This window comes from Callospermophilus lateralis, chromosome 2, assembly GCF_048772815.1.
Source record: "Callospermophilus lateralis isolate mCalLat2 chromosome 2, mCalLat2.hap1, whole genome shotgun sequence".
Classification (NCBI taxonomy): domain Eukaryota; kingdom Metazoa; phylum Chordata; class Mammalia; order Rodentia; family Sciuridae; genus Callospermophilus; species Callospermophilus lateralis.
Window position 1 is genome coordinate 94,488,841 of NC_135306.1, and position 1,153,433 is coordinate 95,642,273.

Here is a 1,153,433-nt window from a genome sequence, read left to right on the forward strand (position 1 = left end):
GCGGTATTGTATTTCTTCTAGATGTCATTTATCTCTGGATGTTCCATTGACATATAGCAACCACAAGTCCCTTTCTGCTACTAGCCTCTCTTGTGAGCCTGCCTATTCTTCTTAGGGCTGTAGTCTCTTCCTCTGGCAGAAATGACCATCTGCTATTCTATGTACATATTCCCACACTGCACTTAAGAGATCCTAATTCTTATCAGGAAGCACTTTAAGGGAACATGCCTACAAGAACTGAATAGGAATCCCCAAAAGATTGCTAAAAATAGTCAAACAATTAGTAGATGAAGTGACAGGTGTGATGCGAGGGTGTCTGGGTCAGAGACGTGGGCATAGATCCCAGTCCACCCACTTACCCACTGCATGATTCTGAGGGTGAGACTTTGCTGGGAGCCATCAGCCAAGTAGGTATGACAATTTCCTTGCCAGCAGACTCCCATGCTGTCTAGTGGAAGGACTCTTGAAAGGTGACCTTGCTCAGGGTGGATCAGTGTTTAGGGTGTCCCTGGTTTAGCATAATAGGAGATTAGGGTGTTCCCCCTTTAGAATAGGGCGTATCCTGCTGCTGAGTTCCTCTTGAGTTCTTAGGGTCAGACAGTATATTTTGGGAGACAGAAGCCCAGGAGTAGTGAATTTGGGCAGAGTGTGGATTTGGGCAGAGAACGTGAATTTCCCCAGAACGTGTTTGTAGACGGCCGGTGTGAGTTCGGGAATAAAGAATTGCTGTTTGAATCTACAAGCTGTGTGGAGACTCGTGATTTGTGCCCAGCCAGAGACTGTGGCAAGACTTAGGTTGCAGAGCCTCAGTTCTTTCATCAATGGAATGGATTGAATGTTTGCTTTCCCATCCTGTGGTAAGAACCAGAGGAATACCTGAAAGATGGCATTTGGCTCCAGGCTCTCCATTTTCCCTATCTTTTTTTCTATACCAGAAAACACTTTATACCCTTCATGTGAGGACAGGCAATAACATTGAAAGCATCCTACACACAAAGATATTTCTAAGTGTTTTAAATGCATTATCACATTTGATTCAGTGAATGTTTTTTAAATGTGGGTCATTCTACTAGCTAGATTTCTAAGAAAATTAAGGCATTGTTACATCACAAAAAGTATATAAAAGAATACAAATGTTTAGTAGCTCAATTTAACCATTCTACATTGTGAACATACATCAAATCATTGTGTTGAATACCATACACATATGCAATTACTTGTCTATTAAAATAAATAATTATTTTTTTAAAAAGCAGAAAGAAAATGGAGGCTAAGAATAATTAAGCAACTTTGCTCCCATGTCAAGCAGTGGGACCATCACACATTAAGGAAAATAGGAAGAATGGTACAGGGATGGAATCAAGAACATTCAAGCCAGACACGGTGGTGCATGCCTGTAATCCCAGTGGCTCAGGAGGCTGAAGCAGGAGGATGTCAAGTTCAAAGCCAACCTAAGGAAAAATGAGGTGCTAAGCAACTCAATGAGACCCTGTCTCTAAATAAAATACAAATAGGGCTGGGGATGTGGCTCAGTGATCAAGAGCCCCTGAGTTCAATTCCCAGTACCAAAACCAAACAACCAAACAAAAGAACTTCCACACACTCCATGGCAGGCAGAGGGAAGCAGTCAGATGACTAGGGTATGCCCTGCCCTGCCCTTGCTGCAACCACTGCATTCCACCTATGCCATCCTTGGCCAAAGCATGCTCTGAGCTGGCCCCTGTGAGTGGAAGACTACTGAAACAGAAAAAAAAAAAAAAACTTATTTTTTCTATGCTTTCATTCATTCTTCCTTTCTCCATCATTTATTTCTTCTCACAAGGAACATTGCACATCTACTGTGTGTTTTCCCTTAAATACTGAGCTCATGACAGTGAATGGAAACCTTGAGAGCTCCCCATTCCAGAGGTCAGCATCCAGGAGTCAGGACTAGTGAGTATACAGAGCCTCCCAAAAGGCCAAGGCTGATGTGGACCATGCTATAGCTTCACACTTCTTCCCTCCAAGGATACTCTGAGCAAAGGTGAAAACACCATGGTTTTCTTAATATCCAGCCAGTAAAAATGTTTCAAACTAGACAAGCTTGGAAAGCAAGTTCAGGAGCAGACCTTCCAATCTCTAAGAGAAATGTGAACTTCAGGAAGAGTCAATCACCTACAGGACCAGAGAGAATACTTTAGGAATTGGAAGGGGAGTTTCTTTCTCACTCAGAGAGCCAGGATGTGAATTTTAACGAGGTCCTGACCTTGGTCCTACACCGAAGGCTTCCTCAACATTTATCAATAGCTCTAGTCTGAAGTAATCTCAAAGGATGTTGTGTTAGTCAGCTTTTCCTTGCTGTGGTCACAACACCTAACAAGGGCAACTTAGAGGAGGAAAAGTTCCTCTTGACTCACAGTTTTGAAGGTTCAGTCTATGGTCCACTGGTTGCATTGCTCAGGGCCCAACGGTGAGACTATCCTGGAGAAGGATAGTTCCTTAGCTTTAGCTTATTGCAGCCAGGAAGCAGAGAGGAGTGGGGCTGGGGAAGAGGCTACAGGGCTGCTGCACCCTTGCAAGGCACATCCCCAGTATTTTACCTTCTCCACCCACACCCCACCACAGTTAGCACCTATTAAGACCAGACTAGGGTGGACTGATTAGAATACAGCTCTTGTAATCTAATTTTTTACCTTTGAATATTCCCACATTAACACAGGCGCTAAATTATGATTTCCACTTTACTTTTCTTCTCTCATGTATGCATCAAAGATTGAGTAATTAGCTTTTTTTTCCTAGCAAATTGATTGAGGGTTTCTTTCTTTCTTTCCTAGAGAGAAACACATGGGTTTTCATAACATTAAGAGTTTCTAAATTTCAAATTTTAAGGACCAGTCTTATTCTGAATGGGGAAGATTTACAGAAAAAATATTTCCAGTGGTCTAGCAATGATGAAAAGCTTTGACTTTATAACCTCACTGACAAGGTTCAAATCCCAGCTCAGTCAGTTATGAACTGCGTAAACTGAGCAAATTATAGACCTCTCTGTGCTTTAGTTTCTTTATGCTTGTGGAAACCAGAAATGATAATGATAGGATTAAGGCTATCATCTCATGAATTTAAATTAAGAATGAATTTGCTAATGTGTTGATACTTGAAAAGTTGTGAAAACTAGGCCTAGTGTATAAGCAAACAAAAAATGTGGTTTTTTTGGGGGGGGGGCATTTCCTTTTTCTGGGTCTGGTACCACAAATAAATCATTTCCTCTCACTGGGCCTCAACATCCCTATCTGAAAAATGGAGAGGGAGTAAAAAAGCTTGAATAATTTTTGACTATGATTTTATCCACTGTAACATTCAAAGTCTGAGGTGAGGTTATCTTATAGCCAGGAAGACAGATTTTGTGATTCTGGTTTAATTTAATTTTTAGTTTAGTTCTGCTCAGACCTTGAGGTTTCAAATAGATTATCCAGATTTCAAGTTCAAAGACTGCCAGGGCCTTTTGTTCCCTTAGAGTTTTTTCCTGAAATATGGAGCCGATGCCTCCTAAGTGTTCTGAGAGGCATACAAATAGGGCTGGGGATGTGGCTGCTGGGCTCCTGGCATGGCTCAGAGAAGCAGGGAGGGCCTTAGATCTGCAGCATTATGGATGTGAATTGTGTGGGCCGAAGGCGACAGGGGCATATGTGACTCAGGAGCACTTTGTACAAGTCTTGGCCAAAAGTCCCTAGTGATCCAGTCTAGAAAATGCACAGGATGCTGACTGATGCACCCTAACTTCTGGGTGGTACGATGAAAGTGAAACTGCTGTTGACCGGTGACGAGTTCTTGCTTCCCCAATGTTGAAGAATAACACCAAAGAAGCACGCCAAGGCAAGGTTAGAATAGAAATTAGAAGTTTATTAAAGGACAGCAGAAAAGACTTCTCCCGGAGGAAGAAGGGGACCCAAGAGGTGGAATCCGTGGAAGTGCAGTTGTTTCCCCTTTTTATAGTTCTTTCAGTGATGGAATGTAGGTTGGAGGCCTACAGGTGGGCTTAATTATCACCTTTTGGCATGGGCTATCTCCAAGTCTGTTGGGGCTGTTTCCTGGGCTCCATTAACATTTCTTTGAGGTGGACTTTGGCCTAGGGCCTTTTCAGGACTTCATTAACATTCCATGAGTTGTCCTGCGTTTTCCCTGAGTCATTCCCAGCATGGCCTCCATTTTAGATTTCACTCGATATTAGACCCGATTTACCTGACTACACTGACTACCTAACTTTAAATCTGGCTTCAAAAGAATGGACTGAACCCAAATTTACATGCTGTCTGGGCTTCTGTTACCTCCTCAAGAGAAACTCCTGCAGACACTGAATCATTGTGACATCTGGTGAGCCTCTTGTTGAAAGTGACAATGAATTAATTGCCACTCAATAATGTGATGAAGAAAGATTGTACCTGTAACTCATACGCCTGCAGGCGTACTGTCCTACCCTCACTTACCATGCCCACTAATTCCGTAAGTGTTGAGAAATTGTCTGTCTGTAAAGCTCTTGTGGAGCCACTCTTTCCTACTCATATAATTTGTTCCCTCTATCCTCCATTCACAGAAATAAAAGGATCTTTGTCACTATCAACTAACTGTGATGTGTGTGGCCTTCCAAAGCTGGATGTCATTCAAATGGTAGGAACTGGAGCCAGCCAGCTGTGTCAGGCTATCCTCCTCTTTACCCTTGGTGCCATTGAACAGCCTGCACGAGTTCAGACTGGAGACCCTAGGGAGAAGCTTTGGGACCTGTAGCTGTCTGTGGCTTGCTGTGCCAGCAAGAGAACAGAGGGACTGTGGGCACATGCTAAAACATTCGAATCCTCAGCAGCCGTCTGCTATAGTTTCTTAAATCACTCTCATATGTAATCCTGGTGTAAATCTGAAGGCCCATGAACTTTTCCAGTAATCAATGGAATTAATTTTTGGCCTTGTATTTTCTAAAAGCTCAAGTGTTCACTTAAATTCATCTCTTGGAAGAAAGAAAAAATAAGACAGTAGGAAAGGAAGGTGGGAAAAAGGAAGGCATAGAGTAGGTGCTCAATAAATGTTTATTAGGTATAAGTCAAAAAAGGATTGTTACTGTCACCAGAATGACACCAATTTAAACTTCTTTGGGTAACAAGGACAGGTGAGCCATATGTTGTAACAAAAGGTTACAATAGTTCTGTTGCTGTCTCACAGTGTGACCTCTGACAAAATCACTAATTGCAGAAGAACGCAGGTTTTTCATGTATAATGTCAGAGAATCAAACTGGAAAATTTCTTGACTCTTGCTAAATCTAACAGATGATTGTTTATTCCTCTACACCACAAATGTTTATGAGTGTGCGCATCTTTCAGGCCCTGGGAATAGAAAAGGGAGGACATTAGGAGTTGAGAGATGCTCCCAGTCATGTGGATAAGGAGCGTGGCTTGGTATATATGGATATAGTAGTATAAACAACTCCAGGCCAGGGGAGCAGGGAGAAGCTGGGGAATCTACACTTAGAGCACACACACACAACCCAACACATGACACAGGTGCAGAAACAACAGGTTGGGAGCCCGCATATTTCTACTATGGACAGGCACATTGCACAAAACCATGAATTTGTTTCAAGGCACAGTAAAATGAGAATCATCCCATGGTGCCACCTTTTCTCAGAATGTTGCCCTTTAATTTAAGAATCCTCACTTGTTCCTAAACACTTGGATGCCTATTCAGGACTAACCTTTTCTTGAACATTTTTGAAATTGTAGGTCATTGAGATAGAAATACAACTTACTGAGACAGAATTCTAAATGCCTTTTTCATACTTGGTTTGTCCAATTCATTTACCAAAATCTGGTTTTAGCAACTCATATTGGGTGCAAAGAGCTGATTGTTAAATATTCAGGAATTTGGTAGGCCAATTAAATTGTTGGTAATTTGAAATTGGCCCTGGTGAGAGTACTTACCTCGTAGAAATCAGTAAACACTACAAATAAGAGTTTTTCTTTTTCTGTTTTCCAAGGAGTGGGTTTACCAGACTTTCATTGGATAGAACTCACATTGTTCAGAAACCAGTTAAAGGAATTGATTCAGAGGGTTTTTTCACAAAAAAATGTTTGGAGAAAATGCATGATAATAATACAAAATACTAATCATTCCCAAACGTCACATTTTTTTTTTTTACCATATTTGTATACAACCTACATTATTTTATTTGCTATTTTGAAATAAAAGCTATTCATGTCTTTACTTAAATATATGTATTATTAAAGGAATTTTTATTACTCCTGTAAATGGAAAAAAGAAATACAGTACAAATTCAGTCTCCCTTATCTGAAGGAGAAAAAATGTTTTTAGAATTTGAATTTTTTCATATTTTGAATTATTTGCCTATATATAATGAGATATCTTGGGGATGGGACCCAAGTCTAAACACAAAGTTCATATATACTTTACACATGTAAACTATACAAAGGTAATGTTATACAATATTTTTAGTGCATGAGTGTTTTGACTGAAATGAGATGTAAAATTTTCCATTTGTGGTGCCATGCTGTTGCTCAAAAAAAAAAAAAAAAAAAAAAAAAACACTGGATTTTGGAGCATTTCATATTTTGGATTTTTAGATTATAGATGTTAAGCTGTATCTATAGCCCTGCAATAAATTGCAATAAATAAATAACAAATAACCCCACCATATACCATTAAGTTAACTTACACTCTCAAGATGTTTATGCAATGTACAATAAAGGCTTTAACTAAATTCTTCTGATAATCTTCAGTATCTTCTAAGATATTATAAGAGCAAAGGTCCCTCTAACCCTACTATGAATGAGGTATCGGGACCTTACATATACAATGTGCACATATAATCAGAAGCACCTTAGTACAAATGCAATGGCTACATATATTATTTTACCATTGAAAAAATTTCCATTGATGAGGTGAGATTCTATCTGAATGTTATAGATAAACTGCAGCAGAGAGTTTAAACATGCCTAATTTTAGTAACAAAGCCAGGGTGAATTCTAGGCAATAGGCTCTTGAGTTTCTGTTCTTCATAAGTATACTTTATTGCTACAACTGGCAACTTCTGTTTAAGCTAAAAATACATATAATACTAGAATTGCCCTAGCAATTCTAAATCTTGGAAGTCCTTAGATGCTATGCTATGAAAATAAAATCAATATAAATAAGAATATATATTTGTTATTACAGCTTTCACCAATTTTAGTAGGAAAAAAAATCAATGTTTACTAGTTGGTGAACGGTAGACTATACATTCACCATGTGAAATTACAGTCTTTTCAAAGAATGGATTCAAATTATTCCAGACAACTTGGAAGGATTTCCAACAGCATCTTTAAAGAAGAAAGGGAAATTATAGACAAAAATGTGCAGAAACCCCATTTTTTAATAAAATATACATTAAAATATGTTTTCTTTTGCAGATAGGGGCATAATCAGCCTTAAAAATGACTACCCATCTAATAAAGTGTGAAATAATAGCTTCTTAATTTGTATTTCCAAACTACTTGTGAATAGGAGCATGATTTCATGCTTCCCATTTGCATTTTTCTGTGAATAAGCCTTTGCAAATTTATTTATTTTTATTAATAACCTCTTTTTAATTTAAATAGTGTATTTTTTTGTTTTATATTTAATGTATGGAATCTGCTATGTACTTCCCCTGCCCCAACGTTTCCCTCACCATCTCTTATATTTATCTTTGGGTATTTTTATAAGGTTTTAGTTTGTTATGTAATCGATTAGACATGCTTATCTTCCTTTTTTTTTTTTTTTTTTTAAGCTGCTGCTTTTTTCAATCTCAGGTCAAAGTGCAAAGAGGTGAGGTGCAAAACTCCATTAGATAGGCCCAAATAAAACTGGCCCGAAGATGTGTCTTCTAGCAAGTCTCAGAACCTAATGGGGATCCTCATCCACACCATACCCTGACCCTCTCCATGTTGTACTATTGAAACGCTCCAGATGACAGTGGCTGAAGACATCCCTCTTTAAAGGTTTTAAGCTCCAGTTCTGTGCTTCCACTCTGATCTATTAACTAGCCTGTGCCAGTCATGGGAGGGCTTCAAAATAGGAGCATGAAAAAAACAAAAAAAAAAAGGCAGAGGAGGGAGCTGAACTCCATTAGCATACCGATGGCACAGCAACTCCTTGAATTTTATTATTTTAATTAGATGGGTATGAGGTTATATTTAAAGCTTAAATCTTCATTATGTCCTATTACAATTGTGGATTTTTAAAAAATCCAGCATATCTTTGAATCAAGGTAGGTTCTTAATTTAGTTTTCTTGCCAATTATTTTGTCTGTTGGCCTGATTTTTCTCTTCTTTTGAACTCAGTGCTGTGTTTAATGGGCTTGTCAAACCTATGTTTAATTTAATATTTCTCATGAAGATTCCATGGGCCTCAATGGAATAATTGAGCAGTGAAAAGTGTGCAAGCTCCTGGGTCACCCTCTGCTTATTGTGGTCTCAGTACATTCTCATACAAACTGATCTCCATTCACATTCACCTGTCCCCAGGTGTCGGGGTGCCCAAGTCAGAGGTTGTCAATTCACCTGTGACTCCTCTCCCCCTCACTCATCACAGTTTAGGTATACATTCAAATACAGTCTACAGGACACCTTCTCTGTGCAGGTTTTCTAGGATTCTTGGCCATCTCTTTTGCCCCAGTCTATCATTATAGGATCAACACTTGGCTTATTCTCCATTTCAGTCCCAAATTTTTGTCAAAGCTCTCTTATGAGAGCATTTCTTTTGCCTTTCTCTTTAAAGAATCACTAGTGCTTAGAGATCAAAATCCAATTTTTTTTGGTGTGGTATCTTCATGTTTTGACTTCAATCTACCTTTGCAATCTCTTCCTCCCTGACTGTGCACATTAAATTCACAGTACCTTAGAGTCTTGAGCTGGGTAGAGTGGGGAGCAAAGTCCCTTCCTACCATTCCCCCATCACTTGTTTCTTAATGGGATTGTATATGCTATTCCTTTCCCTCTTTATCTGAAAACCTAAGTCCTACACATTATTCAAAGCCCAATATAAGGATCACTTCTTCTTTGAAATGCTCCCAAGTTCTACAATTTGTACAATTTGTACTCAATGAGTTGATGTTATGCTACATCTTGACTGATTGCATGTCTTTTAATGTAAGGCCAGCATCACAGTCATCTCTGTTGAGTAGATAGATGCTCATTACACATTGTGAGTGTTTCTCAATATACCTTTGCAGAATTGAGGGAGGGAGGAAGGGCAGGAAGGAAGGAAGGACGCAAGGTAGGATGGTTAGTTGTAACCTTGAACAAGTACCTCCCTACATTACAGTGGGCTTCTTCCTGACTTCTTGCTTTGTTTTACTTGTTTATTTGCTTATTGATTTCAAATAATATAATAAGAACTTTTAAACCAGATGTGGAAGCTGTCTTACAAGTTTTGCTTGTCATGAAGATTTAACCTCTGACTTGCCCTGTATCAAACATATGGAGGGAGCCCAAAAGGGTACTTATCATTGTCATCATTAGTCACATGGTCATGTCTATTTTCATTCATTCCAGTTCTGATTCTAATGCATGTTAAAGATAAGAAAAGACTTTTTCTATACCATCTGGAGTTAGCACAGTCTGTGTGTGTGTGTGTGTGTGTGTGTGTGTGTGTGTGTTTGCTGCACTTCTTTAAGAAAGTGAATATAACTCCCCTTAGCCTTTCCCTCACTTAGGAAACAGAATGGGATTAAAGGAAAAATCTGAGATGCTGGCAGGCTCACACTAGTCATGCTGGGGAATGGGAAGACCAGATTGGAGGTTTTATGGAGCACTGGCCAGTAGCTAATGCTAATGAAATTGCTAGAACAAGATATCCAGAATTGAAACATCTGGGGAGTTGCTGAGAACCAGGTGAACTACGAGAGTTAATCAGAAATGGAACCTCCAGAGGTTTTTCGTCTCCAGCTAAGCATTACAGCACCTGATCAGGTGACTTAACTTGCTGATGGGTGACAACTTAATTTACAAGAATGTTGAGCAACAGCAAATTTGAAAATAAACCAAATATATACTTTATAAGGAAAGGGGAATGTGATTCTGTACTCCGCTGCATACTTTACGGGAAGCTTCATCAACCCCATAATTAGATGATACCTAAACTGGATGAAACGTTAATATTAAGTATTATGAGAAATTTACTGAAAATTGTACCATATCCATCTCCTATTTATTCTAGGCCTAACTTGTCTCTCCTACTTTAATGGAGTGTGTGTGTGTATTTTATAAATTTTCATTAGGAATTAATACTGATGTCTTAATAGATTAACCTTGCTGATACCCAATAGATTTTATTTTTTAAAAATAAAATTCCTACTACAGCAAAGATTGTATTGGGTAGGCTTTTTCTCATATCCCTCTAGAAATTTCCCTGCCTGAAGCAGCAGTTTTCCTAAAGGCCCGCTCTCCCATGGACCCTGGCTGGAAGTCTGCCTGAACAGCAGCTGTGAAATCAGACCAGAACTTCTCAACAGCATCTCTCTTAGATGAAGGATAACATTCTCATCTACCTGCACCTTCTGCAGTCTGAAATAGCTTAGTCTTTTAATAGCAACAGCCTTTGCACCCTGCTATGTTTTGCATGTGGTTTGTCCCCGTCAACACTCATTTTGAGGCTTAATTTCCCAATGTAATAGTATTGAGGAGATGGAGCCCTGAAGAGAGGTGATTAGTGCTTTAGGAGACCTTAATGCTTTTCTAGAGGGAGTACATTCTGGCAAGGGCTTTGAATTTGTTCTTGCTCTCCAGGGAAATCCCATAGGTAGGGGTCGTTGTAGACTTGTATGCTGGCACCTCCCTTGAATTTCCCTTCCATAACATGCTGCAAATCCTTCTTGCACATCTTCCCACCATGATGCCATTTGCCATGATGTAATGTAGCCATGCACCAGAGGCCATCAGCTGCGGCCACCCACTCTAGGCCTTTTAGTCCCCAACTATGACCCAAATAAATCTTTTTTTAAAAAGGCATTGTAAAGAGTTATTTTGTATACAGTATTTTCTTACCTATACTATAGAGAGATATCTCTTAATGCCTTAGCAACATACATAACTGTTTTCCTGAGCAAACTTTTTTCTTTATACTTTACCAAGCACCGGATATTCTGTTATAGCATCAGAAATTAAGACTCATCCATTTCCTATCCCTGAACATCATATCCCTGAACAATCAAGAGGCGTTTCATTACTCCAGAAAACAATTATCAGCCTTCATGTAAAGGATGGCTAAATGACAAAAACCTAGCACCTCCTAATGCCAAGTACTTTTAGATTATCTGACATACGATTTCCACAAACTCTTTGGTATTGAGTTTTCTGAGAAATTGTGATTTTGCCAACTACATTATTTCCTGTACCCAAACCTCCTAAGAAAACCCTGTCAGGTCTTCCTAAACTACAAAACTAGATGTGGTTGTTGAAGGTACTTGAATGGTAAGGGTAAAGGAAAAAAAGAAAACTGTAGCTATTTACCTTTATCTGTCACTTGACATCTCAGAGAGAGAGAAAGTGCCTTTTTCTCTCCAGGACCAGAATTCTATGTCATCTATTTCTGTAGCTATAGATACCCTATTGCTTGGGACACCAGCGCTACTGCTTGATCCCTAATTTTGTCTTACTAACAGTTTTTTTTTTCCTTTCTATAAAATGGTTCCTGTTCAAATTCAGAACATCTACAATATACTCTACATAGTCTTCTGTTATAGCTGACTCTTGTGAAGCATATTTTATTAAGTACCCTGAGGATTCCTGCCTTAGCAGTGAAGAATTTCTTTTTTTCAATAATCTTTTAGAGTAAGCACTTGGGTATGGAATGCTCTCCATAGAACTGATAGGGTCATCAGATTGCCCATGGGTCCTTTACTCAGAGGCAAAAGTCTTCTTTTATTTCCATTGAGTGTCTTTTCCTGGAAGCACAGCAGAGTCTTTCAGCCCCAGTAAATATGTTGGAGAAAACCGGCTCTTGCCCTGTGTGGTAAGGTGTTGTGGTGCAGGTGTAGCAGGAATGAGAAGCAGATAGGAGCAACTTCAGGACTGGCAAGAGCTTTGAGTTCTATAGGTCCATTGCTGATGATCTTCATAGTAATTAAATGGAAGAAGAGCTGTCAAATATAGCTCTTCCTTGCTCTTTAAAAAATGTTTTCTCTCCTTTCAGGTGCCCTTTACACGTGTTTGAAAAAGTTCTGATTAAGCGAATCTCCTCTGATTTGGTTCTTGGTAAACACTATTCTTTCAGCCCGAGGGAGTGAGTTAACATTGGGATTTTTTTTTTCTTTTACTCTGTTCATTTGCTGTCACAATTAAAAACTGAATTTTCCAAAAGATTTTTAATCTCCTCCTTTCTTCCTCCTCTCCTTTGTCTATCCCTTACTCTTTCTTTCCTTTCTTCATCCCTCCTCCCCTCCCTCTCTTTCTTCCTTCTGGCTGAAAATTTAGTTTTCTCTCCCAAGCTCTGGAATGATACTTTGACTGATATAGAATGATAGGTTTTATTCAAAACTTTGAAAGCCTCACTTTCTTGTAATTCATATTCATATACACTTGGTCAACTTCTTGAATTATAACAAATATAGAAGAGTAAATAAGTTAGAAATATTAAGAAAAAACAAGTTTTTCAAGCAGTAAACATATCCTTGTCAACAACAGCGGTTTCAGTTTGTCTTGATGTGTTTATTATGTTACTGAAAACCTACTATCTAAAAAAATTATCTGAGTTATATGATGATAATCTTTAAGAGAAACCAGGGATTTGCATGCTTCCTCATTGCCTCTGACCAGAAAAGTCCTGTCTCTGGGGTTGTTAATTAGCATTTCCCAAGCTCAGGGAACCTGAATTGTGTTGCTTCTTTCTTAGCTATATTGTGATATGGGCTCAGCTTTACCCAGAGTCCATTTCTGTATCTATTTCTTCATTACATTTCTGACAAGTCTCACTCTGACTGTTGGACTGCCTTCTGGCATTGTTATGTGAGAAAATTAATAAGCACAGCCATAAAGTGCTTTGACATTCTGAAGTGCTATAGAACTGCTTAATGATGATGGGATTACCATGGAGCTGTCTTGTTCCAATCACATCTTCAGAGGGAGTCTAGATTGAATTGACAGCTCTGGTAGGTGAAGTTTAAAATATATGAACTGTCAGAAAGATCAGAAATGGGTGGTGACATTGCCAGGTTTTCCTCCTCTGCCTTTAAATTGGTTGCCTCACCCCTGTGGTAAATGCCCCTTCTAGAATAGAGAGTGCATCACAGAGGGTGGCCTGTTCAAGGGTCAGGTAGAGAGGGATGAGCCCACAGCTACTTCCTTGGTAGCGTTTGATGCACAGACTCTAGGTGGTTTAGTAAAAAGAACTGGAATAAAAAAAATGATTTTGTATTGCCAAACAGCTCTGTAGTGCAGGAGAATGTGGTCCTGGCATTTCTCCAGACAAGTTAACACCTGACTTAGTGACACAGATAACACTTAAATCTCATAGTTTCTCTTGAATTAAAAACCTTCCCCTTCACTCCTTTTCAGTGATTTCCTCTTTTGTCCCTGGGATTTTTAATTTTTTGAAACTTCTAGAACCTTAAACTCATTGCACTCTCCGATACTAACATTTCCCTTTCTGTGGCATTTCTTCTTTTGCCATAACTAAGCTTCCAGTCTCTGGATTGCTCCATTTCCCCCAATCTGTTGGATTTCTTTTGGCTTCACTTAACTCTTCTTTTCATCTTAGACCACACCCACTCCACTTAAACAACCTCCCATTTCTTTGCCACAAGTGCACTGTTAATCCTCATCACTGAGCATCCACACAATCATGTCTTCTTCTGAACTCAGGATTCTGAGCAGTTTCAAGAAGATAGTTTAAGTATGCAGACTGAGACGATAAAGTTATATACTTAGACTACACTGAGCCCTCTGAATTTTATAGTATTTTTCTAATTGACTGTTCTCTTGACCATTCAAACTTCCTATATATCCTTTTTAATCTTAATATAGTTTGAATGTCTCCCACCAAAATCCCATGTTGAAATCAATTGTAATGTATTAAGAGGTGGGATTGGGGGAACATTTAGGAGATGATTGTGTCAAGAGACCTCTGTCCTCATGAGTGGATTAGTTCGTTCCTCAATTAATGGATTGATGGGTTATCTCTCAAGAGTGGGTCTGCTATAAACCTCTTCTTTTGTATGTACTCCTCTCTTCATGTGACGCCTTGAGCTACCTCTTGGGACTCAGCAGGGTGTTCCCCACCAATGATAAGGACTTCATCACGTGCATCACCAATCTTGAACTTCTCAACCTCAGCCTTCAGAACCATGAGCCAAATAAAACTTTGTTCTCTAGAAATTACCTAGTCTTGAGTATTCTGTTATAGCCACAGAGATTGCACTAAGACAATTCTCTGGAGATATTCAAATTCATAGAATAAAGGGTCAGGTACGACTTCTCTGAAATTTTATACACTTCCACCAACTACAAACTATATGTATTCTTATTCACCCTGCCCCTTCTCTCCTACCTCAATCAACCTGAAGTCCCATGTTCTGCTTGAAGATAAGACCCACCCAATGTGAGTACCATTCCTGTTAATGAGCCCATATGCTCTCTTGTATTTTTAAAATCACTTTTTTGGTTATCATCTTTAAAAAAAGAAAATACATGCTCAGCTCTTGTCTATCTTTACAACTTGCCATTCCTTGTAATTGGACTATCTCTTTCTTTCAAACCCATGGAATGAAAGTAATCTGAAGTCATTATTCCCATTTTCTTTTTTCCTGGAACTCCTCAATATGGGGCAGCTTAACTTCCTTATATGCCTCTTTATTCATATTACCTTCATTAAAATAAGAATGGTCAGTGTCCAGCCCTAGCACTTATCTGACTTCACATCTCTGTATCATTGATGTTAATAACAATTTCATCTCTTTTCTCTTTAACACTTTGGAATTCTCCTCCATGACGTAAATGTGGAGTAAAAGTTGTTTATATAACTAATTGATTATATAATTATCGAACTAATATGCATCTCTTCCTATTATGCATTTCTGCAGACATTCTAATTGCAGTACTTTGTACACATAGTAGGTATGCAATTAATATTTAATTGAATGAATGAGTCAATAAATATATTCATGGAAAATATAGTACTGTTTTCTCTTCCAGTGTTTTTCTTACTCTTTGGAGCTCTCCTATTTAATTCCCCTCACTAGTCCTCCCATTTACATGTTATTGGTTTTCAGGGTATCAGTTTAGCTTCTCTTTTCTCATTCTTCAAGATGTGGTTACCATGAAATCTTTTTTATGACTGTGGTTGCAAACACTTACACTTTTATAAGGTTTAAACCTATCCACCCTACTTTTTACTGGACCTAGATGCTTTAATTCATGTCTTCAAAAGCAAAACTCATCATCTCTATTTTATTTCTAGTCTTTCATCCAAATCATGCCTACTGACACAATTTGAAATACAAAAGCCCAAGAGGTCTGACAGGCATTTGAAGTTACTACCTTTTCCTCCATATTATTGCTACTGTTCTTAAATCCTACCCATTCTACCTACCTAATAGGTTTTTAATTTGACCATCCCCTCTGGTACTATCATTATAATTTCATGCTTGAAAAATTGTTTCCTAATTTGTCTCCCTGCCTCCAAACTTGCCATCTTCAATCTATTTTCTACGACAGAATTATAATTATATAGTTCCTTCCTTAAAAGCACTGAAAAGTTTCTGAGTACTTTTGGTAAGAAATGCAAAAGACTTTATGCACTTAAGTTCAGTATGGGCTTAGTCCTCCTCTTCACTCCATCATCTTCCTGGCTTTCAACTGCACTGAGCTACTAATGGCCCCCAGCATGTTGTATGTTCTCATGCTTCACTACTTTTGCACAAACTGTTTCATCAACCCAGTGTGTGCCTACTATTGCCCCCAACTCGTCTTTCTGCCTAGAGAATGTTTCTTGCTTCCTAATTTAGTTCATTCATTATCAATGCAGGAAAGACTTTCCTAGACCATCATGTGCTATGTGCTCTTCTTTCCTTTTCCCAGTATTCCATTTCTAATTCTGCTTTACTGCTTATCACATCTCTAATGATGCTTCTTTCTCTGTACCTCCACTATAAGCAATTGAAGGGCAGAGACTGCATATTCCCAAAGCCTAATAATACTCAAGGTATTCATCATCTAGTAAGAGTACATTGAGTGAAACTTGAACTTTTTCTTTTTGTGCCCCCAGTGTAAAATAATTGAAACTTTTTATCATCAAGCTTCTTAATTGAAAAAAAAATACTTAATGTGTCTGGGGTAAAAGAATGAATGCATGGTCTACCGTTATTGAACTGTGGAAAGAGTATGCAGAAAATTCTGACTCACAGGCCTCAGGGAGATCATAACACTCTAGGACTCTATTCTTTCCTGAGGCTACACGGGTTGCTTATGGGGTTTCATTCTATACCAATGACAGTGGCAACAGCAACGTCCCAAATAGTATCCCTGGACATTCACAAGGCTTTGACCCCTTTTAATGCCAGTTAATCTATACATAAAAAAATAGTGACTCTTTGTAATATTGTTTTAAGACAATCTGTCATACCAAAAAGTTTCTAAAAGCTAACTGTCAAACATTTTTAAATCATCCAAAAGTCTGTGCCTGCATCTTTTATCTTTTCCCATAAGGCAGAGTATTGAGAATTAGTTGAGAGGAAAGCTGAACACTTCTGTGTACAGTTACATACTTCAAAGAACTAGATGTGTTCAAGATCTGATCAGAACTTTTCAGAAAGTCACCTCTCACACAATAGCAGACTCTCTGTGTGACTGACCAAGCAAAATCATGGAGAAGGTAGGCCTATGGAGGTATTCCCCACCCCTCTGTGGGCTATTCCAAGAGCACAGAGTTCCCAGGCAGTGGGAACCTGATAGCCAATTCTCTGACAGGCGTCATGGTCTTTGGGATATGAAAGATCAAGTGGCTTGGCTTAATGTATTCCATCGTTAGATGGAGATGCTGCAATTCCAAGTCAGGCATTCTGGTGGCAAAGTCAGTATTCTTACCTCCTCTGTTCCAGTGGGCTATATATGAACATTGTGTCCATGTACATCCTTCGACATGTTGCTGTCAGCACCTGTGTGTCTCTGCCTGAAGGTAGATCCCACCTTCTCACAGCTGGAGCTCACTCTATTCCCAGGAAGCTTGCTGGAAGGACTTGGAATAAATGTATGCCCACCAATTCCCACAGCAGCCCCATCATTGACTGGAGGAGGTTGCATGTTCACACTATTCTGCCACACTCACTTGACTGGGACAAGTCTGAGCTGTGTGCTGTATTACGGCATGAAGAATTCTCCAGGTAGGATTGACACCAACTAGCTGGCAGCAGTTGCTTTTCCTACAGGTGTTTTTTTTTTTTCCTTCCCAAATAAACAACTTGTCTTCATATCCTCATCTCAATGTCAGCTTCTGAGTACAACAGACAACTTACTGACTGTTGCCTAGTCCCAGGTTTCCTGCAAGAATTACCAATGCTCTAAAGAAAGCAAAAATGAGAATGGCATGGACTTTGAAGTCTGTGGGGGGTCTCTGGCTTCCTCTAGCCTTCCTCTGCCTCACAGCATTATCTGCTTTCCTACCTTTCTCAAAGCAGATGTCTGGTCTTCTCTGCAGGGCCTTGTCACCTTGCTGTGAACACATTTGCAATAAGTCACTGCACTTCGCTCCATTGCACCTGGAAGGATAAATGGTTCTCACCTCTTGTCCCCTGGATCAAGTTATTTGGCGGCTGGTTATTGCAACAAAAATAACTGCAGGTGAAAGTGGCAAATCAGCTCACTCTGTTCAGTGCAGCTCTCCTGGAAACCCAGCCTACACCTTTCCAAGAAAGGCTCTTCCCACGCCCACAGCAGAAACCCTACTCAAGACACATCCATAGAATATTTACTGAACACCCTCTGGGGTTATAGTTATAAACCAGATACTCTCAGCCTTGTAAGTGTGTCAGAAAACAGTCACTTAAGAATATCTTCTTTGCCTTGAGTTCCAGACTCCTGCAAGTTTCAGTAGACGCTAGAGTTTCATAGGACTTTCTGAGCTCCAAGCAACTGTCTGCAGCAAACACATCATGAGCTCCCCATTCCCATAGTAAAGAGAATACAGGGGAAACAAAGGCAAACAACAAAGAAAACAAAGGCAATGGTGTAAAATTCTTTTAATTGTACAACCTGGTTTTGTTGAACTTTTTTCTTCCCTTATTTTTAAGGCATATTCTTATTTCTTTTGATCTGGACCTTAGGAATCATCCAAATGTTTATTGTTATTTTAAAATAGAGCAAGAAAATGCCAGTAAATAAATAAATGCAAATAACCAAAATGAAATCACAAAAGTATGTACAATATTTCTTCTCCAACAATTACAGGTACCCTCTCAACTATATTTAGCTAGTTTCTATCTCAGAGTACAATAGGAAGGACTACGACTATTGGTGGAACTGTGTCCCCCTTTCTCACTCCTCCCTAAAAGTCCTACGTTGAAGTCAAAATCCCACTACTTCTGAAGATAACTGTGTCTAGAGAAAAGATTTTCTAAAAGAGGCAATTATGATGAAATGGTATCATAAAGGTGGCGCCCAAATTCAATATGGCTAATGCCTTTCAAAGAACAGAAAGAAGCATTTGGAATGTGTGCATCCACAAAAACAGTGGTCACATGAGGACACAGCAAGAAGGCAGTCTTGTGCAGGCCAAGGAGAGAGGCCTCAAAAGAAACCATCCCTGCTGACTCTTTGATCTCAGACACATAGCCTCTAGAAATATGAGAAAAATGTTGCATTGTCTAAGCCATACCATCTGTAGTATTTTGTTGTGATAGTCCAAGCAGACTAATACAAATGCTTTAGTATGAATCAGGGCACCTGGATTAAAATCACAGCTACATTATTCAACTTTCTCTTTGATCTTTTGTATATCATTTTATCTCTCTGAAGCTCAGTCTTCTGTATCTGACTACCCAGTAGTAAAATCCTTCTTTAAATCATGTTTGTTAAGATGGTACGTTTACAGAATGTGCACAAAGGCACCCTGAACACAGGGCCTGGCACAGAGGTTCTTAATGTATATTTGGTATTTTTTTTTTTCTGGGAGTGAGAGGAAGGGCAAGGTTCTAAAATTTTATGACTTAGCTATCACATAAGTCATAAATATTTACCAGAACCAGCAATACACAAACACACACACATAATTACATATACAATTTATTCCAAGCGAAAAAGTATTGATAAATACATCTTAAGAGATTGTAGGAAAGAATGTTGATGGATATTTTCTGGGGTACCAGGAAAAATCTGGTGCAAGTAAGCTTGAATCAAGATCACAGGATAAGTGGGATCTAAGAGGTTGAAATGGAGGGAAGAGTTTGAGCAAATTCATGCTAGCTCAGGGGACAGGGCCCAAATTCAATATGGCTGGTGCTTTTCAAGGAGCAGAAAGAAGCACTGGGGATATGCACATGCACAAAAACTGTGGTCATGGAGCACACCATGGAGGTTGAAGGTGCCCCCCTTAAGTGCAGCTGGCACCTAGAGTTCTTCTCTTTAGTTTCTGGGAACCCTATGAGCTAGAAGAGTTTCTTCCATTGGGAAGGAATTTGGACTTCATTATCTATGACTTCTTTTAGCTACAAGATTCCTGAATATGGCTAAAGAAAGAATGAGAGCTAATTAAGTATGCTGGGAAATTTAGACTGCATTTATTGTACAATTGGGAACAAGTAAATGTTTGCATCTGATTTGTCTCCCTATGTTCATTTGCTGGAGTCTGGGTCCCCAGTGTAACAGTACTGAGAGTGTCTCAAACTAGACACACATATGGGAAATGCTTGGAAGCTCAAGATGCTAAGACGTGAAGTCTGGTGGAAGGTGATTAAGTTGTGAGGGAACCACCCCACGAAGAAATTAATGTCCTCCAGCATTAGGTCAGGTCTCATGTCACTGGATATATTCCTATTAAAATGGGTTATCATACAGAAAATTTGGCTTTCTGGGTTGCTCTTTTACTTCCACTCTCTTACACAAATGTTCCCTCTGCATGCACCTGCTTTTCCACCAGGGGAACTTTCAACCATCAAACAAGAATTGTGAGCATTTTATCTCTCTGAAGCTCTTTTCTTTATAAGATACCCAGAGTTAGATATTCTGTTATAGAAACACACAATGCACTAAGAAAATAATGATTTTTTAAAAATGCCCTAAGATAATCTCATATTACACTAGTAACACCTGTCAAAGAGATTTTCCAAATCACGTTAGGAAAAAAGAGAGAGAGAGAGAGAGAGAGAGAGAGAGAGAGAGTTCAGTTCAGTTCAGTTATTGTCTCTGGGTCTACCTACGTGACTTTAGGAATACAAGCTCATTAATTTGTTCTATTACATGCACATATTCATGGGGGAATGATTTAGTGCATGTTTAGTGCATCTTCTAGTCACTCTCTGGAACAATGTGGAATTGATGGTGAATAATTACTGTTGTCATTGATCTAACAGTCTTGTGTTAATAATGGAGAAAATATTGGGTGTTGAGGAGTTAAATGTGTGGAAAATGTTTGGAATCTCTATATGCTAAATAAATATAAGATTTCATGCTTTAAAGAAAGAATTGATGGAATTTTATGACTGCATATGGAGGAAAGGCAAATAAATAAAAGCAGCATTTTCATGCTGTAAGAATCTGGGCTATCTTTAAGTACTTTAAAATTAATTCTTCTTCTTTTTCTCCTCCTCCTCCTTCTCTTCCTTATCCTTCTTTGTGCTGTGGGAATGGAATGCAGGGCCTCATGCATGCTAGGCAAACCTCCACCACTGAGCCACACCCTCCCAGCCCCTGATATTATTCTGAAGTTTTGGGAGGTGACACTTTTTCATAAAGAGAAGGTGATTAGACAAATGTTGAATATATTAATTTTGAGGTGGCCTCGGAACATATAATTGAGCAATTGCAAATGCAGGACAGAGACGCAGAGCTTAGGGAAAGAAGAATGATCCATATAGAGGTGAAGTCTTGGAGCAAAATCAGTTTTTAGCAAAAGAAATGCAAAAGAGCCTTCCATATGTCATTTCTAAAAAGAATGCTGGAATTCTGAAATTTTATATTGCTGATTTGAGGCCTGGTGGGCAGGCTGCTTGCTGTTTTAATCTATGATGAGGATACTTCTGGGCCATGGAGTGAAGGCCTGTTGGACAATAGAGAGATTACCACACTGTAATGCTGGCTTCTGGTCTAGTGAAACAATAGGTCATCTATTGGTTGAAGGATCATAGGTGGGAAGAAGCAAGCTATCAACCGTGCCTTGGGGAAAACCCACACTTGGTGGGCAGGAGGAAAAAAATAGTTGAGGAATAATGAATAAAACATTATGGATAGACATCCTTAGCATAGAAAGAGATGCACTCAAGCAAATCTGTTTTTTGCCCCTCTCTAAGCCAAAAGTATGGGGATATTCAGTCTATTCTAGACAAGACTTATTTACAGAAAGCCAGAATGTAAGACAGTGGCTTTGGAGGAAAAGACAGAGTTGCTTGGGAGGGCTGTGTAGCACGCACATTCTAGTGCTTTTGTTAGAGCCCTTTCCAATTATTTAATGTTTGAATCTAATCATTTCCTTGATTTAGCAAATCAAAGATTTTTTTCCCCTCAAGGGCAAAATACCTTCATTTTATTTTCTTCTCCATAATTAAGTAATTTCTTAATTAGTAATGTTCAACTTATCCAATCTGAAATGACACATTTTATTCCTTTTTATAAAAGCTCACATACACACGCACCCAACCCCCGCCTGGTGGTGGAGGACTTGTCATTCCCTGCTCTTTTGTATTCCTGAGCCCTCCCTGACTCCCCCTTCTCTCTTGGTGAGAAAGATTAGGCATCTCCAGCAGTTCTTCCTGAGCAGTGGGGGAATCCAGCTGTGTCATCTCACACTCTCTGACTTCCTGGTGGCTGTAATTAGCATAAAGGAATTTCTCCTCCAAGGAGACGTTGCACCAAGGCTTTGCCCTCGTGGGCAAACCTACTTTTTGGTCCTTCTCACTTGGCAGGCAGGGGATGTGGCGTCTGGTGCAGAGGCCATTCTGAGGGGGCCTGGTTCCTCAAGGCCTTGGTGCACTTTGCACCTGAGGCTGGGGCTGAGACCAGGGCGGCAGGAAGCACGGTTCTTCCCATGCCCCTTTCTATTTTTGTAGGCTTTTTCTCTCTGCTTGACTAAGCCCAGTACCAGATGTCACTCTCCTTGTGTCAACCAGCTGTAGACTACAGAAAGTGGTAGGGGTCCAAGTGAGGGATGGTCTGGATTGAACTGAGACTGGCATTTAAGCACTGTGGCCCTCCCTTTCCAAAGTTGTCACATCTACCATCAAGGCTGATGGATGATTAATGACAGATACCTCCTCCACCAAACAGCTCCATCAACCAGTGAGCACTAATTGCGAACACCTGCTCCCCTATTTAAGATGGAGCTATGTCCCAATAAACCCATCGTAGGTTGAAAGTACCATAGGTCAGAAATGTATTTAATATACCAAATCTAATGGACATCCTAGCTTATCCTGGCCAACTAAAACATGCTCAGAACATTCACATTAGCCTATAGTTGGGAAAATCATCTAACAAAAAGCCTATTTTATAACAAAGTGTTGAATATCTAGTGTACACACACAGATGGGCATTTTGTAAACATTATGAAAACACAAAACACAACATTCAAAAAGTGTAAACAACACAGTACACTGAAGGGTGGTTGTGGTTTTCCCTGGAGATGGCAGGGCTGATGAGGACCTACGGGCCTGCTACTAACCAGCACCATGAGAGTATTGCACTGTATGTCGCTAGCCTGGAAGAAAATCAAAATTCAAAATTCAAAGCATAGTTTCTACTGAATGTTTATCATTTCTGTATCATTGTAAAGTTGAAAAATTGTGAAGTCAAACAATTGTTAAGTCAGGGACCAATTGTACTTGGCGTGTGATTAGGAGGTATGAAAATACCAAGGCTACAGCAGAGAGATTCCCAAGAAAGGTATTGCCTAGAGCAAGTTTCCAGCACCCTCCTTAGAAGATGCTCCTTCCCTGCATATGTATGAGTTCAGTCTTCTGAGTTAACTTTATTGGAGTCCTGGACTGGAATGCATGGAAAGTTGTGTGCTTCCTCCCCACCAGCTACCACCCTTCCCTGACCACTGTGTGGTGTCTTCTCAGTCTCCCTAGGGCCAGATGGAGGAAGATAATGATCCAGTGCCCCAGTGAGGTGCAATTAATGTTAAAGTAATAGAACAATAATGCTTGCCTGTTATGGGGACTTTGAAATCTCCAGATGAAAGGCTCCCAGAAGTACAGCAGACTATTATTAGCATTTATGTAACACATTTCATCTTCAAAGCACTTTACAAATATTAACTAATGAACACAGAATACTGCCTTCCTCCCTACCCCCTTAAGGTCTAGGGGGTAGTAGCCTCTCTGAGAGGCTGGATTTAAATGGAAACTTTGCTCCATGACATAGAGGAAGGGAAATTCCATCTTACAGTGGCCATTTTTGGTCTACTTAGGCAGTCTATTTTGACCACTAGAGAAAGAACCTGATTTGTCCCTATGGATGGATATGAAGTTGGAATCCCAAGCTAGAAATACAATAAAAGTCTCACATGCAATTCTAAGTTAATTGCATACATGAATTAAAAAAGTAAAAGGAAACAGGTGGAATTAGTTTAAATATTTATTTAACACCATATAGCTGAGGTATTATAAGCTTAACAAGTCATCAACATAAATTTAGTATCTTGTCTTTTCTTGGTAATATGATTTTGAAATCAGTGCATTTATAGCACATCTCAGTGTGGACCAACAACATTTTTGATGCCCAATAGCCACATGTGTTAGTCAACTTTTCATCACTGTAACCAAAATACCTGACAAGAACATCTCAAAGGAGGAAAAGTATTTGTGACTCCCAATTTCAAAGGTTCAGTCCATAGTCAGCTAGTTCCATTGTTCTGAGCTCCAGTGAGACAGAATATCATCATGGAAGGGCATGACAGAAGAAAGGTACTAGCTCATCATAGTTGAAAAGCAGAGAGCAAGGGCATGCCCCCAGTCATGCCCCCAGTGACCAGGCATGCCCCCAGTGACCTGCTTACTTTAGTCATGCTCACTTTCCTACAGATACTACCCAGTAGTCCATTTAAATTTACTAATCAATCAAATGGGTTGATCTACTGGTAAGGCTATGTGCCTCATAGTCTAATCATTTTACCTCTGAGCATTGCTACATTGGATGCTTTCAATGCATAAACATTTGAGGATACACTTCATATCCAGGCCATAACACCATATGTGGCTAGTGGTACTCTGCAGAAGAGCACAGATCTATAATGGACTTTGATAAAGAAGTCTCAGATACCTAGTTCTGTTATCTGGGTCTGTGGCTCATAGAGCAGGGTAGTTCATGATCGTATGTATAGTCTATAATCTGACAGAGATAAAATCAAATCCTGATTGGAAATATTGACTGTATGACATTTGACATATTACTTAATCCAACTGAGTTTGGTTTCCCTGATGTCATATAGGAATGCCACTATCTCCAAAGTCTCAGTTTTTATGAGAATTACATGAGATCACTTCTGCAAAGCACTTAGTATGGTGCCTATCATGCAATAATAATGCAAAAACGTTTAAATATTTTCATATGGAAAGGTTGAGAATGTATTTCAGGGCCCTGGCTATATCTCATCCTGAGTGGGTATCACACATCTCACTTCTAACTGTGCAATTGGTTGGTTGGATGTGGGCAGTTAGCATAATAGATGGATTTGCATAACCTCAACCCATGTATTATCTGTGTCTTCTGCTTAAATATGTGCTTGAAGCTCTACACAGCCAGGGCAAATGGCCCTTACAGTGTCACATGGTTTGAATACTGGGAGAATGAAGGCAGCCTGGACCTTAAGGTGATTTCTATACCCCCTTCTCCCTTGCGACTACTTTCCACTGTCTATCTCTTATTAAGACTAGTAGACTTTTTATATCTCTTACCCACCTTCAGTCTGACTTGGTCTGCCATTCAAATGATGTAAGCTTCCAAGCATGTCAACATGTTCTGTGTCCCATGTCTTTGTTTACTTCACTTCTTGTCTGTCTAGAATGATGTCCTTCTCTCTCCAACCATGGATATTGCATTAAGGATTCTGGCACTTCTTCATTCTCTCTTTGTTTTAATTGTTCAAAATACAGCAATTGGAACACATTAGTTTCTCAATTAGTGCTTATTGAATCTTTGCTGAGTCCACACAGAAGTAGTTCATGACAGGAGAATACAGAGATCACTGCCAGAGGTGTGCTGGCCCAATCCTCTACTTCTATCTATGCACATGCAGGGTGCTCTGAGCTCTTATCCAGAACTCAATGTTTCCAGATGTTACCCATGCCAGGAATTCCTGCCCTCGAAAGTTCTTTAAAATGAGAAGCAGTCTGAGTTATGCAAGCTGGGCTATTTTAAAAGCATTGCCTCTAGAGAACTCTTTAGACCCTACTAGTTAGCATTTTTAAAGATTCTCAACTCAATAAGGGGACTTCTTTCTTGCAATCCTGTAGCTCTTTATACAGAAGGTACTGCTGTAGTTTGGATCTGGACTGTCCCCCAAAGTACCATGTGCTAAAGCCTTTGTCCTTGGCTTGTGGAACTGGTGGAAGTGGTGAAACCCTTATGAGAACAGACCTTTAAGAGATTGTAGGTCATTGAGGACCTGCTTCCAAAGGGAATCCTAGGGTCTTAGTGCCTTCCTCTCCTTTTCATACCTGGCCATGAGGTGACTAGTTCTCCACTACTTGATCTTGCCATGATGTGCTGTCTTGCCACAGGCCCAAAACAACAGAGCCAATTGGTCATGGACTGAAACCTTTAAAACCATGAGACTAAATAAAACTTTCCTCTTTATAAATCGATTTATCTCAGGTATATGTTACAGTAATGGAAAGATGACTGATGCAGCTGCCTTCGTGTGGATCTTGCCTACCTTGTCCTTTGATAATTGAGGCTGCAAGCATTCAGGTCCTTCCTGTTGAAGTTGGTGACTGAATCCAGATTTGTTCCTGACACCCTTCCCCCATGAATCTTAGGTCTCTGAATTAATCAACTGAAAACAACAAAAGACAGAAAATCCAGGTACCAACGAGGGAGGAGGCTCTTCCTGAGTGCCCAATTTTATGAGAAATCCAGGGAGCAACACCATGGAGGCTGATGAGCCAAGGTTCAGTTTCCCAACAACTTGATCCCTTGCAGCTCTTGTGTCAGCTGTGTGCAATGTGTTCTGACTTTTGCCACATCTTGTAAAGCAGCTTGGGTGTCGGTGCTGACAGGGCAATCCTCATTCTGCCTTGTGTTTGAATTAAATATGTTGAATTCCTTTCTGGTTTACTTTTCCTTTCCCTTCTCCTCCTCTTTTTCTTCCCCACAGTTTATTTCCTGCCCTTGTTCTCATTTCCCTCCCCCATGTAAATGTCTAGTCAGAAGGTTACATCAATAATCACCTGCCTCCTTAGGAAAGGGGGTGGATAACAATAAGAATTCATTTTCCTGAGACCGCTGGAGTGTCTGATCAGCTGGCACACATCAGTCACTTGCCCAGGGTTCCTCCCCTCCAGGAATTGCCTTTGGGAGACTCTTCGGAAGAAAACACAAAAGCACAAAACGCAACTGACCAATTGTGCAGAACTATGTGTAGGAACAGATAGTGTAGTTGTGTGGGGGTAGGGATTCTTTGTGACCCCTGAGGTGGCCAGCTAAAGCTGCAGAGCCCCTGAAGCATGAAATTTGATTACCCTTATCTTGGTGCACAGCTTCGATACTGCTGTCGGTCATTCAATTACCCAGCAACCTCCACAAATGTCTGCAGCAGCAGTTAATACGGCATTAGGGTGGAACGCGCCACCTTCCTTGTGTGGCACCTCTGAAATGGCAACAGACCATCTACACCATGGAAATAGGTTTGGCCAGAGATGCCTCTGTGCTTTGATCATTACTCCTAAGTGTTTCTATCAAATGATTTAATGCTTCTTTGCTACTTTTAAGATTTTGTCAATTCCCTTTTCAGATCAGATACGGTGTTTAAAAATGACTTGGAATAATCCCAAGATAATAATCCCTTAATAGGAGTTTGGAGAATAAAACCATCAAAGAAACAGTGAAGAACTAGTAATATTTAACTTGGAGAAGAAGATTGAGGGGTGATTTAATAACTATCTTCATAGTATAGGAGGAATTAGGAGGTGGGAGATGACAGGCTGCTGAGACCATACTGGGGCTGAAACAAGGGACATTGTGGAAGACACACACTAAGTTCTGGACTGTACAGGCAGAGGGCCTATTCCTAGTCCTGACCCTTCCACTGCAAGTCAACTGTGTAATGCTGGCCACGTCTCTTAGATTTCTGGACTTTATACTGAATGGCCTGCTTTATTTTCTGTATTTCTATTGAGTCAGTAGAATAAATGGTGATTAAATTACAAAGGGCAAATTCTCACTGACCAGTGTAGCCCTACTTTGAAACAGAAGAAGCTGCTAAGCAATCCTAGAAATTTTAGAAAAAAATGAAATCTGAAATTTGTGTGTGTGTGTGTGTGTGTGTGTGTGTGTGTGTGTTTAGAGAATGGAAAGAAACTGGACTCTGCAAGTGGAGTAGGGTTCAGGAGACTGTAAGTTTCCATTAATATGGGCAAAGAGACAACAATTGTAATCCTATTCTTATAACAATATTCCCAATGTCTTCTTATATTCAAGGGACAACATTTTTCAAGCCTCCCCTCTGCCAGTTAATGCAGATGGTAGTTTGCTTCTGCAAACATTCCAATTATCTAGGAGCTGCAGGAACAAATGAGCAGTCAGATATCTGCTGCCTCTTATTGCTCTGAGGCTCTTCAGAAGGTGGGCAGTGTAGTGCTCTAGGAGGGTGACAATCTGTGGGCATCCCATGGGAGGAAAAACATTTTCTCTACCATCTTAGTCTCTGTAGTGGAGGCCTATGAATTATGCCAACAAAATAAAAATTAACACAAGAAAAGCATATAAGTTTTAATTTGAGGTTAATTTTTTATGTGATAGGGGGATTACATAGATGTGAAAACCACAAAAAAGCATCAAGACATGAGGACTCATATGCCATTTTAACAAATAGCAATACAATGTGCTGATGTGACAAGACAAAGAAAAAAGAGGTTTAGGCTAGGGATAATAAACCATAGGTGACTAGGAAACATGGTGAAAACTAATGGAAGATGAGGGTTATTTGAGTAGGTTTGTTGGGGCAGATTCCTTGTGGCTTTGACTATCCATCTCCTGTAATAAAAATATCATCCTCTTCCTAGTACAGAGAGGCATTTTTCAAACAGGAAAATTTTGCCCTGCTTTTAGGCAGAGAACCCTTCCTTCCTATGATGTTTTCCAATTGCCTGCAGTTCAAAATAATCATTAAGCCAAAGTGGCATGTTTTGGGATGGTGTGTTCTGATCCTCATTACATCCTTTCTACATGGGATGGTGCAGCACCTGAGAAATGCAGGTGCATGTACTTCTCCCTAACCTGTAAGTTCAGTGCCTCTTTTGGTACACAATTTTTCTGAATATATATCCACAAAAGTTGTTATTGTTCTTTGAAAAGAAACTTAGCTGCTACATGATCTAAGATTGGCATTAACAGGTTAAGCACAATCTATGGTTACCTTCAAGACTACTCTGGTGGAAGACCCAAAGAACAGTCCAAGCACCCAGGTGCTTGACAACAGAGGCAGGTGTTATTTAGCTGGAGTCAAACGGCACCCCTGACGCAATTCCAACTACAAAGGCAGTATATCCTAATTAGCTGCAAATGCCTTGCTCATAAAGCTGTCAGAACCAGGCTCTAATGTCTGTACTTTTAATGATGCATTTGATTAGAAGGTAATTTTATTCACTTGGTGGCAGTCAGAACTGTTTGGAGAGGGTCTCTTTCCCCACCCTTTTCTTCCTGTTTGAAACATTTATGAAATTATAATACCCAAAACTATCTAATAAGTAAATAAATAAATCTATCAAAGCAATGTCACAAGTCATCTTCTCAACACCAGCCTCTGCAAGTGCATATCTGTGTACATGCACATGTATGCGCATGTGCTGTGTTAAGTAATAGTATTAATTGAAGAGTGAGGTTTTCTCATTTCAATGTGATCCGCACATGGAATCTTCTTTTACAACCTTATAGCCTCTCCACTTTACACAAAGTCCTAACAATTAGCAGGACTTTATACTGTACTACATTTTGTGAATTGGTTCCATGTTCTTTCATGTAAGTTATATCTCAGAATAAACCTATGAGGTTAGTTATACCTCTGATGAAGGGACAGAATCTTGAAGATTTTGTCATCCATCTCTCTTAGGAACCCAGTCAGTATATCAGAAATTCAAAACAAAACCCCAGTCTAAATTCTGCACTTTGTTTACTATACCATTCAGCTTCTTTTCCAAGGGTAGTTGTATCTTCTCTTCTTGGAAAAAAAGCATGGAGCTTTCTGCACTGTAAATTTACTCTTGATAGAAGACATTCAAGGAGATCTCGGGCTGGGGCTCAGTCAAGCCTTGGGACAGTCTGGGTTTTACTTTTTTGCTGTGAAAGCATAAAGTGATGGTCAAGGTGACTAGAAGCTCAGACCTCTGAGTAAATCCAGGAACCACAACCAATTTGCTTTCTTCTCTTTCTTTTCCCCTGTACCTCAACTACATTGCCCATGCTGCTGCTGATTAGTCTCTTCCACAGGAGACTCTTACTCTCTGTGTTCATCTTGATCTACTGACTTCATCCTTCACCACTTGCTTCTCCTCCTTCTTCTCTCCTTTTCTTTTTCTCTTTTTTCCTTTCTCCTGTCCCTTTCTCTTTTAATATTTGTAGTTCATATTCACCGAGAGCTTACTCTTTGCAAGTTCTTTATGTGTGCCATCTCATTTAATCCCCAAAATATGTAAATAAAGTTAGTGCACCTTGAGGTTAATCATGGTTGAAGCAAATCATGTTCTTAGCTGATTCTGCATCTGGACCAAGGTCCAAGAACTGGAGATGAGGAGCTACAAGTCTGACCTCAGGGCCCAGATCTTCATCACTAATGGTGTTCAACAACATCTGGCTAGGAGGTTATCAGCTGTGCTCTACTGAGCTCAGTATTATAAGATGTGCCCAAAGAGAAAAAAAAAAAGATGATGTATTTTTCCACTAGAACTCCCCAAAGGAGTATATTTCTCTAAAATGATGAATGAACATTTGTGCAGCACAAGACAATACATTTTCATCAAGGAATCACAAAATGTCAAAAAGTGAGTAGAGGCTGTCCTGAGCTGCCAACCCCCACACCCTCTTTTTAAATGGAAGGTAAGAAAGGTTAAGCCATTTTGACATATGAAGGATATGGATTCCAGGTTTTGAGGTCCAGGACCTGATCTCACTTCACTTTGCTATACTGCCTGTCTGTATTTTTTAAGGGGCAATGAGAAGAACAGCTTGCTATTCCTATCTCCTTGGAGCTTAATTTTTATTCTCCAATGTTTTATTCCTAGACACTCCTTAGGTGGTTGCTTATACTTCTAAGAAATCTCTGTTTGGAAGAAAGTCATATCGTATGTTAGAACAGACAAAAGGAAAGATCATGACCTTGCATTGCTTTGCATTATATCTCCCTCCCTGGTAGTGTCTTGTGCAGCTAGCAGGGAGTTTGACATGCTGAGGCAGACAGCACCTTATTATTAAGTCTATTTGCAAATGTGTGCAAAGTCTCCTGCACAGCCCCCTGGTTATGACAGTAGCAGATCATGGATCTGAATCATAAGCTTCTAGATATGTTTCTCCCTTTTCTCTCTTTTGTTAACTGATTGTTCACATTTCAGATACAGTAAGGATATGAAGAACAGATCAACCGAGCTATGGAACAGTGTCTTGCAACTTGGGGATACAGTGCATTGCAAAAGTGGACAGCTCAGGGAAATGGGCTTATCCCTGAGGAAACAAGCCTCATTTTTGCCAGTGGGAGTTTAGATGGAGAGGCCAGGCTGGGACAGGTTCACTTTCTGCAGATCATCTGCTTTTATGATGCCCTGGATTATATGTAGTCAATTAACTGAGCTATGACTACCAAACATTCTAAGAATGTGAAGTGCTGGAAAATGGTGTGCTAAAATTAATAATCTAACAAACAAAATGAATTTGGGTTCAGTAGTGACCCGAGGGAAAGGCCCCTTGGGAAAGTCTCTTGTTTTAGTTATGGTTTAAAGCCTTTGATTTTTATTTGTAAAAATCCCTTCCTGGTCTACCAAAAAGTAAGAGGGAGAAAAGGGGAAGGAAGGAGAGCCAGTGGCTTCTGGAGCTCCAGAGCCTTGCTGACCATAGGACAGGAGCATGAGTGCCATGGCATGATCCAGATCTCAGATGGGACTGTCACTTGACATTTGCATGTCTCTCACAGCAGCCCCAGTTGTCCCCCCCCTACTTTACCCACTTCCCCACCAGGCAGCCAGATGAGTGCTCCCCTTTCTACTTCATTTAAAGTGATGTTTTTAGGGACACAAGGGACTTTCTTTCCAGTCTCTGAAGTTTCAATAATTTGAGCCTATAACAAACTGACAATAGACAGTACAACTAGGCAGAGGATTCCTTGGTTCTGGTCTTCTCTATAGAAAGATTTCAGCAAAGGACATAGATAAGCAAAGCATAAATTGTCTATGTCTTCAAATGAAAGTATGCTCCAGGGAGAATGCCACCCTAAGAGAGGAAGTGCCCCTGTAGCTTCCATGTTGTGGATTTTTATGGCCTGCTCCGAGATCCTCCCACTGCATGAATTTTCACTTGGGTGGTTACAGCCATTTCCCACCTACACTTAGTGTGCCTGTGCCAATTTCACAATGTTGGAAATTTTTCCAGCAGAAACTGTTTTCATTTTCTCCTGATTGACAGGGAACTGTCTGATCACAAGAAGGTCATCGTTGGGTGGTACAATGGCCAGTTAGGTGCTGCCAGTGAGAGAAGCCTGAATTTCCTTTCCCCACCTCCCTTGCTCATGTCTACCTCTGTATCTACTCTAACAACTGGAGAAAAGGTATATACATTTATTAACATACAAGCTCCCTGGAGTCACACAAAGTATGAAACTCAGAGAAGGTTCAGATGGTTGGAGATTTAAATGCGGTCTGTATAGGGGAGAGGAAAATGGGGGCTGTAGATAATATTTGAAGAAGAGAAAATTATTTGGGGAGAGTTGAATGGGCCAAAAGAATGGACAATGTCCTGGGACAAAGATCACTTGGGCTCTAGTTGTGATGTCAACTGTAGCCTGTATTTCTTCAAGTTAATCTTCTGACCTTCTGAAGTATTCTGTAGATAGGGGAGCTTCAGGGAATCCAGGAAGAAAAGTTGGGTGAGAGTGTGAGGTGGTTGGAGAAGGACAGAAAGACATCCCTTTTTCTTCAGTTGAAATCACTCTTCATGCCAAAGCTTTATATTTTGGGGTATTGTTTTCTGAGCCCCTACATGTATTCCTACTTCTGTGCAAATTCATGATTTCTTCATTCAACAAATATCATGAAGCAGCTCACTTTGTGCATGGACAAAACTAGGCCTTGGGAACAGAGAGAGTGGAAATACAGAAAGGGATGTGTTGAGAGATCTTTTTTCTTAATCCTATGAAATAGTAATTTCCTCTGTTCTGCCTAAAAGTCTTAGCATGCCATTTTAATGAAATATCTAATAGAGAAAGGATACTGCTTTAGGCATTCAAGGGAGAATACAGGCCTACTGTAGAGTTTTCTGGTGAGAAACAATAAATACACTCATTTGGTCACATGTATACACATAATACAACTGACAGGGAAACACATATTAGCTGCATATAGTAAAGACTTCAGGCTAGTCTGGGAAGGCTTCCTGGAAGACATGACAATCAACTGGACCCTTTGGGGATGCTACAGACTTCTACTGGATATCTAGGTTTAGGGATAAGAATCCTCCTCTAATAATGATATCTATTTTATTGAATGCTGAGCAGTTAGTCCTTACCGCAGGCTGCTTGCTAATAGCAGATTTAACAAAAGAAATGCAATTAAGCAGGCCCCACTGGTTCCCCTGGGGTATCCTTTGCTGTTACTTCCCTGCCCCAGGCCTGCTTTGCTAGGCTTGCTCCAAGATGAAGAGGAAACTTCTTCCAAGCTGGTTGGACTATTTCTGATCAGAAGGCTGGAGAATGAGGTACAAAAGTTTATGGAGAATTATGGGTTTCCATTGGGACCCCTTGGTTTTTAAATTGAGACCTCATTACACAAAGATTCTGCCACAAGTGTGCCAGGGTTTGGCTTCAGAAAGTCAGGAATGTCACTTTAAACTGATTTCCCCTTCCTTGGCCTGCTCTTCCTGGCCCAGCCAAGGCAGAGGAGAAGGGATATTTTAAAGTGACAGGTTTAAACAGCCTCTGTGTGTGAGGTGCAATCATTTTTCATGTGCAGCCTCCTGAGCTCATGCTGAGGGGCCCTGCAGGATCCAATCTCTTTCCATAAATTCGTGGGAGGCCCCGTGCTGCCTGGCAGCGAAAGCTAAAGGAGAGCCTGACCCAGCAGGATCAGGTAGAAAGAAGAAAGGCAGGCCTGGCAGGGTCTGGGTCCTGGGAGCCCCACATACTTCCTGGCACTATTGAGCACCAACAAGCAGCTCAGCTTGGGGCAGGCCCATGGCAGGTACTGTGTGGCTAAAGTATGAATGAACTTGAAAATTGTCAATGTGATTCTATTTCCAAAGCACAGGAAAATAATAGGAAAAAAAAATCCAAAGCAGACAACTTGGGATCTAGTCCTTCTGGGTAAGCCCTTTGGCTGCAATGACCTTCACCACATTATACCTAGCAAACCTCAGCTTCCAGATCTTCACCATGGAGGCGGTTTCAGTGTGCTACATGGGGGCTTCTCCCTGCTGTTCTCACCTCATGGTGTTGTTGAGGGGAACCACTGAACAGCTGCTTTGGAAGGGTTTAGTAGAATGCAGTGCTGTACACATGAATGGTGTGTGGTGACAATATAACTGGAATTCAATGATTGGGGTAGCTTTCACCTAATTTGGTGGTTCTTACCCCATCACAGTGAATGCGTAGGCCTTGTGTCTCTACAGGTTCTGCATTTATGTATTCAACCAAAAGCAGATCAGAAATATTTGAAAAAAAAAAGTGTCTTTATCAAACATGGACAGAATTTATTTTCTCTTGTCATTATTTCCTAAACAATACCATATAACAACTATTTTTTTGTAGCACTTACATAGTATAAGGTATAATAAGTTATCTAGACATGATTTTAAAATAAGTAGGAGAATATGCATGAAGGTTACATGCAATTACTATGCCATTTTGTGTAAGAGACTTGGGAATCCCTGGGTTTTCATATCTGTAGGTGACCTAGAACCAAACTCTTCTGATACCTAGGGCCATTGTACTATAATTAATGAATGGGTCAGTGCCATCTTATTACTGTATGATATCACTACTCCCCTCTTGTCTTAATAAAGTTTTCAGTCAAAAGACTTAGAAAGAATAAGCATAAAGGGTTTATTTAGTGAAATGGAAGTATGCTACAAGATGTGTGGGTTGGGCTGCCTCAGGAGAGAAAACTGCCTGGGATTTTCCCCGTGGTGGGTTTTTATATTTGGTCTGGGGAACTGCTGCCATTTTTATTATGTATTTGGGGCTTTACTGTGGTTGCTTTCCGTGGCTTGGTGCACCTGTGCAAGGTTCTCCACGTTGAAATAATTTCCCATCAAGAGAAAAACCCTTCTGGTTGGCAAAGTTCTAATATAAATATTTTAATGAAGCAGGGTACCCAAAATGACAGTGCCTCAGTGCTCCGCACATGCTCTAAAGTTGTACAGTCTCTTAATTTTTTTTTTTTTTTAACTACTCATTTAAGAAGGCCGTTTTGACTTGACCATATAGGAGGAGACGTTTATGGGCTGGGTTTCCATCACCTGAGATGGAATGATTTTTTCATTACCCAAGATAAAACCAGACTTGTTCTCCTTCTTCCCCATTCCTCTGCTCATGTCTACCTATCTACCCACCTACTCAACCAATGTCAGAGGCAATGTTCTCCCAGTGAAGGAAAAGGCCTCAACCAGCAACTAAGAAACCTGATCCCAGCAACCTAGGTAGAGTCTCCTGATTTGACTGCTATCCTCCACTGGCACCCAGGAAATGGAAATGGGCACGTCAGTAGGTTATACCTGACTCCAAGTCTTCTGAATATATGGCATAGAGCCCAGCTACTGTGCCTCAGGAAGTCTCAGATGGAGAGATTAAGTTCTGCTCTTCATTGCTTCAATCCCAATAAAACTGTACCCACTGTCCCTTGTGAAGAGAAGAAAGACGTCTGGGAGAGGCAGGCGGACATCTGGGAGAGGCAGGCGGACGTCTGGGAGAGGCAGGCGGACCCCTGGGTACTGTCTGGCTTTGCAGATGCCCTTCATGCTAGAGGCCACAGCATTTCTAGACAAAGCCATGGGGAGCCCAGCCTGAGGGGAATAAAGAAACTGCCTTTTCTTCTCCCCTTCCTTTAAAATCCTGTGATTTCCTGAGCAGTTCTAAGGTTGCTGGCTGTGCTTCACAGCCACCGATATATTTAAACTTCCAGTATTAAAGATCACAGTGGGAGGAAATTACCTCCCCAACTCAAGTAAGCCAGGTGCCCTCTCGAGACATGTGGCACTCCTGTCCCCAGGAAAATCCTCTCTCTTTGCAAACTGGGAGATGGTAGGACATAGACCTATTACTAGAAACAGATGCATTTATAAATTTCAACATCCTATTAGTGGTGATGATCTGACAAAACCATGAGAATGAAGATATCTGGGTGTGCAGCTGTCAGATGATCTATATGCTAAGATGACATGCGAATGTAGACTGTGCCTCAAAAAAGGCCCTTGAGGAGCCGGTGCAAGGTGCAGCCTGAATCAAAGATCCCATCAATATGACACAGCCCTCAAAGTTTATGGGGCCCTTCAGAGATGTTGGTAGGGACTCAGCTGGGGCAGCAACTCCTATGCTGTGCAGGTGAGGAACCTGCAAGGACAGCAGCTGTTGCTCACTTCAGTCTCCTTGAAACAGGTTTGAACTGACACAGCCGCATCAGCAAAGGTAAATTTCTTTTCCTCAGATGTAATAATTTAACTGAAATTGATAAAATGAAATATATTTTGAACTCACTATCTGTTCCAGTGAGATAGGATCATGACAAGAATGTTATGAATGTCTAAATGTGGTTGCCAAGGGTCTGTCTCTTCCCAGGGTGCTGGATGGGACGTGGGATTTGCTGTTGATAATAGGGCTGCTTTGGGCTCCTTTGGGCCATGCGGACTGTTTATCTAGCACCCCCACTTTTCATTTCCCCTCAGAACAGAGTTGCCCCAGTCTTCATTGGCATTTGTGCCCTCTCAATCTCCATCCATAAAAAAAAAAAATTGAATCTGTCCTGATAGCTTGTTTTTAGTAGCAATGGAGAAGGTAATGGATTCTGGACTTGCTTGCCATTTAATTTAGATGTTAAAATATCGCATATGATTGACCTAGATTCATCATTGCCATTGCCATAGTGAGCTGGAAATACAGAGAAAGGGATGCTGGCAGCCTTTGAGGCTATCATCTGTGAAATATCTAGTTAATTAAGGGAAGATGGCCACTGAATCAAGATGGGATTCCCTCAGGGATGCAAGAAAGAGTCAGGAGATTTTTGTTACAGTGTGCTTTTCTACATCTCAATCATGACCATTTCACATGTAAAAAGGTATCTCCACCCCAACAAACACATAAGTTGTAGCATTTTAGAGCTGTAGGCTGAAGTTCCACAAGGACAAGAGCCATGATTCAGGTTAATGCAGTATCCTTAGGGTCTATTCCAGTGCCTGAAGGGGAGTATAAGGAAGTGTGAAGATGGGAAAAATTTATTGAATGAATCATAAGATTGGAAGAGCACATGGGAGTATATCCAATGTGTTTCTTCTTCCCTGAATTATCCCATGTGTAGATGGTTTTGCATGCACCAGAGAAAATTTCAAATCCCACATTTCCATCTAACTGCTATGCAACCTGGTGCAGGTAACTTAAAACTTTCTGTAATGTTCCCTCATCTGTAAAATGGCCAGTTTTAATAATGCATGCTTCAAAGAGCTGTTTGAAGATTAAATGCCTTACTGTATGAAAAGCTGAAGAATACTTGGTATCCATCATAATTACCTAAGTGTTAGTTGCTGTTGTTTTTATATGCTGTTTCTATCTTTCTTTTCATTAAACCATCCTATGACTCATTAAGATAAGAAACTCTATCTTTAAAAAGTTGCAGTCGATTTAGCTCTAACATAAGGCTCTTTCTATTATAAGGGCCTCACAGGTCACCCAGATGCTCTATCAAAACTGTAAATGTGAGTATGGATAAATTTCTGCTTATCTGTAGATCTCAGTTTTGTTCTTCTCTGTCCTGTGGAGGCCACATCAACTGATCTCTTGAGGATTCCCATCACGGTGTCCATAGCCACAGAGGCAAGCAGCTACATGAACTGAACATGTATGTTCTATGTACTCTTTTAAGTGTTTCACTTAATTCAGTTAATTCACACAGAAATTCCATCACAGAACTTGACATCAGTACCTCCCTTCTGAAGATGAAGAAACTGAGACATAGAAAGGCTCCCCTGCCCAATATCGCCCACCTCTTAGGTGGAACAAACAATATTCAGATCTAGAGTATTTCACTACTCAGTCTGGGCTTGTGGAGCAGAAGCAGTTGTCCTGTTTATTTATTTATTTAATTTTTCTGTTACTATGGTTTTGTGACTCTTCCTGAATGTGGGGTGAACTTAGAAATCAGCGTGTCTGTCCTCTGTTGGCCTTCTCCAGTGACCTGAACTTGGCATCTGAGAATTGTTAGCATCTATAAATAGCAAAGTGCATGATTGCCAAATAAATAAGAGAACATATTGCTACTTTGAAAATGCCCCCAACAAGCTGAATTATTATTACTGTGTCATGATTATAGAAAGAATAATGTGCATTTGTGGAATATTTTGTGTCCCCCAAGTACTTCATGGTATCCTAATTAGGCAGCCTGTTGACACGTTCTAGAGGGATGAGGGCAAACATTTATTTCAACTCTTCAGTGCCATGAAACTTAGAAGTACCTCTTATCTTGGAATGGAAGGTCAGGGAAGAGATGTGAGAAAACCAGCAAGGCCAAGCCTAGAAGAATGAGTGAGCATGGATTATCACCTAATACATTAGAAAGGCAATACTTGATCCAAATCTCTTTGGACTGTGCAAATCAAAAGTTAATTACTGGGAGGGCCTCATTTATATGTTTATTGCTCTATTTACACTTTATGAAGCCATCTGGTATCATTAATATGTTTAAAGTCAGTTTAGTTTTATTTGTTATTTTACTGCAAAAGGAAAAACTTTTTCATCCTCAAGTGGGAGAAACTACAGGCCTGGGGAAGAAGACATCCAGCCTGGGTGATCTCTTGGTTGGATAGTGAACCAAAGATCAGCTCCTTGGGCTCCCTGCAGGCGATATGTGGGCAGGCTTCCAGGAATCCTGGCTGCTCTCTTGCAAGCTCCATCTCTTAGAGGGAGACTTGGCCCTTTGCACTGAGGGATAATCTGCATCTCTGGGATGCACATAACTTGTTAAGAGTGGTACATGACAGGCTGAAGAACAGGGGAACAAGCCATCAGCTGCCCTTCCTGGGCACTGAGCTACAGTGAACCAGTCCAAGCTAACACTGTCTCCAACCAGGCCTATCTGCAGGGGCATCCCAGGGGCCAGACACATGGATGGAGCCTACAAGCAATCTTGTTCTTTTTTTCTTGTTCTGAGTCCTTATGACACAGCTGAGTGATCCCCTTGGAGGAGGCTTAGGGAGACCAGAAACCATTGCTGGACATTTTTGGCTCAGTTACTAACTAATGGCAAAATGTTCCTTTTCGATCTCAACCCAAAACCAGCAGCTGCTAAAGGATTACAGAGCATTGGACCTTCTCATTTTCATTTTAAATGTTATCTCAGCTGGGCAGTTCTTGCAAATGAGACTTTCACCCTCCCCTTCCTCGCCAGGTCCCACCACCACCATCATGCACTGTACCCAAGCACACTCTGGCCAAAGCCAGAGACTACAAGGGGTGCACATTAACTAAATTGTGGCTTACTGGCCACATTGGTGGTGTTCCCAGATTGAGTTCCTCTGGCTTAACACTTGGATGCTAATGACAGGAGCTGGTGTGTCTGATGTGGCCCATGTGGCTGAGGGAGTGCCTTCAAAAGTGAAATGGCATGAGATAGGCTGCATCACTGAATTTCTGTTCTGGGATAGTTCCCTGGCCCTTAGGTAAGAAGAGGCAGGGATGCATTTTTTTTTTCAAACAATGGAAACATCTTTCTGCTATAGAAAAACTTGTACTTCATAACTGTCTCCAATCGTACCCTGCAGGTTTCAGAAGCACAAAACAAAAGCTTTCACTGATTATTTGGAAATGTGAATGGTCTTCTTTCTCTAAGCTCTCCCTTGGCACACTTTCTTCCTTCTGACCCCTGTCCCCATATTTTCTCTGACTCTATATCCTTCTCCCATACATTGTTTCTTTTTCTTTTTTTTCCTCTGCTACAAGATGTGAATGAAAAAAAGGGATCAGAGACTTCAAATAGATTTTAAAAATAGCAAAAACAAACAAAATTCTATGCATGCTTAATCATTTCTACCAAAAGCTACAATTGATTGGGACCCAAGAAGAATGACTTCTTCTTTTCCTTGCCTTGCCCTGATTTTCTCACATCCTCCTCATCAGTGCCTTAGGATTTGTTACAAAGGGCTTTCCTGCACAAAGCAGGCTCATGCCCAAACCCGTTTCTAAATATGAAATCACTGCACTGGGTGGAAAACAAAAACCATGCATGCCACTGAATTTTTCAAACAGGCACTGGATAGTAGAGACCCTTCCAGGGTCAAGGGCCATGGTCTGGTGGTATACTCCATTGAGGACAGACGCCAAGGCCCAGTGAGGCACAGTTGCTCCTGGCTGAACTGGTGACCTCTGGGCCACCCACATCTTGACTGCTGCTTGAGCAGGGAAATTTGGAGTCACTTTGGGGAAGACATAGAAGATGACCTGAGTCCCAGGTATTGCCTCCTGTACTCTAGTACTGAGGCTGTAAACACCAGTAGATCATGTTAAAGTGGCCAAGACGTGGCTATGGGCATGAACACAGCCCATCCAGCTCTGCCTGGCCTCTAGCATTATAAATAATGTAGTTGTCTTCATCTATTATTCAGCATAATTTATTTTGAACATTTGCATCAGCAGTTTATATACAAAATGAACCAGATGCCAAAAGAAGGAGGAGAGAATTAAAATAGACATGCGTGGAAGTGGACGGGGGTGCACAAGCAAGGAAAGGAAGGCATTGTCCATCATCCATCACACATGGACTGCATAGTGACAGGAGGAGAGGAGAAAGCTGGTAGGAAGGTACTTGGAATTAGCAGAATACCAGATTGACTCTCCCCATGTCTGGGTCTCACATACTTTGGGCATATGGAATTTGCTTGGGGATCATCAAATCTTACCCATCCCTAGAAGCAGCATGCACTGCAGCTAAGGGCAGCATTCTGCTTCCACATCCTATAGCTCATTCTGTTGATTTTACTTTTAAGTCATGCATCAGAGGCCTAGGGCCTCCACTGCTATCTGGCCAGCCCCAGTATGCTCTTCAGTTGCCCCAGCCTGCATCTATGGAGGCTCTTTCACACCTGACCTGTGTGTTGCTTCCATTTCTAGTGCATCTCCGTTTCATGTGGGGATGTGATTATTTACGGGCCTCTGAATTTATATAAGCATCATCTTTCCTGTCCCACCTATTCAGCCCTGCCCATCCGAACCCAGGAGTCATGGATCTGATCCTGATGGACATAGAATGAGAGCAGGACCTATACTCTAAGGTTTTAAAGCTTGCCCCTGTTGTCCTGACCTTGGGAAGCAGGGAAGGAAGTAGGTAGAGCTGGAGTTGATAAATGGGAAGAGAAAACCTCTTTCACATTGCATCCCCAGGAAGCCAGCTCAGCTCACTTGAGACATATTCAGAAAAGGAGAACATTAGTTATTTTTCCCAGTCTTTGGTGTCTGCTCTGATAATCAAGAATTGTTGAAATGGCTGAAATCATAGCATTTGTCTGATTGGCTAACAGGAAATGTGAGTTGGGTAATTATGAGACCAAATTCACACAGGTCAAAACTCATTAGTGAGAGTGTAAAAACAGCCTTCTGTAATAATACAGCATTCTGTGTGTAGTCACGCACATTTGACTTAATTCCCTGGGTGCCTCAGAATGATCCAGAGGGAGTGGCAGCACATTCTCCACAAATGTCTCTCCCTCTTCTTCAGAGACCTGTTCTTGCACCTCCGGGGCAGGTCACAGGCCTGGAGGCTAGTGGCATGGACACCTCAGAAGCATTTCTAGAATGCCTGTTCTGGAGGAGGCACTGGATAAGTGTTACCAAGCTGGGAGGAAGGTACTTGGAATTAGCAGAGTACCGGATTAACTGTCCCCATGTCCAGGTCTCACATACTTTGGGTATTTGGAATTTGCTTGAGGATCATCACATCTTGCACCTCAGACTGTCTCAACATCTCAGTGTACCAGTGTCAGCTCCATGTTAAAGAAGAGGAAAACAAGTCTTACCTGAAATCACACAGCTGGTATGTGAAGGAGAGAGAAGACTAGTATGCTTTAGAAAGGATTAGAAAACATGACGCTGAGATGTCTTCAGGGACCCAGATTTCCTTATAGGTGCCCATCTGCTTCAACTTGGTGGTACTGCAAACACAGCTTGCTATCCTCAGGTGAGTTAATCGACTGTCACCAAGCCATCACGCACTGGACTGTCTCTGTCCTGAGCTGCCAAGGGGGCAGTTGATGGAGTATGACCAGCCAAAGACTCAAAATGGTAACAGTCAATCCCTCGCTGTGTCATATAAAGAGACAGCAGCTGCGTTCAGAAAGGCCTTCTGAGCATTATAAAATAGTTTGGGAGTCTAAAAAAGGAAAGCAGGTTCCGGCCGTGATGAGAGTTGCTGAATGATCTCAGATTCTCACTTCTGACAAAAAAAGATGGAAGGGCCATATAACCATGAGATTAGTTCCATCCAATCTAACATCTGTGACTCACCACTGAGGCCTGGGGATCTTCCGCTGCACATTGGTTTGTAAACAGACTCTAACAGGCACAGGGGCTCTGAACTAGGGGGACTGTTATGCATTTAGAGGTTCTGAAGCTCCTGCGGTGTCCACTTAGAAATGGAGAAGAGGGGAGAAAAATGAAGAAAGTAGGTAGGACTTTGAGATTTTTGGCAGAGAATTTAGTGGAGGCAGAAGGTGGCATATATTGCCTATGTGATTTTAAGATCTGAAAGAAGCACATCCTTAGATAGACCAAAGACATCCAAGTTTTGCTACTATTAAAAAGCTAATGTGCTTTGTATCTCCTGAGGAAACTTAATTCTCCTTTGCATCTAGAAGACATAGAGATGTTAAGGGGGTCTTTCATCATTCCAACCTCAGACTCCTCAGGACTGAGGGTATTGGAGGTTCCTGTCCGACAGCATAGAAGCCCTGGAAAGTCAACGGCAGCTATGGGGGCTCACTCAAACAACATGGAAGAGACTGTCCTTTACAAGTATTGCATGGATCTTTGCTTTCCCATGGACATACCCCTATTTTATGTCCTAATGCACTTCTCGGTTTCATGCCTCCAATACATTTCCTGTTGAGGGATACTGGTGTGATTTGCATGCAAAAATTAGGTACCCATTTATTACTTTTCTGAGACTAGACATATTTCAAGAACTCAATAATCATATACCACCGGGAATTTCACCTTTATGTATAAGTAGAAAGAACCAATAAAAATAAATAAATAAATGAATGAAAGGAAGATCAGTACAATAGAGGAAGGAGAATGGGTGAAAGAGAAGGTGAGGGAAAAGGAAGGAAACTTGAACTGAAATCAAATTCCACGCATGTACAATTTTGTCAGGATGAACCCAACTACTATGTATAACTATAATGCTCTAAAAAAAAAATTGCCACATGGAACTCGAAGCAGCTCCACCGGACAGGACGTTATAGAACATTTCCATAACTGCAAAACTTTTATAGGACCACATTATAATGAAGTTGCTACCAAATATGGATGCTTCCAAGAACCATAAGCCTAGCTGAGTGTTTTAGCCAGTTTTTCTGCTGTTGTGACTAAAACACCCAACCAGAACAACTGTAGAGAAGGGAAGGTTTATTTAGGGACTCACAGTTTTCCATAGACAGCCAGCTCCATTCCTCAGGGCTCAAGGTGAAGTAGAATATTATGGTGGAACAGGGTTGGAAGCATCTATATGACGGTCATCATGTAATGAAGCAGGAAGAGAGAGTGCACTGGGCAGATATGAATATATACCCTAACCCAAAGCCATACCCTAATTTCCACCTCCTTCAGTCACACCCTACTCCTTCAGTTACCACTCAGTTAATCCACCACTTATTTTCCTCTGAACCATTTTGCATTGTCTCACAGGTGAGCTTTTGGGGGACACCTCACATTCAAACCATAACACTGGGCATGATGTTGCACACCTGTAATCCCAGCAGCTTGAGAGCCAGAGGATAGCAAGTTCAAGCCAGCCTTGGCAACTTAACAAGGCCCTAAGCAATTTCGGGAGACCCTGTTTAAAAACAAACAAACAAACAAATAGCTAGGAATGTGGCCTGGGTTTTGAGTGCCCCTGGTTTCAACCTCTAGAACCAAAGAAGAAAAAAAAATGGTGGACGCAATGGCACAAGTCTGTAATCCCAGCAGCTCAGGAGGCCAAGGCAGGAGGATCATGAGTTCAAAGCGAGCTTCAGCAATGGTGAGGCACTAAACAAATCAGTGAGACCCTGTCTCTAACTAAAATATACAATAGGGCTGGTGGGTCACTCAGTGATGTAGTGTCCCTGAGTTCAATCCCTGGTAACAACCCCCCTCAAAAAAAAAAAAAAAAAAAAAAAGAGCCACAAGCCTGTTCCTTTGGTTATGAGACTGTCTTTTCTTTTTTTCTTTCTTTCATATTTCTGTAGCCTGTTTACCATTTTCCTTTTGGTGGTGTATAGCTGGATATAGAAGTGAGCTGAAAGAAGCCACAATTTTTCCTTCTTTATGTTTGCATATAAGGTGTGTTTAACAGCCCCTATCTTCCTAGAGACTACTATGGTAACTATTCAAGGCAATTGGACAGAGAAACATAAAGTTTTGGATAAAACACATAATTCAGTGAATGCCTAAATCTTATATGACTGCAGTATGTTATGAGAGATTTTAAATCACAAATTCAACCACCACCCCAGCCATAACAAAGGGATAGAGGCATATGGTTTCTCGGGCACTTTGCTGAGACACTGGACTTTATGGTGATATGATGGAGGCTAGCTCATTCTGATGTCATTCCTAAGGGTCAGTATGCATTGTGGTGCTCAGATAAGTGCTCATCCCAAAGACTTCTAAGACCTCTTTTGGGGGTTCTTACTGTGAAATCCATGAACAGAACATGGCAGTTTCAGAGTAAAATATAATGATCCTAATAACACCAAACTTCCAAGCAGTCCTTGGAGTAGTTTAAGCAGTTGCAAGAGTGCTTCCTCATGCAACTCTTCTTCCTCTGCCAGTTGCAGACATCACTAAGTAATAATCCTACTCTTCTCCATGAACCTAGACTACAGACAGTACCACTTAATCTGAGTTTCCAGAATGATACCAGTTTGCCGTCTCCCATCTTTGACTAGCTCAGATTCTTATACTTGCCTTAATTTTTTTCTTTTTTGGAAAACAAATTCAAATTTCTGTACAGCTGAATGTTATAGGACATTTCTTCTTTAGCTAACTGGCTTTGTAAATGAAATTACTTAGTGTTTACCATTCTCATTCCTTTTCTATCAACAAAACTTATATTTCAACACAAACTATAATTCTCCTTTCCACATTAAGTTATTGGTGTCAGGAGCTGGACAGACTCAGTCAACATCAAAAGTGCTCCTGGATTGGTTTTTCACTGCTGATTCTTATCTTGATTCCAATTTGGATTATACCAAGCCTGGCAAGTCTTTTCTGATTTCTTCTCAACCAAAAATCAAATAAAATAAAATGTAAACATATACACATTGCCTTCCCATTCAAGTTGTATGAGACCCCAGCATGAAAGTGAAGCAGTTTCATCAAGGACTCTGGAAGAAGCCCAGTCTCCAGAGATGCTTGTTCCATGGTAAAAAGCTCTTAAGCCTCCATCAGGAAGTCTGGTAGGTTCAATGCAATTTGTCCCTGCTGGAGACATGCTAAACAAGGCCTCACCAAATAAGGAAATACAAAGGACCTTAGCCAGTTGACCAAGCATCCATCTCATAGAAGTGGCCAAAAGCAGATCACTGCTCTGATGGTCACCTTCAGTTCCACAACCCTGTAAAAATGTCCTTCTTCTGTCAAACCCCTCAGTGATCCCCTTGTTTAAATATATATATAGAAGTATTTAAAGACATCTGGCAAGAAGGTAAGTTTCAGAAATGTTCATTTTCAGGGGACTCCAGAAGTCTTTGGATGGGAACAAGACAGTGGACCCCTGATTTTTCCCATAGGAGAAAGAAAGTAGAATGAGTGAAATAAAAACGAGAGTTTCTCAATGGGGACCTTGTTTATGAGGGAGATTTCATGGGGGCAGCAAGTTGCTATAGCAATAGACCAGGAGCTAGTAAAGTCTGACTCTTTGCGGGTGACCAGAACAAGAAGGACAGGTGAGCTTCGTGTAAGAGGGCTTCAGGTAAGGGACCATTCCTGCTCTGTGATGGAATGAGAAGTTTCCACCAAAAAACCCAAATGTGTTTAGCTAGTTGACCTGGGTGAAAAACAGATTTCAATATGATCTGTGGATTAAATCAAGGCAGGCTCCACACACTGATTAGCTCTATTTCTAAGACACAAACCTGTATTTATTTATGGTTATTTACAGATTCATGTAATTGTTACTTATACAGCATTTTTTATAGATGCATATATTTATATTGCCCATAGATACCTCTGTACTCATTCATATACACATATGAGCATGTATACTTTTTAGAATTAAATACATGTGCCAAAATAAAAATGATCAAAGATAAATTATTTGTATATGCTTGTTTGTCATATATATGAATATATAAAGACATTATTATTAGATAGTCAAAAAGGCATAGTCTTTTTTGGGGGGGTACCAGGGATTGAACTCAGGAGCACTTGACTACTGAGCCACATCTCCAACCCTATTTTGTATTTTATTTAGAGACAGGGTCTCACTGAATTGCTTAGCACCTTGCTATTGCTGAGGCTGGCTTTGAACTTGCAATCCTCCTATCTCAACCTCCTGAGCCACTGAGATTAACAGGCATGTACCACTCTACCCAGCATTGAAAAAGGCATATTCTTTACATTCAAATAGTTCAAATAGTTCCAATTTGAATCCCAGTTCTATCATTTAGCAAAGGTGTTCCCTTGGGTAGATTATGTAATTGAGCTTTAATTTCCTTCTCCATAAAGTAGGAATAGTGATACACTTAAATGCCATATAGATGTTATAGGAATATGAAAATGATTATATGATATGCATAATAAGTGATAAGTAGCAGGTACAGCTATTTATGTTACTGACATTTCTGTTACTACACCAAGTTAAAGAATGGAACCCCTTCTCTTGGTAAGAAACAGGTTAAGAGCTATTGGTGGCCCTACCCTGAGTTTTAGGGTGTTTGAAACACATTCATCCAATATGTACATCCCACAAACCTCATAAGGAATTTTTTTTAAGCAAGAACAACTCATTTCTGTTTTAAAACTGAGGGATTATTTGAGGGAATTCCCTGTTGTGGTTTATAAAACACGATTTCAGGGAAGTAAATGTCAACTTTGTACAAAGAAACTCTTCCTGGGAAAGTTGTCCCGGAGGCATTGAGTCTCCTGTTACATAAGATGCTTCAAGAAAGGCAAGACAACCAGATGTGGGAATTCAAATATCACATGAGGGCTGGGGATATAGCTCAGTTGGTAGAGTGCTTGCCTCACATGCACAAGGCCATGGGTTCAAACCCTAGCAACACACACACACAAATAAATAAATATATAAATAAAACCTACTTCAAATATCAGATGAGAGTGGCACTACTTATTTTCTGAAATCCTTGTGCAACTTGACCCAAAACATTCTCTGGCTCTTTCAGACAGTGTCTTCTGAGTGTGGTGTTGTGATTACTGTATTGCCTGGACATCTAAATCCCCCTCCCATCCTTGGTGGCCTCTATTTATCAGTTACAAGGCCCTGTAGGAATCCAATAGTGAGGAGGTGAGATTGCATTCTGAGCAAATGGGTGAGCTGAAATGGGGCTGGGATTGAACTCAACTGGGCAGCCAGCCTCATTTAGCGGTTTGTGCAAAGTCTTATTAAGAAAATGCAGCCATCCAGAACTGCTCTGCCTGCACTCCAGGTGGCAAGAGGGGCAGGGCTGGGTACTCTGCAGGTAGCAGAGACTCTCCTTTGCACACTTGCATTGCCTCCTACCAGGTCAGCTCAACCTGGACTCCAGCTCCCTCCTGTGATCAAAGCACATGTCCTGATGCTAGTCAGCCCCTGCTTAGCAGGTCTACTTTCTCTGAGCTTCCTTCCAGAAGACTTTCTTTCCTGACCTCACTGAATGTTCCCCCAGGTCATTCTTGATATGTATTTCATTTTTACCAATCTGAAGATATGAAAACATGTTATAGTAGACCCTGGGAGTAGAACACAGAGTACACCGAGTTTAGGATTAACATTGATAGCAAGGAAGGGGGATTAGGAAGGTGACTTACAAAGTGACATTGAAATGTTCAGGAAGATGATACCTTCTGCTAGTGAGGACAGGGAAAGAACAAGAATAGGAGGAAATAACATGAGCAGTAGCTATGAAGGCTCATCGTGTTAAAAAGGATGACTATTATAAAAACAAAAACATCATGCTGACAAGAATGTGGAGAAAAGGGAACTCTCATACACTATTGGTGGGATGTAAATTGACAAACCATCATGGAGAGCAGTTTGAAAGATCCTCAAAATGCTAACATTAGATCAACCATATGATCTAACTGTTCTACTCCTGGGTATATATCCAAAGGAAATAGAATCAATATGCAAAAAGAGATACCTGTGTATCCATATGTATTGTGACGCTATTCACAATAACTAAGATATGGAATCAACCTAGGTTAGCATCAATGCATGAATGGATAAAGAAAATGCAGTATCTATATGCAGTGGAATATTATCCAGCCATAAAGAAGAATGGAATCCTGTCATTTACAGCAAAATGGATGGAAATGAAGAATATTAAGTTAAGTAAAATAAGCTAGACACAGGAAGACAGATATAATGTCTAAAAGTATCAAGTGTAAGGTTTTTTTTATATAAAGAAGACAACAGTGATTATTAGAGGTTGAGAAAAGGAAGTTGATGAGAGAACAAAGGAAGATTGGATTTGACTAGGGCACACTATAGGTATAAGTTGAAATAACACACTGAACACTGTTAATATATACCATTAATACATATTAATCAAAAATTGAAAACAAATTATATAAATATGACTAGAGTTCATAAAGTTCAAGCTCCAGCTCTGAGAAGCCTCATAGTTCCTAAGAGATGATTCTTAAGTCCTCAGGCTCTCCTCTCCGTTTCTGTCTCTGTCTTTGTCTCTGTCTCTCACACCCATACATACATGCACACACACACATTCCTGAAATATGATCTTTTAAAAAACTCCTCTGTGCTTCAAAAGATCATAACCCTGGATGGCAGGACCTTTGGTTCCCTGCTTTATACCTGCTTTATACCTGCTTAAGCATTTGCCATCTGTGAAAAGGTAGAGATATTTAGGTCTATAACTAGGTATTTTTGTGTCTATGGAAAATTCTAAGACATATACTTATACCATTCTAAAGGCAGCCTTAGCAATTTTCAGATGAAAAATGTCATAGAGGTTTGAGTTTCTGTAATTATCTATTTATATGCTATGGATGCCCAACGAGGAGTCCAGAGATTGCCTCATTTGCTGGCTATATAGCTGTTCATAAGTAAGTGTAATGTGACACACACCCTCTATTGGTTTGCAGGGATAGGAAAATTAGTTATGTCACATCTGAAAGCCACTTTACATTCATAGGTCATAAACCGAGAGGAAAAATAACCAAAAGTTTCAGTATTCAATTTGTTTACTCTGAGCAAAATGCACCCTCTTAAGCGGATGAGAGGAGGGTGGAGGAGATGGAAAAGGCTTTTAGGAGCTCACTTTAAAGGCTCAAAAGGTGCCTGGGATATTAAATGGCTGTTAAAAGCTCTAGTTGGATAATTTAAGTGTAAATGAATATGAACTATATGGATTAAATTTGCCTTAAAGTACCAGTCTGAAAAATTAAGGACAGCCTATTTGAGACAAACACAGTTTGCCTTTTTAAAAATGCTGAACATTTTGAAAAAATAATTTCAGCATCTCAATGAAAACTAAATGCAGTCAGATTTAACTGTCCCTAATGATCTTCCCATTAAAAGCTACAATTCAGTAATAATTATACCCACATTCAAATAAATACATGCATTTATACACACACCACATAAAGTGTATAAATTTAGCCTAAGTTTTTGTAACCATGTTCGATAAATGATTACTTGTGTGTGTACACACACACACACATACACACACACACTAAACATGAGCAAAATTTCTGCTTGTGAATTTGAAAACATGGATTAGGAAAAAAAAGCCTTTATAATTTAATTTAAAATACTGGTTCATTTGTTTCTCTGGGTATTGTTTTTCATTTTTATTATTATTAAAATTGGAAAATTATGTCTTTATGTACATTTTACCCCCAACTTATTACCAAAGTCCCTCAGTTTGCTCAATTAATTTATAAAGGATGTTTGTACTTTGTTGTGAGAATAGTCACATTTGAAATGATGCTGCTCTAAAAAAAATAAATTTCCAACCTATGGACCTCTCTTTCTATCACATGTTCATTACCCAATGAGGCTGCACATGAAAAAGCATCTTTTTAATATTCATTATTATTATTATTATTATTATTATTATTACTCTATTAAGGCTATCCCTTTGCTTGATTTTAATATTTTTTCTTTATAATTTAAGCATTATGATCAATATTTGGCAAAAAAGTCCATTATCTATGAATATTGTGTATTCTCTATTGTGTTGTGTTCTAGAACATTTTCTTTTTTCTTAATTCATCAAGATGTTGCATGTTCAGAAAAAAAAAAGAAAGAAAGAAGCTTGAGAAATGAGAAAATTGAGGCACAGAAAAGCCCCTGATGTTGTTCTGGGTGATGATGGCAGGCAGTGGAGATAGAGGGCTATGCAAGGGCTCTTTCTGTTTTCTCTGTTTCATTGCTATATACTGCCAGCTTTTAAGAGGTCTACCCAATATCAATGTCGTGATTTTAGGAGTTTTTCGGGGTACCACACAAAATGATGGTTTGATGTATGGATGAAAAGAATGATGCTGATGCATATCTGGAAATTCATACTAAGGATGCTGTGTTGTGAAATCACTTTTCTCAATGGGGACAAGTTTAGCCCCACAGGGCCTGAAATTTTCTAGGACACCGCTGACCCCTAGTCCATGCATCTACTCAGATACTATCCTAGGCACACAGATAAATTAGACAAAGAGCCATGTGATCATGGAACTTCTGCACTATTAGGAGGCAGATAATAACAATACTCATAATAAATCAGTAAACCATAGAGATTATGTGAGAAGATGCAAGTTCTTCAGAAAAACAGGAAGATTAAACAGAGTAAAGTGGGGGTGAAGTGTGCAGTGAGGTGAGGAGAGTGGGTTGCAATTGCAATAAGAAGTTGAGGGTCAGCTTTCTAGACAAGGAGATGATTGAACAAAGACTTAGAGAAGGCAAGGGGTTGGCCAAGCATGAAGAAACAGCCTTGCAGGAAGAGGAAATGGTTGCACAACAGTCTTGATGTAGAAGTGTACTTGACATGTTTTATATATAGCATAGTCAGTGTGGCTGGAACTCAGGGACAATGGGGACAAATGGTAGAAGATGAGACCTGAAAGATAACAGGAAAGATAAGAGACAGTTTAGACTAGCCATTTAGACTTTTGAGAGAACTTGATACATCTCACTGGTTTTGGGGTAGAGCTGGGTAGCATTACAAATTTGTTTCATTGTTGTTGTTCATGCTAGTTTGGCTCTGCTTATGGTGATGATGATTGTGAAGGTGACCTTAGGCACAGGCAGTCTTATGTCACCAGTCTGGGTACACTAGGCTTGTCATCTGATGGCCTTGACTTCTTGATGCTGTTTGAGCATGTGGACTGCTCTATAGTATTTGTGATCTCAGTTCTTGGTGTAGACCATCTAGGCTTTAACCCTATTTTACTTCCTTCTTTACTTTGTAAGTTGGGTAAAATTCTCTCTTTCTTTAAACTTTAGCTTTGTTTATTTTGTAGGGTTATTATGAGACTTAAAGATTTCGTGAAAAGTATTGTGTGAAAATGGTTTCAGTAATACTGATGATGATGATTTTTGAATATATATACTTTATATGTAAAATTGGCAATACTTATATCTATTTATGGGTCATGGTGTGATATTTAATACTTGTAGATGATGTCTAATAATCAGATCTGGGTAACTCCCATATTCATCACCTCCAACATTTATTATTTCTTTTGTCAGTAACATTCAAAACCAATTTGCTATTTTAAAAATACAATTAATTGCTATCAACCATGGTTATTCTACTAATGTTAAAAGTTATTCTTTCTAGATCATGATGATTTAATCCACGCACTCTAGATGGGTGGTTGTGTGCCCTCAAAGATGGGCAGTTCAATGCCCTAGAGACACCTTTTGGTACAACATTCATAGAACTTCAGTTTCCTTCTGGGAGACCATATTCCATTCTATTGATGTTTCATCTTCCCGTGGCTATAGAACTCTTGAAAAAGTTCATAGTTTTCACAACCCATCACAGTTTATATTCAGACTGTGTATAAAAAATATTTAACTCTAAAGAATCAAGACTATTTATTGACAATGTCTCATAAAAGTGTAGGAAACTCATCCATCACAGGTATAAAGTTTGAAGTTCCATTGCTCCAGGTGTGTGAAGAAGAGGACTCCAGACTTCCACAGTTCAATCACTAAATAAATCAATGGAACTATATGCCTAGAGAATGGACTTTTGGGTCCTAGATGCTGTAGTCTAACTTAGAATCCCTAAAAATAATAAATAATAGCCATTTCACTCCCAGGGCCCCGGGAAATCAAGCCCTGAAGGAAATCAGCAGGCTGCATATTTAGAATTTGCAGAAACATCTGATTCCATCAGGCATGCTCATCAATCAGCTCCATTGAGTTGCAGTAGGCAAACCTCCATTTTGAATGATACTTCATGCATCTCTATTAGAAGGTAGTTATAGTTTGAGAGAAGTTTCTTTGCTCATATTATTTTATTTCTGTTTTTAGCAAAACCTTTCCTCTTATGTCATCAGGAAAATATTGCAATGATTAAAAGTATGGGCAACAAGAGGTATATAGAGACCAAATCCTTCCTGTGCAGCCCTTCTATACCAGCACTTCATTGAATTCTCAGTAGTCTCATAAAAGTAGTGTATTTGGTACAGCAAGCTCTGAGAACTTAAGTAATCCCCTAGGATCATATATCTGCTAGCACTCAAAAGTGGAATCTGAGTTCTGATCTTTCTGAGTTAGAATGCAGGTAGATTTTTCACTGAAAACAGCTTCATACCACCTTCATTTTATAAGCTCCCCCCAAATAAGGGGGGGAAACCAGTAATGCATGGAGGAGCCACCATATCCTTTGAAACCATTTTTTTTTATCATTTTCTCTTTGGTGGAATTAGGAATGAGAAGTCAAGCAAGAGCTCAGTATCCTTGGCTTTGCTTATCAAAAAAAAAAAAAAAAGAGAGAGAGAGATTTACTGAAAGACACACAATGCACATCAGTATTTGACACAAAAACTTTAAAGATAAACTCATCAGAGAAAGGCAGCCCAGGCCAGAAGGAATCTTGATCCTACAGTGGAGCAAACCTGCACTAAGAAAGAAAACAGGGGCTGATACAGGAAAGAGAAGACAAGGGAGGAGAGGGAGCGAGAGTCACATCATTTTCTTTATTATCCTGTCTATTTGGCTTCATTTTTCTGACGTTCTATCCATCAACTGTTAGCACATAATTCTCTAAAAAATAAATACAACTTGAGCAAATTAAGTGAAAAGGCTTTGGAGAGCCCAATTACTCTGTGTCCCACCGATGCTTGGAAATGGACTTCATTTCCCTGTAATGAATAAAATGGTGAGTGACAGCCTGGCCAAATAAGATGCGTCCCAGCACTGGCTTCATCTGTCAGAGACATGCAGTGAGAAAGAGACTTTATGGATTGTCACTGCAGCATACATGGGGGTGCACGAGCGGGCGTGCGAACATGCATACTTAAGCTAAATTGAAAGGCACCTGCTCCTGGGAGAGATGCTATTTTTTTTCCTTCCCAATTCATCACAGCAGTTGCTACCACTTGAAAATCTAGTAGTTTTCTGAATACAAGTCATGTTTATTATGGAAGTTATTTATTAATAATAAATAGAGGTGAAACTTGGAAGTGGATATGTTTTCCCATACATAATGTGAAGGAATTAATGGATGACTGAGTTCGGCCTTACATTCTAGGCTCATTTCTTTATTCACTGCTTTAGATATCTTCATCCATTAATTGATTCATCCATTCATCCATCCATCTAAATATTCATTCAATAGATACTTCATGGAAGCATACTCTCTGCCACATGCAGAGCAAAGCTGAGTGAGCAGTAATCCTCTACCAGAACTTCTGATCTGGTAGAGAAGACAATACATCAAAATCCAAATATGTAGAACAGAAGGTGTTATATATTCTACCAGAATATCTCTGAAGAATGATATGAGGTCATTCAAATTCTATGTTCTTCACTTACTTGTATTTACACAGGATAATAGAACACAATATGAATCTGCCCCTATAGATTTATCTCAGTGGGTGTGTCATATTCTAAACTCTTTCTCAAAGTAGGCATGCTTGTATTTCCAATTTCAAACCTAAGTTGTGGTGTGATGACAGCTGAGAAATATGCCTTTTCTCATTCTCATTTGAGAATATGAGAATGAGAGACTCATTTTACATGTGAGCCCCCAGCTCCATTCAAACAAATTCCACTGATCATTTCCACTTTAGAGGGACTGGGAATGAGGAAGGCAAGCAAGAGCTCAGTACCCATGCCTTTGCTTATCAAAAGTTGTCTCCTTCCATAAACATTCATTCAACTAATACCTGTTGGTCATCCTGTCCTAGCCAGGTATTGTACTAGATGCTGAAATTCCAGGAGTAAACATGCAGTCCCTGTCCTCGTAAAGTTTTTAATTTATCAAGGAAACTTGACATTAAACAAATCATTATACAAATAATATTTCATTAAATTGTAGTGTAGTGATATGGTGACAAGGGGAGGAATGGGTTAAAAGTAGATAATAAATTCTCAACATAGTTTTGGGTAAGAGGGAGATTTTTGAAAGTCATTTTTGGTCAATGAAGTCTGCAATATGAGTTATTCATGCGAGAAGGATATTAGGACGATATTCAGGTAAGGTTTTTAGTGTTATTATTATTCTCATATAAGCATGTCTTTTCTTAAAGAGTGCTTTGGTTTGGTTATTAGACCAATGAAGGACATTAAAGTAGAGCTGTCTTGAGAGTAGATAGAATAGGTAGCTATGAAGTGGCATGATTTATAAGGTATGAGAAGCCCCATATCTCAAACTATAACCAGCTCTTGCTGTATTCCTTTGGTCCTGAGAAGGCAATTGCTTTTGTTTTTTTTGGGTTTTTTTTTTTTTTTTTTTTTTTTTTTTTTTTTTTTTTTTTTTTAGTTTTATAGTATCTGTATTCACATAGCCTATCTTCTTGGATAGTTAACAAACACAAATTCCTTCAGAAAAGGGATACGAGAGTTTTTATGAGGTTTAGCAGCAGAGAAAGGGTAACTAGAAGATGACATGTGTCAAATGAACGTCAAAGACCAACTTTTCCTATTTCAGGTTCATTAGTATACATGCATGAATAGCCAGCATTGGTGTTATATTTATGATGCCCTGCCGACATACTTCATTTCACTTTATCATTCCAATATATTCCTGCTAAAATTGAGTGATCAAGAGAGGTTTAATGAGCTACTCTGCAGCACATCCTCCTCCCACAGTTAATTCCAGAGAGATCCAAAATTCTGATCGTCTCCTTCCACTATGTCCCACTGACTTAGCAGAACACACATGATTTAGGCTGTCTTATATTCATTTACTTACTTGTATTTATATGTGACAGTAGAATAAAATGCAGCACAACACAAGACAACCACATACATTTTAAGTCTCTTCTTTTTGCCAAGCCATGCTTTAAGTTCCTGAGATACAATGGTGAGCAAGATAGGGTCCCTTCCCCAGTGGAATTTATGACTGAGTTAGGAAGACACACAATTAAATGAGCTATTACAATATAGCATGGCAAACGTTCTAAATACAGAAAATATGAGATCCCATGAGTTCTCAGAGTGGGGGATGCTCACCCTGGCCCCAAGTTGGCTGAATGGAGCCTGAGTTATTTTTTTTAAGAGAGAGAGAGAGGAGAGAGAGAGAGAGAGAGGAGAGAGAGAGAGAGAGAGAGAGAGAGAGAGAGAGAGAGAGAGAGAATTTTTTTAATATTTATTTTTCAGTTTTCGGTGGACACCCAGCGCCCCGCGCATGCCAGGCGAGCGCGTTACCACTTGAGCCACATCCCCAGCCCGAGCCTGAGTTATTAATTATATGGGTTGGAGATGTTAAGTAGAGAGGGAGTAATAAAGAAGGAAAGGATATATATTTTTTTTTTTCAGGAAAAAGAACAGCATGACTGATGACTGGTTAGCACAGAGCATCTTCCATGGTTCAATGTGACTACCATAGAGTGCAGAGGACAATGGCAAGAAATAAGGATGTCATAAAAAATGTCTGTTTTTTTTCTTTCTTCATATTAAAAGATAATAATAGTGACAGCATTGCATTCCAAAGCCTGGATATAATAATAGCATTTGGCAATCTTTTTTCTTCTTTGACTGAGATTGCCTTCTGAGAATGTACATAGTGCCTTTTTTCTCTGATAATGAATGACTAGCTCAGAAATAGTTTTCTTGGAATGAATATGATTAGAATCAGAAATGAAGGGCAACTCACAAGTCACCTTCTACTGACCATATCCCCATCCCTGCCATTTTACAGATGAAAAACTGAGGCTTAGTGACAGCAAATTGCTGAGGGTAACAGAAATACAGGCAGATCTAAAGTTAAAATTAAGATCTTATAGAAGAAGCATCTAAAAGCTCTGATATTTAATTGCTAAAGTTCGACTTAAAACCTGTTAACATAAAACACATACCTACATGAGATTTTTCAATAGCTTTCTTCTGGAAGGTCGGGTGCGTGCACTACAGGGCAACATTTTCAAGATTTCTCATAGTTCTGGAACCAGGCTCCCTTAACCTCCCAGGCAAGACATGGTAATTCCTGGGAGCAGCCAGGGTAAAAATGTGTGCTGTGTTCATTCATAAACTTGTTGACCAGAAGATTCCTGAGTCAGGGCATTTCTTGTTTCCATTTTGGGCCAGGGAGAGCAGCTGGTCCACAAGCATAACCTGTGATGATGGGTAAAAGGCACCCAAAGCCCAGAACACAACCTTTGCCCAGCCCATTGATCTCTCAGGGTAACACTGGGAGCTTGCTTTTTGGATTAGCTTATGAATGGCCTTCCAAACTGACTTCCCTTTGTTTATTTAATGGCTTAGAATTGCAAATGTTTCTAGAAGCACAGGATGTACCAGAGGAGTAATAGAAACAGTGACTTCTCTTTGTTCCTTTGCTCTATTAACACATTTGTAGAACTCTAACTGAAGAATCATAGAATCCAGCAGTTTTAGAGCTGAAATGCCCTTTGATAATCTAAACTTTTATATTTTATAGCTCAGGAAACTGAAGACCCCAGAAGTTGCAATTTCCTTAACCATCTATAGCTACTAGGTAGTAAATGCAGAACTAAGGGAATGGGCATTTTTACAAAAGAGCGGTGTGAACAGATGTAACTATGGCAAGTTTTATTTGCTGTCATTGATTACTCCCATCTTTAATAGTAATAGTTTCCTATCCATTGACCATTGATGTGTTTTGGTACTAAGTGAAACATTTTTTTTTTTGTCATTGTCTCTTTTAAGCCTTAAAATAATCCTAAGAATTGCAACTGTTATCATTCTCAGCCCTGTTTTGTAGAATAGCAGATAACATTTTATTAAATGCTTACTGTATTCATGAGATGCTGTTCCAAATTATTCATGTGCATGTGCATGTGCAAGTTCTATTATTTCTTACAATGGTACCAGAATCCCCATCTCATGGCCCAGGCTACTGATACAAAGGGTGCATATGTAATTTGTGCAAGATTACAGAGCTAGAAAAGACTTAGAGACAAGCTTCCATCAGAAATCTCGCTAAGCCATTGTACCATGGAAACTTTTGAGGTTGGATTTGAACTCAGGTTTGTGAGATGCTCTTGCTCACTATGCTGGACTCTAAGTTTATAAGCACAAAGTACAATTTATTCCAAGTGGCATCCCTGGGACTTTTCATTGTAAAGGATAATACAAACAATGCTTTTCTTTTTTTCTCCTGGTACAGGGAATTGAATCTAGGGGTGCTGTACCACTAAGCTATACCCTTGCCCTTTTTATTTTCAGACAAGGTATGCTGAATTGCTAAGGCTGGCCTCAAACTTGTCCTTCTGCCTCAGCCTCCCAGGGAACTGGAGGGTGTGTGGATCCACACACCAAGCTCAAACAATAATACTTCTTAATCTTACACTCATTTAAAGTCAGCATAACTGATAAACTTTGACTTTCACACTTCTGAGAAAGTTGTAGTTACTCAAGTATTCTCTCTGGTTCCTAACCTGCCATTCTGGGGCCTTTTGGAAAAGGATTTGCCTTCGCTCTTTAGGAAATATCTTGTAGTCAAGGCCAAACAGGAAACTAATTGAATTGGTGTATTTCCAGCCCCTAAGTGTTACCATCTTGCTTCCCTCTTTGCAACAGACATGCACACACTCTTTAGTGTGGTTGTGGAGGTATATGCATCACACAGATGCTTGGTGAAAATCTCAGGCCATGCTACACTCAGGCTACAGGGTCATGATGAACTGTTGGCCCACAAGCAACCTTTACATCCTCACTCAGAAGTCAGGATATCCATCTTTATAAAGATTGATGGGCACATGTGATCTGAAAGGCATCTAAGCCAGTTCCTTTTCATATTCAAACTAACATGCAATGGAGAATTAGCTAAAAGGTCAGGGAGAATCTACCCACACATGCGAATATAAAAATAGAGATTTCAAATTTGGCCCTGCAAAGAATTTTCATGGTAAGTCAAATGATCAGTTTATTATTTTTCTTTTGACATTCAGATAATAATAACCCTGCCTAAATTCTTTTTTATCCTGTTATTTTCAGAATATATATTTTTGCATAGTTTAAATACTTCCTAATTGAAATGCCAATTCTCCATTAAGATGAAAGAAGTTTCTTGTCCACTGCATCTTTTTTAAACTACCCAGCAATGAATAGAAATTATGTTATTTAAAAGGCTTAGCATAATCTGACAGATAGATACAGTAATGCCTCATTAACTTGGCCTCCACAAGTGTAGAATAGTTAAGAATTTTATAATCATTCATAGTCAGGACTAGCCAGAGAGTGTGGGAGATCTACCTTTTCTGATAATTCATCTCCCAGATCCACTTCTTTATAAAGATAATTTGCAATGATCTACAATCTATATTTTGAGATCAAAAAGTCTTGAGAGTTGCTGAGCTGAGCACCTACCCATCTTTCCACCCTTCCACCCAGAGCCCTGTGGCTTTCACCTGAGAGGCAAGAACACCCACTCCTGACCCAGTAAACCCAGCAAGTCAGTGACTGAGAGGGGAGACAGCAGAAAAAGAAATGCTTCCAATGCCTGGATCTGAGTAGAACAAGCTTAAGACAATTGAAAATCTACCCATGCTCTGTGCATTTGTCCCTTGCTGCGTAGCAGATGGCTGTTATATCCCTGGTTTACAGATAAGGAAACAGCTCCAAGGAGATTGAGTAACTTGCTTAGATGGTTCAATTTGGAGCTTTTTAGTTTCAAATTCTAATTTTACCAGTTACCAGGAGGTAATTTATTATCTCTCTCTTTCTCTCTGAGCCTCAACTTGCATTTATATAACAGTGACATAGCAATAGAACATCATCGTGTCCCTGTGCTAAATTATCAATCAATTTGAGTTACATGCTTGGTTCTGGCACACAGGAAGTACTATACTATAACACTAGTTAGTTTTAATTGTAGTTCAAGATCATACTGCTAGGAAGAAGAGGAACTACCATGTAAGTCCTAGAGGGAAACTCAAAAGCCCATACATATCATTTCACTATCACTCACTCTCTTACATGTGTCCCCACCCTGAGGCTAAGATTTTCTAGTGAAATGAAGCAGCATGTTGGGTCTTGGCAGGATTCGTTGAGAGGTGTAACCATACCAGTCAGTGTCAACTAAATCCGGCTCCCACCTGAGCTTCCACACAAATTATTGTACCCCAAAGTGCAGAACAACTTAGTTGGTTGCTACTAGAAGAAGGATTCTATAAGGAGTATTACCTTGAGCTCATTAACAAAAAATAACAAATGAAGTTACTAGAGGACTGCTCTCATTCTTGGCACTTAGGCAAGATCCTTACACGTTCTACTGCTGAATGGGCATCCTGATTCTTTCTGAGTTAGGAAAACATACACGAAGGGATAAGATGTTGAGATTCGTCTCACAGTAATTTTATCTTCTAGAGACATGACATTGTAGATTATTGTTATTGATGGAGGGACCATAGAAGCCACAATCTGATTCCTTATTTGACCAACAATGAAAACAAAACAGAGAGTGGAAATATTGGTCAATCTTATATAGCTAATGTGTGGCAGAGAGGAAACAATGGAGGAGGGGTTCAGTTGGTAGGTGGGGACAGGTAAAATTTCAGCCACCTTTCCACTGTATCTAACAAAAAAAGAAAAGATGGCTTCTGTCAGGCATGGGACTGTCACTGCATGCCAATCTTTGATAAAACTTACCTTCACCGAGACCCTTATTTGAGAATCTAAATTATTCTCAAGACTTCTCTGTTTGGCATTTTATGTTTCACATTTTTTTTTTTCCTAGCGACTACCAGTAGCTGGGAGCAGACTATATATTTTACTGTGTGTTTGTTGTCTGCTTGTTCTACTGTAGTACAATATCTAGCAAGGCAGGGATTTCATTCTGATAACAGCAGAATCTCAGACCTGGATTACAGAAATTAATAAATATTCAACAAATGTTCATTGACTATTTGAATGACATGAGATACTGAACTAAGAAAAGACTGGGAAGGAGGTAAAAGTGGAGGTATTGGAGCCTTCCATCCTTTTGCCCTGGTGCCATGAGCTTTAGAGAGTTGGGGCAGACACAACAGAAGAGCAAAGTCTTCCAAGACACTTTTCTCCTGCTACTCTGTCACTGCAGATGTATGGCATTCCAGAAAATTTCATCTTTTCCTTTTCTCTTTTACTTATTCTTTCTCTTTCCACCTGTCTTGTACTCTTCTCTGGTTTATAACAGTACACCTTCCTGACACACTGGATGGTCAACATTCTGGTCGAATGCAACTTACTTATTTATATGGTGTAGTATAACTGAGCTAGTTGCTACTGTAAGAAGTTTCTCTGTAAGGTGCACTAATTTAAGATTATCAAAAACAAGTGATGAACTGGAATGAGATATGGCAAACTTTGAAGAAAAGCTTTAGAACATTTGGAAAGAAAAAAAAATCATCAAAATGTTTGACCACCTTGAATTGTAGTCTAGACCTGTTTATTTGTTATGTGTCTAATATATTTTATGAAAAATGAAACTGAAAATATACAGAAGTGATGGAAATATATTTTATATAATTTACTCTTCCATAAAATATGGAATGCTATGCAATCCTGTTCAACTATAAAAGAAACACAAATTGTTTTGATCTGTAATGACATGGGAGAAATCCACAACACATAGTGAAGAAGAAAAAATAATTTATAATTTGGTATACATATGTATTAATAACTTTGTTTTAAATCATCACAATGTATCTATGTCCATACCTGCATGTCTAGGTCCAAGCCCATATCTATGTATATATTTATAGATTAGATATATACCATAGATTTTGAGAGAGCCTATGCACCTCTAATAAAGCACTAATCTCTAGGATATATAAAGAACTCAAAAAACTTAACACCAAAAATACAAATAACCCAATCAATAAATGGGCTAAGTAATTGAACAGATACTTCACAGAAGAAGAAATACAATTGATCAACAAATATATGAAAAAGTGTTCAACATCTCTAGCAAATAAAGAAATACAAATCAAAACTACTCTAAGATTTCATTTCAATCCTGTCAGAATGGCAATCATTATAATTTGGTATACATATGTATTAAGAATACAGACAATAATAAATATTAGCTATGATGTGGTGAAAAAAGATACACTCATACATCTCTGATGGGACTGCAAATTAGTGCAACCACTCTGGAAAGCACTATGAAGTTTCCTTAGAAAACTTGGAGTGGAACCACCATTTGACCCAGCTATCCCACTCCTTTGTATACCCAAAGGACTTAAAATCATCACATTATAGTGACACAGTCACATTAATGTTTATAGCAGCTCAGTTCACAATTATCTAGACTATGGAAGGAACCTAAGTGTCCCTCAATAGATTAATGGATAAAGAAAATGTGGTATATATATTCAATGGAATATTACTCAGGCTTAAAGAAGACTAAAATTATGGCATTTACTAGTAAATGGTTGGAGTTGGAGAATATCATGCTAAGCAAAATAATCCAATCCCACAAAACCAAAGACAGAATGTTTTCTCTAATATGTGGATGCTAATTCACAATAAGGCGGGAGCACTAGGGAAGAATAATGTTACCTCAGATTAGGTAGAGGGAAGTGATGGGAGGGTAGGAAGGGGATGTGGGGATAGGAAAGATAATAGAATGAAACAGACATTATTACTGTATGTATATATGTGACTGCATGACCAATATGATTCTGCACCATGTACACTCAGAAAAATGAGAAATTATATCCCATCTATGTTTGATACATCAAACTGTGTCATGTATAACTAATTAAAACAAAAAAAAAACAAAACTAGAGGTATTTAAAAATACCTCTAAAAGTACACAACAATTTGATACAAGTGGTTACCTCTAAAAGAACGGAATCAACGAGGGTGGAACTTTTGCATTATATACTTTGATATTTTTCCAATGCTTTCATGTGATGAGAAAAACATTCGTAATTTAAAAATAAGAGGACACAACAGCAGAAATGATTCACAATGAAGATCTTTGAAATTGTTCTTCTTCCCTCCTCAAACAAGCCCATGTCCTCTTATTCAGAAAGACAGGTGCATACAAATAATTACAAGTTGGTGTGCAACTCATCGTACACAGGACATGAGTTGGATGTTATGGATATTATGGCATTGAAAGAAGAAAGGGCTTTTTTTTTTTTTTTTCCCCCAACAAAATCTTCTCGGAATAATCTGGACTTGGTTCTCGAAGGCTACGCAGGAGTTCAGAAGAGATAGAGGTGTTTCTGGGAAGGTAGGAGGTGAATTTAAGCTGGGAAAACATAGAACTCACGTGAACAACAAAGAGCAATATGTGTGCTTAGTGGAGACATGAGGAAGGCCAGAAAGATAGTCTAAGGACAGACTGAGAAACATTTCTCTCTCCAGAAGCTTCTGTGAAGTCAGCGTAGAGTTTGATTCACATTAATCCTGTATTTCATAAACACATTTTTAACAGCTACTAGTGTTAGATTTTTACTGAATTTGATGATTCAATGACTAAAAAATACATAATAACACTGAAACTAATAGACTTGGAAAAAATTATTTTTTCTTCTCTGAAAAGACAAGAGATAGCAAATTGCAATATGATTTGCCAGTTGTTGGCATTAACTAAGCACCACAGATCTTTAGGAAGAATCAAGGTGTTGCTGAAGGATTAAGCATTCAAATGTATAGTGAGAACCAGGTGGATACTCCCTACTTCTTGGACTTCGTGGGGAAGGGAGATGTATAGGTGGAGCCAAGATCTTCCCATCAACATCAAAACAGCTGTGGTGCTTACTCTGCTCTCAGCCATTTTGAGAGAGAGAGGGTTAATTTGTTTAGCTCCTCTGTCTAGCTAGCTATTTCCTTCTCCTGTGTGTTATCGGATTTCTATCACTAGGTGACTGGAGAATCATGTGTCTGTGTTGAAGCACTGAACTGTGAAGCTTATTAAAGAGAGAGGGGGGCATTATCTTAAAGCTTTTAAAATTTGATTACTTATAAAAAATAACGAAAATAAAGATAATTTCCAAAAGTACCATATTTTCTGCTTTGTCCCCACCCCCACCCCTGCCAGAGCTAATTTTAAGCTATCCTAAGTTCTGCTACAGAACTCCACCTAACATTCACCTTTGCCACCTTTTCCCCACCCACTACATCAATCAGGCTATTCACATTCTTTTCATGAATTTCTTCTCCTGAAGACCTTGGCCTGCCCAAATCTCTGCGTGAAGTAGAGCTCCTGCTCTTCACAGTTATCCAGCTTAAGACTTTTCGTCCCCTTTTTTATATGCATTATTTTTTCTCTGAGAAAGAAATCCTGCTGTTCTTATCCATCATATTGTTTGTACTTCTTTGCGTATGGGAGAATATGTTATTTATTCTAACACCTTCCGTTATGTACCTTCTCATACAAACTATTTTAAGATATAAAGAGATGGCTATCAGGGATTCGTATACTATTCATATTAGAATAAAGCTCCTAGCTCATCATTTTCAATGCGTCCCCATTCAATATGCATGTCCTCAGCAGCCTCTCCATCAAGTACTCAAAGAGCCTTCACTTGAGCATCCCTGAGAACCCTCTACCAACCTACAGGACACAGGCCACTCCGTGTGGCTGTAACCTTTGGAATGACCTTTCTTCAGTGGCACACCCATGGCCGGCCAGTTGAGTTCACGCTGACCCTGTGGCCACACAGAAGTGCAATTATCCTTCTTCACAGCAACTCTTCACATGTGGAAGGCCACTAAGTTGTCTCTCCTGACATTGCCCTTCTTCATATCAACCTGTGTGTGATGATGAAGCCCTGTCAGGTCTGTCTCTTTTCTTCCCCATATTCATGGTTTGTCTAGGCCTCTTTACCTGTTGTCCCCAGATGTGGTCTGACCAGAGTGGAGTAGACTGTAAATATTATTCCTTTTTCTCTGGTACTTCACTTGCTTGATGTACCTCCTATGTACACTAAATGCAATCTATGACCAAATTCACTTATTTTCAACAGCCACTTCATTTCTAAACTGTGATAATGCTATGCCATTCTGAAGGATCTTTCACCCATAGGCCCATGAAAGCCCATGTCCCCACTAGGCTTTTAAGTTATTGCACAGGATCTAGAACATTCAAAATGGAATATCGCTTTAAAATCTTATCATAGCCATTCACACAAAAATTATTGTGTAGGATAGCAAACTCTTGAGTTTGTTTTGGAGGAATATCCAAGTGAGTTTTTGTTTGTTTCAGCAAAGTTGAAAGAGGCCAATTTCATTAATTTCCCAGTAGTATTGAAAAAGTATAGGTGACTTAAATGGGGGATGGAGTGCCATAGAAACAGTTTTGTCTGTTGGGTGATCGTTATGATTTCAAGACAGGCTTGGGAGATGTACAGTGAAGCCTCTTGGAAGAAGTCATTTAGTGTCTGACTCTCCTCTTATTGGTGGGCTGTAAACTTCCTGTTTTCTCCCTTACCTACCTGCTCTTTGACTAAAGGCTGTTTGGGGGAGCTGTCCTGCTCAGATCATGCTTGCCTTATTTAAACAAGAATCAGTAAAGTCGATCACACACTGGTTCTTGTGAAAGAGATGATGACTCAGACTAACTGGATCTCAAACTCTCACAAGATCAATAGCCAGTATAGCAGTGCAGCTATTGACTTGGAATTCATGGCCATAAACACCATTTGTCAGCCTTCCACCGAAAAGAGTCCCATGACCAACCTAAAGTCTGGCTTGATCCCCTGACTGTCCTTCCCATATAATTGACGGCTTATTGTTGGGTTTTTTTCAGACCTTATTCATCTGTGAGAAGCAGTGAGATGTGGAAATGAGTTCAGACTAGCAGCCTTAATATCGTGACAGCTCTCCTATTGTCACATCTATTGGCCGGTACCATGTGTTGAGTATGGTACAGAGCTTTGAAGTGAAATGGTTTCTGCCTTTAATGAGTGAACATATAAAGATTTAATGATATTTTTATCAAAGGATTGATCCAATCCTAGGGAAAGGACAATATTTCACTAGAGAAGTAAAATTACACTTACTAGTTACATCTCTCCAACCCTTTTAGATTTCATACAACAAATTTCCAAGATGGTAGACCAGACTACTAGGAAGAGGGGAGTAGTATAAGGGAGTAAAATATTTTGCTACAATGCTATATTGTTTTCAATAAATATAAAATATTGTATAGGTGTTTCAATAATTCCATCTTCTAGTTATGGGAAAAGCTTAACTTCATTTAACGTAAGATAGCACATTTCTGGTAGTATACTGATTTGGACCCAGACAATACTCTCAAGGCTGGTCTCTCTCTGTTGATGAGCTTGTTTTCTTGCTTTTGCAATTTCTTCACCCTGCCTTTATTAAAAAAGGCAGGGTGCCCTCTCTTTGGGGAATGTCAAATTGTTCATTGTGCCTGCTTCCAGTAAGCCTTTGGGGTCACAGCAGTTACAGGAACAAATCTTTATGCCTCGGACATGTAAATAAGTAGCTCTTTAGTATTTCAGAGGCTCATCAATTACAAGTGTCCAACCCCAGTACAATAGGGTGATGGAACATGCATCTGCTGGCAGACTGGGCTCCCTTTTATGTGCTCTTGCTGTGGTAAGGTCTCAATTGTCCCTCACCCTTCTAACTAATCCTGCTCTTTTCTTCCATTACTCTATTATAGCTTCTGCATAAAAGGCAAGAAATAATGTTTGATTGTCCCTAAATCTTTCAGTGAATGGTGCTATTAAGGGGCAACATATGTTTTATATTTCAGATTTTGTTCTTAGGTCACCAAGCTATCCCCTCCAGTATCAAGAAACATTTGCCTAGAAAGAGAGTTAGAAAATAGCATTCATCAAGGAGCTTACATTTTCCCTTCTTGTTTTTGCAAAGATTAACATGCATGAGCATCTCCCAAGAGTCTCTTAGGGAAGACTGTTGGGTGGAAGGTAGACACCCAGGCACTGATGTACCCTAGAGAAAAGACAGAGAAAAGAGGGAACAGCTGCGTGAATGGATACATTAAGCTGATATTAAAAATCATCAACATGTTTAAGAAATCCACTAATAACACCTTGCAAGGCTCGAGGGCAGAATCGATTAAGGTAGTTCAAGAAATTCCACACCTGTCTTGGTGCAGTATACCCCAAAGTCATTATGAAGAATTAGTTAAGCCCCTTTGTTCTTCCTACATTTATTTTCCTTGATCCTATTTAGTTCTTTCTTCAATTTGTTAAGACACAGGTGTACACTGATCTCAGCAGCTCATGAATATTTGAAAACTAAAGTTTCTTGCAAAGGAACTTAACAAACAAAAGTCCTAAATCACTACCTTAAATTTACATTATCTGTTCCATTATGCTCAAGAAAGTTTTTAGTATTTCTCTGACTTAGGAAGAGAAATTTCTACAAAATGTAGAAATATTCTGATCTATTGTGCTATCCTTCAGGGCCACTGTTGATTTACTTCATTCATGTAACAAATATTTATTGAGCATATATTTTATGTTGAGACTATGCTTAGTGCTGGAGAATATAACCATGAAGAAGACAGATGTGGCCTGTGCCCTTATAGAGTTTATAAATTAGTGGGAAAGTAAAGATTCATAAGAAGGGAATTTTAACATATGCCAGTAAATGTAATCCTTTTGAAGATAAAGACCATTTTTATGATAACTTTTAATCCCACACTTCTTCCTGAACTAATTTAATCCTACATAGATACCATGGAGATGTTTTATGAACTGTGTGATTGATGGCAGAATATAATCTTTGATTTTGTCAATGGCACTTGATTGGGTGCCATAATGAGTGACAGAAATAGAATCCAAAGGAACTTAAATATATTTAAGAAATGTTTGTCAATGTCAGAATGAGGTTTCACAAGGACAAACGGGTTTTACACAAAGGCACAGATTGTACATGTTGAGGATACCAACATCTTTGAATACCTGCTATATGCCATGTACAGTACATGGTGAAACTTTTATGCATCTGAGAAATTATTGTCAATATCAGGATGATGCTACATGAACATACATGATCAGAGTTTTACTGAAGGCTGAAGATGACAAAATTTGAAGATTCTAGATTTTCCTCCCAATGTTTATCTGCCTTGCTCTAACAGTAGAATTTAGTAGGTACATATTAAGTGTTTACTACATGAAAAACTCAAGCACTCTCTAACCTTACAACCTACTAGGGGAGAATTGTGTATATATCCAATTGTATACAAGGGAGAATTAACATTAAATGTTATAAAAATACGATTATGATTTTAACTCATAATGACTCCCCCATATGTAGACTTTTCTACAAATAAATTTTCCATAAGTAAAGTTGTGAGTTTACTGGAGTACAAGGCAAGCAAGCATAAATACTAAATAAAGAAATGATGACAGGTTACATGAAGGAGCTGACATCTGTGCTGTATCCTAAAGGAGTAGCCCTGCACATAAAGTAGTGAACTCCAAGCTGGGAATCATTTGATCAAAGCCAAAGACGGATGAAAGCGCATGGAGTTTGAGAAGCATAAGTGTGTCAGTGGCTAAAGATTCTGAAGGCATAAATATGCTGGGACAAGAAGCCCAAGAAGTCAAGGTGGGACCAGGTCATCAGTACAGATTTCAAATTTTATTCAATAATAGATACAAAATTTAGGGATCTCGAGAAGAGGAACTTTTGTGTATCACAAAGCTTTTGTGGAAGCAATGTGAAAGATGTATTGAAGGTGAAAAGTCTAGGTCTGGGAGGTAATTATGAGGTTGTTATAATTCGTTATAACTTCATCACTCTAAGAAGACATGGCCTGAAGTAAAGCTAGGGTGGCCATTATCAATAATTGCAGCCATGGACATGAACTTAACTCACCGAGGGAGTCAGTTTTCGGTAGAATTAGAGAGTTAGAAAGAGGTATATCATTTTTTTTTCCTTACCTAAGCCATGTGACCTATCTCCTATGAAACCAAATAAAACTGTGTAATTATATCTGGGACAGACCTTGTTTCTGACTCCTGTAACTTAAAAGTATCATGCTCTTGAAAACTTCCTCTTTTTCTAAAGTAATAGTTTGCATTATTCTGAGTGTCATTTTCTTTTCCTTTATTCCTTTCTCCTTTTTTTATTACAGGACATATAAGACATTGATTATTGTTGTTGTTATTGTAATTCTTAAAATTACATTTTCTTTGAATCATAAATCAACAGATTCTCTTTCCTCAAGGCACTGCTTCTATTTAAAGAACTGGATCGATTTTTACAGGATATGCCAACAATAAATCTTTGGGTCTTATTTTTCCTCCTGAAGACTTTGGATCAGGATTATTATTATCATTATTTATTATTTATTGAGTGCTGTCAGTGGGCTCAGCAGTATACAAATATAAATGGATAAACATCATCATTAAATGTGTTTCCAAAAGGAGCAGGTGTTTATCATGAAAGAAAGTATTTGAATTACCAAAATAATGCCCATTAGTGGTTTTTCATTTCCTGGAAAATATTGTCTTTGTGGTCATTCAACTTCTCTTGCATTTCAAGTGGGATAATAGGGGAAATCTCCCCTTTCCAGCTTGTTTCCAAATTTGGCATTATCTCCTGCTTCTTAAGACTTATTCATTATTTAATTGCAGTAGCTTTGGCTTGATACCTTTCAAGACTTTCTCTTAATTAGTGACTTAAACAAAACTATGCCATTTCTTCAGGGGGAGGCTCTTACTTGTCCTTTGGCTTTCTCCTCTTCGCCAACTAAGAGGAACCCAGGCTGAAAAGGAGCTGCCTTCCTTTATGTCTTCTGTAGTGGTTGAGGAGAGGTGGGATGAGAACCTAAAACATACGGAAACAGGACACCTGTATGTCAGGCTCAGCTTAGAGGAATGACACAGTAGCTCCCCTTATCTTGCCTGCATCTCAAGGGTCACCATCTACAAAAGCACTTGCTTTCTTTCATTTGGGTGAGGTTAAGCAATGTCTAAGCATAGAGGGAGCAATTTCCAGAAAACTCTCCTCTGCTCTGTGTTAGTGGAAAAGAAACACAAGGCTGAAAATCTAGCCATTTATCTTCAACCCTTCTTTTAGTAATTTATTTAAGCTGTTTTCAAATGCTGTGTTAACAGGAGTTGAAATGGAAAAAGAAAAAGCAGGAGTAATTCATATGGTTAATTTGAGGCTACCAGATGAATAGACCACCTCTACTAAAATTGGTTTTTAAGTTTACTTTTTTGCAAGGTGCTCTCCTTTAATATCTTAATCGATTGTCACAAAAAATACTGGGGAGAAAGAAAGAATTGTGTTATATTTAACATCTAAAATGTATGGAAGAGAAAACAAAGACTCAAAGGTGTTGAGTGACTTGCCTGCGACTAAACAGCTAATACATTGCAGAAATTGCAGCCCTATATTATTTTAGTATTTATAATTAGACAAGATAATGGGCCAAGGTACAATCACCTAGAAGTGAAACAAAAGAAGTAAAGGGTGTGTAGTTAATCTTTAAAGAGCAAGTGCTAGCTGCAAGGGCAGTAGAATTGTTGAAGGAATGACTTTCAGCATCCTTCTGGCTCTTATGAGTAAGCAGTTGGTCTGATAATCACATACAACTTAGATATGTTTATCTTCCAAACTAGATAAAAACCATCTCATGTATATATTATGACATACACTGGGAAATGGACTCATTTGTAGATAGGGCTATCAATCTGCAAATGAGCTTCTGTCCCTGTCCAAATTTAGAAAAGCATTCAGGGCCATCAAGATGTTAGTATTATTGGTTCTGGCTTCAGAAGATCAAACCTCTTGAACCAAGAAAGAAATCATTCTGCCCCTTCATCTGCTTTTATTAAATGAACAAAAGCGAGCACTTAAAATCAGTGCTTCATGGAGGACTTACATGCATTTTATTCATTCAACCAGTATTTAATGAGCACTTACTATTGTAATGATGTTTCATTGTTCTCTTTCTCTCAACTATGTCTATCACAAAAGAATATGTCTTCAAATTTGCCTCAGAATTAAACAGTGGACAGCTGTAGCAGATCAATTAAGCTCTAAGGTTTTCTATACTTTGGGTTAGAGACAACCTGATTATTCAGCAAAACTTTTGCCCATTTACAAATATGTCCAATAAACATGTTCTGGTTATATTTCAGAATGACTATCACCATGATTTCATTCTTTTCTTTTCTATTCTATTATTTTATTTCCTTCCTTCCTTCCTTCCTCCCTTCCTTCCTTCCTTCCTTTCACAGATTCCAACATACATTACATGTTTAGTGGGGACCTGTGAGCTTTTGGGAGATATGAAGAGGTACAGAGACACTTCCATTCTTTAGTCAAAATGTGGGATTTATTTTGTCTCAAATGATTGCTAATTTGCAGAAATGTACATTGAACATTCTAAATTGCCAGTTCCAATCATTTAGAAGAATGTGACAGGCAAAGAACTCCTACAAGTTAATAATAAAATGACAAACCATTTTCTTTTAAATGAGCAAAGGATACACATAGATATTTTTTCAAAAATGGTACACAGGTAGTCAATAAGTACATGAAAGGATGCTAAGCATCACTAATCAGGGAAATGAAAACCTAAATCACAATGAATGAAATACCACTACATACCCACCAGGATGGCTACAATTTAAAAATCAAGTAATAATAAGTGTTAGAATGTGAAGAAATTGTAAGCCTTATATAAATGAGAATGTAAAATGGTACAGTTCTTTTGAAATATTCTCTTAGAATACCTCAAAAGTTTGAGTATAGTTACCATATTACTCAGTAATCCCATTCTAAGGCATCTCTCAGAAGAAATGAAAAGAAAACATGTCCACACAAAAATTTTACACCAATATTCAAAGTGTCAGTATTCATAGTAGGACCAAAATGGAAACAACCTAAATGTACACCCAATTAATGGATATGTGCATGTATGGATAAATAAAATGTAATATATACATTAGTGGAATATGATTTAGTCATAAAAAAAGAGATGAAATGCTGATATATGTTACAACACAGTTGAACCTTGGAAACATTTTACCAATTAAAAGAAGTTATTCACAAAAAAAGCCACATACTGTATGACACTATTTATATGACTAGAAAAGTCATATCTAGAGAGAAAAGAAGTATATTGGTGGTGACTATTATTGAGGAGTTGGAGAAAATGGGAGAGTTTAGGGTTTCTTTGGGGGAGATGATGAAATGTTCTAAAATTGATTGTGATAATGGTTATACAACATAGTGAAGATTCCAAATCCAATGAAGTGAATACTTCATATGGGTGAATTATGTGGTATATAAATTATACCTCAATAAGGCAGAAAGAAAGAAAGAAGAAAGAACAAAATACAAAAAGAAATAACAAAAGAAAGAAAAAAATGAAAGAAGGAAGGAAGAAAGGAAATAAAAGAATCAAATAGAAAAGAAAAGAATGAATTCATGTTAATAGTCATTCTAAAATATTATCAGAACATTTTTAATGCACACTGAGTCCCTTCTACCTTATTCTTTCCACCCCTTAGCATGGCTCTGGAAAAGGCAGCAGTTATGTTTACAGCATGCTGCCTTGCAAGATGGAACTAAGCTTGTATATAGCTTTTTTCATCTTTTGTTTCCATTGGGAATTTTAGATGTTGGGAATTGATGATAGCTTAAAGCAAATTCCCAGCTGGTCACAGCATGCTTGGACTCTGGCTTTCAGGATTGGAAAACCTCAGGGACATTTGTGTTTGCTGCTGTCTGTAAGATTATATCTTTATTGATACTGCCTGCCTGTGACCAATGGGAACTATATGGAAATGATGAAGCCCCTTGGAATGAAAATTTAGAATCTGGTGAAAACACAATTAGGTTCCACTAGGGATGGATGAAGCATCTGTGTGGAGTCTGTTTGATACAAGGCAGCAACCACTCCTGGTTTTCCCTATTCAGTGAGAAAGGAGTCGAGTTGCCCTTGTTGTAAGCAGACTCCAGAGATAGATGTGATATAACCATGGCTTCTTTTTTCCCCCCAATTACTTAGACAAGTGTTTCCTCTTGGAATCAACCATGAATGGATTGGAAGCTTACCTGGAAAATGTCCTATAATTTATGTTAATAATATGATTGCATATCATATGATAAAGTAGCCAACAGATAACAATGGTTGAGGAGGAGGGATAAAATAGGAAATTTTTGAACTTAGTACATCCTCCAGGTAAACCAGATACCCAATACTAATGCATTGGACTCTTCTGAAGGAAGAGTTTTATTTTGTTTTGTTTTAGCTAGGACTGAGGTCAGGTAACTTTATTTTTATTTTTAGGTACTGGGAATTTAATCCATGGTCAATTTAGCATGGAATTACATCCATAATCCTTTTTACTTTTTATTGTGAAGCAGAGTCTCTCTGAGTTTCTGAGGGCCTTACTAAGCTGCTGACGCTGGTCCTGAACCTGGGATACTGTTGTCTCAGCCATCTAAATCATAGGAATTATATGGCACACGCCCAGATGAGTCAAGATAACTTCTAAGGTCAACTTGCAAGCCTAATATTAAATATGTGTATGTCTGGGAACTCACACTAATTTGTTCTTTTTTTTATGTAGGTTTGATTCATTAATTAGTTTAGCAAACATATATGTGACACTTATAATACGGTGGCTAAGAACTGGGAATACAAAAGTAAAACTGTGTTACTTCATGGAGTTTATATTGCTCTCGTGGAGTAGATACTAGGAAAAAAGCAAGCAACCAAATACACAAGTTATAAAGTCTGAAGACTACACCAAAGGGAACAGACAAGGTGATTGATGGACCGGGACTGGATGCCAATACAGCTTTGCTAAGGGAAGGCTTCCCTGTAGAGGTGATATCTGAGTCAGCACTGGAGAATAAGAGCAAGCCAATCTTTCTGGGTCTTGAGGGCCATAGAGCCAGGAGGAAAGCAAGTTCACACGCCCTGAGGAAGAGTGCAATTTCAAAGCACAGAAAAAGGACATGTTTTGAGAGCCTACCTAGTTGGAGGGGGTGAGAGGACACTGGAGGTGAGAGCAGTTACAGAAGGTGTTGAAAGCTGTGGTGGGCAAGACTGACTTTCATTCCAGCGAAGAATGTACTGATTCACATTTAGTAATGATCACTATAGCTATTTTGTGGAATATAGATTTAAAGGGGAAACTGAAGGAGGAAGAACCAGTCACAAGGCTAGTGTATTATTCAAAGTGAAAGAGGGCGGATGGGGATTTCGGCCATGGTGCTGACACAGCTGGGGAGAAGAAAGCACATTAAATATATGTGTGGAGCTGGGTGCAGTTTCACATGCCTGTAACCCCAGGGACTCAGGAGGCTGAGGGCAGGAGGATCTCAAATTCAAAGCCAGCCTCAGGAATTTAGTGAGGCCCTAAGCAACCTAATGGGATCTTGTCTCCAAATAAAATACAAAAGAGGACTGGAGTGTGGCTCAGTGGTTAAGTGCCCCTGAGTTTAATCAGGGGGCGAGAAAAGAAAAAAGCATTGAAAGAAAAAGAAATATGACCTAGTGATGAGTAGGAAGGAAATCAGGGGTGAGGGAGGTGGAGGAAACAAGGATGTGTCTTTCACATGGGAAACTGATATGGAACAGTGGGGGACCAGGGACAAGAGTTGTTTTGAATGCACTAAGTTAATTCTGGGGTGCTATTTAAAATATCAGTAGATATAATACATAGTAGCTGTACATGTAAGTCCATTGCTGAAATGGCTTCCTACTCGTGTCAAAGAGCAGAAATGAGGCCTGGGAAGGAGTGAGAGGTGGAAAGGGAATGCATTCAAGGTAAGTACACTAATTATGTCAGCTCGAAATGCAGCAGAACCTCATTAATGAGGATAATTTGCAGATCTTCTATAATTTCAGAGGACATAAAATATATTTAGTTAAAAATGGAAGAGAAAGAAAAGATACCCTTTGCTTCCTGATTATTAATTTTTTCCCCAAACTCTAGAAACTTGGTCTTCAGCATTTTGAAAATATTTTCATCTGAATACATTTTGAAACAACATTTTTTTCTATCCCCTGCATCTGTGGTTTTTTTCGTCTTATCTTTCACATAGGACACATCTGAAACATTTTAGTTTAATTGAATTTCCTATTTTGTATGGAATAAGAATTAAGATATTTCCTCTTATTTTTCTTTCTTTTGAATTAACCTGTGGCAATACAAATAGCCATGAAGTAGATAGCAGGAAGGCAAGTTTGAAATGCTTTCCCTATTGCTTCCCAAGAGAATTATTGAGCAAGTGATGAAATGATTTTATATTGAACTCCAGAGAAGGAGCCAATAGTTAGGAGAGAAGTGAACAGAAGCATGCCTAAAGAGATGGCCCAAACTGTTTGCACCTGGAGGTAGAATAAGGTTCCTAGGATCCTTATGATGTGTAATAGAATTCAGAGAGAAACTTGATAAAGTCCTAATGATAATTGCAATAACTATTTCCAGGTAGATAAATTCATTCTTTGCTATCCACTGAACCTGACTAGGAAAAAACAAAACAAATAAACAAACAAACAAAAAACAGTTTGTTGATTGGTGTCATTTCCTCTTGAGAACAAAATAGTAGTAAGACCTATCGGTCAGAAATCAGACAAAAAATTTTCTGACCACCAGCTGGGCCAGAGGGCTACCAAATCTGTTTCCTATTATCACCCAAAGCTGACTTCGTGTTTAGACAGTGTTGTACACCAGGAGCAAAACGACTTGGAAATGTGTCCTGACTCCACTATGTGTCAGCTGTGTGATTAGTCTGGGACAGTTTATTTCATCCTTCTGATCTTCAGTTTCCCACTTTATAAATTGAGAGAAAAAATATATAAAAAAAAACCTGTGACAGTTCCATCTGTACAACCTACTTCACAGGGGCACTACAAAGATCCTATGAAATAAAGAATATGGTGGCACTTTATACGTCATTGTACACAAAATGTATGCATGATTTTATACCTAACACTGAGAAGAGATGATTCTTCAGATTTCCTAAATGCAGTTGACTGTGGGTTGCATTGTACAGTTGATGGTTGCTTACTTTGTGAGAAAGCTTAAAGCCCCAACTTCTTTAAACTCTGGTTGTTGTTTTTGGTATCTTCCCACAGCTCTTCCTCAGTGAAGAAGGATATGAGATGGGGCAGGGAGTGAAATCTGAGTAGAGACCAGGTCAAACAAACAGGTAGACCAAGCAAAAATAATGCACTGAGTAGTTTGAGTCTGAGTTTGGGGCAGACAGTAAGCTGGTTCAGCCTTTAACAGACTGCACTGTGAATGAAAATCTTCAGGACTGAAACATGAAGCAGAACTGATTGTGAAGTTTGGTATGGGTCCCCCATGCATTTCTTATGGAATTCATGCCAGAACTAGAACTGATAGCCAAGGATAAATAACCTTGAGGAGACATGCTGGGGTGGAAAGATGAAGGAAATATATGATAAGTGAGAACACGAGCATCTGTATGTCAATGTGGCTTATACACAAGTGAGAGTCCTGTATCTGGCCACTGTGCCCCACTCCACCACTACCATGCTGACATGGATTATTGCCATCACACCCTGACTGTTCTCCCTGATCCTACTCTTTTCCCCTGCAATATACTCTCAATACAGCATCCTTTAAAATACAAATGAGATCATGCCAATCCTCTGCTCAGAATTCTTCAGTGACTTTCTATTTCCCTCAGAGTAAATGCTCAGCTCTAACAAACCACATCATTAGGAACCTTCCTTGCTCCTCACCTGCCACCATCACCAGTTTCTCTTTGACTTACTCCCTTACACCCTCTGACAATGCTCTAGCCACACTGACTCACTTGCTATCATGTGTATGCCCTGGGCATACTCTTTCTTGCTTCAGAGAATTCACTTCGGTTGTTCTAGAATATCCTTCCCTCAGATATTTTCATGGCTAGTTCCCTCATCTGCTTCACATCTTTGCTTACTTGTCACCTCTCAATGAAGTCTACTCTGAAAATCATATTTAAAATTTCAATTCCCTCCACTTAATTGACTCTGCTTGAAAACTTTTCACCAGCACTTAACACCATCCAACAGGCTGTATAATTGGCTTACTTATTACATTATTGATTATTGCTTGCCTGTGCCTTATAAAATAGAATATAGGAGCACAATGATTTTTGCCTGTTTTGTTCATGGACATCCCAAATATCTAGAACATCAAGGCATAGAAGATGCATCATGGTATATATTACTTGTATGATTGAGAACAGAGGTCATAAATCTGCAGGGAGGCAAGACTAGTGAGAGGACATGTGGAAGACAAGCTCTAGTCCTTTTCCTTTTCCTTTGCACAACCACTATTTCCCCTATTTACTCTTCCTTCCTTATTTCTATTCTCTCTCATCTGTCCTATGTCCTCACTTGCCTACCCAATGTGAGTATCCATTTCAGAGGCTACTTGACGCAGGAAATTGACTTTATTTAAATATATCCTTACTATGGCCAGAAAAGCAATACTTACAAAGAAAGAAGCTTTATAACTGATGCAAGCAAATGACTTATGTGCCCTTAAAATAGACACTCAGAAAGTCCAGGTACTTTATGTTGTGTTTATATTATGCAATTTTCAGAAGCTTTTGTTTTGGAGCTACATGTTCAGTTTGCAGTCTATTCTTTGACATATGGTCAGAAGTAACAAATCTTTTAGAGCAGGCTCACTTTTGAGAGACTAATTAAACACTATGGAATGCCTAGTCCGATAAATGAGTTAAGTAATCAAGCTGGATAGTATCTCCTTGGACCTGAACTAAAGTAACTGCAATAATAAACAATCAATACTCAATGATAAGCTAAAGAGGTACAGAATCATGGCTGTGGCATTGTTGGAATAAGAATAAATGCTCTCAGAATCACTTCTTTGAAAAATGATACTTACATATGACTTCTGAGAATTTGATGTAAAACAACAACAACAACAACAACACCCTGTTTTCTGTAATCAGACCTCATGCCTTTTATAGAATTCTCAAGCCTATGGAAACCAGTATGGAAGTTCCCCAAGAAATTAACAATGGAGCTACCATATGACCCAACAATCTCTGTTCTAGGAATGTACCCAAGGCAGATGAAATCACCACCTCATAAAGATACCTGCATTCCCACAGTCACTGCAACATTTTTCACAATAGCCACGATGAGTAGACAACTTTGCTGGATAAAGAAACTGTGAAGAACATACATACACACAGCTCATATGTATATACACATATATGTGAATATTATTCAGCCTTAAATGAGACCTTCCCGTTTGCTATAATATAGATAGCTATAGAACACATTGAGTGAAATAAGCCAGACACACAATGGAAAATATTGCATGATCTCACTTATATGTAGAATCTTAAAAAAAAAAAAGTCAAGATATGAGACAGAGAATAAAACAGGGACTGGGTGGGAGAGAGGAATTGTGGAAACATAGGTCAAATCACATAAAATGTTCAAAAATGTAGGATGAACATGTCAAAATGTCTAATTCAGACCATTAGGACTACAGTTAATAATTTTGTATTTTATTCATAATTTTTGCTAATTGAGATTACAGCAGCCACAGGGAATGAATATATAATTACAGAGTTGATAGCTATGTTAATTTGTCCCACTATTTTACCATATATGTATCTTGTAACATTGCATTGTACACCTTAAATATATACAATAATTTTTAGAAACTAACAAAAAAAGATCAGAAGCTACCTGTAGTTAAATTTCTACATCAGTGGAATGGAAGCAAGTGCTGTCTGTTGCTAGGAATAAACACTGCTAGGAAAATGGGAGTAGGAGGAAAGGAAGGAATGAATTGATCAGAGATCTACCAGTAAAGGCACCATATCAACTGTGAACCATTTTTTTCCCTCTGCAATAAATAGCCCTGAGGACCAGAGAACCAAAATACACTATTTCCCTTTTTTCTTATTCAGTGCTTCCCACCTATTCTCTACCTTTCCCTTTCTTATCGTGCTTTCTTAGCAGGCTTAGTCTTCTGGATTATTCTGTATGTGCAATTGTACTCCAATTCCTCCACCCACTCATCCCACCCATTTGGTCTTCCTGTGGGATTCGTTAATTGCAGCTGTCTCCTTGCCTGTGATTGGCTGTACACACTGCAGCTCTCAGAGAGGCCCTGCTGACACAGTGAAATGAAGTCAGAAAGCTGTATTAATTTAAGTGGTTTTTCTTCACATCTAGGACTGCTATTACAGTGTTGATGGTTGGTAATAAAAGACCTTTTAGTGTAGGAAATCAAATAATCTTATACAAACATAAATGGGTCCGGACAATGATTATCCTAATGTAATTGGAGATTAACTTTGATTACGGGTGTCAGTTCTGGCCTTTCTTGTGTTTTTTTAGGGTTGATCTACTGATTGATAGATTGATACTTACTCTCTGTAAAGTGTGAAGATTGTCATTAATATGCTGCATTTTTTTTTTTTTACATTTGGCTTCTCTGTGCCCCCCATTTTTTTGAGGTTTAAAGCTGAATCAACTTTGTAGAAGTTTCCAAAAATTTTCTGCAGTGAACCATGATACAGTCAAGATTGGGGAAAAATCAAGATAGTCATCAAATAAAATCTCCCTTTGGCAATGTGTGCTCATCACTCACCCAGATTCCCAAGGGAAATGAAAGAAACCATTTTTAGGAAAGAAACACTTAGGATGAGACTAGGAAATGCCCTGTGGGAAACAATTCTGTGTTTGTCAGGGCAGTAATTTACCAGTCTAGGAAAAGGTTTCTATATTTCCTGGATAAGGTCATTGCCCTATGCTAAAGAACATGTGGTTAAAAATATATTTGTTGAAATTTAATAACTGCCATCAATATGTCCTCTGTGAATAGGTTCCTATTTGGTAGCAGAGATCTACTGTCCTACAGAACTGAAGTAGATAGAACTCCTTGTCTTAATGACTTTAACTAGATAGTTAATTTAATGGACCTGGGTTTTATAGATCTGCCAATGGTGATTTTTATGTGTGCATAATGGAAGGGCAGCAGAATGTACTTCTAAGAGACAAATGTTTCTGTCATGCACAGTCTTTCCCCTCTGGTCTTTAGCTTTTTTTTTTTTTTTTTTTTTTTTTTGCTCACTTTCTTCCCTCCACATGGAAAATCCAGTCACCCAGATTGTATCTCATTCACAACTTTCTCATCCTTAAAGGCAGAGAGCTTACAGCCCATCTTCTCCAGAAAGCCTCATCATATGAAGTTAGCAAGTCAGCTCCTTTTTCTAGGAACTTAAACTGACAATCTCCTTTCTCCCTTCCTTTCTTTTTTTTTCCTCTTGGAAGGTACTGGGGATTGAACTCAAGGGCACTTAACCACTTAACCATTGAGATACATCCCCAAAATATTTTATTTCTTAATTTGAGACAGGGTATAGTCAAGTTGCTGAAGACCTTGTGAATTTTCTGAGATTGGCCTTGTACTTGCAATCCTCCCGCTTCAACCTCCTGAGTCACTGGGGTTACAGCTGTGCACCACCACACCCAGCTCACAGTCTCCTTTCTGTATCAACTACTATATTGACTTCATAGAACTTTCCAAAAATATTTTGATATGAAATTTTATACTCTGTGGCAGCAGTTATCACTTTTCCCATTTCCTCATTATTCATTACTAGCATCTTCCCAAATATCTAGTGGCGTCTTATTACAACTCGGGCCTTCATTGTGAAGGAAGCCATTGGTAGATGAATGAATGAATTGCAGACTGTGGATGCTAGTTGATCTTGATCTGAAACATCTCTTTTTTTTTTAACCTTGGCTTCCTCTACAGGATTAGGGTTATCTCCTGATGTAATATTTTCTTTCCCTACATATCCAATCTCTGATCATCTCTGCTGAGCTAGATAACTGGAATTTTATCAAACAAAATGATAGGATTATGCTGCATAAAAAGTGGACCATAGATAAAAACTGGTTAATTGAATCTCAATATGAGTAAGAATAGACTTGGGCATAACTGGAAGCCAAAGAGTTAGTTCATAGAGTTAATGCAGAAAGCATTTTCAAACTCTTTGGAGCTCTTTAACTGTGCATTTTCTCTTTATGGCTTAAGTTTCACATTCACCAGGTGAATAGCTCGTTTTTGGCAGTAGATCACACTACTTTTTACTTCTATTTATGTGCTTTGAATGTTTGTCTACTCTCTCCAAAAACATTATGAGCACCTTGAAGGCAAATACTAAAGCCTTATAATTTTTTGTATGTCTTAAAATAACAAGGCCATCATCTCATATATAATACACTCTCAAAAATCTAAGTGTAATTTTGTCAGTATAGTACATCCTTAATTAGTGAGAAGAACAGAGTTGTAAATAGTGGTTTTTTTTATGGTCATGGTACTTATCTTATAGTAGTTAGAACAAAATATTTCACAGTCATGTGATAGTAATTCAGCAATACTGCGGTCTTATTCCTCAACTTGGAATTCTACCACCAACCAGAATTTTTTTTTTCCTTTGGGAAATTCCACAGGTTTAGTGACTCTCCTTTGTGCAGTGAAATGTTGCTCTAGTCAGTGAGTTGTAATTTTATAAAATGAGATTAGATTTAAGACACAGTTTGGGATTAAGAGTTTTTCTCTTTCTCTGCCTTAGCCAGCAGAAACTGTGCAGCCTGTGTGTGTTTTCTATTTGTTTTGGGCAGAGTCCAGAAAGACTTAGCTCAAAGCAGATTTCAGTTTTTAGTTTTATGTCTACCTAGAATTCCCATAAGATTGGGATTCATGAGATTTTCTTTTCTATCCATATTTATAAAGGAGATTTGGATCCACAGAAAGTCGTATTAATGGATTTCATTTTGAGCTAAAAATGGTCCCATATAATCTCTACCAGCCTACCTCCTATGGCAGTGCTGACGATATCAGCACATCGTCAATTTCCCTGGCACACTTGAGGCTGCTTGTGGGCTAGAACCACAGATTAGCCATTTCCATTACTACCAGGCTCCCTCATGATACTATTGCTTTCTTCTTTAAAAGAACAGGCATCTATGACCATCCTCAATTTCCACCATTATTCCTCTGCTTTTGCTTCAACACCCCTTAATTTCTTTAAATCCCTGTGATGCGCAGCTTGGTTAACCCTTTTTCTTACACACACATCATCAGGGACTTGATTGGAATATCACTGTTTTCCTTGTAGGTGAACTGCCCTTCAGTAAATTGGCTCTGGCACTTTTGCTTTCTGACAGTGGCATTGCCATGATTGGCAGTCCTGGTGAATTCTCAGCACCTGATATTATTGCTGGAGATTTATGATACCCCCTTTGAGCTAATATTCTCCTAAGTTAAGCATCCAGTTTGGCTGGTTTCTTTAGAAAAGGATCACCACTTCTTTTCATTGCTGCTATGTTTTTCTCAGAGGGCATGAGTGGCAGTCAGCTGGCAACTGTGTTAGCCTTGAGTTGGTATTAATAGGAAAGAATAAGAGATCTGTTCAGCTTAGATAAACACACAAATTGCATTGCTGCATCTCTTCTTTATGTTTTTTAAAAAAAGGTTAAGGTGTTTTTTCTAGCACCAAAATAATAAGAAATCAATGAAATGGCTAATCTTTTGGACCCATTTTAGCATGCATTTCAACTACGGGAGATTAGGCATCTCTCGGAAGGTTAACATCTTGCAAAGAAGGCCTTTTTTTATTCTTGTATACATAGATTTTCCTCTGTGAGGCACTGAAGATATGTAATCATCCAAGAGCAGTAAAATTATTTGGCTTTAGGGATGGTATCACATTTGGTCTTTAAAATCTCAAGGTATTAAACACCTAAAGGGAAGAAATGAAGGAGCCATAACAGTACTTTTCAAAGAAGGCATATTTGGAATGTATCCACTGGGAAAACTTATTTCATTTCAGGGCTATGTTTGGCCCTGTTGAAGACAGACTGGAAGAGAAGCTGGACCATGGAGGGGAAGGTTGTAAGAGACAGTTCTGTACCAACTATGAAGGGTGGATGCAGCATGGGGCACCCATCCAATTACTTTGCTGAGGGATCAGCACTAGGCTGTTGCCTTTTGAAGATGGGGCTTTGAGTAAGGGCCAGTAAAGAGAGTGTGAAATATGTCCAATTTATGTAAATCCTCACCATGCATGTGAGCACATGGATTAGTAATTTGTCTGATGGCAGCTTTTTGCCAATCATGTCTTTTCTCCAAATTGAAGACTTGGGGAACATTGACCAGCTTTGAGAGGGATCCATGTGCAGCTTTAGTAGCTGATATTCAATCCAGACAGAAGTATTTCTGAGGAGTAAAAAAAGAAGAATCACCTTAGAGTTTTGTTTTGAGACTCAAGATTCAGACTAAAAATAAAATTTTTTTTCTGCAGAAAGTGTTGTCATTGATGGAGAAATGTTGCTATCCCCCGACCCATGTCATTTTTCATGATTTTCCTGTTTTGAGTTCATTGTAGATTCAAGTGCAGTTGTAAGTGATCCCATGTTCCATTTTCTGAGTTCCCCCCATTGGTTGAATCTTGTGAAATGATAGTACAATGTCACAACCAGAATATTGCCTTCATAAAATCAATGGATCTTATTCAAATTTCCCTAGTTTTTCTTGTCCAAAGTTGTATGTATATAGGCCGAAGAAGTTTTATTACCTGTAGACTCCTGTATCTCACCCAACAAAGATTCTTGTGTTGGACTTTCATAACTACATCTACCTCTCCTGCCTCCCAACCCCTACTCCTAAACCATAGCAAACATTCACTTAATCTCCATTTATATAGTTCTGCCATGATGAGAATACCTAAATGAAATCATACAGTATGAAACTCTTTGGATTAGATTTTTTCCACAGAATTGTTTAATATTGATCTTGATTGTTCCTCTAATATTTCAGTCACTTCTATCACTAAGTGGTATACTGTGGTAGTCATGTCACAGTTTGTTTAACCAATCACCAGATGAAGGACATCTAGTTTGCTTCCAGTTTCTTGCTTCTTAAGAATAAAGTTGCTATGTAATGTTTTTGCACAAGGTTTTAAAATCCTATCTCCCCTCACACTTTCTGACTTCTCACTAAGAGTCTTCACAACTTTCCTTTAATGAGGGTGAGGAGTGCTCCAAGCTCCACTCTTGTCAGTTCTACCACTCTCACTGCTCAGCCACATGACCGTTTCATGCCCACTTCATTCATGAGAAAACTAAGGCAGGAAGAATATCATGCTCAACAACCTCTTCTCCCGATTTGGTATCCCTTCCTCTGGCTGGAACTAGAGAAGATTCACTGCTTCACTAATGAATAGCTCAGGGACTGATCATGCCTGAAGGTAGCTGTGAGGATGCAGCAGGGTAGGAAGTACAAGCCTTGGCACTGGCTCCCTAGATCCATCTGACTCCTTCTCACTAATGGTGTGGTGACACTGTGGAAGGATTGAGTGTAAAGTGCTGCACTTGATACTGTTCCTTAATGGTATTGTCATATTCATCACTGTCTTCTAGCCCCTTCTTATTTTTGTTGTCTTTATTAAGCAGGGTTGTGATCATTCTTTAGTCCTATGGTTATCTTTGGCAGGCTTCTAGTAGCCTAAAACAAATGTTCTATTGTTAAAGCCCCTCCATCACTTGGACTTCATCTCACTTTTTGACTCCACCCTCACTCCTTGTCAATTCTCCCACTCTGCACTGCCAGCAGGTCCTCAATTCTCCTGCCACTAAACTTCTCATGGTTACCTGAGCATATCTTGCTTTTATCTACTTTATGCAATGCTTTTATGTCTCTGAAATGCATTTTTTCCCTGTGCTTACTAGCAAATTTCTAGTTCACCTTCAAGGTGCATTATCAATGTTGTTTGCTTACTCACCAACTGTATCAATCCATTCATTTTCAGTTACTATAACAAAATACCAGTGGCTGGGTGATATTTAGCTTTATTTAGCTTAAAAGTTTGGAGGCAGAAAGTCTCAGATCAGGTGGTCCCACGTAGTCAGCCTCTCATCCCGGACTTGGGAAGACCCATGGTTTTTGCTCACCATTATCTTTCTCTCTTAATCCACAAGGAGTCATCTTCTCCGTGTCTCTTGTGGCGTCCTTTGACATATGTATAGAGAAGAGGATTCGTTCCATTAACACAGTGCAATTTACCGGCATTTGCCAATTCTCAGAAATGCCACCCATCCCCTGGAATGTCTATCATCATCATCATCATCATCATCATCATCATCATTATTGTAAAACTTTCCCTCCCCAGAAATGCTCTTCTCATAGGTTACTTGACCTTCTCTTTCATTGGCTATTTAATATTTTACTTGTTAATTGCTTGATTCCTTTTAACCTCCTACTTGTATTTTTCAGGTGTCTGTGTATTTCACAAACACTTTACCAACACAATGCCACATGAACAGACATTAGAAATTTCTTCTAGCTAATCTTAATAGGGATACTGAGAGGGATCTCAAATCTGATGACCAGCAAGTTAGCAAACAGTGGGTGTGGCCTAGAGGAAAAGATAGGTTGTCAATCATGTGAAAACAGTATTTTTGCCTACCTAAGAGGAACTGAATGAGTTTTTACACTCTTTAGAGACAGTAAGGGAAAGCAATTTAGAAATTTAATTTTTCTTTGAAACATCTGCATACTGTACATGTGTTTGTATAATCTCTGCATGCTTAAATTAGTCTTCTTGTCTCAGAATTTGAGCAATAATTATCTCAATTATGCTTATTAAACTCCCCTAAGTTATTAATTAAAGTCTCTATGGAAGAATCTTCCTCAGTTGAATATTCTGCATACTAGATCTGTCTCTCTGAAACCCTTGGCCTCTTCCTGTCTGTCCTGCTCACTTAAAGACTCAGACTCAAGCTCAGGTATGAACTGTCCTGTTTGTGACATTAAACTGCATAATTTCTGCCTCTATTTCATAATACTATTTCTTTCAATCCTTTTCCTTGCTTTTAGGTGAATATATCCTATTTCTTCCATCTAGCCTACAGGCTTCTGGCATATTTGAAGAACAACTGTCTTTGTTGCAGAAGGTTCTGGAGGCTGGGACAGGCTGTGGGGAAGGTCATTGTCAACCATGTGACATGGAGGTGTGAGCCTGCACCATGAGCATGGAGTTGTCTTGCTACATGAGCACCAACACACACAAACACACATACAGAGAGAGAGGAGACAAGTTCACCACTTGACCTTTCCTGATCAAAGAGTGGAAATCTGTGCTTCTAAAAGTCAGTTTTTCACAACTGTCTGTGTGGTACAGAGAGTCATTCCCATTTTGTGTCTAAAGCTATTGAGTCCCAAGGATATTTTATGACCTCATGCATTTTCACACTTATAATTCTAAGGGCTCCTGACATTAAAGTGCTAATGAATTTGATTCCCTATTGTCATCTGTCCTAGAAGATGATAACACTCTACAGATCAAAATAGATCCTAGAATGTGTGTATGGTCAGAGCCATTGTAAGCCTGCCTTAAACCTTGGACTCGCCTCCTGCCAGCTCTCATTTGTTCAATGTGGTTCAAAAGAACAGAGACATCTTGAAAATGGCCAGATGGCCCCACGCACCAGCTTCTCTTTTTCTTTCTTCCTCACGAAGTAAATGAAAGTCTGCAGTAACTGATTTTGAATGTTTAATTTGATGCTTTGATATCAAATTGTGCAGCCATTTCAGTGAGCATGTGGCCCCGATTCCATAATGAGATTCCACATTTGCTGGAGCAGCTGGAAAAACTGTGGACATTTGTGTAGCACCCATCATTGTTGAGATTTTGATAGATATTTCTGAGATGTCTTATTCTTTGGGGACATCAAGTGATGAGCAGGTTGGGGGAAAGAATTGGAGTTGTACTCATGTTTTCTTTGCTATCCTACTAGTTAAGATTCTTGAGTTCTCCTTGGGAACGTTGAGCTCTGGCACAGTCTTTTCTGTCCAGGGGGGAGCTGGATTTTGATTTGTTTGTTTATTTTCTCATTCATTTTAGTGGATTTAGCTAAGCTTAATAAAGTTCAAGCAACCTGTCCAAAATCATAAATTAGCATTAGTGATTCAAGATTACTGATTTCCTCAGGGTTCTGCCAGAATTTACAGCCATCTCCACTTCCTTCCTTTGAATTATAGAATCTTAAAAAGGCCTTCAAAGTCACCCAGTCTTATTTCCCACCGTTTATTAGCTCTCCATTAGGCATGCATCCAGCCCCTGCTTGGATCAGTGACTCTCAACAGGTGCACAGACACACATCAGTGTGCCTTGAGCCCTTCACAGGTGTGCTCCTAAATATTAATAAGTGAGTAAACTTTATTTTTACAAAACCTTCACACATGTGGGGTTCTGTTGATGCCTGACACTTGGAACACTGCCTGAATGTGTTGTGTGACAGTGCTGAGAGGGTTACAGTGTGCAGGGTAAGAGCACAGGTGGAGCTGAAGCTGGTGCTCAAGACAAGCCATATACCTAAGACATGCAAAGACTTTACTTTAGGACCATGCAAGACCATGGTTGCAGAGTCAGGGCCCTAGACAGCTCTGCTCAAAGTCTACCAAGAAGGTGTTTTGAGACAACTGTGGAGCTCTTGGAGACAAGGAGATTTTATTTTAGACCCCAATAGAAATTGTGTGTTTATTATTGATGATTTTCTAATGCTGTTTGGAAAACCTTGTGTTGATTTAGTGCCACAAATACAAAAAGTGGAAGACTACTGCATTATTCTCTTTTTCTACTAGAGACTATCTACCAAAGCATTTATTCTAGATTAACATAACTTCAAGTTTATACTGATTATATTAAAAATACTTCTTATTCCATCCTAAAAATTGGCTTTCCATAACTTCCATACAAGAGTTTTGTTTGGTTTTTGAAATAGCAACAAATGCATGAAACTTGGTATTTACCCCATCTGAGTGAACATGGAATTGTATGGAAATCCATTCTACAGCATGGACTCTGAGGCTGCCAGACTCATAGAAATTCGATATAATAGTGGCCCAGGAGATTTATATTCTTATAAACCTTCATAGATATTACTGATGCACAACGAGGTTTGAGAAATACTGCTCTCCCACAATCCTTCAGGTGGGAACTGAACTATTCTAGGTTAATTGAACATTCTTTTTTTATAACCCAAAGGCACTACTTTTTTTTTTTTTTATGGAATGAAGAACTCAGCTCCCAATATACAGGTCTCATTCACTGCACATTTTTATTTGCCTTTTCACAAAGGAAGACAGGATTTAGATTCCCAACTATATCCATTTGCATTGTGGATACCTTTCCTGAGTGGGTTAGTTCTATCTAATGCTGATCATCTAGAGACCCTTTAAATCCATACCCTCTTAAGAAAATAAACAAAACCCAGCGAATTACAGAGTTTTGTTTTAGGGCTCATCGTCCTTTCCTGTCCTTTCCTTTCAATTTCAAGTTCCCTAATTAAATGTGTGAACAGAGAAACTGTGCTCTTGATAGATGTTACCTGTCGTGTACTGCAGTCCATAATGGAAAACCTAGTTGGTCTGATTTTTTTTCCCTTTTATTCCTCTTCAGTTATACTTGTAAACATATACCAAAGCAGGTAAGGTATAAACATCTTTAATAACAAGAATAAATAAGCAGTAGAAGAAATCACTTGTTCAGCTTTGAAAGGACTTCACTACTGTCAGCCCTAAAATAGAAGGTGCTGTTATTACTCATGACTGCAGTGGATTGTAGCAGATGAAAGTCCTTCCTCTCAGCCACATCCTTTCTGATCGTTGCCTTTTCCATTTGAATCGAGCTGTGGTCTTCTTCTGTCTGCCCACACAGCCCATGGTCTTCTCAAATACAACACAGGCTCCTTTTACATTTGCTTAGACCGATACTGTAACATCAAGTAAATCTTTTATAATGTTAGCAAGCTCATGACAAAGACTTACAACTCTACTTCCAGGACTATTATTAAAGTACTTTTTCCCCATTGCACAAGAAATATGTACTAATTACAAACAAATTAGAAGATAAAGAATAACCGACTAAAATAGAAAGATGAAAATACGATAGTCTTACGTAGTTATTGTATCTTCTAGATTACATTTTCAAAAAGAAAATAAATAAATACACTATACATTTAAGCATTTTAACCACCCTGCCACTTGTAACTAAATAGTATTCCAAGAACATTTTTCCATATAAATAAATGCATATGCTTACTGAATAGAATAGCACACTTTTTTTTTTTTAACTATTTGGTGTATCTATGTTGTTTCTTTCCTTCCACTGTTATAAACGGTAATGTTTATAATAATAATTATATCCTGATAACTAAACCATGATGTATTTTTCTAACTCTGGTAAGAAAGCTGTTCTGTCTTCTACAGTAGGGGACTAGGGCTTGGTTACTTTCTTTAACTGTTTAGTGCAGGAAACTGTTCTTTTGAGCAGCTCGATCTGGAACCTGGGTTCACTAGAAGGACCTGTCCTATCTCTTCAAGAAGTTTTGGTGCCATAGTGCTTAGTCTTCTAAAGGTATGTTCTGGAGTTTCGTTTCCTTCATTCTGTCCTCACAGGGGAGGGGACCACCCCTTTGTGCCAAATAAGGTAGAGAATGAGAAGGAAGTGAAGACACAGGGACCGAGCTTGACAACACTGAAAATGCTGACATAAATTAATCAAACGAGGCATCTCACAGGATTGAATTAGTTCCTGATTTATGGCTGTAGCATAGCGCTTGCCAGGCCGTTTCTTCATGCTCATCCGTTGTTGCCCCTGATTTATGTCAGCGTCTCAGTGCATTGGCTGACTAGGGATCCTTGTAGGATGGATGGAAGGGACAGGGCTGCTCCAATGCCGGCCGCCCCTGGTCCAATCTTCATTCCACCCCTCAGAGTGCAAGACTCATCTGTCAACTTCATTATTTGCCTCATAAACTCAATGTCTGCATCTTTAGGCTCTGTCATATTGCTATGGAAGCTGAGATGGTGAAAAAGAAAGAAAGTATACATCTATTTTTTTTTCTATTTTTGCTTATGCATTCTTAGAGATTCTCAAAACTCTACGGGATAGGAGCTAAATCAGTGCTGATGTTACTTGTTATTATCTGCAGGGAGGTATCCACCCCTATGTTAGCCTCTTCAAGTTACTGCTAATTTTTATAATGAGAGGCACCTAGGGGGTGATTTGTAAAATGATGTGGTTTGAATGTTGGTGGCTTCCTCCTTTGGGGAACCAATTTACCACTGCTATGTTCCTTTAGAGAAAAAGGATTGTCAGAAACATTTTACTGCCCATTCTAAAAAAAAAAATCTATCCATGATCGGATGGATGCTCATTTATCCATATGTTTATTCAATTTTTTTCTTTTAAATTAATACTACGCATGATATACTAGGTCTTATATGCTTGTCTATACTATAGTGCTATGAATTCCTTTATTATCTACAGGGAGAAGACATATTAAACATTACATCAAATAAATAACCATGTGATTGCAGCTGTAAGAATGCTAATTCTTATAAGTGATCAAAGTCATGTAGGTTATCTCTAAACTTTTAAAGCAAATAAGGAAGAAGTTAACATCTTGATAATTCATGTGAAGCATTATTTTAAATGTATTAACTATAGATGATTTTATAGGCCTGAATTTAGTTATTATGAATAGCTAATGTTACTTGGAAACCATTCCATGATAAAGTATAAGATCAAATTCACTAATAATAACTTTTTAAAGAATTATCTAAATGATATTTGATTATCAGTGCATGGAACTCTTTAAGGAAACATTGATTCATAATTTTCAAATCAGAATGTCAGGCAAAAAAGTCAACATTGCTTTTTCTAAAATTTCAAATTATTCCCTACTTCATAAAGTTGTTTTAAAATTAAATGAGATGATGTATAATATATTTAGCATAATGCCTTGCATCTTCAGGTATCTGGATAATTTTCTATTATTATTGTATACATCTATTTTTTTCTAGCACAGATCTTTCTCCTCTGTTTTTGAATCACACATTGTTTATTAGACATCAACTAGTAGGCAGTCTATAGAAACTTGAAAATCAGAATAAAAAATCGAGCTGAATGTTTTCTCACTCAGATCTGTTCTTCCCGCTGCCTGATTTCTGTGAGTAACTGCCACCGTGGGCAGAGATGCCTAAGTCAGGCGTCTTGTGTGATCTCCCACTTATTCCATCCTATGCTCTGGCCCCAGCCTGCTGAGCTCTTTGAGTTTCTCCCTCTGAACCTCCATCTCCCCTTATTTCAGCTTTTTATCTAGAATGCATCCTTCAGGTCTCAAGTAGGAATCCCTTTCCAACAAGTTTCCTTAACCCTCCCTGCCTTTCTTACAGGGTTCTTCTAAGCACTTAATGTTGTCTTGTATTGTTCTCATCATAGCCATTTAGCATATAGCATTGTAAATAAAAATCCAGGATTGCTATGTTTCCATAACTCATATTAATCACATATATATCTCCAGTGACTTTTGTAGATGAAGGAGTAAGTGCTCAGTCCTGCACTCACTGAATGAATGAATTTATCTTCAAAGCCAATTCCAAGAGAGGAATTCAAAAATAGTTGAAAGGACACTTGAAATTGAAGGAGGAGGAACTCTTCCAATTGAGTTCAAAGCATCTGAATTTACTTGCTCTTTTCATACATTGAGGTTCTGCTATACATTCAAATAAGCAGCCACCATGATTCAAATTTACAGAAGGAGCAGACCAACATTAAATCAATTTCCATAAATTTTCTGAGAATGAAAGTATAAGCCAGCTATATTTGTAGCAGCTACATTCTAGCCCCTGAACTTCTCCTCGGCAAAACACCTTGTTCATCTCTTCTCTCCCCTGAGGTGGTTTTTACACCTTGGGAAAAGAGAAAAGATTTTTCCAGGCACCTATTTCCTTGACATATTTCAAGAATTTCAGCATTAAGAAGCACTTTAAATGTCTTGGCCTCTTCTACTGGGAGACCACATATTTAGAAGGATTCTTCACTAAACTTTGGGAAGAGACAGGCAGTCTCAGATCTTGACTGTGAAATTCTCCCTAGACGATCTGGCATCAGACACAAGAGCAAACAGTCAGAGCCCTGGCTTCCTGTGGGATATTGATTTTCCCTCTCTGCTACAGCATTTTCCTCATCCCCTTGGCATCCACTGAAAAAATGAAAAGTGAGATTTGAAAAACTAAAAATGCTGTAAGTGACAGCTATTCTGGCATCATCGGTTAAGTGAAAATTCCAGTGGAGAGGAGACTGATGAAGTATACTATTGTCCTTCAGGGGTCCTCAAGTGGACTTCAGAAAGTGGAGTAGATAGAGGTAAATAATAGGCAACAGGAATGGCAAGCTAAGAGCATTTTGGAAAAAGTGGGCCACTAAAGCATCCAGAAACAAATCCAGTGAGATAATGAAAATCAGAGATAATAGCCTTGCAAAGAAAACCAGAAATAACTCTTATGTTGTTCTTGTAACACTCAGATTGTTAAACTGTAAGTAGGTAAAAACTATGAGTTTGGTGACCAATTCTTAAATAAAACAGTGAGCTTCGTTGTCTACCTTGTTCTCTGAGAATCTCATCTTTAATTGGGCGTTTATCTGTGGATGACTCCAGCTCTCCTGATAGTGAGCCTCCAAATGTCAAGGCTGAATGACTAAACCCCATCCCCACAGTTCATATTAAATTCTATTTTACAGGAGAATTTGGAGGAACTCTTGCTTAATGCTCAAGAACACTATTTCAGTCCCATTTGTTTACCAACTGACTTTAATTTAGCATTTGCTGGCAGTCAACAAAGATAATTCTTATTCCAGATGTTTGTTTCTCCCCTTGCCCTCCATGTCTGATTGGGTTCTTAACTTTGGTCAACTGAATCCCTATATTGACAACTTCCCAGTACTTTATGTCTCCTCTGCACTTGATATCCCTCTGGATTGTTGACTCTCCCTCCTTCTTGTTGTTCCAATCCCCCAACCTCATGACCTATAACTGGCCTAAGCTTAGCACTTGTTTGCTCTTTTATTCTTTGATACTCTGTCTTTAGGTCATACCAGGCTTTCAACAAGTATCTGGTCAATTCAGTGTAAGGGTTTCATTATAGATTTTACTGTCCATCTCATTGTGAATAGATAGGTCGAGGCCTATACCTAGACACTTCACACTGAGCTTCTCTATTTTTCAAACAGATCCTTTAGTCCAGTTTTCTGTACAATCATACATTATCTTAAACTGTCCACAGAAGACTTCTGCCCGTATTTACCATAGGCAACTCTAACTGAATGTGTGCCTGAAAGGAACACTTTAATTCAAAATTTGTTTCTTGCCTTCTAATTATTTTTGGTTAATGAAGTTACCCCTGAGCACTTACTCAAGTCAGATATTTAAGAGTCAACTTTAACTCAACAGGGATCTCATCACCTATAACCTCAGTCCTCTGCTCCTGGTTCTGCTGTTTCCTTGGAGGAACTCACTCAGTCTTACAACCTTAAAAAGGACCTCTGCTTTGAAGACATCCAAAACATAATGAAAATAATATGAAATTCATATATATTCCCATAGTAATACATATTTTATTAACATATAATACATATTATGTATGTATATATTATATATCTGTATATTATATATAAATACATATCATGTGTACATGTGTTTGTCTACATGGTACCTAATTTGGATATTTGACAGACATTTCAAATTTAAGATACTTAAGGGATCAGTATGTAGCTTAGTGGTAGAATACTTGCCTAGCATGTGTGAGGTATGGGGTTTAATCCCCAGGACTGCTAAATAAATAGATGCATAAATAACTCAAAACAGAAAACTTAATATTGAAAACAGAACACTTGATCTCTAATCTCAGCACAAACCTGCTTTTTCCATAGTCTTCTAACTCAGCAAATGACATGGCTGTTTGGGAGCTTCAGTTTCTCATTCCCGCCCCCTGCCTCTGGCCTGCCCAGTACCCCTCTCTTTCTCATATACCATCCTCTTAATTCTTTTCCCCCAGTATATATCTTAACACATGCATTTTTCTCCATATCCATTGCCACAATCTAAACCCAACTACCAATATGCCCTGGATCATTGAAATATATTCTTAACAGGTAGTTTTGTTTAATTTTGCTCATTCACTATCTTTTCTGCACTCTGTAGCTACAATAACCTATTTCAGATTAAATCACATCATGCCACTATCCAACTTGAAACTTAAATCTTTAAAGCTTTATGTCATACTTTGAATGACATCTCATATTTTTATGATGCTCTCCAGTGGCCTGTCTTACCTCAGACTCCCCTTTCCTACCCCGCCTTTTTGCAAGGCTTCAGCCACCCTGAACTTTCTTCTCTCAGGCAGACATGCCATATGTATTTGTACCATGGGGCTTATGTACCTGTTCTTCCTGAATTTTCCAGACCTTAGATCTGCACAGCCTGGAACCTTGTTGTTCTTCAAGGCTCAATTGAAAGTAGTTTCTTAAGGAACCCTGCTAACCAAACCCGAATCCAACCTCTGGATACCATCTTTCACATCTACCAATGTTGTTCTTCTTGCACAGTGTATTGCTTTCGAGACCGGTTTTGTTTGACTATTTACTTGAGAATTATGTGCCTTCTGCCCTGACATGTAGGTTTCAAGAAAAGGGCCTCATGGGCCTTGTGGAACACAGTCTCCCCAGTGCTTAGGTATGATAGGTACTTAACACATATTTGTTAAATGAATTAACTGATGAATTCATCAATTTCTAAAGTCTTCACTTGTTCAACTATTGTTATTTCACTTTTACTAGCTACTAGATTATCTATGTTTATAATGATCAATTTAATTGTGTTTAGAATTCTTAGACAATGATTACAAGATGTAAGTGCTTTATATTTGCCACTTATTTCCTAGCACTGGATGCAGATATTTGTTGATACAAATGAAGACAGAGCAAAGAGCTGTTAATCTAGTTGTGTCGACTGCCTAGTAACTGCACAAGGATTCCACTCAGGGAGTCTGAATCCAAATATCTCCTTATCAACCCTTCATTTCACATGAGGAATTGGCTAATTGCTGCTCTATAGAGTGTAAGATGCTCAGCCTTTTCCGCACTTTTCTCCAGGATCTGCCTTTTATATGTGTAAGGGTTCATGGATGCAAGATGACTCTGCCTTTTTTCTTTCTTTCTTTTTTCTTTTCTTTTTTTTTTAGCTTCACAAGATAGTGGCTTCTACGTTTTCTGGGATAGTGAGATAAAATACAGAACAATCAGTTAAAGTTGACTTATAGATAATCAAGTCATGTTTTTTCTTTGGTGTAAATATCCCAGGCATTTTTAACTAAAATTTAATTTTAATTGGTTGTCCTGTATTTTTATTTGCTAAATCTGGAGAAACTAACCCCCACTCACTATAGAATTTGTGTTCCTTTTCTGAATCATGATCCATCTGGTTTGCTGTCAAGAGAGGCTATATCCTTTTATTCTAAACAGGATATACATATATTTCTTGGTTTTCAGAATAGATTGTAAGGGTCATGTGGGGTATTTGTTGCCCCACTTTTTCAAAAAAGTGTTTCTCAACCTTTTGGAATGTTTTCCCTCCTTTATAAACAGAAACAAACAATGTTCTCTGATCTTCTTCATATCTCACCAGCAAAAATTGTACTATTTAGTTTTAGTTTTGGTGCCAATATTATTTTTTAAATATTTGTGTTGCATTCCAAATATAAAATGTTGATATGACATATTTTTCTTCAAATAAGTATCTCAACATTGTAACATGCCCCCCAAAGAAGAGAAGTCTCATATCCTTTCTTTAAACTGAATCTTGTACCTTCTTCAAGAATCCTTCCCAGATTTCTTCAGGAATGGATGATTGCTATCTCCTTTGGGGTATAATCCACTTGCCAATCCCTGGTAATATGCTTTAGCTGTGTATTATTGGACCAACAGAATACCAAGATGATTGTGGCAGATTTTTTTGTTGTTGTTCTTTTTACTTTTATATCCCCAGTCCTTTGCAAACTTGGTGAATATGTGTGTTTGAATACCTTTCAGCAAGAAATTACAGTAACTAAGAAGTGTGACATACATCGGCAAAACTTGTATCCTGAACTAGAAATAAGGAACTCTCTAAAGTGAGATTTTTGACTGATAATTGGCAGAAATCAGTGCCAAATAGTCACTTAGTTTAGCTTCTTCCATCTGTGCTTGTTATTTATTTTTGTTTGATTTTTAAAATTCAGGTTAGGAATATTTACTCTGTTTTATCATGTAATTGTATGAGATAATGTGACAAAATGGTTAAAAAATTATATAGATATAGATGTAGCCTAGTTAGGTGCAAATCTAAACTCTCATCACGTTGTGGCTATACAACATTAGAAATATTCTTGATCTCTCTCAGTGCCCCAGTTTCTTTATCATTGAAATTGAAATAGTAAAATTGACTCTTATGGGACTCTGGTAATAAGCAGATGGGTTGATATGTGTGAAGAAGTTACAACAATTCTTAGAATATAAAAACATGATGTAAATGCATGTCATTGGAGTGTTCCTGCTCCTGGTCTTGACTTTGGGAAGGTCTGTGGGTTTCTGAAGGCCTGTGGCCCATTTACTCTTCGGCAAGATGGAATGAATCAAAGCTTGCTATCAAGTAATTCCCAGAGACTTCCCTAGGTTGTACCACTCAGTGTATTTCTTTACTTGATTATTTAAGGGCCTCTGTCAGCTCCACCTCAGCTTTGTTATTTAGATTTAAGCTTTTCTTGTTTTCAGGACAAACTTTGGTTACTCAGTGTTGATCATTATCTATTCCCAAACACCATTTCCTTGCACATTGGGCTAAATTAAAACTTTGATGACGGTCTCCTCCTGATCTATAATAGTCGGACAAAGCAGAACCATCCTGCCATGATCACCTGGCCCACTCTCCTTTCCTCCCACTGACTCTATTTCCATTCCTATATTTCCATTCCTCTTGTATCTGACCTCTTGGAGGTCTTACTGCTGACAGTTCTTTCTCCAATAGCAAAACATTTCATTCTAGAAGGAAAGAATATCATTGGCCATCCCCCTGATATCATTGGTTCTGTTTTATAATTCGGGGAGGCATTTCACCAGGATGGTGTCAAGGAAGATAAAAGTGACATAGAACTTTCAATGGCCACCTGCAATCAAGTGAAGTCCTTGCCTCTTATTGGGACAGACAGAATGACTTCTCATTTTTTTCCCCTGTGGGAGTTCAGAGCCACACCTCCTACTTTTCTTATATTCTTTTAAAAATACAAGATAAGTGAATCTAATTCCTAAAGGGGAAATTTGTTCTCTGCCATTACCTAGAGAGTAGGAGCAAAAGCAGAATGAATGAGTAAACCAAAACGAAAGGAAAGGAAATTGATGGAACAAAAAAACATGCAAGTTTCTGGTCAAGTTTGTGGGTGGGTGGTGTAGACACCAAACAAGATAGAGAAAACTAGAAAAGACCTCAGAAGAGAGGAGTCAGATAGTTACATCAGTGAGAATTGTTACAAAGAGGTCTCTGCTGAAACTCAAGCTTGAGAGCCTCCAGCACCTGGGTGAAATCGTTCATGATCCCACAGGACAGGCAGTCATCCTGGAGGTTAGTCACAGGGGTCAGAGTTCTTAAGCCATAACAACTTATTGTCCCATTTATGGAACACCTAGAAAGCTTAAATTCAGCAAGAAATATATCATTCATGGTAACTTTGAGATAAATATGTTTTTAGAATGCTGTTCTTTTGCTAAAAGCAATAGGTGAATGATTGATGATAATATTCATTAAAATGTCTAATGACATCATTAGTATTATTTATGACAATAAATTATGTAATAAACTCTAGATTATGATTCCCAACCTATTTTAATGCACCCATGTCAATTTCATTGAAATATTCACAAAATTGAAAACTTGGGGCTTAGAGGGTTAAGTTGAAATCTGGGAAACCAGCAGTGATTGAGCTTGGGTTTTTTTTAAGAATGGAGTAACTTATATGCATAAACATATTTGTACCCTGAGTAAAAGGATAAGAGAGAAAATTGTTGCAAAAAATTCCCAGAGACATTGTTAGCCTGTGGCAACAGCCTTCAACAAGGTCAGACCTTTTGACCCAAATTAGAAGGCAACCAGCTTTTAGATCTGCTTGGAATTCAACTGAGTTATGCAAGAAAATAGGATTGTGTTTACCAATAACTCCTAACATGTGTCTAGTGGTTTTTGCATACATTATTTATTTCACATTTCTCAGCAACTCTGCAATTTAGGTAGTATTATTCCATTATTAGAGAAGAGTGGAACAAACAGAGTCTCGATGGAATGAGCATGCATGAGGCACGATGCACACCCCAATGCCAGAACAAACTTCAGCCCTACCCACGCAGCTCTGGATCCTATCATTTGTACCAAAGACTCTGCATATTGCTCTTCTTTTTCAGAACCCGTTCTTAATCATTCTGTGGCTATTTAGCCTACCTGTTTTTACCTTCTGCTTCTATGTACTGATATTTTGCTATTCTGATGAAAACCCTAGACTGATAATGAGAGGATAGGGACAACAAAACACTGGGGAGAAAAATGCAAACGTATCTGCCATTAATCACACAATTTTCTTCTAGATAACATGCAAGCGATGCAAGGGCAGTGATCCAAAACAATGCCAATACTCATTGAACTGAATTGCTAAGAGATTTTAATGTTCCTCCTTTGGGGGGAACAGGTCTGGTCATTGCAAATGAGTTTAATCTGTTTCACATCTGAATTATCCTGGGCTTAGTATCCAAATTGGCTTGCTTCTCGAGTTTGTCAGGTCAGTCTCCAGATCTACACACTGTCCCTTGTTAAGAGGGATAGTCTGATGTAGTGCAGGGTATGGCTTAGAGCTATTCTGCTCATCGAGCTTGTGTGTATCACACACCCATGTGGTCAAGTTCAATACAACTCTTCTCAACAAGTCTCCGGCTACCTCTGTCTCTACTCTCAGTAGATGTAATTGCTCCTTCCTCTGTGTTCCCATGACATATGCCAATACTATAATATTAAAATTTCATTATGCACAGAGCCATATTAAGAGCACAAATTTTAGACTGAAAATTCCTGGGTTTGAATCCCAGCTTTGCCATTATTAGCTGTGTGACCTTGGGAGGGTCATTTATATCATTCATAAAGTTATTGTGTGGATTAAATGGGATAATACACAGAAGAATATATAACAGCTCCTGGTGCCTAGAGATCACTACACAGATGTTAGTTATGCTCACAAATTTTTTGTAACGCTGCCTCTTTTACTGAACTGTGAGGATCTTGGAGGCATGGGTCATTCCACAGCATTTCTGTGGTTTTCCCCAAAGCACAATCTGGCATAGAAAAAATGTTCAGTTACTGCTGGTTGAAAGAAAAGTGGCTTTCATCCTTAAGTGACTAATGCAGTGTCTGACAATTAATGAATCAAGTGAGTGAGTATGTAAAACTTGCAGAATAGTGGCTGAAAAAAAAAAAGTAGGCATTTACTGAATGACTCCTAATATAAGGCATTGTCTTCATCATCAAGGCATTCCCCTGCATTGTTGATTGATTCCACTGAGTCCATCTAGTGTGGAATTTTAGGGTCTGGAGACCTGTATGGTCTACAAATGTCAAAGAAGCACCCCAGAGAACACACTAGAAGTGAGCTTAAATGATAGGCCAGTACTAGAGAGCCCAAGGTGGATAGAAGGCCTCACCCAAGCATGTAGCTTCTGTCTTCTTCAGATCCATGTCCTGTGATTAAAACAAGCAAGAAACACAAGAAACAAAACCCCACAGGTGCCACCCCCACCCTGGAGGTTAAAAGTCCTCATGAGACTCCCCAACAGGAAGAACTTTCACCAGGCTCCTGCTGCTGCATCAGATACTGGCTTCTGGGGCATGAGCAGCCACCCCCACCTCTGAGCCCTGTATTTTGATGCAGAAGCATAGCACTCCATAGGAGCTTCCTGCACAGGCACAGTGCCACAGCCCTGGCACAGGAAAACCTTTGTTCTAGAGCCACTGCAGACAAGACTGCTTCCTGCTGAGAGTGGGGCATGCATGGCTGCATGTGCAGCTTGCTGGACCGTGGCTCAACTAACTTTGTGAGTGTTCTGGCTGAGCCTAAATCACAAATATGTTTTGCTCTGAGTACGTTCCCCCTTAATTTTTAAATGTATATGTATTTCAGGGGAAATTAAATCCATGGGTTTCTAGTTCATTTACCGTTAAATCATTAAAATGCTGTTTAAGAACATTAGGCATCCAAGGAGCTTTCTAGCCATTTTAATAAGCATTTAAAAGACTCTTTTCTCCCCTTAGCTACAGTTTTGTCAGGAGCAATGGACTCAGAGTTTCAGAGGATGCTAGTTTGGTTTAAAACTCTTATAAGGTATTTTCTGTAAAGCAAAAGATCCCAAACTAGACAAAAGATACACTCCCTTCAGTACAGAGAGGGTGGAAAATTAATTCTGCTTCTGCCCACTTTGAACCTAGCAGAGAGCCTTCAGTTTACCTCAAAATTCTTGAGAAAATAACCTAACACAAGATAATATGTATAGTGCACAGACTATAGACCAGCCATTAGGCTTTGGAACTTATTATGTCACATCCCATAGCTTGCATGGAAGGAATTGTGCCCTGTGCTAGTCAGTTTCCATTAGTATAACAAGATGCCTGAGATAATCAACTTAAAAAGATGAAAGTTATATTTTGGTACACACTTTTGGAATTTCTAGTCTGTGATCAGCTGGCCCTGTTCCTTGGGACCTATGGTGAGGCAGCACATTTTGATGGAGCATGGGGCAGAGGAAACCACTTACATTATGTCCAGGAAGTAAAAAAGAGAGAAGGAGTAGTGTGGCCTCACAGTCTCCTCCCAGGGCACACCTCCAGTGACCTAAAGGCTTCCCACTAGGCTTCCCCTCCTAAAGGTTCCATCACCTCCCAATAGGACACCTTGGGGACTGAGCCCTGAGGTTTGAGGGCAAATTATGATCCAAACTACAGAATTTCCATTATTCAAATAGGGTCTAAAAAAAGGGTTTCTTTTTGTCTGAGGTTTCAAGTGGTGACACTGGGGTCTACCTTTTTGACTCTGAAGCTTTCTCATCCACTTCCCTGAACATTTTACTAGGCTAAGAAGATTTTTCAAAATGCTGATAATGTGTCCAAACTTCAGCAAATAATTCATTCAATACTTATTTGTGCATTTGAGAAATATGTATTAAAGGCCTCAGTTCTGGGTATTAACACTTAGTCTAATTCTATGAGATAACACTTAGTCTGCTTCACATCTGGGAAAATGAGAGGAGGGGGATTGGAAACAAGTCTCAGAGGTTCTCTTACCCAAAACTACCTGTCTGTTTGTACTTCTCTGAGGCAAATGAATTCTACATGAAGGGTCTCTTGGGGGTGCTGCACTGTAGCTGCGATGATTTGGAAAACTTATCTTTAGTAGCACCTTGGTGTGACACCACTTAATAAAGGGGTAAGTTAGCTTGTGCAGTTGTGCCACTTCGGTGCTCTGCCCTTTGTGAAATTGGCAGAACAACAGCTGAGCTTTAAGTAGAGAGGTTGTAGGTAAGACATTGACCCTTATTCATAGTAGGAGAGAGATAACCTTATTCAGTTCATTAACAGGAGAGAATTTCTCCAGATCACACAGAGACACTAAGTCAAGAATCTTACTTTAGATTTTAAATGAAAGTCTAGCTGGGGTTGCTGTGATAGCAAAAATAAAATGAAATTTGGGAAGGAGCAATGGTGCCTACTCATTTGAAGTACAGCTGTTATTTCTCTGCCTAATATAATTATAGCAGAGTAAAATAGACACTTCTCTGCACTGCTAAGGATAAAAAATTGGTGGGCTGGGGGGAGGGTATTCTGAATTTAAATGCGATCTTTCCTTCATCACCCATGCAGAAGTGTTTGGAGAGAAAGGGGCCACTAGAGGGTGCTGTCCCAACAGCCAGAAAGACCAGGAGGAGGCAATCAACACCATATTCAGAAATCATCAGGAAGAAATTCATTCACGAGTTTTTGCAGTGGTCTGTAACCTTCAAACAAACTATTATTCCTGAATCACTCCTGCCTTGTAAACTACCATGGACATGCACCTTCAGCTCTGATATGGATGAGCCTTTTGCTTTCTTCATAGGACTGAAGGGAGAAAAAATTTCACTTCTGAGTCCTACATCATATTCCCTTGGCATGTGCTCCAGGATCAATAACTTTCAGGTTTATTACATTTTCTATCTACCCAGCTTTTATCCTATAGTTATCGCGGTGCACACTTCACCTTGGCCATAACTCAATGGTCTCAGAATATTGTATAAATCATTTCTTTAAGAATGTGCTTTGAATATCCTCTAGCCATTTGTACTGTGTTATAAAATGATGTCCCCAAATTAAAGAAAGCGAGGCATCTGCAGAGGTTGCTTGCCATCTGAAATAATGAGGATGCCAAAACACATAAAGACAACAAAACACACACAGACAAATATGGTGATTCAGTGCACCAATAAATACAATTGGGATTACTGTATCAAGATCATCTTACATTGGATAATAATTTCCAAAAAGTTTTCACATATATGGCTCATGTCATCACTTTATCATCACAATGATCCCCTGGTCTAGGAAAACCTTTGTGATTAAACATCACATTTTATAGAACTGTAAACAGAGGCTCAAGTTGGAAAGTTTAAGATCAAGAGGTTAATTACTAACAGCATCAGGATCCGAACTCCAACTTTCTTTTTCTGAGCCTCAAATGTTTTCATTACCATGAGAGGACTTTGGTTTACAGTATACATTTGGTGAAAAAGATTAATCCAGGATGTTCAGTAAGGAAGCAAAGGTATGTGCATAAAATTCATAGCACAATAGAAACCATGTGCCTGCCTCTAGGTTAACCTTCTAGCTGACCTGACCTCTGATCTTCTTCCTTCTCCCTTCTTCCCTTTGGTTGTCACTAAAGTTTCTTGCATGGGGACACTCTCATGGATGAATGTCACATCTACTTACTTGGATTAAGTCTGGTTTGGTATAGCCAGGAGTGGGTGGATTTCTAAGAAGCCAGCAGCAGCATCCCAGATCTCTAGTCTCTCTGTTAACTACTAGCACTGGCTCAAAAGAGAAAAATCTTGCTGTCCCCCAGCCTAAGCAAGAAAATTTAAGAATGGGACATTTTTAAAAAAGCAAACAAGAACTAGGGTTTCTATAACTCAGAAGTGTTCTGTTTCACCTTTGCACCAATAAAACCTCACAGTAAAATGCTTGAGTAGGTAGAGGGCAGAGTCAACCTGTCATGTTGAGAATACTCCTTCTTCCTTATTGGTCCTGCCCTGTGTGTCTTGGAAAATATAGTCTAGTTTATAGGCTGCAGGATCATTCAGATACTTTAATTGAGAGCTCCCTCTCTGTTTACACAGCTCTTTTGCTGCTATGACTAAAGGACCCAACCAGGGCAATTTTAGGGGACAAAAGTGTATTTGGGGGCTCACAGTTTCAGAGGTCTTAGTCCATAGAAGGCCAGCTCCATTTCTCTGGGCTTGAGGTGAGTCTGAACATCATGGCAGAAGAGTGTGGCAGAGGGAGGTAGCTAACACCATGATCAGAAAGGAAAGAGAGAGAGAGAGAGAGACTTCACTCTCCAGATACAAAATATATACCTTATAGCCACATCCCCAGTGAGCCACTTCCTCCAGCCACACCCCCGTGGCCACTCAGTTAATCCCATCAGGGATTAATTCACTTATTCAATTGAGACTATAACCCAATCATTTCTCCTCTGAACCATCTTGCATTGTCTCATTGTGAGCTTTTGGAGGATACCTCACATCCAAACCATAACACTCTCTCATTTTCTTTTGATTTTTTTCTGCAATTTATATGGTTTGCCTGCACTTCCCCCTTCACCCTACCCTGGCAAGATCTAGGTGTGGTTGACAATGTACTGAATGTTATTCATATTGTAAAAAACAAAAATTTCCCATCTCTTGAATATTTTTAAGACGTGAACAATTAACAGATGTGTATGTAACACCAACTTATGCAAAGAATAAAGAAACCTCTTTACTCTTGTAAAGTTCAAAATAATTCTGTTTGTTGTGGTCTTTGATCTGGCTGGGGAAAGTACCACCAATAGGCCAGGCACTGTGCTATGTTTGAAAAATGTTTTCTGGCTTGATCACACTAATTTTCAGCTTTTTTTCCTTTTGGGTTAAAATATTATTTATATATAGGCTAGTAAACATCAGAAGTTACATGATATGGGTAATATTGCCCATTGAGGCTTTTAAGATGAGATATAAATATAGATACATGTATATAATATATATATGCCTATATAGATACACACCCTTTTCAGTTAATAATAATGAAATTACAAAACAACATTTGTTTCAAATTTTTCAATTTGACATGACTTACAGTGAAAGCTCCACCCCATATTCTCTATGTGGTAAACCTACACTTTTAAAAGCTGAGAGAACTCTTAAGATTCCACCTAAATGCCCCCTAAGTTGTCCTGCCAGCCTGAGGTTTCACTTATCCATGCAAATGGACAGATTCTTTTCCTGCAAACTGCCTCATATTTACTTTGCATCCCATGCTCTTGTCCACACCTAGACTCATTTCTTAGAACGCCTTCCCCACTCTTGCCCACCTACAGGGATTCTCATCTTCTCAGCTTATTTCTACCTTCATTGTGAATCCTTTATATCATCACTTCAATGTTTTTCCTTTTTTTTCTTTCTTTCTTTTTTTTTTTTTTTCCTGTGGTGCTGGGAATTAAACCCAGGGCCTTGTGCATATGAGGCAAGCACTCTACCAATGGAGCTATATCCCTAGTCCTCATCACTTCAATTTGAAAAATTCTCTCCCTCCTCTAGATTCCACTAACATGCATGTCAGTTGTAAGGCAGAATCCATGTTGTTCCCCCTCGGCCCACTGCCTGCTCCTCATTGGGCCTCTTGCCTAATTTCTGTTAGGCTTAAGGTACCTGGGCCAGGGCTATTTCCAGGGGAGGCCCTGTGCTCTGCAGGACATGGCAGTCTGCTTGCTCAGTGAGGCAAGCCATGTGGTGCTCCAGCCTTCCATATGTTCTGTTGGCTTTGTTGCCCTCCAGTACTCCATCAGACCTCTCAGAGCTCTCTCAGGAACAACCATGTCTTCTAATTCTAATGTGCTTGAGCATTCTGCCAGGATGGGACAAGTTCAGTCAAGGCTACCTGAACTGGTAGGGTGGTGGGCCAGATCTTGTTCTTTATTAGGCTCTTGGTCCTTAGAGACTGTGCATCAGAATAGAAAACTGGAAGGTTGGGAAACGGGAAGAAGGCCAGGAAGCAATGTGTAAGATGAAATAGCCCATTAAGTTGGTAGGCCAGTGAAGTAGAAAACCTGAGCTCAACAGAAGGATTAGAAAAGGAGAAACAAATGAGACAAGTCATGCTTTAACTCCAACAGAGGCTCGTGACCAACATGGCAAGCATGTCAGTTTATGGGAAAACCTTTCTGATGGGCCCTTCATTAAAGCTTAAGTATCTGTCACTCCTGGGCAGGAACTGAGGACTGGACAACCACTGGCACATAGTAAGTGATCAACTATTTCTCTGTTCTGATCCTGCCGAGGGGCCACCAGACTATGGGAACAGTTGTTAGCTGTGGACTGATTTATTTTGTTCCTTTTAATGGAAATGTCTGGGTGGGCTCAACTGTTTTGCACATAATTTGTGGCTGTACATTTCACATTAAAGTTTCCTAGAGGTTCCCTGATTAGTATAACTTTGAGTTTCTAAAGGAACTAAAAAAATTAATAGAGCACATAATCCTTTCTGTCAGGTTTGTTTAAAAACCATTATGTCATTGACCCAATTGTCTTCCTCTGCCAAAGTACATTTTTGATTGGTGGTTATTACTCCATAGTTTGGTCTTCCCTGTCTTTGATTCTGTATTCCTAAACACAGCTGAAACCACAGGGACCCTGGAAGAAGTCAAAGTCACAATGTTCTAGAGAAGACTGGAACCCCACTGATAACTCAAAGTGCCCTGAGACATTGTGGGCATGATGCTGGGATGTATTAAGGTGGACACATGGCTGTATGCTTATTTTTCATTGAGATATAGGACAATGTGTTTATGAGAAAATCCACAATGCTGGGGACATCCATATTCCAAAAAAAAAAAAAAAAAAAAAAAAACCACAGAACACTGACTCTCACAATACAAGATTTGCAAATACTTGCTTTCATTCTCTGTTGAAGACCTATTTATCCTTTCCTCTTGAACTCAAGGGTGACCACATGACTGGCTTTAGACAACGTAATGTGAATAGAGATGGCCATCAATTCTGAACAGATATTTTATTTGCCATGCTGTCATCTTGCTTTAACTTGAGAATGGCAGTATGCCAGTTTGTAGTTGTTCTATCAGTCTCCGCGCATAGCATACTCAGTTCCAAACAGAGGAATGAGTACTCATGAGCAAAAAAAAGCCACAGTTTGTTCGTTACATCCTTTAATAATTGGGACCATTTGTTATCAAAGCATAACTTTGCTTATCCTGATTAATCTGTATCTCTTACCCTAAGACCTCTAACTTCCATCTTTCCACAGGAGCCAGAACACATTGCAGAGCACAGGTGGGAATAATGCATCCCAATCATAAGTGTTTGCTGGAATCCAGAGAATGGGCTGGCTTTATTTTCAAATGCCTAGCTTGTGAAGATTTCTTTTTTTTTTTTTTTTAATATCCTGTGGTATCATTCACATGTAGGATCAGGATATCACCTTAGTAGAGAAGGAGAAAATAGAAGGGAGTGTTCCCAAAACATTTCTGGAACTGGGCAATAATGAAACTCTTCTTATTATCAGATCTGTGATGAAGGGGACATGACATCTGAGTATATTATTTGCTGATGTGTTTGTTTCACTTGGTGCAAGTCAATGATGGGAAACGAAGTGTTGACAGTTTGCTGGCTCTTACTGGTAGTATGAATGGCCCCTTGTAGACAGGAGTGAGACAGTCAACCCTGCCTGTGTGGCGTTCTCTAGGACTTCCCTTCCCTTTCTAATTAGGGGCTTTCACACCTCTTGAAGCTTATTTGGAGAAATGAATCTGAGACACTTAGGAATACAGTATTTATATTCTCGACACCTTCCTTGTAATTATCATTTGTTGATGAGGATTTTGTTTTGGGTTTTGGTTTCTCATCTAAGACTCTCATTTATATTTTGTTCAGAAACACAAATCATCTTCAGGTAGCAAGGAGAGCATTCATTTCAGGAATCAAATATGGGAAGAGACTTGCCCCAGCTTTCTGAACTAGGTGTAGGACACAAAAGTCCAACAATCCAGCTCCCTTTGGTAAATCCCCAAATAAAGCCAAAAAAATATGCCACTGCTTGGAAATGCTTGTCTTCACCTTTATCTTTATCTTTATCTTTTTCCAAAGTCAAATTTCAATGACACATTTCAGATAAAGCTGAAATTCCTGTTTTTCCTTTCCCCTGTTATTTTTCAATTCCGATGGCTCTGCACTTCCTGCTGGTCCTCACTGGAGACCTGAATACAGATCCCGAAGAAGCAGCCTCTTGCATCACCAGTGCCCCACAGGGCAGCAGAATGATTTGTTTTTTGAGATGTGCTTTTTCTCTTTTCACATTTTCCCTGATCAATGCAGATAAGGAGGCAGTTTGGGGTCTCAGGTTTTGGGGAAGTAAAATTAAATTAGCAAGTTATGTGGACACACCAAAATTGGGCAATTTAAGTCCCAATTTCCTTGGGTTGTTTAGACAGATTGGTACAATTTGAATTTGCAGTTTGATCCAAACGGGGAGTTGATTACTGACTCTGAAATGAGCTTCCTTCATTCTCTGTGTGAGCTGGTTGAGAAGATGCGCAGAGCAGCAGCCAAGGAAGACTGCAAACTGGGGAAGGGGGTTGGAGTGAGAGGAGAAGAGAGAAGAGGCAGAAAAGAGAGGATCAAGAAAAAGTGAGAACGATGGGATACTGCTTATTACTACTGAGCTAAGCTTGCCTGTGATTAACCTGGTAATAAAAGTCAACTCTGGGAGGCCTGCCTGGAAATGAAAGGACAGCCCAAAGTGGGTATAAAACAATCTCCCTTTCCTTGGAAATTGACAGCTGATGTTGTGCCCCTCTGGGAGCCCATGGGAGATAGCTGGCCCGTCAGCATTCCGGACGAGCTCCTACTGCAGCTGCCTGGCCCTGATGAATGGCGAGATGCTTCCTTAAGAACGCGATAGGGCAAAAGTTTTCTCTGAAGCTTTTAATTTGTAAGGTCTCGTGATGGTTTTTCATAATCATGACAGCCTGCCCGTGGTGCCCGCAGTACACCAAGCGCGTTCCGACTTTTTCTTGTCCTTCAGCGAGAGCTATTTTGCTCATTAGCTTCAGTATGAGGGAGAAATTGCCGGCTCCCTCTGAAGATTTTGCCATTGGGTGACCTGATAAGCAGAATGCAAATGTGCAAATGTAGTTGGAGCCCAGCATCTGATATCTCCAGGGCTGTGAGGATGCATTTTTCTAAGTGGTTTCACAGACTAAGAGATGCAGGGTGAACAAGGAACAGGCTAAGCGTGAGAGCTGCTGAGATGGATTGACAGACACAGGGTTTCCTGGTTTCTTAGGCTGGGCTATTGCTGATTATAAACTCTTTGGCTTCTGAGTCAGGGTTTTTAAGCTCTGTTTTTATAACAGCAACAAAAACAAGCTCACTCTCGTTTTTGTTTTGATTTTGAAGGTGCCTTTTTTTTAATATTAGAAGTAGACTTTTCTGCTTTAGGGACTAAAAATTAATCATTGACCCACAGAATAGTACTTGGAAAACACCCTTTAAATACATGTTAGATTCTCTTCATGATTCTTTATAGGTAGCTCTGTGGCAAAATATTATATTTTTATTTTATAAACAATTAAATAACCTTTGTTAGTATCTATTATACTACAGATACCCTATGAACGGATAACACAGAAAACCACTTTTTGCTCCCAAGAAGTTCTAAGTCGAGTGGGCTGATCAGATAAGTGAATAGAAATGATGGAAATGGGTGTGGGAGGCAGGCTTATAGAAAAGGTTCTTGGAATTCTAGGAACTTAGAAATCACCGGAAGGGGATGTTGTTCCCTGCAGACAGTGGTGGTAAACACTGAGTCATAAAAGCTGAGAAATAGTGGGTCAGAATAGAAAAGGAAGTCCTGTGGAAATGTTTGCCTGTCTGTGACTGCAAGGACATTGATGGGAGATGGGTAGAGAGGAGGGTACAGGTAAGAGGTGGAGCAAAGAGATGAGGAGGGGCAGGTGGAGAACATTCAAAAATGGAAGCTCTGCCCAGCATGCTAAGGAATTAGGATTTTATCCTGAGGGTTAAAGGCATCCTTTGAATACATGTAAGCAGGGGAGTGACAGAATTAGTTTCATGTTTGGTAAAGATGCTTTGAGAATAAAGAGAATGGGCTATCAAAAAAATTAACTCTGTTAGCAGAGTGACTAGTTAGTAGGCTCTCTGGTCAGGTGAGATCCTGACCTCATACAAAGATCATGGGATCAGAGAATAGGGAAATTTGAGAGGCATTCAGTGAACTGAAAGATCAGGATCTGTTAGTGTTCCCATAATTGATTCCTGAAATGAATGCTCTCCTTGCTACCTGAAGATGATTTGTTTCCAAACAAAATATAAATGAGAGTCCTAGATGAGAAACCAAAACCCAAAACACAATCCTCATCAACAAATGATAACCACTAACAGATGATGAGAGGGAGAGGCAGGTGGGGATTGATCCCAGAATTGTGGTTCCAAATCCTGAGTGGATGAGGAGCTGTGTTCAAAATGAGGACTGGAGTAGGAGGGACAAGCTGGGAGCAGGCATTGAGGAATGGGGGCTGTAGGTTTAAAATTGGATCTGTGGACCTGTCTAGTAGGCAGATGAATAAATTTGAGTTTAGAGAAGACGTCCAGCCTGCATATAGATATGCCATATAGATGTATAGATTATATATAGTAGTCTGATCAGCATAGTTGGTGCCGTGGGTATGGATTGGCATGAAGTAGAAGTGGTGGTGGAGAATGACTGCAGAGCACTCATAGGCAACGAATTGTAAATATTCAGGAAAGATGAAAGAGAGGATGTAATGGAAGAACTGGGAGAAGATTTTGTAGGAAAACCAAAGTAGAAGCCATTGAAAGAATCGGGAGGAACCAAAGCAGGAGAGTGTTTCAAAGACTGAGTAGTCAATCAGATAAAATGTTCTCTGGGATAAGAAAACTGAAATTCAAGGCGACACAGTGTATCTTCCCTTCATAGAAACCCTGGGACTGTCCTCTGCCAACTTCAGCATTTTATTACCCTACTCACTACTCTTCCTTGTCGGACACCATGATTACCTCCTCTTTTCTTCTTTCCCTTCATCACCCACCTCTCAATCTCGATTCATTCTCCACTCTCAGTGTCTCTTCAGTTCATCTGCTCTTGACATTTTTTTTTATAGTATTTTCCCTCTGATGTGCTTGAGTTGTTTCCCTGATAAATGGTTTCCTCTTCAATTTTCAGGGAGCCTTTCAAGATATTTTAATGCTGATAATTAAAAATAACAGTGAGTGAAAGAGACCTTTTTCCTAATGAATGAAGTTTCCCAAATATTTGGACAGAAAGAATGAAACTAAATTTTATGTGGAAGAATAGTTACAATTGCATAATCTGTTATGAAAATAAAAGATTCTAATGACATGCAAAAATGGTGGAGTGATATAACCAGTAAATCATGAACTTGTATAAAATTTAGATAAAAATTTAGTGATTTGAAGGCATTTATCAGAGCACTTATTTTGTCACATTTTTATCTTTTCCAGGTCAATCTACACATTTTAATTTAAAAAAATAAATTTTAAAAGATAAAAAAGTATCTAGGACATGAACACATTTGTGAAGAGGGAAGTATGTATTCATCTCCTTCCTGGCTTTGGGGTGCTCAGCACATTCCCTAAGGAACCTCCACAGATGGGGACCATGAAGTGGTTTGGGTTGATCAACAGTTGTCTCATTGGAAGAGCTGCTCCTTTTCATTATATCTGCAGGACAAGCATGGTGACTACTGAGTCCTAGTCAGTCAGTCGCCTGCCTCCTGAGACTTAAATCCTCTTCCAACCAAAGAGTGGGCACTTCCCCATTATCTACAGAGAGAAGCAGTGTTTAGGGGTGAATGTGTCTCCTTGGTATTCCTGTACATATATTTAACATTATGGGTCTTTGGTTTCAATATCTAAATGGAACTTTTGTGTGTGGTTTTTGACAGAGAAGCTTATTTCCTAGGGGGCAGGTCACTTTCCTGAACTTGACTTTGCAAGAACAACCCACACTTTTCCTTTCTTGCTCCTGCTTCTGCACTTGGACAATAAGGAAAGAATGAAGTGGAAGACCAGGTATGCTTCTACCCTCTGCTGTTAGACCATGTCTTTGGAAAGAGGAATTCAGCTAGGTAGAATCTTGAAACATTCAAATGGGTTGGCTAGTGGCAGTCAGACAAGCTCTTAAATAAGCAAGCCTGGGTATAGAGAGCTTTTTAGCAATCTACCAGGGAGCCATGCCACAAGTGACTTAAGGTAATCTCAGCACCAGGGGACATTCACTTATATGGGGAGGCTACATGGCCCTCAGAACCCCTTACTTCCATGTAATTGCAAAGAGCTGAGTAACAACTGAGCCTACCATTTAGGCAGCTGAGTTCTCTTCTTGTCCTCTGGAGGATTAGTTCTCCTGTGGAGAAGTCTTCTTTGTGATTCCACCACTGCCTTCTTATATTCATAAGCTCAGGCAGGAGTTGACAGAAGATGGCCTCCTCCTCCCCCTTCTCCTGAAACAGCTGCAAGTACCTGACTGTGAGGCTGGTTCCCCTGCAGTTCCAGAAGCTCCAGTAATTTCTAGTGCTTTTCTCTGCTGCACCAGTATGTGGGAGTCTTGACTCAGTCCTGATTCAGATGCCAAAGCGGAACACCCCCAGAGCTGCCCATACAACCCTTCCACTGCGGCTGCAAGGCCCACCTGGGAGAAGGTCACCCTGCAAAACACACAGTACTCTGTGGATACTACTCCCTCACCAATGGCTGCCAAGGTTTTCAGGCTGTGAAATGAATATTTTATTACCTTATGAAGGGGAAAAAGATTAAATTAGCAAAATGACGATAAAAAAAAGGATAACCTGACTTCAACCCTTTTATTATGCTTCACACAACTAGACAGCAAATTGCGTGCTGGGGCTTCTGCTTAGATGGTTGTAAAGCATCTAACTTTTGCTTTCAAATTAACCTGTCAAATCATATATTTATAAAGGAATGAAGGGAGGAAAATGAGGGGCCTAGGTAGGCCCACGCATCAATTAGAGAAAAATTAATTACAATTTACCCGCATTAGTACATTAACACTCTCAGATTACTGAAGAAATATCTCTACCAGGCAGAGTCAAAACAGACCACTTTGTGGTGAGGATTGGGAGGAAAGGGGTTACGTGAGTCTACGGCAGAAGTGGAGATGGCTTGCATGGTGAAGATTGGTGGAGATGTTCAAAGATACTGGTAATTAGACATTCTTCATGGTTTATACCGAAACAGAAGTCTGTAATGGCATATTTTGCTGCGGCAACCTGTTTAAGGACCTCCAAATTCTAAAATACATGAAATCACATGAATGATGACACAAAGCTGTAATAATAATAGAGTCCTTCTGTCAATAGGAATCACAAAATAAAAGGCAAATATCCTATTTCTCTTCAGTAAGGGAATCATAGTGGAAGTGAGAAAGCAAGGAAGGAAGAAAGGGAGGAAGATAGAAGGGTGCTATAGTTTGTATGTTGAAGGTCTCCCAAGGGCTCATATATTAAGGTTTGGTCACCAGGGTGGTGCTAGGGAAGGTGGGGCCTAGTAAGAGATACTTGTGTCATGGGGTGTGCCTTCAAGGGAATTACGGGAATATAGGTCCTCTTGCTCTCTTTTGCTTCCTGGCCATGAGATGAGCAGTTTGCTGATTATATGCCACCCATCATGCCATCTAGTAACCCCACCAGAAACCTAATACCCATGGGTCCATCTGATCACGGTCTAGAACCGCTAAAACCATGAGCCAAAATAAACCTGTTCTGTTTATCAGTTAATTATCTCAGGTATTTTGTTACAGTGATGGAAAGTTAACGCATATGGGGTACTTGAACCTCTTTTTAAAGAGTTTCTCTACTTTGTATAATGGAACTAACAGTTAAAAATAAGGTTAGACAGCTTTGAACAATAACAAAAATAAAGTAAGCCTGCAATAGACTATAATTTAAATCTTTGTCTCTTTTCCCATCACTGTGAACAAAGATATCACCTTTTCTTCATATAGGAATCACTAAAATCCTCTGGGAGTTCAAGTGTAAGCAGAATTTTCTTCTTTGGGGGCCTTCCCAAGGCAGAACAAGAAAACCCTCTCCACAGTTTTCTTAAATGGAAAAGAGATGGTTTCTCTGGCCTTAGGGTGTGTTTTCAGCTTTGGGGATCAGAGCTGAGATCTTTGCTGAAATCTAGGGAACTCTAGACCAGGTACCCACCTTGTTCTTTTTGCTTTTCTTTCTAGAAGCATTAGCGTTTCCTGGGCTGGAGTAAAGATAGGGACCAGGAGAGGATTTTGCAGGGTGTGAATACTGGCCTCCTGGACTCAGCTGTGGAAGACCAGGATCTGGGCCTGTGCAAACTCTTCTAATCTAATCTGAAAAAAAATTAGATTAATTATAGCTACTCTTCCCTCATCCTGTTTTTTTTTTTTTTTTTAAGAATCAAAATCTATATACAAAAAGAATTTAATAAATTCGGTACAAGTTTAAGATCATATTGCTATAGGCTGTTTTCACTTTAAAAAGATATGTTTGAGTTTTTTCTTTTTAAAGCAAATATATCCTCTCCATCCTCCTTCCCTTCTTTGCCATCTTTCTGTATCTCCAGCAGCTGAATATAAAAACAGCCTTTGCCAATTGTGTGGGAGTCTCTGAGGCCCATTAGATCTTTGTTTTCCTCTTTTTTAAAAATTTCCTTTCCTCTCTGGGGCTGATGAATTATTAATGTCTTTGAAATAGTTTCGGAAGCACTCTCTCCTGAGAATGGTTCTATGGCAGGGGACTGTGTGACTCCCTGATGGATCCCTCAGTCCTTCTCCAAGGCCAGCACCTCCACCCACTCACCTAGCCTTGCAGCCATTTAGCACAGCCTGGTCCCTTCTGCAGTGCTCAGGATGGAAGTTCATTCTCCTGATCTGGTCCATGGGGTGCATTAGAAGGGCAAGAGCTGGTAAAAGAGGAGAGGGGAGCAAAGCTTTGCAAGATGCCTGAGCAACTTTGCAGAGATTTGCAGCTTGGGTGCTGGGTTAGGGTGGGGTAGGACTCTTATAGACTAAGGCAGCCTTCCACTGCTGCAGATTCTGCTTTTGTGGATTCAAATACTGAAGATCCAAAATATTTAAAGAAAAAAATGCATCTGTTCTGAACATGTGCACACTTTTTCACCTTTTCATTATCCCCTAAATAATAGAGTGTAACAGCTATTTACGTGGCATTTACATTGTATTAGGTATTATAAGTAATCTAGAGATGATTTAAAGTATACAGGAGGATGTGTGTAAGTTACATGTAAATGCAATGCCATTTTCAGTAAGGGAACTGAATATGGGAGGATTTTGGTTTTCTTGGGATTAGTCCTGTGGTTATCAGGGGACAACTATATTGTCCTAAGATAGCCGATATCCTACAGTCAAGAGCTGCTGGAACATAGTTGAGAGTCAAGTGATAAAACATTATATGCTTTCACCTTTTAAACAGAATGCTAAGAAGCAGTGTAAAGTGTTTGAAGTGCATGGACTTTGAAGGTAAGGGTTCAAATTGCCATGATTCTGTTTTTTACTGAAGTGGCAACTAAAATTTAGCACAAGCTTTAGCCTGGGTTTAAACCCCAATTGCACCATACAGTAATGGTGTGAACTCAGGCAAGGAACACTATAACCTTTGTGAGCCTTAGGTTCCTCTCCTCTGAAATGAAGACGGCGATAGAAGCCCTCACAGGGTTGTTGGAGAATAGAGTGAGACCAGCCACACATAGCACTCAGCACAGTCCCCACCATAAAGTAGGGGTGTAACAGATATTAGATGCTGTCATGTTACTAGCTCTGTGTTTCTAGCACATTACTTGTTGTGAGGATGTTTCCTCATTTGAAAAGTGTGAGAATTTTTCCCAAGCTCACTATTTCAGGTTTAAATAAGATAACAAAAGAAGACTGCTCTGCTTTGGGGCTGACCCCATATAGGAAGGAGCAAGCAGAGGGGAGTAGTCCCTCTATAGACAGGTACAGAGTTCACACACATTCTGCATGCTTCTCCTTCTCAGTGCTGGGTGAAAGCACATCATAGCTCCTCACCAGCTATGCTTGTCTCCCCTGACATAAACATCTCACAGCCCCCAAAGATGGCTCCCCTTCTATCTCCCAGACAATCCTCCTCCAAATGGTCAGGCTCCGGATCCAAATCAGAGTGCACCCCATCAGTTCAGTAATCTTTCAGTCTGAACAGCACCACACCTGCAAATGTTGTAATAACAAAGTGGACCAGGTGTCCACAGCTGATTATTCAATGAAAAACTGGTAGCTACTTCCTCCATGACAGCAGCAAATGGGATGGGGATTGAGGGAATTTGGAAGGGGCAAGTAGCTTATCAGAAACAACCTGAATAGTACAGAGGATGAAAGAGAGGAGATTTAAATTTTGCATCTTTCTTGCAAGTAAATTAACTTTGCTTTACTTGAAGTGGGAAGCATTGGAGTTGCCTGGGGCTTCTCCTTGCACTGACTCAAAGAGGTAGGCTGACAGAGTAGGAAATGGAATTTGCAGGGGGAAATATATGGGTTGTATACTGCAATGTCAAACTGGGAGATTTTCTCATATCCACAAACCAGATTCATCTGAGTCTCCCGAAGGACCTGCTCCAAATGTTATCATTACCAATTCTTAATTTATGCTGCCCCATTTGCAAGTATCATGGTGCATAACAAAGTTAGGAGGAACAAATCACAAGGCCTAAATAAAAGACCTTCAGAAGAGAAGAGGAAAGCCATCAATTTAGATTTTTAAACTGCTAAATAGAATTGAGGTAGCTGTCTGTGTCTATTGCTTTTCCCATTTCAGAGAGCAGGTGAATTGTGGTGGTCCAAGGAGGAGGGGAAAACCAGGGCTGGAAATTGGTGAGGGAATTTTCCTTCTCATCTCCACCCTCATCTTTTCCGGGCTGTCCTTCCCAAGATCCCATGCACCAGCCTGCTTAGTTAATAAGGATCCTCAACCCTAAATCACAGTAGCGGCTCATTGCCAAACCCACCACTCTGAGGTCTCTGATCGATGGCACTGGGTAGCAGTCTCAGTCAATGCTTGAGGGAGATTCTGAGCAACCCTTCTTACAGCACCCAGTCCATGAAAGAGAGGCTCAAGTAGTCAAGAACAAGAAGGAACAGAGGCTCCCAGTGAATGTCCTGAATGGAAGAGTGAAGCAAAACTTCTGGGTTCTAAATGTTTTTAGCCTTAGGAGGAATCTCCTAATGTCATTTCTGAAAGGTAGTGACTTTGGGTCAGACAAAGACAAAGCTGGCAGTTTGGTTCCCTGGTCTCCACAGGGAAAATCCTTTGAGGCCACCACTAGCACACCTCATCAGGTCAGTATCGTCCAGTCTCACCTTGAACATTACACCCCATCCCACACAACAGACAGGAAACTACAAAGGGGACAAGAGACAGACAAATGGAAGAAAGTGTTTGCTGAGTGACCACTGAAAGGCAGGCAGTAGACTGGGTGATTTTGAGTTAAATGTGATCATCATTCCATTTTTGCGGATGAAGTAATGGAGGTTATGAACCAGCTGAGTATGCACAATGGATAAATTAACGAAGTGTTGGCTGTCAAATTTCTCAAGGGCAGAAATTTTATCCCATGCTGTTTTGTAAAACCAGGACCTGCCTGATATGGTGCCTGGCACTTGGTTGGTACTGAACTTTTTTTTTCCCCCATAGGCTTATTGACCATTTGTACTTCTTTCCTTGTGAATTTCCTATTTATTTAATATTGGTATATTTATTATCCATTTGTAATTTTATGAAGAATATTATTTTTTTATTTATCAAGAAATGCTGCAAAGAGAGCTTTCCACGTGCTTTGCTTTCAAATTTCGTTCAGGGTGCTTTTGCACATACATAAATTCTTAATTGTGGAAAAAAAAGATGGAGGAGGCAGGATATGGTAAAATAAGGAGCAAGGTGTATTACATTAGCATTTGTTAAGCCCCTAGGAAGTGTCAAGCACTGATTTATATATGTTGCCTTGTGTTTTAGTCAGCTTTTTCACTGTTGTGACTAAAGGACCCAACCAGCACAACTGTAGGGGGGGAAATATTTATTTGAGGGCTCACAGTTTCAGAAGGACAGCTCCATTCCTCAGGGCTCAAAGTGAGGCAGAACATCATGGTGGAAGATACAAATATAAACCCCAAAGTCACACCCCATTTCCCACCTCCTCCAGCCACATCCTACCACTTCAGTTACCACTCAATTAATACGTATCATGGGATTAATTCACTGATTGGGTTAAGACTCTTACAACCCAATCATTTCTCCTCCAAACCTTCTTGTATTGTTTCATTTGTGACTTTTGGGGGATATCACATCTAAACCATAACACTTCACTTAACCCACCAGGTAAATATTAATATTCCCATTTTATAAACCCTCACAAACTTGCCACTGTCAAATTCAATGCTGTTAAAATCACCTGTCTCCTGCTCTGGTGATAAGTCCTTCCTATTTTGAAGCAGGTGAGACTTTTCTATCTATATCTGATCAAATTTACCTGTCTTCCCTGTGCAGATGTAATTGTGCACAGGGTTTCTCAGGCTAGCTTTAGCCTCTCTTAACCTACTTCTTCATCTGATAACTTTTCAAATGTCCCATGACATTCTGTCTCCCCTGGCTCCCAATATTGGTCTCTCCCCTTCTCAGCCGTCAGCAGGCATGCTTTATCCTCTGTGCTTTTTTGAAGTGACTGAAGCCCAATTCATATGAAATATGGTTCAGAAAGTCAGGCCAAAGGGTCAGAACCTAGTAAGCAGCTCTGGGAGCTACTTGAAGTTTAGTGATCAGAGAAGGCGGGAGCCCCTTACTCTCACCGATTGGGTCCTATGACTTATTGCTGACTGAGGGAGCTCTGTGCTTTTAATATTTGATAGGGCTTCTTCAAGGCATTTATTTAAGTGTGCTCCATCACTGGAGTCTTGTACAGAGAAGACCTGTGCTGTGGAGGCAAAGGTACTCAGCAAAGGTCAGGAGGGGAACAGCTGACAAATTGTACAACTCTTTTCTGAAGTTTAATCTTAAATGTGATTTTTTTTCTCCCCTTGTCTACAGAGAACATTGGCTCTATTCCTGTCATGTTACTAGGCCCAGAGAGGGAGTTCCCTAGTTTTGTACGAGATAGACAAGGGTGGGAGATAGAGCTGGGGTGGTAACTATCTCTGCACTCTAATTGATCGTGGCTTCTCTTTTCCAGAGTTCTGAGCATCAGCTCATTCATCATTTCCATGTCCTTATCAAGCAGGCCATTATCAGGCATTAGTAGCCCCATTTCTCTGTCATGCAGTCAGAATCACAGAAATGCTGAGTAATTTATATGGTAGCATGCAGGCAGTGAGTAGTGAGCCAGTAGTAAAATTCCCAACTCTCAGAATTTTAGTTCCCTGCCTCAGCTGTAGATCTCTGCTAGCACGTTAAAATGGGAACAATAAGACATTCTCTCAGAGCTATCACTCTTAGAATTCTATATGAACAAAATAACTGGCTATGTCTTTACCAAGAACACATGGTCTTGCTTATCTTTGAATAACACATATTTGAAATTTAGCACAGAGGTTTCTAACTTCTTAGGATCTAGGAGGATAGTAATCATTATATATGGATTTATCAAAACAGTGTGACTCTCAAGGTGTCCAACACAGTACTTCTTTCATTCTTTTCAACCACCTGTACTTCATAAACTGTAAGGAGTTATATGGGAATGTGTAAAATCCAAAGAGAGTTACATCCAATGAGACTCTATCTTGATCCAGTTGTCAAGCTATTTGAGATAAGCTACGTTGTCGGTGCATGCTAAAAAGAGCTGTGTACATCATTAGGAATCCACATCCTCCAGCGGAGAGCAAGAGCAGTCTTCTCCTAGTGGGTACTTGTCTTCCATGGTAGGAGGTCCATCAACAGGTGTACATCACTGTCAATCAATGCCGCTCAAATTCCATCAGCCTTTTAAAATAGAGGGAGATTCTTTATTACCTTTATTTTCTTCTAATTAATCTCTTATCAAACTCACAATACGTGCTCCAAGCATATGCCATTTATTAAAACTCCAAAAGCTGTCTCAATCTTCCTTTTGCTCAACTCTGAACTCCTATCCTTACTCTATTAAAAAAAATGGAATCCATCCATTGTGAAGTCACTCTCCCTTCTCCCCTGACTTATTTAATATCATTATCTGCCTCCCTTTCCTTGTCATTTTAATTCAAACTTTCAGAGTTTTCATCTATGTCTTCCTCTCTTGCATCCCTACATTCATTCAGCAACCATAGCCAGACAAACTGGTTACCTTTCTTTCAGTGCAGAAGCCCCATGGGAACAATGCCAATGACTCTGCAGCAGTTCAGAGTCCCATGGCCATGTTTACACCTTCAAATTAATCTTACTACTACTAAGCTCTTCGTTATTCAATGTGTCTTTTGTAGTACATTGTAGTTCTTTTATTATTTTTCTGTTATGCTCACAAGTTTTGGATGGTTCTTCATTGCATTTAGAGGAAAACCCTGACAAACTTTTCAGGTTTCTTTCCTGCACATCTTTTTCTCCACTCATACCTGTATCTCTGCACATAATTTGTCTGCAAATCAATTTAATATTTACTTCTCTCTGGTTTATTTTTAAGACATTCCTTTTTGCTATAATCACCTTTCCTTCTATCTTCCATAATTGAAAGCAGGCATCATGTCCAATTTTCAAAGTATATCCCATCTCCTATAAATGTCATCTCATGTCACCATTGACAAAGTGGTTGCCTCTATCATTCTCATATTGGTCTGTACTTCTATTGTAACCCTCATCATTAATTATACTCAGCCTTAGATTAATGCATAGTAAGCAACTCTAGCTCTTCTGTTTCATTGAGAAATTGATAAAATTCTGATCATTTTTTTTCCAGAGATAGGGTATCACTGTTATCTAGGCTTGCCTTGAACTCCTGGGTTCCAGTAACCCTGCTGCCTCAGCTTCCTGGGGGCTGGGACTATACCACCACATCTGGCCATTTTTTGTTGCAAGCATATTTGTTGCAATGAATTCTCACAGGTACTCACTGCCATTTCCAGCCAATTCCCAGAAGGACTTGAAGACTCAGTTTCTGTCTAGTCCTCCACTGTTATTAAGAGCCCAGGATACTTCTTATCTCTACATACAAGAAGTAAGCTGTTTGCTGCCTACCTGAAACTCAAATTAATTCACCACTCTATTGTGCTAACTTTGTCTGTGATCCAGGTGACTGAGTACTGTTTTTGACTTATTGATCAAATTTTGATCCACTGCTCTTATTTTTTTTTTGCACCAGAGGTGAGAGAAGCATCTCTTACCTCATATAACCTGATAGCACATAAAGTTAACTACATTTGTTATACTACAAGTATTTGATAATTCAGCTCAATTTTTTTTGTTCACTTGCTTATTCTTTTTGTTGTTGTTTGTTTTGTTTACAGTGCTGGAGATCACACCTTGGTCCTCATACATACAAGAAAAGCACTCTGCCACTGAATTACACTCTATATCTTTCTCCATTTGAAATAAGATTGACATAAAGAACGTGATGGATATACACTTATAGGAAGTATGAACATAACCAAAATCACAATCACTTATTGACTCAATAAACATTTATAAAGGTTTGACTGTGCCAGCCACTTTGCTAAATGCTAAGTGTGTAGAACAGCATAGCTGGTGCCCTGTGACCTCACAGGTAGGTCCACTTGAATTGTGTTCATTTCTACTTGCCCTCATTTCTGCATTGGGAGGTATTTGAAACGGATACACCAGCTACCTCTCAATTGCTGGAAAATGGCAAAAAGTCACCATCCAAGAGGGAAAAATGCCGAGCTGCTTGATGGCATTGGCCTGTTTCTCCTCTTGGGTCTGAGCCGGGCTCTGCTCAGGATTTGTGGTAGGCAGGTGGCAGGGAGAATGACAGGCAGAATTGGGACTAGATCCTCATTGAATCCCTGGGAAGCAGCCCAGGAGTCGGGCACAGGGAAGTGGAGAGGGACTGCTATTTTTTCCCCCTTTTCTTCAGGCAATTGAAGTATCCATCATGCTAGGAAAGAGTTGCTCCTCCTTCACATTCCCTTCTTGAAGTTCCCCTCAAAGTCCTCTTGTCAGAGAAGAGAAGAGGACAAGATACAATGAGACAGGCAGACCCTGACTAAGTGGTGTCTCTTCACTTTCAGACATAAAACAAGAACCGAACACAACAGCCTGTGCTCAAGTGCAGCTCGCGCTCCTCCATCTCATGGAGCCAAGTCTCAAGAGCCCTCTGCCTTCCTTCTCTCCTCCCTCTTCAAAAGAGTGATGTGGTTGATCAGCCTAGATTGCAGCTTGTGCCACAACAATGTGTGGAAAAAAATAACATATCCATTAAAAATTAGCTTTTATATTTGAGAGAGAGAGAGAGAGAGAGAGAGAGAGAGAGAGAGAGAGAGAGAGAGAATGGGAGAGTAGGCAATTTTTCCAAAGTCACAGCTTCTAGCTGTGGAATTAACACAAACCAATAGGCATTCCTGTCCAGTTACCTCATAAGGAAAATGACAAAATTAGATTCATCTCTCCTTTTTGTGGGTTTGCTCTGGGTTTCAACTGAGATAAGATATTGGGGAAATAATCAGTGTATCAGTGGATTTTAGTGATTACTACAAAAATAATTGTCCTAGCTCTTTCGCACATCACAATATTGTGTGGGTCAGCAAGGAGCTTTTGCTCCATGCAGTCATTCTGGGGCCCAGACTTCTTTTATGCTGCAACATAGCTGTGTGCAAACAGTCTGTTTCAAGTTCATCCTGGACATGCCCTCCTCCATATATACACACAAAGAATGAGATAAAGACAGAGACCACTTGGCCTCAGCTTGGTCTCAGCTTGGAAAGGCCACGTAATTTCCACTAACATTCTATCCAGGGAAACCAATCATAGTGTCCCACCTAAATTCAAGGGAGCTATGAAATACAGTTTATGTATGCACCAGAAAAAGAAATGGAGCTGGCATCTAGCCAATCCCTGGTCTAGTCACTGTAGGTCACTATTCAAATGTCATTCATCATTCAATCTAGCCACTGGGGGCAGTAGGGCTACTTCCATCCATTCAAACGCAGGCTGTCTTCTGGAATCAGATGTACCTGCTAAGCCTCCCATGTGGAAAAGATATTTGTGAAGCACATGTTCTCTGGAGGGATTGGACTACAGTGTCCGTCCACATCTAAGGACAATAACCAGCATTGTGGACTGATCCTGAACTACACAATTATATTCACATGGAAGGATATACAAGTCAGAAATATGAAAAGACACTTAGTGGTCTCTGCCCAGACTGTGTTGTACAGGATCTTTGAAGAAAGAAGTCTTGACCTGGGCCTGAAATCATCAAAATTATCATCACATGTGCCTCATTTACCAACCCCTTAGTGATTCAATGGAAATAGGCATCTCCTATACTTTTAATTAGCAAAAAGCATTGAGAATCTACCATGTGACATGTACTGCCAGGACTGTAGCTATAGGTAAGACCAGATCTATAAAATGTAGAGTCTAGAGCTAAGAATAACAAAGGCAATTCATAGTTCATATGGAGTGACCAATACTCACAAAAAAAATGAAAAACAGGGTCAGAGGAGGTTTAAGAAGGGACTGTAGAGGAGACCAGTGAATGTTATGAGGAGAGCTCATGCTCCAATCTGAAGAGACTGTGTAGACTTTCAAACAGCAAAAGTGGTATGGGCACAAATCTTGAGAACAGTAAATCAATCACTCAAACCAGAATAGAAGGATGATGGTTAGAGGCCTGGGGAAGACAAGGAGTGCTGGGCTACAGAGTCTGATTTTATTTATTGGGCATTGGGAAGCTTTTTGTAACTCTGAATTGGTAAAGTCATATTGTCAGAACTGTATGTTTAAAAAAAATTCTTCTGTTGGTAGAGGACATAGTGGATTATAGGCAATAGTAGAGGGAAGCAAATCATATTAAGCAATTCGTACTGAGAACTTACTTCAACATGTGACCATTTAATTACATCAAACACTCTATGAGGTATGTGCTATTATTATTATTTTATTTAATTGCTCTAATAAAAGTCAGAGCTTGGGCTCTAACCCAGGAAGCCCATGGCCTCAAATACTAGGAACTTGGCATGGTTAAGAAGACAGCTTGGAAGTCAAGGTGGTGGTAATGAGAATCAAAGGAAAGATGGATGAGGTAGATATTTTGAAGAAAGAATGGATCCGATTTGTTGATAGATTCGATTTATCAGATAAAGGAAATAGGAAACATTAGTCCTCATCTTTATCCTGTATAAATAAGAAAAAAAATCATTTAAGAACTTATTAAAACAATATTTGAGGAGGAGGGAGAGATTAATTTTAACTTCCGATTTGTTGAGTTTCAAGTGGGAGTGGATGAAAGTAATAACTATGTTGATAATTTAGTACAAGAATGTATCCTCTCCTGAAAGAGAAAGCAGATTTCCTTTTTTTTTTTTTTTTGGTCTGGTAAAATCCAGGTGAAGGACCCAAGAGGCAGCAAGAAAGAAGGGATTCATTAAAGACATGGAAAGCATCTCTGTAGAAGTAACAGATATGAAGTGCAATATTCTGCAGATAATGAAGGAGAGGAGAAGAGAATTAGGGCTCAAGAAGAGTGGGGGAAAGATAGAGTAGGGCCTTCGTTGAGGGAGGATTTAAGGAATCCCAAAGAGGCAAAGAACATTTTATCCAATAACATTTGAACACTTGTTGAAGGCAGTTCTGTATACCCAGTTAACATAGACCAAAGGGAAAGAGAGAACAAAAGAAAGAGAAAGAAAAAAAAAACACACACACATGTTGATTGTTAGGAATGGATTGAGAAGCAAGAGTGAAGGATGTCCCCTGAGAAATGTGCACTGGGTGGGTGGGATGTGAGAGAGTGGCCCAGGCTGGGACGAAGACAAGGCACAGAGGACGCCCTCCCCTTGGCTTCTTTCTCCTTCGCCTCCTGTAGTGACAGTCCCTTCACTTCAGGAGAAAAGCTCTCTCCAGTTCATATGCTTTCACTTTCAGCTCACTTTTTCCCTTCCTTTCTTGTTTTTGCTAACAATTCCCCAGTCACTTCAGGAAAATCACACTTGCTCTCTTTTATATTTCCCTTTGTGAGGGGAAAATATAAAAGGCTAATCATGGCTGATTCTGCTGAGCAGAGCCTTAGCGATGCTCATGTGGAGGAAAGCTCAGGTTCTGCATTCACAAGTGAAATTAAGAAACAACAGAGGTGATATGCCCAGTTCTCCAGCTCCTAAGCCACCCACAGCTCCCTCTGAAGAATACTGATCTTTCTGTCCGGTCTGGAGGCAGGTATTTGGGAGGTTGAGGCAGGAGGATCACTCAAGCCCAGGAATTCAAAGCCAGCCTGGGCAACAAAGAAAGACCCTGGCTCAAAAAAGGCAGAACAAAAAAATTCTCTATCTCACTTCTTCTAATTATTTATTCTTAATTGAAAGTATCAGAACCCACAAAGAAACAAAGCTATTTCCTCATATCTATGCATTCAATAACTGCCTCTTTAGAGCTTTCTGTGCAAGAGTATACAATCTGAAGGTAGACAGAATGGATTCAAACTCCAGCTTTACCATTTCCTAACTACAGCAATGGGCAATCTCTCTGGGTCTCAGTTTTCTTCCTATAAAGTGGATATCCTAATAATATCATAATAATCAGCCTAATTCATTAGGCTGACATGAGGATTACTTTAATTAATATCCCTTTATAAACCTCGCAGTTGCTCTGCTGTGAAAGAGTAATCAGATGCAGGTTTTTTTTTTTTCAAACAAACTTAAGTAGTAGTAACACCATTATAAGAACATTTCAGAAGCATTATATTATTATTATTATTATTTTGATGGGCCAGTAGAGAACCCTGGCAATTATTTATGGCTTATCTGGAAAAATGCATGCTGAGCTCCATAAAATCAATTAACCAAAACCTTTGAAATACATAATATAACTTGGGAAACACATCTTGTTCTCACTATTCTAAGCATTCTTTGGGCAATTCATGTTGATGTGAGACAATCTGTAAGTTTCTGAATGGTTAAGAGACTTTCCATCATTTAATAATCCCTGGCAATGCTTGGTGGCCCCAGGAAAGACAAGTTCATTGTGTCGAAATCTCCAAGAATGTTGTCCTGGAGCAACTTGAGTGAAACGGAGGGGTCCAGAGAGAATTGGTTCTTAGATGCAGCTTTGAAGTCTGGAGAAACTACAGCATCATCCAGGGGTGGAATGGGAGATGTCCATTACATCTGGCATAGGAACTCTTCTTTTTAGACACAAGTGAGATTTTATAATCAAAGAGGAAGAGGACAGTTATGAAAGCAAGCTGTGTATTAAGAAGTTTCACACACACACACACACACACACACACACACTCACACATACACACAAAATACTGAGAAGGTTGTCTCATTTTTCACACAAAAAAACAATTTGGAGAGGTCAGCAAGCTTGCCCCAAACTAGAAGCCAAGAAGCTGTGCACATGGAGGAGGAGAGGCACCAGGTTTCCAAGAACTCCTTCCCCCATATCACCAACTTGATTGAATGGAAGTGCCTTTACTTTCCTACAAAGTACCCTTAAGAGAACCTGTGTTTTAGCTTGTTGGTGCATGTAATTTGCTGTTTGTAAACCTCTCTAGACTTTTCCCACTTTAGCCGGAGGTCGATTTTTCCTGACATGCTTAAGAGGCCTGATATTGCTAGAAGTGCAATTTGCTGCTAAAGTGTGAAACTTTGCCCTAAATGGAAAGGGGAGGAATATGAAACAATTGTGCCATTTAGGTTCTTTTCTCCAGGCAAGATGTAGAATATTAAGTGAAACAAGCCTCCCTCCAGACCAGAACCCCTGCCTCTTTCAGGATATTCTGAGTGGATTGAGAGGGACAAAATGACTGATGCTACAGTTTGTATCTGGAATGTCCCCAAAAGGCCTGTGTGTTGAAGGTTTTGCCCCTCGAGCAGCAATGTCCAGAGGTGGAACTCATGTTTGTGAAGGCTCTGACCTCACCAGTAGATTAATTCAGGATGGATACATAGTTAGATGGACTATTGGGAGGTGTTGGAAATTGTAGGAGGTGAGACACAGTTGAAGGAACGTGCCCTGAGGGACTCCCTCTTGTTCTGGCTTTGTTCATCCCCATCTCAACTTGGCTGCTATTGTGAGGTGAGAAGTTGTTCTCCACCATGCCTCTCCTCCTTGATGTTCTACCTCACCCCAGGCCCACAGCAAAGCAGCCCGCCCGCCTTTGGCTGAAACATCTGAAACAGTGAACCAAAACAAATCTCTTCTCTTTTAAGTTGTTTTTTTCCTTAGGTATTTTGTCAAACGATGAGAAGTGGGTTACCACAACAGAATAGCAGGATGATATCCCAATATCCCAATCTCAATTTATGGCTTGTACAGATATCAGAAGCAATATGGCCAGCATGATATTGATTCCTATTGAGGTGCTTTATCGGTGAGAGACAACTGGAACACTTTGACTTTTCTTCTGAGCAGTGAATCCATGAGCCTTCTAGGTAAAATAAAGCACACAAGCAGCAAGTGGCATCATATTAAAGAGAAAGGTTGAACCTACCTCATTCTTCTTTGTGCCTAATAAAATCTCAGAATAATGTAAGCCTGTTGTAAGTAGAGCTAAACAAAATAAATGAAGAAACAAATTTAAGAACACAGTTTACACAGTTATTTCCTAAGTAGGTTCCACATTTTCCCAAGAGAGTGAATATTAGGCAGACCCAAACTCATTAGGAAAAGCACAGAACTACAGAAGTTTTTCAAGAGGTGCACAAACAAATGCTCTATAAATTTTAACCTGAAACCTTTCCAAAAGTACCTAGAGCTTCCTGTGGTTGAATGGTGGCTACACCAGAGAGGACAAAATAACCATTCACATTGGTGGAAATTTTGGCCTTTTTGGTTCTGAAGATATACAAATGATTCTGAGCCAATCGGTCACAATTGATTTCCTCTAAAATTTTACTAAGGGAAGAGTTCTGGTGACCATCCCTTTCTGTTAAAAATAATCTCTCCTAAAATGTCCACATTGAAAATTTCAAAATGTCTCTCCTTACCACTCACATAAAGAAACCGTAGTGGCTTTTTTTATAACAGACATAAAAAGACCTCACATTCTAAGTCCTTCAAAATCTAGCCACACAGTTTCCAATTTCTTTTCCTGAATCCTATATTTCTCTCTCCCTCTCTTTAGTCCTACTCTTTCTCCTCTTCTCTGTCTTTCCAGCCTGCAAGCCTGTGCAAGGACTCCCTCTTCCCAGAATACCCTTCCTTTCACCTCTGACTCGTGAAACCTTCCCCATTCAACCGGGAAGCAGCTCAGGTTTTAGTGTTGGAATTTCCCAAGATGTTCTATACTCCTGGTGTGCTGCACAGGCTTCACTCTTGATCTGGAAGCCTGCTTAATGTAGCCACTATCCTACTCTGCCTCTGCGGTGCTCACAAATTCCATTTTCAAAGCAGTGAGAAGAGCTGGAGGCTCTACTCTGCACTGAAAGCCCATTCTGTCTTATGCAAGGGTAGCTCTGGGTTTGGCAGAAGTGGCTTGCACATCACAGACACATGCTTGATTCTCATCCTGCCATCACCTTATTTCTCCACATGTGTCTCATTTCAAACGCTGACTGCTCTGTCTTGACTCACAAGAGCCCTTCTTCACAGGTAAAAAAACTAAATAGGTTTTACTGTATGCATTATTAATGTTTCTTACCCATCTCCTACTCTCAATCTCAGACACTATATCCCTGAGCATCTGCAAATGCCAATAATGAGTTTCTCATAGTAAGTAGGTAGATTCTGAGGTCTTTTGAAAAAATACGAGTGAGGAACAAGCTATCAGAATGGGTTTGTGAGGGGTAATATGCTATTTCTTGGTCAATATTGCTTTTTTGTCCCACGGTGGAATTCTGCAGCTGTTGGCTATGGCAAGTTTCCAACTTGGGTAATTACATTCTGCTTACCTCTTGTTTCTCCTGTGGTTCTAAGATAACTTACTCTTCATGTCCTTTCCTAAATAAAACAAAGAAGCCTATTTTTGATTTTGCTATTTGCAGAGGTGATGGGTTGGAGAGAAATATCAGAGTAAAAAGGGAACTCTACTCTAGGAGTCAGACCCTGCCATCAATTCTATTAGGGACATTAACTTCATAGAACCTCAGTTTTGTATTTGTATTTTGTAAATCTCATTTTCCAAATACTAGCAGGATTGCACAAAATATTGCAAGTTAAAGGGCTTCAGGCAGAACTATGAATACAGAGGAGTAGTCCCCATGACTAACTCTTACACAAAGAACCAAAGCCATTGAAAGAGAAACAAGACCAGAACAGGAACTGACCAACAAACCACCCATGAAGGTGATTCTGACTGTCATGGGATAAGTGACATTTAAGCTGTTATTTATTATTAGGAATATTGTCATGGAGGTCTCAAGAGACAATAAGGTCATGAAAATACCATCAAATATGAGTCTTATGTGTTTTTAATGAGCCAGAGTAGTATACCAGCTGTAGAAAGTTAGGTTAACCAGCAAGAAAAATGCCTTCTAGAACTTTTCTTCCAGAAATTTCCTTTTAGTGATTATGCCATTCTAGGCATCTTACTTAATTCTAAAATGAATATGAAGTTGTTTTCAAGAAAAAAAGGAAGTTAGTAAATTTGGGTAAAACATGTAGTAGAACCATGCGAAGAAATGAAGAGGCAGAGGGTCTGGAAATGTGGAAAATGCTCCAGGGGGTAGTGGTAGAGAGCTGTGATTATATGATGCAGAAAAGCTCTGAACCAAAGGAACTCACTGCGGCCTCATAGCACGGGGACTCTGCTTCCTCCTGGTGCAGGCCAGCGGGTGTAGGGCCATAATAACAGGACGGAATCTCATCTCACTTGGGTCTGGTTCAGACCCCCTTTGCCTTTGGGGAAATCTGCATGATTTCCTAGAATAGCACGAAAGACAGAGGAGCAGGAATAGAGCACAGGAGGAAGTGTCAGGAAATGAATCATGGTGGAGGACACAGAGCCAGAAGGGATGCCAAGAGTGAGTCCCCAAACAGTGGTGGCCCAGCCCTCTTTGCCCTCCTGCCTTCACTGCCCCCAGAAGCAAGGTTGTACCCTGACCCAAAACCTGAAAAAGACTTTTCTGAGGAATTGAAAGGTTGTAGATTGGAACGAAGGGGGGGGGGGTGTCTTCAGTATTTGATATGAAAGACTGAGTACCATCAAAGAATTCTTGTGTTATTTTACACAGATTTCATTTTGCAGACACTTACGGTTCCCGGTGCACCTTTCCCTGGTAACATCTGCCAGCGGGGACATTAAGCAAGCTTTGGTGCTGGCAATGTGAGCTGGAGAGGGGAATGGGAATGAAAGGACTGAAGCAGACTTATTAACAGTTAAGTGGACAAGGACGATAATGGGATATCTTTTTATTGGCCCCACAGATAAGTTATAATACACAAGCTTGCAGGCAGCTCCTGTGATTTGCATTGATACAATTCAGGCTGGGGTTTTCATTATATAGCAGGGATGATACAGGAGCCTGTATTATCAAAGCAGCTGAAAGGAGATAGAGAGCTATCTCATATTCTGTGTATGTGTATTCATTAATGGTTAGTAAGGTGCTTTGTCCCCCATGGTATTGGATGTTTCATGGTGAATCATTAACAACTTGAACAGCTTCATACATATGTCTTATTGATGTGTAAAGTCATTGCAACCTAGGTTTTTCTTTTGCTTTTTGCTTTTTTCCTGAATGAATGAGTTCTGTTTTACTCAGTCTTCTGGGGGAAAAAAAGAAAAAAAAAAAAACTAGTGTCATTTTCAGTGAGGACAAGGATTTTGTGGATGGGGTAGGAGCTGGTCAGGAAAGCCATGAGGAAGCTGACAGTTTGGAGTGAGAGAAAAATATATCTTTAAAGAAATAGCAAGGATATGTGTTTTTTTATTAATCAAGTGTGAGGGGTTGTTGATTGGTTCTGTGGTTACCAATCAAGGGAAGTTACTGCCATTCCCTCAGGGTAGCATAAAGGGGACACTACTTTTAAAAGTGATGAGTGATTCTTTAGAAAAGGAGAATTGTGGAATTGGGTTATGCCCACTAAGAGAGACTTCAAGGTGGGAAAAATGAACAGTGAGGGAAGGGGTATGTGAGCTGGACAAAAAGGGATAGTAGTGGATGAATGAACAAAGGAGACAGAAATGCTTAGCAGCTGACAGTAAGAAAATTTGGAGACTAAAAGCAAAGGAGCTAAGGCAGCTTTTCCTGGCTGAAGATGGGAAGAACAAATGGGATCAGAGTTAGAAGCCAATTATCTCTGATTGCACAATCAGGACACTGCTTCTGAACCAGACTGCAGCCCCACCTCCACTCTGGGGCCTGGGGCCACTAAAAGATGATGTCAGATCTGAGAAGTTATTCTATCCATCCAACTTAAGCCTGTCATTAGGCAACACTCGGGAACCATGCAGTCTGCATCAAAACAAAACAGAGAATTTCCTCCAATGTGGGGCCTATTTTTGCTACTAGGAGTTGAATCAGACAGTCATTAACCATCCAACAACCCAAAGTACACTTTCTGATTTCCCTGACTTGCTTTAAGCTCTCACAGTGGTCACTCCAATGCACAAGTACTTCATTTATGCTTGGATCCTGAGTAACTTTGTGGAATCCTGTGCCTCCCCAACCCACACATGTAACCTAGTGCAAAATCCACTGAGTTGCTTTATGTTTTTTTTTTTTTTTAATAGTTTTATGGAGGTATGACTGACATGTAAAAAGTGTACATTTTTAAAATGTAGGATGGTAAGTCATATCATATTCACTAAACCATAACCATTAATGCAATCAACATAGAACATATCAGCCATTTTTCCTAATTTTGTCATTTTCCTTTGTAAACCTCCTCTCCTACCAGGCAACCACAATTCTCCCTCCTTTTACAGACAACTAGCTCACATTTTTAGCATATACATATATTCTAATATGTAAAAGTACATGGAACATGTACTTTTTTTCTGAATATAATTTTGAGATTCAGCTAAATGTCATTTTTTTTTTCTTGGTGAATAGTGTTCCATTGTGAATAGTGTTCCACATGCCACAAGAGGAATTCTACTTACGCATTGGTGGTTTCTACTCACCCATTGATTCTACTCACCCAAGGTGGATATTTGGTTGTTTTCAGTTTGGAACTGTTAAAAATTAAGTTGATATGAAAACTTGTGTACAGGTCTTTATGGATACATATCTTTATTTATCTTGGGTAAATTCCTAGGTGAGCAATAGCTGGCTCATATAAAAGGTGCATGTTAAACTTTTTAGGAAACTGTCAAACTCTTTTCTAAAGCAGTTTTGTTAATTTACATTAACAAATTTACATTACATTATTTCTTGAGCTTTAGGAATCTTGTTAAGGAAGTCCAGGCCTAATATGACATGATGAAGATACGGGCCTATCAGCCCATGAAATGTTATATCCTTTGCAACCTTACTAATACCAGGTTATTCCATCTTTTAAACTATTTTATCTACTTGCATAAATTTGTAGTGGTTTCTTATTGAGGTTTTAATTTGCATTTTTGTTAATAACTACTGATATGACTAATGATATTGGACATCTGTTCATGGGCTTTTTTCTTTTTCTTCTGCCTCTCTCTCTCTCTCTCTCTCTCTCTCTCTCTCTTCTCTCTCTCTCTCTCTCTCTTGCCATCAGTGTTCCTTCTTTGGTCAAATATTTTGAAACATTTTTCTATTTTTAAATTGAGTTTTTATCTTCTTACTGTTGAATTATGGTAGTTTTCATATATTGTAAGTTCATAAAATATATTATTTTCAAATATTTATGTTAGTATTCACTTGTATCTTCATTCTATAAACAGTGTCTTTCAAACATAAGTTTTAGTTTTTTATTGGTTCTTTTTAGTTATACATAACAATAGAATTCATTTTGACAGAGTTATAAAAGCATGAAATGTAATTTTTTCTAATTTAGTCCCCAGTAGTTCCTCTTTCCCTCCTCTTCCCCTCCTTTTTTTCCTTCCCTCTGCTCTACTGACCTTTCTGCTATTTACTTATGTAATTTTTTAATTAGTGTCTTATGGATGTTCATGATGATTAGATCCACTCTGGCATATTCAAACATATACATTGGTCAGATTCATTCCACTGAATTTCCTTATTCCATTTCCTCCCCCTTCCCTTTATTCCCCTTCTTTGAACAAATCAATCAATAAAGAAAATGTGGCACATATGCACAATGGAGTATTAGCCATAAAGAAGAATGACATTATCTCATTTGCCAGAAAATGGCTGGAATTGGAGACTCTCATGCTAAATGAAATAAGCCAGTCCCCCAAAATCAAAGGTTGAATGTTTTCTCTGATATGGGAAAGTTAATCCAAAATGGATTAAGGGAAGATAAAAAATAGGCTTTAATTTTGATGAAGTCAAATTACCAATTTGTTATTTGTAAATCCTTCTAAATATTTTATATTCTTATGGTTTCCATTTAGGGCAATGATGCAATTTAAGATATTTTTTGTATGTAATGTGATATATGGATTCCAGTCCATTTTTCTGCATATATTTGTAATTTTTCCAGTACAATTTGATGAAAGGACTATTATTCTTTCATTGAGTCACTATAAAATATTTGTCAAAAAAAAAAAACTAGTTGTCAAAAACTTTTTTGTTCATGAAATGACCCATAGGGACACAAAGTTAGATTTTGAAGCTCTTTGAGTTTCAAAGATGTTATGAAAGCACTTAAAATTTGAGGTCTTAAAATAAATGCAAACATGCAGAGAAAGGTCTTTATGTGGACATAGGTATTCAACTAATTCGGAAAAACACACAAAAGTAGGACTGCTATATCATAGCATAAGTCTATATTTAATTTTGCAAGAAACTGATGGGAATGTACCCATAAAGCGATATTGGGACCCTGGATTTTCCTTCTTTCTTTCTCTCCCTGTCCCCCCATCTCCAACATTGCTTCCTGGCTGCCTGGTAAACAGTTTCATTCACTGCATACTTGTCATGATGTACTGTCTCATCACAGGCCCCAAAAGAAAAGAACCAATATGGACTGAAATCTGCAAATTATGAGCCAAAATAAACTGGCCTTCCTTATGCGTTGATTTATTTCAGGTACTTTGTCACATCAGTGGAAAGTCAAACAATACAAGTTCCTATCCATGAATATGGTATATCTATCTCTCCATTTATGTGGGCCTATTTTGATTTTTTTGATCAGCACTATGTAGTTTTCTTCACATTGATTTTTTTTAAATTTATTTATTTATTTTAATTAGGTATATATGACAGCAGAATGTATTTTGATGCATTGTACACAATCCAGAACAACTTTTTATTTCTTTGTACAGGATGTAGTGTCTCACCATATGTGCGGTCATACATGTACCTAAAGTAATAATGTCCATCTCATTCCACCATCTTTCCGGTCCCAATACGCCCCTCCTCTTTGCCCAATCAAAATTCCTCCATTTTTTTTCCCATGCTCTCCCCATTATGGATCAATATCCACTGATCAGAGAGAACATTCGGACTTTGGGTTTTTGGGATGTGCTTACTTCACTTAGCATGATATTTTCCAACTCCATTCATTTACCTGCAAATGCCATAATTTTATTCTCTTTTAATGTTGAGTAATATTCCAATTTATTTTTCCATTCATCTGTTGAAGGGCATCTAGGTTGGTTCCATAGCTTAGCTATTGTGAATTGAGCTGCTATGAACATCAATGTGGCTGCATCACTGTAGCATGTTGATTTTAAGTCCTTTGGGTATATGCCAAGGAGAGGGTCAACTGGATAAAATGGTGGTTCCATTCCAAGTTTTCTTAGGGATTTCCATACTGCTTTCCATAGTGGTTGCACCGATTTGCAGTCCCACCAGAGATGTATGAGTATGCCTTTTCCCCCAGATCCTTGCCAAAACTTACCTTTGTTTGTATTCTTGATAACTGCTATTCTGACAAGAGTGAGATGAAATCTTAGAGTAGTTCTGATTTGCATTTCTCTAATCACTAGAGAAGTTGAACATTTTTTCATGTATTTATTGATTGTATATCTTCTTCTGGGAAGTGTCTGTTTGGCTCCTTAGACCATTTATTGATTGATTTTTTTGTGTGTGTGTGTGTGTGTGTGTGTAAAGTTTTTTGAGTTCTTTATATATCCTGGAGATTATTGCTCTCTCTGATTATCGCTCTATCTTGTGTGTGTGGCAAAAATTTGCTCCCAAAATGTAGGCCCTCTCTTAACCTTATTGATTGTTTCTTTTGCTGAAAAGCTTTTTGGTTTGAATCCATCCCATTTATTAATTCTTGAGTTTATTTCTTGAGCTTTAGGAATCTTGCTAAGGAAGTCCAGGCTTAATATGACATGATGAAGATACAGGCCTAAATTTTAGGTTATATTTATATAAAACTATTTCTGTTTTGAGTGCTAATGCAAAGATTAAAAAATACTTTGTCAACATTTTAAAAAGAATTTTTAATATATTTCTCAACCTTCATTCAAAATTTCATTTACATTTGCACACAAGAAATATCCTGCAGATCACTAATGTCCTATACATTTTTTAAACTATTTTTCCTATGTGCTATGCTTCATAAGAAATGGACTGTTGTTCTATAAGTTTATTATGTTTTTTCTTCTTTGTTGTCTAATCTGCCATTATTCCAACCCAGTGTGTTTGTTTTCCATCTTGCATGTTATATTTGTAATCTCTGGAAGTTTAAATTTTTTTTCATTTGTATCATGTCTCTGAAGATTTGGAATAACTCTCACAATATTCTTGGTTACTAAATCTAATATATATGTCAGTTTTAGATTGTTTTCAATGGATTTATTTTTCTTCTTGATAAGGGTAATATTTTTATGATTTTCTACATGCCTGCTAATTTTTATTGGCTAGCCATTATAAATTTTGTCTTGTACACTAAATATTTTTGTTTTTCTCTAAATATTCTTGACTTTTGTTCTGAATGAATTTGAATTATGTGGAAAAAATTGATGCACTTGGGATTTGATTTAAAAATTTATTAGACAGAAGTTTAGTCATGCTCACTCTAAGTCTAATCAGTCCTTAGTACTGAGGATCTTTTTGCATATGCTACCCAATATCCTGTGGGTCATGCGGTTGCCCTCAGGCACTTTTCCTTGCCAGAGTGCTGTTACTGCTAATCTGTCTGAATGATTTCCTCTGACTCAGGCAGTTTCCTTACCTGCATGAACTGAGTATTATTCAGCTGAGTACCTAAGTGGACTCCTTCAGGGCTCAGAAATTTGCTCTTTGGCTAGCTAACTTTATCCTCTGTAGTGCTCTGTTCTGCAAATTCTAACTGCCTTAGTTTCAGTAGACTCTCAACTTTATCTCAATTCAAAGTGTCCCTCAAGTTTCATCTGTTTCCTTTTCCTCAACTGTTGCCTGTAAACTTTCAAGGCAATAAACTGCAGCAACTGTGGCAGTTAATTTCTTTGTTTACCATCTCTCATGGAATGTTGTTTCTCATTACCTAATACTTAAAAACTTGAAAATCATTATTTCATATATTTCTGGGTTTTTTTTTTTTCTTTGTTTGTTTCAGGAAGGAGGGCAAAACTGGAACCTATTACTCCATTGTGGTCAGAAGCAGAACTCTCTTGATAAAAAGATAATTTCCTAGATGCTTATGAGAAAGATAGGCTTAACTGCTTCATTTAATTGGCATTGCTTTTCCACTTTTTGGTCCAAGTAATAGTTCTTCTATTCCTGGTGTCAATGGAAAGCTGATTTCAAAAATGATTATTCTCCAGGGTAGAGGGGTATGTTAGTGAACTTGGAAGTTTGCATCTTTTTTATCCTAGAGTTTTCACTTGGTGGACAAAAAGCCTATTTTGAAAACAAAGTAGTAACTGAAGCTCTTTCTCTGACTTACTCTTATTCTGAGATACCTCCAGTGGTTCTTTTCATGCTAGTGATTTCACCTTCTGAAAATCAAAGTTATGTCCACCACATGAGTTTATTTTGTGAAGTAGAGAGTTTTGCATAGAGAAATATACAGAAAAAAGGCTCTAAAAAAATAAAAGAATTGTTTGAGGATTATTTCCCCCTTTTTGTTTTCTCTTTCACTTTTTTTTTTTTTTTAATTTGAAAAGGGTGAAGAGGTTCAGTAAAACACCTGCCATATCCTACAGATTGATTAAGCAAGGCTGGTTCAAGAGCAATTGTAAGAGAAGCAATGGATCTGGATTCCACCTTCACAGACATGTTTGGGGTATTCCTTAATCATAAAGGGAAGGGCTGCCCGTGCCACTTGACATTCTTCATTAGTTCCTTCATTCATCGGTTTTTATCATATCTCTGCATTCAGCAGTTACTATAAGATGATGGAGAGAAAGTTATGAGCACACTTAGTGTGAAGGAAAATATAAGGGGTGAGAACCAATGGAGGAGAGCTGGGGTAAGAGCCAATGGAGGAGAGCTGAAGAGTGCTTATAAGTTTTCTGGGGAAAAAAATTCAAGCGAAATGGGTCATTCCATGCTGATGCAGATCGATGATTATTTACATCATAGAATCATGCCCTAAAAATAATATTATCTTTCATGGTGGCCTAAGCACATAGTCATCCTTTCCTTCTCCTTGCCAAGCAGACAATCCCCAAAGAGAAAAATTTGGATGCTTCTCCTATCTCATGTGTCTATATAAGCTAACCCTCCAAGATGCTTGCATAGACCCTTAAATTTCTTCTTTAGGAGTGTTAAGTGTTTTGCTTTTTCTTTTCCTCAGGTAGATTATAAGTTTTATGAAAATAACAATTTGCTTTGTTAACAGTTGTATTCCAATTACTAGGACAAGCTTCTGTGAGTTGTAACTACTTAGTAAATACTTATTAAGTAGATGATTTTTATTTCTTTCATTCTTCAAATGACCTGTGAGATGCCATCATTCAATAGACATACAAAGGAAGTCCAAAACGGTTGGATCTTCAAACCTTAAAACATTTCATTTTACACTAGACAATCATTTATTGATCTTTTCAATAAGAAAAGATCTTCTTGAATGGACATAGTAGAACATCACAAAAAACATACATGAGTTTGTAAGAACAAGATGAAAGATCAAGAGAGAGAAAGGAGGCAGATTGAAAGTTAGCCCTGGGGTTCACAGATGCTATCACGATGTTTGAAAGTTTGGAAATGGGATAAAAGAAGTGCCAATAGAGTTGGACAAACATGTGGAAGCTGCCCCAAATACTGTCCAGTCATTTTTCTGCCAGAAATCTGAATCCAAAAGAACCATGTCTCTTTACCTGCCACATTTCCGGGCTCCCTGATTTTGATGCTGCTTTTTCATCATTTCCATTCCTAATCCTTTGTCAACCTCCTGCAGGTGTCTGTGCATGACCCTGGCTCAGATTCTAGGAGGGAACTGTCATTCCAGTTCCAGGCTGTTCATTTGGCCTTTAATGAGTTTCTTAGTCTCTCACAGCCTCATGCTTTCTTTAAAGATGAGGATGGAAATATGGACTGAAAAGATATCCACCAACTTTATACAAGTGTTTGCCTCTGTAGAATTGAAAGGATTGAAATTCAAAGCAGACCAACTCTGTCTATAAGAATTTCTTTCATTCTTTTAAAAATTCTGAAGTAAACGTGGCAAAAAAATATAACACTTGTTAGCGTGCATCTGTGTTTTTCTGTATGAAATTTGGGATGGTGAATATATGTTCACAGGACTAGGTTAAGGGCCAACCAGAGAATGGGTGAAACATTACTTCTGGTGGGTCTGTGATAGTGTTTTTCTGGAAGAAATTATCATTGGAACTGGAAGGCTGAGTAAGGAGGATCTGCCCTCACCAACGTGAGTAGACCTTCTTCAATCCCTGGAGGGCCTACTTGAGAATGAGAAGGCAGAGGAAGGGCTGATTGCCTTCTGTTTTAAGTTGCAGCGTCCATCTTCTCATAACTTTGCATGTTGACACTCCTCCTGTTCTCACTGGAGTTTTCAGACTCAGATCAAATGACCTCCACCAGATTCTCTGATTCTCCAGCCTGTCAAAATGTGAGCCACCTTGGTCTCTGTAATCCAATTCTTCTCCCCACCCCGCCCCTCTTTCTCTCCAGAACTGTAATACACAGTTCACCTAAAAACATTAAGGGAGAAATGACAGGATTATAATAAATATCTCGCAGAGTTTGAAAAAAGTAAGGATTCTGTATGTAGAACATGAATATATAGCAGACACAGTGGGTGCCAGTATTTATGCTACATTCAAAGAGACTGAATTATAAAAAGTTCAAGTAGATAAAACCCAACATACGTTCTGAAGAATGGCTTCGATCCAAGAACCAAATATAACCCAAGGGAAGGGATTATGGTCATGCTTCACTTAACAATAGGGACACTTTCTGAAAAAATTTACCTTTAGAAGATTTTTTCATTGTGCCAACTTCATAGAACATACTTAGAGTGACCTTGATGATATAGGTCAGTTAATTACTTCATGTGGCCTCTTAATGAAATCAAGAGATGCAAACATGAGATGAATGCATCTATTGCTGATATAACACAATATACTATTTTATAGTAAGTTTTTCAATAAGTAGGAGTATATTGTAAAATAATGAAACAGCATAATATGGTAGATATATAAGCAATGACAATCATTTATCAACATCAAGCATTGTCTCCTCTATGTAATTTTATGGGCTGTATTTTTAATATGCCAGGCAGCCTAGGTGCCAAAACACATGAGTGGTACACTGTGCTATGATTTTTGGATGGCTATGATGTCACTAGCTGATAGGAATTTTTCAGCTCCATTGCAATATTATGGGACCCCCCCCAACACACCTTACATGTGGTCTGAAATGTTATGTAGTGTGTTAGTGCTGTATTTCCTTAGAGAAAATAGATCCTGGATGCTGAAAGTGTACATACAAAAGCCTGATACTGAGATCAATTTGAGGCTGATCTGTATACTCTCTGTACATGTCTAGAAGCCTAATAAAGAAGCTGCTCCCCACACTGTACTTCTGGAAACCAGGACTATAACTCATTGGTGTATACTCATTGGAGACAACTATCATTTCACATGATTTCTTGGACAATAGGGTTCATGCACCACTGGGGCCTTTTTCTTTATCTGCATTAATTCCTGCCCCTTGAGAGGTTTAGCCACACATACCTGCCCAGTACATCCAGATGTGTCCGAGAGTGAAATGGCTTCTCTCTGAGCACCTGTAGAGAGAACCCTGCTTCCTCAAGTCACTCAGGTCTTCTGCACAGGGCCAAGTCAAAAAGCACTGGATTTGAGGATTATTCAGGTTCCTGTGCTGGTGCTGTTCTGAACAAACTGCAGACAACGTCATAGCTGTGTGAGGAGATGTTGGGTAGGGAAAGAAGATGGGGTCAGGAGAATATTTTCAGGCTCCTAATCAGAAGGTACATGAGCCCTTCAGGGCTGCAGGAGGTGATGGAGACTGAGGAATGACAGCTCCACCTCAATGCTACCACACTGCCTGCTGGGCCCTGCAGTGGGGCCCTGTGATTGGAACGGGCACCTTTGCCCTTTGGGGATGCTCAGCAAATGTCAGGCTTTAATGAGATTTCCCACACTGTCTAGGGATTCTTGTGAAGCGTGTGCCACTCACAGTAAGACACCAGCTTGAGGTTACATCGACCTGCCACTCTGGGAAAGGGCCACTGAATCTGTGATGAAGCAGATAAATCATGCAGAGGGGCCCTGGAACTCCTGGGCAGAGAAGATGTCCGGGCCCCAGGCTTCCATATTAGCTTGTCCCCCCGATTTGCTGAGTGCTTTGCAAAGAGACCAAGGATGAGGGGAGCCTGGAGCTGAGAAAGAACTGTAAATGTCATACTGCTTAACCTTTTACCTGCAGGAAAAGCTGCACTTTCAGAGAATCAGAGACTAAATGCACTGTCTTAAAATGCTTTTTTTCTAATTCCTTGAGGGCAAGACAAAACTATTGGAAAAATGGACTAATTCTCCCTCTCATTTGTACACTTCTTTTCCGCTGAGTCCCTTAAGCCTTTGGTTACCCACCTGCAGAGCAGAGATAAGACCCTTTCTATGCCTCAAAGGTGTGATAGCCATTGCTGGTACTCCTGTTGAAGAACAGTGACCAAATTAAAAACCTTCAACCCCTGCTGCCAACTCACCACAGACTACTCTCCTTTTACCTGGCACAGGGTCCACTCAGCATGCCCCACCTCCTCCTTTTAGTTTTATTTTCCAAAACCTCAGATGAGATGAAGTTGAGATCAATGATGCTCGCTAGTACTTAGAGTAATTATAATGATGCATTAATTAAAACCTATAACCCCTGAAAGCACCAGGGTGCCAACTCCACATGATAAACCACAGAGAAAGACCCGGGAAGGATGCCACTCAGGATGAGGTGACCTTTTGGCATATGGTGACTCAAGGGTTGAATGCATGGGTTTTTAAAGAACTCTCCAAGAGCCCATCCATCTGGACCCCTGCGTCGCTCCTCCAAGCATGCAGAGCTGACCAGATGGCCCTTGATGAAGCAGCTTCAGAGGAGGGAGGCAGGGAACCTATCCAGAATAGCTTTTTGCTCTCAGAGGCATGCTGCCCTTGGCTCTGGTGCATCCCTTGTTTAAATCTTAAAAGCAAAATTTTTGCGTGTGTGCATGTGTTGTCATTTCTACCAGGGCAAATAATAAAAAAGACTGCCCAGCAAATACACGTCTGAGTAAAACACAAACAGACCTTGATAAACAAGGATATGATGTCTAGCATAAGAATTTCTCCACCCAGGGTCTCTGTCTGTTTAATATTCATGATCCTTTCACAATCTTTTAAAGCCTGAGATATGCAAGGGTAACCCAAGGGCAAGAATCATCCGTCACCCAAATGAACTGGCTGATCCCAAACCATATAATCAATAGAGTGTCTAGAACTGAGGGAATTTCTTACTGAATGATCTCATAGGAGAAAGTTGTCCTTCAAATTTGTGTCCTTGGGGTCCTCCTGGTGTACACACAGTAGTCTGAGAGGGAATTGATTCTACCGATTGAAATATTTTTCCAGGTCACTTCTTAAGAAGAAGTCATGGAGAAACATAATTTTGGCTTTAAGAAGCCTCTAAGAAAATTATAGAAAATTGTAGAAAATCTTCTTCACGGTATTTGGAAGTACTTGCTAGAGATTTCCAAGTGAAAAAGAGGATTTAAATACCTTCTAGGGAAGAAAGCAGCTGGTGAATAGAAGAATGGATGACTTGCCGACCATAGGATAAAATGTCATAGCTCTGCCAGCAGGTTTTTGCCAAGTGTTTATTGGAAAAGACATAAGATTTCCAATTTACCTTTGGAAGCAGGTGTGTTGAATGTTCTAGTTGAGGTTCTTTAAGGTGGAATCTACAGATGCATGTCAGAATCATCTGTAAACAAATAGGTAACTCTCCACATAATTGAAGCCTAAGCTATGCTGGAGAGGAGAAGAAAAGGTGAAAGAAGGACAAATGCATTTTCAGTAGAAGGTCCCCATGGGACCCTGATTTACTCCTTGTGCTACTCACCTCACCTTTCTATGAAGAACCACTGGCAAATCAGGAAAATGTGCAGGAATGAGAAAACCTAAGTAACAAAGTGGAGGTAAAGAAAAGGCAATCAAGAATCAGAGGACTCCTGCCCAGAAGTACAGGAGGAAATTGAGGCTAACATTTTGGGACTAGAGGATGGATTCAGAATTCAGGATAACTCTTCCCTAACACTGAGTCCATTACTGGCCAGAATAATGACATTGCAAACCCCATTCTCCGTGGAGGTAATTTTACCCTACCACTCTTACTATGGACAAGAAAATGAAAGTACCAAGAAAATTAACCACTGCTCTGCCAGACTCTTCCCTAAGTCAAGCACCCTGTTAGTGGAAAAACTGGGGCTGAAATTGAGTATTCCTGAGCTTCATTCATGTCTATACCATCACCATCATATGAGAACTTTTCAAAAACACACTGCAGTGATCAAGTATAATTGCCTAAATTTGCTAGAAGTATCTCTACATTATCAGAAATAATAAGTTTATGCTATTCCAAAATTGCTTTCAGAATGTTATATGAGTATCATGAATTTATGAACTTCAAAAATATGAATCTTAAATAAGCATTTAACCAATTCTTAAAACAAGAGGTATATCTTTAAAATAAACATAAGGAGATGACATGAGTATTTTTTTTTAATTCTTAAGGGTAAAAAAATAAAACACAGGTTATCACTTTCCTGGGAAAAAATGTTCACACTGGAAGTTGGTCGGTGCATTTTTCTGAGCTAATTATATTCAATATTTATGTACATATAAAGAAGTTTTTTTTCAATTTTTTTTATTTATTTCTTACATACATGAGAGTGGAATGCATTACATTCATAATTATCCATTCACAACACAATTTTTTTGTAACTCTGTATATAAAGTATGTTCATGGCCAATTATGCCATTTTTTTGCATTACAATTCTTAATATACCTTTATACCACAATTTATCACATTTCTGTTTGCATATAAATTATGTTGACACCAAATTCACATCTTTATACATGTATTTTGTATAATGATGACCATCTCCTTCCACCATCCTTGCTATTCTCCTTTCCCTCCACTCCTATTTCTTACATAAAGGAGTTTTAATCTTGAAAACTTTAAGAGGTCTTAAGGATTGTCAAGAAATGAAAGAGTATTTATGTAAAAAATATTCTGGCAGATTTCAAGAACCTTAGATAAGTAGTCAAGAAACAAATAACAGTTTATTACCTATAAACTAATAGATTGTATCTTTAAAAAATAAGTATTGAAGCTAGGCAAGATGGCTGTAATCCCAGCTACAGGAGGCTGAGACTGGAGAATTAGAAGTTTGAGTCCAGTCTTGGCAATTTAGCAAGACCTGTCTTAGAATAAGATGAAAAGGACTGGGGATATACGTCAGATGTAGAGTGCCCTGGGTTCCATCTCTAGTACTGAAAAGAAAGAGAATTGTATAAATGAAAATAAGCAAATATAACATTCTTTAACTTCTTCTCCTTGCTAAACCCTAGTACATGATTTCTATCACTCCCACCCAGGTATATAGAGACATCCCGAAGGCAGCTTTTACATATCCAAATGATACATACCTGCTAGACACTCACTAAAGAGACAGGTGAGTAGAAAATCCAGGTGGTGATGATTTGACAAAGGAGAAAGCCTTCAAAAAGAGTTCTAGTATTCAGAGGAAATGACTACATGCAGTTACAGATAAATTGAAATGCTACAGTTTGGTATACAAATCCAATATCTAGATAAATGTCATGGGTGTTCAATGAGTTACAATAAATTAGTAAAATTATGGGCAGTTACCAGAATAAGTGATGGTGTTTAGTATCTTGTCATTGGAAGCTCTGATCCTGGGAATAAACCATCTATTGTTAACTGAAAAGACATTTAGGAAGCATGTGATTAGAGAAGACTGGCTAAAGTATGAGTTTTTGATGTAGAACCAAATTCCTGAGTAGTATTCACAAAATTACTTAGCCTCTCTGACCTTTGGATTCCTCCTTTCAGGGACAGAACCACTTCATGCTAAGTTTCCTGAGTTTAATTACTAGCTGTTATTTATAAGGTGGGAAACCTTGGGCAACATCCACAGCATGTCTGTACTTCAGTTTGTAAGTGCCCTGGGAGGCAATATGCCTGCCTTGTAGAGTTGTTGGGAGGATCAAATTAGTTGGTTCATAAAAAATGCTTACAACAGTGTCCATCATGTGGAAGTGCTCAGGAAAACTTAAGTTTTTTGAACTACATTAAAAATCTCACGAGGACATGGATTCTGTTCTATTCCCAATAACTAGAGAAGCGCCTGGCCCATAGTAGTTGCTTATTAAATGTAATGTATTAACCAAAGTGGTCTTTACAATGCAAATGACTTTCACAGGCTAGATAAAAGGCACTTTGCTCAGTAAATTCCACCTGTTACATATACATATAGGTACCCAAGACAACTTTTCTCAGTGTTAGGGTTGGATACAAAGTGTCCCATGAGAAGCTCCTGTGTTAGGCAATGCGGTGATGTTCTGAGGTAAAATAGGCAGATCATGAGAGCTGTATCTCATCAATGAATTAATTCATTGATGGATTAATAATCTGAGTGAATTAATAGTTGGTGACCATAAGCAAACAGGGTGTGGCGTGAGCCTGTTAAGTATCTTGGGGGCATGCCCTTGAGGATTACATTTTGACCTGGGTGCGCTCTCTCTCTCTCTCTCCCTCTCCTACCACCCCACAATGTTTCCCAGCTGCCATGTGCTGAGCAGCTTCCTGCCCGTGTTCTTCAGCATGGTGCTCTATCTCACCTCAGTCCCAGAATAATGCTCTTGGCTGGTATGGACTGAGACAACAGAAACCACGAACCCAAAATCAGTTTTTTCTCCTAAATTCTTATTGTCAGTTATTTTGGTCTCAGTGACAAAGAGCTAACAAACACATCCAGTTTCCCTACCCTTCAGTCAACCACAGATGGAAAATATTAATACTAGAATTAACTGACTCTTTAAGATATTTCAGTATATTCTTGTAATTGTTCTATTCTGCTGTTAGCACACACTCTTCTCTCCCTCTAGTCCTTCCTGTCTTGTCTCACATTTTCCCACAGCCCACTCCTTTACAAGAAAGTGGAACTCAGCTTTTCCTATCCTGACTCTTACCCTTTGAACAAGTTTGCCTTTTCCCTTTCTTCTCTGTCAGGCTTCTTGTCCCTCTTATTATAGCTCAGTTATCTCCTTTAGTTCATCTTCTCTCCCCAGTATGAATTTTACTCTTTGAAAGTGTCCCACAAAATCCAGGCATACCTTTAACATGCTCACTGTTTTGAGCTATTGTCTTCCTCCTTGTTCTGTGGGAGATTTGCTCCAAGACCTCTAGTGGATGCACCGGGCTTGAGGATGTAGCTCAGTGGTAGAGTGTTGGCCAGCAAGTGCCAGCCCCTGTTTCAAACCTCAGTACCACCAAAAAAAAAAAAAAAAAGAAAGAAAGAAAGAAAGAAAGAAAGAAAGAAAGAAAGAAAGAAAGAAAAAGAAAAGAAAAGGATAAAATCCAGAATGAATGAAACCATGGATAGTGTGGAAACTTGTATAGACTATTGTTTTTTTTTTCTACATGTACATACCTATGATAAAGTTTAATTTGCAAATTAAACACAGCATGAGTATAATAATAACTAATAAAATAGAACAATTATAATAATATGATGATGTGATGTAATAAAATTGCAAACATCACTACTCTTGAACTTTTGGATTATTGTTATGTAAAATAAGGATTTCTTGAATCCTTTCACTGTAGTACTAAGACAGTTGATATGATTACCAAAAAATATGAAGTGACTAATGCACAGATAGCACATACAGCATGAATACACTAGAGAATGGAATGATTCATGTCCTGTGCAGGACAGAGCAGGATCTGGTATGAGATCTCATCCTGCTACTCAAAATGGAACCCAGATTAAAACTCATGAATTGTTTATTTCTAGACTTTTCCATCTAGTATTTTGGGACTACAGCTGACTATAGCCAACTAAAGTTGCAGAAAGAAAAAACATGGATGGAGAAAGGGGACTACTGTACATCCGTTAACTGGTTTTTCTCTCCAGCAAAAGCACACGTTTTTCATGAATATTCAACTATATTGCTACATTGGGTGTCTCAGTGCCCAGTTCAGGATTTGTTACAATTATTCATCCCCTATCCACCCCTGGTTTCTCAGCACAGAACCCTTACTTACCCTGAAAACCACTCTGCAGCTCTTCCCTGAGGTTGGGGAGGTAGAATCTAGCCAACAGCTAAGTACTCCTGGCCCTGCCTCCTCCTCTCCACAAAGTGATCTCTGGCAGCCAGGAGCTTAGCAAAGTGCCCTCCTGCACAGACTCGGGCATGGATGAGGTCCATGAAGACCCTCCACGGAGCAAATGGCTGGTCTGGTTTTTAATTCAAGAATTAAAATAGCAGTGATTTGGCACTGATTAGCAGTGTTAGTCCCACAGGCCAAAGGAGGACTGGAATTCAATGCGAGGCTCTAAACAATTACTTCCTTTAGATAATCACTTTTTTTAGAGGCCAACTGTGCATATAAATATCACACCATGCCAGGGCTTGGCAAGTTTTTATCAGCATCGACTCAGGCAACTACTATAGCCATCATGCCCCAGGCTCTGGAAATGCCTCACCCCTTCAGCCAAGCCTGAGACAATCCTACTGGCCAAGAGGCCATCAGAGAAGAGGCTGGGATAGCTCAGGCACATCCCCGCCTCAGAGCTCCATGTTCCTTTTCCAGCTACCATTTCACTAAGGATGGCTTCAGACCATAGAGACCAAAGCTGTTTGACAGCTAAATGTCACGATCTCTTCTGCAACGACTCCTGAACCAGTACAGAAAGCTTTAAAGCCTATCGCCACCCCAAAATTCATTAACTTTGCATATAAATTGTGAATTAGTCATTAGTACTATATCCATACCAAAATTTCCTGATTTTGAAAATCATACTATCGTAATATAAAAGATTTCCTCACTTTCAGAAAGTCAACACTGAAATACTTTAGGAGAGAAATGGACATTTTGGCTCAAATTTATCTTAAATTATTAATAAAAATATAAGATACCCAGAGTGCAAGCACAAATGGTAAAGAAAAGTAGCTAAAAGGCTAATTCTTGGTGAATTTTCATGAAGTTACCTGGCAGACTTTGTAGACGTCTCCTTGAATTTTTTAATTATATACTAATGAACTTGAGCCACCTTAGATGATTTGTTTTATAATTTATTTTAAAGTATGAAAAAGAGTGTTTTCCAGAGTGATGCAAAGGAAAAAGTCTCCCATGTCTCCAAGGCATATGTGGACATTACAAGATTGAGGTCTTCTGGGCTTTTCTCAGGATGACTGCCCAGCGGAGAATTCAGACATTTCATGTCTCCTCCAGTGGTGGTCAGTCTCTGAGGTGCTCTCATTGGCACTCCTTATTACATAGACTGGACAGGCACATGTGATAGATTTGTAAAGGCCTTAAAGAGAACACCCTCTAGGTCCTACTAAAAGCATGCAAGTGTTTTGAAAGCATACCGGGTGTCAACGCAGCCATCCCGTAATCTGATAGGCAAAGAGCCTTCATGATCTTGACCAATACCTTTGGGAATGATGTCAGGCCAGATACCGTTGTGGGGTGTCCCTAGGGCTGAAATGCAGATTAAAAAGCTCCAGGGAATAAGTAACAAGTATATAGGCAAATGTCCATGTAGAGTTTTGATATATTCTTTGACTTCCCACTCAAAAATATACAAATGATTAGTAAACAGAATTCAAATGGGGCTATGTATGGTCCTGCCTTTGAAGACTGCCAAGTCAAAACCATACCAACAGAACAAAGACAAACCTGAAAGAGATCTCAAGTTTTATTCAATTTTAAGAAAATATGAAAGAGGACAGAGCACTTTTCTAATGTACAACAAAACATCTTAAATATTCTTTCTCATTTTCCATTTTTTACACATGACCACCTCTCTCTGAGACTCCCAACTAGCGTTGTGCCCAATAACTCCTTCTACTTATTAAAACCATCCAACAGCTAATAGCTTTGCACCTTCAATTTTACTAATTATTATTTTATGCCCTAGGTATACAGTGTTAAATATATAACATTTTCCATCCTTGTGTATCTTACATCTCATAAAAAGAAGCATGATATTTGGGGTGAAGAGGTGCCACAGAAAAGTCGTGTATTTTATTGAGAAAAAAATGAGAAGCCATTGCAAGTTTTGAACAAGATATGGTTTATAACTTTAAAGGTTATTGTGGCAGTGGGTTTGGAATAGAATCTTTGAGGCAATAGAAGAAGACAATTGGAAGACTCTGGTTTGGTCCAAGATGGGAAGCAATGGAGGTAGTAAGAGAGTGTGTAAGATTTTGATTATATCTTGCAAACAGAGCTGATGATATTTCCTGGGTAGAGAATTCACTGTGAATAAGAAAGGGATCAGAGTGATTCCCAATTTTAGCAGGGGTAGGTAGAAAGATGGTACTTACATTTATTAGCATGGAGGAAAATGCTGGAAACAGGGCAGAAGTCCATCTGCCTGCACCCACTGGATGTGTAAGTAGAGCAGGCAGTTTGAGGAGAGGCCTCTGCTGGAGATGTCACTCTAATCTATGGAATAAGGTTTCTATGAATGATAAGATTATAAAATATGTGGAAATTCTTCAACAACTGTAAATATCAAGAATTATAATTCTTGGGGCTGGCATTGGGCTCAGCAGTAGAGCACTTGTCTAGCACATGTGAGGCCCTGGGTTCAATCCTCAGCACCACATAAAAAAATAAATATATAAAATAAAGTATTGTGTCCAACTACTTCTAAAAAATAAATATTAAAAAAAAGAATTATAATTCTTCCTATCTTGTAGTTATGGTGTTTATGAAGAAAGTAGAGTGGAACTTGAGAGAAAAGTAGTACATGTTGTGGTCCCTCGCCAGGCCTGGACCCAAATTCCTACAAAGGGTATAAATTGACTTAAAATGTTCTCATTGTTTTATTTTTTTAATTATTTTATTTATTTTTATTTTTAGGAGTACATGACAGTAGCGTGTATGTTGACATATTATACATATATGGAGTAAAAATATAAGAAACCCAGAGTGCAAGCACAAATGGTAAAGAAAATTAGCTAAAAGGCTAATCCTTGGTGAACTTTGATGAAGTTATCTGGCAGATTTTGTAGACGTCTCCTTGAAATTTATAATTATATATTAATGAACTTTAGCCACCTTAGATGATTTGTTTTATAATTTATTTTAAAGTATGAAAAAGAGTGTTTTCCAGAGTGATGCAAAGGGAAAAAGTCTCCCATGTGTCTAAGGCACATGTAGACATTACATGATTATATTCTTGTAACTACGTGAGGTCTGTTGGGCTTTTCTCAGGATGACTGCCCAGCAGACAATTTAGACATTTCAAGTCTATATTGGTTTTTAAAAGATTCATTCTTCCATGAGGGATAAGACATTCCTGTTTGTGCTAATGAGGTAATCCAGTTTGTATCTGAAGTTCAGAGGTCAGAGTACTCAGCTAGATAAAGAAACATTAACAGCTTTACACAATACACACTTAAGGGGAAATTTCAATTTTCTCTCATTCTTTCTCTCTTTTTTGGGGGGAGTGGGGATGGGAATCAAACAAACATTTTTCACATGCTAAACTATGTTTACCACTGAGCTATACCCCAGCTCCTGCAAATACTTCCTTATTTGTGGTAGAAAATAAAAAAAAAAATCTTATGATTTATTTAGTAATTATTTACTTTTTGGTTCTTAGTCATTATTAAAATTGTTTTATTAATTAACAGAAGAGTAAATAAGTTAACAATTGCTAGTATTTGTCTTTAGCTTTGGTTGAGTTTCTTGCTTTGTTCTGAGCTACAGTCCTATATCAGGGGTCATGTCTTGGCTTTGTTGGATGATTGATCTTAGTGGATTACAAAGAATTCATTTATAATACAAATGTATTAAAGCTCTTTAAAAGCAAATGTATTCCTACATTAATGTAGTTATTTTTTCTCTCCTCCTTGTCCCTCTCTTTTTCGCTCAAGTTTCAAAACTCTCAAGTTTAAAATCACATTTTAGGTGAATAAAAGATGAAGTAATTTATTGACTGAAAAGAGTGTTCAATGAGCTGCAATTTCTGAAAAAAAAAAAAAAAAGAAGAAGAAATCTCACTAGAAATCTCACTAGTCAACTTGAAGGATAATCCCAAAAGGAGAAAAAAAAAAAAAAAACACGGCAAATATTTAAAGAGATCCAAAATAAGGCAGATTAAAAGAGGTGGAAAAATTTTATACCCATTTAGTTTAGCTCTGTGTAAAGACATTTAAAAGGCCTTCTTTTTCGAATGACTAGAAACAAAGTCAGCAGTGTCTCGGGACTTTAGATGAGTTGTTTAAAAATGTATTTGACATATTTTTACCTTAGCAGGGAGATGGGGGAAAATGAAAAGAGCATATGCATTCAGTAATTGCAGATAAATCGCAGGTTGGTATCATAAACTACAGCAAGGGGACTTGTATCCTAGCATCTGTCCTCAGAATCTTTCTTGTAGGGGCAATGAAATCACCCCCAAAGTAGAGGACATCTCTTTCTTGAGCCTCATGTAAATAGAGATCCTTCATGTCCTTAACTTGGTTAAGCTTGGTTTCCTAGACGCATGCTCTTCAAGAGTCACTTTGCAGGAAGGGGTAGAAGAAAGTGTTGCTGCATTGAAAGAATGATAGGTCTCACTAAACCTGGGGATATTAAACCACCCACAAAAATAAGGAGCAAATAAATACCCTTTGTTGCAGATCTTCTGTTGGCTTGCTCAACTCTGATCACTTTTTTATAAACAATTCCAATCTTATTTTTTCATCTGTGGAAATATCGCACAGATAGTTCTTTTTTATGCATATATAGTGAATTGTTTAAAAATTCAAGAATAATCCAGTTGTGTTTTCTATTTTGTACTATATTTTATTTATTCTCTATTCAGTCCTTATCTGTTATGTATTCAGCACCATAACAATTGAGTTTTAATATCAACAGTATTTTTTATGCATTTGTATGACTGGGTTGTTTAAGTGATTATGAGACATTTTATTTCTTTTAGCATTATTTTTCTTTCTTTCGTTCTTTTTTTTTGGCTCAGAGTCAATGAACTTGAATTTCTCAAGGTCTGGACATTATTTAGAACTTTTTTTTAAGTAAATAAATCTGATTAAAAAGAAGCTTGAAGAAAACCATGCTCCCAAGATTAATATAGGGAATAAATAGCTTTGTCATCAAGCTGTCTATCACCATATCAAAACCCAAGTAATAAAATTGTATAAATGAATTATTTGAATATCACATACAATCCTGGCAATATATTTCTTAAGAACCAGAGTGAAGGTAGATGTACAGGGCAATTTCCCTAGTCCAGTGTCTGTGGATCCACAACAACATTTTAAGAAAAAAAATAATATCCTCACTGCTGCCCTTGAGTGACAAAGCTGATGAAAAATAAAGTCATAGATAAATCTGGCTGACAATATTAGCATCCTTCGCCCATCTTGCAGGTTATTAACAGGTGTCAATCAAAGGTGGAAATCTAATCAAATATCAGTGCAATTCTTCAGAAAATGATAGGACCAATATGATCTATAAAGGATCAGCCCTCCCCCCCCACCCACTCAAAAAACAACAGAAGCAAAAAAAAAAAAAAAACCAACAACAACAACAACAAAAAAACACCTTTCCTGGCACTAACTTTATTTTATGGGAGTGCTGCCAGCATGGAAAAGGAAAAGTGACCTAAGTTCATTGTTTTCCTAGGCAGGTGGTGCTACATGAGTTTAAAGGGAGCTCCAGATGGGCAGAGAAGATGAAAGACTCATTCGAGTGAAACACTTTTCTCCCGGGTGTTAAATATTACATTTACTGTGTCCATGGAGCTGTTGAAACCAATAGAACTAATGAGAGTGCTGATATATGAAAAAGACTTGCACTAACTAACATTGGGGAAACATGCCAAAAGAAGAGCCAAGTGACCTCCTGGAGAACAGGGACATGGAGAGTATGATCTTGGAAAGCCTCTCTCCCTAGCCATAAGCAAAAGAAAGGGAGCAATATTTTCCCAGAGACACTCAGGTTTTAATCTAAATCATAGTGAAGTGGCATCTGGAACCAGAATAGACAGAGAAATCAGCTACAGTGCCAGTGGGTAAATGATTTTCTTTTATTTTTGTATTATATACGGCACAAGAGGATTCTGCTAGGAATATATGTACTCATGCATTTTTCTCACTTGCACAGATTAAAATATATTACAGAAAACAATGTTCAGAATTCTATTTTTTTTTCAAAGAAAAACCCAACTTCAGGGAGGAAAATAATATTTCTAACCTTTAACTCAGAAACTAAGTCATGTAGTCTGGTCTCTTTGACTCATCTCTTTACCTTGGGGCTGTTCTATTCTTTATGAGCATATTTTCTTTTTTTTTCCTTCCCAAAACCAGATATTATTATCATTTCCACTTCACAGATGAGAAAACTGGGCATCAGGAAGGGTAAATAACTCTTCAGCAACATGGAGGTAATAAGAGGCTATGATCAGGGTTCTAATCCCAAATGATTTAAGCACTCATGTTCTTAACCATCACACTACATTTCCTGGGTTAGCTTCTGTGTTCCACATACCTCTGCCTTTCTCTCCTTATTCTTATTCTTTAAGTTGCAGATGGACACAATACCTTTATTTTATTTGTTTATTTTTATGTTGTGCTGGGGATTGGGCCCAGTACCTCATGCATGCTAGGCAAGCACCCTACCACTGAGCCACATCCCTGGCCCCTTATTCTTATTCTTAACAAAAATGGAAACGTAACATCGTTATAATAAAAAAATAATAAAAAATGTTACATAACATCGTTATAACCTGATTATAAAACTAGGAGTGAGGTGTGTAGATAGGAAAAACAATTCTGTAGGTTATCGGAACTGAAAGCTATCACCTTTGAGGTCAAATTCACCCTATCATTTGACAAATTGAAGAGCATACTGAGTCCAGAGTGGAGAAATCACAACTTGGTCCCTGTCACATAAAAAAAAAGTCTGCGTCTAAGCTGGAATTGAGAGCCTGATCTATGGACTTTGAGGTCAAGGACCATCTGAAAACACTGATTTTCATTGTTAATATGGCCACCCAGTTTATGGGTTAGAATAAATATGGGACCACCCACAGGAGTCTGTGACCTCCACTACATGCCCAGAGCCCAAGTTACATTAACCTTGCCAAGTTCATGCTACAGGAAACAGTCTGAGCAGCACTCAGGAGGCTGTATTTCTATACTTGGTTAAAGTAAGGTTTCCCATGCATTACTTGTGCTCATTAATATGTGAGAACTATCTCATAATCATCACTATTAAGGGCATATATTATACCTGCTGTGTGGAGAGTGTACACAACCAGTAGCCAAAACTCATAATTTGCCTTTTTATCCCACTATTATCTGTTGGCTTTATGTTGCCTTAATCAACTAGAACAGGACTTTTCAACCTTATTACCACTGATGTATTGGACCCAAAATTCTTCATGGGTAGGTGGCTGACTGATCTATGTATTTTAAGACATATAGCTTCCCTGACTTCTGTGCACTAGATTCCAGGAGAATCCTCTACTCAAGTCATATTAAGCAAAAATGTCAAATTTCCCATGGAGGACAAAATTGCCTTTGGTTGAAAACAACCAGGCTAGAGTCTTCCTCAGCTCAAAGTAACAGCCATTCTATTTGCTTTTGGTTCCAATATCATTTTCTTCATCTGTAAAATACAAGATTAGGTGAGATAAACACTTAATTTCCCATTCCTAAGTGCAAAGACTCATTTTTCTTTTTCTCGGTCTGATCTCTCATAGCTCAATAATGCTTCCAGAGCAAAATTCATGGGTAAATCTGAGAAGGTTAATTTACTTGGGTATACTAATCCAAAAGCACACTTTTGGAGCTAAAAGGGTAGACAATAAGGGGTACAGACTAGGGAACACAGAAGGGGAATTCTGTGAGCTACAGAAACCAATTAACTCAGACAGAAACAAGGAAGAACAGTGAGGATGTCAGAGAAAACCTAAAAGTGCAAGCAGGGAGTAGAAAAGGTAAGAGGCAAATCACAGACTTGTTTTGAAGCATCAGCTTGGGAGGTGAGACTTGATGAAGCCTTGAGGCTTTTAAAGAGCCTTAAGCTATGGAATTCCCAAGGCTTCCTGCACATAGAGATATACTTGCAGTAAACACGCAGTGAAAGCCTTTTCCTGTCTAGTGTGGTTAATAGAACCTGTTTCATTATGCATTTAACACCTATTTTTGATCACTGTAGTTTGCAAAGTGCTATTTTTGGCAAGATGAAAATTAATTAAACAAAACACTTCTCTTGGTGGGATTTCAAATCTAGTGTGTTTTGTACGTTTGTACTTAATCAATAGAAAAGGGTCAATAGGGACCTGAGGAAGCATTAGACAATTCTCAGCAGAGGCTCATTTTGAGATTTCCAATCACGTGTATAAAGTGGCTTCTTCACTAGAACTCCAATGCTCCGATTTTACCTCTATGTTAAGCTAGTACAGAATATTTTCACCCAATTCAAGATGGGAAACTGAAAGGTCTTTTCTATTTGCAATATGATGCATTGTTGGTTGTAATTTTAGTAGGAAGGATTGAATTTGTGTTCTATGATTTTACACCAAAAGTTTCACTAAATGTGTAGTCAATTGTTTATGTAGTTTTAATTCTATGATTTAGTAATAGATGATCACTGGGAAGAATAACAGCCTCCTAAGGACTAAGACTGAACATAGAATTGCATATTAATTCACAGCAAATTCACCTCTTGGCCCTACATAAAAATATACCTTGACACAGATCAGCCCATGCAAGCTGAAATGTTCTGAAATTAAAAAGAGGAAGTTTTTTTTTCAAGGTTTCTTTGTTAATATACTTCTGTCTTGATCTAAAGTGAACTCTCTCCTGCCATAAACAAGAATAATTTGGCTGCTCTGCTTTTTTGCATCCTGAACCCTATTCTTTAACAAACTTGATGCGCACATGGGACTGTGTGCTGCATACCAATAGCTACTCTAAGCCTGAAAAAGAGGAAGTCATCCCAACCCACACCATCTGTAGTCTCAGCTAGATTTGTGGCATATCTCCCCAAGCTGAAGCAAACCTCCCTCTGTCTCCAGTACACCAAGAATCAGAAATAAAAAATAAATTAGGACAAGTAGGAAAACATTAAAATGAGTTGTTACAGAACATTTGTGCACATTCCAATCTTCAATGTCAAGAGAGCATCATTATGCTATAATAGTGTCTTTAACAAAAGTACTTTATAGCGGGAATCATAAATATATAGCCAAGTGAAGGAAATGATAATATGAAAATGGAAACTGAGTCACTGAGGATCTTTGTTATTGCTTAGAGAAAGCATGCATGACTCTGAGGAGGGGAAGGCGAGTAACAAAAATGAAGAGAAGAAATCCCAGCTATTGTCTTATCTTGTCCATGTCAACAGAAAATTTGACTCTGATGATTGACAGGTTGTCTGGATAAATAGGTTGGGGCCAGAAATGTTCATTTTTGATGTAAGTTTCTCCATGAAGCCTGTATCAGGAGCTCCAGAAGCACTGACAAGGACAGCAATGGCTCTATAAATCAGTGAGGGCATTTTGTCTGCTTGAAAAACATTATCTCAGTGCTTGTCCAGGCAATTCCAAAGAGCTCTCTCCCTCCTCTTTATCAGAGAGCAGCAGCTTTAAATGCAGACAGATACCCTCTAATGGAAATTCAAACAGAAGTCTTCAGTCCTTATACATACCAGTTAATAATTTACTTATAGGTACCATGACATTTCTATCCAAATAGGGAGCCCTGTTTCCACCACTGACGTTCCAAAAGGGGCCAGGGTGCCACCACAGGCTAGGTGTCCTTTGCAAGCATTTTCTTGAGTGGAGAAGAGAAGCTGGCCTGAGGCTAAAGAAAATTGTCTGTCTTGATCCTGGCACGATTCACCTAGGGGCCCTTGGCTTTGCTTTTCCTAGTTTCCAAATGAGAATGCCTATATTGGGAATAAATTATGAAGAATTTGATTACTTATTAAGTTTAAGGTAACTGTTTATTGGGTAATTTTCTCCTCAGGGCGATGGATAAAAGAGACCATGTCTGCCTGTGGTGAAATAGGCAGCTTGTGATTTATTCTATGTTGAGTGTGGTTGGGACAGGAGAGGAGGCAGCAAGGCATAGAAAACGAAGGCTGATCTACAAAGAAGCAAGTGATTCTGAAGTAGTATCATGCATTCATATTTATGTTTATATAGTGTATATTTACTTTTTATTTTCGTCTCCTCCTCCCCCAACCTAAGCAGCTGACTTTGACATGTGCTTCATTGTCTGGTCCTGGGTATGTCATTTGTGCTTACATTTGCTTTGCGGATTGCTATTTGAAGTATCATTAGTTGCTTCCTCATCCTGGCTTTACCATCATCCCATTTGCCATCTGGATGTAGCACATTGCGGTTAACACTGCAGCCCCATATACACAATTATGCAGTTCCTTACACTGCTGGGGGGTTCGTTATTTCTTTAGAAAACAAGGATGCGATGTGCATAAAAGCTTTAGTGCTGATTTTACCATCTAAAGCACTTGATAAATTCTTTGGGACTATTTCTAGTTACCATCATCATTTCTTGCAGAAAGTCTGTGTTATGTATTTGCATGGTGCTCTACACAGAGTGGCAGAGTTTGCTAAATGGGTGCAATGCTTGCCTTCTAAAAACCTGTAGAGCTGAGTGGATGGTGTGAGCATACGTTGATAATGATATCTAACTGCACAGTCCACAAAACATCTTTTACTTTAATGAGTTTTTGACAGAAGTAAATTGATAAAATTATTGCTAAATTGACGTGAGAGTATATATGTCCTATTGAGCATTTGGAGCAACTGTTAGCTGGGGAATCAGGATTTGAAAACATTAAAATAGTTCAGTTTGGCTAGACTGATGATGGATCTAGATAAAATATTAAGCTATTTTAAAAATGGTGCCATTGAACATGCTGATTTTCACAAAATGATTCATTTTCTATTTGTGACCCAGTAATTCTAGTTGCCTTGGCTAAAATTCTCCAAATCTTTTTTGAGTCGTTTTTCCTCCTCTTCTGTTAAATCAACTCTGTCATCAAGTCTTAAGGGTTTTATTCTCATTTTCTCAACATTCAATTATTGTCATCTTTGCTTTAAAACTATTTTTGAATTTTGGCAACTATCTCTAAGGTGATCCCCATCCCTTTGATGTGTGCCCATTTTAATCCGTCTATCCACTGGTGCTAAAAAATGGTTCTGACCTGTATGTACCTCAATGACTTTATAAATCCACATTTTCCTTCATTTTCTGGATACTTTTTCTTTATATCATTTAATTATTAAAGTATCTTATTTATACTTTATAACCTCTTCAATGAAACCCTTAACAATTATTCTTAATATAAATAAAAGGCTCATTTTCTTGAACTCTGTATTTATAGCAGCACCACAGTTATATAATTAGATATTCTCTTAATTATTTCATACGTTCATTTATCCCCATAGTCATGGACCCAAACCTCACATTGCAATTTTTGGCTACCACCTATGGTAGAATAGGTTGAACATACATGATAGATAGGCAACAATCTTTTGATCAGTTTTAGGCATATCTTGAAACCATAAAGCTAAAGGATACCTCAAAAACTCTTAATGTGTCTAACAACTCATTATATACCTATAACATGTAATTTGTTCAAAATCATTTTGGCCTCTTAATATTTTGCTTTATGTTATATCTTGGGCTAGCTAGTATCAATGGTTGAATTCTGACTGAGAATGACCTTTATAGGAAAATTATGCTCACAGTTCCTGATTTTGATTTAGGCCTTTAGTATTTTTCTATGTAGCTTGGTTGTGAACCATGATCCATTTAATTAAAATTCACTTTCAGAGACAAAATAAATCAACATTCTAAAAAAAAAAAAGTGAAATGTCACATTCTTCAGCTCTCTCCCTTGAGTGCTCTGAATTTCTTCTTGAAGCATTTGCTGGAAGCATTTATAGACCCTTTTCACCAGAAATAAAACCTAGCACCAGCTGAGTCGGTACCAAGATTGGTTCAAATCTTGGACATGTTATACTTTCAATGGTTTTCCATTTTAGTGGCACTATGAGTTCATGTTTTAATTACCATGTAAATCTAGGATGTATACTTTCAAAGCACTGAGGGAGGCAGAATGCCATTACACCACTAAGTGGAGAAGTGCCCAAGAAATTGGGAAGTTTTGTTAAATAATTTGTCTTATAAAAATGCTCTTCTTTTCTTTGGATCCCTATTAGTTCACGGTGAGTTTACTCTAAGTAGCTAAACATTTGGATGCTTTGGTGAAACAGACTCTGTGATCTCCAAGCTTTGTTGCTGTCACACACCCCCTCTTTCTAATGAAGGGAAAGGGGAGGAATTTGTGAGGCCTTTTCAGTACCCTGGACAGCTCCTGCAGCCAGCCTGCCTGCCTTGGAAAAGCTTTATCAACAGATTGCTAATTTCCCTCCTTTCTCCCTGAATAGCATTATGCCTTCTGGCAGAAAGCAGTGTGTTGCATCCATCCATGAGATCTCACCTGTGGACATGTGAAGCTGTCTAATGGGCTCCTGCTTTTTGCCCCACTGGGCTGTGACTGAGCAGGGAGACAGAGTTGTACAAGTCGCTAATTGTCTCAGCCTGTAACTCTTGAATGATGAAAAAGATTAAAAGGGAAGGAAAACAGCTATTATATCTCTTTCTTGAAAAAACTTGCACTGTGAAAGGCTCATTAACATCATTAGTGTTCCATTAACCTCTAGCCAGACAAATAAGCTAGAGGTAATTTCAGAGCATGGGGAGAAAGAGAGAAAGAGAAAGAAATTTAAAAATTATCCGGGTGTAGGTGACATTTTCCTGCTACCTCGATTGAGCATTTGGACAGACACCAGCAACTTTACTTACTTTAATGCCAGCCTGGCATTGGAGGGTAGCCAGAACTCTGGCTGCTAGGCAGGCCTGTAGGTAATAGCAAGTGGGGAGATTCATTGATTGGGACAAAATGAAATTCATTTTAACACAACAACACATGAAATCTTGCAAAGGAACACTGTGTGATACAATACAAGCTTTAAAAATGTCTACTACAAAATTATGTTCTATTGTATGAACAAAAGACTTTTTACCTTGTAATTTTTTCCCGTCACATTTTGTTTTATTCTAATCTACACCTCCATGCCTGGCCCTCCTCCTTTGATCCCAACTCTCACAAAATCTGCTACGAATCTGCAAGTTGAATGTAAAGCATTGTTAAGGCTCCCAGTCTTTAGGTTTCCTGGAATACAGGGGGCATTTTTTTTAGTTGGAGGCATAGTTTAGATTTTATTCTTGACTAATCCCAAAATGCAATGTGTATTTGGGGGGTGTAGTATTTCTTTCTATTAAAAGAAGAGGCTTTAAGTTTCAAAGTACTACACAGGGAAAATAGTAGATGTGTAAAAGTTGATCAAAGTGAAATAAGTTGTAAAACTACAGTTTCACAATTATTTAATATAGGCCTAAACAAATGCATAAATTAAGATTGGCTGTCTAGGGCTGGGGCTGGGACCCAGCGATAGAGCTTTCGCCTAGCGCGTGTGAGGCCCTGGGTTCAATCTTCAGCACCACATATAAATAAAATAAAGGTATTGTGTCCACCTACAACTAAATGTATGTATGTATGTATGTATGTATGTATGTGTGTGTGTGTGTGTGTGTATGTATATATATATATATATATATATATATATATATATATATATATATATAATTTGTCTAAATGTAAACCCCAAAAAAGCATTAGAATAAAACAATGTTGTGGCTTTATGACAATTGTAGATGTAGAAGTGATTTGCATTAAGTTATTAGTTTTGTAAACAAGTTTGAGAAGTTGAGAAGTTGATGACAATAATCAGAGGAATATTTCCTATCTCTCTCTACTCACCAGAGTGGGTTTACTAGCTAGCTGGTGAGAACTTGTTATGGCACCGGCACTCTCCTGCTCCATAGCTCATGTCCATGAGTTTATCTCACTTAGAGAGATGTCAGTTTCCATCTACACAAACACAAAAACTTGAATAGTCAAAATCAAGCCTGGCTTAGTTTTAAGGCTTTAATTTCCCAGTATAGTACTTAAGAGAATTTCTGACTTCCTCAAGCAATTCTCTTAAACTTAATGAGGGTGTTTTGCTTTTTTTATCCCCCAAGAAATTTTAGGTCCACAGTAAAATTGAGCAGAAATACAGAGATTTCTTCTAAATCCTCTATCTCCTCATATACTGAGCTTTCCCCTTTATCAACTTCCCAAACCACAGTGATACACTTCTTATAATTTGTGAATCTATATTGACACATTCATCATCATCACCCAAAGTGTGTAATTAACATTAGGGTCCACTCTTGGACCCTATGGGGTTCTATAGGTTTTGATGTGTAACATGTATACAAATGTATCAACTATGATAGTACCAGAAGGGAGAATTTCATTGCCCTAGATGTCTGCCTATCTCTCCCTTCCTTTCTCCTACCCATTGACAATCACTTATCTTACTATTTACATAATTTTGCATTTTCCAGAATGTCATATTGTTGGAATCATATAGTGTGTAGTCTATTAGGATTGGCTTATTTCATTTGGCAATATTTATTTAAATTTCCTCCATGCTTTTATGGCTTTGTAGCTTTTTTTTTTTTCAGTACTGAATAACAATGCCAGATGTCTGAAGATACTGTAGTTTACTTATCCATTCACCTACCAAAGAACAACTTAGTTGCTTCCACGTTTGGGCAGTTATGAATAAAGATGTTGTGGACTTCCATGAGCAGTAGTTGGTGTTTACAAAAGTATTACATTTATTTGGGCTGATACCAGAGAGTGTGATGGCTATATAGTATGGTAAAAGTATGTTTAGTTTTGTAAGAAACTGACAAACTGTCTTCCAGAGTAGCTGTGCCATTTTGTATTCCTGCCATCAGTGACTGAAAGCTGCTATTGCTCCACATCCTCATCAACATTGAGTATTTTCATTGTTTTGTATTTAGCATTCAAATTGTGTGTAGCCTGTGTCTCTTCCTTTTAATTTGCAATTCCCTACTGACATTTGATGTTAAATATCTAACCATATGCTTTCATTTCATCTGTATATCTCCTTTTGTGAGGTGTCTGTTCAGGTCTTTTGCTCATTTTCCTTATTATTGAGTTTTAAGAGTTCTTTGTATAATTTAGATTACAACCTTTAACAAATATATTTTTATAAAAATTTTCTGTCAGTTTGTGGCTTATCTTTACATTGCCTTGGCAGTGTCTTTCATAGAGTCGTACTTTTTAATTTAATGAAGTACAGCTTTTCAGTTATTCCTTTCATGTAGTATGCCTTTTGTATTATATCTAAAATACCTATTGTATCCAAGGCCATATAGGTTTTTTTCTTATGTTATCTCCCAGTTTACATTTAGGCTTATGATCTATTTTGAGTTCAACTTTTTCTTTACTGATTTTCTTCCTGCTGAATCGGTCCACTTCTGGAGGAAGGGTTTTTAAAATGTGCAGTTATAGTGATGGATTCCTCTATTTCTCATTGACATTCTGTAAGTTTTTGCCTTATATGTTTTGCTGCTCTGTTGTTAAGTGCATACATATTAAGAATTTCTATGTCTTCTTGAATTGACACCTGTACCTTGTTCTAAAGTCTGCTCACTTTTTTAGTAGTATTAGTATATATTTCTCTATAACTTTAGTTTATATATATATATATGTCTTTACTTATAAAGAAGATATTCATAGACAACTAATAGTTGAGTATTAGTTTTTATCCTCTGATAACCTCTGTCTTTTAACTGGTATGTTTATATTATTAATATTTAAAATGATTATCGGTATAGTTGGATTGATATCTGCCATTTTTTGTTATTGCTTTCTACTTGTTGCTCATATTCTTCTTTACTATTTTTGTGTTCCACAACTATTCTACTTTCTGCATTTTTAATTCATCATTTTACATGCTCATTTTACATGTTCCCATTTTGTTTTAGCATCTTCTTAATGTATCAAATATACAGTACTTGTTTTTTTTTTTTAACTTTTTCCATGGTTTCTCTAGAGTTAACACTATAATAATTCAAATCCCCTTTCAAATAATACTATACCACTCATGAGTAGTGTAAATATCTTGTAACAAAATGTCCCTAATTCCTTCCTCTGTTCGTTGTGTTATTGGTGTCATTCATTTTACTTACATGTAACACAGACACACTCCCATTGTTGCTACAATTACTTTGAACATATCACTGTCAGATCAACTAGGAATAAGAAAACCTTAAAGTTTGTATCTGATTATCATTTATTCGTTCTCTAATGTCTTTACTTTTTAATTAAAAAAACCCTAGTTTTCTGCCCTATATAATTTGTCTTCTCTCTAAAGAACTTTAAAACTTTCTTACAAGGCAAGTCTACTGGTAGAAAATTGTCCCAATTTTTGTCTGTCTGAGGTAGTCTTCAATTATCCTTCACTTTGGATGGATAGTTTTTCAGTATACAGAGATCTTAGTTGCTGGGGGTTTTTCCCCTCTACATTTTACCTAATTCATTATGCTCTCTTTGTGCTTGCATTATTTCAGAGAAGTCAGAAAATTTTTTTTATAGGTATGGTGATTTTTAAAAATTTTATTAGTTATTGATGGACCTTTATTTATTTGTTTGTTTATATGTGGTGCTGATAATAAAACCCAGTGCCTCACATATGGTAGGCAAGGACTCTACCAGGGAGCCATAACCCCAGCCCCGGTATGGTAGTCTTTATCATTTTGACTTTTTCAAGATTGTTTTATTGTATTTGATTTTATAAATTCTGAATATGAACATTGTTTTACTCAGTTTTTTCATCACCAAGACAAAAATACATGCCACGAAGGGTGCATGTCCACCAGGAAGTACAGTGAAAAGGAATAGGCAGAGGACAAGATATAATCCACAAGAGTGGACCCATAGACACCTACTTCCTCCAGCCACACCCTATATGCCTACCATTGCCACCCAGTATAACAGTTCTTTCAAATTATTAATTCTTCAAAATGATTAATCCACTGATTAGGATGCACCTCTCATAATCTGTCATTTTACCTAGGAACATTCCTGTATTAACACAGGAAGTTTGAGGGAACTTTAGGTTCACAGCAATATTGAACAGAAATAGAGATTTCCTGTATATCCAAACTACAGCATTGTGTAATTCTTATGTTTTTCTATAATCATGGTGTTGTTTTTTTCCTTTGTTTTTTTTTCAAGATTATTTGTTATCTTTGATTTTATGAGATTTGAATATGGATGTTTAGGCATGTTATCAGAATTTTGGTTACTGCATCAATAGTTCCAAATAAAATCTTCCATGTTAGTATAGCAGATAAATTTTCTCTTTTCCTTTGAATCTGGGAAGTAAACTGTAAACTTTTCTCTACCTTAGAAGAGTAAGGGCAAGATTCATAACTAAATATTTTTTCTGAATTCTGCTTCAAATCTATTAAATCCATTCTTTCATTTTTTTTTTACTTAATGTCTCTCTGAAAAATACCTACTTATAATTGGGTATCAAATAATATTTAAATCATTGGTGTCTTCCACTATCATAGATTCCCTTTAATTTTTCTTCATAATTCAATTCTGAGAAGATCTCATTTCTTCCTTTTTTGGCTTCCTTTTAACTTACTTGGTCTTTATTCCATACTATTCATGCTGATCAAAACATACCTGCACTTGCAAAAGGCACTTACGCTAAGATCATTCCAGTCTCAGGAAATTGGGTCAAGAGAACTATTTTATTAGAAGATGTAGCTAAATACACCTTTGACTTAGTAAAAGAGGAAATTGCATACAAATCTTTTTACATTTTTCCAGTGAAATATCATCTAACATGAAGAGAACAGCCACATAAACAATATGCCGTGTACACAGTCATGCCATGTACTTCTCCAATATCTAATGACATTGCTGATTTTTTCTTGGGAAATTATCCTATATGACAGGACAATTGAATTCCAGTGCATAATAATTGAACTTTATGTACAAATGCTAGCAATCAGATAAAGCGCTGTATGCCCAAGCACACTGATACTTAAATGACCTGCATCACTAGGGAAAATATTGAATGTTATATCCCAGTACTATCTTTACATTCATGTTGTTATGATGTTTCCTTCCAAAGCTCAAACATCTGTTAGATACTTGACTCAAAACACTGCTGTTGCTAACTCATTGCCAGCATCTCAAGAGAACTTTAAGGCAGGTGTTTGAATGTGTAGACATACAGTTCATTTCAAACATTGATTCCTTATTACGTTATTATTTGATGCTGTCTTGCTGTCTTCTGTTATTTAATAAATAAGAACTTACTTCTGGTGATTTGAACATTCACTTATATCTTTGCATCAAAACAGAAGTAGCAGCATATAGTTTACTAACAAGATCAACAAATCCAAATAAATTTGGAACAATTTTCACTTATAAAAACAATAATACCACACGCCCCCTGCCCTGGGTCACTGAGACGGCAACATGGCCAGGGCTGATAAATAGGAGGGGTCTACAAAGGGAGCGGAAACGTTGAACACAGTTCTTCAATGAAATTACCAGGAATTGTACAATTAAAAAATCATATCTAAGTATTTGCCCCTGGTATTGTGGATTTTGTTACAGAATACTCAGAGTCCTAAACCTTGTATGGTAAATTTGGCCTTTAATTTAAGTAACTCAAATTCAGCCAAATGTACTTCATGTTAGATGTTTTGCTGTCACTGACCTTCTTGACCTCAAATGCTACGTTTTCATTTAAAGAAACTTTGATCTGAAAACCTCAAAGTCAAAGTAATTAGCAGTCTTCCCATATCATCCAGTAGAGGTACGTAATTATAGCTGCTCCTAAATATATATTCTTAAAGAAATAGTTTATAGCATGTCCATAGAAGTAGAATAATGCCATTTAAATAAGGCTGATATTTAGACACACCAGGGATTCTGATTCTTAGCACTCACATTAGAGTTAGCTTAGCAGAAATAAAAACTATCCCACCAATGAGCCAAACATATCCATCCACACATATTTTATGTCTGCCTAATTATTATACTCCTATAAGATGAAAATGAAGATCTATTTATCCTGTTCTTTAAGTGAATTGAATTGACTGAAGCTAATGCAAAGACAGCATTTGCATTAGGAGTCCTATTTTTTGCCACCGTATTCAAGAACTTTGATACTCTTCTTCGAAAAACTAAATGCAAAAATGACCCAAAACAAAACAAAACAAAAAAGATAAAAAAGAAAGGTATAAAAAGTGAAGATTCCTAATTTTCTTATAAAGATTCTATGAAATCTATATTCAAAATCAATCTTTCACACAACCTGAAAAATTTCCCGCTCCTCCAGTTAATTTCTATTTTTAAGCCACATTTCTTTTTTATTTACTTACTTATTTTTAATTTTTTTAAAAATTTGTTGTACCAGGAAAATAACCCAGGGATGTTCAACTCCTGAGGCATATCCCTAACCCTTTTATTTATTTATTTTTATTTTGATATCAGGACTTGCTACGTTGCTGAGGCTGGCTTTGAAATTGGACTTACCCTGCCTCAGCCTCCCAAAACACTTGGATTACAGCCATACTCTAAATTACATTTCATAAATGCCTATTATTGTCTTGTTACTGGCTTTTGACACAAAAAGAACTAGGTCTGAACTTGGGCTCTCTTATTGAAGAGTAATACCAATAACAGATGAGCATGAGATTGAGATTCCAGTCATCAATTTCCTAAGCTTTTACTGGACATGTAACATTTATGGTGCTCCATAAATCAGAGTTTATATAATTACTATGCATTGCGAATTATAGGAAAAGAATAAAGTTTATTGGATGAATACTGGATAATTTTATAACCAGGCTTTGGAATGAAAATGGGCACAGGAGGCCTCAAAGGTGACGACTGGCACTAGGAACTCAAATTATGCTACCAGAACTCATCTCAGTCTCTTCCCTTTCTCCCTTCTTACCTTCCTTTGCTCCATTATATGTGTCTATTTTCTAAAATATATTGTAGACTGCTGACATCCTCACATGTAAAGAAGAGATATTTAATAGCTCTTGAGTTCCATCTGGTGATTGATTGATTCACATTCTCTGTGATTCTCTATCCAGAAGTATCAAGGAAGGTTGTTTTGTTTCCACCTTGTGCCTATCCTCTGACCAATTATCTTAGTTTTGCTGCTCTACCAAAATACCACAGAGTGGAAAACTTACGATCAACAAATTTATTTTTCACAGTGCTGGAGTCTGGAAGTTCAAAGTCAAGGCACTGGCAAGATTGCAGTCTGGTGAGGGCTTCTAGCATGGCATCTGGTTGCTGTGTTTTCCACAAGGGAAAAATGTCATGTCTTCACACCGTAGAAGGATGCAAGGAGCAAACTCATCCTTCAATCCCTTCTATTAGGTCACTAATATATCAAGGCCCTACTCTGGTAACATAATCACCTCTGAAAGGCCCACCTGTACTGTACTGCATTGGCAATTAAGCTTCAACACACAGATTTAGGACATATAGAATATCATATTCTCCTCTGGACTCCAAAATTCATGTCTTTCTCATATGCAATATACTTGCATTTCATCACCACAGCCTTAAAATATTAACTTTTTCCATCATCAACTCAAAATCTGAAGTCTACAGTCTCATCTAAGTCTGAAGTGAGGCAAACTCCAGGTGTGATTCTTCCTGAGGCAAACTTCCCCTCCAGCCATGCCCTGTGAAATCAAACAAGTTATGTTTCCAAAATATAATAATGGGTCAGGCATTAGATAGACATTCACATTCCAAAAAGGATAAATAGGAAAGAAGAAAAAGTTTATGAATCCCAAGTAAATCTAAAACTCACCAGAGCAAACAAAATTAAATCTAGTTTTTGAGAGAATTTACATATATATATATATATATATATATATATATATATATATATATATATAAAATACACAACATCAGTGGAAAGCATTACAATTCTTATTACATATATAGGGCACAATTTTTCATATCTCTGTATATAAAGTATGTTCATGCCAATTTATGCCTTTATACATGTACTTTGTTGTGTTTTTTTTTGCATTACAATTCTTAATACACATATATAACACATTTTTTCGTATCTCTGTTTGTATGTTAACACCCAATTCAAGTCTTCATACATGTACTTTGTATAATGATGTCCATCACTTTCCACCATCCTTGCTAATCCCCTGCCCCCTCTCTTTCCCTCCCACCCTTCTTCCCTATCTAGAGTTCATCTATTGCTCCAATGTTCTCCCTCTCTACCCCACTATGAGTCAACCTCCTTATATTAGAGAAAACATTCAGCATTTGTTTTTTGGGGATTTGTGAGGTGAACAGAGAGCCTAAATCCTGAGAGCAGAATTTTATCCCTCACACATCAGAGTACTAATCTCTAGGGTATATAAAGAACTCAAAAAGCTAAGCACCAAAAAAACAAATAACCCAATCGACAAATGGGCCAAGGACCTGAAGAGACACTTCTCAGAAGAGGATATACAATCAATCAACAAATATATGAAAAAATGTTCATCATCTCTAGCAATTAAAGAATTGAAAATTAAAACTACTCTATGATATCATCTCACTCCAGTCAGAATGGCAGCTATTATGAAGACAAACAACAATAAGTGTTGGCTCTTGTTATTAACTTTTGTGCTATGGGTGTCCTATTAAGGAATTTGGAGCCCGACCCCACAATATGTAGATCAGAGCCAACTTTTTCTTCTATCAGATGCAGAGTCTCTGATTTGATATCTAGCTCCTTGATCCACTTTGAGTTAACTTTTGTGCATGGCGAGAGGAAGGGATTCAGTTACATTTTGTTGCATATGGATCTCCAGTTTTCCCAACACCATTTGTTGAAGATGCTATCCTCCCTCCATTGCATTCTTTTAGCTCCTTTATCAAATATAAGATAGTTGTAGCTTTGTGGATTAGTCTCTGTGTCCTCTATTCTGTACCATTGGTCCACCCGCCTGTTTTGGAACCAGTACCATGCTGTTTTTGTTACTATTGCTCTGTAATATAGTTTTAAATCTGGTATCACTATACCGCCTGATTCACACTTCCTGCTTAGAATTGCTTTTGCTATTCTGGGTCTTTTATTTTTCCACATGAATTTCATGATTGCTTTATCTATTTCTACCAGAACAAGAATCAACAAATGGGACTTACTTAAACTGAAAAGTTTTCTCTCAGCAAGAGAAACAATAAAAGCGGTAAATAGGGAGCCTACATCATGGGAACAAATTTTTACTCCTCACACTTCAGATAGAGCCCTAATATCCAGAGTATACAAAGAACTCAAAAAATTAAACAATAAGAAAACAAATAACCCAATCAACAAATGGGCCAAAGACCTGAACAGACACTTCTCAGAGGAGGACATACAATCAATCAACAAGTACATGAAAAAATGCTCACCATCTCTAGCAGTCAGAGAAATGCAAATCAAAACCACCCTAAGATACCATCTCACTACAGTAAGATTGGCAGCCATTAGGAAGTCAAACAACAACAAGTGCTGGCGAGGATGTGGGGAAAAGGGTACTCTTGTACATTGCTGGTGGGACTGCAAACTGGTGCGGCCAATCTGGAAAGCAGTATGGAGATTCCTGGGAAAGCTGGGAATGGAACCACCATTTGACCCAGCTATTGCCCTTCTCGGACTATTCCCTGAAGACCTTAAAAGAGAGTACTACAGGGATACTGCTACATAGATGTTCATAACAGCACAATTCACAATTGCAAGACTGTGGAACCAACCTAGTTGCCCTTCAATAGATGAATGGATAAAAAAATGTGGCATTTATACACCATGGAGTATTATGCAGCACTAAAAAATGACAAAATCATGGAATTTGCAGGAAAATGGATGGCACTAGAGCAGATTATGCTTAGTGAAGCTAGCCAATCCCTAAAAAACAAATACCAAATGTCTTCTTTGATATAATGAGAGCAACTAAGAACAGAGCAGGGAGGAAGAGCAGGAAGAAAAGATTAACATTAAACAGATACATGAGGTGGGAGGGAAAGGGAGAGAAAAAGGAAATTGCATGGTAATGGAGGGAGACCCTCATTGTTATACAAAATTACATATAAGAGGTTGTGAGGGGAATGGGAAAATTAACAAGGAGAGAAATGAATTACAGTAGATGGGGTAGAGAGAGAAGATGGGAGGGGAGGGGAGGAGGGATAGTAGAGGATAGGAAAGGTAGCAGAATACAACGGTTACTAATAGGGCATTATGTAAAAATGTGGATGTGTAACCGATGTGATTCTGCAATCTGTATTTGGGGTAAAATTGGGAGTTCATAACCATCTTGAATCTAATATATGAAATATGATATGTCAAGAGCTTTGTAATGTTTTGAACAACCAATAAAAAAAAACAATAAGTGTTGGTGAAAAAGGTACACTCATACATTGCTGGTGGGACTGCAAATTGGTGTAGCCAATTTGGAAAGCAGTATGGAGTTTCCTTGGAAATCTGGGAATGGAACCACCATTTGACCCAGCTATTCCTCTCCTCGGACTATACCCAAAGGACTTAAAAACAGCATACTACAGGGACACAGCCATATCAATGTGTATAGCAGTACGATTCACAAATAGCTAAACTGTGGAGCCAACCTAGATGTCCTTCAGTGGATGAGTGGATAAAAAAAATTATGGCATATATACACAATGGAATTTTACTCAGCATTAAAAAGAAACAAAATCATGGCATTTCCATGTAAATGGATGTCGATATCTCACCTTGTGGAAATGCTGGAGCAGGGGTTAAGCCTTGCTGGTTGAGCTATGCTTTAGGTTGCATGCATTGAAGTTGCATACATGTGTCTTCCCTAGACTGTCACTGTATGCTGCAGGCTCTGCCCTTATGGGTGCCAAGCTCCCATGGTTCCACTAGGCATTTCCCTAGTGGGGACACTGTGTGGTAGCCCCTCCTCTGTGGTAATACTCTGGGGCTCTCTGGGGCATCCTTTGGAATTTACATGGAGGCAGCCATGCCCATGCTGCTCATGCATTCTACACAGCTGCAGAGGCAACGCCACATGGTGCTGACTGACAAGGCTTACTTATTGTCCTCTCTGAAGTGGAAGCACAAGTTGCACTCAGGTCAACTTGAGTTGAGCCTGCAGTGGCCAGGGAGTGTCATGCTGTAATGTGGGAAGCAAAGACAGAAGGCAGCCCAGAGCAGTGAGCACTGAGGTCACATATGTGCCCTGGGCCACTTCTTTGAAACTGTTTTGCCCTCAAGGCTGTGACACTGTGGGCCTATGATGGAAGTGGCAGAAATGACAATCTCTGAAATGCCTCCTAGGTAATTCTTCTATTGTCTTGATGAATAGTGTCTGGTTTCCTCCTATCCATACTAATCTTACCAAATAGGAATTTGGCTGCATCCTTGGTGTTCTTCCCCAAATGTGCTATTTTATTCTTGCAATCTTGCCAGGTTGAAAACTTTTCAAATATTTAAGTTCTCCTTTCCTCTTCATGATAAATTCTGTCTTTAATTTATTTCCCTCTTTTTATATTTTACTATAAGCCAGCAAGAGAAGCCATACAGCAACCTGAACAATTTGCTTAGGTATTTCTTCCACAAAATATCCTAGTTCATCACTCTCTGCTATCCACAAAGTATTAGGGCATGGGCACAACTGAGCCAAGTTCATTGCTATTTTGTAAAAACAATGGCTTTTCCTTTAGTTTCCAATAAGTTATTCTCTATTTCCATCTAAGACTTCATCAAAATGGTACTTACTGTCCATATTTCTGTCAACATTCTGTCTATGACCACTTAGATAATCTCTAAGAAAATTCAAGCTCTCCATACAGCTTCCCTCTTCCAATCCTTCACTGAATCTCTCTTAATGTTCTGTTCATGGCAATCTAGATTTTTCTAGTATTTCCTTCAAACTCTCTTGGTCTCTGCCCATTCATTAGTCAGTTTCAGAGCCACTTCCATGTATTTAGATATTCGTTTCAGCAGTATCCTTCTTTACTAATAATTTCTATCTCAGTTTTTGCACTGCTATTAAAAAATCACAGATTTGTTGGGTAATTAAGAAACAAAAGCAGTTCTGGAGACTGGGGGGTCCGCAAAAAAGGTTATGGCAGGTTAATTTCTGGTGAGCACTACTTTCTACAATGGCACCTTGTTTCCATGTCCTTCAGAGGAGGCAAACACTATGTCCTCACATGGTAGAAGAGATGGAAGAGTCAAATTTATACTCATAAGCCCTTTTATGTGGTCACTAATCCCATTATTTAGGGCTTTGCATTCAAAATTTAATCACCTCCTAAAGATTCCCTCCTCTGAATCCTATCACATGGACAGTTAAGTTTTAACACTGAAATTTGGGAGGTATTCAGACCATCACACCAATTAACTGTAGACAGAATAGCAGTCATAGTCTACACATGGACACTAAGATTATACAACTGTAGATTGGAAATCAATTCAAGAAAGAAAAAGATTATTATCAGATTAAACATACCATGGATTATTGGTTTAAATTACTGTAGAATCTGAGTGCATAAACACAGAAAAATTAAATCTCTATCCTTAAATTGAAGTCTAGTGAGGCAGACAATCACAGCATTAACTGTTAGTGTGCTGAAAGTTATATTAAATAGAGGTATAAAAGTTAAAGTACAGACAAATGGCCACCTAACTGTTGGGTGGAACTGCAAATTGGTGTAGCCAATTTGGAAAGCAGTATGGAGATTCCTTGGAAATCTGGGAATGGAACCACCATTTGACCCAGCTATTCCTTTCCTCGGACTATACCCAAAGTATAGTATCCTCCAAAGGGAGGATAGGGTAGTTCATGACTTACACAGGAAGTGAGCTGAGTGCTGAACAACATAGTGTGTGGGTAATGTGGATGTGTGCACACACACCTGTGTACCTAGGAGATGTTGATGATGGGTATAGGAAAGAATGTAAACACAGGCAAAGGCTGATGGCTTTGGAAATTCCTGGTGCTTTACTATTGCTACTTGGAGTGCCCTGTTAGGCTCCATGAAAAAGGAGGAGTGCTGCTCTAAAAGGTCAAAAAAGCTATATACTTTGAAATGCTTTTCCTGAAATGTGAAAGAATGGATGGTTGAATACAGATGGTGAGATCCATTCAAGGATTTTATATAGGAGAATTTGATAATTTTACATAGTGTGGAGGGAAATCTTAATCCAGGCAAAATGTTCTAAACTGTAGGACTGGAGATAATATAATTCCAGGGGAAAGAGATTGAACTCAATATAACAAAGAATATAACTCTGAATATAACAAAGATGACAGAGATTTATATCAAATGGGCAAGGGAAGGGAGTGAATGGAAAATTACTGATGAGAACTTGGTTAAGTATCAAGGATAGAAGAAAAGGAGCTTGACAGTTTGGAGGTGTTCATAATAGAACGGCTTGGCAGGATTCTTTGTTAAAACTGGCCCAAGGATGAAGCTTGGTATAGAAGAGGATTCAGAGAAGCCTGAATGAAGTATGGTAATAGAGGAAGTTCTTGTAAATTTTGACAATTATTGTATCTCCCGTTAGAAAGCCATCTCCTTAAAAATAAAGATCTTACCAAATTTTGAGCACCATTTTATTCTTAACACTTAGAACAGTACCAGATACATGGCATATGTTAAATAAATATGTTTATTAAATCATTGAAAGTAGGTATATTACATAACTTTCTATTGAATAACAAATACCTGAGATAATAAACTTTTAAAGAGGAAAGTTTTATTTTAGTTCAAATTTGAAGCTTCCAGTTCACGACTGATTTTCCCATTGACTTGGTCCAGTGACTAGGAAGCACACCACGGTGGAAGTACGGGGTGGTGGTGGAGTAACATGCTCTCCCTTTGGCCAGGAAGCAAGCAGAAGATGAGAAATGGGCCAGGATCCCCCAACGACCTGGAGATCCCCTCTAGCCACACATCTTAAGGGTTTCTACTACATCCCAGCAGCACTACCCTGGGACCAAGCATTTAATACAAGGATCTTTGGGAGACACTTGAAATCCAGCCTGTAGACATAGATGCCAGATTTGGGGTTTATTTTCTCCTTCACTTCCCTTCCCCATCCCAAAGATAAGCCATTGGAAATGGTAAGAGACTAGTTGAAGTTGCACTTGTTCAGCAAAGACTTCTTATACAGTTTTACAAAGGTATCCAATATTTGAAAACTTCAACAAATAGTTATTGCTTGTTTTTCTTCAAGTCTCTTAATCATATCCTTTCTTATTGCTTAATAAATTCAGCTATGTAACTCCCAAAACAACTAAATAATTGTGTGTTCTTGGAAAACAAGAATCTTGTCAGCAGAATATTTTTTTTTTGTTTTTGCCTTTAGCACAGAGAATGTTGCTATTGCCTGTTAGATGCTCAGGAAATATCTCCAAACAAATGAGTGAATTCATTAATTAATACAATTAATGCTTAGCCCTAAGAGGTTTGTAATTAATAAGGAGCCTAAGAAAAATATTTATAATTTTACTAATAAAATAACATCTATCTAGGTAAGTAAAATTCCTATCAAAGTAATTACCCTGGGAAATGTTAATACTATTATTAACATCTATTCACTGCTTAGAATATACAAAATTCCTCTTTTGGTATAAATGCCTATCTGATATATGATGTCTCAGTACTATCTGTGTATCTACATTTTTTACAAAGCAGAATTGATCTCAACAAGCAATTGGTTCTGTTCACTTACTATTATCAGCAAGAATTGCTCAGGATCAGTATTTTTTTTTTGTTTGTTTGTTGTGTGTTTTTTTTTGACACAGGTCCTTCAAAATGTAATTAGCTTAGGTCCCAAAATTTTATATTATGGATTAGATAAATTCCATTACATTGTGATACATCTGATAATCAGTATCTGGTCCACCCATAAAATACATTATGTCATATTAGCCATTGTATGGGAACTTTGGGATATACTCTACCTGATTGGATGATTGATATCACTTGCTTCAAAAGTTTTCTAGGATGAAATTATGGTAGTCATGCTTAATATATTAGAATATGGAGGCTTAATTATCCTTTATCTCTGTTTTATAAGTTTATAAGCAATACCAATCCTACCTTTGATGCAAATGGTTACCAAAACATCTGACCTGGTCACATAATCTACCTGAATTCCAGGTGTTTGCTAGAAACACATCTTGTATTATTCTATTGTTGCACTGACAATTCAAGTCCAATTGTAGGAAAAGTCATTAATCCAGGTTATATACTCAATTCATTATTTGAATTAAATTAATACAACTGTATATTTTAGTTTGATGTCAAATTATTTCTATTACAATCCCCTTTGTAAGCTAAGTCAATGGCATAAGAAACAGATGATAAAAATCATTTTGTGTTACAGGGTGTCATTGAGGAAAGTGTCCACAGTAGCCCTCTTTCACTGTGAGGTCACTTACTATTTCAAGGTCGTGGACTGAATTATCCCATGGTATAGGCATGGCACTCATGGTCACTTATGTTTGCTTACCCATTGATTAGAAGATGAAATTGTGATTTATAGACCTTCTGTATTTTATTTAAGTAAACAAGAAAGAGGCAAATATGGAACTATGTGACTTCAGAGTCTGTGTTCTTAAAAGTTGTTAGAAAACCCTGGAGTTTTCTGGGAAGTTTCAGTATAGAGAAAAGCTAAGAAATGGGCTCATTGTTACTTTGTGGACCTTTGTAGGTAATCGTGGTTTTATATCTTAGGTGGTTAACATGGTCAAATACACCACCCTCTATTTACATTAATATGCTATTGTATCATATTGACCTTTTTTTACTAACTTTAAATATTGTTGTGATTTATTTTTTGCCATTATAGTCTTGACACACATTTTGTGTGGTATGTATGTGTGTGTGTGTGTGTGTGTGTGTAATATTGTATTTATGGCAGACACTTTGCATGCTGTCACAGACTGAATTTGGTTATTCCGGATTACACATTTTACTCACTTATAGTATATTCTAATATTCTGGCAAGATAAGTAAGTTCCCACTTCACAGATGAGAACTCTAAGGTGCACAGAGTGTAATCTACATATGTGAGATTCCTCAGCTAGTGAATATGGGAAGGAGCTGGTAAGCATCAACCCTTGCCTGCCAAACCCATCCTCCTGCAATATTCTAGAAGGCAACTTTTCCCAAACAATAGGATTTGAGCAGTATTAAGAGATGCTCCTAAACATAAATTTTAAAATGTTCATAGTTAAAATTGGGCTCGATGGTGTATGACATATTCTGTCTTGGAGAATCACAAAAATTGATGTATTAAACTCTCTGGATAAACTGTCATTCGGTAAATTAATTTGGTCCAGCACATTTTTTCTATTAACTTAAAATGTTTATTAATTTAATTCATTAAGTGCTTGGAAGTTGTGACTTTAAAAAGCACAACTTGGAAAACATTAGTAAATGCAATAAAATGTAGAAAAAGAGACATAAGCAGCAACTCAGTCAGTTTCTCTGTTCCCTGCTCTCTGGCAGCATGACCATCATTCAGTCACTTAACCTCTTTGGGTCTTAAGTTTGTCATCTGTTAAACTATAAGATTGAACTAGATGACCTCAAATGCTCCTCTCAGTGCTGACATTTTTGATGTCTGACACCAAGTGCAATCTCATTTGAGGCAGGTTCAAGTGTGTATTTGGGTTCTAAGGGTTAATGTAGCATCCAGAAAAGCTTTGATTTGAGAATAATCTTGAAGAAAAAGAAAAGAAATCCTGCCATTTGTGACCATGTGGATGAACCTGTAGGACATTATTCTGAGTAAAACAAGCCTGTCGCAGACAGACAAATACTGCATATTCTCCCTTTTATGAGGTACCTAAAAAAAGTGGAACTCATAGAAGTGGAGAATAAAATAGTGGTTCCCAGAGCCTGAAGGGGCAGGGCGGGGGGGTGGGGGGAATGGGAGACATGGGTCCAAGAGCAGAAGCTTTCAATCACAGATGAACAAGTTCTGGGGGTCTAATATCCAGTGAGGGTGGTGATGGATGTGTGAATTAATTTCAGTGTAGTAATCATTACACAACATACTTGCACATCAAATCATCATATTATATGTCTTGGATATACTCTACCTTTATTTTCTAATTAAATATTTCATTTATTTAAGCAGAGTGTTCAGCTGCAAGAAGAAGATGGGATAGAGAGGAGAGCATCTATCAAGTAATAAATTGACTTTTTATTGTAAGTTAGAAATTAAACTTATGTGCATTTCCTTTTTTATTTATATTATTCTTCAAGTTTTAGGATGCCCAGAGGGGAAAAAAATGGAACTCATAAAAAAGTTGATGTCCCTTGCAATGCTAGAAAAAAAAATCACATCACATTTTATGTTAGGCTTTCAAAATGGGGAAAAAATAATTACACCTCGAATTGAGAACATTGTTTGACTGTAATATCTCTTTTCAAGTAGATTCTACTAATTCCAGATTTAGAAAATGAAAATGTGTTCATAGGAACCATCAGAGCAAGGCAGATGGAATAAGGTATTTGAAAAATCTTAAAGCTGTACTTGAATTATCACCTCTGGATCTGCATATTTGAAATATATTATTAAAAAGCTTTCTCTGGCACTGTTTCATACCATCTTCTGAAATGTACAGAGGAGGATCATTGACTGGCTTCTGTTTCTCTGAGGACTGAAAAAGAGAAGAGGATTACAAGTGCAGCAACAAAGAACTGAGTTAGATAATAGGTGAACTGACAGGTTAATTAAACATTGCAGCTAACTTTCAAGGATGGCTTTCTTATTGCAAATTTAACATATACACGATTTCCAGATTATGTTCTGCTTTTATAATTCATTTTATTATACTGGGACCCCGGATATCTATTATCTTCTAATTTCTCTAAAACACAGAATATCTACCTGGGTCTATATCCAAATCCCAAGTCATTTTTGAGGTGCACATAGATCTTTACTTCTTACTTATTTATTTGGTATATATGGTTCTTTTTATTATTATAACACTCTATTACATATTGCTCTTTTCTCATAAATAGCACATGCTTTGGTGCTTGATTACATGAGAATATAAATATATATATATAATGTACATAATATATATATTATATATATAATGTACTATATATATATAATGTACTATATATATATAATGTAATATATATATATATATATATATATATATATATATATATATATATATATATATAAATATTTAGGTTCCAGCACTGTCTCATTAGTTAATTGCTAGGTATAGTTTGTTTGGCCAAATGTATGGAATGTTCTTTCAAATCAATTCAACAAATAGTTTTTGTTCTATGTGCTGGCTACCAAAGAGATCATAAAGATAAAGAAAACACCATCCCTGATCTCTAAGAACTTAGAGCCCAGTCTGAAGAATGGCATGCATGCAGCTAATTATAACAGGAAGTAGCATGCAGCCTGGCTGTTGAAAAGAGACAGAGGGTATCCTGTGGGGGAGTCAACTAGGGGGAGCTTCGTGAAGAGGAGCATGTGATCTCAGTGTCTGTACATTGTTTCTGAGACAGATTTGTGACTCCTGTGAAGCACAATACCTTGCACAGAGTAGGTTCTCATGAAATGCATGAAATCAGTTAAGAGATGAATATATTTTGGCAGGCAAAGGCATGAAGGATGTGAAACCTGAAAGGAGGAATGAACAGCTGCATTAAATAAAATGGAATCCCTTTAATTGGATCTTACATTTAGGGACAGTGAAGGAGATGTATTTGTTAAAGTAGGTAGGAAAAGGTATTTCAGTCCTTGAATAATGCAATGTGACTTAATCTTTGTTTTTTAGGTAATTAAAGCAAAGTTGGAATTTGAGCAGAGAAATAATATGATCAGTTCTCCACTTTACTTTTTTTTTAGTACTGAGAATTGAACTCTGAGCCTTGAGCATGTGAGGCAAGCACTCTACCACTGAGCTACTTCTCCATCCATATTATTAGTGTTTGATGTCTATATTTTTAGATTATGGTTATTGTAATAGATCTATTATTGTATAGTGAGTGATCATATTCATTTGAATTAGTGTTTGAGTTCTAAATTTGTTGTATTTTTTAATTTCTTTTGAATTGCTGGGAATGGAACCCTGGGCCTGTTCTATGCTAAGCAAACACTTTACCATTGAGCTACCCTACCCAGTCCAAAGTATATTTTTAAAATGAAGTGCTGGGGGTATAGCTCAGTGGTAGAGCACTTGCATAGAACACAAAAGGCCCTGAGTTTTTTTCTCCAGCATAGCAGATAAAATAGAAGTAAATGAAATAAAAATTAAGATGGTGATGTTTTAAATAGAAAATATAGGAATTATGTTATAAAACCCACAGAGGGACATGCAGATCCATGAGGCTGAACAGAAATGTTGGAGGCAGAATCTAGCCTCCCTCCTCCAGGCAAGGAAATGTCCCCTGACTGCCTCGGGCTCCCTCACATCCCTTCCATGGTAACATGCTACACGCCCCCAGATAGGCTATCAAGTGGAGCCTAATCTCCTTCGATTTCATTTTATAGAATGAAGCACTTCAAATTTTCAAACTTAGACACCCTCAGGAGATGCCTGGGTCAATATTTGCCTCTCTGGTATGAAGTTCTCTGTGTAGGAGCTGAATCTCTCAGCTGAAGCTTAAGACAGTTTTATGGGAAACTAAAACTTGAATTTGAAAATTGACCTTCATCAAATTTTAATTATACATCTTAAAACATTGATGGTTAAGTTTGATGAGAAGCAAACAGTGTTTATTGAGTGCTTGGCATGTGCAGGGCAGTGGGCAGGGATCTGGGATGTGGGCTTGGGAGGACTGCCCAGGTACAAATCCTGGTTCTGCCTTGTACTGGTTGACTCTTTCTTAGACAAGCTATTACCTTCCATTACTCACTTCCCTTGTCTATAAATGAAAATAATAAACCCTACCCTGCAGGATAGATGCAATGTATAACCTGGTCTCTGCTTGCTGGTTAAAAATAGTCAAGACAGGTCTCTGCTCTGAAAGAATTTGCCATCTCGTTAGGGAGACAAGTTGGGAGCATGCAAAAAGTTAATTAGTAACAAAAGATTAAAATAACAATTCCAGACAACAATGGGAAAGATGTCACAAGGCTGTATAAGATTAATTGCCAAATGAATTCTTTACACAATAAGAATTCACAGAAAGGAGAAATTATCTAAGATTTGGATGTCTACCAAATTCATCACCCCCTCATTCAACACTTCCATGAGGGGAATCCTTCCTGCCCCCAAAGTGAACCATACTGGATCCTTACAGCCCAGGCGGGGCCCAGCCTCTGGTGTCTGACATTCCACCTGGGATTCCAGCTAGTTGGATACATTATCTAGTCTCCTAAAAACAAAGCCATGTTCACATTAATATACCCAAGAATATCCAGAACAAAAAATATTTGGTCTATTAATTATGCATTGTCAGTTCTCTTTTGATTGCAAGTGGCAAAAATGCAGCTCAATTCAGTTTTTTTTTTAATGTAAATTTACCAACTCAGTAGGTTAAAAAAAAAAAAAAATTGCAGGGATACAGTCCTTGACTTGGAGACCATGGGGTTGAGTGCAGATCAGAGGACTCAGGGTCCCTTCATCATTTTATCAGCTTTCCTCCCATAGATGGGGTGGTAGTTTCCCTTCAGGCCAGCTCTCTAGAGCTAATGACCAGAGACAACAGCACCATTCTCTCCCCACCCATTGCTCCAGGCCCTCCCAGCAGTTGTGGACTATGATCCCTCCAGATCACGGGGAGGAGCTCTCTCAAGGAATGAACATGTCAAGTTGTGGGGTAAACCCAAGCATGTTAATATTGCCTGTTTATCAGTGGAGATAGATATAAAAGAAAATTGTCTCCATGCTGACTCAGGATTCATGGAGGTTTGTGTGTGTGTATTCATGTGGTGTATACCTATGCAGCAAGTGAGGTTTGTGATGTATTCGTGGTGTGTGTGTGTGTATGTCTGTGGTTTGCAGTATGAGTGTGGTGTGTATATGTGGTATGTGGTGTTTGTGCGATGTGTGTGCTCTGTGTGTTGTGTATAGTGTAAATATGTTGGAGATGGTAGATGTGTATGGTGTAGTGTTTATGTGGTATGTGTGGTAAGTGTGGAGTAAGTATGTGATGTGTATGTGGTGTGTGGCTTGGGTGGCATGTATGTGTGGTATGTGGTGTGAGTGCACTGTGTAGTATGTGTGGTATATGTGTGTGGTGTGTTGTATGTAATAGGTGTGTTATGTGTGTTTTGGGTGTGTAGTGGTGTGTGCTATTTATGGTGTATGCATGTGGTATATATGGTATGAAAGTGATGAGTGATGTGTGCATTGTGTGTGGTGTATGTATGGTGTGTTATGTGTGTTGTGTGTGCTGTGTGCATGTGATGTGTGTTGTGTGTGTGTGTGTGGCGTGTGGTATGTGTATGCAGTGTTTATATTCTGGTAGTGTATCTGTGTGTGACAGACAGGAAGGGACAAGAGAGTACTAGCATTGGTCTACAACTTTCTCCCTGACACAAGGCTCCCTCAGCCTTCAAAGCCCTTTTACAGGGCAAAAGGCCGTCCTATTTCCAGAGTCCTCTTCCACGCAGGCTAGAAGGCAGGCTGGCCTTGGGGAACCTGCTTAGCTGTCCCTTTGTCCCAGACTGATCCGGGGCCGGCTGCGCTGGCGCCCTCCAGCGGCCATGCTGACCCTATGCGGTTGGGTCCTCGGAGAAACCTGCGCTCAGAGAGTCGCTCCACCAGAATTGGCTGTGCTTTTGTCCAGAGCTGATTTCGACGTGGAAGACTGGTCGGTTCATGATAAGGCGCCCTGCTCCAGACATGCTAGGGAATTTTCACTGGGTCAGTGGGCCGAAGAGGGGGAGGCGTGGTTCTCGGGGAGCACCTGTGCCCCGGAGTGGCCTTGCCAGCACCACCCAGCCCCTAAGCTCCACACTCTGCCTCGCCCTGGGGGCTGGGCTGAAGCTGAGCGCAGGTGCACCTTGGGCCGCGCTGACCCAGGGCGAGAACGCAGGGGTCTTCCCGCTACAATTACCACCGACAGGTCTTGGGTGGCTCCCAGAGGCTCACGCTGGAGTGCGCTGGGGATGCGGGGGTGCGAGAGGGCAGACCTCCTGCCTCTCTCCGCGCACTCCAGTTCCTTCAGTGTAAAGATCCCGTGGGTCAGCAATCCACTGGACTCCTGTCAGGGGGTAATTTCTACTTTGCGATGCTCTGGAGTAAGATGGGGGCTCTCTTGGCCGATACAGACGCAGATCTCCCTCTAGAGGCTGGAGTGGGAACTGAAGTGCTAAAGCCAAGGCCAGGAGCCCAGGCTAGCCCTTCGCTGGACCAGTTCTAGGAGGCATCAGTGACCAACGCTGCAAGACGAGTGTTTTTCTAGGCTTAGATATTCCAGAAGAGGCAAACATCATCCTTGGACTTCAAGGAGTTCTCAGCAACGGGTACAGTGTTGTAGAAATGCAGAAGAGTGACTCTGAGGCTTGAAAGAGGAATTTGTTATGTGGTGGGTTTGCAGCAGCAGGACTCAGAGGTGGGAACGTGGGTGGGCAGTGTCCAGGACTTTGCATGCCATGTTAAAGGCTGAAGTAAGATTCTTACTTTGGATCTATTTCTTTTCCTGGGAATAAGCTTGATTGAGTGTAAGTACCATTGAAATACACCATAAGGCTTCCTTCTGGGGCTTAGGGGTCTCTGAGAAAGGTTCAGTCACAGGACCCTATATCAGGAATGTGTTTTGTACAGCACTGGCCTTTTCACAGCATTGGCATGGGAGATTCTGATAGAAGCTTCTTTCGGAAAAGAGTTAAATCTACTCCCAATCCACCATGTTTAAAACAGAAGATGGTCTGCAACCACCAAATATGTTACTGTGCATAAGGCATGTCATTCATTCCCTCAACCACCTGTGAATTCATCAGTGCTTCATTGAGCTTTTAGATCACAGCCTGTGCTCAGTCAGTGCTAAGAATACAAAAGAAGCATGAGACTCAGACCCTAAGTCTCAAACTTGGAATCTAACGGAGGAGGCATTCAGTTAATTGAGTATATAACATCCTAAGTGATGTGTGTACAAAGTGTGATGGCCTCCTATAGGGAAAGGAAAATGAACTCTCCCAAGAATGCCAGAGTGTTTCAGAGGAAAATCATTATGGAAGAAAATTCACCAGGTAGCCTTGGTCCATCCAAAAGGGATCATATAAATATAAGGTAAGATTATTGTCACCTACCCCTTCTGTAAGGTTCCTTCTCCAGGATGCCAGAGGGGCCCATCACCTTGAAACCCTCATTATAGACTGGGATGCTATAGGAGATCCCCACAAGGAGTAGATGTATTGAATATTTCAGCCTGGGATCCTTCTAATTCTAAAACTTCTGATTAATGTTATTAATATGATGTTGCCATATTAATGTTATTAATATAATGTTTTCCACCAAAAGCTAGTGAGGCCAATGTTTTTTTTTATAGTCCTCTCCCCACATTGCACTCTCTTCCAGTCACCTGCACCCCCACTGTTTTAGTCAGCTTTTTCACTGCTGTGACTAAAAGGACCCAACCAGAACAACTGTAGATGAGGAAAAGTTTACTTAAGATCTCATGGTTTGGGAGGTCTTAGTCCACAGAAGGCCAGCACCATTCCTCAGGACTTGAAGTGAGGCTGAACATCAAGGTGGGAAAATGTGGCAGAGGGAAGCAGCTCCCATCATAATAAGGAAACAGAGACAGAGAGTTTCTATCCTCCAGATACAAAATATATACCCCAATGCCACACCCCCAAGTTCTACCTCCTCCAGCCACACCCTATCACTTCAGTTACCACTCAGTTAATCTCTACCAGGGGATTAATTTACTGACTGGATTAAGACTCTTATAACCCAATTATTTCTCCTCTACTTTCTTGCATAGTCTCACATGTGAGCTTTTGGGGGACATCTCACATCCAAGCCATAACACCCACTAACCTGTTTAGTTTAGTCTTATTCTTTGCCAAACCCTCAACTCCCAGAATGGAATTTGCCATGCAGAGGACAGCCCAGGTTAGTAAGCAGTGAATGAATGGAGAAGCAAACAGACACCTGCTGTGTATTCAGTGGACAGACGTGCCATATACCATCCAGTTCCAAAGCAACAGGAAATTTTATTATAATTTTTTTCTCCACCTTCAAGGTGCTTGGTGGCTCCTTAATAGTATAAATTAAAAAATGGACACATTAACTTCAGGTAGGTGCTAGCTTGAGAGCAGGAAGAAAAGTGTTGAATGAAATATAGGACTATGAAATCCCAGGCCTGTGGCCATCCTTTCAATTGAAAACCCTTGGTCTCAATTACTAACATACCTAAAATGTTCCATAGATGAGACAGAAGCCTAATTAAGGAGGAAAAAATTTTCACCAAGAAAGAGAGGAAGATTTTTTTTTTTTATGGTTCCACTCTGTGCATAGAACTATGACATTCTATTTCATCCTCCCTCCTAGAGGATGCACACAGTCTGCACACAGCTGTGGTCGTGGTACATGGAAGCTTTTTAGAAATGAAGAGACTCAGGTCCTGCCCCTGATGGACTGAAGCAGCAGAGCCCATGTTTTAGCAAGCTTCAATAGGTAATTAGCATAGATATTTCAGTTTGCTAGGTACTGCCTGCCATCCTAGTTTTGCTGATTCAAAGTCAGGTCTACATGGCTACTAGGCATCTGCACTGGGCTGAGGTGCTGTAGCCAGCGGCTCTGGCCCTGGAATGGTAGAATGTGTTGAGTGGGAGCCCTGCTCTTAGTCTATGAGGAGTTTTCTTCTTGTGTCATTGCTCTGTTCCCTATTCACTGGTAGTAATGGGTTCTGACACTTCTAGTGAAATGCTCCTTCTTATATCACATTAATTCTGCAAAATTCTTTTGCTGACATGGTTGAAGTTCAAAAAGCATTCCCTGTGAACATTTAGAGAAGAGAATGGTGCCAGTATTCCCATTCTCTTGGACAGGCACTTAGCTTGTCCTGGGCATCATCACAGAGCAGAGGCAGAGCCTGAAGCAGGCTGGAGAAGATTGAGAGGGTGAAGGTGGCAGGAACTTTGGGGATCATACATAGTAGATGATCTCCGCTTCACCTGACAACAAGCCATTGGAGGTGGAAGGGTGATTGTTTCTGAATTTATGAGGTCACACAGTGAGCTGGTATAAGGGACAAACTTACCATTCAGGGCCTCCTGAGGTATCACGTGTGGCCACCCCAGCTATGTACTTTACAGTCTGGTAGTCATTTTTCCTTCACCCAGAATGAGTGTAGAGTTCTCATGAAGATTCTTTCTTTCTTTCTTTCTTTCTTTCTTTCTTTCTTTCTTTCTTTCTTTCTTTCTTTCTTCCTTCCTTCCTTCCTTCCTTCCTTCCTTCCTTCCTTCCTTCCTTTCTTCCTTCCTTTCCTTTCTACACCAGGGATTACACCCAGGGGACTCTACCCCTGAGCCACAACTTCAACCCTTTTTTACATTTTGAAACAGGGTCTCACTAAGTTGCTGAGGACCTCACTAAGTTGCTGAAGCTGGTTTCAAACTTGTAATCCTCCTGTCTCAGCCTCCCCAGCTGCTAGAATTATAGGTGTGCACCCTCACAACCGATCCTTCTTTCTATTCTTAAAAGGAAATTTTTATTTTCTGAAAGGAAATATGATTGCAAATCAGAAGTTGAATGCTCATCTAGAAAAATAAATAATGGTTGGAAATAATCTTAAATACCCTCTTCTCTAGATAGCCGTCAACATCTGGGCCCTCCCCACTCACTTTTGTATTGTGGATGGCTGGCCTCTAATGCTTTCAGAAAAGGGGCAATCACTATCTAATGAGATAACCTTACTGTGAGTTCTAACGGTCTATTCATTAATTCTTCCCTTCTATTGAGTTGAAATATGCCTCCCTTGTCTTACACTAGCACAAAATACATCTCAAAATCTATGCAATTACATATTGAATAAGCTTGGCTAGAGCAAATGTCTTCATTTGGAGGGAGTTAGAGGCCAAGAGATAATACAGGCAGATGTATATGTAGAAAACTGGATGACACAAGATGGGAACTGTGGGTGGATCAGAAGAATATTGGAGTGGGGGTGGTCTAAGAAGAGTGAGAGGAAGAAATGCATGGCATATTTAGGGAACATAAGGACACCCCACTCAGTAAAAAGGATTAATGTGGCTCAGTAATTCTCTAAAATCTGTTACTTATAACTCCGAATAGGTGTATACTTAGTGTTTCAACAGCACAGAATGAAGTGTGTGTGTGTGTGTGTGTGTGTGCGCACGCGTGTGGCGATGGTGGTGGTGGTGGTGGCGGCAGGGCGTCATCCTGAAATGAGACATTTATGTCTTAAATTTGGAGTGACAGCCAGGATTATTAAAATCCATGAGCAGGGAGTGCCCTCTTGTGCCTACTATAGGCAATACAGCTCTGTAAAAGAATGAGCTAAGAAGCTGAGCCTAAGGCTTCCTAGAAGTTAACCTGGAGATGACTTAAAGGGTGGCTTACTTCCTCTTCTCTGGATGGAAGAGGAGCAAGAAGCTACTCAGGATGAGTGAAAGGGCAGTGTAGAACTCCAAGTCTCTATACTTTTAAATCATGTTGCACTTTATTTTATCTTATTTTACTTCATTTAATTTTATTGCATTTTTACCCAGGCACAGGCTAATGACTGAGTCATACTTCTTTCATTATCAGCAGTTCACATATAGGCCTGTTCACTCCTTCATTGATTCATCCACTTGTATTATCCCTGTTCTCCATTCTGATCACCATACACTGGTCATGTGTCTGTTGTATGGCTGAGCCTGTATGTCTGCTGTTAATCATGCATGGATGTGCACCCATTTTAACACAGGTAAGTAATGCTGTGTTGGATATCTCATTGTCCCCCTGTTTTTTTTTACCTGGCAACATGTTTCTGAGATCATCCCTGTTGCTCCGTGTGCATCCAGTTGATTGTTTCTAGCCTCTGTGCTGTGTTTTGTGCATCTACAACTATCCACCCATTTTTGTGCCCTTCCAGTGTCTCCATTTCCCCTTCCCTGCAACAACACTACAGGAGATGTCCCTGCAGATATCCCCTTCAGGACACTTATTGAGGGGAAGTGAAATTGCTAGGTCCTAAGATTATAATTTACTTAATCTAAATGTTATCATATCACTCTCTGGAATAGCAGCCTCTCTAATGTTTCTCATGTTCCCTGTATCCCCCCAAACACTTGACATTGTCCAGCTTTGTGATTTCTGCCAGTCATTTACATGTAAAGTGATTTTATTACATATTCTTATTATTTTAATATGTATTATCTAATTGCCAATGTGCTGATAATTCCTTCTTATAGCCCATAGGCATTTAGGTTTTTTCTCTAAGTCATCTACTCATATTTTTTGCCTATATTCTGTTATGATTTTTTTCTCATTGACTTGAAGATTTTCTTTGTAGAAACATAGTATTAATTTCTTGATATTTTTATACATTGCAAACATCTTCTCCCCAAAAGTTGAATACTAAAACATTTCTGATAGTTCTCTCATTGAACAGAAATCCTTAATTCTGTCATATTCAGTCATCATTTTTCCTGTGCTTTTTGCTTTTGAAGTTATTTATAGAAATTCTTCCCCACTCCTAGTTCACAAAGACATGCTTCAACATTTTCTTCTATGGATTTTATAATTTTACTTTTTCACATTTCCACCTTGAAATCATGAAGAATCCAGCTTTGCAAGTGACATTAAGCAAGAATATTGCTTTATTTTATCTTGATTTCAGATTGCTTCCTACCGTTTATTTACACAAAGTATCATGCTGATCCAGCAGGGAAAATAAGGGCAGAACTATAGCTCTTGAGTCCACAGGAACAGTTCTGTGAGTCACAGGAATAATCCTAGTACCTTTGCTTAGGGGAGGGAATCTCTTCTAGATACTTCTGGCCAACCTCAGCCCCCCAAATTTCCAGGCAGGGTAGAGTCCTTAAGTAGTTCATAGACTTGTATATGAAGTTTGGAAGTTGACCTTGCCCATTTTTCCTATTCTCACTCCAGATAACCTCACTTGGTTAGAGATTGGCTTTGGGTGTATAGAAAACAGTGGTTTGGTGGACTACAGAATTCCCTGAAGGACAAGGCACCAGCCACCTGTTGTAGGTATTTTGGATAGGGGGACTGTAAAACAAGTCACTCATGCTACCTCCTGTCTCACTGCCAACTCTCATTACCTGATCACAAAGTATTTTCCTACTCTAGCCTTTAAATATTGTGCCACTAGAAAATTAATTGGATTGCTTAAGGATTTAAGTCTATTTCATATGAGCCTTCATCTGCTTGAAGGAAGAAAGCAGGGTGAAACAAGTATGTCAGAATACAAAAGATGACTACTAATAGTCAAGAGATTTGTGTTTCAGCCAGCTCTATCACAAACCTATGACCAGCTTTGAGAGTCACTTTTCTGAGCTTTAGCATCTTCATGAGGATGATAGTCATGATGATGATGATGATGATGATGATGATGATGATGATGATGATAGTGGTGGTGGTGGTGATGATGGAGGAAAATTGCATTCACACATGATTTTACGGGGCTATCTCACTGGAGCCTGGTGACTATGCACTGAGGAACTATTGTGGTGTTACAGATGAGGAAGCCAGCCAGGGTAAGGCAGATCAAGATCAGACTGCTGCCTATGTTTACATGACATTAAAACTGCTTCTGGATCTCAGTTCTGCAATTCTTTATAAAGTCCCTCAAGGATCTTATTCTCCCACATCTTAAATGAAACTCCAAAGCCAGAAACTTTTTTTTTCCTTGCAAGTAGAAGTGAGTAATTCAAATGAATCAATGAAGAATGCAGGTCTACACAAAAGAGAGAAGTAGAGAGATGCTGATCTTTGCCTGCTTTTTTTGAAAACCTGAGGAATTCAGATAGAAGCATTTTTGGAATAGAGTGTGAAGAGCAAGTTATTTGGAAAAATAAGTATAGACAGAAATATCCAATTTGTTTGCCAAAGAAATACATGCATTAACTTGAAAGATGTCTACAAAATATTAAGCAAATAAAATAATATATATTCTATAACCCTATCTGTATGAACAAAGTACACAAAAGTGTGCAACGATTTTATAGTTTATGCAAGAAAAAATTAATTATGGAAAAATATGCAGTATATTCCTAAAATACACCCCCAAAATAGTAATATCCAAGTATATGAAAAAAACAGAGACTGTGGAATTTACAGTTTGTACTTCATATTTTTTAAATTATGTCAAACAGCGTGTATTAAATTAGTAATTCAAATAAGTGAAAAAGAAAGAAGATTGGGATTTTGGTGGTATCCATTGCTGTAGTTTCTTTTTGGTTCTTACATAGGTTTACGAATGACCAAGAGCTCAGGCTTTGATGGGACCAAGCTGCTCAAGGCGTTGGTCACCAGCTCTCTGTTAGTAACTCCTCAAGGTAAAATGTGCCTCAGAAACATGAGAAATAGGAGTATACCCACATCCTGGGATTTCCAGAAAGAACTCCCCCGCCACCACCATTAAGCAGTCAAAATCCCCAGAATAGAAGGATCATGTTTTTTCTTTGCTAAGATTTGTTTATAGGCCTCAGGTTTGAGAGGCATCACTTCCAATAAAACAATCTGTGTGTGCACACAGGGGTGTCCAGCTTCAGAGAAGAATGCCCTGCAGCAAAGCATCAGCTGGCCAAGGCCTCCCGGGCAGCCCTGGGACTGCAGCACATGCTTCAGCATGATCCCACGCCTTGCTCTGAACTTCCCCAGTGCCTTCTGGAAATGGCATCCTTTCTTTAGAGAAGTGTCCAAAGAATAAAGGGTTTCACCTGCTCTAGGACCTTGCCCACATGAAAGGTGTATTGAAAAGAAGCCTCTGAGACCCACTGAACCTTGTTTCAGTTCTGTCTTTGGAGAAACGTGGCTCTGCCTGACCTAGTAATGAAAGGCTGTGAGCACATAGCAGATTGCCAAACCGATCCTGACACTGTCGTCGAAATATTGATCCTACAGTCACCTCTGATATCTGTCAGTGTCAATATTTTGCACTCTTGCAGGTACTTCAGGAAAGAAAGTAGAAAAGACAGGGTGGGGGAGAGAGAGTGAGTCAGAGGGGGGTATGCTTTGTTTTCTATGTGGTCTGTGACAAATGTTGATAGAAGAGGTAGGGCCACATGAGATGTTGACATCAAGTCACTCTTGCTTTCTTTCTCTCTTCTCTCTAACCTTCTGTCCTGAAATATTTGGCTCAGGACTCATTTCTAAATGAGCCAGGATACCTGTGAGGACGTATGAGGGCAGATATACAGGGATAGGGCATGATTCTGTGCTTGATTCTTCACCTCTGTGCCTTGGTTTTGATGATTTTTTTGAAGTGCAGCTGAAACTTGTGGCTTCTGATGGCTGTGTTTTCACCTATACCAGCATCAAAGGGCTTAGAAGTTTGTATTGTAAAAGGATTATATAAGAATACATAATTATGAGAAGGGACAGATTTGTTGATACTCATCCTAATTTTGCAAGACTAAATGAAAAAAAAGTAAGAATATCCTACTGCTTACAATCTGGGATCCAAATCTTCCTTAAGGATCCTGGGGGTCAGTAGTCCTGCCTAACTGTTGATTTTTTCCTGGAAGCTGAACTAAAGGATATTCAATATCTGGTCTTACAAGTCTCCAAATGCTGTCTCACACCCAGGGTAAGCATTGGAGCTTTCTTCTTCTCCTAAAGGGTACTTGAACCCACAACAATATATCATAATGAACTTACTACTTTACAGTTACTGAAACTCTGAGCCTTCTTAGCATCCAAAGCAAAGAGAGGGACCACTATTTTACTAGCATAAGAAGGGTGGAATATCTGAATCAAAAAAGATTTTAGAGGTCCTCTAGTGTAGCTCTCATGTGATGCATAAATCCCAGATATGACATCTGAGGCCAGATGTCAGGGTAGTAAAGTAACTCACTTGGTGGTCTTAGAAAAATGAAAGATTATCATTTGAAATGAGCTCTACAAAGATAGAGATGTTTTAAGTAGATTTGCATATTGAGAGAAAGAAATGTGGATTGACTTATTCTGTATGGCCTCAAGGGCTCTCTAAAGATTGAACGAGCGATCTCGGCAAATAATGAATGAGATTCCCATTACTGGAGTCATTCATGTAGAGAATAGATGGCATGGGATGGAGGACGGATTAATATTTAAGAATATACATTTTGGAAAAAGTCAAACTGGTTTTCAATCCTGGGTGCGCTATTTACCACTTACATGACCTTGGGCCAATATTCTAAGCCTTGTTTCCTTATTCACAAAACAAGATGATAATTTACTGCCCTTCTTATAAAGGGTTTTGTGAGTTTTCAGTGAGATAATGTATATAAAGTACATGGCAGTGTGTCTGCATCAATAAATAGTAAATTGCTAGTGCTATTGCTTATAATTGCTTGTCAAAAGCATTGTTGAGGGTGAGAATGTCAAGACCAGCAGATATTTCACATCCCTTGCAATGAGGTGACTTTGTACTCACTAGCTATTTATTGAGAGCTGTTATTTGGCAGACACAGATCTGCATGCTGAGAACACCGCGGCAAATGGAGGTGACATAATCCTCACCCTCAAGAAGCCTACAGTCTAGATTCCATGGTGGTTTATGCAACCAGCAGAACAGAGATGGGCAGACTTCACTTCTAAGGGCAAGTAGTTTGAGTGGTGCTGGGAATTCCCTTCCACTCCAACCTGGGAGGTCTTAGATTTTCATTGTTGGAGTCTTGCAAGAGAGGCTACTTCGCATTGCTCCTCTTTAGTTTCTGTGGTCTACAAAAATTCATCAGACGAGCACCTGCACTCTGTCATATCTGTTCTGTCCTTTTTTTCCCCCCCCAGCCAATGGTACCATAGTGGGCTTCTCATAAATATAAACCAAGAACATCTCACCTGGGTTATACCTAGCTTTTTTGTCCCAAAGTTTAACTTGTGCCTGCAGCAAAGAGGGAACACTCAGATGTTAACCCATGCCTGAAACAAATAAAAATAACAAACCATTACAAATGGTGGAAGTGGTTCTTCCCCTTCATTCCTCAGGCAGATGATTTTAAGGGGAATCTTAAATAATTCCTTTGAAGGATTCTGCAAAATCAAGCCTCACCTGAACCTCAGCTCTCAGCTTTGATGTGGTAACTAACTCAAGATCACTCCTTCCAGGTTTTATCCTTCCTAGTCTCCCACACCTACTACGTGGGGTCACTTCCAAATAGGATGTATTCATATCAACCCTCTTCTTCCAGCTGACACAGTGTATCAGGGAAGGCTACCTCACAACACTGAATCAATGCCTTTACTAAGCTCTCTGCAACTCACCCTTTGGTTATGTAGAACCCCAGTGTTGTTGAGGAGTGATGATCTGGTGATGCATCATGTCCCAGACCCACCATGGAGATTTGTCTCCAATTACTGCAGTGCACACTGCTCTGTCACCTCTCTTGACTGGCACTGTGCTAAAAGTCAACATGGTCCCATGAACATGTAACTCTTCTACCAGACAGAGAATTCTACTTCTCTTATTGGTAATAATAAAGTAGTTTCAAAATACATTTTATCCTTTGAAGACTTATTTCACATTGATCATCATGTGGTCCCCAGAGGTTAGTGTGGTTAACTTCAGAATGAGTTCTCCTTTGACTAATAGCCCATAGGCCTCAAGTAGTGATCAATTGATTTTGGTGTGGTTAACCATGTCTGCTTTTTCTGTCTTCTCTTTTTAACAGTTTCTCCTCCTCCCTAAAATGCACAGGAGGATTATATTGTCATTGCCTTTGAATTATTTTAAATGTTTAGTCTCTCATTTATTTTCTTAAATATGAAGCATTTTAATAGCATTTTGAGTGATTGTCACAGTAGGTATTTTTAAATTGAGTTATAATTTACATACCATAAAATTTCACTATTTTGAAGTCAACAATTCAGTGGTTTTTAATATATTCACATGGTTGTGCACCCATCACCACTATTTAATTCCAGAAGATGAAATATTTCACCACAAAAGAAATCAGCACCCATTAACTGTCACTCCACACCCACCTACCAATAGGTGGTTTTAAACTTCCCATTGGTTAATTTTGTTATGCCTATCTCATCTGAGTATTATGAATAAGTCCACAGATTTCTTTAAGAAGCATATAGTGGGGCTGGGGTTGTGGCTCTGTGGTAGAGAGCTCGTCTGCATGTGTAAGGCACTGGGTTCGATCCTTAGCATCACATAAAAATAAATAAATAAAATAAAGGTATTGTATCCACTTACAACTAAAAAATATATTTTTTTTAAAAAAAAGAAGCACGCAGTGAATGGTGAAACAAGGCTGTTCTGACTTTACTTACTAATCCCGTGACTTTGGGCAAATACTTTGTCTTCTCTGAACACATCTTACATCAATAAAATGGATAGCACTGGAGCATATCAGGAAGATTTTCTCTTAGATTTGCAGGATTTTTAGACAGTTTTAGGAAGCCTATGAATGCTCAGTCCTCAAAATTTTGAATGGATATTTTTAACTGTATTTATTTATTTTTTTTCTGGAGAAGTCTCCAAATATTTACCAAAACTAGAGAAGAGTCTAACATTCATCACTTAGAAAATTAACTACCAATAGGCTAGATAATAAAGTACCTCTTCTACCTCCAACATTTTGTTGTTTGTAGGTTCTAGATTTGGGAGACTTTAGTTTCCAGGGGTGACTAGACCACATCACATGAGAGGTAACACTAACACAGAAGCATGTGATCATGTCTCCGACTCTTGGCTGGGCATTTTTCTTTAAGACTCTGCTATCTTTCTCACAGAATCTGTACTCTGGAATTTAAAAATCTTTTCCAGTATCATTTCACACATCAAAATGGGTTACTAATAATACTTACCTCTTAGGGACAATATGATAATTTTAAAAGGTCTCAGACCTAGTAAACACTCAATAATATATTTTAATCATCACTTCACTTAAATTGTAAAACTTTTCTGATCTAGTAAGAACTTTGTGTATATTTATCATATATGTGTCAATATGTACTTGTATACATATTTGCATATATTTGATAATTATGTATATGCACATGTATAATCTTTGGTGAGATGCTCATCTTCCCCAGCATCTGGCATACACTAACTAACTTGTAATATTTTATATTTCTGGATGAAACATATCTAGAATATATTCTTAAATACCCTGTCTCATTTGACCCTTTGATAATGTAAACTACAGGGACATCACTTCTCTCTTACCATAGCTCCTGTGCAGGTGAACATGCACATTCATCTCACTGGGTGGAAAGGGCCCTGTTGTGCTGGAGAATAATGTGTCTTGTGTCTTAGAAGTCTGATGGCTGTCACTGAGTTCTCAGAAACATCCCCATATTGACAGAGATTTGGGGAGCGGCATCAGTGGACCCTCAGCCCCTGCTTCCTTACATTTTCACTGGTACAGTTTTCCTTCTCATACTCTCAGCAGCCTGCCCTGACCACCCAGCCAGTATGAATCCAGGCTATGAGAGCTAATTATTATTTTAGCTTAAACACCAACACAAGGAAGCTGCTGATAAACAATATGGATTTAGGCATTCCAAACATCAAATAAACATTACTTACAATCACACCATTTTTAGGAACCAACCACACCATATTCTCTCCATAGTGCTTTACTCTCTGAGAGTAGAGAGTGAGTGTTGGAGGCCTCTTGGTTTGCAGGCTGGCAAACTGCCAGCTGGGCTTCTGGTCACCTCCATCCTCAACTGAAGACTGGCATCCGCTTCCTCCCAAGAGAAGCTGGGTAAAGACTGTGAAATTCTGAGCCTAAATGAACCAGTAGGAAAGAAGCTAAGCAACTCACAGAAGCAGGCCAAGGGGGGTTGTAGGAGCTTTCGACAGAACAGGGACAAGCAGTGAAGCACAGAAAATTGACATTGGAAGTTGCCTGTTTGAAAGACACGACAGCCTTTGCTTACTGCAGAGCTAATTATTATGCAAATTTATGCTAATAAACTCTGCCTTGAATGTTGTTGAGAAGCTGCCTTTTCCCGTTAACATAGCTGTAATGAGAGGTAAATTTGTAATGCAGATGCCCGAGGTAATATATCCTAAATCATTTTATGGTATAAGGGGACTCTCTCTTACCCCACCCGGTGCAAATGTCAATTTAAATTAGTTTTTGCTTTGCATTTTTATTGAAGCTTTATTTATTGTTAATAAGTACTAAGGACACCAACTAAACAGCCCCCACTACTTGTTAGAAGTGGAATTTATCAGAGACCAGGGGATTGGCGTTTGTGCATCAGGAGGTGGCAGCATTTTTTTCTCCACCTAGCTAGAGCCACAGTACCAGCTTGGACTATGCCAGAACTGTTCACATGTCTTTCTTTCTCCTCCTTTGAGCTTGCTATCAAATTAGGCTCAGCCATGTAATAGCAATTTTATCATATTTGTTATTATTATATGGTGCTCCTAAGAGTTAATGGTCTTTGTCACCTCTGCCTTTGTGTTTGTGACATCAGCCATACTTGGAGGAATGTGCACCTGCCCACAACAGAGGAGGTGCTGTGGAAGTGTGGGGGTAAGCACATACAAGCCATATGCACAAATGAACATACCCTCTCTCATACTGTTTTGTACGTATCAGGGCTCTCACAGGTTCACACCCCCTTCCTCCCATGAAAAATTGCATCTGCCTTGCTACAGGCTCACCTGTCTTCATACAGTCTTCTACACATTTCCTCTTGGTCTCTACACACAACCTCAACCACATACAAACCACCATTGTGATTCCAATCCACCATGTGACTCTAACTCTTTCATGAATAGGAGGAGATGAACCATGTGCTTGGGAAAATTCCTCCAAATAATTCCGGTACAAAACTTCCATCCCTGGGTGAGGGAACCACACTGACCAGGATTATTATTGTTTCTAGTTAAAGTTCTATCAAATTGTAGAAAAGAAAGTTACCATTCAGCATCAGGCATAATGCTTGGCATTTTACTTAACATAATTTCATTTTCCTATGGATAACTGTTGATCAAGATTTTGTGGAATTCAAAAATCTTGTCCAAGTTTATTTCACTTATTAACATGTAAATAATGAGTAAAATATGTATTCAAACATATTTTCAGGATCCCAAGCTCACATTCTTTTCACTATCCCATTCTGTCTCCTAGCTAATATCTCTGTAAATCTGAGTTTTTATTTCTAGTACATTTCAAGATGTAGGATTTGATGCTCTCAGTTCTTTGATCCATGTAGCTCCAGATGATGTTATTCTAGGATTAATGTAAGTAACTATTCCCTGATTCTGTTTGTCTATATCTTTCATTGTGAACTAAGTTTCAACTAGTTACATGCTGGAATCTTGACTGATGCTGTCTACCTCTTTAGTCTCCTATAGTCTTCTAGGGCACCTTGACCCACGATTGTTTTGTTTGACATCAGCATGGAAAAAAAATGAGTCTATGAAGAATCTAGGCTATCCCAATACAATGAATTGTCAACTAGTTATGCTAATTCATGTATACTTATATTCAGGGAATGCCAAAATGTCCATCTGCTGAAGAATATCTCTTGAATTTATATGTCAGGTACCCAGGTTTTTTTTTTTTTTTTCCCAATAACATAACTTCTTAGACTCAAGTTATCCTGACAGCTTCTTCTGATAGCATGTAAATTCATATTACATGGGGCAACATGTCAATGTTTTGTGCCAGATAATTGACTAGCATGTGTTTAACAGGTATCAGAACCCAAATAGGAGGGAACTGAGAAAACAAGGTGCATGAATTTTGATACAAGAATTGTACTGGGAAAGTGTGGATGGTTTCTGCTCAGAAGCCAGGGTGAGAGCTGGCCTTCTCTTTTACCATTATAACACAGAACAAGATTGCTACTAGTGTAAATTTCCAATATGTAAGTGGAAATCCATCTGACAAGGATTTTCTTTCTTTTGGAACCATTAAGAGGAAAAAAAATCATTACATGGCTATTTAGGGACTAATTGTCCAAGCAGAGCTTAAGGTCTTCTTCGTCTTCTTTTTCTCACTCCTACTGTGCCCAAAGTGCTAAACTATATTCCCAATAAAACAGAATGACTGGAGTCCACTTCAGAAGCTCACAATTTGACTTAAGAAAATACACAAAGTTTCACTGCTGAATCTATAATTAAAATCATTTTTCAGTATCAGCCCTTGATATATGTTATGGTTTGGATATGAGGTATCCTGCAAAAGCTCATGTGTAACAATACAAGAAAGTGTAGAGGTGAAATGACTGGGTTGTGAGACCCTTAACCTAATCACTGCATTTATACACTGAAATAGATTAACTGGGTGGTATCTGCAGGTAGGGTATGTTAGAAGAGGCAGATAACTTGGGACATGCCTTTGGGGTTCATATTTTGTCACTGGTAGTGACATTGTGCTCTCCATTGTGCATGCCCTCTGGCATGCGTTTCCCCTCTCCCCTCTCCCCTCTCCCCTCTCCCCTCCCCTCCCCTCTCCCTCCCTCTCCCCTCCCCATCTCCCCTTTCCCTTTCTACCCCTCTCCTTCCTTGTTGCCATGTTCTGAGCTGCTTTACTCCACCATGCCCTTCTGCGTGACTGTTTAAGCTGACCATCTACAGACTGAGACCTCGGAAACCTTGAGCCAAAATAAACTTTTCCTCCTCTAATTGTTTTTGTCAAGTTTTTTGGTCAAAGCAAAGGAAAAAAGACTGATTAAAACAATATATTATTGTAATTATAAATAAATATATCAGGTCAATTTTGGTTGACAATTTGCTAAGAAAAGGCCCAAAAAGAGACATATCATTTCACATTTAGAATAGAAATGTGTTTCATCATTAAGATTAAAATAGAGGTGAAGATATGGAGAAGAAAATAACAATTATCTATAACTACACTTTCAAAGATAAGCATCCTCGAAGCCTCTTGCTACATATCATGGGACTTTGTATAAATATGTCATGAGTCTTTGCCCAAGTAAAAGCCAATTTGGAAGAGGGGTGGGGAGACAGGATTCACTGTGGGATGGAGTGGATCTGGACCTAGCCACATGAGGTTCCAGATGACCTCACTGTCCTCTAGGGAAAAACTAACATGACAGCATGTTGGGACAGTGAGAGAGCTATGGAAGCTACAAGAAACCAGTTTATGTACCTGGCCACTTTGCCAACATGTATTATAGGTATAGAAAGGCTGCTTATACTACTGATTCAAATCACCTCACCTCCAAGGATATCAGTGGACATGTTCATAAAATAAGAAAACTGGGCTAGTAAGTTTCCCTTTATTCTATGGATTTATTCCACTTGAAAAAAAGAATTGAAATCTGGCTCTTCCAGAGTGCTTTCAACGGTTCAGCCAAGGTTGAACCCGAGACCTCCCGAATTCAAGAGCTCCTTACTCTAATCCCCAGGGAACCCCCCAAATAAAAAGGAACTGGTGGCTATTTTAACATGAGGAGTAATTTGCAGTAGGAAGAACCTGAGTTTATTCAAGTCCAAGCTCTGCTCTTTACTGGCTGTTGATCTCTGACCAAATGGCAATCACTTAACCTTTCTGAGCCTCCATTTCCTAATTTGATAAATGGAAAGAGTTATACATCTTCCAAATATTGTTGTGAGAATGTGTTACTGTATATGGAAATGCTGTGCAATTTCAAAAGCACTTTATACCGTAAGTAAGCAACAAGGAAAGAATGAAAAAGGGGTAATTCCTTAGAACCAAATGTTGCAGATCATTATTAATAATGGTTTCATTTTGTTTAGTGGTTTTCTCTTCCATGGGAGATAGGTAGGGCATGAAGTGGAAGCCTCATTTGACAGATGAATGAAGCCTAAGCTATTGCACAGGACATAGATTGACTTGGTTGTTCCTGAATACCATAGTTAGAATAAGGAATTGGATTCAGCCTGGTATAATGAAAACATTGCAAAACCCAAAGCAGGCACCCTGGCTTAGCTCCTTGAACTAACATTGAATCTCAGCAAGTCTTATAGCCTTGCTGCATCTGAGCAAACTTATATATATAAGAAAAGTGTTGGGCTAATCTGGCAGCATATTTTCAGACTTTATTTAGCACTGTTAGCTCATTGTTTTGAATGTTCAAAGAATAGTTCCACTGTTGAGGAGATGATTGTGGTTGAAAGTTCTAGTTGAGAACTGGATATGGCATTGATCTCCTTTCCAAGAGGAACAGCTTTTATTATGAGTGGATGTGGTGTTTGCCAGGGTCCCAGTCACTTTCTCATGCACACTGGCTATGGTCCTCTCCTTGGCAGGCAATGTGGTAGACAGGATGCTGCTGACATAATGGTTCTGAGTGGGTAGCTCTTTTTTTAGCACTATGAGGAAAGTAGACCACTGTGGTTCTTATGACCAGAGAAAAATAGCTTGTCCCCTCAAGTATCATATACCCTGAGGAGAAGGATGTAGTCAGAAAGAGAAAATAGAAAGCAAGGCAAGATGGGGTACCAAGCTGTAAGTGTGGGATCTGGCCTCTGAGCACTATTATTACAAGGGGTCAGAAAAAAACTTCATCTAGGATGTGAATGGATGGGTGGAGGAGAAACAGGAGGACATTCCCAGCAAAAGATTATCCATAGGAGGCATGCAGGAGGAAGGGTTGTGACCAGCCTGTGGTTCTATGCATCCTCAGGCGTAGTAGACCCAGAGATTGTCTCAACTTTGTCTCTGTAATCATTCAAATTCCACCCCATAAACCCACTTGAAGCGAGATGTCCACATAGTGGGGACACCCAAGAGAGAGCCCAGCAGATGGTCCTGAGTTACCCGCCTGGTGAGACTGCAGCCAAGTGTGAGAATATCATAGACAAAGGACCCCGTGGAGAGGCTTATCACAAGCTGACTCTAAACTTCAGCTACTGTATTGAGAGAGATAAATACAAGTTGAGCATCCCTAATCCAGAAACCATGAAACCTGGAGATTTTTGATCACTGAAGTGATGCCATAAGTAGAAAGTTGTATAATTTGAGACTTTGTTTCATGCACAAAATTATTAAAAAAAAATTATGTAAATTGCTTTAGGTCCTGTGTATAAGGTGTGTACAAAACACAAATAATTTTGTGTTTAGAAATGGGACCCATCCTTAAGATATCTCATTATGTCTATGCCAATGTTTCAAAATCTGAAAAGATAAAATATGTGACTCAAAACATTTCCAGTGTCAAGCATTTTGCATAAGAGGTACTCAAACTATACCATATCTACATAGGAGAAATGACCTTTAAACAACTGCTTGTGTCTAGCCATTGCTAGGTGCTCTGGGCACCTCTGATTATGGCCACAGCCCTGGAGATGATAAATCTTGGAGGGAAGTCTGACAATATGACAGTTACCTCTTCCCAGGGAACATAAGTGGCCCCTAAGGATTGGTGATATTCATAGCACCCCCTTCTCCACAAGGCACTGCTCTTTTTAAGCTTGTTAACATGGCAAGAATCTGTTTACCGGGTTTAGAAGGGCTGCCCCCAGGGTTTCTTCCTATATCTTGAGGCCCTAGGTAAGATTCCTTTCCCTGCAAAGTGCATCGGTTGATTTTCCATGGCTGCAGCATGTACTTCCTGTGGTATGTCACATTGTTCAAAATAAGCTTTAACAAAGACCCTGACTTTCCAAGCACCAGAATGAGACATTTACTCTGCACCTGGAAGTGAGGCCAACAGGAATATCAGGGGTCTGTCATCCAGGGATATACCATTTCTTCAATTCACCTGCTCCATACCTGACCACTCCCTCCCCTTCCTTGTTTTATATTTCTCCTGGTTCGTATAATCAATTGATTCTATACTTCACATGTGTACATTGGTTACTGTCTACTTGATGGACACAATAAAGCTTCATGGAAAATATTTTGGTCTTTTTTGTTCAATATTGTATCTTTAGCACAGTAGGCTTCCAAGTATTTTTTAAATAAATGAATAGAAATTTTATTACATTAATTGACTACCCACTCCACACCAGGCAATATGACTGCAGAGACAGATAAGAATCTGGTTTGCCCTCCCAGGGATCTCTTTCTAAACACTTTCTCTTATGTATCCCACGCCCCCAAATTCCATCTATTTATTCTTCACAAAGAGTTGGATGGGAGTCAGGTCTTCCAAGAAAAATGATTTGGGGAACTGTACCCACAGCACAATACATGTCCCCAGTTGCATGGGCGATCCAGAATGGGAACAAGGTCACTAAAGAAATTGGTCTCTGAAATTGGCTGCAAGAGGACTGCCCTCGAACAGTATTTGGGAGAATTCAGCTCAGAGCCACTTTGTCTCCTTTGACTAATCATCCTGTTCTGCTGCCACAGACTGATGTTGTGCTACTATCTCCAGGTGTGGTGAGCCCTCCCACAACCCACAAGTTGTTTGACTAATGGATTCTGACTTCTGGAATATTCTTTGTAAAAGAGATCTGCACTGGGTCCTTAACTGCAATCCAGGAGAAGTGGACTGCAGTTCTAGAGAACGCCCACCAAGTGGAGACAAATCTCCACGAATGAGCCAAGAAATGGCCCTGTCTGTGCATCACTTTAGTTCTGCAGTCTTCACTCAGGTGACTCTTCTTGCCTTGACAACCACACAGCCCTGCATACTGGGCAGTCAGGAGGCTGTCTCTTCTTCTGCCCCTTTGCCTTTGCCTCTTACTCTGCCTCCTAAGGAACAAGGCTATCTTCTTCTTCTTCCTCTTTTTTTTTTTTTTTTTTTTTGCTTCAGGCCTTGTACCCTCAATAGACCCCAACACAAGGGCTTGAGAAAATATTTTTTTTTCAAGATTTTAAAGCAATATCTTTCAGCCCTGTCTCCAGCTGACACATTCAAGTGATCAAACCCTGTTCACGGTTAGCCTACTTGATGAAAACATCCAGGAAAATTTTTTTTCAATTCAGGAACTGCTTTGAAGATCTATGTCATATTAATGATCACAAACTGCTCTGTAAATGACCTTTTTTCCCCCTTTTGAAAATGAGACTGAAGAGAATCTCACAGCAGATAAATATGACTCAAAGTCATCATTCAAATCCTATTAAAGCAAGTGTTGATGCAGATGTGCCTCCCAGTGCCAGCATCCTGAAAATCCTGTAGGGCTCATGGACTATGGCTCTGTAAGGCATTGTACATAAGTACAATGTACCTTTGCTCCACTTTGACATTGTGGGTTGCTTTCTAGTCTATTATATTATAAATGAGGAGTGAAAAGGGAATTCCTGAAGGGTATCCAGGGCCCAAGATATCAATTATTTGATTACTTCCTTCTCCCTTTGTGTGAGACAAACTATCTGTCCCAACTCAGAACCTTCACCACCTCGATAAACTCTTAAATGCTGAAGCACTCAGAAAGAGGAAAAACTGGACACATCAACTGGACCTACCCACTGGATGACTGATCTTCAAATGGACATACACTACCACAAGTGCTCTGTGAGTGACTAGAATAAAACAAGAGGACTACATGATCCCTAGAGACCCAGGCTGGGTGTGACAGGGGGTATTAGGCAGATACAAGGATGGTGAGATAGTCTCTACAGACAGCAGTGTCCTGCAAGGACATCTAGCACCTGGTACTGGACTCTGGCTCACAGCTGGTTACATGTTGTGGTAATAGAAAAACGGCAGAAATCTATTCAGGAGAGACTGGGGTGGAACCCAGCTGACCACAGCAGAGTCTCAGGTGCAGCAGCAATTCTTGGAAACAGTGACTGAAATTGGGAGCAGTGATGTGACTCCTGATGCAGCTCACATCAGAATGAGAAAGGAGATTATAGCTGAACTAGCAGTCAGAATGAGGTGGTGGTGTCTCCCTGGAGCCTGTTCAGTCAGTTCTGGTCTTAATGGCCTGTTAAATTCATAGGAGGGGCTCAGGAGACTTTATCCATGGAGAAAGTTACAAGGAAGACTATGGAACTGGACTGGGTGTAACATTCTGGGATGAGAACTGTACCCAAATCCCTGACATTAAACTGCAGGGAGGACTCTGAACCCTTGCTTTGTGAGAATCTATCTTTATTTTCTGGGACACTTCACTGGCCTGTTTGTAAATACGACTGGTTCCCATCAGGGTCTGAGAGAGAAGACATAAGAAGACATTGAAACTGACCTGGTCTACATAGCAAGGATCTGTGAGAATTAAGATGCATAAAGCTCAGCAAGCAAGGGACCACAGACTTCCTTCCACTCTGGGTTTGACCATTCTGGAAGAAGCAATAACAGACATCTGGAATGAGAGGTTTGGGCATATTAGGGTCTGGTGTTGGTGATGTAGTTTGAGGGTTCCTGTCCTGACATTGTAGACTGTAGTTACAGAGGTAGGGTTCTGAGCTTTGCTGAGATGAGCAAAACATACACCTTTGAAATGACACTGAAAATAAGCCAGTCTGAAGGGAATGCTCTGAACGTTGTCTTTACATCCATTTCTAGCAAATGTATTCAAAAACCATTTGTGACCCTTCTTACAGTTAAATAAGACCTTCATCGGGTGTCCTCAAAGGTTTCACTGAAATGCTCAGATTTTTCAATCCCCACCTCCACCTAGGTTTTTCTTTCTTGTACCATTTATAAATGTCCCTAAGTGCGCTTGGATGGAAAAAAAAATAAAGAAAAGGAAATGAAATTGGGAGCCCTTTCTAATTTTACTTGTGGAAAAGTTTTTGGAAGAAGGGGTGAGAAGATCCCTTTTGCAGAGCACATTAAAATAATTTATGGAGAACCTCTCCCTTTCAGCTAAGGAGGTGGTCAAGATGAGAGGATAAATCTTTAAAAGAATAATGTTTTCAAAATCAGGTTCCTTGTCCTCAGATCCTTTGATGTATGAGTGTAATAGTAGGTAGGACACATAGTGAAATATACATGAGCTCTCCTGAGAAGAGAATAGCAGAGTGGAGGAAATATTAGTGTTTACATCAAAACTCAATTGGAACACTCATTTCACGATGATAGTTTATTATGTTGAATGCAATTTAGCCCCACAAGGATGTTTCCTGTCTGTCTCCAGAACTCTCTGCATCCCTGCCTGCTTTGTTCCCAATTCTCGCTTCCCATTTTCCTTCCTCCTTCATACTGAGATATAAGGAAGCAAAACAGTCACTGCATGATTAGTTCTGCTTTGTGGCTGCAGTTTTTACAGTGTGTAAATGAAAGAAAGAGAAGGCAGAACCCTTTTGGACACTGCCAACAGTACCTTAGCTCTTAGAAGACTTAATCAGACAGCTTTGAACAAAGAAGAAAATAACACAGAAAGGTCTATTTCTTTATAGAAAATCAACCAAAGAGACCAGCCTCCTTTCTTTCTTCACCCTGTATCCCCTTGCCTATATTCTAAGGGAATTCAACTGCAACATAAGTAGTGGAGGCAAAACAGATCTTGTTGGGGAAGTATAACTTAGCAAAGGTCACTTCTGCAGTTCCTGGAAGCAATGGTCCTGCTGCCTAATGCAAATTTGGATCTGGGTAGAGTCTGGCATGCTCATCATCTCTGCAAGTGGTGATGCACTGCTGTGCAGTATTCCGGAGCCTCCTTGTAGGCCTTGCTTTTAAGTTACTCTAGGGCTTTATCATCATCCTTCATAAGAACTTACTGTCTTGAATGGGGAGCCTTTCCCCTCAGCAGGATATCTGTTTTGCTCACCCACTACGGCCTATCAGGCTGCACCATAGGATGGCTGCAGATGCCTTAACATGGTGGAACTTGCAAAGCTCAAGCATGGATGGCTGCCTCCTCCCCTCCACACTTGGCATGAACCCAGCATCTCCCTCTGCCGTTAGGGGTGACATTCCCCTGAGTATGTGGCAGATGGGTCACAACACAAATCTGCACATAGGTGCTGAGAGGTATTTTAAGAGTGAAGCACTGCTGGTCTACATGTAGCTGTCTGCAACAACATTTGGCAATCTTCATATGTTTGTTTTCTCTTTTTTCCAATAGCAAGCATCCTTTCTTCTTGCAAAGAAGCTAAGGACTATGGTTTGGATAATTGTCCCCCAAAGAACCAAATGTTAAAGTCTTGATCCCCAGCCCATTATGCTTTTTGAAAGTGGTAGAACTTTTTTTTTAAATACTTTTTAGATGTTGATAGATCTTTATTCATTTATTTACATGAGGTGCTGAGAATCGAACTCAGTGCCTCACACATGCTAGGCAATTGTGGCTCTACCACTGAGCCACAACTCCAGCATTTGCTGATAGAACTTGAAGTGAGGCTTATGAACAAAGTTAGGTTACTGAGAGAATAACCATGAAGGGACATTGGGACCCCAGACCCTTCCTTTCTCTATTTCTTTGCTTCCCAGCTATCATGAAGTGAGCAGCTTCCTCTATCATATTCTCCCTACCATTATGTTCTGCCTCAGCATCGGCCCAAAGTAACAGGGCTAAACAACCATATACTGTAACCTCTGAAACTGTGAGCCAAAAAAAGAAAACCTTTCTTCATTTTAAGTTGATTGTCTCAGATATATGGTGATGAAAAGTTGACTAATGTACTTAGAACCTGTGAAACCTAAGGAGGACAGAGAGGAAAGGAAAGGTAAAAAATAAAGGTCCTTGAAAAATTACCATGTGACTAAAGATTACAGCAAAGTTTCCTTGGAATTCTCATTTCCTGATTTATCTAGGACTCCTGTGAAGGTAGCATAGGTCAGTAAGGCTGCAATAACTTGGAATGTACACTGTGGGCGTCTCAAACACTAGGCTTCTTTTGTCTCCAAAAGCACAAGTGTTACATTTGTCTAGTGACTGTTAAGATATCTTGCTATATTATTTTTATTTTTATCTTTAAAATACTTAGGTTATATATAGACACTCAGCAGTTGACATAAACTTGGACAAAAGTAGAAATGAAAACTCTTCTGTTCCTTAGTGGGAGGTACTCAGAAGCCCAAAGGAGAATCAGAAAGGGGTTGGGTGCCATTGCTAACTATAACAACAGTAGCCTCCGGGACAGGTCACTCCTTCCAGATGCCATGGTGACTAGCTTCTTTCTGAAAAGCAAAAGCCCTGGGTATTGTACCATATGATAGAAATTGAGGCAAGAATAGCTTCCCTGAGTCAGAAGTGAACAGCATTCTCAATGTGACTTGTCTTTCATATCCCATTGCCTCTTCTCTTCAAAGGAATCCTCATGTCTCAGTGTGTGTAAAGACATTCACTCCCCCAAATATCAGGATGCTCTACATCTCTGATGCCCCTCCTTAAGGTTGCTTCCTCTAATCAGAACACTTCTATTTTATTCACTTTCTTTATAGAAATTTCTACTCAGTCTTTACATTCTCATGATGTATTTCACCTCCTCTCTATGATCTCTTTTCTCATTCTACCTGAACACATCAGAATCAAGTCCTTCCTTCCCTCTATGTTTTGGCAATTTTATTCATGCTACTTTTAAACCTTTATCTCTCTCTCTCTCTCTCTCTCTCTCTCTCTCTCTCTCTGTGTGTGCATGTGTGCGCGTGCGTGCGCGCACACACACACACACACACACACACATCTTACTGCTCAGCTTAAATTTTAAGAACTTTCACAGATGTAAGTGTGCTCAGATTAAGCTCCTTTTAAGGTGCTAGGAATATATTAAAAACAACAGACATAGTCCCAGCACTCAAGGAATGACTAATCCTATAGGTAGACATACACTAGAAAAAATGAGTATGTTATAATACATTTTAAAGAAAACAGATATATAGTGTTAAAGAAGGTTTTAATAAGTTTTACATATTATAATTATCTAAAATACTGCTTTAGGCATAGTAGGAGCTCACACATTTTTGCTTAGTGAGAATAACCCCCTTTGGGCACTCAAGGGCACTGAAGACTTGAGAGAGCCCTATAGAAACCCCAGTGGACTCAATGGAAGAATGTGTAATGAAAGGACAATTATGGAGTGGTGGGCAAAATTCGGGAAGCAAATGTATGATGGTGGCCAGTAACAGTGGGAATTGTCACCATGTCTGTCATACAAGGGCAGAGAGAAGAGTACTGGACAAGTACAGATGTTGCCAAAGTGTTGGAAGAAGGACTGCCTAATAGAAGCTGGACTATAGGTCCTTACTCCTCTCCCCTCTCTCCCTCTTCCCACTTCCTGCTGGGGGATTCTATTGGCAAATCTCAACTTAAAGCTCTGGGCCAGGCAAACCTGGGTAGTGGAAACTATAGAGGCCAATTGCCAAGAGTATAGAATAAGACAAAAGAGGTGGAGAATAAATCTGGAAAAGTGGTTAGAGAGTAGCCAATACACATAGGTGTGTGTGTTTGCTTCAAATCTAGCTTGCCTTTGACCTTGCCCAAGTCAAGAAGTTGGCATGTGTTTTATGAAGCAAACACTTTCCAAGAATGAAATTTTTTCACTTTCAAATCCATAGGTGACATTTAAAAATTAATATAAAATCATCTGAATATTGCACATGCTTGGGGACTGGCAGAGCTTAGGTGTGATTAGAATCAGATTGAATTAATCAGCTGGTAACATCTTAGTTTTAGGATAAAGTCCAGTTTAACTGAGTTTAGAGAAAAATTACACCAACTGAAAGCAGAAACTTTTCCCCTAGATATTTAATATTTGGGGAATCTTTGAATAACTACTTAATTTCACAATATATTTATTCTTTAGTGTGTCCTAGTTTACTTTTATTTTCGAGGAAAGAGACATTCAACTGTGAGATTTACTCAATCTTGGGAGAGATTTAGCATTGGTCTGGCTTACCCTATTGATTTCCAATTCCCCAGGGACTCTAAACAAGCATTGATTTAGATGTTTATGCAGCTAATCATTCTGTACTCATGTTCACTATGCTTGTCTCAGTCTCCCATTTTTTTCCTATTAAGGCCACAAGGTAATTTGTGAAATTACAATCAATTTTATGTCTGACATTCAGAAGTGACCAGTGGTGACATTTTAGTAAATGCCACATATAGAATAAAAATTATTCATGACTCATTCTCTGTGTCCTGCACGTCTCTGTTTGTTTGTTTCTCCTAATCCATGATAATTGGGCTTATTAAGTTGTTTAAATGCCATTTTAAATTATTGTTGTTTCTTTTACAAAAGAGGCAATATTCTACAACAGAGGTGGAATCATCATTGGGTAAGTTTCACACTTGGAAACATGTTCTTTAATCCCAAGTGTACAGACTAGGCTGGAAGGAGGCAGCGAGACTCTCCAAGGTGTTCTGGGAGAAGCCTAGATGTTCTGCCTATTCTGTTAGTCAGGAACAGTTTTTGCAATTGATTTTAAATCCCTGTAAGTCATTCATCAATACTTATGTAATAGTATATCCAACCAGGGAAGGCAAACAGCAGGCAAAAACAAATAAGAAGAAACGAAGGCAGAATACAAGAGAGACAGAATGAATGGGGGAGAGAAAGAAACTCCTTTGGTAGCCATGGCTGGGCCAGAGGTCTGTAGAGAGGAAACATTTGGAAAAAGAGCTAAATGATGAGAAGCAGCCGGGTAGCCCAAGGTGGTTTGTGTAAGAGCTCCTGGGATACACAGTGTGTCTGCAGTGTGATGAGGAAGGAGCAGGCAGGCAGAAGGTTATGAGTGGTAATCCAAGGACGAAGTGAATCCACATACAACATTGACATCACAGGATTTTATCAGAGATGTACTGGGAAGCTGTGGAGGTTTGTGCGACAGCTTCTTCTATAAGTGTGTAAGGCACTATTGATGTGGTCATGTACTTGGATTCAGATGGAAAGGTGGAACAAATGAGGTGGAATACAGTGGTTACTAATGGACAGTTGGGGTCCCCAGAAAAGAGCCAAGTCAAAGCTGACATCTAGGGTTTGGGGCTGACAGAGTCAGCACTTGATGCTAGTTACCCAGATGGAGACCCCATAAGGAGAAGCAGATTTCAGGAAAGGAGAGTCACCCATGAGTTTTGTTCATGTTATGCTTATTTAGGGGTTTCATTGGCTATTCTAGTGAAGTTGTCATATGCAGGGTTAGATGTATAAAATCTGGAGGAATGCATTTCCAGGCCATTTAATGCTGAGTGATTTTCCTAGGTGTGGACTACAGAGATGACCAGGATTGAGCACAGAGAATTAATTGATCATGAATAGGAGGAGCCAGCAAAGGCCAGGATAGTGGAAATTAATAAGCTAGAGTAAAAGCCAAGTATTCGGTGTCCAAAAGCCAAGTGAGGGCAATGCCTCAAGAGCAGGAATGTGTCCACTGTGATAAATGCCACCAAAGGGCTGAGGAATATCAAAGAAAATTTAATCATTGTTTTTGGTAAGATGAAGTTCATAAGCAATCTTGAGAATAGCAATTTCAATAGCATAATGGGAACAAAGCCTGATTTGAGTAGATGGAAATCGGGGGATAGAAAGTAAAATGAGCAAAACAAAGAGAATCCCTGATCTTTTAAAAAGAGTTTTACTGAAGGGGATCAGGGAGTGGAGGACAGGGGGCCAAGAGAGGGCTTGAAATGTTTATGGTGATGATTATGATAATAACCGTTATCATCAGAAGGACACTCACTGCCATTTATTGAGTGCTTATCATGTTCCAGACATGGTGCTAAGCACTCTCCATCCCTGACCCCATTGCATGTTCCAGAAAACCTGTAAAGAAAGCTCTGATATTATTACCTAAAACTTGAAGGTGAGAAAAACAAGAAACCAGGGCTCTGAACTTGTTAAGCAATGAAATGGAATCCCAGCCTTAAGGTGTCTGACTCTAAATCAGTCTCTCCAACACAACAGATAAATATGTTCCCTTTAAAAGTCTAGCTGAAAATGAATGAAGTTCTTAACTCCCCTTAGTCAGTACCTGTTCTTATTGCAGGGGATAGAATCCAAAGCCAAACTGACTAACTGCAGGTCATGAGCAAGGTGGAAGGCTTAATTCATGTATCACAAAAAAGTCCAAAGTAGATGTTTTTCAGTGTAACTGTATTCAGAGACTCAAGCAGTGTAATTAGGATTTTCTGTACCTCTAGACCACTGGACTGTGCTTTCCACTCTGCTGCTTTTCTTCTCGGGAACGTATCCCCACATGGCCATCTCTAACAACTCATGGCTTACATCCCAGAGACTGGAAAATCTTGAAGTCCCAAGTGGCTGGATAACTCTGATTGCAGGACTTTAGCCACCTGCTCATCTCTGAAGCAATCAACATCCCCAGGGGCACATGATGGTCTCATTGAACCTGGCCCACATTCTTGTCTTCAGAGCCAAAAGGACCAATAATGATATAGAAGTTGCTTTCCAAAGGACATATCTGGGTGCTATTATTAAAAGAAGGAACACAAAACAGGAAAGTCTACCAAATCATGAATTACTGGGATGTGGGCTCTTTCACCTAGTGTCAAGGTGTGCTTCCTTCCAATCTATCAGAATATAAGTATCATGAGGCAGGGTGTAGTACAGTGGTTGGCTGGATCAGGTTGGGAAAAAAATGTATTTACTCAATAAATGAGTGACCTCCAGTGATCCCTCTATAATGCTGTCCTGTTTCACTTGATTTATTCACTTTCAATTTTAATTTTAGCTGGAGAGCTCTTCATGCCTTTGAAACTCATTATTATTTTTCCTACCTGTAGTTTTCCAATTCTACCAAACCCTCGGTTTATTTGGAAACAGTGCATTCGATTAATGTCCTACTCATCAGAACAGTGTTTTTGATGTTATTTTATTCAAAGGGGAGAAAACTGCCTTGGTATAAAAACTCCAACTCTCTCTGTGATGTCCCCTGAGGGTATGAACCTGGTGGTTTAGTCAGAATCGAAATCCCCTCAAATTCTAAGGAAGCTTTGCTTTGTTTAACCCCTGGGGGTTTCTCTCCTCCCCACTGACTCTGTAAGGTGAGGCAGAGCTCTAGGGAAAGACAGGTACATGGCAAAAAGCTGTTTGGGGTGTATTTGCTTTTGTGTCGCAGTGCCTGTGGCAGAACTATCCATCTGGAAAAACGCTGGCTCTTGTGGGTGGAGAGACGAGCTCCCACTCTCCTTGAAGATGATTTGAAATGTTGCCTCTCGTGGGCAATGTCAATGTGGGATGCTGAAGGGCCTTGGAAGGTACAGAAAGAAGTTTGAGTTCTGTTCAATGATTGTAGGAGGAGGCTTATAATGAAAAATCCAGAAGGCTGATCTTGTCCTGCATAAACCTGATGCACAGTCATTAGGAGATGGCTGTGTGCTGCTAGCAGAAACAGGGAGGCAGAGGGGCAGTCAAGAGGAGATGGAGAGATGTTTTTCAACATAGCAAAACCTTACATATGAGGAGATGCATACATGAGAAGTATAGTGTGATAATTGTCCTGTACAGGGAGTAGCACATTATTCTAAATATTAAAAGGATGCTTTCTAGGGTTTAAGGTTCAAACCCTAACCCCGTCACTCCTCCTTTTCCAGTTAGGAGACTTCAGGCAAGATGCTAATTGTCTGTGTCTCAATTCCCTTACTGATAAAATATGGATAATAAAATGGTACTACTTCATAGATACTAGACATTGGCTGATATATTTAAAGCATTTAAAACAGTGCTTGGCACACAGAAATCAATATATGTAGGTTTGTTCCATTGTTATTAGATTGAATGGGAAAATGATAGGAATGTATTTTTTGAGTTTACATGGGAGAAGTTATGAGCTTTGGTCCATATTCAGAGGAGAAGAGCTGTGGCAAGTAAGTGAGTGTGTATGTGTGTGTGTGTGTGTGTGTGTGTGTGTGTGTTTGTGTGTGTGTGTGTGTGTGTGTGTGTTTGTGTGTAGGAGGGGAAAGAGGAATAGGAGGAGGGAAGGCTGATTCTGCAATAGATCTCTCTTGGCTGATATGCAAAATATTTTAACATTCTGGGAACTGAGAACACCTGTTGGGTGTCTTGCAAGTTTGAGCAGAGCAATTGCTCTGAAGTCAGAAATGGAATTAATGTCATGGAAAAAAAAACAGAGGCTGATATGAATAATTAAGCCTCCTAATGAGGGCATTAATATTTCCCCAACAGATTGATTTAGTGTTTCTTTTTCTGAGATTATTGCACAAACTTACCTGAGCTGGCTATCTATCTTGATTGCTCAGGACAAACTGTACTGGGGAAAAAATGCTGGTGGACCACTTAGGCTTTCACCGAAAACCCTAACCAGGGAACACAATATCCAGGACATTGTTAATCCAGGGAATTGTCCCTCATGGTAGGGATTGAAAACAAGGACTCCAAAGCAAGTCATCACTGGGCTCTGTCTTGTTATGCTTTATTAATTCTTACATTAAAAATTGGCTTAGTTCTTCAACTCATTACCCTGGAATGGAATCTGCCAGAGGCTTGTGTCTCCCAAGTGTACTTGGAAACCAAGGCCAACTTTAAATGCAAGCATACCCATGGGTAAGAATAATGTTATATTTACAAGCAAACCACTAGAAACCAGGGTTCAATGAGAGTAACACAGCTAGGAGGAAATATATGCTTATGTAAGTGGATGTAGGGTTTTGCTGCAGATGGTTCACCCCATTGTGGATGGTGACTAATCACATCTATATTTCTTAGGTGGGGAATCAGGAAGAAAAGATCTTGAGCAGACTAGAATCCCAGCTAAAGCTTGCATATATGGGAGGCAAACATGAAAGACAATCTGGGGAAAGGAGAGCCATCACTGGTCCCTGGGCTGCTTAGAATCTCTTCCTCAGGAAGGATCAAGCAAGCCCTCTTTTAGAACCTTCTAGCTGGTTAAAGCAGCTGACCTAGGATAATCTCTGTCTTGATTAACTTAAAGTCAACTGATAAGGATTTCAATTATATCCTTAAATTCCCTTTACAGTAGAACCTTGATTATTGTTTGACTAAATAACTGGGAGAAGATGCATGTACAATAATGTAACTCATCTGTGTGGGATACGTCTCAAGAACCTCCAGAAGATGCCAACATCCAAGGAGAATACTAAGCTATAAATATGATGTATTTCATGTGTGTGTGTGTGTGTGTGTGTGTGTGTGTGTGTGTGTGTGTTTACTCACCTTTGAGATGATTTGATATAATACAATGCCCAAGTGATGAGAGGAAGAGAGGTAAATGTCACAGACACTGAGACATAGTGTTAGACTATGACATAAAGTTTATTTTAGCACAAACAATGCAATGCCACAATAGTAGCTCTAATAACTGATATGGCTGCTAAGTGTCTAAGAGTAGTGGCATATACAGTGTGGATACACTGACTAAACAGATGATTCACAATGCAGGCTGGACAGAGCAGGATGGAGTAGGATGGCAAATGATTCCATCATGCCATTGACAAAGACATTCCATTTAAAAAGTATGATTTTTTTTCCCCCTGGGATTTTCCACTTACTATTTTTTACATCAATTGCCCACAGATAATTAAAACGACAGAAAATAAATCTGTGAATAAGGGGACTGACTATGTGCTACACAATGGGAACTTCCGGTCTGTTTTCCAGTTATCCTAAGTGATTCTTCCTTTTCCTCAGCTACATGAAAACACTGTTAGGAGAAGAATTCTGGTGACTGTCCTTCATCCCCACCAAGCTCATACATCAAAAAGCACTCACTGATGGAGAGCAAAGGATGGGGGAGAAGCTGGCTTCTACAAGGACTATGACCTTATTGACATTGACAAGGCAGCAGATCAGTTTATAAACCTGCCTATGTGGGGGCTAGGATTGTGGCTCAGTAGTAAAGTGCTCACCTAGCATACATGAGGCACTGAGTTTGATCCTAAGCACCCATATAAATGTGAAATAAAGACGTTGTGTCCACCTAATACTTAAAAATAAATATTTAAGAAAAAAAACTGCCTATATGGACTGGGGTGGTGACTCAGCAGTTGAGTACTCACCTAACACGTGCAAGGTGCTGAGTTCGATCCTCAGCACCACAAAAAGATAAATAAATAAAAATATTGTATCAAAATTTTTAAAAATGCCTATATTTGTCATACTTACCCACCCATTACTTTATTGATATTAATGCATCCATATTTCCATGTAGTTTCACAGATCCCAAACATTTTCTCATGTGTAATTTACTTCTATTCTTCTTGGTTTTGTTTTAAGCTTTATACAATATTTCAAATTGAGGTGGTGGGTATTATGCTCTCTTATTTTACAGGCAAAGATATTAAGCCATAGAAGTTAAACCACTTGCTAAAAGCCACATGATTACTATGTGGGAGACTGGACATGTCCAGATCTTCCGACTACTTGTTCTCGGCTCATTCCACCACCCTGGCATAAGACACAACTTGCTAAGTGTTCCCTAGTGACATTTTCAGTCACTACTGAGTGTCTAAAACACTAGGAAATGACCTAAAGAGTCTGTGTTCAAATTCTGGCAATGGGCTGCTCTTTTCCATTGTTATGGTTTGAATCTATAATGTCCCCCAAAAGCTCACATGTTGCAAACTTGGTCCTCAAATGCAGTAGTGTTAGAGATGAGTCCTTTGGGAAGTTATTGGAGTTTTGACCTCATCATGGATTAATTACTGAGGGATTCATAAGGTATATGAAATGGGAGTAAGGAAGTAGATCCCTGGGGATGTGTTTTGGGGGATATATCTTGTCCCCAACTCCTTCCTCTCTGTCTCTGTCTCCATATCCCATCCGCCCCCCCTCATCTTCCCAGATGTCACAAGTCAAGCAGCTTTTCTTAACTACACCCATCTGCCACGATGTTTCTGCCTTAAAGCCAGCCATCCACTGACTAAAATCGCTGAAACCATGAGCCTAAGTAAAGTCTCCCTCCTTTAAGTTGTTTACGTCAGGTATTTTGGGCATAGTGATGACTACATCCATGCATTAGTTCTAGTCTATGCAATTGGTCATCTTGGATATTTGAAAATCACACAGAATACAATGTTATGCTCACAGGAATTTCCTTATTCAAAGGAAAACCACTTTAATGTGAGTCCCACAAAGGCAGGAATTTCTATTTGTGCCCTTTACTATTGTATCCAGAGTACTCAGAATAAAGTCTGTCACATAGCAGGTTTTCCATAAATATCTCTGTATAAGTATTAATGCTTTATGAACATATGAATGCTAAGTAATGGGGATCATCTTTTCTGTCATTGAGTTTTGTAAAGTGAGATCATCTAGCATTTTAACCTATTATGTTCATTAATAGTACTAGCTTCCTTGCACCTTGTTGGTCAAAATGTACATTACATATGCTGGTCAACCTGGGGAACATGTCCTAAACATCTTCAAAGAGCCATGGCCCAGAGTCATCCAGGAGGAACAGAGCTTGAAAAGGAATGTCTCCCTGGGGTACCACAGCAAAACATCTCTTAGTCTTAACTCTGAGGTACTGTGTCGTTCTTTGTTCTGGGATAGCTTGTTGGTAGGAGCCATGAGCCCATAAGAAAAACGTTTTGTTTTATTTCCAAATAAGTAAATGCCACAGACAAAAGTGGACTTTCATTTCCTTTCAAGGCAACACAAAGTCACAAGATTAATTAACCTGCAATAAACCGAGAACTGCTCTTTATCCAGGGGGCACTTTCTGTTTGGAGTGTGCAGTTTCTGACACTAAGTGCTCTGTGTAGGCTATATCCTTTGATGGGATTTTAGAAAGTTCTCAGTGCAGTAGATAGTCCTTGTGATAGGCAGTAGGGTGTAGTAGTTAATAAGACCTACTCCAGAGTCACTCTGCTTGTGTTTGACACTTAATTTCATCATCTATTAGTCAATCGAGTCCATACACTGTCAATTTCCTCCAGATAAAGTGGGCCTAGGTAGAGCATCTGCCTTGTAGGATTGCTGCAAGAATTAAAATGCATTAACTATGAAAAGCATCTGAGGATGACTGACCTAGAGAACATTCTCAGTAAGTATTCATGGAATGTTTGGCCTCCTTTGTGGAGGCAATAGGATGTCATATTTAGGAAAAGGTAATTCTTAAACTCTTTCAGAAGCCTAGGCCCTCAGCCCCTATAAAAGTCTCTGGGGCAGTGGCCACTGTGGCCTTTATTCTCCAAGGACATTCAGGTTTCTGAACAAGGACAAATAGGGTAGACCTCCTCCCATAGTCCTCTGGCTATAGCATGTTCCAACACAGAAATTGAGCACGTCTAATTCTCAGAGGAAGCCGGGCTAATATCTCCCAGGGGATTCTTCACATTCAGAATTCAGACAAATTGCTGCTTTTTAATTAACAGAGCCCCAACAACTCTGTTATCTGTCTTCTCATGAATCTATTTTCTCTCTAATCCCTTCTCGTTTTCCCACCCTGTCTACTTCCAAGCTGTAATCTTTCAAGCTGCTCCCTGAGGAGTGGACTCAGGAAGGAAGGGGCAGAGAGATGAAGACAAGGGTGGTAGAGTCCAGCAGGAGTGATGGATAGCTTGGGATCCACAGCCAGCAGTCCCTCAGCTATCTGTTTACAACTGTGAAAGACACGCCCAGGGACCCCGATTGAAATGCATGTGGGCTGCGGTGACAGCCCTGAGCTGGGTGTTATTAAAGATCTGGCAGAATTCCCTTGACAGTAGCAAGTGAAAGAAGCATCCGGGGATGGATCCCAAATACCCCATTTATTTCAGTTTAATAGGACAGTTATTGAATAATAAATAACCACCAAATCAAGGAAACATATTTATCAAGCACTTGTGCCCAGGTAATGCAATTGTGGCTACGCCGGTGGGGAAGCTGAGTCTCAGCTGTATTCAGAGCTGCATCTCTGTACAGAGATCTGCCAGTGTGAGAATAAACTCAGAGGAACACTCAAGGCTCTATCTTGTCCTGTCAGCTCTCCGGGGTTTCCCCTGGGAGTGCGTGTACTGTTCAGACTGAGGCAGCCCTGTGTGCTGAGAAGGTGACACACATTTTCACACTAGGCCACGTGAATCTGTGATCCGTTTTGTTCTCTTGAGCATCATCCATGAGGCCTGTGCTATGGAAATACATGATATGATCACCTTGTCTCAATCACCGTTTCAGATCTGACCTACAACGCTGTTGGAAGCATTCTCAGTTTCCAGAAAACAGCTTCTTTCCAGCTCTGCTCCCAGCGGGGCACTTTAAAATGGCTTTTGAAAAAAAAAATCTAAAGTTAAAAATATCCCCTTCCACTCTCCTGCTCCTAACTTATTAGAACAACGCCTAAGGCAGCAGGGGTGTCGTTGGCAGTTCTATTCGTGATGGGTCTGGAAGAGTTGATATGTTTATGAATATTTACATCTCTGGGAGGAGACTGCTATTAAGCAGAATTTTTTTTTTAATTTTGTAAATTTCCCCTTGTGGCATTAAAATGCTATGGACCATAAGATAGGCTGAGAAAATAATGCAAAGGAAAAGGAAGAGTAGTCCAATGTGTGGGGACCTCAAAGCCTGTACTGCACAGAACCCCAAATGCCAGTGGATAAGATGAAGAAGAATGTGGTTGGTATGGCAGCTGGTAAATGCCTAGAGTTGTGCTGTTGTACCCCAGCTTCCTTTCATAGGATGCATATAATAATTTCTAGTGTTATGTGAAAATGTCCTGGTGTTGAAATCTATTAGCCGAGGACAAGGGATAAGAGGACAAAGGGAGGGAGACCATGGCTCATTCATTCAAGAGCGGAATATAAGAACCAACTGGGAGACAGCTGCATGCGGCTCTAGTGTCGGGCAGAAAGGACATTTGAATATGATATTCTTTAGTGGACTAGCTCCTTTTGCAAATTTGGTCATCCATCATTTTCAGTCTGTCAAATATGAACTACTGCTTCTTACTTGTATTCACATATACACTGCCTCCTTCCAAGGAACTTAATTAAACATTTACGGTTTGGGAAAATTTTCAAAGATATTGACCAGGGGTATGATGTTCTCCTCTTAGTTTTCCCAGAGAGTCTAAATAAGTCCCTTGAGAACACAGAGCAAGTCAAAAACCAAAAAAAAGGACAGATTCTCATATGCATCTTCTAGCCATCTCTGAAGCAGGTGTCTCCAGGGGAAAACAGATGTAGAAAACTCGGAGTCTGGTCACATCCCACGGGAGCAGAAAACAGTGCTATCTTCCCTTAATATAACACTCTTGCTGATGAGCATCTTGTAGCCTTGTGTTCAAGGAGGAACTCCTACAGACAGGAATTTGGTTCACCTCTCACTTGGCTATAGGCAGCCAGCTGAAGCAGTTGACTATTGAGCCATTACTGTGTCCTAATTTGCAAGTTACTTTAAAAAAGAAGATTTGGCAGCCTGTCTAACCATTATGAAGCTGTCTGTTAGTAAGGAGACTTGTGCATGTCTTTCAGCTAATTTAGAAAAGTTCAGGGTAAATGTCTCTAACATTTGAGAGAATGCAGACATCACTGGTTGTATGTAGTTCTCTAAATGTGGTACCCGATTATAGAGGATGTCCTGATTGGGCAGAGGCAAGAAGGTGTTAGGAATTGATTCACAGAGTATAGCTATCTAGCTGCGAAACCACATCCTACCTTGACCAGGCAGTGGAACCGTGACTCTTTATCTCCTATCATCTATTTTAGAGAGACTGGATTATCCAGTTCTCCATCTCCCAGGACCGTGCTGCATCACTGAGGAGCTGTTGCTCTGTTCCAGGGATCTGGTCCAGAAGCAACTGTATTTTCAGGAGGAAAGCTATTAAACCACCTATGAATGTCCCTCTGAGGTGGGTGGACCCTTTGTTCATCCAGCAAGCACTTATTAAGTGTCTGCTGCAGCAGAACTTTATGTAAAACCACAGAAACACACACACATATAAACGCAAACAAAACACACACAAACTGCAAAAATGTCTCCCTGGCACTTAAAGAGCCAGCCTTTACCTGAAGAAACAATGTATTCATGTGAAATGATCATGTGAAATGATGTGACATGTGTTAGACTCTACCCTTCCAGCAGTGTAAACTAACAGAACCCAGAATTGATGGAGTAATTGCTTGAGGGACCCTAGCCTTGCCGCAGAGTAAAGGGATAAGTTTGAGGTTCACAGATTCCATCTGCTGGCTTATTTGCTGGATTGAGGATTGCAATCAGATTTTGAACAGTGGTCAAATGTTCCTTGAAGACAATTTTTGTGGATTCTGGAAATTTTCATTATTCTTTTGTTTATAACAAGTAAGGAAGCACTTGGGAGAGTTTCATTTTTAATTGATTCAAGGCTGGTCTTCACTTTCTTCATTTTGAAATGAGCGAGTTGTTTTTAGAGCCCATATTTCACTGTTGTTTAGTGACTCTGTGACTGTCCCATTGCTTGGACATTCTATACTACTCTGGTATGGAACTGATTTTAAGAAGACAGACTCCAGATTGGCCCAGAAGGATTCAAAGTCTGGCTATTTATGTTACTAGCTCTGTGTCTTTGTGCAAGTTATTTAACCTCTCTGTGCCTCAGTCTTCTCATCTGTAAAATGAGGATAATAATCATGCCTATCTCCTGAATTGAGTATGAATTAAAGGAGGTAACATGTAAATTGCTTGGCAGACAGTACATATTCAATAAGTAGAACTTTTTAACTTCTGGTTGCTCACTCTTAGGCCCTTATGTGGGCTTCTCTTCTGAAGAGCTTCCAATTAGTGGTGTGACTCAGTCCTCTGAACCAGGCTAGCCTACTCCCCTCCTCCCTCCCATTCTAAACACCACAGTGAGAACCGTCATTGTTATATCTCCCCAACCCAGCACAATGTGTGGCACTTGAAAAGCAACCAGAATTATTTATTTATTAACTGAATGGACAAATGAATGAATGTATCAACAGATGCAGTCACCCTTATATACATTTCTTTTGTCATAAGTATTTCCTGGCTCACAATTGTTTGAGCCCTCTCTGCTGTGAATGATTTGTCTTTCTACCATCGTTTTTTCCTGTCCTTTTCTTCCCCCTGTCCCTTTCATAATACACATACAAAACAACCACACATAATCACTCACAATTGGGAGCATCAGTGGATGGACAAGAATATATGAGAAAAAGACTCGGCATGGGTGAGGACTGATTCTGTTTGTCAGAATGCATATTGTCAAATCCCCCGCACACCAATGCTGCAGACTGTAGCACAGAGCCTCCTAAAGCAATATCACAATGAGACGGGAAATCTATTTTCCTGGGTGTGCACAGCTGTCACCTAACACTTTGGAGAACAGCAGGTGGTTCATGAGGAAGGCAGAAAGAGAAGGCTGGTTAATTTAGGAGCTGAGGAGCAGAGGGGCCCAAGGAGGTGGAGGCCCTGGTCAGTTTGACTTCCACAAAGACGGAGGTAATAAGAAGAATGGATCCTTTAGGTTGGCTTGGTGGGGTTTCATATGTGCTGTCTCACGATCAATTCCAGGGAAAATTTAGGCCAGTTTCAAGTCAAAATAGGATTTTTCTAACAGCCATCTCAGAAAACTGCACCTGGGCCCCCAATCCCAGCTGGGCTTTCTCTGCCTCTTGCATCTTCCCTGGTAATAAAGGTTCTCAGACAGGAAGAGAGTCGATGATGTAGAAGATGGAAGGGAATTCATCTGGGGTTTGCTAGAGCTGTCTTGGTCATGCAGGGATTCAAGTGTGTTTGTGTTGGGCACATAGGCAGAGATGCCTGTGGAAATGTGGAAAGTCTTGCCTCAGAGAAAAGTTAGGGCATGTCTGTAAATGTTTTACAGGAAATCTTTTCTGTGTGGAATTGCACTTAGAAGACACTTTCTTTTCTCTCTGAATCTCATCCCTTAATTTTCTCCCTTGATAATTAAATTACAGTAACGGGTTGATGCCAAAAATAGAGGGGGCGGTTTGAACATCTCCAGAATTAAATTCATCCTGTGACAGAAATATGATTTGGCAATGCTGAGGCTTTCTGCCTCAGCGAAAAACTGAGGGTCCCAGTGTCAACCCCAGCACTTAAAGGTGCCCTCTCATACTTGTGGAAACTAGCCAAGCTCTAACCATTTGGTTCCCCTAAAAATTTTCACAGCAGAGCCTGGGCTAAATACAAAAGGAACAGGGCCACAGTGACATCAGAGAGACAACTCACTAATCTCTCTAATTTGAGCTCATGTGGGGACAGCCTGAGCTCCATGAAACCAGTACGGGGACAGCTGGTGGGAATGTAGCCCTTCCCATGAGACCATCAAAAGAGTGGTGGGAACAGGCAGACGTCTGATGGCATATTTACTAATCACACTATTTTGTCCCCTCTCTGAAGTTCTCTAACCCCTCTGTAGAGTAGTGGTCATGACACCACTACCAAGCAGAATTGTTGAAAAGATTGAGAGCGTGTCTGCCACAGAGTTTCTACATTGTCTGGTGTTTGCAGATGAGGGCTGCATATTTACTTAATTTTCTCTAATTTGTAAACATAGTGCATTTCTATCCATTACGTGTCTAGGACCCTTTCTAATGAACGTTCAGAAAGTTTACTTTGCATGGAAGAGAGCAGTTGAGGGGTGAGACAAGGGCTGAGTGGGTGGGTGAAGCCATTGTCATTCCTTGAGCCTCTAACTAGCCATGCCAGGCCCCAGGAGCCCATCTTTATAAAATCAGAGCCAGTAAGGGCCTCTCTGCATTTCCTTGTCACATGTGACTGTGGGCCTAATGATGGTGATTAGTCAGTGTCCAGCAAGGGAATGAGCAAGCCACCCCTACCCCCACTTCCATCCCACTTACTGAATGATGCATTCGATGAGGGGGATGAAAAGGTCATTAGCCAACAGGACTGAATATTGATCCAAGGATCCGGGTCTTGAGATCTGGAGGCAAGTCACAGCCCCTTCTTGAGGAATGACTGTAGTTATGCCTTCACGGATAGCTCTGAACAGCCAGAGGGCTAAGGATCCTTGCTGTGCCCTGGGGCTGGAGAGGACAAATGAGAACCTCTTTACCAAACCCAAATAATCAGTTTGATTGGTATAGAGTCCTTTTAGTATATTCTTCAATCCTGTGTGTGTGTGTATGTGTGTGTGTGTGTGTGTGTGTGTGTGTGTGTGTGTTGCTGAGGATAGAAGCCAGGGTCTTTTATAATACTAAACAAGTGTTATACCACAGAACTACAACTGTATCCATCTTTAAATTTTTATTACGGGACAGGGTCTTGCTAAGTTGCTGAGACTGGCCTTGAACTTTCTACCTTTCTGCCTCAGCTACACAAGTAACTGGTATTACATGCCCACTGCATCCTTTTCTATTCTGCTGTATTCCCAAGGATGCCTTCTTATGGTGCTGACAGAAAGATAGAGCAAAATGGGTCACACAGTATGTTTCTTTTAAAAAGCATAAGCTGTCTTTGAGCAGAGGGAATACACAATTCCAGTTGCTGGAAGAGGTTATGCTAGGATGCATAACAATACAGGCCATGATGCCTTGTTCCTTCCCTGGAAGTTATTCCTCATCTTCGTCTTGAGAAAGTAGTTTAAAGGCAATTAACAAGTGCAGAGAGAGACAACATAGGGACGGAGAGGTAGCAGGAATACTTGGAGGCAGTGACAAACACAGAGAAATGAGAAGCAGGCACATCAAGAGACAGATCCAAACCATAAGGTGTCGCTTCTGTTTGAAAATAGATTCAATCAATATTAATAACATGATGCCTTCACTGAAGATTTATTGATATATTGAGCACTTACCATGTGCCAGCAATGTATGCCAAATGCTTTATAAGCATTTTCTAATTTTATCATCACAACAACTCTAAGGAGTGGGTACTATTGGTTTTCCCATCACACAGATTAAAAACAAAGCACACACACATGAATAAGTAACCTCAATGGAGGAAGTCTAAATCACTTTTTCAAGGTCACATCTAAAAAATGCCCGAGGGCTAAATAAGAACCTAGTGTTTGAACTCAAGCTGTCCAAATAGTTAATCCTATCATGGAGATTTTTTCCAGCTAACTTGCAGTGTTTCTTAGGCTTTTATAATCCAGACCCCCATAAAGAGTTCTGATTCCTTCCCTGCTGATCTCTGCCAGGTAAGAAGATATTCTGTCTGGTTTTACATTCATTTCTTTGTATTATGAGACCTACAGGTGTGGTTTTTATTAAACTGCACAAACACTTCCAGGAGCATTTGATATGCCTCCCTGTACTGTACCCCTTCTCTTCCTCTGGTTTTGGTGGTATTTATTCTTGTATTAATGTGAGAGCATTTATTGAGTTCCTGCAGAGAAAGACAGTCCAATAAGTGCTGCTCTCCATAACTCACCACCCCCAAGCAGACCAGAGACCCCTTCCACACAGCACTTGCTCACTCCTGGTGGAAAGAGTCTGAATGCCCTCCTGCCACTCCACAGCAGGGTAGATTCCACATGTTCTTCCATATTCCTCCCAAAGCCAAGTCCTCTGAAACCTTTTTCAGACATCTGTTCCTTCCCTCCACACACAAGCAGGAATTAAAATTAAATATTCTTATAGGAAAGTCATCTGCAATCAATTTGGAAGGCAGGAGGGGTCAATTACAGAAAGACTTTGACTGATGAGCAGAAGAGTTTATCTAAAAACAATCACAAAGTAATAGGAAGTTATTGAGGATGTCTGAGGGTAAAAAGACAGTGTTTTAGGGAGATGAATTTAGGATAGGTGTGAGCATGTTGGATAAATATTAGGAATGATTTTGGAAAGGACCAGAATAGACAATGGAGGATGCAGTAACCAGAGGTGATACAAGCCATTCTCAAAAGGGAGAGTATTTTAAGTTAAGGAGATCAGATAGTGTGGTTTAAGAGAGTACTGACATTCATCACCTTCTGTCTAACATTTGGGATCCAGGAGTTGACTTGAGGACATCAGTAATTCTGCACATTCTCCATGTGGCTGATTGAGAAGATAAAGAAGTGGAGAGTTTCCCTTCCCTAACACTCACCTGATTGACAAGCCTTCTTTCTGAGCTGTGCCCTCTGTCCAATGATAGACAATTCAGACATAGACATAGCCACCCATGATAGACCAAAAGGTCAATGTGGTTGGTATCACTGTATTGGTTCTATTTGTTAGAAACTTCCCTTGTAACACCCATCCCAGATGTTCTGGGCTCTTCTATGTACTGAAAACAAACACTATCAATTTCATGTTCCCAGCCTTATCACTTCTCAGGTGATATAGTTAACTCCCTCATCCTTATCCATAAGGACACATTCCAAGATTCCCAGTGGATGCCTGAAGCCTCATATAGTACCAAACCATGGTACCAAATACCATGCTGTTGTTGTTGTTTTTTTTTTTTCCTGTATACACATAATTTAAAAGTTCAACTTTTAAATTAGGCACAATAAGAGATTAACAACAACTAATAATATAACAGAACCATTATAATAATATATTTTAATAAAAAGTCATTTAGCACTTATGAATTGTTTATTTGTAGAATTTTCCCTTTAATATTTTTGGAACTTGATTGTGGGTAACAGAAACTGGAAAGAAGAACCATGGACAAGAGGGGAACTCCTGTACCCCCCACTTTAAAAATGACTTGTGATGAGAGGACAGTGAGCAGAGGTGTCTCCATTTATTGTTTGTAGTTCAATCAGAACCTGAGACTCTGAGATATACTGGGGGATATGGAAAGCAAAGAGAGGGAAGAACTGAAGGAAATTGAATATTCCCTTAATCAAGCATGACTCTCCTAAGCCATGTTGAGGCTATTTGAGAAAAAGGTGCTCCCCAAATAGGAAGGTAGGTAAGTGCAGGAGGCTGCACTGCTGGACTGTGTGGTTTTGCTCTTACCTTTATCTTCATTATCTCAGGGGCAAAGATACTGACCTTAAGCTGTGGTAGGATCAGGTCTCTTCTCTTCTTCCTCCCCCTGGCATTCTCCCTTCAAACCTTCTACCTATGACAGGCACTCTGACGGCACTGATTAGATCTTGGAGTTTTGTAATCTGCAAATGCAGCAATGGTGAAAACAAAACAACAACAAAAAAAACAAAACCAAAAATTGCCCCAGCCAGCTTGGAAAGTAGGGACGGGGGCATTTGCCACTTAACTGCTAACTGCCTTGAAAGGAAAGAGACAGGTGTGGGTCCCGCTGACTCCTGAATCTGTCACAGATGAGAAGCAGCATGAAATGGCAGGATGCTTTGTAGTGCTCAGTCTGGCACCCTTGCCAAGATCACAGAGGCTTGGAGGAGGAGCTGTTTCAACCAAAAACAGCAGCGGGGTTCTTTTGGCAACTTCAAGGCAACCAGTGAGTCAGAAGAACAAGAAGTAGATCAACCTTGATTATTACAACCAGTTGTTTCTTAAAATCTTGGTCTGCATTCACTTAAGAGGTGTGGGTTCCTAAGCTGGTCCTGCCACCTGTCAGCTGTGTGGCCTTCCAAAATATATGTGACCTCTCTATGTGGCAAGTTCTTCATTTATAATGAAAGGTAACAATAAAACCTCCAAACAAGGATTTTTTAAGAAGCTAAGTTAGACATTGTCTGATACTTTGGCCAAATGTCTGGCAACATATAGGAACTTAATTTCAGTTGTTAAAATTTAGAAAAGGTATTTAAAGATCATAAATCCTTTTATGTAGGTCAAGTTTTATGTATTGATTACCATGGTCCACTGACAATAACCCAGGTTGCTTAACTCAGAACCCTGAGTTAGAGAAGCAACTACATTTCCCATATTTTACAGATAAAGACACTGAGGCCCAAAAATGTTCTATAGGTCTGTAAAAGGAGAAGTAAAAAAGGGTGAGGAGAAGAGTCCCACCTGAACTGTAAACAACTCCTGGGTGGATCAATGCTAAGGTACAAGAAATTGATCCAGATCCAGGGTACAACCCCCACTGCAGAGGTGGGCATGTGAAGATAACAATGGAGCCAGTGCTCAGACCTCCTAACTTTGCCCTAAGAGGTTCCTATGAGTGTGGATTCATCAAGAGAGCTGGCCTGATTTTTCAGAATCGGAGGCCAATAGTTAAGTTGTCTCTAAAATTCTTTCACTGAAACATAATACTTACTACAGTGAAAGAAGTCACACCATCCTCCTTGGTGTGCACTCATTTGATGCTTAAGAGTTCAACACGTTGAGTTCAATTGGGGCCTCTTCTCAAGGACTTAGTCCCTCACAGCTAAAAGGGGCAAAACATAAAACTCATGATAAAACTCAAAACATGATAAAACCCATCAATATCACAGGTTATCTTAATTCACACAAATTCCAACCATTTCAAAGTCTTGGCCTTTTTTCTACCCACTGAGCATTTTACCCAGTGTAGCTCAGAGGGTGAGTTTGCTTTTCTTTGAAGGTGAGTGTTAATTGCAAGGTGACAGTAACCTTGAGAACACAACATAGTGATGAGTCAAAGACAGCTGGTTTTCCTTCCTTTCCTTTAGCAGGATCTGAATTTCCTACCCAGCAGCTGTGGACTCCTAAAATTGACATTTGAGCTAAGTATAAATTTTCTGGCTCTCTGAAACAGTGGCAAAATGAACCCTTATATAGGGGCTTGCACTTTCCACTCCATCCCAGAGCCAAATAAATTACAGTCAAGCTAGGTTAGAATGGAATCTTGAACTTAGAAGCAAACTTAGAAGTTGAGACCTCCCCACTATCCAATGTAAGAATTCCCTTTACAAGAGCCTACAGCCTCTTTCTGGCCCCTGCGAATTGAGGTCCTGCAGCCTCAATTTGAATACTTGCAATAATGGAGGACTTACCACCTGGAAAATTTAAAAAAAATTTTTTTTTGCACGTCTTTTTTTTTTTTTCTTACATTGACTCTCAGCTTTGGTTTGCTGTAACTCTTACTTGTGGAGATTGCATCTTAATTCACTGTAGTCCACATCATTGTAGCATGTTCTGAGTTCACTCTGTTGACCCATATAAGTTTTATTTTTCCAATTGCATTCATTTTCTATGTATTTTGCCATTGCCTATAACTTTCAAACTTTCACTATCCCCAGGGTTCTCTTTTAGGCCACTAGGTAGATCTGGCATGAACACTTTCCATCAGCACCTTGTGAAGTGGCCAGGGAAAGCTCTTTGTCAACTAAGATGGGTTGGCTGGGAGAAACCAGACAGAAAGGGGTGGAAGGACCAAATTTGCGTCCAGGAAAATCATGCAGAGCATCGCAGAGGTGCAGAAAAATGAGAGAGAACAAAATATAGTGAATGAATCATGAAAGTGAGAAGGCTGGGGATATAGCTCAGTTGGTAGAGTGCTTGCCTCACATGCACAGGCCCTGGGTTCAACTCCCAGCATCACAAAAAAAGTCAGGGGGAGAAAAAGATGAGAGATGACTAAAGATCCTGTTTATTCTCATACTGATAAATTAGGCCACTCTCCTCCACACCAACAAAGACTTACGTTGCTTGTCCCTTTACCAAATGTAGGAATAATCCTGGATCAATACCACAATTTCTTGAATCATTATTTCCAGAGATTGAGATCTTTCTGCATTGTAGTTCTCTTTTCCTAGGTGTTCACCATTTCCCCCTGCTTTATGTGGCTTATTAAAAACAATAGGAGGGCTGGGGCTGAGGCTCAGTGGTAGCTCACTTGCCTGGTACGTGTGAGGCACTGGGTTCGATGCTCAACACCACATATAACTAAATACAATAAAGATCTATTAGCAACTTAAAAAATGTCATTATTTCAATTACATATGCAATAGGGCAGTGCCAAGTACAGAACCCTGAAACATATTCTTCAGTTTGACAGGTATTCCACATGCTTAAACAGAACTATTATGCCAGGCATAGTGGTGGCTCACACCTATAAGCTCAACTACTTGGGAAGCTAAGGGAGGAGGATTGCAAGTTTAAGGTCAACCTGGGCAACTTAGAGAGATACCCGTCTAAAAATAAAATGAAGAAAGACTAGGGAGGCAGCTCAATAGTGAACTACAGGATTCCATCCCCATTACTACCCCCCCACCACCACACACAAAGACCTATTGCAAAGTTTGGTGAATATGTATTAAGGAGAAGATAACAAAATATCAAATCACCTAATTACAGCACATGGGCATGAAAACAACTGTTAACAATAAAATCAAATGTTTCTCTCACTAGACCACATAGAATATTTTATTGATCTTTGCCACCTTGGCAGCTGAACAGTATCTAGAACATAAGAATTTGCTTTATATTTACTTAAAAAACAAACAAACACACACACACTCTTACATCATCTTGGGAAAAAATAGGCATTAAGGACATTCTGAATTTTATTTCACTGTACCATCATTCATTGATTCCAAACCACTCCTAGGCACCAACCTCTCTTTTATTCTACTCTCATTTTGTCAGTAGATTTTGAATTTTTAACTTACCAGCACCTTCGCTAGCTCCTTGAGAAAACCTGGTCTTCACAGGGGGTTTTAGTCTTCTAGGGCTACTATAGCAAAATAACACAGGCTGAGTGGCTTAAACCATAGGAATTGATTCCTTTAAAATCCTAAAGGCTGGGAGGCCAAGATTACAGTGCTGGCGAGTTTGGTTATTCCCAAGACCTCTCTTCTTGACTTTCAGGGAATTGGTCTCCTTTCAACTGTCCTTAAATGGTCATTATGCCTCTGGTGTCTCTTTTTTGCATCCAAATTCCCTCTTTGTATAAGGATACCAGTCATAGTGGATGAGAGCCCATCCTAAAAGTCTCATTTTAATTTAATTATCTCTTTAAAGTCTTGATCTCCAAATGAGGTTACATTCTGAATTACTGGAGGTTAGGACTGCAGCACATGAATTTGGGGGTGACGTGACTCAGCCCTGAACTCTAGGGCATGAAAGGAAAAGAATGTGCATGGACTGAGAGGTTTGTGGCGGCACTAAGCCTGTGAACAAGCGATCACAAGGGAGTTGTTAAATAATCTGGACATGTTTTGGCTTTGCTTCCTGATTCATGGCCTTTTATGGCCTCTGTCCTTTTCTCTCTGAAGGTACCTGGTATCTGTTTCCTTCTATCAGCCTGAGCTGGAGTGTATTGCCTGGGTCTGTAGGTCCTGTTTCCTCTTTACTCTGCACTCTTTATCCAAGAAAAAGTCCTGAAGATGGGGCTTGCTGAAGAAATCCATGAATATGCACCTGCAGTATTACTTTTGTGGTTGATGAAGTAGAAAGTTTCTCTAGGAAGAGGCAGCTTTGCCACTGCCGCCAGCAATGTGACAGATCGGGTGCCAGGCTGTCCTGCACCCGCCTCCCCTGTCAGCTGCCTGCAGCAGGGATGGAGATAATCTATGAGCATGCGTGCACATCCACCCTGCTCACCCCTCCACATAAATCAGTAAGGGATAATGGGTATCGAAAGCTATTCTCCCAGCACATCTCTTCTGCCTGCCTGGGGCGTTATCCATCTGGTGGTGAAGGTCACATCCACCTGACTGGGGAGAAGGGTCCTTGCAGGAGAAGATGGAAATGATGATGATGATTGCAAAAAAGCTCCCACTGCATCATGTCATGATTGACACATGCCTCTGTGGGCGCATGTGGGAATCTGCACTGTCAGAGCATAGGTGAGGCTCAAGAAGAAGACCCAGGATTCAAAATGGTGGATTTCTCCAAGTTATAATGCAGTGCATACCTCTTACAGTCTTGGTTCTTATGCTTTAATAACAATGAGAGAAAAAATGTGGAGAGGAGAGGGGAGGGGAGGGGAGGGGAGGGGAGGTTAAGGGAAGGGAGGGGAGAGGAAGAAGACAATTAACTTTTTAAAATATGACTTAAGCCCAGCCAAAGTTCTAGATGTTCTTTGTATCTCATTCAGTCCTCACGGCTCTGTTCTAGGAAGACACTGTCTTCCATTTTCCAGATGCAGCAGCCTTCGTCTCTGGAGCCCACTGGGGCATGGGAAAGTAAAGCAATATGACCAAAGTTATGAAGTTAGAAAGAGAATAAACTAAGAGAATAAACTGTCATTGAATCCTACCCAATCTATTTCCCCATCTATGTTTTTAAAATGCTATACTCTAAATGAATAAACCCTTATATTTATTAAGGAATGGACAGGAGACAGTCTGGTCAAAAAACGAGGAACTGACTTTTCAATGCTATATACATGCACTTACATGTATTTCTCTCTCTCTCTCTCTCTCTCTCTCTGCCCCCCCATCTTTCATACACACACACACACACACACACACACACACACACACACAATTCTTTCAGCTCAAGTATTGCCACTGGGCTTTGGGTAGCTCCTTTGTATCTGCTGTTTCAAAAGAACCCCAGAGAGAACAGAGACATGATAAGATCTCAAGATTGACCACAGTAGGCTCACTTCCCAGAGCAACAACCAATCCCTCCCCTTCCTCAAAACAGTCCCACCCTTTACAGAAGGGCCATGCCCACTGTTGCTGTGGGCGTGGTTGTGATCATGCATGGACAAAGTGCTCTTCTAGGCTGTGCTGAAATTCATTGTTATGCTTGTTTCAATACCAACTAAGTCATTTTCTGTATCAAGGAGGTAATAAGGATGATGGTTAACTCTATTCATTTTGGAGACAGAATTGGATCTTCTGCATCTGGCACATATCAGTGAGATGGGCTTTTTAAATGACATAAATTTCTGAACCAAAGTTTTCTTTTCTTTAAAAGTGGGGATATCTTAACCACTTTAATATTGCCGCAAGGTTGCTACTCATGATGGTATTCAGATCCATGTTTGTTTGATTTTTTATTCAATACCACTTGCTGAATATGTGGGTTTTTTAAACTATTTATCCTCAGGGTTTATATTTATAAAATGGGCATAGTGATTTTGTGTCACCAATTTATTTTGATAACAAAATGATAGATGCAAAAACCAGTGTGGCTTTGACAAAGCAGCTATTATGTGAAGGCCAACAAATTAAAGTTATATGAGCTACAAGAAAAGCTACACCCCTGTTAGTTGTAAATGAGAAGATATTTATATACAATTATATTCTTATGTCTACTTTTGGTTTTCATTTCAGAATGTATGGATATGAGTGATACATGTAAATCTGGAGTGTCTAAGATGTCTAAAATAGCCACAGGAGCTAGACAGTTGCAGAGCACATGATGGCTGTCTAGTTCTTAGCAAGTGCACCCTTTGTCTTGAATTTGACCCTACCCTGCACAGAAGGAGAGCTGTGCCCAGTGCTTCCAGCCTTGGAACAACCAGAGTGCATTGTCTTGTCAGCTTTCTGCTAATTCATCAAAGGGAACAAATTGAGGGAAGGTCTTGTGCAAATCTAATCTCCCCAATTTTCCACACTCAATTCTTAAGAAGACAGGAGATGGAACCCAAACTAAAGCAATGGGATGGAAAAGATGAAAGGGCTCTTTCTGGGTAATATTGCTACACTCCTTTTCTATGAATCCATTTTTAGTCCTTGAACAAATGGACATAAATAATTTCAACCATTAGCAGCTAAAAATGGACAACCATTTCTGGATCAGGAGAGAGACAGACTAATTATATTAATGTAGAGTAATTATATATATTTATGTTCAGTATCCTCACTGCAGAGCTGAGATAAAACTCTCTTCAGAAGGGAATTGGTGCAGTCAGAGAAGCCATAGGGTGCTGGGCCGTTGTTTGGGAAGTTTCCTATGAAATGCCAGCTCTGAAAGTGGGCAAAATGTTTGTAATTGAGCTATTGCTTTGGAATAAATGCCTTGTCAGAGTAGTACACTAGCCACTAAGCAAACTGCTCCGGGTGATAACTGGGTCCTGGGGAGTTAGAGTCCAGGGAGAGACTTCTTTTATTAGTATCTTACATTATTGGTTTAAAAACAGATTGAAGTTCTTTGCCTCCTTGACCACATGTGTGGAGTGATTACCAGAAGGACATGCTTATGTAAAGTCCATTGTCATTTGCTGCTGTGAGTCGTGAACTGGTTGCTCCAGTTTCCAACACAAACTTAAGGAATCAGCTTCCAAATGATATCCCCAGGCTTTTATAGCCAAAGTCTATGAGAACATGTAGCAATTTTAATTATTTTCTCAGTCACCTGTGAATTTGCAAAGGAAAAGTGTGCTCAGCTCCATGTTCTGCATGATGATTGAATCCACCAATAAAGACTATGTTCCAGTACAGTACATTTATATGAATCTCATTGTTCTGTGCAGATGGAGCTACTTGACTGGAGACAAGTGACGGAGTTGTTTAATTGGCCAGACTTGAGTCAAATGCCCAACTTTTGACCAATCATTGTGGCCAGAGAGATAAATAATATAATTAACTAGATCAAGGTCACATGATCATTTATGTTCAGAGTAGGGCCAGCCCTAATAAGTATAGAAGAAAGAGAAGAAACTCTGTTTTCAGAGGTTAAATGAAAGGATATTGGACAGATTAAGTGACTGTTTATTCACTCTGTACTATGTGATGTTGGGCAGAGAATGATCTATTTTAGCTCAAGAAAAGTGACAATTGTAATTTTTCCTTCATAAGGTAGAAGATTAAATGAGTTAACATACATAAAATACAACATACTGTGTTTGACAGAAGAAACACTCAATAAATTTTAATTCCTTTAGTTCCAAAGAGATATTGATATTCTAATTCTTCTTCAGAGGGCTCAAAGTGCTAATTTGATAGCTTGTTCTCATGTTTCTAACTGGCTTGTGATTTAAGGAGAAAACAAGTAGAAATAAATAATTTTTAAGCCATATTATCCTAAAGTAGTTGTAATAATTCTAAAAAGTCCCCCAATTCCTCAGCAACCCATCAAGGAAACAAAGACCTAGGGCCACCTCTTCTATTACATTATTACTTGCCTTCTGACAGCTTCCCATCTACCCTTCCATCCACCCACCTAACCCTCTTTCCACCGTACCCACTGACCCACCCTCCCATCCATGAACCAACCTATTTCTCCTTCCATCTATCTATCCACTTTATTCATGCATGCATTCTCCCTCTATCTACCCATTTACCCTTCCATCCACTCATCTATCTATCCATCCACACACCCATACATCCCTTCCTTTCTTGAAGAGGTCATTTTTGAGCACTTCTTAAATACCAGAAGCTTTGCTACGTACTGGCCATACAATCATTCATTAAACAAAATTCCTGCCTAGTGGAGTTAAACGGTGAAATCATCTTTTGAAGTTTATATTCTGCTCAAGTTACTTTACAAAGAGATACAGTAAAAAGTCCTTTCTTCATCCTTCCCTAGTTCAAGTTTTAGTTAAACTTTCAAAAATGTTTTGTTATATTGCTTTCATTGGGGGAAAAATAAACCTTCAAAACTGTGCACAGTGCAATTATATAATAAATTCTTATACTGGAATAATTTGGGATTGATAGAGAGAAATCCATTTAGAAAAAAAATAGGTAGGAGTTTAAACTTCCTTGGATAGCTTTTTTCAGAGAGCCAGACCATCAAAATCATCTTCAACTAACCCTTTAAATCTAAAAAGAACAGTCTTGTTAATTAAATGTTTAATGAATATCATTGCTGGCATATTAATTTTAGGTAAAATTCATGAAGCAGTGGCCTGCATTTTATATGCTGCCTTATTTTATGAGTGTGGTGAATATTAATACCTTGTACTTTACTGTCGTGGTCTCCTATGGACTCTTCTCTCAAAGACTCACCATCTTTCAGTTAAGTACTTAGGTTAGAGTACTCTTCTTATGTTTCAAATTAAGAAACCACAGCTAAGTTACCTTGAGTATAGGGTTCAAATTTAGAGGACAAGGAGGGGCCGGGTCAGAATAAGAACAGAGCCCTTCACAATTATTGAACCTCAGAGGGCTGGTGAGTGGGTAGCATGGGAAGATGGGAGGCACATATTTTTACCCACTTTTTAGACCTTTTGCACATATTTGCTTTAACCTTGTGATTCAGTGATTTTACTTTGCCTTTGTCTATAATTCAGTCCTTAGTATTGAAATGTTGGTAAGGGGTGTGATCTGGTAATGTTTTGTTATATCCAAGAAGTACTTCCACTTTGGGAGGGCCTGCTAAAAAACAGTTTCCAGGAATGCAGTGTGACCTTCTCCCAAATATGCTCTGAGTGTTAAGGAATGGTGAAGAAGACAGCAAGAGCAGGCATTTGGAACTAGCTAGCAAACCAGGACCCAGATCCAAATAGTGACTCTCAAGATGATAGTGAACTTGACCAAGTTATTTCCTCTCTCTGTGTTTTATCTCCCTCTTGTATGATATGAAAGGAAGCACTGCCTACTCAGATTGCTGTAGGTATCAAAAAGGCTTTATGAACTGAATGAGGAGCTAAGTAGTATAGCCATTTATTCATGCATCAATTTCTCTTTCTTTTTCTTCATTTTTTTCACACAAACAAATAAATCAAACTTTATGCATGTGATAAACTTTTGTATAAAGCAGTGTATGTACTTGTCAGAATGAATGGCATGGTAGGATTTGGAAGGATAATTATCTCAGTAAGTTTCATCAGAGCAAATGAGGCTACCACCTTCAATATAGAAATGAATTCTTTCCAAATAATCCTTCTTCAGCCTGTCACAATACCTGGCTTTCCACCATTAGTAACTGACCTTTAAATATACTTGAAGTGTCTTTTAAACACTTCTCCAAAAGTATCACATTGAGTGGTGTCTACATTTGGAGAAAGGTAACAGAAAAAAAAAAAAAAGAAAGAGGGGGGAGGAGGGTGGGAGGGAGGGAGGGAGAGAAAGAGAGAGAGAGAGAATCACTTACTGAGGAAGGGTGTGAGAAACTTCGGATTTTAAACACCATCTTCAAACTTCACTTTTATACCTGAAGGAGGGGCTGAATCCCCATGTAGCTAGAAAGTAGCTTCTTTTTTATATTTTTAAATAAATTTATTCAATACATGCAAGATTTATAAAAGCATATTGACACTTTCTGGAGTTCTGACTTGGACTTTATGAGTGTCCATCAGCATTTCCTTATACAGAAATGGTTTTTATTGCACATACACCACATATACTACACACATACACACCATGTACACACCACACACACATCATGCACATACCACACCCACATACCACACATACATACCACAAACACACAAACTACACTACACAGATCATATACACACCATACTCCACACACCGACACACATCATTACACACATATATCTACCTCCTCAAAATCTGCAGATCATAATTCCTCCTGTGATTTCTTTCTATGTGCCAAGTCACTGAAGTCTATGGGCCTCAGTTTTCTCCTTAAGAAATTAGGCTACTCAGAATCCACATGAGGACTAAGAGGTTTTCTAACCAGACAGAGCTCCATGGAGGTCAGGAGCATTATTCCCTGGCACAACAGAGTGAGAACAGCCAAAGGGATCATGCCCACACCATTGCAGCCTCCTGGTCCTTGCATCACACCCGATGGGTGGTGGATTGACAGCAGAGCTCCAGAAAACATGGACCACACAGATGTGTATGGACGGTCACACCCCAGCCATACTAGGAACTGCTCTGCTGCAGGAAAAGCACATTTGTGTAGTGAAGATAGCAGTACCTAGCCCAGGAATTAAGACAGCTATCCAGGTCTTCATTTTGGCTTTGTCCAGTGAGCCTATGATATATAAAGTTAAGCTTTTCTCAGCACTTTCTTAGCATTTACCATGAATTTCATAGCAACCCTGTGTATTACATATTACTTTCATCCTCCTTGTTAAATACAGAGTGGGAAACTGGCACCAAAACCAAACATCCTGGTTTTCCTGGAACTGAAGGAGTTCCAGGAACATGAGATGTTCAGGGTTAAAACTGAAAATCCCAGAAAAATTGAGACAAGTGAGTAGCCAACAAACTGGGGCACAGACAGGCTGTGTAACTTTCTTAAGATCACACAGCTAATGAGTCGTGGAGCTAGGTTTTAATGTTACCCAAGTGTTTCAAATACAAATCCCACAATCTGGAATTCCCATTTGCACCTGCAACATGGTTGACCCATATTACAATTCCCCACCATGATCAATCTATAAAAATAAATATGTAAAAAGGTTAGTTATATATCTTATAAATTATTAGGTATATCAGCACATCCTCACATATTTATTCATATAACATATCAACTAGAAATGGAAAAAATTAATGCATTAAAAATCCAGTAGTATACTTTTTAAATTACAAAGCAGAAACCCAATGTATATAAGCACTATACACAGTCTTCATACTGATGCACTAGCTGCAAAGATAAAACTGATAGGCAGGTGGCATGGTGTCACACACCTGTAATTTCAGCACTCAGGAGTCTGAGGCAGGAGGATTGCAAGTTCAAGGCCAGCCCAGGCAACTTAGTGAGACCATCAGCAACTGAGCAATACACTGTCTCAAAAAAGACTGGGGCTGTAGCTTAGTGGTAAAGTGCCCTGGGTTCAATCACCAGTTCTCTCTCACACACACACACACACACACACACAAAAAATGATAAAGTGACCTCTAAACATTTGTTATACATTGTGAGAATTTTAAGAAGAACATGTGAAGCATCAAGAGGAAGGGTGAGACAGCACAGGGCAAGTGTGGGGCATTAACTGGAAGGACCATCAGATCTACCAAACCAGATTTAGATGCTGGGGAAGGAGAGATTGCAAGGTGAGAAAACAAGTGAAAATGTAGAAACAACACTCCTGTGTGGAGGATGTGCAGGATAAGGTTGCAAAATAGGAAACAAGGATGAAAAAAAAAGATGCAGACGAGAGGCAGGTGTTGTGCTCCCTTATCTATCAGACACTGATCTGGGAACTATAAGTGAAAAACTCTCAAATATTCTTATAAATTGCTTTACCCTCAACCAAGCCCAAACCCCGAATCCAATTTGGGTCTTTTTTTATACACATATGTATTGGAATGTGGAGGTGCGTTTTACAATAAACTCCCATAGCCTGGCTCAAGAACTATGAATTATGACTTTTTTTAACCTTAAAAAGGCTACTGAAATCAAAATCATTAGATAGGTGGTGCTTTCTGTGAGTTATTATGTATAGAAGAAAACTTTCATATATGTGCCCATACTGCTCATCAATTTATAGTGAGAGAAACAATAATACCTCAGAAATCAAACTAAAATGACACAAAACCAAATGCCCAAAGAAACACCCTTTTCCAAGTCTTGCTTCCAACCAATGAATTCAGTGTTCCTGAAAGATTATTGACTGGGTTATCAAATAGTTAAGGCTTACATAGTTTTAATTTCTTAAATGCATTTATCCAAACTTCACGTGAGTCATAAGTTTTGGAAGTACTTTTACTCAGTACTGGTTTCAAGTCAATAGACAATAAGCTGTATAATCAAGAACGAACTAATAGCTATATTCACTCATGGAAATGCCAACATTAAAAACTGACAGTCCCAATAAGTGGAGGTGCAATTCACAAGTGAGAAGAGACTGCATATATTTGCACAAATAAAACTAATTTACATTTCTGTGAACGATAGAGTGAGTCACTCCACATTTATATATTTATACTTAACAGTGGATTGTATGTTGCAGTCTAATATTCTAATTACTTCCAAATCAACCCCATTTTTCTCTCTATGGAGGAAAATGAGCTAACAGATTATTTATGCAGGTCTGCATAGACATCTCTGCACATCAGCCCAGAAGTATTTCTCAAAGTACAACTTCAGGACACCCTGCCTCAGAATCATCAAGGCTGTATTAAAATGCAGATTCAAAGGCCTACACTGCAGATAAGTTTAGTTATGCAAACAGTATATAAAAACCTGTTGATAGGCAAACTATATCTTATATAATCACAGGCACTAGAAGTTATGTGAAAGTATTTGCAAACGTATAGTATAAGAACTTTCTGGCCCTACCAAATTTTCTGTTGACCAAAGGTCTTCATCATGGTCAGTATTATCCAGGGAAAGTATGAGATTTGCTTGACATGTTCACATAGCAAAACATTCCTGTGTAGTTATTTGTTGTACATGAATTAAATGCAAGGGGGATTTTTATAACAGGCAAAGAACATTTTTGTGTCTATGTTTGTGGTGTTAGGGATTGAACCTGGGGTTTCAAACATGGCAGGCAGGTATTTTATCATTGAGTTATGTACCCCTAGCTTCACAAACCTCACAATGAGCATCTCTTAAACTGTGTATCTTATAAACTGTGAAACCCATCCCTCTCTGCCATGTGAGTGGCTACCCCTCTTTCTGTGTGCTTTTGACCTTTGATTTCTCCATGCTTATACCTCTTCAGATATATCCTTATAAATTGTTTTACCCTCAACAAAGCCCAAACCCCAAATCCAATTTGGGTCTTTTTTATACACATGTGTATTAGAATGTGGGGGTGCATACTACAATAAACTCTTATACCTGGCTCAAGAACTATGAATTAGTTCATATAACATATAAATTCAATGGCTATGTCTGCTGTTTCACCTGTTAATAGCATACTTCTCTCCCAAAGCAGACCTTCAATACACTTGCTTTAGAAACCTTCCTTTCCTTCTTCTTTCTCCAACCTGGCTCCTCTCTGCTGAGTTTTTTCATCTTTCCTTTAAAAAAAGTGTTGAATGTCCCCTGCCAATACAAAATGAGCATCCCAAACCCCCAAACTGAAATGCTCCCAAATTTGTAATTGTGTATGTATGTGTGTGTGTGTGTGTGTGTGTGTGTGTGTGTGTGTGTGTTTTGCTGGGGATGGTGTATGGTAGACATTCTCTACCACTGCTATACTCTCAGACCTTTGAAATTCTGAATTTCAGCGTATTACAAATGGAAAGGTCTATACCTTACCTCATGTGATTGATCACAGTCAAAACCTAGGCTCTAAGGCTGGGGGTGTACTCAGTAGTAGAGAGCATGTCTAGCATGTACAAGGCCCTGGGTTCAGTCCCCAATCCCTTAAAAAATGCTTACTAAAAATACTGAATAAAATTATCTTTTGCCTCATTTTATAAGGTATATATGAAATATAAATGAATTTCCTGTTTAGTCTTGGCTCCCATCTCTAAAATACTTTATTATCTATATATATGCAAACATTCCAAATCCAAAGCCATCCAAAATCTAAAGCACTTTTGGTCCCAAACATGTCACATAAAAGACACTCAACTTCTACATACATGTTTCTATAACACACACATGTAAATTGATATTTAACATAGTTTTCTCATGGGCCATGACAATCTTAAGGGTCAGGGCTGTCTATTCCTTTCTTCGTAAGATCTAACAAAATATAACTCAACACTCTGCACAACAATTAGCTCTGGGCCTCTGTGCCAAGTAGGGGCTTGATAAATTTGCTAAATGACTTGGTGACTGTTATTCTTCCTTCTCCTTATGATGCATGGAGTAGAAATGCTTCCTGCCACCTGCAGAATGAAACGCGATCTCCTCGAGTGTTAATTTTATAAGAGCAGGAGAACTGAACTAATGAGAGGCCATTCTATCTGTTAGCCTCATAGCTCATATCGAGTAAACTCATGAAGGCTTTTCTGTCCTTTTTTTTTCCCTCCCCACAGCCTATTTTTCAAAACCCTCTGCAAATACATTTAATAATCAGTTGGTAGATTAGCATACAAAACTAGTCTTAACTAAATTTGAATTCAATCTTTATTTGAGGCAGTGATAGCTAATATTGACTGTTGCATAGAATTATGAGGAACCCCTGAGTAGTTGGCTCCAGCGGAGCTGAGATCTATTTTTTAAAACCAGTTATTGATTTCTGCAAATAGGCTTTCCTTGAGGCTCCTGCAGATCATGGGCTTTAGGTGAAATGTGGTGAGGTGATGGATAGTGAGGGCCAGTACATTTTCCCTTTGTTCATCTACATTCTTATTAATAATAATATCTTTCATTTATAACTCCTTTCATCCCCAAGCTTGGTGAAGTGCTTTGCAGACATAATGATGTTGTATGGAGAAATTCATCACCCACCCCGCAGGTGAAATGCAGGAGTTATCTAGCCACACTGCTGGGCTGCACCACAGCTTGGGATACCAGAAGAAAATCCTTGACCAGCCAAAGCTATTTTAAGGAGACAATTATAGCTGCCTAGATTGAAGTGGGGGTATGTTTTTTCACCTAATGCCCACCAGTGTGCAAAGGGCTCTTTTCTAGTTAATGATGCTAAATATCACAATCACTGCACCAGCTCAGGGTTGCAATGGAACTGGTCAGCTGGAAGGGCTTACCCTTCTGAGACGGCACTTAAGTGCCCCACGCCATGCATCCATGGCATGTTCAGCAGTAACAACTTCATTTCCTATATTGCCATGATCATCCAATGCTTCTAAGAATTTTCTGTTCAAAACACTCTTTCCTGTCTCTGTTAATTGAAGAAAGAAAAAAAGACAAGTATAGCAGAATGGCTGTCTTCAAGGAAAGCGGTACTTTAAGTTGGACCACATTGTCGTTTATCTATCGTATCTGTTGTATAAATTCAAGCAAATTGCTTATGATTATTATTCCACAAATAAAATGAAAGTCTCATCCAAAAATTGGAGACCCATCCTTGAACCCCCTATGATGAATTTTTACCTAGATTTTTCCACTACCTTGGTTTACAAACACAATGATAGATATTAAAAACACACTGCTTTGTTAACAAGCAAAAAAGAAGACAGGAAGGATATGAGTAGAAAAGAATGATGAGTTCATCTATTAAGTTTTCCTTTACTAAAGTTTGCCATCAAGATTTATAGATTATTTCTTTCAAGTGTTTACTGTATGGGGTCATTTTTCTCATCATTTTGACACCTTCTGAAATTCTACCACCTCCAGGAAAACATGCCATCTCTATCAGCAAACAAACACAGGCTCCTTTCAACCCAAATCAGAAAACCACATGATGAGTCTCTCAGGACCTCCTGCTAATTAGCACTCCAGATTCTTTCCCCCCTACACAACCAACCAACTTAATCCTGTGTAGGGTGTCAGTACCTTTCTCTCATTCATGACTTCCTTTAATGGCCTTATTTCTGCAATTTGACCTTTGCATGTATATTCAGATCATTGCCTGTGCTTAGATAGCAGAATCTGAAAGAGTAAGCATTTGATCTGCTTTGTTCTGTAGCACAAGACCTAGCACACTGCCGTGTCATGGGCAAGTGGATGCTGAAGTGTCCCTTGGTGCCTGTGACTCAGGGTGTTGTATTTTGCTTTGTTCACTGGGTGTATAGTATTTTCAACCAACTTAGTATTGGCTGTGTGAGCAAGACACGGGCTTAATTACCTTTCCTAATGGTAAGGATCAATGGATGGGTGAGCCAGAATGCTGAGTGGCACCAGCTGCCATTTCCCATTTCCTTGCTGTCTTGAGTCTTGTCCATGAGAAGCAATATTAGAAATGACATCCACTTATTGTCATTTTTTTCTCCAGTGACATGTGGCTCATACCTTTAAGTGAACAAGCATCTCCCTTCTGATTGTGGCAAGGGAGGAAGCTGTGCAGTCCCTGCCCACTTGATTACCCTCTCTCAGTTGATGCAGCAAACCTAATTGCTGTTGAGAAAAATCCTACCTACAAATGCTGCTCACACAATACAATTAAGTCCTCATTTTGTGAACTGAGTTGCATTGAAGGAACAAAGTGAGGAGTAAATGCATTCTACAATAAACATAGAAATGAATGTCAATGAATGAGCAAGAATGCAATTGAATCTTAGGTTAAATGTCAAGGATGTCATATGCATCAGTTGGAGCAATGTTTATGAAAGTCTATGTATGCCAAGTAGGGAGCAGAGGAGAGAAATGAATAAAATCTGTGTCTTGCTCAGGTCACTAATGCAATATTTTCTAAAAGATATAGACAAAAAAAGTTTCTTAATGGAATCTGTCATAGTTGTTGTGCATGGACCCAAATCTGAAATGAAAAGCATTGTCTCTGAATGTTTTTTGACCCTGAATTTTTCTTTGGGGTCTCATCTCCAAAGCTTAGAAAAATTACCCAATTATGTATCCAGATACCAGCCAAGGTTTTCCAAAGATGGCATATTTATATCTATATTGAACCCCTCCTTCCCTGCTGCCTTTGCTCACTCCTTCTGCAAACTTGAGTTCCCTGAAATCAAGGAAAAAGAATCCCAGCTGTCTTCTCTGCCATGCAGACAGCTCAGGACAGATGGGGCCACCAACTAAAGCATTCCCAGGGCCATTGGGGCTCCAGCTCTCTGAGCACTCAGGCCACTTTCTCATGAGGCTTCCTTGGGGTAATCCTCTTGAGGTACAGACTAGAGAATAGAAAATGTTAGGTCAGAGGTGCTTAAGTGGGTTGTGTCAGACAGCTACGCAGAGTGTGAAGGAAGGGATGGGAAGCTGAGTCTCAAAATGGAGGTGGGCTCCCAGTCTATTTCAGTCCAGGGAGGTCACACCTCAGGCCTGACTCATTGAGATGTGCAGTCCATTTTTGCAACTGTCTTTCTATGTATATTTATGTAGAACACCCAGCATCCCTGCAAGGAGCTAGGGCTTGTTATTTTGACAGATTACAGGCGAGTGACTGCTTTGTAATGGCAGCAGCCACTCATTAACTCTGGCGGGCCAGACAGAAACCATCAGCTTATTCCGACTGCATCCTCCCCTGGAGGTGAATATTCAACAGGAATTGATCTCCTTAATGAGAACACAGCCCATGCTGCTTCGATTAGCAGCAGTGGAATTTTAAATAGTTAATTATGACAAAGGGTCAGTCTGTGCACACGCATGTGCACAAATGAGCACGCATGTACACATGAGCTGACATATGGATGGTTGATAGAATCCTCAGCTAGTGTGTGAGCCTGGGCTTTGCATTATGTCCAGGGAGGGCAATTCCAGAGAATATTATTGAGCTACCACTGGTTCCACAGGAGTGACCCTTACATCAGAAAATCCCTGAAAGGAAGACCTTAGATGGACCCTTTGTTCTGTGCTCATAGGGCTATCCAGGGATGCTGTCCTGACACAGTGACAGACGGGTTTGTAGAATACCACAGGGCAACAGAGATGAATGCTGTGATCTAGGAGGACAGATCTGTCTGTTCAAAACAGAATTGCTCCTTAGAAAAAAAGAAAAAATAACTTGGCTGAAAGACCTCCTTTCCAAAACCCAATGAACATAATTAAGAATAGGCTGAAATGGGTAAGAAGACATGATAATTGATTGTGGCCTTTCTGTCTGGCAGCTGCACTTAATTAACCTTTAGATTCAAATATCAAGTGGAGTGTGCAAGGGGAGGCATGGAGAAGGAGCTGCCTGACCCCACTTATCTCTGCTCACCGGAGGGACTAGTTCAGAGGTCACCTCAGGGCTGGGCCAAATCTCAACTTTCCCGTCCCATCACATTGCCATTCCCACCAAAACTGCATTTAGATGTCTAGAGGTTCTTCTCAATTTCCCAAGGGCATGAGGCTGGCTAGTATATGGTAGTTCTGCTGCAATCTGGTTTGCGGCTTTGTGTCATAATGCCTGCAAATGGGAGTCCAGTGCTTCAGTTCTTCTCAGCCTAGCTTTCCCAAAGAAAAACAAAGCCCCCATCCACAGGCCAGGTTCCATGTGTTCAGGAAACAAAAGCAAGACAGTAGCATTCTGGACTCCTTTGTCTCACAAGCCTCAGGGATCATAGTCACCTACAGTAACGTCATCTCTAAGTACAAAGCCCAGCGATGGTAAGAACTATAGGTGGACACAGGGGACATAAGGCTCTGCTGAAACTCACTCCACAAACTGAAAACCAGGAGCAGTCAGTTTCCTGGAGTTATCCCAGTGGCTCATGAGAACTGGACAGAGCTTTGGGTTTGTCAGTGCTTAACGAAGGCCTGACCCTAGTGACGCCACATTAGTGCAGCAGTCTTTGAGGTATACTGCCGTGAGAGCACAACAGGGGTGACAGAGGGCCATCCAAATGCAGCGTGGCCCCGCACATTTCTGTCCTCTGCCATCAGAAGAGACTGTTTACCAGCACAAGCCCAGTTGGAGCTCTTTATACTGCCTGGCTTCTCAAGGGCTGGTGTGAAAAGGCATCAGCACAAAGACTGACCTCTCAATACAGCTCAAGCATAGTTCTTTTCTCTTTTCTTCCTGTTGCACTGGTCATCTGGCTTCAAAGAAGGTTGGATATTCCTGAGAGGCCAAAGGGCATGTCTGAATTGAGATGTGCATTTTGAAGGTGGGTGGGAGTGTTTCTGCTTATGCTTTTCCTACTCTGGTATTTCAAAAGAAAAGAAAAGAAAATAGAGAGGCAAAGGAAAGAAGGAAGGAAGAAAGAAAGGGGGAAAAACACAATCTATTCAGTAGATTAGGTTTATTAAATGCATTTAATGATATTTTCAAATGATGATGAATTTATTGGGGTATTAAACTCATTATATGTTGAAACCATATATATTCATATATATAAATCTGCCTAAGAGCATCTGTGTACAGATGTTTTATATCTGTGTACACATATATGCAAAAATACATCTGTATTCATTTATCTATACATACACACGCAGGTAGACTCTTATTGATACCGCTGGTTATCCTGAGGAGTTTTTGCTTCCCCAAATGCTGAAGTATAATATCAGAGAACCACGCCGCCGCTGAGGCAAGTATAGAGTGGGAAGTAAAAGGCTTTATTAAAGGATAGCAGAGGAGACTCCCCCTGCCTCCACCAGGAGGAAAGGGATCTGAAAGGCAGGATCCATGTGATGGAGAGGTCTTATTCCTTTTATATCTAAGGTCTTCTTCCTACATTTCTGTCCTTTATCTTGCTTATTCCCCTCTATCTTGCTTGTGATGGGGGATGCAGGTGGGAAGGCCAAATGGTGGGAAACAGGTGGGCCAACAGGGCAGGGAAGGAGTGATCCCAGCAGGAAGGACCTAGGGTGGATTGATTAGCACCTCCTTACTGGCTGGGAGCTACTTCATTAGTAGTTCTTTAGAATGAGACTGGGCCTTGGGGACATTACATTTCAATCTCCCAGGTGTAGTTCTGATTTCCCAGCTCAGATTGGACTCTATTTTCTTTATGGACACCATTTTCTTTCTTAGACTGGATATCAGAACTGATTCACCTAACTACACTATCTATCTATCTTTAAATCTGGCTTCATTATTTCCAGTGGTTTAATTTAACACTTTCTTGACTGCAACAGTGTGAAAGTGATACACGTTCAATAGAAACTGTTCTTTGCAATTTGAATTTTAATCTTGCTGCTGGGCAGTGACTGTAAGCCACAGCTCCTAATTAGCCATGTCATCATGAAAGGAAACAAGGTGTAACTACCATGTACTGTGTTACCAGTATTTTTTGGATACAAGTATCCAATAAATAACTTGAAATAGTCAAGACTTTATTATAAAATAACTCTATGTTAGACCATTTTGCCCAATTGTGTTAGTTAGCTTTTCATTATTGTGACTAAAACACCTGCCCTTAACAACTTACAGAAGGAAAAGTTTAATTTGGCTTATGGTTTCAGAGGTTCAGTTCATGGTCAGCAAATTCCATTGCTCTGGGCCCAAGCTCTGGGTGGTGGAAAGGTGTGGTTGAGATAGTCTGCTCAGATCATGCAGCCAATAAGGGGAGAAAGAGAGGTTTAGAAAGGCATCAAGGACAAGACATAGTTCCCAAGGTAAACCCTAATGACCTACTTCTTCCAGTCATGCCCAGAAGAAAAGATCCTAAGAAAAAGACACTCAGAAGCAAGAGCTGTACAACCTATAACATAAACACCAGCTCTTTATTTTCATCAATTGTGTAGTTTCTGCCAAAATAGAGATTGATACTCACAGTGACTCCTGCTCACTTATTGCTTGATCATTCCAAGAGCATATATGTTGTGATTCCTCCCATTGCTAGCAAGCAATGAGACTGTGGTAGAGTTGGTTATGCTGGAATTCAGGTGAAAAGAAAAATTGGGCATCAATTGCCCAGTTGAATATTAATAGGTATCATAAGAAAGCACTGTAGATGAATATTGTGTGTACGTACAAATATGTAACAACAAATCACATCATTACGAACAACTAAAATGCACCAATAAAAAAATGAAAAGAAATCACTGAAGAATAAAATACCATAAAAAAGATAAAGGGGCTCAGACAGAGGTTTGCAAATATTAGATTACCCAAGAATCACATAGGGAGTTTGGTATGTACTAAATGTTTATACATGCTCCATATCCACAGGTTGAAATTCCAGTTCCAATTTGCTAGTATTTGGAGATGTGATCTTTGGGACGGGATTGAAGCATGATGGTAGAGCCCTAATTAAATAGATTACTGTCTTATCTAAGAAAATGGAAGTGGCACACTCCTGTCATCCCAGCAACTCCAGAGGCTGAGGCAGGATTGCAAGTTCAAGGCCATCCTCAGCAACTTAACAAGACCCCCAGCAACTTAGCGAGACTCCATCTGGAAATAAAAAATAAAAAGTGGTTGGGGATGTAGCTCAGTGGTAAAGTGCCCCTGGGTTCAATCCCCAATACCCACACCACCCCTCAATACACAGTCAGAGAACTAGCTAGCAACTTTTATTTTTCTCTGCCATGTGGGAACACAGCAAGAAGATAGTTATGTGTGAACAAGGAAAGGGGTCTCAGCAAGAACTCAACCCTTCTGGCACCTTGGACTTCTAAACTCTAGAGCTACAAAAAACAAATGTTTATTATTTAAACCACCTATTTATGGTATTGTGTTATAATTGGCTAAGGTTATTAAGTTAGAGCTTGTTTAAAATGCATATTTTAAGACATTGTAATTCATTCATTTGGAGATAGGGTCCAGACCTCTGCATTTTCACAAAAATATTGGGGGTAATTCTCGTGGAAATGGTTCCAAGTCTCACTTGGACAATGAAGTCCAGGTTAAGTGCATCCTCAGTTCTTGTCCTTTCTAAGGACATATCTACAATATCTCTTTGGACCAAAACCATAGATCTAATTATAAAGAACAGAGTGGACTCTGTTTGCAGTATATTTATATGTGAAAATGCACGTGTGTGCATGTGTGGGAAAAGTATAAAGTGATAAAATCAGCTCCAGAGACTTATTTGTCCTCTCTTTTTATCTTTATTAACTGTGGTAGATACTGAATATGGCAGGGAAACTTTCAAAACTGTCTTATTCAAGATATTTCATTCTGATTCCAGGTGCCTATAAATATAATACATATCACTCTGTGATTATGTTAATGTTCTCTGGCATAGTTAACCTTAGAATAAGAAAAGAATGCTAGACTATCCAACTAGGCCCAGTGTCATCAAATAAACCCTTAAAAGCAGAAAGCTTTCTTCAGCTGGTGACAGGAGGAGACATCAGAAAGAGCTGAGGCACCAGAGGGAATTGATAGGCCTTTGCTGACTTTGAAGATGAAGGGGGCCACATCCCAAGGAATGCTGATGATCTTTGGGAGCTGATGTAGTCCAGTGCTGACAGCCAGCAAAGAGTTGGAGACTTCAGTTCCATGACAATCAGGGATTCGACCAACAGCCTTAACAAGCTTGAAAGCTGATCTTCTCTTGAGCTTCCCCCAAAGAGCCCAACCTGGCAAACACCTTGATTTTAAACTCCTGAGACCCTCACAGAAAGATAGCAAAGTCCAGTGAACTTCTGATCTACAGAATTGTGAAGTAATAACCTGTTCTGTGCCACTACATATTCAGTACTTTGTTAAACAGAAATAACAAACTACTACACTGTGAACATCTAATACTGTACTATGAAACATTTTGAGGAAGCCATTTTTGAAACTGCCTGCCATATTTAGTCTATACACTTCACAGTAGAAAATTACTATGAAGAACAGAGTCCTGTCTCTCCACATCTCACAATACAGAAGAGGCCAATGATAGACAACCAATTAAAATATGATGTACAAAGCCTTTATTAAGGAGGTGAGCACCAAGAATTATGAAAATGGAAAGGGATCATTCTTGTTTGATGTGCTGATGTTAGAGGGAGCTCAGAGAGGGGGATGGGCTGGGTCATGGAGAGTGCACAGGAGTGTGTTAAGAAGTGGGAGAGAGTAGGCAGTGGAAATAGGAGAAAGGGTGGAGTGGTCAGAGGGTACTTGTCATAAATGGGAGAGTGGAGTCACCAGTCAAAACTTACAATACGTAGACATGTGTGAGTTTGGAAAGATAGGTGGCAGTCAGGAGGTTGAAGAACTTTTTCAAATCATGCACAAGATATGGGGCAATACCTTGCATTTAAGTAAGCAGGAGCATGACTGATCAAATTTGTGTTTCCACTTGGAACCCAGGCAAGACACACAGAATGGCTCTCCTGCCATGACTACCGTCTCCAAGCATCTAGTTCTCTTTTCCTACAAAGGAAGAGTTTTCAAAGAAAGATGTTTGGAACAGAGGCAAGGACTATAAAACCAGCTGTTTCAGTGCATTGATAGTGGAGTTTCTTGTCATGCTTTGGTGATTGTTAGGTACAATGGCATTTCTTCCCTTCCTTCCTCCTCCCTTCCTTCTCTCCTCCTTTCTAATATAATACATACCTTTTAATACTACACCCAACACAGAAGTCATAGCTCTAGCAACTTATATCTATCTGCAGCTGTTCTCCCTATCCTCTTGTCTTCTACAGATTAATTGATTGCTCTATCAGTGTATCAAGCCATCTATTTTTCAAACTATCTATATATGTGGTTTGTTATACTATGTTCATTTTAACTGTATACCATTCAGATTTTTTTTTTTTAAAAGAAGAGAACATCACGCTGTTTGTAATCTATTGTGTCTGTAATTGCATTGTTAGTTTCATCAGGAGTGTCGCCTGTAGCTATATTTCATTTGCTATGATTGCTGTGTATTATTCCAGTGAGTATACACACAGTAATATATTTGTGCATTCTTCAGTTCTTCTATCTGTAGAAACACGGGAAGATTAGGCAAGAGTTCTTTTTTAATAGAAAATACTGCACCAGTTCTAGGGCAGTAGTAGAGTGTTGAAGAGGCCAGGCTAGAAACATAGGATAAATAAAATAGCCAGGATCAATATTCAAATGTCTAACTTAGGAACCATTTATGCTCAATTCAGATTAGAATCATATATTTCTTCCTCCCTGTTTTACTGGATCTTATATTGTGTTCACACAAATGATATCTTCATCTAGCTGTAGTCTGGAAGAGGAGAGCAGAGTATACAATTCTAAATATCAATACATTACGTTCATCACAGAAGAAGAGTAGTAGACTTTTTCCTTCATGGAAATTCAGCTCTGGGCCACAGCCTTCTGAATTCTGCTGGTAAATACTTGAGTGAGCTATGAAGCCTCTGAAGCCGCCTACCTTTCCTTCTTGTAAGAAGAAGGTGGCTGTGATGGAATAATCCTCTTAAGATGTAGAAGCAACATGCACAGAATATCTTGTAGCTTTAGGAGAGAATAATGTTTTATCCATCTCAAATGTCTGTTCATTGAAATAGACCTCTGCAACAAAAGAGATTAAGAAGAAGGAAAAGAAGAAGAAATGTATTAGTATGTATATCACATATAAATGGGAGACACGCAGGGAATGAATAGTTCTTCAAGAGGAGCCTTGGAATTCCAGTTTATACAGCACCTTCAACCAAGAACAGTGTACTTTTAGAGATGTGACCAGACAAAGGAAAAGGACTTGAGTCTCTAAAGGCATCAACTTGAAGGAAAGCAAATAAATGGTAGAAAAAGAATAGTTAGTAAAGCTTGGGTATCATCTTGAATCAAAGAAGTGAAGGGTCTGAAATTGTCTTTAGTGGTTAACCTTTGTACCTCTGGAAGAGTGGGGGTTGGGCTAGCTTTTATCTTGGTAAATCTATGTCCTTCTTTCTGACAAAAAAAAAAAAAGAAGAAGAAGAAGAAGAAAAGTGTGGGGGGGGGGTGTTGAAAACTTGACTGCGTCTGCATCTTCTTAATTGTCTTCGGTTCAACAAACCTTGGTATTTTGGGGTGGTCTTTCACATGTGATGATTGGAATTGATTATAGCACTGAGTTTTTCTGACACTTGCCTTAGATCAATTCACAACCTGCTGGAGGTATTAGATAACCACCTTGATGACTCAGTAGGCTACAGGGCTCCACTTCATTAAGTAATCCTGAGAAACCCTGACTCTCTACTCAGGAGTTTGAAGTTATGAGAATGTAGAACAAGGGGCATATTTGACCATGATCCTTTTAAAATATGTTACAAAGCAGTGTGGAAGAAGAGAGATTTTTAATTTTTCATTTTTATTAGAAATTACCCTTACATTTAATTTCTCTGTCAAGTGGGCCATTATGCTTACAATGAGTAATTATCTTTATCATCCTTAAATACTTCATCTTCAAAGAAAATGTTTAAATAAACCTTTGTTAGAATACTTAAATATGATATGCCGTATTGAGTTTCATTTTAATGAAATTTGGCCTTATTTGGGGGTCTAGCATAAATTGGATGTGTACAATGCTTAAACTAATTCATTGTATTACTTGAAACATTTCATTTGTGAGATATTTTAGGTTAACCAAAAAGATTTAGGTCATGAAAAAAAGGAAAGTTTCTTGTATTTTTAATAAATCTAGGAGTGGTTTTATCTAGAAAAAATTAACTATGTTTTCCTCTATAAAGCAGCATCTGCACAGCAAAGAAAAACTAAGTGAGTATTTCCAGGAAAAATGGTTCTGCTATCAGTTTTGCCATTAAATAGTAGCCAAGTGACCAAAAGCCTATTACTTTACCTCCTGTGACTCCTCACTTGTGTGGAGAATAGGCAAGGGCAAGTGGGGGATCTGATGGGATTAAATAACACTGGTGTTAATTCTTTTATAAGATCCTAGTCTCATTCAGATGCAGATAAACATCCAAAGTCTTTTGGAAGCTGAGCCATTCTGGTCCTGGTCTGAATGCTAACACTACCTAGGATGCTATGGGAAAGTCCAAGTGCAAACCTGTCTGTATCAGCACTGGAGGATCTCTCCATTTTCTTTTGTTTTAAACCTAATTAAACTATGAGTTGAATTTCTGCTCAGTGAAAGACACCATTATTAAATCAAAGAAAACTGTTTAAGGAATGTTTATATTGAGTTGGTTTATAGTTGATATGAATTAACAAGGACATTCACATTTCCCCTCTACTTTCCAAGTTCTTCCAATCCAAATCTGTTAGGATTTTTGCAATTGATTATGTTCCAAAAGTGAAACATGAAGTTGAGTTTGATGCTGAGCATCTTGGATAAGCACAAATCATTATTTGTGTTGGCATTTTGATCTGGTAGTTTTTTTACTATAGAGGGTTGTCTTGGATGTTATGACATGTTTAAGGTCATCCCTAATTTCTATCCACTAGATACCAATAAAATGATACCCTCCAACACACACACACACACACACACACACACACACACACACACACACCACAGCTCTGGTAAACAAAATTTCTGTAGACACTAAGTTTCTCTGTGGTACAAAATTGCCCCCAGTAGAGAACATTTACCTAGAGAAGGAATTGACAAACTGTAGCTCATAATCCAAATCTAGACAGTCACCCATTTTGTAAATAATCCTATATCATAATATAGGTACACACTTTTTGGGGGGTGGGGTACACAGTACTGGGGATTGAACCCAAGGGTACTTTGCCACTAATCTATATTCTCAGTGCTTTGTATTTTTTGAGACAGGATATCACTAAATTGCCCAGCCTTGTCTCAAATTTGCAATCCTCCTGCCTCAACCTCTGGAGCTGCTGGAATTACATACAGGCATGGGCCATTGCGCACAGCAAGTGGGCACGTGACCCAATCATTTCACCTCTATACTTTCTTGCATTGTCTTTTGCATGAGCTTTGGGGGAACACCTCGTATCTAAACCATAATATTAGCCTTTTCTTCAATTTTTAAATAAATGTAATTTTTTTTTTCTTAAATTAAGTATCATCATGCTTTCTGGAGTTTTACAGCATATGTCCTTTGGGTAGAATTGCGGAATCTCAGGAATCCAAAGATCATGGACTGCAATTTTCCGTACCATACATGAACCTGCACCAGGGGGTCTCCTATTGTTATTATCCAAAGCTACAGACTCAATACCTGTAGTAATTAATCAAAACGGAACTTACTTCTCCCACTATAGCCTACACTGTTGTTGAATAGCTGGGACTAAAATTTTTTTCTATCAAGTTGAAATCAATTTTTCTACACCTGCTGCCATTAACATCATTGTACCACTTAAAATCTACAGGAAGAGCCTGATCTCACTTGCTAGATGCAAATCATTCAGCTCTTATTAAGTTAACAATAGGATCCCTCTTTAATGTTCCTGTCTCCATATTATTTACCCTGCCAGATTCTTATTTCCTTAAACCACATGACTTCAAAAACTCTTGCCATGCTTGGTGGTTTTGCTCTGAACACAATTTATCTACATCTGTTCTCAGATCAGTGGGTCCTTTAGCTCATGCAGGACAGAAATCAAACACAGCTAACAAAGAGGTTAGAAAGATTCTTTTGTGTGTCGATAAGTTTGACAAGATGGCTATCCCAGAGGCAGAGTGGCAAGGAAAGGTAACTAATCCTTAGTCGGGCTGGTAAGGGAAGATGATTACCTCACAGCCAGAATAGCAAACCAGTGAAGGAATGAACAGTATCTATAAATTCTTGAACTATAAATTAACATATTTATAAGCTATTGGGCAATCTCTCATTGTGCCTGTGTAAATGCATGTTTAAAATTTTGGCACATGATCCAAAATGTGCCTAAAATTGTATTTGTTCTCCCTGTTGGGTAAATCCTTTAACATGACAATATATTTAAATGGGTGTCCTGGTTACTCTTGTCAAGGAGTTATAGTTAAACCTGCTTCCATTGGTTTGGTGCTTTCTTGTTTGTCTCGAGAAATGGATGTAGGACATGTTAAATATAAAGCTTGCAGTGTTTTTCTTTTAACTATCTCCAACTTAAAGCTTAACCCTATACTCTAGTCCCTGTCACTCATCTTAAGCAAAGCATATATACTGCCTTTCTGTTAACTGTTTACCAACTTTTAAAACTATAGTCCTATCTCATATCCTTCTAAAAAATTAGCAGATACTTTGCTATCCTTCATGTTTTCTAAAGTTGCATTCACTTTTTTTTCCAGTGGGTTCATTGTATGAAGTCATTAAAAACTTAGACTCAACTAAGTTCCCGTGGAGGATTGCAAATGCTGCAGCTCAGCTTCTCCTTTTCCATTGTCTATTTTATAGTTGCTTCAGGATATGAAGGCATGGATTTCTATTTCTTTCTCTTAAACGTCAGCTTGGTAAATCCAGTTCATAATTCTAGGCTCATGAAATATTTTTGCATCCTATTTTTTTTGTTTTCCAATTTATTTATTATTCTACCTGGCTTCATGTTATTCGCAATTTTTTGGCAACTATGCTTTTTGTATCTTTTTTAAGACTTTGATAAATATGTTAAGAAGAATAAGAATACACATAGATTCCTCAAGCCATCCCAAAGGCCACCTTTCACACTGCCACTAATTCATTAATCAGAGATTTCTGGTCACAGTTATTAAATTAATTATAGTTTCACTCCATAAAACCATGATTCAGTCTATATTTCTTTATTGTGTTACAAGGATACTTTAATACCTCTTTAAATAGTCGAAAAATCTTCCACTTCTTGTAAGTGTGTTCCCTTCCAAGCTTCCTTTTATTGCATTTAGAGAATGTTTATTCATTTGTTACCTATTAACTCATAAATTTTATTTATTCATCAATTAGTGCACATGCTGTGTGACAGACAATCCACTAGATGCTGGAACTACAAGGCTCTCATACCCTGTAGTCCTTTTGTTTTAATGCCATGAGAGGGACAAAGAGCTATGAAGAATGTTGTGATGTGGGTTTCAACACACTGCTCCCCGGCAACACTGAGAAGGGACCCACCAACTCCCCAGGTGTGGAGGAGCTGAGTTCAGCGTGAAGGCACCTGTCAAGCCAATCCTTGAAGAGAGAAGGGGAGAGGTTAACAGGACAGGGGGCTGAACATGCACAGGCATTGAAAGAGGAATTTTACTGTATTTTAATTCTTAATTGGAATTGCAGAATATGAAAAGGGCCTAGTGGGAGATGAAACTTTAAAACTGTTTCTGAAGTGAATGTATCTCCCCATCTTTTACCATTTGTGGTTTCATGCCTTCTAATGCTGGCATACAAAATTGAAGATAGTACTGAGGGATTGGAAGGAAAGCTTCTCTTGCTTTATGGAGGTGGGCTCTAATCAACTGACAACAAACAAATTAATAGGAGAAAGAAGCACACACATTTGTTAATGAGCATGGAGAACAATCACAGCGGTGTTGTCACCCAATAAAGTTCAGATGTTCATTACCCCTTCTTCAGACAGGAAAGCGAGATGAAGCAGATGACAGTTTTGAGGCAGAAATGATTTTACTCGAATGAGTGGAACCAACACATAGACAATAGTGAGTGAATGATTCTCTTTAGTAAGTTAATGGGCCTAAGAAATGAACAGTGGCTTGTGACACCATCTGTCCAAGTGTGGTTACATCCTTTAACTTCAATTCCTGAAGATATGAGTTTAGTTAATAAAAATTCAGGAATATCCAGGCATAGTGGCACACGCCTGTAATTCCAGCAGCTCAGGATGCTGAAGCATGAGGATCAGGAGTTCAAAGTCAGCCTGAGCAAAAGAGAGGCACTTAGCAACTCAGTGAGAGGCTGTCTCTAAATAAAATACATGATAGGGCTGGGGATGTGGCTCAGTGACTGAGTGCCCCTGAGTTAGATCCCCAGTACCAAAAAAAAAAAAAAAAAAAAAAAAAAAATTCCCGAGAAAGAACCAGAGGTACTTGTTTTATTCTTTAACAGATCTAGTCTTTAGAAATATAAAGATCTTTAAAATAATTAGCACACCAGGGTGCCATATTTGGGAGTATCATTTTCTGAACCCAACAGTACTTTATTCTATGCAACTAGTATAGAAAAGACATCTAGCTTAGCTTGAATACTATGTTGTGCAGTAAATCTCCTGGGTATTTTGAATTTTGACTCTTAATCCAAGTCAAATAATCTTGCATCAGTACAGTTAATTTGGCAGAATAAAGTGCTAGACTTTCTTAATGGGTTCCTGGTCTTATTAACTTGGTGTATTTGAGCAAATGGGACATCATTTTTATTCTAGATTCTACTGCTCTTCACATTAGCCAGGTCTTCCAAGTGTGCACCACTACATTTTGGTTTTGAGGACTTTTTTGGGGTGCTGGGTACTGAATACAGGGCCTCACTTATGCTACCTATGCTCTCTCCCATTAAGCTACACTCTCAGCACCTAAACACTATATTTTGAAGTCTGTTTACTTGCAATGCTTGAATTTTTTGGAGATCAGAAATCCTGTCTAATGTGTAAAATATTCATTGTACATTTTTCTGGAAAGGAAAAAAAGGAAATAAATGATAATCAAAATCATTTTTCTAGGTTAAATAATACAGCATCAAAGAATGTGTCTAACCCCAGTGGAAACTTCTAAACATGCAGATTTCAGTTAGGCAATCAAAGCTTTAGATACAGAGGTCCAAACAGCAGCCAATCTGTGTCAGTATATAATCCATACTAATGTCTTTAGAAAAGTAGAAATCTGCCTAGCCTTGTTGTGTGTTTCCTTAACCAAGGGTGTTTATGCACATGTCATTCATATTAACAAATATATTAGGTTGGGTTCAGTGGTAACGAACTCATATGGAAAAGCTTATTAGAGAAAACTCTCAGGAAGAGCACCTGTGGTAAGGGAAGGGCTCAGAATTGGGACAAGGGAATGATGGATATTGTCGTAACTATATCAGAGGTCTCAGTGAATCCTATGGAGATTCTGGTGTTGATATGACCTTCAAAGTTTTCCCCAAATGAGGGCAAGGTGACAGATCTTGGGGGCTCAGTTTTTCTCACCAATATTCCTGGAATCTGGGGAAATTTATGCCCTTTATTCAGTGTATTCTGGGCAATGTATCGTGGTACACACTATACCACCAGAAAGAAAAAAAAAAAAATCAGGAAGTAAATATCCTGAGCACAGTCTTGAACGTCTGCTTGAAGTTGTGCTCTGATCTGATGATGCAGATTCCTTGCACACTCATTCCACATCCCTATTGTAACTATTTGCCAGGTATAATGGACTGACTTGCTCAGTTTCTTGCTGTAAATTGCAAATGGTTCAACTATAGTCTGCTTCATTCTGCAAGCAATTCATTGGTCCAGATATTCCTTGGCCATCGATGCCATTTGTTAGCCATCTTTCTGCCCCAAATAAGAGTTGTAGCAGGAGGTAAAGACCTTAGAAAATCAAAGCACTTCCAATGTAGGTCACCATACCACATGATCCCACTGAAGAGATGATTCTTTTTTTTTTTTAATATATACCTTTATTTTATTTGTTTATTTTTATGTGGTGCTGAGGATCAAACCCAGGGCCTCCCATGTTCGAGGCTAGCGCTCTACCACTGAGCTACAAACCCAACCCTGAAGAGATGATTCTATTGACACAACACTGCTGGTGTTCTTGTAGCATATGTAGGCATGTGTTTACCCTCATGAAATTTTCTGCATTTCTGGGGAGATAAAACAAACATTTGCAATATCCACCACATATGGGACAATACATGCAAAAATCAAACCATTTCCCCCAGAATCCTTTGTGCTTGAATAGAATTGCCATATCATGTATCAATTGTAAAAAGCCAAGAAAAGATCTGTCCCCAAGAAATCCTGATACATGTGCTAAACTATTCAAAATGTCTCTGCCAGGCATCTTTGTTCCTCTAGTCGGTATGGCCTGAATCTGCTTCCATCAGACAATGAATTTTTTCCCAGCCTAATTTTTCTCTGTCCCTCTGTGTGCCTGCTATTTCAGTAAAAGATTAAGGGAGAATAAAAACACAATAAAAATAAGCATGTATATCTCAGCTTCCACAAGGACTTCCAAACTTTTAAGCTTTACCTCTGAAGCCTGAAACCCCTTTAATTGTTCAATTCCCTACCCTCCCTTCCAAAGGAATAGAGAATCTGTCAGTGGACAGGTTCATTAACAAATTAATAGAATAATCAGCAGGGCTTTGTGTGCATTTTAGAGATAAAAAACTGGTAACAGCATTCTTTGACTCTTTAATGGGCCGATAAGCACCAAGTATCTGCTCTGTTGCTAAGCTAATCACACAGATAAGGGAGGTTAAATCAATCCTGAGTTCTGCTGAGGTCATTTACAGATGGAGCTGTACTCCACAGCAGCAAGAGGATCTCAGGTATGTTGAACACAACAGGGAAGTGCTAAAACAAAGGGAGGGTGGCAGGAAAAAGAGAACTTTCAAATAATTTGTTCTGTGGTAGGTGGGGCAAAGTTCCCAAGGTCACAAATTGTGGGGCTCAATCTGTGGAGATACCTGTCGAATGTGGGGGAAAATGCTTTGGGATGCATCTGCTCTTGAAGTGGTTTGACATCTGATCTGAAAAATCCAGAAAGAAAAGAACAATTCTTCTCTTGCTTCCCCTCCTCTTCTGTTTTAAATTTAGTGAATATGATTGCTTTTGTGAGTGAAGAATTAAGAACTCAGGTATTTTGCAGATAATTATGAGTCAGGTCTCTTGTTCTGACTGCAAGCAACATCCCATCCTGTCTGGTCCCAGGTAGGTCTATGAATGTGGCTACAGACCTACTCACACTGACCTGCAATTTATGCCTGACCACCCCAGGGCATTGCTCACATCAAGATGAAAAGTATGACTTGGAGCATGTATAGAATAGACATCAGGCAAATAAAAGGTGTTCAAACCTCACAGTACAGGAAGACACAATGTAGGGGCAATTCTAGTGGAAATGGGAAATGGCAGATACAATGTAAAACTGAGAAAGGGCCAACTGCATTCCAGGCCTTGTGCATTTCACATAAGTTTAGTTGGTGGACAAAGTGCAGCCAACAACTTTCAGCAGACACCTATAGCAAAGATTTCCGAGTTATTAAATTCAGATTAATTTAATAAAACAAGAAGTATGATAACTATAAAATCTAGAACTTTCTTTCTTGCTCTTTTAAATTGCTCATTCAAGGTTCTGCAGTAACACAGAGTCAGAGAATCAGGTCTCCTGCTCTTCTGTGCCTTACTCTTACTCATTTCTCCATTGCCAGTGCCCCAGTAGGATCCCAAATGTCTAATTTTGCTCCATATTGCAGACAGAATGAAGGGAAAAGGGCAAGGAAAGGGGTTTCCTTATTTGAAGAACTTTTCCTGGAAGCTGACTATAATCTCTGTGCCTGAATTTAGTCACCAGATTGCAGCTAACCCAAGGGATGCCTAGAAATTCCAGGTTCTATAATAAAGAGAAAAGAGAATAGATCCTGGGTAACAATCCTCAGTCTCTGACCCACAATGCTTGGGGAATGCTTATCTCCTAAAATGAAGGAGTTCATGAAATAGTGTGATAAGAAAGATAGAAAAAGTTAAAAAAGAAGAAGAAGAAGAAGAACTTGTTCAGATTTATAGAAGAAGTCCACAGAAAAATCTGGATTCGATGTGTTAAATATATTGATAAGTGTCTATTGGTGCTTAATAGTTTTCTTCTTGAAACACTGAGAAGTCAAGGAGGATTGTAGGAAATATATTTGGAAAATGTCCACAGTCCATATAAAAAGGATCATATAGCAGAGAGGGGACTTTAACTGAGAACAGGTGAAAACTCTGGATGTATGTAATAGAAAAATAATATTCAGACATGTCAGACAGAGACACACAGTTATTTAGGAAAGCAGATACACATTCAAGGGAGAATGTGGGTTATTTCCAGAAGGAGAAACAGAACCTCCTTGGTCTGCCATGTTATATTTGTAGAGGTACAATACGCAGGGGCTAAACTAGAGATGAAGTCAGGGCAGAGTCACACAATTTTGCACCAATCTTTCTTGTGATAATGTTTTGACCTCCTATCCTTGAACAAGTACATGGGGAAGTTTGCTCAAGAGTCACTCATTTGAATTTTAACAGTTCATGTGCATTTCCTGCATTCCAACTGTTCTTAGGTGTGTGTGTGTGTGTGTGTGTGTGTGTGTGTGTGTTTTTTTAATTGGGAATGGAACCACCATTTAACCCAGCTCAGTATATACCCAAAGGACTTAAAAACAGCATACTACAGGGATACAGCCACATCAATGTTTATAGCAGCACAATTCACAATAACTAAACTGTGGAACCAATCTAGATGCCCTTCAGTAGATGAATGGATAAAAAAAAAATGTGACATATATAGACAATGGAATATTACTCAGCAATAAAAGAGAATAAAAAATCATGGCATTTGCAGGTAAATGGATGAAGTTAGAGAAGATAATGCTAAGTGAAGTTAGCTAATCCAAAATAACCAAATGCCAAATGTTTTCTCTGATATAAGGAGGCTGATAGTGAGGTAGGGAGGGGGAGCATGAGAGGAATAGACAAACTCTAGATAGGGCCAAGGGGTGGGAGAAAGGAGGAGACATGGGGTTAGAAATGATGGTGCAATGTGATGGTCATTGTTACCCAAAGTACATGTATGAAGACACAAATTGGTGTGGAATATATTTTGTATACAACCAGAGATATGGAAAATTGTGCTCTATTTGTGTAATAAGAATTGTAATGCATTCCACTGTCATATATAAATAAAAAATTAATAAAGAAAAAAGTAAAAAAAAATTCAGTATATCTTTCATTATGTCCCCAAATTCTCATCTGAAGAACCTCCCAAGACATTCTTTTAAAAGTACATTTCGTTTATGGAAATGCAGAGAAAATAAGCTGCACAGTTCTTACCCAATTTTGACCTGTCATATGTTCCTACAGAGAGACAGATGCCCCAAGTGCTACAGGAATAGTGGGAGGGGAAATGAAGAACATAGGTGTTGATCTGAGGAAGTATTAATTTTGACAGAAATCTTAGAATTTTAGAAACGGCACTTGTCGGGAGTGTCTATCACACTTACAATCATGTTACAGTCACGGGGGGGGGGGGTTATAGCTACTTATTCATTCATTTTTGTACATGTCTTACAACCTTTTAGAATGCACTCCTCCCAGGAATTAGGGTTGGCAGTGGAGATATGGTTTCTTTCTCTTTTTTAAATTAAATTATTTACTTATTCTAACTTATTATATATGACAGCAGAATGAAATTCATTTTATATTACACATATAGTGCACAAGTTTTCAAGTCACTGGTTGTACACAAAGTACTTTCACACCATTCACGTCTTCATACATGTACTTAGGGTAATGATGTCTAACTCATTCCACTGTATTTCCTATCCTCATGCCCTCTCCCTTCTCCACCCTCCCCTTTGCCCTATCTAAAGTTCCTCCATCCCTCCCATGCTCCCCACTCATTGCCATTATGAATCAGCCTCCTCATATCAAAGAAAACGTTCAGCCTTTGGTTTTTGGGATTGGCTTATTTCACTTAGCATTATATTCTTCAACTCCATCCATTTACCTGCAAATGCCATGATTTTATTCTCTTTTAATGCTGAGTAATAGTCCATTGTGTATATATACCAAAGATTCCCTATCCATTCATTTACTGAAGGGCATCTGGGTTGGTTCCACAATTCAGCTATTGTGAATTGTGCTGCTGTATCCCTATAGTATGATGTTTTTAAACCAAGGTGTGGAATAGCTGGGTCAAATGGTGGTTTCATTCCAAGTTTTCCAAGGAATCTCTATATTGCTTTCCAGATTGGCTCACCAATTTGCAGTTCCACCAGCAATGTATGAGTATGCCTCTTTCCCCTCATCCTCACCAAAACTTATTGTTGTCTGTATTCTTGAAAGCTGCCATTCTGACTAGAGTGAGATGAAATCTTAGAGTAATTTTTATTTGCATTTCTTTAATTGCTAGAGATGTTGAGCATTTTTTCATATATTTGTTGATTGATTGTATATCCTCTTCTGAGATGTGTCTGTTCGGTTCCTTGACCCATTTATTGATTGGGTTGTTTGTTTTTTAGTGTTAAGGTTTTTGAGTGTTTTATATATCCTAGAGATTAGTGCTCTGATGTGCTTATGATAAAGGTTTTCTCCCATTCTGTCGGCTCTCTATTCACCTCACTGATTGTTTCTTTTGCTGAGAAGAAGCATTTTAGTTTGAATCCATCCCATTTGTTGATTCTTGGTTTTAATTCTTATTCTATAGGAGTCTTGTTAAGGAAGTTGGGGCCTAATCTGTCATGATGAAGATTTTAGCTTACTTTTTCTTTCATTAGGTGCAAAGTCTCTGGTTTAATTCCTAGGTCCTTGATCCACTTTGAGTTGAGTTTTGTGTGTGGTGAGAGACAGAGATTTAATTTCATTTTGTTACGTGTGAATTTTCAGTTTTCCCAGCACCATTTGTTGAAGAATCCATCTTTTCTCCAGTATATGTTTTTGGTGCCTTTGTCTAATATGAGATAACTGTAATTATATGGGATTGTCTCTGTGCCCTCTATTATGTACCATTTGTCTACAGGTCTATTTTGGTGCCAATACCACGCGGTTTTTGTTACTATTGCTCTGTAGTATAGCTTAAGGTCTGGAATAGTAATGCTACCAGCTTCACTCTTCTTGCTAAGGATTGTTGTCTCTATTCTGTGTCTCTCATTTTCCCAGATAAATTTCATGATTGCTTTTCCTATTTCTATGAGGAATGCCATTGGGATTTTGATTGGGATTTCTTTGAATCTGGTGTATAGTGCTTTTGGTAGTAAGGTCATTTGAAATATTGTTTCTATCTACAAGGTAGACCTTTCCATCTTCTAAGGTCTTCTTTAATTTCTGTACTCCAATAAAATAGAAAATACTGAAGTCATTGACAGACTTCTAGAGACATATGATATGCCCAAACTAAATCAGAATGATATATACATTTTAAACACATCAATTTCAAGCAAGGAAGTAGAGGATGCCATCAGAAACCAAGAAAAGCTCAGGATTGGATAGATACACAGCTGAGTTCTACAAGACCTTTAAAGAAGAATTAACACCAATACTCCTCAAACTATTTCATTAAATAGAAAAAGATGGAGCAATTCCAAACACATTCTATGAGGCCAATATCACGCTGATTCCAAAACCAAAGACATATCAAAGAAAGAAAACTTCAGACCAATATCTCTAATGAATATAGATGCAAAAAATTCTCAATAAAATTTTGACAAATTGAATACAAAAACATATCAAAAAGATAGTGTACCACAATCAAGTGGGGTTCAACCCTGGGATACAAGTTTTTTTTTTCAGCATAAGGAAATCAATAAATGTAATTCATCACATCAGTAGACTCAAAGATAAAAATCATATGATCATCTCAATAGTGCAGAGAAAGCATTTGACAAAATACAGCACCCATTCATGTTTAAAACACAGAAAAACTAGGAATATCAGGAACATATCTCAACATTGTAAAAGCTAACTATGCTAAGCCCCAGGCCAACATCATTCTAAATGGAGAAAAATTGAAAGCATTCCCTCTATAAACTGGAACAAGACAGGGATGCCTTCTTTTACAACTTCTATTTAACATATTTCTTGAAACTCTAGCCAGAGCAATTAGACGAAAGAAATTAAAGGGATAGGGATAGGAAAAGAAGAACTCAAATTATCACTATTTGCCAACTATATGATTTTATACCTACAAGACCCAAAAAATTCCACCAGAAATCTTCTAGAACTAATAAATGAATATAACAAAGTAGCAGGATATAAAATCAACACCCATACATCAAAGGCACTTCTGTACGTCAGTGACAAATCCTCAGAAAGAGAAACTAGAAAATCCACCACATTTACAACAGCCTCAAAAAAAGAAAACAAAACAAAACAAAAACATAAAATACTTGGGAATCAACTTAATAAAAGAGGTGAACACTACAGAATGCTTAAGAAAAAAATTAAAGGAGATAGGGTTTCTAGTGAGGCTGTGGCACATGTGAAAATCTGCAGGCTCTCACTGTGTCAGGAAAGGGGAGAGGTAGAGGGAAGGATGGGAGGAACAAAAATAGAGAATCCAGAGCAGGGACAAAATAGGAATGGTAGTGTTCAACTAGCTCCAAACACAGAGATGACAGGGAGGGAACAAGCATCAGAGGGGACTCTTTAGGGTTTATTGAGGAATAAATGAACAGAAACATCACAACCAATTGGTTTCTGTTTGGGCAATGGCATGGAACCAATTTATCTCAGACCAAGGTAGAATAAGTTAGGGCAAATATTAGATGAAGCACGTACTGTGGTCTAGCTTCTGAGCCTCATCCATTCAAGGGTCTGACGTAGACTTGATCAGTAGATGGCAAATATACACTCACATCAACTCACCTTGATCCTTGCTATGGCTAAAATGTGTGTTAGTCAGCTTTGGGTTACTGTGACCAAATGTCTGACAAGAACAACTTAGAGGAGGGAAAGTTTATCTTGGGCTCATGGTTTCAGAGGCCTCAATCTATGATTGGACAGCTCCATTACTCTGGATCCTAAGAGAGGCAGAACATCATGGCAGAAGGGCATGGTGGAGGAAAGCTGCTCAGCTCAAGGTAACTGAGAAGAAGAAAGAGGGACAGAAATTAGGAACAAAATATAATCCCTAAGGTCATGCTTTTAGTGCCATACTTTCTCCAGGCACACTACACCTGTTGATAGTTAGCACTCACTTTATTGTTTATTATTATTATTATTATTATTATTATTATTATCATCAACATCATGATCATCATCATCATTCCATCAAATGGATTTATCTGTGAAGTTACAGCTCACATAGACTAATTATTTTACAACTGAATATTAATACATTAGTACCTGAGCTTCTTAGGGACACCTCATATCCATACAATAAGAGAATGTGTTCCTCAGAATTCAAGTTGGGATCTTTAAGAAGAGGATTAAAAATTGTGGTATATATGTGTAATAAGATTTGTAATGCAAAATAAAAAAAAAAAACAAAGTACATGTACAAAGACATGAATCGGCGTGAACGTACTTTATATGCAAAGATATGAAAAATTGTTCTCTATATGTGTAATAAGAATTGTAATGCATTCCACTGTCATGTATTTAAAAAAAATAAAATCAATAAAAAAAGAAAGGATTAAGTCCTGAGGGGTCTACCCTTGTAAATGGGCTAACACTGTAATCACAAATGTGGGTTAATTATCTTGGGTGTGGGCTGCCTACAGAAGGATTAAGTTTGGCTCTCTCCCTGTCTGTCTTGAAGCTCCCTTGCCCTGCCATCTTCGACCATGATTATGTATCATGAAGGTCCTCACTAGATGTCTGCTTCTTTATTTTGAACTTCCCGGATTCCAGAACCATGGGCCAAATAAATTTCTGTTGTTCATAAATTACCCAGTTCCAGGTATTCTGTTAGAGCAGCAACAAAAAAACTAAGGTAGTTCTAAGGCAAATCAGAAGCATGGGTCCCTTGTTATCTGATCTCCAGTGCAGCTATTAATTCTGGTGGCTTTGAACATGACCAGAAAGAGGAAAGCCTCCCTGTAGAATGGGTTATGCCTGCCTTGGTGCTTCTAGGCAGTTATAGGAAGAGCTACGAGGTGAAGGTGGCTTGACCAAGGTAAAATCATTGTCATTTGCAGAGGGCAATTTGTGATTTCTCTGCCTTGCCTCTACCAAGCACACCATGGATTCCCCTTCCCTGCCTTGCTGGTGTTCAGCTGCCAACTGCCAGTTGATAGACAGGATTCTACCTAGTTCCAAAGGGAAAACAGAATGATTAATAAAACATCAACACCACAGGCATCCAAAGGAGCAAAAAATAAAATAAAAATTAAATAAGTCATAGTTATAGCAAAATCACATTTTCTTTCCTCCCTGAAGTCTCTAAGGAGACAGGTCCCAAGGGGCACTGATTATGGGAACTGACTTCCAGGCAAGGCAGATGGAGAGGGCCTCAGATCAGATGGCAGAGGAGTGAGATTCACTCTCAGGGATTCTGCTTCTTCTGTTGAGAAGTGTGGGTGTCCAACTTCCTTCCAAACTAGCACACAGCTGATAGCATCCCTGCTCTTTGCCTCATAGCCCCCTCTTTCCCAGCTGGCATTTCCACCCAAATTCAGTGAGGTGAGAGATATGAGTCCACCTCTTGGGAAGAAATGAGACTTCTTGGATGGATCCATTTCTTACAGGCTAATGTCATGGTACAGATAACTGGTGCATCCAATTCCATGTGGGGATAGGAGTGGATTCTGGCTCTTGTTAAAAGTTGGGAGCACAAAAATGTACTGCAAGTAGAGGAGATCTCTGTTCTATTCTTTATCCATCTCTTAGAGAAGTTTTGTTGGAAACAGAACAAAGAGGACTGTATTGATTCACTGCTCAGACTTTAGTTCATTCTGTGGCCTCCAGAACTTAAGATATTTAAGCATTAGAGATCTTAATTCATTACTAGAAGAATAGGATGCAATGTTTTCCTAGCACGCTGATGCAAAACAAAGAATAATGTGGTAAGCTAAAAAAGGACACGCCCCTCAAAACAGATATTTGTGTGATAATTCCTAGAACCTGTGTATGTTCATTTATACAACAAAAACAGGTTTTCACTGAGTCCATTAAGGTTTTAAGATGAGGATATTATCTTGCATTATCTGAGTGGCTACTAAAATGACCACTTACACCCTCATAAGAGTAAGGTAGAGGGTTTAAGTGGTGATGGGAAGAAATACCAGAGAGAGAGACAGAGACAGAGATATTTGAGGATGTTGTTCTTAAAGATTGGGTTGAGGTAGCTACAAGTTCCTGTATAGTAGCAGCCAGCAAATGTGGAAGAGGCAAAAATGAGTCCCAGAAATAAGCATCAAGTCCCTTGATGTTGGTTCAATATTGATTTCGGACTTCTTGTCTTTGGAACCATGAGAAAATTGTCTGTTGTTTCAAGCCACTGACTTTGTGGTAATTTGTTCTACCAGCTAAAAAAGCTGATGCAAGGGCTGGGGATATTGTTCAGTTGGTAGAGTGCTTGCCTCGCATGCACAAGGCCCTGGGCTTAGTCCCCAGCACCCACCCACCACACACACACAACAAACAAACAAAAAAATGCTAATTGTGAGTATCAATTATAACATTTTCCCAACTTAAAGAAGAATTTAGTTAATAGGGTAAATTTTCTTTAACATTTTCTTTTCAAATCTTTGACATATCTTAGCATTCACAGATGAATGAAGAAATTGTACTTAATGTTTTATAGTATTATCAAAAAAGGCACTATGACTTTTAGGTCACTTTATTTCCCTACTGGCATAAAAAAGATGGTGCCCATAATCACGGGTTTTTTTCAAAGGTCAAATGAGATCAAGTGGTTTCAAGTCATCTCCAAACTATCCAGCACTCAATTGCAAAGTTGAGTTTAAGAATTTTCTCAGATTGATTAATTGATAGAATGACTTACAACTGATCACTCTTTCTTCCCTCTCTTTCTCAGTTTCCCTCTGCCCCTCTCTTGTGCTTGCTGTCTCCTGAGCTTCCTTCCACTTACACATTCATATCCATGTTACTTATGGAAAATAATTCTATTTAGAGGTGACCAATAATAATCTTACAAGCATGTCTTAACATTTTAGAGTTTCCTGAGAACCTTTACAGACTTCATCTTATTTAATCCTCACAATACCCCCAGGGACACACAGAACTGGCATTATCCTACTCATTTTATAGTGGAAAAATGGAAGAACCTTCCCCAATAGAAAATGTTCAGACACTTACCTAGGATATGAACAGCAAGCCAGGACTCAAACACCAATCTTTATGAATACCTGCATGAAGAACTTTCATTCAGGAAGTTTTCTTCTCTGTCTGATGCAGTGATAACTGAACAGGCACTTTACCTATTCAGATCAGATTGACCCTTGCCTTTATCCCTTAGCTCTGAGACCTGGGTCATTTACACACCCATGGTTTGGATGTAGAATATCCCGCACATGCTCGTGTGTTGAAGCCTTGGTCCCCAGTGCAGCAAGTGTCATAGGAGGGGTTTAGGAAGTGATTGGATCATGAGGGCTCTGACTTTATCAGTGAATTAATCTATTGATTGATTAATAATCTGATAGCATTATTGGGAGGTGGTAGAAACTGTAGGAGCTGGGGCCTAGTTGGAGAAGGTGGGTGACTAGGGATGTGTCCTGGGAGGATATAACTTGTCCCCTGCCCATTCCTCATTCTCTTTCTCTGTTGCCTGGCTGTCATAAGGTGAGAACTCTCCCCTGCCACACCCTTCTGCCACAATTTTTCTACCTTGAAGCCAGAAAAATATGGACCTCTGAATCCTGAGCCAAAATAAATCTTTTCTCCTCTAAGTTGATTTTCTCAGATATTTGTCACAGTGACGAAAAGCTGTCTAATGCAACCTCTGTGCCACCTTCCTTATCTATCAAACTGGGACAACAGTACATACTTTATGGGGCTGAGTGACATTCAGTAGAAAGGAAAATGTCATTTCTGGTCTCAAGAATTCTTCTTTCAGAAAGCATTGTGTTTTTGTTTTTATTTTAATTTTAGTTTTTGACTCCTGTCTTTCTAGACCTCAAGAGATTCAATCCCACTCTTGGCATCTGACCTACTTTCTTTCTTTCTTGGTCCCTTTAAACTACTTGTATTCAAGTTTTCTCTCTTTCTGTTTGTAAAAATTTAAATTACTGCCTCAGCCACTTGTCACTTAAAGACAAAATGTATTGCTTATAGCTACAAAGGCACTTATTGCAATATCTATACCACATTGTGCAAGGGTACCATGAACACCTTTGTAGATTGTGCAGGTTTTTTCAAGCACACACCTCTCCTGGCAGAAGTTACACAGTTGCCATGGTTCATCTGGAGTTCAGCTGAAAGAGGGGTCAGTGCTTGAGTGCTCTGAGGTTGAGAGGCAAGCTATAAACCTCTATGTTCTGATCCTAGACCCCCAGTGTTTTGTTTTGTTTTTGTATAATGTTTGACAGAGTGCGCCTGGATCTTTGGTTCTCAAGATGGCCTCATTCACTTAATCTTTACTGGTCATACTGAGTGTGTCACCTGATTGTACTTCCACTTTCCAGGCTTTGGCAAATAGGAAAGGTTTGGCATGGGTATCACCACTGTTCCTTTACAACTAGTGACTGTGGTGTTAAGAAAAGACTGAAGATTAAGTCACATAACAGTAGAGTCTAGGTGAAAAGCACAACCTTCTTCAGATTTGCTGAGATGTACTTCTATCAGTTCAGCTTAAAAACTAAAGACCATTTTGTCTTGTTACAAATGTCTATTCTTAAGAATGCAGAGGCCGCCCCTTCAGGAGCATCCAGGTAACTCTGGGTAGGCATATAGGCATGTGTGCACTACATCCGAAAAATAGGGAACCCGCCAGGTTGACAATAGTGATTAGTTGTTAGTTACTGTTATCATTTTCTTTCTTTTTTGCAGCACTGGAGTTGGAGCCCTGAACTTCACACATGCTAAGCCAACATTCTGCCACTGAGCTCCTCCCCTGCCTTTTTTACTATATTTTGAGGTAGGGTCTTGCTATGTTGCTGAGGCTAGCCTGGATCTTGTGATCCTCCTACCTTCAGCCTCCCAAGTAGCTGGGGTTACGGGTGTGCACCAACATGCCAAGCTGTTATTTTCTTTGGAAAGAACCCTGGCCATATTTCCACCATAGTTTCCGAAGAACACCATCCCCAGCATTGTGGGCTCTTGGCCTATTCGTTGAATGAAATGGAATTGTGGCCTCTATGTATTCTTCACAATTTTTACTCTCCCATTCTGGAGTTTTGCATATTTCCTGGAGGACTTTGCTAGAATGAGGAAGAATAAAGTTGGCTCTAACTACAGATTCTGAAACTTCCCTTGTAGAATTCAGAAGTGATGTTGTTAGCATGGTTGCTGTCTATTAAGTACTTGGCTTGGTATATTTTATAGTGAATCTATAGCTTTAGATTTGTACTCTGAAGTTGTAACATACTTTTCTCTTTTGCCAACTTTATTTTTTGTTTTGTCTTGTTTTGAAATTAATTTGGCTCAGCAGAGTGTTTGTGCAGGGAGGATGGGTTTCTGAGTCTGGGAGTTAGTGCAGACAGGCTTTCCTGGAACAGGTTGTATGTGAGTAGGGAACACTTTGTGGCATGAAGTTGGGATGCTTAGGAAAAAGTTGAGAGGCTCAGCTTCCATGGTCAGTCTTGCGATAGATCCCTCATTCTTTTCCACAGTGTTGCCAAGGGAACCACTTGAAATCCATTTTTTTTTTATTTTGCTATCTGGTAGCTCTTTCTTTTGGGGAGACTCAAGCTGTTTAAAGCCAGGTTGGCAGCCTCCTTGGTTCCTGAAATCCTGACATTTCTGACGCCTGCCTCTGGCTGCACCGCATGGGCATGCTCATGGCAGCATGCAGAGCTACAAGAAAAACCTAAATTTAAATGTTAAAAAGCTTTTGTTCATTACCGGTGGCATTTTTCCCCCCCATTTGTCACTTGGAGCAGAGCTGTGACTCTTTTAATATCAAACAAATAATAAGCTCCCTCTAAAGTGATTTTTCTGACAAGGAGCTCAATATATTAAACTTTATCTATATTTTAATAGCCAATTTCACACCAAACTGCCTTCTTAATAATGTATTTACCACCTGGGGATATTATTCCAACCCATCTGGAAAGAATTGGAAATTAACTGTCCCTAAACTGAGTCTGTGTGTGCTTTACACTTGCTGTAGAAAACAGCAGTGTCATTGCTATGGTGGGGGCCTGGAAGGAGGGGGCGCACCACCTGGGGAGGGTGAGCTCTGGAAGAGAAATGATAGTACGTTTAGAGACTCAAATTCCAGAGGCAAAGCTTATCCCCATGATGAGCTGAGATGAGCTCTTGTCAAATAGGGCAAGGCTGCTGGGAGCAAGGAACTACTCTGACAGTATTTATAAAAAGAGAATTTTTTGTACCAAGGAGCAACTAGTTGACCTGGGACAAGTTTCTTATGGTTTGATTTTTGTTTCATCATTTGTAGAAAAAAACAGTTTGGCTGGTTGACTTCAGAGATCTTTTATGTACATAAAGCTTGCATGCATATTGGAGGTTTAAGATTTGTCTTAGTCCATTCCAGCTGCTATAACAAAATACCATAAACTTAGTAGCTTATACACAACAGAGTTTTTTTTTTTTTCCCTTACAGTTTCATAGACTGGGAAGCCTGCCATCAAGGCAAGGTGCTTTATAACTGTGTTCTCATATGATAGAAAGGGTGACAGGTCTTTCTTGGTCCTCTAAACCCCCTTCATGAGGATTCTGCCCTCATGACCCATCACTTACCCAGGGTCCACCTTTTTATACCATCACCTTGGGGGCTAAAGTTTTAAAATTCATTCAGATTACAACAAGATTCTTTCCAAAAATATGCTGAATGCATGCCTATACACAATATGAATTGTTTGGGGGATGGGTATTTCACCCTCTTGCTTATTTGTACTTATGGAAAGTGGCAAATACCGAGATGCCCCAAAGAAGCTAAAGGGATTAAAGAGCCTTTGGAGTAGAAAGAAAAGCTTCTAGAGGAAGGAGTTGGAGGAGGAATAGGCCCACAGTACACATACTGATGAGTAAACACAAGCGTACTGAATAATGGTGCCATAAGAGCAGCAGATATAGAGATGCTTCTTGGGGAATGCACGCAGGATCCCCAGGGAGACTGGTTATTTTAACTAGGTCTTTAAGGATGAACAAGTGGACACAGGATGTTCAGATTAGATGATGAGAGTATGTGAAAATGTGGTATCTGTGTGGTATCTAACAAGGAAGCAGGAGAAAGAGTCTTTGCAATGATCAAGAAAGTGCTTGGAAAAAAAAAATGTGAACAGGACACATCCTCCACTGGGACCTCAAACTGACTAGCATTTAAAGGAATTGTGCAGGGAAAAGGTATTTTCAGTGAAATGGAGGATATAAAACTTGCCTCCAGGATCTCCCTGGGTAAAGGATCACCTTAAAGATGCTATTATTCTGGGTCAAGAATCCAAGAGTGAAACAGTTAATTTCATGAGACAGGGATTAATATCTATGAAAAACACACTGGGTTCTTTGAAGAGATCAAAAATAAGATCAGCCTGACATAGCTTCTGTGGGCCACCCCACCATGAGTATTCTCTTGAGAGAAACCTGTGATGAGGGTCCCCTCCCAACCTCCACTGTCATCCAAGCATCCTGCTTGTCTCCTGCTGACTAGGAGCACACACAAGTCTCTGGCATTGCACTGTGGATCCCATGTGCATAAGCATAGCACTCTCTAGTAGTCCCCAGTTGTGTCTGGGCTGTGAAAATCAGAGGCAGATAAAAGAAAAATAGCACACATGGGCAGAAGGGTCCCAACTCTTCATAGAGAGAAATGCATCCGGTTCATCAATACGGAACAGAAAGATGTTCACAGCAAGGGAAAACCTGATGGAATATTTGGTGGCTTGTGCTGACAGAAAGGCCACAGAAACCCAGTCAGCAGTGAGATCAGTTGGCTATCCTCCCAACCCCACCTACTCTCATGTCTCTGTCCCTTTGCCAGAGCCTTGAGAATGAGCACATATGTGCAGATCTATGTGAGGGTGAGGTGACAAGAGTGATAGCTATCTCCCAGGTCCTGGGGACACATAGTCCCAAATTAATCAGCAAACAAGAAGACCCACTGTGACAGACAGGTCAAGGAAGAGAGGGGTGAAAGCCTCCTTTAATCCTGCAACTGGAGGAAATGCAATACTGACAGTTACCTGGGGACCCCAAGATACCAGACTCCCTAACTTAATCAGACAGATACCAGGAGCTGCTGAAGCTGAGGCTGTACCAGGAAATGTGGAACAATAGGAGACGGCCCCTCAGGGCCCTGTGCTGCTGCAGAGATAATAAACTATATAAAAATCTGTCACTGAGTGATAAGTATTGAATTAGAATCAATTATATGTTTAAAATAATAGACATCCGCATCTTTCCTACTGGAGACACGATGGTGTTGACTGGCCTCAGAGGTAGCAACAGAAGAGTGACTCTCTCTGTCTGTCCGTACCAGACAGACTAAAATATCACCTAGATAGACTTTTCTGGCCTGATTGTCTGTTTTGTAGTTACAGGAAAGAAAAAAATACAGAGAGAGTCATGAGTTAAGTTTTAATTTTCATCCTTCTTCCCACTGACAAGTTTTTCCTCATATCCTGTGTCAGGATTAAACCATTAGATGAGCCACTGGAATAAGAAAGACTTAGGCAAAGTATTTATACCATGCCTGTGTTAGTCAACTCTCCATCAATGTGACCAAATACCTGAGATAATTAGTGTTATGATTTGGACCTGGAATGTCCACCAAAGGTTCCTGTGTTAAAAGCTTGGACTTCAATGTGGCAGTGTTTGGAGCTGGGATTTGGGGGAAGTGAATTTTTTTTTTTTTTTTTTGGCTTATGGGAGCTGGGATCTCATCAATGGATTAATCCATTGATGGGTTCTTAGCTGATGACAGTATTGGCAGATGGTTGTACTATAAAAGGTGGGACCTAGTTGGAGGAAGTGGGTAACTGGGGGCATGTCCTGGAAGAGTTTTTCTTATCACAGGACCCTTCTTTTTTTTCTCCCTCTCTGCTTCCCTGCCATCATGAGCTGAGCACTTCTGCTCCACCATGCCCTCTCCATCATGCCTAACCTGTGACTCTGCCTCACCACAGGCCCATAGGAATGGAACTAGGCAACTACGGACGGAAAATATGAGAGCCCTGTGCTGCTAAATAAGTTTTTCTTAAAGTTTATTTTCTCAAGTATATTCTCACAATGACAAAAAATCTTACTAACATGATGGGCTTATAAAGGAAAGGTTTATTTTAGCTCATGGTTTTAGAGATTTCAGTCCATTCTCACTTGACCACATTGCCTGTGGGCCTGGGTATTACAGTCCATCATGGTGGACTGTATAGCAGAGGAAGCCAGAGTCCTCATGGTGGCTGGGAAGCAAAGAGGGAAAGAGTTGAGGGTCCCCTCAAAAGTCAATATACACTTCAAGGGCACAACCCTAATGACCTAACTTCTTCTCTCTATTCCCATCTCAAAGAGTTCCATCTCCTCCCAATAGTGCCATGGAATAGTAGCCATATCTTTGACATATGGACCTTACGGGAAAACTCCAGATCCAACAATATCAGTGCCTTTATTTTTCAGATGCACAACATGCTTAATAACCCAATCTACAACGAAGATATGCATTTATTAAAATTATGCTGACATCTATGTAGAATTCTCATTCAAAGTGAGTATGTAGTGAGGTAATGAGGGTAGTTTTTAGGATGTATTTTGAAGGAATCTAATTATATTCCTCAAGCTCTCCTCCCCTCTATTTCCTTATTACCATTCCTTAACCATATACGAATACAATTAATATTTAAAGAAAATAAAGAGGTGGAGAGAAATATAGGAAGAAAAAGAGAAAGAAGAGATTTTAGTGTCTTCAACATTTTGAATTCCAATCCAATCTTCTATATTCTTTTGTTATTACTAATATCACTGTTACTACTACTAACAATATTTACTACACTAGTGACTATACCCCTAGCTCTGAACCATGTCTTTATACATGAGTACAGAACATGGAGGTTGTGATAACAGCCCAACAATAACATCTACCCTCTTTCTCCCATCTGTCAACAAACTTGTATCCAGTCTTCAAATGCCCAACTCAACCTTAGTCTCCTTGGCAAAGCTCCCTCTGATCAATACCTCCCTATGTAACCTAAAACATTCTATTCTTTATGTAATCTTGCTTGAAATTTACACATTTGGTTATGTTGAACTTACTAAAGTGCCCCGGGAGACAGTAAAAAGATAGTTAGTTAGGATCTTGGGTTTCGCTGCCACCATATACTAACGGCATTACAAATAACTCTAAGATTGTCCTTTTCTTTCTTTCTTTTTTTATCTTTATTTTGTTTATTTATTTTTATGTGGTGCTTAGGATCCAACCCAGGGTCTCATGCATGTAAGGCCAATGCTCTACCACTGAGCCACACCCCCAGCCCCTAAGATCACCCTTTTAAAGCCATAGTTTTCTCAACATTCTGTGCCTACAGTGAAGCAAGATGTACAGAGTTCCCATGCCTAGTAAGTGTTCAATGGATAGTGGCTGTCAATGTTATCATATTTTTGTCTTATTATGTTCTTGTTAATTTCATTACAAGTTGTTATTTATTAAATAAGATTGTGAGCATTTTGAGGGCAGGGTCTACGTTCCACTCAGCTGGTATTATATCAGCACCAAGTACAATGCCTGGCAATTAGAAGCTGCTCAGCACTTTTAATTTAAACTGAACTGAAGCCATGTACACAACTGAAGTTCAAGTCAGGTCCTCCTGTATCCATGTGAACCCTCCTGGGTTATAAACATGCATTTACACATGAAACATCTCTATCTTGGCCTTTTACCACTTGCCTCTATTGCACTTATTTGTACCCTTTCCTGGGAAGTCTCTGTTAAGGTAGGTTCTGTGAACACACTGGAAGCTGAATTCCCTGAAATTAGCCCTACAAGGGGAGCCCCCCGTTGCTGGCACCAGCCCTCTGGACGCTCCTTTCTTCTCTCCTGGCCCTTTGCTTTTCTTTTGACTCCTCCTCCACCTCCTTGTACACACACTGACATGCTAGATTTAGTCTTTTGGGTGGTCCTGTATCAAAAGTTTAATTAGAAAATCGCGCCTGGGTTTTTTAATAGCCTGAGTTGTGGCGGTTAAGGCTCTGGCTGAGGTCCTGGGCTCACGCGCTGGGTGCCTGAAAATGGTAGGAGCATGCCAGCCACTGCAGAGCGCTGGGACTCCCGCCCTGAATCTTATTTACATTCGGACTAACAATAGCTCTGGAGCCTGGCTATAAATAATTTCTGGGGAAGAGTTGTCTAATTAAACGTGCAGCAGTAAGGAAAGTGCTTTAACCACAAGGCTGGTGTCCTAATGAACGTAATCACTGGATGGGGACAGCTTAGGAATCACATCTAGACATCTCCCTGTGGAGGCAGGGAGACGGAGGGAAAAATACTCAGGGAGAATTTCCAATCAATATTTAATTGTGTAGTGTGTTAAACTCGTTAGAATGCCTCTTTTTTCCTTCCCTTTTCCCCATACCGAAAGGTAAAAAGGATTTCAAAATGTAGGTTTGTGGGGTAGCCTGAGCCTCTGTTTCCAGTGGGAAAAACGTCAGTAGATTGTCAATGCTGAAGAGAAATTATCTGAACACATAAAATGTATCAATCAATAGTGGCATGACATCTTTGATAGTTGCTGAATTTAAAGATGAGATAAAATCTGGATCTTTTTCTATTCTGTCTATGGTAGTTCCAAACTCTAGCACCTAAAAGGGCAGGGGCTCCATGGCTTATGTGATTTGCCCTCTCCTAGTAGGGAGTTTGGACAGTGTGCCCGCTTCCCAGAGTCAAGGAAGAAAATGAACCTCCTAGACTGTTGTCATTCATGAATAAACTGCACGCTTCTGCTGACATCTGAGCTGCTGTGAGCAGATCAAGAGGGAAGTAAGCCCAAGGCAGCCATGCTTGTTTCTGCCTCATTAGAAACTGACACTGTAACATCAGCCAGATGGAAAAGGACATCAGGATGCAGGGTGATTTTCACTTCAAGTTCCTAACACCATGCTCCTGAGGACAGAAAGGGTAACAAGTGAGGAAGAACAATGAGCCTCAGACTCATGATCTGTATGTAATGGAGGAAATTCAACTGCATGCAGATTTACATAGACATTAAATGCAGGCATGTGTAATTGAACACAAGGTAGGTTGACTCATTCATACACACACACACACACACACACACACAGGTCCTGGATATGCACTGGGTTTGGCAAAGTCAAATTGCTATGGTAACACGCACACTCTTGAAACTAAGTCAAGACAGGGGGAGAAGGGTAGTGGGAAGCAAGAGCCAAGGAGGCATCTGTGGAGGAACCCTGTGGCTCAACTGCAGTACAAACTACTAACCAGTACTGGCCCCAGCCATCCTCTTATACATAGAATGTAGACTAAGCTTGTGGGCACCTGTGATTAATCAAATTCACCACTGGATGTCAACATTGCTCTAGCCAATTGGAAAAACAAACAAATCCCAATATTCTTCTGTCTTATATTAAGGATAGTTTTAGGCCGAGATCAGTTCATGGTACAAATGTAATGGGGAAGAGGAAGGTTAGATGCCAACCAAAAAGGAAAATTAACTGATTCTAAATTTGCCATATTTGCCCTTTAATCACAACCTCCACACTTCCTCTGGCATTCCTTTTTCCCATTCTCCACTTATCATTCTCCCTCAATTAGCACTCTCCAATCTACCACATAACATTTTCATTTATTTTGTTTATTGTCTTTCCTCCAGTACCCCACCCCAGGTGAACATATTAAAATATAAACTACAAGAGCTCAGGAATCTTTATTCAATACTGCACACTTAGTACTTTGAAACACTGCTTAGCATAAAGTAGGTGTTTGGTAAAAATTTGTTTTGAACAGACAATCATACAAGTACATGAAATTTGGTCAGTAAATGGACAGAGACATTATCTCAATTAATAGCAGTTCTCCTCTAAAAATTTATAAATGCATTGTTAGAGCAAAGAGGATAGATGCAGATGCCTAAACTCATGAAATACCAGCTTTGGGAGGTTATTCTGAATTGACTCAAAGTGTGGATACTCTCTTAACTTGGGAAGTAAACATAGTTTCTCTGAACCTCAGCTGCCTTGTCATTACAGTAGGATGATCATAATCTACCTGACCTACCCTTAAGGGTTTCATGAGATAACATGTCACAGATTAGTTCACAATGGGCTTTGCAATGACTGAACTATACAGGTCCTGCCCAACCACACACATCCCTGTGAACACAGACACTTTCACAACTGTCTACAATGTGGGTAATTATAATATTTTCCAGGGAGGAACATGGAAATTGTAGACCTTTTCTAGATTATTCACTTGACCCAAAGGTCTTACCACTCAAGGTCAACTACAATGGAAACAGATCAAAAATGAATCTTGAGAAGGACGCATTTTCCACTCATGATGTGAAGAGGTTATAAAAAGTGTCATTCCTTCTCAAGAGTGTCAGCTTCAGATTTGCAGCTGTTTCTGTATCTCCTGTTTTGAGTATATGCTGATGATTTGGGCTGCAATGGCATCTGAGCTAGCATTTTTCCAAATCCATATGCTTAATTTTTAATAAATAAATTAAATTAAGCAAAAAATAATAATAGGTCTACAGTGTAGAGCCCTTTCAAATTATTTACTGTGCTGTCACTTTATGCTCATTGATGCTTGCTAATTTTTCAAATTTAATGATTAGCACCATTTATAAGCTAAATAAGATATTATTAGCACTATACTGGCAGAAATGTACAAGGACACCACTAATCTAAGGTGAAAAATGCATTATTGAATGAAATTTAATTAGTAGATTTTGTTCTATTAGTGGCTTGTATATTGCATTTAGGAAAATGAATACAAATATGATCCAGGCAATCTTTCCAGTGAGAAAATGTCACTGGTAATATAACTTCACTCCTACTCTTTCAAGCAGATGCAGGATGAAAATTTATGTCTTGGTCTCTTGCCAGTCAAAAGGTTTTCTGGTTTGTGGTTCTAATAATAGCTAAATAGAGGGGAGATGCTTTATATGAAGCTCTGGCAGGTAGGAATAAAGGTACCTGAAGAATTAGTTGTAGACATTTTTCTTATGGCAATTCAATGGGCAGTGCATCTCAGAGAACTGGATTGTGGTTGTGGTTTCCTTAGCTGGTAAAATCTAACTTGTTTACATTATCTGTTCTGATTTTCTAATAAAGCAGCACAACTTGATAGAAAGGGCAGGACGTAGAATCGGGTACTCATGGGTGTAATCATACTTCCATTATTTATAAGCTTTGTGCAATTTATCTTTTTAAAGTCAACATATTAACTATCTCATCACATTAATCCACCCAATAATTTTATAAAGATAGTTACTATCATCAGCTCTATTTTACAGATAAGACCAGTGAGTCTTGGAATGCTTAAGCTACTTGCTATAGGTTACACAGCTAATAACTGAAGTTCTCTGCATTTTCCATTTGCTTATCCACACAGCAGAGATAATATAATGCCTACTTCATGGGGTATTGTAAATATCAAATTAGATAGATTACAATGCACTTGACCCATGTATTCAATAAATGTTAGTCTGAGCTCCCAATTTCTAGCAGCCCCTTACTTCTGGTGGCATTTTTGAAGGGACATAAGGTACCAGTGATCAGAATTCTTATTTCTAGGTGTCCAATATGAAGTCTTTTCAGATCTCAGTTCCCTCATATGACAAATAGAAAACAAAATGCCATCCCTTCCTACTGAGATTGTTGTGAGAATCATTTTGACAGCCATAGGAGGGTGTTATACAAATATAAACTATTGTTGCTGCTGTTAGTACAGGCCATCATTTCTCTCAATTCTATGCCAAGTTGCTCTGACAGAAATGTTGGAGGAGAAGATGGTTGAGATGAATGTTGTAAGAGTATTTCTTTGCAGCAAGTTAGAGACTGAAACTAATGCAGGCACTCTCTGAGTTACACACATTTCACATGGATATCCTGAGCACACTGACAACTGAATACATTCCTTTTAACCTCATGCTCTAGGAAGCTTTGCTTGAGATTCTGTCCCTCTGGACAACACCTTTCTGTAATTTCTCAACCTGTGTTAAGTCATTGCTATATAACCTTGTAATTTGTATGGAGACCTGTTTGACCCATTTCCCTCTCCTCCAGTTCTTATGATCACCCCAAGAGTGCTGTGTCCCTTTCCTTGTATCTCAGGATTCAGCCAACCTTGGCCTTTTGGTTCATACACATCATTTCATACTGTGGCTTTTTCTGTCTTTCTTTACTAGCTATGATTTTCGTACAGTAGGAAAAATCCACTGAAGGATCTTAAAATAACTGCATTGGTTAGGGAGCTAAGTCAATGGCAAAGGAGAAAAATTTATTTTTTCTTAAAAAAAACACCATAAAAGGGCAAAAGATATCTGTTAGTTCAATTTTTCCCTTTTCTAAAATGAACTTAATATATACAGAATTGTACTATAGCCAATAGTTCATGATTCTGTGAACTTCTGTTTTCTCAGTATTCTATGCCTGACCTCCTTTTTTTTAAAAAAAATATATATTTGTTTTAATTGTAGGTGGACACAATAACCTTTATTTTTTTTATGTGGTTCTGAGAATCAAACCTAGTGCCTCATGCATGCTAGGCAAGCACTCTACCTCTAAGCCACAACCCTAGCCCAAGACCTCCCTTTTATCAAAAAAAAAAGTAATAGAATAATCCATCACAGATTCACAACACTGTTCCCCCAAACACACACACACACACACACACACACACACATGCATATACACACACACACACATTCACGCATGCATGCAGACGCATGATAAGACCTGAGTATTGACCTACATAGCTCTCACATGATCCCCTTATATTGATATTTTCCACATTCTACCCCAATGAAACCATAATTTAAAATTCTGTGTTCATTTTTTTTTGCTTTCATTCTTAAGTAATTTTTACTGCTTGTGAGTGTCTAAATTTATTTATTTATTTATTGCTCTTTTTCATTTTCATAGCTAGGATATGCATTATGACATGTGCTTTGGGGGAATTCTTTCACTTGTTATACTTGAAACATCCATAGTTTTGTATTGCTGTAGTTCATTTGCTTTGACTGATGTATATTATTCCAATTTGTGAATATGCCTCAGTTGATTTATCCACTCTTATGTTTATGGGTATTTAGGTTGACTCCATCATTTTTTTTCTATTGTGAACAAGTTACTATGAATATATAAACTGAGAAGTTGGATTTCTGGGAGCATTTAAATATAGAAAGTATTGCCAAATAGCTCACCAAAACACCAGCTTCTAATCACATCAGCAATGTATAAAAATCCCAAGTAATCATCACTTCTCCTGTACTTAGTAATGTCTAGCATTTTAATATTTTCCAATTGCTTCTGTGTAAAATGCAATGATATTGTTGTCTTTAGGATCTATAGAACTTATGTGTGTTTCCTCTCCTCTGCTTTATTTGTTCATTTATTTTGCCCATTTTTCTACTACATTGCTGTGCTTTTTTCATTGACTTATTATTAGAAGTTCTTTTAATATTCTTGACATTGATTTTTGTCAGTTTTATAAATAGCTCCATTTTCAATCTAATTGGGATAATTAGTCCAGAGGAAAAAGGAAGCATGAATTTCTTCTATCCTTTGATCAAATAAACCCACTATTCTTGACCTCACCTCATTGCTTTTAATCTTTTCTCCTCTAGTACTAGCAGATGGAATTACTTTGTGTCAGAATTGGAGAGGAGGCTATATCCATTAGTATATTCCAAAAGAAATGATATGGTTCACCAAATCCAAAGCAAAACCTTCTTTGTTTCCTCTGTAAAAAAGATGGTGCAGCCTTCCCATTTCTGCCTAGGTTTAACCAATGTGCCTTCTCAATGTCTTCACCTTCTTCTCAGAGAGTGGACTATACTTTTTCCAAAATAATCAAAGAATAACATATGAGTTCCTCTTTCTTCCTGTATTTCCCTTTGCAGAGATGAGACAGACATTAGAAAAAGCATATAGGGATTCATTATTCATGCAGATGAGTCTCACAATTCAATAGAGCTAATTAGGAAAATGATGGAGTAAATTAGCACTTTATGCAAGTGTATTAATATTAATAAAACTGCTATTTTACCCTGAGGTTAAAACACAAGAGGAGAAGAACACAGCATTGACTAGGGAGCTGAATATCAACCTGGTCACTTGCTGGAACATGGAACACCCTCATTTATACTGGAGAATCTTGTTCCTTTGCTGTTATCAAAATTTCCCTGATAAAAAGAGAGATGGAAATATTTCAAAAGCATAAAAGAACTCTCATTATTTCATTATTCGGGCTGCTTAAGAGAAAATTCCACATTTCTGACCTTGTTGACAATAACTAGCAGCACATTATTTTCACAGGGCAATTTCAAATTCACTCTCTTATTTAAATTTTGCAACTAACATATAAGGTAAAGTGCTAGCATGTTCCATTTGCAATTGAATAATTTTCTACAGGACTTCAAATAATTCATTTCTCCCCATACCCATTCCCATGACAACTGCCTTTGATCTAGAGCCATCCTGGTTTCCACTCCTGCCCCCTAAAATATATTCTCCAAACTGTAGCTAGGGTAATCTTTTATAATCATAAATCTGATTATAGTCACTCTCACCTCAGCTGTGAACCTTCCCATAGCTTAATCTTGCTTTCAGAATTGAAACACTGTCTAGCACACAAGGTTCTTATCTGTACTACTCTGAGTGTCTAACTTTGCATTCTCAGGTCTGGCCAAGGTCACTCTCCCCTTTTCTTGCTGCCATTTTCAGTCACATTGAACCACTTGCCGTTCCAGACTCATGTGAGAACCTGTAGGTTCTCTACCTAAAAGCTTTCTTCCCTGTGCTCCACCATCTGTCTTAGGGCATCAGTGTAGAAGCATTTCTTTTCCAAATGCCTGCTTTCAACCCTCTCTTCAACAAAAAACTGTCTTTTAAAAGACTGTTCTAATATTCTTCTCAGAGCACCCTTAGTGGGCTACTAACTGATCCTGTCCACAAGACAGCCTGTTTCTAGAGAAAAGGAATCAGTTCCTGATCACCAGTGCCTAGCACACTATTGGTATAAATTGTGTCAAAGCAAATATAAACAAGTAAGTGAGAGGATGAATGAGAGTGTGCATGAGTCACATTGTCTCCTGGAGAAGGAAGATTTTGAAACCTGTCTTGAAAGCCTGTAGCTTTTCCAGTATTCACATCATCTCATTGGCTTACAATTGGCTCCTCCCTGGTTACAGTGCTGGTTTGGATAACCTGTAAGATTATTTATTAGGTAGAGCTTAAGAGATTCAAATTTTATAAGGCTCATTATTGGAATTCCTTCTACATCTTTAGTAGATTTGCTTAATTTGCCTCTACAGGGTCCTAAGAATCTATTGAGAATTTCCTATTTTAATTTTCTGGACTTGTCTTTTTCCCTGATCATAATTAACTATTAACCATTTACATTTCAGGATTCCAAATTCTAAAGCAAGTTTCAATTTCTATTTAAATAGAAGAGAAACTTTCTAAAGCTACATAGATCCAGAACTCTCACAAATTCAATGTGCTATACTGTTTCCTTATTCAGATTATTTGTTTTAATATTCAGTGATTTCATTCAAAAACATTTATTGTGTATGTTATTTATTATGATCCAGGCAAAATATTGTTAGGAATTCTAATTTCAAGATTAAATTCTGTAATTGTCATGCCACATTCCTAAATCAGTGACCCAGCAATTGCAATTATAAATAGCTAGACCATCCCAAAATCTGTTAGACGAGTCCTTCTTCCCTCCTACTCATTTGCAAATATGTGATATTCATTGGATTACTTAACCTTACTTATTCTCTGCTTTTTCACTTATAAAATGATCACTCTTTCATTTATATTGTGTTTGAGAGACTTCTGAGATAGTTTATATTTTTTCTTCAACAAGTAATTTTTGTTCAAGTTTTTTTTATTAGTGCATTATAATTATACACAATAATAGGTTTCATTTTGACATATTAAGAAATGCTGTTTTAGTCAGCTTTTGGTTACTGTGACCAAAATATTCAACAAGAACAACTTAGAGGAAGAAAAGTTTAGTTTGGCTCCTGAGTTCAAAGATTCAGTCCATAAATGCTCTGGGCCCAAGGTGAGTCAGCACATCATGCCAACCAGGGAGCAGGGAAGGGGACATAGGGAAAATGCAATCTTTCAGGGAATGCCGCCTGTGAGCCACTTCCTCATACCCCATCTGCCTACAATTGCCACCTAGTCAGTTCATTCAAACTGGGATGGACTGACTAGGTTACAGCTGCCCAGTTCTCATGATCCAATAATTTCACCTCTGAATCTTCCTGCATTAACACAGGAGATTTCGGGAGACACTTCATGACTAAACCATAACACTCAGATACAATTTGCTCCAAATAATTCCCCAGTACTTGCTCTTTCTGTCCCTTCCTCCCTTCCCCGCATCCCCTTCCTCTTCTCTACTGGTCTCCTTCTACTTATTTTTTAATTGGTACATAACAATTATTCATAAGAGTGGAATTCCTTGTGATATATTCATATATATACATAGCATAATCTGGTAGATTTCATTCCCTCATGCCCCCCATTTTCTCTCTCCTACTCCTTCCCCATTGATGGCCTTCCTTTTTTTGCTTTTTAATTGTTCTCCCTTCTGTTTTCATGAGATCCTATCATGATTTGGATGTAAGGTGTTCCCCAAAAGCTCACCTGTGAGACAATGCAAGAAAGTTCAGAGAAGAAATGATTGAGTCGTGAGAGTCTTAACCCAATCAGTGAATCAATTCCCTGATGGGATTAATTTGGTAGTGACTAGAAGATGTGGGGCATTGGGAACATGGCTTTGGGGTACATATTTGTATCTGGTGAGTCAGTCTCTCTCTCTCTCTCTCTCTCTCTCTCTCTCTCTCTCTCTCTTTCTCCCCCTTCTGATCACTATGTGAGCCTCTGCTGTACTCTTCCACTATGATGTTCTGTCTCACCTCAAGCCCCGAGGAATGGAGCTGGCCTTCTATGGACTAAGACCTCTGAAGCCATGAGCCCTCAAGTAAACTTTTCCTCCTGTGACTGTTCTGGTCAGATCTTTTCGTCACAGCAGTGAAAAAGCTGACTACTACAGATCCCTTTTTAATTTTTTTCTCTAACTCACATATATGAGAGAAAACATACAACTTTTGACTTTTAAATTCTCTGATCTCAAAAAATTTATTCACAGTAATAGAGGAGTAAGTCAGTGATTACTACAATGAAATAAATATTAAGTTAGAATTTGCAAGGAATGCTGTGGGGGCCTAGAGGTGGTACAGGTACTTCTGTTAGCAAAGGGAGAGGAGAAGTTAAAAAGAGTTCCTAGATATAGTTCATACTCAAGGTGACTTCAAAAGGTTGAATGAAAATCAGACGAAGAAGAAGTCCTCAGAAAGACATTCTAGGCACAGATAAAAGTATGTTCCAAATCTGAGGCATAAAAAATTCTTTTTAAGTTATTTTTTTTTGTAGTTATAGAAGGACAGAATGCCTTTATTTTATTTGCATGTGGTGCTAAAGATCGAACCCAGTGCCTCACACATGCTAGGCAAGCGCTCTGCCACTGTGCTATATCCTCAGCCCAAAAAATTCTTTTGGGTGAAAACATTCCTCAGAAAAGAGCATAGAAAAGCAAAACCTATGGAAAGGGTAGAAAAGAAAGCCAGAGAGATAATTGGAATACCAAGACAGTCTGTTTAGATTAGGAGAACATAGTAGCTCATGTGAAGAAAAGGAAAGAAGCCCAGTGGGAGAACATAGAAAAGTGGATTGAAAATACGCAACAGCAGAATTCTAAGATGGATCTAGTGTAAGTTCCTCAGATAATCCTTTCCTTTTGGTTATGGGTGGGATTTTTTAGTATGGTAAAATTTCACACTCATGATTAGGTTAGATGGTAAAGAGGGAGGGGCTTTTCATATGAATTAGGATCTGTATTCATCAGGGTTCTCCAGAGGAACAAAAATACCACACACACACACACACACACACACACACACACACACACGTGTGTGTGTATATACTATATATATATATATATATATATATATATATATATACAAGCTCATGAATTCATATATCTATATACATGCACATATATATACATGCACATACACACATTTATGGATTTATAGATTTTGTAGATTGGTCTACATCATCAGAGGCTGAATAGTCTCCCACAATGGCTGTCAGCAGGCTGGAGAGCCAGGGAAATCGATAGCTGTTTGGTCTACAAGGTTGGAAGTGTCAGAAAAAAGAGGAACCAATCAGAGGCTGAAGGTCTGGAAGCTGCATTGAAGAATCACTGTTGCAAGTCATTTTTAAAGCAGAAAGAATCTGAAGTTTGATGTCCATGGGCAATGGCAGCACCAAAATCACACCCTCAGCTTCTGCCTTCTTTTTGTTCCATCTACCCTCCCAGAACCTTGAATGGTGCTATTTAAATTCAAGATGGGTATTTTCACTCAGTTCACTGACCCATATGCCAGTCTTCTCTGGAAACACCCTCACAGACACACCCACAAGTGTGACTTATCAATTTTCTCAGCATCTCTCAATCTAGTCTAGTTGACAGCCAAGATCAACCATCATAGGGCCCTTAATCAATTGATTTTGAGTTAATCTTAAGTTAGTTAATCCTACAGGAGCCTGACTTCTGCAGGTAAGCTCTTTGAAAGACAGATTTGAAGTGAGTGGGGTTTCTTTTGCTGGCTTTAACAAACAGCCATGCTGTGCTGTGAACTACTGATGGAGGGTGGTCATGGTAGAGATGGACCTCAGGGTGGTTTTATTTATTGAGAACAGTGCCTCACTACCAGCCTCCAAGAAAATGGGAACTTCAGTCCTAAAACTGCATGGGACAGAAATCTGCCAGCCACCAGGAATCTCAGAGTCTCCGATGAGAATCATAGCCTGGTCTAATCCAACCTTGATTTTAGCCTCATGATACCCTTAATAGTGGATCTAACTGACTCCTGATTCACAGAATCTGTGACAAAACAAATTTGTATGATTTCAAGTCAATATGTCAGAGGTCTTTGTTCATGGCAGGAAGCCCTAGGTGTCCAGGTCAGGGAGGTTTCAGGGGAGTAGTGGGACTAAAGGCCCAGTGATACATTCTGAGGAGTAAGTGGAAGATGATAAACTTATTATGGACAGAGAAGAGTGGATGAAACAACTCTCTCGATGTGACAGAAAAATCAGGTCTCAGGAAGAGCTAAGGAGAGGTTGGGGCAGAGATGTTGAGAGCCACAGCCGAAGGGGCCCCAGCAAACTTTCAGACTGACAGATTATGATTGGTTCACAGCGGCCCCAGCAACATCTAGCTGATTGGCTCCTCTGCGGTGAAGCTCATTGGGCTGTTTCCCTGCCCAGACTGCAGCACAGAGATACTTGTTAGCTAAGCCTGCAGGAAAATTTATTCATAGCAGATTTACCATGCACAGTGCAAGGAGGCAATGGGGAAACAGGTGGAGGAAGTGAGTGACAGGGTACAGACACTATGGATTAAAAATGTGAGAAAGTACAGATAACTGAAGGGGCTTTCACACTAAACAGTAACACAGTGCCAGATATTTGATTCAATTAGATGGACTTTGAAGATTCCAAGTGTTGCTATCACCTACTGTTTTCAAGCCAAGGAGCATGGAGGCAGTATATGGTCTCTGAAGCTGGGTGATTCTCATTGTTTGGGGTACAATCAGAAATCAGTAGCCTTTGGTTGGATTTCTATGAAGTTTAATGGTGCAAGGTTGAGAGACAATATATATATGAGCAGTGCACTTGACTATCAGAGTTACAACTCTGACTCTACTTGCCCTTTATTCTGGATGAGTTGTTAAACATGTTAAGGCCCTATTTTCCTTATCTACCTATAAAAATGGAAAATGATTTTCCATAATGTCAATTGCTTGGCATTTTAATGATTAAATAAGATCATAAATATTTTCATAACTTATAATTATTAATTAATATGTCTTCTCCAGTGTGCCATGTAGTAAGTAATATATCTTTGTTTCCCCAGGTTCCTTTACTGAGGACCATATTATATATTTATTGAGATTATATCATAAATACTTAATAGATTTTTGTGAAAATAATCTTGAATTGTATAAGGATTCCAAAGTTGTATTTCTAAAACATAATAAGCATTCAATAAAACTAAACTAAAATTGGAAGTTATTTTATCTTTTAGCAGGTAGAAGCCTCAGGTACAAATGGCATCATATCCTACCAAAATCTTGGTAAATGCAATAGATACTCAGCTTTCCGACACTGACGAAGATCATGTGGAGCATGACTCTAAACCCCACTGAAAGAAGAGTGCTTTCCTGAATCAAGAACTTATGCAAAACTTAGGCAATGTGGTAGATTTATTAGGCCTTAGGTGTAACACAAGTACATGACCCTCCAGGAAACTTCTGAGGAATACAGATAATTCTAAATTCAGTAGATTAGGACTTGGGAAAGTGGCTGCCCCACAGTGATACTAATTAATTAGGTGATCATTGAGTGCTCTCCTTAATCCCTGCTACAATTTGCTTCTGAAATTTCACCCCACAGCCCAGGTATTAAAGACTCAGTCACCAACCTTTGGTACTATTGGGTAATAGTGGAACATTTAGGAGATGGAGACTATTTGGAGGAAGTTAGGTCACTGGGGATGTGCCTTTGATGAAGTACTGGCACCCTGTCTTCTCCATTCTCTTTGCTTCATGGGCATGAGATAGACAGACCTCCCTCTGTCACACACTCATGCCATGGTGCTCTGCCTAGTCACAGGCCCAAGGCAAGAGAGAAAATTGACTATGGACAGAAACCTTAGAAATCACAAGCAAAAATAAACCATTTCTATTATTAAGTTTATCATCTTAGGCATTTTGTCACCGTGACAAAAGACTGACTAACACAATCCACTTTATTTTTCTTTCTTTTAAGTTTACCAATCAAACAGTAATGGACAACATAATCAGTTCAGCCTCCTAACAACACACAGTCATATGTTGCAGGATATGCTGACATTTTTATTCGAAATATATAGAGAGTGATCTAGGAAACAGGGAAGAATAAACATCAGACATAATCTTGTTCTCAAAGTCCTTGAGCTATTTAACTATTGTTTGGGGTTTGAGGTGATTAAAAAAACATGTTATGTTCTGTGTTGTCCAGGAGCTTATGCAGAATACATGACAGGAACACAAACATTTATACCACCACATAACAAGAAGAACCTGGATAGCATGCATTAAGGGGCTCATGGGCATTCACTCACCCAACTATGCTGCATGAGTTAGAATTGTGTCTGTTTCATATCTTGTGACCAGTGTCTGCTACAGTTTATTTCCTAAGTAAGCGACTTTTGTTAAAGGAAACTTAATCAAGGGGGTACCAAACCTGAACCAACCCCAGAGGCCCAACATTGTTCTTGAGTGCTGGCTCAGTCTCCAGTTTTCCTCCAATACCTCAGCCCTGTCAGGGTCTTTGCTGTCCTGCTTGGGAAAGGTCCCTTGGCAATGGTTTTAGCAGAGATTTGGATGTGCAGAGATCCTAGGAAGCTTAACTGTTGAAAAGCAACTTCAAAGCTGGGGGAAGGGGGCCGTGGATGCCAGTCTCCCTCTGGTGATTGAACACCCAGCACACCAACAGCAGCTGTTCAGAGACAGGAAAGGCAGCTTCATTCAAAGAGCCATCATAATTTGGCAAGGAGCGCTCCAATCAGTAGCCTCCTTAATGCGTGTAATTGTTATGCAAATAAGCCACAGCACATTACACAGGCTGGGAACAGGAATATCAACTCTGATTTACAAGGGACCCAGGGGTTGGAGAATATTCTGGCATGCATCCCACCCTGGAGGGGTCAGCTGAGCTGTCTTATTAAAGGTGACTGTTGGAATTAAGCTGATTCTTTTAAAAGTGATAATGTTTGAGTTCAACAAAGTAATCAAGGCCTAGAGTTTTACTTTTTGACTGGAAATATCAGCAACAGAATATTAAAGGTGAACACCGTTTAAAGACTGCCAGTTGTCCAACACTTGTAATGTGCAGGGTGGAACTAAGGTTCAGAGTAGTGAAGTTGATTTTGACCAAAAAGCCCAGCTTTCCTTCTTCCAAAATTAGGGACATTTTACATTGAACCTGCTTTTCTCTTAAACTTGCATAGATATAACATATTTTGTTTTTCTTAAAATCTTATCCCTTTTCTCCTCCAACTGTTTTGGCCCATTTTGTTGTTGTTGTTGTTGTTCAACAAATTCCTTTTCAAATGGAATGATGAAGATCATTGGACATATCAAAAGTTTTATTCTTAAAAGTCTGTAGTCTAATACTTTGGATGAAACAAATACACAAGCAATTGCAGAATAAATAAAGTAAGGAGGTGGGAAAAGGCTGAAGTACTTTAAAGAAAAGAGTGATCATAGACATTTGGGAGAAAAGGAAAAGATTCCTAGGATGAATAATATTTCACACAAGACTTTACATCTTCAGACATAAGGAAAGGAGAAGAGAGAGAAATAGAACATTATTGGTTCTAATAACAGTGAAAACATAGGAAAATGCTGATTCCCCGAGGAGCAAGAGTAGCTGAATTGGCCTGGGCTGTGGGGAACTTGTAATAAAGAAGATGTAGAAAGTGTAAATGCATCTATGAGAGCAACAAAATCCAGACCAACTGCTGGAAGAACTTTTTTCATAGAGTGAGTCTTGGGCTTGGAGCCGAAAAGCCTGCATTTGAATTTCAACTACAAAGATGTTGGGACATGTTGGGATATGTGACTCAGTTCTAGTAGTACACAAATAACTTAGAACTCTAAACCTTGATTTTTCTTCTTACTAGTTCATTATGGAGATGTTACCAGAGATGTAGGGTGAAGGCCCCAGCTCCAGGGATCCCCACACACTAGATCTGGCCACCCATTTCTAGATGTCAATTAAAGAGATGAGCTGTAATGAAGGGCAAGAAAGAAGATTCAATGAGTGTAGCCACACAGGAAAGAAAGAATAGGAAAAGGTCTAGTGTTTTTGAGGGACCCTTAGGAACTGTGAAGTTTTATACAAAAGGGAACAAAGATAATTGTTGGGGGATTGCATAGCTACCAAGATGCATGATGTTGGTCAGGACCTGAGCTGATTGATCATTATATCAGGACTGGTTCTATGGAGCTACAGGGAAGTTGCCATCACTTCAGGGACTATTGATGTTCCGATAATTGCCCTGCTTAGGGGGCAGCCTTGGTTCCCATCATGGGGCAGTTGCTCCCCACTAGGGGAACAATCTCATCACTGGGTGATATATCTGTGAGGCTTGCAATTGCTGGGGGGGGATAGTTTCAGTTCATTATCCTAAAGATATGTATTAATCAAAACTGCTGATCTTGATATCAAAGATAACCACAAGAGAAAGTGACTCAGAAGAACATAGAAGGAAAAATAATAGAAGCGAACAAAGTCAGAGAGGGACAAATAGAATAGTCAAGTCAGTGACTGGGCTGTTCTTTAAAATATGAACAAAAATAAGTATCATAAAATATGATAAAAATGTGAAATGTTTAACATAATAGCTAGCATATAAAAATTAGATTTTATCTGTTTCTTCATTACTTTGTGTTGGAGACTTAAAATGACTCAGCTACTGTGGTTTTCTGTCCACTGTTATTTGGAGATGTCACTTATCTTTTACCTGTATCTTTTTTCTAGAATTAGCTAAGTTTAAGATCAGTTCATAAACCAAGATTATAGTCATTTCTATCTTTTAATTTCCCTTATAAAACCTCTCTTATCTACTGACTTATACAAGCAACTATCAAATTAGTGTTTTCTTAAGTAGCCAGTAGTCAATAAGTAACAGTTTATAAATGTAGAGTGCCCCCCCCCTTTGGTACTCATCATAAAAAATCATTTATTCCTTATGCAATCAAGGACCCTACCTATCATACCACTTTATCCCCCACTGCCCTCCCCCAGTTTCCTCCCTGAAGTGATGGCAACTTCCCTGTAGCTTCATAGAACCAGTCCTGATATAATGATCAATCAGCTCAGGTCCTGACCAAGATCATGCATCTTGGTAGTTATGCAATCCCCCAACAATTATATTTGTTTCCCTTTCGTATAAAACCTCACAGTTCCTAATAGTCCCATTCTAGCTTTGTTCTTTGATATAATGAACACACATGTGGATCCTAACTTATGTTCTCCATGAGCTATGATAGCTTTTCCCCTTCATCCTCTAATCTCGACACAACTCTGCCTTCAGAGCCCATTTCTGCCACACAGGGGTGATTACTGACACCTTTGGCTTTTCTATAACCACAGCATGGCTCATCTACATTACAACATTACAGGGCTGGGTCTGAAGACCACTTCCTAATCATTCCACTGCATCTGCTCCATCTTATTGCTGCTGTGGAACTGAATACCTTTTCAGTTCCTTTTGTATCCTCCTTCATGCCTGGCACTGTTCAGGACATAACATAAATGCCTAATCTATGCTTTTGAAATAAATAAAGCCACCATTTACCTCAAAATTCAGAACAGATTCTCTTCTCTTGTCCACAGGGACATAGTAAATTGAAGGAAACACTTGGGTTGTTTGTGACTGTGCCATTTACTAAATTATCTCTTGCTTGCGAACTGAGCAGAGATGGTCTGGAAACCACCAAGGGAGAATGGAGATGAAAAAGTACACACTTGTTTTTAATGTCAATTTTCTGACTATATAATGCACTTAAAAATTAAATTTGCTAAAGGCACTTCAAGTGCATTCCTTGCTAACACTTCATTACAAGGTACTTATCAGTAATAAATCCACAGGGCCTATGTTTTTTAGAGAATAAGAAATACTTAGAACAAATAAAAACACTGTGCTTTCCTCCCACTCTCTATTTGGGTTTAGCTGAATGGATTAAAGATGTAAGACTATTATTAATATGACATTTTTAATAATAACATAGATGTCAAACTTTTAAAGAATCCCTCTTGCAAGAATTGAATTACCTAACTGGTAAATTAAGAAATTGAGGGGCCTCTTTTGGTAACATTGTGTGTCTGTTTTATTATCCAGGAAAGATCTCTGTGGCTTTCTTTTCCTACATATGAATTGTGGTTCCAGACAGAGGTTGGTGGAATCTCCAGCCATCGCCTGTCTACTCAGCATCTAGCGTGCCTTCTTCTGTACCTTCTCAAAGTTGGTGAAAGAGAGGAAGGGCTACCTTTTGTATATATACTTCTTTATCTTGTGTTCATGTTCCAAGTCACTAGAATGTGGTCTCTGCCCTACTCACCTAAAACTAATTTCCTTAAGGGTGTCAACTTCTTCTCAAACTTCACATTCAATTTAGTCAGTGCCTGGCTTTTATCTTTTATGCATTTTTTACTCAATCTCTCTATGACATTTAACAAAATGGTTAATCTTTTGTTTTAAAAATTTTCACCCTTTTAAGTCTGAATAATCAGTTTTCCACTTACCTTTAAAACACCCCTTTCTCTTTCTGCTTTAGATTTTTTTCTTCCCAGTTCTTTTAAATATTATTTTCTATCTCAAACTTTTTCTGAGTGAATATGTGACTTTCCATAGCCTCAAATGTTTTAATGACCATCAAGTCTACTTATCCAGCATCACATATGTATGAAGTGCTGAGGTATTATGCAAGATTTTGTTCCACTGGAAAAGATAATAAAATATATTAATTCATAAATACACAAGTTAAAATACAGTCTTAGTGGTGACAATATTCACTGGAAAGATAAGGAACAGAAGGGATGACAGAATGTGGGGGAATGGCAATTTTAGACAGAATAGTTAGAGGGGATCTCATTGAGAAGGTGATGTTAGAGTAAAACTCACCATGGAGCCAGCCAGGATGCTGGGAGGAAGAGGGCTTTATTTTCTTTCATTCTTATTTGTAAATTATTATGATTATAATTGTGCATATTTATGGGGTATGGTGTGATAATTCAAAACATGTATACTATATTAGCTCTTTGTCCCCATTATCTGAGAAAATCAAGCTAGAGTAGAAAACATTTATTTTGGCTCATGGTTTCAGTCCATGGTTGGCTGGCTCCATTGCTTCAGGCCTGAGGTGAGGCAGAACATCATGGTGGAAATGTAGTGGAAGAGTTTCTCAGCTCATGGCCAGAGACAAGATATAATCCCCAAGGATACACACTCCCAGTAACCTACTTCTTCCAGTCACATCCCATCTGCCTTTGGTTTACCATCTTGCATTAATCAATCCAAATTATAAATCCATTCACTGGATCAATCTACTGATGAGATGAGAGCCCTCATGATTTCAATACTTTCCTAAAAGTTCCACCTTTGGATATCACTGTGCTGCTGACCAAGCCTTCAGCACATGAGCTTTTGGGGGACATCACAGATACAAATCACAAGATTTATAATGTGTACTGAACAAATCAGCACAATTAGTATTTCCTTTGCCTTAAAGTTTTTAAACTTAATTTTTTTAACATGTAGTAACTGAACATATTTATGAATTGCAGTATGGTATTTTATAAGTGTGGATGCAGAAATGTGCATAGTTTGTCTGAGGAATAAGAAGAAATAGCATGACTAGAGAGGAGGAGAGGTCAGATGGAAAAAGAGGAGCAGGTCATGCAAGGTGCTGGGCCCCAGACCTGGGGTCATGGGATAAAGAGTGATGCAATCTGACCCACTTTAAATAGACTATGTTCACTACTGTGGTAAGATTTAGTGGTATTGTAGAACATGCAAAAGAGCACCCATTCCAGAGGCTGTCATCAAGATCTGGGTGGGATGTGAGAAAAGCTTAGAGCAAGTTGATATTGATAAGAGATGGAAAGAAGGGATGGATACTGAGTGTGTTTTGGAGGGTAGATCTGACAGCTTTTGGTCATGGATTGAGTGTGAGATGGAAGAAGATGGAAGAAGTCAATATGATTCCAATGTTTTCATCCGGAACAACTGAAAATATGAAGTTGATATTGAGATGGGAAACATGGCAGATGCAAGCTGGGAATGTGAGAAAGTGAGTAGTTTGAGTTTGGACATGTTAAATTTGAAATACCCACCAGAAATCCAAGAGGAGAGGTGAGTAAGCAGATGAATAATCAGTTCTGGGAGAGAGAGAGAGAGAGAGAGAGAGAGAGAGAGAGAGAGAGAGAGAGAGAGAGAGAGAGAAATATGTATATTTATACAGAGAGTAATTATATACATAGAATATATATATTTGAGTCACAGGCAGCAATTACATTTGAAGCCATAAGACAAGATGAGTTCACCAAGTGGGATCATGTACATAGAGAAAGAACAGAGAGTCAAGGACTGGCCCCTTCTCCCTCACCCTGAATGTCTGGTTTGTTGCAAACCTTTTCCTTCATGATCCTAGAAATATCTTTTATTCTGACCTTCTGCAGAGCCACAGGTTGCACCCACCCTCAGGGGGATCTAGTTACATCATAACCTATTTAAATGGAAACTCTCTGAAAAAAAAATTACAAAATGAACAGTCCTTGTTTTACAGAGTGCTGTCCTTGCTTTACAGCTGATTCTATTTAAGCTTTGAAACCTTCCTAGTGGAGATGGCCTCCTGATTGGTCTCCCTGCTGCCAATATTTTTACTCCATTGTGACATCAGGGTCACTACTTTAACCCAACATCTGATCATGACATTCTTTTCTTAAAAACTCATGTGGCTCTTCATTTATTGGAGATTAAAATCAAATTATTTCAGGCTTTCCAAGGTTGATCCAAACTAGTTTCCAACTTTTATTTCCTACCCAACCTCCCACCTCAATGGTCATCAACCACTTGCATTTCTTTACATCACTTCTGCTCTGAACGTGATGTCCCTATCTGCCACAGTCAGACTGGAATCCTCCTCGTTAGTCCCGCTGTCTTCAGTATTCATTTCTGCTTTTCCGAGTTTAATACAGTTATTTGCCTATTCCTTCTTTTCCTCTGAGTCTCCCCAAACCCACAAACCATTTTCAGCAGCTCTTATATTTTCCACCAAGACGTCCATGTGTGCCCTGGCCCATTTCAGCTCTTAGTGATTCATATGTCAACCCACAAAGTCCTTCAGTGATTTCCTACAAGCACATCTTATCTCTCCATGATATTACATACTCCTTTAGGGCCATGTAACATCCCACATTTCTTTATATTCACCATAGCACTAAGCTGTGGAGAGTCATTTTAATAAATACTTTCCTGAATTGAATTAAATATATTGAAACTTCTTCCTATTTTGGCAAGTTCATAGATCAGGTGGGTCACCAAAGACTCTTACACATGCTCTATATAATTCTGTCTGCCAGCTGTTGGTGGGTACACTAGTTCCCACTGCTCCTAAATATCTCTTGGTTAGATTTACAAGTCAAGGAACAGATGACATAGGTTCTGCTGAAGTGTATTTATGAGATTATGAAAAAAAGCACATGGCCACATGAGTGAATGTGTAGCTGCATGCATGGTGAGTGTGACACATCATTTTGTGTGTGTGTGTGTGTGTGTGATTTGGGAAATGCAATGTGAATAGATAGCTGTCTGTGAGCTAAATCTAGTAGAAAGCTGGCCCAGTTCCAGATCCTGGGTATTTTGGGGTATTATTTAGTTGTTATTGACACAGTTGAAAATTCAGCACAGAGATCCAGCAGAGAAAGAAAGTTAGGTCTTCCTTAGGAGCCCAGAGCAGGAGAACAAAGCAGCTGTAAATAGCTTAGCAATCAGGGCTTCCTATTTTGAATAAGTGTTTCCAACAAGCAAAAAAACAAAGCCCTTCATAAACAGAAATAACTAACATCCATTGAGCCTAACAAGTTACAAAAAATGCTTTCACATTTATTATTTTATTAGGCATACCAACAATCTTGCAAGTAGATATTGAGAAGAGATTATGATTTGACTTCTATAAATAGGAGAATTAAAACTCTTAGATACTGAGAAACTGACCTATTTCACCTAGGCAAATGTGTAATACAAGACTCTTCCCATACATCAGTGCTTTGTATAATTATCACGTTGCCCCCACATTTCAAAAACGTCCCCCTTGGCTTCATCTAAATTTCCTCTCTCTTCACTCCCTGCTCATTTGAAATAAGGAATTCCATACCGATATTATCACTCATTCACAAGTTTGGCAGCAAAGTGAAAGCAATGTTGTTTTTTTTTGTCTCTTGAACTTTAAAAGGTAATTTAATAAATAAATGAAAAATAAACTGAGAAGAGTAGCTGAACCAGGTCTTAGGTTTCTAATAGAATCATAAATGCCAGAAAGTGCTGGGAATGATTTATTATCCTGTTATTATAAGTGACTGGGAAGCTTTCAATGGAGTCTGTGCTAATTTCTAGCAGCTGCATTAAATCAGAAACTCTATTAGCTATTATAAAATCATCATCCCATTTTTCTGCAAATCAACTAGAACACCTGATGATGGGAGTTTTGAGCTATTTGCTACTGTACATGCTAACCTTATCATTGGCCTCCACCAGGGAAATAAACTGCAAGTCAGAGGCAGCATGATATTGGTCACATCACCTGTTAAAGATTAATAGATGGCCATCTGTTTTATAGGAGATATTCCTGATGGGCAAAAATTCCTTCTTTTAGCAAATACTACTTCATTAAAGTAACAGGTACTGAGGTAATCAAATTCTATGTTCTTTGAGTCTTTTCCCCAGCTGCTGTCCTACTCAAATTTTCTACTTAACTCCATTATTCAACAACATTCAAATGTGGTGAACATTGTGGGCAAGTCTACCTTGGTTCTGAGTTTCCAATAAAATGTACATCCAAGGACTGTCTTATTACCCTATTAGCCACCACCTAATATTGGACAAGTAGAAGAGTCCAAAGCATATATCAGCATATATATTGAACATAACTTCAATCTTGTGTTCCAAGACACAGCTACCTAAGTATGTGTTAAATGCAATCTACTGGCAGAAATCGAGAGAGACCACTATCTAGAAGATACACTTTCGATGTTGGGCAAGTCCTGGCACATGGGAAAGAAAGAAAGAGAGACAGTTATTAGCAACAGGAAATGTCCAACTAAGTAGAACAAAATAGAATTTTCAGAGAGATACATTTTATAGGAGTTAGCAATGATTAAATAAGAAAAGTTGGGGTTTTTTTTTTCCCCTTCTTGAAAATGAGGAAGGACACTGAAGCTGAAACAGAATACTTTGGATAAACTAAGGGAATCTTAGAAGTTGTGTTTTTTTATGGTAAGTCCATATGCCTATATACTTTTCTTGTTGCAACTTAATGATTTTCTACTTGCAGTATTCTTTGCTTGGAATTTTATTACTCCAAAACCTTTTGTGGTTTACTCCCTTAATTCTGAGTTTTTGACCAAATGTCACTTCATCAGAGAGGACTTCTATAAACATATTTTTTTTGGAAAACCAAAAGTTATATTGCTTGTTTCACCCTGCTTTGCTTTTCTTCAGAGACCCAGAACTTCCTATCATTATTTTTCATCTCTTGTTTGTTTTTTTTTTTTTACTTATCATCCCATAAAAAAACTCATGGTTCATGGGGCAAAGTTCTGGTCTATTTTATTAACTGCTCTTTCTGGAGCTTACAGCAATACTTGGATTATGGTTGATGCTCAGCAATTGTTAAGAGAATGAATGAATGAGCCCCAGAAAAGATGTTAAAATCACAGTTGGAGGACTCCAGACTTTAGAGAATAATCATTGAGTTATCAGCTTATAGGTAATTAAGAATCTGTAAGCTTTGGAGAAAATATAGAATAAAAAAAAATGAGAGAACCTCAGACAAAGTCTTGAAGAACCATGACATTCCAAAGCCAGGCTGAAGAAGATAAGTTTGCTGTGAAAATAAAGAAACAGGCTTAGAGCTGAGAAAAAAATCAAGAGAAGGTAGGATATGAGAGAGGAGAAAACGCGGAAGGACTGAGAGAATTCAAGATAAAGACTTAAGCATATTCAACAGAATTTACATTACTGAGGTCACCCAATAATTGCCAGAGGAAGAATTTCTTTGGTGGAATGACAAGTTCAAGGCCATATTGTCTTGTGTAGAAGTGTGTTTGGAAGATATATTAGTCAGGGTTCTCTAGAGGAACAGAATAAACAAGAAGTATGATTATAAAAAAGGGAATTTATTGAATTGGCTTACCCAACCAGAAGTTGGATAGTTCACAATGGCCATCTGTCGGCTGGAGAGCTGGAGGAACAAGTAGCTGTGCAGTCCAAGAGGCTGAAGACTCAGAACAAGAGTGGTCATAGGCATTACCCCAGTCTAAGACTGAAGGATTCTGGAAGTTCCCTGGAGAATCACTGACAGAGTCCACTTTGGAAGAGTGAAGGAGTGGGAGTTTGAGGTCCTCAGGCTGTAACAGCAACAACCAAGAACCTATTCCAAGAAGAACTGAGCTTGCATTTTCTGCTGCTTTCTTATTCTTCCAACTTTATTCCATCTAAGCCACCATCCTATTGGATGGTGCTGCCCAAGCTAAGGGAGGGTCTCTCACATGTCAATAATTCCTAGATGCGCCCTCACTGACACACCCAAAAGCCCCTTAATCTTCAGCATCTCTTAAGCTAATCAAGTTGGCAATTCAAATTAACCATTACAGAAGATAAGAAATGGGAATAAGAATATTAGGAAAACTATTTGAGATATTTGGCTGATGAGGAAAAGAGTAATACAGAGATGGCTGAAAGATTAAAGTCTAAGGAAAAAAATGTATTTCATGTATTTTTTTTTCATGTACTTAAAAACCATTTAGGAAGGATAGACTTGGTACAATATACAATTGAGACAAGAAGTCATAATTAGAATAACTCTTTTCAGAAATCAAGATGGGATGAAATTCAAAACACAGCTGGACACATTAGTCAATAAATGAAAAAGACTGGCTTCTCCTGAAAACCAGGAAGGACAAAAGGTCCACATGTAGAGATGTTTGCATGCTTGTCAAGGCATAGTTAAAGAACTCTCAGTGATTTCTCCTCTTCTTTAAACAGGAAGGTGTGCTAGCCAAGATAGAAGAGTCAAAGGTTGGAGATGATTAGAGATTTTCCTAAAAGATTGAGATGATTGAAGAAAAATTTTAAAAGTGAATGTGGAAAAGGAGAAGTCTGAGTTGACCAAAGACTAGTAGAAAAAAATGTGCAATAAAGTTGAGGGGTCAGTGGATTTGGGTGAGCATGAATTTATAAAGGAGTCAGTCAACATTGATGTGCCCTTGACTGAGCTGGACTTCTCAGCTGCACACTCAGAGAAAGCAGAAAGTTGAGTTTATCTGGGTGTAATTTGGTGACGTATTTATGATAAAACTTTAGTGAACAAGGGAGACTAAGGTCGCAGTCAGTTATATTTATAAACCATGAAATCTACATTAGATTCAGAGAGAAGAGAGTAGAGGTCTTAGGAATTGAGGTACAATAGAGGAGTTAGTGGTCAGGACGTCTCAAAGCAATGAAAGATGTATTGTGGTGGGAATAGTTGGACAAGCAAACTGGAAGCCAAGGAATGGTGTCAAAAACGTGGGGTATTTGAATCAGTGACATTGAACGTGGGGGCACTAATTGTATTTTGTGACAATGCCTGCTTCCTCAGAGCCAAGCTAGCACCATGAACTCTATAAAATCCCTTAGAGTGAGAACATGCATCTTAAAATCTAAGCCAGGATGCAGCTTCAAATTGCGAATGAAGAGGCCTCATCAGTGAGTAGAAAACAGTTGCCAAGGCAGGCTCTGGCAGTAGCACACAAGTTGATTAAAAACAAACAAGCAACAAACACAAAACTGTCATACTTGCTGGCACAGCTTAGTGTAGAGTGATAGCTGGAACCTGATGCCAGGCATGGGCTGTGTGAGGCTCTTCTTTGACCTGGATACGTCCGTGCTTCCTACCTGTGGTTCCAGGTGGCAGACAATCGTAAGTGGTGAAGGGGCTCACTTTCCATCAACAAATTCTGAGCCACAGATAACCAACCTCTGGTCCATAATGTAAGGGCATCCAGTTACTGAGTACCTCAAGCAGAGACAGCAAGGAGCTATAGTTTCTCATGAAGATTGCAGAACTTACTGAGAATAAGGAGGGGCCTGTTCACAGTTTTCTTTTTCTTCAGCAGCAAACAGAGTCCCTTGTCAGGCTGATGGTCCTTGCACATTACCACTGCAGTGATAGTTTGAAAGAGGGTAGAGAGAGAGATGGAGAAAAAGACATTAAAAGGAAAATGTCACCATTTCCAAATGCCATATTATTTGACAGTTACTCTTTATGTTGCAACAGCTGCTTAACATGACAAACGATGGCTTTAATAAAAATGCACACAAGGAGATGCAGCTCCAGAAAATGAATAATGGAGCTTTCTATGCTGACATGTTGAGGAGCATTTTCACTCAGCAATGAATAGGACCATGGTAACTGTGTTGCCAGTTGCTTTCAGACAACCCCTGGTAGGTGGTGGGCTCTTGTATCAGTCAAATTACATTTGTAGAAAACAGAATACCTAGCAACTGGTTTTAGCAGAGACATTTGTTGTAGGGCATGAGATGACTTGCCCAGTCATTGGGAGCTTTTACAAAACAGGTCAAACTTTAGGAAAAGCACACCAAAGACTACAATCCCAAAGCTGCCACCTCTCCTAATCAAAGCTCCCCAAATCTAGAAGTCACCAATCTTAGGAAACCATTGCGCTTGAGAGGCTGCCTTGACCAGGAAAGCACACTAGGTCTGCCCATCTGCCCATGTAACCAGCACCAATATGGATACCCCCACTCCTCTCTCTGTGTCCTGGAGACAACAAATATTTAAGATCTTGAATTTCTGATATTTTGACACCAAAAACGTAAATGCCTCAATGATGATATTTGCTAAGAGGTATTACTGCATTAGGGGCAGCAGCATGGTGGCTCTTGTAGAAGTACCTGAAGTATAGTAAGTTACATGCAAGATAAGTTACATGATACATTAGGATGAGTAGGGCTTAGTGGTTTTAGAAGTACATATTTAAAAGTACATAATGAGGCCAATAATGGTGTGGTTTGGAGGAGCAGGGAAAGAAATTGAAGAAGAAAGTAAGGAGGGTGAGTGTGTAATGACAAAGCAGCCTGTCTTCAGCCTCAGGACAACAGTGGACAGGGCATCCCAGGAGTTTTGATAGCTATATGTCATTACACTTCATTTACTGTCATGTCACCTGTGAAGAGTTATATAAAGGGAAGAAAACTGTTAGCCACTGCATGTTCCACTGAGGGGCTATTCCAAGTTCCTGTTTAAAGTTATCAAGTTTAAGGAAAAACTATAGCACAGAGAGCATCAACACTGCAGAAAAACCAGAACTAGGGTGGGGTTAAACACATAAACTTAGACAGAACCACATAAAGAAAGATTCTATTTACTGGGGACTTGAAGACCTACATATGACATTGATAAAACCATAAGATCTAGTATTGTTTGTTTTAACACATTAAAAACACATTTTATTCAGTGGACAAAAAAAAAACCCATGAAAACAAATTACACAATAAAGTATATGCAGACTACTGGGAAGGTTTGTTCAATATTTGCTGACAACCTACTATGTGTTAGCTATTAGAGCAAAATAAAAATAGTATCTCATCTTTGTCCTTTACAAAATTTAGGAAATTGATCTTACAGAGACATCAGCTCAAAGAATGTTTTTTCCCCACCAGAAATAACTTTAAAAATACAGTTTTTGCTTTCTTTCTCACTTTTGAAAATACTTTTTTATTACAGCTGGTCACTACATGTTAAAGGTTAAAGGCTCATTAGCACTGGGCTTTAGATAGGAACAAACATAAAGACTGTGCCACTGTAGGAAAGGAGGTCATAGTCCACTTGAGGACCTGTAAGGTGGCAGGGAAGTTCTAGTACACATTTTTATTGGCAAAGACTTAAAAGAATAAAGGACCCAAGGTGGTGAATTTCTAACTGCCAAGGGGAAGATGTACATGGAGATGAATGGGGGAAATCCTATAGTAGCTAAGAAAAAATGAAAGATCACTTAAGTGGGAGGTGTGGAAGAGGCTTTCACAGAGGAGGTAAGATTTAAGCTGAGTCTTGAAGGAAAGGCAGAATGGGCTCTGATAGAAAGGAAAAATAAGATCATCCTCAGCAGGAGAAAGAACATAAGAACAAATATGAATGGGAGACAGTGAATGATGTTTGATTGCAGTGAGAGCTTTTAGGAAATTCATGGATATGATTTTATTAAAAATAAAATTTTAGGAGCTGGGAAAATGTAAGATTCTTATTTTAAAGATTCATGAATACTAAGATAATTGTGAATATACTCTGTAGGCAGTGAAGCTATTGCCATTCCCTAGTAGATCAACTTGATTCTGCAAATCCAGCCTCCAGCACATAAAATTTTGGGGAACAAATCATAGTAATTCTCTATATTATAACACACCTTTAGTTGATAGCAGAGCCAGGCATTCAGAACCCCAAGTCAAGCCTCTGTCAGCCCCTGCCACTCTGCAGCGCTCACTTCCATGTGCCTGATTCACCCATAGTGAAGCTGAGACACTCCTATGTAGCCAAAAACCTGAAGCTCAAGCCCATCTTCTGCCCCACTCAACCTCATCTGTTGGGGGAGGAGGATGAGCTGCACAGAAGGGCAAGGGGCAAAAGCCCAAAGGAGCATTCACAACACCCCACAAACATCCTGAACATCCTTCAGCAGTAAGAAGAGCTAGTACTCAAATAACTGACCCAGGGAATAGAAGGGAATGGGGGTGGTGAACTCAGCACGCCCTGAATACCATTCTTTTCTCAAACTTGTTGGTACTGTTCTCCAACTTGTCCAGGTACTGTGCCCCAGTGTCCCCCAGGTTTTCCGAGATGGTGATGTAGACCTTAGCATCTGTCCCTGCCCCTGGAATGTTCCCTGTGAAGATCTGCATGAAGTACAGCCCAACTGGGTAAGAAGCTGAATAGACAGACAAAGGAAAGAAAAGGATGACAGCATTTTAGATTTAGGGATCTTATAGGAGGATGAAAGTCTCTCTAGTTCAGGTCTGGAGGAGTCAGGGGCTTTCTCGTTTGCTCAGTTATGCATGTTCAGCTACAACCCCCACTGATCTGGACCCAAGAGACTCTTAGAGAACCAAAGTGTGGAGACTTTTCCAAGTGCACCTCAAACCAGTCACCCATGCGGCCACTCATAGTGTCTGGAGAGAAAGACCCAGGATGCCACCTGAAGTGTGTCCAAATTGTGGTCACCAAATCTTCCTGCTGAGACATGCTGACAATCATACCACATTGCATCTGACCGCTGTCAATGCCAGATCCTTCCAACTGGATTATGGAAAAAGCATACAATATTTTTGAAAAGAAAAATAATAGTGAAAAAAAAAATTCACCTTTCCTAAAAGGTGCTTGTGTTTTAGGCAAACATTTCTAAAGATGCATAAAGTATTTTGTATGTGCTGATGTAAGTTGTGAGGATTTTCAAAGAATAAGATAAACTTTAAAGTGACAAGATATATTTTGAAACCATGAAGAGGACATATGAAATAGGAGATACCTTGATACACCTGGGCCCTCCAAGACAGAAGTTGAGGAGGCATAATGAACTGGAAACCATCTACAGGGAAAGAGGCAAATTACTAAACAACAACAACAACAACAACAAATCTTCTTAAGGTGGAGAATCATTATTTAGAGATATTATAATGTGTTACCTAAAATACCTATATTCTTCAAATAGCAGTTATTTTATGGGTATCTACAAACACATACCTAAGTTGTATGGAGAAACAGAAGATACAAGATATCCAACTAAACAGTGAAAAGAAAAAACAAAGTTGGAGAACTGATCGACAGAACATTGAGTCTTACTATAAAGCTATAGAAATCAATACTGTGTGGTATTAAAATATAAGAATTTAAATATAGGTCTGACATCCTTAACAAAAATTAACTCAAATGAAATTATAGATAATAATATAAAACACAAAACTACAAAACTCCTGCAAGATAAGATAGGAGAAAATCTATATGACCTTGGGTCTGGTGATAATTTTTGGATGTAGCTCCAAAGGCATAATCCATGAGAGACAGAATTGATAAAATGGACCTTCTACAATTTAAAAGTGCTACACTGACAAAAGACACCGTCAAGAGAAGGAAAAGATAAGCCACATACTGTAAGAAAATGTTTTCAAAAGACATATCTGACAAAGGACTAATACTCAATTTTTACAAAGAACTCTTAAAACTCAACAATAAGAACCCAATTTAAAGGCAAAAGACTTTAACAGAAAATTCATCAATGAAGATATTCAGGAGCCAAAAACACATGTGGAAAGGTGCTTTATATCTAACATCAGGGAATACAAATTAAAACAATAATATGATACCACTGTATACCTATTTGCATCACCTAAATCCTAAACATGACAATAACAAATCCTAGCAAGAATGGAGAGCAACAGGAGGTCTGACTCTTTGCTTTTGGGAATCCAAAATGGGACAGTTTTTTGGATAGACAGTTTGGCAGTTTGCTACAAAACCAAACATATTTTACCATACAATCCAGCAATGACACTCCTTAGTATTTACACAAATAAATTGAAAACTTATGTCCACACAAAAACCTGCACATGGATGTTTATAGCAGCTTTATTCATAATTACTCAAACTTGGAAGCAATCAAGGAGCCCTTTGGTAGATAGATGGATAAATAAACTGTGGTGCAACCAGACAATAAAATATTATTCAGTGTTAAAAAGAAATGAGCTATTGAGCCATGAAAAACCCAGAGAAGACATTAATGCATATTGCTAAGTGGAAGAAGCCAAATTGTAAGGGCTACATACTGTATGATTCCAACTATATGACATTTGGAAAAGGCAAAACTACAGAAATAGGAACAAGATCAGTGGTTTTCAGAGTTTGAAAGAGAAGTATGAACAAATTGAGCACAGAGGATTTTTAGGGTAGTACAACTTTTCTGCACAATACCATGGCTATGAATACATGTCAATACACATTTTTCAGACTCACAAAAGGTATAACATCAAGAGTGAATCCTAATGCAAATTATGGGCTTCAAGTGATTTGGTGTATAAATGTAGTTTCTCCAAATGAAACAAATACAACATTGTGGTAGGGCATGTTGATAACAGGAGAGGCTCTGCATGCATATGGGCATAAGTTTATATGGATATCTCTTTTTCTTTAAATTTTGTTGTGATATTAAAATTATTCTAAAAATTTGCTATTTAATTGAAAAATGAAGTAAAGACCTTCCTAGATGAACAAAAACTGTGAGAACCTGTTGCTTGCTTACAACCTAACCAAAACTACTAAAAGATACCATTTAATTTGAAACAAAGTATCCCTAGAGAGTAAATTCAAATTCACACGAAACCCACAAATATTACTGATAAAAATAATTATGAATTATAAAAGATAGCATAAATCCTTATTCCTTTCTTAAATGATTTTAAAACATTATAGAAGACAATATGCATAGAATTGTATTGTTGTGCTTATAATATATAAAAATGCAATATATCTAGTGATAACAGCAGTGGGAGAGGTGGGCAGGAGCAAAGCTCTACTGGAGTAATGAAGTGACACCAGATGGTAACTCAATTTATAGGAACAAATAAAAAAAGCTGAAATGGTACATAAGATGATTGATACAACAAACCATAAATACATAGTTGCACTCATTTTTTTTTAGCTTTTATAAAACTCATATAATTAATTAAAATAATAATTTCAAAGAATTCACTATTGGGCCATAATGTATATTATTGTACTGTATAAGAATAGTAGCACAAATGTAGGGAGAGGAAATAGAACTCTACATGATTAATGTGTCTATATCTCTTTGGAATTCAAGTAGTGCTGTGGTTTGAATATGGTTTATGTTCCCCAAGGGTTCATTTTAGTCTAAGTCTTGATCCCAGGATAGTCAAGTCTGGGGTGTTTCTTGCATCACTAGAGGCATGAGGTAGTTTACATGTGACCCCTTGATAGTTCTTGTGCAATCTCTTTAGTACTCACAAGAGGAATATTATAAAAGGAGCAACTTTAGCAATTCCTATGTTATCTGATTTCCGGGTAAAAATGTGACGGTTATCTCTGACATGTACTCCTGATATTGCCATCCACCATTCTCCCTGAGATCCTCACCAGAACTTGATAATGCAGAACCAAGTTGATATAGATACCATGCCCTTGAACTTCCAAAACTATGAGATAAATAAACCTTTTCTCTATAAAATTAACTATCTCATGTATTACACTATAGTAGTACATTAGTATATATCTAAAGTAGATTCCAATAAGTTAAGATATACATGGTAAGCCCCAGAGCAAGTACTAATAAAATATCTCCAATAGACTGAAAATCACAAAATTCATTATAATGAAAATATTCATTTTTGTGAAAGAAAGTAGTAAAGGAGGAATAGAGAAAAAAGATGTGAGAAATAAAGGAAGAAAAGGAAATCTACTACAATCAATAATATCATTAAATGTGAATTGATTTTTAAAATCCTATCAAAAGGCAGAGGTTGTTAGGCTAGATAAAATGAAAGATCTAAGTATACGCCAACCATGGGAGACGCACTTTATATAGACATGGAGTAAAAATAAAAGATAGAAAAATATAGACCATGTGAACAGCAACCAAAAAGCTAGAATGGCTACAACAAAATATACTTTAAAGCATAAACTATGTTACAAATCAAAGGACATCTTGTAATAATTAAGGAGCCAGTATATTAAGAAGTTATAAAAATTGCAAAAAAATATAGGCACAAAATCACAGAGCCCCAAAATACATAAAGCAAAAACTGGCAGGGAAAAAATATATCTGGAGACTTCAATACCCCATCCTTGATGATGATGATGATGATGATGATGATATATGTCTGTATAAACTAGGAAGAAGATACAAAAAAATAGTAGACATAAATAACACTACAATTTCATTAGAAGCAAAAAACACGTATGAAACACTCCAATAAACCAGAGCAGAATATACATTATTCTGAAGTACACATGAGACATGATAAAGAATAGATCAGATGGGAGGCTATCAAAGAAGCTTTTATTAATTTTAAATGGCTGAAATCATATGCCATATGGTATCCGAGCATAATAAAATTATAATGGGTAACAAAAACAGAAGGAAATTTGGGAAACTGAAAATTAACACACTCAAATAATCAATGAATCAGAGAAGAAATCATAAGACAAATTAGAAAAAAATAACTTATCAATGAAAATGATGACATAATGTACATAAGTAAGTGTGATGGATTTAAAACTTTGTTCAGAGATAAATTCATAGATATATTTAAAAAGAAGAAAAATTCAGCCTAACCTTCCAACTTAAGACATTGAAAAAGAATAAGAAACTAAGGCTAAAGTTAACAGAAAAGGAAAAGATTAGAGAAAATGAATAAGATAGAGAATAAAATATAGTTAGCAAAATAAAAGTTGATCCTTTGACAATATCAAATCAATTGACACAACTTTCACTAGATTAAACAAAAACAAAATAGAAGACTAAAATTACATTCCAGAAATGAAAGAAAGGACATTACTAATGATCTCACATATATAAGAATTATAGCAGAATACTATTAGCAACTGCATACCAACAGATTAGATGACTTTGATAAAATAGTCATATATCCAGACAGATGCACACTACCATCACTGACTCAAGGAGTATTAAATGTGTAAACAGACAAGAAATTAGTCATTTTACAATTTCCCATACACAGGAAAAATAAATCTATAATCAGTGACTTTACAGGTGAATTTTACCTAGCATTTTAAGGAAGAATTAATATAAATTATTCCAAAAGGAAGAAAGCAAAATAAAGAAAGGTAGGTAAGGGAAAGCAAGAGTGGAGGGGAAGAAAGTAAAAGAAAATTTAGGAACAAGAAGAGGAAACTCTGGCTGGGGCTGTAGCTCAGGGGCAGAGCACTTGCTTAGCACGTGTGAGATACTGGGTCAATGCTTAGCACCACATAAAACAAACAAACAAACAAACAAATAAAATAAGCACATGGTGTCCATCTACAACTACAGAAAAAAAAATGTTTAAAAATAAAAAGAGGAAACTCATTCTTTTAGGCCAATATTATTTTGAGGCCAAAACTAGGCAAAGACATCATGAAAAATGAAACTACAGACTGATATCAATAAAAAAGTATACTTGCAAAAACCCTTTAAGAAGAGCAACTAAAGTAATGTATAACTTGAATTATACACTAGGACCACAGGAAATTTATCCCTGGAATGCAATATTGGTTTAAAATTCCAAAATCAATTAATATAACCTACCACATCAATGAAATAAAAGACAAAACCCACAGAACTATTTTAATAGTCTCCTAAAAAGCATTTGACAAAATACAATACTGGGGGTTGTGGCGCAGTGGTAGAGCACTTGTCTGGCATGTGTGAGGCACTGGGTTCAATCCTCAGCACCATATAAATAAAGAAAATAATAAAATAAAGGTATTGTGTCCATCTACAACTAAAAAAACTTTTTAATCTAATATTGGATTATGAGACAAACACATTGAAGAGATTAGAATCGAAGAGAATATCCTCAACGTGTTATAAAGAATATCTGAAAAATAAACCCAGAGCTAACCGAACTCTTCCCTTTAAAATTGGGCAAAGAAAATGATGACTGCTTTCAGGACATTTTCTGTGTTTTTATGATTAATTAATCAATTAATTAATTTGCCATTCTGTGGACTGAAGCCAGGGCATAGCAAATGCTAGGTATATGCACTACTACTGAGCCTTCTTTAAAAAATTTTATTTTGAGACAAGATCTTAACAATGCTGCCTAGGCCTTGAACTTGCAATCCTCCTGCCCCTGTATCCTGAGTAACTAGGATACAGGTGTGTGCTGCTATACCCATGTCTAATGACTTTTATTCAGCATTACATTGGAAGTTCTAGCCAGGAAGAAAAGTCTAAATAAATAAATGAATTAAAGATATTCACATTGGAAAGAAAAAACAAAATCTGTATCTCTTTTCAGACATGAAATTTTAAATTTAGGGAAATCCTAAGGAATACATTTAAAAATGAATAGAACTAAAACACACACACACACACACACACACACACAACAATTTAGCAAGGAGCAGAATATAAGATCAATATACAAAACAATTAGTTGATTATTTGTAAACTACACATAAAAAATTTTAAAAAATGAAATTTAAAACTTAACATTTATAAAAGTAAAAGAATAATAATATATTTAGGAATAAATTTAACAAAGAAAGTAAATAATATTTCAAAGTACACAATGGAATATTATTATACAATAAAAGAGAATAAAATCATGGCATTTGCAGGTAAACAGATGGCGTTGGAGAAGATAATGCTAAGTGAAGTTAGCGAATCCCAAAAAGACAAATGCGGAATGGTTTCTCTGATAAACGGAGGCTGACTCATAGTGGGGTAGGGAGGGGAAGCATGGGAGGAATAGATGAACTCTAAATAGAGCAGAGGGGTGGGAGGGGAAGGGAAGGGGAAGGGGGTTAGCAAGGATGGTGGAATGGGATGGCCATCATTATCCAAAGTACACGTATGAAGACACAAATTGGTATGAACATACTTTTATATATAATCTGAGATATGAAAAATTGTTCTGTATATATGTAATAAGAATTATAATGCATTCTGCTCTCATTTATTTTTAAAAATTGATTAATTTTTTTTAAAAAAAGTAAGAAGACCAATATGGAAGAAAAAGTACCCCATGCTCATGGATTAGAAGACTTAATAATGTTAATTTAGTATTGTTATCCATGTTCATCTGCAGATTCAATGCACTCTATCTCAAAATCTTAGCTGGCTTCTTTGACAAACTAACCTTAAAATTCAGATGGAAATTTAACGAAACTAGAATAGGCAAAACAAAGTGATCAGATCCACAATTTCCAATTTCAAAACTTTTTACGAAACTAAGGTAATAAATACAATGTGAAACTAACATGGGGTAGATTTGTAAATCAATGGAATGATCTAAAGCCTTCAGAAAACACACACACACACACACACACACACACACATTTACAGTGACTTGATTTTCAACAATAGTGCCAAGAATATCCTTCACAAGCAATAGCACTGGGACAATTGAATATCCATATACAAAAGGATGAAATTGGCCCACTTACTCAAACCATGTGCAAAAATGATCTCAAAAAGGATCATAAACTTAAAAGTAAGAGCCGAAAATATAAAAATTGTACATGGAAATGTAGGAGTAAATCTTTATGATTTGGGTTTAGATAAAGCCTTTTTATGCATAATAGCTAAATGATTTGGCCTTTCTTGTTGAAGTTATGAAAATATTCCAAGATCGATTGTGATGTTTCGCTGTAAATTCTTTGACTATATTAATAACTATTGAATTGCACAACTTTAAAGCCAGTGTTGTATGGCATGCAACATTTTTCTCCATAAAACTATGTTGTTGTTTTGTTGTTATGTGTTTGTGTGTGTCTATATATATATATGGAAAGAGAGAAAGAAAAGGGGCTATTTGGGATTTAAAACCAAGAATCACTTTTTTTTTGTTGTTATGGGTAATAGGGATTAAATTTAGGGTCACTCAACCACTGAGTCACATCCCCAGCCCTACTTTGTATTTTGTTTAGAGACAGGGTCTCGCTGATTGCTTTATGTCTCACTGTTGCTGAGGCTGGTTCTGAATTTGTGATCCTCCTGTCTCAGCCTTCTAAGCCTGCTGAGATTATAGGTGTGCACCACCACGACTGGCCAGGAATCACTCTTGAAGAGAAGTAAAAGGACCAGGCATAGGGAAATGAGAAAGTGATAAGATAATACACTCTACATTCTACAAAGAGTGTATCATTCAGCCAGCTACCAGAGTGAGTAACTGGAAATTAAACCCTTCCCAAACCTCTGGGGGATGGCATGGGACATATACTGAATCATTCCCTAGAAAGAGTAGAGAACTGGTAAATTTTTAATACTGATTTGTGCCCATTTTTGATGGAGATGCTATTAGCACTTCTGACCTGCTACATGCATTCTGAGAATGGCTTTCTGGGATTTCACAAAGGCTGTCAGGTATGAGATGCTAATACCTTGCCAGTGTGGTACAGTCCAAGAAATGAGTGGAAAGCTTATAGGTTCTGTTCCATGGAGAAATGAAGCTTGATGACACCAAACAATTAAAACATGGATTTCAGGCGGGTGGATCAATGGTACAGAATAGAGGACACAGGGACTAATCCACAAAGTTACAACTATCTTATATTTGATAAAGGGGCTAAAAGCATGCAATGGAGGAAGGATAGCATCTTCAACAAATGGTGTTGGGAAAACTGGAAATCCATATGCAACAAAATGAAACTGAATCCCCTCCTCTGGCCATGCACAAAAGTTAACTCAAAGTGGATCAAGGAGCTTAATATCAAATCAGAGACTCTGCGTCTGATAGAAGAAAAAGTTGGCTCCGATCTACATATTGTGGGGTCGGGCTCCAAATTCCTTAATAGGACACCCATAGCACAAGAGTTAATAACAAGAATCAACAAATGGGACTTACTTAAACTGAAAAGTTTTTTCTCAGCAAGAGAAACAATAAGAGAGTTAAATAGGGAGCCTACATCATGGGAACAAATTTTTACTCCCCACACTTCAGATAGAGCCCTAATATCCAGAGTATACAAAGAACTCAAAAAATTAGACAATAAGATAACAAATAACCCAATCAACAAATGGGCCAAGGACCTGAACAGACACTTCTCAGAGGAGGACATACAATCAATCAACAATTACAAGAAAAAATGCTCACCATCTCTAGCAGTCAGAGAAATGCAAATCAAAACCACCCTAAGATATCATCTCACTCCAGTAAGATTGGCAGCCATTATGAAGTCAAACAACAACAAGTGCTGGCGAGGATGTGGGGAAAAGGGTACTCTTGTACATTGCTGGTGGGACTGCAAATTGGTGCGGCCAATTTGGAAAGCAGTATGGAGATTCCTGGGAAAGCTGGGAATGGAACCACCATTGGACCCAGCTATTGCCCTTCTCAGACTATTCCCAGAAGACCTTAAAAGAGCGTACTACAGGGATACTGCCACATCGATGTTCATAGCAGCACAATTCACAATAGCTAGACTGTGGAACCAACCCAGATGCCCTTCAATAGATAAATGGATAAAAAAAATGTGGCATTTATACACCATGGAGTATTACGCAGCACTAAAAAATGACAAAATCATGGAATTTGCAGGGAAATGGATGGCACTAGAGCAGATTATGCTAAGTGAAGCTAGCCAATCCCTAAAAAACAAATACCAAATGTCTTCTTTGATATAATGAGAGCAACTAAGAACAGAGCAGGGAGGAAGAGCAGGAAGAAAAGATTAACATTAAACAGAGACATGAGGTGGGAGGGAAAGGGAGAGAAAAGGGAAATTGCATGGAAATGGAGGGAGACCCTCATTGTTATACAAAATTATATATAAGAGGTTGTGAGGGGAATGGGAAAATAAACAAGGAGAGAAATGAAGTACAATAGATGGGGTAGAGAGAGAAGATGGGAGGGGAGGAGAGGGGGGATAGTAGAGGATAGGAAAGGTAGCAGAATACAACAGTTACTAATAGGGCATTATGTAAAAATGTGGATGTGTAACCAATGTGATTCTGCAATCTGTATTTGGGGTAAAAATGGGAGTTCATAATCCACTTGAATCTAATGTATGAAATATGATATGTCAAGAGTTTTGTAATGTTTTGAATAGCCAATTAAAAAAACATGGATTTCCTTTGTCTTGGATTTAAAATATTCATGGAAAATATATGATATAACATTTCATAAAACTGTTAAAGTCCTAGTGGTCACCATGGTTACTATTTGAAGATTTCTTCTCCTATTGATCTTTTAATGTAATGGAAACTCTACTGAAATGAAACACAAACATGAGATCCAAACTCTCATCACTGTTGCATGACTGTCTCCCATTTATACTCCCAGTGGTGGTTTCTCCATACATGCACTTCCCCTCTGCAAACCCCCTATCCTTTCTGCATTCTTCAAATGATCCTGATCCCTTAACATTAAGAAAATTAAAGCTACAGTTGTGTCAGTTACTTTGTATTGTTTCAATTCTTATCAGCCTACATAATATCTCCATTTATATCATAACTTAATGAGTGATGTTCATTTCAAAGTGCCTCCTAGAAGGTAAGAGGAGGAAGGAAGCAAAATTGGGCAAAAGGAGAAACTGAGCTCTTCAACGAAGAAACAGCTTCACTGACTTCACTAGGAGTTCTAGAATTCAGGGCCAAATGGGCCTCTAAACTCATCCCAGTCAGGCATTAATCAAGGGCCTCTCTTGATATGACTTTGCGCAAGGCCGTTTTCTAAAGCTAGATAACACTCTACCCCTTAGCAGGGCTATATGTTTTTCTTTAAAGAAGGATTGAGCTGGGTCTTAGTCCATTTTCTGTTGCTAAAGTAAAATGCTCAAAACTTAGAGGTTTAAAAAGAAAAGATGTTTACTTTGCTCATAATTCTTGAGGTTAGAGGTCCCAAATATGATGTTGGCATTCTGGTAAGGACCCTCTCTGTGCCACTACATGGAATAGAAATGGAAAGGGAATGAGCTGTATTTGTAAGGGGCCAATTGAATGGGGTGGTCTCATTTTATACCTGCTCTTGTGAAAATTAAGCAGGGTCTTACAATGATGTAACATTAGTCTCTCCTGAGGGTGATGCTCCCTGTGACCTAGTTATCTCCTTCTAGGTCTCACTTGTGAAAGCTTTTCCCGCTTCTCCACATTACCATGCAGGAGACAAGGGATTCAGCACATGAACCTTTGGGGGAACACAGTGACACATACCAAAACCATAAGGCAGTACATCTCCTTCAAGATCTGTAACACTTTTGCCATTCAGACCTGGTTCTTCATTTGTGTAGGACCAGTTATCTCCAGGATTATGGTGGGACTTTCTTCCTGGAGGAGACCTAGAGGATAAATATTAATGTGATGAACTAGAGCCCCCAAGATCTGTAACTAGTCTTGGCATTGCGGCTTACACTCATCATCTCTATCCTCCACTGTCCATTTTATATACTGTCATCTTCAACTAATCATTCTTCTGTTCTCCAGGGATTGCCTGATTGTATGACCCAGATACTCATCCCTGAAGGGTCTGAGTTCACTCATTATCAAAACTATACACAAGAGTACCAAGAAGTATCCAGGGGTCACATGGATCTCATATGCATTTCTCTCTGCCCTACAGTGTCATGGCATGATGGGCAGGTGAGATGGGGAATCTGAACTGCCCTCAAATTGGATGGCAGTGTCACCGTCTCACCACTGTCTTCTCCCTCTGTCCAAACTATTCTCTGTAATCTCCACCATCCCTCCTTACCTCATCCCATCTAGATTGCTGCCTCATTTATAATTACCCCTCTTTTATAACTCATTTGCTGCTTGTTTCTCCTCCTTTGCCTACAAACACACTCAGGTTCCAAAGTAAGGTAAAGCCTGAACATGCAAAAGGGATGACAACAGAGTTTTCAATACCCTTTGTGTTTCAGTCATATTTTTCAGTGCTGTGACCAAAAGACCTGGGTGAACAATTTTAGAGGAGAAAAATTTTATTTGGGCATTCACAGTTTCAGAGTTCTCAGTCCATAGACAGCTAATTCCATTCCTTGGTGCTTAAAAAAAGGCAGAAAATCATAGTGGAAGAATGTGGTGGAGGGAAGTGATCACAGAGCATAGAGAAAGCTCTGCTCAGCAAGGACAAAATATATCCTTCATTGGCACACCCCCCAGGGACCCACCTCTTTCCGTCATTCCCTACCAGCCTACAATTACCACTCAGTTAATCCTATCAGGGTATTAATTTACTGATTCAGTTAGGGCCCTTATAACCCTTTCATTTCACTTCTAAACCTTCTTGCATTCTATCACATGAGAATTTGGGGAACACCTAATGTCAAAAGAATAGCATCTTGTTTTTAAACTGCTCATCTATTTCTTTCTTTCTCTTTATGTAAATCTCTAATAACCTCTATCTTCTATACTTCAGCTTAAATTGATTTTTAAATTAATTTTAACCTGATCTTTCACCTAGGACTGCTATCTCATCTTCCCATAGTGGAAACTGTGGCCCCTTAAGTTAGTTCCAAAGTAGTGTGGTTCATGTCTGCCCTTTACCTTTACCTTCTGTTCATCATGGGGCAGAATTGCCTATGCAGTTTTATCATTCTCTTTTGCCCATTTCTTGGCAACCTCCTTGGTTCTCAGCCTGAGGTTGCCTTCTCTCTCCTTCACTGGATCATATTCTTTACCTCACTCCTTGAATGCTGTTGATCTTTAAGATTTTGTCTTCTACCTCTCTCTCCTTGCATTTTCTTCTAAGCCGATTGTGTTCTTTATTAATAATCAACTTTACTTTTAGAAATCTAAAGGCAACCCATTAGTTTAATTTTTCTTCTGTTGAGCATTTTAAGTTTCATATACCCCAAATGAATGCCCCAAACTCTCTTAAAACCAAACCCCATCATTACTATTCTCATTCTCTTGTTTAGCATACTCATCATTGACCTTGAAGATTCACTAAAAGAAAGGATGAGTCATGCTGACTTCTCTCTTTTTCCCATCATAATGACTAGAGTTTATTCTATCTAGAAACTTCTTCCATAGCTCATGCCTTTTCCAATTCCCACATTTTTCTGCCAGGGGCCATTGCAGTTGGACTACACTAATGTGGTTGAAACTGGTTGGGTTTCTGTCTGGACTGCTCAGTCTATTGTAGTGGCTTGGGACCTGTTGTCATGATACAAAGATGAGGTAATTTCAGTCTTTCTTGCTGGGTCTGGGAGAATTGTTTGCTTTTGCCTTCCAAAGTGAAGGTAAATTGACCTTAATGATTCCACATTTCTACCATGGGGAGGAAGCAGGTTAAGGCAAACAGTGAAAAGCCTTCCAGTAAAAGGTAATGACTTTTGTGGTAGGTATGTACATTGGGAAATGGATTTTTTTCAGACGTACAATCGCTTTCTCTTTCAGCACGTAGAATTAGAGGGATCTGGTGGTGCTAAAACAAGGTGGATATGACATTATATCCAAACCCCAAAACTTAATATTGCTAAAATATTTGTTTTTGTTTATTTCTGTGCTGCTTTTTTCCATAAAAGATTATAGGCAAGTATTTGAAACATTGCTCTTGGTGGGAAGATGTAAAAGAAGCAAAAATTGCAACCATAAGAAATATAATATGCACAAAAATGCCAAACCATTTATATGAGCATTTAAGAACTTCTAATAAGTACTTATGAACCATTCAAGTACAGTGAAAATAAAGGATTTTATAGAGTGTGGGTTCATGACAAAGTGATTTGGGAGATAGCAACACTTCCTTTTGGGCATCTAGAAAGCATGGTCAATATGTGGTGCCACATTTACAGAACATAAATTCCATACTCTAACATCATAAGCCAATTGCACTGTGGTCCATTCTACTATGAAATATTAAATATAAAATTCTCTAGCTGTGCCACTCCTGTCTGACTGAACATCTACAAGGTATGGGGTCCTGTACATAGTGTTTTATTTAACTCTCACAATAAATGTGTGAAGGACATTTTGATGTCAGAGAACAGTCTTACAAAGTTCATAATCATGATCATTATAAATTACAAACAAATGATTTATGTTATAGTTTGGATATGAAATTGTTTCTCAAAGAAGCTCATGTTTGAAAGTGTGGTCCCAATGCAGCAAGGTTCAGAGAAAGACTGGATAATGGGAGCTGCAATCTTATCTGTGGATTGATCTATCAGGCCAATGGATCAATCCACTGAGAGCTGAATGGACTACTATACAGTAAATGTAGGCAGTTGGGGCATGACTGGAGGAAGTAGGTCATGGGGAGTGTGACCTCTGGACTATATCTTGTGTCTAGCTCCTTGCTCTCTCTGTGCTTCCTGGCTGCTAAGAGTTGACAGCTTTCCTCTGCCACACCCTTCTGTCTCATCTCAGTAGTATGAAGTAGTACATCAATCAGGGACTAAGACCTCTGAAACTGTGAGCCTAAAATAAATCCTTCCTTTTAAGTTACTCTTGTTAGGTATCTTGGTCACAGCAATGGGAAGCTGACTAAGAATTTATTTAAAAAATAAGAATAACATTCTTGAGAAATAGGATGCAAAATAGAGCGTGTTATAAGGAGAGGAGGGATTTGAAGTAAATGTCTTGAGTTTTGAATTCACTGCCTTATGGCTGTATAGCTTTGAGCAAGTCATAAAACCTTTTCTTATCCTTTGTTTTATCCTTTTCAAAATGGGCATGATAATACTTTCCTCTCTTGCCTACAGAAGGAGACAGGAGACTACACATAGCAGGGCACAATAATACCTACTATTGCATGTGAAATTGAGTCATCCATTTGTACCTGCTGAAGGGATCAGAGGATCTCAGTGACAAGTATAAGGTCATGGAGGAGTAGAATTAGGTTGGGTCTTAAATTGTAGTGATGCTTTGGGAAGGAGGAGGAAGAAGCTAGATAGCTGGAGGGACCTTTCGTTTGCTCTTATGAACTCACAATTGTCTAGACAGGTGCTATTACTATATCATTTTGCAGATGAGAAAACTGAATCTCTGGAGGGTTTTGAGATCTACCTGTTCGTGTAGTTTCTTGATGGTAAAGCCAGGATTTGGATCAATATGTGAGGATTAAAAATCCATACTCTTTACCATAATGCCATGCTCATATCTGTTACATGACCTGTCTGTTAAGAGAGGCAGAACTGTTGCATGCAATGGCAAAACAGGTTTTTAACTGGTGATTCTTTCTTCTAATTAAAATAATTTTTCCAGAAGTGTTGGGGGTCAGTCTGATTCTGACCAGGTCTGTGTAGAAAGAACTCTTCCTATTCACCTATGTTCCTTCCTTCTTCAAATTCAATTGCTACCCCTTCTCCACCCTGGCTACTCCTGGATGGTGCTTTTCCTCTCAGTGGCTTGATATGTATCTTTCCCTTTGATACAATGCAGAAGCATCTATCTGCTAGATAGAGGCTTCCCTCCCCCACACTGATGCCACTTTCAGGAAGGCACAGACTCAACCCTGCAATATGCATTTGCTGACCTGAACTAATATTGAATGAGGAAATAATTAAATCCAATTCTAAGTGTGTAATAACAGAGGCTCAAGATACAGCTGGTGGCCCTAAGGTCTCAGTCTGTAGCCCTCACATGTGGCTGGGAGATAAACAGAATGAGGACAGAGACAGTGGTCAAGTGCAAAATAATAATCAACAATAATGAAACAGCAATAATAACAGAACAATTAGTAATCATACTACCAAAATAATGCTTAGAATAGCTCCTGCCAGCCTGGACTTTGGCAGTCTGAGACCCCTTTCATTTCCCTTCTGCTATGTCAGAATGGTGGAAGAAGTGGAGAGAGGAAGAATACCCGAATAGCAAGAGCCAGTATCATAGGACAATCTGTGGTATCCTGATTCCCAGATTCACGGAAATGCTCAAGCAAAACCCAGAGGATCATGAATCAGGATTTGCCCCTGAGGGATTTCAGCATTAACTTCATATATTAAAGATGATGTCTAAGGCCTCTCCCAAATTCAAAATTCTATGACAGCTATTTTGCAAGTGATCTGGGGGCAGTTCTGACATGCATCTGAGGTTTTCAATGGGAGGTGGATAAGGACATGCCAATTCGATGCCCTAGAGCCCAAGGGCCAGTGTCTAGCTTCATAATTATAGGGGCATAGCTGTGGATTTCCCTGTTCTCTACTAGGCAGGACTCCTGCTCTTCTGACTGGAGAAATGATCTTGGTCCTGTTTTTCCCTCACTGAGGGAAGGTAGGCTGGTAGGGATGAAGTGTTCCTGAGGTTGGAGGTGCTGAAATGAAAAGCTAAGTTGGGGACCTCCAAATTTAAAGTAAATACTATACAAAATAGCACAAGACTGACTGAAAAAAATAAATGCATTTATCCATGTGCCAGTGAATGGATGGATCCTAACAGCGTTTCCCCCAGCTTTGGTCTGAGCCCTCTCTGAGACTAGTCTTCCAACTCTGAACAGTTGAGCATAACAACAGACGTCAGGGTCAGCATGGGAAGTCATTTTATAGGCAGATTTTCACAATGAGAAGGTATTTTTAAAGAAATAAATGACATATTTTTAATTTGGTGCTCCCTCTGTGACAAATATCAGAATAATAGCAGGGCATTCTTTTGGACCACAATTTTTCATTCTCTCACACCATGGTCTAGACTTAAAATCTTTTCCTCAAGCTCTGAGTGGAAATCACTGATTAGGCAAACTGCTGATGTACAGGGCAAAATTAGTCTGTTTACCATGTGGGAGCTTGCTAATTGCACTGGAATGTGAGTTCCCAGGCACACTCTTTGTGGAACACTGTCTTCATCATAGTGGGGGAGGGTGTACAGGAGGGGAGAACCCAGGCCTCACTTGGGTAAGATAATTGGGATAGTTTCATGTGGTTTACTTTTTCCTTGTTCAGTTTCCTTCCTGAGATGATTCATCAAGCAGCTTCCTTGGCCTTCTATTGTACAGTTCTGCAAGCATCCAGTTGGAAACAAATGACACAATGAAGATGGGCCTCCTACAGAAAAGTGTCAGACTCATTCATTTAGCATTTATTGAGCTCTGACTTTTTGCTAAGCATTGTGCTTGGTACTGAGCATACAGTCAATAAATTAGCAAAGAGAAAATGTCCTGTACTCAACCAGTTCAAAGGCATTTTATAAAGATTATGGAAAGGAGAGTACAATTCTCAGGAGGTCCAGAATATGGAGGAATTGTTTTTGCCAAGGACATTGGGAAACTAACTGCCCAGGGAAGGTACCATCTGAAGTGGGCCTTCAGGGTGAGTCTGGAATTTAATCCACAAAGGAGGACATATCAGATGGGAGAAGTAGCAGGGAGAGAAAGATAAAGCAGAGAGAGATAGACAGGTGAACATTTTTCTACAAAGGCTAATGGTCCAGCAGTGGTCATGGGTCTGTAGTCTATTACATCCAAAAGGGGTTTTGCAAATCATGTGGTGCAAAGATTTAGTTTGCAGATGAGGAAAGCAAAAGCAGGAGAACTGAACTGACTTTTCCAACTCTGAAGCCTGAATACATGTAGTTACTCACACTGGTTCGGTGTGCGTATTTGTATTTACCATTCTTCAGACATATTTATGTAATGGGGTTACTTGCATCTCATATCAGTGTGCCTGGCACTGGTTTTTCTTCTTCTTGCCAAGTCTACAAATAGTGTCTCTTGACTTTTACACCTTAAATGCATCCATCAGCTCACCAATCAGTATCAAACACATATAAAGAGACTACTTTGACAGGCAATCTGTGGAACTATTTTTTTATATATTGTACATTTTAGAACTAAGTTTCCTTGTGTTGCTTATCCTTAAAATGTTCTTTCTTTTCTTCCTCCTTTCTTTCCTCCCTCTTTCTTTCCCTCCCTCTTTTCTTTCTCCTCTCTCTCTCTCTTTCTCTCACTCTCATTTCCTTTCTGGTGCTGGGGGACTATCTAGAGCTTAGTGCATGCTAGGCAAGCATTCTACCACTGAGCTGCACTCTTAGTCCTTTTTTAATGTCTTATTTTGGAGTAATTTTAGATTTATAGAAATCACATATATAGACTAGAGATTTCCTGTTCAACCCTCCTGTTGCCATTCTCCATAAGCACAGTACATTTATCACCAAAAAAGTTTTGATTAAATTTTTTGATTTAAGATGTTAAAAAAAAACCTTAGGATCCATTATTCAAACATTTCAGTATGCCTAGCATGACTGTTTCAAAGTTGAACAGACACAGGGGTCCAGCTTGCAATGCTGTTTGTGTTTCTGTCTCAGTTTGTCCAGGAAAACTATTTTTAGGAATCCATTCCTAGCATCATTAGTTTACGTTAATTAAGATGAGGACTATGGGGATTCATTTTTGACAGACCCTTGCCACTTGCAGAAGAAAGTCACACATGCTTTATTTAGAGATCTAGGGAGTAAGCTTCGCTCCAGATGGAGAAACTAGTGGCCAGCAGCCCAGGATGTTTGTGGTACCTCCTGCTTCTCCTTCCCAGCCCCACTGTGTCCTCAGTCCCACAGAGTTACAAGGTTGTCCAGCTGCAGATCTGGTCTCCTGCATTCTCTTCAGGCCCTTGGTGACACAGGTTGACTGCATATACAAAGATGTCAGAACACATCACCACGTCAGGGAATTGTCGGGCAAACAGTCTGTGGAATAAAATGTGCACATTGCCAAAGGTGGGGGATGTTAGGAAGCAGGATATCTTGACAGAGAGAAGTGTTGGAATTAATTTATAAACGTGTTGGATGGAAATTAGCAGCTGAAGGTTTGCAAAGGGAGAAGAAACAGAGGGAGAACGAAAAGGGAAGAGACAGACAGATGGAGAGGGGGAGGGAGATGGTGGAAAATAGAGCTGAGACACAGCTTCATTTCACAGCCTTGCTTTACCCTCTGCTGAAGCAGCCTGTGCTTTTGCAGGGATCCTGTTTAGCCTCTCTTTTTTTGTTCCCCTGTTGACCTCTCCATGAGCAACCCCTGCTCCTGGACTCCCCCCATACTCCCACTTCCACCATAACAGTTGTGCTTTTCACACACACATGGGATTCCCAGTTCCTGAAGAAAGAAACATTCTCTATGCTGAGTGTGGCAATCTTCTTATATAGCCATGGTAAGAAGAAAGGGCTGGGCTGTGCAGGAAGAGCTTGGCTCCTGACACTCAGATCTAGTGCAAGTCAGTGACCCCATTCCACTTCAAATTTTCTAGGGTTATTGACTTCATTGATTTTCTAGGCTGCGTGAGAATATGAATGCAAGTCATTTTGCTTAGAATCTGGTATGTTGTTTAACTCAGTAAGTTGTTTATTTTCATAATTAACAGTTATGGTTTGGTTCTTAAATGTCACCCAAAGGCCCATATGCTAAAGGCTGTATTGCCAACTTGGGGCATTAGCAGGAGGTAGTGGGAACTTCTGGAGGTGAGGCCCAGTGGAATGGAAATTATGTCATTGGGAGCATGTCCCTGGAGGGGATATTGAGACCCCAGTCTGCTCTTCTTTCTCTTCCTTTGCTTCTTGGCTACCATGACATGAGCAGCCTTGTCTGATATGATGCACTGTGCACCACAGGCCCAAAGCAATGGGGCCAACCGACCATGGACTGAAACATATGAAACTCTCAGCCAGAAAGAACATTTCCTCCTTTAAGTTGATTATCTTAGGTATTTTGTAGCAGTGATAGATAACTGACTAACTGCAGTAGCAAAAATAGGAGATTTTAACTTGTCTCTCTGGGATTCTATATCTTGTAGTTCAGTCTTTGTGATCAAAATGGAGAGACTGAAGCAGTGTGTTTAAATCAGTTTTAGAGCCAAGACAGACACATGTTTCCCAAATTCTATTTCTTAATTGATGGTTGGAGTGTTGCCCTGCAGTAGTGAATCTGTTGGATGATCCTCCATTCTGGAACATAATGCAGGCGATCATCCAACTTTACTTTGAAAAAACAATGGAGATTACTATGTGTGCATTGAGACTGGTCTGGCTTCGCTTTTCCCCTCCTTTTGCTGAATAGTGCCAGGGTGGGCCCTGTTAATATCTTCTCCTTCCAATTTCTTTTCTATCCTTGGATTCGAAGTGCCACATTTAAATCTGGGCCATGTATGAGGGTCAGGTGAAGATTCTGATTTTTTTCCAAAGCGGATGAAGGTAAATTGAAGCCCTGTGAATAATTATGATTCTTACAAAGCTATTTTTGTCCTCTCTATAGTTCGTTTCTTCTTTGCTCTTGGTGGCATCTGACCCTTTGCTCTGTACCTCTTCAGAACCTCTTCCCCACTTATGAAAGGGAAAAACAAACTGCACTTTGGATAAAATCTGTTCACACTAATGCACTAACTCTTTCTAAACATTTTGCAACTTGAACTCTTTAAACTTTAATTGGCTTTGTCTTTTTAGGGACAAATGTTAGGAATTAATTTGTCCATGATAAAAAGTATTTGGGGAAGAGGGACAGGGCCCTTTTCTTCTCTTTACTTTTCTATGATGTTCATAAAAGAATACTTAGTTAATCCTTGTGGGAGGGCTGTTTGGAAAGGGCACTGTGACCAGAGATGGTTAATTTTTTGTATCAACTTGGCTTGGAAAGTGCCCAAACATTTGGTCAAATATTGTTTTGGGTATTTATGTGAAGCTATTTAAAAAAAAAAAAAAACATGAGATCAACATTTTAATTATAGGACTTGAGAAAAGCAGATTGCCCTCCATAATATGGGTGAGCTTCATTCAACCAGTTGAAGATCTGAATAGAACCAAGATGGAGGAAGAAAGAATTCTTCCAACAGATGGCCTGAAAGCCCAAACTGCAGCATCAATTTTCTTGGATCTCTGACCTGCCTGTCCATGTTGCTGTGAACTTGGCAGTCTCCCCAATCATGCAAACCAGTTCCTTCCGATAAACCAGTTTCTCTGTCTCTTTTTCTCTCTGTATATATTACACATTTTCAATGAAATTTTATTTATCTCTCTTTATGCATATGAAACGTTCTGTTGGTCTTATTCTCTCTCTGGAAATCCCTGAGTAATACCAGAGGCTCGTCCTCCTCCTCCCTCCCCTATAATTCCCCGCTCCTTTCTCCTTGCCTTTTCTTATGTGCTCTCTTTCCATTTCCTTTCTGCCTTTGCCCTAGACTTTCCACTTTCCTGATGCTTGGAGGAAGGAGAATCTTGTCCCCTCCCAATCCCCTGGACTCCTTTCCTACCACCATAGACAATTTAAAGCCTCATGACCCATAGTGATTGTTTCTGTTGTTTCTTCTGACTCAATTTTGATAACACCAATTCCATTCATCCAGGTCACAGGAAGCTGGAGTGGCTGGGAAGAGATGAAAGAGGAATTTAGGGATTTCACACAGGAAAGTTTCAGTGGTGGGGTAAGGGGCAGGTGGGTTTCCCTAGAGGACAAAAAGAGGCTATTTTAACATTGGTGTCTAACCTAGGTGTGGTGGTGGTGATGCTGTTGCTTATAGCTAGCAGAATTGTAGAGGTTGTCCTATATAATGTACCTCAAACCTTTTGGGCAAAACCCACAGGAAAAAATAACACTTTAAGTGTGACCAGGACACAAGTGCACATGGGAGAGCTTGAGAGTATGTACAAATACATGAGAACAGGCTGGCTCTGGAAGGCAATCAGTAATCATACTTTATGAGAGGCTTGCTTATGATGCCAAGTTGCTGTATATCACAATGATTATGTAAATCATGAGCTATGTTTTTGGCTATATTTTATTGACTAGAATCCTCATATCTGAAGCCCATCTTCATTGTTTGTTAGCCATGTGGTACAGCCACCTGCTTTTCCACCATGATTAACTTCTCACAATATAAATAATAGCATGTTCCAACACAGTAGTACACAGACACAAGAATTTTAAAGTAATACAAATTGAACTACTATGATTTTTGTTCTTTATCTCTAGCTAAATTGCTACCAATAAAATCTCCCCCAATGTCCAAATGAGGACAAATATCTTTTATTTTTGATGTTTGGTATCAGAATCTTAAATAGTTCAAATGTCTGTGAGCTTATTAGAGGGTAAGTGTTAGAAACATATCACAATTTTTATTATTAATTGAATAAATATTGATTGAAAACTTACTCCAGGAACTGTTCTGGGTACTGGTGATATAACAATGAATCTTGAGGGTAAAGAGTAAAGATTTAGCATGTACTACTTTGCATTCCTAGAAATTACTTGGAGCAATCTTTCTTCTCTATGTGCTGATTTCTTACTTAATAATTAATACCTTCCTCTTAAAGGTGTTAAGAGGATAACATTACATAGTGTGTGACAAGTGTTTATTCTAGTGTTTGGTGGATTTTGGAGAAGTAATTTCCTCACTGGGACAGATGATAACAGCCATTATTTTTAAAATGTTGCTTGGTTGGTATGTTAGTCAGCTTTGTGTCCCTGTAACACAATACCTGAAGAAAACAATGTAACAACTTAAAAGGAGGATGGGCTTATATTTGCTCATGATTTCAGAGATTTCAGTTCATGGCATTTGGCTCAATTATTTCTGGGCCTGTGGTGAGAACATCATGGCAGTGTGTGCATGGTATAGCAAAGCTGCTTACCTCATAAAGACCAGAAAGTATGGGAGTAGGGGAATGACTGGGGACAAAATATAGCTTTCCAAAGGCATGCTTCCAATGGACTACTTCCTCCAGCTGCCGTCTCCTAAAGTTTCCATCAACTCCTAACAACTCATTAAATCTCATCAATGGATTAATCCATCAAAGAACTTACAACCCTCATGATCCAGTCACCTTCCAAAGCCTTCTGAACAATGCTGCCGTGGGGACCAAACCTTCAATATGTACATTTCTGGGGGACATTTCAGATCCAAACCATAGCATTTTATTTACCACTGTGTAGGTCCAGAAATGCAATCTCTGATCTTGATTTCTAGCTCTGTATTTATTAATCATTGGCTATGTGCATATGTCACGTCTTTGGCAAAGGCAACTCTGCCTTCTAGGAACTCTTACTTTTCAGCCAACATAGGTAGATATGTTACTCTTTGACACTGAAAATAAAATAAAACTAAGCACAATGATCATTGCTCTCAGACCTACATTCCTTTCTGGCTGAGGTCTATGCTTTCTCCTGTTCATTCTTTAATAGCAAAACTTGTCTTTTGTTACATCCACTCCTCAGGTTCCAACATTCTTCAGCTTTCACTACTTCACTTCCTCTGCCCCCAAGGTGATATTGCTCTCCAAAATCCACCAGTGACCTCCACTATGCGACACTGGACACATGATTGTGCATTCTTCACTGAATTCTCTAGTATGTGACACTGTTCACCACTCTTTTCTTCCTAAAAGTCTTCCCCTGGAGTTCTTTGCAATTGGTTATTACTGGCTTACCTTCTGTTTTTCTTGCCACTCTTCAGAATACTTCAATAGTTCTCCTTCAGCTCACACCTTAAATGTTTGTTTTGCCCAGAATCCACATTTAATATTTTATTCCTTTTTACTCTCCTGCTCTTGTTGAGTGACTTCATTAGCACGTAGGGATTCAGTTACTCTTATACAAAGATGATTCCAAAATCCTGAGATGTAAGCATTGTCTGTTTGTCGGGCTCAAAGCCTAATCATCCAAATGCCAACAACATGTTTTCACTTAGATGTTTCACCAGCACCTCAAGTTCAACATTTAACACCCTGCTCTCCACTTAGTATCAACTATTCTTACTATGTCTCTGTGGTTGGTAACGTCATCCACTCAGTTGCCAAAATCAGAAACCAAGCAGAAGCCTACATCTTACTTAGTCTTTAGAACTGAACTTTCTTTCTTTGAGCTGCTTTCCCAAGATCCTCATTTAGATGGTCTGATACTGAGATCTTTTAGCATTTTATACATATTTTTATTTTAAATCCTATCACACCATACTATGCTATCTGATATATATATCATAATCTCTGTTTCCCCAGACCCAGAGAAGTATTTAGATGTTCAATAATGTTGGTGCAAAAAAAATGTTTTGAATAAATCAATAAAGTAGTTAACAGAAGAAATGAGGCATACAGAAAAGGTTTGGCAAGTGTGATAAGACTGCAAGTAACCAAAATATAATATGAAACTCAAGTTTTAGATTCTTTCTGGAGCCCCACAGAGATCAGATTCATTTTAACAGGAAGAAAGGGCTGGGCATGTTATTCAGTTGGTAGAGCGCTTATGTGCAAAGCCTTGGGTTCAATGCTCGATACCACCACCAAAAAAAAAAAGAATAAGTGAATCATTTTAACAGGAAGTGAAAAGAGATCATGGGAATAGTTGCTCACAGAGAACTATTTGCCAAGGTCTCTTACATATAAGATTTCTTACATACAACTTGTTCAATTCTTTAAAGGAAAAATGTCAATATTGTTTTCCCCATCTAACCAATGAAAAAACTTGGGCTCAGGGAAAACTGGTCTGTGCCAAAGATCCCTAGCTCCCATCTGGCAGGTCCAGATAGCAACCTTGGAAGGTTGATTTTCAAAAGATATTATTCTTTCTTTTACACCCTGGGTTTCTCATGGAGGAAGAATCTATTCTCCATCTGTTCCAATCTTTCCAGGGGAGACTCCAGTGAGAATGGGGAGTGGGTAAGACAGGGATAATACTATTGGACTTCAAAAAAGCACATTTAATGTCTTGAAATCTTAATATAATGGTTGTGGCTATTTAATTTACAGAACTACAAAAACTTGTCACTATAAAATGATGAGGCTAATTCTGTTTTAATGGCTCATGGAATGGTCTATTTATTGGAGTCTTGAGTCTTTCTAGATGGAGATGCTTTAATGTGGTTGATGCTTTGTGGTTCTCCACTGTCAGAGTGTTTGGGGACTAGGGAAGGCAGGATAAGGTTACCAAGTCTCTTAATGGGGATGACATTGGCTCTGTGCACTTGGCTTCTTCAAAAATTAGCATTAATTTTTTGATGTCAATTTGGCTAGATTAAGGAAAAGCTAAAAACATTGTAAGGCTTTAGTTTTGGGTGTGTCTAGGAGGTGTTTCAGGAGGAGCCTGGCACATGATTCTCCATGGCCTAGGTAGGGAAGATCCTTCAATATGCCAGGAATCCTCCAATGACCAGGGTCCCTTGAATAAAAGTGGAGGGAAGAAAAATGTTTCTTTCTATGTGGTTGAGCTGATATATTCTTCTCTTCTCCTTGAACTTCAAAACTCCAATCTTTGACCTTTGGAGTATAGGGACTTACATCAGCAGCCTCCCTGGATTCTCAGGACCTTTGGACTTAGACTGAGACTTAGACTAGGACCCAACCATGCTTCCAACATAAGATTCTTCAGTTTGCAGGCAGAATATTGTGGAACTTCTCAGACTCTATAATTGTGTGGGCAAATTCCCCTAATCAATCTCCATTCTTCTGTCCCTCTCTCTTCACAAGTCTACCTATTTATCTATCTATTTACCCATCTATCATATTGACCTGTAACTCTGGAAAAAACTGAGCATAAATTTTAGATGTCAATTTGGCTAGATTAAGGAAAACCTATAAACATTGTAAGGCTTTAGGTTTGGGTGTGTCTAGGAGGTGTTTCAGGAGGAGCCTGGCACATGATTCTCCATGGCCTAGGTAGGGAAGATCCTTCAACATGCCAGGAATCCTCCAATGACCCAGGTCCCTTCAACAAAAGTGGAGGGACAGAATTTCTAGATGGAGATGAAATTCTAGATGAATTTCATCATTCAACAAATATTAGCTGAGTTCTTAACTCTGTGCCCAACTCTAGACTGTAGTAGTGGAATCACGATAAGGAAATACTCTGCCCTTAGGGATCCTGCAACTCTATTGGGAGAGAGAGAGTTAAATGCATGTGATGAACATGGAAACTTGGAAGGAAAGAGAGTATTAAAAAAGATTGATACTATAGCAACTTTATTTTATTGCTATGAAATCACTTTCTAAGTATATTACTCTAAGTCTTGTGTAACCTCATAGTTATCATTTTATAATGTAGATCTTGAGTGCTTATATTTTTCTGTTGGTTTGCTTATCTTAAGAGTTTTTATTTTGTCATTGCTATTTGTCCATTTGGTTATGTTTATTGTTTTTTTGTGTGTTTGGAATTTGTCAACTTTATCATTTTGGTATTAAGAACAAGAAAGAGGAATTGAATATCTCCCATCATTGGTAGCTGTCCTTATGCCAGGGACTGTGATAGGAGTTTCCATGTATGTCATCATCTCAGAGCAACCCTGTGAAGAAGCTCTTATTAACACTGCTTACTGATGAGGAGACACAAACTGAGAGGATGAATAGTTTGCCCAAGATCACAGAGCTTGTAAGAGGCAGTGATGAGATTTGAAACCAGGCACTTTATTTCATGTCCAGTATTGGTTCTTTTGTAGTGTAGGCAGGTGTGTCCTGCCTTGAATACTATGTGATGTGGTATACAATGGAAAAGAGAAAGGATTGGGATTCAATTGACCTGAATTCTGACCTCAGCTCAGTAGGTGACTAGGAAAACCATTTAATATATATTTACCTCAGTTTGTAAGAGTGCAAAAAGAGAATGAGGAGTGAGTTTTCTCATTGATGTTTTATATCCATCATGTCGTGGCTACTACATGAGGATTGCTTTGGGTTTTGTAGGAGATAGTACTTACACCTTATCCACAATATTTTGTTCTGGTGTGTGATTTCATTTTGTGTAACTTCCTAGTCTAAAAGGGGCTTTGTTCACTAGCTACACACTTCTATTCTATTCTCCTCCACATCCCGAGGGCCCCAAGGAAGCCAACTTTATCAAGCTAAGTCACAATGTCTCCTCAGTTGCTCTACTCCATGGGTTCACACCAACTTAGGTGCATTTCTGCAGTAGAAATATGCGTCAAATATAAACATCTTATTTCATGTTTCTTCCTAATGTACATACAGAGCAGCTGGGTACAATCTTCTCTCAGATAAACACAAGCTGCAAGTTTTCCTTATTTATGAATAAGACACAGTTTGAAATTGCTTTTACTACTGGATATAAATTTTATTAGATAAATTTGGATATTTCTGTGGGATCTAAAATTTCCCAGTAGCCATCCTCAACTAAGTAATTCCTCTAGGGTAAAATGGGAGCTTATTAATAGCCACATAAATCTTTTCATCCTTAGGTGTCTTCTAATTCTAAAGTCACTTCTTCTTTAAAATCAAATACAGAAACCTTTGGACACCTTGGACAATTTTCTACCTCAGTCTTTATTATAGCACATCTGTCCCCAGAAACACTTCAAAGAAGAAACCTGGGAGAGGAAAGTATTAGGCCTCTTTCACAGGTAATAAGAATTAGCATTTATTTAGTGCTTACTGTGTGTCAGGCATGATGCTGATTTCATGTAGTATTTTATTTAAGGCTGATATGGACTGCAGTCTGTTCCCCTAAATTTATATTTGGAATCTGTAGTCATCAATGTGGCCATATTTGGACACAGGTCTTTTAGAAGGAGACTAAAGTTAAATGAGGTTGTGATTTGGGGTTTCTAATCCTACAGAATTGCTGACCTTAGAGGAAGAGAAAGAGAGCATTGTCTTCCTACCATATAAGAACACAGCCAGAAGGTGGCTGTCTCAAGCCAGGATATGAGCCCTTCTCAAAAAATGTCCATGCTGGCACCCTGATCTCAGCCTTCCAGCCTGCCAAACTGTAAAACAGAAGTTTTTTCTTGTTTAAGTAACCTAGTCCACAGAATTTGGTTATGGCAACATGAGCTGATATGAACAGGCACTCACAAATACTGGGCAAATGTTTTGATATCATTGCCTCCATTTACAGATATGAAAGCTGAAGATGAGTGAAGTTGAGGAACAGGGGTAATGTTCCCTAGTTCCCTAGATAGCAAGCTGTCAAGTTGAGAGGCAAGCTGGTCTCTGACTACAGCATCCTATCTCTGGTCTTCTCCAAGACACCATAAAACACAGGCTTTGTTTTCCTAGATGACAGCAGGGAAGTTAAAGTATATCCAGGTCATAAATCTACATTAAGGGTAAGTGAGCACCATTTTCTTGCTTTCTTAAAAATGTCATGATAACTTCATGTTCTCATCCACAATCAGTATTAGAGTCTACTAGAAAGATGAAATGCCACCAAGCCAGCAACAGACACTTTCAATGAAGTGGAAGAGCTTATGTCCTACAGGGTGGGATGGACAGGACTATTGCTGAAATACAAACAAAGGCAGAGGAGCTTCTAGGTCCAGATGGGAAGAGCACACCCCCAAGTAAAATGCATACAGCAGAGTTTTATTTATTTATTTACTAGTCAATAGGAAAGTAGGCTTTGAATGAGAAAATGACTTTTTATCCTTAGTCCTCTACTGTAAAAATCCAATCTGCTTTCTACCCTGGCCATCTTAACATTTGCATATTTGGCTGTTTCTTTGAGCTAAGATACTCACAACTTAATCAGAACTCTTTATTCATGCTTCGAGATCCTTCCTCCTACGCTCATTTCTTCTGGGGTTATCTCTATTATTGGATGCTGCCTATCCACTTACAAACTCATCCTCAATACTGTTTCTTTACTCAATTCCAACAACACAACTCTCAGGATGTCCTAATTCTTCTAATCCCCAAAGATACCCATTTCCAAACCATTTTTTCTCCCCCTCCCCCTCTGCCATCATTCCTGGCATGTTCTACATCTGATACACCCTATTTTCATTCTGTACCCCTGTAACCCATTCTTTACAGGTCAAAGTGATTTCACAAAATTTTATCAATGAGATTTTGTTACCTGATGAAAATCTCCAAAGTTATTTGCACATTTAGATTTTGACTCTGAAACAGTTTCTGTGACTTCTAAGGCCCAGTGATACTATGCCTTCTTCTATCTCTTGGTCCAGTGAAGTTCCTCTGAAATTTGCCTCTGTTGAAGTCATTTGCTTGACTCCACCTTTCACTTGGTTAGCTCCTTTGACCAGTGAGGTCACTCCTCAGATACTGCCTCTTCAAAGAGGCATCCTAGACTATCCAATTTCTCATTCTTGTATCTTATCAAATTTTATCAATTTTTTTCTTTACTTACAGCAGTCTATTTGTACTTCTTATGATCTCTTCCCCCTCATCTCTACACTAGTCACACACCCTTGAAGAAAAGCACACCCCCAAAAATGATTTTCTCACGGACCACTGCATCTCCAGTCTCTAGAACAGTGCCTGCCACAAAAAATAGACATGTAACACATATTTACAGAATTAGTGAATGAATTAGTGCATAAGTAAATGAAAATAGTGTGAAAGTTTTCTGTCATTTTTCAATGGTTTGTTGATTATTGTCTTGTCTTGATTATCCCCTTCTGAGTGAGAGTGATCTGTCAAGGAACATAAGGCAGGTAATGTCACACCATAGGTAAGACAGTTTGCATAGCTCCTGATACTGGTGAGAGGCATCCAGGCACACCTAGGCAGCTGTATCAGGGCTTATCATTCCAATCAGCTTGTAGTCAGAACAATTGTTTAGGTTCTGAGCAGAAGTTGTTACCTTACAAAGACTGACTTTTTCTGTGTTTCCTTTCCCTATTCCTGTTTGCTCTTTTGATGGAATAACTTCTGTATTCATCTTTGCTCATTCCTTCTGCCAGGATGCATCTCTTAAGGTTCAATCACCAAGCACAGTTGACATGAAAGTGGGAAAGTTATGGCAACCCCATCTCATTTAAACCAATTTAACCCAATGTGATTCTACTACAACAGGTGTTTTCTCATGTGGTTTCTTGCTTTTTACACAGCTTTCTTGGGCCATTAGATCTTCTGTAGGCTGTAGATACTATTTTTTGGTTTTAATTTGTTAGAGTCACCTGAATTATGACCAGAAATATGCAAGGTTCTTTAAAGCCTTCCTTTTGCTTTCTCTACTCCTCTTTTTCTGTTACCTGAGAAAATGCCCTCTGGTCAGGATCCCTATTCTTAAGACTTTCATAATTATTTCTTTCTGGCTAGCCAAGTCTCTTCACCTTGTTACTAAAATATCCCTGAAATTTGAATAAAATTTTTGCATTTTCTGTTACAAATTTTCATAAACAACAAGACTTCTGTAGGTCCAAGTACAACTCTTGTTTGTTCAGAGGGCATTGATATCTGTTCACTCATATCTTCTTCCATTTTACAAATTGTTATCACATAAAAATGGGGATTATGCAATACAACTATAACATAGGAAGTTTTCCAACCAGCCAAGTTTCTTTGGTGATATGTTGCATGCATTATCTCATTAACTGTTCCCTACAATAATCATTGGTTTTATTTTCTGTATCATATGATGCTTTGATACTCAAAGCATCCTTAACAAGAGTTGGCCCTCCTAGAACCATCTAATTCCTGGAGATGGTAAACAACATATCTTTGAGCATGCCTTTCAAATGCAATCCAATCAATCCAAAGTCCACATTCCAAATAAAATTTTATTCTAACCTTCCCACAGAGAGGCAAGTTTTCCACACCCCAGATTCCGGTTCAGAATAACTAGAGGTTGTCCCTAAAACCAAGAGCCTGCTGAAAATATTCAAATGATGTAATCCTAAATGTGTTGAAATTTAGCACCTGTTCTTTCCCATGGAAACTACAATAAAGGCTCTCTGTCATGCTTTCTCCTCACATTTTCTGACTCCTGACAAACCCTGGTGCATCCACATGTTTCCCTACATGGCATGGGATAGTGTGCCTCCTTTTCCTGGAAAGTGTAAGCAATGATTTTTTTCTTTCAAGGCAGTTGTCTCTGTCATCTCACTATTCTTGATTTAAAAAAAAAGAAATTCAAGGTATATTTTAAGATTCTAAATCTGTATAAAATAGGTGATATGAAAATTACTAGTACCAGTACTGCAGCTGGAGAGATGAGGAGTCAGTATCTGAACAGATGACCTAACTTCTGAGCCAGTACTCTACATTAATTTGTCTTTATATATGTCTTAATATATCTAAGAAGGTTTAGGTAGGGACCACATTATCATGGCACTTAGTCAAGCAGTTGGATATTCCCAACATAAATGATTTGGTCCTGTTCATGGTGAACCTGAACTTTTTTTTCTCAAATTTCAATTTGGTTTAGGTCCTATATTCTATAAATAGACACTGTTCCATTGCAGTGCCTTATAGAGAAATGAAATTTCCTCCATTAAATTTTGGATTGACAGATTAACATAAAGATCACACCATTGCAGAAATTTCTTTTATTCACTGGCCCTTAAATTCAGACTATTTATTCACTTACAGATATTGAATTAGGAACCAGTCTAATGGAAGAGGATAGACATTTATCCTGTGCTTTAGGACTTCAGATGCCTTTGGTTGGGGGAATCTAGCTGTTTAAAAAATGGAGTGCCTCATTTATTCCTTCACAGGAACAGGACTTACTATACATTATTAAGACAACTTGTGTGTTGCTTCTGTCTCTCAGCCCCCCTTCTTGCGTTAGCCATTCTTTTCCCATCTGAAATCTCATGCTATTCTCTCTTTCCTTTAAATCTGCATTAACTCTTCCTATCTCCAGCCAACTTTCATCTCCTGAGAAACAACAGGGCCAACAGGGGCATGAGTAGATCTGAGCATCCTACAACTGAATTGCAGGAAACTCATGATGTGGCTGCCACTTGACCAGATGTCACTGCTGTTACCCACTTGTGTTAAAGACACAAGCCCTGTGACTGAAGACATATCTCATGTTCTCAGCTTTTTACAGATTGCAGTAGGAAAAGAGCCTTTTCGATTAATACTGGACCAGCACATCACAGAGTTGTGAGGCTTATGTATGACATTTTTACAGAAAACACAAGGATGCTCAAGTCTTGAGGAAAGATATGTGTCATTAAAACTATGGGGTGATCCTAAAATATGTAGTGGGTCTGCTTCCAGAGCCACAGTCTCTCTTTTCTGCATCACTGTTCCCTGTAGCTTTATAGCTCTGGAGCTCACAGAGAAATGTCATCTCCCACTCTTGTCTGAATTATATCTGCTTTCTGAAAAGGATGTAATACAAGTTTTTGCCATAACTGATATGACTAGTGATAAGTAGTCTCTCTTCCTGAGGTAAGATGTGCTAATTAAAATTTTTAAACATAAACATATATGTGAGCTAAACCATTTTACAAGGGGGACTGGGGCAATATTTGTTTGTGCTCAGTTCCTCAGAACTGAGAGCAGGTAGTGTGCCTTTGTATCCTTCAGCAACTAAAGTAATAAACACTAAGAGCTTAATGCTTATTTTTGAATTACATTTCATTTTGCCAATTGTGCAGAGCCCAGTCTAATTTAACAAAAGGCTTTGAGAAAGAATACAGTAGGGCAGATGCACATAGCAACCATTAAATTAGGATACAAGAGAAAGAGCCACGCAGTGAGGGAGGATTCTGTCAGGCAAAGCAGGAAAAAGAATAATGACCAACCCAAGGAAAGCTGGAGTTCTTAGGTTTAGAACTGAAAGAAAATGAATCTGAGTTCAAAGAAATGCAGAGATTGGCCTCTAAAAATACCATGCCCCCATCTCCCCTTCTGACACTATTATGGTGACCCTTCCTGTAATCAGAAAGCTATAGATGGATTTATAAAGATTATTCCTACTATTTTTTTTAAGGATATCTATGTTTTTCCCAGCTCTTGCTTTTTACTGAAATGAAATGCATGGACAATAGGGACAACTTTGCATGTTGTGTTGTAAGAAGAAATGCACACTTGCCTACTTGACTGATAAACTTCAAGTGTAGGGGCATAAAGGTCTCTGAGGTAGGTCATCATAGTAGGAAGCTTCTCATTCCGGCTTTCTGCATAGGCCCAGGAAAGCTACACCATAGAACTGTAGCTTGCAGAGTGGTGGACCAGGCAGCCTGGTTCAGCTACCTGGAGTGGGAAATGTAGTTCAGTATCCAGGGCGGGGTTTGGCAACTTCTGCATTGGCATCAGGGAGGGAGGGAAGATGCCAGTGTCAGTTTTCAATTTGCTGCTTTCCCCAGAACTCCCTCTCCCTCTCTCCTCCTCCCTCCCCCTACTCACCCCCCATCCCCGCTTTGATTCCTGGGGAGCCACTGAAAGGGGCACGACGTTCTCTTGGCTTGCTCGGCTATCAGGGGGAGAGTGGAGCCCTGTGAGGGGCTGAACTCATCCCCGCAAGGATTCCCAGATTTGGTGGGCGCAGCAGGACTTGGTGGGCGCCTGCGCCCCTCGCCCTGCACCGGGTCGGGATGAGCGCACAGTCAGCGTTGCCCGCCCGCCTGCCAGCACCGAGTCGGCACTGGGAGAAAGTAACGGTCAGGGATGGAGCTGCTGCCATGACAACCCTGGCGGTCTGGGCCCGCGCGCGTCCGGGCTGCTCCCGGGAGGAAGGTTGCGCAGAGGCCGGGGGCGGCCGCTAAGCGTGGCGTCCGCGCGTCCCCGCGTCCCGTGCCGCGTCCCCGGAGGAGGCGGGGGCGCCGTCCGCCCAGCTCCCCGTGAGCCCAGAGCCTGCGCCGGGCGGCGCTCCGCGGGCTGGCGAGCGCGGGCCAGGCTGGCCGCGAGTTTCCGACCGGGCTGCGGGGAGGACATCCACGGACCGGAGGATCTTGGTCTGCACCGGCTGCGTGTCCCAGCTTGGAACTTTTTATCGCCTTCGGGTTCCAGATGCGAGACTTGGGGCTGGTTTATAAATATATCTATACATATGTGTGATCTAATAAAACATTTTCTCCTCTCCTTGAAGCAGGAGCTTTTTATGACATCTCCTTTATGTCAGAGACACTTGCCTTCTTTGGGTTATAAACTTTTGATGCCAGACCTCTGCAGAACGTGCCCAACTGAATCTTAAAGTAGCATCTTGAAGAGAGAGGCAGAAAAAGCGCAATCTGTGACCTTCATCCTTGCACCTTCCTTCTTTCTCTCCCTTCCCAGCTGTCTACCCCCTCCCCAGGGGAGCGTCGAGAAAGCTCTTTTTGGATGCAGGAGGGGGCATCTGGTTCTGCTAGGCTGGAAAGCTGAGGCAGGAATTGAGGAAGAATTATTAGACTCCGGAGAGCCTGGACTCTTTGCTTCTCCTTCTTCCCCCTTTCTGCTCCGGGTGTGCTCTCTTTTCCTTTCTCCCCACACCACTTCCTGAAACCGACTGGTGTGCGTGGCGGGGGACCAGGACTGTGCTGCTGTCGAGTTCTGGGAAGTTGTGGCTGTCGAGGATGGGGGTCTGTGGGTACCTGTTCCTGCCATGGAAGTGCCTCGTGGTCGTGTCTCTCAGGCTGCTGTTCCTTGTACCCACAGGAGTGCCCGTGCGCAGCGGAGATGCCACCTTCCCCAAAGCTATGGACAACGTGACGGTCCGGCAAGGGGAGAGCGCCACCCTCAGGTAGGGAGCTATCCTTCAAAGGGGGACTGAGCCCCTCAGACGTGGTTTCATGGGGAGGGGCTGAGGGAGAGAATGGAAGGCTCCTGTGGGCGATTGGAGCATGTGAGAGGGACTTTTGCAGGCCCAAAAGGTGGCAACTTACGTCCTGTGGTTGATGATACCATTCTTTGGACAGGTTTGTCACTTGGTCTGGCTTTTCTGGTCTGTTACCTGGCCGGAAGTCTGCATTTGGAACTCCATGTATACATGGAGCCATGACATGGCTAGATTCACTTTTGTGTGTGTACCAAGATAAAAACATGTGGGCATTGAAATTGAAATACTGAGTGGTCAGCCAGCCCCTTGGATCCTCTCTCCCAGACCAGGAGATATGTGATGAAGTGGTGTCATCCTCAGGATGGCTAGACTTGTCCCTTTCAGCGGGATTCTAAACAATTGAAGGCTCTGGAATTACCAGGGCCAGGCCATGGCCTGTGAAGAGTTTGCTGAAGATGCAGCCACTCATGCCAACCTTGTGTGATAAATTATGAGGGCCATTTTATTTTTTCCAGCTGGGGCAAAGGAGAGGAAACATGTAGCTTTTATGCAACGACATCACTTCTGTGTGAGAAGCACAATACAGAAGCTTTTTGTTTTACCTTAATGAGTTACAGAGAATCACTTACACACTCCAGGCAGAGGGGTGGAGATTCTTGGAATATGAACCTTTGGGGACTAGGCCCGCTGCAGCAGAGACTTTAATAAAAATGCAGTCACCACTTTCCACCAGCTCAGCAGATATCATCTTTTATCCCTTTAATGAGGCAGTCTGGTCCTAGGAGACAGATTCAGGGACGTCCCAGCTTAACTACGCCTCCCGATGTACACAGGGTGAATGCATTTGCCCTGCCTGTGACTTTGATGGTTATGGTGAAATAAAACATTCTGACCCAGATTCTGTAGCCAAAATGCCTAGCTTCTGCAAGAGGAAAATGAGGGTGGGCTTTCCTTCCCTCTCTTCCTTTGGCTTTCCTTGTGGAACCCTCCATATGGAGATAAGCATCTCCTTGGGGAAAGAATGAATGCCTTTGGGAAACCAGCAATTCTTTTCTTGAACCCAAATGTTAAGTTTGCAACTTTGTATGATTCTTAGCTAAATCTTCTTTTGAGCTGGAGTACCGGTTCTAGATCCCCTGTATTCTGGTGCTTGGAGACCCAAGAAGGACAGATAAGGAAGGAGGACAGAGATGTCTTTCACATACAGCAGGAAAGACAAGTCCTTCTGGTATGCCTGTCCTAGGCAAGAGTGTACTTATTTGAAGAGTTGCTTCAAATAAGACCCCTGAGTCTGATCCCTGGGAAATGACTCGTGGGATGTACATTTGCAGTGGACTGGTTGGTTCAAAGATCTGAGTAGCACATGGAGGAAATTTGGGCAAATATCAGTAGTCTGAATGGGACGTTAGTATGTATCTTTTTATCTTTTATCTTCTAATCTTCCACTGGAGGCATAGAGGTCCAGAGTTGAATAGGGACTCAGTGTTGAACTTTGCTAAATCATCTGGCCTCTTCTTGCCCCTTGGAATTAAAGCAGAAACTTAAAAACTTGAGCTTTCTGCTTTCTCTGACGCAGTGAAACAATTCTACCAGCAGAGGGCCAGCTTAGATCTACCATTTTTTATTAGCTAGTGGCCTGTTTTCATGATCTTCAATTCTAATGTTTAGCAGCTGGGCTTGGTAATGGGAATGAGAATAAAAAAGGAAAAGCTGAATACTTGATTTTTGTGCTTTGTGGGGAAAAAAACTTACATACTCAAATACAACTGTTATCTGTTACCTGATTTTGTGTTGTTGCTTTAAAAAAAAAAAGTAAGCACGTATCCTATGTTGATTTCTTGTCTTTTCTGTGCATTCTACCCCAGAAAGAGAGAAATCTAGCATATTGTTTCATATTTTAATCTTTTTCTATCCTCTAAATTTTAGCTTATGCAATCTTATCTCTTATGGCTTTCTTTCTTTACTTTTATCAGTGTCTTTATGTGGCATGCTTTTGCCTTATATTCATTTTCTTCCTTCTTTCTTTCCCTCATCACTTAATTCTTATTATTCCCTGATTTTTACAGATTTTGATTTCACTGGAGACAATGTATCTTCAAAGAACATAAACATCTCCTGCAAATTTCTGTTTGTTTCAGTTTTTGTTTAATACATTTTTGCTTTAGAGGCAAACAGGCACATTCTAATCTTAACAAAAAACTTACTTGTCAGTACTTGGAGGGAGAGCCCATGTTTCCAGTCATTGGAAATCCACAGTTTCCCTCAACCCCTGATAAATGTACTAATTTTTATTTGATGGTTCCTTTTGCTTTTAAAACCATGCTTATTTATGTATTTATTTTTGTCATGCTGGGGATTAAACTCAGGGCCTCACAAATGTTAGGAAAATGCTATGACACTCTGCTACATCCCCAGCTCTTTAATTCTTTAGTCACTCTATGGTCTCCTTAAAAGTGTTCATTGGGAATTCATTGCTTGGGAATTTAGTGTTCCAAATGCATTAAATATTCAGAATGTGCTAAAAAAATTAAATGATGTCTATGCCTATCAGCCACAGAAAGTCTTTTTAAATGTAACTGTCTTTGATGAAATTATCTCCAGTCTGTTTCTAAATGTTGAATGGAGTCAGATAAGAAGCAAAGTCCTAGTAGGAAAAGGAAAGGAATCAAGAAACCTGGGTCCATCTTCAAACTCTCCAATGAAAAATTGTACAGCTTAGAGGCGGAATGATTTCTTTCCTTTGGGATATCAGTTTTGTTGTGACAGGTCTTTGATTACACTGAGAGACATTAGGAAGTGATGTGCTAAAGACGACATTGAAGTTTTGAAACTCATTTTATGTAAGTGAGGCAATATTATCTTCTTCATAACTACTTCATAAGGCTACTTGAAAAGTAAAAATAATTATTTGAATATTGAGTTATTTAGCCTTTTTGGAAGAGAGATGATATGGAAAATGAAGGTGCTATTCACTATGGTTGAATTATAGCTTCTATGAATCTGATTTGAATTCATTATTACAAATGGGCCCTCTTGGCCAGAATCATTTCATTACAATTATCTTCTGTTGGGTTAAAAATGTTCTGTGCCTTTCTTTTAGATTAGATATAACAAGTATCTAGGAGTCCTTTGTCTGAATCAGTGCCCACATCAGGAAAGGAGCCTAGCATCCTAAACCTATCAGCTGGCATCTGTCACACAGATGCCCACCAATTGATCCTTCTTCATGGAGCTCTGATGCCTCTAAATTTACTTTGGTTTTTCTGTTAGTCCACAGTATCTGAGTCCATAGACATTTTGAAGGATACCCTAAAACAGTGGTTGTATTCATTACTTATGGATGTTTTACTCAATGGGAAAAGTTTCCACCAACATGGTGATTTATTTTTTTGTTTTTATTTTATTTTTCAATGTAGGATAAAAAATTTGGATAATCCTAGCTTGTTGATATGGGATTATGCTTACAGGCTCACTTCTACTCTGTCCCAACATTTTCATTTGGAGTTCTGAACTAATCCATTCAGAACAAGTAGGTGAGGTTTAAATGCTGCCAAGGAATAATCTGAGTAGTGGGATTTTTCCAAAGCAACTTGGGCAATAGAATTCCTGAGTACAATGTTCTGTTGTCCACCTGGATGGTTTTCTGTATTTTTCACTTGTCATCAGCAGTTAGTCATCTGGCTTAAATTTGGAAATTCAGAGCAGCCAGTAGATTATTCAAAACATGTGCATGACTTTTGAGTTTCAATGTTTAAGGTGCCTAAGCTAAATAAGGACTATACAAGTGTAAAGGCACTGTTCTTGAGCTAAGAAAATGGAGACATAAAAAGACTTACAAGCAGGCCCAGGTCCAAAAGAGCCCTCTCACTTGACTATGATAAACTGGTTTGCTCCTTGAAGTTACCTGGAATGCTTTCTAAAAATTCCACTTGAGGTTGGAGATATAACTTAGTGTGGCAGAGAGGATGCTTAGAGTATGTGAGGCAGTGAATTCATTCCACACCAAAACAAACAAACAAAAGACAAAGAATCTAATGCCAAACTCACAAACCAAAGAAATCAACATCTCTGGAGTTATGGGTATTTAATGTATCTCTTCCAGTATTTCCAGTTTGGAGCAGAGTTGATGAATTCTGTTCTAAAGCCTTTATGCCCTATAACATCTGAGCAAGGTTGGTGCCCAGGGTCTCTCCCTCCTCCCTACTGTCCACTGAAGTGTCCCTTCCATGCATTCAGCCACCTTAGAGCTATATTAGTGCTCTAGAAAGTGCTGGGCTCAGGGCCTGGGTGCGTCAGTTTGATTCTCATTCTATCTCTCACTAACTACATAGCCTTGAGCACTTCAGTATAATTGTATATAGAAGGGAACGATATCCACCAGACCTGTAATATCAGGTGAGACAAAGTATATGCTGTTGTTCTGTTAGTTTTAGAGCAGTAGTATATTCCTCAGTGGTATTCATGGGAGATTTGTTCCAGGGCTCCCTGGATACAAAAGTTCTCAGATGATCACATCTCATTTAACCTACACACATCCTTCCAATATTTTAAATCATCTCTAGATTATTTATAATACCTAATACAATGTAAGTGCTATGTGAATAGTTGTTATACTATATTGTTTAGGCAATAATGACAAGCAAAACATCTGTACCTGTTCAATATGGATGAAATTAAAAATTTTAAATATATTTTTGATCTGCTGTTTTGCACATCTGCAGATGTAATCCATGGATACAGAGGGCTGACTGTGTGTGTTAGTTGTTACTAGTACTAAATGGAACTCCTCAGTAATAATTGATATTCTCATTTTTTCCTAGTTTCATCTATTCTACCGTCTCCTTCTCCACCTACACACACACCTTTAAATTGTATTAGTTTCTTCCCAGTTCCACTCAGCTTCCTGCTTTTGGTTAAGAATTACTGTCATCTGGGTTCTAGCCACAGTTGCTACACCCCTCTTTTAACAGAGACACATTGTGGACCTGTGATTTCTTCATGTGTGGTTACTCTTACATTGCAAGTTCCTGCATTTTATGTCTTGTGTATTGAGTGCAGATATTGTACTGAGTACTAGGGATTGAAAATATTAAGTATTGGTGGGACTCTTTGAGCCATTTTAATGAGACCCATCCTCTTCTAATATAGTATTACCTTACAGCAATGAACTGCTTATATTTAAACAGTTTTATTCTCTTTAAAATATGATGCTGGGGCATTCAGGCATAACACTCAGGGACCTGAGGGCTGAAGGATTTTTGGATTCTACTCAAATTACTTGTCAGAGGGGACAGTTGAATCCACCAGTGGTTGCAATCTGATCTTAAACTACACAGAAGTCTTCAATATCCCTAAGGGCAAGACAACAAGCAGGGTGGCAGAGTTAAGAGGAATCTTCTTAGCAGAAGTAAAATAACACATTTGGAAGAGGAGGCTGTCATGTTTCTGCAAAGATTTTCCTTATCGTAGAGAAAAAGAGATGCATTGAGCAAGGAAATTTGTAATCCTGCCTGAGGACTTAGTGTGTCCCACATTGGCACATGGCTGCAGAATCGCCCAGGCCAGGATGAGCAGGGCTGGTTTGAGTCTGTGACACTCTAACATCTCTGATTGGTAGGGATGTGTCTGCCTCCCCATACACATACCTAACATGTCCACAGTCCAAAGAAGGTAATGGAAGAAGCTGTTTTAAAACATTAACAATGTAGGCCCTAGACTGCTTGAACCATAGTGGAAAAACTCAGCAATTCTTATCTAAGCCCTTTAGTAGTTATTTGGCCTCTTTTAGTAAATCTGGCCCTTGGGTTCAGTGTACTTCTGTCTTTCCACTTCCCTTCCTTCTAACTTCTGTAAAGGACTCTGCCCATGACCGCCTTACTGTGTTTATCATGGCAAGCTATGGGGGATCCTGGTGTTAGAGATCTGATGGGATCCAAAAATGAGATGAATCAGAAAGGAAAAGCAAAGTAGCTTCTATTTGACCTTCCCAGGGGAGAACTTTAAAAATTGCTTTTTATTAACAGGGAGCTGTCTTCATAGTCATGAGATAAGAAGGAGGAATTACATCTTAAGACATCTGTAGACGTTTGCATTACCTATTAAGTTAGGAACTAAGTATTAGCCTTTCTTGATTTTCTTTTTTTAAATACAGACAAGACAACCCCAGATGATTCCAAATATGTTTGATTTTTGTTTGCCCTGCAGGAAGATTATTTTGCTGATGTTACATTTAAGGAAATCAGAGCTACAGTTAGTGTGGAGTAGATGTTGGGGAAAAGGGCGGGTTCTTTTCATTTTGGTCCATTCTCCTTCCTTTCCCGTCTCCCAATAGCAACACCTATTTAGTATAGCTTATACCCTGGTGTATTTTTTTTATAAGTGAAAATGTAAGCTCCAATGTCTAGTCTGCTCAGCACTTGCCCTGTCTAGATCTGCACTTTGTTTTCCTGGTAGAGAAGGTGAAGAAAGGAAAGGTTTGACACTTTCATCACTCTCCCTATAGGATAAGACCACAGGCCCTTTAATAAAACTATCAAGGCCCTGGGAGAGGAAGTGGGGTACTTTTAAAACAAAAACCCTAAAAATTATCCATGATTTAATGTATGTCATATGCCTTTATAAATGACCTATCAATTAATGTAACTTTCAAAATATTACAATCCCAATTAATGGCCTAGGAAATTGAGGTTTAGGGAAATTAAGCCACTTGCCTTTGTTCACATAGTTATTATGTGATGGAATTCAGATTTGCTCCTAGAAGACTTTTCTGCTTCTCCTCAATTACATAGTCTACCCTGCCCTCCCTGATATAGAGACCAGAGAAGGTTTCCATGCACTCTGAGCAGAAACAAATAAAAGGTTTCTTTCTTTTGCCTGGACACATGTTGGATTGAAGTCCAGGAAATCTGCATTTAAACTGAGTGTTTTAATTGTCTTCTGTAGAATATTTAGGGTCTCCTTTCCCTCATCTGCACTTACGTAAATGTTGACCCACTTTCTGGAGCTAGAAATGATGTGTGCTGGGAACACTGCACAAAATGATGGTCACCAAAGGGTTCGGCACACCATAGAGGGGGTCTTTGGTGTTCTTGGTTGTGAACCTACCCTAAATGTCCTACTATCCACTTATTTACCTCCTACTGTATACACAGTACTTCAAAGGGCCTGTGAACTAAAACAAAATAATCTAATCAGGTAATTTGTTGGGAAGAATCCACCATTGACAGTTGTGAAGAAATGAATGATCCCAAAGTATAGAATAAAAAGAAGTAGTTTCTTTAAACTCTAAAACATTTCAATCTGTAATCCTTCTTCATTTTTATATTCACATTTTAATTTAATCCATTAAGGTTGTGAAAATACCCACTGGCCTTCTCCTCACCTTGCTGCTGATTCATACTCTAGAGAAAATCTCGCGACCTATTTTAACCTCCTTTTCCCTGGAAACGGTACATTTTCCTTAATCAAAGAGATGCTGAAGGACTTGACCTGGCTTCCCATAAAAGTGCTGATCAATAAAGTTTTTAAAAATTGGTTTTGAATATTAAACATTTTCGTCAAGTCTAAAGATTTATGATAGCTCGGTTAACAAAGTTTCATTGTATATTGGGAACAAAGAATGTTATAAGTGGTTGTTAAGTTTTCTGGCTAGTCCACTGAAGATGATTTAACTCACAATTTCCCAAAATGCTACATACTAGCAATGAAGAATAATATGAAATAATGTTGTTGTAGAAGTAATTACACAAAAGAGAAAAAATGGATATGATAATTTTCTATTTATTGTGAGTACTGACGCTGAAGAAAAGTAGGTGTAATTAGAGGAAGATAATATGGAGACATTTTCTCAACGATATTTCTGAATACTTTCAGAAGATTTTGGAGTTTGTAGTATTGTTTCTATTTGAGCCAAATTTAATTTTCAGATGCATAGCGCTCACTCTATTGGATCCATGCCCACATCTGTCACAATATATTTGTCTGATGGTTGGAGGTGTTTTGATAAACATTAACTAGGAAGGGAAGAAAGACACAAGGAATGAAAGATAAAAAATGCAAAGACACAAGAGAAGAGAAAGGGGGAGAGAGATTTTCTGAAGGTATCAAAGCAGAATTGAAGAAAGATAAAGGAAAGAACTAAGGAGCAGGGAAATGTGTACACATGTAGGGGACAAAAAGCTTCCACTGACATTATTGAATAGTCAAAGGTAGAAAATAGATGGAGGAAAGAGAGTGGAATGATAAGAATCACTATTAGCCACTGCCAAGATTCTGGTGTCCAGGACACAGGGTCATACACATGTTGATGTCCAGTATCTGCAGAGCCAGCAGAGGCAAGAGCAATTTAAAGAGGAAGTTTCTGCTCATTGCTAGCTCTATCAGAAACTCGCTTCCCACCTGGCCCATAGCTGTAAATCTTCTTGCCACTGAGTACTAGTCCATGTCTTGATAATGTATGCTGAAGCTATACCAGACTCTGGGAGATCAGGCACCCTGGCTTGTCCTTCCAGGACCTCCCCTCAGAGTGACTAGAATTGCCTTTGACCCCACTTGTCCCAGCTAAGTGGTTAAGCGACTTTTGAATGCTTACTGTTTGTCTGCTAACCCAAATTATTTATTTTGCAGACTTCTTCAACAGTGGTCAAGACCAATTCACGCTTACTCCTGTCTGCTCTGCTCCTTTACAATTAATTACATAGTTCATTCTCAGATATATGGCTTGCTATATCAGTTATTTGTCTACCTTGACCACCCAGTGATGCCATCCTGACATAAGGCTTCTTGGTTAATGTTTGGCTGGTTGGAACTTCCCAGGGGGACATAAGGAGAGCCACTATCTGTATATACAGGGAATTGAATCAGTTCAGTGTTTGATCAGAGTGGCCATGCTCACATTGAGATATTGGCTGTAAGTCACCTTGTATAAGAGCAAGGAATTATAGTACTCAAATTTATGCTCTCCTGTGCTTTTTATACTGTCTCTAGAGATATTCCTATTCTCATTGTCATTTCCTTTGCTTCTCCCATGCCGTAAATGCATTATATCTCCGGGTCCCCAGTGTTCAGTACAAGACCTAATGCATAGTAGGCACGCCAAGCTTTTTAAAAGGAAGTATTAACTTCTCCTTTACTTCTTTCTTTTCTAGTTTCTCCCCTTTTCACATAGACACAGTGGTGCACTCACATACACAAACGCACTGACTTCTGAACTATCTATTCTAATGGAGATATTTTCACCATTTTGAAGTAATTGGGAAGTCACTGAAATCACAACCAGAGATTCTGGCATTTGAATTCTGGTTGAGATAATGATCTCTCCCTAAATGGTTGGTATATAACTTGTCCTGTCTCTTGCTTGTTAGAATCGCATTTTGTGTGTGTGTGTGTGAATTTCACAATATTCTTAAAGCCACCGGCAGGAAATGCTGAACAGACGCCAGGGAGGCTTGCTCCTTCCTTTTCACTGTTTGCATAATCGAGGATGGCACATTCTGGAAGAGTGTCTGCAAACTTAGAGGATAGAAAGGCCACAGTGAGTAATCTCTTAACATTCCAGTGGGCATCTTGGGATGAAGGGATTTATGGACCCATTTTCTTGGCTATCTGAAGTGCCACAGCTTCTGTAACAAGCGCCCACTGTGATGCCTCTGAACGTGCCTCAGAAGCATGCTTCATGTTGCACCTGTGCCGTGCAAACAATTTATAGAATGCTCTTGATTATAAGCTCTAGTTTACAATTGGCAAGTCAATGGGTGCTTAGCGAAATGTAAGATAAAGTATAACCTCTATCAAGAGGTGAAGAACAGCAACTTTACAGTCCAAAAGACTCATTTCGAATCCCAAATCTACTACTTAAGTAATAGCTGCATGTGGTTGGATTCCATTTCTCTAAGCCTCAATTTCCTGATTAAAAAGACCAGGGACTATATACCCACTTCACTGAGTCGTTGGGTGAGAGCAAACGACATTGAATTTGCAAAGAGCTAAAGTCTGATATTGTAGCAAGCTTGCAGTAAACAATAGCTACTTAAAAAATACAAATACAAAAAAAAAAAAAGCCGAAAACAGAAAAATAGGTTATAGTCATTCTTCAGTATTCACGGAGGATTGGTTCTAGGAACCCTTGTGGATACCAAAATCTGTAAATTCTTAGGTCTCATCTATAAAATGCTGTAGTATTTGAATGTAAACTACACATACTCTTCCATGTACTTTAAATCATCTTTAGATCACTTATAATATCTATAAAATGTAAATACTATGTGAATTGTATGCTATATTGTTTAAGGAATAATGACAATAAAAATTTGTTTATATGTTTAGTATATGGGATTTAAAAATATTTTCAAGCTCTTATTGTTTGAATATGAGGATTTGGATAATTGTTCTGAATGTATAATTTAAACAACCAACACTTGTTTAGTGCCCACTGTATGCCAAGCACTACTCTAGAAAGTGCAGGCATTTTAAAGTTGAATTAATTTCAAGCTCTCTTCTCTAATCATTCACATATAGTGAATATGTTGGCAGAACACAGAGCCCATAAATCAGGAAATGGGGAGGAAAAACTAGGGAGAAAAATAGAGGGAGACAGCAAATTTGTTTTAAATACAATACACCCAAATTAAGTGTTCATGTCAATAAATTTGAACACATATATTCACTCATGTAACTACCACCCCACAAGGTAGAGAGCATTTTTATCACCCCAAAGTTCTCTTTGTGCCTCTCTTTTTATTGTAAAATATACTTAACATAAATTTTATCATTTTAGCCAATTTGAAATGTACATTTCAGTAGCATTAAGTACATTCTTATTGCTGTGTAGCCATCATCACCATCCATCTACAGAACTTATTTCACCTTTGCAAACTGAAATTCTATATCCATTAAGTAATAACCAACCATTCTTCCCTCCCTGTAGCTCCTGGAAACCACTATTCCATTTTCAGTGTCTATGATTTTGACTATACCTCAGACATGTGGTGCCATATGAAATGTGTCCTTTTGTGACTGACTTGTTTAACTTAGCGTAATGTTGCCAAGGTCCAATCCTGTTGAAGCATGTGTCAAACTTCCTTCCTTAATTAAGACCAAATCATTGTCTGTACTTCATTTGTCCATCCTTTGATGAACACTTGTGCTGCATTCACTCTTCTAAATAGTGCTGCCTTGATCATAAATGTAAAATATTTTTGAGCCCTTGCTTTCAATGTTTTTTTGTATTATGCCTCAAAGTGGAATTTTTGGATCATATGATAATTTTCTGCTTATTTATTTGGGGAGCTACATATTGTTTTCTGTGGTAACTGCATTGCTTTTCATTCCCAATTAGCTGTGCCTAAGGGTTTCCATTTCTGTACACCCTGGCTGACACTTTTTGTTTTCTATTTTTATTTATTAATTTTTATAATAGCAGGTGTAATGAGTTGAATTGGTATCTCATTGCAATTTCAACTTGCATTTCCCTGTTGGTGAATGATGTTGATATACTTATTGACTTGTATAAAGTATTCTCTTTAGGAGAGATGCCTACTCAAGTTGATTGTCCTCCCGCCACTTGTTTTTATAAAGATAAGTTCTTCGTTGTTGAATTGAGGGTTTTGGGATTCTGGATAGTTAATTTTTTGTCAGACGTATATGACTTGAAAATATTTCCTCTGATTCTATGGGATGCTTTTTTCTGTGTAGATAGTATGTTAAATGTGTAATAGTTTTCATTTTTTGCTTTAGTTCATGCATCCCCTGCCCCTTTGGGGGCCTATGTTTCTGATGTCATATCCAGGAAATCACTGTCCTCAAATTGGATATCATGAAGCTTTGCCCCGCCCCCCCCCTTTTTTTTAAGTTTTAGATTTTATGATTAAGTCCAATGTATTTAAGTTATTTTTTATATGAAGTAGGAGTGGAACTTCTTCATTTTGCATGTCGATATCTAATTTTCGGAGCACAGTTTTTTGAAAAGACTGTCTTCTCTTCATTGAATGATCTTTCAACAAATGGTACATTTGTTGAAAATCATTATAACAAAGGATTATTTATATGCATTAGTCTATTAATCTGTCTTTATGCCAGGTCAAGGCTCTTTTGATTTCTATAGCTTTGTTTTAAGTTTTTAAATCAGGAAGTGTGAGACCTCCAATTTTGTTCTTCTTTTTCAAGATTGTTTTGTGATCTCTTGCCATTTCACATGAATTTTAGGATAGATTTTTTTCTATTTATGAAAAAATAGACATCATTGGACTTTTGATGGGAATTACATTGAATCTATAGATCACTTTGTGAATGCTGACATCTTTACTATATTTAGTTTCTCAAGCCACAAACATGGGATATCTTTCTATTTATTTTTGTCTTCTTCAACTTTCCAGCAGCATTTTTTTTTTGTTTTTTTTAAGCATGAAATTTTTTCACCCTCTTAAATAAGTTTACTCCTATTTTATTCATTTTGATACTATCAAAAATGGAATTGTCTTATTTTATTTTTGGATTGTTCATTTTTAGTGTATACATAGGCAACTTATTTTTGTGTACTGATTTTGTATCCTATAACTTTGCCAGTTAATTATTAGAACTAGTAAGTTGTACATTTTTTGGTGGAGTCCAGAGTTTTCTAAACATAAAATTATGTCATCAGTAAACAGATAATTTCCCATTTTCCTTTCCAGTTCCAGTGCCTTTATCATCTTTGTGTAGCCTAATTGCTCCTGCTGAAACTTCTAAAACTATATTGATTAGAAGTGCTACAGGCATCTTGTCTTTTTTCTGATGTTGGAGAAAAAAGCTCTTGTTTTTTTCACCATTGAGTTATTAACTGTGAGACTTTCATATTTAAGAGGTAGTTTCCTTCTATTTCTACTTTGTTGAAAATGTGTGTGTGTGTGTGTGTGTGTGTGTGTGTTGTATTTTTCCAATGCCTTTTCTTTTCTTTTCTGCATAAATTGAGATGATCATTTTTTTATTTTATTTTTTTCTTCAACCTGTTAATGAAGCACATGAATTGATTTTCATAGGTTTACTATTCTTGCATTGCAGGAATAAATTTCACTTGGTCATAGTGTATAATCCTTTTAAAAAGCTGTTAAAAGCAGTTTGCTGAAATTCTGTGGATAATTTCTGCATCGATATTCATAAGAGGTGATAATTTTTACTCTTCTTTTCTCAAGGTGTCTTTGCTTCATTATTAACAGGAAAACCTTGGCTCACAGATTTAGTTTGGAAGTATTCACCATTCTTCATATTTTTTGAAGAATCTGAAGTGGACTATTACTCTTCTGAAATAATTTGTAGAATTCATCAATGAATTCATCTGGTCTTGGGATTTTCTTTTCTTTTTGGTTAGGAGGTTTCCCCCTTTATTTGTTATATATATATATATATATATATATATATATATATATATATATATATATATGACAGAGTATATTTTGACATAGTGTACATATATGGATTTTAACTTATTCTAATTAGGATTCCATCCTTGTGATTGAACATGATATAGAAATATACTGGTCGTGTATTCATATATGAACATAGGAAAGTTATGTCTGATTTATTCTACTTTCTTTCTTATTCCATCCCTATCTCTTTCCTTCATTCCTCTTTGTCTAATACTTTGATTCGTGATTAGATCTCCTTTCAATCATAGATTTATTCAGATTTTCTATTTCTTTATGATTAATTCTTGGTAGGCTGAATTCTTTAGGACTATTTCAATTTCACCTACATTATCCAATTTTTTGCATGCGTTGTTCATAATACTTATTATCTTTCTTGTTTGAATAGAATTTGTTCTAACATTTCCATGCCTTCCCTTTAATTTTTGATTTCAGTTATTTGGATCATTCAATCTAGCCAACAACTTACCAGTTTTGTTAATGTGTTCAAAGAACAAACTTGTGGTTTTGTTAATTTTCTTTACTTTTTATATTTTTATATTTCTCTATGATGTTTATCTTTACTCATATATAAATATATAGCAATATCTATATACAGTTTCTGTTAAAGGTATGTTTATATTATTCTTTTTCTAATTCCTTAAGGCTTAAAGTTAGGTTCATGATTTGAGAATCTTTTTTTCTTTTTATAGGTGTTTAGGCTATAAATTTCCATTTTATTATTGCCTTTACTGCATTTCATAACTGTTGGTAATTTTCATTTTTCCCCAGAATCTTAAATTTTTTACCTTGCCCCCCCATCCATTGGTTAAAAATGTACTGTTTAATTCGCACAATATTTATGTATTTTTCACTTTTCCTTCTGCTATGGATTTATTTTTTTTCCATTTTGATCAGGAAAAAAATACTTTGTATGGTTTCACTCTAAGGTTATCAAAACTTGTATTGTAGCTTAGTGTGTAATCTATTCTGAAGAATGTTCAATTTGTTTTTGAGAAAATGTATACTCTGCCTCTGGAAGGTGAAGTGTTCTGTTAGGTCCTGTTTACCTCTATAGTGATGTTCACAACCTTTATTTCCTCTTTGGTCTTTGTGTTGTTCCATCCATTACTGAAAGTGGATCATTAATGTTTTCTACTGTTGTTATAGGAGCTGTTTTCCCCCTTAATTCTCCCAATGTTTACTTTATATGATTACATGTTCTGATGTTTGTTATATATATATTTACAATTATTGTATCTTCTTGGTAAATTGATCCTTTTATTATAATATAGTATACCTTATGTCTGGTAAGAGTTTCTTAAAGTTTGTTTGTCATTTTGGCATAGCTACCTCTAATCTCTAGTTTAATTTGTATAGAAATACTTCATCGTCCTTTCCCTTTGAACTATGTATGAAGCAACTTCAAATGAGTCTCTAATACACAGCATATTTTTGGATTCTATTGCTATTATTAAATCAATTCTTCTAATCTATGTCTTTTGATTGGGGTGTTTATTTCATTTATATTTAAAGAAATTAACAATGAGGAAGAACTTACCATGGCAGTTTTTTATTTGTTTTCAGCACAGCTTCCTACCTTCATTTTTTCCCTGTGTTTAGTTGATTTTCTTTTGTAGTGACACATTTTGATTTTCTGTCATTTCCTCTTGTATGTACACTCTACAGATATTTTCCTAGTGTGGCATATTCTCCTCACTTAACACATTTTATTTTATTTATTTATTAATTTATTTTTATGGTACTAGAGATTGAACATAGGGCCTTGATCATGGAAATCATATGCTCAAACTACTGAACTACATCTCTAGCTCTTGGTAATATTTTAGTTTGAGATAGGTTCTAAGTTGGTCAGTCTGGCTTCAAACTTGTTATCCTTCTTTCTCAGCCTTCTGAGTTGCTGGGATTGTTGGCATGTGCCACCATGCCTAGCTTAGAACAATTTATTTTAAAATAGTAATAAATTCAGTCACTTTCAAAAATGCTGGTCCTTAGCTTATCTATTGTGAATTGTGCTGCTATAAACATTAATGTGGCTATGTCAGTATATTATACTGATTTTAAATTGTTTGGACATATACAAGGGAGTGGAATAACTGTGTCAAATGGTGGTTCCATTTCTAGTTTTTTTGAGGAATTTTCATATTGCTTTTCAGAGTGGTTGCACCAATTTGCTGTCCCACCAACAATGTATGAGTACCCTTTTCCCCACATTCTCACCAACATTTACTGTTATTTTTATTCTTGATAATTGCCCATTTTTGAGATAGGGTCTCCTTAAGTTGCTGAGGCTGTCCTTGAACTTGTGATCCTCTTGTCTCAGCCTCCCAAGTCACTGGGATCACAGACATGCACCACAACATGCAGCAAATTATTCATAAATATTATTAATGGCTATTAAAATTTTAATTCAAATATATTTCTAAGAATAATACTGATAGGCTTTTCCACATTTTGTGGAAATTTGTTTTAAATATAAGTGTATGACACTTATTTGAAAAAAAATACACAGCAAATAAAAATAGTTAATGCTCAATAAACAAAGTTATATCCCAGGCACTGTTAACATTATCTCTTTTAATTCAGAAGAACAGGCCAGAAAGTGGCAGGAGAGATTGCCTGTTTGATGAACACAATATGTTTGGCACTGTCCTCAACTATGGAGCCAAATTAGGTACCCTTCAACAAATGAATGGATAACAAAAATGTGATATATATATATATATATATATATATCACATTTTTGTGTATATATACACACACACACACACACACACACACACACACACAATGCTATATTACTCAGCCATAAAAGAGAATAATTTATGGCATTTGCACGTAAATGGAAGGATCTAGAGCCTGTTGTGCTAAGTGAAATAAGCTGGTCCCAAAAAGTCAAATGTTGAATGTAGTCTTTAATATGCTGAAGCTAATCCAAAATAAGGAAAGAGGATAAAATAAAAGAATAGAAAAGAGATTAATTAATAGAATAGACAAAGAGGAGTGTAGGGAAGGGAGGAGGAATGGGATAGGGAAAGACAGTGGGATGAATATGACATAACATTCCTATGTACAAATATTGCAGTAAATCTCACCATATACATATATAAGACACTAATTAGAAAAAAACAATAAACTATAAGTAAATAGCAAAAGGTTAGTAGAGAGAAGGGAACGGGAAAGGGAAGAAGGAAGGGAAAGGGGAAGTATTGGGGACAGATTAGATAAAATTATATTTCATGCTTTTATAATTTTGTCAAAATGAATTGTATTGTCATGTATAAGTAAAAAGAACCAAGAATGCTATTCCTTTGCAGCTTGGATCCCCTTTTATGTTATTTATCCTATAAATATTATTTTATATATTATGTATCCACTAACATACACTTATAATTCTTTTTTATATTTTTGTCTTTTAAATCCTATAAAAGAATAAAAATGTAGTTATGAACCAAAATTATAATTTTTTCCTATTTTTTTATATATCATCTTTACCAATAACTTTATTTTCATACAGTTTAGTTTATTTGCTAACTTCTTTTTATTTCAATTTGAAGTACTCCTTTTAGAATTTCTCTGATGCCAGTTCTGTTGGTAACAATTTTCTCACTTTGTTGTCCTGTTTCGCTGTGTACCTTGTGATGCTTTGTTGAAAACTGGGCATTTAAAAAAATAGCTATCTTTGCCTATCTTTGCAGAATACCTCCAGGATAGGAAGATCATCAATAATCAATATCCTATGAAGACTCCTTTCAGCCTTTTCTTGACTTACGTCTTTACTGGTCCAGTATATGTGCTTTCTCCAGTTACTCTGTGTACATGACTAGTATTTTTATAAATTTATTTATTTATTTTAACTAGGTGTATATGACAGCAGAATGCATTTTGATTCATTGTACACAATTGCAGCACAACTTTTCATTTCTCTGATTGTACATGATGTAGCATCACACCATATGTGCAGTTACATAAGTACCTAGAGAAATAATGTCTGTCGCATTCCACCATCTTTCTTGCCCCGATACCCCCTTCACCATCCCTCCCCTTTGCTCAATGAAAGTTCCTACATTTTTCCCATACCCCCCTCCCCCTTTATGGATCAGCATCCACTTATCAGAACATTTAGCCTTTGGGTTTTGGGGGATTGGCTTATTTCACTTAGCATGATATTCTCCACTTCCATCCATTTACCTGCAAATCCCATATAATTTTATTCTCTTTTAATGATGATTAATATCCCATTGTATATATGTACCGCAGTTTCTTTATCCATTCGTCTATTGAAGGGCATGTAGGTTGCTTCTATAGTTTAGCTATTGTGAATTGAGCTGCTGTAAACACTGATGTGGCTGCATTACTATAGTATGCTGATTTTAAGTCCTTTGTGTATCGACTGAGGAGTGGGATAGCTGGGTCAAATGTTGGTTTCATTCCAAGGTTTTAAAGGAATCTTCATACTGCTTTCTAGATTGGTTGCACCAATTTGCAGTCCCACCAGCAATATATGAGTGTGCCTTTTTCCCCACATCCTCGACAATACTTATTGTTGTTTGTCTTCTTGATAACTGCCATTCTGACTGGCATGAGATGAAATCTTATAGTAGTTTTGATTTGCATATCTCTAATTTGCATTTCACATGTTTGTGGATTGATTGTATATCTTCTTTTGAGAAGTGTCTGTTCAGCTTCTTAGCTCATTCATTGATTGGGTTGTTTGTTTTTTTGGTGTTAAGTTTTGTGACTTTATTGTAGAGATTAGTGCTCTATGTGATGTGCATGTGGCAAAAATTTGTTCCCAAGATGTAGGCTGTCTCTTCACCTTATTGATTGTTTCTTTTGCTGAGAAGAAGCTTTTTAGTTTGAATCCATCCCATTTATTGATTCTTGATTTTATTTCTTGTGCTATAGGAGTCTTTTTAAGGAAGTCAGGGCCTAATCTGACATGATTAAAATTTGGGTCTACTTTTTTCTCTATTGGGCGCAGGGTCTCTGGTCTAATTCCTAGGTCTTTGATTCACTTTGAGTTGAGTTTTGTGAGAGATAGGGGTTTGGTTTTATTTCGCTGCATATGGATTTTCAGTTCTCCCAGCACTGTTTGTTGAAGAGGCTATTTTTTTCTCCAGTGTATGTTTTCGGCTCCTTTGTCTAGTATGAGATAACTGTATTTATTTGGCTTTGTCTCTGTGTTTTCTATTCTGTACCATTGGACGTCTATTTTGGTGTGCATATCATGCCATTTTTGTTACTACAGCTTTTAGTATAGATTAAGGTCTGGTATTGTGATGCCTCCTGTTTCACTCTACTTGCTAAGAATTGCCTTAGCTATTCTAGATCTCTTATTTTTCCAAATGAATTTTATGATTTCTTTTGTTATTTGTATAAGGAATGACATTGGGATTTTAGTTGGAATCACATTTAATCTGTATAGTGCTTTGGGTGGTATGGCCATTTTAACAATATTAATTTTCCTTATCTAAGAGCATAGGAGATCTTTCCATCTTCTTAGGTTTTTAAATTTCTTTCTTTAGTGTTCTATAGTTTTCATTATACAGATCTTTCACCTTTTTTGTTAAGTTGATTCCTAATATTTTTTGAGGCTATTGTGAATGGTGTAGTTTTTCTAATTTCTCTTTCAGAGGATTCAGCACTGATGTATACAAATGCATTTGATTTATGGGTATTGATTTTATATCTTGCTTCTTTGCTGAATTCATCTATTAATTCTAGAAGTTTTCTGGTGGATTTTTTTTAGATCCTCTAAGTATAGAATGATGTCATCAGCAAATAATGATATTTGAATTCTTCTTTTCCTATTTGTATCCCTTTAATTTCTTTCGTCTGTCTAATTGCTCTGGCTACAGTTTCAAGGACTATGTTGAATAGATGTAGTGAAAGAGGACACCCTTGTCTTGTTCCAGTTTTTAAAGGGAAAGCTTCCAATTTTTTTTCTCCATTTAGAATGATGTTGTCTTGAGTTTAGCATAGATAACTTTTATAATGTTGAGGTATGTTTGTAGTATCCCTAGTTTTTCTAGTGTTTCGAACATGAAAGGGTGCTGTATCTTATCAAATGCTTTCTCTGCATCAGTTGATATAATCATGTGATTCTTATCTTTAAGTCTATTGATGTGATGAATTATATTTATTGATTTTGTTGTGTTGAACCAACCTTGCATTCCTGGAATGAACCCCACTTGATCATTATGCACTCCTTTTCTATTTCATGGAATAATTTGAGGAGTATTGGCATTAATTCTTCTTTGTAGGTCTTGTGGAACTCTTGTAGAATTCTTATAGAATTCTTGTGAATCTGTCTGGTCCTAGGCTTTTCTTGGTTTGTAGGCTTTTGATAGCATCTTCTATCCTTACTTGAAATTGATCTGTTTAAATTGTGTATGTTCTCTTGACTCAGTTTGGGTTGATCATATGCCTTTAGAAATTTGTCAGTGTCTTTGAGGTTTTCTATATTACTAGAAAATTTGCAAAATAGTTTCTAATTGTGTTCTGTATTTCAAAAGTATTTTATTTCCTATGGTCAGATAGAATGCAGGGTCATATCTCTATTTTTTTGTATTTGCTAAGACTTGCTTTGTGGCATAACATATGATCTATTTTGGAGAAGGATCCATGTGTTGCTGAGAAGAAAGTGTATTGGCTCGTTGCTGGATGGAATATTCTATATATGTCTGTTAAATCTAACTTATTAATTGTATTATTGAGTTTTATAGTTTCCTTGTTTAGTTTTTATTTAAAAAATCTGTCCAGTGCTGAGAGAGGTATATTGAAGTCACCCAGTATTATTTTGTTGTGGTCTATTTGGTTCTTATAGTTGAGAAGGGTTTGTTTGATATACATGGATGCCCCATTATTTGAGGCATAGATGTCTATAATTGTTATGTCTTGTTGATGTATGAATTTGTTAAGCAGTATGAAATGTCCTTCTTTATCCATTTTCACTAGCTTTGGTTTGAAGTCCATTTTATCTGATATGAGGATGGAAACCCCTGCTTGGTACATGGTACATAGTACATGTGAGTGGTACTTCTTTTTTTCCCATTTTTTTTTCACCTTCAGTCTGTGAATGTCTTTTCCTTTGAGATGAGTCTTTTGAAAGCAATGTATTTTGGGGTGGTTTTTTAAATCCAGTCTGTCAGTCTGTGTCTTTTAATTGATGTGTTTAGGCCTTTCACATTCAGGGTTATTTTTAAAATATGATTTGTATTCCCAGGCTTTCTGGTTTACTATTGGTTTTTAACTTGAAATGGTTTCTCTTTTAATCAGTATTTCCTTTAGGGTAGTTCCTACTTTCACTGATTTTCATTGTTGTTTTTCATTTCCTCCTCCTCCTATATTTTTCTGAGAATGCTCTATAGTGCAAGCTTTCTTGTTATAAATTCTTTTAACTTTTGTTTATCATTAAAAGTTTTTTATTTTGTCATCAAATCTGAAGCTTAATTTTGCTGGATATAAGATTCTTGGTTGGCATCCATTTTCTTTCAGAACTTGGTATATGTTGTTCCAGGATTTCCTGGCTTTGAAGGTCTGGGCTGAAAAATCTGCTGAAATATGAATTGGACTCCCCCTGTATGTGATATTATTCCTTTCTCTTGTGGCCTTTAAGATTCTACCCTTATTCTGTATGCTAGGCATTTTCATTATAATTTTCCTTGGTATAGATCTGTTGTAATTTGGTACACTTGGTGTCCTGTTAGCCTCTTGTATTTAATTTTCCAATTCATTATTCATGTTTGGTAAGTTTTCTGATATTATTTTATTGAAGAGATTGTGCATTCCTTTGGTTTGAATCTCTGTGCCTGCCTCTATCCCAATAACTCTTAGATCTGGTCTTTTGATGCTGTCCCATAATTCTAGGATGTCCTGTTTATGGTTTCTTACTATCTTCACTGTGTGGTCAACTTTATTTTCAAGAGTGTATATTTTATCTTCATTATCTGATGTTCTTTCTTTCAAGTGATCTAGTCTGTTGGTGATGCTTTCTTTGAGTTTTTTATTTTGCTTATTGTTTCATTCATTTCAAGAATTTCTGATTATTTTTTTCAGAATCTTTATCTCTTTCTTGACATAATCTTTTGCTATCTGTGTTTGCTTCCTTATCTCTTTGTTGGTGTAATAAATGGTTGCCTATATTTGTTTTCTTATGTCATTTTTTAATTTGCATATCATTTTAATTATGTATATTCTGAACTCCTTCTCTGACATTTCATCAACTGCGCTGTCCATGGATTTTATTATTTTAGTATTTTGGTTTATTTGGGGCACTTTCCTCCCTTGTTTTTTCATGTTTTCTATGTGTCTCCCTTTCTTGTTGTATGGATCTGAGGTATTACAGTTTCTATCCTATAATCTAGTAGTATACCTGCAGATTATCTGTACCTCCTGTTTGTGTTGGGCCTCTAATCCCCGGGTGGTGTCCCACAATAAATGCTAATGCAACTAAAAGTGATGGTGGTAATAGTAGAGAGAACTCAAGATAGCAGTGGGGGTGTCCCAAGATGACTGCAACTACTTTCAGAGATGGAACTGAAAGGGTGGGTTGCCTGTTGGGAGATTCAGCTGCCCCCAGGGCCTATTTGTTGTTCCAAGGTGGAGGCTGCTGCATGGGGAGGGCTATGGTGATGACTGCAGTGTCCCAAGAGTGAGATGGGGTAGGCCTGGGCTCCAGCATGGGTCTGACAATTGGCGGGGCAGTCCTGGTCCTAAACTTAGCCTAGGCTTAGGTTCGGGTTGTGGGGCAGTCCTAGCATGTGACTATTTTTAAATGCCTTAATTTCTCAAAGGGTCTCATCCCAATTTCTTCTTAGGGTTCTTAGATGCTTTGGAATTCCTCTGGCAATAGTCTCCTACTCCAGGCAACTGTGTATTCATAGGCCTGTTGTAGCTCTCAAAGAGCTGTGTCTGCTGCCTATCATAGATTCCCCTTGCCTGAGATTCAAGCTGCTTTTGGTTTGAACCCTGAGTTAGACATCACATAGATGAAAACCTTAGATAGCCTACAAAGAGGTCAGAATTTTGCAAATGCGGTCCTCCCTGCTTTGTTTGATAGAAAGGATAGAGTCAGGCTGCTTCTTTCCACAAACCTCACTGTTCTTTATCAGGGAGAAGTGGAGTAGCAATAAATGAAAAACTCCTTAAAATTTATTACTATTTAAAGTGATACCTTTAAAAAAATTTTTTAAACATGTTCTTATTTGCTGTAAATCTCAGAAATTAGGGCTTTCCTTTTCCATGTTGCTGACATTTCCCTCTATTATCTTGAGGTCAATCCTCTGGCCCTAGGTAAACACCAATCTCCTTTCTTTCTTTCTTTGTGACATCATAGACATAAGAACAATAGTTTTTTTGTTTTTTTTCTGTCCTGAAATTATATATAAATAAAATGATGGTATGTCATATTTGTTTTGGTATCTGAAGTATTTTCTGAAGCATACTGTATTTGATATTTGTGCATGTTATTGCCTATAGTTCTTTGGTTTTGATTGCTCAGTAATATTCCATTGTATAGACATACCAGATTTATTTACCCATTTACCTATTGATGGACAGTAGGATTATTTCTTCTTTTTGGCTGTTTTAAATAAAGTTACAGTGGTACTTAACTGTATGTGTTTATTAAAAAAATCTATTTTAATTTTTCTTAGGAAATATCTAGGAGTAAAATGACTGGGTCAAATGATAAGTGTGGACATAGTAATTTTTAGAAAAGCTTTCATAATATTTTTTGAAATTATTATACCATTTTATACCTAAATAAATTTCTATAGATAATTTATTAGAGCTCCATCTGTTTCACAGCTTCCCTAGTCTGTTTTATTTTTTGTTTTTGTTTTGAGTTTTGTCATTTTTTAATAATTTTTATCATTTTAGTGAAATAGTATATCATTACGTGTCTTTATGTATTTTTCACATTGACTATTCTTATAGATCATGGAGGACAGATGTGTTTATACACTTATACATTTAACAGATATTTATTAAATAGTATATGCTAGGGAGTGAAATAATAATGAGGGTTACAATGCTAATCAAAACAGACCAAGCCTCCGGCAGCACAAAGCTGCGATATGGGGCATAAAGTCAGATCATAAAAAAAGATACCTATACTAAAATACAATATCATCCGTACTCGGAAAAATAATTGAGTAAATTAGACAAAAGGGACAGGTATGTCTATTTTTCCTATGAATATCAATAGAATAACCTGTTTGTTGATGACAGGATGAGAAGGTGACATTTGAGAAGAAATCTGATCAAAATGCAAAAGTGAGTCATGAGCTATGCAGAAGTAGTCCAACAAAAGGCAATGGCAGGCGAGGGGGGCGACTGGGATTGTAGCTCAGTGGTAGAGTGCTTGCCTTGCATGTATGAGACACTGGGTTTGATTCTCAGCATCACATAAATAAATAAAATTATATGGTCAGAAGTCACCCCCAAATCATCATCACTGGAGTCAGGGTTTTCTAGGATACTAAAAAGACTAAGTGTAGACTAACTGGAGGCATTAAAAACTCCAGAGGCTGAGTATTGGGGGGATCTCTGCACTTTTGTGAATTTTATCCCAAGGAGACCCACCAGGTTCTCAGAATGAATATCGGACGATCAGCAAAAGGAAAGTAACCACTTGAAATACGCATAAAGAATTCTGTTTTAAATAAAGCCTGCCCTCAAGTATTTTGTCAAAACAAATTCTCTGGATGGGAAATATAGGAAATACATAATTCCTTCCTCCTCTAACTAAATGGCAAAACAAAAACAAAAACTTTAATTTGAAGAGACAGAGCAAATATCAAAACAAAACTCAGATATGGCAGATTTATTGAAATGATCATGCTGGGGATCTATAAAAACTATGATATACATGCTAGAGTTACCAATGGGGAAAATGAATCATGTGCAAAGCTGGAGGAGTAATGTAAGCATACTGATGGGAATTCCAAGAATGAAAATGAGATTCCAGAAGTTAAAAAGGTAACAGAAATAAAGAATGTCTTTATGGACTTGTTTTCGGACTGGACATAGTCGATAAAAGAATAGAGTGCTTCAAGATACACCAATAGAAACTACCCAAAATGAGAAGTAAAGATATATGAAAAAAGAACAGAAAAGCCAGAAACTATGAGGTCATTTCTAAAGGTAGAGCAAACATGTAATGCGAATTCAGAAAGGAAGAAAGAAAGAAAGAAAAAGAGAAAAAAAATGTTTACAACAACAGAGTCTGAGAATATTCCCAAGGTTAGTGTCAAACACCAAGCCACAGATTCAGGAAACTCAGAAAACACTGAGAAGAAACAATGAAAAAAAAAAAAAAAGATCTATACCTAGCTATATTATATTAACAGAAAAAAATTTAAATGCAGAGGGAAAAAAAAAACTTTTGAAAGAAACTCAAGGGGGAAAACACCTCACCTATAGAAGATCAAGGAATAAGAATGACATTGGCCTTCTGTTTGGAAACCATGCAAGCAGGACAAGAGTTGGGTGATACATTTAGTGTTGCAAGAAAAGAATCACCAACCTAGATAAAGACTTTCTCAGACAGACAGAAATTGAAGGGATTTGTGTTCAATAGATCTGCCTTCCATGAAATGTTAAAAGAAGTTCTTTGGAGAACAGGGTCATGGATCAGGAATCGCAGGCAGTTTTGATTAACTCAAACTAATTTTGACCATACTGCACCTGTTCCATCTCCTAGCATGTGCAAGTATAGCTGAGCCTATGCCTACAATCAAGTTGTTCTTTGCCCCTGGCCCCCACCGATACATAGGGTTTTTTGTTGTTGTTCCTCTTCAATCAGGTGTTAGTTTGTTGAGGGCAGGAATAGAATATCAATGCTGTTGTCTCAAGCCCCTGCTATAATGCTGTGCTGAACTTGTTAGAGATATCTTAACAAAGCAGGAACATTACATCTTTCTCTGCCTTCTTCTTCCTCCTAATTGTGTAGATAGGCACAATTAGGCAATATTTACAAACATAACAAAAATGAAAATAGTAATGAACATCAATGATTTTTATGGTACTGATTTGCAATTTGTTTCTACTCTTCCTGAAAATTATTTCCCAATCTCTGTCTACAATATGACAGGTTTTGCTTAGTATTGGGTCTCTCAAATAATTTCTCCTTCTCTGTTAATCTTTCCTGATAAAATATTTATCTCAATAGTTTCTAAGCTTCCCAAGACTAAGGACCAGGAAGACGCTTTACAAGACAGAGTCCTGTCCGAACTGTATATACACAGAATCAGTAATGCTGAGACACTCACTCATGAATCTGATTTTCATTCCATCAATGATAGTTCTGTGTACTCTTCTTTGGAAATATTGTGTCTGACCTTTCTTAGTGTTCCTTATTCACTGGGGCCTGTGCAGGGAATGAACTGTCCCTCTTTTCATACTCCCAGCATTTCTAGCCTCCTGTGAGGTAACCTCTCAAGTTCTCCAACAGTATTTACACATCTCCCAGTCACAAGACTATGTTTCTAAGAGGCAGATAAAATATCTTATTAATCTCTATATGCCAGTCTTGAGTATAACATAATTTTTTCCTTACTGTTTTTGTTAAGATTTACAAAAATGCAAACTATTTAAGCAAGGAAGTAGATTGTGCTACCAAGACCATGGAACTTAAGAGGAGAATTTTGAATTTTGAAAGGAGAAGAGACAGGGACTCGATCTTCTTAAGAGTATAGACAGCTGCTGGCACGTCTTCTGCTTCTGTCAATGAGGTCACATGCTCCTTTATCATCTTTTCCTCCACATATGCTTCTCTGTCCTTGTGGTTTACTCTGCTCTCACAGGGCAAAATATGACCATTCTACGTCTTCTGAGTTCACAGGTTATCAGTTTCAGCAAGTCTCCTCGTATTGGTATTTCTCTATCTCATTTTCAAATTCCCAGGAGATAAAACCTAACTTCCCAGCTTAGGGTGAATGTCCACTCCTGGTCCAGTCAGATCATGGCTAGGAGTAAATTATTACATATAAGACAGGATGATTTTATCACCAAGTAACAAAACACGACATTGGTGATGATGTGCATAATAGTAATATTTATAGTTTTTCACTTAGTAAGGACACTAGAGAGCCTCAAGCCAGCTGCAGCCACCTTAGGCATCACGTTTTCATTCAACAAATCAGTGATTAAGGCTTGTGGGTATCTCTATTCGAAATATTCCCTGGAAGGCCCCTCGCCGCAGATTGCCTTGTTGATTCATTGGCCATGACGCCTTATAGGTCCTGGCTCTGGTTGGAAGAGTGGGCGTAGAAAGAGGGGATCTGAAATTTAAAGCCCATATAACAGTAGGTAGGCTATAGCAGCAAGATACTTGTGGGAGATTGCTGTAGGTCTGAACTGGTAATATACACAGCTCCCAAGCTACATGTATCTCTTATGGTGAGGAAGAGCAGGTGGTCAAAATTCTCAGACCCCTAGTAGGTGCTTTCCACAGGACTTGACAAAAGGGTAAAACAAAAATTCCTGTTGAATTTGCTCACTGTGGTGGTTTCATCCTGATTAAAAGAAAAACAGAGGCTCACTGGTTTCATTTCATCACCCAGGATACCTGAATCAGCCCATGTTTAAAAAAGAAAAAAACAAATTAAAAAGCTGAAGTAACAAGAAGATGAGAAACAGGAAGTTTTCAGGCTGTCAAAAGGATGCTTGAAACAGCCTTACTTAGAACAATCAGGAAAGAAAACAGCCTTGGTGTTAGGAGGTGGGACAAGAAAAGAGTGATGAGAAGCAAATAAGGTGAGGCACTAGGAACCACAGGGAAAATAACACACCCAGGAAGGAGCCTGGGGAGTGCAGTGGGCGAGGTGGGGACACTTCTAAATCAAGCCGAGGTAAAGCCAGAGGCTGGCTGGAGGACAGGAGGGAAAGGTGCCCGGAGGAGATAGCCGAGATTAATGAGCCCGCACTGTGCACGTTCCTGCGGGCGAGAGCCCAGACATGACAGCGTGAAGCCACGAAGACGCCCCTCGCTTTGCAGGTCAGTTATTTATTTATTTTGTAACGGAACCTAACAAATTCTAAAACCAGATAAATCCAATTACCCGTGTTTTGCCTTCAGGGAGTGCGAAAGATTAATGGTGGTGTTTTGGCAGTAGCATAAAAAGAAATAGGTGGTCATAACAAGGATGGCTATAAAGAGCCCCGAGAGCTGGCTGCAGCTTTCACCCTGGGTTCTGGCTACTGTCTGTACTCAGGGCTGTGTTTGGTCCCTCTACTTTTGGAGGGTGCAGCTGAATCCAAACAGACTCTCATCCTTTTCCACTGTGCGGAGAGCAGAGGAAAAGCCCAGAGCCTTTTCTTAGGCCACACTTTTCTTCTCACTCTTTTACACCATCTGAAAACATCAGTGCTTGGTCTTGTTTTTGACTTCGCCAAGTGTGACCCCTGGAATGAGCCCACATGACTTTCCACAAAGCCTGGGGAATGGTTTGGTATGCTTTTCTTCAGTCTGCAGATAAGAAGTCAGAGGGAAGGAGCAGACTCTAGAATCCCCTCCTCCTGATGCTGGCTTTGATCTTGAGTGCTTTTTTGTGCCCACTTTTGAAAACATTTGCTTCGAAACACCAGTGCCTTTGGTGCAGCTTATTACAGACCAACTTGCAGCCTGGAACCTGGTTACCATTACTTTTTTGAGATAGTGAAACATGTGTGAGGTGGTTGGGGGTTGCAGTCTAAATGCAGTTGTCTCTTTTTATATTTTTTAGTTTTGTCCTGCTAAGTTTCATTGCATAAAACTCCAGTTGTCTTCCCAGCCTAACGTTTGGCTTATGAAATGTCTTTTTTTTTTTTTTCCAAGATGCCTTGCTTGCTATTCACACATTCTGCTTTTTTAGTAAAAAAAAAAAAAAAAAAAAAAGTGATTATTTTTACTGAGATATCATTCACATACCATAAAATCCACCCTTTAAAAGTGCACAATTCAGTGGGTTTTAGTATATTCATAAGGTTGTGCAACCACTGCCACTTTGTAATGCTGGGACCTTTTTTACCCCTTTCCCTAAAGAAACTCCATACCTGGTGGCAGGTGTTCCCCAGGCCATCTTTTCACTTAGCCCCTAGCAAGTACCTCCCGTGCTTAATGAATGTGTCTGTTCTGAACATTTCATTATATGGGCTCATACAATATACACTTCACTTTTAAATTCTCTTATCTATCCATTCTTTTATTCACTTGCTCTCTCCTTCATTCCATAACCATTTTTTAAGCTCCTGCCATGGTTCCAGTGTTTTGTTCAGCACTATGAATAGAGATGAATAGGCATGGTCTCTAGCTTTAAAAAACCCATAATTTCAAGGTGGGGGGAAGATAGAAGCAAACAGTTCAAATCATGGTAAGTGCTTGACTTCTCTAAAAAGGTCCCTGTGTATAGTCAGGCTCTTCCTAATACTGATGGTTCTGTCCAAGCAGTCTCTTCATGTCAAGTAGCAACCCTTACACTGGGGAGACTCGGGGGACTGCAGCCTGTTGCCCTGGTACTCAGCACTGCTTTCCATGGTTCCAGCCCAGCTCTAACTTTGTCCCTGCACTCCTGAGAGCAGGTTCCATTCAGCACCCTAGCTAATTGCTTAGACAAGCATTGACCTGTATAGTATCGTCCACAGGTGCTAATAAAACAGATTACTGGGCCTGGACCTAGAGTTTTTGTTTTAGTAGGTCTGATAATTTATATTTCTAGTACTTTTCAAGGTGAGTCTGATGCTGCTTGTCCAAGGATCATACTTTGATAATCACCCTGTTAGAATATATCCTTTCCCTTTTGCTCTCTTCTTTGGTAGCAAGCCTAGCAACTTGGAGTTTCATGTTGAGGCCTTTCTTTTCTCTCACTAGTCTCCTATCAAGAATTCAAGCCTGTGAGTAAATTCAGGCTCAAGATTTGAGGCCCAAATCACCAGCTGTCTGCTTACACTCCCCAAAATTGCCTATTTCTCAGTTTGGTGGTTTCCTTCGATCCCCACTAATCATGTATACTAAATTCCATCTATAGTACATCTCACCAAAATCTATAGTTAGCTCCTAGGCCAAATCTAGTCTTAACATTTCCTCCTCTGTAGTTAAATGAGTCATATACATCAATGCCCAAAGATTAAAAAAAAAAAAAAAAAAAGTGGCCAGCTCAACATGCCATTTACTTCCTGCTCCTAGCTTTACTATTTCATAAGGTGATTATAATGACAAAGATGGCAACTTTTTACAAACTCTGACATTTCATGTTGGCGAGACTGCACTGGGAAGGAACTGTGAAATAGAAACCTCTATAACCTTTATAATTTAAATGTTCTCATTGAATCCACTTGTATGATTGGTGGTGATTGGGAACCATCGCTAAGAATGTCTAGGTTTTTACAAATTTAAGAAAGACCAAAATCTTTATCTAAACTTATTAGGTGGAGGAAGATTGGATTATTGGAAATATTGTAAAACGCGGTCAACTGAATTAAAAAAAAAATCTAAAATGCAGTGGCTTTGATATTCTTATTTTTGCTTTTAAAAATGAATGTTTCCCAGACAATAGAGTATACACACCGCATGACTCCAATTTTAGGAAGCTCAAGAAGAGGCAAAACAAATCAATGATGATAGACATCAATATAGTTATCACAGAAGGTGGTAGGAAGAGGCTTGGGGGTAGTTCTAAGTACTGGTGTGAGGAAAACTTGTGGCACTGTGGGAGTATTTTATATTTTGACTTGGGTGTGGTACCACAGTGTTTTTATATGTGAAAAAAATCATGGGGCTACTCTGATTATAAGTGTCCTTTACATTATCTTTACTTGATGAATGTTATTTCTCAGTAAATAGAACACCAAAAATATGCAAAATAGTTGAAATCTAAATGTTAAAAGTATCATTATAAGAAAGGGAAAGGCAGATTTTATTCATGTAATTAAATTAGTAAATTAAAGATTAGATTGTGCATTTACCTTATTGTGAGATAATTTTCAAGACCAGTGACATAGAATTAACCCTAATCATAAAATAGGGAAACATATTAAAACAATTTAAAAAATAATGTGACCACTCCATATAGAAATGGGGGAGAATGTGTAGAAGCATCTCTCAAAAATCATGAAACACCAGAAACTAATAGCTTATTTTATCCATAAGAAACTGGTAGAACTCAAGTTCCATTTATTTCATTTTAAGGTACATGTATGAGAGTTTGGAGTGATCTGAGTAGGTCCTTGAATTACATTAACCACCAACACCATCACAGTAGAAAACCTGGCCCAAGAGGTGGAGATTGATGATCACAGCTATTGTTCTGCATCATATTAAGGATGTTAGAACAACCCCCTGGTATGGACTCCAAGGAAGGTTTAAAGTGACTAATCTAGTCCTAGGTACCATGGTAACCTGAAAATCAACAGCCTCTAGACTTAGAATTTCTTTAGAGGACACTAGGTACCTTAGAACACCTTTGCATGATTTTTCTTGCCCTGTTTCTCAGGAAGAAGCCCCTGTCTTCTAGCTCTATCAGTTGCAGTCAATGCCCACTTTGTCCAGTATCTTCAGAGCCAGAAAGCCTCATTCAGCATAGATAAGAAGTAGGAAGCCAGGCTAAGAGGGAAACAGGCCAACTACCCTGAAGTTAAGCAAACGCACATATATCTGATACCCAGCCTTCAACTTTAATCCATAGATATTAATTAACAGAGACAATAATAACTGTCTTATTAAATCAGCTATGATAAAAACAGGCCATAGCTGCTATTGAATGCTAATTGTCAGTTGATGTCAGTTTCCGAGTGTGAGCAGACACGTGCAAGATATAATACAGCGTTTCCAATACATGTGGTGGTGTTAAATCCTCGTTATGGTGTCTTAATAATCAATTGGACTTGAGCGTACAATATTTGTCTAATTAACTCCACATTGACACTCAGGAGCCAGGCTTGCTGGCCACAGATGATGGATTAGTGACGGTAGCTTGGGCTTGATTACTGGGAGCCGTGCATACTCTATGGCGTGGGGGGCTCATCTCCAGGGTCTGGCATCAGCAAAACAGCCTCAGGGGCTGGATGTGAATCTCCCATCACTGTTTGCAATAAAATAAGGATGAGAAAAATAATGCTGCCTTAGTTAAGGTTTAGTTTCCTAGTTATTAGAAGGGCCTAGTCTTTGGTCTGCTGTGTACTGCCCACAACCATGGTATCCTGAGACCCCTTCATGATGGTGACACAGTTCAAGGGTGACCTCAACTATGTTCTTTCTACATTCCCCACTCAGGTGTCTCTACAGAGACTTACCCATGAGATTCTCTACTTAACTCTCACATAGGTTACTTTTCCTTCAACTAATGTTATACCTCTTTCATTCCATCATATTCCTTTAGCTTCTGGAGGTCTAAATAAACCATGTACTTATTTTATGTACTTACTCTGTTTTTATATCTTCGTGTACATCTTCTGTTGTCCTGATTTCTTTTGGGGCTTATTGTCTTGGATACTTAAATTGTACGTTCAGGTTTAGGGACTGTGAATTTACTGACCTCTCTGTGTCTTGATAATTACACGGAAATTCAGTGGCACCCATATCTGATCAGAATGCTAGTGCATAGAGAGAAGAAGGAGAGGAGACACAGGACTCTGGTTTTCCTGTTTCACTTTGGCATGGTTTGGCTGCACTGTGGAGACCCAAAGTCATGGAGAAAAGGGGCCCTTGGGAGCTATTAGCACAAACTCTTGGTAGGAAGTCATCTCTCTTGGAAGTGATGGCTTTGTAAAGGTGACTCTTTGTTACCTATCTATACTGTCCTATTTTAAAGGAGTACAGAAAGACTTATAAGAATGAATATGTATCATGTGTTGCTATCAAATTGAAATTGATAAAATTACATGTTCTGCCACAATGAAAAATAAAGGATACTGGACTGGGGTGTAGCTTAGTGGTATATTTTCTGCTTATCATGCACAAAAATCTAAGCACCCCCTGAAAATCTCCATAAAACAAAATGGCAGGTAGATCAGAGACCTGCATATTAATATAAATATGTATTTGCTGATAGTATTGTAAAAATAAAGAATTTTACATACTCACACATGTAGACTTACAGGATCTTGGGGGTGAGGAAACATTTTGTAATCACAACAAAAATTCCAAATCCAAAAGGGGAAGATTGACATGTGGATAGTTGGACCTCATTAAATATGATAGATTGAAACAAAAATAAAACATAAGGATATGAAAGGCAACTGGTGTACTGGGGAAAACAATTAATAATAGTTATAGCTTTAATATATAGAATATATAAGAATAGCTACAATTCACCATGAACTCAGACAAATTATACAAAAGAAAGCAGACAAAGGATATGAATCAGCAATTCACTGAAATAAAAGAGTGCATGAATATGTGGAATGATGCTGAGCCTCAGTAGTGAGATACAAATTAAATCATGAAGAAAAAATTGCCCCATAAAAAGTAATTAAAAAAATAACAATTTGTGTTAGTGAGGACCCAAGGAATAGGTTATTTTTGAGGCATTAATGATACATATATAAAGGCATGAATCTTTTGGAGAAGATAATTATCATATCTTTAAAAGTTAAGGATTTAGGTGGCTCAGTGGTAGAGTACTTGCCTTACATGAGTGAGGCACTGGGATCAGTTCTCAGCAACACATATAAAGATGAATGAAATAAAGGTCTATCAACAATTAAACAAATATTTTTAAAAGTTAAGGATTTAAATGGTGATTGACTTTCAGTTCCAATCTCAGTTTAGGGAACTTAGAAAACAATACTGGTGTGGTGGCGCATGTCTGTAATCCCAGGGACTTGGGAGGCTGAAGCAGGAGGATTGCAAGTTTGAGGTGAGCCTCAGCAATTTACTGAGGCCTTAAGTAACTTAGCAAGAATCTGTCTCAAAATAAAAAAACATAAATTAAAAGGGCTGGGTATGCGGCTCAGGGTTGTATACCCCTGGGTTAAATCCCTAGTACTTCCCCCAGCCCTCCAAAAGGATCTAGCCCGTGGGAAATGGTGGCCAGAAAAAAAACAGTGGAAGCCATCTAAATGGCTAAATACTCTATGCCATGCTTTGCAACTATTGCAGAGAATGAGATGTCATAGGATACACTGACATCTGGAAGGTGCACACCTCACTGGAAGGTGAAAACAAATTGTGTACAGTACATGGGATGTTTAAAACGCAGATACATGTGTGCATACATTCACTTATGTATAATGCTTGATGATGGGTTTGAAGATGGGGGTTTGGTAGCTCACATACAAACAAGGAATAGGACTGCTGAGAGGTGATGAAGGAAAGGTGGGAAGTAGGTATTCTGTGTACATCCCTCTTATAGAAATGGGGAATATATTACATTGAGGAAATCTGAAAAATTTAGGAAAAAAATAAAATAAAGGTGATAATATAAAGAGAAGAACAGAGGTGACGCACTGGACCATGTGGCTTTAAAAAACCCAGAGAGCAATGGGATCCATAATTACAATATCAGCCTCATAAATATAAATCATGCTCTCTCACACTGTGTCCATAGCACACCTTCCTGAGAGCCACAAAATACCTTGTGGTGTGTGGTATGTATAGTAGCCTACAGCACTACATTATTAGCCAGCTCCTTAGGGGACTGCCTTCACCTACCCAGGGGTTCCCCATCTCCTGGGCCAGCTTTGTTCATGACTCAGTGGCTGCTATGGGTTTGTTGGTAATCAGCCAAACTATCAGCATTTTAACATTCTGGTCTTGCCCAGTGCTCTAGAGAGGTAGAGCTCTAGAGAGGTAGAGCTCTAGAGAGGTAGTGCTCTAGAGAGGTAATCCTTCATGTAATTTAGATCAGGTCAGAGCTGTCTTCTAGAACAGTAGCTTACTCTCTCTGTTCAAACTCTGGTTTCTCAGCCTGCTCTCAAATTCAAAGATTAAAAAGAAAGGGATAAAAGTTATTGTGGCCACAATAGCAACTTATTTGAATTTCTAGTCAATTTTTTCATATACAGAATCAAGATGTTGATTACATAAATGTTATGCTGGAACAGGAAACATGGTCACAAGGGATTAGCCATATTACACAGTAAGATAAATAACCAGACTATTCTTTTCCCAGAAGAGTTACAAAAATAATCAGGCTATGTGTGAATGCAGATGTGTGAATGTAGCCACATCAAGGTGTCGCCAAGTTCAGAATGGATGCTAAGACATTGACTTATAAATGGAAGGATGCCATGTGATGTGGAGGCATAGGAGAGTCTCAGTGGTGGATCTGGAGCAGAAACCCTCAAGGCAGTCAGTTCTCTGCCCGCAGAGTGGGAGAAACAGATACCTCTTTTGTGACTTCTCCTTTTGGAGGCAGAGGACAGGTGCCAGCACTTTGCCAAGGATCATCAGTCCCTCTCACCTGCTTACAGCAGAGACAATTGCAAACGTGTTTTGTGAGAGCAGTGAGATGGATTATATGGCCTGTGGCTCTTTGAGACAATCAAGTTGTCCTTCACACTCCAAGTGGATGTAATTAACTGCACTGATAGGATGTTATGCCAATAGCAACGTAGAAAACACCGGAAAATGAGTCAAAAGGATGCCTAGTAAACTGTAGCAGAGGCAGAGAAGGGAGGAGTCAGCTGGGTGAGCTAGGTAACTCACCTTCTCTCCTGGAGCTTAGCGACTGGCTTTGGCCCTGTGACTCTCTAAAGCATGCATGGATTTTCACTAGCTCCAAATAAAAAAGAAAAGGGAAGAGGGTGTATGTCCTTTGGTTTCTTCTCTGAGTTGTGGATTATTTCAAGAGAAACCATGATCAGAAAAGGACTGTGTAGAAATCGGTAGATTTTTATTCTAGTCCCGAGAGGGCATTGAATGAGCTGTGCAGCCATAGGCAGACCAGAGCACCACCCTCTGCTGTGAAAAGGATGGGGGTGGGATAACCTCAGTGTACCTGTCTGCATTAATGGTCTGTGACTTTACACAATGATAATTCACAGAGAAAGAAGGAAGGAATAAGAAATGCTTCAAATCACTTCCCATGACATCACATTAGCCATTTTGTTTCCTGATGAACCATAATGAGAAGTGATATTTGTAAGCAAAGTGTACCAATGTTTACTAACCAATCATAATTTTAAGTAATTAAATACTAGTTAATTGATTTCCTGAATAATAAATTTAACTTTCCAGTAATCGTCCTCCATTAATGGATGCTCTTATAAGTGTTTTTACCATAATAAATCATTAAGATTTCCTGAATAATTTCTCTTCAAATCATTGATTTTAAGTTACTTTTGCTAATGCAAATACATAAAATCTCATAGTATTGCTGTGTATCAATTTCAATCAATGTGATTATGACAGTCCAAAATTATTTGTTTGTGTTTCACTTTCAAATAATAAAATAAACCTAGGCAGGAAAGAGTATTAAATATTATGTTTGTGTCATCCTAAATATTTGCAAGGTTATATATAAGAGTCCTCAAACTGTATCTTTGGGCAACTTTAACTGCATGGATACCTCTTTTGGAGGATTATTCTTAGTTAAGATAACAAATATGGAAGTATCAAATAGGCCTTGACTTATATTTTGTGTAAGGTAAAAGTTGTCTGATAATTTGCTCATTTGTTTTCCATAGACTCTTTGGAAGATCTGGCATGAATTTTTTATTCTTTGGGGAGACACCGAAAGGTTTTAAGTAAAATCACAATGTGTTAGCAGATTTGTGGCAGCAACATATGGCTGATGGAGCAATGTGGGCTGAGATCTATTGGTAAGGAGAGAATCCAGTCCTTCTGTTGTGAACAGCAACTGGTCTGACACTAGTACTGATGCTTACTATGCTAGTATTCATCATACAACTGCAAAGAACCTTTCTTTTCTCTATTTTTCTCTTTTCCACTCTCTCACTGTAACTTGAAATTGTTTTCTTTACTTCAGACTTATGAATGATAAATATAGAAGTTATTGAAATGAATTAAAAGGAAATGAGAAATTAAAAATGGGAGGGATAAATAAAGAGGAGAGGGAGGTTTTAGAGATAAATAAGAATTCCAGATAAGATTATGATGGGAAATATTGGCATCACTGGATTTAGGACTGACACAACCATAATATTTAAAGAGCTGTCAGATAAGGTATTCTCTCACCTTGGCAGTACCTGGAAATAATAATAATCCAACTAACCCATTGTCTTTGAAATGTTATTTTTCTAATCCATTTTAGTCTTTCTTTCATTTTTTTAAAGGCATGTTGATTACAGGTATCCAAGTGTTTATTTAACTTGTTTTATAAAGAGTTTCATAAGAATATACATTTTATATTCATGATATTGATAATGATGTCATTGTTGAAGTTAATTGTTATGCCTCTCTGATCTCATAACCAAGACAAGAAGTGGGAAGGAGTTCATTATGTCTTGGTGAGATATATAATAAATATCTCCACATATAAGTTTTATCTTCATCTAAAACTATCTTCGTCACCTACTGAGTTCACAGCTTACTATATTATATAAATATTTTTCTTATGATATTTTACCATCATAAAATTTCTAGCTTTATGAAATATAAGGTCAGAATTTTAATATTACATTTGAGAGCCCTGCAGTCTTAGCTATTTGTTTGTCTTTTCTTTCTTTTTATTGGATTTTTGGAAGACTTTATTTCTTCTAGTGTGCAAAAGATCCCATGTTATCCTACAACTCTGTGTGTTCCAAAGGTCCTCAGAGCTTAATTTCCACGTTCCATCTCATTTATCTCAATTAGTTCCCAATTTTTAAGATGATTAAGCTCTACCTTCTCCATTTACTATGTCCAGAAGAGGAACCCAGGGATAACTCTCCAAATCCCTCAAAATTATACATTCTGAGTCTAATAAACTATTGGATCCTGGAAGAGAGGGAGAACAATTCCAACTCTTGGAATTTCCTGCTCAACAGGTCTATAATGTGTTTTATATTTAATACACAGAGATGGAGTTTAAAAATTGCCATTTTTAGAAACTAAGTAAAGAAAGATGAAGACTTTGTGTAAATAGTCATTAAGACCTATTATACTGTTTGGTTGTCCTTGTGACTAAAGAGGCCGCAGTATATGTTGACCAAGTCAAGTGGGCCTTCCATGTATGTGGTGCCAAAACCCACCGCACATTGTGTAACTAGAGGGTTACTTGACATCTCTGTTTTCAGATGGTGCCTACTAGTCTCTGTGTTTTTGTAGATCATGTCAAAGCACCTACCCTTGGGAGAGTGACCAAAGCAATCAGGAAAACTCTTTTCAGTGATATCTTGATGAATATGTGCAAAACCTGGGACTTTTGCCAGTTGCACTTTGTTTAGGAGCTAATAGAGTCCAATTTCCTTTTGCTGTGTCTTTCTCTGCATCATCCAATTATTATTTGTGTGACTATTCTGTTTCACAGAATGGATGACTCATCTACTGGTTATTTGGCAGTTCAAGAAACTGGGGTATTTGTTGCCCACATGACTGATTTCCACCTGTGGAATTAGTCAAAATTCCCTTATAATTCTCCAAAATAGAAGCTGCACATTAACTATGATGGTGGTAATTGATGGCAAGGGAGAAAGTGGACATGGTTTCCAAGCATGAAAGCAGGCTTTCATATAGAATGGTAGAGCAGTACTAGGGTAAAATATGATGAGCTTGCAGTAAGAAGATGTGAGTTCTTATTTTAGCTCTAATATCTAAAAGTATGATGTTGGAAAGTTGTTTAACATTCTTGCTTGTTCTGCACCTTAAAAAATTAGGGGTTTGGGCTGGGGCTGTGGCTCAGAGGCTGAGTGCTCACCTGGCATGGGGCACTGGGTTCGATCCTCAGCACCACATAAAATAAACAAAACTTTAAAAAAATTAGGGGTTTGCACTAAATCATCTCCATCATTTTTTCTACCTTTACATTCCAACAACTTAGTTTCCCAAATTTGGTGTGGGTATTTGTTCACTTACTGCTATTATCTTGTTGTTGACATGAAGCTACAGTAGTTCTGAAGGTTTATATGAAGGTACTGGACAGCATATTCATATAATGGAAATAGGAATAAATTGTAAATATAAAGAATTATGTTCTCCATCAAGCTCCATGATAGTGAAAAAGGACCTTGTCTTCTGTGTGTGCATTTTTAAATTTTAATTTGTTATATATGACAGCAGAATGCATTACAATTCATATTACACATATAGAGCACATTTTTTCATATCTCTGGTTGTACACAAAGTCAAGTCACACTATCCATATCTTTATACATGTACTTAGGGTAATGAAGTCCATCTCTTTCTACCATCTTTCCTATCCCCATTCCCCCTCCCTTCCCCTTCCTCCATTTACCCTATCTAGAGTTCATCTGTGTGTGCATTTTTATATCTTAAAAATAATATGCACCCCCTACTTTGCAGAGAAAACCATGTGATGAAGAGATAATCTTTTACATGATAGGAGGTACTTCCCTGTGGATAAGCTTGAAGAGAAGGATGGAAGCATTTCGATAAAAAGAAGACAGTGACATCATCCCCACCACACAGGGGTGTGGTTCAGGGTTATGTACCATCCATACCCTCCCAATATGGAGATTTTGGAATTTCCAAGATATACTTTGTAATATCCCCGCATTCAGCTCTGCCTCTGGCACTATGAGAGTCTGAGACTCTCGTCCGTGTAATTAACTTCACATCTGAAAAGTCACTGCTCTGCAGAGCTGCAGGTCCCTGCCATTGCTTCAGGCTGCTCAGGGGCCAGGCTTGCCCACATGGGGTGATAATGGCCAGGGAATCCGTGCCAAGTCCCCCAGTGGTCCCTTGTACCACTGCCAATCCCAACGCCTGCAGACTGCATTCAGGAATATGGCTGAGATTTACCTTTGTCCTGTGGTTGCTTTAATTGCAGTGAAAAGAGCTTATTGAAAGCACTGCTCAGAGGAGGAGGGCCTTCAGTACCAGGATTTCACATGCAGGAATGGTTTCTATTTTCAGTGCCGGCTCTCCCGATGGAAATCTCTTTCTCCCCTGCTCACTCCCTGTCTGCTGAATAAAAAATTCTCCACACAGTGATGGTTAAAAACATCAATTAACTCTAAAACAATTATTATTTTTTGAAATGCCATTTTATAAATGTAATAACACGACACAATAATCCAGGGTTATTTAACAGAGCATTTACCCTGAAAACAGTCATTACTCTTTAAATGCAGTAGACTCTAGAAGCCTCTTAACATTAAATGGCAAGTGAGGCAGAAGCAATATTGTCAGAAATGCCACATCCACTGCATACATTAACAAGAGGAGGCTGGCAATTGCCCTGCCCAGTGGCTGCCATTTTCTTGGCATTTTCTGGGCCCCAAAGCTTTCCTGTTTGGAGTGACATTGTCTGACACTGATGTGACAGGCTGACACTTGAAAGAAATGCCCTATGAAGCATGTCCTCTGGTGCCGTCACCCTCTCACTCTTCCACAGGGATTGAAATCTGACCCAGTGGTCAGTTGGCAGGTGCTTCTGGCAGATGGCTGCACTAGAAGTGTTGCTGGTCTTAGTTGCCACTGACTCTACTGTTGGTTGCAGGTGTGGTGCTGTCTTCCAGCAACCTTTACCCACATAGTGCAGTGGTGTTTCTGGTCTCAGGCATTTCTTTTATAAGAAATCCGAGGAAATGGTCTCCTCTGTTCTGCTATATTTCAAGACCATTTCTACTTTCGGACCTATAGAACACATTTAAGTGTTTTGACCTGTGTCTGTTACATTCAATATTTGAGGTCTGGGCTTCCATCTATAATGATGGACATACCATTAAACTAGGTTGTTTTTTTTGTTGTTGTTGTTGTTGTTGTTGTTTTGTTTTTTTGATAAGTGTGTGACATATAGAAATGCATACCCATCAACCACATGTGAATTTTCACATGGAGAAACAGCTGTCACTTGAGGGATACAGCTGAAATTTTGTTTCACTTACTAGATCTATGCCATGTGTGAATGACATGTACTCTGTGTGGCCATTTTTGTCTCTAAAGCAGAGACATTTGAAGAAGGACCATTGAGAAGGAACACCAGAACAATGTTCTAATGGGTTGATAGGACTTGGGGCATCTGTAATTCCGGTGGCAGAGAACTCCTGTGGTTCCGATTCCTTAAGGTAGCCGCCCCATCGGGCAGTAGGTTTCTGTATGTTCTGGAGGCTAAACATTTTTAGCTGTGATTCCCCCAAACACAATTTCTAGAAAATCCAGGAGAATCTGGTCTGAGACTCTTTTGTGTTCACTTATTAATATGAATGAGCAAAGACCAATACAATTTTATTGTGTCTACAAATCAATTAGTTTAATTTTTAAAAAAGTTTTTCTTTAACACAAAGCAGCACCTTGTACCCATGTTTACAATAAACGAAATTCACAGTCTGGTAAGGATTGGCAGAACTGTTGTCAATCAAGGGTTGCAGTCTTAGTTTCCTGAACTTAGGCCACTTAGCCTGAATAGCACAAGGAAGCTCACAGTGAAGAACCTACAGGGCCACCAGGAAAACCCAGGGAGAGGACTTAGAAGCATAAACTTGTGGAGCAAGAAAGAAACTTAGAATCCATATACTAGATTTATTTTTAAATTTATGTTTATGCAGGTATTCAGAGAGATTGAATAGCTTGCCCCAAGTTAAACAGCTACTTGGTGGAAGGGACAATTCCAATGTGGAACGGCTGGCTTCCATTTTTATGTGAGTGTGTTTGTGTGTGTGTGTGTGTGTGTGTGTGTGTGTGTGTGTGTATGTGTGTTTGGGGGGGAGAAGAGAGACGGGGCAGGGGGACTACTTATATTTCTTGTGGCAAAGAGCTTGATGTCATTGATTTTGTTTTTTGTAACATATTTGTCTGTCTTCTGGTTACTTAGCAGGCCATACCTGATTGGCAAGAAACCATTCTCTTTCTAAAACTCCTCGTGCTTGTACTTCCATGGTTTTCTTGTTTTGTCTCCTAGAGACACATACCATTACTGGTGACAGTAACCATTGGCTTCATTTTGGAAATCATTGTTTCTGAACTGAATCCCTGACTACAAATGATTTCCAGAGACAAAGCTACAAAATAGCCTCTTGGAACACAATATTTTTGGAACTTATTTAATTCATTTTTCTCCCCCATTGGCTCATTCAACATATCCCAGCTGTCTACTATGGGTCTGCCGATGTGCTAGGAGTAGGACAACTAGGGAGGATTCTACAAGGCCTCCACATTCCTGGATGTCACAGTTTGATGGGAGTAATGACCTCATATACTACATCCTAGGCTATAGCATGCAGGTTCTGTAAGAGCAATGTCCAAAGAGTAATTGGAGCATGGATGAGCCGGTGGTTTCTTTTGCCCAACCCAGAGATTGGTCAAGAGAAGAGGTCATTTTGGGAAGTTGAATTGATGAAGTCACATTTACAAGAAGTTGAATTTCTTAAAGCATACAAAGAACAAAGGGGAAGGAAACACATTCCAGGAAAAGCATACAGACACAAAAGGAAAAGCGTACAGACACAAAAACATACAGAAAGCCAAAGAATGGGAAATAGCTTTTACTGGTTAAAGTGGTAGAAGATTGGACTAAAAAACATATGCAGGGGTCATATTGCAAAAGGAACTGTACACCTCTGTTGGGAGCTAGTAAGAGGAACAGAGAGCAGTATTTGAAATAAAAATGGATAGCAATTCATAAGATATACTGGAAGGATGAGAGTTAGAAGCAGGAAAACTGGTTTGCAGAGATTGTGGTATTATTCTAGGAAGATAGGAAATTATTTTCAGTTCCAGGAAGCAGACATATTTGGACATTTAAGAATTGTTGATGGGCTGGGGTTGTGGCTCAGTGGTAGAGTGCTCGCCTAGCATGTGCAAGGCCCTGCGTTCGATCCTCAGCACCACATACATTAAATAAAGGAAAAGTATTGTGTCCAACTACAACTAAAAAATAAATATTAATAAAAAGAATTGTTGGTGTTGTTTTTGCCTAAATAAATGTAAATGTCTTTTGCTATCCTACACTCCACATTTTGTTTCAATCCCCTCTACTCTCTATTGCATTGCGCCAAACCAGCCTTACTCTGGCCCCTGCAGGCATTTGAGCTCCCATCAGTGTGTTATTACTTTGGATACAGCAGAAAGCAATCTTTGCCAACCAAAAGGCATATTTCTAAAAGAGGCAGCATACTCCTTTCTGGAAATATCCACTTCCATTTTTGCTTCCTCTGGAGTTTTCCCAGCTCTGTAACAAGGGCATTGCCTTCCTTTTCTGTCCTGTAGACTCACTGACCTTTCCAATGGCATTAAAAGAATAGTATTTGCTCCTCAAGGGGGTGCATTAACTTGCTGCTTTTTGTGAGCAATTCTGAATGGCAAATGAGTCTAATGGAAACATATTCCTTTCCCCTGGTAATGTGCTGCCCACCAAACAAAGAATCAACATTACCCCAAAGACTTTACTTCACCAGCACGAAGACCCCCCAGGAAGCCATATACTGAGTCTGGCTTTTGTAGAAAGCACTTCAGGGCCTGTACTTGGGGTAAAAAGGGCCCCTTAGGGCTGATTGTTCACAGAGCCCTGAAGATAAAACAAAATAGCTTTATTTAAAGATTTATTTAAGATGTTTTAAAAATTGAGTAGAACATACATTTTTAATACTGATTGATATTATTGTAAAGCATTCTAATGAGAATCTGCCCCACGGGCCCTTGCTTGCTACACAGGCAGAATATTCCTTTGCATTCTTACCATGAGTCATATTTGAACCACGGATTAATGTATTGATGAAAGGTGCCCCCATTCTGGTTGGGGCAGAAGAAAAGAGAGTGTAGAAAGAACAGAAAGAAGAAAGAAGAAAACTGTGGTATAGAAAAAAATCATGTTTCATGCCTCATTTCAAAACCTCCTACCTAAATAAAGACTGCATACACACATTCTAAAACCTTACTTGTTATTTTGAAAATGTGTGCATTTGAGAAATTGTTGAAGGCTCTGAATGCTAAGACATATACCATTAATTAAGTTGTAGTTCTCATTTATTGAGCATTGTCTATGTACCACGTAGTGACCTCTGCCTTTATGTTTATTAGTCCTTTTGATTCTCAAACAATCCTGATATTAAAAAACTGAGACTTGGAAACATTTGATAACTTATCCAAGTTTACATTGTAAGAAAGTGTTGAACCTAGAATTTATGAAAAGGAAGTTTGACTCAAGAGCCCATGTTTTTTGTTTGCTTGTTTTATTTTTACATAACTAACTGTATTATCCTATCTTTACTGAAGTGTAAGTGATGTCAATCTCTTAATCTTTTATCATGAAGGTAGGTGTGTCCCATTGGTCATCGTATCTCTGAGGTTTAATTACATAGCATAGGGTTATTCTTTGGGCTCTGGAGTCCGAACATCTTTCTAATTCTAGTTTCTGCCTCTTAATCCTTGAAAGACACTGAACAAGTCACACGGTGTCTCTGAGCCTCAATAATTCTAAAACTGGTACGGTATTAGCACCTCAAGTGGTGTTTAAACTAAGGGAGTGAGCTCACACAGTGCCAGAGCATCACAACTCAGTAAATGTCTTCCAAAGAAGTAGCAGAATTTCTGAAGATAAAGGCATCTCAGCTTCAGTACGCAGGGATGCTGCATTTCTGAGTATATGTTGAGCTTTCTTGGGTGTCTAAAATATTTTGTCTTGTTGAGCATTTGAATAAGTTCAGTCTAAGATTTACGTCTAGAAAAAAAAAAAAAAAAAAAAAACATAGCCAAACAAATTTGCTATTTTTGAAGGGCTTCCATCAGACAAGTTTTTCACAGATAGCTCTAACTACCACGGCTCAGATTTCCCAGGGGATCAGAATGCTAATAAGGTCAGGATCCCAGGATCCTGACCAGCAATCTTGTGAGTGTCTCCCACCCATAAGTGCATGCCTTCTGCAGTCTCTGCAGCCTTTTGCAGTGTTCCCTGCTTTGGAATTTATAGAACCATTAGTCTGGAATCCAAACAAAACACCTAGTCTTAATGGCTTAGTCAGTAGGTGGTTCACCAACAATTTCAAAAACCAGTAAGTTCCCAGAGGAGCAGCAGTTGTTGTTTGGAAATAATTCCCCAAATTGCATTTATTTCACAGCAGTCTGAGGTCACAAATTCAAGTGCAATGAGAACTCTATTCAATTAGACAACTTGATCAAAATAGATCTGTCAAGATGACATTCCATCTAAAGAATCAATTGGAATGAAGGAATAATTTAGCTGCTGCTGTTGTTATTTAGATTTTTTATTATTATTTTACAATTTGTTGCAGTAGGGAAGCTGGGTGTGGATGAGAGCCAGGCAATTCATGCATCTGCCACTGCATTAGATAGAAATGCATCCTCCTCTGGTTGGTGTTTGTGTTGTATTAATGGTCAAATGAATGAACACTCTGTCCTAAATGGGCAAATAGATAACTGCTGAACTCAAAAAGTATGTCCAAGTTCCTTCCTAGCTGAGTGAGGGTCTGTCTTCTCTCTCTTCTCCCCCCTCCCTGGTGCTTTAGGCTTCATCTGTTTGACAGCCCCAATGCAAAACTTCCAGGATCCAGCAGGAAACGCCAGCCCCTGAGGCAGTCACCCAGGATTATATATTGACATTAAAGTGTTAGAAGATAATACGTTTTTTGGAAGCCATATAGCCACGTTCAGATTTCAAATAGAGAGACCATCTATCAAAGACAAATGTTTGAACTGCAGTTTAACACCACTTTTATCAACTATTACCAGTGAAAACACACACACACACACACACACACACACACACACACACACACACACACATTTTTCCCTGCTCTGTTAGAGGGAAGAGATTGAATAGCAGTGAGTGGGGAGGTTGGAAAGGAACATTTCCAAGGACGTCCCCGTCTGGCTGCCGTAATGTTGCATCATTTGTCTTGGCTGGGAGAGCAGTGATGCACTGACCTCAAAGTCCCTGTTGATCCCTTCCCTCTTCTCTTATTTTTTTTTTTTTTTCCAAATTGAGTAATCATAACTCATTTTGAAAGAATATCCATTTGTACTGAGTCCCGGTCCTCTTACCAGAAATTCCTCAAATTCTTACAGCTAGATAATGTATCAGAGCTCCTGTGATGAGTTAGAACTCTGGCTCAGAGAAGAGCGAGTAGGGGCGTGTACAGGGGCACTCTGCTGGAGGTGGCAGGTCACACCCAAGACCAAGTATGCTTCCTACCTGCTGTTCTTTCTACCATTGGCTCTTACCTATTAGAAGCCAGGTGTCATATGACAGTAATGTCAGGCTTCTGGAGGAACTCAATAAATTCAATGAATAAAAGGGACATAATAACTACTCAGTGCAGTTACAGGTCTCAACCTGGTATCATTTTTATGGCATAAATATCATCTAAAAATCTCCTGTTCTCTGGCCACCTATGGACAGTCTTTGAGCACACTAGTCTTAACTAGATAAAACATCTGTTATCTCTTTCTAAATTTTTCCTTCCTCCCAACTGTCCCAGGTCACAGCCTTTGCAGGTTCTCTGGTTTCTTTCCCTTGGTTCCCAGTAAATTCAAGCAGCTAAGTAGCTGAGTCACAGAAATAACACCAGTGCACACCCACCAAGTGCCAGACACTTCACACTGAGTGTCTCACTCACAAAAGCCCTCAGGAAGAAGCTCTTCATTTTTGCTTCCTCCAAACTAATTGAGCTATTAACTAACTCATTCTCAAGCCTGACTTCTTGAGCCCGATCCCTGCTAGGATAACAACTTCTTTTGTGACTTTTGAGCAAGTGCCCTTAGCTCATTCAGTCTCCATTTGCAGTGAAGAATGTTGACTCTCAGAACTCTCAGGGAAGGTCAGGAAAGCTCCAAATAGCTAAAATCCATAGATACTGGGATCCTGAGCTTTGGTTTACTGAATGCTTCCTCTGAGCTGGTATCCCTGTTGATGGTTCTCCATCAGAAATTAACATTTAAAAGCGTTTCATTTGCATAAGCCATACATAAATTTACCCCGACTGGAGAGAAAAGGGATTACATAATGCTCCAGATACAAACTCAACAGGAGAGGTTAGTTATCCTGTTGCTGGTTCTTTTACTAAAAGGATTCCATAGAGGCTTCCTTTAAATACCAAGATTCTCTTGTGAATTCAAAGTATGATTCAGTTTACACATATTTTTCAGGAACACATCTGTCATTTGTAAATCAAGATGCATTTGAATAATCTACTTGCCATTCTTGGAAACTGTCATTTCTTATTCTTTTATGTCTCTGTATCTTTATCTTTCATTGCTTCTGATGACTCTTCTGTTGTCACAGAGAAACAGACAAGGTAAAAAACTGAGGATGCACAGTGCTCACCATTGACAAGGACTTTCCTAGGGAAAATGGAGCATCCAGAATGACATTCATAGTACTGGGAAATCTGCATCCTAAATGTGTTGCCCTTATTCTCCCAAATATTAATTCTGCTTTATCACCTAGATCCATGCTATACTGTGTGAATATTCTGTAGGGATAAAGAAATCTAACCTTTATTGAAAATCTGTTACATGACTAACTTGTTGATTATATTATTTAATGTAACCTTTAAAACAGATCTGTGTTAATTACTTTCTCCTTGTATACTTTAAGAAACTGAGGCTCAGAATATCTAAATTTTTCCCAATCATTTATTTAGTTCAAGAAGATTCTGAGTTGTTCATTTGTAGTTTTTCCTGGTGAGCTTTAATTATTTGACCAATGCTTAGCTTCCTCTGAATGTCAAGCACTTTGTTACCCACTGTGACTAAAATATGGACCAAAAACTAGAGACAGACTTTGAATAATTGCATGTACTAATGAGATTACAAGGACATTATGGGGTTGAATGGAGAACTACCTGCAGTTACATATAATAGGGAAGAAGGATTTCAAGGAACAACTTGGACTTGTTAGAAGCTCTCCAAATGCAAAGCTGAATGACTTAATTTGGTTAGGGATGGCTTCATATTGGAAGTAACAGACTGTGCAAAGGCCCTGAGGTCAGAAGGAGAAAAGCAAGCCAGTGTATCTAGATGTTAGAGATCACATAGACAATATTGGGTCTATTATGGCACATTTGGGAGCTTCATTTTATTAAACCAAAAGAAACAAGTGGGGGTGGTGTGTAGGGAGAATAATGGAATGAATGTTTTTCTTCATAAAGAACATTTTGGCTGTAGTGTAGACAAACTAATATGAAGGAGGTTGTGTACACCTGCGGACCCTTGGCGATGCAATGCAATAATTGTTCAAATGAGATAAGGTGGCTTAGACTGGAATAATGGTGGGGCGGGGCGGCAGAGAAAAACACACCTATTTGAAAGCCCCATTTTATTTTTGAAAATAAAATTTTAAAAAAAACTAGGTGACACATTGGATATTAAAGAAGAAAAGAGAGATGTTAGGGAGAACACCCAGTTTTTCACAGGTCTGACTGAATGGTTAGTGAGACATTCTTTGAAATAGAAAGTACAGAACTAAGACCCAAATGAGGGAGTACATCCTGAGCACATCATGAATTTGCTTTGGACACGGCTTCTTTGAATTCTTGGAGTTAAAAATTGTTAAAAGAAATGCAAAACAGACAGATTACGTGCTCAGAGGAAACTTGTGGACTCTTATGTAATGTGAGACACCAGTGTCCTGGGCAGGGATTGGATCTGTGGAAGAGAAATAAAAATTAATGCAGGAGAGAGAGAGCTGGGGAGACCTTTGGAAATCTTTGGTAGTTAGTGGCTAGAACTTGAATAAAAAGAAGTAAGGATCAGTGAGAAAATGAATAGGAAGCAAGACCCTTTCTAAATATGATAAGCCCAAGAACAATTTTTAGGAGGAGAGAATTGTTCAAACACCCAAATGCTTGCTGGTCACTCAAGCACAATGACTAATCAAAGACCCTTTGGGTCTAATAGCAAGATAACTGATGGCATCAGTAAGGCATATTTCAGTGAAGAATAAGACAGAACTTAAGCTCAAGTAGGCTAACAACCAGTTAGAAGCTAAAAGGGTAGAGATAGTAAACAATGACAATTCTTACAACACATGGGGCTCTTTAGAGGAGGAAAGAAGCAGAAGTTTAAATATAGGAGTAGGAGTGGGGGAGTCAACCGTGGCATGGTGTAAGTTTGTTTGTGAGTGAGTAACATGAAGAGGTCTTCATCATTGGAAGTTGACTTGTTAATGTAGACAGACAAAGAAACAAGTGTTCAGCATTTGGATAAGTGAGAATGTCACAACCACTAGCCCCACTTGGAGTATATGAAACCAGAGAGGCGCATCACACCATCTTTGGAAACCATGGTCTACTATAGGATTCTCTTTCAGTTTTGACTGAGACCCCAAAACAGTGAGTGTTAACTACTTCTGAGTTTCAAAGCACAGTGCTAGAACACTGGCAATGACTTGCAAAGCAGTTGACTAAATTTGGGTTAAAAATCTTGCTAAATATTCACTTCTCACCTCCAAAAGAGATTGACACAAAGGGAGTTGGACTTTACAGAGATGCATTATGGCTGTTTGCACAGAGAACACCTGATGGTCTGTGAGATGCACTCCCATGTGATGTGTTGTGGAGGGTGTTTCTTCCTTACCCAATACCAGATGAAGAAGGTATATGGAGGCCATGTACAGAGCTTGATAACCCCATCCCCGGGAGCAAAACTAGAACATAGGGGGCTTGCCAATGGCCAAGTGGCAGCAGAAAATAGGGCAGCCTTGGGAAGCAAAGGCACTCCCCTCAGCCATAGTCAGAGATCTGTGTTTCCTGAGGATGAGATGTGAGTCACACTATAAAGACTAAGCATAGGGCTTTGTAGATCTTGTCCAAGGGAATAACCAAATGATTCAGTACCCTAAGAATTAAGGATGCAAATGCATCCATTATAGTTAGCCAAAAGGGTTGGTGATCTCAAGAAGAACTAAGTGAGGGTAAAAGATTGATGCAAGAGAGGTGAAGTGGGTGTGGGAAGTGAGGAATTATAAGTGACTGGGTACCACCATTATAGATGTTGGGGTAAAGAGAGATACAATATACCAGCTTTAGAAAGGGCTTTTGTTTTGTTTTCAGGAATGCCAGCATCTGAGTGAAACTAAACAAAGCCAAGCTTTCTTGCTTCTGGCTTACGCCTATTTCTTTAGTACACTCCATTCAAATAAATAAACAGCAGTCCTGCAAAGATCAATAATGAATACTACTGGAAGACAGTTGAACATTTACTTCTGAAAATCAGAAAGGATCTCTGTGTTTTTAATACATATAAAAGTATCTTAATATTGTTTTTTCTTGTATTTCTTTCAATATTTAATATGCCCATCATCTTTCCCACCCCACACAGCTCTCTTTTCCTTTTCTATCACCTTGAACTCTCTTTCTAATCTGGGTTGGAATAAATTCTTGACTTTCTAGCCTTCTCTACATACTTTTAGGATTGATTCTGTTCTTCCAGGTGGGACATTCTGTCTTTTGCACTGATGATTCAGCTGGTTTTGACCTCTTCATCTCTCCAATGTTTTTTTAAATCAGTACTACTCAATGCAGTGATAGACCTTTTTAGATGATGATGCCGAGGACAAAAGACAGGATGGAAGAGATGGTCTTAAACATTCATGTTTTAGCTTGCTTTGACATAGAATTTTCCAATGCCACTGGAAAAGAACAAGAGGAAGAGGAGCTGGTAAGTTGAATTAATTGAGCAGATCCTATAGAGGAAGGAAGGGCAGAACCAGAGCACAAGCGGAAGTAAGAACCTCAGACAGGAGGGGTCACTGTAGTTCATTGGAGGTTGAGGGGTACAATGGAGGATGGAGGGCAGAAAGAGGGCACTGCAGTCTATTGCAGCAGGGATCATGCTATAGGGGTGGAGGGACAAAGAGGATGTCCTTGCAGGTGAGCACTGAAGTGAAAAGGCTGGATGCTAAGAGAATTCTTGTATGCAGTTAACTCACTGAGATACTAAACATGATGAAGATAGTTTTTAAACCAGAGTAGATGAGGCAGAATTTTGCCCCCAATATTTCTTTATTTGTTCATTCAGTTGTTGACTCATTTATTAATTGAACAAACTTTCATTGTAATCTGCACTTCCCAAAAATTCACCAATAATCACTCCAACCACCTTACCTGATTTCTCTAAATATTCTGAATTATGTATACTGATTTCCCATAAAGCAGATAACATTGAATGTTGCTTATAAATTGCATGCTCCCACCAAGTGGGACACAAACATGGTAAGAGTATGCCAGCATACCATAGGGAAAAGTGGAGATGTGAAGGATATTAATGCTGTTGAGATCACTGAATTCCAACTCTATCTTTTATTTCTTATCCTAGGGTCACTTTTCTGTCTTATTTTTAATTTATCTTGCTCTTTTGTATGCATCTTTGCAACCACCTTTAAATTCTGTAGAGTAAAACATTGTACGTATAAATAAGTAAATAGTACACTCTAGAAACTCTACATTTTTCTCTTCTGCTTCTTCATTCTTCTGATCTCCAAATACTGATGTGGAGGTCTGCATAACTCTTGCTGAATTAAACTTAAAGAAGCATTAAAAGGTTGTTTTTTTTTTGTAACTTGACTCCTGGAAGCTGAGCATGAGATTTGGAGGGTGAAGAAAGATATTGTCAGCAGAGATGGTTCTAGTTGTATAAAACTTCTTTGAAGTGAAGATAAGATATTTTAACGAACACTCAGATGTGTGCAGAAATACTCCTGATCACTGAATTATTTGAAAATTAACATTGGGGGCATTTTTTAAAAATCTAGATTATTAAAAGAAGAGAAAGGTAGAAGGTAAAAGAGAATTTTAAAAGCTCCTCAAAGATTAAAAAGTTCTTTGTTGATGGCCATCCAGAATCCTTTGCCTAAAATATTAATTTATTTCAGATTTTTCCACTAAATTTAAGTCTCTTTCTGCCTCTTAACATGGTAGGTACAACAGCATCTTATGTCTATTCTGCAAAGAGCAAATAAAATCTTTGACTTGACTTGCAATTTCTATTCATTTATTTCCATAGGAAACAAACACTCATTGATATCCCCTGTACACGAGCTATGTGTTAGACTGGTACTGGCAATGTTTATTCAGATAAACCTCACTCCGAGTCTCATTGAAGAGTGTCATCCTAATGAGTTCTCCTTCAAGACTGCCCCCCAACACCCCAGCTCTAGTGGAATAGAAAGAAACCAAGGATTTGGAGGAGAAAAATATTGATGACAAAATGTGTTAAAGGCAATAATAAAGTGGCCATTGGCCATAGGAAGGAGATAGCTCTGGTAAGAAATATCTAGAAGGAAAATCTAATAGTTCTGCTCTATCATTTTTTTATTATTTTTTATTTTTTTAGTTTTAAGTGGACACAATATTTTTAATTTACATTTATGTGGTGCTGAGGATCGAACTCAGTGCCTTAAGCATGTTAGGTGAGCACTCTACCACTGAGCCACAACCCCAGCCCAAGGTCTCCTGTATCTTTAGATGCTTGTCACTTTAAACTCTGAGTGGCTAGTTTTTCTAACAAGATGGGAGATGCTTGCAAGATTCCAAGATCCTTAGCTGCAAGGGGAACATGTTGAGGAGTGGGGAGTCAAGGGTATCATTCAGGATTAAAAAGTCTCTGCTAGGTGAAGAGCTTCCATTCCATGGGGTCAGAAGCACCTTCTTGTTAAGCAGCTGAGGTTTACGCTCGACGGACAATTGTACAGTATCCATCCTTCTAGTACTTGCCCATGCTCAGTAGGAGGATGTAAGGGGGTCTCACTTAGATCACAGGTACAACGAGAGCTAACATTACTGCAATTTCCTCCTTTGCTCAGAGTTTATATGAGTTGCCCTGAGATTTCCTTCATTTGTCTCTCTTTGAGGATCTTTTTGAAATAGTACCCAAATTTGCCATCCTGAGGCAAACAGCACGATGTTTTGTATGTATCCACTGAAAGCCACATCTCATTCTTATAATGTCATCCTTCTTTTGTGCCTGGGCAAAGTCATGTGAAGCCATCTTCATGTGCACAAATATCCTATAAACTGTGGCATTGCTCTCAGATAAAGAAGGAAAATGTATGATTTCTAAAAGAGTTTAGGGTTGATTTGTCCTTTTCATCTATTCTGACATGATTTAATGTTCCAGAACTTGTAAAGGGAACATATTTTTTCTTTTTTTTTTTTCTTGTAAAATTTGTGAATAATTTATCAAGTGACTGAAAGAGCTGCAGCTTTAAATTATTAAAACGCATTTTGGTTTCGAAAGAAGACATTAAAGATGTTTGCCTTGGCCCATTCTTGTGCCTTTGCACAGCAACAAGAGATTCCTACAAGTTTGGGGAATGGTAAGGTGATTTTTTTATGATTTATGGGGTGACTCAAGAAGGAGTCAGGAAAAAAAAAACACCAAATAAACAAATGAACAATATGGACAACTGTCATTTATTTAAGACAGACTTCTCCTGAAGCAAAATAACCTTTTGTTGCATCTCCAGAGAAACAACATTTCCCCTCCCTTCTTCTGCTTTGCAAGGATAGCAGATGGGTGGGGGATAAAGTGAAATAAATAAATAGTAAGTCAGATGAGTTCTCCTTTTTTCTCACTGTCCATCCATCAAATAGCATGTGGAAGACATGGCTGTGCTTCCTTCTATTTGTCACACATGAAGGAGGACACACAGCCTCTGATCTCTGGAGAATATTATCCATTCCAGTCAGTCTGATCTAAATAACAAATATGCATTAAGCCTGGAAAATAAGGGGAAGCCTGGAATGTTTCCCATCTATCCTTGGGTCCCCTGGTCTGGCTCATCTGCCTGCATGCTGTGGGTGGGACTCTCTACACAGTCCTGACTGACAGCAAGAATCAGACATCTAGTCATCTGTGTACTCTTAGGCACACTAGCTCCTACACCCTAATTTTCTTTGTTTCTTCTTTCCTCCTTTATCCATCTTTTCTCTTTGCCAGTAATTTCTCTTCAACAGTGCTAGTCAAAGGTTAAAGGTTCTTCTCTATATCTCCCAATTCTTACCATAAAAGGAAAGAGGTATTCTATCCCGGTTTGAAAGCAAGGAGACCTAGACTACTATGAGGCTGCCTGCTGGCTTGGTTTTGAATTATCTCTGGGATTGGAAATACACTTTACATGACACAAGTTAGGCAAAGTAAGTAACAAAGCTAAACGTAGTATAAAATATGGCAGAGAAGCTCATGTGTGAACAGGGACTCTTTAAAATAGCAATCCCTTATGTTTGCAACACACTTTTTTATTTAGGAAGCATTTCTTATCACACCAACCCCACCTACTTCTTCCATTCCTCAATTCCTTGCTCTAAAAAGGAAAGGAAAAGTGATTACTCTTTTAAGATGAAATTTTTAGAACCTCCATCTTCTCTCTCTCGGATTCTCCCAGAATGAGTTCATTATCCTCATTTACAAGTTTAGAAATGTGACTAGTCTCTCCATCTTACATTGCTGACAGTGGGCGGGGTTGGAATCATCCTTAGATCATGTCATATGTATTGTTGTGTTAGTCAGTTTTTCATCACTGTGACCAGAATATCTGACAAGAAAAACTTAGAGCAGGAAAAGTTCATTTTGGACTACAGTTTCAGAGGTGAAGTTCATGGTCAGCCAAATCCATTGCTCTTGGGCTGAGGTGAGTCCAAACATCATGACAGAACAGTGTGCTTGGGGAAAGCTGTTCAGGTTATAGCATCGAGGAGAGAGAGGGGGTGGGGAGGGGTGAGGGAGAGAGAAGCCCAGACAATATAATCCTCAGTGGCATACCCTCAGTGATCTACTTCCTCTAGCCAAGCCCACCTGCCTACAGTTACCACCCATTCCAATTATTAATCATCCAAAGGATTAATCCACGAATGAGGTTATAACTCTCATAATCTAATAATTACACTTTTGAACATTATTGCATTAACACATGAATTTTTCAGAGGATGTTAGAAATCCACCCTTGGTCACCAAAAACTGTGCCTGTCTCACAATGCAAAATATATTCAATTCATCTCCAAGGGTCCCAACAGTCTTAACAGTTTCAATATTGCCCAAAAGTTCAAGAATAAAGTCTCCTGAGGCACAAGGCAAATTTTGGCTATGAGCCCCTGTAAAGATCAATAGCAAATATATATCCAGTGTACATTGGCACAGAGTATCACTGTCATTTCAAGAGGGAGGGATAGGGGCATATAAAGAAGGGATGGAGAAACTGTGATATATAGACACAGTGGAATATTAGCAATAAACGGGAATAAAATTATGGCATCTGCAGGTAAATGGGTGGAATTAGAGAATATCATGTTAAGCAAAGTAAGCCAATCCCCCCCAAAAAAACCCAAAGGCTGAATGTTTTCTCTAATAAGTGGATGCTAATCCATAATGTTGGGGGGTGCATGGGATGAGTGGAAGAACTTTAGATGGGGCGAATGGGAAGCAGGGAGGGGGCCTAGGGGTAGAAAAGATGGTGAAATGAGAGGGATAACATTACACTAGGTACCTGTATGATTTCACAAATGGTGTGACCCTACTTTGGGTGCAACCAAAGAAGTAAAAAAAAAAAGTGTTCCATTTGTGTATAATGAATCAGAGAACATTCTGCTGTAATGAACAAATAAATTAATTAAACTAAAAAAATTAAAAAATAAATTAAAAAAAAAAGAAGGATGGGACCAAAACAAGATCAAAATCCAGCTGGGCAAACAAATTCTTTAGCTTCATATCCAGTATTTGGGGTACATGGACACATAATGTGATCTTCCAAGGACTTATACAGCCTCACCACTATGTCCTTGCCAGTGTTCGGCCTCTGTTTTAGGCTGTCCCTGTCTGTAGCCAGCAACGTTCCTTGGCAGATTTTTCCATGTTTTGGCATCTATTAATCCTTGGGATTTTTATTGAGTTTTGGCTTCACCTTCACAGCTTCATATATCACCCTCTCAGGGAATGCCTATAAGGATTCTAACCCAACTACATTTTGCCAGGCTTCCAAAGCCTTCCTTTAAATCTTGGTGGAAGCCTCCATGCCACCCTAACTCTAGCATTCTGCATTCCTGCTGCTTTATTCAGGCTTTACATTGCTGTGACTAAAATATCTGACCAGAACAATTTTAGAGGAGATAAAGTTTATTTGGGAGCTCATGCTTTCAGAGGTTTAGTTTGTAGAAGGCTGTCTCTGTTCCTCAGGACTCAAGATGAGGCAGAACATCATGACAGAGAGGGTATGGTGGAGGGGCGCTGTTCACATGATGATCAGTAAGTAGAGAGAGAGCTCCACTTGCCAGATATAAATATAAACCCCAAAAGAGCATCTCCAATTCCCACCACCTCCAGCCACACCTTACCACTTCAGTTACCACCCTGTTAATTCCTATCAAGGGATTAATTTACTGATTGGGTTAAGGCTCTCACAACCCAATCTTCTCCTCTGAACCTTCCTGCACTGTCTCCCATGTGAGCCTCTGGGGGACACTTCACATCCAAACAATAACACCTGCAGAACCAGCACCACAAGAACAATGCTGAGGTCTGCTTCCAAGTAGTGGTCACATCCCCATATTCATGGCTGTGGAACCCTCTGAGGGCTGAGCATGGTGAAATGAATCCTGAGGCTAGAACTTCCTAAGCACCTCTGTGCAAGAATGGCACCATGTAGTATCTTCTCAAAGGATTTTACACTTTTACACCCTTCGTCCTGCTATATATGTGTTCTTAATGATTCCCAAGGTTTCCTCAAGCCATCTATCCTAGTGTCTGTGCAAATTACTTAGTTTCCCTTTAGTGTCAGTAGTTTCTTTAGCAACCATGCTTTCCTTGCCCCCAATCTTCTCTGCTTCTTTTCTGGTCAAACGGAAGAGTTTTTCAAATCACAGTGAATCTGGCTAAAAGCTGTCTGTAATTTCTGTGCTTCTGCCTGAATTCTATGCTTCCTTGAAACTTCCTCTGCCAGATATTAGTCATTTACTTTTAAATTCAGCCTCATAGAAAAATCTCAAGGTATGGACAAGCCGTTCCCCAGAATGTAACATGAATGGCCTCTGGTCTAATTCCCAATAGAATCCTATTTACCCTCTGAAATCTCATAAGCACAGTATTTACTGTGATTGTTCCTATCAGCATTCTGGTTTTCCAAGTTCCCACCAGAATCACCCATTAAGCTCTGCTTACAAAATTCTAAGATTTCTGTATCCAGCATATCAAAAACTTTCCCAAACTCCTCCTACAAATCAGTTTCAAAGGCTTTTGAACCACATGTCAGATCTAGTAATGTCAATAACCCCATTTCTTGGTACCAATTTCTGTGTTAGCTTTTCAAATACCATACAAGAAAAAACAAAAAGGAGAAAAAGTTTAAAATATTTTAGACTCATGGTTTCAGAGGTTCAGTCCATTGTCAGTGAATTGCATTGCTCTGGGCTCAAGGTAGGCAACACATCATAGTAGAAGGGTGTGATGAAGTAGCATTGGCCCATTATTGGAAGCCAGAAAGCAGAGAGTGAGGTAGAGGAGCCAGGGACAAAATATAATCCTCAAGGACATGCCCCCAGTGATGTACTTCCTCCAGTTGTGCCCCACCTATCTACTGTTACTGCCCATTAATCCATTCATATTACTAAGGTGCCAAATTAATTAATCCATTGATTAGGTTGCAACTATTATAATCTGATCATTTTACCTCTGAACGTTCCTGAATTGATGCATGAACTTTTCAGGGAATATTAAAAACCCAAACCATATATTTGTCATTCTTTATATTCAAAGAGACACGTCTTTGGAGCAAATACAAAATGATCAGAAAACTGGAACTGCTTTTAACCTTTCTACTTTCTACCCTTTCTTCATAGATCAAGGAATTTGAAGCTGAAATACATAGATAGGATCTTTTAATTATAGAATTTTATAATTGAGAAGGGCCTTGGACCTAATTTAGATCAATAACATTCTTTTACTGATAAATGTGGTCTCTTGAGTTACATAGTGACAAGTATCCATGTCTACTTACCTTGGGGGAATAATGACCTTTCTAATATGCTGTACTTCTTATTCTCCAAGTAGGGTATGACAACATTCTGGGATGCAAACATGAGGAGTAAGAAAACCATCTTGTCTGTAGTTGCACTTGTAATGGCAGGAAGGGTTTTGCTAAGGACAGAAGCAGAGACACATGTTTTGAAGGCACTTGTGGCAGATTACATTTCCCAAGATGTTGTATCTACACATTTCATCTTATTTGCTCCTCTTTGAGCTGACCTTGCCACTATACCCCCAGCATTTTCCTTTTCTTTTTAACTTTTGGAACTCAAGATTGAACCCAGGGGCACTAAACCACAGAGCCACATCCCCAGCTCTATTTTCTACTTTAGTTAGAGACAGGGTCTCATTGAGTTTCTTAGATCCTCACTAAGTTGCTGAGGTTGGCTTTGAACTCATGATCCTCCTGCATTAGCTTCCCAAGCTGCTGGGATTACACACATGTGCCACTGTATCCAGCATAGCATTTTCTCTTTTGTGAACCTGGTCTAATATTATGACTTGCTGATAATCAGTAGTATGTGGTAGAACTGACACTGCATGATTCTGAGGTTAGGCAGGAAAAGGTGGTGCAGCTTCAGCCCAACTAACTTCGGGTGGAGGAGCCACCAACCTAAAAAACAGTCTGGTTACACAGAGGCTCCAGATGGAACCAGACCTTCCGGTCTTCCCTGCCAAATTCTGACATGTCAATGAAAACACCATATTCCTAGGACCAGTTGCTTTTCTAGTCTCTAGTCATTTGAGTCTCCCCAGCCAAGGCCCCAGACATTATAGAGCAGAGGTAAGTCATCCCTACCCTGTTCAAATTACTGACTCCTTATGCCTACTATCCAAAGTAAACAGTTTTATATAATTCATTTATACTTCCAGAAATCTTTTTAAAAATGTATGTGCCTATGATATTGTAGTTGCTATTTAAGTTCATAAGTTTGAAGAGACTTGTTATGTAGCAACAAAAAATTGGACAATGTTGGTTGTAATAAAAAATGTTAATATAGTGTTCATACATAATAAAATAATTTTGAAAAGGCATATCAATATAGGGCTGGTTATGTAAATTATGGAAATCCTTAAAATAGACCGGTCTGTAGCCCTTATAGGAATATGATCTATCTGTATACCTATTATGGAAAGACTTATATAAGACATTTTCAAGATGGGAAAAGCTGGTTCATAGCACTGCATGTTCTATAATTGTATTTGTGTAAATAAGGAAAAGAAAACTGTGTGTTCATGGACATGTGAAATTTTTGGAAGGAGGGGCTGGGGATGTAGCTCAGTGTTAGAGTACTGGCCTAGTATGCACAAGGCCCTGGGGCCAATTCCCAGCACCACAAACAAAATAAAACAAAACAAAGAATAAATTTCTAAAATGACAAATAAAGAAAAATGACTAAATTGTCAACTCTGGAGTGTGGGAATGAAGAACAAGGATACAGAAAATGTTAGGTATCAGCACAAATGTATTGCTCATGCAACCCTCTCTTCTACCGCTTAATTTTCCTCCACAAGTGTGAATTGTTTTGAAGTTAATGCTTCCAAAATTTTTAAGGCAATGGAATCTCTATATTATACCTCCAAAGAGGAAAAAAAATTCTTTATTATATACCAGCTGAAATTATATATTTTAACTGTGGCCCAAAAATAATTAAAACCAATTTTTAATATTTGAGAAAACATTCATACTCCTCCATACCAATTTAATTTTCTCTATAGCTCAGTCCTACAAGTCATGCACAAAGCAATATAAAATGTGATGTTATGTGAAACAGATGATATTATTAGGGAATTATTTTCTTTCTGTACCTCTTGACCCCCAACTAAAGCAGTATAAACAGCATGTTTAACTACGGGCAGAAATTAAGTCAGTCACCCAAAGACAATGGTAATTAGCAAGATGTGGTTTTAGGTTATTGAATGCACTAGTGCTTTTCTAGTACATACCCATATTGTGTTTTACAGCCCAGTGAAATGCAGACCTTACCAGTTTCCCACATTTTAGACATCTCTTGCAAGTGGCATCCACCCGGATGCTGTGCAGATAATGTCACAGTCCATTTAGGAAGAGAGCTTATGCCATGGCTCTCATGGAGATACATGACATTCGGTGGTGGGGTGCATTTGTGGCTCATTGGTAAGTTAATTTATATGGTGGAAAGGGGAGCTGGATGAAAAGGGGTAGCTTATATTCCTGGTGGATGCTGTCTACTGCACATGATGAATGTCACAGCTAAAACTTTAGAGCTCAGATGCAACTCTGACTCCTGTGTACTTCTGTCACTGCTTAGCCAGGAAGGATTTTATGTTACTAAATTTTTTTATACCTTTGCAAACAGTCTTTTATTAGAATCCAGTTTGGAAACTGATGTGCCATGAATCTGAGTAATCCTCAGTTCTGTTAAATAGCATCTTTGTGCATATCCACCTATATGTTTTGGTAGAAATAATTTAGTAATATCTCTACATTTTTCCCATCATTACTATATATGCAAAAAGCACATAGAACTTTAGTTCTGGCCAACATTGGAATCTTGTATTTTATTTTCCAAAAACTAGTCAAATTTAAACACACACACACACACACAAGCAATCCTTCTCACCTAGAAATTTGACTCCTTATTTTATTTGGCAAGATCTCTCCAAAGCAGTCAACACAGCCTCTAAGACTATGAACAGCCATAGACAACTGCCTCATTTTTTTTTTTGACTGCTTGAAGACCTTCAGCATTATTGAATACCCACCTGTTCTTCATCTGCCCTCCTGACATGGGAGACATCTCATCTTCACTTTTCGGGAAGACTTTGCCCTATACCATTAGTGAGCTCTTTCCCTTTCCCTGACCTGAAAGGTAGGTACATCCAAAGGACAGTCATTAGCCTTCTAATAAATATTTCCTCTCATATGGTGATTTCATTCACTTCCTAGTGTATGAATTTCTCCCAAATGGAAAACCCCAGCTTTAATCTCTTTTTATAACTTTGGTTCTATGATTATATAATTTTAAAGATGCCTTTCAGGTCTATAAATCTGTGATCCTATTAAGTATAACTGCTCACTAGATATTTCCTGTTGGATATTCCACTATCATCTCAAACTCACCATATCTTAAGTCCAAACACATTAAGTTTCTCATCAGAACATGCTAGGCATATTGAAGTGTGGCTGCAGAATTTAGAGCGCAGTAGCTTGAGGATCCAGTTTTGGCTTTCCAAGTTACTAGCCCTGTGTACCTGGGCAACTTGCAAACTCTCTCTGATTGGAAATTTCATCATCTGCAAGATATATTTTTTCTTGAAGACTTTTGTAAGCACTAATTGAACTAGAATACATAAAATTATAGTAATTACTAAAAATATAATCAGCACATAATAAATGCCAATTTCCACTGCTCTTACCTTCCCCCATATCCTAAATCTCCCATTCTTGTGATTTTTCTACTTACTCCAACTCATTCTAAGACCATCTTTAAAATGCCATTTGTACAGTCCTTTACTTTTATTCCCAGTGGAATCGTCCTGGCTTGGAAATTCATCCTTTCACACCTGTAACATTACAATAACTCCACTGCAGCCTTCTGGTCTGCAGTGCTCATTCATCCTGTACTTTCTGTCTGGAAACTTCCTAATTTACCTGTCTGTGTTTTCCATGAAGAATGATTAAACATGTATACCCACCGTGGTGTCTGATCTCAAATAATATTTAATATGATTGTTTCCTCTGCTCCATTTAATAAAATGAGCTTGGCCTCTATCATGTGTAAATTATTTTCTTAGGTAACTTACTCTCTATTTTGCCTCTGCCTTTGCATGGATTCAGTTGAACCAGTCTGTTCATTTCTTGCATAAGACATATGCAGTTCCCTGGCATGCCTTTGTTATGAAGGTTCTTCCTTCTGAGGCCCCTTTGCCCTGAAACCTGACCATCCTGGCATTTACACGTAAGTCTTATCTTCACTGTGAACTCCTTCCCAACATCACTGCTAGCGTGAGTTTTTCTTGATTTCCATAAACATATTATATATTTTCAGATCCCTTCACTGGACTTCAATTACCTGGATGAAATACATTAGTATGAATACTTCCCACTGCATGAAACCTATTTGCTCCATTCCTCTACGCAGTGATTTGTTTTTACTATTCCAGTTTGAGCCCAATGAAGCATTGGGAAACCTCTTGGAAACCTCTCATAGTCCATCATCCCTATTTTTCAATCATTCTCAAGCAAATCAAAGTACTTGGTGTCATGTGTATTTGTTGTGTTTTTTCTCACCTCTCTAATTATGCTTATTGTATTGTATTCCTCAGTCAGTTTCCATGTGGATTTTTAGCAAGCTGGGTCTATATTTCTTGTGCATCTTCATATTCTCAATCCCTGCAGGCTTCTTAACACACACAAAGTGCCTCATAAAGATTGGTCAAATGTTTGTATTCTTGATAATTGCCATTCTGACTGGAGTGAGATTAAATCTCAGTGTAGTTTTAATTTGAATTTCTCTAATTGCTAGAAATGTTGAAAATGTTTTTTATATATTTGTTGGCCATTTGTATTTCTTGTTCTTAGAAGTGAGAATACAAGTATCAATGAATGTTGGCAAGCATGTGGGGAAAAAGGTACACCCATACATAACTGGTGGGACTGAAAATTGGTGCACCCACTCTGGAAAGCAGTATGGAGTTTCCTCCAAAAACTAGGAATGGAACCACATTTGACAGAGCTATCCCACTTCTTGGTATATAGCCAAAGGACTTAAAAATAGCAAACTACAGTGATTCAGTCACATCAATATTTATACCAGCTCAATCCATAATAGCTAAATGATGGAATCAACCTTTAACAGATGAACTAATAAAGAAAATGTGGCATGTATACACAATGGAGTATTACTTACTCATACAGAAGAATGCCTTTATGACATTTGCAAGTAAATGGATGGATCTAGAGTCTATCATGCAAAGTCAAATAAAGCCAGTTCCCAAAATGACAGGTTGGATATCTTTCGCTGATATGTGGAAGCTAAACCACAATAAGAAGGGAGAGGGGAAGAATAGATATTCAGTAGATTGGAAAAAGGGGAATGAAGGGAAGGGAAGGAGGATAGGAAAAGGAAAGAGAGTGGAATGAATCAGAAACAATTCTCCTATGTACTTATATGAATATATCATAGTGAATCCCACCATCATGTTCATGTATAAGAATAGGGTCCTAATTAGAAAAAGATATATCCCATGCTTGTGTAATTATATTAAAATAAATTCTACTGTCATGTGTAACTAAAAAGAACAATAAAATAGTGAATAGACAAATATTAGTCAAATGAGGAAAAGGGGTGAGACAGCAAGAACATGATAATGAATGTCTGGTTTCCAAATGATACAGAAAAATCAAGTATCTCTCCAATGGGATATGAAGACCACCTGGAATAATATCAATGAGACAAAAATGAAGGACTGGGATATAAGATAACCTTCCCATGGCCATTGTCTGCCTTCCTTCAAGGTTCCTATTGCTGTTCAGAACCACTTGTGATTTGCAAACCTATCCTTTTCTTTCCTAATATAATAAGGAGTAGAATAACATGACCAGCTGAATTTGCATATTGCTAAATATTGATGTACAAGATTTAGTTTTATGCTACGTTTTGTATTGGTTAAAGGTGCTTTGACTTGTACTTATTTATCAAAATATTTACAGAATTCATCTTTTATTTACTGTTTGAGTTGGCATTTTAAATCTACTTATTTGATATGAACATCCACAATCTTATTTCTAGATCTCATTGGTTATTATTAATTTTTCTTCCCTCTCTCTCCCTCCAGTTAGGTTTTTTTTTTTAATATGTCCCCAACCTAAACACCAAGTGAGTTTGGTCTCATAAGGAGGAGAAGAAAGTTGGGTTAAGTCTCCTTAGCCCCTAACCACAGGCCTAAAATGCAATGGCAGTGAAATGTACTAATTTATCTTATTTTACATAATTAGAGTTAGGGGCTATTGAACACAGAATGCAAATGTATGCTAAATATGCAAATCAGCCACATTTCCCAGATTTGGAGAAGGGGGAAATGTGGTAGCCTTATGTTAGATGGTTCTCTCTTATCTGTGAACACAACTTTTCAGCACTACAAATGCAAGCAACTGCGCAGTCACAGTTGGGGCTGCTAATTTGAAAATTCAGTTTAGGCTGATTTGAAAAGACAACAACAGTTTTGCAATCACTGGTGTATCGTTTATGATAGAGCTGGTCGTACCATTTCTTGTTTTCTAAAGATAGCCTTTTTTTTTTTTTCCTTTGTAAATTTTGGATCTTCCCCAGCTCTTTTGTACGAAGTCTGCACCTAAACCACAGAGTAGGCATTTATTGGGAGTGCCCCTTGCCTAATAATGGTAAGATGTGCCTCTGCCCAGATCTCTACCCAGGTGAGGGAGCATGGTCAGCACAGGCTACAGCTGACCTACATATACTTCAGTTCTATACTTCAGTTGCAGTAGAGCCGCCCTCCTTTGTGGCTTCATCCCCAAGCCTTCCTGGGAAGCTCAGAGGTTTCTAACTCAGGCCACCTTGACTCATGGTAAGACATCATTGCCGCAGATCTTCTGTCAGACCTGTCAATGCTCCCTGACTTTCTTTTCTACCTGCTTCCTTTCTTATCCCTACCAAACATCTTGAAGCCCAGGTTCCAATTCCATTTAGAAGATTGTTTTCAGAACTAGAAGTCTCAACCTCTCAAGTGTAAGTGGGTCAGGCAGTTACTTTCTAGTGCTTCATCCTAACTGAAGTGTAAATGGTGGCGTTTACAGTCATGATCCCAGAGGGATGAGGACAGCTTGCCTGTGCCCTTCTCAAATTGTGTCATGTGAACTAGTGTCACAGTTGTAAGGTTGGGCTCATAACAACAAAATATTCAGCCTCTGTGTTCCACTCTGCTATTATTTTGGCCCAAAGTGGCAAAAGGCTGGGAATGGAAGGTGAGGAGAGAGAGTAGTGTCCTCAGGTTAAAGCAACATCAGACTCCATTTCAAAGGTAGGGGAGGAAGTATTGAGACACTGGATAGAGATCAGTTTCAAATGACTATCTCGACTCACTCAAGGGAATTATGTACAATTACTTGAAATTGGTATGCAACATTATTATAAGGAGTAGAATAATATGACCATTCTGCTGGTAATTTGGTTAGTAATTTGGTAGTAATCGCTAGTAATTACTGTAAATGCTAACCAGTTCATTTCCCAAATCACATTTTCTTTTGGATGTTCACTTTATTTCATACATTTTAATTGACTTTTTTTTGTAAAATGTGCTAACAATAGTTTGCATTCCATAGCCTTACCTAGGGCTGAGGGGGAGAAGAGGCAACACAGTGTTCTGAATTCTGTTTTGAGTATCTACATAGTTGCTGCTTAATTCAAATTAATCACTGCATCTCAATTATTGTCATAGTCAACTAAGCCTTTTTTCTAAACATTGAATATCTTTGTGATATGTTAATAGTGTAAAGTAGGATACCAAGTTAATAAAAAGATAAGGCCCACTGGGTTTGCAATCTAGTAGTGATAAATAGGCACAGATGCACTTAGATTTTAAGGATTTTAATAATAGCTATAGATGATCAAAAAAGAGCCTGTGTGGTTTATCTGATCAACATATGTAAGAACACAGGTTTTAATTATTTAATTTCATGTTCTTACTGACTTTACAAATCGAATGGAAAAAACGGAGGAGCTAAATAAGAGAGAAGTTAAGAAACAATAAATGGACGAGAGGGCATAGTGCAATGAATAGAGAAAGGATTTGGAAGTAAAGAGTATAAGGGCAGGTAGAAGATTTTGAGGGTTCATGATAGAGCAGAGCTGGATTACAGTTCTACAGGCTGGTGGAAAATTTGTAATTGTATATCGCTGAAGCCTCACTTTGTGAATTGGAATCCTGTGAAGTAAAATACCTCAAATGACCAAGTTACCATAAAGAAGATATGGTGGTGCAATATATGTATTTCTATATATTTGTTTTCCCAAAATGGCCCATGAGTGAAATAGGTTTTTAGAAATGTCCCACTGTTATTACAAATACAATTCAAAAAGCAAGCTATTCATTACCCCTGAACTGGACTAGTTTTAGGGTTAATTCACTGTGCTCTTCCTGAGGATCATTTTTACCTAGGGCAGACTTAGTTTCTCAATACAAGAGTTTTAATAGCTGTTCAGTGTAACTTCACACTGAAGTTTGTTATTCTCACCCATCATATTTTTATCACAAATGTGTCGCTCTGGAAGGAGAAGCTCACTTTCCCAGTATCGTTCCCACTTTAATTCTTGCAAAATGTAATTTGGATCATGGGATTCTACTAATAACTTGTGAAGTCTGACTTCTATTTTAAATCTTCCTTTTTAATAACATCTCATCTTGTTTTTGAAATGCACAGAAGCTCTGAAAATTCTGCCTCTCTTTAACTTGTTGATTTCTGAAAAGCTATGAGGTGGAGAAGGTCAGTGTGGCTTTCAGTTTGTTCATTCATCCAGTCTCCTCCTCATTTGTCTTTCAAATTATTCAGGACTTTATAGTGTTGGCTGCATACTTTCCATATTTTCACTATCAATATTTTGCATATCATTTGATGCACATAAAAACAGGTATGCACATACATATAAGACATATGCTATTATTTTATATGTCTTTCTTATCCAGGTGCCGAGTACAATGACTTTCATTTTATAGTAAATTCACTATAAACATCTGTGGAATAGGATGTTTAAACACAATCAGTGATTTCTACTACATTTTGTTTTAGACCTTTGACTCTAAAGAGAATAATTTATTTGTACTAATTGCTTTAAAAAAAAAAAAAACTTTCTACTATTGAGTCATGTGAAGCAGGGCATGTTGAAAAATGTTATTTAGCTACCTTTTGCCACCTGTATTCAGTAATAATTTCGGTGCATGGGCCACTCAATTTACCTCTGAGCTGTTGATGAGCTCACTTTTTAACCAGAGTATGCAAAATTGTATATGGAGCACTCAATGCACAAATCCTTGAAATCATGATCTAAGCTGTACTTGTCATAATATCAGCATAGGATGCTTGTGCATTCTAGACCTGAAAATTATGGTCAGCATATCTTATGTAGTTGCATAAGTTAAATTTTTCCAGAGAAAGAACCAATAGAAGATCTTTCTCCTCTCTTTCTCTTTTTCTCTCTAAATACACTTAAAGAAACATATCTAGCTATAGTTATATCAATATATTTTTAATCTATATTTGTCTATATCAAGAAATCTATTGTTTTTGTTTTTCTATATAAGTATGTATATATACACATACATATATACATATATGTACACACACACACACACACACACACACACACACACAGAGTTATCCCTAAGTTCTGCATTCAATCAGATGGGAAATTCAGGGAGAGAGCTGTTGGTATGGGTCCTCTTCAAGCCTGAGTCTGAAGGCAGGAGAACACCAGTGTTTTAGATGATAGGCAAGTAGGCAGAGAAGCAAATTTTCCCTTCCTCAGCCTTTTTCTTCAACCTGGGCTTCAGAGATTGGATGAGTCACACCCATACTAGTGAGGGCAACTTGTTTACTCAGTCTATCAAGTCAGTTGTTAATTTCATTCAATAGTGTCCTTACAGAATGATGTCTAACCAAATGTCTGGGCACATGACTCAAGTTGCAAAATTTAACCATCACAATAGCCACCAGTCAATTAAAAGCATTTACTGAAATGGTGCATGAGTTAATGTTGCTATCCATATTATCAGAAACATCAAGAAAATGAGATGCAATTAGAAATAAACATTTCTGGATGATATTCCTATAATCATAAGTCTACACTTAGTAAGAATTTTCATTGCTCTAGTAATGTCTCTGTCAGACAAGGGTATTTGTGAAGATCCTCACAGATTTTCCCTGAGTGTAGTGAAGAACATGAACCACATTCACATTCCAGCCAGCTCCATGCAGGACTGCCATCTTCAGCTGTGAGAGATTCTGCAATCTGAGTTCCAAGCTTTTAATCTCTCACATTGTACCTATTGAAACTCTGAGAACAAGTTCAAAAAGTAAGCAGCCCAATCATCGCTCTCCTTTTCTACAAGCACAAAATAAAGTGTTGAGAGGTCAGATGAACACCTGGGTTGCCAGGCATAATTGTAGCAAAGCTGGGGAGCCCAGTGCTACGTGTTGGACTGTCAAGTTCATTACTTGGTTCCGTGATTTAATTCTTTATACTCTTTTACGACTTTGGTTTCCTTTTACCCTTTTCCCAAGGTTTTTAGAAGGCTCTGACCTAAGAGTTTAATTTTTTTTTTGGGGGGGGGTTTTGTTTGTTTGTTTGTTTTTGTTTTTTGGTCTTTTTTTTTTTTTTTTTTTGCTGGCCGGCTTAGTTCTCCTCAATGACTGCCATCAAAAATGCTGACCGTGAATTTCAGAACCGATCAGTTCAAACCTTCCCTGCAGGTTGAAAAGACAGATCTCACATTTTGCACATCCATCTCTGAAGAATGTGGCTGCTGCTTCTCACTTTGTGGGACATACATCACTTTTAAAAGGCTACCGCTGCCTCTTGGCATGCTGAGAACTGATTGGTGGATACACCAGCTTTTACTTGCTCGTGATCATCAGAGAATTCTGAGGCAAAAGCTTCTGCTTTTCTCCCAGGAGGACAGCCATTGCCAGTCCTGTTTCCTTATTTAAAATCACTCCCTAGAGAAAATTAAAGCATCATTTGTTTTGCTTCCTCTAACAGTCTGTGGTGACTTCCAGCCCCTACCTACCTTGAAAAGCAAAAACCACATCCCTTTCCCCTTACCAAGTCAGTTGTGGTACATCGGCCCTTCCTTCCTGAAGCTGTTGTGTTCTGATTCCTTGAAGGCACTCCATATTTACCCTTTCTTTTAATCTTCAATCTCCACACTTCATTCTGGAGAGGGAGAGATAAAGCCGGGGTACCAGCTCATTCCTGGGCTTTCTAAATACCCTACTGTCGGCACATTTATATTAAATATTGATTTCTGTTTAATAGAATAAGCCAGGAAAAAATCACACTTTTTGTTGGCGTTCAAAGGATAAACCATAAAAGCCATTAAGAAGAACTATAAGCGTGAGGATGATTAATGGGACTTGAGGTGCCGTCCACCAACTATTTCCAGATAATGTCTTTGAGAGATTCCACTGCTTCTGGCTCCCATTCAGAGCTATTTATTTGCAAGGTGAAATTCTGAGTAATGATGTTTTCTGTGTAGCCCTGACTGACAGTGTTAAAGAGCCAGAACTGGAAGGCCCTGAACTAGGATCTTAAAGGGGTTGTTCTGTGGAGTTGCTAGGATACCTTACTGGTTGCTTTAAAAGACAATATGTGTGCCCTGGAAATGCCCCACCCTCTGTGAGGCATGAGCCTCCTCTCCAGGAGGACCTGCTGGGCTTTAAGATTTATAGGAAAGAAATGATTGTCAAGAAGTATTGATTCCCAACTTCCACAAAACCAGTGTGATTTTTTTTTTTTTCCTTGCGTACATTGGACTTAGTTTGGACTTGGGCAGTAGTGAGAACCTGAAAACAATGTCCTGTCAGGACCTGAAAGAACTGTGGCTTGCATTTTTATGTTTTAAATTTGAAAAAATCTTATGCAAAGTACTTGAAACTCTCTATTGTTTCTCAAATTGTATTTGTTAAAATAAGCCCCATCTGTGCTTCTGAGTGCAAATTTCAACCATTATTTATTGACACCCAGGCTGCAATACCATGGTACATATGTCACTATGACCTTTGGTGCCTGATAGTAAAAAAACAGAGGAACCCAAACTGTTGTTATGGTAAAGCATGACACTGCCCAAAGGATGCTACAGAAGAGAAGTTTAATAAATACTAATTAAAAAAATAAACTGATGGGTAGACAGATAAATGGATGAGTGAACAAATGTAGCTATTTTTTGAGCACCTATAATGTTGTATAATCAGTGATTTATCTAACAAATTGCAAATTTGATATTCTTATTTACATTGTGCAGAAGAATGAACTCAGACTCAGAAGTGACTTGATTAAGGCAATGAAGACAGGGTTTACATGCAAGACTATTTCAATTTTCAGTCTAGCAAAGAAAAAGATGGGTTCAAAAGTATGTATCTCCTTAATATAGCATGAATTACTTGTATTTTCTATTTTTTATAAAGCAAATAGTAATTTGTTTGTGCAAAAATGGAAAGTTTCATGGATTTCAAAGTACATATTCCCTTTTCTTTAGGTATCTTAAAATATAATACTTGGCATGCTTTAAAGTTTATACTGATTATATTCCAGAAAATCTTAAAACTCCATTAAGAATCTGAGACTACTCCTTAAACATTTACTTGGGCTGGTATGTGTCTTAAATCATACCTGGGAGTTGATGAAGTGGGAAATGGGCTCTGTGGTGATTAATAAAGGCCTTTTTAGTTGGGTTGAGCTGTATCTATATTTCTCAACCTTTGTTTACACTTTGACTCACTCCAAGTGAACATCCTTAATTTCTAGTATACTCCTCTGCTCCAGAGCTCTGTTAGTGTCAGGCTGCTCCCCTAAAAACAGATTGTCAGAGCAGTTTTTTTTTTCATTAACCCACCTTAAGGCTTTATTCTTAGGTCTCTTTCAGTCCCATGTTGCCTTACCAAGGCCCATCTCTTGGTGGTTTTACCTGTCTGTTCTCATCAGTGATAACAACTTTGTTTTCTCCTGAGACTCAGAAGCAAGAACATGGACAGACTATTTCCTAAGGAAAAAACTCAGACATTCCTTCTGAGAATATTCTCAAAGAATTTGAGGTCAAAGTACAACAAAAATTGTTCCTTTAGGAAAATTGAGGAGGTGTAGGGAGAGAGAGAAGGAAAGATTGTTCCTTAATTACTCCTTTGGATAATTTCAGTGACTATTTTCTGCCAACTCTGTACAGGTTTCTTCAAAGTAATCAGCAATGCCATTTTGACAGCCAGGATCCACATAGATTTTCTATCATCCCAGCCAGGCTCTGATCGTTTATCACTGAAAATAATAATGATAATAATAATAATAGTGAAAATACCCACACCAGTTATGATTGACAAAATGTCATGAGGAGAAAAGAAGGATATAATTGATTGCAGTCATTAAATATAGATAGAGATTCAGGAGGGGGACCTGTACCCTGCAAGGACACATCCCTCTTTTAATGGAGAATAACAGGAAACTTAACCAGGGCAGGTGTGAAAGCAGACACTTGATTCGGTATGACAGGGTAATTGGTTATTTCTTCAGTTACTCATTTTTAAAATGCCCCAGGGCCAAGGAAGAGAGATAAATTTGTTATATCAAGCAACTTTTTATATTTTTAAGCAAATATACTATACAACACTATTGATGTTTTGCTTGTATTTCAATCCTCTCATACGTTTTTCTCTTATATTTTTATTTGCTTTAGTCACTTTTCATCTGTTTTCATATTTCTTTACAATTTTTTCAATAGCTTTTTTTAAAAATATAATATCATCTTTCCTTTTTCCTCCTCCCTGAATTTTTTCACCCCATTCTTCAGATTAATTTTTTATCTTTCTTCATTTAACTTTTTTTGGGGAGGGTTACTAGGTGTTGAACCCAGGAGTGCTCTACCACTGAGCTACATCTCCACCCCTTTTACTTTTTAATTTTAGGTGGAGGCTTGCTACATTTTTCAGGAAGACTTTGAACTTAGCCTCAGCCTCCCATGTCACAGAGATTACTGATGTGCACCACCGTGGCAGTTTTCTACAGTTTGTGTTGGCCTCCTTTGTTTTCTCCCTCTTATTCCTCTTCTGTGTTCTTCCCCCTTCCCCTTTTGCTTGTATTTTGTATCTTGTATCTTGTACAAAATATGTCCCTTCCTTTTTGCTGTGCCATACCTCTCTACCACCCTATTGGGTAACAAGGAATGCTTTGTCCCCTGAATGAATGATTGTCATCCCAGGTCAACGTGCAATCCAGTCTATTTTCTTTGAGGACCAAGGTGCAATAAGGAGCCCGAAGCACTCAGGCACTCGGGGTCTGGTAAGTCAACTATACATGCAGGGGCCCTTGGACCTAGAAAGAAACTAAAATGGTTTACTTGAGAGAGAGCATATCACCTAGCTTGTTTCTAGACTCATTTGTCCCAAACATTATTTAAATGTTTAATTTTTAATTTGAATGTATAGAAATATTGATGAAAAAGAGAGAACAATAAGCAGAATTACAAAGTCATTCAAATGGAATTTTCATGAAACTTAAATTCAGCCCAGCTAGCAAAATCATCACAGGAATCCTTTCGTGGACTTTTGGTCGTCAGTCTTGGAAGAAAAACATAGCCTCTTTCTTGACAGAATAAGAGCCTCAACCTGAAGGAAATCCTCAACTTTTATAAGACAACAAATGGGATGTGGTATTATGGACACTTGCCCATTGCAGGACTTGGGTTTTAGGACAGCCAACAGAGCTTGAAAGGAGACACATGATGTGGGTGGGTGTGAATTGCCTCTGCAGTGCTGGCCATGGGAATTTCCCAAGTAATGGTGCTTTTTTTTTTTTTTTTTTTTTTTGAACAGAGACACTTTCATCCAAGATGTAACTAATGGTACTGAGTGATGCCAGAAAACAAAATGGCAGGACAAAAAGAGAAATGGAGTAATCAGGATGGTAGCAAAATCAGGAATGCAAAGCCCTATTCATAGGTTCCTTTATTCACTCCATCATCATATTACAGAAACAAATTTGACACCTAAGAAAAGCAGCTAAGATGATTTTCTAAAGTCAGAAACATCAGTAATCTCTTATCTTTTGCATCTGGCCAACAGCAGACTTAGAGTTCTTCCTATGAATTGAGAATGAACGCAGTGCCTGGCTTCAGGGCTTGTTAAGGATCCAGTGGTTAAAATGTAAGCCTGTTATGTAAGCCTTGCCAGTTATGAGCTATGCAAACTGGCACCTTGTTGAGTGACGTCCTGTTGTAACCTTACAGCTTATCAGGTGGGGAGAGTCTCATCAAACGATTATTTTCACAGAAGCCTTTAGACTTGTGATAGTTTACGAACATGCCTGATCTGAAGCAGCTCAATGCATCTGGTCTCTTGGAAAACAGTCACGTTTCCGGAGGTGAATTTAATGACACAGGCAGAATACTTAGGAAAAAACAACTCCTGTCTTAATATTCTTTTAGAGTACAGGTTATATTCTTTTGAATATGTTTAAAAGGTGAAAAGTATGTTTCCTTTGGTTCATCCTCTTAAATAATTTTTCAGTACAAACAGTGTGGCAATGTTCTAGGAGCAAACAAACTGATGAAAGCTCTTCCCTTGAAGAAAACAGATAAATAATTTAAAATGACATAGTATGTTAGGAAGTAATTAATGCCACTGAGGAAAAACAAAGTGTGAAGGGGGTAGGAAGTTCTAGGAAAACCTTTCAGTGTGGATGGGACTGAATTTGGAAATAAGGAAAATTCAGCCAGAAACAGGTTTGACAAAGGTTGTTGATGCCATGAAGCGAATTTTGTTTAACAATAGATATAAAAGCAAAATAAGGGTACAAATATATTGATGAGATACTGATGAAGTACAGGGAATGGTTACTTTTCTGGAGTGTTCTGCAGAGGCAGTGCAACTCCAAGAAGAGCCTCAGAGTGCAATAACCCAGGAAATGGGTGTTTAACCTGAGCCAGGCCCTGTGAGGAAATGAACAGAGAAGGTACCCATGTTCCTGGTACTATTCCCACAGAGGGAGACAGGCACTAAACAATAGATGTAACAAATAAGTAAATAATATAGTTTTTAAAATCAAATTATTTTTAATTGACAAATGCAAATTGTACATATTTATCTTGTACAATATGTTGTTTTGAAATATGTGTGCGTTGTTCAATGGCTAAATTAAGCTAATTTACATATGTATTACCTCAGTTATCATTTATGTGTGTGTGTGTGTGTGTGTGTGTAAAGAGCACTTAAAATCTATTTTCTGTAGTTGTCAAGAACGTGGGACATTGTTATTAATCATAATCATCATTTGGCACAGAGATCCCTCCAGTTTATTGTAACTGAAATTTTGTCTCAGTTGATCAACGACTCTCCAACCATCCCCATCCCCCTAGCTCTTGCTAACTACCATTCAACTCTCTGCTTCTTCAACTAGTTTAGATTCCACATATAAGTGAGATTATGTGCTTCTTATCTTTTTCTGCCTGTTATTTTACTTAGCACAATGTGCCTAAGCTCACCCATTTTGTCCCAAATGAGAGGATTTCCTCCTTTTTTTCTGGTTGGCTAGTATTCCATTGTGTATGAGTACCACATTTTCTTTATCCATATATTCCCTCGTGGACACTTAGACTCGTTCTGAATGTTGCAAATTATGAACAGTAGGAGGTAGAAATTTATTCAACATACTGAGTTTATTTCCTTTGAATACCCAGTTGTGGTATTACTGGATCATCTGGGAGTTCTATATTTAATTTTTGAGGAATAATGTTTTCCATAATGGTTATACTATTTTACATTTCTGCAAACAGTGTGTGAGGGATTCCTTTTCTCCACACATCAGTCAACACTTTTATATTCTTTTTCTTTTTTTTTAAATAATAGCCATTGTGACACATGAGTAAATAATATGGTAGTTATTGGCTTAATTTACTATTGATAAGTGGATTGGCAGTGTGGAGGCCACAATCTTACATTTGCTGGAAAGAGTTTATACAGGAATAGAATCAAACTGACTCTCTGGACCTATTAGGCCTCTGTCCCTTAGCAATGTACTTAAATTTCCCCAATGTCACCTTTCTTACCTTTAAAATGGAATTCAAATCTCTTGGATATGGCCGATGAAATAATGTCATATAAAAAGATCTAAGTGTCACAGCTATAAGAGACTATAAATGTGACTACTAATCCTAATCAATGTTGAATGCAGTAATAGTTATGATTTCTACATGGACTTGAAAATGTAATGTTTGTTTTTTCTCAAACATATATCATTATTTTGTGTCATTCTTTGAAAATGAATATAAGAAGAATGGTACATACATCTGTGCTCAGCTGCCAGTGCAGCCTAGTATGTTTCTGAACATGAAGTACCAAATTACCAGGCCTACTTTGTGCAAAGTATACTTGGAATACATTCAGAGATGCAGACAATTTGCTAAAAACCACTCTATCCTTTAAGAATTTAGTTGAGAAAACATTTCACATAATATCATTAACAATGTGAGGTAGTAGATGGAATCAAATGAGGGGTAGAGATGTGGCTATGAAATTTCTTGTATTTCTCATTATGGAGATGGTATTACTAAGCCCATATTATCAAGTTATGTTTAAGTTATGACCCATTTTAGGTGGCACAGTGATACACGTCTGTAATCCCAGTGGATTGGGAGGCTGGGGTAAGAGAATCAATTGTGAGTTAAAAGCCAGTCTCAGAAATGGTGAGAAGCTAAGAAATCAGTGAGACCCTATCTCTAAATAAAATACAAAATAGAGATGGAGATGTGGCTCAGTGGTCATGTCCCCTGAGTTCAATCCCTAGTACCCCCTCAAAAAGAAAGATCCATGTTTTGGTTTTGATATGAGGTAGCCCACAATCTCAAGTGTGAGCCAATGCAAGAAATTTTGAAGGGGAAATAATTGCATTATGAGAGCCTTAACCTAATCAGTGCATTAATCCACCAACAAGGATTTGCTGGGTGGTAATTGTAGGCTGGTGGGCTGTGGCTGGAGGGGTGACTTTTAGGTATGTATTTTCTCCATGGTGAGTAGAGTCTCTCTCTGCTTCCTGGGTGCCATGTTCCCAGCTGCTTTCCTCCACCACACTCTTCTGCCATGATGTTATGTCTCACCTCAGGCCCTAAGGAATGGAGTCAGCCATTTATGGGCTAAGACCTTTAAAACCATGAGCCCTGAAGTAAACTTTTTCTCCTCTAAAACTGATCTTGTCAGATCTCTTGGTCACAGCAGCGAAAAGGGTAAATAAAACAATACATTATTCCACCACCATTTTTTCTCTTCTTTCTTTCTTTTTTTTTTTTTTTTTTGTATGTGTGTGTGTTTATGTGTGGTGCTAGGTATTAAACCCAGATCCTTGTGAATGCTGAGCAAGTGAACTACCACTGAGCTACATTTCCAAACCCTACCACTTTCTATTTATCAATTCAGGGTCATTCCTCATAGGTTGTGGATTTTTTTTTCAGATGCAACTCTATATTTATCTATTTACTATCATAATGTTCAAAGATGATTGTGTGCTGCTTTCACTTACAGTACTATACAACCCAAATGGTTCCCTCCAGGCCCTCTTCCTCTTCCCTGGGCATTTTGGTGTTACGGAATGTGGAAGCATCAACTCTTCACTCTTGGGCCTGTCACCTAAATTGACATTCAATATTTATTCACTTCTTTAACAGCTTTAGGGTCAGGCCCTGGATGTACCTTCTTGCTATAACACATGTGCTCTTGAGAAAGGAAGACAGTCTGATATAACTTCTCAGTTTTTCCTGCCAACCACTAGCATAGGAATGGTAGAGATGGGTGCCCTGTTATACATTTTTGATTTTTCTCTGAGCTCCAGCTCTCTCTTTTTATGAACTACCCCTTTCTCCATGTGATTAGGGAGTGATCACTTCCCCATCCTTTGTAGAATTTATCTGTGGTCTCTGATTTATTTGTCCTTCTTCAAAAGGGTTAATGCTTACTATAGGATCCACAGCAGCATTTTCGTCCACCTGCTCTGCAGGTGAATTTGAGATCAAGTAAACACATACACACACATGTCCACTAACCCTCAAAAATAAAAAAAAATCACAACAACAAGACAGCCAAATCCACATCCAGCAATACAAGACTATTCTTTTCATAGTATCATATGGTCCTATTGTCCTCGTCAAGATGTATCCAAGGACCATCCATACCCTCTCTTTTATCATCTCCAGGTTCCCAAGCCATGGTCCTAATTCTGAGAGAATCAGTGACCTTTTAGAATGTCTTCTGAAACATAAATTTGACATAAAAGTTTTCTTTCTCACAACCAAAAAAAAAAAAAATCTTAGATTCTGCTTTACACTTCACTAGGACTATTCTCTCATTCCCATGAGACCCAATTAAGGAAGAAAACAAATTTCATTTCAATTATTTAAATAATGTTTACATTGACACCATACAGAAAAGTTGAGTAGATACTCAAAATCCACTAAGGCTTGTCAGGATTTAGGGTACAAATCATCTGATGATTCATAGGGTTTTATTTTACTGAAGTTAATGCAGTCTGTGATGCCAACTACATATACCATGTCCTTATTTATTATCTTTTAAAACTCATGTGTTTTGTCAGCTATTTCATTGCTGTAGCTAAAAGATGTGACAAGTCAGCATAGAGGAGAGAAAGCTTATTTTGGCTCATGGTTTCAGAGGTTTAGTCCATGGCTGGCTGACTTCATAGCTCTTGGCCCAAGGTGAGGCAGAACATCATGGCAGAATATCATGGTAGAGAGAAGATGCTTAGGACATGGTAACCATGAAGCAAAGAGAGAGCACCACTCATCAGGGAGAAAATATAAACCTCAAAGGCAGGACTCCAGGGACCTATTTCCTCCAGCCTCATCCTACTTTACCTACAGTTGCCACCCAGTTTATCCATAGCAGTGGATCAATGCACTAATTAGGCCACACCTATCATAATTTAATCATTTCACCTCTGAATTTTGTTTTCATTGGTTCACATGTTAGCTTTTAGGGGACACTTCATATCTAAACCATAATATCATGGAAACAGTGGAAAATATTAGAAGCCAAACATGATCTCATGGGCTAAAAATGTACTTCCTTCCACTGTTTCTGTCCTCATTGCCCAAATGTGAGAAATTGAGAAAGACAGCTGTTGATGCCTTGGTTTCTCCATGTGTGAAACTGATAAAATAATGCCTCCTCCCGATTTTTAACAACAGTGCAGAAACTTAATAATTTAATGCTAGCAAGGCACTTTGCACTCTCAGAGTATCTTTCACTAAAGAACATCAAGGCATTACCACATCTATTATTAATAAAGAAGAGTGGCCTGAACATGGAGCCCCAAGAGAAGAACTCCTTTGTCACTTCTCTATATGCACACTGGTGCTATTTTCTATGACCCTCTCCACTATGCTGTGCAACTACATGCTTATTAACCTAGATAATAACACCATTTTGAACTTTTCCAGTACCTTTCATTTGGGGAACTCCAAATGCCTTGACAGCACTATTAAATCAAGCATCCTTCCATGGAGTTAAAGTGTCATGAGGACCACTGTGCTTAACAGAGAAGTGGGTAGAGGATCAGAGAGTTAGGGGCAAGAGTTAGTTCTAATTTCCTGAGCCAGAACACTAACTAGGTTTCCATCCATGCCCCAGAAATGAGTAACCCCTCAGATTCGTGGGTCTCTCCATCCTCTCTTCCTAGATGCCCAGTCTAAAATGCTAGAAAACGGCAGTGGATTCATGGCATGTTCTATTTTCAGCTACTTCCATAAAGAAATCAATTAAATGTGTCTGACAGTTTGCTTTTCCTGAAGCTCTGCTGGCAGAGGGTTTAACTTTATATCATCTTTCACAGTCCCAAAACAAAACAACCATTTTATTTCATCCTCAATGAAAGTAACTTCTATTTATCTTGGTGAGGTTCCCATTCTAGCTAATCTACAGTCACCAGTCAGATCGCCTTTGTTCTCAGCACTTTCTGCTACTGCATCTTGGTGCCTGAGACTCTGAGTCTGTGACAGAGGAAGCAGCGTCTTGTCATTTTAATGAATTGAGTTCTCTTCCAGCGCCACACTTCCCAACATCAGTCCATTTCCATAACCATCAAGATGTCAGATGTAAAATAAAACTAGCTGCAACATGGCGCTGTGCACAAAGCAATTCAGATTATTACTGAATTATGTGGTTGGAAAAACTTGGAGACTTTGCTTCTCTGTAACTTTTTGAGATTACCCTCTAATTGAAACAAAATTTTCAAAAATTATAACAGAGTTTTTAAAGTACAAGGAGTTTAAACCTCAGCAAGGGGAAGTAAAGGAGATGTGGCAGGAGATATGCTAAGGAAATGTCTGGGACCGGGCTATTTTCTTTCAGTACTGTCCTCTTGGCTGCTTCTCACACCTTTAGAAGTTTATCACTGAATACAAATGAGCAGAGGCACAATGTGGAAAGAAGGACAAGGGATTTGAAATCAAAATATACAGAATCAGGTTCAGAGCTTTGCGACCTCAAGAAAGGTGTTAAGTGTCTCGGAATCTTGTTTTACATACTCATCTCTGAATTGAGAGTAATGAAATCAAATGTGCCTCCATGTACCTCACAGTGTGGAAACGATAGCTTGTATGATAGCATTTAAAAGTCCTTTGTGTAATCTAAAGTGTTGTGCAAGCATTCATCATTATTACCATTGTTAGTTGAAACCAAACCTCACTACAAAGGAAAATCCACAGCAAACAAAAAGTAATGTATCCAAAACAACATAGAAAATAAGGATTTCAAAATTCACAATTGTCCCTTGTCTATTAAGCTGCCTCATCCCTTCTTTGAATTACAACTCCAGTTGAAAAAGTCAAAAATTGGCAAAAAAGTAGTAAGACTTGCAGATCTTTTCTCAACCCAATGCTTCAGAAGAGCCATCTGCCTTGCTGCTTAGGTGATAGAGTAAAGGTGTATTTGTAGCTTAATATCATCAGAAGTAGCATATGATGATTTAGGGATGGACTTCATCACATCCCCTTTGGTTTTGTGGAATTCCTAGCTTCACAAAGAATATACATGGACAAACGATTTAACCTTTTTCTGCCTCAGATTTCTCATGAATAGAACAACTTATACTCTTTTGTAACTTGACCACATAATGTAAGAATCAAAAGCGACTCTACGTGCAAGGCTGTAGAAATGGTCTCTGTAATTTAAGATCTCATTAACATGAATTCATGCTTTTTATGTTCTATCATTTTTAGGCTATTTTTCTTACTGAGGGGCAGAGAAAATGAGGGCTAGTGCTGAAATTAAGAGTCCAAGGAGTTGGAATTTGTAAGAGCAACAGGATAAAGTAAAATATGAAAAAAAAAAAATGTCAGCTGACCAACAGGAATAAACAGATTCCTGGCAAGAGCCATTATTAGATCGTGGAATTGCCTCTCTCAGGAAGTGGTAGAAACATTTACTGCTCAACTGGATAAAATACTCTCGGGGGCCAGATGACCTGCCATTTCCTTCTACATTATCTATGAGTTTTTCCTAATAATAATAAAACCACTGAAATTGGCTACTGAGCTATAATCACTCATGTATAAGTTTGAGCTGCATCGTAATTGCAACTGGCCATGTTCTCGGATGATTATTCTCTGTTTGGCCTTGGTCTTTGAGACTCCCCAATCTTCTTATTGCTTGATCTGAATCTATAGAGGACCACATTAGCATCTACACTGGTGTTACAAGCATTTCAAAACATTGCTGGTTTTTCAACAATAAGCTGAGTTCTAGCAGCTTCAGAGACACCATGAAAATATTCTGCTGTTTAAATGCTAATGGAAGGAACTAGAAGAGACGGTGGCTGCCCAGGAGCTGTATTTCCTCTGCTGGGTTGAGCATATGATTCAGTCTCCTATTTGTTCAAACGTAGTAAACATTTTTCATGGATTTTTTTATAGTGTTTGCAAAAATGCCTCCTAAGCAGAAATGGAAAAATACACTTTCCTCTTTGTACAGTTTTCAAAAATATTCCTTTTGAATTGAAAAATGCTTATGGGAGAATGATGAACAAGCCATATTTGATAGTTACAACTGTGCTATTTACTTGTTACTAAATTCAGTGCATAAGGAGAAATACATATATATATCCACATGTACATATGTGTGTATATATTGTCTCATGCTACATGACATTTCAGTAAATGATGGACCACATATATGAGGGTGATCACAAAACCTATAAAGGAGCAGAAAAATTCCTATTGCTAAGTGCCATCGTAGCGGTCCTAAGGTCAACACAACTTGTTACTCATATGCTTACATCAATGCTGTAAGTAGACAAATCTACTGTGCTTTCAGCCACAAAAAAGCATAGCACATATAGTACATAATACTTGATAAGGATAGACTGTGTTACAGATATATGTATGTACTATCCTATGCTTTTCAATATTATTATAGAGTGTAGTTGTATTTATGGGAAAACGTTTACTGTAAAACAGTGTGCTGTGTTATGCTGGCAGCAGCCTCATACATCTCTTGTTTACTGTATCTCTTGATTTCATCAAGACGCCACATTGAGTGATTGACTACACTGTCTAGGTTTGGCACACTCTGGTGTTCACACAATGATGAAACCGCCTAACGATGCATTCATCAGGATGTATTGCAGTCATTAAGCAACACATGACTATGAATGTATATATAGATGTGTGTGTATACATATATGTGTGTGTGTGTGTGTGTGTATCTTTTTATTTCTTTCTTTTTTTTTTGGATGTTGAGCTCTGTCAGATGGTAAAAATCCCCACAAAAGGTGTGTTTTCAATAAATCCATCATGTTTAGAATTTTATCCTTTACTTACCTACCTGTCCCCCTGAAAAAGCAAACAAAAAACCTCTCATTTTCAGAATCACAAAGAATAATGTTTTGAAAAAAGATTCTTAAAAAAGAATCACAATGCCAGTTTCAGGAAATCAGAACCTGAAATGCTGACTCATAACAGAAAGGCTCAGGACTGACCAAGCTTGGGTTCACGTGACAGTTCTCCACACCTTCTTTAGCCAGCATTCTTCTTCCCTCCCCTTTACGCCACTGCTCTAAGGGCTTCCCTTATTATGTTGCTCTGTTTAGCTATCCTAGGGAAGATTCCCAAAGAGCCCAATCTAGAAAAACAACATTTTGAATGACCAAAGAATCATTTTCAAATGAGATCTTTTCTTTGAGATTTTATCTTCTTCTTCTTCTTCTTCTTTTTTTTTTTTTTTTTTTTTTTTTGGTACTCTGAAGTACATTTTCCTATCCTGTCTCATGTTTGTAGTTTTATTCAAATTTATTGAATTCCTACTTGCATTTTCAATTAGACTCTACTATTTATAGATGTCTGATAGCAAAGGATTTTTCATACTTGATCTTTACCTACTGTCTTGCAGTTAAAATGTTTCTATTTGATAATTCAAAGCACTACTCAGGCTCTGTGGAAAGGAAACATATATATATAATTGATTTTATTTTGTAGATCAGGAAACTGAGGCTCAGAGATGTTAAGCAATTTAACTGAAGTTACACAGTGAGTTGGTGACAGATTTGAGTCTTAAACACATCATTCGTCTCTAAATCCAGTGCTGTTTCCATGACACCACAATTGCTGCAAGACAGTTTCTGATTCTTTGATGTACTTTACAATATTTCTGCCTGAGCTCTAAACTCACCTGTGTCTGTCTGGCAGAAAACTTACTGCCTCTTGATGTCCTGCCATTTTGGCTGCTGTGACTTACAAAGATCTGCAGTTCAAAATATGTGAAGCTTTCAGTCAGTCAACCAATTCAAAAATGTTATTGAATACCTAGGAGGCACCAGGTTCTTGCTTCTCTTTGTCAATAAATACAATCCAGGTATTAGAAATGCCTCTGACTGTCAGGAGGCTTAAACTGGGAGATATAAATCGGAGTTCTGAACACTGAAAACAACAGCCACAAAATGGGGGTGTAGAGGTGACCAAGGAAAGGGGAAGTAGAAGAAAGGACACAGGGAGCATCTGGGTAGTAGGGGAAGAAATGAACTCATGGATGTGAACTGGTGGAAGAACAGAGAGGCTAACTGTGAAGAACTAGGCATAATGGTGGTATGAGAAGCATGATGGAAATTTGATAGGAGCATGAGAGGAATATGATTAGGATACGAGATGGACACAATGGTGACATGATAGTGACACCAGGAGCAAATGATGGGGTCATGGAAGACATGAGGGAATGAAGGGGCATGAAGGGGACATGAGGGGACACTGATGGAGAAAAGCCATGGAATGGATGAGTTAGAGTTCACTTCTCTGTGTTTTGGGCAAGTATAGAATAAAGCCAGAAGCAAAGGATTTGTTCAACTGAAGGATGCAATCAAAAGATGGATGGAGCTTAAAATATGAAAACAGTTCAGGCTGATTCACTAATCACCTGTGGTCATTGTTGTTGTTTAGCACAGAGGAGCTGGCCTTAATTCCATTAGTTATGTTGTGCATTTTGACACAGGCCTTCCAGCCTGTGGATGTATTGAAAGCTTCTTCCACTGGAGTCATTTTGATGGAGCCACATGGGTATCTAGGTTCCTAGGAGCCCTCCTAGGACTGCAGCACACCTGCCCTGGATGGAGTCTGATCCCTTTCTTCTTGTTGATTTCATCATTTCATTAACTCTTCAGTTGCCAGTTTCTTCTGTCATCATGTTGCTCCTGTGGGCACAACCATGCCCTGCTGGCAGTTGGCCAAGAACTCAGGTTACCAACCCCATTCTGTGAACGCAGAGCAAAAATGGGGGCAATGGGAAAGACAGACCTTGTGTGGTATTTCACCACCTCGGTCCCAGAACTTGTGGCTTGTTCCAGAGCCTAATCCAACTTTTCATCAAAGATTCATTCAACCCAACTCTTCTCTCTTGACTTTAAAGCCATGTACCAGGAAAGGCGTGGATATATACCATGCCATATTCTGTATCCTTACCACCCATTCCTACTTTGAACTCAATGTGTTTATTTGTTTAGTTTCCTTTAAGGTTTGTTAATTCATGTCACCATAAAAGGGCAGAGTGAGCTGAATGGGTTCAGGATTCTCTGCAGCAAATACATCAGAGGCAAATAATGCTCCATGCAGTGTAACTGCATGTAGTCAGAATCTGGCCGTGGTGACTATTCTGTAGAGTGATATTGATCCTGCCTCCAACCTCAGCCCAACAACAGCAGCACACACATTTTACTCTGGGAGTCATCCTGAAAGTAGTAAAAGCAATACTAGAGAAAATATTTTCTGAACCTCAAAGAAATATCTTAGTGTAACCATCCAAGATAAGATTTTGCATAAAGGTTTAGCTTTATAAGTTATAATCTTCTTTTATGAAAGAATAGCCTAGAAACTTTAGGTCACACTTGTGTCTAAGGATTTGAAATATTTTAATCCAAAAAGAAAAGCTTTAGGGAAGAATTTAGCTGCCAGGAGCTTTTTTCAATAACTCTTAGGGATGTGGCAAGTGAAGGCTAGTATGGTCTAGGAGATGGGGCCCATTAAAATCTTATTAACTTGCTTTGAAGTTAAGGTATCTCCATGTCCAAAATATTCTCCCTAACCCACTGTCTTCGTTAGCTGTCGCTATCCTACCTAAGATACTTGGATACACAGTGAGAAAAAACAAAACAAAACAAAACTGAACTTTCCTTCTTCGTTCCTGAAAGTGTCCTGAACATAGCAGTTTGACTTGTGAGAAGCCATTACATCTCTCTCTTGTGTGTGTGTTTTTCCAATAAATGAAAGATTTATATGTGATAATCTTCAAGATCCTCTTCAGCCTTGCCCTGTGTGAATCTTAAGAACTTTTCTGTATTACTTTTCTTGGTAGGAATTTCAGCTACTTTGGGATATTTTAAAACAAAGCCACACTAGAAACAGATGATGAGTCCAGATTACCCAAACCTTTGTGATTCCCATCTGGGGTGTAAATATAAACAAACAGCTTGCATGCATAAGTGATAAAAATCTCTGGGTATTTTGGAAAAATACTAATTACTGAAAGTAATAATATAAAGGAAAAGACATCTCTAAAATGCATGGTTCTAGAATCACAATGCTCCCTTGCCAGCTATTTAAACACTAGATTGTTCTGGATTCTCTCCTGCCTTTTGCCTTTATTGTGAAAAGCTGCATTCCTACTTACAAAGTTGGCAAACATATGAATGGTAAATGATTGATAATCCATATTGAGTGTATACAGAAAAATAAAATTTAACTTAAATGATGTAAATAAGGGAAAACACAAAAGGTTGAACAAGTGTCAGGATTCAATAGGATCCTGCAATCCCTCCTTCAGTTACGCATGATTGACTGTGTTTAGAAAATATTCAACAGAAAATTCTGAAAATAAACAATTCATGAGTTTTAAATTGCATGGTGTTCTGAGTAGTGTGGTGTAATCTTGCACAGTTCTACTTTACCCTGTCCACGAATGCAAATCATCCCTTTGTCCAGCATACCCATGCTGTATGTGGTGCCACCTGCTAATTGCTGAGTTGCTGCCTTGATTATCAGACCCACTGTTACAGTGCTTATGTGCAAGTAACTCTTATCATATTTAATAATGGCCTCACAGAGCAATGGCAGTTTTGCTGGCAATTTGGATATGCTAAATAGGAACCCAAGAGTGCATCCTTAAAATGCAAAGGTGAAAGTTCTTGACTTACTCAGATTTTTAAGATCAATGGTGAGAGGGAATCTTCTGTGAAATGGTGAAATAAATTTGTGCTTATTTTTTCTGTAGCACCTCAAACTGGAAAAGTTAGGACCACAGTGTATGGTCAGTGCTTAGTCAGCTGTTCACTTCATTTCATCTCATTATGTATGCATTGTATCATCTCACATCTTCACACAAAAGTGGGCGACTATAGTGCAATAAAATTTGGAGAGAGAGAACACATTCACATAACAGATGTACCACTTCAGGATTATACATTTATAGATATACAAAATTCACATAAAATATCAGAGCCTATTTTTATAATTGCTCTATTTTATAATTATTTTATTTCATCAAGAATTATTGTTGTTAATCTTTTCCTGTGCCTAACTTATAAATTAAAGTTTGTCATAGGCACGTATGAGGAAAACATAATATATATAGGGTTTGATATTATTTGCAGTTTCAGGCATCTGTTGGGGGTCTTGGAATGTATCCTTCAAAGATAAGGGGGACAATAGATAAGGGAGGGTTAAAAAGCAATTTAGTGAGTTTAAAGAGAGTAAAATTAAAAGAAATTGTAATTAGTGGATCTCCTAGTTTGTGCCAGACACAGTGATACATATACATACAAGTGTTAAGCATATGTGTGTGAAAATGCCCATATTTGTATTTATGTGTATATGCATATGCTTATCAATACATTGTCATTTTGAATACTTAATACCAACTTAACACATAAGCATTATTTCCCTTCTTTACAGCCAAAGAACTTGAGATTCAGAAGTAACTCATTTGATGCTTCTTAGCTAGTAAATGAGGAAACCCAGATTGAAAGCCAGGGCTTTGCCCTAAAAATCACTGTCTTTCCATTATACCCCATTTTCTCAAGTAAGAGCTTTGAGATCCTGAGGGCCCAATTTCATAAACTATTAAAATCAACTTAAATAAATTATACAAGTTATTTAATAATTTGAGATTTAATTTGTAAAAAGACATGAAAATATTGACTTCAAAGGACTATTGTCAGGATTAAATCAGATACAGTAAATGAAAATATTTACAAAATTTCTGGCAGGTTGTTGGCTTGTACAGTACAGCATATTCGTTACATTTTCTCCAGCTCCCTTTGGATTTGAGACTTTTTTTTTTCATGTTACAGGGAAAAAATATTCTTCCTCCTACCTGAAAGAAGTAAGCAAATACTTATTAAACACCTTTAATTGCATAATGACATTTTGTGTCAAATTTGAGAGTTGATGGAGGGAATGATTATGAAACCTTTTGGGCAGGACTGTGATGGCTCACCTTTAAGGACATAACATGAATCCCAGTTGTTTAAATGTCCCCTACAGTTCAGTCTGCTTTTTTTGTTACAATTAACTCGGTAAAGCTAAAAATATCCCTAAGCTTTGTCTTTCCTACTGTCTTGATCCCTCCAGTTTGAGTCAGCTTTCCTCCAGGGGATTTGAAAGGGAAAGTTTTCTTCTTGTCATATTCACCTTGAAGCTGGACACAGCAGATTGCGATGGCTTTCTCCATGCATCATGTCTCAATACAGGCCTTCAGGGGACAGGCCTGTTACCTTATCCAGTCTACAAGGGCAGGTAATTTAATAAGGTTACCATATTTTCCCTCTATACAATGACTTAAGAACACCCTTTGAAAACAGTCACATCAAATATTGTTCTGTTTAAAAATCAGTTATTGAATAAAGTAAGTGGGGCACAAACCAGTGGACACTTACTATAACTCAGGTTTTGAGATGAAAACTGGCTCCCCAGGCCTCTGTTCAGAGTCATGCTCAGGCATGTGAGGAATCCCGTGGCTGCAAGTTAGTAAATTCCCTGAAAGAGGATAACATTGATAGACAATCCCAGTAAGGAATCCTTGACTTCCATGCACTCAGTTTTAAAAATAATATTTACTTGCATAATTATATCTTGACTCCTCTAAACTGCTTCCATATGCTAAATCAGCCCTTCCTACTACAGTTGATTAATTAACCTTTTGGGGGAATCTCATGAAGTGTTGTCTGTGGGCCAACAGTCTCGTTTCAGCTGTGTGTGGATCTTTGTACAGCAGTATTTGTGCATTTAATTATGTCAATGCTTGATTTCATTCACTTGCCCTCCTTTTTAAGAATGGAAAGCAGAAAATGAAAGGGTTAGTATTAATGTTAGAAGCTGACATCTCATATTTACAGATAACCTAGCTCATAGTATAGCTGAGGAAATGGTAGAAATAAATAGGCATGTTAGAAGCAGCAAACCTTTATGAAATTAAAAACAAGGTAAAATACTGGAAACATTAATGTTGAAAATTCTCTTTGAAATGTGAAGAGTAGTTAAGAGTACAATGGTGTTTGTATTCTTTGTCCTCCTGATCACCTCCTATAAAAAGTTAGCCTGTTGCTGACCTTTGACACTAGAGTCTCATGAAATTTCCAGAAAGCTTTGTCTGACCAAGTATGCAGCTGCTGTAACCATCACATTCAAGCTCATCAAGACTCTGGTCTACCTCTTCCGTGAAGGAAGATGATACTCTTGAACACTCTTAGGGAGAGAATATTTCTCTCATTTCCAAAGTCCACATGAGTCTCCTCATTACTAAAAAAAAAAAAATATATGCTGCAGAGTATCATATCTAATCTCTACAGCTGTATATGGTCTGGAAACCAGTTGACTTAGAAATTGATTCTCTGTGCTGTCAGGCAACGAAATAAGTTGAAGGTTTTCTTCCAATATAGTTATTGGCATTTAAGACATGGTGGCCTAAATCTTTCCTGTGAGGAGCCTCATCTTTGAAAACCTGTTACAGTCCTCAGTAGTTCTTTTAGGGTCATGAAACTCAGCAAAGCAGACAAGGTCTACTTGTTGTTTTGAGGCTACAATTGAGTTTTATCTACCCAATTCTTCCTTCAGTCTGCCATTTCCCAAATATATATGTGCTTTCATTGTCAAGTATATCATATCACTATTATTTTAAATCACAAAAATTCCAGCTGCATCATTTCATGCTTTTTTTTTCCCTTTGTGGTTCTAAGCAAATTCTAAAATGAAATGAAGAAAGTAAATATTCATATTTCATGGAGAAATCCAGTCCATTAGAGAAAAAGAGAAAAGAGATAGCTTCAATGTTTAATTTAATCAAAGTATTCTTGGCTCAGAAAATGAAGAGGCTATATAAAGCTCTTCTGATTTCTGCCTATATATATATATTAACAATGCTACTTAAAATCTTTTGCATTTCTATGCTGCATTACCCTATGGTCAAGATTCATTCATGTTAGTTTATGAAACACTGACAAGGGCCCATTGAATTAGATATTAGAATGTGCTTTTAGATGTATTAACAGAAACTTATATTGATGGAGTTTTGCATTTAAAAACACTTGCCTATGTGTTTCTTCAGTTAACATGAGAGAAATTCATAACCTTCATATTGTGTATAAAAAAAATCAGGTTCAGACTAATGACTGTCAGTCTGGACTTGGATATGCATTTGTGATAGCACAGCCAATATTCTTCCCACCAAAAGCCCTATAAGATTTTTTTTTTTTTTTTTTTTTTTTTTTTTTTGCAGGGGGCTGGAAGGAATTTTTCAAATTCTAGGTGAAAGCTCATACCCTTTCAGATGGGTCATTCCCATTGCCTTTAGCTAGTACCCAGCAGTGTTTATTTGGCTGTGGCTGGCTGGTTGTGAGGAAACCAACCAGGTTTGGTTTGATTTCGGGCTTCAAACTTTCAGTCCTACCCTTCCCAGAATTTCCCTCACCCCACCTGGGGGAATGCAGAGGGACTGAATGTTGAACTGATCACCAGTGGCCAGTGATTTAATCAAACCTGCCTTTTCAATGATGCTTCCATAAAACCCCTAAAGTACAGGGATTGGAGAGCTTCAGTTTTGATGTACAAGCACATATCACTATGCTAACCAGGGTGGTATTCTTCACCTGCATGGGGATAGAAATTATTGCAATTTGGACTTTTCTGAATTTCATTATCTATATCTCTTCACCTGACTGTTCATTTGTATTCTTTAAAACATTGTTTGTGATAAACTGACAATAGTAAAGTGTTTCTTGAAGTCCGGTCAGTCATCCTAGCAAATTATCAGTCCCAAGGAGGGGTTCTTGGGAGCTCTGTCTTTGTAGCTGGTCAGCGGGACCAGACTGTAGAGTATGGGATTGGATCTGAATTGGGAGCAGCCTTGTGGGATTGAGTGCTTACCTGTGGAATCTGATGCTGAATTTAGATGAATACTAGAGCAGATTATGCTAAGTGAAGCTAGCTAATCCCTAAAAAACAAGTGCCAAATGTCTTCTTTGATATAATGAGAGCAACTAAGAACAGAGCAGGGAGGAAGAGCAGGAGGAAAAGATTAACATTAAGCAGAGACATGAGGTGGGAGGGAAAGGGAGAGAAAAGGGAAATTGCATGGAAATGGAAGGAGACCCTCATTGTTATACAAAATTACATATAAGAGGTTGTGAGGGGAATGGGAAAAAAAACAAGGAGAGAAATGAATTACAGTAGATGGAGTAGAGAGAGAAGATGGGAGGGGAGGGGAGGGGGGATAGTAGAGGATAGGAAAGGTAGCAGAATACAACAGTTACTAATATGGCATTATGTAAAAATGTGGATGTGTAACCGATGTGATTCTGCAATCTGTATTTGGGGTAAAAATGGGAGTTCATAACCCACTTGAATCTAATGTATGAAATATCATATGTCAAGAGCTTTGTAATGTTTTGAACAACCAATAAAAAAAATTTAGGTGAATAATATCAGAATTGAGTTAAATTGTAGGTAACTCAACTGTTATCCACTAGAGAATATCTTGGTATATGGGGAAAATTCAGTCAATTCTTAAGAAGGAAACTGAGGCACACATTGATTAAGAAACAAAGAGCTTATTTGAGATGATCAGAATTGCAGTTCAGAAAAAAAAAAAAAAAAAAAAAAAACAGATTCAAGCAGACTTGATTGTGTGCTTCAGGGTCTAACAGATTTCCACCATTTGAAAGGACAAAACTTCAAATAGGGAGGGGAACCAAATCAGTTATTTGTCAAGAATTTAGATTTGTGCAGGCAAGGTGGAAAGATGTCTTGTAAAAATGGAGTAATTTAAAGAATGTGTATAAAGCAGCTCACAGGGAGGGGGCAAGGATAAGAACAAAGAAATTCCTGGGAAAGGAAAAGGGCAAGGGGAAAGATGACCCTGAGAGTTAGCTACAGGATTGGAATGTTCCACACTAATGAAAACCATTGCTCTCAGCACAAAAACTAAGGACAGCGAGTTTTGTCCTGCTGGCCTCTTAATACATGCTGGGAAAGGTATGTACATCTGCACAGGGTCAAAAGTTCTCTGAGGTACATGTAACGGAGACTTATGGTCTCTCTCTGTCTTCTATGCCTAATATTTTAGGGATGCCTCAGTCTGCAATGTCCTTTTATTTTAATTTCTTTCACAAGTTCCTGCATGTTTTGGTCACCAGAAGCATTAAATATGGTAGTTAAAAAGAAAACAAAAAAACACTTTTGTTAGGTGTTCCATATCTCATACAAGCAATAAAAAGAATTGAAGTAACAATCCATAATAAAGCATGGATAAGTCTGGGAAATACTATAATAAATGAAAGGAGTCAATCACAGAAGTGCATATACTTTGCAATTCTATTTATATAGATTGTCCAAAGAAGGCAAATCTATAATGACAGAAAGTAGATTAGTGGCTTCTTAAGGCTGGAAGTGGGAATGGGAGTCCTTGTAAAGAATATGGACTTACTTTGTGGGGGAATAGTAGTGTTCTAAATAAAATTATGGTGATAGTTGTGCAATCATCACTATGTCCACTAAAAACACTGAACTTTTAAAAAGGGTGAATATTATGCTAAGTCTTACCTCCATATTCATCAACTGGTCCACTTAGACTTTGAAGGGATATTTTATCAGGTTCAGTTTTGTAAAATCACATAGTAGTCATTTAGAAAATATTGATTCAGAGAGCTATGCAGACCTTTCAAATATTGGAACATTTGATTATGAAACACAAAAATAAAGTTTATTAACAACACTACCATTCTCATTTGAAAAGTCTTTAAATATTGGGAAGTTGTCAAGCTCATGATAAAGACTTTAAGGTTTTTAAAATTATTATTTTCCTCATGAAGCTCAAATTTTATCACTGCCAACAAATAATATCAATTGTTTTCCTGTAAAGGACACTTTATTCATTTGAGATACTGTGAGATACCAATTCTGAATATCTGTGGTTTGTCTGAATTCATTCAAGGAAAAATAGTGTTTATTTAAAAAATGCATATATTTCTGCTCCCAGTTCAAATGATCACACATATGCTATTATCTTACTGATATATTTTTTTTTTCTGTAAAGGCAGGGAGTAAATTTTTTTAGGTTTTGTGGACTACATAGCATTTCAGTCATAGTCTTTTTTTTTTTTCTTTTCTTTTTTATAGTCCTTTAAAAACATTTTTTTTTTAAGGGGCAGGAAATGTAGCTTGGGGTTGAGCACATGCCTAGCATGTATGGGGCCCTGGGCTCCATTCCCAGTACTGTAAAAATAAAACAATAAAAACACAAACAACAATGACAACAAGACTACCTTAATTCAAGGGCCAAACAAAAGCAGCTGGCATGGCAGATGTGGCCCCAGGCCATAGCTTCCAATCCCAACTTCTGGACAACTGTCATATTCTTGTATGCAGAGGCAGTGCATGTATGCCTCCTATTTTGCAACACAAATGTTTAAAAATGTGTAGCTAAGGGCCAATATATACTAAAATTATTTTCACTGCTTCATTAAGGACATTGTTAAATGAGATGGCCTTTTATCCCCTCCATCTTTGTTAATAGGGATGGTGATGTACTGTGATATATAGTGATATACAGGGATGGTGATATACAGTGATTACCAGTTTAGTTGAAGGCCGCTGCTTTGATTCATGCTCAGGTGCCAGAAGTTTACACACTATTGCTTTAGCACATTGGTTGCAAATTTTAAAACAATTAAAGAGATAAATAATGTCTTAGAATTATTCTAAGAATTGGTTTGGCTTCATAAGCCCTCCAAAAAATTCTCAGGGAGTCCTGGTGTTCTCAGATCATACTTTGAAAACTGCTAGTATAGAGACTGACATAGACAGATTAACAAGAGAAAACCATTCATATTTAATTTTGTAATTTCTACATAGACATAGGAATCCTCATTAAATAAAAACAATAGTGTGTTTATACACTAATTGAGCAAGAAAGGCAATTTTGGAAGAGTAACTAAATATATATGTGAAGATAAAGACATGTTTTCTTCTTCTCCTCCTCCTCCTCCTCCTTCTCCTTATTTTTCCTTTTCTCCTTATTCTTCCCCTTTCCCTTCTCCTTCCCCTTCTCCCTCTTTCATTTCTTAAACAGGGGCTGTTTGCACAGATTTTACTTGGTGTCAACCCCTCCTCCCTGTGATAAGAGCAACTCTTTTTCTTTTGTTCTGGGAGGCCATTTTTACTTGGGACTATCCTGTTCTGCTTTCAGGAAGGAAGGGAAAAATCAGAGTGTCCTTCTTGCAATTCCTGATTTTCAAGTGCTTTTAGTTCAAAACAGCCTATGAACTAAAGTGGCACAGCCTGGAGTCACATGTCCTAAACTCTCTTACTGGTCTGAATACCTTTATCCCACCCTTTCACATCAAGTTTCCCAGGGTGAAAGATTAATAATCTGGTTCACTTGACTTCAGAAATGATTTAGTTGAATGTGACTGGGCTCAAGGCATTAACTGTTTGGAATCTCAGTGTTCTCACCTATAAAATGGGGAGGATATTAGATCACACTCAAATGATTTGAAAACTCAAAGAGATTTTAAGTAGATGTTTAGCAGAGTGCTCAGAATAGTAACTACTTTGTTGCCAATTATGTTCTAATTTTCTATTTAATTATGAATTAATTTCTGTTTCTATAAAATATGTGCAAGAAAGGAATATCATACTGAAAAATGGACTCTTATATTAGTAGACTTTACATATTTTGAAGAGCAAGGCAGGGGGGGAGTCTTTGAGAAGAGCATTCAGGAGGCCCTTGTCTCACACTGGACATAATGACAGAGCCCCTTAGAATGACAGTACCATGTTCTCCTAGAACCTGAGCTCATTATCTTCTTTAAGATCTATACATGTGCATAGGATTACAAAAAAAATTGTACTAAAATGAAGTTATTAAAATATTTTTAAATGTGATATGATTCTTATTAATGCATTAAATTAAATCTAGCAGTGAGTTTGTAAACTAACATAAATTTGAAGAAGTGTTGAATGAAAGGATATTTTGAGATATTGGCAACAAGTATAATATGAAAATAACTGATTTATCTGGGTGAAAAGTCACAGGCAACACTGATACTACTGAGATTGGTTCCCTATTGTCACAAATGAGGGCTATGTTACATTTCAACTAGAGGTTAGCGAAAATAAAATTGTAATTTTCTTCTCCATTGAAATGGACAGACCTCCCTGAATCTTTTCTTCAAAGATTCCTGGGGAGGCCTATGATTTCCTTGTTAGTAATCTCTATTCTGTGTTATCTCCTTTATTATTTTTTGGGGGTGCTCTATTTAGAAAAGATGTTAAAGGCAGAAAAGACTTAGGAGACTTATCAATACTCTGATAAATTTGGGAGAAGAGGCAACTACCAGGTCTGCTGTTTTTATCTGGGTTATGGTTAGTGAATGCATGGTCTATTTGCTGAATAATTGCTAGTTTCCCATCTGAATTTAAGCTCAGTTGACAGAGGTTTAGGAGGTGGGAAAGGTACAATAAGCTTAATTACAAATTACTAACTTACAAATCCAAGCCTTTTCTGTCTTTTCACACAATAACCTCCATGGGTAGTTTCCACTCCAATCATGGATTGCATTATACAAACTATACACATGAGTGATTTTAAATCTGAACCGAAATGTAAATACACACACACACACACACACACACCACACACACTCACACACACTTCACAATGCACAATCATAAGATAAACAAATGATTTAACTTCCAACACCCTGTCTGGCCCTAATTGATTCTCCTTACCCAACTGTGCACTTTAACATGTTCCAAGCTGGAGAAATCTACCAGCACTAATTTGATGCTGCAACTGTTTATGAGCCTTTTAATGGGCAAAGGGGGATTGATCTAATTTCTCAAGATGGCTGGGGAGCATATTAAGTGGCACCTGATTGGTGCAGTGGGATGTGATAGGGACAGTCATCCATCACCACCGGTGGTAGGAGGGCTTATTTTCTTTGCATGAGATGTGAATCCTGATGGGGAGGAGAGGTTTCCTATAGGGACTTTAGACTTTGCTTAGTAATGTGGATGTCTCTTTGGTGGATTATTTCACTTAGAAGGAGAGATAAATACAAGATTTTAGATAAAACCCATACAACCAGTTTGAACTTCCTACTTGGGACAGAAGTAGCCTTACCCTCAGGTTAGAAATATAAGCAGTTAGGGAGATGTTAGCATACACAGGTTCAAATTGTTAGGGTTGGGGAGTGTTGATATTGCCTTTGATAGAATGAAAACAGCAGAGAATTTCAGAGATCTGTGAGACACTTTCCTCAAGATTCAGAACCAAACATGCCTATATTGTGGTCAAGAAAAACTTGTTTTCTCCTGTTTATACTTCCTCGGTCAGCCAACCTGCTGTGACCACTCTGCTTCCTGCTGGTCCTGGAACTTATCCCCTCTTTACTGCTCAAGAACTATACATTTGCTGGGTGCTTGCTGGTCTTCAGAATATTTGCATAGCTTCTCTTAACTTCATCCAGCTTTCTGCATCCTGGTAGCTTTCTCAAATAGGAATCTCCTCAGGATACATGATGGCATCTTCACCTATTCCGGTCTGATTATCTCCCCGACCCCACCTCACTCATATCACGTATCAGCGTTTGACATATTACTTAATTCCATGTTTATTTGTTGTGATCAGATATCCTTCTTTAGAGTATTAACTTTCTAGCCAGGTGTGGTGGTGCAGGTCTGTAATCCCAGCCACTCTGAAGGCTGAGGCAGGAAGATCACAAGGTCATGACAGCCTCAGCAATTTAGTGAGGCCCTAAGCAATTTAGGAAACACTGTCTCAAAATAAAAAAGATAAAGGGACTGGAAAATGAACTTAATGGTTAAGTTCCCCTGGCTTCAAAACTTGTACAAACAAAACAAAATAAAAAGAAATAAAGAAAAAGAAGAAGAAATAAAGATGTATAGTTCGTGCTTAATAGGATGAATAAGTAAGTGAATTGAATAGACAATATTTGTCCTCATATGACAATGCTGGATCATATGGAGTCTTACCCTTGAACACTAAATTCTCCTAATAACCAACACTGCAACTGAACAACTTCTTCATCCTCTCCTTAACATCAGGTTTCATGCCTATGAAATAGAGAAATTAGTATGTCTTGAAATTAAAAATAAAAAAGACTATGCCAATAAAAGAGCATTGCAAACTGGCACTCTGCAAGCTACTCTTTAGTATCCTTCTAAGCAAAGCCCAAAGTCTAAACCTACTCTTTGTCATCGTCTCATCACATTCCCATTGAACAAAACCAGTTCTCTGATGCTTTGAGCATGTATGAGAGCAAGACAAGGGCAGGACAAGCGGAGCTGCTGTCTATCTTCACCAATTTTGCCAAACCACAGTCCTGCCTCTGCTTTCTGTTTTAGACGTTATAGAGATTTCATGATCTAATTTAGTTTTTACAATTACTCTGTAAAAAAGGAAGGCCATCTGTCAGAGTAACATTTTAAAATACAGAGAAGTGAAGTGATTTACCCAAATAACCCAGCTTATCAGAGGAGAGTAGGACAAGAGGTTGAATATAAGTTTCTCCTAATATTTCACTGACTACTGTTCACATGAATCAGGAAAGATCTTGGCTTGTTAGTGTTTCATACTCACAAAACTCAAGCCCTATCCTAACCTGGCCCAGTCACTTTGCTTCTCTGTTCTCAACCAAAAATTATAGGGAAAATAGGAGCATGCTTTCAATTCTCGCATATTTCCTTGGAGATGCTGTGGCTGGAGCCCAAGCACACACAGGGATCTCCAGGCTATTCCACACCCATACCCAAAACAGAGACCTCAGACTAGGAGCTTGCCTGTGATGTCTTAAGGGAAGACTTTGCTGTTTTCTGAGGTGAGTAGGAAGTCATGCGTGTGTGAATATATAATATGCTGCAAGGGAAAACATCATCCATCACCTTTCTAGAATTGTATAAACCATGTTCACAAAAAGGAGGACATTCCTTAAAGGTGACATCATACCTGTAAAATAGCAGTACATTTTGCTATAGAAATAAATACAGTTCTCATGGAATCCCCAGCATTAGTGCTTTCTCTTGAGAAACATGGTCTCAGGAATATTTATAAACTTTTTTTCAATTTCCTCCTTATAAAATTTAGTTAATCACAGATTCCCAAGCTCTTAGTAGTTAGTGCTGCATGCTTTTACCATTTTACTTTTCAATACAATAGGCACTTTATCAACCCACTGCTGATGTCTCTACTCTGATGAACCTATCTTGGCATTGGGTGGATTCCTCATTCTGTCTGAGCAATGGCCCTGACTACTCATAGCTCTCCTTTGACTGATTGAGGAGCTGGAAGTTGAAGCATCTGGTGCTTATGTACAAAACAAACATAAATAAGAAATCATGTACAGATGTGGCTGTAACAAATCCCTAGCAACAAGAAAAGAAGTAGCACCAACAAATGAAAGGAGAAAAATCAATACTAAAAGGGGAAGAAAAAAAGGAACAGAATTCTCCAAAGACTATACTTCACAACTTTAATTTCAGGCTCAAATACCTTACCAAAAGACAGCATTTTTAGTGATATCTGGGATTCCTGAAACAGATTGAAAAACCCATTGTTAGGATCCAATTATGACCTCCTGTCTTTTCTCTTGTCATCTCCCTGAAGGAGTCAAGAGAGATATTTATCCAGAAAGATTGATGTATAAGGAAGAAAAGATGAGTATTAGAAACCACTAACACTATTATTTATTATAATCAAAAGGAGATAGGGCCCTTGAATTCTATTAGATTCAGTTTCAGAAATGTGATCTTTCTTGATGTTTTTGATTCTAATAACTATGTTCAAATTAGTATGACCCTGGAGTCCTACTCCAAGGACATCTTGATAGGAATGTATACCTCTCACTCTAATGTAGTGGATATACCTTTGCCCACCAAAGGAAGCATTCCAATAAAAAAAATGTATAAAATGATGGAATTAGAGTTCTATGGTTCTGAAGGATTTTTTTTAGTTGTTTTTTTTTTTTCTATTCTGTACTTGACCATGACACACACTACCACTACCTTATCCTCTGTACTGACCTCAGATTCTGAGACACTGTGTTGAATAACCTCGCTCTCTACATGGTCATATTATCTATAACATTTTAAGAAGGACATGTTTTGTGCTTTTCCTGTCAATGGGGAACTCCATTGACATATATCCTACCTTTACTGTCAAGTAATTTGGCAAGAAGGAGAATGAGACCAACTTGGGGGGAAAAAAAACCTTAAAATTAGAAAAGTCATACTGTGTGGATTGCAAGTGATGGGATTACGATCCATGAATGGAAGCTAAGTGATTTGCTTAAATAAGAACTCAGACATACAGAGCTGTCCCAAGCAGAAGTGGTATACAAAAGAAGTTCCCTGTCACTACAGTTTGACAAAAAGAGAGTACAATAGCTCTGCTGGGAATTTTGTTTTTCTAACCCCAGCATTTTACATTATGCCTAAACATAATAAGTTCTCAACAGTCATGTATTGCCCAATGACTACAAAACCATTTAACAGGTTAAGAGAAAATGTTAAGCAATAGATAAATGCTAAAGCTATTATAATTCTAAGATTTTTTCCAATGTGAATAGTGTGTAGTAGAATTTAAAAATTATCTTATATTTTCTCTTATTTTTGACTACTATAGAATTTTTTAAAACTTATCTTTCCTTCTAATATTTATTAACCAGAAAATATTTATGAGGGAGAAGTAAAAATATTTCCCACAAGCCAGACAAAATATATCTTTCCCAATCACTTTTGAGTTTATTTCCCAATTCCTGGCTTAGTTGAATAGTGAATCTTGGGAACAATTTTAATGTTCATGTGCTGCAATGGGAATGGCTTAGGACGGCAGCCCTACATGTGGGGGTTCAGCCTTTGATGAGGGTTCTGTTTTGTGTGGTCACACTTCAGTACACTGAGACAATAAAACTCTTGGTTTTAAAAATTGTTTTCTGAGATATTTCCAGGGAGTGCACTGTAATACAGGAAAGAAGAACCTGGTCAACAGCAGCTGTAAAGGAAACTCTGAATGAATTTTCTTCCAAGTGTTAGGATACTTAATGTGAATGTGTTCTGGTCTTCTCCTTAATTAAGTTTTAATTTCTGTGGCACTAATAAACTTTTAATTTCTATGGGATATTGCTCTCAGCATGCTAAAGCATTATAGAGAAAAGGTCAATGTCAAGTGTGTATATTGGACCCAGGTAGCTTGGCTGGGTCCAGTTGTTCCATGTTGTATCACAGCCAGTAAACAGAATGAGTTTTCATTGCATAGAAAACTAAACAGGAAATGGGCTAGATAAATGGACACAAAATCATACTGGGTCAAGTGGGAAAATAATAGTAAAGAAAAATAGGGGAAGACAGGGAGGGAAAGAGAAAGAAGGAAGGGAAGGGGGAAGAGGGAGGAAGGAGAGGAAAGGAAAAAGGGGTTTCTTTGTGGGGGGTAGGAGAAAAGAAGGAAGAACTAGAGAAAGTGATTTTTCAGTGTGTGTACTAGTGACAGGATGACAGGAAGGGAAATTTTTCTGGAATTGAATATAAGAAGCTTTAGAAATGATTTGCGGGTGTCAACAGAGGGAGAATCAAGGCCCTACTAGGATGTTTGAGTACATGGTTCTTTACTGCATATTCTTTCGTAGGTGTAACTCTTTTACGTTTTAAGAAGGAGTTGTTTTGTTTTGTTTTGTTTTGTTTTTTAATCAATGATGAATAACTGAGGTAGCCTGAACATAAGGAAAATAGCAATGCAGAGTTTACTCAATGTGCAGAAATTTCAGTGCTGTAGTTATTAGGAGAAAAAAAATCACAAATAAATGTGAGTCTTTGATGACTCAAAGATCATGAGAATCATGATAAATAGTGAGTTTAGAGCCAGATTGCAATTTCCTATTTTGTGGTTCTCTAGCAATGATCTTGTAGACTTTCTGTACATGACATGATTCTATACCACTAAGAGGAAGAACTGAACAGATGTGTATTTGTGGAAATGAGCACATGCTTGTTGTCTACACAGGTGTAAGCCTTTGATTCCTTCCCAAAACTATAGTGGGTTTTAAAAAATTTATTCCTTTTATTTGCATACCTTCATTCTATCTCTTAATGTGGATAGAAATTAACCAACTATATGGGTTCTTAAGTGAGTAATACAGTATTCAGTGACTAAGGAGGAATGATCTCTTGGACTGGGGAAGATTTGGGAAAACATGACCCACAGACTAAATCTGGTCCATGGTAGCATATTTTTGTAAACAGTTATGCAGGGGTACAGAATGGCTCATTTAAAAATTTTTTTTTTCTATTGTTCCTTTCCAACTTCAACTGGTAGAGCAGAACAGTTACAACAGAAAAAATGCTCTGCAAAATTTAAAGTATTTACTAGCAGGCCCTTTACAGAAAATATTTCAATTTGATCTTGCCTCTAGGTCATGATTTCTCATCTGGATCCATTACAAAAATCTCCAAATTGGTCTTGTCTTCTATCTTTCTGATCTACAGTGTATTTTACTTTGAAATCTTTCTAATTCTGATTATGTCAAACCTAGTACTCTGCATGGTGCCCAAGACAATTCAGCCTCTCCAAGTCCATTTTTTACTACTTCTTCCCACTAATTTTACACTCTTCCACATGGAACATGTTTTCTTTTCCTGACCCTGTAATTTTACAAATACCGATTCACTTGTTTGAGACAAGATTTCTTCTTCTCTTTTTCTATCACCCCTTGTTTTAAACTATGTTCATGTACAAACTCCACCTGGAAATCTTTCTAACCTCTCCCACAGTTTCCCCTATGTTTCCACTGCATCCCGTGCATATCTCCAAGATAGACTTTGTCACTTAGGAATCCAGTTAAAATTTGTTAGCTTACTTGTTTTTCTTTCTGCCAGTAGATGGTAAGCTCTCTAAGCCTTGACCCCTCCACTATTTGCCTACCAGAGTTTCTGCCACTGACTAAAGAAAAAAAATATATATATAATGAATCAGTTAATGACTGCTCCTCCCAATATTCCAGGTGTGTCCCTGAGAGCCCCCACTGGTCACTAGTTAAATCATACATTTAGCTGTGTGGTCTTCAGCTTGGTCTTCAGCTGTCTGAATCATACTTCTTTAAGCCTTCCCTGAATACCTTTGTTGTAAACTATCACACTGATTCAGCAAAGCCTATATAGATGTGACCAGGTACAATGTGGTCAACAGCAGGCCCTCTGTCCTTTATAGTATTATAGACTTTTATAACACATATAAATATCTGCTTGAATTTTAATAACTGTGGTCAGCATTTGGTAGACTAAAGTATTTTTTGGAAGCTGTTTTTTATTCTTCAACAGATATCAATTGATATATTTGATTTTTTGTTTGTTTGTTTTGCTTGTGTTTCTATTTTCCATATATGTGCTAGGCTCTTTTCCAAATGTCATGGATATAGGTGTTGTAGCTACATACACATACACACATGCTTCTAAAATACTGGCAGCTATGTTTTAAACAAAGGATCTTCTTCTTAGGTATAGGTCTACTACCTTGTTCTAGCTCTGTTGCTTCAGAATCTCAGAGATAGAACTTATTTGGAAAAACATTTTTCAGGTAAAGAAAGGACAACCCCTGACTAAGAACCACACTTTAAAATGGGAAGAAGTATAAAATAATGGAAATAGTTCTTGCCAAATTATTTCTACAAAGAAATCCAATGTCTTCAATCAACTGATTAACAATCTTTTAAAAACCAGTTATGACCCAAAAGTGACTAGTCTTAAAAATCTATATACCCAGGGACCAGTCTTAGTCTGTACATCATTAGACTTTTCTCATTCTCAGTGTTTTAAATTATCCTAATGTTTTAGGATGAGTATATCTCATGTGTCAAAGAAGAGGTTTGAAGGATGAGCAAGGAAACTGGCTTTTGTTTGCTTTCACATAGCAGCAATCAACACAGGCAGCTCCTATGACCCAAATGGTGTTGGGGTTTCTCCCCATCAGCAAGTCAGTTCTGCAGAGGACACTAGCTGGGTGTCCTCCAAAGCCATTCAATGCTGACCCTATTTACCTGAAAATATCATCAGAGCACCCGACTTGAAGGCTCAGTCCCCAGGACTCCGTCTTCCAATGTTATTTGTAAGCCCCAGGTGGTTTTACTTGTGCTTTGGATCAACCTCCTTTTAATCAGGGTTCCCACAACTACCTACACAGGTTCTACTTATTTGCTAGAGTCACCTAAAGGACTCAGTGAAACATGTTTACCAGTTTATCATAAAGGATATTACAAAGAGTGCAGATGAAGCGATGCAGAGGGCAAGAGAGTGGGAAGGGACAGATTTGTCATACCCTCCCTATGTGCACTACCTTCTGGGGACCCCATGTGTTCAGCTCTCCTGAAGCTTTCCTGACCCTGTCCTTTTGGGTTTTTTATGGAGCCTTCATTGCATAGACACTATGGAAACACAGTCAACTGTGTGAGATGTGATTAGGCAAAAAGCGAATGATCTAATGCTCAGTCTGGGTGGGAAGACCTGGAGAAGCCCATCCAGAATCTTTAACATTCCTTCCTCCTGGGTATGGGTGTGGACTCCTTCTCCAATGCAAGTTTTATTACCTAGTAGCAGATAAGGTAGGTCAAAAATTTTCTTTATGACAAGCTCCAAGATAGAAAGGCAGGGAAGATTAGTTTCTTTGACCCACTTTGGGGAAGGAAATTCTAGTTCCTATGGCCCACCTTGAGGAAGCAGTATGAGCCAGAAACCCTTGATGTAGAACAATATGACATAGGAAGACTGTGTAAGACAGGACGCAGCTGTACATCTACGTTTTCATAGGCATTGTTGACAGTGCATTCACACAGATCCTTCACCTGTGACCAGGATTGGCACAAACTTTTGAATCCATATGTTGAGAGGAATCTTTTCTACTTGTACAGGAAGGATTTGAAAACAGTGCCTAGGGGTTAAAAAAAAAAAACAAACAAAAAACAACTTTGACAAGCAAATATTACATCACTGAACTGTCCGATACTTGGTTCCGAGTCTTTCTTAAATTCTGGTATCAGCAGGGTTTTTCCCTTAGAGCTAGAGGGCTTCTGCCTTCCTAAACCCATGGTTAATAGCAGCAGCAGAGGCAAATTGCTTTCCTTCTTTGGTCCTCAATCCAAGTTTGTTTAGCCGGGAAGCTACTACAAATATTGCTGGAAAGAGGGAAAACTGTGGCTAGGACGACTGAGTAGTGCACTGACAGCTTCCCAGGATCCTGTTAATACAGATATCATGTCATCAATGTGATCCTCAGTGACCTCTTAGAAGGATTAGTAATGGAGAATGATTCACTGGAGGGAAATGTTGGACAGTGCAGGAGGAGACTCAGCTACAGGCTCCCTGTGGGAGCTCTAACTGATTATATGGGAAGGCCAGATGGAGAATGAGGGGAGAAAACAGGGAGTGGGGTACAGGAAAACACATATCTGAGGAGGGAATAAAATCAAGTTCATGAACAGGAAAATGGTAGTTGCTTGTTGCTTTAGTACTTGTAGTTTCCACTTCTTTTTCATGGTTCTTGAAGGCTGTCTTCTTAAACATTTTCCATAAGATGAAATTTGAAAAGTACATTCTTTCAATATAACACAGATTGTTTGACCTGGGTCTAGGAAAGATGATATCTTGTCTTGGTTGGAACTGTTTTATATAAAAACAAACTAATATAACTTCTTAATATAGATATAGCTCCTCCTCTTTTTAATGCATATTGCATTTTTGAGGAGCACTCTTTTCCTCCTAGACTCAATCTTTTCTCCCAGCCTGGGGAAATTTTTGCAGGTTTTCAATCAACAGCTATGCAGAAATCATTTTTTAATTTTTAATTATATTTTAAAGATAGCTTTATTGAGATATAATTCATGTATCATATAATTTGTTCCCTTAAGATATAAAACCCAATAGATTTTAGTGCATTCATAGACTTCTCAGCTGAAACACCCTGGGCAGGCAGCCCCTCATACAGGCCACAGCTATAGAATTATCTAGTCAGCCCCATTGTCATCAGACACTTAAAAATTCATGATTTTGATTTACACTCTTTTTCCCTGAAAGACTTCTCTTTCCATTCCTTTTGTTGGTGAAAGTAATAATTAGTGATGCTGTGTGGGGAGAGCGATAGGGTCTTTAGGTGCTAGGTATGTAAATTCTACACATATGCATTATATTTCAAAGGGGGGGAAAGTATGTGTTATTTTGACTTGAGAAAGAAACTCTTCCCTCTAACACAGCATGAAGTCGTGGATAATTGCACACAGCATTTGTTAATGAGTAATTTAACCACTGAAGCTTATGGAGCCCTTACTTGTGACAGGTATTTTATTAGTACTTTTCACCCTTCATTTTCAAACAGCCTGAGGTATAGGTGTTATTTGCCCTTCTTCAACAGTAAAGACACTTAAGTTCTGAGACCATACTTCACTCAGATCACCACGTCCATGAGAAGTAGTGCCCTGTGAAATCTTCCCTGCATGTCCACTGGCCTCTACCACTTGCTCCTGCTACATGCCCTGCTGTTTTGAGCTCTTTTAGCACCCTTGTCAACATTCTTCCAACCACATTCCATAGTCCCTGCCAGTATTCTCTGCACTTCCTACTGTCCTCCATAAAAGATAATTAATTCTCAAAGTTAATCAGAAAAAAAGATAAAATCATAAAAATGGTAACATTTCACAATTGACTGAGTATTTAAAGACAGTTCAGTACTTTTGATTTGAGAAACCTGTGATAACTTCATCCCACTCTTTCTTATGCAGAGAAACTAGGTTTTGGGGACCTTAAAATACTTTCCCAGGATGCTCCCAAAATCATTAGCAGAGACTAGTTTCAAATCTGTCCCTTTTTTTACTCTAAAAGACTTTCCACTCACTGACAAAACTTAAAATTCAAATTCCTGTGAAATCAACATGAATGAGGATCAACACAAGGGCTCCAGGGGAGCTGGAAAACCTGGGCACTGTCTTCAACCTCAACAAGGGTTCAGCTGCTTCCTGGCCCCAACCCCCTCTTGCCATATGGGAATGCAGGCACAGTGCTGTTGATTTTTCTAATATTTCAAGGGAAGCCAGAAATCTGCATAGTTAAGTAAAATGCCCTGATCTTTAAATGTCATTTACTACTTGACATATCTGAAAAGCACCCTGGGGAGGCCAGGACACCACACTTGCAAGCTGCATCCTGCCTCAAGGCCACTGGCTCACATTATACACCAGACCCTGCGACTTCCCTGCTTCCTGTCCCTTCTCCTGAGTTGTCTGATTATAGCTCTGACCCCTATTCTCATTTCTTTCTTTCACCATCTTCATTCCATTGTTTTTGCCTGCCATTTTCACAGTAAATATTCTCACTGTAGTTTTCCCAGGAGCTTCCTCCTCCTTGCCTGTGTTCCTTCCTCCAATGAGCCAAGATGTTCTGTGATATAATCATGAATGGCTATTTACAAAGCAGAAAGAAGTAATAGGAGAGAAGAGGCTCTGTCCACAAACCAAAAAAAAAAAACCCTCCACTCAGGCAGTCAATGTAGGAAAACAGAATTGGAAATGATTTTATTTCAATTAGATTTTAATTAGCTTCTGTCTTGGAACCATTGGATCAGTTGCTGAATAATTGAAAAAGCAACTCTATTTGCATCTGTTGCTCCTAAGAATAGCAATTTTGTAGCATCTGATCCATATTTTATTCAGAGGATGAGAAGGAGGAGGGATGCTGGGTGGGGAAAAGATTTCAGATTAAATAATCAGTGTCAACATGAGCAGAGTGGTAGGTCAGTATGGGAGACTGCAGGAGTGGTCCTCTGTAGTCTTGCCCTAATTTCATATGAATTAATACGGAATGGGTGGCAAGAAGCATTTAATTAGCAGCCTGCACAAACTTACAATAAATCTCTAACAATCCTAATTTAAGCATGTTGGAAAATTAGGAAAAGCAGCCATCAAACCAACCAAGTGCATGGTTTCTAAGAGGACCAAGCCAGGTGTCATCAAGCAATAGCCAAGAGTTTGCCCTTGGGTTCTGGTGTTCAGCATTGAAGATCCCATGGTTTCGTATTCACTGTTCTGGTCAGTGGCCCTCCTTTGATTATCTTCTCCTGCGATCTCTGCTGAGCTAAAATGTCAGGCAGATGGTGAGTGGAGCATATGGATGTTCCACCTGATTTTTCAAGACCATTTCAAGATTTTGATCAAAATTTTGCAAGATCTCTCTCACCCCCACCTCTCTCTTCTGACAAGACAAACAGGGTTTCCAAGGCTATGAAGTTGATGAAAATGCTTCCCCTAGGGGAACATACAAGCGGATTTTTCCTTGATTTTTCTCTTAAGGGAAATGTGATGTTTGGGAGGCTAAGTAGCTCATGCCCCGTGTTTTCTCTGGAGACCAGTTTTCTTGTTCATGAGAAAGTATATTGCAGAAAAACATTGTTCTCTATTGGTGTGTGGTTGGTAATGACTCTGAGCATATTTTTAGGCTCTCCTCCCTTCTACAAATTAATAACCATATCCTTGGCCATTTCTTTGTTTCTTCTTAGAGGATGCTGAAGGCCTTGTGCTTAGTTGCCCTGCATATTCTCTTCACAGGTTGACTACTCTTCTCAGGAAGTTGCAATGCTTTTTTGTTTGTTTGTTTGTTTTTGTTTTTTAACTTTTGTTTTTGATGGTGCTGCAGATCCAACCCAAAGCCTTACATGTGCAGGTCAATCACTCTGCCAATGAACTAAAGTCACAGACACTTAATGATTCTCTAACTTTGTTTACTTTCTGGACATCTCAAAATGGAAATGCTTTAATATAATACTGGCATGTTACAAAAATAAATCTTAAAAGTCTGGTTTCTGAACATAAGTGTAATGTAGCTGATTGTGATTGTGTTATCATATGCCTATCAGAAATAAAACTAGGCAAGTAATACTCTCCAGGGTCTTATATAATGGAGTTATTAGTCCATTATCAGAACTGGTAGCTTTTCCTCTGTTTTCATCAACATTCAACAGATGGCCCTTTTATAAAATTGTATGTTATCTCCAAGCAGGATCTGTCATTTATCTAGGACAAATATCAGCATGACATTGGAGATACTTTCCTTAACTAATCCACGTAACTTAGTAGTTTCCACTAACCTTTGTCCCTCTTTCTCTGTCCCATTCGTATTCACTCACACTGCCTTCATGCCTTAATACAGTCACATTCAGAGGATTATTGTGTGTGTGGCAGGGGGTGCACAATTCAGCACATAACTGGCACAAAGAGGAGGATCTCTCAGTGTGGGATCAACAGAATCTCTCCAAATGTAGAACTGACATGTTGTTCCTGGAGGCTGGAAGCTCAAGGACTACTGATATAATAAGGGAGTGGATAGTGGCTTCTTTTAGAGCTTGAAGCCCTTGGGTCTTCAAAAGTCAGGTGGAGAAGGTGGAACCTTCTCAGAAGAACTGAGTGGTAGAAGGAGCAGAAGAGTGTATCTTGGCATGAATGTACCCATCCGTGGCTTTGAGACTGCTCAGCCTGGCTCTTTGCCCACAGTGTCCCCTCTGCCTACTTATACTTTCATCTGGTCTTTCTTGTGGATGGTGTTTGTTCTTAAGTCTTAGCTCAGGGACTGTCTCTCATGTGGACTTTTTCCTGTTTCCTCTCCCTAAAGATCCTCGCCCTTATATGACTGTATTGTCTCTTGCACATGCTTACATTAATATCTAGGAACTGACCTTTTTTCTTTATTTCATTGGTTTGTATATTTTCCTTGGTAGTGTACTGGTTGTATTGTTCTTGGGGGCAGATACTATGATTTTCCCCCTTTACACAGGATTTAGGATAGATACCAATTGTGACTTCTTGGTAATTAGATGAATATCTAATTTTGCACATAATGTTTGTTGGCACATTTAACAATGGATAAACATATAAAGGAAGGATATTGAAGAACATGGAAAACTTCTTCCCTTCCTAGGATTTCATGATTCTTATTTAAAAACTTCTATGTATCCTTTTTCTCCATGTCACAAATATCTATTCACAGGCATTAACTTTATTTTCTGGTGGCTCCTTTTGCATTTTATGGAAGCTTGCTGGTCTAAAGTTGTCTCCTCATCCAGTAAATTTTAAAATCACCTCTAATTTACTTCTACCTTCTATATCCCCTTGCCTCTGCCTCTCTCCACCCAATGTACACATAGCACCACGCCCCCTTTTTTACCCAGGTCTACACTTCCTTGCTCATTGATTTTCCTGCTTGGGCTTAAATAAATTTCAAGTCTTATTCCACATACTCTGCACATCTCTGCTTCCAGCTCTCAGTGGTTGAATTTATCTGTCCTTTGATGTCTGTATTAATATAGAACAAATATTAGCAGATAATGTATTGGTGGCCAAGAGATGAAAAGAGGGCTCATGCTAGTGTAATATTCATAAAACTCTTGATTTGAGCTGTCACAATCCAATGAGGCTAAATTTATCCTCAAACAGATGAAATAACACCAGCAATCCCCCTCAAAGTTATAATATTTTAATTACTTCCATTAAAATCTCATATGCACACATCATATACATCTTGAACTTCAGAGTGTTGAAACAGATATGTCATTTCTCAGAGAATCCTAAGGGGACAGAAGTCACATGATGATACCAGAGCTGGCTCATACTGTACAAATAATTCTCAGCAGAACACTCAATTTAACCTAGTAGATAATACCAAGAAGGCAGGGTATTAGTTTTTCTAACACTGATGAGATTCTATACAGTGTTTTCCTTTGTGTATTTTTCACTATTTGGGAAAGGCCAACATAATATTTATCTGTGGATTAGACACCATGGATACAGGCATTAAGCCTTTTAGGTATGTCTGCTTAAGTTCCCTGTCAAGAAATGTAAGCAGTGTGGGCTGGGAATGTAGCTCAGTAGTAGAGAGCTTGCCTAGTTATGTGTTCTCATTGCTCTACTTTGCTTTTTGAAGCATGCCCCTTTTCACCCAGCCTGGCCCAGGAGCCAGCATGCAGACTCATCTATGGGTAAATGCTGGACAGTGGATTTCTGCCACTTCTACTTACACAAAGAGGATAGAGAATACGGATAAAAGATTGGACACTTATATGTAGATGGTGTGTATGAAGGCCTGTCGTATTCTTGGTAGGAAAAAAAAAAACAAATAAAGGACAATGTTCTTGATTATTGTGTTAGATCATATATTTTGGTCTAAATAGATGCTCCTTCAAAGAGAGTGGAGAGAGAAATGGAGGAGGAATAGGGGTACAAAGGCTCACTTCAATTTGGACGCACAGTGAAATGTTTCCTGCATCCGGGGCTCCTTCAGGACCCAGAAATTGACAAATGAGTGCAGTCTGGGCATCTCACGGAGGGTTTATAGTCTGTCAGGGGCAGAGATGAATAACTTTCACCTGTATTGCAAACAAATGCAAATAAAAGTGCTGCTTGGAATCCAGAGAAAGGAAACTCAGAATAGGAACAGGCCACTAGAACCCAGATACAGACCAAGGAGAAAGAGACTCTAGTTCTAGACATCATTAATATGGTCACTGGGCATTATTAATTGCTTAATATATACAGATTATTAATTGCTTACTATATACTATATATTCCAATTTCTTATTTAGTTGTAACTTTCTTAAAAAGGAATGTGACAAAAGAGAATGAGTTACATTTTATAACTTCAATGTCTTTTCCAGGCCATTTCTAACTCTTTTTGTATTAATCCCTAACTAGCAGTCTGCTAATCTGCAATTTGTTTTCCAAGTGGAATTTCCTAGGAGAAGGACATGTCCCATGTGCATGAACTTCCATCTCTCAGACCAGGAAGATTCCTCACTGGTAATGAACACACAGTTATGTTGGTTTATAAATCTGTCTTCTGTCAGTTAGGTGGGCATGAATCAATCTTTCATAGCCTGATCACCTTTGTTGAACTGATGAAATTGATTTTATGACCCAAACACAGTGGAGGCCCTGCTCGAAAGGTGGTGGCCTCATTCTTGCCTAAACCCCAGGGACTCTGCCTGAAATGGCTAATTGACCTCTCCTCCTAATTACGAACTTCACTACAACACAGCTCCAACCCCAAATTTAGCTGTTTAATATTAATGTCATTGCACTCAGAAAATTTCAAGCTAACAAGGTGTTATGGGTTGAAATGTTCCCTCAAAGGTCTGCTGAGGTAAAGTCCTAATCTATTTTACCTGCGAATATGACCTTTTGTGAAAATAGCCTTGTGATCAAATTAAGATGATATCACTAGGGTGTGTCTTGATCCAATATGATGTGTTTCCCTATAAGAAGAGGAAAATATGTATTTTATATTAATAGCTGTACTTCAGATTTCTCATGTCTACTTTCCCATCTTTTGCTTTCAACCTATTGGTGTATTGAACTCTAAAGTGTGACGACTGTTTAGAACATATAGTCATCGCTTGCTTTTTATGTATGTTGAACATTTATACCTTTTAAATACAATATCTAGTTCATTCTATATTTAAGTAATTATTGATATTGTTGAAAATAAAAGTACACCTGACATGAAGGTCAGTGGAAAATTGAGTAAATGATAGGTTTGATGATCGAATATTTTGGAAAATAAGTTGAATAGTCCTGCTGTCAGGCTCAAGTGAAGATTGTTGGAAAGCTTTTGTTCCAATTGTTGGTTCTCTCACTTATCGTAAGGTACACAGTAACAGACTTATTTTATTGTTTGTTAAGACTTTTTACTTTGCAAATAAAAATTCTGTCATCAGTAAAGAAGAAGAATAACAAGAACAACAAGAAGAAGAGGGAAATATGGACACATATAGAAAGACGAGAATACCATGTGAAGACACAGACACAGAAGGAAGACAGCTATGTGAAGATGAAGGCAGAGATCATAGCTCTCTTGACACTTACTGAAGAATGCCTGGGGCTACCAGCAGCTAGAAGAGGCAGGGAAGAATCTTCCCCTGGGGGCTCACCAGGAAGAAGGGAGTGCCCGACAGCACCCTGATTCAGACTTCCAGTTTCCAGTACTGTGAGACTATACATCTCTCCTGTGTTAAACCACTCAGTTTACAGTAGTTTGTTATGGTAAAGCCAGGAAATGCATACAGAAAGTGGTGGTCAGCTTCAAACTGGACTTGGAGGTCATGTAACTTGTTTGCATATGTATGTCTGCTCAGAAAAGAAAAAGGTAATATTGAATTCCAAAGACCCTACAGGCATTTTTTCTCTTTCTCCTCTCACTTTCAGTATGTTCTTTTGTTCTTTTACCCGTTTATGAAGAAGGCTTATTGCTTATTAAGTGGATTATCATCAAACGTCAGACAAACTCTCTGAAAAAGAGCTGTGAGCCAGGACGTGATGACCTAGAAATATAAAGTAATAATTCATTAAATCTCATAAACTTTACTCAAAAAAATTCTCTATGAGCAAGGGACTAGTAGGTCAAGTGTTATCATCTCTTGTTTTTTGTTCTAAACTTTTTATTGTGCCTGGATGAGTGGGCAGTTTTGCCTTTGCATACTTTATTTCTTTTTTCTGATCAGACCCTTTTCCCCAAACTGTAGTCACATCTTAAATCCTTGTATAGGGTTGCCTATACATATTTAAAATATCTTGCCAACCCCAAATTGCTAGAGGAGGGAGGAGGTTAGCAATGATAGTGGAATGTGATGGGCATCATTATCCAAAGTACATGTATGAAGACATGAATTGGTGTGAACATACTTTATACACAGAGATAAGAAAAACTGTGCTCTATATGTGTAATAAGAATTGTAATGTATTCTTTTGTCATGTATTTAAAAAATAAAATCAATTTAAAAAAAGAAAAGGAATAGGTATGAATCATTGTTTTACAGGAATTTGTGTATTTTGATTTAAAAAAAGAAAAAACATCAGCTCTTTTGAAAATCTGATAAAAACTATTATGATGTTGTGCGTATGTGGGTGTGCATTTGTGTAAGTGACACATCATTTCAGAAGCTTGTCCACAGTCCATATGAGCTGAATAATAGTATGTAAGTGAAGATTGTCTATCTTTTCTTTGGAATAATGAAGACAAAAAGAAATCCTGTATCAAAGTTCAATATAAGTAGTCTCTTCCAATTATGCTTTAAAGTTTAGATTCTAGCTTTTAAGGATGTTGGTTTGATTTTCTTTTCCTTTACTTTGGACTGTTGATTTTGGGAGTTTAGGTGAATATATATGATCATTTTTCCCCCTTATTGCAAGGGAAAAATAAAGGGGGATGAGGAGAATGAGAATAAACATGCAGTTCGATGATGAATCTCTTTTTGATGTAGCTGAGGATTGTAGAATTATAGCATGAGCTGGGGATTCTTTAGTCACTGGAAGACTTGCAGTGGCAGACTGTGGTTAACAGCAGGACTAGTAGATACCAGTCAGTGTTTGTACCAGCAATGTCATGCTGCCAATGTCCCACAGGAGAAGTAAGCATTGTAGGAAATACTGAAGGCATGCCTGCTTCTCCTTGAAGAAAAGTAGGAGGTTAGTAGAAGTCAAGGGGAGGCAGAAGTGATATGAAAAGGGCATACAGAAGGTGCACTTGGAAGGACAGAGGTGCTATGGAAGGACCATATTTTGTAGGACAGTACAAAAAAAAAAAAGGAAAATAAAAAATACCCCGCTCAAATGACAATAAAGATCTCCATTGCTACAAGGTCTATACAGGGTTTGCTGTACTTATACAAGTTTGATGAGCTAACTTTGAAGTGTTGAAAACTTGAAGGGAGGAAAGGAAAGGAGCAGTTTGTGTGGAGGATGTTGAGTGGGTGAGGGGGAGTCAGGAGAAACGGTCAAGAGAAAATGACCACAGTGGTCATTTCCAGCCCCATTAGAAGTCATGATGGATGGGTTTGGAGAGGCAGGAGGAAGAGTAACTATTTAAAGATGGCAATTAAGAAAATATGTCTAAGTAGAGGGAAAATGGCAGCGCCAATTCTGGCTGTTGATGTGTCTGATGAAGCAAGACTGATTCACCTACAAACTGACACAGCTGCATTAATGTGGCTGAAAATAGCAGTTCTCATTGCCTGTGATGGAGCTGTGGTAGAGAGTGGTGCATCACCTGTGGACTTATGAATGTAGATTATTCCCCTTTGACTGAAAATAATTTCTACCTGGCTTCTTCCAAGGGTGTTGAATCATTGCCTCCTATTGTCTGCTAAATGAGCATTTAAACACCAATTTGTTGTTTGGAGTTTGGACCTCTGTTCATTGGGTGATAGTGAGGTATATTAACCTTATGCTTTTGAAATTTCCTCTTGTATTTTGTGTGGATTTTTTTTTAATGCCAAGTGTAATTGCTGTGATTTGCCCAATTGCTTTCATGTACATGCAGTGAGACAGGTTTATGATACTGGGATATACGAGTCAGTGAGCAAAATTAAGCCTTCATTATCTGAGTCTGTGACTGTAGCTCAGTTATAAGAAAAAAAAAATGCAGGTGGGAGAAATTTGATTTTGAACTTAAAGAGACCTTACCTCACATAGACATATTCTGAATATATCCTATTGCATCAAACCTATTGAATTTAGTTATGCTTCCTCTGCATTTTCTTTCACCAATATTGCTGAGTATCAAGATTGTTCTGTGAAGAGATGCAGTCTCTTGTAGTTTTAAATTAAAACATATTTCTATTTTTCATTTTGAAGAAAGCACCCACATATGTTTCTTGTCCTTAAAAAGGTAAGACACATGCACAATTCAGAAGACAAGGTAGAGAGACAGAATTCATTACAGAAAAGATCCTCTACACACACACACAAAGAACCCTCTGATTCTCATGGGTTATGCTCTGCAAACAAATCCTTGGAAATCTCTCTGGGTTCCATCCATAAGCCAGCACCTCCTGGTGTTGTCTGTAATTGGGTGGTATGATTTTGGCTTCTGATATTCTTGGAGGAAAGAGCAAATATGAAGGGTCTGATGATAAGTGAGAAATGCAGAAGAAATAGTGCTGAGCCAACTCTAAGAAAGAATCTTTCCATGCAAGGAAGTTGCAAACTGAGAGCTGGTTAATCAAATTAAGGCACCTATTTGGTATTTGGAATGCTCTGCCACCACCAACCTTACACGACAAGGCAGGGGTTATTCCATGCAACTAGAAGACAGAGTCTAAACAGTTGTAAATATATGTTGAGATGAAATTGTAAATTTCATATTTACTCTAGGGAGAAATCTAACTTAAAGAGACCTTGCCTTACATAGACATATTCTAAATATATCCCATGGCATCAAACCTATTGAATTTAGTTATGTTTCCTCTGCATTTTCTTTCACCAATATTGCTGAGAAGAGGTCGTAATTCAAGTTCGATCCCCATAGTGAAACATCAGATGGGGAGTGACTTTATGGCCAGTTGATTAAAAAATATGTAGGATAAACTGATGAATCAAGAAGAGAAGTAGTACATGAAACAATATGAATATAATATATGCCTATGAAAATAACCCAAATTGGAGGAAAATAAACAAGATCCAAAAAAGATTCTATCCAGCATTTGTGAACCTGAGGTTAGGTACACCTTGACATCTCCACATTATCATTGTACTATTACAAATGTTGATATGGGGTATTTTCTTTTTCTGCCTATACTGCCTCTGAAATCTGAATTATCAATATATGGTTAATATAAAATAGAGTTAATAATAAAAGTATATTGTTAATACAAAGTTCAATAACAGCAGATGTAGATAGATAGGGACCCAGATGAGAGGATTCAGACCATTTATGAGAAAGATAGCTTGTGATCTCTAATCCTAAAGCAGGGTGATTTTTACCTAACTAAAATGAGAGGAAAACTAAAGAGCCCTCCATTGAATTCTGTGTTTAGAAAAGGCAAGGAGAGATGAAGAGTATTGTCAGAGGTGAGCTGAGAGGCTGTTTGTGTAGGCCAACATTGGATAGAAGGGATAGAAGCAGGATCTTTTGCCTTAGATCTCTGATATATGCTTTTATTTAGAAGATGAGTCAATCAGGTAGGCCAAGTTCCCTTCTCCAGTACTGTCTGCATAGAATGGCTATTTAGTATGTAAGTTTCCAGGTTTGGGCTTTTTACTGGTTCTACCCTACTCTTTCATCATTCATTTATTGGCTCACTCAATGGTATTAACTATGGTTTATTCATAATAATGTCTACCATTCACTGTGTCCACCCTGATCATTGCACTGTACATGTATTATTTCTAATACTTATGAGGTAAATAACCTCACTTAAGTTATTCTTGCTTTGCTTCCAGGTCCTCACTTGTCAAATAAGGATTATGATGATCTCCATCTCAAGAGTTGCAACATGGACTAAATGAGTTAATTCATATGAGGCACTTAGCACATGATAAGCACCTCAGATAGCCTAGCAGCTGTCATTGTTAAATTCATCTTCCATTTGAATTATCACCATGTTAAGATAAGTTAACCCTTTCTTCAAAAATGCAAGATGACTAGCCCTCATTTTTCAAGTCAAGAGTAAATATTATCTGAACTCAAGCATTTTAGTGGAAGCAGTTGAGTTGTAAAGTTGGGATAATCAGATTTTGAATGTTAATTCTCCCAATTTGCTGTATCATTGGGAAACTATTTAAACTCTATGTTTTTTTAAAAATATTTGGATTATTTGTGGATATTTTATTATTGTTGTTCTTTTTCCTTTGTGCTACTGAGATATTTGGTGCTTATCAGATTCATAGTTTGCAAATTTTTCTTCCATTCTGTAGGCTGACTCTTCATTCTGCTGATTGCTTTTTTAGCTGTGCAGAAACTCTTACACTGATATAATGCTATGTGTTTATTTCTGCTTTGTTGCCTGTAATTTTTGGATCTCATCCAAAAATCCTTTGCTAGACTAATATTATTGGACATTTCTCATATGTTTTCTTCTAGTAGTTTAATCATTTTGAATCTTACATTTAAATCATTAATCCATTTCAAGTGTATTTTTGTATATAGTAAAGAAGGGTTTAGCTTTATTCTTCTGCATTTGGATCTTCAGTTTTCCTATCGTTGTTTATTGAACACTTTCCTTTCTCCATTGTGTTTTCTTGACATCTTTTTCAAAAATCAATTGATTGTAAGTGTGTGGATTTATTTTTGTGTTGTCTATTCTGTTCTATCCATTTATTTGTCAGGTTTTATGACAGTATCATGCTATTTTTGTTACCATAGATTTGTAGTATATCTTAAGGTGAGGTTGTGTGATGCCTCCAGTGTTTTGTTGTTGTTGTTGTTCATTTTTTTTTTTGTTTTGTTTTTTATTTTAGTTTTTTTTCTTCCTTAAGATGGCTTTGGCTATTTGGGATCGTGTGTGTGTGTGTGTGTGTGTGTGTGTGTGTGTGTTTTCATAGAGAAAATTTAGAATTGATTTTTTTTTCTATTTCTGTGAAGAATCCCATTGATGTTGTCATTGGGTTGCTTTGAATCTGCAGATCGCTGGATAATATGGATGTTTTAACTATAATAATTCTTCTAATTCATAAATATGTAACATCTTTCAATTTATTTGTATCTTCAATTTTCTGCTTGATTATTTTTCAGAATCTCTTGTTTGTGATCTTTCACTTCCTGTTTTTTTTTTTTTCTGTCTGATTTCATTCCTTATATTGCCTGTCACCTTACAGATCAGTTTAACTATGACTATTCTAAACCCTTTCTCTGAGATTTCTTCCATAGTGGCGTCAATGGATTCTGTTACTGAAGTATTTTGGTTTGTTTTGGGCAATGTATTCTCTTGCCTTTTCATTCTGTTTTGTGTCTAACCATCTAACAGTAAGGATCTGAGGCAGTAGAGTGTCTACACTGTGGACATATAATGTTGCTGAAGGTTTGCAGAGCCTCACCGGGGGAGAGAAATAATAAAACCAATAAAAATAATATACAGCAATAAACCAAATAGTTCATGCCATGACATCTATAATGTCAATTATCACGATAAACAGAAATGATGTGATCAGTTATTGCCTCCAGTAAAAACAGTCAGTTTGCAAAAGGGTTTATAATTTTGAATGATAAACTGGGAGAGAACAGAAGAGATGCGGATGTGATGATTATGAAATATAAGGAGAGAAAATAGAAATAAAAAATTAAAGGAGGAGTGAAAGAGAGAACAATATAGTTTGGCTGTTAGTGAAGAAAGGAGAGAAAGACAATCAAGGGAAACAGATAAAGTGAGGGAAAAAATGTGTAACATACAATTCAAAGACAAAAAAAGAATACAAAACAAAACTAAAATAAAGTAATCAAACATCCTAGTCCTTAAAATACATAAAAACAACTGCTTTCAAAAAAAATGTTAGAAATGAGAATAAAAGAAACAAATATATATGTGTCCATGAACCATTCAGATCACCATTAAACAGAGGGAAAAAGAAAAAAGAAAAAAAATCTTAATGAAAAGTTAAAGAATTTTTTCCATTGCAGTGCAGAAATTCTTGGCTTCCCCTCTCAGCAGTGTTAGGTGGGTTGGACTAGAGTGTGATATTTGCTCCACCCTTAGGGTGGGGTCACATGAGTGAAAGAGGAAATACTGTAGGTGGAGCTCCTGGAGGCCAGGTTTAGGCTTAGGTAGGCTCTCTGTTTTGTGTTGAATGGCAATTAGTCTGAAGATTTTAAATAGGCATACCTCCAGGGCCCAGCAGTTGCCGGTCAGGCTGGGAGACTTCACCTCAGGGATCTCCCCTGGGTTCCACTTGTGCAGCAGAAGAGCCAATCCTTAATCCCCTCCCTCACCCATGAACTCTGGGTTTCCTGGTCTCAGTTTCAGTTTCCAAACCCAATCACTCCTGTCCCTGTGCTCTCAAATTTGCAGCTGGACTCCTCTCTCCCAGCTGGTCCTGCATGCCAATGGACTTAATGGGGACCAGAGAGCCAGGTGGGTTAACAGGACTGGGATTCCCCTCTGTAAACAACCTCTCCGTGTTTGATTTTCTCCTGGTCACTCAGGAGGAAATGTCATGCAGTGTGGGTTTGTCACGCCTGTATTTTGGGCCCTGTATGGGTTTGCCAAGAATTGGCTCCCCCAGCTGCCAGACTCTGCAACAGATGCAAAATGCCTGCCCCCTCTGTGCTCCGCCTGCAGCCAGAAGAAATGCAGCTTCTTTCCTGAACTAGGATATTATGCAGCATGCCTTTTAGGTTAGTATGGCAATGTCTTTGATCTCTGATTTCTCTGTACCCAGACATGCCTCAGGCCTCCTAAAAATGCGGGTTCCTTTAATTCCCTTATCTCTTCACTTTTTTTGTGGGGGAACCTCTCTGGGTGGTGCCACTGATGGTGGTAGTGGCAGTGGTAGTGGCAGTGGGGATTTCTTCCTTATTTTATTATATGCAACCTCCTGAGTCTCTGATCTGCTTTGACTGTCCAGTATTAATTTCAAGTAAACCTCCTCCCCCTTGCTCTTTTTGCACCCACCTTGCTGAGAAGCTACCTATCTGCTTTCTTAGTTGCATGCCACAGAGCAGTCAAGAAAGTGACTTCCTCTGTTCCACCATCTTGAAATGCCTTCCACATGAAGTTTTCAAGTGTTCTCTGGGCCTCAGTCCACCAGGCAGTTGGAAAAGAAGGGCTCTTCTTCAGTTTTCTTTCATATATCTTTTGTAGTGTTCAGTATGCACCTCCTTGGTTAACTTTATTCCTAAATATTTTGTTTATTTTTGTTTTTATTGTAAATGTTGTTGTTTTTTTTAAAAAATTTCTTCTTCACATTGTTCACTATTAATATAGAGAAATACTACTGATTTTTGTAGGTTGATACTCAGTCCTGCGTCTTTACTAAATGTATTAGTTTTAACAGATTTTTACTGAAATCTTCAGGGACTTCTATACACAATTATGCATCACCTAATTATAAGGATACATTCTGAGAAATGTATCAGGAAAGTTTGCTTCTGTGCACCCATCACTGGCTACACTTATGCTTGGGTATTGCCCACTTCACACCTAGGAGATTTGGTATAGCACTTTGCTCATGGGTACCTTGTACAACATGTCACAATGCTGAATACTATAACCAACTGTAATACAATGGTAAACATCTAAACATAGGAAAAATACAATAAAGATAACAATATAGACGATAGGGAACCACACTTCTATAGAGCACTTACCATGAATGGAGCTTATAGGACTGGAAGTTGCTCTAGGTGTCAGTAATTTGCATTGGAACAAATGTGAAGACCTAGGACATCGTTGTATATGATTGTAGACTTTATAGAAACTGTACTCCAGGCTACAGTAAATTATAGTGAAACAATTTTTCTTCTGTAATAAATTAAACTTAGATTGCTGTATTTTTTTCTATTTTAGAAACAAAAATTTTAAACTTTTTGACACTTGGCCTAAGACACAAACATTGTACAGATGTACAAAATTGTTTTCTTTCCTTATATTCTTATTTTACAAACTTTTTTTTTCTGATTTTAAATTTATTTATTTTATTTTATATTTCTATTTTAAGATTTTTCTGTTAAAAAACAAGACTCTAGCATACCTAGACCTGCACATAATCAAGATCATCAATATGACTGTCTTCCACTTCTACATCTTGTCCCACTAGACAGTTGTCAGGGGCAACAACACTCACTGAGCTGCCATCTTCTATGAGAGCAGTGCATTCTTCTGGAATCATCCTGAAGGACCAGTCCAAGGCTGTTTTATAGCTAACACTATACAAACACGTATGTGTAGTGTGTTTGTACATATGTACAAGGATATTTTATATATCTAAAAAGTTTGTATGTATATGTGAATATACTCTAAAGTAATGATAAAAATATTTTTCTTAGATATTACCATTATTTTAAAAACTTGTGTAAAGCAGTAGCATGATCACCTATCACTGCTATCAAGTTTTCTATACTGCACATAGTTGTTTGTGCTGTACTTTTATATGACTGGCAGTAGGAGGTTTGCTTATACCTGCTTCACCCTAAGCATATGAGTCATGTGTTCGTCTACAACATTATGACAGCTACCATATCACTAGATGATAAGAAGTTTTCAACTCCATTATGATTCTGTAGAATCACCATTGTGTATAAAGTTGATCAAAATGTCACTGTGTGGCACATGACTATGAAGATTATGTCTTCTATAAACAGGGACAATAGGTATGTAGTGGTTTGTCATTGTTGTAATTGGAAGCTCCCTAGTGAGGTATAACATAGAGCTTGTTTCATGCTTATTTGACACCTTTATATCCTCTTTAGTTAGATGTCTGATCTTTTGTCCAGTTTTTCAAAGGAGTCATTTGTTTCTTATTATGTGTTTTTTCTTCTTTAAAAAAATTGTTCTTTTTAGCCATACATGACAGAAGAATCCATTTGACATTATAACAGCATAGGATATATCTTGTTGTAATTCAGTCCCCAGTACCTTTCCTTCTCCTTCTCTACCCCCTACCCCATTTTCCCTTCCCACTATTGATCTTTCTGCCATTTACTCAGTTATTTTTTTAAGTTAATTTCTTGTGGATGTACACGATGGTGAGATTCACTGTGGTATATTCACATATGTATGTAGGAAAATTGGTGTCAGATTCATTTTACTATCTTTCCTTTTCCAATTCCCTTTCCCTTATACACTATATTTGGTAAAGCAATTCTTTATCAGATACATATCTTTTGCAAATGTTTTCTCCCAGCCTGTGACTTTTATTCTCATTTTCTCAATGATTCATGGAAATTTAAAAAAGGTAATCTCTGTCCTCAAAAAAGAAACAAAAATGGGACATGAAAACTTTAGATTTCAAATTATGATATAAAGTGTTAGGAAGGATCTTGTGATCAGATTCTGAAAGGACAGATATTTAGAAACTTTCTGGTCTATGCTTCTGTCTCCCCATCCCCTTTAGTTTGTACCTACATTTCTTCCTTGGAATATATGGCTCCATGAGAAGTGATTCCTAGTAAAGGCTATTTTTTGACATGAACAGTATTGAGATACACTCTCTTTGTGTGTGTTCATAAAAGTGCATCTTTTCCTTGACTCTTCCTCTTATTAGAGCAATAGTAATAAGAAATATCATCTTTACTATGGCTACAAACCCCTTATCTATTAGCAAGACTCAAAAAAAAATCATGATAGAATAAAAACTGTGGAGGGAACAATGCACTATAGGTGATTAACAGAATTATGTTCTGATCAGACAAATGGACAACCACAGCAGCTGAGGCCATTTGGGATGTACTCTGACAGTGCTATCTAAAGTAGGCTTTTCTGGTCTGTGGAATAATTTTGGGACGAACAGGAAGGGGAAACAGTGGAGCAAGTGACTATTGGAGGTGCCTGTAAAGGCAACAGGGATGCCTTTGACATTCTTCTACCCCTGCTTTGCATTTTCTCTTTGCTGTTGCCATTCACTGGGGTTACTCTCACTGCCTGTGTTCAAAGGAAGCTGTCACCCTTCCGCTTAGCCTGGCAGGCTGAAAGTTCAGAAGATAAGAAGTCTTCCCTGGCATGAAATGCACCGTGAAATGTGTTTGAAAATAAAGTTGTTAATGACAATTGTCATCAAAAACTTGCTTTCTCAAATGCATTTTTCATAGTTTCCAGGCCAACAGGAGCTTGTCTTGAATTGAAATTTCTGACGGTTGGCTAACTGTGTGACAGACAAGCAAGAATACTTAATGTGTACGGGCACACATGAAAGCACACCTGTGCATATAATTACCTATATATAGACAGTGTCTGCCCACAATTCTCAGAGATAGACAAGACCTACACTCTATGCAACTACTACATACAAAGAGTAGCCTCATCTTTGGGCCCTGGATACTTGTGGAAACTTTCCTTCTGAGAGAGTCTACAAAACCAACTTTAGTGCTTAGTGAGGTAGTGTGTTCAAACATAGACAAAGAGAAAAAACAAACCAAACAAACACACACAGAAAACATCAGAAAAAGACTGAGCTATTGACTGGAAGGTGACCCCATAGGTCCATTGGCAAGTTTATCAGTTGTTCCCTTATGACACCTAGCTCAAAGGTATATACCCTTCTCTGACTGCACTTGTCCCTTTACTTTGTTAAACTAACAGAAATTTGACCAATTAGTAATGCATTCAGGTTAATAAGCTTCTTCTAGGAAGACTAAAGCGTTAAGAGTCATTCATATGTTGTTGTTAAATTTGTTTAATTAAAGTTGTTTTTTTCTGACCCCCTTGCAAGGGCAAGCCAAGATCATCTACACTGAAGGAAGATGAAAGGCGATGCAATGTATTGAGAGCCTATTATATGCCAGCTTCAGTAGCATTATAAACTTTCTATCATCAACCTTTACAATGGAATTTCAGATAGGTATTTTTACTCTTAAGAGAATGGAAGCATACAAGGGTTTAAGAACTTGTACAGTATCACCATGTCCAATAGAGGGAGTGGAATTTAAGTCCAGTTCTCTCCTGACTAACTGGGCACTTTGATGAAGGGAGGAAGCGATAGAGGATGTGGTTTGAAGGTTTTCAATCTGATCTCTGGAAATCCTTTGAACCCTGCGTATCCGAAGACCCATATATTGTCAGGGTGTTTGTCTCTAAATAGTTTTTCCTTCATTTAATGACTAAGATATGTCTTAAATTAGACTATACTCCAGATACTTCTCAAGTTGATGTACATTCGGAGATGGTTCAAAAACTGGCAGGTGACATGAGATTCATAATCTAGTAAGGGAAGAGATAATAACCAAGGATATAGAATAGTTCCCCACTCATCCTCCAGTGGATGTCTGAGACATTAAAAAGTAACAAGTATATAGATATATATACACACCATGTCTTTTTTCCTATACACACATACCTGTGATAAACTTTTAAATTAGGCACAGTAAAATATTAACAAAAATGATTAATAAAAGTAAACTAGTTTAAACAATATACTACAATAAAAGTTATGTAAAATGGTCTCGGTATCTCTCTGTTTCTCTCAAATATCATATTATGTATAATATTACCTTTACATTTAAAGGAAACACTTTATGACTTCTCTATGACATATTTGAAACAGCAGCTTCACTACTCTTAGGTTTGAGGCCATTATTAATTTAAATAAGGTTTAACTGAACAAATCACTCTGGTATCATAACAGTGGCTTTGATAATGAATGTTGCTGCCAAATGACTGGCAGGAGGATAGCATATACTGGACAAAAGAGTGATTCATGCTTCAGGTGGGATGGAGCAAGATGGTGCAATTTCAGCATGTTGCTCAAAGTGGCACACAATTTAAAAGTTGTGAATTTTTTTACAGTATATCTGGAATCTTTCATTTAATGTTTTCAGATCACGATTAACCACAGGTAGCTGAAACTTGGGAAAGTAAAATGACAGATGGGGGGCTACTTTAAATGGTTGAAAGTGAATATCAGATAATGGTAGTGAGAAATGAGAAAGAAAAACAACGTGACAGAGACTGATGGTGCAGGGTAGAGTGCACCTTTGGATGATGTATCAGAGCAGCTCTTGTAGGTCTGACATGTCAAACAGAGGGAGCATTTTCCTGTGCAACAATATATAGGAAGAGCCTTCTAGACACAGGAAGTAGAGTGCTTAAGTGTTAGGCAGGTGGAATAACCTAAAGGTAAGTGTGAGATGAGCACACTGTGTAAGGAGAAGAGGCATGAGACAGAGTGAGAGAAGGAGAAATGGAAACCACAGGAATGAATATATATATATATATATATATATATATATATATATATTTTTTTTTTTTTTTTTTTTTTTTTTTTTTCCTAATTGATGTTTAAGGCACTATAATTTTTTTTCAAGGAAATGCTTTCTGTTTTTCAGAGTAGAAAGGCCTTTTCTGGTTGGAGTTGTATGTAGAGTGGGACCATTCCACTGCAATGTTCAAGTGGGACCTGGGATTGACTCAGCCCAGGAAGAATAACAGAGGGGATGGAGGGAACCGAGAAACTTGTGGATATACATAGGTGCTGCAATGGACCGACAACTGATGGATTGCATGTGGATGAAATAAAAAGGAAAGAGAGAAACAAAGGGCTATGATCACGTTAGTCTGAATGGTAGTTGAATTCAGTGAGAAAACCCATAAAGGATGACTACTATTTTGGGTGAGAGTTGGGTGATTGTTCACCAAATAAGATGTTAGGTGAAATGAGCTGAAATGGAGAGATCTAGTCCACATCCAGGGCTGAGATTTAAACTGGGGAGACAACAGCTTACAGTATGTTTGCTAATGGTACTGAGTTAGATCAATGAAGAAGGATGTAGGTAGAGGAAAGCGATTAAATCCTCAAACATTTCAGCGATTAGACAAATATCAGACAGCAGAAGGGGAGCCATCAGTGTGGAAAGTGGAGAAAGGCCAAGAAGTAGGGTAGACGGCAAACTAAAAAGTGTTGCATCACAAGAGACACAAGTACGCTTTCCAGCATGCTGGACATGGCCCTCTGAGGAGGATACTGCTTTCAGGGCACAGAGCACACATATTCCACATGAGAGAGGTAGTTGATGACCCCAGGGAATCATTTTAGTGGAGAGGTAGAGATGAAAGGCTGACAGGGCATGTTCAGGGGAAATTGAATTGAGAGTAAGTGGAGACAAAGAGTGTATAAAATTCTGTTGTGTTTTCTTCTGAGACAGAGCAAAGAAATTAAGGTGGTAACTGGAAAAAGGTGTAAGAAGAAATCCTTTTGATTGTTTGTGTTGTTTTTTTCTTTATAAGGTGAGGTACCCTAGATAATCTGTGAATGCCGATGGGGAGGGGCTCACATAGAGGCATACTTTAATGCTTCTAATGATGCAGGAAAGGAGCAGTATCCACACTGCACTTGGCAGGCAGGCAAGGGCTTGGAATCTAGAGTTCCAGGGGAGGTGTTGGCAACTGATGATGACTGAGATACACCACCTCTTTTAACGAGTAGGAGGAAGGGATACAGGGCAGATGATAGTGAAAGCTTTCTAAATATGTTACTGGGAAGAACAGGGTGCTCCCAGGGTGAGTGTTTCTGTCTTCTTAAGAGTTAATGAAATGGGGTTTCACTGAAAAGGAGGGAAGGGTGGGGCATGAGGATGTGTGAAGGTTTGAGAGTCCAAAGGGAAAAAAATGATATAGAAACAGGGTGAACAAACAGACAAACATATTAGCAAAGTCTCGTATGATGATTGGACCTAGGTGGCTGCCCATTAGAATCCTAAAAGCAAGGTAAAGCATTTGCTTGAAATAATTGGCATTCAGTATGAACTATGAAGAAATACATTCAGAGATTAAAAACTGACTTACTACAGACATATATCGTACTATAATAATCATGCATATTCATTAAGTGCACTCTGCATGCATTATTTCATTTAATCCTTACAACTTCATGAGTTAGATAGTGTTATAGTCTTCATTTACAAATGAAGTAATTGTGACTAAGAGAGGGGAAAGAAGCTAACAGAAGGCCCCACAGCTAGCAAATTGGTCAGAAAGGGAAGGTACTTGTGTGCTTAATGACAGAGAATGTGACTCACACCTACATGCCAAGCCACCTCAGAATACAACTGAGCTGTGGGTTTGACCTATACTTATGGTACTTTAGTTAAAACTTTCAGCTGTAAACAACAGGTAACATTAGGGAAGGGGAAAGACTTATTTTGGGATTTTGTCTGTTTCCCTTTCTCATCCTTGGACTCGGAGTTACCCAGGGCAGGGGGCCATCCCCGGGGGCAGATCTATTTGTGTATATCAGCACATGTACGCATGAACATGTGCACACACACTCACATACATACTCACTTGCTCTCTTACCTGTCACAGATGAAAAGCCTTTTTCTTATTGTTTCTCCTTGCCTCAGAGACTCCCAATCCTTCAGGGAAATGTCACAGATCTGCCTAGTCTCTGAGTGCAGTGTTTTGCATCCACTGCTGGGAGTTTTCCACGTATTTACAAATGATAGGGAGAAATTTGGATGAACTTCTTTCCATGGGGGGACTTGGGAGCACAGATGACTCTAGCGAAGGCAGAGGGCAGAGGTGGCAGGGGAGAGTGATCCATGTGATCACAGGCGGTCTTTGAACAGGCTCTCTGGATCTCCCAGGGGAAGGTGGCTCTTATACTTTCTGTGTAGTGCTTGCTCTCTCATGGATTCCCAGAGAGTTATGCAAAACATATCACAGGGCTCTCTAATCACCACCTAGAGCTAGGCTTCCTGGTTGAGGATGGAAAGTAAGCGAATAAGTGACGAGTCTCCATTTGTTTACTCTGTGTTTTAATAATTGTCTGATTATGTTCCATTTTTATTTGGTTTCACTGGCAATCAGATAGAGAACTGTAATACCCACTCACACCTTGTAATTACCATTAATTTCTTCCCTTTGCTCTGCACAGTCAGGACAAGGTTGGCAGAGAAGCCATGGGAGATTGAATCAGATGGTGTACAATGCATATGCATGAGGCAAGACTAGCCAAGGCTCTGAGGAGATGTTTGGTGGGGAGGGCTGGAAAGGAAGAAGGCTGAAAGATGGAAAGAGGGGGAGAATACCTTGAATTGGAGACAAAGGCAAAAGGAAAGTGTTGGAGTCAGCACAACAGCTTTGCTAGCTTAATTACCATAATGATGTAAAATAGTCCAATCAGCAATCTGGGGCTAATCTTTCATGTATTACAGGTCTCTCCTTCGTAGAGCTTCACAGCTTAAATGCATTTTTAATGAAGATATTTGAGGCAAGCAGATAATTTCCTAGTCTTTCCAGGAGGGAATCAGAGCATATTAAATGGGCTGTTCTTCCCTGTAGCTGTCCAAAGTTCTTGCTTTGTCTGGCACATGGGAGCCAATCAGCATTAAGAATGGGTGGCTCCCCTCTCCCACCCCTCCTTCCAGAGGCAGCTGGGGAATGTGCATCTGGGGAGAGCTGTGGCTGGTTCCCAGGGAGCCTCTGCTCCATCTTGCCTTGTGCCTGAGGGACGTCTGGAGCTCCTCACTAGGGATGTGAAAAGACTCCAGGGATATCCCCTGGGCTCAAGCTGTCTCCGCTAACAGAAGCTCAGTTTCATCTTGCCTCTGTCATACTAATGGTGAAGATACCACTGGAAGTGCTTCAGAAGCCCTTACCTGTAACCCTGACACATTTATATGCCAGAGAGGGCAAAAGAGCAGTCCAGTCTATAGCTCCCACCCCACCTCTCCAGCCAGGAATGACTTTCCTTATGGTCTCAAGCACTCAGAGATGGATTGTTGATAATATATTTAAGTGATGTACAATTTGATTGATTGAACAAGTATAGATTTGTGTTATTCAATGTTTAATGTTTTATAATCCAAACACTTAAAATGGCTGGGGTGAACATACACTTTTTTGTTGTTGTTGTTGTTACCAGGATTGAACCAGGGGCACTTAACCACTGAGCCATATCCCAAGCCCTTTATTTTTTTATTATTATTATTTTTTTATTTTGAGACAGGGTCTCGCTATGTTGCTTAGGGCCTTGCTAAGTTGCTGAGGCTGGTTTTGAACTTGTAATCCTCCTGCCTTAGCATCCAGAGCAGCTGGGATTATAGGCATGTGCCATTTTGCTTGGCACGTATCTTAATAGGACCCCTTCAAAAGGACAAGGTTGAGGAGAGTAGTTAAATGTAAAGGAAACACAAACCAAATAAGGTGAAAATAGGTCCAGAATGCCCTATTAGTTTATAATGTTGGTAAAGCTTTAATTGTTCTACTTCTAGTGTTTCCTCCTATCACCAAAGACATAACTGAGACTTAACTGCTTGGATGTGTGCCATGAATTCAATCATTTCTGGAAGTCCTGACTTTGCCTCCATCTGTCACCACCACACTGTCAAATTCCCAGGTGTCCAATGGCACATACCAGTGAATAGTATGAGATAAAGGAACTTGTAGCATTTGACAACATTTTTCTCAAAAGGTAGATTGCACATGACTTTACATGACATAGTATATAGTACATATTAAGTCTGGGGCTTCCTTGAAGTCAGAGCTCTATTGATATCCCAGGTATATGTTAGACACCTGCTAATGCTCTGCACATGCACTAGGGAACCTAATTAGATTTCCCTCAAATGCCTATCTGTGAAATAAAAAATGCTTCTTTTTTTTCCTACTCTGGGTTTGGAAGAATGATGACAAGGGGCGTACCAAGTTCTTGTGATACTAGGATATAAAGACTTGCATATGAAAGCAAGATCCTCATTACCTAGAGATGAAGGCCCTGCCTATTACTGACCTTTGCAAGCTAAAGATGTCAGGAAGAAAATTCTTACCTTCATTTTTTTTTAAATATGCTTTGTTTCATTCACCTGTTTATTCATCTGTTCAAATTTTCCTGTGTTCACCATGAAGGTAAGACCCTCTCAACTCTCTCAGCTGAGGATTCAGACAGGGGAAACCTTGGAAGGAGAAGAGGAATATTAGCATTCAACATGACTGCCAGGCTATGCAGATTGTGGGGTAGCATACATCACTGCAGGAAGGTTCAGCGTATCCTTCCTTCTGACCATGATGAACAGCATGAGAGCCTCCAAGTTACAAATATATTTGTTTATTGAGTTTTATGTTTTATTCTTTGGAAATCAAAATATACTTAAAATAATTTACTGATGATATCTGTCATTATATATCTTGAGGAAAGTATAGAAAATTATAAAAAGAAATGTAAAACTCACTTATCTTACAACTCAGAAATAAGTACTGATATCATATGTACAGACATACATATGTTGTGTCTTAACAAAAATGAGAGCATACTATGCCATTTCTTGTAAAGGCAACATTAAGAATAACTCTTTAAATTCGTTCTTCTCCATTCTTCAATTTGATTAAGGTTTATTATCCCATCTTCCAGACTGGTTAGTCTGTGTCCAATCACCATTAAATCTGCCTATTGAGTTATGACCTTTGATATTATATATTTTAATTCTGGAATTTCCATGCAATTCAAAATTGTCAACATTTAACTCCTTTAAAACTCTTTGTTTTTTTCCATCTGTTACATCTATTCTTCCTCAATTTTTTAAAAAATCATATTTAATCAAAGTCTTTGTCTGCTGTCTCTAAGTGTCAGCTGTGGGTCTGCTTATTTTCTTCCCAGTCAGCTATTAGTAATCTTGTAGTGTATACAACATGTTGTATACAAAGAAGTCATAAGGTTGCAGATATTTTCCTCCAGAAAGCATTTGTTCCTTCTTTTATGCACAAAATATCTAGCATAAAAATATTAAATGTGTGAAAAGTCAAAAAAATATAATTGATAATCAATAAAACAAAAGACAATAGAGGTAGACCCACATGCAATCCCTATAGTGGGTTTAGCAGGTCAATGATTAACATGCTTTTTAGGGTTCTCCAGAAAAACAGAAAAGAGGAGAAAGAGGAAGTGGAGAAGAGAGAGATTTATTGAAAGAAATTGTCTCATATGATCATGGAGACTGACACAGTCCATAGGCCTATATGCTGGAGACCCAGGAAGGAGGCAATGTCGTGGTTCAAGTCCAAAGGCCATCTGATGGTAGATTCTCTTCTTATTCTGGATAGTTCAGTCATGGCTCTGTTCAACACTTTGGTTAGGTAAAGCCCATCCACAGTATGGAAGACAATCTGCCTTAATCAGAGCCCATCAATTTAAATATTAATTACATTCCATCACACCCTTAAATAAACATCTGAAATAATTTTTTGACCAAACATCTGGATTCTGTGGCCCTGCCAAATTGACACATTAAACATGTTTACGAGATAAAGGAAGAGATTAGCAAAACGGATCAAAGAATGGAGAATTTTAATAGAAAATTAAAATCTAAAAAATGAAACAAAGATCTTCTCTTTTTTCAGGCTCAGTATTTCTGCAGTTGTTTCCTTTGTTAATGGCTGGAATCTGGAGCCTCTTGTCCTGACTTCCTAAATGGTCTAATGTGATTAGTGAAATAGCTATCTCAGTTTTGTGGGATTTAATCCAGGTTTATGCATTCCTAACACAAATTGCATCTCTCCACCTGCTCTCCAATCAGAATAAGTCCCACCCTTGCACATCACCATAATATGGTCATTATTTTAAAATATCTTGGTAACACATAAATTATTTCATTGACCAATATTTTAAAGTTTATTCTTGTATTATAAATATTCTTCACATTGATGTATAGAATTCTGCAGACATAAGTACTTCCCCTGATAATTGCTAGGTACCTCCTCCTTTACAATTTTTTTATTATGTTATATTTATTATCTCCTTAAAATATGGATTTTTCTAATTTCACATTTGCCTTTTTCCCAGTCCTCTTGCTAAAGCCGAGTCGTCTCCCGGCAAATTTGATATTCTATTTCAGGGAATTACAAGATGTTCTCGGCCCCTGTTACAAGATCACCTCTGATAACCTAGGCATATTTCCAGAACAGCAAACCTGATTTTCCTTGAGTATCATCTTCCCAGCCAGCTGTCTGCTTCATAGATCCTTTTTTTTTTTTTTATTTTCCACAGGCAAAAAAAAAAAACAATGAAAATACCACAATACCACCTGTGGCCCTGAGTCCTTCAATTTCCTATCTAGGACTATAGAGTCAATATAGATACAAAGTCAATTTCTTTGGAATTTTATATTAATACAGTTATATACACTGGCTTCCATTAGTTTAGTAGATTTGAGTCTTAAGAAATATTTTATTTTCAACATGTATCATCTTCAATAATTCAGAAATATCCCAGCCCCTCTCCTCCAGGATCTGAAACTCCCATTGTATGATGACATGATATATTTTAAGATTGAATATGAAAGTCTCAACCATTGCATCAAGCCACAGATCAATCATAGCCACCACACAGAGCAAATTACCATTTGGCAACATCCATCATCTTTACAAGAGCTACCTGCATCTCATGCCACCTGAGCCAGCTTCCTTGTGCTGGCCTTTTCCTTTCTATGGTGAGTTTTCAGGTAAACTAAAGGGACTTATTCTTTTTATTAGGAGAGGACAAGAATGCAGAATTATATACATGAGGGTAAATGGTTGCTTTCTGACTCTGGAATTTCCTGATGCCAGCTCCCTACTCACCTCTGACTTTATGATATTGATAAAGAACAGAGCTCTCCTTGTTTGTTTTTCAACCTACTGTATCTCCCTCCCTTTTGTACCAATGATTTTGAAAAAGGAGAATATAGCTCTGGAGAGGGGAGATTTTTATCTGCAGTCTTAAGATGAAGAAAAAGCAGGTTGCACATAGGTGTTATATTTGGGTTGTGGAAATGTTATAAGGCAATCCCACAACAGAACAACAACTTACTCAGGCCTCTTGAACTTGCTTTGTGATTCTCAATTTTACCTGATGAGTAGTCTCCTTGCTTCCTAAACATCTGGCTATCCCTTCTTGAAGGGATAAACAAGAAGTCTTACCTATAGTTAGGGTAAGTGCATTTTGTTTGTTTTTAGGTCCAGATGGTCTATAAATGAGAAATAAATTAAACATAATCACCAAACAGTTGTGAAGGTAAAAGTGCCTGAAAAACCAAGAAAAGCATTTGAGATATTGTAGAGAATGATAGGTAAATTATGGCTAAGAGGCAAATCAGCCCTCTTCTTGTTTTTATATGACCAATGAGATAGAAATGTTATTTAAATTTTAAGTTGTTGAAAACAATCTAAGAGAATACTTCATAACATGCAAAATCATATGAAGTTCCAATTTAGTATCTGTCAGTGAAGTTTTATTGATACAAAGCCACACTCATCCATTTACATATTGTCCATGGATGCTTTAAAGTGGAAAAATGGAGTTATTTGCAACAGAGACTATATGGCCAGCAAAGCCTGTAGGATTTGCTTTTCAGCTCTTTGAAGAAGGAGTTTTCCAATTTTTTTTCTAAAGTAGAAACTGACCCAGGAGTGATCACTTGTCTATGGTCATGTTGAATCACGACACCATGCAAACTGGAATCAATACCATCCTACATGGTTTCTTATGCATATTAAAAACCCTCTGAGATCACAGGCTAACACCTCTCTCATTTTCCAGTAGAACCATCTTGAAACTTTTCATTTCCTCAAGATTCCAAACAACTCTTAATACCCTTTATACTTGCATCCACTAAATTCATGTTCTGTTTCACACAGAGGAAAACTACACACAAACCACCCCAGGCTGTCTTTTCTTCCCCTTGTCTTATCTGTATCTAATGCCCAAATTGTCTCCCTTCAGAACATCTCAGCTTAGCATTTAAGTCTCATGTTTCAACCCACATCTATTTCTTTATCATTTCTTTTAGGATTTTATTCTAACAAAGACCCCCTTTAACCTTGATGTGTATATATGTATACATATGTATATGTATATGTGTGTGTGTGTGTCTATATATATGTATATATACATAAAAGGGGTCTTCAATAGAATACACACACACATATATATTTATCACAACATGTAAACATATTTTTTAAAGAGTAAAACATCAGTGAATAAGAACTTTAAAAAGTACCTCTACACCATGTCCTCTTTTAGCCACAGTTCTTTCTCTTTTTTTCCTCATGCCTAACTAACCTCCTTGGAAGGATAGTCTATATTCACTCTTCTTAACGGTTCCCTTCATTTCTCAATCCACAGAAATCTTAGAGATGCATCATGTTTTGGGAGTGGGGATGAGAAGAATCTAATGTAGGAGGTCAGATTCTGGCTTAAAGACACCTAAAATATCATTGCTAAGTGCTTTGAACTTGATCTTAACAGTGAAGTGCAGTCACTGGAAACATTTCAATCTTTATCCCCTGAGTCTCCTTTCTTCTGATGTATTATATGTTTGTGCAGCCCCTTCACATCCTCACATACATCACAAGAAGTCCCTGCCATGTGAACTATATATATAGTAGAGGATCCTGCAAACAGTCATAGAGCCTGTGAGTTAAGATGATGAACCTGATGTTCTTGTAAAGACTAGTGAGTCATCAAAAGGAAAAAGACACAACCTGATAGATATTTTAGAAAGACTAATCATGGAAGAATGAGCAATGGATTTAATTTGGTGAGCCTGGAAACAGAGATGAGTTAGGAAATTGGTAAAATCTTCTAGGTAGGGCACAGGCTTCAACTTTATAGCAAAGGATTTTATGGGGGTCACTAAAATCAGGTAGAAATGAAACTGAACTCTTTGGGGAAAGATGCTTTTTAAGTTCATAATAAAGACTTCACAATGATTAAGTGTAACCTTTTCACTTCTAACAGAGTCATATTCCATTTAGTTCAGAACATTTATGAATAACTGTATACTATTGGAGATAGTATTTTTGCCTCATGGGGAGCTGCAGTCACAAGAATCGTCTGTTCTGTCTGAGTCAGGAATCTAAAATTCTAATCTTCCCATAATTCCCTGTAGCAAATTCTCATTACAACAAACACCATTAGGGTAAGTGTCAACTTGATTGAGCCATGGGATAACCATATTTAACTTTATCTCCGGGTGGGTATGTGTGTGCAGGTGTTTTAGGATGAGATTTGCATTTGAACTAGTGGATTAGGAAAGTAGACAACCCTCCCAAGTGTTGGTGGGCACCATCCAATTCATTGAGGATCTGAATAGAACAAAATGTCAATAATACAGAATTTAATACCTTCCTTTTTTTCTGCATCACTGCTTTCCCTGGGGCATCTTATCTCATCTTCTCTTAGTTTCTGATTGGGATTTATACCATTGATTCCCCTGGTTCTCGGGTCTTTGGACTAAGACTGAATTATGTCAGAGTTTCTTGAGTGTTCAGCTTGCAGATGGCAGATTAGAAAATTTCCCGGTATCCAAAATTACATAAACTAATTTTTAAAATCAGTATATCTCTCTATTTGTGTCTATGTCTCTTTTCATCTGTATATGTATCTACAAGTATATATATTAAGTCTATATCTAATCTCTTAGTGTTTCTGTTGCACTAGAGAACCCTGATTAATTCAGGAAGCAATGAATTTAACTAATTACAATCCAGTTTCTAGTACATAGAACTGGGTACATAGTAGGCTTTTCAGAGTGTTTGTTTGTTGGTTGGTATTTGTTTGTTTTACAATGCTGGGATTTGAACCCAGGGCCTTGCATATGCGAGGCAATTGCTATGGTGGGATAATTTGGTGGAGGAAGCTGTCATCTCATGTCCAGAAGCAAAAGAGAAAAAGAAGAATAAATCAGGGATGTCACTAGGGGGTGTCAGAAGACCTCACACTAGGCCCCACTTCTAAAGGATTCCACCATTCCAAATAGCATCATCTCCCAATAGCACCACAGGGACCAAACCTTCAATATCTGGACCTTTTAGGAAAAGAAATACTGGCTATCTGAATTACACTGTATTTACAATGAGGTTGAGGGCAAATAGTAATTATCCAAGGGAAGGTTTATTGGAGAGAGCAATACAACAGGGAAATAGCAGAGATGTGAGAGAAGGCAGGGAGTTTGGCAATTCGCAGGAGTTCTGTTGCTGAAGGGAAGAGTATAGATGGCAAATATGAGTGGTGGAGCTGGGCATAGAGCTCAGCATGTATCTACACCAAGGATTTGGATTTGAATCAGGAGGTAGAAATGGTGGCCCTTTAAAGAATTTTTTTCTTAATATGGAAGAGTCAGATTAGAAAGGAATCTAACCTAAGTGCATAGAAGAGAATTCCTACTTGGTGGTACTGCTGTACTGAAATGTGAGATGCCCACGTTGGATATGTACTCACCATGATACAATAAACCAAATGCTGTAGGTGGATGCTTTCTATCATTGACTGGTACTTGTGTAGTACCAGAACTTGAAGAAGCTTCAGTGGACTCAGCCAATAAATTAATTGACCATCTTCATAGATTTTGGGTAGGAAAATATGTTCAGAGTTCTAATTACCACCTAAAAAATGGACTTTGTAAATGCCACCTAATTATAATTTAGAAATTGCTTCCAGGTGTAAGTTTTTATTTAAGAACTATGCACATGTGCATGACCTTTGGATTTTGAAAAGTCTGAACCAAGATTTTCTTAAAATACCATCAAAATGTGACATTGCCTAAAAATGATCATGTTCCAAACTCATAGAAATTAAATTCAAAAGCAAAGAAACTATATATATATATATATATATATATATATATATATATATATAGAGAGAGAGAGAGAGAGAGAGAGAGAGAGAGAGAGAGAAACAGTTGTATTTTAAATTAACTTGAAAGTTTCTAACTTATACAGAACTACTTAGTATTTTCAGGGCAGGCTTATTTATTAAATTGTAGATGGGCAAAATTATCATTATAGGACTTCCATGTAGATCAAATCCATTTTGCTTTCAACAAATATTTTGAAGCACATACAATGTGGAAATCACTGTATTAAATGCTAGAGAAATATGGAAAAGTACTAGTAAAAACAGACTCCTGCCCTCAGGGAGAATTCAAGTTAGTGAGGGAGATGTACACAAAAAGATAACTAATGACACAATCTTTCTAATAAGGGAGAGTAGGATATGAATTAGTGATAAGATAATCAAGATCATTGTAGTTCTAAGGAGCAAGCAATTAAATATAGCTGGAAGTGGAATATTAGCTGCATTCTAAATCTTGGAGCCACTTTTAATAGGCAAATAAAAGAAAAGAGAAGACCATCTGGTTTTCTACTTTATCATGCTATTGAAACTATACTCTAAAACATTTTCAATAACCTTCTAATTGCTATCTCTAATAGTCTTTCCTCAGCTTTCAGTTCTTATCCTCTTTGTACTATTTGACTTTAAAACTTGCTCCCTCTCTGGTTTTTAATGTTAATTTTTTTAAGTATTAAGATGATTTCTTTGGTTGTATTTTCTTCCTTCTGTAGTGTGGGTGGAAACATTGAGTGCAACACATTGCATTCTGCCTTATTCCTGCCTTTGTTTGCCTTATCTTGTTCAAGTTCAACTTCCTCCACAGGTATTGCAACTGAGAAAACTCATGTGTAATGTGAAATGGGCAGTGTTAGGATCTTTGTTCTTGGCATGGAGGAAGTAGCCTCAGCTGCTCAGGGAATGGCCTGAGTATGAACATGCTGTTTCACCATCCAATTTACTCCTTATGATTTCACAGCTAGCAATGAGAGAAGTTAGGCTAAAACTGCAGAGGACCCTCCTAGTATAGGTATTTAATGCTACAAGCCAGTGCCTCTAAGTTGGAGCAATTAACTATGTGGAAGAGATGCCAACACTGCTGTATATATAATGTGAGCACAGCAGCTAACAGTTCTGTGATTTTGTTCTTTCAGTCCCATGACCAAGTTGATGCTTCTATCCATCTGCCTGTTGATGGAGCACTTTTCTCTTAACATTGATGGCTCTTGTTGTTATACTTTTAAAATAGGGTATATTGTGCTGCTGTCTCTGCATTTGAACCCTTAGTGGGCACTGACCTTTCCAGTCTCTGAGTGATTAAAGCTCTTATTAATTTCTTGTGGGGCTGCCAACACTGTAAGGCAACAGAGTGGTGGGGGTTTTATAACATGTGGGGCTCTAATTAGCCAGCAAAGGATCTGTCTCATCCTTACTCTGATATCTAACGATATTATAAGAAAAACACACACAAAACCGTCACTGAAAGGAGTAGGTGTTGACGTGTCCAGGGCAGATCTTTAAGCCTAAACAGCGACCCTGCTTTCCTCCTGCACACTCTCCTGGGGCCTAATCAGACTCTTGTATGGAGCTGCATCTGGATGAGACAGCACTGCAGGGGAGGAAAGCTGCGAGGGTCCTGATCAGCCCTGGAAATAATTATTGATTGGGTTATATTGTTAAGTCTCTTCTGGACCTGCCATTCTATGAATAGCAACTCTAAGGAAAGGCAGACAGAATTGAAGTCCCTTGATGTCAAAAAGAGAAGAAAGAGGGATTTAATAAGCATCTTTATTTCTAGGCAGGATTTTAATAGGAAGAATAATGACCACATTTCCAACCTAGAGAAGAAGTGAGTTCTGATTGCAGCTCAGGGCAGTTCAGTTGGCTTAAGTAGCATTTTGGGGGCTCTTATAAGATACTAAACCCTATTCACAGAGCTGGTAGGGGCTAGTACACTACTCCTGGAGCACCTACAACTGTGCCAGATGTTACATATAAAGCCCTCTGTTTGTGACAATCAGTCAGTTTAAGTTCTAAAAGCACCTGGAAGATTGTCAAACACTAGAATGAATGCCCAAGAAGGGAATTAATTATTTCCATTCTTTTCCCACCCCTAGAATATTTATGTAAACAGGAAACAAGTCCAGTAAATGCAAGCCAAGATGAGATGAAGAATGGGCTTTTTATAAGGACTATTGGGGTATATATTAGTGTCCTTCTTCCCTCCTTCACCCGTCAGGGTGAAACCATTTTGAGAACCCAAAAGCAGACATTTTGAAGGTAGAGCCACCAACTCCATTTTCCACATCACTCTTTGGTATTTCCTTCTTATCCAAGCCTAGACATGCTGGTGCTGAGAATTCTTCATACCTAGACCCCTTCCTTTTTTTCCACCTCTGTATCCACCTAGTCAAATTCTGAACTTCAAACAGAATGATTCCCAGGGAAGAATTCTACTTGAGTTCTGACCTGCCCTTTTATCTTTGATTTGATTTCACTTCACTCGGGTCTGGCAACCTGTGCAAATAATTGGGCACCAACATCCTACTTCTGAAGGTGGAGGGTCAGAAGCCTAGATAGTGACATCCCCACGTCAAAGAACACAGAGACTTAATGTTTGGCTTCCAAGCCAGCCCGATTTGGAGTCAGTATGTGTCAAATGGGGAAGAACCTGCACCACTCAGAGACTGAGTTCATAGAATTTAGCTATAAATCATAAATAAATGCTCTGAGATGGCACTTTTTAATTAAACTTTTTTATTTGTTAAGATCGTTTTTTAAATAAATGGGCTATCAGTGTATTATACTTACTGGATACTCTAGTCATTTATTAACCCTAAGGAACATTTAGAAATACAATATTAAAAATGTTAAGATTTATACTCTACAGTGCTAAACATGACATATAACCTCTGTATTCCCACATGACCTTAAATGAAACAATCCTGATGAAGCACTTAGCACAGTGCCTGGCATGTAGTGAGCATGCCATGGGGCTGCTATGTCCCACTGAGGTTCCTAACTCAACCTTTCGCATGGGAGGAGAGTTGGAGTGGTCAGAGTCTAATGTATGGATTATTGAGGCCTCTGAAACTTGGACTGGCTGCTTCCTTCTGTCTTCCTACCTCATTTGGCTATTTTACTATTACAACCACAATCACAGTGGACAAGGAAAATGAATGTTTAATCAGTCATTTGTGCTGCTTCTTGGCCTCAGTGAATGTTGTAGTCAAGAAGATCATTAGCATTATTGATTAAAATTATTTTAACATTAATTTTTGCTGCTTCTTCTCTTTTTTCTTTCAAATCCAAAGTGTGAGTAGCACTTCCACTCTGTAGACAGTTTTTTTTTTTTTTTTCCTTTGAGAGTAGCCTTCTTTGAGAGGCAACTCTCCCCTCTGACAAGAAACAAATTTTTTTTCTTTGAGTTTTAAAATAACAAAGTATTGGCATGTGAATTATATTCATATCTTTAAGCTTTACACAGTTCACAAGTGTAGCAGTGTGGCCAGAGGTCCAAGAACCCTTTCAATGCACACTCAAAATCATATTAAGAGGGTAACCAATGATGTGTTACCGCTTTTTAGGATGATTCCTGTCAGCTCTCAAATCCTATGTACTTTGCCAAGAGAAATTCATTGTAATCCAAAATTTCTGTAAATCTGTTTCAATATTCAGAAGCAGGTAGGTTGCAGGAGAAAATAAAATAAGGGAAGAAAAAATCATGCCTGCTCAATAGTCCTGTTTCATTTTCTCTAACTGGTACAGTAGAAACTTCATGATTTGGGTATCTTCCAAAAGTGAAAGATATGATCCCAAAAATGTTCATTAAAGTTTTTTGGGAAAAACAAACAAACAAACAACTTGTTGTTCTTCAGGATCCAGCCTCTGGCCTTTGCAATGGTCTTATCCCTATGCTCCATCAACTCTACTGTAAAAAGATGCATGGTTCTATTCCCTGACCAGTTGTGCTTCTGTAGCTCTGTGCCTTTGCATATTCTTTTCCAATTGCCAGGAATTTCTTTCCTCTTTGTCTACTGAACACTTGCTTACATTGCACTTCAAGACAGAACTGGCTGGGATTTCTCACTCATGTTCTCATTAGTCATGCTGTTAAAGTGCCTTGATGTACTATAGCAGGGGCATTTATCATATGTTCTTGTTGACATTTGAGGAGACACATGCCCTCCTGTAAATTGTGAACTTTCTTAGGTAGAGAACTGTATTTGGTTCCCACCTCTTATTGGAAATTGAATCCAATTTAACTGTTGATATTCAAATTTTTATTTCATTAATTGATTTATTTTTGTGATTGCTGTGGTTTGGATGTGAGGTGTCCCCCAAAAGCTCATGTGTGAGACATGCATGAAGGTTCAAAGAGGAAATGATTGGGTTGTGAGAGCCTTAACACAATCAGTAAATCAATCACCTGATGGGATTAATTGAGTGGTAACTGAAGGCAGGTGGGGTGTGGCTGGAGGAGGTGGGGCACTGGGGACATGGCTTTGGGCTATGTATTTGTTTCTGGCAAGAGGAGTCTCTCTCTCTATGCTTCCTGGTCATGTGAGCTGCTTCCCTCTTCCTATTCTTCTGCCATTATGTTCAGCCTGACTTGTAGCACAGAGGAATGGAGCTATCTGCCTATGGAGTTAGAGCTCTGAAATTGTAAGTCCCCAAATAAACTTTTCCTCCTCTACAATTGTTCTGGTTAGGTATTTTAGTTTAAGCAGCAAAAAAGGTGACTAAAACAGTGGTGCTGCGGGATGAACCCAGAGCCTCACACCTGCCAGGCAAATGCTGTACCACTGGAAATGTCCCCAGACCTGATTTTTTTTTAAACTTACTACTATATGAGACAAAAGCTTCATATAGTTGAATCTAATCATTGCTGGCATAAAGAACTATTAAAAATATCTGGGCTGAATGAATGAGTGAATGAGCCACATCTACTCATGCATGCAATATGTGATTTTGTTTCATTGTAATATTTTTTGTTAGGATTAGGAATCAGAGTTCTGTTTTTCTTGGAAATGGAGAGTTCTCTATCAATTTTCTGAAACAGTTGGTGTAAGACTAGTGTTAATTCCTCCTTAAATAAATGTAGGATTTACCATAAACTGATTAATTCTATCCCCTTAGTTTATATGGGAGTTTGAGGTTTTTATGTAAAATGTACTCTTTCAAGGAATTCAAAAATTTAATTCAAGTTGTCAAATAGAGGGGGAAAGTTGTGAATGCTCTGTCTGTCCATACTTTTGACATCTATGGACTCTTTAGTGACAATGCCAATTTCATTTCTGATGTTGGTAATTTGTCCTTTAGTTTTCAGCATGATTAGTCTTTGTAGGAATTTTTGTCAACTTGACTATTCTTTTCAATGAAACAAAATTTAATCAGTTTTCTCTATTGTTCCTTTCTTAGTTCATTAATATTTTCTGGTATACTTATTATTTCTTTGTGTCTATACACTTAGGTTTAGAATTGTTCTTTTGTCTAGCAGCTTAAGGTGGAAATACAGATTTTTTTTTTAAACTGTATGTCTTCATTTCTAATAGAGGTATTTCAAGTTATAAAGTTCCCTGTGAGCATTGCTCTAGGTGCATCCCTCAAATTTTGAGATGTTATATCACATTATTATTCAGCTGTAAATATTTTGTAATTTCCCTGTGATTTCTTCTTTGACCTGAGGGTTATTTAGAACTACGTGGTTTTGGCTTGTGTGTTTTGTGTGTGTGCATGTATGTGTGTTTTACTATTTATGCTCAAAGTTATAATTAGGCTTATGTTTTGGCCACAGATATGGTATATATTTTAGTGAACACCCATGTACATTTTACAAGAATGTATATTAATTCAAGTTGGCTGATAATGTTTTTATATCTTCCATTTCCTCCCTCTTTTTCCCCCCATGGTTTTTCTGATAATTACTGGGTAAATAGAATTGAAGTATACAAATTTTATTGTGGTTTGTCTCTTTCTCCCTTTAACTTAGTCTTTGCTTTATGGATTCTGATACTCTGGTACTCCGTTATTTTGTGAATACATATGTAACATTAGTATACTTATCAGGAAAACTCCTTTGCATTGTGTAATATTTCTCATTTCTCTTGCAATGTACTTTATCTGATGTCATTTTGTCTGATATTAATATAGCTATATCAGCTTTTCTGTGCATGCTGTTTGCATGATATATCTTCTTTTACATACAACTTGTATATTTCTACATACTTCAAATGTGTCTTATATAGACAGGTAATAGTTAGGTTTTGTTTTCCAATCTAGCATAACAATTTTTGCCATTTAATTGTAATTTTTAATCCTTTTATATTTTATGTCTTATTATCTTGTTTGATTTAAATCTACCATACTGCCATTTGTTTTTCAAGTGTACTTTTTGTTTTGTTCTTTTCGATTTTTCTTTGACCAGACTCCTTTTTAAGTTAGTCCGGTAGTTTTAAATTACCAATTTATTTCTTGTATTAGTTTCTTATCTGTAACTTTATTATTATTACTACTAGTTGTTACTCTATATCGAATGGTATATTTCTTTAAGTTTTTACACTTTATTTTTGGCATTTACTAATTCTCACTTCTTATTTTCCATGTAACTTACCTTCCCCTATTTTCTGTGTGATTATTTTCTCTTGAACTACTCTTATTCTGTTATTGTTTGTTTTAAAGAGTCATCTTTATAAAGTAAGCTGCAAGAAGTAAACGTAGTCATTTATGTTTACTCATTTATTTATCATTTTTGCCTTTAGACCTCCACTTCCATCTGGTATCACTTTTCTTGGAATTGAAAATGTTTTCTAAGATTTCTTATAGTGCAGGTTTCCTGTCAACAATTGTTCTAAGGTCTCATTTGTGGGAAAGTCTTTATTTCACTCTTGTTTGTGAAATTTGTGCTGGCTGCAAAATCTTTGGGTTGATTTTTCTTCTTTCTTTCTAGCAATTTAGAGAGACTATTCCATTGTTTTCCACCATCTATTGTTCTGATGTGAAGTCAGGGTATTGTTGGTGTTATTAACTCTATTCAATGTGTTCTTTTAATTTGGTTTTCTGCAGTTAGACTATTATGTGCCTATGTGTGGATGGATCTCTCTATATTTATCCTTCTTGATGCTTGCTGAACTTCTAAGATCAATATATTGGTAATTTAGAAAATAGTAATTGGAAGTACTTTGCCATTGTATCTTCAAATATGTGCCTAATATCATTCCCTTCTTTTTCATGAACCCCAGATGCCCCTAAATTAGCTCATTTGGTAGTTTGTATATGTCCCTGAGGCTCAATTTAACTTATATATTTTCTTTCTGTTTTAAAATTGGATAATTTCTATTTATCTGTCTTCATATTCACTGACTTTTTAAATGCCATTTTGAATATGCTAATGAGTTCAACCAGTGAGTTTTAATTTCAGTGGTATACTTGTCAGTTCTAAATTCCCATGTGGTTCTTTTGTAGGTTCCATTTGTATGTTGAGGTTACCTCTGTTCTTTTATATTCTCTTATAATTTTATGAACATACTTTTATGTAATTATTTGAATATATGTAAAGTAATTGACTTAAATATGTGTGTGCCTAGTCCAACATTAGTTACTTTAGGTTCAGTGTCTATTGGTAGCTTTTCTTCTTAAACACAGGTCAGGTCACCTTTTTTTTTTTTTTCATTGGTATTATGAAAAACATACTGCAGAGTCTATAGGTTCTTTACCTTACTCTGAAGATTATTGATTTTTGTGTTAGCAGGAAGTTCAATTACCCAGCTGATGAAGCTGATTTAATTTGCCAAGACTCAGTCTCCAATCTCTATGTTCACTTTGGATTTTGTCTGGTTTTCATTTTAGACTTTGCCTGAGAGGACTTAGCATGGGGTTTGCTCTGTATGTGGTCCTTACTCTTAGGGGACCCCTGTTTGCTGTCTCAGCTAGAGCTCAGTGTGTTAAGAAGCAGATCTAATCATCCGAGCAGAGCCAAAACTCCAAAATCTCCAAGCACTGTTTTTCCCCCAGCAGTGCCCACAGTGGCTGTGTTCTACTCTTAATTCCACAGCAGCTGCCATCTGGTAAACCGCTGGTGTCTCTCCCTGTGGGGACTCCATCATCCCAGACTTGTAGGGAACTCCCAGAGAGACTTGGGATGCTTCCTTTAGGCACTGGTTCCTCCTCTCTGGTCTGCCACCCTATGAATCCCCAGCACTTCCAGCCGCTTTGAACTGTGATCTCTACCACTTCAGCTCTGCAGGAACATAATGCTTCTGCTCTGACTGATGATGAATTCTGCAATGTGGTTATGGAGTTGTTCTTCAGGACAACTTGGATTGTTGTGGGGCTCACCTTTTCTCAGCCATTCAGACTTGTACTCTCTGATTTTCATTGCCTGAAAGCAGTTATATCCCATATTTCATAGTTATTTTTGGATGTAGAGGCTACTTCAATACATTTAGTTACTCTGTATGACTAGAAGTGAAAAGTGTTCATAAAATTTATATCAGATGTCCTTATTAGTGATGATATCTGTGTCTTTGATAAGCACACTGGATACTTATAGCACATGGTCAGTGTGACTTCCTATATACTAGGCATTGTTTTATTTTATTTTTTGGTACCAGGGATTGATTTCAGAGGCACTCAACCACTGAGCTACATCCCCAGCCCTATTTTTGTATTTTATTTAGAGACAGGGTCTCACTGAGTTGTTTAGTGCCTCAACATTGCTGAGACTGGCTTTGAACTTGCGATCATTCTCTCAGCCTCCAGAGCTGCTGAGATTACAAGCGTGCACCTCCACTCCCATCCCAGGCATTGTTTTCAATGCCTTACTTATTAAACTCATTTAGTTCTCAAAATACCTCTCTAAGTTAGATACTGTCACTGTTCCTATTTTTAAATAGAGAAATCGATGCCCAGAGAGATTAAATGAACTGCCCAAGTTGGTATATTTGCAAAGTATTAAGTCACTCACTAGTTTTATTTCTAATTCCTTAACAACTGTATTTTGCTTTCTGCAGGTAGAAGATGAATGGTGACTAAACAGGGGACTATGATCATAAGAGGGAGTGCATGCAAACTCTGGAGTAAAGAGAGGCATATCATAAGTCGAACCATAGCATATTTGAGCTTCAAGTCTTTGACTCTCTGCTACCATGTACCACCCCTTTACTTCCTGCCACTGGGTTGTCCTATATTCATCATTAAATACTACGGAGCCACAGCGGGGAAATACATGGAATAATACTAAGATTTGTTTCTATTCTTTTACTCATCCTCACTCACCCTTTTTTCCTTTTCTTAGTTTGGATGTGAGCTTGTAAAATGTGCCAAGAGAAGAAACTCATTTAAAATGTAAACCTTTGGGTGGAATAATATATACTAGATTGGCTGTTTGATCTATCTGTGACAAGTGCTAAAACACATGTGCATTGATTTTCTTTGAGGAGCGTATTTCTAAGGGTAATTTAATAGTAGTATTGAACATAGCTTTTACTGGTGGGGAGGAGGAAGGAGAACAGATGAAGAGAGAGAGCTGCTAATGGTGTTTTCCTAATGCAATTGCTTAGGTCAGTGGAAAGCTGTCACAGCTTAATGCACTTGCTTTTTGAGGATGTTCTCATGTACAGAATTAAGCCATTCCAAAACATGAAAACAACAGCCACTTGTTAGAGTGGGAGCATGTTAAAGACCTTCTATCAAGCAGTTATGATCATTTGAAGAAAGTAGTTATGGTCCTTATTTTTCCAACTTTAATTCTAAGTCAACTCTAAGTGCTAGGAAGAAAAAGCATTTAACTTTCAATAGCAGGTGGGAAATAGCACAATAAATTGCTTCAAAGACCCTTTTGTTCCTTTTGCTGTCCACCTATGGAAATGAGACTTTATTTCTAGAGGAAATTGAAGGAGTTTTGCTCTACTGTGTTTCTGGAAGCAGGACAAAATTTACTCTCTGAAATGCCTTTGACTTGATGCACTGCCGTAGTATTCAGGATGGAATACACACCCATCCTTAATACCACAGCTTTTGATGTTTAGGATGACCCAGTGAAATCTCTGTGATGTCCGCTGAATTTGCATTTATTTTGTTAGACTCAGAAACTCTAATAGGGAGATAACTAAGATGTTGTAACTGGATTACAAAGGAGTTCTGAGAAACCATTTCTAGGAAATTTTTAGGGGTTGATTAGTTATCGCATTCATTGAACAGTGCTTACAGTTCAGAAGGATAGTGAGCACAGATTTACTGAGTAAGCAAGGGGTAGTTCATGATGGGGCAATGAAGCTGGAAAGCCAAACAGGGATGGATAGCTAAGTCTACGTATATCAAGGACTTCAGGCTTAACTGAAGTACTTAACTTAAGTACAGTAGGAAGCCACAAAGAAGCTTTTGATAAGGAGAGGAGCGATGAGGTCTGATTCACTTAAAGATGACTCTGGGTTCTGGGTATAGAACAGTTCATGGGTAAAAGGTAAAGGATGGGAAAGTGTTAGAGTACAGAGATCATGGTGAGGGTATGGGTTAGTAAGATCAAGGAGAAGACTTATTCCTGATACAAATCTGAGTCAGAAGCTACAAGATTTTATACTGATTATGAGAAAAAGAGAGTAATCAAGAATGATTTTGTCTTGAACTTGGTAATTAATGGTGCTGTTTACTGAGATGGTGAAGCCTGAGATGAGGTGATTGGGGCCATAGTGAGATGTGATAGATTTGGAGGAAAAGAAATCAAGTAATATTTGGTAAATGTTAGTTTTAAAATGACTTGCAAACATCTCAGGGACATGTCCAAAGGTAAACATTAAATTTGGTTGAAAAAATAGTCTCTTTGAGGACAGGGATGTCATCTGTCCTGCATAAAAACACAAAGAAAGTTGTGTGTCACATAATAACATTTAATAAATACTATGAATTCTCAAGTCTGAAGCTCAGAGAATAGGCTGCAACATAGACTCAGAGAATAGCTTTGAGAGACATCAGCATGTAGCATCTTCTTTAAACACAGGAATAGGAAAGCTGGAAAAAAGAGAAAGTACCTGTCTGCTTGCTTTTCCTCTGTAAGACATTTCAAATTATATCTGAGAGCTTTTTATAATTGCTAATATTTAATGAAGTTTGTTTCTTTGGATTAGAAGTCTTTTTAAGAATTCTGAGTGTTCCCTTACATTTGACTATATAGGGAATTAGTTACTGCTCATTCTGCACATAGTGTGAGAGAGATCTGCTGAACTCTTAATGTTCTCACCAACTTTGAGTCTTGAGATCTTCCTCAGTTCTGTTTTAAAAGTAATTAAGTGAAAGTCTATGTCAAAAACTTTTCTAAAACAGAACTACTGGTTGATTCTTTAAAAAGATCAGCTAAACTGACAAAAGTTTTAGCTAGAAATATCAAGAGGAAAAAGAGAGGAGTTTCAAATTACTACAATCAGAAATCAAAGAGGATACATTACTAATGACCTTAACAGACAGAAGGAATTATAACAGAATACAAAGAACAGCTGAAAATCCATAAAACCTATAAATGGAAAAATTGCCAGAAAGATTCATACTTCTAAAATTGACTCAAGATGAAACTAAACAACTGAGTAGACCAGTAAAAAATAAATTAATTTATAATGAGAAAACAAAACAAAAACTATTCAGAGAAAAGTCTAGGTCCAAATGGTTTCACGGATTAATTCTATAAAATAATTAAAAAAGAAATAAACACCAATTCTTTACAAACTTAAAAAGAAAATGAAGATCAGGAAGTATTTTTTTCAACTGACTTTATGATATCATTATACTGTGATACTAAAACCAAAGGCCTCATATTAAACAAAACTTCAAAAAACTCTTGTGAGTATAAATTTTAAAATCTTCAAAGCAATACAAGCAAACTAAGCACAGTGATATATAAAAAGGATAATCATGTATACCACAACTAAATAGGACTTATCACAAAAATGCAAATTTTATCATCTTAAAATCAATTAATGTAATCTATTTATTAATAGAATGGTGGAGAAAAACCACATAATTATTTTCATTGACACTAAAGAAAGGTTTGACAAAATCCTACACTTCTTTATAATAGAAACCCCTAAGAAATCATAATAGAACATATATAAAAGTCCACAGCTCACTTAATGCAGAATGGTGAACAACTGAAGGCTCAAACCACACCAGAGACAGCAGGGAGATTCTGAGCTATATGGATAGGAGCTGAAGTTTCAAGTCAGTATTCCCTAGGCTATAACTGTCACCTAGAACATATTTTGCAACGTATATCCAAGTACGTAGATGGGAGGAGATTTTTTTTTTTTTGCATCATGTAATTTCCAATGCTCTGTCCACATATGACTTATGTTTTTAAGGATGTGATTTTTAAGATACTGTGACTCAGAGTCTCCTTCTCTGGGTTTATAAGTAGAGCCCCCTCTTCAACCTCCATTGCACTGACAGATGTCTGAGAGCAGTGACTTCATGAAAGGGTCTTAGTTTTGTTTCCTATTTTATATGGATGACCATATCTGTGTTTTCATGGATGCCAAAACCTCATCTTCCAGCCCCAGAGACTCCATATCCAGGTTAGATGCCCTCCTGGCTGCCCCCAGTGTCCATGAAATGTAATGCTGAGTTCCCTAGTACTAGGTGATTCTTTATCTTTCTCCTTTGTAATCAAATGGATATTTAATTATTTTGGCCTTATTATATTTTTACTAAATATTTTTATGTGTCTGCAGAAAGATAAAATAACTCTATTACCTGAGTTTACCATGTGGCTGAACCATAGGTCTCTCATCATTTGTTATTCCTTAGTTTATTGAATTTTAACGAACAGCAGAGTAGCTACTCTGCTAGTCATACTTTTGGCTACTAATAAAATAGTTCTTCAAGGTTTAGAAAATGAAAAGAGGAAAACAATATATACCTTCCACTTCTAGAGCAAGATGTTAGGTTTTAAAAGTATAATACTGTAATTCCCACCAAGCAGGTAAAGTAAAAATTAAGCCTGGCTTTATAGTCAATGTTCTTCCCATTATGTCTTTTTTTATCACCTTAAAGTAAAATTGAGCTAACTCCTAATTGTATGAAATATTTATCTCTCTGACTAAACTTAACAGGCAATGTCTATTATAATTGTTGAAATGCACATTTTTTTTTTTCAAACTCAGAGCCCCATCGTCATACTTAAATGGTAAAGATAGACTTTGCTTTACCTATTTGTATCCAGCATGGTACAACTTCCTATGTGCTTTCAAATAATGATTTCTTCATTCTTTCATTTGGCTATTAATCCAATCATTATTGAGCTCTTCTTGGGTGCTAGCAGTTGGTTAGATAGAGATTAGTATAGTGTTTTCCTGGCCTAGGAAAGAAGGATGCACACCTTGGACCCCACACTCTGGAATCCTTGTGTTATATCCCTTGGAAGTAGGGCAATATAGAACCATGGGAAATGATCACCTGAAGCCTATGGTATCTTTTTTTTTTTTTTTTTATAAAATACTCTGTGTCTGAGATCACCAAATTACATTTTGGAACCATTCCCAACTCTACTCCATGGACTCAGCCTCTTCCCTAAGATCGTGCTACCAAGACTTGCTGTGTGATCTCCAGGCACAAGAAATGGCTATTTGCAGGGATAGTGGGCAAAGCAGTCTCACACCAGGCCCTTCATGAACAAGATGAATCCAGGGGACAGGACAGATTAGAGGAGAGCCAGAAATCAGGACAGTTCACCTTGTATGACTACATTCCTATGAAGAACCCTAGGGAATCCAAGGACTCTAAATTTGAACCTGGGTTTGTAAATCATGACGAAGGAATTTATTTATCAAGGTGAAAACATCAAAAATGATACTTTAGTAAGTGATTTCACATCTTGATTTTTAACTTATACATCTTTAGATCTGTCTGGAAGCTGGGCCTCTATTTGAGCTCTTGCTCTGGGCCCTGAAGATGTTAAGAATATGTAGTATTGAATTCTCATAGCAGAAACAGATTCTTGAGAACATTAGAATAAAATATGAGAAGAGCCAGGGTGAAACATGCTCAGTGTATTATGGGAGCATAGGAATGAGACAGTAATTCAGCTGCAGTGTCCACACTGAGAAGAAGTTTTCCTGGTAACATGAGGGAACTGGGACTAGCAATATACAAGAGGGGACAACAACAATGTGTGCTTGGAAGCTGCACAGTGGACATAGGGAACTCCAAATGGAGTCATTCTTTATATAATTCTTGTTAAGGCAATAAAACAAAACAAAACAACAAATAAAAACATTATATTAACTGGAGACAGAAGGTATGGTCCGAGTGGGAATTGGTTCTGCCTGAGGGCCTTTCGTGGCTTAGTTCAGTAACTGTCTTCACTTGAGAGCACAGGGAGCCACCAAGGAGCATAAAGCAGCTCCAGATGCAACCAGGCCCCTGTGCCACATGGAAGGTATAGAGGTTGTAAAAGGCAGAGTTTGAAGGGCAATATCTGAGGCCTGTAGATTGAAATAACAAATTACTGTCTTGTGCCACATACCAGTCAATAAAGAACTATGAATATGATGATGATTCTATAACATTAAAATATAGTGGAAAATTCCTGTCACCTACTGATGTAAGGTTGTAGTGCAATACATTATATAATGTGTTTATGGGGTTACCAGTGTAGCCTACTATACTGCTAGTCATATTGTAGTATAGTACATACAATTATGTACAGCACACGATAATTGATAATTAACAACTCTTTTACTGGTTATTTACTACACTTTTAATTATTATTTTGGATGATATTCTTACATATATAAATAAAAAGTGTGCCAGAGAATAGTGCACTGTACTATACTGGCAACAACCTCATGTGTGTCTAGTTTCCTCTATCTCTTTGTTGCATCAGGAAGACAAATTGATTGACATATGCCATCTAGGTTTGTGTAAAGTACATCCTGTGATGTTGTCACAATGACAGAATCACCTAAAGATGCAGTTCTCAGAATGTATCCCCTTTGTTAACCTACATGAAACTCTATTAGCATGAATTCAACGGAAGATAAGAAATACCTAGCCAAGTATAGGGATGTGACTGGAGAGATGGGAGCACAGAGAAATACTTAGGACCCTGGATCATGAGTGTGTGCTTTCACTGGTGGGCTGACAATTGATCAAGACCTTCAAAATGATTGATTTTCAGACTATGTCTAAGTTATAAAAATATAAAGAATATGTTGTATGCCCCAAAGAGCATTTAACGCTCCCAAGTAATTTGAATTGATTGGATTCCCTTGACTGGTGCTAATCCTGTTCCTTTCACAAATGATGTTGAATAGTCAAGATACACCAGGCATTTGCTTTGGCATGAGGTTCCTACCTTGGAGTGCCACCAAAAGACCTGACAAGAACAATTTTAGAGGAAGATAAGTTTATCTGGGGGCTCACAGTTTCAGAAGCCTCAGTCCATAGACAGCTGGCTCCATTTCTCAGGGCTGGAGGTAAAACATCATGGCAGAAGTGCCTGGCAGAGAAAACCAGGAAGGGCCATGGCACCCAGGAGGCAGAGAGAGTTCCCTTTTCCAGGGACAAAATATAAACCCCAGTGGCATGTCCTTATCTCCCTACCTCCCAGCCACACCCTACCTGCCTACAGTCACCACTCAGTTAATCCCTATCAGGGGCTTCATGCACTGATTAAGTTAAGATTTTATAATCCAATCTTCTTATCTCTAAACCTTCTTGCATTGTCTTACATTTGAGCTTTTGGAGGACACCTAATGTAAGGTCCTTGCTTAGTATCTAGATGGCCATCTTAAGAAGACTTTCACTTTCAGCCCAAGGGCCTTTCTGAGAAAGGCTCACCACTCCCTCCTACCAACCCAACCCTTTATGCCCACATTAGGACCCACCCAGCTCTAATCTTTGAGCCTCCCTCATTAAAGTCTCCAACCCCAAGTCTGTGTTGCCTCTCTCTCTCCTATAAAGGGATTGCCTTTATTTGTCAGCCTGACAAAAAAAAAAAAAAAAAAAAAACAACTCTCCTGTGTATCTCTGCCTGGTCTCTGTCTTTCATTTCTCACTCGCTTGTCTCTCCTCGCTTTCCTTTCACCTAATATCTAAACCATAACTATAAGGAATTCATGTAAATATATATATATGCATATGCAAAATTACGAATTATGAATTGAGAGTAAAGACTTTCTGATTTTTTTTTTTTTTTAACCAGGGTTAAAACCCAAGGTCGTTCAACCACTGAGCCAAATCCCCAGCCCATTTTTATTTTTTTTTTATTTTGGAACAGGGTCTCACTAAGTTGCTGATGCTGGCTTTGAAATTGTGATCCTTCTGCCTCAGCCTCCTGAGTCACTGGGATTACAGGTATGAGCCACTGTGCCGGCAAGACTGTGATTTCTTTGGATGGATTTTGGCCCTGAGGATAAAACAACATATCCATTCCCCTCCGATTTAGAATGACTTTGTGGCTGTTTCCACCTATTAGGGATGTTAAATAAAAATTGCAGGGGGCTATTGCTTTGGACTAGATTCTTGTACTAAGTCTCAACAGACCATCCCAAAAGTCAAAATGGAGTCACTCATGCTAATGTCCCTTGCAAACTGAAACAGAATTATTATCTAACCTGTCAAGAAATCAGGTGAATGAGAGAGGCAAATTGACGAATTGACGAAATTGACTATACAAAATGAAAATTAATCCCTCTGCTTTAATCCTTCCAGCCTTTAGTTCTTTAATCCTTAAAAAAAGTTGAGGTAATCTGATGTTTACCAATCAGTATTTTTATGTTGCTCTGTCTCCCTGTCCCCATCTAAAAGCAAAGCAATTTTGAAACAACCAACCTGCTTTTTGTTCTTTGTTCTTGATTCTTGTAGTTCTTCTCTGTCTATAGAGCCAACCTCTTCTGCCCAGTCTATCAGAATACTCAATCCATTTAATGAAATGAAGAGGTATGCAATCCTAGAGTAAAAAATAAAGGCAACTGAGAACTTCAAATCTAATTCTTGTCACTGTCCTATGACAGAGTTCACAAGTGTAGGGCATTGAGTCAGGGCAGAAAATCCCTATCAGTCCCCTCATGCCAACACTCAGAGAGGCCCATGGGCTGATCCTCTGGGTATGTTGGGGGGGTGATGGAGCTGGAAGCACCCCCAAGCCTCAGTCTATAATCCCAGTGAGAAGTGGCTCTGAGTCCACTGCCTGCCCTTATCTTCCTGATCTGAATTCACAGAGCCTGCTTCATGTAAATGGCACTTTATCCAGCTGGAAATGTGAATCCTGTCAGGAGCACTGGCTCCGTCATGCTTATCAGAAATACATTATCAGGGGGGGATTAGACAGAAGCGGCTGCTCCTATGCTGCCCAAGCCCAGCGAATAATGAATAATGAAAATTCCATGGACTGGAGACAAACACAATTGACAGGCACGGGTTGCTGGAGCCAGCCTTTCAGTCAGCTGAATGTGACACACGGAGCTCTGGAAGGCAGGCTTTCCACTTCATTCACCTGGGACTGGATCCTGCTACTGGGGGGTGGCATATGTACAGCTGCTAATCCCTCCCTCTGCACCTTCTGCACCCTTCCACCCTGGCTTGCTCTTCTTCCAGACCTCTCATGACCTGCAAAGACATGATGTTATTAAAAACCTAGGGAAACATCCCAGCAAAAGGAATAAAAGCTTGTACTAATGCCCGCAATCTTTGTCAGGAAAATAGGCAGCATAGGCAGCTGGTGGGGGAGGGGCAGTCAGCCACCAAAGCTAGGAAAGAGTTTCCTAAAAGCACTAATGACATCAATCTTCAAATCCATCACTTCTCCTTCAAAATTAAGTTGGCTTTGAAAGAGACTGTTAAAGTTCTCAATATAATGAAGTGTTTACAACAAATAGGTCAAAGTATGTTTTAATTCTCTGTACTCAATACACTCCACACCTCCTCTCTCTTTCTCTCTCTTTCTCTCTCTCTCTCTCTCTCTTTCTGTCTCTCTCTCTCTCTCTCTCTCTCTCTCTCTCTCTCTCTCTCTCTCTCCTTTGTTTCTGGATGTGAGGATCAAGCAGGTGAAATAGCTAACTCTATCACAGATGACAGGGAGCAATAATTGTCTCTCTACACAAGACAATGCCCTGAGATTTTATGTTGTAAAGGTGGATTAGGCAATAGCCACAAAGTCCCATTTTAAAGAAAACAAAAGAGAAAAGAAATCAAGGGGCTTCTCACTATCTGGCTTTTATAATCAAATAAAACAGTTTCAAGGGAGAGGGTGTTCTCTTATGTAGAGACATTGAGATATCTGGGCTTCTAATCAAACAATCTGCCATTTATTTATGGTTCATTTGCTTATGCATTCCTTTTTTTTTCCACAAAAATGGGTGCCAATCATGTGATAAAACTAATCACAATCATCAAACACTGAACACACCTATTGCCTGCCTTCCAGGGCATCAGACTTCAGCAGGACAGAAGATCACTTAATACAAACTCAGTGTGGGTGGTAGATGATATGACCTGGAGGAATAGGGACAGTCTCAGATGAGTTGCCCAAAGAATGTATGGCAGCAGTCTTCTGCAGTTGCAACGGTGTGATTTTGGACAAGTCTATTGCACTCTATATCAACTATGCTGCAGTTGGCTCAGGACCTATGGGAACCAGGATCTCAGCTTCTGATGGGGACTCTACCACTCCTCACAATCAATCCAATAACATGATAGTTTTTGAAAACTATGTTATGCCAGGTAAGCATAAGGAGGTAATAATAATCTTACTGTTGTCACTGCTGCTTCTATTTATATACAAATTACTATTCTGAAACAATAACTATAGTTATTGATATAGGTTTTTTTCCATTATGTACTTATAACAAAGACAAAGTCTCTTCTCTTTCTCACCCAGTTTTCAGGGTGGTTTCTGGGATGAATAGTATTTTTTTCACTCTCCAGCATAACCAAAGGGATTGGAAGGGATATGCTCCAGCCAGCTATACATGTTGGTCCTTATGCATCTCATGGCTACCTGGCAGGTAGGTGCATGTATACACATTTCTGATTGGAGAGGCAAAAACAGAACTTTCCTAGCATCTGTTGCAACAGTGGGCTGGGGCTGCCCGGCTGGCTGCAGCAAAATAACCAGGGGTTGACGAACAACTTCTGTACATTGATACAGCAGGAATGGGAGCCATTTATTGTAGGACAGGAGCGGTATTTATACATTCCACACAGCTTATCTAATTAATATAGATACAGCAGTCAACCAATAAGGAATCTCCACACTTAATGGCTCGCTGGCCTTACTTCACAAACCACTCCCTCTGGCATTTTGCCAGGTGCCATCCAGACTTGTTTACAGACTCTAACATTTCTCTGGCAAAATACCAGGTGCCATCCTGACTTGTTTACAGACTCTAACAGTGGGCCTTTTCCTGAGAGTTGCTGCCAACCATTTCAAGTAAAGCCATCAGTGACAGTCATCCTACTGGAAGACTGGTCTGGGCAATGACCACTTCACTGCTCAGTTACTGAGTTCTAAAGTAACAAGTAAAAGCACAGCCAAAGTAAACACATTTGTTATTCTATGAAGTTCCATTGATATTTTTTTCCTATTCCCCATGAAGAAGTTTGAACACTATGGTCTTAATTCCTGGCAAGTCCTGACTAATAGGCAACTTTGAGTTACTACAATGAAATACCTGAGACAACTAATTTCAAAAGATAAGTTTATTTTTCTCACAGTTTTGGAGGTTTTAAGGCATAATGCTTTCAATAACTCAATTCTGGGAGGGCTGCAGATGGTCATGGGGGGAGCACATACAGGAGCATGCAAGAGATTCTATCACTAATTGGACCAGAGAGAAAACTGGGGAGGACAGATTTTGACTTTTCTAAAAACCCTCTTTGAAGATCTACTTCCAGTGGTCATGCCATTAATGGCCCAAACACCTCCCCTAGATTCCATGGCGCTTCCCAAGACTACTACCAGGGGAACAAGGTTTTATTCATAATAGACCCGTAATGGTCACTCAGACTACACCCAAACCATTACATCTGAGACACCTTGCTTAATTTTTCAGAAGTAACAACCTGTGGGGAGGTCACTGTGGCCCAATGCAACTTCACTAAGGCAGTGTATAGATGGGAGATTTGGGAATTCCTTTTCCTCACTGGACAGTACTGTGCCTTTAGCTAAATAATGGCTCAGTCAGATCAGAGACACATGCTGGCACTGGTTTTTAAGGGTGTCTGTTGCAGGAAGCCTTGCATTGAATAGTACAGAAAGTAAGTTAAGGTTTATTTCTCTGTATTTTGCTTTTACCTCATTCCCTCATGGCTATTTGCTGCTCTTTCCATTTGCCCTCCCCATGGAAGGATTATATTTTGCTTAGGTATTCAAGTACAGCCTCCAGGATCAAACCCACATTGCTCCATGGGACGATTCTTTTGGTCCATTTTTCCAGAAATAGTTCATGTAATCTCTTTTCCTAGGCCTTAAGCAGAGGTCAGTGTCAAATTCCATTTTCTTCATCTTTTATCTAATCCAACATGATTGATTCCTTGTAAACTTCACTTCTTCTCATTTTCAGTTCTTTTTTCTAAGTATCCATCACCTTTACTTTCACCCGATTTGAAGCCAGTTTTTTTTTTTAAATATTTTTTTCTTTATTATTATTTTCTATTAAGATATTCATATTTTTATTCATATTGTACTCTCTGTATGAGGTTGCCTAGACAGTGGTGAACAAGAGAAACTCAGTCCCTGCCCTCCTGGAGCCAGATCTGAAATAAACAATAGAATAAATACGTATGTAAATGTTGAGTGCTATCAAAGACAGCATATAATAAACATGACAAGACAAGAGCTTAATTTAGATTTGTAGGGTCAGAGAAAGCCTCTCACAAGGGATGAGATTCAGGCTGCTGGAATGGCATCTTCAAAGTTCCCAAAGGAGAAGAGTACCTGACATCTTTCCATGAAGGAATAAAGCTAGCATAGCTGGCTGGTGGCATGTTAATGAGCGAGTCAGAAGGTGAAGCTAGGTGAATTTCAGTGGCAAGGCCAGGTTGTAGAAAGCACCTAAACTCCTGGTAAAGACAACAGCTTTTATCCTAAAAAGAATAGGAAGCCATTATGGGTATAATCTAAGCAGTGACATTTCAGGGACATGTGAGATGGTATAGAATACATAACAGGGATGGCCCCTGTCAGGTTGCCTGGTTTGCATTGCAGCTTTGTGTGTACAAGTTGCATAACTGTGGGCAAGTTAATCAAACTCTCTGTGCTTCAGTTCTTCTAAAAAAAAGTGAGATGATAGAGCATCTATAATGTTGTTCCATAAGTTAATAGGAAAAAATGGTTTGAGTCAAGTGCCTGTTTATAGAAAGTGCTGTGTTATTTATCATGATGATGATAATGATGATGATGATGGTGATGATATTGGCCATTCAAAGAGATTTCAGTATTTTCTGTCTAGGGGTGAACTTGAAAGAACAGGTTTATCAGGTAAAGAGGAGAAGTGAGTAGCTACTGAATTGGAGAGCTGTTTGTTTGTTTGTTTGTTTGTTACTAGTCCTGTATACAGCTAGTGTTATCCTAGATCTGGGTGACAGTGAAAGGACAGGAGAGAAGTGAATAGATTATAAATATATTTGGGAGGCAGAATCAATAGACTTGATGATGGATTGAATGTGAGGTTGAGGGTGAGAGAGATGTCAAGGAAGATTTCCATTTTTTTCTGGAAAGATTAACTGAAAAAATAGAGTTAAACTAGGAAGGAGGAAGGTAGGGTTTTAGGGAAAAGACCAAGAGTTCAGGATTGAAGAGCTTTTTGGACATACCGATCAGGAGCACAAAAAAATTTTTTTTTATCCAAAGAAATATATTTTTAGCAATGGGTTTTGATTGGGCAGGCTTGGGCATAATCAAAAGAGAAGAGGACCCAACACTAAGTTCTAAAATACTTGAATATTAAGGAATTGAAAACACTGCTGTGTAAAAGAGAGATATCTTTTTTATTATTATCTGTACATGATATGCTCAAGTTCAGGACCCCCAAGAGACCACCAGAGACCAAGATTGATATAAGCAGCAAAGAGGTGTTTATTGTAAGCTAGCTCTGTCCTCCATGCACACAGCAACTGGTGATGCTGAGAGGCCCCAAGCCCAGGTTTTGCAGCAGTTTTACACCCTCTTTGGGGAAGGCAGGGACTTTACATACATCATAGCATCTTTTAGCAAATCATCACACACCATAGGAAAATCAAACAACAACTCTTAACATTGATTAGCACATTCACTGGCGAGAACAAATTGGGTAGGGGTGATTGGTTAGTACAAAAGGGGGATTCATTTGAACTGATTGGTTTAAGCCACAAGTGGAATACCTGATGAACTACATGGTTTCCCAGCATGTTATCAACCACCATAAACTACTGGGAGGGTCATCTGGCATCCCAGGTATTTTCTTGTCTCATGCTGATTGGTGGTTGCTAGGGGGTTGCTATGGGTTCTCACCTAGCCTGTCTGAGTCAGGGACACCTGGTGCTGCAGATCTCTCCTGTTATTTGCAGACAAACAACTCAGCAGGTTGGGTATATGCCTAGGAGTGCTCTGTGGGGTTTTCCAAGGACAAGGGCCACACCCCCTTCCTTGGACAGACTTTGCTCTGAGGTAGAGGCTGGTTTCTCAAAAATGGAGTCCCATCAGTTTCTCATACCTAGGCATATAAAAATGTTATTGAGAGTATATACGATACATTATACTCATTCAGTAAGTTTCAATAAGTATACCAAGTTTATAAACCAGTTTACAATATTCAAGAATTCTTTGTTAACATAAGCTGATACATTTCTCACAATGGCTGTATTGGATAGCCAGGCGAGGACTATTGTTCCCATTTCACAGATGAGAAAATGGACCAAAGATGTATGATTTGTCCTCAAATAGTAAAAACTGAATTATTTGTATATTCACAAAGTGCTTTTTGCTAACAACTGAAGACTTAATTAGTAAAACAAATGATTCTTTGATGTGTCCATTCATTAACTGGATGCATATTTTTGCTTATGATAAAGAAATGTAGGTCCAAAGAAATAGCACACAGTATGACTTGAACTGAACGTTAGAATTTTTATCACTAATGTGCATATTAAATTTGGGGTACAATCTATTTATAGCATAGTGGAAGCCAGAGTGCATATCCTCAGTTAATAGGAAAGTTTGGAGTTTTATTTCAGCCCAAATCACTGATTCTCAAAGTCTGGTCCTCAGAGAGGCAGCATCAGAATTATTTAAACATTTGTCAGAAATACTAATTCCTGGGCCTTACCTTGAGCCTACTGATTCTGAAATTCTGGCTTGTGGCCCAGTCTGAGATTGCATGTCCCCAGGTGAGTGTGTAACTCCCTGAGGCTATGGTCTAGACTAGTCTAGACTTGAACTTTTCTGCTCTTTATGCTTCCTGCTTCCTCTCCCATCACACACTCAATCCCAACTCCTATATCCACTCAGAAGAGCATAGAATTTAAAAGACTTTAAGGTTTCTCTGTGTATCTCTAAGTGGTGGGAAATTAATTTTGAAGAATGATAATTAATCATTATTTATGTAAGATGTGAACTATATTCAGTTCAGCAGACATTGCTTCAGTGCCTACTTTGCTTGCCTCTGATGACAAGATAAAAAAAAACCCCTACATGGCACAACCTAAGTCCACAAATTATAGGAACCTAAACTTATATCATAATAATTTTATTTTCCCTAATGAGTCTTTTTCATAGTGATCTCTAAGTCCTTCTAAAATATTAATATTCCCGTGGAGCACAAAAGGTAAATGTTATTATCTTTACCTGCCAGGTGGGTAAGAAAAGGTAAAGGGAACCACACTGGGAAATGCCAGATGTCAGAATCAAAGCTATTCATTTTCCTTAGAAGTGACAGTGAAATTGCTTACTTTATTTGAGTTATCCAAAAGATATCTATGATGTTAATATCATTCCCCCTTCCTTTTCATTTTAGTTATTACCTTAGATTTGTACCATTGTGTGCAATTTTAAATTAATTATTATACTCTAATGCCTAATTTTGGCTAGCACTTTAATTACGAAGTCATTTTAGTTTTTCGATGAGTTACAGCTGAAGTAATGAACAGTATTTACTTTCATTAATGACAATTTTCATTACTCTTTCCTTCCACGACAACCACATAGTGAAAGCTTTCAAAGCCAGGAAAAAAAAAAAAATCCAATAAAGGGAAAACTCTACAAGCCCTGCTGGTCTGTAAGGAGAGCAGTTGGAGCTAAATTAGGATGAATTGTGAGATTAAGGGGGATGGGGTGTGGGTAGAGAGAACTTCTGATGCTGTTTCCAGTGTTTACATCCTCTCTTGTTGTCCAGTTAAGCAGAGAATGCATACTCCATATTCAGCTCTATAAAACAGTGGAAATTCAAGCCTGGGTTCTGTGTTTGGGCGAATTCATAAATTCCTTATATGATTTTTTTTTTTAATGCAGTTGATCAGTGGTGCATGCTTGTAATCCCAGCAAATTAGAAGCCTGAGTCAGGAGGATTAGAAATTGGAGGCTAGTCACATGACCCTGTCTCAAAATAAAAAGTGCTGGAGATATAGTTCAGCAATAGGTTCAATCCCCAGAACAACAACAACAACAACAAAAATTTGATCATTTCACTGCACCATTTATATGATCATCTGTCTGTTTAGACAATTTAGATCTGAGTTCCTCATGTCTAGGTTGAGATCCCTCAATCTAGGGAGGGTTTGTTTTTGTTTTTGTTTTTGTTTTTGTTTTTCCTCCACGAGATTAGAATTATCTACAGAGATTTCTTTTAAGATATACCTGCCTGCCTCATATTTTTCAGGAGAAGTCTAAACCTTAGAGGTCTGGGGTAAAGTTTAGTCATGTACATGCTACAAAGGCTCCATGTAATTCTGCTATAGACAGACAGAAGAATACTAGAATATTGGCAAAAATTTACTTTTTGATCACTTAAAAATATTTTGTATTCTATAGATGACTGTGGTTGCTGTTTTATACTTAATAGAAAACATTACATTGTATCTGTTTTCTGTTTTTTTTTTCCTAAATTTTCTCGATTAAATGAAGAAAACAAATATTTGCTATTATTTTATGGAAAACTTTTTGCAAAACTTCTCTTTCACCAGGCATCTCATCTTATTTTACAAGCATCATTAAATTGGGTATATGTACACAAACCACAGATACAGAAGCAGTGCGCTGTTTGGAATGTTGTAATGGTCACTTACAGGAGCTGGTGAGACTGAGCCTAAGTTTGGCCACTCCATCCCTCCTGTGTTAAATAGAGCTAACACAGCCCTGTCTCATAGGACTGTTCTGAGAAGTAAATCAGTTATTCAAAGCAAAGAGCTGTGATACATATTGAATGGATTGATCTTTGTCTTGGTATTCACCATTGTCATTCTTATTTGTGAAAATGCCCTGTGGACTCAACTTCAGGTTCTTTTGATGCAATGTAAGAAGAAATTGCCTAGGTAAATAAATTGCACAAACATGATGCTAAGAATAGTTCATAGCCTACTAAAAATAAAACAAACAAAAATATTTATCACTGTAGAAATAAACACAGGTCAAAACAAATGAGAATAAGCCACCCCTGTTTATTTAGATCTTTCTGGAACAATAGGGTCAGCCACCATCACTTGCGTTTTGGCAAAGACTTCAAGGCAGGCAGAAGATTGGGGAAACTTGTGGTATAAGAAGTGAAGGCTTCTTTTGGGCCCCAAGAGGAGGTTGTTTCCATAGAGGGAAGCTGTAGACAGGCCTCATTAGAAGAGGGTCATCATATGTGATTAGTTAAGGGTATATATTTGGCTCTCTGCTAGTTAGTCCCTAAATTAGAACTGGGAATAAAGTTTAGGGGAGCTGTTTATTATGAATTAAGTCCTGACCTCTTGACCATGTTGGGCTGATGGTCTCCATGATTATTGTTAAAATTTTGGATTGTTGATAGCAATAGTGATCATACTTAATCCAAGTCTGATTTACAGCACTTGGATTTCCTGGCTGATTACTATAGATAATGGGATGTTTTCATAGGAATGTTGTTGCAATTGTGGGTAAGTTTTATTTTTGCATATGGTCTATCTGTTGGCCTGTTCCATATTGTTTCCTATTATATTAGTAATTAGTATCTGTTTTAGTCAACTTTTTCGATGCTGTCACTAAAGTACCCAAACAGCACAATTATAGAGGAGTAAGAGTTTATTGGGGGCTCACAGTTTCAGAAGTCTTAGTCCATAGAAGGCTGGCTCCATTTCTCAGGGCTCCACGTGAGGCAGAACATCATGGTGGACGTGTGGTAGATAGAAATAGATCACATGATGAACAGGAAGCAAAGAGAGACTCCACTCTGTAGATACAAAATATATACCCCAATGCCATGCCCCCAAGTCCCACCTCTTCCAGCCACACCCTACCACTTCCATCACCAGTCAGTTAATCCCAACAGGATTGGGTTAAGACTCTCACAACCCAGTCATTTTTACTCTGAATTGTATTGGGGGGTACCTCACATCCAAACCATAACAGTATCAAATGAATTTGGCTAATTATGTCTCTGTGATCCTTAAATCAGAGTGACTAAAACCTGGACTTAGAAATTGCTTTAAGTTATAAATATTTTAACAAAATTTATAATATTGCATTGATTTTTTTAAAAACATATTCCCATAGTAGTTGTTAAATGAATAAGTATTTCGAATCAAATTGATTTCAGACCTTATTTTAATGCATACTGTTTCGTTCTCCACTGGATTTGGAGTTAGGTTTTACTTAGTCTCATTTAGACTTTTTAATAAATTTAGCTAATAATTCTATGTTTTCAAAGTGGGGGGAGAGGTGATAAATTAGATGATACAAGAGAACACACTATTAGGTAATGTTTTACTAATGTCTTTGGGGAGTATCAAACTTTTATTTTTCTCCTTATATTTTTTGCTTAGAATGTATCAAATGGCTCTGTATATGTATTAGGATTCTATGGTCATAGAATCAACTAACAATAGATCAAAAATATTTCAAAAAAATGTGTTTACTGAACATATACAGATTTTCTTGCCTTTATTTCTTAATGCAATATAACAATTATATACATAGTATTTACATTGTATTGGTCATTGTAAGTAATCTAGAGATGATTTAAAGTATGTGGGGGATGTGCATAGGTTATATGCAAATCCTACACCATTTTATATAAGGGATTTGAGAATCCATGAATTGTTTGAGAGGTTCTGGAAGCAACTCTTCCATGGATACAGAGTTACTGATCGATGACTGTATTTAAATATTTGCTAAGGATAATTTTGTGATTGAACTGTGTTCATGGAGACTTCAGGTAAAAACAAAATTTCAAAATCTGTTAGTTGATAGAGATTAAGTTGCTTAGGAGTAAAATTTGGCAAGAAACAAGCCACCTAGGAAAACCCAGAGTTAATTGTTTCAGGGTAATGATACACTGTGGAATTGTTATGAGGTGGCATTTAAATCTGGCCTCTTGAGTTGTATTTATTGCCTTTGGGGCATTAGTCTTTTATGCATATAACTTGACTCCACTAAGGTAAAGCTTTGATATGCTGAAATAGTAAAGAGGTATGTTACTTGGAAAATTTATGACTCCCGACATCATGAAGACAAATAAGACCAGGTTTAGTAATTGGCTTTCATACTGTAACCAGTAAGCTTTGAATGCTCCACTTGGAGCATTTTGCTCTTGCTTGTCTCACGTAAGAAAGTAAGGACTTTAAAACTTTTAGAAATGAAAGATGTTGATGTGTTTATTCCAAAATGTTTGAATTGAATGAATAAATTGGGATCCAAAGAGGTCAGTTGACCTTTTCAAGTTCACACAGTGAAATAAAAGAAAATTCAAAAGCAGAAATTAGATTTCTACTCTACCCTGAGAAGCTCTTATGTCTCTTTGAAAGTAATAAATATACAACCTGTGTATACACATATATAGATACAAAGTAAATGCACAAAAATTTTATATAGTAAATGTATATATTTATATACATATAGTAAATAATAACATTATTCCTTTGAGTCTTTGCATCAATCTACCTATTATAAGGAGATGAGATAGTATTTTTACCCAAAATTAAGGGAAGAAATAAATATTCAAGAGAAAACATTTATTTATTCTTCTCAGAAGTTAAGGAAGAACTTGACAAGACATTTGTAATTTATAGCTCTCAAATTTTACCAGTAATCAAAAAGAAAGACAAAATAAAATAAACAAAAAGAGTGGAAAAGCCAGAACCATGATCTCATGTATAAGTGAGGTCATATCTTAGTATAATTAAATGCCTTTCCAGAATTAGCATTCTGTGGCGTAGGCTACTCTCATTGCTGAGCATTCACTTTATTAAGAAACCTCTAGTCTGCAGCAAAGAAGAAAATTGAACCTATGAGGACCACAGAAAAGTTGGCCCTCATTTGCATAATCCATCTCTATTGGTAAGTATGCAGATGCCATGCTAGGGGCTGATAGACTGGCCTGGGTGCCTGCATGCCCAGCTGTCTCCATGGAAACCCAGTCGGCATCTGTGAGTAGTGAGTGATGGCTCCATAAGGAGACACACCTGCAGCTCTTAAGTCTCAGCACATTTATTTCCTCCCCCTCACTTCATTCACTTCTTTTTTATTAAATGAGTCGATTTGTCACCACTGTCTCTTCCAGACAGCATCCCAAGGTTCTGATGAGGGAAAAAATGAAACTTCCAATTCAAAAATTTGCAGAGACTTAGAATAGTATAGAGATGCTGCAGATGAAACTAAAGACATGACAGCCCTCTCTGGATTGAATGACTTAATTATTCTGGGTGCTCCTTCTCTGAAAATAAAAATTCCACATATGGATGTATAATATATTACAAAGGAGTAAAAATAGCTTGTTTCAAGATACACGTGGAGAAATTATATATAATTTGTTAAAGTATATATCTATAATTTAATAGAAGACACCATCTAATAGAAGACACCATTTAATTGTGAATCTGTGATCACTGGGGTTATTAAATTTCTTCTGAGGTCTGACATAAAAGTTTATTTAATCTCAGTATTATTTTTTCATGGTTTCAAAAAGGTGCTTGAATTCCTTCTCTGTCATGTAGACTTCCTATATTATGTTTGGAAAACTGATCATCACTGTTCTGGCCCACACCCATCTGGTTTAGTCAGGGTTCTCTAGAGTAAAAGAACCAATAGGATAATAAGTGACAAATATATATGTATGCATTTGTGAACACATACACATATGATTATAATAATTGTCTCATATGATCATGGAGGCTTAGAAGTCTCAGTGTCTACAATGGGAGATTTGGAGACCTAGGAGAATTGATGTTTTATTTTCAGTCTGAAGTCTTGCAGGTGGAGAAATAGAAAGACCTGGTTTTGTAATTGGAAGTCACAGTGAGAAAAGACCAATGCCTGGCTCATAGAATTAGGTAGAAGTTCTCTCTTTCTTGTTTTTTGTTTGTTTGTTTTATTGAGATTTTCAGTTGAAGGCAATCTGCTTTACATAGTCGACTGATTCAAATATTAACTCAAAATAAATAAAGCACTCTTACAGACACACCTGAAATAATGCTTGACCAAATATCTGGACACTCTACGGCCCAGTCAGGTTGACACAAGAAATTAACCACCACAGTTTCTTCCCCTGCTTTTCATGTGTACTATTTTGATGTTAACTTCTAAAAATAGTCCTTACTAATAGTTAATTCCTGATGAACTCCCTTAAGCCTTTCTGGAGAGGGACTGAACATAAAGAAATAAGTGGGGAAATGTAAATAATAGATAACTAAGGTTGACATGCTGCACAATATTTTTTACAATTGTGTTGTATAGGTAACTTTTCCCCATGAGTCTTTGCTTATAAATCCCTTTAGTCAAAAATTTAAAATTCATAAACTAGATATACTCTTCATTGTCCTTCTATGACTAAGTTATTTGCAATTAATTAGTTATTGATTTTCTAAAAGTATATACATGAAATAGCCTAGAATCCCTCACATTTGCCAAAGTGTGGGAAACACCAAAATATTGCCAAACACACACTTACTTACGTGGACTTGTGGTCTAGCAACCTTCCACGTACATGTGATCCTCAACCGCTTATCAGTTTTCATAAAATATCTCTACCTCTTGTATTCTGGTAACTCTCAGATCTGTCATGATTACATCTGCATCTGTAGACTAATGAATTTACAGAAGCTAAATAGTGATTTTTAATCTAAGTTTTTCCTATTATTGACTGCCAAAAATCTCATAGCATCAAGCAATGGTTATAGCCATTTCCCCAGATATCAAACTTGGAAAGGGTATGAATAGGGTATTTAGCCAAAAAGAAAGAAAGAAAAAAAAAATCTGAGAGAGAGACAAACAACTCACTGTTAATATACTAAGGAAAAAGCCCTTGAATGTTCCATCAAAAAGCTTCTGTGCTTGGTCCTCCTACTGTTGACACCTGCTGATCCTTCTTACAACCCCTCACATTCATTAGAGCCAGCAAATCCCTCAGTGTCTTATGCACAATGTGGGCCAGAGATCTATACCATTAATTAATGTTGCACACTGCAGCAAGCAATTGGACTCATGTCCACAGTACAGAAGGTCAGGACAGGCACATCTCTTTTATTGTAGTGAGCTCTGCAGTGATTGTTTAAGGCCTAATAATGTGTTTTGATGAGTATTATGATGACAACTTTGAATTTAAGAAACCTTTGGACTCTTCTCCTGGGATGCATGTGTGTGTGTGAGTGCACGCGCACACACACACACACACACACACACACACACATTCTCTGTCTCTCTCTCTCTCTCTCTCACACACCCTCACATATTCTGAGTCCACATGATCTACACCAGATTTATAGTAGCAGTTACTGAATAATAAAGTACAAACATTAATAAATAAATAAATAAATAAAAGAAGAAGAAAGGAAAGTCAGCCTGCATGAAAACAAACTGGAAAGGTTAAGAGCAAAAGGAGAATCATAGAACAGCTTTGGTCTGTTTGGAATGAATTAATCAGACCATTAAACAAATCTTTTAATCTAAAGCAACCCTTTCATTTCTGTACCCTGTAAAGCAAAGTGATGGAGAGCTGATGGCAGGATCTGCCATTGGTTCCTATTTATAATACACAGACTGGAGTTCTGGCCTCATTAGCATTCTGTGTCAGTCAGGGACCACACATTCAGGCTGAATGCTCCAGTAGAAAAGCCTGGGTGGCCTCCAGGTCTCTCCCAGCTTGCTACAAACCTGCAAGCAGTCTCTTTCCTCTCTTTTCCTTCCTTCCTATGTATGTATGTATGTATGTATCTATCTATCTATCTATCATCTATCTATCTATCATCACCCATAACTTGGAGAATATGATAAAAACTCTGAAGCGTTTCCCAATTTCTTCTCCCCCCTCAAATAAGCCTATAAAACTAACCATTTAAATATGAACACAACTTAGGAAATGCAGGGACCCCCAGAAGCTAATAAATGGACCTTGAGTAAAAGTGAGGGAAAGTCAATACCATCCTCAAATATGTAAGAATATTATAGGGAGAGTGTCCTCAGATTCTTTCAATGGGACTTTTATCATGGCTCATTTGAACTTAAAGAAATACACAACTTAAATGCAATTCAATATTATTAATCATATATTAGAATTAAATTATTTTATTTATATTTTTATCCAAAAGTATGTTTGCACTGGAAACATTAAATTTAGAGTGTTGATGCCTGTATCGAATTTTACCTCTGTTGTGAGTGAGGACTGTGTGCAACTCATTTAATTTCCTGGGCCTTGATTTTTCTCACCTGTGAAATAATTTGGTAAAATTGTATGATCTTGAATTGTCCATTTCTGTTTTCATTTACACATTCTTATTTGCTCATGGTGCCTTTGATAAAGAATTGCAGTGGTAGTAAAATGCACAAATAAATAAAAGGTACAACAAAAATATGATTATCAGAACAAGACTGCAAAATTCCATAGGAAAAAAAGGATGTAAAATGCTTCAGAATTTTTCTTGCTTTACTAGTAATTTTTGTTGCTGTTATTCATATTTATCTTAACACTAAACTTTATGTTCCTTGAAGTCATGATTTGCATGTGATTCTTTTCTTCTTTTTCTTTTTTAATGTTCTATGTCTCTTGGTATGGTACTAACTGCCAAGTACATAATCAAGAAATATTCTTGGTTGAATAAATGCATATGTAGAGTGGCAAGAGAAAAAAGGGCCAAAAGCTTCAGCCAGTGTGGTAGCCTAGGGCCAGCACAGTGATGCTGGAAGCCCAATTCTGCAGAGTTCTTAGAAACTTTAAGTTTTTAGGGCTGTTTGATTAATGCAAACAAAGAACACTTGGCAAGCCAAATGGGAAAAGACACTTTATGTAAAGCTATAATGACACAACATGCATTGTCTCCCTGTTTTATCTAATCACATCTGCATTTCAATGCTGCTGCTGCCCTGTGGATCTTCTAAATTATTGTTGGTCAGCCTTCCTGGAGAACATAAACCTCTCTTCTTTCAGGAAACAAAGGGGATGGTTGGCTTAGGTCTCCCCTGGAATTTACTACTGTTTATGCGGATCCAGAGATGAGGAATGCCAGATGGAGAGACCAGAGTTTTCCTTCCCTTGAGTACAGAGAAAAGTAGAGAAAAAAGATTTATCTCATTACATGGGAATAAAAGAAGAACGCTAATTTCAAAGTGGTCTGCTTTTAAACATCCATCTGAAAGTACAAGTGTGAGACCAGATTCAAATAAGAAAGCTCCCTTGTCAATTAGCTCACCACCCTCTCTACTCCCTCTTCTTCCTGTCTCCACCTCCTCTCCCACTCCTTCCTCCCCTTTTTGGAATCTAGCAAGATTAAATGGCCGATTTATCTCCTTGGCACTGAATTTTAAAGAAAACAGCTAACTGCGTGATCATATTATTAATATTTATACCCTGTCACAGGATGTTGACAGATTAATTATGCAACATAGTATAAAAATCAGTAGACAGCATGGGCTGGGCGAATGAACAGTGGCAAAGTTCATGTATTAATATTACACCCAGGCATTGAGCACGTGTTGCTGGATGATGATGTCCTCCTGGGAGTCCCAAATCCACTCAGGTGAAAGACCCACTGGCTTTATTCCATTCTATTTACAATCAGGCATCATCTTTCTGGACATCAAGAAATTATGTTTATGAAGATTACTTTGTGCAGTACTCTTACTGGATCTTTCTGAGAGTCTACCCCCTGAGTCAAACAACCCTGACACAGACTGAGGGAAGTGTAGGCACCTGAGTAGAATTGATGGAAGATTCTAGAATGGACAATTTCTGACTGAGCTCTCAACAGATGGGGCTTTTTTCTTAGGATGTAAATAATAATTGTTTTCTGGTGAGGGTCTTTGTACATAATATTCTATGAGTGCTTGGAGAGTATAACAGAATAAATAAAGGAGATCCAGTCCTTCAGGAGCTTATTATTTAGTTGGGGAAACAAAGTCTGTAGTAAGGGGGGTAATGTGAGAAGTGTTCCAACTTGGCAGCTAATTATTGTGCAATCTGTTAGATTGCTTTTCTGCACCTTACATGCCTTTGATGATAATGGGGCTAATGAGAGGATCCCTCTGGATGTTGGTGAAATTCTCCAGAACTCAAAGAGCACAGCTGTTGCTGCTCTCACAGACCTGGGACATACCTATGGCTCCATAACTGTTTTGTATTTACCAAATTAGGTAAGGTTTAGTTTTTACATTTTTTGTTGTCCTTTTTTTTTTTTTTTCTAGTACTGGTTATTGAACACAAGAATACTTTGTCACTGAGCTATATCCAACTTCTTTTTCTTTTCCTTGATACAGGGTCTCACTAAATTGCCAAGGCCAATCTTGAACTTGTAAGCATTCTGACTTGGCCTCCCCAGTTGCTCAGAGTGACACTGCACGTGGCAACCAAATTACGTAAACTTTCTAAGCCATAGAATCTTTGTGAAATGAATGGATACACTTACCACCAGGGTTTGTTATATAGGTGTCTATACATGAATGCTTAAGGCATGCTTCCTGTAGCTGTGCCATAAAATATTAAATAACATACAGAAATATATCTAAAAGAGGATGCAACCCAATCACATCTCCCCTCCTGTCTTTTATATTATTTTTTGGTATTTTGCAGTGTGCTGTGGCTAAATGTGGTAGGCAATATTTCTACCCTGTGGTACAGTGTCCCAGATCTTATGTCTCCATGGAGTCACATGTGCCATTCTTTGAAAGAGGCCAAGGAACCCATTTGTACTCTGTGAGACTCTACAGGGTATGTAGGTCCAGCATCTGTGGCACTGTAATGATTGTCAAACTGAGAAGCAGCTGCATTAATTGGGACAGAAATCTCAATGGCAATATGTTGCCACCTACACATAGAGGAGACTCTGCAGTGGTACTTGACTGCTGGTCTGTTCCGGGAGTGGTAATTCTATCTCACACTGCCAGGGAGACTTGGGTGATGGATGTTACATATGTACAGTTTGTCCTTGTTTCTCTCAATCAGTTCTTAGGTGTGCATTTGGTAGTTATGGGAGGAAAATGGATACATAATTCTGCAGAGAAATTCACTTGAACCAATCAGTTATCAGGTCACATAACAAAAAGCTGCTGCAATCACAACACATCACATCAATTCTGAGAGCAATATACCTTATAATCACGCAATGCAAATAATCAAACCCAATAAGCAAGCAAACCTTCAATGTCATCAAGCAAAACTCCAACTACAAGTAGCTCTGATAGCTTTCAATCAGCTCTTTAACTCTTGTGCCCCAGCTACAGTAGTCATTGATGTGCTTTCTAGGCCTAGCTGGGAAATTTAGCATCCAGAAAGATGCTGCCTAGGTACTTAGTAAGTCATCTGATTCAATTAATATTTAGTAATATGCTCAGATCATCCATGAATTAGAACAATTGAATGCAGAAAAACAACCACTTTCTTCTTTCCAACAGCAATCCTTCCTGGATGCTCACTTATGCCCAGAATACATACTTGTAAGGCTGGATTGGGGAAAAAATATTCCAAAGTAAATTGGGTTAAGTGATATTCAAGGAATTAATCAAAATACTGTGCAGTCAATCAATGTGATCTTATTTGTATTATTTGATAAGTATGTATTAATCACGCCAGACATGGTGGCACATGCCTGTAATCCCAGCAGTTTGGGAGGCTGAGGCAGGAGGCTCATAAGTTCAAAGCCAGCTGCAGTAACTTATCAAGGCCCTAAGCAACTCAGTGAGACCCTGCCTCTAAACAAAATACAAAAAAGGGCTGGGAATGTGGCTCAGTTGTTGAGCATCCCTGGCTTAAACCCCCAGGACAAACAAAAAAAAAAAAAATCACCCATTATATGCTCAGCCCTGATGATGTTCATAGTCCAAGAGCAACAGAAAACAATGATCCTTGTTTAGAGGGACACACAGACTTCTGTAGAAATAGGACAGGGAAGAATATGGTGAGGCCATGAAGATGATCTCAGAAAAAAAGAGCCAATTCATTCTGTAGTCTGGAAGTCGAACTTTGTCAGCTGAAATTTTGTGTAACATGCTTGCACAATAAATTTGCATTTGTAATCTCCCTACTCTTTGAGGTCATAGGTGGTGAATCTTAACTTCAGTCTACGCACAGAGCTTGAAGAACGTAAAAGCTTGGTATGGATGTTAATAGTAAGGGGAAAAACCCAAGAAAAAGCTACACTTTTGAATGTTTACCTTGATGTTCCATCTATCTATCTATTTATGTATTTATTCTGGTTCCAGGTATTGAACTCAGGAGTGCTTAACCACTGAGCAACATCCCCAGTCCTTTTTATGTTTTGTTTTGATACAGGGTCTACTAAGTTTCTTAGGACCTCACTTACTTGCTGAGGCTGGCTTTGAAATTTCGACCCTCCTGCCTCAGACTCCTGAGCTGCTGGGATTACAGGCATGAGCCACTAAGCCTGCCTTCCCAACTCATCATTTATATGTAACATTGCCCATTCTTATTGGTCACTGCCGGTACAGTGAATAGGCCACACTGAGGTTAGTGTATGGTTACCTGGTGAGGTAACATACTGCTCTTAAGCAGATAGAATGCCATAAGCAATTCAGTGAGACTCTGTCTCTAAACATTAGTAAAAAATTAATAGACTTAATAAGTGGAAATTATTTCAGTGTGTGGATCAGAGCAGTAGAGAGGAAGCGAATAGATGCATATTTTTAACCTAATCAGTACTGCATTTGTATGTGTGAGGTAACCTTCTAACAGGTGCTTCATTTGGAATGGGCCCTGGTGAAGCTTAACATGCAGAGTAGTCTGTTTAAAATGAGCCCCACTATAGGTAAAATGTGACAGCATGACCCAAGGTCCATTCAGGCAAGCTGTGTTGTAAGGACAAAATTTTGGAACAGAAATCTTTGAAAGACAAATTCTTGCTATTCTACTGTGACTACAGACTAGTGGATGCTAAGTTCTGAGCCTTTTTTCCCCCTTTCTCTTTATAAACTCAATTAAAATGTGCATGGGCAATAATCTCCCCGTTCAGCACACCCATGGTGATTGATGGAGTTATTTCTAAGTGTGTTGAGGCTCAGCGGATCACTTAACCCTTTGCAGCACATATGCACAGAGGAGAACGGAAGAGAGGCAATAAAAATTTAAAAGCCAGAGCAGTTGATAACATCTAGAAGAAAGGAAATGCAGAAGAGAATTCAGCTTCATGCCATCCAAGAAGGAGAGCGGATAGAAGATATTAGTCCCCTATGAACTGTGTGCTGTGCCCATTTTCAGAAGTGAAGAAGCTTCTAGTATCGGGGTGGAGAATGGTTTCGACTCAAACCTCACTGCATGTTTACCAATGTGAAGGTTAATTATGAGGCAAGAAAATGCCACCATGAAGCTGAAGCTTTTCTATTGCTGCTTTTTGTCGGCATCTCCAGGAACCAGCAAATACAGAAGAGGCCCTTTGATAGCCACGTTGGCAGCCCACGTCGCTCACCACGATCCGGCAGGTTAATGTACCGCTGCCAACCCTCCAGAGTGAGGCAATCAGAAGCTCGGCTTGATAGAAATAAAATGAAATGTGTGGGGAGGAGGGGGGAGTCTGCAGTTGGTATTTCAGCTCCTGGCAAAGTCCTCCTCAAATCAAACCCTCCCTGGAAGGCGGGTATTAGCAGAGTGACTGAGGGGCACCTGCAATGCCGAGATTAATCCCCTTTTTGTTTTCTTTCGGGTCTATCTAGGCACTGCTGAGTGGAAGAATTTATGTTGGCCTCCTTCCTAGAAGGGAGCTGCAGGCTGAGAAAAGAGGATGTGTCATCATATGTCACCTCTCAGGGTGCCTCTGTTGCTGTCTGTCTGTCGCTCTGGCCCTCCCTGGGTCTCAGCCCCTCCCTGCCAGTCAGTTCTACCTTCCTTGTGCTGTTATGTGATTTGTTTCTGTGCCCTGAATTCTTATCTTCTATCAGAGCAAGAGAACAACAGCTCTGATACCACAGCTCCAAGCAGTGCTTCTCCAATGTGTGTCAGGTCTTCAAGACAAGATGAGAATTAAGTGACTAAAGGGGAACTAAGCTGGGTTTTGATCACACTCTAACTTTGAGTCCAGAGTCTCTTCCCAGGTTATGCTATCTTTTGCAAGTTAGCTAATTCTGATCCCTCAGGGATCATTTTGAAATGTAGAGCAAATACTATTTCTCACAGTGGCCTTAGATGTTTTTATTTAAACGTGGAATCATTCTCTGAAAAATATCATTGATAATCTTACTATATAAACCAGAGAGAAGTGGATGTGTTCTAATTGCACAGGGGTAGGAAGAAGATAAAGGGGGCATAACGTTAGCCTACTCAGCTGCTCTATCTCCCAGGACCCAGAGCCACCACACACATGCCATTGTGCAGCCTTGCTCCTGGATACCTGGCTTTGACATCCTGGATGAATAGGCATCCTTCCTTATAGTCACACAAATGTACCTATAAGCAACAGTAGCTGACCCCGTCCTGGCAGCCATATTGTTTTCACTAGGACCCTTGTGTTCTAAGGTAGGGCCCTACCAAATTTTCAGAAAGAAAGGGTTCTCTTTCCTAGTATATATCTCACTCTTAATCATCATAACATGCTATGCACCGTGTTGTGGAGTGTTCCTTTTGCATGCATTTCCCAATCTGTTTATAATTAGGATACAGATTTTAATCTTAGCCCTTTGATAATAAGGTCCTAACTATTCTGCAGGAGGATTTTGGCAAAAAATAGTAGTGGCTAGTAATTTGTTCCTTCTTTTGCTATAGCAGGGGGTAGGAAAGGGGAGTTTATCCAGGTATCTTATCTTCCCCATTATTTCATCTCCCAGAAATGCAGATAGGAGCAAGGTTTTGATTTAAGAGTTGGTGTTGTGGAAAATGGCAACCCTACAATGGTGGTACCCAAGGAAGAATTCTGGGCTCTGGGCTGCTTGGCCTGAATCCAAAGAACAGAGGCACTATTCCTGGCTCACTCCTGAGCTGCTCCGGCATCCTGCCTAGCTGAGCAGTTATGCTTCATTTAGAAGAAGAGGCAGCACTAGCACCTATCTCATGCAGTGTTAAATAGACGTGAGATGCAACCTTTTTTTTTTTTCCCCTAAGAACACAAAACTCTTTTCTGAAGAGTCACCTTGACAAGAAACAGTTTCTTGTGAAGAATCACTGCCTGCCACAGTTAAGTCAGAGAACCATAAAACAGAACTCTGAGTTTATATTCTGTGCATTTTCATTTACTTTCTCTGTGGCTTTATGGAGAATTATATTTCTACTTTGTTATTGTTAACTGATGAAGTTTTACAGATTTATTGGGAATGGGACATATGCTGAGAATGCTGGGTACGTGAAAGTTGCCATACAAGCATATGTAGATATTAAAATGTTCAGTGAAAACTTCAGTGGTAAATCTAGAGAGCATCTGAATAAAAAAATAATAATACTAAAAGGATAAATTGCTCATCTCCAGTTTCTCAGCTATTGCTTTTTTTTTTTTTTTTTTTTTTTTTGCCTTTCGAGTCCATAGAAAGAACCATTGGTATTTAGCTGCATTTCCTCTATTGAATAATCGGCTAATTGATTTATTAAAGGCGTGGCTTTTCAGCTTTCTATTCCTTAGCATCCTGCAGTGAGTTTTGTTACCTTCTTGGCCCTGTTTATTGCATCCCCATTGTGCACATAACTGGAAACTTGGCACTAAGCAGATAGGGAAAAATGCATTCTATAGATATCAAAGCTCTCTTGGTTAAATATTGGTCTCTTCTGAGGTGGATGGCTCCCAAGACCCTGATGACTTTTGAAATATGCTCTAAATAACCTCTTTTTCCATGTGAACACAGGGCTCCATGAATGAAGGTTATTTTCAAATAGCCCTCAAGGTTAAAGTTGGTTGCTCTTCCAGATGGTTTCTATCTAATTCTTTGGATTATGATATTGAACCACCCTGTGATCGGAACTCCTAGTGCCAAGAATAACAAGAAGTGGAAGCCAGCCACAGTGCGGGCTGCTGCTCTGAGGGCATGCAGAGATTTAAGGGTCAAGGCCAGACCATATGGTCTATCAAGGCCCTGCTGCAGTAACCCTAGGAAATACAAATCAACTCACAGGATTGCTCATCATCTCTGTTTCCTATTGTGTCAGTCACTGAACCCCCCAAGTGCCCGCTTCTCCGACTTCTTCTTGCACTACATTTTATCACAGGCTTCTTTCTGCAGTAACTTGTTTAATTCCAGCTGCCCCTGCTTCTACCAAAGTCCTCTGGAACTTACTTCAAAATGGCCACAGCATTGAACAGTGCAACGAAGATATAGAGAGAGCCTTCGCTTTCAAAGACACAGGGAAGGTGTTTTCTTAATCTTAAAGCATGTGGCTTGGACACCTCTGACTCAGCTACCCTGGCAGGAAAACCAATTGTACTGTTAGCTCTGCATACTGGTAAGCAAGTAAACCTCAATGCCAGTATGGGGAAGTTGGGGACAGATCACTTGCCAGGGTAGAGACAGATTTAATTATCTATGTTTCATTTGCCAGCCTTGGCTTTTAGGAAGTGATTGGGTCATGAGGGCTCTGATCTCATCAGTGAATTAATCTATTAAACTGGTAGTAGAATTGGATACTGGGAGACAGAACTTAGTTGGAGGAAGTAGGCCACTGAAGGCAAGCCCTGGGTTTATCTTCTGCTGAGCACTCCCTTTTCTCTCTCTCCCCCACCTTCTCTCACCCCAGTTCCTTCTGGCTGCAATGAGCTTACCAACTTTCCTACTCCATGACCTCCCACCAGGTTTGTCTGCCTTGCCTCAGGCTCAAACCAATGAATTCACCAACCATAGACTGAAACTATGAGCCAAACTAAACCTTCCCTCCTTTAATTTGTTTATGCTAGGTGTTTTGGTCAAAGTGATGGAAAGCTAACACTCTTTACTTCCTCCCTGTTAGCCCTCCCTTCCTCCCTTCTTCTCTTTCCCCTCCCTCCCTCCCTCCCTTCCTTCCTTCCTTCCTTCCTTCCTTCCTTCCTTCCTTCCTTCCTTCCTTCCTTCCTTCCTTCCTTCCTTCTATCCTTTCTTCATTTCTTCCTGTTATGAAAGCAGTTACTTCAGCATGAAGCTAACTGACTTCAAATTCTTGCTTTCTTTTTAGCAAGAGTATAACAAGGCTAAATATATTCATCTTATCTTAAAATTCCATGGGGCAGTAATTCATATCCATTTTGTACTAAAGTATTCCTACCATCTAAGATCATGTTTGAAACAGTAAATATTCAACAAGTAATTGTTGACTTCTGAATAATGTTTGAAAATAGAAGCTGAAATTCTAGACTTTTTTTTTTTCTCTGTAATATTACCCCCAAAATCAAATCAGAAGGATTTTGCTCCAGAATCACCAGGAATTGCTATCATTTCCTTCCCTTTTCCAGACATATACTCATTAACACAAGTGCTTGGAGTTGAGACCTTGTTCTGGTCTCCCCAGTTTTGCAAATGTCTTCAGAATAGCATTTGAAGATAAGTATTATGTTTCAGTTACAGGGCTTCAATACTCTGGAATGTTTAAATGTTCATAATCCATATTCCACCATCTTCTTTCTCTGTATATGATGAAGCAATGAGATGAAAGTTCTGTTTGATCCTGGCCTACAAATATAAGAAGAGATATAACACTTTCACCTTTACCTGTCAAAACCAGTCTTGGGCTATGCATATTCACACACAAACACACACTCATGACTGCTTTTATTCAGGCCTTTTCTTCCCTTTGCATGTTGAGGATTTCTGTTGCTTTGTTATACTACTTAATTTTTTTATTTGTTTTAATTAGTTATACCTGACAGTAGAATGCATTTATGCACTTTGATATATCATACATAGATGAACTATAATTTCTCACTTTTCTGAGTGTGCATGTTATAGAATCATATTGGTTATGCAGTCACATATATACATACAGTAATAATATCAGTTTCATTCTACTGTCTTTCCTATCCCCACATCCCCTCCCCATCCCATCACTTCCCTCTACCTAATCTAAGGTAACATTATTCTTCCCTAGTGCTCCCCTCCTTATTGTGAACTAGTATCTGCATATTAAAGAAAACATTCATCCTCTGGTTATGTGGGATTGGCTTATTTCTCTTAGCATGATATTCTCCAAATCCAACTATTTACCGGAAAATGCCATAATTTTACTCTTCTTTAAAGCTGATAACTATTCCTTTGAGTATATATACCACATTTTCTTTATCCATTCAACATCTAGGTTGGTTTCATAGTCTAGCTATTATGAATTGAGCTGCTATAAACATTGTTGTGGATGTATCACTATAGTTTGCTGATTTTTAAGTCCTTTGGGTATAAACCAAGGAGTGGGATAGCTGGGTCAAATGGTGGTTTCATTCCCAATTTTCTGAGGAATCTCCATACTACTTTCCATAGCAGTTGCACCAATTTGCAGTCTCACCAGCAATGTATGAGTGAGTGTACCTTAATTTTAACACCCAATAGGAGCTTCTACTTTGAGGGTTTGGAGTAGATGTTGAAATGAAAATTCTCTGATTAATTGAGAAGTGAGTTCCAGCTATGGGACCAAAAATCTGGCTTGTCTTATTGAGTGGGTATAGTTTAAACATTAAATGATTACATACAGTGGCTCTAGTTACACGCTTTTTTTAGGATGATGCCTGAATATGTCACCTTTTTAAAACAACTCAGCATATTTCAGTAAAATATTCAGCATACTCATATTCAGCAACTCCAGTAACATAATATACAACACTGACACCCCCACATCCTCCTCCTCCTTATTCACAATGCTACAGAGGCTGCCACAAACCCACTCAGCAGAGAGCCTCCTCACCAGAGGGAGCACTTATGGTGTTGACCTTAAAGAGCAATTTCATTCAGGAATAGAGAGACTCAATTGTTCATAAACCTGACATTTATTACTTGGAGATTCTTTCTCCACAGTACAAGCTGCTCTTTACAATTTTATCAAATAAAATTCTGTTTTTACCAGCACCTCACTTTCTTCTTTGCTTCCTCCTACCATTGTCTGCTTCCATCAACCCCATGGTCTTGCATGGGGCAATAATTCATTATGATTTGGATACGAAGCCCACCCCACACATAAAAAAGTTCATGTATTGCATAATGCAGTAATGTTCAGAGGAGAGAAGAATGGGTTACAAGAGCTGTAACCTCATCAGTGGATTAACCCACTTGATGGATTAATAATTTAAATAAACTACTGTGTATTAATTATAGGCAGGAGGAGCATGGTTGGAGCAAATGGGTCACTGAGGGCATGACCTTGAGGACTGTATCTTGTCTCTAGCTTCTCTCCTTTCTTTTTCTCCCTTTCTGTCTCTGTCTCTCTCTCTCTCTTTCTTTACTTTCTGTCTGCCATGAGCTGAGTAAATTTTCTCTACTATGGCTGACCATGGACTTAGACCTCTGAAAGTAGGGTCCCAAATAAACTTCTCCTCTAAGTTGTTCTTATCAGGTATTTGATCACAGTGACACAAAAGTAGCACACACAAATGCAAAATTTAGGGACCATCATCTGGAAAGCCTTTTGACTCCTTAAGCCAGACTGGTGTCCACTGCAAAAGGTGTGTACTCTGTTTTTCTTCTTTTATTTAGGCAGACATTCGGAGAAAGAAGGTGTACAAAGGTGTTTCTTGTTTTTATTTTAAAATGCTTCAGTTTTTTCTTGACATTTTCTAAGTTTCTAGGTCAGACCAAAACAAAGTAAATATATGATAATTATGCAGATCCCCCAAATGCTTAAAAAATAGAAGGAACACAAATTAATTATTTCCCAGGTCAAAGGATGAGAGGACTCCATATATATCTCTGTAATTACATTCTTTTAATTAGTAGACCACTAGATTGCAGGAACCACAGTGCTTTAGCTGTACTGAAATTTGGAGAATGGATAGTTCAGTGGTCTACAGGCAAGGGGAAGATTTAAATGGATCACAAAATACCCTGCCAAAAATGAGTTGATGGCATTATATGTAAATACAGGGAATTTGGAGCATGTCCTTGCCCAAGTCTGAATCATAGATGGTGTCTAGTGCTGTTATGTAATCTAACCCTAGGAGAATGGAGTTGCAGGGAATTGGGGATAGTTTAAAAATAAGTATAATAGAAATCCTTTTATAGTCTCAAATACAACAAGATGGTTCTTAAAACAAAAGAAAAGAGCTACATACAGTGGTGATTCTTAACCACTGATGGAAAAGCATTGCAAATAAATCAGCACATATGCATGCACCTTCATTTAATGTGTGGCACAAATCCTCTGTGGGAGTGAATCTGCTGATGGGGACGTGGTATCTTTTTGAACAGACAATATTCAGAAGTCACCACCCATGCTTTCTAGTGTGGATTTCTTTACAGACAAGCATGAAGGTTCTTATTGTGAAGCAATCTGAGTACAAAATACTTCTTGATTTTTAACAATTTTTCTCCTCTATGCTGCATTATTTTCCATATCTAATTTAATTTCAGTATTTTTTCTTTTCCCAGCTTGTTTTATTGAATCTTTCCAAAACATTCATGTTAGTTTTTATGGACACAGCGGTTCTCCTTTCATGCTCATGTTGTATCAGTTTATGAGGGACTCAGGTAAATCATATAACTTATTTATATAAGTAAACCTCTTAAGAACAGGTTTGGGAGAAGATGAAACCAACTCTTGATAAGCTTGGGCTCAAATATTAAATACCTTAGTTCCTGGTAAACCAGAGAGAAATTCATTAGTTAAAAAAAAAAAAAAAGGAACTCAGCATGCTGTGGACTGCAGACTATATGACCCACAGAAAGAATGGACAATACCCATTAATGCAGCATGTCAGTCAAATGCAGTTAAGCAGAAATTAGCTAAGAGAGCTTTTAAGGTATACTTAATGTGGACTCAGGTTCATGTACTAATATTAGCTATTGATCTCAGACAAATGACATAGCTTCTCTGAGCTTCAGTTTATTTATGTGTAAAATGAGTAGCTATGACTAACTAGCCTATGTGAGCACACACTCACAAACCACCCAAGACTCTTTTAGAGAGATGAAACACACTAACTAATATGTGTGGTTGCTCTGGTAACTATAATCTACACATATAAGCTTCTTTTGAACTTATTACTTTTAAATAATTTGTAGCTTATAGAAATATCCTAAGAATAGCAAAAAAAAAAAAAAACACTCACTAAAAGATTGTCCTACTCTTATCGTGTGTCACATTTGTTTTCTCATGCTTTCTATGGGTAGGCAGATGGGCAGACACAGGTAATGGATGTACATACACAGTATTTTTCTGGCTATTGCAGAGTCAACTGAAGACCTCAGGCCCAGTTTCCTCAGCACTACAGTATGCATTTTCTAAAAACAGTTTATTTTCTCATGATTATAAAAATAGTGATATTTAACACTGATACCACATTATCATTTAGTGCAAGGTGCAAGGTTATTATTAGACATTTTTCAACTTTCATAGCTCTGACCTTTATGGCATTTTTATTTTCCATTCAGGATCTGGGAAGAGAGCACACAGTCCATTTGTTTTTCATTTTTCTTAAGTCCCAGCCTTTTGTTTTTTCTTTCAGGATATTGACATATTTTTTTTTTTTTTGTAGAATTTCCTTGCTATTTTCTGAATGTTTGACTTTTCCCAACATTTATATATTGAAATTATAATCCTCAATGTGGGAGTATAAGGAAGTGGGGCATTTGTGAAATTTTGTTTTCATGAGGATGAAGCCTTTGCTGATGGTATTAGTGCCCTTATAAAAGGGTCCCAAAGATATCAGCCCCTTCTTTAATGTGAGGCTACAGGGAACAAGGTCTTCTGATATGTCCTATGCCTGGACTTGTTTTGATGCAGGAATACTGTACATATGATGTGTCTTTCTTGATATGTCATTTTAAGGGTCATGTGAAACTGGTTAGCCTCATTATTGGTGATGCTAATATTTATTGCTTGGGTAGGTTGCTGTCACCAGGGTACTCCACTTTAATGTTACTGTTTTGTCTATTGAAGTAATTTCTGACAAAATATTTTGAGACAGTGTAAATAACTTGTTTCATCCACTTTTTGTTTTAACATCCATTGACAATTCCTGCCTAGGTTAATTGTTACTGGTATGATTATGAAATGGTGATTTTTTTTTCCTAACTCATCATCCCTCATATATCATTAGGTATTTTGTTTCTGTAAGAAAGATTTTTCAGTTTTCCAACATGCTTCTGAAGTTTTATTTTATTCAGTGGGTTACAATCATTTGAGTTACTTATTTAGATGTTTATTGGCCCTACATTTGGTCAGTTGGTGTCCCATCCAGCTGTTCCCCGTTTCCTTTATATATGTTTTCGTCATTCTGTAAGCACTTCCTTTCTTTCTGAAACAGGATGTTTTAAATTCATCATCTGCTTTCTCTTGCCCAGTCTGGAAGTCAAGCATTCCTTCAAGGAGTCTTGGTTTTCTTGAGTAGGGTGTGACATTTAGAAACAAAGGTCAGAGTGCCACATGTAATTTTTGTTACTGGGATATCATTGTGTCTGGAAAGTAGAAGTAGGCAGATATAAGATATATTTTTTTAAAATTTTCTTTCTAGAATATTTTAATCTCTGTTGCTATCCCATCTTTGAACTCAGGTTACTCATCGATAAAATAGATTGCTGAACATTTGGACTTTGCTTCTCTGTAAGCCTAGAAAGGTTTTCAACTCCAGGTTTGGGTTCTTTTGCTAGCTAAGAAGCAAAAAGTTTCAGAGAGGAACAGAATAACTGTCTGTCCATGTAAGGAAATACAAAGAGGAGCCTTATCAGAAGGGATTAATAACTATTATTAATTCTCAGAGCTTGTGGTCTATGTTGTGACCAATTTAGAAATTTCACATTAAAGGTCAAAAGCTCCTGGTAGTATCTTCCCTTAAGGAATGTTTTGGATAATAAAAATATTATTATTAGATACTAACCACAATTATAATTATTGTGTTTACTATTACACTTATGAATGATGTGTTATTTACAGTTAATATTATTAATAATAGTAATTATTAACATATGTAACATTTGGAATTATACCACAGGCTATTCTCACTATGTTCTGGTTAATGATTTTTTTTTTTTTTTTTTTTTTTTTAAATTTTGGTACCGGGGATTGAACTCAAGGGTGCTTAACCACTGAGGCACATCACCACCAGACCTTTTTTTCTTTTCTTTTCTTTTCTATTTTTTTTTTTTTTTTTTTTGAGACAGATAGCCTCACTAAGTTGCTGCTGAGGCTGGCCTTGAACCTGTGATCCTCCTGCCTCAGCCTTCGGAGCCACTGAGATAGGCATGAGCCACCATGTGCAGCATTTCATTTAGTTTTTACTTGTATCATCCCACCCGCTGAAGTCCTTTGGAAAGTTAAGAGCACAAACAAGAATGTGGACATTTATTACCCTGAAGCCCACAGTTCCTGGCATCACTTTTAGAAGATGTTACCTCCATGGGAACTAGATCTTGTGGCCTTCCCTGGGGAGAAATCAGTACGAGCCAGGTGCTCACACCAGCCATCTGAACAGAGGATTATGTCCCATCAAATTCAGTGAGAAAAAACAAGACTGAAAGTCAAGGAGGTTTCACACCAGGGTAGGAAAGCAGGTGTGAGGCCATGTGCCAGCTCTGATGGCCTTGAAGAAGCCCTGATAGAGCAGAACTGCCACCTTGCTAGGTTGTGAATTTGGTAGAGCAAGGGGAACATACAAGGTCACTATTAAACTCCATTACCCTTAAATGTGGCCCCAGTAAAGAGAGATTCTCACCAACCAGTGAAGTTACTGCTTCTTCATTAGGAGTGAGTAAGAGGTTGGAAAAGAGTGAAAAGATGTTTTTGTCCCTTCCTGTTTTCTTCTGCTAAATGGAATGGGAGTCTTCTTGGAAACAGGGTAGGATGAGAAAATACATAATTCTTCTAAATCACTTAATATTTGTGGATTTTATGATAAGAACTTTTCATGCCTTACAAGGTTTAATACTCACAATAATCTTACAAAGTAGATATTAAAAGGCCTGTTTTACACATGGGGAGACTGACCCCTGGATATTAAGCTATCTCATATGGCTCATTATAGAAAGCAATGTCTATACCTAGGTATTCTGTCTGCAGAGGCATGTGGTCAGTCCCTGATGTTGCTGGTCTAAAGGGAGACCTGTCTCCTGCAGGTAAGGCAAAGTAACCCAGTAGGAAATCATGCCCAGAATGAGCATGTGCATGTTAGGTTGAGAAAGCAATGAGTGGGTGGACCTGCCTCAAGGCAGGAGGTACCAAATAAGAACATCATCTTATCCCTGTTTCCAGTGTCTAGCTGGTCCTGACCAAGATATATGAATAAGGACTCCTCATTCAGCACATAAAACCAAAGCAAAGCTGACAAGAGGGATTTCTTTCACTTTCTGATTATTTCCCCCTTCCCTCTTCTGAGCATTTCTGTGTTGCAAGATCAATGCCTCCCACTAATCAGTCATCCAACAGTTTAAAGAACATCTCAAAATATTCACTTTAATTTCCTTATAACAGTGCCATCATCCCTTTGAGTTTTAGAGCTCTGGAGCATTGGTGATCACCAGCCAAAAACAAGTTTTCTGGGATAAGAAGTAGTTGTTTTTTATTCACAGGCTGATTTATTTAACATTGGGTTTTCATATTGGGAACCAATTGCATTGTCCTTGTGATAGGATGAGAAATGAGAGAGGGTGAGGAATGGCTCAGTAAGAGCAGGGTGACTAAATCATGGGGAGTGACAGCCCTTTCACTTAGCTAGGCAGCATGGTGTTGACATGACCAGTGCAGGTTGCAAGGCTCTCATCTGAAAACCTGAGATGCTGCAGTAACATGATTTCTGCCAGCTTTTCTTCTTTCTCTCTCTTATTCTGTATTAATCAGTAGCTCCGTTCAGATGTTTACAAGTCATGCCATCAAATATGGTCATTATATGAATTACTAACAGATTTCCCTAGAGGTGAACTCATCTAATTTTCCTGAACATGTAACTTAAGAGGAAATTGTTTTTCTGTGGTTTTAGGGATGAAACCCAGGGCCTTGCCTATGCTAGGAAAGCCACTGAGATACATCCCCAAAGAGCATTGTGATCCCAGGAAGCTATAGAGTGTAATAGAAAGAGCATCACTTTGCACATTAGGCAAATGTAAGTGTATTCCCAACTCCACCAATTAACTCTGTAAATTGTTAAGTACTCTGGCTCTTAAATTCTGCCTTCATAGTGTTATTGTGTAGATTAAATTAAGGAATAGGTCTGAAGATTTTGAACAAGTTATGGTTCTTAGTAGGGTATTCTGTAAATTGGAGTTATTTTAAGTAATATAGAAATTACTTATTTGATTGCCAACACATCTCATCTAAGAGGTGTAGTTTTGTTTCTCATTTACTTCATATATATGTCCATCATTTCATTTTTCATGCTGTTAGGCATAATACCATGTACTTAACACAAAGAGCACAGGTTTGTAAAGTAAGTGAGTTAACTTGGTAGGTTCTTTCCTTACTACTAAGTGTGAAACATAGCTGTACCTTGTTATGATTTGGATCTGGAATGTTCCCCTAGAAATTTGTATGTTAGGCAATGCAGCAATGTCCAAGAGGTTAAACTTTTAGAAGATGGATTGGATTATTAGGGGTCTGATCTTACTAGTGGATTAATCCATTTTGTGGAATAATAATTTGTATGGACTGGTTGGAGGTGGTGAAAATTGTAGATAGATGAAGCATGGCTGAAGGAAGTAGGGGTAGCCTTGTGGAGTATATCTGTCCCTGGTCCCTTCTTCTTTCTCTGCTTCCTGGCTGCCATGAGCTGAGACCCTTTACTCTGCCATACCCTTCCACTCTGATGTTTCTACGTCAGAATCAACTGACCATAGATTGAATCTCTGAAACCATGAGCCAAAATAAATCTTTCCTCCTAAATTGTTGTTGGTAGATATTTTGTTCAGAGCTACAAAAAGCTGACTAACATGACCTAATGGTGCCATGGTAATAATGATGATGGTGGTGGTAGTGATGGTAATGATGATAGAGGACAATGAGGATGATAATCATGATGATGATGATGGTGATGATGATGATAAGTGATGAAGGTGGTGATTACCATGATACTAACACTTTTAATGAAAGGAAATATAAGTCGGAGAAATTATATGTTCATTGCATGTCTCTTTTTGTCTTGGCCTCCAAGAAACCCAGGTAATTTAACATTCAAAAATACTAACATTTCATTCGAAGCGTCTCAATTATTTCTTGCAGTCTAATTACTTTTTTTGTGCTCTTATTATAATGATTCTTCTCAGAGTGTTTTAATATCATTAACATCAGATTATTTCAAAAACTAGATAGGAAAGTACATTCACTCTTATGAGTATTCAGTAGAATGTCCCCCACTCCTACACACATCTGTGATTTTTGCTTTTTGTAGTTTCAGTTAACTAAGGTCAACAATGGTATGAAACTCTTAAATGAAAAATCCGGAAATAAACCATCTTAAGCCATATATTATGCATTGTCCTGAATAGTGTGATGAAATCTTGGGCTATTCAATTCTGTCCCACTTGAGACATTAATAATCCTTTGTCCAGTGTATTCATGCTGTATATGCTACCTGCCCATTATTCATCACAGGATTACTGTGCTTGCCTTCAAGTAACATTTATTTTACTGAATAATTATTCTAATGTGCAATCATTGTTACAGTGTGTTGTTATTATTATAGAAATTTATCATAAGTTTTGTTGTTAATCTAATTTTTTCTTTTGTATCAGAGCTTGAACTCAGGGGCACTTAACCACTAAGCAAAATCCCCCAGCCTTTTTATATTTTTTTTGAGACAGGATCTCTCCTAAGTTGCTTAGGGCCTCACTACGTTGTGAGGCTGGCCTCAAACTTGTAATCCTTCTGCCTTAGCCTCCTGAGTTGCTGGGATTACAAATGTGGGTCATTACACCCTGCTGTTGTTAATCTTTATTGAGTTCAATTTATAAATTACACTTTATCATATGCATGTATAGAGATATTTAGAATATTACTAATAGTACTCAAATACTTATTGTACTATTAATACTAATTGTAATTGAGTCATGAAGCCAATGCTTGAACCACACGGCTGTTGCTACCCTGGTCACAGGGACAAGAAAGTCACAGATCATATCTGGAGCACCTTTATATTCTAACACTTATCTTACCCAAGCATGGTTTCTTATAACCCATTTACAGGATTCCGAGGACAGAGGGATGGCTTCTCAACTAACTGCTTAGATTAGGAACATGGTGCTTTTTGTATTGATCTAGCAGATGGACAGACTGCCTGCTTTTAGCCACTTGCTCTATGGCACAGCCAAGCCAAGGCCAAGCCACAGTGTTAGAGGGGAGCATTGTTCATGGTATTCCTATGCTTTGGAGATGTGTGGGAGACTGTAACTTGACATTAACATATTTATACTATGTTTTATTGTTTGTGTTTTTCAACTGTAAAAGACTTTGAAAATACTGACATATAACTAACAAACTGTGTGATCTAGGATCAGTCACGTAATCATTCCATACTTTAGTTTCTGTAACTGAAAAATGAGTAGATTGTTACTACATATAATTCTTTTCTTCAGGGATGAATCTATTACTTGTTCAAGTAATTCTATTTCTTAAAATATATTAATATCCTTATTTCAGAGATAAAACAGCTACTCCAAATGCTTTGCCAAAAAACAATATTGTAGGGGATTCTTTTACTTGAGGAATGTAATGACAAAGTAAAATCTACGGTTCTTAATGAGATCCAGGTTTGAATAAAGCAGGTGTGAAATGTACATTTGTGTAACTGGAGAAATTTAAATATTGACTAACTATCAGGTGATAAGAATGGCTATATTTTGATTATATTAAGCACATAAACATATTGTGTTTCTGTAGAAACATCAAATTTTAAAAGGTGCATCCTAAATATTTATGGGTGAAATGACATACTTGCTATAACTTACTTTAAAATATTTCAGTTAATAGGATGAAGAAAATATGACAAAATATCAGAAATTTCCAAATCCACATTATGGTGCACAAGTATCCATTACACTTAGGTTGAACAATAGGAAAATGCAAATATGAGGTCATTTTTAACTTAAAAACAGCAATTTCCTATAGTTCAATCTTATATTGGTCTCCAATTTTCTCTTTCTTACTTTTTTTTTTTTTTAAATCCAGGGTCACTTAACCATTGAGGTACATCACCAATCCTTTTTATGTTTTATTTTGAGGCAGGGTCTCACTAAGTTGCCCAGGCTGTCCTTGAACTTGTTATCCTTTTGCTTCAGCCTTCCAAGTAGCTGAGATTACAGACAAGTGCCACCATGCCTGACTTGTCTCTAATTTTCTGTGCACTTGATATTTTAATGAAAACTTTTCCAAAGTTGTCTGTTGTTGACAGGAAAAAACTTCCAGACACTCAAGTAGGGTACAGAGTCAGCCAAGCCCTCTTATCCACCTCAACTTCTCCAACATGCTTCTCTCTCTCCCACCTACCCACCCAAGAACTCTGTGGAGCTTCAGTTCCATGCCCTTGTTGAAATACTTGCTTTTTAGAATCTAGCCACACAGACTCCTATGACTTTGTGAAGATCTCTCTTTTCTCCAGCACATCACACTTCCTTGCACCACTCTGAAAGCCATTCACATTCCAGTCTTAGCTCCTGGTCACATGAATTTTGAAGTCATCTGAGTCTGCCCCTTCATCAATATCATAGTCCCTCAACCTCCACCTTTGTAGAACTCTGCAGTGCACCTTATGCATCATTACACCCATTTCTTTAGTCTGTTTTCCCTAATCCATTAAGTCCCTCAAAGCAATCACTTATTAGCCTTTGTATCTCCAGGAAGCATCCCTTAACTCCCACTGAAGGACTGACATGCTCTTTGCTCTGTGTTTACCAGCTCACAACAGCTCTCTGGCCATCTCTCAGTGATCCCTTAGCATATACACAGGATCAAAGTTAAATGCATGAGTGTTTGTTGAATGACTATGTAAAGGTTAGGTTTTGAATCCAAGCAAGTCTTCTTTCCACTTAACGTCATGGCCTTTCTTTGCCTGCTAAGAAATACAATTAAAATCAATGGGCACAGTGGTAACAACTCAGGAAAGACAAATGTAAATACAAAATCAAAGGCACTTGGAAATTAAATGATTATTTTATTTTCCCCACAATTCCTGTGATATATTTTGGTGCAGTAGAGATCTTGGGGTTTGCTGGTCAAGCAATAGATGTTTTTAGTGCTCCTTTCAGGTCCACTTCCTCCATAGGAAATTTCCACTGATCACAACTCCAAAATGAATTTTACCTCCATTGAGACTCAGTACCTGTGTGTACCATCATTGCACTTAGGTAGATTAAAAAAAAAAGTCTGTTTCTCCCTCCTCTGTTTCTCTGTTTCTCCCACCTTCTTTGCATCTGTTATTTTATCTTATCCATATAGATATGTAGGTATGTGTATGGCTATGTAGGTATATATGTATGCATCTGTCTAGATAACCAGGTAGCTATACTTAGAGATAATGTGCACTAAATTTATATTGGCCATAGGAGAGAATGAATGAAGACAGTTATCTTTTCAACAGCACTTTCCTAGTATATTGTTCTTGGACTTTGCATCTCTTATAATTCAGGAATATATTATGGAAATGAATCAGAATGAGGAAGATAGACTTTAAATTAAATGAATTAAAAATGATTATTTAATTGCTCACTATAATAAGTGCTCTGAAATTGAAGTAGAATACTGAGAGAGTGTATCAATAGGATCCGTGAGATAGGCTGGGAGCCAGGGAAAGAGTGTCATCTCTATGAGGTGCTATTAGAAGGTCAGAGAGAGAGGAGGAGAGTGGCAAGTAGCAGACTGGAGTGGCCAGATCATGAAGAACCCTGTGAGAAGACTAACCGTGCAGTTTATCATACAAGCTCATATCACCCTAACTGCATTTGGGTGATGTAAATTTTTACATTGGAACCAAATGTCAAGAGTGGATGCAGAGAACCAGAAGGCTACCATTTCAATAGTCCTGGAAGGAGATGATTGGTGGTGATGACTGTAATGGTAATTATAGGAATGAAGAGAAGTGGATAAATTTGACACAGTCTTTATAAGATGTACTCAACAAGGTGCAATTGGGAGGCCTAAGTTGTTCAGGTATACCTCAGGAAGGAGGTCTGTCTGTCTGTCTATTATCTATCCACCTTTCTCCCTATGAAAGCTATAATTGTGCTGTAGCACAATTTTATGTCAGTAAGAGGAGAAAAACTTACACTTACAGTGAAACTGATTTTTCTTGAAACATTGGGAGCTAAATTCTTTGCAAGGAGTTGGGAGGAATGCTAACAAATCTCTTACTCAAGGCTCTGGAGAATCTGCATCTACAGATGCTTTATTTTCTCCTGATTTTAGTAGGGGATTTTTCTTTACTATTCAGTTCTATGGCAATGAATTGCATTTCTCTCCAAGGCTTCTCAACAAACAATTTACAGTGTAAATATATTTGTTGGCATGCAAATCATTCTGCATTATGAGTCTTGATTAATATTATAATGTGGTGATGAAAGCCTGTAAGTGGTTCTTGGAACTAAGGTTTCAGACAAAGATGTGCTGTTTGGGTGCAGAATGTTTGTTGAATATTAGATTAGGCTTTTTGTTTTGTATCTCTTTTTCTTTTTCTTATTTTAAGGAAATGCTTGGTGTGAAGTAGAAACAAACTTCAAAATACACAATTAATTAACACAACCAATCTATCACCCAAACTACATAAAAACAGTCCTCCCCATGCACATATCATGCCTGATCACACTCAAGCCTGCTTTTGTGTTCTTGGGTCCTTGGTTCAGCTGTTTAGCCTTTTGTTCATTGCCAACATCCAGTCTCTAGAGAAGTATTGTTCTGTAGTATTTGTGCCTGTTAAATACGGTGCGTGTGTGTGGGTTGATTAGACCATGAGTCCAATTCCCAACCCACTTACTGAAATGCATAGATAGTGTTACTGGGCTTTTCTTTGGGGAAGCCTAGCTTCTCCCCTTTAATAGTTGGAAGCACATATGCTGAGAAACTGAAATGGTGGACTTCCCTCCTTGAGCAGCTCAAGTGTATACAGGCACTTTTATTTTAGACACAAAGCTTGCAAAATAGTTCAGTGAAGGGCTCAGAGACTCGGAAAATAAGCTGTGATTAAGAGCAGAGGGCTTTGGATACAGACAGAACTTGGTTGAATTCCAGCATTGGTACTTAATAGCTGCCTGACTTTACCCAAGTTGCATCCTGTCTGAGTGTCAGGCTCCTCATTTGTAAAATCAGTTTAATTATTTCTATTTCTTGAATTTGGAGTGAAGATAAAATGAGAGCATGTATTTTAATTACCTTTCTGAACCCAGCCCCTTAAAAAAATGTGAAGAAAAATGCTCAGTAAATTATCTTTTACCATAGGCAGGTCCTTGACCTCTGGTCCACTAATACAATGGCAATGAATCTGATATTTGATAAAATTTCAAGGTAATAGTCTCTAAATATGTATAGCTATGAATTTTGACTCTCATCAACACTGTATTTCCCTTTTCCAAATGGATGTCTGAGGGCTATGTGTTGGCCTTCCTTACCTTTAGAATGGATGGCAATCTTGGTTTTCATCATGGGCTGAACTTCTGCCCATGTTCCAGATCCTGTCTCCCCTCACCCAAAGCTGTGTCTTTCTGCATCACTAGTGGATGTCTTAGGATTAGCATCTGTAACTTCTATGAATGGATACCCAGGGCATGCCGAAGGTGAACCCAAAACATAGCCAGAAGCCATGAAGAATAAAAGGAGACTGGATATGGTAAAGTGGAAGATCTGTGTTCAGTTAAAGGAAGACACAATGCAGGTTGAATTTTTGACTCAAACTAGAATAGGCATCATGATCAGATTTGCTCTGTACCTCAATGAGTCCCCAAGTGAAGAGGTGAAAAGACAGCACTAAAGAACATCCCCGTTTTTTTGGTGCTCTATCCTTTAAACAATTTATGAATTGTTAAAAGACTGAGTAGGTGATATTGTCCAGCAAATGAACATGAGTTGTGTATTCAGAATTGTACAAAAGATACTGTGATAATACCCAAAGACAGGTCTGGGGTGTCTTTTAGAGGAGAGTGGGGTGAAACTTTTCCTTACAAAAATTTTTCTATATTGCCAAGGTAGATAACTGTCAAAAGCTTAACATCTATTATTATCCTTTTATTGTTAAAATATTACACATGAATTCACACAGAAATTCAAATATTTGCTAGACAAATAGGTGTGCATGAATAAGTGAATAAATTATGTTAAATAGTTTTCATATCTCCAATTTTTCTTTCCCCTTCTCATTCTTGACCCGCTGCTATTTCCTTGAGTATGTGGCTGCCATCACACAAGAAGCATGCACATGTCTTTGACACCATATCGACCCAAGTACTTTGCTTTCCTTTCCTTTGGAATGGATGGTGAAGTCAAATTTATCTGAAGCTGAGCTTCTACCTGTGCTCTGGATCCTGGCATCTCTTTCTGCACCATAAATCTTACAAATATCTTTTTTTTTCTATTGGATTGTTTCCATTAGAAAGCACACTTCCTCCTGACTTTGAGATGGCCACTCACTGTGTCCTTATATGAAGTAGGGTAGAGGTACAGGAACAGAGATACAGATAGAGAGAAATGGATAGAGAAAGAGAGAGAGAGAAAGAGAAGAAAGAGGAAGAGAGGAAATGGTGTCTTTATTTACAAGGACACCAATTCTATCATGATGGCCCCTCTCAAGTCCTTGTCTAAACCTAATTACTTCACAAAGGGCCCAGGTTTAAATCTTATTTCATTGGTAGTTAGAGATTCCATATATATGTATATATATATTTTTTGCAGGGGGAGCATAAATCTTTAGTCCTAAATACATGCCTATTTTTTTTTTTTACCAAAATTATCCTTCACAATGACATTTATGACTTCCATCTAGTCCAACTCAGTGGTCTAAGCAGATTTTGTTGCTGCTTCTTAAAAATTACCATTTCCCTGGCTACGGGGCTTCCACCACATCTCCTTGCTTTTTCAACTAATGGTTTCCTTCACCAAATCTTAATTTTCCAATGCTGAAACATTGGATTTCTCAGTTCTGATTCCGTCAGCTTTTCTGTCTCTGCTGACTCTCCAGATGACCTCATCCAGTTTCATGATTTTTAATACCATCTGTATGCTGAAGACATCCATATTTATATATTCAGCCCTGAAATATCTCCTGAAATCCAGACTTGCATGTTCAAATATCTACAGAACATCTCTGTTTAAATCTCTAACAGGTTGTCCCAACTTAACTTACCAAAAGCTAACCCCCTGGGTCTTTAGATTGCAGTACCTAACCACCCACTCAAACATCCTGACCACCTTCTCCTCTGGCAGTCTTCCCCACCTCCTCATCTCCTTGGATGATAATTTCATCCTTCTTATTGCTTAGTCAAACTAGCCTAATTCTGTCTTTGGTTTTTACATCATATACCATATTTTCTTCAGCTCAGGTAGTTACAAAATGTACCATAAATGGTGTGGCTTATAAACAACAGAAATTTATTACTTATAGTTATGGAGGCCAGAATTTTAGACTTAGATCAGGGTCCAGCATGGTTGGGTTCTTGTGATGGCCTTCCCCAAGTTGCATATAACCATCTATCTTCTCACTTAATCTTTACATGGTAGAAAGAGAGCAACAGTACTCTGTAAGGTTCCTTTTATAAGGACACTGGTCCCAGGCATGAGGGCTCCACCACAATCCCCTTATCTTAACACCACCACATTGGGAGCTCATAATTCAACATGTAAAATTTTTAGGGGTCAACAAATATTCATTCTATAAACTATATTTAATCAACCAACGAGTCTTTCCAGATCTACCTCTGAAATATATTGGAGATCTGTGCACTTACTAGTTTCTTCATCTTAACCTCCCTGATCTTAGTTCTCATAGTCTTTCTCCTGGAGTGTATAGTCAACTCCTATTTATTTTTCTTGCTTCCACTCACAATACCCTCCCAGTAGGGCAGAGGAACCATCCTGTTAAAGTATAGCCTTTTGTAATTCCTCTCTGTTCAGAATCCTCCAATGGTGTTCCATTTTTGTCAGAGCAGGGGACACAGTCCTAAGAATGGATCGCAGGCCTGTAGATTCCCCTGTACAGGTGCAGCACTTAATGCATTTTTCTTTCATTCTGGTTTTCACCCTTCCTCAGCCACATTCATCTGTGTTTCCCATAAGCACAATCCAATCTCAGCTATGAAGAAAATATATGGGTGTGCGTTTATTTTATTTATTTTTTTTTCGTGTATTTTAATGTGTTTCTCCAAAATCAGTGCCATGAATCTGGATACTTTCTTGCAGTCTTCCCTGTGTCTCCTGCCCTAGAAAACCACCTTATAGTAGACAGGTATCTACTAAATATTTGTGAATGAGTGAAAGTATAGAAGAGAGGACTAAGTGATGAACGAGATAGGATTCCATGATGCTGGTTGCAAATGGATCAACATGGCTAACTAAAATCAGCCAAACTCGAGAACCTTGTGTTAGTCAGGGTTTCACAATTCCCTGAAATATTGTATCCCTCCTAAGACCAATTTGTTATGTAACTTCACTGAAAGAATCAGTGTTGAATAATCTCAGGTTTAATTTTGCTTTCGACTGTTGCTTTTTTTTTTTTTTTCCCAAAACAGGCTGCTGGAGGATAAAAGAATATATAATAAAATGACTAAAACAGAAGAACCTGTTGGAGTAAGATAAGGGTTTGGTATAGGATGACACAAACCCTTTCAAGCACTTGCTTGCTAAACCCATTAAAATATCTTCAAGTCACCAAGACAGCATGTGGTGCCCTCCATTAACCTCTCTGAAATCTACTTCAGAGAACGGATTCTTCTTGACACAGCTAATACCTCTTTAACTCTAGCTCAACTAGCTTGGTCTAGTTATCTTTTCATTTCTTTTTTTATAACTTCCCCTCCATTTTGGAGTTCTGTCTTCTGATGTTCTGTGTGTCACCTGAGTTGCTGAGTTAAAGATCTGAGAAATGAAGAAGATACACTGGGTTGATTCCTTGTAATTGCATCATCTTCCAGTGAGCTCTGGTTGGTCCCAATGTTTAATGTGACTGAAAGAGATTGCCACAGATTGGTAATTACGAAGGATACTCTATGGGGATTCTATCTGACAAATGGCTGTAACATCTGGTCTCATCTATGGGAACAAGTAACAACATTAAGGCCTCCCATACCAGGCCCATCTTGTAAATTTTTTCTGTTTCCATTTTCCTCAGAAGAGCCTGTCACTCTTCGATGACCAAACTGGTTCCTCTAGAATTCTCCTCAACTTTGTAACTTTATTTATGTGTTTCCCAGCTGCCTAAAAGCCCTCATGTCTTCTTTCCTGCCTCTAAAAATCCAGAGTCAAGCTCAGTTCCTTTATCAGTTTGTACTCAGTGTCTGCTCAAGTTCATCTTTTTTTTTTTTCTGAAAATTCTTAAAAATGAACTTTGAGCTGTGGAACCTCCTACTATTTTGTCTTTCTGTTGTACCTTTATGACCACAGTTGTAATATGAGCTAATAATAATAGTGTCTTCCATTATCTTCTCACATATTCTTTGTTCATATTATCTCACTTAATGCTTCTATCCATTTGAGATGAGACTTTATGTGGTTGTCATTCTATAAATAAGAAAACTGAAGCTCAGAGAATTTGTTCAGGGTAATGTAGTCAGTGGGTGGTAGAGAACTCATCCTTCCTGCTCTGTGACTATCCAAGGCCTTTTTTTGTCACCAAAAGCCTTAAGCCACCTTTTTTTTAGAGGGACAGTACCTGTGTGTGTGTGTGTGTGTGTGTGTGTGTGTGTGTTACTGGGGATTGAACTCAGGGCCTTATCCACATTACTAGACCAGTGCTCCTCTACTGAGCTACATCCCCAGCTGAAAGGACAGCGCTACATCTCATTCTTCAGTTTGTTTCTCGGAGTGTCAAATATATACTCATGCATCTATATTGTCTAAAATCAATTTCTTTGAGGCTACATTACTGCAATAACATCAGTAAGAAGGAGGTTCCCTAGGATCCTCTTTGGGGGATACATTTTCCTGGGGTGAGTGAGTGACAAAGACTTACCCAGATTTATTTTACATGAAATTCCTAATCCTCTCCTCTGGCTGTTCTCAGTTCAGCCCTTACAGGGGATGCCATGAAAGCAGCAAGCCCTCCCAGAAACACCATGGCATTTTTAAAGTTAGAAACAGCTAGGTTTAAAGGCCACCCTGAACTGTTATTGGACCTGGGGCAAACAACACAGTCTGTAGGCAATGGGAGGTGGGTGGGCAGAGGTAAATCCAAATGCTAATGAGAATAGAATTTAGTCATGGAGCTTTTGGGGGGAGATTTTTTTGGGGGGGCATTCTGAGAGATCGCTGGCTATAAATCTTTTAGCATGGTTTCTGGCACATGAGTAGAAGGGCGTCCACATCTGCCCTTGCTTCCTTAAAAGGGGGTCTTTAACAGAACTGATTCAGAATGGTGAATGAGAGCCTCAGGTTTGTTTTTTGTTTGTCTTTTGCATTATTGGGGATCGAGCCCAGGACCTATTACTTGCCAGGCAAGTGCTCTACCACTGAGCTACATCCCCAGTCATTTTTATTTTACATTTTTGAGACAGGGTCAAGGCTTGCCTTGAATTTGTAATCCTCCTACCGCAGCCCCTTGGTGGCTGGGATTACAGGTGCACGCCTGTCTAGCATCAGCCTGTAGTTCTAGTTTTGACCTTTGTTAGCTGAGGCTTTGTCCTGAGTATGATAGGGAATCCTGTAAAACATTGCGTTTCTCCTTGTACGTTTTCTGGAGCCAGGAAAGTTAGGGTGGATGGGTTAATAAAATTTTCTGTTATTACAAAAGAAAAAGAAATCATTGGAAAAGACGGGGCAGGCAGGGCCAGGAAGGTGCCTTTGTTACTGGTTCCACATAGCTCTATTCCTGGGACAGCACTTGCTCATCTGTCATCCCTGGGTGGGCTCCTTGGAGTGGCAGCTGACAGCCAGTATACCGGCCTTTCACACACACCTCTCCCTCAGATAGGAGGTTTGAAAGCAGGAGGAGCCTTGCTGAAAGCTTCTGTCACTGTTTCTGTGCTAAGTACTGTTCCAGCCCAGTTTCAAGGCCTCCCAGCTGACCCTGAATGTCTAACCACAATCTCAAAGAAGTTGCTTCCACCTGGCCTAACACCCACCTCCTTAATTACCTATAGTCACACACTGAAGGTGAGATGGCTCTGGAGACTGAAACCTCCAAGAGCCAGGGAAGTGGTTGGGAAGATGGAGAAAAATCCTCAAGAAAGGGAGAAAGCCTAAGACCATTGTCCTTTTTTTTCTGTTCTTTTTTCAAGACAGCAGGGCCTTTTGCAGTACTTTGAAATGGTTGCCAGGGAAACAGAGCAAGGGAGAGGAAAAAGGTTATATGGATACTGGATAAAACTAATGTGCTTTTTAAAAACATGAACTGACAAGTGCTTAAGACTTCAGAGGTCCTGGTAATGTCTCATTTTCAAAGTTCCCCTTTCAGAGCCTCAAGTATCTTGATATCATCATTAACAATATTTTAATCATTTGTAAACTATAATTCATCTCCGTCAAAGACTAGTGCGATGGATTTTATGGAGCATGGCCTTATAAATGAACTCTTATTGGGAAGTTGGAATGAATTGCCTGGCATGCTGGACCATGGCTCCACAGGCTTTGGCATAAAGGAGTTTGACTCTGGAGAAACTATCTTCAGCTGCCTATCTCTGTGAGTCAGTTAGGGTCCCTAAAATGCAGTCAACAGTCATGAAGTGCACAATGTGTGTGTGAAGGTGTGTGTGGCCCTGTATCAGAGTAAAAAAACTAGTAGTATTCAACTGGTGTATTCTGTGAATGTGTTTGAGAACATTTCTCCTGGGGTGGTGTGATTTATCAATGAACTGCCTGTTTTTCCATATATTGAATATTTACATAAGCTCATTCACTTCAGTAAACATGCTCATGAATTTTAGGTCAGATTGTGTTTCACCAATGTAGCCTCTAGTGAGTATTTATAGCTCCCACTCTCTGGAGAATCATTTCTCTTTATATTTTCTGTGTCCCCTCAGCACTTATTTGCTCCATTTGTACTGTATTCATTTGCACATGTTTATTTATTGGCTTGGGTTCTTCAACCTCTATAGATTTCCTAGTGGGGTATTCTGTGTGGATCTCCCCAGCAGTGCCCAATGCAGCCTGACTGTTGTTCAATGAACATCAGACACTCAATTCTTGCTGTGTGCCACCTACACACCTCTGCTACTTATTGCTTTCTCAATAACAGGCAAAAAGAGAATCTACTTAAGTAGTTAGCATTGGGACCTTCCACCCAACACTTTGTACTATTGCCCATGGCCACCAGGCTGGCATTACTTATGGCTAGAGGTGGAGAGAGAGTTTGAAATGAGCCAAGACAAATCTTAGAGACAATTCTCAGGAGTGAGCAGAGTTTAGGAAGTAGGACAAACCAATTCAAGGAACTGGAAGTAGATATCAGAATGAAGTCATAAGATTTTGAAGCAGGGAGACAAAACAACGAAATAAAAGTAATAAAGGGGAGTCTTGGTGATTTCCGGAAAAACTCTGGCTATAATTCATGGATTGTCTTCATGTACAATAAAGGATGTGAATGGGTTGGGAGCACTCTGAACTGCAGAGAAGGTAGGTTATTTGCCAAAAATCAGTAGAGGAGTTGCAACATAACATTTTCTATTGTCACATTCTTTGTTTATTCTTTACTATCTCTGCACAAACCATAACACATTTAAAAATGTAGTGAATGCTAACTGTGGGCAGAATAGGCAAATGTGACTTTGGTACCAGAGCAAAGTTGATGTTAATCTTCAAGAATCTTGTGACATGAGGTGATTAGAGCAGGTGTGTATTACTGAAATAAAGCATTATAACATATATACTGTTTTAAATTTTCACTGTTGTAAAGACTGTCTGCCTAGCAAAATGGTCACATATCCTCTTGTCTCCTGGAACATAAGCTGACTTTATTGCAAGGTAGGAATAAGTATTGGTACTTTTTTCCCATTTATGTTATGTAAATACTTCAGTGTTATGATGGGAAACATTTAAGGCTTCTTTAATGTAAGAATGAAAGGAAATCTCTATGGAAAGCAATTAGGATTCAACCTCAAGAAGATGTTCCCTATTCTGAGGAATGTGCAGAGAAATGATAGACCAGCATGCTTGATTGATTTGTATCTTATTCTGGATTCTAATACAGAAGTTTAGTTTTTCCTTTGGGTTCCAGAAAAAGAAGTACTTATGTTCTTCCAACTAGATCAAGGATTTAGGAAGGATCATTTCTTTTTGGAAAAAAAAATGTTTTTAAGAAAGAAAATTCCATGATCTTACTAATTATTTTGTGCAGTTTCTAAAAATGTTTTCAGGCAGAAAGCTGTTCTATCTCTGATCCTATCTGGTGCCCTTCCTATAATTTCTTTCTTGGCTGACTTAGGAGGGAGATGTCAAGAGATGAACAGAGGCAGGTGGATGGGAAGTGTTGCTTTATTGTCGGCTGTTCCAGCTCCCAACACATCCTAATGCAGAAATCTAGTAGAGTTGAAATGGGGTGTGCATGTCCTTAATGGGGCTTCCTACCTCCTTTTGAACCTAAATCTCAAGTATATGCCATTTGCCATATGGTTCAGTAACTGGAAGTAATAACCAATATTATCACACAGAGAGAAAGGGAGAGTCCAAGAAAAAGGCCTTGGCTCAGCTTACTAATTTCTGAACATATAGTAGGAAAAAAAAAAAAAAGAAAGTTCATTCAAGTGCATGACATTTTAATGCACTGGAACCTTGCACGGGATCATGGCCCCACCATCTGATCAATCATATTGATGACTGCATTTGTCTTAGGAGTACATAAGGAGTTGAGAAGAAAGCAGAAGACACAGGGAAAATTTAGAGAAAATATTTTCTGTGACATATTGTAATTTACCTGGAATACTGACCTAATCTGTTTTGAATTAATGTTGGAAACAAGTACCTCAATATATATTTTTGCAAAAGAATGTATTAATATTTTGAGGGAGTTATTACCTATATGCATGTATGTACTTATTAAATGCATCCTATATATAAAGTGTGCAAATATGTATCATATATTATGTAAAATATATGATCGAATCATTACAGTTTTTGCATTACTAATGTCTTAGTTGACTCAGGCCGAGTAACAAAAATAACATAGATCTAGTGACTTCAATCTCAGATTTATTTTCCCCAGTTCTTGAGGCTCAGAAATCCAAGACCAAGGTTTTGGCATATTCAATGTTTAATGGAGACATGTTACCTGGTTTGTAGACAGCCACCTTCTGGCTGTGCTCATATGGCTTAGAGAATACATGCTTATTCTTTTTTCTTTATATTCCTTCATGGGGAATCCAGCTTCATGATCTTACCTGATCCTAATTATTTTCCCTAAAACCTGCCCTATAATACAATTTAATTAGGGGTAGTGTTTCACCATGTGAACTTTGAGGGAGGGTCATAAAAATGCTAGGTCTGCCTCTTATGCACCCTCTTATGCATACCTTACTAAGTGTAATAACTTAGTAAGAACATTGTTATGTCTGTACTATGTGGATAGTGCTCTGACATCATTGACCAGACATTCACAGCATGGAGAATCAAAACATTATCTTGCATCATTCACTAAAGTATGTCAGTTTTTAGTTATTGCAATGACATGGTGTTTAAATGAATGAGCAACTTAAAATATGTTTAGAACTATGCCATTGTTTGGATAAAATTATAAATTATAATGTTGTAATGATTTACACTGTTCTGTGAATGAAATAATATTTATTGAACTTCACTATCTTTGAAACTGTTTTAAGAGCCTTACATGTTTTTCTCATTTAATTCACATACCAATGCCAAGAGCTTAGAACTACTATTTTTTTTTTTTCTTATAGGAAAAGAGAACTAGTTATGTAGCTCAGGGTGCATAAGAGGCAGACCTAGTATGTGAACTGATATCTTTAGGACTCTAATGGTCATGTGCTTTCTTATATTCTAAAGCATCAGATTTTTAGCTAGATGTGCTTAGAAGAAAGCAGGTATTTGTGTAACAAAATTGGTTTTCTGATGAGGATGTTTAGCTTTGTTCTTATTTGGCAGACTATGGGACTGAGTCTGGTTACCTCAACCTTAGTGTCTTTGAACAGAGGTGAATATAGGAGACAAGGTAAGTTTTGCTCAAGTGTCTTGCATCGTGAGGTAGTGCTAATTTTGAGGAAATTAGATGCCAAGGAAAGGTCAGATGCATAGAATAATTCACTCCCTATTACCAGTATTGCCTCCCAGTTGATGTTGGATATGAATCTTTGGGTTTTATGTTCCATTGTCTTCCCACCACTCTGCCATTTAAATGAAGAACTTTCAAGCAGGAAATGGGCACCACTCATTGTTGTATCTCAAGTACCTGATATGATGTTTGGCACAAAGTAAAGGATTAATAAATATTTACTGAAGAAATAAACAAATAAATGAATCAATTACTATTTTGGGAAAACACAGATCTCTGGTGACCAGCATCCCTGGAAATTTTGTAGTTGAGAAAATCATATTCTTGTGTTGGTAATTTCCCCCTTTTTATGGACCATGTTTATTTTTTAAAAAGTTAAGTAGAATGAAGTTAAATTTATTTTGAGACTATTTTAAGCAGTTATGGCCCCACAGAGATACTCTGCCATATTACAAAATAAACCTTGGGAATCACTGACCTAGATCCAGTAACAAGGTGATAGGTGCTACATAAATATAATAAATTATTCTGAGAGAGCTCCCTTGGCCTTTCTTTCCTACCAGTGCAGATGGTACAGAAATAGTCTGAAGAAACATTGAAGAATGTCTCAGGACAGAAAACCTTAACACCTGGGGCTGCTTTTTCTACCCATATTCAAGTGCTTTTATTTAATATCAAATTCATTCATTTAACAAATATAAACTAATAGAATGTGTACATTTATGATGTATCAGACACAAGGTGAGGCTCTGGGAATAACACAGGGAATCCAGCTTACCTGGTCCTCCTCCCCTAGGTTCTGGTGTCAAGGGGCAGGTGAGGAACAGACATTAATTAAATGAACATGTAAATAGATACATCATAGAGCTACTACTGCTCTTTTCACTTCTTCAGTGGGGATAGGAAAGATGGTAGAATGAAACAGACATTATTACTGTATGTGTATATGTGACTCTAGGACCAATATGATTCTGCAACATGTAAACTCAGAAAAATGAGAAATTATAGCCCATCAATGTATGATATATCAAAGTACATAAATGCATTCTACTGTCATGTATAACTAATAAAAACAAGCTAAAAAATCTCTAAAAAAACAAACAAATAAAGCTGCTGTAAAAAAGATGCAGGTGATAGAAATAAGTGTGTGCAACTGTTTACATCTTTTCCTGACTATTTTCCTCTGCACAGACTTGTCTCCATCACATCTGAATCTTCTGAGCCCTATGGAAATGTAGGAGTGACATATTATACCCAAACACCAACCAAGATCTTTTTTAAGGGGGAAAATTAAACAAAAATCAAATAAATAATCCATCTTATTCATGGTTGCACTCTTAATTTGTATTTGTTGAAATAATTTGAAGAAGCAGAAAAGAGATCAAGGGACCAAGGTGTACTAAAGTAAGCAGCAAAGCTGAGAGGGTATAACAGAGCTTTGATTATGATTGGGCCTGGCCACTTATTTTGACTTAAGAGAAATTACTAAGTATGATATGATGATGATGATGATGATGATGATGATGATGATAAGTTTGCTTTGGGCTCTAGTACACTTGAATAATAATGTCATTTAAAACTATGTCCAGAGCGGCCCCCCGGCGTGGTAGACACATCACCCCAATTGGAGGAGGTGCAGAGCATAGCTGCCTCCCGTGCCTGCAAGGTGGGCAGACCTACGACCAACCGGCAGAGCAGGCCTAGCGGCCAGCTGGCGAGGTAGACACATAGCCCCAATTGGAGGAGGTGCAGAGCAGAGCCGCCTCCCGTGCCTGCAAGGTGGGCAGATCTGCGACTGACCAGTGGTGGACAAGGCCCAGCGGCCTGCCGGCGTGGTAGACACATTGCCCCAACTGGAAGAGGGGCGAAGCAGAGCCACCGCCTGCGCCTACACCTACAAGGTAGGCAGACCTGTGACAGACCAGCGGAACAGGCCCAGCGGCCTGCCGGTGTGGTAGACACATCGCCCCAATGGAGGAGAGGCAGAGCCGCCGCCCACACCTGCAAGGTAGGCAGACATGCGACCTAACGGGAGAACAGGCCCAGCGGCCTGCCAGTGTGGTAGACACATCACCCCAATTGGAGGAAGGGCCCAGCTGCCGCCCACAGGTAGGCAGACCATGCATCCTGGAGAAGGGGCCCGGCAGCCTGCCAGTGAGATAGACAGATCACCCCAATTGGAGGAAGGGCACAACCGCCGCCTGCGTGTGCAAGGTAGGCAGACCTGCAACCTGGAGAACAGGCCCAGTGGCCTGCCAGCGTGGTAGACAGATCATCCCTATTGGAGGAGGGGCCCAGCTGTTGCCCGAAAGGTAGGCAGACCACACGACCTGGAGAAGGGGCCCAGCGGCCTGCCAGCGAGATAGACAGATCACCCCAATTGGAGGAGGAGCACAGGCGCTGCCTGCCCCTGCAAGGATAACAGCTGATCTTTCAACACAGACTCTGAAAGCTAGAAGATCCTGGAACAACATATTTCAAATGCCGAAAGAAAATGGGTTCCAACCAAGAATTGTGTATCCAGCGAAATTAAGCTTCAGGATGGAAGAGGAAATTAAAACCTTCCACGATAAACAAAAGTTAAAAGAATTTGCAGCTAGAAAACCAACTCTTCAAAACATCCTCAGAAAAACACTACAGGAAGAGGAAATGGAAAATAACAATGAAAACCAACAGTGGAAGGTAGTACAGTAAAGGGAAAAATAATCAAAGAGGAAAAACAAACCATGTTAAGTAACATAAATAAACAAATATGACTGGAAGAACAATCCATATCTCAATAATAACCCTAAATGTTAATGGCTTAAACTCACCAATTAAGAGACACAGGCTAGTAGAATGGATAAAAAAAAAAAAAAAAAGATCCAACAATATGCTGCCTACAGGAGACGCATTTGATAGGAAAAGACATACATAGACTGAAGGTGAAAGATTGGGAAAAATCATATCACTCATATGGACTTCGGAAACAAGCAGGAGTGTCCATACTCATATCAAATAAAATAGATTTCAAGCCAAAGTTAATCAAAAGGGATGAAGAGGGACACTACATACTGCTCAAGGGAACCATACACCAACAAGACATAACAATCATAAATATATATGCCCCAAACAATGGAGCAGCTATGTTCATCAAACAAACTCTTCTCAAGTTCAAGAGTCTAATAGACCACCATACAATAATTATGGGAGACTTTAACACACCTCTCTCACCACTGGACAGATCTTCCAAACAAAAGTTGAATAAAGAAACTATATAACTCAATAATACAATTAATAACCTAGACTTAATCGACATATATAGAATATACCACCCAACATCAAGCAGTTACACTTTTTTCTCAGCAGAACATGGATCCTTCTCAAAAATAGATCATATATTATGTCACAGGGCAACTCTTAGACATTATAAAGGAGTAGAGATAATACCATGCATCTTATCTGATCATAATGGAATGAAACTGGAAATCAATGATAAATGAAGGAAGGAAAAATCATGCATCACTTGGAAAATGAACAGTAGGTTACTGAATGATCAATGGGTTATAGAAGACATCAAGGAGGAAATTAAAAAATTCTTAGAGATAAATGAAAACAAAGACACAACATATCGGAATCTATGGGACACAATGAAAGCAGTTCTAAGAGGAAAATTCATTGCCTGGAGTTCATTCCTTAAAAAAAGAAAAAACCAACAAATAAATGATCTCACACTTCATCTCAAAATCCTAGAAAAAGAAGAGCAAATCAACAGCAAAAGAAGTAGAAGGCAAGAAATAATTAAAATCAGAGCTGAAATTAATGAAATCGAAACAAAAGAAACAATTGAAAAAAATGACAAAACTAAAAGTTGGTTCTTTGAAAAATTAAACAAGATCGACAGACCCTTAGCCATGCTAATAAAGAGAAGCAGAGAGAGAACTCAAATTACTAGCATATGGGATGAAAAAGGCAATATCACAACAGACATTTCAGAAATACAGAAGGTAATTAGAAATTGTTTTGAATCCTTATACTCCAATAAAATAGAAGATAGTGAAGGCATCAATAAATTTCTTAAGTCATATGATCTACCCAGATTGAGTCAGGAGGATATAGACAACCTAAACAGACCAATATCAATTGAGGAAATAGAAGAAGTCATCAAAAGACTACCAACTAAGAAAAGCCCAGGACTGGATGGGTATACAGCAGAGTTTTACAAAACCTTTAAAGAAGAACTAATACCAATACTTTTCAAGCTATTCCAGGAAGTAGAGAAAGAGGGAGAACTTCCAAATTCATTCTATGAGGCCAACATCACCTTGATTCCTAAACCAGACAAAAACACTTCAAAGAAAGAAAACTACAGACCAATATCTGTAATGAATCTAGATGCAAAAATCCTCAATAAAATTCTGGCGAATCGGATACAGAAACATATCAAAAAAATTGTACACCATGATCAAGTAGGATTCATCCCTGGGATGCAAGGCTGGTTCAATATACGGAAATCAATAAATGTTATTCACCACATCAATAGACTTAAAGATAAGAACCCTATGATCACATTGATAGATGCAGAAAAAGCATTTGACAAAGTACAGCATCCCTTTATGTTCAAAACTCTAGAAAAACTAGGGATAATAGGAACATACCTCAATATTGTAAAAGCTATCTATGCTAAGCCTCAGGCTAGCATAATTCTGAACGGAGAAAAATTGAAGGCATTCCCTCTAAAATCTGGAGCAAGACAGGGATGTCCTCTCTCAACACTTCTGTTCAACATAGTTCTTGAAACACTGGCCAGAGCAATTAGACAGATGAAAGAAATTAAAGGCATAAAAATAGGAAAAGAATAACATAAATTATCACTATTTCCAGATGACATGATTCTATACCTAGCAGACCCAAAAGGGTCTACAAAGAAACTATTAGAGCTAATAAATGAATTCAGCAAAGTGGCAGGATATAATATCAACATGCATAAATCAAAGGCATTCCTGTATATCAGCGACAAATCCTCTGAAATGTAAATGAGGACAACCACTCCATTCACAATATCCTCAAAAAAATAAAATAAAATACTTGGGAATCAACCTAACAAAAGAGGTGAAAGACTTATACAATGAAAACTACAGAACCCTAAAGAGAGAAATAGAAGAAGATCTTAGAAGATGGAAAAATATACCCTGTTCATGGATAGGGAGAACCAACATCATCAAAATGGTGATATTACCAAAAGTTCTCTATAGGTTTAATGCAATGCCAATCAAAATCCCTACAGCATTTCTTGTAGAAATAGATAAAGCAATCATGAAATTCATATGGAAAAATAAAAGACCCAGAATAGCAAAAACAACTCTAAGCAGGAAGTGTGAATCAGGCGGTATAGTGATACCAGACTTCAAACTATAGTACAGAGTAATAGTAACAAAAACAGCATGGTACTGGTACCAAAACAGGTGGGTGGACCAATGGTACAGAATAGAGGACACAGAAACCAATCCACAAAATTACAACTATCTTATATTTGATAAAGGGGCTAAAAGCATGCAATGGAGGAAGGATAGCATCTTCAACAAATGGTGCTGGGAAAACTGGAAATCCATATGCAACAAAATGAAACTGAATCCCTTTCTCTCGTCATGCACCAAAGTTAACTCAAAATGAATCAAGGAGCTTGATATCGAATCAGAGACACGGCGTCTGATAGAAGAAAAAGTTGGCTATGATCTACATACTGTGGGATCTGGCTCCAAATTCCTTAATAGGACATCCATAGCACAAGAGTTAATAACTAGAATCAACAAATGGGACTTACTCAAACTAAAAAGTTTTTTCTCAGCAAAAAAACAATAAGAGAGATAAATAGGGAGCCTATATCCTGGGAATAAATCTTTACTCCTCACACTTCAGATAGAGCCCTAATATCCAGAGTATACAAAGAACTCAAAAAATTAGACAATAAGATAACAAATAACCCAATCAACAAATGGGCCAAGGACCTGAACAGACACTTCTCAGAGGAGGACATACAATCAATCAACAAGTACATGAAAAAATGCTCACCATCTCTAGTAGCCAGAGAAATGGAAATCAAAACCACCCTAAGATACCATCTCACTCCAGTAAGATTGGCAGCCATTATGAAGTCAAACAACAAGTGCTGGCGAGGATGTGGGGAAAAGGGTACACTTGTACATTGCTGATGGGACTGCAAATTGGTGCGGCCAATTTGGAAAGCAGTATGGAGATTTCTTGGAAAGCTGGGAATGGAACCACCATTTGACCCAGCTATTCCCCTTCTCGGTCTATTCCCTAAAGACCTAAAAAGAGCATAATACAGTGACACTGCTACATCGATGTTCATAGCAGCACAATTCACAATAGCAAGACTGTGGAACCAACCTAAATGCCCTTCAATAGACAAATGGATAAAAAAAAATGTGGCATTTATACACAATGGAGTATTACTCTGCATTAAAAAATGACAAAATCATAGAATTTGGAGGGAAATGGATGGCATTAGAGCAGATTATGCTAAGTGAAGCTAGCCAATCCCTAAAAAATAAATGCCAAATGTCTTCTTTGATATAAGGAGAGTAACTAAGAACAGAGTAGGGACGAAGAACATGAGAAGAATATTAACATTAAAAAAGATTAGAGGTGGGAGGGAAAGGGAGAGAGAAGGGAAATTGCATGGAAATGGAAGTAGACCCTCAGGGTTATACAAAATTACATACAAGAGGAAGTGATGGGAAAGGGAAAAAAAAACAAGGGGGAGAAATGAATTACAGTAGAGAGGGTAGAGAGAGAAGAGGGGAGGGGAGGGGAGGGGAGGGGGGATAGTAGAGGATAGGAAAGGCAGCAGAATACAACAGACACTAGTATGGCAATATGTAAATCAGTGGATGTGTATCCGATGTGATTCTGCAATCTGTATATGGGGTAAAAATGGGAGTTCACAACCCACTTTAATCAAAGTGTGAAATATGATATGTCAAGAACTGTGTAATGTTTTGAACAACCAACAATAAAAAAATAAATAAATAAAACTATGTTCAGAAAATATTATGGACAGAAACTTTTATTCTCATCATTCCTTTTTAATCTTCTTATTACACAACTGTCTTCCCATGCCAGCATACACAAATGCATAAGATCTTTTTCTCAATTAAAATTTTATTGGTGCATTATAATCATACACAATACTGGGATTCATTGTGACATATTCATGTATGCACATAACATAATTTGATCAATTTAATTCCCCATTACCAACACTTTTCTTCTCCTTTTCCTTACCCAGGGTCCCTTTCCTCTACTCTATTAGTCTCCATTCTAATTGTATCAGATTGCCCACGCCACTCCTTTTTCCTTTTTATTTTTCCTTTCTAACTATCATATATGGGAGAAAACATGTGAGTTTCTGAATCTATTTTATTTCAGTTAACATGATGCTGCCCAGTTCCATTCATTTTAATGAAAGTGACATAATAATTTTGTTCTTTAAAGCTAAATAAAACTCCATTTTATACACACACACACACACACACACACACACACACACATTTTCTTTATCCATTGTTCTGTTGATGAACATCTAGGCTGTTCTCTTAATTTGGCTATTGTGAAATGCATGACATGCTTACTATCTGGCTATCAGCTGGTGGGGTTTTCCAGGAGGAAATTAATAGGTTGGTATGTGCCCTGCCCCAATGACATTTTGTGCATCTGCAGCAACTTAGTTCATGGCTTCAGGTCTGTGGTCAGTAATGTCTCCAGTATTTCAACTGTTAAGGAAGTTAGTTCCAGAATTCTAGTATAGTGGAGGCAAAAACATTTCCCTCTACCCACTTAGGTTCATTGAGAGAAGTCCTGCAAAATCAGATTAACAAGAAAAAATACATAAAAATTTTATTTGCAAATGCCAGTCTGGGAGAAACAGTGACTCAATGGAATTATTAGAACTTGGACTTATATATAATATATAGTATTTTAACAAAGAACTATAAATTTTTACAAAATTGACAAGATGAAGGAAAACAGATTTACACTAAGGGGCAATAGATATGGGGAGATGCATATACATAGGGGAGACCAATGGAAGATAATGGCTATTTCAGCAAGATTTGCCATGTAGCTGTACTTGAAGTCATGTCCGGCCAATAAGAATCTAAAATTAACTCGGGTAATTGTCTAAACCTGCTTATAGGCAACTGGGAGGTTAGGAGATTTCTTTAAATTTTATTATTATTTTTTTGTTTTCTGCTGTTCCTCTATAGTCTTTAGCTCCAAATAATCCCCATGCCAAAGGCACCATATTTTAGTTGCCTTTTTAGTAAACCTTCTGGACTTTTTCACCTTTGTGACAGTTTCTATGCACTGTTGAGCATACCACAAATCACTATGGTTTTTTGATTGTTTTTTTTTAATTAATGTAAACTAGCTGATCCATCTGTAAAATAGTCAATGCACTACGAAACATGCCACTTTTAATAAAGGATACATCCAGTATTTTTAAAACATTACAAGTAGTCAATAACTACAGTATGACAAACTCAGCATTTAATGTAGAAAAGGCAGGGAACTGATTTCTTGAATACAAACTATAGCAGAAAACAAAGTCCAAACATAGGAATCTATGAGACTCATGGAGGTTGTATATTTCTTTGTATGTGTTACTCTTCAAGTTGCTATTTTCATAAGTCAACTAGCATTCTTGCTGGGCATGGTGGCACACACCTGCAATCCCAGCAGTTCCTGAGGCTAAAGCAGGATAACAAGTTTGAGCTTTAGCAACTTAGTAAAGGCTCATCTCAAAATAAAAAATGAAAAAAGACAGGGATGTAGCTCAGTGGTAAAGCATTGCTGGGTTCAATCCCCAGTACTAAAAAACAAACAAAAAAAGGTACTCTTTGGACAGCTCAAATTTGAAAAATACAGTAGAAGTTTACGCTAGTAGAGGTGGGACCATATACTTGTGTGTATTTGTGCTATGGGTCAAGGCACTTAAACCTTTAGTCAAAGGAGTATGTGAACTTCAATATGTGAGCTGGTAACTCTAGGGCACTTTGAATTTTCAGTTCCTAGATATGGAGTAGAGATGCCACCACTTAAAACTATGTTCACAAGAATGATGGAAAAGACTTACGTGAATAGAAATTTAAACTATCTGACTTAAGAAAAGAACTTTCACATAATCCAATCTCTGAAGTTCAGAAAGGAATCAGCAAATTATTTAGATTAGCTCTGAATATAAGGCACTAAATCCCCTTGACTTGGAATGTGTAAAAGAACAGACATGAGTGTTGTGGTTTGGATCCAGGCTTCACTAACTTTTTATCATTCAAATCTAGGCAATCTGCTTAACTTCTCAGCCTCTGCCTTGTTTTCTACAGTGAGGAGAGCAACACAACAATGGGGCCCAATCCCTTCCTGATGATCAGGACATAAGTTTTTGATAATTTTGCCCAGGGTACATTGATCAGGTGTTCTACAAAGTACAGACTGCCTGAGTAACACTGACCAATAAAATGAGGGGAGAGGAAATGGAAGATATGGCAGTTTATTAGAGTGAGATTTTGGAAAAATTCTCAAGTATATTCTAAGCATAGAGAAACACCGATGGCTTTGGTCCAACAAATGTCACAATTTGTACCTTTTATCTCTGAGATAGCAAATAGTAATGTCCTGAAGTTTGACTTCCTGCTTGTTCCCCATTTCAGTTAATCCCCATGGTGTTTTATAGTTTATTCTAAGTTTAGACTAAAGAAGAAGGAATAAATTTACTTTTTTTTTTTTTCTGTTTAAAATGACCCAGGGTCTTTTTAATCCAGTAATTTCACCCAAGAAAAATTTTCATTAAGAAATAACTCAAAGCCACAAACTCTCTATATAGCATGATTTTTAATTGGTGAAAAAGTAAAAGTCAGCAATATGAGAATGACCAAGAAAATCACTCTATATTTATTCAAGGAATTATTTTAAGTGAAATATACAAAGTACATAATAATAGTAGTATGTAAATGACTATAGCAGAGGAATCAATAAAAAGGAAAATAATAAATTTATTCTCCAGTTATGTGATCATTCATGTACATACCCATATATATATATATATATATATATATATATATATATATATATGCTACATGCTACATGCTACATATTTATTTTATTGTGCTGGAGTTTTAACTCAGGGCCTGGACTAAGCTACATCTTCAGCCCACTTATTTACAAATATTACCATGTAGAAGATCTAAAGAGTATTTGATATGCTAAAAAGTTGAGATTGTGTATTTCTCATCCTCATTGTCTTTATGATTGCTATTACATTTGTGAAACAACTAAAATTCAAGGGATCAAATACATTGAATACCACGATATACAAAATACATTCATAATATTGATCATTTACTCATAAAAACAAAGAGGGAAGAGGTCCATCTTTTCCTAACCTTGTTATACTATGCCTTCTTTCTTCAGTTTTATACACCGTGACTTATTTCCAGCTCACTTACCCCTACTCACTGAATAATTTAGAGACTAAGAAAGTACAGTTTTATATTGTAGGTCTTTTTCATGTTCCAGAAGGCAACACTGTCCAGGTAGAGATAATCCATCCACTTGATTTTGAGATGTTCTCTTCAACTCTAAGGAACAAAATCCATGTCATTTGCATCATTAATATTATGTAGTCATAAAATATTTCATCATCGGGAACTCATATTTATTTGATATTCTATATGTCCTATTCTGAAAATTAGCATCTAAAAATAACAATTAACATATCAGTCAATTCCTGTGGATCAGGCATGCATCCAGAGTGACTTAACTGTATGTTTCTAGTTGAGACTCTGAAGTGGTTATACTCAACATATTGGGCAAGGCAGCAGTTGTGAAGGCTCAAATGGGGTGGAGGATCTTCTAATTTGTACACTGGCAAACTAGTATTGGCTATTGGCATGAGACTTCAGTTCCTTAATATGTGGTCCTCTCAATAAGGCCTGCTGAGTGTTCTCATAACATGGCATCGATCAGACAGATTGTGGTGAAAACTTTATTGTATTTTATGGCATAGGCTCAAGAGTTACACACTCTCACTTCTGTATTCTACTGTACACACAGATCAAACATAATTCAGTGTGGGGGGAGTTCTACATAAGGGCATCATTACCTAAGCAAAAATGGCTGGGTACATGTTAGAAATTAGTTAACGTACTTCACTTGCTGTCCCTTACTGATTCACATCTCTCTGAAATGTGAGCTCCATTCACCTCCTCACAGTGCACTGAAAAGTTTCTATTCAGTACTCACTTGAAACGCAGCATCTCATTATCTATCTTAGGTCTAGGTGATGATGATGTTCCTCTGGTGTATTTCCTTTTGTATATTCTCTTAAATATAGAGATTCTCTCAATTAGAAGGACTGTAAACTAAAGAAGAATCATTACCAGTGATTACACATACACATGCACATGCACACACATTCTTACAAAAATGCAACAGACAATGGTTGAATAGACATGGCATAATCAGTATGGATTGGCCTATTTAAAAAAAGGATATATGTAGAAGTTACTGGTTCATAGCAATTTTGAAATCCAACAAGGTACACAATGACATTTCCTCAATTCAGAATCAAGACCTGGGAACAATTGGCAGTGGTTCAACTTTGGATTCTAGGCTTTTGAATGTACCTTCTCATTCATCCTTCATTTTCCATTCAACATAGTCTACTTTTACAGCTGAACATTCTATTTTTTCTTCTTATGTGCAGATGTAAGAAGTCTTTCATTTTTTTTACTGTCTCTGTTCTTTTAAATCCACAGCTGAGTAAATTTTCACATACTCTGAATTTGTGACAGTATAATTTGTGGCCTCTGGCCTCAGCTGGGTCCTCAAGGTAGCCCAACAATAGCAAGGGTTTCTACCAATAGAATTTTTTAAACAATGATTAGACCTCCTGCAAATATTATTGGAGTTAAAAGAATTAAAAAATTTATTCCAGACAAGACTCGATCTGTCTTGGGCTTCTACTGCAGAACAATATTTTCAAGCTTCTCAGAAGCTCCATTCCTTCACTGGAAGGTTATGTGAGATACCAATCTAGATTTTTCTCATATCTTAAAGGAACCCAACAAAAGAATCTGAAGCCATACTCTTAAGTTTTATCTTCAGTATTAAGTTTTACCCAATAGATTTTATTTTTTTTCCTCAGATTTTTTTTTATCTTAACATCATTTGCTACCTGGAGAATCTGGGAGTGTACAACACTAGTAAGACCTAGGTACTTTATATGTAATAATCCTTCCCCTATCTCCCTTATGTTATTATTAACAACATGAAAAACTTATTTGGTTTCTTCAATGCTCTGCCCCAAATTTTATCTAGATCAAAAGTTCTTTAGGTTCATTTAGAACTTGTCATATTTTTGCAGGCAACAGTGACAAAACTTTCTGCCTCATATAATTTTAATCACATTTCTGTCGGTCTCTTGTAACATTTTCTTTGCTTCTCTTTAAACTCTCACTCATGACCTTTTCAAGAGCCAATAGCTTTCTTTGAACATCTTCAGGAGTTCACTCATTTCAATACCCTTTCTACACTCATATCCCCTTTATTATTGGCAGTGCCCCCTTTTTAGGTACCAAATTCTATATTATGCGTTTATTGTTGGTAGTAAATTACTCCCAATATTTAGTGGATCCAAGCAATAAGTGTTCATTCTCCCATATTAGTTTCTGTGTGTGAGGAAATCAAGAATGAATTAGATGGGTTTGTTCAGGCTTGTGTTTCTTATGAAGATACAGTCATGATGTCTGCATGTGAAACCACAATGTTGACTGGAGCACTCACTTGTTAGATGGCTCATTTATATGGCTGGAAAATGGGTGCTGGCTATTGATAGAATGTGCAGTCTTTTTGGTTGCTTTAATGATTCAAGAGGTAGCAAAGTGGAAATTAGATCACTTTTTATGACCTAGGTTTGTGGGTCAGACAGCATTACTTTTGAAACATTATGTTAAATGCTTAAGTCAGTCAGGATTTAGCGTAGGAAGACTTTATATAAGAAGGGAAGGATTGTTGAAGGGACACTTTAGAAAGGACTGGCTATCACAATTTTTTTTTAACCTTAGAATCTGAAACTCCACTTGTGGAGATGTGCTTGTTTCTTACCATTTACTGAATATTTACCATGTATCATGAATTATGATAAGTGCTTTAGTTGGATTATTTTATCTAGTATTCATAAATACTATGAAATAAAAGTTATTATTCTTTAATGTGATAGTGATTTTCTCCTTTGCTTTTGGCTCTCATGTGCTCCATCCTAAAAAAACATGTCTTAAAATTTAGAGATTTTAGCCCTTCTTTTTCTCCAATTCATGCACCTCTGCTCAACTAATTTCTTTCCCTGTTCAGTTCTGATGCAGTTGTTGATCATCTCGTGTATTTTTCAGCACATCTCCTTCTTTTTGTAGCCTTGTTCTCCTACCACACTCACCATAGAGGACCAACATGACAGTCACATTTTCTGTTCCATACTTAAGCTGCTAAGCACAGCTGAGTAAATTATCACACACTCTGGATTTGTGATAGTATAATTTGTGACCTCTGGCCTCAGCTGGGTCCTCAAGGTAGCACAACAGTTATTTCTTTTATTATGGCCAGATCTCTGTCTCATTCTTCAAATTCCCATTTCAGACTTTCATTTATCTTTTGAGCTTTCCATTTGACACTCCTTAGTCTCAGTAAGTGGAATGATCTAATTCCTCTCAACCACATAAATATGCCCAAAAGTTTTATCTATACCCATATTATTTCTTCCAGATGCCGCATCTCTTACCATACACTTTCTCTTATAATCTTCTTCCCAGTAATCTGCTATGGATTATTGCTACATCAGTTATCTCTCCTTCTTCATATATTATTCATTTCACCTTCTTGATCTTTATCATTGTTTGGATATATGTCTCCCAAATACTCATGGGTTGAAGGGTTGGGCTCCAGCATAGCTGTGTCCGGAGATGGAACTTTGGAGAAGTGAGATGAGGGTTCTTGCCTCATCATTGGATGAATCCATTGATAGTTTAGTGTACTATCGGGAGGTGACAGAAATTGTTGGCAGGTGGGACATACTTTGAGGAAGTAGGTCATTGGGCATATGCCATTGGTCCTGGCCTCTCCCCCTCTTTCTTTCTCTGTCTCTGCTTTCTGGATTCTATGAGCTGATAAGCTTTCCTTCATCATGATCTTCCACCATGATGTTTCTGTCTTGGAACCATGGACTGAAAAATCTGAATCCATGAATCAAAAATAAATCCTTTTTCCATAGGGTGTTTTTATCAGGTATTTGTCCCAGTGATGAAAAGCTGACTAACACGCTCTCTACTATATTGTTTATCTGAGTCATGTACCTTCTGCGATTTCAAATATACTTCTAAAAAGATTCTAGCCAAGGTCTCTCGTTTAATCATCATCTATATTAAGTTTCTGCTTTAAGAATTCTGTTATCTTAACAATAATTTTGTGTGTATTTTTATTTTTTATTAATTTTTTATTTATATATGACAGCAGAAAGTATTACTGTTCTTATTACACATATAGAGCACAATTTTTCATATCCTTGGTTGTATACAAAGTATATTCACACCAATTCGTGTCTTTATACCTGTACTTTGGAAAATAATGTCTATCACATTCCAACATCATTTCTAACCCTTTGCCCCTCCCTTCCCCTACCACCTCTCTGCCCCATCTAGAGTTTATCTATTCCTCCCATGCTCCACATCCCTTCCCGACTATGAATCAGACTCCTTACATCAGAGAAAACATTCAACATTAGTTTTTTGGGGATTGTCTAACTTCACTTCGCATTATGTTCTCTAACTCCATTCATTTATTTGCAAATTCCATGATTTTATTCTCTTTTATTGCTGAGTAATATTCCATTGTGTATATATGCCACATCTTTTTTTTATCCATTTATCTATTGAAGGGCATCTAGGTTTAGCTATTGTGAATTGTGCTGCTATAAACATTGCTGTGGCTGTGTCCCTGTAGTATTCTTTTTTTAAATCCTTTGAGTATAGACCAAGGAGAGGGATAACTGGGTTAAATGGTGGTTCCATTTCCAATTTTCCAAGAAATCTCCATAATGATTTCCATATTGGCTGCACCAATTTGCAGTCCCACCAGCAGTATATGAGTGTACCTTTTTCCCCACATTCTCACTAACACTTTTTGTTGTTTGTCTTCATAATAGCTGCCATTATGACTGGAGTGAGATGAACTCTTAGAGTAGTTTTGATTTGCATTTATTTAATTGCTAAGGATGTTCAACATTTTTTCATATATTTGTTGATTGATTTTATATCCTCTTCTGAGAAGTGTCTGTTTAGGTCCTTGGCTCATTTGTTGATTGGGTTATTTGTTTTTGTGGTGCTTAGTTTTTTTGAGTTCTTTATATACCCTATATATTTGTGCTCCCAAGATATAAGCTCTCTTTTCACCTCACAGATTGTTACTTTTGCTGAGAAGAAACTTTTTAGTTTGAGTCCATCCCATTTATTGATTATTTATTTTAATTCTTGAGCCAAAGGAGTCTTATTAAGGAAGTTGGGGCCTAATCCCACATGATGGAGTTTAGTGCCTACTTTTTCTTCTATTAGATGTAGGGTCTCTGGCTTATTCCTAGGTCCTTGATCCTTTTTGAGTTAAGTTTTGTGCATGGTAAGAGTTTTAATATCATTTTATTGCATATGGTTTTCTAGTTTTCCCTGCCGCATTTGTTGAAGAGGCTCTTTTCTCCAATGCATATTTTTGGTGCCTTTGTGTAATATAATATAATTGTAGTTTTGTGAGTTAGTCTCTGTGTCCTCTATTCTATACCATTGGTCTACCAGTCTGTTTTGGTGCCAATACCATATTGTTTTTGTTACTATTGCTCTGTAGTTTAGTTTAAGGTCTGGTATAGTGATGCTAGCTGCTTCACTCTTCCTGCTAAGGATTGTTTTAGGTATTCTGGGTCTCTTATTTTTCCAGATAAATTTCATTACTGCTTTTTCTATTTCAATGGGGGATTTTGATCAGAATTGCATTAAATATGTTTAGTGCTTTTGGTAGTACAGTCATTTTGATAATATTAATTCTGCCAATCCAAAAGCAAGATAGAGCTTTCCATCTTCTAAGGTCTTCTTTGATTTATTTATTTAGGGTTCTGTAGTTTTCATTATATAGACCTTTCTTCGCTTTCATTGATTCCCAAGTCCCCCCCCCGCACTGAGGCTATTGTAAATGGGGTCGTTTTCCTTGTTTCCCTTTCTGAGGATTTGTCACTGATATACAGAAATGCATTTTATTTATGTGTGTTGATTTTATATTCTGCTACATTGCTGAATTCATTTACTAGTTCTAGAAGTTTTCTGTTGGAAGTTTTTGGGTCTTCTAGGTATAGAATCATCCACCCACAGTGGCTTGGCAAAAACCAGGCTCACAGTAGGCATAGGTCCATCCCGCCACCAGCAGACACCCGCTGAAGCCCAGACTCTGGCACAGGACTGCCCCTTCCAACCAGCAGACTACCAGGGGAGGTCAGGCCCAGACCAGATCCCATTGTTTTACTTAGCCTCCCTCAGAATTCTTCTCTATATAAAAATGTGCCATTTTATCTCAATGACTGCCACATCTGTATTCCTAGTGTAGGCCTCTCTCCTGAGATGTGTATATGGAAATATCTCATAAGGAACCTCAAACTCAATATAATTAAAAGAAGCTCATCAAATATCTTCCCATTTCTTACTTCATCTATAAGCCCTTTCTCTCTTGATAACATCATAATCTCCATCTGTCACTCTAATCAGAAACTAAGATTTGTCCATGAATCTTCCATCCATGTATCACCCATACCTCTGTTGTCAGTGAGGACAGTGAATTTGTATTCTTAAATATTTTCTGATCATTCACTTCTTTAAGTTCTGAACTAGTGATTTAATTTAGGCTTGTATCATTTCTCATTTAAACTTTTAGAAAGTAGTCTTTTATGTCCTCTACCTGCCCATACACATTCTCCTACCATCATTTGCCAAGCTTTACCATATATCCTCATTATCCACCACACAGAATTGATAATGCTCTTTGCATACACAATGATACATTTAAAATGCAGTTTAAGAATGAAGATTCCTTAAAAACTTGGGATGAAACCACCATTTGACCCAGCTATACCACTCCTCGGTCTATACCTAATGGACTTAAAATCAGCATCTATAATGACACAGACACATCAATGTTCATAGCAGCTCAATTCACAATAGCCAAACTGTGGAACCAACCTAGATGTCCTTCAGCAGATGAATGGATACAGAAACTGTGGTATATATACACAATGATTCCATATTACTCAGGATTAAAAGAGAGTAAAATTATGGCATTTGCAGGTAAATGGATGGAGTTGGAGAATATCATTCTAAGTGAAGTAAGCCAATCCCAAAAAACCAAAGGCTGAATGTTCTCTCTGATAAGTGGATGCTGATCCATAATGTGGGGCGGGGGATGGAAGAATTTTGATTGGGCAAAGGGGAAGGAGGGAAAGATAGGGGACATGTGGGCAGGAACAATGATGGAATGAGATGAACATCATTACCCTAGGAATATGTATGACTGCACATGTGGTGCAACTGTACATCTAACCAGAGAAATGAAGCATTGTGCTCCATTTATGTACATGAATCCAAATGCATTCTGCTATCATGTTTAGATAGTGGTTTATCATTTGTGGTTATGGGGAATAGTGGTACATTCATTTGTCTTAGTTTTATTGAAGAGAACCAAGCATTTTAGATAAACCAAAATTGACATGGATTGGCATCACTATCAGACATATTAGGAGGATTTGACCCTTCTCATAATTATTTCAGTACATCTTATTTGGACCAGATTAATTTCTAAGCAAATGGTTTTCTTTCTTGAGTCATATGCTGGTTCTTGAGTCTTAAGATCTGTCTTTCTTAATACAATTGTCACTAGATGTGAGTTACATTTAATTAGAATGTAAATCATTTAAAGTGAACAACTTAGCTCCTTAGTCACATGTATTTTGAGTACCCAATAACCATATGTGGTGACCCTCTTGGACACCACAGACTGCAATTTTATTACTCCTGGGAGTTTTCCTGGATGGCTTAACAATAGCAATAATAAAATAAAGCAGAACATACCTTTATTCTCCACCAGAGAATATGTGTATGTGACTCCTCCCTTAGACTTCACATGTCCCAAAATGATCTTTTTAAAATTCTTCCTGGGCATGTTTAGTTTTTCATTCTCCCACTCATCAGCTGATTCTCTTTCTGAAAATGTGAGCTTCATGTGATGTTATTAGCCATCTTTAGGTTTTAATATTACTGGTAAACAACAGGGTCTTGTGACCAGTTCCTGGGGCTCTCCTTTCCTGGTCCAGCAGTTTTTCAGTCACTTTCTGTCCACACCTTGTGCCTGTTTCACAGTTTCAGTTTATTTGCACAAAAGTGATAACATCTGTTCCTGAGCCCAGTAAACACTCTAGCTTCCCCTGATCCAGGTTTACCAGATCAGCTCTCTTTCAGAATCATCTCTTCAAGAATTTATTACTTGGGTCCTTCTCCAGGGATGGATCTTCTTAAATTCCATCACTACATTTTTGTACTATCAAAATTACATTTAACAGTGTAGAAAATAATTGACCTAGTATCTATCAAGGGAGAATCAGAGTCATTTTCCCTTAACTACTATTCTTCACTTGCTTTTAGAGCATTTTAGCCAATATCTACCTTTTTATTAAGACAAGATTATTTTAGTTGTTTGTTTGTTTCCACTACCATTGAGGTAATTAACATTATAATACAATCTTAATGTAATACATTAAGTTCCATTGTCCCAGATGTGGGGACACCTATAAAAACTTAAATTGAGCAACACATATACTACTTGTGGTAATTCTTTAAATGCATGTTTTTAGAGTTCTATTATTTTGAGAAAAGTAATAGTTGAATGGATACAGCATTTGAAAATGAATGTATATGTATCTATGTGTGTATATATGTACATATATATACATATATGATATATAAACTCTATAGATTATGATTTTTCAAACCTATTTTGATGCACCTATGACAATTTCATGGAAATATTTAGAGAATTGCAAACATGGGACTTGATTGGTTAAGTTGTATAGTTGTTTCTAGTACATGGGTGGGTTAGTGCTATTAATTAACATTTATTTCTTTTTTAGTTGAATTATTATTATTGCATCTCTAAAGCATTGTATGGCAGCCTCATGTAGATTTACATTCTTACTTTAACATACTTTTACCTGGGGGTGTAGCTCAGTGATGGAGCACTTGCCTAGCATGCAACAAGCCCTGCAATCCTCAGTACTGAAAAAAGTATTTCTATTAGTCAACTGCACCTGGCACAGCTCTCTCTCTGCCCAGTGAGGCTGATAGAAGGTACAATAGTAGATGCCATCTGAACTCTTGAAAGCAACACACAAGCAGTTGGTTTATTTTCCTGGTGATGATTCAGAGCACTGTGTCCTGGAAAAAAAAGTCCATTTGAGGCCAAACAAGAGAAATTCTTCTTATCTTGAGTGGGAGAGTGTCCTTTTATTTTCTCATCCTCTTTGTAGAGCATCAGTGTCTGGCAGCTGCCCTTGCTCAGGACCTCCAAAGGTGTCTCTTTCTTCCTGGTAAAACCATGACTATCCTTCAGAAGTCACTTGATTGCAAACTACATTGACTAGTAATTTAATCTCTAGAAATATTTAATACCAGGATTAAATCCTTTCTTCATCTGTACCACTTTGGACTGAATAGATACAATGGGTTCAAATTTTTTTCCAAAAGCCAATGTTTAATTAAACTGTGGCTAATGAACCTTAGAACATAGTAGACAACATATTTGTCAGGGAGAACCAGAACACATAGCACCTGGAATAACAATAAGCATCTTTTGGTACTCTGTGCTAACCCATATGACCCCTGTTCAACCTTTGGTCAAGTCATTTAACCTTTGTCTAACCGTGTGTATGTGTATGTGTGTATATAATCTTGAGGGTCTGGGCTTTGCAGTGAATTCTGGTGGACATCTGAGGCTCCCATTGCCTTTCTTTTTGAAAGGGCACCAGTCTGTCTCCCAGACCCTTGAGTCCTGGCTGGTGAGTATTCCTAGATTATCTCTGGTCTCTGCAAGCACAATTTAATACCACTGTAGCCTGTAAATCTGCAAAGTGGGAGCATTCAGTTTTGCCTTATTACAACTCCAGGACATAATGAAATACTGCAGCAGAATATGTATTGTAAGTATTGTCAAATGTCAGTTCTTTAGGAATTTTAAAAGAGGTGCCAGGGTATGTATGAGGTATAGCTGCTTTTGTGTATGCTATATAAAACACATATACAAAAAAATAACACTGTTATATAAAACAATGCATAAGACGCATTGACCCAGAGTCACTCACCAATTTGTTTTATCTGAGAGTGCGTCTTTCACCAGAGGCATCAGCATTTCTTTTGACATTGAACTTTTTAATTATTCTCTTTCCTTTTCCATATGATTTTTTTAGAAAGAGAGAGAGAGAGAGAGAGAGAGAGAGAGAGAGAGAGAGAGAGATTTTTAAATATTTATTTTTCAGTTTTTGATGGAACAACATCTTTATTTTATTTTTATGTGGTGCTGAGGATTGAACCCAGTGTCCCACGCATGCCAGGCGATCGCGTTACCGCTTGAGCCACATCTCCAGCCCTCCATATGCTTTTATTTCATCTCCTCCTCATCCATCTCCACCATATACTTATCCTTATTCTCCTTCTTCTCCTCCTGTTACCTTCTTATTCCTTTTTCTTTTTTCACTGGGACATAGAATTGGGTGGCACAAAGAACATGAGTTTGGTGGCAAAAAATGTTCATATGGAAATACTTACTTGGTTACATATTAACTTGGAGGACTCTTATAACCCATATGATTCTGTTTCCTCACTTATAATTTACATCAGTACTGTGTACCTTTCAGAATCATTACAAGGATTAAATGAGTTCCTGCGGGCTAAATGTGTGGCAGATCAGTCTTATTGTACCTAATTAATTCAGCAAATATTTAATTGTGACTTTCTATGCATTTTGTGTACATGATACTATTGTAGGCCCTTGGGTTACAGCAGGCACAAGCCATACGCATGTCATCACGGAGTCTATGTTCAAGTGAGGAGCGAGCTTTAAAAAACAAATAAGTTACGTGTTAGCTGGTGATAAAAATTACTAGAAGGCGGACTAATTGGCAGTATTTGTAGTTATTACTATTATTAGTGTTGTTTTACATTTTTTTCTTGCTGGTTCTTCTACCATTTGCCTTGCTGTTATTTCTTGCAGCTCTACACACCCCAATCATGCCTTCATGTTGATTCCTGGGCATCAGATTCCCCAGTGAGTTGACATTACTCCACTTGAAAGAGAGATCAAGTACAGAAAGGAATGATTTATGAGACTCCTGTCACCCAGGCAGGACACTCTCAGCATATTCTCACATAATTCACAACTCTCTTTCTGCCCAGAGCTAAAGGAGCTTGGCTGGGAGAGACAGGAAACAGTCCTGGTGGTCGACTGTGTATTCCATAGGGACCTTGGTTGTTGGAGGGGGGCAGAAGTGTTCTTTCATCAGTTTCCCCTATAAATCAAAGGTGTATGCTGCTCTTGAAGGTCTCTGGTGGGCTGCTTGACAGACACATTTCTTCCTCCCTCCCTCCCAGCCCTGGAAATGAGTTCCTGACACTCCCCTTCAGCTCTGGTTCTTCCCACCTGTCACACTGGTCTGGGAGGCCCGGAGCCACAAAAGTCTCAGGTTCTCATCCTGCCCTCATCCTCACCCCTGCCTCTCTGGAAGTGTGATATTATGCCCATCTTTCTTTTTAAAGGGTAAGATTTTATAAGATAAGGAAGTAATCTATCTCAGGAAATAATTTCATGTGGCTATAGAAGGACATTTCATTCTGCGAGTGTTTTCCAGAGTAGAGGTTCCAGAGCATAAATTTCAACCCCTGGGAGACGGAAACCATCACAATGCCCAGTACATACCTGGGGTCAATTAAATCATAATTTCTGGGTATGGTGCCGTATGTCACTATGTTCATTTACAGTTCTGGAGATGGAACCCAGGAGCTTGAATGTGCAAAGCACACACTCTACAACTGATCTGTATCCCAAACCCATGTCAGTATGTTTATAAAGATGCTGAGATGACTCCAGTGTGCAGCTGAAATTGAGAATGACTGAGTCTGGAAGAGAGACATTAGGATCCCATTTATGCAGAATGCACCAAAGGCCTGCAGCATTGTCAGCATCCTGACAAAAGAGGTCTTTCCTCCCCAAAAGAATAGTATCCTGCACAGAAAGAGCACTCAATACCTATTTGTTGAGGAAGAGATAAATGAAGGAGCTTAAGTTACTGTGCAAAAATAAAGGAAGCTCTATTTCCATAGAGCTCTAGGTACCAGTGAAAGGGTAAATAGCATGGTTCTGAAAGGCAGGGTTCTGGACTTAGAACCCCTGGGTGTCCACTGGTCTAACCCAAGGGCTCCAGGAGAGAGACACAGTTCATCTTTGCTGGTATTCTTCCCTGAAAAAAGGAGCTCTTCAGATCACCCACCTCCAAATAATGAGAGAATTAGTTGATTGATGTATATATATAATGCTTATGACAGTGTCTAGTCCAAAGTAAGTCCCAATAAATGTTAGTGATCAGTGTGGTGATAAGTGTTGATGAATGTGCAGTACATGCCAGGTGCTACAGAAGCACAGAGGCTCGTTATGCAAGGGGTAAGGAAAGAACTGAATATAGGATGCATGAAATTGAGTTTGAGTTTCAGATTCTTTCATACTGAAAAAGTAAGAAGGAAGGAGGAGTTTGGCAGGGAAAGGGGAGGGATTAAAGCAACCACTGGCATTTGGAATTATGTCCTTTAAGTCTGTTGAATGATTTGTAACTTAAAGGAATAAAAACAGGCAAAAGCAGACTCATTATTTTTTATCACAAAGAATTCCACATTCTGAATATCTGTTTCGTCTTTCATGATCCCGTTTCTAGCTATAGCAGTTGATTTTCCTAGCCTGCAGCTTGACAGCCCCCACTTTCTTAAACTATCTAACCTCTTCCTTAGTAGTACTGGGAATCAGCTCAGTATTTCTTTTATAACTGAAAAGAATCTTATAAGGTCAAAACTGCAAAATTAAAATTTCATTATTATATTATTATTGTTGTTAAAAAACTGAACTTAATGTTTGTCTCATGTCTTCATTCTTTCTGGAGGCTACAGCTTATTCTTGGTCAATTCAGAAGGAGCTAGATCATGTCAGTATTTTCTCCCCCACTTTTTTCTGATGTCCTTTTTGTTTAGGGCACTTACTTAATGTCCCACATTGGAGACAGGGTGGTACAGGAGGGTTATGTTTCTGGGCACCTACTGATCTGGCAATTATCCCTTGATAGATCCTTGTATCTTGTCCTTGTACTTATGTGGTCTTGAGTTGCAGATCAACGTACATAAGACACCCTAAAAGGCTTCCACAGACCCTTCTCAGCTACTTATGAGCTAGAATAGTCTGGTGGTTTTCTTAGGAGGTTCTGTGTGACTGTCTGGTCCTGTCCCCTAAACACCCCATGCAGCCACTTCTAATGTGTATCCCTTGGCCTGGAGCAGACTACATTATCTGTGCTTTTCTAGTTTTCACCTTACCGCCCAGGGAGTTCTCCTTTCATCTGAAGCTAGAGGAGAAAGCTGGAGAGCAGTGTACTTCCACAAGTAGGCTTACAAATATTTTATACAGGATGTCTACTTTAGAAACTCTAAGGCCAGGGATTAAGGTATGTGATATGTCTCTGCATTTCTGTTTTTAACAATCATGCCTGGAAGGCAGGAAACCTGGAATGCCTTTGCTGCCTCAAGAAAGTGAGAAGAAAAAAAAGAGGACAGAGAATGGAAGATAATTTCCTACTATATTCAGTAGGAAATGAAACCTAGGTAAATACTCCAAAACACTATCCTGCCATACCTTTCATGGTTAACACCACCAGAATTATTGAATGTTTACTACATGACAATCTGTGCTAAGTGTTTTTTATTTGTTTGTTTGTTTTTACCTAATTGACTCTCTTAGTGTTTACCCCTAAGAAGCTGGTATATTACTGAGGGGTTTAGAGAGTGACTAACTTGCTTCCATTACACAGTAATAAGTGGCAGCCCTTGGATCTCAACCCAAATCACTTGGCTGAATTGAGTCACTTTGCTGTCACACCTCCCTCACCTAATGTGTGAAATTGTGCAAAAAAAAAAAAAAAATCAGGTCAATACTCCCCCAATATTATTGAGCAATTTGACTTGAATCTATAATTTTGGTAAGTAAATGTATATTTCAAATTGACTATTGTCATTCTTTATATAAAGGGATGCTGTGGTTTGAACACCTTTGAAATATAAGTGATTATCCCATTCTTTGTTCTGTTGTTTCTTCAGTAGACTTGGTATACCAGGGTCTCTTGAGGTTAAGTGAACGTTGAGGCTCTCTGTGTTCTAATATAGTCAATTCTTCGGGATTTAGTGGAGGCAGCTCCAGAAGATCATCTCTGAGGTTAGATAGGTGCATTCTAATCCACTTCCACTTCTCATTGTTTCCTTGGTAATTTTTTACTGAGTTACAAGATGTTAATAGTGTGCTGTGAAATTTGCATGAATAGTAGGGAAGAAAATAAAGTGATGATGTGACAGTTTCATGACACTACAGTGATGGTGTTAAAACTCTTCACCTTTACCTGTAAGGACAAGGCCTTGGAGGTTTCCACGTGGCACTTGGCCTTCTCTTCTAAATCTTGCCCCAGCCCCATGGAAGGCTGACAGGTGACTTACAGATCTCCCTATAACTACTAATGACTTTTGATAAATAAGCAAGGAACATGATAGATAGCTACCATAAAAAGCAAGCATGCCAATTAAAGGTGACATTACAGTGAACTAATGAGCTCTTCCCAAGACACTGTGCTTTCTCCTTGAGTGTAGACCTGTCAAGTGAGAACTGACCATCTTTGTCCCTCAAGACTGTCCAGCTTGGCTATCACATCCATGGCTGTCTCTACATTTCAGACACAGGAGAGAACCAGCTGATTGGAGTAATTTATGTATTTATCTGTACAGTTTTTTTCTCTCCTTCTCTTTCTCTTTTTAAAAATATGATAAGAATCAACCATTTTAGATCTACAAACTATTTTAAATGCAGAAAGTTTCTTTGCCACATGCATCCCCTCTAAAAAATAACTTATAAAGTGTTTTTTGACATGTAGGTACTTGTTAGAATGAAAGAAGAAAGATACATACATTCTCTTTGCTTCATTGCATAAATACCTCCAATATAAAAACAAAAAAACAACAAAAAACAAATAGCCTTAATAAGTTTCACAATTTTGTCACATCTTTCTGCCTTTCTCTGTATCCTCTTTCTCTTTCTCCCTCTCTTTCTCCTTTCTTTCACTTCCACGTGTCTTGAAAGCCCTTAGAAAGGATATTTTGTTTTGTTTTGTTTTTGCCACTACTTTCTAATTTCCTATCCAGGCTTCCTGGACTGCAGTCCAGTTTCCCCCCCACCATGGCATCAACACAGGCTTGCAAAGGATTTCTCATCAACATTGCAGATGTAGATGTCCCCAATTTGTCCCTCACATTTTCCTCTGTTGTCATTCGTTTTTCTACCACTAGAGAAATCTTTTCAAAATAATCACGCTTCTTTGATTAAAGCTTTCTTTTGCGGATCTGCTTCAAGAAATGAGTTTGCAGCCCTTCTCCTGGCATCTGAGGTCTTCACCCTTTCCTAAAAGCAGCCTTTGCTGCTAGGCCACCTGTCACTCATATTTCACCATGCCATGCTGATTTTACTACCAGCTGTAGCCTCCTCAGCCAACCATTGCTTTGCACATGGTCAAATATTTGTCCTGATGATTTTGTGTGTGGTTCACTTGTCTCCTAGCTAACTATAGAATGCATCTGAAGCATTAAGTTTTCTATAATGTTTCCAATCCCCAGCCCCCATGCATACATATATACTGTGAGCATTATACTGTGCATCACTTTGCACTAAGTGTTCTGCAAGACACACACACCGGCATTAGTTCTGGTCTCACCCAGAGTTTAGTTATTGTCTCCATTGCTAAACAACTGCTCTGGCATATAATATGAATGAACAAGAGAATGAAAGAACAAATGGATGAATGAATGAGACATCAAACTGTATTTTAGATCCTGAGATGTCCATCAATGTAGGGTAATGTCATGAAAAGAAATAGAGATTCTGCATAAAGGTTTTAGAATTTAAATATAATTTTAAATTATTTCTGGCTAAATTATCTCTGAAGATCATTTTAATTAATTTATCTAAAATTCTAAGATATAATTTTGCCTCACTTGAAAAAGCTGAAGATAAGGCTATTAGAAAAAAATGACAAGTATGTGTTGAATTGTAGTTATAAAATAGTCTACATGTGCAAGGTAATGGCGTACGTTGTTGTGTGACATTTGAGGAAGAATTTTATAAATAGGTCACCATTGACTATGCTGTATTTCCAGCTAATTTTCTTGCCAGTTATCTCAATAATTGGTTCCTAGGTCAGTTTTTAGCTGTAGAATTAGAGTTAACAATAAAGTGGACATTTAGAAACTGTATCTCCATAATTCCATCCAGAATGAATTCTTGGGTAAATAGTGAGCCAATTAGAGAAATATATGTGTTCTGATGAGTTGTTGAAAGCCACACCAGTGAACTCATGGAGACTTTTAAGTGCCTGGATTCATCAAGAACTTTGAATTGACAGGCTTTTTTAGAAAGTCCAGTTTTTAACTGCAAGTAGCTTTTTGAGACTTTAGAACAAATGTTTGGGGAAATGAGTTTGGAATTTAAAATGGATGACTATTTATCTTTTTCTGGCACTAAGCAAATACAGCAAAGCAAACAGCTCAAAGGAAAGCTTATTAGAGCTGCCCAAGAAGAGAGACAATAGTACCTTTGGAAGAAGGGTGTGGCCAGAGCAGGGCTGGCTGCCCACTCCCAGTTGCAAGGACTGTACTTTGGTCAATATGTGGTTCAAGTCTTGATCTTCAGTCCTATCAGATCATAGCCTCACTTCAACCAAATATCCAGAATAAATCAATCTCAAATATCCAGGTATAAATCAATTGTACCTGGGCTATATTCTTAAGATTGACATATAAACCAGTGGGCTTCTTTATTCATTTATGAGGGGATGTTTCCATTTCAGTTCAGGAATTCCTCAGGCTCACTTAGGAATTATGTAAGTTTTACCAAGATTGTGTCTTTTCTCTCTGCTGTGTCTGGACTGTTGTAGATCTTGGGAAAAGAAGCAGGTGACTGGCCCATATGTGTATCCAATTCCAGACATTTTTATGAGCTTACCCTAAGCCTTTGTAGAACTGCATTCAGGAGAGAGGACTATTCCAGGCAGAGTTTACACTCAGGGAGTACTTTTTAGTGTAGCAGTTGATAGAACCTGGACCCAGTTTATTCTGTTCCATCTGCTGAAGTTTGATGATCATCTCATTGTGGTTTTGTTAAGAAAACACATCAATTTTTCCAGCTTTTTGTTGTTGTTGTCATTGTAGAGGGATTTTTTTGAGAGAGTATAGCTCCTTGCCTCTCTCCCTATTCTTTGCTTACTCCTCAGGGATGAAGGAGCTCTATGCCGTTGAACCTGTGAGAAAGCATCTGCTGTTGTGGCCACCAACCCTTTCTGAGTCCTCTTTTTCAGGCAGCCTGATCACCGCGTGTGTGTGTGTGTGTGTGTGTGTGTGCGCGCACACACACACACACACACACACACACACACATTTCAGTTTGCTTGATGCTGTGCTTTGGGCACCTGCCTGGGATGATACTATTATTTTCAATCAGGGGAAAAGTAAGAGAGAATCCTTGGTAGCTAGAATCAAACAACCTCCTCTGTCAGGAGTAGAACTGACACATGATCTCTGCTCACTCCATCATTCCCTCACTGAATTCCAAATTCAGGAGAGGAAGATGTTACTTTTACCCTTCCCAATATTAACCAAAACAAAAAAGCAAACCATTTATCAGGCTGGATGTACCTTCACAATACATAGAGCAAGACTTATGTCTCTTTCTGAAAAGACAGAAGAATGCTGCTCCCTCTCACTGCTCAGAAAGCATGTGTGACCTACTGGCTTTTCTAGGATAGCATGTACATACAAACAAGCCAAGAACTGACAGGGCCTCAGTGTGTTAATCAGCCTTTCATTACTGTGGCCAAAAAATCTGACACAAACAACTTGAGGAAAGGTTTATTTTGGCTCATGGTTTCCAAGGTTCAAGTGTATAGTTGGCTGGCTCCATTGCTCCTGGGCCTGAGGTAAGGCAGAACAACATGGCAGAAGGGCATGGTAGAGGAAAGCTGTTAAATTTATGGCAGCCAAGAAACAGAGAAGCAGACAGCAGTGGGGGTGTGGGGATAGAAGGCCAACCTTTCAGGGATGAGAAGGATAAATTCCTTCAGGGCATACCACCAGTGACCTACTTCGTACAACTAGGTCCCATTTCCCAGTAGTTCATTCAGCCCACAATGGTTTAATCCACTGATAAGGTCAGAGTTCTCATGATCCAATTATTTTCCAAACCCCTACCTCTGAATATATGAGACTTTGGGGGACATTCCAGATCCAACCCATAACACCTGGTACTGCTAACTGAAGTCCCTGGCTCAAGTGGAAATGCTTTCCTGCTACAACACTCTGTGTGTCAGGCTGTAGAAGACTCAGATTCTTCATATCATCTCCCTGTGCCTGGGGGAGAGCCTAGTCATTGCAAAGCCATGATGCTGTTTCCAGTCAATCATTTCCTTCCAAGACCCTGAGGTCATGCGTCCAGATGGTCATCTGTTTGTAACATTTGTAAAAAGGATATTTTACTGCTAGGAGATCATTGTCTCTTTCTATTCTGGCTCTGTCTTCTTCCTACTTCCCTCTACCTCTGTCAGGTGGAGTTAAAATGGGATCCAGGTAGGGAAAATGGAATGAAGAAAAGCCCATGCTTATGTGTTCCCTGTGCACTTTCAACACAGTGAGGTCCTTGCTGATCTGGTAAGTGGTGAGCTCCACCTAGCTCCCCAGTGGCTTACCTGGCATCGAAAGTGCAGGGTCACCTCAGGTACTGGGGTAAAAGTGAAGAGGCTAGTCATGGTGAAACATTTCCCAAACATCTTGAGAAAAATTTCCTAATGCAGGCTGGATTCATCTCTCATACAAAATACCTAGTCAAAACAAATATCTTTTGTCAGGAATGCACATGATATATAATTAAAAACACACCCCACAATGTTTTAAACGTTGTGATATATTGTGATTTATCATTCTGCATACTCATTTTGTCTCTCATTCAGTACTAATAAGTTTCTTTTCTTTTTGTTAAAATAATTCTACCAAATTTTAACAGCTGCAGATGTACCTAACACCTGAACCTACCTATAGTGCTAGAGATTAAAATGAACAAAATTGTGTCTGCTCCACTCCTGTGATAGAGGAGAATTTACTTCTGAGATCTGAGAAAGAGCAGCATGCCTCATCCAGGGGCTGAAGAGGAAACAGTTGAAGAAGTAGGCAGCAACTTCGAGTGGAGTCACTAAGTCCTCAAAACCTGAGTCCTCTGACGACTGCAAGTAGTCCCTGCATCTCATTTCTTTGTCTCTCCAGCAGTCTGGGAGAGGAGGTGTGCAGTCACTCCACCTTGTGATAAGTATGAAAAGGGAGGTTTTCTTCACCTAGTTCAGCATGCAAAAGGAAATACTAGACCCTTTCCATCTGCCCAATTTGTTGGTAAGTTTAAATTTACCAATTTTTTGGTAAATTTTACCCATAAAGATTCCCAACTAATACCATCCTAGCCTCCTAATTCAGCACAATTCTTTGTCTCTGGTTTTTATCTTTCAAAAACCATAAATTTTCAGAGTTCAAACTTTATTTCTCTCCAACAACAGAGGCAAATTTTGCAGGCAGGGGAAAATCTACCTTGTGGAATGATCCTATCTTCGAACTACTTACATTTTCTAAGGGCTCTTCCTGTCTGTTTATATGTCTTTTATTTCTTCCTTTCTATTTATGTTCAAGTTTGTTCACTTCTTTTAGACAAAAAGGGACTTTTATAAATTTAGCTCTTTGATTATAATGTAGTTTGTGTTAATTTTAGAAAATTTGGAAAGTAAAGAAAGTAGGGAGAAGTAAACAAATATTTCTAAGAATCTCACCAATCAGATATAACCACTATTCAAATTTTAATCTTTCCTACCAGTCTTGCTTTATACATGTTTTGTGTTTTTGCATAGGATCATTGTTACATGCATACTATTTTGAATTTTGATTTTTTTTAGTCAAGTCTGTAGACATTTCTCAAGTTGTAAAATATCACTTAAAACTCGTCTAAAATTGAGTAATCACTTATTAAGTATATGGTACAGGCTCAGCATTGGGAAAACACCAAATATGTCCCTTATATAAATAACATTTAAAATTCACCCAAGATAATAGATAATAAGAACTCCTCCTTATGAATATTTTTAAAAACTATTCAAAATGCCACAAAAAGAATATAGCATGCTATTTTATAACATTGATATTATTCTTCAAGTCTTATATAGTATTGAATATTAAATTATCTTCATTTTCTTACTAATAGAATTAGATTCTGATAACATCTTTGGACATTAATCTATATTTTCGTCTCCAGTTACTACCTTGAATTAAATTCCAAAAAGTAAGATCATTGGATCAAAAGCATCCCGTTAGACTTAATGAGTTCATCTTATGTATTTGTCAATCATGGAAACTGATACCAGTTCCACAGGACCCTTCTCAGCATTGCTCAATATTATTACTGTCATTTTTGTATTATTATTATTATTTATTCATCACTATTTGTTATTATGGTATGATAGCTGTACAAATTACTTCAACATTTTAATTTTTTAAAATTTTAGGCTTCTTGCTAATGAGTAAGATTATTTTTTAGATGTTTACAGACAATAAATTCTTCTTTCTGTGAATTTTTCTGATGCCCTGTTTCTATATTTCTCTGGGGATAGTTTTAAAGAATAAGTACAAGGAAGAACACTTCTTATCTCATATCTTGGGGGCATTTTAAATGCTGTTTATGTAAGAGTCTCACCTGGTTCTTTCCAAATGCTGAGTCTGTACATGTTCTTAATAAATATTTACTCAGCTTAAGATTTGCCTAAAAAATTAATTTAAAATTATGGAATTAAGCCACAGAGTGCTGGCATTAAAAAATAAATTACATCAGCCTCTGATGTTTTAAAATGTATGTATTAAAGTTACATCAAATAGAAAGAGTATATATTTTTTAATGAAATTCTATTAAATTGCATCTCCCAGAGAGGTAATTTAAATTAAATTTTCCTGATACAATTTTTATCTACATATAATCTTTCATAGGGCCCACTCTTCTCAATACTTTCAGGAATTATGAAAGCCATTACAGGTTATATATATATAAAAAGATAAATAGATGATACTTAGATAATAGATGATAGATAGACAGGTAATAAGTATATAGGTATATAGACAGATAATAGATTAGATTATAGTAAATAGATAATAAATTCATGATAGATAAAAAATACTGTGGGTCACAGTTGATTGGTGATAGATGCATGATAAATAGGTAGTTAGGTAAGTAGATTGATAATAGGTTAGATTATAATTGTGGTCAGTATGTGATAAATAAATTGGTACATTCTAGATTATAGTTAGTGGGTTATAAATACCCTCCCAGGGTAGATTACAGTTGATTGGTGATTGACATATGATAGATAGATAGATAGATAGATAGATAGATAGATAGATAGATTGATTTTTGCCTCCCCTGTCTGCTGGGAGGGACTTTTCTTTCTGGAGTACAGGTCACCTTAGTCTGCACTTTGCCTCTTAGTGCTGAGCTTCTGGGACTTGCACTTTAGTGACAGTAGGGGTCAAGGTTGGAGTGAGTATAGGTTCACTCTGCTCTCATTACCTGCCCATCAGGGGAGGGGTGCAGGTAAGACGTCAGAAGAGCTTTCTCATCTGGAATGGCCCCTCCTCCTACCTTTCCTTCTGTAAATACATTTTGAGTTAGAATCTACTTCCTCTGCTAAATCACCTCACAGAGAGAGATATGAAAATTAGTTGATACTGACTTTTCTTCTAAAGTAACATAAATTTGTTTGGGAAGTCAGATAGGTTTGTGATTTAAAACATGCCATCAATTGAGCATAAAACATGGTCATTCACTTTACATATATTTACCTCTATTGCTCCCTCTAACTTTGTTGGGTGGGTTTCATTATTCCACTCTCATACATGAGAAAATGAGAATTGTCTTGATTAGTTCAGGTTGCTATAATAAAGTACCATAGACAGATGGCTTAAGAACAATAGAAATGTATTCCTGACTATTTTGGAGACTGGAAGTCCAAGATAAGGGTGCCAGTGGTTTTTTTTTTGTTTGTTTTTTCTGAGAAGTGTCTTCTTCTGGATTGAAAACTCTCTGAATCCTCACCTGGCTGAAAACAGAAAGCAAAAGCAAACTCCCACATCTCACTTTATAAAGGTACTAATCCCATCCTGTGGGTTCTATTCTCAGGAACTAATCTCTTCCTCAAAGTCCCAACTCCCCAGCAGCATCACATTTGGGGTCAGCATTTTAACATATGAATTTTGGAAGGACAAAAACCTTGTCTGGAACAGGGAGTTAGTAATCATGTATAAATTATTCAACATCTCTCTTACTGAGTTAGCAGTAGAGGAGCCTAGGATAAAATCCAAATCTCCATATGTTCTTGACACTATGTCACAATGTCACTTTGTGAATGGCTCACAGGCAGAAATTGTATTTTATTCACCCACATATATGTAGCATTCAGTATGATACCCACCACATAGTAGATGCTCAGTAAGTATGTTTGTAATGGATTAGTGAATGAAGGAGGAAATTAAAATATCTTCTATGAAAAGTCAGCATTAAATACAGCTTTTTTGTTTTGTTTTGTTTTTCTGTTTTTTTTTTTTTTTTTTTTTTGTGTGTGTGTGTGTGAAAAACAGGTTTGAGGGCAAGAGTTATATGGAGAGTATCCAATAATAAGGAGCCATAGTGAGAGTAACCACTTCTGCTGAGGGTTAAGGCCATGGGTGGTATGTGCTCCCTGCCCATCTTCCCTTGCCCAAGAGCAGCGAAGATGGCCAAGACCCCATTAGGTGTCACTAAGATTGCAGAAGGGATTGAAGCCTCCTTCCCTCCCAGGAGTATTCCCTTCCTTTGCACTGTGAGCTGTTTTCTGCTCCATTTACTCTCCAAGCCCTCAGATCACCCTCAGAGCTCTCTGTTATCTTCCACATCATCCTAGCTGGAATAAAATATAACTGTGTCTGTAAAGTACAGAAATCAAAGCTCCCCTTGGGGATTTTTTCCCGTATCACCTGTCGAATTGAAAACCAGTGTGTCCTTGAAAAGATATGTATTTCAGGCCGCAGGGGTGCTAATTTGCAAGGCCCATTACTCAAATAAAACATTAAAAAGAGTCTTCGATAAGCCAGTGCTCTCGGCCTGTTTCCACTCCAGCACCAACAGCACCAACTATAGGTTTCCTGTCAAGCTTCAGAGCCCAAAGTCAAGATTTATCAATTGATATTTTGACTTTAACTTTTACACTTTCATTATGTCGCTGCATTGTGAGCTTGGCCACAGCTCTCTAGATTTCTGAAGTTTTCTTACTCCTGTGCTTGCAGTTAATGTAGAAGTAGAAATGGTTCTGCAGCATCCTCCCAGGTGTTTCCAGTGAACACTCTACTCTGTGACTAGCACATTAGGTAAATCAACTGAAAAATATTTACATGCAGATAACCACTTAGGGAGATGAGATATTTAGTGGCATTGTTGTTTGTGCAACAATACGGTTACTATACTTTTTATTCTGAATTTTTAAAAATTAGAAATGTTTTCATTTGAAATGTCTTCACATCCTAAGAAGAAAAATATGAAAAAAAGAGAAGTTCTCACTAGTCCCACCAGCTGGATACGCAAAAAAACATTTGGATATACTTACATTAGATATACTTTGACTTGCATGCTGTATTTTCATACAGTCCAAGTTATCCTATATTTACCCCTTTGTACTATAACAAATATTTACATATCATTTACAATTTTCATAAGAATCTTTAAATGTCTATACAGTATTCTGACCTGGAGAGATCATGTAATCTAAATACCCAGTTCTCTGTCACTGATTACTTAGGCTATTTCCATTGCAATGACTGACACCTTAATAATTTTTTCTATAATTTATTTGCAGGCCCAATACGAAAAAAGGATCCTTTTTGTAGGAAAGCTTTCCTGGCACAAAAATACTGAGACAATAGCTGTGAATGCTTTAGAATCTTGATAGCTCTTGCAAACAGCTTTCCACAGGTGGAGCACACATGCAAATGGCCATGGATAACTTTGCCTCTCTTTGCCTGCCTGCAGCACATGTTGGCAACTTATGCACTTAAGTGTTGACAGTGAATGGTACAAGAAATGGGCTAGAATTCCAGATCTTTGGTTAGTTTCAGGCTTCTGGCTAAGTCCATCTTAGGTATAATCTATGAAAATGTTGTACATATCTAGCTTGGGAGATTTGGGATGATTAGTGCTCCTCTATGTTTTAAGTTTTCTACAGTGATGGAAGATCATTATTATAATTTAAATTATTTTTAAAGAACATGCTGTGCTTTAGGTGACCGGAAAGTAATTTTGACTTATAATAATAAAGAAAGTTCATTTTGTAACACTCTTAATGTCTCTTATTATACAATGATAAAGATATTCAGCTTATTGATACATGGGATGATTTCTTAGCAAACCCTTCCTGGAAACTGGAAAAGGTAATTGTAATTTAGAGCAATTACGGCAAACTATTGCACCTGTAGAATTAGAGGCCATTATCCCGGAATCTTGGATGGATTAATTAATGAATCGGCAAATAAAGCACATGATGAATTATGAAGCACAGTGCCATTATAATTTTATGATAAAGCATCTTTTTCTTGATGACATTACATTTGCAGAATGAAACAGTAATGAGCTCCCTCAAAAATCTTACAGGAACTCCCAAGCTCTTCCATATAGAAGATTGGAAACTAAGGGGAAATGGAGGTAGGAACACAGGCAGGAAATTCGTGTGCCTTTTTTTCTTTAAATGAGGGCAGTTTGGGTGTATACAGAGCATACACAGACCCTGGCCTTGGGATAAGCAAAGATGAACTTTGTTTAAATGCTGCACACTGTTAGAGAGAGATAGACATCTCCTATACTACAAAGGAAGAGAGATGTGCTGTAAGCTGATTTGAGCTGGAAGGATTTTAAAATTCATTTATAACTTTTTTTTTTTTTTTTTGTAAACTGGATGTTATTTCTCCTCTCCTTCCCTGACCGCCAGGCTGCCCAGTGCTAGATCTCCGCATCAAAACTGGAAACTGCAAGAAGCAGAAACTGAAATTGCTTTTTGGTGGGTCCGATTTCATGCTGAGCGGGAAGCGGTAGCTCAGAGATGAATTGGAAGGCCACGCTTGTCAGCGAATGAAATGTGATGAACCTCAGAGTTTTATTGACATGCCGTGGCGGAGCTGGCAATAGCAACCAGCATAGCCTCTTCTTAATCCCATGTTCTTGGGGTGGGAGTTTGACCCCATGCTTTCTGTTAGAAATGATACATATTTATTAGACGATACAGCTTAAAAGAGAGAAAGAATGTGCCCAGTGTCAGACACTATCACAACCAAACCTTTCTTTTATTAAAATAAATACAGACAATTTCACTGTGACAGCTCTTCCTCCAAGGGGGAGCTATATTAACTGGTGACCTCCCTTCTCTCCATAGAGAAAGGCGAGCTTGCACCTGATCACTTGTTGGGGTGGAGGGATGTGGGGGAAGGTTGGGGGGGTACCTGTGGAGCATTTTATGGGTTTCGAGAAAGTCCGTCTGCAATCCTGAGTATCCTGTGGTTCCGCTAATTATATTCTTCCTCTCATTCGCCTCTACAAAATCAATTGCAAACAACATCCAATCTCATTTTCCGCGGTACATTTCTGTGAGATACAGCTGTACTCCCACCCCTTTCCTCCTCCCCAGGAATGGTTTCCTGCCACCACCACCCATGGGACAAAGGCTTAGAAAGTGAGGAATGAAGGGCAGACACATGGAAACAATATGATGCTTTCAGGTTCTTTCAAATAGGCTCTGCCAGTTGTGAGAGTCAGAGTAATCTCATGTATTTAAGGAAGATTGTTGATATTTGGTGCAATATTTGCTTCACACTATTACATATATGTTGTGTTATTTTAAGGAAGAAGTGAGATGAAAGGGGTAGGGAAGGGAAGAGCTCTTTTTTTTTGTGAACACACATGTAGCAGTGTATATATTTATACACAAGCACAACATATATACACCACTTATGCATATATATCCTACATATGCCATTATGCATATGCAACAAATATACCACTTATTCATACCAACCATATTTATGCTCATACCATATCTATCTATATTATATACATGTTCATGCATGTATACATGCATATCTATACTCACACATATGGACACCTACTCAGATACAAACAACAGTGTTGTGTAATTTAACAATTCATGATGATCTGACCTTAAAAAATCTGATTGCCAAATGTTAGCTCTGTTGGCTTGGACAAGGTACAATGTTTTCTGAGCCTTGATTTCCTCATAGGTAAGTAAACACATAAAACTGGCTCAAAATCAGGTAATTCATTTTAAGTTGCTTTATCAATTTGTATCAATTTAGAAAAATTTCTATTACTATGGTTTGGGCAGTTTTACCTTACCTTTAACAGTGTTTGCTTATATTTGGTCTGAAGTTAACTTTTTTTGGGTTCTTTCTATATTTTCTATTTGATAAGATCATTTTGTCATCAAACATCATCAATTCCTCATCCATATTAATTGAGTGTATCCATATTATCCAGATGATCTATATCAATCTGCAGAGAAAAACATGAAGGTTTATTTAAAGATAAAGGGAGTAAGGATTGGGTGGCTTTTCATAAAGCACCTCTGACATTAGGCTGTCCCTTTGGTATGCCCTTGGTTCCTTGTTTTATTCACATCAAGTGTGATATTTTTGAACTTCCAGTGTGCTTCTAAGAAGATACAATTCATCTACCTGCCTCTCATTCCTGGTATTGATTATGCATGGTCAGTTTTGAACATGTGATTCAGTTCTTGCATCCTCCTATGTTTCCTCTCTACCCTTTACCAAACATAAAGTCCATCTTTCATCATGCTTTCTTTACAAAGCCTATCCTGCTTTTCCTATATCTCCTTTCTGGTTAGCACAAAGACTGCCCATTATACAACTAGTAAACAGTTACTTAACTAATCATCTTTATCTCTCACAACTAGACTATGAGCAACTTTAAGTAGAGTTGTATCTTATATATATGTTGTATCCCTTCTATAATGTATGTCACCCTGCTAATCACAGCACAGGTATGTTACTTATTGATTATTGTACTGATTAGATGACTTTCATCTTTAGGAAGTTTGTATCCAAAATAAATACCATAAACCCTAAACTATAGTCATGTACCACATGATTGTAAGCACGTTTCACTCAAGATGAATCATATATACACCAGTGGCTATACCATATAACATGATGTGTAGTAGGCTACATTTAGGTTTGCATAAGTATACCCTGTGATGTTAGCACAATGATAAAATCATCTAATGGTGAATTTTTCAGGACATATCCTTCTTGTGAGGTGTTGCATGACTGAATACAAATGTTATTTTATTTTTTGTCATTGATATATTTTTAACAGGGAAAAAAGCAGGCTCTTCCTAATAGACAGCCATTTCTCACTCTGTAGTTTACATCTGACTCTAGTCCACTTAAATATGCTTGACATTTAATACATGTTCAGCAAAAATACTCATGGCCAAATCTTTTCCTTTTTAACAAGGTTCACTGAAGACAACAGTGCACACCAGAGTTAGAGATCCACTATCACAAACTCAACTGTGCCCTTATATTACAAATGGGGAATGCTTATAAGATTACTGGTTATATTACAGATATTTAGTAAACACTAAGCATTCATTTCTTAATTGAGATAATGTCATATGGTAATTTATTTAAATGTATCCATGTATCCCATTAAAGTGAAATTGAGTTAAAAATAATGCAGCTTGAGGCAAGATCCATTGATAAATGCTAAAATTAGTGGACAAAGTTTAAAAGAAAAACAAGATATTTGCATAGTATCAAAGTATCTTTCCCTAGTGCTTTTTAATGTGTGTGTGTGTGTGTGTGTGTGTGTGTGTGTACGCATGCACATGCACATGCTATGGATTGAACCCAGGGCACCAAGAGCATGCTAACTAAGTACATGCTCTCTCACTGAGCTACATTCCTCCCCCATTGTGTTGGTTTTAATGACTTACAAAGTTTTTGATATCCCCTCTTCCAGGAGGTGCAGCTTAATTCTGTCCCTTAGAGCTAGACTTAATGACTGCCTTCAATTACATAAACAGTGGAAAGGAAAAAAAAAATAGTTTTCCAGTGGAGAAACCTGACAGACACCACTTGAACCAACTGACCAAAGTTGACATTGCAAATAATGTAACATGAATTTTATGTATGTCCTGATATGATACAATAAGAACTGCTTTGAAATATGCTTCCTGAGTCTAATCATGAAGGACTATCAGACAAACAGAAACTCAGAGACATTCTACAGAATATCTGCCTGCTACTTTTCAACACCAAAGTTATGAAAGACAAGGAAAGACCAAGATGCTATTATAGATTGGAAGATAATTTGGAGACAGAACAAATAAATGCAGTGTCTGTGACTGGATGGGGTCCTAGAGATCAGTAAGAAAAATGCTGAAATCTGAATAAAGCTTTCAGTTTAGTTAGTAGTGAAGAACCAATGTTAAAGTCCTTTGATTTTAACATCATATTATATCTGAAGTTAAATCAATAAAGAGTACTCAGGTGTGCTGTATATGGTCTTTGCAACCTTCTATAAGTCTAAAAATATGTCAAAATTAAAAGTTTTTTTTTTTTTAAGAACATGAGAAAAAGTCTGCTTGATAGGCTTCACCTTTTATGACAAACCACACTGGGTGCTGACCTGTTTCCATTAGGCAAGTGAAAGGTGTTCCATGGATGTTGGTGGAGACACTGGGTTATCCACTCTGCATTATTGATGAATATCATTGCAGGAGGTTAGAACACAGCTTGTAAGAATACTCCAGAGAAGATAAGTGACAACTGGTGAGAATCCCTTTAAATTTGTTAAATACTTTCCGTTTCTATTTTGAGGCAGGTGAAACTTATGACCTGTGAAGCTAAAAATAAGAAACTTGGTATAGGAACTGACCGATACCTATTCTATTTTAAAAAGCTGAGAAATGATAGGAGTTTTTTTTTAATTAAAAGTCATTATTTTGTGAAAGCATTAAGCCTTTTTCAGTCTGCTTTTATATATCTGATGATATTGGTAGCCATGATGTATGTGTAAAGAAAAGGTGTTACTATTTGTATTTAACTTCTGGAGCTATCTGCAACTGCCTTATTCAGATTCACTGATAAATTCCCCAACTTTGTTACATTCTCCAACTACTGAATTTTCAATATTTCCAGAGGAGTAAAAAATCATATCCATCTTCTCTAACTTTCTTATTCTCCAGTAACACCAATAGGGTAAGATAGATCCAGGTGAGTTTTACCTCTGTCCCAGTTTTGGCTGTTTTCAGTTCTTCACTTAATATAATAGAAGCCCTTGGAGCAGAATTGAGTATTAAGTATAATGAGGATTATTTTTCCACACCAAGTTGCATCCTACATAGTGAGATCCCGCAAGTATGGGATTGTAATTGACATTGGAGAGTCTCTTACTGTTGTTATTCATGGTGTACCTGTGGAAAAAAAAATGGTACTCCCTTACAGGCTAGGGATCACTGAGGGAATAAAGAAGGTACATTTGAGGGGAAAGAAAAGGAATGTTAATCCCTATAGGTAAAATCATTAGCTTTGTGAGTGTGAGCATTGTAAATAATAGATTTATAACTTAAAGAATCAAAAGGAGCTAGATAAGTTCTTCAACCTCCTTATGCAGCATAGGAAACATTTTCCAGTATTTCTTACCCAAATGCCCATTTACTACCACCTTCAAATACTCACTGTAGGGGGAACAACTCCAAATATAGCACCTCAAGACATGAGGCACATTCTATCATGGCTCACTGAAACACTGATTTTAGGTGAAATTTAAATTTGCAATTTCTATCATCTTGGGAATTCTGCCTTTGATTTTACTACTTCCTATAAATAAGTCTTTATCCTCTTTTACATGACAGCCCTTTATCTCTTTGAAGAGAGCTATCAAATCTGTCCCAAGTTAAAAATTTTCAAGCCCAACAAATACAGTGCTTTCATGAATTGTTTTATAACATGTTTAGGAGAAATATGTTTATAACATGTTTATTGTTATTCCTCATAAGTTAATATTCCTCTTAAGGAGTCCACTCAGAACTGAAAATCTGAGTCATCATCAATTTTAGCATGTGATATATCTGTATTTATCATCATTAAAGCATACACACACACAGCCAGAGTATATGTAAGGAAAACACTTATAAGATATGCAATTGTAGATAGCTCTACTAGAATAATTGATCTTATTTGGTGAAATAATTCTGCAGATTGATCAAAATACCATAGCTTTGAACCATTTCTCGGCTATGTACTTGCTGAGTATAATAATGTATCTTTACAAAAAGTCTTTATCAGGGTGCCTTCATTTTATTCTCTGTGTCTGTTTAAGGACACCAGGGAGATGTTATTTGGTACATTCAAGTGACTAAAACATGATGTATGGGATCCTGGACCTGAAGTGCCTAGCAAAATGCTGGCTGATACTAAGTGGTTAATAACAATTTCTTTCTCCTTCCTTAATATTCATGCTTAGAGCAATCATATCATTTATTCCTTGATCTCCCCGGGTCTGCTAGAGATAATTAAAGGCTAGAGCATATGTGTTTGCTGCTATCTGGCTCTGGCATTCCGTTGGGCATTGGCTCTGAAACACATTGATACAGTTCCATATTTTGCTGTGCCTAAGTTCTTTTTCATACAATGCATCATCTATTCCATTAGCTCTGTCAACTTTCCATAGTCATTTCTCCCTCAACCCCCCCCCCCTTGATCCTTTTACCTGTGGAAACAGTATCTGACTATTTTATCATCTGGCTATTTCAATTAAATTACATTAAAAAAGCATATAGTAAGGTTAAAAATGATCACTATATCACTCCAACTTTCTTCCATCCCCAGAAGGTTAATTGAAAGGCGGCCATCTTGGCGACGTTTAGACAAATGAGGATAATTATGTGTTCTCCAGCTCTTTGAGAGGTTAATTGCTTAGATGTACGAAGCCTTGAAGAACAAAGAAGGAATAAATCAGAAACAGGACTATGATCTGATAATGTAATTTGGTATATTCATGTACAACTCAAACAAATAAACCCTTAATTAGATGAACTCATTCAGCTACATGTACACACTGCCAGTTTAGCGGGTTCACACACCCCAAATCCATGTACTTCATTCAGGGACCTCTGAGAGGGAGGGGGAATGCTAAATTATGCAGTTGAAGTGGAGGCTTCAAAGGGTGTGGTTCAAGGAGAATGAACAAACTTACATAGTGGGATTTTAGTACATCATATGAACACACCTATATCTTTTACCTCTTAAACAGCACTTGCCCTCAAACACAGCTCTTCTATTCTTCAGGAAGCTTCCTTTTCAACATCTAGGAAGAAGTATCATGAAAAAATATTTCTAAAGACCAGAGAAGGGCAATTGTACCCAGGAATGGGACTGAAAATCATCATCATACTCTGTTACTCTTTTTTAGTAGCTTTTCGTACACTTCAGTTTTGAGTGGCAGAAAGACTTGGAGTCTGTGTAGGTGTCAAGGTGATTGACTCTAGCAAATTATGTGCAATGCATTCAACTTTGTGGTTTTCCATTTTATCCAAATAATGCATGTGCAAGGTAAAACAAATAGACACTCTAGTTCTGCATATTTTAACTTTCAGTCAGGCCTATTTATACACCACTTATACAGTGGAGATCTGAGCACTGGAACAGCCTCTCTATGTTCCTTACTCTTTCCATCTCCCAGCTTCTGCTGGTTGAACATTAACTTTCACCAATGTTAACCTTCTGTCTGTAAGCATATTTCACTTTATTGCTTTGTCTCTCAGTCAATTCTAAAGGTTTAAAGTCAATAAAGAGCATTTATATTAGAACTTTATAAATGGTTCTTTCTGTAGAATGACTTTACTTCTCCATAGCTTCAGAGCCACAGTCTCTTAACCATTTGAATTGAAATGTTCTTACCAGTCATGTTAAATGGATTGTTTTTTCCTACTCTGCATTAATTGCTCAAATTTATTCCACATTTCAGTTTGAACCTTTACTTTGACCTGATCTATTTTCACCTTTTATGTTTGCTTAGAGTATCTAAACAACTGTTTTTGTTTTTGCCAAGAAAATGCACGCATCTTCAACATATCCATAATGCTTTCTATTTATTTTCATTTTCCATTCCAATGTTGAGAACAATATACCAAAGGCATTTTGGGGTGCCCACTAACCTCTGGTTGATGTCTGGGCTAGCTACTTTCTAGGCCTGCAATTTTGCTATTAGTTTAGGATTATTGTCATTAATTTTCTTATAATTCCACCACTTATTTCACTCCATAATACATTCTTTGTGTTTACCCTTATTTAGTACAAGGCAGACTCTTTTTTACTGAAAGTCAATTTGTCTTCAGTTATTCTTCAAGTAATATACATAGAAAATATATCAGGTAGCTACAGTTTCTGGTTCCTTGCATAACTGGATTTTGTTGTTGTTGCTGTATAATAACTTTTACTTTTTTACCCTTTCATTGCCTATTATAATTGAGTTGTAGTTTCTCATGGACACAGGCTGGCACCTGGAGCCCAATCTCCAGGTTTACCTCACTAACAGGTCTGTCCATATGGCTCCAAGCTTCAGCAGACCTAGGATCCAGGTCAGCCCCCATGTACTCAAGACTCAGACCTACACTTGGAGACTCAGACCTCAGATCTGCCCTCATCTTTCTAGCTACCAGGTCCATTTCTATGAACATTTGCTCTAAGTTGAACCACACAGATTCATGACAAGGTCTGTCTCTATAGATCCAAATAGTCATGAGAACTGCCATATCACCAGGCTAGACCCATGGACTGAGGCTGAACTTACCCTATGGCCAGGTTGGTCCTTGTGGATTCAAGCTTCAGGTATGCCCACTTTAGAGCCAGGCATTAGGCTCATCCAGTTGGATCCAAGCTTTAGGCCTACCCCAGTAGACACAGGCTCCATGACTGCTTCAGAAGACACAGGTTCCAGGTCAGTCCTGTAGAACCAAACACTAGATCTAGTTGTCTGCAGACACAGGACCCAGGAACCAGGCCATGCCACCCAAGAATTTTAACAACAAGTTCACCAGCCCTCCAGAATCTCTGGACAGGTTGACTGGTGAAGATTTTCCTCTTAAAATTGTCCATAAAGAATGACAGTGGAATCTATTTCTTTAAGTGCACAGAAACCAATGCAACATCATGAGGAGTATGAATATCAGGAAACATGACATCAGCAAGAGAATAAAATATTAGCAACTAACCTAAAAAATGAAAACCTATGAACTACCTGAAATAGAATTAAAAAATAATTGCCTTAAACAAGCTGAGTAACTCAGCCTTAAAAAAGAATGCAATTTTGGCATTTGCAGGCAGATGGATGGAGCTGGAGAATATCATGGTAAGTGAAATAAACCAAACCCAGAAAAGCAAAAAACAGAATGATTTCTCTGATAAGTGGATGCTGATCCATAATGGGGAGTGGTAGAGAAGAATGAAGGAACTTTGGATTAGGCAGAGGGGAGTGTGGAGAGGGGATGGGGTGTAGGAGTGGGAAGAATGGAGGAATGAGTATATAGTATCCTATATACGTGTATGAGTACACTACTGGTGTGACTCTGCACCATGTACAGCCCGAGGAATGAGAAGTTGTGTTCCATTTGTGTACCATGTGTCAAAATGCATTCTATTGTCATATAAACTAATTAGAACATTTTTTGTAAAAAAAAAAAAAACTGGGTAAACTATAAGAGAACACAAATAGATAGCTGAACAAATCAGAAAACCAATTTATGAACAGAATTACAAGTTAAATAAAAAAATATAGGAGCCCTACCTGTCTCCCCCCTGCAAAAATATGAAATAGAAATTCTAGATCCATAGAAGGCTATGGCAATTTCCATAGTAGACTCAATCAAGCAGAGAAAATAATCAGTCTCAAAAATATTTCATTATAAATTATCTATTTAGAGGTAAAAAAGAAAAATAAATGAGTGAAATGTACTTTTAAGACATCATCAAGCAAACCAACGCAGGTGTTCCTCAATTTACAATGGGGATAGTCCCAATAAATTCACAATTATAAGTTGAAAATATCATAAGTCAAAAATGCACTTAATGCACTTAACCTTCTGAATACCACAGCTTAGCAGTATAGTACACTATAGAGTACCAGTTGTTTACTCCGCAGACTATGAAATTGACTGGGAGCTGCAGGTTACTGTCACTGCCCAGCATCACAGAAGACTATCATTCTGCATATGGCCAAACAAAAGATCAACATTTAGAATGAAAGGTATGGTTCCTACTGAATACATATCACTTTTGAATCATCCTAAAGTAAAAATAAATAAATAAATAAATAAATAAATAAATAATTCATAAGTGGAACCACCCAATGAAAGTGATCTATTAATACATTATAAGTGTCCCAACAGCCTGGGAGTGTAGTTCAATGTAACAGCACTTGCCTAGCATGTGTGAGGTCCTGGGTTTGATATCTAAAAAAGAAAAAAGAAAAGCAGCAATTGGTCTCATATAATAGTATGCTCTTCCTCCTAAGATTATAAACAGTTTCTAGGGGCTATGGCTCTAGCTTAGGGGTAGAGTGCCAGCCTAGCACATGTGAGGCCATGGTTTTAAGCCTCAGGACCACATGAAAATAAATAAAGGTATGTGTTCATCTACAAATAAATATTGAAAAAAAACAGTTTCTAAATGGAAATCTTGCAGACCAGGAGACAGTGGGATGGCATATCTAAAGGGCTATGAAAAGGAAACATTAAACAAGAATACTATAACTAGAAAAAGCTGTCCTTCAGAAATAAAGAAGTACTTTAGTCAGTTTTTTCACTGCGAATAAAAGACCTGACCAGAACAACTGTAGAGAATGAAAAATTTGTTTTAGGGCTCCCAGTTTCAGAGGTCTCAGTCTCTAAACAGCAGACTTCATTCCTCAGGGCTTGAGGTGAGGCAGAACATAATGCCAAAAGAGTATGGCAGAGGGAGGTGGCTCACATTATGATCAGGAAGCAGAGAGTGATCTCCACTTGCCAAATAAAAATATATACTCCAAAGTCATGTCCCAAATACCCCACGTCTTCCAGCCACACCTCAACTGATGCCAGTCACACTCTACCTGCCTCCAGTTACCACTAAATTAATTCCATCCAGGGATTAATTCACTGATTGGGTGAAAGTTCTCACAACCCAATAATTTCCCTCTGATCCCTCTCATATTGTCTCACATGTGAGCTGTTGAGGGACACCTCACACCCAAAACATAACAAGAGGACAAAAACACTTTCCAAGAGAAATAATTGCTGAGGAAATTATCACCAGTAGACCCACTTTACAAGAAATGCTAAAGGCAGTCCTTCAAGTTAAAATGTAAGAACAGTAACTAACTATAACTATTATTTGTAAGAAAGTTTAAAATTGGTAAGAATATAGTCAAAGTCAAATGCTCTAATACTGTCATAGTAGCATGTAAATAACTTTTAACTCTAGCATAAAAATTGAAAATAACTATAAGTTTAATAATTCTTGATGGATATATAATGTAAAATGTGTAAATTGTGATATCAGCAATAATTATTTCAACAACATAAAATGTGGACAAGGAGAAGTTAAAGTGTGAAATTTTTATGTGATTTAATTTGTTTTCAGTTAAAAATAGACTGTTGTAACTATAAGATCTTCTATGCCAGCTGCATGGTAACCACAAAGAAAAAAAAAAATGTAGTAGATAGACCAAAGATAAAGAGAAGGTAATCAAAGTACTTTGCCCCGCCAACACATATACACATACACACACTCATCAATTCACAAAGGAAAACAACAAAGGGGAGATCAAAGAATAAAGGAGTTACAACATAAGAAACAACAAAAGAACAATAAGAAATTATTCACTATTAATAATCACGTTCCGTATAAATTGATTAAATTCCCATAGAATGACATAGAATAACTGATAGGACCAAAAAAAAAAAAAAAAGAAAGAAAGAAAGAAAAAAGATTCAACTATAGTTTTCCTGCAATAAGCACACTTTAGATTTAAGGAAACACATAGACTGAAATTGAAGGCATGGGAAAAGATATCCCATGTCAGTTGTGACCAAAAGACAGCATGGGTGGCTAGCTAGACATTTCATAGACAAAGTAAACCTTAAGTAAAATACAAGGGACAACAAAGATCATTCATTCTATAATAGTAATGTGGATAATCCATCAATATAACAATTACAAATATATGTACACATCAGCAGAGAAACTAAATATACAAAGCAAATATTTACATAGCTGAAGAGAGAAATAGGCAGCAAAGCTCCACTTTCAATGATGAATACATGATCCAGACAAAATTTTATTAAAGAAACAAACTTTAACAACTCTATAGACCAAATATATAAAACAAATGTACAAATGTACCTAAGAGACATATACAAAGCATTCTCTTCAATAACAACAGTTTTCTTATGATTACTTTTTTTCTTTTAAACACACATGGAAGATTCTCTAGAATAGATCAAATGTTTGCCACAAAATAACATTTAAAAAATTTTAAAAGACTGATCTTTTGTGATGTCAATAGTAATGATATAAAAATAGAAATAATTGCTAGGAGAAAAATTAGAAATTCCATATGGAAATTTAAAAACACACAACTGAACAATTTGGGTCAGAGAAGAAAAATAAATAAATTTCTAAAAATTATTGAAATAATAAAAGAAAAATCACTTTATGTACCACTATGATGACAGTATGAAAGCATTTCAATTTGACTATATGCTCAAAAACTTGAGTTTTATATTTTCTTACATGTGTTATATAAGAAACATACAAAATTGTAAGGCATGCAGCAAAAGCAATTTTAATAGAAAAGTTTATTAGGAGTTTTCATTATGAGAAGTTTATATTAGAAGAAAAAATTGAAAGTACCTGAAATCAACAACTGTATAACCCAAACATCAAAAAAAAAAAAAAAAAGAAGAAAAAAAAAATAAACCCAAGTTTAGCAGAAGGGAATGAACAATGAAAATCAGAGAAGAAATAAATAACATAGAGACTAAAATATTATAGAAAATACAAACAAAACTAAGAATTATTTTTTGAAAAGATAAATTTATTGATGAAATTTTACCTACACTAAGAAAAAGGAGACATATCTAAAATAAAGTATATAAATGATTGAGGACACAATATGATTGGTATTGTAGAAATATAAAGTACCAAAAGAAATTGATAACATTACAATTGAATAAACCTCAAAAATAAATTAAACATATGATCTACCATGACTGAATCATGAAGAAATGGAAAAACTGAACAAAACAAAAATGTGTGAAGATATTGAGTCAATAATCAAATAAATCTCAACCCAAACCAGCTCATAACCTGATGGCTTAACTAGTGAATTCTACAAAACATTTAAGGAATCCATCTCAAATTCACCTTAAAAAATTGAAGAGGAGAGTACACTTTCAAATGTATCTTATGGGACCAGAATTATCCTGATAATAGATCAAGACCAGAACAGTATAAAAAAAGGAAAATATCAGGTCAACGTCCATGTTGGACATTGATGTATAAATCTTCAATAAAATATTTTCAAACTGAATTCATTATCACATTATTAGGCTTAGATAACCTAATTAAATGAGAGTTCTCCTTAGAATGCAAAGATGCTTCAATATATGCCAATCAATGTAGTGTGATGCACTACATTAACAAAATAAAGGACAAAAATTATATGGTTATCTTAATAGATGTAGAAAAAGCATTATATAATTCAACTTATTTTAAGGATAAACACTACTAATAACTTAAGTAGAAAATGAATGCCCTTAAACCTTATAAAAACCATATATAATGAGTCCACAGCTAACATTATACTCAACAGCAAAAAGATGAAAGTTTGTCTTCTAAGATCAGAACAAGAAAAGATGTAAGTTCTATATAACATAGTATTAAAAGTCATAGCCAGAGCAATTAGATGGGTAAAAGAAATTAAATGCATTTGAAATGGAGAGGAAAATGTAAAACTATCAATTTTGCATGTCACATGATCTTACATAAGTATATAAAAATACAGAACTTCTGTTATGTATAGAAAATCCTAAAGACTCTACCTAGAAACTATTAGAAGTAATAATCAAATTCAGGGAAGATGTAGGATATAAAGTCAACATAAAAAATCAGTTAGGTTTGGGGTTGTGGTTCAGTGATAGAGTGCTTGTCTGGCATGTGTGAGGCATTGAATTTGATTCTCAGTACTGCATATAAATAAATAAAATAAGGTCCATTGACAACTTAATTTTTTAAAAATCTGTTAAATTTCATAGATTAATAATAAACTACCAAATAATAAAAGGAAAGAAAAATTATAAAAACAACTCCATCCACAATAGCATTAAAAATTTCAAGAATGAATTTAACCAGGAAGTAAAATATCTATACACTGAAAACTATTAATCAAAAATGAAAAAAAAGATGAAAAAGATAAATGAATGGGAAACTATCCCAAGTTCTTGAATATGAAGAATTGATAATACTAACATGCCCGTACTACTCAAAGCAATCTACAGACTCAATATAATGGCTAGCAAAATTCCAGTGGAATTTTTCACAGAAATATTTTAAAAACTTAAAAATCCTCAGATTCAAAGGGAACCGCAATAGATATTGCATAGCCAAAGCAGTTTTGAGCAAGAAAAACTAGCTTGGGGTATCACAATACCTGATTTCAAGATCTACTAAACAGCTACAACAACCAAAATATTAAATTGCTATCATAAAGCAGACACATAGATCAATGAGAGATAATAGAAACCCTAAAAATAATTTACACTTATGATCAGTTGATTTCCTAAAAGGATTCCAAGAACACACAAGAAGAAAAGAATAATTGCTTCATAAATCATGTTGAGAAAATTGAATATTCACATGAAGAAGAACAAATTTGGACAATTATCTCAATCATCTATAAAAATCAACTCAAAATGACCTGAATGAGAAGACCTGATTCAGTAAAATAACTATAAGTTAACAGTGAAAAAGCTGCTAGATGTTGGCTGTATAACCATTTTTTGATATTACTCTAAAATAGACAAATGTAAATGTAGGCACATTTTGATTACATCAAATTAAAAAGTTCATATACAGCGTCGAAAACAATCAGGATTGAAAAGACAACCTCCAGAGGGGGAAATATTTGCATACTATATATATGATAAGGAGTTAATATCCCAAATCTGTAAAGCAACCAAACACTTTAACAACAAGAAAGAACCCTATGGGAAAAAATGGGCAAATAACCTGAATACATATTTCTCAAAATGAGACATACAAATGACCAACAAGTATATGAAAACAGAACTATAAAAACAAAACAACCTCAACTTCACTAATCATTAGGGCAATGCAAATCAAAACAACAATGAGGAATCCCCTCAAAACTTTTAAAATGGCTATTATCAGAAAAAATATCAATAATAGAGAAAAGAGAACCCTGTTACACTGTTGGTGGAATGTTGAAAGCTAAAGCTATTATGGAAAACATTACAGAGGTCCTTAAGAGAACAAAGTAGAGCTAGCTACCTTATATTTCAGAATTCACACTTGCATATATTCAACAAACAGTTAGTCATTATCCTAAAGAGAAATATTCACTCTGGTGTTCAAAGAACATTATTTATAATAATCAAGATATGGGATTCAACTAAATGTCCACTGATGAATAAAATAATGAAATATTATTCCATCTTTAAAGTGAAGGAAATCATGTCCTTTTTAACAATATGGAGAACTTATTCTAGGTGAAATAAATCAAGCTCAGAAAAACAAAATACTCCATGATTTCACTTCTAACTAGAATGTAAAAAAGGTCAAACTTATAGAAACAGAGAATTCAGTGGGGGTTACCAAGAGTTGGTATTGGGTGAGAGGCAGATAAGCAAAATGAGATTAATTGCTCAAGTGGTACAAAGAGTTATGATTGAAGGATATGTTCTGGAAATCTAATGTATAACATTGTAAATGTAGTTAGCAATACTGTATTGTAAAGTTAAAATTTGCTCAAAGGGTAGAACTTATATGTTTTTACCATACCAAAGGAAAAGGTATCTATGTGAAGCAATATATATGTTAATTAGCTTGATTGTGACAATCATGTTGCAATGCATACATATATCAAAAACAGAATGCTGTACATTTTAAATATACAAGTAAATGTTCCTGAAATAGAGTGTGTTTCATAATCCTTGAAACAGAAGTGCTGTTTTCATTCTGTAGATGAAGAAAGTATCTTCATCCATTTTCCGTTGTTAAATATAGAATACCTGAGATTATAACTCAATCAACTGGAGTAGGGGAAGAGTTTAGTTGTGTTCCACTTAACTTTTTTCATCCAGAATTCAAAATTTTAAAAAAAAATGTGTTACTCCTAATAATGTATCTTGTACAGAGGACCTCTCCATGTGAGCATGCAGATATATTTATTTTTATTTAGAAGTTATTGCTGCTTAATTCTTCATGTTTTGGACTTTCAAATAATATACTTTTATTTAAGTCATTTTACTTTCATCTTACTTGTTATATAGTTTGTAAGTTTTTTAGAAGATATTTTTGTCCATTAATCCTTCAATAATTTTCTCAATGTTCTCCATGCTAATTCTGGCACAGTGATGGCTCAAGGCTGAACTTCTTGGGTGACTGTATCTCTGTTTGTGTTTAATATTATTACATGGGACTGTTCTATCTCAACCACTTATGTTACCTTTTGTATCTTTAATAAAATCAATTTAAAAAAATAAAACAATCCCATAAGATAGGGACTAATATTATCATGCTTTCAAAGATGAAGAAATTAAGGGACATGAGATAAAAGACTAAACCATTGAATGGTTAGCTGTATTCTACTCCATGGAATTTGGTTCCACAGTTAACCATTTTGTATTCTGCTTCTTTAACTGTGTTGTCCATCTTTGTCTTTTTTTTTTTCTCTTATTCTGAGAGAATTTCTCTTATAGACTATTAATTTTGCTTTAATGCAATTGTAATATTTTTAATTTCATGGAATTATTATGTTTCACTTATTGTCACCTTTTTGTGTTATCTTTTTTTAAATTTTGATACTGTGCCACTTTAAATCTCTGAGAATACAAATTAGAGATGCTTAAATGAAATATCTTCTCTTCAGTTCCCTGTTCCTTCTAAAGGCAATTCTCTTTATCCTGGCCTTTAAAAAATAATTACAGACTTCTTTTATGTAATTGTTATATACACTTAGTGATGAACTGAATCAAATTTCACTATAGCTAGTGTTGGTTTTCTCTGCTACTGGTAGTCTAGATGTCTTTTCCCCTCTGGTTCCTCCCATGAAATCCAAATTACCTAGGTACTACAAGTGCTTAAGCTGATATATTGTCAGGTCGCACCTTTTTTTTTTTTTTTTTTTTTTTTTTACATACATGTAGAAGTGACTTTTAGGAGAGGGTATTCTCCAGTGCTAGAACAGGGATAACTCTCAAGAAGCCCATTTCCTTGTAATAATTTGTTCTATTTGTCAGGGTCAATAGTGGGCTGCCTGTGTGTTACATGCAAAAAAGTAAAGGAAGGGTTTGAGAAGTAACTGATTGGTCACTCTGTTTTCAACCCTATTCTCCATTCTTGCCTTCCATACCTCTTCCTTAAGTCCATGCTGCTCTGGAATTCTGTTTGACAAGATCACATTATTTTTAGAGCGTTCTGTTCTCCTGAGTTGTGGCTCCTTCTCTTCATCATTATCCATACTATCAGGATTTTATTGAAAGATTGTTGTGTTTATTGTCCTCCTGTGCCCTTTGATGTTATGTGACCATGTTTTGTATTTTTACTGTAATTTTAGCAGATATCAGGAAGGAGAAATAGTCAAAATATGTGCCTAGTGAGATCTCTTAATTTGACTTTTCTGTCTTGTTTGAGAATAACTCCTCTCATCCTATGTGCCTTTTAATAAGTGTACTGTGCAGTCCAATCTTCCAATGCATTTCCCATGGGTTAGCTAAACCTAGGTTAGAGGAATGAAGCTATTAAGTGCCCTCAAGAAAGCCTTCTGCGTCTATCTCCTTCAAAGTAAAACCAAGCTTCTTAATATATTATATAAGCTGTTGGGCTGAACCCCCTTATCTCCTGGTTCATTGCCAATTCAAATCACATGTTCCCATTAGTACTGCCTATGCCTCCCTCACATTCATGTCTTTCATTATACAATTTTGTTGTTGTTGTTGTTGTTTGCTTAGAATGTACCATATCTTCTATCTCTTCTCTGGTTTGGGTATAATTTGTCCTCTCCAAAATTCATGTTGAAATCTAATTACCAATCTAACCATTTCAGTAAGAGCTGGGAACTTTCAGAGGTATGATGTCACAGAGTCTTCACTCTCATGAGGGGGTTCATGTAGCTCCAATGAGAATGGGGCAGCTACTGGTGATATTAGATTGCTATAACATGAGCCTGGCACCTTCCCTTTTTCTCTTTCACCACACAGTCTCTCTTCTTCCTATGTGCACTTCCCCTCTCTTTTCCACCCTGATTCCTTTACCAGAAGCTAAGTAGATGCTGGCACTGAGTTCTCGAACATCCAGAACTGTGAGCCAAAATAAATATCTTTTCTTCATAGATCACCAAATCTCAGTTATTCTATATTAGCAACAGAAAATGGATGAAGATAATTTCTTCATCACAGAGTGAAAACAGCACTTCTGTTTCAAGGATTATGAAACATACTCTATTTCAGGAACATTTGCTTGACCTCCAGACCCAAAAGGACAGGCAATTCACTAAAGTGTTAAGATGCAGTGCTACTGAATAATGGTCTATTGCCACCCTGATATTTTTCATAACCTTCACCACATTTTTTTTGTAATTAATTTCTGTATTTGCCTGTAATCCCCTAAATGTTCCAAGGGCATTAGAAACATTGGGTCAGTTGAGGTTGCATTTGGCTGCAAATGAAAAAACCCAAATAGTGTAGCAGAATTAAATATGAGTTGATTTTTCAACTAAGATGACAGAGGATGTGAATTGAAGAACTAGGTAGAAGTTGGTTTATGCCTTTAAGCATTGTCTTCCCTTTCTCTATGTCAACTTTACTCTATGGATTTTACTCCTGTGCTTATCATTTCCTTGTCTCAAGATGCCTGCCTAAGATCCATCTGTGATTTTTCACTCTAGACCAGAACAAAATGAAGAAAGGAGAAAGTAGCAAATACAGTGTCTGGAAGAAGAAAATTCCCAGAATTCCCTGGTAGACTTCCATCTGCTTTTGACTGGACAGAATTGGATCACATGATCACCTCTGCTGAAAGAAATATGGGAATAAATGTGTTTGTTATAGGCCCATCAGCTGGATTTCTTTCATAAAGAAAGAAGGGGGACACCGAGATTTAGGAAGAAATTAATAGTAGGTAACACAAGGTCATAGCTTATTTTTGTTTCTTTTTGACTATGCATAATACCTGGCACACGATAAACTTCCATAGAAAAAAAACATTGGTTTACAGACATAGAAGAAACTTCACTCTTTATAAGAAGAAAGTTGAACTCCAAAAAGCTTAAATGACCTCACCGAGATAGTTAAATATGGCAGAACTGTGGGAAGTTTTAGGAAGAAAATCAAATCTGAGCCTCTATCAACTATCCTGAAGGGAATTTATTTTGTATTCTAATTTCTGGAACTAATCTGGTATGATAAACTGGAATAATGAATTGTGTGCTCTTCTGTAGTTTTGAGTTTAAAATTCTTATTACTGGATCACAACAATTTCCAGCCAGCCTTATATAACCCTTATTTTCAATCTGAAACCAAATCACTCAGAGACTACTGTTCAGATGTGCCTGGCTCTCTCTGTGGTGGCTCTTTGATTATTTCAAGCCCAATAAAACAAAATGGAATTTCAATTTCTAAAGGAAAATAAAAACAAATTACAGTAAACCTTAACAAGAAGGGGAAGGTGGTGGCCTGTCACCACTCCACTTCCTCAAATGGGTTATTTGATTTTGCTTAATTGTTGGTAAAATTTTCTCAAATTGGCAATTATAATCTGGAGCTGATTGCTTACCTAGGTAATTTACAGATTTCTCATTTGGCAAGAATGCTTTATAACATTTCCCATGAAGTATGGTTTCAACATCCATCTCTCAGCTAAATCTTTGTGTGTGTGTGTGTGTGTGTGTGTGTGTGTGTGTCTGTGTGTGTGTGTGTAGGTATATATATGTGTGTGCATATATATATTTCATTTTAAGAATATTACTACTATTTTCACCCACTGGATACTTAGGTACAAATTTGTTTAGCTGTATGTTTTTGACAGAATCAAGTGATTTTTAACAATAGTTTGTTTTGAATCATTTAGGGCCCCAGTAGAATAGATTTTGGCATTCCCCAAAGCAAACTAAATAATCAGGATTAAGGTAGAAATTTATTAAAATTAGCTGTAGCATACTAAGTTATACTTTTTAGCATTGATGAGGGATTTTATAATTCCTATAGTGTCTTCCTGTACCTTCTATCTTTTAACACAGTCTTTCTACTTTCTCTACTTGTCAGTCTAGTCTGAAATCAAAGTTTAATTATCCTTATTTGCTCTTGTACTGTGCATTAAAATAGTTTATCCAGTAGTCCAGCTGTTTTGAAGATAATTAGTAGAGAATTCAACCTGCTATAAAATAATCCTTCTGGGAAAAGAGCCAGAACTGAGGACATATTCTCCAATGATCCCAAATTCTCCATTACTTGTAAGTCACAGATTTTTCTATCTTAAGTCAAATAATGTTCATTATATCATCAAGTTAAGCATTTGGATTACAAAGTATGAATTGCATTCTTAATACGGGTTTGCTTTGGTAAAATTACGTTATTTCTATTCAGGAGAACCTTAAAGACAATGGAAAATGATGTTCCATGGTCAATTAAAACACTGTAGTCAGTGGGCACTTATTTTTTCTTTTTTATTTATTGATTTTGGCATGGTATGTGAGTGTTAAGAAAAATCTTTGCTTTACTTAATTATTTATTCAGCAAACATTCTTGGAACACCCCTTTTGAGCCACATATCTTTCTAACTACCAGGGATGAAACTCTGAACAAGACCTGCAAGTTCCTGCTCCTGGAAGCTTAACATTGAAGGAGAATTATATTTCTGTGATTTCCTTTCTATAGAAGTAAAAATATTTCCCTTGGATGATTTATTAATTTTCCACAAAATGAGCAGTTTATTAATTTCCACCCAATTGGCCAGCTGGATTTAGCTCCAAGACTTAACAACATATTCAAGTTCTCTTTAATACAGCCTACTAATATCATCTGCTCTCTCTGTTCCGTGATGTAGCATAGAGAAAATCTGCCAACCCCCAAAAGATGCATGATCCTATAGATGCATGAGTGGCATGGCAACGAGTGTTAATTACCAGCACCTAATTAGAGAACTCATTTCATATGGAGTAAATTCTGTGCTGGACATATTCAACCTTCTCCCACTTTCTTTGTGAAAAACAACTCATTTTTTTTCCTCTGACACATCCACAAGGAGAGAAAGAGGAGCAAAGGCAAACCTGATCTTCCTATTGAACTTCAGGTTCTTGAATTTTCAGGTCTGCTAACATTGCTTGCAATAAATGATGCTTTTCTTCTGCTGCTTTTGATTGAAGAACACTAGAAATCAGTTGGGGAGCAGGTGCTGCATTGTGTTAGATTAACGCTGATTGAATTCTTACACAGCCAGCTGATTGAAGCACGTGTTCTGCAAGTTTATGATTCTGCAAACACTAGGTTGCAACCAGGAGGGTATTTTGCCATATCATGTCCCTTAATCAACACCTTTGAATCTGTCAATACCGTCAACTTGGCACTTAGATTTCTCAGTCCACTCTTTAAAATAGTACCCTAAGCTAGTCACAAGCACAAGAATAGATTTCTGGAGAAATAAGAACCTTGGTTTCAAATTCTTGTATTCTTCTTATGCTGAGTACACGAGTATTTATATGATGAAAATAATCATGTAATTCAGACTTGGTAATGACACTGGATGTACATGGGCCTTTTATTCTCCATTTAAGGGGATCCAATTTGCTAATAGGATAAAAAATTATGAGTTGTTCACCCAAAATGCTTGAAACTCCCTATGAGAGTACATCAAGTACTCTCATTGGATGGTGTGGGCCAGCACTGGACATGTAGCCAACAGTCAATAACTGTTATCCTTACTCTAAAAATGCATACTATGTACACTCTATAACACTTTAGAGGCCATCTGACTGGGAAGAAAATGGAGTTGGTTACTATGAGAAATAACACAGACCTAGATAGAATGGGAAATAAGAGCTTGGGTGATTCTGTGAAAGTTAATGAACCTTTATTTTTCTGCAAGTACTCTAACCTAGTCTCCAATTGGTCCAGAGAGCTTCTAGTAGGCTCAGTAGCAATTTTGGCCAGGGAACAGCTACAAGAGGGAAGATCAGGAGCTATGAATAGTGAAGGAAAATAATTCACATGCTCAAATGTGTTTCTCAAGTAAAATATTTTATAATATGTAAAATGATCTTAATAGTAAAGAATTTATGAGCAATGCCTCAGTTTCTTCCTGTCCCAGTGGGAAATGTAGCACCTACCTCTTCAAATTATTTTAGCTCTAAAATGACTAATATGTGCCGAACACTATCTTCCTCATAGTAAGCCCTTTATCAAAATTATCATTCTCTAAATTAATCAACCTGAAAATTCCTGAAATGACTGTTTAACATGTCATCTTTATATAAGTGAACTTTTCTATAAAAGGTCTCTAATTTCTTATCATGTTTCCCTTTAAACAGTTACTGTCTAGGTAAGGTGTACAGAATATTCTGGAATCCTGTTGGTTGAAGCTTGAGGTGAGGCTATGTCATGGACTCTCTTCTTTTATGATCTAACCTGGATTTGAGCACTGTACCTGATACACATGCACATATAGTGTAGTGTAGTCATGTCATGTGTCACGCATACATATCATTTGGATGGGTGATTGAATTAATATATTTATACATAGCCCATGGAAGGAGAAATAGGAGTAATTTGATACACTAATCATTCTATCTCCTCAAGCTCTGGAACTCAGAAAGTAAGAAGTAAGTCAGTCAATCCATGCAATGTGATCCTTCTGAGCTTTCTTTTGACCCATTTCAATGGTGATTCTTTTTTAATAATAGCAAGAAGCACTGGGAGATTTTGATACATCTACACTTTTGGTTCCCAACATGTTCTTGCCACACCAGTGGCATCAGCATTACTCAGAATCCTGTTAAAAATGTAATTCTTCTGGTCTCACTACCGTCTCATTGATTTAGAAACTCTGGATGTGGAACCAAGGAATCTTATTGTCACAGACTCTCCAGAGTATGCACACTAAAGTTTGGAAACCTGGCCTAAGTGAAATCTAAACCCATATTTTGGTTAATATTCTTGGACTAGTGTAATGAAGTGTATTCTACAGCAGGTCCAGGAAACTTGCTTTGAATGTAGCTTCTGCTACAAGAAAAATCATGATTTCCTAGGATTAGGTATGAACACTTCCATAATTTTCTACTTACAAATGCTTACTTAAGGTATTAGGCAATTTAATCTTCTACTAACATATTTATAGAGAAGTTATAGACTACATTGAGTATAGAAAAATGTATCTATCCCATTCTATTGATATCTTTTATAAAGTTTAGCTCATGAGATAAGATTTTCTTAGGGTTTATTCATTCACACGGGATCTTCCAGGTAAGTAAATGACAGGGCTGAGCTGACTCTACTGACAGTGTTCTTGAATTCTGTCAGGCCTCATGACACCTCCTGCCTGCCCTCCAGAGATGTTAAATATCATTTTATGAAATTGAACAATTTCACTCAAATATATAGCTAAGCAAATTTTCTTCTGAGCTGTCTCTGAAACTATGTCTGGTTTGAACCAAGAGATGAGGTTGCAGACATTTTATTTCCTTCCAATACCCTTAGCTAGGAATGGGATTGGTTTGACTTCTAGAATCAAAGTTTTATCAATACCCAGAGTTTTTGCCCTGCTCCTCAGAACAAAACCATCACCATTAGTGCAAAATTTAGGCTGTCAGTCATCCAAGCAATCTTTACTCTTCATAAATTTGTCATTCCAAATCAATGAGAAAACAAAGATGGGGCTTATTCCAGTGAAGAAACTTCACCATATAATCCTGTGAAAATCCTGACATAACAGTCAAATTACCCTTCACAATCTAAATTATCTTATTGAGTGTTTTCTTTTTATATTCTGGAAATAAGCTTAGAAATGTATTGAAAATAATTGTGGAGACCTGTTTTACAGACTGAAATGGCAGTCTCAGGATTTGTTACCTGTCACATATAATCCATGGGAGAGCTTAGGTGCTCAAAGGACACAGTTGACTCATTTTACTAACTTTGTTTGTCAAATGCACAAAAAGGAACCTTTATTTATTTTTTTCACACATTGAGTCTACTAGAAGCTCTTTTGCTTAAAATGCAGCCTGATTCTACTTAATGTAAGGTTATCCAGTATCAATTCCACCAAAAACTACTGTTATTTCCAGGTCCCATGGAATATAATATCACTCCTTGAAAGAGATTAAAAGAGATGTATTCCAAATTAGAGCCTCTAATTGGAAAGGTATGGCAACCACTGCATCTAATATTCTGTATTTCAGATTGGATAATTGTGGCTCAAAAAAACTTTCGGTTTCCAAGATCATACCCATGCTTCAAAGTTGGTGACAAACAGAATTCTAAATTGTGGGTACTAGTTCAGTGTTCTTGTTTTCATCTTATTTTTGTCATTTGCTGGCCTGGTCCTAGAAGACAGGTGCTGAAAAATGTACTCATTCAATTCAGCATGTTTTTTTCTTTGTTAAAAAAATAGTTGATGTTGTGTCTAGACTAGACAAGTGGGTATTTTTTCAAGTTTAATTTTTGTCCATAATTGTGAAAAAATCATATAATTCCCAAACAGAAAAAGCAAGAATGCTTATCTTTGCAGATGACTTATACCCAAAAAAGGCAGCATTTCCACACATCTTTTTTTTTTTAGAATCCTCATGTACATCCCTTCTAAAGAAATAGGTGATAGAATTGTCATTTTCCAGATGGAGAAAGGGAAAACCAGAATGGGTAAGTGACTTTGTGTAAATTGCACAGCTAGTTATCCCTAGATTTTTAAAGTCTCTTGGAGTGCTTTAAGCAGTAAATCACAGAGAACTCAATTTGCAAAGCAAATTAGCAGAATATCTGTTTTATATCAAACATTTAACTTAAAAAAATCTAGCCCTCTGCTTTTCAGTTGCTTGCAAAAGAAAGTACAGCAGTGGATGCAAATTAGACTAGAGATATTACAAGAACCAAATCACTTTCTAAATACTTAGTACTTAGTACTTCAATTTAGAAGTTGATTTTGTGACAAACAGGAGGGTTGCTTTCAGATGGAAAACACTATGATATGACATAAAATGGTGAGATTAAGATAGGAGAAGCTGATTTAAATATGAGTTTTGCTTTTAATTCTCTGAGTATTTGAGGGATTAAGAAGAAAAGAATAGAAAAGGAAGAAATAAAAAAATATATTTTCTATGCTGAGGGAAGGCTGTGTATTAAATTTTGCAGAGGAGCATAGGATTTGTGTCAGGGATCTCAAATCACAAATCAATGCTATGACACTTCTTGCTATCCAGATGAAAAAAGATACATCTATACATACAGCCTTAAGGCAGAGAAGTTTATAGAACTACATAGATTGAGCAATAGAAGTCCAAGCCTTGAGCAGAGCATTCAAATCAACATTTTAGTATGGTAAAACTGGCCTTAGCAGGATAAAGCTCAATCAGGAAAAATTTGCTCTCATAGTAAAGGGTAAAAATTCCAAAAAAGTGATGCATTTGAGACAATAAAATCATTTCCTAAGGAAATTGTCATTTGTATTATTATTCAGTATTCATTAAGTGCCTACAACACTTACAGTAGCTTTTACTTAAAAGGGGATTAGTTATGGTCTATGCCCAATAACCCTAAAATATTTGTGTGACTTATGAAACTAAAATATAGGCTTTAACTAGCTGGAAATATCTTGGGGCAGCTTATTAGCATAAAAATGATCCTGATATCCAAGATGGGTATCTATTTTCTAGTATAGCAGACAGCAAATTTGCAAACCAGGTCTGTCTCACAGCCTTATAAATTTAATATCCTTCAAGAAGGAGAGTTTATTCAGAAAAAGGATTTGGATGGAAAGAAAACCACCAGTGGTCAACCTGTGTTGATGTGTCCAGAATAGGACATCAATATGACAGAACAGGTAACTTAAAACAAATATGTTTTAATAGTCCTAGAAAACCTAAGATAAATGGAAAAGTAAGGAATCTTCTCAGAACACTGGGAGACAGGAATAGAATTTTCTCCCACTGAAGGTTTTGAGTAGTAAAGGATTTGGAATAATAAGAGGTAAAGTATACTTTGTTCTAGAGATTTCGTGTACTTTCCATAAATCAAAACTGTTTGCATAGCATTTGATGTTTTGGAACAACTTCTGATCTGGAGTAGGGGTTTGAGAAGTTGTTCAATGAAGTGACTCTATATGAATCTATTTTTTTGCAAATTTCTCTAAAGTCAGTTTGGGTATACTGTGTGAGTTCTTGGGGAGGCTAGATCAGACTTCCATTGATTCAGTCAATTTTTACTGAGAAAACTTGAAGATCATTATTAAAACTCCATTTTCCAATGTGAGACATTGTGATCTCTGTTTTCATTTTCAGTGTTGTTGTATTTGAAATTGTCATGTCCCCCAAAGGCAAGTTGCACAGTCTGAGTTAGAATTGATGATCTGCACACATCTGCTTCAGGGAACCTGGGGCCAACGCCCAAAGGACAGCCTGATGCTGATCAACCGGAAATATACCAGAAGGCTTGACGTGAGATCACAGATGGACCAGAATCAAGGAATGGACAGCTCTATAGGATAGGTAGACAATAAAATGACAGCAGGCAAGAATAGGTATTAAATGAATAACCCTCCTGTCCCATGACTCAAAATAAATACCAACTAGAGCAATAATGGAGGCCCAAAGGAAGTTGCTCTTCCTTTTGGGATCCCTTGTATTAAATCCAAAGTTACACACTGCAGATGCCATTGAACCAGGGGCTAATTTAATGATTTACATTGTTGAGAGAGGATTAGTGAAACCTCCCATTTCGATGGCCTGTTCCTAATTTGCATCTTTAACGAGGTGGGATTCAAGCCAGGTTCTGTTCCTTTGTGTTTACTTCCCGGGAACTATGTTTATTTCTGATAATTACAAATAAATCTTTCTTCCTTTTCTCAAAATGACTGAATAAAAGATGTTAGGAGTGTGTTAATGCCATAGCTTGAATAACTATGAAAATAGGGAGAAGTAAAATCCAATTATAACTCCTTCAAAAATGTAATTAATGTTTTCTTCTCAAACAGGATGGTTGCTACATTTCATTTTAGAACATTTCTGGTCTTTGTAGTTTTTTGCAGCTTGTCGAAGAAGAATCTGCTCTATGGGCAACAGTGACTCCAAACCAGGATGTCATGACGAGGTGTGTCATGAAAAAATGATAGGACAAGATAGATGTAGGTGAGAGAAGACTAAAGCTTTGACTTCAAAATTTGATAAAGCATTTTATGCTTTATTTCAAAAGCACTCAGGAAACCAAAGCCAATCTCCCAAAGATGACTAATTTTAAGTCTGTCAAAGCAGCAAGGGGAAGATGTCATATGTATTTCTGAATTCAACTAAGACTGGCATCATTCAGAGGTATTTAAGAGCTTTTTCACTGACCACAGAAACTAAAAGGGAAAATCCATTTCTTATGTATTATAATAGAGGACTGATGCAGGCATGGAAGGTGAGAATGAATTAGGAGTAATTTTTGATGCAGGTCTAATCCAAAACTATGCACTTAAAAGTTGTGTTGATAATTTTAATTTAATCAGGTTTGAACATTAGTGAGTGCAGATATCAAATTAAAAATAAACCCCATATAAGTATAAATATTCTAAAGATAATTTGTTACATAGGTGAAGATGATGAGAGAGTTATTGGTAGGTACAAAGAGATTAAGAGTCTTAAATATCTAATAGTCGTAACCAGTCTTGAGCCCAAACATGTTTTTTCCCTATAACTTTAAGATAAATGGGAAATTCAAGGAAAGAAAATCAACGTTGGGGAGACATTCATCATCTCAGAAGAGTGACCACAAGGTTATTTATTTGTCTGTCTGTTGGTTGGTTTTTGAGCAAATACATACCAAATGCAAAGCCCCAAAAGAATAGAGTTATGTCCATTTTTCACTGTTAATTCTCTGTGCATAAGAGGTATATAGTACACAGTAGGCACTTCAGACATATTTGTTTTATTCATGAATTCACTGGTTTTATAATTATAATCTTTATTTTCATAATATCCCTGGGACCTTGCTTCTTTCCTTGTTTAGGTAAAAAATATAAATTAACATTTCTACCAGTCAATGAAGGAATTCGATTTAGATTTACTGTGTCCCCCAATGGAAATGACTTAATACTCTTGTGTGTCAATTAATATAGTCTCCTTTATTATAGAAAGATGTAATATGAATTGGGGATTAAAAACATGAGCTTCATATTCAATCCAGCTGTCCCACTTGCTAACTATATAACCTGAACCTGACCTTACCAAGACTCAGTTTATTAATTTATAAAATGAGAATAAAATCACTTATAGATGTTTAGAGAAGCACCTTAATGATTGGAATGCATTGTTGAGTTTATATATATATATACATAATCATATATATATATATATATATATATATATATACACACACATACATACATATGCACTACCTACATATATCTGACATATACAAATGCCAGACACTTGAAAATGATGGTAGCTAACTTTCTGTTATTATTATCAATTCGGAGTAATTTAGATTTAAAGTCCTTAGGACAGGTATGGGGAGTTCTTTCTTTTTAGTCTTTCAGTTCATACTGCTTGGCAGTATTTGCTTGCTAAATTTTTTTAATAAAAGTATTTTTAAAGTCTTTCAGTATGCAGTATTTTTGCTTTTTCAATATTTTTAATTATACATCCTGGTGAGATTTGGTTGACATATTTGTAATGTACACAATAAAAATTATAATTTGGCCAACATCATTCCCCAGTATTTCAGTATTTAATTAAAGTCTATGGTGATATGATAACAATACGAAAAGGGGTTAAAACTAGTAAAAATTGGAGATGAACATTCAGAAAGGGATAAGGCAAGGAAGCAAAATCATGAAGTACCTTTAAGTAGAATCCTAGGATATTAGAACTGAGTGGGATCTTAGATATGTTACAATACATTCTTTTCATTCCACAGGTGAGGAGATCCATGCAGAGTGCTGTGCCTAGGATCACTTGTCAAAGACCCCTCAGTGATCTGTTTTGTATGTTTTCAGGTGCAGGTTGCCATCTGATCACTGGGTTTCCTGCAGTTGAACTCTGGGAAACAATATAGTCTACCTTCTAAACGGGGAGTGAGGACCATAGAAATATTAGCCACTTGGACTCAGGAGTTACAGTTTACAAACCTCTCATAGAAACTCATTTTATTTCATTCCAGTTCTGGATGAAGTCATCACAGTTTTAGAAATGAGGAAATTGAGGTTCAATTAAGTTACCCAAGATCATTCATTTAGTAAGTTGCAGGGGTTAGGCTTGATATCAGTTTTTGTGACTCTAAATGACCTATACTTCCACTATAGGAAATGCATCTTGGGAAATAATGACCACTTCAAACTCAACACACACACACACACACACACACACACACACAGATTTTCTTCCTCAAGGAGTAATATCTCTATCAACTTTCACTTTTTTCTTATTGATTGTTTTGTTTATATTGAGTTATACTTCTGTTGGAAAAATTGTACCTGCTCATATCTAAGTTATATATTAAATTGACTTCATACCTGTTACATATTAAAATGTCTTCATATCTGTAATAAAAAGAAAAATATGAGTTTGCAGTTTAGTTCTTCTGGGTGACCTCAACATATTTTTCTTCTATGTCCCAGTCTGAACAATGGGGAAACTTTGCAATGTTGGTGCATGTGGATGAAAAGGAAAAGCAATCAGTTGGCTACTGCATACATGAAACTTCCATCTTTGGGCACAACTTGAAAGAGGTTCACACATTGTAAAGTCTGGGAGAAAAGAAATTAGTATGTTAGATTTGTTATGCAAATAGTATGAGGAAGATCTTATTGAGATCAACTTTTACTTATAGATAACGTAGGTCCTTTCCACAGGTCTTGGGCCCCAACGTTTCTTTCTCTTTCTGGCAGCTTTCTAGACGAATGGCTAATTAGCTCCTTGGCACCTCTTTATTCCTCTGTGAGCACAAAATGCTTTGGGTTTGCCATAGGCAGCCCTTGGCTCTGATCACAATTTCTCCTTTGCAGGTGCTTAATTAGTGCCCCCAAGTTGATTGCTCTCTCTTAATTCAAATTCTCAGATTTCATCTCTCTTTGCAAATGTTTTAAAGAGCCTGTTCCCCTCTTTAACCTTCTTAACATTAAAAAAAAAATAGGGAAGGCAGTGTTTTTTTTTTTTTTTTTAAAGATGGTATGGTAAGTTAGAAAATAAAAATGAGATGTAGAAGTTTCCTCACAGCCCCTCTGCATAATGTGAATTCTTGTGGTCTTTGTGGTTCCTTTTATTAGTGCTTCTCTCAGCTCAGGTACGAAATTCCATCAGAAAAATAGGCCTTGGGCAGGGTAGTCCTGTAGTGTCAAAACATGAGGAATAATCGTTTAACTCCACTCCCTTCCAATTATTTATTCTCCACTCTTGGGGAGACAATCTCAGACTGTGATTGGGTGAAAAAATGCTGGCAGTTTTGGAGATCATTCCAAATGGTTCTCTACTATCACTAATACCATGCTTGCCAACTCTGAGTGAGGATGCCACCTTGTGTAGAGAAAGGAAGCAGAGAGGTGTCTAAGGGCCAGCAGGTGGCTTCTATTGCTGAATCCTTCACTTGAAGGTGTGGCTTACCAGCATCACTGATGAAGCTGGGCACACGCCCACCACATTGATTCAATCAGGGGCCAGCCTAATAGCTCTCCAGAGAAAACAGTAAGAGAAAGAGCTGATCAACAGTATTGCCAGTATTGTTGATATTAAAGAAAACAATTCCTTGGGAAACTTCAGAATTAGGATGCATAAATGAAGAATCATTACAATTATTGAATTAGCTTGGCCACTGCCACTCTGGTTCCCTAGACCAGGCATTTTCTCATTTGATTTCACTTGGAGCCCTTTTCTCTTTAAGGTTCTGAATTTGAAATTCTTCCTCAGCCCTGAAGAAGGCACATTATGACTGTCTTTATGTGGACATGGAAGGGTTGCTGACTAGTAGGGTATCACTTATCATCTTGCCAAGGCACAATTTCTCTCCTATTTTGGAGTAACTATTGCCCATCAGTATTAATCTTTTATAGGAAGTAATGCTGATAATTGCCCAGACAAGAACTTTGCTAAAATATACAGGTTACCCAAGAGGGTATGGGCCAACAACAAGGTGAACATAAGCCTGGATAGGAGTCATTAGATCAGATGTCTGATCAGGAGCATTTGGAATCCAAACCTGAGGGGATGAGTGAGAGGCATGTCCATTGCTCAGAGGGTGGGCAATGGCCATTCAGCTCCATATATAAACCAGAATTATTTGCAGAACTTGAGTTTAACACAACTCCATGTGCAATAACAGCCTTTACCTCCCAATTTCTTCCTAATCTTTTTCCAATCCTAGGCAACCAATAAAGCACATTCTGAAATACATGTGGGTTTGTAAAGCATTTTGAATCCCCAAAGGACAAGAAAAATAGGAAGAGAAAGACACTGAGTAAAAATTATCTCTCCAGTTGTATTTCTCTTTGAAAATGCAGGGTATCTTCCAGCCTCTAGTGTATTCCCCAAATAGTTCCCAAGGACAGCCATCATGTAAGACACATGTTCATAATCCTAGTTCATAATCACAATAGGGATCACCTGAACATCAAGTGAGCACTGAGAATGTCTCTTTCAACAGCAGCTCCCATCGTGGTATAGGCATGTTTCTCCCTTTTTATAATAATTTTTTAGTACAATTAATGTAACCATAAATTTCACTTATTTAAATTATGCACTTCATTCATTCTTAACATATTCAGAGTTGTGCAACTATCTATGCAACCAAATTTAGCATTTTCATTTCTCCCAAGATTAGCCACCCTGTGCCTTTTAGCAATCACTCCCAATTTCCTCCTAATCCTCTTTTTTTTCAATCCTAGGCAACCAGCAAACTGCTTTGTATCTCTATAGATTTGCCCTTTCTGGACATTTCATCTAAATGGATTCATGTAAGCCAGTCTTTTGAGACTGGCTTACTTCCTTCATTTAGCATATTTTTAAAGCTCATTCATGATCAATATGAGCTGTATGGCTCATACTGACCATGCATCAGTACTTTATTCTGTTTTATAGCTGAATAACATTTCACTGAATGAATATGTCATGATTTTTTATCCATTTATCAGGTTATAACAATTGTGTTACTTTTACTATTGTCTGTTATGGAAATGTTACTATGGACATCTTTGAACAAGATTTTGTGCAGACATATATGTTCATTTGCCTTGGATGTATACCTAGAAGTGAAATTACTGGTTCACCAGGTGTCTTGGACTATTTTCTATTGGTATAAATGAAGATCACCACCTAAATTGTTCATAGAGTAAAGGTTTATTCAGCTCATATTTCTGGAGGTTCAAAAATGAGGGGTCCCATCTGGTGAGGTCCTTTTTTCTTGTGGAGACTCTGCTGAATGCCTTGGAATTGTGAGCCTATTCATTTGTAAGAGTTCCCACTAACTCATTATAATTGAGAAACCTACTGTGACATCATAATCACTCGTAATTTACATTAGTGTTTAGTCTTGTATTTTTACATTTAATGAGTTTGAGAAAATACACAATGACATATATCCACCATTATTGTGTCATAGAGGGTAATTTTGCTGTCCTGAACATCCTCTCTGCTCCCCCTATTCATCTTAGCTATCCCCTTAACCCCAGGGAACCTCTATATTTTTACCATTATCATACTTCTGTCATATAATTGGAATCATGTAATTTAGCCTTTGGATTGATATATTTTACTTAGTAATATTCATTTAAGTTATCACCATGTATTTTCATGGTTTCAAAGCTCATTTCTTTTTAATGATGAATAATGTTCTGTTGTCTGGATGTACAGAGATTTTGTAACCTATTACTCTTTGGATCTCGAGGGTGCCCCAAGTCTCATCTCAAAATCATGGTACCTAATGCAGCAAAATTCAGAGGTGGGATTTCAGGCAATGATTGGATCCCGAGGGCTCCAGCCTTATTAGTTGATTAATCCACTGATAGCTGAATGGTCCAAAGGGAGGTGGCACCTACTGGGGGTGTGTTCTTGGGGGTTTATCTTGAACCCCTCCCCCCTCTTTCTCTCTATTTCCCAGCTGCCATGAGCTGAGCGGCCTTCCTCTGCCAAATACTTTCACCATAATGTTTATTTTCACTTCAGGCCCTAAGTCGGCCAACAATGGAGTGCAACCATGAAGCAAAATAAATCTTTCATCCTCTAAGTTGTTCTTGTCGGGTATTTGGGTCACAATTATGAAAGACTGACTAACACATATCCATTCATTTACTTAAGTACATCTTGATTGCTTCTGTGTTTTGGCAGTTTTGAGGAAAGCTGTCATAAATATTCGTGTGCATGAACCTAACTCCTTTGGGAAAATAGTAAGGAGGCCAATTGTGGGTTTATAGGATAGAAGTGGTTTAGTTTTCTTCCCTTTCCTTTCTTTTTTTCCCCCCAGAAACTTCCCGTTTTCAAAGTTGGCTGTACATTAGTCCATTATTATCTTTAGGTGATACATTCTAAGACCCTCCAGTGGTTGCTTGAAACCATACACAGTACTGAAAACTATTTATATATTTTTTCCTATACATACATGCCTATGGTGAAGTTTCATTTATAAGTTAGGCACGGGTAAAATATTACCAACAATAATGAATAATAAGATAAAACAATTATAATTATGGACTAAAATAAAAGTTACATGAATGTAGTCTCTCTTCTTAAAATATCATTTTGTACTGTACTCACCCCTCTTTTTTTGGTGATATGAAGTGATATAGTACCTATGTGATGAGTCATTGTAATGCAGTGGTAATTTACCATAAGAATTAGTCCAATACAAGCACTGTGACACTTGATCTAATAAGTGAAGCAGCTACTAAATGTCTAATGGGAGGATAATGTATACTGCATGGGTACATTGGACACATGGATGATTCACATCCTGAGAAGAAAAGATTAAGATGAATCAAAATTTTATCAGGCTACACAAAATAGCACATGGTCTAAAACTTATGAACTACCTATTTTGGGAATATTTCACTTTATATTTTTGGAGCATGGTTGACCACAGGTAACCTAAACAGCTAAAATTGAAGGTGAAAATAAGAGGGAGCCATTTTATATTTTCTGCTTGATCAGCAATGAATGGAATTCTCTGTTTCTTTACAACATTATAAAAATTTCATATTGTGAGCGTTCTGGATTTTGGTCTTGATAATAACTGAATAATTGTATATCTTTTTTTTTTAAATATGCATTTATCTGATGTTATATATGATGTGGAAATTTGGTTCAAATGTTTATTTGCCATCTGTATGTCTTCTTTTGCTGAGGTGTCTGTTTAGGGTCATTGGCCCATTTTTAAAAGGCATAATTTATTTTCTTATTGTTAAATTTTAAGAGTTTTCCACCTATTTTCAGTACCAGACTTTTATCAGATATATATCTTCAAACATTTTCTTCCAATTCATGGCTTTTCTGTTCTTTCTCTTGACAGTATCTTTCATAGAGCATAACTTTAAAATTTTTATCAATTTTTTGAAGTGCTAATAAAAACATCATTGTGTTTTTAACTTCAGTTTGCACTTGTTTCTGGGAGGTATTGGACAGTGATTGACTTTTGTCTATTTTATTCTACAACCTTACTATAATTACTTTTTCATTCTAGGTGCATGTTTTTTTTTTTTCTTTTTAAATCAGTTCTTTCAAACTTTTTCTACAAAGGTGATGATGTCATCTGTCAATAAAGGAGGTTTTGGTGTTTTCTCCTCAATTTCATTCCTCTTCTTATCTTACTGCATTTGGTATGATGTCCAGTACAAAATTGTAAAGAAGTGGTGAGTGGAAACATCTTGCCTTGTTCCTGAGTTCATTTGGTTCTTTTCTCTCCCCATCTCTCTCTGTAAACAAGTTTTGTGGTTATAAAACAGCTTTCATAATGGCTTTGATTTGCACTTCTCCTATGACTAATAATAACCAGCTTTGTTTCCTATGCTTATTTGTCATTTGCCTATCTTTGGGGAAATATTTATTTTTCTTTTTAATTCAGTTCTTTTTTGTTGTTGTTTTGAGACGTGCTTTTATATATTCCAGAAACATATCCATTTATCAGATATAAAATTTTCTCCCATTATGTGTATTTTTTCTTTTTAAAAATGTTTTTAATAGCGTCTATGGTCACACATAATAATGTATTTCATTTTGATATACATGAAATGTAATTTTCTCCATTTTAGTCTTCAGTACTTACTTTTTCTTTCCATTTCCTCCCCCTTTGCCTTCCTCTATTACTGGTCGTTCTTCTGTTTATTTATTTATTTTTAATTGGTTATTTATAAATATACATAAAGGTACAATTTACCATGTTATAATAATATAGTACACAGTATAATTTGGTGCGTTCTTTCAGTTTCTCCCTTTCTGTGGCCCTCCTCCTTCTTCCTCAATCCCTCTCTTGTATTCCACTGATTTCTCTTCTATCTTCATGGGGTTATCCCTTATGCTTTTTTTTCCTTATTTTGCTCCATCTTATGCGTGAGAGAAAACATTTCACTCTCGACTTTCTGAGTCTGGCTTAGTTTGCTTAACATGATGTTCTCCATTTCCATACATTTACCAGGAAATGACATTATTTTATTTTTCTTTATGACTAATACTCCATTCTGCATATACATCACATTTTCTTTATTCATTCATCTGTTGACAGGCAACTGGGCTGGTTCCATAAGTTGAGTATTGTGCATTGGGCTACTATAAACATTGTTGTGACTGCATTACTATAGTATGTTGATCTCAGTCATATGAACAAAATTCATTCTGTGGATTTTCTTTTCACTTACTTGATGGTGCTCTTCAAAGTACAAAAGTTATTATTTTTAATGAAATAACATTTATCTATTTTTATCTTTTGTTGATTATGCTTTTGGTATCACATTTAAAGATCATTGTTTCATACAGGGTTACAAAATCTTATATGTATATTTTCTTCTAAGTGTCTTAAAACATTCAGTCTTACTTTTAGGACTTTGATACACTTTGGGTTATTTTTGTATATAGTGTGAGGTAAACAGACAACTTGATTCACTTGCATGTGAATATCCAGTTTTCTCAGCACTATGCATTTGAAAGACTACCTATTCTCCATTTGACTGACTTGGTACACTTGTCAAAACCATTTTGTCATAAATATGAAAATTTCTGAACTCTCAATTTTATTTCATCATTCTATATTTTCATCCTTATGTCAATACACTATCTTGATTACTATAGCTTTTTAGTTAAGTTTTGAAATGGGAAAGTGGGAATGTTTTAACATTTTTCTCCTTGTTCAAGAGCACATAGTTATTCTAGATCTCTTAAATTTTCACATGAATTTTAGAATTACCTTATCCGTTTTTTCAAAGAAACCAGCAAGAACTATGATAAAGATTGCACTAGATGTAGATCAGTTTGGAGATTATTTCCATCGTGACAAAAATATATTTTTGAATATCAGATTTCTTACTTTATCCAATAAATTCTAGTTTTTACAGTATAAGTTTTATACTTCATTAAACATTTTAAAGTAGATTATTCATTTTGATGATTTTTTTTATAAATAGGATAATTTTCTTAAGTTTGTTTTTATATTTTTCATTGATACTCTATAAAACAATGAAATTATATATGTAAATCTTGTGTTCTTCAATATTAATAAATTTATTTATTTATTCTAATAGTTTTTTTGTCTTATTTGATTCCTTAGGGTTTTCTACATACAGTATATATCATCTGAAAAGAGATAGTTTAAATTCTTCCTTTTTAAAATATTTTTTCAATTGAAGTTACTACAACCTTCAATACAATATTGAATAGAAATTCTTACATATATCCAGAATGTACTTAAGTACAAAAATAAGTATCACCTTCAAGGAGATGAGAGTATAATTAGAGCTATATGTTTTATATGAGAGGATGTGCATGTATGTGTATACTTCCAAGCATTTTGAAAATTGTCAGAATGAAATATTGTGTATATTCAAATATTTGGAATAAATTTACACACGTGCTCTCAAATTTTAACATGGCAAAATGAAACCACTAAGTTATAACTTCTACTTGCTTTCTAATATGACTCACCTTTCAAGGCTGGCCTCTCTTCCCATAGAGTAAACATCCATATGAACTATTGCATATGAACAAAGAACATATTAATAGTAGCTTATTTAAACACAATAAGTGGGAAAACATAACCTCAAAATGAGAAAACTTAAAGTGAATAACATAATAACATAATTTTGTTCATCTTCATGAAGAATTGCTATTATGGTTTGAATCTAGAATGTGCCCCGAAAGGCTCATGTGCTGAAAGCATGGTACCCAGTGCAGCAAGTTTCAGATACTGGGCTTAGGTAACGATTGGAGCGTGAGGGCTCGGGTAGCTGAATGGACTATTGGGAGGTGGGACCTTATGGGAAGAAGTGGATCACTGGGGAGTACTCTGGAAGGGCTTACATTGTCCCCAGCTTCCTCTCCCTCTGCTCCTTGGCTGCCAGGGGCAGAGCAGCTTTCTTCCTGCATGCCCTTTCACCGTGATATTTCTGCCTTGGAGCTCTCTGACCATGGACTGAACCTATGAAAGTGAGAGTGAAAATAAACCTTTCTTCCTCCAAATAGTTCTTGTCAGATATTTTGGTGACAGTGATAAAAATCTGACTTTCAAAATTGCCAAGAGGAAGAAGCACTGGGCTTATTTGTAGACCCCAGGGAAGAGCTAGAATGAGTGGGAAGGCTTTAGAGAGGGTGACTCTGTAAGAATGTCTTTAAAAATCCTAAGTATTCCATGTGAGAATGAGTCCCTTGTTGGTTTAATAAGCTCCTTTTCATAAGCTTCCTGAATCACCTATATAATGTATTAGGATCACAAGTATTTAATAAACTAATAAAGTAAAGCAACAATTGTCACTCCACAAAGTCAATAAAAGGTGCTTTTGAAATTCATTTAATTTTATAAGAGGAAGGCCACTCTGCCATGGGTCTCTTAACTTGTATGTGCTGACTTTGGTGATACTTCCTCTTTGTTGGAGATCAGCAAGTGAAACTGACCTATTTTCCATTGAAAAAAATACAAAAGGAAATAAATCTGATTATTCCCTGAGGCCATTCACTCAGCTAAAATGTTCAGCCTTCAATAGGCAGGCCAGGTTCCCTCCCCTACCATCTGTTGAGCCTTGCTTAGCTTCCTGGAGCTTCAAATGCTTCCCGTATCAGAGGCCTTTGAATTTCCATTCCCTAGATGGCCCTTCCACCTACAGCAAAATTACAAACCTCTCTAACTCTCTCTGCTTTTGCTTCCCCTCTTTGCCCTAACACTAAGGTTTCTCTTTTGGAGTTTACAACAAAAATACCTTCAGAGGTGAATGCAATGCCTAGAGGAGAATGTTAATGTAAATTTGCTTTGTTCTTAATTAGATTCCTTCAAGGGGAAACCTCCTGGCCTGTCTTATTATCTAGCTTTGTCAGAGATTGTCTGCTTTATCTAAATACTTTGAAGAACTCTATTCACCCATATACTGCCTATATGCTTACGTTATAGATTTTCATAATACTGGTCAATTGAAAAAGTGGAGAATGTGGGTAGCACAGATAAAGAAATGCCTTAGGGTAAATTGCTAATGAGAGTGGAAAGGGAGGGAAGGGAGTGAGGAAAGAGATGGGGTGGAGGAACTTTGCAGAATGGGGTAGACCTCTACCCTTTAGGCTCATGCTCTTTAGTTGCTATTTAGTTTTTAGTCCCTACTCTGCTTCTGAAAAAAAAAAAAAAAAAACATTGTTATTTTGAGAGGTCATTATCAGGTGAGAAAATATGGATGGGAATATTTTTCCTGTGGATTCCTAAATGGTTACTGATAAGTGCTCCCAACAACCAGTGGCCAAAGTAGAATGTGCTCCTCCCCTGGAACTCTGAGGAAGTCCTTCTGCTTAAAAAACAGAGCTTCTCTTCTAATTTCCCAGGACTTCCACCAGAGCACAAATGCAAATAATCAACACGCATTTGGGCAGTGAACCAAATACTATCTAATGGTCATCAGTGGCATCATCAACATCATGTAGAACTCTTGTTCAGGTTCTTGATTTTTTTTTTTTTTTTGAGAGAGAGAGAGAGAGAGAGAGAGAGGTAATTTTTTAATATTTATTTTTTAGTTTTTGGTGGACACAACATCTTTGTTTGTATGTGGTGCTGAGGATCGAACCAGGGCCGCGCGCATGCCAGGGGAGCGCGCTACCGCTTGAGCCACATCCCCAGCCCAGGTTCTTGATTTTCATTGCTGAAAAAATGAACTCATTTCATTTTCTGGATTTTGAGGACCCTCAGAGATCTTTCCTGTCCTGTGATACCCCAGTGCCCTACCCATCTCCACCTTTCTTTGCTCTATTTCTCTCTACTTGGTCAACAATCATCATCACTATACATTCTGTGTTAGATATGATTTTGCACACAAATATTAGATGGAAGCCTTGCCCTCATTTCCTGAAGTCAGTACAAAGTCACAAGTGGACAATAATATGACCACAATATCAAGACGATGGCACAAGTCAGTAGGGAATGGGGCTAAGCATCCTTTGGGAAAAGCGTCTTGTATGAACCATACCATTTAAGGCTAATAACGTTAACTTCATTGGTAATAAGTATGAATCATTTAGAGTATGAACAGGACAAATGATAGTTAGGATTCTTATATCATTTTCCAAAGCTTGATTAGTAAAGTCTAGGAAGAACAAATTCTCTTATTTCTTGGAGGAGTAAATTCTTTACCCCCCAAATATTCCATTCCCTATGTCCATTTACCTAAAAATGAAGATGATGGGAAGATCACAAAGAAGGATTTCTAGATTTCTTGTCCTAAGCATGAGCGAATAACAGTAACAATGGGATCAGGTAGACTAGAGTGAAGAATCAAGATTATTGTGTCTGGTGGGAATTTATAGCTCTATTCTTACTGGACAAGGATCATGGCTAAGATGGAGCTATGGCTGGTGGAGGGTCCTGAAAAGACTTATTGGTTTGGAAACAAATCTTACTCTCTTGATTACCTTTTGATGGTGACTGAAGAAAAGAAAGCAGGAGAGCCCCTGAGCTCCTCGGGTTGCTTCAAGTGACTTTGGAGCTGCATTAAAATAACAAGTACTTTATGAACAGTCTCTGCTTTCAAGAGAGCTGCACAGAGAGGTCAAGGAGGGAGGCAGAGGGGTGGGATGGAAGCCTCTTTTATCCAAGGTCCCTGAGTACTTCCACCCTTAATGAGGGAAGGAGAGGGATGTTGGGAAATGCTTTGTACTGGGTATTTAGAGGAACCCAGACATACCAGTTGTCTCCTTTACATATTACTGCCCTGATTCTTCAGTGCACAAGATGAATAATTTAACAAAAAGCACATGTAACTATCTCTTTATTATTCATTATAATGAACTGAGACAGGAGTAATTCTCCACTCTGCTGGAATCCCCTAGGGCTTAACGTATCCAGACTCTGCTTTGCTTTCCCACAGTTAATTTAAGTAGGAGACTCTTCTCTCTGGACAGGTGGCCTAACTAAGGCCTGTGCTAGTTGAGGTGTGTGTGGGGAAAGGAGAGTGGGAGGCCCAGACAGACACCAGCAAGGTCAGTGCGAGGTCAAGTTTTAAGAGTACCAGCAGCAGATCCATTGGATGCCAAGTAATGAAGTATTACAGAGGAATTGTCAAAGAAAAATGCAATCAGTAGTTAATGTGTGCACAGGAAGTGCATAATTATTTACAATACTCACCTCAGTAGAACACAATCAGGATGGTACATCTGCTGTGAACTGTCAATTTTATATTTCATCCAATCTAAAGTTTTAATTTTTCTTTTTTTCCTTTTGGAGTTTTCTCCTTCTTTTTTTTCCCTTCTTCTTTCCCACTTTCTAGTTTATTTATTTATTTAAAATACATAATCAGAAAACTCAACTCTCCCTATGTATGATGACAAATTTCATTTCTGTGCCATTGCCTTTCAAACCCCTCAGTAAAAGTATCCATGCAAGGACGATCTGTATTGGCGATCTGTAGGCTCAGCTTTTATTACGGCTTTGTACATACTTTCTGAGAATTATCACATACATGCTTCCACACTTTACTCAAGATGGGAGTAACAGTGGGAAGGCTGGAGTAATTCAGGTTGCTTTCAGGTCGAACTTCCTGCTGTTTTGGTTCCCTCTGAACAATCTAGAGAATCCCGGGAGCTAAGAATACCCTCTTCCTCCCCTATTAGAAACCTGGGGTTCAGGAGGCTACATGACATAAATTGAAAGCAGCAACTCTGGGGGCCAAACTGGAAACATCTGCAGAAGTTAACCCTGTGACTATTGCCCTGAGGGAATCTCTCTCTCTCTCTGGGCCTTTCGTGGCAGAAGGAAAGAAGTTTGCCTTTCTTCTATTTTATTTTTTAAGGGGAGATAGCTCGCATAATCTATATAAAATAAGCCACTATTCTGGGAAAGATGATTGGCTTATTAAAAATACATAACATATATTTTTAAACAGGCAGAAAGTTGACATTCTAAAGAAGTGCTTGTATGAATGGTGAAAGCTTCGTCTCCCATCCTTCCTCCCCAATCTGTCCCTGCCCATCTGTCTGTTTAATGAGGGAATTTATTTTTCTAAAAACTCAAACAAGGTAGTATTCAAATATGCCATCTATTTAGCATGGCACATGATGAATCAAACAAACTTATCAGTCTCCTACTTGGCCATTAAACCAGGATCACATGAACACATACAATTTCTATTTTTTAAACTTGACACAGCATGGTCTATGGGTTAGAAGCCAAGGAGATGAATGCCCTATTTTCCAAGCTACATAATCCATGATATCTATAGACTGAGAGATGAATCTTAGGGGAAATTCAAAATCATTATAACCTTTGGTATATCATTAGTTTTCAGCAATTAAAAAAATATAATAGCAAATATTTAGTGACCATTCACTGCAGGTCAGTGCAATGATAATAATATCAGAGAGAACTGTTTCTTGAAATATTCACCACAGTCTATGATTTTTAAAAATATGTTTCCCATTTTCTAAGTGAGAAAACTGATGCTCATAAAGGTTTGGGAGTACTGGAACTCATGTACTTCTTATTAAAATATTTGTTCCCTTAACCCATATGCTACACAAGAATCCTACAGATAGAATACAAGCTAATCAATTTTAAGCCCATTATTTGATTTAATAGATAAATCAGTCCTTTAGTAGTTCTAGATAAGTTTCACCTGAGCCAGGAAAAAGAGTGGGGGGATTTGTTTATGAACAATAATGGAGGAAGAAGAATAACCTTTGAGGTTTAGCCTGTCTTTGGTATTCTGTGATCCGGTACATTATATGTGGGAAGGTGTTTGTGGAGAAATCTGTGGGCTGTAATTTCTGCAGTGCCGGAGTCTTTGCTCCCATGATACTCATGCAGGGAGCCTGTGGCTGACTTGCACCATTCTTCAAAAAGATATCAGGCTCCCCCGACTCTCTGCTTTTAATTTAAAATTTTAATTTATACTTTTCTATGGATGATACTGAGACAGACATGGCCATGAGTAAATATGTCAGGATAATCTATTGAATGGAATTAGAATGGTGTGTGCTTGGAAACATTTTAATTTAATTTTGCTCACTTCTTTGCCAAGTATAATGAACAAATTGGGAGGCTGAGTTTTAAAGCTGTTCAGTTGTGGATGAAGGGAGGGCAGAGAAGGAGCAGGTGGCAAACAAATTCTATGAATTGTTTTGAGTAGCTTTTTAAGGCATCCTTGACCAGCCAGTAGGCAGCTTTTGGAACAACTGTAGGAGACAAGTTGGCAGGTGTGGGAGTCAATGTGTTACAACTCCACGTGGAATTGCCCCATTGGCAAAGACCAGAGGGGCAAGGAAAATGGAGCTGGTTGTTGAGAAAGGAGATTCTTTGATGATTCTCACCTTGAAAAGGCGCTTTTCTTCATTATAGAGGGCTTATTGCTCCTGAAATGGCATTGCCTTAAATCAGTCACAACAGAAGAAGGAGGATAAAAGGAGGCCTCTCAAAGCCAGATTGTGACTTTTAAAGAAGAAATGATATTACATAAGTGGCTTGCCCAATGCATTTTTCTGTAGTAAAATTCTTTGCAGAAATCTGTGCATCCATTCTAAGATGCAGTCCTATTCCTATCACTGTAAAACTATTTGACCAGCTAAGGGTGTGTCTTTGGTTTGGGAACAAAAACCCTAAGGACTCATTTTCACTTTTTCATGATGCATCTGTGCAGTCAATGTCTCTTAAGAGGATGGAGTATATTTCTGTGAATCTGTGACCTATCTTAGCCCATTCACCTGTCATCCTATCCCATCCACCTCACTTCATTACCTTGTGCAATCAACATGGACAGTTTGCATCTGATTTCAGTATTGTCTCAGTCTGCATAAGAATGGTTCTAGACTGGGGATTGTCCTCTTTATATAGTGAAACTTCCCAAGACAAGGACACCACTGCATGAGCTGTCAGGGCCTGTGGACCAACTGAATTCTCTTTCAGGTGCGCACAGTTGTATTGATTGATCTCCCAATTATGTATTTTTAGGAATACAGCATTTTACCAACCACAAGTCATCAATCTAGAAACCAACCCATCAAATACTATGTCAACACACTGTGAAAAGGGCCTGATAAAAATACAAAGTTAAAAGTTAAAGTTGTCTCCCTGGCTTCAGCTAAAGAAATGAACCTTGGAGGGAAATGAAATCCTACTACTGACTTCATATAGGTTGAATATAGAAAACTGAAGAGAGGGGCATTTTTGGAAAAACAGAATCTTATTGGAAGTATATAAGGATTTATAGGTGGACTGGAAATGTACTGCATCAATTAGCTAGGGAATTCTAAAAATATAAATGTGATATTATTTCTGATCTAATAGCAGAATAAATTTGTTCTGAAATTGTATTCAACAATGTTAAATCAATCTATTCTTTTTTTTGTGTGTGTGTGGTGCTGGGGATTGAACACAGGGCTTTGTGCATGTGAGGCAGGCAAGCACTCTACCAACTGAGCTATATCCCCAACCCAAGATCTATTCTTTTGAGGGGAGGAAGGTGCAAAGGATTGAATTCAGGGGTGCTTTGCCACTGAACGACATCCCCAGATTCCTTTATTTTTATTTTGAGACAGGGTCTTGTTAAGTTGCCCAGGCTCACCTTGAACTTTCAATCCTCTAACTTCAGCCTCTTGAGAAGCAGTATTATAGGTGTTCATCACCATTATGGTTTGAAATCTAATTTTTGTATGTTTGAATACAAAAGGAGAAGACTTCAGAAGATGATAAGCAAATACACTCAGCAACACATGGTTAAACCTGAACGGATTCCCATATCACAGATGTTGAATTGTATTTATCCAAATGATGAAACAGAGTTCTCTGATAGTAGTTACAGAGCAGGCTGTCTTTGTTTCCCAGTACAATTATGACTTTTGCACATGCATTACTTCCTTTAGTCCTCATAATAACATTGATTGATGCTGTAATGTAAAAATTTCCATCCCACTTTTCAGATCAGGTAATGGAATTTCTGAGAAATATTTTAAAATGACTGTCCTTGTGCCCTCCATTAGTAAGTAGCAGAGCCTTTGTCTGTCTGATGCCAAGGTCTCTCCTTAGCAACACAATATACTATCTATATAATACTCAACTTATGTATATGTCATCAAATCTCATAAAGAAATCTATGCTACCAATATCATTCTCAATATTGTCAAAATCCACTTATATGCTCTATTGGCTTGTAAGTTGATTCCCTCATTGACAAGGGCCACCACTGCATGGTCAACACATATTCCTACTTCCATCATGTGCAATTTTATTCTACTGCATTTGTTCAAGAACCTCATTGAGACCTCCAGTGCATTGAGTGTAGCATGTTTTTTCTATCCATCAGCTGCTGCTATCTTCACTTCTTACTTAATAGGTTTTAATTCTCCTCATTCTTGGCCTCTTTCTCTTGCTCTCCTGACATACCCAACACTGGAGCAACCAATCATCCCATTTTCTATGCCTGAAGCTGAGCATTGCCAGAGAATCAAAGCAGGCTGAGTGTTACCACTAGATATTCTTGACCATCATATGCAAAAGGGACCACAACACACCCAGCTAATTATACATAGTACAGTTCCATAGAAATTTTGCTCTCATTTTCTGCAATAGATTTTTTACATTTTCTTGCATTCTTCATCTCCCTCTCCTATCTTTCCATTTACATTCAACTGACAAGTTTGCCATATTCTTGAAGAAATTAGAAACCATCATACAATTGCCTCCTTACTTTCTTATTCCTGTAGACAAGGCTATGCACACTTTTAGTATTTTTCTTTCACTTATGAAACAGTAGATTAAGTTGACTTTCTCATGTGCTTTAGATGTAATGCTTTTCCTGCTTTACTATAATTTCTGGTGGTGAATTATTCTCTTTCTTCTGTATCACCACTTGCTACCATTCTCATCTACATATGCTCTCCTATGGAAAGCAAGAAGGCTGAATTCTTGTCTTGTTCCCAGTTACATCTCTAGTGCCTATTCAGGCTACTCAAAGTGCAACTGGTTTTCAGCACATTGGCATAATTATGGAGCATTTAGAAATGCAGAATCAGTCCTTGCCCAATCCTAGCAAATTAATAAAATGCACAGCTAATTTGTAGGTATTCACTAAATATTTGCAAAATGAATTACTGCCCATCTCTTTCCAATATTGAAACAAACAAATGATCTTCATGTCTTTTTCCCCCTTAGTTGCCAAAGTCCTTAAAAGGGCTGGCCAGAAACTTTGCATCAACACTTCAATCCCTACCCACTATTCATTCTTTCCTTCACACAGGTTCCCCCAACCCTCCTTAATGTGCAGACTTTCTTGTCACATGAGCATACTCTTTTTATGGCAGGGATACAATAGTCCCTTCACTGCTTTCTGCTTCTGGCCTTGTACAATTCATTCTGCAAAGAAAGTCCAGATTATTCTTATAAAAAGCATAAATTAGATCGTGCCATGCCTCTCACTTAAAGGTCATTCAGTGATTCCCCATTACAACTAGAAAAAATTACACACTTTTCAGTAAGATGTGCCTCTCCCCAGCTTTATGGGACCTAACATGTGCTCTCACCTCTCCCTTCTCCTCACCTGGGCCACTCTGTTTTCCAGGTGTTCTTCACCTGAGCCAACCTCTATCCCAGAACTTGCACATCAGCTTTCCTCAATCAAAAAACTCTCTGGACCCAATATGCCTGATTTTTTTCTCAGTTTCTAACCTCAGTTAAGTAGTTACTTCCTCAAAGAGGCATATATCTAGACTATATGACTGAGTAGGGCTTCCCCAAGCCACCTCCTTTACATGATCATTGCAGCAATCTTCTTTGTTCAATTTGTCTTCCAATGGGAGGTCTGTTCACTTTGTTTATTGCATATTGATTCAATCAGGCTGAAAGTTCCATGAGGATAGAGACCGTAACTCTCTGCTCAGCATCTTAGTAGTAAGAGTATCTAGCAAATAGTAGGAGCTTAATAAATAGATTTTACATGGGGAAGGGGGGCGGAGGGAGTGAATTTATAGTTGTTATGGTTCCCTTAGATGTGACAGGATGTCTTTGCATGCTCTCATTCTTTGTCATTTGGCTAAGAACAGATAACACTCGAAGGCAGGCACTGAATATTTCGATGGGTTTTGTTGTTTTTTCATGTTGGCCTTGCCCTTGTCCCCTTGGGAGACAAAATGATATGTTCAAAACACACTCTGGATTTACAGAGTGACTGAAAGACTGGAAGTAAACTAGCTCAATTATTCATTCATTATTTTGTTCAGGGAGCTTTCTTTTGCCTTTCTGCTGGCTTTTCTTTTCATAATTAATGTTTTGCTACCCTATGCTTTCTCTCTGTTACCAACCTAGAAGATCTCCCCTCTCCTCCCCAGCCAGGTGGGCTATGCCTTCTTTTGTAGCTGAAAGCAATTCCCGATTGCCTCATAGAACCGTCTCTCTATGTAAGACACCCCTTTCATTTCCTCTGAACTATCCCCCAGTCCACTGCCTCATGTGGACTGTGCAGAGGGTGAAGTTGCTCTCTGTATGCAGGTAGAGCTCTCACTGTGCTTCGGGAACAAGAAGCCTATGTGGGGACACAGTGAGTACTGTTCTGATGAACTCATACATCATCGTTCATGGCTGAAACCACAACACATCACCATCCTGAAGCTGATTTTCTGCCTCAGGTGACACTGTTTGCACTACTGTCTACTGTGGTGGGGTTTCAGCTCCTTTTTTTTTTTCTTCAGGGCTCTCACCCTATATGCATGTGTGTATGCTGCCTCTGGAAATATTTCTTCCACTCCACACACATGCACGTGCACACAGACACAGGAAAGTTCACCCTTTCTATGTTCTAGTGCGACATTCCCACTACAGCTGGTGTTAGAGCAGCACTGCCTTCCCTGCAGAACCAGCTGCAGATGGCACATACATACCAGCCTTCCAAGTCAACCTCTTGCACCACTGAAATATTTTTCTGCCATACACTCTCTAAGCAACTCTTATCCCTCACCATGCTTCTGCAGAGTCTTTCAGATATATTCCCTACCAATATCTTATCAGCAAATATTAGCTCTAGCAGAGTTATTACTCCAGTTGAATTTCCGACTATCTGAATCATAAAGTTTTCCCTTACATAATTTAAGGTCTTGATGATGCTCTACAGTTGGCTCTATTTGTAACTCAGGAAATAACTGAGGAGTTAAAGCCTCCCAGGAGAACAGCTTTTGCAATTTAGAATGCCTTGGGAGTTGATCTAAAAATATTTCATTTTGGCTTGCCTATTCTCCTTTCCTTTAAAAAAAATCATTTATTATTGCTCTATGAGTTTTCTAAAGCAAGATCTTCTTTCCATTTTTCGAACTGGCATTAATAACATATTTTGATATATTGTATCAAGTAACATAGTAAGATTTGATACATTAAGATTCTTCTTAATGGAAATTCACTTAGGTCTTGATTTATGAAAAACAGCAAATAATAAGACAAAAAAACACTAAGGTGTGTTAGCAAAAGAAATTCAGAGAAATGCATTTCAAGACTTTCACATTTAACTCATCATCTTTATCTTAAGTTCAAGACTCTATAGAAGTCCATTTTAAAGACAGGGACTGGAAATGGGAAGAGAGATGATATTTTCGTAGATTCCCAGTCTAACATTTTAAAAATTTTATATACATAAGATCATAAAACTAGGTATCAATGCCTTAAACTCATAACCTTGTGTGACTCAATTCTGAAAATATAAATTTTATACATATATAACCACTAAAATTTAATTTTGCAACTTTCATATAATGGACCAGATGATGTTTTATTCAAATTTAAATCCCAAGTGGCAGTGTGGACATAGCACTGACGACCATAGGCCATCACTTTTTAATTTAGCACAGGCCATACTATGATTAAGTCCTCCTTCCCTGTGGGCTCATTCCAGTCCTTTGGGGCCTTCATTACTATGGCAGATCCAGCGTCATTCAGCATTCACTGGCAGGAACATACTACTGACACAGCAAGTCACCTCTATATTTTTCTTATTAGCCTGAGACAAATGAAAGGAGCCCCCTCCCCACCAACGATAATGTGCATGAGTGCAAATTTGAATAGTTAAATCTAATTGTTGTTATATAACTTCCAGAGTATGCATGTATTACATGTTTCTAGATTATAATAGAGACGAAAGCATTACATTTAAAAAAAATAGAGATCTTTTGGTCGTGTGTGTGTGTGTGTGTGTGTGTGTGTGTGTAGTGTAGTATAAAATTCAAAGGCAGGCACATGTATAGTTATATTCCCCATTGTCTACTCAGGCAAAGGGTGTGCACAATATTTTAGGTATTATTCCAGTAACAATGGCAGAGATATAAGTATATTTTTATGACTTGCCATTTTTCCAAAATATCAATTAACAATCCTTTCAACATTAACATCTACAAATTTATAAATATAGCAGGAGATGATTTGTCAGGCTAGTTTAAAAGACCTGGTTCTCAGCTATACAAATTACCTAAGTGATCTGTGCATATGTGTGAGATATGACACTTATTCTTAAGTTACATGTGGTTTTCAGACATTCATCTTACTTCATTAAGATTTAGGATTGTACATATTCAACATCTGGCACACGGGCCAGGGAATTTTCTGATCACTGTGTCCCAAATATGCTCACAGTCCGCATAGCCCTCTCCATTCCTTATCCTGCTTTGTGTTCTATCATGTGTCATTCTCCAAAGTGAATATATTTACACTTCTATGTTTCATTGTCTTTCAGTAAGTATAGCTTCATGGGAAGGGAAATTGCTTGTTCCTCGATATATTCTCAACTCCTAGAGAGTTCTATGGTATACATTAGGTGCTCACTAAACATCAATTGAATGAATCATAGCACTTTTTCTGTTGCATTTTTGAGACAAAATACAAAAATAAAAACAAAATTTAAGGAAATTTTAAAAACTTAAATCTTTCTGATTTCTTTTCAAAGCAATTTATTATTTAATCAAAATTTGAACTTGCCTCTTGTCTGATTTAAGAAGTGAGTGGTTCTCAAGAAAGCATCCCCAGATCAGCAGCACTAACATCAGCTAGGTACTTGTCAAACATGCAAATTATCAGATCCCCTCCAGCCCACTGACCAGAGACTCTGGGGGTTGGGCTCAGCACTCTGTGGTTTTGATGCACACCAAAGTTTGGCAACCACTGTTTTTTTTTTTTTTTTTTTTCTTTTTTGGTACAGGGGATTAAACCAAGGGGCACTTAAACACTGAGCAACTGAGCCACATCCTCAGTCCTTTTTTAAAAAATATTATTTAGATACAGGGTCTTGCTGAGTTGCTTAGTGGCTCACTGAGTTGCTGAGGCTGGCGTTGAACTCGCAATTCTCCTGTCTCAGCCTCGCAAGCCACTGAGGTTACAGGAGTGCACCACCATGCCCAGCAGGTAACCACTGTGTTAACACATGGATTTCCCCAACTGCAACTACTCCTTTAAAAGTAAAAACAAAACAAAACAAAAAACAATAAATACAACACAAAACAGCCCACATCCTAATCTCTTATTCACTATCCAGTGGAGCACAAAATAACACTTTGCCTCTCTGATCTTGTGTATCTCTGCCTTTGGAAGTCTTTTAGGCTTTTCTTTGCTCTTCCAGACTCTTATTTCTACCTTTTACCCTCATATGACTCCATGGAGTTTAAAACTTATGAAACTCACTTCTAAATCGAGTTATTTTATTATTTATAATAAAAAATATATAAGTATTAATAATTTGAGCAAAACTGAACGATGCCAGCCAAATCCAGTTGGTCTTATTGCTTAGGTTCTCCTAGCTGATAAGTACAGAAACTCCAATCCCAGGCTGTTACAGACGTTGAATCCCCTGCTATGATTTTACCTGCTGCAATATTAGGATAATTACTGAATTATTCTGTGCCTCAGTTTCCTCATCTGTAGTATGTGGATGTTATAGAGCATTTCTCAATGGGTATTTATGTGGAATGAGCAATTTAATATATGTAAAGTTCTTCCAACTTTTCTTGGGGCAGTACAAGAAATATATAAGGTTAGCGGTTGTATGTAAGAGTTTTAATGAGTTTTATGTTATCAAGGATCTGTAGATAGAGTTGGCTTGAAAAATAAGGATTTAAAATCTCTGAAAGAGTTCTCAGGAGATCCGAAAGTTTTCATTAACCTTCTTCAACTTGCCTCTTGGCTGTCTTCTTTAATATAAAAAATGCCCCATATATGTTTCTTGTTAAAGAGGATGCAGGATATTGCCCCAAACAGCAGGGAAAGAACAGGTTTAGAAGAACACTTAAGCAGACTTTTAAAGTTCTTCCCTGAGTTCCTTCTCCTGCTGTTCATAGGGCTATAGAAGAGTCCTATGGTGTAGAAGAAAAAAAGAAGCTGTGAAGCTACACTTTCTTCTCCAGCAGAGAAACATCATGAGAACAGTAACTCTCCTCGGCCAACATAATTGTCCATAAGTTTGTGAACTGTATAAAGTTGATGAAACATTCTTGCCCTATCACAGAGAGGACTACACAGCTACTCCTTTCTATTTATCTCCATGTCCACTAATGAGGTCCAGGTTGAAGAGCTAGTTAATTGGACCATGACCATCCATCTGAAGTATTTTACACTAAGGGGTACATAGCCTTGCCGGGGCCTATGTGGCCAGGCTTACAGAGTGTGCTGGCCAGAAATAGTATATTTGAACTGATATGTTTCAAAGCCATCATCCTCTTCTGGACCCCATTATAATTTGCATGTGCTCCATGTGCTCAATCTTACACTTGTTCATTCTCTACAAAAGAATTGTAAGCTTTAAGGAAATGTATTATAAGATCTGAAACTCTCTAAAACTGATCTCCTTGAGACATTCCATAAGATTAGTTTTGAATTCTGCCTCTCCCTTCTAACAATTCCCACATTACAAAATGTCCAAGAAACAATATTCCTTGAATTTTTTTGTCAACTCCATCATCTGCCTATTATGTACAGTGTCACTTTTTTGTATTCATTTTAGTTATACATGACACTAGAGCCAATTTTGACATATTTATACAAATATGGAGTATATCTTATTCTTAGTAGGATCCTAGTCTTGTGAATATACGTCACTCTTTTGGGAGAGTCCTACAAAAGTAAGGCAGAGAAGTACCAAAGACAATGGTACAGCACATTATTGCATCAGTTCATTGCAAAGCCAGTGAATTCTCTGTCATCAAATTAGAACTCAGAAATCAGAGATGTTGTCTTACTGAGGACGGATTTAACACATTAATATAAACAGTATTCTGATTTCCCCAATATTACTGAGTGCTTTGGGTTAAACAAGGTTCTCCAGGTGAATGAATATCTTATGTTTTATAGTTATTTAATAAGACCTGGAAAGGTGTTATGAGTATACTTTTCAGATTTTAAGAAATTGAGTGAATATAATACTAGGTTACAAACCTGTTTACATATCAGGTATTTTCCAATTCATCGCTTTAAAAGAAACTGAAAGAGGAACTAATGGAGTTGTCAGCACTGAGATTATTAAAATTATTTTTGAAATTATATTCCTATGTGGTTTTTTGGTATATATCTTGGGAGGTATCCAAAGAATTGAGTGTCATTGTTACACAAGATTTTAATTTCCATGTCTGTGCTTATGTGAAGAGGTTTCTCTAAAAGCAAAAAGAGAAATAGAATTGTCCCTAAACTCTATCTCATTCTAACAGTATGTGGCATTTTTATTAATGATATAAAAAGACTTATCAATGTAATTAAGAACTATATTTACAGGAAAAATTAACTTTTATATGTCTGATTATTACTTAAAATGCGCAGTATATTTTTGTTGCTTTATCTATTTTATGTTTGTAATCATAACTCATTTTAAAAGCAAATATTATAAATTGGAAGTTTATAGTTATAGAATATAAAAGAAATTTAGATTTCTATATTTTCTGTTGCAAATCAATATGATATGTGATCAATAAAAGATTTTCAAGTATAAAATATATTCTGCAGGGAACATATAATGGAAATATAATTTTTTTTTAAGTTCAAAAGAAAATAATGCACATTTTCTGACTTTTAAAGAAGAGCTTTTAGATGTATTTTGAAAGTGGATAATCATGAGTGTCAATCACTGTGGTGTTTAAATTTCATTGAACACACAGATGTTCACACATGCACAAGGAATTCTGTGACTTTTTACATTTTAAAATGAACATATTCTCTACTGGCCAAGAAATAAATCCTTTGAAACTACAATTTAAATGAATTTTATGCCAATTTACACATGTGCAAAGGGTTACATAGCTAACCAAAATAAAAATTTAAAAAATATTTGCACATGGGATATGTATGGTACCTGAGACTGGCAGGTGACCCCCTTCACTGTGTCCCAATTTTTCATCCACTTCTAACACTTGCCCATTCCTGGAATTCTACTATTAAAACTTCATTCTTTTGGAGGAGGTATTGAAACAGGGATTTGGTCTTTATGAAAATATAACCATCTTTATGAAATCTTATGCATTAGTCTCTATTAATCATTGAAAACTGAGAAGGAATAATTTTATTGTTCTTTTTTCTTCTAAGAAATTATTTTGAAAGTGAGGAGCAAGAAAGTTCCATTAGGATTTCAGTTTTCCTAAGGAAAATGGAAGATTGATAAAGAATAAATAAAACTGAGCACAAAAATACACTAGGGCCCCAGGATATGGAGGTATACCTATACCAGTGATGTACCCATGAGGGTAGGAAAGAATCATTCAATGGCACCTTGGTTATCAGGTTACAATATTGAATGCAACTGGACCTCCAAAACTCACCTCACTGATCTGAGACTTACCTGGAAATGATTCAGAATTAGATCTGTAATTATAGTTTCAATAGGAATATAAGCACATGAATGTACTTCGGGTGAAAAGCAAGCCAACACAAGCTTTATACATGTGAATCGATGTCTATGAGAAGATGCCCATGAAACAAGAACTTAAGAGCACTGCAAGTTGATGAGGAAGAAAAGACTAGCTTGATATTTTTTGTGATCTTTGTATTATACACATATATTATTCACTTTATGTTGATCACATGTTTAAACATTCTTTTTATTCGTTTTTATGCTTTTATAGTATGGAAAAATAGGAAAAGGATTTAGTAAAGAAAGGTTTTTCCTTACCACAGTATGAAGGCACCACCCCTATGAAAACCACTCCATCCCTACTTCACAGTCACCGGTACCTGCAGAGTGGCAGGTGGGCTGGGATGAAGAAAACATTGGTAATTGGAGGCTAGCATTATTTTTATCTCTACCAGTGAGGGAGAGGACCTTTCTTGACCCCTTCAAAAAAAAGTTGTCTTTTTGGTTCTCCAAGACCCTGGGTCCTTCAGGCAATGTCAGGTTGGTCTCTTTGTCAATGCCTGCTCTTTGGTATTCTCCTATCTCTGAACCTTATCTGAAGGATCTCTGTTGCATGTTGAGTGATAGATCAGATATAGAGAGTCAAGGCCTTTTCCCTGGAGTTCCCAGGTTCCTTTCTGTGCTAGGTCATTATTGCTGCTATTTGTCATTGCATATGCCCATACACAGCCATGGGTAGCAAGTAAGCACACCAGGGTCCTTCGGAGCATACTCACTTTTATAAAGAAGTCCATTTTCTCCTGTTTCTGTTTTCATGTTCAAACTCCTATGGTTCATCTGCAAATGTTCTTCCCCATCTGCAGGTACATTTATTTCTGCATGAGGGTTGATACCCTGCAGGTCATACATATCAACAAGCAAATTCCATTTGCATATATAGCCTGGGCCAAGTAGGTGAGGTTGACTCTCCACTTTGAAAATAACATTGTTTTCATTCTCAACTGGGCAGGGGGAAAAGTACATAAAGGAAGGGGTGTGCTGTTGATAGTTTCCGTGTTCCCTGCCCTAAAATCTTGAGGCAGTGATGACTTTTTCAGAAAATGTTGGCTTTCCAAGGTGAATTTTACAATCCCTGTAATAAACTGTAGTTCACAGGCTTTGGGCAGCTTAGGGGTACAAGGAGATTATCAACACCTGGGAGGTCTGGAGGTAAATAAGTTCAAGTTTTGATTAACTAAAAGTTAAGTATTTGCTTTGTGGATTATCTGTGACCTATTTGAAATACTGATCCACTTTTGCACCCCTGTGCCTCTGGGCCATTTCTCCCACAAGATGGTAAATGTTCTCAATAAATATAAACTAATTTTCATATAATCCCAAGGGGAAAATAAGAGGGAAACCAAATTCACAATGAAGATATTCACATAATATGTTCCTACATCAAATAAAAATGATTTTGCATCATCAGTTCTTCAGAATGATTCAAACCTCTCTTACCTTATACTTAGGACTTTTCATATATAATTGATTGTTTCCTTGTAGCACTGTTATGTAGATTCATTTACTTCTTGAGATACACTACTATATTGATAATATAATTTCTTATCATCTCTCTCTTTCTCCTTTCTTCCTCTCTCTTTCCCCATCCTATCCCCATGTCACTCACAGGTGTACCATAGATGATCGGGTCACTCGGGTGGCCTGGCTAAACCGCAGCACAATACTCTATGCTGGCAATGACAAGTGGTCCATAGACCCTCGTGTGATCATCTTAGTCAACACACCGACCCAATATAGCATCATGATCCAAAACGTGGATGTGTATGATGAAGGTCCGTATACGTGCTCTGTTCAGACAGACAATCATCCCAAAACTTCCCGGGTCCACCTCATAGTGCAAGGTAAGTCACACCTGGACCAAGGGCTGACGTTCTGTTCAGTGATGGAGGGGAAGAGGGATCTTAGTCTTTGTTCTGTAATGTTAAAAGGCACAAAAGTTTACTTTGTTGAATACATAGACTGAGAACTGAATGTCTTTTGAAAGTTTTTTTTTTTTTTTTTAATATTTTGTCTCTAGTCCTTCTGTTCTCAAAAGTAGATTGTTTTTCCTGTACCAGTTAAACCTCTTAAGTAACTTAGCATGCTAGAGATGGGGAATGATATATTCAATGATATATGAATGCAGTAGCACTCAAGACAGTTTTTTATTGCCTTTCTGAGTATTGTTTTATAATAAAAGGCTAATGTTGATGTGAAATCATGTGAATTTATTTTTGCATAGCTGCTGGTTGTGCATATTCTGAGTTGGACTCTCATGCTGGTCAAAAAGTTCCTGCCTGGCATTGTTGCTATGTTTACACTCTTTCATTTCTACAATGGAGCCTATAGCCAAGAGGGGCATTAGTCAAATATCTCCATGTCAATGTTGGAAGCAAATACATGTAATTAAAAAGATATAGGACAGGGGTAGAATGGCTTAGCTCATTCTCTTTTTTTAATTGATTTTTTAAAAAATGACAGTGGAATGCATTACAATTCTTATTACACATATACAGTACAATTTTTTATACCTCTGGTTGTATATAAAGTATGTTGACACCAATTTGTGTCTTCATACATGTACTTTGGATAATGATGTCTATCATATTCCACCATCCTTGCTAACCCTCTGCCCCTTCTCTCTTTCCCTCCCACCCCTCTGCCAGAGGGAGCATGGGTGGAATAGATGAATTCTCGTTCTCTCTTTAATTAATAATTAGTATAGATCATGCACAGTATCATGTTTGCTTTTTAAAATAGTTTTAAATTTAAGTTACTCTTTGTAGCATAAAAACACAGAATTAAAGAAATATCATAATCTTAGATATTAGGTACTAAATATTAAGAATTAAAAATTCATTCAGGTAGAATTTGTGAGAATTTGAGAACCCTTTGGAGGCAAGGCAGCAATCAAAATGAACTTATTTTGGACTGATCCAATTGCCATCACTGTGCAAAACATTTTCTGAGATATTGTCTCATGGTAGGGATTAAGTTCCAAGCAGACAAATTCTATCATCTAGAGGGACATCCCTTCTCCACCAAAGGAGAGATTTAGATGGACATTTCTCAGAGCATCCTTGGTTGACATCTTTGGGACATACTCTAAGCTCTTAAGATCTCCTTTTGTAATTTAGTTTTTAGCAACTTCCTTTTATAATATCACATTTGCCAATGAGTCAACAGTTTTGTTTTCTTTAAGATTATGAGAGTGTACCACATCTTTGCTTAAAAGATTTCTTCATCTTGGCTTTTTTTAATATGCTATTAATTTCAGTTGATTTCATGGTAAGTGATTGATTAGGTATTAGTATCTATTCACATTCAATCACTTCCACAATACAGAATGTCCATTTTTTTTTTTGAACAGAGCAACTCTTTGCTAGCACAGCATACAGGTTTGCCTCTGTGGGCCATTTGTAATGGATGTGTTGGACCAGGGATTCGTTTGCTGCAACTTCTGTTCTCCAGCAGTCCCTGGGACAGCCATATTGCTTGAAGCATGGCGTCCATCCATCCTATGAGTCCTTCTCTCACTCCCACATGCTTTCAGATACAGACACTGCCATATGACAGATACCTCTAGATGCTTCTTGTGCCCATTCTCCATACATGTCCCATCCAGGGGAATAGCTGGGCAATGATCACTTTTGGGGAGCTACAAGACTGCCTACTATCTGGAGATAAAGACAACAGTCACATCTGATACATCTCAAAGGATGGGGGAGGCACTTGGTGGGATAGCTGTAAGAGATGAACTGGAATGTCTGCAGAAAGTTTCTGAGAATGTAGGAAATGGGGGAGTTCTAGCTATTCCACCTACCACCTGGGCTTGGTTCCAGAGGAGCTGAGATTCTCAGCATTGGAAATGACATGTCAGTGGCACTTCTGTGGCCTGGACAACAAAGTCATCTTCACATTCAGGAAATGTGGCACTGAAATAAAAAAATAACTGTCAGGCACTGTGCAGAAACAGACTCAAATAGAACAAAGCTATTGCTTTCCAAGGACTGAGACAGACTGTGTAAGCACATCAAAGTCAATACAGGCCATGAAGAGTTTGTGATGCTGGGCTTTGGGAGATGATGTTCTTTATAATGCACTTTGAGCAGTTCTTTGGACAGGAATGAGGAAGCCTATGCTATCTCTCTGGAGGCCTCCCAGCCTCTGGTCAGAAACAGTGTGAGGATGGAGGAGATTCAGGGCAGCAGCTTCTTCTAGCCCAAAGGTCATCTCATCACAGTCTTCACATTTCAGATTCAGCCCTCCTTGACTCTGGCTATTTGAGGCAGCCTATGAATCCCAAATGCAAACATTGGGGTGAATAGAGGTGGAAGGGGAGGCTCTGCTCTTGGAACACTAGACAGATAGGTCTTTCTCTTTTCAAAGAGGCAACACCGAAGCAAATTGGGAACTGTGCTCCCTTCTGTCTTGGTAGCAATGTGACAATGTGTTCTCACTTTAGAAACCAGTTGAATTACTGAAATGGATGCAGAGACCCCACTGCTCAATGAGAAAGAAGCCCAAGCATTCTCCTTCCTCCCAGGAGCTATCAGCTTTTGTCCAGTCTATAGATTAATTTTTTAGACTTAGTGTTAGTTCAGGTTAGATAAAGATAATGAAAGTTTCCTAATCCTCTTAAAGAAGATTTATCTGACTGAGTAGAAAGCTTTTGGAATACAATAAGGTGTGTATAAAACTGAGGCCTAATCTTGCCTTTAATTTCAAACTGCTGATGGATATTGATTTTGCAATGAGAAAAACTGAAAAATTTCTGAGCTGCAACTTGTCTTTTTTTTAAAAAAAAATATTTATTTATCTTCTGTCCATTTGAGAATGTAAATATCTCACAACTTCTGCCAACTAGGTGCCATTAGCATGAGGAGATGATTCCCACAGGACTCTCAACTTTATTTTCTTTTTCCTTCTATGTAAGGAACTGAGAGATACTCTGTGGCTAACCTCAGTGCCTGTCCTTTACTGTATAAAGCAGCCTTTGCCACATATCTGATGAATTGATTTCTAAGTCCATCTCCTTGCAAGAAGCTGTCTTCATTAAAATCTGATCACTGACACCTGAGGTAATTTTGCCACCGAAGGGATCACTTCAAGTCACCATGTGAGCATGTGTGGTAATGTGATTAAATGCATACATAGGTGTTAAGGAAACCCAGAATAAGGGAACTGCCACTGTGATCAGGTCATTCAGGGCAGGAAAATCCACCTGGCATTTGTCTGGAATGAGCTGGAGGAACAAAGAGAGGCTACAGGTTGCTCCCACCATCTAAATGCTGTGATGAGAGTGGACTGTGAGTCCACCTGTAGAAATAGAGAAGTGATGAAGAGATATTCTCCCAAGAAAATGGAGAACATTAATCTCAATGCCTTTGAAGAAGAAGGATTAAATGATATCACCCATATTTTTGAGTTTGGGGTAATGTTGGTGGTCTTGGTAGCAACTGGGGAGGTTGGATACTGTGCACTCCGAACAGCTTTTGGCTCACTGGGTTTAGGGATAAAGAAAACACAGACATCACATTGGTACTATGGAATAAGAGCACAGGTTTAACTTAGGGGGTATTTGAGATTCAACATGAATTTACTAGTTTGAAAGTAGGTAAAGTTTCTGAGATCAGCTATTTCTAGAGAACAGCAAGAATCATAATTTATCATATCTATCCCCAGGATGTAGCATGCTGTGTGAGGCAGTATAGGCACTCAGCAAATGTTTGTTTGTAAGGTCAGCAGAAGAATGGATTGTTTCTGCCACTGTGATAGCACACTGGCATGGTGATCATGACACCTCTGCAAGTAGGTAGGGGTTGGGGGTGAGTCTGACATTGTCCCCATGACTTGGTGTAGACAGCAATGGGGAAAGTTCCTTGGAGGGAAAGAGATCTTGAATGTGATGCATAAGGAGGTCTTTTATAGCAGGGATAACATGAAACCCATGCATTTATTTAGCACTTACAAAGACAGTCACAATCTCTGTCTCATTTGATCCTCATAACAAGCCCTGGGAGGTTGGAGTGTATTGAATGTTCTCTCAATTTGAAAATTAGATAACCACAGCTCACAGAGGTTAGGAGACCCTCTAGGGCCCCCAGTGAGTAAGTAGAAGAGAAAGGTCTTGAACCACAGCCATATGACTCCAAGGTTAGTGTCTCTCCAGCACACACCAACACCCTCCTCAGTCAACCATGTCCAGTTACTTCTGCTCCAGATTGATAAAAATTTCCCAGGTTTTCTGTGAATTCTTTTCTTTCTTTCTCTTTTTCCTGCTATTGACATTGCATTGTGCCAACATAAATTAAGGACAAAGCTACAAAGTTCAACAAAGGGAATTAACAATGAGGGTGGGACTCCAAACCTACCATAAATAGTATATCGAAGCTGAGAGCAAGGAAGAAGAAGATAATTAATTTTCTAGTAGCTCATCCCTCCAGGGATACACATTTTAAATGTTTCCACTTTATCCTGTGTAAGTACTGAAAACCCTGGCTCCTTTGAGGATCCAGAATCTAATTGTCATTCTAATCATCATTACTTCTTCAGCCTTCTGAAACTACACAGAGATCTATGCCTGCCCGTGGTGTGTTGCTGTTGCTGGTGTTTGTTAGGGAGGGCTGGATGCAACAGGAAGGCCAAGTCTGTTTTTATTCCTCTAATGTTGATATTCTCAATCTTCTCTCTTGGCTAGGTTAGAAATCTATTTACTGTGAGCTTTTTTCTTTCATGGACTGGACACCTTTTATGAAGTCCAATTTTATTCAGAGGGTTAAAAATGATGCATTATTATGAATTCTCACATATAAGACTCCACAGCAAGCTTATGCACTTTCCATATATATTGAAGACTTTGGGTCTTTAGAGTCGGTTCATGGGGAAACTGGGTGTTACGTCAAGTTTAGTTTAATACGTTAAGAAGTCTGATTTCCCAACCAGTCCAAACCTAGATTTCCCTGAGTTCCAGCCAAGTTCTGCATAGTCACATTAAGTATAATAAGCCTTATCTTAGATAAGGCTTACATCTGACCTTACATCTTACATCCTTACATCTAGCCTACAAAATATACATCATCTTCACATCTTTCCAAAACAGAAACTGAGGCTTAGAAAGATTGAAAACTTAGCTAGAGGTAATGGAACTACTAAGTACTTTAAATTCACTTCACTCCACTTATCCAGTTAAGTTTTTGTTACTAGGAAAAAAGCTATCAAACTATAACAGTCAACAAGGCACTTTACATGCATTATCCCTTTGGATTATTTTTCACAAAAGCCCTGGAAGACAGAGCAGGAAGTCACCAGGTCATAAGACAAGAAATTGAGATGCAGAGAGTTGAAAATGATTTGGAAGAATCAGACTGGCTAGAAAGTAGCCAAGCATCTTTTCAATGCCAGTTGTTTTTACTCTATATCTAAGCATTATGTTTTGCCTGTACCATACTAATTCAGAGCTAAGTAGATTGACAGGCAAATGTTCCCCTATGTAAGGAAAAACAAAACAAAAAAGTTCTAGATTGCTACAGAGAAGAGGGGATATCAAGGAGACAGTTCTGGGGTGGGGGCATTGGGAGCCTGCAGTGTTTACAGTAGGGTGAGGGAGACAGAAACACAGGGCTTTTCTTTAGGGAATTAGCTATTTTCAACTTTTCTTTTGTAACAAATCTCTCTTTCTCTCTCTCTCCCTCCCTCCCTCCCTCCCTTTCTTTGCCAGTTATTCAGTTATTTCCACTTCTTCTCCCAAATATTAGAGAGTCATTTAAATTAACATGTGTAATTATGAGCTTAAAGAAAAGCAAGCAGTCAACCTGAAATAAATTTAATTTATTCAGCCTCTATTTTAAATTATAATCACACTTGTTCTTCACAGAGGCAGGGTGGAAGAGTGGAAGAGAACGTGTCGGGGCGTGAGGACACTCACTCCACAGCCTGAGCTCAACTTTGAGCATCTCAAGCCTGTGTCTTCAGGACATTGCTTTGCTAGGCTACTTTTCCTGGGATGAAGAATTTAATATAATTGGTTTTATTTATGTGCATATGTGCATTCTTTAATCCTGTGTGTATGTGTGTGTATTTCCACTTGGAAAAAATTATTTTGACAAGGGTCTCTAAGCTACAAATTCAATATATATGTACAAATAAAACATTATGCAAGAAAAATAATTAAAGAACTTCTCTAGGTTTCATTTCCATGATTTTGAAATGTAAGGGTTGAATTTATGGTATGGAAGTCCTTTCTAGGTATACCATTTTATTTATTTTAAACATAAATTATATTAGAAATTTTATGTGACCAGGATCTTCTCCCGTTTATATCTTCTACCTTTACCCTCTGGCAGAGCAATGAGAAAGTTGATCTTAATCTCTTTCCTATTTGTGTCTTCTCTAGGGTTCCTAGGATTTGCTGATACTGCTAGTTAGAGGTGACTGAGCATTCTTGGCTTTTTTTGTTAGTGAAGTTGAAAAAATAAGACATCTGTCCTTCCCAGTTCCTCTCTTAAATTTGTAAGCTCCACAACTTACATCAAATGTTTTTACTTATGTGTGTGGGAGGGTGGAGGGCGAGGGGTGTATTGTGTGTGTGTGTGTGTGTGTGTGTGTGTGTGTGTGTGTTTGTCTACTTATTCATCCATCCATCCATCCATCCATCCATCCATCCATCCCTCCACCCTTTATCAAAGAGTTAGTGTAACTAAGGAAGCAACTACAACATAGAAGGACTCAAAAATGCCCTGTTGTCTTCAGAATACCCTCTGCATCCTATAAGAAAAGATATCTTGAATCTTCCTTCACAAGAAGGGTATCCCCCTGCAGGCTCCCTCAATGCCTGCCCTGTTCTCCTGCCTTCAGGTTGAATGAGACCCTCAGTCTAGTACTCTGGACAACCATCTATCCCTGTTCTCACATCATATTACTCAGCTGTTACCTAAATTTGACACCTCCTGTAGCCAGCACAGAATTGATGTTTGCTGCCACCAAATCTCCTGGGTAGCGATACCTTTCGTGATGTGTTATATAGTTGGTGACAACATAGTTCAAAACACATTTATAAAAATAGATGATTTCTCCTTTTATCAGTCATATTCTCTCATTATTGTAAGGAGAAATGTGAGACTGTTCTGCTCTGCTTAGGCACTAAGCCCACAACCCACATGCGTGTGCGCGCACACACAGACACACACAGACACACACATACTCAGGTTTTCACAGGCCTCCTGTCTATTTCTTCTGTAGTTGCTTGAATTTCATTCCATCTCCCACTAAACATGTAGGTTCAGCCTCCAGCTACAAAAGAAATGGGGGGACATGCTCATTTTGTAACATTTATAGTCTATTGATTGTAAGACTAATAAGAGATGATATTTTCCAAGGTGAACAACACCAAAACAAAATTTAGTGTGGGATAAATTCCTTGCCATGGCTGACAATGACTGGTTCTAACTGCCAAGAGGAGAGCCCTTCTGTTTGAGAGTCCTGGCTTGGAAAGTGTGTGGGCTTGATTTGAGCAAAGGCAGAAATTCTCTTCAACCTGATCCAAGAAGGTGCTGCAAGTGATTTGGTGATACATATAGAAGCCAAAAAGAGAAGTGTCAAGGCCTGGGCTTGTCATTTGCATTCTTTGCAATACAATTAAATAAACAGAAGACTCATAATAAAACTTGTTCTCAAAATCATCACTGATGTGGAGGTGAAGGAAAAATTAAAATGCCTGTTACAGTTCTCCTCAATTTACATGGTGATCTGATATTATTTCCTAAGAAGCCAGGGTAGGTCTGGTAAATACAGCAATCTGATTTCACATGTTCCTGTTGCTGAGAGCAAAAGAGCAATTGTACCTTAGAAGAAAGGTAAATTAGTAAATGTTCTACAAAGTCTTCTAATGTTTAGATGAAAGTTCAACATGACTCTCATATCATAACATATGTTATGTACCATTGTACCATCAATAGTAACATATGACTATAATAACAGTCACATAGTATACTTCACCATTCACAAGTTTGGTTGGTCATAGTTTAATATCAAGACTAATGGAATCTAGAGTATTAATGTTTTCCTACATGTAGCAAGTAAATACATATTTGGGGAATTTGACATTTACGCTTAAACATAATGTCTTAATAACAATAACTGTCCATAATTCTTGTTCCTATTTTGGTTCTTCACAAGCATATTGAAACCCCTTTGGCTATTCTTTCACTAATAATTCTCCTCTCTAGGTAGAGAAATTGAAGAGCAATGAAAGTGAAGTAAGATTATCATAGGAAAAGGATTCAAGGATTTATTTACTTTTATTTTTTTATTTTTTTTTACTTTTTTAAAAATTTTTTATGTTTTTTTATTAATTTTTATTGTTGGTTGTTCAAAACATTACATAGTTCTTGATATATCATATTTCACACTTTGATTCAAGTGGGATATGAACTCCCATTTTTATCCCGTATACAGATTGCAGCATCACATCAGTTACACATCCATTGATTTACCTATTGCCATACTAGTGTCTGTTGTATTCTGCTGCCTTTCCTATCCTCTACTATCCCCCCTCCCCCTCCCCTCTTCTCTCTCTACCCCCTCTACTGTAATTCATTTCTCCCCCTTATATTTTTTTCCCTTTTCCCTTGTCCCAATTCCATTTTCAGGGTTTATTTGCTTTACTATACTGGGGATCAAACTCAGGGCTTTCTTCATGCTAGGAGCTAACTCCCAAGACACAATCATATTTTCCTGTTAATCACCAGAAGTTGGGATTCTTTTCCCTAATTTTCTCCACTCATCTCTTTCCCTCCCCTCCCCTCCCTTCTTCCCCTTCTCCTCCTCCTCCTCCTTCTTCTTCTTCTTATCCTCCTCCTTCTTTTCTTCTTCTTCCTCCTCTCTCTCTCTCTCTCTGTGCCAAGGATGGAACCCTGCAGCGCTTTACCACAGTCCCCCCCAACACTTTTTAAAATGGGTGCTCGTTACATATTTGTACATGCACACAATATCACAATATAATTTGGACAAAATTACTCCCCAGCAATTACACACTCTCCCCTCCTCTCACCCACTAATCCCTGTTGTTCATTTTACTGATCTTCCTTTGATTTTCATGAGATCCTATACACACAACTTTCTTTTTCTTTTTCCTCTCTAGCTTCCACAAATAAGAGAAAACATAACAACCTTGACATTCTGATTTTGACTTATTTCACTTAACATAATGATCTTATATACCATTTATTTTCCTGAAAATAACATAATTTCCTTTTCCTTGTGGCCAAATTTAAAAAAACCTCCATTGTGTATATACCACATTTTCTTTATCCATTCATCCATTGGTGAACACCTAGACTGATTTCATGATTTGGCTATTATGAATTGTGCTGTAATCAACATGGGTATATATGTATCATTGTAGTGTGATGCTGAGTTTTTTTTTTATCTTTTCTTTTCCTTTCTTTTTTCTTAAGACATCGTTTTGCTAAGTTTCTGAGACTGGCCTCAAACTTGTAATGCTACTGCCTCAGCTTTTAATTCAGCGTGGATTATGGGCATGCACCACTGCACTTGGTCATCTTCCTTATTTTTTGAATTAGGGAACTGAGGCTCAGAAAGGCTAAGGAAATTGTTCTAGGCCACCAGGTAATAAGTAGAGGGCTTGATCCCAGCTCAGTCTACAATGAAAGCCTGCCCTCAGCCCTTTTGCTTGCATTCCATACCTTTAAATGAACAGATTCAGAGTGACACATAGGTAAGCACTCCTTGTCAGGTTATCTCTGCATAATAAACTTCTGTCTAGTTTCTTTGCAGTGTGGTGGCACATACTTCTAATCCCTGTGACTCAGGAGGCTGAGGCAGAAGGATTACAAGTGCAAGACCAACCCACCTTAGAGAGGCCCTAAGAACTTAGGGATGTTGCTTAGGGGTTAAGCAACCTGGGTTCAATCTCTGATACAAAAAAAAAAAAAAAAAAATCAGTCCACCTTAAATTTTTTACTCTCCTTCCATTTTATTTATCTGAGTAATTATACATTTTTTCTTATAGTTAATATCAGCTCTGGATCTACATTCCTAGTCCTTAATTTCTTCCCAAATTCTAATATCTTATTTCTAATTCTGTCCTGAGCTCCTCAATCTGTATATCACAGTGTTATCTTAACATGTTCCACACTGAATTTGTCTTCTTGACTCCAACCTGTTTCTCCTGTTTTAAATCACGTTCCAATTCATGGAAACACCATCCTCATGTAAAACCTAGGCTTAAGCTCTGATTCTTCTTTCTCTTTTGCTTCTCGGTTAAAGCAGATGCCATGTCCAATAAAATCATTCTCTTCCTTTCTGTTCGCACGACCACTATCATCAAGTGCAGGATCTCATTCTCTACTGTCTTTTCACTGTCACAACCTAATTGACACCCAATCCTTAGTCTCTCCCTCCTATAATTCATTTTAACAATGTTGCTAAAGTATTACTGAGGCATACATCTGATCGTGTCTCGTCTCCTCATGATTTTTAAAACATATTTCTTATTTTTAATTGACACAGTAATTGTACATATTTATGGGGTGCAGTGTGACATTTCAGTATATGTAAACAATGTGTAATGATCAGATCAATGTAATTGGCATATCCATCACCTCTGACATTTATCATTTCTTTGTGTTGGGAACATTCAAAATCCTTTTGACTAGCTATTCTAAAATATGCAATTAATTTTTAGTGACTCTCTTTTGATAATAAAATTGTCAAAACCTCTTAGATCATCTTTCCAGGCACTGAAAAATCCAGGGCCAATCCTACTCTTTCAGTCTTGGTTTGTGTTTCTCCATTTTTGCATACAACACATAGTTGCATTTATTCTTGTACAGTCCCTCATATCCAATGTCCTGGATTATTTTCCATTTCTTACACAATTCATCTGTCTTGAATATTCTTCTTTTCTCTGGATTTCCAATCCTACCTAAGGCAGCACTGCCCAATAGAGTTTTCTGTCATGATGAATATACTCTATATTTGTGGCTTTTCTGAGATTGAATTATAGCTAGCACAAATGAGGGACTGAATTATCAGTTTTATTTAAGTTTAATTAACTTGAAATAGTCACACGTGGCTAGTGGCTATTGCATTACACAACACAGTTACAGAGCTGCTAAATCATTCAAGCTGCTAAGTTTCTTTGAAATTCCACTTGCTGTTTTACATCGTTACTGCTTTCTAATACCTTTAGCAGCAGCAGCTTCCTCGCCACATCCACCACCACTATTGCTGCTGCTGCTACTTCTTTTTCTTTTTTGAAAATTTCAGTTATTGCTCGGTCTAACTTTCTTTTCCCACCAGATTACAATTTTCTTGAAGGCAAAAACCAGAGATGGCTCCATAGTTTTTCATAAGGCACAACTCAGGGACAGCAATCTGAATTAGCATGGCCACAAAAATAGCTCTTTAAGATGTTTACATTACATTTTGCAAATCTAGAACAATAATACCAATATGCCATAAATATATGTTTATTAACATTTTCTACAAAAATCAAGAAAAAAAATGTCAACCATTCTTAGGAGATAAAAAGCATCTCAAAGGCAGACTTTACTGGGAGAAATAGTGGAGATAAATGGAGACCATACCACAAAAAGTAACATACAGCTTGGATTTATTCCCTTTGCTTCCCTGTGCTTAGGATAGATTGCTGTACACTCTAGGCATCAAAAATATATCTGTTGAATAAAGAAGTTCTTAGTGAAACCTGTAAAATGAGACTATAATTTAGACCTTCTGGGGAAGAGTTCCTTCAGTGGTGTTGGAAATCACCTCAAACTAGGTGCTCCCAATGGAGCCTTGGCAGGTGAGTTGGAAGTGCGGGAACCCAGGCTGTTGCAATCAACTTAAGGGGATGGATTATGTGCTCTGATTGGCCAGCGAGCAGACATTAATGACCAGTTAGCAACTGTGTTCAGGTCAATTAATTTATATTTGTATTTTGCAAACTAAAAGTTGCCCTGTTGGATTATTGATTCTTTGTTCCTGTATTCAATTTGTTTTTAATTGCACCATTGCTGGGCCAAGCCCTCCCTCCTGGCAAGCTGGCAATAAATCTGCCACCATCTCAACAATCAACAATAAATGTGTCTCTTCATGTCATTATTAATATGTCTTTGGATTGGTTCATTACCACGGTTAACAGTTTGTAAGAGCTGGATGGCATGCTGCCAGGAGGATTCCTTTTCCCAAAGGCTATTTTGTCATGATGGGGTTGATGTTCTCAGGCCAGAATGTATCGGAGAGAAGGTGTCTAGGATTCAATGTAATATTGCTGGGATTCAAGCTACCTAATCTTCTTTTTATCATAAACAGCTTTAGAAGAAGATATTGTTGAAATACAGGTTTTATCCTCTCCCAATTCTTCTTTTTTTCTCACTTTTCTTTCCCTTTTTAAAGTCTTAATTCCTTCTTAATTTCTGTTCAGATAGATTCTTCCCTTTCAAAGACAACAGAACAGCAACTTGGGTGATCTACAGTCACCTGGCAAGTGAGCCATGCATCCTCTGAGAGTTGGAGTTTTATTATGGGATTTTTGTTAGTTGAAAGCAGAGGGGAATTCCTTTGGCTTGATGTATGAATGGTGATTAATAAAGCTACAGATATACAGCATTCAAGATTCCACCTAAATTGTGGTTAGTACTGGGAAAGAATAAGCTTTATACAGAAGATCATGAACTATGTAATTGTTACTGGCTCTTTTTAGTTATTAGAATATTTTAAGAGGGGAGAACAGATTGTAAATAAATTTATAGGCTGGTAGAAGAGATCCTCTGTGTTCCAGAAATGTCAAAGGGTAAATTTAAATGGAACTAAGTTTTGTCTGAAAACCCCTCTGTGGCCTGGGGTCTGATCTCAGTGTGGAATGTGTATCATCTCCAAAGGACAAATTGTTTGAGGACAAAATGATGTCTGGTCTTCAGTGACAAAGTTAATAGTTAATGTTCATTTTTTTTTTTTTTTTTTTACCCAGGATAGAGATTTTGTACTCAATTTATTATTAGCAAAACATCCACAGTCCTTGGCACATAGCTTTCCAAAAAGTTAACACTGAATTTGTTCAATAGAGATGTGCGGGAGAGTTTGATGCTGGATTCTACTGTTGATAGAGTGTAAAGAGCCCAAGGATGCAGAGCAGGGAGGGCTGGGGTTGGAAGATATAGCAAGGAAGGAGGAGAGTAATGAGATGGAAGAAGATCTTCAAGATGCTTGCAGAAAGCCGCAGAGCTACAAATGGAGGATGAGACTGAAAATGAATAGGGCCAAGAAAGGGGGAGAATGGTTAACAGAATGGGAAAGAAAAGACAGGGGTAGTTAGCACATGGCCTGCTGTTCCATGGTCACCTCCCTGGATGAAGGAAGAGAAACTATTCCCCCATCAAGAGACAAAGAAGACATCTTTGAGCCAAAGAAAAAACAGTCTTTATCAAAGCTTTCTACAGAGGTTTTATTTTCCTTAGGAACCACCCTTCCATCTTAGCATCAATATGACCTTATGTTATGAAAAAGAAAAGTAGAGACCTTTGCATTAGCACATGTTTTAGGGTCCACTACTACATCATAAATGGAATCTCTTTATTTGGAATTAATTCCCTTTATCTGACATTACATCAAAAATAAAATAAGATTCAAACCTCTTTCTCGGTTTTAAAAGGAAAAAAAGAAAAAAGCTCTGGCCACAGCACACACATCCCCAAGTGCCCACTTTAAACACCCCATCCATGTGAGTGTTGAATGACAAGCCCTGAGCTCTGACCATGGCTAATCCAAAGCACCAACAACTATTAACAGAATCAGAGAAGGCAAAATAGTTACTTGAGGAATAAAGCTTCCCAGTCCTTGGTTCTGCAACAGCAGGGTAGAAAGTGAGGGGACAAGAAAATCAAAGTCCCTTTAAAAAAAAATTATCACACATAGAGGCAAAATGTCCCCACAGCAGGAAAGAAAGTGGAAAACACACCAAATCAATCACCTTAAAAATAAGGCTTAAAATCTTCTACTGCATAAGATGTAGGTAGGGAGGGAAGAATGGCCCCAACAGCTTGAAAATGTTTTATTAAACTGCATGCTGACTGCCACAGCACATACAGGAAAATGCAATTAAGGTCAGACCATTAAAAAGACGCCCAAGGATAGCTCTGAGAAAGACCAGGGGGCAATCAGCAGGAGCGCAGGCAACTTTCAAAGGAAACTCACTTTGAAAAAGTGCCAGGCAGGAGGTAGAAGCACCTCACACCCAAAAGCCCTGCAGTGAGATGCTGCCGGAAGAGGTAGCTGTGGACGCTGTGGGAAGGGAGAAGGTTCTGAGGGAGAAGGTCCTCTGATGGGATGGGAGTGGGCCCTGGTGAGCATCAGAACTCTGGTTCTGTCCATTTCAGCTGCATTGGCTTCGACTCCTGCTTTGGCTAATATGTCCCCAACGAATACACATTTGGGAGTTTATAATTTGTCAAGTCCAAAGGTGCTTCACCATCCTACAGGGCGAAGTTCCCTGAGTCAGGCAGTCCTAGGCGTCTCTGAGACAAAGGCCCACCCTGCCGCTCCACCCGTTTCTATCTGGGTGATTCCTGCTGACTGTGAATTGGTGGATGTGGAGCTGACAAGGTGGCTGCTCAGTGAAGGGGCCAATGAACGGCTTGTTTTCCCATAATAAGATTCAGAACAGAGGATCAATGTGCCATTCAGATGTCATCCTGTTCCTGGTCTTCACCAATGTACCCAGATGGTCATGGGGGGCCTAAGGTCATGGTGGCCATGTTATAGTTGGGACCTTGGTTATCTTCCAAACGGCCATGGGACAATGGCTTAATGCCCAGCTAGGTGCTCTGGGGAGGTGGTGGAAATTTTAAAAGGTGGGACCTAGTGTAAGGTTTTGGATTACTGGGGTATGTCCTCACAGGGGATTGAGGAATCCCATTCTTCTCATTTTACTCCTACTTTCTGGTCATGAGGTGGGCAGCTTTGGTCTGCTACATGCTTCCTCTACAGTGTGTTGTTTAGACACAGGCCAAGAACAACAAGGTCACTGGGTCACAACTGGACCTCTAAAACCGTGGGCCAAAATAACACTTTATAAGTTGATTATTTCAGGTGTATTTCAGGTGTTTGTTTTATTGACTGAAAAGTGAGGATCCCAGATCATTCCCTCTCTCTGACCTTCATGGTATCTCAGTGACCCACTTCTGGCTGCCTAGTGCAGGGTCCTGCTTTTATCAATATCTGAATATGCTCTTTGAGCTCAGGCCTTCAAAGTTCCAAAATCCTAGCAATGACTCTGTCATACCATACTGTAACCTCAGTGATACTTGTGTGATTTCTCCAACATACAAACTCCACAAAGATAGTGACAAAGTCATTACCTCCATGTAGACCAAAATGTTTACCCCACTGGGCATGGTGGCACACACCTGTAATCCCAGCGGCTAGGGAGGAGGAGGAGGGAGAAGGAGGAGGTAAGAGGATCAGGAGTTCAAAGCCAACCTCAGCAATTTATCGAGGCACTTAGCAACTCAGTGAGAACCTGTCTCTAAATAAAATACAAAATAAGGTTGGGGATGTGGCTCAGTGGTTGAGTGCTCCAGAGTTCAATCCCCGATACCTCTCCCCCTGAAAAAGAATGGTTTACCTCCAATGTATTCCTAGGATTAACATGTATTAGATGCACAAAAATGCTTATTGAATGGGCCTGGCATGTATTCAATACATGTTCAGTTATAAATGGGATGAAACATTGTTTAAAAATGGAAACAAATTGATTTAGGCACATATATACCTGCAAAAATAATGTAGAATAACCTATTATATAAATGCTACTGTAAAGTATTGCTGGTGTTACCTTAGAATCCTTTCTTACTAAACTGTGAGCCAATTCTATTTTTTGTTTTCTTTTAATTGACACATAATTATTGTACATATTTTTGGTGTACAGTAATGCTTCAATATGTGTGTAATGATCAAATCAAGGTGATTAGTAATTCATCATCCCATATACTCACCACCTTTGCTTTAAGGGAAAATTATTCAAAAACCCCTTCTAGCTGTTTTGAAATATATGATACATTATATAATACATTATTGATAACTATTGTCACCCTCCAATGCAGTAACACAGCAGAACTTATTTCTACCCATAACATTGTACCATTGGTCAGTCTCTCTCCATTCACTCCTCCCTTCCTAAGACCCTGGCAACCATTATTCTACTCTCAACATGTATGAGAGATCTACTTTTTACAATTCTACACATGAGTGAGATCATACAGTTTTTGTCTTTCCATGTCTGGCTTATTTCATTTAACATAATTCTTGATTCAGGAGTGGTAAAGACATACTCTTGTGCTAATCACAGTACTCCCAATTCTTTCTTCCATCCAGCAAGCCAGCCACCAGCATTTACAATCCCACCCACACATCGCATTTTGCTAGAGATGATGTGCTAATCATGGGGTTTTTCAGTGCTCAGGTTTTAGGATATCCATCCTGTTTGCGTCCTCTCCACGTTCTGCTACAGAGGTCTGTGGGTACACTGGCAGATTCTTTTAAGGTTTAGCAGAAACATCAACTATCAAGTCCTTATTGTGGCTGTAGCAAGAGGGGTTTTATAGACTTCTCTAACTTTAGGAAGGGGAACCAATATCTGGATATTATGTAATGTGGAACATGCTCCCATTTCTCTCAAAAACTATTGCCTTGCAGTGATTTTCTGTCTCATGTGAGTAAATGGTCCCCAGGCTCCATTTCTGGATAAAAAGAAATGAGCCAGGTTGGAAGGGCTTTGCTTTTTATTCATGTCTTGCTTATTTACACAAGGATTCTGTTTACCTGTTCTTCCCTACTTTATCACTTTCGACAGTTACCTGTTCCCCTCTCTTCTCCCACCAGTTTCTTTATCCTTCTCCCTCTAAATGGGCAATGCTCAACTTTTACAGCAAGGAAGGCCTTTTTGGAAGGCCTGAGGGCCAGCCTACTTTGCCAAAGCATTTGCATATATTTACATTTAGTTGGCCTGTAAACATGATGATTATGCAAAGTTCTACTCTTAGTAGTGAAAATAATCTGTTTGGATTCAGGAACAACTTTCAAGTTCCATACAACACAACTAGGTAGAAGGGCTGTAATGATTGCTTTTCCAGAGTGGAATGCCTGAGCATGATTTATGGTAATGAGTGATGGGCCCAGGTGTCAGAGGGATAGCTCCAAGTTAGAAAGTCATCCAGCTGGGCTTCTGCCTCGCTGGCTCTCACATCTCCCTGAGTGTCACCTTGCACATAGTTAGGTGAAAAGTTGGGATGCTCTTTCTCAGTTTTGATAGCATGCCCTCTGGCAAGCTACTGGAGCTTTCTCCTCAGTGAATCAGTTTCCTAGGTGCCTCAGCTCTCTTTTAGTAAATTCAGCACATCTCCTTGCTAAAAAGGGTCTCAGACCAGCAGCTAGGCTTCTCTTTCCTTCTATGTTGAAAAGGTACTCTTTCCAGCAATGCAGTGTCCTGAAGTGGCATCATTTTGCCAGCATCCTCTAAATGCAAGGGTCCAGAGCTCCCTTTGTAGAAAATAATCACACAGTTAGGAGATGTGTTGTAAGTCAAAATATCTAGAAAATGACTCCAATATTCATTGCTTGTGTTAACTTAGAACAAAGAATAACTTTTCAATATCTATTTCATACTGTATAAGATGAAGGTGTAGTGGTCTCTGAAATTCATTCCTGGTCTGAAGTTCTAGATTTTTATTCTTGAAAGTAGACATTTTCTTGTACATTATTTTTCAGTAAGTGGAAAGATAATAAACATTGCATTTATAAATATATAATTATATATGATATGAAGATTAATATCACAGTTTACCCATTATCTCATTAGTTTATTCACCAAATGTTTATTAATATCTATTATGTGTGGTGGCACATATCTGTAATCCCCGTGACTTGTGAGTCTGAGGAAGAAGGATCACAAGTTTGAGGCCAGCCTCAGCAACTTAACAAGACTATAAGCAACCTAGTGAGACACTGTCTCAAAGCAAAAAAAAAAAAATAATACTGGGGATGTGGCTCAGTGGCTAAGCACCCCTGGGTTCAATCCCTGGTACCAAAAACCAAAAAATAAGTACTATATGAAAATATATTCCTTGAGAATTCATTGATAATCATCCCTGCATTAGGCTCTTTACTACATACCAAGGGTAACCTAAAGAACCATCATCTTCCTTCATAGGATTTTTTCTAAACCTTCTCACACTGTATGTTAAGCACTTGGAGGACAGATTGGTTGTGTCCACCCAAGCCCCTGAAGTGTGCCATATGGATGATAGCTTGCAATAATGTTTGCTTAATAGAATTAAATTGAATCCCACTGTAATGTTCGCCCTTACTTTTATATTTTTAATGGGAAGCAAGGACATTGGCAAAGGAGAAGGTAATCACAATTATTGAGTTTTCTTTTTCACTAAAAGTAAAAAACACTTTTATGTTCAGAAATGCTGTTGCAGATGAATGACTGAACTATTAGTGTAGCTTTACCCTAAACATCCTAAGATAACTCTGGGCAGTTCTATTCCAACTGGATACCCAGACACTTCTTAAGAAATCAATTAAATTAGCTATTTAGTTTATATTGTTAGAAACTGTGGGGTGTATGAAGAAAACTCCAAGGAGATTTTCATTCTTGAGAGGGGAAAAATCATATATTCATGAAACAATTAAGAAAATTTCTTCAACTGAAAAACAAGTCAAATACACTATGACCTGTCTGTGTCTATTTGCTTTCCAGAGGCTGATTTGATAATTTCTCTTGAGTGTCTTAGGGACACCTCAAGTCAACACTTCCAGAACTGAGCTCAAATCTGGACTATACCCAGTGTTCCTTTCCCAGTGATTAGAACCTCAGTGTATCTAGGAATATGAGTCAGAAGCATGAGCATTTTCCTGGACATCAACATTCCTTTTAGTCCCTTTAGCAAATCACAGTCTTCTCAGCCTGCCATAACAGAACGCCACAGGATGAGTGGCTTAAACAGCATTAATTTTCTCACGGTCTGGAGGCTAGTAGTCCATGATGAAGATCCTGGCAGTTTCTGGTGAAAGCATGTTCCCTGGCCCTGTCATCAATGCCTACTTTCTTTGTCTTCACATGGCCTTTTCTCTGTTCATGCAGAATCAGAGATCCGTGGGGTTCCTTCCTCTTCATGGAAAAACACCATTCCTATAAAATTAGGGAACTTATGCTATGACCTCATTTGACCTTCATTACCTCCTCTAAGGCTCCATCTCTAAATACCATCACATTAGGGGTTAGGGCTTCCATATATGAATTTTGGGCAACACAATTCACTCCATAACAGATACCATGTAAAGTAAATGAAATATTTGACAGCTCAAGATCTTAGCGGCTTAATGCAATTAAGCTCTACTGCTTGTTCATATGATGGAACCATAGGTGCAGAGAACAAAGGGTCAGACAGGCTCCAAGGGGTCATTCATAAATGAGTGTTCAAGGATGCTCTGCCATCTTCAAAACATGATGACATGGTGACAATATCAACTTTGGTCATAGACATCAAGCAGGCCTACTGAAAGTAGATAAAGCCTGAAGAAAAAAGGTAGTGATTTTTTTGGAGGGAAGAGATTTTGTTTGCTTCTTTGTTTTATTATGGGCCAGGTTTCTAACCCAAGGAGCAGGCCACTACATTCCTTTGATTTAAGTCCCCAACAGTCTGGAACATAGTCCAGCTATAAAAACGAGAAGAAAAGACTAAGGGAATAAGGATTGAACCCAGGGGCAAATAACCACTGAGCCACATCCCCAGTTATATATTTATATTTATATATATAATGATAAAAATTATTATTATATTATTATTTTTGATAAAAGTTCTCACTAAGTTGCTAGATCCTTGCTAGGTTGCTGAGGCTGGCTTTGAACTTGAGATCCTTCTGCCACACCATTCTAAGCCACTGGGATTACCTTCATGTGCCACCAAGATTACCTTCATGTAACTAGCAAGATTAAGGTTTTAATGAATAATTTGTCTATTGCTGTCATACTAAATAGTATTCTTGAAAAATATTTCCCAAATCTATCCATATCTTTCTAACCTTACTACTCAATAGTCTGGTATAGGAAACAATTGTCACTCATGTGAATTATTGCAAAACCTATTTAAAGGTTTTTATTTTTAGTGAAACATATACAACACAGTTTGCTAATTTAACTATTTCTAAGTGTACAATTTCATGTCATTAAGTATATTCACTGTATTGGGCAACCATCCCCACTATTCATCCCTAGAACTTTCCCATCATCTCAACCTCTATACCCATTAAACAATAACTCCGTACCTTTTCTTTGCCTCATCCCCTGTTAATGATTTCACATCTTAGCAACCTCCAATTACCCCTGAAAACAGATTGGTATCCTTAAAAAGTCTAACAATCTAACCATGTTGCATGTGCACCCCCTCCATACATACAGAAAGAACTTTGTCTAGAACTTATTGCTTCTAGTAAGACTATGATCTCCCTTATGATGGCCTTCACCCATCAGAGCTGTGACTCACAGCTGCCTATCTGGCTGATACAAAGGAAACAGTCCCTACATATTTTGCACTCCTATCAGCCCAAGTAGTCCTTTTTCAGAGCATAATGATTCTTAAGTCTTCTCCTTCTTCAATGTCTATATGTTGTTGTTTCCCTTAAATGTTTTTCCAACTCCATTCATCTAGTTAACTATTAATATTTTTCAAAAGCCGATTCTGATAGGCTTCCCTCATTATTTTTCAAAGCACTTGTTCTATTATTGCCTATATTTTCCTAATTTTTGGACAAATGTTTCTCTGTACTGGACTCAACTTTCATAAATATAGAGGCTGAGCTGTTTATGTTCCTTGTGTTGTTCCTGGGACCAAACCTAGCACCTAGTGTTTATTAGACACTTGATGAATAAATAATGACAGAACAGATGAATGCTAACAGCACCGGCAAGGGTTGCAATCACAGCTATACAGAAGATGGCTTGGAAGAAAAGAATATGAAAACAACAGTAAAAATAGCCTAAAACAAAGAGAACTAGGCTCCCATCTGAGTGAAGCAGCGCAATTAGTTTGTCATTTTATTATTTATTCACTGGGCATCAAGACCATTTAATATGTCACCTATAAAAAATCTTACTGATAATGGTATAATAGAATATCATTGATGAAAATAGTATCTTAATTTTAGAACATGCTTTTCTTTAAATAAAGGTCAAGAAAAACCAATATGACTGGTAAACACTGGATAAGAAATTCCATATGATAGCACACTTGTTATTACTCTTCCCTTAATAAGGTATTGCTGACATTTCTACTATATCCTTGAGAGCTTTAACAAGAAAATGAACCTGAGTATGAGCCACAGAGTAATGCATTGCAATTCACAAGTATAAAAGTCAGACTAGAACATGGTCACTTAAACTCTCAGGTAAGTTGTTTTTCTCACTCTCTCAGTCCTGGTAATGAAGTTAACATACTGGTTCTTCTCTAGAAGTGCTAACCTCCTCTCTTACCTAACACATGTCTAAAATTTAAAAAGACTGACAATACTATCTTGATGGATAGATTGGTAATATTGACCAAATCTATTTAAGATCTTAAGAAATGTTTTAACAAAGTATCTTCGTTCTAAAAAATAGATCCTGAAGGAATAATTAATGCTGATGTTAAATTGGGAGAAAAATCCCAGGGCAGAGAAAGTCGGGGGAGAGAGAAAGAGGAAGAGGATGAGAAGCAACACACAATGATCTCTTCCCAATGCTGCAGAGCAACAGCGAACCACGGGGAGACTCAGCAGGCAACTTGGAAAGCATTCCTGCTCAGCCATGCAGGAAGTCTACAAACATGCTGTAAAGAAAGAGTGTGTCTTGAAACCATCCATTGTCAGGAAGGATGGAGAGAAAATTTGTTGACCTTGTTTCCTCATTGCATCCCATGTCTTCCTTTGGTGTAAGTTTTCTGCATAGGTTGTGACTGCTTTACACTTAACAGGGACAGTACATGGCCCATGCTGCCACCATTATTGAAGCCAGATTACATGCCCTAAAGTATTGCATTTCATCTGAGCTTGGACATAGCAGAGGACGATTTCATCTGAGGGCTCTGCTGATCACTTCAGATGATGGAATCACAAGGTCAAGCACAGAACTGTCCAGTTTCAGTGGCGGAGGACATTAAACAAGCAGTCAAAGGTTCAGGAGTCAGGGAAGCCAGATGAGTATAAGGACCCACTTAAGATAAGTGTGATACACAATAGTCTGGAATATTGGCATATTTAATATAGTTAGCTTTAAAATTCTAACCTTCTTTCTTACCTACCAGATGGCTCAAATTTAAAAAGACTGACAATACTGTTTTGGTGATAATGTATCAACTGAAATATTCAAACATTGCTGCTGGGAATTGGCTCAACTATCTTAGAAAACTCTTGGGTTATTTCTATTAAATTTAAATCTACACCTGTTTCACATCTCCAAATTTAACTTCTATGTATTTTCTCAAGAAAAAATAGTATATGTATATTTATCAGAAGATATAAATAAAAATGTTTATGGTAGCTTTATTTAAAATAGTCCCAAACTGGAAACCAGCCAAAGTCCATCATAAAAGAATAGGAATAAATAAATTAAGGGACATATATAATGAAAAACAGTGACAAAGAACACCAGTTATCAAACACATAATAACATAATAACATAGAATAATAGCAAATGTATTAAGTTGAGTGAAAGAAGACACAGTGCTTTTTATATGATTCTGTTTATATGAAATTCAAGAGGGTCAGAATTGGGGTAATCTCTTGGGAAAATATTAAATAGCAAAGGACAAAATGGAAGCTTCTAGAATGATGGAATGTTTTTATATCTTAATCCATGTGGTTGTTAGGTGAGTGAATACCCATGTAGAAGTTCATCTTATTGCACATTTAACATCTGCCTCTTTTTCAGCATGCAATTTTGGTGTTCGATTACACACAGACAAACAAAAACCTAAACCACTCCCTAAGATTTTATGAAGTAAATATTAAGGTTGTCATGGAAACATGTGAATGAAAGCATCACAGTTTTGGAATTTGTCCATTGAGCTATTATGTTTAGGAGTCATGGAATCAGTTTCCCCTCTATGGAATCTGTAGAAACTACAAGAACGGAACTGGTTTTCAATTACTAGAAAAGAGACCCGTCATTGTCTCCTCCCATCTCTAAGCCCTGACAGTTGCAATTAAAATAATTGATTATCAAACACAGAACAAATGTTTAGGCCAAACACAAGCTGCCAACTGAATTCCATAGATTGCTAAACAATATGTGATTTTTTACACCAAGAAAAACGATGAGGGGGAAAAAAAACTCACAAAGAAACCATAGAAAGATAACATAGCTTCAAGTCCAGCAGTAAAGATCAAAATTCAAGTCCATCCAGTGACAACAGAAAAATCTCAGGGAGAGTAACAATGAACAGAGGGGAAAGGCATCCTCAAAAGAGGAGTCAAACAACAAAGACAAGCGAAGAAAGAAGGCCTATTACAAAAGAGCCAAACATGAAAAGAGGAGAGAGAAGCGTGGAAATCTATAAAAAGGCCACTGAAAAAGCGAAATGCACAAAAAAAGGGAAGGACTTGAGATGAAAAATAAAAATAAAAAAAGATTAAAAGGAAGGGGTGAAATAGCAGAGAGAGAGGAACTAACCAATTGCTCTGAGGAAAAACACAGCTTTGCTAGAAAATTGATGTTTTCGCAGCGGCAGGAGGCTGGCGCCATCCTCTTTGTTGGCCTTGGCTAGCCATTCCTGGAATTCAGTGACCATACAGGACCCCAATGGAGAGGAAGCCTCAAGGAGACAATGAACATGCTTTTCGGATTTCATGGTCCTCGAAGGAATACTAGGGTGCCAGGAAGACAGCTCTCTCTCTGGCCAAGGTAGCATGTTTGGGTTTGCAGGCTATTATGTCTTTGTCTTCTGTGGATCCTGTTTGAAAGCATTAATCAGTTTTAATCGACATGGGGAAAGTATCTTCCTTCAGTGGACCAAGTGAAGGATTTGGAGTTGGAAATCAGGGTTTGATATCTAGTTCTTTTGCTTATTGTGTACCCTTAGGCATCTCAATTTCTTTGAGCCTCAATTTCCTCAACTCTAAATTAGAAATAGTCTCTGGCAATCATGCCAATGAGATAATGTTCAACAAACATTTCTTTCACAGTAAAGACTACATAAAATTTAGCAATTATTATCGTCAGTTTTTGTTATTGTAGGTTGTTGCAGACCTTGGGTCCATTGCTAATAAAGTTAAAGGAGAAGAGCACATATGTTCTGATTGGATGTGTTGGGCTTAATGTTTGCTTCACTAGGAAAAGGTTGCCTCTGTCTCAGAGCGGTAAAACCCCTGAGACAGTGTGCATAAACCCAACTTTATTGAGAAGTGTGACTACCTAGGAAACATGAAATATCCTGGGCGCTAAGCTTCATTTCTCCTAAAAAACTTGAAACGACTCTTTCATTGCCCATAGCTGTGCCTATCCAGTGCATTTGGAAGAACTGAAACGTTAAAAATAACAACAAAACCCAGAGTTGATTAATTATTGCAGAAGCCGTTTTGCGGGGGTGGGGGGAAAGTAAAAAGTTGTTGTCCTATTATATTTCTGGAAAAAAATATGAGAATTTTATTGCTTCTACAAATTGCTCCCTGGAAAGTACTTTCATTTTCTAATTGTTCATAAATTTACTGACAGGTGGTTACACAGTAGGTATAACATCGTTATTTTCATTTTATTATATACACTGTTTTAACGAGAAAATCTGGAAGGGCTGGATATCATATATCATCTGATGTACCCTGAAAATGTGTGGGTGGGCAGGCACAGCCCAAGGCTGCTACTTTCCCAAGAATGCCTAGGTCTGGCTTCCTTCACATAGGGTCAATCTGGACAGCTGTGCCTGATTGGAATACATTAAGATGATGACAGTAAAAACAAATTGCTTTCCTATGGGTACTTTTTTGCTTAAAAAATAAGATTCAATAATCTCTTTCACTTGTACTGAAAGATCTGTCAGAATTGTTCCTTACTAGGGACAGAACAAATTTTGTACAGGTACACTAAACACTTGATACTTGATGACCACTAGGGGTCATTACTAGTGGTCACTTGATGACTCCTAGTTGAATTGCTCTTTTCAGCCTAACATTTAGACTTTTAAATCTGAAATTAAGACAGTTAGTCTAGGAATTATTTTAACATAATTTAGCTCTATCTTCAGTTCTTAGCATTCCTTCTAGATCATAATAGGTACTCAGGAAATATTTGCAATTTACTGTCCCAACAATTATTTATCATTTATTTGCAGAGCTTAATATATTAATTAATAAACTATCCTGTCATGGAAAAATAACTATATGACTTACCTAAAGACAACTACAGGCAAATGAGTTCATTTACCAGGTTTAAGCGCTTATGAGAATTGAGGAGGGGGAAAGAGCATGTTTAATTGGCTTCTAAATCCACTTCTACAGAAATTGCTCATATCAAGGTTACCATTAGCATCCAAGTGACTGATATTATTTCTTCTTATAATGCATCTCTCAATACACTTTAAAGCTATTTGTTGTTCTTTTCCCATGGAAATATCCTCTTTCCTTGTTTCTATAACTCCATGCACTCCACAGTCTGTGTGCATCTCCCCACTACTTCTCATTCTCTTTCAATTATATTTTTTCCTATGTTGAACCTTGGATGATAGGTGTCTTCAAAATTTTACCCAGGCCTTCCCCTGCTTTCTACATGCACTTGTTCATGTTGACCTCCTCAGTCCAAGCCCTAGTCATCACTACAACAGCCTGGACACATTTCCTGAGCTCCTGAGCAGTTGTCTACTAGACATAACACCTGAGTATCCTACAAGTGGCTTTGACCCAACATGTCCAAAGCGAATCTCTTAGTTCTCCATACCTACTCTTGGGCTCTTTCTTTTCTGTTCTCTATTATCAAACAAACCACTATTAGAATTTCCAGGTTTAGCAATGAAAACAACAACAAAAACAAAACAACAGAGTATCCACGGAATTTGAATTTCCTAGACTCAATATTTAAATCCAAATTTAATTAAAGCTTCTATTTTTTAGCTTGGAACCAAATAATCTAGCCAGTCACCAAAGCCAAAAGCTGGTAAGCCAACTTAGACCCTTCTGTCTCTTTTTTCCTATAAGCACAATATGTTTTTTAAGTCTTTTACTTTTAATTACCTGAATACTTTCCTTTATATGCAAAATTATGGCTTTAATACAAGTCTTGGGCTTCTCATTTGGACTCCTCTATGTGCCTCCTGGGTTTTTGTTGTTGTTTGCCTTTTGTTTTCTGATGATTTTTCTTCTGCTTCACCTTTTTTTTTTTTTTTTTTTTGTCTGTGTGGCACAAGATAGCAAGTGACCTTTGAAAGTCAGGTTATGTAATATGAAAAGTGACCCACAACATTGCATTGCCAGAGGATTTGCACAGAGTGGTGGCATGCTTGTGCTGGGAGGGCTGTGGTCACGCCTGCCAATGTCTTTCACGATTACTAATTTTCTTGGGTCTTAGGAGTTTTGCAGACCCTTATCAACATGAAATGTTCTGAATAGAGCTGTTAGAGCTAGCTTCTCTGAATGTCGACCTCATCTCAATGGTAGCATTTGTTGCACTGTATTTTATTTTTATGATTAAATGCCTGTTACCACTTAAATTTTTAGGAAACTGAATTTCTCCTATGAATAAAGCTCCAGGTCACATGTAGTCCCACTCTTCAAGGTGCACTCTGCACTTGTATAAATAAAACAAATAACCATTAATAGATAAAACACCTCAGGTAATATTAATAGATGCTGAAGAGAGTACAGTGGGATGTAGAGGAGGAAGTTGTCATGCCTCTGTAGGGACGACTGGAAACATTTTATAAAAGTCTATAAGATTCTGGAAGGATGATTAGGAACAAACCCAACTGGCAAGGGAAAGCGGGGTTTGCAGGCATGCATCTGTGAGCAGCACAGCCTATTCAAGATTCTCTGCGAGTGGGGAGGACTGGAATACAGAAGGGCAGATAAAGGTGGGCAAAAAGGAAAAAGTAAGATACTTTGAGAAACTAAATATGAAGATAAGAAATTTGGAGACCAGCAAAAGATTTTAAACTGGGAGAAAAATGTGATTAATGTGACTAGATTTTGATTTAAAAAATACACATATCTTAATATGAATGCAGATAATGTGCACAAAGGATGAGGGAAGGAGCTGGTAAAAATATGAAAAATCAGCTTATCTATATGAATAGGCCTTCCTCTTGGACTTAGTGATTCAATCGGGGCATCTTGATGTGGCTAAATAAATGGCTCTACCATAATAAGAAGCAGAAGCAGTTCTAGAATTCAAGCAAACTGTTCATTGCTCTTTGGTATAGATTGAAAAAAAATTAAAATGTACTTACTACTCAAGCTGCCTGGGTTTTGGACTATATACGCTTTCAGATTTATTCTTTTGCTGAAAATATCTCTTGAATATAGAACATTTTAAAAAGAAGTTTCTAAATATATATGTGTGTATATATATGCACACACACATATGTATGACTTTTTTTAAATGACCTTTTTTGCAATATATTCAAATGATGAAACATCATACCTGCCAACACTGAAAGGCTATAAATAGAGAATGAAATATAAATCTAGAGAGAAAAACATGCAGATCCATTATATATCTATTGCAATTAGAAGAGTATTTTGGTTACAGACTAGAAGGAAATGCTTATTAAATTGCTTAAAAAACTTAGGAACAGGAGATATAAGATAGATAATGGCCTAGATCTCTATATATCTATTGAAGGAATTATTATGGAGATGATGTGAATTATCTAATAGTTCTAACATCCCAAAAAAATGATTGGATTTACTAAACTGTAGGTATAATGTAAAGTGCCCTCTAAGGGAGAAAGAAAAGAATAATTCAAACCAAATAGTACATTAATCCCTCAGGGAGCATCGAGTCAGAGAAGGCTGATGCACAAACAATAAACAATAATAGGGGGAACCCAATCAGAGCTGATGTTTGTAAACCCAGAGAAGAAAATTTTGGTGAAAATAAGTCAGTGCTTGGAGATGGAGGTGGAGCTTGCATTAGACCTTGTATCAAGGGTAATATTTGGAAAAGTCAAGGCAAATAGGAAAAAGAGAATGACAAAGAATATTTTGATGTAGTCTGGAAATTTGGGGCTTGATATGATATAAAATAGGGCAAAATTGACAAATTTGTAAGCAGGTATATGGTAAAGAAAAGCAGTATTTACAGAAAATTAGATTGCCCCAGGTATGAGCAGAGTTGAGGGAGGAAAAGACAGGAAGCAAGAAGGCATTATGGGAGTGGTGGCAGTAACCTGGAAAGGAATGATGAGAGAATGAGAAATAGGTTAGAAAGAAGACAAGAATTGGAAATGAATGGAATTGAAAATTATTCAGATGAGAAGAAAAGTATGATTTTCCTATTTGCAAACTGTGAGAAAGAATGTTTTTCAAATTCTACTTGAAACATACAGGAATGTGAGAAGCATGTTTCTGTAAACATGTGCATTAAGTCTGAAATTATTCAAAACAACCAATACTAATCCTCATCACACTGCCTTGCCCTTTCCTTCCCATGGAAATGACAATAATGGCTCTTGCCCATGATTCCTCCTTATTCCCTCTGACTCCTGACCAACATTGGTGCTTTCCCATGAAGCACAGCATGGCATGCCTCCCCCTGTTTCTAGTAATCTATGAGTATAATGACCTTCTCTTTTGTGACAGTCTTTCCTATGTCTGCATGTCTTACATTATCCGATTAAAACAAATCCCCAGAATCTGGTTAAAGCAACATATGCCTCAGTTTAAGTTTACAACACAGCATGTTTATGAAGCCTAACTGGTCAGAACATAAATACCTATGAGGATTATATACAATGAAATCAAGCCTCCACTTGATACTTGGACTACACAAACACCATCTTAAATATGATCAACTAACTCATATTTCCTGCATTAATGATGTTTTTATTGCATATAAAAATAGAAGGTAATTCTAAAGATACTTTCAGAAATTAGTAACATAGTACAGAGAAATAACCACTCCTTTTAGTTAAGCCAACAAAAATATCTTTTCAAAATGTCAGAAACATCTAAAAATGATTTTTTTTGCTTAATTTTTTTTCATCATTGGACCCAGGTGCAGCCCTGGGGTCACCATATTCTTTAGCTTATGACATGTCAACTTTTGTCTGTGGAAGTTTGTTCCTGATAAAGTCAAACAGTTAAGAAATCTGGAAAAAATATTGATTGCAAATGTTAAAAAGGGGGTTAATATTATTATTCTGTAAGTAAGCTATAATTATTGATTTAAAGAAAATAAAAGCACTAGTAGATTAAGGAAATAAGAAATCAATACGTATTTCAAATAAAGATATAAAAATTATTAATCCAATATATTTGCAAAATAATATAATTTACTTAAGTATGAATATACTACACATTAAAATGTCACTTTCCAATTACTATGTTGGCATTTAAAAAATAGAACATTTATAGTGGGAAGCTGTAGTTAGAAAAGACACTGCCATGTGTTATTGGCATGGCATAAGTTATTTGAGAAAGCAATTTGCAGTATATACCCAGGGCCTTTGAAATGTTCTGATCTCTGAAGCCAGTGATGATAATCTGCTAAATTTTTATAAGGAACAATTAAAATTTAGCTTTTCACATATAAAAATATGTTCTTCACATTGTTGTTTATGACACTAAAAATTATTAATAAATCCCGTTCTAGTTTGAAAAGAAATGGTGGCTAACTGTACTGCCATTAAAATTGCAAAGAACATTTGGTAAGATGAAAGAGTGTGCATGTTACAATGATAAGTTAAAAGAGCAGGACACAAATTGTGTGTGTGTGTGTGTGTGTGTGTGTGTGTGTATTCTCAGTTGAGAGAGCAAATACCACCAGCACCTGTTAGAATAGCTAAAACTAAAATGACTGTTGAAATAACGTATAAATGGCAGGCAAAGTAATTGTGATTCTTGCAGGTGGGAGTGAAAAACAGCAATGATTTTTAAAACATTTGGTAGTTTTTACTAAATCTCAACATGCATCGCTATCATGATTCAGCAATTATATGCCTTGGTATTTACATAGGACAAATGAAAACATATGTCCACAAAGAGACTTGTACAATATGTTTATAACAAATTCATTCATTAAAGCCAAAAAGAGAGGAAACAACCTGGTATACATGAAGTCATTGGTAAAATAAATTGTTATATATTCATAAAATGAAATACTATTCTGCAAAATAATTAAAACATGACTGCATAAGCATTGCAAAGAATTTTAGAAACATTATGTTAATTTATAAAACTTGATTACAATGGATATATATAAAACCATATACATAAAGCTTAAATTTAGGCAAAATGAATATATGTCAATAGAAATCAAAATGCTAGCTGATTCTGAAGGAAAGTTTTAAGAGACTGCTCTAAGGAAATATTCTTTCTGGCTTGGGGTATTGGTTTATTGAGTACATAAACACTTCAAATATCATCAAATTATACACTTAACATCTGTGGTATGTAAATTTTATCTCAAGAAAAAAAATCCAAATGAATTAAGAAGTGGGTTAAACACTTAAATGTTAAAAATAATGAATGTAACCTCATATGAGGTCTAGGTATAATTCATGTACATATACACAAATTTTTAGCATATATTTATCCACAGGTTTTGGGAAATTTATTTTTTAAACCAAGATAAGGATCCTGAAACTAATTTAGCAACAAAAATATATTTATTTTTAACTCTGCTTATTAAAAACTACTATAATAAGATTAAAAAAATTACCAAAAATTCAGTAGATTAGCAATATGAGGAAATATATTTAAAAGTAGAAAACAGGTGGCACACACCTGTAGTTCCAGTGATTTGGGAGGCTGAGGTGGAAGGATTGTTCCACCTCAAGTTCAAGGCCAGCCTTTGAAAATGAATAAGATCATGTCTACAAACAAAACAAAAAAACCAAAAAAATATTCTAGTGATTGGTGACTTAACTCAGTAACTCAGTGGCTTTAATTCCCAGTACCTGAATAAATACATAAGTAAAATCAGAAGATATAATATTTTAAAATGCTATGTCGAATGTATCATGAAATATTTGTTAAAAACACATGTCAAATTAGTAACTCTTTTTGTTGTTTTTACTGTAAACAATCAAAGCTTTGAAAAGTTTTTAGAAGGCTATTGAATTGTATATAAGTTTTGTGTATATATTCAGATTACTAATAAAGCACATAGTTGGAAATGAAAATTTGGCAGTCATACTGACCTGGCTGTAAACGTGTTTTCTGCCTGAATGAGTCCCTTCTGTAAATGTTCCTAGGAGAGAGAATCAGCATGGTTGTGCCACATGAAGAATTAGGCAGTATCTTGTTAAGTCTTCAGATCCTTGTTCTAGTACCCTTTTTCAGAGCAAGTGACGGAGTAGTAGAGTGGGGAGAGTCAGGGAGGAGACTGAAATTTGCAGAACTACAATCAAATCATTATCTGACATTTATGTAATATATTATGATTTAAGCATTTCCTTTACATTCATTAACTCATTAGACCTTCAAACCTGTGACATAGAAGAGCAGGCAATACTATTTCCAGGCTAAAGATGGTCAAATTTATATTCATTAAAGTAAAGTAATTTTTGTAAGGTCAGATATCTTTTAAGTTATGGAGCTGAGACTTGAACTGAGGTCTGTCTTTCTCTAGTAGCTATATTACCTTCAGTATTTCATCCTCTTTCTACTATGACATAATGTAGCCTCAAAAGAGTCTCTTCCTAAATGGTTCCATGATATTTAGCCTGAATGTATCTTTTTTTTTCCTATTCTTTTTGTTTGTTTGTTTCCCCACCTTCAGCAAGGCTAGGTAATCACTTTCTCTCTCTTTGATATGTGAACTGTATATCTCCCCTGTCATATCCACCTCTCAGTTGTCACTTAGCCAAACTATGCAAATTTGATCATCTCCACATTTCCGTTTAAGTCATTGCCTTCAGCATAACTGTTGTTCAAATCTGGATTCATTCCAACTCTTCAGATGGGCAGGGAGGAGTTTCTTCACCAGAGAACATAAAGAAGCATGATGGCTCAGCCTTTTCCATACATCTATCGCACACCTAACTAATGATGTTCTTGCCATATTGTAAAAAAAAAAAAAAAAAAATCAAGATGACAGATGTATTCCCCGGGTGCCTTCATGACAAGTGATAGAGTTATTCAGTAACCAGGATTATACCAGATCTGGGTTCTGAACAGAAATGACAGAAGAACCTAAGGAAATAAATTTTTGACTTAAAGGTGGTCCTTGTCTATTCAGAAAATATGTGCAAACATACCAAAATGTTGTTTGCTGCAAACAACAAAACACACAATGGTTAAAGTTTGAAGGGCAATCAGTAATATCTTTTTGTACTGCTCAAGTTCAGAACAGCCTAAGAGATATAAATGGAGAAAATAGAGATAAAATTGCACCTTCATTTCTGATAAGAATAAAAAAGTGAACTATGGTTTATATCTTCAGGCATATGGGCTTTCCAATATTGAATGTCAGAATCAGATACCCATACCTCTGGTCACAAGAAGAGCTAGGAGAGCTGGTTTCTGCCATCATGCAGCACAGGTCCAAGGTTTGTTCATGGATCAAGAGCAAGAAAGGGATTTATGCATGTTGCTTTTCCATCCAAGATGACTCGTCAAATTAGGATATTTCTCCTCTCCTAATGATGAGGGATGTAAATGAAGCTAGAGCAGATTGGGAGTTGTAAGACAGTAAATGAAGATGATGAAAAAAGCCCATAGTATTGCTTGATAGTTTTTCTCAAGTAAAAAAAAAATAGCAGCAATATTTCCTACCAACACCAATGAAAAGGGGTTTTAAAATGAAGATACTACTTCAAATTTAGGAGAAGGGTGGAAGTCAGGACTGCAATTATAGTTCTAAGATTTAGATTCTTTCTTGTTTTCTAAGCATGTGCGTTGAACCATAAGAATAAGATAGTAGCAGCTGTTTCAGGCAAACATGTGGACATGATAATATTTAGGAGAATAATCAATGAAAGGGGGACTTTCTCCCATGCCTCTTTTTTCTTAGGAAGAGAAAGCATCTTCAGTTATCTACCATGCTAATTAAAATTTGATGATCTGTCTATATCCCCCCTTCAAGGCAGCCTCAGAAAAATGAGTTTCTGGTGTTTGAGCTCTTTAGAAGAAACTGGCCTCTGTTGTCTAGAAAGAAGATTGCTATTGGTGGTGGGAATAGCTATTGAACAGAGAAGTGATAATATCTGCTGTGATTATATATGAAAGTTTTTCAAAAACATCTACATGAATTAAATAGCTCGCTATAGCAAACTATAGACCAGAACCTCTAATAATGTCATACATTTTTTAGTTCTCCTTATTCTGTCCAAAATAAAATTAAGTAAAAGAAGACTTTAACTTAAATATTATTGTCATACCTAAGCCCTAGTTTCAAGGGTTTTTGCTTTGTGAATAGGGTCATCAATTGAACAGATATATGGAGTATTAGTTATGGAACTTGATGATTATTCAGTCCTGTTTATTCATCTCTGAAGATGTCCAATCCAGGTCTTAGAGAGTGAAATAGCTGTTTTCCACTATCGCCCAATTTGTTAGTGAGGATTCACTAAGCCCATACACTCAGGATCAGAACCCAAGATTCTAAGTCAACTTTATCTGCAAGCTAAGACCTTCCTACTCCTTCACTGCACAAACGATCTTCTGTAAACAAGCTTAATTTCAGAAAGGAACACTTTCCAAAAGATCACAGTGGTATAAGATATGTGCAATTGTATTTGGCCATCCAACATTATTTTTTTTTACTGGGAGAAAGAAACACAGCATAAGGTAGTCCTTTTGAATCATTTTGGGCTCTAGAATGGTGACAAGCAATTATTTAGAGGTGCCCCTTCTGGGAAACAGTTGAGTACACTGTGAATATCTAAATTCCTCAGTCTGAAACTATGGGATCAGTTCATTTTTCAAATAAAATAGAGCTCTTCTGCCATTGTAAAGTGAAAATTGAAATAGATATGAAAAGTCTTAAAGGACACTTAATTTATTTCTAATCTGCTTTCTCTTATTCCTTGTTCTTGAGGCAAAAACAAAAAACAAAACAACAACAACAACAAAAAAACACCCCAAAAATCATAAAGAATAAAAACATATTCAAATGCTGATAAGACTTAAGAATGATTGATGGCTTATTTGAAAAGTCCTCTTTGAAGCAAATAAATTGGGGGGAAAAAGACTCATTTTTTTCCCAATATATTTTGTCATAATTTTTTTTCCTTTCTAAAATGGAGCTATATTTAGAGATAAAAGACAAGAATTCATAATGCATGCCTTGCCCAGCAAAGAAATTTGACAGAAAATAAAATTTGTTGACCAAACTCTTACTGTCAGACATAACTTAATGTATTACTTGATAAAATCAACTTTAAGGAAGATCTCAGATTGTGCTGTCAACAAAATTGATTTTATCAAACAAGATAATCTTTGCCATCAACAAGCAGTACTTTCTTAAAACTTAACATTTTTTTGAGTCACTCTATTCCACTGTCCTTGGAAGCCCCAGGAAGTTTGCCAGAGGATGAGGATCCTGAGTCATCCTTTAGAATTTCCCCAAACAAAAGCCATACAGCAGGATGTTGAACCTAAGCAAGTAGCCTTCAGACCATATTTACATTTAAGGGAAAGACAGCTGAAATGGTAAATATATAAAGTTCAAAGTTGAAAACAGAGCCCTAAGATATAGGTTGCCCATTGTTTGAAGCCATAAAGTGCATATAAAACCAGTTTTTACATGCACAATTGGGCATATGCTTTCACAATGCCTGATTGGATATGCAAATCAGTGTTGTGCATACCTATTTACCTGTTTGCTAAATTCACATGTTAGGGTCTATGTAACAACTTTTATTTATTTATTTATTTTAGTAAAATTAGTTTAAATTTTCTGAGGATAAATGAGGCTTTGGAAAATTGTATTGCCTTAAGATCCAGATTGAAACAAACCTGTCTAAAGTCTTTCAATGAATGGATTTTTAATAATTAAGTGAAATGTAGGGTTAAAGCAATTATCTGAGCTATTCAAGCTAAATAGAGAACCATGAAGATATTTGTCATGATTCTGGTATTTTTTGGTAGAAGAAAGGGCCCAGGTCGCTAGATGACATAGCTTTGAACTTCATTTATCTAGTCCAGCCCTGGACCTGGGAACATTGGGCAGTCTCAGCCTCTCCTTAGAACACATCGTGGAATAGAGAAGGAGATCCTTGGCAGTCCGGTGATAATATGTCCAAGCAAATGAGATTTCCATATGGTGCAACCTGACATGTATTTATTCCACTTTTCCTAGAAATAAAATAGTGAATGCGATGATACACTAAATTAAGGTTACAGAACTGTGAGTGGAAAAGAAAAAGCTCTGAATAATCTTCTTGACACTGCATTCAACCCCTTCAGGACCCAAGGTGATAAAGCACTGTAGATTTATTTTAATGTGTAAGAACCCTGCTCTGTTCCCCTGGGAGATGGTAAAGAAGACACTGGGAAGCTCAGGGATAGTTTATATTTATCAGGTAAAATGCTGTCTGCTCACTAATAAGCTTCATAAATATTTTTCTCTTCTCCTGAAAAGAACCAAAAAAAAAAAAATCCAATTTTGCAATGTTAAAAAAAAAAGAACCAATTTTCAAAGGTTTTAATATCTTGGTAGAAAAATGTAGTTGAGTTACTATCTGCTTTCTTGGCAAAGCTATTTGAATATCATTTATGTAATCTGGCTTCCTCGAAGACATACCATCAACTAGCCAAGCGTTTCCGCACAAAGAAAGATGACTCTATGAGGTTCATATTACCCATTTATATATTTCTTATTTCTGTGGTTGTTAAACCTAGAAAAATAACCAGATTTTTTTCCCCACTGAATTTGGAGCTGATTTGTTCCTGTGAGTCTTATCTGGGTGAAAATCTCAAGCCTATGAGATACATTCAATTGTCCCTTTAATGATGTGCCTGTTTCCTCCCTATTCTTCATTTTTCCTAATCCTTAATTCTTAAGCCTGATTATCAAGACCTGTCAACCTCACTTTTTTATGTTGACCTCTCCCAGAGCCAGGGAAATATCTGGACTCATGCTAGCCAACCTCTAAGTGTATATCAAATTAATCCTGCTGACAAGGCTGGTCAGGTCTCGGAAACCTCCATCTTTTGGTGGCTTCAGTTACTACCTTTGAATTTCAGCTTAAAAGAAAACAATATTAGCCCATGGACTAAGTAATTGCCCTTGTTCAGCAAGACTCTGTCCTTTGCATTTGCTGCCAGCTTACTCTGAAAGTTCTCATTTCTGCATGCTACTGGTTCTAGAGTGGCATCTTAGATTTTGGCGTTTGCTCTAACTTCTGTTCATTGATTTAAGCTCTACCATAAATAGAAAGGTACTTAAATATTAGGTTTCTTATTTTTTTCATATTTTCACAGACATTCATTAAGTGCTTTTGAGGTCCCAAGAAAGCACCAGGAGTGCACAGGACAGTTAGGCATTGGCCACATGGAATTTGCTTGAGGCTAGATTCATTTCTACTAATGGATCATGTACCCATGTTTAAAGCCAGGTTCTTCAGTGTCCATGAATCACCTCTTCTGCCATATTCTGCTATTGGTTGATTGCTTTTTGGAATGGCCTCTATCTTCAGGAGATTTCTAATCTGGATCTGGTATATGGGGCAGTATTTTGGAGAAGCTGCTTGTGCCCCACCCTCATCATTGCATTGTACTTGGAGAAGGACTTTGGCGCTAATAATATCTCACTCTAAACTGAAGAGTGGCCTGAAGAACAATAAATCTCTACATTCATTTTTTATAAGGGATTCTGGGAAGAATAAGATTTAGACAGCAACTGTGATCACTTTCTTTCAAAAACCTCAGTAGCTATAGAGTACAGTAGTTTGATCTAGGATGGATGATACTCAGTTCCTCAGAAAACATTTATAGGGTATCTTCCATTGGTCTGATATGAACTGGAAATACAGAAACAAATGAAACAAAATTTCTATTTTAAGTTACTAACAATGTTGTAAGGTATTGACACATATAGTTATACTGTCACATTTAAGGGGCTACAAAAGTTATTCACAAAAGTTTCTTGGTCAGTACAAAGTCTTACACAGGGTGGAGAATATAAGAGGCACTCAAGTTATAAGACATTTATTTCGTATTGTAGAAATATAAATAACAGATTGATTCGATCTCATAAAAATTTCTTGCATCCACATGCACCCACAGAGATGGACATATTTATGTTCTAAGCCAGGCTCCTTTCAGCATCTGTATGTCACCTGCTCAACCGCATCCTACCATCAGTTGAGTCCCATTTAGGATGGACTTGTTTAGGCTAATGCACAAATTACATAATGATCATGTACTAATACTGTGTTTAGACTCCTGCATTTAATATATATAATGGAATTAACACTGCTGGCAATATAAAGAGAAGTCATGTTCTGTAGCTTTAAGACTATATTTGAGTAGTCAAGCTATGGATTTTTCTTATCAATATGTGCATTCTTAAGCAAGTATGTATGTATAAAATCTTAACCGTATAATGGCTGGGTGAATTTTGTTTTGCTGCTTAGGATATTTGTGTCCATGGATATTTCATATAAAATTTTTGTTTGTTCTTCATCTCCAACTTCGAAACACATTTTGAGCTGGACATGGTGGTGCATGCCTATAATCCTAGGGAGGGAGGTTGAGGTAGGAGGATCACAAGTGCAAAGCCAACCCCAGTAACTTTGTGAGCCCTAAACAACTTAGTGGGACCCTGTCTCAAAAAAAAAAAAAAAAAAAAAGGGTGCTGGAATGTAGCTCAGTGGTTAAGCACCAGAACAACCAACCAAACAACAAAAACAAAACCCCCACACTTCAAGCCATGCCTCCAAAGAGGAAGAATGAGAGAAGAAGTGTAACAAAACATTTTTAATGAGTATAGGTAGCATTACTCTGAGCTGATATCTCAGAAACAATGTCTCAGAAACAATGTTATGTGTAATCTCTTTATTTCTACCCAAATTGGTGTTAAGGGAACCAGGTAAACATAAGCAGACCACTTCTTCAAGTGGAGTTTATATTCATTGACTCTTCCTCTCACTTAAATTAGCCTTTATACCAATTTGTATTGTGGCTTTTGCTCTCACTAATCCACTCCCACCCCCCCGCCATCTTTCTTTATCTTTGGTTATTCACTTTCTGCCCACAACTAAAATGTACCTTTTTCTATAGGTTCTTCCTAAAACTAATAAAAGCCCATGTCTATAGATTTCCTGCTAAGAACTTTAGGAGGTACTTTTCATGTATTGCTTCATTCAACCCCTGCATTTTAGGAGAAAACCATTATTAGCTCTATTTTACAGATGAACAAACCAAGGTTTGCAGAAAAGCAGTTTCCCCAAGATTCCTCAACTAATGAATGGCAGAGCAAGGACTTATTTAAGTTCTGATGGATCTTGTAATTTATGTTCTCTTCTTTCTTCTGTTATAATGATTGTCTCAGAGATCACAAATGCCACATTTGTAGATCCTTTGCAGGAGTCATTATTCCTCTTGCCCTTTAAAAATTTTATTTTTTGCCCTATCTTCTCTGCTGTATCCTACATCTTAGGCACATCTAAAATAAATTTAAAAGTTGATGAATTAAAAGGTAATCATCTTGAGGCTCAAAGACTGTTTTGCCAATTTTAAAATTCATTAGAGAATCTAAGTATTCTTGACGAAAATATATGTGCATTATTTATATATGTAATGAATGTGTCAAGTTTTAATATTAATTAGATGCTACACCTAATCAGTCCCCTGGCAATAAAAGCTGTCAAACAGTCAGTATAATGGTGAACATTAGGAAGTACTTGTTAAAGTAATCAGTGTTAAAACAGTTGGTGATAAAAATGTAAAGCTCAGTATATTATTAGACTTATGAAAATGTCCAATGAGCAAATATTTATGAAAATGGATAGTTTCCATATGCATACATTTTCTCAGATATGACCTCTAGCTTTTAAGATCTCTAATAAAACTTTATTGGGGAAAATGCCTATCTTATCATCAATGCCAACTCTCAAGATTTTACCTTTGAAAGCATTTGAGAGCATGATTTGTTTCCTTCTACACTGTCAAATAAATTTATTCATGTGTAAGGCATTTCTGTATTTTTCAAGATTCATCATTTTGGGTAGTGTACATGGTATATGTATATAGGTAGTATATTTGGGGTTTTATAGATCATGTATGACCACTCCCTCTCAAGCCTGATTAAAAACTCCTTATTTTGCTTTATCTTTCAACATGAACAGCTATTCCTCACTAAGATATGTTATGCCAGGAAGTGACAGAAATAGCCAACATTTCAATATCTAGTTCCTTGACTTTCTTTATAGTGTTTTTACCAGTCAGCAGAGGAGTATCTCAAGAGAGTTCTCTTATAGGTGAATGATTACATGTATGGAATCAATTAGATAGTTTTGTTTTGTATGCATGTTTTAGTTTTTGCAGTTCTTGCAACAATCTGAAAATGTAGCTGTCTTTGAGGTTTGCTGGAATCGATTCAGGGTTCAATGAGGATGTCCTAGTTCAGATTCTTGAACAATGAGTTCCTACTTTTGTAAAAGGGTGTGTATCTGTATGTAAACTGGGAAAGGTTTATCAGGGTGCAAATGTGCTATTTTTATCAGGAGCAGAATTATGATATCTTTTGTTTTTCTCCAGGGGAAGAGCTATCAGTCAGTCAGGAGACCTAGATGTGGATAAAGTGGGAAATCCCTTCGGAGCCATAGCCCATCCCATGCCATTTTCTTTGCATAAAAAAGAGATTTTTTTCACCATTTTTTTTCAATCCATTCTGCCACATCTAATTTTAAATCACCTTTTAGTATGTCTGGGAATAAGCCTCTAAACACATTTCTTAGTCACAGATTACCTCTGACCATCTTCACATTAGCTATCTAGATAAAATGAGGTTGTGAGCGTGAATACTATGTGAAACTGCTCTTAGAGTTTTGATGGTACTCTAGAGGTAGAATTTTCTGCTCATAGAACAAAAAATTTAAGAATGAACACAGCAATCTTAGCATCTATTAAGATTGTACAGGCCCTATGCAAATATGTGGTTGTTCGGTCTGTGAATGAGAAATTCCTCGTGTCCATTCCATTTTGATTTCCTATGGTCTCTGTACCTTCCAGGGCACCATATGTTTCTGGTTTAACCTTATTTTGCTTCTGAAGCTTCTGCTTCTGCTGTGACTACTCATTGCAAATTTGATCCAATTTCATCTTGCTTGCTTTGTCTTCGGCCTTTGCCTGTTATCAACTCCCAGCTTCCACTTCTGTTATACTCTCTTCTCCCAAATTCTTCAATTCTGATAAATTATTGAATTATCACATTGAAAAGATCCTTGGGATAAAATGAGTCTCAGAGTATCCTACTGATATAAAACTTCAGAAAAATAAGATGAGTTATGATTGGCTCAGTTTGCTAATTGGGCACAAAGTTGAAAGTAGTATTCATTTTATTGTCTGGTTAACATCAGTTGTTTACACAATGAGAATAAGTGTATGTTCATTGCTCAGTACCAAGAAAATTCACTTAGAAACTAAGTCACCAAAACTTACAGTTCCAAGGGACAGAAAAAGACTTCGTAATGTGGATAGTGCATAGAGTAAGATAAGTTTTCCTCAATCGTTCTTGATGAAATGAAAGTCCATTTAATAAGTGCTTCTGTAGCCTTTGGTAAATAATAAGCAGCTAGTTACTGTTAATGGTGTTCAAGGCCAGAAGTCAAACTCTAGGGTGTCTTAACAGACCAGATCCAGCTAGTTACCCCCAAAACACAATGGAAAAAAATAATGGTGATGTAAAAAAGAATTTATTGAGTAAAGCCATTCTGGGAAGAATTAGGGAACAAGCATCCTCAGCCCTGACTTTGACAAGTTAACAAGACATTTAGGTTCATCTAGGAAAAGGAACAAAAATTAGGGAGTCAAGAAATATACAGGCCAAACAGTCTTGGTCAAACCAGTCTGGTTAATCTTTGTCTGACGTGGAGCCTTGTAAGAACATTCCCTGGGAAGAATCACAAGATGTTTATCAATGAGATGTGTTGTTTCTGGAATCCAAGGTGATTGGAGAAGAGAATAACAGAGAAAACAAAAAATCAGAAAGGCAAGGTAGAGTTCCTTCATGTTTAGGACAATGACTAGTCTTCTAGACATTGTTCTGATGGTCTGGAATATGCCATTGTAAAGCTGTTGGTTGACAATCTATTGTTTATGATGTTCCAGAAAATCTTGCCTCAGCCTCGAAGAGGAAAGATTACCAGATATATATATGAATACTCCTGAAATAATTAACATGTATGCAAGCAGAATTGAGAAGGAATCTGACTCAAAATTTAGTGTAGCAAAAAGAGACAGATGCAATTTCAAGGCAGAAATGCCATGTTTTTTTTTTTTTTTTTCCATTTTTAGTTATCCATTGCACATCTGCAGGCCCAAATGAAGAGTCAGTTTGTAAGTCCTTATTCCATTACCATGCCTGTTAATAGCTATAGATATTCTTACAGGAAATAATTATACAATTTTTGGCAGTACAAATTGAGCCCCACAGTCAGAAGCTTGGGCTGCAAGTTTGCTTCTTCCAAGAATGGAGCCTATGCATAAACAGGACTTCTATTTTCCATATCCTATCTTTTAAACACTTAGAAGTTGAACTGCAACCCTGAGCAATGGCTGCTCTCCCCTCCTCAGTGACCGGTGTGGGTTTATACTGCTCTTGTGCAAGGCAATGAAGCAAGATATCTACAAAACATTGGCCAGCCTTCAAGTTCTCAGGTTTCCAAACAGCATGCTCGGAACAAGAACTACTATCAACCTTGATTTCTATTTATTTCCCAAAATCATATACTCCTGGATGAACTGAAAACTTCAATGAACAAGAAGGGAATCCATTTTTCCAGGGAGTAAATAGATATTGAACTAATACTTTCTCTCTCTCTCGGGGCTGTTTATGGGAATGTACAAGAACTAGTATTAGCCATGGTACTGAAGTAAAGTGTCAAAGGAGACTTCAGATGAATCCAGACAAATGACTTACTAGCCTCTTTGCCCCTGTATTCCATGCCTCCTTTCCTTTTCAAAAGATGTATGTCTTACCCTGACCTATCTCTATATAGCCTCTTTTTTTTTCTAATCTCATGTTCCACCACACCCTTGAATATACTTTATGCTAATGATTCTAGTATGTAAGGTACCTCCTCAGAAAAGGATACCTTCCCCTGATCATGAATAGGCTATTGTCCCTATGGGTTGTCCCCTCCCACTCTATGGTAAATTATCTTTAGCCTTGAGCAGGATGACCAATTCCCAAGGTATGCCAGGTTTTCCCATCCTGAGAAGCCTCTCAGTCCTGGGAAGCAGGAAAGTTGATCACCATAGCCTTAGTTACATTATGTTTGGATCCATAGAGACCTTGAATTCTATCTCATAATACTAACCAATCATTCTCCATTTCAAAATGTATTCCTCCCCTTTCTCTCCACTTACTTCCAATTAGAACATAAATAATCTGAGGAAATTTGTTCTTTCATTAATGTAATTCATATTTTAAGTGCCTAGGGCATGCTCGTCTTTGGTGAAATACAAAATTTGTATTTTGTACAGCTTGATCTCTAATAACTTAAAAACTAAAATTGAGGAGAGAAGAACAAAGAAATTGACCACATCCCATGCTTGTTGACTGTCCATGGCATGAGAATATTGTGAACAATTGAAGGACATGACTATGTCTGGTTTCCATGGGAAGCTCTGAGAAGAAAAAGGCATTTGAGCTGAATGACAGTGTATTCAGATTTGGGAAATAAGTGCTGGTTGTTGAAGTAAATTCTGGGAGAAGAGATCAGTGGACTCAGAGCATCAAGGTCAAGAGTCTCTCCTTACTTGTTTTATGGCCACTCTGGATTTAAATATAGGGCCTTAAATTACTAAGTTATATTTGTCAAGTTAAAATGAACACACAACATCATTAGAATCACAACTACCCCTATTAAAAACTATCCTAGCTTCAAATTTTGCATGAAAATCAAATGAGCAAGGTCTTCAAAGAATTCTAGAGAAATGCCATGGAGTTCTCCTAATTAAAATCAGAACCTAATTTTCAAATGATTTCTTAGCTGTGCAGCTTGAACTAAAATAAATCTTGAATACCTGAAATGAACAGAGCAGAGAGAGAGAAAGAAGCCATTCCTCGCTGTGGGACTTCAACTTGGAAATCTCCCCTGAGGTACAGATGAGATCAGAGAACAAAGCCATAGGGAAGACAGAAAAACCACTTTGCATACAAAGTGATCAAACCACTTTAATTTTGTATGTAAAATGTTTTTCTTTCCAGTGACTCAAGGAGGTAGAGGTTGATAGCTTCTTACACGACAGATTACAAATTTGCAGTCATCCTTTGCATTTGAGAAGTAATTAAACATTTGTAAAATGACAGTTTTCAAATGAAATGTCTGACCAGAGCCTCCTTTGGAAATAATGATGTGATTTCTTTGGCTGTAAGTCATGACAAATACAATAGAGCTTCTCCTACTGTGTCCCCATTTCCAAGCTATTCTTCAGTGGCAGTTACTACAAATGTTCTTCTCAATAAGTTTATTTCTCCCTAGGGCTAGTTGGTAGCTAACTACCCCTTGAGATAACCTGATATAAATGGCTCTTTACCATGGTTTCAACCATGTTCTGTCAGTGGACTTGATTATAAATTATGAAATCAATGGAAATAAGAAACCTAGAATTGTGCTGCTGAAGGTCAAACTGAGAGAGCGTTCATACATCATCTTACTTTAGTTAAAAGTAACTGGAAAGGGATTTCTAACCAGATATCTATTTTATAGCAGTTTGACTCCTACTTCAGTGCATTTTCCAGAGTGATTTTACTGACTTCAAGAAACATCTAAGAAATCCCCTTTGATTTATATTTTACTGTGTCCTATTATGTAAAGGAGAGTTGAAAATCTGATCATTGGTATACTTGAGTTAGTTTATCATGACTTGGGTGGTAGTAGAAATATTATATTTAAAAAGTAGTATGTAGATTAACTGATACTCATGCACAGGCATGGTTACTTGATTCATATAGAGCTGATTTATAAAAAAAAAATTCTTGCTAAATTTATTTGAAAAATGTTAACCTAACCTGAATTTGTAAGGAGAAAAAAAAAATGTTTGCATGATGGTGACTACAAGACCAGGCAATGTCAGTACAGGAGAAGAGTAATTTTCAGATGTCATTTTCTACTTATTTTTATTCACCCAAAGTAGAGGTTGCATATTCCAATCTCCCTGTGCTATGTCAGAGACCATAGATATAGCTATGGATAAGATGGTTCCCACACATCAAATACTTGAGGGCAGGTATTTTAATCATTTTTTTTTTCCTGCTGTGACCAAAAGACCTGACAAGAATAATGTAGACATGGAAAAGTTCATGGTTTTAGAGCTCTCAATCTATACATAGCCAGTTCCATTGTTCTGGGCCTGAGGTGAGGCAGAACATCATGGTAGAAGAGTGTGATGGAAGAGAGCAGTTCAGGACATGATGATCAGAAAGCAGAGAAAGTTCTGCTCACCAGAACAAAATATATACCCCAAAGGCATACCCCCCCAGTGACCCACACACTCCTGTAACACCTTACCAGCCTATAGTTACCACCACAATTATCTCATTTGGGGATTAATTAACTGATTTATTTAAGACTTGTAACCCAGTCCTTCCTTCCTTCCTTCCTTCCTTTTTTTTTTTTTTTGGAGGTGGCCATGTACAATTTTATTTATTTATGAAAGCAAAATGCATTATAATTCTTATTACACACATGGAGCACAATTTTTCATATCTTTGGTTGTATACAAAATATATTAACATCAATTCTTGTCTTCATACATGTGTTTTGGATGATAATAATCATCACATCCAAGCATAATTAATAACCCCATGCTCCTTCCCTTCCCCTCTGCCCTTTCTAGAGTTTGTCTCTTCCTCCCATGCTCCTTCTCCCTGTCCCACTAAGAATCAGTCACCTTATATCAAGGAAAGCATTCAGCATTTGGATTTTTGGGATTGGCTAACTTCACTTAGCATTGTCTTCTCTAAGTCCATTCGTTTACCTACAAATGCCATGATTTTATTCTCCTTTACTGCTGAGTAATATTCCATTGTGTATATATGCCTTTTTTTTCTTTTACCCACTCATCTATTGAAGGACATCTAGGTTGGTTTCACACTTTAGCTATTGTGAATTGTGCTGCTATAAACACTGATGTGGCTGTGTCCCTGTAGTATGCTGTTTTTAAATCTTTTGGGTATAGACTGAGGAGAGGGATAGCTGGGTCAAATGAAGGTTCCATTCCCAATTTTCCAAGAAATCTCCATACTGCTTTTCATATTGGATGCACCAATTGGCAGTCCTACCAGCAGTGTATGAGTAGACCTTTTTTTCCCACATTCTCGCTAACACTTATTGTTTTTTGTCTTCATAATAGCTGCCATTCTGACTGGAGTGAGATGAAATCTTTGAGTGGTTTTGATTTGCATTTCTCTAATTGCTAGTGATAATGAGCATTTTTTCATATATTTGTTGATTGATTGTATATCATCTTCTGAGAGGTTTCTGTTCAGGTCCTTGACCCATTTATTGATTGGGTTATTTGGTTATTTGGTGCTTAGTTTTTTTGAGTTCTTTATAGAAGAGATTAGTGCTCTATCTGATATGTGGAGGGGTAAAGATTTGCCCCCAAGATGTATGCTCCCTATTCACCTCACAGATTGTTTCTTTTGCTGAGAAGAATCTTTTCAGTTTGAGTCCATCCCATTTATTGATTCTTGATTTTAATTCTTGAGCCAAAGGAGTCTTATTAAGGAAGTTGGGGCCTAATCTCACATGATGGAGATTAGGGCTTACTTTTTCTTCTGTTAAATGCAGGGTCTCTAGTTTTATTCCTAAGTCCTTGATCCATTTTGAATTGAGTTCTGTGCATGGTAAGAGATAGGGGTTTAAGTTCATTTTGTTGTGTATCGATTTCCAGTTTTCCCAGTACCATTTGTTGAAGAGGCTATCTTTTTTTCTAATATATGTTCTTGGAAACTTTGTCTAACATAGGTTAATTGTAGTTTTGTGGGTTAGTCTCTGTGTCTTCTATTCTGTACCATTGATTTATTCAGTCTGTTTGGGTGCCAATACCATGCTGCTTTTGTTACTATTGCTCTGTAGTATAGTTTAAGGTCTGGTATAGTGATGCCATAAGCTTCACTCTTCCTGCTAAGGATTGCTTTAGCTAGTCTGGGTCTCTTATTTTTACAGACAAATTTCATGATTGCTTTTTCTATTTCATTGAGGAATGCCATTGGGATATTTACTGGAATTGCATTAAATCTGCATAGTGCTTTTGGAAGTATGGTCATTTTGATAATATTAATTCTGCCTATCCAAGAGCAAGGTAGATCTTTTTATTTTTTAAGGTCTTCTTTGATTTATTTCTTTAGGGTTCTGTAATTTTCATTATGTATACCTTTCACCTCTTTCGTTAAGTTGATTCCCAAGTATTTTTTTTTTTGAGGCTTTTGAAAATGGGCTAGTTTTCCTTTCTGATGATTTGTCACTGATATACAGAAATGCTTTTGATTTATGTAACCCAGTCATTTAATTTTTAAATTTCTTACATCATCTTATGCATGAGCATTTTGGGCACACATCATATCTAAACCATAATATCATTGCAAACAACTGCAATGATGAAGTAATAACACAGATGTGGGTTGCTACTGTAAATACAGGAAGGTTTCCTAAATGAGTGACATTCTACTAGTTCTTTAGAGAAAGAACAGAAATTAAGCCACAGTGCTAGTGTGGAGGCGGAGTGTGGTAGTAAAGGTGTGCTAGACATACCACTCTGCACAAGGGTGTGGAGTATAAATATTAACATACTGGTGAACAAATTGTGGCTTGTTTAGCAGAGAAACAGATAAGGCTAAAAATGTCAACTGCAGTCTTCCATGAATAGCTTGCAAAGGAGGCAATGAGGCCTTGGTGGAAATAACTAGAGTTTAGATAATATGAGTCAAATATTCACTGTAAGATCTTTGACACATTACCAAAACTTTCTGATTCTCAGTTCCATTGAACTGTATATGAAAATAATCACACAATTTGTTTTATTATGTCATTGGGGAAAATTCCTGACACAAGATATGCAGTCTTAAAAGTTCCAGTTGGCATTCCCTCCTTTGAATGCCATGCATGTGAAAGATTGGATGATTATTCTTCATTCAAGAAGAGATGGAACCAGTGAGGATCCTAAAATCAAAGAAGCACTGGGGTTAATTCTGGGCTTATTAAAAATATCATTCTCTTGTATGAAAGAAGTCCTCCATTATAGTGAGGCAGTAACAGAGAAATCAGTTATAAGCCTTTTGCCATGTTTCAAGGAGAATTAAGGGCTTAAATTAGGGTGATTTTAGTGGCAATGGTAAGAAATAAATAGATTCCAGACTTGTTAGAATTTGTGACAAAATTAAGATCTACAATATAGGGGAAGGAATCAAAATTGATATGATTATTCTACAGTGATCAGAGAATTCCTTTAACTCTCTAAAGAAATCTTGCACATTTATTTGGAATACCCAGATGGCATCTAAGCACCAGCAGCTCTTAGTAGTGTACAGGGAGGACTGTGTTCCAAAGTATGCCCACTGGTAAAAGCAAGTCTACTCCCTAGAGGCTCTAGTCCTCTATTATTGTCATTGATTACTTCTATTGCAAAGTATATTTGCAAAGAGCAACACAGTCACTTTTATTAATTCTTCTCTACCTCAAGACACCAAGTTAGATTTCCCAGTATCATCAGCAAAGCTGGGACTAACACCCTGGAGTCTGGGTTCAACCAGCTAACCTCCTGTCTATTACACTGGCTTTAGTGAAGGAAGTACTGAAAAGCCTCACTTAATTAAACTCAAGGAAACAAGCTTCAATGGCAGGGTTTGAACAGCCTCCTATGTTCAAAGAAATAAAAATAGCATTCCTTTATCCCTGAACTGGTGGTCAGAACAAGAAAAAAAAAAGATAAATATTATTGTATCTCTGAGAACAATGTGTTTCTGAACGTTTAAGAAGTTGGCTACTAACTAAATGCACAGATCTCCAATTGCCAATAGAAGTATAACATACAGAATTCTTTTGGGCACATGCTTCCTGCTGGATACTCTTGTCTATGTTTTATGTGTACTGATTTATTTAATTGTTCCAATAAATCTTTTTTTCGCCTTTCTGGCATTGCCATCAATGGTGTTGGTTTACATAAAAATAAACTGAATCTTAGAAAGATTAGTGAAACTACACAAAATCACAGGATGAATGAACTAATAGAGGCAGAGCTGGAACCCAAATCTGATGGTAGAATCCATACCCTAACCACTATGTGACATTCTGCAATTTAGGAAAGCAGGGATTTTGAGTCTCTGTCTCTATTCTTTCTGGGATTCAAATATACAGTGTGGACCTCTAGTACCAATTCTTTATGATGAATACTAGACAAATAACACTAGGATGCAGGAATCAAGGTCCTGACTAAAATCAGTTGGCTCAAACAGTATTTATTGTATACTTCCTGCTATTTGCCCAAAGTAGTGACTGGCTCTCAAGAAAAGAAGCTCATTGGAAAATATCATGACCTCAATATTTGTTCTTAAACATCATATACTTCAGATGTGGATTAGTCCATTCAGGCCCCACGAGAATCCCATAATGCCTTTACAGATGGGGTGCTTCTTCACCCCAGTGAACGTTCTCCTCTCTGACAAGAGCACAGAGGTTAAGGGGGCTAATTGATGTTTTAAAATTTTTAATTCCTAATCATTTCTTAATTTCCACAATAATAATGAAAACAAAATATTATTTATAGGAGATTAGTAATAATAATAGTAATTGCTCGGTGTCCCAGTATTTGTTGGGTATCTACCCCTGAATCACGGTGGTAACTTCCTTCACTTACTTATAGTGATATGAATAAAATTCAGATCAGTCTGAAAACAAAATTTTAACACAAGCCAAGCAGTAACATCTTTCTTCCAAGTCACATTACTCTTACTTATGGAATTAAAACCTAATAGACAGAAACTCCTGGGAAGCAATTTTGATATGTGGTTGTCCAAACTGACTATAAGAGCATTAACTAAAATAAAAGTGTGTGTGGTGGGAACTGCTCACATTTTTTTTAATCAATTCTAGTCCAAAGGCCAAGAGATTTTTTTCTTATTTTACTTCCAGATTTTTTCCCAATTCTAGTTCTTAATGTATTTTTACAGCTTTTTTTTCTTTAGCTCCTAAGTTCAGGAGCATGTCCTGTTTGGTTTCTGAATGGAGTTATAGTTCCATAACTCTGGCACTGTAGGGAGGGAGAAAGGCTAGGAATATGATATTTGCAGTGTAGCTTTACTCTATGTGGACACAGAAGGAGGGCTGGGTGATGGTGGTGGGTTTCCTGAGGTCAACTGTTCTGGGAAAAGCCTAATATTCCTTGCCTTTTCCCTCAAATTACAAAGCCAAATCACTCAGACATTATCCCGCAAAAGAAGTTGCTCAGACAAATGTAGGGGAAGCAGGCAGCTGAGGTCTAAAAAGAGCAGGGTAGAGGTCAAGGAAGTCAGAGTCTATCTGGGAGGTCTGGGACAGCTGCCATTATCTGAACAGGAAGAGTGTCTCCCCAACAGGCAGTTTATGAGGCTGCTAATTGCCCATTTCTATATATATATCCGGCTTAAGCAAGGGCAACTCTGTCCAGAGAGAAACCCAAAGAGCTGAAGATGGATTTAAGAAGGCACAATAGATCCATAAAAGGGGATGAATAAATAAAGACATTAACTTTTAATGTAAATAGGACTGAAGCATTCTTATTACCTTATTTCTTGAAGATATAAGAGGAAATTCCTTCTGCCAATTTGAACAACTTTAGAGTGTACTTGAGAGCACTTGGGAAGAAGAAAAGGGACCCAAGCACCAGATAATATGTGCTTACAGGTGTCGAGGGTAGCTCTAAAGTACTCACAGAACTGGAAAATTATGCTTTGGCTCAGATAGCTGTGAATATACCCAAAGATGAAAGGGAGCTGGTCACTGACAAGCATGAACTTGGCTCCATTCATTCATTCACTCATTCATGCATCCACTCAATCAATATAGGATGAGCTCTCACTGTGCATTGGGTGCTAGTTATGCTTTGTAGATGGGGGATGGACTTCCATGGTTGTTGCTATGAAATAGTTCATGGTCTCAACCAAGGATGCAAAGCAGGTCCTTGAGGGCATTGAATAAAGGTGAGGGTGTCCAGGAAAATTCTTTGCATTCCTTGGAGCTAGACTGAATTTTATCTGTGATATAAGAAAAATTCCCTGGTTATCAGTGAATATTTTCAAGTCATTGTGAACAAATAGTTTAAGGCCTCCAATATACTGGCACTATTACAGGTACTTTTGTATGCATTATGTCTAAACCACGAAATGTTACTAACATAGATATTATTAGACTTATTTTCTAGAGAGAATATTTAAGCTCAGAGAAGCTCAATGCCTGACCAGAGACTCACAACTAGTGTGTGATTATACTACAATATTCTTCATTTTAAATCCTTCCTTCCCACCATTCTAACCCTTCTACATGCCAAAACCAGATTAATTTTTACTAAAAGTTGGTTCTTACAATAGTAAACTGTCCTTTTGAATAAAATCCAAGTTCCTTAGCTCAGAATTCAAAGCTCCCACAGCCTTTGGTTCTGTTTGCATTTTGGTCTTGCATTCTGTCAGTGTCTTAATATACCCTCCACATCAATTAAATCAGCCTACTTGTCATGTCTGAAAACTTCGTTAATTTTCCCACATCCATATTAATTAAAAAGGCTGTTGTTCCTGATTAAATGTGGGAGGCATAGAAGAAGAAGATGACAAAGTTGATTTTGCATTTTCAAGGCTGAGTGATTTAGAATGTTGGTTCCATGAAACAAAACACAAAGCCTTGAGGAGGAGGTTTTGGGGAAAAGGGTAAATTCTGTTTTGATGACTTGTTTTAATTGAAGGTAGAATATTCTGATGGAGAACTGCCTGGCCTCTGGTTAGAAATGGATTAATGTTCAGAAGGAAGGTTGGAGCTAGAGATGCTGATTTTGGAAGCCATCAAAAAGGAAATGATTGCTGAAGTTACGGAATGAAGGAGGAGGCCCAGGAGAAGAAAGTGGCATGAGAACAGAGAGCCCCAGATTGAATCTTCAGGGAAGCTCAAGGATCTGCTATGGGAAAGTATAGATATAGAAGAAATGGAAGGAGAGCCCAGAGAAAAAGCATAGATTTCTTCTCACATATTCTTAGGAAAACAAACACAAAGAAGAAAGGGAATAATTTAATTTCCTAACTAAGACTCTTTAATTTGCCCTATTACTTTTAGGAACTTTTCCTGTAGTGTTTAGTACAGTCATGGAGCCCAATATATTACATGCATTCAGGCTCCTGCTCATCTTCATACTGTGGATTTTACTTTCCTAAAGGATATTTGGAAATGTTTGATAATAAGTATAGAGTATAAACCAGGGCTTCAGGTATGGAGTCTATAACCATGATAATACAAAGTCCTTGCCTTGGTGGAGTTTGCTTTCTGGTGGACGGCTTCACTTTGTAAGTTCAGTGATGGGGCTAGCACAAAGTGGCATGTGCTTTAGGTGAACTCTATCAGGGAAGGATCTGGAGCAGGAGCTTGCAGGATAAAAGATCACACTGAAAAGTCTGGGATATAATGTGATTAAATTAGTTAGAAAGACATGATCAGATTAAAACATAATAAAAGCAGATATATGAAAGTATCTTCAAACAGTTTTCTATTGCTGGAGTACAGTATACCAGGCAGGAATGGTCTTAGCCATGCAAGAGATTAGAGTAAAAATCAGAGGCCATTTATATTATATACCATGCTAAGTTCTGATTTTATCCTTCATATGACAAGAAACCACAGAAAGATTTTAAGCTGGGCAAATATATAGTTCAAATGATATTTCAGAAATATCCCCCTGGCAGAAGGAGAATGAATTGGAGAATGCAGAAATGGCAAGGTAGTTTAGGAAGCTGTTATAGTCATCCAAGTGAGGAATGATAAGGATTTGAATCAGAAGAATGATTGCATAGATACAGAATAATATATGTATTCACAAATCCCTTTAAAAAAGTAAAATAGCTATTGAAGATGAAATTGCTTGGACTGGTGGTAAAATGGAAGTGGAGGAAGATGGCAAGGAGCCATAAAATCTACATACAGGTCCATCTTGGGTGATAGAGGAGGTTGTAGCAGCAGCAACTGAGGTATGAGCATTTGAGTAAGAATTGGTTTAAAGAAAAAAGTTAGATCAGTTTGTGATGTGTTGTATTTAGGGTTCCTATGTTGCACCACTAGGAGATGCCTGGCAGACATACAAATAAACAAATGTAAATCTTTGTGAAGTTTAGGCTGGGCCTATAGACTTAGAAAACCCACTGACTTCTAATCAACCCCCAACATATCTGGGGCAACCAGAGGAAGAACACATTGGAATGAAAGTAGAGGAGAGGCTGTCAGAAAGACTGGATTTTCCACAAGTTTCATAGAAGGGAGGAGACCACAGAATTCCAAGGAGAGGACACTGATCCAAAATTCCATTATAAAAGACTATATTAAGGAATCTAAAAAGTCAGTAATCCTTCTGGTGTATATTTTCACCCTCTAAGATTTCAGCACTGTGCTGTAGGTTTAGTTAACTGAAGCAAGCTCTACCTCATAGCAGTTTGGCCTCATTGTGTACCACCCCCTGGCCCCTGATCCTTTTCACTGTATTTCTGGACCCTGGGGACTTCAAGGTTGATTTATATATGAATGTGGACTGGATTTAAGATATATGGCACAAAAGCACCCTTTCTTAAGAGAATTTGATGACAATGCAAAGGTCTTCATTCACAAGACAAATCTGAGCAAATTTGGAAGGCAGTGGTGAAATATGTTAAAAATAAGACACTGGGACCACATACAAAGGAATAGGAAGGCATTGCCAAAGTTATCTCATAGCAATTATTGATACAGATGACTTGGAATGTGTGAGAAGCTATCTCTTATTTTCTGACACTCAGAAACAAAGAGATTCTTTTGTAGTAGTAAAATCCAGGTTGTAATAACGTTTGCTGCATAAATTAACCTAGAAGACCAAGCTATTTCTAGAATTTTGAAGGGGAAGAATTAAACATGTACTTCATAGTAAGTGTAATATAAAATCTATAGGTTCAGGGAGGATTTCTCTTTTTATTTCTTTGGAAACAACACAGCTCATAGGTGAGAATATATGGTATAGATGTTAATTGCTTTTCTGCTAGAGCTACATTTTCATCCTCCTCCCTTTCTCCTCCAATATTAATTATCAGGACTAAAAATAGTCCATTGTGGGATCTGAGAGCCTCTGGGAGGCTTCTACAGAAATCTGACATCTGTGCAGGAGGCTCTGCTGGGATATGTGTTTCTGTGAAGCTGTCTCCTATTTGTGAATTCAGTAAACACTCGCATAGTGCATGCCGAAGTGTCTGTCTCTCACAATGGCTGTGAGTGGCAGCCCGTGAGAACACAGTCTTTCTGAGAAGACATGACTCATAGTGCCTGGAGGGAATAGAGAATGCATGGAATATTTATGATTAAGAGCATTAATGACAATAGGGAAATATTGGTACAATAGAATGCCACAATGTAACCATTGTGTGTACCCAAAATGCCATGGACTCTGGTAGTTTCTCTTTTTATGTATAAATATAAACAGATATTCACCCAATCCATACCCCATTTGGAGAAAATATTACTGTATATGGAAACTTAAATGTAGAAATAGTAGTGAGTTGTATGTATCTATGGTTAGGTAATATGGAATTAGATGGGAACTAGGAAGATCTTTATGGACCAATCAATACATATCTACTAGAATTAGAGACTCATGGCTTTGTATGAACTCTACTTTTAAAACACAATTAATGCTGATTAAGTCATTCTCTTCTTGGTAAGGTTTAGTTTCATCAGATGTTTTCCAGTTGTCTTTTTGGAGAGGATGGTGTTTTTGGCTTTTGTAAACTGGAGAGAAGTAGGGAGGATTGTGTTGTAGCATGGATATTGTGTCTACATTTCCTAACTAAGAAGCATGTTTTGACAAAATGAGTTTATTTATAAGGTAAGATCGATTACTACAAAACCGAGCAGTTCTAGGAAGAACTGAGATTGTGTAGTAATGTTAACTATGGGGTTGTTTCCTTAAAAAAAAAAATAAGGGTACTTTAGAGATAGTTGTTGGTGCTGCAGAATTTTTTGTTTATATTTTTAACCCCAAATGGTCATTTCACAATCAGTTTCTCTGAGAAACAAGCCAGTAAGTATGGGTGAACAGAGTAGCCCCAGAGAAGAGAATGGAAAAGAACAGAGAACCCCAGAATGAATCTTCCTTCATCCCCTCAAGTATATTAGATACTTATAACTGGAAAACAAATTTGATTAATGTAAACTACTTGATTCCACACAAAAATGATGACTTTTCACTGGGAATTATGAAGTATGGTATACATTAAAGAGTTTTGGAATTTACCTATTGTGGGACAAAATATCTACTCTTAAAATTTCTCACTTAACAGTGTATGAATTATCCCCTTTGAATTATAAATAAATTTTTGGCTCAAATTATTTTCTTGTTGTCATGCACAGTATATCAGGGTTGCTGACATTTTTTTGTCAGTTGGTGTGCAAGCAAGTTGAAAATGCTCTTTATTTTTAGCCTCAGGAAAACAATTTGGAAGATGAATTTGCTGCAATAAAAGACTTCTTCCTACAATACATTTCATATCAAATAAATGACAGCCACTCATCATCTCAAATAATGAGAGAGAACCCTCCACCTGGCGAGGCTGGAATGCCTTACTATGGCCTTCTGTCCTTCCACATTTATGCATATGTGAGGACTGTTTCCATAATGTCAGCACGTTGTCATTTGCAGAATCTTCTTCTTTGTAAATATCTCAAATTAAATACTGAATCAAAAACGTTTGTTTAAACAGCTCCCACCCCCACAACATGAGTGTCTCCTTTGGTCTCTAGGACAATTAAACTTGTCAGATGCTTTCTTAGAACAGAGCATCATTGGACATTTTTTCCTTATTCTTCAGGTTTACCAGCCTAAGTTGTAGAGGTATCTAGATTCAATCAAGGTATCTCTGAGTCTGCTGCAGGAGAAGTGGGGTATAGCAGTTCAGGGGGGAGCCTAAAGTGAGCCTACACATACTCCTTTTCTGAAGTTTGACTTTGAATGTGGCAACTTTCCTTTTATTTATCATGTTGTGTCTGGAGAACTCAGTAACATTTCATTTGGACATAGACAATGATTATTCAGTCATATAAGTTTAAGATATTATCCATAAATATTTAGAAAACAAATTGAACAGAGATGTTAGGATATGCCATGGCTCAGTTTTGCTATGGATAAGTGGAGCAGGTAGAAAGGATGAAGTAGATCAATATGCTGTTATATAGGGGAAGAGTAATAGTGTTAAGTTTTAAAAACACAAGTGACAGAATACCAGGTATTGCCTTATCCCATTAGTGTAACAATACATACAAATCAGCATGATAGACTTCTTTATTTACAAGTAGGCATAGGCACTTGGGGGGCTTCCTGCAAGTTGACCTTTCGGTAATGGAATAAGTAGAGTTCACCAAAGCCTAGTAGAGAAAGTGAAATGTGAGCCCGCTACTATGGGTTTTATTTCTGGGTCAGAGACCTTTGTTTTGTGATTGGCTTAGGTTTTTATTTTATATCTGCTGACAAGTGATAAAATTGATCACAGAGCAGGTAAAGTTCCCCTGCTTAAAAGTTAGGACTGAGCTAAGAATAAAGAATAACTATCCAAATAAAAGCCAAGTTATATTAAAGAGAAGCTTGTGAAAAATTGGCTTTCATATCCAATGGAGGAAAAAAAGAAAAGACAGAAGGAAGGGGAAGGAATAAAGGAGGAAGGGAAAGAGAAAGGAAAGGGAGGGCAAAAGAGAGGGAGAGAGGCAGGCAGGAAACTAGAAAATCCACACAAATATTGACTGAACTATGGGGAAAAGAATAATAAGTGACTCAAACTTCAATTTATAAAAGAGGATCAATCAGGGAGTTATTTGTATTAAATTCGGAGGCAGGCCATTCTCATTGCACTTCTCTCTATGGCCTCTCTAAGAAACAAATTATAGTGCAAATGTATTTTTTGGCACACGAAACATTATGTACCAACTTATTCTTGATTAATATTACAACGTGTTGATGAAATTTTCTAAGCACTGCTTAGAGCTAAAAGGAGAGCATTTTTTTCTTAAATAAAATGTGTTGATACTTGTTTTTATGGTTACTATTAGTTGCATATTCAATTTCATGTTCAGAGAGATTGTGTGCTGGAAAATTATTTTAATAATCAGAAATACTGAGCATCAACATGTCTTCTTCGCCTCTTATTTGATTTTCTTCTATTTTGACAAGCTTTTTGATAGCCAATTATATTTTAGGACTAAGAGACTAAGAATAGGTAGATAGATTGATGTGTGTGTGTGTGTGTGTGTGTGTGTGTGTGTGTGTGTGTGTGTGAGAGAGAGAGAGAGAGAGAGAGAGAGAGAGAGAGAGAGAGAGAGAGAGAGAGACTGGGATTGAACTGGCTTTGCACATGGTAAGCCAGATTTCTACCACTGAGCCACACCGCTGACAGAGAATGTTTTTAAAACATTGTTTCTAACTTCAATAACAGTCCAATAGATGAAATAGATACACATATCAAAAATGAGAATAAATACAATAGAAAAGAGGTTTGTTCACAGTGATATGAGAATAGAAGAAAACAAGACTGCAGATTCCATGTGGGCAAAAGCTAGGTTAAGTATCTCTTATACTTCTATTTCATCAAATGATAGTTTGGATCTTAATTTTTTCCCTAAGGCCCACATAGTCCCTAGGGTGGTGTGACCTTTAAGAAGTGAGACCTAGGATGTGGTTCTTAGGTCACTGGGACTGTGAGGGATGAGGGATCCTCATCTCTCTCCCTCTCCCTCTCTCTCTCTCCCTTGTGTTGTGCTGCTTCACCATCAAAGAAACAGGGCCAATCAATTATGGACTGAGACCTTCAGAATTGGGAACAAAAATATAAATTTTCTCTTTATAATTTAATTATCTCAAGTATTCTGTCACTGTGATTGAAAGTTGACTAACAAGGCTGGGGTTGTGACTCAGCGGTAGAACGTTTGCCCAGCATGTGTGAGACACTGGGTTTGATTCCAGTACCACATACAAATAAATGAAAAAAATAAAGATCCATCAACATCTAAAAAAATTTTTTTAAAAAAGAAAGTTGACTAACACAAAGTTCCAATCATGGTTTCTGATACCTGGGATGTGTTTATTAATTATATGTTGAGTAAGACAGTGGATAAAGCTATGAATGAAGTGAGAGTTGTTCGAGGAATCTTCATGGAAGATATAGCATTTTATTTTAGTTGGGAAAGAAAAGGAGAAATAAGTAAAATGTTAAAAAAGCAAGTAAAAATTCCAAGTAGAATTTGAGTAAAAAGCTGAAGAAAAATATATGGAATAAAATTGCACAACATTTAAAGGAATACCTTTAATACGGTAAAGTAACACACATATATGTAAATGTTGCTTGCTTATATATATGTGTGTGTGTGTGTGTGTGTGTGTATATATATATATATATATATATATATATATATATACACATCATTCTTTTATGTTTTATCCAAATATTACATATACTATATATGGAAATTTAAAATTTCTGGAGTCATGAAGCCATTGGTTCTGTAGGGTTAACTGTGATCGAGCCCTGCTTCCCATCTTCTCTGCTAACAGCCCTTGCCATCTCTATAGTCGCTGTGTTCTGTGTAAATCTTGTGCTTCTCAGGCTTTGCTGTTCATCATTTATTTCACTAGTTATTGTCAATACTTACCACAAAACCTTTTAGGAGCTTAAAGTACCAATTGGAATCTGATCTTGTCTCTTTACTTTTTCCCTTGGTTCTGATAAAATGTGGGGCTATTCCAAAGCTTGTTAGCAGGAAGGAATTAAGAATAAGAGGCCAGTAGGATCTTTTGAATAATCATAGGCCAGGCATATGTAAGTCAACCATATGATAAAAGCCTTTAGAGACAGGTTAAATATAGTCTCTTCTCAATGCCTTTATGCTATCTTCTTTCGTTTCAGCTTTATTCAAATTTAACAATGAGAAAATGTTCCTCCATTATTTAATATCTTTGCATATGGCATGTTATGAAAAGGAATAGTAATAATAAGTTGAAATCAAGCTGTTTTAAAGCTAAAGTGTCTGGGAAAAGTTGCTAAAAGAATAGAGAGAATAACAGTTTAGACTTCATAGACTAAGTAGCATGTTCTTTCTTTCCCTTTCTTTGATTTTATGTATTTTCACACTCTTTGAGTAGACATGTCTGTGTGTGTTCTATATTTAGCCAAAAGGATGGTGTCTCAATAAATACTACATGCTGTCTACACAGATCCCGTATAATAGAGAAGAGGCACAGGTAGAGTGGAGGGGGTGTGATACAGCTCCTGAAGGTTCAAGTGATTCAGGGAGGTATGCTGTCGATAGCTATGTGGGAAAAACCATCAGCCCTGCTACCTGGGAGGAAGGATTACAGCCTCCAGAATCCTCTTAAGCAATCTAGTCCATTTGCAGCACAGCTATGTCAATGGGAAGCCAATTCCCGTGGACCCTTTTGCTGTATTTTTAAACCAAAGGCCATTTTCACATCTTCTGTGAAAGACAGATATGGTGCTTAGGATTTAAGAGTAAGGGAGATAGTTTCCCCAAGACTGGAAGCTCTGTTCAGTATGGGAAATGTATCTGTTAGTCACAGAAGTAAGATAGGTTCCTTCCCGCCTCCTGTACCCCAAATCATGTGTCTCTCCAGAGACCAAGCACAACTCGACTGATGGAGTGAATCCTTAGAGGTTTTCACTATGAGCCTGGAGGACTGTAGTAGCTGGTAGGTATGGAAAGCCACTCAGTGTCTTTGTCATTTTCTCTCCTTATGCTTTTTGCTTACTGGCCTCAACACAAAAGTTAAAAGATAATTTTCTTTCATAGAATAGCTGTCATTCAGAAACAAAGCTGTAGGGCAGAATCCAACTGGCAGTTTTGTTGAAAAAAATGAAAAAAAAAAAAAGAGGGAGACACAAGGAAACAAAGTTATAGACAGTGACAGACATAAATCTGCTCAAAACCATCTGGCCTTTTAGGCATTTTTGCAATTGATAATTTAGCTAGATGACATCATCATTGTCATCATCATCATTACTAAATTTTCCTGATTACATAACTCTGTAATAGGCTTTGTCACAATAATTTTCTCATTCAACATGCAAAAGGACACTCTTATAGACACAATATTATTAATTTCAGTAATGCATATGTAGAAATCCATTGTTTGGGATGTTAAATCCCTTGATTATTATCACACAGCCAACAAGTGGTTGAGTCAGGACCATATCCAATGCTAAGTAATTTGAAACTACTTCTCTTAACTTTGTTATTGTAGCATTTACTCATTGAAACTGTGGCCAACAATAGAGGGTAAGTAGCTGTTAGGAAAAGCAATATTTGACCTGCAGCCAAATCTAATTCAGGCACATGCTGTCCATGTGTCTTAGTCCATTTTAATGCTGCTGTAACAGACTACCACAGATTGGTTTATTTATAATGAACAGAATTTTTTTTTTTTTGGCTTACTCTTCTGGAGGCTGGGAAGGCCAAGATTTCAGGGCCACATTTGAGCCTGGTTGCTGCATCATAGTGCATGGTAGAAGGCAAGATGAGCATGGGATCAAACATGCAACCACAAAATCTTTTAAAATAAGCATTAATCCATTCATGGGTCTGGAGCCCTGTCACACACTCTCCATTAGGGGGACTACCCATCATTATTGCACTGAGGATCAAGTTTCCAGCATGTGATTTTTTGAGAACACATTCAAACCATAGTAGTATGGCTTTATAATGGAATCATCTTTTGTCATTCCCAAGGAGAAACAACAGATGCACTGGTTAGGCATAACGCAAGAGAGGAAGCCAATTCAAAGTTCCTCTGGCTGCTGCCTGTGATCCATCCTATTGATGCCTGAAGCCCTAACAGCCTAAGTGCTGGTGTTAATTTCCTCCAAGACCTTTAAATGTCATAGAAGGGAATTTCTGTTTTATTATGGATGCACAGGTCCTAATTCTTTGGGGTTTGGGGAGTTCTGTGGAGTCTCTGAAATAAATGAATGCCCCATCTCCTCTAAATTCCTGAACCTTTTCAGTACTATAGTTGATTGTCTGTGGGCAGTTGCTGGAGCTGAAATAGGTTTCAGAATCTTCAGAGTTTTTATTAATGGAATTCTGCAATTCAGCAAAAGAAAAAAGAAGTAGAAGGGTTGTGGTACAGACAGGTGTTAGAGAGAACCATCTGCGTGTTAATAACTTACCCATAGATTTTCATGCATCAGGACAGGAGAACATTTATTATGTGATGCTAGGACCATTTCATTCTACTATCAATTTTGTAGAAATATTATTACTTGCACAGTCTGCCATATTTTTTAATTTACTTTTAAAAATCTTCCTCTCCTTGGATACTTTTCTCAGTATGCTCCCCACCGCCTCCTCCTCCTCTTTCCTCTTGTGACTATTCTTTCTCAACCTTGCTATAAACCACAAGACTAAAATCAAAGTCATCACCAACAGGAATAGTACCCGAGTTTAGATGAAACTCAGATCATATTTACTGAAAGTGGTATTTTCCAATGCAGGTCAAAACATATTCAAACATTTTCAAGAAAATGTTTTAAATATGGATTTAATTTTATATGATACATGCACATTTGAAAAAGAGCAAAAGAAAGCTCTGAACCAGGGGCTGGAAAACATGGGAAATAAAAAAATGCCAGTTATATCTGGATTTGCCATCAGCTAGAAGTGTCCACCCAGTGGACATGGGTTTTATCTATAAAATGAGGGCATTGTACTAGATTGATGAACAGATTTACTCATTTTTCCAAAAACATTTGTACCTATTATGGACATGGTGATAAAACTGGATATTCACCCCTAACCTACAGAATCTCTTGAGGCAAACCAGACCATCCCTTTGGAAATGTACACTATTTTTCTCTGTTCCTGGATGTGTGTTATTGATTCCATTACTTATGTTCATTAAATTTCCTGAAATGAATAGAGTACTCACTACTTGACAAAGAACTTCATGAATTATAAATTTGCAGATATGAACATTTTTACAAAAAAATATTTATAAACTGAATGCAAATGATCATTTTAAATTACAAAAACCTGTTCTCATTGTATTCTAAATATGCAAATATTACTACTCAATCATGTCATTATTATAGCTATTGCTGTATTCTCAATATTTTCTCCTATGCATATATTTCAAGGAGTTTAGAAATTCAACAAGCACAAGAGAGCTGCAATATCCCATATCTATTCCAAGACTGGATGTAATCACTTAAAAATATTTTTGGCAATTATATAAGTGAAAACTGTTGTTATTTTAGTATCATTTAACTTTCATTTATTTTAGTATTTATGACCTTAAATGTTGTCTCTTCAATATGCCTTTTTATGTTAATGGTAAAAATATCCTATCTCTTCTCAGATAAAATTGTACTTATTCACATAATTCTTGGTATATTCAACATTTTTGTATCTTTCCAGGAAAGTGAGACATTATAGGATTATAATAAAGAGCATAGGTTGGGGCCCCCATCCTTTCTCTTTCTCTCATTAATTGTGTGGCATTAATAATGTTTGTTAATCTCTCTAAGCTTGCAGAAGCAGAGTGAACCACTTTCTTCTTGATTGTTATGAGAAAATTTAATGAGAAAATATATTTACACACTTGGCGTACTCTTTCACACTAGCAAATCCTCTTAAAATGTTAATCATCATGATCATATTTTTTTCCTTCAACCTAATGATTTTTTCTTTCCTCTTGAATTTGTTTTTCAGAGTTCTAGGACAAACATCAGTAATTAACCAATTAATTATTTTAGCCATTATTTAATTGATTGTTTATTCAATGAGTCCTAGAAGTCATCTTTTTTCTCTTACCCAAGCCTCTAACACCACCACCTGACCTATGAATAGTCCCATTGTGTACCTCTGAATGTTATCTGGAATCCCACCATTTCTCTCCAGGGTCTATTATAGCCATTATCTCTCCCCCTGATCTCCTCAATCTTCTGCCTGGCTTCACTTTTTCTACATCTCTCCTGACAGCCCCACCCCAGTCAATTCCGAATACTACAAGCAGTGCACTGGGACCTCTCCCACGATACCTCTCCATGATACCCTGGTTGATAGAAATATAAACCAGGCTATATTATTTTGATCATTAACTGCTACCTCATGGCATTTAGAATAAAATGTGTATTCCATGCCATGGTCTACAAGATTCTGAGTGATAAGCTTCTGCCTACCTTCTATCATTTTTCTACTGAGCACTTCCAAAATTTCATCTCTCCAGTCAACTAGTATTCTAACTGGTCTTCACATTCCCCTATGAGGGGCAGTGAACTTGCTCCTCAGTCGCCCTTTTCCCAGACCTTTCCACAGGCTGCTGTTCTCCTGGACACCTATGTGCCTCTCCTGCCTAACCTTCTGACATGATGTACCCACTTCTACTTTCTTAATTGCCCCATCACTATCTAAAATTGTAGTCATTACTGTGTAGGTTTTCTTGTGCTCCTTATCTATCACTCATTCTCTAGAATTTCATGAACATGATATCTCCTGGAATGATAATAGCTGCGTGAGTTGGTCATAGTGGAATTGTCATAAGAAAGTCAAAGTTAGGATTAAGGTTTTTAAAGTAAAACTAAATGCAAAAGTTTCAGGAAGTAGAGGAATGAAGAGTGCTCCTATAAATAAAATGTTTGTTAAAACATTTATTATAATGATATTAGTATATAATTGTGTATTGTTGTGTATTGCTAGATGCACTGCATGTGTAACACAGTAGATAATCGACACTATTAGATCAAAAGGGCAAATAGTTTGTGGGCTTACCACATTCAAGGTACACAGATAATTAAATATCTTCTTCTTAGGATGTTAGGACTTAACAAATTTTTGACTTTATGATTGTGCAAAAGTGACATGCATTCAAAAGGAACCATATATCCAATTTTGAATGTTGATCTTTTCCTGAGCTAGGAGTATGCAATACAATCTTCTTTCAAAATACTGGTCAAAAGCAGCAAGCCCTAGCTTCTAGTCAGCCATACAAACACAATGGAAAGCCACTGATATCTATATTATAGTGTTTTGCTAAGTCAAGGTATTCTGTAGATTAGGAGGATTCAATGTATTTTCAACTTTGGACATTTTCAACTTAGGAAAGGCTTATCAAGATGTACCCTCATCATCAGTTAAGGCCAAGCAGCCTATCACAAATTGGTTTTGAATGGACATCATTTGACTAAGTCCCTTTTTTCAAACCTCACATGATGAATTCTGGAAGCTGTGTAGCAGAGAAAGCTCTCTTCTGAGAATCCAGGTTGCATTCAGAAAGTCTGAGCAAAGGATATCAATGAGGCATGCTTCGTGGGTCCTTTGCTATGGGTACTGCCATTTACCCACGAACTCAGTCTCTGTTGGAGGTAGATCTCTAGTTTATACACATAGCTAGCTTGAAGTCTGGACAAGGCCTAAGCCTAAGCAATAAAAAATATTTCAGCAGTTTGGGACCCCAGCTCCCGTCTCACATAGTTTAGTACATTGTAATCCTATAATCCTTCCTCTTCCCCCTTGATGACAGTCAAGCCCCCTGGTTGAACCTGGCCTGGGTTTTCCCCCTAAAGGTCTATGGTCCCCCTTTTCCCTTCCCTTAACTCCACGGCTTAGCAGTGCACTGGGACCTCTCCCACGATACCTCTGCATGCACGCACATATGCTGCTATACCCAAGGAAAATGCTGGGTATTAAGAGCAGCTCATGGCTCCTGCCACATTTGGAAAATATCCCTTACTTAGACAAAGCGTGGAGAGAGGCTTCTGTCTTACTTTAGCTTGATGAGTTGATATTGCTCCTCGTATAGCTTTCTATTTGGAAACAACTCTGTTTATATAACACACATTTTCTGTATTTCTACTCTCTCATTTTTTACTATTAAGGACACTTGCCTAGAAACAGAATCTGTGTTTTTTTTTTCAAGTGTTCATCTCCTCTCGCAGCCTGTTCCCCACCTGAGTATATCACATTTGATTGCTATGCCGTAGAGCTGGGCACAGCCTTATTCCGCACTATATAGTATCAATCTGTTTGCCCATCAATCTTTCTTCCTCTCTTTATATACACACAGACACATAAATGTCTCTAGTGAAATGTATAGGTGCTAACATTTCTTTGAAATGCAGGAACAATGTTTCCTTTTATTTTTCTGTTAAAACACAGAATAATACATAGCAGTTACATAGCATCTTAATAATTAAATTAATGAGTCCCCATCATTGCACATAGAGACATGATCCTTGTAGTTCCCATTTTAATGATAAGGAGACTGAGACCAAAAGAGATGAGTTGACTTCTTCAATATGGTACAGAAGGAGATTCCTCACAACTGTGGGGGATTAAAATTCACAGTGACAAACTCACTAATCCTGTGATTAGATCTTCCGAACATGCCATGCATCAAACCTCTTAGAACTTGGAGAATCAGGTGCTTAATATTGCCAAAAGAAATTGATAGAAAGGTCAGACATAAAAGGTACAAAGTGCAGTTCTCTTGTACTCTACACGTAATGAGGCAGATTTTTCAGTGTTTAATTTAAGAACCACTGAGTATATGAAATACATTTCTGAAGAGAGAGAAAGAGAGAAAATGGTTTCGTGTCTGAACTCAAATTCTTTGGGATTAAGAGCACCTGCCTGATTTGAGGATCTACATTTCTCAAAGCATCTCTCCTCCTGCTGCTTCCTCATGACTTCTCAAATCCACCCATTTGAGTTGCTGTGGAAATGATTACAGCACCATAGATAGGAGATTATATAACATCAGATCAGTGATAACAAGCAGAAGGGGATAGATTCCTACTGAACAACAATCTTGCTTTGTGCAAATCTGAAAAGGAGAGCAGAGAGAAGTGAGGAGAAATACAGGCAATCTATGATCTGAGAGGAAATTGGTTTCAAATAAGTTGTTTTTCAGAGGTTTCTGGGAGATATTGGTTCTTCCATAGAATTATGGAAAGCACCAATATAATTACCTTAGCCTTAAAAACTTAAAAAAAATCTTTTTATAAAATGTGTGTTTAGTGTTCAGCAAGCTGTTAGATAAATTGCCAAGGAAACAGTCTCCAGGAGGCCCCAGAGCAAAGGGCACCAGTAAACAGAGTACAACCAGAAGTGGGGATGTCTTTGACAACAGCCCACACCACAACCCATTCTGCACTCTGTGGTTTATTCTGCAGTTGTGCAATGCGATGCAGCTGCCACTTGTTTAATTCATTTGAGTCATTTGAGTCAGTGGACCATCTGTGTCCTAAACATAGTCTTACCTGATACCCACATGATGTAGCAGCCCTACCACTTCCTGTTGATTAGAATTGATTATCAGTATCAATATGATCACTTTTCTTTGTTTGTTTGCTGATCTCTTAGCATGAAGAGCTACATGTAACCTGGTCAGCTGCCTGGCAGCCTGCATGGCTTAAAGCATGGTGGGACTCATTCTGTATTGCCAGGTGGAAGCGCTACACCTCTAGGAGCCAGACCATCTACACCAACTACCTGAAGTTGCATGAACTGAAAGAGAGATTACTCAAGTGAATTGCTATTAGTGATGAGAATCAAAGTTACTTTTACTTATGTCATGTGATTCTGTATCCAGGTATTCCAGCTCCTGAAAAATCTGCCCCATACATTAGAGTTCTTACAGAGTATTGCTTCCAGGTTGACACCTTGACTGAAGTTATAAGAGGCCATTCACAATTCCATTCGATGGGAGGCTTCAGGGAAATGCAGAATGTGATAGAATCATAAGATTCCCATGGCCCTGTCTCCATCGCAGCACCCTCTTTGTTTTGAAGTGACTACTTTAATTCAAGGAAATGTTCAAGATTTCTTGCCTGTGGCGCAAATACCTGGACTTATTGAGGAATAGTGCAAGTCCTTTGTCCCCCTCCAATAGCTGGTCAAATCTTCAGTATTGCTAGTGAGATGAGAGAGGAGCACCACTGCAACTATGATGGAAATCTGGTAACAGCCACTAATTGTGTGACTCTCTCATTTCCTGTGATCACACCTGTGTGTGTGATCCTGTGATTGACTGCCCTTAGGATACTCAGTGTTACAACTTGATATGACTGAAGAACCAAGATCTTGATGTTCAGTTTTGAACATATGGTCATTTGATGTCCTATAGGCAGATTATTCATCTCTTCCCAGACCAAATAGCGTTCTTGAAGCTATTTTGGGAATGACTGTCATTTTGTAAAATAAGTATTTCGTCTTAGTCCTCTATCCTGGTAAATAACTTCTAAATTTCTTGGAATCTACAAAGAGATGTGTCTTTCATATGCTAATGCAATGACTGATAAATGGTAGCTTCCAGGTTACTTCAAGATGGGGACTGATCACCAGAAAGATCAAGGCACACCCCCCAATCTCCAGACAGGTCAGTGAGGCTGAAGGTTAAATTGACCGTTGATGGACAAAATGTTAATCAATCCTGCCAACGTAATAAAGTCTCCATAAAATTTCAAAAGACAGGCTTTGGAGAACTTCTGTGTAGCTAGCTGAGCATGTGAAGGGATGGAGGGATGACACATCCTAAGAGGTCACGGACATTCTGGATTTCATTCCACAAGCCTTACCCTCCGGATCTCTTCATTTGCACCCTTTGTACCATTCTTTGTAATAAACTGATAAATATAAGTGAGTTCCCTGAGTTCTGTGAGTTGCTTTACGAAATTGAGTAAGTCTGAGGAGGGGTTTAGGGGAACCCTGACTTATAGCAGGCCAGTCAGAAGTGCAAGTTAAACAACCTGGGGCTTGCGATTGGCATTCAAAGTTAGTGGCACAGGAATCATGGAGACTGAATCACAAACTAGGGCATCTGGCCCTATCTCCAGGTGGCTTGTATCAGAATTTGATTAAATTGGGGGACACTCAACTGGAGTCTACTGCAGAATCGCATGCTTATTGATAGGGAGAAACCCAGTACCTTTTGAGGGTCACAGAAGTCTTCGGTTCTGATGGTTATGGTGTGAGAGCAGAGGAAAGCCAGTTTGTGTTTCCTACTTAGTGGTGTGTAGTTCTTTGTTGGAGAAGGCATGCCTAATCCAAAACCCTAAACTGCCTTGTGGTGCTTCGATTAGGGTTTGTTATAAACCCCAACCAGTGTGTTTCTCCACAGTAGCTAGATTTAATACCATACCATCTCTGGGCCTTATACCTTATGCATAAGGTATACTTGCACCTTAACCTGAACTTGGTGCTAAGCACCTCCTTGTTCTGGGCTTTGGTCAAAGGAGGCTGCCACCTTCTTTTTTTCCCCAGTAGATGAATCACATCAGTATGCCCAAGTGCAGAAAGTACAGCTTCCAGAAACTGCAGATGGCTCCAAAGCCTTGTTTGTGCTTCTTTATTGGTGGTATGAAGTGTGAAATGCAGTAATTCATCTCTTACTTTAGAGGGGCTGCCTCAGCATGTCTCAGACTACCAAATCTCTAAAAGTTTGACTAATGAATGTTGTAGACTTCTGACTCTTTCCAGGGTTTATTTCTTCTCTATGGAGTAAGTACTTTCAGCCAGAACCTCCAATATGCTTGCCACCCCTTGCTTGCCTGTTTTACTGAGCACAATGTCACTGATATGGTGGATGACTGTGACATTCCACAGACTGTCCAGACATTCTATGGCTCTTCAGACTATGTCAGAGGATTGAAGAATTATCATAGTTCCTGGGAACACCACAAATGTACACTATTGTTCATCCCCTGAGAATACAAAATGCTTCTGATTCTTCTTTCTCATAGGAAAGAAAAAGAATTCATTCCCTAGATCACTGGTCACAAACCAAGCCCCCCCAAGTCTGTTTTAATCTGCTCTTACAAAGATACCACATCTGGTATAGCATCAGGAATAAGAGTTAAGTTCATAGAAGTTCAGTGTAATCAGTCATGACCCATCTGGTTATTGTAGGGAAAAGAATTCTGAAGTAAATGGGAATATGCCAGGGAAAACTTATATATTTTTTAGGTCTCTGAAATTTAGGATCTCAGAGATAAATTTGATTTTCCCTTGTTATTTTAAATGGTGGGGTGCAGAACAGGTATGAAGATTTTTTACTTGATCTTTTCTAGTATGATAGCTGTTGAAAGGCAAAGAAACCATGTGATTGTTCTACCAGGTAACAATTGTCCATCCTATGGCACATTTGGGAACTGGTAAACAACCATCATGTAGGTTTGCAGACTCAGTGCACTCATTCTGCACTGAGTATTTTAGAGGAAGCTATTTAAATCCCTATGATTCCATTCTAGAAGGCAGGCGTGTATCCTGATTGTCAATGTCAATTCAAACTCAACATTCAGTGATTTACCTTTCTCTAAATATGTGGATGTTTGAGTTTTTAGCCCTCCAAGGACAGAAGGAATAACTATTAAATGCATTTGCCAGCGTTTTGTATGGTTCTAGCTTATTTAAATCCTTTAATGGATTCTGGGTTTTAAATTATTTTAATATTTAAGAAAATGATGAGAGGTAATAACTTATGGTAACTGTCCTTAGACTCCTGATCATACACTTACTTTCTTTGAAATGTACAAATTAAGGAAAACTTGTCTCTCTGGCCTCTAAGATACCATGTATCAATTCAAATCTCCAATTTTGAAAATCTGAATCCTGATTTAGTACCATTTAAACCTTGTTGCTCATTTTGACAATTGTCCCCATTTTACTTATGATGATTTTTAATTGTTACCTGGCTTCTATTATTTGAAGTTCTATTATCTATCAGTTATTATTTGTGGGTTCTGACCATCTTCACTGAGAGAACAGTTCTGTAAGAACATTTTACATAGACCTCCCTGGTACACAGAGTCCATCACCATGCACCCAAACAGATCCAGTGAACTAGTTAGCTGTATAAATGGATGTGTTTTTCTAAGCTATAGAATTGAAATTATATTTTATTTTAAATAAAAATATTAACGCACTTAAAATGTTCCTTAAGTCTGAAGAAGGAAAGATTATATAAAACATTAAGATGCTAGTTTCCCTGTATCTAGGTTTCCTTTTTAAAAACAAATGTGTTTTAAATTTAGATACTATCAAACAATTCTCTCCAATAAAGATGAGGACATGATTTTGTAAAAAGCCTTACTGAGATATACTTGATATACAATAAATTGGTATTTACAGCATATACTTTGGTAGGTTTTGAAATCTATCTACACTTATAAAATCAACACCAGAATTAAGATAATAAGCATATTCTTTAGTCCACATTTTATCCCATCTTCCCTCTTTCCATCACTTGGTATCTGTTGATTGCATTTGTTTATATATTCAAATATATAAATGTTTATTTTGTTCTGTAGACGCAATTTCTCAAAGTTGTTTAAATGACTCTACCCTTGTATTTCTTGTCATGTCTTCTTCATTATTCAAGTCACTTATTTTGAGTTCTGAATTAATTTACTGAATTGTGTTATCATGTAGGATTCTATTCATAGATGTTGTATTCTCTTGGTTCATTCCTATTTGAAAAATGCTTATATGACATTTTATTGGATAACCACAAAAACCAGGCTGAGTACAATAATGTTAGATCAAGCAGATGTATTTTGGGATAGAACTTTAAAGGTATTTTCCCACTGACTTTGCAGTGACTGTTACTATGGAAAAAGCCTGAGGTCACTCTGATTATTTTCTTCTTGCAGGTTATTCGTTTTGTTGCTACATGGCTGAACAATTACTATTTTTTAAATATTTAAAATCCATTACTTAAATGAAAAACATATCTCAGTATTGACTACTATCCATAAAAACTTCCTGGATCTCAGTGTGTCCTCCTGTTTTCAAATTAGTTCTGCCTTCATTTTGGTGACATTTTCTCATATTTTATCTTTGAAAATATTTCTCCATTTCATTCATTTAGTTGAATATTACAGGAACCCTACTAGCCTTACCATAGATGATCCTCGCCTGCCTTCTGCATGTATTAGCAGCTTTCTACCTTTGATTCTGCCATTGTTGCTGTTGGTTGAATGAACAGTATCACTTCAACCTTCCTACTTTGTTAGTATTTTCATTTCTATTTCTTGATATTACTTAGATATTTTCTACATGTGCACTGCTTGACCTTCTGTTTGCTTACTTGTCTGTGATCTTCTTTTTCAATGTCATTGTGTTGGTATAAATTTCTGTTTTATTAAACGAACATTCTTTTTAAAAAATATCTTTATTTTACATTTATGTGGTGCTGAGAATAGAACCCAGTGCCTCACACATGCTAGGCGAACGTGCTACCACTTGAGCCACATCCCCAGCCCAAAACATTCTTTTTTAGTTTGTCCTATCATTAAAAATGTGGGAAATCATTCTCACCCTTAGTTCTAGAAGCATCTTGTATATGTTTCCGTACAATCTCTTCCTCCCCGCCGCCCAACACACACGTATGCACACGTTTGCATAGTTGCCACATCATTTCTTTTTCATTTTGCTTATGCTTAGATAGCTCTGTATAGACACTGAGAAGTGAATGATTTGTTTCTGCTAAATCTAAGACCCATTGGTTTCACTCAAAGCTGTAGCTTGAAGGTTTATTGTTTACTGCTCTACGCACATTTCTGGGGTTGGGGTGAGCAGTCTTTATTATTGACAGGTGACTGTCTTAATAAGAATACCTAGAGTGCCTGGGAATTCCTTTCTCAGGAGATAATACCCTAGGGCTTTAGAGTGCTCCCCAACAACCCTGAGCCTCAAACTCAAGCAGAGGAAGCCCCATTTTTCAGTTTCTCCCCATAGATATTACCTCTATTCTTTAGTAAAAAGGAAAAGATACTCTCTAAATAAAAACATGTCTCTACAGTTACGATTGTTCACAAGAAACCTGTGGAATCTGTCAAGTCCACATTCAGGTTTAACAGCTGGGGATATAGGAACAAGATAAGGAGCCGAGATTTCTTTTCTGCTTCACATCCTACTCTACCCTCGTTGCTTAGCCATCAGAGGCCAGCAAAACAGTTCACTTTTCAAAACAATTTCTGTTACCCATATAAGAACAGAGTAGGTGAGACGCAGTTCCTCTTTCTCTGGAAGACTGCCTGCCATCCAGTAACTGCATGCACAATCACAAATAAATTAAAGCATAGGAGAGAGATTGGCTTGAAGTCTTTGTGATCTGACTAGCTCCTTTGTAGTATGGATTAAACACATACTTAGACAAAGGAGATATAATATGATGAGCTCAGTTAAATTGCTCACTTATACTAAAACCTGACTATGCTTGATATTAAAATATTGATGGCCATAAATAATAATATCATCCCACAGCCATGAAAATGAGAGAGAGTTGGTTAGTCTTTGTAATGATTAGAGGCATCATACAATTCTTGGTTTAAGGAATGACATTTTCCTTAATTGGGGCAAGTTCACACTTAGTTGTCTCTCTCTATTTTAATCCTAGCACATTAAAGATCATTTTCTTTTAAGACTCAAGATGCTTTCACCCCAGGTATGTGTCATTCAGACTCTCTTCCCAAATGCATAAAACAGCCTGTGCTGGGCTCAAAACCCCTAGAATCCCAGCTGATAATATCATTCAATCAAACTTACCCTGGTGATAAGCATCTTTTAGAGCATTTTTGGAAACAAAAACACAACAGAATAAAACAGAATGATGGAAAGCTCCCCTAAGTAGCTCACTCTTCTGCCATACTAGTGCACATTGATTTGGTTCAATTAACTTTACGTTACACAGGACCAGGTTTATTTTTTAAAGCATTGAGAAGTAAGTAAAGCAAAGTGAGAAGGGATTGAATTATAAACATAAAAAGTACTTTTCCACTCCAGTTATATTTTAGCTACAGGTATGAGATAAAATTGTTTGTTTCCTAAATATATTAGAATTAGATAATGACTAAGCAAGAAAGGCGAAAGGTGTTAATAAATTAAGTTATCTCCTATTTCCAATAGTTCATTAAAACTATATGACTAAGAATATAATGTTACAACACTGTTAAATGAATTTGCAAAATGATAAAAAAATACGCTACACAATCTCTTTTTTCCAATATAACTAGTTCCCTACTCACATATTACTGTCCAGTCCTCTAACTGGCATGAATCCATGGTTTCACATTTACTCTGGTAGTGTTATAGCTTGCATTTTCATTGAACATTAAATCATACATATTTCCCATTTTTCCTATTTAATCTTTATAATGATAATTTAAACAGATTCATCACATTTAATCCTGTGGATATTCTGCAATTTGCCAAAATACCTCCTTATTATTGGGTAATTAAGTTTTTCCTCCCCTGCGGTATGGTACCAGAATAGATCCAAGCACTACCGTGGAACAAAAGTATGAGGGAAGACATAATTTAGAAAGAGCCTATTTTGTCCATGAGACTGCTGGTTCTCCTTCTCCCTGGCTGCAAAGAGAGCACGATTCCCAACAGCCCAGACAGGACAGGTAGATGTCGTGGGATGTCTTGTCTCCAGGAAGGGCCGGAGCCTGACCTTGATGAGAACTCCAACCAGGAAAGGCTTTGAGCTCTGCACTTCTGCTCTCAGTGTTAACTACATTTTTCACAAGTCACCAGTGCCCACTTTTCATTTTTGGATTGCTGGTTTCTCCTTAAGGACTAAGACAATCTCCCTTTGATATAACAGACTGTACTTCTATATTAATGTGTCAAGTTGCTGTGAAATTTACTGCCTCACTGGGCCCATTAGACTGCTGAGATTCAACTCTGTCTTCAGTGTGTCTCAGTCTATCAGAGCTTGATCGTCTTTCTTAGAACAACTCGTCCCCATGTGCCACTGTACTGAGCAACAGCTCTTAATGGAGTGAGTGCAAATGGATTCTTCAGGCTCTGCAAACCTTGGAGCAGGAGGATGCTCTGCCTCTGAAACTGGGCAGGAAGGCCTCTGGCCTCCAGTGGGTATTCCGTCAAAGGCATCACTGGGTGTGTCTACATTTTTTAGTTACATTTCAATTACACATGAACCATGTATCACCACCATGCTTGAGAGTCAACCCTGATATGCATATGCTTGTACCCTCACTTTTCCGGACTTCCCTCATCACATGTGTGTATAAAATTTAACCTCTCTCCTTTGTTTAAGCTATGTCCCTGATAAAGCTCACTCAAGTCAAAAACGTGAATTTGTAATTAGTGGTTGTGGATAAAATACTCGTCTAGGAGAAACCACTGCTCTTGTCACCTTGTAGAAAATGCACAGCAGCTATTGTCTGGAAGAGGTCACATGCAGATGGACAACTGGACAATTGGCTGGCATCCATAATTCTGTGATTCACACTCAGATTTATTTGATTCATATAGGGACCCCACTCAATTATTACTGTCTGCCCTAGAAAAATAACAGATAAAGTCAGAGTACATTTTAAGTTTATTACTATTCTTTTACAAATAAGAAGTAAATTTGGTACTCAAAATTTTTGCTTTTTTATTTTTTTCCTTTCAACGCAGTGAGGTAGGGACTGGAGCTTGTTGATTCAGGGAAGTACAAATTAAGCCTGCAGAGTAATCTCCACAGGGTAAAACCCAAGTGTGACTTCAATATCTTGTTTTTTTCCAGCCATGCATCAATTGTTGTCAGTTCTTGAATATGTAATATTGCATATGATAATGCTCCCTAATGGGTGTTTGAGATAGAGTCAGAGTATTGTACAGCAGCATGTGTCATTGGGTGTTGTTAGCAAGCTCAGATGAATACTGTTGTTTTCCTTATTCAAAAATCATCTGTACTGCTTTGGCACAAAGACCGGGAGAGTTACTGGTACAATTTTATTTTTGACATTCTGAACCATTGTAAGCCTAGCGAACTGTTTAATATGTTACATTCAAAAAGGACGGCTTGTACATTACCAAGGCTTTGGAGCTGTCGTACCTTAAAATGAATACAAGTTGTGGACAAAGGTTTTTTGTAGAAAAGCTCCACAAATGCAGAACAGATACCATTAGGATTTAAGAATGAATCAGAAGTTATTTTTATTTTTTAAAATATATATTTTTCAGTTTTTTGCTTAGTGATGGATATAAAGCCTTCTATTCTGCCTCTGGTAGAATTTAGTGCTATTGTTTTCCTTCAGGCTTCTGCTGCAATGAGGGTTTCTTTTCTCTTCCTTTGGAATATGATTTGTAATCTCAAAGCATTGGTTGAAGACTACTTTCAACTCAGCAAACTCAATTTGGAAAACAAGATTCTCTAATTGCACTGTAAACAAACAGAAGAGACATCACTGTAAAAGCTAAGTGGGCTGGGCATCTCTATGTGGAAGCCAGTGTAATTAATTCATTATTGAAAGCCCAGAAATGCAAACTCAAGAGACATTCTTATGTGCATAAGACTTAGACATTAGATAAAGTCCACTTTCATAGACAAGGAAAAACACCAATATTAAGTTACCGATTTATTTTTCAATGTCTCTTTTACATGTGCTTCTATATATAGAGTAATCTATTGAGCTGTCATGAGATATTACCTGTTTCATCACCTGTTATGTACTGGTATCAGTATGACCTCAAAAATAGCTAATTCACTGAAGGATGTCCCTTCCTAAGCATTTAGACTGCGGTCTGTCAACTCCTAAAACTTAAAAAAAAAAAAAAGCACTAATGAGAACAAGTTTATAGCATGGGTTGATTGTAGACAGATTTACTGAGTAATAATATGGCCACTTATGTAACTAATTCATTGTAGTCTGAATATTGTAGTTTTAGATGGTAAGCACCATCTAAGATCTCATCAAAGAAACAGCTTGGTCACCCAACTAATGAAATTGTCTCATTTCTGGTCCTTCTCTTGAGATCATCACACAACTTACAAAAGGACTAAACTAATTCATAATTTACCATTCTCAGGATAGTCATTGCTATGGCTGTGTTTCACATGGTAGATCTGTAGGAGAATTGCTTTTAAAGTTTGATGTAAATGCATCCCATGTGCTATTTGCATGTTTATGAATATATGAGCCTATAGATAGAGTTAAATTGCAATCACACTACTAATCAATCTTTTATAAAGTCTTATTTCAGAAAATTAAAAATTGTAGACTATTAAAGATGACATTTTATAAAACCTTCAATCCTCATATCCAGAAATTGACAATGGTTAACATTTTGTTTAGCTTCTTCCTAATGTAAGGAACAAAAGAGTGAAATAAGCAAGATGGCAGAGTAGGCAGCCCTGGACCATCTTTCTCCAACTCAGTGACAATTCATAAACAAATTACCTTTTTTTTTTTTTAGCAATCCAGAAGCTAAGTGAAAAGTTCCTGCAAACCAGACCCACTAAAGCTGTAGGGAGATTCAGGGAGTTCTTGCCTCTGGCACAGAACCCATTGGCCTCTGGCTTTTTTCAGGGGAGAAGAATGGTTGGTAAGTATGCCTGGAACCCCAACATTACTGAGAGGGCTCCCCCAGAAGACTGACCTCTGCTTCCCAGTCCTGGAACTTGAACTTGCCCATCACAACTCAGAAGCCTGGAGGGCAATGGAGGTGGCAACTTGAGCTAGTAAACACATAAGCTCCCCCTCCTGGATCACAGTATAACAAGCTGACTAAAATCACAGTTGCCTGCTTCTCCCTTAGTCAGGAAAGATTTGGTAAAGACCTCCACCGTCTCTGGTTGGACAGATTGAGGGTTGGGGGTGTAATTTCCTATATATGTTTGTCACTGAAGGCTCTAGGGCATACACCCACTCTAATGTGCAGGAACTAATGCAAAGATTGAAAGAAAATGAGGAGTAAGAAAACATATCCCAAATAAAGGAACAAAATAAATCTTCAGAAATTGACCCAAGGAAACAGAATTATATAATTTAACTGACAGAATTAAAAATAACAGTCATAAAGATGCAGGCCAAGGTCAATAGAACTCTAGATGAACAAAGTGAGGATTTCAGCAAAGAAATAAAAAATATTTTTAAAAATGTCAACAGAAATTAAAAAGCTGAAGAACACAATATTTGAACTGAAAAAATCTACTCACAGAATTCAACAGCAGACAGCAGAAGGGAGGATCAGCAACTCAGATAAGTCATTGGAAATAAGTCAATCAGAGGAAGCAAAAATTTAATTAGAAAAGGGAAAAAAGCTTAAGAAACTTATAGAATTCCACCATTATAGGATTTTGAGAAGGGGAAGAAAAAGAAAAAGGACCAGATCCTCAAGGAAATTATAACTGTAAAATCCCAACTCTGTAGAAGGAAAGGGGCATCTAAGTCCAAGAACCCCAGAGTTAAACAACTATAATTAACCCTCAAATATCCCCATCAAGACACACAAAACCAAAGACCAAGATATAATTTTGAAATCAGAAAGAGAAAAGCACCTGGTCGCTTATAAGGGAAACTCCATATAACCATGAAGGGATTTTTAGCAGAAAACTTATAAGCCATAGGGTGTAGGACAGAAGGAAAAAAACCCTGTCAACTGAAATTAGTATACTCTACAAAATTTTCTTTCCAAAAAGAGAGAAAAAGAGTTTCTGGCAAAAACAATAACAACAAAAGCTGAGGAGGTCATCATCCCTAGACCTGTCTTGTAATAAAGTCTACAGAGAGTTATTCAAGTTGAAATGAAAGTATCATAGTACATCAGAAAATAGGAAACTCATTGATAAACAAATATAGAATACTGCATTACTATAATGGAGGTGGGTAAATCACTTAAGTTCTAGTATAAAAGTCCAAAACTACTAAAACTACTAAAATACTACAATTAACTATGTGTTTGAAGATGCACAATATTAGCATATATAAATTATGAGAACAATAACAAAGAGGATGGGAGTTAAGGTGCAAAGTTTTTGCATGTAATTGAACACAAATTGTTAATAATGTAAAGGAGACTATTGTCTCTATAAGACACTTATGTGATCCCCAAAGGAAACACAAGTAAAAATCTATGGAATTTACAGAAAAGCTAAAAAGGAGTCAGATCATATAGATATCAGAGAAAAATTAGCAAAAGACAAGACAGCAAGAGAGGAAAATACAAGAGAACTAAAAGACTAAGAAAACAACTAACATGATGGCAATAGTAGAACTTCATTAGCAATAATTATTTTAAATCTAAATATATGGAATTCAACAATTAAAGCACATTTTTTTTGCCTAATGGATTAAAAAAAACAGAGCTTACATATATTCTACCTACAAGAAACTCACTTCAGATTCTTAAAGCATAAATCAAAAGTGAATAGATGGAAAAAGTACATGCAAATAGTTACTAAAGATAATAAAATCACTAAATGCAAAATGGACTGTAAATTGAAAAAAAGGAAGTTAAATAAAGATAAGAAGGACATTATATAAAGTTAAAAGATCAATCAATCGGGAAAATACAATAATTGTAAATATATAGGTGAACAGTATCAGGCACCTAAATACACAGAACAGGCTGAGGGAGAAGTGGACAGCAAGACATTACCAATGATGTATTTCAGTACTCCACTTTTTACGCTGGATATATTTTCTAGGCAGATTAACGAGGAAACAGAGGACTTTTCCAATGCCACAGACCAAATAAAGCTAGCAGAAATTAAAGAATTTTCTAACAATGATAACATGCACATTATCTTTGAGTGCACATAGATCTTTTTTTTCCAGAATTGACCAGGTTAGCTTAAAAAAAATCAACAAAGTGTAAAAAATAAGTTGACATTGTCATGTATATTTTCTGACCACACTGGAATAAAATTAGAAGCCAAAGAAGAAGGAAAACTGAAAAATTTCCAAAACAGTGTAAATTAAACATACTTTTAAACAAAAATTAATCAAAGAAAAATTTGAAGAATTAGTCAATACCTTAAGGGATGCAGGAAAAACAATATGAAGAGGGAAGATCATAGTAATAAATGCATGCATTATTTTTTAAAAGAGAGAGAAAAATTTTAAATGAACAACCTAATTGTGTACTTCTAGGAGTAAGAAAAGAACAAATCAAGCCCAAGTTTAATTATACAAAAAAAATAAAATAACATAAATTAAAACAGAAATAAATTAAATAGAAAAATAAAAAAGGGTTATTTAGCTCACAATTTGAAGCCTGAAAGTCCATAAGGATACCCATTTTTTCAGTCTCTGGTGAGAAACTAATGTTGGATGGGTTCTGGCAGAATGCTCAAAAAAGGAGGAGAACATGTAGAAGCCAGACAGTGATCTGGGGTCAGGCTCATTCTTACAACTGCTTGCTTTCATGAGAACTGACTCAGCATCCCAGGAGAACCAGTCTGAAACCTCATTTATCCATTGACCTCCTGCTAGGCTCTGTCTCTTAAAGGTCTCACCAATACACTGAGGATCCTTGATCTATTTTATTTTCCCCCAAGGCACTGGAGATTTTAACCCAGGGACACTCCACCACTTTGCTACACCCTCTGCCATTTTTTTTTTTTTTACATTTCTTATGTCCTTTCTTTCTTTTTTTATTATTTTTTAAATAAATAACAGAAGAATGCATTATAATTCTTATTACATGTATACAGCACAATATTTCATATCTCTGATTGTATATTTGTTGTCTTCATACATGTACTTTGGATAATGATGTCTATCACATTCCACTATCCTTGCTAATCCTCTGCACCCTCCCTTTCCCTCTCACCCCTCTGCCCTATCTAGAATTCATCTATTTCTCCCATGCTCCACCTCCCTACCCCCCTATGAGTCAGCCTCCTTATTTCAGAGAAAACATTCAACATTTTTTTTTGGGGGGGGGATTGGCTAACTTCACTTAACATTATCTTCTCAAACACCATCCATTTATCTGCAAATGCCATGATTTTATTCTCTTTTATTGCTGAGTAAAATTCCATTCTGTATATATGCCACATTTTTTTAATCCATTTATTCACTGAAGGACATCTAGGTTAGCTCCACAGTTTAGCTATTGTGAATTGTGCTGCTGTAAACATTGATGTGGCTGTGTCCCTATAGTATGCTGTTTTTAAGTCTTTTAGGTATAAACAGAGGAGAGGGATAGCTGGGTCAAATGATGGTTCCATTCTCAGATTTCCAAGGAATCTCCATACTGCTTTCCATACAGGCTGCACCAATTTGCAGTTCCACCAGCAATATATGAGGGTACCTTTTTCCCCACATCCTTGCCAACACTTATTGTTTTTTGTCTTCATAATAACTGCCATTCCTTCAGGAGACTCCTCTGATAGGAAACGACATACACAGAATGAAGGTGAAAGGCTGGGAAAAATCATACCACTCACATGGACTGCGGAAGCAAGCAGGGATTTCCATCCTTGTATTAAATAAAGTAGAGTTCAAGCCAAAGTTTGTCAAAAAGGATAAAGATGGACATTACATACTGCTCAAAGGAACCATACACCAACAAAACATAAAAATCATATGCCCCAAATATATATGCCCCAAATAATGGTGCAGCTATGTTCATCAAACAAATTCTTAAGTTCAAGAGCCAAATTGACCACAACACAATAATCTTGGGTGAATTTAACACACCTCTCTCACCACTGGATAGATCTTCCAAACAAAAGTTGAAATAAACTATAGAACTCAATAATACAATCAATAATTTAGACTTAACTGACATATATAGAATATTTCAACCTGCATCAAGCATATACACTTTCTTCTCAGCAGCACATGGATTCTTCTCCAAAATAGACCATATATTATGCCATAAAGCAACTCTTAGCAAATGTCATTTTTATTTTATTTTGAGACAAGGCTTTGCTAAGTTGCCCTGGATGGCCTTAAAGTTAGGCCAAAATTCTAAAACACAGGAATTTTTGAAGGACAAATCACCTGAAAATGATAGCAAAATTGAATAGATGTTTCTCCAAAGAAGACATACAAATAAATGACAGGTATTTGAAAAATGTTCATTGTCAGTAATCATTAGGGACATGCAAATCAAAAGCACAGTGAGATAGAGATATCAATTTCTTATTATGAAAGGAAGAAAAAATAAAGAAAAGTAGCCAAGTGTAGTGTCGTGACACACATCTGTAATCCCAACAACTCTGGAGAATGAGCCAGAATGATTACAAGTTCGAGGCCAGCCTCAGCAACTTAGCAACTTAGCAAGGCCATGAACAACCTAGTAAGATCCTATCTCAAACACACACACACACACACACACACACACACACACACACACATATATAAAAGAAAGGCAAAAAAAAAAAAGAAAAAATGGGGGAAGGGAGGTGGGGAGAGAGAGAAGGAATAGAGAGGGGAAGGAAAAATAAAAAGATAAAAAAAGATAGCAAGTGTTGATGAGAGTGTGGAGGAATGGGAACTGTTGGTGATAATGTTAAATGACTCAGGTACTATGAGAATAAATCAAAATAGAACTACCATATGATCCAACAATCCTTCTTCTAGGTATATACCTAAAATAATTGGAATTAAGATCTCAAAGAATTATTATCAATTGCATGGGCATTGCAACACTGTCCATAATAGCTAAGATGTGGAAACAACCTAAATGTTCATTGAGAAATTATTAGAAAAAGAAAATGTGGTGTATACATATAATCAGATATTGTTCAGCCTTAAAAATGAAATTTTGCCAGGCATGCTGTGAAAGACTGTAATCCCACACATTTGGGGAAGCTGAGGCAGGGGGATCACAATGATGAGGAAATTAATAATTTCCTCAGCAAATTAGGGAGACTATGTTTCAAAAAAAAGATGAATTGAGAGTATATTTTGGTGGTAGAGTGCACCTAGGTTCAATCCCTAGTACCATACATAAAAGAAAATATGAAAATCTGTAATATGTGACAACATAGATGTATCTTCAGAACATTAAGCTAAGTAAAATAAGCCAGAATCAAAAAGTTTAACATTGCATTATTTTCTGCATATGAGGTATCTAGAATAGTCAAATTCATAAAATTGGAGACTATATTGGTTGTTACCAGGAGTTAGGGAGAATAAAATAATACTTTATCAATGGGCATGAAGTTTTGGTTGAGATGAATAAACTATAGTGATCTGATGCTGTCGTTGTACCTATGATCATATTACAAATTTAAAATGTAGTGAGGGAGTGGGTCTCATGTCAAGTGTTTATACCACTGTGTATATATACACCAAAATTTTATTGAAAATATGAATTGGAAAAAAATAGAAAGATGATGGCCTCTTTGAATTCTTTCCTTCCCACTTTCCTTCCTCTCAACACTCTCAACATATTTTAAAATACTTAAAAGGCACAAGATGCATTAAACATATTATATGTTTTTATGTATTCTGTTGGTTTCCTTGCCCCTCTTTTTGACTTTCAGTTAGTTTATAAAGATTTTAAAACTCTATTCTCATCCCATTTTCTTAAATTTACTAATTTAAGAATAAAAAAGATTGTTCCTGTTATTTCCACAACTACCTTTAAGATTTCAGTCTGCATGAATGGTTATATTTATAGTTCTTAATGACATTAAAGAATGTCAGCATATCATGCCTCCTTCCAAAGATGAGGGGGGTGTTATGCTTTCAAGTCCCTATTCTTTTCAAACTATTTACTCTTGTCATATACTTTCATATCACTTTCATCTAGACCAGAGGTCAAAAAACTTTATCTGTAAAGGATCAACCAATAAATATTTTTCAAAGTCCACATGACTTTTATGGTACTCCCTCAATAATGCACTTGTACATGAAAATAGCCATGGAAAATTTCTAAAAATTTTAGACACGCTAATCTATGACATTAAATATCAGCATTTTTAATGTGAAAATTACAATTTTGCTTTTAATCAACATTTAAACTAACTGTATTTTACTGATTTTTCACTTCTGCTTCTTATATCCATTCCTGTCACCTGGATGTGTTGTGTTATTGTTGTTCTCTGAATACACTGAGAAATCTTTTGATTTGTCTTTTTTTTTTTTTTTTTGCTTCACATGAGCTCTCTTTTCTCTCTGGTGATTTTTAAGATTTTCTCTTTATGACATCCTGCAAATTTCCTCATTCTCATTACGTCTAGAAATATATTCTAGTTTTGTTTTATTTTTAACTTTCTGGTTCAACATTCAATAAGATTTTTTTTTCTCTTTTTCTTTCACCCATTACTTTAAGGACTGGGGTCTTTCTTTAATTCTGGGAAATTCTTTGCTATTTGCTCCTCAAATATTTTCTCTTTCCTATCTGTCAAGAACTCCTGTCTTGTGAATATTGACCCTCCTGTTCTTTGTTCAAGTGTGTTAATTTTCTTGGATTGTCATAACATAGCCAACCACAGGCTGAGTTGCTTAAACAACAGAAATGTACTTCTCAGTTCTGAAAATCTGGGAGGCTAGAAGTCTGGCATCAAAGTGTCAACAGAGTTGGTTTCTTCTTTGTCCTTGGCTTATAGATGGCGGTCTTGCCTTAGTGTTACTACATGATCTCCCATCTCTGTGTGTTTGTGTCCTCATCTGCTTTTCCTGTAGGGATATTACCCAGACTACACTTGGGCCCACCCTCATGGCCTCATTTTAACCTTAATTACTTTTATAAATAAAGATTTTTTTTCCAGGGATGGTCACACTCATCACACTCATAGGTGTGGGGCTTAAGAATCTGACACATGAATTTGGAGGAGTGACATGATTTAGCCCATGACACCATGCCTTTGAACTTTTTATTATATATTCAATGTCCTTCTGATCATGTCAGCTGTACCTTCTGATTTCCTCTTTCTTTTGAATTTTGGAGGATATTCGACCCAGCACAGCTGTATAATATTCTAACCTATGAGATGATTCACTTAATTAATCCATAAACATTGGAAATATAAGTTGCCTCTGGATTCTAGGCCATTTTACTTCTATTAATAACATGACAATAAGCAGCCATGCATAAAGAGCTTTGCATGTCAGTGATTATTTCCATGGGATAAATTTCTGGTGCTGAAGTTGTTTGATTAATGCTGTTAATTTTAGGTCTTGTTTCCTTCTTTGTCTCTTGGCATTTGTATACCTATTTGATACTGTTCAGTGCTGAATATAGAAGTTTCTTTTCTGTTAAGTAGAGAAAGGGGGGAGGTTCCGAAAAGGGATGAAAGGAAATAGTTTTCTTTTATCCTGATATCCTGACCAATGATCCATTCCCATTTGTTACATTAGCTTCCAAATTGCACTACACCCCTTAACCATGCTACTGTTTGCCCAGGATTCTGTCTGTGCATCACATACACATGACCAAAGTCAACTCACATACACTATTATGCACAACACCAGCCTTCTGCCAGTACCTTAATTACCAAACTGTCATCTTGGACTACAGCTTATTACTTTCCTCCAATCCCTCCTTGGAACTGCAGCAAGAGTGCTTTTTCTAGAGGATATGTCAGATCTAATCTATTTCTGAGTCAAACTTCATAATAAACAAAAATAAAACATTATCTAACCCTCTCTGCCACCCCTCAAGGTGTTTCAAAAAATGCCTCAAGGGTTTCTCATCATCCTCAAGATTAGATTCTATTCTTTCAAATGTATTTTTCAAGTCCTTTTAGGACCTGGCCTCCCCTCTAGCAATACAATAAGTTTTATGATACAAACCATAACCATATTGGATTAAGTATGATTTCCTATAAGAGAAACATATCTAGTAGTCTCTCTAGTTCACCATGTTTTCCTCCTTTGGAACAAATGCACCATATCTCCTTATTGTTCCCCAATCTCCCCACCCTGGGACATGGTTATGTTGAAAGGGAAAATTCCTTAGGCCAATTATGTCAAATATAGTTTATTTGAACAGATTAGAACAAAATAAAACACGATTCACAAGTTGGATGGCTCCCAGCAACCTGAGTAGGTTCTGAGAACTCCACCCAATGCTGTGATCACACAGAATTTATAGAAAAACAGAAGTGGGGCTTAGAGAAAACTTAATTGGCTACAGCTGAGGCCATCAACCAGTTAACTGTCTGTGTCTTACATAGTTAATGCATAATAGGGCCTCCTGCAACCAACCAATTCTCAGTTACTGTGATTAAATTTACATTGGTCTGGTCTGCAGCCCTTTGCAGGTGCCCAGTCCAAACACATGACTCATATGACTTTATTTCCTAGACAGTATTCAGTGGGTTATAAGTAGCACCTGATTAGGGTGAAGCCAACAACTCCCTTTCTTGAAGAAGTTGAAATCTGAGCCAAAACATATTTCAGCCATTTCCAATGAAGGGATGGCATCACAGCTGTTTATAATCATTTCCACATTTGGCCTGGAAAATGGTAGAAAGCCTTCTTACCATTAAGCAAAAAAAAATAATAATAAAATAAAATAAAATAAAAATAAAGAAGAAGAAGAAGAAGAATGATGGGTTCAGGAACAGAGGAAGGTTAGTGGGAGAGAAGACTTCCTGGATTCCTACTGTGCATATTTTCCTGATCCCTCTCTGTTCCTTGAGCCACTCTGTTTCTTCCCTTGTGATCTAGGATATCAGCTTATATGCTTATTTTCAAACTCTCCTTTTTGCTTAAACTCCTTTCATTGTCACTTACTGATGCTGCTGCCATATACACCACATGCTTTTCTACCTTTGGATTCTGTGTAGTCTGGTCTCTTATCCTGGAGTGCTGAATTCACCTTATATCCTTCATCACTTCTCATCTAATTAACATCACGATACCACAGTTTTACTCCTATACTACCAACTTATTTGCATCTTGACTTAGATAAGTTTTACTTCCTTGAGATGTCCCCTTGATGTTCCAGGATTGGTTAGGTTTCCCTCCACCATATTTCTATAACTTGTGTTTCCAAAATCAGTGAGAATACTCACATCAATCAACAGAAAATGCAGCCTGGGAAATCCCAGCAGTGAATAGCTTTTCTGTGGAATGCTCTTCTTATTGTTTTTTCTAACATTATCACAGTGCCTGGAACAAAGTGATCCTTCAAAAAAATTTTGTTAGTATAAATTGAAAAACTCATTTGTGATATTCCACACATTACTTAGATCTCTGAAATAATTTTGAACATTTTGGCCCAGTGAGTTTGTCTATTAACAAGCAGTTTTTTCTAGCTGTATACCTCCTTTGATGTACTATTAGGGTGATTCAGGGCAAAACACCCATAAATTGAGCTATACTGAGGGAATAGAAGTTTTAACAAATAAATATCCAGATACCCTCCTCCTCTATGCTGTGCTCAAAAAGGACAAACTAATTCAAACGTCAAACCCTATACCTCTAACTTCCTTAATTATACACAAACAATAATGTGGTGTGAATGTTGGCCCAAGTTTTTCACCAAAGATTAAGGAAAAGAAAACATTTTTAATTTGTTGTTCCAAATTCTTAACATATACTTTATATTTCTCCCCTACAAATTATTATTATTTTGAGAGTGGGGAACCAGTGATTGAACTCAGGGGCACTCAACCATGGAGTCACATCCTCAGCCCCATATTGTATTTTATTTAGAAACAGAGTCTCACTGAGTTGCTTAGCACCTCACTTTTTCTGAAGCTGGCTTTGAACTCACGATCCTCCTGCCTCAGCTTCCCGAGCCACAGAGATTATAGGCATGCACCACTGTGCCTGGCCCTACAAATTATTTTACTTGTATTGCATAATGCCATGCTTTGTCATCATTGGATGCTTAATATATGTTAATCAGACAGATAAATGAGAAATATTAGGAAACAAATTGTTTAAACATGTCTAGGCAAATGTTTATAGACATAAATGTGGAAATACTGTGTTCTACATATCTAGAGAATTAAATGAAAATTAAGAGCTTATTGCATGCCTTGTGAAATGCCAAATACAGGGGGATGGTTTGGGGAACATGAGAAAGTTTCATTATGCAATAGTCAATGTCAAACTTGATATATAGTGGTTCCCAGATATGGGCCTGAGCAAGGGATAGAGCTGAGATGGGAGTTTGTAAGTTTGTTAACTCCTGCAGGTATTATTCAGTGTAGTCATGTGAGAGCTAGTGGCCAAAAGAAATCAAGCTGGGGTGGTGGTAATGCAAGTATATCATTTCAAAATTAACATTCAAAAGTAAAGAGCAGTGAGAACTTGGTCCAAGTATTGAAACTGCTATGAAATTATCGGTAGATTTTCAAGGCACACATCAGCTAAAGTTGAAAAGCTGAACACTCACATGTATGATTAGAAACATTGGCTGGTATGGTGGCTCACACTTGTAATCAATCCCACAAGCTCAGGAGGCTGAGGCAGGAGGATCGTGAGTTCAAAGCTCACCTCAGCAAAAGTAAAGTACTAAGCAACTCAGTGAGACCCTGTCTATAAATAAAATACAAAACAGAGCTGGGGATATGGCTTAGTGGTTGAGTGCCCCTGAGTTCAATCCCAGGTGCCCTAACAAAAAACAAAAAAGAAACATCGGACATTGAGAAGATTTAGGGACAGATCTGGTGAATAAAGGAGAAGACAACACAGAGGCCTCCCTATGAGGTAGAAAAACATTAGTGATAAATACCTTAGTAAATGCTATTCATTTCTACTCTTCAAGGGGATAGTTCTGACAGATTATGAAGACATTGCAATGATTATTTAATAATAAAAGAATTTTACAGTTTCTTCTTTTCTATCTTTCTTTTCTTTCTTTTACAGTTGGTAATGTACTTTCACTTTTACCTTCTTGTTGCAATCTCACCACAACTTTAAATGGTGATATTTACTATGTTTATTGCTTTGTACACTAGGAAAACAGAAGTCCTCCAATAATAAGAGGCATGCACAAGGCTGTATTCAGAGAACATGAAGAAGACAGAAGTTGAATATTAGTCTTTTGACTTGGAGTTCTAGGTGTCTTATCCACTACTCTACACCTGTTTTGTCCAGCCACCAGGAAGGTGAAACCTAGTGAGCTTGCCTAGCATGATTAACCTAGCATATAAAATCCAACTACAGAAATCATAATTATGACTTTCAACACTGTGGAGTGCATAATGCATGCGCACAAGGGAAAACTCCCTTGGGAGTAGTGCAAATGAATGCCTTCGCATCACATCATTTCAGGAACCTACTTTCTAAGTGCCTGTCACATTCATTAGAAAACCTTAGGGGGTACAGCAGGATTACTTCCTTGGTGTAATCAGTTTATACTGTGTTCCTAAAATGGTAACCTGCATTATTCAGTCAGTGAACAATGTCTATTAAGCCCTTCTTCCAGTGGACAAACAGTGGAGGACTGACAATCTGAAAAGAATCAACAAAACTGTCCACTCTGGTGAAGTAATGCTAAAGCAAACTCTGAAGCCTGGGTATTGAAGGGATTGGGTCTTCCAGCTTTGTGTAAGACGTTCTTTGTAGTCTTTGGATACTCTCAGGTGTCAGGAAAATAAGAATTGTGTCTTTGTGAAGTTTATTTTGTTAGAGAATTGAAGAGAAGAAGAATATCTTAGCTCTTGGAAACTTGATTAGCTAAAACCAAGGGCCACTGCAATAAGTATAAACCAATCAAGAGAGCCCTAGAGTAGAATCAATGTGGAGAGCTGGCTTCCATGGCCTGGGACACCACCAACATTCTTTGTGTTTTTAGTCAAGTTGTTCCTTTAGTCTCAGTTTTCTTATGGAAGAGACAAAGCAGTAGGTTGATGATTCTCAACAATCTGACACTATAATTCTCCATTTTGCATGGTAGTGTGACTCTCTGCACATGTTCACCTAGGACATTGCTGGTAATATTTAAAATATTGCTGTTTTAAAGTGAACAGTTCACAATGTTGTGCAAGTACTAATTCATATAATTCCCAAACATTTATCATTCTGGTATGAAACTCTGTAGTCATTAAAAAATTTTACCCCAAGGAGAAGGTGAATTTTGAGAAAGCCAACAGATGACTCAGAGGTAGTGGGAGATAGATATGGCCACCTTCCAAATACACAGTCATCCATACACACTTCCTGATTCTCATTTACAGCTGCAAACTTAACACAAATTCTTTATGCTCTAAACACCATGTTGCCCTATAGCATAACAGAGTGTTAACAAGCATAAGCTTTGAGGTCAAGCATCCTGGCTTTGAATTTTATGTCTGAGATGAACTGGCTACATATGTCTTGTCTGTAGGTTGAGGGTTAATAACATATATCTCAGAGGAGTGTTACCATGACATGGAGTTACAATGTTATGTAAGCATTTATCTTGATAAATAGAAAAAAAAAATTGGTCATGGCCAATATAATGAGAGCTGTCTGTCACCAAGGAGAGACAGATGCTTTGAAAAGCAGCAAAGTGAATAGGGGTTATGGGGCAGTCTTGGCTAGAAATGTCTTACTGACTTCTGTCTCTTCTTACTGAAGCCAGTGGATATGAGGAAACCAGAAAGCATTTCCAGTGTTTTGGGCCACCACCAATGGCATTTGAGTTTTGCCTGTTCTCATCTTAAGATTAGATTCACCCAGTCCAAGTAGTCATTAGCTATCCAGTGATATGTGCCTCCCATTCAAAAGGTCTCCGGGACAGCACCCATCCTGCTTGGATAACTTTCTGCCAGGACTCACCCATGTTGAAAATCTGTTTCATAGACATTGCCTTCCCTCCTCATACTCCTCATTATTTTTATCTTATTATATCATTACACTGGGCGATTAAATGAATAAGAGAATCATGAGATATAACCTATATATAAATAAGATATAATATGGACATGTAGTTCTGGTTTTCACTATTAATTCAAGTTCCATTTTTCAATTCTAACCAGAGATCTTTTTTTTTTTTCCTGGCCTAGTAAAAACGACAGTTGTTCAACTTGGTCTACAGATTCCCTCTTAGTCACAGAAAGGTCAAAAATGGCTCTCCGTATAGCCCAACAAACTTCAACAAAGTGATTCCCTTGGGTCCTACCTCCAATCTTTTCCCCACTAGCCTTTCCTTATTTCTGAGAGCCCTAGTTTCTACGCAGTGCTTCACAGAAAATCTTGTTACCCCCTTTCTGAATCCATCATTTCTCTAGAAACTTTAAGTAATTACAGACCATACCCTGAAAACATCAATTTCTAGTGCTTCAGTTCTTTAATTTTGAGGGACCTATGTTGCCAGGCCCTCATTTTGAAGTGTGAATCATTTGTGCTCAAACAAGAACACATTTTATAACTCAAGTACATTCTTTCCTGATTCTCCCTAGTCAGTGCTTTCACTTCATGCATGACTGGGAGGAAAGGAAATTTACTGTAAATGCCTGCAAGAATTCTCTTTAACCCTGGAAGCCTTCAGTTTTGTCTAATTCAAGTGTGACCCTTTTGTAACTGTGCTTCTCTCAAAGAATTGCTAAGGATGTGGTTGTGTGGATACTAGACTAGGAGCTCTACAGCCCAGTAATTTCAATTGGAAAGGTAAATCTGCTGCAAAATGGAACATAATTTGTTTTAAATTTTAATATCAATAGATATATTTGTCTGCCCACAGTCCTGCTTGCCTGTGCTGTCATTGGTCACTGAGTTACATGTGGTATTTAGCAGTTACATCTCTTTCTAAGTGAGCTCATGATTCAGAATTTAAATTCACAGAACTGATTAAGTAACACATGAATTCATTTTACAGAGGAGCCCTGGATGGGAATAATTTTCTCAGTCCACTGAAACATCAGCTGCATGTTGGCTTTCATTAGCATAGTGAGGTCATGAATCCCTATTTCTGACCCAAAACTAGCAATTATTGCTCACCTGTTTTTTTCTAGGCACTGACCCAGGTGCTGAAGTGGCCTGGCTGTCACAGAGCTTATATGTAGTGGGAAAGACAGGCAAACTTGGAACCCAGAACACATGTAGGAGTGGAGTAAGTGAAGTGTCTATATATGTCTATAGGCAGGGGTAAAGGGTGAAGTACCTGATTATCCTAAGGTGGGTGGGGGAGGAGCTGAGGACCCAGTGAAGGATTTTAAGCAGCTCAGCCAAGTGCTTTTTAGAAATATTGCTCTCTAAAGAAAAATCTTGAGACAGTCAGTTAGAAGGTAGTTAATTCATCTAAGAAAGGATAAGAGCCCCAATTAAGATCACAGTAGTAGAGATGAAGAGGAATGAAGAGATATAAGTCATCTTATATAATAAATATGACCAAGATGTAGTGACCTGCTGGGTGCTGGAATTGAGAAGTCGGAAAAGACTAAATTGGCTTTAAGTTTCAGGTTTAAGCATATAGGGGATAAAAATGAATGATTAGGTATTGGCAATAGGATTTTGAATTTTTATGAATTGCCAAGAAGTTACTAAGAATTTTATGCAACTGTTGGGCCTGCAACTCTGTAGGCAGATGGAAAAATGTAACCAAGCTCCAAAAGTTGATGGGGTGAAATCACAACTACTCACCCAAAATCATGGTAGACATTTCTATTGCCTAGAAAATTGTGACAAGACAAGGTAGTTGGGGAAGGAAGTTATGGGATAACAATGATAACAGCATAGCAGACATATTTAGCATTCACCACAGATATGCTTATGTAAGGTATGGATGATTTTTTATACAGGTATTTTTGTGGGAAATGATGCTGATTTTACATACATTTGTTTCAGAGTGAGCCTATGGCTCAGTCACAGCTTCTCCGTGAAGTTAGGGATATTTGTAAAATGCCTTCTGCTGATTTCTTTCTGAAGTTCCAAACTCTCTTGAATGGCTCCAATGAAGGTTCACAGTTTGGGTCTAAAACCAGGAGGCATCTGCTGAATTCTGTGGGCTTTCGCTCAAACTTCAGAGATGTATCCAAGGACACAAGTGGCTCCAGGAGGGACAGGACATTTATCCCTCCAGGTGTTCATATATTGTTGTTGTTGTTTTTTTCTATCTTATCTTCTTGAAATAATCTCCTCTGTCTTTACGAGTTGACACATAGGGTGAAGGTTCCCTCATGTGTTAATATAATCTCTGAAGGAGTCGAATTCCCTTTCCTCCAGTTTTTATTAATTTTTTTTTCAATTCTAGCTATGTGTTTGGATAGGGAAAAAATAGAAGAGAGAAAAGAAAAAGAAATATTAATAAAAAGCAGAATGCCCCCCAGCGGCAAGCTGGTGGCACCCAGAGGTTGCAGATAATGGATTAGCTTTTACCTATTTCCATAGCAACAGCTTAGCTGCTCTTAAACACTTCTTTAAAAGCTTCTGATAAATGCATCCTGTGACCCTGAAAACTTTTCCATCTCCCTCCTGACTTCTTTCATCTTCAACCCCTCCTTTTCCCTTTTGCCCCACAAAAACATCAATTATTCCTCATAACCTTGTAGCACTTGCTTGATTTTCTGTAGACCTGCTTCCCTTTAAGTCCAAGATGGATTTAGGAGTGGGAGATAGGCAACACTATTCTGTCCTCCCTCACTTTTGTTCTCTCTCCTCTTTTTTTCTCCCCTTCTTGCTTCTTTTTCCCATTCCCTTTCTCATCTTTTATTTTGTTTTGTTTTTTTTGTTTGTTTTTGTACTAAGGATTGAACACAGTAATGCTCTACCACTGAGCTTCATGCCCAGCCCTTTTCATTTTTTTTTCATGTTTAGACAGGGTATTGCTAAATTGCCCAACCTGGTTTAAAACCTGCAATCCTCCTGCCTCAACATCTTTATTAACTAGGATTGTAGGCATACACCATCGTGCCTGGCTCCCTTTTGTCTTCTCTAGCCCTCTTTTTCTCTCTCCTTTTATCTTTTGAGATTTCATCTTTCTCTCATTTCTCAAATTAAATATAAATAGAGATCATCTTATGAATCAGAGATTGAAAAGGTAACCTCTATCAGGTATTTCTGAAGTGTTAATTGACTACTTACTCATGATTTACCCTGAGCTGGGCTCTAATGGGACTGGGCATGTGCATACAACAATAAGGAGTCTAAAAGATTGTTCTTGCCTGTATAATTCCTATAGAAGTCAAGGGACGGTTCAAGAGGTAAAACACTCAACAATTAGATGATAATCAACTCAGGTCATGGGAAAGCATAGGCAAGGAATGTACAGATAATACTTCAGTTTCTTGTAGAGCTACTTCTGTGTGACTTACAGCAATCACGTATGGTTGGATTTTTATTAATTGTTAGCTATATTTGCATTTTTTTCAATCTGCAAAATGAAGAGTCTAGAGTCTGAAACCAGATATTATGAGAATATGAGAATCAAATGGTATATTCATATTAACATACTTGTACTCTGTAGAGTCAATTTAAAGTTATTTTTGTTGTTGTCATTATTATGAGCTTAGTATCTTCTTTTTTTCCTATTCTTTTTTAAAATTTCTTTTATTTTTTTAAATATAGGACAGTGGAATGCATCAAAATTCTTATTACACAAATAGAACACAATTTTTCATATCTCTGTATATAAAGTATGCTCACACCAATTCATGTCTTCATATGTGTACTTTGGATAATGATGTCCATCACATTCTACCATCATTTCTAACCCCCAGCCCCTTCCCTTTCCCTCCCACCCCTCTGCCCTATCTAGAGTTTGTCTATTTCTCAAATGCTTCCTCTCACTACCCCACTATGAGTCAGTCACCTTATATCAGAGGAAACATTTGCCATTTGTTGTTTGGGGATTGGCTAACTTCACTTAGCATTATCTTCTCCAACTGCATCCATTTACCTGCAAATGCCATGATTTTATTCTCTTTTATTACTTAGTAAGGCCATGGGTTCAATCTCCAGCACTGCAAAATGAATGAATGAATGAATGAATGAATGAATGAATGAAATAAAAAGCTTATTATCTTCTAAGAAATAGTGAGATGAGAAACAAATATGAGCCAGAATGGTTTCAAAAGATTTTATAGAGAGGAGAGAAAGTAAACTGAGCTGTGAAGAAGTGAATAGGGCTTAAATGCAGAAAATGGAGGAGGGAATTCAAATATAGGAGAAATACTAGGGAAGCAGGAAACACACAGGTAGACTCTCCTCACTAAATCCTCTTTATCTACTTGTATCCTCATTGGTTAGTAGGGACTAAAAAAAAATACCCTCTAATTTTATGTGTGTGTATTCATTTTTTTTCATTTGTTCCATCAAATAGAAACACATTTTTTTCCATAAGGAAATGAGTGGAAATGTTAAAATAATAAATTAAAGTTAGCTATCTATAAATACTCCTGAAAAATTCTTAGTATTAACTGTCCCGTGAAGCTTTTCCTGACTCCCCTGTACCTATAACACCTCTGTAAAGTGCCCAACACACTTTGTGTGCCCATCACATTTTCCTCTTACAAAGCATGCACTGCAGGAATGGAATCCTATTTGTCTTTATTTCCTTAGTGCCTGGCACAGTTCCTAGAATATGGGAGGTTGCTTAGTAAATGTTTGTTAAGAAAAGACACAATTTAATGAGTGTGGTGAATCTGGCAAGGTTAACCAAGAAAAGTTTTCTTGAAGAGTTCAACTTTGAATTGAATTTTTAATAAAATAAAGGATGTAGATTGAAATAGGCATTGGAGTCAGGTCCCCTACTAGTTCAGTCCACCAGAGTCATAATGGAAGCCCAAGTATCAGTATTATCAAGCACTCCATTTTCCAAGAGCTGGGGCTAGGGGCCATCAGCAACATCCTGGGACCTGGCTGACAGGCAAGCAGAGGCTTTTCTTTGTCGCCAGGGTTTTAAAAAAGAAATAAAGAAAACCAAGAGCCCCCAAATCCTTATTCTACTTAGCTTAGCTTATATAGATGCCTCTTTAGCTTCTTTCTAATGGATGTGATTCCTCTGTCTATCTCCATGATTGAGAGGAAAAGACCTTGGAATCCACCACTGCCGCCACAGCTTCCTCCATGTGCGGAATCTAAATTGCTTTCCAGCTCCCACTGATCTAATCTGGCACCTTCCCTGAGCATTGTACTTAATAACAACAGCTTTAAAGACAATAAAAGGGCAAAATGATGGTGTTATTATTTTATTATTATTCAGTCTCTGTTCTTTTCATATATACCTGGTGGAGTAGGGTAAGAATAAATTATTTTAAAATGTCTCTTTCCATACCATCAGTATTACCTATGAAATCAGGACTCATTTTCAGCCAAGGGAACACTGAGACCTAAGTATACACATATATTGTGAGAGAAAGTCAGACTCTCCTCCCTGTGGGTTTCAAGTGGGTCAAATCCTCAGGTTCAGCATAGTTCAATGGCCAAAATATAGTCCAATATTCAACATGTAGATCCAGGCCCAACTCAAATCAAATTTCTCCAGTCAGCAATGCCCAATATAGGCAAATTTAATACTAAAATCAAGAGAAGGATTGAAACGGTGATGGAGGGTCTGATGGTCACAGACCACAGGGGCTACAGCGTTAACCAGCCAGCAGAAGATAGGAAATCACAGGAAGGATGAAGGAGTGGGCCTTTCTTCCTCATAAGGGCAGTGGGAAATGTGTATTTGTGAATTTGGGATCTATTTCTCAAAATTTGAAAGAGTCATCTCTCCTTCCTACATTCCAAGGAAATTTCTCTTCAGCTTCTGGAGGCTGGTTAATGAGATTAGATGCCACAAACCCTTTGGTTTGTGTGACCATGTGCAAGTGTCCTCTGATTTGCAGGTTCTGAGGACTGGATCACATGGCAATTTCTAATATGTCATTCATTTCTAAAATTTAATGCTTCCATAATTTAAAGCAAAGTCCCAAAATGTTCTCAGTGCTTTCAATGATCTTTACATAGGTCTGTGTCCCCAATGTGTCCCACGTGTATTGAAGGCTTAGTTGCCAGAAAGTATTGGGGGGTGGTGGAACCTTTAAGAGTTGGGGGCCTACTTGAAGCAAGGTAGATCATTGGGGGTATGTTCTTGAAGGTAATTGACGGCAGCCCCTTTCTTTCTCTTTGCTTCTCCACTACCTTATAATAAGCAGCTTCTTCCACCAGGTACTCATGCAATCATGTGCTACCTCACCACAGACCCAAAAGCAATGGGGCCAACTGACCATGGACAGAAAACTCTGGCACCATATGCCCAAATAAACCTTTCCTCCTTAAAGTTTGATTATTTCAGGTATGTTGGTACAGAGATGTAAAGCTGACTAGTTCAGACTACAACACCAGAAGAAGAATCAAGTGAGATCTGTATTTTTTGTAAGTGACAATATACCCATTTTAGAGTATAATACGGTTCCCTTATTGTTGACTATAATTTTTATTAGAATAAAGAACATTTTATACAGTCCTATGAAGTTATTTTTACATTGTAAAGAGGTCATTCTTTGTTTATCTCACTTCACAAGAGATATGCAACCTTACACACAGATACAGCACCTATGTGAATAAGATCACATAAACAGTTATTTGACCGGCCTGGGTGATGACAAGGGCCCGGAATTCTGATTCATAGTGATTGGGTGAGGAGATGTGGTTACTCACCACCATATCCTGAGAAATCTATGTGTTTGTGCACCTTTGTCATTTGCCTCCCTTCTTCAGAATGGACTTGTCAGCCAGGAGAATCTTATGAACATTTCTGAAGATTGAACTGCCTCTAAAGATAAATTTAAAATAACTTAGATCGGCTGTTTTCTTTTCATTATTAAAAAAAACACACAAGCTGGCACGGTGGCACATGCCTGTAATCCTTGCTAGGAGGATCACGAGTTCAAAGCCAGGCTGTACAATTTAGTGAGGCACTAAGCCACTCAGTGAGATATAAAATAGGGCTGGGGATGTGACTCAGTGGTTGAATGCCCCTGAGTTCAATTCCCTGTACCCCCCAAAAACAAACAAACAGGTTTTCTCCTAAGTACATCTAGCAAATATATCAAACATGATAGTTGCTGACATTTCCAATGTTCATCCCCTGCCCTCCCAAAGGGTCTGGCTGCTCTCAATCATCCAGTGATCCTACCATTTTCTTATGGACTCCTCAAGGCCATATTCTTGAAGAGCTGTGTTAGGAGCTGCGTTCTCATCATGGGAAACCCAAGTAAGGCACATAAATCTTCCAAAATAGGAAGAAACATAAAATTTCAGTTAGGGCTAATTTGGACATGAAGCTTAAGCAAAAGAATAGTTTGTATTCTCTCCTTTTTGGCCTTTCTTTTTTAAAAAAATGTTTAGTGTAAACCACCTACAGTTAAAGGGACAGTCAATGACTTAGTAATATATACATATTAAAGAGACTTTATAGGGTCATTCTTGTAACTAAACAGTTAAGGTTTGGGTTAGTTGGACTTGTAACTTAGTCTGTTTTCTTTCACTATAACAAAATACTCAAAACCTGGGTACTTTGTAAAGAAAATAGGTTTATTGAAGTCATAACTCTCAAAGTTCAAAAACATGATTCTGACCTCTGATTGGATTTAATAGGGCCCATGGTATCATAATGGTGGGAACACATGCAGAAGAGAACATATGGAGAGACAGGAAACCAGAGAGAAATCTAGGGAACCAAAATCATTTACAACAACCCATTTTTTCTGAGAGAGAATCTCACCAGACCAACATCAACATTCTGAAGGCAGTGACCCAATGATCTAATTAGGTATGATTAGGCTCCATTTCTTAAAGGTTCCACAACCTCAACATTACCATACTGGGAACCTAGCTTCCCACACATGAATCTTGGGGGACATGATCAAACAATGTCCATACCATAGTGTCTAGTGAACTACAAGTCTCAGGAAGAGGTTCTTTTTTTTTTTTTTTTTTTTTTTTTTTTTTTTTTTTTAACCATGAGAATAGTACCTACCAGGCCTGGGCCAAGAAATCCACTGTCTTCAATATACCTCAGCCAGATTGTCTCTCCTGTGACCACCTCTGATCACAGAGAAGCTTCATGAGTCTGTTCCTAGTGTTAGGAGTAAGCTGGTTCCTAACTTGCTTGGTGAAAACTTGCTAGAAACGGCTCATTTGCTATCCTCCTTGAGGTTGGTTCTGTCCCTGAGAGATTCCCATTAGACACAGTGATGAAGAGCAAATACAAGGATCATGCCAGGGTCTGAGGCTTTTAGAGTAAATAGGAGCCAACAAAAACTCTGTACCTTTGGCCCAGTGTTTGCTCAGATTAAAACAATATCAACTTATAAACACAGTTTGATGACTATGACACAACAATCTGACTTGGAACCAAGGAAATTCGATTTATCTGATATTTGTCAGCCAGAATTGTGGATGAACGTGGTTTATTTCCCCCTCAAGTTTAGTAATCTATGTTTTAGGTTTGTCACATCCTCTATGCTGTTGCATCTGCAGGCCCCACTAGGCTGCAGCAGGGCAGGTCCTTCCTACAGAGGTCACTGACAGGAGGGCTTTCCAAAGCCTACCTCTTCACTCTGAGTGATTGCACAAAAAATGGCAAAGAGCAAAAAACTGGGGGAAGAGGATAGAAGGAGGTGTTAGATGGTGATTCCAAATTAATATCTTTTCTCCCTTCATTTTGCATTCAAAATCCAACATAGGAGTAGATCCAATTCAGCTTCGGGCACTTTCATCTGTGAAGTCAGATTGGCAGAGAGTTTGGAAAGAGAGAATATGGGGCAATCTGGGGAAAATGTACAGGAATGCATTATTCATCCCACATTATCAGATAATGAGATGTTCCAAATGAGTGAGTCTTCTAGATACCTGCATCTTCCTTTCTGAACACTCAAACTTCCTTTTAACTTTGAACTATATTTATATATTTTGTTAAAGTGTGTCATCGGCATCTCTGCCCCAAATACCTGATTATATTTTAATCATATCTTGAAATATCATCATATTCTTAACAGAAATTAATTATTTTTCTGTTTCTCACAGAGATGCCACCCAGCTATGCCCTTTGCTATTTCCACATTTTTTAGCTCCTTTTTTTTGTGGTGAATTTGCTGCTTTCTTCCCTGTGGGGTGTCATTTGTCAGTGCATCAGTTTAAAGCCCTCTTTCCCTTTCTTTCTTCTAATCTTTTGTCCACAGTGACTTAGGAATAAATGGATGTCTCCAGGGAAAAACAAAAAACCAAGCCTGTTAAATCAGCAACTTTATTTTCAGCTTGACTCGAAGTCTACCATTCAGTTTGTATGTGCAACAATTATTCTATGTCTGTTAAGTGAGGATGCTTTGTGTGGAAATGGGGATTATAAAGAGAGCCCTTTAAGTGGTTACTATCCATTAGCAAAGGCAAACAGATGCTTCCCATTTATCAGGAATGCCAAATAGGTAAAGACCCTAAGTTGAATTTATTGTGTGAAGTATATCAATAGAAGAAAGCACAGTGTAGAGAAGTAGAAGCGAGGATTTAATTCAGTTTGGTTAGAGAGAGTCTAGGAAGACTGTAGAAGGTAAATCATACCTAAACGATTTAATGGGATGAATAGGAGTTCTCTAAGTGGAGAGAAATGGATAAATATGCTGTAGACACAGGATATTGTAGCATTGTCCACATAGTTGAGAATGCCTGCATATCTCCATCTCTTTCAGAGACATGGGTTGGGGGGGTAACTTTGTTTACTGCATTTAGTGTATTTAAAGGAAAACCTTCATTATTCCATGGGAAAGAAAGAAAAAGTTCAGGGAAATGAAGTTCTATCAATATAGAGTATCAATACAGAGATAAAATACCAGGGATACTGGAGAAGAGGAGAGGAATAGATTCCATAAAGGAGGAATACTTCCAATTTTTGACATTTCGTTTCCTCCCTCACATGACTGGAGGAGTGGTGCTATGTCATGCCTGACCCATTTTACCAATTCTAAATTGGGTGCATTGTGGTTCATAATTTTTTTTTTTTTTAAAGCACAGTGGTTCTCAAATTGTAGTCTCCAGAACAGCACCATCAGCGTCACTCGGGGACTTGTTAGAAAGGAAATTTTTGGATCCTACCCAAAACCTCTGGGTTTAGGGGCCCTGCCTTCTGTCTCACAAGCAATCCCTGTGACATGGATGCCCTCTCATGTTTGAGAAACACTTCTCTGAGAATCCAGATAAGGGCCCCAGACTCAGAGGGACATCCTGACAGAGGAAGATATTGGTTCCCTCTATGCCATTTCCTGATCGTGGCATAGATGAGCTGACCAGTCACACTGGGACAGAGTCAGCTTTATTAGTGTCCAAAGACAAACTGTAACAACTGCCTTTAAAATTCCAATTGGTTTATTTTTAATTCTCAAGTTGGGCAACTCTTCATAAAATACAACAAATCTTCCAATGAGCAAATCAGAAAATCTGGGCTTTAGAGACAGAAAAGGGATAATGAAAGAAGAAGCAAAGGACAACGAATAGATTGGTCATTTCAAGTTGCTTTCCTTGTAAAGCAAAGAAAGGAAGACAGAACAACTGAAAAATAATTGGTTATTGTCAGTTACATCAGGATACCTTTTTTTATGAAAGGATGAAGGCAACGGGAATATCATTCTCATACCAAATTGGACCTGGTCTCTTTGAAAAAATGATTATTATTGTTTTAATCCTGATTTCTCTAAGGATCCGATAAATAACTTAGTTTTAGTGTGGTGGGTGGGACATTAGCATGAGTGACTCCATGAGCCTGCTCTATTGAGATCCAGTACAAATGATTCATCTAAAACAAAGACCTCTGACAATTTTTATTTAATGTAAGGTAGATCCCCTTTTGCCTCATGTGGCACTTGATTCTGAAGGCTCAGAAATTTTATTTTGAATGCAATGAGAAATGGTCCAGGTGTCTAGAAAGTTCACAATAAGGTACTTCCAGCAACCAACATGGAAACTCAAATGCCATTAACTGACTTATAATGTGCCAAAATGTTGCATTGGCTAGCACCAGGAATCTGCCCTTTGGCCCACTTTTCTTCCCATACAAAGACTAAACGGAACCCAACTACACTGTGGCACAATCACACAAAGGGAACATAATTGCACTATTCAAACATTTCCTGGCATCTGGCTATTCTGGGGTTGGTTAATGCACACAATTCAACAACTTTTTTTTTTCTGCCATAGAAATTAGGTAAAATCTACATTCAGGGCACTTCCTTCTCTTGAAGTGTTCTCTGTGCTTCCAGATATATCTCCTTCTGACTTATGTGGGATTCATGTGGAAATGCTAATATCAAAGATGAGGTTTGTTTTCGTCAGTCTCCTTGGCTACTATTTTTGTGTTTGTAAGGTGACTTTGATTGATATGATTTTGCCTGTTGGGTTGGATACTTTTTAGTCAAGTTCATGGAGGAAGATATTACTATATCTTTATATACAATTTATGAGTACTTAAGAATGTCTGCATTCTTAATGTATCTAGACATTGTATGCAGCAGAAGATTGAAGAAGAGAAAATAATGAAAGAAAAAGTAAAACTGATATGATTGTGGAGGACTCCTGGAACACAGATAAAATGATACAACCTGCTAAATGATCTCAGCTTTAATTTAACATTATTTGAGCCTTGAAGTTCACTTTGCTCTTTGAGAGGTAGGCATCCCTTCCAAACCAGGAAATCTCTGGACTTTTAAAATATTTTAAGAGAAATGGATAGAGGAAAGTTCCTTGCCTGGCTCTACTCGGTTGCCTTTGAGTAACTATTGTATTTTGGTAAGTAATTACTAATTCTTGTCTGTTGCCTTATCAAGCTTTTTAGATGCCACTTAATTTAGAGGAAAAATAAATAGAAGAATGTAAATGAGCTGGGGTGGGAAGTGACACTTCTGCCCTTCATTTGTCTTCCCAGGGCCACAAAGGACCTCATTATTTCCATTCTTCTTTGTTTTTGGAGCAGGTTGTATATGGGAGGGGGAAGAATGGAGACAGGAATTTTGTACCTGTTTCTAAGTTAGGATCCACTCTCCCTCTGCTTATACTTTCTTTAGACCCTACTCTCTCCCTCTTCAGTCTTTTTATTCCCAATTACTTCATGTACTCTTTAGTTTGTCCCCCAACCTCAATACAAATGGCCAGAGTACAAGCCCTGGGCAAGTGAGGAGTGGGTTGACAGGAGAATGATTTTGAGTCTCTGCCACATACACGTAGCCCCTGTGTAATCCCAGCTCCACTTAGAATCCTCCCAAACACTGTGTTACTGTTTCTGGCACTTCCCATGGTGTGGTATCTAATGGTAATGAGTTTTTATCACTTTGAGAAGTACTGCCACAAGTTCCCTATCTAAGCTCTCATGCTTACACCCCTGGGAGAAAGGAAATTCACCGGGAACTGATTGCTCACTGTTACAGGGCTGCATCAGGACACCAGCACATATTGTTTGACACTTTCTCCAGGAACAGAGGAGTCCCTCTCTACTCACTGGCTGAATGTAGTGTCACAGCAGGAGTGACAGTGTCAAACAACTTTATTCATGGAGGTTTTATCTTTTCCATTTCAAAAGAAGTTAGGAGATGTCTCATTCGGAGGTAAAAACCAAAACCAAAGCAAAGCAATAAATCTTCCAATAAGTTGGATAATTAGCAAAAAGGCTTTTTCCTAAAAAGAATAAATGGGATGAAGGCCTTTGCCATTACGCTTAGAGGGTTACTTCATCTCTTCTGCAAATCACAAATTACCCTCTGCTGCATTGGAAACCTAGCTATTCACATTAGCAGATTTCTATGAATCTCTGGTCACAGCTATCTTCTTTCCATATTGCTTCACCATATTAAACCCTTAAATATAGGAATCCTCCTGAGCTCTTTCTGTCCTTTTTATAACATGCATATGTTTACTCTTTTTTACTCATTATTTATTATTGTTTCATTTTGTGGTTATTTGGAATAGAACCCAGGGATGCTCTGAAACTTAGCTAGATCCCCAATACTTTTTAATCTTTTTTTTTTCTTTCTTAATTTTGAGACAAGGTCTTGCTAAGTTGCTGAGGCTGACCTTAACCTTGTACTCCTCCTACCTCATCCTCTCCAGTAACTGGGGTGGCAAGGAATGTGCCACCTCGGTCAACCCTTGTATTCTTGATTCACCCCAGCTCTTTGTCTTGGCAGCTAGGTGAATATTTAGTGAAGCAATAAATACATATGTCAGGGTCAACTTTGCCACCTCACCCACCCTCTTCTGCCTTTAATTATCACATTTTCCTCAGTTAAATTTTAGTATTTCTTCTGCTCTCTCCAAAGAGGAAAGAACTTCATTAATTTTAGCTCAAATAAAGTGAAAGCTCGCAGCCCCTACTGAGTATGTGCCAGCACATTTTCACCCTTGTCATCTTGCTGTGTCCTGAGAGCATGCGACATTTTTCTCTGGTGACATAAATTTAAAGCAACCTTTACATTTGTACCTAAGTTTATGAGAAGCGCTAGTTCACAGCTGTGCTTGTTTACAGAGACTGTTTGCTAGGCTGAATCTTTTGGGGGTGAATTCTTTGCCTACAAGAGATAGAAGATAGAAGCACAAAGACTTTTCTTTGCCCAAAGTGGATATAGACCAATGTCTAAGCCACAAGGCAACAGAGAGCCCCTGGGAACATTTGCAGGAAGCAATATGTGAGGCCAGTGACCCTCGACTCCTTGACTCCCACTGTTCTCATTACTTCATGTGACTCAACTCATTCCTTAAACTATTCTACCTCTGAGTACTGACTGTATGTCTATTTTATAGATTCAAAATATTGAACTACAAATAGGTTAAGAAACTCCCCAAAATCACATAGCCAGCACATGAAAGAGCCAGGAAGCAGCCCGGCCCACTGTCTCCTGAGATGGACAGCTAAGCAACACAGTAAATCAACTCTAATTCATGTATGAGGATTGATTACTTATTAAAAAGGACACTGGGAAGCCAGCACGCTTAGGCAAGGGACAGAAGAGAGAGTTAATAGAAAACAATACTAGTTACCCTGACACATGTGCAATGATGAAATCAAACCCACATGAAATGCCATTTCCCGTTTATCCAATTGGCAAAAATTCCAAAGTTTAGAAATATATGCTGCCGACAGGACTTTTGGGAAAATAGGTTGTCTCACATTGTTAGTGGATGTGAAAAATTGTAAAACCCTCATGGAAAGAAATCTGTCAACAACCATCAAAACTATAGATGCATTTATATTTCAAACTAGTCCCTATTTGGGAATTCTTCCACACGCAGGCTTTCACATACCTTTTGGGGACTTGTAACAGCAACAAACTAAAATTGCAATCAGCTCACATTGCTGTGGACAGGGCACTAGTTCCATCAACTATAAAGTATTTATACAAAGAAATACTACTTAGCTCTGAAGAGGTATACTTTTATAAATATGGGAAAACAGTATATATGTCTACTCTGCTGCCTTTTGTGTTTTGCATCAGGAAAGGTGATTTTATTTACTTATGCTTGCTTTACATAACTAAGCATTGGATGATAAGCAAAATAAAAACAAGTTATAGGAACTGGGAAAAAAGGGATGGGGTGTTACAGGCAGGAGTAAACTGTGTGTACTTTTGAAAGTAGGCTGGTGTTGTAACCCTGTAACCATATCCAGTTCTTCAAAAGATTAAATAATTTGAAATTTTAAAAAAAGAAAAGTTACTATGCAGTTTGCAGAGTTCTGGTGAATACAGAGAACCTGGTTGTAATAAATCTCTTATATACAGAGAAAAAGAAGGATATGTCTCTATGCAAAAATAAAAACATAAAATATTTATTCACCAAACCCTTCATTTTATTACCCAAATCTTCTGACTCTAGCTATGGAAATGAGACTTAGCTTTTGCTCTTTCTTCTTCAAAATAAATGAAAAGATAACAATATTTTTCTTTCCAAATCCCCCCACTTCACAGCCCTATAATCAAGTTCAAGTATAGTGACATTACTGTTGCCTAACATCTGTCTACCTCTTTGATGTACCCGGAAGCTGCAAAGCTTGTACACAGTGGGTTATTAGGCTCCTGTGAAATTATAAAAGGCAACTGTTCCCTTTTTTCCGATAATATGTATGTGACAATTATCTGGAATGTGAAGAACATGAAAATACAATGCTTAATGAAACAACTGAAAATATGATTAGAAGATGAATTAAATTAAGATGATTGAAAAGCTGCAAGACGCTGTAACTCCTGATGAGTGTGCCAGGGACTCACTGGGCTTGTAATTTGGGGAAATCCCTATAAAACCTGGATGGGCCACTCTTTTTTCTACTCTAGGAAATGCTCCTGTCAGTTTCCCTGCGTGTAAGGAGATATCCAGGTGTATGATATTCTCTTCTCCTGCTGGGATGCTGATACAGAGCACACTAATTTATAGAGGTGGGAAGTGAGGACCCAGCCTTTCCTTCACACACTCCTGGGGGTTGTGAAAGGCCAGTGAAGAGGCGTGGGTTTTTTTTTGTTGTTGTTGTTTGTTTTTTGTTTTGTTTTTTTCCAGAAAGCAGCCTCCTTTGCAGCCAAAAGAATTGAACTTGACTCTACAGTGGTATCATAAATATCAATGGCTTTTTACCTGGCACACAGGTTAAACCTTATTAACCTGACATATTTTCTGGGCTGGTGACACTGGAGCTTCTAATAACCTCTTAGTCGCCTGCCTTTGTATTTAATGTATTTTAGACATTTTTGGCACAACTGATTTCCAAAAGGATTCTGTACATTATTTTTATTCTAAGCTGTCTAAAATATTATAGAACAATTATTTCTGGGAGTAGTATTTCACACAGTTAAAATTCCTGAATCTTTGGGACAAGATAAACGTTTAAAGACAGATTTGTATGTGTCTTGCTTTTGCTTTTCTAGGGAATAGGAGTGTCAATTCCTGATGGACAGGTGATGAGTAAGGACCCTGGACCCCACCTTGGTAAAGAGTGTGAATTATTCTTTTGGAAGCACCCAATGACATTGCAGTCTGGAGTACAGGGAATTCACTTTTTTTTTTTTTTTTTTTTAACGTGCTTTAATTGCTTTTTTGCTGGGGCCAGGGATATTTATGGGTGAGGAGATTGCCAAGTTATTTATTAGATGGAGTATCTAGGGATAGACTAATATAAATCACTTAGGCTGGTATTGAATATACCAGACACTCAGTAATTTAAAAAGCTTTAATAAAAATGCTAAAATATGAGACTTGTCTTTGGCTGTAATGAGACTCAGTTATCATGTTTTTATCAGTGATATTCAGTCACAGACTCCCCTCACCTTTCCCAGTATAAAAACATGCAAATGAAATTCTTATTTCCAGAATCTCCAGGTTTGTTAGAATTCATGGAGGTTTTAAAGATTTGGAAAAAGACTATGTAAGAGTTACATATTTATTAAGTATTTGGGGACAAATGACTATTTTTTTTCTATTTATAAATCCAACGATGTTCATTCACTTTAGAAATCCTGTCCTCTGCTAGATTCTACATGATTGAAAACGAAATAAAAAGGTGTGTGGGGTGTATAAGATTAGAGTTGGCCTATAGATGTGCTCTATCTTTTATATGATTCAGATCCCATTACTGCAAATGCCACACCCAACCCCTGCGCTAAAAGACTGAGTAAAAATTTCTTAAGTTTGAACCACTGGAATTTCTGGGAACCCAACATAGAGCTTTTATTTTCTTTTATGATAATACTTAATTATATATTTTTTATAATTTTTGTTATTGAAAATATATACATTTCTGTCATCTTGTTTATAACTAGAATATTTTGAGAAAAACAATATCATCTTCCTACTACAAAACATTGCTCATGTTCCTGTAGTTAATGGAAGAATGAGATGTCAGCTCCATGTCCTATCACTCTTCCCACAGTACCTGTAACTAGGAGCAAGTTAATGGACAGATACCTCACTTCTTAAAGATATTCCAGTTCCCATCTGCCTCCCAAGATGAAGAGTTTCTCTGTGTGTTCCCAGAGAATTTCTTCCTTCAAATTCCATCTCAGACATGGGCACATGATGATTTCAACTTGTGTGTGGGGATAAAGCATAATGAGATAATCTTGAGATCACAGGGCAGTAAGAGAAGGTGGCATCTCCAGTAGGAGACACAGAGGGAAATTACTGGGAAAGGTGCCCCTTTTTCTTTTTTTTAATTTATTTTTTAGTTTTAGGTGGACACATATCTTTTATTTTATTTTATTTTTTTATTAACTTTTTCATAGATTATTGGATTCTCTTTTCTGAATTTTTTTTATTGGTTGTTCAAAACATTACAAAGCTCATGACATATCATCTTTCATACATTTGATTCAAGTGGGTTATGAACTCCCATTTTTACCCCAATTACAAGTTGCAGAATCACATAGGTTACACATCCACATTTTTACATAATACCATATTAATGACTGTTGTATTCTGCTACCTTTCCTAACCCCTACTCTCCCCCCTTCCCTTCCCTCTCATCTTCCCTCTCTACCCCATCTGCTGTTGCTTAATTCTCTCCCTTGTTTTTTTCCCTTTCCTCTCACAAACTCTTATATGTAATTTTGTGTAACAATGAGGGTCTCCTTCCATTTACATACAGTTTCCCTTCTCTCTCCCTTTCTCTTCCCCCACTCGTCTCTGTTTAATGTTAATCTTTTCCTCATGCTCTTCTTCCCTGTTCTGTTCTTAGTTGCTCTCCTTATATCAAAGAAGACATTTGGCATTTGTTTTTTAAGGATTGGCTAGCTTCACTTAGCATAATCTGCTCTAATGCCATCCATTTCCCTGCAAAATCCATGATTTTGTCGTTTTTAAGTGCTGCGTAATACTCCATTGTGTATAAATGCCACATTTTTTTTTATCCATTCATCTATTGAAGGGCATCTAGGTTGATTCCAGAGTCTAGCTATTGTGAATTGTGCTGCTATGATCATTTATTTTATTTTTATATGGTGCTGAGAATCAAATCCAATGCCTCACGCATGCTGGGAAGCACGTCATCACTTGAGCCACATCCCCAGCCCAAGTGCCCCTGATTCATGATGGATAGTGCAAATGTCAGGCTATCTCCCAAGGGTGGCCCGCTCAGTCATGACACCACCTGAGCCTCAAGTAAGCAGAGCTCATCAGGGACCTGCAATCCATCCTTATCTTTGGAATGCTCTGGGGTGGACTGTGGTGGACATCAGGGCAGGAGTTGATCAGATACTACCAATCGCTAGCTACTAGACCATCAACTGGATCAAGTCACAGAGGCTCAGAGAGTTTGGATGAGTTTACTGTCTGTTGATGTGGACTTCAAAGCATGTGCTCAGCCCTGGATCAGACTGATTTCACTGGTTCAATTCTTTTACCCCAGGGATGGGTGTGGCATCCACAGCAGTGTGATTTGAAGCATATACACGATAAAGCACATCTATAGGCCAAGGCTAATGTTATACATCCACAAACACCTTTTTTCATTGAAATCATGTAGAATCTAGAAAAGGACAGTTTTGGACTAGGTGCTAGGCAGGGTTCTAGGACAGACATATAAGGAGAGTTATGGAGATACCCCTTTCCTTCTAAAGATTTGAGACAGGGGCAATAGAAAACGTAACATCAGAAAGTAATACATATGTAAGTTGTATCAGAAAGCACCTGCAGACAGGCATTGTTGGGAGGGCAGGTAGGGGTATGGAATGGGCACATCTGGCCTAATTATTAGCTTCTGCAACCTTCTACTACCATCTGTATGGACAGAAAAAAAACTGAAGTATGGTAGGGCTGAGGCTGAAGACTGGAGGCTTCAGGGAATTTGGGGAGAGCTAGAGAGCTGGGGCTAACAAATTCTGGGACAGAAATGTCCCTTGATGTTGTTTGGATAGTATCCCTAAAAGCCCATGTTATGAGGGCTCGGTCCCCAGCCTGTGGCACAGTTAGGAGGTGATGGGACTTTAAAGGAGAAGACATAGTGAGAGATTTTAGGCTACTGATGGTAGGCCCCTGAAAGTGGGACACCAGCCCTTCTTCTCACTCTATTGCTAAATTTTTTTTGTGGATTGGACTGGGAATTAAACCCAGAGGAACTTTATCACTGAGACACACCCCCAGCCCTTTTTTATTTTTTGAGAGAAGCTCTCCCCCTGAATTGCTTAAGTCTCACTAAGTTACTGAGGTCAGTCTTGAACTTGCGAAACTTCTGTCTTAGCCTCCTGAGCCCTTGGGATTAAAGGTGTGCACCACCACATCTGGAACTCTGTTGTTTTCTTTTTTTGGCAGGGGATGGGTTCTAGGGACTGAACTTGGGGGCACTCAACCACTGAGCCACATCCCAGCTCCATTTTATGTCTTATTTAGAGACAGGATTTCACTGAGTTTCTTAGTGCCTCACTTTTGCTGAGGCTGGCTTTGAACTCGCAATTCTCCTGCCTCAGCCTCTTGAGCTGCTGGCATTACAGTTGTGCACCACTGGGCCTGGCTACTCTGTTGCTTTTAACTGCCATAAAGTGAGTGTGCTGCTTCCACCATGTTCTCCTGCCATGATATACTGGGTTTCCACAAGTTCAAATGCACAGGGCCAACTAACCATTGACCAAAACCTCAAAACTGTGAACCAAAATAATCCTTTCATCTTTATAAACTGCTTATCTCAAATATTTTGTTACACAACCAGAAAGATGACTAGCACACTCCTTCTCCAACTTCTCACATTAATCATCCATGACCCAGGAGAGCAAAATCAGAGATTAAGGAACTAGAAGCAGATAATGGGAAGATGTAAGATGTTCCTTGCTTTACTTCTTTTGATTTTGACATCTACTCCTTGAGGCAGGTCCTTCTAGTATTACCTGCTCTTCTAATCATCAGGGTGAGAGAAACTTTGGCTGCAAAGCCTGCAAGAATGTCTCAGTACATACCACAGTGTGTCCACACTGGAGGTCAGCAAGCTAGAATGCCAAGCAAACTTGAGTCACCTTAGGCTGTGACCTGTGGAGGCTGAGGCTGGGGACTTTACCATTGATCAGAACTGTGTAACCATTTCAGCTTTCTTTCTATCACACTGCATGACATTGGGAAACTTATTTAACCCTCACTGCCTCTGTTTCTTCATCCCTAAAACATGAAGTATTAAAACTGCTTCATGGAGCTTTCTGAAGGAGAAAATAAGTGAAGCGTAGCAATCCCTTTGTGTGGTGCCTCCTGACACTTATTAAGTTCTCAATAAATGAGAGTTTCTGGCAAAAACAAAAATCTAGAAGTTGAATGAAGAGCATAGAATACTGATATTTACTATGTGCCTAGCACCATGATAAAGCATTTAAAGTATTTTTATGTTCATTTACCCTTCTTTCTTCACAGTGACCCTCATAGTTACTTAAGGTCACTACCCTGTTCTATGGTTTGAGAAACAGAGATTAAAGCAGTTAAGTAACTGATTCAAGGTCATCCTATGAATAAGAGTGGGGGAGCTCAGATTGTGTTAATAAGAGATAGATATGACAATTTTAAAGAGGGAAGGTAGAGAAATAGAGAGGTCTGAAACAAGTTCCTGGGAAATATGATATTCTGAGGGTCCCTGATGTGAGGGAGAGATTTGGGTTAACAGAGGTCATGGGGCTTGGCTGCCACATCACAAATATTTGACAGAATTGGGACTGGAACCAAAGTGTTTCCTTTTCCACAAAAAGAGGTGGCAGAGTTGGGTGATCCCTAAGGTCTTTTTTTGACTTGAAACTTCTATGATGTAAATTAAACCCTATGATCCTAAATATGTGTGTGGCCAGAAGAACTCTCTAGGGCAATCACCACTCCTGGGAGGGTGGAACAAAAGGAGCTTCCCAGAGGGAGGGCATCTCCATGCCCCAGAAAGAGCAGAATGTGATGAAAATGACTCTTTTACTGCACGTGGTTTCTGATCTTGGTCAGCTGCTTGAATTGTGCAAATTAAAAAAGGAAATGTGTATGTGAGTCTATAAATAACTTCTGCAAGAGTCACAGTGCAGACAGCCATTATAAATGAATTTGGTGAAGCATGGGTGGTCTGTGAAGTCACCTGGCTCCTCACATGTATCCATGTATCTGTAATTCAATAGTCATTTATTCTCTTCTTCTATCATTCCTTTCATCAAAATAGAACCAAGAAGGAAAAAAATGCAATCAAAATAGAGCAGATCCGTTCATCTCCTGCATAAAATTAAACTAGGACCTGTAGGGAGTGTGAATTCGCAGGGTCTATAAAACCAAATGACATGGATCTGGTCTTGCTTCCAAACATAAGGACGTGACCTCGTCAATTAGACCTAGTTCCAATTTGCTGGATACTCCCTGAGAGTTCATGCGTTCTGAAAATTCTTCTTGCATTAGTAATCAGATTCAGCACACATTAATAGAGCACCTACCAGATACCAGTCATTGTGTCAAAACTCAAACAACTCTCCTTGATTACAAGGATACTTGTTCTCGTGGGTGAGAGAAACATTGAAAACCACACACCAGTGTGAAAAGGTCTTTGACACCTAACACATATCCTTTCAATCTCCAAGCTTCATTAATTTTATTTCTAATTATGTCTTTTAAATTTGTGCCCATTTCTCTTGCTTTGATATTTGTCTAAACTACTACCATCTTATGCCTGAAAATCTGCTGGCCATTTTCTAATCCACTGGCTACACTACAGCCTGGTCAATTTCCAGTGAAAATAATTGTCTCCTGCCCATGTCACTTGCTATCTCTGTCACCATCCTCCACCATCAATACTATAACCATCATTGCCATCACCCTAGTCACTGTCACTATCATCACTATCATCACCACTATCATCATCATCATCATCACCATCTTTAAATATTTTAATGGGTCTTCCACTTACTTTTATGATAAAGATTTAAAACCTAGTGCCTGTTCCAGGAACTATTACTTCTGGCATCTATCTGCATTTCCAGCATCAACATGCAGGATTTTTATTCTTTTCAACCACAGTCATCCAAGTGGACCAAGCTCCGTTGTCTGTACTAAGATTTTCCATAGGCTAATTCCTCTACCCAGGTCTTCCCAGAACAAACTCCTCACCACACTCACTGACCAGGACAAAACCCCTACTATGGACTATCCTGAAGCCTTGTCCCACTATGTGGCACACGTAAAGTAGCAATCTTACGTTGGCTGGTGTGATTATTTATCGGTGTTAGTGTTCCTCTAGACACTAAGCTTCACAACATTCGTGCAGGACCTTATCTGTTTATTATTTTACCCCCAAATAATTCGAAGCACATACAAGGCACTTGGTAAATGCTCAGGAATAAATATAATCAAATCATTAGTAACCGTAGATTGGACTTATATTTACATGGAAATAACTGTTGGAAACTGGCTATTCTATCAGTATAAGTCTTCAAGTATGAGTGGAAATTGGTAGGGTGGATGAGTGGGTAAGAAGGCACATGAACAGAGAGCAGAGCATATGCAAAGTTCTAGGAGTATCAATGTGTATTGGGTGTTTGGAGTATCGCCAAACAGGCTGACATGGCTAGGACGTGAGTTACCTTGGGAAAAGAATGGGAATCAGTACTGCTCAATTTTTGAGGTTTGGATCTAAAGTATCTTCAAAGGGCTCATTTGTTCAAGGGTTGGTCCTCATTTGATGGTGCTCTTGGGAGGTGGCAAAACCTTTGGGAGGTGGGGCCTCATGGAAGGAAGTGAGGTTATTTAGAAACATGCCTCTGAAGGGAATATTGGGATTGCTAACCCTTTCTCTTACTTTTTGTTTTCTGCTATCATGAGGAAAACAGGCCTCTTCTGAACTGTTTCATAATCTACTATGCTACCATAGGGCAAAAGCAGTTGGGCTAAGGAGCCATGGACTGAAACCTCTAATATCTGGAGCCAAAGTATCTTCTTTTAAGTTGTTTATTTCAGTTATTTTGTCAACTTGTTTGTCTCAGTTATTGTCATTGCAATGGGAAGCTGATCAACACAAGTAATGAATGATAAACAGGTATGCAGACATGTGTCACTATAACAAAATGTCTGAGGTAATTCACTTAGAACGAGAAAAGTTTTATTTTTGGTCAGGTTTTTATAGTTCATGATCAATTGATCCCATTACTTTTGGGTCTGTAGCAAGTTAGCAAAACAGATAGTGGTACAGGGCTGAGAAAAATCAATCATATCATGGCTGAAAAATGGAAAATTAGGAAAAGACCAGGATTATGGGGTATTCTCTGGGGGCATGCCACCAATGAGTCAGAGACCTCCTACTAGGTCCCATCTTCAGATGTTCCATTCCCATCACCAAAGTGCCATTCTTGGGACCAGGCCTTTGAAACATGAAACTCTGGGGGACACTTCAGATCTAAATGATATCTAGATTCAAGGTCAGCATCATGCAATGAATAATCGATAACTGATAAAAATGAATTCTGCGAACCCATAGGTACTAATTTGCCTTCCCTCCTTATAGTGTAAGTAGTACTGGTTCCATCTTTCAAGAGTTGTTGGGCTAGAACTGATTTTTTTTCATAATGATTATAAGCCAATATAATTCACAAACCATAAAATCCACAGCAATATCTGTATAATTCAGTAGTGTTTAGCATGTTCACAAAGTTATTCAACAATCACCACTACTTCTAGTATAGCTTCATCACCCCAACAAAAACATAAATCCACCCCAGTAGCAATCACTTCAAATTGGTCTCTATTTCTGCCAACTTTCAGACAAGAAGTAAAATCATTACATTTTTTTGCCTCTAAATTTTTGTGTTCTGGATATTCCATTTAAATGAAATAATACAATATATGTACATTTTTACAAAACATCTTTCACTACTTATAGTGCTTAAAAGGTTCATCCATATGGGAACACATATCAGCACTAATGTTCATTGCTATATAATATTTGATTATTTGGATGTACTCACTAGTTGATAGATATTTGGGTTCTTTAACATGTTTATTATAAATATTTATTTTCATATTTATATGAAAATTTGTGTACAAGATGTATTATAGATTTGGGTTTTTATCTTGGAGGGTTAGATAACTGAGATTGAAATTTCTCAATCTTATGTTAACTCTAACATTTTGAGGAAGCACCCACTGTTTCCAATGTTTCAACATATTTCATTCATACCAAAAGTGTACAAGGGTTTCAATTTTTTCACACCCTTGCCAAAGCTTTACATTATCTGTCTTTTTAGTTATAATCATCCTATGGGTATAAAGTGGAATCTTATCATAGTTTTAATTTGCATCTTGTAAAGTGAAGAATGATGCTAAATATCTTTTCAAATGAATACTGCTCATTTTTAGTTCTTATATTTGATAAATCAAACTTATTCTTTTTTTTGGTTTGCAATTATCATGTTGGATATAAAAAACATTGCCTAATAAAAAATCACAGAGTTTTTTTTTTTACACTGTTTTCTTATCAGTTTTAGTTCATAAATTTAGGTCCTTGATCAATTTTGAATTTATTATTTTTACATGGGGTCTGAAGTTGTGGTCCAAATGCATTCTTTTGCATGTGAATATCAAGTTGTCCAAGCAACTTGATCTTTTTTTTTTTTAATTTTATCTTCTTCCCATTGAATTGTCTCACATCTTGTCAAAAGTGAATTGGCCATAAATGTAAGCCTGTATTTTTGGATTTTCATTTCTGTTCCCTTAAAGTACATGCCTACTCTTATGTTGATTTTTAATAATGAACATTTCCTATAAATGTATTGAGGATTAAAGAAAATAAGGTATATATAGTGTCAATGCTAAGCTCAAAGAAATAAATGTGAGATGTTTTTGTTGCTACTGTAGGGGGTTATCCTCTTTCTTGCATAAGTAGCCCACTTACAGATTTGGGATTGTAATGCTGCTAGAAAATCAATTTAAGGAGTTTTAGACCAGAGGAAACAATAATAATTTACAATCTATTTTCCTCATTCTAGAACTCTGATGACAAATAAATAAATAAACAACAAACGAAAACACACACCTATACATAGCACTAGTCAGATGGGTTAATGAATTTGATAAATCACACAGCTTTCTGGAAGAAAGAGGACTAGAACCCATTTCTCCTTACATGTCATGTAGTACTTCTCTGTACGTTGCCATGCTATTTTATGTAACATATCGCATAAGCCAGCCTAGCACAAATATCACAATTCCCAATTTATTCCTGCCTCTGGTTTAGGAAATAAACTCTCCTATTAAAATGCAGAAAGGTAACCCCACAAGAATAAAACGTTAGATCCTTAAAAGCCTTTACTGTATTATTTTTATAAATTAGCCTTAAATGTTTAAAACTGTAATGAAAAGCATTTCATATTTCTATTAGCCTTCACGTGGTCTCTTAATATTTTGTTATTCCCTGAGCATAATAATAACATTAAAGTGAAAACAATAATAATAGCTATTTAAGGCACTTTGAAACCATTATCTCTAATCTAATCTCTACATCCCTGTGAGGCAAATATTCATATGTCCATTTTACAGTCAAGGAAGCTGAAACTTAATAGCTCAAGTTACTTTTTCAAAAATCATGATGGAAATAGTTGGGGGAAAAATGGTGTTCAAACTTCAGCCTCTATGACTCAAAATCAAGAGACTCTTTTGCTTTTAAACTGTGCCATGCAGTCTTAAATAAAACATTTAAGACTCAAATACTATGTGTAGACAGAAGCAGGATAAAGTATACATATTGGGAAAACTGTCCTTGTAAGACTTGTGTAGAAAAGGACATGAGCAATCATCTCTAGTGGGCAGCAGGGTTTGGGTGAGGGCAGAACTCTGAAGCTCAGCTCAAAATAGGGCCCAACATTAGAATGAGGCAATGGCTCCTCATCTTGGCCAAACCTCACTTACTGTTAACAAAAAAAAAATCATCTCCCCAGAATTCTTGCTGGTGATGGGACTCTCTGTGGTAGAGAAAAGACATGCATTCACTAAGCACCTGTCATTTTGACACACATCAAGCCATCTACCCATCAACAGGTGTCATGAACTTTACCTCACAGGAAATGAGTGAGATCAGAGGATTTCAGTTACATACAGGTGTCTGGTTAGTACAGTCAATTCAGTACTAGAGTCAGCAGCTGAGTGCCCCAAGGCCAGTGTCCTGCTGCACTGTCACATCTCAACAGGGCTGGCACTGAGCCTTGGGACAGGAACTGTGTCCCTACCTCCTGCTAAACTCACAGACTTCTAATTCTTTACCTTGTGTTATGCACCTCAGAAATGTTATCAGGTTAATGTAAGATAATGAAGTAAAAATAATTTATTGTATGTGAAGGGTTACTTATTGCATTGCTAAGAATGATGGATGTCTGGCCTCAATGGATGGGCAAGGCTGGTGCCTGGAGAACTGGCTGTCACCTCTGCAGTCTGCCTTATGTCAATTTTGCTTCTGTGCTCTCAGCTGAGGTGAGAAACAAGTTCCTGCTGAGCAGGACATTGTGCTGAAGCCTTGTACCCTGTTCCCTCTGGGAAAACAGATAGGGAGAGCCAAGTGATTTCTCTACATGTGTGTGAGATGTGCCTGATGAATTTGATTAAGCTTTGTCGAAGAGGAGGACACCAGCAATTATTTTTTAACTACTGACTCAGTAGCCAGAGTATGTGTGTATGTCCTTGTGTGTGTGTGTACACACATATAAAGATAATGAAATTTCTGTATAGTAATACACATTAATTATATGCATAATATAATTATTATATGCTTACAATATAATTTGTAATATATATTATCATATTATAATTATATTATTAATACTCAATTATATAATATCATTTGTAGAATTAACATATTTGCAAAATTATTTGTATAGTTATACAAATAATTATAATATTTGTATAATACATAAGTGTGTATAATTTATACATAAATTATATAAATATACATTACATGATTGCAATTATAGATTGTATTACATAATTAAAACAATATATTATATATTACATATATTATATATATTATATATTATATATATAATTTAATATCATTAATTAAGTTTATTTATTTATTTATTATATTTAATTTAACTTTCCATAAGGAAATCTTCTCTTTCCTGCTCCCCAAGCCATCCATAACATAAAAGGAAATGAGATTTAGAAAATATTCAGTTAGGCATAGATTAAGTCTTTTCTCTTATTCTAAATAGCATGAACAACATCAATAATGAGTATGTAAAAGAACAGTAACTGTTAAAACTTATCCATGATACCTTATTAAATACTTATTTCTAGCCGCTGTACTAGTGTATTGTATACAGTGACATTAGTTCTCTCAACAACTTGGAGAGAAGCCATGCACAGTGGTACATGCTTGTAATCCCAGCAGCTTGGGATGCTGGAGCAGGAGGATTGGGAGTTCAAAGCCAGCTTCAGTAATTTATTGAGGCACTAAGCAACTCAGTGAGACCCTGTCTCTAAATAAAATACAAAAAAAGGGATAGAGATGTGGCTCAGTGCTCAAGTTCCTCTGAGTTCAATCCTTGCTATTAAAAAAAAACTGGAGAGATAAAAATTTTGTCCTTATTTTACAGATGAGAATTCAGGGGCCCTGTTAGATTAAGTAAAACCTATCCCAGGTTATGCAGGTCTGTTGGGTTCCAGAATCTGGTACATGGCCTCTCTTATGGTTTTTCCATCTCACCATATCAACTGTGTACAGGGTGGGGACTCATTTGTGCAAAGTCACCAGTTCAATCCTCAATTAGCTTTGCACACAAAAAATGATTTGCCTTCAGAAAGTCTTTTCTAATTTAAGCTTGCTCTTACAAGTACATATTAATTTGCATAGCACAGTATACATACTAGATATTTATTTATTCAACAAAATTTTATTTTTATTTTGCACTGACCATATTTATAAGTACTGGGACTATAAATGGCTTATGCAGCCTTAACTTTAGTGGGCCAGAGAAACAAGAAAAAAAAAGTCATAACAATGAATACAAAAGCACAAAGCATTATAAGTATTATACAGAAAAATGGAAAGTTTAAGCTGAGAATGTAGCAAGAAGACTTGACTTTGATATGGCAGGCATGGTGGGGGGAGCTGGGACCATTTTCAAAGATTTCTGAGAAAGGAACCTAAATCCAGAAGAAAAAAATCATGTAAGTAAATCATGTAAGAGCGCTGAGTATTTCCATCCTAGAGATTGACATTTGCCCTTCCTCTCCCTGAAACTCTTGATGTAGTACTTAATTAAAATCCCGTGCACACATACATTACACCTAGGGAAGGAAGGATGCTAGTACATGTCAGGAATTGGCTTATATAATATAGTACAAGGATAAAGATAACAGACCTATCCTTGAAAAGGCTCACTTGCGAAAACAATGATATAATGAGGGCATGAATGAGAATGCCTTGGGAAAAGAAGGCAGAGCAACCAAGGCACTGTGAAGGAGCGAAGTACTGAAGTATCAGTGGTTCATAGGAAGTAGAAGTGGAGATGTGTTCTCCAAACAAAAGGAGTCGTGTATGTGAAGACACAGAAAAAAATCACTTGAGAATGGCTGTAAGGTCTCTATTAGCCCTGGAGACACCTGCCAGAGAAGGGCTAGCAGTTAGCCTTTGGCCAGACTGTAAAAGGTCTTATAAATCCTGCCAAGAAGTTTGTCCTTTACAAAGAGCAGATGTGGAAGGTTTTGGGTAGAAACAAGACATTTACAGGTGTTAACTGTGTGGGACTTGACTTATAAGGTGGTGCTAGAAAATGATCACATTTTGGTAACATTCCAAACATGAGACAATTGTCTTTTCTACTCGTTTTCAATCGATAGCAATGAGGTTGGAGAAGAAGGGTCAAGCTTGAGAATGTGTTTAGGGAACTTAAAGAGTCTTTGGACATACTATAAATAGAAAGAATGCATACATATTTCATGGTGACCCAGACCCCAAAGACACCTTCACAAATCTGCCCCTTTCCTTAAAATACTCGATATAATCTGGTAATGGATTGTCTGCCTATACATCTGTCATCTATCTAAGATGACCACATTTGAAGTCCCATAGTAGTTCATTGAGCTGAATACATAGCCTGTGCAAACGCCCTGTTATAACCCATCACCCAGTAAAAGGATAATCAGAAGCCTACACTATCAACAGAAGAGCTAAATGTCTTCTTGTACAATAGGATCCTCTTGTTACAATCACTCCTTAGACTTTACATTTGCTTTCAGAATGCTTATGCAGCTTTGTGCTTTTATATTCATTGTTATGACTTTTTTCCCTTGTCTCTCATGGCCACTACATGTTAGACTTTATAAATCACTTATAGTCCCCGTACTTAAAACTATGGCTGACCCATAATAAAGATTTGTTGAATAAGTAAATGTCTAATATGTATGCTGTTATACAAATTACTGTGTATGTGTAAGAATATATATATATATATATATATATATATATATATATATATATATATATACACACACACACACATATACATATATATACACACACATACACACACACAAACAGAGACACGTGTGTGTGTGTGTGTGTGTGTGTGTGTGTGTGTTAAAGCCAAAAAGATGTTCCTGAAGGTAAATAACTTTTGAGGCATGATTTAAAAACACACTGTTATTTGTAATCCTTTAGTTAGGCTCCTCAGGTCCTAAGATTTCATTTTCTTTGAGTAATCTAGGCATTTCAAGTAAGATTGTTATTCATTCTTTGTTTTTATTTGTATATTTATAAGCACTAGCGTGATATATAGACTCATTTGCCACAGATGCTCATCTGCATTGAACGATGATTTCTTGCCAAAATATGGAGAATCATTTAAAGCCATCCTCAAGTGATCTTTTCTGCAAAAAAGTTATCATGAAAGCAAGAGTAGGTCTTAATAGTATTGCCAAGTTTGCTTCAGATTTAAATTAACATTATTGAATACCTCCCTTGGCAAAAAATACACAGGGCCTTGGAGAAACAAGGATGGTTAAGAGGGATCCCTGTTGTCAAGGGAGGTGAGTGGGGAGGCAGACTTGAATGAGAGGGCTTTGTTCACTGTGGCAAGTGCTCTGAAAGAAGACGCTCTGGGATGACTAGGAAGCCAAGAAAACAATATGCAAAAGTGAATGAATATAAACATTGTGTTTGGGGGATTGAAAAGAGATTAAACCAAAAGACACGATAATATGTGCTCTGCCATTTATGAATTCTGTAATTACTTAGTTCCCCCTGTGCCTCAGTTTCTTTATTTTAATGGAATATTTATTCAATTTATCTCCTAATTTTAAGGAATCTGTGAGATAATGCATGTGCAGGACAGTTTACAATCAAAGCTACCTACTAACATTGGTTGCTAAGAATACCATAATTGAAAATAAAAATAATTTCCTTCTTCCCAAAGCACTTTCTGAGAGCTGGGGGGATTGCTAGCTCAATGGTAAGAATACTTGTCTGGTATGCTCAAGACCCTGTGTTGGATCCTCAGCACTGCATTAATAAAAATAAAAATAAAGCCAAACCACTTTCTCCACTTGGCTACTCACACCTTTGAAATTACTTGTTCCTTTGATAAATGACAGACCATTATCCAGTTGCAGAAAAGGAGAGATAGGACTGTGGACTTAGTGGGACTGTCTGACTTGCCACTGGCAATCCCACTTCAGGAAGCTTTCCTAATGGGTAACATTGACTGAGCTCCAGGAGAATGAGGAGATCGTAATGAACATCTATGGAATTTTACAAATATCTTTTCATCCATCCCTCAAACCATCCAATGAGATACAATGTCCATGGAAATAATGGCTCTGAGGTGAGGCACTGTGCTTGAACACTGCATTCCACAGCACCATGGCAGCAATGTATTAAATCGCGGTTCACCACCATGACTGTGCTTCCTCACGCTGTGTCTAGCTTCCTCCTGGAGAGTCTCTAGGGTCTACAAAAGGGAATTTCAGATGGCTTAGTACTTCCAGCTAAAGTAGACATTATTTTGAGAATATTTTGGAAGTTGCACTGAAGTTGTTGCTTTACAGAAGTGAAAAAAAAGTATTGGCATTTCTAAGCCCAGAACTATTTTTTAACAAGTTAGAAAATACTGAAAAACAGGTAGAACCATTTTCTCAAGAGATTGCAGTGTAGTTAGAATGTACACTATTTTTTTCCCACTGTGTATTTCGGTAAAATATGTGCACTGAAATTTCAGGGCAATTCCTAATGCAGAAATAATACAAAATATGGCAGATTTATAAGCTAGGCAATTTTTATTTATTTGCTAATGTGGATTCCCTTAAGAGCTCAAATGTTCTGCTCATTACTTATGGCTTCTCCTTGAAAAGACTTACCTGTAAGGTCTCAGCAACATAAAACTTCAGGCTGCATAGTCGTCTGAATTGAGCATCAGCCATAATTCTCTTTTGTCACTGACTCAAGGTGGTTTATAATCTACTATTTCTTTACCTGTTTTATAATTAATAATTCATAATTAAAGTGCAGTACATACAAATCATCATGACTGTATGCCTTCTTTCTGTTATGTTTCCTTTTATTTTGAAGATCGGAAAGAAAATTGGAAAGAAAAGATTAGGTGTCTGAAATCTCCCATTCAAAATCTTAACTACCCTAGATTTGGAATTCTGCTCAATCTGTTCTTTGAATCTTTCATTCAAAGAGGAATTAAGCATGCAACCTTTCCAGCCTCTGTGCCAGACACTGAGGAAATAGAGATGTGTGTGATCGCTGCTTGACCTCCACCACTTGCTCTCCTGGGAAAGAGACAGATATAAAACCATTGCCTGTAATGCCACAGGTTTGAACAAGATGCAGCTGAAGAGATGGTTTTGGAATGTGAGAAGAGGTTAGGGAAAACAGCAGAGGGGAGGTGACATTTGAATACCTCTTGAACGATATCTTTATAAGAAAAGAACCAAGAAAGGAGGAGGAGGAGCAACACTATGGAAGCACCTATGCTTTTCTCATATTGCAGGCAGAGTGAAGATCTGCAGTGTGCTGTGTTAGAGAGAACTGTGCCTGGGGAGGAAGCTTGGCAGTGGATTTGGGGTTAGAGTGCCCAGCCCTTTGGTCATGCAGAGGAGATTGTCTACATCTGGTTGGTCATAGTGAGCTGTAGGAGTTCAAAGGAGAGTAGTTTGGTTAGATTATTGCCTGAAAAGATCACTCTAGCCTAGTAAGGAATAGATTAGAGGGACCAAAAACTACAGAGACCAAATGGAAGATTTCAGATTGGAGGGTATTGCAGATGTCCTTGTGAAGATCAGTGAGAAACACAACCAGAACAATGGTGATGTAGAGTAAAAATTGAGAAGGAATCTAGGTTTTCTCCATAATGAGCTTTGAGTTGAATTGATAATCAAGGCTTGAGATAGGCAAGATAGGTAGTAACATAAGGGATTGTGTATGTTCTGCAGTGCTAAAGATACACAGAAATGGTGTTGGCCCATGAGTGGAAAATGATATTTTTGAAAGATGTTATTGTTGCTGTCATCATCATCATCAACATCACCATCATTATCATCATCATCATCATCATCATCATGATTTTCCTAGCAACTAACACTTATTGAGTGCTTCCTTTAAATCAGATACTCTACTATGTCATTAATTCATTTAAACCTCACAACTTTGTGAATTTAGTTGCTAGTGTCACCTGCAGTTCACAGGTGAACACACCAAAGCTCAAAGAGGTAAAGGAGGGTTACTTATGAAGAAATACAGTAGATGAGGAGCTAAGCTAAGATTCAAATCTTGATGTAAATGGACCCAGAACCCTGACCCTGACCACTAGAATACCATACCTTTAAAATACAGTTTAGTTCCTTACTTATGATGGCTACACTTAATATTTTTTAACTTTTGCATTAATAGGAAATCATTCTCACTCAGTAGAAATCTTACTTTGAATTTTGATTTTGGATATTTTCCCAGGTTAATGTTATACAGTATAAAACTCATTATGCTGGGCAGTGGCAGTGAGCCAAGCTCCCAATCAGCCATATGATCACAAGGGGAAACCACCTGTACTCCACAATGTACTGGGTTATTAAACTATGATATTTGGGAGGTTAAGTGTATTAAATGCATTTTAGAGTTAGGATATTTTCAAGTCATAATGTATCACTAGACATGACTCCATCCTAAGTAGAAGAGTGTCTGTACGATTTCATGTTGACAAAAGCAGCAGGGACATTAATGCTTGTTGGTTGAGTCCAGGGAGAAAGCCAACTAACTCTGAAAGAGTCCGAGAAAATTTCACTGAGTGTTTAAGGATGCGTTTTAAGAGTAGTTAGGAATTTTTAAGTTAAACAACAAGAAGAAGAAAATTCCAGGATGGACTATTCTTGTACAAGTTCAAAAATTTTCGAAAAGATCTGGAATGCTAAGGAAATCTTAACTATCTCAGTGTGTTTGGTCTTTTTGGTAAGAGCTTTGAAAAGGTCTTTGGGGACTGACTACTCATGGTTACTCACTTCAGCCATTGATTCCAATACAAGGAATGAGTATATGGATAGACTGGGCCCTTGGAAGACTTTGTATTTTTGTTTTGATTTTGCCTTAAGTCAACAGCAGTAATGTCCATGTCTTCAGTTCCTCTGTGCCCTCATCATCCACACAGAAGCCCCTGTGTCCTATTTCAACCTAATAAAATACTGAGCTTTGCCTTTCAGGAGAACACCGTAAATGCTGTTGGTGGCCAAAATCTTAGTTAGCAACATAAATTTTTTTGTGAATGAGAACAATATTCATCATGAAAAAGCATCTTTTAAGTGCAAAGAATAGTTCTCAGGTGTTTCTTCTCTTCTCTGTTTCTTTATAGTTCCTCCCCAGATCATGAACATATCCTCAGACATCACCGTGAATGAGGGAAGCAGCGTGACCCTGCTGTGTCTTGCTATTGGCAGACCAGAGCCAACTGTGACATGGAGACATCTATCAGTCAAGGGTAAGGTATTCATGTATGGAAAGTATTCAGAGTTAGTGTATTTAAGTCTTGACTGTCACACCCAACAGAACTCCAAGAATCAGAAAACAGCAATGTATCTGTAATACAACAATGTAAAAATCAAACAGGAACTTCTATCATCTGCTGAGTGTTCCAGTCCAAAAGAATTTATAGAGGAAATTTACTGAATTATTTTCATAGCACTTTTTATAACATTAAAAGGTTTTTGTTTTCTAAACTATAAGGAACAAAGTTTTATAAAAGCAAATTTCAGTAAAGATGTTAATTTCTTAATTGGAGGTAATATCTGCTTTCTTGCAGTAGGGTGGTAAGGTGATACATTGTCACTGGGAATGTTGGCATTATTGAGAATCCAAGAGGAAAGAGATTTCCTGCTTCAGAACTTTGTGAATATTAATCCAAAGCTACACCTGTCTTATCTGCACATAAACAGTCCACCTTGAGTAGAAAAGGATATTAGAAATAATATCAGAACTCTGTTGGGCACTCAAAAATTAGTATTAATACATCATTTATGATCATCTCCAACGTAGTGGGAAGGAACCAAAGGGGCATTGAGCCTTATCCTCTTGGAAGTTAAACTCACTCCAAATTGAACTTGAAAATATGGGCACAAATTCACGTGATATATTTGCATGACTATTAGAAACTATTATTATTCTAGGAATTGTAACAGAAATAAGTACTGTCTTAGACAATAGAAAATTCAATATGAAACTCAGTGAATAGTGATTAGGAAAATATGTGGAGTGTACCTTATGTGTAAAAGTAAGATAGCTCTAAAATAAAACACAGGAGTAAATCTTAATAACCTTGAGAAAGACAAAGGTCTGCTATGATAAAATAAACCCCAACAATGGGTAAAAAAAACTCTGTATTAATTTTCTGGGACTGCCCTAACAAAATATCAAAAAACTGTGTGACTTACAGAATAGAAATTCATTTCCTCACATTTCAGGAGGTTGTACATCCAAGATCAAGGTGCTGACAGGTTTGGCTCCTTTTTGATAGGTGAGAGGGAGAATCTCTTGTATGCTTTTTTCCCCCCTGACTTCTGGTGATTGATGTAAATCTTTGACATTTCTTGATATTTAGTAGTATCATTTTGATCTCTCCCTTCATCTTTTCATGGCATTCTTCCTGTGTTAAATTTTCCCTTAAAGTAGGGAAACACTAAAGGGGTAAGGGTAACACTGTATTACGACCCACACTAATGACCACATCTTAACTTGATTATCTCTGTAAATAATCTTTTTCCAACAAGATCACATTCTGAGGTGCTGAAAATTAGAACTTCAAAGTGCTTTTTGAAGATGATGCAATTCAACCCATAACAGACTTCATCAAAATTAAAATCATCAATACGAATAAATGAAAATTGAGTCAGACTTAGAGAAGATATATGTTGTACACATGTCTGAGAAAAAAATTAAATCTAGTGTATATGAAGCATTCTTGCAAAATAACAGCCCACTACAAAATGAAAAAATATGAATAAACAATTTCAAAAGAAAATCTATGACTAGCAAATAAGCATATGAGAACGTACTCAACATCATTAATATTGAAATGAAAATTAAACTACAGTGAGATTCCATTGCTCAACCTTTGGAAATACCAAAATTAAAAAGACTGATAATATCAAGTGTTGGTGAAAATACCTATTGAAGCTCATGTCCATCCACTTTGGGACTGTAAAATGGTATAAGCACCATGGCAAACAATTTGACATTTGTTATAAAGTTAAAACATACACTTAAAGCATGACCTGACAAATTCTATTCCTAGATATTAACTCAAAATACATCAAAAGCATACATCCACAAAAGTATAATGTTTATAATAGCTCTCTTTTCTTCCAAGTAGAAATAATCCAACTAAGCACTAATGGGCACATAGATAAGTTAGGATATATTCAAACAACAGACCATCCCTCATTAATTAGATGAAACAAACCACTGATACACATAACAAAATGGCCAAGGAAAAGAAACTAAGCATAAAGTCCTGCATACTACATGGTTTCATTTACATGAAGTTCTAGAACAGGCAAAGCTAGCCTATAGATGGTATGCCAGTGATTACTTAGGGTAGGACTTTGGGGAGAATGAACAGAAAAGGGGTACAAAGAATTTTGGGAATTTTGGAAAAATTCTATACCTTGAATGAAATGGTGGTTACATTGGTGTTGAAGTTAGTTCAAACTACTACCTCCGTATGATAAAAATAAGTGTGTTATACTGTGTGTAAATTAAATTTCAAGGCATTTTGAAAGATAAATATAGATATATAGGAAAAAAAATGATGTGAATTTCTTTCCCTAATTTGGAACATCAATATCTCAATGGCACCAAATAAGGGACTGGATTTATTACTAGGAACACTACTTAAGCATTGCTGTTTTCTTTCACAGAAACTCAGAACTTGTATTTCTTTCCATGTCTTATTATTAGGGAAAGATAATGCTAACAAATCTAGTTAACAATCTTTATATAAAGACCTCAGATATTGAAACCAAAAATGTCAATATTATATAGAAATATTAACAAGAATTTTAAAATATATGTGAAGGACATCACAAAGATCACCTTTAATACAAATACAACAATAGTATATGTTCCCAAAGATAAGGGCACCAGGAGATTTTGTTGTAAAGTCAGGAAAAAATTTTGAATTTATGCTATACAAAAAAATTATCTAACCATCAGAACACTCTTTATGTATTTGGTAAAGTAAAATATATTTATAAATGCTTGAAGTATCAAAATGTACTTATTTGATGCTAAATATATAGTTCTCTAAGCCTAGAAATATTTTAAAAGGCATTTGGATTTAGTATCAGTCTTTCTAAGCAATTCTTTCTAATGGTAAACTGGTACAATTTCCTTTTTAAAAGAAAGGAGACTCATTCAAATATTCCCAAACTATATATAATGTAATAGCTGCAATTTGGCCTCAAAAAAGCACGGCAACGTCTAAATTTAAAGGATCTTCTCCTCTTTAAATCTCAGGGATGGCAGTGCTTCACTCTGAGGTGGCTTTGTCTTGTCATCTAGGCCTTTACTTCCCTATCTGTCATTTCTACTATTGTCTTTCCCCTCCCTGCTTTCAATATCATTTAAACATTTCTACTCAAAGCATTGTTTCCAAAGTTTGAATAGATCAGGAACCTAGAGAGTTTGCAAATTTAAAATTTGCATATACCAGGTAACTACCAATACTTTTTAAAAAAATTTTTTAGAAGATTGCTCCATCTATTTGGACTTAGGGAGTTGTCTTAAAGGTTTAGAGGAACATCCAATGAAACTTGAACATCAAGCAGCATTTTTAGAAAAAGTTGCTGGTTAGTTCTACATGGAAGAATAAGAAATAAACGTTGCAATGACATTTCCTTTGAAATTCCAATAGGATTACAATCAAGGATTTAGCTCACTGCACAGCTGTGTTCCCAAAATGTTAAAACATTGCTTAAATTTTTAGCTCTATAAAATGGGAATGAATAAATAAGTTTTTTTTCATTTAGGAAAAAATATTTTAATAGAAAAATGACTGAATATTAAAACGAATATTCAAATAATGGTTTAAAATAACTGTCTATGTACGTGCTACCAATTCATAGGAATTATAGGAAGAGGTAAAAATAAACCCATTATCACATTAGATAATGATAATGGTAAAGTTTGGTGGGTGCAAAATCATGATGAATGTCATAAATATAAAAAGTTGATAAATTTAATGAAGAGAAACTTTACAACTCAAAATATAGGGATATGATCTCAAAATGATAAGTGTTTGAAAATGAAGGGGTTAAGGTAAGGGGCACTCATAAATATGTAAAACTGATTGGGGATGAAGGGAGGCAAAGAAGGGAGCTCTGGTTGCCAGTTACCAGTTCTCATGGTGCCAGTATTTCCATCTCTGCCACTCTCCTGGAGCCTCTTTGAAGGGGCTTTGCTTTTCAGGTTTGTTTTCTCATAGCAACAAAAACACCATCAACAAGTCTTTCTTACAAAAGCAATGAAGAATCACAAAGATTCCAGATGTGAGTCTAAAAGCCTTCCAGCTTCTCTGATTTCTAGACTGAGTAGGCAGCTGGAAACCTCTGAACCACCTGTTTCCTTTGCAATATTTAAATATGCCAGGGTTCTCAGAAATGACCTTTCCAGAAGTGATGACATCTAACTCACTTCTCAGGAAAGCTGGAAAGTTTACAGGATCATGATGAAATGTTGTGAACATATTTTTAAAAAGTATGCTATAAATATGTGTTTGGGTTTTGCTATTGACATGCAAACCACTGAGCAATTATCATATATCTATTATTTTTCTTTAAATATAAAAAGCTATACTTAATTTTTCCAATAGTAGATAATGGCTTAATTAAAAACATATATTCATATGTATTTGCCATAGAACATGGCACTTAAAAGCCTTCCCACATCTAGAAATATGAACCAAATGACCCAAAGCTCAAGAAACAAGGGCAATGAGAAAATCACAGGCTGCTGTCTCTAAGGGATTTCCATAGGATAGGGTAGGCAGGTTTCAAATAGGGTAGGTGACGGAGTTAGCCAGTGGCCAGTGTGTTTGGAATTTATTGTGAATCTACCAAGTTTCAAGAATTGTTTTCAGTTCTGTTTCTGAAGAACAGGAGAAAGGGAGCCAGACCATCATGAGTTTGGGGCACAGGAGTAACGTGAAAACTAGAGTGCTGCCTGGGAGTGGTGAAGGACGCAGGGGAAGCTGCCACTGTTCTAAGACAGCAGCTTTCCCTCTAAGCCAGTGATCACTCTAATGCCTTATGCACCTGGCCCCATTTCCGATGGCATATTTGGGAAGGCCAGATGTTTGGGAAACATAAAAAAGTCTTCTTTTCTTTCTTCCCTCCACTGAGATTTTAAGATGACAGCCATTCACCTGTGAGTGAGTTGCTCCTACAATCTACTCATACACAGTAATACCTCAGGGAGCAAGTGAGTGAATTATTTTGCAGAGGTGAATTTTCTAGGTAACTGAAGCTGATGCCTGTATGCATTGACTTGAGTCACTTTTAATGGAAGCACTTTAAAAATGAACCATGTTATCTTCTCTTTTCCTTCAGTCTAGAGAATGCCATCTAACCTCATCTTTATATTGTAATATTAACATTATACACATCAATTGTACCTCAGCATTTGGAGACTGGGATGACTAGAAATATAGCCATTAGAAGTTGTTCTGTTTGGTATAGTTTCTCTATTTTTCATTGCTTCCCTCCAGTCAGACTATTAACACATTTTCTCCCATTATCCCAAGTGCTGAACACCTCTAAAAATGTAAATATGGTATAGAATGTATAATTATACTATATGTTATATAATTATATTATAGTAATTATATTTTATAATATGTCTCATAATATAACACAATTATATTATATATTATATTATGCATTATATAATGATTTGTAATATAATACAATAATATCTAATTATATTATAAAATATATTAATTATAATCATGTAAAATAATTTATAATAATATTAATCATGATTAATAATACAATTATACACACACACACACACACACATATATATATGTTCTAGATTATGATTTCCAACCTATTTTAATGCAACTTTGTCAATTTTATTGACACATTGGCAGAACTGAAAACTTGGGTCTTAATGTGTTGTTGATTCTTCCTGAAGTTAGTGTATCTGCAGTTTGAAAATCACATTTCTTCTGATTATTTGCTTCTAATGTGCTATGATAAAGAATCCATGTAACTAAATTGATTAATCCTGGGTAAAAACTAGTGGTGGGAGAGGATCTCTGAGGAAAGGGTATCATGACTGTGATGAATGGGTCTGATGATAGCTGTCTGGGAAGTAATGGCTGGCATTGTTTTAGATGTGTGAGGTTGCCAGAAGACTTCCATAGTATCCTCCATAGTTCTGACTTGTTTGGCCAATTCTAACTTCTATTCTTCACCCTGCCAAATGTTAAGGTTAAGAAATGTATTGATCCATGACTGTTTATACTATAGCTTTTATATATTTGTTAATGTACAAATTCCTGAGAAAAAGTCTTAAACAAATGGTCAAGTCCTTGACAGTCCAAATAAAAGAAGCACTGACCTGCACATATTGTTAGGTGTCAGTCTCTTCAGATGGGTAGTGTTAGATCGTAAGTTGAATACAGACTTCAAAGTCTTACAGACCTGAACTTGAAATCCAGGCTAAGTTATTAAGAAGTCGAGTGACTTTATAAAAATTACTTCATCTCCATTATCTTCAATTCCTGTGACTGTGACATGGAACTCTATGATGACTACGTCAGATTTTATTTTAGGGATGAAAATAGAAGATAAATTGAAATCATGTAATAGTGTTGAATGCATATTAAATGCATTCCTCTAAATTACAGTTGTGCCATGTTTGTCTTCCAATGCATTCTCTGAAACACTACTCATGATGGTATTATGATGAATGCTTCTACTGTGTGTCAAACACTCTTCTGTACACTTATGTTTTAACTTCTTTAATGGCCCAGCAACCCTGAGAGAAAAGTGCTCATGTCTACTATTATTCTACTTCTGCCTTCCTGTCTTAATTCTTGGTACTCTTAGATTAGTCATTCAGTGATTCAGTGTTTCGTCCGTCTAAAAGTCAGGAGTAATACATCAGTTTTATTTGTGACATCCACAATTGGAAACAACCCAAAAGTTATTCACTGGGTGAGTGGTTAAACAAGATATGGTACAAATATATCATGGTATACTATGGATCAATATAAATGAATGAATTGATTAATATACTCAACAACATGGGTGAAATTGAAGGGAATTATGCTGAATAAAAAGAGTCCATATCACTTGAAACTTTATGATAACAGACTGTATGATTTCACTTCCTTAGCTTTTGTGTGATACAAAGATTTTAATATGCACAAAAGGCCTATGATTGACAGAATTTAGGGCACAGGAAGGAAAAACCCACAGGAGGGAGTTGGTGCTAGAATAGCATAATATATTAATTGCTGTTTTAAGTGTATGAATCCACATGTGTGATGAAATGCCACAGAACTATACACAAAGACATGAAAAAACAGTACATGCAAAACCTGGTTAAATCCAAATAAGCTCCATAGAGTAGTTATAGTACATATGCATGTATGTGAATATGTGATGTGATGTGTGTGTGTGTGTGTGTGTTTGTGAGTGTGTGTATACATTCAATCACATAAAAGGTCACCAATAGAGGAGCTGACTGATAAGTACATGGTACCTGTCTACTATTTTTACAACTTCTTCTAAATCACTGATTATTTCAAAATAATACAACTATAAGTAAAACTAATCTATAGTTTTCTATTTTAAACCTATTTGTGCATATGCTTCTATAGAATTTGTAATTATAACTATTTTAATATGCATAATCTCAAACAATTTTATAGCAGTTATCTAAAATAAGTCAGAGAAGGAATAGTCTGCCTGTTTCATGGGTAAGGAAACAGATGGAAAGGTTAAGTAATGATAAATGACTCACAGCTAACTAAAATTGTAGATCTATGAAAAGAACCTAGTTCCTGATTGTCAAATCTGGAGCTTTTTAATGCTCTACAAATATGGCTCCCATGAATTAAGGTTGCAACAAGTGCAATGTAAAATGATGTGTTTTTTTTTTTAATCAAATTTTTTTTTTGTTATCTGGGGCACCCAAAGGTGTTCACCAACTTCAAGCATTATCCACACTCTCACATTTTCCTTTCTTACTCCTCACCAACTTTCCTCTGTCTAGGCACTTTCTATCATCACGCAGTATTGCTCTAACAAAAGCACAGCCTCTGAATCAAAACCACATTCATGCCATTGTCTGCTGTAGGTCCCCATTGTTCCTCTGCTTCAATTAAAATAAACCTGCTGAGACCTACCAACCTCATTTCTCTTCTGAGCCATCCCAGGTACAAGTTTCAGCCACTAATAGGAATTGCCTATTAGTTGACCTGCCGCATCATCCAGTCTTGCTACTACTTCTTTGTCTCTGCAAGGCAGCCAGGATCCTTGTTTCTAATCTGAAGCCATGTTTAGAGCCTAATTAATCCCTACAGTGTGAGAAAGAGGTGTCTGAGATGAGAAATCAAGGTTATACATATCTTGCTCAGTGGAACAGTTATGGGCAAACAAGCTGTTCCTCTCACATTTTTGCAAAGCAAATTTATGTTCACTAACTTTGGTTCTTGTTGTAAATGAGAAGTGTATGAAGGTCTAGCAATGCGCTTTTCACCATATGGGTGCCCATATGTTTTCCCCCTTTGCTTGCGTACATTTTCGCTTTGGCATGCACATATGCCTGTATTTTTGCAACTTAACAATATTAAAACTAATCCCATTTATGCTCCTTTTGGGTGATTTGATTGAGTCATAAATTCCTGAGAATCTCTTCCTTGGGAGGCTGCAGTTCTTTTGTGTGAGCAGGGGGAGGGCAGAGCAAGCTATTCTGGCAAACAGATGCAGTTAGCCAGTGTCACTCATGGTACCCTTGATGCCCCAACCCATGCTCTGGAGTGGGATCTTCACCATTGAAGAAGGGGAAGTGTAGATTTATAATGAGATTAGTGGCGACCCCTTATCTGCCTGCCTAGGGGGAAAAGCCCTAGGCCAGGTGAATTAACTCACCTCAAAGCAAACAACTATGATGTCTTTAGATGTGGTTCTTGATATGTGAGTATACTTCATAATTTTACTTCATATTTCCCATACTGAATTGAGAAACTACGTATGTGGAAGTGAACTGTGCATTTATTAAAATGATGCTTAGCTTCTTCCCTAGACCTTTTAGAACATAAATATAAGAATGGATATTAACATGTATAGTGAAAAATCCAACTGACTCAAATATAAAATTGGAATTGAAAATTTTTTTGTTCATTTTTATAAAGACTTCTCTGTCTTCATTTCTTATCCATGCATTCCTGCATTCATTGGACACATTAAGAATAACCACTTTTGCCTCTTAGTAATAATGGTGTTGATATAGGCAAGATAGATGACATTCCTGCCCTTGTGGAGCTTATGATATAGAGCAGGAGATAATCATTCATAATTTAATTAAGAATATCTAATTTCAATGTATGTTGACTCCTGTGAGGATGAGTAACAGGGATATAGGACCCAGTCTAAGGTTAAATTTGACTGCACTAAAATTTGACTGCATTCAAAGATTATGGAAGTCAACTACAAGAGGGACAGAGATCTTGGCATATGGAGGGACTTGCTGAGTAAAATGGTTTCAGGTGAGAAACAGCACATCCAAATGTCCTGGGGGAAAGGTAGCTGGCCTCCTAACAAACAGAGCTTACATTTGAATGCAGAGAAAGCAGGAGAAACAATGATCTGAGTTGGGGTAATGGGGGACCAGATCACACAGAGCCCATGAAGATTCTGATCTTTATTCCTAGAGCACTAGAAAAATACAAAAAAAAAAAAAAAAAAGTTTGAAGTAAGAGAGCTTGGAAACAAGATGTTCTTGTGGCTAGATTTAACTAGGAATGGCTCACTTCTGATCTATTCATTTTCTATGTAAATCTGGCAATTGACTAAACCTCTGTCTCCATACCCCCACCTATTAACCAGAAAGGAATTAGTAATAATACTTTTTCTTTATGGAAGAAGAAAGAATGGAATCTGATGGTATCTACTCCAAATACTTTTCAGATTATAATATAAAAATGGATATTAACATGTATCATAGCAAGTGTAAAATTGGAATTGGAAAGGCATCCAGTGCTGCCTGGCGTCTGTTGCAAAGCCTTCTCTATGCAATTGCTATATCAAATTATGCTATTGAAATCAGTTGGACACTGATAAAATTGAGACCAGCTTTACAAGTACTGTAGATCTAATTGGCCTCAGCAGTGGGTCCAGAGTGACTCTTGCTGCTGAACAAAAATTGTGGGCTTCAATAGAAAATAATAAGCAGGCTGGCTCCACACTAGCATCCTGCAGCCACCTCTGGAGATAATGCACTTTAATTTAGACACTGAGCTCCTTCATTTGGCCAGAGGTTGATGGAACCTCAGAAAGGTTTGTTTTCTTCTTCCCTCCTGAATGAGTACCCTTGAGAATATATTTAAAAGACCTTCAGGTCCAGCTTCGTCCACCTGCCATCCTTGGTGTTCCTTTTACACACTCATTTTTATTTCTTTCAAAAAACCTATACATCCCTAGGGTAAAATTTTCTATAAATCACTTTTCCTTGGTTAAACTATTTTAAATTGGATTTCCATTACTTACAGCCAAAGTAGCTCTGATTAAATTCATCATGCAATGTAGAGGACACTACGTAACTGAGGCAAGTGGAACATAGTCCCCATTTTATACTTGTATCAAGATTGACAGGGGAGAGACCTGTAAAGTCAGCGTTGCACAGCAGAATGTTTGGGGCCAAACCAGCTCTAAGAAGCCCTCTTTCAGATATGAAAGAGGTAGGGAGAGTGCTGCCTGAAATCATCTTCCAGCTGTGCCCCACTTGCTTACAGTTACCACCCACTCAATTCTGGTAATCTAAGAAGTTCACATCTGAATAGTCCTAAATTAACACAGGAGCTCTGTGGGGACACCTCATGTCCACAGCATAACACTCACCATAATCAAGGCATTGAGAGACATACCCAGGCCATGCCTTTATAAAGCTTTCACTGCTTTGGGCAAACCTCATAAGGAGCAAAGATTTAATTTGTCCTAATTGATCGATTCACTGATGCACTGACATTTACTTGGGATCAGTTACCCAACTTTGGCCAAATGGGATTCCTCTCTTCCCTCCCTATACTGAGGCCATTGGAGAACAGATGTTGTACATGTGGCTTACGTATTTTTTCTTTCCATAGTTTTTATTGATGCATTATAGTTGTATAAAATGCTGAGATCTGTTGCTACATGTTCATACCTGCACACAACATAACATTATAAATTGTGCAATATAATTCTCCAGTGTTGCCCTTTTTCCTGTCTCTCCTGCCTTGCCTTGATTCCCTTTCTCTATTCCACTGAACTTCCTTCCATTTTCATGAGATCCACCCCTCCCCACTACCTTTCTTTTCCTTTTTCCTCTCTATCTTCCACATATGAGAGAAAATATACAATCCCTAACCTTCTGAGTTTGGCTTAACATAATGATCTCAAGCTCCATACTTTTTCCTGCAACTGGCATAATTTCATTTTTCTTTACAGCTGAATAAAACTCCACTGTGATGCTATAAACCTGGGTATGAATATATCACTATAATATAATGACTTTTACTCTTTAAAATAAATGCTAAAGAGTGGTATATCTGGGTCATATGGTGGTTCCATTCCTAGTCTTTTGAGGAAACTCCATACTGATTTCTTAATTTACAATGAACTAATTTACAATCCCACCAGCAGTATAAAAGTGTTTCTTTTCTTCCATATTCTCTCCCAGCATTTATTATTGTTCATATTCTTGATGGCTGCCATTCTGAGTGGAGTGAGATAAAAACCTTAGTGTAGTTTTGATTTATATTTCCCTAATTGCTAATGATTTAAATTTTTTTTTCATAAATTTGTTGGCCATATTTCTTCTCCTGAGAAGTATCTATTAGGTTTATTAACTGGGCTTTCTCTTTTCATTTTAGATGTTAAGTTTTTTGAGTTCTTTATATATTCTAGATATTAATCCTCTGCCAAAAGAGTATCTAGCAGAGATCTTCTCCAATTTTGCAGGTTCTCTCTTCACACTTTCAATTGTTTTCCTTAGTTATGCAGAATCATTTTAGTTTGATGTAATCCCATTTATTGAATCTTGGCATTATTTCTTGAGCTTTAGGTATCCTAAAGAGAAAGTCATTGCCTGTACCTACATGCTGGAGTGTTGATCTTACATAGTTTCTGGTATAATTCCAAGGTCCTTGATTCATTTTGCAGGGTGAGAGATAAGTGTCTGGTCTTATTTTTCTACATGTGCCTAACCAGTTTTCCCTGCACCATTTATTACTAAACTCTCTTTTCTCTGGTGTTTGTTTTTGACACCTTTGTATCTGTGCAGTTTTTCTCTGTCCCAGTGTGCACCACTGGTCCACGTGTCTGTTTTTATGCCAGTACCATGCAGTTTTTGTTACCATCATTCTGTAGTATTATTTTAAGTCAGGAATTGTGATGCCTCTAGCATTGCTTTTTTGATATAGAGTTGCTTTAGCTACTCTGAGTCTTTTATTCTTCCAAATGAATTTTAGGGTTAGTTTTGTTTGTTAATTTAGTTATGAGAAGACAGTCATTGGTATTTTAATGGCAATTATATTGAATCTGTAAGTTGCTTTTGGTATTACTGTCATTTTAATATATTAATTCTGCCCATTTATGAACATGGGAGGTCTTTCCATGTTCTCATATCTTCTTCAATTTCTTTCTTCTCATTGCAGACGTCTTGCCCCTCCTTGGTTAGATTTATTCTTGGGTTTTTTTCCTTATCTTTTTTTAAATCTTGTGAATGGGATTATTTTCCTAATTTCTTTCTCTGGTAGATTCATTATTGATATATTAGAAAGCTGTTGATATATAAGAAAGCTGTGATTTTATGACTTGCTTCTTTGCTGACTTTATTAGTTCAAATGGTCTTTTGGTGGAGCTTTTTGAATATTCTATGTATAGGATCATATCTTCTATAAACAGTGAAAATTTGATTTTTTCCTTTCCTATTTTTATCCCTTTAATTTTCTTCTCTTGGTTAATTGGTCTGGCTAGAATTTCTAGTACTGCCCATTTATGAACATGGGACCTATATTAAATAGGATTGGTAAGAGTAGACATGTTGCCTTGCTCCAGATTTTAAAGGAAATAAGGCTTGGATACATGTGATTTTCTCTAGCATGAAGCAAAATGCCTTGCATTTCAAAGGTGATCAAAGAGTTATATTAAATGACTATAGTGAGCTAGAATAAAGGAAAAGGGAAGGGAGTAGGAATCTGCCTAGACTGGATGCTATATAGAGGAAGCACCATCGGAATGGGATGGTAAGAGACTTTCGATGTGTAGGAGAAGGTCATATGGGGAAGACACACCAAGATTTAGTGGATTTAGAAACTTGCAATTTTATATATAAAGTGGTCTTCTTCCATTTGTCCAGTATAACTCTTGGTTCCCTTTTCCCTAAAACAAAACAAAAACAAAAAACCATATGCTGGATATCAAATGGTCTTATGTGATGTCTTCTTTATATAACATTTGAACCAAGTAGAAACATTTGCCCTAGTCTATGTTTCTATATCATGGTGACCTATATATAGAATAGAGAGACAGAATGTATTCTTCAATTACTGACCAATAAACTTCTTGTGGGAAACGTATAACTTGCTCAGGAAATCTCCCTAACTTCACAAAGAGAGGTCCAACAAGCTTTGCAACGACTTTCCTCAATATATAATTTGATTTTAACAAATTGGGTGAATGATAATAGCATCTTACACCAGGCATTTCTCAGTGTGACACCAAAATTCTGGCTTTTCTATCCCTATAGGCTCTTTTTCTCTTTGTCTTCCTCCTAAGATTATCTGCTATCATTGGCTTCCACCAATGCTCAGTCTTAGCTCCCATATGCCTGAGATTGAGAAATGACTCTAGAAATGGTAGTAATAGGAATCATATCCTCTCCTGTGTAACAACAATGGTTAGTTAGTTGTCTGACTGCATATAAGATTCAGAGGAGGGAGGGAAATGAGAAGGTAAGGGTTGCTGGGAACATTTCAATTTAGTAGGCTCTCCAGTCTTATATACTCCAGCCTCAGCAAGAGAGAGAACCTCAACTGGAGGTAAACAGGGTCAAGAGGAACTGATCTCATCAAGCAAAAATAGTTGATTGTCACTTTGAATCTGGGCTGCACACTTGGAGGCTGTGATTGACTCACACACTAACGAGAACTGGATTTGAGTGAGAAGGTAAGGGAATTGATTTCCCAAAGAATACTTAAAGCATAGCCCAGGTACCCCCTCCTGCTGTGCTTTCCCCTTGGTAGCCTAAAAAGCGTGAAGCCTCCCTAGTTGATAGAGACAGCCAGGGTAGTTTTTTTCTGCCTTTTCTTTCGTTTTTCCTCCTCTCTCATGCCTTAATTTATTTATTTTTTTCTCAAATATTAACAACTTCTTTACTTTAGAATCACTTATTGGTGAGAGTAACCCCTGGGGAGGCTAGAAATAGTTTGGTTTTAATGATATGTTTAGTAAAACAAGACTACCCGTCTTGTTTCCCCAGCTCTCTTCCTGTTCCCCACAGCTTTGCTTAGCTCACCTCTGCTCCTTACACCATCTCAGTCCACAAATGCTTTCATCAGGAGCCTCTCTAGGGCCTCCTCCTGCTGCACTGAGCCTGGGCTTATTTGTCCCTTCACGATTGGAACCGGATGCAGTAATTATATCTGCAGTGAAATAGTTTCTCTCCCTTATGGGTGGTAAAGATATTACTGGCACTACTGATGAAGAAATGAGTCTTTTCTGCAGAGCACCATGGGCCACGGGAAGCTCTGGGAAATTAGCTGGCAAGCTGTTTGGAGCATTGCCATCCTGGGTTACACTGCCCTCCAACTTATACCTCAATCTCTCCCCTACCTGTCACCTTTCTCTTATTTACTCCTGAACCAGCTTCAAACTTCCTACAACTTTTTAGATAGCTTTTCGGGAAGATTTCCTATCCCTAGGGATGTGAAAGCAGTTAGACTGAAGGCAGTGTGCCATAATATTTGGAGTCACAGTTTCAGAATGTCCTGATGTCCCACACCTCTGATATTCCTCAAGTTGTAAAGTACCTAGAAGCCTCCTACATGGTTTCTACCTGGAACGATTTTCCCATGAGCCCGGGGCCCTCTAAATCCCAGCAGGACTCTCAGAAAGATCCACCCTTTAGCTTTGTCTCATTAGATTTCATCCATTACTCTTTCAGATCAGGGAACCCTCCAAGACTTCTATTTCTGCTGGATGCTTAGTATTTGAGACTTTCTTCACATTGACTTTATGTATGTGTCAGTTTAATAAAATAATATGATGACATATTGCCAATTTTATCACTTTTTTACCACAATTATTCTTTAAATGTATTGGCATGCCACTTTGATGTCACCTCTTTTTGTCTTTATAAAGGTTTCTATCAGAGAGTAGATTGGTAAATTAATTAATTAATTAATAAAAGCAAAGAAAATATGGACAGGGACTAGTATGCCCCTTTAACAGAGAAGGGAATTGGAGCCTAGACTGGTTCAACTGATTGCAACTGGAAATAATATTCTTTCTATTATTTATTCATTCATTCATTTAATTCTTTAAAGAAATAATTAGTGAGTGTCAATTACCTATCAGGTACTATGCATAAAAATGGAATAAGAAAGATAATTAATATTATAGTTCTTCCAGAAGGTCACAGTTTAAAGAGACATAGAGATAGTAACTTGGAATTGAATGTAAATGCATTAGTCATCTAAGCAAAGTTGTGCGAGGGCACAGAAAGGATTGTTTAAGTACAGCCATGAAATCTGGGAGAATCAGGAATGACTTCCTGAAAGAGGCACCACTAAAATGACTCATAAAACCTGATGCAGAAATAGTCAAAAGAAGGAATGATACAGATGAGGTGCAGGAGAAGAGAGGTATTTTAGGCAGTGGAGATAAAGATAAAATATGTTGAAATTAGAAATATGAAGCTAATTAACATTTGCAACACATCCCATATTTATCAGTTTTGCAATGAGAATATTTAATATCTGCTCAGTAATTTTTAAGAATAGAATATTGTTAATTTACAAAAAAAGAAATATCATGGTATCATTGGATATATAAAAGTAAGTGTTTTTGAAGCACCAAGTACGAAACACTTGTAACTCAACACTGAGCTCATTTGTCATTTGTTTAATTATGACATTGGATTACATGGAAACAGATTTTATCATACCAATAAAGAAAACAAAAATAGCTTAATGCAACCTAAATTTACCCAAATCTTTAAAGTGATCCCAAATGGACTAATGTATTAAATAATATGTAGAATAGTTGAAGGATGCTTTCTGCCATTTTTTTTCCATTTCATTTACAACATGGCAAACTTTTCTCTTTTCCCTCAGCATCCATGAGAATTCAAACTGGATCTCCCCTTTCTCATTTTACATGCCCTCATCTTTCAGTAGTAATTTCCACAGATTTGTAGCATAAATAAATTTAGCTTCTCCTCTTAATTCCTTCATTTTGCAGCTCTACTGATTATTCTGATTAGTATTAAGCCTACAACCAAAAAAACATCTTTGGTTATATGTTGTTGTGTATTAATTTTTTGGTCTCTACATGACTCGTGAAAAATATAAATGGAGTCAACTATGAATTGCTGAGCAGACAGTGAGCACAAGGTAAGAACATGAACTTTAAAAAGAATCTTGTGATGATAATTTCTATAAGTATAGATTTTAGTGAATTTTGACAAATTTATGCATTTATATGACCCCAAACAACATATAGAATGCTACCATTAACTCAGATAGTTGCAGCCTTCTTTTTCTTCCCCAAACTTATTCCAATACCCACTTGATCAAACACTATGCTTTCTGCTACTTTATATGAGACATTTTCTAGAAAATATATATAAACTCTAGAAAAGTATGTAAAGTCTTGTGTAAGTTTCTAATATGTACATATTTATTTCTGAATTCTTTCACTCAACTTTTGAGTTTCATCCATGTTATTTTGTGGAGTTCTTTCTTCTTTGTTTCGAGTGCATTCCATCTTATGTATATACCAATATTGTTTACTCATTCACCAGTTGATAGACATTTGGTTTATTTTACTTTTTTGACTATTATGAATGAAGTAGCTATGAATATTTATGTACATAGCTTTTGTGAACACAGATTTATATTTTTCTTGAATAAATACATAGAAGTGGAATTGGAGTCATACTTAACTTTATAAGAAACTGCCAAACTGTTCTCGAGGAGTTGTTCCATTTTTTTTTCCTATAGGCATTGTGTAAGCATCATGGTTGCTCCATGTGCTTGCCAACATACAGTATTCTCTCTTTTGTGTCATGTTTTCTATATGTTTTGGTAAAATATATTTGTTTTTAAGTGCATTTCTCTGATGATTAATGTTTTAGTCATTTTTTTTTCTGTTGTGACTGAAAGACCTGACCAGAACAATTTTAGAGGAGGAAAAGTTTATTTGGGGGCTTGAAGTGAGACAGAACCTCATGGCAGAAAAGTATGATGGAAGGAAGTGGCTCACATGATGAATAGGCAGAAGAATGAAAGACACCATTCACCAGATACAAAATATATATATTTCAAAGGCATTCCCCCCAGGGACCCACTTCCTCCAGCCACACCATACCCACCTACAGTTACCACTCAGTTAATCTCATCTGGGGATTAACTCACTGATTGGGTTAAAAGTCTTATAAACCTCAAAACTTTCTTCCATTGTCTCACACTTGAGGTTTTGGGGGACACCTAATATCTAAACCATAGCAATTAATGAAGTTGAACATCTTTTCAAGTGCTTCTTTGCCCTTTGTATATTTTCTTTTGTAAAACATTGCTGCAAGTGTTTTGACTATCCTTAATTGAGTTATCTTCTAATTATCGAGTTATGGTAATTATTTATATATTTTAAATATGTGTCTATATCAGATATATGCAGGAAGAATACTTTCTCTCAGACTGTGCCTTGTCTTCCCCTTTTTCTTGATGATGCTTCTCAAAGAAATAAAACATAAATTTTAATGAAGTCCAACTAATCAATATTTCATTTTATAGTTTCAGTTTTTCATGTCTTATCAAAAATTTAGATATAACAAAAAGTGATAAATGCTGTTTTATGTTTTCTTCTATACATTATAGAAGTTTATATTTTTGTTCAAGTATAAAACCCATATAAACTAATTCATGTGCGTGGTGTGAGATAAAGGTTGAGATGATTTTCCCTGCTAGACCCATCCAATTAATCCAAAACATCTGTCAAAATTACTCTATCCTGCTCCTTATGAATGACTTTGGTTTCTTTGTCAAAAAATCAATTGAACATTCTATATTTCTATCTTTATGCCAGCACCATACTGTTTTGATTACTGTAACTTGATAATGTTCTATAATCACATAGGATGAATTCAAAATTTGTTCTTTTCAAAATAGTGGCCAATCTATGTCTGTATATTTTCACATAATTATAGAATCAGTTGAACAATATCTACCAAGAAAAGATGCTGAAATCTTGACTATGAATACATCAAATTATAAATAAATTTGGAAACAATAAACTTCTTAGCAGTATTGAGTTTTTCATCTTTAAAAATACATTCTACCATTTACTTAGGTACTATTCTATTATTTTCATATATTTTATAGCTTTCAATATACAGTTCTAAAGTATTTCATGTTTTCAATCACCATTGCAAATGATATTTTTAAAATTTTAATTTTCATTTTTCATTTAAAATATGTGGAAATAGAATTGATTTTTGTATATTGATTTTGCATCTTGCAATATTGCTAAATATTAATTGGTTCTAGCACTATTTTTAGATTACTTAAGATTTTTACAGAAATTGCTATGTCCTTTATAATAAGAACAGTTTACTTCTTCCTTGCTATTTAATATTTATCTTACTTTATTTTCTTGCCTTATTTTTATTGGTTGAGTTTGCAATTCATACAATATTAAGTATGAATGGTGATAGCTGACATTCTTGTCCAATTTCTGATTAGAGAAAAAGCATTCCATTTCCCCTATTAAATATATTATCCTTTTTAGATTTTTTTCAGATAAACTTTATAAGACCAATGAAGTTCTCTTCTGTTAATAGTCACTGGTACACAGGTGTGGTGTGTGTGTGTGTGTGTGTGTGTGTGTGTGTGTGTGTGTGTGAGAGAGAGAGAGAGAGAGAGAGAGACAGAGAAAGAGAGAGAGAGAGAGACAGAATATGTAAAGTGTGTATGCTTGATCAGATATTTTGTTTGTCATCTATTTCTCTATTTACCATAAGATGATCTTATGATAAATTATGTGAATTTTTTTTAATATCAACTTTGTATTCCTGAAGTAAATCTCATGTGATTACAACATATTCATACATTTTTTAATTGCTGAATTAAATTTGTCAGTATTTTCTTATGGGTATTGCATCTATTGTATTCATGAGAGAAAGTGATATAGAATTTTAATAATTGGTTTTGTATCAGGGAAATTCTCATCTTATAAGCTGAGTTGGTTAGTGTTTTCTCCTAATTTGTTTTTGGAAAGAATTTAAATGGTGTTACTGGTGCAAAAAAAACCCCAATATTTATAATAGTAGCAGTGAATGGAAACTCATTTTCATCTTAGTGAAAGAAATATTTGTTTTTTCTCTATGAGTCATGATGCTGGTTTCAGTGAATTACTTTATTATATTAAATAATAATAATACCCCTTTTCCATAGAAATCTTTACTCATAAAGGATAGATTTAATCAAACTATCTTTCTCAAAAAATTATGAAAATTATCATTCTTGATCCATGTGTATGATACATAATAGTTTCACATTTTGGTTGTTGAAACATTTGGCCTTAATATTTTGTGTAATGTTGTTTTATTCAGCTTTTACACTACTGTTACAGAAAGATCTGCTAAGAACAATAGAGGACAAAAGGTTTATTCAGGGGCTACAGTTTCAGAAGTCCTAATCCATAGATGGCAGACTCCATACTTTGGGGCCTGAGGTGAGGCATAACATCATGGTGGAAGTGTGTGGAGGAAAGCAGTTGGACACATTGCACCAGGAAGCAGAGAGATGAACTCAGCTCACAAAACACGTATCCTAAAAGCACATAATCCCAGACCCACCTCCTCCAGCCACACCCTACCTGCCTTTAGTTACCACTAAATTAATTCTTATCAGGGGATTAATGCACTGATTGGACTAAGGCTGTCAGAACCCAATTATTTCACATCTTAATTTCTTGCATTGCTTCACACATGAGCTTTTAGGGGGACACCACATATCTACCTTTAACGATATAAGATTATCCTTTGTATTATAATTTAAAGATTTCAAAAAAAAAATAAAGATTTCAGTTGTGCATGTAACTTCTTCTAACTTTAATATTATATTTGTTGTATCTCTTGCTTCAATTTTTTATACATTTCTCATCCTTTAAAAAAACCTATACTAATGAAATTTAGATATATCCTTGAAAACAGAATAGAGATATATTCTTTTCCCTTTTTCTCTGCCTCTCTTTCCTTTTATAATGTGAACTGAGCCTCTCTTTCCTTTTAATGGGGAGTTTAACCCACTTGCAGGTATTTTTAAAACTGATGTGTTTGTTCCCTGTCATCTTTTTGTTTTCTGCTTTTTGTTCTGTCTAGTTGCCTTCGTGTTTCATATCTTTTGTTCTTTGAAACACATTTTCTTTGATTTTATCCTACATAGTTTTTTGAAATGAGTATACCCTGTTTTTATTCATGCTGGTCCTTAGATTTAAATTTCCCAGAAGCATTTTCAGCCTATGTAAATCTGATGATTTAAGCTTGGTGAATGTTTTTCATGTCTCCTGTTTGAGACAAAAATTGTGATGGCTTCTCTGTCATCCTCTCTCCTCCCTTAACAGTGTGTTTCTTGGAGATTTTCAGAAATGCATTGTGAAATTGTTATCACAAGTCAGATATTGAAACATCAGTATTTTCATTTAGCTTAATTATTAGATTTATAACAATTGCTTTGCCTCATCTCTTTAAATCAGATCCCAACTGGGGCCTTTCATGCCAGGCATCCCTGGTAGTCACCATTAGCTAGTTTCCCTTCGTTTCATCTTCAGTTGGCTGGAATGCATTTCAAGAGAAGTTTTACTGAAAAGGTGTGGGAGTGCTCTGTTTCCTGATGATTAAAATGCAGTCTTCTTTTGTACAGCTAACATTTATGGAACACCTGTTTTTGCAACAATAGCTGTGGTAAGGTGCTAAAAGACACAATAATGAACATCATCATCCCCATCTCTCAAAGAATGTATATGTTAAAAGATTTTTGTGTTACCATCAAATACGATGGGCACATAAAATCCAAGAATCATAATATTTATCTTTAGATCTCCAATGTTTATTTATTTTTTATTGTATTTGGCCTTTATTAATGAAGTACAGCAATCTGAGCACATGTTTTCTTATTTCAATATTTTTAGAATAATACATTTATTGCCTAAATTTATGAAGATATCCTTTTTTTTTAATCTGTAGGGTTCACAAGTCTTTCCTAAAGATGTGGAGATTTCCCTCCCCCCCCCTCTCTCTCTCTCTCTCTCTCTCTCTCTCTCTCTCTCTCTCTCTCTCTCTCCCCCTCTTTTCTGAAACTGGTATTGAGCCACCCAGGGACATTTTACCACTGAACTACATCCCCCATTCTTTATATTTTATTTTATTTTTATATTGAGAGAGGATTTCTCTCAGTTGCTCAAGGTCTTTCTAAGTTATCAAGGTTGGCCTTGAACTTGTAATCCTCTTGCCTCGGGCTCCAAAGTTGCTGGAATTATAAGTGTGGGCCACCACTCCCCACATGAATGTCTCTTTTAACAACTGATTTCTCTTAGCATGTGGTCAGCCAATTATTATGCCCAAACAACTTCTGCAGAAAAAGAAAGCAAGTAGGTATTAAATTCTTGTCCTGAAGAAACAGTATGTGCACACTGACACTTTCCTTACCAGTCATCTTTTTCTCTCCCCTCATTATATCCTTATGTTTTTCTTTTCCTGTGTATCTTGGGAGAGTTTTTGGATTTTGAATCACACACTTGATATTTTGAAGGCTTACATCAAATATGTTTACATCTCATATAGATTTAAATTTTATTGTTTTTTAAGACCCCTTGGCTTGCTCCCTATATTTAGTAAATTGGGTATTTTATTTCATCTTGTTAACTTTTCTTTTTGAATTCTAGCTCATTATTCTTTAGTTTTTGCCTCTTTCAGTCTTTTCTCAGAGGCCATATTTTCTTGCTTCATTTGAGTCATCAGAAATTTTTCAACAATTTCATTAGGGTCCTGAAAGTCATTTTTTTATTATTGTGATAAAGTATACATAGCAATCAACTTACCACTTTGCCATTTTTAAATGTGCAATTCAGTCACATTAAGTCCATTCACACTGATGTGCAATGAAAGTCATTTTTAAGTGTGTTCTTCCTGGAATTTTTGTGAATGATCTTCTTTTTTCTTTCTTCTATATTTTCTAATACATATTCTCAAAAATGGTGTGGTCTGTGGGGTAGGTGGATGCTGCCTTGCTCCCTATTTTCTGCCCTTTGTGTAATCCCTTTTAATGCTTCTTCTGAAACACACATTCAGATGTCTAGCTGGCTTATCAGTGTCTAGCTGGCTTCCACTTGTTATGCTTCTGTGTCCTTGAAGTAGTACTTTTTTCTTTGTCCTCTGACATTTCCAGTACATACTGATGATGGAAGAATTTGAATTATTGAGGGGTTGGAGACACTCATTTGCTAATCTGGTGAAACTGCATTGATAGTGCAAATCCATTGGGTTTCCCGAGATTCGGTATGGTGGCAGCTTGCCTCCTAAAGGGTTGCTGGTGATCCCTGCTCCTGATGTTCACGCTGTTGTATAGTTCTCTACCAAATTGCAGCAGCATTAGTTTTTATGATTATAGCACACAGTGATTGCATGTAACTAAGGCTAAACCATAAAAGCCACCCTTGTCCCTTTTCTTGTCCTTTTTATTGGACAATCCATGTGGAAGGGATCCAGCTGCCATAATATGAAGACATGAAGAGTCCTCATGGTGAGAAACCCTGGCCAGCAACCAGCACTAACTTACCAGATGTGAGAGTGAGCCCTTTTGGAAGGGGATCCTCCAGCTACAATCAAACCTTCAAATGATTGTAGCCACAAATGACAACTTGACTGTATCCAAATGGAAAACCCTGAACCAGAACCTAAGCAGTTCTCTAATTTCTTGGACTTCCCAACTGGTGTGAGATAATAAATATTTATTGTTTTAAGCGCTAAGTTTCGAGGTGATTTGTTAATCAGCAATAGCTATGTAATGCTTCCACTTGAGTTAGCTCTTATTTTACTAATGGTTGTTCAATCCTCTCATTTGTTTTAAGACTTTCCCTGAGTGAAGAGATATTTACAAAGGTATATACTAACTTCTTATCCCTTTCAATGTTCTACTTTCATAAAGATTGGTTACATCATGATTTGAAAATTATTTTAATAATTGAAAATTAAGAATTTAAATCCATGTTCAGTCCCTTATCACAAGTACTATCTTGGCTTAATTATAAAAAATAGATTTTTCCTCAATCTCAGTTTTTCTAAAAATATGAGTATCATTTTTAGTAGAAAACTTTTTGTAACTTATTTTAGCAGAAACCTGGAAGGTTGTCTACTTCCATACAGTTTTGAAGCAGATGTCTCTCCTGCATAAAATATAACTTTGTGTCTTGAGTATGCTAGGTTACATTAAAAGATATCACTTCAAGTTTTCAATCTTGATAAAATATATACAATTCTTGGCTTTTTGAGATAGAAAATCATTTCAAATTTAAATAAAAATTACTTTTGCCTTATTCTTTAGGCATTCCTTTACTTTATTTTTCTATTGTGTTGCATTGGCTAGAATTTACCAAAAATGTTGATTATTAATAATTATAAACTGGCATTCTTTATCTTATTCAATTTTCTTTGAGTTACAACTAGTGGTTTGTCAATTAAATATGATGTTAGTTTCTAATTTTAAAGTGATCTCACTGAGATCATTCATATATATTGAATTTTTATTAAATTTATTACTTTGGGAATTTCTAAGACTATTTATAGTTAGAAAATTAAAACATGTTTGTTTTCTTGGAATAATTTTAGTCACACTATGTCTGTTTAATGCACTACTAGATTCTATTTGCAAATATAATCTTTTTGTTGTTGTTGTTGAGTAAAGCACTACATGCAATAGTCTGGACAGGAAAATAATGCTTCTGGACACTATGTAGGTGATCAGTACATCTTAGCTATTGAAGTTATGGCAATTACTACTGCAGTGTGTACTGTGAATTACAGGTTTTCAAGGACTATATTGGTTCCAGGTACTGATAGTAACATGAGAAACTGTGAGGGATTAGTGATTTTCCTACATATAGAGTTTGCCCCCCAAATTACAATAACATGTCATTAGCAGATGGGCTATACATTTTTTAAATTTTCATTAAATATATTTCTTAAGTGATACATAAAAATATAAAAAGTTTACTTATTAGTTTTTTAAGCTTCAGCACTTTATATTGCCTCTACAGTCAAACTATTTTTGTTAGTTTCGAGATCCCTCAACTGCAAGCTGTAGAGTGGAGGAAAGGGCTACAAGTGCCTCTTCTAATTCCCAGTTGGGGGATCTGGAATAAGTCACACATATTTTTGAGCTCATATTTATCATCTGTGCAACAGGGCTTGCCAATCAGCCCTTCACTCAGAATATTGCCATACAGGATGTGAAAGTAAAATCAGGTCATCATCATCATTGTGACCATTGTCATCATCATCCAGAGTCATATTAAGCCAAGGCTCACCACTCCCTGTGTAGAGCAGAATCCTCTTGCTGCCATTGTGAAACATGGGTTTACATTTCAGGGATGCTTAATTATCCTTCCTCATCCCCCAAACATTTTCACATTTAAAAAACCTCTTATTTCACTGAACAATGAAATGGCTAAAATTTTACATATTAAGTGTGAGTCAGTAGCGCTGATATCTAACTAAAATGTTCTGTTTTTTTTCCTCTTCCCCTTTTCATTATTCTCCCCTGAGCTGCTGACAATATTGTAACTGTATTCAGTGTCCCCATTCTGTCATCCTGAGAGTTCTGAGGAAAGCAACCAAAAAGGTTCAAGGGAGAGCAGGAGCTCAAGAGAAGCAAGAGGAGGGTGGAAGGAAGGGAGAGGGCATGAGGAGCGGAGGAAGACAAGGGCAAACAAAACGACTGGTGAAGGGAAAATTGTTGAGAAGAAAGTATGTTGGTGGTCGTCCAGTGAGAGGTTATGGATAATTTAAAAGAGGGCACACCAATGAGAAAGGGAAGGCCCCCCCAAATGGAAAAGTCCCAGGAAAAAAGAGAAAAAGTAAGAACGAAAGGAGAAGGAAAGGGCCAAAGATGCCAAGATGAGTAGACAGGAAACTATGAAGCTAAAGGAGGACACACTCTTTTATTACAGAGCAGGTGGTTCAAGGGGATAGATATGCTCTGAGTGTCAGCAGAGCAATGGCAGGGAAGGGAGGGAATAGATCTTTCAAGAAATTCCTGTACAGATCCATAAACAGTGTGTTTGATACATCACCATAAACAAATTCTAATACTAAGGCTTTCTATTGATCTCCCCTGCGTAGGCTTTTATGGTATAACTTAACAGTGTAGACATATTCCACACCCTTGATTTTCTTTGTTTTCACACAAAAATATGACATAGAATCACAATCTTCTGAATGTATTTCCGTATCTTCATGATATAGCTAAATATGAGTCTTACTTATCATTTCTGGAACTCATGCCATCACTAACACATTTCCTGGAAATTAGTTCACAATTAACCAGGAACTTGTTAAAAATCATCTGTCCAGTTTTTTTTTCTTTTTAAAATTTTTATTATTTATATATGACAGCAGAATGCATTACAATTCTTATTACATATATAGAGCACGATTTTTCATATTTCTGGTTGTATACAGAGTACATTCACATCAATTCGTGTTTTCATACATGTACTTTGGATAGTAATGATCATCACATTCCACCATCATTAATTACCCCATGTGCCCTCCCTTCCTCTCCAAGCCCTCTGCCCTATCTAGAGTTTGTCTATTCCTCCCATGCTCCCATTCCTATCCCACTATGAATCAGCCTCCTTATATCAAAGAAAACATTTGGCATTTGGTTTTGGGGATTGACTAACTTTACTTAGTATTATCTTCTCTAACTCTATCCATTTACCTGCAAATGCCTTATTGCTGAGTAATATTCCATTGTGTATATATATGCCACATTTTTTTATTCATTCATCTATTGAAGGGCATCTAGGTTGGTTCCACAGTTTAGCTATTGTGAATTGTTCTGCTATTAAACATTGATGTGGCTGTGTCCCTGTAGTATGCTGTTTTTAAGTCCTTTAGATATAGACCAAGGAGAGAGACAGCTGGGTCAAACACTGGTTTCATACCCAATTTTCCAAGAAATCTCCATACTACTTTCCACATAGGCTGCACCAATTTGCAGTCCCACCAGCAATGTAGGAGGATACCTTTTCCCCACATCTTTGCCAACACTTATTGAAGTTTGTATGCATAATAGCTGCCATTCTTACTGGAGTGAGATGAAATCTTAGAGTGGTTTTAATTTCCTTTTCTGAGGATTTGTCAGAAATCCCTTTGATTTATGAGTGTTGATTTTATATCCTGCTACTTTGTTGAATTCATTTACTAGTTCTAGAAGTTTTCTGGTAGAACTTTTAGGGTCTTGCAGGTATAGAATCATATCATCAGCAAATAGTGCCAATTTGAGTTGTTCTTTTCCTATGTGTATTCCTTTAATTTCATTTGTTTGTCTAATTGCTCTGGCCAGTGTTTCAAGAACTATGTTAAATACAAGTGGTGAAAGAGGGCATCCCTGTTTTGTTCCAGTTTTTAGAAGGAATGCCTTCAATTTTTCTCTATTTAGAATGATATTGGCCTGGGGCTCAGCATAGATAACCTTTATGATGTTGGGATATGTCCCTGTTATCCCAAGTTTTTCTACTGTTTTGAACATAAAGGGGCTGTATTTTGTCAAATACTTTTTCTGCATATATTGAGATGATCACATGATTCTTATCTTTAAGTCTATTGATGTGGTGAATAACATTTATTTATTTACACATGTTGAACCAACCTTGCATCCCTGGGATGAATCCTACTTGATCATGGTACTTGAACTTTTTGATATGTTTTTGTATTCAATTTGCAAGAATTTTATTGAGAAATTTTGCATCTATGTTCATTAGAGATATTGGTCTGAAGTTTTCTCTTTTTTTTTGATGTATCTTTGCCTAGTTTTAAAATCAGAGTAATATTGGCCTCAAAGAATGAGTTTTGAAGTGCTGCCTCTTTTTCTATTTCCTGAAATAAATTGGAGAGTATTATTATTAGTTCTTCTTTAAAGTTCTGTAGAACTTGGCTGTGTATCCATCCAGTCCTGGGCTTGTCTTAGTTGGTAGACTTTTGATAGTGTATGCTATTTTGTCACTTGAAATTGATTTGTTTAATTCTGTATAACATTCTAATTCAGTTTGGGCAAATTATATGACTCTAGAAATTTTTTGATGCCTTTGGTATTTTCTATTTTATTGGAGTACAGGTTTTCAAAATAATTTCTAATTATCTTCTGTATTTCTGTGGTGTCTGTTGTGATATTTCCTTTTTTATCACGTATGTTAGTGATTTGAGTTTTCTCTCTCCTTCTCTTTGTTAGCATGGCTAAAGGTCTGCCAATTTTATTTATTTTTTCAAAGAACCAACTTTTTGTTCTGTCAGTGCTTTCAATTGTTTCTTTTGTTTCAATTTCATTGATTTCATCTCTGATTTTAATTATTTCCTGTCTTCTGTTGCTTTGGGTGTTGATTTGTTCTTCTTTTACTAGGGTGTTGAGATGTAGTGTTAAGTCATTTATTTGTTGACTTTTTCTTCTTTTAAGGAATGAATGCCATGCAATGAACTTTCCTGTTAGAAATGCTTTCATAGTGTCCCAGAGAATTCAGTATGTTGTATCTGTGTTCTCATTCACTTCTAAAAACTTTTTAATGTCCTCCTTGATGTCTTCTGTAACCCACTGTTCATTCAGTAGCATATTTTTTAGTCTCCAGGTGTTGGAGTGGATTTAATTTATTATTTTATTATTGATTTCTAATTTCATTCCATTATGATCTGATAGAATGCAAGGTAGTATCTCTACTTTTTTTATATTTGCTAAAAGTTGCTTTGTGGCATAGTATATGGTCTATTTTAGAAAAGGATCCATGTGATGCTGAGAAGGAAAGTATATTCTCTTGTTGAAGATTGGAATATTCCATATATGTCAGTTAAATCTAATATATTGATTGTATTATTGAGTTCTATAGTTTATTTTTTCAGCTTTTGTTTGAAAGATCTATCTAGTGATGAAAGAGATGTGTTAAAGTCACCCAAAATTATTGTGTTGTGGTCTATTTGACTCTTTAACTTGAGGAGAGTTTGTTTGGTGAACATAGCTGCTCCATTGTTTGGGGCATATATATTTATAATTGTTATGTCTTCTTGGTGTATGGTTCTCTTGAGAAGTATGTAGTGTCCTTTTTTATCCTTTTTGATTGACTTTAGTTTGAAGACTACTTTATTTGATATGAGGATGGAAACCCCTGCTTGCTTCCACAGCCCATGTGAGTGGTATGATTTTTGCCAATCCTTAACCTTCAGTCTGTGAATGTCTTTTTCTATGAGATGTGTCTCTTTGGAGGCAGCATATTATTGGGTCTTTTTTTTGTTTGTTTTTGGTCCAATCAGCTAATCTATGACTTTTGATTGGTGAGTTTAGGCTATTAATATTCAGGGTTATTATTGAGACATGATTTGTATTCCCAGCCATTTTTGTCAATTTTTGGTATTTTACATGACTTGGTTTCTCCTCTGATGAGATTTTCTTTTAGTGTAATCCCTCCCTTTGCTGATTTTCATCATTGTTTTTATTTTCTCTTCTTGGAATGTTTTACTGAGGATGTTCTGTAGTGCAGGCTTTCTAGTTGTAAATTCTTTTAACTTTTGTTTATCATGGAAGGTTTTATTTCATCATCAAATCTAAAGCTTAGTTTTGCTGGATATAAGATTCTATGTTGGCATCCATTTTCTTTCAGAGTTTGGTATATGTTGTTCCATGATCTCCTGGTTTTGAGGGTCTGGGTTGAAAAATCTGCTGAGATACAAATTGGTCTCCCCTTGTATGTGATCTGATTTTTCTCTCTTGCAGCTTTTAAGATTCTATCCTTATTCTGTTTGCTAGGCATTTTCATTATAATGTGCCTTGGTGTAGATCTATTGTAATTTTGTACAGTTGGTGTCCTGTAAGCCTCTTGTATTTGGTTTTCCAATTCGTTCTTCATGTTTGGGAATTTTTTTTTATATTATCTCATTGAAGAGATTGTGCATTCCTTTGGTTTGAAACTCTGTGCCTTTCTCTATCCCAATAACTCTTACATTTGATTTTTTGATGCTGTCCCATAATTCTTGGATGTTCTGTTCATGGTTTCTAACTTTTTTCACTGTGTGATTAACTTTATTTTCAGATTGTATATTTTGTCTTCATTATCTGACATTTTTTCTTCCAAGTTATCTAGTTTATTGGTTATGCTTTCTATTGAGTTTTTTATTTAATTTATTGTATCCTTAATTTCAAGGATTTCTGACTATTTCCCCACATACACAAGGTCTCTATCTGTCTCTTGATGTAATATTTTGCTACCAATATTTGCCCTCTTATCTCATTGTTGGAGTGATCAATTTTTGCTTGTATTTGCTCATTTAGGTCATTCTTTAATTCACAGATCATTTTAATTATGAGACTTCTGAACTCCTTCTCTGACATTTCATCAACTTTGCTGTCCATAGATTCTGTAATTATAGTGTCCTATTTTCTTGGGTGGGGGGCACTTTCCTCCCTTGTCTTTTCATGTTGTCTATGTGTCTTCCTTTCTTGCAGTGTGGATCTGAGATATTACAGTTTCTTCCCTATATCCTTGTAGTACCTGTGCAGATTGTCTGTCCCTCACCTTGATGTTGGGCTTTCAGACCCTGCTGGTGTCCCTCAATGGATGCTACTGCATCCTGGACCTGGGACCTGCAAAAGTTTGAGTGGGTGGATCTGGGCCACTAGGCTTGACCTCCCATGGTAGTCTGCTGGTAGGAAGGGGCCATCCTGCACCAAAGGCTAGGCTCTGGCAGTGTCTGCCCCTTGGCAGGAGTGGGGGGGGTGGAGGGAAGATGGTTGGAGGGGGTTGGGGATGGGACCTGGCCTACTGAAATCATGGATCCTGGGTGGGCTGTGAGTCATCTGGGCTGGATCTTGGTTCTAGCAGGGTAGTGCACTGGTTAGAAGGGGCAGTCCTACCCCTGCAGGAAAATGGGTGGACCCAACCCTCTGTGCACATGGGCCCTGTCTGTCCAGTTTCTTTTTATTTAATTTTTGCCCATTCTGTTCATAAAACATATCATCTGTTTCTAAAATTAAAAGGTTTAAAGAGACAAATCAGCTCTAGATAATGATGCTGGGTGAGGAGTAGGGATCATGTTTGAAGTTAGAGCAACCATGTGACCTTATGATCATTTCTACCATAGTTCATCATGAAAGACGTGCCCATTGGCATGCAAGACTGCCCATATCTCTGTTCAGCATCTTGGGCAAATATGCATAGAAGGCCCAAGATACTTGAACAACTTGCAAGTAATAGATCTCAGAGCTAATGGTAAGAAAGAAACTGTGCCATTGAAGTACAGACCTCAGCACTATGAAACCAGGGACTGGGATTCCTGTTGGTTAAAGAGAACCATGAAAGTCCACAACCAGTAAAGAGACCAATCAACCAGACCCAAGGACCACTTAGCCAATTTCTTCAGAACCCTTTGTCTCTTGTTGTAATTTGCCCTGGAAAACTCTTCCTTCAAGCCATGGTTAGGATAGGGGTTACCTTTCCTCTTTAGATTGTATTTCCTAAATTTATCTACACTTACCTGATCATATACATATTATATGTTAATATAAATTTATATATTTCAGTCCCTGACCCAGACTAACCAATCTGGTTTAGGATTTTATATATTTAGCAATCAACAAGGCAAGATTGATATATATCAATTCTTAAAAGAGTTGAATAATTTTAGTTAAAGGGGGATATAAGACTAAATATCTACTCTTAAGGCTCTAATGATGAAACATAATTTCCCTAAACATTCTAAATAATTACTTGGATTTCCCATTTTTAGACTTCACTTTAAAATCAGTGTCCTGATTTGATGTATGAGGTAATTAAGCAAGTCTAGATCTACATTTCACAACTTATTACCTTTATCTTCACAGCTTCTTCAGATATGACTTTAAGCCCAAAACAAGATAAATAGGCTTATGCCTTGGTTCTCTTAGTCCTGTATTCCTAAGGTCCTGAGTTTTTCTTTTTATTGTACTTCCCAGGAACTAGAATACTGTCTTAGGATGCTGGCTTATTGTTTGAATATTGCTCTGTTTTGACAGAACATACCTTGAAGCTAACCACATGCAGTTAGTATAATAATTAAAGTTTGTTAAACTCTTCTTCAATGGTAGCATGTCTTTGTGAATAATACCCATTTTTATCCTCAGGACAACCCTACAGCATAGTTACTGTTAGTATTCCTGTTGGTCATTTTAGGTTGCTTAGGCACTGAAATGCAAACCAACTGCCAACTATCACAAGGCAGTATGTGTCAGACAGGATTTAGTACCAAACATTAAACTTTTAGTGTTTGAGCTTTTGAGGATGAAACTCTTCTGCACGAACTATGATGTCCCATCTCTAAGATGAAGGGTTTTATGCTTGAGTTGGTCCACCCCCGGACAGGCAACTATCAGACTGCCATTCTTGTAGATCATCACATTGTGCCAGATCTACCAAGGACACCTATGATCTAGTACTGAGGTAAGAACCTTTTGGTCCTTCAGAAGTCCTCAGTCTCAACTCTCATGAGGGATCCAGGATGACAGTTATTAGGGGCCATCCCTAGGAATGACTATCAGTGCACCATATCAACTAAGCTTAAATTGTTTTTGCAGGCTGCCTGCTTAGTCTTTGCTGAGTGTTGGCTTCTGTCTTTGTGCTACCTTGTGCCTGGAAGAACCCTTTCCTCACCGTTCTACACTGAGCATTGTCCCAGCTCTATCTAAGTCCCTAATGACCCCGCCTAGTTTATTTCTATTCTTTCTCTGCTTGACCAGCTATGATCTAAGTCTTTAGCTGAATTTTAAGGTGTCCTATCACCACCAGCTCACAGAATTCTAAAAGCAGGCTTTTTTTAAATTTAAGACTCCAGAAGGACTAAAATAGCATCTCCATAGGAATTTTACCCATATTTAAATTCAAATCCATCTGTATAGCACACACAACTCTGCTGGATTTCATTTTTCCCCCTAAGGCTTGGAACAACCAAATTTATTCAAGATGTGAATTTGTATTCCTCTTCAAATCTACAAGGTATACTGTTACCAATAAAGTACTCTACTATGTCTTGATATGTATTATTTTAAAACATTAGGACCCTCTTCATAACTTCATTCCAAAATCCTAAAAAATGAAACTTCCTTTATGGGGGAGTTGTTGAGTAAAAATATAGTCAAGCAATCTAGACAGGTGCTAACATCCATAGACATTGTTATTCAAAACATCTTGGGAGAAGTTATGTAATTCTTCTGTCTGAAATTTAATAGACAAGTCACAACCCTGAAGTTGCATGGAAAATGTTTGAGTTAACAATTGGTAGTTCTTTCAATATAATGAATACATTTAGTTTATTTGGTAATGTGGACAGCTATGTTCATTTACTAGGCTGTGAGGTTCATATGAAATAAGATAAGCTGCCAGGCACAGTGGCACATATCTATAATCCCAGTGGTTCTGGTGGTGATCCCAAGTTCAAAGCCAGCCTCAGCAACAGTGAGGCCCTGTCTATAAATAAAATACAAAATAGAACAGGGGATGTTGTTCAGTGTTTGAGTGTTCCTGAGTTCAATCCCTGATTTAAAAAAAAAAAAAAAAGAAGATAAGCTGATTGATGATCTCCGTTCTTGATATCTAGGTTTTCAGATATACTTTGTGTGCAAAACATCCAAATTTTATTTCTCTTTGAATGCCTACCCTGTGTAAAGTCACTTTAATACATTGCTTAAATAATGCAACTGATACTTTTCATTTGATTTGAAGTGAAATTACTGAAATAAAATATTTTTCTCTTTTATCCCCTTATTTAAGGCAGAGGGATTAAATGAAATCCATAAAAATAGACAGAATATTTAGACAAATGTCTAATGTTTTCTAAAACCATGAACTCCTTTCCATATTTTCATATTCCATCCAATTAAAGAGGTAGAGTTCTAGTCAATATATTTTGAAAGTTGTCAGAGAAATTTGTTGATGAATATTGACTATACGCAAATATATTGAACTGCTACACACAGAGTTTGAAAAAAGTATATAAGAAAAAGTACAAAATATGCTGCATCCCATCTTGGTGTAGTGTCATAATTTTCTCCTGTATCTTTGACAATTGCTTCAAGGAATGACAGAGTCAAAGTCAAAGGCCTTACTATCATCAGAAACATCCCATATCACATGGTCTTATTGTGTCATTATTCCACACACTCCACACAAACCAATAGGGCTCCTTTAACATACTTTCCAAGAATGTTCCCTGAAGTTCCACAAAGTGGTATTGGTTCTCACCCCTGTTTGAAATATTATTTCTCCCCAAATCCTCATGGCTCACTGGATCACTTTAATAATTCTCTGACCAGCTTCCATAAATAGCAACTTTTCCAGCCTCAGCCTTGCATTCTCTGTTACCCTGCTTGATTGTCTCCACAGAATTTGTCACTGTCACACACAGACACACACCCCTACACATACAAGCTCACATTACAATGCCCCCTCCACACAGAGAATTTTATTTATATTTTCTGTGTACTCTACATTAGAATATGAGTTGTTGGGAAGGAACCTAGTTTAACTTATTTATTGTATCTTACCTTTTGCATCTAGAACAATGCCAGGCAACTAGTAGAAATTCAATAACTATTTGCTGTATGAATAAATAAACATATGAATATGTTTGGCTGCCAGGAACAGACAATCAGTTAATGGCTTAAAATCAGACATTTATCTGTCTTATATGAGAGAAGTATGGATTCCCAGGAGTGGGTGTCAGGTGAACAACACATCCTTCACATGTCTTGTTACTTCATTGTTGCAAGATGGCACTTCCAGCCATAATGGAACGCTCTGAGGAGTATGGTGCACACAGATGCTGGGGTGGGACTGTCTTGGAGCATCAGATACATCTTTGTTCCACATCCTGTTGATGACCTGCGCAATACTACTCATTCCTTATGGACCTCAGCTTTTCCTTATTCTTTGTGACTCTACCTGTAGTACCTATCACAGCACAAAATTCATCATCAGTATGATTCCATGAAATGAATCAACAGATAGGGATATGGACTGTGAGACATAGCTTAACCGATCACGTAGAGCAAGTATTTCAAATTTCTCTCTAAAATACCTGTCTCTTATAAGCCCCAAGTAATTTCACAATTATATGTATGTGGATCCTTGTAAAATATGAGTGTGTGAGGCTAAAATCTGCATGAGCTGATGAACATGTAGTCTAATTTAATGCACTCTGGATTATATGTTCATTCATAGGGGTACGATTTCTGAGAAGCTATCCTTACACAGCATATCCATAGTTGTTTCAACTTCCTTCTCTTAATCTCTAGCATGTATTTTGAAATCTCTTTTAAAACATGAGTATTATATTTGAGATAATAGTCGTCTTGTTATAGTCATCAGTAACAGTGTTATTAGCTTTGTCACTCCAACTTAATAGAGACTTCCTAAAAATCAGAAACAGAGACCTTATGGATGGATGCTCAATAAGGGCACACTGAGTAAAATGGAACAGAATGGAATAGGACAGAAGGAATAATGTGGGTTGAAGTAATATAAATGCAAAATGAATGCTAAGGGAAGCTTCCAAGGGGGTGACAATGAGTAGGACTTTGAACTAAACTCTCTAGGGGGGAAAAAGTCAACCACAGTTATAGAGAGAAAATCCATTTTGGTAGAAATTTACTCCCTGGAGGGTGTTTATTTCTCAAAGCACAGGTTGTATTAAATTGAGTCTAAGCCAATTAAGAGTTTCCCTTTGTTTCTTCTAAAGGATAATGCCCATAGGTCTTGAAGATACAGGGTCTCATGTCCCAGTCCCATGAGACATCTCCTGGTCTGGTATATGAACAGAGCTGGAAGAAGAACAGTTTCTACAACAAATGCTTGTTTTTTTAAAAAAAATATAGTTTGCATTTGGTTGGAATAATTACACGGAATAGCCATATCCTTAATAGTGGATGTAAATTTTTTGTTTATTTGTCAGAAAAAGCATGGAAATGTTCCAAGACAAAAATACTACCAGTTTTATTTTCCCCCTCCCCTTCTGCTGACTGAAGACACTCCAGTTACTGAGGTTTTTGTTTCCCTTCCTCATGTGGAACCATCTTCTTAGAAAATCATTAGGGTTTCACCAAATTCTATCTGGAACAAGACAGAAAGGGAAGAAATGTGGTTAGAGAGGAAAGACTCCCCTGTTTTTCTTCAGCTGTCAAAGAGAAAAGAAAAAAGAAATACACCAAGACCAATTTTTACTTGAACTCACTCTGTGTGAAGAAGCCAACTTTATTTCATACTTTTGCAAAATGCCCAGCCTTGAACACTACTGAAAACAGGAGGAAAGTGTCTATTTTTAAAGGGTTTATTATAAGTAGCAGGCTTATTTTGAGTAGCAGCAGCACATAGGGTATGTACATGATTCATAGGGCTGTATGAGAAGAAAAACCCAACACTTATCAGCTGACATTGCCCTTCTTGCATCTAGAGAAATATTTTTGAGAACAACTTTCTGATTCAAAGGAAAGTTGGCAGCACATACCACAGCTTCCTGGGATCCAAGGTGGACATAGCAAACATCATAAAGGAGACTAACAAGTCAGGAGACCTTGCAGGCAGTCAAAGCCCTGTCATGGGAAAAGGCCCCCTAGAGGGAGCAGGGCTGGCAGCAGCTAGGATATGAATCTCAGGGAGCCCGGGCAGAGGATGTAAGGACTTCTACAACCAACTGAAATTATTTTGCACCCAGAAAACAAAACAGAGGAGAAAAGAGGCATATAGAAACAGGGTAGGAGCAATCATCCTGTTATTTGTGAAGCATGGCATAAACAAGCTCCTGTGTCTTGCATTCCAAGCCCTTTGGATCAAGATAAAATTGAATTGAACAAAGCAAACTATGTATTATTAATGTTAGTATGTCTTTTAAAGATTTGATACGGGCAGGCACAAAACATTGCAATAAAAAGGGAAAGGCTCTTCAAAATTGCCAATTCTTTTTCTACAGTTCTGTCCCAGTGGGATGCTACAGGCCTCCTTTCTCCTCTTCTCCTTTTCTGGGGGCCTTTTTCAACAAAGAAATGGGAATTCAGAAAGGAGAGGAGAAAGACAGCAGCCAGCAGACCCCAAAAGAGAACAACAAACCAAGAAAACTATAAAGAGACACGGACAGGGAAGCAGAAGGTGAAAACAGTTTGAATTAGAAACTAGAGAGTGGGGAATAGTGGGACAAGAAATTGATGGGCTTCTAGAATATTTATTTTGCACACCAGGGAATCAGTGTGAAAATTTTACTCCCTTAAGGCAAATATGTCCATTTCCTCCTTGGCTGGTATAAAGGGAAGGGCAAAGGGCATCTCTGTAGTTGTCTGATAAGAGGAGGAACTGGCTTCACTTCAGAGTCCTTTCCATTCCCTTCCCCCTGCTGTCTCTTTGTGTCCAGCCTATAAGAGGGCTGGCCATGGACATCCTTCTTCACTCCCTTGATTCTACGGGAAAGTTAAAATTATCAGCAAGTAAACTTCTTGTCTATCCAGCTTTACCCAGAGATTCAACCTCCCAACTTATTCTAGCTTTAAAAAAAAAGCTAGCTAGAACCTCTTATTTCATAGCTCTTTGTCCTCAATTCTGAATCTATACAAGTGATGCCATTTCTATATTGGATCATGTTTAATTTTTCCATCATTTTTCTACTAGTTATTGAGAAGCTACTCTATGGCAGATACTGTAATAGCCTCTCTGGGTCATTTATTCAAGAAGTATTTATAATGTACCTAAGATAAATGCAGTTTATTAGTGTATTCATTCATTCATTCAAATTACGTTTTGAGCACTGACTCTGTGCCAGGTACTATTATGAAAATTAGAGATAAAAGCCCTCATGTTGAGGTCAAAAGAAGGTGAATGAATCCCATATCATGAGTTGACGTGTTTCTCATGTGACAATGATGCTCAAACCACTCCCCTGAATTCCCAGGACATATTCATCTACCTACTTGGCCTTTGCATGGGTTCAGATTGAGTATCTCATGATTGCTATGCCACAAATCAAACTGATGTGTTCCTAGTGCCTTTTTAACCAGTTCCTCTCTCATGTTTGTCATCCTTGTAAAAGACAGATTCATCCTTCCACTTGTTCAGACCAAAATATAATGGAGTCATCCTCCATTTCTCTCTTTCTCTGACACCCTAAACCTTTATATCCACAAACCCTGCTGGTTCTACCCTCTATTTATATCTAGAATTTGAAACCTTACTATCTCTGCCCCCACCTCTTCAATGCAAGGGACTATCATCCTTTGGGAGATTTACATGGGACTTTGAACCATGATCTCTGATTCTACCCATGACCCCCTCCACAACAAAATGAAATATTTTAAATGGGGGACTAATCATGGCACCCTTTCAGTTTAAAGCCCTCCAGTGAGCTCCCCTCTTAGAGTCAAGGATAGAATCTTTACAATGAACATCAAGGTCTCATGTATCCTCATTACTAATGTCTTTCTGGCATTAACTCCTTTTATCCTCCCCATTTCCCTGTTTGACTTAAGCATCTTTAAAATCTTTACCACATCAGTCTCATAGTGTCTGAAATCACTGCTACCTCTGCTCTCCAGATATGTGGATGGCTCACACTTTCACATCCTTCAAAGTCTCTGCTTAAGTACCACTTTTTCCTGTGAAACCTTATTTGTCCACTGGGTAGTTTCAAAAACCACACTCAATCCCTTTCTTTATCTAATTTTTTTTCTGCTAGCACCTACTATCCCTGAATATCCTTTATTTATTTGCTATACCAATGTGATCTGTTCTTTTCTACCAAAATGTAATTTCCTTGAGTCAGACTTTTACATGATTTGACCATTGATAAAGACCCAGCCCCTAGAATAGTACCTCAATTAAAACAGAAACTCAACACATGATCAGAAATGAATTAATGAATAAGTGAGTGAGGGAATGAATGAACGAATGAATGAATAAGTGAGTGAGGGAATGAATGAATGAATGAATAAGCAAATGAGGGAATGAATGAATGAATGAATGAAATATTTAACATATTTTCAGGCAGTGATCAATCCTATGAATGAAAATAAAGCAGGTGGAAGGATATAGAGTGAATAGGTGAAGTTTTGTATGCACCATGGCCACAGATGCCCTCTGAGAAGGTAATATTTGAGCAGAGATCTAAATTAGACGAGGCAGGGCACCAAGTAGGTATTTAGGGGCTGAGGTATCCAACAGAAAGAAAAATAGGAAAAATATGAGCAAGGAGCATATTTGAGAAAGAGTAAGGGGGCCATTATGTCTGTAAGACTGTGATTGAGGTTGGAATAGTGGGATGAGCCCAAAGAATGTGCTCCAGCAGGAGAAGTCTTGGCCATTGCAAGGAGTTTGGATTGTATTCCAAGTACAAAATGTATCTATTGTGGGTTAGGCAGGAAAATAACATAAGCTGACTTACTTGTTTTTTTTTTTTTTTTTCTTTTTTAACTTTCTCAATCCTGTGATGAACAGAAGGAGGGGAACAACGTGAGGCTGGGAAAAAAGTGAGGAGGTTGTAGTGGTTCAAATAAGAGACAGCATGAACTAAGGTGCTGCAAGAAGCGTGCCTGTGTTGAGAGATGATTGAGTCTAAAAGATACTTGAAATCTTATACTAATATTTGCTAATGGAAGAAGTTGTGAGTTAAGGATGAGTCTGGGGTTTTTGACCTGACTTAACAGTTACTTGGCAATTTTCACTGAGAAAGAGGCATAGTTTTTGAGAGAAAAATAAAAATCTGATTCATACTGGACCAACATAATACACTTATTAGATTGCAGAATATCTAGAGCTATATATTAGAAAGTAGGCCAGGGTTGAAGGCACAAACATGGAGGCCATTTCTATAAAAAACATACTTATAGCCATGGCATTCAGTAATATCACCAAAGAGGTCAGTGGTAAAAATAAGCAGGATAGCTATATCCTGAGTCCAATGGCACCTCAACATTCAAAAGTCAGGGGAAATAGGTAGATCCTTCAAAGGAACCAAAATGGAAGTTCCAGGAAGTAGGAGGAAAACCATGAGAATATGTGCATAAGAGCATGGAAAATAAGTTGTTCTTAAGAGAGGTGTTAATAAGTGGAATGTAGTTTCTATTCTCAAAGTGCTCTTGAACTTGCAAAAGATATTACAGTATAATAGGAAAAAATGTACAAAAAAAAAAAAACCCTTGTAGAATGAGTTCCTTGATTAACTTTGCCTACATGGTAAGAAGTGATCAAATAATGTTTCACACAAGACATAATATTTTAACAAGAACTCTCAGCAAGAACACAGGTTTTCCAGGTAAAGAAGCCCTAGGCTTTACTGGCAAAGACAGTATAAGTGTTTGCAAAGGTGTATGGTAGGATAGACCCAGGGAGTCCAAGGCATCAAATGGAAAGAGTCACATAGCAGGGGGTAATGCTGGAAAGGTAGGTTTGAGCCAGTTAATAAGAACCTGGCACATCAAGCTGAGAAGCTTGGATCTTATCCTGAAGCAGTGAGAAAGGAGTAAAATAAACATACCTACATTGATAAAACTATTCAAAGCTTATAACTAGTTTTGAGAAGTCCACACCAAAATGCATATTAGAATGTAGTAATGTGATGTATCTATTAAGGTAGAGATCATGACCAACCACAGGTGATGAGCCCAGATCGATTACTTTAACTGTCTCTGGTCTTGTGTGAGACAAGAAAATGAGACTAAAATGGAAGAGTTCTCAGATTTCTTCCCACTCACTAACATTTCTGTGACTCCATCTAGCCAGGCAGTATGATCAGGCAATGTTTCCTGGTAGAACTCAAAGTAAAACTGGGTCTTAAAGGAAAAGGAGGAAGAGAAAAGATAGCCTAGCAAGGAAAACATGATGAGAAAGGAAGAATGACATGACTCATGCAGGAAACTGCCAGTTCTGCAAGAACAGGAGCCACCCATTTTAGTGGCCTTGTACCTTCCAACCTGGACCCCACAATCTGTTCTCAAAATGCTTATTGAACAAATATGGAAACAGATGAATGAAGAAAAGAGGGATGGCCCCTTGGGTATATTAGCAAATGTGGCAGATGGTGATCCAGGTCATATTGGCCCTACCTGGAGGAAACAGAGGATAATAAGGAAATCAAACCCTTGGGGACACAACAGGAGTACTGACTGTCTCAATCACACTTACAAGATTCTGACAGTTGGAATTTGTCACTAGATACATGATGGGGTGAGCAACAGTCTCTCAGTGACCCGGAACAACCTGTTTTTCTCTATGTAGCAACTGTTATTTGTTTCAGGGTGAAAATTCCCCATTGGAGATGAGAGAGCCCAGCTGTGTTTGGGTTTTACAGGCTGTCTCAAGATTTCTCTCAGATGTTTTGGTTTATGGCAAAGTTGAAAATATAGCATTATCATGATCATTATCACCATTATCATTTATTCAACTACCACTAATAATTAATGTTTACTGAGTACCATTAATGTGCAGTGGAACTCAATAAGCATCGAATTAGATTTGGCCTCTGTCCAGTGAGCTTGTAAATAAGAAAAAAAAAAAAACAAGTTATCACCCAAATTTTAATCTCTTCAGAATATGTTTATTTCACAGACTCCCCTTGGTTATGCTTTGCTAAAAATGACTGATAAAAGAAAACAAAATTAAGCTTGCAATCAATGTTTTATATCAATATTTCTTAAAATATGTTGAGTACAAAGGATATTGTGCAGGGAAAAGAAGGGGTACTCAGAAAAACAAATTGGAAGCAATAGTTTTAATAAAAGTATTTTTTTTAAGGATTTTGCTGAAGTTTGGGCTAATGTGCTTCATAAGAATATAAAGAATACACTTTATATTCCAAATATATTCCCTCATAATTATTTTCTAAAAGACTGTAAATGTGGTTTCAATAATCCAGTCTTAAGTTCAGAATGTATTTGGTTTTGTTTTGTTTTGTTTCCACAATGAAAAATTTTATTCCTCAGGTCCCATCCCTGTCCTCTGAGGTCACCAAAACATTTGTGACACATTCTTCTTATTATTAAGGTACCATTGTACTCATAAATGAGTAACCGAAAAGAAGAATATCATTCTTTCTTTCAAGTTGCTGGCCATACTATATCAGAGAGCCTTCCCCAGCATCCCTACAACATTGTGGTCACCCAGGGCAACTGTGTGACATATGGAGACAGTCTTTTCACCATAGAATAAAGAGATGAGAACCAGCATTTTTTGAGTACTGGTCAAGCATTCTAATACAAATCTGAAATCTGGAATGCTTCAAAATATGAAATTTTTGAGTACTAACCATGATCCTCAAAAAGTTTTGGATTTTGAAGCATTTCAGATTTTGGATTTTGAGATTAGGTTTTCTTAACTAGGTACATATTGCAAAGGCTGAATCTGAATTCTGAAACACTTCTTTTGGCCATGGAGAATTAGACCTACATTAAAGCAATTGGGACCCTTGTCACATAAATCAATGTCTAAAATCACATGACACAATACCAAGTGTTGCTGAAGATAGGGAAGTGGAACTTCCTACACTGAGAATCACAACAGAGCATAATGACACATCTACACTATAACATGGTAACTTCAACTCTTGCTATTTGTTAAAAACAAGTTAATTTATCTGTCCACAAAAATATTTGTATAAGAATATTTTATTCATAACAACTGTTGAATAAAATAGAAACAATATAAATGTCCATCACTAAGGGAATAAATTTATAAATTATGGTAGATTCATCAGTGGAATACTATCCAACAAAAAAGAAAAAAGAAAATTTTCACTTTTATGCACAAAATATGGACAAATCTCAAAAAATTTGAACAGAAAAAGTTAGACAAAGAATATTACATTTATATGATTTCATTAACATGATGTTCTAAACATGGAAACTAATTCGTCCTAATAGAAATCTAGTTGGTGTAGCTGTGGGGCATAGACGGTATCAGCTGGGTGGGTGGGAACTGACTTAAGTCCCAGAAGAAACTCAGGGAACAAGGAAATGAATTATGCCTTGATTGTGTTGCTAGGTGCATGCGTGGTAACACCTGTCAAAAGTCACCAAACTAAACTCTTAGGATCTGTGCATTTCACTTTATGTAAATTATGCCTCAGTAAAAACAAAGAAACAGAAATAATTGGACCACTTTACCTCAAACAGCAGCTTGGTGAGATGTGTTAGCTGACACCTCCAAACAGGAGTCATCGTGAATACTTGTTAATGAAGTAATTACAAGATAATGCAACAAATATCATTTGTCATGAATCAAGGGACAATGTTCATTTTAATTTGTTGAAACAAAGTTGGTTTTTCCTTGGTTGCTAATTCTCAGATCAATGAGGACAACTCTCCTGAAGAGTGACATTAAGAACCAATTCTATGTGTGTTACTTTCATGTGCTCCTTATATTTTTGATGGGTTGTCAACTAATGAGTTGCCCTTTATTTTTCAATTAAAATAATTACTGATGCTTATATTTGGCCCAAATTATATTTTCTTCATCTCAGCATAGCATTTTGTTTATTCATGGGTAGATGCTATCCTTATTCATACTCTAAAAGCAACCAATGGACCTTTAAATGCAACATCAATTAACCTTAAACGCCAAGGAGTAAAGACAACCAAAGTTAATAACTTTACTGGGTTCTGCCAGTATCATTTTGGTGATAAGTATGACAATTATCAGTGATTATTTAGCAAGTCACTAAATGAAGAAATGAAGGATCAGCACAACCATGGTTCATAATAAGTTTAGAACTGATGAACAGTTATGTATTTTAGTTTTCCAGTTTTAAGAACTTCATGCCCCCAATGCTGCTCTCAGATTCTCTACATGGACTAACAAGAATTTTGATGCAAATGACTCTTTGGAACATACTTGTTAAAATGGAGTTTGCATGTCTTCTTCTCTGTCTCTTCTTGCTACTCATTTTTTTTTCTCATCTTATTCTCCTTATACATCCCATTTATCAGTAACTTGTTATGTGCTGGTATCTCTCTGTTTTGTACTTTCATTTGCATTATTGATTTAATTATTTTCTAACTTAAAGGTAGGAATGGTAATTTTAACCCATTTTACAAGTTGAAAATTTGAGAGAAATTTTATATAATAATGCAGAGTTTAAACTTAGAATAATTAGGGTTTTTGTTTTTTCAGTACCTGGATTGAATCCAGAGGCACTATAATACTGAGATATATCCCCAGTCCTTTTCATTTTTTATTTTGAATCAGGGCCTCTTTAAGGTGCTTAGAGCTTGGCTGAGTTGCTGAGGCTAACTTCCAACTGCTGATCCTCCTGCTTTAGTCTCTGGAGTTGCTGGGATTACACAGGTATGCTCAACTGCACCTGAGGAAGAATTGGATTTGATCATAGGGCTTCTTGATCACAGAGACAAACTTATTATATACCATGTTATAACACTTCACCATGCCTTGACCTTCACTTCAGTGTAGATAATGTTGTAATATATACACAACCAGACCTTCCACACTTTCTGGATTTCTACTTTCCTTAAAGTCTTCAGTTTTAACTATCTACCATTATTATTTTTTTTCCTTTAAAACCCTACATATTTAAAAATGAGCAAAGCAGTCTCTCAGTAAATATTGTTTATTATTATCTCAGAAATAAATGTATAAATTTGATAGAAGATTTGAATTTTAGAAATATTTTCATCTATAAATCCAAACTTTTCCAAGTGAATTCTCTACATAACCTAAGAGTTCACAATTAAAAGGAAAACAATAGAGTGATTTTTCCCAAAACCAAAGTTAAGTTCATCACAACAGGCATGCTCTCCCCTAAAAGCAGACTCTGAGGATTTCAACAAGAGTGATTACCTCCTCACTCCTGCCTGAAGACTTTGTCCTGTGTTTCATGCCCTCATTTGGTCTGAGAGGAGAGGGGACATTGGCTGTCACTCTGCCAGAGGAAGAGATTCTCTGTGGATATGATACATGCTACATCTGCACCTGCCCTTAGGCATGCAGACTCTCTGGGGACAAGAGTACATAGCAAGGAACAAAGTATGGGTCAAGGACCTTGAGGATGGCATCTGGGGATTTGGCTTCAAGTGCCATCTTGGGCAGGTTATTCTGGTGCTCCGTATCTTCATTTGAAAGCTAAGGGTTTGATCTCCAACCATGGACTTCAACCCAGGAGGTTAGAGTGCCCCAGGATTCCACAGAGTTGGTCATGAGAACCCATCTATTACTTTCAGTGTTTGAAAAGCTTACCAAAGTCTGTGGTGGTCCATTTACATATTTTTTTTAGTAAAATCATATCAATTCAGCATAATGAAGACTTAGATTAAAAATATATCTGCACTCAATTAAAAGTGTTATAATACAATTTGTTTGGTATACAAAATATTTTCTTAAAAAATGGGATTCATGGGGGTAACTCTTTTTAAAGGATACTTACTGCTGAAAAGACTGAAAATGATGTTTGATTTCTTAGGTCCTCTCAAGTTATTTATTTATTTACTTATTTGTCTGTTTATTTATTTATTTATTTATTAGTTTTAGGTGGACACAATATCTTTATTTTATTTTTATGTGGGGCTGAGGATCAAACCCAGTGCCTCATGTATGCTAGGAGAGTACTGTACCACTGAATCACAACCCCAGCCCCTCCTCTCAAGTTTAAGAACATGATTTTTTTTTTTATTTTAAATTTACCTCTAAGTGTAATGTGCATGGTAAAAGCCTGAGTGGGTGTGTATGTATTACATATACAGTCACTTAACCAAAGTGATGTGTTTCAAGTTTTCTTGGCATTATACAAACATTGAACTTACACAAAACCTAGATGGCTACATTGTTACAAGAAGATATGTTTGTATGGGAATTCTGTCACATAGGAGACCCTTCTTTAACTGAAATGTTATTATGTAACATGTAACTCTATAGTTGATAGATCTGGACAATTCAGGGTTCTCTAAAACTTTATAACAATTCTTTGAGGTAGATGCTCTTAGCATCCCCATTTTACAGATGAGAAAGCTGAGGCCCAGAAAGGTTAGGGCATTTATACAGGGCTACACAGATTGATTTGTGTGAATGTCAGTCTATTGTGAATTTATATAAAAAGGAATTTCTGTATATATATATCTGCTATTCATAAGGTATGCTGGAGGCAACACAGGTTTCTGCATTGAGGTAGAACAGTTTCATGTGAATCCAGCACTCACCCAAGGTGTGGCACAGTACCACTTAGGGAGTGTGTAGTCTTTCTGCCTGGAGGGAGGTGTGTTAGTTTGCTTGGGCTGTCATAGCAAAATACACAGATTGGGTGACTTAAACAACAGAAATGTATTTTCTCACAGCTCTGGAACCTGAGTCCAAAATCAAGGTGTTAGCAGATTTTGTTTCTCTGGAAGCCTCTCTCTTTAGTTGCAGGTGGCAGCCTTCTCACTGTGTCCTCATATGGCCACTCCTTTATGTGTGTGGGTGTCTGTGATCTCATCTTCTCTCTTTAAAAAGATGGCAGTCAGATCAGATTAGTGCTCATCCTAACAGCCTCATTTTATCCAAATCACCTCTTAAAGATCCTGTCTACAAACAACAGTGACTCTGATGTACTGAGGGTATGAATTTTAACATGGGAACTTTGGTGGGGGGGGGATGCAATTCAGCCCATAGCAGGAGGTTAATGAATTTCTCTAGTGTGTTCTCCAGAGCTATATGTATAAGACAAATTTCAATACCCCTCCAAGTAACATCTTTGTTTCAGTAAACTCAATAACTCAGTAAAATGCAATAACAGAAAAGCAGAATTAAACTAACCCCATAGCTCTAGAGCATTTGGTAGACCCTTTCTGAGCTTCTATGCAAAACGCTCCAAAACCCATCCTTTGTTTTAACTCCACAGATTCTGTTGTGTCTCAGGCAGCAACCTCACAAGCAGGTGGGAAGCAGGGAATAAGAAAGACCCGAAGGTCCAGAGCTAATGAAATACACCAGCAACATGGCAAACAAATTTTTCATCATGGTGGCAGAAGGACCTCTGCAGCTGCAAGCTAAAACAGACAGGGCTGGAACCAAGCCCAGGGGGACAGTTACTGTGCACTCAGGCAGCACATTCCTCTTAGACAGGTGGCCACAAAGCCAAGGTGCCAAGAAAGACTGTCCATTTTTTCCAGCAGTAGCTACAATAAAGACCAGGACTTCAGAGGAGGACCCTGAAGTGAGGACCCTGGCCCTAGGCTGGTGTTCTTGTTGCAATATAACAAACATGCTGAGGCTCAAGGTAGAGTACCCCCGCATCCTGTGGACACGAGTATAAACAGGGGATTGATATACGAAACCAAAATATAGCAACAAACTATAGTAACGATCAGTTCAGAAAGGGAGGATAGGGGTCACCTGCCATTTTTATAGGTGGAAAGGCTTAGAGGGTGCTTGATATTGCTACTGAACACATCTGAATTAAGTAAGGACCAACAAGGACATCCCAGGGGGTCTCTGAGACCTGGCTCATATTTGACTTTACTATTTCCTATCCCCTTGGCTCTATACTCTCCTTTGAGGCCAACTTCTTCTTCTTGTGATCTTTCCATGACCACAGGTTCCAGAATGCATCCTGCTCTGGTGTCTTCTCACTGAAAATTATAAACAGGATAAATACTGGGCCAAGGAATTTACTCTAGGGAGTAAAGCTGCAAAGGCAAAAGCAGGCCATCCAAGCAAATTGGTCATTTTCCATTGCTAATGTTCATGACTCCATGATTATGATTCTGTGAATATGATTGCTGTTGTATATTCAGTCTGCCTGCTGGTAAATGTAGGGCAGTCATTCCTGCATGTGACACCAACAGGGCCCTCTCCCTCACCTGAAGTCATCTGTCTCTCCCATCCTTCCTGTCACTTGTTCCAGGGATGACTCAGCCACACATCTGAGCTTTGGCAAGTGTACTGCTGGTCCTGCTGGCTAATTGGCCTTGGGTTGCAGAGTGTTGTTGGTTTCTTCTCCCAGTATAGGGCTGTGTTTGGACTTCCACCTCTGCAGGGATTTTGGAACCCCTTATAAATCTGTTCCTTACTGTACTAATGGATTATGAATCTTGACTTTGGTGATGAATGAGAAGTACCTGCTCTCAGAATCTGATCTCCTTATCAGGTCTCTAATTCTATGACCATCCAAGACCACTAACATCCCATCTTCCTGAGCAGCACCAGTAGGGAGGATTTGGATCACTGACCAAGTTCCTTTAGGATTTGCTCTTTAAAATCTGTGGAATCAAGGCCCCTGCCTCGCTTGTAGATTGGGTCTGTCCTATAAAGAGTACCCTGAAGATGGGGTTTCTACGTCTGTGCTTATTTCAGGACTCTTTTCTCACATTTAAATCTATTTTCTTCCTTTGCATGAATTTTTAGAAACTCACAAATTAACTTTTATAAAGCTGTTCATTGACTGGGAATTCTGCCCCTAGGAATAGCTTTGAGGATGGTCATTTATTTGGCTGTGACTGTTTGGCACCTCTTTTTCTTGATGGAGGGTTGACTGCTTTGAATTAGAAGTTTTCATTACTATGCATTAAACAGCTGTTCTCTCTTACCAGATGCTTTAATATGGTTCCTCTATCAAGCCCAGTGAGTGAGTTCTCTGGCTTGCAGTTCAGAGAAGCAATCTAATAGCTTAAGGATCCATGGAAAGAGTTCTTCGGTGGCTTAGGGTAGATCTTCTTGTGTTAATGTTCAGAGCATAAAGGTCATTTTTAAATGACTTTGATTGGAGACTGTTGATTCACTTGCTGGCCTGTTGATTTGATGAAACTCAGATGTCAGCAAAACCCTTTGAGGTCCTGAGACAGAATGCCATTGGGCCCAGTTTTCTCTGTCTTTGTCGAGATGATGAATGGGCCACTGTTGCTGAGGCTGTGGGTACGAGTGAGATGGTTCAGTGCAAGTTCCAGTGCTCCACACAGATCCTGCTGCTGGCAGCAAACTTCTATGTATTCCATTTATCTGAAGTCTTGGCCAAGCTGCATGCTGCTTTGACCTAGTTACCATGGAGAACTTGTACATCCTTGGCTTCCTTGCTGCTTTTACAGGCAGAATTACAGAAGAGAATGTCTTTGCTGCTAGGAAATATAAATATTATGGAGAGATGCTCATTTTCTCCCTCTATGATGATTATTACCAAAGATATGCAAGAAGACTTCATTACAGAGCATTGTCCTTCATAATGAGTGCTTGGTAGGCTTTTCCAGGAATGGATAAGCCTGCTAGAAATGGATTGTGTTAACCCTTGGATATCTACTAGATAGACCTAAAGTAAGCTACTTAATCTACAGAGGTCCCCCACCCCCAACTTTGTAGAGCTTAGTATATGCTAAGCACTGGGAATACAGAGGCAAATAAGATACTTACCTTGCCTTAGATGATTATACGATCAAGAAGCAAAAGATAAAACTCCAAATAAATGACAATTTGAAAATGTTGCAGTGGACTCCTGTACCAAATGAAAAGAGGCATAAACATAGTCAGGGGTCATGGTCATACATACACATATGCGGACAAATACATACACACACACACACACACACACACACACACAGGAGTTATATATATTAGTCAGGAAGACTTCCTAAAAGAGGCATCCCCAGCTGAGTCTTTATTTTTTTTAATTTTTTTTTATTGGTTGTTCAAAACATTACAAAGCTCATGACATATCATTTTTCATACATTTGACTCAATTGGGTTATGAAATCTCATTTTTACCCCAAATATAAATTGCAGAATCACATTGGTTACACACTCATGTTTTTACATAACGGCATATTAGTGACTGTTGTATTCTACTACCTTTCCTATCCCCTACTATCCCCCCTCCCTCCCCTCCCATCTTCCCTCTCTACCTCATCTCCAGCTGAGTCTTTAATGTGGAGTTTTTCTTCACAAGAAAAGGGCAGGACCATCTAAAGCTGCTTTTCCTTTATTGTGACTATATTCCAGACCAGAAATGGGGCAAAGAAAGAGTGAAGGCAAATAGCAAGGAGGTACATATTGGTATGAATGTCTCTAAAATCTTATTAAAGTTCCCATTCAGTGGCATGGCCTCCCCAGCTGTAAGACAGCCTGAATTGCTGAGTGTTTTCAATTGAGTCTTTGGCTATCCTGAATAAAATCAGGGTTTGCTTAGATAGGGCCTGATAATCAACTTCCAGGATGGAGTGATCTTCAACTCCTAATAATCATGCTCTTGTGAATCTCTTCCCATACTGAATAAGCTGGGCTACGAGACCAGTAGGATACAATGGCAGGAATGGTGGGTGCCTATCAAGGCTGGGTTCCATGCACATAGCAGATTCTGACTTGATCTTTTGTTGTAAGAACAACTAAGCACCCTTATACAGAGAGCCAGATAGAGTGGAACCAATTTCCAGTCATGTGAGTGACCAGTTTCAATAGTCATCCAGCCCTGGTCAAGCCTTCAGATGATTACAGCCCCAGCTGCATTTGAATACAACCTTAAGACCACAGAGCCTGAAACCCGCAACCAAGTCACTCCCAAATCCCTAAGACCACCCGACATCATGAGAGAAAAGAAATTACTATTGTTGTTTTAGGAGACTAAATTTGGGGTTATGCAGCTATCAATAACTGAATAATAAGGATAGAAATATGCTTTTTACTCACATTCCCACTGTGCCATAGACCAAGTGTTGCACCTGCTGCCAATGTCCCTCCTCCCAATAGTGCTTCTGGGCTTCATTTCTTTGCTACTCTGCTGAATGTTCTTGTACCAAAATCAGTATTGAACAATGTGTCACAAATCCATTGTCCTCCTTTCCAGTTCAAATAGTTGATCATGTTCTTCTTTTTGAGCCACTCTTTTCTTGACCTTCAATTGTTGTAAGTTTCTTCCTAGATCTCAAGAGCTCTGTTTCAGTCCCAGATGTTTTTTTTTTTCTTTTCATATGCTAAATGTCAAGTCATTGGAGAGTAAAGTTCTGGAACACCTTTTCCTTTCTATGTGCCTTTTAATGAATGATCTTAAACAGTCCTCCAGTTTAAATACAAACAATGTGATGATGACTTACAAATCCACATCTGAGAGGCAATTGAGTAGAGTGGTTAAGAGCATGCACTTAGGAAGGAGAAAATCTGTTTTGGCTCCAAGAGAGCTTTCACTTGATGTTGGGATGACCTTGGGAAAATTACTTAATTACATATCCTATAGTTAGGATAACAATAGTACTTATTAATACATTTAAAGGGCACCCAATAAACATGTGTGGCTCATAGCATTGCTACTACTTTCACTACTGTTATCAATGTTCTATAAACTTAAATGCACACACACACACACACACACACACACAAGAACCTGAGCTTTGCCAGCTCTGTTGTGATCTCAAAAAACTTTTCTCTGGTCGCCATCTATTGCTTATCCTCATAACAGGGCCTTGGCATATGCTGTATCCTCTACCTGTGATGTCCTCCCTGTAACTGCACATGGCTGTTCCCTTCTTGAACATCAGGATCAACTCCCATGATCTTCCCATCTACAGTAACACCCAGGCATTGTCTAATATATCACTTTGTTTTACTTACATCATCATGATTTTATTTTAGTTTCCTTATGTTTTAAAAATATTTTTTCTTTATTTTGCTTCAAAATTTCCCTAATAGATCCTAAATTCTCTATGAATAAGGGCCTTATATCTCTATTGATTTGTGCATCTCTAGCATAAATGGAGCTCAGAAAACAGTAAGTGCTCATTCTGTTTTATTTTTAATGATTAAAAACCAATAAAACAAAAAATCATAATTGGATCTCACTGGTTGGGGTGATAATTACTTTCAATAAAATGTAGAAGACAAGGTATAATGAGGACAAGAGTATAACCCTGGACAACTTGTATGGGGTGTACCTGTGGGCATTTGGTTGTGACTGGGAGGGCATACAGTTAGATCCATGTTGCTAGAGTGTAGAAGAGCTCTGGGAGGTACATGTAATTTCAAGATCCATTATAAATAGCCCAACTCAGTGTGACACTGCACCCTAACACTAGCCCCCAGGAAAAGAGAGAGTCATTTTGCCTTGAGTCTGTGCAGCAGATTCCATAATCCAAAGTGTTCTCTTAATTACTCACTTACAACATAAAGTAATGTTTCGGCAAATAGATTAACCTGAAACTACTTTAATCAATGCTACTTTGTGATACTTAGGATGTTGTCTTATACAATCAATTTCTTTAAAAAAATAGTTTAAAGATTTTAACATTGACTTAATAATTATTTTTGTTGCTGTGGTCTAACCACTGCAAGTGTTTGATATCATTACAATGTGACTTTTTAGCAATGATTTTAAAAATCTACACAGTTAAATTAAGTACAAATCACAAATCTATAGAGTCCTGTAAAAAGAAAAATAACATTTTTTGAATAAAGATACTAGTGGTTTAGTGTATAATTTTAATTATAGCATCATTGGAAGATGATGGAGCACAATAGAAGATCATAATAGAACATGATCTTACAATTAGTTCAAACATTGAGGAAAAGAAAGGTATGTACTACTAAAGGGAAATTTGCAGTTTAAGGAGTTGTTTCTAGTGACATGAAGGTGTCTGGCATCTATAAGGTTGAAAAACAACCACAACCAAAAAAAAAAAAAAAAAAAAAAAACAACCAGGAAAGAGTGAGCAATTTAAAGATGAAAGAAGGCTATTAGATGAGCAACCAGAAAGAATGGGAAACTGGGGAGATCAGTTCTGTCCACATGAAGGGGCACATTCTATGAACCAGTAGGTGGTAAGATCAGGTGCAAATGTAAATTTATAACTGTGGGGTCGAAAGGATGACTCTGGAATCCTCACATTTACCTAATCCACCTTACCTGGCCCTAGAGTAGCCAGCATTCCCCCTTTTAGAAGAAGGTGGATTAATGGATGGAAGAGTCTAAATTTTGCATTTTAAAATTCTTGATTCTCACTTAGTTACAAGATGTGTGAAAGGCTGTGATTTCAACGAATGTGATAGAACTTGGCTCCCTTTCCTCCTGACCCAGAAACCCCTTTCTCACAGTGTTGCCTTGGGGAGCAGGAGAAGAAAGTTCATTTCCCCACTCAGTATCCTCCCATGAGCATCTTCTTTACGGCTGCCTGGGCTTCAAAGTGCCAGCCTATTTCACGAGAGTGTTAAGCTCCATCTCCAAATCCATTTTCAACTCCAATGTTTTAAATGTGTATAAACACTTGACTCATATGATGCCTTTAAATAATAAAACAAGGTGGAATATAATTAAGGGGCAAAATGAGTTGTACAGACAATTTGTGCTGTGAGCAAGTCTTTTAAGTTGACTAATGTGACATTGTTCTCCAGGAAGAGAATACTTCAGCATTTTATTTTCAGAATTACCCTGATTCAAATTAGGTCACAGGAGGCTGAGGGAGGAGGATTGGAAAAGTCCCAGAGCATCTCTCAGGTGATATAAACTCTTGATTTTCTTTGTAATCCCACTGAAAGAAGAAGAAGGGCCAAAGCTACAGAGCTTTGCAAGCCAAGGACAATTCTGCCTCTGTCCAAGCACCATCCCTGCTTGCAGAACAATGAGCCTTCAGGCCAGTGGAAGAGTCTGTTATCAGCCTACAGCAGGCTGAGAAATAATCTCTAGCCACTAGCAACAATGGGTGCCATATCTCAGGCCAGGTAATGAGGAGTCTTTAAACTCCATCAGTTCAATTTTATTATCCTTTAGTTTTACACTTCTCAGCCCAAGAATAGTCTTATCTTTTCCTTTTTGTTGTTGTATGCAGCCCTCTCCCCCTCCACAAAGGAAAAGATATTAGGTGGCCTTTTCCTTCCATTTTCAAATTTGAAGCTACCTTATTATAATGAACCTCTATAAAAATACACAAATGTGCATAAAAAAGTAAAATTACCTGCCTCCGTTTATTTTGTTCAATATGTGGTCCAAAACAGATGAATGCATACTAGTTACATATTAATGATATAGACTCTGCCAGCCTTGGGTGCTGATTGGGGTCATAGTCTCCAAGAAGAGAAGGGACTCATCTACATGCCACAATCCCTACAGACCCTCTGCTGGAGGCACCTCTTCATTTTTGTATGTACTCAGAGATATCAAGTAAGAAATAAGATATTGGGTCACTATGTTGCTGATTTCGTAAAAAGTACTAATTGGTTGTTTCAATGTATTCCTTTTAAAAGCCATTTCTTATTTCATAGGCATTGACCCAACTTGAGAAAATAGTTTTTTTCTGTGTAGTATCTGACTTTATTCCTCCACAATACCTCCCTTTGCTATGGTCTTCTCTCTAAGAGGCATTCAATTTTTGTCTTAAGGGAAGGGGGACTTAGACGGAAAGGGAAACTGGCATAGTTGAGAAGATCAGAATTTATCACCCTAGATAAGTGTGTGTTGGAGGAAGCTGAAGGCAAATGATGTCTAATTCATAAGCAAAAGAAAGACAGGAATGTGAAAGAATGTGACGGTACAAATTAGCCTATCCTCACCTTTACATTTTTCAATTTTGAAAACAGATATAAGTTAGTGATGAGAAATTATAAAAAATGGTTTTATTTAAAATATATATTTGAAAGATTTCAAAGTGAATTTCAAAAGGAGTTAAATATAAAAATGAAAGAGCATGAAAAAGGATATTTTTATAACCTTGAGTTTGAAATAATTTCTTCAGCAGGACTCAAAGTGCAGGTGTTATTAAAAAAAGTTGACAGATTTGGCAACCATTAAAAAACTTGTTAAAATGAAAGACATAAATGAAATTAAAAGATGTATAGCAGGCTGGATGAAAATATCTACAACAGTTATGAGAAATAAAAAGGAGCCAGGCATGAAATATGAAAATAATTCTAACAAAATAATCTAATGAAAGAGGATAAAAAGGATACTCTAATAGGGAAAAATGAGTAAATAAACAGGAAATATATAATAGAAAAATAGAGACGCATAATTAAGATAAAAAGGATATTGATTTCACTAGAAATCAACGCATGACAAATTATAGCCAGAAGATGTTTTATAACAGTAAGTTTAATAAAATTCAAGTAGATAAATAGCATGGGTTCTGTTGAGCAGAAGGGAGGCAGTCATCCTTACAGACCAGAGTTGGGAGTGAAATTTGTAAGCTCAGTGTAGCTCAGTCTGGTAGCATTGATCAAGTTTTAATTGAGCATTTCCAAGAAAGAAACTTTTTGAAGAAATTCTTGTACTATAACCAGATATACATTGTGTGCAGATGGATATGCATGACAACATGATGAGGAGAAATTAGAAATTACCCAAAAGCCCACCTGAGGAAAACATTTAAATTAATTATAGTATATGTTTTATGCAGCCCATAAAAAGAATGAGGCAGAAACACATAGACATGGAAAGGTATTTTTCCATGAAAACGTTGTATTTAGCTATGAAAAAGTTGTGGAATAATAAGTGTATCATTATCCCGCTTATGTAGAAGAGAAGGATCCAATATGTATACATGTACCTCTATATACAGAACTGCATAGGACATGGAACGTTTGTGTGCACCACAATCTGATAACCTGCTTTTTTCTTGGAAGGGAGTGAAAAGAGTTGCTATAGGTAAGAACTACTCTTACATTTTGTAGAACATACTTTGTTGTTTGAATTGAATCTACTCATTTATTAGTTACACAAGAGGAAATAATGGAAAAACAAATGCAGATGCCAGTAATATGGCTAATTAACTATTAATATATAGAGGAGTTTAGTCTATATGGAGTTGATTTAGAAAACCCCAAGGAAGCATCAATGATTTGTTTATTTTCCTAGATATAAATTAGTTTGTGAAGCTAAGGGCCGTAAAAACTAGAAATAACTTTTAAAATATATAAATATGATTAATGGGAAAAAGGTATTTATTCATTCTTTGACACATTTAGCAAATGTAAAGCAACTGTGCACTATTCCAAGCATTAGAGATAGAGCAATGAACCGAACAAAGTGCCCGCCCTCCTGAAGTTTTAAATTATCCTGGTTACTCTGAAGACAGGGGGTGGAATGGGGTTAAGGATCAGAAAATACACAAATAATTAAGTGCATATATAACACCAGATGGTGCAAAGTCCTCTGATAATTCAGAAACAAGGTAAGAAGGTTGGGGATCCCCTGGTAGGGGACATTTGTGATATTATATGGGGTAGTCAGCAAAGGCCTTCCTGATCACATGAATTCTGAGGAGAGACCTGAAGGAGGCATGGAGGAAGAACTATCTGGAAAAATGTCCCAGGCCAAAGAGAGCAAGGGCAGAGCCTTGAGGCGGGATATGCAGAGTAGTAAATGGATGATGAGTTCATGGAAATGAAAGGAAGACTGGGAAATAGTGCATTTCATTTATGTCTCAGTGATTTACATAAGCTACATAAATTATTTAATCTTCCATACTCAGTATTATTTCTGTTTTCAGGATGAACAAACAGACTCAAAACAATGAAGTGCTTGTGCAATGCTGCATGGCTTTCCTGGGGCTGAGCTCTGCTTGAATTTAAGTCTCTTTGAATTTGAGAAATATGCAGGGTTCCTAGATTGGCAGTGCTCATACCTGTCATCATTTCAGAAACTTAAGAATCAAAACACCCAGGACAGGGAACTAATAACCTGAATTTTCAGAAATCTTCTTAAATGATGCTGGTGACGGATCAGAAAAGTTTTGGAGCCTACTTCTCCAACTGGCCCCCCTGGCATATGAGAAAATGGAGGACCTATGAGTTTGAATGGCCCATGAGCTATCCCACAGTGAGGCAGAGTAGGGTCTAAGACCAGACCCCCTACAGTAAAGCAGGACTTCTCCAAGATTGACATGAGTAAGAATCACCTGGAATCTTATTAAATTCCTCAGCCCTCCTGGTGTGAGATCTGAGACTCTGCATTTTTAGCCAGATCTCTAACGATGCCAGTGCTGCCCCTCTAGAGCCACACTTCAAAGAGAAACAGCTTAGAACTTCCCTCAGAGCTTGTGAGAGTTACTAGGACCCAACTGTAGGCACAGAGATTAGGAAACTGCTTGCTGTCATCTGAGTGTGTCAAAGTGAACCTAAAGACTACTGTGAACTTGGCAATAGAAAATAGTGTTTGGAAAGAGATGGTGGCAAATGGGACAAAATGAGGAGGCAAGGAGATGAACTGGTGTGGGTAGTGGGTGGGAATGAGACCTTCAAAGTGAAATTTGCAAATTTCTACACAGAAATAGTGAGGAGAAAATTGAGAAACTTTCAATAACACGAGTCAAGATTTCAAAGTTCTGGCTTCATTGTTCCAGATTAGTGCATAGTACTTACCTTCACAAATCCAGGGAATTGATATAAGGAAATTTCTTTAATGACTTGTGATTATGACAGACATTGCAACATTGCAGCAGACGGTAGAGAATGTTCATGATCTTGTTGAATCTCTGGGAATTTTTCCATCTTTACTACCACTCCTCACCTATATGACTTTCATGGGCAATTTCCTGGTCAAACCTAAGCACTGCTTTACAGCAAAACCTAATTATTCAAGAATGATCACCAGATACCATCTCTCTGGAGAAATTCATTTCACAGTTATAACTTCCATGTTTGTCTAAGTGATGGGTCAGGTGAATTAAGATGTTTTTGTCTTTCTCATTGAATGTATCTTCTCTCTTCCCTCTTCCCCTCCAGAAAGGTTATGGTGCAATGTAATTTAAATTTTGTTCTTTGTCGTTTCATGGCAGAGAGACTTCCTCTCAGGACCCCATACAAGGAGAATCTAGCCACAAGGAAAGCCAACTGTACAAGTTAGATGTTATAAATCATCTCTTTTCCAATGCCACTTGCTCCCACCTCAGAATCACTGGTAGGCAGAGTTCATGCTTAACATCATCCAACATACAGCTTCTCTGGGATCTCCTGTGTGGGATTCAAATTCTTCAAAATGATGAGGGCTTTTTTTTTTTTAATCTTTTATCATAGTTGGTGCAGTATGGTTGTGTGACTTGAGGACAGGTGGTAAGAAAGCAAGAGATACCAAAGGGTTTTTTTTTCCTCTTATACAGTTAACAATTGTATAACAATTAACTGTATAACACTTAAAAATTGTATCTCTGGTCACTATAATATGTGCAGGGTTTTCTCCCCACCTGTGACCAATTATTGAGACACCAGCTGGGAATCTTATAATTCAATTCAATTCAATTCTCCCTACCTGAAGATAGCATCAGTTCCCCAAGTTTAAGGCTTAGGCCCCACAAGATTCCCCTTCACTTTAGACATCAATCACAAGCTGTATTCTGTCACCTACCTGTTGATCAATCTGCTTTAAGCCCAGATTCCTAGTACCTACTTCTTGAGTTTAATTTCCTATAGCAGCTCATAGAACTCAGGGGGGGACTTGCATTTACCCATTTGGAATGTATATTGCAAAGGATATAGATAAAGAGCAATATGAAAGACATTCACAAGGAGAAATATGGGAGAAAGGGTATGGTTCCACGTTCCAGGAATCTCAAAAAACTCCAAAACCCAGTCTTTTTAAACTTTTATGGAGGTTTCATTAATAGGTGGAATTGATCACATGGTTGACCATTAAGAATCAATTTAACCTTCAGCCCTTGCCTGTCTCCCTTCCCTAGAGGTGACAGAAGTGAAGAGTTGGGGGATGGGGTAGGGGCTGAAAGTTCCAACTATCTTATCCTGCCTTGATCTTTCTGGTGACCACCTCCCATCATAAAGGTACCCTGGGGCCCCCTGATCTCAAACATCTTATTAGCATACAAAAGGCACTCTTGCCACTCTAGAGATTCAAAGGGTTTTATAAAGGATCTGTATGTTAGGAAACTGGGACAGAAACAAAATATACATTTCACAACCTCACAACCTGAATCATGTTTTGTTCTCTTTTGATACTTTATATTCTCATATTCTTGGGTACCTCATTAATATCATGCAGCCCAACTGCCGTTCTATAAAGTGGGACAAATAATACTACCAAATTTCCTAGACTTTTATTTAATCACTGAGATGCTTTGTTTATCCACCATCTGAAATTAAGTAGTCCACAAAAATAAATACCTAAATAAAACCTCAAAGCAATTTATAAAATTCCAATTATTGGATAAGAAACTCTTTCTAAGGGATTCTTCCTAAGAGGAATCTTTCCCTTTCTCAGTTTCTTAATCATAGTACATTTTATGTTCCATAACTTTATTTTAATGACTCAGGGTCATCATTCTGAGCAAGGTTTATTGTACAACAGTGAATTTCAGTGAAACTCTCCAGATTATTGAAGTGCATGGTTATTTGCTCCTGCAAAAGATAGCCTCAAATTGATATTCTTTTGAATTCATGTCTACTTTTTATAGTTTTTCCTTATTCTTCCTTGCTGTCAGGATATCAGTCAACAATTTTTGCTGCTAAAATTTCACTTAGTTTAGTCAATGTTCATCTTCTTCTTGCTGCCTACTTCAATGTCTGTAAGCTTCTATTTTGAGAATAATTCTCAAAGTAAAACTCATTCACCCCTGGAATCACCAGGACTTTTTCAGAGGGTTTTTGAGGTCAAAACTATTCTTTCTATGAAGTCAAAATTATTTTTGCAGCAATACTAAGAATTATTTGCTTTTTTAAAATTGTCCTGTTAACACAAAAGCAATGATGGTACACATGCTAGAACATTAGCAACAATAAAGCTAATGCACTTGAGCTCTGCTAGTAGGTATAGTATTCCTCATTGCCACATATGCTTGGTAAAAAAAATGCCACTTTAACTTAAGAGTGTTTTAGTTGAGGCAGTAGAAATTAACTTCATTATATCTCAACTCTTGAATCCATGACTTTTGAAATTTCTCAGATGAAATAGAATTATGTCTACAAAAACAAAGTACAATTTTTTTTCTCAAGGAAAAATCATTTATATTGTATGAGTTGCCAGCTGTAGTAACCACTTTATTTTTGCCAAGGATTGCATACTTGTTGAAAAGAACAACTGATAAATAAATTATGGTTATTTGCACTTAAATTTGGCAAATATTTTCTTGAAAGTGAATGATGAGGGCTTGTCACTTTGAGGAAAACAACTGACAGCATTCATTGCCCAAAATGGAATTTGAGCTAAAATTAAATTTTGGAAACCTTTATTTGTTTGCATGAATTCGACAGGTTCTCAGTGCCTAAAGACTTTAATGGTATGGTTGCATATGATACTAGAAGATCCAATTTTTAAAAATTGCACAGTGAAGTATATTACCATTTGTAAGATCTGCTTATCTCAGTGAATAAAGATGCTCTAATAATTAGTGTTACTATTCCAAAATGATGTGTGGAGCAAAAGACGAACTTTCTATGACTCAAGGTCTTCAAGAGAAATAGGATCTATAATGATACATGTCTGTTTATAAATGTATGTATACACACATGGCATAATATTTACATTTTATATATTTATGATACACAATGATGAACTCAATATTATGACAACGATTCTATAAAATTACAATGGAACTGAAAATTTCCTATCACCTAGTAACATGGTAGCCATCATAAAGTTTTAGCACAAAGCATTATGTTTCTGGTGATGCTGGTGTAAGCAACCTTCTGCACTGCTGGTTATGTGAAAGTGTAGCACTTACAATTGTGTACAGTATATAATACCTGAAAATGATAAGAAACAACTATGGATTTTGTTAAGTAGTTACCATACAATTTTTCCTATCACTATTTTAGAGTATATTCCTACTTATTAAAAAAAAAAAACACAGTTTAGTCTAAAACAATGTACTATGTTACACTAGTATCAGCCTCATACATCTTATCCTTGATGAGAAGATTCAGCTATGTAAGTCTGAGTAATACTGCAGAAATAGATCAATATCCCAGATTAGTCAGTCAGGACAAACCAGCAGATGCTCTTGTTGTCCTCTCCTTTTTTGTTCTCCTCAGGTCCTCAGTGGAAAAAATGGTAACCATCTGCACCGGGAGGTTCAGACCAGTGAATTTTAAAGTAACAGAATACAAAATCATCATTGATATGGTTTCAGATTCTACATTGAGACTAAACTTCAGGAAACTACTAGTGGCTGAGTTTGGGTGTATATCAAAGAAGAAAAGCCACAATTATCTGAAAATGCTATTAAGAAGTTTTCTTATCTAATTACATCTGTGTGTAAGGCCACTTTTTCTCCATATATTTGAACAAGAATAAAAACCTGAGTACTAAAGTATTCAATATGAGGTATAGGAATCTAACTTAGATAGTGAAGATATTTGCCAAAATGTAAAAATTCTTCTCGTCAAATTTTGTTTTGGAAAATATTTATTTTGCATAGAAGTATACATTTATGGTAATAAGTAGTTATTATTTTAATGAATTATTATACAAATATTTTAATTTTCAGTTGCATTTCTAATTTGGTAAATATTGTGTTCTTAGGTGTCCTCAACAATGTTTTAAGATGTCAGTGGGTCCTTAAAACAAAATATTTAATAACATTTGCATTACAGTGGTAGATTTATTCTTATTCCCTGTATATTTTTTACTCATCAGAACTTTACCATCTAAGGCAAGTGGAAAAGAAATTACCATTCTTACCTTGCTCCTAGACATAACTAAATTGCAGTCAAGATTGGAATCCACATTTTCTACCTCCTGGTTGGGAGTGCTATACTGCAGCTGGCCTGGAGAAGGGAGTGGAACATAACCAGATTTATGAAACTTTCATTCTTATTTGAGGATAAGTCAGATCTCAGTGTGGACCTGGATATTCTACTACCATGCATGCTCTTTTGTGCACAGATTGTATATCATTCCTATTTTTCTGCTTAAATATCTTTACCTCCCCTACCACCCACATATCCTAATATCTCATTTCCTCATTCCCTTTAGGTCTCTGTGGAAATATCAGCTTATCAATGAGGGCTTCTCTAGCCACCTAGAAAGACTGGACATCCCCATAGTTCTCAAGCAACTGCAGCTCCCTTTGTTTTATTTTACTGCACCACTTAACACTGACAGACTAGATAATATTGGTTTCTTGACCAGCTTGCCTACCAGGATTCCAAGCTTTTCTAGGGCAGACACTTTGCCTGCCCTGTTCGTTGCTGTTCCCTTGTGCATAGAACTGTGATTGGCACAAAGTAGATGTTAAATACTAGTCAAATGGAATCATTCACTGACTGGAAAATGACATTGTATGATGCAGCCTACTTCCACAATCCCCTGAGACAGTGAGATTGGGCAGTACTGCAGGCAGCTAGGGAATGAGTATTTTAGTCTGCAAGTGGGGATCTGGGCCACATACAACAGCCTTCACCATAGAGAGTGAAACAAGAAAATTCTTGTCACAGGCTTAGAATGTACTAATTACTCAATTCGTTTTAGTTGGTTTTATCATTATTGTTTCAGCATTTCTCCATAGTCTTTATTACTGTCTAGTATTATATTTATATATCATTATATGCATACTGTCAGACCCTCAATTAGAAAGACATGATTTTTGTACCATTAACTACAGTATTGTCAGTAATTAATCAGTTCCTGGAATGGAGTAGGCATTCAATAAATATTTTGAAAGGATAAATTATTTTATCATTAATCCCACTTCTGTTTTAGCATGGATGTGTATGTTTGTAGTCTCACTCAATAACTGTATTGTAAACTGTTAGCTTTTGATTCCTGTGGCAAAATACCTGAGATAATCAAATTTAAAAAGGAAAGATTTATTTTGACTTAAGATTTCAAAGGTTTCAGTTGCAGGTTGCTTTGTCCCATTGCCTTGGGGCCTGCAGTGGCGCAGTACATCATGGTGGGAGCATGTGCAGAGTAGGATGCTCACTGTATGGTGTCCAGGAAGCAAAACGAGAGATAGGAAGGGCCTGGGGTCCCAATATCCCTTTCTGGGATGCCTCCAGTGATACCTCCTTCCAACTAGCCCTCACCTCTTAAGTTTCCATTTCCTCCCTGTAGCACCACAGGCTTGCTACCAAAACTTCCACACTTGATACCAAAACTTCAATACATAAACTGCATACCTTTTTAAACAGATGATGCATTTCATACACCTTGTCTTACTGATCTTGTAGCACATTGGAAGCAGCCATTCCTTCAGAGAGTATTCAAAATCCGGTTTTTCATTACTATGACTAAAAGACCTAACAAGAATAATCTTAGAGGAGGAAAAGTTCATGTGAGGGCTCATAGTTTCAGAGATTTCAGTCCACAGACAGGTGGCTTCATTCCTTAGGGCTCAAGGTGAACAGAACACCATGGTGGAAAGAAGCAGCTCATATGGTGATCAGGAAGCAGAGAGAGAGAAGCCACTCATCAGATACAAAATATATACAGCCACATAGTATCCACCTTCAATTCCACTCAGTCAATCCCATCAATGGAGAAATTCACTGATTAGGTTAAGACTCTCATAACCCAATCATTTCACCTCTGAGTGACATTGCATTATCTTCCACATTACCATTTGGGAGTCACCTTACATCCAAACCATAATAGTTATTCATGACTGGCCCTACCTGTTTTGCTGGCCTCAGGGTTCCCTTCATGCTTTCAGACCAAAGTGACTTCCTCCTGATTGTCAATTGGGAATCCAACACTCTTCTGCCTGGAATGCCCTTCCAAAACTTCTTGGCTTTGCTAGTTTCTCTTCCCTCTCCAGGTCTAGCTCTAGGCTCAGCTTTCCCTGGAAACCATCCATTCCAGTCCAGTGCTCTGCTCTCTGTCTGCTCTGTGACTCCACTGCTTCACTCTTTAATGTACTTATCACACTCTTTTGTAATCATCTTTGAAACCGGGAGACTGCCAGCTCCCTGGAGGGAGAGATTATCTTGAGTATCTGTATTCCTGCTGCTTAACTCAGGCATTGTTGGATTAATGATCATGATTAATAAGCTTTTCTTTAACCAGGGAATTGTAAAAATAGAGTATTATAAAAAAGTATTGTGTAAACCTTTAGATAATTTCAACCAGACTATGTTGAACAATACAACAATAATACCACAAATGTATTTGATAACTATTCTCTGACAGATCCAATACCCTTTACATGCTAACTATTGTTCTAGCTCCCACATGTGATGCTTCTTGATGGGAGTAAGTAGGTCCCCCACTCTCACCTACCTGTCCATGAAAACAAGGGGAATCATTTATCATTTGTTGAATGAATGGATGAATAATGTGGTGGTTTTGGACTAACCTAGAAGACAAAGTACTTTCAACTACTTTCTATTGCTCCTGACAACAGTGTAGGTGGAAATGAACAAGACACATCATGTGGGTATTAGACTATTTATATGGAGTTTTCTTCCAATTAAAATCTTTAAACCATAAAATAATTAACTAAAAATAAGTTTTAGAATCCCCTGCCCCGTGTGACCTCTCTTGCCTTAAAATTCCTCTGGCAATTATGAAAATTATTAGCTGTTTAATTCACAAAGCCTTGGACATCTTTTCTTTTGTTCTGACTTGCTACTTAAATTTTCATTATTATTTAAAGTTTCATATGTTTATGTATTGTTTCTTCTGTTTCACTGTGCTCTCCTTAACAATGGGGAAAATGTTTATCTTTAACTGAAGTTCAACAAAAGCCTCAATTTTCAGGGCTCCTCTCAACCTGCATAGGTGCCTCTCTGAGGAACAGAGAAAATGTATTGGGAAGGATATGAATGGCTATGAGGATGAGATAGCTGTTTTAGTTGGATTTTTCACTGCTGTGAACAAAATATGGAATAAGAATAATTTTAAAGAATAAAAAGTTTATTTGGGGCTCATAGTTTCAGAGGGCTTAGCCCATATACTCCATATTTCTGGGCCCGGGGCAGGTAGGACGTCATGATGGAAAGGTGTGGAGAAGGAAAGTACCTCAGAACATGGCACTGGGAAGCAAAGAGAGAGCTCTTCTCAGCATGGGTAAAGTATAAACCCCAAGGCCATACCCTCATCAGCCTACCTCTTCAGTCTCACCTTACCTGCCTATAGTTAGCACACAGTTAATTTTTATCAGGGGATTAATGTACCGACTAGGTTAAGACTTGCATATCCCTATCATTCCACCTCTAAACTTTCTTGGATTGTCTCACACATGAGCTTTTAGGGGATACTACATTAAAACCATAACAATAGCAAACACTAGATAATAAAATCCTAGGCTTGTACTCCCATATCCCAATCCAAATAAAGCACCTTCTTTTTATAACTTAATGAATCTTTAATATAGGATATCAGTGACACAGACAGGGGATTCTAGTACTTAAGTTTGGTACAGTCACTAACCACTTACCCATATCAGCTATTATGTTAACAGCTGACTGTTCTTCCCCAACTAAAATGTGAGATTCATGGGGATAGAGATTAGGTGTATCATAGGGAATCTTTCTTATGTAGGATTAATGAATTAGTAATTAATTTGACAAAGGAGGTGTTATGTAAATTTGTACGCCATCAATATCAAATTGACTTAGAATGTGTAACTCTCCAAAAGAGAACTTCTTTGAGTTTGCAGTGATTTGAATGAAGGGTGACTACATAATGTACTATCTAAACTGACACTATTTTGAAATGAAAGTAGTAGCATTCATAATCTCAACAGAACAACAGATGTAAACAAGGACTCTCTCTAGCAAGACAGGATATATAATCAAGTCTCCTGGGTGGCAGCTCTAGGGTTTTTTTTTTTTTTTTTTTTTTTGTCATGGATAGATCTGAAAATTTAACCTTTGCTAAAGGGGATATCTGTTCCAGTTTTTGTTACACAATTAGAAATAGTTATTACTTTCAAGCAACCATCCATTCCTTCTCTTGTCTTGCAGTTACTTCTCTCAAATGTTTGGGTGACTGAAGAATAAGACTACCCCCAGAATGAAAAAAAAAATTCTCTTGGGCTTGACTGAAATATCAATGAAAAGTTCAGGGATTCAAGTTCTCTGACACTAAAGGATTTAGAAATTCTTCTGCTTTTCAGCTAGCAAGGAAAGCAGCTGATGTGTTCCACTTATGCTACCATGGCCCTCCCAAGCCCCTTGGTAGATTTCTGTTCATGAGGATGATGACAGTTATATTAAGAGCAATACCAAAAATGAGAAATGTATAGGATATAATCATTAATAGTGAAGGCATTCCCCTGTGAGCATAAAGTGACTCTTGAGTTAACACCCCCACTCACCTGTAGCAGGTAGGTTATCTCAGCTCAGTGAATACTATAGGCTACTTTTCTAGCTAACAAACCATGTGATTTCTCTGAATCATCCATCCGATGGTGTATGATGTATTGTGTGAATATTGGCAAGGTAAGGGAATGTTGTCATCCTGTGCTGAATTTAAGGAGTATACAATTAAGCAGAGATTATTTAGACAAATCCTATTAAACTCTTTTACAATGCCAGCATTGGGAGCTTAGGATTTAGATCAGGCCATTTAAGAAAGTAGCTGTTACATTTTAGGAGATAGAGTTTGACCTGTAATATATCTAAGTTTATGTGATACATTCTATTATAATGGTGTTACACTCTGTTCATAAAATTACAAATGTCTCCCAGGAAAAGGGTGAGTCAAATGTTATACTGTCAGGGCCCTGGGCATGTTTATTCAGTCCAGGGTCAGTGCATGATTATTAAATCCTAGTGGAAAAAAATAAATTGACATTTTAGACTGAAAATCACACCATTTCTAGGTGGTGTGCATACTGGCTATGTGCAGATATTATATGTCCCTACAGTCATGAAGCAATTTATATGCTGGCATGGATTTCCTACAAGTCAGTCCATCCTATTTCCTATAGAGCTGACTTGATTATATCTGAAAGCAGCCCCTCACTTCTCTGCAATAGATGCCATTTAATCAGTTATAGGAAGTCACAAACTCTATTTGATTCCAGCAATTGAACTAGTGCCAAGTCCCCCACATGCCCCTGGTGCTGGTTCCCTCGTATCATCTGCTTTCGGTACTCACCCTGAAGTCCTCAGAGGGGCTATCATTATGAACAGCGTATGGAAGAGGCAGCGGTGCATCCCAACAGTGGAGGGCAGGATAACGAGGTACTTGGTGCCTCCTGATTAGATATCAGTTCACTGAAGCTTCACCTTGGAAAGGTGGACTCTGGCTCACGGAGCATTTGTCCTTGCCCTTTCAAATCCTCCTCCCATCATGAACTTTTAAGATTAGCTTTCCTGTTGCTGGGTTCTCCTAGGACTTGAATGCAAATGCTCATTTACTTAAACTTTATTTCTCATAGACTCTGGAAGAAGTTGCACTCATATATAAATAAATAGACATAAAAGGTGACTCTCTCATCATTTGGAGTCTTCAAATCATAGACCATATAAATGAGACTACTTATAAAACAATGTGCTTTGGAAGATCCAATTCAATAAACATTCATTGAATGATGCAGTTGTGATGTCTTTTATGTATTTATCTATGGTAGTAAGAATTGAACCCAGGGGCACTCTATCACTGAGCTACAGTCCTAACCCCTTTGTAATTTTTTTTTGTTGTTTTAATTTTAAATTTTGAGACAGGGTCTCAAAAAGCTACTGAGGATGCTCTGTTGTATTAGTCAGATTTATTGCCACTTGTGACTGAAAAACCTGATCAGCACAATTATAGAGGAGATTATTATTATGTGGGGGCTCAAGGTTTCAGAGGTTTCAGTCCATGGACAGCAGACCTCAGTTCTTGGTGCTCAAGATGAGGCAAGATGTTATAGTGGAAGAGTATTGCAGAGGGAAACAGCTCACATGATGATTAGGAAGCAGAGCAGAGGCTCCCCTTGCCAGATATAAAATACATGCTCCAAAGCCATACCCCCAATGACCTATCTCCTCCAGCCACACCCTACCCACCTTGAATTATCACTCAGTTAATCCCTATCACGGGATTAATTCACAGATTAGATCAAGGCTCTCATAACCCAATTATTTCTCCTCTAAACTTTCTTGCATTTCTCACACATATGTGAGGTATACCTCACATCCAAACTATATCACCTGGAACTTGTGACCCTCCTGTTTCTGTCCCCTGAGTCACTGGGATGCAGGTGAATGTCAACACACTTAGCCAGTCCCAGTATCTTAAACTGAAAAGAAACTATGTTGCCTAGCATGTCTTTATGCAGAGTATGACTCTTCTCTTGATGATCATGTGAAAGTGAGAAACTGTCCTGAGAAGGCAAAACCTGGGTAGAGCTGTTGGTTCATGGCTGTAATTTCCCTGGGGTTATTTAAAAGGAAATAATTTTCTTCTGGAACCAGAATTCACTAACCAAGAATCATCAGTATTTTTTCTCTGAAATTTAGTAAAAATGATAAAATTACCTACAATATTATTTCTACAATTTCTGCAACCACTACCTTATTCATTCTGTGCCCCTTCTTGCCTATTATGCATCCCAGATCTGCTGTTGAAATGAGAATGTTGTAAGTCTGCTTTGAATGCCATTTATTTCACATACTGAGTGATGTTGCTTTGTCCCATCCCTCCCATCTGTATAGCATATACTCTTTCCTTGAAACCCTGATGAGGGGTTTAAACACCATGCATAGGGGGAGGCTAGTTTTTGCTAGGTTTATGTTTATTTATGAACAATCAGTCTTTTTCTCAGAGCACTAGATGATGCAAGACTAGGACTGGGTTTCATTAGTGAATATTTACTTTTCATATTTTTCATCAAATCTTTTGTGAGGCCATACCACATGTCAGGAATTGCATTAGGCACTGGAAATGAGATAGATGATCCTGGAATTTACAGAATCTCTGTCCCTGTAGTGGGAGATGTAGGTGATTAAACAGGTGTCTCCATACTCATTGTAGGTTTCTCAACCTCAGCACTGGTGACAATAGGAGCCAGACTTTTCCTTTTCGTGGGTGTCCCCTGCACACTGTGGGACCATTGGCAGCATCCCTGGACCTCTGTCTCCTTGACCTAGGAGCATATCTCCCTGACCCCAATTATAACCAGTTATGGTGACCAAAATGTCCCCAAATACTAACAAGTGACCCCTGGGGGTAGAATCACAAAGCTGAAAATCACGACTCTAAGGTGACTAGTGTAATCATAAATGCAGGCTTTATGGTAGTCTGGAATAGGGACATCAGACAAAGACCTTAAGGTCAAGGAAGGTGTGTCCTTCAAGACCTAGCAGGAAACCCGTGGCAGGTTACACCCTGAATAACACTAGCCAGGTTTAATGAGGGGATTATTTAGGAGGTATGAATAAACCATACTCCAGGCTTCCTGATTCATAACAGCAGGGCTACTGAAGGCCCTGAGTTAACGGTGCAAGTGAGGCAGTTACTGAAAGCAAAAGGGAAAATTTGCATTGAGGAGTGGACTTGAGAGGGACTGTCTGTTTTGGTGAGGTGACACAGGCCTCAGAGGTGAATACATCTGAGCTCCCTATTTCCTTCCTTTGATCAACTGCTGAGTGTCCCACTGGACATGCCACCTAGAATCCAAAGGCAAGGGAGTCAGTTGGAGTACCTCATGGAAGTCAGATGCCCAGGAGAAAAAAGCAGATGAAACGGGGGAGAACGGTGCTAGGAAGATCAAAAAGGAAATCTCCAAATAGCAGACTTTCCTGAGGAGGTGACACCCCAGTGGAAGTCTTAAGGCTGAGTGTTTCCTGGGGATCAAGAAGCAGGGGAGCATGCATATAAAAAACACATATGACTTCTATTTTATAAATTTCTAGTTAAATTCTTCAGGCCCTATCCCTCTGGCTGGTGATAAATCTAAGGCAGGTTTGGGAAGACTATCTTCCCTTGTTAAAATACACAGAATGCTTAAAAAATTCTCAATTTTGTTTTAGTGACTAGTAATGGGTTTATTTTTTGAGCTCAAAAAGTGTTTGTTGAATAAAAGAACAAGGCAGGGATAGAGGGAGAAAGAGAAAAAAAGGGGGGAGGGATGGGTGGGCAAATTGATCATGGCTTCTAGATCTAGGCTCATTGTCACACAGCCTCAGGAGCTGTCACTTTCTGGTGATTTGCACAGGAAGTACACAGGTACTTGGCCACCTAAGGTGTCACCTCTAGAACCCCATGCCCAGACTGTCCATCCTCTCCCAGCCTGTCCCATATCCATCTCCATGAGCCCAGATTCTTTGTTTGCTTGTTTCTTTGAAACAAAAGCCTGGGTGGTAAGAATCTGGGTGCCTAGCAACTGCCTTAGACCCCATGACATGAAAGTCATTAACAACCCGGAGGCAAGGAGCTCAGCAAGGAGAATACACAAAGCCAGCCTTGCACCTGTTGGGATGGGGGAGAGCTCACGCCTCCCTTTCCTTCCAGTTTTCTACAGCTCTGAGAACAAAACACAAATGAGTTTCATAGCAGATTAGCCTGTCTTGTTATAGAAGAAGAGAGGGACTGGATCCAGAGAATGAGCAAAGCAGTTTAGGGGAATTAGAGGCTATTCAGTATGGCATAGAAATATAAGGGGCTCAAGTTTGAAAAAATGGTTAAGATAGTGGAAGATAGAAAGCAGGGGGCCTAAAGAACCTGGAAAGTCATTTAATTCATAGAATTTTTTTTTTACCAAGACTTGTAAAGAGTCATTTTTGTAACCTCAGAACATTGAAGGTGTGTACAGAAAGATTTCCACCAACCTACAAGAGATTAGCAGATGGCCCACATGTTCCAACAAGTCTGAAGCACCCAGACTATCAGGGACTTAATGGAGAACCCACAACAAAAGCAGCAGTCAGAGCTAAACACCAGATTCAGAGTACTCAGAAAGGCCTCAGTGCATACGGTCAGCATTGCAGTGCTCCAAATGACACAGCCAAATAGCCAGTAAATTATGCATTACTTATTTATACGTACCTGGTCATGCATTGACTCTTTGGGAATGTAAACACAAGAGCTAAGTGCTTTCTTCAACACATCAGCAGGACTAGTTGTATAGGTATCTGACCCCTGGTCTTCTAGAGTGTTCTGTGCCTGTCTCAGGAATTAACCTGGCTGCCTCCTCCTGTCCTCCCTGTATCCTGCTTCCCTCACCATCTCGTCAGTGTCCTTGCTAATTCGACAAAGTTAATACCTGATTAATAACTCCTATAATAGAAGAGTTCTTGGATGAGCTGTAGCTCCCATTTACAATCTGCTGGTGATTGAAAAATTATGTTCAGTTCAGTAATAATTGATGGAAATGATCTCTTCTTTTCTGCAGCTGATTTGCTTTGTAATTGTGATTTAATAATGTAAATATCTCTTGTTTTCTTCTCAAGATGAATTGCCTTCTGATTTGCTAAGCTCCAACCTTTTGGAGTTTTTTTTTTTTTTTTTTTTTTTTATCTCTTTGGTTGTTCTTATGAGATTCCAGGTGAAATGCAGTCCTTAGTTTCTGTATACACACACACACACACACACACACACACACACACACCATTGTGTCAATGGTTAGAAGAAATATATATATTATTTTTCAACCAGCTACTGACTAACAGAAATTAGAGCTAATAACACATTTTAGAAATCATCTAGACTGACCTCTTTGTATTCATCTTTGATAGGATAGGAGACTAGGGTAGCTAAATAACTTATCCAATTGTGAACAGAGATTGTTCCCCAATCTAGTACAATGCTATTTTCTAAATGAGAAAGTTGTAAAAGAACGGCTGTAATTTCCCTTGCTCTGTTGAATGTTTCCCTACTTTACTTGTATAGGCCACACGTACATCTGTCTCTGTATGCATGTATAATATATAGAAAGAAATATATATCAAATGTCATTTGCATTAATTCCATGATTTGCTATCAACATGCAATATTCTATAATTGAAAAAAAACTTTAGAGTTGATAAAAGAAAAGTAAACTCAAGGCCACATCATGGCTTATTCCCTTCAAAAGTCTCCTTCATTGGAAGCCTTAATTCTTCATGTATCAACAGATAAGAGGCTCCCAGCAGCTGCTCTGTATGGTTTGGTAAACACCAACCCTTTCCACCCACACATCTTGATGGAGGATATTGCAGTCCAGGTTTGTTGTGTTGGAGACTAGTCACCCTTCCAATGTTCCTTGTCTCTCTCATACAGAATAACATCATCTGCCAGCAAGATGGAGGCTTCATGCTTTCCAAGGCCATAAAACCCAACCTAAGAACTGGAGCTAGTGGGAAAGATGTCCAGTTGTCTATGGGATTCTTCATTTTTTCTAAGGAAAGATGTTAATATGAATAGAGACCTAGGGGGAGTGACCACTAAGTACAAGAAAATCCAGCAGAGGCAGGTGGATTTCTACACGGGGCCTGGGGAGTGGAGCTGTAGAGGCTGGTGAGCCCTTGTCTGAGCCATCACATTACAGTGTGCTCGGCAGCTCCACCATCCAAAACCAGAGCCAGTCCAAGTACCTAGGGCAGAAACAAGATTGAAAAAAAAAAAAATCCACACCTTCACACTTCACTCTCCACAAGTTCATCTCCACATAAATGCCGGGTGCTATTTGATGACAGCTATAGAAACCCTGCATACTGGATCTGAAGGACCATCGTGGACAGAATTAATAAAGAACAGTGGCTGAAGGATCCGTATCATAAGATAGACAGATCACCTCTATATTAGGAGACTGCGGCTAGGTGAAATAAAGTGCTCTGGGGTCCTGGCTGGTTTCATGAAAGGGAAGACCAGAACCTTACATTCATTGCCTTCCATTTGTTCCCTCAGCACTTGGTTCTCATCTGGTGTATCCATGGACGAGTTCTGACGGTGAACATGAACTGGATGATTTATGTAGTACCCAGCATCTTCATTACCTCAGATGCCCTTTTCCTCATCTCTCAATATTTGTTCTCTAGTTGGAAGGATTATCAAAGTAAGCCATGCAAAACTATGAAGAGATAATTTTAGCGAAGGAAGAGGAGGGCAGAAATCATAGAAAAGCATCATTTTCCTGCATTTCGAGTGTACCCTCGAACCCATGAAAATGGGCCTGAAATCATGTAAGTGGATGATTAGTTACACCTACAAGACATTACTCCAATCCACCCATCAAGAAGAGGGAATAAAGAACAGCTACTTGTCAAAATCTGCATGAATAGGAGACTTGGAAAGGAAAGGAAAGAATTAATTTCCCCCATTAACACAAGACATTACCCTCAGACACACACAGTCCTTCATAATTGTCAAAACCTCTCTTTCCTCCCTATCACCAAACAGCTATAGCACAGTGACAGATGAGAGCTACCTTAAAATTGACATGGTGTCTCTATTTTTTTGCCTGAGTTGTCAAGACACCAGATAAAGTGGGGGGCAACCTAGGGCAGTTCTGCACCATCTTTTCCTGACTACAGGGGCCTTACAGTACCTGATAGGTTCTGCAGCCGAAGCTGCTGAGCTGGAATTCTGTCCATCGACCCCATGATCTTCAGATTTCAAAACCTTAAGGAATTATTTAAGATTCTTGGACATGGGACCACATTGCTAGGTTATCAAAGATTGTAAAACAGTGAAACTGATAGTGACCTAACCTGATATACTTTTTGTATTTGATAGAAAATATAATAATTGAGGTTGGGGTTGCTAAAAATTACTGATTGAAAATCACATACTGTGTTAGAACAAAACTAAGATTATATCCAGGTGTTTTGATCTCTAATTCAGTGGTTTTATTCATTGTTCCTTCTACTGACATGGAGTTGTAGAAAGTCATGTGTATGAAGTCATTTCTAACGTGACCAGGCTAGGAGAGGCCAGGAAAAAGGAAGTTTCTAGAGAGAGGTCCGCTTAATCTTAGTTCAAATTACATGCAAAGGGGATATCGAGTTACCCAGAATAGTCCAAGGTACAGATGGGAATTGCCCTTGACAAGAAAGTTTCCAATGGGGCACCCTTGCCTCCAAGAGCAGAGTCTGTGCCCTCTGAATGCACAGCTCCTAATCCTTTCCTCTCAGCTGGCTGCTAGAGCTGAGTGAGTGAGCAATGCTATCTCCCTGTGATGCTTCAGAGCCCAGACCTTTATGCTCCATGAAGTGTGCAGAATGTCTCTGGCTGTTGCCTGCATGCCAATTGGGCTGGGCCAGTGGGTATTTTGCCTGGAAGCTAATACAAGCATTTCAAAAATATTAATGAACACTGATAATTAACATCATTGTCATGCGGCTGTTCTATTGGGAGATAATAGAGAACTAAGATAAGAGAGAAAATCAAAGAAAGGGAAAGAAAGGGAGGAAACAAGAAGAATGAGGCTGAGTCCAGGCCTATCTTCAAAAACTGGGCCATGCTTTTTCATAGAAAGGCATTTTCTTCAATAGCTTGGGAACACCCCAGGGCTGTTTCTTTTGGGAGTTTGGGCATCCAAACCATTTCAGAAAGCTATAGATCTGGTATCTGCTCTGCCTGGGATTGGGGCCAGGATCCCTTGAACCCTAGCTGGGTTTCCACCCTGCGTCAGCACTGCAGCCCTCTCTGGTTGGCTCTGGTTCCAGGCACCTGTTATTATCTCTCTTCCCAATGGCCTACAGGCTTATAGTGAATACATACACAGAGGATCTTTCTTGACCACTCTAGGACAGTACTGCCTATAAAGGTCCAAAGCATACTTGGAGGTAAACCACTGCCTCTAATTAGATTAAAAAGCATAGGTTCTGGCAACAAGCAACACCCAGGGCCAGATGGCAGAATTTCCACAGGCTGTAGGACCATAGCTGCCCAATTTATCATACAGCCAGTGTACCCTTAAGAGATGAAGACGACTGTTAATAAATGTGCTGGGAAAGCAGTTGTCAAAGTGGTGTCCCAGGATATCCATACTATAAAACAACAAATGTGTCATTGGTGTCAAAATAAAAACATGCACATGTTCCTAAATGCTGTGTGTGAGCAATGCTATGTTCTAATTAAGTGCATGATTACATGATTTCATTGTATAAACTTCAGAGAATGTACTTAGTGGCTTTTGGATGCAATGCAGATATGTGGTTCACCTCAAGTGTATGAAGAGGATGCTGGCAAAGCAGGACACACTGATGCACAGTCAACCGTTTTTTTATAAGTAGATATACATGCTGAAATAACAATAGAAATACAGTACGGTATGCACATAAATCAGCATAGCGATGTAGTTTTTTATTGCCATTATCAAGTATGATGCACTGAACATAATTGTGCATGCTATACTTTTATGCCACTGGCAGCGCAGTAGGTTTGTGAACATCAGCTTAACCACAAACATGTCATACATTGCACTATGACAGGGAACATGTCACTAGGGATAGGGATTTTGCACCTCCTTAAAATTATATAGAACCATGGTTGTATGTATATAGTCCATTGTTGATTAAAACATCATTATGTGGTGCAGGACTATAAATAAATCTCCATGGAAAGTGAGTCAGATTCAGTAGGTGTTTTAATGCTTCCCAAAGCTTACAAAAGCTAAAGCATTGACACTGAGATTGGTGTATTATTATAAATACTTAGAGTTCATATACACCTAACCCTGGCAGACTAAGACTCTTTAGGTCTACTGTGGGATCAAGAACTCACTTTTGCAAAGTGCCCTCAGGTAAGCCCACCTCCATGGCACAGCCTGTAATTCCAGCAACTGACAAGGTTGAAATAGGAGGATCACAATTTCTAGGCTAGCCTCAGTAGCTGAGCAAGGCCCTCAGCAATTTAGACCCTGTCCCAAAATAAAAAAAAGTATATAAAAACACTGGAGTTGTAGCTGAGTGGTAAAGTGTCCTTGGGTTCTGCCTCAAGTATCAAAAAATGTAGTGCTCTCATGCAATTCTTGGATTAAATAGTAACACTGTGGCTCAATACATTTTTGTTCCTCCAGAATATTGCTTTCTTCAAGAAACTAGGCCTGGGTGCCTGACAATGCCTGCTTAGGCTTCTTCAAGTAAGACTGAGTCCACCACTCTTAAGATTTATACAGATAACAGCATCAGTATTTCATTCAATGCCTTCATCAGGTCTTTTTGTTGTTTTTCAATTATTGAGTTTTATTTTGTTTTGTTTTTGTTTTATAAATGCAGTAGCCTTACTGCTCAAAACTCTTTTTGCCTCTAGTTGTCAATACTGAAATAACTCTGTTGGTTCAGAGGGCAAATAAAATAGTAATAATAATAAAAAAACCTGTAAAACAAAAGGTTTTCAAATATCCTTAAACATTTTGTCAATAACTTAGCTATTTAGACTCTGCTATTTAAAAATGGTGTCTTTTTTCCCTTTTCCCTCTATATTGTTTTGATCTGAACTGTTTGTGTTGTTTATATTAAAATATATTTTAGAATGTAAAAGCTAGCTCCTTTATTTTTAACTCAAGTACATTACTCTGTTAATCAAATGGATTTAAGCTTCAGTTCTCACCCTCCTCATTTTCATTCTGTGTGTGTATATGTGTGTCCAAATCTCACTTTCTCTGTCTGGCACATGCTCTGCACTTTCATTCGAAAGGAATGTGCTGCATCCTTTGGAGTCACTCATTCAGGACCACCCCCAATGGGCCAAAAGTCCTAGAATCTAGTTTCGTCCTAATTCTTCTACACATAATGATACCATCTCAGAACAGAATACAAACACAGTCTGTCTAAGCATCCACTGTAGTTTTGAAAGAAGCTACTCTTGTCTTTATGTTGTTGGTGGTTATATTTGGGGCTCTTAGTGCTGGGGACTGGCAAGGGCAGAAAACACTAGACCTGATTATGTGGGGGGTGCCATCCTTGGCATTGCCTCCTCCTGTCCACCAACCTGGCAAAACTCTCTACTTCCTCTGTCTTTATCTTTGGGGCCAGTTAAACCAGATAAGTCACTTGATGCCTTCTCTTCCTGTATCATTCTCAGTTATCCCCAATCAGAAGAGAGGGGATGGAAACACTTCCATCACTCTCACCCATTCATAGAGGGAAGGACTTCAGAAACTCACCACTGCCAGGGAATTTCTCTGTGCCCCCAGCTACCAGGAGCTTTATTGCTGTACTTCTTCCCTTACTCAAAGCTCAACGAACTTTCACGGGAACACGTTGATCCTATCGTTAGCCAACTTACTGTCAGCCTCAGGGATGGCAGCCAGCAAGAATGCCCTGGATGGGGCAGGCCACCCCTCCCCCAGGGAAGATCCTGGCGGCGACAGCCTGAGAAGGGTTGTCTGAGCCCAAGACAAAGTGCTTTTGTCACAGCCAGCAAGTGAGACATTGACCCAGAGGCTGAGTCTCCAAACCAAAATGACTTTAGCACAATTCAATTGCTTGTATTAATTAAGAGAAAATGGAATAGTGGGTTTATCACACTTTTCATTAACTCCAATGCAGTGAAGGAAAGAGTGGATCTGGAAGCCAGGAGCAGGCGAAGATGCTTGGCACTGCTGTCCACACTCCCTGGCTTAATTAAGGGTGGGGGGAAGAACTGCTTACTGCCAAGGGTTCTAAGGAGAGCTAAAGTATTGGGAGTTCTTTCAATGTTCAGAGGAGAAAAATACAGGTCAAAATAACAAGAAGAAGAGAGGGGATTTTTGTGCAGATACAGAGATTCCTGACCTCTAGCCACTAGGTATAATGTGAACATATGCTGTATATTTAGCCCACACTAGATGCCCTAAGAACTTCAAAGTAGTGGAAAATGTCATTTCTGCTCAGGGTGCTTGCATTTCAGACAACGGGATGACAACTACATGGTATGGAGCAAACACTATAATAATCAGATTCTGTGGGCCCAACTGTGTCCCAACTGCTAAAACCCGATGCCAATTCCAAATGCAAGCATAGTCCCAATGTTTTTAACTTTCAAAATAAGAGCTCTTGTGTCATGATTGGTAATCATGCCACGAGATCTCTAGGAAGGAGGGAGAACCCTATTCCAAACACTCACAGTTTTAGAAGGCAGCTTCCTTCTACCTGTTCACTCTTTTGTCTCCCCATGGAAAAGGGTTAACTAAAGAACATATTAAATAAATTTCTTGAACATCCGTTGGATCTAGTTAAAATGGAATAAGACCATTATCTAGAAGTAAGTACAACACCCCTGTTTCCCATCACCTTCCTGGCCAACATTTGCCTGAGTTCAGAGACCTTATGATCCTGCCCTCCACATTCCATATGGCTCTCATTAACACTCTAACCTGTGGCTGAGTAACCAAGCCATGTGTCCCAGTGTGCAAGCCCAGCTGTCATCAGCACACAAGGGAAAAGGCAGAAACCTCCATGTCACCTCTGCATCCCTGGCCCAGAGTTTAGTCCAGCTCAATGACAAGAAAGCTGGTCTTTTGATCTGCTCAGAGCTATTTTTGTGGTGATGTTCTGTTGGTCAATATCCTGGACAGAAAAAAAAAAAAAACAGAGTGGGTGGATTTGAGCACACTTCCCTTCAGGAAATTCTGAGTCCTTGCCTCATCCTACTCACCTCATAAGCAAGAAGCTTTGGGGTGGGTGGGCACAGATAGCCTTGAGTGCTTCCTTTTCTTGCTCCGGACCTCCATGGCAGGATTTCCAGCAAATACACAGCATGTCAGCCAATTCTCATGTCATTATAAGTATAGTATGGTCTTGGTGGGCACAAAGTCTTTGTTTTTTTGATAGCTAGGATTGCTGGCTAGCTTTGGTACACAGTAGGCAAAGGCTATTTCCCAACATGAATAAAAAAGCTTCATTGTCGCTTAACAGGCCAGAAATAATTATGCACACAATTGCCTGTATATATAGTTCCAACTTTCCAAATTCAAGATCAACTGGGATCATATATAAGGGTCCTTTCTGTCGGGCATCAGGGAAATTCATTCTCTTATTTTCTAGAAATTCTCTCATTTGAACCAAATAGACAACTGTGGTGCCCACAATCTCTTCATTCCCTCTGGCTTCCTTCTGGCCACGTACTTCTCCCTCTCTCTTCCTCCTCTGAGTTCCCCTTCTCCGTAATTTTTCCTGTCTTTTATGCCGCCTGACACTCTCAGCCCTCCTCCATGATCTCATCTGCTGTTCACTCCTCTATAGCAATCACTCCAGCGCATGTTCCTCTGTGAGTCACCTCCTGACAGGTCTCATGGCAAAAGCTGTGATAGGAGATGGCATTTAACCTCACAGAGCAGTTTCCATAGATAAAGCCACAGCTGTATGCAGCATTTATACAGAGACAGTGAATATGGGGACACCGAGGGTGCAACTTTCAGGCATTTTCAAAAGAAAGGCCAGTTGAGTTTTGTCTCAAGGCGAGGATGATTATTTTGATGATGTGCATAGTCAGGTAAGGGGACAGGCCACATTCTAAATTTGTTCCCAGGAGTTTCCAGGCAGAAGAAAATAGATTTTATCAGGAATGTTAATCCAAAAATGTGAAGGTTAAAATCATTGACCCATCATGTTTCCAAATCTAGGCTTCTTGGGAATTGGCTGAGAAATTAGAAGGAGAATCTGATGCAAGTCTAATGGCTAAGATGCCCCTGGCAGGGGACCCTGGGATGCATAAGAGGGGAAGCAGGTCAAGAAGCTTCTGGATTGTCCCCTGGGCTTCCTGGTAGATCTCTTTTTCTCAGATGTTTAGATTTATTCCCTCTGTATCACACCTGTCTGACCTACTCTACCTTATGTGAGAGATCTAGAAGTGACAAAGAACTGAAATATTAAGCCTAATACAGAAACACACAAACTGCTTCAAGATCTGGATTCATGAGATTGCTCACCCTCCAAGGTGAAGGATCTTTTCCCTAAATCATCTCTCCACCACCCAAAGTGTCCAACACAACACCTTGCTCATAACAGGTATCAATTAAATGACTGCCAATAACCTCAGGGACCGCAAGCAAGCAAAGCAGCTTTCTCTTTCTCACCCAGTTTCTCTGTCTGCTCCTGCACTGTAAGACGGAGCAGTTCCTGACTGTGGCTGTTGCATATTCTTTGTATTCTGTGACTGTGCATCCACAAGTTTGCTCACCCACCCCCAAGCATGCATACTATATCTGAGAGGCTGACCTCCCACATCCCCTGATAAATGGCACTATTTGTATCCTTGCAGATCTTAATCTCACTTATATAATGAATTGAACTTATCTTTTTTTGAAGTGCTCTTTCCTTGGAAGGCAACAACCATCCCATCCCCCCATTTTCCCCCCTGCATTTATGCTACTCATTCAGAATAAGCTTTCTGTTGCTTTCAGTCATGTTATGTGAGATGCCTGGATGCTTAGGGCAGGTTCATAATACCTCTGGGTTATTGGCTTATTACAGGACATTGCACTATAAGGAGAAACTCTGGGCAGACATGGTACACACACACACACACACACACTATAGTTTTGTAGCCTTTAAAATAATCCCTTTTAAATAAGTGCCCAGAATCTTCTGGTGGCTCCCCGGGCCATCTTGCCTATCCCAGCTGTCATTCTCCCCATCTTCACTCCAACAAATTCTTCCTTCTCCTCCTGTCTTCTTCATCCCCTGTGATCTCCCAGCCCCATATATCTACCTGTAACTCCATAGTTAGCAATGATGCTTCCTGGAAGCTAGCAAAGGGGATTCAAACACTGGTTGACTTCTACCTCCTTCTCTGCAGCATGGAATCAAAATTTTATACTGCAGCCAGAACCAGAGAGGACAGAGCAGGCATTCAGCTTCTTGGTCTCCTAGGTCTCTAGGCATTTAGCAACCCAGATTGATTGTGCTTCAAATATTTTGCCAAGCATTGAAAATAGTTAAGAACATATAAGTCTCCTTTGCTGGGCCTTTTCCTATTTTCCAGGAAGGAGTCTGTGTTTATGGGGGATTTTGTTTGTCTATTTCTAATCACAAAGAATCAATACAACGTTTATTTTCAAATGTCTTGATTCCTGTCTCAGTGTATCTTCTGAGCCCTGACCTCCTAAGATAGTGTGTCTCTTGAGATGCAGACTCCACAGGAATCTCAGTATGAGGGGTGCTCAGTGTATTTTCTTAACCAGATGCTCTTTATAGACTATATTAGTCAGCTTCCTGTTACTATGAACAATGACCCAAGGTACTCAACTTTTTAAGACAAAAAGGTAATTTTGGCTCACAATTTTTAGAGGGTTCTATCCATGATTGGTTGTCCCTGTTGTTTTTGTTCCTATGGTGAGGCAGTACATCATGATAGGAGCATGTGACAGAGGAAGACCACTCAACTCATAGTCAGGAAACAGAAAGGGAGAGAGAGATGAAAGAGGAGAAGGGGCCAGAATCTCACTATCCTCTTTTTTTTTTTTAAGAGAGAAAGAGAGAGAGAGAAAGAGAGTGACAGAGACAGAGAATTTTTTAATATTTATTTTTTAGTTTTCAGCAGACACAACATCTTTATTTGAATGTGGTGCTGAGGATCGAACCCGGGCTGCATGCATGCCAGGCGAGCACACTACCGCTTGAGCCACATCCCCAGCCCCAACTATCCTCTTTGAGGACACATCTCTCCTGATCTCCAATCAGGTCCCACCTCTTAGAGTTTCTACTATCTCCTAAACAGCTCTAATCAGGGATCAAACATCCACCACGTGGGCCTTTAGGTGACATTTAGGATCCAAACAACCACATAGACCTATATAATTGTGAGTGTGTAAGAGTGAACCAGTGTCCAGTCCTGTGTGCTGCCTGATGACGTCTGTGCTCAGTATGGTCTCCAGCCCAGCAGCATGAGCAGCACCTGCGCACTTGCTGGAAATGCAGAATCTCATACCCTGCTCCAGACCAACTGAATCAGAATCTATACTTCTAAGAAGTCCCTGAGGAATTTATATGCAAATTAAAATCTGAGAAGCACTTACTTTATCGGACAAACTTGACAAAATTCGTTTTCTCGCTTAATGAGGTAGTATTATCATAACGATCCCCATTTCACATGAAATGTATTTTTTTGCTGTCACATATCCATCCCATAAAAGCAGCATTGCGGCAAATGAAAATAAGTTCCCACATTCCAGAGACTGGTCATGTTGTCTGGTAATTCTCCACAAAGAACCCAGGATCTGTCCTACTCATACAAATGCTCATGGCCTCTTCCTTCTTTGAAGCCACCCAGTGCCTTTATGTGAGTCAGCACTTCTCAGTTGATTTGCACACATTTCTCAGTTAATTGGCATGCATGGATGATGCTTTATCAGGAGGTTTTATCGATATGGCCAGTGTCCACTGTGCAGCATGAGTGGGTCTTTCTTGCTCTCCCCAAGGAAGGGAAAACAGTGACTCTGCCTGAGGTTCCTGCCAGGTCCAGGGCAGATAGCTCATTTGTTGGAGTAAATGCAGTGTGGTTCAGTTACTTCTAAGAAATACTCCATGGTATATTTTCAAAGAATAATGGAGTCTTAGGAAGAAGAGACCAGAATTCCCATTCTGCCATTGTTATTCATTGTAGAAACAGTGAAGTGAGACTGGAAATTCATTTTGGTGTTTGATTTTATTGTTGCTTCATCCTTAAAAATGCTCACATTGATCAGCCAGCATTGTTCCAAAAGGAAAGGTAAGTTTTATCTTTGTTAGACTTCCCAAAATAAATACTCTCTGAATCCCCTTAACTCTGAGATTCTAAGAGAAAAGAAAGGGGGGGAAGGATGAGAAGGTGCTTGCATTCCCTGATTAACCTTGAGGAGACTGAATATGATCTAGTCTGGATAACAGAATGGCTATTGGGGTAGGAGTCCTTGAGTAGCAACACTGTCCTGAGATCTCAGCAAATGGGGCCCGCTTTCAGGTCCCTGGAGGTACCACATCCTGATGCTCTTCTGCAAAATGTTCTAAGCTCTTCTCTCACCCCTAGGGATAGGTGAGGTGAGCGATAACATTCAGGGGGGCATGCCCATGCTAGGTCAGGAGTGTGGAGTCGCTCTGTTCCCCTTGAGAGACACTCTTCAGACATTCTTCAGCACCTGGCAGACACTCTTCGCATGGTTCTTCCAGGTTCCCCATTGACTCTGAACATCATACCCATGTAGTTCTTGGAGCCTTGTCACCAGGTGCAGGTTCTAGAAAGGTGGTGTGACAAATTCCTTTGGGCTACTGTAATATTTCCCCATGAAATTATGTGGGATTGAGCTATCAGAAAAGAACTGATGGGGGGACTGTGGTCATGGCTCAGTGGTAAAGTGCTTGCCTAGCACATGTGAAGCACTGGGTTCTATCCTCAGCACCACATACAAAATAAATAAATAAATAAATAAAAATAAAGGTATTATGTCTATCTACAAATAAAAATATTTTTTTAAAAAAAGAAAAGTACTGTTTGTGGTGATGACTTCTATTTTTATATAGATAGGAGCCCTGAAAAAAATATTTTCCTGGTGTACCATACCTTTTAGCAATGACTTTGCCAACAACATCCAAAGACTGATATTTCATCCTACATAGATATGATTCTAAGGTAGGGGATGGAGATGGGTAGTCACCAAGTGCCAAAGAGCAAATGAGCTGGGGATGTGGGCACAGTGAGAGGTGGGAGGTCCTCAAAGCTTGGACTTGTAGCAGAGTCAGGGTGCCAAAGCACCTGAGTTTCAACCCCACCATTAGCTCCTCTCCACAGACACCTTGGATGGACCCAGATATGGTTGAATAAGCACCAATGGTAAGAATGTAACCCTATAGGGTATTGGGGAAAGTTATAAAGAGTTTCAATTGCCCTGAGCTCAAAAGGAACCAGGTAGCAGGTATATGAGAAAGGAAGATGGCTGTGCCTTCTTGACCTTCCTGCTGGCTGGGTTTTCACCACAGCCAGGTGTTTCAACAGAGCTCAGAAAATTTGACACAGGGGCTCTTCTCTCACACTGAACTATAGGGAATGGGATAATCAGAAAGGGAGAGGACCCAGATTGTTACAAGAGCTCATGATGATGGATAAAAGCAAAGCAAATTTTGTAGTGCTCAACTATTTTGAATAATGAGTTTCAAATTTCACAAGTATTTGAGAAGGATAACTCCCAAATGCGTTCAAAATCAGGTATTAAAATACCTAAGCTGTTTTAATAACCACAGATTTATCATTTGAAGCTGACTACCATTTATTTATGTTTGCAAATGCTTATTGTGAATCTAATACATAGTAGTCACATGGTGCTTTCTCATTCAGTTATTCTTCACTCTTTCTTCCTTACCAATTTTTAAATGTTTTATTTTTTATTAGATAAATAAAAATTGCATTTATTTATTGTATACAACATGATGCTTTAAAATACATATTAATTGTAAAATGCCTCAATCAAACTAGTTATTCTCTACCTCAGTTTGAATCTAAACCAGTTGTTTTGATTTTATTTGTCTTAAAATGTAAAATATTCACTTATTTGTTCTGGAAGTAGTTAGTAGCTTGTGTTCTATATATAAAGACATCTCTACATAGTGCAAAATTAGCATATTGCTCATATAACATAAAGTTATTCCACATGTTTTATAATATTATTCATCATGACAATTCTCTTTGAAACATCAAAAATTTTTCTAATGTGGTAGGGTCTTTATTATGTATATCCTTAATCCTCATAATACATAATACATGTAAGAAAAACACTGATATGCCTTTTTTATCAAATGTCTTTAAAAAGTTAAAGTGGCTTGGCTGAAAGAACATTGACCCAAGACTCAGGCAGGGAATTTCTGTCTTCACAGTGCCCTCCCTATATCGTTGATGGGCTGTTCAAACCCACTGGTCACCACCATAACTATTCTATCCACTGTGGCTCTGTCCCTGGTTTAACCGTCTCTCCGTTGTTTTCTCTCTCTTTCTCCCCAGAAGGCCAGGGCTTTGTGAGTGAGGATGAGTACCTGGAGATCTCTGACATCAAGCGGGACCAGTCTGGGGAGTATGAATGCAGCGCCCTGAATGATGTTGCCGCACCCGATGTGCGGAAAGTAAAAATCACTGTGAACTGTGAGTTGACCGGCTGTCCGAGAATGCTGGGGGACAAGAGGGAATAGACCCACATTCGAGTGGCTGCCAACAGGAAGATTCTTTACAGATGGCTTTGTCCCATTCTTGTCTCCATTGCCTTCTGTCCATGGAGTCTTCCTGAGACCCTCAGAGCTCTCAGCCAGTGGAGACAGCTGCTAATTTAGACTTGGTCTGAAGGCCAGAAGAAGATGCTGTTGTCATCACAGTGTCTTACAGGGAGTTCTTTCTCTGGTTATTTTACTGGGAAGGAATTGTGCCACCAGACACAGCAAATGGCTGGACATGCCTCTCATCTTTCATTGGAATCACTCTGTATGGTTTTGTTGTTTGTTTCCTTGTTTATTTTGTCCACAGACCCTCCCTATATCTCAAAAGCCAAGAATACTGGTGTTTCGGTTGGCCAGAAGGGCATCCTGAGCTGTGAAGCCTCTGCGGTCCCGATGGCTGAGTTCCAGTGGTTCAAGGAAGACACCAGGTACCTCTGAAGTCGGGCAGCTCTGAAGCAGAGCTGATGCACCATTCCTCACATGGAAGGAAGATGATAAAGTACAGGAGAAAGATAAGGCAAAATCAAAATGTGTTACAGCCTCCTTAGTGACAGAGTCTCTGTTTAGAACTAGGAGAATAAAAATGAAGTAAGCTGGAAAGAGACAAAATGAACTGATCTTGTTTCAGAATCTGAGATGAGTTTTAGATGTGGCAGTCTCTGATGACTAGAAATCAAAACATTTTGAGTGTTGAGTGTGCTTATCCTTTCATTTTTCCTCTTGGTGGAGTCTGGTACTTAGGGTTTGAGTTGGAGGGACTGAGTTAGTTAGAGAAAAGGGTTTGGGGAAAGAAAGCCTCTTTACAGAATTGATCTATGAGGTCTTTGCATTCTCTCAGTGCCCACTGTCTGCTGTTTCCTTCCTTTCGTGGGACCAGACCAGCAGTACCTTCTCTTATTTCAGATTAGCCACTGGCCTGGATGGAGTGAGGATTGAGAACAAAGGCCGCATATCCACTCTGACTTTCTTCAATGTCTCAGAGAAAGATTATGGAAACTACACTTGTGTTGCCACAAACAAGCTTGGGAATACCAATGCCAGCATCACATTGTATGGTGAGTGCAGAACGCCTGGATGCAGTGGGCTCAGCCACATGGGGGAGCTCCAGGGACCCAGGAGGGAGGACAACATGATCTGCTTGGCTTGTGTCCATCCATACTACTCAAATCACCACCCTTAGCTAAGAACTCCTTCTCCCTGTCATTTCCCTGGCATGTGATACAGTGATGTTTGCAAAGTAATTCATTCTCCTGATCATTGAAAGGCAAAGTCTGTTCCTTTTAAAAGGACTAAACCAAATTTCGAATCCATTTGAATGTGGAACCCATAAAGAAGACAACCACAGACTGTTCAACTGTACTACCTTGTGAAGTTCTGCATGGACGAACCAGATGTAATTTTAAGATCCGATACCTTCTACAATAAAAGTCTGTGATTCTGGAGTTTTCATTTATGGTGTTAAACTAAGTCAACTGCTGCCATCTTGATTCTCATGTTGATTGCTGTGCCATATTCTCTTTGACTGAGAATGGAGCAGAGGTCTGAGTCCTCACCAGATGACTGCTCTATTCACAACTCCATCTTGAGGCCCTCCTCTGAAGTTGTTTCTCCCGTAGGACAGAAGTACTTCAGAGGAACTAGGTCTCAGGAGCCATGACTGGCCTCCTAAAAGCCCTTTCCTTTCTTCACTCCATATTCCCACCCTGCTGTGTGCATATTCTTGTCTGACATTTCACACCATGGGCCAGGGCTAGCTCGTGTGTGTGTGTGTGTGTGTGTGTGTGTGTGTGTGTGTGGTTTTTTCTTTCTTTTTTTTTTCCTTTTTCTTTTACTTGTGTATGTATGTGTTTATTTGTTGTGGTTTAGTTAGAGGGAAGCATCCAGTAAGTAGGATGAGGAGGGATCCATATTTCCATGTGCATCTCAGACCCTGAACAAGCTTTCAGCATTGAGATGAACTAAACTTTGTCCACCAACCATCTGAAATGTGTGATCTATGTCTTTGTTTTCTCTCTGCATTGTGTGTGCATTGTGCTGTGTGTGTCTTAGAAATAAGCCCCTCATCAGCAGTGGCAGGTGGGTACAGCATGTTCCTTCCTTCCTCTGCCTGCCTGAATGCTTATGCTTTTGTATATAAGCCTTCTTCAAAGATAGGCTTGCCTGCTCCCCCTCCCTGATGTACTTCTCCATAGTCGATAGACTTCAAGGGGTATGGTTTGCACAGTTTAGATAACAAGCATGTAGAATATGATGGCTTTCACACACACACACACACACAGCTGTAGAATATCATTATAAATCTCAGGGGAAGTGGTTTCAGCCCCCAAATAATAAACTTCTACTTGGTTGCCTCTAACAAGAAGGAGTATATATATACAGAAGTATCAAGAGGAACCCAGCCAAATGGATTATTAGATGACTGTCTTTAAGGAGAAGTCACCCTAGTATGAAAGTTTCATTCTTTTAGCCCAAAGCAAAGAGTGATACTGACTTAGTTATAAAATTTTATTTTAAAATAGAAGTATATGAATATTATACCTACTATTTGCCAAATATTTACTAGTTTTTAGGCATCAAGCCAGTAGCATCAAACAGGTTATTAACACCATTTTACAGATAAGTAAAAGGAGGACCAAAGAGGTTATATGACACTAAAGACTGAAGCATGTAGCTAATGAATAGGCACAAAATCAGATGTAAAACTCGACTCCTTTATTAAGTACTTGAGTATTTACCCAGCAATGATAACTGGGGGGAGAGAGAAACACACACACACACACACACACACACACACACACACACACACATACACATTCACACACACACACACATACACATTCACACACACACACACACACATACACATTCACACACACACACACCCACCACACCCATTGTATATTTGGAAAAGGGAGCAGTTAGTGCCCAGCTCTTCTTCCAGAGATGGAACACTCAAAGCCCTACTTTTTTAAGTAGGGCTTATCACTTGGAAAGCGATAACATTTGAATTTTAGAGACCTAGAATCAGCTCTGCAACTGTCACTTCTCACAATTCTGTATCCAGGGCAATCACAGACTAACATAGCCTGTCACACCTTAATTACCTTAACTGTACATCCCTTAGTCTTGAGGACACTGCAGGTAAAGAGCAGAATTAGGGTGCTGTCCTGCCTGTGACTTCACTTACGTCTTCAGTTCGTAAAGTTGTCAGTAGCAGGGAAAACAGACAATGGAAGGGCCTAGGACCGACAACCAGATGACTTGAATTTTCGTCTCTCTCTCCTGTTAAGGAAAGAGATGTGTCATAGCAGATAACAATAGCCAATGTATACTAAGACCATATGAATCTTCTCAGGCTGCTGTAATAAAATGACACAGATTGGGTGACTTAAATTACAGACCACTTTTTTTTTTTAATAATTCTAGAGGCTAGAAATCCAAGGTGTGAGTTCGATCAGTTCCATTTGAGTAAGAGCTTGCTTCATGGCTTGTCACCTGTTGCTGTTTCCTTATGTAGCCTTTCTGCTGAGTTTTTATGAGGAAATAGGAGTGGAGAGAAACTTACTAGTGTCTTTTCTTATAAGGATACTAATAGTATTGGATCAGGGTTTATCCAATGACTTCACTTAACCTAAAACACCTCCTTATATGCTCCATCTCCTAATACAATCACATTGAGTGTTAGAGGTTAAACCTAAGAATTCTGGAGGGATGGATGAAATTCAGTTTGTAGCAAAGACATAGATTTCCATCTCAGTTCAGCCACATGTCAGTTGCATACTTGATGAAGATTTCTTACCTCATATATACCATTGGGATTTTAATGCTTGCTTTAAAAGGCTGGTGAGGTGGGTAAATGAGGGCACCCCAAAATAGGTTTAGGTGTGTGACTTTGACATAACACAAAGACTGTAGGTCTCAGTTTGTAGAGCTGAAACTGGGATGATGCTCTCTTGGCCTGCTTATAAAAGAGTGTCACTATGACATGGCAGTAGGATAATACTCATAAGATGTGGCCAACTGAAAACTGTTGCATACCTGCTAGGTACTGTGAATCCCCCTGGTATGTGCCTCTCTGTCATGGCCCATGCTATCACTGCTTCCATTCCTGTACCTGCTTTCCTTCCTTCCATTTCCTTTGACCTTCAATTACAGCACACTCCAGTCCCTAATGTTCACTCTGTCTCACTTCACCTGATAGGATCCACTTACCTGTCATCACCTATTCCTGAGGAAAGCCTTCCCTGACCTTTCTTAAATCAGTTTCCCCCACTGTACACACTCCCATACTTTGTTTCTGCCTGCTGTACTCACTGTGTGTTGGTTAGCCTTCTTTGATAAATATATACTCAGTCCCTATCATGAGCAGGTCACTGTTTATGATATACAGTAGAGATATGGCAGATAGGCTCCTTGTTTCTGGGGCATAATCCTCTCCTTGCACTTTTGCTTTTTTTATAACTATTGTATTCAATTAAAGTCCTTCTTCCCATTTAGCTTATAAGCTTCATGAACTAGGGACCATATCTGGCTTGATCCCTAGAATCCAACACAGAGACCCACCACACAGTAACTGATCAAGAAAGATTTGTGACTGAAAGAATGCACGAAAATGCTAAAATAAAAAAGTTGTGCTCCTGATGCCCAAAGTTCAGTGGCCAGGAATGAAATGTGACAGGACGCTATAGGGAAATAGTTCCCAGAGAGTCTTTAAGATCAGGCTCTGCTGTTTGCTGGCTGAGTGACTTGAAGAGTCTCAGATGGCCTGGTATTTTCATCAGTAAAAGTCTTCTGTGTAAAATGTCTTCTGTGGAACTCACACATACTAATTCTCTAATGCTAGTATTGAGTAGCAGTAGATGCAGCACAAGATCAGAGTAATAGTGTCCAGCCAGCCCACCTTTCTGCTGACCATGATTGTTCATCCTGGTGCTCAATGCCTCATAATTACAGCTAATGATAGCCACAAACTACTTACTATGTATAGCACCACTGAACTAACTATTTTACATGGCTTGTCTCACTGAATGAGTCTATAAATACCATATTTATCCAGATTTTGTACACAGGAAATTGAAAGGTGAGGCAGATAACTCAATCTCACTGATTTATAAGCACATGAGCTGTGATTTGCAACCATACACTCTAATTTCAGTACCTGAGGGCTTTACTACACTTCCAAACTAATTCTTAACGCTTGGCAACCCATCATGGATATGGTAAATGATCTGGATGGAACCCCATACAAATAAGCCATTTGCTTGGATTCTACTCTTGTGCAAAATTCTCCCTTCTCTTATCTACTCATTCTGCTAAGAGACAAATTTTACATTTAAAATTCATATGTTCATACTATCTAAACACACACACTATTCCCAGGTATTCATTTGTATTTACCTCACAATCTGTAAGTCTATATTTTGAGAAGCCCCTTGAACTATGTCCCTATAGGTTCCAGCAAAACATGCTTCCCTCATACATACCCTTTGTATATTTCTGCACCTACGTGCAAAGAAAAAATAAAAATAGGACAAAAGCAATTTCAAAGGAACAAAAAATATAGAAGATTATGGCAACAATGGGTGGGTGAATGGGTTGAAACAGGAAATGATTAGGAAAAGTGAATAGCAACACAGCATGTGGGTGATCACCAAATATCAGCCAGTGGTTGGCATCTGCATGAAGCACTTCTTCCTCATCACACCAATTACTACCTGGCACAGAGCCACAGGGACAGGACTGTTGCCCAGGTAGAATTCAGCTCAAGTATCGAATTAGACACGCACTTTCCTCAGCCCCAGGCAACCAAAGGTTGTGCAAAGGCAACAGAATGCAGAGAAAAGACCAGCTTCTATAGAGAAGGACTGAATTATGGTCTGACTCTGGTATACAAGCCTTCACACTGTTTGTTTCTCAGTTGTTTTTGAAATATAAGAAAAGAACAAGAACACCCAATTTACCTTTAAGTTTCTAGATGTCTTCCCTGAATTGAGAAGCACTGAGGATGCAGGATGAGGGACAGACATCCATAGCTGCGATCCATAACCTTGGAGATGGTGGCATGCCCCCTGTGCTCTTGAAAAGGAGCTTGCTCCAAGTGTTCCTTAGCTTTATTGAGTGGGTTCAGCCATTGTCGGCCCACCTAGAGCCCTGGCACCTTAAAGTCTTGCCAGAACTATGTGCAAAAAGGGGTGGCTGGAATCAGCTTGCTTACTACTCTGTTTCTTTCCCTTAACATGCCAACTCACTTTGCTTCCTCTGGGCCTTGAGCAAGAGGCCCAATCCCTCTGTCCTTGGAGTGCACAGAAGGAAGACACTGGACTTGATTACATTGGCACTGCAGAGAGTGCGATGTGCTTAATGAGGCATATAAACGCCTGGATTACTGGAACTGGCAGGGGAGAGGGACAGAGAACGCACACAAAGCCAAAAAGGAGGGGGGATGCTGCAGAGAAAAACAGATTTCTCACATTTTATCTGTGAAATTTGAGCAACACAAATTAGTTACATTAAGAGTTAAGTATCAGGCACAGGGACAACTCATAGGAATCTTGTCACTGCAAATGAGCATGCAAAATACTCCAGTTAAAGCAACATCTGGGCTCTGGGTTTTTCCTCAGGCAAAGCTTCAGTGCCCTTGGAGCAGCTATGCCTACAGTCTAACTAAGCAGCTCCTGAAAGACTAAGGGCAGAATCTCTATTTTTCTTTGCTAATAGCTCTTCTTCCAGTATAAATATGCATATCAGGTTGTATCTCCAAACTGAATTTTCAACTAGAGTCCTTTCCAAGTCCACCCCACTAATAATTGTGGGCTAAGCCTTAGCATCTCTGCCTTTGTACACTCCTCTCATCCCACACATACTCGTGCTTCCATCTTCTCCTTCCTTTCCTTTAAGGTGACTTGACCACTACACATTTCCCCAGGTGTTTCCAGGAGGAATGCAAAGAGTGGGCATGAAGACTCCAAACTTCTCTTTAGCACGCCCTCTCAGAAAAGGAAATCACCACATCAGCATTTGCAATTACCACTTTCCCAAGCTCCATTCACCTCAGGCTTCCAGGGTCTCTCTCCCTCCCAACACCCACTTTCTGTCAGTTCTAGACCTCGGTGACCGGTGACCTCTAATCCCCCACTTCTGGCATTTCTGATGTAAACAGGAGGTGACTTCCTTGATGTCCCATAAGTCAGTACAGGAGAGGATTACAGTGAGAGTTGAAGGAATCTTCCACATCTTCAAGCATCGTAAGAGAATTATTTCTTAGCCTACATAGAACTTACTCTGGATGCTTAAAAAAAAAAAAAAAAAAAAAAAGAGTGTGAGCCTTGTCCTGGAACCACCTAATCAAAATCTTTCTGAATGTCCCTGAGAATGTGCTTTTAAAGCAAACTCTCCAAGGGAATTTTAGGCACATAGAAGATTGGTAGCCTTTCAGCAGTAGTCAAATGACTTCCAAATCTGTATCTTTAGCACTCTCTGGAATGCTGAGTGACAGACCACTGTCCCTGCCAGAACCTTCCTTGGAAATTCCAAATTCAGTCCTTCTCCCCAAGGGATCCTTCTCTTCAGCATTTGACTTGCTTTGTACCTACACACATTTCCTAGAACCCTTACCATCATTTCTTACTTCCTCTCACTCTGTGAGCCAAGGAGTCCTAACAAGTAGATCTCAATCTTTCATCCGACTTCCCACTCCCCATTCTCATCTGAACAATTACAATATGCTCTCATGGGTCCTCTCATCTTTGGTAATCCCTCTCCAATCTGTTTGCCCCAGCAGGGCCAAGCATCCTTTCCAAACCTCAGAATGAACCTTGTCATTTACCTGGCTGAAAACTCTTTCCTACCAAAGAAGCATGACATTAAGACATTATGACTGTATGCAATCTCAGATTTACCTACCGTATAGCTTCAAGCACCCTCTAGGCTGGGCTATACCCCAGGTCATCACAATGAACCTTTCATGAAGCTGCTTTCACTCTGAATTCAATCATCAATTTATTCATCTGGTCAAAAAATATTTATTTAGTGCCTACTTTATACCAGTAATCATATTTAGGATGGAGGATCAGGAGGAACAGTTTCTGACCTTTCATAAACAAAGAAACAAACCATTACCATAGAATATGATAGGTGCTGTGCTAAAAGAGTGAAGAAATAGTTTCCATCTATTAACTGCCAGCCACACACACCTTCAGATACTCAAGAATTCTTTGAGATAGAACTGTTATTCTTTCTATTTCACAGGGGCCTAGAGCTTAGAGAATTCAAATGATGCAACAGAATTTCCCCAACATAGGAATTTTACCATAGGAGTGTCAACACCAGGTTTTGGAGTCTGACTTTATTCCCACCTTTCATTCAAACCTATATATCTCTTCCCATGTGTGAAAGGGTAACACATACAGGTTTTGTCCTCTTCTCTGCCTGATAAAATCATATTTATCCTTCAAGACTCAACTCTATGGCAGTTCATTTGTAGAGCGTTTCTGAGCTCCACTGAAGACTAAATCCTTCATCTCTTGGGCTCTTGTGGTGCTTTGCCCTCCGGCTTATATTTTGTTTGTATTTGTTTCTGCATTTAGAGGATATAGCACTGTATTTTGCAATGGTTGTTGCCCAGTCAATGATTGTGGAATTAATAAATAAATCTCCCAGTCAATAGGGACATCAGTCACAGCCTCCATATATTTGAAACTCTTCACTAACCAAAGAAAGGCCACATACTCTAAAGGACTTGTAGTTCTCTCCCCTCAGGGAAGCCACATCACTATTTCTCTTACTTTACTTGCATTCCAACCTCCAACTGGCCCAATTCTAATTTTAATTTAGGGGTCCCCTCCCAAGCCTGCTTTGCGAGGGAGACTCTATCAAACATTTCAGTTCACTGTTTAAGAAGGCACTCTTGCAGAAACATCAAATGCTGCACCTATTTGTCCATTTCCTGCTGATAAACATACATAATTTTTATTTTTCAAATTGACAATTTAAATCCAGGTGGGAGAGAATGAGTCAGAGAGAAATACCATTGCTTTTGGCTGATGACAGAAATGTAATCATTTGTATTTTCCCCAACCTGCAAGATGTCAACATATTAGGGGGAAAAAATGCAGACATTTCACATTTCATTCCTGATGAGGTTCCTTGTCATCGCCTTGCACCCCCACCCTCCTCCATGTGAATCATTGACATCTGGCTATTAGCCTAAGCATTTAGACTTTCACACTGAGCATTCAGTGTGTGCTGATGTCAGCACAGACACACAGCTTAGACAAAGTCTTGTCTCCTTCAGGTTTGTGATGAGCTTACAGATTTGAATTAACTTCTGCTATTAACTTGCTAAGCTTTTGTCTTTGCGATGAACAGAAAACAGGGAGTGTGAGAGGAGAGGAAAACGAAGATGGCTGCCTTCTTCCCTCCTGATCCATGTGTTTTCCTTGCACTGCAAAGCCCGCTTAATCTTACTTGTAAAACAACACAGTGCCACATTTTTCTCTGTAATTAAAGACAATGGAGGAAAAGTTCCCTTTCAAGGGAAATGACGAGCCTTCATCTGCCCAGCACTGCTGAAAATAGGTTTCTGTTTCACCAACAAGTGTAACACACACATCCCCTAATTAGATTTCCTTGCTCCTCTTTTAATCACCGAGAACATCATTATCCTTTTGGTTCCTCATTAGGAAGGTCACACAGTTCATAATTATACTTATAAAACCCATCCAAATTTCATAGCAAAACTGTATCTTCTTAGACTTCAGATATTCCATTGATCTCACTGTGCTATCAACAAGTTCAACTTGCCTTTGGGTTTCTTTTTTTCTTTCTTTCTATTTTTTTTTTTTAAATGTGCTCACTCTCCCACCTGCCACTTTAGTAAAATTACTGCTACTTGGTCTGCTGCTGCTGTTGAAGAAGAAAGTGCTATATTTATACTACAATCCAGAACAGAAAAATAAAGACACATTCTAATACATTCATTTCTTATAATGTACACTACATTTTTAAACTTCAGAATTTCTTAAAGGGTAGGATCTCATCAGGAAGTTTATATGTTTGTGTGTGTATATGTGTATTTACATATATATTACATATATACATATATACACATATGTATGTGTGTGTGTGTGTGTGTGTGTGTGTATATATATATATATATATATATATATATATATATATATATATATATATATGAGAGAGAGAGAATCCCTTTGCCAGGAGCATTGAACTGAATCCTCATACTGTGATTGTCAACACCTGCTACACAAGAGGGTGAGGAGCCACACTCTGAATGCAAGCAGCAAGTGCATGTGGCTAGACACATGTTCCTAGTTCTTATTTTGTAGAAATGGCTTAATTTTATTTCAAGTCCTCAACCATGTTTGTTTCTTAAAAATCTAGTATATAGTATACTTTGCTTCCCAAAGTAGGCCTCTGAAAGATAGACTTTATTTTGTTTATGTGTTTGTTTATTATTTGTCTTGTTCTTGCTGGGCTTTAAGTCTGGACAGATAGTTCTCCTCTGGCCCATAGTGTACACAACAATCGACTTTTATGACATTTTGCCATTTCTAGAGTTTTTTCTGTCAACCACTTTTCTTTTTCCTATATGCTGAAACCTGACTTATATTTTTTCTGCATATTGGTTTTCAAGGTATTTTGTTGTTGTCATTCACAGTTTGTTTTCTGCCTTTGCATCCTCATTTCAGCTTTTATTTTTAAAGATGCTCAACTTCAGGCATGAAGGAAGCAATTAATTTTTAGCATTCAAAAGGGTGAAGGAGGAGGGACTGGAATAATGAGAAAGGGCATAATTACATGTTCTCACTGTCAATTTATCTCCCTGAAAAAAAATTAATGAAGCCTGATATTTGCAGCAGCCATTCTTCTTGAATTGAGTCATTGTTAAACATAAATAGAGCAGGATTCCTTAAATGTGGCATTTGCCCAGAGAAAGAATTGGGCTTCTGAATACACTTGCTCAGAATGACTGGTCTTCCTGAGGAAGCTTTTATCTATGTTAGCAGCCACCTCAGGTCCTCCAGAAGGAATCGGGTCACTCAAGTACCACAGCCAAGTTTGCTTTCAGCTGGTGTTTGGCAGTGTTTGAAAACCTAGTATCCCGAAGCATCTCTTTGTACAGGATCCCCATACCACATGCTATTTTCAAAATCAGCATTGTGGTCCTAATTCTAATTCACTCTATATGTATTCATCTTTTATTTGTATTCAGGGACTTTACACTTACGTACTGTTTTAACTAATCTACAAGGTAGATGCTAGTAACCTTCCCAATTTTATGGATTAAAAAAATATTCTAGAGAAATTGTTCATCCCGTCTTCCTGCTAGTGGGTAGCAAGAATGAAAATTCAGTTCTTTCTAACTCTTGAATTTAATCCTTTTAAGACTACCCAACAGGCACGATGTTCCTGAGATGAAAGACATTTGAGGTTATTTGTTCCAAATGAATTTCTTTCCAGAACCTAGAGAATTTGAAAAAAAAAATAAAAAGGATTTGTCTTTTTTCTTGTTTGTTTATTTACTACTGTGGTAAAGGCTTTTTGAAGGTAGAGACTGTGGCTATCTTTTTTTTTTTTTTTCTGAAAATAGAGTCTGGGACATGGAGACATCCAATAAGTACTATGACTTCTCCAAGTCTGGCCCAGATCCATTTTCTCTGCAGAACTGCCCCTTTGCCATTGGTCTTTACTGTTGAGCTTGGATTTAGATCTCTCCCTACTCAGTGTCCCTCATCCTCCAAAGCCCCCTAAAGAATGGCCTCTCTCAGTAGCAATGTGACCATTACACTACTACACTTCTTCATTCTCTCCTTTACCCAAATCTCACCCCAATTTCAATGAATTTGGAAAAGATTTAAATAACCTAATATTAATCCCAACTAAGGAACTGAAGTGGAGGGAGGGTGGAACCACTAATCCATAGCAGCAGTTACCTCCATCTTATAACTACTTTCCAAGAGGCACAATACGGATCACCTTGATCTTTTCATCCTGTAACTCTGTATTATTATGTCTATTTTCAACAAGAGAAGACAAAATATCTTGTCTAATACCACATAACTGGCAAGCCAAAGAGTCATGATTTAAAGCCAAATTGGTCTGACTCCAAAGTTTCCAGGATTAGTTCCACTTATATGTCAGAATAGTTGCACTTACATATTATAAGTGATGTTACCCCAAAGAATATTTAGGGCTTCATATATAACACAGAGAGGTCCAGGAGGCAGAATACACAGAGAATGTTTCCTGTCTTCCTAGTGGATGTTTTTCCCACCTGTGTTTCCACAAGCAACTTTTAGTCCCATCTTTTCTTGAAACACCTGACCTTTATCCAGACGCACCTCAGGGTCAGTTTTCTCAAGGAGAAAACCTCTTTGAAAATCTACCTTGCTTTTCCAAATCTTGGAGTCTAAATTTTAGGTAAGAATTAACCTTTATCCCTATTACCACTAACGGACACTCCAACAAGCCAAGAAAAGGGGAAAAAACATATGAATTCTTTACTATATTTATTAAAGTTAAAATTGACATCATTTTGGGAACCATGAATTTGGTACCCAAGTTAATGTCTTGAAATGTTGGGTAACATGAAAGTTCATGCAGCCTTCAACTAAAGAAGCCATTGTTTATAAAAAAAAAATATTCAATCTGATTCTGAAATGAATGTTCAAGGTTTTATGCAAGCATTGCTGATCTCAGGGTGAAGAGCTCCTTCAATGCCAAGCCCTCCCCTGGTACAGAGTTTGACTCTGCAGATTCACTAAACAAGTATGCAAAAGGCTATGGCAGTCTAAGGACCAAATGTGAGCCCCAAGAGGTCATCGAGGGTCTTAAAACTACACCAAATTAAAGCACAGCAATCCATCACTTTTTCAAACTATGCATTTTCCCAAGTGAAGAAAATGAGTAGAGCATACTGAAGTCCAGTGTGAATGACCTAATGCTGGTACCTTCTTTTCCTCATTTCCAGTCAAATAGGATCATTGTGAAGATGTGATTTAAAAATCAGTTCATTGTTAATGTTTTTTTTTCCTCACATTCCTGCAACTTAGAGAGTGGTATAAAGATGTGAGCCACTGTCTTCTGCTCTAAATAAAGCCTGAGAACCCTTTTGTATAGTTCTAACTACCCCGTCATTTGGCCCAGAAGCCAATCTCAAATATGTCCAGAATCTTTATGAGGAAAGCAGTGTTGGTTTTAATCTCTATCAGAATGGATTAGACTTATTCTCTGGCTGCAATAGCCCAGCCATTTTTCACAGTCTGATTGACCAAAGGCACTTTGGCAGCAAATTTTATTTGATGCTCCAGAGCAGTTGCTCATCATGTCTTCTAAAGAACCTCACAACTTTCTGGAACTACCTGGGAACTGGGACCAAAAAGAGAAACTGTTGGGTCCAGTAATGTTTCATGTTTCAGGAGGAGATGTCATGCCGTGGTGCTAAAAGCCAAGGTGTTGATTATTTTATACCACCTGGAGAAGGCTGTCTGGCTGCTCATAAGCTATTCCTTCTAGAATATGTAGAGGTTCCATTTATAAGATAGCTCAGAAAGCTATAGGGGAAGAATCATACAGGTCATCAAGCTCCACCTACTTTCATTTTTTCAGATGGAAGAACAAAAGCTCACAGAGGTGTTACTCAACTAGAAAACAGCAGAGGCACTAGAGAAATTGTGTCCCCATTGGTCGTTCCTGTTACCATATGATGCTATGACCACTGGGGGGGAAATGATTACTTTCTATAGAGAAGATGTAGAGTTGAAAACATCAAAAGCAAAGAATCCATTTAGATTCTTTGAATTGTAGATGGAGAGCACAGTACTGTGTCATCACAATTATCCTCTGAAAGCTGGGCAGCCTACATATCTCTAAGTCATCCTCATGGTTCCCACTTGATAGTACGTTCAACAGAACCTGAAGATATCTGTAAACTTCCACCTGATCAGCACCAAGCATCTTACCCACAACCACAAGCAACACTCATTTCTCTTTAGGATTCCACTTCCTTCTAATTCCATACATCACTTTTTTTTGTTTTCTTGTTTTTTCTTTCTCTTTATGCTTCTCTCCTCTCTAACTTAGCTCTAACCAGAGCAGTGCTCATAGCATTACAGTTACAGAAATGCTCAAGTCCATAGGTAGAACCAGTAAAAATAAGATCTCTACACCTACATTTCTTCAAAGTAAAATATAGGCTTTAATTGCTTTTCAAGTTAATATAAACATGATAAATGAATATTTATACACACATATATGTATATACATATAACTATATATATATATATATATAACTATATATATATATATATATATATATAAAATGGAATATACTTTTAAATAAAAGTATCCAGGCATGTGTATCCCTCTGTATCCATGAGTTATGCACCCATGGATTCAACAATAATAGATGGAAAATATTGTGTCTGTTCTGAACATCTATTTCTTATTGTTTTTTTGCTAACCAATTCAATGTAATAACTAGTTACATAGCATTTGCATGATATTAGGTATTATAAGTAATCTAGACATGATTTAAAGTATACATAAAGACAAGCTGAGGATGTGGCTCACTGGTAGAGCATTTGCCTAGCATGCATGAAGCCCTGAGTTCATTTCCCAGTACTTCAAATTAAACAAACAAGAGGATGTATGTAGGGTTTATGAAAATAATGTGGCATTTTAAAATAATGAACTTCAGCATCTGCAGATTTTTGGTATATATACAGGGTCCTAGAACAATCTCCTGTAGAGAATGAGGAGCAACTCTTGTGTGTGTGTGTACCTGTGTGTGTGTGGGGGGGCAATTTATATATAGAATAATGCTTTTAAATTAACATATGAGCCTTAACAATTTGAATTGCTCATTTCCTTATAAATTTATTTAAAAACCTAAATCATCATATTTTGCAGAAGACAATATAGAGGATGACATGGAACTTCCACTTGAATATTTTCCAACTTAGTACATTATATAGGCTAGTCTTTAGGATGTGCGCCAGGATTTCTGGAGGACCCAGAATCAGGCTAATACTCATAAATTGTCGGGGAGCCTCTGTGAAACTCAGACAACTGTTTTAGAACCTGCACCCTGCCCTTGTTTGTGAATATTCAATAGCTAAAATGCACAGCAATATGAGTTGGACTTCAGCTATAAAGTAAATATAATTTTTAGTCCACCTGAGCATTGTGCACATTATAAGTCAGAGAAAAAGTATCTAGGTTGAAGTCCTTAAGGTAGGAACAGTTGTATGCTTATTGCTGAAGTGAGAGACCTGGACTTTACTAAGCAAAAAGTATGAATCAGTCTCATAGTGGGCAAAGCAATTCAAATAGTTTGAGTCTAGTCCAAGAAGACTCACCCCATGTTAGCTCTTTAAAGCTTTTTTTTTTTTTTTTTCCTAGCAGGCCAGTTTACTTCAGCGAAGTCCGAGTTTTAGACAATGGAAGAGCTACACTATTTGTCTGCATCTCCTTCCCCTGTCACTGGTCTTTTAATCCTTTGACCATATTCCATTTTGCTTCACCTGGAATACACTGTGCTTGCAAATAAAGGTGGAGGAGGAACACAGAGGCAGAATTCATCACTGACACCTCTGCCCTGAGGGCAAGGCAGACTTGGACAATCCAGATTCATGTGGTTTCTCTCCCTGAGGCATGGAAGCTGAGGAGAAAAATCATGCTCATGATTCTGTATTCTTATTTCCCAGTAGAATGTGAAGGACTCAGTAGGGATATGGGAAAGGACCAGAGGGAGGGAAGAAGAAGCCTAGGAAGCATCAGTTTGTTACGGGGATGCCAAGTCTTCTTTGATGCTGTTGGAGAGGCACTGCTGACGGTTTGGATAGACTCACTCTCACTCTTCCAGCTCTGGAGAATACTTATCCACCCTTCCTCAGCAGCTTCAGGAGAACCCTCCCCCCAACACTTAAATTACATGTACTGAAGATGAAGAGTCCATCTCATTGGCACCTAGACTTCTGCTGATAGCAAAATATCTCCATCCCTTTCTCCTTCTTCCCACCCACCACCTACTTCTCACCCCTCCGAACCATCTCCTCTCGCCATGCCTATCTTTTCCGTCTTCATCCTCTTTTGTTTTGGATTCCATCTCCATAGAGAGAGGACAATTAGAGGCCCTGATTTTAAAGAGGCCAGCCTGTCTTGCCTTACCATGGAGCCCTGTCTGTTGCCCTAACCTTTGGGCCCATGGGCCTAAATGACTACCCTCAGCTCCCCTATATATTTATTAAGCTGAGTCTTTCAGAGCAGGTAGTAGTGTTCAGGGCATCCTTTAAGTTTCCAATCCCTTCCAGTGAGCATCTTCCATTTCTGCGGACTTGGAGGGAGGGGGTTGGACTTGGGGGAATGCTCACAGAGAAGCATGTTTGTGGATTTGCTTGTCAGAGATGAGTATGGTGTCCTGTGGGTACATGCTAATGGGTCTGTCTCTCTTTCCCCTACACAGGGCCTGGAGCAGTCATTGATGGTGTAAACTCGGCCTCTAGAGCGCTGGCTTGTCTGTGGCTCTCAGGGACCCTCTTTGCCCACTTCTTCATCAAGTTTTGATAAGAAACCCTAGGTCCTCTGAGCAACGCCTGCTTCTCCATATCACAGACTTTAATCTACACTGCGGAGGGCAAACCAGTTTGGGCTTCTTTTTGTTCACTTGTTTCTGTTCTTCTTCTTGATATATTTTGTTTTTTTGTTTTTCCTTTTAATCGTGATTTTTTTTCCAGTTGGAATGAGTGGGGTTGGGGGGAGGGGTGGGCAGGGTTCTACCATGTGTAGGATAATCATTTATTGGTGTGTCCCAAAATGGAATCTGCTCCTGCAATCTTGGCCCTTCCTTTTTGTCTGCTTCTCTTCCCATAATCATTACAAGCAAGCAACTTTCATGCACACATACATGCAGACACACACACACAAACACACACCCCAAAACATAAGTTTCATGTGAGCAAAGAAAATGTGCCTCATAAACACCCTGAAGACACAACTTGATTAATCATATGATACACAGTAAGAGTTATATCCATCTGTCTTGTTACTTCTGTCTCTTGAGCTTTGAATCATTTTCTTGATTATAATGTACATATCTTCCATCCAAATGATTGTCAAATCTCATTAGGGTCCATATCTTTTCTTTCTAGAGAGTTATCTCACTATATCCAAATATGTGTATTTGTGTAAGCCACACATATACACAAACAGACACACACATACATATAAATTCTTGCCAACTTCTCTAATCACTTTGCCCTATTCATTTTTCCACTAGCTATGGGCATTAGAAGCTAGGGGCTACGCATGCAACTAAAAATTAAACATTTAGAAGTCAAGTGACCAAAAGAAAAACAACAACAACAACAACAATTTAAAAAATGGGGGAAGTATATTAAGGGGAGTACTTCTCTTTTACAACACATAAAAAATGATCAATAGATGGCTGTTTAGGTTTTATCAAGTGATCTATAAAAGTAATCATATGGTTATTCATCTACTCAATTGTCTGATTTATCTCTCCATCCAATTGTCTACCCACCTGTCTTTCTCTCTAGTGATCTATTTACTGTATTTATCAATCTATCAATGTAATTATCTAACACTTTTTTTTATTTCTCTCCCCACTACTATCAGTTCATCACCATATTAATCTCTAATCATACTATGTCTTTTATACTTTATTTTATCTCTCCTCTACCATCAACAGACATTGGCATCTTCAAAATTTCCTACCAACTTATCATGTGAAAGCCAATGATCTCACAGGCTAACAACATAGAAAAGCTGTACCCTGTGTCATGGACTCTTTGGAATGTGGAAACCCATCCACCCAAATTAAACCCTGTAAACAGATGGACCAAAGTAGCAATGTAAACCAGTCACTCACTATTCCCAGGAGAGTCTATAGTTCCTAAAACATCTTCTTGGGAAGCAGATCAGCTCTGGACAAACCTGATTAGTACTGCATTTCCTCTTTCGTGCTCAAAGGATTGTACTACCAACTTTCATGCTCCTCTCAGCCTTTCCAGAAAGTGCATGTCAGGAACTTACAAGACCTTCTTCAAGGCAGATTTTCCTTAGGAGCAAGAACATGAAGGAAAACACACATCTGCGTCTGCAATGTAAAGTCAGCAGTCCATTCTCCACAGTGGACTACTTCTAAGTGTTTCCTTTCTGGTCCCAGTTCTAGTTTGATCTGTTTGAAAACTATCCAGTAAAAAGCTGATGGAGGCCAATTACATGGCGGGTGTGTTGACAACTCTGGTATTTGTTTCAGGAAGCTCTTCTGAGCTGAGGGCACTTGAGCAACTGACTTAATTTCCAAGCACTTGATTAACACAACACTGCAAACAGAAGGGGGAAAGTGTAAGTGACACAGTTTCCTCAGATACAGGCTGCTTCCCCAATAGCTTTGAGAAGGATGTCCCCCGCTTCCTGTGTTCCAACAGACCTAGCATATAAAGAAGAGTGCACCAGATCTTTCTGCATTCTCCTGGAACAAGAAGGACTCAGCCAACAAGGGAGCCTGAGATTAAAAAAAAAATAATAAAAAACAGCATTGAAAACCACATGAAGGCATGAGAAAGAGGGGATGCTTTTTTATGCATCAACAATGACTTTCTTACAGACCTGCCCTGCCTCAGTTGGAAATCTTTTTCAGGTCTACATTATAGAAAATAAATATGAACTCTATAATAGAGTTCCATTCCCTTAGTGCTTAATTGATCTCTTCCTCCAATGTAAGTGCCCTCTTTGTGTTTTTCTGCTACGGCAACATGAATATGACACCCAGAGTGGGGAAATATATGTACAATTGAAGACTGCCTTGGCATATGGAAAGCTAGGCACTGTCACAAGAAGTAGAGATAATGGGAACAAAATTAATATTGCATTTGGCAGTTGTCAACAGACATCTTTTTTCCCTAGTGCACTACTAGGAACCAGGTTCTGGGAATATATGTGATGTGCCGAAAAGAGCCTGTTGATTACAACTTCCAGAGACAATCATGAGCCGGCAAAAACTCAGAATTAAGGTCAGGCATGGACGTTTCATATCTATTCCCACACTCAGCATCTGGAGTTGGGTTGGTGTCAGACATTTTATGAAAAATAAATGTGTCATTTGAGTGTTCTACTGGTACTAAATTGTTACTTTGGAGTAAAATAAATGTGAAGGCTTTGGGAAGTGGATGGTGTTGGAGAACATGGTGCTTGGAATGGACAACCTGTACCTGTTCCTCACTCTAAGAACTGTTATGTTGCAAGGTGTCCATCCTCTGGCCAAGTAGATCATTGTATGCTTTCAAACCCAACAATACTGGGCTTACGGTCACCATGGAACTCTGCTCTGTCTTGTTCCACTGGATATTAGGAAACATCTCTGATGGATACCTATTCCAGCCATGTTTCAGAGTGAAAAGTATGCTAAGTCCAATCCTCTTCTTTCTAAAATACAGAAAACCAAGAACATAAGACCCAAGGCAACTGGGATACTGGAAGTGAAATGACTTTTCATTACAATGGACATATTCCAGCTTCTGTATTATTGGAATCACTTTGGTGGGAATGGCTCCATGGGATGTGAGCTGTTGCCCAATATCTTGAAGTATATAGTAAATATTTACTAAAGATGGCATCCACACTTACACATAATTTTTCAACATTACATATGGAGGGTGGGTGGATAAGGCCTGCTGGACAGATTTGTTCAGAGTGCCAATGGTGGGGGTAAAAAGGGGATAAGGGCAGGAAAAAGAAATATGTCTCTGGGCAATATATCATTTGTGGGTTTAACACATACAAAGGAAACCAAATGCAGCTTATCAGATTAGGTGAGAAGAATTTAGCAACGGCAGTTATTTGAAACCCTTCCCTCTCCCCAAAGTTAATATGTACTACCACCAAAGTAATGCCAATGAAAGTGCTAGTGTTAAGGCTCCAGCCAAGCTGTTTTTTCAGTAGTTTAATGCCAAGTGCCTGATACAGTCATCTGCAAGTCTAAACAAGTGTATTTAGTTTTTTCTTATTCTTGTTTTATTGGGGAGGGTGAAGATGTAGGGGAGCAGTTGTCAAAACATGCACATATTTTTTATAGAGAGTACAGTGCACAGTATTTTAGCTGCAAGTGTGCTCAAAATGAACAAAAGAAGAGGGAAGACTTGGTGTTGCAAAGAAGAATGGGCCTCTCCCCTCTGAAGTTCACACCTCTTACTGAAGGATACTTTCCAAGTTAGGCTGTTAATTGGGAAGTGTACTCTGAGACTCTTGGAGCTCCATGATGGAGGCAAAATTCAGGGTCTGAGTCTGCTTAAACCTGTCAACTTGCCCTGAACAAGGAGGAGGTAGCATGTTCTATTTACATTGAAGAAGTATTATATCAAAAGAGCAGAGAATTCCAAAGTGGGCAGTTGATCCCAGGGAGAGCTTATTAGTAACATGACATCACAAGTGGATAGAAATTGAATATTTGTGGTGCCAATGGGCAAATTTTCTCTGTAGTTGTAACATGGCTGCCCCATCATAGAAAGAGGGAAGGGAGAGGCTTAAAATGAAGGACCCCTGGTGAAGAGATTCTTTCCCCAGTTGGACCCTGAGTTCTCACTGAGAAAGTAAAACTGGCTTTGCAATACCAGGACCAGCACTCCCCCAACACACCCTCACCACAAACAAAATTAAGTCCCTTTAAAATTAGGGGAAGCAACAAAGTTTTTCTTTTGTGTAAAATGCTCTTTTTTTCTTTTTCTCTAATGGCAAGAATCTCTTATATTTATTTTGCACAACCCCCATTCCTGGAAATTCTCATACCCAACTGCTTCCCCTCCCATCAAGGCTTCTCTGTCTCTTTCTTTTAAGACAAATAAGTTTGAACAGTTGCGGTAAAACTTCACAGGTGTGTAACTAGGAAGGCAACATTTTGAAAGAGATGCCATATGATGAGGACTCCTAATGATCACTAAAAGCAAACAAATAAAAATGCCAGTCTCATTTCCCTCATTTCTTCCTTAAGAGAAGAGAAGTAAATGAAAGGAAGAAGAAATAGTTTTGCAATTAAAAGATGTGGCAAAATGATATAGCTGAACCAGTGCAATTTAGCCTTCAGGTGCAAAATACTTTGAGTCCAAAGGAATGTGAGGTGGACTTAATTAGATGCAATTGTCTTTATCCTGAAAGTTGTCAGCTAAACCTAATTTCTAATATTTTGAAACAGATTCCTTTTACCCCCCAAATGGTGCCCTTTTAAGGCACATAGTTATTTCACACCATTGGGTAGAGAAAGAAAGATTGTGGACCCTTTACCATCCTTGTGGGACTACATTCTATGTTATTTGGCAGATGTATAAGGATATCAATAATCACAATGATAAATAATAATAGTGCCCTTGCATTAGTTAAAGGGAGAATTTTTAATCATTCAGAAAATTTTGTGACATGTAAAGTGCAGTTGTGAGGAATGTGTGGGTGTACGAAAATGTATCTGTCAAGTTCAGAGTCCTCTAGGTTTTAAAAAAATATATATATATGACTTAACAATGGTGCCGTTATAGCCGTGTCCAACAATGGGTGTGCCCATTTTCACAATGATCCTTAAAACAAATCTATGTTCAAATGCTTTAAAAATTTATCACATGATAAAGGAGTATAACTTTGTCAGCCTTCTAGAGTTCTTTTTCCTTTTATTTTCTTTCTTATATATTTTTCCTTCAAAATTCAATGAAGACTTGATTTCTGTCAATAATTGTATCAAGGGTGAATATACTACCTGAATTTTGTGCATGTTACATTGTAGTTGTAACCTTTTCTAATTCAGGATGAATATGAGATGGTTGTGATTGTGCAGTGTATCAATAAAGTTTGAAGAACTTTGTAACTTTTAGGGGGCTGTTTATTAGGATGTCATTTGAATTCCAGGAATGAAAAAACAAGTGAAGAAGATTATGTTTCTCTCATGTGTGTGTTTTAGACTTTGAAGACCAAATGCAATCCAAAAATTGAGAATAATCTTCCCCATCTTCCTTCCCCTATCTCTTCCTCCCTTCCTGTCCTATCTCCTCTCTCTCTCTCTCTCTCTCTCTCTCTCTCTCTCTCTCTCACACACACACACACACACACACACACACACAAAGACACAGAGGGCAGAAAGCCTTCTAAACACTTTCTTTCTATATTATGCTATTTACAAATAATATGAAATGCAGTTGAAGCCTTAAAGACTAAACTATTTATTTCATAGGATAAAATGAAATCAGAACAGATATTTCTGAAAAATAGTGACCAGATGCTACTTACTTTGGGCATTACACTTCTTAATAACCCTGCTGCTTGGTTCCACTAAAGTAATACTGCTTTGAAGAGGATGGATATGAGCAAATACATGATGATGTACATTTATTCTTGAAAGTGTGTGCATGGGATTAATTTTTATTATTTTAGGCTTTGCTGGAATATATATCCATAAGTAGCATGAGAGAGAGCCCTAGAGAAGATGCTTCACTCATCTAGTTGCCATTTCTAAAGCATCATTCTCTTCCAAAATAATTCTAACTCCTCTTCCTTTGTCACACATTCATCTACTTTTCTGAAAGAATGAATATTAACCTATTTCTTACAATTCAGTTTCTCTTCAATAATTTGTAGCTCCATGAACCCTTTCTAGCTCTGCCATTAACCAAGAATGTGAACTTCCATGGGTGTTTGATCTTAGCTTTTGCTTCCTCATCTGCACCATTTGTGAATTTATTTACACCCTGATGAATACTTTAATTCAAATTCTTTGTTTTTTTTTAACCTATCCCCACTGGATTTCTCAATGCTTTGTCCAAATAAAGCCTAGACAATGATTGGCAATGGTTTGGACACTCAGTAGAATGTGGATTAAGATTCTTCAGTTTCATAACACAAGCACCTTTTCTGGTAAACACCCTGAGCTAAAGTTATAGGGTTGGTATTTCTGTCAACTTCATATACAGGCAAGGGCTAATCAGGAATTTTTATGACTCAGTCTATCCCCCATGGGATGGAATATAGACAAATTGATAGACTAGATGTATGCTCTTTGTAAATCAAAATGGCAAGTAAACACTAGATACCAATGATTGAGAGTTTCCAATTTCCTTAGGCTTATTGTAAAATCATGAGTTGTGGATGTAGAGGAAATGGGATTCCTATTCCCCTGACCATCTTCATACCTCCTGTACTCCCTTTCCCTCTCTTTGTTCTCCTTCCTTTTCATCATCCTCTTCCCCTTTACAGGTGACCTTCTTCTGCTCCTGTTCAAACTGCAACATTTACTCACCCATCTGCTCTTTTGCTGGCATGGGCATTTATCAATCTTTCACTCCATCTGGCCACTCAGCTCCATCAAATATCAAGGTACCGATTTGTACTTCCATCAGCTAACCACTCACCTAGCCATTCAGATATTATTTTCCCATTTATATAACCCTAATTTCATCTATACAATCATGTACCTCCCTAATGTGACTGTTCCTCATCTATTTATTTAAGCCATCTATCCATTCCCTACCTGTCAATCCATCTAGCAAGCATCCTTCAACTCGCCTTTGGCAGACATTCCTATTTCCCAGTCCACTTCAAGGTAATGAAAATCTTCGCTGTTATCTCTCTATTCCACAAGGGAGGATTTATCTAGTTATTCTTAAGCATAGCCATTAAACTATTGGATGTGTTTTTCAGTATCTTCAACCAAAATATGCTCTATTAAAAACACATACATAGAGAAGTGGTTTTGGAGGTATATTTAGTGCATGTATTTCCCTATCAAATTAGGAAGAGGATGGAGAATTGGGTGTGGATTGGAAACACCCAGATGAGCAAATGTGCATGCTTAACTTTCTAACACTAGGATTGCAATCAGCAAAGAGCACAACAAATTACAGTGAAAAAATAAAACACAAGAGACTGTACTTGGCAACTACCATTTTTTCCCACAGTTTGGATTGCTGTTGAAAAAATTACTTACTATATTGAAAATTCAGGAGGCAAACAATTAGAGTTGGAACTAAACCCTATGATCAGTTTTGAAAATCAAAATGCTAGAGATACAAATAACGCTACCTTCTTTAAACATGTTTGTCTTGTCATTAGGAAATCTTCATTTTTGCTTTACATTTCTCCATTTATTCATTGCTCATGCATCACATTTATTTGGAAAGTCCCCTTAAGGAGTTTGTATTTAAGATATGAAAATAGTTGTATAAAGAGAAAAAATTACAATATTGTATTGCAAGTATAATGATAGAGATGTAAGAAAATGGTTGCATACCACAAAACAAATATTGAGAGATAATTAGAGAGTTTTTTATTCCCCCAATTTTCCCCCAGGGATAAAAAGCTGGAATGTAAACAGCTAAGATAGGCAGTAGACTAACATAAAGCTATATGACTATAAAAAGAAAGTTTAACAGGATCATGGTGTATTCTATATTCAGGAATTTATGATGGAGTCAATAAATATTTGTGAAATTAGTGAACAGTATAAAAGGAGTTAAAACTATAAATGATGAAAAGTCTACATTGCAGTAGATGATAAAAGTGGTACAAGACCTCCTGGAAAGGAGAGAGTAGCATGTAGAATGCCAAACCTGTAGAATATAAAGTCCCCTTCCCATGCAGGATTACTGACCATATTATGTTCCCTTGAGCCTCAAAGCTCCCTAAACTCTACTCATGAAGAGGAAACCATAGCTGGGAGTGGGGTCCCGGCAACATGTGAAGGATACTGGCCAAGGTTAAGTGTGGACCTGTTAAATGCTTCTCTAAGCTGACCTTTTCCAGATAAGACTTACCTAAAATGCTGTAGTCTGGTACAAAATACTTGACTTATTTGCATGTAAGTGTTTAAAATCATCTCTTACTTCAGAGATAGTAACAGTTTTTTGTTTTTCTGTTCATTAACTGCTATCTCCCATGAAATACATCCCTTCACTTACATTGGAGTCCTCAAATGAGATATTTTCTTCGGAAGTATAGTATGATGCAGTCTGGGGGAACTATTTTTATTTTTTTATTTTTTAGTTGTAGATGGCCACAATATCTTTATTTTTGTTGTTTATTTTTATGTGGTGTCAGGGATCAAAAACCCAGTGCCTCACACATGCTAGGCAAGTGCTCTACCACTGAGCCACAACTCTGGCCCAAACTATTTTTTTAATTTATGACCAATAAATGACTGGTTATGTTGTCTTGGACCACCTAGTTACTGTCTCTGGACTTCAGTCTAATCTTTGATAATGTGGTGCTCTTAATACCCACCACAGAAGAATGACTATGAGAAGTAAATATTAGATGTAAATAGGGGAGTTAGCATAGTATGTGGTACATATTAGTTAGCTGTAAATTAAACAATAGTTTCTGTGTTCTTCCCTCAGACTTTCCTCAATGTTCCCACTATTCCTGAGCTTCCATTTCAATGATATTTGATTTTTGAAAAATAACCTCATATTTTGTATGCTATTTCTTTGTTAAAATTAAAAACAGAAATACAGGGGCTGGGGTTGTGGCTCAGTGGTACAGCACTTGCTTAGCACATGCAAGACCCTGAGTTTGATCCTCAGCACTACATAAAAAATAAATAAATAAAATAAAGGTATTGTGTACAACTACAACTAAACAATAAATATTAAAAAAAAGCAGAAATATATTTCTGAGTAATGGATTATTGAAGGACACAGGCTTAGAAATTGACATCAATTAGATATTTTTCTGGTAGGATAACATAAGAGTGTTAAAGAAAAAATAGAAAGAGTAGAACTTATTTGAAAAAGGTATTATGTAGTTATAAAAGACAAGGACAGAGCATACAAACTGGAGAGAGGGTCTATCTTCAAGAGTGTTCTAGCCCAGGCTTAAAAGTACAATACCGGCTGGTGTTGAAGCTCAGTGGCAGAGCACATGCTTAACATGCAGGAAGCCCTGAGTTCAATCCCCAGAACCCCCCAAAATAATATAAACGCCCAATACAGCATGCTAGGTTGTTATGCAAGGGCTAGACCAGCCCATTAGAGTTCATATAACCCAGATAGTTGAACTTCAATCATTCTTCTGGAAGGGAGTTGTGTGTGCTGAAGCTTAAAGAAATTACCCCAGGAAAAGGAGAGAAAAGAAGCAAGTGGCAAACAGCAGAGGAGCATCCTTGACCAGCACATAGAGGTGTAAGAAGCATAGCAAGGTCAAAAAACTGCAAGTGCAGACTACCCCCAAGAAGGGGGAAGGCCAATGCAGTATGGCAAAAGAAAAGTGGAAAGGGTGGGCAAGGTCTAGATCCTCAAAAACTTTACAGGGAATATTAAGCTGGATTTTCCCAGAAAAGAAAAAGAAAAGACACTGCAGGATTTCAGCAGTGGAGTGACCAGATTATGTTTGCAATTTAGAAAGATCTCTCGGACCACAGGTAGATTAAGTTGGCATCTGTTAAAATGATAGGAGGAAAACATGTTAAGGATATTTCAGGTAAGAAGGGATGAGGAGAAATGAGAAGCAGCAGGCAAGTTGGGATGGCTTTTAGAGGGGTAATTTGATGGAAGGGACTGGAGGCAGGTGTGATGGAGGATGCCAAATATGGGAAATAGTCCAAGTTTTCAGTTGAGCCAAATGGGTAGAAGATGAATGATTCTGAACACTTAGAAGGAGGATATGATTCCATGCAGTTTTTGGCATATTCAAGGATCTGTAGAACCTCCAGGTGGAGATGTTTAAGCAACATCAGCATTTTCCTGAGTCATCTAATTATATCCACTGCCATCCACAAGGGATGCCTGATTTCCTTTCTTTGCCTCCCACTTTAATTCCATAGGAACTTTAGCTCCTTGGATCATCCATCTGCAATTCATTTTTCATTCTCCATTTCCCCTATCTCTTGATTTTGCCTTAAAAAGGTACTGCTTTTTATTGCTTGTTTCATTGGAAGGGTGGAGAGCAGTTCTCTGATTAGGCAGTCAGGAAGTAACAGATGATTTAAGGAGGGAAGGAGGAAAACAGCCCAGCTGTCCCACCTCCCAGATGGGATTTGGTTCTTATGCTACACAAAAGGTCAGACCATTATCCACTAGGTTTTGTGAGAACCATTGAAACTAGAGAAGATTCAGACTTTTTTTTTTTTTTTTAACAATTTACCTATACATTACAGTGATGCAAGTTCTACTTGTGATTTCACCATATAGTTTGGTACTTACTTGCAAATTCAAGGAGGGATTTTATGCTTCCAAGTCTCATCAGAGCGCCTACCTCTGATTAAGAGGAATGCATTTCATTTGAATGACTTAAGAATATAGTGCTAATTCACAATAAGGCAGGGAGCACTAAGGAATAATAGCGTTACCTTAGATTAGGTAGAGGGAAGTGATGGAAGGGGAGGGAAGGGAATGTGGAGATAGAAAAGATAGTAGAATGAAACAGACATTATTACTGTATGTATAAATGTGACTACATGATCAATATGATTCTGCAACATGTACACTCAGAAAAATGAGAAATTATATCCCATCTATGTATGATATATCAAAGTGCATAAATGCATTCTACTGTCATGTATAACTAATTAAAACAAATAAAAAAATTTTAAAAAAAAGAATATAGAGTTAGGTTTAGTCTGTTCCATTTGTCCTCAGTGCTCCCAGAGAGACCCTCCTAGTACTAGAGAGGAAGCCAGGGTGTCTGCTGTATTCAAATGGCCTTATCAGTATATGTCCCACACATAGCCACATGAGTGTAGGTCCATGTGTATACTGCCTAAATGGGGAAACTGCAGGGTCTTTCAGCTCAGGAAAAGCTGAGTTTAAGTCCGGATTCTGCCTGGAAGTTGATAGTATAATGTTTTTGAACCTCAGTTTCCCCTATACCCAGCAGAGCTAGTAAGTAATGACTCCATGGTAAGGTTATGCAGTGCGTATAAGAAGAGATGTGATATTAAAAAAAAAAAAAAAAAGATCTCTGGCACTGCTCTTTGCCTATAGAAGTTTGTCACAAAGGTAGCCAATTTCTTAATGTCATTCCTCATTTTTTACTCTCTTCTTCCTCTTCCAAACCACTCCCACCTACCACACATCGATGGTCCAGAAGGCATAATGTAAGTTCATATTCTTAGAGTTGTGGTTGGGATCCCATGAAATGAAGTCCAGCATAGTGCCCAGATTCTGTGTGTCCAATGACCACTCCCTTTCTCCCCCTGTCCTGTGCTTTGGTGCAGTCATTTCAGTATAAACAAACAAACTAAAAATGCATAGAGAATATCTGGTGCCTTCCTGGTTGGCTGTCCCTGAGGATCACAGCCAGCAGATTGGGCTCTTTTGCTTGTGATCTTGTTTCCTACAGGGTGGATTTTCAAGAACAGTTGCTCTGGTTAAAAGACCAAATCACTTCCGTTTCTATCTCTTTTGTGACTAAAGGTCTTTGGGGAATCAGCTTAATAGAGAAATAGTCCCTATGTGTTTGAGTTGGCCAAGGACAGTAAAGGGACTCACTGGAGGTCCTCAGATACACAGGTACCAACTCTTCTTAATGCAGCCAGTCTTAATCTCAGTTCTACAGCAGCATGGAAAACCACATTTGTGATTTGTTTCTGTCTCATAGTTTCCAGCTTGTGCAAAACTAGCTTCAGAGGACTGGAATATAGCTCAGTAGGTAGAGTGCTTGCCTCACCTACACCAAGGCCCTGGGTTCAATCTCCAGCACCACCAAAAAAAAAAAAAAAAAAAAAAAAGTGGCTCCGGTACTGAGTTAGTCTGCTCATTTGAATATATGCCTTTTGATGTGAATTTCTTGCTGAGTTATTCTCAGAAATCCCTATTGTCCCTGTCTCACTTTTTCCTGTATTAATCTCTGTTCTGTAGGTAATTTCAGCACTCTTCAAACTGTTCCTCTTCCTCCTCTTCATTCTTACCTTAAGAAATGAGAATCTGTTAAGGAAGCACTAAGACAAAAGACAGAAGTTGCTGTGAGGGTGAGGGATACTGGCTGGGGACACCTGATTCGTTGCAGTGCCATGATGAAGTCTATCGGTGAATGTCATGACTCACCAGACACATCCCTGAACAACAGCAATGTGATGATTTCAGTGTGTGTACATGAAGAGGCAGGTGGGGGAGAGCAGAGGAAGGGCAGAAGCTGCTAACATTTATATATATATATATATATATACTGAAGTCACAAGTTGGGTGAGGGGTCTTCATGTGTGTTAGCTCACACAGTATTTAAAAAAAAAAAAGGGACATGTGATATCCTTACTGAAACTCAGGTTCCCAGCCAAAGACTGACAAGGCTAAAAATCCAAGGCAGGTCCATCTGATTCAAACTGATGCTCTTTCCAATTCAACACCAAATTGCCTCCTGGGTGCAGAGTTGACCTCATGTTCCAAACACACTGGACACTCTTTGCTGAACACAGAACAGGACACTTAAGTCTCGGGTAAGTCTGCCTTCTTTGTGAGCTTCCAAAAAGGAGGTCAGGGGTTTCTATCTATTTGAAGAAAACACATAAGTTTTTAGACAATCTCTTGGCTCCAGGGTTAGGATCAGGAAATGACTGTGCTGTTCTGCATTGACCCTGTCCATCTTCTCATAGTGGAACAAGCTCTGTGGTGTTGGCTCATGTGAGACGTTGAACTCTGCAGGATTCTGAGAGCCTCAGGGAAACAACAGATCAGAGGGAACCTGGCAGTCCTATGAAGAACCAGAGAGGAAATAGTTAGTTCCAGGCTCTACATGTAAAACAGAGTGTCATAAAATTAAGAATAAATAGTTTTTCTTTTTTTCTTTTTCTTTAGATTGAACAAAACAAGAAAAGTTAATAAAAATTGCGGCATAGAAAGATTATAAACTACGAAACATTAACTCTACTGACTTAGATATTCCTCCATTTAGGCAAATAGGAACTACTGATTTGAGGTATAATCATATAATTTAAGTGTGTATTTCTATATAAAATATGTTATATCTACCCAACTCTCTATCTGCCTCTCTATCATCAATTCTCTGTCCATCTTGTATCCATCTGTTTATCATTTTTCCTTGGTCACCCACCACTGCCGCATGCTAAAAGACAACAGGTAGTTTGTATGTTTGCTCCTTTTCCAACACCTGCATTGGTGAAGCTCTGTCTCTTTCTCTCTCTCTCTTCTCTCTCTCTCTCTCTCTCTCTCTCTCTCTCTCTCTCTCTGTGTGTGTGTGTGTGTGTGTGTGTGTGTGTGTGTGTTAGTTACTGGGGATGGAACCCAGAGCCTCTTGCATACTAGGCAAGTGTACTACCGTGAGCTACAACTCCAGCCAGAACTCAGGACTTTTGAGCTGAAGAAAAACATAACAAAACAGTCCTTTGGACAGAGGCCTTGTAGAGATGTAGTGGATAGAATGAAAAGGAAAAATTCAGAACCAGAAGTGTAGAGAAGGTGCAAGGAGCGAGCTCTGCATGGTTCCTGTTTGTGACCATGAGTGTCTAATGCAGAAGTGGTCAAGATGTTGAAAGAAACATATGGATATGAAAGACACTGAGAAGGCAACGCCCATGCTCCCCACTGGCTTCTTTATCTGAAAGGAAAGAGGGCTGAATGGAACACAGAGTCTCTTTTAATCTTGCTTTTTCTTTGTTGCTTTATCTTGGATGGTAATACTAACCATTTATGTTTGTGACAATTTATTTTATAAGAATCTTGGGTGTCAGCATTCATAGTTTTTAGATAAGCATCTATAACACAGAGGTCAATGACTGGTCCCCATCTCACAAGTAGTTAGAGGTAGAGGAGAGCTGTCATCCAGGTTCCCTGGCTCCTGGTTCATTGCTATTTCCCCAGAGGGTTATTCTTCTTACTCATCAGTAAGCCTTATGACCCCCAAGAGGACCACCTTTGTCCTGCCTTCGTTTCCATCCAGCATACACTGAGTCTTCAATCGTGCCTATGTACAGGGGTAACAAAAAGTGAGCAAGACATTAACTTGGCAGTATTTCCGGTGAACTATTGTTTATACAGAATGCAAAGGCTAACTCAGGAGAGTTAGATATAGGTCACTGGACAAGTAATAATCCAGTTTCCACGGCCCCCTTTTAGGAGTATCTGCTAATGTTCTGGCAGTATACTAGATCCAATAAAGATTCTAGTGGCACAAAATGTGGTCTCTGCTTCCAAGAGTGTAAAATAAAATTGAGAGGACACCCCACACACATGCATACATGTACAATTTCATATGGTTAAAATTTTAAATGTAGGAGGAAGAGTCTTTAGAGGTCACATCCTACTGGAAGAAATATGGGTACATTATTCTCAAAAGACTTTGACCACTCACATCATCAATTTTTTTTCCCTGTTTGTTTTTGCACTCACCCAGTCCTAACACTTGCATTTACAATAAAGATTCCACTCCCAATACTTCAACCCTTAATCAGCATAAATATGGAAACATTATTCATTTTAGCCACATCAAGCCTTGCAGTTTATTCTATTCTCCGATCAGGATAAGCATCAAACTCCAAATAGACATGAATTGGAGTTCTATGAGCAGTAGCACAGATGATTTCATATGCTGTTGCTGAGTTGTCATTGTAAGCTCTTCTAAATGTACAAATTCCCTGTGTTTCCTAACACAAGCCCCTACTCAGTCAAGCTCTTGGGAAGACAGTATCTAAGGAGGTAAAGCTGAGAAGATAACAAACCCCTCCCTCCCCAACTCCATCAAACCAGCAGCCCCAGGCTTGCATTGTTCTCTCTTATAAACAATAGACAGCAGCAGGAAAGACGCAGGTCTATCCAAGCACTGGGGTGAGCTTATGCCCAGCTGCCTCCATCCTCTTGGCCACATCGGTAAACAGCACCACAGCAATCAATTTGGCTTTTTTGATGAAGACAAAACCATAGAGGAAAACCATTAGAAGAAGTAATAAAAGCCCTTCTTGTACAGTTAATAGAGAGCCTCCTCGATGGAGCAAGCCCAGCTGTTGCCGCTGAAAATTTACTTCTGTTTTCAAGTTCAAATAGAGACTAAAACATTATCTTCGCGGGAATTGATTTTACGTCTTCCAAACACATATGCCACCTTAATTGTGATTTGTGTGATAGTTCAGCTGCTGAAAGCTTTCGTTTATCTCTACCTGGTTAAACAACTTTAAATAATAACAAGTCAATATATCTGTCTATTGACCAGGGTTCTTCTAGTGTCCCCAGAGCATCTTGCTGAAGAAGAAAAGAGGTGTTTAACCCTTCCTTGCCGTGCTCTGCCCACACTCTATTTTTCCCATGTTCAGTTTTAATGCTGAGATATACTTGTTTTAAAACATGAAATGAATAGATGTCAGAATGGGGGGCCTTCTGTGATGTCTTCTCTCAGTTAAAAGGTATTTTGTTGTTTGTTTTCAGCCTCGATACATTTCTTAAAAGAAAAAGAAAATCTGATTTTTGTCAATCTTCTCCACCAAATTTCCTCATTCTTCTTATAGAAACTTTGCTTGTAGACTAAGGTAAAAAATAAAATTATTAAAGATGGCAGCTTGTGTCACACCATATAATAATAATTCTTGACTTTTCAAAGACACACCTTTTTTTTTTTTGTTATAGGAGTGCTTAATGCTATTTAAAGTGGGATGGGGAAGAGGGCAAAGGGACTTATTTTATTCCTATAAACTTTAAACCTAAAGTCCTTGAGAGAAAAATAATTTTGGTAGTAAAGGTGGAAATGGGGTTAAGTTGGAGTTTTGTTTTTCTGTTTTTATCAGACTAAATCTTACATTAACCCAAAGGAAGCCAAGAATGGAGCAGCTCAGTGACTTGAGAGTGCCGCTATCCAGTGCCCAGGTTTCTGCACTGCCAGTGAAGCAGAACGGGGAAAGCCCACAAGTGGTGTCTTCCTGGGCTAGGGTCAGGAGAACCCCTCCTTTTAAGGAGTCTGCCCCTTATGTAAAGTTTCCTTGGTGACATTGGTGATTAATGCAGACAAAGGGTGGGATTTGTCTCTCCCCACACTGCCCTGGTCATCTAATAAGGAGGTGAGGAGAGAGTCCTGCTGGTATCCACAACACTCCATGTGACTAGTTACACTCCTCTCCAGCCCTTTTCCCTCAGTTTTGGCCAACATTCTGGATCAGAGGCAAATAGGAAGAGTGTGTGAAAGGAGAAGAACTTCCCATGCATCTGAACCACTGGGGAAGATCCAGGCCTTGGTCAGCACAGCCCAACAGCAGGAGATGAAGCAGCAATGAGTTTCTACGGGGGAAGAAGAGAGGAGAATAAGATGGACCTCTCCATTTACTGCCCTGGGGATAGTAGAGGTCAGGGAGGCTAAGGTGTTAGTGCATGACTCTGGGGCTCATTTACATGTTAAGAGTTGGCTATTTCTTTTCATGCTTATAATCCCTATTCAGATTTCCACTTAAAATATCCTCTTCTTAATTCTCTTTTTTCACTCCATTTCCCTTCTCTGAGTAACCACAATAGATAACAGAGTAAATAATGATATTAATAATAAATAATAATACTGATTACTGGAAGATTGCTTATAAACAATGAGTTGTCAAGATGGCAAGCTACCATTAATTGTTAATTAGGAAACACATCTTGGGTTTGTGTTCACCTGGCAAATAACATTTCTTGACTCTTTTGTGTTTGATTCCCACTATGATTTCCTTTAGGGAAAGGACTATGCATTAATTATGTGGATATCTCCAAGACTAGATGAATGAATTAACAAATAAATAAATGAATGAATCCATTTATTCATTCTTTTCCCTGGCCTGCTTCACTGGGTATGTGAACTTCCTCCTTTAATGCTGACATTGAAGGGCCATCTGTACAGAGACGTTTTACATGCTGTTATGAAAGTGGCTCCCTGTTGCCACAATTTTCTGGTACTCTGTATCTGTTAAACTTATTATACCCATAAATACTGACTATGGTCCATGTGTATATTTGCAAAGAAAAAAATATAATGCTCGAAGCTGTCCATTCTTACCTTCCCAACACATTATCAAGTCAACATGCCTCTTACATTTTATTATTTTTTTTTTCACATTTTTTTTCTAATTCTTGTCTACATAGATACATGTTTTACAGAGATGTAAACATAGTGAAGATACAACTTTATCACAGTGATCAAGATGCAAGGGTGAATCCCTCTAGCTTCTCAGTTTGTTGGGAGGTAGAGGGAAGTACTTCATTTTTCATATAACAGTCACTGAATACATATATGTTGAACTGCACTAAATGAAGGAACAAAAGTGTGGTCATCTTCAGGGTGGGAGCTAATTATTACATAGAATCTAATACTGAAGCCAGAGAAATCTCAGTGTCTCTTATTTTCTAGTCTAAATAAACCATCTAACCCATTAAAACATTCATTTGGTTATTACTGATTCCAAATGGAAGGAGAGAATGAGGAGCAATGGGGGAGAGGAGGTGAGAAAATCTACTGTCACAGCAAGTTAAAGAAAGATGCAGAAGGGAGCAATGCACAGGATGAAGACATGTCAACTCCAGTGTGAGACACAGTGCTCATTTTGTAGATGGAGAATCAGCAATCCAGAGAACAAATGCCCAGTGAAACGGTTAGGCAAGACACAAACATTTTGAGTTCACATTTTCTGGAGCTTAGCCCAGGGCTCTTTGAAGGAATCCAGGTTGTCTTTGTTGCAGGGACCTCTGGCCAGGGATTTAAAATCCCGCTCTGTCCCTGGGGAAAATCTCCAGCTTATCCAGTCCAGAGCACACCTACAAAAGGAGAACCTGCAAGAGACAACTCAGAAAGCACTTTTAGGGACAGAAGCTTGCTAGCTGCTGCATCAGGTGAGGCAGAAAAGGGGAGTCTCACTGCTGAGACTAAAGAAGGGGTTTCAAAATTTGGCATTTGGGAGAGTCAAGAATGAAATGCATGCTCCTGATGAAGTGAAGAGGTAGCTGCAGTGCCACCCCAGCTTGCCCCATCAACTGCTCAGTTCTTCCTTTGTGCACAGGGGGGCACTAGCAATACACCAGCGGCAGTCCCAGCAACCTGCATGCTTTGCAGCTGCTCAGGGAAGGACTTAATTACACCCACTTCCAAGTGAGCATAGCGTGCTCTTCAGCAAGAGAGTTCTGCATTGCAGACCTGCTGGCTCTGCTGGCTTAAATGTCACCTCCTTTAGGAAGGCTGGCCTTCTCTGATTAACCCCAGTTACCCAGGATCGCTTCAAATTCCCATGGCTCCCCAGCGTGTTGGTCAGTTGGCCCTTTACCTATTGGCATTGAACATGTTGTATTTTAAAGCATCCCTAGGTATTTTTCTTTCTTTTCTTTATCTCAAGCTCCCATTGTGCAAGACCATGTTTTCTCCTGCTGTCTCAGATAGGGAGTTGTATCCACAGAGGGAAGATATTCAGTAGGAGCCACAAGACAGACATGCTCAAATCCTAACAACCTCAATTGCTATGAAACACTGGGCAAGTCATTTCATCCTCTTTGAACCTCAGTTTCTGCATCTGTTAATTAATAATAATCATAACTGTATCATAGTGTTATGTGAGAATTAATGAACAAAACTTGTCTGTAAGCACCTGGCACAGTGCCTGAGCAGAGGGCACTTTATAACTGTTGGCTGGATACAAATGATGCTCGGAACTATTGCCACACTCATCCCTTCATAGAGCCTGTCATTTTACTACCGATTATTTCGAGGCAACCCTGTGCTAAGCAGGAACAGGTCACACTGAATAGTACACAATTCCTGTCCTTAAATTGCCCTGGGTGGCAGTTGGAACAGGGTCATTTAAACATAAAGCAATGTTGCTAAGATCAGGAAGGTGGGAAAACATATCCCACCTTGCAAAGGGAGAAAGATAAGGGAAGAGGATTTTAACTACCTCCTTCATCCAATTTGTGAGCCACTTGAAATGCAAATACCATCTCTTTTATGATTTCTAATCCAGCCTCTCCAAAACCCCTGCTGAGAATGCTCCTGACCAGTATATAAGATGTAGAGACATAGTTGGGCTTCTTGCCCACCATCACCCTAAACAGTCAGTGTCCCTTAGAGGTTCTCTTCCATTTATAAAATGTAGTAGTCCTACCATTCACAGAGTTGGTGAGAAAATTTCAATGAGATATTTTCCATGAGTATGCTGGGTACATGACAGAGAGTTTCCCTTTCTTTTCGGAGGCTGGCTAAAGCTCACAGCCTCAGTGTCTAGCTTTTCTTTTTCTTTTCTTAGGGGTGCTCCACATTGACCTAGAGATCATAGTGTATGAAATAAGCTGGCACAGGAAGACATATAATGCATGATTTCACTCATTTGGGAAATTTACTAAAGCTGAGCTCATAGAATTTGAGAGCAGAAGAGTGCTCACTGGAGGCCAGGAACGATAGGGGAGAGAGGATGCAGGGAGAGACTGGCTAATTATCACAAAGTCATAACCAAACAGGAGGAATAAGTTCTGGCTTACTATTACATACACAAGGAGTCAACAACATTGTATTGTATTTGAACTCTCTTATCACAAAGAAATGTAGATGTTTGAAGACACTGGATAACCTAAATATCCTGAGTTGTTCATTACATACTATATAAATATACCAGACCATCACACGGTACCCCATAAAGATGTATAAACATTATTATTTAATTTAAAAAAGACATAGAGAGAAAGGAAGAGAGGGAGCAAGGGAGGGAAGAAAGAAAAAAGTTTTTACTTTTGTCCTGAGAACTGGAGTGGAGAAAAGATGTGCTTAGTTTATCCAAGATACTGACACTGAAGTCTGTAAATGACCAGTACATTTGCTCTTTCAGCGTTTATTTACATTTAGAAAGAAGACTTCCGCTACCTTGAATGCTCTATAAGGGGTTGGAAATATTCAGAGATCATGTTAAAAGGTTGAGAGAAAAGGGCTTTCCTTCACTTTTAATTTGCATCCTAGACCACTGATTCCCCAGCATTTTTTCCCAGGGGTAGAACAAAGTGGGTCAATTATTTGGATTCTCACTTCTAAAAGGTACATTGACTAGTTTTTATATTGTATCTCAAATAATTTTAATGCATTTGTTGAGAATTTTCTCTCTTTTCTGTTCAGGAAATATCTCCAAGTGTGTTTAATTTGTTAGGCAGAGTTCTGACTTAATCTCTATTTTTTTTTATTTTGATGAACTTTGTGGTCTATTGAACATTATGTGATCCCTCCTTTCTTTTTATGTGACCCCTGTAGGTTGGGGTCCTCCTCTCTCTCTTCCCCAATTTTAGGAAATACATTCTTCCCAGAAGAAAATGTCTCAATTTATTTTGAGGGACCTTCATTGACCTTTGGTTGATCCTACTGAACTTGAAATGAATGTATTGATCTCTGTGTAGTCCCAGTCCTCAGGATCTATGAGCTTGTTATGCTTCTGGAATTACTAGGAGATAGTCCCTAAAGACAAAAGAGAAAAGGGAGGAATTTTCCAAGAAATGCATTAAAATTACTTGAGATAGAATATTAAAACTAGGCAACATACCTTTTAGCAATGAAAATGAAAATAATTGATCTACTTTCTTCTGCCACTTTGGGGAAAAATAGTGGAATTTGTGGTCTAGGATATGAATTAAAATTCATATCTCAATATCATCTCTATTTCCTACCACTCAGAGAGCCTCCAAAGTAGTAGACTTTTACTTTTCTAATTTCAAATAGAAGATCACAACATAACAAGTTTTACAGGCTTTTCCCCCATTAGCTATTCATAGCTAGTGTTAACTGTTTTAATTCTACCAGTAAATAGTTTTGTCCAGAAATCGATTAAGCTATGTAGAATGAGGGATGTCAAAGGAAGCTCCATCATCTTCCTGGTATTCAACATTTATCCTAGAATTTCCCCTGTAACAGGATCATCTCAAAACACTAATTTCTCTGATATGCACTCTCATTGTGATTCGGCGCATATCCTTTTCTGCCCCCTCTGTATAGATCCATTCTCCTGGTCTCTGTTCACATATGTTTGATCATTCCTGCATTCCCCCTCTGATATTATTTTGGGGATTTTGAGAGAGGTAGGACAATTTTTTGTTGTTGTTGTTCAAAGTCACCATTGCCATTTGTGGTAGATTGACTGAAAAAAAAATTGGCAAAGAATATCCATGTCCTAAACACTGGAGTCTACAAACTTTATCTTATATAATGAAACAAACTAAAAAGAAACAAATGAAAAAGCAGGGGTGAGGGTTATAGTATGATTAAGTTAAGGTTCTTTAGATGAGGAGATTATCCTGGATGATCCAGGTGACTCTAAATGCAATCATATGCACTCATGCCTTAGTCTGTTTTGTGTTGCAATAGCAAAATAAATTAGACTGGATATTTATTTTAAAAATGGGTTTACCCAGCTCAAAGTTCTGAAGGCTGGGAGGTTGAGGAACTGCATTTGAAAAGACCTTTCTTATTGTGAGGGACTTTCTGAAGTGTCCTGAGGTGGTAGAGGACATCACATTGAATGGGTACATTCAAGAGAAAGAGCCAAACTGAAATTTATAACAGATCCACCTTTAAGATAAGTTATTAACTCATTAATCCATGAATAGACTAATCTGTTCATGAGGCCAAGGACATGTGACACAGTCACTGTTGAAAGTCCCACCTGGCCATACCTCTTAATATCAAATAGAGAGATAAAATTTCAGCATAAGTTTTGGTGGGGACATTCAAACCATAGTATTTTATGGGAGGGAGGAAGAGAGAAATTTGACATAGAAAAAAGGCAATGTGAAGATGAAGCCCAGAGAAATTCAAAGATTCTGGTTTCAAGATTAAAGTGATGTGGCAATGAGCCGGGGAATACCACCAGCCACCAGAAGCTGGAAAAGGCAAGGGATAGATTCTCCCTTGGAGACCCTGGAGGCAGTGTGATTATATTGACACTACGATTCTTCCCAATAATGTCTGATCCTCTGACTTCTGATTTTTAGAATTGTAAGAAGATAAACACATATTATTTTAAATTGCCACATTTGTGGTAATTTGTTCCACCAGCCAGAAAAATACTAATACATCATCTATTAATTCACTTCAGATAATTGGAAATTTTTCCAAATACTAAGTGTCTCTTCAGAGTCTCACCATAATCTCCCATGCAGTACCACACTTTCACAACCAATCATACATTGAGAAATGCTGGTCCATGGAGTTATCCCAGAAATTTTAAATGAAGGTAGAGGTTTCTAGTCAACACTCTTCTGAACTAATATGAGAAGCCACCTTCAAATTCAAACACATAACATTGCTACATAAAATATTTTAAAAGAAATAAATTATGTAACTGAGACTGGAAATTTAAAAAATGAAACTAACTCCATTATTCCAAACACAGACAAAGTATATAGATGCTGTATTACAGAACTAGTGATGAGAAATAGAAAGGATGTAGACTGTAGAGAACTTAATGCCTACTGCAATGGCAATCAGTTGCCAGTCCTGTGTGTGTAGGGCAGCTGAAATTTCCTCCTTAATAAAACTAGGTGCCTTAAAATGTGGTCACTCAAAGAAAACCCCTTCAAATTGAAACAAAACAAAACATGATGTGATACCTCTGTCTAGGCTACAATAAAACAACGATAGCTGCAAGAAACCAGAGACCCTAGTCTGGACTGCAGTAGGATGCAAAACTCAAACTTTTGTATTAAGTAGAATTGGTTTTAAATCTGGAAAATTAGTAACAATTTGGCAAAGGAACTGTGAAACTACCTCGTAAAAGTGGTTTGATAATCCACAGAACAGGAGGAGCTCTCACAGAGGAAAATGGTTGGAAAGTGAGTTAGTTCATAATTCAAAACATTAAAATAAATAAGAAAATTCAACTTTGCAATATTTAATGTGAAAAAAAAAATGCAGCAATTGGGAGAAGCCTAAAATCCCTAAGGTAAGAAAACATAAATAAGCACACGGAAAAGAGCAGATGGCTTAAATAAATAAATAAATAAATCTAAGCATGAATATGTGTATTAGTGGTAAAGAACAATTAAGTCATTTCATTTAGTAATCTATTCATTCAACAAATACTTATCAATGCCAACCATGATACAGTTAGTTCTTTAAGAGCTAGATGGATGCAAAGATAAACAAACATTATGTCAACTCTCATGGACCTAATGGGAAAGACAGAATATATTAAGTAAATATGTAAGATATTGGCAGTGGTAATGCTATTTTAGAAACATAAAGAATGAAGAAACACAAATTATTATAAAAACCAAAAAGGAGAAGATAAACTGCACAGTGATATGAATATTGTAAAGAGCAAGCCATAAAGATCTTAGGAAAATGAATTACTAACACACAAAATAGCAGATGCAAAACTTTTTGGACAGGTTCACACTTGCATGTTGGAGAAACTACAAGGGTCTGAGCCCAGGCTGCCTAAGACATAGTTAACCGATGAAATGACAAAAGTTGCCAGTGTCCTGACTGTGTAAGATCTTATAAGTATAATAAGAACATTTATTTGTTTTGTGTTATCAAAGTAAACTGGGAAATTACTGAAAGCTTGTAAACTAATAATAAAATGATCTAATCTACTATTTGAAGCAAATTGGCTAATAAGTAAAATATCAATTATAATTGAAAGAAAATCATTATAATTAAAAGAAAGTAAAAGCAAGGAAAGAAGGAAAGAGGCAGGAGGGAGGGAAGAAATAAGGAGGTAGATTTGTAATGACTGCAGTCATCCTGGATAGACATTTTGGTGACTTCTCTTACATGCTCTCAGTGGAGACCATAAAAAACATCAGGATCTAAAAGTTATTTTTAGGAATGCAAATGAGATTTAATGATGTATTGACAATAGATTATGCTGGGAGAGAGTGATCAATAATGCCTCATAAGTTTCCAATGAGACCAACTCAAAAAGGGGTATTACATTGTTCTGGAAGTGAGTAAAGGAGTGTGTTCTCAGTGTGTGTGTGTGTGTGTGTGTGTGTGTGCGCGCGCGCGCGCATGAGTGTGCACATATAGGAGTCTGTGTGTGTGTACACAGGCTTGTAGGATTTATTAGAGATTTTTGTTTGACATGCAAGTATTGGGGAAAGATTGGTATTGAGGACAAAAATTTGGATGCTATCAGGATATAGATAAATAGAAAAACAGGATCTGGAAGAAATCACCTAATGAGAAATCACAAATAGAGAGTGAAGAGATCTGTAATGTAACCCTCATAGGCAAGGAACAAGAGGTTAACCAAGAAAGAGGGAATGAGGATGAGTTGTCACTGAGGTAGGAAGAGGAAGGACAAGTGGTATCCCACAATACAATGTATTGAAAGAGGCAACGATCAACTGCATCAGATGAAACTTGACCAACATATTTGTGGGGGAAATCCTATTCTGAAGGAGAGGACATTGACATGTGAAGTTTTAGAAAATATAGTGCTGAGGACAGAATCTTGGGATGTTTTAAAAAATAATAGATGACAAAAAAATAGAAATAAGTGTCACTTAAATAAATTTTGCTAAAAAATATCTTAGAGATTGGCAGTAGCTGGAGGAGAAGGTGAGGATAAGGCATAGGTTTTTAAATATGGGAGTGTTGCAACATGTTTGAGGTCTTCTGAGAATGGTTTAATTGAGAAGAAAAATGACAATTCAGGAAAGAGAGTCAATAATTGGAAAACATGATGTGAGACAAGTAGGCAAAACATAGATGGACCTAACTGTGAAGCAGAGTTGTCTTTTGTTAGAAATGGATATAATTCATTTGGGGCGGGCAGAGGAAGGAAGTAGAAATGGATGTGTGCAGAAGAAGGCTCAACTTTTAGCCAGGATTCCTTAGAAAATGAGACCTGTTTAATCTCCTCTTGGGAGTTACAGACCTAGGATAGTGGGTATAAGGAAAATGTGAAGAGCAACAATAAGATACTAACAAACTAAATGAACACAAGGCTTTTATGCTTTACCATGCTGGCTCCTGCTTCACAGTGAGCGAGGGTGGACAAGACAGCAGGTTGCTCTAGGTTTACTGCCACTTAACACAGGTTTCATTGGATAGTATACACTCAAAAACTATGCATCCAAGTGGTCCTCTGGGAGAAGGATGAGGGGAATGTATCTTCTCAGCTTGATTCCGTGTCCTGCTTTCCATCAGTTCAAGTTTGCTATAAAATATAAACACCACTGCACTTTTTTTTTATTTTCTTGGTACTGAGGATTGAACCCAGGGGCACTTGACAAGTGAGCCACATCCCAGCCATAATCTATTGATAATAGATGGGAATAGATTATGCAGGGAAAGAGTGATCAATAATGCCTTTTAGAGACAGGGTCTCACTGAGTTTATTATGTTGAGGCTGACTGAACTCACAGTCCTCCTGCCTCAGCCTCCAGAGCTGCTGATATTACAGGCATGTTCCACCACACCTAGCTAACCCCTGCACTTTTGAGTGGTCATCTAACCACTTTAACGGACTTAGGGAGTGAGTCCTATTCCTTAAAGCATGGTGTTTCATCAAAGTTGGGAAGCATTAGGAGAGCCTATACACTCCATGAATGAAGTTTTGTGACAGTGGTTGAGGAGTAGAGCTTTGTGGCAGGACAGTAGTAGAGGTAGGTGTTATATATAATAGGTTCCTACCTATTATATTGAACCCCCTTCCTCTAATAGAAAAGGTACACTTTACATGCTCTGTGCATGTGTGATTTGTGAGAAAATACCACCTTTGCACTTTCTCCTAAAGTTCAGGGTGTGGGAACACAAGTTCAGCAATTTGCAAGTCTTCTTTAAGGTTTTGGTGCATTGTGAATTCCTGAAAAACTTAAGCAAACTAGGTGGATGGTGGAGAGCAGCCACCATTGCAGCTGGTCTCAAGCTTACAGGATATCCCCATCATCTCCTTCCTCTTCCAGCAATTCTGGATTCACCTTACTCCTGGACAACTACTATTCTGGCCAGGGGTACATATCTGGTAGGGTGATCCAGTAATGAAAGTGATGGCCAGTGTCTCATTGGTGGGTTCTTTTTTCCCACTAAGGAGGGTATAAGCCATCTGAAAACTTATAAAGTAGTTAGTGAAGAACAAAAGACTAAGAGTCAGAAATATATTTACAAATGTGGAGCCCCTGATACATCCAGTCCACCCAAGAGCTGGAACTAGACAAAAGAAAGATCGCTCCAGTGGTTTATTTAAGGGAGTACATCAAAGGTAAGGATAAGGACTTGCAGCTTGCAGATTGATTGGTATTTTGGCAGGTCATATCTCAGGTGCTGTGGGACATGGCAGATCAGGATAGAAATTCACAATGTCCCTGCCCAATTGAGCAGAGAAAATGTTCACTGGTTATTCCCAGACATCAGATGTTTCTATCCACTAGAATTCTATGTGCAGTGACTTACACACAACCCATGGATGGCTTGTCACAATCCAGAGTCTGACTCCCCAAGGGATCCAAGTGATTAGTTTTTTTTTCTTGCACTTCTTTGGGTGTGTTTTCTATAACAACTTATTAACAATTGTTATCAAGCATTGGAGTTCTAAGAGATATCTCAATGAAGTAACCAACTCATTTGTGCTTATTATGCAGGACCAATTCTATCCCTTCATATAAACAAAGCCAATTAACCCCACCAGTTTTATTAACTTCTTTTGCCCCTCTGTTTAACCCTCACATGAGAAGCCCAAATTAACAAGGTGATAATTTTACCTCCTAGAAGAACTCTCCAATTCTCCATAGATTGGGAATTGGAAATTCTATCTTAAGATAACTCAAGGTTGAAGAGACAGAAAACAAAAATTCTGCAACTGGAATATACTAACCGGTTGGGGTACTGAAAGAAACCATCCTATTCCAAGCCATTGGTTCCCATATCCATGTATTATAGCTGCTGGAGAACAGAATAATGTATCTATGCTTGGTATAGTACATACTAATTCATGGAGGAAAGTAGCCATATAGTGTGCCTCAGCTGAAACTTTTGAAAAATTAACTATTCCACTAATATTTTGGGCTGACTCCTTCTGGGTGATAAAATACTTGAAAGTATTGAAACTTATGTTCCTTGGACCGTGGCCAAATCTCTTTTGGTTTTACATATGTCTTTTGATACAAATCATCCTTGTATGATACTATGTGTCCACATAAAGTATTCTGTAAGCCATGGAGGGTGGGAATAGGTAGAGATGCAGGAACATATTTATCTATACTATAATAAAGGCAAATTAATGCTTCTCCAAGATGGAAACAGTTAAATGGATTCAATTTCTGCTAAATGACTTGTAGATACCCAATAAATGGTGTCATGTCTCTATTTCTGATGTTTTCAGAGGCACTATGTAGATAGCTCTCCTCAACCTTTCTCTTTGAAGCTCTCTGCCATGGATGCTGTTTCCTGGGCATCAATGAAGATAGAAAGGATAAAGATACTTCGTATTCCTTTTCAGAGGACAATCTACATATTTTATCCCCAAGCCCCCTTATTTATAAACATCTAGTCTTACTTCTATCATTGCTAACTAATCATCCAAGCCATTTGTTAAGGAGTTAGCTTGTACTTTTCCTTCTGAACAGCTCTCCCCTCTATGCAAGATGATTAGTTCTACCCCCAAAGGGTTTCCCTTTAATACTGTTCGTAATGCCTTTGGGGTGATGAGGCGAGTGTCTATTTCTTGCAATGCCAACATTTTTTTTTTACTGATATCTGGAAATCAAATCAAATTCTTCTGCTACTTTGTCAGATGGCCATAGGGACCTTCTCACATGACAATGAGACCAGAGGTGTGAGTGGAGGGACCAAAGGTATGATATAAAATACAAATAACATCTGTTTGTGAAACATAATTGTACTTCTTGCATCTGCTTGAATGTGGGCCAAATTTCAGCTTAGTCCAATTTAATAATTTGGTAGTTGTGATATATTATTGTTTAAAATATTCATTTTAGCACTCTACCTCTGTTAAAGTAGTACACCTGAGAATTCCACTTGTGTTAAACTTGGTTATAAAATGTACTTTGCCCTCAGAGTAGGTAGAATTTACTTTACTGGACCTTGCCTTTAAGTTACATGTATGACTTACTTAGCAGATAAAACTTAAAAAAAAAAAGTTGCCTGCATTTGGACTTGGCATTGTGCTCATCTGCTATTGCTGTTTACAATCATTTAACTTTCTCTGATTAGGTGTTCAATATCTGTTATACTCCAGTAACTTACTATGAGCTGCTTTCTATGTTAAAGGTAGTTCTCTAATAGAGAAGTCACAGTTTGCTCCAGGATCTTAGGTACCTGCTCTGTGGCTTATACTGGAGTTTGTCAAAAAAAAAATTTTTTTAGACATTTATCACATATTTTCTAGCACCTGAATTATATAAGTCCTGGGGCAGAATAGCATATAATGCAGTCTGAACCTACTACAAAACACTCTCTGGAAAGCTCTGGATGACTCAATGAATATTTTAAAACAATATTCCAAAATAAAGTATATATTTTACCTACCAAATGCAAACATGAAAACAGTAAAATACCAACAGAGACGAGATGAACACCAATCCTATCTCTCTTGTTTAGTGTGATGGAGTTTTTTTTTGTTTTTTTAATGGAGCAAGTTGTGCTTTACAATGTCACTATGTCTGAGAATATTTGGGCTGCTATAATAAATACCATATATTGGATACCTAATAACACAATAAATTCATTTCTCACAGTTCTGGGGTCTGGAAAGTCCAGGAAGAATATACAGGCCTATTTGGTATCTCCTGAAGGCCTACTTCTGGAGTCAAAAATGGTAGTATCCTTACTGTAAGGACATGGTCTCCTCATGAGGACACTAATTCCATTCATGGAGGCTCCACTCTCATTACCTTATCCCCTTTCAAAGACCACACTTTCAACATTAGCAACTTCAGGGTTATGATTTCAACATATCAATTGTGAGGGAACTTAAAACATTCAGTCCATATAATATAGTATGCTCCACAACAGAGATACCTAATATTTTCATGGATGTGCTATGCTTTTGATTTCTGTTGGTGTATATGTATGTGTGTGTGTGTGTGTGTGTGTGTATGTGTGTGTATGTGTGTGTGTGTGCACATGTGTATATAGAAAAATTATATATGTATCTTTGGTATTTGGAGCACTGCTACTCAAAATATCATTTCAACAAAGATTTTCTAGTGTGAACTGTTTGTTATTATAAGTGAGGGGTGGAAGAGGGTATTGAAAACTTTAAGAGAGGAAATGTGTGAAGTAATCATCCACAAAACATAAAGAACAATGAGTGGGGAATAGTGACACCAGCACAGACTTGGAAGTCACTCAGGAACCCCATGAGAATATTAAAAACACAACTAAAAACAGGCTAATTAACTTTATAGAAACTCTTCAAAACAGAAAAAATATCTACAGAATCCACATAAACACCCAATTTGGTAAAATGCACATTCAAACTGACAGCGAATTTTATCACAGTTTTACTTTCCCTTGTCCCATGACCTGGTTGGCATAGTGCAGTTGGAGGTGGACCAGCTCCTGGTTTCTTCCCAGAGATGGAAGAGTAGACTAGATATGATTCACAATGATCTAAATTGTCTGTGGAGTGCCTAAAATCTTGGTCTTTGTATTTCCTAACAAAGAGCATAGACAAGGAATAGTGGCATAGCTGACACCACAGTTTGGAAAAAGCTATAGAAAAGGCTGTAGGACATCCGTGAAAGCTTCAGGAAGAATGCAAATACACAGATGCCTGGATGAGATGTGACAGGTAACAAACACAACAAAACATATGAGACCAGAAAAGTTGGGTTAAGTCTGTTCAGAAAATCAGGACCCTTATGCCCAGCCAGATACACAGAAAAATAATGGTTTTTAAAAGTTGACCCCCACACACAAAAAATATACCCGGGATACATGATCAAAAAAGACCTGAAGATAATTTAAGCTTTCCCCCTCAGATGATCTCAAGGTTTAGAATATGCCCTGATTATTAATAAAGGCATTCGCTGCATGGAATCAGAACACAAAGCCTTTGTAGAGATGGCTGCTTTCTGTTTGTTCTGTTTTGTTTGAAACAGAATTATTATATTGCTCAAAGTGATCTTGAAATGCTCTCTCTCAGCCTTCTCAGCACTGCAAATATAGGAATGCACCAACATGCCTGGCTGTTTAATTTTTAATGCTTAACTTTCAACAAATGGTAACAAAATAATAACAAAGAAGCAGGAAAGCATTGCCCATTCAAAGGAACAAAATAATTTTCCAGAAATCATCCGTGAAGAAAAACAGGCATATGACTTACTTGAAAAAAATTTGTTTTTTTTTTTTTTTTCATTTTCATTAGTTCTTTTTAGTTATACATGACCATGGAATAGACTATGACGTAACTGTATAAGCATGGAATATTTTTGTTCTAATTCAGCCCCCAGTATTTCCCCTTCCATTCTCTTCTTTCCACACCCTCTTCCCTTCTCCCTACTCTACTGATCCTTCTGCCATGTACTTCTAGATTTTTTTTAATTAGTGTCTTCTGGAGGTACATGATGCTGAGATTTACTGTGGTATATTCATATGTATACATAAGACAGTTAGGTCTGATTCATAATTCCACTGAATTTCCCTATCCTATCCCTCCTCCACTCCTTTCATTCCCCTTTATCTACTCCTCTGGTCTTCTATTATTTTTATCCCCTGCTTTATTATGGATTAGGTTCTTAATATCAGAGAAAATATTTGGCCCTTGATTGGCAAAGACTTTAAAACAATGGACTTAAATATGATGTAAGATGTAAAGAAAAAAAGCACAAAGAGCCAAATAAAATCAGGAAAACAAAATTTCAAAAATTTAAATGTGAACAAAGAAGGTAAAATCATAAAAAGAAACAAGTAGAAGTACCGAGGCCAAAAAATACAAAAACTGAATTTAAAAATTTATTAGAGAAGTTCAATAGCAGACTTACATAGGTAGAAAAAAATCACTGAACTTAGAAGAAAGGCCACATAAAGTTATTGAGTCTGAGAAGAAAAAGTCAACAGAGTCTAAGAGCCTTATGGGACATCATCAAAACTTTCCAACATACACTTAATGGGAATCTTCAAGAGGAGAGAGAAAGACAGAAAGAAAAGGGCAGAAAGTTTGGTTGAAAAAAAATAATGTCTGATAACTGCCCAAATTTGAAGAAAATCGTGGATATAGAAATGCAAAAATCTCTAACAATTTCAAGTATAACTCAAATATCCAAGCAAAGCACACTATAATAGACTTTTAAAAATAAAAAAACAAAAACAAAGAAAGATTCATGAAAACAGTAAAACAAAAAACAAACTATTACAAACAAGGGAACTTGAATATAATTATCAGTGGATTTCTCAGCAGAAAATGTAAAATCCAGAAAGCACTGAGATGACATATTTCTAGTGCTGAAAGAAGAAAACCATCAACCAAGTATTCTATATTTTTTGAACAGTTATTATTCAACAATGAGGGGGAAATTAACACATTTCCAGATAAACACAAGCTGAATGAGTTCATTACTAATACATTTGCTCCAGAAGACATGTCAAGGGAATTCTTTTAGTTGAAATGAAAGGATAGTGAATAATAACTTAAGGCAGATGAATAGATATGATTCTTGGTCAGTATAAATACAAAGAAAAGCATAAAAATATTATTGCAAGTAAGTCTGTAACTCCATTTCTAATTTTTTTTAATTAAATAAAAGCATATTTATATATAATTATAAATCTTTTCAGTGACTACATAATACATGAAAATATAGTTATTAATCTAAATAACATGACATCGAGTGAGTGGGATTATAGGGTAGTGAATTTTTTATGCAACTGAATTAAAGATGGTATTAGTTTAAAATAGATTGTTATAACTTCCAGATGTTACATTTAATTCACATAACAATCAAAATGAAAATATCTGTAAGCGTCTGCATTTCAGAGAAAACTTTTGGCTTTGGTTTTTTGGGGATTGGCTTATTTCACTTAGTATGATATTCTCCAGCTCCATCCTTTTATCGGGAAATGCCACAATTTTATTCTTCTTTAAGGCTGATTAATATTTCATCGGGTATACGTGTGTGTGTGTGTGTGTGTGTGTGTGTGTGTGTGTAAAACATTTTTTAATTAATTCATCTATTGAAGGGCAACTAGGTTGCTGATTTTGAATTGAGCTGCTATAAACATTGATGTGGCTATATCACTGTAATAGGTTGATTTTAACTCCTTTGGTATAAACCAAGAAATGGGATAGCTGGGTCAAATAGTGGTTCTATTCCAAGTTTTCTGAGGAATCTCCATACCACTTTCCATAGTGGTTGCACCAATTAGCATTCCCATCAGCAATGTATGAGAATGTGAATGCTAATTCACAATGGGAAGAAGCTAGGGAAAAAGAGTTACTTTAGATTAGGTGGAGGGAGGTGAAGGTGCAGAGGGTTGTTGGGGTAGAAAGGATAGTAGAATAAATCCAACATCATTACCCTATGAACATATATAACTTTATGACCAATGTGATTATACATCATGTACAACCAGAAGAATGAAAAATTATACTCCCTTATATATGATGTATCAAAATGCATTTTGGAAGAATGCACAAAGAAAGTAAACAAATAAAACATTTCAAAAGATAAAATATCTGTAGAAAATACACAAAAAAAATTAGAAGGCAATTAAAATGTGTTACTACAAAAAAGCAAAGATGGGGCTGGGGTTGTGGCTCAGTGGTGGAGTGCTGGCCTGGCATGCGTGAGGCACTGGGATCAATCCTCAGAACAACATTAATGTAAAATAAAGGTATTGTGTCCACCTAAAACTAGAAAATAAATGTATATTTTTAAAAAGCAAAGAACCACGAAGTAAGATAGAAATACAGAAAATGGGAGGAAAAACTTATAATACACAAAGAAAACCAAGAGAAAAATTACAATGCTAAGTATTTCTTTATCAGAGATAAAATTAAATAGATTAAATTCACTAAACTATACACATAAGAGGACATAATGGAAAAACAAAGTTGTGTATTTAGGGGGAGAAAAACAGGATCCAACAATTTGCTTCGCAACACTCATTTTAGATGCACACATCTGACCATGTTGAAAGACAAAGAATGAGTAAAAAATAGTATATGGGAAAATTAGCTAAAAGAGAACAGGGATGACTACACTAGCATCAGGAAAAAATAGAATTTAGTGTATTAAATTTTGTAAGAGACAAAGAATAGTACAAAATGGCACAAGGGGCAATTCATCAGGAAGATGTAATAATTCCAAACATACATACACTAAATTCCAATTTGTATGACACAAATATTGTTAAAATTAAGGAAGAAATATATAGCTCTAAAATAGAAGTGGGTGACTCAATAATGTATAAGACACTCAGACAGAATATCAATAAAAATAGAGAACTTGAACAATACTATAGATCTATATTTCATATGTGTATATATGCAAGTATTTAATGATAATTATATACAAAACATTCTGACCAACACTAACAGAGTACACATTTTTCTCAAGTGCACAATACACATGCATATTATTTGAATGTACATTATCCAATATATATCATATGCTAGACCACAAAACAAATCATAATAAATTAAATATATATATATATATACACACACACACACACACACACACACACAAACACGCACACACATGCACATGTAGATATATGAAGTATACAATGTTTCTTTCCTAGTCAAAATGAAATGAAGCTAGAAAATCAAAACTAGGAGGAAAAGAGAATTTTAGAAAAACATGGAAATTGAACAAAATATTCCTAAATAATCAAAGGCCAAAGAAGAATTCACAATGGAAATTAAAAAATGTCAGAGACAAATAAAAATGAGAACATAACATTCCAAAACTTATGGAACTCAGCAAAAGCAGTGCTAATATAAGAAAGATGTTTATAGTTTTATAGATCTAATTGTTGACATTAAAAAAAAAACAGGTCTAAAATCAATGAATTGACTTTACATCCTAAGAGAGAAAGAGGAGAGAGGGAAGAAACAGAACAAACCAAACAGAAAGCTAGCATATGGGAGAAAATAATAAAAACTCAGAAGTAGCAAAATAGAAAAGAGAAAACCAATAAAGAAAATCAATGAAACTCAGAATTGGCTTTTTGGAAAAAAAAAATCAACAAAATTAAGAAAATTTAGGTAAAATGACTAAGGAAAAAAAGATAAGATTCAAATAACTAAATTTAAAACTGAAAATGGGGATGTTGCTAATGATTTTAGAGAAAAACAAAGTATTGAAGATAATCATGTGAACAAACAAAACCAAAAAATAAGATAAATCAAATTAGATGAAAACATTTTCATGAAAATTGTTAGTCAGCTGTTCCTAACTATGACAAATACCTGAGGAGGAAAGATTTGTTTGGTCCATGGTTTCAGAGACTTCAGTCCATGGTTGGATGACTCCATTGTTTTAGGTCTCAAATGAGGCGGGATATCATAGTGAAAAGTTGTGGTAGAGAAAAGCTGCACAGCTCATGTCATTCAAAAATCAGAGAAAGTCAGAAAGCCAGCAGGGACAAGATATAGTCCCCAGTGACCTACTTTCTCCAACTATGACCAACCTGCCTACAGTAAGCACCTCCTCCCAGTAGTCCATTCGAATTATCAATCCATTGTTCTGTTCTCTAGAGGAACAGAACCAACAGGATTTACATGTAGGTATGAATATTCAAAGGATGTTTATTAGATTGGTTTACAGGAGCAAAACTGGATAGTCTTCCATTGGCCAGCTGCAGGCTGGAGAGCTGGAGGAACAAGTAAATGTTCAGTCTAAGTAACTAGAATCCCAGAACAAAAGGAATCCATGGATATAGTCCCAGCCAAGGATGGAAGGCCTGGAAACTCTTGGGAGAGTTACTTGTCAGAATCCACTTTGGAAGTGTGAAGGAGTTGGAGTCTGATGTCCTCAGGGGGTCTCAGCAACAATCTAAGCACCAACCCAAGAAGAATTGAGTTTGTGTCTGTGGATGCTTCCTTGTTCTTCTGACATTTTGTTCTACTCAGGCTCCTAACCTACTGGACTGCTGCCCACACCTAGGGTGATTTGTCTTCAGTTTGCTACCCCTAAGGCCAATCATTTTTAAAACTGTCCTCAGTGACACAGCTAGAAACCTTTAACCTAAGGCATCTCTTAATCCAATCAAACTGACAATTCAGATCAACCAACATAGCAATCAAATAGATTAATACATTGGTAAGATTAGAGCCTCCATGATCCAATCCAAACTCCCTACTTCTGGACATTGCTGAATTGTCACCAAGTCTTTAACATATAAGCATTTGAATAACTTTTCAGATTCAAACCACAACAAATAAACAAGGAAGAATAAATCATGAATGAATAGGAAGTCAGAAAAAGCCTATGACTAGTAAAGTGATTGAATAAGTAATTAGCAACCTCTTAAAAAACAAACGCTCTATACCTAATTGTTTCATTAAATTCCACCAAGCACTTAAAGAATAATTGACACTAATATTTATCAAACTCTTACAAACACTTAAAGAGAACACATAGTAAGTCCTTTTATTAAGTCAACCTCACTCTGATACAAAAGACAGATTAAAAACATTGCAAGCATAGAAACCTACAAAACAATATTCCTCATAAATATGGTGCAACAATCTTCAATGAAATACCAATAAATCAAATGCATAGCATAATAAAAAGATTTTACAGTACAACCAAATAGATGTTTCTTCTAGAATGCAAGAATGGTTCAATATATAAAAATTTATCAAGTAAATAAACAATAACAACAAAATAAAGACAAAAATGTTCATATCATTTGATGCAGAATAAGCATTTGAAAAATTTAAGACATATCATGATAAAAACATGCAAAAAATTAAGAATAAAGGGAACTACCTCATTAACATAAGCTTATGTGAAAACCCCACAGTTAGCATCATACTCAATGGTGGAAGACAAAGTTCTCCTTTCGGCAAAAATAAAACAAGGACACCCACTTTCAACGCATTGATTTAGCATAGTACATGAATTTCTACTTAGAGCTACAAAGAGTGAAGGATAAATTTAAGGTGCTCAAATTAGAAAGGAAGAAGTTAAAATTATCTGCTAGCAGAAGACATGATCTTATATGTATGAAGTCCTAAAAATTGATCTTTCTTTCTCTCTTTCACACAGGCACACACACAAACTAATAAATTCAGTATTGCTTCAGAATACCAAATCAGCCTGCAAAAATCAGTTGCATTCCTCTACAGTAATGGAACAATCAGAAAAGCCAATTAAGAAGTCAATTCCATTTTGCAATTATATCAAAAAAGATAAAATGCTCAGGAATAAAGTTAACCAAAGAGCAGAAGACTTGTACATTGAACACTATAAATCATTGCTAACAGAAATTGGAGGATGTCAATAAATGTAAAGGTGTCATGTGTTCATAGATTATACGACTTCATGTTAAGATGTCAATACTACCCAAAGTGATGTGCAGATCCAATGGAACCACTCTATCAAAATTCCAAAGGCATTTTTTACAGGAAGAAAACTTCATGCTAAAATTCTTATGGAACTTCAATGACTCTAAACGTCAAAAAGAAAAAAAAAATCTTGAAAACTAACATATTTGAAAGTCTCACACTCCCTGATTTCAAAATTCATTACAAAGTGACTGTAATGGAGTGGTGCTGTCATAAAGGTAGACATACTGGCAAATGGAATAGAATAGAGAGTCTGGAGAAAACAAACACCTCATGTGTAAAGCAAAAATTTAATGGGAGAAAATATTTGCAAATCATTTATTTAATATTATATACAACACAACAAAAAGTAAATAAATAAATAAAATATGGGAAGAGAACATGAATGGTTATTTTTCCCTAAAGAAAATATACAGTGATCTATAGGCAAATGAGAAGATTTCAAAATTACTAAATATTAAGGAAATGTAAATCAAAAACACAAGGAGTTATCATTACCCATACATTAGAATTAAAATAAAAGCAAACAAAAAACCTAGAAAAGTACTGCTGAGGATATAAGGAAATTAGATCCTTTATGCATTGCTGGTGGGAATATATAATGACGTGGCTATGGTAGAAGGTGGTGTAGAGATTGCTTAAAAATTTAATCATCTGATCCATCAATTCCACATCTGGATATAAACAAAAGAACTGAAAGCAGAGACTCAAATATTTATACACTCATACACATAACAGTCTTTTCCTTATCAGCCAAAAGGTAGAAACCACATAAGGGTCCATTGAGAGATGAATGGATAAATAAAATGTGATATGAAAGATCAATGCCATATTATTCAGCCTTAAAAAGAAAGAAAATTTTGAAACATGTTGCAACACCGGTAAACCTTAAGGAAAGCATGTTACCTGGAATGAGCCAGTCATAAAAGAACTAATATAGTGTGATTCTACTCATATGAGGTACTTATAGTAGTTCTATTCATCAAGACAAAGTAAAATGTTGGTTATCAGGGGCTGGTCGATAAATGAGGGGAGTAATTTAATAATTAAAACTTTCTGTATGGAATGCAGTGCAACTTCAGTATGGAATGATGAAGTATTTTAGACATAAATGATGGTAATGATTACACAACAAAAGTTCATGCCTATGAACTTTGCATTTAAAACTGTTAAAATGGTAATTTTCATGTTATGTGTATTTAACTACAATAAAAGAGTAAATTAGAAGAATTTCCAGATGATGTTAAGTGTTCCTGAGGATCAGGGTCAGAAAATTAATTTAGCCAGGCACGGTAGCATACCCTTGTAATCCCAGCAGCTAGGGAGGCTGAGACAGGAGGATCACAAGTTCAAAGCCAGCCTCAGCAAAAATGTGAGGTACTAAGCTACTCAGTGAGACACTGTCCCTAAATAAAATACAAAATAAGTCAGGGGATATAGCTGGTTGAGTGCCTAGTTCAATACCTGGTACCATAAATAAATAAACAAACAGATAAAATAAATAAATTCAGTTAATAAGTTTTGCCTATTTCTCTGGTGGTTCCCAGTTGTTCTGGAAAAGTTACAGAAAAGGCATGGATTTGGATTGTGCTAGAAAAGGAACCTTTCCAGGTGAATATGAGGGAAGGAAAGAAAAGGAGTTGAGGGTGATTTCAGTGAAAGTCTATCAAATTGATTTTGAATGAACTGGGAAATGAGGACATGTTTGAAGAGGACAAAACATTTGGATATATGTAGTGAATGTATACTGAAGTAAAAGAACTATTAGAACATATGTCACAGAAGAAAGGAATGTAAGAATTGTTGGAAGTCTGAGGTTCTTGTTGCAAAATCCAAGTCTAACTCAACCCAGTTCCATTTTGAAACTTAATAAAATTGCCAGCCTTGGTTGAAATATCCATGAGGGCAGCACTGGGTCCTTTTCCTAGCAGAGATGTCCAGGACTCATGAAGTGAAGAAGAAATCACAATAGGCTTATATATAGCTAGACACAAATAACAAAGAAAGTCAATATATGCAAATTGTAGGTTGCAGTGAAAGTAGAAATTAGTGAGAATTTTATGACTTTAAATGTGAAAGTTAAAAAAAAAACTATTGAACTTAAGTTAATCATTAATGATTTATGCATTCAATCACAAATCTTGACCAAGAAAAACAAACCATAAATGAACAAAGTAATAAATAACAAAAGCAAAATAATTGGTACAATAAAACTAAATAAATCTATAGAAATTTTTAATGATACCAAAAGTTGATTCTGTAAATAATAAAAAAAAAATAGAAAACATATGGCAAATAAGAGAGGGGGGTGGAAGAAGTGTAAGTAGAAAAGTATAAACATCAAGTACTTTGAGTTGATATTGGTTAAAATTGGAAGAAATCATAGGCTACTAATTTCAATTTTAAATAATTAGAAATTTTAAGTAATTTGTAGATACAAAGGCTTTTAAGCTAGGTCTAGTAAAATGTTTAAAATTGTATCTAGGTTTAAACTTATGTGTTATCATAAAATTGCTTTCTTAGCTTTATTTAAAAGAAATTCTCCTCTTAGTTTCAAGGTCATGATTATTACAATTTTTTGTCACCTGTCAGAAATTCAATATTCTCATTTTACATTTGTTATTAATATTTTAATTTACCCATGCACATTTTATATCTGTCTTCTGATTTAGTTCTCAAAGATCTTGCAAGAATCAGACACAATTATATAAGTTCTCCTGGAATTAGAAATAACATTTGTGTGCTAATATTTTCCAAACGTCTATGTAAGGGGAAAAAAAAAGAATGTGATGATGATACTTTTTAAAACATTATATTCCAATATGCACTTTCCAATACAGTAAAAATGAAACATATGACATAACTATAGTGCAGATGAGACAATATATTGAACAAATTTGTTTCCACCACCATTTAACATATAAAATGAAATACATATCTATATTATGTATACCTTCAGTTTTTTATAATGTATTTCATCTAATATATAATAAATATGTATATTTTATTTATACAGAAGACAAAATTGGTTCCAAAAGAAACATGAAATCTAAATATATTAGTAATCATGAAGGAATTGAGCCATTGGTCTAGAGCTTTTGTCATAGAAAAGAATTGCGGATAGTTTATAGGTTTCAACAAATTCCCAATAAAGAGATAATTTCTGCCTTACAGAGACTGTTTTAGGTATAGATTTTTGTTTAAGGCAAAACTATCTGACTAATTTTAAGCAGTAGTATAATATTGACCCAAACTGGACAATGACCATAAAACATTATAAGCTAATCTAACATATAAACACAGAAGCAAAGCTCTTAAAATGTTGAAGATAATTGTACATGAGATTCCATCACGACTAAGTAGTATTTCTTCCACCTATGCAATGTTCAACACAAGATAAGCTAATCCTCAAACATATTAATAAAAAGAATACTATAATAATCTAAATAGGTGTCAGAGCAATATGTAAAGTAATGCTCAGTTATGACTAAAAGTTTTCAAATGGAAGGGAATGTGCAAGACTTTTTATAGAAATTCCTTATTTATCCTATCTAAGCCACTCTCTCCAGTTCTATATTAGTTCCTGTTTCATCTTCTTTGCTTGAGGACTTATTTATACAGTTCTCTCCTCTTTCCTACATCATTTTTTTTCTTTTTGTAGCGTATTTTCCATCAGCAAACAAACATAATGTTATTCTCTTTCCCTCTCCCTCTCTTTTCTGAGCCCCTTGCTAAAAAAGCTCAAAAGAGTTATTTACCTATGTCAGCTGTGCAGATTTCTCTTTTCATTCTCCCTTCAGATCTCTCAAAGAGGGTTTTTGCTCATCATTCTTTTAAATGATCTCCTCAATAAAGGTCACAGATGACATCCACATTGTTACATTCAGTGGTTAATTCTCAGATCTACTGCTTTTGACCTGTCTAGAGCATTTGAGAACCTTGCTTGAATATTCTTCATTTACATATTCTTGTTCTTCCTTGTTACATATTATTTGTTTAATTTCTAAAGTGCCAAAGTCTCTTGATTTTCCTCCCAATTAGCTATGTTTTCTCCCTTACTCTTGCCAATTCCTCATCTTTTCTATAATTGCTTAATTTTGGATGGCTCTGATTCGAGTTCTCATTATTAATGATTTCATCCAGTCTTATGACTATTTTAGTCTATTTGCCAATGACTCAAACAATATCAGTCTTGCGTCTTCAGGAGACTTTTCTTATAAACATCAAATTGAATATTCAAATTCCATCTTAGCATCTCTACTTGGATGTAAATCAACATCTTGAACTTTGCTATGCCCAAAGTTGGACCCCTGATCTTCCCCCCATAATGTGTTTATTCTTGTTCTTTCCTTTCCCAGTGGAGAGATTGGTCTGTCAAGTTGTTCAGAAAAGAGTTCTTCTTGATAGCTTGTTTTTTTCCCCTAAAAACATATACAATCTAACAGAAAACCCAGAGCTCAGTCACTTTGTATTTCTTACTTTCTTCACTGCATTGCCTTGCCTACTTCCCTCTAACTAGAGTGCTCCTCTCCCACCTATCTGCATGTTACCTCCTCCTGTCTTCCCTCAAATGAGGCCTACCCTGGTGATCTCATCTAAATTTGCATCCCCAGCCTTCTGCAGTCCAAATTACTGTGGGAGTCACTCTGAATGACCTAGGCCTTCCATCCTGAAGCAAGAGGCTCAAACTGATCATTACATTTCCTGGTGAGTTAGGCTTGTCCCATCCCAGGAGGTAGAGGATGTGTCTTCAGGAGCTACACTAACCTATTTCTTTGTAATACTACCCCTTTGCCCTGTTGGAGATAAAATGTTCCAGAGAAGCTTTCTTTGTGTGTCCCCTTCTCTTGCTCTGCCTTGTGTGGCCTTCCTAGATGTCAGTCAACCTGCTGACAGCAGTCATCAGGAAGCTAGACTTGACCCCCTGAAACCTGAACCCTTGCCTCATTTGAATGGCTTCTCCTCAATAAAAGGGTTCAAAATGTGCTCTCTCTCTCTCTCTCTCTCTCTCTCTCTCTCTCTCTCTCTCTCTCTCTCTCTCTCTCCTCTCTTTCTGCAGACTCTTAAGGTCAGAGGAGCCATCACAGGACCCAAAGAAAAATGTTTCTCTGTCTCTAGTGTGGTTATTTCATGCATCCCAGTTCACCTGGAGTGACCCTGAGTGTTTTAGTCGAGAGGAACATGACAAATTACTGACCCTGCTTTGTATTTTTCTCAAAGTACTTATAATTTTTAACATTCTGATAGGGTTCAGTGTATGCTATCCAAAGTAAGGCACATTGACATACTGATGATTTTGAGTTGAAGGAAATTGAGAAATCTGTGGAACTGGGACACTAAATCTCATAAGAGTCCTTCTAGCCTATTCTCCCCTAAAGCAAGTCATAAAGCCTAGCAAATAAGCCAAAATAAGTTATTTCAGAGGTGTTCTCACCATCCTTGTAAGAAAGAAATGTCATATAGGGCCATTTGGAAAAAGCTGAATCACCAGGCCTTGCTAAGTTACCACAAGTTTCTTGCCATCACATCAGATGTTTTTGTCCTTTGATCATATTTCTATATGACTGTCCCAAAAATTCAGTTTTCCCCAACTTCTTGGCCTTAATTTATCAAAGTTCTTCTGTCATATCAAACTTACGTTAAGCTGGGAGGTGTGTCATGCAACCATAATCCCAGCTACATGTGAGTCTGAGGCAGGAAGACTACAAGTTTGATACAAACTCAAGAACTTAGCAAGACCCCAACTCAAAAAAAAAAAAAAAAGAGCTACAAATGCAGTTCAGTGGTAAAGCACCTCTGGATTTAATACCAGTACAAATACAAAAGCAAAACAAAACCTCTTATGTTAAATGAATTTCCATGCTTTTCTTCTTCTTGTTCCCCTTTCTCCTCCCCCCTCCTCCTCTTCTTCTTCTATTTCTTCCTCCCCCTCCATCTCCTCTTCTTCTTCTCTTTATTATTATGCTTTTTCTTTTTAATTTTTCTTTAACTCTAGGAATTTCAGACATGAACTATGTAATGGTTGAGACAAAGGAATCTTTTCTCCCCTACAATGCCATAAACAAAGTTTTGTTAGCTTTAATTCGTCTCCTGTTCCAGTGTAGAATCCATGAGGGAAGTAATGTTTATGTTTTGTGTACTGTGTTCTTCAAGCTTGTAAAGTGCCTATATATGGTAGGCTTCCAATAAATATGTGAGGTATAAATTTTGCATAAACATAATTTTATTATAACAGAAGTATAAAAGGTTGAACAGGGGAAACTCATACCAACTTTATGAGAGTAAATGCTAAGTCAAAGTTAAAAGGGGAGAGTTTAGAAACAAATCATGCTGTTCCTGTTTTTATAAACTGTCATAATTATATGTAGTCATGTAACATGCCTTCTAGAAGCTACAGACTTTAAGCAACCATGTTCACAGGCCAGAGGCTAGAGTTTGGGTCACCCAGGATGAACTCAGGTGCAGGACCTCTGGGTGACAGCCTGGTGGATCCTAGATTTCATAGGTATCTTGAGCAGAAAATTCAGTTCTGTACCCCTTCATGAAGTTTCTCACTCTAATAGGGTTGTCTGGACTACTTCCTGTGGTGGCCATAGGGCTCAAAGAAAGCAGAAAGAGGGAATGAGCCCTGGAGAAATACATCTAAAGTCACTGCTTTGTCCCGTTTTCTGACATCCTTAAGCCCAGGCTTTACCTAAGACTAGATTTGAGAGGGCAGGTCTCTCCGAGCTAGTCACCTCAGGGATGCATGGATGCAAAAAGGGGAAAATGTGTCATTTTAAAAAATTTATTACCCAGAACCCCCCCCCAAATTTACACAGAGGTAAGAAGAAATGCATTAAAGATTCATAATTATACACACACATATACACATATATGAGTATTAAATAAGACAGACAAATATAATCACTTAGCTCTGGACAAGAAAATAGAATAAAGAAATTGGTAAAGAGTGTGAAAAATAACTAATAGCATATAATAAAATGTCTTGTGATGTTTCTAATATGGTTATGGGTTTAGCAAGGAACCAAGGCAGAAAATAGGTGGCTCAGTTTTTTCCCATTTTCTGTTTTCACATAGGTACCACCAACAGCTGGTTCCTTTCATAGAGCACATTTTCTTTGGGAATGGAAATGTGGATCATACATCACATTAAAAAATAATAATGAAAGTAAAACAAATTAACTTGTAGTGAGCAAACTGCACAGTAACATAAGGTGGGAGGAGTGGATCAATGGAAATAATAAGGTCAGGGTAACTCTCAAGGTCACTACCACCACATCCCGCCCTGGATGAGATGAAAGCAGAGTTAATTTTACACATCCTTTAGCTCCTGGGCTTTCCAAGTTACTCTGAACAGAATTTCTCCTATTCTTAAAATCTTCAGTGATAGAGATTTCATATCCTGCTTTGAAAACACATTCCCTGCCTTTCACTGCTCTTAGAGGCAGCACGTTTTTTCTTAGGTCTAGCCTATATTTGTGTTGCTGCAATGTGCTAATTTCCTGCAAGGGTATGACCTCTGTAGAGATGGTGAACATAATCCTCCCTATAATATTCTTTCATAGATCAGATATAATAGGTTGGATCCCTTTTACATTTCTGCACATCTCTCTTGAAAGACCAAGATTCAGACTAGACACAATGCAAGGGTCTGACCAATAGCACAAGCAGTTAAAGGATTAAAGTATGGCCATTTTTGTAGGCAATTCACACACTTATTAGCACAGATGGCTTTTACATTGGATTTTCTTTATAGCAGTGCCATATAACAGCCTCACTTGTTACCTACAGTCTCTTCCATGTCAGATGTCCTCATTATAATCTGGAGGCAGTGTGAAACAGCACAGGGATCTCTGTGCGCAGAACCAAAGATCCCAGTTTAAGTTCAGGCTCTCCTGCTTATTTATGACATGACCTTGGCCAAGTGGCTTAAAATCTCTGCCTTACATTCTTGATTGTAGGGATAATAAGACCTATCTCTCACCTCTCTCTCTCGAACTTGCTGGAAAGGATTTAATAAAATATTGTACCTCAAGATCATCTTGCAAACTATAAACCAGTCCAGTCATGTCAAGCTTTAGCCCTCTTCATAAGCTCCTTGGCACAAGGCAGCTTCATCATGGTTCTCTAGCGTAGGATAAAAAAAAAATGTTTAAAAATGTTCTCAAAGTTTTCATTTCTGAGTTGTGAATTGGGTGGGTTGCTAGAGTTTAAACTATCATTTGTTAGTTGATATATATTTTTATTATATTTTCTTTATAATTCTTTCTATATTATGATCTTATGCATTAGTTCTAGATGATATAAAGATGCATAGACAGTTTCCTCCCTCATGGATTCAAAGTCAAAGGAAAGAGTTTGTAAAGTAAGTTCTGATATAATTTTCAAAATACAGATGTACATTTAAACTATTTAAATATCCCTTATTGCAAAAATAAGAAAAGAGAAAAAAAAACTTATTAAACATGATATAAAAAACCTTCTACAGTTTAAATCTCTTTGTAAAATTTTCTCACACACAGTTGTAACTTCACTAATTTTATATCTTGGCCCGGCTAATCAAAATTCCCTACAGTTTTCAAATGGAAAAAGCTGCCTCTCGTCCCTATGAGTTTGACTATGTTGGTCCACATCTCTTGTGTTCTCTTTCCTGCATTACCTACAAAAACAACAATCAAAAGTCTAAGCTGAGTCTGCCTCTTTAAAATATTGAAATCATGTTTCCTAATGAACATGTAATAATTATTCATTAACAGGATACAGTATGATATTTCAACACATGTATAGAGCATGCACTGATCATTCCAGAGTTATTGGAATATCCCTCTCATTACCACTTCTTGATGTTTGGGGCCTTCAAACTCTGCATTTCTAGATCATAAAATATACAATAGATTCACATAGGTATCACTAACATAGGTATCACAGTGGAATTCTCATTCCACTGTCTTGTGGAATAGTAGGGTATTTCCTTTTATTTTAGTCTTTTATACACTCTTGCATCCCCACCTGAAACAAAAGAATGTTGGATGAATTGGCCTCCAATATGGAAATGGCAGTACCAGAAATGATAGTGGAGCAAGAGGAAATAATCAGTGGGTCAATAGATGTTGAAAACAGAGGGGCAAAAATAGAGAAGGGAAGGGGTGATTTGCAGCATCCACAAGAAGCAAGAAGGGCTTTTTCAGGCTCAGTGGTATTTGGGGACAAAGAACAAACACCATCCATTTGAGAGAAGAATTGGAGAGGTAGTGTTCTCAAGAGCAGTTAGGAGAATAGCACGGTTTCACTTTTAGGACAGGAGTTCAGGATGCAAGGACAATATCTGCTGTTAGCCTGTATATTTTAGAGAAGAAAAAGAGTGAATGAGAGAGGTAGAAGATTAGAGCGGAGTGACAGCTGATGAGCTGTTTGGAGATCTTGTCTTGGTGGTACAGAATTACCTGAGGAGCATGTTACTCTCCTTGTCCACAGGTGACTGTTCTGGAATGATTGCATAACCCACGACACACCAATTATAATTGTTGCTAAAAATGATCAAACTGAAATTTTGAACTGAGAATCTGGATGTTCATTGCAGACTGTGTGACATGTGAGGCTTGTGTTTTGTTTGTGGCTACATCTCCTGCCATGTGAAGGAGACTATCCTGCAGGGTAAGTGGAGTGAGGCTGTACCAGGGATAGTAGATTCCTGGTTTTAGCTTCTGAGCATCCCTTGCCTTTATGGTTCCATAGAGCTTCAGATTACATTAGTTTGAACTAGGAAAATTCAAACTAATGTAATTTGGCTATCTGTAAGTTACAACCAAAGAAGTCTTAGCACATAAATATAATTTACAAAGAATAAAATCGTTGTCAAAATTTGCTGCTTTATTATTAACAACAAATTGCTTGTGACATGCCTGTGAATGGATTGTGGCACAGCTAATTAATAGAGTCAGTCAAGGGCTACTTGCCTTATGAAAGTGGGGACTCCAGCCATGTTCTCAGAGAGCCTAGAGAGTATTTCTTTTCTCTAATTGGTTTTTTCGGGTCATGCAAGGCGCCTAGGTGAAGGAACAGCCCTCCTGTTGTCTGTATCCCTTTGGCTTGGCCTGTGTGACATTGGTAGGTATCAGTTGTAGTTCATATTCACTTCTTCATACTTGGTCTTATTTATTCCCTGGATGCTGTTGTAGAACTTTTACCCTTTGTGTCTATTCCATATCCACCAATGTGCAAATAAACACCCCCAGTTTCATGAGGAAACACACGTCTTCAAAGTTTGCCTTAGGGAGATAAAATTAGAGGCAGTTCCATGATTTTCATATTGCTGTGTTTGGTGCACAGTGATGCAGGTTAATGACACTCAATATTCCTTCTAAGACTAGTTAATTTCAACTTGCAAGCAAGACTAGTAACCCCTGTAGTTATAACATGGAGAAAGGTGACTCATGTTCTGATGTAAGCAACCTGCTTCCAGGACACATGAGAAGGACATGGAGGGAACAACTGGGGTCATAAAACTGAAGTTTTATCTTTCTCCAGTATTCTACCTTTTTTTTCTGAAAAGAAATGTAAGTCCTTCTATCCACTGTCACATTTTGCATTCTCCATAACCCATAGTTCTTGAACCTCTTATATTGAAAGAAAATTGAATAGCAACCTTTCTTCCACACACGTGAAAAGGAAGCTCTAAAGTGTTAATATTAATTTGGCATTATGCACTTTAGTGAATGTGCCAATTTGAATATCTAAATGCATTCCTTATGACTTGTTCCATCAGTCTTGATTGCAAATGCATCCACAACTCTTTTATATTTCCAGTTGGCTATCCAAGAGCCATCATGCCCACCCACATTAATAGGAAGTGATATCTCTGCCTCTGAAGGGTACTCTCTCCTCAATTATCTAAGACCTGAGGAATCACTCAGTCCAAAAGAAGAGGAGGCAGGAGAGAAAGGGTTCTTCTTTCCAATGCCAGGCAGAGAAAAAAAACCAGAAATTCCACACTGCTCCTCTACCATTCCTGCCGGCTGTTATATATGGTCACTGCTAAGAATGACAATGCTTTTTTGTCTATGCTACTGAGAGGTTTTGCTCATGGAAATTCTTGCTATCACCACAGTGGGGCCAAATGATTGGTCTCCAAGTTTATTGGTTGTAGTTCATAGGTACATGCTCAATCACTTTCCTTCCAAGCACAACAGCGTGCCTGGTCCTCAGGACCTGGCTGTCATGGCAGACGCTGCCAAACCATGTCTTCCCAGGATCCCTTATTCTGAACAAGCATTTTCTGTCCAGATTTTGTTTTTCCTCAGGATGATGTTCTTCCTTGCCACTGAGTTGTGGTCAAGTCCATCTGTGCTCTTAACTTAGGTTAGAAGCCTGATCATACTTCTCTGAGGCATGGGGACATTGCCTCTTCTCTTCGGCATGCAAGAGAAATATATTAGGGATCAATACTGCTTGGAGGAAAATGATGGGTAGAAAGCAGAATTGCACAGAGTGAGAATTCTAACCATGATTCAGCATAAATAACCCTTGACCGACATGGTGGGGAGCTCTGGAGAAAGCATTGGCTTTCACAGTTATCTGCTTCTTACAACATGACAATATATTTAGACCCTGCCTTGTCAGTCACAATACATGGGCTCTTCTGACACCTGAATTAGCTTAGTAGAACTGAATTTGGACTTCTGATCTCCAGAACTATAACATAACACACACATATTGTTTAACTCAGTATGTATGTGTATGGTAGTCTGTTACCTCAGCAACAGAACATAATACACCTACCTTATTCAGAATGCATTTGCAGTGGGAAAGACCTTGAAGGGGCAGACAGCTATGGTACTCTGCTGAGCACATGTAGTCTTTTTCTGGAGAATTTCTGGGTAATGCATCTTCTTGTTCGCAGCTCACAGATTCACTATTAATTATGCTGGGAATAAAGCAAGGACTTGGCCTTCTCAAAGAGAACCACCTCAACAAGCTCTTTTTGTCCACTCCTGGCTCTTTGAGCATGAAGGCCACACTTATTGTCTCTTGTCTGGGGAAGTCCTTTCCACAGTCTCTGTGGCTTGAGAGGCTGGCAGTTGTTTTTGACTTAACAGATAGTCTGGAACTGAGATCTGATTAGATGGATGGGTGTGGTTTCCTAGACCCAGTGCCATGCTTCAGTTTCCTTTATCCAGTCCTGGGTTTTATACCAGCATATTTCTCTAGGTAGATACAGAAAGCCTCATACCTCATGCTTGGATTTTAGGAGTTCTATAACAACAGCACAGAGCTCTATCAATGCTGTCCCAAATATAATGCTGAATTACCACTGAATGCCAGTGGCTGACACTGGGCGCCACACACTTCACTTTGTCATATTTTAATGATTTTGCTAGTGTCCCATTGATACAGGAAAAAAGACATCTGTAGGGGAACTCTTTTTTGAACTCCTTTACTTTTAATTCACAGAGTGGCTTCTACCTTGGACTTTTCAGGAGGACATAGCTTCAGAATCACAGAGTGTGCTCTCAGAATCACTCTATTCTGCCACAAGTTGCCCACCATTGTGGTTGATCATGATCTCCCACATACTCCCAAGGAAAGCTGTGTCCTAATCCCCAGCATCTGTGGATATGTTACCTTACTTGACAACATAGAATTTGCAGGCACACTTAATTTAACAATCTTGAGATTGAGAGTTTATTCTGGATTGTTCCACAGGACACAATGTAATCATGAGGGTTCTTGTAAGAGGGAAACTGGACAGTCAAAGTCAGAGAAGGAACAAAACAAGCAGAGATGTGACAGAGAAAACTTTATATCCTATGCTGCTGGCTTTGAAGAGGAAAGATGAGGCTGCAAGCAAAGACATGTAGGTGCCCCTAAGAAGCTGGAGAGAGCAAGGGTTCTTCAGAGCCTCCAGATGGAGCCCATTCTGCTGACATCTAGATATAGTCCAGGAAGCCTGAGTTTAGGCTTCTGACTTTCAAACTCTACGATAACAAATGTGTATTGTTTTAAATCACTGTGCACTTGGTGATTTGTTACAGCAGCAATGGAAAGCTAATACATCTATCTTCCTCAATAATGGACACTGTTCACACAAAGTCTTAGGGCTTTCTAGATATTTTTCTTTGAGAGCTAAATGTAGCTTCTCCTTGAGTTGCTTCCTGTAGAAGCAGCTGCAAGGACACTCCCCTAAAAGGATCATCCCTTTGCTTCTGCAATGTTGCCCTCTTCTTCACCACACCATCACAGAGGCTATCATTTCCTCAGTACTACTAATGGGTAGTTTCCTTGGATGAATTTCTTCTATTCAGCCCCTTAGAGGAAGAATAGTGGTATAAAAGAGCCACAAGCCTATACTTAAAGAGCCCTGCCTAGGGAACAAGATTGACTGCCACCCTCACAAATTTCAATGACCTGGACTGAATGTCCTGGACAGTGTCCATATATGTGCTCTGCCATTTCCATGTTAATTCCTACCCCAGAGTCCAGAGCTGGGACTGCACTTGGGCTTCAGAGCTTAGCTTTTGATGCCTTCTCCTTTTACTCATAAATACCTATCAATGTATGTCTCTCTACTTCCTTCAGAATCAACTTTATTCATCACTAGTGAAGCTTCATGTCCCAATGTGACCTCTCAAGGCACCATTTTAGTTGAGGACTGTCTAACATCTGAAAGTCTTCTAGAATCAACCTGAGCACCATTCTCCTCTACTTCCTGCAGCAGCTTCTCTACTATCAATCAACAGCACTCTGGGAATCTTCTCTGCCCAGTTCATGGTAAAGAAAATTGGCATGCAAGTTCCTGTGGTCTCCACATGACCAGCTGCTGTTTTAGTATTGTTAAAGCCTTGGCAACAGGGACGGAGGCATTAGCATTTTTGAGGTCACAGATGACCTTCTGTGCAGGATCGTGTAGACTTTTAGAATTATCATCATTCTTTGCCTCAGGGACTTACAGTCTTGTCATATCTAAATGGCTCTATAGAGTCTCAGCTAGAAATCTTCTTTGCTGGGCACTGTCACTGCACTTAATAAAATCTCCAGTAGTGTTGGGTGTTCTTGGAGCATTTCTCTGGGCTTCACAGACTGCCACAAGGCCTACAGAGGTGTTTCCAAGCTGTACAGACACAGTCTGACTGCATCCTAATACCTCTGGTATAGACCTCCCTTCTAGCTCAAGTGAAATCTTGTATAGTTTTAAAAATTGGTGTCCATAAGTACTGACATGCATATTATCTCCCAGGGCCCTTTAATATTTGATGTTTTGGAAGGATTTTTAAATATTTTACAACTTTAAGGAGTCCATAAAAGAATTGTATAGGTCTTGCTCCCTGGCTGTTATAGCCAGTTTCTAAGAAGACCTCCCTCTGGAGCACTGATTTCCATTCACAATGTAGTTCCCATAACTTATATTTTCTTCCCATATCTGGCAGAGGAAGGTAACTCTGTGCCCATAGAGCTGTTGGGAAGTTTGGCAGAAATGGTGAAAACATTCTTCTGTCTCTATTTAAAAACTATCATGCTACAAATGGGTGCTGTGCCACAATCTCCAAAAATTTTCATCAGATCACCAAAAATATAACCAAATGACCCCAGGGATAAGTCTATGAATGCTTTGTGAATTCTGTGACAAGAAGACAGCTGGCCTCTGATCCTCTGAGTTACTTCAGGTCCTTATATCTCCTCTCTGAGCTATGACTCCTTGGGTTCTCGATTTTAACTTTCTGTCCATATATCTCAATGGCCATGACTTCTCAAGTCCTTCTTCTATAGATTTCTCTATGATGCTGGTAATCAATGCCACAACAACCAGGCACAAAACCATTCCCAGTGCTTTTTGTTCCCTTTGTGAGAATCTTGAGTCCCATTCAAAATATCACTTCTTGCAACTTCCTACACGGGGCTACAAACACCCTCATCATGGGAAGTCACATCATTTTATTTTTTGGAGAACATGTTTAACACATACAAATGTGATAAGACTACAACCTGACTCATGGGACTCATACATGGGCCTAGGAACAGATATCTTAACCCTACCAGTGGCTAACACACATACTATACCCAGTCTTAGGGACACAAAACTTATTTTCAGGTTATATTTACTTCTCATACAAATAAGTGCCTGGAAAGATACAGGCCCTACATGTGCACAGTAAGTGTAGGATCAGCCAGTGACAACCCAGATGAAATTTATACTCACATTTTTTTTCTGTGTTCAAAAAAGATTTTAGCTGCAGTTGCTTTCCCTTGACTGTCTCCCAAGACTGAACTAGACTTTGGCTTACTGGACTGAGTTATTCTTCATGGATTTTTTAGAAAAATATTCTCAAGATAGGAAGGAATAAAACAAAAATTCTGTGATTTGAACCCACAGCACTGGGCACATTTTTTCTTTCTTTCTTTCTTTTTCTTTTTTTTTGGAGGGGTGATAACTACTTCAAAGAAGTTGTGTTAATGTGATTTATGTCTTACCCAAAGGACATCCTAATTTTCTCATAACTGATACCCTCAAAAAAGCTACAATCAAACAGAAGAAAGTATTCAAAAAGAGGCCAAACCAAAATTTCCATAACTTTACACTTTATTAATGACAATTAGAAACAACATGTTGTTAGTAAAAACAGGGCAAAAGAAGAAAAAGCAATTTAAAAAAAATAATTTTGACTACTTTGTTAAAATATTATGAAATTGCCCCTTACTTTCTAAAAGTCTGGCTATTGATAATATGATGATGATTTCATGAGCAAAAATGGGACTGAAGGCCTGGTGTTGTAGCTCAATGATAGAGAACGTACCTCACACGTGTGAAGTGTGAGGTTTGATCCTTAGCACCACATAAAAAATAAAATAAAATAAAGGTATTATGTCCATCTGCCACTAAAAAGATTTTTTTAAAAATGGAACTGAATGGTCAATATGCATATCAGTTTATCAGAATCTGGTGAAACTTGAACTGGTTTGGATGAGAAAAAAAATGGATGTTTGCAATGGGATGGTCAATACTATGATTAACAATCTTTTGATTTGGGGGTGATTTCTTAGATCCTTGATTTGAATTTTAGCTGGCAACCACATTAATTTCCACCACTTACCCCTTATCTTTCTATGTGAGTCATTGAGAGAACTCCCCCTTCTGTCAGATTTTTCTTTTCTTTTTTTTTTTTTTTTCCTCTTTATAGACTTCACCTCCTTGTTGAGGACTGATGCTGAGAAGTGGCTGTCCTGGCAGAGACTGTCTTTTCAAGTCCTGCCATTGTATAGCTGGGTCAATGTGATTACTTCTTTCCAAATAAGGAAAGTAGACTTGATATGATTTAAGGAGAGGGTGGGTACTGGATAGGTATTCTTTCTCTAGTCTCTGTTCTCCAACTTGCTGAGGTGCATCCAGTCCAAAACACCCCTGAAAGCCCAACATTCAATATGGCAAAGTCGGTTTTACAGTCTAGGGTCATGATTGACTATAAATATTAACCCTCTTCCCCTGAGCTGGGCTCCACTCATGTTTCATGTATAAGAAATACAATTTGCCATGTTAAACAGCTGATTTCCCTCCTCCATTTCTTCCCTCCCTCATTTCCTTTCTAAGCAGTGTTGTGGAATAAGGATTTTCCTCCTCAGTCCAGGGGAGAAGAAACAATTAACTATTCTTATACCAGTGTGATGTGTACTGATTGTTTTGTTTTTGTTTTTTTTTTTTGAGGGGGGAAGGGTTCTTACCCCACCAATCAATAATTTTGTGCATGTGCTGATCAGCATCCAGAGGAAGACTTAGGTGGGAACCTTCTGCAGATACCAGAGCCTTCTTTCTCTGTGCAGCTTTCTTCTCTCTGATATTCTGCCTTGAAAATTCTGGCTGCTTTGGCTCCCATGAACACTAACTCTGTCTTGAAAACTTCTTGCACTGAAGTCTAGAAACTCTCCAGCAGGAAACTGAAACAATCATTAGCTTCACCTCATTGCTTTCTCCTCCTATCCCTATCCTATGATGCTTGGAACATGCTGCCCACCTATGAAAAACTGCATATTTCTATATTTATTTGGTTTTTAAGTTGCTTAAGACCAGTGGATAAATACAGTTCCTGTGATTCTTCAAAGGCTGAAAGTAGAAATCTTTAACTGGTATATTGTCCTAAAGCTAGATTAGCCAGGCACAGTACCACATGCTTTTAATCCTAGAGGCTCCAGAAGCTGAGGCAGTAGGATTGCAAGTTCAAAGGCAGCCTCAGCAATTTAGTGCGGCCCTAAGCAACTTAGCAAGACCTTGACTCTAAATAAATAAATAAATATTAAAGAAAAGGGCTGGAGATGTGTCTCAGTGGTTAAGTACCCTGGGTTCAATCCCTAGGACCAAATAAATAAATAAATAAATAGTAATACTAAAGTCTTTGATACAAGATTAACAACTGACATGAAATTCATGTACACATTTTTTTTCTCTTTTTTGTTGAAATAGGGCCCAGTTCCTTCAGAGCATTAGCTAAGTCAGAAAAAAAAAATGTCCTTGTAATCACTAGACACCAAGAAGGTCTTGGACAATCTCCTTAGAGGGAATATCACTGAAGGACTTCTGAGCACAGCCTCCTTTAGAAAGATGTATTTGTGGGGGGCAGGGCAGGTAATCCTGTCTGTCCTAAGGAACCAATGAGTAGAACTTCTTTTTTGTCCAGAGGACAAACAGTATTCATGCTTAGGCCATGGTGGCCATCTGGGTGGGAAGTAACAGGGTCTGTGAGCAGTGGAAGCTGCCCCACTGGAGCACTTTAAAGGCCAGCTCCTTCTTGGTGTTCTGTGGAAAATGGAGCTTCAGCAGCACTATCACAGTGACTAGAGCCAGAGGGCAAAAGATCCATGACAGGGGAAATGGCATCAGTCCTTTGAGGACCCTTGTACCTTAGCTCTTATCTGTGGACTTGGGGCAGCCAAGGACAATGGCTCAGCCTCTATTGTCTGATTCCAGTTGCAGCTTGGAGAGGGTTCACTATTGAGAACCCTTGGAGAGGGTTCACTGTTCGCTCCCAAACAGTTCAATACCTGTTTTTGACTCACTTCAGGTCTTTCCCCAGAATGACCTCATTAACTAGGGATTTGAGTTGCATATTACCCTCAAGCACACTAAGTGCTGGGGACATTGATTGTCCAGAACCTTAGTCCCTCTCTTCTCACAGTTATGACGAAACAAGACTGGGATCTTGACTTCCATTACTCTAATTCTCCATTTGATTGGAAACTTCACTTCCTAGGTGAATTCTTTTTTTACACAATACCTTTATTTCATTCATTAATTTTTATGTGGTGCTGAGGATCAAACCCAGTGCCTAAAATGTGCTGGGCAAGCACTCTACCACTGAGTCACAACCCCAGCCCCCAGTAGGTGAATTTAAATAGGAAAGATTCTGGGTAATTTCATGAGTGATCTTCTAGTGAGTAGAGCATTGTTGGATAGATTGGCATCTACAGAGGCCACTGCACATAGTGGTACAGCTTCAGCATCTGCAAACTATCCTCAGCTTCTCTGCTATGAAATGAGTTGATGCTGCCAGGTTCCACTCAGCTTCCAGGGCCAATGCATATCAAAGAAAGCTCTAGTCAATCTAGGCTTCCCTTTGAAACGTTGTTCCTAACCAATAGAGGAGGCTGAGTGCTTATTAGGAGGGAGAACATGCTCTTAAAGGGCAGTTTTAACTTGTGTAGTCTGGACTGGACTCTAGTCTACCCTTTGTGCAACCTACAAAGCTTTGCACAATCTGCCTGAGGACATCTCCAGCTTCATCCTATCAGTATTGTTTTTATCTCCTCTCCAGCCAACACTCCCTATTCCAAGTTATTTGAGCAATGGTGACTGCACAATTCCTTTGTCTGTGCTAGCCCATTTTTCATTACTATAAAGAAATACCTGAGGCAGACTAACTTTACAAAAACAGAAGAGATTCATTTAGCTCATGATTTTGAAATTAAAGGGCATGGCTTCGGCACTGACTCAGCTCTGGTAAGGTCCCTTCTGATTACATCACATCAAGGTAGGAGCACATGTATGTCAAAGAGAGCAAGCACATCAAACAGGAAGTCAGAGAATGATGGAATAGTCCCTTCTGAAGGCTTGCTTCCAATTTTCCAAGGCAACTCTATCAGCTCCAACTGTTAAAAGTCTCCCACTGCCTCCCAGTAATATCACCCTTGGGATCAAGGTGCCAATACAAACCTCATCCAAACCATAGTACCCCACCTTTGCCTGATTAACACCAAATTGTTTTCCACATTTTTACTTCAACACCATTTTCTCCAGGTCTCTCTGAACACTGAGAGTACATTAATTCCTCAGGTTTTCTTTCAGTTCATATTTTACTTTTCTGTGGTTGATAATTATATATTGCTTATTATAGGTCAAATACTATTTCAAATGCTTCATACATAATAACTCATTTAATCCCAACAAAAGCCCTATCTCATAGTTGCCAAAGCACTTCCTCCTTATCTGAGGTTTGGCATTTATGGCTTGAGTTTTGTGTGGTCAAGAGCAATCAACACATATTAAAATGGAAAATTCTAGAAGTTATTCACAAGTTTTAACTAAATTGTATTGCATTGTATTGTTATACTTGTTCTATCTATTTAATTATTAATCATCATTGCTAATTTCTTATTGTGCCTAGTTTATAAATTCAACTTTATCATAGTATGTATAAATAAGATAAACAGCATAGTATTTATAGAATTCTATACTATCTGTGCTTTCAGGCATCATTCAGGTTTGGATACGAGATGTCACACACAAATTCCTGTATTAATGCAGGAATACTCAGAGGTAGTGTAATTATATGATGAGAGCTATGAGCAAATCAGTTCATCCTAGTCTGAATGGACTAACCAGGTAGTAACTGGGTGCAGGTGGGGCTATGGCTGGAGGAGGTGGTTCACTGGGGGAATGCCCAGGAAGGGTGCATCTTCCCTGTAGCTCCTTCCTTTCTCACTCTGCTTCCTGGTTGCCATAAGCTGAGTATTTTTCCACCATACCTTTCTGCCATCATGCTCTTTCTCATCTTGGACCCCAAACAATGGAGTCCACTGACCATGAACTTAACCTCTGAAACTGTGAACTAAAATAAACTTTTCTGACTCTAAATTGTTCTTGTTGGATTTTTTGGTCACAGCAATAAAAATCTAACAGTCATTCACAGAATACCCTGGAATATATCCTTGCAGATAATGGGGGAATACTGTATAGTATCTGCATAATTGTCAGGAGAGGTTATTGGCTAACTGCTGAAGTGTTAATGTCATAAAGAGGGTGACAGAAGCTATCCTGTTCGTATCACAACTTTATAGAACATAGTAGGTATACCCTGAGTATGGGAAGGGGTCAACAATAAACTATAGTAATGTTATATAATTTTCAAACTTCTAAATGAAATGTTTTTGTTGGCAGGGCTTATGCCATATTTATTTCTGTATTCTTCCTGCCCAATAGTGCCTAGAACAGGTGGATGTTCAACACTTGTCCCTAGATGAATGTGTGACTGCCCCCAGAAGTTCTTAAGAACATAATCTTCCTTGCTCTTCCCCTCTGAATGATGAGGCTACTGCCTTTCAGCACTTTGTCAGAATTCTCCACTGGGTTTTCTCTCATTTTTACCTGTTTTCTCCTGCACTACTCATAACTGGCTCCCTTTCTCCCCTGGGTACATGATATTGCAACAGGCAGAATCTGGCAGGAGGGATTTATATCAGACAGGAGGAAGCATCTTCATCACACTATCAAGGCTGTTGGAGGTGCACAGGGACATCCAGAAGGCCCATGGTTTACATGGGGGACACTACTTAGACGGTCACAGTTCCAGCCCTGTGCTGGCCAGTGGCAGAAAGCTGATCTAAATTACCCCCCAAAGCCATTTCAGGGCAGATCTATGATATGTGGAACAAACCTGATCCCTTATTTTGCCTGTGTGTGAAACAGCAAGTGATCGCATTGAGCACAGAGCCTCCCATGGATAACAGGCTATTAATAGATATTCATTAAATGCCAAAAACATGTTAGACATTGTACCAAAACAAAGAATTAGATAAGATCTCTGCTAGAATCTCAGCTCTTCCCAGGGAGCAAGGAAACTAAATTCGTTGATTGGTGGGGGGAAAAATCACTGGTAGAGAACATAAATGCAGTCAGGGTTTTGACCCTTTTGAAAGAACTTCTTACATATTTCCTTTATATGACATGGTCTATATATAGCATGTGACATTCACCATCCTAAAAGGATTTGTAAGCTGTTGCCCCCAAACCCTTGCAGACAGGAAAATTATAATGGGCCATTTCATGTGACCTTCCTGAGTCTTGGCTTCTTTATTTGTAAAAATGAGAAAGGAATGGTAACAGGATGGGAGACGGTGCAGTGCCTTCCTGGGTGATTATAGGAGGTACTAACATTTTGAAATTCTTATACATTGACTATGCTCTAAATGCCCTTGTTATATGTAGAGCCTGCAGCCATCCTTTCTTTAGTGCCTCCTTGGTATCTCTTTAATCCAGCTATGTGTGTATCATTCAGGGTTGGTTTTTTGTTGTTGTTGTTGTTGTTGTTGTTAATTTGTTTGCTCCTTTTATTTTATTGAAGAAAATTATATAATCCAAAAGGCATTTAGAGCCAGATAAATGGATGGCTCGAGAAGATGATGTGCTTGGGGTTAAAAAAGAATGACCAGGACACCCCAGGTATAGCAAGAGTGGAAAGCTGCTACTATCCCTGGGCTTGATGGGTCAGTGGTTATAAGCATCTAGTTAGATCTGTGGTCTTCCAAGGGGAGAGCTTACTGATGGGAGCCTGAGGCCTTTATACAAGTACTAGTTACTACTAACAACTCCAGCCCAGCCGAAAGGGGCCCAAGGAATGAATGACCCATACTCTTTTTTCTTTCTCTTTTGATTTCCTGTGGTCACCCCCCACCAGCACAATCCAACCTGAAGCCAAACAACAAGGGACCTGGTTGAGGCTGGAAGTCAAGGTCAGCCTCCTGGGTGTAGAGCAGGATGGAGAAGGATGGAAGATTAATTTACAGAAGCCAAAGGAAGGTACTCAGTGCTATGCATTTAATGATTGGCAGAGCAGGGTTTTCCAAGCCTGCTCCATTGATTCCCTGCCACATTATTGTAAATAATTTTTAAATCCCTGGTACTAGGTCTTAGAATATAACTTTTTCCTCCTCTTAGTGTTAACTTGCATTATGTAGTGCTTTCTTGCCCTTAGAACTTACCACTCTAACAAGGAAGAGTTGAGCTTGACAAAGGAGAACAGGAAGTAGTTACTCCAATCTTGAAATAAGAGATACAAAGGTCTGTGACTCATAGGAGATCCAGCCCAGCTGCAGGGTCAGGGATTCTGTCTAGATGTGTACAGTGAGAGCCTTGTAGGAATAGACTAGGTGCATTTGTGTATGATGTTCCCTTTATCTATTTTCTTTGTTAATCGGTGTTAGAAGTAGGCAGAAATTGTAGGTGCAATGAATGATGAGTCTCAGCTTCTCTCGTTATCTCTATTCACCAGAGAAAGGGATGCTTACACTGCTGACTTCCACCTGGGATCAACACTTTTTGGCATGTTCTCATGCTCCGCTATTCCCTACACCCCACCCAGTACTTGGAATTGAACCCAGGGATACTATACCACTGAGCTACATCCCCACTCCTTTTTATTTTTTTATTTTGAGACAATCTCCTTTATTTGTTGAGGCTGGACTCAAACTTGCAATCCTCCTACTTCAGCCTCCTGAGTAGCTGACATTTCAATCATAAGAAAAGATTATTTTAAAATAAACACTTCATCTATTATTACTGCAAGGAAAGGGATGCCTTGAGGGAGAGACCCTGAGTAGGTCTTCAGAATCTTCCAACACACATGGCACAGTATTGTGTAGATCATGCTGATCCCCAAGAAAAAAAAGATGCTAATTGACTGTTCTGGACTCATCTGATTTCAAACAACTTAAACAATAGATGTTAGGGTTCCTATGCTCATTTGGTGGGGGGCAGGCCTGGAGACCTCCTTATCTCCTCAACAGAAAGAGGTCACTTCTTTTTTCTTTCTTTCTTCTCCATGGTGGGGATTGAACCCAGGCCTTGTTACATGCTAGGTAGGAACTGTACCTCTGAGCTGTGTCCTCAGCCAGAGAAGAAGCTGTTTCTATTCATAGTATTCTTTCTCTGGATGAGGACAGTGAGGCCTCTCAGAGGCAGGAGCTCCATCCTTGCTCCTGGCACAGGTCTCCTCACCAGAGGACAAATGGCACTGGGCATTGAAGTTACATTGAGAATTTGCTCAGACTCCAAGACACAAACAAAATTTGCTCACCCTTGTGGTGTGCCATATTTCTCACTGCATTCTCCCACTGCTAGGAAAATGCATGTCTGGAGGAGCTGTGATTGTCTATGCTTATTGCCTTTTCGATATTAGGCAGATGGAACTCTAACCCTGACAAAAGCAGCTTAAAGCCAAGAGGAGCTCTCATGTCAATTTCAGTTTAACCAGGTGTTGCTTTTCCTCTGTCAGTTGCCTCCCTGAGACTTCCTTTGCTTAGCAACAACCTCAGCTTTTCATAACAGTTTCTCCCTAAAGCCTCAGCAGTAACTCTGGAGCTGCCAGCAGGGTGAAAGACTCTTGGATTTAAACAGAATCGAAGGTAAAAACTCCCAGAGGTTTGAGGCTCCTGGCGGGTCTTAAAACCTCTGGCATTACAGCTCTGTTAAATGGCTGGACTGCTAATCCTGTTTAATATAAAGGGTTAGTACCACATTGTGTTAATAGGTTTTAGCCACCTGCTCTTGCTCAATAGTGCTAGGTTAACCACAGAGGATGTGTTCTGAGCATGCACCTAGTCCTAACACTATCTGGCACACCAGGAAATCTCACTTAGGAAATTCATTTTCACAGAGGGGGGCAATCTGTGAAAGTGATTTTGAATCACTGGGAGACAAAAAGCAGGCAGTATGAGCTGAACAGTATATTCTTATTCTGAGTTTTAGTTCCCCAGAGATTATCAGGTTATTCCTGAAAAATATCTAGAGCTCCAAATCTTTCCAAGGGCCACTGGACTAGTATGGAATCTCTGGGAAATTGATACATGGTTGGTGAGTAAATTTTAGTTTCTATGGTGCAGGGAGATATAAGTCCCTAGCATGATGCTATGCAAGCTCTTCACTCCACAGCTCTTTTGACACATTGCTCTCCTAGACCAGTGGTAATGGCACCTCCTTTAATATCCAGCAAAACACATCTAGACTGATGGGATCCAGACAGAGGTTCAGTCTGCTCTAACATTCACAAGTTGTTCAACCTTTTATATATCTTGACACACATAGAAGATGTGCATGTGTATAGAGTGAATGGACAGTGTTGTCCACAGATGCTGTGAGCTTAGGGGTTCCAGCTGCCCAAACCATGGTCTGATGTTTTCCTTTATCCCATTCCTTAATATGCTAGGGTGCCACAGACCTCATTGGTAAAATCTGGTTTCTCATTGCAGACTTAAAACTCAGAATAACACCTCCAAAATTTGCTGAGACCCCAGTATCTCCTTGACTAATTAACTAATTTGGACTTAACTACTCATTTCAGATCCCTGAGAGTATTCATAGAGAAATACAACCAAGACGATGCACAGCAATTGATGGCCATGCCTCTCCACACAGTTCTAGAGAGTTCTAAATAAGATTAAATAAAACAGAATATGTTAAAATACTTCATAAACTACAAAGTGAAAGATAAATGTACACATTGGTTACGATACTAAGGCATGGTTTTAGACCAATATTCTTACTGATTGTGATTCTATGAACCGCCCCCCTCAAAGAGCCGATCAAATTTATCCATATAAAGTTACATATGAAAAAAAAAGCAAGTGACATGTCTAGCTGGTAGGGAATTCCACCCCCTCCAACATAAGAAAACATTGGGCTGTTTAGAAGTACATGACTCACAGAGAGGAATAATAATGATGATGAAAATTAGGAACATTTACTTCAAATCATATAGAGGAATGGAAAATGGACTGAGTTTAATTCTTAAAACAAAAACAAAAAAACTTCTAAGAACAGTTGAGAAGAAATACTGAAAAGACTAATTATTAAATAGTTAACAAGCAAAGTTACCAAGGAATTTTAGAGAAGAATATTCTAATGTTATTTTATCTTACCTCCTTTTTGTTAGATAAGTTAGAATCTAGTTGATTGAAATATTAAATACTGATGAGTAATATGATGGTTATATAGCTCTCTATCCTTCTTCCATAGTGTTTAACATGTTGTGTTTGTCTTGTTACCCAGGATACAAAGCCTGAAGCATAGATATTCAGAGCAGCCCCCTGACCTATTCTCATCCATTCAGCTAACACTGTATTTCACCAACTCTAAAAGCTGTCAGTTGTAAGACATGGTAATATTTTTTATACCACAAGGAAAAAATGCTAAAAATTAAATCCTGGCATGCCACCAATTAGAAGACACACCTCCAAATTCCAAGACATTTAAGTGAATCAGTGTGCATCTTGGATTGGAATGAAAATGAAAAAGAAAATAAATAAATAAAGGTAGTAGTGAACTAAGCTGGTAGGTTTCATCAGGCCACCTGGATTAAAGATCTGGCTTCACCTCTGGTGATGTTGAGTGCTTCTTTATATCTGAATTTCCATATCTGTAAATTAGAATAAAAAAATTAGCTAACCCAAAGACTGTTGTCAATATTAATTAAAGTAGGCCAATATCTGCAATGTATCATAGAATGATAAGGGGTGTGTGTGTGTGTGTGTGTGTGTGTGTGTGTGTATGTGTGTAACTCTGACTCCAACATTATTTCACGAATAAAGCTTAGAAACAAAGAGGCCAGGTAAAGGCTATTGAAGGATGTGGCATAGAATTGTTCAAGCAATAATGGGACTTAGATGATAGTGGTAGCAAAGTCAGAGAGAACTTTCACATTTGAACATACCTTATAAGGATGCCATCAATTTTCTGAGACAGTTTTCTGGTGGACTGCAGGTCAGTATAGAGGAGGGAGAAGTCAAGGATAAATCCAAGTTTTGGGGGTTGAACCAAGCTTGATGATACTATTTATGAAGATAAGAAAAATCACATGTTCTGTTTGGGATTTATTTTTGTTTGTTTAGTTGGTTGGTTTTTCTGTTTGTGTGCTGTGGATTGAACCCAGGGCCTTGTTTATGATGAGAACATGCTCTATAACTGAAGCTGCATTACTAGTTCCTGAATTTGTGTATTTTGAGGGGTCACTAGTGGGAACTTTTTTAGAATGCACACATTCCAAGTCCCTTCCTGTAGAGGTTATAATTCAATAGATTTCTCCTCCAGTAATTGAGATGAGCTGAGTTAAGTTTTGAGAATGTCTTGGAATACACAAAATTCTATATTCAAAAAGTTCACCTGCATATTTTTGGGTATAGTGTGTATGCAAAATAAATGGCAATTATATTGGTTTGATTTCATTTACATTAAAAAATCTCCATGTATCTGAAAAAAAGTAGTAAGCAATTGCTTAGGGCCTTCCTAAGTTGCTGAGGCTGGCTTTGAACTCACTATTCTCCTGCCTCAAACGCCCAAACCCCTAGGATTACAGCCATTAGCCATGGTGCCCACCCAGGGATAAAGTTTGCCTTGTTGCACTACTCTTCTCTCTTTAGGGTCTTCCTGTGGTTACCACGTCCTTTCTCCTTAACCTGCGCAGTTAAATTCTCTTCATCCCTGGAAGCTCAGTGTAACTCTAATCACAAGATCTTCCTGCCTCATAGATTGACTCCTGGATTGTGTATGTTCATAATATCCTGTATATAGCACATTTATTCTCTGTATGTGTGACAGAGATACTTTTATTATTGACTTTTTCTCTATAAAATTAGAAACCTCTTGAGAGAAGGAAATATTTTCATTTTACTCACTATTTTAGCCCTGGCACCTATAACAAAGCCTGGATTTGTTAGGTCCTCAATAAATAGTGGAAGTAAATAAACATATGTGGTGTCATAACTAATCTCAAATGAAATTAATTTTCTTCTCTAGGGTGGCATTTCTTGCATCTTTGATTTCTAGAATGGTTATTGGTGACTCTTAGGAACAATTGCCCAAGAAAGGAGATAAAATGATTACAAAAAATTGGAATGGAGAAAGTTCTGATGAAGAGTTGAATGCCAAAAACAACAAAAATCTATTGAACCCCTCTTTTAACTTTCAGTGGAGAATGAATGTTCCTGTATTGAGTACTTACTATGCCAGAAACCACTGGCCACTAGATAACTGGAATTTAATATAGCCAGTTCCTGTCCCTCAAGAAACTTTTGAAGTAATCAAGTCTGGGTGTTCTTCAGCAATGGTTTGGTTCATGTGGCTAATTTGGGTTATTCATCAGATGGCTAAAACTGAGTACATAGACAGAGAGATGGGTTAGTGTCTATTTCAGATCATTGTAAATCTAACTCAAGGTATAGATGATGCATAATTTCAGTATAGCCTGACCTGACTCTTTCTTTCCTCTGAGTTAAAATACTAGTCTCCAAATGCCTGGTGTGAACACTGAGATAGGAAACAGTCTTGGAGTTGCTTTTTACTTTTTTAAAATTGGTTCTTCTTAGATAACTTTCTTCTTAGGTTATTAGTTCAATGGCAGACTATACAGAGAGAAGGAATTGGGAGAGAGCAGAGGAAATAAAGGAAAATAGGTAGAAAATGTTTCCAAATAAGACATGGGTGAGAGAGCCCACCAAAGTTATTTATTTAGTTATTTAGTCAGGAGGGCTTTCTTGGTGATAGTTCAGGGGCGTGGCTCAGTGCTGTAGCACATTCCACGCTTCTACTCACAAATTTGCTTGATTCCCATTGATTCACAGCTCAGGCCATCCTCTGCCTTGGGTTTCTTCTGACTGATTACTCTTTTATATTTTTAAAGACAATGAACGATGAGATATTAATACAGATATTCCTAGTGTGCCAATGTTTGGAAGACTGATTCTATATGTGGCTGAGCAAAAAGACATGGATTAATGCAAACATGATCAGGAGGCCAGGGTGTCTGCAGTGTTTGTAAAACAAGAGTGTTGACATCCATGCCAAAGCAGCAGCAAACTCATTGTAATGAATTTACTGCCTCATGCTGCTGTGATGGAGGGCGATTACTTCTGACTAGTGAATTACACCGTGGAATATTGATTTCCTTGTTCAGAACTAGGGCTGGGCAGATAGTTTGCCTGACCCTCTTATATACATGCTGTGCTAGTTTTGGCTCCATCAAAAGCTTAGTAGATGGGGAAAAATGTTTCAGTCTTTAAGGGGGAACAGCCTCTGTGCCCAGAACATAAGGAAAAACTACTAGTAAGAAAGATGAAGGATCCTCCTAATGTGGAACTCTAACACATGAAGTGTTGGGTGAATTATGCTTTATTAAATCAACTGCCTGACCTCCTTAGGCCTAACAGACATGGGGAAAAACAGTGCTGATTTGATTTCTGTAGCTGAGTGTGGGCTTTGTGCTATTTGGCTGACAGGAAGGATCAGTATCACTAGCTATTATAAATAAATGAACAGATATGTTTGGTTTTATCAAAGCTACTATAATTGTCAGAGTTAGGAATATCTACTAAGAATAGCCAGTCAGCAGCAAGAGTCTGCGGACACAGAGCTTAGGTAGTAGACCATTGCAGATTTGATTTCTAAATGTTTGTATTCTAATCCACATGAAACTCCCTGGGTGATTGGAAGAATGTCATAACTTGCTGTTTATTCAGTTAAAGAATATTGGATGAAATTTTTGCCAAGTATATGTGAGAAATGTAATCAGTCTAATAGAGAAATCTAGGTAAAACAGTATAGTAGGGATTCTTAGTGTGAAGGTCATTGGTGTGTTAGAAATAGCTGACAAGCTACCAGAAATTATTTAGAGCATTTTGTGTATATGTTCTTGTGTGCATTATTATTATTATTTGTCTTAAGTGCATGCCTGTATGTTTTTCTTTATATTATGAAAGACAAGCCTGACACAAAAGGTGTATGAACCATAGGCTTTTTGATCATTATGTCAAGTCATAAATAAAGGGCAAGTTAGGTGTGAAAATAGATACCTCTTACATGTCTTTGCAAAGCCAATACCACCTAAAGATATTGTTTTGATTTAAAATGTGGTTTTATGTGGGTTTTTCTTATTTAGGGAAATACATATGAACCACAGAAGAATCTAGAAAAAGGCCCAGAGGAGAAGACCTTCTGAGACCACCTTGTCTAACATTCATTTTACCAACAGGGAAACTGAGGCCTGACAGGTACAGCAACTTTCCAGAGGTACTGCACCACCCGATGCTGTTTGATTGGCTGCTTGTTTCATATTCTTTCTATATGCCCTCTACCTGTTCTTCAGGGATGGAGGAAATTAGCATGCTCCCTTCAATATGCAAAACCTGATTGTATTTTGTGAGCTCCTGTCTAGGAAGAGTGCTTTCTGGAGATAGTGAAGCAGGAGGCAGGGACTTACTTTTCTGGATCACGATAACATTTGATGCATGTGGCTGTTGATTCCTCCCATCTACAGACTCAATGACAAGTTTTAACTGTCATGATTTCTTTTCTAACTTACCTTGCTTGCTAAGTTTTAGGATGAACCCTTAGAGAAGGATTTAGTATTCAATAGACAATGACCATAACTTCCTATCTTACTTTCTCTGTCTTCCTTACTGAAGGCCAACTATGAATGAGAACTATGAATGCTGGAGAAAGGAATTGTCATGGTGCATGTTCATCAGTAACATAAAGACTTTTTCTTTTTCTTTTTTTCTTCCTGTTTTTTTTTTTTCCCAGAGAAGATGAGGATATCTGTGTTCCTCTTCCTTGACATTGCTATCACCCTTTATAGTTTACACAGAGTGGGAGATATGGCTGGATCATTCCATCAGATCTTCCCATCCACACTGAAGGTGAAATTTCAGAATGAGTTGAAGCTTAAAAGGTCAACTGGCCACTCGCACTAGGGAAAAGGTACCAGGGATCACACATCTTCCCACCCTAAACTCAGTCTGAGCTTTATCCCTTTTCTCATATCCTCTAGCTCTTCACAGAGGAGTTAAAAATGAAGCTCAGAGTCTATTGGGAAGGATGTGAAAGTAAAGACAAATCAGTAAACTCAGAATTGAATCAGCTATACACAAAAACATCTAATGTAACCTGGACAAACACTGCTGGGCCCTTGAGCACAACACTTATCAGGTTGATGAGATATCATCATTGAAAACCTTATCTAGGGACCCCTCTTTTCATTCCTATTTCCTGTTGTTCTAAAGATGAAGCTTGGGAATAACAGGTGTCATCTGTTTTGAAGCATTAAGCAATTAAGTAATTACAGTAAACACACACACACACACACACACACACACACACACACACACTCACGCTTATAGTGGGAACTCTGAGAATTTTCCCTAGTCCAATATTTTTTGCTTCCGCAGACTTCATGGTGTGCTGCAGTTTATTCTCTCTTGTTTTACTTGTGTCATATAGAGGGCAGCTTGGGGCTAACATAATTTCCTGTTCCAGAAAAAGCCACTGTCTTTTATTAGGCAACGCTTCTTTCCAAGCACTGCAGTACCTATCTCTCAAGTTCTCCTTAAGGAGTCACTGCAAATATCTGCAGAAATAGGAGCAATGATTATGCACATTTCTACCAAGGAAAAGAAACAAAGACAATGTATTTGGTGTAAAATTTCCCCAGATTCACACCTTCAATTTTCACAGCACAAAAAGGTTGATTTACTAGATTTTTCTTGCCAAAATCTTATAAAATCTCATATCACTTTAATGTTAAATTTTAAAGCTAGATAGAATATCACAATCTTTATCATAATATCTTATATAAAAGATAAGGGAAGGGAATTCAATTAGTTAGTAAGAGATCTGGGCTAGAGTCTAGTTTTACTGATTAGAAACTCAGTTCCCTAAACAAAATATAGCTACAATGCTTAGAAATTCCAAACTCAAACATTCACTGGAGAAAATTTAAGTGCTATGGCTACTCTAGGAAGTTTTAATCAGATGTTTTGATAAAAAATTATTCATTTAAAATATTAACAAACTCACATATATTCAAATAAACTTTCACCACATACCGGAAGAAGTTATCCACGTTACCTAGAGGTTTGCATGGGAGTCAAATATTATAAAAAACTAAAGCCAAACCAGGTCACCTTCATAAGGATAATGTATCAAAGCAAATTGTAAAATCTTATCTTAATTTGAGCTCAGGAATTGGAAGTCTTTTCTATAAATGCTTGTGTGGTCTCATGTATGGATATGATAGGAGACTCAAGGAGTTGTGGAGAGCAAGGAAGCAGAGATTCAGAGAACTGTTATACACAAATCATGGTGATATTAATTTACATGTATTGCCTTGGAGGCGGATAGAGTTGGATGCCCATGGAAATACTGTTTGAATTAATATCAGAGAGAGGTAAGAATCGATGTGCTAGAATGGCTTGATTGAGCACTTATGGGATGACAAAGGAAACACTACCATATAATCAAATACCAATGAGCAAGATCTGAGTCAAATTAGCTCTAGGATTTACTTTAAATTTTTTTTTAAAGATATACTGAAAGGAGAGTTCTTATTTCCTCTGTAACATATCACTAATCTCAATTATTTTAAGTTGCTTATTTGAAGAAGTGTAAATGACTGGCATGTGCATATACTTTTGGCCAGTAGTAGCACAATGGCATTTTGGTTCTGTATGAGAAGAAACCTCAGATCTCTCCTTTTGCATAGTTTTCTCCTTTTATGGTGAGTACTTCATTTTTTACATTGTAATAATAATAAAAAAATCATTGATATTTTGCTGAACTCATATTTTATATTTTTTAATCAAACAAGTCCATCTTGTGATGGATTAATGCTACTTCCCTTTTACACTCATAGTCCAGCAGGTTTAAGATAAAGATGAGGTCAGTCTAGTGGAATGTGCTAAACTTTAATCAGATTTTAGTGTTAATTCATTTGCTAACTTATCTCCAGCTTGAAGGACAATAGGTGTCACTCATCATCACTGTCATCATCATCATGTATTGCAAAAAAAAAAAAATGTAGACATTAGTAAGTCATTGACTATGAACATAGATAACTTTTGCTGGGTACATCCTACTGATCAGTGGGCAGTCCTTGGATAGGTACAGACAGTGCTTCAAGGTAGATACCCTGGCTTAATGTGCAGAGCATTGATAGGGAAAGACATTCTGTTGAAATAAGATGAATAGGGTTTTACAGAGGTGTTTGTTGAGAGCAGATAGGAATAGTACAGACTCAACAAACCCCTCTACATACTGAGAGAATATCAAGGGATAGAAATCTACCAATCCTAATTGATAGTTCCCCTAAGGGTCTTCCTAATGTTAAGGATAGTGGAGTAATCCTAAAGTATGGCAGTGATTTATCTCTGAGTCACAGGGGTCCAGGACATTTAAATTCCAGGCCAACTCATACGAATTGTCTCCCATTGAGCCTATACCAAGAAAAAAGTTACTACAGGTTCTATTCCAAGTGATTTTCTTTCTTCATTCTAGTGAGCACTCACCTGCCAATCTCTTGTTCCCAGGAAAGGTGGACTTGAGAATTGTGAGCTTCTATCAAAGCCCTGTTCTCCTAAATTGAACCCTCAATTTAGTTTAAGGTCCATAAGGGGAACGCTCTTTCTCGTGAGTACCTGTATATTCCCTTAGGAGATTGGGCCTCATGTGGCATGTTATGTCATGATGAGAAGAAACACCTCCTGATAGGATAGGTAGATTTCCTGTCTGAAGAACTTACCAGTCACAGTAACGCTTGTCCACAGAGAGTATGCTCTTGCACAACCAGATTGTTAAAGAACTGTAAGGCAAGAGGACGATTGATTTGGCACATAGGTGAAATGAAGTCAAGCTCATCAATACTGCTTTACAAAGTTGGCCCCGAATGCTATTCACTGCTGGGAGCAGCACTCTGAAGCATGGTTATTCATAGTAGGTATTACTCAAATTTGCTAGAATAGTCTAGTCAATGTTAGCAGCTGTCTACTAGTGGAAATATGGTAGTACTATATATGAAAAGAGAAGCTTGATTTCAAAGAGAGCCTGTGTACACTGTGTTCTCTCATCCTAGTGGATCCTAGAAGGGTGTCTTTTCAGGAGGCTTGGCATATTTTATTCAAAGGGTTTTCTGTCTCCAGTATAGGAACATGGAAATCAGCTGGCACCTCCCCTCTATTACAGTGATCCATGACCTGTCTCCAAAAACTCCAGCCTGTGTTGCAGAGAGGTGCCAGGCAGGGAAATGTTAGTGAATCTCACCAACCCACTTTCACTCCAAGGAAACCGAAAGGTCCACCTTCAGCAGATCCAGGACATAGAGATACATTGGTGCAGTCAAATGTATCCAAACTATAGAGATTTGGCCAGGGCCAGCCTGTTCCCATACCATGCTGCCAGGAAGAAGTTGACACCCGGGGCTGGGGTGGGGTGGGAGGGAGGGCAGAGGGGCACAGAGGAAGGTGAAGTCAATAATCTCCTCTCCGTTTTGCTAGTGGCCTCTGGATATAATACTTCTCCTTTCCAAACATTTTGACTCCTCTCAGGAGGCACTGAAGATCCCTTGTGCTGCTTATTTAATTTCTAGAACCACCCAGAACAGAATTACATAAATATTATTTTGCATTAAAACCTGCCTTTCCTCTGAATTTGTGGCTAGAGGTGAGATTCAGGGGCAGGGGACAGGTATGGAGGGAAGAGAGTCCCCAGAACACTGGGTGATGGGATTCAGGATTATTTAATCACCACCATGTTGGTGATGGCCACACTCTATTGCTTACCAGAAACAGACATAAAAGCCTTCTCATGACTGGATTTGAAATTCTCCCCTATGAGGAGGTGAAGGACTTAAATACAAGTGGGGCACCAGCAGCCAGGCCATGTATTCTGAAGGTACTAAAGACAGTCCCCATTAGATGCCACTCCCACCCCTTGCTTCTGTGAGGTGGGTCTCTCTCCTGTCTGGGCTGCCTGTCTCAGAATACTCCCACCCACTCCAGGAAGGGTACCAGATCCCGTCCCCACTCCCTGTTCTTCAGTCCTAGCCAGGTAGGCTCTGTACCTCTCCCCTCCCCTGCTGCAGAATGAGGTACCACACCAGGTAAAGAGGGACATGGAACACTTTTTAATGTCAAGTCAGAGACAACCCTTCCCTCCCCTATCCCCCAATCCCACTTTCCCTCATCACATCCAGAACCCCTCCCCGAGGCGGCTCTGGTTCCCAGACTTCGGGGGAGGAAAAAAAAAGGTTACCTAAAAACTGCATTTTTCTTCTCTTTCATACACACTCACACAAAGGTGGAAAATTAAATAAAATCAACCAAGAGGATTAAATTCTCCAGTGGTCACAAAGGCATCAGGGATTCCCATAATGGGCCAAAGCAAGTGGTTACTGACGGTTTAGTTTGTTCAGTTGCTTGCTGTCTGTTAATGCCCCGAGGCGTGATGGAGAAGCGAGGCAACCTGGGACAAGAGGGCCTTCGCCTCAGAGAGCCACACCTGGAAAAATGCTGCGCCTGGTATTAGTTGTTTTGTTTTTCACTTTTTTTTATAAATGTCTCTGACGTGTAAATAACCCAAGAAAATAAAAAGGCAGGAGCTGATTACACAATTACCAGTAAACTCTATCATCTTTTAGAAGATCAACACACAGCTAACGCCATATACAGCATGCAGTAATGTCTGAGAAAGGACCCTGCTGAGAAACAAAATGGCTAGAACTCTAACAAAAAAAATATATGTATATATATACTGTATAATATATGTCATCAAAGGAAGCATAGCCAACAAACCCAAGATACAGTGTGATCAACTTTCCATTTCTAAACAGTATGTAGATAGCATAGTATTGTCTGCATGAAATGCCAGAAAAGGAGGAATCTGTAGCGCTGGTGGAGAGGTTGGTTAAACTGGATGTAGTTTTTTTTTTTTTGGTGGATCTGCCAAATTCTCACCAGGTCCTTATTCCTGGTGTGTGGTCCACCTATTGTAAACCTAGTTAAGAGATACACTATTCATTTTTTAATGTTTGACAAACACATTTCTCTTTACCCCTCTCAAGTGTGTATATTTTAGTTTTGTCTTGTTTTTGCACTAATTCTAGACACATATCAGAAAATATAATTAATAAAATTAATAATGAATCAGAATCCCTTATTATCCATCATGTCCATGTAGTAAAATGAATAACAGAAAAAAAAAATGTTTAACAAGATCTTTTGTGACTGTTGTTTGTGGGATCGTTGTTGCTGTCAGGCTGTCTTGTCTCCTTTTTCTTTCTTTCTTTTTTAATTTCACATTTCATGACACACACAATGGTGGCGCAGTCTACCAAAGGGCCCGCCGTGGCACATCTGAGCCTGCATGGCTCACTCTGCATTTGTCTCTACTGACGGATGGAATTTGGGATGGCCGACTCCAGAATGTTCCATGGTGGGGCACTTTAGTGGGCACAGCATCTGAGCCCTTGCCCACCCTGGCAACAAAGAGGTCACACGGTGCAGCTTGCGGGTGGGCCCAAGCCGGGTGTGCATTCTTCCCGTTTTGGGAAAAGAAAGAAAACTCAGTGGTACCTAAATATCTGCAAGGCAATTTTCAATTTCCTCTTTAAAACATTTTTTTTCTTTCCCAAAGTATTCTTTGTTTCCCTCCCTCGAATTTCTGTCCCATTAGTGTTTCTCTGAATTTCATTTGATTCTTATTGTTGCTGTCAGGTTGCCGTTGTGGTTGTGTTGTTGGTGCAGTGGCGGCAGCTTTCCCCCCCCAGGGGAAGTGGCACTCACATCAAAATTTGAGGAGCAGGTGCAAGACCAGAAGAGGGAGAAGCCAAATGCAACCTGCCCTCTGTGACGACGTCCCATTGTTCACTTCGCTGACTGCGCCGGGGCCTGTGAAAAGAATGCACTGGTCATGAGCTGCCTGTTGTAAAGTGGAAGAAAATCCTGTGAGTGGCCTGGTCTGGTGTCATCAGACTTAGCTCTGCTAAGGCATCCCTAAAGTGAAGAATCAGCTATTTCAGCTCCAGCATTAGAAATGAACTTTCTCAAGCTCTGACCCATCCATGCACACATGGGAAGCCTTCCCTGGCAAGTAGAGAACTGGAGGCTCAGGTTAAAGCATCCTGCTGGCATCACTCCTTTACTGTGTTATAAACATGCTAAGGCCATGGCTCAAGGTCGAGTTCAAGAAGGTGGCTGATGAATAAATATCCTACATGGTGTTTCAATAAAATAAACCCTTGCAAAGTTTGTATTCTCACCCAACCCCTTCTGAGCTCTGACTGGCTTGATCATTCACACAACCCTCCAGCTGCTCAACCTGTTGTTCAGAAAAGGACCTGTTGAAAACAACAATCTGTCTGCCTGCTGCTACTGCTGCATGGGGCACAGAGTCCATTCTGTCAATCATTCCATCTCAGGGTAGGGCACTGGGTTCTACCTGGAGTTCTTGGTCTCTTCCCCATCTGGACAAGATAATAGCAGATGTAGTTCATGAATCAGATGCCCGAAGGCCCCAAATCAGCCCAATAGAGTGGAGTGGGACAAAATAAAGAAAGAGGAGGTTGTTTTCTGCATGGACATTGATGTAATTAAAGATTTAAATGGATTCTGCTGTACAGAAGACAAAACCAATTGGTGACCCATCCTGAAGGACAAGCAAGGGAAAGGGAGAGCACATTTCCCTATGAGGCACAGACTAACCAAGCCTGCAAAGCACATGCTCTTTGAGATGGAGCTGAACACAAGAAGCAAGAGGACTTCATGTCCAAAAATTTCCCTAGTAATTTCTCCATTGCTCTGAAACATCAGCTTTTTGGCTACTTAGACCATTATGGCCGAGAAACCCCAATTCCAAATGGATCTATGATTCCTGAAAAGTACCTAAGTTTGGATGCCAGGTGACTTCAGTGACTGATTAACTAAGATACCTCTGTGATTGGGTGTGTCCTCACATTCTCTGCTGCCTTGAATTTCACAGAGGTATTTAAAGCTGGTGATTATACTCAGTCCATTTCTTCACAGGGTTGGGAATAAGTAACAGAGCCTGAACCTGCTTGACTGACTTGGATGCTCAGCACTGAAGCCACTTCTGATTAAGTCAGTTCAGAATCAAATCTGGCTTTTTGATTCCATATGGGATTGTCCTGTCAAGGACATGACAAACTTCAGACCTAGGGCCACTACCCATGTGATTGTATTTTTTATTCCTTTGGAATAAATCTTTCATCTGGGGGTGGTAGCTAAATAGTCACAAGTCTGAGATGTAGCAGGGCAACTCTTGTTTCTCTGGTATTTGGTTCAGTTTTCTCAAGGCCAGAAGTTTGCAGCAGTGTAAATCCCCAAGTTGAGAAATCCTCAGGAAATCTATTCTGCTCTCCACCCTGCAAGGAGGTGACCTGCTGGGCAACACGAAACTGATGGCATCCTTGGGGCCACAAAAATCCTTGGTTACAAAAGGACATGCATGAGGATTTACATTTCAATTGCTGGTCCTTCAAGATAGGACACTAACTGGTTATGTCTTCTGGAACCTAACTACTATGTTACCACACAAGCCACCACTGTGATCTACAGAACATTTTCCTTGGAGCCAAAGGAAAGAAGCCATTCTCTGTCACTTTTAAGGGTAAGGAGCTATGTTTCTCTCCTCTGATAAAGTCTTTTCTTCTGGGCCATTCCAAGACCTTTCCCAACAAGAACCCTGCCTGGACCTGAGACTAAGGAATCTAAGAAACAAAGATTATCATTTCCAAGTCCTCCTGACCCAAAAGGCTTTTATGGGAGCCCAGTCCCATGACTCCCCTGGACAGATCTAGTGGTCATGTTCCATCTCCATATATGCACATTGCCCAGAACAGTTCCAAATGTGCCCTGCCTACCTGGTACCCTCTGCTCCTGGAAGGACCCAGAGTTGTCGGCACCTGAACTCTTGTTTCTTTTACCTATTTCACTCCTCTGAACACTCCACAGACACAGCTTTGAAATCAACTCTCAGTCTCAGAATACCACGACTCTTCCTATCAGCTCCCCACCATGGCTAACAAGATGCCTAGTGGTAAAGGAGTTAGAGAACAAATGCCAAATCCCTGAGACCATCCTTCTCTCCTGCATTCCTCCTTGCAGGCCTGACCAGCAAACAGAACCAAGAGTCCGGTGTACAGCCCAACAGGGGCCTGACTTGCGTACCATGTAAGAAAAGGCTGAACATCTTGTTTCTGGGTGGGGGATTCCATAGCTTAAGAGGTACCTGTGAGCTGGCAAAGGGCACCCCACAATGTCAAGTCACAATGGCCTGGAGGCTCTGCCCAGTGTTCTTTGTGGTGCCTTGTTTGGATACCCCTCAGAGTTCTTTTGTGGCTCTGCTTCCTGCTAAGAAGCACTATAGGGAGTCTTTCAAGACAGATTCTAACCCATTGTGTTAGGGACAATGTTTTCTACAGAAAACAGAAAAAGGGCACCAAGAGCCTCTCTATGGTTCCTTTTGCTTATAGCATTATCTTGGAGAAGCTCAGGGGCCTTTCTGCTCTCCTATTCAGGCCTGAGAAGGGACTGTTAGAGTCACTGTGCATGAGTAATGCACATTGAGCATGCAAGTCCAGTCTGCCCACACCCTCTAGTCCACACAGGCAGTCCTTCTCCTCCCCATGACCCTAACTACTATGTTTCCATAGATTCTAGCAGGAAACTGGAGGAAGCTAGAGAGAAAGGGCAGGAGACAGAGGTGTTCCCTGAGGCACAGGTACCCCACACAATCCTCCCAAAGGAGACAGCAGGAATTATCCCCACCACTCCATTCACAAAATGTTCCCCACCTGGGCCTTGCCACCTGCTGCCTTGACCCCTCAAATCTGTTCTTTATGCTAATTCCAAGGTGGTGTTTCTATAATCCCAAATTAATCATGCTGCTAATCTGAGGCTTATAGTCTTAAGAAAAATGTCCAAACTTTTTTGGCAGAAAATGCGCCCCACTGTATGATGTACCTGCTAGCTACCTTGTCAGCCTTTCTTCCTGCCTCCTCTTCCAGCGCCTTTTGTCCCGTGTAAAACAGGCACAGGTATATACACGCAGGCATATCCACACCCACATGGGTGGACACCCTCCAGCCATATTCTTTTTATTCCTCAACTTCACATATTCTGCCCCTCTACGAGAGATACACTTCATCTAACTCACTCCCACTCTTTATTCTAGATTCTGTTCTGGTCTTCAATCACCTCTTCTAGGTAACCTTTCTTAATCCGCTTCGGTTGGTTCTCTCAATATCTTATACAGTCTCCTACTAAAACACTCCCCACCCCTGCCATATTCAAATTGTCTTTGTTTGTATAACTTGTAGTTTCTCCTCTGTTATACAGGTTTCTTAAAGGCAGAGTCTGTGTCTCATTGGCCTATGGCAGGTATTCAATAGATGTTTGTTGATGGAAGTTGAGAGTACTGTGACTCACACTGATGTGTCCATAATTACTTTATCCTTGTGGTTTTTTTTTCTCTCTTAAGATTATACTTGGGGAAAGAAATCAAACCAAATGAGAGGGAAAAAAAATTACTTTCCTATCTTGTCTTTGATTTACCTCAATTTCCTCTTCCAGATACCCTTCTTCTCTTTCTTTAACTGTCCAATAAAAGTCACTAAAAATTTTGGTGCTGAGTGAATGTCTACATAGAAGCAAAGTTATATGGACAAGGAATTCAGGTAGGATGCTTTCAGGTGGAAAGTTGTCTATCACAGTGCTGATGACACTCATATAGGAGATGCAGATTATTATCTCTTTTATTATAGATGGAGGCTTAAATTCAGAGAGCTTAAGAGGCTTTCCCCAAGTCCCCTGACTTCTGTCTCCAAAGGCAATTTTCTTCTCACTAACTCGGAACTGCTTTTTTGTACAACTCTTGATCTTCAGGAAATAAAGAGAAGAAAGAGCGAGGCCCACAGAGCCTACGATAACTGGGAACTGGCTAAGGTGGGCACCACAGACATATGACTGTTTTTTCCCACTCTAAGTGAATGCCATGTAAAAAAAAAAAAAAAATGCTATGAGATGAGGTTGTTTGTCCAGGCAGACAAGAATCATAGTGTCCTGGGAGCAAGGCCTCTTAGAGGTGGTGTCTGCCAGAGTCACAGTTCTGTCCATCTGCCTGGTGATAGGGCCACACATTTGAGGCCTCTGTTCTTCATCCAGCCACACTTCCACTTCACATTGGATGTCTTTATTGCCTCTATCTCATTAGAGAGTTTCGGAAGCCTAAAGAGACTAATTATCAGGACAGTTAGGGTCCCAGAGAACTGTGATGAGTGTCAATTATCCATCGGAAACATCTGGCAGGAATGAAAGCCGCAAATAAGACATATTTTATTCCTAGCCAAGTGACTCACCCCAGAACCTCCCCCTTCCTCCCATTTCTCCCTCCCTCCCGTCACTGCCCTTCCAGTTCCAAGTTAGAGAGAGGAAGAGAGAGAGAGAGAAGGGAATAAGCAAAGGGCAACATGCAAGGCCAAGGTCTAAGAAGATCACTGCATTAGAGCATTCCTGTGCAAGGAAAGAGGCAGGCCTGGTACAGAGGAGCCCAGAGATGCAGCTATTCTGGGCACTGACAGGTGCTCATTAGTGCCGCCAGCAAAGACAAGTTAGACTTGTGCAAGTGGAAGCTACCCAGGGAGAATGGGATGTCCTTAGGGACAGGGTTAATAGAAATTGACACAGAGATGCTCAAGGTCAGGGAAGGGTTCCCTCTGGGCTGCTTCCTGGTGTGAGCTTAGAAAAGAAGGCATCCTGGAGGAAGGTAAAGAGTTTTACATACCCCACCAAGCAGCAGCTTCCTGAAAACAAATATACTAACCTTTCCAAGGGGTCAGGGCTGTAGTTTTCACTTCTAAAAGAAATTAAAAACAGGCCACTGTTAAGGTAGAAAGTAGTTAGAAGTGCTCACTTTGCCCTCAGATGGTTTTAGGAACTTGGTGATTCTTCAGGCCCAAGAGCTTCCCTAGGCCTCTTGAACCTGCTTCTCCTTGTCCTGACCAGAGCCCAGCACTCATAGTGACCCATGTCAATGTTCTAAGGCAGCTAGAAGTGAACTGGGGACTAAGAAAGGGTGTGAGTAATGGTCAGAACAGACCACAGACTGAAGCAGAACCAAAATACCCACCTCATTTTAACAGGAGACACCTCTGCAGCCTGAGCTGTCATGTCAAAACCTTTCTGTAAAACCAATTTCTGTATTTGGCCATCAGAGTAACTCCTAAGTGTTAAAGTGTGGGTCTTAAGTACAAAAGTGACTGGTATAGATGGATGTAAAATACCGTAGTTTTAATATGGGTGGCCATGTTTGGTTTGAAATATAAAACTTTCACCTGATTTTAGCTATACATTTTAGAAACACCAGTGAATAAGCTCTCAAGTGCCAGAAGAGCCCAGATTTTTAATGTTTGACTTTTCTTGATGAGTCAGACAATACCAGCTTGGTCCTGTTGGGTCTCATCTCTTTGGGTCACATGAGGCAGTAAAGATCCACACCTGTGCTGCCACAGTTGCACTTGATGCACCTCCTTGTAGAAATGGTGGGGAGCCAGTTCCTCCTTTGTTGGTTAGACCAGGGAAGATTCCCAATTTACTAGCTTCAAACTCTCGGAACACGTCACAGCGGCTCCCCAGCTCTTCTATGGATAGGAGGTGTTTTTGTCTGGTCAGAAGTTGTAATCATCTCTAATCTCTTACTTCCCTCTTTAGCAGCCTCTGCAATTATTCACTTGGTACTGAGAGGGTGAAAAGTGTCCTTAAAGACTTTTGATTGAAGGGATGGCTTCGAAATCTATGTTAACTGATAAATGTCCTCACATATAGAAGGATGACCTAGATACAACTGTCTTCCTCAATGCAACTATAATGTTTGTTCCAAGTCAGATGAATGCATACTTTTGCATTCAAGATCTCATTGTGTTTTTAAAGGCACAGATATATGATATCCCTCTCTATTGAAGTGGACTTTAGCAACCCTGAGAAATTGTTCTGAAGATATAAAAACGTAAGTGGTGATCTATGGTTAAATGTTTTATGACTGAAGGAAGATCTGATGTAAAGTTGGGATAGTAGAGAAAGTCCAGAAGTGATGGTTCTATGTTGTCTGTGCCTTTAGCAGGGACAGTTCCCTGGAGTGCTCACTGGGCCCTTGAAAACAGCCAGAACTTTAGGAAGGGCATTTTTTACTAATGTTCTCATTGAGGTACCACTGATTTCTGGATCTCCCTGTGTGAAAAAAGATAACTGGGATGAAGGAAGTTTGAAGAGAGACTTGAGAAGATGAATAGTCACACACATTTTACCCCCAAACCATAAGCAGTGCAATAAAGAGTAAGCTTGGGGAAGAGTCACCCACAGAGGGAAGGGGATGCTGGTTCAGACTTTTAGAGGAAGAACATAGGACATTTCCATTTGGCAGCTGGGACTATCAGGAAGGGGGCGGGAATCAAAGGCAAAGTTCCTGCTCTAGACAACCAGAAGAGATTATCTGTACAGCAATGATCTGAAAACAACTTTAGCTTAATTGTTCCTGTCTAGCTCCCCCACTCCCCACCCCTGCTAAATCTATAGCAATCACTACTTCAAAGAAGTTCAATGCTAAAGAGCATCCATGAAGATAAAGAACAATTTGATACTCACCCATGACCTCAGCTAGAACTTAACCTTGGGTCTTTCCAGGTAGCAATGTGTCAATTCTTCCAGGTAAACAGAATGTTCTTGTACCCTTTCTTAGCACAGACAGGGAAACCTAAGCATGATAAGCTTCATAGTTTCTTCAAAGCCACAATGCTGTGCTCTGGCCCATCATTCCTTTACCTTTGGCACTAAGAAGTGATGTAAGAATGCTGCTCAATGTCAGTCCTCCAAAACATGCTTGACATGTTTCTGTTGGCTCTACCTTCTAGAAATACAAATCTTGCTTGTGGCTTCAAAGCCAGTGGGAGCCACAAACTGAAGTGTTTGAGTAAGATCTTGCTATCAGGAAAAGAAACAATCCCTGATAATCCAAGCATACATCTTTCTTCAGCAGGAACTTGACTGAAATTTAGTTGATCTCTTTGTTAATGATGTATTAAGAAGGAGCCACACAGAGTGGGAAAATATAGTCATGAGAAAGGAAAAGGAAGGAAGAGAGGGAAGGGAAGAAAGGGGATACAGGTAGAAAGGAAAGGAGGGGAAAGAGGGAAAAGAAAAGGGAGAAAGAAAAAGAAAAGAAAAAAATGCAAGGTAAAAGAATCCCCTACATACACCCTAAGTCTTCAACTGGTCAGTATTCAATGTTCCAGCTCAACTCATAGTGATTTTTTTTCCAGCAAAAAGCTGAATACTCATGGCTGAATCCAACAGTCAGGAAAGCTCTGGGCTGTTGTCTTATTTGAATAAGAAGCAGAGGTATGCTGGATGAGAACAGATATACCACCTTTCCAGAAAGAGGATGAGGGAAATTTTTCTTTTTTTCTTTTTGCACTTTCTCTTATTTTTAACAAACAGGTGCCATAGAAATGCTAATTGTGGATGCCTTGGTGGCTTGGCCTAATTAACTATTTTTAATTCTCTGCAGGGAAGCACTGATCATCTTTTCTGTGGTTGCAATTGTTTCCTTCTGATATCTAGACTTTACTTTTGCTTCCCATTCTTTAATAAATTGGTTTGATGGTCACTGTGAGGTTCACAGGCATTAATCAGCCCACATTTCCCAGCCCACTGATATCATCAAATCTGCCTTAATGCCTAGAAGATAAAAGACAAAAGGCCAATGGATGGGAAATGAGCAGCCCAGGAGCCGCTGAGCTTGCAGTGTGGGCCCCCGCATACTGGCCTGTGCAGAAGTTTCATGAGGGATGGTTGGCATAGCACCGAGTCCTTATTTATCATTGCAAGAATCCTGCACCACCAAATATTAATACGAGAAGGTGACATGCAATCTGTTGTGTTTGCAAAAGGGAGGCAGAGAAATACTTCAAGGGTGGCAAAAAAATGCTGAGGAGGAATGAAATTCCCTTATCAAAATCCTTCTAGTCTATCCAGATATTGTGTAGCAAAATAGCTTTGAACTTCTCTGAAAAACCAGTGTTCCCTGTCAGTGGAAATCCACATGTTGGTATAAATCTTTCTTACACTTCTCTGATAAGATGTGCATAACTTGAAGGTATTCCCTGAGAAAACAGGTTGCTCTCTACTGCATCAGAGAGTAGCAAAGGAAGAAGGAAAACTGAGCACAGATGAATGAGGTGAGTGTGCTCAGGGTCAAGGTCTGTTTCCTTTAAAATATTCCTAGTTGTATCAAAAAGTCCAGCAGCTATACTAAAGACCACACAACTCAGCTGTCAGAATATTGCAAATGTCTATAACTTACTACTTCTGGTTGGTGCGATGAGGGACTGAACACTTCCAGAGAATGAAATTAGAAAGTTGGCATAGAGATCATTCCATTCCACTCAAATCAATCAGTTCACAAAATAAACATGTAAATAAAATAAAATCACTGGGGGAGGGAAGAGAGAGTAAGATATATCTATATCTATATCTATATCTATCTATCTATCTATCTATCTATCTATCTATCTATATATATATATATATATAGAGAGAGAGAGAGAGAGAGAGAGAGAGAGAGAGAGAGAGAGTACAACCCAGCTCTCTCTTGCTCTCTTGGCAGGTACAGCCTGATAACAATGTCTCCAGCTCAAAGTCCCATATTCAGCCACCAGGCAAAGTGTTCAGGTTGTTTTTATTTTTGTTTCGGCTTGGTTTTGTTGCTGATGACTTGGATGTGAAATGATGCATATAACTTTAGCTGAATATATTAGCTTATTAGAAACCACTACCCAAGGTTCAAATGTTTCTGATTCCTCTGAGAATAAGCCCTAAGTAGCCAGAATTAGCTTAATAACTTCTGAAGGCACTTCTGAAGAATCATTTGTTGTAAGTTCAGTCCCCCCTTCCCTTAATACCATTTATGTAAGCTACTTTTCTAATGCTGTTTCACGTCTGTGACTATGTCTCACATGGAGGTTCAATAATCATACATTAAATCATAACTTGAATCTGAATATGTTCATTTACTTTCCTCTTCCTTGCTCTTTCTTTTGTTTTCCTGTTCATGGTTCATTACCAAGTTACTATATATCACTAAGGTGAACTATGCAGCCCTGACCCTTTCAAGATACAAGCATTTTTCCTCATTTGTCAAATAGCTCCTCACATAATTCATTTTTTTCTCTCTCCCCATTCACCTCCCAAGTCTAAAACTGTCCTTCTATGATCATTTGCACAGTTTGAATGTGAATGGGTGAACAGGATGAACATCTGGAATGTGAATGGTGGAACAGGGTAAGATGGGAAGAGGGAGGTGGGAAGGTTGGGCTGGGAGGTGGGAAAAACCATTCCCCTCATTCTTTTCACAAGCTGTCTTTCTGCTGGGCTATTGCTGGACTCAGCACTGTCCTTAAGAGGAGAACTACAGCACCCAAAAGGCACCAGTTTTATTCTACCTCTCAGCCCAAATGCTCAGGCATGTTCTTAATGGGTCGCTTACACTAGATTAGTGGACATGAGAAAAGAACTTGATGTGGAAGGGATGTCAAGGGGCTGGGAAAAGGGTTTGAAGGATGAGTTAATGGACCCCATAGGATGCTCCATGAAGGAATGGTCTCCATCGAAGTAACTCTTTCTCTTTGACTTGTATCTGGAGATTCAAAATGCACCTGTTTTCAAAGTCTTTTTAACACATATTTTCAGTTGAATGTTGTCTGATTCTGTAAGGTAGATAAGACAAATCGACTGTATTTTATAGAAGAGGAAATTGAATAAAGTTTAGTGACTCACCCCAAAACAGAGAACTACGGTAGGTCAGGCTCTGAACTAAAAGTGAAGGCACCCTCTCTAGATCATTACTTGTAGGCAAACATGCATGCTGCACCAGCCTGCTTCCCTCCCTTGGAGAGTCACGTGAGACAAGTGATGCACTTGATGGAATATTTCAATCATGCAAATATATGTGTTTGAACTTGTTGCTGAGGGACTATCAACAGGATTCTTTATGAAAGCTACTCAGTTGGCTTTAGTTCAGATTTAGTTTTAACCTTTTGCCTTCATGCTAATCTCTGGGTTTTGAGATGTGAATGATATTTATTTTCCTTTCCCTTCCCAGACCTCCTGGGGCATTGTGGGCAAGGGGTGAGCAGAGAAAAGAGAATTGTCATTGGATTTTCACCAGATCCCAATAACTTCCTTAAAGAGCCTTCCACCACCATCTTCTAAACAACTTTACTGAAAGGAGTGTCAGGTAATGCACAACAGGGGAAAGGGAGAGGAATGGGGGCTCTGGGATTGAAGGGAGGGGAGAGAAAACATAAAGCAAGGGGGATACTGACCTTGCAACAAAGTTGAGCTTGTAGGCTCATTTAGTTCTAAATCGGGTGAGGGACAACAAGAGAGAAAAATGAAAACAAACACATATATTATATACAGTAGCTATATATTTGTCATATATAGTTTGTATACTGTCTTTTTACAAGCATTTTTGGAGAAATGGATAAATAAAGGAAGACACAAAAACCAAAGGTGGTAGGAGAAGGTGCAGCAAGAAAAACACTGAAATGCTTTATGTTTTGTATTGGATGGGATGGTTGGGAAGAACAGGACCTGGCCACTGTAAATATTTTCCAGTACAAATGAATTCACTTGTCACTTGTGCTGAGCTGAGGTACTGATTTGAAACAAATGGCTGAACCTCTTTCCAGAGAGATTTCTCTCCCATATCCTCACCCCTGGTGTTCCAAAGAAGTTCAACTTCAAGAACTTCTGATCCCATGGCAATATGATTGGAATATGATCTCCCAGGAATCACTGATTCAGGAATGTGGCAGCAGAACTCTCCTATTCACTGCCAGTTCTGCAATCCCAGAGATCAGATGTTTGGAGCCCACTTAGTTTGAGATAGGAATGAGCATGCTGTTCCTTTTCTTAAGTCTCCCTGATCACAATGGAAATATCTTACATCAGAATTCCACACTTTTCAATGTCTAGGACACATGGAAAGAACATGCAGTTTGTGTACAAGGTGGTGGCAAAATTATGATAATTTAGCTGGCTTTCTGGTAAAGCAACTGGAGAATGAACTTCATCATGAATTCATATACTCATGTGAAGTAAATGCTGCTGCTTTCCCATCTGCCTAATCTGCTTGATAGAACTTAAAGGAAAATGACATGGAAAATCTCCTAATAAATTTATATTTGTCAAAAGACTTCATTGATAGGAGCCTCAATGATAATAATGATGGGCAACTTGATAAAAAAATAAGCTCAATAATGAGCTTAGAAGCCAAGATAATGTCTGCACTAGACTTGGCTTGAATTAATGGGTTGAAAATGCTCATCTTCAACATTAATGGGGTTAATCTTTTAGCATTCCTGCATTAAAGAGGACCCCACATGTACCCATTCATCTTTGAACCAGTCTTTCTAAACTTATTCACATAGATACCATCATTGTATAATGTTGGTTTTAGAGAATCCTGGACTCTAGAAAGCTGACAAAAGCCAAAGTACCCCCCAAGTTAGCACAGGTTGAATGTTTTAAAGCAATGGGGGGAGGGCAGGGAGAAGAAGGAGTTGTAATGGTTACAAATGGGTCTGCTGAAACGAGTGTGTTTATGACACATGGTTCACTGCTTGTCATAAACTCCAGTTATTTCACTCCTTTTTTTAAGTTTTCTGCTTCTCCCTATTCTCATCTTGAGAAGGGTTAAGGGGAGGAGGCTAGGGGATTAGACAGTAGTGATAAAGTCAATGGCAAAGCCATTTTCTGCATCCAAATCAGAAGAAAGAAAAGGTCAGAGGAGGAGGAAGACTATTTATAGGAATCAGGATTCCTGTGGCTGCAGAGTAGGACTTGGGGAGCTGTATAAGGGAAAGTATGGAAGAGCTTAGATTTGCAAGACAGAGGAAGGAGAGGCCTGTTCTTTTCTAATTCTGGCCCTCTTGCTTGCAGACAGACATCTGCCAAAAAAACCAAAAAGGCCTGACAAATGTGAGGGGCACGCATGACTCTCCCTGTGTGAGAGATGCCAGGCAGATCAATCACTCTAATCATAGCTCTGTCCATTCTGTGCTAGAGGCTCTGAGATCAAGGGCAGCCTTCCTTTTCCCAGTCCTCTCAGATAAAGCTGGGCTTTATTTTATGTGCAGAACAAGAGGCTGGGAGAATGTGATTTGGAAGCAAAGATGTCACAATGGAACATACACAGCTACTGAGGTCATATGGCAGGGTTAGGGCAGGGGTGTGGCCCTTGAGGCGATGAATTATCCAGGACTTCTGGGAATAACCACAATTTATGTCTTTGCCAATTATCTGTCAAAGTCCCCCCCTTTTTCCTCTTCTATGTTACATTTAAGAGTACTTTTCAACATGGGGTTTTTGGAGAATGGATTTGAAAAGTTCCAGAACCACTAAGGGTGGTGGGGGTGTGGAGGGATTTGCACAAAAGGCAACCAGAAATTAACTATTTGATGTGCAGGGAACATTTGCATCCATCAAGGTGCCAAGCCATTGCCAGGCACCTCTAGGTCTGCCTGTTGACACAGAGGGACATAGGCTCACCTCTGCATAGACAGTCTCTGGGCAGAGAGTTGGGGCATCCAGGGTCTACCAGAGAGCTGGTTCACTTGCTTCTGGCAATAAGATAATTGCCAGATGCATAATGGTATTAGAGCAATTTGCCTTATATACATTAATCCTTTAATAAAGAGTTGTTTAGGAAATGAATGCATGAATGACTATGCAACATATTTCAAGATGATGGTTTGGATGGATGAATGTTTTAATCCAGCCAGACAATATCCAATGGTACAAATGGGGAACTTGGAAAATACTCATTTTCTACATTATTTCTCCCTCTGAAATTAATATTATTAAGGATCCCAAGACTTGTGATTCTATTCTGATAAATACAATTTGATTTATCTTATTTTCCAAAAGATGGGAAAACATTTTAGAAAAGGGAACATGTTATATTAACCCAGTGAGCAAAATATTGAAATAGTAAATACTCTTCTCTGGGCTCTTTACTATTTTACTCAATTATAGTCTCCATGTCAGTTTAGGAGACACCACTGAGGAAACAAAAACATAAATGACATTTTTAGCATCTCAAAGACTTTTCCTCCTGATTTAGAATTTTTCTCATTATAGAATGAAATGAAAATTCTTTTTCATTTCTATTTTCCCATTCCCGATATCTACTTTCATACCTGCATTCTCTCTTTCTCCTCTCTTCTTTCTCATCTTTCTTTCCCTCTTGCCTGCCCAACTCACTTCTGATAACCATCCTCCTAGAGCCTCCTCCCCAGCTTCTTCCCCACAGGGACTCTCCCCACTTCACACTCTCTCAGTGCCCAGCTCAGGGCACATTCTCACCAAATAATGTGATGCTGGCATTGGTGTGGCCCAACTTGTTTGAGGCCACACAAGTGTAGTTCCCGTAGTCATGTTCAGAGACATTGAAAAAGATGAGTTTTGACAGGAAAGGTCTGTTCTCCACTTTGACTCCCTTCTTTCCTTCAATCAGTCTAAAACAAACAAGAGACATAAAGAGAAGAATAAAAAGACATGGTCAGTTTCTCTAATAGGATGGAAATAGACTCTAGAATTAATGAACTTCTCATTGTTTCCCTCATCACACATTATAATAACCCACTATTTCCTCCTCTCAATGATACCCTATGTTCATGCAAAATGCACATGTGATCATAGTGCTCCTTAGTGTTCCATGCCCATGGAGATACTCTAGACAGGATGTCATATTTCCTATGGCCATATTTCAGTCTTCTGAAAAGAAATGCATCATTTTATTCTTGCTATCCCTTAGTTAAGCCACAACAATATACACCATCATCTCTCTGGCCTTTAGGAGACTATCATTCATGCAGTGGATAAGGGAAAGTGCGTATTTGTCTGGAACTGTTGATGATGTTAATGAAAGTGATGATGATGATGATAACAATAATGATGTTGATGATGACAATAAAAAACTGAAGCTTCAAAGAGATGCATGAACTGAAAGGTTTGAAAAACACTATTTTTTCAAGCACTTGGGCAATACAAATTTTCCATAAGTACTTGAGACATTCTACAGATAAGACTTTTTTTGTGGGGGATCTGGGAAAAGAAGAAAATAATCAAGGATTATTTTCATATCAGGGAACTCTGAAGGATTTAGGAAGAGTGATCGCCTCAGTGTATCACAGGGGATCAATCTGGGAAGGATTAGAAATTACTAAGAATATGACTTTGTAGAATCAGGACACTCTCTGTGAGCAATCAATGAGGCAGGCCAATATGCCAAGAAAAGTGCTTTACATCAACCTTTTACTTTCCCTGAAAATTTGTATCCCTTGCCCAGAAGCTCATTCTGTACTATAGGAAAGATAAAAAAAAATATTGGGGAGAAATCATTCTTCATAAAAGATGACGGAACACATGAACAAATGCCTAAGTCGACTGTTTAGGGCCTGGGTGGAGCAAAACTTGCAGTGAGAAAATGATGTCAAGTGGGGATGTGCACTGAATCAGGCCCAGGGGACATGCACTAGGCAAATGGCTGGTATTGAAATCACCAAACAAGAAGGACGATATTCATGGCAGAAAGGGAAAGTGAAGCTCAGCAAGACAATGATGAGGAGATGCTTTGTCAACTATAAACTGTTTTTCAGTGTAATGTGTTTTTCTGGTGTGAGACAAGAGGATCCCGGTCTGTCCCTGGGTTATGGTGTATTTTAGCATAGAGTGTAGCTGGTTTGTATTATCAGAAACCTCATCTCTGTGAGATTACAGAATGATCCTCTCCAGCACCAAAACTTATGGTGGTAATTTTATCAGAAGAGAGAAGCAGGTTCTAGTTTGTGTTCTCACCCATCTGCCAAGAAAGTTGGTTGAGGGATTTGCATTTCTTTTCATTATGAAGTTGTTTCCTCTGGGAGGCTTCCTGCCTAAAAATCAAGGTACAGTGAACTGGCCTGAGTCCACAGACTTCATTAAAATGCTTGTGCTGTGCAAATGGAATCCTGCTGTGGTCAGAAACCACTTTTATATTTCTAGCTTATTATGTCTCCATTGATTCTCTAGGGGGTACTGTCCCACAAAGCCTCCCAACACCACCACCAGAAGGCTTCCATGAGCCAGTCAAAGTATTGATCCCTTTCTCAGTTTTGATGGTGTTCCTCAGAGAAAGAAGAATCCTTCACATCAGAACTAAGCTGTGAATTAGATTTTGGCTCCATAGTGGGAAGCAACTCACCGGAAGCAGGTTCCTGCTTGACAGCTTTCAACTGTCTTTAGCTAAAAAACAGTGTAGGGTGGCCAGTATCACTTTGCAGCACTTCACAGCTCCTGGGATGACAGCTTTCCCTTTCTCCATGTGTTCACACTCTGCCCACCCCCATCCAGTACTGCTACGAGGCTTCAGTTTCTTAATGAAGTTGTAGATTTTCATTTGCTAATGCTTCTGTAGTTGGGTGGCCCTTATTAAGTGCAGAATTCCATTTCCTCTGCTTCAGATTGATAACACACACAAAGCAGTAGGTGGTGGCATGGCATTAGTACGATGCCAAAAGATTTCTACCATAAACTTTAAGAACACTGCCTGTCCCCACCAGATTCTTTTCATTTTCCCTCAGAAATCAGCTCATCTCACTGATAATGGGAGATGGGTTAAGAACTATTCTCTCCCAGTGGCAGATGTGATATTCTTTCTGAGAGTTGCCTGATGGAGATTGCCTGCTAGCTCTGATGGCACAGACACAGCTGACTGTGACAAGGACCACAAGGCAGGGATACTCTTGTCCAGCCAGGTGCCAGGAGAAAAGGCAACTCCATTCCATGAGAGGACACTGGAAAGGAATAAATGAATGAGTGGCAAATAGAGAAAAATCAATGGAAAAGGGAACAAAGGAGAATCCATAAGAAGAACTAAAATAAAAAAGGAAGCAAAGCTGCCTCAACAAGGACCTCTGAGAAGCACCATTTACAAACATCACAGTCTCCTTTCTCCTCCTTGGTAAATGTTGGGGCAGACCATGGCCCCCTCTGTGGTTGCTGTGAAAAGAAGAAACCTCTCCATTTATCTCAACATTGGCCATTTGTGCTGTATTTTCCTCAGCATATTTTGAGAGCTTGCTTTCCCCCTATATTTTGTTTCTATTTTTCTCTTATAAAGAATTAGAATAATGGGATGCAGCTGATTAATTTTCACTAAGACCTAGATAATTCAAAATTCAAGAACTGACCCTGCAGCTCAATAGTCTTTTGTTTTGTGTTGTTCTTTTGTTGTTTTGTATTTTTTTTTCATCATAGATCTTTATGCCTCAGCTTCCTCCTAGTACATAAGAAGGGTGGTGAAGGATGATGGGGGTTGGTGAATTCTTGAAAGAAAGACAAAAGCCAATTTTATTTCTTCGTGAGTTTATTTCCCCTTTTCCTATGTCAGTTCTTTCATTCATGAAATGGGCGGGATGAATATAGCACTCTTCACCAGAGGCTTTCAGATACGTCCTTAAAATGTAAAAAGGATTGCTTGTCACTTGGAGGGGTTATGATTAATAAGGTAATGAATCTTACGATTGTGTGTGATAGTCCTAAATGAAATTCATTTATTGATTCAAAAAGTAGAAGAATATTCCATGTTTGACTTAAGGAAAACCAAGATGCATTGAATTTAGTGTATGTAGCATCAAATTAGTTGTGGTACATCAAATAGTGTATGGGCAACAAATTGCTGAAATTTCTCACATCTCTCTTCTTTGATTTCCCTCTCTGTTTTTTTTCCCCTAATCAGCCCCCAGCCTCCTCACTCCTTCTTCTTCTACCAATAGACCGCAGGACATTTTTGCATTCCTAGCGCCAACACCTCCATTTTTATGAAAATATTCTGAACAGACAGCACTTGCACATTTATTTTTGTTGTTCATCCACCTTAAAAATAGCTCTTTGATAACAGTAATTGCCATGTTGCCTGGCTGTACTGAGTTGCTGATCCCTGCACTGACATGCCATTTGATAACTCCTCAAAATGATCATCTTCAGTGACTCACAACAAATATCCCAATGATGACTGCAACAATAGGGAGGAAGGGAATAACCCCAATCCTTTTTCTCCTACAGAGAAAGAACAACCTGGACACAAAGGAAAGGTTAAATCAGGTCATGGACTCTTGCACGCATTACTGATGGTGTCTGGAATTTAAGTGGAGAACTGCCAGCTGCAGCTAACTTATGCACCCCTCCCAGAACCCCTCAGTCACCCTTTAAAGCAAGCCTGAGAATGTGTTAAAAATAGCTTCAAGCAGAACGCATTATTTTCTTGGCCTGGAAAAAATTTGCTGGCCTTTCGAAATTTTCTGGTGGCCTTTCTTTGGCAATTTTTGCTTTCCTAAAAATATGCTACCTTTCAGGCCTGTTCATAATTCTGCATGGTGACATAAAAAACCTAGCTGAATTTTATTGGTGTTAAGGAAAGACTTGTTTGCAATTATTTCCCCCTATAGGTAGGAGAACCTTAGAAGAGAATTTTACTGGAATTTATTTGCAAACATCTGGAATCAGGAATCTGAGAAAAAGCTTTCTTCTGAGGAGAAAGGATGAGGACTGGAGATGAGAGAACGTTACCTTTTGTCATCCTTGTACCACTGGAATTCTGCTGAGGGAACTGCTGAGGCTTCACACTGCAGTGTCCCCTTCTGTCCCACAGGGACACCTGTACCCTTAGCTTCTGAAATGTATGGTGGATCTGCAGAGAGAAGATATTCCATCGCATTTCAAAGTGCATTTCAAAAGAAAACGCCTGCCTTATTCATCCGTGGAGTTTGTTGGTTACTCTCTGCCCTACTTTTGTTAACTTGCTCTGTCAAATTGCTGTAAATTGTGCCAGAGAATGAAAACATTTTCAATGTCATTCTAAGGAAAAGCATGATCTTTCTAACATAGATTGCTTCTGTTCTCCTCTGTGCAGAGGTGGGATGACCAGATATTCAGGTATATTTCCAGTGAAAACTTGTTAACTTTCATAGGATGATGCCAACATATCAACCCTATACTTCATAGGTTGACAGTCAGCTACTTTAATCAGCCTTATAGAATTTCTATACACCAGGTTCTTGCCAAAGTATATAACCTCAAACTATTCAATTCCCATCAAAAGCTCAGTTACAAGAAATAATATTCATGGAAAATTGCCTGAAGGATCTACAGATCAGTCATTTTTCTAAGTATTCTGACATGGATCCCTGAATTCAGCCAAACCAAACTAGAGCTACATACTTAGTTTGCATTCATTTGAAGTCTTTACCAAACTATCCATGACACTCCAACAGTTTGCACTGAGAGGTATTAAAGAAGAAGACACAATACACTTGCTGTTCTATTTGTTGCAGAAATAATATCATACATGATGTGTTGAGTTATCTCAAAATGTTCCATTTGTGAAGACACCTGAAGAGAATTTTCTCTACAGTCTCAATGCCAGGAAAAGCCATGTTTCTCCCAAGCAAATAAATTGCTTTTATCTTATGGACAGCATACATTTTAAAGCAAGTGATGTTTCTTCTCTTTGCTCTACCAATTCAAAGCTATATACAGGACCTGAACTTAGCCACTTAGTGGTATGTATTTCATGTGCTGATTTTCCCTAGCTTTTACTCATTTTTCTTAATATAGTTTTCCTTTGCTTCAATTTCTTTACATTTTAGGTTCATCTTTATGAGTTGGAAATAATTTTTAAGTCCTTTTAAAATTGTGATAGAGTAAAAAATATCATAATAGCATAAAACTGATAGCCTTGTTAAATGTACTTTCTTACTCATTAAAGAGCTTCATATTACCTAGGTCCCAGTAGTACAGTATCCTTGTTGTACCCCCACCCACCCAAGTATTGAATGGAAAGGATTCTTGTTGCTGGCTTGGTTCTTGGGTTTTGTTCTGCCATAAGATTTCCTGCCTCATAAACAATACGGTTAAACTTCAGAATGCCATAGGAAACTGAGTCAATCAATGTAAATTAAAAAAAAAAAAGAGAACCCAGAGAAAAAAGACTGGTATAGAAGTAGGGAATTTAAATAGTATCAATGTCAGAGAGAATTTGGATGGTTGACAAAGCAGAATGAGGTATGCACAGCAGTGACTCCCAAACTTTGTGGATCTGGTACCTCTATTAGTAAAAGTCAAATTTTTAGATACACATGTACGCAGGTTTAGAGAATGTATCTGTTTGAATTTAAAATTTGAATGCATACCATGAATGTCAACATCTATAATTATAAAAGGATGATATCCATACATAGAAGGGGGTCTCACCACATTGTGTGAATAAATTATGGGGAAACTTTGGTTCTCCAAATGCACTTATATAACTTATGCATTGAATGCCATTTGATAATCTCCCAGTCATGTCACATTTGGTATTATATTAATACACTTTAAGGATTTTTTTTGTGTGTGTTTGACACTATGACTTCTAGACTTGACAAAAATGTCACTTTGGCCCTGTTGGTCTTGAAAGCAGAATGTGGAAAATGGTCCTGTATTCTTTTTCATCCTGAGTCAGCAGTTGATTCTGCTGAGTGGCTTGTTGTTGTGGCTGTGAAAGCAGGCCAGCTTCATGCACATGAAGGGTCGGGGACTGGCGAGACGACTTACAGTTCACGGTGACCTTTACTCTTCGCACCACTGGTGCAGCCACGTCATTGGAGGCGCTGCACTCATAGTCCCCAGACTGCTCCCGGGTAATGCCCTGAATTTCCAAGTATTCATCTTCACTCACAAAGCCAACAGCTGCAGAAGAAGCAGTGAGGTATAGTGAAATAGGAGGGAAAAAAGACAAAGAGTATAAATTTAGAAAGAGAAGTATAAAATGGTTATGTCTGTAGAGAAGAGAATTGTGCCACTTGTCAGTTCAGATCCTTAGGAACTAAGTAGATTCTCCTACTCCACCTTGCCTACCCCTTTCACCACCAAAATTTCCCTGGCTCCCCAGTGGACCTACTGAAATGTTTGTGCTCCTAATTGAACTAAGTGTGGTGCCTAGATAACTAATGGTACTCTATAAGTAATTAATAATTACACTGCCTGGATATTACCAAGTGGTCCCATTCTGGGATCTGAGTGAGGCACTTTAACTTTTTCTAATCTCAAGGCATCATTTAGACTGAGTCTTGAATGTAGATCTGCTGCTGATTGCATTCCTGGGCATGAACTTATTAAAAATGCCACATTGGCAGACACACAACATGCGTGCATGCACACACATGCCACAAAGACAGCAGAAATGCTAATGTGATAAATGTAACTTTGTTTTTAGATGAGACAATCAATTTATAGAAAAAAAAATCAATTTTATTCAATGTTGATCTGTTAGAGCTCTGGAGTATAAGATGCTAAAGACAAAGCAACTGGGGGGCCATATTCTCGATTTCTAACCTCAAGCAGAACTCAAAAAATAACACCTGGCTGTAAACCTCACTGTCACTTAATCTTCCCAAGATTCAATATCTTTAATGAGAAAAACTGTGACTAATAAGACCCTCTATGTGCCCAACTCCTACCTGATGTTTATCCAAGACCATTCAATTATAGGAAGACTAAGATATTGAAGCCTAGGGGACAGGTTCTAAAGTTCTCTCCCAGAGCCACACTAAACTAAGCTTCCTTGACGAAGGAAAATAAACAACAAAAATAACTGCTTACATTCTGGGATTATCCTCCCTTCTCAGTTAAATGAAGACAAGTAGTATACAATTTCCTAAACCAGGATACTATTAAAAGGAAATTATTATCAGCAGGCTTAAGTTGGGATTGTCCCTACCAACTGAGAAACATTTTCTCAATATAATGTACCCAATAGTCCTAATATTTCATGGGGTTATTTAGAGCAACTATATATACATACATATATATATATATATATATATATATATATATATATATATATATATATATGATGTATAAAAAGACTTTGAAACTTTCATGTGCTGCAAACCTTCTGATTTAGCTATTAATCCTATAATCATCTGGAAGTCCAGATTCAGGAGGACTGAAGTCATAGTCATAGGAACAGTTCAGAAAGGTAACTAAAGAACATTTCTCTCTAGGTCATAAAACTCCATAAGGCCACATGTTTCTACTGACCCAGAGAATGAAACTGATAACTCAAAGAAATCAATATGATTCAAAGGATGATATATGTGATATGTTAGTCATGATTGCATTTGTTCTATGACAGTGCTAAGATCATCATTCTGGTCAAGTCAAGAGTTACAAAAACAATAGTAATAACAACAACAACAAAAATCTTGTAAAAAAGGGTCACTATTTGTTCGTTTCTGCTGCTGCTTCTTGGTCATGATAGTTCTGTGCTACCAGCCAGCAACCAGTTCAACCTGAGCCATTTCCTCAGGTACTCTTATGCATTATGAAATATGAACACACCCACACTCACTCACACACACACACACACACACACACACATATATATGAGAGTTACATATATAAATATATATATATATATATATATATATATATACATAAACACATGTACATATATATAGATATAGACACATATATCTATATATAACATACATACATCTCTGTATAGCATGCATACATCTATATATAACATTCATATATATAATAATCACTCCTTTATTACGTACAAAGGAAAAAAATAGTTCATGTCTGTTACAACAAGAAAAATCATTAAATTCACAAGAAGAAACAGGATCATGTTAATTAGAAAACAGGAAAGTCTTGCTCAGAGAGAGTCTTACACAGACACACTCATGGACCCAGTTTATAAGAAGGTCTATTTGTCTCAGTGGGCTTTATTATTACTGTTTTATACACATCTTCAGGGGGAAAAGTAAAATCCCAATTTGAGAAAGGGTGGAGGAAAGGAGGAGATGAGACTTAAGTGAGGAATCTGTGATTCCTCTTATGTTGCCTTTGTTTATTTCTCCCAACCACAGGCCTACATTTGTCAGATGGCTCATTGCACGAATGCTATAATTACTGAGCAGAGCATCTCGAAGTCCAGTGTCACACTTAATATCCCCATTAATTTTAAATGGTAGTCCTTGGTACATATGTGTGGCAATTGGTGTCATATTTTAATTAGGCTTGCCCTACACCATCTGAAATTAATAATAGCTCGAATTACCAGTGTAATTTATAAATTAACAGTGCTGCAGCATTAGGAAATAAATTAGCTCTGGACAGCTGTTTCTGGATGGAGCTCCAGTGTCACAGCAGTGACTACAGAACCTGAGGTCTCCTGAGGGGCTGTGTCATACACCACCCAAAGTAGAGAACAAAAAGGCACAGGTTCTATTGACCTCTATTCTTCTCTCCAACAGAAGTCCATATATCTCTTTTAATTCTGCCATCCAACTGTACTCTTGTGTGACCATACTGAGACAACCTTTGATCAGCTGGCTCTGTGGACATTCAAAAAGAAAAGCATCTTGGGAGGATAATGGAAAAAGCTAAAAGGCAAATACATAAATGTTAGTGTAATCAAAATGAAGATCTGGTCAAGTTTTTTTGTGGGAACCTAGGCATATGAATGTGGATGTAAGTTCACCTATTCTTGCTAAGGGATCTTCTGTAAGGAGGGAAGTTGACTGAATGAAGACCTGAGGGAGACATATGGTCTCTACTGCTCCAGATGTCTGTTACTGAAATGAGGGGATTTGCATTTAAGTTTTCCTTCCAAAACCAATGAGACTTGATTTTACTATCCTATGTTCCCCAGACCAGTATAGAATTTCAGAGGAACCATGATGACTTCATTTCCCAACACTTCCTATGTGTAAACTTTTGTATGACATTTGGTGAGGCCTGTGAAAATGATTTATGTATATATTAAAGCACTTTATATATTTTATTTTTTGTTGTCATTATTTTCACCTTTCTCTTGGCATACTTTTTTTTCTTCCACTAGAGGCAAATATGGCAAAGCCAGAGAGAAAGATGATCACTGTACCCACAGAAAGCTAAACTTTGATTCACCAGAAATGAGGCTGATACGTGAATTTTTAGAGATATTAAGAATGTTTTCATCTAGCAACCTATATACTCTGGCTATGAATTAGCTTTATCACTAGTATAAAGAACTTAAAAGATTATTTTAGGAAAAAATTTCAGCTGAGTACACTTTTTAAAGTGCTGAAGTATTCTTGTTAAGAGACACAAGTGGAGAAGAGGCAAACCACTTGATAAAACCCAGTGAAAAGAAACCCTTCATGGTCAAGAGCATCTCATTTGTAGGTCTGCTTCCTCTTCTTAAGAAAATGTATCTTTGGGTGGAAACGACACACTCATCTTCTTAAAATATCCCTTTCTTCATGTCACACCTCTTTCGAGGCTATAAATGGCTCCTACGTCCTTCCTATGTCCTATAACATTAAACACAAATTCCACTGACTGGTTACCAAAGCTTTCCAAAAAGAAGCCCAGATTTACTCATCCAAATTCATCTTGCATTAGTTCTTCGAAAAACAGACTGTCATTGTAAAAAGCAAATAGATGGAATCAGACAAAGCCAATTCTTGGCCTTCTAGCTTCATGCTAGAAGTTATCTAATTCCCCTGCATCACTAATATGACACGCCTTAAGTGTTGCTGTGGGAGACAACAGATGGACTATGGTGGGGAAAGTGAAAGACTCAGGGTGAATTCTCTGCTGGTGTTAGCTACTACAGTCAATATTATTACCCCCTGAAGCAATGACAATTCTCAAACCAAGTTATGTTATTTTTTTTTGTCTTGGATAAATAGGAGGATAGATTATTTTTATCACCAACCATTTATATTCCTTCTGTCTACCTAAGCAAAGAGAACCTATATTTCAAATTCCAACTTGACCATGGAATACTCTAATTTGGGATGAATTGTATCCCCACAAAAGATATGCTTCACACTGAACCACACGTAACTCAGACCACATCTGGGAAAAAAGTCTTTACAAAGCAATCAAGCTAAATATGATAACAGGGTAGGCTTTAATCCAATGGGAGTGGTGTCCTTAAAAAAGGAGCACAGACAAAAATACACAGAGGGAAGGCAGGGTGAAGACCTACAAGGTGAAGGCGGCCACATTTCTGGAGTGAGGCATGCATTAAGAGCTGCCAGTGAACACCAAAAGCTAGAAGAGGCAGGAGACAGAGTTCTCATAGTTCCCATAGTTGCTAGAGAAAGAATGGACCTCCTCATGATTTGATTTCAGTCCCCATCACTTTAAGACAATACATTTTGATTTTTCTAAGGCAACCAGTTTTTTGTACAGTGTGATGGCAATTCTAATAACACTAATGCAGTGTAAATACACTCCCTTTTAACTCTCAGTGTCCCTTAACATCCTGCACCCTTGTTGTGTGTTGAGTTCATGGAGTCTTTAAAAGCATACATGATTTTAAAGAGCTGAAAGGGGTATTATGGTTCTATAACTCCACAGCTGCTACGCTAGGACACAGTTATACTGAAGTGGAATTACCTATAATGGTTGTTTAAGCTACAGATTTCTAGGTTCCACTCATACTTAATAAACCGGAGTTCCCTGGGATGAGGAGTTTTCATAACTTATCAGGAAATCCTCATTTGTAGTTAAGCTCAGAAATTAGTGATTTAGCTCAGTTCCTTCTTTGTCATTTGGGAAGTAGATGTTTAGAAGAATCCAAGGTCAAAAGTCCCACTGGTGACAAGGCACACTGGGGTCCCTCCATTACCAAGCCACTGTTACTGCAACTGTAACTGTGGCTTCTAAGAGTTGTTTTTTAAAAAAATATTTTAATTCATTTTTTAAAAATAAATGACAGCACAATGCATTACAATTTATATTACACATATACAGCACATTTTTTCATATCTCTGGTTATATATAAAGTATGTTCACATCAGTTCGTGTCTTCATACATGTACTTTGGATAAGATGTCCATCACATTCTACCATCCTTGCTAACCCCCTGCCCCATCCCTTTCCCTCCAACCCCTTTGCCCTATCTAGAGTTTTTCTAATTCTCCCATGCTCCCCCTCCCTACCCCACTAAGAATCAGCTTCCTTATATCACAAAAAACATTCAGCATTTGGTTTTTTGAGATTGGCTAACTTCACTTAGCATTATCTTCTCGAGTGCCATCCATTTACCTGTAAATGCCATAATTTTATTCTCTTTTATTGCTAAATAATATTCCATTGTGTATATATGCCACATTTTTTTTATCCATTCATCTACTAAAGGGCATCTTGGTTGGTTCCACAGTTTAGAGTTGTTTTGTGTGATACATTCTGATATTATCTTGAAGGTGTATTTGAAGTTATTGGAAAATAGGAGCCAGATCTCAGACATCTCTGATTCTTAAGGCACCAAAAAAATATACTGGTTTACATAATTTAAAAATTGTCAACTTTTTATTAATTCAGTGATTGACTGATAGACAAGATGAACAGGTTGAATTCAGTTAAAAAATATAAACAGAAATTCCATATTGCTCACTAATCTTCACCTGGATCTATTTCTAAGACAATGTTGCTTCTGCTAACTGTCCTTAGCATAATATTTGTATTTCCTGACTTTAAAAATGCATCATCCCTATTAGTGTTCTAACAGAAAAGATTTTCTTTAAATGTGTGATTTTAAAAGGTTTATTGAGTGTTCAGTATAATTTATATTTAGTCTTGAGGCCAATTATTTCCTCAGGGGAATGCATCCTTAATTTAAAAATGTAGATCAATGATGAAGTATGATTTATCTAACAGAAATTTGTTTTACAGCCAACTTTTCAGGAACACAGCTATTTCATTAAGTGCAATATGACAACCAAAACAGCTAAATGAAGCGAGCTGAATATGAAACCACACCTGTCCACAAATCCCTTCAGGAGTTTCATATTGTCCAAAGTGTTGAGCTCAGTGGTTGACAATCAAAGCACAAAGAAAACCCCAAGTTTCTAAGTTCATAGATTGGGCACTAAAATTCTTTATAACTGAAAACAATAATAGCCACGATTATCATTTTTATCTCACCCAAGAATAAACTCGTCAGGAGAGCAGCTGTAGCTGTTGGAGAGGAGAGGACACAGCTGTCGCCTAGCTTAATATTTTTATGGCATATATACCAGCTGAGATAAAATCGATGGACCTCAGAAATTGAAAAAAAAATAATACAGAATATAGAATCCTAGAATTCAAAGTTTCTAGAAATTAATTTTACAATGTAGCTAAAATACTCTGTGTAGCAGTACTGGTCCAGAACTAGGCCAGCACTACAACTACTGATTCTGCTGTTACTCTTTTTTTTTTTTTTTAATTTTTTAAAGTTGTAGATGGACATGATATCTTTATTTCATTCACTTATTTTTTCATGTGGTGCTGAGGATCAAACCCAGTGCCTCACACATGCTAGGCAAGCGCTCTACCACTGAGCCACAACCCCAGCCTCTGATCTTAATCTTAGTTGGCACCAAGATGCTCCTGCTTAGTCTAGACTGAGCTACAAAGAAACTGCTGCTTACAGGACAGGTCTCTGATGCCCCGCCCAGTGTCTTCACTGAGGAACACATATGATTTGGCATTTAAACTGAGGGAAGACATGGTTTTGTTCAGTTAGTGGGAGATAAGGTATCCCAAAGCCTCTTGATAGAGGAATGATTAGTGCTTCTGTTCCTACAAGGAGGTCTGATTTTTATGGTCAGATGAAGAAGGTACTTAGGGCCAGAAATTAAAGATGTTTTCAAGGAAGACTAGAGGCTGATGGTGTTCCTGTGGATCCATGGTCAACATTTGCCAATTATGGGGAAAGGATAACCTCATCCTATACCACATGAGGGCTTAGCGCTGTCCTGAAACCCTGGTTGCTTAGACCAAGACCCTTCAAATAGAGCCACAGTGAGGTGGCATCATTGCAATCCATGTGTCACTAGGATGGATGGTGCTAAGAAAACTGGGGCTGTACATAGTCCAGTTAGCAGAATCTGCTACACCAGGCCAAAACTACTGATGTTAAAACATGTTTGTATGGCATGATTTTTTTTAATATTTATTTTTTTAGTTGTAGTTGGACACAACACCTTTATTTTTTATTTATATATTTTTACATGGTGCTGAGGATTGAACCTGGGGTTTCGCATATCCTAGGAAAGTGCTCTACCCATGAGCCACAACCTTAGCCCTGTATGGCATGATATTAATTTGAATAATTGACACAGAATCTGAGGGTCTGATGTTAGGTTGGCACAAAATGATTAATAGGTAAGAGAGATAGTACATTCACTTCTCCAGGCTGCAATGTCGGGTAGCCATCGATTCCAATTCCTGCACCTTGGGCCCTAAGACTGTACAAGATGATAACTTACTTCTGTCTGCTTCAGATTCCTCTTCTGTAAAATGGGAACATCATGCTACCTTTCAAGATTATTGCAAGCATTAAGTGAGCAAATAAGCATGAAATAGTTAGAGCATAGTAAGCCTTCAATAAATGGTAGCTATTTTGAACTGAAGTCTAAACTAAGTTTGAGTACATTTTAATATACAAGATCCTTGATACAAGAAAATCTCAACTCAGAAATGAAAGGATAATCATATCTCTGCTTTGCCAGTAGGAACTTAATAATAATAAACTTTACAAAGGATTATTCATATATCCTTTAATTAGAAAGCTGTACTCCCTTCACTTAAAATAGGATTTGACTTACAAGAAATACTATTTCTCAGGATCACTTCTTCTCAAAAGAAAAAAAAAAACTTGACTATAGTTGAATAACCCAGGTAAGACCTGCAGAGGACTTGAGAAATGTCTCTAATTACATAACTAAAAATAAAAGGTTATAAATATCATACAAATGTGCTCACACACACACACACACACATGCACACATATTTATCATTGAGTTTCCTTCAGATGCAGATAGCAAAGCTAGCAAAAAGAGGAACTGGATGATCTTTCTAAGAATGGAGATTTTTAAAAGCTATCTTTCATAGAAAAATTTCTGCAGGGATCAAATATATTTCTACCTGTTGTAAACTGAAGAACAGGCCAGAAATAGTTGATGTGAAAATTACTTTTGACATTAAACCTACGGGACATCTTTGGGAAAGGAGGCAGGTTGAATTGTTCTAGATGACTGGGTCCAGCCTATAAGAAGAATCTTTTTAAACAGGTTAATGTGGGTTACCAGTGCGGCAGCAGCTAATGTCACAGAGTGTGTATGTTGCAATATCCCGATGGCACTTCATACTTGCTACTCTCAGCTTTCTATTTTATACAGGCTTTTCTTATTCCTGGAAAATTTATCTCATCATTTCCTTCAGAATCATTTCTGTTGGATACATAAGCATTGCAGGTTGCTAAGCCCCTCCATTCTGTCAGAGCTCCTTTTGCACCATGTCCTGAATGCAAGGAGATATTCCCCAAACAACCTCAGTGTTCACTAGGCCCACTGCTAAAGATAGAAATGCAAACTGAGAATTTCAAAATTAATCTGTTAACCTGATTCCATCATAAAGCAATAAATATAGATTCAATAAAAAAAACTTACAAAAACTAATGCCAACTATAAATTATGTGTGGGGTATGTGTTCCTCTCAGCAAAATGTTTAGCATAGATCCTAGTATATATTAAAAACTCATTTGATAGTAGAACTGAATATATGTATATGTTTGAATATGTATGAATGTGCATATATAAAATGTAATATTTTATAGGTATATAGAAGGAAAAAATCCCCTTAATATATTTGCTGAGAACTTTTCAGGGAACATAGTTAGATTCCTATTAAAAGAAGTTGTAGCCCACCATGTAGTCATGTCAATGAATTCTCTGTATATCACAGAGCCAGGCCATGTGCATTTCTTCAGCCAGTCTCTTCCCTGAATAACATGACCCTGGTTTACTTGGTAGATTCAACTTCAGATGCCGCTCAGCCCTGAGAGCTGGGTGCTCTTCCTCTGTGGGCCTTCTTTGGGGGCCTATCTGCTTAGTTGTGCATGTAGATCTTCTATTATGGGGAACGGGAACGATATCAAAGTCAGAAAGCACACAGCTGGGTGTTTAAGAGTTCACAGCTTGATGTCTGGAACCTGGGTATTTGTAGTAGTGCAGCTGATGGCTGCTAAAAAATATAAAAATAAAAATAAATAAATAAATAAATCAGCCTTTGATTTGTAAACTCAGCCAATTTGATCTGAAAGACATTGATAGGGGATAAATATAGAACTCCACAGTGTCACATTACCTCAGACTCTTGGCGTTTGATTTTCCTTTTTCTAAGTCTCTGGAGATATAAGCTAGGCTTGAGTGCTGAGAAATGTGAAGAATTGAATTGCTTTGGAATTGCTTGCCTAGATTCATTTAAGAAAATTCTATTTAGTTAAGAGGTTTCTAAAGGGTTAATGCAGTAACTCCTGTGTTTTTGATCCTATATAGGACAATGAACCTAAGGGGTTAAGGTCTTCATGGGTAGATGGTGCACATACTTAGATAAGAGATCCACAGACAGCAACTACCTCAAACACTTGACTCCCACCACCATTGGGAAGCAGACTGTACCCAGTCCATAATTTAGCCATTACGGTACTTTGGAGAGTGAGATTCTTAACCTGAGAATCATTGAACTCAAACACTAGGGGTTTTGTACCTCTGGAAAATTTTTTTTGTGTGTGTATGTATGTGTGTGTACATGTGTGATTGGGCTTTCCCTAAGTTGGAGCAATTCTATGTCTACTTAAAAGAGTTCTGAAAGCAGCCTAGGATACAACAAAATCAACATCAACCTTGCTAAGGTCTTTTGGATCCCACCCATCAGTGAGTCAGAACTCAATATGTATCAACACACACCTTCACAAGAAAAACAGAAAGTCCTCAAAATACAGCCAGTGAGAGGTAGAAGAACATAACACACCTGTAGAGCTACAGTTTATATATTTTGCAGAGTGTGGGAAGTGAAGGAACTTAGGCATAATCCTTCCATGATTTGACATGCAGATCTGGGGACTTCATTTTTTTTGCTTAAAGTGGCAATTCCTTTTCACCAAAACTTAGGTTGTAATGCTTAGAATATGTAAGCCTCTGCCATGCCCCTGGGAGCCCACTTCCAATGGGTGATGAACCAGGGGCCCTTTGTACATTTTAGAGAGAAGCAAAGAAAGGGTTTTCCTTGGCAATTAGCATTCTCAAAAACAGAGCAGAATGCAAACTATGCTTATGAATACCAATTTTTGGTGCATTTCATTTTATGCGAATCAAGCAAAACTCAATGATATGGTTGCCACTTTGGGAAGGCAGAGAGTACAAATCTGAGATGGGGTAAAATCATAGTTAAGATAACATAATAAGTAAATTCAATCAGGTTCTGAAAAAATTATGAGGTACTGACATGACTCCTCACCTGAAAAGCCACACAACCAAGCCACAAATCCCAATCAAGAAGTGATGGCGGAACCGCCCAGTGGTGGTCCTGGCTGGCTGTAGTACACAGACAGTGAGAACTGTCTGTGGATGCATGAAGCCTTTTATGCTGTGGGGGCAGAAATGTGGAGAGAGGGTGAACCTACCTGTCACCTGTGGCGGCCTGGACAGGGCCCAATGCAGATGCAGGCTCTAGAACCTTGTGTATCCAATCAGAAGACTTCAACTTCCTCCTTCCCAAAGGAGCACAGGAGAATAAGTGGGGCAGACCAAAATGGGATTACAGGGCTAGCCAATAGCATTGGTAGTTTTCCATACCCTGATTAGCATATATTTAGACCAATAACATTGATCCAAGTGTTATATATACTAATAGACTAGCACACTAAAATGGCAACCCCTATTGGGAACTTCTCTTTCCCTTGCAGGAGTTCTGTTTCTATTCTCCTCACTTAAATAAATCCTACTCCTTTCATTCTTTCCTTCCATTATCCTGTGAATTTTATTCTTTGGATTTGTGAGACAAGAACCTGGAAAGAAGTTGGCAGTGAGCTGCATGATCTGTTGCAACAATGAAGAGCATAGTCTATCATTTAGAGCTACAAAATTGAGGGGTGCAACGTGCCACTCAATAGAGAAGAAAAATCTAGATTTGTCAGCTGGGACCCTTGGAGTTGACCCCAGTAGGTATCCCCTACTGTGATTAGCTGCTAACACCAAAATAAGCATTTTTGGCTGCAGAGACCTACAGATTGCACAGGACCCATCCACTAACAGAAGGAGAGAATCAAGTTTCATATCAAAATCCAGTTTTAGTACTATTAGCACTACTGATAGAAATACAATCTGTGCATTTGCAATTGGCTCATGTTATGGTTTAGATAAGAGGTGTCCTATAAAACCTCGTATGTGAGACAATGCAAGAAAACTTAGAAGTAAAATGATTAGATTAGGAAAGACTTCAACCAATCAGTGCATTAATCCACTGATAGCATTATCTATGGGCTGGTAGGATGTGGCTAGAGGAGGTGAGTGGATGGGCCATGCCCTTTGGGTTTGTATTTTGTCTGTAGAGATGGGAACTCTATTTTCCTACACATCGCTCTGCTTCCTGGTTGGTATATCCTGATTCATTTTTGTTTACCACACTCTTCCATCAAGATGTTCTGCCTCATCTCAGTCCCCAAGGAATGGAGCTGGCCACCTATGGACTGAGACCTCTAAAACTGTGAGCCCCCATATAAACTTTTTCTTGCCTAAAAATGTTCTTGTCAGGTCTTTTGGTTGAAGCAATAAGAAAGGTGAATAAAACACAGAGAAAGAATGCAGATTTGTCCATGTATATAAAGGAATATCTACAGAAACCACACAGAAAGATCCACAGAAAACTAGAAAACCTATTGGAGCAAAATCATTAGAGTCTGGAGAGTAAAGGAGATGTGGCTGAAAACCTTTGTATTTGTCATGTGTAATTATAGCCTTTGATTATGAAAGAATAAATATTTGCAAATAGTTCTCAAAATCTGCCAATATAGCTCCTTTATACCAAATTATATTGCTTAAAACATGTGCCCAGATCCTGCCCATTTATCTGTAAATTCTTCAGCTCTCCATTCTGATTTCCACTATAAAAAGGTGAAATCTTCAACCACGCAAATATATAAGAAAGAAGATGTTTGGAATGGAAAAGAACTGATTTACTCTTTCATTGGATATGCTCCTAATTGTATCCATATACTTTTTTGTTTCAGGTAAAATCTGACCCATACACACCTGGATCCTGGGTAGAATTCAATATATTAAAACAACACAAGCATAATGTTCCTGAATCCTGATTGTTGTTGTTTCTCTTATAAATCAGGTAACCTTGAGGAAGTTATTGAACCTCAGTTCCCTCCTTAGTAAAGAGTAGGTACTCTGTTATTACTCAGAGGTTGGGTTTAAGAATTTCATGAGAGTACATGTGAATAGAAGGGTGATTGACACATGGGAGATAACCAATGTTAGAGAAAACAAATCACAGAAAAAGTCTGGGGTACTCAACCCTAAATAATGGCAGCTTATGAGATTCTTTCTTTACTATTTCTATACACTCTTTCCAGTTCATCTGTGCTTTAAATCTCATCCCTACATTGGAAAAAATCAGCTATGCTTATGATTTTACATCTGTATTACCATCTAAGGAGATGCTAATGAAATCCAGGCTCATGGGAATGCCTCATCTCTGTGTGCCCCAGACACTGCAGACTGAGCTTATCCTGCTCCCAAATCTACTCTGGGCCCTATGTCAGCTCATCTCTGTTGGCTGTAATGCCAACTTCCCATCCTCCTCAGGTAAAATTGAGTCACATTTGTTTGCTGTCTTTCTGTTACTGCTCACCATCAATCAACAGATCCTATTGCTCCTAAATCTTTAAGAGCTTTCCAGTCTGTTTGCTTCTTTTCCTCATATTTATTACTTTCTTAATTTAAGCCCTTATCAACTACTCTGGATTTTTTTCTCTTATTTTTATTTTTTATGTTTTTGATGCCAGAGATTGAACCCAGGTCCCCTCGATAATTGAGCCACAACCCCAGATCCCATCTTTTTTTTTTTTTTTTTTTTAAATTTAGAGGTCGGTTCTAAGTTGCTTAGGACCTCGCTAAGTTGCTGTGGCTTATGGCTGGCTTTGAACCTGAAATACTCCTGCATTAGCCTCCGGAGACACTGGGTATAAAGGTGTAATGCCACCATGCCTGGACTACCCTGGATTTTTATGACATCCTCTTTGCAGATATTCATGCCTTTAATTTTTACTATTGCCAAAATAATTTCCCAAACTAAGAATCAGCTTCACCTCTAAACACTTTTACCATTCCACATAGCTCCTTGACATGATATGTGAAGATTCCTGTGGACTGGCTCTTTTCTACCTCTTCAGACTTGTACATACCAACTCTTTTCTCCCCAGACCCACTGGACACACCCCAAAACCAAAAATATTAGGCAGTTTATTTAACCATACCTTTGACTTGTCTCCTTTTTCTGGAAACTAATACTCTGTTTGTTCACTTCAAATGCCTATGCAGCTATGCAGCTCTCAAAACTGTCTTAGACATGAATGCTCCAACCCTTTCTTGACCCTCAAACTTTTTCAATCCTCTACACTGTTTTTATTTTTATTTTTTCGTCCCTAGTGATGTGTTGTTGTGGACTCTAAGTTCCAAAAGAAAAGTGAATCCTTTATTTATCCCTTCATCTACAGTATCTACCCTACAGCTTAACACATAGAAGGTACCAAATGATCACAGGACCAAGGACTGAATGAATGACAAGCTGAATATATTTTTGATAACTGTGGTAGATACCATAATGAACTACTTAGAAACTTCTTTGCTGACTTAAAAAAAATAGCAGATATCTAATGTTTAAGATCTTTCTTTTCATTATTTGTGTGTATGTGTAATTAAATTCTGGGCACATAATGAGACTTCTCAAAATCTCCTAAGGTTAAGGATTTCATTCCACATTTCCTAAGGGGGATTAAAAGAGCCTACATCAAACCAGGCCTGAAGTGAACAAGAAAAGAACCAGGTTTGGCTATTTCCACAAATATCCTTAGTTAAAAGCTCTTGCGGCTAACGTCCCTGCTTCCTCTGGATGAGTTAGGATGCAGTGTGCCCTAATCAGAAGTGTCTCAGAGAGCTTTCCTATGTCATCATCAGTCCTGTTGAATTTTTTCCAAGTAGAATCAGCTTGGTGATTCAGCCTTGTCTATCTGTAATTAGTAGGGGAATGATTGCGGAATGTGATTAGGCTCTTTACCTTCCTGGGACAGGCAGAGGAAAAAGTGCTGCCATCAACACAAAACAAGCCACTGCAGAAGAAGGAGCAACCTCTGCAGTGGAAACACTAACCACATGCAAAAGAAAGAACAGCTCTGTGTGAGGAATTGAAGCTGGCCTTGGGGAGCCAGTTTCACACAACTGTTTCCAATGAGAAAGCACTTAACTCAGCTAAGAAGGGCAATGCCAAGCACAGTGTCAGTTCCATCCTGTGGGCTCCTCATCACCTGCTTCAAGATATTTGGAACCTACAGTGCACAAAGAGATCAAGCAAATACCATGCATCTGCTCTCATGCATCTGCTCATGTGACTTTCCGTCCCTCCTTCCTTCTCTAGGTCTGGGGGGTTGTGCAGACCTCTGAGAGTACAAGGTAATTCCCACCTCCTCCATCCTCAATTGTTACATTTAAACTGCAGTAATGCCCATTCCTTAAATCTTCTTCAAACCTAGAAACTCTCTTCCTTTCCAATAATTTCAAGAGATGAAATAATTTCAAGAGCATTTTACTTGATAGGCACCCACATTTTTAATGGTCCTTAAAATGACAAAACATAACAATTTTACTGATGAATCTCAAGTTATTTTAAAATTTCTGTTCTAACTCTCGACTTCAGCAAACTAATTGCCACAATTAGGACTTGACTGGCACCTTCCATGTTGTAATTGACGGTGGACAGTAGCTCATAAACCAATAAATGGAGTCAGCAGCAGGGAAGAGAGGGGATGGGGGCAGGGGAAGGGAGGTGGGGACAGAATGAGAGTCAGTAAGCAGAAACAGCTGATAAAATTGCATATTGGGTAAGATTTTCATCACTAATTGACCACAACACCTGACATCTAGAACTTAAAGAAGGAAAGGTTTATTTTGCCAGAGGTTTCAGTCTTGGATGACTGGCTCTATTACTCTTTGCCTGAGGTAAGGTGCTGGGAGCCACAGCCAATTTATATGATGCATGGCATTTTTGATTGAAAGGTGACGCCAGCTAGCCATTGAGATGATATGATTATGTTAAAAATTACATTCATATGGATACCGGACTCCTGCTGTTTACCTGGGCCTGCTGCGGGACTCCTGGAGAGTTCCCATTGGTTGGGAAAGTGCAGTAGGAGGGAATTCCGGGGGAAGTTTTGGCGCTGGGGGTGCGGGAAGGAACCGGCGGAACGCCGCGTGGGTGGATCGTGGGTGGATCAGGATTCTTCCTGGACGCAAACGTGGTATTTGGCGGTTGTTTCAAAAATAAAGTTTGTTCCTGTTTGAGTGGCTCGTGATCTTGTGCCCAGCCAGACAGCGCCAGTAAGGCAGAGCATCAAGGCAAAAGGAAAGGATGGCTGAGAAAAGCTGCTATCCTAAGTTCTTGGAATCAGGGTGGTGGGAGAGAGGGAGAGGAAGAAGAAGAAGAGAAAAAAAAAAGGAGAAGAGGAAAAAGAGACAAGCACCAGGAAGAAGATATGGGCCATAAGAGCATGCCTCCAGTGTGACCTACTTCTTCCAACCATGCCCCACCTGCCTACAATTTCCATTACTTCCCAGTAGTCCATTCAGCTATCAATGAATTTATCCATCAATGAGTTCTGAACCCCTATTATCTAATCACTTTCCCAGAACTCCACCTCTGGGGACCAAGTATCAACACATGAGCTCTGGATCTGGGTACAGTTGAAAGCTGAAAGCCATTGCCACTCCTCTGGGAGTACTTAGCCTTGATCATTCTTTTGTTTAAGGCCTAGAGGAAGAGTTTGCCTGAACATAGCTGTAGCATCTTCTAATGCTCTGAAGGCCTTAGCATGGGACTGAGTAACCACTCTTTTCTAAGTGATTTATTTTCTTAAATAGGGTCAGCAAACTTTTTCTGTAAAAGACTAAATAGTAAATATCTCACATTTTGCAGATCATGCAGCCCCTGTAGAAAATATTGAACTCTGCCCAAATCACACCATAACAGATAAAGAAAACACAAAAGTGAGTATGGCTGCATTACAATAAAGCTTTATTCAAAGACAATGAAATTTCAATTTGAGATTCATATATATATATATATATATATATATATATATATATATATAAAATATTATAATATATAATATTATAATATAGCAGTTGACTTTCAGGAACCACTGGTCATTGATTCTAGACCTCCTGAGAATCACAAAATCCATGGATATTTAGTCTTATAAAAAAGTGGTATAGTATTTTCATATAACCTATGCATGTTCTCCTGTATAATTACATTTTCTCTAGATTACTTATACTTCATTATGCACTGTAAATGCTACACAAATAGTTCTTAGACTATATTGTTTAAAGAAGAATAACAGAAAGTAGTTTGTTCTGTACATGATCCATACAGATGAATTTTGTCTTTGTTTTTTGCTAATATTTTTTATTGTGGATAGTTGAGTCTATGGATGCAGGACGTGCTAGTATGGAGGGCCAACTATATTGTTCTTTTGATTAACACTCAACTATTCAAAAAACATAAGCAACTATTCAAAAAACCTATTCTTAGCTTGCAGGTTGGCAGGTTGTACAAAAACAGTACGTGGGCTGATCATGGCTTATGGGCTTTAGTTTGCTGAGCCCTGCTCTGGAAGTCTCAATTTCCCTGGTCACTGCCTACTTCCCTTAGTCTTATATCCCATGTTGCCCTTCCTATGACTAAGTGCCAACTTTTCCTCCCCTTCCCCAGTCCTTCTATTCTGCACTCTAGAACCTTGACTGCATAAAGGGAGGTCCCAGTTCATGGGGAGATACTCTCCACCTAACTGTGAGGCTGAGTCTGGGAGCATGAGTATCCTTATAGACTGGCTACTGATTCTCAAATAACACAGATATTTTATTTCCAGTATCTTTGCTTTACAACAAAACTTTTGAAAGCTACTTTTTAAAAATGCATCTGTTTTAAGGTGAATGCCTTCTAAATAATTAAACAGCACTCCTTCTTCCACCTTAACAGCCATTCTCCACTGACCTGGTCACTCCTTCCTGTGATGGTTAATCTGGAATGTCAATCTAATTGAATTGAGAGATGCCTAGGAAACTTCTAAGATTAAGATACTTCTGGTTGTGTCTATGGGGTATTTCCAGAGACAATTGGTATGTGGAATGGCAAACTAAAAGGTGAGACCTGGCTGGATTTGGGAGCAGCATGGTCCACTAGTCTGAAGGCTGAATGGAACAAAAGCAGAAAGAGGAGGAAGCTGCCGAAGATACAAGGTTGAAACTACTTGAGCAGGAGTATCTACTGCTGGTGCCATCAACCATGGACATAGGACTCAAGCTCCTTCATTTTTCCAAAATGGACTTTCACCAGAAATTCTATAAGGGAGTTCTAAGCTTTCAGACTCTGACTGGGGCTGTATCATTGGTCTCTCTTGTTCTCAGGCTCAGACTAGTTGGTTTGAGCAGCTACATTTGCTCAGTGAAGTGATAGGAAACAAATATTCTACTTTTCATTGAGAACTCATATGCACTGACCCAACACTTTTCAGTCTTATTTTTACTTTAATCTCCTTCTGATAAACCTGAGATTTTCAACCCATTATTGCCATCTCTTATTGTAATACCTTAACTCTCACACTTTTATTCTTGTGTACCTTCCTCCTGTCAAAAAGCCAACCCCTCATTTTTTTTCCCTATGCATTCCTTCCCTCTCACCTTTTCAGTTACTTCACTCCATCAGTTACTTTGGCTTTCTCCTACACTGTCACCAGCTTTTATTGTACTGGATTGTTTCCATGGACGTTTTCTTGTGTTTTAACTGTCTGTCTTTACACCACTGTTTCCCACTGACCCCACTTTTCACAGCCTCTTTGCACAGCCAAGCTTCTTGAAATGATTGTCCAAATGTGCTATCTCAAATTCCTCACCTTATATTCATGCTTCAACCAGTCCAATGTAACTTCTGTTCACACCTCTCTGCTGAAACTACCCATACCAAGGTCATAGGATGATTGCCAAGTTTTCAAATTCATTGCACGCTCCTTAGTATTTTCTTAAGAGACTTCTCAGCAGCAATTTACAAGGCTGACACTGACTCCTTCAAATGATCTTCTCTTGGCTTCTAAAATGTCCTAATCTCTCCTAATTGTCATTTGACTTTATGGTCGCTCTTTCAAGATCTCCTTTCATGGCTTCTATTGTGTATGACCTTTATGTATTAGGAATCTTCAGAAATAAATCCTAGGCATTCTTTTTTCTTTTCTTTGTTTAATCATTTCCCAGACAGTATTATTTGTTCTGTGGTTTGGGGCATCTAGGTATATGGCAATGATGCTTGAATTTACATCTCTCATGTATTTCTCTTCTGTGAACCCCATGCTTATGTATACAATGGCTGACATAACATAATAACTTGGATGCCTCACATGGCATCGCCGATATGTCCAACACCAAGATTGTGAGTTTCCTCTTCTATTTTTCTCTTGTTTGTTAACTAATGGCACCTTATTGAACATATAATGTTCAATATTACAGAAGTGACTCTCAATATTCTCTGACTCCAAATTCACTGGCAACTATTATGGATTCTACCCTTAAGATGGGTTCTGATTCTATCCTCTTTTTTTTTTTTTTTCATTTCAATCTACATTAACTTGTATTTCAGGAACCTTTGAAGTAATCTTTTAAGCTTTCTAATTTGGAAAACATGTTTACATATATGTTTTTTTTTCAATAATATTAAGCAAGTATTGACATTGGATCCAGGCATGCCAGATGCAGCATAAGTCCCTAGACAGATCATTATGATCTGGTATCTCTTTATGTCTTTATAACTTTTCCTCATATTTGTCCATACTGGATTTAAGTACAACTGAAACAGCTTACAATTCCTGAAGAATGTCATTGGATCTTTTATCATTGATTTTGCTCATACCTGGAAACATCTTTTATCTCTCAGGTTAACTTATTTTTTTCTTTCAGGTCAGAGCTTATATTCATTCCTTATAATAATCCTTCCTTAATGATTGAGTATAGGCTCCCAAGGATAACACCCAGCCCTCCCAATTCACCATACCTTCTAACTGCTTGGAGTTTGTATTTATATTTGCATTTATTATATTATACTAAAATGGTATGGTTGCTTCTCTCTTTCTCCCATCAGACTAAAGGTCCCTTAAATAACATTTCTGTGTCTGAGGCATATAATCATATACAATATATAGTTGACTGTGAATAATAAATAAATAAAAGTAAAGGGGATATAAATTTTGTTTACTAGGTTAACATTATTTTTTGTCTATATTTTTATGGACAGAAATCTATTCGATACCAAAACACATATTCAGAGCCCTAAAATGAAGGATACCATCCTTGTTAAATTCATGATACCCGTACCTGACATTGGAGTTGCATTTATTACTACATTTCTGTACTGAGAAACTCACTACAGGTCCCAGTTTTCCTGTGTCTGTGTGTAGTTTATCAAGGACAGGGGAGTGGGAGTTGTCTGCTCACTGACAATACATAAAACTGAGTGTGCACAGTGATAATAATATTACTCAAAAGAACTTGACATTTAGAACTTGCAGTCACACTTACAATGGAGTGAGCACTTTCTATTGTATCTCCCATTCATTGCAACTGGACAAAATACATAAAGAAATTATGTGAAAAGCCAGTGAAAGCAGTCTAATAAGGGTAATAAGCAGTTTAAAAATAAGAGTAATAAAAACTCGAAGAAAGAACAAGATAGTGGTAAGTTTAAGTTTACTGCGATATTTTTCTCTTACCTTTCCTGGATTACATTCTGATAGAACACATTCTTGAAATAGTACAAGTTCCAAGATAAACTATCTTTTTGATTTTAGAATGAAACAACTACAAAGAGAGAAATTCTCAATACAACTAGAAGCTACAAACAATATAAACAACAACAACAAAAAAAAAACCCATAAAACTGAAATTTAGATATTAACTGAATGGATATAGTGGAGCAGAGATGACAGAGCAAAGAGAGAGTGCACTTGTAGAAAAACAAAGTAGCCAACCTGAACAACAGAGGTTAAGAGAAGGGAAAGGGCCGGATTATAAAGGAGTAGCAGAATAAATGTTTTGGGCTAATGAAATTGTTGTGTATTCTGTTCAGTTCTAGTGATGATGGCTAAACGAATCTACGCGTGCATTAAAACGAGCATAGAAATATGCTAAGTTTAGTAGCTAACAGTGTATGGTACACCATAGGTGCCAAATAAATTATATTTTATATGTCAGAATCTTGGATTTTCCCAAGTTTCACAGCTTCTTAAGGTCTACTTGTCCTTTAAGTTTAAATAAATCTTCTCAATCTTCTGTGTACTGAGAAACTCACTGTTCCTTCCAAGACTTTGGGGATTCTTGGTTAGTTCACATCCATCTTGGCTTCCATGGCTCTTGGTTTGATATTCTGCTAGGAATCTTTCTCCATTGTGTGCTTTGTGTGTTTCCAGGCTTCCTATCTCCAAACTGGTTGATAAAAAAAGTGGTTCCATTCCCAAAGTAACACTAACTACAGGTTCTATGTACAGTGTGCAATGGTAGAAAGATTTTGTCAAAAGAGGAGATTATATTTCAGAAAGCACACATAGCACCTAAAATTTTAGTCTTATTCATTCTTGTTTCCAGGGACAATATTGTCCCATTCACCCCCATAAATGTTTATTGAATGAAGAGCCCCAATTATTCCTCAACTTTATTCTCAATAGATACACACACATCAAACACTCCCTCAACATGTCATGTGTTTCTTTTTATGTACACCCATGTATTCTATTTGAACATGAAAACATACTGCAAATTGTAAGCTCATAAAATTATAAGCTAATCTGAGACACACTCACATGCATGGTCACACATGCACATATGTTAACACATTTTTCATTTCTCTATTTAACAGAATATTTAGATTTGTAACTTATTTCAAGTTTAAATCCATTTTCAGATATTCTATATTGGGAAAAATTCATGGAGTCACAATCCCCGATTCATTTGCACTTTACTTCATGAAATCACATTCGTTAGGGATTTTTCAGTTTCCCAGATTTCTTTGCAAAGTCTTTTTTAGTACTTTTCCCCCATATAAACCAAAAAACAAATTTTCCCTCAAAAATTCACAGAACTTCAACCCCAAATGACTTGATACAAACACAGCTCAAGGGTCCTATGCTCAGTCACATGCACACTCAGGGTGATACACAGGCTCAGTGCTGGCTAAAAGAATGATCCTTTCAAATTATTAGGGGAAAATGAACCCAAACAGAATATCTGGATCATGAGCTCAATGTTCCTTCACTATTCATTCAAAATGTGTTGAATATAAGCATTTGTAAAACATAGCATACTTCACTTAACAAAATCACAATTCTGATTACAACTGTCATTATTTCACCATTATTTGTGCAAGAGGAAGGCACTCAGCTCTGCACCTAAGGGGAGCCTTGCCTAAAGGGTTTAAAAGCTGGTTAGACAGATCTGACAAGGATAAATGATCTATGAGCACTGGATGGCATATTCTCCGTCATTGACAGCCTGAGGGGTCTCAAATGGTCCAGAGAATATTTTTAAAAATAAATACATGCTAAGGAGGAACAGAAAGGAGGAAGTCCTATTCATGGATCTGAGAAAGGAGTTGCTATGGTTGAGTTGTTTTAAGAAGAAGGAGCCATCACAAAAGAAGAAAAACATCTCAGAATGTTCAATTGGAAGAGGCATGGGGACAGAAAGAATAGTCTGGATTCTCCAGAAGCCCAAGATCAGTGACAGAGCTTTCTAAACTCAGTGAATCTTTCTCATTTGGCTTCTCAGAGGAGACACTATAGAGATTGTGGTCAAGTGGATTCAACAGTGGGTGGGACTACCCTACATATTGGTGGTGTTTAGCATCCATTTCCACTGGAGACTAGTGGAGTCTACCAGTCATTCTGATAACCAAAAGTGCCCTCATGCATATTCAGATATCCCCTAGTAATGGTGCCCAGTGTGAATCACTGAGTATGAAGCCTCTTCTTATACAAGGATGGAGTACATAAAGCTCTAGTACAACACCAGAGAGTCAAGAACAAGTTGAACCAAATGGCTGGTGCAGAAGTTTTGGAATGTGGGTAATTTTGTGTTCTCTCTCTAGTTTTTTCCTTACTGTTTTTTCTGTGCTACTGCTAAATATTCATTCTTTGACTTTTTTTTTTTTCAATCTTGCATGCAAGACCTTTTTCCAAGGAAAGGATCAGGCATGCAATCCCATTTGGAAATATCTACTAATAGTTGCAAATGCTTCTCTTGAGATTAAGTACAGAGTGATATCCCACTGTAGCATACATAAGTAGCCTGTCCTGTCATAGACCTGGGTAGTTTAAGTTTTAGCTTGTCATTGAGTTATCTTGAGCAAGTTATTTATCTCATGTACTCCTCAAAGTTGGGAGGAAATACTATCTACTATGAAGTTTACAGATTAGGTTAAATATTTCAAATAAATGGACATTCTGTAAATTACCACCTACTTTGTAGTTATTAAAAGCTATTATTTCATAGGAATGAGAGATTGAAACTAAATGTGCTAATGGTCAGTGTCAGCCAACAACCAATAAACCAATTTTAGTGTTATGGGTTTTCTTTGCACCTGGAAGCTCTTAGTTTGTAAGTGTCTACATTCTTAGGATGAAGACATCCTGAGCTTAGCTGCATTCCTCTCATGATGCAGTTGGGTAAGTCAGAGTGGTTACATTAACCAGATTACCATCTACAAGAGGGTGGACTGTGCCTTGAATTGTAAAGACCCTGGTAGAGGGACACTCATCTGTCAAGGCAGAGGCAGACAGCTTTGGGGGCTTGGCAGCAAGCATGGCTGAAGGAGAGATGGGGGAGGAAGGGGGAGTAATGTAAAAAATAAATGATCTCATGTATGTCCTTTAGTGACAAGAGCTAAGCCTGATTTGCAGATTTGATGTCAAGGTAATCTCTGTAAATATGAGAGAAGGAGAAGGGGGGGGGAGATTGAAAGAGAGAGAGAGAGAGAGAGAGAGAGAGAGAGAGAGAGAGAGAGAGAGAGAGAGAGAAACAGAGGCTTTCCACATTCCTGCAACCAAAGGGTGGTGAGGAAAACTGATGAAAGGTGTGATAAGTGACAGCAGCTCTCACTCAGTGTCAATGTGAAGGAATGAAGAGGGCAAGGTTCAGGGTCCAGTTCTCTGAGCCTCAGGTAGGCCAGAAAACACTATTGCCCAAGGCAGTTGGGAGCAGTGGGGTCTAGGTGGGAGGAGGTGAGGAGTAGGGAAGCCAGGAGGTCAGGCAGGTTGCAGAGAAAAGCCCCAGCAGGGATACTTGCCCTTTGCTCACTGCCCTGCTCCTGCTCTCTGTTCTGTGACATCAGCCCTGGAAAAAATCCTCCTCATTATCCAGGTAGAATTATCTTCTTTATCTCTGGGAAGATATGTTCACCACCATGTTACTGGGGCAAACACTCCTAGATTACACCTGTGCCAACAGCCCTGGGCCTGAAGGCCCTCACATTCATGGTGCTAGGCATTGAAGGCAGTTTCCCAGAGGCAGACAAGGAAACTTGCCTGGCCCTGAGGGCTGTGCCCTTTCCCCAAGGCTCCAGGGGAAGAGTCAGATGGGGTATGCACTGGAGGACTGGAGAGGCAGATGGGGGAGTGCCTGGGGGTTATAAGCTGAGGTTCTCCCTACCCCTCATTCATATGCTGAAATCCTGACCCCCTCAGTACCTTGGTTTGCAGGTATTTAGAGATAGGGTCTTTATAGATTTAATTAAGTTAGGATGAGGACATTAAGGTGGACCCTACCCAATATGTCTGGTGTCCTTATAAGAAGAAATTAAAGCACAGACACACAGAGAATGAAGACTATGTGCAGACACGGGATAAGGTAGACATTTTTATTCCATGGAGAAAGACCCTCCAAAAAAATCAACCTTACCAACACCTTCATCCTTAGACTTTTGGCCTCCAGAATTCTAAGGCAGTAGGTTTCCATTGTTTAAGCCACTCAATCTATGTTGCTTTTTTAGGGCAACCTTAAAAACTGGTAAACAAAGTGTCTATCTGCTCTTCCCCAGAACAAATAAAAATCTAAGAGAAGGGAGGGAGCCCAACTTTGAGTTCCTACTATATGTCAAATTTTTCACACACTTAAAAAAAATTTAATCCTTATAATAATCATCTTTAATAGAGCCTGTGTTGAGGTTCCAGGAGGTTAGCTCAGTCTTTTGCAAGTGTTTGGGCTGGTCCATCTATCTGAGAAGAGATCTAGCACTTCCTTCCTGCACTGAGCAGCCACCCACAAAGGGAAAATACCGAAAGAGATTGCTGAAATGGCCCTTTTCTAGTGATGGCAGAACAGGGGTTGCCACAGTTTATAAGCAAGAGCTGGATGTTTCATTTGCAAGCACCATTATTGGCAGGAAAATTTCCACTTTCTCAGAAGCCCCTCATTTTACAGGAAAGGCTCACTTTAGCATTGCCCATCTTGGCCTCCCCTTCCAGACCTTTTCACTAAAAGCACTGTCAGTCCCTGGGACTAACTTAGAACAGGGTGCTTTGAAGAAGAGTCTGGTGGAGAGATTTTAGCAACTGCTGGGAGAATGAGGTGTGTCTCTTTTCTATCTTTTTTTAAAAAATTCATCATCTGGGAATACAACCATGATGGAAATATTTTTTAAATGACAAATTTTCAATCCAAATTCACACTTGAACATTAATAGATATCAGAATTTGCTCATCTTCCTGAGGTTTTTAATCTCTGATCAGGATATTATCATTTTTTGCCCCCATAATGGGGATGGAATCCAGGGCCTCTTACATGCTAGTCAAGCACTCAGCCATCCACAGCCCATAATTGTGCTTCTTGACAAAGATAATAAGGCACAGTCTTGCCTTAGGACAATGAGTCTGTGCTTCTTCAAAAGGTGGTAGTAGTTGTCTTAAGCCATTCACCTAGAATTCCTGGGCTTGTTATAGATGTTATCACTTTACCAACTCAAAGATAATCAGAAATTAAGAATGTACCAGAAATTTAGCTTATATACTATGTAACAAGAATTGTCACTGCTTTATTTCTCCTATCTACATAATATTAAAGGAATATATGTTGATAAAGTCATATAACTATGTACCTATAGACTCAGTTAAAAATCTCATTTTCTATATAAATGTACAGAAACATATGCTGCATATGTGTGTGTGTATATATATTATATGTATGTGTGTGTGTCTCTCTCTCTCTCTCTCTCTCTCTCTCTATATATATATATATATATATATATATATATATATAGATCACTTATACCTAAAAAATTAAAAGTGAACAGATAAATACCCATAGATAGTGAGAAGATATTATATAGATCATATTCTCTCTTAATGGGAATAACTATTTAATTTATCATTTTGCCTATCCTATTGTTTTTACAAAAGTATCTGCTTTTGTCTGAAAATTCAAAGGAAAAAAATAATTCTGAGTTTAAATGTCTCAAAATTTTAATTAGTCTAATTGGAAATAATGATGTCTCACTGTTTTGGCAATTTTTTTCTTTTTTTGAAATATGATATTCTCAAGACATAAACTGATCATGGAGGATATTTCTGCTCAAAATACTGTTTGGGAGAAAAATTGTCTACTTTGGGGGTGTGGTGGGGGTTGTCATCTGACAGCTCCTAATGATCAGCATTATTCTTCACCATAAAAAATGTGTCTATGTGTAAACTTGGAAACCAGAACAATTTATAGCTATTTCAAGTTACCCACTGACTGCCAGAAACAAACTATTCCCCAAACAGCTCTAGCTCAGCTACTCTGATGACAAGAAAATTTCTAAGGAATATTTCATGGAGATTTTTTAAAAATGTTTACAACAATGCAAATATTGATGTCTCAGCCCAGTCAATATCACAATTTATTGTCCTTCAATATAAACATTGAGCCAGGCTCCCTATTGGTCAATATTTGCACTCCGGTAAATAAATCTTTATACTAGCTTCAGAAGATGTCAATAGCTACTTATTCCAGATAAGTAAAAGTAAAAACAGGAAGCATTATTTATTTTTTTGAAGTAAAATAGCAACTAGTTACATAAAGGCCCTGCAGCATTTCTGAAATATCAATATGTAGTTACTTTTGGCAATAAAACATAACAGTATTATAAAATGCAGGTTTAAAGCACACTGTTTGAAATTTCAGGAGTAGGACTTAATAAAAAATAAATTTCACCCATGTTATTAATATCACAATACTTTTTCTAAGACTTGAAAGAATTCTCAGATTTCTTGTTCTTTTCATCCTATGAGAGGTTAATTTTTGATATTGTCCATAACTATGAGAATTCACAAGACCATATTGCAGAACGCTTCCTTGATTATGTGATTAACCCTTACTCCAAACCTAAAAGAAAAATATGCTTATGCTTGACCTATATGTGAAGGAAAAACTTACTGTCTAGTCATGCTTGGGACTTCACATTTCATGCTTTGGAATCAAGCTTCCAGGATTATTTCTGAGTTTTCAGGGTTCTATATTTCTAGATGTCTGTTCTTATAGATTGGGGTTTTGTTAATGAAAGAAAGTTCCCCCACAGTCATTACCCAGTGGGTGGACAAAGACATTAACCATTTATTAGTGTGCAGTATTACAATACTAATTGATTTATTCTTTTCTTTCTTTTTGCTATTTACTTAATTATTCATTTTTGTGGTGCTCGGGATTGAACCCAAGTTCTTGTGCATGTTAGGCAAGTGCTCTACCACTGAGTTATGTCCTCATTTCAGTCAAAGATGAACATGTGTTTCTATGTTGTTGTTGTTGTTTTTTTTTTTTTTTGCATTCTTAGAAATGTGAAAAACATTCTGTCAGAAAACATAAAGGTTTCCAACTCCTTTTTTTGGGAGACATTTTACTTCTGTGTGCACATAATTTATTTACCTAGACACTGTCAGATATTCACTTATGATAACATGTTAAGAAAAGTAGTAGTGCTACTATACTGAAAAATACCTGCAACCCTCAGGCTTGTGATTATCCATTACTAATTGGTGTGTGGACTCAATGGATTAACAGAACATTTAACTGAAGAGAATGTAACCAAGCTCTGAGTAACCTCTGATCCCACCCGGGGTTGTTCCTTTATGGCTCTTAATAAAGTTCTGTTTTACTAAATGATTGAGGCTTGGTGTTGATGTGGCTTCTTTTAAAAAAGTATATTTCAAATAAAATTAAATGAAGATTTATGCCCATCATAAAAAACATCTACAATGTGGTGAGGGCTGAAAAAAGAAAATGAGGGTTTAAAAAGATAAACTCTACTAATGATGAGAGAATGTTATTTTCCTCCTGTTATTTTTGTACAGAGGTGACATAGCCCAGCAACTGCCCTGTGAGAAACAACAGCTTGCTTTCTGGAATGGCTCTATAAAGAACGGATATATTTTTCTTTGAAGTCTTGGGTGGGCCCTACATAACAAGATACAAGTGGAAGAGCTCCCAAGAAACCACAGAGAAGACTAAAATAGCTTGTGGCTTTGGGCACTTTCCTGCCATACTCTAAAAGTGTTCAGGCTTCTGTCACCTGAAAACAAAAACAAAAAGGAAGGGCCACTCTAAGACTATGTAATGTGCACAGCAGGTGTCTGATGGAGAATCCTGGACTTTCCTGATGTGACATTACTATTTTTACTTGGAGATATTGATGTCAATGGCTTCTTAAGATGAACAAGGAAGCTTTATTAGCAAATCCCAAATTTATTTATTTGCATTATTCAAGCAGAAAAATCACTGTCCATTCCTGTATTTCCCTAATGATCCTATTTGAGAACCATGAAGGGGCATTTTCTCTCACTAACCACTGAATGACACTTCTGAATGCTCATGGACCTCCATAGTGTATATTTTATTCAATGCAGGACTGAATACCTACAATGAGGGTTAGAGATGTATCAGTATCAGATACATGTTAATTTAGATAGGCTCTGAATAAACTCGAATTAATCATAGAATCTTTTCCAACAATGATTGGTATATAGAGAAGGAGCTACTAGTCATTATTTATTTAATGAATTAATAAATGAAGGATTACTGAGGTAGAGCATTCACCACCAGAGAGCTATGTAATACAACTATTATGACACAATGAAATATTTTATACTGGAGGCCTTCAGAGGAGGCAATTCAAAATATTAAATCTGTTAGTCTACAGAATCATTGTATTTATTAATTTGGTGAATATGTATATGTGGTGGACCAGGCACTAACCTGGGAAATATGCATAGAAGGGGTAGCACTTCAAAGGAGATTTGAAAAAACCAAATAGAAATAAAAAAGTTAGGAGATAAAGCAAGGAAATAACACGTGCAAAATCTCAGAGGGGAAAATAAATATGGTGTTTTAAGAGTTCTCTACACACTGTTGGTCAAGCCTATGTTTTAAGGTTTAGTACAGGTAATGAGCTGAGCACTCAGTGTGGACATGTGGGCAGATATCTTAAGGATGACATGGAAATGGCTTTAGGGTATTCCAGAGAATCATGGGGGCCATTTTGAAAATTTGAGATAGATAATAACCTCTAGGAGAAGAATGGAAGCTGTAGTAGAGAAGAAAGAGTCTGAAGATAAGTGTCTCTTTAAGAAAAATAGTGCAACGATGATAGTAAGAGATAATATGTGTCCCAAGTGCACAATGGCAGAGGGGATTAAGAGAAATTAATATGTTGAAAAGAAATTTAGAAGAATTAATTGAAAAAAAAATAAAAATAAAATAAAAAAATAATTAATTGATAAGTATAAGCAGAGTGAAAAAATAGGTGGACTATAAAAGGAGAAACCTAATTGGCAAGTTTCTGTTTAGGATAATAGGATATTGGTGCCATTACCTTAAATAAGGAGTACAGGAAGAATACAACACAGAAGACACAGGAAAGAAATGGTGAACTCCATTTGGATAATATAAGTTTAAAGTGTCCGTAGAACATAAAAACAGGAATGTCTTATACATATGTGTTTGGATTTAGAGATTAGGAGTGAAGTCTGAGATTTATAGATCTGCTTGTTATGTGTTTATTGCAGCTACATATTGGTGATAGTTATAGTGGGGAGCATAAATGTGGTAAGTATAAAGTGAAAAAAGGAAAGAAGCCATGACAGAGTCACCTGGAGATTATTAGCATTTAAGCAGCAAACAGAGAAGGAGCCGAAACTAAGTTTATGAAGAAAATTTTAAAGAAGGAGAACCATGAAATAGCATCATGAGGTTTATACGGTGTTTTCCAACTATATCTCCTATATACCTTGACTTTGCCATTCCTCCTATTAAGAGGTAGGGTTCATGATCCTTCCCCTTGGCATCTGAATGGGATTGTAATATAATTTCCAACTGCTCCCTAGAAACCCAGCAGCTTTGCTCTGAGAAAGCCCCAGCAAGGCCATGCAAAGAGACTACTTGGAGAGACCATGCATGCATGGGTGTTCTAGTTTGTGGATTAGCAGAAGTCTTCGCCAACAGTTGCTACAAGATGCCTACAGATGATTGCGAACCTCAGCTGTCAACTCACTCCAGGTTTTAGGTCTTCTCAGCTGAGGATCCTAGACATCATGGAGTGATCACATGTTCCTGGCCCAAAACTCTGGACCATAGTATCTGTGAGCATTATCAGATGTTGGTTTATATTACTGAGCTTGGGAATAGTTTCATACATAGCTATTAGCAAAGTAAAGAAATGCGAATTCTCAATAATGAGTAAGTAGCATTTACACAACCGGAAATAAGCAGAGTTGAAATAACATAAAGAAGAATTACCTCTGGTTAGAAAGGTCCATGGTGATCTAGCACCATAGTGAGTTAAGCAGTGAATGAGACAAAGGAAGACAAGACAATGGAAATGGACTGCTTTCCGAAAGTAGGTCTTTTATCTTTCAACAGCTGTTTGATGATTTGTCAATATCATTTTTTTATATTTCTCAATAATCTGTTATAAAAAATCAACTGTTATAAAAATATAACATCTTCTGTTAGCTTTTAATTTCCTGTAGTTCAAAAAATAAAACTCTTCAAACTGAAGTTATTTATCACAAATTTCTACTATAGGAGATTGATATGTTTAAGTATTTTTTTTGGTATTATGTACATAGCACCCAGCTGTTACAATAATTACTATTTTGCATATCTAATTATTATTATTATTATTATTATTATTATTGCTACTAAGTAAATTGCAAGCATCATAACATTTTACCTGGAAATATTTCAGAATGGGTTTCTATGAAGCAGTATTGTTGGTATTACATTACCAACTATATTTAGAGCATCCAACAAAATTTAAAATAATTTTATAGTAACTGACTTTGATGCAAGTTTTCCAAACATTCTTATTTTTCAGTTACTACCATGTTAAACTTTGGGCTAGGATCTAAAGGTTGTACAAGCAAAGAAAAAAGTTAAGTTAGAGGAAAGACTATAAAGGAAGTAGTTCTTCAAATACCACAATGTAACCTTTCATCTCTTTTTATCCTTATGAATAGAGACCTCTCCTTCAATGTCACCTGGTACCCCACACAGTATGTGCTAACATCTCAACTACTATTTTGGGAGAATCTACTCTTACAAAAAATTTCATATAAAATCATTAAGTCACAAGTGGCTTTATAAAATAAATGCTATTTTTTAAAACTTTTTTAGCTGTAGATGGAAGTAATACCTTTATTTATTTATTTATTTATATTTGTGTGGTGCTGGGGATCAAACCTAGTGCCTCACACACACTAGGCAAGTGCTCTACCACTGAGCTACAACCCCAGCCCCAATAAATGCTAAATTAAAAATAAAAGAATAAATGTTTTTCATCTTAGATAAGAAACAAGACAAGAAGTCACATTCTTACTGCCTTCATTCAATAGAAGTCCTAAGTAGGGTTAGAAGATATGAAACAGAAATAAAATGGATCACAGATTAGAAGAAAAAAAAGCAAAATAGTTTCATTTTCAGATGATGTGATTGCTAAAGGAGAAACATAAGGAATCTACAAAGTATCACCAGAAAATTATGAATGCATATAGCAATATCACAGAATACAAGGTCAACATACAAAAATCAATTGTATTCCTGTACACTAGCAACAACATATTGGAACAACATATTTCAATACTGTGTCAAGGATCCTTAAAACGCCCCCTGTACCTCAGAGATTTGCTAGAATGACTCACAGGACCTACCCTGTACTGTGTACTTGTACTGTGGCTAAGATCTGTTAAAGAGTGGTATATTGAGGACACATCCCAGATCACAAATGGCAGGGTCTGCAGGAATCCACCTGAATCTTCCTTATGCTCTTTCCTTCACGTGAGGGTTACACAGAGCTCATTTTCCCACAAAAACCAACAACAACAACAAAAAAAAAACCACACTGAGAGGCATGTGATGTTTCTGCCTAAGGAAGGAAGACTCAACATACAACATTTTTTGTTAGGGGTGATCACATGGATATCTTCTGTTAGCACATATCAAAATTCTAGTTTCCCTGAAGAAAAGTAGGTGTTCAGAAAAAACCCTACTTCGTGCACAGACTGGGCACAGGGAGCCATATTACCATTTAGGCAAAGATTTTATAATTTTATTATTATTTTTTTTAAATTTATATATAACAGAATGCATTATAATTCATATTACACATATAGAGCACAATTTTTCATATCTCTGGTTGTATACAAAGTATATTCACACCAATCCGTGTCTTTATATATGTACTTTGGATAATGAAGACCTGCACATTCCACCATCATTTCTAACCCCATGCCCCTTTCTTCCCCTCCCACCCTTTGCCCTATCTAGAGTTTGTCTGTTCTTCCCATGCTCCCCCTCTGTACCCCACTATGAATCAGCTTCCTTATATCAGAGAAAACATTAGGTATTTGGTTTTTGGGGATTGGCTAACTTCACTTAGCATTATCTCCTCGAACTCCATCAATTTACCTACAAATGCCATAATTTATTCTCTTTTATTGGGGAGTAATATTCCATTGTGCATATATGCCACATTTTTTAAATCCATTCATCTACTGAAGGGCATCTAGGTTGGTCCCACAATTTACATTGATGTGACTGTGTCCCTGTAGTGTGCTGTTTTTAAGTCCTTTGGATATAGACCAAGGAGAGAGATAGCTGGGTCAAATTGTGGTTCCATTCCCAATTTTCCAAGGAATCTCCATACTGCTTTTCATATTGGCTGCACCAATTTGCAATTCCACCAGCAGTGTATGAATGTACCTTCCCCACCCCGGCATCCTCGCCAACACTTATTGTTGTTTGTATTCATAATAGCTGCCATTCTGACTGGAGTGAGATGAAATTTTAGAGTAGCTTTATTTACATTTCTCTAATTGCTAGTGATGATGAACTTTTTTGAATATATTTGTTGATTGATTGTATATCATCTTATGAGAAGCATCTGTTCAGGTCCTTGGCCCATTTATTGATTAGGTTTTTTGGTTTTTTGTTGTTGTTGTTGTTGTTTTTAACATTTTGAGTTCTTTATATACCTTAGAGATTAGTGCTCTATCTGATGTGTGAGGGGTAAAAATTTGCTCCCAAGATGTAAGCTCTCTATTCACCTCACAGATTGTTTGTTTTGCTGAGAAGAAACTTTTTAGTTTGAATTCATTACATTTATTGATTCTTGATTTTAATTCTTTAATCTGTTTGCCAATCAGGTTTCCAGACCACAAACCATACAAGGGCCAGGCTTGCAAACATTCTTCTCTAAAATTAGCAGTCTCTGGTCTGCTATATTGAATCTTGAAGAGCTAATGCTAATAAGTTAACCATAGCTATTTTCTCACCAGAAAGTGATAAATTTTCTCTAAAATATAAAGGTAAAAGTGAAATAAGTAGAATAGGTTAAAAAGGAAAGAAAGAAAACAGAGACATCAACTTATAAGGTTTGTATCATCTAAGTCTTACTATAAAATTATAGTAATAACACATCAAGTTAGACATACAGGCTGAAAGAGGGTAAGAGTTTGTTCTAAAATACTCATACACATTTGGTCAATTGAATTTTGACAAGTCACCAATGTAAATCAGTGGGAGAAGGATGGTCTTATCAATATATGTTCTAGAATAACTGCATATACTAATCAGAAGATAATCAATCCCCCCTTATATTTTATTAAAATATCTTGAAGAATACAAAGAACAACACTATCATGACCTTGAGGTAGTCAAAGATCTTCAGATTGTTCATAAAAGTCATGTATAAGAAAAAGTAAATGTGAGACAAAAAACTGGTAATTTGATTTTCATCAAAAATAAAACTTTAAGCTTTTCAAAAGGCAGTTTAATAAAATGAAAATGTAAGCTAAACAATGTAAGGAAATATTTATTACACATACACATCTGGCATAGGACTTGTGTTCCAAAAATATGATATGCCTATACAACAATGACATGCATTTTATGTAAAAATAGATTTCAAAAGATATTTCATAAAAGGAGATATACTAATTGCCAGTATAAACACGAAAAGATATTCAACATCATTAGTCTGCACGAAAATATCACCACAATAAAATAATACTTGACACTGAACTTGCTAAAAATTTAAAAGACTGGTACAGAACAGTCTATGTAACAACAGCAACAAACACATCCTTCTCAAATGTGCATGGTACACTCTCCAAAACAGACCATGTGCTGACCCATAAAACAAGCCTCAGTAAACACAAAAAGATTTAAATCATAAAAAGCATGTTCCTTACCACACAGGTTAAAATTTAAAATAATAGAATAAAATTTGGAAAATTCACAAGTAATTGAGCATAAGAAACTCACCCCTAAGTTGCCAGTCATCAAAGTGAAATTAGAAATGCTATAAAATAATCCATTTATCTCCTTCGCTGAATTTGAAAAATTGATAATAAAATTTTTGTGGTAATCAAGGGGTCTCAGAATATTTAAAAATAATCTTAAAAGTGAAGAACCAACCTGAGGGACTCACATTTTCAGATTTAAAAACTTAGAGCAATGCTGCAGTAATCAATATAAATGGATAGGTATGTTAATCAACAGAAGAACTGAGAGTTCAGAAGCAGGAACCCTGCTTGACATTAATGATCTCTAAATTTTAGCAAGCATGTCAAAAAATTTCATAGGGAAAAGAATAGTCTTTTCCACAAACAGTGCTGGGAAAACAAAATATACACTTGTAAAATGATAAAGTTGTACTTTATCATATACCATATGTAAAAATTAACTAAAAATGGAAAACACAAGATCTAACATTCTTAGAAGAAGACAGGTTAATCTTCATGAACATGATTTTTATGTTATTACATCATAGGCATAAGTAACAAAAGTAAAAAAAAAAAAAAACCATAAAGTGAACTTCAACATAATTTAAAATAGGTGCTTCAGAGATTACCAACAAGAAAGAGAAATTACAACACACAAAACAGGAGATAATATGAGCAAATTATACAACTATTCAGAAATTCTCATATCTAGGAAATATAAAGAACACTTACAACTTAGTAAACAAAGACAATTCAATTAAACATGAATGAAGTCTAGACATTTCTCCAAAGAAGATATACACATGGCCAATAAGCACATCAAAAGTTGTTCACATCATTAGCCAGCAGAGAATAGCAAATCATAACTACAAGTAACACTTCACACCCATTAGAATATCTATAACCACATGAATGGATAATATCAAGTCTCAGGTTAGATATTTAAATATTGGAATTTAATGCCAGTCAGAACTAAAATGATAGAGCATCTTTGGTAAACAGTCTCATAGCTTCCCCAAAGGCTAAATATAGAAGTACAATATGACCAGTGATTTCATTCCTCAGTAGATAATCAAGAGAGATGAGAACATATGTCCACACAAAAACTTCCATATGAATAATAACAATAGCCCCAAATGGAAACAACCTAAATAGCCATCAACTGATGAATGAACAAACAAAATCCCAGTGTAATATTATTCAGTCATAAAAAGAAAGAAAGCACTGACAGATGCTACAACATGGATGAACCTTGAAAACATGTGGAGTCCACAAAGAGAGTGCCAAAAGACCACATATTATGTGAGGTCATTTATATGAAATGTCCCAAATATGAAATTTTATAGGGGCAGAAAATACATAAGTGGTTGCCTGGGAATTAAGAACTGCATGGATTAAGACATGAGATCAAGTATGAATTCCAAAGGTTACAGGTGTTTTTCTGGGGATAACAAAACAATTTTTTTCTAAAATTGATTGCATGATACAAATAATTGATTATTGTATAACTCTTTTAATATGCCTCAAACCACTGAATGATTCACTTTTAAATGAATGACTTGTATGTCAATTATTTCTCACTAATATCTTACATGCATTTATTTTCTTTATTACTTTTTTTTCCAAAATTAATTGTAGTAACATAAAAAGGACACAATTCCAAAGAGTAAGGATGGGGAGGCAAATGGAAGGCTCAAATATTTTTGGTGATAAAGGGGCACAATGGCTTTTAAAAACTGTCTTGTTCTAGCTTATAAAGTCTAATATACACTTAACATGCAATGCCTAATTCTTGGTACTTATTCAAAGACAGAAAAACATATCCAAAGAAAGACATGTATGAAATGCTCATCACAGTTTTATATGTAATAGTCTGAACACTGAAATCACCTAAATTCCCTTAGGCAAATGAATGGAATAAAATTATGGTATGTTGCATATAAACTATATGTGACAACTCAGATAAATCTCAAAGACATTATGAACGAGAAAGCCTCATCCCCAAAACACATCTTGTGTGGTTTCATACACAGTGTATACAACTTTGTCTATATTATAGAAATCACAACTGGAGGTAGCTCTGAGAATAGAGAAGACTATAAAAGGAGCACAAAGGAATGTGCTCACCAGACAGGGAGGTTTACATCTTGATTAAGGTGGTAGTTACAAAAGGCACATAGTTTGTCAAAGGCCACCAGCCTTAAAATGTTTAAATCACTTTGTATGTAAATTATAGCTCAGTGAAGTTGATTTAAAAACACACACACACACACACACACACACACACACACACACATTTTATGAGAAAGTGACACATCTCTTAAATATGTTTTGGTTCTTGAGTGATGGAATTTCCAGAATGTTTTTAAATTGCTGGCTTTGCAGGACCCTCCAATCACACAATGACTGTACTTTCTCACCTTCCTGCTCAGCAGCAGTGTTGTGGTAATTCTCAGTGCAATAGTATGTAATGCAGAGAACACTAAATTGGAAGTCAGAAATCTTGATTCTAACCTTGGCTATATCATTTGTGGGCTATACAATTGTGGAATAAATCTTGGCCTATGGAATACCAATTCAGTCTTGTTGCATAGTTTGAAATACATAAGACCCATAACCATTTGCCACTTTAGATGCAATTGTTATTGCAAAGTATTTTGTTAACACAGGTCTAAATTGAGAAGTAGTACACTCTAGTGAAAAGGTAGCATTTTTTTTTTTTTTTTTTTTTTGTGGATAGAAGGCACAATGATGTAGCTCAGTTTGACATCCTGCTTGCTAGAGATTTTTCCACTGGGGCTGAAAAGGAAGACTTATTTGCCTTTGGCCATTAATTAAAAAAAAAAAAAAAAAAGGAAATCCGCTAGCATTGTCCTCCCTGTCCTCTCCAGATCTCTAGAACTGCCATGGAATGTTAATTTCAAAGGAATCATTCTCGAATACATGAGGTAGGCAGTAGTTTCTCCTTATTTGGGATTCTTGTTTCATTGTTGGTCCTAGGCTTCCCTGCTTCAAAACAATATCACATCCTCTTTCCTTAGGAGTTTTGTCCTTTTCCCTCACAACAGTAGCCACTCTTCTACTTAATTAATCTGGTCACAGGGAGTCTGCCTTTGGATCAATTTTTATTTTTCTCCCCCACTTCATGCCACTCTTGCTGGTGGAGTACACCACTGTGCATTGGGGGAGCAGAGACTTGGGTGATGTTTGATGTTGATGTCTGGGGCTGACTGTCCACCCCTGGATGGTCACTCAGTTCACTCAGCAAGAAGATGCCACTCTCTGACCTGCCTCACACTGCTCATAAGACTCATCATTCTTTCTTTTCTGCTGGTGAACATTGTCAATATTAATGTCCTCACAGCGAATTGGGCCTTTTTAAAGTATAAAATTAATATTAGCCCAATCTTATCTTAAAAATATGATGCAAATCTATCCTAAATTCATCTCTTCATCCCAAACACATGGCCACACAATGCGCGCGAGCGCAAGCACACCCACAAACACACACACACACACACACACACACACACACACACAGTCATCAGCCAACCCTAGACATATGGGCAGCCTTTTTTTCTCACCAAACAAGATCTTATGCCAAACTTCTAAAAACAAAAATAAAACAAGATGCAGAAGGTGTTTGACGATTATATGTGTGCTGCTAAAGTTTCATTGAACTATTCATGGAGTCTGAATCATTTGAAAAAGGAGAGGATGATTTCTACAGTACATTGTTTGATCCGAAGTAAAAGTCACATAATTAAGAGCATGTACCCAGCACAGGGCATGGCACCAAGGAACCTTCAACACACATTTCCCTTTTCAGTTATTCACACAGACATTGACTGAGACACTGTGTCTTACAATTTAAGAAAACTTTTAAGATTTCAGTAGTCTTGCTTTACAAGGCAAACTTTATCTGAACTAGGCTGTAACTACCAGGAAGACAGAAGCAGCAAGTGTGATCTGATACTTTTCTACTCATGGCACTCCCACTTCATACTGATTTGGACTTTGCATGTTGCAAGCACTCAATAAATTCTTCTTAAATCCATTTTTAGGTAATATTGTAAGTGTGAACACTGGGGCTAGCATTCTAAGATTCAGCTCTTGACTTCTGAGAGCCCATGCCTCACAGAAACAAGAAAAGCAGTGTAATCTTCATGATGTATTTGAGTATTATTTCTTCATATTAACTTCTTTCCTCAATGTTATAGAAAACACAGACTTGGATGCCAATGACAAAGCTTCATAGATAAGATATTATTACAAATGAGTTTTTCCAAGAAAAATAGGCAGGTGTGCAAAGGTAGGAAGATGCCTAAGATGAGGGCTTAGGTGTGGATTTGAAACCCACTGGATACATGTAAATAAGAGGGAAGAAGAGAGGGAGATTATGTAAATTCCAGTAGATTTAAAGAGAGCCATGTAACCAAAGGGTGAGAAATGTATATATCTAAATGATAAGGTGTCTTCTGATGATCTTTACAATATTTCAGCAGCATCGCTAAGTAACCAGCTGCAATATATTACACTGTGTTTTTCAAATTAATTGATTTTGTGCTCCTGGACTGCAAGTCTAGTCTTTCATCTCCTGAATCTTTGCTATGAGACTAAATGAGCTTTCACAAGCAAACCTACTTTGATCTAGTTACTCTGGGGAAAGGAGGAACAGTGTATTATAGAAGACACTGCTTGGCCTTATTACAAGGTGCTTGCACATGAAAACGATGACAAATGGTGGGTGCCCCTCCCATCCTTCCTCTTCATTACCTGAGCATAGGCGCTAGATGTCTCCTTCACAACTTGATCTGCCTACCTTCCTGGTGAGGAGTAACAGCCACTAATGCTGGTACTCTATACAATGATCACTCTGAAATATTCACAGCCCAAATCTCTCTCTTTTTTATAATATATATATTTTTAGTTGTTGATGAACCTTTATTCTATTTATTTATTTATATGTGGTGCTGAGAATTGAAATCAGTGCCTCACACATGCAAGGCAAGTGCCCTACCACTGAGCTACAATCCCAGCCCCATCAGAGCCCAAATATCTTAATAACAAATTCATTTAACAATTCCATGTGTGATCCTGAAATAGCCAAAATATTACACACACATCTACAACTTTCTTTTCTATAATTATTCCCATTTGATCCTGAATTGGCTATAATACCAATACCAACAAAAATCACAAATTCAGATAATCTAGGGTACAAGGATTATTATTTTTACCACCTTGTCTAAAACCTATAAGACCTCATTCAAATCACATAATCTTTCTAGCTCTTGAGTTCTCTACCTTTAAAACTTAGATCATGCTACTGTCTCTGAGAAAGAGATTAAAAGCCTCTCTCCATTACCTCTGGTTTCTGATTGACTCAGAATACAGTGATCTTCATGTAAATAATATTCAAGTGGAGGATGGGACTCAGTTTCTGTCTAATCTCAGGTTACCCTAACTGTTTGGTTTTTTGAGCTGCAGCAGCCTTAGCTTGGACTCACCAAGCTCTGAGGTTATAGTGAGGAAGTCTGGGTGGCCACTGCCAGTGTGGACCCTGAAACCCAAGTCCACCTTGGTGAACAGAGAGGCCATAGTGCTTGCTCCTCAGCTGGACTTGCCCCAGGAAGGCTGTGGCTGCTTGGGAGCCTGGGTAACACAGTTAGGTGTGTGGGAAGTTCATACAGTTTTGGGCATTAATTGGCTAGTCTCTGAGGGTGCGGAGGAGCTGGTCAATCAAGGATCATCCCTCACCAGGCAAAGAGGTGCACACCTGTAATCCCAGCAGATCAGGAAGCTGAGGCAGGACAAGTTCAAAACCAGTCTCAGCAGTTTAGTGAGGGCCTGATTAAATCAGTGAGACCCTGTCTCTAAATAAAATACAAAATAGGACTAGGGATATGACTCAGTGGTAGAATGCCCCCAAGTTCAATCCCCTGGTACCGAAAAAGAAAAAAAAAATCATCCCACATCCACAAAACAGTGTGTTCTAAAGTGCAGGCATCCCTTGCTTCTGTTAAGTCACCCTAGAGATCAAGTATATTCCTGTGAAATTTGATCCGACACTACCCACAGCTTAGATTTTAATCCCAGCTCTGCCACTTGGTGGTGTGTTACTTTGGGCTTTATCTTAATACCTCTGCTTCAGTTTCCTCATATGTCTAAAAGGGAGAAAAAGAGTATGTAACTCATTTAGGTCGTTACTGAACTGAATGAGTTAATACCTTAAATGTTAGTGCTTAATGCACAATTAGACTTGGTCAGTGGCCAACATTGTCATCATCACAATTATTATTTCCATGATGCCTTCTTTCTATCATTCTCAGCTGTCATGCTTCCTGCTTCTAGCCAAATTTTCTGTTAACTCTACGAGCCCCGAGCCCCAGATTTCTCACAATATAGTCTCTTTAGTTTCTGTTAATATCAGTACTGATTTTATTTTGCAAGCAAAGATGTCCAAATTTTACAACACAGCAGCTAGAGTTCAGGGTTCAAGAGGCAATGGAAAATTGCAGTGGTTCCTGGAACACAATCACAGCAAATCTGTCATCTCCTTTAGTCCAGGAAAGAACTTTAGCCTGTCAGAGTAGTTAGGTAATTTAACTACATCACACAGCAGAAAACATCAGAGCGAGAGGTAAAATCTAGCTTTGCTTAGGGAAGTCATGTCCTTTTAACCACAGCAGAGATTTGTGAAGTCTTTATTATTTTTTAGATTTTTTTAAGTTGTAGATGGACATATCACCTTTATTTTATTTATTTATTTTTATGTGGTGCTGAAGACTGAACTCAGCACCTCACATGGGCCAGGCAAGTGTTCTACCACTGAGCTACAACCCCAGGCCAAGTCTTTATTGTTTTTAATAAAAATATCTGGCATTTGGTGAAATGTTAGTGAAATTCAGTTGCCCAAGATGCATAGTATTATTTAATGCCCAGAACAACCCTAAGAATGAAGAGTGGATTCTGCTGTCATAGCACTGAGATGACAATTACTGCCGGGGAAGTGACAATTCCTCTCCCACGGTCTCCACCACCAGGACACAGTGGAGTCACTACTCTCAGGTTAGCCGATGAACTTCAGACTTCAAGGCCCAGCTTGTCTCCTCTCCTCTGTGTGTCCTCATTTTAACATTTAACACATTACTCAGACTGTCAGGATGTAAGCAGTTGAGTGCAGGCTGCTTGGACTGAAGCTGGGATGAGAAGTTTCTCCTCTCCCTGCTGCCCCAGCTATCTGCTCTCTGCTTCTCAGCTGCCCATACAGTGCAGCGTTTATAATCCTCCTCCGTCTCATGCTGCCTTCTATCTTGCAGGTGAAAGAGCTGGGAATCATAAATACCAGGATGAATGAGGCCAAGAAGGATCCACAGCTCCTCACCAATTAACGGGCTCATCTGGAAACACCTCACAGGTATATCTGCCCCCCATCTCCTCCTGCATCCATTACTGATGACCTACCAGGGGGCTCTGCAGGATGGTGGGGCAAGGCTGTGGCCCCAAAGTTACAAACCTAAAGACATTCCCACATTTCTCCTGGGGTGGCAGCACAAGGAACAGAGGTAAACACACAAGCAGCTGTTTGAAGTTGCCTTTGGCAATTCTGTCTATTGGATACACTGTGAGACCTGAGTAATGAGATAATAAAGTTGAAAACACTTGGAAAGTAAAAATGATATGTAAATATAAGATACTACTGTCTTCACATGTGACATGCCTGGGAGGAACTCTTCTTATTTAAATTGGTTCATTTCTCTATATCTTTGCCTTTATTTTTTAAAGGATTCACGATGGCTTACAAAACCCAGTGTGTGTGCATGTGTATATATAGAAGCCAGCCTAAGCAAACGTGAAATAATGAAGCCATAACAGAAAAGATTGGCAGTTTTTATTATAGGCAAATCTCAAACTGTTGTATGACGAATGGTACTATAAAATAAAGTGAAAGACAACAGGCAGACTGGGAGGAATATCTGCAACATTTATAACAACAGGTTAATGTTTATAGTATATACAGCATCTCCCCACATCAATTTAAAAAATAATGAACTCAATAGGAAAAATGGATGAAAATATGGACAAGCAATTCACAGAAGATATACAAATGCCCAATAAACATGAAATGTGAAAAAATATGTACAATAACTTTCCTAGTAACTAGAATATGCAAATTAATATAGGTATAACTTTCTACCTATCACATTGAAAAAAATTTAAACTATTGAGAGTATCTAGTATGCACTAGGAGGTGGAGAAAGGCGAACTTCTATGCATTGGTGAGATTGCTGACAAATGCAGCTCTTTAGGAGGGCAATCTGGCTGGCAATATGAACCTTTAAAATAAACATGCCCTATGCCCAAGCAATTTCATTGCAGGAATTCAGACTATTGAAATATATATCTCATACATACATATACAAACATTTGTATGTCTGAGAGTATTCTGGAAAGTATTCTTTGAAAGGGTACAGCATTATAAACTGCTACATTTCACAAAAATAAATAGATACCTATATGGCCATATTATGAACTAGGTAGCACTAAACTGAGAGCCATTGAGCAATGAGGAAATAATATGCTCTCGATGCTATATACCATAAATTTTAAAAAGTGTAGTAGACACTGCTGGGTGTGGTGTCACAGACTTGTAATCCCAGCAACTTGGAAAGATTTCAAGTTCAAGGGCAGTCTCAGCAACTTGGTCAGGTCCCAACCAACTTAGTAAGACTCTGTCTCAAAATAAAAAATAAAAAGTTCTGGGATGTTGTTCAGTGATAAAGTGCTCCTGGGTTTAATCCCCAATAGGAAAAAAAAAAAAAAAAAAAATATATATATATATATATATATATATATATATATATATATGTTACAGAATGGCAAGTACAGAGCAATCCCATTTGCATTGTATGCCTTGCATGATACAGATGTCCAGATGAACAAATATACAGAAGATTCGTTTAGTATAGTCATCGAACTGTAATAGGCATAAATGAGGATTTCATTAATTAAGCAAATAATAATGAATATTATGTGCCAAACACTACTAGATATAGGAGCTAAAGCAGAGAAGTTGGTACTGAGAGTGGGGTGATGCTGCAGCAATATCTCAAGATGTGGAAGCAGCTTTGAAACAGGTAATGGTTAGAGGCTGGAAGAGTTCTGAGGTACATGCCAGAAGTGCTGATATTAATATGAACAGACTACTAAGGTGATTTGGTGAAGGCTCAGACAACAAAGAAGAACGATGAAATCTTATGGCTCAGATCTGGAATGTCCCAGAAAGTCGCACGTATCCAGAAGTGGGGCTTTTGGGAAGTGATGGGATCGCGAGGGCTGTGACTTCATCCGTGGATATTGGTAGCTAAATGGAGTACTAGGTGCTACCTAGTTGGAAGAAATAGGGCTCTGGGGATATGCCCTATCCTTCTCTCCTGTCCTTCCTCTATCTCTGTTTCCCAAATGCCATAAGCTGATTAGCTTTCCTGCACCACACCCTTCCACCATGGTGTTTCGCCTCATATCAAGTCCAGAGCAATGGAGCTGGTTGACTATGGACTGAAAGCTCTAAAACTGTGAGCCAAAATAAATCTTTCCTCCTTTAAGTTGTTTTCCTCAGGTATTTTTAACAGCAACACAAAGCTGATGAACACATGAAAAGAAAAATGCCATATTTTTTAAGAGGATTCATAAATATTCATGTGCATGATATTGGTAGAAATATGAATGTGAAAGATCGTTCAGAGGAGGTCTCAGAAATGAAGAACCTGTTATCAGAAAATAGAGAAAAGGAAACCCTTGTTATAAAGTTGTGAAAAACTTGGCTGAATTTCATTCATGGACTAGTGTTTTTGAGGAAGGTAGAACTTGTGAGCTGAGAATATTTCTAAACAATGTGTTAAAGAAGCAGCCTGGTTCCTTCTGACTGCTCATTATAAAATTTAAAATGAGACAAATGAATTGGAGACAGAATTGTTGAGAAAAAGGAAAAAAATCATAAAGATTGGAAAATTTCTTGGTTGGTTTGTTTTAGAGAAAATAAAGTGTGTTTGGAAGAGACCATGATGGATATGATAGAAAGACCATTTTATAAGGAAGAGTGTGGGTGTGAGCCACAGGTCTATGCAGCTATCCCAGCAGGAAAAGCAGTTGGAACGGAGGAAACACACTGAAGGAAGGTTGTCTGACTGGACTCTGCAGGATGGCACCACAGAGCTATCCTGCTGTGGATGTGCCCCATTCTTCAATTACTTGAAAGTATTTCAGAGTTGATCAGCGCTGATTCAAACTGTGGTTTCAAAATGCTAGGTTGCCCCAGGCAAAGCACTGGGGTTGGGGGTATTCAGGGCTCCTGTAAACCCTGCCCTGCAGAGCAGTGGGAGCAGGACTAGGACCCCAGTGGGACAGGAAGGCACAGAATAGAAAATAGGATTACTATTGAGCCTTAAGAGCCTTGAAGTTTTGATTTGCCTGGGACCCATTATCTCTTCCTTTCGTACTATTTCTCCAGTTTGGAATGGGAATGTCTACTCCATGCCTGTCTCTCCCTCACACTTTGGGAATAACATGTTGTTTGGTTGCATAGATCCACAGACAGAAATGATTTTGAAGAGGGAAAGTTGACACTTAAGGCTCTGGACTTTAGGTTTCATTGAGACTTTTGAGGTGACTGGGATAGAATGAATTCACTGTAGCCATGAGAAGGCCATGACAGTATGGAGGTTTAGGGGTGAACACTATGGACTAAATGTTATCTCTCTCTGAAACTCAGAGGTTGAAGACTTAATCTCCTGTGGTGAGACTAGGAGGTGGGGCCTTTGGAAGGTGATTAGTTCATGAGGGTAAATCCCTCATCAGTGGGCTTAGTGAAGAACAGGCAAGAATATTGCCACCTGTAAGCCAAGAGGAATGTCCAGTCATTAAATCTGTTGGTACCTTGATCTCGAAATTTCTATCCTCCAACACATGAAAAAGCAACATTTGTGTTAATGTCTCTCACTCTGTATTATTTCGTTATAGCATCCTGAACTGACAATACTAAGTTGTGAACAAGAGAGACAAAAGGCTTGCTCTTAGGAACTTATACTGCATTGTGGTCAGGCTAAATGAATAAAACTATAGAATATAGACACTGATGCATGATTAAGAAGGGAGAAAGCAGAAAAGTGGGGAAAGAGTCCTGGAACAGGGAGATGGATTAACACAGGAAACTTGGAGAAATTCCACTGAAGTAACCTTTATGTGATAGCCCAAAGAAAATGAGAGAATGAGTTATGTAGACACCTGGAATAGAAGTGTTTCGGGAAGATGTGATAGCAAGTGCAAAGGCCCTGAGGTAGAAAGCCACATGGATGGCACCACTTAGGAATCGCGAGGAAGGCAGTGTGACTGAAGCAGAGTTTTCAAAGGGAAGAGATAGAAGAAATGAGGTGGGAGAGGGCAGGCTTGTTCTCTGAAGAGGTGGGAAAGCACTGCAGGATGTTAATCAGTGGATTGGCAAGATCCAGCTTTGATAAGATTACTTTGGGTGCTGTGCAGTTAAAAGGCTGAAGCAGGGTTAGGGTGTGTAGGCTGAGGCAGTAGTGTTAGTAGGTATCACAGAAATACAGGAAAGAGCAACCAGGGGCTTGATGCCAGGCAGGTATTTAATAAATATCAAGTCTCCTTCATTAAGAGTATATCATGTTCTTGAATTTTAGTTCTATGGAATCCATAGTTGCCTGTGTCATTGTGCTTCTACCACACAAAATAAAATCAGACCTGACAGGATAAATCCCAAGTTTTGATTAGGGTTGGTGCCTAGCTGGGGTAGACAGAGACTCTGCATTAGCATTGTGACCACTGGATGGAGATGGAGGGGCGTGGACCCAGAAAGGGGCTGGTGGAGTGACAGACAGGGTCAGGGCAGCAAGCTACCTCTAGGAAGGAGTCTACCATCACAAATTAAGTCACAAAGGAGGAGTGCCAACCCAGAAGATATGCAACAAAAACTTGTGAGAGAATGGCACGGGGTGGATTTTTGAAGTGGAAGAAGCAGTGGTTCTCAGGCAGGGTGCAAGTTTGAACATCAGGCCACCTGGGCGTCTTCCCAGAGGTAAGGCAAGGTATGCAGGAAGCATCAGGGCTTCAGTGAAGGACTGGAAAGATGCTGCTTCCCCAGAGGCTACAGACTAATGAGTACAGGGAATCCCAGAGCCTGACACACAGCCGCCTGGGTAGGTGGTAGCTTTGCATACGTGAGTGAGACCAAATCAGAAGCCACTCACAAAGAGTGATGTGGGGCTGCGGTGATGGTTGTCATGACCCTGGAAAGACACCTGAAGGAGATGATGTCTGAATCACCCTAGCTTCTGAGACATCAGCAATAGACCCTCTGCCTACAGCGTTACCTAAATCTCATAGAGCTTTCTGTTGGGGGAGGCCAAAGAAGTAGAAAGCTGGATGCTCACTGAATATGACTGGAAGGTGGGGATTAGATTTGGGGAAAGACCCAGCAATTTGGAGTCCCCTTCATCCAGCTGGAGCCTCATTAATGGTGCTCCTGAGGAGAGCCCTGGATTAGCAGCTGTCAGTGGGTTCAGCACAGCCACCTGCCTTAGCTTCACGAGTTTTCCATTTGAAGTTCTTGAAAAGTTTCCCCACTGTGACTAGTCAAACATGATCTGTCTGCTTTCTCCCTTCCTCCACTCACAATATTTATACTCATTTCTTTTATTGAAATCTATCTGCTCCTGTTCTATTAAAACAGTTTGACTGGCAGCTCCTATTCTCCCGAAGCCTGAAACCCATCTATTCGCCAGACAATGAGGTACAAGCATTCTATCTTCTATTGTGCTCGTGTGGCCTTCTGCGCTCCCATCTTCAATCTTAAAAGGCATGTCAGAGATGCCTCCATCTAAACTAGGTCCTGGAACATGGGCAATTGAACTACTAGTTCTGCATTTAACCAGTTGTGACCAAGCAAAGAACAAAGATCCCAAACCTTCCGTCTCCGCAGTGCTTGACCTACTGGTCTGCCCCACTATTTATAATATAATAACCATCACTGGATGAGACAGGGAGCAATATTCATACACTCATGTGGGAGTGAGGGTCTGTGTGTCCCAGAAGTATGTCTGTGTGTACTATTAGTACATGCCTGCTGTTCCAATTCCAGCACATCTCACACAATCCTCTAGTAGACCACTGCATCAACTCTGAGGTGGGGATCATGACCACCCTGATTTTAGGGATGATCAAGGTAATATGTGAAGCCTCTCGTGAGGTTTTGGGAAGTTCTGGCAGGGGAGCAAAGCTACTGTAGTCTTTCAGACACAGAATTATTCTGCTAAGAAAAGCCTTCCTTTTCTATAAGTGAGAAAGGGGACAGTGGCTTAGTGCCCCAGGACAACCCTAAAGGAAATAAAGTATCTTTTCACTTTTCCATACAGTTAACAGATGTGCTCACATCACGGAGCGGAATGAATGGAGTCAATGACTACAGCTGAATCTTCCTGCTCCTGGGCCTGAGTGTGTTCTGGGATGCAACTGTGACATAAGTTGCAAATGGTTTCCCTCTCCTGAAGAATGTGGGTCTAAAGTGGTGCTCAGGAGAAAACGACGGCAAGGCTCCTATAAACCACTTTCTAAACCAGGCTGAAGCTTATGACTTAATGAGTTTGGGGAGCATTTGAACAGAAGGTTCCCTAGTGTTCTGCTGCCAACACCTAAAAACTCAGCTGTGTTTCAGGCCATGCCCCGGAGATGAAGGTTTCCCCATCTGTTGACCCTCTTTGCTGCAGATCTTTAGCCAAGACAGGTCCATTTGGCCAGATTGTGAATAAAATCATCTTGTGAAATATTTTATGATCTAGTTGTGTGCACTAATGGCAAGTTGAACTCACGGACACAGATTTTTACCAAATTTTAGATCAAGGTGATGAATGCCATACTAGTGATTTTTTATGAGCATCTTTTATTCATTTTCTGGTTTCTCTAGTTTCTAATTGTATCAAACATATTTTGAAGCACCTTTGTCCAAAGTAAAACTCCAAAATTTTCTTAAGAAAAAACGATAACCAAAACATTCTTTCCCATGGTAACGCAGAGAGGCAACATAAAGTTTTGCAAAGGCCATTATAATAAAAATTTAGATTCTAGTCTTGCTTCTGCTACTAATTAAGTGCAAATTTGAAAAATCCACTTAAATTCTCCTAACTTGTATCCTCTGATCTTAAAAGGAAAAGGTTAGGTTGTGTGAATTTTTAAAAATACCTCTCATATTTAATTTGATTCATCTATGGACCCTTCTGGTAACTAAACAAAGAAATACTGCCAAGTTTAACTCAGGTTTTAAATTTAAGCTTAGGACTAGGCTGAGCTCTATACTAATTAAAGAGTCATGGAACATCCTACATGGTAGTCCTCTCCTTCCCTGTTTCTTATTCACAAAATACCCCAATGTTTTCTTAGAGTACATCTCCCCTGCTTCCCCAGTAAGTCCCTTCACCACAGACTCTATACAAAGCTTTAAAATACTTATTACTAGTTACTCCTCCTTGACTTATTAGTAATCAGTGAAAGGCCTGTTTTACCACCTTCATACCTATATGGTTTCTGTATTTCTTTTGTTTTCCTCCAAGCATTTCTTGTGGTTGCAAATCCTGTACCATGTTCATCCTCTGCCTTTAAGTTTGCACACTAGAACTTACACCTGATTACAATATTAATTCCATCAAACTTTCATTCAATAAGAATTATAAAGGCATAATCGTACTAGAAACTAACATATTTTAGTGGTGAGAGAGGCTATAACTATAATATTCCTTTTGTGCATGTGTATGAGATGGCTATGTTGCAATCTCCTGGGCTCCAGCAATATTCCTGCCTCAGCCTCTCATGTAGCTGGGACTCCAAGGCATACACCACAATGCCTGTCTGATGTAATGTATGCCTTTTACCTCACCCCCTCCAGCTGCCCTACTAAACAGTAATTCTCAGAGGAATTAGAGGCATGTGAGGTGGTCAATATTGACCATAATCTCAGTCTATACACATAAATCTTATAGAATTGCACACTGAAGAGTCTTCCAAACAAAACTCCTAGATGTCTACTGAATTGAATTATTTTGACTACATTCAAATGAGCATTGAGTTTGACTTCCACATATATGAAAGAGTGTCTATCACTGACTTTGGATGAGTACTGATTAACTATAATAACATGCTGGTGGACGGTTGACAAAGCCATAAGAATTATTCTAGTTCCTGTGTGGTACCCTTGTTTGCTTGTGGTGATTGAAAATGGTGGGTCCAATGAAAGTTTCTAGGTCAGTTGTCTCTACACTGTGTTCCTCAGTTGGGAAAGATCTGCATTTCTTCTTATTGCTGAGTCAAGGGTCATCAAGAGTCTTGCCAAACTTACAAGAGTGCAAACACATAGGAAATATGTAGACAGAGCCCTAGGTTAGCAAATCACACTGAAAAAAGCAAACACACTTTTTAAGGTGATACATTCTGTTTGAAATGTATCGACCATCCAGGAATTGTCCAAACATTTGGTGACACTGAAGCAGCCTCCAGAAGGTTATCAGAAAACATACCATCCATTTAAGCCAATGCCCAATATACTTTATCTATGACCAATCCTGAACTTGAGAAGAATGCACAATGACAGAATAAAATAACCATTGACGGTGACACAGGGACAGAGGATGATTAACAACCGAGATGAAGACAGAATACAAAAAATCTGTCCCTCTGTCCTATGCTTTTTCTGCCTAAGAAAATAATACCCATCCAAGCATATCCAGCTCCCAGCCCATAGAATATTCTAGTCTAAGTTCTAATTAGGGATGGTCCGTGGCTCTTCATCTCCTGGAAGCTGGAGCCATGCTATACCCAGCCGAGCTCTTTGCCTGTGAAGGACTGTCTAAGACATGCCCAAGCAGCTGTCTGTGAGCCTCTGCTGTCACCAAGTACAAATGTGTCTGGTGGGTGAGGCTCTGCTGCTAAACGCACAGCAAAGGCCAGCTCCATTAGAATGGCAGGTGAGCAATCTATTAGGAAATCGAAGGCCCCTCCCTCATTATAGGAAAATAAACGAGCTGTGTCTCACAGGGAGCAGGGAGAGGGAGAAGGAATTCTTTTATAAAGGGAGGCAATGGGCTTTGAAATAAGACAGATGTGGTTTGGAATCCTGGCCCTGCCACATGGAAATTGGATGGCTGCAAGCAATCACTTTAAACTTTTTGAGATTTCTTATCATTTTGCAAATGGGTCAAATATAGTTCCTAGCTCATGGGAGTGGGAGGATTGGTAGAGATTAGGTGTGAAGAAGATTCAGCCCAGAAGTGACCCAAAATGAAGGATTGGTCACGTTAACTCCACTCCCTTGGCGTGGCTAGCAATCTTAGGAGATCGCAGGCAGCACTGCTTGGCAGGATGAGGACCAGAGCCCAGCCTCTCCCTCTTGTTGCTCCAGCTCCCCTCCGTGGGATGCTTCTTAGTCTCAGCAGCATATGCTCCAGTTCTTGCCCTCTGGTAGTGCTGTGTAACTCAGGCTCTTTCCAAACTTCTTAAAGTACTTTTCTCCCCAACTCCTCACTCCTTTTCTATACCCAGGAGGGCTTGAGGAGAGATTCCAACCTTGGAGAGACTTAGACCCACCACAAGTTCTCCTTTTATTATTTCCTTCTTGCAAGGTGAGAGAGGACAACGTCTCAGAATGAAAGATTCTCCTCCATGCCCTCTCTCAGCAGAGGCCCTAATTCATTTTTCATGGCCCCTTGCAGTGACAAAAGCCGCTGCTTTCTCTCTTGTAAGTGTGCTCCATGCAATAAGTCAAAGCTGATGTGCATTTTCCCCCTGGGTGCCAGAGCGCACTTTGATTTAATTTGCCCTGTTTTTTGGCACAGAGCCTTTGCCGGCGAGTTTCTTCACAGACCTGGGGAGGCGAGGCCCTGACAGCGATGGGGTGCAGTGACAGATGGGGTTCAGTGGGTAGTGTTTAAATAATTTGCTGCAATGATAAAGGAAATGTTGGAGACTGACAGATGCTCCTGCAGAAAGGCAGCTAGACACGCACGCGCGCGTGCACGCGCACAGACACACACACACACACACACACACACACACACACATATCTTATTTGTGGGATTTGGGGGCCCTAAATACAACATGGGTCAATGAAGACAGGCCCACTCTCCTTTGACTGAAATCAGCAGGGGCACATGTGAGCGTGGAGCTTTGGAGACTGTAGGACTGATGAACCCGCTTTTGCCTCTCCTGTAGTCACTGAAAACTGTCAGCAGGGGCTTTGTGCAGACACACAGGTGTAACAATTATGTCTCTTTCTCACTCCCCACCCCAGAACAGACCCTGCCTGTCAATATAGGCCCAGGGGAAAACAACAACAAATCCATGGGAGTTGAACTGGATTCAGCAAGCATTCCTACCTAATAATGACCTGCTTAAAAAAAAAGTGTGCAATGAATGAGAAGGATAAAAAAAGAGAGGAGAAAAGTAAACAAAAGTCATTGCTAGGGTTTGGATATGGTTTAGGTGTATTTCCCCAAAGTTTTTGTGTTTTCAAAGCTTAGTTCTAAGTGGAGTGATATTAAGAGAAGGTGGAACATTTAAGAGGTGGGGCCTTGGTGGGAAATCTTAGATTATTGGGGACATGCCCTCAGAAGGGATTTATGAAGCTCTCATGTGATACCAGTGCGACTCCTGCTTCACTCTCTTGCTACCTGTCTGACCTTGTGATTTCTCCATCTTGTAAATTTTCTCACCATGGCTCTGTCTATCATGAGGTAATGTAGCCACCGGGGCCCTTGCAAGAACCGGTGAGTGGCATTGGACTTTCAGCTTCCCAAACTGTGACCTAAATATGACTCTTTTCTTTATAAATTATATAACCTCACATATTTTGTTACTGTTAAAGAAAATAGACTAATAAGGTTATATAATTTAGTAGTGGGAAGCAACTAATTGGCTCAGTTAAGGGGTGAGTGTACTTGTCATAGAGGCCCCAAACCAGAGGCAATTAGTTTGACTCTGTTCGTGAGTTAAGGATGGCATTCAAACTACTGTCAGCTTTCTTTGCATATTGCCTTTGTGATCATCAGAGAAGCATAATAAATTCATCTCATACACAAAAATTAAAAATTCAAAAGTAAAGAATAAAAGAAACCAAACAGACAAACCCAATGAATTTTCGCCTACCTGAAACATACCCTACCTTCTATTCTACTGGACAATAGATATTATCTATTCTTGATGCCATAGTCATAATTATGGTGGGGTCAGTATGCTGTCTTCCCAAAGGAAGGCCTGCACATGGGAAGGACACAATGGAATTTGTTGCAAGTAAGGCAACAGCTATATTGGAATCATTGCATGTGTGCAGGAGAACACCAGAATGGGAAATGGTTGCTGAGTGTTCACCTAACGTGGCCTAGACTCAGTAGCCCACATTTGCCTTTTAAGAGGAAACATGCACAGATGTGGTGCAGAAGGAGAGAAAAGAAGGTAGGGCATGTTTCAGGTAGGTGGAAGATCATTGGGTTTGTCTGTTTGGTTTCTTTTATTCTTTACTTTTGAATTTTTAAAGTGTCTTTGTGTGTGAGATGAATTTGTGAGAGAAGCACAGGGAAGACATAACCAGAAGCAAGTGTGCTTATTGCAGAGGTGAGCTGGAAGGAGGGCTCAGAAGGAAGATAACAAGAGGGCAGTGGAATAGTGACAGGAGGTGGTTTAGAATAGAGAGAACCCAAGTGGGAATGCAGAGCTGAGCAGGCAGTGGGACAAATAGGCATGGACTATCTCCTGGCCAAGAGTCAGTAGCAGAAAGTTGAAGGTGACTCAGGTGGTATGGCAGAAGAAAGGAGCTGCATTGGAACTGAGTCTGTTTGCTGGCTTACCTGTTGAGAATTTAACAGCTGTGGATCTCACCACCCGCTTCTACCCCCTTCCCTAACTGGGCAGTACGCTTCATTCTGAAAGGTGAATTGAGATTTGCCTCTTGGCATTTTCTGGATTTTGTTTTACAGCTAATCAAACAGACATTAACCACCTGGGAACCTAGAAGCTGAGTTCCCTCGAGCAGCAGAGTGACACCTTGACCTTTCTGAGGGTACAGATGGAACACCGTCAGAGCCACTTCTGCAAGAATCATTTAAATGACTTAATCAGAGTCGTTTTCAACAGTCTGGGACTCAAGAGTGACATGCTGTCATGTTCGAAAGAAGTTTGGATTATAGTGAAAGAAGGCTAAAGAAAAGATATAGATAGATAAAAGGAAAGAGTAGAAAAGATCAGAGTCAAGACGAAGAGACAGAAAAGGAAAAGAAATTCAGAAAACTGCCATTAACTTCACTGTGCCCTTCCTGCATACTCAATGAGTTTCAGAAACCTCACTTCAGTTTCTGGTTCCAGAAATGAAGTCAGGCTTTTTAAAATGGACATTTGGCACTGTTTGGAGACATTTTTGGTCATCACAATTGGGAAGTAAGTACCAATGGTGTCCAGTGAGTAGTGACCAAGGGTACTGCGTAAGCACCCTAGGATACACAAAAGAATACCCGCTGCCTTGACAAGAAAGGATTCTTTAGTCCAAAATGTCAACAGTTTCAAGGTTGATGAACCTCAGGCTGGAGAATCCAGGAAGTCACAATGAAACACAGAGCCCAGCGGAAACTTAATCTGAACCCCAGGAAAAAGAAGTTTCTGGTTTCTTTAACCCACCAGCTAGTACCATCTCCATGGAATAGTCATGCTCTCTTTTCCAGCCTCAAGGAGAACCAAATGACATTGGTGAGGAAAGCTAAAGAGGCTCTCCCATGAATGGCAGAGGTATTGGAGGTAGAGGTCATATTGAAAAAAAAAAGAAATAGATAAAAGAGAATGAGGAGAAAAAAGAAGACGGTAGAAGTAACATGAGAAAAAAGCCCTCGGCAGTAACATGAAGAAACATTGTTAATATATATGATGAGTTTAGGAGAGAGAAAATGATGTGTATCTTCAGTGGATTTGTCAGAGAGGAGTGGAGAAAATAAGATTGGTGTTCTAAGAAACATGGGAAAACTGAGAGAAAACACAATGCCAGTTCTAGAAAAAGAGAAAGAGAAATAAAAAGAAAAAAAAGAGGAACAAGAAGTAAGGCAACTAAGGGACTAATGGCCAAGAAAGGAGAATTAAGAAGGCAGGGGGTTATTACAAACCGTGGTGCAAGGAAGGTGGGAATGCAGTCATTGCTTCTAAGCATGATTTCAAATCTTCCGTGTAAAAACCCCAAAGGAGTATTGGTGAATCACACAGCAATTCTACTTTTAGTTTTTCTGAGGAAACCTAATATTTTTCCCCATAATAACTGTACTAATTTACCCTCCTACCAAGAGTGCACAAAATGACCTCCTGGTCATTGCTAATATTTACCTTTCATTTTTTCCCAATAATAGCTATTCTGACAGATATGTGATGATATATTATTGTGGTTTTAATTTGTATTTTCCTAACAATAAGAATACTTTCAGACCCTTGTTGGGTATTTGTATGTTTTCTTTTAAGAAATGTCTAGTTATGGCCTTTTTCCATTTTTATTTGTTTTTTTCCTTGCTGTTGAGTATTTTAGCCAATATCCAACTGCATATTAGATGTTAACACCATATCAGATGTATGGCATGAAAATATTTTTTCCACTCTATAGGTTGTCTTGCCCAATGTTAATGGTTTCCTTTGCTGTATAGAAGCTTTTTAGTTTGATGTAATCCCATTTGTCTGTTTTGCTTTAGTTTTATATACTTTTAGAGTTAAATGGAAAAAAAAACCCACCTTGAATAATGCTATGTAATTTTCTGCCATGATTTCTCCTAGTAGTTTTATAATTTCTAATCTTAAATTTCTGATTTACATTTTGAGTTTCATTGTGTATCTGGAGTGAGATTAGGGTCCAGTTTCACTCTTCTGCACATGCAGTTTTTCAAATATCATTTGTTGAAGTGACTACTCTTTTTTCCATTGCATATCCTCAACACCTTTTTCAAAATCAATGGACTATACATATGTGCGTTTATTTCTGGGCTCTCTATTCTATTCCATTGGTTGACAGGTCTATTTTTTCCAGTTTCATTTTATTGTAATTACTTGGCAGTAGTGTTTGAAATCAGGTTGTATGATACCTTATACTTTGTTCTTTTAGCTTATGATTTTTTTAGATGTTTTATTTTGGGTTTTGTTGTTACATATAAATTTTAGGACTTTTTCATCTATTTCTTTGAAACATGAAATTAGAATTTTGATAGTATATTGAATATATAGATATTTGAGTAGTATTCAAATCTTAAAAATATTTTTTTTTCAACTTATGAACATGGATATCTTTCTATTTATTTGTGTCTTCTTTAATTTCTTTCATGAATCTTTTATAGCTTTCAATGTGCAGGGCTTTTTTTCTAACCTCTTTGGCTAAGTTTTTCCCAACTATTCTATTTTATTCTTTGTATCTATTGTATATGGGATTATCCTCTTGATTCCTTTTTTTTTTTCTTGTGTGTGTGTGTGTGTGTAGTTCATTGTTACGGTTTTTGGGTTGTTGATTTTGGTATCCTGTAATTTTATTGTATTTGCTTATTAATACTAACAGATTTTGATGGAATCTATAGAATTTTTTACATCTAAGATCATGTCTTGTGCAAACAGTGACAATTTCACTTCTTCCTTTCCTATTTGTATTCATTTTATTTTATTTTATTTTTTGCCTAATTATCCCATCAAGGACTTCTAAGATGGTGTTGGGTAAGAATGGTACGAGTGGGGATCCTTGCTTTCTTCCATATCTTAGTGGAAAATTCTTCAAATTTCACTGTTGAGTGTATTGTTAGATGTATATTTTTACTAGTGTTGAAGCCCACATATGGACTTCTCATATATGACTTTTATCATATTGAAGTACATTACTCATATATCTAATTTCATTTGATTTTTTTAAATAATGAAAGGAAGTTGAATTTTTTCCAATGCTTTTTAAAATTTATTTATTTAATTCATTCCAGCCTATACAGACTAGTCACATCATGGAATTAACAAATGTTTGTCAACAAATGAATGGGTAAAGAAAATGTGGTATATATACACAATGGAATAATATTCAGTCTTAAAAATGAAGAAAATTCTGATATTTGTGACATGGGTAAAATTGGAGAACCTATGTGAAATGAAGGTTCAAATATCACTGAAGTCAAATATCACATGTTCTCACTGATATGTTCCAATTTTTTTCAATTGAACTCAGGAGTAGAGATTAAAATAGTGGCTACAAAGGCTGGGGTAAGGAAGGAATGAGGATATGTTATTCAAAGGGTACACACGCTCAAGTGGGAAAACCATGTTATTGTTGTTGTTATTGTTGTTTCAGTCCTGTTGCACAGCATGATGAACTTAGATAACAATAGAGTATTGTACATTTCACAATTCCCAAGAGTAAATTTCACATGTTCTTAAGAACAAAAAGATGTTAAGTATATGAGGAAATAAATAGGTGTATTAACTAGCTTGATACCACATTACATTCATAAATCATAACATCACTTTGTATCCCACAAACTTATACAATTATAAATTGTCAACTTACAATAATTTTTAAAAAGCAAGCAAGCAAGCAGGGGTTGCAGGGAGGTAGAGAAGACACTCCACTGGGAAGGGGTGGGGCAGATGATACCAACTTCAGTGGTAGCCAGAGCTGAGCTGAGGACACAGTCTGTCACTGCGTCTGAGAGCTAGCAGTGCCTAGCTGCCAGCTTTAGTTAGCAGCTCAAATCCAAAATAGTTGATGGCCTGGAGGCAGGGAGTTTGGAAAGCAAACGACCCAAAGTGGGAATGAGGCTTTGGGCAGAGAGCAGGAAGCTACATTCCAGTCCCTTCCTGGCTTGAGTTCAAAGCTAACCCTGCAAAGACTGTTTCATTTCCCCAGATTCCACATTTGTGAGGACTGGGGAGAGACTAGGGTGATAACTAACTCAACTCCTACTCTCCCCTGCTCACCACATGCACAGATAAAAAGGAGTCTTTGTTCCCGACACCTCCACTTCTATAGAATGAGCAGTGTCAGGGGCAGTGTTCCCCATCTTTATCTTCACACTGTAGGTGAACATTTTGGTGGGTCAAGCCTGACAAATTTGCTGAGAAAAGAGGTAAAATGTATCTATGTGTGAAAATAGCTCTGGACTGGTGTCAGGGTAATTGGTAGTAATCAAGTTGACTCTGAAACCAGCTGGTCATGTGAGCTTGGGCAAGTCATGTCACTTCCTCCCAATCTCAGTTTTCTTATTTGCAAATGGATAAAAAATAATAGGGCTTGATGATCGTCAGGTTATTTCTGGAGCTAACATTCAATTGATAAATTAAGTGGTCCTTATTTATAACTTAGGTTGCTGAATTTATTTGCTTCTTTAAGGGTTTTGTTTTTGGAAATGGGCCTCATTTTCATAATCGGTGTCATATGGTAGAAACATTATATTAGAGTCAGCCAGATCTTGCATCGAATCCTGGCTTCACTACATATCTTTTGCCCATGAGTTAATATACTAGACTCTAAGTTTTCTCATCAGTGAAATTGGAATAATGTCTGCAGGCTCTAAATGAGAATTGGAGGTAATGCACAGGAAAAGCACACCCTCAGTAAATGAGGGCCATGATCATCATTAGATATTGTAAGCTGCTAGGCCCTTGAGATTGTTCTAGGAAGAGAGTTTTGCTCACCTGCACCATTCTGGAAAAACATTGTTGGATACAAAATCCCTGAGTAACAGAGACAAAACCAGAACCAGCTTTGGTGTAGATCGAATATTTTCCCCAAATTCTAAATTCCATGAAAGATGTTACTGTGATCAATATCCTGCAAAGAAGTCTTTTTCAAACAAATGTGAGAAAACTTTGGCTTCGATAGATCAGGAACAGGACTTTGCAGAATCATGCATAGGTTCTTATACAGCATGAATGTCCCAAGCTATATAGAGCGCATGTTGTTTCTTAAACATTTTTGTCCAAGACACATTTCTCCTCCTTACAGAAATACCACTCTAGGATCATTTATGAACTCTGAACACAGTTTCAGAAATAGTGTTGTACATTAAAATTCGTGGTTTACTGACCCATATGTTGGTGAGAAGGAGACCCAGGTATCTATAGATATAATATCAACAAGTATCCTGAACCTTCAAGCCATCTTTCTCTCTCTTTCTCTAACCAACTTCTCATTCGTAACCTACTGTAGTCTCAAGTCCTTCCATTCAGAACCTTCTAGGTTTCCTCATAGAAAAGCATTGTTCTGTGTGCTGGTTTTCTCTTCTTGCTGCCCAGACCCTACAGTATCACTCCTCTCCTGCCCACCCCATTATGGAACTCTCTGCCATCAGGAGAGTGGGTGGCTGGTCATCCTGGGACAACTGGAAGGACTCACTAGATTCCCGCAGCCAGCCAGCCTGCCCTAACTTCAGCTGGCTGCTTTGCCTGTGGGCTTATATCAAGCTCATCAAATTAAGAATTTGTTACGTGATGCCTGTCAGAAATAAATGAGAAGAAGTGAGGAGTGGGGAGAGCTGATAGGGAGGCAAGTCAAAGGGCTGATTGTAGATAAATTTCCAATTTTTCATAAGACAGGGAACAAATGTTAAAATAAAAATTGAGGAAAAGAAGCCATGCCAAGTAGAACTGAGGCTGGTAGCAGCACTGGCTAAGAGGGGAGAGGGAGGAGGTGGGCGGATGTGGGAGGAGGGAGAACAAGAGACTTTGGTGCAAAGGGAGACTCCGTGGAGACTGGCTTTCAAGACACTGCAAAGGGAAGATGACAGGCTCCTCCATTCCCAGTGGCCACTCTGCCCCAATGCAGGGCAGTGAGGCAAAGCCCTCAAACTCCGGCATGTGCCATGCTTTCATGATGCTGTGCTTTGCCACTTTTAGCCTGACATCTCCTCTCATGGCTGGAGGAAGAGGCAGCAGAAGGTACTCCTGCTTCTCTTCTCCCTACTTTTGCCCTTTGTCTTTGACCTCTGAGAAGCACAAACAAATCCCAAGTTCAGGACATAAGTGGAACATGCGGCATTACCCAAAGCACTTTCATATTACCATTACACCAATAGGACAAAAGAAATTATGATGTGGTTAAGCTTTGCAATACCCTGTAAGGTGGGTCTCTTTTCACATCTAAGAAAACTGAGAAGCAGAAAAACAGACACAGTGTCCTAAACAGCCGGAACACAGTAGAGTGAATTTCACATACCTTGCTCTTGCCCCATAAGTATGGTCATCATCACATAAAGAAGTTTCAGTTTGCAAATGGAAAGGCGATGCATGTGGTGGGTGAAAAATGCTTCTATACTTAGTTGGGCAGATAGGTTTGTTCAGTCCAGAATGCCTACTGAGAACAACTTAATGAATTAGGTAAGACAAATTACATCTTTTTTAAAAAACTTCAAAGAGCTCCCTCCTGCTACAGACTTACTAGACCCCAACTGTCCCTTACTAGAGGGTGTTTGCTGAGTCAGACAAATGTTAAACTTTTCTTGACAAGCCAAAAGGCCAGGAGAAGAGGAATTGATGCCCAAGAGGAATTCATGCTCCCTCTGGGTGAAGTGGGGAGGAAAAACCTCTTGTAATAAGTGGAGACCTCAGAAGGTGGCACTTATAAAATGAGGTGACTGTGAGTCCAACATCCCTTTCCAGAAATGGCATTACGATTTGAGTGCCCAGGGAACTAGATGTTCTTAAAGTGGTTCTAATAATAGTGAGTCCACAAATCCTCTTGCAGAAACAAACACAAATCATATCCGGAGGAAAGTACATTCATCCTAGCTTCCAAATTATTTTAGTTTTTTAAAAAATCAATGACCATGATATAGTAAAAGATAACTAGTACTATAAGAACACAAGATACATGAGAACAGTAGAAAGTAGACAAGAAAAACAGACTCAGATATGTCACTAATGAAATTATAAAACATGGAATTAAAAACAACTATTCTTAAAGAAATAAATCTTCATGAAAAAATAAAATTATGAAGAGTAACGACCATATTTGAAGAAACACTCAAGATAGGACTTCTCTAAATGAATAAGTTATGCATATTATATAAGAGTAAATATATAAAATGAATTTAAATGAGATAAATAAGCATAATGTATACATTAATCTATATGTTTATCTAAGTTTGCATATGTATATAAAACTTAAATAAAAATTCCAATGGAAATGTGTAAAAGAAGATGGGAAAGGCTCAGCAAATCTGAAGATTAATAAGACAAAAGCATCTAGTAAATAGATTAAAGAGACAAAGAGAAGATGTAAAGAATGAATAAACAAAATCTACAGAGAAAGAAGGTCTAGTGCACAGCTATAAAGAAAGGGAAAAAAGTAGACAATATTGGAAGAGATCGTGACTGAGAATTCTCCAGAACCAATCAAAACCACAAATCTGCGGGTTCAAGAATACCAACAAATCCCAAGAAAAATAAAAAGAAAATAAATGTATGTCTGGAGACAGCATAGAGAACTAGCAAAGTTTCAAAGCCAAAGGGGAAAAAAATCTTTAAAGCAACAGGGGCTGTTGCAGAAAGGTAGACAGGTAACCTTCATGGAAGCAAAGTTCAGATTGATGACTGACTTCTCAAAAAGAGAACTGAAAGTGAAAAAGTACTTGTGAATTGGGTAGAAAATAACTTCAAACTTAAAATTCTCTGTCAGGAAAATACGTTTTAGGACTCAGGAGAAAGTAAGACATTTTCATAAAAAAAAAAAAAAAATCTCCAAGAAATTCTCCTACCAGCAGGACTACACTAGAAGAAACCCTGAAAGAGATACTTTAAGTAGGCGGAAAATGATCCTAGATGTAGTTTGTAGTTTGTGGAGACATGAAGACCAGATAGTGTGATCAGCGTGTGATAAATAAGAATCGTAAAAATGTACTGTTCATAAGCATATGCCAACAGTGCCAATGAAGCTGGGACCAGTTAGATTAAAATACTCTGGACATCATTGAATCGCTGCATTCTACTACCTTCACCTTCGCCACTTCAGTACTGGCTGTCACAATCAGGAGTAAATCCTGCTCTTTACTTCTCAGCCTGCTCCTCTATGGTATATTTAAAACATTTATGGGAAAGAAGAGCTCGAAAGTGAAGAGGGGACTAAAAAGGATGACCCTTAGGAACAGAAATCTCAAAACCTGACATGATAGACCATGTCTCGAGCCCCTTCCACTTGCAAGCAGCTCTTTTGGACTTCACACTCAAGGGAATAGCCTGTTATTGTCCAATTCCTGCATGCATGTGGCTGCCCCTGCAGGTGAGCCCTATCCTTCTCCAGGCAGTCCCCTTTCCATCCAAGAAGGCACCCAAGAATGGGTGGTCATCATTTCTCTGAGGGCTATGAGACACCTTCCTACCCTACCATACACACACACACACACTCACATGCACAACTCATACACTCACTCATTCTCATGCCTGGTGGATCACTATCATAACCCCCGACACACACAACTGACATTCTCACACCCACAATCACAACCCACCCACTCATGCTTACATACACAGCTCACATGCATTTGCTCTAAAAAACTCATACACACAACTCACATAGGAGAGTACTCACACACACTCACACAACTGACGGGCACACTTATTTTCTAGCCTTCAGCCCAGTTCTACCCCCGGCATGTTATTGCAATGGTGTCATCCTTCATAAAGACCACCCAAGAATATGATTGCTTTACTAATGCCAGTTCAGGGGGGCATCTCTGGAGAGAGCTTGGGGGTGGAAAAACAAGGTCCAAATCAATTTCAGAGGTACAGGTGCATACATGGAACAGCACTGACACCGAGACAGGGAGCAGGATAACCAGGCGGAGCCCCCAACACCCGCTGAACCTACATGGCAGGGGATGCTGCAATGTTGGTATGGGAAACACCAGTGTCAGACACCCTCATTTTCTGATCCCTGAAATAGATGACATTTCCCCTGAGAAAGAAGCTCTGGGCCATCAACCTCTCACGTGCATTGCCCACCCGGCTGAGGCAGAGATGCACACGAATGGTGTGATTGGCAGCGTAGCTGAGGCAGAGCCTGCTTAGCAACAGCTTGGTGACTGACAAACGTTCCCCAACCCTGGCATCAGTTGGGCACACTGAATTTACTGCCGTCAGCTGAACTTACTCTCTTTGGACCTGATGCCTGGTGGATCACTGATTGCCACCAGCTTGATAGGATGGGCATTTCAGAGGTGGAGGCATGTGCAGACCTCAGTTTCTGAGGTTGTCTCACAAAAAAATGGCTTTGAAGAAAAAGCATGAAATACTTCTGATTTTCATGGCACCACTGAAGGGACCTATGTCCCCAGCTAGACCAGGGGCCAGACTGGCCTACCCTCCCTCTATAAAAGCACACAGAGGTAGTTTTCCTGCTCAGGAAGCCTGCTGGCACTCAGATGAAAGGCCATTTTAAATAACAGTCATGTATTAAAGCAAGGGGAAAAGAAAGGAAAAAAAACCCTCAAGGGCTATAGCACTGCCACAGTTTTAAATTATAGTGTAGGAGGATAAAAATAAAAGAGAGAGAGAGAGAGGAAGACAGAGCAAGGGAAAAAAATTGCCATTGTTTTATGAAGCAGATGGGAAAGTTCAGGGGATCAGAAAAAGACTATTATTATCTCAACTCTACAGTGACAAGCCAGGAGAAGGATGCATGGTTTTTTCCCCATCTCTCCCTGAGCATGGGACACTGGTGGAATTTATTTTGAATGCAGTTTAAGGGCAGGAGTTCTGAGCAACCAGGGGTAGAATTAAAGATTCAGTAGGCGTGCGTATTTTGAGAGCACTTTCTCTTAATTTCTCCATTTTATCCTGTGTTTAGATGCTTTGAGCTGTGGCCATTTCCTGCCATTTCAGGCCCTCTCTAGAATCTGTGGAGAATCCCAAGATTTAAGAGCCAGAAATAAACATTTCTTAGGGGTTATTTTCTCTAAATTCCAGGTTAAGGGGTCAGTGGATAAAATTCAATGAGATAGCAAGTGTCAGCTAAATTTTCACATCCCATAAATTAAAGGTGCCAGAGAATAAAAAGAAAGGAGAGGGAGAAAGAGAGAGATCCAGAAGCAAAGAAAGCAAGGAAGGCACTAGAACTGTGCAGAAATTTAACTTCTTAGTCTTAGACCTAACAGTCACTTATCCTTAAATCTAGGACCTCCACCTGGCTTCTTTAAAACCTTGCTCATAATTGCTTCTAATAATCCTCTCCTTATGAATCTTCAGTTGCCTAAGTGCAAACCAAACAATTTTGCACATGAGGAGATGTCTATTTTATTCATTTATCCAATCAATAAACACTTACTGGAAAAAAAAGAGACATTCATTAAAGACAAAGGAACCAACAATTAGTGGGAATTTATGCTTAGCATCTTCCTAAGTTTTCTATTATGTATAGCTCCTTGATGATTTCTTACAGACTGCTTCTGATATTCCCATTTTAGAGATGAGAAACCTAAGGCCCAAGCAGGTTATATGATTCAGATGGAGCCACAAAGCACACATAAAGCAGTGAATGCAATGAAACCCAAATCCACCCAATCTCAATGCCCATATTTCTGGTCTCTGAGCAAAATATACATTTGAGGATGGAAGTTCTATTGTCCCTGCCCATATAAATTCTACTGTCTCTCCAGGAAACTGGTCATATGGATAGATGGCACACCATAGTGTGCTGGGTGCTGGGACTAAGGTGCTTGTCAAATTCGTTGGCAAGTCAGGGGAAGAAGCTGTGGCTTTGGGAAGGAAACAAATAGTTATCCAGGAAATTTTCTGAGTAAAGGGAGTTTCAGGTAACTCAGGAAGGGCTTTAGAATTGAGAATGAGGTTTTGGGAGTGGGAGGAGGAGGAATAGTATTGTCCGCAGAGAGAACAGCATTTGCAAAGTCATAAATGTCTGGAGTCTGCAATGAGAAATCTACAGAGCATTGTGATCAAGGCAGGGGATAAAGTTTGGGACTAGGCAGGGTAGCCAGGCCATACAGGAAGGCTGCTGCATGGTCTATGAACAGTGCTGGGTTTTGTTCTCAAGGCATCTTTCAGCAATTAAGGTGAGTAGACATGCAATTGGTGTGGAAAAAGATGTACTCCATCCTAGGAGTAAAGCTGTGCACGCTGAGAATATCTCTTAGTAACTTACTGGTCTGGGACCACTTTACCATCAAGGTGCAGATCCTTTCATCTTTTTCCTCTCAATTCACTCTTTTCATCAGGTTTGTTGAAATTATCTGAATATTATCCAAAGCAATTGAAAACCACAGAGAGGGAGTCACAAATGAGCATCTTGGGGAAAGTCAGAGGGATGAGGCCCCAAATTAGAATAATGGGGTTTCTTTCTGTCTCCACCAGGAGTTCAGCTCTGTGACCTGAAAGTAGTCATTCAACCTATTGCTGTACTGTGCTCCTTGACCATTAAAAAAGGAAACTCATCATAGCTGTCTCACTGGGCTATTGTGAGATTCAACTGTAAATAGTCAAGGGTTATAGAACCTTCTAGTTTTCTATGTGTTATGGTGTAGCTGCAGACATAAAAAACACTTGCAAACACAAATACACACACTGATCTCCCTGGACCAGCTAGCTGGGCTGGGAGGAGTCTCTGCCTGGGTGGGAGGTGTGGGTGGGCCTCTCTGCCTAAATCAGTACTTAAGCTATGGGGAAGAAAAGTTGGTGACTTCTAGAATTCTCTAGTAAGGCAGTTAGCTTCTCTCACAATTGCTAACAGGGCTGTGAAGGGCTGTGGAAGGCTGTGGACCCGAGGCAATGAAACTACACACCTTCTTCTTTTTTGCTTCTCATTCCCTTCTAGCCTGGGGCAGCTCTCACATCAAACCTTCCAAGAGGGGCACTTGGCCCCAGGGAAGGTAAGATCCCAAGTCAGCATCTGGGATGCCTAAGTGCAACCAGAGTCCTTTCTGTGTTCTATGTCCCACCACTTCAGCTCCCTGAAGCACTCCTTGCATTATGTGGAACAGTAAGGGGTATAGCCATGAAACTGACACAGTCTACATAGGAGATAAGACACAGGAGATAAAGGATTCCAGCAGGAAGAACTAGCTGTCTTTGCTGAGCACAGGTGATAGAATTAGCAGGAAGGATAAGAAGTTGGTGTTGAGTAATGTCCACTGCTGGCCAGTTGCATCAGGGAATATAAGTTCTTGGGACTGAGCCCCTATGCCACTCCCCCCTACAGAGGTTCTGCAGGCAATCTGACTTAAATTATCTCCTAATTACTGTTGCTCCCAGACTGTCTGTGACCTACAACATCAAGTCCTGTCCCCACCATGCTATTTATGGGTCTAAAAAGACACTGTGCATAAAATTCTCAACTTGCTTTTTCTAACATTTTGCCTGACAACTCTCTACTCAACTAGTATTAGCTCTTTTGCAATCCACTCTCTCCTGATCCCTGCATTACCTTTACCCTCCACTTGAGCTTCCTGTCCCCTTTCACCTCCTGTCTGGTTGCCTTCTATTGGCCCTGGGGTGCTTGTTCTCCGTTATTCCTGACTCCTCTGCTGAGCTGCCTCTACAGCAGGTACCTCCTCCCACCCCAACTCCTGGAGGTGGCCATGCAGCCTCCCAGCAAATGTCCCATCCACGCCCCCAGCAAATCTCTGTCCTCTGCCAGGCATGGGAGGAGGAGCCAGGAACCTCTATGCCTAATCCAGCAGCCATTGCTTCAGTGCACTTAATATTCACGACAGATAGAACATTTCACGGCGAATTGGATGCACATTCAACTGGAAATGAAAATTTTATGACTGTTCTCACTTGGAGCCGCAGATTACACCAGCTGAGAAAACACGGGCGCAAACGTACAACCTGTGAACTGTAAAGTATATTAATAATGAAACCACAGCCTGGGAAATGAAGGCTTTATTCTGTTTATATTCTGCTCCATTAATAGAAGGCACTTCAGCTAGCTCCGCCCCATTAGCCAGCAATCTGTGCAGTGAACAGGCTGGATGGGGAGACTTGGGGCTGGGGTGTTGGGGGCTCCTTCTTGGCCTAGCACACTATAGCTGCAGAACCCCAGAGGTCACCAGCTTTCTCTCAGTGACAGCCATGCATCTGTGCACCTGACTGTGCATGTGGCTCCCTTATAGAGATAGGCTACTGTGATTTTAATCAAAGGAATCTGTGTCCTTTTAAAATAGCAAGCTTGAAAAGAAACAGAAACAGGAGAATCAATTAGAGACAACACCCAGGGATGGAGAAGTAAGGTTGAATCCAGTGTTCATAGTTCTTAAAGTGAGGAGTTAGATCACCATCCCAATAATGCAGACTTAAAAATGCAGATTTCTAAACCCCCATCCCAGACCTTAAAAATTAAGATCTTGCATTATTTGACTTAATTGAGAAAAATCTCAACTTCATCAAACTCTGGATGCAATAATGGCATAACCATCCCCAAGCTATCATTAATATCTAAAGGGCAATACAAATTACAATCAGAGACACAATACCTACATTCCTCCAGTTGGGGTATACTGTCTGAGACTGGGGCCAGGGTGACCACCCATAAGCAGGGACAGCTAGGGACAGAGTTGGGCTTGGGGCATGGGTGACACAGAATCCTTCCCTTCTGCTCCCAAGCACTGATTGGGCAGCTGCCTTTGGAGCACTTGGTGCAGGTGTGGCCTGGAGTCCTGAGCTCAGTGTGATAGAGGGCCCATCTCTCTCCCTGTCAGCCTGAGTCTGGGATGATTTACAGATCTGCAGTGTAATTAGTAACAACTGGAAAGAATTCAAGAATCTGATGAGTCCATCATGGGAACCCATGAGATTGGATGGCAGATGGCAGAGACAAAAATGAACCTAGGGAACCTTTGGTGAAGAAGGATATAAACTCTGGCAGTCTCTGATTCCACATTGCCTGTCTCTCTTCTGGGCCTTGGAGGGCTCTGTGTTACCTGCAGAACCAAGGAATCTAAGTATCATCAAGCTAGTGCATAACTCTCCTCTGTTCTACTGGGCATGAGCCCCACCTCCCTTCACTCCTCTTGACACCCCCACCAGAGTTCATGGATTCATCAGAGTACTAGGATTGTCTACAAAGTTAGGTAGATGGTCAGTCCCAGCTAGTAGACAAAACATTCTGGGGTATGTTTGAAGGTCATCTCATTGCATTTTCTGCTGACTATAGAATTCCAGCAAAAAACAGAAATTCAGTTCTGGGTCATATGTCCACATTTTATTCAGCATTGATAATAATCCCATAAGATCATAAGGAAGCTGAGAAATTCCTATAGGGTAGTGATGTCAATGCATTCCTCACATTGGCAATGTTGGCATAGGCAAACCTATTTACTTCCAGCTATATAAAAAATATAGCACTTAAAATATGTATAGTACACAATATTTGATAATGATAATAAAGAACTGTATCACTGGTTTATGTATATACTCTACCTTTTATCATTGTTTTAGACTGTACTCTTATATAAAAGTTCACAGTAAATAGTACACTGCATTATGCTGGCAATAGTCTCATATCTCTTGATGACACCAAGGGGCCAAATATACTATCTATACTAGATAAGATTGTGTAGGTCACCTCTAGAGTGTTTACACAATGACAACCTCATAATAATGATGCAGTTCTCAAAACATCCCCACCCTAAAGTGATGTGCCATCTCCCATTCCCTATCCCGGTGCTCCCATGATGGGCTAAGAGTTAAGAAAAAACTTTCCACTTCTCTATTCTTCTTTGACTTTTTTTGTTTCTGTTTTTGTACTAGGGATGGAACCTAAGGATGCTTTATCCCTGAACTATATCACCAATCTTTTTTTAAATTTTTCTGACGCACCTATTTATATTTATTTTTTTCAAGTTATCTTCTGTTTTCTTTTATAATTTTAATTTGTTATATATGACAGCAGAATGCATTACAGTTAATATTACACATACAGAGCAAGAATTTTCATATCTCTGGTTTTATACAAAGTAGAATCACACCATTCGTGTCTTCATACGTGTTCTTAGGGTAATAATGTCCATCTCATTCCACTGTCTTTTCTACCCCCATGCCCCTTCTCTTCCCCTCCCACCCCTTTTCCCTATCTAGAGTTCATCTAATCCTCCCATGCTCCACCCCCCAACCCCATTATGAATCTCATCCTTATATCAGAGAAAACATTCCGCATTTGGTTTTCTGGGATTGGCTGACTTCACTTAGCATTATATTCTCCAACTCCATCCATTTACCTGCAAATGCCAAATTTTATTCTCTTTTAATGCTGAATAATATTCTATTTATTTTGAAATGGGGTCTCCCTAAGTAGTTGAGGCTGGTCTCCAAATTGTGATCCTAATGCTTCAGTCTCTTGAGGCACTGCACCACCATGCTGGCTCCCATTAGATTTTGATTATATCACTGGACTGTGAAAGATGAAGGATACATTTGCTGCAGAGTAATTCTGCTGTCCCAGGCCAGCCATGCAGAGAATTAATAAGTACAAGAATAGAGAAGGGATGCACTGGAACACATAGCACAACGGATGCCACTCTGCACCTCTAATAATGCCAAATAGCCTGTGCTAGTTTGATAAGTACTTTTTGACTGACAAATTCAATTCTCTTTTAACCACACAAGGTTTGAACCCATGTTATCTGTGCACATAAGCCCTCTGAGACAATCTGGGGTCTGCTGGTTTCTTATCAAGCTCTTTCAGAAAGCCCCCTCTCTTCTAGACTTTAAAACCTGACCACAAGTTTGAGCGGTGACTTGTTGGCAAGGGCTGTCCTTTCACTTATGAAGAAATGGAAGCAGAGAGAAGGGAGGTGACAATGTACACCAAATTAGAAGCTGCTGCAACCTTAAGTTGAATGAGCATTTTCACATTTAAGCTTAGAACTGTGCAGCTTCTCCTTAAAATTTCGGGGGCACTGATGGATTTTTCTGGAAAGAGTCCCTGTGTCTGAAGTCAGACTGCCAGAAAACATCCCCTGGGTGTTTTCCAGCACAGCCGAGCTCCCTCTTCTACGCCTTTGCCACCCCAGTGCAAAATGCCACCGTTCATGCAAAGCACATCATGGAAGCTAAAAGGAGCCAGAGCAGGATTCCTGTAGCTGAAACAACCTGATGTTGACAGAATGGGGACGCATATCCAAGCTCAAAATTCTATAATAATACCTCGAGGGAGTCATTGGCAAAGTTTGGCCAAAGTATAATTAGTTTGCACAGCTATTAGAGGCTGATAAAAGGTTTTAATTTGTGGAGTGATCTCACGAATCTCAGATATTCTGTAGCTGCTTTTGCTTTACTTTTAAATGGGGTGACTACTCGGGCTGTGGGCCATGTGAAGCCCACGTCAAACCAGCACAGACAGAGCCAGCCTGCTGGCATCTCAGACTGGAGAAAGGAAAGCAGGGATTTCTTTGCTCTTTTGATAACTAGAATAAAGGAAAGGCAAGAGAGATGCCCATATGATGTCCTCTTATTTCAGTGCTATTTTTTCTTATGTTCTGCTCCCCTTTTTCACTAAGCAGAACCTTTTTGATATATAACATTTGTCTTTACAAATTGAGAAACTTGGAGAATTTAATCTGGACATTCCTCTACTTGCATGGGAGCCAAAAAGAAACCACAGTCATTTTCCTCTATATACTTTAATTGAGTGGAGTTCTAATTAGAATAAGATATATCCTATCCTTGTATAATTTTATCAAAATGGATTCTACTGTCATGTAAAACTAGGAAGAACCAATAAAAATTAAATTAAAAAAGAGCTTTTTTCAACACGATTGTATGATCCAAAATGAAAAAAAAAGACATTTCCCTTGAGAGTGAATAAAAAAAAAACATATTAATGCAAAGAAAGGAAGCTTGACTTTTACAGGGTGCCCAGGATCATGATGGTGCAACTGGTTGATTTGAGGCTAAGGACTAAGAAACCAGCTGACAGCTTCTGAATTCCACCCATTAGTGGAGAGACAAACAAATATGATAAAAGTAACCAAGGAGATGGTATCAAAACACCACAATCTATTGTGCTGCTGCAAAGTGCACTTGAACGAAGGCTGGAATTGCATCCGATAGCATAATACAGGTTTTACCCACAGCAATTTGCCTCTGAGGGAGAGAAGGAAAAACACAGCATGCACATACTAAGACCATCACAACAAAGGCTAGTTTACATCTTTCTTCCAAATGCTACTCCGTAACCAAAGATTTTACTATGCCTAAGCCATTGGGCTTGATGAATGTTGTAGAAATCAGGAAGCAGGGATGGGAGGGTGCATCTGAGAACACTGATGGATATACAAGGCTTATGGAAAATGCATGCAAAGTAATTGTGCATTTTCATGATGGTTTTATGTAAGGCCCCAATGGTTGTCAATTGTATCACAGATATTTTGAGTATTGGGTGTAGGAAACAACACATTATCAGCTTCATTTTATAGAGATATAAGTGACAGGTTATGGCAAGAGATCAAGACCCCTAGACAGAGGCAATTACCAAAGGGTGATGTTTCTGTTTACAAGTTTGTATTGCTCCAATTGTTTGCCCCTGCTGAACAGTTAAAATATCCCACTAGTTAATCTGACTTATGTAATGTGACACCACTGAATTGCATCATTAGGAGAGAGATGAGGACTAAGTAATACTAAATTTAATGACATAGCACTAGGTCAAACACATGGTAATTATTCAATAAAAATGGCTAAATTGGCATCAGAACACTAGCCATATGGCTGGTTATCAACCAGAAAAGATATGTGTGCATGTACCAAAAGCAAAGCATATTACATATAAATAATACAAACAGAAATATACAAATATAAATAAATGGGTATATTTATTTCTTGGTTGAAGTTACATTAGGAAAATATCTGAATAAATTTAATAGAACCATTATTGGCTCCTCTATCTCTAGTATTTCTGATTAACTGTTTAAATTCACCATTAACCATTTATTGGTGATATCTCTCATTGTTCAGAGGTTTTTCTTCTATCATTTAATTTTATCGAAGTATATCTCAAGTTTGTATGAGATTTCCTGCAGCAGCATTGTATTCTACTTCTGCTTGCTTGAACAAGGCCAGTGACAAAACATTTTCAACAGGATCGTATTTTTCTCTTAAAAATAAGTAGAGAGTGGACAATGACTCTATAAAGCTAAGCAGAGGTTCTATTTACGCTTGAAACAAAACATTTCTTCATTGAGGAAAACAATAATATTCTTGAGATGGAATAGTTAATTAGTATTGTCAAATTTGAAATTGGAACCCTCAGACAAAGATCTGGAGTTGCAGTTTTATTGAAGACCCCCACCTCTGCAAGAATCCTATTATAATCACCATTTCAAAATTATGCCCTTAGATTACCACTTGATTTCACTTTTCCTTTTATTGATGCTTCAAGAAAAAGAATTATAGATAATTTCCACAAAGAACTGCTTGCAGGTTTGAAAGAAGAAGGAAATAACTAGTATATACCAAATGGTATATTCAAATTGTATCCAATAAATTATTTACGTGCTTAAGTCTCCTGTTAAATTATGAAATCCCCTGGAGAGGGAATCATGCCTCATTCATCTTTACTTTTCCAATCTATTTATTTTTCCAGATTCAACAGAACTTGTTAAATACTATGTAAATGTTTGTAGATGAATGGAGGTACCTACGGATGGATGGATGGATGGATGGATGGATGGATGGATGGATGATGGGCAGATGCAGATGGACTAACAGACAAATGAATCAGGAAATGCATAATGTTCCCAACCATAAAAATTTTTATCCAAATACTCAGGGAATAGTTTGGTAGACAATAGGAATTTAATTAGTGGTGTTCTTATTCTTTAATTATAATTAAATTGTAAAAGGAAAATCATTGTTGTTATTCTAATGCTATAAACAATAAGACACATACAGGCATGAACACACACATTACACTTCATATGTATACCCTGAGATAAAAATAATAACAAGTTTTCAAGATAGATACATTAAAATCCTTGGTAGGGAAGGTGTGTAGTGAAAGATTCCAAATTTATACTGTCTGCCAGTTTCTCTGTTCTTGAGATTATCTATTATATCATACCCCCCCCAGTGTGTGTGTGTGTGTGTGTGTGTGTGTGTGTGTGTATCAATTTCTCTAAGAAAGGATGCAGTAGTAGTGTTTAGAAGATTGGTAGGAGAGTAAACCAAAACTGGCTTTGAGAATCATGGCACCTCCACTCTAGCTTTTACAGAAGGAAGTCTAGGGTTCTCTAGAGAATCGTTTTGTTCATTTCAACACTGATAACCTGGGCTGGATATATCAAGTGATTGTATAAGTTTCCAATTATTTAGGATGTGTAGAGAGAAAGCTTGTGAGATAAGCAAATGTGTGATTCTGAGAAACAATACAAGTGACATAGAAAAACATATATTTTTCTTTAAGGAAGGAGATTAGATTGAGTTCCAAGAATCCAAAGTTGTATTCAACCCTTTTTTATTTTTTCTTGATTGATAATAGAAAAGTAATTTCCCAAGACACTTCTGGCAGTGGCCCCCAGCCTAAAAACTGAAGGCATAATTTATGGCAGTGTCCATGATCTCTATTGTACTTAAGACATTCTGAGAAGTTTTTCATTCATTTCATTCATCCAGGACCTGCCATAAGTAGCCAGTGTTTGATGGAGCAAAAGCAACACATTTCTGTTTATCCACCTTGGAAATGGGGACTGTCGCTGTTTCGATCCTCAGTAATAAATCAAGCCAGAGTAGACATTTGTTAGAAAGACAACTCTCCTTCTACTAAAACTGGTAGTGGTCCCTTTCTCAGTGGTCAGTCTGCGAACCTATAGCATAAACCTATGAACCTGTCCCCCTGGAGCCTGTTAGAGATGCAGATTTTCCAGCCCCAACCAAGACCTGCTGAATCTGTATTTTTACAAGGTTCCCAAGTGATGTATATGCACTTCAGAGCTTGAGAAGGAGGATGTGTGTGACAAAGGAGGCTTCCTGCAGAATCATCTTTCAACTGCTCCTTGGATTCCCTTGTATGTTTCCAGCTGTATTTCATCTAAGGCCATGAGCTCTGAGCCCATACATAGGTTCCTGGGCACCCTGAAAGTAGGGAAAGCTATTTCCATGACTCTCATATCCTTCATGCCAAAATATAATCTGATTGTTTAGCTGTATCTTGCTTCTCCTAATTTTTCTGTTGAGGGTTTTTGTTGTTTCTTGGAAGATGCCAAATATAAGAGAATAGTTGAGAGGGATTAGAAAAATGTTTTCTCTGGTGCACAACTCCTGAGCTGTGAAAGAGAGATACAAAGGTTACATCTAAATCTTCACATCAACTTTGCATGTTCTCAGGCATTTTGGACCAAAGGGATAGAAGATGCTTTGCTATCTGCTCCTTCTTTCTGAGGTCTACCACTCCAGTGCGTCATTCCTTGTTTTCCATACACACCCGTGGACATGGACTTGCTCACTGTTGTCCTTCTTCTCTCCTCTAACCCAGGACTCTTAACACCTACTCCAAGAATGTCTCTCTTCCTCACTGATTAAGTGCACATCAAAAATAATGGCAGATTTACAGGTTAAGATTGATTTAGTGGAGTGCACTGCAGCCAAATTAATGCTGGCCATAATGTAGTTTACCTCATTAAACAATGCACACCAAGATCCTGTCTGCTGTAAAGCAATTGGTCTCTGAAGCCCAGTATTCATCTTCCAGGGTTGCTGGGAGATAATAAATGGGTAATATTCCAGTGATAATGGTAATGGAGTCACGGCTCAGAGCTAATATTATGGCAAAGTAGTAATTATTTCAACAGTAAACAAGGGGATGGTTGAGCTGCCGACAGAATTCAAGCCTGTTGAAATGGTTGAGTTAATTTTCTTGGAACTGGACCGAGAGAGTAGAATGAAGTTTTCCTCCACTGCCCCAGTGCTCCAATCTCCCTCTGTCCTCTGATATCCTCTGTCTATGGAGACACAGATAGTTCCAAGCTTCTACTTGTCCTGCTTTCGATTGATAGGAAATGACAGGGATGGTGGCTTCAGATCTTTCTCCACCGATTCTGGAAATAATGAATGGCATTTGATCTATTTTTTTTTTCTCATGCCCTGAGAAGCCCTCAGCGCAGGATGCTGAGATTAAGAAGGACTTCATGAGGGTGTGAGAACATTAACACATAAGCTAGACAACTAGGGATCTTTACATGATGGGCCTCTCCAAGTTTTTAAAAGTTCTATGACCCAAAGGCAGAGACAGCAATGAACTTATTCCCAGGACAAAGCTTTAGTGTGTTGTCATTCTAGAGGGCACATGAAAGCTAATAGAAATTCTGGGCTACCACAAGTTACTGAGATCTAAAGGGAATATTTTGGGATCAGATCATAAACTCTGGGCACTGGAAAGTCCGTAGGTAATGAAGGCCAGTACGTCTACCTCATCTGAGGAGGAAAGTAATAAGGGAAGTGGAGACCAAAGTAGGAAGCCAAAGGGTAATATCTATGTGAGCATTTTGTAATTTTGTAATATGCCATGCCTGTGTTCTAGTTATTTATTGCTAATTAATAAACTGCCCCAAAACAGAGGCCCACCATAATAGCCATATTTCTTTGTTCATAAATGTAGAATTGACTAGGCTCAACCAGGCAGATCTTACCTGGTTTTGCATGAAGTTGCAAGTCAGATCATGATGGGGCTGCGGTTATTGTTAATGCTTCCTCTCACACAGAGGCCAACAACTGGGTATGGAGATCTGGGCCCTTGGCCTTTGTCCCTCTTATGGGTCTCTCTATGTGATCCTTCCATATGAGCCTCTGCATCACTAAATTACCTATCATGTGTCCAAAACCACCCAGTGAGTGGAAGAAGTCAACAGAAGCTGCATGACTTTTTGTCACCTACCTTGGACATCACATACCCTGGCTATTACCACATTCCATGTATTATAAGGCAATCATTAAAGCCAGCCCATAGTTTAATAAAGAGGATCAGACTGTAGGAAATGGGAGGAGTGTCAAGAAATTCTTGCTTATTTTAACACTAGCATAGCCTGATGACCGAGTGTGACTTGTTCTCTGCCTTTCCATAGCAGCACCATGGTTTCACTGTCCCCAATGTCAATTCAAATTCTCTTCTCTGTTCTGTCCATCCCTAAATTGATTCAAGCAGAGTTAAGTCTCCCCATTACTTCATCATAATAACACAAGTAATCAACATTGCTGTTGATAATTAAATGCTCCTTTATGCCTATAGCTGATGTAGAATAATTATACAGTTCTGCTTTTAGAGATATATATTATCCCCATTTTACAAATAAAGAAACAGCATGACAAATGCTAAGCAGAAACCCTAAGCTGTTTGATTCCACAGCTCTTTCTACTGTGCTGTTTTTCTTATAAATAAAATTAGTTCCTATAGACACCATAAGGACTACTGAAAAATAGCTACAACAGTTATTACTATGTGACTTTGGCTTCAATGTTTTTATCTGTAAAATGGAGATTATAATGGTACTTACCTCATTATGAAGATTAAATGTGATCATAGAGTAGAGCACTTTGCAAAGAGTTGGCAGAGAATAAATCCTCAAGAAAAGTTAGCTAATGGTGCTTTTTAATAATTTCAATGAGAACAAAATCACTTTCCAAGCATAGGTTTTATTTTGTAAACAGCCATTTGGATTAAAGACTCGTGAATTAGATGAGAGTGATAAAATTATATTATGTATATGTCAAAAACTTTGATGGCTATTTTTCTAAGCTAGCTCTAAGGCATTTCCACAAGATGTATTTCAAAGAGTTTCTCAGCAACTGTAGTATCAGTGACTACTGGATGTATTACTAAGTAGTTCTGATATTTGTCAAAAACACCATATTGCTCAAATAGACTACATATGCAAAGGTGCATATTCATTAGTTGCTAAGTTTCCCAGAGAATTCAATTTTTTAAAAAACCCTAATTCTGGGATAATAAACAAGGCTGTAAAGAATTCTGTGGAAGCATTTTGGAAAATTCATCCAAAAACTCTGTCAAATGTTGATTCCTCTAGCGGAGCAGACTCTGAGCCACATGTGTCTCATCACAATTTACTTTAGCTAATTGATAAAAGGGATTCTAACTAGGCACAAACAATTTTAAGTGGAAATGGGGGTGGAGGGGTAAGAAAATACAGAAAAAGGACAGTTTCATTTGACAGTTTTTGTTTTCCATTTCAGTGCTACCAAACGTACAAAATTCTAAGCATCTGCTAATTCTAAAACATCACCATCTTTCAATGTAGTTTATAACTTAAGAGGAAGAACAATCTCGAAGCTAGGGAAGGATAGGAACTAAACACAAACATGGAGGCACAACACACCCACAATTGATAGTCATGTCCCCGTGGGTGTTGGTGAACATACTCTGCTTCGTGTTCAGGCATCATAGGAGACGTCAGCATTTCTCATCTGCCCAGAGGGTTGGAATTTGATTCTTACAGTGTTTGAGGAAGATGGCAGCAGAGATGACGACTTCTACGTGGGAAAATTCAGTGGGTTGACTTTACAATCCAAACTTTGATCCAGTGATTCTTCCATCAACCACAACTGGGACTATCATGGCTCTACCTTCTGCTAAGACACAGCCTTAAGGTGATATGGAGCTGAGTGGTAGAACATGCCTGTAATCCAGCAGCTGGGGAGGTTGAGACAGGAGGATCAACAGTTGAAAGCCTGCCTCAGCTATGGCGAGGCACTAAGCAACTCATTGAGACCCCGTCTCTAAATAAAATAAAGTTAGAATTATCCTAAAATATAATGTGTTTTCTGGTAGTTGACTAACACATTAGACTTCCTTAATTCAATGTCTAGTCTGTTCCAAGCCTATCTTATAGGAATTTAAAATGAAAAAAAATTATTTCTATATTTCTAAAGGTTAAGTTTATGACTATAAGCTTGTTGTAAACATATTATACATTTTGAAACAGAAAAGCTATGAAGAAGCATATAAATGGCATCTGTACTTCCATCAGTTAGCAATAACTACTAATTAATTTTTTATGCAAAAATTGAAACTCATTTTTAAAAGTGAGTGACAAGATTTCAAAGTCTATCTGAATAGAAAAGAAATTTTTATGACAGAACTATCCTTTTTCTCTAGCTGGCCAAATGATTATTATTATAATGTATAAAGTATTTTTGAAGTTGTGAAATCATAATGATGGGATTCTGAAAGACTATTCATCTAGGAGATACCTGAGGAATTTTTAAAAATTGTACTCAATTAGGCAGAGCTCATTTGGCAAAGATCTTTCAGTAAATTTGAGGCCTGCCACCTCTGCTACACAAATAAACTTTGGGCTACAGGTGTATTTCAGACAGAAACAGGGAGGAGGATGGAAATGTAAGGTAGGTGCTAGTAATGGTTTAACATAGGTTTGCAACCAGAAGAGATAGAGTCTATAATTCTACGTTTTGGTGCAGATGAATGCAAATATGTTCCTCTAAGAAAGTGGTGCCTACTTTGAAGGCTACAGTGAGGCCAGGATCAAATGCAGTAGCATGACATGCCTTATGACACAGAGCACCAAAACGTAAACAGCATCAACCATTGTAACCTTGGCTAAGGTTTATGTGGGGGTCTCTATAGTTCACCTACTAGAATTCTGATTCCTCCATGTGAAAATGTTAGAAGGCAGGGCCTCGTGGGAGGTCTCTGGGTCATGAGGAAGTAGCTCTCATGAATATATCGATGCTTTTCTTGGAAAGGGAGTTTAGTTATCACAAAAGCCAGTTGTTTATAAGTGAGTTCAGTTTCCTGGGCTGTCTCTTGTTTCTGGAATCTCCTGCTATGTGATCTCTCCCACTTTTCCATCAATGCTTTGAAGCCACAGGAGACCCTCACTAGACACAGCTGCCTAAACTTGAAATCCCTGCTTCTAGAGCTAGACATCAAATAACTTCTTACTTTGATAAATTACTCAGTCTCAACTGGTCTTTTACAGAAAGAGACCACAAATGAAGACAACATCCGAATACACTTTCTCATGGGTAGAATCAACAACAGACCAACTGAGCAGATTTTAAGCTGACAAGATCAAAGACCATTGTGAGCACTGGGTTTGAATTTATGCACAGACAAATGTACCAAAAAAAAAGCATGTAGAGTATAGACCAGTATGAAAATCAAGGCACCACATCCCTTCTGGTAGCCAGGGAACAACCCTTGGGAATGGCATGGAGCCACTGCTACAAAAAGTGGGCATGGGTTTGAATTTATTGAAGAATTACCATGATTATAACTTCCCAGAGTGATGAGAAAGAGGACTAAGAAAGGGAATTTGGATAAAAATTCATAACTTATAATAACAACTATAAGGTCTATTAGGAGTAAGTCTTAAGGGTTTTCTAACTTCTTTGAAGGACCATATGATAAACATCGTAGAATTTCAGACTTACATAATAAGATGAAATCCACAAATGAATGTGGCTGAGTTCTATTATTACTGAACTTATGAACAATAATAGTCAAGTTTCAAATAATTCTCACAGATCATGAAATAGTATTATGCCTTAATCATTTTCTACTGTTTTAAAATATAAAATTTGTTCTTAACTCAAGGCTGTTTAAGCAAGCTAGCCAATCAGATTTGACCCACCTGCATTAGTTAGCCAACCCCTAGTGTCGTGAGATAAGGCAACCAGAGTCAGCTCAGGCTTTGAGATACTTGAATGCTTTGGAGATCAAAGCTCCTGACAAGATTATAAAACTGGTACCAAACCAAATGTTCCTTTTGCCCTGTGATTTCCCTTTTGATTTCTGTACTGCACAACTGTGTCCTAGTGTTCTGATCTTTTTAAACGAGTTCCAGATTCAACTAGCCTCACTTACTTGGACGACATCCTATGTAGCATTTGTGAAATGCTTAGGTGAACTTTCAAATTAATTGCACTGTGTAAATAAATGTAAGACTTAACAAAAGATAATGAGAACAAATGATAATTGCAGTTGTTATAACAACGGTCATAAACACTGGTTACATTATTTGCTTTTTGAGTTTGTGTTGCAAAAATGCAAAAACATCTTTGTCTTGGAAGATTGCTTTAAAGTGGGATCACATCTCTCCTCTCTCCCACTGCGACTTTCTTGGCACTGCCCCAGAGGATATGCATGATTAATAGAGAACTTTTAATAAAGGACAATGTGCATAATGTCTTCGTGTTTACAAAGTACCTGCAATGTATTGTTTCTAATCTTCATATTTTGATCCAATTTTACAGATGAGGTAACAAAGGTTCAGAGAAGTTAATTGGTTTGTTGAGGGTCACCCACTTAGTAATTGGCCAAGCAAAGGGTCAAACCACGCATTCTGACCAAAGTGCTCTTCATGTTCCTGGACTCCCTGCCTGCTCTTTGAACATCCGGTGTGAGCTGGGATGTTAGGTTAAAGGCTCTCTTTTCCAAAGTGTAGACCACAGAGGAACAAGCAGCATTAATGACTTGTAAGTGACTTGTCCCTCAATTGTTCCACCAATGTGCCTTGGTCTGTGTTTCATTAATGAATACCAGCTGATCAGTTTTTAGCACACTTTTTACTTTCTTTTCTCCTTTTCTTATTTCCCCCTAATGTTTCCCAACATGGAGTATATCATCAGATGGTGAAATAACTTACATTCCCCCCTCCGAGAACTTGGCAAGCACCTCCTAGCTTTTATTCGCACAGTGGGAAGTTTATAGTCAATATGAATTGTAATAGCTCTAAAGGGCTGAATTCTGAGCACTCTCCAGCTGTAGAAGTCTCTGAGGCGAGACACGGGTAGAGCGACAACAACTCAACGTGAAGTTTTTAATTCACTTTTGTATCTAACATGGATCTTGAAGTGGCGCTGCTGTGAACCTCGCTTTGCTTTCTAGTCACTCAGCAGTCACGCAGCCCAGGGAGGGTGGCCAGCAGGCCTTCTCCCACTGGGCTGCCCTATCGATTAGCGAGGCGTAGAAGATGGTTTTCACTTGAAAAGTCACACGGAAACATCCTCAGAGCCCTAGTTCAAGTATCAGATGTGGACAGCAGCTTGATATTGTCAAGGCCTGAGGAAAGAATCCACCTTATTCCAAACTACTAGGTTTTTTGTTTGATGATGATGATGATGATGATGATGATGATGATGATGATTTTTGCCTTTTGAGTGGGAGTGGGGAGGTTCTCTCTCAGGCTTTACATCTTGGCAAATTTAATTCCCGCTTATAGATAAATACAATTAATGTAGTATATTTAGAATGGTGCTTACCAGAAATAACAAGACCATGCCTTATCTCAGTACTGGACCATGCACTCCAGATAAACTGCCTTTTATAGTGGAAATAAGAATGGATTTAATGGGCTTGTTTGTTTATTAAAACCTAGATCAAGTATTACTTTCAGATTAAATTTCAGTCACTTTCTGAAACCTTCATTAAGTTTCTATTTCTTTCCAAATCAGAAGCTGCTAGTGGTGAAACTATTTTTTTCTTCACCAGTACAAAAAGTGTTCTCAAGAAGATAACAATCATGTGCTATCCACAGTCAAGGTTCCAGTACTCACTGGTAGACTGGGAAGCAGCTGAGTTAAACCATAGGAGAAATTGAGACTCTGGGAAAAGCTATAGAATGGATGTGGCAGACTTCATACCAAGAGGTGATTTAACAAAAGCTAAATTTTGTTTGATGAATTGGGGTTTTGTGTAAAGACCTTGAGGTCAGAAATTCACATCTTAGCTCTTCCCATAAAACACTTTATTCTTATAATACAAGCATAATAGTCATCCTTAAAATTTAAAGATGACTTGTCAAGGACAGGGATAGTTATGAATTCTAAAGCTCACTCTTCCTATCACTTTTAATGTCACCACACTTGATGACATTAATTGAGTATTTATTTAATACCAGGCACAGGGCATGTATTATATGTCACCTCATGTAATCCTCTACAGTAAGCCCAGAATGTGTGTACAACATGGTCCTCACTTTATGAATTGGATAACTGAGGCTCAGGGCAGGTGGCAAAGTATTCAACATGACACTGCTTAGAAACCTGTGTGATTGGACTTCTGGTCTTGAAGTTCACCACAGTATGCATCTGATTCAGCTCTAAGCATGCCAACATCTACAGCCTGACCGACCCAGGAGGCTGGGGTTCAATTGCCAGGTTTACTTCTTACTCTCTGATGAACATCAGGAAATTATTTAAAATAATTCCGTGCCCATTTTCCCTCATTTATCAAGTATGGATAATAACAGGTCTACCTCATAGGGCCGTTCTAAAGATTAAACATGCTGATACAGGAAAAGCACTGGCATGTAATAACACAATAAGGCCTTGAACTGTTGCTTTTTATCATCTTTATTTACTTGACTGTCATCTCCCACTTAGAGCACGTCCCCCTCCCTTCTTCTTGTACTAAATGAGAAGATCCATCAGTTATTAGGCCTGAGCTTCCTCTGCCTTAAAAGATGTGCTTTCTTAGAGGCCAGCATCTGAGTAACTCGGTGTTTAATTATCATTTTCTAAGAACCAGATTGGAGACAAATCTGAAATTAATTTTCTGCTGGGATTTCCCTACACATGCTACTTGCTCAAAGTAGCACAGAGACTGTGAATACTGTTGGAATGGAAATGTAGGCTACTGTTCTTCTGTACAGCAATATAGATGAAAGTAGCTACATTAATAGTAGAATTTTGTGGCATAGAATAAAGACGGAGAAAAAAAGGCTATTCAAATGACATGCCAAGACTTCCCATTTATTCTTTCTATCATTGATAGAGTTGACTTCTGGCAACCATTCACTTTAGAAGGCTTGGCCAAGCACCCCACAGAGCCAGACTTGGGCCATAGAATTTGACATAATATATAGGAAATTTAAAAAAAAAAAGAACAGATTCTGAATCAATACACTATCATGAATTTCTCTCTAGTCTCAAAAAGGGTTAGCAGCCAAATTTCTTCAGGAAGATACTGGTGCTCTCATGTAATCCCCTACTTTGGTCTTCTCTGTAAAATAAAGTCAATACTAACATGATCATACTAATTATATATGGTTGATAGGGGATCAAATGAAAATATTTTAAAACTTGAAAGTTGTGTGGAAATATAAATCTACCCATATTCTAGCTAAAAAGATGATATAATTTGGCTATTGCACAGTAGCTTGATTTTGGTTTTGATAATGAAACAGGAGAAGTAATGGATTTAGAATCAAGTCTCTAGAATGAAGCTATCTGGTCACTTCATACTTGTGTATACCTTTGAGCAGATGATCTAAGTGATCTCTCTGTGTCCAGCTCACTCATCTGCAAAAGAACAGTAATAATACCTGCTCATAAGACTGTCAAGAAAATTAAAGAGATAACATATGTGCAATACTTAGAATATGGACAAGCTACAAAAAAAAAAATAGTAGATTGGCTGCTATTTCTCTAGTTATAGCTACTCACATTTATAGGCCCAGAATCACTAGTTCCTAACCAAAGAATTCAGGCAAGCCAAATGATCACTGCTGTCCTCTTGATAACAATGAAGTCGAGCTCCTATCAAGAGGTCCTTATAGCCATGACAACATGTGCAACACCACTCTACTGAGGATGTCATTGCCATGACAACACCTGAATGACCCAGATCAAGAGGCCTAGGAAAGTGCTGCAGAGAAGAGAAAAGACATATCAACATTGAGGGATGTGACTCTTTAAGAGGAGAACAGGGACAGCACAGTGGGGATGCTTGGAAGTAAAGCCAAAGGAAGCAAAATAAAAACAGTGCAGTCGGCTTTACTAAGTTGCTCTGAATTCTCAAGAGCAGTGGGTCCTGGGTAGGAAACAGAGATGCAGAGTGAGAAAGCCAACTCTTTCCCACTTCTTTTATATTGTACGATATGCCTATTAATTAAGGTATATTCTGTCTCTAAAGAAAGGAGTGTCTTTAAGGTAATGGGGACAGGAGAAGATGTCTGTTAGGACTCTGCAGAGTAACATTTTAGATGGATGACCAGAAACACCTTCAAGCTAGGATTAGGAGGATAAGGTGTGGCAGCAAACGGATTTTCTTCCAGGTTGGTGAGCTCTCCCCATCTGAAGCCTTATTGTCTAAACACTGAGATTGGTTGCTTCATCCCCTTCTGACCTAGACTTAGTGGTCCTGAGTCAGCTGGCACGTTTGCAGAATTCTCAGGGCATACACTTGTGCAGAGCTGAAGTGTTTATTCCAGACTCCAATCTCTCCACTTAAATAGTGCTTGAGCTGTTCTTGTTCATATCGCTGGTACTTTTGGTGGGGTCTCCCTTTCCACGCCCTTGGCACTTTCCTCTGGACAAGGAGATCTCACTTGGGCAATCATTTCTGGGCCCAAGTGGATGGCTTCCCAAGGCTAGCTTGGTTCCTGTTCTGGTTCTGAAGAAAGATAAATTTAGATATACCTGGTACAGGTGAGTAGCTCATCACAGAGGGTTAAACCTAGAGGATTTTGAGAACTTCTTCCTGGTTCCTTTGGGAGGCACTGAAGAATAAGCAGAAACTTGCTATGTCCCTATGCTTCTTCTCATGAATAGTTTTACACTCCAAACAAAGTTCCCATAAGTGCTGTAACTATAAGTCCCCAATGTCATTGAAGTTGACAGTAGATAGATAGTTTCACATCCACACAAAGTGCCTAGTGTCAGAGATGGTTTCATTAGCAACATGGCAAGTATAGCTCCAATTTCCCATGGCACCTAAAAGCCACCAAGAAATCTGGGGGGGTAACTTGACTAAAGATCAGAATGTATCATTTACTCATCAAGAAAAAGCCAATCTTGGGTACTTTTTTTAATAGGTGAATACAATATCTTTATTTTTACGTGGTGCTGAGGATCAAACCCACTCCCTCACATCTGCTAGATGAGCTCTCGACCTCTGAGCCACAACCCCAGCCCCTGGTTGATTCTTATTTTGTCTGAAGAAGAGAGGCAGATGAGAACCCAAAGCTATGTAATTATACATCAATAATAGTCAATGAAGTGTCCAGGGATGTCAGGCTACAGATTGGGTGTTAGAGAAAAAAAAAATATCCTTCTTTCAATTCACATTCTCCTCCAACCACTGACCCCTTATCCTGCTATCACTTATAGCAAAACTTCTGAACGAAGATTATTACTCTCTCAAATTGTTCAGCCCATTATCTCTTTTTTAATTAATAATTAATTCACTGATTCTCACCAGAGCCTCCTCACCAATGTCTCCTAACTGGATTTTACCAATTCCCAGTCTTCACCTCCCTAGACTTCTAAGCACACTTGTGTTATTAATTATCCCTCCATTTATGAAGAGTTCTCCTTCACTTGGCCTACAGATTTCTCATCACTTTCTCACAATTATTTTTGATAGGTCCTTCTCTTTACCTGACACCAAATATTGGAAGGAATTCCACTGGGCTAAGATGCAGATCTCCTGCCTCCACTCTGTGGGTGGTGATACCAGTCTCTGTCTCTAAATACAGTCTGTATGTTGATGACTTCTACATTTATTTTTCTATTTCCTGTGCCCTTGCATTACAAGCAACCTACTTGACACTTCTACTTGTAAATCCAAAGTACTAAATTCCTTATTTCCTCCATAAACCTGTTATTTAGAGTTCTTGATGGATAGATATAAACACTAGTTACCACTACTCCAGTCCAAAAATATGAGTCACTCTGGTTCCTATCTCTTCTTCATAACCTTTGACTAGTCACTCAATAAAAAGTTTCAGCTCTATATTTAGAATATATTCCAAATTAAACATAGGGTTATTATCTTTGATTCTACCATTAAGTGAATACCATCATTTAAACTTATAAAAAATTAATTGTACAAATTTGTGGGGTACAGTGCCATAATTCTTTACATGTATATGATGTGTAATAATCAAATCAGGGCAGTTGCCACTTCCATTTTGTTTTGCTTTGTTTTGTACTGGGGATTAAACTTGGGGGCATTTATCCACTGAGGCACATCCTCAGCCCCTTTTTTTGTATTTTATTTAGAGACAGGATCTCACTGAGTTGCTTAGGGCCTCACTAAGTTGCTGAGGCTGCCTCTGAACTAGGGATCCTCCTGCCTCAGCCTCCCAAGCCTCTGGGATTACAGGTGTGCACCACCACACCTAGCCACTGTGGGCTGCTGCCCTTCTACCTCTTTTCCCCTCACATTTCTCTTCAATTAAAGTGATCTTTAATTTATTAACATTTATTATTTCTTATTTTATTATTTATTTAATTTATTTCTTGTTTCTTTATTATTATTTATATAATTTATTAAACCTTATTAAGTCTTTTCACTCTCTTGCTTGAAACTCACTAATGTTCTTCATTAGAACAAATTCCAAAGTTTTTAATGTGGCTTTCAAGTCACTAGGGGAGCTAACTCTCAGCTCTTTCACAAAGTCAACACTTGTCTCTGCATCAACGTTCTTACTGTTCCTCCAGAGCACCCAGCATTCCCGACCCGTCCACTGATAATCACAGGATCCGCTATCTGGAAAATCCTCTTTCTTCATATCCTATATCATCATGAAAGGCTCTAGGTCTATGCTCTGGTTTTCAACATTCTTGTAACTAAAGTACCACAGCCCATCATTCTTTACCCATTTCGGTTTTGTTTTTTTCAATAAGACTATTTCTACCTGATATCCAGGTGCATATGTGTTTATTGAATATTGCCTTTATTCCTACAATGCATCCTCACAGGGCCAAGGCTGTGTTCACCCCATGATCTGCAGTACCTAGATATACACTGTCATAAGTACTCAATAAATAGCTGTTGAATAAAAGATGATTCATTGGGCTGGGATTGTGGCTCAGTGGCAGAGCGCTTGCCTAGCATGTGTGAGACACTGGGTTTGATTCTCAGCACCATGTATCAATAAATAAAATAAAGGCCCATTGACAACTAAATACACACACACACACACACACACACACACACACACACACATGATGATGATTCATTCTGCCTATTTATCATATCTCCGCTGTACTCTATCATTTTTTTTTCAAGTAATGAACACATTACCAAGTAGATTTTATTTTAGTAAGTATGTTTGTAGTAAGTTTGTACTCTATCATTTTTGTTCAATCTAATAAATCCTCTTTTAAAAAATAAGCCTGGAGTTTTTATCATTATTTTTGGAAAAAAAAGAGAGCTAACATGGATCTATATGTATAAATAAATTAGACATCTCTTGTTCTCCAATATCCTACCTATTGAAACATGGGAGAAATCCAGGTGGAGAGGACCTGCCATAGATAACAGACTACAGCTAACGTCAGTGAGGAACAGCATAATTGTCTTCCATTGGGCACTACTGGGACTAAATCCAACATTGCTCATCTCTCACTGCCAGAATGACCACATGACACATAAGTTTCCCCTTCCCCACTATCATCAATACCCTGCAGCCCCTTCATTCCCGTAGTGCAGGAGGCGTTTTCCTCCTGACCAGCTTCTCACTCCTCCCACCTTCTACTCTTGCTCCCTGTGTCCTCTGGAACATTACTTCCTGAGCACAAGGCTCCCTCCAGACTGAACATTCCCTGAACTGCCATGATTAACTGAAATCCAGCTATTCCTTCTGGCTGTACTTCCTCTGGAGCTTTCTCAAGAAAGTGCTCAGTTGTCTGTTCTGGCATGCGAAACAGGGGTTCTGGCCCTCCTCAACCCCAGGATCACTTAGAGGCCTTCCTCCTTGCACTTTTCTCGATAGCCTTCATTCTTGGAAGCTCTGCTGCTAGCAGCATTGCTTCTGTATCTCCTTTTCTGGCCCCAGTGACTGATTTACTGACTTCCTTGTGATTCATTGAGGGCTTTGACACTTGGTTCACAGCCAGACTTCTCACGACCTTTGCATTACATGGGGTGACTGCAATGTTCCCTTTCATGATTTGTCAGAGACCTGCACTGTCAGCTACTTGGCCTCAACTTTCCATGGGCCTTCTCTGACTCAGCTGTATGCTTTATCAATGTCCTGAACATCTCATTCTCTAGAATCTGATATCACTGGTTAAGGGGTTACAATATCTGATTCAAACCTTTTGTCTTTCCAGCATGCAGTTCAGGAACTCAATCTATCGTACTATTTTGTGTTATCTACTCATTGGGTAGACAAATATTTATTGAATATCTATGCTTTGAAAGGCACCATGCTAAACATTGGCACACATGGTGGTTAAGTATGAATAAACATTCTTCCTGCTCTCCTGAAGCTTAGATGAAGGCGGGGGGCAGGCATTAAATAAATCCTCTGAAGCCATATAGCTTTCTTGATGATCTTCGAGCATGCCAGGTTTGTCTGATTCAGTGCTTTTGGTATTCAAGGTTAGCCTGGCTAGAAATACTCCTGCTGGAGCTACCCGAATGTCTCTTCCATGGTTTTTATGGCATATCTTCTTGAATATTCCATCCCTTCCTACTCTCTTTAAGACTACACCCTCCCAACATATCCCAGATAATCTCTTTGTTGCTTATCCTCATTAACTGTTTTTGTGGTACTAAGGTTGACTTATCCATGGGTTATTTTCTGCCCCTACCAGTAGAATATAATGTCAGAGGCCAAGGCTATAGTCTGCTTTGTCCACTCATGTATCCGGTGTTTGGGAAAGTTTTATAGCACACAGTAGTTGCTCAATAAGAAATAGTTGGGTCTATAAAATTAATCCATCAAAATTATTTCACCAAAGGGTTTTTCTGGGGTCAAAACCCATACCACCTTCTCTGCTTAATTCCTTTTCTGCACTGGTGTAATGATGCAATAAATAAATCACCAAAGAGAAAGCCATTTGTCTTTTTCTATCATGCAGATGACTGTCCAAAACTCTTCAACCACAGTGACCCCAGTGAGCCATTCCAAAAAGGGCAATACAATGATGCAAAGGATTCAGGAAGGGACATAAGCCTCCTGACCCACAGGTCAATTAAACGAGAGTCCTGCATCTATTATGGAGAAGCCATAACATCCAAAGACATTGCTTTTAACTCTGTGTTAGAAGTGGATAGCAATTTGTTTAAGATGAAGGGAGGGGTGAGCATAGAAGAATCATTCACTGTTAGAGAGGAGTTGGAGGCCAAGACTATCCTCCCAGGGAAGGAGGGGCCGCATCTCCTGGACTCCAAACTCCAAGGCAATGGACAGGTTGTGCTAAGCGATGCTATGTGGAGAACCCGTGCAACCCAGCCAAGGAGACTGGAGACTCGACAGTAGAGGAACTCAATTAGCATTCTGCTCAATCCCTTCCAACTGTCCTCGTTTTGGTGGAAAAAAGCATTTTACACTGCTAGGAAGATGAAGAATGCTGAACACCCACAAGGACACACAGGGAAACTTGAAAGGAGTCGGATAAGGAAAAACACACCCTGGAATCTAGTACTTTGTTTACATATTTAAATCTAAAACAACCTAATAATGATCATAAAAGCAGAAGCACACTATTTTGTGAGTGAATGATAGTATTTAACCTGAGGAAACAAGAAGTCAAGTTAGAGATTAGCTGCATCAATCCAGTGAGCCTGGGCCATCTAGGTGGAGAGGAAGGGATTGAGGGAGTGTGAAACTAGCACAGGCAGACACAATTGGAGGAAGAGGTAGAGGACACGCCATGTCTCCATGCTGGGACTATGTGCTTTGCCCAGAGTATTCATTCCAAGATCTCCTGAGAGGAGCCCAAGGTCACAGAGGAAGATGAAGAACTGAGACTGACCAGGAAGACCCACCCAGAGTCCAGCGTAGACAAGTGTGGGGAAGGATTTCTGAAAGAATGCTATGAGAAAGTGGACAACCCAAGGAGCATAGGTCTGGGACAGGTAATGTGTTTGAAACCAGAGAACAGAAATGCCTCAGAGATCTAAAAGAAACATTGAGCCAGAAATCAAGCAGGAAAGCAATGCACATTAAGAATTTGCATTTTAGAATCCAAAGACTTGGACTTGAATTTTGCCATGGTCATTTAATATTTGTGGACAAGTTTCCCCTTCACTTCTCCATGTCTATAGCTCTAAAACAAAAATAATGTCTATTTATAAGGGAATTTTGGGGAATTAAGGGATGCATTTCATGTAAAGCAAGTGCTCAGCAAATAGCACATACTATATGCAGCAGTGGTTCTCAAATGAATACCATATAACAGTGATTCTCAAAGTTGAATATGCATCATCACACTTTTAAGGTTTGGATTAAGTAGGTCTGGGGCATGAACTAGGGGATGCTACTACTGGTAGTCAATGGACCACTCTTTGAGAACCATCCTATATAACACAGTGGTTAAGTGCATGTATCCTGGAGACAGACTGTGTGGAGTTGTATTTCAACACTGCAACTTGGAGCTGTGTGACCTTGGCCTATTTTCCTGACCTCCCTAGGCCTCATTTAAATGAGAAAATATAATAAGTTATCACTTCGGTAGAATAGGCTAATAATAAATCCTGTCTCACACTGTGATTGTGAAGAATAGATACTATTGTGCGTCAATGTTCAGAAGAGTGACTAGCACATTTTTAGTGCCTATGAACTGTTAGCTACTATTATTACTGAAAGTTAGAGACTCTGGCTGTTACTTAGACTCCAGGGAAAATGAATTCATCAGAGATCAAGACAAGATTCAGAATCCAGACTAGATATAGTCATTCCCCTTGATCTACAGGGGATACATTCTAAGACCCCCACAGGATGCCTGAAACCACAGATACCTCTGGATGCTAATCAGTATTAACCCCTCACAAACACAAACACACACTATGTTTTCTCTGTACATACACACCTATAATAACACCTTAATGTTTAATTTATTATTTAGGTACAGTAAGAGATTAACAATGTTAATAACACATATCCTTACTAGGATCATGAGTTCACAACAATATTTTGAAAGAGAGAGAGAGAGAGAGAGAGAGAGAGAGAGAGAGAAGAAACCATACTCAAATAACTTGTATTATAGTATATCGTTAAAATTGTTATGTGTTATTAACATTGTCTCTGTGCTCTCTCTCTTGTCTCTCTCAAAATACCTTGTTGTGAACTCATATTCCTAGTAATGATGTGAGTTGATACAATACCTATGTGATGGGGTGGGGTGAAGTGAATGATATAAGCATTATCATGTGGCATTTGATGACTATTGACCTTCTTACACACACACACACACACACACACACACACACACACACACACATACACCCCACTGTGATGCCTCCAGAGCTGATCTGATAACCCAGATGTAACTATTTTAACAGGCAGAGAACATTTATGTGGATATGCTGGACACAGGGATGACTCATGTCCTAGGTGGGATAGAGCAGGACAGTGAGATTTCATCACACTATTCAGAATGGCACAAAATTTTAAATAACTGTTTCTAGGATGTTCCATTTAATATTTTTGGACCACAGTTGACTTCAGCTAACTGAACTTCAGAAAGGGAGAAAACTGCTAATGGAGGATCATTGTACAAAGTCAGAACTATACACAAAAAGTCTTAATGACAAGCACATATGCAATGAAACTCTCCAGGCATGTTTGACAGTTCTTGGTGGATCCTAGACATGGAATGCCTGAGGTCTGGAGCTGATGTGTGGAGTGTAATGCCAAGCTTATTCTGATTGTGGTAGACAGCGAGATGCCCTACTGGGATGCTTCTCATACCCCCAGGATTACCACCTTTATGGCTGTTTGTTCAGGGATGGAGACTACTGCCTTGTAGGGCTACTACTTTAACCAAACATTGCATCTTGTGGAATCATAGCTTATTGCCATCTTTGGGGAAGATGATTCAATCTTCTTGCTTTTATGTTTTTTTCCTCTCTCTTTCTCTTCTTTATTTTTTTTCCATCAAAACAGTTCTGCATAGTAACGGTCACCAAGCACCAGCATAAATAGCCCAAGACTCAGGAGAGTGTGAGGGACTATGCTGTTAGCAATGTCTGAATTCAGCAGACATCTGATGCTACAACATTTTTCAAGGGTTTTGAAATAATTGGGTAAAACCACAAACAGTGTCTGTGGTATGCACTCCTGCCCTTGGTTTCTAGACTGAGGCTTGATTTCATATGTTCTCAATTCAGGCACATTGAACTCATTAATTTCTCCACTAGTCTTTTTATGATTTTCTCTTCTTTGAAGTAGGAAGTTGTACAGCTTTAAGACTGCTTTAAACCAGATTATAAATATTAAACTTACAAAAATCCTTATTGATACTGACAAATTTTATCCTAACTGTGTCTATCTAGCTGTAATTTTACAGTTAAAGAAATGTATAGAGTTAAAAATTGATATATAAATGTCTCCCTCCACTTTTTCCTTTCCCACCTTCATCTCTGTGTGTTTAAATGATTTAATTAAAGAGTTCCTGGGTCACTATTACCCACATTTGAGGTTGTACTACTATTTTTATTTTATCATAATAAACAGCTTTCTCTATATAGGTTGGACCTCATGCCATATGCTCTATGCTGCTCTGAACAGGAGATCTGCCACTTTCTACAAGGATGCAATTACTTTTTTCTCCAACTATCAATGACCACTGTAATGTCTTTTGTTATAACAATTACTCAGTCCTCCTGGGATAGCTACTTGGGGTTCTCTGGGAATTTTAATCAAGCACCTATGTTAATTAGAAAGTGGTGGGGGTGAAAAGAGTGCTGATTAAGCACCTTTGAACATCTATTTGTTCTGGCAATTAACCATGTTGGGTGTTTGTTAAGATTCAACCTTTTCAGAGAAAAGCATCTAGATTTCCTGTCCTTCTGTTCTTGTCTCATGAGTGAAGGCAAAGAGGAAAGGCTGGACAAGGTACAGAAGCTCACATTATGCAAGCATTTCACATTGCTGAACCAGTTCAATCCCCATTATATCCATATTGAGAACATGTTATTATCTATATTTCACAGAGGAAATTCCAGAGTCCAAGGTTTGGCCCCAGTAAAGGTCAGTGGCAAGAAAAAGGGCCTTTTCTTATCAATTACTTTGACTGGTTTAGAAACCATGAGGTAGACAATCAACAGCTAAAAATAATGCAAAGAATTGAAGCTCCTGGATCTTACCAGTTACTCACTAAATTTAGTTTGGTTTTAAGTTATGAACCAGAAAGCCTATATCTATAGTACCAGATACTGACTGCCTCATTCACTTCCAGGGTCTGTGAACAGCTAGTAGACCAAGTGCTGGGGTTAATACAAAATGGCACAAGGGCTTTCTCTGAACCCCATGTTCTCTTAGGCAACTGGGAGAACGGCTCACCTGTGCATAACAGCAAGGGATACCATAGTTGGAAAAGAGTGCTAAATGCTGTTGGATCTCTAGTAAAAGGGAAATTCAGTGTGACTGAGGGAGACATCAGAGGTCACAAACTGGTAGCATCATCTTAAAACAGGAGTAGAATTCTACCCAAAAGGAGTGGAAGAATGATGAAAGAAAACAAATGATGTGTGCTAAGGGGAAGACACTCAGCTTTTGGGGACTGTCAGGCTGTTATGGTGACAGTGGTGTGTAAAGCTAATGGGGATGGGACCAAATCTTGAAAACTCTCAGTACTGCACCAAGAAGCAATAATGAAAGTAATGAAGAAGCTCATCTACAGAGAGAATGACCACTACCCTTGAAGGACGAGCCAGTACTAGTAGTAGTGGTTGGGAACTCAAATCCAGCTGGACCTATATTTGAAGCACAGCTCTTTCAGACAGATCTCCATCTTCTATTATAGTCATGATGGGTAATCAGACTTTAAAAAAAAAGGCCAGATACTCATAAGACACTCCTGAGACATTCCATGACACTCCAAGTAGCTCACAACTGCTCAGCGCTGAACAGGATGTAGAAGAACTCACAATATGGGTAATTTACACTTGCATTCAGGAAGCAGATAGGCAAAGCAGATGCCCTAGGGGTTCCCCATACCCACCTCTAGGATGAAAGCTCATGGGAAAAACCCTCCTTCTTCTTACTTCTCTGCTAGATTCAGATAGTAAAGCAGAAGACAGTCAGGTATCTGGCAGTTCTCAGCATATCCCCTGAGTGGGAATCCTATCCTATCCAGTAGGAAAAAGACTAAAAATCCCAAATCTTCCTTTCCCTCTCCCAATGCAGTTTCTCAGAAACTTGGGCTATTTTCTGGTTTTGTGGCAAAGCCATAACTGGAAACTTAATTTAATCACTGAATCCCTCTTTGGGTCACTGCAGAGAAGATTTACAGCCTGTATTGATTAATGACAGGAAAACCCTACCAAAAATATATTCCAAGAGTTTTCCAGAATTGGCATAGATACATCCCTCATGGCTCTCTCTCTGGCCTCTCCTGCTGGGTGGGTGCCATTTGTGGGTCAGGTGATGACTTTAGCTCCATTTTGTCCTCTTCCCTTCCACCCCCAGCTCCTCTCGGCTGGGGAAGTTTTGTTCATCTGCCATCCTAATGATCTCTGTGCCACATGGGGCCCCTGATGCTGGTGCTGACAGGCTGCTCATTAGTGCCAGGGTGCTGCAGTCAGCCGATGGCATGCCAGAGCTCTGTTCCTGACACTTTTTCACAGAGCTGTCACTGGAGTCATGGTGCCTGCCAGCTCTGGTCGAACTCAAGCTGTGATACCTCTAGTGCCAATTAGTGCTTCAATGTCCTGTGTGGCTGGGGAGAAGGCCTCGTCAGTGTGAACAAATAGGAAAATGGGTGGGCTTCAGTGATATAAGGGCAATAGAAAAGGGGAAAGACTAAAGACTTAGGCAAGGGGAAATTCCCTGTCCAGGGGTCATTTTTCCCTTAACACCTTGGTGTTGACAACCAACTACCCACTGGGCTTCTTCAAGTACAGCAGGTGCATCAATTCAAGGGAGGAAAGAGATGTGGCTGCTTGGAACATATGTTGAGGTGGGAGTGCAAAGGGCATGCATAAGTATCTACTTCATGCTCTGGGAAGAGAAAGTTTTCCATTTAAATAAATTGATTTGGAGCCTAATGGACACATAGTTCTTCTCTAATTCTTCTTGAAGGGTCTTTATGTGACCTGAAGACAAACTTTTTATCTCTAATCCCCTTCTGTTTACACAGCAGGAGGGAGAGATGGAGGTAGGGAGAAACAAGAATGGGGATTAAAAAAGTATTTTTTCTTCTACTAATTTATTTTTTTCTATTATTCACCCAAAAGCAGTAGCAAATTTTCCCAAACATTTGAACTCAGTCTTCCTTTTAATATCCAAAATTTAATTAGGAAATGATTGGTTGGAAACTATCAGAGGTTTAGGTAAAGGAGGGTATAAAAATTAAGCAACAGAAAGATCAGGTACCCTTCCCAGAAGTGACAGAGGAAGAGCATTTCTGAGAAATGCCCCTGAGGAAAGAGATGACAGTAAGGCAGTGAGGAAAACAGAGAGACATTCAAAAAAACACAGCAGCAAAAACATTTGTGAACCTTTTCTACTCTTGCAAAAATGAACTTGAAATAGAGGCTCTCCTTTAAGCAGAAATTGAGTCCTGCCACAGCTGGTTCCCTTCTGAGGGATGCAGGAAGGGCTTGGAAAACCTGTGAAGATGAGGGGAAAAAAATGTCCTGGAGACTTGCCAGCAGAGAGTTTCAGCAGGAAACATACCAGGTCTCCATTGCAAATATCAAAGTGGAGGAAAATTCCTCAAGGATCAGAATCTTCACATGGGGAGAACAGGCATGACACTTTGGGGAATTGGAAAATATCATGGCTTATTGGCTGAATCAACATCTGTTTCCTGAATGCTTTGTAGGTGCCCAGCATCATGCTAAAATGTGAAAAATTCAAGATAAGTGACCCAGAGACCCTGATCTCAAGGAACTCTTGAGACAGGATAATGCAAATGATTCAGGAATGAAGAATTCCCTGAAGAGCTCCTGGTGTTATCCCCAAGTCCCCATGTGTTAGTCAATTGTTTGCCACTGTGACTAAAATGCCTGACAGCAACAAGAGGAAGATAAGTTTACTTTGGGTTCATGGTGTCAGAGGTTTTATTCCATGGTCAGCCAACATCATTGCTCTAGACCTGAGATGAAGCAGAACATAACATTCCACCCCTGGCTCTCCTTGTGTCAATCACACAATTCAAAATGTATTCAGTTCATCTTCAAGAGTCCCTATAGTCTTAACAGTTCCACCATTGTCCAAGTCCAAAGTCTTCTCTGAAAATCAAGATAAACCCTTGGGTGTATGCCCCTGTATACATCTACAGCAAGTTACACAAGCAATATACAATGACACAGACTGAACACCCAATTAATACTTTTGTATGAATGTCCTTTAGGCAGCTTAAAAGAGGTTATGGAGGCCAATTATTTATTTATTTATTTATTTATTTTATGAGAAAAAGGTGAAGGTAACTGTACTGCAGAGAGAGTTCAATCAGGCCACTCAGTGATTTCTGATTCTAAATATGTGAGATACCCCAGGTTAGTGATTGGACTGACTCCTTCATCTGAGCTTCATCATGTGCTCCCAAGAATGTGACAATATAGGAATCTCAAGCTTTTCGTAAAGCTTTTACAACCCCAAAGAAACTGGTGACAGAGTTTGGGGAATTATTTCTTATGAGCAGTGAGTTCCTGCATTGCATGTTTTAGAATACTTTGAAAAAGATCATATTTCTGTTTACTCAGAAAAGACTGAGAAGAGTAATGCAGTAGTAAGGGTACTCTAGTAGAGATATTAAGCCTTGAGTTTAAGGGTTGTGCTAAAATACATTCACTCATTAAAGATAAAAGACAAAAGAACAGACTCATGAATGAGAAATGCATCTAGAGGATTCAATGATTCCCCCAGAATTCCTCAAGGCCAGGAGCCCCATGCTAACTGACACAGGAACTTGGACTTGGGGCCAGTAAAACCCTATGCAAATAGAGATGGATCTTTCTTATGAGAACATGAGATGGGGGTTATTTCCCCTGAAAAACCAAGGCCCACAGAGGTGCAAATAACATCTGCATTCCACAAAATAGATATTCTAGGTAAGACAGACATCTCTAAAAAGTTAGTGCACTTTTATCCTTGAACTCTAGGAGTGATAAGTCCATGATAGAAACAAAGACATGACAAATTCCAGAAATAACTACTTATTATAATCAACAGCATTTCAAGAGGTAGCTTGGGAGGCCCTATCCTCCTCTCTATGCTTTCTACGGACAACTGGTATTTTCTCCATCTGATGGAAAAGCCTAGGCAAGGCCTCTTGACCTCCTTTCCCACTGCCAAGATTCCCTACATCAACTGCATGACCCACTACTGAAATGGTGGCTGACATTTCTGTGTTCCTTTTTCCACACAAAAGGTGTTCAAAACTAGAGATGCTTTATTCTAAAGAGATTATGACTTTTACAAGTAGCACCATATGAATTATGATGGATAAAACCATGATTTTTCAGGAATGTACAGAACAAACAGATCAGTCTTCAGGGAAAACATTCAATGAAGCCATCAGGGTTTTCCAATCAGATATTCATTCAAGAATTTAGTGTGTGTGTGAAAAATGATCTTGACTGAACCACAATCTACCTTCACAAAATGAGACAAAAGATGACAGTAGCTCTCTGCCTTTGGAGCCTTGCTGAAGGTAAATATCCTTCTCTCCAAAGAACCCCATACTTGTCTTAATTTATTTAAAGTAAGCGCTATCTTGGAAATATTTAGTGATGAAAGATGAAGGCCTGACTGCTAAGGGTCTCCAGTTTCAGTTCAGATTTGGCAGCAGCCCAATGACATCTCTGATCTCTAAATAATCAGTCACAGGAAACACAGCACCCTGGTGAGTTCTGAGGTGATTCGTTGTTGCTTGGCAAGTCTCATCATCCTGAATCTTGGATAGCTAAACTGGGCCCAGTATCTGGACATAGCTGTTCATCTAAATTACTCTAAGCTGCAGATAGATTCTGATCACTCAGTTCCTCTCCTCTTGATCCATCTTCTGTTTCCATAGTAGCTAAAACCTCAGTAAAATGGCAGCATCTGGCCCAGGCTCAGGTAAAAGTCCCCTGGGGAAGGAAATATGCTAGATGTCTACAACAGGGGACAAAAAAAAGACCCCAAGACAAAACAGCATGAATATCTGTACGATGAAGGAAAGAGGCTCAATACTGAGGAGAGATAACATGTGACCATGAGGAAGAGAGAGGGTGGTGGATGGAACAGAGGAAGAGAGGAAATGAGGAAAAGTGCAAAGGAATGAAATTAAAGCAGAAAATGTAGGCAGCTGTGAGAGTAAAGAGAGGTACAGAACAAAAACTATAGAGGAGACGTAGGCATAAAAGGGCAGGGCACAAGGAGATGTGTGAAAGAGACGTGGCAGATACGGAGACAAGGACAAAGAACTGACTAGCCTGAGGATGGGTTGAAAAAGACATCAGGCAGGAGACAGAGTCTCTTAGCATGAGGCAAAGGAAGTCCATCCAGATGATAAATGTTCTGCTGATTCCACAGGCACAGCCTGCCCTGGCATCCCATAGCACTAGGGACTCGGCATTAAGCTGTGATGAATGGTGTGCACTATGGATTCAGAAAGTCAGTCCATTTGGATGGCCCCTTCTTCAGCAGTGCCCTGAGGCCCTTCTTCATCCCTAATGACCTCATGCACAGCTGAGCATCCTCCCAGATTTTGGGCCCATCCACACATAAGGTCATTTCAAATGGAAAGATTGACAGAGACATGAGTAGCTCTCACCAATCCCTTTGTTCACAGTAACATCATCAAGAATGGTGGCATAGGTCAACACTCAAGAATTCAGGACAACCCAAACTGAAATCTTCTCACCTTCTCTGAGAACATCTATCACAGCATACTGTTACTGTCAGAGAAAGGATATTCAGTATGTGGAAATCACTGCAGTTCTACTCTAGATTTTTAAAATGTCTGAGTATAAAGTGATGTCACCTTCAGGAATTGAGGACCCATGTCCCAGAGAAGAACTAACTGCTGGTTGACAGTCCTAAATTTTTAGTTCATAATGGGGTTTGTCTTGTTCTCAGACAGACACCTGCCCTAAGGTTACAGCCCTTTTAGGAATAGCCTACATTCAACACCCAACTGCTGTGCTGCTGTAAAGAACCAGCTCCATTGCCTCAATAGAGAATATTTCTAAAAGGTGTCCTAGCTTTAGGACTCCCCATAGGGGCAGCTGAGATGTTCCATTGAACCGCATCACAACTCTAACTTGTCCTTATGCCCAATCTTGCTTCCATCTCTCCCTTTCCACAAGAGTTGATCCCAAGAGCACCTCCCAAAATGGTTACTTACCAATAATAACAATCTCAAGGTTTGCTTTTGGGGTTCTCAATCTGCGACAAGCAAATATCCTCCATGGTACTTTTGCAATTCTTAAACCAGTACTATGCAAAGCGTGCATACACAGATAGATATCTGTGATTATATACATACATTTCACACTAACCAGTGATACAAAAAATAGAATTAAAGATCTTTGTTCAAGTCTTGGCTCAGATTTAACATTTTCAAAACACTTCCTTGCTGGAACCCTTTGCCATTCTGTCAATATATGTCTCTATCTTCTCATCCTTATCAGCACCTGGTATATTGTCTACTCATTTGTTTTGGTAATCTATCACATAAAATGTGATTTGATGAGAACAGTAATTTGTCAATTTGGGTTTATGACTTAATCCTCTAGTGCCTAAAACAGAGCATGGACCACTATAATACTCAGTAAATATTTAAGATTTAGTGAAATGCTTTTATATTCCTTGCTCCCAGAGAAAAATTAGCTTAATTATCTAAACATTGAGATAAAATGAATTTTGTAATTTAGCCACATATTAAGTTATATTTGTTGTCTAGGATCAGTCAGAGTAAAGCAACAACAAAACCACAAAAACAACTAATGACCAGATTTTTGGCAATTCTGAAGAGACACAAACTAGCAGATTTTCCTTTTAGGAATGTGGCCATTTAAACCTCTCATCTATCATTATGTGTTCATGTTTTCCTTTCTCTTAAAGCAACTAGCTGAAAGAATAATGCCACCAAAGCAAATCCTTCCATCATCAAACTTGACATATAAATTTAGCCCAGGACATCTGAACCACTATTTCAGCCACAGACAACTGGAATCAATTTCCCAGGGGCCTGGAGAGATACTCAAGTATGATTTCTAAAATCTTGAAGGACATGGCTGCCTTGCAGACCAATATCCTCTGCACAGCCAAGAGTGCATTATTAGCTGGGTACCAGAAACTGACACCCTTGCACTCAGTATCTAGCACCATAACCTCATGTCCATATCCAACAAGTCTCCCATTTCCTCTCAAGATACAATGCACCAAAATGCTCCTCTTACCTTTGGGGGAGATGTGTCTCCAGGTAACTGTAGGCTCCGGTCTACCTGTCGCTATACAGGTGAGGCTGATATTGTTTCCTTCATTAATGGAGATATCTGAAGAAATCTCTACAATTTTGGGGGACACTGTGGAGAAAAAACAAGTAGAAGAAAAATAAAAACCCAGCTGACACATTTCTTTGTTGTCTTAAAATGACACTTGATAGAATATTCCCCAAACTGAAACATATAGACTGTAGTTGTAATGCTAAGAAATTAAAGGAATGATCTTGAACATGAAAAATAGCTTACCTTGAATTTAGCTTCCATTTCTTCCTATTTAAACATAAAGTCAGAGTCCAAATGAGAATAAATTCCATTGTAATACTGCAATAACTACTCCTCTTGCCTACACCTTCCCATCTCACTCTCACCCCCACCCATCTCCAACACATATCCAAGAGCCGTCTGTCTCACTGCACTCAGAGATGTCTTTACATAATGCAATTCTGATCATAACACATCTCTGCCTAAATAGCTTGAATTGCTCCATTGCCTACCTGATCATAAACAGGCCCCTTACCCAAGCAAACTGAGCTGTTCAGAACCAAGTTTCAACATATGTTTCCATTATCATTTCTAGTGATTCCACCTCTTCTTACTCATTTGCTGACCCCCAATACATCACATCCTTTCTGATCCTCATGCATGTGTATCTATGGCATTTCTCACAGCCTTCCTGGACAACACCCAGTGATACTTTATGGTCCAATTCAAATGTCATTCTCTTTGTCACAGCCATCACTACCTCTACACATCTTTGACCTCCTTAACAACTCAAATTTAATGTTGTTTCTTTGCCCACTTTCCTATTAAACTTCATAAACCCTCAATGAGGAATCAAAGATATCATTGCTGTTAACAAACTTGCTTAGTATCTCTCTCTCTCCCCTAAATTCATCTTCCCAAAGAGAAGAAATGTTCATCCGAATGAATGAAGCTGGGAACAGGGCTCTTACTTTCTTGGTCTTTTGTTTTGGAGTCAGGCTATTGTGCTACTCCTCCTCTTTGTATTAGGAAGCAGCAGTCCACAGGGACATGGTAAATACTAGCCATTGTCTGTGTATGTTGGTCTCATTCTGAGGCCCTTTCTTAGAAGTTCATTTTCTGCTACACTTCTGAGCCTTGTGCAGGATCAGCTTTACTCCTAGTCAATGTGATATTTGGTTCTCCATGTGACTGCTCATTTGTCTAATGTGTGAAATAGTTTATAAGTCAAGTAAATTAATAATTCCATTTATTGAGTCCCCAAATGCCACTTATAGACACTTTTCCAACTGTTCTAGATATTTGCTTAGCATCAAGTAGACCATGAGTTTTCTGGTGGTCGGAACCATGTCTTCCTCCTGTTGTATTCACAGTAAAAGCTTTACAAATATTTATAGGATTGAATTATAATGGTTACTCAAGGGAACAAATTTCCCAACCTGCTTCATATTCCTAAAAGACTCAGAGATGGATCATTATCACATTTTATTTCAGTCATACCAACACAGGATTGACACTTTAGTTCTGGACCAATTAAGTGACCTTTCCATCGAATGCTCTTATGTTTCCTTGTGTTATATTCTTTCCTTGCATCAATATTCCTCAGAGTCACCACTCTCAGCAATTCCATGGCATATGACATTCCCAGTAGACAACATGATTCACTGGAGAGGAGAACTCAGGGAAGCTCCACTATGACTTTATTTCTTGTTTCAAAACTACACACTTAATAAAATCAGTTTGCTCTGGAAATCCCAATGGTGGTGGTCTCAGCTCTAGTTGAAACATTACTTACCTATTTCTACTTATGTTAGAACTTTGCCAACAAGAAAATGGGATATTGCAAAGATAAGTTCTCTCATTCCTCTTTCTGTCCCTCCTCCATCATTTCCTTCTGTTTATGTCCTATACCCAAATGAGAGTTCTCATGGTTCACAGCATGTGGTTCACTTTGGTCTTCTTGTCCCTTGCCTTGCATGTGAGCACTAACATGCTTCTCTCTGACTACATGTATTAAAATTATTCAAGTCCTGATTGAACTACTACCCCTTCCATATAACCTTCCAGGGCATCTAGGGATTCCATAGCATTGAAGTATCTTCTTTATGGCAATCAAAATAAACTTCCTTATGTTACATTTGTCTCACCCTTCTTTCTATATGATAAATTATCTAAAAAGAAAATGTTAAATAAAGGTTTTATTCATCACTTAATTTTCTGCTGTCTTGAATAGGGTGTTTTGCATAGGGTAAGACCTGATTAATTAGTATTAGACTTAAGTTCCACAACTAGCTTCAGATACAGACGGTGTGCATGCGTGTGTGCATATATACATGTGTACACAGGAGTGTATGCATGTGTATGCACAAAGATGTGCTTGAACTTTCACAGATATTTGGTGGAACAGAAATTAATGAAAAATGGATGTGGTGAGGGTTGGAGACAGACTCTTTGCTCTTCAAAGTGGGTCTCTTAAAAGATGTAATATTGTAATTTATGATTATATCATTTTAAAAGCTCAATTGGACCTTCTAAGACAGAAAATTGATGAGTTAATGACTGAGTGTTGAATTTCTGATTTTCTGACAGTTACAAATTTCTAAATTCTTTATTTTCATTTTATTAGTTGTAAATGGTTCTTTTTCTTATATTTATTTATATGTGGTGCTGAGGATGGGAGCCAGGGCCTCACATGTGCTAGGCAAGTGCTCTACCATTAAGCCACAACTCCAGCCCCAAATTTCTAAATTCTTTTAGTTCTAGAATAATTTAAACTGATCTTGCAGAAAAAATCCCTGATGTATTTTATTCACAAAGCTTTATCTGGAGTATTTCCTTCTCATGCACTATTCCCTCTGCTCAGACATTTTTCTGGTCTCTGTTTCTGCCCATTCTTGGCACTTACACAGCCTTACTTGCTTCCTGGAGGACAGGCTGCCTGCAGAATGTCAGCACTGGCCTTGCAGACATTGCTTCAACTGTGCAGGTAAGTAATTTATTGATCTGTAAAGCACTCCGAGATGCTCTGCAAGGGATTATGTCACGCCAACGCCATGCAATAAAATAAAAAATGATGGACTTTGTGAACACAGGATGATTTAGGGTTTGTAGTTGGAAGTGTGCTTAAAGTACATTTTAAGTGGAAATCAGGCTGGGTAATGAATTACTCTTGCTTTGGAAGGGCTTACTGGGAGTTCATTTTCCTGGCTTCTTACATGATAGCTAATCTGCTAATCATACACTAGAGAACAATGGACAGTCCCCAAGTAGGATAGAAGGTGGTTTGGGCCAGAGCTGTCAGCACAGTAAGTATATTAATTGAGACGATCACACCTCATGCTTGGAAATATCTTCTAGATTTGTCTCCCTCTCACTAGCAATTGGAAAATATCCAACTCATGAAGTAGACGCTGTAGAAATGCTTGCCACCCTTTCAATCCTGACTAAGAATAGAGAGTGAAGAAGTAAATGGCCCCTGCATGATTTGAAAGGCAAGCCATTTGTGGAATAGAGCTTAGCTGGCTTGCCAGAGATACAATCCCAATCACCAGAATTAACTGGCATAGTGCACAGGATGTTAGTGAATTGGAAGTATCATTTTCTAGGTGGCAACTTCTAGTACACTGTAAGTATTCAAAATTAAAGTGGGAGCTGTGAGTTCAGATCAGTGGTCAAACACTTGGGTGGCATGTGCAATGCCCTGGGTTCAATCTCCAGCATCCCTCCCCGTCAAAAAATTAAGTTGGATTTACAGATATATACTATGGTTTTAACTATTTCATGCTGATAAGGAAGCTTTTGGCTAACTGTGAAATAGAACTACTGATATTTTTATATTGTTTCCATGGATACATTCTGTATCTTACTTCTCATCATGCAGTCTGTTAAAAACATATTAGTATTTCTTTGTTTTCATTCATTCATTCATTTGTCAATATTCATGGATCATTTTCTATATACCTGCATTGTGCTAAGCAGTAGGAACATAAACTAAGTAAGATACAATCCTTGTCCTCCAGAAGTTCACAGTCTAGAGAAGTCAAACCAGATACTGAAGTTAAAAACTTCAGTAGACAGTGTGACAGAGAAGAATAAATCAGATGTTATGGAAATACAAAAGACAAACTACGACCAACTGGAAATCCATGCCATGGGAGGCTTCTTGGAAATATGAGAACTACATTAAGCCTTAGGAGATAAGTAAAAGCTAATCAAGTCTGAGGAGGGGAGGAGGAAAGACATTCTGATAAAAGAGTAAACATAAAGAAAACACTGTTACTAAGTGCTAATAGCCAGGCAAAATTTTGTGGCCAGGTATAATCACTAATGGAAAAGCTTCCTTTGGAGACTGAGCTTAACATCATTCAACGAACATTTGTAAATGCATACTACATACACAATCCTGTGCTACATACATGAATGACATGCAGAAATATACCAGTTTGCTTGGTCTTCCTTGAACTTGCAGTGTATCAGAGAGTTAAACAACAAAGCAAAATATCAGAATATTGTGTATGCTCGAATTTGAACTGAATGATGCAAACATGAAATGCTCTGAGCTAGCAGGAGGAAAGATCACAGTGAGTAGGAGTGTCAGAGGTGGCTTCACCTCGGATTAGCAGATTAGTGTCTGTTTTGAATATCCACAGTAAGAAATAATCATCTAGGCAGATAAAAGTGTAGCTGTTTCAAACTGGAACATTGGCACACATGAGAAGATTGAAAACCATGATGTGCCTGAAGATACAAAGTCTACTTCCTACCAGAGGCAATATAGAGTAGAGGTTGAGATGCAGACTCTCCTAGGTTCCAACTAGGTATTCTTGGCCAAAGAATTTCTACTCTCTCTGCCTTGCTTTCCTCATCTAAGAAATGGAGCTAATTATTCCATAGAAGTATGAAGCTCAGAAGGTTGTTTGAGGATTTAAGAAGTGAGTTTATGAAAGTCACTCACAGCATTTCCTGGCAATGTGAGTGTTCAATAAGTGAGTTTTAATATCGTATGTGGTTGGCAAATGCACATTTACAGTGTCAAGGTAGAATAGACAGTCAATAAATTTTATAAGAATCAATGAAAAATGGGATACAAGATCAATGAACTAAAATGGAGCCAGATTGTGGAACAGCCTGAAGGGCTAGATCTTGGATTTTAACTCCATCCTATAGGTTATAGCAAGTATTTTAATTTCTGTTAAGGGAATGTCATGATTTTTAAAAATTTATTTTAGGAAAAAGAATCTGTTAACCATGTGTCAGATAGAGTGAGACAGAGAGAAACTGGAGTCAGAAAATCTATTCATATGAGTGATGTTCAAAGCCTAGATTAAACTGGTGGCTCTGTAAAGTTGGAAAGAAAAGGATAGATTTGAGAGCAATGCCAGGGAAAACACATGGTGCTAATGATGGCCTGGAATCAGGGAGTAGGGATACTGAGTCCAGTGAACAACATTTTGTTCAACAGCAGGTAGATGAATGCACTGTCATATCCCTGGAGGTTATAAACCATTTTGGGGGAGAACATTAGTTTGATTAATTCTGTTTTAAACATTGAACATTTACCATCTGATGGTAAGCTGATGAGGGACATCACACCAAAAATATCGTAAGAGTCATATAATCAAAAGTCTAGGGCAAGTTCCCAGCTGAGAATGCAATTGAAAAGTAAACTGCAGTGAGGAGAGAACCAGAGTCACAAATTAGAAGAGTTGATGGGTCCTTTGAAAAGGTCATTGTTTTGTTTTTGTGTTTTTTCATATGCATGTATCTGACGCTTGTTGGCTTTTGAGGTCTGAATCTAAAAGACATACCAATTCTAGAAACAAAAAGAGAAGAAGTGTTCAGCACATATTTAGGATGAAAGAAGCCAAATACTCTTTGGATACAGTACCACATTTAATACATCATGTAAAGGTTTAATCTATTCTTAAATTTTAATTCAAACATATAAATCATTAAATAAATATTAAAACAGTATTCTAAAGAACTGCTCATTCTTGGGTTAGCCTCTACTGCCCAGGTGTTGAATTTTAATAATTATATCATTAATAAATAGCAATTTGCTGTTTTTAGCACACAGTAGATATCCTATTAAATCCAAATTAAGATGCTTTATTAAGCACTGTGTGGTCCTCTGGGGCTGAGAATGCACATAAACTGCTTGGACCAGGTTACTCTGCATGACACATGCAGATCTATGCATTCCAGATGTCCTCCATTGCTGCCAGTGGCACTTCTGCTTCTGTTCAGTAGTGAAGACCTGACTATACTCAGGTCTACTCAGGACAGTTTTCACAGTGTGAGCTGTTCTGCTGCTAATGCCTAGGGACGTTTTTCTTTACAGAATTAAAAAGAAAAATCTGGAGTGCTCTTGACCTTCCTCGTCTATAGACCTCACACAGATACACTCAGGCCTAGGTCAAAACCTGGCACAAAATGTATACCCAGCACACAGGAGTACTCTTAAAGATGCAGCTAAGTATGTGCTGGTCTGTAGACTAATCTGTCTTTTCATATGGTCTGCTGTGTACCCTGCCAAAGTCCACAGCAAATTGGAGTTGTTTAGGAATGGGCTTTGGATGTGGCAAAATACATTTGAATGGGATTTTCCTTCTCCCATCCATTCTTATTCAAGAGATAAGTTTGCCGCAGGCATAAAGAAACACTTCTTCCTTGGCCATGAATGCCCATCATGAGCGGGATCCAGCTTCACTCCCAGCGACTGTCTTCCTGCTCTGCCGGCCTCTATTCCTCCTCAAGCACCTCAAGCCCTCCCTGGACGTGCAAGTTCCTGTCTTCTTTGTTCTTCTCCTGGTTTCACTCAGTATTATTCCTTAAGTTGTATCTTCTCAAAGTAGACTCCCTGGACTACCTTTTTGAAGACAAAGTTCCCATATTGGATTGCTTGCTGCTTAACTGTTGGCTTCTCCTAAATAGAACATACATTCCATTGGCTGTCCTGCTCATGGAACTGTTCGGTGCATCCAATTAAGCCTGGCACAGTGTGTGTTTTCAAATGTTTTTTAAATGAATGAATGTGTACTGACAAGGTTGTATGGAATGTGAATACATACAGTACACATTCATTCATTTAAAAAACATTTGACTACCCAATACCCTGATGTTTAAATAGCATACAGGGACTCTCAGTGTATATAATAATGTTGATAATTACCTTTTATGAAAGGTGTACCAGGTGCTGTAGATATATTATCTTTAATTTTTCTTTGAATTAACACAATGAGTAGATATTATTTCTCCAGTAACCAACTTCCCTGGTTTACCTGAATTTGATAAGTTTCTTGGGACACAGGAATTTCAATAGTGAAGCCAAAAATGTCCCAGGTAAATGGGGATGCACTTGATACTAATACTCAGAGGGTTCTAGAAACTTGATCAAGGGCATACAGGTATACACAGTTCCATGACTTTTTTTTTAAGAAAGGGATTGTATAAGTGAAAAAAAAATCAAATGACAAATGAAGAAATTAAAGATTAGTGGAATTTTAGTAATGTACTCAGCCAATTGGGGTTGAAAGTGGGAAGTCAATGCAGGTTATGGATGATACCAGCTATGTGCTCTTTATACAGAGATTTGTCCAGTAAAATACACATAAGCTGAATGCATCCACCCACACACTGGTATTATTCCTTTCACGTCTCCATGGGAACATCTGTGTGTCTATAGGATATTCAGCATAAAGAGCCTTCCTCAATGCTATCTATATGGTATTATTCTCTGCCACAAAAATAGATGGGAGGTTCCATCAGTTTTTTTTAGAACTTTTCATATTGCATACATATCTCATCCTCCTCTTTATTCCATCCCTAGCATATCCTTCATTCATCACCCTTCCCTGTTTGTTGAACTACAGAACGGTGGCCCTCTGGACAGCTTCAATCTGTGGTTGTTGTGTCTCTAAGATAACAGACAAATCACTGATTAAATTGACTAATAGAAGTTTTTATTTGAAATATTTTGAGAAAAAAGAATACCAGTCATTCATTTCTTCTTTCCTTATTTTCCTTTCTCTTTCTTTCCCATCCTCTCTCTCATCTTTCCTTCTTATAAAAGCACTTGTCATTTTGACATCATGGGAGATTGTTATGACACCACAGAAGGTCACTATGACCTCATGACAGGTCATTATGACAGCATAGTAGGTCATTATAACAGTACAGCAGGTCATCATGACACCATGGCATGCCATTATTACACCACATAAGGGCATTATGATAACATAACATGCCATTATTACATCACAGCAGTTTCTTTTGACATCATGGAAGGTCATTATGACACTACTGCAGGTCATCATGACACCATACCAGGTCATTATGACATCATGGCAGGTGCAATGCATTTTCCAGTACTGTGAGATCTGTGAGGTCTTTTTCTTTATTGGTGCATTATTTTATATATAATATATATTTTATATATATATTATATATTATATATAGTGGGATTCCTTATGACGTATTTGTTCATGAACGTAGCATAATTTGATCAATATCATTCTCTAATACTTTACCTTTCTCTCCCTTCCTCCCTCTTCCTGATCTGTTTGCTCTACCCTACTGATAACCCTCCCATTATTTTTTTAATTAGTGCCTTATAATTACATACCTAAGCAAGTTCACTGTGCATTTGTATGTGAATATAACATGATTTAGTAGATTTAATTCCTCTGTGTTTTTCTTTCCTCTCCTCCTACTTCCCTTGTAATCTTCTTCCTCTACTATATTGGTCAGTGACATCTTTTTTGATACAGAGAGCTCTAAGGTTCATGTCAGAGAACTAAGTATAAGACCCCCAAATCACTAGCTTTTTAAAATTAGATAAGTTTAAAATTGACTCTCTGATTATAAAAATAGTATTAATGTCTTTCTTTCGTTCTCAAAATAGATGTTCTGTGTGTAAATCAGATAAAAATACAAAATATCATATTTTAAACGTAAGTATTTTTCAAATGTGATATATTAGTATTACTAAAAATATGTATAGCTAAACCAATATAAAGAGAAATACAGAATTCGGGTGAAGTGGGAAGTTTTTTTTGATTTAAAAGTTGGGATTGGTACCATTCCTGAGTCCATGTAAGCATACCACTATGGCTGATGTACTGAAGGTTCTGAAATCAACAATATCTTTAAGTGGAAGATAGGGGGCCCAGCTTGAGATGAGCATCAGAGACCCACTTTCCTGCCAGAAATAAATGCTTGCTAGCTTCCTTTTCTAGGAGAGGAAGGGCAGATTACAGATATTCAGAATCCCAAATGAGAGCCTGGAAATGCAGAAAGCTCCTTAATGGCATAACCTCAGGCGGATTGTTATTTCTTTTACTGAAACTTTCTTGTCATTTGTTACATCTCATTCTTTCTCTCTCTCCCTCTCTCTCTCTCTCTCTCTCTCTCTCTCTCTCTCTCTCTCTCTCTCTCTCTCTCTCTCTCTCCCTTCCTCTCCCTCCATATGAAAACCATTCATGTTTGCTAGAAAGAATCATGAAGCCCCAGGAGAAAAACTAGTGATTTATTCGGGATTAGTCATAAACCACTGGTTCTGAAGTTTGAAATTTGTTCCTTTCAGAATCAACTGAAATGTGGAAGGAAGTTTTCTGCTCCCTGACCTAGTTTAGCCATTCCTGATGGAGACATAGAAGAATAAAGTAAACACCATTCATTCATCACTCCATGCTTCCCTGCTTCTGGACATATTAGTGTAAATTGAATTTCACAGCACCTACCTGTAACCGTAAGTGCTCCATTATATTGGGCACCAACTAAGAAGTAGCTAAGTGTCTCTTCATCAATTGTTTCATGTGGGAACATAAGAGAACTACTGCTAATCATGATATGAACCTGCCCATCCAGACAGGACTGGCTATTTTCTAGCTTCTGGGTTGAATGCATGTGATTCACTTCCTTTCCTTTCACCATTTCCAAACAGATAAGCTCCTTTGGGACCACTTCACAAAGGAAGGAAAAAGGCATTGAGAGGCTAATGCTGACCATCACTGACCACCTTCTATGTGGAGCATTTTGCAGGCTGTTCAACATTTGTTCCTTCCTTGCAAATCCTCACAGTAACTCCTCACACTGTGCAAGAAAGAGACTGAAACTAGGGGTTAGACAACTAACCTGGGTCCATCGTACAGGCGGTCAGATACATTGCAGACTCTAATCCAGTATCCCTAAAAAAAAATAAATCCCCCCAAATTTACCCAACCCTCCAAAATTAAAATAATGCTGAGCTGAAAAGGGAATTAATTACCCTGATTCACTAAGTGATTTTATGAGAAAGAGGAAAAAAATAAGAAAAATTTTTATGATTTTCTTATTATTCCTCATGGAACAGAGCTAATATTTGTTGAACACCTAATAAGGAATAAATGCTTTCCATATATCCTTCTATTAAGTATAGAAAACTGAAGCTTTAAATAGCTAATGATGTGCTCAAAGCCACTGAAGTAGAAAGTGACCAATGTCAGACTCAAGCTCTTACTACAAGGATTTTGGTATCTCATGAAATATGTAGGTATAATTGAAGGCATTTAGTGACTTCTAATCACTCTGAAAATGAATACTATTGTTACTGAGATAATGCAGAGTTCAATCAATTAATGGTAAACAGCAATGTTTGCTGTAAAAACCACCCGTGAATTGCTGACCAAGATTTCTATTTACCTCCTAGCAACATCCTCTACCTGTATGGTTTCTTCACATGCATCTGAGAACTAGGGGCTGGCAAGACATTTCTGATCCTTCCTGTTTCTAATTTCTCCTCACCAGGAGTTGTCTGTCCCTGTAAGTTCCCTGCAGCTACATTCTTGCCCTAGCCTTTGAAGCTACACGCAAAGCCTCTTTAAGCTGCTTCTTTTGCTCTCTTGGCATCTGGCATCTGGCATCTTACTATGGCTCTCTTTTCCCAAAGAAAGGAGACAGCTGAGCAGTTCAGGTATGCTATGCAATGTGACTGTCATTGTTTTCGTATACTACTATCCTTCTCAAGCATTAAAAGGTCATCATAGGGATAGGAAAAGATCCCAGCAGGCTTAGAGAATTCTGTGGGTCCACCTCTGGCAGTTTCCACAGCAGCTGGAGGAACATTAGTTCTAGAGACTGTGCTTCCTGTGGTGTCACATCATTTTCAATAAGGATCATTATTCTCCAAATTCAGGAAGATGTTAGCTAAACTGCCCTTTGGATGTTCTATTTCTTTTCAGAAATCCATGTTGTGAAGGGAAAAATTGTTTTTCTGCAATGGTCTTTGTCACTGCCCAACCCTAGGATGAACTTCATACTTCTATATCTTGATATAATGCAAGTAAAAAATATGTAAATATGATTGTATACATCACCATAATCTCTTGGATGCCTGGACATGATTTACTCTGCTGTTATTCTCTTCCTAACCCTAAGAGATGCCAAGATACTAAGTATTCCTTTCTTGTAGGCTTTTTCATTCAGGTTAGATGGAGGACAAGCAGGTAGAGATGAAGATCCTTTCCCTAGGTGTTCTATTGTCAGCATTGCAGAAGTCTGGGCTGTCAATCTGTTGGCTGCCAACAGTGCTAAGCTCACTTATATTCTCTGCTGCCTTGATGTTGCGTCATCAACACTTTAATTCCTAGTTGCTAAAAGCATTGGTAGTTATGCACTCAAACACAAGCTATAAAACTGTATGTGGTGGGGAATTATGCTGACTGCAGTAGGAAGGTCGTGGTGAAGTCCTCACCAGCCCCCCCACCCTTGACTGCAGCATGGTACAAATTATTGCACAGATTTTTCTCTTTCTCCTCACATATCTGCAAGGCTGAATTCAGAGACAGGAAGTAGTTAGCTCTCATGGGGGTGCTTCTGCCTCTCTCCAGCACTACAGTACTGATATTGCTTATGCAAGAATGGAAGTTTAAGTTGTACCCACATTCCATGTGACCATCATCTTTGGGAATACATAAGCAAGTGAAGACACATCTCATTATCTGACCTTGAATCCTAAAGTCCTGGAGGGCCCACTACTGTCGAAGTTTACTTTGCAGCTGGTCTTAAACTGATTTTTTTCTTCTTAGTTCTTATTGCCACTAAATCCCTCATAAAGGTTATGGTTGGAGAACAGCTCAAGATGAAGCTTCTTCCCCTTTAGCAAGAAGGGTAGAGACACCATCCTGCCTGTGTTAAGCTACAAGATCTCCACGAGAGCAGCAGCTCTGTTAATCCCCCTGTGAAATGTCACAGTGCTAGAATGAGAGAGGGAGTGCAATTGGAAAGGAAAAAAGTTTCAACACGACTTCTTGTTAATACAAAGCTTGTCAAACACATCACCTAGAAATACTGAATGTCTTTATTAGATTCTTTTTTTTTTCTCCCCCTCGGAGATTGGAGGGATGCAACCAGTTGCTTCTCGGTGGAGATGTCATCATCCAGAAACTAATTAAAGGCTAGAAAGGAAGCTGGGTCTCTCACACTCCGGAGAACAAAATGCATTAGCAAGCGAAGTTAAAAAAAAAAGAAAAAGAAAGAAAAATTACAAGTGAACTTTATATCGAAAGGGCAAGTTGGGAATTTGACAATAATTCTTCTTTCCCCCTCACCAGATCACAGCAGGTGAAAATGGGCCCATCAGGATGTCAGTGAATCTTGATATGTGGCCATCTGCTCCATGACCATCACTCAGGAAGGGATTCTCCTTTCTGGGAACAGAAGAATGGAGGCCCCCTGACTGTTTGCTATGAGAAATGCAGTCATGTGGGTTTTATGTCAGCCTCCACCCTTACTACTGAGAGCTGTAAAAGGCATGTGTTTCTGAATAATATTCATTTATTTTTTCAGATCAAAAGAGCCTGGCTGCTCAATCCAGAATATGTCCAACTATAGAAAACCATATGGAAGCAGATGTGGGAACAAATGCCTGACAAAAACTCAGAACACACGTCCCTTGACATTTTCAACTATGGAATAAATCTCTTCCTAATGCATCAGGTGAACAACTGTATTCTACATTTGCAGTTACCAAAAATCTCTACATGCAGCATTTCTTCCTTTCTTGGAGGCCTCCTGCTGTCATATGATCTTTCGTGTTTTATTACTCATAGTTGTCCACAGAATGAAACTTCAAAAGCCAGGTTTCGTCATTCATGCACCTCTAACATTTAGCACAAATCCCATACCCACCCTAGAGCATGATTGTGCTAGCACAACATACTCTGCCACCTTCCCAACCTAATGCCAACTTCATGGACCATGATTTTTTTCTGCCTTTGGAGACTCTTGCTTCTTAGCTCTGCTTGTCTAAAATATTTCTCATTCTTTGGTCAAAGCTAACACACCATGATACACACTAGGCTTTTAATAAATATTGGCTGAATAACTGGTAGTGAATAAGTGAATGGATTTGAAAGCTCAAATGTTTGCTGGATCGCTCCACCTAGAGAATAAAGTTTAAAGTCTTTGGTTTATTCACTGTTTTATAATTGTTCTTGACTAAATAATACACCCTTCTCTCTACATTTTTCTCTAACTGAATGAATTAATCTAGAGTAAAGCCCATTCAAAATTATTCAGAATATCATGCTAGCCAAGAACTGAGGCTCTGGTAACAATTAGACTCAGATTCCAAACCTGGATCTATTATTAGCTATGTGTGTATATATATACACATAGCTTATATATATACACACACACACACACACACACACACACACACACACACACATATATATATATAATATACACACATACATATATAAATAAATATAAAAATACACACATATATGTATACATTTACATATAACATATACAATTTTATTTTTATTTTAATGTGGTAAAACTATACATAACAAAGTTTATAATCTTAACCATTTTAAGTACACAGTTCAGTAATTTAATTACACATTCATAAATTCATGTACTTTTAACACTTACCCTACTGGGTAGGTGACATCTGAAAAGGGAGCTAAATAATAAAAACTATATGAAGATCAGGGGAAGTATCACTTAAAATATAAATGAACAGAAATTACAAAGGCCTGAAAAAGAAATCAGCTTGTTACTTTCAAGGAATAGAAAGCAGATGAAGGAGGTGAGTGATTCCTGGGCAAAAAGTCCAAAATAAAATCAGAGATGTTCTTCAGGGACCAGCTCTGTAGCATCTTACAGATGAAGCTATAAACTTTGCAATCAGATGCCATTGGAAGATTTCAAATGGAAAATAATATGATCTGGTTTGTGTTTTTTGTGGATTTGCTTGTTTTGTTTAATTACTGAAGATGTGAAACAGAGATAGGAACATCCATGTAAATAGTAGAAACAGGAAGACCATCTTTCAGGACCATGTTCTCTATAATAGTCCTACCACATCCCAATACCTTCCTGGCACCCATCACTCCCTGAAGTTCTCATCCATTTGTTTAGTGTTTGCACTCTTCTCATTAGAATATAACTTTCAGGAGAACCAAATCATTTATTGCTTTTCTCTACCTCTGTCACCTACAATAACACCCAGAACACAACAAGGGCTTACTGCATCTTTCTGAATGCATGAACTATGGTGGCCAGAATTGATTTGTCCCTTCCTTGTCCCCCAAAGTTTTTCATCCAAACCACTCTGATGGGTCATAACTAATTTGTCTTAATAACAGTTGACATGTCTGCCAATCATCCCACGTCTGATAGTCTATATCAGACTCAAGAAGACAGGACCTATAACGTGTTTCTCTCTTTTCTGTGCATCACCATGGAATGTTCATGTAAATAGTAGAAATAGGAAGACGAGTAAAGGATTGCCTATAAAATTGTGTTCCTTCCAAAGAGCATAGTCACCAAAACTGACTATTCATTTTATATGTCTGAATTGAATCATACTCATTGTCTTAACCTGTGGCTCTATGGTATTAAAAGACATATTTCTGGGAAAGATTTCTATGGCACAACTATTGACATTGGACTGATTAAACTGTTACTTTTATACACAGCTCAAAAGCCACACAAGTCTATGTTTGTGATTGTATGTGTACACAAGCACAGATATTTACTGTGAATCAGAGGATGGGGCATCCCTGTTTCCTAACACAGAATATGCTTTATAGAGAAAGTATTCACTTGTTTTTGAGAAGTGCAAGTCCAGTTTATTCCAAAGGCACTAGGACATCAAAAAAAAAAAAAAAAAAAAAAAGGCCAAAGGGCTGCTCTCCTTTTCCTGAGAAGGTCATGTTGAGAAACACAAAAAAAGCCAAACAAAAAACCTTTCACTGGGCAATAAATTAAAAATAGGTCTGTGCTACTGAAGATAAATCAACAACTTTAATACTCCTCCCCAGAGCCGGGCATCTTCAAGGAACATAGGACAGGTGTCTCCAAGCTGAAGTATTGGTTAAAAAGCTGTCCTTTAAATTACATTTGGGCGATTTCTTTTCTGGCTGGCTGTATTTTTTTGTGATCTATCTAGAGGCACAAAAAGACACACAGCAAAATAAATCTCAGTTCTATTAAGCACACACTATGGACTTGCATATTTGGTCTTATCTTTGGCCTCTCTTCCTTTCTATTGTCCTCCACTCCCCCTCCCCTTCCCAATGCTATCAAACATCAGCACCAGAAAATGTTTACGATTACTCCAGACACTGATACTAATCTAATTCCCTGTAATTGCTATTCATCATCATGTAGGCTTCCTTTCTTTTTTATTAAGCACTAGTGCTCACATCTCACATATTCGGGAACTCCAGATATAAACTCAAACATGCTTATTCCTGGACTCAAAATGGTTGGCAAAGGATTCAGCTCCCATCTACACTGTCAATCAGTGAGGTGAGGTCGGTGGAGACAGCCAAGGGGGCACTGTTATGGGTCTAGATTAGATTAGCACAAGTTAATGCACTTGCTTTCATTTTAAATCAGGTACAGGCCCCTGCTGAGATGAATCAATATTTAATAATTGTGAGATACAGTTATGTGTATGTGCAAGGGTCTCTGCTTCATCCTCATGGGGAACTGTTTGCAACAGTATTGCAGATACAGCCTCTCATAATGCCTGGTGCTGGCTCCTCTGGCAATTTCTATTTTTATCAGCAATATCATCATCTTATTATGTATAATAAAGATAATAAGCTACTCCCCACCCCCGGAAGAGATCTGCCTAGACCAAAGTGTTTGAAGACTAGCATGAGTTCATTAAGGCAGCCTGTGTTTTCCTTCCTGGAAACTAGGAAGGGTGCTCTAGAATCTGGGAGGAGAAGGAACAACTTCGTTTCTGAAACTCCTTTTCAAGGAACAATGCAAAGTCAGGACCAGCAGTTCTAAGGGAATGGCCTTGGGAGAAAAGATACAGGCATCTATCACCTTTAGCTCTTCCACATTCCTCTGTGTAACTAGGAATCGAACTCTTTTCCCTGGGATCAGATTTCTTATTTGTAAAAGGAGGGATTTCAGCTAGTTGAGTGTTTTCATCTGAGCACTTGACATTTGGGGCCAGATCAATCTTTTGTGGTATGCGGGCTGTTCTGTGTGTTGTAGGATATTTTGCTACAACTCTGGTCTTTGCCCGCTTAATAGCAGTAGTACCTGCTCCCTCCACACACTCCAAATGAGATAAATACATACATTACGGACAACTCAAAATGACTCCAGACCTCACTGAATGTCCCTTGGAATGTAAAACGTACCCTGCAGATTAGCTAGCTAATCTTCAGGATGCCTTCTAGCTTTCTATTACTCTAAGTCTCATTTTCCTTCTTTGGAAATCTCTGCATAAAGATGTTAGTCAGAGGCACAGATTGTAATTATTTGGAAGTTTCTCCTACATATCACTCCCTTTTTAGTTGCCCAATCTGGGTTTACTTTCCAAGCCAAGAAGCACAGTGTCTTACCCTGAACCACATTCTTAGCCTTAAATGGTCTAGGGGTGCCATGTGCATGTCCTATTCCTTAGTATACCCACCCTATCTCAGTCACAGATTTTCAGTCTCAGCCCCAGAGGCGGATGTGTGTTTTAAACACTTCCTTGCACTTATTACTTCTCTCCAGCATCTGGAGACACCTGAAGTTCTCCCACTCTTTTATACTTTACCCATGTCTGCTCAGCTTCATCTCACTGCCCCTTCTGCAGGTCACCAGCAATGCAGGGTAGCTAACTGCTGAATGGCTCATTACCCAGGGCAAATTCGTCAGAGAGGAGCCTCAGCCTAAGCACTGTAATGAATCTGTCAATTGGCTAGGAATGAATGCATTAATCTGGGGCTATTAGAGTCTTTTATCAGGCTGCCTAAAATATACTGCCTTTCCAAAGCATACTGAGCAGGCATTTCACCCTAAAGGGATATGTGGGAGGGCAGCACTATATTGGCGCTAACTAAAACAGAAGAGCTAAGAAAAATATAAAGTGTATGCGTGGGGTGAGGGGGTCTGTGCAGAGAAGCCACTTATGGTCTTCCTGAACATACTTATAGACTTTTCATCTTGATTTTTTTTTCATGGCACTCAAGCTCAAAATAAAGGGAAAAAAATCGCACCATCTGAGCGACTTCCTTTACAGTGAGGATGAAGACAAGAGAGGCAAAGATGCTTAAGAGGTCCTCAGAGGTACTGATTTTTGAGGCAATATGTGGTGAGGTTTGAGAGGTCACAGAGAAGGTCTGGTCCTGCTTCTGTCGTGCACCCAAGTGGAGACTGTTAGATGGAACATGTAGAACCTGGTGTGCAGTTGTAGACAATGTTCTCCTACACATAGAAGCATAGAAGTAGTCATGTTCCTATACCTGTTGCCATCCCAGACTCCTCTCTGAAACTGTGATCAAAGGGAGGTTCCATAGAGAGCCAAACTGTAGCATTGCACGGTTCATATGGAACCCCATGGGGGCTCTACCTGTAGTGTAGTAAGCACTGGACCAAGTGCAAAACTATAGAAGCCCTAGCCCTGAGACATTTTTTTTTGTCATACATTTGATGTTTTAGGAAATAGGTGCTTCATTCATAAAATGGAAATTTGTACAACTGCTTTGCTTTATTGTATCTTTGTGAGAAGCAAATAAAGTACTTAATGTGAAAGAATGCTCACATCACTAAAGAAAATAATATGAGGAATGGCTGCAATGCCTTGGCCTGAGGGCCAGACATTTAAGGGTGGAAAAAAGCTGGCGGGGAGGGTGCCCAAAACAGTGACCATATGGATGATAAGATGGTGTCCACATCTGCTCCTGTTACAGTGTGCATTTCTGTAGGCCTACAGGTTCTTCAGGGAGCTGGAATACCAGTCAAGCTAAAAAGAGAAGACTTTGTTGGAAACATGAGAGTGGGTGGAAATCCCAGTGTGAAAATCTGAGCCCTTGGAAATGGATAACCTGGTTTCCTCATGGTTGTGCTGTCCACTGACAGATTCCTTTAACTTTGGCCACTCTGTTTCCTAATTTGTTTCATCACACTCTCATTAGGATTTATAATCCTTGTGGATGAGACATCATGATGAAATGGAATCAAGTAAAAGTTAGGCTCCTCTTAGGAGTGACAAGAGAGCCGAGTCAATGGCTCAGTGGCTAAGTTCTGGTCACCCAAGACTCTTGCTGGTTTTTCATTCTTCCTATCTCTAGTAAATTTGGAATCAACTGGGCTTTCTGAAAGCCTGGGATTTATTGATTTCAATCATCCTCTTAACTATCTAAAGCAGAACACTTTAGATTTGACTTCATTCTTCCCCTAATCTCTCGTTTCTAGGTGGCAAAGAGATTAATAGGCAAGGTTGGCAGTTATTTTTGATTAGGATGAATCAAGTCCAGTGCAGCTGTCTGCTTTTAAGAGCTTTGACCTATTATTTGCCTGACTACAAAGCAGGGTCAACATTAGAAAATTCGAGACCCAAAATAAAGTGAAAGTAATTGATGTGACAGAGCCCTGAGGCTTCCTTTCCACTCTGTGCTGGGCTCTCTCCCAGCTTTCATAAAGCTATGCTCTTGGAGAACTAACTTCCAACTTTCTTCTGTGCCAAGGATTGGGAACCTATTTTGATACTTATAATAAGCAGATCATTTTTTAAAAATAATGATGTTAAAATAATAATTCAATGTGCAGACATTCTTTTTTTCTTAATAGTGAACATTTTTAGCATTATGGACAGCAAAGTTAGCAATTATTAGAATTTGTTTTGGAGTGGTTTACCATGTACCACTTAGGTTGCTATTGGAAAGAGAGAAAATATCTATTTGTGGTATAACAAAATTATATGCAATAGGATAATCGGAAGGCATTGAGCTCTAATTTTGGGCATCACATCTCATTAGACAGGTACAGGAAGAAGTTTTTGGGTATATTATACATGCAGGGATTATTTCAGAGTGATGCTCCGATGGAAGATGACTTCCCCACTGGAGAAATAAGTGAGAGGAGAGCATTACAGGCTCCACAAAGAGGTTTGCTATCTCTTGCAAAATATGTGTGCATAGATGTTAATGTATACACAGTTGTATACATGGACAAGGCAGATTCATGTCTACATAGGTACACATGCACATCAAAACACACTGGGGGAGAGATGAGAGTGACAGCAACAGAGAATGAGTTGGGGAGATATTATCATCTCTAACTTGAGGACTTACAGTGTTTTGTGATTTCTTTTTTTTTCATTTTTTCATTTTTTGTTCTTGTTGTTAAGAAGTTCTATTTTTATACCATTGAACATAGATACAATAGTTTACTTAGAGCAAATGGGAGAATAACACATCAGATACTATCACAAACATATATGCAGATATATGTTTGTATATGTGTGTATATATGTATAAACTCTGCAGAAGAAACTGTTATGCTGAGTCAGAATACAATAATAATATGAATTAAGGTAAATTAGAACAATAAAAAAGGTGAATTGAAGCCAGACATGGTGACACATGCCTGTAATCCCAGTGGCTCAGGAGGCTGAGGCAGAAGAATCAGAATTCAAAGCCAGTCTCAGCAAAAGTGAGGCACTAAGCACCTCAGTGAGACCCTGTCTCTAAATAAAATAGAAAACAGGGCTGAGGATGTGGCTCAGTGGCAAAGTGCCATTGAGTTAAACCCCTGGTACGAAAGAATGAAAGAAAGAAAGAAAGAAGAAAAAAGAAAAAAAGTGAGGTGAAAGCTATACAGTTTCATAAAAATGTTGCCTCCTAAATTGAAACTCTGACCCCAGGATGTGATAGCATAGATTCACTGCTATACAGGACGTTAACAATGCTGTGTTTACCTGATTGAAGGTCAACTGCCTGGAAAAGAATATTCTTTTCATTAGAAAACTTTGTGTGGCTAGTTCATCAAATTCATCAAATAAAATTAGAAATCATCTAAAATATTTTCAGAATAAAACAACACTGAAAGTATAGGATGCTAATCCTTCTCTGGTCTTTCCTTCCAGGTAAGAACAGTTGAGGGATGGGGCCAAATTTCAAAGGGGAAAGGTGGCCGAGACAGGAGGATGAGAAGGAGGGGAGATGTGGGGATAGGACTTCCCATGCACCTCTGCCTCCAGTGAAAAGACAAAACTCTCTGTCTAGAGCCAATCCGATCTGCTTCTGTAGCAGTAGGGGGAAAACTTTTCAAAGGAGAAGTAACACGACCCCTGTGTAGTGCAGGAACCAAGGAAGTACAAGTGTCCCCCATACCTTGAAGGAGGAGTGCAAAGATTGTCAACTGGGAAGAGAAATTTGCTTTGGAGGTCATGGAGGTTACTCAGATGCACAAAATCTTCTGAGACTCACCCTGAACACTGAGAGCAAAGGGGAAGAGGAAACCTCTCCTCTAGTTCTGCAAAGAAATTAGACACTTTGGTAGAAAATCCCTCCTTTGTGTGTGAATACAGAATATGAGGTGGGAAGCACCATGCATAGACCTTACTATGGTATGACTATGGTTTCTTGAAGGTTCATTTGCTGAAAGTGTATAGTTCCCAGTGTGGCTGAAGTGAGGTGGTAAGATCTTTAAGAGCTGGAACCCACTGCAAGGTGATTGGGAGGTTTGCTCTTGGGAGGAATTAATGTTGGTCTCCTAGAGGGAGTTAGCTTTCCCGAGAGCATGTTTTCATATTATGAGGCCACTCCGTGCACTTGGCCCATTCTGTACAAAGCAAGTTTCCTGCTTCTCTGCTATGTTGTGAAACAGAGAATCTTTGCCAGAACACTAGGGCCATGGTGTTTGGACCTTCCAGCCACCAGAATCATGAATTAAGTAAACCTCTCCATGCTATGAAGCATCTAATTCAAATATTTTGTTATAGCAGCAGAAAATGGACCAATATACTCCATAAACCCTGTCTTCTTAAGAGGGACCCTCAAAAAGCACAAGTAAAATGTTTGAAATACAGAATCCCTCTAACTCATTTTAGCTCAACTGTATGCATAGGGAATGCTTAGCTTAAATTATTTTCTACAGTAATTATATAGGTAGCATTCATCAGGAAGCACATAAGTGAGGACTATTGGCACTGCAGGAGGTTAAAGGGATGCAGGTTTCAAATTCTAAAGCAATAGTGGTTGCAATTTGGTCATGGGGAAATTGACTGCTCTTTGCTCTGTTTGTAGGGAAGCCAGTGTGTAATCCTTCAGATCAGTGGGATGAAAGTGCTCTGCCTTTGCTGATGCACATTCGTTTTTCAGCTAATAATTTATAATTTCAAAGTACTGACTAAATCCTTCACTTTTAAATCAGAGAACAAGTGACCAGAGTGGGAGCAGTTTACACTGTTATTTTCCCAAAACTGATCTCCAGAATTTAATATTCCTGTGGAATTTTTCTGAGAAGTACAGTATATTCTACAAAAGTGCAGACAATTTTATACAGTTAATCTTATTGAATAATTTAATGCTGTGAGAACTGTTTTCTGAAACTTGCTGGTTTTTCTTGTTCTCAGTACCAATTAGAGACATTGGTTTCATCCTGAAACAGTGCCTGTATTTTCAAATACAATAAAGACAGTAGCAGTTAACCTGATTAAGGGTCTGTGATCTTATCCTTTTCCTACAGGAGGCATCTGTAGCTCCAATGACAGGTTAGATCTCGAGAAGACATATTTACCTTGGTGATTTTAAGGAACGTTCAGCATTTTCAAAGGACATTTGTACTGTTAAAGATAGTCATTTTGGTTCTAGAATATTTTGCTAGGGCATGCACAGTCCCTTGGCTCTTTCTCTTAATGGTGATTGCAAATTTGGCTCCAGAGCCCCATAGTTATGGTGTCTGCTAACATATAGTTTGTACTGAAATTAAAATTCCTTCAGGAAAAAAAATCTGCATCTTCCTAGTATTATGTTAAAGTTCCTAGCAGGTACCTGGTGCCAAACAGAAACTAGAAATGATTAAAGCAGAGCTGAAGTAGTGAAAGCCCATAAGTACCGGGGATGTTGACAACACTGCTAAATATGTGGCCACTGGAATTTAATGAACTGGTCTAGAATAAGTTGGCATGCCTTTCTACACTTTTAAGTACTTACAGCATCATGGCACATGTGCTCATTATATCATGAGCACCTACTATGTGCCCTTCCTGTGTAAGAGAACAAATACAATAAGAGAATTCAGCTCATGGGTGTAAGAGCAGATGTATAAGTTGACAATATATGCAACAATTACTGCACAGCACAAAGTGTGATAGGAACACAGGGAGGTTATCAGGGAGAGAAAGGCAAAGAAAGTTGCCATATTTTTGGGGTCTTACAGGAAATATGGAAACTCCCAGGCAGCAAAGGACAGTATTAATGGAAGCAGAAATAGCATACATGAAAGTTTAGTAGAAGCAAAACCTCAGAAATGCTGGGAAACTAGCTGGTCCATGTTCATCTATTGTAATGTGGGTGGTTGGATTCTATGGTAGAATGAGAATTTGAGGTCACATGTGCAGAATGTTCTATGCCTTACCAAAGCGTTGGGGTTTTATCAAAGGATCCTAAGCAGATTTGAATTTTGGAAAGATAAGGCTGGCAGCATCATAGACTGCATATCTAAGAGAATATTAACTTTAAATAGTTACAATTATGACTACCACTGTTATACCTTCTTCACTCATCACCAACTTCTTAGTGTTAAAATTACCTTACCTGAGTGCCTAGTTTGTGGGCACACAAAATGCTTGAAACGTACTGCCTCAACTCATCCTCAGAGCCATCCTGTGTGGCAGGCATTAACATTAACCTTATTTTATATATGTCATAGAGACAGGTTAGAAAGAATGTCCAAACTAACACAGATAGTGGTAAAGTAAGATATGAACACAGGTGGTCTGACACTGGAGCCCACAGCCTTAACCCATATGTCATTACTGGAAAGTATGAAAGTACTCCTTAGAAATGGCAGGGAGCTAATCTAAGAGGAGAAAAATCAGAATGAAAGCAAATTGAGATATATTTAATAGATGTAATTGTAAGAGTTGGTGACTTCAATAGACAACAGCAAGAAAATAAACGTGTAACAAGAAGTTAAGAAAAAACAACTTTTAGAGGAATCAGAGACATCTAAATTAGTTGACTTGATGTGTTGGTGTTATTACTTCAAATAGGAAATAAATACCAGTTGAAGAGGTGAAAGACTATATTACTCATGAAAAATGTACATTGGGTTAATTTTAAGTTACTACCCAAAATCTGAACCCCTTCCTATATTTGAAAAACCCGAGAGAGTGAGAGTCCACTGGGAATGTGGCAAGGTCAAAGATTTTCATCCAAAATTCTGGTAGCTGGAGCATGGCATGTAACCTGAAATGCACCAAGGAATTTGCCTCTATAGTTAGTGATGCAAAAAGGCTTGAATAGGTGGAATTCACTACTGTTGGGAGATTGAATATTTAGAGGCACTGGAAGAGGTAGAAAAGGTGTTAAGTGCACAGTGTTAGAATGACACCAATAGCAGCATCACTATCAAGCCGCAGTGACTGTAGTACCCTAGCAAGACTCTTCCTGCACTCTGCTATTCTTCTGTGTATTGACTTCCTTCCCATTTTCTAATAAACACTCTGTCAATTCCACAAGTTCCACAATACGTTTGCAGTCAATTCCTTTTTCTTTTAAGTTAACCTGAATCAATACTGGTTGATTGAAACCATTCTTATACTAGTTAGGTACACATGGTAATAATCATAGCTTTCAAACTGTTAATATGTGGAGTTATGTACTGAGTTCTCAATTTTCTCCAGGACATACAAGTTAAGATGCCTAGAAGACGGTCTATACAGAACATGCCTGGATGACTGCTTACATGAGGGCCTTCAAGCTAACTCCATGACTGAGGAGCACCACCAGCAAAAACATGAAGAGAGATATTCAAGGATAGAGCACACGCAAATGCTAACATTTATGATTTATGCAAAGATTAAGGTGTGAAAACAAAAGGACCTAACATGGAGTGGTCAGCGGTCATAGAAGTAATTCATGAAAGTTGTTTTATGAAAATTTGGGAAGGAGAATGGTAGCAATGTCATCAATTTCAACAGAAAAAGAGTACTGAAAAGATGTCATGGGATTTGACAATAAGTAATTGCTGGCATCCTTAGCGTAATAGCTTGCCTTAATTTTATAAGTGATTCTGAGATCCTTAAGTTAAATAGTTAAATAAGTAGTGTGGAGTGACCCACAGTGATCAACAAAACGTATCACTTCTTTTTCCTTCTTCTCTCTCTCTCTCTCTCTCTCTCTCTCTCTCTGTCTCTCAGCTCTCTCTAGGAAGGAGCTCATGTTGGCCTGGGACTGGTAATAGCAGCAAACAATGAAAAGGCAATATGATGAAAATGTCATATTTTTTTCATCATCTAATGATAAATGAGTGGAGTTGAGGTGATGAAGGGAACTACTAACTGTGGTGACTATAAATGTATATATTTTTTTTGCAATAATGGGAATGGAATCCAGTGCCTTGCATGTACTAGGCAAGCAATCTGCCACTGAGCTACAATCCCAGTCCTTGGTAAATCATATGTATTTTGTTACATCACTCAGGGCCTTATATTTCTGGAATTTATACCCAGCTACCCAGGACACAGATTATAGATACATCTGATATTGAGATTGATATATTGATATTGTGTGTATGTGTGTGTGTGTGTGTGTGTGTGTATGTGTGTGTGTGTTGGTTTTGGTTTTTCTTCTCTTGGCTTGGAAACCTATGATCTCATAGTGCTAGAATCAAGAACAGACCAGAACTACTTGTTTATGAAAACATGTTCAGTTATATAAAATTTCTATCATTTGTCCCTTTAAGTATTTGAACATCACCACCTCCCGCCCCACCGCCCCACCGCCCATTTCCCTTGTTACTTTGAAGTTGCCTGCTTTACTTCTTGGCTAATTTCTGTCTTTAATAATAATCCATCAACGTTTAGTAGCTTCTTTAAAAGTCATGTTTGACTTAACACAACTGTCAGTTTCTCTCTGCCCTCTGAGTGCCTTCACTAATCATTTCCAACATTTCTCTATCGGATTATTTTATCCTTTTTGAGGATGTTCTTATACTCTTTCATCTTTTCACAAATTATGTAATAATTTATTAGACTGTGAGTACATGATGCACAGTGAATGTGAAGTCCCATTTTGAGTAAGTCACCTTTCTCTCCAAAGCCAGTCAATCCTGCTTGTATATTTCAAGAGCTCTTAAATTGGTGCCCACAGGGCTTTTAGGAGGCTCAAGGGAGGTGTCAGATAGCACTGAAGATTGTTGGAAGTGTATGTTAAATGACATTGCCAATTATTCTATTTGAAGTTAAGAAACTGAGGCACAGAGAGTTTAAGGGACATTTCCAAACCCAACAGCCATAAAGGCTGTTCCTGTTGCTGAGAATGGTGTGCTATACTATTCCTCAATCAAAGACATTTCCCACTCTTCTTCGGTTCCCTTACTTACTCCCCACAGCAGTAACCACAATCCATGGATTCTTGCTGGTAAAGAATCATTCAGCTCTACATATTCTCCATTACCATGTCCAAATAACCTATCCTTATTGATTCCCTGAAATTACAGTAATAGAGTACTCCAGTTCTGTCTTGTCTCCAAAGTGAATGATCTTTTCAGAAATGCAAATCTCACCTGCTTATAAGATTTTAAAGTATTCCTTTTCATCTATTTAAACAGTATGTAAAATCTTTAACAGGGTGTATAAAATGTGATCTTTCAGGATTGGCCCATTTAATTCTCTTCATTTTCTTTCTTTCCTTTTTTCCTCCTTCCTTCCTACCTACCTTCCTCCCTCCCTCTTTCCCTCCCTCCCTTCTCTCTCTCTCTCTCTCTCTCTCTCTCTCTCTCTCTCTCTCTTTCTCTCTCTCTCTCTCTCTCTCTCTCTCTCTCTCTCTCTCTCACACACACACACACACACACACACACTCTTATTCACAACCTTTGTCTACCCATCACCATCTTTCAGTAGTATTACCTGTACCCCAGATTAAGATCTTTGTCTTACCCTTCTCTCTCAAAAATTTTCTTTCATACTTCCACTCTTGAAATTATAAACTCTTAATTTCTATGTAACTAATTTTCTTTAGCTTTTTAAATCTAAACCCAAATCCAGAAGCTTTCCATAACTCACTCTACCTTGAATGAGCTCATGTCTGATCCCTATTTCTCCCTCTCATGTCTTATAATAGTTTATGGTATTGTACTTCAGTAAAGGATTGGAGCTTCCTGAAATCTCATTGACAACAGCAATTCTCTTTTCTCCCTGGATACACAAATAGTAAAGAGTGCCTGAAATACCGCAGATACTCAGTAAATGAATGGAGAATCAAGAATAAAAGGTGAATATAGCTTACTTAATTAATTTAATTGTTTGGACTAGATAACTGAAATGCCCAAGTTTTTCTTAGCTTTTAATCCATCAATCCAAGTGACAAATTCAATTCTAAATTCTTGCATCCTACGTTTTCATTAAATTTATGAAAAATGTTTTTTATTTTGAATAAAAATATTTCCTCTCTTAAATGTCTTAAAACTACAATAATAAAAGTCTAATCCTTTTTAATTTAATGTTTATTTTCCCACCATGCTTTCTTGATGGACAAATGATAGGAATTTGTCCCCATACCTAAATTTTAAGGTTAGGAAATGTTTCAAAAAATATAAAACACAGCCATCAGCTGTCCAGGTCACACTTAATAAAAGATTAAATTATATATAAAAAGCTGCCTATTAAATTATTTATAATCAAATTTTATATTTTCTTCAATAAATTTGATGGATCTTAAAAAATACAAATTAAAAGAGTAAATACATAAAACAAGTCTAGCTACAAAGAGACTATATCAAATGGTGATCAAAATGTCAACACAGATTTTAATGTTAAGCTTTAAATTTCTTTTTGAGCTTCTTGACAGAGGGCAAAAATCATAGATACTTATATGGTGTTTTGTCCAAGAAGAAAAAAAACATTCAAAACAGGAAATAAGAGAACTTACATATTATTAAAGCTCATTTTTCTTCCAATTATTTTTGAACAAACAATAAGGATAAAATCCTTCAAAGTATACATTTATCTGCATGACCTTAGCCATCAGACATGATCTTGATGAACAAGTATCTCCCATGTTTACAAGTCTTACCTATTATTTAAGATCTTTATTAGCTTATATTCTGTGATTTTTAACTTGGGCATTATGGTGGATATGTATTTCATCATCTAATTTAGTGTGAGTTATTCAGCAAAGCTCATGAATTACTCTATCATCTATTTCCATTTCTATTGTTATTTGTGTGAAGAGGAATAAAGTTGCTTTGGAACGTTTGTAATCAATAATCACCGAATAAGAAAGCAAACAGCACCCTAGATTAAGATTGTGTCTCTATTTCAAAGGTTTTGACCAATTGCCTAAAGCACTTGGGAATGAACTATAGGTTTACCTCGTCAGGATAAGGATATTAGTCAAGCTATTTTGGCAGACAGAGATCCTAATGCTCCCAGTATTCTACCACATGCCCCATTGGGGCTTCATTGTTTTCAACAACAAGATTTTCATTAGCTTAAGGCATTTTGTTATTCTGTTTGGTTCACTGCTCAGGTGTGGAATCACTGAACTCAATTATGGCTTCCTGCTTAGTGTTTGAAGTATGGCTTTACTAAGGAGATGCTCGTTAGGAAAACTTCCAATGTCTTCTGAAATGTTCCATATTTTATCTGATTTGTTGTGAAATAATAACCTTATTTTTAGCAACAGTAATGATAACAATGATAATAATAATATATTATAAAGTCATCTGATCCTGTTCCCCTGTTCCATTTTGTGGAAACATAAATGCAAAACAATGTATTAATATTCTGGTAACCATCAGTTGGAATTGTTGTAACCATTAAATTGGATCCTACTGTGGCCACTGGATTGGAGTGCTACTGCTGAGCTATAATATTTACTTGTATAAGGCCAACTGAATCTGAATGAAAGAGAGTTTCTGTCCATGGTACTGAAAGCAAATAGTCTCCCAGAGGATTTGGTACTGAACAAGTTCAAAGGAACCTCTTATGTTGAATCATGCATGTATTGTAATGTCTCTAATAAATCAATTACTTTTTGGCAGCAAAATGTCACAGCATTTAAAATTCTGATAATCACCTCCAGTTTGCAGAGCTTTAGGCTGTTAAAATCCACACAATCTAGCATTCTCCTAGAATGCATCAAGGAGAAGTTTAAGTAACAAAGCAATAATGAAAAAAAAACTTCAGACATATATCCTTGACCAAAATTCAGAGAAGCAGAAATCTCTCTCCACTCTCAGAGTCCTCAATGATATACAGGTAAAATACCACAAGTCAAATATATCTGGGAGGAACCTCTTCCTGCAGTGTACTATTTGAAAAGTATTAAAAACAATTTCTCAAATTTTTATTATTTGTTAAACTCCAGCATATGCCTGGCATCTTTAGGTACTTGAATAACCCAGTGCTACACCCTTCAAATCAAAGAAGGTGACAATATCTTCTACTCATTATATTGCAAAAGGAGGAGAACCTGTCTTCCACTTAAAAGTGTTTTGTCTCCTATAGAAATGAAAAGTCTAAAATATATTTTTTCTCTTTTCTTCTTGGAAGTTAATTCTATATCTGCGACTGGCCAATATGCTCCAAATCCATCTCTTAAAATTGCCTACTTTTAAAAAAAATTACCCATCCTGGTGCAAATAGCCCCACTTGAGGCACTGTACCTGACTACTCTCTCTTGGGTATGAGAAGCTATATGTGTTTCCCAGGGACAAATGAATGAGCAAGTTCATTTCAATATAAGACACATTATTTTCTACACACACACACACACACACACACACACATTTGGAATATGTTTATATATAAAAAAATCTTTTGTAAATTCATTCATTTGGGCTTTCTGTGGTGTCAAGCATATTTTGGAACCACATTAAATGGTGATGATACAGAAATAAAACAAACAAGAAAACCTGGTTCCTATGTTAAATGAATAAATTGAGAGTAAGAGGAATAGCTACAGGATAGATAATTACAAAATACTGTAAAGAATACTGCAATCATGATAAAAATTAAGACCTCTGAAAGTTCAAGGAGGAGGGCATAAACATCCTTGAGATTGAATGGTGTGGGGTGTGGGAATGTCTAAGGGTAGATTTTCAAAACATGTGGTTAATTTTCATTTTACCAAACAAGATTTTTGTTTTCATGCTGACAAGTATGGGAGAATCTCAATTAAAATTTTTTGTTACATCTTCCACAACAACTCGAGACAAGGTGGTCTCTGAATCTCCCTCTCTGAAAAACCAGAGGATTAATTCTTCATCATCCAGGTAGACTATGTTCTCATCAGTTTCTAATTGAGATGAAGCTGGTTGGGTTTTTCCAATTTGAGGTTCTTATGCTTATGGTAAAAAACAGGGTATGTATGAACGAACATGATATTTGTGTGAGTGGACTGTGTTAGCTGACAGAGAGATGAGGGCTGAGAATGATAGGGTAGGCCTTGTGGAATTGAGAGAATATCATAAGCTGAAGTGCATAGGACATGCGCCCTCCACCCACACCTTTACTTGGAACCAGGCATGTCCCAAACCTCTAATTAAAAATCTTAAGTGTATGTACTTCCAACTAAATCATGATCTAATACCAGAGCTGGGAAACTTTATTATCCACTCTATTTGCAAAGCAGCAGCCTCCCCCACCCCAAGTTTCAATGTTCCTGAACACCCCGAAGCATGCTGTAGGGAAAAAGTGAAGGTCCTTGGTCCCTTGGTTCAGAACAGCCATATCAGATAAATGTGTCGTCTTGTTACCCAGAAATATTCATCTAAGAAGAGAAGAGAATTTGATTATCATGAATTCTGCTCCACACTCCTCTTCCTGCCTGACAATAACCTTCCTCTCCAGAGCAACAATAATCTGAACACAAACAGACGTGAAGCTTTTCAAAAAGTAATGAACTCTGAGGCACTGGAGCCAAGGCAATCGTGGTTTAAATGCACGACTCCAGCAACCTAGAGAGGCCATCAATTATACAGCCCAGCCGTCGAGGAAGAAAAAATAATATTTCAAAAAGTCATTGCCAGACACAGAAGAGAATGAAGAAACTGCCACAGAAATCACACCACTCAGAGTATGCAGTTCCAAGAGGATGACTGAGCAGAGATGAGTAGCTAAATCCTGCCAAAGGCAGCCATCTCTCTACAAGAGAGAGGAGAGAGTAGGACACAGTGACTTTCCACTTGGCCTGTCCCTCTGCCAACACACCTGAGTTCACGAATCCACTTGAATCTTTTTAGCATCATTTTCTGTTACCTCTATTTCAGATAGAAAGGTGCATTTCACTTTACCAATCCACTGCAAACATTTTTGAGTGCCTAAAACAATATATCACCTCAGCACAGGGATTCATTTGTTTACAAATCAGCACTCATCTATGATGTGATTTTATTTTTAAAATTACTCCTTTTAAAAGGAGGAGAAATGTTATTATTATGCCTATTTTTCAGATGACATAGTTGAGACTCAGAGAAGGAAAATGACTTACCAAAGCTACTAAGAGCCTAGTTGATGATCCTAGAATGTAGGAAGCCACTGGTAAACATTGTTTTTTTTTTTGTAATTTTATTTTGCAAATAAAACATTTTGAAACTGAATCATTAACTATCATTCAGTCATAATTTGATCTTGTAGCAGCCAGTTAAGGCCTGTTTTCACTGCTTTCCTTTATTGAAGAAATTCTATTAGAGGCTAATGTAGGACCAAACATGTTCATAAGATGGCATAAACCCAAAGATTGTATGACAAACTTTGGAGCTAAATAATTATGAACGGCTTTTTGTTTGTTTGTATTTATTCTTTAAGAATGACATTCAAAAAAGTAGAAAAAGTTCACAGCTTAAGAGAAAGGTTATTTCTGTTTAGTGGGTGATATCCTTAAAAGTCAATGCTCTATTTTACATAAGGACAAGACTGCGGATAGAAGAGAAATTCTATAGCTGGGGGGCTGACTTCTCATTTTATTTTCATTCTACACTTTTGGGCATGAGTCATATTTAGTGAGTGTTACTTTCTTCACTTAGAAAATTGAATTGATAATACTTGCCCTACTTACTTCATAAACTGGTTATGATAAAGGATGTGGAAACCACTTTACAGAGTCAGATACATACAAATATTACAGATGTACTAATTTAAATAACTATCCTCCAAGAACTCTAGGGATCCTTTGTGGAGAGGAGAAACTGCTTGGTCTACTATACTTCTGGTGAACTCCATAAAATAACAAGAATTGGGGCAGCAATCCTAATTTTTGTTCATATTGCATACAGCTTTGTGATTTAGAAATACAAAGGGAACAGATAGAGATAGTTAAAAGCATGACATTTGGAGTCAGAACAGAACTATGCACTCACAGACAATCAAACAGATTAGTTAATCTTTCTAGGTTTGATTCATTAATCATACAATGGAAATGATAAGGGGATTTAACTCATAAGCTTCTTTTGAAGTTTAAATTACAAATGCATGTAGAGAACATAAGCAGCACCTGGAAAAATATATGGAGGCACTTATAATAATTATCTGTGTTATTACACGTTGCTTTTGTGTAACAAAAGTTAGGTGGATGTAGTATTATTTCCCTCTCTTCTGGATGTCTAGCATCAGACATTAACTGACCTCTTAGGGTACTGTGAGGGTTAGCTAATGAATCGTGGGGGAGAACCTGTGCAGTGCTCAGACACTGAGAATTACATGACAGCATGTGAGTTGCATGGCTTTTTATACTAGTCCTTTGGTATTACAATTGATCCTGCCTGGTTTCCTCCTACATTGATCTGTTCAGAATGCTCTTGACACAAATGCAATTTTCTGTGGCCAACAATCAAATTCACCAATCACACATGACAAAAGCGATCGAAACAAAGGGCAGAAGTTGTGCTATTTCCAGCACAAATGATCAGTTCCTGAGTTTCTGACAGCATCAAATGGAAAAATCAAAATAACTTGAGACAGAAATAGCCTGAAGACCCTGGGTCTTCAACCCATTTGCAATATTCCTATTCGACCTGGAGTCGCCCACTCTGCACAAATAGGAAATTATATATCTTGTGAGGCTACATGCTGGGGAGAATTAGGAGTTGGCATGGAATACGGCTGGCCATGCTAATAATTGTTCCTGCTTTTAATTATTGACATTTCAGTAGCTCTTAATAGTCTCATTCTGCATAGGCCATAGTACTTCAAATGAGGGTTATTTCTAGCCATTGAACACACTTTCCTGAAGTCCTGTCATTTGAAGAGAAGGCTTGAATGCCCTGAACACATTTTCTGATCATTTGTCTACATATTCCTGGTAGTAGATATATCTAGAAAAGGTGTAAGGAAGATGAGAAGAACCAGAGGAGAAGTAGAGAAGGTTTGAACAGATCATTTTGTTTTTGACCTTGTGGAGATTACAATATTACTCTGTATGAGATCTGTTTTAATACTTTATCAACTCTCAATTAGTAGAACCCTAAATAAAGACAGGTAGTATCATATATCAAATGATCTCTGTGCTCACCCCAGCAATAGCTGATTGGTCCAAAAGTGGTCACTTAATTCAAATGAAGACAGAATGCTTGATTTTCTGCTAATTTGGACTTAAAGCACAAAAAACAACTCAGTTTTCTACAGTCTATCAAATCATCTATGAGGCAGATCAAGGCCACTTAGGTGAGGGTTCGGTGGAGATCAGAGAAACTCAACTAAGAGATTCAAGACTCCACCAAAAGAAACACTTTTGCACTTATTTCAGCAATTTTCTTATGCATAGGAAATGCAACAAGGAGACCAAATAGCAAGAGAAACACAGAAAGAGTCACTGAAGGAAGTTTCCTTCTTATAGAGAGTCCTGTTCTTCCTGTATTTTCTTCCACTAATCTGTCTCATTGTTACAATAAAAATCTTTAAAATATTTAAGTGAATTCTTGTAATTCAAATGGATATCTACCCATGATGAAGACTGGATAGTGGAAAAATGAAGAAAACAAAAGGAAGACAGAAGTATTAGAAGTAAATGGAAGGGCAATGAAATGAAGGGATTGTCTATGTCTCTCTAAAATTCAAATGTAGAAGTCCTAACTATCAATGTCTTTAGGAAGTGATCTAGTCCTGAGGGCAGAGCCCTAATAAAAAGAATTAGTGCTTTTATAAAAACAGCTGAGAGAGATTTACATTCCTTCCACCAAGTGCGTTTAGAGAGAGAAAGTGCCATCTCTGAATAAAGAAGTGGTCTCTAATCAGAACAGAATCTGTTGATGACTTGACCTTGCACTTCTCAGCACCAGAACTGTGATAAAAAAAGTCTGTTGTTTGTAGGCCACCCAGATTATGTATTCTGTTTTGCCTGCTTAAATGGACTAAGATAGAAGGCAAAAAGTCAGAGAAAACACTTGCAGAGGTGACTAGGTGACAATCAGTGTACATGCTTTCTTGAACTCTAAGATTCTGTTGGCCTGGAGAAAAAAAAAATCATCTAGCATCTGAAGAAGCAAGTGAAGACACTAGAATCTAACATAAAAAGAAAGAGGAAGTATTAGATATAAAAAGATCTGACATTCAGTGAAGAATACTCACACTCAAAAACGTTACATCTTTTGGGTTAAGAGACACTTGCAATATAATGAGGTGAACACAATGATAGATATGGGTGATACTTGCTGTATTTAGTCAAGGGAAAAAGAAGACTTCAGGAACATAATAGACATTTTCAAATATTGTAATCCCCAACCTGAGGTCAGGGACCATTTACCACTCATTTTTCTATTCTCAACATTTGCTATAATACTTGACATAAAAAGGTGTTTAGCAAATATTTGCTGAAATGAATTAGAGAAAAGATTGAATGCTTTCTAATGGTGGGTATTTTACCTAATTTCAATCCCCCTCACAATAAACTGATGACTGGTTATACAAATAAGAGTGCAAAAATTCAGAGAAATTAAATATTCCATGGAAACATATGCAACTGCCAATATTCAGTCATTTTGTCCTATCATCGGTAGATATATACATAGATAAAAAGATTAAAATTCATAATTTCTAACTAAAAGCCAAATGATTTTTATTACCTGAAAGAATTCAGTGTATTCTATATGATTCTAAAACATATAGTCAAGAGATAGATATATGAGATAAATAGGTTTGGGGGGTATGTGAGTGTGTGTGTGTGTGTGTGTGTGTGTGTGTGTGTGTATGTGTGTATGTGTGTGTGTGTGTATGTTTGTGCATGTGTATTAGTGTATTTCTAAAGGAAGCAAGATCTACATGAGTAGGAACTTAGCTGCCCATCAATACAGAGTGTTCAAATGACCCATAAGCATTATCTATCTACCTATGTACCTACTACACAGAGAATTAAAGTTTTGGAAATGGGATCATAAGAAGATATATAATTTGAAATTCCCATGATCTTCAAAATAACATCTCTTATTTCTTGCAGGCCCAAGGGTATTAGTGACATGTGGCATGTTGATGAAAATGGAATTGAGATTCTTTTACCTGGACTTTCATAGTCTCTGTCAATATTCCCCAAGAAACATCTGTTCAACGCATCTGATATGCTGCGTAGGCTATTTCAACCCTTGGACCTTGGCATATAAGTGTTTGCTCTGACAAGTGTCTATGACCAGCCTGAATTAGTACCACGCTCTCTCTATCCCAGAGTTAAGAATGGATCAAAGTCATTCCTTATCCTTCTTCTAAGCATAGTTTCAGCCAGGTTCTGGAACAATTTCCTAACACCTGATTTCTAGAGAACAGGATGTAATAGTCACAGAGAGAAATATGGGATAGACTGAAGTCCAGGCAGAGAAGTACGAATGACTAATAACATTTGTGCAAACAGCAACATGCCCCGCGCCTATTTGAGCAACTCCATAAATATTAACCCCCATTTTTCTCCTATTTGTTACTGTCAAAGACAAAAGTATAATACCTTCTGCTTCCTATCTTCTGAATTGTCACCTCTACCAAACTTTAGGTCAAGGAGTGTTGGTCTGGGAAGTTATCTAGAATTGGGAATTCAACCAAGATTTCACTCTGGCTTGTCTAACTATTTTTAAGATATCTGAATCTATCAGAAAGAATTTTGTGAAGTGTCAGGGCTCCATTCTGCATTGGATTTGCTACAGGTGACCAGACCAGGGAGAGAAGAAATGGAAATATGGAGCCAGAGGCCCTGAGTAAGCAAAACATCAAAGGCTTCTATGATTATAATCTCTGACTCAAATCCTAGTAATAATAGGGACCAGAAGAAAAGAGGGGCTGTGGATGAACAAAGGATTAGATAATATTTGAAGCTCCATAATACGCAATTCTAAAATCAATTCAGCATAAAATTTGCTTACTCAATAATTTTTGAGATGTGAATCTAAAGCATCTTCCCTGCATGATCATCTGAATCCCAACAAGAAAAGTTTCTGTGTCTGGGACAAGTTTAAAGTGAGGGTTTCCTTCAGACAAGCAGTTGTTTCTGCAGTGCATTGGCAAGATAAACTACTTCTCATCTCTAGTCTCCTCCCTTTCCTGCAGGCAGGTTTCTCTCTGGCCTTGAGTTGACTTAAAGATTCCCCAGGAGAATTGGCCTGAAAATCAGTTCTAAAAGCTAAAATAGAAAAAAAAGGAGAGGAAAAAAAAAGAGGAGAGCCAGATTAAAGTATCAGCCTAGAATTTATGCTCTGGACTTAAGGTTTAATAATGCAACAGAAAATCAATATTTAATAAAGCAAATGATGGAGAAAAACACTGCCTGGGAGATGAGGCTGCTTCACTGTTTTCAAACGTCTCAGTCCCAAAGGAGGGTGAGTTGGCAGGATGGATTGGAGACCAGGCTGACAAGAGAATCTGGCATGCAGACAATTGCAGGTCCCATTGATTCCTATTTTGTTATCTCGTGGGCTTGCTGGCCATTTTTATTAAAGGACTAAAACAGAATTACAATGAAAGTGCTATGAGATACTCAATAGAGTAGGGGCAAATGGACCAAACTAGCCTTCAATTAGCAGCCCCAGGATAATCCTTATTTATACCAGAAACCATCAAAGTTCATACTATATTTGGAGAAAAGGGAGGTGAGGATGAGAATTGGAATTGGAGCTCTTTAGGTATATTCCAGAAAGACAATATCTGATGAGTAGTACTGGCCTAACATGTCATGGAATGAGAATAGCAGCAGAGTCCAGCTATTCATCATGAGTAGCCTCTTGAACAGTGGTTTGCACTTAGTAGGGATGGAAAATGTCACTGACTAATTAAAGCTTCTGAGAAGACAAGGTCTAGGAATGCAAAGTTCCTTAGGTTCTCTCTGATTACTACGTGGATTGCAAAGCATTTCTGAGCTTCAAGAATACTGAATTTCATTATATGGTTCTCCACACTGCTTCCTTTATAGCTATTAGAATATTTCTGGTTAGTCATTTTTTCATTGAAGGTTATTCTTCCCTTTGGTGGTCAAACAGTCTTAATACTGTCTATTTATTTCTGTGTAGGTATCTAGGCCATAGTTCATTTGAGATTCTTTTTGGCTAGAATCTCTACCTATCCAGGGAAGAGAGTTGTGAATATCCACCTGGAAAAGCTCTTTGTGTTTTCTAGTATTGAAACTATGCATGACTATGTATGTACAATAAATTATGTTGAGTTATTTTGTCTTTTCTCCATCTAAGGCTCCCAGAGTAGCTGAGTAAAAGTAGAGACAACTGAAGCCAATATGTTGCTCATAACCGAAGAAGCCTCAGGCAAGGTACGTGATAGCACTGCTTCAATGGGAATGAATTCATTTGTAATGGACAGATTGGCTACTCCCATTTGTTTTCTTAAAAATAAATAGAGACAGCACAGTGTATTGCTCCCTGTTAATGATGAAACTTCTTCAGAAATCCTTAATATAACTATAAATTATGAAGAGAAGAGATGCTTAAAAAGGAGACCGTCAAGACGAAAGTAGGAGAGGAAATGAAGAATTCAAGTTCCAAAAGGAGTAAGGAAAAATATCAGTCTTGCTCAACATTGTAAGGAATCAGTAATATCATTGCTATATAGCAAGTGTTTAATGTTTACTGAATGAATGAATAGGAAGGAGTAAAATAGAATGGAAAAAAATGGAACAAGGAAGCAGAAAAGTAGAATGAAATATAAATATGCCATGAGGGAAGTGGAAGATGGAAGGTCAAATGGAATAGCTCAAGTTAGAATAGGTCCAAAGAATAATGCCAGCTTGACTATTAGTTTGTGCTGTCAATTCTTAAGTATGTTATTGAAACTCTATAAATATAAGAGAGCAGCAGTCTCACATTCTTGCTAGTGAAATGCTATGAGATTGTGAATCTGAAGGCAGAATCCCAAAAGTAGCCTGATGCTTAAAGTGATGGTCAGAACCAGGGAGATTCTCACCCTACTCCTTTTGTTTGAGATTCACTTGCTGTGAAGACTCTTACAAAATTTCGTCTGCATAATCCTTGTAGTTTCAAATTCTGAAACCTTCATTGCCAAATAGTTTTTTAATCAATTCATCCTGGGAGAGATTTCTGTCAGAGACCAGAATCAGATCTTATTTAGCATAAGGTGGGCAAGAATGGCTGAGTCATTGCAAGACTGATATTATAGGTCTAGCAAATGGGATTCAGAACTTCGGGGACTCGGAAAGGTTAAGGAAACTAGATCATGCTCTTCAAAATTCATTACAAGAAATTTTTGCTGGGGTACTGTCTATGCACTCCTGATAGGGAGAGTAAAGAGAAATGCTATAAAACTGTGCCTAAACCACAAGCAGGATAAAGTAGCAAAAGGCAAGGAAAACTTGGGCCATAAAGGGCTTTAGGTGAAAATTTTCAACATTGAGAGTAATTGATATATCCATTAAATAGCTCAGGGGCTGCTATCAGAGCAGCTGTAATAATAATTTTATTTATAAAACTCTCACTTCTTCTGAGGTGCTCAGGGCACTGTACAATAGCACTAAATAAATTAAATTAAAGCATGAAATATTATGGAAATGCAATGAAATCAACATCACTGAGGAGACAGGGAAACCCAAAAAGAAATAAAAGGAAGAAAATAAATAAATAAACACTTCTCTGCAAGAAAGAAGCACTTAGCAGGAGGATGCTTTTGAGAAAATAGGGGAAGAGTTAAGTTCCCTACCAAGGAAACAGACCCACTGTTGAGCTCTTCTTAATAGCACATAAGGATTCAAGCCCCATCTTCCATTTGGAGAATCTTGAACAAGATTTTCAACCCTCTAAGCCTCCATTTCCTCATCTAAAAAATACAGATATGATAGTATTATCTAATGCTGAAAGTTGTTAGGAGATTTGAATGGGATTTTATAAGGTAAGCTTATTACTTACCACATACATGGTAAATACTCAATTGACGTTTGTTGTTGTTGTTGTTGTTGTTATTACCACTGCACCAAGGATGCAGGATGGAGGACAGAAACAGTGAATCAGGAAAAATCAGGTAAAATGAGGTAAAGTGGGATAAATGCCTGAACGAAGTCAGTAACAGTAAAGATGAAAAGTTATGTACAAGTAAGAGATATCTACGGGATCAGAAGACTTAAAAAGTGCTGCTACAGAAAGGAAGCAATCAAGGATGACCTCTAGGTCTCTATCCAGAACATGGAGTATATAGTTGTGTCATCCTTCAAGATTGCTAATACAGAAGCAAGCAGAATTGGGTGGTAAGAGAGGCACAGTGAGGTGAGATGATCTGTTTAATATGAGATATACTGAGGCATTTTCAAGAGATGATTCCATTAGGTTCTTACAGATACCGGTTTACTAGTGTTGGATATAAAGAGGTGGCTATCATAAATGAGAAATCACAGTAGGAGAGGTCATGGACATGGGTGGATCCTTAAATATCATGTAACAAGAGCATAAATTCCACTCTATCATGGCTTCCTTTTTCAATGGAAGCTACAATGGAATTGAAACCAATGATAGAAAAAATAAAATATTTTGTCTAATAAAATTTGTACCATATGGGAAAAACTTAGAAACTTCTTCATAAGATAAATGCTAACACTCATCCATTGGGGTGTCAGCATTAAAAATGTCATGGCATCTACTTTGGTGATAAGATAAAAAGAATTTGGGGATGCAAAACATAAAGTCCCCTGTTAGTGATAAAATGCTAGATGAGCAAAATGGCAGCACTGCGCTCACAGGCTGATTATAACTGGGACAAACAAACCATCAGGTATGCTCTTCATAAACATTCAGTGAGCCACCTGCAGGTGATGTCTGTTTAGTCAGGGTAGACCTGAATGACACATGCTATCTTCCATGAGTTTATAGTGTTATAAAATAATGTTCTCTTTACTCATATAGTACTTCAAAAAATCCAAAGTTTATATTAATGGATGATTGCCACCTGAGCTCATGAGAATGGGGTGAAATGTACTCTCCATAGAGTATAAGAAAGAAGAAAAGAAGGGTTGGGGAGGGTGCAGAGAATGAGGAAGGAAGAAAAATAATCCAGAAAAAGAGAAGAAGAAAAAAAGAAAATAATTTATTATATACTGGGCTGGATTATGACACTGTTATATGTTATCATTTTATACTGTCAACTCACAACAACCTGCCAGATAGGATTTATTTTTGTCCTCATCTTACACATGAAAAAATTAAAGGCAACTGATTGTACAGCTATTATTCTAGTATAACTGTTTCTTAGCTTAAAATATCACCTACCATGTTGTTTTGTGTTTCTTCCCATACAAAGAGAAGATCTGTCTTTAATCAGGTGCAAGGAAAAGAACCCTGGACGAGAGCCAGGAGAACTGGGGTTAGTCTTCACTACTTCCTTTAAGCAGTGGTGTGAGGTTGGATTAAGAGCCAGTTAACCTCTTGCATTTCATGTTTTCCCATCTGTAATATTAGAACAGTGGTTCTCAACAGGAGTGAACAATAAAAGCACACAGGGGTTTTAAAAAATAATGATATTATGGACTTTTCCCCCTAAAATGGAATGAAGATCTCTGGGGAAGATCAACATGGTGGTTTTTAACACTAGTCCAAGCAGCTACAATGCGCAGTGGAGGTTAAAATCACTGGCTAGATGGCCTCTGAGGCAGCTCCTGGCTCTGAACTGATTTGAGCCCATGCCTGCTCTTGCACAGCCCATTCCTAATTGGAATCCAGTCCTCTGAGCGAGATTAACCCTGACCCTTTGCTCACAAAGGGAAGTTAGTACCTGAGGTGAGCTGTGTATAGTGAGGCAGTCTGAAGTCGGACTCTCACTCTGCCATTTACTAATGTGTAACCTTACCCAGGATAGCTGGTTTTCTCTTTTCCCAAGTAAGGATAATGAGAACATCTATTGCTCAAGACTGTTCTGAATATTAAATGAGATAGTATACATAAAGAGCTTCATCTAGTTTCTGGTTTCTACATAATAGGATTTAAATAAGATATAGCTATAAATACTGATATCTTTGTATGATAAAAGTCTGCCTGCTACTGTTTGCCTGCAGTTGCCTTTAATAGTTCTGAGACGAGAAGTTATACTTATAATCCCCTTTGACCAGATCAGCCAAGTGTACCCCATAGTCATTTTGCCACACTGGGTCTCAGCATGGAAGAGAAGAGGCCTCTGGGCATAGTGGGGCTAGCAGACTCCTGGGCTCAGTTCACACTTTTGTGCTGAGTCCTCTGCTCTACACCAAGAAATCTCCTCCTGCTGACATCTGGCCTGTGACCAGGCCAAAGCAGATGACGGTGGAGAATCAAGTAGAGTATTGTTTCAGTCCTTTCAGAGTGACCCCACTTCTGAAGTCACCCCAGCCCAGGGTGAGTACCTTTACCCTGTATGGTCTTCAAATTCATTCTGAATGAGTACCACTTGTCTAGTATGCCCACACCCAGCTGTGAATTACTTTTGGTTCATTAAAATAGAAACCTCACCTGACAAACTCACAAATACATTCTCCATAAACAGGTACCCACCAACTCCCCACAAAAACATACACATACTCTCACATAACCACACGCATTGCTTTAGGAACAATGCACACAGACGCCACATATTTGAGTCTCAACAAAGAAATCTAAATATACTGCCTTCTCTCCATGCACTGAGAAAGAAAAATAATTCCTCTGGGGTTGGAGGTAGGCTCCCCAGGGAAATGATACATTGTGAATAAAACCACAGCTCAATTTCAAGATGTGTTTATTAAGTGAAACAAAACATAAAATAAATAAATAAAAGGCCATCTGATCATCTGATCCTCTTCATAAAGGTTATGTGACCTGAGTGTTGGAGGCAAAACCTGGGGGTCATTGAGAGAAGGACCAGCCTACTGCACAGGTCAGAGGTGCTGTGAGAGCCTTGGCAGTGGGATGGGAAGGAACAGAAGGCTGCAGAGCTATGTGCTGAGAGAATAAAACTGAGGGTAAACACCAAGGGAACCTGAGAAGAGGAAAAGGGGAAGGAGAGAAAGCAAAAGTAGAGGGAAGAAAGAAAATTCTGAGAAATATGAAAAAGAGAGTGCACACAAGCAAAAGAAGTCAGGGTACCAAGGGCAGAAGGTCAGAGTGAAGAATTGTCCCAGGGACACATCAGAGAATGGACAATTGGAAAGAACACTTCCAGGAGAGTGAAACAAAACACTATGAAAAAGAAAAAGGAAAAGATGAAAAAATATAATAGTCAGAAGACAAAAAAAATCTCAGCAGCAATAAAGAAAAATAAATTGCTGGTAAGAGCAAATGAAAAACAACCCATTTCAGAAAGAACAATGCATATTCGCTCCACGCTGATGGCTTGTCTTCTAAATAAGGTGATCACTGTGACCACAGTGCAAATTCATCTAGCAACTTAAATTGGATGGAGCTGAAAATATAGCATAGATGAGTTTTGACATCAAGTCCTCTTTACCCAGGGCAGTTCTGGGCAGCTGCTTAGGTGAGGCTGGATGGATAGGGTGACTCACCATTGAGGGGCCTTCTTGTCTTTGCCTTGCTCTCTTATGTCCTCTTTTCAAAACTGTGTGAGAAGCCCTGAATAAGATTCGCTCTTTACTAAATTGGGTTCCTTTTGCCCTTAAGGAAAATTCCAAAGTCCACAGCCTGAGACACAAGGTCCCTCTGGCTTCTCCTCACCTCTTGGGGTCTCACCTCTCACGCCTCCTTGCTCTTCCTAGCTCTTATGTGGGATGGTTGACCTCCTCTGGGTGAGCTTCCTTTTGAATATGTCCTGAGGTTCATAAAGGTCTCCACAGGCAGGGTCCTCTCTTGCACACTATCAGAGCACCTACACCCAACTGGTACTGGTCCCAACTCTTTCCTTATACTAAAATGAATTATTTACTTGTCTTATCACCCAGTTGCATATTATTTCTTTGGAAGTAGGCTGGGTGTTTGTGTTCTACCCTAAATTTAGTACAATGCTTGATTTTAGTAGGAGCTCAGTAAATATTTGGTGAACAAATGAAAGATTTACTTGACAGATGCTTATTGCTTTACCCAAGGCCTTTGCTAAAAGGTAAGGTAAGAGTTTCTGTGTGTGTGGAAGTAGAGATGATGATCACTCTGACTCAGTTTATCTCCTATGTTCAACTGTCAAGCTCCTCCTCTGAGTGCCCAAGGCTGGCCTCCTTGATATGCCCCAAGGGTGCATCAACCATCACCTATAGGACTAACCTTACTCTAAATTTAAGGAAGCTTTGGACATGGAAAATCATTTGTCATGTGAACTTCAAAAAAAGGTAAAAGCAGTGTCTCAAATATGGTTGGTCAGTACCAACCAGGCTGAAAACTTGTCTTCCTGAAGAGAGGGAGGAAGTGGCTACTGTGTCTTAGTGTGTCACAATGAAGGACAAAAGCTAATAACTCTTTATAAAGGAGTTTAAAACAAAGTAGGAGAGTTTGGAGTAAGTCTGGGTTGACCCACTTAGGTGACCAGCTCTCATTTATGCCTTTATTTCGTGTCTTTCATATGAACAACACAAAAGCAGCAAGCTCAGGGAGATGAAAATCTCACTATAATTAGAAGCATAGAACAAGTCTGCTCACCTTATTTGACACAGTTCCTACTATGGAGTATGAATGTAATTTAGGATTTGACGCAAGAAATGTTCCAAATCTGACTTTCATCTGGCCCTTAGCTCGACCAGGCTAGTTATCTTGTGATTCCCAAATCCATCTACACAAGGTCCCTTTATGAGTACTTCAGGTCCAGGCAGTTGGGGGAGAAGTTCCTATCATTCCTTTCATTCTAGAAAATTTCTTTGAAGATTTCAAGGCAGGCAGCAAGAATGGGTGATAAGAGGTATATTGCAACATCTCATGTTTAGTAGTCTCTGGACTTGTTCTCTTTTCTACTTCCAAATATTTTCTCCCATTGGAGTGCCCCTCCTCCAGTATTTATCCTAACTTATTTAAAGCTTTGTCCTTTGTTCACACAATCCTCATCTCCTCTCGATGACGTCATTTCATCTCAATAATCCAAATGCTATCTTCTTAGAATTCCAAACTGAAAGAAAATCTGGCACAGTTTTTTTTTCCTCATTTGTAGATGTACAAACTTAAATCTTTTACAAAGTTATAAACATTACATTTAATTTACTTTGAAAATTACCAAACCATACATTGAGAAGAACACATGTCTCCTTGGAATAGGACCGTCTGGGAAGACTGGGAGCATGTGGCTGCCAGACCCTGCCTGCCCTTCCTGGGTGCACATCCTCCAGCCACTTATCAGCTGCTATTTGCAAGCACTTTGATCAGAGAGGAACAGAGGGAATATGCATTTATACTGTGTTCTCATTTCCTATGTCTCCCTACCTCAAAACTACCTCTCTAATCTATCCTCCATTCTGATGCCCAAAGTCCTTCTGAAACTACTTATGTAGTTTCCCAGTTCAAAACCTTCCTGCTTTTCCATTTCTTCCATAGTTTGTAGTTCATGGGCAACAGAGACCTGGAACTCTCCAGCTCTCCAGGCCATGGTGCTCTCCAGTAGCTCCTACGTTTTTCATTGAGCCACTGGTACTAGGACTCCTAACTCCTTCCTGCTATGTGTTTTTCCCCCCTTTAATCTAGAATACCAGTCCCCTTTGTCACCTTGCTAAGACAATCCATTGTGCCAAATTCAGCTTAATGTCTCTGGGTCTGAGACTGGATTGACCAAATTATTTGGATAGAAATGATACCAAAATTCATATTCTTTCACTTTATCAAAGAAACAGAAGAAAAAAACTGAAATAAAAATGATAATGTTTATTTAATGTAGGCTTTGTTTTCATCCATTTATTTATTGGATAAGTACTTATTGTGATCCTACTGTTTCCAAACAGTTGGAAGCAAGAGAAAACAAAGCTGGCCAAGTGTCTACTCTCTCCAGGAGTGAATGTTCAGTGGGAATAAAACTGATTATACCCCTTAACTCAAAATGTATATTATTCCCATAGAATATCTGTGTTATGAAGACAAATAAAGGAAGAAAGTGCTAGGGAGTGATAAGCAAGGAGGGAACTCTATTTTACACAGGTGATCAAGAAGGTCCCTGCCCTGTCAAAACCTTAAGGAAAAAGAGAGAAATTCAAGGACTGGGGTACAGGAACCAGCAAGAGATCCACAGGACTCTGAGCTAGGAGCTCATTGGTGTAGTCCATGAACATCACGGTGAGGTGGAGGGAGGGTAGGAAAGAGGCAATATGTTTTGGATGGGTCAGACCAATGCCAGGGGCTGGCCTATGTAAGGCCAGTCATCACTCAGAATCTGAAGATAAGACCCCTTAGGATACCAAAATCCACAGATACTGAAGTCCCTTATGTAAAATGTCAGTATTTGCATAGAACCTGCATATATTCTCCCACATACTGAAAATCATCTCTAGATTATTTATAATATCTACTTCAATGTAAATGCTATGTAAATAGTATTCCACTATATATATATATATATATATATATATATATATATATATATATATATATGTGTGGTTTAGAGAATAATGACAAGACAAGTCTATACATAATAGAGACAAATGAAATTTTTTTCTACGATAGATATTTTTTAAAGAATAAATACAGCAATAATCATTCATTGTTTTAATGACTACGGTGAGTCACTTCTTGGGAAGTGGTGTGGCCTGGCAGTTACAGCTAGCATCTTTCCTGGGAAAACAAGCCAATGTCAGATGAGCCTGTGACGTGGCGAAGGCCTAACGCGGGCTGGAGGGCTGTGCTTTCTTGGTGGTTCCCTCATGGCTGGTAAGTTCCCTGTGACTCTTAGAGGGAGGCTTCAGTTCCTTTCTGTGGGTCTCCCCAGGGTTATTTGAATGTCCTCAAAGCAAGGCAGTTGGAATTGCCAGAACAGAAGCTGCAATTTTTTTTTATATAAATGGCTAGAGAGCAACTATTTTCAGCATTGTTGGCTATATCAAGTCTCTAACATACTCGTCTTCTTTTTTTAACCATATTCTAAAAATATATAAAATAAACAATCCTAGCTTACAAGTCCTAACAAAATAGAGTGGGATTTGACTCAAAGGCTCTAATATGCTGATCACTTTCCTAGAGCAAGCAATCTAAGTGATGAAGGTTGAAAGCTGCCTTGTTTATACAGGCCTGGCCTGTGAAGTCATACACTCCATCTTTTATGATGCAGGGTTGGTGAAATTTATGGATATGGAACTGAGGAACTCAAAGATATGAAGGGCTGAATGTAAAGAAAATCAGTTTGCTCCAAAGATGAGTCTGTCACAGAGACAAATGTAAATTTCTGGGAGATTAAGAATACCAGGGTTTTCTCTGCTTTCAGCCATAAAGGATGTGAAATATTAAAATCAGTGTATGTGTAAGTTTTATGTTGGTGCTATAACAAATTTCTACAGATTTTATGTTTCAAACAACAGATCTCTATTCTTCCATAGTTTTGGAGGCCATAGGTCCAAATCACTTCCACTGAACTGAAATCAAGGCATCAATGCTTCCACTGGAAGCCACAGAGAAAATTCTTTGCCATGATTCCTCCAGCTTTTGGTGGCTGCTGACATCCTTTGGTTCATGGCCACATCACTCCAATCTTCAAGATCAAAATTATTAAATATTCATTTGCCTTCTCTTCTGTGTATGTCTCTAGCAAACCGCCAGTAACTCTCAGAGTACACATGGGACTGTATTTAGGGTCCAAAATAATCTCATCTTAAACTTGCAATTTAATTACATCTGCAAAGACACTCTCATACAAGGCCTATTCTTATGTCTTTGGGATTAGGATCTTCTATCTTTGCTTGGCCATTTTCCAGTCTACTACAATCATTACTGAACAAAAACACAGTGAACAACTTTAATTATTTTTAAAAGAAATTTTATAGATTAATTCATTACCCAAAAAATAGTCCCTGAACTCCTAATAAGTTCCAGGCTCTGGGTATAGAATACAGAGGAGATATATCTCCTTCCCTCAGGAAAGTATATATAATAATCTATTAATCACACAAACAGATGCACAATTTTCCCTATGGCAGGAACCAGCAAGGACACAGCTTTAGCTCTTGGAAGAGGTAGAGTGCAGGGGTTAACCCAAGTCAGCAGGTCTGGGAAAGGCTTTCTATGGAAGAGGCATTTGAGATAATGTGTGAAGGATAAACAGGGTGAGTTGAATGAAAAGAGGAAAAGAATTTCAGGAAGAGAGGCAATATATATAAATGGGTCTGTGACCAGAGAGAGCAAGAATAGTAAAATAAACTAAGACAAAAAATAATTAGTCAGGGACATGACAGGAGTCAAGAAAGGAGGTTCCCTGGATTCAGACCCCTGGGCTAATCAACTGCTTGATAAGAACTGGCTCTCTTGAGCTAAGTAAGGAAAAGACCTGGAGGGTCCATCATGTTTGAAAGACTACATTGGCTGCAGGTTCAGAAAGAATGAGTGAGAGTAGTAAAGTGGATGTGAACAGTTCACTTATTTCATTTTTACTTTAATAATTTGGAGCTGAAATGCCAGATTATTTATTTCAAAAGACTTTTTACCTTCTGAGATAGGGAATCCTTGCTCCCAAATTTAGGGCAGTCATCTCTCTTAGCCCCAGGATTCCCATGAATGGCTGCATCCTAGCAGCTCCCCTTTTGTCCTTTTATTGCTGTCCCCAACCCCATTATATATCCAGATCACAGCCACCAGTCTTATTTGTCTTCATATCTCTTCCAACCTTATTTTAGTATAGGACACATCATAGCCTATGTATATGTGAGAGAAAAATAATCTCAATTTCTGATCTTCCTTTCCTCAATTGGAATAAAGAGCTTGGCTAACGTGTACCTTTACAATAAGGGACAATATGAGGTCAGAAGCCCCCTCTCTAAAGCCCAGGCTTTAGGCCTATAAAACCACCATAAAACATGTGCAAGCAGATTGATGAGAAGTAAGGGCATGGCGGAGACAGAGCTACAGGACATCACAAAGTCAGACCTCAGAAAACCAGGAAAACTTTAGGGGAGTTCAGGCTGGGGAAAACAGATGTAATTCAAGCAAACTCTTGGGCACAGGGACTCCTGTCAGTAGCAACCTGTGTATGGATTATCGGTACAAAGGATTGGCTCTGATTAAAGAAGCTAGACGAGGACAAACAGAAGAAAGATCCTGCAAACCTTTATCACTAGTAAATGATTACAAAACTGAAAGATGTTAATATACAGTAATGCTTTGCTTCCTTGCATCCATTGGGCACCTTTCTCCAAATCAGATTAAGGGATATATTGAAACATTTCTACAAAGTATGTTTATTCAGGATAGTTTAAAGAAGTAGGTCATTTTCCCAGGTAATTATTATCAAAATTCAGACTGGAACCCAAGACTCCTAAATCCCGAAATTTACTTCTTTTCAAATAAGCTATTCAATCCCCAATGGAGCCAATGCCGGGTTCATTGTGCAGACTTCCAATTAATCACAGTAGAAAGCACTACTTGCCAAGAGAAAATCCTCTATTTTGAATTCTTAATCCCCCACCAGCTGAGTTTACCACAAAGACATGAATATATAATTGAGACATAAAGAAAACATGCCACCAAATTAAACTGTCCTAATTTTAAATCAATAAATTCCTTCTCAAATAACATGAAGACCAAAAGCAAAATGTGGATCTCTGACAACTCTCAAAGCATTGTATCATGGAGCTGGACTCCAATAGACACCAGTGAGATTTCCTACCAATGCTAGACAATAATTTACCACAGACCACATCCAATAGGAATATGTCTTAATATAGCTCTAAATGGTGACATCTGAAGGCAGACATCTGAAACATTGCATCTTCCCTCATCTGTGTAATGTCTCTCAGGTAAGAGGAGAAGGTGGCTACTGGGACGTAAGGTTTAGGAGTCCCTTCCTGTGGCTGTCACTTATCCTCTTGGGCATAATCATCATGACGACACAGCAAAACTCATCCTCTTTGGCATAATCATCATGATGACACAGCAAAACCCAATATTATGTACTAAATTTGCTAGAATACAAAGAATATTATTTTTATCAGGCTATGGTGAAAAAGTCATGATTGTAACTACAATTGTAAACAAACATTTAGTGCTTTCAAAAATTGACTTAACTGGTATAAAGCTCTATGGCAATCCTTGCCCTTTATGTCTTAACCATGCAAGGGACATAGATCCAATGAGGATTAGTTATGTCTTTTTCCTCCTGAGACTTCTTCCTTCCTGTGCTGTGATTCCTGTAGCATTTCCACTCCTCCTCCAATGATAACATACAGTCAGATTTTCAAGCTCTGCACATGCTATTGCTCCAGTCTGGGATGTCACATCTTCCCCAGAGTGCCCAAAACTCACAACTCACAATTAACACCCTCATGCAATATAACCTTGTAGTTCTGTTTTATCCTATAGACAAATTCATTTACTCCCTCTCAGTGTACTCATCACATTTAATGCATAATCATTCTAATCCTTGCTAACTTATAAGACTGCTCCTTACAAGTACTGTGGTTGCCTCTACTAAATAGGACAGTAACTCAGTCTGACTCTTGTGCTCATAGCACCTGGCTTAAAACATTCTTTTTTTTTTTTGAAGTGGAAGCATTGAAATTTTATTTTTTTTTTATTGGTTATTCAAAACATTACAAAGATTGCAGAATCACATCGGTTACACTACCACATTTTTACATAATACCATAATAGTAACTGTTGTGGCTTAAAACATTCTGTTGAACAGAATTTAAAGGTGTCATCTGACAATCGTCAATTCAAACATAGATGGACTGAGAGCTTTGCCAGCCCATGGAGCTAAGTATTTTAGCTTTCTAAAGAAGGGTGGCCTGTGTCAGTCTTTTGCTTATCCAAGAGTCTTTCTGTAGTAGTAATAGTCCTGGGATCAATGATGGTCCCTTGGATATCCCTGTGTACATGTCCCATGGGAAACATGCTGAAACCTTTGAGGATATGATAAATGAAGACACATTCTAGAATTTTCCATCAAAAGGAGTCCAATAAAAGACCTCATATGACCCTTAAATAAGAATGTTTTCTTCAAGTTCAGTTTGAATAGTTCTGCATCTCTGATACAGCAATGGGAGGCTGTAGGAATATATCTTGTAAATTCAGGATCTGATGTTTGTCCTTTCCCCAAGTAAAGTGATAGCCTGTCTCACTTGGAAGCAGCAGAAGGAATCAAGATCCAGAAGGAAACTGAGATACTTTTTTCCAGCCTCTAGTATTGGAATCTGAGATAGCTCAGAGGCAGCTCAGATTCCCCGAGGAAAACCACTAAAAGGGTAGGCATTTGGTGATTGCTTATAGAATGTCCTTAGGGAGCCCTAACTGCATACCTGGAGAGCTGTTGCTGCAGAGTTATGTAAGTGTTGTGAGGTAGTAAGGGTCACCTGAACTTTCTCTTTGTTAGAACCATAAGTGGCCTGAAGGACTTGGATAGAGGAACCTTATTTTATTTACTGTTCTGACCGGGAGGCACCTGAAGGCAGATGCCAAATTTCTCAAACTGCTTAGAAAACATGAGGGATAAGCCCTCCTCAACATACCAGAAGGCACAGGAAATGCCATAAATTAAACCAGTATGACTTTTACTATAGCATTTCACTGATTGTTTTAGTATTTATGTACACTGTCCTGTTTGGCTTAGAAGAAAGATCTAAGTGGGTTTATTGAAACATTAGCCTTGGTCTCGGCTTTCTGATAAACGTCCCTTCATTGTCAGTAGCTGCTTCAAGAAATTTAAAAACTCACCAGGTAGAGCTGAGTCGCCTCATCTGCATGCTGTCTAAATTGTGTAAATTAATTGCAGGTAAATGCCCTACTTCTTTGCCATTCTCCAGGGTGCTTTAAGGAGCACTTTAATTTTGTAGTTGAATTTAATTTCCCTACCTTTTCAAAATTGTACCAAATTTAGATGCAGAGTCGTATGACCAGACCAAATAAATGTGCATTTTCATCTACTTCTTAAACAGGGCAGGAAGTAAAGAGGCCATTGGGAAGCAGTTTGGGATGGCAAGTGTTCTCCTCTGCTTGTCACCAGACTACTGAAACTCAGGAAATGAAAGTATACTCACAAGGTGACTCTGTCTATTCTGAATGAGATAGTGATGTTTCCTTCCACCAGAGACTTAGCCAGACTGAATGAAAATTGTCAGAGCAAAGGTCTTCCCAGCTCTCCAGGAGCCTTGTAGAGCCAGGAGGATGTGGTGCCTTGTTTTCAGGGATGAGTCTGGAGAGACAGAAATCTTCCCTTTCAAAGTAAGGCAGCATTATATCACATAGTTCCCTTGGATATGTTGGGTTTCAACTTCCCTTTTGTTCAGGGTGAGGGGGAATCTATGATGCAGAAGTATGTAGAAATTAAAAGTTGCTGTTCCTGTTAATTATGAGTTCAGCTTAACAAGGTCAATTAATTATTCAAGATTGGGAAGCAACATCACTGTGTATGTCAGGCAGGTAAGAGGAGAGGGATAAGAGCAGTGAGACAATACAAAGTAAATGAAGGACTGATGTGGCCAAAGCTCTATTGTTTGTGAGTCATCTGCGGAGGCTGGCTGCCTCCCCATCCTAGTCCCTTTCTCCCCAGGATTCCACTATCACAGGGAATAAGTGTCCTGGCTCCTGCCCCTCATTCTAGTATCATTCTGAAGACATTTGTGTTTCCCCCTTTCACCTGAGCTTCAGAGTTGTTTGACTCCAAAGGCAGGTAATTAACTATCAAACAATAGCAGGGATTTTCAGATTAATTCTGCCTAGAAAGAAATAGGAAAACTCATTTCACCAAACAAAAGGGAGGGGGTGATTAGATGCTTCAATGACAAAAGAAAAACCCAGATAGTGCCTGGGAAACTGATAAAGAGGCCAAAAGCATTTTTTATTATTTTCACACTAATATCTCTGTTTTTATAAGTTCTGCATTCTACTGTCCTCTGTCATGCAAATGTTTCTCTAAGTGAGATTGAAGTCCCACAGGTACTCAGGTCCAGGCGGAGAACTCAGCTTTCTAAGCTTGGATAAAGGGTACCTTTTTCTAATACTTGTACACTACCACAGCACAATGTTGCCATACAATGCTCTCAGAGTTTTAGAAATACAAATAGCTCTTTTGAGAACTATTCTCAATCTGCACATAATTTGCCACCCAATTCAGTCTCATTGAGTATTTTACCTACTCAGTGTTTTCCAAAATCTGGCTTCTACAAAAAACACAGAAGACAGGAAAATGGACATTTTATATGTTTAAAAAAAAAAAAAACAAACAAAAAAAAACCTTGGTTGTGGTTGGATAGCAAGATCAAGAGGGTGAAAGGCCTAAAAGATTCAGTTAGATTACAGCAGCAGTCACATATTAATTATGCTCATAAGCATAAAACTCTAAGGTCAAAGGGATGGAAATCATTAGAACCACATTTTAATAAATTGTAGGTGGACCTCACTCAGATTTAAAGATTATGTTCTAGCTGTCCAACTGTCTGGGGGTTGTTGTTTCTTACTTTCATATTTTGAATGGTGCATTTAAGGCATTTCAAGTCAGGAACTACAGATCTCTGACCATGTTCACCTCCCCCATGTGATGCTTTAGATATATTGCTGTCAACCTCTCACAGAGCTCCAAAGTAACTCTCAGAGCCCTGACAGATTCCTCTCCCATGCTACCAGTCCCCAAGCGCAGCCTCTCCTTCGTTTGCATCTTTAATCTCTAGACCATCTTCTTTGCCCTAGCTAAGAAAGGCTCTATAGTATTCCATATTTTTCAACAATTCTCTTCTGCTTTTTAAGGCTCACTCACCATCTTTTCTTATCACCATTCTAAAAAATTTCATTCTCTTTTAAGGTATTATGGTTTAGAAATGGGGTATCCTCCAAAGCTTATGTGTTTGACAATGTAGAAAGTTTGGAGGTGAAATAATTAGGTTTGAGAAAGTCTTAACCTAATCAGTGTGTTAATCCAGTTGAATGGATTAACTGGGTGGTAGCTACAGGTAGATAAGTTGAGACTGGAAAAGGTGGGTCAGAAGGGATGTGCCTTTGGGGTATATATTTTGTCCCTGCTGAGCATAACACTCTCTCTCTGAATCCTGGGGGCCATTTTCTGAGTTGCTTTTTTCCTTTGTACTTTTCTCCCATGATGTTCTTGCCTTATCTTGGGTCCAGAGCAATGCAGTCAACAGTCTATGGACTGAGACCTCTGAAACCATGTTTACCAAATAAACTTTTCCTTTTCTAAAGCTGTTCTTGTCAGGTTTTTTGGTTATAACAGCAAACTGCTGACTTAAACACCTGGTTCTTTCAAGAATGAAAAACCATTTTGGCTTTAACACCAGATGGTCATACTGGTGACCGTCTTAGCACTGTCCTGTAAAATTTTCTTTAATGAAAATTCATATAAATGTTATATCTCTGACCTCACTAAGGCAATAGCCACTGATTGCATGAGGCTACTGAAGTACAGGAAATATGATTAGTGTGACTGAGGAAGTAAATGTTAAAAATTCAATTTTAGCTGTCTATATTTAATTTTAAATAAACACTGTGGCAGGTAACTACTTAGCTCAATTCTCTTCCTAATCTACCCCTTCCGTTCCTGCTGCCTTCTCTTCTTCCACCCTTTCATACTACCTGCTGAGAGCCATTAGCCAAGTAGGTATGACAATTTCCTTGCCAGCGTACCCCATGTTGCTGAGAGGAAGGACTCGTGGAAATGGACTTGCCTTGGACATTTTGCAGTGACATTGCATGTGAGGTGACCTTGCTCAAGGACCAGGGCGAATCCGGGTTTAGGGCTCCCCTTGGGTTTAGGGCGGTTCCAGGTTTAAGGTGTACCCTGCTGGGAATAGGGCGTATCCTGCTGCCTCAGGAGTGCCCGCTCCTGTAGTTCCCCATTGAGTTCTCATGGGATTCCGAGAGTATTTGGGCAGAGAACGTGGATTTTGCTCAGAACGTGTTTGTAAGGTGTTGGTGTGAGTTTGGGAATAAAGAATTGCTGTTTGAATCTATAAAGCTGTGAGTGGCTCGTGATTTTGTGCCCAGCCAGACTGGGGCAACTACCCTCCTTACAAGGATGGCCTTTATTCCTAGCTCACCCAAGGGGACAGCTTGCCCATGTGATTGCCTGGATTCTGTCTCTAGATGTGAGGCTGCTTCTTTTCAGCGTTCCTTCCCCAAGGCTGATTCTACACAGTGAAGCTTAGAAGCACCATGCTCATCTTCCTGAAGTTTGGACCTATGTCCCTGGCCAGAAGCTCTCTTTCTCCAATTCATTTGGAATCTCATCCTTGGACTAATGGGCTTTGATCTACATCCTTACTATGCCTGGTTCTCTCTATGGCTGTGCTTAATATTTGTTCCTGCAACTACCTATACTGTCCATTGCCTGCAGTGGGTAAAGATTCTCACCTCTAGTCTAAGCCAAACTGAACCCACTCATATTTCCGGCACTTGACCACTACTGTTTTGTAAATTGCCCTATATCCTTCACCATGAGAAGATGTAAGGATTAAGAGAATTTAGGCAACCACAGAACTATCTCTTAAAAAAGCTTTGAAGATACCCCAGGTACAACAGGTAGACATTTTTAAAAAGAATGAGACAAATTCCTTTTAAAAAGAACTGGAAGGTTAAGAAGAAAAAAAAAAGAGAGCAATTTTCTTTTCTTTTGCTAAAACCTGCTGCTGTATGACTCTTAAAAAACATCCCAGAGAACAAAGCACAAAATCTAGATGTAGAATTTGCCACAGAAAGCACATCCTGAGAGTTGGAAGGACTGAAGAGGGTGGTTACTGCTGAAGCTCTAGAAAACATGAAGCAAGGACAGCCTCTAGACCCTCACATGGAGCTTGAGCTAAGTGATGAGTACTGAGAAGCACTGGGGATTTTGGCTGCCATATAAATGGGCCAGTTGGATTTTTGAATAGATCATTTATGAAGGTTTTTAAGTGGCTAATCAAATACCAGAGGAGTGAGAGGATCCATATTCCAACTGTTTCCAGGAGTGTTTGAAGACTTGATTAGATAATAGCATCTATACTTCCAGAAGCTAGCTTCATGGGAGTGATTGGGCCAAATGTTACACGAGTCCATATTCTCTACAAAGGTGAACTAACTTTTCACAAGCAGCTTTTTATCCATCCTTATGTGCTAAGTGCTGGACCAAGGAACTAGTTACCAGGATTGTTTTTTTTCCCAATGATCAATTATTATGTGAATGAATAAACTCATGCACAAAGACTGGCAGTCAGCTTTTCAGGTAGATGAACAGATGGTGTCAAAACTGTAGGAGTAACACATATTGAATCACATCCATAAAGATAGAGGATCTAATACAAAGAACTGATGGGTAGGTGGGATATTTGATAGTCATAGTCCTAAACCTGAAATAAATCGCACAATACTATGAAAACGCCATTGCCTTCCTTCTGTATGGGTTTATTTATATATAATATCGACTACACAGACATAAATACACATACACCTAGGCAGAGTATCAGGTTAGTTCTCTTCTGTTGCTGCTTTTATATTTTTTTCTTTAATGATTACAATAACATTTTGAAAACTTAATATATCTGACTTGCATTCCAGCAGGGTTCTGTTCAGGATTGAAAAGCAACTTAAATCTAGACAGCCAGCTTCTGCTAGGGGAATTAGGGTTTCTGTTCAGTATAATAAATGATCCCAAGATAAATATATTTCTTTTTTAAATCCTAGATGGTAGTGTATCTTCTTTCCAATACAGAAACAGAGGAGTCTGGTTCTATTTAGTTTGTCTGATTGCTTTGAAGAAGGGGGACAGGTTGACTCTGGAAAAGCTATGGTCCTCTATTCATTAAAGTGTCAATAAAACTCAGTCCAGGCATATTGACAGCGGATTAGCTTGGGCTGAGTCTGTGTACAAGACCAATGCCTTTTTTAACCCAGCTTGTTTCCAGATCAATACGCCCATCAGCATTCGAAAATTAGCCCAAGATGAGATTCCAATACTTGAGGTGGTGTGTCATGCTAAGAGGGCACCTAGCCAAGTCACAGATGTAAACATCAAGATGTGGATTAGACATTTTCCATTAGCTTGGACGTGAGTGAAGATGGATGTAGAGTACATTCCCTCACCCCTCCCATCATCCCATCTCCCAGGTACTCTACTTTCTCTTCTGGATTCCATGTAAGATCTTCACACTATAATTCCAGCCATTTTCTTCAATAAGCATTTATTACATGTTCAATTTGTATAAGACTTTCGACCAAGTATTAGGGCAGGAGTGTGTGGGTGTGTGCAGAGGGTGACTTAAGGAAAAAAAAATCTGCCATAAACCACAGTGTCTTGTTTTAAAGGAGACATTAGCATTTTTCGTAATTCCTTCCTTTCCTCTATCCATAAATGTTCTGCTTCCTAAGCAAATTCCTGTTTGTAGTTCCTACTCTTTCATTATCATTATTAGATATTCTGCCCTAGGAATGACTTCAAAAAGCACAGTCTAGTGGACATTACAGAAGGTGCCACTGGAACATTTGCCAAACCTTCCCATGGTTTGGTGATTCTTTATTTTGTCTACCACAAAAATGTATTTATATTAAAACAGACAGACATTGAAACAACAATATCATGTAACATTTCCTACCCTGGTATGGATAACATACTTTAATACCTTTTATGCAATTCTATTTTAAAAAATGCAATTTGCATGTAGCAGCTTGATAAAGACTTATTCATTTATAGAACCAATAAAATAAAGAAAACATTATGATTTCTTTGGTGAAAAAAAAAAAGAGTGAGGGAAAAAAATCACACACACACACAAAATTTTTGTGAGCATACTCTGCCACAATGTGAGAGCTTCCAATGTCAAACTGGCATCATCTCTTACCAAGCAAGGCCTGATGTTCCCCTCATTCTAGCCTGTCCTCCTGTTATTACAGCTCACCCTATCTTGCTTTTCACAGTTTGGATTCGCGAGGCAAGTTTTGCTGTCTCCTCCATTCGCATAGCTAGCTTTCCCCTGATTCTTCCAGTTTGTTGAGCTTTACCTTCTTGAGCCATGCTGTTTCCCATTTTCCTATACCCAATCCTCCCATAGCTCTACCCTTCTCTCAAGGATGCTAACAGGAAGGGTCAGCTTCAGGAACCTCCAGGAAAGGAAGGAGTTCATTGAACCTGGCTGGATGAAGAAACGCCAACAGAGCAGCTGGCATTTAATTGCTTGGAGGCTTTAGCTTCTGAGATAATAAAATGTTTTTAATCCACAGTGAAACCTATCTAAAAAGTTTAAAAAATAACAACAGCATTCAAAAATAGAAAGAAAAAAAAAGAACTTTTTAAATAGCACAACAGCTAACACATAAGTAGCCTTTCTATGGACCAGGCCTTCTCCTAAGTGTTTTATGTGCTGTACATGTAAAATTTAATCCTCACCCCTGATCCACACATAGACCCCATTATACAGGAAAAGACCTGTGAGGCACAATGATAACTTGATCCAGTTCTCACAGCCAGAAAGCAGCCCATTGTGACTCTAAGCTCTTACTGACTAGGAATGCATCCACAGGCTGCATTATCTGAATGCTCCGGGACCAATTCTGCTTTGTCCCAAGTTCTGAGCAAAAGAGCATAATGCAGAGAAACATACACAGAGACAAACTCCAAATGAACTGCAGCAACAAAAGAACCCAAACAAACACACGAGGCCTCAAAAGTGCAGAAGGGAAGGACAGCCAAGCTGTAACAAAAACATAATGAATCTGACCAATTTTAGAAGAGAAGTGACAAATCAAAACCCAAGGTTGAGGCATGAGAGAAAATGCAAGCAAACCGGAAACAAAGGGACTGGTTGGGAAGGATACACTTGAGGGAAGATCCCTGAGCCTCCTTGATGGCTCTGCTTTGTGTCAAGGCTGGTCTAGGCTATGGAATCTGTGTAGCACCAAAAGAACACTGTAACGCCGGTCTTAACAAAGCAATCTTGGAGCTGGATGAAACATTAAAAAAAAATGCTTAGGGGAGAAAAAAACAAGGAAAGCAATAATTAGAGGATAATTTCTATGAAAATATATTCTGGAATAAAAGCAAAAATGAAAACAAAAGTTCTATTCAATGGGCAAATGATTGCAAAATTCAGCTTCTAAAAACAAAATAACAGAAAGATGTCCTCACTGAGTAGGATAAAAAGAATACATCTCTATTAAGGTCAATGAAAAAGTCATTAATATACAGGCTTTCTTGCCATCCATTCTGACCTCCCAGCCAAGATTCACCCACCTTGTACAATGAGGTGGACCCGAGAGGTCTTTGGGTGGTTGTCTGTCTGCACAGAGCAGGTGTATGGTCCCTCGTCATACACATCCACATTCTGGATCTCGATGCTGTACTGAGTTTGGGTGTTGCTCAGGAGGACCACACGAGGATCCAGGCACCACTTGTCATTCCCAGCGTAGAGGATGGTGCTGCGGTTTAGCCAGGCCACCCGGGTAACCCGGTTGTCAATCGTGCACCTGAAGATAAGAAAAGACAAGTAAGTCAAAAGATCAGGGAGTAAACAGGAGCCATGGGAGTGGGGTTGTCATGGCAAGGCTAGGATTATTATTCAGCCTTATCTTTCCCCCCTTATGTCTGTGTATGTGTGTGTGTGTGTGTGTGTGTGTGTGTGTGTGTATACACACACACACATTTACTTTTTTGATCTGTTATTGGTGAACTTTCTGAAACACAGTAGCCAAGGCCTTTTGGGATTAAAATCTCAGAATATTGGTTGTCTTAGACTTGCAGGTCCAAAGGAGTTCAGTGCCTCTGAAATTATCTAGGCAAAGGATTGCTTCAAACAACTTCTCAGTTATAACCTGGAGGTATCTTGCATACTCAGAATGGCTGGATCCTTTAGCACTACTGGCCTTCCCTTGGCCCAAGGATTCCCATGCTGTGGATGCTTATAATCACTCTAATTACTGTCTAGGTGTTTTGAGTGTACTAATTCATGCAATGCTTACAACCACTCTATGGTATATATTCTCTTGGCGAAGGAATTGAGGAACAGAGCGACTGAATAACTCTCCAATTCATACGGATAATATGTGCTAGATCAGAAACCCAGCTTTTAACTACTAACCATTATTCCATGCATCTCAGAATAGCAAATTCTGACAGAAGGCTTCTGAAGTCAAAACTAAATATGGACCACCACCATTGCTATTTATCTTCATTACACCCAGGGGCAGAAATGTTCAATTATTGCTAGACTAAAGGCATTTTCCCAAATCTCAAAACTGTTTGCACATATAAAAATAGATTCCTTTTCTTTTATTTTTGCATCTGGAGTCCTCAAATTGTGGAAGCTTCCTTCTCTTTTCTACACTTTAAAATTTGCCAGAGATCTCACCAAGTCCTCATCATGTCTTTCTGTCTGTATTCATTCCCCTCTCTTGCTATACCACACATATTCTATGGCCTTAGGGCAAATTCACAAATACAGCATCCTGATCCTAACTATAATGCTGGAAATAGCAATGTTACACAGTACATATAATGATGCCTCAAATTTATACATTCTATTGCAATATACAAAGCACTTTTACATTCACACTGTCTCATTTGATTCCTGCATTATCTGTGAGGTAGATGCTCTCACCCATTCTCTGTTTAGAGACCAGGACTTTGGAGTTTCCAAATGATCTGGGTCTTGCCCAAGGTAAGAGCACGGAAATAATGGAGTCAGATCTATCTCTCAGTCAGTGTTTTGTATTTCTGGTTCTGAGTATTCCTCAGAAGGCACAAAGCTTAATTTTTAGTGGGGAGGGGTTTTTCTTCTGTTTTATTCTCAAAACGATCTGTCATAAGTAAAAAAAAAAAAAAAAAAAAATCTAAGAGCTAATACTGGGCACCTTCACATTGCTATTTCTAGTTTCCTCAGGCAGTTGGTCCCTCTCGAGATGAGACATCCTGTACTATGCATCCTTTCCACTTTACTTGTGTAAATGTCACACCACTATGGAAGGGCCACTCAGGTGCAGGTGGACGTTTTGCTGAGAGCTCCTGCAGGGAAAATTGCTCAACCAGAAAAAAAAAAAAAAAAAAAAAAAAACTTTGCTCTGGTATCCAGCAAGTTTTGAGCTGCTTATTGAATTTTCTAGAAATTCAGAAGAGATGCATTGTCTCTGATGTCAGTAAAACATACAGCATGAAAATGGTGGAAGATCTACTGGGGAAAGATAAGGAGACTATTTCTGGAAAAGGGTGTAACACAGTTATGTCAGAATCACATGAGAGGCACTTAACCTCTATCACCCACTAGTCTACTGATTCAGAATCTGGGAAACCAGAAATACAAATTCATAATAATGGGCAAGTTGGGCCATGTACTCACTAAAGTTTGATGTTGAATAGTGTATCCTGGATTACCTACATAATTTATTGGAGCCTGGAACAAAAGGAAAATGGGGAGACCTTTGCTCAAGAATTAGTAAGAGTTTTAAGATGGTAAGAGTAGAACATGAAACTAATTGCTGGTCCCACTGCAAGTAATCACAGTTGGAAATCTAGCTATGAATGCACCTCAAACTTCTTTATACTATTGAACTGTCAGGGAATCTTGATGAAATGTGGATTCTGAGTGCATAGATCTGAGGTAGAATCTGGGATTCTGTATCTTTAGGAAGCTCACAGGTGATGACAGTATAGATGGTCCCTGGGTGGCTTCTTGAGAAGCATTTATCTGGAGATAAATTTTGTGTACATTAGCATTTGCAAAGCACCAAGATAGCAAAAGTGTGATCAGCAAACAGCAGGCTCAATATCACTTGGGAACTTGTTAGAAATACAGAATCCCATGCCCTACATCAGAGGAATTGAATTGGAATCTGCATTTTAATAAGATCTCGAGGTAACTCAAATGCACACTGCGTGGCTTAGAGTGTACTAAAACCTTCTTTTATGCTTTAATGATAACATCCAGACTATATTCTGGAAGGGAACAAGTGGAGAGAAGGTCAGATAATGAAGAAGGTTCCTGACACTGTTCCTTCCCTTACATCTTGGGCTGCCATTCCTGAAATATGGATTTAAAATGGCATTGATCTCAAATCCCTCAAGAGCAACAACACAATCCACAGCTTGCTTTACTAGTAATGTACCTGGGACACCATTTATGTTAACAAGCATTCCTTGCTCTGACTTGCATGTAGGTCCCAGAAAGGAACTGGTTAAAATTCACATTTATGGCCAATACTTTATTGAACAAATATTACTATATGCTAGGTTACCATGCAATTCCATTAGCTGCAATTTTAGCATCTCAAAAACTTGATCACGTTCACTTACTGTTGACAATTTACAGATGAGATTGAGACTAAGAAACATCTGTATTGATTATGATCACACTGATTTAAGCTGTAGAAATAAGAATAACCAATGCTGTTTTTTTTTTTCCAAATTCGATATTCTTAAATGGCCTTATGTGATCTCAAAAGAACATCTAGATTGGTGGTTCTCAAATTCAAATTAAATCATCAACTCCTGGATGATCTGAAAGCATTAGTCATTGCTGAGTCCCTGCCTGCACTTTTCTCATCCAGTAGTTATGAGGTGGGGGGTCTAAGAAAATGCATTTCTGATATAATCACAAGTGGTATAGATGCTGCTGATCTGGAGACCCCTACTTTGAAAACCAATAACTTAGATATCTGGTTCCTGGTGAAATGAGAGGAGGAGAGTGAATGGGCAATAGGAAATGACTCTTGTTGGAAACAATTTCTCATTACGCTGCAGGAGAGAACTTTCTTGTACCCAATGTGTTCTGGGAAAACAGAAGCAGACTCCTAGTTGATTTTCTCCAACCAGATACCAGTTAAATGTCCATAGTGCAGGAAATGCTGACCAACAGACTCTAAGTAACGTGAATAATTGTTGTTGATGGCCATAACACAGGCATCTCACATCCTCAAGAGGAATACATGAGGACTGTCCTGGGCTTTCTTGTGAGCATCTAATTATTGAAAATCGACTAAAACAGAAGTGTTCCCACCACACCGCATTGCATTACAAAGCCAAAGAGGTTCCTCTGCAGTACACTAGCGCTCAGAACATAGCCAATTTCCAGCACAGTTATGCGGCCCCTGTGATATACTACGCTGAAAAGCTGGCATAACTTCAGCTGCGGTTTTGGGCACATCCAAGGTCATGTTTAGATGTCCAAACTGTCACTGCTGGATATCAGTCTTGCTGAGTCTCCACGGAATTAACGCTGGCTTCTGCAGAGATGGATCACAAAGGTAACTTGGCAGCCAACTCCTGTCACCTCCTCATACCTGCCCCCATCTATCTGTCTCATTTATCCAGTTTCCATAACAATGCAGAAGAGACATTTCTCCTAGGTTAAAGAAAAAAAAAAGTGAAAATGAGCATAATTGCTCTCTCAGTCAGAGCAAGTGCTTTGGTGGATAGGGATTAGGTAGAAATTTGGGATTGGGGAATTAAGCCAACATGTTCCTTTATTCAGATACTGTCCTTAATATGGTTCTTCTATCAAATGACTCCTCAAACACATGATTTTATTTCACCTTCTTCAAGAAGGAAATTAAATATATGATTAAATAGGAGTAAATAAGATGTCATAATTTTCTGTCCATGACAGGTGAACAAAGATGGAGATGTTTACTTCTCAGATATCAGAGGAACAGTCCCATGTTGACAGAATGCAGGCCAGGAAGAGAGATGGGAGACAGAAGGGAGGGAAGGTCCAGAATAAACTTTGAAAGTCTCTCACCTTTTTCACAATCTTGATACGTACCACCTTTCCACTTCAACATCCTCCCTGCCCAACACAAATAAGATAAAAGGAACCAAGAACAACCTTAGTGTGCCCAAGGATTCTGGATTGGACCCTGGATCTCCCAGCTCCCCTCCATTCTGGTAGCTTTTGGTTATCCAGCTTCAATGCCAGCCACTCAGTCACTGGCCATCAGCCTTTGGCACTTCTGAGTGACTTTTCCATCACCACCAGTCCCTCCTGCATGTGATCCCAATGGACAGCCATTGGCCTAGCCTATTCAGCATCTGGAGCATCCAGACAGAAAGCCTTGAAGAGACATTCATTTGCCAGTTCAGTCTACATATACTTTATCAGTGTATGTACGTATATGTGTTTGTGTATTTCTTGTTCTTCTTCTAGAGAAATTTCTTCTAGAAACTCTTAGTGAATAGATGTATTCTAGTTGAGCATGGATTATTGAGGGCATCCTCCCCCCTCCTCATATAAATTGTCAATGCATTCTCTTTAATGATGAAAATTGCCATGTGTAGTTGGCCAAAAGAGGATCCTGCCATATGAGCACATGTTTAGCCATGAACCAGAACACAGAATATGGTAGAGAAAGCTGTATCAACTGTAATTTTCAGCTACTGCATCTATTGTCCCAAATCTCTAAAAATGCAGTCCTCTATATCCTTAATGTCTTGCTGATGAAAGTGGCTTTATTACACATGCTGCATTTATATAATGAAGAATACCACAAAACTATTAAGGAAGCCCGGGATGTATGCTGCAGAAATAAAACCATAGAAGTATGAACTCAAGGCTTATGCTTTCGGATTTAGGATGAGAGGAGAAAAAGAGAGATATGAACCTGGGAATTAGAATAAAAATGGAGCAAAATTAACTGTTTGTAACCTTCTACAGACAAAGAGAGTATTGAAATAAAGAGTGAGATTACTGAAGAAAGGAGAGAAAAATCCAAGCTTGGCCTTTCTTAATCGCACCTACCTGAAGATCTGAAGGCAATAATGGATCCAGACAGTGTGCAATCCAACTGTTCCTTCTATCAAATGGCTCTTTAACAGCTTTTGAAAGGCAGCACGCTTGAGACCACAGCAAAATAAGTGCCTCCATCCTTCACAGCACCTGGTCACAATCACCTCTTATCACACTGAAATGCTCCAGCTGCCCCTGAGTTTGGTTCTTCTGGTCATTTGGTTTGTGCCCCGCCCCACCTGAATTTTCACAGCAAAATATTACATGAATGGCTTGGAATACCCACACTCAGCTCCAGGGGATTGGGATCACCCCATATGCATCTTTCACATCTGCTTTTTCAGGGAGGTGTTTTCCGAGGAAACCAAGAAACAAACAAGCCAGGATGTTTCAGACGGATACAATGAAAATTCTGATACCAGCTAATGCCTTAATTCTTTATAGCAAAACACCCTCACTACTGATGGTGTTAATTTTGACCCTGCTGGATATTTTTTAGAGTGTACAAAATCTATTTGGATCTTACAGAGACAAAAACACAAGTTAACACTCAGATCACATGGGCCTTATATCTCCCAACTGTTGCTGTTTTTGCTTCACATAAGTAAACATATGTGTGCTATGAAATCTTTCCTAACTGTGAACATAATGACAAGGCGACCTGGGTAGAATCACAGGACTCACTTATGATAGAGGTGAAAAGGCTGGGGGAGGGAAACAAAAATCAGAAACAGTTGTAAGCATACTATCCTATGACCTCCACGCTGCTAGCTGGTAGTGGTGGTCAGAGGGAGGGTTGGGAAGAGGAATGAGAAAAGGCTCTGAAGCCTGACTGCAGGAATGAAAGACCCAATGCGGTTCTTGTTGCCTCTGAGGTCTCAGGTTATCTCACTTCACTGAGTTGCATCTACATCATGTGTAGTAGAAATAAATCTTCCTTCTGTGTAAGAGGTAATGAGAAGATGAAAGGGAACCGCACATGTTAATGCTTTGCTTTGTATATTGTAGAAACTCAACAAATAATACTGTCATGCACTCTATTATATATACTGCTTCCTTATTTTAGTGATATATCTATGTTACATCCCTGACTTGACTGCAGGTTCTTGAAAGACCTGAGCCATGCCTTATTTCCCCTTGTGCTCCTGTAGAATATTGTACAGAGTCCAATGTAAGGACACAATAAATATAAGTTCACTGGCTAATTATTTGATTAAAATCTTCCATTTTCACAAACTCCTAAGAGATAATAGATGATGAGGTCCAGTAAAGGCCCTAGCTGTGAGGACATTTGTTTTGTATGCCCCTACCAACTGGCACCTACCAACACAGGTATACACCCCTCCACTATACCTGGCAACTAGCATGAAGGAGGCAATCCCCTACCTCTTTGTGAGTCCTATTGGATAAAGCAAAAAGGTTTTGCTCTGTGGAATTTCTGAAGGGCTTTCCCTAAGCACACTTAACCATCTGTCCTTACTGCCCATTCAAAGAAGTAGCACCATTAACAACAACAACAACAACAACAACAACAAAAATCTACTCAGTTAGGTGGGTCATGACTTTTCTGAAACGAATGGCATAGCATTTTGATTTGTGCAAGTTGCAAAAACCCAATACTAATCCAAATCCTGAAGGAAGCACAACATTGATCAATAGGTCACACAATATTTGTAAGTCATAGCTCCCAGTAGCCATGTCTTTATTCAATAACTCTATGTTCCATCTATGCAGCAAGAAGACTCAACAGATGATTGAGGAAATGTGAGGGCATCTCCAACGTATTATAGGGACCGCAAGTAAACATGCAAGAGTCTACTCTCAACCTCCAAATATAAGGCCAGGTCACCTGAAAGCCTTATTAGTTTTTAGATAAATTTCTATTCTTCTACCAAGACCAATTTTAAATATCATTTCACATTCAACCCTATTCTTTCTCTGGACTTTTCCTTTATCCCTTATGATTGCTCTCCAAACAGAGTTTATCCAGTTATATATTGGTAGGAGAAAGCTCATGCTTCAATGTTTTTGTAATTTGTGGAGCTCCGAGAAGACAAAAAGGCATATACAAATTGAACATTCCTCATCCCCAAATCTGAAATGCTCTAAAATCTGAAACTTTTTGGGTTCCATCATGATACCACAAGTGAAAAATTCTACACCATGCCATGTTGTATCAAGCGAAATATTTTAAAATATTGTATAATATTACTTTCTGTCTAAATTATACATGTAGCATGAATAAGTTGTGTTTACATTTGGGTCTCATTCCCAAGATATTTCATTATGTATATGCAAATATTTCAAAATTAAAAAAACTATCTGAAATCTGAAATACTTCTGGTCCCAAGCATTTCCAATGGGGGATAATCAGTGTATACCATTTGCTTCTCTATTACAAGGACACACACAATGACTCCAGTTACCTTCAGGGCAGTTTGGATCTTGGTGAATGTCGTGGTAGCCAAGGAAAGTGGAAGAAGCTTGCTCAACAGGAAGTTTGGATGGAGATGTGGGCTATGCAGAAAGGGAGAGTGAGGAGAGATGAAGCCAGTGGCTCCTTTCATAGGACCTCTGTGAGCCCCTCACATCCACTGCAGAGTGACTTATGTGATCCCATAGGCAGAACCCTTTCTGCCCCACTTCCCATGGGATTCTTCTAGTGGCCTAGTGTTCTTTGAGTGGCAGGAGATGGGGTGAAGGAGAAAGGAGAGCTCTGTCCTTTCATCAAAGATCACAGGCTCTGTCTCTCCATCAGAAATCACAACCCCTGGCCAGTGGCTCTCTCCACAAAGCCTTTATCCCTTCAGGGCTCAAAGTGTTAATGGTATCTCCTGTTACCAGGTCACAGATCCTAACTGTCCCTTATCAGGCTGTGCCTTTGTAAATAACTACTTTATTAAATTCTTCTGAAATTACTCAACTTCAGCATGACATTTTTTCCCAAGGAACCCCAGCTAAGTAGGCATTTGTAAAGTGTACCATATGAAATATTTTTCACTTTCTCCTGAAGACAAAGAAACAAAATGAAAAATGAAAGACAAAAAAACAAAATGAGAAATAGTTACAAATAGCACCAGACTTGAGCTTGCCCACTTCTTGTTCAGTGAGCTGCCCTACCTCGCAAGAAAGGGGCTAGGAGGGAAAAGAGACATTCCAGGAAACCAATCTATCTGTAGTCTCTCCTCTACCCTTGACTCTCTCTTATCCTGTCTAGCCCACACATGAGATGAGCATTTGTTCAGTTCCTGGACAAATTAGATACAGCCTGACAGGGTATCTGTATGAAAAACTCTATTAGTAGTTGTCCTGACTGGATGATATTTACAATGGCATTGGCTTAGCCAGAACTTGATTGGGCATTTGACCAGGCTAGATAGTGTATATACCAGGCACAAACTGCCATATTAGAAAAGGGGCTAGCAATGCCCTGCTCCTCCCATACCCGGGGCCTGATGTGATAAATAAGTTTGCCCTTATCTGAAAACTTCAAACGTGGCACATCAACCTCTACTGAAGCCAGTGTGTTTCCACCCCTAGTCCCACTCCTCAAGCTAGTTCCATCTCCAACCCCTTGTTGAGACCAACTTTCCGGCCTTTCCCCCAGGCCTGCATATGTCTCTAGCACTTGACTATCACTGTGGGACATCATCTATATTTAAGACTTGAACACTACCTGAGGAAAGATCCTCATAGTTTAGGAGACTGAAATCATGCCTCAGACCAAGAGTAGGTGGTATTTTTTTTTCTATCTAGCAAGGGTGAAGCCTATTATCCAGGCAGTCCTATGTGGTCCACATGAAGACAGCCTAGTATTCCACCCAAGTGACTGTGTACATGAGGAACCATTTGACCCTGTATACACAGGGTTGTGTACTGTATTTGTAGAGAGGAAGAGAATAAAAAGAAAACAATCTGGCTTATGACCAATAAGAATCGGCCCCTTGCTTTATCAAAACCCACGATATATAGGAAGAGCAGGCTGGTTAAAACGACAATTTCAGAGTGACAGGGGCTACCCTTGAGTTAAGGGGTGGGGGGCGGGGCTTTCTCTGTTCTAACATTAAGTGATCTTAGCCACACATCATGTCCCCTTTTGGTAGTGCCACTATGTCTAAATGATTGCCCAGGGCCTAGTTGGAAGGAGGCAGCTGGTAAGTGGGCTGGCCTCCTTCCAGGAGAGAAGCCTCCCAGTTACACAGCACCATTTATGCCATCTGAGAAGGTGAAACAGAGACAGAACAGAAGGACAGAACCAACGTGCATAAATGCCCATGAGCAGCTGGGGGCTTTTCCTTCTCTGTTAATGTCTTTTAAAAGCCCACAGCATCCTCTCCTTTCTCCAAAGGACTGTGAGGGGGAAAGAAGGAAGGAGTCCCCAGGGTCTGGAAAATCAGCATTCACTAAGTCAAGGGAATGCAAGAATCATTAAGTGCAGAAAAGCTAATTGGATCTCTCTAGATAGTTAATTTGGGTGATGTGATACCTCTGGGAGTGGGGGCAGGATATATCTCCCAGAAAGACTAAAACTCCCAGTGGAGGGAAAAAAATCCCTGCTCAGCCTGCTGCAGCCCTGTTGCCCATCCTGAAAACCTAGGTGGAAGACCTCATCATTGGCAAAGTTTCTGTTGGATTTTTTCATCCACAACCCTAGGATAGTTGGTTGTTTTTAGAATTCCCTCTCAGAGGAACAGTGATGTCTTAAAACAGTTTGTTACCACAGGCCAGTAGGACCAGCCATGGTCATCTCCTGCCCCTTACCCTTTCTATGAAAGAAATGACTTTTGAAGATACTGCAATGAGGACTGAGGGGAAGTAGGGAGATGTGGACCAACTGGAGCTCTTGGCCAGCTCTTGCTTTATCTGTCTTTTGTACAAATACTGTGGAAAACTCTAAAAGTCCCTCTTCTAGGCCAAGTGGAAAAAAAACAAAGAAGTCTCATAAGGTATTTTCAACCAAGGGAAAGAGCACTGCAATGTTCCACCTTAATCACTGACCAAAAGAGGCAACACTGGAGGAAACGGGTATGGAAAGTGAGGAAAGGACACTCAGGTCTGCGGAGAAGAGGTGTGCAAGCCCTTCGCGGAAATCTGAAGGTTCAAGCCACAAGCCCAGCTCAGACGGGAGGTAGGATTCCAAGCCTGGGTCTCTGGTATTTTGATCTGGTCTCTGTGCCTTTCCCACCTACACAAAACACAGCAGTAGTTGCTGTACAGCCCAATTTTCTTAGGCCTCCTTTTTCAGCTCTGAGGTTCTCCCCAGGTTTCTGTGCTTCTGCTTCTAACAGCCCACGCATTCTATTCTCTTTGGAGGTTTGCCTTTAGGCTCCTGGCCTCTTCACACCCTCTCACAGGGAGGTGCAAATGCCCTGGAGTTAGCATATCCCCCAGCACCAACATCACTCTGAGTGGGAGTAGGAAGAGCCCTAGCCACTCTGCCTAACTCAAGAGCTTTTCGCCCTTCCCTGCTTCCCCCACTCCTCCAGCTCCCTTTCCTAGGGCCACTTCCCTAAAACGCCACCTGTACACTAATCCTCATCTCTGGCTCTGCTTCTTGGGAACCAGAATAAAGACATTTCTATTTGTAGTTCTCACTGACACTTTGGGATTAGAAGGAGAAACCCTTAGAGAGAGGGTGTGGGTGGCATTTTGGTGGGCTGCAGAGAAGGGAAGATACTAGAACAAGTTAAGTTGTTCTGGAGTCAAGCACTGGGAGCAAGGGTACAGTCAGTGTCCTCTGACCCTGGGAGAGAAGAAAGTGGCTTTCTAGAGCCTACCCTCAGGAGTAGAGGGGCCATTCTGGTCCAAGTGGAGGCTTGGAGGCCTGAGCTCATTTCTGGGATGTGGGACACCCACATTAAGGCTGATACAATCCAGCCAGCCCTCAGTACTGAAGAGGGACACCTGGGAGAGTTTTAAGAATTTAGTTGGGGACATGGATGTGTAGATCGGAAATCTTATGAAGGGTTCATTCCTGAGCATACCTTGAATGAAAAGTACATGTAGATAAATCAAGAACAGGTGGAATGTCTCCCTAGGAAGAAACTGGTACCCAGAGCTGTGGATGTAAATATGGCACATACCCCAGACAAGAGTTCTGGTCTGATATGAGTAGGGTTCTGTAAGGACAGAACAAGATGTCCAGAAAGGGATAAGCCCTAGCATGCTACATGAGGACATTGCTTTGGGCTGTAGAGTGAGCTGCTATTAAAGGGGCCTGGGAAGGAAGAATGAAAGTATAAAAAATCATATTTACCCTTGGTATGGTGGCATACATCTGTAATCTCAGCTACTTGGGAGGCTGAAGAAAGCAGATGGCAGATTTGAGGCCAGCTTGGGCAATTTAGCAAGAGACCCTTTCTCATATTTATAAAAAGGGATGACTATTCCTGGATTCAATCCCCAGTAACATCAAAAGAAAATAATATATTTGGAAGTGGTAAAGAACATGCAACAGAGAGAAAATTACAAGGATAGGGAAGCCAGTCACCACCAGTCACAATGGGAATACTGAAGTTTCCCCTTCTTTGAGAGGTTTTTTACTTTACTTTTCCAAAATATGTGTGGTCTTGTTCATACTATGCCATATCTAAGCAGATAATCTCTTCTGGCAAAAGGAGGAAGTTGAGCAAGGCTGACAGGAGGGGCTGTGTGTTAGGAGTATTTGTGGCTCATAAGATTCCTACGCATTTTTCAGGCCCACTGAATATATAGCCTTTCTACTCAGAGTGATGTGGATAAATTGAGGTGCATTTGAATAGGTATTTAATCCATTTATCTACCCATTTATTTATTAAACACCTACTATGTGTCATGCATCATTAAATACTAAAGGGATTCAATACATAAGCAAGCAAGACAGACACACATTCTGTTCATGCACAAGAGGAGCATAGAAAGAGGAGGACATGAAGACACATGACACTTCTATATGATAGAATACAATGGTACTGCACAGCAAGTAGACATGCATTGGGAAAATTAGCCTCGTCTGATGGGCCAAGGAGAGTCCTGCAGAAGTGGTGTGTATGGAGAAAACTTTTAAAATGAGTATAAATCTGGCACATGGAGGGACACGGGAGATAACCTACCAAAAAGAACCAAAAGAGATTAAGACTATGTGTCTGTTTTGCTCACAAGCCTAAGGCTATTTAGCTATTTATTTCAAAAAAGATTTGTGATGAGAGCTGCATCTCCTGATTTCTTAATCCAAGATAAAATAACGGTATCTTCTGGATAGTGGATTCTGAAAGAGATTCTGTGGTGAACATTCTGCAAGCTTGACAATGTGTTGGGTGTTACTCAGATTTTAACAAGATCTCTACCATCTGGAAGCTGCCATGCGTCCCAGTATTTTATATGATATCACCTCAGTGAGAGCATTCATATTTGAGAGAGGCAGCAACCAAGCCCAGGACTGTTGATGTGATTTCCTTGGAGTCAAGGTACCTGAGTCCTGTTTCAACATCTTTTCTGCTGAGACAGGCCTGCTTCCCCAGTCATCTTGTGACTCAGTTTCCAATGTATGAAATGGGGGAAAGATTCCCTTCCCACCCTGTTCTTCATGTTGTATGAGAGTCAGCATATGTATGGAGGGAAGGGAAGGCATAAAGGCCTCTGCAGGAGCAGGAAGGTGTTAACATTTGCCATCCTTCTGTGTGGAAATGCAGTCGTCCCCTCTCTTCATTATTATTTTTCAAGTAGCCAAATACATGTCTGCATCACCACACTCAACATTACACATTTATTTATTGTGCTCGTATGCCTGTGGAGATGCAGTGCTCACTCGTCAGAACAAAACATATTCCTTACTCTCTATATTTTAGGAGCTTATGATACAAAGAAGATAACAGCTACTTAAATGAAAGAAGGCAGGGGGCCTGCACAGACAATTGGATGATAAACACTGGATGGATACAGAGAAAAAAAAAAAAACTAAATAGGTCCAATTTTAACCCTGGGAGTACACTGGCTGACGAGGAACCAGAAGCAGGAAGTTCCTCTTAAATGAAGGAGGGGTACTGTCTTTCTTTTGCACCTAAAAGCTCCAGGCAGGCAGAAAGAGTAAGGCATGTCCCTGAGGCAGGCACAGAGATGGAGGGGTAGAGTAGTAGGTGAACAGGAGGGATCAATTTGGGGGCATCAGAGACACATCTGTCATTCCCTCCAGAGCAATCTATTTACATCAACACTGGGCAAAGGATTATCCAAGGCCTTTACTGAGCCACTTGGTGCTTTTGATGATGTTCAATATTAACTGGTTTTTGTAGAAAGGGATTCCAGGTGGGACACAGGCAAACTGGTTCTTTCCCTGAATAAATTCTCCTGATCTTGAACTCTCAACAAGCTCAAATTGTTTGTTCCCTAATCTCAATGCAAATTGGCCACCTTCTGGACACAAGGCAGTCAGAGAGGGTGGGTGCAGAATCTAGGCTCACCTTACCTGGATAGACACACAGCTACAGCACACTCTTCTACCTAGCCTACTGCATCCAGGCTCAACCTCTCTCCACTCTATACTGTTTCTGACATGTTGATGGTACCTTTCTAACAAATGTATGTGAGATGCACTGGTTCAAACCTGTCACGGGTTCCCATTGACTTCAGAATAAAGCTGAAACAGTTCAGAAGCACATACCAGGATCTGAGGTCTGGGTTGCAGCTCATACTTCCAAGCTCATTTAGACCCACTGTTTTGCACAGGTGTCATATTATACTAAGTGTTTGCAGATTTACTGCAACTTCCTCACTGTGGGATGGTATGCCATGCTCTTGACCCATTTCACACTGTGTCCTTTTCCTAAAGCTCCTTTCCACTTCCTTACCCACATGAACCTTCCCTTTGGTTCAACTCTCAATGCTGCACTTTACGCAGCTCTATCATCACTCTCACTATGCTGTGTGGTATTTTTGAAGGAAGGACCAATGCATTTTCTTTATCTGTCTTTTATTAAATTCCTCCTAGACCTGTTGTATATATTATGGTACTGAATCCATGACCGTAACCAGTTGGTAAATAGTGGTTGCTGGGGGTGAAGACACATGATAGTAGGCATCTATCCTAAACCATGTGTCTCTGAGAAAAGAGCTGACCTCACAGAGTCCAAATACTGGACTCTCTCCAACCCTTCTCCATGGTTACTCATGCTGGGCTGCCAGGAGTCTATGATGCCTGCATCTGTAACACTTGTGGGCAATGTTACTAGAAATCATAAAGCCAGATGTCGTGTTACACAAAATCTTGCACTATGAGAAGAGAGGATGCAACAGACATTTTATGAGAGTATTTTTGTTAATTAACCAGAAAAATAATAGCTCAAACTTTCTTCATGCATGGCAGCATGCAAAGCCCTTTCACTGTAATTAGGATCTCCTGAAATCATCGAAACAAATCTGGGGGCAGAGACACTTCTCAAATTCCAGATCTGAGGATATAAAATGTACAAACATGGCCAAGTCAATTCATCTACCTGGTCTTCTATTTCTCATTTGTGCAAGACAAGGATGAAGTCAAAAGTTCCAGCTGGGCAGGTCTCATTATAACTAAGCTCTCACCTTGCTCTGTAGGGATTCATGCAGACCTCTCCAAGTGCCCATGTCTAGCACCTGTGCATCCATTACAATTTCCCTATTCCCAGATGGGCAGGGCTTTCTAAAACTCAAAACTGTTCCATTCTTTGCCATGTTGAACAGAGAGAGGAAGGGGCTACAAAGTTAGAAAAGAAAGTGAAGCAGAACTGTGAAGACACTGATGAAAATTACTAAAATGTATCAGATGCAAACATGCCTTCACTTCTTATGCAGATTCTTGGGAGAAAGAAGAGTAGAAGTGCAAAAGGGCATGTTTTTTTGGAACACAAAAGAATCAGATAATATTCATTAGAATATAAATACATGCAATAAAATGAGTAACATGGTTACTTCTTTCAGTGTTATCATCAAGGGAATTGCAAAGAATCGGAGGGATAAGAGTGTGGTAACCCTCTCTTACCCCTGGGAGACAACATTCCACTCTTAATCTTATGACTTTATATGGCTAATAAGGGATTTCATAGCCTCTTCCTAACTAATATCACTTTTGAGGCTTTGTTTCCTTTCCCCTCAACCTGCTAATCAACTGGTTTTTAAGTGGAAGTGGTTCTGTCTCTCAAGATGATTTCTTATCACAGCAAACCTCCCTTAATCTCTAGAGGATATGTTTTAAGACCTCCCAATGAATGCATAAAACTGCAGACACCTCCAAATCCTGTGTGTATTTTGTTTTTTCCTATACATACATGCCTATGATAAAGTTTAATTTATAAATTATGCATAGTGAAAGATTACTGACAAAAACTACTAATAAAGTACAACAATTATAACAACTTTTTATAACCAAAGTCATGTGAATGTAGTGCCTCTCTCTCTTTCTCAAAAAATCTCATTATATCATATGCTGTACAAAGAGATGATTCCCCTCCTGAGTGAGATGGGCTACAGTGGCATGAGATTTCATCATGTTACTCAGAGCAGTGTACAGTTTAAAAAACAGAAATTGTTTGTTTCTGGAAATTTCCATTTATTTAGTATATTTGGGCCACAGTTGATCAAAAATAACTGAACCTATGAGAAGTGAACCCATGTAAAAGGTGGGGACCACTTACTGGTCAGCTGTGAGGACATCAGATTAGTCTATTTTCTCCTCCTTACAAAATTGAGCACAAAAAGAAATCTCCTCCCTATGTCCTAACGGGCTCAGGAATTGGGTTCTCATTAAGAATAGGATGCACTTTGGTAGTTTTAGTTTCATTGAAACCTGTTAAAAATGTTCAATGATCAGCAGAATACCCAGAGGAAGAAAATGGCAATACAGTTATGTGCAGGAGCTGAAAAAATTCTTAATAAGTAGCTTGAGTTAAATAGCACTGAAAAGTTTAAGAAAAGGGAGGTCTCTGAGATCAGGAAAAGGGAGTTGAGTTGAGGAAATGAGGGAAGACAGATGTAACAGTTTTAGCATGGCTTATATATTATTGAGGCCATAGATTTTCATTTTTCTTTCTTTCTTTCTTTCTTTCTTTCTTTCTTTCTTTCTTTCTTTTTTGGTACTGGGGATTGAACACCAGCCACCTTTTAAAATATTTTATTTAGAGACAGGGTCTTACTGAGTTGCTTAGAGCCCCACTAAGTTGCTGAGGCTGGCTCTGAACTCATGAGCCTCCTGCCAAGGATCTTCTCTAGCCACTGAGATCACAGGGGAGCCCCACCATGCCCAGCAAGTCCACAGATTTTTCATACCAACAATACTCTATTATTCTCTTTTGGTTACCTAATATAGACACATAGAACCAAAATGAAGTAATTGGGGAAGGAAAGCAATTATTTGAGTGCACGTTGAGTAAAAATAGTATCAATAACAACCAACATACAACTTCCATTTCTTAATATGTCTTTCCATCTAACACTTTGATATGGAGTAGAAAACAAGCTATAGATTGATCAAAATTGGCCTTCCTTTCTAGGTAGATATAGAAAAACCCACCTAAATTCTGTTTTTAGAAATGGTACCTCTCCTGTCTTAAAAGAGAAGGTTAGAGCCCAGAGGGTCTAAGCAGTTGGGTCATATTTCCCAATGTTCTGACATGTATGAACATTTGGGAATGACAAATCAGGACACAGCCTTGAGGGATCCGCTTCCCTGTTCTTTATTATCTTGTTGAGGATAAAGCAGGCACCTTGCATCAGCATATATGCAAGAAGATGGAAAACTGACCCCTAAGTTGGTTCTAAAATTGTCATCAGAGGCTTAACAGTGATAACACTGTACAGTCATATATGCAGTACAAAACATTATTCATTTGGCAACATTGATCTTTCTAGAGATACAGTGTTGGATACTAAGTTCTTTATCAACCATCTAAAAATTCCTCCTCTTGAATATATGACCAAGTAGATTCCACCCCACACCCACACAAGAGCTATTTTTGCAGATTTTACTTCCCTAGGAGCATTTTATAAAGAGAAAACTTAATACAAAGATCTTCTGGGCCCAATAACATCAATCCACCCCAAAGAAAATTGCCACACTGTCCAAGGGGATTTCTGACCTTGCCATCTCTCTGTGCCTGCATGAACTCTTGGCAAGTTAAGCTGTTTGAGTTAACTCTTATCCTTACAACTATAATGCACCAGGAGATTCTTTATGGCCCTTGTTCCTATGTGAAGGAAGTATAAATTCACACTGCCTGGAGCCAGTCCACAATGAGCTGAGAATGGGCCCTGCAGACCTCATCTGGGGTTTTGCTCTCTGTGGTCCTGGGTAACTTCTGAATTCTACATCACAGAAACTAAGGCAGGACAAGCAACAGTTGAGTTGCTATATTATGTATTAATACTCAAAATATATTTACTATCTGTAAGACATTGTTTAGAAATTTCTCTACTACTTAATTTGTGATAAATAACTAGTAAACATGTTTATCAATGTAGAAAAAACAAACAGCAACATATAGAGCAACTTCAATTGGATTCACATACCTCATTGTGAAATCCATAGGGAAACCTGAGAGCAAACCATCCTCATAGGAAGAATCTGCTACATCCCTTACCATATGCTCCCCCATCTCCATCTTCCTCTCATCCACCCGTCTGCCCTCAGACTTCATCTACAACCTTGGTAAGTTTTCCACCAAATGCAAACTAGCCATGGGGCATGGAAAAGTGGAAGACATATGAATGATCCTGTCCAAATCTAATAGTATCCTTCATCCAAGAAAGCTTAAAAAACAGTGTAAACCCTTTTCTCTTCATTTCCCATCACCAGTATCCTTTTCTGTTCAGTTCTTCAGATGGAGAAGGGTGGATCTAAGGCTAGAGTTAGCCTCTGGAACTTCAGGCTATAAACTTAGACATCACTAAGCCTGCCGGCATGACATCCTTTCTCCTATTAATAGCAACCTCTTCCATTCTGCTTGCCCCAGAAAATGAAATGAATGAGGCTTGGCTGCAAGTGTAGGAGAGAATAAAACCCAGGATGGCAATAAATCGGAGTACAGAGTGGCAGACACTGTAATCCGCTGGAATGCTGCTCTGGCTCAAGGAAAAGAACCTCTTTGGGGAACCAGTGAAGGAAATCAATGCCCATAAAAGCATCCAGGGCACAAGCAATGGCAGAAAAGATAGATACTGTTGACCAGGACATGCAGCAGATTGCAGGTTGTAAAACAAAATAGAAAGTCATTAAAAAGGTGGGCAAAGGGCACTATTGTGTGATGTGGACGTCACTGGGGACTTATGTTAGGGGGACTCAGGACTTCTCATTAGTCAGAAGGTCAGCATTGCCAAGACTCTGTCTGCATGGCCCTGGAATCCCTCTCTATACACAAACTGTGGAGAGGTGAGAGATGGTTCGTATTTATTGCTACTTATGTAATAGGTCTATTTGGAAACACTTTCTGACCAGCTTATCAGGATATTAATACATCACAGACATATTGAGCTGTATTCATTTAGGGTTCGGGTTGCTTTAACCAAAGACTTTTCTGGGAATCATGCCAGGGTACATTTTCTGGAAGGACTTCCTTTTTCTACCTCTTTACCACCCTTTGATCCACCAGAGGGCAGAGTCAACCTGCAAGACTCAGGCTTAGAGACCTTATGGGGCAGTTTGAAGTAGGAATGTGTCTGGGACAAGGAGCCAGAAATGCAAAAACATTTGAATTATCAGGGCAAAAGACTGACAATAGGACCCAAGAGGAGCAGGTGAAAGTGCTCATAATGTGCTGTGCCTCAGTTTCTCTACACATGAAAGGGGCAGATATTTGAATTACTTCCAAAGCCCTCTGTAAATTAAACCACAATATACAAATTATAAAGAGTAACTTCAATCACAAAAGAAGGACAGACAGGCCACAAGGACATGGCCAGAAAAAAATAGAAAAAAGTTATATTCTAGATGCTTCTTCTACCTGCTTCCATCTCTCCTCTCCCCCTGCCCCTTTGCTTGGACGCTTTGATTCGAGACTTTCTCTTTTTCTTTCTTGTACTTGGCTACCCCCTCCAGCTCCTCTTGTCTTAGGAGAAAGAAAACTAAAACCAAAAACAACTCCTAAGGGAAAAATGACAGCAGCTGCTTCCTCCCCCTCCTCCTGCCCCCGCCATGGGAGGTAGCTGTGAAGCCCCGGCACACTGCCAGCTATGGTGAGAGCTTTGATTTCCAATCCCATCGCCTCATTTTGTCAGCCTCTGCATACCACAAACAGCTCAGCCCCCATTTATCACATAGAAGAAGGGGAGATGGAGGGAAGAAAAATGCAAGAAACACCTTTCCTTCCCATAACAAATAACTGGCACAGGCATTGCTTGTCACCCTCAGCAGTGTCCGTGGTGTGTATCACATGTATGTCACACTACCTTGCCTTCAAGAGGTAACTTTCCACTACCAGGCTGGAGAGAAACAGTTATCTCCCTGCTATTGTTCAGTGTTCTTTTGCCCACAATTTCCATCCATCAGACTCTTCTGAGAAGAATGGATAAATAGAGGACCCTTTTGATCTTGGTTGTTTGTTTCTGTTCCCATCACAGGCATGCACTGACATACACAGATGGCTTATGTGCAGTCTCTCACTCCCCCACATCTCACAGGGGTACTTGTGGAGACTCAAGGTGCTTCCAAAAAGTGATGTTGCACCTTTTCTGTCCTGAGATCCTTTTTCTGCCAATAGACACACATCTGTCCCCTATCTGGATCCCAGTCAATCTCACCCTTTTCATATACACATACCCACACACACAAACACAAGTACAATGTATTATACTCTACTTCCTGATACTCTATGGTATATGCAATTTTGCATAGCTCTCGTGGGCATCACGGTATCATGAAAAACATCCTTTGCTGATTTATTCACTCAGTCAGATCCTAAATAGTTTTTGTGCATCCCTAGTGTGTATCAGTCAGTGTGCCAGGGGAATACAGAGATAAGTAGGACAGGGTATGGCCTTTTGTGTGGTCAAAATCAGGACGTGCTTTCTGGCTTGAAATGCACATCAGGCACCCAAAGTTTTTAAAAGATGCCTGTAGTTTACAAATATCCAATCCCCCTACACACAAACTCAGAAGCACACAAAATATTAAAAATAAATTCTGCAGCTTTTTCTGATGTCCAAAACTAAAATCCATTATTTTAAACTGATGAGGAGGATTGTGCTAGAAGTGGAAAACCCAAGGTGCAAGAAACCTAGAGAGGTGAGCAGAGTCATTTTCAGGAAGGGCCTTTTAAGTTACCCAGTGGAATCTGGAATGTACTGTGTATGTACAAAGAGTTTCAAGAAGGCAGTTTTTGTGCTCAGATCTGTATTCTAGAGAGACCATATTTCACTTTAGGGGCCCAAATTAAGAGGAAGGAGCAAGACTATTCATGAGATCATGCAATGAGCCATCCCTGCAATTGATGCTGAGGTCTGTGTAAGGGCTAAGGAGAAGGGGAAAGAAATTAGAGATGTTAAGAAGTAGAACCTGTGGTCCACATTCAGAATTTGGAAATGGAAGAAGTAATAATGGAAAGGAAGGAGTATGGTACAATAATGATGACTAACATCTATTGACCATTGAAATGCACCAGGTATCATGCTAAAACCTTTCAGGCATCATTTTACTTGAGTGATACAACTACTCTGGTAGATATGAAAACATCTCCACTTTGCAATTTCACAAGGAAATTGAAGCCTAATACATTACCTAAGGTCGCATAGTTAATAAATTATGGAGCAGGAGTTAGAACTCTGGTAATCTCATTCATCCAATAGGAAATAAAAAGAACCAGAAGGATGGAAAAGCCTGTCCATTTTAAGGAAATGTGCTTATAAAAGAGAGTAAGGGGAAAAACTGTCTAATAATCTCTCCCCATGAGATCTGTACTCTATAGCAAGGTATCCATCTACCTCTTGTTTTTCTGGTTTGGGTAAATGGATGAATGCAGAGACCTAGAAGAAGAAATAGGATTTGTGCATGTAAGATACTAAGTCATGAACCAACATACACATGGCTCTTATTTGATTGCTGATCTTCCTTGCCCATCAGGTTGTTAATTCCTTTAGGATACGATCTGTTCTGCTGTGTCTCAGGAATTCTGGCCATTTGGTCTAAGGTAGCTACTCAGACAACTGCTTATTGGTTTACCAAACATATGCAGCATCATTTATGGGAAAGACCAGTGGCAGGACAGCCCCCTGCCTCTTCTCAAGGAGGAATGTCTAAGGGCATGTATATATCACTGTCCTTGACTTCCTGCACTTTAACAGCTGGGATCAGCTTTCTTTATGTCTCTGTACAAGAGACCACACAGACAGCCCACCACTGATACTGTTATGAACTGTTGGATTACCTAGTAAGATTTCTCAGAACATGTTTGGTTTTAAAAAGGAAGCCAACTTGTCTTTGTGAATACCCCTATGTGGAAAGCATAAAAAATTATCTCACTACCCACCCATCCAGTACAGGCTCTCTCCTATCTGCCCCCTTCTCCCTAAAACACCCTCTGTGCCCTTCTGGCTCCCTCTCTGTCCTTGCCTTGGACAGTGCATTTTATATGAAGCTAGGTGTAAAATTTGATGACAGCTTTCCTTGTCATTGTGGCCCTCATGCAGATCCCTCAGTGATATACACAACTGACCCTCTGGCAGCAGTGGAGTCTCATTACAAATGAGAGATAAAGGGAGGCAGGAAGAAGCAAAACTGGGAGTTGAGATTGAGAGTGAGGCTGACAGGACACAGCACAGGAGACAAAGAGAAGAAGAATGTTGAAAAAAAAAGACAAGAAGAACATAAGGACATGTGCTTAAAATGAGAAGTAAGGGGGAAAATAAAAGATGGGCTTTTCCATCCTTCTGGTTATTTTTATTTCCTATTGGATGAATGAGATTGTGTGTGTGTGTGTGTGTGTGTGTGTGTGTGTGCGCGCGCGTGCACGCATGCATGCATGTGTGAGGGAGAGAGAGACAGTGTGGTATCTGTCACAAGGCAATAGGAATCTAATTCTAAGTAGCACTGTGATTAGCTCCAATCCTACAGTCATTCTTATTAGTTTAAAAAAGACCAACTGAGGAGCTCATGAGACTGAGTTGGTAGTTGTGAGTCCAGGCAAAAGACTCCCTGGAGGAGCTGATTTGAAAAGGTCCACATCCATGTAGGATTTCCATGGGACATGGAGTCACCGTTTCCAAGGTTGCATTTCTGCTTTCATCTATACACAAACTCTCAAGACCAGCAGGCAAAGGCCCTGTGCTCAGTAGGCAGGTGCCAGCCCATTTGCTAAGTGGTCCCCATCTTCCTTTCCTCCTTGGCAGACAAGGCACATCTTAGCTTCCTTTAATAAGCTCATGAAGTCTGACAGTAGGCATCATTGCTGGAGCCCTGGCTTTTTGTTATAAATATTTGTTCCCAGGAAAACCAAGTTGATTGGACTTTAAAAGCCCCAAGGGAGGCTGATTTGCTGACTATAGTTGCCTAAATAAAACCAGTTGGAAGAAGATCTTTATAGAAACACAATAGTAGGAAAATCCACATCTGCCTTTGCAGGTGTTCCAGACATGGATGCACCCCTTTTTTCGCTTCCCCTGGTGTTTATCTCATTCCTTCTCCTGTCTCCAGCAGAAATTAACTTTCATACTAATACATGGCGCTCATGTGTTTGCAGTCTTGGCAGGGTCCTAAGTTCCCCAGCTCCACATCTCCCCAAACAGACCAGCAATGAAACATCTATTCTGAGTGAGGACCGATGCCAAGTACAGAGCTCAGAGCATGAAGCTGTGCCATAGCTCCCCTAAACACGCTATTCAGTGCCTGTAGCACTTTACCTACATTTCAAATTAATAGGCAGTTTGGGTGCTCACCTTTCAGTTTCCTGTATAGAGGCGGAGGCTGCAATGAATGCCAGCCCATGGTGTCTAGGTTATTAGATATGCCTGCAGAATGTAGGTAATTTGTGTTTCTGCTTTGTGCAATTGGCACTAATGGCACATGCATAAAACGGAGCCATCTTCCAAAACATGCGTCAAAGGAATATATTTACCAGGCACAAAGGCTAGGAGCAGAAGAATTGAACTCTAATGATAACATGTTTGTAGAAAAGTGATGCACTTAAGTTATTATGTATGAAAACTATTGGCAAAATTGTCAGTCTAGGCTCGTTAGAGAGACAGAAGCAGAGGATCAACAGAAGGGGTGGTCTGCTGGTTGGAATTGAGGGACATAGTGCTGTGTGAGGATATAGATTACCAGAGGGAATGGAAATAAAATGAGAATTAAATCTTCTGAGGTTGATTTTAAGAAAGAAACAGGAGGGGATTTCATAGGTCAAAGAGAGGTTGGCAAGAATAGAGCTGGGAACAGAATCCTGTAATGGATCAGCTTTTCACTTATATTTTCTGTACTTCATAGTCCTTTTACTTATATAAATGGAGTCAGGGCATTTTCCATTTAGTTCTTCATCTCCTACATTTCATCACACCTCTGTTGACCCCAGGCATCTTTCACATGACTTTTATTTATTTTTTTTCCAGAATTTCATGTTAGACTCTGGTATCTACTGTTGTTGCAACCTTATGCATTCTGATTTATATTTTACTTTTTATACTTGAACTTTGATGTTGGTTTGCATTTAAAGAGCAGGAAATTAACACCATGACCCTGATTTCATATTCAAAGCAAATGAGGTCCTGGAAAGAAGGGCTTATGAAGGTCATTGCACAAGACAACTTTAGTGATTAAGATGAATTACACATCCTCTGTCTCCTGCAGTGAGATCCTCCCTCCCTATCTCTAAAATGGGAATAAAACACCGGTTCCTTCTACTTTTCTCCTGTTAATATTACAAACTTTGAGAAAAGTTAAGCCAAAAGGGTATATCAAAATGAGCATTGAATGGATTTAACAGCAGAGAATGGTATCAAAATGATGAATACAAAGTATCAGATAATCAAAAAAGGAATGGTTTGTATTGAATGTGTATTCTCACATATGCATGTACACATACATACACAAAATCAACCTCTATTCATCCTCTTCTGTTGTAGCTCAGTTTTCAAGATCCTATGGATTCCATCAAGGAGTAGTCTCTGGATTTAGGCCAGAGGCTAAACTGGAGGGTAAATTCCTCATCTGTGGATAATCAAGAAAAGCATGGTGTGTCCTCTTTTTTCAAGTAGCCTCTCTTTGGGGAATCCTGAGGTCAGTATATCTCATTCTTTCAGAACCCTATACAGATAGGTAAATACCATTTCCCATCCACACCAAATAGGGAAAGAAATAAGTCAATCAACAAAGACTGTTTATCCAAAGTTGTATAAATACCACATCTTAAAAAGTATCCAGACAAAAAGTAACCTATTACCTTTATGGAGTGATTTAAAATTTTATCATTGCAAACCACCCAGTCCTTTTCTTGCCCATAACAAAGACCTTGAGTAGGAATTTCTTCAAAACTTTGTGCTCATAGCTATAGTAGGAATTAAAAGTCACTGGATAGAATCATACAGATCTCACTTCCATTGATTTTGGGGACCCCTAAACTCAGCTTGGTTGGCAGAGTTTAGTCACCTCTCCCCAATCTCATTCTCTTCCTGTATACCTTATTTGAATTATTAAGTCCACTAATTCTTAGTGAGAGTGAACACATTTGGAGTTCCTTCAGAAATCCTCTTGGTAGCAAATACTGAGACATCTCTAGACACACAGCATCTAAATTTTTTTTTTAAGAGAGAGTGAGAGAGGAGAGAGAGAGAGAGAGAGAGAGAGAGAATTTTTTTTTTGATATTTATTTTTTAGTTATCGGGGGACACAACATCTTTGTTTGTACGTGGTGCTGAGAATCGAACCCGGGCCGCACGCATGCCAGGCGAGCGCGCTACAACTTGAGCCACATCCCCAGCCCAGCATCTAAATTTGAAGATGCCATTATCTCTGATCAGTTTTAACACCAGGGCTGTTCCACATGTGTAGAAAGAAAATAGCAACATAAACAGAGGGAGAAATAAAGAAAGGAATTTTAAAAATCATCAGCTGAGTTATAAAACCAAGCTGTGACTGTGAAGGAAGAAAAGTAGGGCTCAGATTGGGGGCCTGATCTGCAGTGCAATTAAAAATTTGCAGAATCTAATTCTTTTCAGATTTTCTGTTAATGTCTCCACTCTACAGCTCTGATAGGAGTTCTTTTGTTGAAGCATATATTCTTTCTCCAGCATATTGTATATCACATCTCTTCCAGAGCTGAAGCACTGGCAGCCATGCATTCTGATTCAAACCTCCTTGGTAGGACTCTGTGTAGACTGGTGGTATTGCTTTGCTACTCCAATCTTCACCCAGTATTGCCTGTGCATAGCCAGGTGATCCCATTTAATTTAACAGCTCTTCCCAGTTGCCTTGGTGCATAATATCCCCAAACCCTATCTGAGATGGCTTTTTGGTGCAGAAGACTGATGCACAGGACTAGAAGACTGCCAACTCATTTTCATTGTGACTGAAAATCCCATTTCAGCTTAGGATGGCAAAGGCAAACAATTTAATGCATTAACCTGAACTGACTCCTCACCCAGCTGCTTTCCATCTTGATTGAAGGGTAAGAAGGTTAATTATTCCCAGGCTCATCTTCAGACTTCACAGACCATATCATTGCTGCTAGCAGGGGGCCCTGGTCTGGCTGAACCTAGGTTTTGGAGCCAATGGTGGTAATGAAGTTGGCTGCTGTTGCTCCAGTAGCTGCTCCAGCTTGTCTTTGATATTGAAAGGGTCGGTCATGAGATCAAATATGCATGTCTCTGTTTTCAGATACCAGGAATACGAGGAGCAATAATTTTGGCCACTGCACACTGCTTTGGACAATATGACCAACCATGGCAGTGTACCCCTCACCAATGGAAGGTTTTTATAGACACTATATACAGAATGAACATTTTCCCTGCTACTTCAACTTTGAGGAAGGACCAGGTTTTGGAGATACAGCCTCCGGGAATCAGCTCAATATTCAGCTAGAAGTTGAGAAGACCAGCTGCTGCACACGAGAGAGACTGTTTGCTTAGGTAGCAGAGAATGGGAGCCACCCATGGAAAGGAAAACTTCTCTCATCCATTGGCAGTTCAAGAATAAGACAGAGAAAGAAGGAAACAGGCAGGGGAGAGAGAATCTTCCACTATATACTCTCTGTTCTCCTCCCTCTCACCCCCGCCCAGCCCCTTCACCCCCTTGAGGACATCATCCTTAAAATATATTTCATTTCACAGCTGCATTATGGTACCACAAAATCCTGGGAATCCAATTTAAGAACAGATTACCTCCTCACTTACTTCATTTGAAGCAATTACATGTTAATTTTCATTGAAACCAGCCTAATGCATACCAATCTGATGCTGCAATCTCATTTGAATACTTAAGGGAACATTTACCAGGTTTGGGGCTCCAGAGATTTATATTTAAAGGGCCACTTCATCATTCTGTTCGTTGGTGGGCTCTCATCTATTCCTGCTACCCTCCCCAAGCTCCTCGGGATAGAAGTTTTCCCATGGTGAAGTAGGAGTAGAACAGCTTTCCCCACGATGGCAAAAAGCTGCATTTGGAGAGGAAGCCTGTGTTCTGGGGCTTCTGTCTTTTCTCTGCCATTCATGTGGTGTGTGACTGTAATGGCAACACCTCCACCTTGCTTTGTCTTCCTTGTGAAGTCAAGATTCATTCTCTGCCATCTGCACGGGAGATATGCAATGCCAAGTCCCTGCCTTTTCTCAGCCTCAATCTGTGCTCAACCTTCTCAAATTGTTGATTACTATATATTGTATTCCCAACCATTCACCTAAGGAGGAAATAGCTTTCTAGACAAGCACTGTGCATTGATCTGAACCACTGGTAATTAATAATACTCAGGGACTTTGTGATCAGCTGGTCTTTTAGTTTTAGAATAGGGAGGTTAAACAAAGAAAAGCTTGTCTGCTCCGTTTATGCAGTTAAGCTAAAGAAATTCATGTTTGAAACTGCAATTTAATGAGATTTTAACACTATAAAGGACCCTGAAACTATTGTGACGATGCTATATAAATGTGTTTTATATTATGTTATAATTAATCTACGATGTCATGGAGGTGGGCAGATGGAAGTGACAAGATTGATTCAATTCAAGATGGTCCAGCATTGTCGGTTCTGATGCAACCACAGTTCTTCTGTATTGAATTAGGTATATGGGGGTGTGGAGGCAAGCATGGAGTTGGATAGATATCTGTAATTATTGAGTAAGTGTTACTTGAAGGAGGACAGATAATCAGGTCTAATTATTCTGTATGGTGCTTATTTTTTGAGTCCCCACTGTGTGCTTGTTCTTAGATCCAGGAATAGAACAGTGAACTAAATATATTGACAATAACAGAAATGTAATATATATATATATATATATATATATATATATATATATATATATATATATATGTAAGCTCCCTTTATCATGAAGCTTATGAAATAAAATAAAATAAATACACAAATACATCAGACGATAAGTACAACACAGAACAATTAATCAGCATAAGGATGATAGAAATTGCGAATTTCTGCTACAATTCTACTATATTCTCATTACACTGGTCAAGCATATTTGAACCTTTTCTTTCTGGGAACAATCAAAGAGCCTAGTAGGCCTATGTTATTAGTACTAATTACACTAATGAAGGTAATACTTGACATACCAGGGTATTTTGAAACCCTTTGCCAAATCACAGCTTTCCATTATTGAGAGTAGAACTTGTCACTCTTTCGGGAGAGCCAAAGGATTGTTGGTAATATAGCCAGGGAGGCAAACATAGGCTAAAAGAGGGGGCATGCTCAGAGTCCCCTGCCTGAAGACTGACACACCTTCTTAACATTTTCAATATCAATCAACAATAAAAAGAACAAAATGATGTGACCTTCCCTTATGGAGACCTTGGTAAATATTTTCTTTGTCTTCATGTAGCAAGAATGAAAACTGTTTCCCTTGCTAGAGGGTTAACTAGACTGATAGAATGCAATTGCAGTATAAAAATACAATTGTTTTTAAAGAAACTAATAGTTTCTTTGAAAAAAACATTTATGTTTTAGTGTAGATGGACACAATAATTTTATTTTATTTTTATGTGGTGCTGAAAATCGAACCCAGTGCCTCACACATGCTAGGCAAATGCCTTCCTCTGAGCCACAACCCCAGCCCCAAAACTAATAGTTTCTAATAAAAATCTTCTAATGCAGAATTAAAAATGAATGTGAGTCATTCAGGAACTTTGGACTTCTGTGACTTTGGAGGACAGTGGCAAGACTTTGTCTTGCTCAGCTGATTCCAGGAAATAGTCTTGCCTCTTAAGGAAGTACTAGCATAAGTTCTGCTTTGCAGGCTCTTCTTTTCCTCTCATACTCCTTTAACCTTGTATCCCTAAATCTGTACTTCATTCATTCACTTTATCTTAGTTTACTGCACTAGTTTGCAAGTATCTGAATGAGAAATGCACCAAGGGAAAGTGCTGAGCTGTTTGTCCATTACATGTGGTTAAAGAAAAAAAAAAAGTCTATAACTCCATCTCCCTTAGCAGAGCTCATACTTTTGGCTTGACTACAATAAAAATGACTTGCATTTCCACAGCATATCTTAATTTTCCAAACCTACAATACATCTATTAAGTACTTTTCTGTGCCAGTCACTATGTTAGGTATGTGAGGTATGTTAAAAAGAAAATTCCTTTCCTTGGAATGACTCCTAATGATATTGAGGACACAATGTGGTAAATGCCATTAAATTCAGTGACAAATACAGGATTCTGTCAGATTCTATATCTGTCCTTTCTGTTCATTTGTAAACTTTCTCTGCTCTTCTCTGTATCCAGCGGACCACATTCCCACATTCCCCAGGCTTCCTTAATGTCTGATTTCAGCATCAGCTTGGTCAGTGGAAGGGTAGAAGGTTTCACACCTCCCCGTCTGTGTGGCTGGTATGACAGTGACTGTGTCTTCTCTGTGACTGCAATCCTTCCCTACTTGACTTCAACTCTGATTGGCCATTCCTAACCCCTACACTCACAACACTGACTCATCCTAAGTCCTGGGGCCCTACAGATGGGTGTGGGTGGGAGAGTAAAGTATTATAATTGGCTGTTGAAGTCTCTATTTTCTCTAACATCTCCTCATTGGCTTTCAGCAACACCATCACAAGGGAAACAAAAATGTGTCTATTGATATACTTCCAGTAATTTCTGGCTAGTACTGGCACCTAATCCAGGGAATGGGGAGAGAGGGAAATATTCAAAGAGGTACAGAGAAGAGCACACGTGAGTTGAATATAGAATAAGCTGTAGCAGTCAGAGGATGAATGAAGGAAGAGCATTACAAGGAGGATTAGCAAGGTTTAGGATGCTTGTAAAATCATGTTCAGGTTGTCTTGCTTATCTGTACCCTGCCCCAGCAGAGAAATGATTGTCCCATCTAGAGGTGGTGAAGGAGCTGAGTGCAACAGCTTTTTCTGTGCAGCACTTGGAATGATCTGCATTTCAAGACCCCTACAAGGTCTGAGATTTAATCAATGAAGGGAAAGGAATGCAACATCATCATTTTGCAAATTGAGTAAACAGTAGAACAACAAGGGCAAGTGGTCACAGAAATACTAAGTCATGGTTTCTTTAAGAAATCTGGAGTCCAGCACTGGCTTCCAAGGCTGCCTGCTTGCAGCACAGTTACTGACTATGGTGGAGTGTCCCTGGATCCAGATGGCTGGGCCTTCTCTTATAAAAAGAGCCATCCTCATCTTTCAGAAACACCTTTTGGAAGCCATGTGTTCTTCACAGGAAAATGTTACTTATGCCTTCCCTGACTTATTTTGCCCCATGCATAATGTCATACTTTTATTTCAGCCTTCTTGAGGCATAATTGGTAAATTAAAATTGTGTGTGTGTGTGTGTATATATATATATATATATATATATATATATATACACACACACAAATATATATGTATATAATTGATACATATATACATTGTGAAATGATCACAGCAATCAAGCTAATTGACATGTCCATCACCTCACCTATTATCGTTTTTTTTTTCCTTTGTTGCAAGACCGCAAGTTCTATTCTCAGCATATTTCATCAAATTTCAGCCAATGCAACTCTGTATCATTAACCATTATCACCATGCTCTACATCAGCTCTCCAGAATTATCCTGTGTAACTGAGACTTTGCACTCCTCTCACCACTTCTCCCTGGGCCCCATTGTTCTGCTCTTTGCTTCCATAAGCTTGACTGATTTAGATTCTACATATAAGTGAAATCATGCAGTATTTGTCTTTCTGTTTCTGGCTTATTTTACATAGCAAAATGCCCTCCAGGTTCATCCATGTTGTCAAAAATGGTTACCATAGTATTCAGCAATCCCAGTTCTGGGTATATATATCCAAAGGAAATTAAATCACTATCTCAAACATATATCTTCACCCTAATGTTTATTACAGAACAATTTACAATATCCAAGATACAGAAACAACCTAAACGTCCACTCAGCAAGAGATGGCTAGATAAATAAAATGCAATATGTGGGTGTATAGATACATATATATGTGCAACATAATAGTAATCTGCTTTAAAAAATAATAAGGAAATCCTACCCTTACTTTAAACTATAGGACATTAAATCTTAAGGTTTCAAGCACTAGAGTTGATAATCATTAAATAAGAAGAGAACTGTGTGCCTGGATCAAAAGACATTCAAACATTTGACAAGACTGTTTTTCAAAAACGGACGGCCTCTAATTACTGTGTGACACTGACCACATCAGACTACCTTTCTTCATCATAAGGAGGCTAAATTTGATGATCTCTAAAATTATTTGCCCCAACAGCCATTTATTATTCTACTTCAGGGTTTAAAGAGCAAACATGAATTTCCTATACTCTTTTCTGTCCTATAGGATTGTGAACATGTTACATGATGATACAGAGCAAATGGCCAGTAGTTGGGAAAGGGAGATATCTCCATTGAAGGACATACGCTAGTCGCTAGTCAGGGAGAGCACACTTTTCATTATTAATTTATTTGACTGCAGGGGTGAAGGGAGTAATTAGGGATGCTAGGGATCAAACCCAAGGCCTCGAGCCTGCTAGGAAAGTGCTCCTCTAATATGCTACATCCTCAGCCCAAGCATGCTTTTTTGCAAAGTGATGTGACTACTTTTGGAAAACTACCTGGAGAAGCTATTCATTGAAAATGGTTTAATGATGGTACCAACTAAACAAAGAAGGAAACCAAGTGCCCTGCACTGCCCTCTCCTGGTAGATCAGGACACCACATTTACAAGAGAGACATGGAGCTGCAGGGTCTTAACACATGAAAGGTATTTGTAGGGGCACAAATGCGTTTAAAGTACTCCCCAGCTTTCACTACAGGAAGCCAACTGCCTTGACACATGCCTTGTACAACACTTGCTCTTTATTTTAAACACATTTTCAGATGTCATGTCAAAAGCAAGATAAGGCCTTTTCAATAACATTCCATATTTACACCTCTTTTATTTTTTTAAACAAAAGCTTGTGTCTGAATAGAAACACATCTTCAAAGAATGTCTTTTAAAGAATCCATGGGACAGAGAAAAATGTGTTGATGATGAAATAAGTTCAACTGAGCAGTTTGAAAAAAAAAAATCCTTCAACAGATTTGGAAGAATGACATGAAAAGGGACACAAAGACTGGAGGCTGTCGGGGAAGGTCGCAGCAGTGGATAAATTGAGTCATCAGGATGGAGCTGTCATCCATGGGGCTGAAGTCTCGGGCCCGATGTTTGTTTCAGATTCCTGTCCTGCCTCTGATTTCTGCCAGGTCTTTGTCTCTGAAGTCTTCCCTGGGTTTTGACAATGAACCCAAAGGCTGCATGGAATCTTTTGAGGTATACCACTGTACTCTGGAAAGTGACTGCTAAGGTGACTTTCAGGGTCTATATTTACTGTCTTTCAATCGTTTACAAATCCAGTTGCCTTCATTGACAACCCAAGAGGATTTTCCTAACTGCCTGGTGCTGAGCGCACCATCTGGGAGTGGGGAGGCCATGCTGTGTCTTCCTGCCTCTCACATCCCACCCAGCCAGAAGCAGAACACTGCATTCAGAGCTTACCGGCATCCACAACCATGATGCAAGAGTGAGGCAGAGAAGTCAGTACACAACAGAGCTGTTGGGGTGCCCCTACACTAAGGCAAGCAGAGCTTGTTCTGAGTAGTTGGATACACAAAATTGAGGGAGACATGGATGGAAACATGTGCTTGGTGCACACAGTCTGGCTTCCTGATGAAAAGAATTCAGGTCATGATACTGAGCTAAGATGCCTTCCTCTTTGTGATCTGTGGATGAAAATACTATTTAAATGCAAATCACGGAGTCATTTATTACAACCATGGTTGTGATTCCAAAGTTATTTAAAAAGCAAACCACTGGTTGAATATCTTACCCACCACTCAGGTGAAGTGCCTCACTGAGACCAAAAACAGGTTGTACAGAAGAGGCACATGACAAAGTGAGTCAGCTCTCATCCTGAACTTGATCAAGACAATCAGACAGTTCATATAAGGTATAACAACAGCAGCAGCAGCAGCAACAACACACACACACACACACACACACATGCACACACACACACTAAGGGGCCAAATGCTGAACAATAACTAAGAGAGGATGGCTGAGGAGCCACTTTCAATATCTCACTGGGGTGACCTTTCCTTCTGTCTGAAATCATAAAGGATGGTCCAATAGGCCCAGCTGGAATTCAAGTGTCTTCCAGGGCTGTTCTGGAGGTAACAAGACCCCCTCTGGCTCTTCCTCCAACTGTGACCAAGGAAGATTATCTCTGTAATTTTTAAAATAAGAAAACAGTGTTGCTGTTATTTTCATACAAAGCTAGCCTGAGCTGGAGCCCACAGATGCGTTTGCAGTCCCTTCCCCTAAATCTAGAGACTCCTGCCATGCAACTTGTGTGCAGGATGGAAGGAACAGACCAGTAATTGTTCATTAGGACAGCACACGTACACAGGCACAAATCTTGCCGCCCAAGAGCCTAGGGACAATACAATTAGAGAGTAGGGCATCTTCTTTAAAGGAAGGGCATATCTTGGCCTGGGTTTAGTGGTGCCCACACTAGTTGGTAGCAAATGCTTTCCCAGGGGGAGTCTGGTTTGCTTACTGTTGATTCCACCAGTGGAGTCCCACACCAATCCTGAAACCTCATTGCCTATCAATTCAGAAAATTCACACAGACACACGACACACACAAGGGATTTTCTAAGAATTTCCATAATTTACTAAATGAAGGGTGTCTGAAAATGTCTGTCTCCATTTTTTCCCCTTTTCTTCTTTTGTAATTCCCCCCCTTAAGAGTTTAGCTGTACCTGGCACAGTGACACATGCCTGTAATCCCAGTAGCTTGGAAGGCTAAGGTAGGAGGATTGCAAGTTCAAAGCCAGCCTTAGCAATTTAGTGAGACACTAAGCAAATTAGTGAGACCCTGTTTCACAATAAAAAAATAAATAAAAATAGAAAGAGATGGGAATGTTGCTCAGTGGTTAAGTATGCCTGGGTTCAATCCCTGGTACCATGAAAAAAAAAAATATTTAGCTGCACCCTGTTTTTGCACATGTCTTCAAGATGTTGAACAAAGCTAAATGTTAAGGAACACTAGCTTTATTCATTTACCATTTAATGCTTTATAGTGCACAGGACAAATGATGCACAGCTGCTTCAATTATGGTCTGTTTAAGATGGGGCAGGCTGCGCAGAGTGACTTAGCCTGGGTCACACACAAACTGGTCTGTGCTACATAAAGACTGCTATGCATTGCAAGATGAGAGAGAAGGGAAAGAGGGGAATTTCCCTGTTTTAGAACAACTGGGAATTAAACATGAGAGGGAACCAGGGGCCTTTGTTTGTATGGTATAGGAGCCATTTGTTATCTGAGTCATTTCTAGCCTCTATTTCGAAGAGCAAACTTTTCCTCTTCTCTTGCCAAAATGCCTGTTAGAAGCAAACTGATTTCCTTGTGCCTCAAGCAAAAATCACTGAAAGGCTTGTCAGAAAATATAAACTTGTGGTGAAGCAACTTTGCTACTGATTATAATTATGGAGACAGACCCCAGTCCCAGGTGGTGTGGACTGGATGGAAAATTTGTGTTCTATTTCATCCATTGAAGAATTTAGGTAGGGAGTTGTTTGGCGGAATAAATTGGGATCCTTGTGCTTACTTGTCTTATGTTGACTTTGGTGTTTGAGACATCTGCAACTCTTTCGAGAATGTCTGCTCATAAATTCTCACTGATCTTCCTAAAACAATTCCCATGTTACATGTGGGAGACTGTGACATTGAGTGGCTACCAGTTTGCTTAGGACTGCTGAGCACCGCAGCATTACAAATTGGAATTGAAGCTCAAATGCAAACACACACACACACACACACACACAAACCTTAGGGGACTTGCTGCCATATACATAGCTACCAAGGAGACTAGATTATTCCATTTCCAAGTGGGATTAAACTTTAAACTACAGTTTTACTTCTTTTATAACACACAGTGAAAATTCAACATCCCAGATTACCCATTCAGGGAAATGATTCGTGATTATATTCTTTGTCAAGGGAGAAGTTCAAGAAAGACCTCTGTTTATTTGTTTAGATCTTAAAGATATACCTAAAAATAAAAGTATATCTTATGGTAATTTTCAAATATTTTTTAAAGTCCACATTTCATTAATTTTTGTCATAAAAGTTCAACCAAATACAAGTAAAAACATATGCACTGAAATCATTTAGCCAAAAATAAGGCAAGCATTATGCCCCATGCCACATTGCATACATGATACAAGGAATATACTGAGTCCTACAGTCTACCTAACACACTCCAGCCATAGGCTGACAACTCAGCTCTCCAGAGAGGCAACTGTCCTTGGCCGAGAAACGTCATGTAGAAACACTGAAGAGGTTATTTCCTAAGTTTGTTGGTGCTAGGAAGCTACAATTAAGGGAATGGGCACCAGGACTCATTCAAACCATTATTTATTCACTTAGATTTGTCGAATACTAAGTCTGTAGTAGGTCTGTGCCAATGCACAAAGGTATAGCACAGAAGAGCCCCAGTCCTTCTTTCTAAAACTTGTATGCTATTCAGAGAGAGACCCTATAAAAAGTTACAAGTGCATTTCAGAGATCCCTAAATGTGCTGAAGAAAACATGCAAGCTATAAACTAGAGGACAATGACAATTCAACAGAGGCAAGGCAGGTGGTATGTCCTTATGGGAGTCCATTTTAAGGCGATAACATTTGTCCTGACATCTAAGTAACAAGCAGGGGGCAGCCAAGTTAAATCTGGTGACAGCAGAGACAAGAACAATATAAGAGTTTGTGAGGGGAATCGGAAAAAAATAAGGAGAGAAATGAATTACAGTAGATGTGGTAGAGAGAGAAGATGGGAGGGGAGGGGAGGGGGGATAGTAGAGGATAGGAAAGGTAGCAGAATACAACAGTTACTATTATGGTATTATGTAAAAATGTGGATGTGTAACTGATGTGATTCTGCAATCTTTTTAATGTTTTGAATAACCAATAAAAAAATAAATAAATAAATTTAAAAAAAAAGAACAATGCAAGAAAGAGCTTGATGAAGCTGTAGTCCAGGAGTTGAAAGGAAAGACTGGTGGGACACAGTGGGCACTGAGGTCCAAGGGGAAGGAGGGGCCAGGTTTGCATATCTTGACATCTTGGCATGCAGACTAGATTTTAAGTATGAAGAGGCTAACTGAAGATCCCCAAGCAGGGGAGCAATATGATATATAATTTGTTTCAAAAATGTTTTTTTGAAACTCTTTTCTAGAGAACACTTTAATGGAAAGATCAAGGTAATGGAGAGGCCAGTTAGGGAGCTCATATAGCTATTGCTGCTTTGAGTGAGAGCAGTGAACTAGAAGTAAGTGAAAATAAAGATAAAAGTGTGGGATAGTTACATACTTTGGAAGTACACTCAGTCAAACAGATAGATTAGAAACAAGAGAAACGGCTGGGCAGGAAGGAACTATAAAATAGTTCGAATATTTTGAACTCTGCATTTGTAGTCTGAGGAACAGTGTGGGAAGTAGTGTCCTTTATTGAGATAGGCTAAGCATAATTACAGGATTTGAGAGGAAAAAAATCATTAATTCTATTTTAGACATGTACCTATAATGGTCTTTTCGACTCACCCCTCAAATTCACGGTAAACAAGACCATTAGGCTTATGTGGAACTATCCATTAAATAGCTGTTCCTATGCATCTGGGGCTCAGTGGAGATGTCAGGGGAAGATGTAAGTATATGAGGAGATCACAAGTGTACCTGGATAGACAGGGCATAGTAGGACACATGGGGGTTGAGTCTTTCATATGTCAATATCAAGATAATGTAGAGAACCAAGCAGTACCCAGAGAAGAACACTAGAGGTGTGATGTGTGATGAAAACTAAGAGAATTAGAAGAAATGAGCAAACCCAAAATTACTTCAAAATGACACAGGCCTATATAAAAATAATCAAGACACATGCTTCCTGAGTTGAAAATATCTATGGAAAAAAAAAAGGATCACAATTGTCATCAGGGAATGAAGCATCACCACTCCATACCAGCAGACCTTTCAACTTATCACATTGAAGCAGTGAAAAATTATCAAAAACATCAGAGGCACAAGCCACGCCTAGGGAAGCAATACTGTGGACGTCCAAGATTTATCACCACCATGCACTCCACTCTGGACTTTTAACATTTTAAACAAACTCAGCTCTGCTCAAGTTTGTTTAAACTCTCTGCAGACAGCTTAGGGGTGGACTGTGGGCACAGACAGATGGGACACTGGAGAGAGAGGAAGCTGTGTAAATGCCAAGTGGCCAGAGCGGTAGCCAACCTGGAAACCTTCTGGTGGGTACTTTTGTTTACTAATCTCCTTTTCTTGGCAGCTCCTTTGGTGTGGTCACGTGGCTTCTCCACACGGAGTTGCTTAATTGCTGCCAGCGGATAGTTTGACCCTTTTAATCCAGATGGCTCAAATCTCCCTGGCATGGATGCTGCTACCCCTTTCCCGGATAAAGCCCAATTGCCTCATTACCTCTGAACGATCCCCCTTTAGATGAACTCTCCAATGGCTACCACCTCGGAAAAGCAGAGTTGAAATATCACACCAATGACAAACAGAAAAGAAGGCGGGAAGAGGGGGCACAGTGACGGCATCAATCCCTTTTCTTCTTTCATTTCTGGAATACAAATGTGTTTATTTATAACTCAACATTCAAACTAATTGTTAGCTGAAGGCTTTCAAGTGAAAATGTAGGTCAAGCAATATTATGTGGGATAATGGCAATTGTTTCAGCTTCAGGGAACATGTAAGTAATTGAACCTCACTATTTCACTGACTTATTACAGACCAACATCCACCCTGTTAGCCACGGAGCACAGGATCCCAGACTACCTTCAAATTGGCGTGATTCTGAGATTCATTTGCAGAGCAGAGACCAGGCTTACAGTAGGGAAAAACATGTTGGTGCAGGCAGGTAAAAGATGCTCTATCCCCACCTCCCTTCAAAGCATGAACAGGTGGGATCTAGAATGCCCCCTATTCCCTCACCTGGAAAAAAAATCTTTTGGTTAGGGAGAGAAAGATAGGCAGAGTGGAGGTGGCCCCAAGCCAATGTCCTCCAGCATGAAGCAATCAGCTCAGCACTTGGTGGCCTGCCTGTCAAGGCTGCATGATGACAGAAACCCATGGTGTCAGCCAGCCAACCAGAGAAAACTGACTATGACCCCCAGCCTGGAAGGGTCAACTCCTGATAATTAAGGACAATTAGCCATGTGTCTAGCTGTTACAGGAAACTTAGGATCAAGCAACTCTGTGGGTCCCTTGGTTCTGCTCCTCGCTATATTTTTCTCTTTCCATTCTTTTTTCCACTCATTTCTATCATCTCCCACTCATTCTTTCTCTCTCCACTTCCTAATACTCCTCTTGCTGCTGTGTTTCCCCTCTTTTGAGTTCTCTTCTCACATGTCTCTCCTAATAAATTTTAATAGTTCTCTTTTCTGCACTACTACAAATGGGTTCCTAGTCTAACAGCACATATTAAATTAATAAACAGACCCATTTATTTATCCTGAACTTACAAGTGCTTCTCTCCCTTGGGAGTTTTCTATGCTCTAAGTCTCTATTTATCTTCACTAAATGGGCCATAGCTTCAAGAAATGACACTGCTCTTAAGCTGTGTTCACACTTCTGGTCTCAAATCATGTCCCCACTGCTATGCCCTATTAGAGACTTGGGGGACTCTTTCTCATGTTGGGAGAAGGTGATGGGACACAGGGCCAGACTGGGAGTTAGGTGATCACCTTGCAATTGAGGGCTTCTCATGTCAGAGGAGGAAGGGCACAGTTCAAACACAGCACAGTGGGGATTCCTCCTTGGGCTTCAAGGTTGTCCTCTTCATTTGGATTCCCATTGAGTCACTTTTTAAAGAGCTGAAGTAGTTTTTTTTTTTTTTAATATAGGTTTCATTGATTTTTATTAAATTGCTATAGAAAAATAGATGAACAGGAAGAATGCAAGGAAAGAAGAAAAGTGGCAAAGAAAATATCATAGCTTGGATCTGGAATATCCCCCAAAGTCTCATTTGTCAAAGGCTTGGTTCTCTGATGGTAGTATAATTGGACAGTGGTGGAACCTTTAGGAGAAAGAGCCTACTATGGTGGGAGAGAGATGTGCTTTTGAAGGATTTATATTGTCCCTGTCCCCACCCCTTCCTAACCACCAATGAGGTTGAAGAGTTTTCCTCCACCACATTCCTGCTGCTATGATGTCCCATCTCACCATAGGCTCAAAGCAATGGAGCCAGCCAATTCTGGACTGAAGCCTTTGAAACTCTAAGCCAAAATAAACCTTTCCTCTTCTAATTTGATTTTTCTCAGGTATTTTGTCATGGTTTTGAAAACCTGACTAACAAGAGAGAGAAGAAAGGAAGGAAGAGGGGAAGGGAGGAAATAAAGAGGAAAGGCAGATGGGCAAGGGAGAAAGGAGGATAAAGGAAGTTGATCATCCTGTAATTTCCTCACTCAGATATGTTTGCTTTAAATATTTTGTTAAGTGTACTCACACACATTCTTAATATATATATATATATATATATATATATATATATATATATATATATATGTTGCATATTTTAAGCATAATATTAAATGGGGTTATACTGCTAGTAGACTATTTTAAGCTCAAAGATGTTATAGATTAAAGGTCTGTCTGTGAGAAGCCCTTTTGAAGGGATAAGAAGACAAATGAAAAAAACACTTAGTAAACTCATGTTCTTGCTAGGCTGAATCACCCATGTCCCTTCATTTAACCCACACAGCAATCCAGAAAGAAGTTTAGAGGTGAGGCAATGTAAGCTTAGAAAAATTAAGTGTCTTGGTTGATTCATAGCCAGTCAGTGGTACCATCAAGGCATAAACCAGGTGACAAAATATGACTACTGACATCTCTTTCAAGCTAAAGTATATATATGCAAAATCTTCAGAAATCTCAGGTAAACGTGGAAGATAGAAAGCATGTGAATTATGTGCTGTCCCTCATTTTTGCTAGCCAAACCCCAGCCATATGTAACTAAATTTGGAAGAAAACAGCAATATAATCTGAAGCTCACTTAGTAATGTTTCTTTAAAATAAACTAGCCAGACCAACTGTAGGAACTTGGAACAACATTTCCACATTCCTGAAAATATCAAAGTTCCTAAGCTCAAGACTGGATTTGCAGTGATGGGCTCCCCAGCAACAAAATGCCTGAGATTAGAAATGCCAGCACAGAAGTAAAGGGAAAATTGGCCATGTAGCCGAGAATCACATTCCTTCTCTACGTTTTACTTGAAGCTGCAATGGACCCCAAAGACAGTAGAAGGGCCTGATTCCAATCTGGCTGGGAAGATGTGCCAATTGGTATCAGTCTGTCAAATCTGTCTTATATAAGCCTGGAGAGAGGCCACGTGAGGAGGAGGCACTGCCTGTGCCTCTGTGCATCTGGGGGGTCACCTCTAGGAACATCTGCCGCTGATGTTCCACAATAGGCATGATGGGGATGAGATGAACGGCAGGGCCTGGCACTGGTTTGCTTTGCTAGGAGGCCAATTTGCATTGTAGATGCCTCACTCTCCCTGGGGCCCAAGTAACACGTGGCCTTTACAGTCCAATTTGGCTCTGCTGTGTTCAATTCAGAATGAGAGTTGCACTTGGTTTAATGCCTCAACACAAGGCAATTGATGCATGCAAGCACCTGTAAGTGTAGGGGTGGATGCTGTGCCAGGAATGTGGGAAGACAAGCTCCATGCAGCCTGTAGCCCTGGGAGGACAGGGCTGTCACACACAGCAGGGCAGCTATGCCAGTCAGTGTGGGCTCTTGGGGCACATCTAGAAATGCATAACATTCACTCTGCTTAGAAAATGTCCTTCAGCAAAGTTATGCTGATGATCTGATTCTTACTACAAAGCGATGCCGAGTGAAATTCCAATAGGAAGACCAATATGAAAACACTATTTCAATGTGTAGGTTGTAAAACTTTTCTATACTATGAAATGTAAACAATCTATAATACCTGGGTTCTTTAAGACCAGAGAAAAGTACTGTATTAGCCATTCTCTGCTGCTCTAACAAAATAGATAAGGCTAGGTACTTTATAAATAAAGGAGGTTTATTTAACTCAAATTTTGGTTTGGGAGGCTGCAAATATAAGATTGTATGGTCCCATTATTCATCCTCTGGTGAGATACCATCTGGCTGTTTTACAAGATGGTATAGAAGGGAAATGGCCAAGCTCATGGCATGACCTTGCTTTCTAACAATCCATGCTTGAGAGAACTCACTCTGTGAGACTTGTATTAATGCCTTCCAAGGGCAGCACCCCCAGTGACCTAACCACTTTCCACTAGGCCCTATTTCTTAAAGGTTCTACCATCCGTCAGCATCATCACTTGGGAAATAGAACTTCCAAAACATGAATCTTCAGGGAACCCAAGAAACCATAGCAGATACATAGTAACTTCCTTATTTGCAAAAAGGGACATTGTTACATCTCTTCTCCTCACTCTGAAAATAAATAAGATTGTACCTACTGTTAGTACATCTCTGTGGCACAGTCTAATGTGGACACCACAGACAAACAGTTTGACATTAAGGATGCCTCAGCTTATGGGATTTACTGATTCTCTTCTTAGGGACACTTCTTTCCCACACAAAAGACACATCCTTAGTGGCAGTCATTGTGCCTCATATTGAAGATAGGGTAAATAAAATAAAAACAAAAACAAAAACAAAAGCTATTCCCAATGAGCTTCCCTCAAGTAGGAAGCAGAGGTACACAAATCACACACACACACACACACACACACACACACACATACACATTTTATATAAAGAGACAGACACACAGAGAGGTACACACACAGAGAGATATGCATTCCATTAAAAATCTCAGAAGAGAAAAGGATAGTTAGGATACTCTGAGGGATAAAAGAAGTATTCTTTAAAGAGATGCCATATGAACTATTTTCTGAGGAATGAGAGATTATTGGAGGAAAAAAAAAGAATGGAAAGCTATTATAGGCAAAATTCACAAGAGAAAAGACACAGAGGTGTGCAACAGGAAATGAGTAGGAGAAACTACAGGTAATTCTATCTTCATGGAGTGTTGAATACCATTAGGAAGTGGTAGGATATGGGGCTGAGAGGTAGGAGTAGAGATCAGGTTGGTTGCAGAAAGCCTTACATGCTGTGTCAGCAGCAGAGATGTTAATCATTCAAGGGGTATGGTAACAATTTGTATTTTACATAAGGCTACCTATCATGGCGGGGAGGGTTTAGGATGAAGGTTGGGGTTAGGCAAACAGGAAGGGAGGCAAGACAGGGAGGGAGGGAGATTAGATCATAAAGCTTTACAATAGTTAAGGAAAGAGATAGTGAGGAATGCAATCATGTCCTTGGTGATAGAAACTTATATAGGCTGAGAAGGGGACAATATCAAATTGAAAAGTAAGAAATGAGAAGACCTTAGGTTTCTGGCCTATGTGATGTGGACATTTTATGTCATGGCCCTACACATGCAAACACATGCCTAGTGTTGAGCTCTTCAGTTTATCCAAAGCCCTTTATTTAGCATGGTGACACGAAAGAAGGGACATTCATTGACTGAACAGATATTCACTGAATCCTAGCTCCATGACTTGTCCTTGCACAGCTTTTACCAGTGGAGACACAGTGGACATCGGTACAGTATAGAGCAGCAGAAGGTCACCGGCAGCAAGGAATCAAGTTGTAAGTCCACATAGATAGGAAAAGTGACGTCACAGGTGAACACCACTGAGGACTGGCTGCTGCTCAGCTGTCTCCCATCACTGTGAGTTTTCTTTTGTCTAAATGAACAGCGTCTTTGTGGTGGAACACAACTGGCAAGATCAATATTAAAATAAAGGGTGGGGAGGGCAAGAGAGAAAGAAAATAGCAACTCAAGTCCATAGAGGTAGGAAAGATTGATCAATGGCCTCAGGAACAATCCATACTAATTATGGTGATAAAAAGCTGTCAGTCAATACCCTGGATATTAAATTTAGTGGATTGGAGACAACAGGTCTGCTTTCATTTCCCAGGCCATTTTATTTATTGAAACACTCAGATACAAATGAGCATTCAGCGCTAAGATTACATTATTGTTTCACCTGCTTTGAACTGCAAATGCTTTGATAACTGGATTGAAAAAGCTGTCAAACCCCCCTCTGTAGTTTCTAAGCAGAAGTCTTCCTTCAACATCTGATGAAATTCCATTTTGTAAAATCTGACAGTGATACTCGTCATTAAATATCAGCTGATAGCTCACCTCCGGTATCTAAACACAGCTCAGTGTCTGTATATGTATGTAAGGGGGCGGTAGGGGGTTGGTAGTGAATAGTCAAAGATAAAAATGGAGGAGATTCTCTCAACAATTCCAAGACAGTGGCAAGACAGCAGCTTGCAGAAGTAAGTTGGGCCTCTGTGAAAGCAGCCGTTCAAATCAGTTTGTGGCCACGTGCCTGGGGTAGAAGGAAATGAGGCAATGGATTTATAAGACGTTAATAGAGATGGCTCACTTCCCCTACTACTCCTGATTCTAGATCTTGGAATTCAATAGTCCCAGAAGCACAAGTTAGTAAGCAAACTCAAAAGGATGCTTGCATAGTTCAAACTGAATCTGCAAGACATTCTGGGCCTATGGATTCCCTAGTGAGATTATTTGCCTGCCAGGGCATGATCATTGTAGGTGCTGGCAAGACGTCTTCCCAATCAATTTCCATTCTGATAACAATGCCAAGTATGTATTTGTTTATTTATTATTTTCAATACTCTGGATTGAGCCCAGGGCCTCACAATGCTAGGCACGTGCTCTATCACTGAGCTAAATCCTCAGCCTTCCAAGTGCATATTTTCAGCAATACTGCAGAGAACTAAATAAACACAATTTAGGTCCATAGACTATATCAAAGAGTGACAGGGCTGAGCAAATAGGTATGGTCATAACCAGTTGGATTTCATTGAAAAACTCCTTTCAATACACTAAAAATATGCAAATTTAGGCAGGGAAATTAAGGAATTTTCGTGTTCTGTTTTCCTTAAAAAAAAAAATTGTAATTTTTGTCACCATCAGAATGTCTATTGTGTTTGGCATTTTAGTCCAGAGACTTAGGAGTACCTCAAATGGAACTGGGAAACAATAGAACTGGCTGGTGCAATTAGGGTGAAGGTTTTAAAAAGAGGGGTAGGGATGAGATGCAGCCAGCGACTTTAAGATTTTAGGGAGACATGGCAGGACCAGGTGGCATGGCGCCCCCTTCTGCCTTGGTATGGGTATGCGAGCCTCATACAACACACCAGTATGCTTTCCCACACTCCTTTGGTATGTGAAAGCACCTGACCATCTTCAAAAAACATAAAGGGTATTGTACCAGTGCTCAGCCATGATATCCTGAAAGTAGAAAGTTCCCCCAAATTTCTGGTTCTAAATCCTGGCAGGGAAGAAAACTTCTATGAAGCCATGGGTTTTAGGACATCTGCTCATATTATACATAGAGAGAGTCACTTCATCTCTTTGTCCCTCAGCCCTAAACTTAAAATTTTAGGAATTAGATGAGGTCTTTGTGTTCCTGTCTTTATGTTCTGTAGTGGGTCATAAAATCAACTGAATGAATTTAAACCAGCAATTTTTGTTTTAATGAAAAAAGAGAGATTAGAAAATATGAGCAAATTTTGAACACCAGAAGAAGTTGTATTTGATGAAATAAAATGTATTTGAACACCACTGAATTAGAAGACCTCTTATTTCCCTTCCAATGGAACAATGTATGATTTTATTATTTTCAATCTCAGCAGGCAGCCACCAATCTGCCTCTAGCCAACTCCTGGCAGCTCAAGAGAGTTCCTATGCTCTGTTCTCTGGTCAGCAGAGTCCTTTCCCCTTTATCTTTCATTTACAATTTGATTTTACTGTGTTGCTACACTTTCAGCTTCGATAACACTGAGTTAATTAAGACATGATCTCTAAGAGGCAGGTGGTTACAAGGAGATAAGCAGTAGCTTCTTCGGGCAGTAAACAGCTGGTGCTCCTGACCAGCTTCTGGGGATTTGTTGCCTTTATAAAGAAGACAAAACTATCATTCCAGATTAAACATGAACCTAATGTTCACGTGAATATTAACAGGTTCCTCGGACACGAGTCTGGCTATTCTCAGAACAATCCAGCTTTCAGGAGAGCCATGTAGGGGTTGCACATGTTGTTTACTGCACAACAGTACCTGGGCAAACAGACATGGGGAGCTGAAATCTAAGTACCCTTTCCATGCTGAGTTCTGAGCCTCAGATCGGGGCTGCATTCCCTAATGGAATTTGCACAAAGATGCTGTAGGTTCACTAAGCTTTGCATTTGCAGGGCCATGTTTGTCCACAGGAAACGAGTTTTCCACTTCTTAAAGTGATCCCTATGAGCTAGCAGCTAGATCTGCCTGGAATTGAAATCGAAGATTGAAAAGTCATAGCCAAAGCAAAGGCATTAGATTCAGGGCAGGGCCACCATCTGGGAGCAACTGAAATGTGTGCTCTGGAACACAGATCTTGGTAATTCTAGCATCTGGGTACTAGCAACAGTAGCCCACGAAGGCTTTTCTAATACTTTAGTTCATAACGCCCAAAGGTGGCCTCTTTACAAGAAAAGCAGGCACTGGAAGTTTCAGAACTGATGAATGAATTGTGGGTGATAGCTGTAATGCCAAAGATTTTCCACACAAAAGATTTTTTGTAAGAGTCATAAAAATAATGGACCATCTTTTTACATTGAAGACATTATTAAATTTACTGTTAAAGAATTGCAATTTGGGGTAGGAAAGACTAATTGCATAGAGTATGGCATATTTTCTCATGCACAGCATTCCAATGTTTTGGCTTTGGTTTGTGTGAAGCAGGCATTATTGTTTTTGACTTTTGGTAAACTACTGATATACCTACTGAGGTTTTCACAATTACTAAGTTTAAATCAATCAATACTTCATAATTAAAAAAATATCCTACCTGTTGTGACTTTCCAAAACATGACACCTTTACAGTGGGATCAATAGATATTAGTACTAACAAATATTACAATAAAACATTTGCCAAGCCTCCTAATGTTCATTAATTGGACAGAAGAAGAACAATAGAGGAGAATTTTTAGTTTATCATCAAGTCTGTGTTGCAGTATAGTCTGGCTAAATTGCAAAATGGGCTTAGCAGATAAGTTCATTTCTATACAACGATGTGTCTACTAACTGCCCATTCGGAGGAACTCCACAAACATCATCCCTTCTCCCTCTGGCTTCTTTATGAAAGAAGGTTCTCATCTATTACCCAAGTGGAACATACTGAAAATTTTAAAGAGAAAACCTTGTGCATTATGCATTCACTCGTTCTTCTCTCAGGTACTTATAAAGTTTCTACTACCTTTCGGACACTATGTTCATGACATTCACAAATAGAAAGCCTTCCCAGACCAGCTTGATTGGGGATGCTCTGCAAGTGTCATTCACTCACTGTGATGTCTCAATTGTTCTGTCAAGACAATAAAAATGACAAGGCTGGTATCACACAAGAAGCTCATGCAGTTCCTACCCCCCCAGCACTAGAAAGACAAAAGTCATTTCTTTCAGATCCTGACTCAGGATGGATCAAGTGACATTTCCTGATGATTTATAGCTATCATTTATGTCATCTATGGGCATCCTGGCAGCAAGTGCAACATGGTGGGTATTTTTCCAGCTGCCTGGTTGATGTGAGGCCAACAACAAGGAGGCTGACTCAGGATCAGGGACCTCCAAGGACTCCAGTGCCACTCAGCCAGGTCAATTTACAAGAGATCAGGCTTCAAAACTATCTGTCCCCAGGAGGAGAGACCATTAGAAATGATGCAATCAGCATTCACATAGCAGTGACCTCTCCAGAGGATTAAGCTGTTTCTAAGCATCCAAATGCCTTAAGCAACCCCTCTACCACCAATGTAAAGAATCCAATAAATGGTGATATCATCGGCTTTGCAGATCAACCTGGAGATGAAGTCCAAAATGAATGCTGGCACTGCACATCTCCTGAAACAAGTTTACTGACCTTGGTTGTGTGACCCATGGTCACTTAAGGGAAGCTACAATTTTGTTAAGCATCCCATGAGCCAGATAGTAACATGCCTAAGATCTCATGACTGATAGGAGGCAGGCCTGACTTCAAATTCAATCCTTTCCACTTATGCCAGTTGCAGTTTAATTTTCAGTGGTTTGTAATGTGTTTACTCAGCAATGGAGGGATTGAATCATTAAAGAACTACACTAAACATTGAGATCAGATGGACTGGCATATTCAAGGCCACATGGAAGCATCAAAAAATTATGCTCTAGAATCTGCAGATTGTGTGCTATGTGGAGCCTGCAGATCTCCTTTCCAGTGCCTGCTTCTCTTAGACCTCTTTGTCACCTTGTTGCTCTCATGGAAGCTGGGCTTTCCCCAAACTGTGTGATGATTTATGGCTTGGTAAATATCAGCTCCTCTCCCGGCAGGCCCTAGCACAAGGCAGACTGGAAGATGAAGAGTGAGTAGACAGTGGGGAAAGAAATCAGTGCTTCTGCTGGTCTCCCGGAGCCTGATTGCTCCTTGATGGGTCAGTAATTAATTGCTCCAGAGTGGTAGGTCTGAGACTGCAGAATTGTGCCTTGTGAATAGGCCCTGGAGGGTGGGGGGAGTTACATTGCTTGTAAGGTCATTAAGAGAATATTATAAGTAATACTCCATGACTCTCTCATTAAATACTAAGTGAGTCATTCAATCTTGGGGTTCTATTTCTATTCCCCTTTCTAAATGCAACTTTAATGATTTAAAATCCCTTCAACCCAATTACAGCCCTGTATTCTGATTAGGAACTCTTGCCCATTGTGAGCAGGAACCATTATCCAACAGCCTATAGCAAAATTAGCACCTAGAGAGGTTGCACTAGGAAATAAATCTTTCTTTGACATTTTAAGACCGATTCCCGACCAATTACAACATACTCTGTAACTCTGGTAATGTGTAACTGAGTTGCTTCTTGCAATCAAAGGTCGCTGGTCACAAAGATAGGGGGAACGTCATTTACAGGAAAAACTATAAGCCAAAAATATAAGGGGGCACATCACTGGCAGTGGTATGGGAAGAGAGAAAGAGTAGCCTGTCATTCAGGCTTGACTCACTTGGTCATAGGGGAGCTGTGGCAGATTAAGGGGGTTGGCAAGGCATGGACAGGGCTTAGGTAGTGACACTCCACTTCCTTTTGCTGTAAAGTAAATGCTGCTGGGTAGTGATAAATTCTGTGATGAATAAACTCAAAAATTTCAGTGGCTAACATCAAACAAAGGTTTTTGGCTCAGGTGTAATTTGCTACAGGTGCTCCTGGTCAGTAGACAAGGCAAAGGCAAGAATAGGCTCTGTTTGGGGAAATCTTTTAGCAGCCTAGGCTCCTAGGATACAAGTGATGAAAATGGATGAACCTAAGATTGCCGTGAGTGCTGACATGCAGCCAGTGGAAAGTCTGAGAGTGGCACAAATCACGGCATGGGTGGGAATAAATCACTTGGCCATACTTAGCCCCAGAAGGTTGGGGAAAAAAATGTTCTTGGATTTTCAGAAAGGAGAGCATACTGCTGAAGAGGGAACATGGATTGAAATGGACAGGTCATGGATGCCCTCTTTGGTTCTTGCTGTGTGTATTCTCTACTCACCTGCCAATCACAATGAATTCCTTTTCAGCTCAGGGATTTCAATTCTGTATGTTTCTATACCTTTTTTGGTTGAGATACCACTTAGATCTTGGAGTTCTTAAAGATGACAGCCAAAAATGAACCTTAGCAGGTGACCAATCGGTCCCTTCAGAGCCACAGGGGAGACAGAGGATGGGAGAATTTCTTTGGAAATATTCCTAGGAACCTATCTTGGTGGCCTAAGATGCTAACACTCTGCTTGACAATTCTGAGAAAGACCCTGGGCTCGATTTTCTTCCAACCCTCCCCTGACTAAGTAAATAGGGGAAAAGATACAATTATACATCATTGGTGAGACTGCAAATTAGTACAACCATTTTGGAAAGCCCTATAGAGATTATTCAAAGACGAGAAATAGAACCACCATATCATCCAGCTATCCCATTCCCTGGCATTTAACTACAACTAAAATCAGCATTCTCTAGTGGCATAGGCCCATCAATGTTTACAGTAGCACAAGTCACAATAACCCAGTTATGTTAAGTTATAGAACCAGCCCAGGTGCCCCTCAAAAGATGAATGAATTAATAAATGTGGTATATGCACAATGGAGTTTTACTCAGCCATAAAAGAGAATGAAATTATGGAATTTGCGTGCAAATGGTCAGACCTGGAAAACATCATGCTAACTAAAATAAGCCAGACTCAGAAAGTCAAGGATTGAATATTTTCTCTCATATGTGGAAGCTAGACCAAAATAAGGGGAAAAAAAGGTCTAGGGATAATCTCATGAAAATAGAAGAGAGATGAGTGGAGTAGAGGAAGGGGATAGAGGGTGAGCGAGGAGGGATGGGAAAAGGAAGGAACTATAAAATGAAATTATGCTATGTTGCTACGTGAATATACCACAGTGAATTTGACTGTTACATATATCTATAAAGCATTTATATATATAAAGAATGCATATCTATTTTAAAAAGAACAATAAATAAATAAGTGGAAGATCAGTAGAGCAGAGGAAGAAGAATGGGGGAGGGAGGGATAGAGGAAGCACTGGGGACTGAAATGGAGTAAATTATATTCCATGCACATATGATTATGTCAAAATGAACCCCACTATTACATATAACTACAGTGCACCAATAAAACATCATTTTAAGAAAGGATCAGAAAGGCAGATATCAGATGAAGCGCTCCAGGGCTCTCGGGACTGTGGGTAGCTATCTCCACCACACCCCTCTGAAAACCCCCCACACGAGACATCCACAGCAATCCCCTGTTGATGAAAATAGGGGAGCATCGAGGCCCCAACTTCATTTTTGAGTTATATATTTTTCTCTGACACTCCTCTGGCTCACATACTGAACGTCTCCATCTCAGCCTTCCCTCTCCCTGCTATTAATCTGATGGAGCTGTCATTACAAAGACTCCCTAATTGCTAAAAGCTGATAGTTGTCTCCTTGTTGAGCCCAATTGTAACAAATGCTGTGAATAAACATCACAATTTCCCCTGACCCAGCAGTGTGCTAAAGAATAAAGTGAGGGCATTGTGTGTGAGTGCACACACACACACTGACACACACACAGTCTTCTTAAGCATATGGGGGCTGTCTCATCGCTCTAACCTCCTTGACTTTTTTGTTCTCTCTCTCTGGTAGTTTCCATGGGAACCACAAAAATAATAATAATCATCATAATAAAAGAGGAGGAAAAGCCTGCTGCTCTTCTGCTGAAAGGGGCTTCTATTTACTAACACCTGGAGTCCAGTGTCCTCCATGGACTGCTGAATTCTAACCAAATAATTCAGCTCTTCCTAACCCAGCTTCATCCTTCAGAGATATGCCACTCAAAGTCACTATTTGGGCCTTCCTAAAGAGAGGGACTAGGGTTTCTAAGCATTCAGACTACAAGGAAAAATGAGATAAAGAGATATCTGAGAAACCAAGGATAGGAAGCCCTGGCCTCCTGAGAACAGTGAGTGCTCCCTGTGGGATATCAGAAGGTCAGTCATGGTGATGCATGACTTTAGTCTACAGGGAAGAGGACAAGATGTGGAACCAGAGATACAGCTTTATAACTCCTTCTTCTATTTTTCTATTCATCCAGCCAGCTAACAAATATTTGGGTAGAATCTGTCACATTTTTGACAATCTTCCATAATCCAGGAGCAGTGCTAGTTAATGGTAGAATATAATTGTGAAATGGTCACTGCTAGAGCCCTCATGCCACATGTCTTCTATTATTGATACAGACAAGCAATATTTGGTACAGTCAGTGCCCAGCACAAGGCTTTATACAAAAGAGACATTCAATACATATTTGTTTACTGAAAGAAGCAGCTATGGCTTCAACAATCTCAGGCTACAAAGCTGTATCTAAACAAAGGTTTGTAAGAGTCTGTGCATTAAAGAAAAGTACTTTGGAGTAGTTGATGCCCATGATGCAGCATAACGACAGGTAGGAGATATCCGGATGAAATGTGCTTTAGATGAAGGAAGCAGGAGAAAAGTGCTGGATCCAGTATCTGTTGATGAACTGATGTATGGATAGAAAAAATGGAAGAATAGGTCAGCAAACCAATTCTAATAAAAATTTTCCTCATCCATCATACTCTTATTTGCTCTGAATAAGTGTTGCTAGCAGAAGTATCAGCATTTGCAAATGTCTAGAAGTAGGAGAAACATCGAGAAAAGAGGGAATCAGTTCAGCATGGCCAGAATGTGAATCGTGAGCAATATGTGGGGAGGGACAAGGCAGATAGAGTAGAGGGGAGAAATAAAATGCATAAGAATATTAGGGGATGGATGGGTTAAGACCCTCTAAGCCAAGTTAAGAAAGTGGGGCTTTATCCCAAAATTTAAAAAAAATGATGGAAAACTCTAAAAGTGAAAGGGTGGAATCATATTTCCATTTCAAAGGTTCTCTCTAGCTGTTGCATGGAAAATGAATTGGATCTGGGCCAGCCTGAGGTGAGAGGCCAGTTGAAGGCTGCTATAATAATCCCAATGAGAGATCAAGGAAGTTTGAATTATCAAAGAGTTTGTGGGGATGAAGAGAAATGCACAGTTTAGATATTTGGGAAGTAGAGATGGAGGAGTTGTGGTGATATCAAGGTTATGGATTCAAAATCTACTTCCAAAATAAGTGAATTGAGGAAAGAAAAAATAAAACAGGTTCAGGTTAGACATGCTGAGTCTAAAGTGTCTCTGTGTCTCTACATGGACATAGCCAGATGACAATAGCTGAGGGTCAAGGGGTAAACCAAGCTAGAGTCATTGATTAAGTAACATCTAGAAGATAAGTGACACTAGAACTCAGAAAAGCAATGGACTCAACAAGGTACCCCCAAGGACACCAACATTTCTATGATTGTCAGAGGAGGTAAACCCAAAGAACACTAAGAGAACAGCCAGAAAGGCCCATGAGATCAATGCACTCTGGTTTCCAGAAGCAAGGGAGAGATGCTGATTGACTTGAGTAGGTTAGGTGAGCCACCTGCAAAATTTGTTTTGCAAAGGGCAACAGATCTGATGGTCAGTTTGGTTATCTCACTGAAACTGTTTTCAGTGGAGTGCCAGGACAGAAGCCAGGCACCCTGAGACAGGAGAAAATGTGAGCTGAACAACAGAGACACCAAGCATCAACAATGGGTAGGAATTCTTTGGGTTGAAGACAGAGAAAAGAGAGAAGTTGAACAGGAAATTAGGAAACTTAAATATAAAGTGAATTTGCTGAAGAGAAATTGCAGAAAGTCTGATTAAAGGAATTTGAAAGAGAATTGAAATTACAAAACAGACTTGACATTAAAATGTGAATGAGCACTATCTGTGGCATCACTCAATGACCCAGCCTTGGGTGGGAGAACAACAGCATTTCCATTACAGGAAGAGAGAAGTCAAAATAAAGGACTTTCAGGAGGTCATGAGAGATGTTGTGTGATTGTGTGTGCACATTTTTCTTCATTCATCAATTTATTCAATTATCTGCTTTCTAAAACATACTTATTGAATATCTGCTAAAATGTATGCTTCCTGGGAATATGAGACATACTGACTGATATCATGAAACTCAAAGATAATAGTAAAGTTAAACAAGTAATAAAACCATAAAACATCTGGTATGTGCTCTGAGAAGTATAGAAAGCTACAAAAAGATATGGTTATCAGCAAGAGCCTCCTTGAGAAAATGGTGTTCAAGCTGAAACATAAGAGGAATGTGACAAAAGAAGAGAGGCCAATTTAAAGAATGAGTGATCCTCTGGAGTTAAAAAAAAAAAGCAGGATTTAAAAGGTTAAGTAGAATGGAGAAAATTGTACTGGTAATTTTGGACAATGGAAGAGAAAATGAAAATGGAAATCAAATTTTCAGGGTTTTTTTTCAGGTTGTTTTTGTGCATTTGGGGGTCTACATGATGTTGAAGATCACATATTCATGGTGGCACCACTGCAAAGACATTTGTGATTATCTTCAGAAGTACCCAATATAAAACTCTAATGATGTGAATTTTTCTGGAGTGAGTTTATCCAGAAGAGTATGAGACAATGATGGTGAGGAAGTTAAAGACATTTTCAATGACAAGTGAAACCATAGATTTCTATGTCTAGGCTGGATGGGGAAGGATATGAAGAGGGAGGAATCTGAATGACTGGGGGGACAGGGCAGTGTTAGAAGTGCCTTATGTTCCAGTGGGGTCATAGAACAGAAATAGCTGAATGAACAAGCTTGGAAAGACAGGAGGTTGTGGTCACAACATTAAATATCTCATTTTGTAACTGAGAGCTGGAGATACTGGGCATGATCACAAAGTTCACTCAGTAGACATGGGATGAAACACTAAAATGGAAGTTCACTAGCCATGGGAAGATAAATGTGTTTAACACACACTGAAGACCCCAGAAATTGTAAATATGATAGATGCTCTTTATTTTGTGTTTGTCGACCGCTGAACTATCTCAGACTTTATTTTGAAGACCATTTTGGATACTATTTCAGACAAATATTAATAGATCTAAAGAGCTACCTTGAGTTTCAAAGAGGGTAGTAGCAATCCTATGAAGGAGTAAAAGAAGGTCTTACTAAAAACATGACAATGTACATCACTGCTGGGGCCAGCAGTGATGTTCTGTGTGTGTGTGTGTGTGTGTGTGTGTGTGTGTGTGGTT

General features: G+C 38.3%; 2 protein-coding genes across 9 annotated transcripts in view; one reads left to right on the plus strand and one right to left on the minus strand.

The window, feature by feature from the left end:
- Positions 1-335,212: 335,212 nt before the first annotated feature.
- Opcml (opioid binding protein/cell adhesion molecule like) lies at positions 335,213-849,029 on the plus strand. Of its 4 annotated transcripts, none has more exons than XM_076843550.2 (8): positions 335,213-335,379; positions 624,869-625,101; positions 748,208-748,333; positions 832,240-832,377; positions 832,753-832,873; positions 833,349-833,500; positions 834,495-834,521; positions 848,929-849,029. In XM_076843550.2, the coding sequence occupies exons 1-8, from the start codon at positions 335,213-335,215 to the stop codon at positions 849,027-849,029; spliced, it is 1,065 nt and encodes a 354-aa protein (XP_076699665.1). The 4 variants fall into 4 exon arrangements, with proteins under 4 accessions (XP_076699665.1, XP_076699666.1, XP_076699667.1 ...); XM_076843551.2 differs by having other exon boundaries at positions 832,243-832,377; XM_076843552.2 differs by lacking the exon at positions 834,495-834,521.
- A 72,689-nt stretch (positions 849,030-921,718) lies between these two features.
- The window catches only part of Ntm (neurotrimin), a 403,982-nt gene continuing 172,267 nt past the window's right edge, over positions 921,719-1,153,433 (minus strand). For 2 of the 5 annotated variants that reach the window (XM_076843558.2, XM_076843557.2), the window contains 6 exons: positions 1,099,471-1,099,703; positions 1,041,297-1,041,422; positions 941,644-941,778; positions 939,619-939,739; positions 935,374-935,525; positions 921,719-921,822 (listed from right to left, as the gene is read on the minus strand). In XM_076843558.2, the coding sequence (XP_076699673.1) occupies positions 921,719-921,822; positions 935,374-935,525; positions 939,619-939,739; positions 941,644-941,778; positions 1,041,297-1,041,422; positions 1,099,471-1,099,703 (871 nt within the window). Of the gene's footprint in view, positions 921,823-926,773; positions 926,807-932,327; positions 932,364-935,373; positions 935,526-939,618; positions 939,740-941,643; positions 941,779-1,041,296; positions 1,041,423-1,099,470; positions 1,099,704-1,153,433 lie in introns of all 5 variants that reach the window. The other 3 variants (XM_076843555.2, XM_076843554.2, XM_076843556.2) reach the window with 3 other exon arrangements.

Excerpts from the sequence above, each read along its gene's own strand:
- Opcml (XM_076843550.2), top strand. The coding sequence starts at position 335,213 with ATGGGGGTCTGTGGGTACCTGTTCCTGCCATGGAAGTGCCTCGTGGTC. Across the intron at positions 832,874-833,348 it reads TGGTTCAAGGAAGACACCAG|ATTAGCCACTGGCCTGGATG; the intron begins GTACCTCTGAAG and ends CTCTTATTTCAG. Across the intron at positions 834,522-848,928 it reads CCCCTCATCAGCAGTGGCAG|GGCCTGGAGCAGTCATTGAT; the intron begins GTGGGTACAGCA and ends TCCCCTACACAG.